Raw genomic sequence first — 1,153,433 nt, forward strand, 5'->3', positions numbered from 1 at the left:
AGCCACCAGGCATCTCAGTAGCACAGAAAAGACATTCATTCTTCTCACTGCAGAGATTCCAAAGGTCTTAGGCCCTCTGTGCCAGGAACGGGGACAAAGACCAAATATATGTTTCTTATTATATTACCAGGCTTCACATTTTAACCTTCCCCAGGCATGAGGCCCTGGTTGGCTGAGGTCCTCTGTGCCTGGGGTACGGGGACCCCTCACTACAGGCCCTTTGTGTAGGTTCCTTGGAGGGACCCAAGCAATTCTGTACCCCAATTTTTGTTTTCTTTTTCTTTAAAGAGAGCTCCCGGCTAGCATAAACCTCAGCCCCACACATTCGCTTCAGCATGTAAAACAGTTTGGCTTTTCTTATCCCAGAAGTGACAGCAGTGCGCTGAATGAGTTACCAACCCCCAGTCCAGAACCTCTTAACTGGTGGTATTGTAAGTTGAAAACATATTCAATTTCCAAGGCGTCCTGTGATCAAATACCTAGTCCTCCAAAGGCCTGAATCATCTTGTAAGTCAACCTCCCCCACCCCTCAGGGATTCCGTAGATCCCTGGGAATCAGCGCCGGATCCACTGTTCTGGGCAAGACCCTCCAGGCATCCTGCCCCAGAGCCATTCACGTCTAGGCAGAGCGGACTTGCCTCTAGAACCCTGATTGGGAACCCAGGCGCCTTTCTGTTGCTTACCTTCTGTCTCCCCTGCCTGCCAACCACACTGCTGCTGTCTCCCTTCAGTTCCCAGCCCCTAACGTGGACCCTGCCTTGCAGGTGAATTTGACACGCTGCATTTAGCCTAGCTTAAAATGGCTTCAGAATAAGATATTCAAAATCTGCATGTCACTCCAGTTTATCATAAATACAAGATGCAATAAACTCTCTTATCTTGACAGCTGAGCTGACATGGCTTCAGAATGAATAGCATCTTGAAGTTCTGACTCGTGATGAAAGCGCATGGGGATTGCAGGGACAGGCTGGAGTGTCATTTTTAAGCACAGCCAATATGCTTTTGACAGGACAGACACACTATGGGATCGGCTCTTTGCTGCTCCAGACAGCCACTGCCACGTACAGCTAGTGCCTCATTATTTATGGTAATAGGGACAGGGATGACATGGATCATTGAAATCAGCATGTCATTAACAAATAAGATGCACTGGGGAAGTAATTCAATCACCTCTCTCCAGGATCCAGGATCCTTCTAAGGGAGCTGCTGGAAAACCCTCCACGGGTCCTCCCTTTGGGCCCTGCAGCCAATGAATGGGGTGGTGGACAGTGTCCATTCCCTTCCTCCAGGAGCCTCCTGGGGAACCAGACAAGGATCACCTCTGGATAAGCCTCAGATGTGATGGGCAATTCCGTAAGAACTGTCTCAGTCCATTTTCTGTTGTATATAACAGAATATTTAAAACCCAGTAATTGCTAAGTAATGAGGTTTGTTTCTTACAGTTCTGGAGGCTGGGAAGTCCATGGTCAAGTGGCTGCCTCTGGTGAGGGCTTCTTGCTGGTGGGGACTCTCTGCAGAGTCCTGAGGTGGTGCCGGGCACACATGGCGAGGGGGCTGAGCATGCTGGCTCACATCTCTTCCTTTTCTTACAAGCCACCAGTCCCACTTTGTGATAACACATTAAACCATTAACCCATCAGTCCATTAGTTCATGAATGGGTTAATCCATTCACAAAGGCAGAACCCTCATGACCCAATCACTTGGTTTTTTGTTTTTTGGGATTTTTTTTGAGATAGAGTCTCGCTCTGTCGCCCAGGCTGGTGTGCAGTGGCATGATCTCAGCTCACTGCAACCTCTCTACCTCCCAGGTTCAATCAAATCTCATGCCTCAGCCTCCCAAGTAGCTGGGATTATAGGCATGTGCCACCACACTCAGCTAATTTTTGTATTTTTAGTAGAGATGGGTTTCACCATGTTGGCCAGGCTGGTCTTGAACTCCCGACTTCAGGTCATCCACCTGCCTCGGCCTCCCGAAGTACTGGGATTACAGGCCTGAGTCACTGGCACCCAGCCCCCCAATCACCTGTTAAAGTCCCCACCTCTCAATACTGCCACAGCAGGGATTAGGTTTCAGCATGAGTTTTGGAGGAGACAGACACTCAAACCATAGCAAGAACCAAGGGTTCAATGCAATTCCATTCCCTCCTCCTGAAGTAATCCCAGTAAACAGCACCCTTGGGCCTCACTGCAACTCTGTCTGTGTGAAGGGAACTTTACTATGCTTCAGGCCCCACTGAAAAACTAGTGGAAACCCACCTTTGGGGGTGGAGCCTGAGCGTAGGAGAAAGTGTGTGTGTGTGTGTGTGTGTGTGTGTAAATGTGAGTGAGAATTGTAGGAGTGTGTGAAAGTGTGTAAGAGTTGTGAGAATTGAGTATGAACGTGTGTGAGCATGTGTGTGTGAGCATGAGAGGAAGTATATGTGTGTCTGTGAAAGTGTGTATTAGTGTGTGAGGAAGTATGGGCATGTGTGTATGAAAGTGTGTGTGAGACCAAGTATATGTGTTTGTGTGAGCAACTCGTGTGAGTGTGAGAGAAAGCGTGTGTGTGTAAAGCCATTTCCTTACCTAGAGGTCCTGTAGTGAGAGCGCGGGGCTAGAGGCGGCTGCTTGGCGGATTCAGAAGAGCCCCGCGTGGAGGCCCTGGAAGGAGCCCAAGGGGAGCCGGCCCTCTCACTGAGTTCTGTCCTCTGCAGCTACGGCGTGCTCCACGCCAGGTCCTTCCCGACTCCACCTCTTCATCCTGAAGGCATATACATGGAATGTTTACTTTTACTTTTTTTTTTTTATTTAAGTTACATTTTCTAATTTCAAAATATTACTACTTCCCACCCCAGGTAGCACAGTTAATATTCTGGTGAATTGGCTTTGAGTCTTGTTTTACACCATTTTTTCTGGCGTGGAACCACACTGACTGTATGGCCAATCAGCCCATGATTCTCCACATCTTCACAACTTCCCATGACATTAAACATGCTTCCAGGGCAGCGTTCTGCACAGATTCCAGCCAGCGGGGAAGTCAGGATTTGACTAAAGTTAGGCATTAAGTAATTAACTTTTTTCCATTATATAAATTTATATAGTCTTTATATATGCATACTTGACCCATTAGATAAACGTTTATCTCATTACAGACATTACAACATAGCTGTTTTCCTCTGCCCCACATCCAGAATGCAGGATGAATAGCACAGCACAGTGAAAGAAGGCCAGTTTAAAATTGACAGACAACAGCCTATAACTGGCATAGCAGCCGGATTTGTTCGAGTGGTTTGTATTTGTCGTTTGTTTGTTTTGAGACAGAGTCTCTCTCTGTTGCCCAGGCTGGGCGATGTTGCCTCGGCTCGCTACAACCTCCACCTCTGGGGTTCAAGTGATTCTCCTGCCTCAGACTCCCTACTAGCTGAGACTACAGGCACCCACTACCATGCCCAGCTTATGTTTGTATTTTCACTATGTTGGCCAGGCTGGTCTCAAACTCCTGAGCCCAAGTGATCCACCAGCCTCGACCTCCCAAAATGCTGGGATTACAGGTGTGAACCACCACCCTCGGCCTATTTTTGTTTTTGAGATGGGGTCTTGCTTTGTTGCCCAGGCTGGTCTCAAACTCTTGTGTTCAAATGATCCTCCCACTCAGTCTCTCAAGTAGTTGCAATTACAGGTGTAAGCCACCACACCAGGTTTTGATCTGCCAGAGGTTTTTTGTTTGTTTGATTTTGAGATGGAGTCTCCTTCTGTCGCCCAGGCTGGGAGTGCAGTGGCGTGATCTTGGCTCACTGCAACCTCCACCGCTAGGGTTCAGGTGATTCTCCTGCCTCAGCCTCCTGAGTAGCTGGGATTATAGGCATGCACCACCATGGCCGGCTAATTTTTGTATTTTTAGTAGATTACATGTTGGTCAGGCTAATCTCGAGCTCCTGACCTCATGTAATCTGCCCACCTCAGCCTCCCAAAGTGCTGAGATTACAGGTGTGAGCCACTGTGCCTGGCCTTGTTTTTTTTAAAACACTTTTTCAATGTTTTTTCTCATGCATTAAAAAAAAGTGATATAATTCACATATAAAATTCAGCCTTTTAAAGTACACTATCCGGTGATTTTTTTAGTGTATTCACAGAATTGTGCAACCCTCACCACTATCTAATTGCAGAACATTTTCATCCCCCAAAATAAACCCCATATCCACGAGCAGTCATCCTCATTGTCCCTCCAGCCCGGGCCCTGGCAACCTCCAACCTCCTTTCTGTCCCCATGGTTTGCCCATTCTGGATCTTTCCTATCAGTGGCATCAGACAAAATGTGGTCCTTGGTAACTGGCTTCTTTTGCTTAGGGGCGAAGGAGAAATTTTCCATTTGCCTCTGAAGGTTTGCTGAAAAATAAAATCTCAAAGAACAGATTAATTGGAGAAAAGGTACACAAATTTATTCAGGTGACTGTTTCTTCTTTGGTAGGCCCAGACTTTAGGCAGACAAGGGAATATCAAAGAAGCCTCTGCTTTGGGGCAGGAGGGAGGGGAGAGACCTTGAAATTCCATTTTCAGTTCAGCAGGTACAAAGCGTCATATTTTGGGGCATCAGCTTCTGAACCCCAGCGATGTTTTCAAAGTTAATCCATGTTAGAGTATCAATCAGTATTTCATTCCTATTTACTGCCAAATAGTCTCCTGCTGTATAGATATATACGATGACATGTTATTCTATTCATCAGTTGATGGGCGTTTGAGTGGCTTCCACCTTTTGACTTTTTTTTTTTTTAATTTGAGATGGAGTCTCCCTCTGTTGCCTAGGCTGGAGTGCAATGGGACTATCTCATCTCTTGGCTCACTGCAACCTCCGTCTCCCAGGTTCTAGCGATTCTCCTGCCTCAGCTTTCTGAGTAGCTTTCTGAGTAGCTGGGACTACAGGCACGCGTCACCATGCCCAGCTATTTTTTTTATTTCTTAGTAGACATGGGGTTTCATCATATTGGCCAGGCTGGTCTCGAACTCCTGACCTCGTGATCTGCCCATCTCAGCCTCCCAAAGTGCTGGGATTATGGGCATGAGCCACCATGCCTGGCCTCCACCTTTTGGCTCTTACAGAGTAATACTGATAGGAACATCCACGTCCAAGTTTCTGTGGGGACATGTTTTCGTTTGTCTTGGGTATACCTAGGAGTGGAATTGCTGGGTCATGGTAATAATATGTTTAATTTTTTGAGGACTCACGAAACTCTTTTCCAAAGTGGCTCCATCTGCCAGAAAGTGAGGCTCTCCTTTTCTGCTTTGTGATTGTCCTTGTTTATTTCTGTTGCGTTTCCCTGGACTGGTAATAGGAGACAATGCGATGGAGAACGAGGGGCTGAGCGGCCTACTGGTTGTGCAGATCAACTGCTCCCTCTTCTGTTGCTAGAGTGAAGGGCAGTTTCTTTAATCAAGGACACCCTTTTTCTTCTGTCATTGATTGCTAGGGTGCTCTCTTGCTTCCGCTGGGTCTTTATTATGTTTTTTAGCCACTTTTTTCTTTCTCTGCCTTCTAGATGTGGTGTAGACACAAGCAATGGGTGTTTTCTCTCCTTGCTCATTTGCAGTTTTAAGGACAATGGATAGGGAGATTCTAATTTAGCTGCCACTATCCTTTGGGACATAGTTTCAGATAGTGAAAATGCCATGGGGCGAAGAAAACAGGCCCAGGTGATAGAGCAAATAGTGGTTCTCCATCTATAGGATATAGAATGATTTTATGCATTGAAGCGTGTCTCCCAAAAAGATATCTGGAAGTCCTAACCCCTGGCACCTATTTCGAAATAGGGTCTTCACAGAAGTAATCAAGTTAACATGAGGTCATGGTGAACCAAAGTGAGCCCTAGTCCAGTATGACTGGTGTCTTTGTAAGAAGAGAAGGGTCACAGACACATAGTGGGAACGCCAGATGACAATGGAGGCAGCAATTGGAATGACACATCTGTAAAGCAAGGAACATTAAGCGTTTATGGGAACCACCAGATTCTTTCTCAGAGCTTGCAGAGCAAGAGAGCATGGCCCTGCAGATACCTTGATTTTGGATTTCTGGCTCCAGAACTGTGAAAGACTACATTTCTGTTGTTTACACCATCCAGTCTGTGGTGACAGCAGCCCTGGGAAACTAAGATGTCAAGGAAGGCTGCTCCAGGAACTGATATCTCAGGGAAGAGCTTTCTTGGCAGAGAACATAACAAGTGCAAAAGTGCTGAGATGGGGACTGGCCTGACAGGCCCAAGAAGCAAGGATGCTGGAGAGCAGCTGGTGCAGGCACAGTGAGGACTTCTGATTTGATTCCATGAGGGAAAGGAGGTTACTGTAAGCAGGGAACAGCACAGTGAGATTTTCATGATCAAAACAGTCTAGCTTGTCCATGGAAAACAGAATTCGGGAGAGAAGACAATGGGGGAGACGTGACCTGTAGAAAGCCACTGTAACTGTCCAGAAAAGATGGTGGCAGTCTGGGTGAGGGTGGGGGTGACTGGGGGGAGGTACAATGAGGGTAGATTTGGAAAGCAGAGTCAGCAATAATGCTGATTGGTTGGATGTTGGGTGAGAGAGCACGAGAGGTGTCAAGTCTAACTGCTAGATCGTTCACCTGGGCTGCTGCTGACACCCTGCTGGGATGAAGGTGGCTGGGGAGGAGGGATACTGAGGATTTAGTTTTGGGCATGTTACCTTTGAAATGCTGATTAGACATTCAAGTGTATAAACAATTTTTTTTTCTCAAAAGATGATGTAGGCCAGGTGCAGTGGCTCACGCAGTGGTAAACTCAGCACTTTGGGTTCAGAGGCTAGAGGATCACCTGAGGTCAGGAGTTTGAGACCAGCGTGGCTAACATGGTGAAACCCTGTCTCTACTAAAAATACAAAAATTTAGCTAGGTGTGGTGGCATGTGCCTGTAATCCCAGCTACTCAGGAGGCTGAGGCACGAGAATTGTTTGATCCCGGGAGGCGAAGGTTGCAGTCAGCCAAGATCACAGCACTGCACTTCTGCCTGGGCAACAGAGCGAGACTCTGGCTCAAAAAAAAGATGATGTGAACAGGCTGCTTGCATTCCTAACATACACATACCTATGATTTGCATAATGCGGATGGAACATAGGAACCTTCAGAAAAGGTCCTCTAAATGTGTTTAGCCACAGAAGCAGGAAAAAAATCAGTATGTTAGAGTCCAAGATGTGGACTCCCAGCTTTCCCCTCTGCTGCCTGCATGAGGAATGGTTGCATGGCAGCTGGCATGCTGTTCAGGAAAAAAAAGAGACGACAGCCAGCTCATCAGAGTCAGTACAGCTCTCCAAATATGACTTAATTGACATTTCAGAGCACAACCCAGTTTTCTTCCCACGAGGAGAGACAGAGGGGTGTAAGGGTTCCCTGGAGGGTCTCCATTACCACCAGCAAGAAAACAAGTAATAGCGATTGATGTCTGCTACCCACTATGAATGATGTGTGTCACCCCTCTAGAGAGAGCCATTTTACCTAGGGGAGGCATGATGGCCAGTTAACGAAGACAGACACCAGAAGAGTTGAGCAAGATCTGCCTTTTGCCTATATGACAACTACCCAGCAACTGCTCTGTAAGTGGTATTCAGGACATGAAAGCTATGGTGTGTTTTTTGTTTGTTTGTTTGTTTTTACCGTGGAACTAGGCTCTGCTGATGATAGAGAACTTCTCCAAGACAGCCAGATCCACAGAAGACAGGCTCTAGTGGAGAGAAAGGTGCAGGAAAGAAAGAGCATGAGAGCCAGTGCCCAGAGGGCAGGGCTGGCCATTAACTCTCTAAGTGTGGGAGAGGATGGACGGGTGGGCACAGATGCCCCTCACTTGGAACAAGTTCCCAAGCTATGACTGCAATGTTCTCTTTGAAGCAGAGAGACTCAAGGGCTTCAGAAAACCAGAGACTTGAAATAGCACTCTAGAAGGCGGCAGAGAAAGCCGGATTGGGGACACACCAGGATTCCTGGGCACAGCTGCATCCCAGACAACGCAATGTCTGACTTTGAGATTTCTCTCTGGCAGTGCCCAAAAGTGCCAGCCCAGAAACACAAAAGGCAGAAGGTTGGTCCATTCGGGCCAAATTTGCCCAGATAAGTATCAAAAGACAAAGGGCCGAGCGAGTTCTAAATACTGGCAAAGAACCTGAGACTGGCTGAGGGCCAGTCGACGCAGCTGTTATAGCCACTCACATTTTAGGGAGTCCGCCCAGGTCTCACAGTCTGATGCAGGTCCGGGTCAGTGGGTGGGTTTGTGTTGGGGATGGTGGCTCCTCCACACCACCATGTGAGCATCCAGGCCACACCAGCACCGCCATCTTCCACACGCGGCTTCCGAGTCTCGAGTCTCCGGGCATCCGCGTTCAGCCCAGGCAGAGAGCGTTGTGCGGTGCTGTACAGGATCAAACCGGAAGTGACATCAGCGCGCCCTCGCCTGCTGCGAGGGACGCTGGGAATCTTCGGTTTCTGCGTCAGGGAAAACCGAGAAATGGGTTTAGTGACCAGCAGCCGTGTTTGATGATATAGATCTGGACCACAAGCCCTACGAGGTAAGAGAGGGAGACGAGAAAGCCCCCTGGGAGTTAGAAGAAAGAGTCTCGAGGCTAGGCCCGGGGGCTCACGCCTGTAATCCCAGCACCTTGGGAGGCCGAGGCGGGTGGATCACCTGACGTCAGGAGTTTGAGACCAGCCTGGCCAACATAGCGAAACCCCAGCTCTATCAAAAATACAAAAAGTAGGCGGGTGTGGTGGCGGGCGCCTCTGATCCCAGCTACTTGGGAGGCTGAGGCAGGAGAATTGCTTGAACCTGGGAGGCGGAGGTTGCAGTGAGCCGAGATTGCACCACTGCTTTCCAGCCTGGGCAGCAAGAGCAAAACTACATCTTAAAAAAGAAAAAGAAAGAGCCTCTTTTCACTACAGAAAATTATACTTGGCTTGCAAACCAACCTCAGATACTGCCTAGACCCACTGGGAAACAGCAGCTGTGGGTTCTCCAGTTTGGTGCAGTGAAGTTTAAACAGATAGAGGAACTTAGCTGTCGACCACAGACCAGAGTGCACTTCTCACATCTAAGGTGTGGAATGACCACCTGCACATCAACGCAGCCGTCGCTACTCACAATCACGGTCACAGAGCCATACCGCAGAATTAAAAACTCACAGCATTGAGAAAACGCAGCACTTAATGTTTATAGCACAAAGGAATTCACATTTAAAAATGTGTCAGACTGTAATATATGCCAAGAGGAATTTATTGTCAAAATATGAGGTTTCATTCCCCCACGCCATTTAATTTAATTTCATTTTTTTATTGAGGTGAAGTTTCACTCTTGTTGCCCAGGCTGGAGTACAACGGGGCGATCTCGGCTCACTGCAACTTCTACCTGTTGCGTTCAAGTGATTGTCCTGCCGCAGCCTCCTAACTGGGATTATGGGCATACGCCACCAAGCCTGGCTAGTTTCGTGTTTTTAGTACAGACAGGGTTTATCCATTTTGGTTAGGCTGGTCTCGAACTCCTAACCTCAGGTGATCTGCCCGCCTTGACTTCCCAAAGTGCTGGGATTACAGGCGTGAGCCATCCCCCCACCCCCCCATCCTATTTATTACTAAAAATGATTCTTAGACGACATGTCTCCCTCTCCTAAAGTTCTCCCTATATCCTTGTGAAGCACACTGAGCAATATGTGTGTGTGCTCCATAGAGAGGCTGAGGCCCAGAGCATTTACAGCTGATCAAGTGCCCTGATGAGTACAGAGCTCAGCTGGGCTGGGCACGGGGTTCCTGGGCAACTGTTACAATCGGAAGCCAGTCCTTATGGACTCGTGTGAATGGCACGGATGCAGAGGGGCAGCAGAGAGCAGGCAGAGAGAGTTGTGAACACAGTGCTGGGCGAGGTGCCCCTGTACATCCCAGGCAGGCTTCTGGGAAGAAGAGGTAGTCTTCTTCCTGGAGCTAGATTGCAGGGCTTAATCCACTAAAATGGTGGACCTGTCAAGAATGTCACAAAGACCGTACAACGGAGGGGAGAGGATGGTCATGAATATCACTACGCTAACTTTATCCTATTATAAAAAATATTTTTATTTGGGGAAAATCCTCACATCTGATTTTTTAAAAGCATGCACAATAAGAACACAGCAAAGCCCACACTTTCATAGTTATATACTGTTTCTTCTCCTCGAATCTCCATTTCCTGTCTCCTTCTCCTAAAGTAACCCATGGCAGAGTAGCTTTCTGAGCACTCAATCATGCAGCCGTATTTTCTTTTCTTTTCTTTTCTTTTCTTTTTTTTTTTTTTGAGACAGGGTTTCACTCCCATCACCCAGGCTGGAGTGCAGTTGCATGATCTCAGCTTACTACAACCTCCACATCCTGGGCTCAAGCAATCCTCCAGCCTTAGCCTCCTGTGTAGCTGGAATTATAGGCACCCACCACCACTCCCAGCTAATTCTTGCATTTTTAGTATTTTTAGTAGAGACATCTCACTCGAATTCTTGGCCTCAAGTGATCTGCCCACCTTGACTTCCCAAAGTGTTGGGATTATAGGCATGGCACACCACGCCTGGTCCATTTTCTTCAAGTAAATAGTTTTCTGATGTCTTAGGTAGACATGGACATGGAAAACATGGGTGTTTTAAAGGTTAATGTATGTGTCACTGACTACATTTGTATTCACATAGAAAAGAACAGTTATTCCATTGGGCAACAGTTTTCACACTACTTTAATAATGACCCTTAGAGTAAACGGTAATAACGATGTGAAGACTGTGAGCCATTGTTTTTATGATTTCTGTGTATTATAGCCTTGGATGGTTGTAAATTTGTGTGTATGTGTGTAGCTCATTACATATTCTACTGAGTTGTAATACACAACCTAATATTACCTACCTCTTTTTTGTTTGTGCTCAGATTTTGAAGTATAATCTAGGATAAATTAGTCAGCTGAATTAAAACACAGTCAGGGTATCTGAATTTTATGAGATAAAATTACATCTTCTCAGAGGATGCAATTCTCCAATTCTTTCAAATGAACCTTTAATTTCCTTTCTCAGTTAAAACATCTTTGACCTTGTTTACTAATTTTCATTAAACGGAGAATTCTTTACAAATCAGCAAAAAATGCTGTAGTTACCACCACACTCTTAATTAATGTAAAAGTCATGAATGCTTTGCAATAATTATAGAGTTGTCCCTTGGTATCTGAGGGGGATTGGTTCCAGGACTGCCAGAGGATACCCAGATCTGTGCATCCTTAAATCTTGCAGTTGGCCTTCTGGAACCCACCTATAAGAAGAGTTGGCCCTTTGTGTATGCAGGTTTCACATCCCATGGATATTGTATTTTCAATCCTCATTGGGTTGAAAAAAATCCTCACAGAAGTGGACTCATGCAGTTCAAACCCATGTTCAAGGGTCAACTGTAATTATTGGATTCTAATTGCAAATGGTAAAAATAAGAAATGCTACTTTAAAACTACCTGCCACACAGAGTGTATTTGTACTATTACTTGTCAAAAAGAAATCCACAGAAATGCTGACTGAATTTGTTTGTTACTTTACAATTTTGATTCAATTTTGAAGGTAATACAGTCACATGGTTCAAAACCCAAAAGATGCACATCTAAAAGGCACATGTCTTAGTTTCGTGCTGCTATGACAGAATACCTGAGGCTGAGGAATTCATAAAACAAACAAAAAAAAGGTCTAGTTCTGGAGGCTGGGAAGTCAAAGATCAAGTGACTGGCATCTACTGAGGGCATATTTTGTGTGTGTCCTCACAGGATGGACAGCAGAAGGGCAAGAGAGAGCAAATCCCTCCATCAAGTTCCTCTAGAAGGGCACCTATATTCAGTTCGAAAAAGGAGCCCTTGTGGTCTAATTGCCTTTTTTTTTTTTTTTTTTTTTTTTTGAGACGGAATCTTACTCTGTCACCCAGACTGGAGTGCAGTGGTGTGATCTCAGCTCACTGCAACCTCTGCCTCCCAGGGTCCAGTGATTCTCCTGCCTCAGCCTTCTGAGTAACAGAGACTACAGGCACATGCCACCACGCCTGGCTAATTTTTGTATTTTTAGGGGAGACTGGGTTTCACCATGTTGGCCAGGATGGTCTCGATCTCCTGACCTCATGATTCACCCGCCTCGGCCTCCCAAAGTGCTGGGATTACAGACGTGAGCCACCATGCCCTGCCGTAATCACCTTTTAAAAGTCCCATCTCCTAATACTATCACATTGGCAATACTTGAATTTTGGAGGGGACACATTCAAACCATGGTATAATGGAAAGATCCTTGTAGCATTATTTGTAATAGTGCAAACCAAAAACAATTTAAATGTTCACTGATAGCAGGTATGTAAATGCAGTGGCAGTTGGGCGCAGTGCTCATGCCTGTAATCCTAGCACTTTGAGAGGCCGAGGCAGGCAGATTGCCTGAGCTCAGGAGTTTAAGACCAGCCTGGGCAACATGGTGAAACCCCGTATCTACTAAAAATACAAAAAATTAGCTGGGCGTGGTGGTGCCCACCTGCAATCTCAGCTACTCAGTAGGCTGCAGCAGGAGAATCACTTGAACCCGGAGGCGGAGGTTGCAGTGAGCTGAGATAGCGCCTTTGCACTCCAGTGCAGGCGACAGAGTAAGCATCTGTCTCAAAAAAAAAAAAATGTAGTGCCATGTTCATGCAATGGAATGTCCTATGGTAATAAAAATGAACAGCTACTTACTCATGCTGTAATGTGGACAACTCCCACAAGCATAAGGTTGAGGCATAAAATTCTTTATACTACATAGTACCATTTGTATAACGCTATAAAAAAGGCAAAACTAGTCTACGATGTTAAAAGTATGATAGTGGTTACCTTTAGGGAGGCAGGAATATAATGCTTTGGGAAAATGCGTTATTTCTGTGGTTCCAGTCCTGTTCTGTTTTATGACCTGGATAGTGATGACAGTGGTTTTCTGGGCATAATAGTAAAGGAAAGGTAAGGACCACCTACTGATGGAAAATGTGAGCACTATATTTATTTATTTCAATTGAGTGAATCCCCAAAGGGGAAAAAAAAAATCAGGAATTTTATGTGCTAGAAAGGGGAGGTTCATTGTGATTTTGCCAGTTAAGAATTGCAGCTTGCACCCTGGACCGGGCAGAATGCATCCATCTGTGTGTATACGGTTGTGTGAAGTGAGTCTCATTCCTCTTTAGCTGCGAAAGAATTTTCAGTTTTCAGTTAGGTTGGGTGAGGATCAACGCTTGGTTGTTTATCACCTTTGCTAGTGTGTTGCTCAAAGTTTATAGTTATTTAACAGCTTTGGCTGGTCAAAATAACATTCATGTTTGATTAAATCCCGGGCAAGTATTGCTATAATTATTAAGTTTTTTTTTAATAGTCCTTTATAATGACCCTACATTATTCAGAGATGAAAGGTTGACCTGAAAGGATAAGAAAATTATCAAGCTTTCAGATCCAGATCACATTCAGATCAGGCATGGGTGTTGTATTGAGTAGATTGTTTCTGTTTCATTGATCTGTTATATATTTAATGACGTGTGATTTATATACAGTAAAGTTCTTTTTAGTAGACAATTCTATGAGATTTGAATCTTATACAGTTGTGTAACCACTGCTCCCACCATCCACACAATCAAGATGCACGATGATTCTATCACTCCTAAAAATTGCACCTTCCCCTTTTCCCCTTTTTGATAACCATCTACTCCTAAATTCCCAGTTGTCAGTTATCCCGCTGCTATAAGGACATACTCAAGACTGGGTAATTTATAAAGGAAAGAGGTTTAATTGACCCACAGTTCTGTAAGGCTAGGGAGGCTGAGGCCTCAGAAAATTTTCAATCATGGCGGAAGGGGAAGCAAACGTGTCCTTCTTCACAAGGTGGCAGGAGAGAAAAGAATGAGTGTCCAGTGAAGGTGGAAGCCCATATAAAACCATCAGATCTTGTGAGAACTCACTATCACAAGAACAGGATGGGGGAAACTGCTCCATGATTCAGTTATCACCTGGTCCCCCTGACGACATGTGGGGATTATGGGAATTACAATTCAAGATGAGATTTGGGTGGGGACACAACCAAACCATATCATTAGCCATTGGCAACCCCTGATTTGTATAAAAGATTTTCCCATTCTACCATATCATACGTTTAGAATCTGACTTATTTCATGTATTAATAGCAGAAGGCATTTGAGATTCATTCATGCTGTTATGTATATCTGTAGTTCATTCCTTTTTATTGATGAGTAATATTTCATTATATATGTAGACTATAGATAGTATTTCACACATATATGCCACAATTTGGTTATCTAATCACAAGGTGATGGACATTTGGGCTCTTTCTGGAGTTTTGTGATGATGAATAAAGCTGCTTTAAACATTTGTGTACAGGTTTTTCTGTGAAGATAAGTTTTCATTTCACTTGGGTAATATCTAGCAGTGAGATTACTGGGTCATGTGGTAAGTACATGTTTAAGTTTAAAAGAAACGAATGAACTGTTTTTCAGAGTGGCTTTACCATTTTACTTTCCTACCAGCAAGATATGAGTGTTGTACCACATCCTTCCTAGCAGTTGGTGTTGTCAGATTTTTAGCCATTCTAATAGGTGTGTAGTGGTATCTCACTGTGGTTTTAATTTGCACTTCCCTGGCAAGTAATTGTAAATTGTGTTGAGCAACTTTCCATTTGCTGTGTCAGTCCTAGTTTCTGTCTGCTATCAGAATGCTTCTACCTTAAAAATTTCCCGGCCAGGCACGGTGGTGCACACCTGTAATCCTAGCACTTTGGGAGGCTGAGGCAGGCAGATTGCCTATACTCAGGAGTTCAAGACCAGCTCAGGCAACGTGGTGAAACCCCGTCTCTACTAAAAATATAAAAAATTAGCTGGATATGGTGGTGCATGTCTGTAGTCTCAGCTACTTGGGAGGCCGAGGCATGAGAATTGCTTGAAACTGGGAGGTAGAGGTTGCAGTGAACCAAGATTGCACCACTGCACTCCAGCCTGGGTGACAGAGTGAGACTCTGTCTCAAAAAAAAAAATTCCTTTAACATTTCTTATATTAACAGTACAGATTTTCAAGTAACGAATTCTCTCGATTTTTGTTTATCTGAAAAAGTCTTTACTTCTTCTTAATTTTTGTAAGATATTTTCACTGGGTATAGAATTCAAAGGTGGGAGCTTTGTTCTTTCTGCACTTTAAAAATGTTACACCTCTGGCCTGCTGGCCTGCACAGATTCTTTTTGTTCGTTTGTATTAGACAGAGTCTTGCTCTGTCACCCAGGCTAGAGTATGGTGGCATGATCTCAGCTCACTGCAATCTCCGCCTCCCACGTTCAAGCAATTGTCGTGCCTCAGCATCCTGAGTAGCTGGGATTACAGTCATGTACTGCCACACCCAGCAATTTTTGTATTTTTGTTAGAGACAGGGTTTTCCCATGTTGGACAGGCTGGTGTCAAACTTCTGACCTCAAGTGATTCACCCCCCTTGGCCTCCCAAAGTGCTGGGATTACAGGCATGCACCACTGTTCCTGATCTTTTTTTGTTTTTTGTTTGTTTGTTTTAATTCTAGCATTTCCATTTGATTCTTTCTCATAGTTTTTATTTTTCGGTTGAGTTCCTCATCTGTTCATGTATGTTGTCAACTTTTCCACAAGGCTCTAACATATTAATCATGGTTATCTTAAATTTCCTGTCTGACGGTTCCAACATCCAGTCATATCTAAGTCTGGCTCTGTTGACTGTTCTGTTTCTTGACTGGGGATTGCTATTTCTTGCTTTCTTGTGTGTCTTGTAATTTTTAGTTGAAAGCCAAACATGGTGTGTTGCACAGTAAAGGCTAAAGTGAATGGCATTTTGCATAGAAATGGGAACACATCCTCTTCTGCTAGGCTTTTAGTGTGGGGAGCTGAGTCAATATAGGTGATATTTGAGTTGGGCTTGGGTTCTGCCGTTGCTATGGCTACTCTTAGTGAACCACAAGATTCAAAATTCTCTAGTTTTACCTTGTGCATAGATTAGGGTTGTGCTGCCAGAGAGTTTTCCCTGTCAAACTCTCAGCTGTAGTCCTGTGGTCCTGGGGTCCTGTGTCTCAAAGAGGAAGGGCACATGGAAAAAGCTGAGGCTACTGGAGGGATGAAGAATTGGGGTCATCATCACTCTCTACCAAAGGTGCTAATTTTTCAGAATTCAGTTGTGTTTTTTCAGAGTCACTTTAGAATCCTTTCCATTTAGGATCATGTGATGTTTGTTGAGCTGGTACAGCAGCATTTAAGAACCTTAAATCATTTGACAATAGCAATGATTAGAAACAAAGATAGAAACAGCATCATGAATAGTTACAAAGTACCCCTCCTTTTGTCAAACTCAAGCCATGAGACTAGGTTTCAACTGTATACATTATCCCACTTTGGACAACCTGTTGGCTTGTCCTTGAATTTTATGTAAGGAACTCTGATTGATCCAGCTGCATAGGAGGTATTAGTCAGGACATAAATATCACCATGCTCTATTAGTGTATAATCAAAGGCAATTCTGTTGTCTAGTAACACTTCATCAAGAAAGTTCAGGCTCATTTTTTTTTTTAGCCTATAGTGCAAATATAGTTTTATTTGAAATGATTACCATGGCAATAGAGATTTTGTATACTGCAAGATAAGGAATTACATAGAGACATGGATCTCACCATTTCTAATTCCTCCAAATAGATTTGCCTTCCATTGAGAGCATCAGACTGGTGTAAAACATGCTTGACAGAAATGGGGAATTTAAAAATGCATGCAAGTTCTTATTAATGCAAGTCTTTCTACAAGTTAAAAACTGACCAGATTCAGTACAGCTTTTATATGAAATCTTGCTTTCAAAGCATATGTTCTACTTTCAGTATTCAATGAATGTTAATTGTTTAATATATATGAATTCTCCAACTGCACAAATATGTTTGCCTTCCTCTATGTAGTATTGGCACAAAATTTGGTAATTGGTCCAAATTTTAGTTTTCAGTTTGATTTGGGTCTGATGAGACCTTCCATGATATGAATGCTAAAGTTTGAGAAAACAATTTTACCATTAGTCACAGAATTTAGTGTACAATTACAAAAATTTAGGTAGAAACATAAAAAACAATCAGAGAAACCTGATAAGTTTCTCGGTTCAAACTTGGGCAAAGATTTTAGGCCTTGGATGGGTCAAATATTTAAGGTAAGTATAATTATAGCAATAGTATAAATATTTAAGATAAGTATACTGATGTGTATAAATGAAATATATTCAGTCCACATGATTGAACAGGACAAGTTAGCATCATAAATTTGGAAATCTTGAGCAGAATGTGGAATGCTTGATATACAGTAATAAGGGATACATTAGAGGTTAGAGATGCATTTAAAAATCCAGGCTCTTTCCGATTTCCTGGAGCTTTACACTCTTAGATGGAAAATGTCCTGGTAAGCATAAGCTCTGCCTGGACCACATGTATTAAGGACAAGAATAAAAAACATGAATAAGTTGCTGTTGGTATATGTATTAGTCCATTTTCACACTGCTATAAAGAACTGCCCGAAACTGGGTAACTTATAAAGGAAAGAGGTTTCATTGACTCACAGTTCAGCATGGCTGGGTAGGCCTCAGAAAACTTAATAGTCATGGTGGAAGGTGAAGGGGAAGCAAGGCACCTTCTTCACAAGGTGGCTGGAGGGAGAATGAATGCAAGAGGAACTACCAAACACTTGTCAAACCATCAGATCTCGTGCGATCTCACTCACTATCATGAGAACAGCATAGGGGAAACTGCCCCATGATTCAGTTACCTCCACCTGTTCTCTCCTTGGTGTGTGGGGATTATGGGGACTACAATTCAAGAAGAGACTTCGGGTGGGACACAGCCAAACCATATCAGTATACTATCAGCCAGTTTAAACCAACCAAAAAGAATCCAAATCTATATAAAGATTAGAGACAGAAGCAAGAAACATGAAGAGAAAAGAAAGAAAAGAAAATTTGCGGTTTTGGTCATTGGGTCTTATTCTGGTGATCTTGAGTGGAAGCTAATTCAAGTATTCATCAATGTGGTGCAAAGTACTTGGGTAGCTGCTGTCAACCTTCAGACAGTTTTCTTCATCTGGAGTTTTTTGTTTGTTTTGTTTTAAGGTACAGTTTGAGATACTCAATGGTATGGACTCCCAGTTGTCCCCTGCTACCAAGTCAATTTGTTTGTTCTTTTTGCTCAGGGGATATGTGGATTCAAAGATACACTCCTTGTGGTTTTACTATGATATCTGTTATTAAGAACCTTTGTTACGGGATCTTTTGGGTGTCATTTTTCTGGCCAGAAACTTCTGTGGTTGGTGGTGCCTTTGCCTGACTTTTGCTCTGGTCTATTCTGCTCATTGCACTCACTTGGCCTAGCAGGCTACAATTGGTTCACGCTACCAACCTGGATCCCACCCCTGCCAAGGGTGAACCAGGTGTGGAGTGGCAGTGTGTGAGTGAGTGTGGGGTCTGGCCACTGCACACAGTCAAGTGTGACAGTTGCTGAAGTAGCAAGGGCAGTTTCCAGGCATTAGCACAGGCAGCGGCTCTCTGCAACGCTGCAGCTGGACCACGCACACTGCAAGCAGCTTTGGCTGGCCCTGTAGGAAATGCGGTGGTGCCCAGAAACTCAGAGATGGCAAGAACCACAGGGCCTCAAACAGGGAGTCACAGCTCTGGCTTGGGGAGCTCCCAGGTCTCAGCTCCCCAAAGACCTCAGCTCTTCTCTCCCTTCTCTCCCACTCTTTGCCTGCAATGTGGAGAGCAAAGGGCATGTTTCAGCCCTGTTTGTGTTACAGCACTTCTAGACTTGCTATTTGGAGCCCTGAGTTCTTGTCCTGCAACCAGGAAGAATGAGGCATGCAGACAAGTGGAGGGTGAGCAAGACGAAGAGGAGCTTTATTGAGCAGTAGAACAGCTTAGAGACCCATGGTGGGTAGCTTCTTTCTGCAGCCAGGGTGTCCCAACGAGTGTTCAGCCCTCAGCAGAGAGGAGGAGGCCCTGGGGTGGGTGGCGCCTCTCTGCTGGGAGGTCATCCTGTCATCTCCACAGCTCTTAGCAGAAAGGAGGCCCTGGAGTGTGTTGCTCCTCTCTACAGGTAGTTGATTGCTGGAGTGGGAAGTCCCTCTCTGCAGCTTGTCGTCTTATCATCTCTCCTGCTCTGGCTGAGCCTGGGGCTTTTATGGGCCTCAGAGCAGGGAAGTGCATGCTGATTGGTCCATGGGCAGCTATGGACAGGCCTAGGAAAAAGCACTATGAGTTCCCCTCCGGTCCACAGGACTGGCAGCCTAGCCACCAGGCTTCAGGCCTTTCCCAGCCTGAAGGTGGGGCTTCACTGGGTACCCACCCCCTTCCACCCAGGAACCTGTCTGCCTCCTGCTGCTGTCCATGGTGCCCAGGCTGCTTGAGCCAAGGGGCACCTGCAGGCCAGCACCAAGCTGCCCTCAGCCCCTCCTTGGCTTCCCCTCCCACGCTCGTGGGTGCCCAAAGCCTGTAGCGGGCTGAGGTGGCAGGTAGCTGGTGTGTGAGTGCTGCCCCAAGTGTATATACACCCAGCTGGGCTGTGACAGTGCCCAGGCTTGGCCCCAACCCTGCTCCAAGATCAAAGTGGGTGCTGAGAGCTGGGAGAGACCAGGCAGTGGAGCAGACTCCCCTGAGCCTGTGGAGACAGGGAGCCTTCCCAAGCCCCCAAGGGTGCAGACTACAGAGATGGCTGGGTGTTGTACCTGGGAAGGCAGTGCCAAAGTACCGGGGAGGGCAGGGCTCTGGCTTGCTCCTGGGAATGGGGCCTACCTTCCTGCTGCAGCTGGCATCTTGGCAACAGCCACTCTAGATGGGCCACTTCTGCCATCACCTTCCTAGGATCCTTTCCAGAATGTCTCCAGAGAATATTTCCAACTGGTGTCTTTTCCAGAATACCTAACACCAGGGTTGAAGGAGTGTAGAGGTTCTGAAGGTGAGGTTTTTGAAAATCTAGTTTGCACTCATGGAAGATAAGAATAATTATTGAATTTCTCTTTGACAGTATTTAGCTAGGTCTGCCTGAAGCAAGGTCAAATCAATGACAAATGGTAAAATTTACAGGTTCATGAGTCTTTTGTACTTGTTAATTCATAAGGTTACAGTCTATAAGTTCCAGAACAGGCTGACCTGTTGTCCACTAGGGGTAAAAATCTCAGCTATGGGGATGTTTAAGAGCTTCAAATAACTTAACCAGTTTTATTATTTTTATGTTTTAGAGACAGAGGTCTTTATCTGTTGCCCAGGCTGGCATGCAGGAGTGCAATTATAGCTCACTGCAGTCTCAAACTCCTGGGCTCAAGTGATCCTCTCACCTCAGCCTCCCAAGTAGTTGGGACTACAGGTGCATGACATCATCCCTGGCTAATGTATTGTACTTTGTTTTATTTTTCTGGAGACAGGACCTCACTATGTTGCCCAGGCTGCTCTTGAACTCCTGGTCTCAAGCAATTTTCCTGCCTCTGAAGCAGGACAGAAAGCCAGAAAAAAGAAAAACAAAAAGCTTCCAAATAGCTGGGGTCCTAGGCACACGTCACTGCCAATTTCAGTTGTGTAGTTACATTTGTACTTCTACCTTTCCTGGGAACTGTAGAGGGTAACGGTAACAAGATTTTTTTTTTTTTTGAGATGGAGTCTCACTCTGTCACTCAGGCTGGAGTGCAATGACGCTCAGGCTGGAGTGCAATGACGTGATCTCAGCTCACTGCAGCCTCTGCCTCCCAGATTCAACTGATTCTCCTGCCTCAGCCTCCCAAGTAGCTGGGACTATAGGTACGTACCACCACACCTGGCTAATTTTTGTATTTTAGTTGAGATGAGATTTCACCATGTTGTGCAGGCTGGTCTTGAACTCCTGTCCTCAGGTGATCCACCTGCCTCAGCCTCCCAAAGTGTTGCGATTACAGGTGTGAGTCACTGTGCCTGGCCTAGATTTTTGATGACGTAGTAACACCTCTCCAAGTTCCTTTATGAGTACTCCAGTAAATGAGTACCTTTAACATTAGTAAGATTGGCTTCCCAGGTGGGAAAAACCATTGTCTAACTTTATTTATTTATTTTTTTAGTTTAGTTATTGCAGTGGCTTTTCTACTTGAGAAGAGCTCACCTTCAGAGAATTTACAGGCAACCCCTAGTATAAGTGCATAATCTCGTGAATTGGGAAAGTGGATAAAGCCCATCTTTAAGTGTTTAAAAGTCCTCTGGGATATGGCTCAGACCATCTGTGTCCCACCATCACAGTTTTTTTTTGTGGGGGTGTGGTTATGATAGTACATATGAGGCATACGCCTTTCACATCTCTAGCTACTGAGGGGAAGTGTCCCCACTAACTTATTTGTGATGGAAGCAGTGTTGTGGATTTTGGTCAATGTTTTTCTCAGTTTTTTGGTGTAACCAGGTGGCCAGCCTTGCTGCATTAGAGACTACTGAAATTGACCCAACAACCTGATTTTAGCCAATGTTTCTATTTTCTTTTCTTTGAGACAGTGTCTTGCTCCATCACCCAGGCTGGAGTGCTGTGGCGCAATCTCGGCTCACTGCAACCTCCGCCTCCCAGCTTCAAGCAGTTCTCCTGCCTCAGCCTCCTAAGTAGATGGGATTACAGGCATACATCACTACGCCTGGCTAGTTTTTGTATTTTTAGTAGAGATAGGGTTTCACCATGTTGGCCAGGCTGGTCTCAAACTCCTGACCTCAGGTAATCTGCCTGCCTCAGCCTCCCAAAGTGCTGAGATTATGGGTGTGAGCCACCACGCCTGGCCCAGTGTTTCTGTTTTCTGAATCTAGGGTTAAATACTCTGTCTGGAATAAATTGTATGTTAAAAAAAAAACTATTTTTTTTTTTACATTTCCTTCATCGTAAATAACTCCTAAGAACAAGGAAAGAAGTGCACTTCCTTTGTTTAATATCTGCCAATGCAATCCCGTCACCTTCTTTGTTATTGCTTGTACTATGTGCCTTCACTTTTAATTGTATGACTCTTTGGGGAGCATCAATGCTTCTAACAAATCTATTTCTTCTCCATTTTTTAGGCTTCTCTGATGAGGTCAGCTATTCCTTCAGTGCCATAGTATCACCAAATTATGTACAACACCGAAGGCATAATAGCTGTGTGTGTGTGTATGTGTTTGTACGTGTGTACGTGTGTCCCTTTTGACACCAGCTCTGGTAAGGGGCTACTAGTTCTAGTATTTGAGCTGGCTCAACTTTGAGTGAAAGGTATCTTCTAACACAGTTTTTCTTTGTTGTTGTTTGTTTGTTTGAGACAGAGTTTATGTTGTTGCCCAGGCTAAAGTGCAATGGCGTGGTCTTGTCTCACTGCAGCTTCTGCCTCCTGGGTTCAAGCAATTCTCCTGCCTCAGCCTCCCAAGTAGCTGGGACTACAGGTGCACGCCACCACACCCAGCTAATTTTTTGTAGTTTTAGTAGAGATGGGGTTTCAGCATGTTGGCCAGGCTGGTCTTGAACTCCTGGCCTCAGGTGATCTGCCTGCCTCGGCCTCCCAAAGTACTGTGATTACAGGCACGAGCCACTGCTCCTGGCCCTAATCCAGTTTTATGTTGTCACTGCTTAACTTCAATGGTATTGACCTTGATCATTTAAAAAGAACACTTGCTCCAGATTCTTTAGAACATCAGCTAGATCTTCCTTGGAGATACTCAACTTCATGGTTGCCATATTATAGTCCTGGGTTCTTCTTCAGGCGGGGGAAGCAGTCCTGCAAGACTGAGATGATAACACTGACAAATGGTAACATGAGAGACTAGCAACAGCAGCCAGCCCTAGCTAATGGGCTTGCAGAGCCGTGTTGGCTGTTGCTCGTTGGTAGTAAGGAGTGAACAGCAGGTGCGGCCCGTGGAGTTAATGGTGTGACAAGGATAATATCTACAGAAGCACTGACCGTTTTGCAACCACTGTTATGGCACATGACAAGGAAGAAAACTCTAGCCACTGAGTCTAGAGAAGTGCCTAAATCGGGGGTGGTTTCTGGTGCTTCTCATGTTGTTGAACCAAAGCCTGTTTTTGGTACCCCATGCCGCCTCCTTTTTGCTTCAGCTAAAGGAAATGTGCCAAAAGGGTGTAAGGTAAATGATGATGTTGTTGAAGTAGAGCTGGTATTGGGGCCTGCTGTGCTAGATTTCAGAGAGACAAGGTCAGTTTCATCAAGACACTTTTCTGGTTGCATGTTTTTGGTAAGTTTGTGGCGGAGTCAAGTTATGCTGGAAAAATTGGGAATCCATTGCTTTTCATATGTCTCAAGTTTCCCAAATCCCATGAGTGTCCTGTTTTTGGATAGAGCATGCCTGTTGGTGGAGAGGTCACCTCCTAAATCATGTACCACCTCTTGGCAAAATTGTCACTTTTCCTTTGAGGCTTTATCATATTTAGCCACTTGCTCCTTTAAGAGGTGGACTGAGTCCTTTTGAGGGTTTTCCAGGAGAGGTATACATTAGACCAAGTCTTCTATATTGAATGAAATTGTAACCTTTTGGGAGTGTTATGTCCTTTAAATCATGATTTAAAGACTGGAAGGAATGGCCAGGTGCAGTTGCTCACACCTGTAATCCCAGCACTTTGGGAGGCTGAGGTGGGAAGATTACAAGGTCAGGAGATCAAGACCATCCTGGCCAACATGCTGATACCCCGTCTCTACTAAAAATACAAAAACTAGGTGGGTATGGCAGCGCGTACCTGTAATCCCAGCTACTTGGGAGGCTGAGGCACGAAAATCGCTTGAACCCGGGAGACAAAGGTTGCAGTGAGCCAAGATTGCGCTCCTATACTCCAGCTTGGTAATGGAACTCTACTCCGTCAAAAAAAAAAAAAAAAAAAAAAGACTGGAAGGAATATAAGGTGTTTCTGAGGTATTACTGCCCAAATACCTGTATACTGTTAGTCATTCCAAATAAAGAAAATACCTATCGACTATATTTACAGAGATGACAAAAAAGGCTGAGAAAGGTCTACCATGGTGAACTATTGCCTTGTAAGTGGAACTGGAGATAGAATAGCATTAGAATGGGGCACTGTGGGAAATCTAGGAATAACTTTAGGAATGTTTCTTAAGTCTTGAACAACTGAACATCCCTTCCCTTTCCATTAGGTTTGTAGAAAGGCAATACACAGAGTTCTGTAAGCAATTTTTGATCTGAAAATATATAATTGGTTTTATTCCTGAATAACTTCTACTTTCAGAGGACATTAGAGTGGCTTAGGCAAGGACTTGGGAGGGGCCACCTGTGTCTTTTTAAGCTCCATTCCTATTGTATGTCCTCCATCAACAGAGCTTTTGCTCCTAAAATGCAACGTACCAGCTGGAGGAAGTTATGTACAGTTTCAAGAGTGATGGTCTAGGCAAGTTTGGGAAAGTCAATGTAGAAATAGCATGCTGTGAAATTGGGTTTCTAGTGGTTCTTTATTTTCCAAGAATGATCTTTCAGGTGGGCACTTAATCTGACAGCCACATTTATATAAAGGGCCTCTGCAAGGTGGGTTGAGAGGCACGAAGCCATGGAGGAGAAATCAATGTTTTCTTCTGTTGGTCCTCGTATGTTGGTCAAGGCTATGGATAGAGAAGGGGGTTTGAAATACCCACTGTCGTAACCCATTGATTTCTCTGAGTGACTGATAGTTTTATTGCTGTGGGGTTCAGGATAGACAGAGTGGCACTTGTGTCAACTAGAAATAGGCCTTTGTATGTCTTTATGTCTATATATGTGGTAGGCAGAGTCCTAAAAGTGCCTCCATGCTCCAAGATTTCCATCCCTGGTTATTCCAGCAAACGTTCATCTAGGCATTGCCACGAAGGGATTTTGCAGTTGCAGTTAAGGTCCCAAGTCAGCTGGCCTGAAGATTCAGAGATTAACCTGTGAGATTATCTGTGTGAGCCTAATCTAATTACACAAGTCCTTAAACATAGAGGACTTTTCCTAGCTGATGGGAGAAGAGGGAGGTAGAAGAGAAGGCAGAAGAAGAAAGAGCCCAACCGCAAGAAGGAAGTGAAGTGCCACCACTGGTTTGAAGACACAGAGGGCCTCACATAGAGGAGGACTGTGACTCTTCACCCCTAGCTGACAACCAGAAAGGAAACAAGGTCCCCAGTCCTACAGCTGCATAGAACAGAACTCTGCCAGCATCCCGAGCAAGCAGGAAATGGGTTCTTCCCTGAGCCTTGAGATAAAAACCCCGCCTGGCCAACACCTCGATGTCAGCCTCATGAGACCTCGAAGCAGAGAAGCCAGTCAAGCCACCTGGACTTCTGACCTCCAGAACGGTGAGGTGATTAACAGGTGCTGTTTTAAGCTGCTAATTTTGAGGTAATTTGTTAGGCATCAGTAGAAAGCTAATACAATCAGTGATTTCTTTTCTTCTGAATGAGAGAACAGAAGACATAGCCAAGAACTCTTATGGCCTTTGGAATTATGCCAGCAAGAGCTCTGTTGGCTACAACCAACCTTTTGCTTTCAAGACAAGACCAAAAGCATAAATCTGGCATTTGCTCTGCTTCAAATGTGACCTGCCACAGTCAGGAAAAATCTCACATATTTCACTCAGATAAATCACATCTTATTCTAGTACCCCACATCAATAAAATACTGAGCATTTCCAACAAAACTATTATGCCTTTTAGAAATATGGTAATCACGTGAGAAAATGACTGGTTCCCCACCATGAACAAGCTACTGTAATTTGGCAGCTTTGGTGAGGTTGCAGGGAGCTGTTGTTGCTGTGGTTTTCAACATTCGTGCTTTATGATTTGATGGATAAACGCTCCTGATGTCTGACTGCCTTGCATTCTTTGACTTTTCTTTTCAAAATACTTTTGCCTTGCCGCCTCCTCTGATGCTGGACACTTTTTCCAAAGTCCCTGCTGTTGGCAGCATCTACATCTATTTTTTTCACCATTTTAGACTTAATTCTAGGTTAACTGAGAAACAGAATTCTCACATCTCATCATCCCTGGCTTTAAGGTTTGAAGTGAGTTCTGTAAATTGGAGGGCCATGGATTTATTTTCTTTTCCATATGCTCCATTTCTAAGTATCTCTGATGATGCCCTGCTATAGTATGCATTTAGTGTTCCCCTAAGTTTGCAATTTCCCAATGAACTCAATTTCTTTCTCTTTTTTCAGAGACGGCACCTCACCATGTTTTCCAGGTTGTTCTTGAACTCCTGGGCTCAAGCAGTCTTCCTGCCTTGGCCTCCCACAGCTCTGGAATTATGACATTACAGGCATGAAGTACCATGCCTGACTGATCCCAGTTTTTTCTGACTGGGTTAGTAATTTGTGACTAATTTCTTTTTTTCTTATGGAGACGGAGCCCAGGCTGGAGTGCAGTGGTGCGATCTCAACTCACTGCAACCTCCGCCTCCTGGGTTCAAGTGATTCTCCTGCCTCAGCCTCCCCAGTAGCTGGGATTACAGGCATGTGCCGTCACGCCCAGCTAACTTTTTGTATTTTAGTAGAGACAGGGTTTTACCATGTTGCCGAGGCTGGTCTCGAACTCCTGAGCTCAGGCAATCCACCTGCCTCGACCTCCCAAAGTGCTGAGAATACAGGCGTGAGCCACTGCGCCCAGCTGGGGCTCACTTCTATGATGATTAATTCAGGAAGAACTCTTTAAGTGTTTACTTCCATGTCTGTCTATATATGACTTCTTTCCATAGCTGGCTTTATTGAGATTTCATTCATATACTGGGCAATCTGCCTATTTAAAGTGCACAATTAAATGGCTTTTAGTATATATTCATAGGGTCGTGCATCTATCACATTATCCATTTTAGAACATTTTTATTTTCCCCAAAACGAACTCTGTACCCCTTTGTCATTATCCCATCAGCCCTTGGCAACCATTAATCCACTTTCTATCTGTAAAGACCAGCTGATTCTGGACATATCAGAAAAGTAAAATCACAGAATGTATGGTCTTTTGGAACTAGTTTCCTTCACTTAGCATACCGTTTCCAGGGTTCGTTCATGCTGTAGCATATACCACTGCTTCATTTATTCTTCTTGACAAATGATACGCCAATAAAATGTATACCACATTTTATTTTATTCATATATCGGTTGGTGGACATTTGGGTTGTTTTCACTTTTTGGATATTATGAATAATGCTGCTTTCAACATTCATGTATCATGTACAAGTTTTTATGCAGACATGTGTTTTTATTTATCTTCAGTATATGCCTACAAATGGATTTTTTTTTTTTTTTTTTGAGATGGAGTCTCGCTCTGTTGCCCAGGCTGGAGTACAATGACACGATCTCAGCTCACTGCAACCTCCGCCTCCAGAGTTCAAGCAGTTCTCTGCCTCAGACTCCTGAGTAGCTGGGATTACAAGTGCCTGCCACCACACCTGGCTAATTTTTGTATTTTTAGTAGTGGTGGGGTTTCACCATCTTCGCCAGGCTGATCTTGAACTCCTGACCTCGTGATCCACCTGCTTCGGCCTCCCAAAGTGCTGGGATTACAGGCATGAGCCACCGTGCTCGGCCTACAGATGGAATTACTTGGGTTTATGGTAACCATCTGAGGAACTGCCAGTCTGTTCTCCAAAGTGACTCTATCGATTTCCATACTCATCAGTAGTGTATGAGAGTTACAATTCCTTCACATCTTTTTGATGTGTTTCGAATTTATCACTTATCACCTGTATTTTTGAGTCCAGATTTCCTGTTGGATGTGAAGTGGTGTCTCATGTGGTTAGATTTGCATTTCCCTGGTGGCTAATGATGTTGAACATCTTTTTGTGTACTTATTGGCCCATTTGTATTTGTTGGAGAAATGTCTGTTCTAATCCTTTGTCCACTTTTCAGTTGTGTTCTTTGTGTTTTTGTTGTTGAGTTGATGTGATAATTTGCAAATATTTTCTCCCATTCTGTGCTTGTATTTTACTTCCTTGATGTTGTCCTTTGAAACACAGAAGTTTTAATTTTAGTGAAGTCCAGTTTATCTACTTTTGCTTTTGTTTCTTGTGCTTTTGGTGTCATCTCTAGGAAAATGTTGCTTAATCCAAGGTTATAAAGATTTGAGGCTATATGTTCTTCCAAAAATTCCATAGTTTCAGCTTTTACATTTAGATCTTTAATTCATTTTTACTTGTCCTTCAGTTTTGCATGTGGCATGAAGTAGGGGTTCAGTTTAATTCTTTTGCATGTAGACATCCAGTTGTTCCAGCACCATTTGTTGAAAAGATTTTTATTGGCCAGGCACAGTGGCTCATGCCTGTAATCCCAACACTTTGGGAGGCCAAAGGGGGCAGATCACGAGGTCAAGAGATCAAGACCATCCTGGCCAACATGGTGAAACCCTGTCTCTACTAAAAATACAAAAAATTAGCTGGAAATGGTGGCACATGCCTGTAGTCCCAGCTACTCAGAAGGCTGAAGCAGGAGAATCGCTTGAACCTGGGAGGTGGAGGTTGAAGTGAGCTGAGATCGCGCCACTGCACTTCAGTCTGGCGACAGAGTGAGACTGTCTCAAAGAAAACCCAAAAAGATTGTTATTCCCCACACCCAGTTGAAAAGATTATTATCTCCCCCCTGTTGAATGGTTTTGGCGCCGTTGGTGAAAATCAGTTGAATATATAGATACACAGGTTCATTTCTAGATTGTTAATTCTATTCCATTGATCTATATATCTATCCTTATGCCAATACCACACTGTCTTGATTATTGTTAACTTTGCATTAAGTGATGAAATTGAGAATTATAACTGCTACAGCTTTGTTCTTCTTTTTCAAGATTTTTTCTGTTTTACTATTTTGGGTCCATGAGTTTCTATATGAATTTTAGAATCAGCTTGTCAGTTTTTGCAAATATGTCAGCTGGGATTTTGATAGGAATTACATTAATTTTGTAGATCAGTTGAGGTAATATTGCCATGTTCACATTATTAAATCTTTGAATACATGAACATGGTATATGTTTTTTCATATATTTAGAGCTTCTTTAATTTCCTTCAACAATGTTTTATAGTATTCAGAGAATAAGTTATGCACCTCTTTTGTCAAATTTACTCCTAGATATTTTATTCCTTTTAAAGATCTTGTAAATGAATTTGTTTTTCTAATTTTGTTTTGTTTTGTTTTGTTTTGTTTTTGAGACAGAGTCTTACTCTGTCACCTAGCCTGGAGTACAGTGGTGCAATCCTGGCTCACTGCAACCTCTGCCTCCTGGGTTCAAGAGATTCTCGTGCCTCAGCCTTCTGAGTAGCTGGGATTACAGGTGTACACCACCATGCCCGGCTAATTTGTGTATTTTTAGTAGAGATGGGGTTTCACCATGTTGGCCAGGCTGATCTCGAATTCCTGACTTTAAGTGATCTGCCTACCTTGGCTTCCCAAAGTGCTGGGATTACAGACATGAGCCACCATTCCCAGCCTGTTTTTCTAATTTCGTTTTTTGATTGTGCATTACTAAGGTATAGAAATAACAACTGATTTTTTTCTGATATTGATTTTGTATCCTGAAAGTTGGCTAAACTCATTTATTAGTTCTAATATTAATGTTTTTCTTAGACTCCTTAGGATTTTCTATGCACAGAATTATATAATCTGCAAATAGTGATGGTTTTATTTTTTCTTTCCAATTTTGATGGTTTTGTTTTATTTTCTTGCCTAATTTCCCTAGCTGGAACTTCCAGTACAATATTGAGTAGAGCTGGCAAGAACAGACATCTTGATCTTAGGGGAAAAGCAGGCAGTCCCTCTACTAAGTGTGATAGTAGCTGTTTTTCATAGACGCTTTTTATCAGGCTTAGAAACTTCTATTGCTAGTTTTTTAAAGTGATTTTTTTTTTAATTATGAAAACATATTAAATTTTGCCAATTGCTTTTTTTACACTTATCAAGATTATTGTATTTTTTTCTTTTATTGTAATAATGTGGTATGTTAAAATAATCTATTGTTAGATATTAAGCCAACTTTCCATTCCTGGGATAAATCCCACTCGATTATGGCATAAAATCCTTCTTGCACATTGCTGGATTCAATTTGGTAGTAATTTGTTCAGGATTTTTGCATCTGTACTTATAAGATATGTTGGTCTGTAGTTTTCTTTCCTTGTGATATCTTTGTTTTCGGTATTGGGCTAATATCAGGCCCATAGGATGAGTTGGAAGGTGTACCTTCTCTTCTAGTTTTTGGAAGATTTTGTGAAAGATCAGTATTAATTCTTCATTAAGTGTTTTGTAGAATTCACCAGTGAAGCCATCTGATCCTGAACTTTCCTTTATGATAATTTTTTTTTCTTTTCTTTTCCTTTTTTTTTTTTTGAGACAGGGTCTCACTCTGTTGCCCAGACTGGAGTGCAGTCTCACTGCAGCCTAGACCTCCTGGGCTCAAGTGATCTTCCCTCCTCCATCTCCCAGTGTAACTGGCACTACAGGCACACACCACTGAACCTGGCTAATTTTCTTTTTCTTTTTCTTTTTTTTCTTTTTGTAGAGATAGGGTTTCACCATGTTGCCCAGGCTAGTCTCAAACTTCTGAGTTCAAACCATCCACTCACCTTAGCTTCCCAAAGTGCTGGGATTATAAGCTTATACCACTGCACCTGGCCTAGTTTTTTCTTTTATTACTAATTCAATCCTTTTTCTATGTCTATTTGCATCTTCTATTTTTCCTAGAATCAGTTTTAGAGTTTGTGTCTTTTTAGTAATTTGTCCATTTCATCTAAGTTATCTAATTTATTGGCATACACATGTCCATGGTTTCCATCACAATTCTTTTTTACTTCTGTAAGTTGGTAGCAATGGCCTCTCATTCATTTCTGATTTTAGTAATTTGATTCTTCTCTCTTTTTTGTCAGTCAGCCTAGGTAAAGGTTGGTCAACTCTGGTGATCTTTTAGAAGAACCAACTTTTGATTCTGTTGATATTCTCTATTGTTTTTCTACTTGCTATTTCATTAAATTCCCCTCTAGTTCTTCTTATCTCCTTTCTTATGCTTGCTTTGGGTTTGGCTTGTTGTTCTTCCAGTGTCTTACTGTGGAAGGTTAAGTTGTTGGTTTGAGATCTTTTTTCTTTGTTATCACAAATTTTTACAGTTATAAATTTATCTCTAAGCACTGTCCTAACTGCATCCCATAAGTCCATGTCTAACATTTTATTTTTAGTTTGTACAGCCAGTATTTGACTTATTTTTTATTGATAAAACATATATATAACATAAAATCTACCATTTTAATTGTTATGTCTGACTCCTGCATATATGCTTCAACCACAAACTTTACAAGACATAGACAAACCCACAGGTAATTGTGATATAAGTGTGGCAAATGGGCCGGGTGTGGTGGCTCATGCCTGTAATCCCAGCACTTTGGGAAGCCGAGGCAGGTGGATCACCTGAGGTCAGGAGTTTGAGACCAGCCTGACTAACATGGAGAAACCCTGTCTCTACTAAAAATACGAAAAAAAAAAAAAAAAAAAGAAAAATTAGCCAGGCATAGTGGTGCATACCTGTAATCTCAGCTACTTGGGAGGCTAAGGCAGGAGAATCACTTGAACCTGGGAGGCAGAGATTGTGGTGAGCCGAGATCATGCCACTGCACTCCATTCTGGGCAACGAGAGCAAAACTCCATCTCAAAAAAGAAAAGAAAAAAGTATGGCAAGTGACAATTTTGTGTAGCAGAGAGACTTTCAGATTGAGGCAATGCCAGGTCAGTTTTTTTCTGGACAGCATTGGTCTCCATGACCCAACATGCATTTGAATGAGAAGTACAGACTACATATAGAAGAGGCAGAAATTGAGAGAGCTGCAGGACTCTGCAGATAGAGTTTGAATCAGATGCTCAGTAGCTTATTTACTCTTCCATGACAAAGATTTCTTTCAAAAGAGAATTAATAGATAAGTTACAAATCAAGGTTGAAACTCAACAAATCACTTTAGCATCCCAACAAAGTCTCACACTCTGAGTCATGGATTGGAAACTACTGACCAGGACTCAGGTTGTAACTCCACAAACAAGAAAGGCATTACTGCTGTTGAGTGACTCACCACAAAAAGCAGCAGAGACCCTGGCTGTGGGCTTAGCCCTTTGAGCTGATGGCCCACACTCCTCAGATTGGGCCGTCCACTGCTCCAGACAAGGAGAGTCGACAAGGCAATCTTAGTAGAACTTCCAGGATTGTTAAAGAAAAGGCAATGAGTGCCACAGCGATGGAAAAATAGAACACTGGATTTATTTACTTGTTAGACAACAGCCATGCCCGGCTAATTTTTACACTTTTCGTAGAGATGGGGTCTTGCAGCCAGGCACAATGGCTTACACCTGTAATCCCAGCACTTTGGGAGGCCGAGGCAGGTAGATCACAAGGTCAGGAGTTTGAGACTAGCCTGACCAATAGGGTGAAACCGTACCTCTACTAAAAATACAAAATAATAATAATAATAATAAAATTAGCCGAGCGTGGTGTTGCGTGCCTGTAATCCCAGCTACTTAGGAGGCTGACGCAGGAGAATTGCTTGAACCCAGGAGGTGGAGGTTGCAGTGAGCTGAGATCGCACCACTGCACTTCAGCCTGGCAACAGAGCAAGACTCCATCTCAAAAAAAAAAAAAAAAATGAGAAGAGGTGGGGTCTTGCTATGTTGCCTAGGCTAGTCTCAAACTCCTGGCCTGAGGTGATCCCCCTGCTTCAGGCTCCCAAATTTTTATTTTTTTGATATGAAGTCTCGCTCTGTCACTCAGGCTGGAGTGCAATGGTGCAATCTTGGGTCACTGCAACCTCCACCTCCTGGGTTCAAGTGATTCTACCGCCTAAGCCTCCTGAGTAGCTGGGACTACAGGCATGTGCCACTGTGCTCAGCTAATTTTTAAATATTTTTTAGTAGAGTTGGGGTTTCACTGTGTTAGCCAGGATGGTCTCGATCTCCTGACCTTGTGATCCTCCTGCCTCGGCCTCCCAAGGTGCTGGGATTATAGGCATGAACCCAGCCCCCCTTAGTTGTTTATTAATCACACAGAAACCCTTTCTATTCTCACTAAAACTTTTTAAAACAATGTTTTTTAGTGAGCACAAGGTGATTGAATAAGCTTCATTATTTTCTAAAACCTTGGTTCAGTGCTCTGAGATGCAGAAGGTAAGTCAGTGGTTCTCAGCAGGCAGGATTGTGTCTGCCACCACTCTGGTGACATTTGCCAATGTCTGGAGATGGTTTTGGTTATGACTTGCAGGGACTATGCCCTTGGTGTCCTGTGGGTAGATGCCAGGGATGTTCAGGGTAAGCCCCCACCACAAAGGATCACCTGCTGGAAGCGTCAGCAGTGCTGAGGTGCAGAAACTTTTAACTAGAAGAGCTGGCTCTGCAGCAGGCACTCTGGGCTGCCTGACCCATGGCCACCGTTTTTTGCTGGCAGAGCTTCGCCATAAAAACTGACAAGGCCAGATTCCTTTTCGATTTCCCTTTTCCCTTATTTCCTTACAGAAAGGACTGAGGCAATTCTGATCAGTGGGCAGCAGCCATTACCCTCCGAAGGTCAGCGCAGTTAGATGCGGTGACAGACACACTTGGAGGTGCCACAACCTCCTTAGTGTCCTTGCACTCCTTTTCCATTTGATGTTCTTCACTGTGGGGCATCCTCCTGACCAACAGATAGCTCCAGATCATCTTCAGGTGCTTGGCTGAAAACTCACAGAAGAAATAGCTCGCTGTGGACATCTCTTCTGCCTTCATGGAGTAGCTTTGGCAGCGCGATGAGCTGGACTTCTCAGACCGGCTAGTTGATGATTCCTCCACTCTGCCAACTTCCCTCTCACACCTCCCAAAACTGGCAAGGTCTCATTCCCATAATAGATCTCTCTCATCTCATGACCCATCATGGTTCTGCCCACCTGAGAACCTGAAAGATGCCCCTGAATATTACTGTCTGCAGTGGGCAATGTTCTCTGTCCCTTGAGGTTATGAAATTTCCATCTTATTCCACATCAGAGAAGTAGGGTATGTCCTAGCCCAGGAAGGACACTCACTCTGATTTTGGTGGGTTCTAAATCTGTCATAACCTCACACATCCAGTTAGGCATTTTCAGGGACAAGGGAACATGAGCTCAATTCAACTCTACTTTCTGCTTTTGGAGAGAAAGTGGGTGACCTGATGTGTTTCTGAGAAACAAGTCTAGGGAGCTGTGTGCCCCACTCTCTGCTCCCCATTACAAGCACATTTGAACCCTAGTGCTCATCTTTACCTTTATGACGTCCTCCCAGGTGAGAAATCACCCAAGGGGTCATTGCCACCTCCCACTATTTCAATGTTTGGGGTTGTGGAAATGATTTACTGACGTATCAGTGCATAGTAACATTTAATCAGGGGCCAACTTTCTCAAGGACAGATATTTTCTCCCATCAGTTTCTCAGCAGAAGAGGCCAACAGCATCTGAGGATCCCTTTGTCTGGATTTCTGGCAGTTCCCTCCCTCCCCAGGGTGAACAGTGACTCTTTTGTGTAAGGATTTACTTATCTTCCTGGCCTGTGTTTTTGACATTCTGAACAAAGTTTCTGGGAAAGTAAACTTTATGTTTAAACTATGTTTATGTTAAGCCTTATCTATTCAAAAATCAAGTTATGTATAGCTGATTATAAAATAATTACTTATAGAAAATGTGAACAAATATAGAAATGTTTTCAGGGGAACATAAGTCACTCTGAATCTCTCAACCCAGAAATACTGCTGTCACCATCTTGAGCATTTCAGTCTCATCTCTGGAATATATTTATATATATTCATGTCTTACAAAATTAGGGTCAAATTATATATACTGAGGAGGCAGCAAGCTTTAAAAATAAAATAACCCCTGGCTCACAGACTGAGGGAATAATATAATTTGAAGGTGCGAGAGAAAAAAAAGTATGTTGGCGTCAGGGTTGTTTTTCAAATAATTCTGAGATGGTAGCATTGTATCAGCGTCTTGTCTAAAGTCCTGGATGTGGTGATGGACTTTTGGCACAATCATGCTGTGTAACAAACAACATCACAATTTCAGTGGCTTGTAGCAACCAGTGTTCATTCTTCACGCACAGCTGTGCAGGTCACTGGGCTCAGCTACACTGGCCTCTAAGTTGCAGGGTGGCCTCTGATGTGCCCCATAGGCTCTTCCTCCTTTGATCAGCAGCACCTGGATGTATTCTCATGGTCAAGGGCCCATTCTAGGCCTTTGCTCACACCTCACTGCTAATGCTCCATTGGCCAAAGCAGCAGTAACGGCGTGGGGGAGCGCCCTTCATCCACAGCAGGCACGAGGGCAGGAGGAAATCATCCCAATGGCCACATGTGACGAGATTGTTTTTCCATCCCCGTGAAGAGCTACAGCTTTGGTGAGAGTTGTGGTAGCTGGTTTGGGCTTGGAAGGAGCTGCAGAGAGGGCCTGCTTTAGCACCAGATGGAGTTTCTCTTTCTTTCTGTCCTTGAAGACAGAACCAGCTCCTCTTTTTCTGTGTCTGTATCTCTGGCTCCTGCATAGGGGGGTTTGGCTCACCATGAGGAAGAGACATTTGGTGTCAAATAGATTTATGTTCTGGAGGACTTTTTCTTCCAGAGCAGCCTTACCTCATCAGAATGTGGAAGGGACCTGGCTTAAGAGGTCCCAGGATCAACAACGGCAGCCAATATTTTAGATGAATCTTTTCCCTGCCTCAGCAGTGGTGACTCCATCCTGAAGCAGGTCTGCAATTAAAGCCTGTAAATCACAAGTGGCTGGAGCAGACGCCTCTGTTTCGATTCCTGGATAGGCTGTGGTCTCACATTGTCAACAGTGCATGGCTGGGGCTCCAGTGATCAGTCTCAGATGTCCTGAACTCACGGGGGTCTGCTTCCATGGACCTCCTAGGTGTGCTATGGCTGCGCCCTGGGCAGCCTTCTCTCTCGCTATTCCTTGGCAGGAGAATGGATGGCCATGGCCCAGTCCTGCCACACTTCCGAGCTCCTCCATATCCTCCGCATCTCCTGTCGTACGCACGGGGTGCACATCCCACCCTACAGTGCAGGGTTCCCGAGCACTCTATGGACGAGACTGGGTGTCCCAGGCTCACGGGAGCCCCAGCATGTCCCCTGTGATATTGTGAACCCCGTTTCCTGGCACACAACTCCTGAAATCCTTAGCAACTCCACAGTGATGTGTTTTTGTACACAAATGAATTGACTGCTGGCTGGCAGCCCCTAGGGAGCTTCAGGATGGGGCTGGTTATGAGAAACACCTAGGCAGGATTAGAGGGTTAGGACTTTCGGCCTCACCCCACAGCCTGGAGGGTGAGTTGATCACTGATCGCCAGTGGTTTAATCAGTCATGAAGCTTCCATAAAAACCGGAAAGGACTGGATGCGAGGAGCTTTTGGATGGCTGAAACAGAAAGCTTCTTGGAGGGTTGTCCCTGCGGAGGACATAGAAGCTTCGTGCTCCCTCTCCCATGCCTCACCCTCTGCATCTCTTTGTTTGTATCCTTTGAAATCAACCACTAAAGGTAAGTTAAGTGTTTCTCTCAGTTCTGTGAGCTGCTCCAGCAAATTAATCAAAAGAGGAGCCATGGGAACCCCAACTTGAAGCCAGTCAGTCAGGAGTTCTGGAGGCCTGGACTTGCTCCTGGTATCTAGCGGGGCTGGGGAGAGAGGGAGTCTTGGGCACGGAGCCCTCACCGTCTGGGATCTGATTCTATCTCCAGGTAAACAGTACTAGAACTGAAGTGGGGGACACCCAGCTGGTATCCACTGCAGAACCAATTGCTTGTTTATTGTTGGGGAGAAATACCTGCACATTTGGCCACAGAAGTCTTCCGTGTTGATTGTTGTGGGGTGGGAGAATAGAAAAAGCAATTTGGGTTTGTATGGGAGTGTTTCCTACTTTTACAGCCCCAAACAAGAGTGGGGGTTGTAGGGAAGAGGTGGGTGAAGCCCGCGGTAAGTTGCAGGGCTGTGTCTCAGCAGTGCTGGAGGGGATTGTGTGCACTTGTGCTGGGAAGGGATCCTGGCAAAGGAGCCAGGATGACAGTTCTTACCTTTTACCCCACAGGGCAGGGATGCTCTAAGCTTGTCTGGCAAACTGGCTAATCCTCCTGAACACTGAACCTCAGGGTCTCTGCCGCCCTCCTCTACAGCAGGCACTTGGTGTCTGGTGCACATGAAGAGGCACCTGAAGACCTCGTTCCCAGGGCATAACCAGCCACCGCACCAGAGATGCCAAGTGTGGCCAGCCTGGTGCAGCTGCCAGTGGAAAATAACAACCCTACCACTGGCTGTACCCAGGTAAGACCCCAAGCAGTGAGCCCCTCATGAAACCCGTACCCCATTTTCTTTTTTTTCATTTTCTTTTTATTTATTTTTTAAATATATATATATTATTGCATTTTAGATTCTGGGGTACATGTAAAGAACATGCAGGATTGTTGCATAGGTACATACATGGCAATGTGGTTTGCTGCCTCCATCCCCATCACCTATATCTGGCATTTCTCCCCATGTTATCCCTCCCCAACTCCCTACCCCCCACTGTCCCTCCTCTAGTCCCCCACTACAGACCTCAGTGTGTGATGCTCCCCTCCCTGTGTCCATGTGTTCTTATTGTTCAACACTCGCCTGTAAGTGAGAACATGCGGTGCTTGATTCTCTGTTCCTGTGTCAGTTTGCTGAGAATGATGGTTTCCAGGTTCATCCATGTTCCTACAAAGGACATGAACTCACCGTTTTTTATGGCTGCCTAGTATTCCATGGTGTATATGTGCCACATTTTCCCTGTCCAGTCTATCGTCGATGGGCATTTGGGTTGGTTCCAAGTCTTTGCTATTGTAAACAGTGCTGCAATGCACATACGTTTGCATGTGTCCTTAGAGTAGAACGATTTATAATCCTTTGGATATATACCCAGTAATGGGATTGCTGGATCAAATGGAATTTCTATTTCTAGGTCCTTGAGGAATCGCCACACTGTCTTCCACAATGGTTGACCTAATTTACACTCCCACCAACAGTGCAAAAGTGTTCCTATTTCTCCACATCCTCTCCAGCATCTGTTGTCTCCAGATTTTTTAATGATTGCCATTCTAACTGGCATGAGATGGTATCTCAATGTAGTTTTGATTTGCATTTCTCTAATGACCAATGATGATGAGCATTTTTTCATATGTTTCTTGGCCTCTTATATGTCTTCTTTTGAAAGTGTCTGTTCATATCCTTTGCCCACTTTTGAATGGGTTTGTTTTTTTCTTGTAAATCTGTTTTTGTTCTTTGTAGATTCTGGATATTAGCCCTTTGTCAAATGGGTAGATTGCAAAAATTTTTTCCCATTCTGTTGGTTGCTGTTTCACTCTAATGATTGTTTCTTTTGCTGTACAGAAGCTCTGGAGTTTAATTAGATCCCATTTGTCTATTCTGGCTTTTGTTGCCAATGTTTTTGGTATTTTAGTCATGAAGTCCTTGCCTATGCCTATGTCCTGAATGGTTTTGCCTAGGTTTTCTTCTAGGGTTTTTATGGTGTTTAGGTCTTATGTTTAAATCTTTAATCCATCTGGAGTTAATTTTAGTGTAAGGTGTCAGGAAGGGGTCCAGTTTCTGCTTTCTGCACATGACTAGCCAGTTTTCCCATTTATTAAACAGGGAATCCTTTCCCTATTGCTTGTTTTTGTCAGGTTTGTCAAAGATCAGATGGTTGTAGATGTGTGGCATTGCCTCCAAGGCCTCTGTTCTTCTTCTTCTTCTTTTTTTTTTTCTATTTCTAGTAGAGACTGGGTTTTGCCATGTTGGCCAGACTGGTCTCAAACTCCTGACCTCAAGTTATCCACCCGCCTCATCCTCCCAAAGTGCTGGGATTACAGGTGTGAGCCGCCATGCCTAGCCAAAATTAAAACTTTTTGTGGCTTCAAAGACCCTGGCAAGAGGATGAAAAGACATGCTAAAAATGGAGAGAAAAATATTTGCAAACCACACATCTGAAAAAGGCTTGTATCTAGAATACATAAAGAATACTCGAAACTCAACAGTAAAATAATGACAAAACCAAACCAAAGAATCCAATTAGAAAATGCACAAAAGACACAAAGTTTACATTTCACTGAAGAGGAGATACAGATGGCAAATAAGCACATGAAAACATACTCAACATCACTGCAGTTAAGGAAATGCAAGTTTAAATCACAATGAGATATTACATACCTATTAGAATGGCTAAAATAGGGGCTGGGCCTGGTGGCTCACATCTATAATTCTAGCACTTTGGGAGGCCAAGGCAGGTCAATCATATAGGTCAGGATTTGAGACCAACCTGGCCAATATGGCAAAACCTTGTCTCTACTAAAATACAATAAAATTAGCCAGGTATGGTGGCACATGCCTGTAATTCCAGCTACTTGGGAGGCTGAAGCAGGAGAATCACTTCAAGGAGGGAGGCAGAGGTTGCAGTGAGCTGAGGTCACGCCACTTCCCTCCAGCCTGGATAAGAGAGCAAAGAAAAAAAAATAAATTTAAGAAAAGATTAGCTGCTGGGCGCGGTGGCTCACGCCTATAATCCCAGCACTTTGGGAGGCCGAGGCGGGTGGATCATGAGGTCAAGAGATCGAGACCATCCTGGTCAACAAGGTGAAACCCCGTCTCTACTAAAAATACAAAAATTAGCTGGGCATGGTGGCGCACGCCTGTAGTCCCAGCTACTCGGGAGGCTGAGGCAGGAGAATTGCCTGAACCTAGGAGGCAGAGGTTGCGGTGAGCCGAGATCATGCCATTGCACTCCAGCCTGGGTAACAAGAGCGAAACTCCGTCTCAAAAAAAAAAAAAAAAAAAAAAATTTAGACATAACATCAAATCTTGGCAAGGATGTTGAGAAACTGGAATTCTTGTACATAGCTAGTGGAAATGTAAAATGGTATAACCACTCTGTAAAATAAGTTTCTTTAATAACTAGGCATGTACAACCAAGTGTAATGGCTCATGCCTGTAATCCCAGCACTTTGGGAGGCTGAGGCAGGCGGATCACTTGAGGTCAGGAGTTCAAGACCAGCCTGGCTGACATGGTGAAACCCTGTCTCTACTAAAAATACAAAAATTATCCAGGCATGGTGGTGAGCACATGTAGTCCCAACTATCTGGGAGGCTGAGGCAGGAGAATCTCTTGAGCCTGGGAGGTGGAGGTTTCAGTGAGCTGAGATTGTGCCACTGTACTCCAGCTTGGACAACACAGCCAGACTCCATCTCAATAAAAGAACAACAACAAATAGGCATGAACTAACAATACAACTCAGTAGTGAAATGGAAAGTTATATTCACCCACAAGCTTGTGCTGAACACTCACGGCGATTTTATTCGTAATAACCAAACAGTGGAAACAACCCAAATGTCCTTCAAAGGGTGAAGGGTCGAACAAACTCTGATTCATCCATAAGAGAAAATATTACTCGGCAATCAAAATTATGATACATGCAGTAGCTTGGATGGATCTTAGGGGTATTATACTTAGTAAAAACAGCCAATTTGAATTTTTTTTTTTTTTTGACAGAGTCTTACTCTGTCACCAAGCTGGAGTGCAGCGGTGAGATTTCAGCTCACTGCAACCTCTGCCTCCTGGGTTCAAGCAATTCTCCTGCCTCAGCCACCCGAGTAGCTGGGACTACAGGTGTGCACCACCACACCCAGCTAATTTTTGTATTTTTAGTAGAAACAGAGTTTCACCATGTTGGCCAGGATGGTCTCGATCTCTTGACCTCATGATCTGCCTGCCTCGGTCTCCCAAAGTGCTGAGATTACAGGCGTGAGCCACCATGCATGGCCTGAAATGGCTTTTTAATATGGTATAAGCCCGTTTAAAAATATCCTCAAAATGACAAAACTATAGAGATGGTTATAGGGATGGGGATGGGTGGATGGGTGAGTCTGGATAGGATGTGTATGAGAAAGTTCCCGAGAGATGACAGAATGGTTTTATAGCCTGATCATGACTTGACATAAATCTGTACATAGGGTAAAATTGCATAAAACTACACACACACACACACATACACACTCACACATCAATGCAGGGTAAGAAAGGTGAACACTGAATAAGGTTGTAGTCTAGTTCACAGGAATGTAGTGGTGTTAATTTCTTGGTCCTTGGTTCTCATGTTTCACCAGAGTTATGAAAGACGTCAGCACTGGAGGAAGTAAGGTGAGGGCTCAACAAACTCTTATTTCCTATTTTTGCAACTCCCTGTGAAGTCTGCACTTATTTCGAAATAAATACTTTTTTAAAAAGTCAGCACTGATGCTTGTTTTTCTCCTTTAATATAGATTTTCTTAAATTCTGTAGTTAGAGCTCATGCAGTTCTCCAAAATAACATCACTGAACTATAGCTAAATCGTGTGCTGTACTGGTTGGAGACAGAGTGGCATTTACATAAATCCAACATTTGTAGAGACATAACCCTGATCAGATGGAGACATGTTGCCTTAAACATAGCACAAGACCAAGAAAACACATTCTTATACCACTCACGAATTCGGTTAAGGGCCAGAAACCTGAGCTAGATGAACATTTTCTAGATAATGTATGTACGTGTGTGTGTGTGTATGTGCATGTGCATATGAGTTACTGGGAGACAGAAAGAAAGAGATAAATCATTCTGATTTTCTGTTATTGCAAAGTTAGAAAAGGTTAAAGTTAAATTTGGTCATAAGAAATGAGAGGATGGATATTGTGTGAATCTTTGAATAACTGTCACAGGATATAGGCTACAAAGACAAAGAACCCATGAAAAAATGGATGAACCAAGTCAAAAGTACCAGTGAGCAAAGGAAACTTATATCCTGGATATTTCATGGTTACAATTACCTTTATAACCAGAGGCCAAAAGAAGGGACTGGAGGCTGGACACAGTGGCTCACACCTGTAATCCCAGCACTTTGGGAGGCTGAGGCAGGTGGATCACCTGAGGTCAGGAGTTCGAGACCAGCCTGACCAACATGGTGAAACCCCGTTTCTATTAAAAATACAAAAATTAGCTGGGTGTAGTGGCAGGTGCCACTACAGGAGGCTTAGGCAAGAAAATTGCTAGAACCCAGGAGGCGGAGGTTGCAGTGAGCCAAGATCACCCCATTGCACTCCAACCTGGATGACAGAATGAGACTCTGTTTCACACACACACACAAAAAAAGCGGGGGCGGGAACTGGAAGCCTTAGGCCACTAGCCCAAAGAGACACAGGAGGAGGGAGAGGGTGAGTTGAGGGTCTGGGTGGAAACACTTTACCCTCCCTCATTCCTGTCCCTGCAGGCTCATGCATGTGCCCCTACCCAGTAGTGACTTTTTTCCCCAATTGCCTCCTTTTAGTACCTTCTTGATTTAAAAACAAAACCAGTATGATACCTTCTGACATTGTGGTTTCCTCAGCATCCTATCTGGAACTGCTTTCATGAATTCTGTATTGTTCTGATAGTGTTGACATCTCTGCCACCAGAGCCCAAGCTGCCTGTAGTAAAGTCTTCAGGCTCTAGACCCAGACTGCCTGGGTTCAAACCTCATTTTTCACATTTACTTGCTGCATGACCTTGAGCAAAACCTAACTCTGTGTCTAAACTGTAGTTCCCCTGCTGGAAAATGGAGTTAATTACAGTGTTAATGTCCTCAGCTTTGTGAGGATGAAGCTGAGTTAATTATAATTAGCTATGGTAACGTCTGAAACTTTGGCTGCCTGTAGCTTGGGCACTATGGCCTTAGAAACCTGCACTTGAACTCACTCAGGACGTGGGGGTGCCAAGCATTTCCTTGCTCAAGTGCTGGCTCTACAAGATCATGCATGTGTTTCAGCGCTGAGAAACGTCAGGGGAAGATGGCCCCAGGAACTACCAGGAAACATCGATGCACCCTTTTTATTGTGTTTCAGAAAGGGATCCTTCATTCTTCGCCTTCTCTCATAACTCTTTGTCCAGAGATAATTTAACAAAGTATAAAGGAGCATTATAGCTTTAGCTATAAAATTTAACTGCTACACTAGGAACTCACACATCATCATAAAACCACTGATGATGATGTTTGGGGTGGAAATGTTCACAGATGGTCACCCAGCTTCCCAAAGGAAGTCCTCAGCTTCAGAGTTCAGGGGCATTTCACAAGACAAGCGTCAGCCTCACACCACTCTCTGCCATCTGGAAGGACTCATTCATCTCCATGGCCACCTCGCCAGCCTCTGGTGCTGACTTGGCAGAGCTAATGAGAACAGTGAATGCCTGGCTACACAATTAGGACAAAATAAAACACCTGCTGAGGCTTAAGTAAACCTCCATTTCGTTTTCACAGAAAAGCTAGAAACAACTGGAGAGGGAGGCTTGAGGTCAGGACAGCCCCTCTCACCTGCTCCAGTTGACCAAAGAGGACCAACAGGTTTCGGCTGATGGAGGCTAAATATTCTCAATAAACACCTTCTTCTTGGTAGTTTCAACATTTCTCCTTAGTTTTTTTTTTTTTTTTTAAAGTTGTGGTAAAAAACACATACAGTAAAATTTACCATTTTGGCCGGCTACAGTGGCTCACGCCTGTAATCCTAGCACTTGGGAGGCTGAGGCTAGCAGATTGCTTGAGATCAGGAGTTCAAAACCAGCCTGGCCAACATAGTGAAACCCCCTCTGTACTAACAATACAAAAAAAATTAGCCAGATATGGTGGTAGGTGCCTGTAATCCCAACTGCTTGGGAGGCTGAGGCAGGAGAATTGCTTGAACCTGGGAGGCGGAGGTTGCAGTGAGCTGAGATCACACCATTGCACTCCAGCCTGGGCAACGGAGCAATACTCCATCTCTAAAATAAAATAAAATAAAATTTACCATTTTGACCATTTTAAGTGTACAGTTTAGTAGCATTAAGCACATTCACAGTGTTGTTCAGCCATCCCTACCATCTGTCTCCAGGACTCTTTTCATCTTGCACAACAGGAACTGTGTACCCATCCCCTCTCCATTGCACAGCCCCTGGCAACCACTATCTTACTTTCTGTCTTTGTGAATTTGATGACTCTAAGCACCTCATATCAGTGGAATAATGTGGTATTTGTTCAAGGCCTCGGTCATGTCGAGGTCACCACCTGAGACATTGATCACCACCTATGAAGGTCTGTCCTGCAGAACCTGACTTCACGACAGGATGAATGAATGCACTCTCACACACTAGAATACAGTGAATCTGAGTGGGGTAGGGATGGTTGTCAGCCGCTTTCAGAGGGTGATTGCAGCTAACCCACCACGACTCCTTGTCCTCCTCTTATTTTTTTAGTATAGATTTCATAACAGAGGTTCCAAGTCAACATGTTGTGGATAATTAACATGGTTAAAAGAGTGGTTTTATGAATGATAAAAGGTCTTCATTCTGGGGCCCAGAATAAACGCTATTAATGGGTAATTTCCCTTCAACCTCCCCCTGAGAGGACCAACCAGCTCAAAGTTTACATGAGCAAACAAATTAGAGTAGGGACAAAGGAATGAGGAGAAAACAGACTTAACTGGGAAGTTTTCTATTATCCTAATCTTTTACCCTATGACTTAAAATTCTAACATAATAAACTGGCTGCCTTCAGCCCATTCCATTAAAACCTTCCGGCCTTCCAAAAGGTTTGAAACTGTAATCTTCTAACTTTCCCTAATATTTCCCTATTATTTTGCCAGCCACCCCGAGTGATTCCCAACATCTGTTCTTTTGTGATTAGCTCATTTCACTTAGTAGAAATGTTGTCCTGAAGGTTCATCCATGTTGCAGCATGGGTCAGAATCTCTTCATTTTTTGTTTTTTTGAGACAAAGTCTTGGTCTGTTGCCCAGGCTGGAGTGCAGTGGTGCAATCTGGACCCACTGCAATCTGGACCCACTGCAACCTCCACCTCCTGGGCTGAGGTGATTCCCATGCTTCAGCCTCCTGAGTAACTGGGTTCACGGGGGTATGCTCCCACCACACCCAGCTAATTTTTTTATTTTCAGTAGTGACCAGGTTTTGCCATGTTGGCCAGTCTGGCCTCAAGCAATCGGCCTGCCTCAGCCTCCCAAAGGGTTGAGATTACAAGTGTGAGCCACTGCACCCGGCCAGAAGCTCCTTTCTTTCTAAGACTGAATAATAATGCATTGTATGAATACATCACATTTTGTTTATCCACTTGTCTGTGGATGGACGCTTGGCTTGCTTTCACCTTTTGGTTAATGTGAATAATACTGCTGTGAACGAGGTGTACAAATATCACTTCAGGACCCTGCTTTCTTTGGCGTACATACTTAAAAGTGGAATTTTTGGATCATATGGTAATTCTATTTTTAATTTTTTGAGGCACTGCCATACTGTTTTACATAGCGGCTGCACCATTTTACATTCCTACCAACAGTGCACAAGTCTTCCTATTTTTCCACATCCTCACCAACACTTATTTTCTGTTGTTGTTTTTTTTTTTTTGATAGCCATCCTAATGGTGCAAGCTGCCCCCTTACATTGTAAGCAGGAGCAACTACTGCCATTGCCATTTCTCAAATGTAGTAATGTTAGTGCCTAAGGCAAGACCTGGGGGAGCAGCATGATGAGACCCTGAGCGTCCACCTGGCTCCTCCCACACGCCTGGAATCATCTGCTTCCTCCTGTCTCCCCTCAATACTGTCTGCTTCCAGAGGGCAGTATGTATCTTTTGCATGTCTTTATTCTCAGCTTCTAACAAGAAACATCCAGTACATGAACTGATCACATGAGAGGGATTTGTTCTTCCTTTCTTTCCTTTTCCTGCCTTTTCCCTACCTCTCAGGAAGCTGAACCGCCTTCTGTTTGCCCAAGTAAAGCCTCTGGGACAGGGGACAGTGGCTTAGAAACAGCCAGGCAGTTTCCATGGACTTCTTCTTCCCATTTATTTCTTTGGCCTTCATCAGTCAGTGTGGACAAGAGCCTAGCAAGACCATTCATTTTCCTTTTTTAGTTTTAGAGACATGGCTCCCAGCAGTGTGCTCTCTGTCACCCAAGCTGGAGTGCAGTGGGGTGATCATAGCTCATTGCAGCCTGGAACTCCTGAGCTCAACTGATCCTCCTGACTCAGCCTCTCAAGTAGCTGGGATTACAGGTGTGAGCTGCTGCACCTGGCCCAGAATCATTCTTGAGATTTGCAAAATGGTGGGGAAACAGTGGCCTCTTGCTCAGAATGTCAGTGTCGGCACCATGAGCTTCACAGCCCAGGTGCACTGTCCCTGACCTGCTGGCCCACCACCTCCTGGGCATGGGACAGCAGCCCGGCCTGCAGCAACAAATTCCCCCTAGTTTCTCCCAGTTCCCTGTCTGCTGGGCCAGGTAGCATATGCTCAGCTCCATGGCAAAGGCATCAGCTTCTCCTGCAAGTCACCTGCCAGGTGCTTCCTGGAGGTAGGGAGAAGCCCAGGAGGGCTCCAAGCTCATTCTCCAGGGTGGGCTTGTCCTTCTCCCCACTTCACATCCATCTGTCCTTCCTAACAGCTGGCCAGACACAGAAGCAAAAAAAAATACGTAAACTCTAACCAGTTTCCACAATTGCATGAGTTCAAATTCCTATAATAAATCCCTCATTCTATATCATCTGATCAGTTCTGTTTCTCTGATTGAGCCTTCACAGACACAGAACCACTCGCCAGGACTGAGGATGTGGGAAAGCTGGGATGGGTCCTCCAGTTAGAGTCTGAGGGTGAGATTCAGGGAGCAAACTGTGAGTCACGGGAGGACAGGGCTCACAGAGGCCATGGGAGGTGGCCCAGGGACCAGAAAAGCCACCTGGGCCAGAGACAGGAGAGCCACCAGGCACGTGGCCAGAAGTGGGAGGATGAGCTTGGTGAGGAGATACGGTGACAAGGTCAGGGGACAGCCAGGAGGGTGAGTGTCAGGGAATCCATAGCCTCTACCCTGCACTTGCCTGGGACAAGCAAGTGAAGCTCCAAGAGCACCAGCCTCTTCTTTCCTGAGTGGTCAGAGCACCATGGGTCTGCTACTGCAGTGACACGGGTGGCACTTTGTCCTTCACAGGCACTTTTCAGTACTGTGTCTCTGTCTCCCTGGAGGCAGTGGATGAGCATGTATGCACTGGAGTTGACAGGCCTGGGTACGTGCATGTCCCTGCTGTACCATGACCAGCCATGGGATATATAGCAAGTTATTTAACCCTTTGTGCCTCAGTTTCCCCTTATGTAGGTAAGGATGTCTACCTCATGTGGTTGTTGGGACTTTATGCATGCAAAACATCTAGCACATGCTGGACGCCCAGTGACTACTCGGAAAGGGGCATTTCGCTTCGGAACTCAAATGGGCTCCTCCTGGGTGGCTCTGCACTGGGAGTGAGGTCCTCCTCCAGCGCCAGCCAGGGGAATCTTCCAGCTCTCATCTGCTCAGGCTCTGTCTCCTGCATGTAACTTTCTTCCTTTGGTTTCTCCAGGGGTTGTCTTAGTGGCTTCTGTGCTTTCTCACCAAGGGTGTTTTGGCCCTTTCTTGAGAGCAGGGCTGAGTCACCCTCCTCTGTGTCTTTCCTGACTAAGTCTGTGGGTGCTGCCACCCTAGGGTGGGAGTGCCATGTGACCAGATCAGTCTCTTCCTTCTGGGCACACTGCTGGGAGCTGCCACCCATCAGGGCAGCCTCTGGGGACCTGTTTTCTAGATTGTATTTCAGATAAAAATGATATTGATAATCATTAGCGGAAAATGTATGCTTATCTTGACTAGGACATGTCTGTAATTTTTGTAAGAAGAACATAGCAACAAAGATTTTTGCATTGATTTCTGTGTTTCTCTATTCTGTTAGGCTGGCAATCTGCTGAGAACCTCAGATTCACAAGAGGCTCATGGGAGGGGAAAGCAGATTTAGGCCCCTTCAAAGAGTTTCCTGGATCATCTGTGAAAACATTTTTAAGCCTATAGACACTATAGATGTGGCTACAGACAGATGAGCTAGTTGTTATTTCTTTTCTTTTTTTGAGATAGAGTTTCGATCTGTTGCCAGGCTGGAGTGCAGTGGCACAATCTCAGCTCACTGCAACCTCCACCTCCCAGGTTCAAGCAATTCTCCTGCCTCAGCCTCCCGAGTAGCTGGGACTAAAGGCGCATGCCACCACGCCCAGCTAATTTTTGTATTTTTTAGTAGAGATGGGGTTTCACCATGTTGGCCAGGATGGTCTTGATCTCTTGACCTCGTGATCCGCCCACCTCTGCCTCCCAAAGTGCTGGGATTACAGGTGTAAGTTACTGTGCCCAACCTCCATCATGGTTTTTAATATACCAGTAGAAGGCATGAAATAAAGCGTTGTGGCAGTTAATGTCACAGGTCAACTTGCCTGGATTAAGGGATACCCAGCTGGCCTGCAGAGCAGTATTTCTGGGTGCGTGTGAAGGTGTTTCTGTTTTTATATATATATTTATATATATATATATTTTTTTTTTTTTTTTTTTTTTTTTTGAGACGGAGTTTCGCTCTTGATACCCAGGCTGGAGCGCAATGGCGCGATCTCGGCTCACCGCAATCTCCGCCTCCTGGGTTCAGGCAATTCTCCTGCCTCAGCCTCCTGAGTAGCTGGGATTACAGGCACGCGCCACCGTGCCCAGCTAATTTTTTGTATTAGTAGAGACGGGGTTTCACCATGTTGACCAGGATGGTCTCGATCTCTTGCCCTCGTGATCCACCCGCCTCGGCCTCCCAAAGTGCTGGGATTACAGGCTTGAGCCACCGCGCCCGGCCTATATTTTTTATTATATTTTTATTTTTTAATTTTTAAATTTTTATTCTTCTCTATTTCTTGCATTTTCAGTGAGGGTGTTTCTGAAAGGGATTGGCATTTGAATCCATTGAGTAAAGATCACCCTTTTCAATGTGGGGGGCAGCATATCCCATCTGCTGAGAACCCAGACAAAACAAAAAAAGGAGGAGGCAAGGGGGATTCTCTCTCTCTCTCTTTTTTGGATCTGGGCCTTGCATTTTCTCCAGCCCTCGGACGTCTGCATTCCCAGTGCTCAGGGCTTTGGACTCCAGAACTTACACACCATAAGCTCCCCAGGTTCCGAAGCCTTTGGACTCAGGCTGCATGACACCCCTGGCTTTCCCAGGCCTCCAGCCTGCAGACAGCCTGGCCCGGGACTTCCCAGCCTTCATAAACACGAGCCAGTTCCTATAATAAATCTCTCCCTCCTTCCCCACTACTTTTTTTTTTTCCTTTGAGAGGGCATCTCACTTTGTTGCCCAGGGTGGAGTGCAGTAGCACGATCTCAGCTCACTGCACCTTCTGCCTCCCGGGTTCAAGTGGTTCTCCTGCCTCAGCATCCCAAGTAGCTGAGACTACAGGCATGTGCCACCACACCTGGCTAATTTTTGTGTTTTTGGTAAAGATGAGGTTTTGCCACATTGGCCAGGCTGGTCTCAAACTTCTGACCTCAAGTAATCTGTCTGTCTCAACCTCCCAAAGTGCTGGGATTACAGGTGTGAGCCACCATGTCCAGCCCCTAAATTTCCTCTTATTTGCCTCTATATATTGAGTCTGTTTCTTTTTTTTTTTTTTTTTTAAAGACAGGGTTTCACCATGTTGGTCAGGCTGATCTTGAACTCCTGACCTCAGGTGATCCGCCTGCCTTGGCCTCCAAAGTGCTTGGATTACAGGCGTGAGCCACCGTGCCCGGCCGAGTCTGTTTCTCTGAAGAATACTGACTAATATAAAAGTTGAGTCATAGGAAGCAAAATACTTGTTTGTAAAGGAGAGATGTGGTCCAACGCATTTTAGAAGTTTTCTTTCCCTTTTTTCATCCTACTTAAGGCAGGATGAAAAAAGGAAAGAGTAAACAATCAAAAATTCAACCCATCAAACCATTCAGTCATACACCTTAAATACATGCAATGCAGAAAGCACAGCCAGGTTAACATTTTGTGAAACAAATTTAAAAGCTTCCATAAAAGCTTCTAAAGAGACACTCTGTGAGAGTGACTGTCTCGTAGAGTAGGGGAATTGGAAAAGAACCCACCTCTGAGTGTGGCGCCCTGAGCCCTCTAACAGTCATCAGCCCCGATCAGGTCTGTCTCAGCCCCTTCATGTGGTGTCAGAGGCCTCGCCTTCTCACACTGCAGGCTAACTCTGCCACATCCTGGTACAAAGAAGTCTGACCAAGAGGTCATCATCCCTGTTAGTGTGTCCAAAGGTCTGCCTTAAAAGGAGCTTTTTATAAAGGATGAGAGAAATGCTCTGTTGCATAAAGGATTTATTCCAAACTGAGGGTAAAACATCAAGAATGACTTTTGTCTTCTCTGGAGTTTGCAAAACTGCTGTGTATTTGCATTGTTCAAGGTGCATTGTCTAGCAACAATGTATGTGTGATCCTCTAACAGATACTGCTGCCTGCAGGCTCCAGGATAGCCTGGGCGATGGCAGCTCTGGGGGCTGGGGCAAGAGGTGCTCTCCCACCAGGTCCTCAGGTGCCAGGGCATGTGCATGAGGCTCTCTCTCAGGAGTGCCCACTCTTTGAACTTCTAAGCTCTTAACAAAGGTGGCATTAGACTCTGCTTCTATATGTCCCTGTATATATCCATATACCTCTACAGAGTAGGGAAGAGAGACATCTTTGCACAGTGGATTTTTTTTTTTTTCCCAATTCCCATTTAATTTTGGCTCCTGGGGCAATGTCATCTTTTCAATATGAAAAAAAAGCAGCAAGTTCAACCCAAAATAGAAATCTTAAGGACAAAACCAACAACAGGGAAAAAAGAAAATAGCAAAAGGAAGAGATGCGATGTTGCAAAGAAGGTGGGAAGTACACCATCCCCTCTCCTCTGGGGAATGGCTCATTTAGGCGGTGGTACACACCTTTCCACATAGGTCAGGGATGTTTCTCCTTTTGGAGGGTAAGCAAAAGTGGAAATGGGCAGAGCATTTCTAGAGGCTAAGGGGCCCAGGTGGGTCTCTCCCTCTTGATCTCCTTTTCTGATTAGGAGACAGGAAGGGATCCAAAATGTGAGAGGCGGCCAGGCGTGGTGGCTCACGCCTGTAATCCCAGCACCTTGGGAGGCGGAGGGGGGTGGGTGTATCACCTGAGGTCAGGAGTTTGAGACCAGACTGGCCACATGGTGAAACTCCATCTCCATTAAAAATACAAAAATTAGTCAGGCATGGTGGCACGCGTTTGTGGTCCCAGCTACTCAGGAAGCTGAGGGAGGGGAATCCCTTGAATCTGGGAGGCAGAGGTTGCAGTGAGCCGAGATTGCGCCATTGCACTCCAGCCTGGGCAATACAGCAAGACTGTCTCAAAAAAAAAAGTGTGAGAGGAGAAGAGTGGGAGAAGGAAAGATGCCACTTGATGAAGTGGGGCAGACTCCTCCAAAGGAAACTGAAAATGGGATAATACTGTTACCACCTCCCCTGAAGCTGAGAAATGGAGCACAGAAATACCTGGGAATTACGACTTTACAAGCCTGGATTTCCATCTCCAAAAACTGTTCTAGAACGGAAAATCCCATCCTCTTCCTTGCAGTAGCTTCTTTTTTAAATTTTTAATTAAAAAAAAAAACAAAAAACAGAGACATGGTCTCACTGTGTTGCCTAGGCTGGCTTCAAACATCTAAGCTTAAGCAATCCTCTAGCCTCAGCCTCCCAAAGTGCTGGGATTGTCGTCGTGAGCCACCGTGCCCGGCCCCTCGCAGTAACTTCTACCTCCCACCATCTACATTCCCAATAATGGCTACTATGTGGTCATAGGATGGTGCACATTATCTGGGTTTTCAGCACCCGGTTGGTTTTAAGTGGGATCTGAATGGGACCCAGCTTCCTGGAGAATTATTTTGAAAACAGAAGGAAATATTAACTGGGCAGATGGGAGGAGGATACTGGAAGGAAATACATGGTTACCCAGATTCCCAGAAATCTAGGTTTCCTGGAGTGGAAAGTGAGAGAAGACATTCAACAGACAAATATTTATTGAGGACCTACTATGTGCCAGGCGCTGCTCTGGATCCTCCCTTTCCCCAGATAAACAAGGTAGAGGCAGCAAACATGACTACTGAGGGAGAAGAAAAGGGCAGTAGAGGAATAAAGCCGAGGGAATTGAGATGCCTGAGGTGATGGGGGCTCTGCCTTAGGCCTCCCATTGGGCTTCCTCACTGAGTCCTCCTCCTCTTCTGTGGTGGCATCCTGGACTGCTGATGTTCAGAGACGAAGTCATTCACGTTGTTCTGAGCCTCAGCGAACTCCATCTCGTTCATGCCTTCCCCTGCACACCAGTGGAGGACAGCCTTCTGGCAGAACACAGCCGAGAACTGCTCTGAGATACCATGGAGAGCTCCTGGGGGGCTGTGCTGTTGCCAGCAAGGTGACCATCATCTTGTAGCCGTGTGGCAGGATGTCACATGGCTGCCAACATTGTCAGCATCCATTCCATGAAGTAGCTCCTGGCTACTCTTGTTCTGCACATTGGGTCTGCTCATGGACCTCCTTCATGGATGGTTGGATATCCATGGAAGATGGCAGTCTGGTGGAGAAGTAGTCACGGTGGGGCAGCCATCACGTCCTTGGCATCAAAGACCCTCTGGGTGAGTTTGGGTATGGTGAAAGCCCTATGCTGCTGGCTTCCACAACTGATGAGAGGCGCAGAGGGAGGCATGAAGAATTGGAGGTGTGGGAAAGACACTCTGTTGACTGCTAACTTGCAGAGGTCTGTATTGAACTGATGAGGGAAGCAGAGGCAGGTGGTGACCCCACTCATGTTAGCCGAGACAGGTGTGTCAGGTCCCCATAGTTCTGTGTGGTCAGCTCAAGGGTGCAGAAGTAAATATCATAAAGAGACTCGATGTCTGTGCCACAGGTCTCATCCGTGTTGTCTACTGGTGGATGGATGGGGAGGGATCACTGCAGGGCTCGGCCACAGCACCGGACACTTTGAGTGAGGGCATTACACTGGAGGTGTTCACGATGCAGTCAGGATCCTCTCTTCGGATCTTGCTGTTGGAGAGGGTGCTCATTCCAGAGCCTGTGCCCTCGCCCAGTGAGTGGGTCAGCTGGAAGCCCTGCAGGCAGTTACAGCTCTCGGCTTCCTTCTGCACATATCCAGGAATGGATCAACCAGCTCAGCCCTGCTGCGTACTGCTGCCTGCCTCAAACTGACTGAAAGCAAAGTAGTCTGGTCTGCAGATGTGAGCAAAAGTGCTTACTACCCGATGCGCTAGAAACCAATGCTATGACACTGGGTTTTTGCGAAAAGAAATGCTCTTTACTGCAGGTCAATCAACCAGGAGATAAGAGTCTAGCTCATATCAGTCTCCCTGTGCTGGGCTTAAGGTTGTACTGTTGTTAGAAAAGGTTTGGGGAGTGGAAAGGGTAGTCTGCAAAGTCCTTGGGCATGTGCATTTATCTCTTCATGCCTTTTTATGGGCCCCACATGCAAATTCTGGGGGAGTTAGGATGAAACATGCAGGGGAAATTCAGGTTGTAGCATCACCACACTCATTCTGCATAGATTCCAGTGGGCCATATTGGTTTCAACTGATTTCAGCCTTTTCTGTTACCTTATAGGTGGAGGGAGTTTCAGCAAGCTGTTTCTTTTCTTATCTGCCATCCTGTAGGCTTAAGAATTTCTGTGAGTCACTGGTTTCTTTAACTCTTTGGGGCACAGTTTCAAAAGGCTCTGAGCAAAGAGTCCATGATCCCAAGTTCTGGATCTACCGGGATAGTGGGAGGAATGTCTTTGTCTCCAGTGGCACACCAAGATGTGGTCCAGTACGGATCCTGGTCCCTGGGCAGGTACTGGTGAGGTCCACCCTGTGACCTTCACTTATCACTTCCCAGAACTTGGCACTGATCTGATTGCCACGCTGTCCTGTCTGGATGTGCACAGTTTCCTCCATGGTTCACATTTATTTTAATTTTTTTGCTCATCTCAAGGATATATGGAGCGAGAAAATACATGATTTTTTTTTCTCTGCTAGTGTCAGGCTAAAGGTGCCCCAGAGGCTGGAGCAACAAGGTCCAAATGCGATGGTAGGAAGGTTCTGAGAGGGGCCATGCTAGGATGTTGCAACAAGAAATGCCAGCCCAGAACCAGACTCACGCCATCACCTCCTCTCTAGCAATGCGTCACAGACCAATGTGAGTAGCTTCTCCCTGGGGGCCAGCTTCAAGAAAACCTTGGAATTTCATTGGAGCTGAGGAACCCACAAAACATTCTTGTAGCAGAGCTTCACGTAATAAAAGAGGGAAGGGCGAAGTGCAGTATTCTGACTGTGCAATGGATGTGAGGAAGACAGCAAAAAACGTCAGAAGGCAAGGGCAGCCGTCAACAATACAAAGCACAAGTCCCTATCTCCTGACTCCGAAGGAGGAAAAACGTCACAGAGATGCAGAAAAGCTGGTATCTGATTAAAAATTCCACAGAGTTGCCACGTTTGTAAAATAGGATGCAATCTTCTCTTTTACACATATTTTGGGAATTTGATTGCCCAGACAAAATTAGAGAACCGAAGTCATCAATACAAGCTTGAAGGAGCGGAGATGCAGTGAAGGCAGAACACACAGGCAGAAATGGCAGCCTTGGTTTAAAGGAAACAAAATAAGCTAAGAAAATGCCTGTTAGTTGCCCAAAGACGCTTCCTGAATGATGTGATTCCTGTGCCAGGGAAGGACAGGAAGTGAGGTCCCCATTCATTCACGGAATAAACTCTTATGAAGAGTCAGAAGGCTTGGGAGGTTTGGGAGGAGCAGAAAACATCAAACCCTGGGATAAGGCCACTTGAGCTGACACTACAGGGAAAATCAGGAATTGGATGGGGAAGCAGAGGAGCCAGCATGCTGGGATGTTGGTGGTGTGGTCAGGGACAGCATATAAAGTGGCTGGGAAGGGCAGAGGGGTAAGGCTGAGGGGCAGAAGAGAAGTTTGAGACGTGAGTTAAGGGCACCTGTGGAGGGTCTTGACTCCCAGGCCAGGAGCGTGGACTCTATACATTAAACACTAGGGGATGATGGGAAAATCATCAAGGAGCAGAAAAAATTACATTTACAAAGTGTTTTTCTTTTTTAAGAGTTTTTTTTTTTTTTTTAAATGAGTTTTAAGATGCCTCTGTCTTTCTGACCAAAAGAGTTTCCCCACTAGGTTTCTTTCCCAGGCTCTCTAAGAAGGGCTGGGTCATTTCCCTGATGACTCTTTGGGTCTTTGTGATGCATAGACCAGGGAAAGGGGAGAGGTGGAGTGAGAAGTATCTCAGAGTCTGGAGCTGGGGATTGGGGGAGTTTGGAAAAAAAAGCACAGGAGAAGCCCTAGTAAGTAAGTGATGGCAGTAGGGGACAGACAAGGAGGGTGTTTGAGAAATGTTTCTATAGGCACCGTACCCGCTGCATGGGGCTAAAGAGGCGTAAAGAATGGGAGCAATTTTAAAGAATTCAAGTGGACGCTGGACTGTGTTTTTTTGAACATCACATCAGCCTGAGATCAGCCCACCCACATGAATCATGGCTTCAAAGAGGTGACAGATGAATCTGACAGCAGAACTTATGGAGGATGATCAGAAAGAGTAGAGGAAATATAGGGATGATGAAAGGGTCATTGTACTAGACTTGGACTTGGGGAGTGATTGACTGCAGAGGAATAAAGGAGGAGGAGGAGTCACAGGTTTCCGTGCAGAGTAGTCGCACAGGGGGTGGGAGATGGGATTCAGCTTGGATGCCATCACCTGTTTGTAGAGGTTGTCCAGAGCACGATGTTGGAAAACATTACCAGGCCAATCTGGGAAAGTGTTATGGCCAAATGGAGACCATTGTCATGAGCTGAGGAAGTAGCTCTGCATTTATTGAACTTAGGGAATAATGGCATTGTTGATGGCATCGATGGCATTAGGGACATCAGCATGGAAGCTGGGTTTCTGGAGAAGAATGAACTTGAGTGAAGCTGAAGCAGTGCACACTGCTTTTGCTGTTTGATTTTGTTTTATTTTTTCTTTTTCTCCTCCATTGATGCATTTTAAAGTTCCCAGGTTTGTACACCAGTACCAATGGGAACAACACATTGCAGTGTATCCCTGAAGCACGCTCATCTCTTTACAGAAAACCTTGGGTGCCTTCTAAAGAGGAGGTTGTAGGCTGACTCTCAGAAATGACATGTAACCAAATGGACAGCTGACGGCTGAGTTTTTTTGTTTGTTTGTTTGTTTTGAGATGGAATCCCACTCTGTCTCACCCAGGCTGGAGTGCAGTGGCACAATCTCGGTTCACCAAAACCTCTGTCTCCTGGGTTCAAGCAATTCTCCTGCCTCAGCCTCCTGAGTAGCTGGGATTACAGGCGCACGTCACCATGTCCAGCTAACTTTTGTATTTTTAGTAGAGTCGAGGTTTTGCCATGTTGGCCATGCTGATGTCAAACTCCTGACCTCAGGTGATCTGCCCACCTCTGCCTCCCAAAGTGTTGGGATTACAGGCGTGAGCCACTGTGCCCAGCCAATGTCCAAGTATTTATCCTGGATAGCTTTCCTCCCTGTGCTATGCGCTTAAGTTTACCCTGAAGTTTTTCTAAGTGTAGACAAAGATTGGATGGTATGTTTTACAAAGTGTTACTCAATTGTGAGTGTAAAGAGCAATCATTTAACTCTCAAAGTTGCTCAGACAACAAAGGCATCTCCCCTCTGAACTGTGAGCTCCACCAGGGCTGGGACCTCTGCTATATCCCCAGGCCCCAGAAGAGTCTGTTGTACGCTAGGCAACACCTGATTGCTAGCTGCAGAAATGAATTGATGTCTTTTTTTGTTTCCACTTTCTTCTGCTCAAGGAGCCCCAAAGTTATAGGTACTTATTAGTATTGAAGTACATTGCTCTCAATAGAGGTCTACCTGGGCTGTGGGCCAGAGCAAATTTTATTACTTTTGTGGCAAATACATTTTCTAATTCAAATTAGCGATTTTTTAAATATTATTAACCTGTATTTAATAATTGTTTAAAGGGGTTTTAAAGTAAAATTTACATGCCATAAAATACACAAATCTTTTTTTTTTTAATTGTATTTTGGACTCTGATGTACATGTGCACATCCTGCATCCTGCAGGATTGTTGCATAGGTACATACATGCCATGGTGGTTTGCTGTCTTCATGCCCCCACCCGACCCCCTCTCCCCGTCCGACCCCGCCCCCCTCCGGTCACCTGCATCAGGCATTTCTCCCGGTGTTATCCTTCCCCATCCTCCCCGCACCCCCTGCCCCGCCGCTGTCCCTCCCCTCCCCTCCACCCCCTCACCTAGCCCAGTGAATGTTGTTCTCTTCCCTGTATCCAAGTGTTCTCATTGTTCATCACCCACCTATGAGTGAAAACATGCGGTGTTTGGTTTTCTGTTTTTGTGTCAGTTTGCTGCGAATGATGGTTTCTAGATTCATCCGTGTCTCTACAAAGGACACAAATGCATCGTTTTTTATGGCTGCATAGTATTCCATGGTGTATATGTGCCACATTTTCTTTGTCCAGTCTATCACTGATGGGCATTTGGGTTGGTTCCAGGTCTTTGCTATTGTAAACAGTGCTGCAACATACATACATGTGCATGTGTCTTTATAATAGAGCATTTATAATCCTTTGGGTAAATACCCAGTAATGGGATTGCTGGATCAAATGGAATTTCTATTTCTAGACCCTTGAGGAATCGCCACACTGTCTTCCACAATGGTTGACCTAATTTACACTCCCACCAACAGTGTAAAAGTGTTCCTTTTTCTCCACATCCTCTCCAGCATCTGTTGTCTCCAGATATTTTAATGATTGCCATTCTAACTGGCGTGAGATGGTATCTCAGTGTGGTTTTGATTTGCATTTCTCTAATGACCAATGATGATAAGCATTTTTTCGTATGTTTGTTGGCTGTATATATGTCTTCTTTTGAAAAGTGTCTGTTCATATCCTTTGCCCACTTTTGAATGGGTTTGTTTGTTTGTTTTCTTGTAAATCTGCTTTAATTGTAGATTCTGGATATTAGCCTTTTGTCAGGTGGGTAGATTGCAAAAATCGTTTCCCATTCTGTTGGTTGCTGGTTCACTCTAATGATTGTTTCTTTTGCTGTGCAGAAGCTTTTAAGTTTAATTAGATCCCATTTGTCTATTTTGGCTTTTGTTGCCATTGCTTTTGGTGTTTTAGTCATGAAGTCCTTGCCTATGCCTATGTCCTGGATGGTATTGCCTAGGTTTTCTTCTAGAGTTTTTATGGTGTTAGGTCTTATGTTTAAATCTTTAATCCATCTGGAGTTAATTTTTGTATAAGGTCTAAGGAAGAGGTCCAGTTTCAGCTTCCTGCATATGGCTAGCCAGTTTTCCCAACACCATTTATTAAACAGGGAATCCTTTCCCCATTGCTTGTTTTTGTCAGGTTTGTCAAAGATCAGATGGTTGCAGATGTGTGGCATTGTTTCTAAGGCCTCTGTTCTGTTCCATTGGTCTATATCTCTGTTTTGGTACCAGTAGCATGCTGTTTTGATTGCTGTAGCCTTGTAGTATAGTTTGAAGTCATGTAGCATGATGCCTCCAGCTTTATTCTTTTTGCTTCGGATTGTCTTGGCTATGTGGGCTCTCTTTTGGTTCCATATGAAGTTTAAAGTGTTTTTTGCAGTCTGTGAACAAGGTCAATGGTAGCTTGATGGGGATAGCTTTGAATCTATAAATTACTTTGGGCAGTATGGCCATTTTCACAATATTGATTCTTCCTAACCATGAGCATGGAATGTTTTTCCATCTGTTTGTGTCCTCTCCTATTTCCTTGAGCAGTGGTTTGTTGTTCTCTTTGAAGAGATCTTTTACATCCTTTGTTAGTTGTATTCCTAGGTATTTTATTTTCTTTGTAGCAATTATAAATGGGAGTTCACTCATGATTTGGCTTTCTGTTTGTCTGTTGTTGGTGTATAAGAATGCTTGTGATTTCTGCAGGTTGATTTTGTATCCTGAGATTTTGCCAAAGTTGCTTATCAACTTAAGGAGGTTTTGGGCTGAAACGATGGGGGTCTTCTAAATATACCATCATATCGTCTGCAAATAGGGACAGTTTGACTTCTTCTTTTCCTAATTGAATGCCCTTTATTTCTTTCTCTTGCCTAATTACTCTGGCTAGAACTTCCAATACTGTATTGAATAGGAGTGGTGAGAGAGGGCATCCTTGTCTAGTGCCAGTTTTTAAAGGGAAAGCTTCTAGTTTTTGCCTGTTTAGTATGATATTGGCTGTCGGTTTGTCATAAATAGCTTTTATTATTTTGAGATACATTCCATTGATACCTAGTTTATTGCGAGTTTTTAGCATAAAGCACTGCTGAATTTTGTCGAAGGCCTTCTCTGCATCTATTGAGATAATCGTGGTTTTCGTCTTTGGTTCTGTTTATGTGGTGGATTATGTTTATAGATTTGTGCATGTTGAACCAGCCTTGCATCCCTGGGGTGAAGCCTACTCGATCGTGGTGAATAAGCTTTTTGATGTGCTGTTGGATTTGGTTTGCCTGTATTTTATTGAAGATTTTTGCATCAATGTTCATCTCGGATATTGGCCTGTAGTTTTCTTTTTTAGCTGTGTCTCTGCCAGGTTTTGGTATCAGGATGATACTGGTCTCATAGAAAGAGTTGGGGAGGATTCCCTCTTTTCGTATTGTTTGGAAAAGTTTCAACAGGAATGGTACCAGCTCCTTTTTGTACATCTGGTAGAATTTCAGCTGTGAACCTGTCTGCATTTGGACTTTTTTTGGTTGGTAGGCTATTAATTGCTGCCTCCACTTCAGACCTCGTTATTGGTCTATTCAGGGTTTCAACTTCTTCCTGGCTTGGTCTTGGGAGTGTGCAAGTGTCCAGGAATTTATCCATTTCTTCCAGATTTACTTGCTTATATGCATAGAGCTGTTTGTAGTAATCTCTGATGTTAGTTTGTATTTCTGAGGAATCGGTGGTGATCTCCCCTTTATCATTTCTTATTGCATTTATTCGATTCTTCTCTCTTTCCTTTTTTATTAGTCTAGCTAGCAGTCTGTCTATTTTGTTGATCTTTTCAAAAAACCAGCTCCTGGATTTATTGATTTTTTGAAGGATTTTTTTGTGTCTCTGTCTCCTTCAGTTCTGCTCTGATCTTAGTTATTTCCTGTCTTCTGCTTGCTTTTGAATTTTTTTGATCTTGCTCCTCTAGCTCTTTCAATTTTGACAATAGGTTGTCAATTTTAGATCTTTCCTTGTTTCTCATGTGGGCATTTATTGCTATAAATTTCCCTCTAGACACTGCTTTAAATGTGTCCCATAGATTCTGGTACATTGTGTCTTTGTTCTCGTTGGTTTCGAAGAACATTTTTATTTCTGCCTTCATTTCATTGTTTATCCATTCATCATTCAGGAGCAAGTTGTTCAGTTTCCATGTGATTGTGCAGTTTTGCATGCTTTTCTTAATCCTGAGTTCTAATTTGAGTGCACTGTGGTCTGAGAGACTGTTTGTTATGATTTCCGTTCTTTTGCATTTGCTGAGGAGTGATTTACTTCCAATTATGTGGTCAATATTAGAGTAAGTGCGATGTGGTGCTGAGAAGAATGTGTATTCTGTGGATTTGGGGTGGAATGTTCTGTAAATGTCTATTAGGTCTGCTTGGTCCAGATCTGCGTTCAAGTCCTGGATATCCTTGTTGGCTTTCTGTCTCACTGATCTGTCCAATATTGTCAGTGGAGTGTTAAAGTCTCCCACTATTATTGTGTGGGAGTCTAAGTCTCTTTGTAGGTCATTAAGAACTTGCTTTATGTATCTGGGTGCTCCTGCATTGGATGCATATATATTTAGGATAATTAGCTCTTCTTGTTGCATTGATCCTTTTACCATTATGTAATGTCCTTCTTTGTCTCTTTTGATCTTTGTTGGTTTAAAGTCCATTTTATCAGAGACTAGGATTGCTACCCCTGCTTTTTTTTTCTCTCCATTTGCTTGATAGATCTTCTATCCTTTATTTTGAATCTATGTGAGTCTTTGCATGTGAGATGGATCTCCTGAATACAGTACACTGTTGGGTCTTGACTTTTTATCCAGTTTGCCAGTCTGTGTCTTTTGATTGGGGCATTTAGGCCATTTACATTCAACGTTAATATTATTATGTTTGAATCTGATCCTGCTGTTTTGTTACTGTCTGGTTGTTTTGCCTGTTAGTTGATGTGGTTTCTTCATTGTGTCATTTTTCTTTACCATTTAGTACATTTGTGCAGTGGCTGGTATTGGTTGTTCCTTTCAGGAGTTCTTGTAAGGCAGGTCTTGTAGTGATAAAATCTCTTAGCAATTGCTTGTCCATAAAGGATTTTATTTCTTCTTCATGTATGAAGCTTAGTTTGGCTGGATATGAAATTCTGGGTTGAAAGTTCTTTTCTTTAAGAATGTTGAATACTGGCCCCCATTTCCTTCTAACTTGTAGAGTTTCTTCCAAGAGATCCGCTGTGAGTCTGATGGTCTTTCCTTTGTGGGTGACTTGATCTTTCTCTCTGGCTGCCCTTAGGATTTTTTTCCTTCATTTCAACCCTGGTGAATCTGACAGTTATGTGCCTTAGGGTTGCTCTCCTTGAGGAATATCTTTGTGGTGTTCTCTGTATTTCCTGGATTTGAATGTTGGCCTGCCTTGTTAGGTTGAGGAAGTTCTCTTGTATAATATCCTGAAGAGTGTTTTCCAACTTGGATTTTGGGGTGGCTGACAAAGTTCTATTTCTTTTTTTTTTTTTGAGACAGAGTCTCACTCAGGTGCCAGGCTGGAGTGCAGTGGCGTGATCTCAGCTCACTGCAACCTCCGCCTCCCAGGTTCAAGCAATTCTCCTGCCTCAGCCTACTGAGTAGCTGGGACTACAGGCACGCGCCACCATGCCCAGCTAATTTTTGTATTTTTAGTAGAGATGGAATTTCACCATGTTGGCCAGGATGGTCCTGATCTCTTGACCTCATGATTTGCCTGCCTCTGCCTCCCAAATGCTGGGATTACAGGCATGAGCCACCGCACCCGGCCTGCAAAGTTCTATTTCTTGTCCTAGGTAGTGTTTGCCTTCAAATAATTCATTAAGCCGTGTATTTTATTTGTGTGGTTTTCTGAATCCACATTTTATTTTATTTTTTTATTTCAATACAGAGTCTCGCTCTGTCACCCAGGCTGGAGTGCAATGGCACTCTTGCCTCACTGCAACCTCTGCCTCCCTGGTTCAAGCAATTTTCCCACCTCAGCCTCCTGAGTAGCTGGATTTATAGGCACCCACCATCATGCCCAACTAGTTTTTGTATTTTTGTAGAGACGGGGTTTCACCATGTTGGCCAGGCTGGTCTTGAGCTCCTGACCTCAGGTAATCCACCTGCCTTGGCCTCCCAAAGTGCTGGGATTACAGGCGTGTGCCACCATGCCTGGCCTTGAATCCACATTTTATTTAAAATAAAATGACTTTTAAAAATGAGTCAGATTTAGAGATATAGATATGAATCAGTTTCCAAAATATATAGTTAAGTGAAATAAGACAAACAGAAGAGTGTGAATAACATGCCACTGATATTTACACATAGAAGAGGTATTTGTGTGTTCATAGACTGTCCCTGAGAGGACACATAGGAATTAAAAGCAAGTTCAGAGGGTGGGAGGCCAATTTACTTTCAGAATATACCTTTGAACTTCCACTGGGTCTATGATTATGTTTCAAAGGAATAATTAATTAACTATGTTTTAGAAAAAGTAATATTCTCAAAGAGCCTGACAATCTCTTTGCTCCAGTTTGACATTCGTCAGACCACACTTTGGTCCATCATTTGTTCATTGCGGAGGATACACAGGCTGGTGGATGAGTGGGCCAGGGAACAGAGCGGCTTCAGTGGCATTTGAGCTTCACATAAACTGCAAGGCTTTTTCTCAGTTTAAATGTTATCTATCCCTACGTTTCTAAGCCGAGTGTTTGAGGTTAGCCTGCCTTTGAATACTTTTATAAATGCCACTGTTTGTATCACCTGTGCATGTCACCCTGGGTAGACCCCAGAGCACCATCTACAGGTGGCCCACCTTTCTCACCTGCTCTTTCTCTTGGTGCCAGTAAGTGCTTTTGCACCCTTTGGGGGACAAGTCACATCATCTTCACAAGACCACACTACTTAGCTCGAGGCACTCAGTTCTCCTTCCTAATCAGCTTCTTTAGAGTGGACCTGATTTCATAGGGAATAAAAGCTTTTCTTTTTTTCCTTGGGAAAATAGCTCTGTGTTGAGATACTTTGCCAAGAGAAATAAAAAAATATTTTGGTTAAATTCTGGGCTTAATTTCAAAATAAAATATTCACAATCTTCTAAGCAGGTTACTCCTTTTCAGTGTGTGTGTGTGTGTGTGTGTGTGTGTGTGTGTGTGTGTGTTTGCTAGATTTATAATTCCTCGGGTGAGATGTATAATGACTTCAGGGATTTATAAAATAATTACTTTGAAAGTAAATTGAGAATTACTTGGCATAATATGTTATTAATAAGATGGTATCTACGTAGAAATTAAACTGTCTTACAATTTATTTTATCACTTTCAAAAATTATTGAGTTAGAGAACTTCTTTTTTTCTGGCTCATTTTCAGAGAATGAGCATTTTTAAGTTTTAAAAGACACTATCAAATTGGCATTATCAAAGATTGTACCAATTTATAGTCTCAGTCACAATGTGAAATACGATCCATTGGATGTTACTTAGTCTAAAAACTTCTTGTGGCCATCTGATAGGCTAAAATCTCATTGCCACTGTAGTTTGCATTGCCTTGATTACTAAGGAGACTGATGATCTTTTTATTCATGATTGGTCAGAATTTCTTCATTTTGTGAAATGCCCACTCACATTCTCTATCCAGTTTTCTATCGAGTTTCCTCATGGACTCTTTGCAAATTAGGGACAGTGACCATTTCCCCCATCATAAATGTTGTAAGTGTCTCCTCTTCCTCTGGGGCTTATCTAAATTCTTGGTGAGAAATCTACCATATAGATATATTTAATTCGTATGTTATCAAATGTGTCCTTAAAATTAAAACTGGAATTTCAGGCCAGGTGTGGTGGCTCACGCCTGTAATCAGAGCACTTTGGGAGACTGAGGTGGGGCAAGTCACTTGAGGTCAGGAGTTCGGGACCAGCCTGGCCAACATAGTGAAATCCCATTTCTACTAAAAATACAAAAATTAGCCAGGCGTGGTGGTGCTTGCCTGTAATTCCAGCTACCCAGGAAGCTGAGGCAGGAGAATCACTTGAACCCGGGAGGCAGAGGCTGCAGTGAGCCAAGATTGTGCCACTGCACTCCAGCCTGGACAACAGAGTGAGCCTCTGTCTCAAATAAAACAAAAGTGGCGTTTCATACCACCTTTTGGAGGGGCTTTTGCTATCTGCTTCTCCGTGCTTCCCAGGGTTCTCTCTTGTCCCCAAAGAGCAGTCGCTGACACCCAGGCCCTGTGGGAGAGCCCTCTTGCTCAGGAGTCATCTTCGCAGCTTGTTTTCTGTTTCTGTCACCTTGTCCAGTGGACCTCACACTTGAGCAAGAAGCAGACTCCCCCAGAGGGCTTGGGAAAGCCCCAGTTGCTCAGAAATCTCAGAGATTTTCTGATTCAGGAAGTCTGGGGTGGGCCTGAGAATTTGTATTCTAACAAGTTCCCAGTGGATGCTGATGCTGCTGTTCTGGGACCCACACCTGGACCACCTGTCTCAAACACTGGTTTGACATCTTGACCTCTCTGGAATCTAAGCCTTTGTTCCTACCTCCATTGCTTCCACCCAGGGCCAGGTCATGTTGTATCTTTCATAGCTTCTTCCCCCACATCCATTGTGACTCTTCTCCCATCCACTCACCGCACTGCAGCCAGAGGGATTTCAACAGGGGCCCATGGCATTCCCTTCCGGCTCTCTCCCTGTCATCATTGGGCCATCTTGTGATGCTTTTCACATCTTTTGGCAGTCTGTGTTCTCCTGTATATGGGTTTTTGGTAGCTACGAAATGCCAGGTTCTTTCTTGCCCCAGGGTCTTTGCACATGCACATTCTCTTGGCCTGGAAACCCTTTCTTTACCCCTCACCGTGATACCTGGTCATTTTGGTGAGACCCCATTGACTGTTAGGCTGGTGTGTGGATCAGATCACTTAGCTCTGAATGAATGCAGCTGACAGCCAGCCTTCTCTGTCAGAATGGCTTTGTGTTTTGGCTCATTAAGAAGCTCCCAGGGAACACTGAAAGAGGAAAGATACTCTTTGCAAAAAATGGCCTCCAAAAGAAAGGCATTTTCTAATGATGATGATAAAAGTGCAGCGAATATGAAGAGTCTAAGAATCCATAGCTAGGATACTGTAGATGTAGATAAATTATTAATCATTTATAAAATGAATGAAGCTACTGCATGCTTTATGTGAAAAGAAGAAAAAAATTCTCACCATTTTTTATAAACTTTATTTTTGCAGTCAGATACGTTCATAATCCATATTATTCAGTGGTGATATAGTATAAGGTTTATTTCATTAGTAGAATATTTTAATAGCTTTATAAAATATAAAAGACTTTATTCCAGTATTTATAGACTTGCTAAGGATCTCTGAAAAAGTCACTTGAAATTTCCAGTTATAATTTTAATATTTTAGGGGGAAAATTATATGCCTTCATGCCATCTTTGGCACAAAATTGGAGATTTATAAAGATTTCAAGCTCTATGCCTTATAAATGTTAAGGCTCTAGACAGTCTTTTGAGCAGAACTCTTTTCCTTCTGTACGGGGGGAAGAAATAGATACATATGGATAGGGATTAAGAGACTAGAGGAGTAATATAGAATCGATGGAGAATGGAAAGGGGCCAAATTGTGCCATCTCACAAGGCTCAGGCTCACATAAATGTGCATGCTTGAGAGAAAGGGGTCTGCCAGGATGGATGCTACTGACCATTTGGATGTGTCTTTCAAAATTTCAATAGGAGAATAAACTGTAACACAAATGGCTGACTGGGCGCTCACGCCTGTAATCCCAGCACTTTGAAAGGCTGAGTTAGGTGGATGACTGAGAGGATGACTTGAACCCAGAAGTTCAAGACCAGCCTGGCCCACATGGTGAAACCCTGTCTCTACTAAAAATACAAAAATTAGCCAGACATGGTGGTGTACGCCTGTAATCCCAGCTACTCAGGAGGCTGAGGCATGAGAACTGCATGAACCCAGTAGGTGGAGGGTGCAGTGAGCTGAGATGGTGCCACTGCACTCCAGTCTGGGCAGCAAAGCAAGACTCCATCTCAAAAAATAATAAAATAAAATAAAACAAAGGGCTTTGGTTTTTTTCTCCATCTTGAATGTGACTAAGACACAGTAGTTATTAAACTTCTGATTATATCCTTACCATAGGTAGAGATTGTGCTTAAAATACATTTTTCTAAAAGATGGAGAGTCTGAAAATTACACTAAATTAGTTCCAGACCCAGACCAAGAACTGAAGTCTCTTGACTTCCATTACTCATCTACAGAGTTCTTTCACTGGTGAAGAAAATAAAATTTACTAAATATGTATTGAGTATTTTTTATACACAGGTACTGTGGTAGGTGCTTGGGGTGGGTATGGGGAATATGTGCAGATGACTTCTTTTTTTTTTTTGAGACGGAGTTTCGCTCTTGATACCCAGGCTGGAGTGCAATGGCGCGATCTCGGCTCACCGCAACCTCCGCCTCCTGGGTTCAGGCAATTCTCCTGCCTCAGCCTCCTGAGTAGCTGGGATTACAGGCACACGCCACCGTGCCCAGCTAATTTTTTGTATTAGTAGAGACGGGGTTTCACCATGTTGACCAGGATGGTCTCGATCTCTTGACCTCGTGATCCACCCGCCTCGGCCTCCCAAAGTGCTGGGATTACAGGCTTGAGCCACCGTGCCCGGCCGCAGATGACTTGTTGAGTCATGGATCCTGCCCTCATAAGCTCACACCAGACTTGGGAAGATAAAATACAAATACAAGCAGGCTTTGCTTTTTGTGGTTCTGATTAAGCATGAAATGAGCTCATTTACCATGGTTTCATTAAATAACTCAGCCTCCCAACAACATGGTTTCAAATTCAGTTATCATGGCATATTACCTGTGAGTCATTGCATGGAGCACAATTTGGGCTGCTAGCTCTCCAGTCCACAAATCATTATGTAAGTAACAGATGCACACCACAATTAGTGACCAATCATGACATTTTTTTCCAACGCCCGCAGTGATTGGTGACCAATCACAGCAATTTTTTCAAAATCTGCAGTGATTGGTCATTGTGCATTTGTCATTCAATTCATGCAGTACCAGCAAAGTGTGTGGTTGTGCTGCCTCAGTGATTCTCAGTGATAAACCCAGGTGGTATTTTGTAAAAACAGATAATCAGAAGGTCGAATTGACCAACGAAGATGAAAGCACACCAAAGAAACAAAAAGTGTTAGAGACGGAAAGGAAATTTCAATGGAATGTAAATGGAGTTATGGAAGAAATAGCTGACCGTGTGAATGTTGACCCTGTCACCTTTGGAGAAACTCTAGATATACAGCCAGAAGGACTTACTGACAATAAACTTACAGACATAAATGAGAGAAAGGTCATGACAAAAAGAATGAAGAAGATGTCCCAGAGGAAGGAAGTCTAGCAAAAAAAAAAAAAAAAAAGGTAGTGGGGGGGAAACACTTTAAGTTATATTTTATGACATTGAAAGTGCAAAGGGGAAGATGTTGAAAGTGATCCAAACTTAGAACACAGTATGCCAATTCACCAAGGCATAAACAAATACCAGTTTTACTATTCCTTTTCATTTTCCTATTGTTTACAACTGCCAGCAAGAGAGACTTTAATGTTTTTACAAGCATTAAAACATATCACTGAAAAATCATATTTTTCCCATTGATTTTTTATTAATATTTCTTTGCATGGTTTCAGATTGCATGGTGATTTTTACAGTTCCACACCACCATGTAAAGCGAATACTACCTGTATATGAATAATTAAGTCGTAAGCTGGGTGTGGTGGCTCATGCCTATAGTCTCAGCTACTTGAAAGGCTGAGGTGGGAAGATGACTTGAGGGCAGAAGTTTGAAACCAGCCTCGGAAATATAGCAAGACCCTGTCTCTACAAAAATGAAATAAAATAAATTGTAGGTCATACAATAAGATATCATGATATGATAGAACAGCCTTCAAAGCAACATATGACTCATTGTCAGTTGATTTTTATAGATACTAATTTCCTAAGAGATCAAGGGAGAGAGAGATCATCATCATCATATCTAGGATTATGATGACGATGATGGAAGAGAACTGGGATGGGCTTTGGAGTTTCCAATTTGGACAGACCCAGTGAAGAACAAGGTGGCATTCTAGGAGAGTGGAAGAGTGAGCAGACACTCAAAGCAGCCATACAATATTACTGCCATGAATGACGTCGATAAAGCAGACTACTTGACTCTGGAATTCCAAGCACCTATTTTTTGACAAATTGCTTTATATCAAAGTGTGTGCCTAAAAAGTGTTTCCCAAGCCATGCGTGCTCAGATCACAAAGGTTGTGGAATGAAGCACAGAAAATTTGGCTCAACCAACCGAATTGTGCCATGGGCACTTTCTGTCACCAGCTGTAAAGAGGCCACCCTCACCTTTACTCTCAGTGAAACATGCCTCTCAGGTGTTAAGAAGTCTTCCCTAAGTTTTCTCTAGCAATAATATTAATCACATTGTTTTATGGCTTTATAGTTTATTTGTGCTTTTACTATAAAAACATAGAGACAGCTAGGAAGGTTGAGAGTTAAGGCACCTGGAGAGCTGATGTTTTTCCTAAAGGGCAGGGCTGCTACTCGGCTCTTCGAAATGTAGGGACAGTATTGTGAGATCCATTACAGTTTTTAAAGGAAGCCATAAATCTTGGCTTAATAGGAAGCTTTCCAACTTGAAAAAGTTGAGTCAAACTTTTAAAACATATATCATCTAGCAGAGTAAATGATGTGTTCCTGTGCCTGGTCTGGCTGCCAGTTTGTAACTGCTTTGTAAGACAATGGTGCTTTCTTACACACGGTGTTCATCTAATTTGGACAAAGCAGGGATTATAATGCAGTTGTTATAACCAATTTTCACATGAGGAAATAGGCTTACGGAGTTAAAGTAACTTGTCCGAGGAAGCACTGGTGTTAGATAGTGGACCCAGGAAACTGATGACTAATTTGATGCTTTTTTCCTCTACATCAGCTTCTTAAAGTTTACTCTATCAACTGTGAGAATGAAATGAAAACCTCAACCATCAGCCCTCAGAAGGCCCTGGACCAGGGGAGTTCTAGGGCTCTTGGAAGCAGAACCTCGTGGTCTGTCTCTTTAGAGCATCACCATTGTGATCAATTTGAATCCATCTCCATCCTTATTAGTCTAAATGAGGAAGTCAATACAGCCTTTAAATAATTCTGCATCATTATTATTTCTCTTATCTAAGCTTTCTGCACATGCTCAGCAGCAATATATTTGAGCCTATGTTCCCTGACATGTCCTGTGAAGCACATTGCCTATCAAGTTCATAGTCACATGATTCAACATTCAGAACAGCTGAGAATATGGTTTAAAAATTCTCTGAAGAAAAATGATGGACTTGCTATCAACATGTTCTAAAAAGATGAACATTCTCTGTATGGAGATGGGATGAGGAGGTACTCTTGGACTGGGTCAAGATTTTAGGTCACTTCAGCGATGGATGAACGGATGACTGAAGCCTCAGAATTCCTTTTTTGGGGGACAGATTTTCACTCTTGTTGTCCAGGCTGAAGTGCAATGGCACGATCTCGGCTCACTGCAACCTCTGTCTCCCAGGTTCAAGTGATTCTCATGCCTCAGCCTCCCAAGTAGTTGGGATTATAGGCATGTGCCACCATGCCTGGCTAATTTTGTATTTTTATTAGAGACAGGGTTTCTCCATGTTGGTCAGGCTGGTCTTGAACTCCCAACCTCAGGTCTCCCAAAGTGCTGGGATTACAGGTGTGAGCCACTGCGCCCAGCCAATACATTTCTTTTCTTTATAAGTTACTCAGTTTTAAGTATTCTGTTATAGCCACACAAAAACTAAGACAGGCCCCTTGTCTCCGTCTTTGAACCTACACCTATAGGAATTTAATGAGCCTGACGTACCTGATTTTGGCACAGATGAGAGATGGGTTTGAAAGATCAGACCTAGCTTGAGCAAGCCCTCGCTATGCCTGGGTGCCAGCAGACCAAGTGGGCAGAGAGATCGAGGATGGTGTATTCATTTTCAAAGGCAGCCATAACAAAGTACCCCAAACAGGCTGGTTTAAAACAACAAAAATTTAGTACTTTACAGTTGTAGAAGCTAGAAGTTCAAGATCAGGGTGTCAGCAGGGCCATGCTTTCTCTGAAACATGTTGGGGAGAAGCCTTCCTTGCTCTTCTAGCTTCTGTATTTGCCAGCCATCCTTGGCACTGCTTGGCTTGAAGATGCACACTTGGTTAGTAGAAGTATCTGTGTTTTTTTCTCTTCTTCTTTCTTTCCTCCATCTCTTCCCCTTCCCCTTCCCTCTTCCTCCCCCTTCCTTCCCCTCCTCCCCACTTCCTCCCCCTCCTCCTCTTCCTCCCCCTCCTCCTCCTCCCCCCTCTTCCTCCTCCTCCCCCCTCTTCCTCCTCCTCCTCCTCCTTCTTCTTCAATGGGGTCTCATTCTGTCACCTAGGTTGGAGTGCAATGATGTGATCAATGTTTGAATTCCTGGGTTTCAAGTGATCCTTTCACCTCAGCCTCCTGAGTAGCTGGGACTACAGCTGTGCACCACCACACCTGGCTAATTTTTTAAATTTTTAGTAGGGATGGGGTCTCCCTCCCAAAGTGCTGGGATTGCAGGTGTGAACCACCGCACCCGACCTTCTTGTTTTAGGAGGATACCAGTCATTTTGGATTAGGGCTCACTGTAGTAACCTCATTTAAACCTGATTCTATCTGCAAATATCCTATTTCAAAATAAAGACACATTCACAGTTACCAGAGGTTTGGATTTCAATGTACTTTTTAGGAGACAATTCCACCCACAACAGGTAGCAGGTAGGATGGGCATCACCGCCCTACAGATAATTCGGTCTGTTCATCCATCAAATAAGTCACTCCTTTTGGTGGAGAATTGAGTGAAGAGCCCACAAGCCTGAACTGTGTGTTCTGATACCACCCCTTCCAGGGCATGAAGACAGGAAGTAAGTTTTCCCTTAACAATAATCTTCTAAAATTGAATGAGTTCTTTATAAGAAATGCAGAACTAATTAGGCATTGATCTCAGGAAAATTAATTATTTAAAAATTGATTTGCAAAAGCATCTCCTAGAAAAGACAGGTTTTCTCAAATCTTTTGATATGTTACAGTTTTTTTTTAGAGATTTCAGGGGAAAGAAGGATGTTTTTAGACAGAAATGAGAAATTGTATTTAATAATGTCTGACAGAAGATTGGCAAAAGAACAACTGACAGTAATGTTTGAAGATTTAATTAATGTGTAAGATGAATGCTCAAAGTATTAATAGCTACTAGTTTACACAGCAGTTTGTTAAACTTCTGAGGAGAATCACATGATAGGTCCCCTGGGTTGTTATTTGCATATTAACAAGAAGTTATATTACAACATTTTTAAAGCACAGGCTTCTTATCAGTGTGTTTATGAATATTTGGCTCCGTTCAAAACCTTTTGTGTTGTCTTTAAACATACCATTATATCAATCATGTAAAATTTCCCTTCCTTCCCTCCTTCTCCCCTTCAAGTGGATTTTTCTTGGAAGTCATGAGGCAGTGCAATCTCTGCATCTTGTTTTCATTCCGGAAACATTGACATGTATGGCTATCCGGGTGTGAGCACAGTCCTCCTCAAACAATACAGGGAGGACCTTGTGACCTCCTAAAGACGCTTGGTCTCTCCCTTCTCCATGAATTATAATTAAACTGGATATTTTTCCAAACAGGGAGGTTTTTTTCTTTCGAGCAGGCCCACTTAGAAGAGGGATTGAGGATTGTAGGTCACTGGGATATCACTCCCTAAGTTCTGTGCAGTAAACGATTCCACTGCTCTGAAATGCTAATTTACCAAAGAGCAGCCTACTTTTACTAAATTACCACTGTCATTTACAAAATTTTACTGAGGAAGTAATTTCCTAAATGGTACCCTGGTGGCCTGGACAAGCTATTACAGTTTCCAGTCCTACTTCACGTACTTGGAGGACACAGCCTATTGGAGAAACTCTGGCTCCACGGTTCTCCCAGCAGGCTTCATGGAACACTCGGCAGTCTGCAGTGTACCTGCCGGAGCGGTGACAGCAGGCTGAACTGGGAGGACTCCTTGAAAGGGGTCAGAGGAAGGAGGAAGGAGCCTTGGCACATGGCATTGGTCGTGCTGGTGGCCAGTGCTGAGGCCAGCCCACACAGCACCCTTGTGTCCATTTGAAATGCAAAAGGCTTAGCCAGCCCGGGTGACAGAGCAAGACCCCCATCTCAAAAAAAAAAACAAAAAACAAAACAACAACAAAAAACATATATACATATGTATATGGAAACAAGAAGGAGGGGACAAGGAATACAGAACCCCACAAATGCAGTTAAACCTGGCATGGCTGGCCTTGAATTTTTTAAGCCTGCCAAGGGGACGGCAATTAACAGCAGCTGAACAACACTTGATAAAGCAACCCAGGGATGAGAACTTAGGGCAATTCATCTGGTGATGAGATCCACCCACAAAAAATTGGGAAAGAGGTAATAACGTGGGGGAGAGGATTTGCTTGTGTTTCTTCAGGTGCAAATCAAGCACCGGTGTCGGCACCATCCAGACTAGTCTCTTAATGTACGGGTTTCCCTGTATCGCTTTCTTTTGTTTTTTCCATTTTCTTTTATTTTTTTTTCTTTCTTCTTCTTTTTTTTTTTTTTTAATGAAGTCTTGCTCTGTCGCCCAGGCTGGAGTACAGTGGTATGGTATCCACTCACTGCAAGCCTCCCCTCCTGAGTTCCAAATAGATATATATTGAAATGGAGTCTCACTCTATCTCCCAGGCTGGAGTACAGTGGCTCGATCTTAGCTCACTACAACCTCCGCCTCCTGAGTTCAAGCAATTCTCCTTCCTCAGCCTTCCGAGTAGCTGAGATTGCAGGCGCCTGCCACCATGGCCTGCTAATTTTTGTATTTTTAAATTAGCCAGTGTGATGGCATGCACCTGTAGGTCCAGCTACTCAGAAGGCTGAGGTTTGAGGATACCTTGAGCCTAGGCGGTCAGGGCTGCAATGAGCTGTTATCGCCCCACTGAACTCCAGCCTGGACAACTGAGCAATACCCTGGCTCTAAAAAAATAAGGTGGCTGCTGAACCTGGCCATGGAACCCCCGGCTCCTCAGAAGGGACACAATAGGACACGTATGGAACCAGATGGCTCTGAGACCCCCTGGGGCCTTCCCACTCCAACCTCTATCTCTTCAAACCTAAGTGGCCCAGTGGCCCCTGCTGCAAGGGCATTCAAAGGACAATAAGCACTTTTGATCCTTTTGTTTTTTAAGACAGAGTTTCGTTCTTGTTGCCCAGGCTTGAGTGCAGTGGCACGATCTCAGCTCACTGCAACCTCTGCCTCCCGGTTCAAGTGATTCTCCTGCCTCAGCCTCCCATGTAGCTAGCATTACAGGCACCCACCACCCGGCCTGGCTAATTTTTTGTATTGTTTTTTTAGTAGAGACGGGGTTTCGCCATGTTGGGCAGGCTGGTCTCGAACTCCTGACCTCAGGTGATCCATCCGCCTTGGCCTGCAAAAGTGCTGGGATTACAGGCGTGAGCCACCGTGCCTGGCCTGCTCTTTTGATCATTTTTTTGTGTTGGATGGGGCAGCATTATAATGTGACCCATTGCTATAGGTAATGACAGAGAAATTCACTGGGAGTGAGCCTTATGAGGATGCTGAAGACCTTTTAACAGTGAGAGTGTATTTCAAAGTTCTGAAGTTGCTTTTTCATGGATCACCTCCTTCACAACAATCTCGTGTATAATCCCCACCTTCTGTATGAGGAAATGGATGCAGGAATATTGAGTGGCCTGGAAGGAGTTGCCAGTGGAGCCAGGTGTTTTGCTTCCAAGCCTACTGTTTTTCCCACTGTCTGTATCACAGCTGCCTGTCTCGACTAATCTGCTGCAGATAGAGTCTGGAAGGAATAGAGTTGACATCCAAATAGCTATAAATCTACAGCGGGACAGGCAGTCTATGTTAGCATCTAAAAGGCTGCAGAGGTAGTGGAGGGAAAGCTGAATGTGGTGTTCATGGCCATGGTTTCCTTTCATTCTATAAAGAGTGTGCTTGTCAAGCACCATCTGGAAGATGATATGCAGCCCCTTCTCCGTGACGAATGAAGACACGCAGAGGCAGATTCCAGAACAGCATTTACATCTTTGTTTGGTGATGTCAGACACAGAATTGAGTTGTTTAAAAACTTGCTTTCAAATACAGGCACAAAAGTCATGGTGCAGGAGGCTCATACGGAACTCGGACAAGCCAAGAAAAGGAGGTTCTTACCTGAAATTGTAAACAAACATGCTCGGGGAGAGATTTTAAAAACCTTTTTATGGAAAGACAACACAGACACAGAAATCCACCCAGATCAAGTGTGGAGCTGGGTAAGTTACTGTGAGGTGAGTAAGCTTGTATCACCCTCTCTCGTCAAGAAATTAGACATCGCCAGCTGCCCCAGCGTCTCCTCCGTGTGCCTGGACCCAGTGACAATCCCCTTCCTTCTCTTTCAAAGCAGTCACTCTCTGATTTGTAGTAATCACTTCCTTTCATTTCTATATGGTTTTATCACTCAAGTAGCTATCCCTAGACACTGTAGTTAACCCTTTGTTTGTTTTGCTTTTGAGACAGGGTCTCACTCTCACCCAGGCTGGAGTGCAGTGGCACAGTCATGGGTCATAGCAGCCTCGACTTCCTAGGGCTCAAGTGATCCTCTCACTTCATCCTCCTGAGGAGCTGGGACTACAGGTGCGTTCCACCATGCCAGGCTATTTTTTTGTATTTTTTGTAGAAACAGAATTTTATTATGTTGCCCAGAACTCTAGGCTCAAGTGATCTGCCTGCCTCAGCCTCCCAAAGTGTTAGGATGACAGGCGTGAGCCACTGCCTCCGGCCTATAGTTTAGTCTTGCCCATTAAAAATTTGTAATACGTAGTGTACTATGTGGTCAAGTCTCTTTTAATGTACGGGTTTCCCCTCTATCTCTCGCTCTTCTTTTTTTTTTTTGATACAGGATCTTGTTCTGTTGCCCAGGCTGGAGTACGGTGGCACGATATCTGCTCACTGCTACGCCTGCCTCCCAGGTTCAAGTGATTCTCCTGCCTCAGCCTCCCAAGTAGCTGGGATTACAGGCACCTGCCACCACGCCTGGCTAATTTCGTATTTTTAGTAGAGATGGGGTTTCACCATGTTGGCCAAGATGGTCTTGAACTCCTGACCTCAGGTGATCCACCCCTACTTGACCTCCCAAAGTGCTGGGATTACAGGCGTGAGCCACCGTGCCCGGCCTCCCTCTATCCCTTTCTTTTCCCTACAGTTTACCTGTTCAAGTGCACAGGACATTTGGAATCTGGAGTTTGCCAAGTATACCCTCTTGGTGCAGTTCAACATGATTACTCTGTCTTCTGGGTTTCCTGCAAATTGGTACCTGGAACCAGACTGAATTGGAGTCTAGCTTGATCCCTTCTGCAGGATATAAATGGCGTGTTCTTTCATCAGGAAGCATTCATGCCTTGTTTCCACACTATTTCAATGTTAGCCGCTGTCGATGCTCAGTGCATATGTCTGTTAACTAATTATGATTTGCAAAATGATGACATTTTAATTCAATATATTTTTTGATGACTGGTTGCAATATTATTACAAAAAGACACTTCCAGCTGAGCACAGTGGCTCATGCCTGGAATCTCAGCACGTTGAGAGGCTGAGGAGGGCAGATCACTTGAGGTCAGGAATTTGAGACTAGCCTGGACAACATGGTGAAACCCCTCTCTACTAAAAATACAAAATTAGCTGGGCGTGGTGGCGTGTGCCTCTAGTCCCAACTACTCAGGAGGCTGAGGCCAGAGGGTTGCTTGAACCAGGAGGCAGAGGTTGCAGTGAGCTGAGATCATGCCACTGCTCTCCAGCCTGAGTGACAGAGTAAGGCTCTGTCTCTCACAAAAAAAAAAAAAAAAAAAAAAAAAGGCCGGGTATGGTGGCTCACATCTGTAATCCCAACACTTTGGGAGGCCAAAGGTGGTAGATCATGAGGTCAGGAGTTTGAGACCAATCTGTTCGAGACCAGTCCGGCCAACATAGTGAAATCCCATCTCTACTAAAAATACAAAAAATTAGCCAGGTGTGGTGGTGTGTGCCTGTAATCCCAGCTACTCAGGAGGCTGAGGCAGGAGAATCGCCTGAACCCAGGAGGTGGAGGTTTCAGTGAGCCGAGGTTGCGCCACTGCACTCCAGCCCGGGTGACAGTCCAAGACTTCATCTCAAAAAAAAAAAAAAAAAAAGACACTTCCTCTCATCTACAACCTGGTTTTCCCATGATACACTTAATATAGAAAGGCAAGATAATTGTTTTCTAATTTGCCAGTTTTTAAGGTAATGAGTTGTTTCCCTATTATCCTCTGAGGGCAACCAACAAGTTTTGAAAAATATGGTTATAAACTTCTGAATTTAAACATATTTGGTGGGTTTGAATGCATTGTAATGAGTTTCTTATTGACACAAGACTTTTTTTTTTAATCTTTAGCAAATAAGAACATCTAAAGTGGGCTCTTGAACGCTTTTGGCATTGCTCTAGTGTAACAGTCTTTCACAACTCTTTTGCAGTCCTGTATGATCCCAAGCTTCAGCTGAGCCATTTATTTTATTGAGAAATGGTATATTATTTCAGGACCACAGTCTGGGCCCTTGGGATGCTCATTGCTACTGGATTGATCATTGTTTCCAGATTTTTTCAGTGGACAAAGCTACAACACACACATACACACACACACACACACACGCATGCACACACACAGTTATCTATACAGATAACCTGTCTCATGAATTCATATTCCTATTTCTAGTTCAAATTCAGGACTACAGAGCTCTGTATATAACCTAGCCTGGGTATATCTCCAGCTCCTTTCCTCTACCTCAAGACTCTGGTTTTCAAGATCACAAGGATGATAGAATTAGAATATCCCGTAATACCTCATTTGCTTAATCCTGTATTATGCGAAGTATCTCCTAATACTGATACTAATACTACCAGAATCAATTGATTACTGAAAGTAGTTCCAAGTTTTACATACGCTTTCCCCATTCAACTCATTTTAAAAAATAGCCAAATTACATCTACATTGTCACAGCGTATAACCAGTACATACTGTTCTTTTCTTTTTTTTTTTTTTTGAGAAAGAATCTTGCTCTGTTGCCCAGGCTGGAGTGCAGTGGTGCAATCTGGGCTCACTGCAACCTCCGCCTCCCAGGTTCCAGTGATTCGCATGCCTCAGTCCTCTGAGTAACTGGGATTACAGGTGTGTACCACCATGCCCAGCTAATTTTTGTATTTTTGTAGAGCTGGGTTTTCACCATGTTGGGCAGGCTGGTCTTGAACTCCTGACCTAAAGTGATCCACCCACCTCAGCCTCCCAAAGTGCTGGGATTACAGGTTTGAGCCACCATGCCTGGCCTAGACTTGCTTTTTAACACTCAATTGGTATTTTAGAAAATAACACCTTCCTGAAATATAATTCACATACCATAAACTTCACTCTTTTAAAGCATACAATTCATTGTTTTTTAGTGTATTCACAGACTTATGCAACCATCATCACTATCCAATTCTAGGACTTTTTGTCACTTGAAAAAGAAACCTCTACCCATTTGTAGATTCCCATTCCTCCTGTTTCCAGCTCCAACAGCCACTAATCTATTTTCCTTCTCTCTGTGGATTTGCCTCTTCTGGGCATTTCATACCAATAGACTTATGGCCTTTTGTGACTGGCTTTTTTCACTTAGCATAGTATTTTAAAAATTCAGCTATGTTATATATGTATCGGTACTTAATTACTTTCTGTGGCTGAAAATACTGTCTAGTTGGGATATACAACATTTTGTTTGTTCATCTGTTGAAGGATGTATAGGTTATTACCATTTTTGGCTATTATGAATCATGGTGCTGTCAATATTTGTATATGAGTTTTTGTGTGAAAATACATTTTCAGTTCTCTTGGGTATATACCTATGACTGGAATTGCTGAGTCATATGGTAAATCAAAGTTTAACATACTGAGAAATTGCCAGACTGTTTCCAAAGTCGTCGTGCCATTTTAAGTTCCCACTAGCTGTTGATGTTGCATTCCTCTTATATACACCTAATTACATCAGAGAGCTAATATGTACTTCAGAAAAATACATGAAAATGAGTGCTTTATAAGACTGTATCAAGTTTCCACTTTCTCCATATCCTCACTTGCACTTTTTATCATCCATAGCTTTGATTCTGATCATCTTTTCATGTGTGTGTAAAGAGATGTCTCACTGGCCGGGCGCAGTGACTCATGCCTGTAATCCCAGCACTTTGGGAGGCTGAGGCGGGTAGATCACGAGGTCAAGAGATCGAGACCATCCTGGCCAACATGGTGAAACCTCGTCTCTACTAAACATACAAAAATTAGCTGGGCATGGTGGTACACACCTATACTCCCTGCTACTCGGAAGGCTGAGGCATGAGAATCACTTGAACCTGGGAGGCAGAGGTTGCAGTGAGCCCAGATCGCACCACTGCACACTCCAGCCTGGGCAACAAAGAGAGACTCCGTCTCAAAAAAAAAAAGGTATCTCACCATGGTTTTGATTTGCATCTCCCTAGTGACTGATGATGTTGAGCATCTCTGCATGTGATTATTGGCTATTTCTTTTTTTTAGAGGGTTTCACACAATTCAATATGATTTGAAAATGATCAGAGATAAATTTCAATGAATCAGTAATTTTGAAAATGGATGTGCTTCTCTGAAAAATTAGGAATGATGTTGAGCCTCCTATTTAAGTGCATATAAGGGTATAAAAATATATAATAAGTGTATCAAAGGATTTCCTAATTAGCTTTAATCCTTGCTGTCTTATAAAGCACTCATTTTCATGTATTTTTCTGAAGTACATGTTAGCTCTCTAATGTAATTAGGTGTATATAAGAGGAATGCAACATCAGTGGACACTTAGGTTGATACCATAACTTGGCTATTGTGAATAATGCTGCAATGAAGATGGACTGCAGATATCTCTTCAAGATACCGATTTTATTTCCTTTAGCGGTCATTTCTTTCCTTTGTTGGAGAAACATCACTCCAGAATTTTTGCCTGCTTTTTAATTGGGTTATTTATTTCCTTATTGTTGAGCTGCAACCATTTATATATATGTATGTTTACTGTCCCTTATTTATAGGATAAATATATATATTTATTTTCTGATTTTAGACCCTAACAGATATATGATTTGCAAACATTTTCTCCCTATCTGTGCATTTTCTTTTCATTTTCTTGATAGTGTCTTTTGAAAAAAGGTTTTAATTTTGATGAAGTCCAATTTATCTATTTTTTTCTTTAGTTGCTTGTGATTTTGGTTTCATAGCTAAGAAACCACTTCCCAATCCAGGGTCAAGTACATGTACACCTATGTTTTCTTCAGAGTTTCATAGTTTTAGCTCTTTTTTTTTTTTTCTGAGACGGAGTTTCGCTCTTTTTACCCAGGCTGGAGTGCAATGGCGCGATCTCGGCTCACCACAACCTCCGCCTCCTGGGTTTAAGCAATTCTCCTGCCTCAGCCTCCCGAGTAACTGGGACTACAGGCGTGCGCCACCATGCCCAGCTAATTTTTGTATTTTCAGTAGAGACGGTTTCACCATGTTGACCAGGATGGTCTCGATCTCTTGACCTCGTGATCCACCTGCCTCGGCCTCCCAAAGTGCTGGGATTACAGGCGTGAGCCACTGCGCCCGGCCAGTTTTAGTTCTTACATTAGGGCTCTCATGGATTTTGAGTTAACTGTTGTATATGGTGTGAGGGAAGGGCCCTCATTTCGTCTCAGTTTTAAAAGGAGCAGTATATTAATGCTCACCATCTATACTTAGGTCAATGTCTGTCTAGTTATTTGGTTGTTTGAAGTACATTAACTAATGCAATTCTTCAGAAAGAGACAAGACCCTCTAAATTTTTGTACATTGATGATAGTCGCAGTTTGGCTCTTGTTGCCCAGGCTGGAGTGCAATGGTGTGATCTCGGCTTACCGCAACCTTTGCCTCTCAGGTTCAAGCAATTCTCCTGCCTCAGCCTCCCAAGTAGCTGGGACAACAGGCGTGCGCCACCATGCCTAGCTAATTTTTGTATTTTTAGTAGAGACGGGGTTTCACCATATTGACTGGAATGGTCTCGATCTCCTGACCTTGTGATTCACCTGCCGGCCTCCTGAAGTGCTGGGATTACAGGTGTGAGCCACCGCGCCTGGCCCTGCATCCTTTCTTTTTAAAAATTATTATTATTATTTTTTAAGTTCCAGGGTACATATGTAGGATGTGCAGGTTTGTTACATAGGTAAATGTGTGCCGTGGTGATTTGCTGCACCTATCAACCCATCACCTAGGTATTAAGCCCAGCATGTATTAGCTCTTTTCCCTAATGCTCTTTCCCAATTGCCCTCCCCTGACAGGCCCTGGTAAGTGTTCCCCTCCCTGTGTCCATATGTTCTCATTGTTCAGCTCCCATTTATAAGTAAGAACACATATGTTTGGTTTTCTGTTCCTGCATTAGTTTGCTGAGGGTAATGGCTTCCAGCTTCATCCATGTCCCTGCAAAGAACATGATCTTGTTCCTTTTTACAGCTGCATAGTATTCCATGGTGTATATGAACCACATTTTTAAAATCCAATCTATCTGTATCCTTTCTACTTGAAATTTAGTTTTAGTGGATATAAAATCTTTGAGTAATATTTTCTTGTTTTTCCTTAAAATGCTTCCACATTGTTTTTCTGGAATGATGAATTATTGTCCAATATTTTATTTCTCTCTTAAGTCACCTGGTCTTTTTGCCTTGATCCCCAAAAATATCTTCTTTTTCTTTAGAGCTCAGAAATTTTATTCCAATATATTTTGGTCATGACCATTCTGGTTTGATATTGTCTGGTACAGAGTATTGTCCTTTAAGACGCAATTTCAAATCTTTTTTAAAATGCAGAATTATTTTCTTGAGTGATAGTTCTTAGTGTTTGTTTTGTTCCTTTGCTTTGGTTTCCCTTTTCAGGAACTCCTTTCAGCCACATGTTGGATCTTCTTTAAAACTCTTCAAATATGCCACTGTCTGAAATCTTTTCTATCTCTTTAATTTTTTTATGATCTTAAAAATGTTCCTCCTTTTTGCCTTTTATTACTCCTCAGGTTTTATCTATTGTGTTTATTCACTCTTGTACTGCTTTTTGTTTAGTCTTTATTTCTGAAATTCTTTTTTCCTTTCATTTCTGTTTTACATGTAAGTCCATCCATGATTAATTTTCAATACATCGTTGTATAAAGTGTGAGGTTTAAATAGAAGTTGTTATTTATTTGGCTTTGCTTATTGATGTCCTCTATAGTAAGCTTTAATATCAAGTAATTACTCCTACTTAATTCTTTTCTCAGATTATTTTAGCTATTCTAGAGCTTGTGCCTTTTTCCATACATTTAAAAATAAATTTACCTATGTCTTTAAAAAAAAAACACCTTTTGGGATTTTGATAGGAATTACAGTAAACCTATCAGGAAATTTGGGGAGAATTTACATCTTTGCTACGTCAACTCTTGCAATCTATGAATACAGTATGTCTCTCCATTTGTTTAGGAGTTTTTAAAAAATTTCACCATTGTGGTGATTAATTTTATGTGTCTTTACTGGGCCGCAGTACCCAGATATTTGGTCAAATATTATTTTGGGTGTTTCTGTGCTTATGGATGAGATGGAAATTTAACTCAGTGGACTTTGAGTGAAGCAGATTCCCCTCCATAATGTGGGGGCCCTCACTCATCTAATCTGCTGAAGGCCTTACTAGAGCAAAGTTACAGTTTAGATCTATTTTGTGGTTATGTCCTTCTGGTGTGCTCTCATTTTCTATGGGGATGTTACTGTATTTCTTATTATCTTTTTTGAATATCCTTCTTAAGAATCTAATTATACTTAATCCCTACAAGAAAAGAGGAGAAAAGGGATTTCCACATCCTTTCCAGGTTAGGGGATCATTATAATCAAATCTGAAATCTCCTAGAAAGTTGTTTTTGTTTAGACCCCACACTTACATCACTGAATGATTTCCGAAATTTCATTACTTGGTCTGCTTATTCTAAAGATATTGAACTAATGATATAATTAGAAGACTAAAACTAATAAAGGCATTACAATAATGACTATTGAATTATAGGTAGTAATTAGCCCATAAGAAATATGAGGTCTGGTGCAAGGTCTTATTGATCTTTACATGGCTTAAGGTAATGTCTTGTATATTATTTCACTCAATAGATATTTATAGAATAGATGTTTTAAATAAGGAGGAACATTTAAAATTCTTTCTTAAGAAAGACATCAATACAAAAACATTTACTATAGCTTTTATTCTAATAAGGTGTTATGTGTACTATGGGAAATTCAAGAAATACCCATTGTGAAGTCTCTTCTCAAAGTTATTATACCATATTTGAGGAAACAGCTTAATCTCTTTTGCCTTATGCTGACCTAGAAGATGGCACACAGATACCAAGCCACCTCTGCTGAACATGTGTATGCTGCTCTCAGTCTACGAATGGTGTTAGATCTCACCCTTTCTCCTATTTTGGTTCAGTCTGGCATTTTGAGGTTCTAATCTGACTTTGTCTTCTGGATGCAGACCCTGTGGGCCTAACTTTCCCTTTAGTCTTTTCCAGCATAACTTGTTCTGCTGCTATTAGGCCAGGGGAAGCTAGACCTAATGGAAGTAACTTCAGATAGAAGTACTGACACAATAATAGAAAAATAACTGGCACTTAGTGTTTGCTATATGCCAGGTGCTGCTCTAAGAACTCTAGGTAAACAAAATCATCTAATCCTCACAAGAAATTTACAAGGTAGGTATTATTATGACTTGCATTAGGAATTGAAGCTGAGGTTTTTACTAAGGCAGTGTAACACCAACATGTATGCCCTAACCATTCTGCTGCCCTGACTTTTCGATGTGAGAGAAGAGCTAATGGAGAGATAAAATTTGCACAGGTAATGAAGAAGGTCATTCTCACCAGGAGTGACCCATTACTCTCCAGAAGCTTAGAAACCAGAGGCCATGCTCGGTGTGGTGGCTCACGCCTGTAATCCTAGCACTTTGGGAGGCTGGGGTGGGCCGATTGCCTGAGCTCAAAAGTTCGAGACCAGTCTGGCCAACATGGAAAAACTCCATCTCTACTAAAAAAAAAAAAAAAAAAACTAGCATGGGTAGTGGCAGGCACCTGCAGTCCCAGCAAATCCGGAGGCTGAGGCACGAGAATTGCTTGAATCTGGGAGGCGGAGGTTGCAGTGAGCCTAGATTTCATCACTGCACTCCAGCCTGGGTGACAGAGCGAGATTCTGTCTCAACAAAAATAAAGAAAGAAGGAAAGAAAGAAAGAAAGAGAAGGAAGGAAGGAAGGAAAGAAAAGAAAAGAAGAGAAAAGAAAAGGAAAGAAACCAAAGGCCAGTATTTTGCTTGAACAGAGGATTAGAGAAACATGTTGGAGAGAGTGAAGAGAGAAGTTGGTTTTGCTGAATGGTCCAGGTTACCACTGAGCATATATCTAGCTCGCATGCATGAAAGAAGCTAACATATGCCCTATGAATTATGTCTCCACAATTTGCTGCTGCTGCTCTTGCTGTTGCTATAAAAAGGTGAGGCTAGTCACATCATTGACACCAAAAATGAATGCGTCCTAATGCTTATTTCTCTACGAGACTTTCCATTTATCCACAGGCAAAATGTTTTACTTTTGTTTTTCACTAAAGAAAAGTGAAGGAGTTCTGGTTGAAGGTGATTCTCATACTTCGGAGCCAAATGCTAAATTTTACTCCATTATTTTGTGTTCAGTTGATGGATGACAATTATCAAATCTCATGTGGCCTGACTCATAATTTTCATAGTTTTTCCTTAAAGGCAAAACATTTCTTTCATGTATAAGTTTGTTTGAGTCTGAGCATATGAATAACTGCTTATTCTAATGAAACCATTAGAATGCATAGGTTTCTAATAACCTGATTTAATGGTGCTAGTTGAGTTAACTTAAGTGGAACTTACCTCTTAGCCTCATTGCCCTCCTTGGATAATCCAGTCATTTACTTCTCAGGGGCTTTTCACAAAATTCTAGTCAAAACTATCTCAGAAGTGTTAAAAACTTCCATTTTAACATCGTTTAGGGTAGAGAATTAACTTGAATTAAAGTAATTGAATACCACTATCTGCTGAGGACTGTGCTAAGTGCATTAGGATACTGCAAACATGAATTATTCCTGTCTGCAAGGAACTTACTACTAATGGAAAGTGCCAGCATTCATAAAGTGCATAATATTTGAAAAATCCTTTCCTATATTCATGATCTAATTTAAATCTCATCACAAAACCTATGAACTAATAAGTATTTCAAGGCCTGTCAAAATTAGGTTTCTCCTCTTCCTTCACTTAGCTGTCCTTTAATTATTTTGGTAGCAATGAGACAGACATTTTAAACCCAAGGAACAAAGACAAGTCAAAATTCTATGTGCCTTATTCTCCAACAGCGTCCAGGGAGTCCAGCGTGCTTCCAGCCCTTCAATGACAATCACCTGAACAAACATGCCCAGGACACTGGTGGACAGGTATCTGTTCTAGTCACTGCTTTCACTTTCTTTGGGTATATATCTAGGAGTGGAACTACTGGGTCATGTGAAAATACTATGTTTATTTTTAAAGAACAGCCAGACTGTTTTCCACGTTGGCTGCAGCATTTTACATTTATTCCAGCAATGTACAAGTGTTCCAGTTTCTCTACATCCTCTCCAACACTTGTTATTATTTTTTATTATAGCCATCCTCATGGGTTTGATGTGGTATTTCATTCTGTTTCTTTTTCTTATTGTGGTAAAATATATGTAATGTAAAATTTGTCATTTTAACAATTTTAAGTGTGCAATTCTGTGGCATTAAGCACATTCACAGTTATGCAAGCAGCACCATCAACCATCTCCAGAAATTTTTCACCTTCCGCAATTGAAACTGTACCCACTAAACACTAACTCCCCATTCCCCCCACCCCCCAGCCTCTGGCAACCACCACCCTACTTTCTGTCTTTATGAATGTGACTACTCTAGGTACTTCATAAGGTAGAGCTGAACAATATTTGTGATTGGCTTATTTCACTTAGCATAATGTCTTCAGGGTTTGTTCATGTTGTAGCATGTGTCAGAATTTCCTTCCTTTTTAAGACTGAATACGTTTCCAGTGTATGTATAGACCACATTTTGTTTATCCATTCTTCCAAGGATGGACACTTGGTTTGCTTCCACCTTTTGGCTGTTGTGAATAATGATGCTATGAACATGGGTACAGAAATGTCTCTTCGATGCCTGTAATCCCAGCACTTTGGGAGGCCAAGGCAGGTCTGTCCCCCAGGCTGGAGTGCAGTAGCACAAACACGGCTCATTGCAGCCTGGACCTCCCAGACTCAGGCAAACATCTCACCTCAGCCTCTCAGGTAGCTTGAACTACAGGTGCACACTGCCATGCTGGACTAATTTTTGTATTATTTGTAGAGATGGGGTTTTTCCATGTTGCCCAGGTTGGTCTCAAACTCCTGAGCTCTGACCTCGTAATCCACCCGCCTTGGCCTCCCAAAGTGCTGGGATTACAGGTGTGAGCCACCACGCCTGGCCTTCTTTGAGGTTTTCTATGCATCAAATCATGTCATCTGCAAATATAGTTTTGCTTCTTCCTTTACAATTTGGATGCCCTTTATTTCCTTTTCTTGTCTAATTGCTCTGGCTGAACTTCCAATAAAATGTTGAACAGCAGTGGTGAATGTGGACATTCACCACATGTCAAATTCCTGTTCTTGGGAAAAATCAGTCTTTCACCATTGAGTTTGATGTTATCTGTGGGTCTTTCATAAATGCCCTTTACCATGTTGAGGAAGTTAAGGGAAAGTGAGTTTTAAAACTGCTATCTATAGAAATAATTTGAGGCCTAGATCGATATCTTTCTTTAGAGAGAATTTTCTATTGCTTTTGCCAGCTCCTAGGGGTTTGAACAATGCAGGATTACCTCAATTCAAATCAGGATTGGGGTTTCTGGGCACTTGCAAAAAGAGGGAAGGTTGGCTTATTTCCTGCTCCAGGGGTGCAGCCATTTGGGGTTCTGTCACAAGGCAGGGGACTGGTTTACTGGGTCCCCACCCTTGGAGACTCCTGGATGCAAACTCATCTGACTCTGCGTGTGCAGCTGCCAGAGCTAGAAAGGCAGCCCAGGTGCTACATATACCTCTCTGGAGGCCTTCTATCGAGGCCTGGTGTTTCTCATTATCTCCATGATCTGCTGCATGCACCTCTCTGGATTCCTTCTTCTATTGGATCTAGGCCTGGTGTTCCTCATTATCCCCATAATCTTTGATACTTTTCAGGAGATATTTAAGAAATATTCCCCCTAGGAGGCTGAGGCAGGAGAATTGCCTGAACCCAGGAGGCGGAGGTTGCGGTGAGCCGAGATCGCGCCATTGCACTCCAGCCTGGGTAACAAGAGCGAAACTCCGTCTCAAAAAAAAAAGAAATACTCCCCCTGGTTTCTAAGTTGTCTTTAGTAGGAGAAGTAGCTGGTCTGCCATTCCTAGAAGTAGTTTCTGCCCTATTACTGTTCCAGAGGCAGAAATTGTGAGATCCAACTACAACTCTCTACTACCCTAGAGAGGCTGCCAAGGGTCTAGTTTCCTTCCCATCCATTGATGTATAGAGAGGTACAGGTCAAAAAGAGCAGGAATCTGAAACAGGCATGTGGTGAGCAAGGCATTTGTAAGTGTTCCTTGTCTCTCCATGGTGCAAGCAGCCCCCAAACCTGCCTTTCAGCAAGAAGCTCAGCCACCTCGTCATGCTTTGCTTAAGAACAATCATCTTGTCTATTAGTCCCATCTGATCTAGGGAGAAGAAAAGCTGTAACTTGGTTCCAGGGCTCTCCAAGAATCTGCTGTAACACTAGGACATGTATTATTATAATGCTTTTATAAGAGACAAACACTGAAGATCAAAGAGAATCAGTGAGTTGTTATGATCAGTGTCAGGGAGGCTAAGCTCAGGCCAGCACCTCCCTCTCTGCCTTTCTCCTTCCCTTCTTTCCATTCTGTTCCACCCTTCCCTTTCATTCTTCTTTCGTTTTGGCTCCCACCAGCAGACCAAATTAAAATGGAGTCAGTCATGCCAAACTTCTAATCCACCAAGCTGAAACTCAGTTTTTTAGCTTTCTGAGAAATCAGGAAGGAAGAGAGAGAGAGAGAGAGAGAGAGAGAGAGAGAGAGAGAGAGAGAGAGAGGGAGGAGAGAATGAATAGACAAACAACAAATGTTCAAATAGGCCAGTTTGAGCAGACATAAGGAAGTTCCCTCAGTTTTAACCATTATAAGGAAAGTTATTTTGAAACAACGAATCTGCTTTTTGTTCCTCATTTCTACTTTCTTCAGTCTTTTTCCGTCTATATATACTCACTGCCCACGTGGCAGAGTGGAGTTCTCTGAACCTCTTATGACTGAGGGCTCTCTCATTCATGAATTGTTCACTGTTTAAGTAAACTGTTACATTTATTTGTCTAAAGTTTTTATCAATAGAACTGCTTTTTTATCAATAGAAATGTGAAGTAATATTAATTTCTAGATCAGTCTGTCCCTTTGAATCCGAACGAAATTTGCAGCAAAGGTAGATCTCTCCTAACCCACCTTCCCCAAAATCTGTGCTCCTTGGAGCTCTCTTTTCATACCTTTCATAAATAATAATAATAATAAAAGTCAATTCACATGTATTTTGGAAGCATCTCTAATTCATAAGTGGGAAATCACTGGAGGTCACAGCTGGCTCCTACCTCTATTTAATTCATCACTGATGCCTCCTAAACATCTCCCAAACACACCCAATTCTGGAAATCTCCACCATCCCTACCTTAATCCAAAACACTGTCACCTCTTGCTAGCTGACAGTAACGGCCTCTGAGCACTCTTCCGCTTGGGCACCCCCAACCCATTTTTGGTACCATACTCAGAAAGCTCTTTCCAAATCTTCTTATCATCTGCTTATTTATTTATTTTGCGGGTGGATGGGCACTGTGTAGCATACTGAACCCAGTATGCTAGAAGCTCTTTCCACTAGACTGAAAGTTCCCTGCATTCAGGGGGTTTGCAACTCATTCTTCCATCCTCAGTGCCTGGCACATAGTGGATGTATACTATTTTTCGAATAGTATACAATGTCAATAAACTGTAATTCACTAATTTGTTAGGCTATTGTCTGTTTCTGAGTCCCTTAAAGGCAGGGATTTTTGTCTGTTTTGTTCACTCATGTACTCTGAGAACCTAAAAAAAAGCCTTATGATTGCAGAGCTCTTTATGAACTTTCGTTGGAGGAATGAATGGATGAATGAATGGGGGAGATGATCACAATGGGAACCTAACTTCTTGCCACTCCAGGATCATGTTTTGAAACACTGTATCGTTTGAAGCTCTTAAAAAGTGCTGCACTGCGAATTTCTAAGCAGAAAATGCCTCCAGGAAATTGGAATTTGTATAGGAGTGCTCTAAACAATGCCGGCCAGAGGCTTAGTTCTGTTACAGATAAGAACTGGGGGAGAAGGCACCGTTTGGCCACCGGCCAACATTTTGAGATCAGCCACTTTATCTGTGGAATTCCCCACCCCCTGTTCATCCCTTGGCCATCTCGTTAAATTGGAAAATAAATCCCATCCCTGCTAAGGTGTTAGCTGATAAAGGCTTGAGCTATAGCCCCTTCAAGGGGAATTTGCATTTTAATAGAGGATCGTCAAGCCCCAAAGGAATCAATATCTCTAACGGTGAAATTTCAAGCACCAGCAACTGAGATATTTTGGGATGAGACTCTCCAGCGTTTCTCATCCGACAGTAAGGTCTGCCAGAAAGCCACGGAAGAATGGTCTCAGGAAATGACCGGCCGCTTCCCTTTATTACTCTGAACTTTGCCGTTTCGTCTGGTCCCTTCGGACTCCCGTGGATCTCTTAATTTGTCAATGCAGCCCTTTTCAACACAAGTAGTCTTAAAGTTGGCTCATCCACAGGGCCACAAAGGAACTATGGCAATCAAAACTTGCAGGTTTTCTTGGTATTCCAAGGAAGCCAATTATTAGATATTTTAAACCCTATGTTGGCAAAAGGGAGTGGAGATGGTTTAATCGGTTATTAATGATATTCCTCATTAACATTCGTTTTGTGCATTTTTTTTAAGCCCAAACTTTTAACTTGTATCAAAAGCATGCAAATCAAAGGTGGGTAAGAGACATCGTGTGTGTCCTGGCAATGTTCTCAATGTCCTTCGGAGCTGAGTTCTCAGAGGACGGCTTGGCAGATTCTCGAACTGCAGAAAAGCGGTATCTTGGATCTTGGATTTCTGCATTCAAGAGAGGCTCCTGTCCGCCACACCTGCCGCCCAGCGCTCGGAATTACCCTCCTGTCTGCTCCCAGCCCTCCTAGGCAGTCTCCCCGTCCTCAGCGCCCCGCGCGCCCATCCCGAGCAGGCCCCAGGCTCTGATGGCTCCGCTGGCCCGCGGCCCGGCTCCCGGGCCCCTCCGCGCCGCTGGCCCTGAGCTCTGTCGCGGAGGCTGCTGCCCTCACCCTCGATGCGCTGCCGCCTCGGCTCTTTCCGCAGACCCGCCGCCGCACGGGCGCGAGGCGGAAGCGCCGAGGCTGGGCCGCGCGAACCGCACCTGCGCCCTCCCCGCCCAGCTCCCGCTCCCGCCCCAGCCCGGGCCCAGCGCACCGCGGCGGGGCTCGCGCCCGGAACGGCGGCGGCTCGTGCCCGGCACGGCAGCAGCAGCGGCAGCTCGCGTTCACGCTCGCGCTCGGGCCGGGGAGCGCGCGGGGCGGGCGGGGGAGGGCGCGGCGCGGCCGGCGGGCGGGCGGCGCGGCGGCGGCGGCATGGGCGCGGGCACCGGCGGGGGCTGCGGTCGCCCTGCTGCCCGCCCGGCCCGGCCCGCTCCCGGCGCGCGGCCGCCGCAGCCCCCGTAGCCGGCTGGGAGACCGTTCCCGCAGCCGGCGCAACTTGCCTCGGACCCTCTGTGAGCGGCGGCGGCGGCGCGCGTGGGGCCGGGCGGGAGCGGGCAAGGCGTGCGGCTCGGCGCGATGCCTCCGGCCGGCGGTCCCCGAGCGCCGCGTCCCGCCGCGCTGCCCCGCAGCCTGTCCCGCCTGCGCGAGTGCCCGGGCCGCTCCCGCATCGTGCTGGCGCTCGGGGCCACGCAGATGGCGCTCGGATGCCTCATCGTGGCCGTCAGCTTCGCCGCGCTGGCGCTCACCACGTCGGCCCGCGTCCGCCACTCCTGCCCCTTCTGGGCCGGCTTCTCGGTGAGTGTCCGCGGCCGGGCGGGTTAGGGCTCCGAGGACGGCGCGGGCGGGGGACGGGGGGCTCTGCGGCCGCCGGGACAGGCCACCGCGGGCGGCAAGTTCCGGGCGCCAATGCCGGGGCCGGGCAGCTGTGGCGCTGGGCTCAGTTCGAAACTCCGAGCGAAATAACTCCAGGGCCGGGTCGCAGCTCTCGCAGCATGGCGTTCCCGCTCCTATTGCGCTGATCCCCGGAGTTACTTTTCTTAGAGGAAACAGCAGCCCGGCGCCCGCGGTCCTTCGAGCCCGCAGCGGCCAGAGGGAGCGCCGGGGACCGCGCGCGCGGGGACACGACCTCGCCGGTCGCGGCCGAGGCGAGGAGGTGGGATCCGAACCCAGAGCGGAGCAGCGTCTGGGCGCGCCTCTCGCCTTCATGGCGGCCCTGGTCGGGGGTAGGGGGGCGCGGGGCACGTCCCGTCGGGTTGCGGCTCAGCCCAGATGTTGGGGACCGGCCGGACCCTGTGGTCACTCGCCGACTTGGCTTCGGGGACTTCTGGTTTCCCGCGTCCGCCCTCAACGGCCTGGCTTGTGGGTGGCGGGACTGGGCGGCCGACCCTCATCCGGCGTCCTGCGGAGAGGGAGGTGGGGAGAAAGACGAGGGACGGCGTGCTTTCTGAGCTCCAGACCTCAGGAATGACTGATTTTCAGACTCTTAACCACCAAATCACGGAAGCCAGTGATGAACAAATACCCGTAGGAGAAAGACACTGGGACATCTCTATTAAAGTAACTGTCCCCAAGAGTTAAATTTTTGGCGTTTTGTAGCATTTTGCTGACGGTTTCCCCCCCTATATTAACAAAGAATGGACGTTATGGGAATGGGAGAGATATATGCAGAGCAGATATTTATGAAGAGAGGCACTTGTTCTGAGAACTCTTGACATCTGTAACTGGATTTGGTGTATGGTGCTAAAATACATCGCATAGGCTTGTAAACTCCGTACGTTTTGATTCCATCTACAGAATTCCAAACTAAGCTTTTGTAACTAATGTTTGCTATTTGTTCTTGAGTTTTAACATTTGAAAAATTGGTCCAGCCTTGCTTATTTGTTGATTTCATAATGGTCTTTGTTCTCTAAGTTCATTGCATGGCTTTTACCCTAACATCTGAGCAAAATTGCCTCTGGAACACCTCGATCGATACAGGTGTGGCTGTTCATCCTAATGGGGGTATTAATTTTCAAAGCTTACTTCAGATCAACGGTGAGACTTGGAGAGCTGAATAGGGACAACAGAATGTGTGGTCACAGCTGGGAGTGTTCAAGTAAAAGAGATGCAGTTGGAGGCAAGCGCACGGGAGCGTTGATTCAAATGCCCCTCTATATATAGTTTTCTCACATCTGTTGCATGGTTTTTAGCATTATTGAATATGCATTGTTTTCATGTCTGTCTAGCGGGCACTGAGGTTTAAGTCTGCTGGAACCAGCCTACAGGTGGCAGACTGTAGTGGTGAATTAGCTCCACTTCCTGGCTCCTCCCTGAACCCCCTCTTCCTGGTTTAGCTTTGGGTTCCCAAGGGTGTGGACAGAGAGCTGCCTTTTAATAATAAACCTAAAGGGGAAAACATTAAGTGGATACAGTAGAAAAGCTATTTATGCGAAAAATGCAAATCCACTCCGTTTTAGTTTAAGGAGTTAAATAAATATGTAAAACAGTTAATTCAGTTTGCATTTGCAGTGTTATTTTCTTCAACAACTCCAACCTGTTCTTTTTTTCTCCCCTTAAAAGGCAGGATCTCCCTCTGTTGCCCAGGCTGGAATGCAGTGGCACTATTATAGCACACTGAAGCCTGGAACCCCTGGGCTGAAGTGATCCTCCTGCCTCTGACTCACAAGTAGCTAGGACTACAGGTGTGTGTACCACCATGCCTGGCTAATATTAAAACACTTTTTTTTTTTTAAGAGATGGGGTCTCACTATGTTGGCCGGGCTGGATTCAAACTCACACTCCTTACCTCAAGGGATCCTCCTGACTCAGGCTCCCAAAGCACTGGGATTACAAGCTTGAGCCACTATGCCTGGCTTATAACCTGTTAGTTCTAACTTCCCATGTTTCAAAGTAATTCCACAAAGTTCTGCTATGTATGGACATTCCTCTAGACTCTGGGGATCAACAACGAACACAGCATACTCTGCTTACATTTTAGAAATGATAAAGTAACTTCTGTCCTTCGTTCTCCATCTCCCACATTCCTGTCTTTTCATGGGCTTCGTTTCTGTCTTCAGACTTATTTTGCTGCAGGAGCCTTGAAGCTTCTTTCAGGATGGTACAGTGTATACCATTCACCTGTTGTCTCCAACCCTTTGCAGAAACCCTGATTGGTTCCAGCTGTGTTGGGACAGATTTGGACGTTGACATGGTTGTGCGTGGGGAACACGGAGCCATTGCCATATATATGCCTGCCCTCTGAGATTGGTGAAACTGCGTCGCCAAGGTTGTTCTTCATTTAAGAATGGCAGCTGGGATGGCTGGGCTGGCTTTATACAGAAATCCACACTGTGGGGCTTAGAGGTGTGCTCTGGTTTCTCTAAATCTTCTAAAATGAGACCTATATGCTTGTTAGCAACATGTGACTTTCTAGGCCCTCTCTGTAGTTTGCACATAGTGAAAACCTATTGTAAAAATAACTCTCAGCCTGGTGCGGTGGCTTATGCCTGTAATCTCGGCACTTTGGGAGGCCGAGGCGGGTGGATCACGAGGTCAAGAGATCGAGACGATCATGGCCAACATGGTAAAACCCTGTCTCTACTAAAAATACAAAAATTAGCTGGGCATGGTGGCACATGCCCGTACTCCCAGCTGCTCGGGAGGCTCAGACAGGAGAATTGCTTGAACCTGGGAGGCGGAGATTGCAGTGAGCCGGTATCACACCACTGTACTCCATTCTGGGCGACAGAACGAGACTCCATCTCAAACAAAACAAAACACAGCTTTTCTAGATATAAGAAACAATAGCTAAGACAGCCCACACTTAGTGAGCACTTACTTATTGTGTGTGTAATAGCCCATCACTCTGGTGGCCTCTGCCTGCTGGTGCTCAGGATCCTGTGTGTTCCCTCTCCCTGAGTTTGGACTGGGCCTCTGATTTGCCTTAGCCAGTGGGACACAGCAGAACTGAGCCTGAGCCAAAGCCTTAAGAAATCTTGGTGCTTCTGCTGAGTAAACTGAGGGGAAGAGGGATGAGTGACTTGCCCAAGGTCACTCAGCTACGAAGTAGCTTTGAACTTAGTTGCTCTGACTTTAGAGGCCAAACTCCTACTAACCATTAGGCAGAAGGGGATGAAATGAAGCATGCTGGTAAAGGGGTCCACGTCGGCAAGGAGGCAGCACTCTCTGTTTCTTAGGAAAAGCATAAAACATGCCTGAAAAGGTGAAGATACAAGAGAAATATAAGGAGCCATTCCATTGGGGCAAGTTGAAGAAGTTGAAGGTTGAAAGGGGAGGACTCGGCAAGGTTGAAGATGTGAGGGGGAGGCAGGCCTGGCCACAGGGCTGTGATGGACATAGAGCTATGCAGTTTCCATTGTTTGAGGACCCCCTGCAGATGGTTTTCCTGTGCTGGGCTGTGCCATTCAGTGAGTCGTCAGGTAGATCTATTCCCTGTGGATAGACATCCTGCCCGTTTTGAGAGGTGATGAGCTGTGTTCATAGTTGAGAAGACTAAGAGCTGGATGGAGGTCTTGAATAGGTATCCTTTAATAGAGTAACTGTTATTTTCTTGGAGATTTTATTAATGCTGAGGACTCAGGGGCAAACAATTACATTGTGAGTAATCCACATTACCGGTTCCATATGTTGATAAAGACATAGCCATTGGGAGCTGACTCTCACTCACACACACACACACACACACTCTCTCTCTCTCTCACACACACTCTCTCTCTCTCTCTCTTCTTCTCTCTCTCTCTCTCTCTCTCTCTCTGTTTTTCCTTTAAAAAGCAACTCCACTGGATTTTTTTCATACTCTGAAAGTGATATATACAAAGTAAAAATAACTGAAAATAAAAAAGTGACTGGGCATGGTGGCTCACACCTGTAATCCCTACGCTTTGGGAGACTGAGGCAGGTAGACTACCTGAGGTCAGGAGTTGGAGACCAGCTGGGCCAAGATGGCGAAACCTTGTCTCTGCTAAAAATACAAAAACTAGCCAGGCGTGATTGTGGGCACCTGTAATCCCAACTACTTGAGAGTCTGAGGCAAGAGAATAGCTTGAACCCAGGAGACAGCGGTTGCAGTGAGCTGAGGTCGCACCATTGCACTGCAGCCTGGGGGACAAGAGTGAAACTCCATCTCAGAAAAAACCCGAAAAACCCACAAACAATATGTAGCTTTTGTCTACCCCAATTTTCTATCCATAGACTACCAGAATTACCAGTGTTGTTTAATGCAATCCTTCTACCCTTTTCTTTATAATCATAAAATGTATTAGAATTTATATATATGTGTGAAAAATGTTTCTTTCCTTTTTAAAAACAATTTACAAAAATGCGTGCCACCCATATTACTCTGTAACTTATTTTAAAAATTTAATGTCTAACAAGTATTCCCAGCCATAACTCATTATTATTTTTAACTTAATTTAATGTCTGTGGAATAGTCCACAGTATGAATATTACAAGTTATTCAGTTACTCTCCTGCTGGGAATAATTTCTACCAGTTCTGTGCCTCTACAAACAATGCTGCTTATCCAGCCTGAGATGCCACTGCTTTTTTTTTTTTTAAGGATAGATTCTCCAAAGGGAATTGCTAGTTGGCGAGTATTCACATTGGGAGTTTTGTTAGCTATTTCTGGCTTAATTTTCACAAAAGAATGAAGGCACATCCACAGAAGCCTACAGTGTGTGCCCCTTTTCCTGTCCTCTTGCAGCGTGGGATATTAGCAATGCTGAACATTTTCATTAATTTGATGGAAGCAGAAAGATAGTTCATTGGATCTGAATTTCCATGAATACTTTATTATGTGTTGCAAATATTTTCTTCTTTTGCTTAATTTTTGGTGTCTTGCTAGATAGAAAATTTTGAAACTTTTAATATAGTGCATCAATTTTGGGACCACTGACAGTTTTATCATATGAAATCTTCCAATTCAGAAACAGAGTAGGCCTCTTCATGTCTTTGTTCCTTGTTTTATGCCCTTCAGAACATGTTTTATGGGGATGTGTTCATGGTGGCAAAGTAGTTTTTCAGTCTCCCTTGAACTCCTCCTGGAAGCTAAACCAATCAGCAAGACAGCCATAGATAAAGCTTAAAGAGAATATAGTCAACAAAGTGAGGGGGACTCTTTCCCCACCCATCTAATCCCTGGACTGGGTGGGCATGGCCAAAGCACCAGCATCAGAAGGACCTGGGAAAGAGCTGCTGTGGCCTCAGGGGAGGGATGGGAAATGAAAGGAACTATTGACAGGTAGTGAGTGGAAACCAAAAACTACCATGAGCTGCTCACCCCTAAAAGCAGAATGGAAGTCTGGACGGGCAGACCTGAGAGCAACTGGCAAAACTGGAAAAGGGCTCCCAGGCTTCTGGTGACAGGTGAGAGCAACCAACTGCGTGTGGACGTGGGATAATCAGCGTCGATGTGGTGGCATAGGCCTCGGAGAATCTTAGAAATGCACAGCAAGTCCCCCCTTCTAGAAGGACAGCACCTGACCTTGAGCATTACTGGAAACATACACCAAATTGAGCAGAAGACAGATGGTGAGAGAGAGAATAGGTTCAGATGGTGGAGGTGTGGAGGGGGACCCCCAAGGAAAAAGATCTCAAAAACTACTTTAACAGAAAAAGATAACATCAAAAGCTGAGAGCCTATAGACTTGGAAAAGAAAGACTTCAACATCCTAGAGCTGGAGCAAAGGACTAGAGGCAAGAGATCTTTCTGAGCCTTACAGAGGTTCTGGACTTGGTGATGGGAAACAAGTGGTTACATGGAGAATTCCTGTTTTGGGTCTTTCACAGATCAGTAGAGCCCAGTGGGAAAGCATCTTAGTCCTTCTTCATTAGGAACTCCCTTCTATAGATCTGGAAAATCCACCCCATTTAATCATGGACAACAAAAAAGGAATATGATCCAAACTCATGCAACATTGATTCAGTGAAAACATGGTGAAGATGAACATAATGGTACTACTGAAAATGAGAGCACATCAGAAAAATTATAAATTAATATCTCAATATAAGCTAAAAGAAAATAAAGTTTTATAAGAGTAGTATGAATCAGAAATTTTATTTTATATATTTATTTTTGAGATGGAGTCTCCCTGTGTTCCTCAGGCTGGAGTGCAATGATGTGATCTTGTCTCACCGCAACCTCCGCCCCCCAGGTTCAAGCGATTCTCCTGCCTCAGCCTCTTGAGTAGCTGGGATTACAGGCTTACTTCACCATACCCAGCTAATTTTTGTATTTTTAGTAGAGACTGGGTTTCACCATCTTAGCCAGGCTGGTCTCAAACTCCTCACCTCAAGTTATCCACCCACCTTGGCCTCCCAAAATGCTGGGATTACAGGTGTGAGCCACTGCAACCGTCCTGAATCAGAAATTTTAAAAACTTCAAAAGATATGGCTAGATGACAGGAAATTCTGAAAGGAGTACAGAGAGATGTCAGAAAAGAATTTGGAAAAAATGAGTTTCAAAAATGGAGACTAAATTAGAAGGAACGCAAGAGCAAATAGATACCCTTAGGAAGCACAGAAATAAAAATAGAGGATTAAAACGAGAAAAGTTTTAAAAAGGGGGATAAAGTGAATTAAAGGAATGTAGGAGACAGGCATAGGAGGTCCAATATATGTATAATTAGCATCTAGGGACAGAAAAAGCAATAGAGTAGCATAAATATTTAGAACTATAATGCAAGAAAACTTTCCTAAAGTAAATGAAGATTTGAAAGGTTATATTGTGTAACTGGGAAAAATCAATGGAGAGTAGTCAACATTGATATGTTTCCCTGTAAAATAATGGATTTTAAAGATAAGGAAAAAAACCTGACAGGGTGTGGTGGTTCATACCTGTAATTCCCGAACTTTGGGAGGCTGATGCAGGTGGATCACATGAGGCAGGAGTTGAAGACCCACCTGGACAACATGAAAAAACCTCATTTCTACCAAAAATACAAAAAATTAGTTGGGCATGGTGGCACATGACTATAGTTCCAAGCTACTCAAGAGGCTGAGGTGGGAGGATTCACCTGAATCTGAGAAGTTGATACTAGGGTGAGCTGAGATTGTGCCACTCCAGCCTAGGCCACAGAGAGACACCCTGTCTGAAAAACAAAAATAAAACAAAACAAACAAACGAAAAAACCAACAACAAAACACACACATAAAAAATCCCCCCTTGGGCACCAGGTTAAAAAAAGTCCTAGTCATTTAAAGGTATGGTGCACTGGAATGCTCATAGCCAAATTCTATGCTCAAAAACAATGAAACGCTACATATTTTTTCTGGAATTTTTTTGAAATAATTTCTAACTTATAGAAATGTTGCAGAACAGAACTAAGAATTTCTGTGTCTCTTCACTTACATTCCTGAATTGTAAACATTTTATTGCATTTGCCCCATGGCTTGTGTTGGTGCACATTATCTTTCTCGAGGTAAAAAATACCTCAATTATCATTAGATTTTTTCTCAATGTTTTGGGTGAAAGCTGTAGGCGTGATGTTGCATCACCCCTAAAAAACTAAGTGTATATTCTCACCACTCATGGATACTCTATGTACTCATCAGAAACCTCTCCAGATTAGGAAATCAGCCCTGGAAGAACATTGTCATCCAATCTGTAGACCCCATTCCAATTCATTGTCATCCAATCTATAGACCTCATTCTGATTTCATCAACTGCCCAAATAGTGATTCTTTTTCCTCTCTGGCTCAGGGTCCTACCCAGGAACATGGTGCATTTCTTGTGTCTCTTCACTCTCCTCAGTCTTCTCTCTGTCTCACGTTTTCCACAGTTTTAAAGAGCACAGGATGACCCTGAACCTGGATCCATCTGATTTATCCTCATGGCCAGATTCGGCTCATGAGTTCTTGGCAGGACGATCCCACAGATGCCATGCTTTCCTCAGTGCATCCTATCAGGAGGCGTTGATGTCAGCCCTTCCCACTACTGGTGTTATTCACCTTGATCACCTAATGTTATTGCTGTCTGCCAGGTGTCATCATTTTAAATTCACCATTTCCCCGTTGATTATAATTTGTATGGGGAAGTCTCAGATTCTGCCAATATCCTGTTTTTGGTCAAACCTCTGTCTTTCAGTTTTTACTTCTGTTGATGATTGCCACCCAAATCAGCCTCGTCTCCGATGGTTGCCAAGTCATAATTTTCTATTTCTATCATTCCTTCTACATTTGTTGTTACTCTACTGTAGGAAGAGCTTTCCCATTCTCTCCTGTATATGGATGTATGGATTTACGAATTCATTTTAGAGCGTGGGGTGCAGATATCTCTTCAACATACTGATTTCATTTTCTTTGGGTATATACCCAAAGGTGGAATTGCTGCATAGGATAGTTCTATTTTTATGTTTTAACGGAGCTTCCGTACTGGTTTCCATCATGGGCGTACTAACTTACCTTCTTACCAGCAATGAAATTGTTCCCCTTTCTCCATATCTTGCCAACACTTGCTGTCTTTTGTCTTTTTGAAAAAAGCCATTCTGACAGGTGTGAGGTGACATCTCATTGTGGTTTAGATTTGTTTTTCCCTGATGATTAGTCATGTTGAGCATTTTTTTCATATGCTTGTTGGCCATTTGTACGTCTTCTTTTAAGAAATGTGTATTCATGAACTCTAACCTCTCTCTCCTGTGCACCTCCATTCTTCTAGTGGTGACACTTTCCTCTTTAAAAATCTGTTTAAATCTGCCTTTTCTATTAGTACACCAGACTACATGACAGCTGTGATCAAGATCTCCCTGACTGAGGACAAATGGTTTCTTTATACTTTCACGACCCCCATCTTTTATTCTGTAGCCCCACAGGAAGAATCCCTGTCCCTGGTTCATTTTAAAATCTTCAAAAGAAAACAGACCTTGCAGGGTCTACATAATTTGAGTATGTGAAAGACTGTTTTTTTCTTTTGTATTTCACCTTTTTATTTGGGAGAATTTTGAACTGGAATTTTGAAAAGGTCAAAAGTACTATATCTGATAGTTTTATTGAAGAGTAATGAAATTCTAATAAAGCCTGGGACGTTTTCTTCAGACTCTGTTGTTCCCTTGTTTGTTGGTGAGTTTAAAACCCACGTGGGGTTTTCTTGCCATCACAGAGCTCTTCTCAGGATGACAGTCATGGAAGGAAATACATTGACAGACACAGAAATGGCTAGAACACGGCTTCTTCTCTGTCCCCAGGACCTCGTCCTCCTTGGCTCCTCATAGGATGCTGCTGGGAGCATCGCCTGATGGGTGGGAAGGGGGGTTTTCTCAGGGCCTTTGAGAAGCTTCACCTGCCTTCGTGGCAGAGGTAGGGTACACAGTGGTTCCTCTGAGCTTTTCTGGAGCTCTGGCTACATGTCCGCCTATGTGTTGACCAGGTGCAGCCCAGCCTTTCTCTCTGGAGGCCTAGTGAATCTAAGAGGCGGTTCCCAGGCCCACTGTCCCCTGGTGTGCCCGGGCTTCAGGCCTATCTGAATTACATTCTTGCATTTAAGCATTTTAAAATTTTTTCCCAGCTTTACTGAGGTATGATGATTGTCAAATAAAAAATTTGTCATACTCAAGGTATATGTTTAAGGTATACAGTATGGTGTTTTGATATAAGTATACCTGTGAAATGATTCCCACAATCAAGCTAATTGACATATCCATCACCTGACATGGTTGTGTGTGTGTGTGTGTGTGTATGAATATTTATGATCTACTCCCTTAACAGACTTCAAGTATACCAGGCAGTATTATGCTCTGTACTTGCCAGGCTGTCCGTTAGAACCCCAGTACAGACTCATCTCATAACTGAAAATGTGCACACTTTGGCCAACGTCTCCCCATTGTTGAAATCATGTTTTGGAATTGTAGTTTCAATTTATAAGCTTGGACTGCTCTTATCTCTACTTGCAACTGCTGATGAAAGTGTCATCATTTACCTGAAGGACACGGTACAGTGAGATGGGGGGTGACATATGCAGCCTGCAGGAATGGAGGGTGTTAAAACACTGGCATTTGTAGGGGAGGAAGGGGTGTTGGTGAGTCAAGTATTTAGAGTGTAATAAATGTAAACAAACGACTTCCTTTGCCTCCCAGCTACTAGAGCCTGTGACATAATTGTCACATAAACATTCAAGTTCTTTGTTCTAAAATAAATCCTTAAAGTTTAAGCTCATTCTGTTGCAGAGAAAACAGGGAACATGTGGAAGTTCATGAAAAATCACATTTTTATTTCAAAAGTAAACCTCGAAGTTAACTAATTATAAGAGATGTTCTGGCTTCTCATCTGTAATGAGAAATTATAGATAATGGCTTTGATAGTGAATAGGGATAGTGATTTTGAAAGACATTTTTTGAACCCTCAGCAGAATTTGAAAGGATTATGATGATGATACCTACTTAACATGTTAATAAGCAACTTAGCCACAATGAACAGATACTCATCAGTCTCCTGATTTTTAAAAAAATGCATCTTTTTTCAATTATACCCGAGTTCTTTTCTACCATTTGCAAAGGGATACTACTTTTTTACAACCTGATTTCTGACCCAGTATCAGAAAAAAGCAGAGGAACATAGCATCTGTTTCGCACCTGCCAATTCATTGAATCCAGCATTGGAGACACCCAGGTCCTCTCTCTAGGCCTGTGGCTGTCTTTGGTGCCTTGAAGAGGGTATGAGGCTCCCCAGAGCAGACTCCTCAAGAAGCAGAAGTAACACCTAAAAAATATGAGCAGGTTAACAGGTTGTGAGTCTGTTACAGCCTAGTCAGTCGCTGCTCCTCAAGATTGGCTTTTTCTTTGGAAAAAAGAGAATGTGTTTAAAAGTATACACACACACACACACACACACACACACACACATCTCATGATACTTTATTATTTTATTGCCATGTCATCAATAACAACAACAGCAAAACAAAGAAGAAAACAAAAGCCTTTGAAACTCCCTGAGCAAGGCACCTGCCCAGCGACTTCAGAAGTTCTACCTATGGATGCTCCCACTGGCCCAGATGCATGCCTCCTGCTGTCGGGGGTGACATCTGAGAGAGTTTAAGGAAGAAGAGAAGCACTGTTTCTGTGTGGAGAAAGAGCCCTGCTGTGACACATTCACCTGGTACTGAAAGCACTTTTTTTTTTATACATACTGTGTGTGTATGTGTGTGTGTGTGTATATATTTATATATGTTATATATATATTATATATCATATATATAAAATACATACACATAGTAATGTGTTATATATAATATAATGTATAATGTGTATTATATATAGTGTATATTATATATAATATATAATGTGCTTTTCATATATTCTGTTACCTTTTTCATATATTACGAATCATTTCATATATTACCAATTCTTTTCATATATTACTGTTAGCATCATCGTCACCATATGGTTTTATAAAACCACATATATATGGTTTTATGCACAGATACATACATGTACAAAAACATATCTTTATGTTTTATGATGGTGATGATGATAACAGCAATATATGTTCATGGAAACAGACAGTATGGAAAGGTACAGAATGAAAGCAGAAACTACTCCTCAGCTCCTGCCCTCCCTGTTCCTCAGAGTTAAATATTTCAACCCTCTGTTGTTACTTCTTCGGTGGCAAGCACACCGTTGTCTTCATAACCGACATCACTGAAGAAGCATCTAATGCCAGTCTGGTTCATTTTTTGTTGGTAACCTAACCTGTTTTTCCGGAAGCTGCTAGGGTCTGCTCTTTGTTCTTGGTGTTGTGATATTTTGCAGAACTTAGTGATGGCTCTTAGCTACTCAATGTGTACTTTCTTTAATGCTAAAAAAATTGTTCCTTGAGTATTTCCTCGTGTCTTATTTCTCTTTTATGGAACTCCTGTTACTTAGGCGTCTGACTTTCTATTTTGATCTTCCAGGTCTCTTAACTTCTCTCTCATAGTTTCCACTTCTGTGTTTCTGTGCTTTTTGCTTTATAATCCAGGAGATTTCTTTAATTCCATCTTCTGGACCATCTATTGAATTTTTTAAATTTTTATTTATTTCAGTTGTATAAATATATGGGGTAGAAGAATGATTTTGTTCCATGCACAGATGGTATAGTGGTCAATTCAGGGCTTTTAGGGTATCCATAACTACAATACTGAACATTGTACCCATAAAGTACATCTGTGACACAGGATTGGACAGTTGAAAGGACTCTGAGACTCCCCAGGTTATACTTGGGTAAGGCTATCTTCTTTTTCTTTTCTTATTTTTTTGAGATAGAGTCTCACTCTGTTGCCCAGGCTGGAGTGCAGTGACACGATCTTGGCTCACTGCAACCTCCAACCCCCAGGTTCAAGCGATTCTCCTACCTCAGCCTCCTGAGTAGCTGGGACTACAGGTGTGAGCCACCACACCCGGCCTGGCTTTCTTTTTTTAAGAGTTGGGGTCTCACTGTGTCACCCAGGCTGGAGTGCAGTGGTATGATCATATTTCACTACAGGCTCAGACTCCTAGGCTCAAGCAACCCTCCTGATTCAGCCTCCCAAGTAGCTGGGACTACAGGTGTCAGGAGCATGCCCAGCTAATTTTTAAATTTTTTGTAGAGATGGGTTCTTGCTATGTTGACCAGGCGGGTCTCAAATTCCTGGCCTCAAGCAATCCTCCCACCTCGGCCTCCCAAAGTGTTGGGGTTATAGGTGTGAGCCACTGTGCCAAAGGGAAGCGGTGCAGGGCAGGAGGAGGAGTTCGCACAGGCCAATACCAGAGAGGTCCAGCCCACCCATGTGCTGCTCCTGGGGGCCTTTCTTTGTCACACAGGATGTACTTTGTCTTCAGATTGTGAATCATTAAGATATTGATGACTGAGTGCGTGGCTCATGCCTGTAATCCCAGCACTTTGGGAGGCCGAGGTGGGCGGATCACCTGAGGTCCGGAGTTGGAGACCAGCCTAACCAACATGGGGAAACACCATCTTTACTAAAAATACAAAATTAGCCAGGTGTGGTGGTGCATTCCTCTAATCCCAGCTACTCAGGAGGCTGAGGCAGGAGCATCACTTGAACCTGGGAGGTGGAGGTTGTGGTGAGCTGAGAATGCGCCGTTGCACTCCAGCCTGGGCAACAAGAGCAAAACTCCATCTGGAGAAAAAATAAAGATATTGGCAAGACTCTTGGCCTTGGGAGCAACAGGCTGGTCGGAGGAGGAGTCTTTCCTATCCCTTTGGTCAGGTATCTAGAACCAGGATGCGTGACGAATTCGATGACAGAAACTCGGAGAACCAGGTGCAGACCATTATGCTGAATGTTTTCTATAGACCGTCTGATGGTACAGCTTGCCCCTGGTCAGTCTTGGACCCGCATGGGTTGACATTAGTTGCTAGTTGTTACAGTTCACCCCTATGTGGCTGAAGATCTGAGTGGTGGTTCTGAGCCTCTCTGAAGACTTAGCACAGGGTTGTAACAGAACAGGTGAGATTAACTTGTTATTTTATACAGTATTTTTTATTATTTTTATTTTCTGCTACATTTTCTTAGTATTTGTCTTATTAAGCCTCTCTGGAGACTTAGCACAGGGTTGTAACAGAACAGGTGAGATTTACTTGTTATTTTATACAGTATTTTTTATTATCATTTATCTGTTCTGCGACATTTTCTTAGTATTTGTCTTATCTTTTGGTTGCATATTTTTTTTTATTTCTACCTGAGGGTACTCATTAGAATTAAGTGAAATAAGTTTTCTCGTTTCCTCCGGGGTCAGTTTTTCTGTGTGTTGCTCTCAATCTTTATATTTGATAGTTGTGGTTTTCCTTGACAGTCTGGTGGCCCTTGGCTGTCCTTTGATGTTTATAGGGTTGATTAAAAGGTGTTTGGCATGCTTCCTTCTATGTCCCTGACCTCCCCGTCAAATGGGGGCATGGCCTGGCTCTGTCTGGATGTGGGATAACATGTCAGCTGGAGGCCTCATCTTTGGTTGCTTGGGCCTGGGTATAGGTGAGCTTCCTCTTCTGCCGTATCTTGGGCTAATATGAAGATGTCTGCTCTGGAGCATGACTTCTCAGTTTGAAAGTGGAAAAGGCTGATGGCTCATTTCTTTGGGGAGCTGCCTCTTCTGCCATATTTTGGGCTAATATGAAGAGTGTCTGCTCTGGGGCATGACTTCTTAGTTTAAAAGTGGAAAAGGCTGATGGCTTATTTCTTTGGGGAGTACAGCATTCTGTTTTCCTCTGCCTGAGAACACATCCTAGGGCTGTAAGTGCTGGCGTGAGACATGGTGGTCTGGAGACCTGGATCCATCTGTATGCTGCAGGTAGCCTTTAGTCCCCTGGTTTTCGATCCTGCTTACTGCTTTTGCTGTTGGAACTTGTGGACTCTGGGAGTTCCTGGGTGCGGCTCATCTTATCCCTCTAAAACCTTTCTCCTTCATGTGCTGAGTTGAGACTCTTCTCTCTGCTCCTCTGGCAGTAATTGATCTTAACTTGTATTCACAACTTCCAGTGGCCGTCTTTCTCGCCTCTTCCACCCAAATGAACTCCATCAGCAGAAGAACTCCAGGGGAGCAGCTCACAGTCTCAGAGACTGATTAGCAGGGCCCATCTCCAGCTGGCGCTCTCTTGAGTCCAGTTTTCCAAGTTTCATTCTATATCTCTCTTTCCATAGCCTGGCGTAAACTTTTTGGACCTCACTCTGGTTATTGCAAGAATAATAGTTTTGAAAATTTAAATTGATCCATCTTTTTCTTTTTGTAAATCATATTGGCCTGCAGCTCTTCCACCCGTTAAATCAAGGGTGTTCATTGTTTGGGGGAAGAGCAGGTACTATCTAGAACAAAAAGCTCATTACTCAGCTTTGAGTCCAGGCACTGACTTCCTTGAGTCTCGAGAGAGACTACACTCATGAAAACCAGGCTTTGTGGCAAAAGAAAAAGAATCATATTCCAGAGGCTTTCTTTTATATACTGAGAGCAGAGCTAGGAGGCCTGAAAGTGATTTTATTCTTAAGTCCCAAGGTGGTAGGTTGGAGGAGATGATGGGAGAGAAGCTCCCCTCCACCAGGGAGTGGAAAGGAAGGGGAAAGAGAAAGCTATCTACGTCTGGGAGGAAGGACTCAGAGCAGGTGGAGAGATTTGGAAGTGAAGAAGCTTCTTGGGTCCCCACAAAGGGACATAGCACAGTAGCGCCCTGTACTACTCCACATGGTTGAATGAACGAAGACCTGGCATTCGCCAGCTGTCCCTCCACATCTTCCACCATGATGGAGGAGCCATAAGCTAGCACTGGGGGAGGAAAATGTGTAGACCAGAGGTGGACAAACTTTTTCTGTACAGAGGAGTCAGTGTTTAGGCTTTGTGGCCATGTGGTCTTTTGTGCCAACTACTCAACTCTGCCATTGTAGTGTGGAGGCAGCCATAGACCATTCATCAGTGAATGGGGATAGCTGTGTTCTAGTCTAACTTTGTTTATAAAAGCAGCAGGCCAGATCTGGCCCAGGGGTTATAGTTTGTTGACCTCTGGTGTAGAAGATTGGGTCTGAAATTTCCCATGGACAGTGTGTGGAATAAACACCTCTGCAGGTTTCCCTGTTGCCATGGGAGATGTTAAACAAGCAGACAAGGAAGAGTCAGGCACTGCCACAGGGCCCCTCATGGTGGGCAAAGAGACCTCCCTAGATGAGGCTGTGGGACAGATGTCCATAGCTGGACCCTGTGGAGACTGTAGCCCAGTCTCAGAGGATCCTCAGGGCCACCCAAAACAGAAGTGTGACAGAGCAGCAAGGGGAAATGGCCATGCTCCCTGGGAATGATGCCTGTGTAGTGCCCCTGCAAGGAACACTCTGGCAGTGGACACAGCAAGGGCAGGGCTGACACCGAGAGATAGGGCCAGCGGATCAGCAGGAGGACGTTCCTAGGCCCCGACTCCTCTCTCCCTGTACCAGTGGGCACTTCTGTCAATCACACAGGTGTCTGCATTTGAAGCTGTTACCTCCCTCCTCCTGCATACCCCATTGCTGACTTGACATCTGCACTTGGACAAGTCATAGACATTTAAAATTCAGGATATCTGGCTGGACATGGTGGCTCACGCTTGTAATCCTAGCACTTTGGGAGGCCAAGGCAGGCAGATTACAAGGTAAGGGGATTGAGACCACCCTGGTAAACATGGTGAAACTCTGTCTCTACTCAAAATACAAAAAAATTAGCCAGGCACGGTGACACGTGCCTGTAGTCCCAGCTACTCAGGAGGCTGAGGTAGGAGAATCACGTGAATCTGGGATGCGGAGGTGGCAGTGAGCTGGGGCTGCACCACTGCATTCTAGCCTGGGTGACAGAGTGAGACTCTAAAAAAAAAAAAAAAATTTCAGGATGTCCCCAACCAAGTTGCTCATTTCCCCTCCAAATAAGCGTCGTCTCTGTTTGCAAGGAGTGGAATCAGCAGTCACCCAGTTTCTCCAGTGAGACACCAGTGGTCCTTCCTAACATAGCCACTTGTCCTAGTGATTCTTCTTCAAAAACACCGACTTCTGCCCGCTCCGTCTGGCTTACCCAGGTTATTCTGGTAGCCCCGTAACTGGCTTCTCCACTTCTGCTCTTGTCCTTTCAGTCGGGCTTCACACGGCATCCAGAGAATCTTTATGACATCTTTGTGAGATGTCATATTCAGTTCCAGTTTTGGTGACTGTGGACCAGGTGTTGGGACTAACCCAGCATCTCGGAGCTAGCAAAGCTGGACAGGTTGAATATGGGTTGGGTCAATGTGGTAGGCGGAATTGTGGTCCCCCAGAGAAGCCCACATCTCAGTCCTTAGAAGCTGTGAATCTGTGTCTCTCGTGGCAAAAAGGGACTTTGCGGATGTGATTTGGTTGAGGATCTTGAGGTAGAAGACCATCCTGGATGATTTCGGCAGGCCGCGTGTCATCACAAGGGTCCTCCTGAGAGGGAGACGGAAGATCTGAGTCAGTAGTAGGAGGTAGGATGAGGAACGCAGTGACTGGAATGATGGGAGGAAGAGAGCCATGAGCCAAGGAAGGCAGGTGGACTCTGGAAGCCAGGAATGGCAGGGGAGTGGATTCACCCCTGCGACCCCAGGAGCAGCCAGGCCTGCGACCCCTTGAAGTTAGCCCAGTGAGACTTATTTGCACCTCTGACTTTCAGAATGTAGGATGATAGCTGCTGTAAGTCACCGGGTTTGTGGAATTTGTTATAGAAAACTCATGCCGAGGAGACATTCGGGGGACACAGAAGGGGAGGGTTGTTTACCTGCCAGTGGTTCAAGAATGATTAGTCAGAAATCCAGGGGGCTCAGCCACCTGGCAGGCACACCGTCCAGATCCAAGGCCTGCCTCTGTGGAGTGCTGGTGGGGTGGGTACAGCCACCTGTATGTGGAGCTGTAACCAGAGCGATCACAAGAGCTAATGAGTGCTGACTTTTGCCAGACACAATTTTAACGGTATTTCACATCAGCTCGTTTAAACCCAGCAGTAATCCCTGAGGAATGGGTGCTATGTCTTGTCCTCATTTTGTACAGCTGACCCTTGAACAGTGCAGGGTTAGGGGCACCAACTCCCTCTGCAGCTGAAAATCTACGCATAACTAACTACTAATAGCTTCCTATTGACTGGGAACCTTACTAATCATGTAAATAGATGATTAATACATCTTTTGTGTATGTGTTATATGCTGTATTCTTACAATAAAGTAAGCGAGAGGAAAGAAACTATCATTAAGAAAATCATAAGGAAGAGAAAATGTATTCACTATTCACTAAGCGGAGATGGATCATCATAAAGATCTTCATCCTTGTCATCTTCCCATTGAATGGGCTGAGGAGGAGGAAGAGGAGAGCTTAGTTTTGCTGTGTCCAGGTGGCAGAGAAGGAAGAGGTGGAGGAGGTGGAGCAGGTGGAGGAGGAGGTGGAAGAGGACATGGAGGCAGTGGAGGAGGACATGGAGGCAGTGAAGGAGGTGGAGGAGGAGAATGTGATTGAAGAGATGGAGGAGGTGGGGGAGGAGGTGGAGGTGGAGAAGGAGGATGTGGAGGAGGTGGTTGAAGAGATGGAGGAGGTCGGGGAGGAGGTGGAGGAAATCCATGTGGCATTACTCATCCTACCTGGCCGGCTGGGATGTGGGAGTGGGAGAGGGAGACCCCAGGCACGAGAAACAGCAGAGCCTTTCTCCCGTGGGGTGGCTTCGGGGCCTGCTTGGCAGTGTGGGCAGTGATCACATGATGACAGGCTGTTCCTCTCTGAGCGTCCCTGCGCCTCTTTCTCTCCCCTCTTGTTTCCAGGAGCAAGAAGCTCCACTCCCAAATCTTTGGGGAGAGGGTATTTTATGAGGAGCTGGCATCCCCTGACACAGGTGGGTGTTGAAGAAAAGTCTGAAGAATGACTGCCTAATTCTTCAACTTATCTGAGCCTCATTCGATTATTTGTGAAAAGGGAGATTAACTCTATTGGCTGTTTCCACACCATACTGCACTGTGGTTTAGGAGAGCTGGAGAAAGTTGTCGCTTTCCCCATTGCAGTTATCGAGGTATCTGACAGTGTAATGCTCCAAGGCAGGCATGAGTGGTTGGCACAGGCTTTTGGGAATAATGGCTGAGCATGCCCGGTGAGGGGAAACAGAAATTTGGTAAGGGCAGGCTGAGCTCGAAGGGGAGAATGGGCACCTTCTTAAAAAGCCAGGTGGTGAAACAAGGTCCCACTAGGTTTTTTTCTTTTTCTTTTTGAGATGGAGTCTCAAAAAAGGAGTACGATGCACTCCTAGGTGTCTCGGGATGGAGTGTCTACCCCTTTGGCCATGGGATGGAGTGCTCTGGAGCCTGAGGTGGCTGCCCCATCCTGCGTCCATTTGTGCCTGAATCTCACTGGTGGTGGGCAATGGGAGTCTCAGTTCGAGTAGAACCATCATGGGGACCACGGGTGCAGAACTGAATCCACATGTGGGGTGAAGGAGCCACCTGCATGGGGCTGAAGCCAGCAGAGAGAGAACTTGAGAGGACAGAGCCTTGACTGGAAGAAGAGACAGTGATGGAGATGGGGAGATTTGAGAAGGCGGTTGGGGGCAGAAATGTGCAGGAGTCAGCTGGGTGTGTGCCCTGAGAGATCCTGCAAGAAAGGCTCAGAGTCAATATCTGCTTTTATTATTCTTGGCAAAACTAGTTGTTGACATTTTTTGGGCGTGAAAATACTGAGTAAACGAACAACTAAGGAAACATTTTAAAATGTTCTTTAGGAATCTCACTAGAAATTTTCCTCCCTCCCTTTCTTCCTTCCAACAGGGTCTCTCTGTAGCCCAGGCTGGAGTGCAGTGGCAGGATCATGGCTCAGGAGTAGTGTCAACCTCATGGGCTCAAACAATCCTCCCACCTCCACCTCTTGAGTAGCTGGGGCTGCTGGCATGCCACCACTCCTGGCTCATTTTTTTAATTTTAATTTTTGTAGAGAAGAGGTCTCTCTATGTTGCCCAGACTGGCCTCAAACTCCTGGGCTCAAGTGATCCACCTGCCTTGGCCTTTCAAAGTGTTGGGATTACAAATGTGAGCACTGTGCCTGGCCAGGAATTTCCCTTCTTTGGGGAGAAACTGTCACACCCAAGCAGGAGATTCAGAGGTGGGTGCGGGGGAGCTTTGACAGAGAGTGTGGGCACACGTGGTGGTGAAGAATGAATGGTTCCATTTGTGCCCAGGAGTGTGTCTGACTCTGATCCCCAGGTCATGGGGGACCCAGGGCATAGTGGGCTCTGTAAAGAGAAAGGAGGTGGGAAAGAAGGAGGCATCCCTTGGGAGGGGAGTTAGGGAGGGCTTGATTCCTCTCTTCCTGGTGCCCATCTTTTCTTTTCCAGTTCCGGCTCAGGTGGGAGATATGGGAATATGCGCGTAACCAGCTCACCGGGGTGGGTCACCTGAGCAGCGTGGAAGTGCTGCATTTACAGAGAGTGCTGCTTGTACAGTGGCTGCCGCCGTGGGACCGTGCAGGCTTTCATGTGATCATAATAGAATGAAAATATTTTAACACAATGTCATACTTTGTTGTTAGAGGGCTTTCTTCTTAAGATTATTTTATTAAAAAACTACCTTTCAGTTATTTTTGGAAATACAGAGTACCAGAAAAGAAAACCAACCTTGTCTGGTCCAGTAGCCCCGATTCTTTGGGGAGAAGCTGTCATGCACTGATTCATGGTCCAGGTAACCCCAGTGGGCATTTCAAGGACAAAAGTAAAACTTGTACAGTATCTTGTTAGAAAATTCAGGTGCTACGGAGAGGTGCCAAATGAAAAACCCAAGTCTCTCTCCCCAGAGGTGTTCCCTGAAGGAAAGGAGGATTTCTTCCAGATCACAGATGAGTATCCCCCCCGGTACGTTCTCTCTCTGGGAATCAGAAGAGGAGAGAGATGCTGTGCACCCAGTTCCAGCCTTTCTTATGGACACCTAACAGTGCCTCGTGTAGCTCGCTGTTTGTCAGTGGATGTAGCTCGTCTAATTTTTAAAAAGTCTTACGGTGCTCTATTGAATGACTATAATGTAATTTGTTTAATAAGCTTCCATTGAGCTGACATTTTTGTGTATCTCATTTTTGTTATAACATTCTTGGAAGTATTGCTAACGTTTCTAAGAATGTTCATGGGGTAATCTCTAGCCAAGAGATTTCTAGGTCAAGAGGTGCATGCATTTTTGATGGAAATAGGTCTTTCAAATTGCCCCCAGGACAGGCTGTACGGTTTACAAACCACACAGCAGTGAGTGAAAATGCCTGAGCCCTCCCCTGGCTCAGCACCACAGCCACCTCCTCCAAGAGGCCTCTCTCACCACTCTATTTATTTATTTATTTATTTTTTTGAGACGGGGTCTCGCTCTGTCGCCTGGGCTGATCTCGGCTCACTGCAATCTCTGCCTCCCAGGTTCAAGTGGTTCCCCTGCCTCAGCCTCCCGTGTAGCTGGGATTACAGGCATGCAGCACCACGCCCAGCTAGTTTTTTATATTTAGTAGAGATGGGGTTTCGCCATGTTGGCCAGGATAGTCTTGATCTCCTGACCTCGTGATCCACCTGCCTTGGCCTCCCAAAGTGCTAGGATTACAGGCGTGAGCCACCGCACCTGGCCTGATGACTCTATTTTAAGGAGCACTTTCTCTTCGCTTATCCTGATTTTTATTTTCCTTCAGCAAACTTACTACTATGTGAAATTTGTTTTTTTTTTTTTCACTAAAATCTAAACTCCATAAAGACAAAGATTTTGCACACCACGGTGTCTCTAATGCCCAGCCTGTGATGGACCTGTAGACCCTCAATATTTGTTAAATGAATTTATGAATTGATTTTGATTCGTTATATTGTAGAATGTGAGAGGGCCAATTCCCCGTGGCTCTCCTTTCCCCTTCCCTCCCCTTTCTTTCCTTCCTTTCTTCCTTCCCTCCCTTCATCCTTTCCTTCCTGCCGTCATTCCTTCCTCCCTCCTCCTTTTCCTTCCTTCCTTACCTTCTTTCCTTCCTTCCTTTTAAATGGAATTAGTTACTGTTGTGATGTCACAAATTAGCCTCAAACTTAGCAGTTTAAAACAGGTGTTTTATTTGTTTGTGATCTTGTTGGTGAGGAATTTGGAAGGGCTCTGCTGGGTGATTCTTGCTTGGGGTCTCATATGATTGTGCTGGATATCAGCTGGGGTTGTAACTCATCTGAGGACTCAACGGGGTGGGACATCCCAGACACCCCACTCATGTGGCTGGCAGTTGTGGCCAGCTGGCAGCTGGGGCCTCAGCCACGTGCATACTTGTAGCTCCTCCAGCACTGTGGTCTCAGGGTAGTTAGACTTCCTACATGATAGCTGCTTCCCCTAGAGCGAGTGTCCCAAGAGCACCAGGTGGAAACTGCTGGCTTTTTCCAGCCTAGGCTCACAAGTCTCATGGGGTCATTTCCTCTGTACTCAGTTGGCTGAAGCAGTCACAGACCTGCCAGCATTTGAGGGGAGGGGACATAGGCCCTCCCTCTTGATGGGAGGAAGGCAAGGGTCACACCGCAGAAAAGTATGTGGCCACACCTGGAAATTGTCGTGTATTTTTTCAGATTCTTATCATTTTGCTGAGTTCCGAAGTGAGTTCCCAAATCCTTCTCCTTAAAAGAAGACATACAAATGGCCAAATCCTCTTGGTGTTTTAATTGGTTTGCAGTGAATTTATGAATTGATTTAGGGAGAATTAACAACTTTACAGTTTTTTTTTTTTTTTTTTTTTTTTTGAGACAGAGTCTTGCTCTGTCACCCAGGCTGGAATCCAGTGGCATGATCTCAGCTCACTGCAATGTCTGCCTCCTGGGTTCAAGCAATTTTCATGCCTCAGCCTCCCAAGCAGCTGGGATTACAGGTATGTGCCACCATGACTGGCTAATTTTTGTATTTTTAGTAGAGATGGGGTTTCACCATGTCGGCCAGGCTGGTTTTGAACTCGTGGCCTCAAACCATCTGCTTGCCTCGGCCTCTTAAAGTGCTGGGATTACAGGCATGAGCCACTGCGCCCAGCCAGCTTTATACTATGAAACATTCCAATCCAAGTGCATGGCACTGCTTTTAATTTCTCCGTTTTGCCTCATTGGAGAACTTTCCAGTTTTCTTCATGTAGGTTCTGTGGTTCAGATGTGCTGATCTTTTCAGGAGTTACTGTGAGTGGGGTCTTTCCAGCTGTTTTCTCAATGGTCTTGCTTATTTATAGGAAAAAAAGATAGTTTAAAATTATGTAAGCAGTCAACTTGCTAACTGCTCTAATTCTTTCTAATAATTTAAAATTTGGATTCTCTTGTTGTTTTCCAGGTGTGTAACATATCATTTTCCATAATAATTTTGTGTCATCTACATCTGTTGTTATCACAACTATTTTAAGTCCTAATTCTTTAGCATCTAGTTTATGGCTTTTGTTCTTGTTGCCCCTTTTCCTCTTTTTCTGTTATTATTTTTAGATGTGGGGTCTTGTTTTTCTGTTATTATTTTTAGATGTGGGGTCTTGTTATGTTGCCCAGGCTGGCCTTGAACTGGGCTTGAGTGATCCTCCCACCTTGGCCTCCTGAGTAGCTGGGACTACAGGTGTACACGCTGGTGCTCTGCCTCTGTTTTTGTTACTGGAGCATGTGCATGTGCTGTTTCCCTTCTGGTGCTTTGGATGGTTTAGAGTCTGCTTTTAGTTTTCCAGTGGTTACTCATATAACTGTATATTTGTTATGTATAACCTTCTATTTCTTGATTTAGCAACTCTCAAATTATATCTATTGTTCACTTGCTATGAAAAATGAAGAAATTACCACATTTTCCCTTCTGTCTCCTGAGTTCTTTGTTTTGTTCTTGGCCACATTTTCGCTTTAAATCCCAGGCCTCCTCTGTTTCTAGGTTTATGCATTTTAGGCCACATCTTAAGGACTGCTCATCAAGATGGGGATAGGAAAGGAAGGCCCTTATGTGTCATTTCATTTCCCACTCCATGCTGTCCAATTAAGGAGACTGTTCCTTTGACATTGTCACGTTTAAGCATTTACCATCTGTAACCACAGGGAAGCGTTTCTTGCTTTCCTTCCAGCAGGGAGTCACAGCATTTTTTGCATCTTTGGAAAAAATGGATGACATGAAGGTGTTGGGGAAAATGCTGCTTATTCTCTGGAGGCTGCCTTCAGCTATTTCCCTTCTGTTTTCTCTAAGATGAGAGCTATTAGGGAAATTGTTCAGGATTTTATTTACTTGCTTCTCCTTTGCTTCTTGCTTCCAAAGAGCCACGAGGACCCGCTGTGTGCTGCAGAGGCTTGGAACCAGCTTTGCTTTGCTGTTAGATTTTGGTGAAGGAGTATTTTGATATTGGGATTTGCTCTGCCATCTTCTTGATCTTTTTTTTTTTAAATAGGCATTTGATAATTCAGCATATATTGTTAAAAGTGTAATCTCATCATTGTCTTCTTTTTAATAGAAATGAACTGATTATTTTCTAAAAAGTCTTAAGACTTGGATAGATAAATGAGAACGGCTATCTTAAGATGCAGAGCGAAGTCTTGAGCAGAGGCTCTCTTTATTTTATATATAGCTCCAGGCATATGTATTGTGCATGTCATAATTAAGCACAGAGGTCAGGGTTCTTAGATGCAACCCCTCACTCCAGGGTGCACTTTAGCCAGTTTCAAAGAATTCTGTGTAGCCAGGATCGGTGCCCAAACCTCAGTGCTGGGCAATGACAAGTGAAGACAGCTCTGTGACCATCACTCAGCACCGAAGGGCCAGCTCCCCGCAGGTCAGACACTAGAAGCTTTGCCGCTGCTGCCTACCCTGCTTGTGCTCACTGCTTCATACTGCTCCCCTGGTTGGCAAAGCCAAGCCACGTGCCTGAGCTCTAGCTGCAAGGAGGCCTGGACAAGCTTTTGCTTTACATTTCAGAGAAGAAACTCACATGGCAGATCTTCCAGTTGTCGGAAGAGTGTTCAAACCATGCTGGTTGGGCAGAATTTGACAGCTATTGATACTTACTACAATAGTGTTCTCTGCTGGAGGCCGACTGCATCGGAGACCTGCTGTAGCCAAGAAAGCATGACAGGTGGGGGGATGGGTCAGGCCAGAGGTGAGGAAATCTGATCGCACCCATGGCGTCTCATATTTGCTGTGTGACTGTGGGTAGATTACTAGCTCTCTTTGACCTCAATCTCCTCATCTGTAAAGGAAGAGCTCAGGAAGGATGATGTGTAAGGTCTCTTCAGGCATATTTAGAACACTTACTAAATGTCTGCTGCATGAATGAATGAATGGATCTGTTATTGATTAAGCTTCAGAGAAGATAAATGACACAGGAGATGTTGTGTTTAGATGGGTTAACTTTTGGCTATGAATTTTATTTTAAATTAGAATGTCTTTATTTTCTAGTGGTTTTAAGGTCCTGGACATTCTTTAGATTTTAGCTTTTTAAAAACAGTTAATTTGTGGCAAGAACAAGGAAGCAACAGTTGCCAAGAAAGTTTCAATCTGGATAAATTACTAATGATTTTCCCAGCATTGAGAACATGAGGATTTTTACTCGCTTTGGTAAATGTCAGACTTCAGAACATCAAGATCAGACAACATTCAAAATAATGGAAAAGATACTTTCCTAAGTGAGTTAAATTATTTCCAATTCTTGGGTTTTGCACTGAATGGAATAAATGAGCATTTATTGAGTGAGTTCCTAGAGGACCTTTTCAGCCTTCTTGCCGTTTTTGGTAGGATTTGCTCATTGGCTGTCAACTCTGTTTTAATATGCACTTGCTTTCCCTTAGGTTTGCTTTTTGGCGAGCGTCAGGCTCTATATATCTGGCAGAGTCAGGGACTAGTTATGTCCCCACAGCAAGTCCAGATGAGCCTGATCATGTTTGAAGGAGCTGAGCGGAGGGACAGTGTTGGAGGGTGAGAAACAGCCACCAGAACTATGGTCTCTGCTGTCCTTATTGTAGGTGCCTCACAGAATCCATTTCTTCTTCGTTCACCTCAGTTTCCCTTTTCTATTCTTACGATTCAGTCCACCCCAGCTCCCTCTGACTCTGAATCATTGAAACTCGCTGTCTTGACACAGTAATTGTTTTAGGACCGAGTTTTAGTCAGCCTGAGAGGAAGTTCCAGGAGCCTGAATGGGGTTTCTAGAAGCAATGCCCTTGCTTACCCTGGTATGAGGATTTAGGCTGGGACTGCTGGAGACATTTAATAGGAGAGCCTGAGGGGTTCTGTGTGGAGCCCAGGGATGAACATGGCAGAGCAGAAGGTGGAGAAGGTGATACTGAGCTCCTGGTTCAAGCTTGCCCTAACAACAGTACCTGTCTTTGAACTCTTCAATTATGGAAACTGTTAAAAGGTGAATGTATAACAAATCTAGTTGTGCAAATTTTAATCACTTTTTTTTTTTTTCGAGAAGGAGTCTTGCTCTGTCACCCAGGCTATAGCGCAGTGGCACGATCTCAGCTCATGGCATCCTCCGCCACTCAGGTTCAAGCGGTTCCCCTGCTTCAGCCTCTTCAGTAGCTGGGACTACAGGTGCCCGCCACCACACCCAGCTAATTTTTTTGTATTGTAGTAAAGATGGGGTTTCACCGTGTTGGCCAGGATGGTCTTAATCTCCTGACCTGTGATCCGCCTGCCTCCGCCTCCCAAAGTGATGGGATTACAGGCATGAGCCACCGCACTGGGCCTTAATCACCTTTTTATATGTGGTTCTAAAATCAGGCAGCCCTCAGAACCAGGGACCGGTTCAGAGAACTCCAGAGGTGCAACATGGTCTAAAACCATTTGTGGACAGCGGGGAAGTGAGGTATAGAAACAGAAGTGAGTTAGACAGACAGCTGGTGGGTAATGGTTCAGTATTCCTCTTATTTGAACAGGACTTGAATGGTTGTCCTGGTTACTTGCAGTTGACTGGAGCTCAGCAGCTGCCATTGCCTGAGACTCAGCAATTTGTTACAAAAGTATCCTCCTGAGATAAACTTTCCCTTAGTTTGCATACTAAGTTAAGATGCAGTTCATTACACAAGCGCCTCCTCAGGCCAAATTTAGTTTAATCTAACAGAGCCAGTAGGTTCTCTGAATCGTTTGTGTGAATGTGTGATCAAATATTTCAAGTGTATAGACAAATATAGAGGATAATATAGCAAATCCTCATTTATGCACCTCTTAGGATGAAAAATATAACTCTTAAGTGCTTCAAGGCACAATTGTTTCCCTCTCAAAGAACTAAAGCATGACAACTAGTGCTGGAAGTCCCTTCTTAAGATTTTGTGGTCCCATTATTCTTTCTTCTTCTTCTTCTTTTTTTTTTTTTTTTTTGAGATGTAGTCTTGCTTTGTCACCCAGGCTGGAGTGCAGTGGCATGATTTCGGCTCACTACAACCTCCGCCTCCCGAGTTCAAGCGATTGATTGTTCTGCCTCAGCCTCCTGAGTAGCTGGGATTATAGGCGTACGCCACCATGCCTGGCTGATTTTTGTATTTTTAGTAGAGACAGGGTTTCACCATCTTCGCCAGGCTGGTCTCAATCTCCTGACCTTGTGATCCACCCACCTCAGCCTCCCAAAGTGCTGGGATTACAGGTGTGAGCCATTGCGCCCCGCCTAATTTTTTGTATTTTTAGTAGAGACAGGATTTCACTGAGTTAGCCGGGGTAGTCTCGATCTACTGACCTCGTGATCCGCCTGCCTCCACTTCCCAAAGTACTGGGATTATAGGCGTGAGCCACCATGCCTGTCTCCTTCTTTAATAATTTTACTAGAGTATATCTTGTTATGGCTTCTCTGGATTATTTTTCTTAGGAATGCGACATACCTTTTCAATATACAGCTTAATTCAATTTTTAAAAATTGTGGTAAAACACATGTAACATAAAGTTTACCATCTTAACCATTTTTTTTTTTGAGACAGAATCCTGCTCTGTCATCCAGGCTGGAGTGCAGTGGTGCAGTCTTGGCTCACTGCACCTCTGCCTTCCAAGTTGAAGCAATTCTTGTGTCTCAGCCTCTGAGTAGCTGGGATTATAGCATATACCACAGTACCTGGCTAATTTTTGGTATTTTTTTAGTAGAGGTGGGGTTTTGCCACCTTAACCAGGCTGGTCTTGAATCCTGGACCCAAGAGATCTGCCTACCTTGGCCTCCCAAAACGCTGGGAGTACAGGTGTGAGCCACTGCGCCCGGCTCCATCTTAACCATTTTAAGTGTACGGTTCAATATTGTTAAGTATAGTCACATTGTTGTGCACCTCATCCCCAGAACTTTTTCATCTTCAAAAACGGAAACTCTGTACCCATTAAATGACTTCCCATTTATTCCCACCCCGGCCCCTGATAACTCCCCTTCTACTTTCTGTTTCTTTGAGTTTGGTTATTTTAGATACCTCATAGAAGTGGAATCATACACTATTTGTCCTTTTGTGACAGGCTTATTTCACTTAGCCTCTTGAAGATTCATCCATGTTTAGCATGTTTCAGCATCTCCTTCCTTTTAAAGGCTGAATTCCATTGCGTGTCTATGTCCCATTGTATTCATTCATCTAACAGTGGATACTTGGGTTGCTTCCACCTCTTGGCTATCGTGACTAGTGATGCTGTTACAGGATTCAAGCAACCGAAGAGACAGTTGAGGTTGCAGAAGGATTTATTTTAGGTGCACAGTGGCTCAGCTCGAATTCGGATCCAAAATGGCTGAGCAAAGGACAAAGAGATCAAGTGCCTTTTATGCGTCTTAGGGCTTGAAAAGAAGCCAGTTTACAGAAGCAAGAACAAAAGCAGTTAATCAATACACATGACTCTTGGTATGCAGGCCAAGTGGCCCTATCTTGAGTCCAGGCCAGTCCAGACTGGTCCTGCAGGGCTCTGCACTGACCTCTTACTTGATATCTACAGATATAAAAGAAAAACAGACATCTATAAATTCTATAAATTCTTAGGCTTACTTGTACTGTGAAGATAGGAATCACGGAGAAAATCTGTGTTTTCCTGCAGATGGTGAGGGAGTATTAAGAAAGTCTTCAGAGCACATTCCCTTGAGCTCTGGCTACTGAAATAAGGTTATTAAGGTTTCTCCTAGAGCCTGAGCTGGTTGACTGCCTCTAGTCTAACACAGAGAGCCCGTTTCTCTTCTTTGTATGGTTTTATCCTTTTCCTTTTCTTTAATTTTTGCCTCACTGCTATGAACGTGGGTGTACCAATATCTCTCTTGGACCCTGATTTCCATTTTTTGGATGTATACCTAGAGATAGTATACCTAGAGATAGAATTGCTGGATCTCATGGCAATCCTATTTTTAATTTTTTGAGGAACAGACACATTGTTTTCCACAGTGGCTACACCATGTTACCTTCCTACCAGGAGTGTGTAAGGGTTTGAATTTCTCCACGTCCTCTCCAACACTTCTTATTATGTTTTGTTATTGTTGTTGCTGATCATAGCCATCCTGATGAGGGTGAGGTGATACTTTGCTGTGGTTTTGATTTGCATTTCCTTAAAGATTAATGATGATGAACATCTTTTCATATGCTTGTCGACCATTTGTATATCTTCTTTTGAGAAATGTCTATTCAGGTCCTTTATACTAATTTAAAAAAATTAATATGTAATTTTCAGTGCTTGCTTGTTCCGTTTCTTTCTTTGCAGAATTCCTGTTATACGTATGTTGAGCTCTCTTTACCTGTCTTCTTTATCCCTTTCCCTTGAGTGCTCCGTATCTCTTTGTTTATTATTTTTATTATTAAAATTTTCTATCTTTTCATCTTCTGACTTTGTCTGTTTATATATAGGACAGATGTCTAATTTCATAGCTCTAGCACACATTCTCATTATTTTCACCAAGTGGTGATTGCTTTGGCCATGTAGTTTTTGACATCTGCCTCCTCTTTAGCCTGCCACTTGTATCATCCTTTTGCTTTTTTTTTTTTTTTTTTTTTTGATCCTATTATCTATGTTCTTCCTAAGTTGATTTCTACTCCCAGTTAGTTTTGTTTGGACTCTCCAGAGCTGCAGTTTCAATGCCATTCTTATACTGGCTCTAGCACTTTGCAGTGATTGTCTGTTGGTGATTTTGGAGTTCTCTTGTTCTCAGGGTCTGCAGATGTTTTATCGCTTTCCTTCTATTGCCTTCCAATGTGTAGTACTTTTCTCTTCTCTTAAAGAAGATGCTTGCTCGGCCAGGTGTGGTGGCTCACGCCTGTAATCCCAACACTTTGGGAGGCCAAGGCGGGTGGATCACAAGGTCAGGAGATCAAGACCATCCTGGCCAACATGGTGAAACCCCGTCTCTACTAAAAATACAAAAAAAATTTGCTGGGCGTGATGGCATGTGCCTGTAGTCCCAGCTACTCTGGAGGCTGAGACAGGAGAATCGCTTGAACCCAGCAGGCGGAGGTTGCAGTGAGCTGAGATTGCGCCACTGCACTCTAGCCTGGTGACAGAGCAAGACTCCATCTCAAAAAAAAAATAAAAGAAAATGCTTGCTTTAATATTACAGTGTCACAGGGTAGGGCTTTCCCTTGTGTATTAGAGCTGTCAATTTTGGTACCATTTCAGGCTGTCTATTTTGTGTTTCCCACATAAAGTAATCTCCCAGTGTGTCCTATCAGAAGTCTCGTAAGTTTCATTGTTGAGATAGAGGGCATCATTCTGTGGCAAAGGCAGCAGTAGCTTCCTTAAGTTGTTGAATCTCTTTGTGAAATGTAAATGTCTAGTAGTGATACACAATCATTACATATCCTTTGAGTCTTTCCCTTGGTTGATCACGTGTGTTCTTCTCAGCTAAGCATAGTCAGTGACACCAATCTTAAACATTAAACATTGCTTAGCGCTTATTTAGGATTAACATCGCAAGGTGTTTTTCACTGCTTATTCATAGTACTAGAGGTTAGATTTATAGTGCCCACATTTGACTAACTCAAAAAACATGTATTGTAATTTCAGAAGAGTTTTCATTGGTTTAATAATGAAAAGTGAGAGACAAGGTGGCATTCATTTAGCAGGTGTCCTACACTGTGGCAAAAATGATGTGGCTCATCACAAACTAAATCACTGCTGCAAAACACTAGTCATGTACCTTCTCTTATAAAGCCCACCCTTCACTAAGCAGCGTTGTTTTAGCAAAAAGAAACACTGGCCAGGGGTGGTGGCTCACACCTGTAATCCCAGCACTTTGGGAAGCTGAGGCGGGTGGATCACGAGGTCAAGAGATCAAAATGATCCTGGCCAACTTGGTGAAACCCCATCTCTACTAAAAATACAAAAATTAGCTGGGCGTGGGCATGTGCCTGTAGTCCCAGCTACTCCGGAGGCTGAGGCAGGAGACTTGCTTGAACCTGAGAGGCAGAGGTTGCAGTAAGCTGAGATCACACCACTGCACTCCAGCCTAGGAAACAGCGAGACTCCATCGCCAAAAAGAAACCAAAAAAACAAAAAATAAATGTAGCATTCATAGAATATCTAACCAGTGGTAGCTACATTCATCCCCATACACTTTCTTTTCATTCATAGGATAATGTTTACTGTTAACTCTTTTGGCCATTGATAGTTTTGCCTGACAGCTTTAATACTGTTGACATTCCATGCTCATGTTCTTGACCTTTTATGCCCTTTTAGCATTGACAGCATAATTTCAAGACATATTAAAAACTACTAGATGTCTGCATTTCCTCTTTGGTCAATATCAGAATTTTACCTTTTCCATAATTGAATTATGTATCTGTGGAAATTAAACAGCTATCCCAGAAAGTCAGCTGGAATTTAGGACAGAAAAATGTTCAGTGATAGTTTTTACAGTGCAGCAGTCAGTCTCACCAGCCTGTCCTGACTTTAATATTTTATGATCTGGCCAAAAGATTTGGCAGTTTCTACTTACTTCAATTGTAGAGCTTAGCCCTGTGGAAGGCAGCCTTCTGTCCACACAATAGTGTTTAGTCTCAGTTGCATGTCATAGTGAAATCTCTTTGGAGACATTTACAGGACAGTTCAGATTCAACCACATGGCAGTACTCTGTGGTCCTGCTACGCAGATGCGTGTCACTAGGAACCCTTTATGCCTGGGTAAGTTGATGCTTGCACAGGCAGACACAGTTGTTTCTCAGCTGTGCAGACAGCAGATTTCTTTTGACATTGCTTGTATGAGGCACCTGAACATCAGAACTGTTAGCATCTGAAGAATGTCCGTGTTAGACCTGAAGGAATTCAGAACTCAATTCAGTGCTGCACCACTTCTTCTCCGAGGCAGACATAGCACCTCTCTCTAGTAAAAGCTCTCTTTTCTGATTTGCTTGAGGCATTACGAAGGCTTTCCTTACCCTCAGCCACCCTTGGAACAGCTTTTTCCTGTTGACCAGTGACCAGTCCTGCCTAGCATTAGTTCTTCAAATAACTACCAAATTTCGTATTTGTAAACGTTAAGAAAAAAATGTTAATTGTGGTAAAACACATATATAAAATTTACCATCTTAACCATTTTAGAGCGTACATTTCAGTAGTGGGTACATTCACATGGCTGTGCAGCCATCAATGTCATACACCTGCAGAGTTTTTCCTCTTGCAAGACTGAAGCTGTGGCTGTGTACTCCTTCCACAGCTTCCCCAGCTGCTGGCAACCGCTGTTCTACCTCCTGTCTCTATCAGTCTGACTACTCACTATGAATTACTCTGTTCCAAGTATCAATTAATACTGAATGTGGAAATGTCTTTGATGTCTATGTTCCTGGCTTGGAGAATGTTCTTTTTTGTTGTTGTTGTTGTTGTTTTGTTTTTATTTTTACTCACCTGCAACTGTCTTGATTGAGTTATAGGAGAACGTTCTTAACAGTAAAACTTCTTACGTCTTTCTTCTGCGGTGTTACTGTATTTTGTAGAATTATTAAATTCCTTAAAGGGCATGTAGCCATCTTTTATACTTACATGTATAGAATACAGTTACTCAGAGCAAAAATACTTTTAATAAAATGTATTTTGTAAATACAAATTTATATAAGATAAAAACAAAAATATAAAATACAGTTATATTTGATAGAATGTGTTTTGTAAATAGCTCTAATAAAAGTTCAATTTCATTTACAGAAAATCTGAGTAGAAATAAAAAGTAAAGAACAAAGAGAATAGAAAATTTGACACTATTTTGATAATAGACCAAGCCAATCTTTTTGATCACTTTCATTATGAAATTTAAAGTCAGATTGTGGGTTTGAAAAGTTTTTACGGGAATTTTTTTTTTTTTTTTTTTTTTTAATTGAGACAAGAGTCTTGCTCTGTTGCCAAGGCTGGAGTGCAGTGGCACAATCTTGGCTCACTGCCACCTCTGCCTCCCGGTTTCAAGCAATTCTCCTGCCTCAGCCTCCCAGATAGCTGGGACCACAGGTGCGCACCATCACACCTGGCCAATTTTTATATTTTTAGTAGAGATGAGGTTTTGCCATGTTGGCTAGGCTGGTCTTGAACTCCTGACCTCAGATGATCTCCCACCTCGGCCTCCCAAAGTGCTGGGATTACAGACATGAACCACTGCACCCGGCCAATTTTGCTATCTATTTTGAGCCTGAGATATGTAATTGGTTTCTGAAGCTGAATTAAAAATTCTCCCATCATACATGGCATTCTTTCTTCACTAGGTGTCTTTGGAGGAAAAATGGAAACTTTACTCACTAAGTTCATGAGACCAAATTATGTTGTGTGTTAGAATGGAGGTAGTGATCTATGTCTGCAGTGGTGAGTTTTGTGTGGTCCTGGGAGCAGGCGTCTACTCCTGTGTTCACTGGCATCATGGGAGTCCTCTGTGTACATACAGCATTAATGGACACCATTATGATTCACCCAGCTTGCTTTTAACTCCTGTTGTAAGACACATATGACTAACGTGTAGAGAGTCTCATTAAAAGCAAGAAGTTAGCATGTGGAGAGTCTCATTGAAAGCCAGTCTGGGTATACCCCCAAAGAATTAAACACAGGGACTTGAAGAGACATTATGTATATCCGTGTTCATAACAGCATTAGCCAAAATAGTTAAGAGGCGGAAGCAACCCAGGTGCCCATGCTTGGGTGAATGGATCAACAAAATGTGTTCTCTCCATACCATGGAATATTATTCATTCTTAAAAAGGAAGGAAATTCTGACACATACTACGACATGGACACTTTGAAAATACTGTGCTAAGTGACATAAGCCAGTCCCCAAAGGACAAATACTGTGTGATTCCACTTATATGAGATACCCAGAGTAGCCAGACTCATAGAAACAGGAAGTAGGATGGTGGTTGCCAGGGGCAGCAGGGAATGGGGTGTTGGTATGCAGTGGGTGCAGAGTTTCATTTTTGCAAGATAAAGAGAGTTCTGCGCATGGGTGGTGGTGATGGTGGCACAACAGTGTGAATGTACTTTGTACTGTGGAACCAGAACTTAAAAATGGTTAAGGAGGTTGATTTTACGTTGCTTCTATTGAATCACCATTTAAAAATATTTTAAAAATTACCCATACTTTTTTGAAAAGCAAGAAGTTAGGAATATTTCCTGAATGGAATGAAAATACAGTAAACTGGCCGGGCATGGTGGGTGATGCCTGTAATTCCAGCACTTTGGGAGACCAAGGCAGGCTAATTGCCTGAGGTCAGGAGTTTGAGACTAGCCTGGCCAACATGGTGAAACCCTCTCTCTACTTAAAAAATATAAAGGTTAGCTGGGTGTGGCGGCATACGCCTGTAATTCCAGCTACTCAGGAGGCTGAATGAGGCAGGAGAATAGCTCGAACCCGGGAGGCAGAGGTTGCAGTGAGCCAAGATCACACCACTGCACTCCACCCTGGGTGAAAGAGCAAGACTTTGTCTAAAGAATAAATAATTAGCCGGGCGCGGTGGCTCACGCCTGTAATTTCAGCACTTTGGGAGGCCGAGGTGGGTGGATCATGAGGTCAAGAGATCGAGACCATCCTGGTCAACACGGTGAAACCCCGTCTCTACTAAAAATACAAAAAATTAACTGGGCATGGTGGCATGTGCTTGTAATCCCAGCTACTCAGGAGGCTGAGGCAGGAGAATTGCCTGAACCCAGGAGGCGGAGGTTGCGGTGAGCCGAGATCACGCCATTGCACTCCAGCCTGGGTAACAAGAGCGAAACTCCGTCTCAATAATAATAATAATAATAATTAATTAATTAAAAATAAACCCTACCAATTCAAGCCCAAACCCTACCAATTCAGTCCAAACCAGGAGAACCACCTAATTCAGGAAAGCATAAAAGATAGGCTTGATTTGAAGAAGAAAGACCTGTTGTGCTTTTCTCTGTGTGTGGCAGTTCTGACCGTGTCAACCCCAGCGCTTAAAGCCCTTCCCCTTCTTCCCCAGGACTTTGTGGTCCTGGCTCTGTGGCCACCAGCACACCTGCCTTGTGCAGTTCCTGTGTGCTGTCCGTGCCCAGCCACAGAGGCCTCTCACAGTCACCTGCACTCATTGTAAGCATGGGTGCCTTTTCTTCCCTGTCTAGAAAACTTCTCGTTCCTTATTTCTAAGACAAGGGTGTGAGATTCTGCCCTTAAGCTGACTCCAAGGTCCCAGTAATGCCTTCTTACGCTTCAGCTCTCACCCAGCAGTCCCTTTCAGAGAAGGCTTTCCTCGTCCCTCCTCTGGATGACAGGCTCCTCTCCCAGCCCGCGTCCCTGCTCTACGTCCTCCCCGCTTGCTCTGTCATCTCTTCAGTGCTCCTCACTGTCTGAAACTTACTCCGTTTCTCATCTGTCTTCCCTCCTTGAACGTGGGTTCCCTGAGGCTGAGGCCTTGGTGGCTGTGTCCCTCCTGTCTCCAGGACTGTGCTTGGCCTATAGTAGGTACTCAGTTCCAATTTACAGAAGGAGCGAGTGGATAGAGGAAATGAGCTGAAATGTCCACAGTGCGCACTGGGTCAGTTGTTGGGTCCCCCGAGGTGGGGGGTCTGGTGAGTCTTTCTCAGCTTGCTGTGCCTTTTATTAACAATCCACAGTATGTCCAAATGCCTGACACCGGGAGCGAGGGATGCTTTCTGGTCAGTGCAGACTCGGTGAATACCTGGAGGTTTGTGATCCCCAGGCCATGAGCCACAGCGATGACAAAGAACTGCTCTGGCTCTGTCATTTTGAGAAGCCAGCTGGATTCTTTTAATGGGCGTTGTTATTTTTAAAAAAATATTTTCCTCATATCCACAGGTAGAGTCTATTTCTGGTTCAGTAGCACTAGAACATCATCTAGGATAAATACCCAAGGCCATAGGACTGACCTGTCTGCTTTTCATTTATTTTAAGATACCTTTTTGATGCTTTTGTTTAAATAAAGCTTTTTAAAATTCCGATGGAATCAACTTTGTGATCTCTGGTTGGTGCTGACAGGTTCTCAGATTACACTGTTTAGGGAAGATCCCATGTGCAGTTGGTAGTGTTACATCACTTTCTCGGTGCTTGAGAAAAAGATGATAGGACAGTTGTCAGTTACATGATCAATTATGCCATCAAGCAATTATAGATGGCAGGCAAAGTGTGAGGCTTTCCTCTCCTGACGTGGTGTAGCATTCTTTGTATTTCTGTTAAGATAGCCGGATCACCGTAAACTTAGCCATATGTCTACCTGTCTAGGCATGTTTATGTCATGAACATGCCAGCTTTCCTTCTCTCTTGTGTGATGCCCAAAAAGAGTTTCACTGAGCCCTGGTGGGTGAAAACAGAGTTGACAGGTTTATGTTTTGTTTTTGAATGCCTTCCACTGGTCTGTCTGTCTGTCTTTCTCTCTCCATTACATTTGTACATATTTGTGGGGTATAGTCATACAGTTAGATAGAAAAAAATAAGTTCTAACGTTTGATAGCACAGTAGAGTGGCTGTAGTTAACAACAGTGTATACTATACGTTTCAGCATAGAGGAGAGATCAAACGTACCTAATGCATAGAAATGGTAAACCTTAGGGCGATGGATACCATGGACACCCTGATTTGATTATTACACATTCAATGCACTGACCTGTCTTTGAGGTCTGTTTTCTTTCATTTAAACTGGAAGACTGTGGATAAGGGTCCCAGAAAGGCTGGGGTGTCAGGAGTGTGGGGAGGCAGTGGGCTGTGAGATGACCCAAGCTAAGTTGTCCCCATGCAGCCTGGTGCATGGGAGTCACTAGCTTGCCTGGGCCACATCTGCCTAGACTTTGTCTCTTGGGAGCCAGTGAGGTGAACAGAGTGAGAGACCTGGTGGTGGCCACGTTTGCAGCAAGGTGGGCTTCCTGGGCAACCCTGGCATGGTCTGAGGGCTCGCTGGGGCTTGGCTTGGAGTGTCATCTGTCATCCATCACTCAGGGGATTTTGCCTGCTCTGGGCAGGGTGTGGGGCACTGTTATTGGCTTTGTAGCCTTCAGCCTTTCCTTTTGCCCTCCTAGCAATTCTTGGAGCTCTCCAACATTCTTTAGGTAAATGCCATTTTCCACTTTGCTCTGCCAACTTTATTCTGTTGCTTGGAAGTCAAAACCCAGAACAAGGAAGGATTGGAATATGTAACGGAGGCAGGCGGCAGATCCTCCAGGACATAGGGGCAGGGCATCTGGAACTGGGAATTCGCCCAGTTAAGGGCAGAGCTAGTGAAAGTGCAGTCAGGGTTGAGTGGTGGGCTCCTCACTGTCCATGGCAGACAGCGGGGAGTCAGATATTCAGGGGCTCCCTCTGATCAGCTTAAAGAAAAAGAATGCGGAGCCCAGATTCTTAAACTTTCAACTCCCGGCATGTCCTGAATGTGAAGGGATTGCAGTGATTGCATGGAAACAAAAGGTGGGGGCAATGAGAAGGGAGCAGAGGGTTTGGAGCCTCGTTCCTGCACACTGTCCTTGATTGAGGAATCATGAGGTCTGACACGCTGGTGGACTCTGTCGCAGTGGGGGCTGGGGAGAGGATTGGGAAGACTCAGAATCTCTCTCAGCTGTGCTTGCCAACCCAGGCAGGCTGGGACCTGGGTCCAGTGCGGCGCTTCCACCCGGCCCCAGCACCTCACCTGGGAAGGCAGTTTCCTGATGCTTGTCCCTCACGACCCCTTATCACATCCAGACTGAAGTCAGACCCCAGCAGGGAAGGTGCAGCTGCTGTTATAAAGTCCACAAAGAGAAAGCTTACGTGCCACATGCCACTAGAACTGAGATTTTGATAATTTACATGGATGCCAATTTGGCTGATGTGTATGCTGGTAGAAGCTCAGGGTGTTAGACTAAGGAGGAACAAACACGATTTTAGATTATACCAAAGTTATCAATGCAGATGCACTTCCCCCAGAAAGATCTCAAACCCCACACTGATCTATAATACTTTTTTCATGTCCCTCTCTCTTCATGCCCTCACTTGCTGCTTTTCCCAACTTATAATAATTTCCGAGTTCAGCCGTTAAGATCAGTCGTCGTTTGCCTCTTTGACTCCCTGGCTCTTCTTTCACTTCTTATACTCTGTCGGCAAAACTCCAGCCCTGCTGAATCCACCTCTGCTTCCTCCAGGCCTGTATCTGCCCAGCTGACCATGGCTGGGACAAAACACAAGGCTGTGCTGAGTGCCCTCATCAACTGCATGCGTAGTCACCCAGCTCTTCCCCCGCTCTCCCTCACTCAAGCATGCGGCGGACCGCATCCCAGACACTGCCATGGGATGTAACAGGGTTGGCAACAGTCCCCACCCTCCTGCAGCATGCGTTCTAGTGGACGATGAGCATGACACGTGAATAAAGCGGACAGTGTTAAATCCAGGAGACGGGTTGTGAAGGGTCAGTGGAAAGGGGTTGGGAAGGCCCCTTTGTGGAAAGGATGGCTAGGGAAGCCCTCATTAATGAGGGGATTTTTCAGTAGAGACCTGCAGTGGTGTGGGGAAGCGCAGAGCAAGTGCAGAGACTGAGGCAGGAACCACCTTGGGATGGTCACGGGACAGCAAGGAGGCCAGCGGGGTGCAGTGAGGAAGAGGGGGAGCAATAGGAAATGATGACGGGAGAGGGATCCCCATCAGCAGGGGCCTCCTAAGTCACTGGGAGGACGGTGGCTTTTTCCCCGAATGAGATGGGAGCTCCTGGAGGGTTTTGAGCAGAGGAGGGACCTGACCAGTTAAGATTCTAACTGGACCATCCTGGCAGCTCTCTAGAGTGCTTTGAAGCGGGGCCGGGGTAGCAAGGTGGAGGCAGAGTTAGGAGGCTAATGCAGTGATGGTCCGGGGGAGACGGTGGTGGCCTGGGCCAGGCCGAGGGTTTGAGGAACAATAGCTGGATTTGCATCTACTGTATATAGGGTGCGGGGCTGGTCCTCAGCTTTACGGTGTAGTCTCTACATTACAGTAATAGAATCAGGAGGAAACTGAAGGGGAAGTGGACCTCTCCTGAGGTCCTGTACTTGTTCTAGAATTTGTCGTGTGTGCTTTTGGTTGTATATATGAGAATAAATCTTTATTTATTTATTTATTTATTTATTTTTTTTTTGAGACGGAGTTTCGCTCTTGTTACCCAGGCTGGAGTGCAATGGCGTGATCTCGGCTCACCGCAACCTCTGCCTCCGGGGTTGAGGCAATTCTCCTCCCTCAGCCTCCTGAGTAGCTGGGATTACAGGCACGCGCCACCATGCCCAGCTAATTTTTTGTATTTTTAGTAGAGACGGGGTTTCACCATGTTGACCAGGATGGTCTCGATCTCTTGACCTCGTGATCCACCTGCCTCAGCCTCCCAAAGTGCTGAGATTACAGGCGTGAGCCACCGCGCCCGGCCCTAAATCTTTATTCTTGTGTGGAGCAGGAATTTGTGCTTGTGTCTGGAAGTGTGAGTTTGGGATGAAAGAGGAATGTTGGTGCCGGCTGGTTAAGTGGTAGCTCTAGTGGGCACTGGCTCCTCTAGAACCCTTTCTCTGCTTGGTAGTCCCCTCCCTTGGGACCAGAGTTGGTCAAGTTGCTTTCAGTGGCACATACTGACATCATCACTCAAAGTGGCTTAAGCAGAAGAAAAAGTTATTTTACATAATATACATGTATTATGTTACATATACATAAAAAGGTCTAGAAGAAGAAAGGTATATTAGCTTGCCAGAGCTGCCAGGATCGGGTGGCTTCAAACAACAGAAATTTCTTCTCTCACAGTTCCGGAGGCTGGAAGTCCAACATGAAGGCGTCACTAGAGCTGTGCTCCCTCTGAGACTCCAGCTAGATAGATCCCTTCCTTGCCTTTCTCCTGGCTTCGTGTGGTGGTTGGCAGTCCTGGGCATTCCTGGGCTTGCAGTCTCAGCAATCCAGTCTGTGCCTCCATGTTCACGTGGGGCTCTCCTGTGTGTTTTCACCACGTCCTTCTCTTGTATACATGTCCAAATTTCCCCTTTTAGTAAGGACACTGGTCATCTTGGATTAGAGCCCACCCTAATGACCTCATCTTAATTTGGTTAAATCTGCAAAGACCTTTCCAAATAAGCTCCGATTCTGAGATTCTGAGGTACTGGGGGTTACAACTTTGACATATCTTTTTTTTTTTTTTTCTTGAAACCGTCTGGTTCTGTTGCCCAGGCTGGAGTACAGTGGCACAATCTTGGCTCACTGCAGCCTCTGCCTCCCAGGTTCAAGCGATTCTTGTGCCTCAGCCTCCTGAGTAGCTGGGATTACATGCATGTGGCACCATGCCCAACTAATTATTTGATGTATCTTTGATGGGGGACAGAATTCAACCATAACAGAAGGTTTCCAGGTTGTTAATTTAGTGCCTCGGTGGCATCATCAAGTACCCATGTATTTCCCATCTTTCTGCTCTGCTGGTAAGAGTATCTTAATTTATAGCTAGAAGGCTAATATAGTTTTAGGCATCAGAATCAGAGGCCACATGTACACAAAAGAAGAGGGGTTACTGATCCCCGCATCTCCTCTTAATGGCTAAAAAATCTTTCCCAGAAGCCTCCCACCAGACTTCCCCTGATTGGTCAGGCCTAAGTCATGTGATCATCCCTGAACCAATCACTGGCAAGGGGAATGAGCTAATGCTGACCTTTTCCTAGAGCTGGAGGTAGATTCACTTGACCTTGAGTCACGTGAGAAAAGGATCCTCTAACAAAGCTGGGGATCTGTCCGAGGGAGGAAGGAACGTGGCTGCTGGGCAGGCTGCTCTGCTGCCCTGCCTTTGGGTAATGTGTGCTGACTAGCCCTTGTATCTTGGATTCCTACTCTTCTTCCTGGGTTTGTAGCCAGTGCTTGAAGCAGCGGTTCTCACACTGTCAGATTTTATAGTTAAAGTGAAAGGTGAAGAATATTTGGGGTTCTGATTGCAGTGAGCCGAGATCGGCCACTGCACTCTAGCCTGGCAGATAGAGTGAGACTCTGTCTCAAAAAATATATATATTTGGGGTTCTGACATACAGTTGCTAACTTTTGGGGTTGTTGCTTTCAGACAGGGTCTTGCTTTATCACCCAGGCTCGAGTGCAGTGGCACGATCACGGCTCACTGATTGCTGAACTTCTAGGCTCAAGTGATCTTCCTACTTTACCTTCCTGACTAGCTGGGACTATAGGTGCTCATCACCATATCGGGCTAATTAAAAAAATGTTTTTTGTAGAGACAGGGTCTTGTCAGGCTAGTCTTGAACTCCTGGGATCAAGGCTCAAGTAGTCTCCCTGCCTTAGCCTCCCAAACTGGTGGGATTACAGGCATGAGCCACCATGCCTGGCCTTATTATTTTGTTTTTATTCATAATGAAAATGTTGTCTTTTATCACACCATTTTATTATATAAGGAAAAAGGTTTTATTAGGAGAATGCTATAAGGGACACTCTCAGGTTCAAGTTTAGCTTTTTACTTTATTATTATGATGATTTTTTTAGAGAGGAAATCTTGCTCTGTTGCCCAGGCTGGAGTGCAGCAGCACAGTCATAGCTCACTGCAGCCTTGACTCCCGGCTTAAGTGATCGTCCTGCCTCAGCCTCCTGAGTAGCTGGAACTACAGGCTTGCCCCACCATGCTCGGCTAGTTTTAAAGATTTTTTTTTTTTTGAGGCGGAGTCTTGCTCTGTTGCCCAGGCTGGAGTGCAGTGGCATGATCTCGGCTCACTGCAGCCTCTGCCTCCCAGGTTCAACTAGTTCTTCTGCCTCAGCCTCCTGAGGAGCTGGGACTACAGGCACGAGCCACCATGCCTGGCTAATTGTTTGTATTTTTAGTAGAGACCGGGTTTCACAGTGTTAGCCAGGATGGTCTCGATCTCCTGACCTCGTGATCTGCCTGCCTCGACCTCCCAAAGTGCTGGGATTACAGGCGTGAGCCACCGCACCTGGCCTTAAAGATTTTTTTTTATAGAGACAAGGTCTCCCTACATTTCCCAGGCTGTATCAAACTCCTGACCTCAAGTGATCTTCCTGCGTCAGCCTCCCAAAGTGCTAGGATCACAGGCGTGAGCCACCATGCCTGGCTCAAGCTTTATTTTTAAGGATTGTTCTTCACATGTAATAAATTATCTCTTGACTTTTGAAAAGTGTACAGCATCAGTCATTCATTTATTCATTTATCAGTCTATCAGTCTATAGATACTTATTGGCGTCATTTTTTATGTGTGCTGGGATCTATTCTTGTTTTTGTTTTGACCAGTGAAAACTTTGTGTCTGGACACAGTGGGGTAACCAGGCCTCAGGACTTAGCACCACTGAGGTAAGAGTTCAGGGTCCATTCCATGATGTCTCGTCTTGGACTTGCCATGTTTTTATAGGAGGCCTCTGTGGACTGAGAATACCACAGGTTTAGCTCATCTCCTACTTAACAATAAATAAGCCCTTATACCCTCAAAAGTATTTTTGGAATTTACTCTTATCTTGGCATTTCATTGCTGAAAGAGATTAGGTATTTACAAACTTGGAGACTAATCTGGGTCATTTATAGACATTTAAGAAGTATGCTTGTTTGCCCTGTTGCTAAAGCAACCCTTTTTCATGGTGAAATAAAATCTGTTAAATATTCTTCAGAACCAGGAGGGGTATAAATAAAGTAGCTGAGTACAAAACAGTGATTATAATATCCTGGAAGCCCAGTTTTCCATTTTGGGTGTTGGAACTCATGAGCCACATTTATAAAGTCTACATCCAATATCTCCACGGAACCCTTTTTCTTGTGTATTTCTCCATCCTCTCAAAGACTCTAGTGAGAAAATAGATTCCCAGTAGTTAGGGTTGTAAACACTGGAGCCAGAGTTTGGTTTGGTTGGCTCCAACGTTCCTGTGAGCTCCTGATTAGGAAGGAGAACAAGGCTGCATATCCTTTTTTTTTCCCCAAGGGGCATTGGCACATGTGACCCACTAGTGTGGTGTTAGGTTGGACATGTGGCACTTTTTTTGTGGGTCACATATCGTCCATATAAGGCAGCAGCACATGTTGCAACCTCATGCATCTCCATACGTTCCTGAACCGTGGGGAGTCCCGGGGCCCTGGCATTTCACATGGAGGAGATGTAAAGCAGACCCCAGCTCTGGCCTGCTTCTCATTGTTTGGGCCTATTGGGGTTTGCTTTTGGTTCATTGCAGGCATAAGTGGTGTTTCCCTTCTTCCTCTCCAAGAGAGTCTTGAATCTTGGTCTGCCAGAGTGGGAAGTTCCCTTCCTAGAGGGGAGAAATGCCCGACTTCTGTGTTTCACTGATGTCAGACTGGCTTATTCGAGAAGAGGGCATTCCATGGATAGGGTGGCCATAGATGTCTGCGGACACAACACTTCCAGAGTCAGGGCCTCTAGAACGGACCCTATGGGCAGGGAGCTCAATGGTGATCATCATGGTCCCTTTGCCAAATGTTTTGGGTTGCATAAACCACTTAAGACTCTTGTACTCCATGACAAAATGTAATTTCTCACCAGATGGACACAGGGAGGCTTAGAATATTTTACTTCTGAGAAAAATAGAGAGGTATTTCTTATTCCTGACTTTAGTCCAGCTTCTGTGTCCCGGTCACTTTTCAAGTTGTTGTATTCCATCCCCCTTCATCCCACCAGTGCAAGTCCAGGATCTGCTTCACAGAGAGCCTCTTTCTGGTCATAAGTCTACTCCAACCAAAATGCATAATTTTTATGAAACAAGAAAAATGTAGACAGGGTGACTGGACCTTTCCTGGAGAGCTGAAGTTGTGTGTGCTGTGGCTGTTGGAGTGGATAGACATGGCACACTGCAAGAGAATGGAGGTCTCCTCAGAGCTGCTGGGCAGGTGCTTCCTGGCTGGGCAGCCTTTAGGTAAGTTTCCAGGCCTCAGTTTCCACAACTGTAGAGTGTTGCTAAGAAGCCTATCCTGTGGGAAATCCAGAGTCAGAGAAAAAAGTAGCCTGTGTACAATCCCTGGCTTAGAACACACGCTGAGCACATGACCACCTCCCCTTACTCCTGTAGAGGCTCCAGTGCACCCAGCGTCTGCTGTCTTTGGGTGGTAAATATGGAACTGAGTTTCAGTTGGATAGCTGAGAGTTTTGGCTGTAATCTTTGTCTTGCTATTTAATGCTTTATATTTATTTTCTGTGAAATGCCATTGAAATTTGTATATTTCATAAATATTTCAAGCTGAGAATTGCCTTTAATTCTTGGGGAGATCTCAGATTTTGTAGATTTTAAAATCTAGTAGGAATAAATTCTGTTGGCAGTCTCTCCTTTTTGTCTTAAAAGCAGATAAATCCTCATTTGCTGGTATAGCATATACAATAGTTTTAAAAATTGGAACTTAGACTTAAGCATTGGTTTAGCTAATTTAATGTGGGCTACCCATTTATCAAAGTGAGATTTTAGTTTTTGGTGAGAAGATGATGCTGTTTGGCAAGTCAGTGACCAGGAGTCAGTCTGGAGTTGCAGCTTCTCTTGGAAGGTGCTGGAAGGTGCTAGAACAGCTGGTGTTGTAATTACTCAAACAAGTGTGTGGGATGCACCAGCTTTGTGTCTGCCAGTATGAAGGTATGATCATGTTTTATGCTTATGATTTTGAATAAATGCCTAAATCAAGTGAATTTTTTAATAGTGTATCTCAGCCATGAATCCTACAAGCCAGAAAACACTGTCTCTTTGTATAGCTACATTTTAATCAGATTTTAATGCAGAATATGTATAAAATATATTTTAAAGTTTTAGTAAGCATAGATCACTTCTTGAGCTGTTTGTTTACCAGTGATGTTTTCTGAATAAAATATTTTCTCTAGATCACAGTTTAGTGAAATAAATTCAGAATTGCTCTGTGTAGTATAGGGTAAAAATTAGAAGCAGGGATATATAAAATTTCTGTTCAAGAAGGGGAGGAAGTTCAGGAGATCTCTTGTGAACATGGTGACTGTAGTTAATAGCATTGTTTTCTTGAAAATTGCTGAGTAGATTTAAGTATTCTTACCACAGAAACTAAGGATGCAAAGCAATACATATGATTATTAGCTCAATTTAGCTTTCCAAACCAGTTGTGGTGGCTAATGCCTATAATCCTAGCCCTTTGGGAGGCAGGGGTGGGCAGATCACCTGAGGTCACAGGTTCGAGACCAGCCTGTCCAACAGAGTGAAACCCCATCCCTACTAAAAATACAAAAATTAGCTGGGAGTGGTGGTGCATGCCTTTAGTCCCAGCTTCTCTGGAGGCTGAGGCAGGAGAATCACTTGAACCTGGGAGGTGGAGTTTGCAGTGAGCTGAGATGGTGTCACTGTACTCCAGCCTGGGCAACAGAGTAGACTCCGTCTCAAAAAAATTTTTTTGCCTTCCATAATGTTTACATATTTCAAAACAACATGTTGAAGTATGTGCAATTGTGTAAATTGTACAATAAATATTTACAATTTTTATTTTTCAATTAAAAATTAATTAAGACATTTAAAAATGGGTGTTCCACAGGCTTTGCCTCCCGTCCCCGTGTTTGGCTCTCCCCAGGGCTGCCTGTGGTCTGCTTCCCAGTTCCAGACCTCAGACAGGAGTCTGCCTGTCTTCTACACCCTTGTCAGAGAGGGACACGGCCCTCCCCCACAGCAGCCCACTTTCAGTTACCAAAAGCTTCTAATGTGAAATCCTGAAAGACGTTAAATGATGATGGCTAGTTTGAAAGTCTGACGTGTCTGCAAAGAGCCCTGGTAAAAAGAATAGTAGGCATTCCGATTGTGTTTCTTGAATGAATCATTGGTGGATAAAATTGCTGGCTTCCCGTCCCCTACCTCCCTGTCTTCTCAAGGACAGACTATCACACATAAAGGATTTGCAAAGGCAGGAGAAATCCAGAGCCCTTGTAGGTAAGAAGAAAACTGGGGGTGGGGGGCAGGTAGGACACGGCCTACCTGGGGCTGGGAACAGTGCACAGGGGAGCCCACGACTCCACGTGCGGCCACAACCACTGAGGTCAAGAATGCAGGCAGGCGCCTCCTTCTTCTCTGTCATTAGTCCCAGACTTGGGTGCAGTGGCGTTTTGAGATGGGTCTGCATGTGAACCCTGAAATGCTAACTGGATGGAGATCAAGGACGGGGCTCAAAGGCAAGGCTGCAGGACGTGTCTGGCCAGAGCCTGCTCTGAGCCTGTGTGTGGTTGGAACTCTGTCACACCCACAGCCCTTTGTCACGATGTTTTTGCTGCATCCTGAAATGGAAGTCATAGCAAGTGCACTGTATTTTCACTTATGATTTCAAAGAGCATCACAAAGCCCTGTGTCATTTTCAGTAATTTTATTTTGACCAAAAACAATGTCTGTTTCCATGCTTAGGCATGTTGACTGGGAGACACTGGGAATAACTGGGTGCTTGCACTTCCACCCACTGTCACCACAGACATGATGGCAGTAGGCAGTGGGATGCTGCACTGGAGTGTCCTTGTCAATGGTGACATGATTTTCCAAAGTAGTGAGCTGCTCTGGGTAGAATTTGATTGATCTGGTAGTTGCAGTGCCTGGCACCTTAGTGTATATAAAAACAATGAGAAAACCCCGGGGGTTAAAAGTGGAAGCAAGTTTTAGGTGGTGATTTTTTTTTTTTTTTTTGAGACGGAGTCTCACTCTGTCACCCAGGCTGGAATGCAGTGGCGTGATCTCGGCTCACCACAACCTCGCCTCCCAGGTTCAAGCAGTTCTCCTGCCTCAGCCTCCCGAGTAGCTGGGATTACAAGCACCCGCCACTATCCTTAGCTAATTTTGTTTCTTTGGTAGAGACGGGGTTTCACCATGTTGACCAGGCTGGTCTTGAACTCCAGATCTCTGGGATCCACCTGCCTGGGCCTCCCAAAGTGCTGGGGTTACAGATGTGAGCCATAGCACCTGGCCAGGTATGATGACTATAAGCTGGTGTTTCATCTACATTAACACTGAAAGGTTAATATTCCTCCCACTGATAGATGGCTACCATCTCTGGCCACCTTTCCCCAAGGGTCGGGAACTGCACAGTCATTATGACAACCCAGAACCACCACAGATTCCCAGAGAGCCAGTGCCCTGGGGCTAGGCTCAGGGAACCCCTAAGTTGTTCGGTGCAGTTTCCTAGGGTGAGAAGGCAGCTGCAGGTGGATTCTAAAGCCTTGTTCGGAAGAGCATTTCGTTTTTTGGAGTGTCCCCTCTCCACCTAGACGCCTTCTGCACATCTGAGCGTGGGAGAGGTGAGCAGGAAAAACCATCCCAACCAAGACTTACAAGCTCGAGGGGCCTTGGGCTTCATCCATCGGAATGTAGCTTTAGGTGGGGCCCGAGGTCTGCAGAGGCGGTGTGGTGAAGAACCCACGCAAAAGGCTAGACGGAAAATGTAGCTTCATTTCAGCTCTGTTCGTCTTTCATCAGACGACTAAAGAAATGCCACTTAACTTCTCTGAGCTTCGATTTTCCTGAGATTCAGAATGGCCATATAAACCCGTGATGTTTTAGAGTTTTTTGCTAGATCTAAAATGTAGTTTGTAAGTGCCGTGCGATCCCTAACGTAGAAGTTTTATTAGCTCATCTGAACGTGGTCAAATCAATTAGCCATTCTAGGTGCCATTCTCTGTAAGACGAGGTTTTGGTGTGTGTTCATTGTGCCTTTTGATCTTTTATATTTTGGTGCTCTGGCATCTGGGGCCTTGGTGATCCTGGAGGGTTGCCCCTCCCAGGCTCGCTGATTCCTGCAGATGGTAATGACTTGCCCGTGAGTGCACCTTTCAGAATGCAAACCAGCCAGCCCAGAGCCTAGTTCCTCAGCACTTCATCCACTCTGACCTTCTAGGCCATGGTCCACCTGCCCAAAACACCTCAGGGCCAGGTACCAGACAACTCAGGACAGCCCCTCCAGCCCAGAGCCTGCTGGATTCCTCAAAAGAGCCAGTACTAACCCTGCTTAACCTGCCTCACCAATGGCACCGCTCATCCTGAAACTTCTTTTGACTTCATAGAGAAGATACTCCCTCACTTTTTGCCTCCCACCCTTAGAAACTGTGTGAGGCATAGCCTACGTGTGCCTTCACGAGGTCAGCTACCACACACCCCTCCACACCCTCACACACCTCTCCACACCCTGGCACACCCCTCCACATCCTTCCACATCCCAGTACACTCCTCCACATCTCTCTACATCTTCACACATTCCTGCACATCCTCGCACAACACATCCTCACACACCCCTGCATGCCTGTCCATACCTTTGCACACCCCAGCACACCTTTGCATATCCCTCCACATCCCTCAACACCAACACATTCCTGCACACCCCACACACCCAGACATCCCTGCATGTCTGTCCACACCCTTCCACACCCGAGCACACCTTTGCATACCCCTCTACAAGCTGGCATACCTGTCCACATTCTGGCATTCCCCTCTACATCCCGCACACCGTGGTACACCTCTGCACACCCCGACACACCCTTACACCTCACCAGCACACTCCAGCACACCCTTGCACACCTGTCCACACCCTGGCACACCCCACCACACCCAGGCATATTCTTGCACACCCCGGCATGCCCCATCCACACCCTCATTCCACACCACCACACCCTCACACATGCCTCACACACCCTCACACACCCTTCCACTGTTGCACACCCCATCTTTATCTGGACCTCTGCCACTTGCAGCTTTTGGGAGCTTATATGCCCACAGCTCCTTAATCAGACACACAAGAGGCTTTTGTTTTCCAGGTTGGAGAATCCCAGGGAAGACTGAAATAGGCTGGTTTCACATCGTGGTCCTATATCTGGACTAGCCACAGTGGCTGGGGAGGGGCTAGAAAGAGTGTAACTGGGAGTTTGAAGTACAATCACATGGGACAAAGGAGAATTTACAGAAAGGATAGAGTTTTAGTCAGATAAAACAATACGTATTGCTTGAGTAACATAGTTTTACCCAGTTATTTTTAATGGCCATGTATACTACATTTTATGAACATAATTTGTGTAACTGTTCTGCTGTTGATGGAGTTTAGATAGTTCCAGTTGAAACACAAAAATGTGATTTTCAAATGTAGAGATCTGTAATTAAGTGAATTACCTGTGAGTGCGCCTTTAAATGAATAGCTTTGCCATATAAATTTCATGGTGGAGCAAATCCTCCTACTGTCTGAATTTACAGTTCTTTGTAGTGAGACCTTTGGACTTGATTTGCTGTCAGAAGATGTGTTTGATGAGGAAGTATCATTTGACTCATTTCAGGGGCTTTGTTTTTACATCTTTATTTTTGGGTTCCTTTACCATTGGAAACTGGCTTGTTATCTTTCAAGTGGGCACAAGGCCAGTGAACCAGATGGTCTGTACTGCAGGCTTGCTAGGCAGGAATGTGTCACTCTCACTTGGGTAACAGCGGCTGGGTTTCTACTGGGAGTAGGGAGCTGAGAGGAGGAGCATCACTTCATTAGTTTAGAAGGGCATGTGGCTTCTCTTCCAACTCATCCTATTTTTTTTTTTTTTTTTTTTTTTTGGGTCAGCCCTTATCATTGAGACTGTATCTTCTCATTTCGAAGGACTTAGAGTTTTAACAAATCTTGATGGGATTTTTATGGAATGCAATCTCAGATGCTATCAAGTGATACTACTGATCGATCACCCAATATCAAGGATCTGACCTTATCAGATGACCCCTTGGTTTTTGGTATAATGCCATCATAACCTGTCATGTGTTATGCTTGTTGTTCACATCCGTTCACCAGGAGGTCTGCTCCCCAAGGGCAAGGATCATGGAGTTTGTCATCTTCACCTAGCACAGCACCTGGAATGCAGGGGAGCTCACTGTTTGTTAAATGGACCAATGTGCAGTGTTTGCAGGGCGGATGTGTGCAGAGAGCCCTCAGTTATGATGCACTGGTGTGTTGCTGGAGTGAAGAGAGGTCTCATCAGCCCTAGTTTGTCATAATCTTAGCAGTGAACCCAGGAAGCCTGCGAAAATGGAGGCTCTGTGAGTCAGAGAGGCCCTGCCCCCAAGGCAGACACACTTCGGGGGGCTTAGTTTGAATTCATGGACCCTTGGGGGAGTTTCCTGGGTAGAACCTTGAGATTATATACAGATCCTTGTGTGTTCTGTGTGTGTGTTAATTTTTCTGGGGTGAGGAGTCCAGCTGTCATCAGCTTCTCCATGGCTCATGAAGAATTGTGGTGGCAAGGTTAGAGGGTCTGCAATGGATGCCTTCTGTTGGTATGTCTGATTTTGTGCCCTGGGGAGGAAGTGAGGCAGGTGATCTTGGGAATTACCTAGCAGTAAAGTAGTAAACTCTGTTTCATTTCACACGGGACTATATTTCAGTGAGAAGGATGAGAAGGATTTTGTTAAATACCTGAGCCTGCAACAGGGACACAAATTAGTTGATTGTCAGGGTTATTTTTCTAGGAATGCTTTAGACACATTTGTTTCTCTAAGGACTCATCAGCTAGTGGTGGGGAGGGTAGGGGACATCATGTGAAGCAGCGTTTCTCAAAGGTATTTTCCCATGGAACCCCCATTTTTAATGGGACATCTACTTAGATCTCACAGACTGATTTGAAAATGTCCTGAAACCCAGCAAAGGTTGGGCTGATGAAACAAAGTGAGCAGGTGCATACAGGTGGCATTGGATGCAGGCAGGCAACAAATTGGAGAGTGTAGAGAAATAGAGGTTGGCCTAGGCATGAGAAATTTCATCAGTATTTAGAAGCTCAGGAGAGCGGGCTGTGCTGGCACAAGAAACCAAGAAAGTGTGGCCAGATCTGGGAGAAAAGCAGGAAGATGTGTCAAGGATGTTGAAAGGAGAAAATATTAGTAGAAGAAAAGTGTGGCCAAAAAGGCTGGTGACATCTGAGATGCTGAGCAAATGAACAAACACGTGCCCCCTGACTTCATAGCATGGAGATCATTAGTGACCATTTCAGGACAGATTTTGTGGAAGATCAGTGAGGAGGCCAGATGGGAGTGATGGAAAGGAAAGTGGGAGTGTGGAGGCAGACATGGTTCTCTGGGGGTGTTAGGTTGGCAAGGTTGGAAAGATGGGAAGGTGTGGGGCAGACATGATCCTTTCCAGGCTGGGCACACTGGCTCAGACCTGTAATCCTAGCACTTTGGGAGGCTGAGGCGGGAGGATTGCTATGGCCCAGGAGTTTGAGACCAGCCTGGGCAATATTGTTAAGACCCCAACTTTACAAAAAAAAAATTAAAAAAAATAGCCAAGCGTGGTGGCATGTGCCTGTAGTCTTAGTTACTCAGGAGGCTGCAGTGGGAGAATTGCTTGAACCCAGGAGTTTGAGACTGCAGTGAGCTATGATCGCACTATTGCACTGTAGCCTGGGTGATGGTGTGAAACCCTGTCTCTGAAAAAAGAGTATGTTCTGTAGAGGGGGAAATGAGGAGGAAGTAGCAGTCTGCGGGCTGAGGCTTGTCTCCAGGGTGGGAATTTATCAGTGGGTTGGGGGAAAGAGGAAATGATTTGGAGAGTCAGAGGTTGTCCAAGAGGGACACCATCTTTGAGAACCATGAGGGGAGCACTTGGTTTTTGGAAGAAGGACACTTTCCCTGTCACAAGAGAGTTGTGGCCCTATTTTTTCTTTTTTAACCAGATGATTGAGTTGTTTGCAAGTGCCTTTCAGTTTATGCTACAGAAAAGCTTTTTGCCAAGTGTAGCATTATATCACGTACATGGAATTTTTTTTTTTTTTTTTTTTTTTTTTTTTTTTTTTGAGACGGAGTTTCGCTCTTGTTACCCAGGCTGGAGCGCAATGGCGCGATCTCGGCTCACCGCAATCTCCGCCTCCTGGGTTCAGGCAATTCTCCTGCCTCAGCCTCCTGAGTAGCTGGGATTACAGGCACGCGCCACCGTGCCCAGCTAATTTTTTGTATTAGTAGAGACGGGGTTTCACCATGTTGACCAGGATGGTCTCGATCTCTTGACCTCGTGATCCACCCGCCTCGGCCTCCCAAAGTGCTGGGATTACAGGCTTGAGCCACCGCGCCCGGCCTATATCACGTACATGGAATTTTAATTTTGCTTTTTGCATCCAAGCTTGCACAATCAATTCTTGTACTTCAGGGTATAGAACGTACCTTTCTCTTGCGATAGCACATTAAAGCTACCCATTGGAAACATTTGGATTTAATAAATACAGAATTGATTAGCTCATTCTTGAAATAAGTCAGTTAAACTTGTGCTTTTTGGAGTTGAAGAAATTACTTTCATAGTTATTAAATATTGTGCATGTCAGGAAAGGAGAGCCTTATTTCTGTGCCTTTATTTTCTGTTTGTGATTAGGTTTTTATTTTTGTTTCTGTTCTGAGAGTTGTAATATATGTATCAATTCCTGTTACCACTGCCAAAAATCAAGTCAGAGACCAGTTTCATTACCTTGTAAAATGGCTTCATCTTGTTAGACCCCTCTCAAGACCCTGCCAGCCACCAACTACTGACCTGTTCTCCACACCATAGTTTTGTCTTTTGGGGAAAATCACGTAGATGGAATGATATAGCATACAACCTTTTGAGACTGGCCTATTTCCCTCAGCATAAAGCCTTTGAGATTCTTCCGTGTTGTTGCAGGTGTCTAGTTTAGCCCTTTTAATTGCCCAGTAGTATCCCAGTGGGTGGCCATACCAGTTTGTTACTCATTTTCCTCTTGAAAGAATTTTGGTGGTGGTCTGGTTTCTTAACATTTAGCAAAACGTCTTTGAGGTTCGTCCATGTTGTAAGCATCTAATAATACTTACTTCATTTTATGGCTGAATAGCGTTCCAATAAACAGTTGTGTGTGCCATTGTTTATCCGTGCATCGCATGATGGATGTTGGTTGTTATGAGTGATGCCTCTATGAACATTCCTTTACAAGTTTTGGAGTGAACATATGTTTTCAGTTCTTGGGTACGTACCTAGGAATAGAATTACTGGGTCATATGTAACTCTGGGTTTAATCATTTGAGAAACTGCCAAATTATTTTCTAAAATGTCTTCATCATTTACATTCTTTTTTTTTTTAGTTGTACTTTAAGTCCTGGGTTACATGTGCAGATCTTGCAGGATTGTTGCATAGGTACACACATGCCATGGTGGTTTGCTGTCTCCATCACGCCATCACCAGCATCCACCATTTCTGCCAGTGTTATCCCTCCCCAACCTCCCTGCCTCCCACTGTCCCTCCCCTGGCCCCCTGCCCCCCAACATACCCCTGTGTGTGATGCTCCCCTCCCTGTGTCCTTGTGTTCTCATTGTTCAACACCTGCGTATGAGTGAGAACACATGGTGTTTGGTTTTCCATTCTTGTGTCAGTTTGCTGAGAACGATGGTTTCCATAGGAGGGACTCCACTTTGCATCCTCACCAACGCATGTATTTTCCAGTGTTTTATTGCAGCCATCCTTGTGGTTGTGATGTGCTTTCTTGCCGTGGTTTTGATTTGCTTTTCCCTTGTGACTAGAGATGTTGAGCATCCTTTCATGTGCTTATTGGTCCTTCGAGTCTCTTTTTTGGAGAAATGTCTATTCAGATCCTTGGCTCATTTTCCAATTGAGTTGTCTTTTCATTATTGAGTTGTAACAGTTATTTATATATTTTGGATACTACATCTGTACAGACATATGATTTGCAAATTTTTTCTCCCAGTCTGCAGATTGTCTTTCACTTTCTTAACGGTGTCCACTGAAGCACAAAATTTGTAATTTTGGTGGTATCCAATTTATTTTTTTGTTTGCTTGTTCTTCTGCTATCACAGCTAAGAAAACATTGCCTAATCGAACGTTATGAAAATTTACATCTATGTTTTCTTGTGAGTTTCATAGTTGTAGTTCTTATATTGAGGTCTTTGATCAATTTTGACTTAAATTTTGTATATGATGTGAGACAAGGGTTCAATTGTATTCTTTCACATGTGGCTGTCTAGTTGTCCCAGCACCGTTTGTTGAAAAGACTATTCCTTTTGCATTACAAATTGACTTGACACTCTTGTTGAAAATCAATGGACCAAAAATGTATGGGCTTATTACAGTAGCTTTATAGTAAGTTTTTAAATCAGGAAATGTGAGTCTTCCAACTTTGGTTTCCCAAGATTGTTTTGACTATTCTGGATCTTAGCATTTTCATATGAATCACGGGATCAGCTTGTCCATTTTTGCAAAAAAAAAAAAGAAAACTAGCTGGGATTTTTATAGAGGTTGTATTGAATTTGTAGAACATTTTGGAGAATATTGCCATCCAAACAATATTGTCTTCTAGCTCAGAAGCATGGGATGTCTTTTCATTTCTTTAAGCTTTCTTCAGTTCATTTCACTGATCTTTTCTAGTTTTTTAGTATACAAGTCATATCTCTTCTGTTAAGTTTATTCCTAAGTATTGTATTTTTTATGCTATTGTAAATGGAATTATTTTCTTCACTTTAGTTTTTGATTGTTTATTGTACGTGTTTGGGAATCTCATTGATTTCTATGTATTGATTTTTGTACCCTGAAACCTTGCTGAACTCATTTACTACCTCTAACAGTATTTATTAAGCACACATCCGATTGAAGCAGGCTTTGGGTGAGCAGCAAGGCTATTTATTAGCCCGAGTGTGAGCAGGCTGAGTCTGAAAATGGAGTCAGCATGGAGGTTGGGGGCAGAGCAGGCTTTATAGGCCGGGGCAGTGCGTGGAAAGTTACAGCTCAGGGTTGGTTGTTGTTGACTCAGTGGGTTGATTGGTCATCTGGAACAGGAACCTGTTGTCCTCCTTCTTTGTGGTCTTTTTATTGTTTCAGACTTTCAGGCTCCAGGTAGCCATCTGGAGGCATACGTGCAGGTTACAGAGTTCGTAATGGCTTGACAACAGTGCTGCTATCTTTGGGGGACCTAACAGTATTTGTGTAGATTCTTTAAGATTTTCTAAGGAAGTCATCTATAAATACTGTTTTACTACTGTTCAGCCAGGGATTGACAGCCTTGCCTTAGTCTTCACTTGCTGCTTGTGCAAAGCCTCAGTGTCAGTCAGGTGAGAGCTTAGGGCCTTCCTAGGCCTTTTCTGAGCATGAACACAGTGCTTGGCCTGTCCACGGCTCTTTGCGTGCATGCGGTATTTTAATTTTCAGCACTTTATTGGAGTTTTTCAAAGGACCTACAGACATCTATTTGTTAACCACTGCCTGTAGCAGCTGTGATGGTTAAAGGTCACCTTCAGTTGTTTTCAGCAGATGCCTCGAGGCTAAAGACATGTCATACTGAGCAAGGTCTGAGTCAGGTCAAATAAAGACCTGGGTGTCTTCCACTCAGGTCTCCTGGATGTCTTCTAGAGAAACATCAGACAGGTCCTATCATGTCAGTTCTCTGGGAATGAGACTTCGAAGGAGCTTCAGCCATGTTCTGCCAGGATTCTGACATGCACTGTGATTGTGGGCTTTTAGTTTGCAAGGCTCCTGCTGAGATGGGGAAGTGGGAAAGGAATGGCACCAAGCTAATCTGCCACAAAGCTGACCTGTTCTTACCAAGATTCAGTCATTTTTCTTGAGGAAGCACTCATCAGATGGCTGCAAGCTGTTTTTCTAGGGTTCTGAAAAAGTTGATTCTGACACTTTGTGCCACTTTTCTCATTGATTTTATGGCAGATAGAATTTTCATTGGCCTTTAACTCCGGCATTTTTGCTGACATCGTTTTTTAATTTAAGTTTGAGAGTTCTTTATATGTTCTAGGTACGAGACCTGTATCAGCTATATGCTTTGTCAGTATCTTCTCCTGGGATGTGGCTCTTATTTTCATTCCCTTTACAGTGTCTTTTGAAGATGACAGATTTAAAATTTTGTTGTCATACCTAATAAATCTTTGCCTAATCCAGAGTCATAAAGATTTGTTTACATTCTTTCCTCCACAGATTTTATAGTTTTATGTTTTACATTTAGGTCAATGATTCATTTGAAACTAACTCCTGTATGTGGTATGAGAAATAGATTGAGGTTTATTTTGTCTTTTCCCCAGATGGATATCCAGTTTTTCCAGCACCATTTGTTGAAAAGACCATCCTTTTCTCACATAATTGCTTGTGCACCTCTGTCAAAAGTTTTTTCTCTGTATATGTGTGGATCTATTTCTGCAGTAGAGATTATGCTGTATTGGTCTACTTCTCTGTCTTGATGCCAACACCACTCTGTCTTAATGTGTTTAAAAATGTGTGTGTGTGTGTGTGTGTGTGTGTTCAAATGTGTGTATATATTCTGACGAGAAACAGTGTCCGGATCAGAGAAAATGTTTTATAATCACAGTGCAACTAGTGTCAGTTCCCCATGGGACAGTGTGTTCAGTGCCACTTACTCCCCTGTGCATGTGGTGCTGTTCAGGAGAGGACCCCAGATTGCTGTAAGGTGTCTAACACCTTTGTCCCTTGTCTGCCCCAGAGACAAAGAGGGAGAGACTCTTACTCTGCAATCTAAACAAATCTTCTCTGGGGAGAGGAGGGGAAGTTCCCTGGTTTTATTCTACTGAAAGGTAGCAAATGGTTGCAAGAGAGCTAGGTCTCTCAGTCTCTCCTGGGCAGTATACTACTTCTGGCTTCCAAGGCATTCAAATCCTCTATCCTTATTTTTACAGTGCTTGTTGCTTAGAAAAACCAGATATGCAGACGTTCATAGAGAATTGTCTCTTAACATACTTTGACTTAAGTCTTGAAACCTCTTGAAAGGTTTATGTTAATTCTCTAACTTTGTTCTTCTTCTTCAAAGTTCTTGCGGCTGTGCTATGTCCTTTGAATTTCCGTGTGATTTTTGGAATAAGTTTGTCAGTTTTAGAACAAAGCCTGCTGGGATGTTGATTGGAATTGCACTAAATCTGTAGATCAGGATTTTTTCACCTTGGCACTGGGAGTGTTGACATTTTGGGCTGATGATTCTTTGTTGTGGGGTTGTCTTCTGCACTGTAGGTTGGGTGGCAACATCCCCGCTTTTACCCATTAGATGCCAACAGCACCCTCTGCCACCAAGTAGGGACAACCAATAATGCCTCCAGACATTACCAAATACTCGTAGAGGGACAACATCACCCCTGGTTGAAAAGCACTTCCATAGATCAATTTGGGGAGAGTTGATGTTGTAATAATATTGAGTCTTCTGCCCTGCGAATGGATTCTACCTCCCCAATTATTTGGTCTTTAATTTTTCGCTACAGTACTTTACAGTATACAGGAGTTATATATCTTCTGTCAGATTTCTTCCTATTTATTTCACATATTTTGATGCTATTGTAAATGGTATTGTTTTTAAATTTAACTTTCTAATTATTTACTAGTGTATAGAAATACAGTTTCATCTTGTATGTTGCTCTTATATTCTGCAGCCCTGCTAAACTAAACTCACTTATTATTCTTGTAGGTTTTCATGAAATGCTTCAATTGTGTTTTTTATTCCAGTGCAGTTTTTAACCTTTACATTGTATGTGGATTACTCTTTTATTTTTCTAATTTTTTTTTGGTAGGAAACATGGGTGATGTTTTAAGGAAATGATGGGTATAATTTAATATAGGGTCAGATGACCAGATTCAGGATTCCATTATTTTTTGGTGAAAAGTATTGATAGTGAGTAATCTAAATAATTTTGGAAGTATGAAGATAGAAAGTAAATTCATAGGTCACATATCACAGGATGAATGGATCTCTAATAGTCAATTTGCTATTTCATCAGCAAAATAAATGATTGTGTGCTTTGATCAGCTTTAGTTGAGATTTTTAAAGATGTGTATCTGCCTGGTATTTTTATGGAGAATATTATTTTTGTTCTTCAATAACATTTCAGATGAAGCCAGAATTATTCTTAAATTTGTAGATTGTCAACTTTGCAGTTTAAAAAAATTAATTTTTATTCGTGTCACATAATGTACGTTTGATCCTTAAACAATGCAGGGGTTAAGGGACCCAACCTCCCTCACAGTCAGAAATCCATGTATAACTTTTGACTTGCCCCAAACTTAACTACTAATAGCCTACTGTTGCCTGGAAGCCTTACCAATAAACAGAGTCAATTAACATATTACGTATGTTACATGCATTACACACTGTATTGCTACAGTAAAGTAAGATAGAAAAAAGTTATTAAAATCATAAGGAAGAGAAAATACATTTACTATTTATAAGTGGAGGTGGGTCGTCATGAAGGTCTTCATCCTCACTGTAGTCTTCATATTGAGTAGACTGAGTAGGAGAAGGAAGAAGAGGGCTTGGTTTTGCTATGTCAGGGGTGGCAGAGGACGAAGATGTGGAGGAAGTAGGAGGGAGGCAGGAGAGTTAGTCACGGTCAGTGTAACTTTGATGGGAAAAAAATCCACGTATAAGTGGACTCGCACAAATAATTGGACTCGTTCAAACCTGCGTTGTTCCAAGGGCAGCTGTATATTTATTGATGATCCTGAAGTTGTACTTGAGGTCCCAAATTTAGCTTAAAGGGGACTTTTTATCTACTCTGTGTGTGTGTGTGTGTGTGTGTGTGTGTGTGTGTGTGAGAGAGAGAGAGAGAGAGAGACAGACAGAGAGAGAGAGAGAGAGAGAGAGAGAGAGAGGTTATTATTATTTTAGAATACCAAGAAATGTAGTGCTCCAAATAAATATGCAGGCTTGTTTTCCTGACTTGGTAAGAGGACTTAGTGCTTTGACGGGGAACAGCTTGGGGAGCATTTCAGGCGGTCTCTGAAGTACTGGCTGGTGGAGAGGGATTTTCTTCCATAGAGCAAGAGTCTACTTTTGTGCTGCAGTAGTGCACACCTTTCTTTGGAAAACAGTTCGCAGTTCCTCTTGAAACGCCTTGATCCCTGTTGTCCTCGTCATCTGTGACCTCTCCTCTCTGTTCTTGCCGTAAGAGGCTTTGTTGGGTGGTGTTCTTTTTTGTTTTGACATTCTTGAAGAATTTCTGAAGCTTTCCCCTGTGTCACTAGTTTGGGTTTCCAGGGTGCAGGTTCTTATCTTTACTTCCTTCAGCGTGGGTTTCCCCCTGTGGTTATAGCTGTCATCTCCACGACGTTCCTGCTGACCTCGTCTGGTTCTGTGCATGTGGCCTTCCGCCCGCCCTTCCCAGCTCTCTGCCCTGGGTTCAGGGAGGTGCTGCCTGCCTGTAGTCCTATGGGATGTGGGTCTGGAAAGACGTCCTGGGTCCTACAGATCATTTGTAGTGGTGTGTTCTCTTTCCTCAGGTCCATGGCACTCCTCCTTTTCCTTGTTTGTTTGTTTGTTTGTTTGTTTGTTTTCAGATGGAGTCTCACTCTGTTGCCCAGGCTGGAGTGCAGTGGCGTGATCTTGGCTCACTGCAGCCTCTGCCTCCTGGGTTCAAGCGATTCTCTGCCTCAGCCTCCTTAGTAGCTGGGATTACAGGCTTGTGCCACTACACCTGGCTAATTTTTGTGTTGTTCATAGAGACAGGGTTTCACCATGTTGGCCAGGTTAGTCTTGAACTCCTGACCTCGTGATACACCCGTCTCAGCCTCCCAAAGTGTTGGGATTACAGGCGTGAGCCACCGTGCCCGGCCTTCCTTGTGTTTCTATAGGAGGTGCATTTACTGGTATTTTCTTATTTGTTCTTTTTGAAATGTCATTACCTGAAGGATTGTTGTTAGAAATGATGAATACCTGTTATAAAACATTCCAGCAATACAGAAAAGTAGAAAGAATAAAAATACAAAGTGTCAATTATGCAGGAGGAATGAGTTCTGAAGATCTAATGTACAGCATGGTTACTGTAGTTGAGAACGCTGTGTTGTGAAATTTGCTAAGACAGTAGATTTGTTTTTTGATTTGAGACTAGGTCTCTTTCACCCAGGCCAGAGTGTCGTGATCATAGCTCACTGCAGCCTCCAATTCCTGGGCTCAAGTGATCTTGTTTCCTCAGTCTCCACTAAAGGCATGTGCCACTGTGCCTGACTAATTTTTCGTTTTTTATAGAGATAGGGTCTCACTATGTTGCCCAGGCTGGTCTTGAACTCCTGGCTTCAACCCATCCTCCTGCCTCAGCCTCCCAAAGTGTTGGAATTACAGACATGAACCACCACACCCAGCAGAGAGTGGTTTCTAAATGTTCTCACCACATGTACAAAACATCAGAGTTACGTGAGGTAGTGGACGTGTTAATTAGCTTGATTGTGGCAGTTATTTTGCATTGTGTATATCAAAACATCACCTTGTACACCTTAAATACATGGATTTTTTTTCTGTCAAGTGTACCTCAGAAAAGCCAGAGAAAAACAGAATAAGAAAAATCACATAAAATGCCACCTTTCACAAAGAACCCCTCAATGACATTGGTGAGCAGCATTTCAGATATCACTCTGTTCATGGATGAAAGGGAGGATGTGTGTCCAAAGAGTTATAAATTACACATTTTACTTTCAGGATAAATGGTAAGTTCTAAATTTAACATGAAAAAGAGTATGAGTACGCTTCACAGCCAAGTAGAAAAGGCTATAGAATGTTTTAAGTGGTTGGAGTCTTTTTTTTAAAACTAGAAGTTCAAGTTTAGAAGTGCAGAGGAAATTAGTGCAGGCATGCCTAATTTCAAAGAACAGTCTAGTGTAGGGGTTAACACTTGGGACCCAGACAGCCTGGTTTCAAATCCCAGCTCGGCCACTTGACCTTAGGCTAATCGGTGAAGTGGCTGTGACTCAGTTTCCATCTGTTACTTCTAAGATAGAAGTCATAGCAGTATCTAGAATTGTTGTGACAATTGAGTGATTATAATTGATAATGGAAAGCACTCAGGGCAGTGTCTGGCACGCTGACATTATCATTTCCCTCCCGAGGCTAGATTGTCACTTATGTGGGATGAGGTTGGTAGCGTTTGCTCTGCACTGCTCCCCCGCTTCCTGCGGCACTTCCTCATAGCCCTGTGTTTAAGTGCTCAGAGCACCCTGCCAACCTGCCTCTCCTCCTCCTGAGCTGCTTCCTTTACTAAGGCCATTCCTAACTTCCTTATTTTGCCTGACTCATCTTTGGCCAGATTTTCTTGTCCAGTAGTTTTTTTTTTTTTTTTTTAAAGGCTCATCACTGTTTTATTCCCTTAAATTCTGGAAGAGAATTGGCTTTCCATTGGAAGGAAAATCTAGGAATAAATTCCTGAAGATAACATAGCCTGCCTCAACCCAGAGAGCCACCCTTCTCTGTGCTGCCCGCCCTGGGATGGACTCTTCTTGCCTGGAGGCCCATATGTTGGTCTCTTTTGTTATCATGAAAAATGTTATGCACCCAGAAAAGTATAGAGAAAATACGTCAACACACTTGTGTTCATAACATGGAGCTAGATGACATAATGCCACTTTACCATAATTGCTTCACTTCTTTTAAAGTGAAATAAGTTGCTGCATGAAATTGAAGCTGTTTGTACGAGGTCCCCCATCCCATCCTTCGCTCTCGTTTCCCAGCGGGTTGCCCCCAGCTTACAGTTGGTGTGTGTTCTTGCCCGTGTTTTTATACTTTCTACTGTATGTGTTTATAGTCAACATGTAGTAACATTGTTGCGTACGCTTTAAAGTTCACAGACGTATTGTATTGTTACTACTGTTTCTGCTACTTTCTTGTCTAGGTCAACTTTATGTGTTCTGTATTTACCTATTTACCCTTGATGATATGTGTAGATCCAGGCATTCATTTTAATTGCTGTGGACATTCTATTCCATTGTATGAATGGTAACCTTAGAGTTTGCCATTTGTTGACATTTCCAAGGCAGGGATTCAGTTACCATCCATGTGTGTACCCTGGGAGACCGTTTCCCTGGGGCACTGGGTCTCAAACTTGGCTGCACGTTGGAACCCCTGGAGAGTTTTAAGAATACCAATGCCTGAGTCACGTCCCCTAAGTTTAGTCTGATTTAATTGATCTGGGAGGCAGCCTGGGCATCAGCATTAAAAAAGAATCTCTCTGGGAAATCCTAATATGCAGCAGTGTTTGAGAACCTCTGCTTGAGGCTCTGCTGTTCGGGGGAGGAGCCACTAATCACCCATGGTGAATCAAGTTTAAGGTAATTAAGATGACCTGTATTATAAATTCCGTTCCTCAGTTGCACTAGCCATACTTCAGGGGCTTAACAGCCGCAAGTTGCTACCATATTTGACGGCTAGGTATAGAACATTCCTACCACAGTGGAGGGTTCGCTTGGACCGTGCTCCTCTCAGGCACACACCTGGGGATATGGCCAGGGCATATGTCCCTCATCAGTTGGACTAACCACCCGGGATGCTCATTAAAGTGGCTGTTTTAGTTCCTGCTGCTGCTGTTACAAATGACCACACATTTAACAGCTTAAAGAAGCACACATTTACTATCTTTCAGTTCTGTAGATTAGAACTCCAACACAGGACTCGCCAGGTTACAGTCAAGGTCTTGTTCCTTTCTGCAGGCTCTTGGGGAGAATCCATTTCCTTGCTCATTCAGGTGTCAGCAGAATTCATTCCTTGGGGTTTGCGATGGTTAACTTTATGTGACTGGGCTAACAGATGCCCAGATGGCTGGTGAAACGGGTGTTTCTGGAAGAGATGAGTGTTTGAATCAGTAGACTGAGTTTAGATCGTCCTCACCAATGCAGGTGGGCGTCATCCCATTTGTTGACGACAAAGCCCTGTGCTTTGAAGAAATCCAACTTTAGAAAATAGGTGATTTTTGAGCCCTCTGTAGTCTGTGGGAGTTTTTCTGAAAACGCAGGTGTGGGTTGCATAGCTACTGATGAAATAGTGCTAGGAAATAGATTGAAGTGGGAATTTCCCCGTGTGGATAGAGGGCTGCAGAGGAAAGGAAAGGCGTGAAGGCCCAGGAAAGGCAACGGAAGAGGCCAGGGAGAGTGGCAGGTGGAAAGTGGGCCTGTGGGATGAAGGCCTAGTGACATCTCAGACTGGGCATGTGCAGAAAGTCCCTCGGAAGGCTTCCCGCCCCACTGAACGGCAGTTCCATTCTTCTCAGGCCTTGACTCTGCCCTTAAACCCCACACCAAACCATTGACAGGGCAAATCCTGTTGGAACATAAAGTCCATCAGAACATGACCTCCGGGCTCTCTCTCTTGAGGTTCTGCAGTGCCTCCTTGCCACTCACCTTGCCTTCCACACAGTTCGCTCTCTGCCCAGCAGACCCAGCAGTCCATTCAAATGGAGACTAGTGTGTCATGACCCTGCAGAGCTCCCTGATTCCCTTTGAGTGATTTGCCCCACTCTGACCTGTGGTCTCCTCTTCGCTTGACTTTCTCGCTTTCTCACTTTCTCCCCTGCAGGCTCCCAGGCCTGGAGATCATTCCCTACACCAGCGCTGCACCTCTGCTCAGGCCTGTCCCACTCCCCGTCACCCCAGCTGCCCTCAGGGCTCACTTGCTTTCACCGTTTTCATGGGTTTCCTCAAATGCCACCTTCGCAGGGAGAACCACACTGACAGCTCTGTTTAAAACTAGGCCTTCCCTGAAAGCAGGGAATTGAACAGATATTTGCACACCTATGTTCGTGGAAGTCTTGTTTACCATAGCCAGAAGGTGAGAGCTGTCCAAGTGTCCGTCAGTCGATGAGTGGATAAACAAAGTGTGGTCTGTGTACACAGTGGAACATTATTCAGTCTTTAAAAGGAAGGAAATTCTGACAGAGGCTACAACGTGTGTGGACCTTGAGGACATTATGCTACGTGAAATAAGCCAGCCACAAAAAGACAATTGCTGAATGATTTTACTCACATGAGGCACCTAGAGACAGAAAGCAGTATGGTGGTTGCCAGGGGCGGGCGGGAGGGGGAAGGGAGAATGGTTCATTGGACATACAGTTTCAGTTTTGCAAGAGGAAGGTGTTCTAGAGATCTGTTGTCCAACAGGGTACACGTGGTTAACCCTATAGTACTGCACACATAAAAATGGTCACGATGGTAAATCTTACGTATTTTTTACCACAAGAAAAAAACCCCCACAACCGAAACAAAACACCTCAGCACTTCATGTTCCCCCATTTGGGCTCTGTTTTCCCCCCAGAGCACTCACCATTCTTTTGTGCCCAATTTAATTACTTAAGAGATCTCTCCCCTGTAGAATGTAGACACCACAAGGGTGAGATTGTTTCTTTTGTTCACGGATGGTCAAGAACAGCGCCAGGTATTGATGAGGCACTTTATGAATGTGTTGAATACAAGAATGTGCTCCAAATCTGGCTGGGGCCATACTGCAGAGATGTGGACACGGAGTCAGAGGTGCTTCTGGACAGAGCCTCCTTCGTGTATCCATGAAGCTGAGAGCCTGCATTTGGGTAGGAATGCTCCTTGTGGAATAGGGACAGTGAGGCAGGGGTGAGGCAAGGCTGCCATTTGTTTTTAAAGTGGAGCAAATGTTCATCTTTGGCTGAATGAAGATTTCTAACAGTCTTGCCAAAACGAGAATTGCCTGTTCACCCCACACCTTTTTAAATATGTGTCATACATGACATGCTCCCCTATATCATGGCAGGTATATGCATCAACACTCTGTGTCTCTTCCCTCCATGGACAAGGTGGAGGGGACATGGCTTTTGCAGAGGGAAAAATTACTTATTCTGTTTGCTTCTTGCTAATGTAGACCAATGATTTTCAAACTAGGTTTTGTGGAAACTTAGGGTTTTTAAAAGTCCTTTTCAAATAGAGTATGTCTACTTTTAGTGACTTCATATTTTGATATTCAGCCTAATAATTAATTTGACAGAGTGTTCTGTTGCGTTTGGCTTTAGGGTGCATGGGGCTGGGTATGCTGACTAGCTTAGTCACTTGGCCCCTTTACTGCTGGGTAGTTCAAAGCAGGTGGCCATCGTGGTCCCTAAGATTCTTTATTTTGCCATTTTGAAAGGCCAGGGAGAGCATATCTAAAACAAGGTGGTGAATGGAAAACAGCTTTTCTTTAAGGCTCAGTACTTAAGGCTAAGACATCACACAAAAGGAAGTATTAAAAGAAGGATTTAGAGAGAAAAATCTTACTGCAGATGAAAAGAGACTGACTTTTTAAAGAACATGAAAGATTCCAGAGAAAAGAAAGAATCCTTGGGTGAATATTCCCCATAGCATTGATACGACATTGGCAGTTCACTATTATAAAACTTCAACAGACTCAAACTATACCACGTGACAGTGGCTTAAATATCTGAGAGTTGACCAGTGGATGTGTGCATTACCAGTTATAATCACTAGAGAGGGAGTATGGGGGTGTCTTAGTCAGCTTTGGCTGCTATCTAACAAAATAGCATAAACTGGGTGGCTTAAACAATAGACATTTATTTCTCACAATTCTGGAGGCTGAGAAGTCCCAGGTCAAAGTGCAGGCAGATTCAGTTCCTGGTGAGGGCTCATATCCTGGGTTGCAGATGGCCACCTTCTAGCTCTGTCTTCACATGATAGAGAGAGAAAGCTCTGGTGTCTCTTCCTCTTCTTATAAGGTCACTAATCCCAACATGGGGCCTCCACACTCCTGGCTTCATCTATCCCTGATCACCTCCCAAAGGCCCCATCTCCTAATACCATCCCATTGGGGTTAGTGCATCAACGTATGAATTTTGGGGGGACACAGTTCAGTCTATAGCAGCAGGAGTGATAATTAGGAAACGGAGAGAGATTATTGGTCTTGTTGCCTCCTGTGGTTATCTGGACTTGCTCGTATCCTCACTTAAGTTGAAATATTTCTATTTTTCTCTCTCTTTTAAAGCAGTCTACGTGGGCGTGTTAGGTACTCCATGTTTGTTGAGTCCAAGAGAGAGCATAGCTTTATCGGGCCTGAAGCATGTGCAGTGTGACGGGTTGTTTTTATGACAAATAACAAAAAATACAAATACAAACAAGCTAGGGTTTCTTCCAGGGGCCTTTGGAGGGGCACAAAGCTTTAGTTTCATTAGGTTCATGGTAGTTCTCATTGGCTCATTTCATTTTTTTTCTCTAAAATAATGTTTACCATTTTTTCAAATATTGGCAGTAATATCATTCACTGTAGAAAGCTTAGAAAATACAGATGTGCCAAAGCACCTGCCCTGCTTTCATAATTCTGAAGCAATCACTGTTAATATTGTAGCGTGCATGAGGCATTTTGATTGCTAGATGTGCATATTTTCACGTTTCAGCACTGCTGGGGCCTGGATGCTTCTTTACAATAGAGAGCACGTCAACATTTGTTGGCAGCGTACTTTTTCTCTCATAGCATGCCTTACAGTTGTTGGCATCCTAGATATGTTGGGGTAAGGGATTTATTACGCATGCACTAAGCTCTGGGAGCACATGCATAACAAGGTTGGAAGTGATGGTTGGAAGTGATGGAAGGCTGGAAACCTCAAGGTTGGAAGTGATGGTTGGAAGTGATGGAAGGCCAGAAACCAATGGTGCAGAGGTGACAGGTCAGTTTTTACCATTCAGAAGTGGCCTACGAGGTTCCAGGCCAGGATACTTGGAGGCCCTTTGAAAAATCTCTTGACACTCTCAGCTTGGCCTGGTGGCTCATGCCTATAATCCCAGCACTTTGAGAGTCAAAGGCAGGTGGATCATTTGAGGCCAGTAATTGGAGACCAGCCTGGCCAACATGGTGAAAATCCATCTCTAATAAAACTACAAAGAAAAAAAAAATTAGCCAGGTGTGGCACAACACAACTATAATCCCAGCTACTTGGGAGGCTGAGGCAAGAGAATCACTTGAACTCAGGAGGCAGAGGTTGCGGTGAGCTGAAATCATGCCACTGCACTGCAGCCTGGGCAGCAGAGCGAGACTCTGTCTCAAAAAAGAAAAGAAAAGAAAAAAAAGAAAAATCTCTAACACTCTGGATATATGGAGGCTGCTTTGGGATTCCTGTAGCAAAATGAGCCCACCTCTGTGGGAAACCCACTTAACACATGGGAGCTTGTTTTCTCCCTCCCTCCCTCCCTCCCTCCCTCTCTCCCTCCCTCCTTCCCTTCCCTCCTTCATTCCTTCCTTCTCCTCATCCCTCCCTCCTCTCCTTCCTTCCTTCCCTCCCCCCTTCCTTCTTCCCTTCCTTCCTTTCTCCCTTCCTTCCTTTCTTCCTTCCTCTAAGTTCTGGGATACATGTGCAGTACATGCAGCTTGGTTACCAGGTATACACGTGCCATGATGGTTTGCTGCACCCATCAACCCATCCATCTACATTACATATTTCTTCTAATGTTATACCTTCCATTGCCCCCCATCCCCTGACAGGCCCCAGTGTGTGATGTTCCCTTCTCTGTGCCAATGTGTTCTCATTATTCAACTCCCACTTATCAGTGAGAACGTGCAGTGTTTGGTTTTCTGTTCCTGTTAGTTTGCTGACAGTGATGGTTTTCACCTTCATCCATGTTCCTGCAAAGGACATGGACTCATTCTTTTTTATGGCTTTATAGTATTCCATGGTGTATATATGCCACATTTTCTTTATCCAGTCTATCACTGATGGGCATTTGAGTTGGTTCCAAGTTTGCTATTGTGAATAGTGCTGCACTTAACACATGTGTGCATGTGTCTTTATAGTAGAATGATTTATAATCCTTTGGGTATATACCCAGTAATGGGATTGCTGGGTCAAGTGGCATTTCTAGTTCTAGATCCTTGAGGAATTGCCACACTGTCTTCCACAATGGTTGAACTAATTTACACTCCCACCAACAGTGTAAAAGCATTCCTATTTCTCCACATCCTCTCCAGCATCTGTTATTTCCTGACTTTTTAATGATCACCATTCTATCTGGCATGAGCTGGTATCTCAGTGTGGTTTTGATTTGCATTTCTTTAATTACCAGTGATGATGAGCTTTTTTTCATGTTTCTTGGCCATATAAATGTCTTTTGAAAAGTAACTATTCATATTCTTTGCCTACTTTTTGATGGAGTTGTTTGTTATTTTCTTGTGAATTTCTTTAAGTTCCTTGTAGATTCTGGATGTTAACCCTTTGTCAGATGGATAGATTGCAAAATTTTCTCCCATTCTGTAGGTTGCCTCTTCACTCTGATGATAGTTTCTTCTAATGTGCAGAAGCACTTTAGTTTTATTAGATCCCATTTGTCAATTTTGGCTTTTGTTGCAGTTGCTTCTGGTGTTTTAGTCATGAAGTCTTTGCCCATGCCTATGTCCTGAGTGATATTGCCTAGGTTTTCTTCTAGTGTTTTAATGGTTTTAGGTTTTACATTTAAATATTTAATCCATCTTGAGTTAATTTTTGTATAAGGTGTAAGGAAAGGGCCCAGTTTCAGTTTTCTGTGTATGGCCAGCCAGTTTTCCCAACACCATTTATTAAATAGGGAATCCTTTCCCCATTGCTTGTTTTTGTCAAGTTTGTCAAAGATCAGATGGTTATAGATGTGTGGTGTTAATTCTGAGGCCTCTGTTCTGTTCTATTGGTCTGTATATCTATTTTGGTACGAGTACCATGCTGTTTTGGTTACTGTAGTCTTGCAGTATAGTTTGAAGTCAGGTGGCATGATGCCTCCAGCTTTGTTCTTTTTGCTTAGGATTGTCTTGGCTATATGGGCTCCTTTATGGTTCCATATGAAATTTAAAGCAGTTTTTTTCTAATTCTGTGAAGAAAGTCAATGGTACCTTGATGGGAATAGCATTGAATCTATAAATTACTTTGGGCATTATAGTCATTTTTATGATACTGATTCTTCCTATCCATGAGTGTAGAATGTTTTTCCATTTGTTTGTGTCCTCTCTTATTTCCTTGAGCAATGGTTTGTAGTTCTCCTTGAAGAAGTCCTTCACATCCCTTGTAAGTTGTATTCCTAGGTATTTTATTCTCTTTGTAGAAATTGTGAATGGGAGGTTGCTCATCATTTGACTCTCTGTCTATTATTGTGGTGTAAAGGAATGCTTGTGATTTTTGCACATTGATTTTGTATCCTGAGACTTTGCTGAAATTACTTACCAACTTAAGGAGTTTTTGGGATGAGACAATGTGGTTTTCTAAATATACAATCATGTAATCTGCAAACAGATAATTTGACTTCCTCTCTTTCTATTTGAATACTCTTTATTTTTTCTCTTGCCTAATTGCCCTGGCCAGAACTTCCAGTACAATGTTGAATAGTAGTGGTGAGAGAGGGCATCCTTGTCTTGTGCTGGTTTTCAGAGGGAATGCTTCCAGCTTTTGCTTATTCAGTATGATATTGACTATGAGTTTGTCCTAAATAGCTCTTATTATTTTGAGATATGTTCCATCAATACCTAGTTTACTGAGTGTTTTTTAGCATGAAGGGGTGTTGAATTTTATTGGAGGCCTTTTCTGCATCTATTGAGATAATCATGTGTTTTTGTCATTGGTTCATTTATGTGATGGATTACGTTTATTGATTTGCGAATGTTGAACCAACCTTGCATCCCAGGGATGAAGCAGACTTGATCGTGGTGGATAAGCTTTTTAAGATGCTGCTGGATTCAGTTTGCCAGTATTTTATTGAGGATTTTTGCATTGATGTTCATCAGGGATATTGGTCTGAAAATTTTTTTTTGTGTGTGTGTGTGTGTCTCTGCCAGGTTTTGGCATCAGGATGATGCTGGCCTCATAAAATGAGTTAAGGAGGAGTCTTTCTTTTTCTGTTGTTTGGAATAGTTCCAGAAGGAATGGTACCAGCTCCTCTTTGTACCTCTGGTAGAATCTGGCTGTGAATCTGTCTGGTCCTGAGCCTTTTTTGGTTGGTAGGCTGTTAATTACTGCCTCAATTTCAGAACTTGTTATTGGTCTATTCAGGGATTCGACTTCTTCCTGGTTTAGTCTTGGGAGGGTGTATTTGTCCAGGAATTTACCCATTTCTTCTAGCTTTTCTAGTTTATTTGCTTAGAGATGTTTATAGTATTCTCTGATGGTAATTTGTATTTCTGTGAGATCAGTGATGATCTCTCCTTTATCATTTTTTATTGTGTCTATTTGATTCTTCTCTCTTTTCTGTATTCATCTAGCTAGTGGTCTATTTTGTTAATCTTTTCAAAAAACCAACTCCTGGATTCACTGCGTTTTTGAAGGTTTTTTTTTATGTCTTTATCTCCTTCAGTTCTGCTCTGATCTTGTTATTTCTTATCTTCTGCTAGCTTTTGAATTTGTTTGCTCTTGCTTCTCTAGTTCTTCTAATTGTGATGTTAGGGTGTTGAATTTAGATCTTTCCTACTTTCTCCTGTGGGCATTTAGTGCTGTACATTTCCCTCTAAACACTGCTTTAGCTGTGTCCCAGAGATTCTGGTACGTTGTATCTTTGTTCTCATTGTTTCAAATAACTTACTTATGTCTGCCTTAATTTCATTATTTACCCAGTAGTCATTCAGAGCAGGTTATTCCGTTTCCATATAGTTGTGTGGTTTTGAGTGAGTTTCTTAATCCTGAGTTCCAATTTGATTGCACTGTGGTCTGAGAGACTGGTATGATTTCTGGTCTTTTGCATTTGCTGCATAGTGTTTTATTTTCAATTATGTGGTTGATTTTAGAATAAGTGCTATGTAGTGCTGAGAAGAATGTATATTCTTTTGATTTGGGGTGGAGAGTTCTGTAGATGTCTATTAGGTCTGCTTGGTACAGAGCTGAGTTCAACTAATGAATAATCCTTCTTAATTTTCTGTCTCATTGATCTGTCTAATATTGACAGTGGGGTGTTAAAGTCTCCCACTATTATTGTGTGGGGGTCTAAGTCTCTTTTTAGGTCTCTTAAGAACTTGCTTTATGTATCTGGGTGCTCCTGTATTGGGTGCATATATATTTAGGATAGTTAACTCTTCTTGTTGCATTGATCCTTTTACCATTATGTAATGCCCTTCTTTGTCTTTTTTGATCTTGGTCAGTTTAAAGCCTGTTTTATTAGAGAAAAGGAATGCAATCTCTGCTTTTTTTTTTTTTCTTTCCATTTGCTTGGTAAATATTCCTCAATCCCTTTGAGTCTATGTGTGTCTTTGCACATGAGATGGGTTTCCTGAATACAGCGCACTGATGGGTCTTGACTCTTTAGCCAATTTGCCAGTCTGTGCCTTTTAATTGGGGCATTTAGCCCATTTACATTTAAGGTTAATATTGCTACATGTGAATTCGATCCTGTCATTATGATGCTAGCTGGTTATTTTTCCCAATAGTTGACACAGTTTCTTCATAGTGTCGATGGTCTTTACATTTTGATATGTTTTTGCAGTAGCTGGTACCAGTTTTTCCTTTCCATGTTTAGTGCTTCCTTTAGGAGCTGTTGTAAGGCAGGCCTGTTGGTGACAAAATCTCTCAGAAATTGCTTTTCTATAGAGGATTTTATTTTTCCTTCACTTATGAATCTTAGTTTGGCTGGATATGAGATTCTGGGTTGAAAATTCTGTTCTTTAAGAATGTTGAATATTGTCTCCCTTTCTCTTCTGGACTGTAGGGTTTCTGCAGATCCGCTGTTATTCTGATGGGCTTCCCTTTGTGGATAACCTAATCTTTCTCTCTGTCTGCTTTTAACATTATTTTCTTCATTTTAACCTTGGTGAATCTGATGATTACGTGTCTTGGGGTTGCTTTTCTCAAGGAGTATCTTTGCATTGTTCTCTGTATTTCCTGAATTTTAATATTGGCCTGTCTTGCTAGGTTGGGGAAGTTCTCCTGGATAATATCCTGAAGAGTGTTTTCCAACTTGGTTCCATTCTCCCTGTCACTTTCAGGTACACCTATCAATCATAGGTTTTATCTTTTCATGTAGTCCCATATTTCATGGAGGCTTTGTTTGTTCCTTTTCATTCTTTTTTCTCTAATCTTGTCTTCATGCTTTATTTCATTAAGCCGACCTTCAATCTCTGATATCCTTTCTTCCACTTGATTGATTCAGCTATTGATACTTGTGTATGCTTCAAAAAGTTCTCGCACTCTGTTTTTCAGCTCCATCAGGTCATTTATGTTCTTCTCTAAACTGGTTATTCTAGTTATCAATTTCTCTAACCTTCTATCAAGTGTCTTAGCTTCCTTGCATTGGGTTAGAACATGCTTCTTTAGCTTGGAGGAGTTCGTTATTACCCACCTTCTGAAGCCTACTTCTGTCAGTTCATCAGACTCATTCTTTATCCAGTTTTGTTCCCTTGTTGGCGAGGAGTTGTGATCCTTTGGATGAGAAGAGGCATTCCGTTTTTAGAGTTTTCACCTTTTTTGTGCTGTTTTTTTCTCATCTTCATGGATTTATCTACCTTTGTCTTTGCTGTTGGTGACCTTTGGATGGAGATTTTGCTTGGTTGTCCTTTTGTTGATGTCGATGCTATTGCTTTCTGTTCGTTAGTTTTCCTTCTAACAGTCAGGCCTCTGTAATGCAGGTCTGCTGGAGTTTGCTGGGGGTCCATTCCAGACCTTGTTTGCCAGGGTATCACCAGTGGAGGCTGAAGAACAGCAAAGATTGCTGCCTGCTCCTTCTTCTGGAAGCTTCGTCCCAGAGGGCACCCGCTGGATGCCAGCTGGAAGTCTCCTGTATGAGGTGTCTGTCGACCCCTGCTAGGAGGTGTCTCCCCGTCAAGAGGCATGGGTGGCAGAGACTTAATTGAGGAGGCAGTCTGTCCCTTAGCAGAGCTTGAGCACTGTGCTGGGAGATCCACTGCTCTCTTCAGAGCTAGCAGGCAGGAATGTTTAAGTCTGCTGAAGCTGCACCCACAGCCTCCCCTTCCCCCAGGTGCTCTGTCCCAAGGAGATGGGAGTTTTATCTATAAGCCCCTGACTGGGGCTGCTGCCTTTCTTTCAGAGATGCCCTGCCCAGAGAGGAGGAATCTAGAGAGGCAGTCTGGCTATAGTGGCTTTGCAGTGTTATGGTGGACTCCGCCCAGGGGGAGCATGTTTTCTAAGCACTTAAATGTTCTCCATGCCATTTTTATTATATTTATAAGCATCCACTGTATGTTCATGGTTTGTCTAAGAAATTCCAATTTACCAAACAGTTGTTGGACATGTTGTTTGTTTCCTTGTTTTCGATTGTCATCTACAAGGTGACTTGGCACTGTACGTCCTTGTATCAAAGTCTTTGCGCAACTCCAAGAGAATGTCATTATGAGACGTCACCAGATTAGAACTGCTTCTGCAAAACAATAAATATGTTGTCAAGGCTTTCTAAGGACCTAATATGACAGTGCCAGCCCTGGGTATCATCATGGAAGACACTAGAGCTTCCAATTCGATAGATGAAAAATGTTATGTGTGCATTATTATTTTACTTAGCATTTCATGAATTACTCATAACTGCTTTCCCTGCTTCTTTTTTGGTGAGTTTGATCTTTAAGATTCAAGTATTTCCTCCACTTAGGTAAATAGTCTGAATACAGCTTCAAATAGAAAAGGTCAAAGAGTGAGCCTAAGAATCCTAAGAAGCATAAAAGCATGGTGCAGAATTCATGGGTACCTAAACTTGGAAACACACGCTTCAGTTCTTCTTCATGGTGTCTTTAAAGAACTAAAATATCATAGATCAAGTTACAGACTCTTGTGCCCTTTTCCAACCCATCTATTCCCTCCATAAACAAAGAGGAATTTCTCTTTTACTTCATTTCTTTGTCTCTGGAATCAATATGTGTACTTATGTGCACGTTTCAAAACATCACACAAATGGTTTTAACTGTGCATGCCATTCTGAAACTTGCTTTCACAGTTGGTGTTGTTTTGCACTTCCATCTGGCTTGATCTGCATAAAGTCATTTAACTCCTCTATAGAGTGCCCTTCTGAGACTATATCCTGATCCTCTGTATTGTACTGTTGCTGACCATTTAGCCTGTTTCTGGTGTTCTGCCTTTACAACATGCTCAGGGGTACATAGGTACAAACATGTTGATAGAGACTGTCTCTGAAAGTAGATTTCCTGGGGCACCTTAACATCACTAAAATCGACAAAATGCTCTTCAAATTATTTAAATCAATCTCTACTCCGTAGGGGACAAGAAGAGTTAACATTTGTCTGCTTTCTCTCCAATACTTAGTATTATCAGACTTTTTAACTTAAGCTACTCTGATGGTTGTGAATGGTATCTCTGGTGGAGGACTCAAATTTTGTAAGGCCCAGCTCAATTCTTTTAACAGAATGAATACAAAATTATAAATACAAATTTAGTCATGACAGTGGGTATTTATTTGGAATGAAAAAACAAATCACAACAAATTATAAACTTAAAAATACTTTAAATGCATAAAATATACCACACAGTCTAGAAAAATAACATTTAAATGTTAAAGAATTGCATGACCCACCTTTGTAATAGTTTTTTTTTTGCTGCATACTCATTGTCTATTAGTATGATAATTTTGTAATTTTATTTTCACTAGATCCTAAAAAGATATTTAGCCTCTTTTTCTCTAGCACAGCTGACTGATTAAGATGATTTTTATTATTCTTATTTATTTATTTTTTTGAGACAGAGTCTGGCTCTGTCGCCAGGCTCCAGGCTGCAGTGCAGTGGCACAAGCTTGGCTCACTGCAGCTTCTGCCTCCCGGGTTCAAGCAATGCTCCTGCCTCAGCCTCCCAAGTAGCTGAGATTACAGGCATGTGCCACCACGCCCAGCTAATTTTTGTATTTTTTTTTAGTAGAGACAGGGTTTCACCATGTTGGCCAGGATGGTCTCAGTCTCTTGACCTTGTGATCCGCCTGCCTCAACCTCCCAAAGTGCTGGGATTACAGGCGTGAGCCACTGTACCCGGCCTATTCTTATTTATTTTTATTATTGAGGTATTATTCACATAATATACAAGTCACCATTTTGAAGTGTACAACTCAATGTTTTTTAGTATAGTCACAGTGTTATGTAATCATCATCATGACCTAATTCTAGAACATTTCCACCACCCCAAAAAGAAATCTCATACCTGTTAGCAGTCACCTCCAATTCCCCAGTCCCCTAACCCTTGGCATCCACAAATCTTTCTGTTTCTATGATTTTGCCTATTCTGGATATTTCATGCAACTGGAATTATACAATATGTGGCCTTTTGTATTTGACTTCTTTCACTTAGCATAATGTTTACAGGGTTCATCTATGTTATAGCATGCAATAGCACTTCCTTTTTATGGCACATGACATTCCATATGTATATATCACATTTTGTTTAACCATTTATCAATTGATGAACATTTGATTTCTTTCCACTTTTAAACTATTACGATTGCTGCCATGAACATTTAGTGTACCAGATTTTGTGTGAACATATCTTTTCAATACTCTTAGGTATATACATAAGGCTAGAATTACAGAGTCATATGGTAATTTAATGTTTAACATTTTGAAAAACTACTAGACTATTTCCAAAACAGCTGCAACATTTTACATTCCTACCAGCAATGTATGAGAGTTCCAGTTTCTTCATATTCTTACCAACACTTATTTTCAGTTTTTCCTCTTTATTCTAGCCATCCTAGTGGGTGTGAAATGGGTATGTCATTGTAGTTTTGATCTGTATTTTCCTAATGGCCAATGATGTTGAACTTCCCTAATGATATTTTCATGCATTTATTGGCCATTTGTATATCTTCTTAGGAGAAATTTCTGTTCAAATCCTTAGCCCTTTTTCTGATTGAGTTATTTGACATCTTGTTGTTGAGTGCTAGGAGTCCTTTGTGTATTCTGGTTACTAGAACTTTATCAGACATATGATTTGTAAATGTCTTCTCTCATTCTATGGGTTGTTTTTTTCATTTTGTGGATAGGGCTGATTGAAGCACAAAAGTTTTAAATTTTGATGAGGTTCAATTTATCTATTTTTTCTTTGGTCATATATGCTCTCAGTGTCCTTTCCAAAAAACTTTTGCTTAACTCAAAGTTGCACAGTTTTATATCTATGCTTTTTTTTCTAGGATTTTGTGGTATAGTTCTTACATTAGGCCTTTGACTCATTTTGCATTAACTTTTGTATGTGGTATAAGGTGGGGTCCAACTTCATTCCTTTGTATATGAATATCTAGTTTTAGTACCGTCTCTTGAGAAAATTATTCTTTCCTTATTGAATGGTCTTGGCACTCTTGTTGAAAATTACTTGGCCGTAGATCTATGGGTTTATTTCTGGACTCTCGGTTTTGTTTCACTCATCTATTTGACTGTGTTATGCCAGTATCACACTGTCTTGATTACTGTAGCATTGTAGTAAATTTGAAAATCAAAAAGTGTGAGTCCTCTAACTTTGTTCCTTTTCAAGATTGTTTTGACTTGTCTGGGTTTCAGGAATTTCCATATGAATTGTAGGATTAGTTTGTTGATCCTTGCCAAAAAAAAAAAAAAAAATCTAGATGAGCTTTGCTTTAAACTGTCCACTAACATTAGATATATTTTCATTTATTTGGATCTTCTTTAATTAATTTCAACAATGTTTTATGGTTTTGAGTGTATATGTCTTACACTTCTTTAGTTTTTTTCTGAATATTATTTTTACTGGTATTGTTGATGGAATTTTTTTTTATTTCATTTTCAAATTTTTCATTGTTAGTGTATACAAATATAGCTGATTTTTATGCATTGGACTTGTATCCTGTCACCTTGCTGAATTTACCTAATACAAGCATTAGCTTTAATACCTATATGTGTGTATTATTTAGGGTTTTCTCTACATAAAATTAAGTCATCTGTGAACAGAGATAGGTTTACTTCTTCCTTTTCGGTGTGGATGCATTTTATCTCGTCTTCTTGCCCACAACATTCTTTTTTGCCCTGGCTGTAACCTCCAGTAAAAGGTTGAATAGAAGCGGTGAGTAGTAGACATCTTTGTCTTCTTCCTGATCTTAGGAGCAAAGCTTTCAGTCTTACCCTGTTAAATATGATGTTAGCTGTTGGTTTTTCATGGATGCCCTTTATCAGGTTGAGAAATTTTCTTTTCTGTTTCTAACTTGTTAAAAACTTTTATCATGAAAAGATGTTGGAATTTGTCAAATACTTTTTCTGCATCTATTGAGAAGATCATGTGGGTTTGTGCTATTATGCTTTATTATGTTGATTAATTTTCATATGTTGGACCAACCTCACATTTCTGGGATAAGCTTCACTTGGTCGTGGTCAATAACTCTTTTCATATGCTGTTAGATTCTATTTGCTAATATTTTATTGAGAATTTTTGCGTCTGTAGTCACAAAGGTTATTGATCTGTAGTTTTTACTTTTAATGTGTTTCACTTACACATTAGGATAATACTGGCTGCAGAATGAATTAAGAAGTATTCCTTTCTCTTCTACTTTTTGTAAGAGTTTCAGAAATATTTTTGTTAATTTTTCTTTACACATTTTGTAGAGTACGCCAATGAAACCATCTGGTCCTAGGCTTTCTATATTGGAAATTTTTTTTTTTAAAGAAAAATTGACTCATTTCTTTATTAGTTACAGGTCTATTTCTTCTTGACTCAGTTTTGGTAAATTGTGTGTTTCTAAGAATTTGTCCATTTCATCTAGGGTATCCAATTTGATGGTATCCAACTTTCATAGTGTTTTCTTAGAATTACGATATCCTTTCTTTCATTCCTGATTTTAGTAATTGGAATCTTCTATTTTATCTTTGCTCAGTATAGCTAAAGTTTGTCCATATTGTTGATATTTTCAAACAACCAACTTTTGGTTTTGTTGTTTTTCTATGTTGTTTTTCTGTTCTCTATTTAATATATTTTGGCTACAGTCTCTTTTTTTTGTGCTTGATTCAGGTTGAGTTTGCTCTTTTTAAAGTTTCTTATGTTAGAAGGTTAGATTATTGAGTTGAGAGTTTTTATTTTATTAGTGAAGGCATTTACAAATACAAATTTTTCCCTCTGAGTACTGCTTTTATTCAAATGGATTAAACTCTGGTATTAAAGATTGAGCTCTTTAGTATGTTGTATTTTATTTTTCTTTTATCTCAAAGTATTTTCTAAGTTTTGTTGTAAATTCTTGTTTGATCCATTGATCACTTAGAAATATGTTGTTAATTTGTATGCATTTGTGAATTTCAAGTTTTCCTGTTGGGATTGACTTCTAAATTTACTCTATTGTGGTCAGAGAACATATTTTGCATTGTTTTAAAAATTTATAGAGACTTGTTTTATGGCCCTGTATGTTTTTTCAGGAAAATGTTTCATGTACAGTTGATAAGAATGTGTATTTTGGTATTGTTGGGTTGAGTGTTCTGTAGATGTCAAGTTGATTGGTGTTGGTGTTGTTCTATTTGTTGTATCCATTATTGAAATTGAGGTATTTGATTCTCCAACTATCATTATTGAATTCCTTATTTTGTCTTTCAATTGTGTCATTTTTTTTTTTTTGCTTCATGTGTTTTTAGGACTCTGTTGGTAGGTGTGGTATATTTATAATTGCTGCGTCTCCTTAATGACTTGACAATTTTATTAGTGTATAAGGTGCTTCTTTGTTTTTAGTAGCAGTTTTTATCTTAAAGTATATTTCATCTGATACTAATATATGCACTCTAGCTCTATTTTGGTTTCTGTTCACATAGAATATCTTTTTCTGTCCTTTTACTTTCAACCTGTTTTTGTTTTTTAATCTAAAGTGAGTCTCTTATAGATAGCATATAGTTCTACAATTTTTTTTTTTTTTTTTTTTTTTTTTTTTTGAGACGGAGTTTCGCTCTTGTTACCCAGGCTGGAGTGCAATGGCGCGATCTCGGCTCACCGCAACCTCCGCCTCCTGGGTTCAGGCAATTCTCCTGCCTCAGCCTCCTAAGTAGCTGGGATTACAGGCACGCGCCACCATGCCCAGCTAATTTTTTGTATTTTTAGTAGAGACGGAGTTTCACCATGTGGACCAGGATGGTCTCGATCTGTTGACCTCGTGATCCACCCGCCTCAGCCTCCCAAAGTGCTGGGATTACAGACATGAGCCACCACGCCCGGCAGTTCTACAATTTTTTAATTCATTCTGCCAATTTCTGCTTTTCTCTTAGAGAATTTAGCTCATTTACACAATATGTAATTACCAATTAGGAAGAATTTACTTACATTTCACTATCAGTAAGTAATGTAGGGTTTTTGTACGTGATCAAAGTTAAGTTTTTGGCTGCGAATGGTGGGTCACACTTGTAATCCCAGCACTTTGGGAGGATGAAGCAAGAGGATTGCTTGAGCCTAGGCGTTTAAGACCAGCCTGGGCAACATAGTAAGACCTCATTTCTTTTTTTTTTTGAGACGGAATTTCGCTCTTATTACCCAGTCTGGAGTGCAATGGCATGATCTCGGCTCACTGCAACCTCCGTCTCCTGGGTTCAAGCAATTCTTCTGCCTCAGCCTCCCAAGTAGCTGGGACTACAGGCGTGTGCCACCATGCCCAGCTAATTTTTGTGCTTTTTTCTGGTAGAGACGGGGTTTCATTATGTTGACCAGGATGGTCTCGATCTCTTGACATCGTGATCCACCCACCTTGGCCTCCCAAAGTGCTGGGATTATAGGCGTGAGCCACCGTGCCCGGCCAAGACCTCATTTCTTAAAAAAAAAAAAAAAGAAAGAAAAGAAATTGCCTGATGTGTGCACCTGTAGTCCCAGCTACTCAGGAGGCTTGGGTGAGATGATTGCCTCTTCAAGGAGTTAGAAGCTGTGCAACAGAGCAAGCCTCTGTCTCAAAACAAATACACAGACGAACCAGCTTCAACTGTGTTATAAACGTAATATGCTTGATGTAAGCCTCATGGTAATGACAAAGCAAAAACTTACAGTAGATACAAAGAAGATGAAGAGAAAGGAATCAAGGCATACCACCACAGAAAATCATCAAGTCAGGATGGAAGACAGCAAGAGAGGAAGAAAGGATCAAGGCATCTTCAAAACATCCAGAAACCAATTAACAAAATGACAATTGAAAATTCTTATCTATCAGTTGTTACCTTGAATGTAAATGCATTCAATTATTCAATCAAAGAAATATATTGGCTAAATAGATTTAAAAACAAGACTCAACTATATGCTACCATAAGAGAATCACTTCAACTTTAAGGAAGTATGAAACTAGAAATTAATAATGGAAGGAAATTGAGAAAATTTACAAATATGTGGAAATTAAACAGCATATTCCTGAACCACCAGTGGATCAGAAGAAATCTGTAGGAAAATTTAAAAATAACTTGAGACAAGTGAAAATGGAAACACAGTATACCAAAACTTAGGTATATTAGTCTGTTCTCACACTGTTATAAAGATACTGAGACTGGGTAATTTATAAAGAAAAGAGGTTTTATTGACTCACAGTTCCACATGGCTGGGGAGGCCTTTGTAAAAGAAGATGTACATTCTACATCAGGTTGGCAAATTGTGTTCTATAAAACTCTAAGGAGCCAGACAGATACCTCACGAGCCACAGGGAGTCAATAGGAAGGTTACTAAATTCTGTGAGCTAACTATCAGTTATGACTTCAAGTGCTGAAAATATTAATATAGAGGTATGACTTTTCCTAATAAGAAATAAAAAGCAATTACCATTTTAACATGCTACCAAACACACTGCCCATTGTTAAAGTAATTGTTCAAATTTTTGCTGAAGCTGGGCATGGCTCATGCCCATGATCCCAACACTTTGGGAGACTGAGGTGGGTGGATCACTTGAGGTCAGGAGTTCAAGACCAGCCTGGCCAACATGATGAAACCCCGTCTCTACTAAAAATACAAAAATTAGCCAGGCGTGGTGGCCGGCACCTGTAACCCCAGCTACTCTGGAAGTTGAGGCAGGAGAATCACTTGAACCAGGGAGGCTGAGACTGCTGTGAGTGGAGATCGTGCCACTGCACTCCAGCCTAGATGACAGAGTGAGACTCCATAACAAATTTTAAAAAGTTGTTGAAATAAATTATTTTAAATAACAGTGACTTCAGTTAAAATTCTAATTAGTGAACACATCATAATTCAATAATAGAATTTCCAGTGCTTCTCTGACAACTCTTTTTACCTCATGAAGAGAAGCTATGCAAATCCTGAGGCAAACAGCACACTTAATGCTGAGCATTTGAAAGCATTCCCAGACAGAAGGATGGCTTGAGCCCAGGAATTCAAGACTGCAGTGAGCTGTGGTAACACCACTGCACTCCAGCCAGTGTGACAGACTAAGATCCTGTCTCTAAAAATAAATAAATAGATCAGATAGAAATAAACAGAAGATAGACAGACAGACAGACAGACAGACAGATAGATAGATAGAAAGATAGATAGTGAAAGCATTCCCAGCTGGTCATGGTGGCTCAGGCCTGTAATCCCAGCACTTTGGGAGGCGGAGGTTGGTAAATCACCTGTGGTTAGGAGTTTAACACCAGCCTGGCCAACATGGTGAAACCCTGTCTCTATTAAAAATATAAAAAATTAGCCAGGTGAGAGTGCATGCCTGTTATCCCAGCTACTTGGGAGGCTGAGACAGGAGAACTGCTTGAACCCGGGGAGCAGAAGTTGCAGTGAGCCAAGATTGTGCCATTGTACTCCAGCCTGGGGATAGAGTGAGACTCCAGCTCAAAAAATTTAAAGAAAGCATTCCCAATGAAGACAGAGCAAAAATGCCCACCTTCACAATTACTATTCAGTATTTCATGGGAATTCCCAGCCAGCGCAATTAAGAAAATAGGCAACAAGGATAAAAAAAAGAAACAATATTATAATTCTGTGCTGACAGAATGATTATATATAAAATTCAAAAACATATACAAAGTTTCAGATCTAATAAGAGTTTGGAAAGACCACAGGGGAAAAAAACTTTAAAAATGGTTTCCAATATTTCAATAATAATCAATTAAAAACAATTTTTAGAATTAGCAATAAACTCCACCAGGTATTTAGAAAAAAACTTAAACACAAGAACTTTATACATATAAAGCTGTGCCAAAGTACATTAAAATGTATTCAACTTTTCCAGCTTTATTGAGGTACAAATGACAAATAAAAATTGCATACATTTTAGGTGTACAACATGACTTGATATATATATACACTGTAAAATGATTACCACAATCAGGCCAATTAACATATCCATCACTTCACATAGTTACCATTTTTATCCTTGTGGTAAGAATACTTAAAATCTACTCTCTTAGCAAATTTCAACTATACAAAATGTTATTATTTTAGTTATGGCAATATTAGGTCTCCAAAACTAACTCATTGTGTAACTGGAAGTTTGTTCCCTTTGACCAACACCTACCCATTCCCCCCAGGCCCAGCCCTTGTTATCATTCTCCTCTCTGTTTCTGTTAGCCACGTTTTAAGATTCCACATATAAGTGAGATCATGTGACATTTATCATTCTCTGGCTTGCTTATTTCACTTAGTGTAATGTCCTCCAGGCTTATCCATGTTATTCAAAAAGGCAGGATTTCCTTCTCTTTGAAGGCTGAATAATACTCCTCTGCCTGTGTTTGTCTGTGTGTGTGTGTATTAATATATGTCACATTTTCTTCATCAGTTTACCCACTGATGGACATTAGGTTGTTCCCATATCTTGGCTATTGTGACTAACGCTGCAGTGTACATAGGGGTGTAGATTTCTCTTCAAAACACTGATTTCAGTTACTTTGGATATATACCCAGAAGCAGAATTGCTGGATCATGTGGTAGTTCGATAAGTTTTTGTGGAACTTATATACTGTTTACCGTAATAGCAGTACCAATGTACATTCCCAGCATCAGTGTATAAGGGTTCCCTTTACTCCACAACCTCACCAACTCTTGTTATCTCTTGGTATGTTAATAATGGCCATTCTAACAGGTGTGAGATCACATCTCATTGTAGTTTCTGTTTGTATTTCCCTGATGATTGGCGATGTTGAGCATATACATAGATGCTTTGGGATATCTGAATTGCTTTTTCTCTTTTATTTTTAGTTGTCATATAATAACTGTACATATTTATGGGATACAGAGTGATATTTCAATATGTGTATACAATGTGTACCGACCAAATTAGGATAATTAGCATATCCATCACTTCATTTCTTTTCGTTGTGAACATTCAAAATCCTCTCTTCTAGCTTTTTGAGAATATATAATAAATTATAGTTAAGTGTATTCATCCTATAGTGCTATAGAACACCAGAACTCAATGCCTCCTTTCTAGCTGCAATTTTGTATCCATTAACCAACCTCTCCCCATCCTCCCCTCTCTGGTACCCTTCCCAGACTCTGCACCCACAATTCTATTCTCTATTTCCTTGAGCTTTTTTTTTTCCAGCTCCCACATATGGTTGAGATCATGTGGTATTTATCTTCCAGTGCCCGACTTACTTTGCTTAACGTAATATTCAGGCTCATCTGTGTTGCCATATATGACAGGATTTCATTCTTTTTGTTTGTTTTGAGACAGAGTCGCGCTCAGTCACCCATGCTGGAGTGCAGTGGTGCAGTCTTAGCTCACTGCAACTTCTGCCTCCCAGGTTCAAGTGATTGTGTTGCCTCTGCCTCCTGAATAGCTGGATTACGGGCAGGTGTCACCATGCCAGGCTAATTTTTGTATCTTTAGTAGAGATGGGATTTTACCATGTTGGCCAGGCTGGTCTTGAACTCTTGGCCTCAAGTGATCTGCCTGCCTCAGCCTCCCAAATTGCTGGGATTACAGGTGTAAGCCACCGTGCCCAACCAGGATTTCATTCTTTTTTGTGCTCAGTTAGTATTCCATTTTCTTTCTATCTTAATGGCCAAATAGTGTATCATTATATCATATGTACACCACATGGTGTTTATCATTCTCTGGCTTGCATATTTCACTTGGTGTAATGTCCTTCAGGCTTATCCATGTTATGAAAAAAGGCAGGATTTGCTTTTCTAAGTCTGAATAGTACTCTTTTGTGTGTGCATGTGTGTGTGTGTGTGTATGTGTGTCTCGTTTTCTTTACCAATTTATTAGTTTATCATTTTATCAATTTATTCATCTATTGATGGACCCTTAGGTTGATTTCATACCTTAGATATTGTGAATAGCGCTATAATGAACATGGGAGTACAGATATCTCTTCAACATACTGATCTCCTTTCCTTTGGATAAACAGTCAGCAGTGGGATTGCTGGATCATATGGTAGTTCTCTGTTTGTTTTTTTGAGAAATCTTCTTACCGTTTTCCTTAGCAGCTGTACCAAATTACATTCCCACCAACAAGGTCTAAGAGTTCCCCTTCTCTGCATCCTCAGCAGCATTTGTTACGTTCTGTCTTTTTGATAGTAGCCATTGCAACTGGGTTGGGATGGTATATATCATTGCGATTTTGATTTGCGTTTCTCTGATGACTGGTGATGTCGAGTATTCTTTCATATACCTCCTGGCCATTTGTATGTCTTCTTTTGAAAAATGTCTATTCGGATCCTTTGCCCACTTTTTAATGGGATTATTTGTTCTTTGCTGTTGAGATGTTTGAGTTCCTAGTGTTGAATGCCTGAATTTCTTAAAGAAACCCTGTCCTCAGCCTTCCTTGCATGGTTTTGGTGCTCTACCGTGTGCCTCAATGGTAATCTTCTGTCCCAGGGGCTGTAGGTTGCTCATTTGCCTTCCTGTGTTTTCTGGGAGTGCCTGCCACTTTTCTGCCTTCAGTGAATTCTGAGTGACACAAAACAGAGAGGAGCCCCTTGAGTCAGTCCATCACTAGCCTCCAGGCAGATCAGAACAAACACGATTCTTTGTGAATAAAATTCTGCTCTGTACCCTCGGGAACCAGGGGCCAGGTCCTGCACTGGGAACACTGCTGCTGCTGTCTTCAAGACCATTGCACTGTGGAGCTGGAGAGGAGGAGGGTGGATTCGGGCAGATGAAAACATCGCAGAGCCTGCCTTCGGCTTTTATGTTGCCTTTCTCTCCATTCCATTTTTCTTGGTTGCTGCGAACCCATTTGCTGTTTCCATTATTCTGACAACGTTGATTCTGACAGTTTCTGTTTGAGTTTTCAATGGTTTTGTGGAGGATGGACCCTTGGAGCTTGCTCCTCTGTCTTTTTGCTGATGTCCCAGTCCAGAAGCCAGAAATGCTTTAATGTTACCAACAAAGAATGCTTTTGGCTTGCAGGATGAGTCTTAGGGTTAAAGCTTTCATGCTTTAAACAGGCTAACTGCCCAATAAAACCCTGCAAGCAATAGAAAAGTAAAAATTCTAATTCATAACCAGTTAACATTTTCTTTCCTGCTGTAGCCCGTAGTTCATATTCTGTATTTACATATGATAATGTTATTTTAAAAGCCTTTTTTTCTGTACTGTAGTCAGTAGATACTTTGTGACTTTAGTTCATATTTCATTTAGTAAAGAATTTATTCCCCTAGTGAGCTCTATGGGTTAAGGTGTGGCAAGCCCTTGGGAAGCAAGGTGTTTATAAGTGAATAGAACAGCATCTTAGCTGAGTACTTCTGTTAGCATGATTACTTTTTTAAAAAAACATGTTTTTTTTGCATATATGATAATCCCTTTTCTCAGTTAAAGACAAGCAGAGAGTCTGTGTGTATGTGTGTGTGTGTACATGCATGTGTGTACATATGGCATATGAAGGATTATTTTCTGTTGGTAGTGTTTGTGTTTGTTACAATGCATGTATACACTGTTGACAGTTTGGGATCTGACACTTAAAAGGGAAAAAAAGTTTAATCTTCATACAGTACTGCTTCTGGGCCATGGTCCTAGCCCTCCTGAACTAGCTGTGTTGTGGGTGGTATGACAGATTTATTCGTTTCACTAGGGCAGTGGAGTGCCCTCTGAATAATTAGGTGAAGATCTTGAAAGGGGCCCACAAATCCACTTGCAGTCCACGTTGAGGCTCATGGATGGGTGGTATGAATGGAAGGGCCATAGGGTAGCTTTCTGTTTTAATGGAACATTCTTGTTATTAGACATGAAGTTCAATTGTTCTAGCTCTTGAAGAAGCCTATTTGCTTTTAACCTGTATTGTAACAAATTAAAACATTTTTAAAAATCTTTAAAATTTTGGTTCCTTCTGAGCTTTGACATCCTAGGAAAGCTCTGACTGCCCTCCTGGTTGCATGTGTGTCTTCCTGAGCATGCAAAGTGTCTCCTGAAGGAGCTCCAGGACCACAGAGGAGGCTGTCAGCAGTGAGGTTGTCATAGTGTGAAAGCTTTTATATGATGATATGCAGATTTTATGACAGCTGAAACGTAGAATATAGCCAGATAAGCAGTTTCCAACAAACTAATAAAATCATTCATTTTGTAGTTATTTAAAAAATGTAATAATCAGAAACCTCAGCAAGTTATTTTGAGGATATGAATAAACTGATTCTGAAGTTTATATGAAAAAGCAAAAGACTCAGAATAGTTGACACAATAGTGATGGAGATCAGCCAAATTAGAGAACTGATAATGAACTTGCAGACGTAAGTAATCAAGATAGTGTGGTTTTGATTAAATAATAGACAATTTATTTCTAACTAGACCACACGGTATAGTTAACTAACATCTGAAACATGGAACAAAAACAATTCAAGAGAAAAAGGATAGTGTGTTCAACAGGTGAGGCTGGAACAGCTGGAGGCCCACATGCAAACTCTTCCCAAAAATGCACTTTAAAATGGATTATGGACCTAAGTGTAAAACATAAAATTACATAGCTCTTCATAAAGTACATAGGAGAAAATCTAAATGACCCTGGGTTTGGTGATGGACTTTTTAGATAGAACACCAGAGGGACAATACATGAAAGAAAATATTGATGAGTTGAACTTCCTTAAAATTAGAAACTTCTGCCCTGCTAAAGACACTGTCAAAAGAATGAGAAGACAAGCCTAGGAGAACACATTTGCAGAAGTTCTATCTGATCAAGGACTGTTATTCAAAATATACAGATAACTCCTAAACCTCAATAATAAAAAAATAAGTAACCTGATTTAAAAATGGGCGAACAACCTGAACAGGCATCTCACTGAGGATACGCATATGTCAAATAAGTATATGAAAAGACATTAAACATCATATGTCATTAGGAAAATGCAAATTAAAACAACAGTGAGATACTACTACACACCTGTTAGAATGGCTAAAAGCCAAAACACTGACAGCATCCAATGCTGATGAGGAGGTAAAGCAGCAGGAACAGGAACTCTCATTCACTGTTGATGGGAGTGCTAAATGCTACAGCCACTTTGAAAAACAGTTGAGCAGTTTCTTACAAAGTGAAACATGCTCTTACCATATGAGCCTGCAGTCATACTCCTTGATATTTATCTGAATGAGCTAAAAACTTATGTCCATACAAAAGCCTGCACTTGGATGTTTATAGCATCTTTATTCATAACGGCCAAAAACTTGGAAGCAGTGAAAATGTCCTTCCATAGGTAAATTGATGAATAAACTGTGAGACATCCAACGGTGGAATACTTTTAAGGGCTAAAAAGAAATGAGCTATCAAGCTATGAAAAGATGTAGATCTTTAAATGCATATTACTAAGTGAAAGAAGCCAGTCTAAAGGGGCTACCTACTGCCATGATTCCCAAGATATGACGTTCCAGAAAAAGCAAGACTGTGGAGACAGTAAAAAGATCCGTGGTTGCCAGAGATTTGGGGAAGGAAAAGATGAATAGGCAGGGCGCAGAAGGCAGTGAAACTATCCCTTAAGATATTACAATGGTGGACACACGTTGTTATACATTTGTTCAGACCCACAGAATGTACAACACCAAGAGTGAACCCGAATGTACATCATGGACTTGGGTGATAGTGATGTGTCAATGTGTAGGTTCATTGATTGTAAGAAATTTTCCGGCCAGGTGCGGTGGCTCACACCTGTAATCCCAGCACTCTGGGAGGCCAAGGCGGGCAGATCACCTGAGGTTAGGAGTTTGAGACTAGCCTGGCCAACATGGTGAAACCCTGTCTCTACTAAAAATACAAAAAAAGATTAAACACGTGTGGTGGCAGGCACCTGTAATCCCAGCTACTTTGGTGGCTGAGGCAGGAGAATTGTTTGAACCTGGAAAGTGGAGATTGCAGTGAACTGAGACTGCACCATTGCACTCTAGCCTGGGCAACAAGACTGAAACTCCGTCTCAAAAAAAGAAAAAGGAAAAGAAATGTACTACTCTGATCGGGGAAGCTGTGTGTCTGGGGAGAGGAGGACTATATGGGAAATCTCTTCCCTTTTTGCTCCATTTTGCTGTGAACCAAAAACTGCCCTAAATAATAAAGTGTATGAATTAAATAAACTTTAGAACGTCATGTTTGGCAGTATGTGGGGGTAGAAGGCAGACTCTGCTTATTCATCAAGTCGGAGAACCATCGCAGTCCTAACAAGGCAAACGGCGTCTAGGACTAAGCGACATGATTTATAGAGGAAGATCAAGGTACTGCTCTTTTCCGTATGGCCTTTTCCTTGCCTTCAACCCCCAGAGTGCACTTAGCCAGGCTATGTTAAGCATATGATTTAATATTTTTAATCTTTATGCCTTACAAATGTTTCCTTCAGAATTTTTATTAGATTATAAGTAGGTGTAGTGGAGTTGCAGAGTGCAGTATTCACACGAATCTCAGATGTGCAGGGAACATGTATGTCTTCCCTATTAATATTATTTTTTATATAATGAGTCTGTCTTCTGCATGAATCTTGCATCTGCTTGAGAGTGGGAAGGATGTTTTAATTCTGTTTAATTCCCAGAGGTCCCTGAGGGCCTTACTCCAAGTGTGGCCCATTGATTAGGAGTCTCTGCGTCTCCCGGGAGCCTGTTAGAAATGCAGGGTCTCAGGCCCCTCCCCAGATATTCTGAAGCAGGATCTGCACTGTAACGGCATTCCCACGGGATTCCTATGCACACTTCTGATTGAGAAGCGCCCTGTAGGTAGTGCTGAGCCTCTCCGATTTCTCAGGCTCTGCCTGACCTGCAGGCTCCTCTCTAGAATGGCATCTGGGAACAGGGACAGCGTTGCTGTCTGATGTCACTGGAGGCGAGGAGCAGAGATTCTGGGCACAGCATCCTTGAGTACCATGGACCCCCAAGGCAGCATTCCTTCTGCACATGCTTGCCACAGTCCTGTGGCTGAATCTGTGGCCTGTGAAGTCCTGTGGCTTGTGCGGCCTGTCATCTGTTCTCTCGTGCTTGGGTATGTCTGGGGGTCCTCCCTCGCTGACTCAGTTCCCCTGGGCTCCTCAGCAGGACTCATGAGTGTTTGACACAGCCCCCATCTGGTCCTTGGAGGCACCTCGCCTCCTTGCCATGGTGATCTCCTTGTCTCCCCTCCACACTGCCCAGCTGTTACCTGCCAGACTCTCACCCCTGACTGCAGCCGTGGGGTTTTCTGGGTCCCACTCACACCCTCGGGAAGTCAGAATGGCCTGGGAAAGGGATGTTCAATGCCTCCAAACCAGTGTCCACCAGGTTTGCTCTGGCACAGTCTGGGTTGGCAGGCTCTGCCCCACCTCCTAGACACTCCTCTCCTCTGCTGGGGGATGGGAGAGCAGGCCCCATGCTGCCTCCCATGCCCTGCCTTAGTCTCCACTTGTTCCCTTCCTTCCACCACATCTGGCTCCTTTTTTCTGCATCACATCCTTCTCTGACTGTGCTCCAGTGAGCCTGTGGCCTCCCTGCCCTGGCAGAGTACTGCCCACTGGGGATCCCTCTGTGCCAAAGGGAAGCCATCTCCTTAGGACTGGACACCCACTTATTTCTCAGTGTGCATTTGTGTTACTTTTTGTTTTTGTTATAGTGAATGGTCTTGTATACATTTTTGGACACTTGTCTGGTTATTTTCGTAGGATGAACCCTTAAAACTGAAATTGTAGCTTCAAAAGAAATCCAGTATTTTGAGGCTTAGATATATTCAGACATGTTATTAAAAGCATGCTAGTAACTAGAATCAGTAAGAAAAATTCAACAACAATATGAAACTTTAAAGTTGCTAGAGGGGGAAAAAAAGCAGAGATAATTAGAATAATGAGGTGTATCATCTAGGACTATTTTAATCACAGATCACATCAGTGCAACCCTAATCTGCTTAAATGAAAAAGCAAATTTTTTAGCTCATAAAACTGAAAAATCCAAGAGTAGGAGATATTTCCGTTGATGCAGAGGTTCTAGTGATGTCCACGGAACCACATTGCTTTCCCTCTCTTCCTGGGCTCTGTTCTCCCCTCTCTGGTGGCTCCATTCCTAGACAGGCTCTACGCTCATGACCTCAAGCAGCTGATACAATTCCAGACCTCACATCCTTTCTATCACCTTCAGCCCAGTGGGAAGAGTGACTGTTTCTTCTGCGAGATCCCTGGCAGATCTCCATTGACTTGACCTCTGTGGGTAGAGGAATAGAACAGCTTATTCTAGGTCCCCGTGTGTGTGTGTGTCTGTGTGTGTGTGTGTGTGTGTGTGTGAAAGACAGAGAGAGAGAATTGCAGCCAAAGCTATTGATAGTAGTCCTTAGGGGTGGAGAGGTGGGGAGCAGGTACTCCTTCCCATAGCTGTGCTGTCCAGCTGGTTCCTGAGCACTGAAGTGTAGCTGGTGCTGATTGACACGTGCTGCTGTATGTGTAAAACACCCACTGTATTAGGCCCTTCTTGTGTTGCTGTAAAGAAATACCTGAACCTGGGTAATGTATAAGAAGAGAGGTTTAGTTCCGCCGGGTGTGGTGGCTCACTCCTGTAATCCCAGCACTTTGAAAGGCCAAAGCAGGTGGATCATGAGGCCAGGACTTCGAGACCAGCATGACCAACATGGTGAAACCCTGTCTCTACTAAAAATACAAAAATCAGCCAGGCATGGTGGCACGTGCCTGTAATCCCAGCTACTCAGGAGTCCGAGACAGGAGAATCACTTGAACCTGGTGGAGTGGGGGGTGGGGGCGGAGATTGCAGTCAGCTGAGATTGCGCCACTGTGCTCCAGCCTGGGTGACAGAGCAAGACTCTGCCTCAAGAAAAAATAGGGGGGATTAATTGGTTTGGGTTCTTCAGGCTGTACAGGAAGCATAGCAGCATCTGCTTCTGGAGAGGCTGCAGGGAGCTTTTATTGCAGCAGAAGGCAAAGCAGGAGCAGGCGCATATCATGGGGAGAGCAGGAGCGGGGGTAGGGGACACGAAGAGGTGCCACACATTTTTACTATTATTTTTAGGTAGAGTCTCACTCTGTCACCCAGGCTGGAGTGCAGTGGGGCGATCTCTGCTCACTGCAGCCTCCTCCTCTTGGGTTCAAGAGATTCTCCTGCTTCAGCCTCCTGAGTAGCTGGGATTACAGGCCCCTGCTGCCACGTCCAGGTAATTTTTGTATTTTTAGTAGAGAAAATGTTTGGCCACATTGGCCAGGCTGGTCTCAAACTCCTGGCCTGAAGTGATCTTCCCATCTCGGCCTCCCAAAGTGCTGGGATTACAGGTGTGAGCCACTGCGCCTGCCCCCCACACTTTTTTTTTTATGGTGAAAAGATATACATATATTTAGAATTAAACGGGACTCAGTTTAGATGGTCCCAGTTTTGTTGGCAACATCCAAAGCATCGTAATCAGGAGCCAGTGGAACACACACGTTCTCCTCTCCATCAGGCCAAGTCAGGGTGTCAGCCTTGACCACGTCCATGTCCTAGAGCTTCTTCACAGCCTGATCTGGTGCTCGTTGGCTTTAACATCCACAGTGAACACAAGTATGTTGCTGTCTTTTGTCTTCTTCATGGCGGAGTCAGTGGTCAGCGGAAACTTGATGATAGCGCAGTGGTCAAGCTTGTTTCTCCTGGGGGCGCTCTTCCGGGGATATTTGGGCTGCCTCCGGAGTCGCAGTGCCTTGGGCCGCTGGAATTTGGGTTACGTTCGGATCTTCTTTTTTTTGTGGCTGTGGACACCTTTCAGCACTGCCTTCTTGGCCTTTAAAACCTTCGCTTTGGCTTCAGCTTTAGGAGGGTCAGGAGCTTCCTTCTTTGCTTTCGGTGCCATCTTATGAAATGACCACATGGTGTAAGAACTCACTGTCATGAAGTTGGCACCAAGCCATGAGGGACCTGCCCCCGTGATACAAACGCCTCCCACCAGGCCCCACCTCCAGCACTGGGGATGACATCTCAACGTGAGATCTGGGTGGGGGCAAATACCCAAACTGTATCACACACGGATTGCAAAGACTTGATGTGCGTGAAAGAATGTACAACATCTCCTTAATATTTTTTATGTTGTTTACACATTGAAAGCATAATATTTTTGATATATCAGGTTGAAGAAAATATATCGTTAAATTTAATTTCTTTCCAATCTTTTTGCTGTGGCTATGAGGAAATTGTAAAGTACACCCGAGGCTTGTATTATGCTTCGCTGGACAGTGATTAGCAGAGGGAAGCAGGACGTGCTTTGCAGGAGAGTGATTGGCCAGTGAGGGCCAGACAGTCCGTTCTTAGCCGTGTGCACCTCAGGAATGCCCACGCCCATGTGAAGAGTACCCACCCCCTTTCCAAGTGGGTGCAGCCTTGAGTCTGCCCGCCTTAGGGGGTGGGCAGGGTCTGTATGGAGATCCCCCTGGACCATTTTCCCTGGCTGTGTCTGAGATGGACAGGGTGCCCTCCCTTTCCAGGCCTGCAGCTTTTTCTCAGCCATGTCCTGCAGTCACGGGTCTGGAGATTGGTAGCTGTGGAGTAATCAGAGACCACCATTGGCCAGATTCGGTGTTTCTCTGGTCCTAAGATTCCTTGAAAAATTTAATGGGCTTTCAGTGTGTATCCATCGTTCTCCAAGCTCTAAGGGCTAATAACCAAAGCCAGAATCTTCGCTTCTTTGTCTCCTAGCAACAGTTTCTCTCCTCAGCCCCTATTTTTTTGTACTTTCCGTTGAAGTCTTACATGCAGAGAACGGCACAAATTTTGAGTGCACAGCTCAGTATGTTTTTTACAAAGTGAATGTCTCTGTGTAGCCAGCACCCAAAGGCAGCCCATCGCTTATACCCCAGGGTCCCCCGTGTGCTCCTTTCTACTTACTGCCCCCAAAGGTGAAACTTTCTTCTGATTTTTAGCCTTATGTTTTAATTTTTCTTGGTTTTGAACCTTAGTAAATGGATTCGTACATGTATTAGTGTCTGATCTCTTATACTTTCAAGAGTGCGTTTGTGCAGAGCCATCTGTGTTGTTGAGTGGTTCATTCACATTTATTGCTGTAGAGTGCTCTCGTGTGTGAGTATACTTTCTTATCGGGTGTGCTGTTGATGGGCACTTGGGTAGTTTCCAGTTTGGGGTCTTAGAGTCAGTGCTGCCGACACGTTCTCGTGCGTGGCCTTGGTGAACCTGTGTGCCTGTCTGGATGGGTGTATGCCTAGGAGAGTGGAATTGCTGGGGCACCGAGTGTGCGTATGTTCAACTGTTGTGGCTGCCAAACAGTTTTCCAGGGTGGTGGCATTGCTGTCCGTTCCTGCCAGCAGTGTGTGAGAGATATGGCCGCTCCTTGCTGGCACTTGGCATTTCTCGGCCCTCGCTTTGCTGCCTCTGTGGCTTCTGCTCCAGGGAAGCGTGAGAGACTCACCCGTACCCAGCTTCCAGTGGCATTTCTGCCTCATCTTTGCAGTTGAGGTAGATGTCTGTTCTCAGGTCCAGAAGTGTCCAGGAAGGACAGGGGTGGTCAGAGGTGGGGTCCTGGGGACACATGTCCAGGTCTGGCCCTGCCTGGTGGTGGTAAAACCTTGGTGGCTGGACCATGAAGAGGGACATGTCCTTTCTCTCTCTCTTTTTTTTTTTTTTTTTTTTTTGAGACACAGTCTTGCTTTGTCACCCAGGCTGAAGTGCAGTGGAGCAATCTTGGCTCACTGCAACCTCTGCCTCCCACGTTCAAGAGATTCTCATGCCTCAGCTTCCTGAGTAACTGGGATTACAGGTGCATGCCACCACGCCCAACTAATTTGTTTGTATTTTTTTTAGTAGAGATGGGGTTTCACTATGTTGACTAGGCTGGTCTTGAACACCTGACCTCACGTTCCACCCTCCTCGGCCTCCCAAAGTTCTGGGATTACAGGCGTGAGCCCCCGTGCCTGGCCCAACATGTCCTTTCTCTTTGCGGGCCCCATGCTGACCTCCTTGGTGTCTGCGGCAGCAGCCACTGAGCAGCTGTTTGCTGAACGGGCATTCCAATGTCATTTGCTTCTCCTGTTTTAGCTCAGAAGCCTAAAAATAAGGAAGGGTCAGCTAATGGCTTCCCTGTGAGTCCTAACAGAAGTACACATAGACTTTTTCCCTTTTATGGGGTGGCAGTGGCAGGTGGTCAACTTGATGGTGGCTTCTGAAGCAGTAAACATATAATAAAATACACAACATGCTTTCACGCTATTGAACGTGTTGTGTAAATAGCCAGTTTCCTGGTAAACATAGTTGTTTGAGGGGATAAAAAAGAATTGCAGATTTTAGTTATAAAAATTGTAGAGCTAAAATTTCCTTCTGAAGAATGTTATTTGCTGTCTAAAATGTATATGTGCGTATCATTTCTTTGCATTTCAGGTTGTTGGACTCTTGACATTTTGTAAGTTGGCCTTTGTTTTCACTTCGGATCTGTCACATTTTCTCCAAATGCAGTTATCTTGTCTGTGAATATTTCTTGGTGGCTCTTGTCTCATGAGCAGACCTTACTGGGAGCAAGATACAGATGCCGACCACTTGGGCAGGGACCCCTGAGAAGGGAAATAGGAGACCTGTTACCATGGGTCGGCTCGCCTTTCCCTGGAACTCCCTTCTCTGGAGGTCCCTCCTCTCAGAAAGGCCCACCTGGAGAGGGTGCTCTGTAGACCAAGGAGAGTGGACACTAGGACTGGCATCAGTGGTGCCAACTAGCTTCTCAGGACCCATGCTCCTCTCTGGGACTATACTGACCAGGCTGGCACCTCAGGTCTCCTCTGCAGGGTGGTGTGGCCCTTCAAGGACCCTTCCTCCTCATTTCTTTTGATTTGGACATCCAGGGATGTGTCTGCCCTTATTGCCTCTTCTTTCTGCCCAGCACTGCCCCCTCGCCCCCTACTCCTCCTCCCTCAGCCCCTCTTGTCCACTGGGTTGTGTTTTTCATCTGCCCTGGTGGGAGTCAGCTTCAGGCCACCGCCAAGTTGAATGCATTCCAAGGCGCTGTGAGTGAACTGTCCTTCCAGATCCTGCTTTGAGGTCGGGATGGTGTGAGGTTGCCAAGGGAGCTGGGTGGAGCACAGAGCATTTTTTAATGGGGCTGTGGTCATAGGACTCATTCCTGTGCAGGGAGCACTGTGATGGGGAGGGCCTTCCTGCTCAGGCCAGCAGTAGCAGTGACACCAACAGGTGCACAGATGCCGTGAACCTGGACCTGCCGTGAACCTGGACCCTCTCAGCGATCTGCCTTGAGCTCGCTCCTCGGAAGCAGCAGTGGTCATCGGCATCTGTGCAGTGAGGACTGGAGGCCCAAAACAGCTGTCTGGGGTGCTGCAGACCACGCTTGTCACCCCCACCCACACTCTCTCAGTGCTGCACGTCTCTGCTGGCTTTGGTGTGAACATGTGCTTTTTATGGTGGAGGGCCAGAATCTATTCTGGATCATACAATGTAGGGCACACAGGTTTCTGCAGATAAAAATGTTCATACATTTGCCTTATATAAGGAGGTGCTTCCACAATGGGAAAATGGGGTTTCTTTCCAAGAATAAAACTAGGGAACATCAATATGCAATGAGCAAGACAAGACAGCTACACAAAAGACCCCCCTAAGAAATGACCTTGGCCGGACACGGTAGCTACCACGTGTAATCCCAGCACCTTGGGAGGCTGAAGCAGGAGGATCACTTGAGGTCGGGAGTTCCAGACTAGTCTGGCCAACATGGTGAAACCCCATCTCTACTAAAAACACAAAAATTAGCCCAGTGTGTGGTGGTGCAGGCCTGTAATCCCAGCTACATAGGAGGCTGAGGTACGAGAATCATTTGAACCTGGGAGGCAGAGGTTGCAGTGAGCCAAGATTGTGCCACTGCACTGCTGCCTGGGTGATAGAGTGAGACTCAGTCTCCAAAGAAAAAAAAAGAAACGACCTTCAACTGTGTGGCCAAGGAGGTACCTAAGTCCCCACACAGTGACCAGGATGTAGACATTGTCAGGGAGAGAGAACCAGAAGTACTGGACTTGCCCATGAATCTGAAATGTAGTCGTTTGTGTTTCAGTGTGTTTGAGAAGCATGACTATGTTTTCTGAAGGGCTAATCTGTGTGAACTGTCATCTCAGGGCCCCTACCCGGGAGGGGTGCTCTGACCCCGGGCGCAGCCTTTCTGGGGACTTGGGGCACCACTCTTTCCCCGGCTGGCGCCAGTAGCATGGGGTGGCCGGCCTGTTCTCATCCTCCCCAGCCTGGACGGCTCATCTGTGCCGGTTTCCCTGAACCGTAGGTAGCCTCTCTCCTCACCCAGCAGCTCTCAACTTGGTGATTTAGGCTTTCTCCCTCTGCTGCAGTGAGGTAGCAGGACAGTTGCTGGTGGTTATACAACGAGGGCCTCTGCTCTCCCTTCTAGTAACAGTCACAAGCCTGTCTGTAACTAGGTCGCAGGGCAAGCAGCGTGCACTGTGCTTCAGGGTTGCCATTGAAGGCTCTAGGTGGAGATTTAAAGGTCGTCTCTAGAATCTGTGGCTGGGTTCAGTGCTGTCTTCCAGGAGGCCCAGCTTGCTGTGGGAGTCGGGACTGCCATGGGCCCTTGGGGTAGCCTTGGGTGTGTTGTTGAACCGGAGCCTCCTCGGGCCTCTTGGCTTTGAAATGTCCTCGTTGTCATGAATGAATGCCAGAGCAGCAGCCTTCAGCCCTGGAGACGGGACTGGGCCGCAGGCAGGACCCTAAGGTCGGTCCACCAGCAGCCTCAGGACAGTTAGTGCCCAATGATCCCTCACTGCTGTGCCTGGTACTGACATGATGTCAGCGTAGACATCTTTCTGACAAGTGATTATTTCTTTCAAAAACATTATTTTTCTGTTCACCCTGAGCACTGAAGGGTATCTTTTTGTTCAGAGGTCCTAAAACCGAGAGCACAGGTGGCTTTCTGCTCCCAGGTGTGCTTTCTTTAGCTCATGCAGTGTTTAGAAATGTTTGTTTGATAACACTTAACACTTGGGAGAGTTCACGGTAAAGAATGGACTTTGAATTCTTTTGTGGAATTGGAAGATCCAGCGACGCTGGGTCTGGATTGCCGCAGGGAATCCTCCACGTGGGGGACCTGAAGCTGCCACCATCCCTCGGTGGCCTCCTTATTGTGTTGGAAGTGTTATGGTTTTCCAGGAAAAGAGACACCAACATTCAGCTGTAGAAGAGGGCTCGTTCCACCCGCCCAGGGACAGGTTGTCCGGATCCTTCAGAGCTGTAGCCAGAGAGGGGATGTGAGGGGGTGGGAGCAGCCCGGGTGTGGTGTGGCTGAAGAAAGTCACACTCATCATAGGGTGAAGCGGGGCCACCTGCTCCTCCTTCTTGCCCAAGTGGGACTGCTGTCATTTCAGGGCCCCTGCCCAGGAGGGGTGCCCTGACCTCAGGCACAGCCTTTCTGGGGACTTGGGGCACCAGGCTTCCCTGACTGTTGCCAGTAGTGTGGGGATGGCCCGGCCTTCGTACTGACATGACATAAATCAGCGTTGACGTCTTTCTGACAAGTTGGAGAAACATTTCTATTTGTAGCACACCCCCGTCCCTGCTGGCTGCCCCTGCAGCTTGAGGGCCTCTGGGTGGTCAGAAGTCCTTCTTGGAGCTTTTTCCATTTGTACATTCACTCTCTGCACAGTGCATTAACCAACAGTTGGGAAATATTTTTACTCTTAATGATGGAGCCTTTTCTGCCTATGAAATCTTATGAGGAAGCTCAGTATGTGAAAAAGGAGTTGATCTGGATGAAGGTCGGGCTTCATCTGGATGAAGGTTGCAACCCTCCCCGACTAGCAACCCCCAACCAGGACCATGAACTGTCCCCTAGATCCTCTGGGGCTCTGTGGGGTACCATCAAAAACCACTGCATTGGGCTGAGCTCAACTTGATGAATTCAGGAGTCAGCAGGAAAACGTCGAGTAATTCCAGTGCCCCACCTCTGTTTCCCCCTTGGAGTTTCGCTCTTGTCGCCCAGGCTGAAGGGCAATGGCACGATCTCTGCTCACTGCAACCTCCCCTCCCAGGTTCAAGCAGTTCTCTGCCTCAGCCTCCCAAGTAGCTGGGATTACAGGCATGCGCCACCACGCTCAGCTAATTTTGTATTTTTTAGTAGAGACGGGGTTTCTCTATGTTGGTCAGGCTGGTCTCGAACTCCCAACCTCAGGTGATCTGCCCAGCTCGACTTCCCAAAGTGCTGGGATAACAGGTGTGAGCCACCGCGCCCAGCTCCCACCTGTTTACCAGCAGAGTCACTTCGAGCCATAGCCAGTATTCAGAGTTGGTGTAGTGAGATCACGTGTGATAGTGGTTGCTAATGTGAAACAAGGCATGACATTTGTCAAATGACTGTGACTAGAGCAATTTTTAATTGTGACTTGGTATCAAAGAATGAACATTAATTATCAATTAAGCAATAAATTAATCCAGCAAGAGAATCAAGGAGGAACTGCTCACAGTCAGGACGAGTATATCTGAGGGACTCTCTCATCTCAGACATCTTGGAGGCAGAGCACCCTCCAGCATCACAAGCCGTGAGCTGGCCACTCTCAGGACACTGTGGAACATTCACACGCATCACCTCGTCAGTTGATTGTGGCTTCCGGCAGTGTTTGGAGGGCTGGGAAGGATTTTGAAGTGTGTCTGGGCTTTCTTGGAAAAGACAACATGTTTGATTCAGCAGCCGCCATGAAGGATGGGCCTGGTCGTCCGAGTGACGAGTATTTGCCTGCCCTGGATTGCAGTAGAGATGAACTGGCCATGGAGGAGGGGGGCGTGAGTTGAATGAAGTTTGCAAGGGTGCTGGCAGGCGGCTGCCTGAGATGCAGCGCGCGAATGTACGCTCACCTGCTGATAGATGAGTGTCTTGTAGCCCCTGGCAGGGCCCAGGGCCTGTGGACTTCACCTGTGAACTCAGTGGACCGGCACTGCCTCAGGACCCTCCGGATGTTCAGCCACACACGCAGCAAACCTGGCAGTGGTGGGCACTGAGCATCCCCTCTCCCACCTCGAGTGGCTTTGCTGGATCCTGCCCATGTTCACACACTCACCGTGGCTGTCTGTGGTATGTGTGTGAAGGTTTTCAGTTAATTCGGGATCCATTCTTTGATTGTGTCTTAGGCCCCTTTTAGTGATTTAAAGAAATCTGTTCTGCAGTTTTTAAAGCTGTGTTGAACATACGTGATATCAAACCTCTGCTGCTTGCTTGTCAAAACAATCAGTGGTTTTAGCTCTTCCTTCCGATGACCCAGGGGCACTGATTTTGGAAATGGAGACAAAAGTACTTCCGTGGTGGTGAAGAGAATTCAACTATCGAGAAAAATATGGAGTTGGCAGTTTTTCCATGAGAATTTATAACTGTAGTTAGAGTCTTATGGGGGGACCTGCTGGGTCCCTTCCAGGAGGCTATGTCGAAGGCAGTCTTTGGGGCTGGAAGGGAGACTGTTCCTTTTTTTTTTGAGATGGAGTTTTGCTCCTGTTGCCCAGGCTGGAATGCAATGATGCAATATTGGCTCACTGCAACCTCTGCCTCCTGGGTTCAAGTGATTCTCCTGCCTCAACCTCCTGAGTAGCTGGGACTACAGGGATGCGCCACCACCCCCAGCTGATTTTTAGTAGAGACGGGGTTTCTGCATATTCGTCAGGCTGGTGTCAAACTCCCAACCTCAGGTGATCCGCTTGCCTCAGCCTCCCAAAGTGCTGGGATTACAGGTGTGAGCCACCACGCCAACCCTGTCTTTTCTTCATCACTCGCATTTAGGTACCATTGGTGGTCTAGTGATTCAGGTTAGATCCCACCCCCAGAACCTGCTTGTAAGGTGAATATTTGCTGTCTAGGAATTTGTTAATTATGTTCAGTATACATTTAGAAATATGTATGGCGTTACAGTTCATCACTAGTGGAGGGAGGATGCTCCCAGTATTGGAAACACTGTCCTAGGTTCTTTGGGGGAATAAAAACAAGGCATGATGATCTTGCTTTCAAGCAGCTTGTATTCTGTCCGGCACAGCCCATCTCCACGGGAGAAAGCTGTGAGCTGTGTGCTCTGGTGCAAGGTCTTTAGGCAGCGGTTTATTTGGCATCTGAAGGCAGGAACAATGAGAAGAGGCTTCGAGGGGGCAGAGCTGGAGCTGGCCATGGCAGAGCTAGGCAGGGTTCATCCTGTGGATAACAAAGAAGGGCAGTGGGGTGTGGGTACCCCGAGTTAAACACTGGGGAGCAGAAACAGACAGTGTGATTGAAGTCTGGTAAGCCATGCTGCAGAAAGGCCAGTCTGGAAGGGGAACAGAGCTGGACAATGTCTTCCTTGCCTGGCCATAGATAGTGTTAATTGGACTACGGTTGTTGAAGTTGTTCAGAGTAACGTGTGTTCCTGTAAGGAGTGAGGTGATGAAAGCAGGGGATGTGGTGGTTCCACCGGGTGGTCTCTGTGCATTGAATCTCTGACACAGCCTTGGAAGGGTCTGTAACTAGGACAGCCCAACCACAAAGCACTGCAGCCTTCAAAAGCATCCCCGCTAACCTGCATCTCACACCGTTCCCACCCTTCAAAAGCATCCCCGCTAACCTGCATCTCACACCGTTCCCACCCTTCAAAAGCATCCCCGCTAACCTGCATCTCACACCGTTCCCACCCTTCAAAAGCATCTCCGCTAACCTGCATCTCACACTGTTCCCACCGAACACTCAGGTGGCCTTTTCTTGGCATTTTAGCTGAGCCACCCTGGAAATGGAACAGCACTTTATTTTAGCCATTTAGCTTCTGACGGAAACAGGCGTGTTCTGCCTTTATCCATCCCTGTTTACTGATAGATGAACAGACCTCAAGTCTGGCAGTTCGCATTCTGGCGTGACTTAGATTTGAACTCTGGGTGGAACACTGCCTAAGCACATCTTCAAAAGCGTGGCTTCCCTTGTCCATTGTTCACTCCAGAAGCCTGAGAGGCATCTGGATTTCTCCTTTCCTTAGCCTTGCCTGTCGCTTTGCCTGCGGGACACACCCAGGTTGGCTTCCCTCTCCACCCCTGCTCTTGCTGCTCTGGCCGAGCCCCAGTTTTACTTGGGGGCTGCAGTGTCCTCACCTGGGCCTTGCCCTGGGGGCTGCAGCATCCTCACCTGGACCCTACTCTGGGGGCTGCAGCGTCCTCACCTGGGCCCTGGCCTGGGGGCTGCAGCATCCTCACCTGGGCCCTCCCCTGGAGGCAGCAATGTCCTCACCTGGGTGCTGCCCTGGGGGCTGCAGCGTCCTCACCTGGGCCCTCCCCTAGAGGCAGCAATGTCCTCACCTGGGCCCTGCCCTGGGGGCTGCAGCGTCCTCACCTGGGCCTTCCCCTAGGGGCTACAGCGTCCTCACCTGGGCCCTGGCCTGGGGGCTGCAGCGTCCTCACTTGGGCCCTCCCCTGGGGGCTGCAGCATCCTCACCTGGGCCTTCCCCTAGGGGCTACAGCGTCCTCACCTGGGCCCTGGCCTGGGGGCTGCAGTGTCCTCACCTGGGCCTTCCCCTAGGGGCTACAGCGTCCTCACCTGGGCCCTGGCCTGGGGGCTGCAGCGTCCTCACTTGGGCCCTCCCCTGGGGGCTGCAGCGTCCTCACCTGGGCCTTCCCCTGGGGGCTGCAGCATCCTCACCTGGGCCCTCCCCTGGAGGCAGCAATTTCCTCACCTGGGCCCTGCCCTGGGGGCTGCAGCGTCCTCACCTGGGCCCTCCCCTAGAGGCAGCAATGTCCTCACCTGGGCCCTGCCCTGGGGGCTGCAGCGTCCTTATCTGGAGGGTGCAGTGTCTTCCTTGCTGGCTGGTCTCTTTTCTGTCTTTCCAGCCCCTCTGCTGACCATCTCCACCCAGCAGCCACAGTGACCTTGACAGAAACAAACCAGAGCTCATTGTTCTCTTCTGTAGCCTCTTTCTCTGCCTTCTTGCCTTTCCACCTTTTCTTCTTTAACCTGCCTTTTGAGGCACTGATCGAGCTGCTCTCACTGGCCCTTCCTGCTGAACTCCTCACTCCACCATGCCATCACCTGGTTTTCCTGATCGTCAAACCAGATTCCTCCAGCCTCAGGGGCTTGTTGCTCTCTCTCTTGTACAGAGCACAGTGCCTGGTACATAACTGGCACTCAATAAATATTTATTGGATAAATGAATGAACCTTGAAGTTCATCAGTATTTGGCAGAGCCAGGCCTGGCCCAGTCTAGCTTCAGCAATGCCAGATCCCAGGCCACGAACAAACAAAGGAGCTGTCTGCCTCCTCGAGACCTTATCGAATCTGAACGCTGTTAGATATACCCTGAAGTCTCGAAAGAAGAAACCAGTCAGGTATTAGAACTAATTAAACGTTAGTGTTAGGCAGTTTTTATTATAAACTGATAGACTCTTCATTTTAAAGACTTATAAAATTATTTATAACTGTCATCTTAAAGAATTAATGGTTTATGTTAAATATGTTCATTTTTTTGAAGGGTTTGATTGTTGATTGTATTTATAATGGACCATACAATTCAGGAATCAAAGAATCAGAGTCAGAACGCCCTTAGAGTACATCCAGTCTTGCCTGGTTGTGGTCAGAACTTAGCAAATGTAAGTTGTTATTTTCATGGCTGTTACTCTTATTGCAGGGTATTGGAAGGTGTTTGTGGTCCATTTAAGTCAATCCTCCGTAGAGTGCACGGTCCTTCAGTGGCTTTTCTGACGTGTGGGACTCCGTTTCCCTGAGCCAGGGGCGGGGAGCTTGCAGTGTCACGCGGCTCTGTTGTCAGGCAGCTCCAACTAGAGCCAGGTCTATTTTTGCACAGTGATTCTGTTTCCCTGGTTCTTCCTGGAGAACCAAGCAATGTCCTTACTTTTCTTTCGACACTGAAGTCCTGCAAATGGGAAAAACCACTTCTGTACCCGATTCCCTGCATAGCTCTTTCTTCTACTTGCCCATTTGAAGGTTGGTCACCCAATTTTCCTCTGGTGGCTTCTGGGCATCTTGTCACTTTGGACATGGCACCAGTGCTGAGTGGGGGTCGTCAGGGGCGGACATTGGGTGGTTTTCACTATGGCTGGGGCAGCTCCCAGCTGTACACCCACTGCCTCAGGTGAAGCGGCTGCAGCTCCCATAAAGCCCCACACTTTTTCCTTTCCACTGTGGCCTCCTGCTCATGGCAGTGAATGAATTTTGGTATCAAAATGCAGAACATTTGTAACTCTGCTAAATTCATCTGTTCACTTTAGAAGTTAGCATTCCAGCCTGTTGAGATGATCTCATCTCGACTGGGAGGCTCGTCTCTGAGGGTACAGGCCCAGTGTTGTCAGCCCGTTTTAAACAAGTCCCCTGTCCTGCATCCAGGCCTGGCCAGAGCTCTGTGGCTGGACTAGCTGCTCCTGCTGTCTCTGAGGTTGTGCCTTGAGCGGCCTCACTGCCCGCTGCCCAGGGGGCCCCTCCACCTCACCTTCTCTTCACAGGCCTCACGAGAGACTGTGTTAACATCTTGCTGAAATAAAGGTCCTCCTCTGCTTAGCATTCCTCTAATATGCCAATCCCATAACCTTATTAAAAGAGAAAACGAGATGCATTTGGCCTGGCACTTGCTTCCTGAAGCACTCATGAGCCTTCTGCTCGGATAATCCCCTCTCGGATCTGGCCCGTGATTGACATCGGGCATATTGGTGTGTAGCTTCTACGATTTGATTTTCTCTTCATCCCTACCACTCTCCATCATGTTTTAAAATTAATACTTAAAAATCTGTCTAGTGTATAACATAGTCTAAGTGAAATTGTGTTGAGAAGCTGGTGATGAAAGCGGCTGTTGAGCCCCACGCTGTGCAGGTGCCCCCAGCTGGAGGGACACCCACTTCCACGTTGCTCAGCTGTCCTTTTCCATTCTTTTCTGTGCAAAAATAGCATTCCTTACCTTTATTTTTTTTTAATCATGGTGAAATATCTGTAACATGAAATTTACCATGTTAGCCATTTTTAAGAGTACGGTTCAGGCCAGGTGTGGTGGCTCATGCCTGTAATCCTAGCACTTTGGGAGGGTGAGGTGGGTGGATCACGAGGTCAGGAGATCGAGACCATCCTGCCAACATGGTGAAACCCAGTCTCTACTAAAATACAAAAATTAGCCAGGTGTGGTCGTATGTGCCTGTGGTCCCAGCTGTTCAGGAAGCTGAGGCAGGAGAATAGCTTGAACCTGGGAGGCAGAGGTTGCAGTGAACCAAGATCACACCACTGCATTCCAACCTGGGTGACAGACCCAGACTCCGTCTCAAAAAAAAAAAAAAAAAAAGTACATTTCAGTGGCATTAAGTACATTCTCATTGCTGTGCAGCCACCATCACAATCCATCTCCAGAAATCTTCCTCTTCCTCCACTAAAACAGTCCCCACTGAACATGAACTCCCTCCTCCCCAGCCCCTGGAACCCCCCATTCTCCTTTCCATCTTGACAAATTGGATGATTCTTGGCAACTCATATGAGTGGCATCTTGCAGTATTTGTCATTTTGTGGCTGGCTTATTTCACTCAGCATACATCCTTAAGGTTTATCCATGTTGGAGCATGTGTCAACATCTCCCTCCTTTTTAAAGCAAACTAATATTCCGTGATATGTATATGCCACATTTTGTGTATCTGTTCAGCCATCGATGGCTACTTGGGTTGTTTCCACCTTGCAGCTACTGTGAGTAATCCAGCTGTGAACACAGATGCACAGATATCTGTTCGACTTCTGCCTTCAATTATTGGGGTATGTACCCACAAGTGGAATTGCTGTGTCATATGAAAATCATTTCTTATTTTTTAAAATAATTCACCTTGTTCTCAGACTCATATTTTGTTGGGTAGCAGGAAAACAAAACCTTGCCAATTGATAGTATCTTGGTGTTTTGGTTACTTCTATCTCTCTTTCTCTCCTCTGTGCATTTTTAAAGTTTTGTTGCAATAGAATTTACAGACTGTACTATTCACCTATTGTAAATCTGCAGATCAATGATTTTTTTTCTTTTGAGGCAGAGTCTCACTCTGTCACCTAGGTTGGAGTGCAGTGCTGCAATCTCAGCTCACTGCAACCTCCGCCTCCTGGGTTCCAGCGATTCTCCTGCCTCAGCCTCCCGAGTAACTGGGATTACAGGTGCCCATCACCATGCCTGGCTAATTATTTTTGTGTTTTTAGTAGAGATGGGGTTTCACTATCTTGATCAGGCTGGTCTTGAACTCCTGATCTGATGATCCACATGCCTTGGCCTCTCAAAGTGCTGGGATTACAGGCATGAGCCACCATGCCTGGCCCAATTTTTAACACACTGTACAGTTGTGCAGCCACGTGCCCAGTTTTAGAAAACTTCCATCCCCTAAGCCGCCCCTGGACCTGGTGAAAATCAGTCGCTGAACTCAGCCCTGGGCCGCTGGACCTTTCCTGGTACTGTGTCCAGGGATGGGGTTTCAGTATCCTCTGAGCTGGGTGGTCACAGTGCTTCATGAGACAGGCGCAGGCACCCAGGCCAAGCCTTCTTTCCAACCCTTGGTGTTCAGCCTGATGCGTGTCTCTGCAGCCTGCCTCCTGGAGCCCCAGTGGCTCCACCCCACAGGCTCCCAAGTTCTGCAGGGGAATCGGCCTGAGCCTCCTCACTCCGCCTCCATGTACCTGCCATCTCAGTCACCGTTCCTATGTCCACGTTAAACCTTTGAAAGGCTGTGGGACTCTCTGACCCCTGGCGGTGGCATATCCCCATCTCCTTGTCCCACTGTGTCTGCACCTGTGAGGTTTCAGAAAGGACGAGAGAGGTAGGTGCCCAAGACCTGGTTGTCACTGTTAACTAGAACTTCCCACCTTTTCGTTGTTTTTAAAAACTATCAGCAGGAGTAGAAACTACATGTCTTAGGGATCTGTTTCTGATTTTACCGTAGAGTTCTCAGTGGTTGGAATTTCTTTTTTCTGTGATAAGCTGCAGCCACTTGCCCAGTGCCTGCCTGGGCTGACACTGCCCTCTGGACTTGGACTCATGCCCCGAGAGAGTACTGCTTTGCTGAAAATGTGGTGATGGAACTCCTAGTGGTTCTCAGAACCTGCAGAGTACACCAGACACTTGGCCATCACTTTTTATCTTTTTTTTTTTAAATTGCATTTTAGGTTTTGGGGTACATGTGAAGAACATGCAAGATTGTTGCATATGTATACACGTGGCAGTGTGATTTGCTGCCTTCCTCCCCTTCTTCACCTATATCTGGCATTTCTCCCCATGCTATCTCTCCCCAACTTTAATTGTATTATTGAAAATATCAAATGAAGGCCGGGCGCAGTGACTCACGCCTGTAATACCAGCACTTTGGGAAGCTGAGGTGGGTGGATCACGAGGTCAAGAGATCGAGACCATCCTGGCCAACATGGTGAAACCCTGTCTCTACTAAAAATACAAAAATGCTGGGCGCTGTGGCTCACGCCTGTAATCCCAACACTTTGGGAGTCCAAGATGGGTGGATCACAAGGTCAAGAGATGGAAACCATCCTGGCCAACATGGTGAAACCCTGTCTCTACTAAAAAATAAAAAATTAGCTGGTCATGGTGGCACGGGCTTGTAATCCAAGCTGCTTGAGAGGCCAAGGCAGGAGCATTGCTTGAACCTGGGAGGCGGAGGTTGCAGTGAGCTGAGCTCACGCCACTGCACTCCAACCTGGTATCTGGCGAAGGGCAAGACTCTGTCTCAAAAAAAAACCAGTAACTGGTGGAAATGGGAAATTTTATTTTCTGTGTATTTTATCATATATATTTTTTTAAAAAACCAAAAACAGCATCAAATGAAAACTTACGTTTCTTGAGTAAAATATTGGGATACTTTTGGGTCATTAGAATTTTTTTTTGAGAAGCAACTCAAATTTTCTGATGTATTGGTACTGATAGAAGCATTGCTTTAGAACACAGTTTCAACAGTTGTATAGTTGTATTTGGCTAAGAAAATCATGTGACAGTAGATGTAAATAAACTTGGCATTTATAAAATGAAGGGAAATAAAAATTAGTTATGGAGGCTTTCTGTGACAATGCATTTATCACAAAGATCACATAGAGCAAGGCAATAAATTTACAAAATAGGGTAGTGTCGGGCGTGTCCAACATCCATGAAAATAGATCAGTGTGGATGTCTTGCAGTCATCCTCGTGTCGATGCCATAGTTATTGTCTTGAGAAAATCCCATTTGTTCAGAATAAATGTTCTACAGTGTGGCACTATCAGAAAGTTGTAACTTGACAAGTTTTTTGTTACATGAAGACTACAAATGGGTCAGAGGATGACTGTAAAGCTGAATCACTTTTTTCTTGCTAGAGTTCATAGGAAATTGACTTCCAGGTTTTATTCACACCACCAGTGGCTTACTAATTGGAGAAGAGGTGACAGTGGCTTGAATCTTATTTTCTCTTGCCGTGGTTAGCAGGAACATTCGGCTCTCTAGTTAGAATTTAGAATTTTTAGCTTAGAAGAGTCCTAATCGTCTTCTTGTCATTGCTAAATTTCAAAAATGTGTTAATGACTTGACTCCAGTTCAACATGATGATTTAAGAATTGTGTATTTGGCCGAGCACAGTGGCTCATGCCTGTAATCTCAGCACTTTGGGAGGCTGAGGCAGGTGGATCAGGAGATCGATAGATCGAGACCATCTTGGCCAACATGGTGAAACCACAACTCTACCAAAAATACAAAAATTAGTCCTGTGTGGTGGTGTGCGCCTGTAGTCCCAGCTACTCAGGAGGCTGAGGTAGGAAAATCACTTACCTGGGAGGCAGAGGTTGCATTGAGCCGAGATCGTCCCATTACACTCCAGCCTGGGCGACAGAGCAAGACTCCGTCTCAAAAAAAAAAAAAAAAGTGTATATGTGTGTGTGTGTGAGACAGAGTCCTGCTCTGTCGCCCACGCTGGAGCGCAGTGGCACACACACACACAAAAATTGTTTTTGTCATTGTTGTTTTGAGACAGAGTCTGGCTCCATCACCCAGGCTAGAGTGCAGTGGCACGATCTCAGCTCACTGCAACCTCCTCCTGGGTTCAAGTGATTCTGCCTCAGCCTCTTGAGTACCTGGGACTATGGGCACACGCCACCATGCCTGGCTAATTTTTATACTTTTAGTAGTGACGGGGTTTCATTATGTTGTCCAGGTTGATGTCAAACTCCTGATCTCAGATGATCCACCTGCCTAGGCCTCCCAAAGTGTTGAGATTACAGACGTGAGCTACCATACCCAGGCAGGCATGATGATTTAAGAATCGTAACTGACACATATGTTCTTTCATCTTTTTAAAATTAAATATTTAGTCTGAAATAGCTGTCTTTGTTGTTATTAAGAGATCGAGTCTTGCTCTGTTGCCCAGGCTGGAGGACAGTGATGCAATCGTGGCTCACTGTAGCCTCAAACTCCTGGGTTCACGGGATCCTCCTGCCTCAGCATCTCTAGTAGCTAGGACTACAGGCACGCACCATCACACTCAGCTATTTAAAAAAATTTTTTTTTTTGGTGATGGAGTCTTGCTGTGTTGCCCAGGCTGGTCTTGAACTTCTGACCTCCTGTCTTGGCCTCCAAAAATGCTGGGATTTCAGATGTAAGCCACCTCATCCAGCCTGAAATAGCTGTGTTTCGGTGTTTATATCTCTATTAGAAAGTAGATCACTTGATAACTTTTAATGAAGCCTGATAATATTACCATAGCTTGCAGGTAGTGGTGTTTGTAGTAACAAAAGGAACTAACCTACCAAGTCAAATAATTAATTGAATTAGAAGTTGTGGATCAGGCACGGTGGCTCCTGCCTGTAGTCCCAGCACTATGAGGGGCTGAGGTGGGTGGATCATAGGGTCAGGAGTTCGAGACCAGCCTGGCCAACGTGGTGAAACCCCATCTCTACTAAGGATACAAAAACTTAGGCATCGTGGTGCACACCTGTAATCCCAGCTGCTTGGGAGCCTGAGGCAGGAGAATTGCTTGAACCCAGGAGGCAGAGGTTGCAGTGAGCCGAGACCACACCATTGCACTCCAACCTGGGCAATAGGGTGAGACTGTCTCAAAAAAAAAAAAAAAAAAAAGAAGAAGAACAAGTTGTTGTCAGTGGAAGAGTCACCTCCCAAAGGTTGGATTCCCCACACAGAGTGTGGGCAGGGAGGCCATGGGTTTCCTGGGCCAAGTTTGTGCTGCATGTGGGGCTCACAGGAGAAGGCCCAGGCGCCATACAAACCCAGCTTCACTCCCTTCTGCTTCCAGCCCTGCAGAGTCACTTAACCTTTCTGAATGTCAGTGTAGTTAGTCTCTGAGGGGGTCGGGGATAATAACTGGCTGTTGCGATAATCTTTCTATCACATCATGTACAACTTCTAGTTTGATTAAAATGTGGTCCCCATGAAGACTGGAGAAATGGGAACCTCTAGGTGAAAAATAATATATGAGGATGGTGGAACTGGCCTGGCTTACGTTGCCCCCTAGAGAAGAGTGCCTGTCCTCAGGGCAGATGATGGGACTCGTTGTCCCCTCCCAGGAAATGTCACACCAACAATTTCATGGAACTGCGACTCCTCCACAGGCCATTGGGCCAGGTACCTGTCCTTCCACCTCATCTTTGAAGGTCTCTTTGAAACTGCATTTATTTATTTATTTTTTTGAGACGGAGTCTTGCTCTCTTGCCAGGCTGGAGTGCAATGGTGCGGTCTCAGCTCACTGCATCCTCTGCCTCCTGGGTTCAAGCGATTGTCCTGCCTAAGCCTCCCAAGTAGCTGGGATTATAGGCACGCTCTACCACGCCCAGCTAATTTTTATATTTTTAGTAGAGATGGGGTTTCACCATGTTGGCCAAGATGGTCTTGATCTCTTGACCTTGTGATCTGCCAGCCTCGGCCTCCCAAAGTGCTGGGATTACAGGCGTGAGCCACTGCTCCCGGTCTGAAACTGCATTCTTAAGATTAACAGCTGGGTTGACCAGAAGGACCGGGACTGATAGTCTGGCTGGGGAGGCATGGAGTATCTGGGAGGCTGAATGAGCCCTGCAGCAGAAAATGATGGAAATCTTAGCTTCTTGGGACCCCTGTTGATTGGATGGGTCAGAGAAAGAGTCAGTGGGTACAGAACAGTCCCCTGTCAGCCCTGCATGGGAGCTGGCCCGGGTGCAGGCTGCCTGCACTGGGGATTGGGTCTGTTCCTCTTGCTCTGCACTTGGAAACGTGGGAATACCTGCTGAATCCATGCATGTCGTTAGCAAGCCCTGGCTCGGGATGAGTCTCCTTCATGTGCAGAAAAGCAAACTGAGAAAATGTACCCGGGAGTCCATGGAAAAAATACTACCCCATAAAGAAAGGGAATGATTTCCTGAAGAGTCAGAGGAGATGCAGTCTGCTCAAAGTGAACGTGAGTACGATCCAGAAAAGAAGTTGGTGTTAAAGGGTGTGTTATCCTCAGCAGAGAATCCTCCCTTTTCATACAAAAGTGTACTATTAGCTATGCTTGTTAGTGGCCACGACCTTGGCTTGTCTCAAGTGCATTACTCCTGGGACACCTCCAAGTCCAGGGCAGGGATCGAAGCTCCCAAATTGGGAGGAGGGGCAGGGTGGCTTTGAGAAGAGCTGGAGGGGTTGGGTGGGGGCTTGGTGGGCTCAGGATTGCTTTCCTTCTCTGCTGTGCCCGAGGCTCTGTGATGTTAATTTCACATGTCAGCTTGCCTAGGCTAGGGGTGCTGGTAAACATTATTCCTGGTTGTGTCTGTGAGGGTGTTTCAGGAGGAGATAAGCTTTTGAATCAGCAGACTGAGGAAAGAAGATCTGCCCTTGCCAGTGTGGGCACACGTCCCCCAGTCTGTGGAGGGCCCGGATAGACCGAAAAGGCACAGGAAGGGCAGATTTGCTGTCTCTCCTTGAGTTGGGACATTCCTTTTCATTTCCTCCTGCCCTCGGACATCGATGCTGCTGGTTCTTGGGCCTTTGGACCCCATCCTCAGGCCTTTAAACTCCAGACTGACTGACATGCTAGCTTTCCTGGGTCTTCCCCTTGCAGAGAGCAGATCACAGGACGTCTCAGCTTCCGTAATTGTGTGAGCCAGTTCCCATAATGAATTTCCTCTGACGTATGTGTCCTGTCAGCATTGTTTCTGTGGAGAGGCCTGATTAATATGGGCTCCAGCTCCTTGCTGGGCCTGGGCTCTGTGGGCTGAGACAGCTGGTCCTCTTGGTTCAGGTGTGAGGAAGCCATGCCTCATCTGCAGGCTGTGCTCAGTGGGTTCCCGCTGGCCTGCAGTGTTCTTGCATGGACTTTGGGGTTCATGTGGTCCATGATGGTGGGAAGCAAAATCAAACTGCAAATCTGGAACCCGAGGAGCAGTGGAAATTTCTCTTGAGTGTGTCCCTCACATGTGACACTTTTTTTTTTTGAGACGGAGTTTTGCTCTTGTTGCCCAGACTGGAGTGCAATGGCGCCATCTCGGCTTACTGCAAACTCTGCCTCCGGGTTCAAGCAATTCTCCTGCCCCAGCCCCCTAGTAGCTGGGATTACAGGCATGCACCACCATGCCCAGATAAGTTTTTGTATTTTTAGTAGAGACAGGGTTTCTCCATGTTGGTCAGGCTGGTCTTGAACTCCCGACCTCAGGTGATCCACCCACCTTGGCCTCCCAAAGTGCTGGGATTACAGGCATAAGCCACCAGCACTTGGCCACGAGTGACACTTTTGACTGTTTTGGGGGACACTCAGCAGCTTCATGCTGATGAGGAAGCAAGAAGGACCTCCACTGCTAGTTAGAGAGGCCTTCATTGATACAACCAGAGGAGCAGGCAGTACAACTGGGCCCCGGCAGTGGATGCCAGTGCTGGTAGGACAGGCCCAATCCAAGGCCCAGGCCTGTTCCAACTGCAGCTGAGCCTCTGGCCTGAGCGCCTGTCTCTTGTGATGCCACTTTCCAACAGGCACCAGGGCCTGGGCCTGCCCTCCCACACAGTGCAGCCCCTTCCCACCATGGGAGGCTCTGCAAGGGACACAGAAGATGTTGCTGTCCTGAGAGCCCTGGCGGGATCCTTGGACCAGGACCATGCTCATGCTTGTATTTTCATTTCTAAACGTTGAGGCCCAAAGCTGATATTCAGTACAATTTGAAAATAAACAAAGACATCATTTTCGTAGCTGGCCCGTGTCTGCTCTGCACCAAGCGACAGTGGGGACAGGGGCGTTCTGGTTGGATGTGTGAGAGGGCTGGGGTCCAGCTGACCTCTCAGGCTTCTTCCCCTGGGAACCATGCTGGCTTCTGTGCTTCCCTTCCTTTGGAAAGTTGTGCTCCTTTTTGAGCGTTCTAAGGAAGGCAGTTCCTTCTGCTGGAGCTGCTTGGGAATACTGCACACGTCACAGAACCGTGTCAAGAACACGGGGCACTGTGAAGGTGCACAGCCTGTGGTTTCTTACTCGCATCACCTAAAAACACAATTGTTTACTCCTTTCTTTTGAAGACCAGACCTAACATCGAAGATCTTCCATCAGATTGACCCTTCTGCCTTCATCGGCCTCACCACTTCGTTTACCTGTTTAGACTTTGTACTCTAACCAAGGAACTGATGAGTCCACGTCAATTATATGTTCCAGTCTCCTGCCTTTGTACACACCCCTCTTTGCTGATCTTATTCCTGGGGATCTGAAAACTTGCCTCCAGGGAAGCTGTCCATGACTGACCTGTGGGACTTCTAAGCTCTCCTTGTATTCTGTATTATTTGCATTATATTAATGTGTGTTCATCTTGGTTTACACCAGGGTTATTTTCTCCAGGGTTTCGCAGGTGGCACTGTCTCCCCTCTGAGGCTGTGAACACCTGGGAGGGGCACTGTCCTGCTGTTCCTTGCACCTTGCCAACCCCTTCACAGGGCCTAGTGCCATGCTCAGAATCAGCTCGTGGCATTTGGCAGCTGGCTGACTGAGAAAGTTAGGGCAGGTTTTGTTTCTATTTTGGACGAAAAATGGCCTTGGGTCGCCCCCATCCCTTTGGTGACTGTGAGTGTGCCTGTCTCCTGATTCCTGCTGCTGCTCCCCTTCTCCTCCCGCACCCGCCCTGGCAACTTCACTGCCCTCCCTCTTCCATGCAGTCAGATTAGTGAGTGTTTCTCCTGCCGTGCCTCAGTAGAAGAACATGCAGTCAGATTAGTGAGTGTTTCTCCTGCCGTGCCTCAGTAGAAGAACATGCAGTATTATCTTGCTGAAAGGAAAACAGACAAGCTGTATGGTATTGGGTCAAGATCTGCTGTTAATACTATACCAATAGAAATGATATCCCAAAATACTCCACATCAGCAGTCCCCAGCCTTTTGGGCACCAGGGGCTGGTTTTGTGGAAGTCAGTTTTTCCATGGTCAGGAAGGGGTGAGGATGGTTTCAGGATGATTCAAGAGCATTACATTTATTGCATACTTTATTTCTGTTACTATTGCATTGTATTATATACTGAAATAATTATGGGAGTCACCATAATGTAGAATCACTGAGAACCCTGAGCTTATTTTCCTGAAACTAGACAGTTTCATCTGGGAGACAGTGACAGATCATCAGGCATTAGATTTTCATAGGGAGCCACAACCTAGATCCCTCACATGCATGGTTTACAATAGGATTCAGGCTCCTGTGAGAATCTGATGCTGCTGCTGATCTGACAGGAGGCAGAGCTCAGTAGCACAAGCAATGAGGAGCAGCTGTAAACCCAGATGAAGCTTTGCTCACTTCACCCCTTGCTCTGCGGCCTGGTTCCTGACAGGCCGTGGACTGATACTGGTCTGTGGCCTGGGGGTTGGGAGCCCCTGCTCTGGATTCTTATATATGAAAACAAGGTGTTGTAGTCTCATGGAGAAGGACGAACTGGTTGTTTGGCAAACATTGTTAGGTCCTCACCTAATATCATATACAAAAATAAGTTTCCTATGAATTAGTTAAAAAGTAAAAGCATAAATATACTGTTAAGAAATATGTGTGACCATGTAATGGATCCCCAGACAGTAATAGTGGTAGTAACAGCAGCTGTATCAGGTATCAAATGCTGTGTAACAAACTCTTCCAGAACGTAGTGGCTTCCACCAACAACCACTTACCCAGTGGGTGATTTGGGTTGGACATGCAGGCTAGGCTTGGCTGGGTGGCTTTCTTCGCTGAGCTCATTCATGGTCATGAGTTGATGGCCTCACATGGTTAGTATGGCTGTCTGTAAGCTGAGGTAGGCAGGGGTAATGGGCCACATGGTTAGAATGGCTTTCTATAAACTGGGGTGAGCAGGGGTGATGGGCTTTGTAGTCTCATCCCCTAGGAGGCTGGGCTTCTTCACATGGAGGCAGCAGGTTTTCAGGAGTTGTGAGAGGCAGGCTCCTGTGTGCAGGCGACTTGGCGATTGCCACAGCTCTATTGGTCAGAGCAAATCACACAGTCAAGCTGAGCTTCCCTAGGTGGAGAAGGATTTCCTCTTTCCATGGGAGAAGCGTCAATGTGTTAGGCTCTTTTTGTGTGATCTACCATAGCCGTTGTTCTAAGTGCAGCAGTTTATAGCAACAAATGTGTATGACTTCCCAGTTTTTGTGGGCCAGAAATCTTGGCGCAGCTTTGCAGGTTGCCTCTGGCTGAGGATCTCACCAAGTGTTGGCTGGAACTGCGTCGTCTCCAGGGACCACTGGAGAGTATCTGCCTCCAAGCTCACTCCATGGCTGTTCACAGGCCCCGGTCCCTGCTGGCTGGACCTGTGGGGGTTATATGTGAATACCGTTATAGGAGGTGGGGGCATTGGGGCCATCTCTGAGGCCGTGTGTCACATACTAACTATGTAGATTAAATGCAGTCTCATTATCCTCCAGTTTCAATCAAGGAAATTGAGGCAAAGAGAGGGTCACTGAGATAGTGAGTGGGGGAGCTGGGTCTGGATCCCAGGCTGAAGGACCATGACACTCTACTTGCAATGGAAGTCATAATAAGGGGAAAGAGTGATACAATTGACCACACATCCATTAGCATCCTGTGTGTGTCAAACACCATCAACAGAATTGGCAAATCAGGACATACGCTGTCTGTCTGCCAATCCATCCCTATTATACTAAAAGCAGTCATGAATCAATAAGAAAACATTATCATCAAATGGAACAGATCAGCAGTGGACTCTTGTTGGAAAGTCACTGAAGAGAAAAGGCAAATAGACAGAATAGACTTGTACCAAACCTTACCAGTAATCAGAGAAATGCAAATTTAAACAATTCTTCTTTGTTTTTGGGTCCACCAAACTGGTGGCGTCTTATAAATATTTATTCTCAGTATGGGTTTGTGCTGGAGGATAAATACTCCCATACTCCAGTGGAGGAAATGTCAAGTTATGTAACCTTTTGGAAAACAAATGTTTGTGGCCTTTGACTCAATCTTCCTCTTTGTAAGGGTTTATATTAAAATCAGAGATACCAGTTAAATTTATGTGTAAAGAGACTCACTGAAGCTTTATTTATCATAGTTGAAGATTGGATGCAGCCTGGATATCTAACAATAGCAGGGTGATGATACTATGTCATTCCCAGATTCTATAGCCATTAAAACCATGCTTTCAAAGAATAGTCAGTGGCCTGGAGAAGGTCTCATGTTATTTTAAATGAACATAGCAAGATTCCTCCTATACAGTAGGATTCCAGTTTTGTACAGTATGCATGTACAGAAAAAAAGCCTGATTGGAAACACGTTAGAATATTAGCAGTGGTTATTTCCTGGTGGTGACTTACATTATTTCTTTTCTTCTTTTCTGTGTTTTCTCCACTCCTTTCCTTGAGCATGTATTATTGACATCATTGGACAAGAAGGCAGCGGGAAGCGTGCAGCCCGGCCCAGCCCAGGGCACGCTGGCCAGTGGGGGTTGTCTCTGCTCTGTATTTGCGGGGAGCAAAGCCAGCGGGTCCCCCCAGGCCTTCTGTGCAGACCCCTGTGATGATTTCTGCTCAGCCGTAGATATTTACTGTGCTTTAATGTCAGACCAAAAGCCACAGTTCACTTTTCAGCTAAGTAAATGTGTGCTTTTCATCCCTGGGTTAGTACACCTGCTTGTGAGGCACAGCCCTCCTCCTTCCGCCACTTCCAGGACATGGCTGTGAAATTGTCCTGTGGTGCCTGCAGCACCGTGACCACTGCACCTTAGTAATAGTCCTGCCGGCCTCTGGGGCCTAAGTGCAGGTTCTCAGGAAGTTATTACATTCTCTCCCCTGCACCGGCGTGTTCAGTGAAGGCCGGTGACTGTGGTGTGGCATTGGCAGGCCACCGAACAGTCGGGAGATTTCTGATCTCCTTTTTTATTGTGAGAGAAGGCTATGTATGGTCAGTTACCTCAAGGTGGTTTTAGAAAGGGCAGGAAGCAGGGAGGCATTTTCCTTTCATGTTTGCTCATTACGTGGCTCTGCCTCCTCCAGTTTAATTTCCTCTCCACCTCTGTTGGCTTTTCCGTTCATTTCTCCCCACTTGTCCTGCATCCCCTGCTGCTTGGCTGGCCTGACCAGGTTCCTGCAGCCTTCCTTCCCTTCCTCATGCCCTCTGCTGGGATATGGCTGCTCTTTCCTCCCCACCACCCCCCACCCTGTGCTATGTTGACAATTCCTCAAAGAGCTAAAAACAGAATTACCCTGTGCTATGCCTTAAGTGTTATGTTGAGACACCAGGTAAATATATTCCTTCAAATATGAGAAATGCATTCTGTATTTTAAAAATGAGAGAGCCCCCAGTAAGTAGAAAGACGCAGATTTGGGCAGCATGCTTGCAGAAGCATTGCTCGAGCCTGGAGTGCGGACCCACGCCCGCCCTGCGACGCTGCAGGATTCCCATCCGTCCTTCTTAAGAATCCACACTTAGGACTCAGAGGTAGGCAGATAGAGCTGTGACTATGGTGCAGTGTAATTGTCTCTGATAAGCCAGAGAGTACTGAGAAAACAGAAACAGATGGAATAGCAAAGTAGTCCGTGTTCCACTTATTTGCCACGTCACATGAGTTGAGCTCCATTCTGCACCTTGTGGCATGAGGCCTTCCCCCCCAGTGTTTCAGGGCTTCTGGGAGCTGATGGGGGTGAAGTGCTGTGGGTTCCCTTCTCTGGTTACTGCTTGCCTCAAATCCCTGCTGTCTTAGGATCCCCAATATCCACTTCCCCTCTTGCCTGCTCCGGGATGGGGAATGGAAGACGGGGGTGGGGTGGGGGCTGCGAGTGCAGCTGAGGAAGCGGATGGTTGTGGTAACACCCTAGGCCACTAGGCATTTGTGCCTTAGTGTCAATAAAGTGTGTGTTTGATGTTTCTGGGTTTGGCTTAGGGAATTAATCGAGAGTTGTCTATATAGAAAAATGTATAAAATGAGGCTGAGAAAGCATGCATTTTAGAGGATTGGAAGTTAACAATATAAAAAGTAGGCATTTGAGGCCAGGTGCAGTGGCTCACACATGTAATCCCAGCACTTTAGAAGGCCGAGGCAGGCAGATCATGAGGTCAGGAGATCGAGACCATCCTGGGCAACATGGTAAAACCCCGTGTATACTAAAATACAAAAAATTAGCCTGGTGTGGTGGCGTGCACCTATAGTCCCAGCTACTCAGGAGACTGAGGCAGGGGAATCGCTTGAACTAAGAGGCTGAGGTTGCAGTGAGCCAAGATCATGCCACTGCACTCCAGGCTGGTGACAAAGCAAGACTCCTTCTCAAACAAAAAAGGAGGCATTTAATAGTATAGAATTCTTTTTTAGGAAAAAGGTTTAAAACCCTTGAGTGAAGACACATTTACATAACTGAAAAATGAACTGTAGCTTTGGCTCTGATATTAAAGTACAATAAATATCTATTGCTGAACAGGAATCTTCGCAGGGGTCTGCACAGAAGGCCTGGGGAGGACCCACTGGCTTTACCCCCAGCATTGCCTCCCAGCCAGGCTTGCCAGTGAGCAGGACTTGCAGGGGGATGAAGCCCGTCAGGTCACTGGGATGGGTAGGACAGGGACTGTGATAGGAGCCCTGCAAGGTTCCAGTGGGGACAGGGGCTTCACTGCCTGCAGTCTTAGTCCCTCACAGATGGTGAGGACCCTCCCGTGGTGGGCAGGGTGGAGCTTTGGGCTGTTCTCGAACCATCCTTTCCTACATTGCAGTCATGCCCGAGGCATCCCCAGCTGCCCTGACCCCTGCCTGTCCTCTGCCTCCCAGTATGGACATGCCTGACTTCGACTGGCCCCTCTCTGACCCCCATACCTGCCACATGAGCTCTCTGTGATGTGGTCTGTGTGCTGTGTCTGCAGATGCTCAGCTGAACCACCTGCTGGCCTGGTCCTGTAGTCTCCTGTGGGAGAGGCGAGAAGGGGATGGGGAAGGATGTGGAGAAGTCCACAGTCCCTAACAGGCAATGGCCAGAGATACGGAGGGAGTGAGCTGCCACCCCCCATCATCAGTGAGGGACTAGGGAGACCCAGGCACTCTTCCCATGCCCCATGGGGATTGGGGTGGGGCCACCAGAGGCTCAGTGGGAACCACTGCGGGGAGTAGGCAGTTACTCTTATTTATTCAGAGCTGTTAACACTTCTTTTTCTTTTAACTTTTATTTTAGGTTCGGGGTACTTGTGCAGGTTTGTTATATAGGTGTAAACTCATGACTTGGGGGGTTGGTATACAGATTATTTCCTCACCTGAGTACTAAGCATAGTACCGAACAGTCATTTTTTTCCTGAATCTCTCTCCTCCTTCCCTCCTCCCTCAAGTAGGACCCAGGGTCTGTTGTTTCCCTCTTTCTGTCCATGTGTTCTCATTGTTTAGCTCCCACTTATAAGTGAGAACATGCAGCATTTGGTTTTCTGTTCCTGCATTAGTTTGCTGAGGTTGATGGCCATCTATGTTTCTGCAAAGGGCATGATCTCTTTCTTTTTAATGGCTGCATAGTATTCCATGGTGTGTATGTACCACATTCTCTTGATCCAGTCTACCATTGATGGGCATTAGGTTGATTCCATGTCTTTGCTATTGTGAATAGTACTGCAGAGAACATACGTGTCCATGCGTCTTTATGATAGAATGATTTATATTGCTTTGGGTTTATACCCATTACTGGGATTGCTGGGTTGAATGGTAATTCTGTTTTTAGCTCTTTGAGGAATTGTCACACTGCTTTCCACATTGGGTGAACTAATTTACACTCCCATCAGCAAAGCAAGCAATGGGGAAAGGACTCCCTCTTCAATAAATGGTGCTGGGATAGCTGGTTAGCCATATGCAGAAGGCTGAAACTGGACCCCTTCCCGTCACTATATACTAAAATCAACTGAAGATGGATTGAAGACTTAAATGTAAAAACGCAAAACTATAAAAACCCTAGAAGATAACCCAGGAAATACCATTTTGGACATGGAAACTGGCAAAGATTTCATGACAACTCCAAAACCAATTGCAACAAAAGCAAAAACTGACAAATGGTACCTAATTAAAGAGCTTCTGCACAGAAAAGAAACTAGAGAAAACAGACAGCCTACAGGATGGGAGAAAATATTTGCAAACTATACATCTGACAAAGGTCTAATATTCAGAATCTACAAGGAACTTAAACAAATGTGTAAGCAAAAACCAAAGAACCCTATTAAAAAGTGGGCAAAAGACATAAACAGACATTTTTCAAAAACATACATGAGGCCAAACAAAGCTATGAAAAATGCTCAATATCACTTACCATTACAGAAATGCAAATCAAAACCACAGTGAAATACCATCTCACACCAGTCAGAATGGCTATTATTAAAAAGTCAAAAAATGACAGATACTGATGAGTTTGCAGAGGAAAGACACCACTTAAACACTTCTTAATACAAATAAATACTTAGGATGTTCCCGATTTCACCATAATGTGAAGGCGTATTTAAAAGATAGAGAATTATAGTACTCAACAAAAATATTTAATTAAAACCATGAGGTGATATAGGATCTTTGAGGATGAGAAAAATAATTAAAGTCTTGAGTCTTAAGCTACCACATTCTGGTAACAAGTTTGTTGTACCTTTGTTGTAACAAACTTTTATTTTCTTTAATATTAAAGTTTTTGTTATCTTCATCTTACTCTGCTTATTCTTCTGTGCTTCAGAGTGGTTCTTTAGTGTGACTTACATATTGGTTATTTATTCTGCTGAGGTTTTTGTCTTATACAGGACATAAAAGATGATCATTCATATTCATCACATTCTGAAAGCAGAGAAGGGTAGGTATTTGTGTCTTCACTTCACCTGCCAAGCTCCTCCTTCTTCCTGTCCCTGTCCTCCTATCCAGTCAGTGATCAAGCCGTCATCTTCCGCCTCACTGGGCCTCCCCAAGCTGACCCCTATCAGCACCACGGCCAGCACCTCAGCTCAAACACATCCCTTCGTGGGGGTCCTGCTGTCCCTGATTGCTTCTTCTCTGAGCGTCTCCTAGTTCAGATGTCACACTTGCCTTCAGATGTCTCCTCATGCTGCCCTGCCTCCCTTGGCCTGTTTCTTTCTCAGCTTCGCAGAGACCCCTCTGTTCTCATGAGGTTAGTTTCCTAGATTAAAACAAAAGCAGCTGGGCGCGTGGCTCACGCCTGTAATCCCAACACTTTGGGAGGCCAAGGCAGGCAGATCATGAGGTCAGGAGACCAAGACCATCCTGGCCAACATGGTGAAACCCCATCTCTACTAAAAATACAAAAAAATTAGCTGGACGTGGTGGTGCACACCTGTAGTCCCAGCTACTCAGGAGACTGCGGCAGGAGAATTGCTTGAACCCAGGAGGCGGAGATTGCAGTGAACCGAGATCATACCACTGCACTACAGCCTGGGCAACAGTGCGAGACTCTGTCTCAAAAAAAAGAAGAAGAAGAAAAGGAAAAGAAAAGCTAAGTCTGGCAATTAAGCTTTTAATGTCCATTACTCTTTCTTTCTCATTCAGCCCATTCTTCAGTGATTGCAACATTCTCTCTTAACTCTTTTGAGTTATTTCATTTAGATGCAGTAACAGTGGGTTTTTTTGTTTGTTTTGAGATGGAGCCTCACTGTGTAGTCTAGGCTGGAGTTCAGTGGCGTGATCTCAGCACCCTGCAACCTCTGCCTCCCGGGTCCCAGTCAGCCTCCCGAGTAGCTAGGATTACAGGCATAGGCCACCATGCCCAGCTAATTTTTGTATTTTTAGTAGAGATGGTGTCTCACCATGTTGGCCAGGCTGGTCTTGAACTCCTGACACTTTGTGATCCTTGTGCCTTGGCCTCCCAAAGTGCTGGGATTACAGGTATGAGCTACCATGCTCAGCCACAGTATTTGTTTTTATGGAAGAAGGTGCTCCGCCCCAGGCTGGCAACCTTTAGGCCAGGGGTTGGGGAGAGACCCTTGTGTGGAGCTGCAGGAGAGCCACGTTCTTGGAATTGGGCTGTTGGACCATCACATCTCTGCAAACCCCAGATTTTATTTTTATCTTTAAAATTTTTCAGATTAATTTTTCAAAACTAATTTAAAATAATACAAGATATCCAGAAAACAGGATAGAAAGAGCTGGATTAAATTTGATTCACTGGGTTGAGCAGTCTAATTTTCATCTCTACTGATGTAATGTGATATTTATCATATGGAAAAGTTTTCAAAAGCTCTTGCATGTGAACTGTATTATTATCGATTTGAAAAAATTAACCTCTGCATTATTGGTTCATCTCTGTTTGTTCTGAAATAAACCTTGTGGTCGGTTGATGGTTTCTGTGCCTCCCAGTAAGTATCACACTTAGTTTCATAGGTCACTCAACATTCAGTACTAGGACTGTGTAGGAAACAGTCGCTTAAATGCATTTAGGGTACAGTACAGAGAGGGCTCTGTGACCTGGGCTCCGTTTTAAGCAGCAGGCAGTCAGAGCTGTCCTGGGTACCCATCCCGACGTTCTGGAAGTAGGTGAATTACGTGTTGTGAAGATACTTATATCAGGACTGAATGTTTGGAAGATATCTGTCAGGGAGATTCTTAAAGGTCAGTGGTGTGTGTTTTAAATTCACAGAATCCCATCATTCACGAAGGGCTGGAGCCCACTGAGACTCCCTCCCTGAGGTGCTGCTTTAAGAAGGCTTGTGTCAACAGAGAAGAGTGACCCACGTATAGGCCACTGTTTTTTAAGGTGCTCACCTGGTAGCTTTAATTAGAAAGGAGAAAGATCTTGTTGGGCTTATTAAGTTAAAAAAAATTAAATAACTGGAAATTGCTTAAGCCCCTCCCCCACTTTGTTTTTGAGACAGAGTCTTGCTCTGTCACCCAGGCCAGAATGCAGCAGCTCGGTCCTGGCTCATTGCAACCTCTGCCTCCTGGGTTCAAGCGATTCTTCTGCCTTAGCCTCCTGAGTAGTTAGGATTACAGGCATCTGCCACCATACCCAGCTAATTTTTGTGTGTGTGTGTGTGTGTGTATTTTTAATAAGAGATGGGGTTTCACCATATTGGCCAAGCTGGTCTCGAACTCTTGATCTTAGGTGATCCACCCGCCTCTACCTCCCAAAGTGCTGGGATTACTGGCATGAGCGACTGTACCCAGCCAAGCCTGTTTTTTAAAGTAAATATAAAAATATTGAAAGCCAGATGGGAAGATCACTTGAGCCCAGGAGTTTGAGACCACCCTGGGCAACATGGTGAGACCCCCATATCTTAAAAAAAAAAACAAAAAAACAATCAGCTAGGTCCGGTGGCGTGCACCTGTAGTCCCAGCTACTCAGGAGGCTGAAATGGGAGGATGGCTTGAGCCTGAGGTTGGAGAATGGGTTGAGCCCAGAGGTTGAGGCTGCAGTGAGCAACAATTGTGCCACTGCACTCCAGCGTGGGCAACATGGTGAGACCCTGTCTCAAAGAAAATAAAAAATAAAATACATTCAAGAACGTGGATACCTTTTGCATGGGATGTAAAGCACCAGCTCAGTCAGACACACAGGTGCTAGCAAGGAACCTCAGCCTTGCAAAGACTGTGAAGTGGTATGCTATGCACAGCTCCCTGTACTCTGTTTTCTGTGAATAAAGGTATACCCAGTGATTAGCAGAGGTGGTAGAAGGGGTGGTAGAAGTCATCTAATCCCAGAATGACCTCTTTTCTCCATGGAAATCTTAGGCAGCATTCTTAATTTACTGTGCTTTAAAGGTTGGACTTTCTTTTTTGATTTCTTGGATCATAGTTCCAATTTTTAATATTCGATTAAAAATTTTAAATTAAAAATTATCTAATTTGGGTTTTAAATAACAAAAGGAGTTTGCTTGTTGTAAGAATTTGCGGTTGGCAGAATAGTGCAACCCCCCCCTCCCAACTCCAGAGTGTCCATACCTTAATCCCTGGAACATGTTAGGTTACTTGGTAAAGGGGAATTAAGGTTGTGGATGGAATTCAGATTGCTGGTCAGCTGACCTTGAAAAGGGATGTTATCCTGGATTATCTCGGGAAGAAGAAAATCCCATAAGTGGAAGGTGGAGGCAGAAGAGGAGAATCAGAAGGCGATGTGACTGTGGAAGTAATGGCCCAAGAGATACCCTGCTCCTGGCTCTGGAAGTCAGGGGTGGAGGAGGGTAGATAAGAGCCAAGGAATGTGTGTGGCATCTAGGAGTGGGAAAAGGCACGATAATGGATTCACCACTAGAGTCTCCACAGGGAGACCTGTGTGGGACTTCTAACCTACAGAAATGCAAGATCATAAATTTGTGTTGTTTTAAGCTGCTAAATTTGAGGTAATTTGTTGTGGCAGCCATAGAAAACTAATACAGAGGTGAAACAATATACATGTATGTCAGGAAGAAGCCGTGATCTCACTCCCTATGGTGCCACTGGGGACCCAGGCTCCTCCTCCTTTCTGCTGGCCAGCTTCGGCATGTTGGCTTTGCCCTGTGCATGTTGTCTCAGGATTCCTGCAGGGCTGCTGTTTCTCCAGGTAGCGTGACTGTCTTCCAGGCAGCAAGAATTGGAAACAGAAATTGGGGGAAGCTGTTCCAGGAGAGAAAAAACCTTCCAAGAACCACCCAGCAGACTTCCCCACACATCTCTTTAGTCAGAACTGGGTCACATGGCCACTACTAAGCCAGCGTGGCCTGGGAAAGGAGTGTTAGTTGGTGTCTTAGTCTCTGTGGTGTTGCTTTAACAAAATGCTGTAGAGCCTGTGGCTTAAAAACAACAAGCACTGGGCTAGGTGCGGTGGCTCACGCCTGTGGTCCCAGCACTTTGGGAGGCGAGGCAGGCAGATCACGAGGTCAGGAGTTCAAGACCAGCCTGGCCAATATGGCGAAACCCCCATCTCTACTGAAAATACAAAAACTTAGCCAGTCTTGGTGGCACGTGCCTCTAGTCCCAGCTACTCGGGAGGCTGAGGCAGAAGAATTGCTTGAACCTCAGAAGTGGAGGTTGCAGCGAGCCGAGATGACGCCACTGCACTCCAGCCTGGTGACAGAGCAAGACTCCATCTCAAAAACAAACAAACAAAACCCTGAAGCAGTTATTTCTCCCAGTTCTGGAGGCCAGACGTCCAGTGTCAAGGTGCTGGCAGATTCATTGCCTGTGGAGGGTCTCCTTCCGCGTGGGTCTTGCCTTCTTGCTGTGTCCTTACTCAGTGGAAGGGGTGAGTTAGCTCTCTTTGGCCTCTTAATTTATAAGGGCACTGTTCGAGATACAGAAAAACACAATTTTTCCTGCTCTCACTCTCAATATAGAATACTTCTCTGGTCACCCAGATGTGTGTGGGATGTTTTCCCATACAGCAAGCAATTCTCCAGCAGACGTCAGCTGGGTGTCCTCTAATTCAGTGTTCAGTCCTGACACTGTCTACCTGGAGCTAGCATGAGATCCCACAGGTTGAGGGCCCAGATGCTTCCACTGCCAATGCCAGTTGCAAGTCCCAGGTTGTGACCTGTACCTCTGACTGATCGTCTATAAACAGGCGTTCCCACAACTCCCTTCTCCAGAGGTGAGATGGTTGGGATGGTTCAAGAACTCAGGGGAACATTATTGCTTACATTTATCCAGTTATTTAAAGGCTACTAGAAAGGACACGGATGAACAGCCGGATGGAAGAGATGCACAGGGTAACCTCTTCTATGTGGAAAGGGGTGTGGAGCTTTCTCTGGGCACCACCCTCCAGGAATCTACATGTGTTCAACAACTGGAAGCTCTCTAAACCCAGTTATTTTAAGTTTTTATGGAGGCATCATTGCAAAGCCTGATTGATTACATCATTGGTTGTTGGGTGATCAGCTCAACCTTTGGCCCCTCTTCCCTCCCCTAAGGTGAGGGGTGGTGGTGGGATTGTGGGCCTGAAAGTTCCGACACTCTAATCACAGGGTTGGTTCACTTGGCCACCAGCCGCCACCCAGAGGCTGTCCAGAGCCCCTCACTATCACTTGTCTTATTGGCGCCTAAAAAGACACATCACCTTGGAGATTCCAAGTGTTAGTTAGGAGCTGCGTGCCAGGAAATAAGAAGAGCACATAGGTGTTTCTTCTTGTAAATCCCAGAGTCTCAGCACTGATTCCATTCCTGAGGGCTCCACCCTCATCACCAAATCACCCCAAAAGCCCCCGCTCCTAATACAATCACATAGGGGGTTAGGATTTCAACAGACATTTTGGGGGGACCCAAACATTTAGACCATAGCAGTCGGCACGTGGCCACCCCAGCACATCTGCTCTTCTGTGACGAAGCGAGGTGTCAGTCTGGCCTGGCAATGCTGTTTCTTCTGGTCTTCGTCTACAGTCTGACCATCCAGCCTTAAACCTTATTGGTACCTGCACCTCCTCCCTTTTCTAGAGCGAGGGTCTCAGCCTGAGTGGCTGTGGACTGCCTGCCAGTGTCCCCTCCAGGGACTGTGGTGCCCCTCTAGCCATCTTCATCTCAGGGTTTGCCCAGTAGACCATGCATTTGTGAAAGGAAAATGAAATATGCAGACCCCAGACTCCCTATGCCAGAGGGGAAGTTAAGTCTGGGAACTGAGCCATGTAAAAAAGCACCTTCCCTTTTATCCCGCACCCTGGAACCGATAGCTGTGATTTCACATGCTTCCGTATGTAAAATGTAGATTTGCTGAGCCTGGGAAGAATGCATACATGACTTTTCCCCTACCCCCTTCTTTTCATATGTAAGATGCAGATTCACTGAGCGCCAATCAAGGTCACTTCCTCCATGGCCCCTCCTCCCTCCTTCTCCCCTCCTGCTTGCTCTTTCCCGGGCCTCTCTTTGGAGAAAAGCCCAGGCCACAGACCCTGCTGTAACTTGTGTTTCTTTTGCCCGGGTACATCCCAACCTTGGCAAAACAAACCTCTAATGGATTGAGCGCTACCTCAGACACGTTTTAGTGAACACACGCATGCTCACTTATCCAGCCCCAGTGGGTGAGAAACACCCTCCTGAGCAGTGGGTCCCTGGGATTCAGCATCGCAGTTTTCCGGAGTCTGTTTTGGTGGGCTGAAGTATAATTAGTTAATCCTGCTCCTTGACTGTTTCCTAATGTACTCATCCCCAGGGCAGGGCCTCCTCCCTGGATCTCTCTGTTTGGGAATGGTGGGCATCTTTGGATGTCAGCACAGGGAGAGGTTCCTGGGCCTCAGAGGGGCTGGTCAGATCTGTGCCTTCCCACTGCACAAGGTGGGTGGGGGGTGTCTGAAGGATTCCAGCAACTGTGGTGCCGCGGGGCCCTTCATTTTGGCTTTTACGTGTGGGACAAGGAGGCTGGGGAGCAGACCCATCACAGATCTGCACTGATGCTCAGCATGAAAACATGCGGTTTCTCGCCTTCTCAGAGACCCTAGCTTTGGTTTGAAAGGGCTGGGACAGAAAGAGGATTGGTCACTGCCCCTCGTTTCTGTCCAGTGAGCAGGATTAACTGATTATACTTTAGCCCACCAAAACAGACTCCGGGAGACCACGATGCTGAAAATTCCGTGGGGCCCACCGCTCTGGTGGGTGTTTCTCACCCACTGGGGGCTGGATATGGATAAGTGAGTATGAGTGCGTGCACCAAAGTGTGTCTCAGGCAGAGCTCAATCCGCAAGGACTGAGGCTGCCGCCCTGACAGTGCTGTTTTGGGAGCAGGCACCTCTGGGGGCTCTAAGGGAGTCTTTGTCATGTGAACGGATCAAGTGTGTGGTTTTATGATCAGGGAGAGTAAAATGTGGACAGGGAGCAGCGCCAGCATTGCCGACAAGTGCAAACAGCCTTTTCGTCTTCTGTTTTTCCCAGTCCGAGAGCCCTATCGCTGAGGCTTTCTGGTCGGGGGGAGGTTGCAGGGACCCTCCATGTGGTAGTGTGCCCTCAAATCAGGCCGCTGGAGCCTCTTTGGCCAGGTGGACTCTCGAGGGAATGAGAAGAAGTGACAGCCTGTCCTGATGTGGGGCTGTGTGTGCCCTGATGGAGCTTCCATGGAACGTGTTTTCCTGATAATTGGGAGAAGTTGCAGAGCAGACTGGTTCTCGGCAGAGTACTCTGCCCTCAGAGTTCCCCGTCTTTGATATGAAAAATAAAACGTGATTTCTCCAGGAAGAAAAATTAGAATCAGGGCTGCGTTCCTTTTTTACACACCTTAGAGCCTCTGATCCAAGGAGCATGCAGCTGTGTTTCTCAAAGATAGTTGCACACTGTCTTCCCAAGTCAGAGAGAAGCTTGCTGGAGGCAGAACCTGGTCTTGAACCAGATGGCCATGGGACGGTTTGGATAGTTGGTTTGGAAATTATCTCCACTCTGACCCCATACCAATTTTTACGGTGCTTATCTGATTTATATAAGACTGTGCCTCCTGAAGATTCACCTGGAGACGTGAACATACTGTGTTCCTAGTGCTTCCTACTCATTGATTAGCAAGGGGTCCGTGCTGGGAGGGTCACTGTGCAAATGCTTCCACTAGGAATCGGAGTGAGGAGGCCTTTCCTTTCCCTTGGTGCTTCAGGGGGACAGCAGAGGTTTTAAAACAAGGAGCATAGATGTTGGAGTGGATTTGGGAGGGAAGGAAGGGTGGAGAGACAACGGGGTCGGTATTGGCTGTCCTGACTCTGAGAGGCTCTTGGGAGATGTTGGGTGGACACATGGGTGTGGTGTCTGGAGCTCAGCACACAGGCCTGGGCTGGAAAGGAAGACTCAAAGCCAGCACCACAAAGATGGCAGTGAGCCGTGAACGTGTGTGAGCTCACCTGGGCAGATGAAGAGGGACAGAACCCAAGGACTCCACCATATCATGGCGCCAGCAAAGAAACCAAGAAGAAACTGGTGGTGTAGATGGAGTCACGAAGCAATATAGGGCAATTTGGGGGGATTATACAGGATGATGAATGAAATACTTGGGTGATGGCTGATAACGGTGGTAGATGTTCAGTGAGTGGAATTATAAAAACATAGTCTATATGCATACATGTACAGAAATGCACACCCACTATAATTCATAATGTGTATGCATGCATGCGCGTGCAGGCACACACACACACATACACACAAACACGTTTAACTGTCCCTCAGCAATTGCGGAGTGAGAGCTGGGGAGCAGCGGGCTGAACGCTGTAGAAGTGGTTAGCAGTGTCAAATGCCTTGGAGTTGTGAGAATTCGTGATGGGATTGGGCATTTGGGGGATTATTAGTCACCTTACTGTCACCTCTGCCATCCATCCACAGAATGCTTTTCATCTTCCCCAACTGAAACTCTGTATCCATTCACCGTTCAACACTTATTCCCCGTTCACCCCTCTCCCCAGGCCCTGGCAACCACCATTCTACTTTCTGTCTCAGAATTTGACTACCGTCGGTACCTCACAGAAGTGGAGTCACACATATTTGTCCTTTTGTGACTGGCTGCTTTTGCTCAGCACAGTGTATTCGAGGTCCATCCATGTTGTGGCACGTGTCCGAATCTCTTTTCCTTTGAAGGCTGAATAACACTCCATTGTGTGGATGGACCACACCTTGTAAATCCACGAATCTGTGGATGGACACTAGATTTGCCTCCACTTTTTCACTATTGTGAGTGTAATGCTGCCGTGATTTGGGCATACAGATGCCTCTCACTTCTTTTGTTCTTTTGGTTATATACCAAGAAATTGAATTGCTGGAACATATGGTCATTTTGTGTTTAATGTTTTGAGGAACTGAGGAAGGTTCTCCTTTGGGATGGGGAGACAGTGTGGGTATGTTTGCTGATGGGTGGGAGGACTGAGTAGAGACAAAGTGGAGGCAGGGGAGGAGAGAACCCCTGGAGGGTGCCCTGGAGGAGCTGGTGGTGCTGGGATTCAGAAAAAGGAGGGAGAACGATGATGGCAGCCCTGAGGAGAGAATGGTGACAGCGGAAGAGGCAGGGAGGCCCCTTGTCATCCTGGGCCCTGCTGACCCTGTGGTGAGAGGTAGGACAGCAACCACGGGTGAGTTGGATATGACTGAGGGACAGGAACACACAGAATGGCAGCTGAGCTAACGTTGGAATCTAGATATTCGTGGTGTCATTAATTGTGGTTTTCTCCAGCAAGATGTGGAAATCTGGGAGTAACCATTTTCTGGATGCTGATGTTGGAAATGAGTGAAGGTTGTAATTTTATAAGTGAAAAGTTAAGTCAAGGCTATTGCAGAAAATTTTCTGATTAATGCATACTATTCTATTATATGCAGAATAAAAAATATTTCCCCACGTGTAGGATGATGTGAAAATGACATGCGTTGGCTGGTATCTGGCATTAGAACAGGAAAAGGAAGTTAGAGGACTGCTGTATTAATAATCATTTAACACAGAAGCAGAGAGTTGTTCAAAAATCACTTCTTAAGAACTGTTGTGTTTTATGGGAAGTTCAAAATAGGCAAAACTAACTGGTTGCTTAGAGGGGTGTGGATAGACTAAGGAGGGCACAGAGAACTATTGGGGATGGAAATGTTCCATGTCATGGTCATAATGTTAGTTTCACGGATGTGTACACTCTTGTTTGTCAGAACTCATAGAATTACACACAGGCTGGGTTTCACTGTATATACATTTTTAGCACAATAAAAAATGCGTGGCATCAAGTAGTCCCGTAGATTTATGGTACCTACTCAGGGATCTAGACACACCAACAGAAGCGAGAATAATGGTGTTTAAGGGATATTAAAGCCACAGAAACCAAACCATTTGCAAGGCAAAAGTTCTCTGAGATCCTCTGTTATACTGACTTAAGGCTCAGTAATATGTGGCATCAAACAAGTACTTGAAAATTAGTATCTGAGGGGGCATGGGAGGAGGGTGTTTATACACTTGTGTGTGTATCTAAACCTCCTTGCATGATTATCTCAGATGAAATGATACAGAGTACATTTGTACAGTATTTACGTGGTGTTCCGGGCTGAACTGTGTCTCACCAAATTCATACCTGGAAGCCGTAACCGCCAGGACCTCAGAATGTGACTGTGCTTGCATATAGGGGATTTAAAGAGGTGACTAAATTAAAATGGGGTTAGTGGGATGGGCTGTAATCCAATGACACTGTCCTTATGAGAAGATGAGATTGGAACACAGATACACAGAGGGAAGACCCATGTGAGGACACAGGGAGAGGACAGTTGTCTGCAAGCCAAAAATCCAGCCCTGCTGATATCTTGATCATGGGCTTCCAGCTTCCAGAACCGTGAGCCAATAAGCGTCTGTGGCATAAGCCCCCCAACCTGTGGTGTTTTGTCACACAGCCCAAGTTGACGCATTGACATGGCTTCCCACATGGCTGTCTCTTTTGACCCACATCCATCATGTCCTCTGAAGAAGATAGGGTAGATGGTCGCCCAGGTTATATGTGACCAGACACAGACTTGGGACTCCATGGTGGAAGGTGGCAGAGCTCACTATGTTATTTTACACTAACGCTCACTGAACGTCTTGTGGGGAGACATTACTGATAGCAGCTCTTTCCTGGTTACCACAAGCTACTGGTAACGGCTTCCTCAGTCAGGGCATCTTGTATGTCCTGAAGTTTGAAAGGATACAAGCACTAAGGTTCATGCGGCTCAAGATAGTCCTGCGTGCAAAGTCAACACTCAAGTATTTTATTTCTGTTTTTAGTTGTTAACAGCAGTGTGCCTGACGCTTAGGAGCCTTGGGTTTCGTGGTGTCTAGGAAAGCACTGGGTGCAGCCTGAGAAAGTTCTTCCCTCCTTCTGGGTGCTGACTTGCCTAAGGATGGTGACCAGTGGCACAGCCACTAGGTACACACCTTACAGCTTTCCATCTATGGCAATTAAGTATACTTACTATTATTTAAAAGCTCTACATTGCATACTAAATACTGAAGAATGTAAAATGCCAAGTCACAGTTTTCCGCCCTGTAATTTCGGCCCTACTCCCGTCTCCTGGTTCTCAGTGTCAGTTTTTGGAGTCTTTGGTTGCTGCCTGCATTGAGGTAAATAGTATGCTTACACTGCTCTTTTCGAAATACTGCTTTTGAAAACAAATTGGACTTCATGTGCACAAAATGGGTACTGTCCCAGTGATTTTATTTATATACACTCTGGCAGTCGTATTTTTAACTTACTTGAGTAACTGATACATTGGCTTTTAAAATCTGTGTTGAATTCCTTTGACTTGCACTCCTTGTTTGTGATTAAGTAACTGACGTTCCTGCATACCAAGGTCAGGTGGACGATGAAGCCAAACGGTGATGGCTGTTTTCAGAATTGATGTTTAGGACTGGATGGGAGCGTGAGTTCTCTGCCATTCAGGAGGACACCACTTTTCTCACTGAAGAGCCAATTTCTGATTGGAACTGTGTTACTTGAAAATATTCTGGGTATTCATGTCCTTGCTGGATTACCAAGGGGATTTGCATTTACCTTGGAAATTCAAGCACATTTTATCCAGCCTACAGGCACTAATGAAGAGCTAATGAACCGCTGAGACACTGGTTCAAATAAATGATTACAATCGACAAGAGAAGTACAAACATGACCCTGATGAAGGATAATCAAGAGCGAGTGGAAAGGGGTGATTTTATTATTATCTGACCTCGCGGTCTAGTTTCAGAATGGGAATAAGAATAGAAGTTGGAGATGGAATTTTATATAAAGTGTTCTTTTTTTTTTAAATAAAGTGTTCCATTACTTTTAAAACAGGCCAGTTGATAGAAGGCAGTGATTTTAGGATCATCTTGAGCATTTATATATTTAGAGCTGGTTACTGACCTCCCCTAGAATCCAAAATCAGCTTATTTTAGTAATTTAGATGTTTACTTTTTAAATTTTTAAATTTTATAGCTAGTTGCAACTATATTGCAGTTATTTTTATTTTTTCTTTAAATGTGAGCCTTTGGCTTACGTACTCGATAGAGAAAGCTTTACAGTCCATTGTAGACTTTAGGCTTTAAGAAATCATCGTTGGCCAGGCGCGGTGGCTCACACCTATAATTCTAGCACTTCGAGAGGCCAAGGCAGGTGGATCACCTATGGTCTGGAGTTCAAGACCAGCCTGACCAACATGGAGAAACCCCATCTCTACTAAAAATGCAAGATTAGCTGGGCATGGTGGCGCATGCCTGTAATCCCAGACACTTGGGAGGCTGAGGCAAGAGAATCACTTGAACCCGGAAAACGGAGGTTGCAGCGAGCGGAGATCGCCATTGCACTCCAGCCTGGGCAACAAGAGCAAAACTCTGTCTCAAAAAAAAAAAAAAAAGAAAAAGAAAAAGAAAAAGAAAAAAGAAATCATTATTTAGTGAAAAAAGCCACCATTTCTTTTCAATGAGCTGATTCTCCATTGGCCTTTTGCACTAGTGGGAGATGTTTGAAGGAATAGAAAAGGTCAAGGACAGCTTCATGGGCTTCGGTTTTGGATAATTAATGAAGTGAAATGTAACGTCTAAAAGACAGTTTAAGAGTGAAGCAGGAAGTTGTGTTGTCATTTCTGTTTGCCGCCCCTCTTCCTGTCCATTTGATCTTTTTGGGCCTTCTGAGTTCTTGGACAGGAGACTGGGGCCAGCATGGAAAACAAAGTAAATTTGACTGTTTGAAATTTTGTCTAAAGACTGGATTGATATTTCAAAATATAACATTGTTAGAAATCCCATAATGTTGCAGATATGTTTTGTAAAACATTGTCTCCCAAGTAATTAATATTGAAACGGGTAGATAAGTCATTGATTGATTTCTCTTCATGACTCAGCATTGACATCAGTATTCCCTTGCATTTTCTTTTCAAGCTTCTGAATGTATTTCACTTGAGAGTATCCTAAAATTACAAAGTAAAACCTATCTGTTTTCAGAATTTTCTTGATATCGGGCAGCCAAAATGCAGTATAGAAGTAGATGATTTCTGTAGGCTGTTACGACTCCAGCTGCCCTCTGTCGTGCCAGTTTCCTTTGTTCTCCTGACTGAATATGTAATACATATTTTAAATCTGAACTTACAAAAGAAATCTCTGTTCACAAAACACCACTTTTGTCTGTTTTATGTGTTAGATTCTGCACAGGAATGTCTTTGGGGAATAAAAGTTCTCTTAAAGTTGAAAAACGATTGACCCCAGGACCAGCCAGGCAGCGCTGTTTTTCTTTAGGAAGTTCATGTCCTCTGGAGGGTGTGTAGAGGTGACGGGACCCAGGGCTCTTTGCAGATAGACAAGACCTATGGAGTACTGCTGTCATATAAAAGATGATCTGAGTGTGTTACACAGGAATCAAATAGATAGATTTTTCTTCTCCAGGTCAGTGTCAGCTGTTTTACAATATGATTCCTGACATTGTACAGAAAATGACAAATGGCAAGATCTCCAACGTCTGAACTCCTTCCCGATCTAATGGCAGGAACTCCACGTTTTCACCCCAGGAGTGAAGTCACCCGATAGGATGGTTCTTTGTTCCCCTATGATCTGGTTTGCCTGGATCCCAGGTCTGGCTTTTTCCTTACGGGCCTCCCTAGTACATCGGTTGACTCGTTGGTAGCTGGGTTGGTTGGTTTGTTTTCAATGGAGGAGTCTGTGTTAGGTGTCTGAGAGACCTTGAGACCCCTTGAGGGCCAGGCAGTGGCAGACGGGAGGTCTGGGGAGGCTTTCCCTGCTGGGAATCCCCACCAGCTGCCAGCGGGGGCCTTGGGGCCAGCCTTTGAAGCCTGCGACCTGCGATGGGGATTCTCTCTGGGCTTGTCAAGAGCCAGATCTGACTAAAACGGACATTCTGGGAATCATTTCATTTTGGCTCGAAAGAATGCATTTTTAACTAGCCGTGTTGTGTGATGGAGAATGAGATTTGTACCATTAAATACATTGGTCTTTCTCTCTTGGATATGTGAATTACTATGAGCAATCTTAAGAAAAAGAAAAGTAGCTAAATCGCTATTGGAGTTGAGTTTCTAAGGGTAAAGGGAATTTTCTACCACTAGTTTAAAAAGGAAAGGAGCAGACCGGAAAGGGGTGCCTGGGGTCCATTTGAAACAGGGCACAGCTCTTCACTGCGTTATTCCGTCCTGAGTATTCACTACAACGAAAATGCAGCCTGAAGACCCAGTGACCTGGGGTCGGCTGAGACCTACTGTCCTAGGCTAGACACTCTCCCTTATCCGTGATGCTGCGGGGAGGAGACAGTCACAGCCACCAGTGCTGGGTCTAGTGCACAGAGTGCCAGGACCGTCGGGGGCTGGCCCAGGCAGGTTCCTTGGCTCCTCACAGGGCAGCAGTGTGATTTAGACCTGTTTGTGCTGGAATTCAGTTGTAAAAAAGATGCCACTTATGCTCATGGAGAGCTTTACCCAGGGGGAGCATTACACCTTTATAGAGGCTTACGGATGGAGGTGAGGTTGCAATGAACGTGTAGAATATGGTGATTATATCAGGTACCTCTTGGGGGCAGATGCCCAGGAGTGAGACCAGAGCCAGGAGCCAGGGCTGGACCAGCAGTGGAGCCGGCCAACTCCAGGCCTGCAGGGAGAGCCAAGGGCTCCTCAGCTGCATAGATCCCAGGGTCTGGGGAGGCTGCCGCTGAGAGCTGAGAGCTGGGAGCTGGGAGAGGAGGGAGGGGTGGGGTGAAGCTGTGCTGGCACGGAGGGGCCTGCTAGGCCCTGTAGGTGGGTGTGGGCTGCTGTGCTGTTTCCAGCCCCTGGTCAGGGACGTTGGCCTGGGTGTGGGCTCCTGCAGCCTCGGTCACCAGCTGCGGCTGGATTCCCGGAGTGTGCACTGGGGACCCAGGGTCCTGATCTCAGCGGTGTGAGAGAGAGGGTCAGATGGGAACAGCACTAACCGCTGAGAGTAAGATGATCTAACATGGTGCAAATGTGGGGAAGACATCCGAGCAGTTCTTCAGGCAAAGCCACTGGTAGGAGATGATGTTTAGCCCAGGCCACGATGGCGATGAGGCATCCATGATGTGGACCTGGCAAAGAGCCTCCTAGGCAGCACAAATGCCCAGGAGCTCAGATACGGCAGGTGTGCGGGGCAGGCAGAGGGCCTGGGAGGCTGGGCTGGGTGTCTGGGGCAGAGGTGGGTGGGACCAAGGCCCAGGGCCGGAGGTGGGATTTATTTGAACTGCAGAAAATTAGAATTGAGGTTATAAACAGTAAGGAACAGGCATTGCCTGAAGTTAGCAGAAATCTTTTAAATTAGAATTAGACTCCATGCATTGAGAGAATATGTCGCTAATTTCATATTTAACACAATCCACTTTGCCTGCCTATTTAAAGGTAAGTGCATTTTGCAGTGATACGGCATATTACGGCCAGAGAGCCATTTTAGAGCAACAAAGGATGAAATCTCAGGCAATTTGTCGTGGCTTTGCTATCAAAATAGCCTGTTCACATTGAAAGAAAATGCAAATACCACCGAGTTTCCATTATTTCAGACTTCCTAATCAGAGTGGCCTGTGTTCATTTCATTAATTTGAAGAATAGAAAATGAGGATTCTTAGACCTGGAGTGAGAGGCAAGTGGATGGATTTCTGCCTCCACCTCCCTCTCCTTTCCCCTATACAAATTGTCATGTGAATTTCGTGTGTGTGAACCTAGGCTAAGATTTATTTTACTTTTTAATTTGCTTACTGCTTTTCCTCAGGCTGAGTTCTATACGTTCTGTGCTTGCAGATGCTGGGAAGTATAAAATCATATTATTATCGGACTAATGAGTTTACCATTGTTTAGATCTAAAAATAATTTTGAGAAAATAGTCATATATGTTATGTAAATTTTGGGAGGGAGTTTCACAAAGTAACTTTTATTTTGTGGGTTATATTTTTGCTGAAAGCATGACTGTAAAACATCTCTAGAGCAAGTGACAAAATTATATTTTTAGGAGAATGATTCAAAGCGTGGTCTAGCAGTTGTACAAGATTCAAAATGACACAGGTGGCTCCTACTTTAAGTAGACCTGTCTCATCAAAATTTTAGATTCATGAAAAACATAAGTTATATAGGATTCTTTACTTACGACAATAAACCTGCAGGGGCCGGCGTGGCATCGCAGGAGGGAGGTTTATGTGCCGGTTCAGAAACCTGATGCTGGAGTCCAGTGGCCTGGGTTTAAACCATGGCTGCCCTGTTACTGCCAATGTGATTTGACGAGGGTTACCTGACCCGGTCACTGGTATCCTTAGAATACCAGATTATAATTGAATTTCCCTCTTTAGGTCCTTGTGAGGATTAACAGGTAGAGTGCCCAGATGTAAAGCTTGAAACATTTTTGAGCCCACAGTGTGCCTCATCAACCCTGAATGCATGCTTCTGGAACGGGGTATATTTAGGGCAAGCAGCAGAAGCCAGCTTTGGGTAGCTATCCAGAAAGGAGTTACTAGAAAGACATTGGGGAGCTCATTGGAGCGGTGTCAGTAAGACCAGGAACCCGGCAACTGTGAGGATCTCTAGCACAGTTTTATTGGACACTGCCTTTCTCTCCTTATGTCAATCCATCTGACTCAGAGGGGGTCATTGGTGCTTTTGTGGGGAGGGATGGTCTCCAGGAAGATTAAAGCTAGGTCAGATTAGGCCTTGTTGTACCGGGTGATGGGTGTACCTCCATTCCTCCCTCCTTCCTCTCATCCTTCCCCACCCATCTCTCTATGCATTCTTTTTTGTTTGTTTGTTTTTGAGATGGAGTCTTACTGTCACCCAGCTGGAGTGCAGTGGCGTGACCTTGGCTCACTGCAACCTCTGCCTGCCTCCAGGGTTCAAGCAATTCTCCTGCCTCAGCCTCGCGGGTAGCAGCAATTACAGGTGTGTGCCACCATGCCCGGTCTCTCAATGCATTCATAATGATCATAGTCCCTGCTGTGGACCAGGCCTGTGCTGGGAGCTGGAGTTACCTCTTTGGAGGAGACACACTAGGCCTCTGCCTGGCGAGTATGCATTCTACAGCAGGAGATTCAGGCAAGAAAAAAAAAAAGGAAACCATTTCATACAGAGATATGTGTTTGAGATGAAATTGCAAGGCCATAGAGAGGGACCAGGGCTATGCTGTGGACTTCGGGCTCAGCAGGGGCCTCTCTGAGCCTGTGGCCTTTGAACTGTGACTGGCAGGATGGGTGGAGCCAGCCATGCGAGGAGCCTTCTGTCAGTGAGGGAGGCAGGTGGTATCTCTTAACTCACCTTCTGAAAGAGAAAGCCTTCTTGCCTCTCCTCACTCTCTTTCTGGTTCCGCTTCCTCCATTCCTAGGTTTTCCCCACAGAATTGATTTCTCCTTAGAGACAGTATGTACGTGGCGGCTGGGATCTGTAACACAGGCTTCTGGCCTTCAGAGGAAGGAAAGGTTCAAGGTATTTGAAAGTCTGCGCCCAACCCTATTGTACAGATAGGGGTATGTAGGTGGCTTTACATCAGGCATGGATGAATGAAGCCACCCGGCTCACTAGGAGCACCTTTGGGTAACGGCTTCTTGAGCCGCGACTCCTTCCCTCACCCTGGCCCCATCATGGAAGTGCCCTCACACCAGCCCGGATTGGGCACATGCCCTGTTGGCATTCCACACCTGCTTCCCTGTACTCCTTTGAGAACTATGGGGTCCATAGTTTCAGCTCATGGCTGTCCGTAGGTTTCAACCACAGATGGATTTGTCCCGCCCACCAGATCCTGTCAGAATTAGGACAAAGAGGAGGAAGGACTGCAACCAGCAGAGAAGGTGACATTTTTAATGGGTTACATGTGGTAAAGAGTATACATGTAAGTACAAAATCCCAGCTCCAATGTGGGATTCCCAAATTCAAAAATTAAATATTAGCTGGACATAGTGGCTTATGCCTGTGATCCTAGCACTGTAGGAGGCCGAGGTGGGAGGATTGCTTGAGGCCAGGAGTTCAAGACCAGCCCCAGGAACATAGTGAGATCCTGTCTCTACAAAATCTTAAAAATTACCCTGGTGTGGTAGAGTGTGCCTGTGATTCCAGCTACTTGCGGGGGGCGGGGGTGGGGGGTGGGGCTGAGGCATGAAGATTGCTGGAGCCTGAAAGGTGGAGGCTGCAGTGAGCCAAGATCACACCACTGCACTCCAGCCTGGGCCACAGAGAAAGGCCCCATCTCAAGATAGATAGATAGATAGATAGATAGATAGATAGATAGATAGATAGATAGATAGATAGATTAGATAGATAGATAGATAGATAGATAGATTAGATTAGATAGATAGATAGATAGATAGATAGATAGATAGAAAGAAAGAAACAGTGCAGGCATAGGATGCAGGAGACCTATCATTTTGACGGCTAATGTGAAAACAGATCTGGATATGTCAGTTGAGAGCAAGTTCAACACAGGCAAATCTCATCAGCCCCTCAGCAAATCCTCAATACTGCAGATTCTGCTGCCTGTCTGTGCAGCAAATGTTGTTGCCTGTGACACTGGTGACTCATGACTATATTTAAAACCTTTTATTTGGCCACCATTAGGGATGACCGATAGCTGCATTTCTGTATTTCATGGTTTCTAAATGGAATGCCATTTCTTGACATCTTCATTACACTCACTTTTGTGTGTGCCGGTGAATGGCAGCACAGGAAACCCTGCATTATGAAATCTGTCAGTGTGGTGCTATTTATTATAGAAATAGTGACACATTTGGAATTTGAGCATGTACTAAGAAGACTGGCCTTTTAAGTTCTGTTTCCTAATAATGTATTTAAACAATTCAGAAATTTTACCTTTTTTTTTTTTTTTGGTAAAAGAGCTTAAGACAAATGGAAAAGTGAAGCTTTATAACATGGAAGTGGCCAGGCGCAGTGGCTCGCACCTGTAATCCCAACACCTTGGGAGGCTGACGTGTGTGGATCACCTGAGGTCAGGAATTCAAGACCAGCCTGCCCAACATGGGGCAAAAAATACAAAAAATAGCCGGGCGTGGTGGCGGGCACCTGTAATCCCAGCTACTTGGGAGGCTGAAACAGGAGAATCGCTTGAATCCAGGGGGCAGAGATTGTAGTGAACGGAGATCATACCACTTCACTCCAGCCTGGGTGATAAAGCAAGACTCTTTCTCAAAAAACAAACGTACGTGGAAATATGTTTTTTGAGTGTATCAGAGTTTTCATAAGGTGTCATCTTGATTCTGCTGTGGAAAGTGGACTTGGCTTTTGAGTTGACTTTTATTTTTCCCCAGTAATTCCTAAACATTTCTATTTTATCATTTAACCTTCCACTTAAAAAATGAATTCTGAGTAGATTTAGGTACACACTGCAATATTTTATCTTAATAAATTGTCAAGGATGGTGTTTTGTTTGTATTATGATACATTTACTTATCACTCTATTGGTTTCAGACTTTCAAGGTGATGGGTCTGAAGAGCATCCTAAAAGAAGAAGCTCCAGCCACCATGTAGTGGCTTCTGATTTGGTGTTTCTCACCAGGCACTCTGCTGGTTCTTGTTTAAAGTGCAGGTTTCTGGGTGTAAAAGCAGAATCATGTCCGGACTCCCACATGGATGTCCACGTCCTAATCCCTGGAACCTGTGAATGTATTACCTTACATCCAAAAGGGACTTTGTAGATGTGAAGTTATGGGTTTGGAGATGGGGAGGTTATGCTGGTTATCTGAATGGACTCGAGGCAGTCACAAGGGTCCTCATAAGGGAAAGAGGGAGGCAGGAGAGTGAGAGAAGGAGAGGTGAGGATGGAAGCAGAGCTCAGAGTGCTGTGGGGCCACAAGCTAAGGGCTGAGAGCAGCCTCTGGAAGCTAGAGAAGGCAAGGAAAGGGGCTCTCCCCTTGAGCTTCCAGAAGGAGCTCAGTCCTACCAATTCAACCCATTTTGGACTTTTGACCTCAAAAGATATAAGGTGATAATTTTGTATTGTTCTAAGCCACTGAGTTTTTGGTAATTTGTTGCAGCAGCAATAGGAAACTAACAGATGGGGCTGTATCTCAGGCACCCCAAGTTGGACTCTGGGGGTTGGAGCTCAGGCAGTCTCCTTTTTCAACCCCAGTTCTCTATGATCCTTATGAACAGTGGAGGAGAGGAAATCATTGCTCTCACTTCTTTGAATACGATTAGGCCTGTAAAGCTTTGAGAATGGAATAATACCAACAGCAATTTATAGTAAATACACTCAGTGTTTATAAAGACATAAAAATACTTTAAAACATAGAGCAGAAATTGCTAGTTTGCTTTAAATATAACAAAATCAATCACATAAGGTCAAAGAACAAAAAGAAACCAAGTACCCAAAAGATCATGTCCATCTGGAGGCCCACATGTATACAGTTTTCTCTTTTTTTGAGACGGAGTTTCGCTCTTGTTACCCAGGCTGGAGTGCAATGGCGCGATCTCGGCTCACTGCAACCTCCGCCTCCTGGGTTCAGGCAATTCTCCTGCCTCAGCCTCCTGAGTAGCTGGGATTACAGGCATGCGCCACCATGCCCAGCTAATTTTTTTTTGTATTTTTAGTAGAGACGGGGTTTCACCATGTTGACCAGGATGGTCTCGATCTCTTGACCTTGTGATCCACCCGCCTCGGCCTCCCAAAGTGCTGGGATTATAGGCTTGAGCGCGCCCGGCGTACAGTTTTCTTTAGTCTTCTCTTATCACTTATTTTCTGCAAACAGTAGGTCAGAGCCATCATGTTTAGTCCTGATTGGACAATTCTTTTCTACTTCTGTATACAATGCACTGCCCAAGCTTTGCGCATCACACTGACCACTCAGTGCATTTTGAAGCATCTGTGAATGTTTAGGATATATCACATTCCAACTCCAAAGCCATCGGAGTAAGTGACACACAATGAAACAGAGAAATGAAGTAAAACTTCAGAACAACCCTGGCTCATGACCTGTGAGGTCTGAGAGGTGCCACATTGCAAAAGAAGAGACGGTGAAGTAGAGGCAGACAGAGGGCACGAAAATGTTGCTGTGAGAAGGAAACCAGATTACCAACACTGGATTAGTGAGTTAGGACATCACCTGGCGGATCAATTTTGCAACTGACAGGAACGAAACAAAGGTGGAGAAGTTATGAGAGAAGAGCTAAGGGTCGTGGAAAATAGATGTGAGACATCAGACAGGCATATAGGAGATGTTTTTGTTTTAGTTTTGATTCATGTAATAGACAATTTTCTGAATTTCAGTAATAAAAAAAAGATAAGCATTAAACAAGACAAAGCAGGCTATTTTAAAAGAAAATAATCAGATTAATACTAGATTTTAATCCATAAAGTTAAATGGTAGAAGATAATGCAGCAACATTTGTATATTTTAGAAGGAACCGGTTGTTAAGCAAGATTCATCTAGGCTTCCTGCATGCAAGATTTCTAAGCTCATTTATATGAATGGGTACATGAAAGTCATTTTCAGCCATACAGTGGACTCAAAATTTCTGCATGCCATTTCTGAAAAAAAGAAATTACTTGTAGTGCACAAGCCAAATGAGGAAAATTATTATTATTATTATTATTATTATTATTATTGTTATTATTATTATTGTGATAGAGTGTCATTCTTGTTGCCCAGGCTGGACTGCAATGGCACGATCTTGGCTCACCGTAATCTCCGCCTCCCAGGTTCAAGAGATTCATCTGCCTCAGCCTCCCGAGTAACTGGGACTACAGGCATGCACCACCATGCCTGGCTGATTTTATATTTTTAGTAGAGATGAGGTTTCTCCGTGTTGGTCAGGCTGATCTTGAACTTCCAGCCTCATGTGATTCACCTGCCTCGGCCTCCTAAAGTGCTGGGATTACAGATGTGAGCCACTGCAATCAGCCGAGAATCATTATTAAATAATTACTTAATAATATCTTTATTATTAAAAAATAAATCAATTATTATCTTTAATAATTTAATTATTAAAGATAAATCAAGAAACAGGAAACATTGTTATAAATGCTGCAGAAGTAAGCAATTAAACCAATGAAACGTAAAGTTTGAATTGTTGGTGCTAATGTGGTGCTTTTAATAAAATCTGGGAGGTAGGGTGAGGTAGAAAATTTTGCCATGTTGCATAGAGTCTATAGATATCTATGCTATTGATATATACTTGTTAGATATGTAATTTCAAATATATACTTAAAAATTTAGTGTAATTGATATGTAATTTCCAAAACATTAGAAAAAGTGAACAACAAAGAAAAGTTGAACAAAATAGCAAAAGACAAGAAAACTAAACAAAAAGTAAGGAAACACAGTAAATAAGCCTAAAAATAAGATGGCAGGAAATAATTCAGAAATGTTAGCTGCCACACTAAAGGTATTGCTTAATTTCCTCTATTAAAAGACAATGCTTTTAGATTGGCGTAAAAAGCAAAAATTGGACAGATACTATTGGCCAAAAAAAGAAAAAAAAAAGCTTAAAATAACAGACCAAGGCATTGGCAAAGAGATACCTGGCAATGGCCAAGTAAGGGAAATGGGACTGTCCACTTATGATCAAATAGAATGCAGTACAAAATATAACTCCAAGCAGGATAAAGAAGATTTAAAACGAGTCATAAAAGTATAATCGCCCCATTATGGTGTTTGCAGATATGTCATCCGTCTGATGGGTTTTGATGATGGAAATAGAATGTACTGCGTCAGCAGAATTAGAAATACGACTTGGTCCGCAAGAACAAGATACTTGGAGACACAGACCTAATAAAGACTTGCTGGTCTTGTGCCTGCAGTGAGAGAGGAACTGGGGATGATTTTGGTAGCCATCTGTGTAGAAGACAACTTTCAGAAAGACTCAAGTTGTAAATAAAAGGAAATGTGTGGAAAAAACTGTGAGCTTGAGGATGCCTGGGGTACCGCCTGGCATTTCTCCCCTGCCTCGTGGTTAAGAACAGAATAAATAAACCAAGGGTTTGCAGAGCCCCTGTTTGTACCTCTTCTCCCTGTCGTGGACGACCTGATGTTGGGTCACTAGAGGTCAAGGCAGCCTTTACCTTCTCTTGTGCTCCTTTCACCTGAGAGGCTGGAGCCTACCCAGACAGGGCAGAACAGAGTCAATGGCAGTATCAGCCTCACTTTTTACCCATAGTAGAGAAAATTGAGACAGTCCGAGTATCCATCATTCAAGGATTGGTGTCCACATTCATCTGCGATATGTTTATAAAGGAAAAACTGTGTGCTGTGAACCTAGTCCTTATAAAAAAAATCAAACTTTATAAACAGAAAAAAAATCTAGGTGTGAGTACACTTAAACATTGTGTATGGTGGTGTGGGTGAATTTTACATTCTTCTCTAGAATTTTCATGTTAACTAAATTTAGCAGCGTGAGGGTATACTATTTATATACATAGTCATAAGATGAGATTTTCATTGTGAAGGAAAAAAAACTCTGTCTCTCTCTAAATTCCCACTATAATTTCCTGTGCCAGCATTTTCACTAATGTGTATAGTAAACAACTGTGTATGCAAGATGTTAATTGTGTATTCTGAAGTAAAAAGAAGATTCCAAGGTCACGTTTGGGGGAGGCCAGGTTGTTCAGGGTTGAAGCATTTTCTTTCCCGTGGTGTGCATTTTAACTTGACCGTGTTATTCTCATGTGCACTGTGACTCTGCATGAAAAGGGTACACTGTGTCACGTTTTCAGAACTCATTGACTGTGGAACCCATTTTTATGTGTGTTCCTTGAAAACTAATATTTTGTAGAAACATTTTAAGACATACCTATCCCCAAATTATCCATTGGATTCTGTATCTCAGATTCCGTCCCGATCCCCTAACCTTCTTAGCTGCGCTGGTTTCATTGGCCACAATGTCACAAGCTCTCTCCATACTTTCTTCTAATTCCATGGAGTACGTGTTTCATACCCCTGGATTCACCATGCTCTGGGGCTGTCTCTGCACTGTTCTCTCTTGCCTAAGTTTCACACTCAAAACCTTTGTGAGCCCTTATCACCTTCCTTCCACCCTGATCTACTCTTACAAAGGCATCTTTGTCCAGAAAAATTTACTCTTGATTTTGTAGGTGAGATGGTAGAGGGTAGGGGTAGGGTTACCTTGCATAGCAGAGAGCCAGCAGCTTCCGACATTACAGAGCACGATCTTGGCTCACTGCAACCGCCGCCTCCCGGGTTCAAGCAATTCTCCTGCCTCAGCCTCCTGAGTAGCTGGGATTACAGGCACACACCACCGTGACGCATGGCTAATTTTTGCATTTTTAGTAGAGATGGGATTTCACCATGTTGGCCAGGCTGGTCTGGAACTCCTGACCTCGTCATCCACCCACCTTGGCCTCTGAAAGTGCTGGGATTACAGGCGTGAGCCACCGTGCCCCACCCTCTTTCCTCGTTTAACACACAAACTTGCCGACTTTCCCCTACAAGCTCCCAGAGTTTACCCTGCCGTTCCCTTTATTCATGTCCAAGAATTTAACATTTCTTTCTGCTCTATAATTCGAAGTCTACTGTCACAGTGTTGCTAAGCCCCTGGAGAGGCAGGAGAGCAGATAATCGTGTGTGTGGGGTCCCCATCCTGGGTGAGAGGTAGCCTGCTCAGCACTAGTCAGTGACCATGTCCTCATTTTTTTTTCTTTTCTTGAGACAGAGTTTTGCTCTTGTTGCCCAGGCTGGAGATCAATGGCCTGACCTCGGCTCACTGCACCCTTCACTTCCAGGGTTCAAGCAGTACTCCTGCCTCAGCCTCCAGAGTAACTGGGATTACAGGTGCCCACCACCATGCCTGGCTAATTTTTTGTATTTTTAGTAGAAATGGGGTTTCACTATGTTGGCCAGGCTGGTCTTGAACTCCTGACCTCAGACAATCCACCTGCCTCAGCCTCCCAAGGTGCTGGGATTACAGGCATGAGCCACCATGCCTGTAATGTGTCCTCATTGCTCTTCCAGGCCTCCGCCGTGCTGTCTTCAGCATCTGGCAGGAGGTTGGCTGCTGTCCAGGACTTTGAGTCCATTACTCACGAAGTCATAATTGAAGAAATTAGCTGATCTTAATCCTTTTGTTGTTTTGAGGGTAGAAACATTAGATTTCCTTTTTCCCATGGCACCATGAAAAATGGAGAGATTTGGGAATTTTGGCTTAATTTAGGAGAGTAAGCTCTCTTTATACGAAAAAAATAAATATAAAATGATCAGCGGTTTTCCTGCAGGTTTTATAAATGCTGGTGCTACTTATATTGTTTGAGCATTTCAAGTTTTATGATACTACACGGAAAAATATTCATGTTTATCTGTTTTTAAAATTTTTTACATCATCTAATAAAAACAGTTTAAAAAGTCAAATGGTAAATAGGAAACCCCAGTAGTTCCCTGCTCTAACTTGTCCAGAGGCAACTACTTTTAATTCAGCTTTTTTCCCTGGGCCTATGTCTCCACATTTCTAAATGAGATACAAATTCTGCCTTCTTTAATTCATCAGTTTTAGATATCATTGTTGGGTTCTGATTATGGCAATGAGGATTTAGCTTTTCATTCTCTCTGCTTCCCCGTCCTCACCCTCCAGAGTGAGTATATTACAAGTTTAGTCAGCATTTGGATTTATACTTATGCAAATATTCACTGCAGAGCGGTGTAGGGTGGTATGGTCACTTTAACCTACTCTTGAAGTCGGTACTTGCCTCGCCTTCATCAATACCTCCTCTTGCAATAGCCTCTCAGGGGAACGGACTCAGGTCAGCTCTAGCAGGTTATCTTTCTGTTTGCATGTTCTCTGGGCTTCATTTTCTTTTCTTGGGATGGTGGTTTTCTAGGCCTGTACACAGCTGTCAGCCCGGGGTCCCTCTTGCTGTCATCTCTGGAATTCTGGGTCATTTTCTGGATCTCAGGTCTTTGTTGCCTTGTTTTGTGGAGCACGTTTCATCTGAAAAGTCGCCGGAGGGGCAGACGGCCCGGCGGGACCAGCGTCAGCATACCTTCTTTGGCCTCGTGTTGCTGTGTTGCGGGTTCGGGCTGGTCAGTCCACAGCACAGACCTGTTTTAATCTTTTTAGGGACACAGTTCGTCAGAATTCTGCTAGGGTGTGGGGAGGGGGAATCTAACTGTTGTCAAGTAGCTGTCCAAGTTCCCCTTTCTTATCTTAGACCTCCTTCCCAAGTGCCATATAGAGGAGCCAAAGGTGGCCTCTGTATATTGGTCCCTAGGTTGTTTATTTCTTCATAGCAGCCTGAGATCTGTTAGCTTAGAAACCCACTGGCACCAAACTCAAATTTGTACACGTCTATTATTTTTTCAAATAGCCTGAATTAGCGGACTTTTAGCCATTAAGAGCTTGCCTGCTTTGCATACCCTGTGAGACCTCTTCTAGCACCTGCTGGCCTCTGGTAACATACAGCCTCGTGGTTATAAAGCTCCAAGCCACTGCTACCCGCAAAGCTCTCTGACCCCAGGACTCCCTGCTGTGCTGCCACAAGCTATCACCTGGCTATGTCAGCCTCCTCTCTGACCCCCTTTCCCCAGGAGTTCCCTTGTCCTCTTCCCCTTCTGGATAGACTTTTTGCTGGAAGCCTGTGGATGTGCCATGCTGTGAGGGACTTCTCCTCCCACGTAACCTTGCTTAAGCACCACCCAAGAAAGCTTGCGTGTGTTACTGCCTCCTTTGGCCATTTCTACTTCCTTGATTAGCCCCCAAATCCCTCAAGCCTTCTACACCAAATTAGCCCCATTTCCAGAGGTGCCCATGGAGACTTGGGCCTGAATCTTCTGAGGGTTCTGAGATGCATGCTGGGTTGTTCTCCTTTCTCTGCTGCTGCTGTTGCTGCTTTAGGATCCATCTTTCTTAATTTGGCTAAATCGGTACCACCTGTCTGTCTTTCTCATACCTTCCAAAGTTTGGTAGCAGTCAATCAATATACATTCATCCCTTCCGTCAGTCTTCATTTCTTCCTCCTTATTTGGGTTATTCTCTGGGTCCTTTTTCTTTTCTTTTTCTTTCTCTTTTTTTTGGAGACAGAGTTTCGCTCTTGTTACCCAGGCTGGAGTGCAATGGCGCTATCTTGGCTCACCGCAACCTCCCTCTCCTGGGTTCAGGCGATTCTCCTGCCTCAGCCTCCTGAGTAGCTGGGATTACAGGCACGCACCTCCATGCTCAGCTAATTTTTTGTATTTTTTCTTTAGTAGAGACAGGGTTTCACCATGTTGACCAGGATGGTCTCGATCTCTTGACCTCGTGATCCACCCGCCTCGGCCTCCCAAAGTGCTGGGATTACAGGCGTGAGCCACCGCGCCCGGCCCCTTTTTCTTTTCTTTAGTGTAAGTTTGCTGGTGACAAAGTGCTTTGATTGTCTCAGAAACATTTTTATTTTAGCTTCCTTTTTTGAAGGGTATTTTCTTGGTGATAGAATTCTAGGTTGGCAGTTATTTCCTTTCAGGACTTAGAAGGTGGTTTCCATCATTTCTGTTAGAAAATGACTGCCAGTCTTTTTGTTACTTCTTTGAAGGTGATGTGTGTGTGTCCAGATCCACTTCTTCACTGCTTTTAAGATTTTTCCTTCTCTTTAGGTTTCTTTTTCTTTTTTGTAATTGGCCACCTTAGCTTTGCAGAGCTTATTGAATGATTTGAGATTTGACGTTTTGTTTGTTTTAGAAAATTCGTGGCCATCATTTCTTCTACCCTGTTCTCTTTTCCTCTGAATGGGACTTGAATCACGTACACTAAGCCCATTTATCGTGTCCTATGTCTAATACTCTTTAAAAGTTGGTTTCCTTCTTATGTTTTAGTTTGGGTATTTGTTTTAATTGACCTGTCTTCCAGTTTATTAGCCCTGTCTTCTGTATCTAATTTAATTTAGCGCTGTTAAACCCATCTGTTGAGTTATTCATTTTAGATGTTGTATTTTTTAGTTTTATATTTTCTCTTTGATTATTTTTGCAGATTATAGTTTTCTGGTGAAATTCTTCTTTTCATTTATTTTGTTCATCTTTTTCTGTTTTCTTGGACATGATAACTGTGATTGTTTTGAAGTCAGCCAGCTAACTTTATTGTCCATTTATCTGGTGTCCATCACCTTCATTGAAGCAAGGACTGTGCTGACTCAGAGCCGGTTTGCAGCCGGGGTAAGCTTCAGTCTTGCTGTTGTGTGTCCTTGCCTTTTAGGGTTTTCAAATGAGAGTCTTTTATATTCTTCACAGCCCCTCCCTCTTATGTTTCCCAATTACAATTTTTATCTTGAGGCTGCTTTACAGAGGCCTTTCGTTAAGATTTAAGTCTCTTACTCTCAGAATTGGAAAGATATCCCAAGGGAAAAGCCAACCCTGTGCTCAAACCCCAAGTCTCCACCCTTCGCCCTGCTGGGGTCTCCCCCAGAACTGGCTTTCAGCAGGTGCATAGCCAGAGCTCTCAGGGTCCTACTTGTGCCCAGAATTGGCCAACAAATAAAGAGTTTAGCTCCCTTCTTGGAGGGAGGTTCCTTCCTCTCTCATGCCTGTTTGAATTTTTGTCACTCTCAACCATTATCGAAGAATTGATTTCCGTATTTTATTGAGCTTTTCCTGTTGTTCTTACTGGGGACACCGATGAGCTGCTAACTACTCCATCCTACCTGGAAGCCAAGGACCTGTGCAACCCTGAACTGCCTTTTAGAATCGTGAATCAAACATATAACCGCATTCCCCTAACTGCTCTTACCTACTTATTTAGCGCCTTCAGGTAGCTGGGATCTGGCATGCCAACACAAATTCTAAGTCATGGTGCCTGACATACTGTGTCAGAAGGATTCCAAGGTGGCTTCTGTACTGGGCACGGAGGGTGTGGTGATAGACGAGCATTGTCCCTCTGGGTCAAGAACGGAGTTGCCACCTGTTTGCCACTCCTGTGTTAGTTAAACGCTACCACTTCACTATTTTCTAGATATCTGGACAAAGCCCTTAAATACAAGGAAAGCATATTACATGTAATGCTAATGCTTTTGTACATGGGGAGAGCTGGTAAGTAGTGGGTTCTGGATAAAAGCTTAGGTTTTTAGTAGTGCTGATATTAATGTTTTCATGAAATACTGGGCTCCCTGTGCTTTTACAGTTCCTATAGTGCATAACTTGGACTTCATAGTGGACTCCACCATAGTGGGTCTTTAAAATACATTTGCTGTAAATTCTGAACAAATTACCCCAGTCATTCTAAAATGTTCTAAATGGCTTCTATTCTTACAGTTGTTAATATGCAACATATTATTCCATTCCGATATTTTGCTGAGAAAACATAATTGCTTTTGTGGAATATAGCTCTATTGATGGCGTAATCAAATATTAAAAATAGAACTACAGAGTTTTCCAGAAAATGCAATTAAAGAAGCAGTGAATGCCCATGACTTCACTCCTGTTCATAACTATTCTTTTCAGACCAGATCTATTAGAGGAAATAAAATCATAATTTGAGATGATTTATATGGAAAATAATCATGAATTATATTTGCAAGATACATACTTGTATATTTCAGCCACATCAACGTTTCTTTTTTTACCCAGATTACTGCACATTTCCCTGGGCCATCATCATTTTAGGAAGTCTAGGCAAATTTCAAAGCTGTAAGAAAATTTGGTAGGAAGAGGGAAGAGTGTTCACAAGCAAAGTACTGTATGTATGTAGGGGTTGTGATGAATGAACCCTGGTCACAATTTATTTTGGAAATTGTAGATTTTTGTGTAGTTGTTTGGATCCAAACAGTCTGGAGAAACAGTAGGAAAAGAGAGATGTACTACTTGAAAAATAACCTACTGCACCCTATATAGGCTTTGAGAAACTCTGAATCAGACTTGGAGTTATGGACGTAAACGAAGGGGATATAACCACCAGACAAATCAACAGAAAGCTGCAGCAAGTGCAAGGTGTTCATACCGAGTCGCTCACTCTTCACCTTTTTAATAAGTAATGAGAAAAAAATTGAACAATGTGATCTATGAATATATTGCAGAACAGGAAAAAGGAAAAGTGTCTAGAAGACCGGAAAAATATAACGGAATATCCCGATGAGAATTTCAGGAAACTGGCATTCTCAATAGTCCGTCAGAAAACATGGCTTCTAGAAACTGGAGGAGATGGCTCATTTGTAGTTTAATTTTAGACCTTGTAAATTACATACGAGTGGTAAAACTTCAGGCTGAAACTACTAAAAAATACCTATATAAATTCTAAATTAGTAGCATGAAAAAATGAAATTAGAAAAAAAAGTCAAAAAATACGAGGTAAGAAAGGAGATACAAACATGGAAAAAGTGAGACAAGTAACATAAAAAACAAAAATATTAAAACAAATCAAGGCCAGGTGCAGTGGCTCATGCCTGTAATCCCAACACTTTGGGAGGCCGAGGCAGGCGGATTGCTTGAGGTCAGAAGTTCAAGACCAGCCTGGCCAACATGGTGAAACCCTGCCTCTACTAAAAATACAAATGTTATCTGGGCATGATGGCACACACCTGTAATCCCAGCTACTCGGGAGGCTCAGACAAAAGAATCACTTGAACCCAGGAGACGGAAGTTGCAGTGAGTGGAGATGGTGCTGTTGCACTCCAGCCTGGGTGGCTGAGCGAGACCCTGGCAAAAGAAAAACAAAAAACAAATCAAGATTTTTCAGTGATCTCAATAAGTGTAAAAGGAGTAAACTTACCTGTTGAAAGACATACATTGTTAGATAAACTTGAAAACCAAAACCCAGTTATATGCTCTTTTTAGAGGCACATCTTAAACATGAAGAAGTGAAGAGATTGAAAGTAAAAGGATATAAAAAATAAAGTAGGCAGATATCAACCAAAAGAATAATGGCAGAGCCATTTTAATATCAGACAAAAATAGACTTTCAGTCAAAAAGCCTTGTTAGAGAGAAGCTTATTACATATACCAAATAGGTACAATTTCATGCTTGTATACTTATGGTTAAACCATGGCAAAGTGTGTAGAGAAAAAAATGGATCAAAATGGAGGTAGAAATTGATCAATCTGTCATCAAAAGGGGAAATTTCAATACATATTGATTGTTGATAGATTCAGACAGAAAATTAAAAATAATGTAATAATTTAAAGAACACAACCAGGTATAATTTACATATACAGAATGCTGCAGCTTTTAGAGATGTTCTCATGTAAACATGGACTACCTTTAAAAAATTGATCTTGTAATTTTTAGTGTGTGGAGTAAGTATCAAAATATTTCAAAGAATGCATATCAAGGAGATCACATTCTCTGACCATAATTTAATTAAGTTAGAAATAAATAACAAAAGGATAAATGGCCCTAACATTTGGAAATTAAAAAAATTCTAATAACTCATTAGTCAAAGAAGAAATTGTAATGGAAATTAATAGACTTAGATACTTAGAAAGATTGACAGTTGAAAATGAAAGAAGCAATCAGATTTACTTAGAAAAGGAAGAATGAATAAATTTAAAGAACAGAATAGATAAGAATAGAAATTAATGAAATAGACTATAAAGCTACAATAAAGAGGATAAACAAAGCCATAAGGTAGCTCCTTGAAAATTCTAACAAAATAGACAAATACGGTAAGAATGTGCAAGAATAAAAAAGAGAAGGTACAAATAACCACTATTATGAATGAAAAGGAAGATGTTACAGATACAGAAGAGATCAAAAAGTGGATGGGAGACTACACATTCAACAATCCAGATGTAATGGACAAATTTATAGAAAAACAGAAGTTACAGGAAAAACATCTACACAAACTTAACAGTTTTATTCTTAAAGGGGGAAACATTTAAAGTATTCCCTTTAAAATCAGGAATAAGCCATCTACAGTCAAATGATTAGAAATAATGAGTTTGGCTGGAAGGTTAATATACCAAAAGTCAGTTGTATCTTTATACGTCAGCCATAGACAGAAAACGTAAATTGTTTAAGGACATTATTTATAATAGCACAAAAATAAGGAACTTAGAACTACATCTAACAAAAAATGTGACAATTATGTATGCAGAAAAGTATAAAACTTTATTGAAAGACATTAAATAAAGCCTAAATAAATGGAAGGATATACTATATTCTTAGAATGAGTAGGCTAACTCAGTACTGTGAAGATGACTATTTTTTTTCCAAATCTGATTCAATTTATTTCATTAAAAATCCCAACAAGTGTTTTTGTGGGGACAGTAGGACTTAACAACCTAACTGTAAAATTATATCAAAGACCCATAGGCCAAGCGAATCTGGGCGTGGTGGCTCACGCCTGTAATCCCAGCACTTTGGAAGGCCAGCGCGGGCCGATCACGAGGTCAGGAGGTCGAGACCATCCTGGCTAACATGGTGAAACCCTGTCTCTACTAACAATGCAAAATATTACCAGGTGTGGTGACGTGTGCCTGTAGTTCCAGCTATTCGGGAGGCTAAGGCAGGAGAATCTCTTGAACCCTGGAGGTGGAAGTTGCAGTGAGCCAAGATCGTGCCACTGCACTCCAGCCTGGGTGACAAAGTGAGACTCCATTTCAAAAAAAAAAAAAAAAAGAAAAGAGAAGTCCAGAGACTCCTGAAGAATTTGGGGGGAATTTATGCCACTGTGTATAAGACTCATTTTTAAGTTATAGACAATAAGTGTAGGTGTAAAGGGAGACAACATAATCAGCGAAACGTAAGATAGACCCTGAAACCTGCATGAAACGATGCACGACAAGCCAGGAGCAGAATGGCGGGAGCCTGCCATGAATGGTTCTGGGGTCATTGGCTATCCACACACGAGAATCAGTGTCAGGTGGTTTAAACATTTAACTGTGAAAGCAAAACATTAGAACTTTACAGAATAAAATAAAATGTAAAATGTAAGAGATTTGGAAGGAATTTTTTAAACAAGACAGGGAAACGCCAGAGCTGGAAAATATGTTTGAAAGGTAAGTACATTGAAACGTTCTTTTTATTGAAAGACATCACGAAGAAAGCAAAAACACAGTGGGAAAGAGATACTTGTAATACACGTAACTGATTATGATTTCATTTAGTGAACTCCCACAAATCAGTAGGATAAAGACACAAAACTCAATAGGAAAGTAGAGAAAATGCTTTCGTAGGCATTTCACACAAGTGGACATATGTGGCTCACGCCTATAATCCCAGCACTTTGGGAGGCTGAGGTGGGTGGATCATGAGTTCAGGGGATTGAGACCATCCTGGCCAACATGGTGAAACACCATCTCTACTAAAAATACAAAAATTAGCTGGACATGGTGGCACATGCCTGTAATCCCACCTACTTGGGAGACTGGGGCAGGAGAATAGCTTGAACCTGGGAGGCAGAGGTTGCAGTGAGCCAAGATTGTGCCACTGCACTCCAGCCTGGCGACTGAGTGAGATTCCGTCTCAATAATAATAATAATAAGAAGAAGAAGTTCTATAATGAAATGGACTGTTGTGATACCACAGTGAAAGTGTTTAACTATAGCTGTGTGGAACAACATGATAAAGGAATCTTAGGAGTGTGAATATTCTTAGCCTGGATGACCCTGAAAGCAGAGACTGAGACCAGGGCTAGCAGGAAGCTCTTCTGTTTGTGGGGAGCACAGTCAAGGAGGCAGAGGGAGGCAGAGAGGAAGCATAGCCAGTCTAAGTGTGTTAGTTGGCTACAGCAGGTGACGGTGCTGGCTCCTGAGAGGACTGGAGAGCAGTTACAGAGCACATTTCAGACTTGCCTCCCCAGGTCCTTCGTCTCTGGTCCGTTTTGCCTGAGGGCTGCTCCTGGGGCACTGGCTTCCACCAGAGCAGCCCCTGCAGATGAGTGAGACGTGCAGTGCCGGAGCCGATTTGCTCCCTGCCTGTGAGACACCCACGCAAGACACCGTGGCTTCTCTACAACTGTTTCTGTAAAGTGCAAAAACAAACAACACCAAACACTGTCTTGCAGAGATGAACTAAGTATGCCAGGAAAGTTTCAGAGAGAAGGGGAAGGAAATTATACATGCAAATTCAAGAAGGAGATTCCCCAAGCGTCCAGGTAGGGAACCTTATTGTCAGCAAACCATACAAACAAAGAGACATGCCTTTGAGTTCTCTGCTGTGATAAAGCAGAGGGCAGCCAAGCAGCATCTGCAGTGATTGAGGAAAGTCTGCGACTTCAGAGCTGCGCCAGGGGGACCTGCTCTGCAGACATGACAGGAACTGAGCAGTCGAGCAGCCCACAGTGGTCTTGGGAGCCCTGAACATATGCTCAGGTATTGAGGACTTTGAGGGCCCACAGGTTCCCTGGGAAGAAAAGTCTCGTGAAGATGTCCTTCAACTATTTCAGCTATTGAGTTGATGGATTCATGGCTAAGCAAAACTAATGCAGAGCACTCAAACTAGTTAAAACTTGAAAGTGGAAATTTAAAAAACGCTGGAAGACACACAATATAGCCAGGCAAGGCAGCTTATGCCTGTAGTCCCAGCTATTCAGAGGTTGTGGCAGGAAGATCACTTTAGCCAAGGTGTTCAAGACCAGCCTGAGTACCACAGTGATATCCTGTCTTTTTTAAAAAAAAAAAAGAAAAGAAAAATAGGCCTGGCACGGTGGCTTACGTCTATAATCCCAGCACTTTGTGAGGCCAAGGTGGACAGATCACTTGAAGTCAGGAGTTCGAGATCAGCCTGGCTGACATGGTGAAACCTGTCTCTACTAAAAATACAAAAATTAGTCAGGCGTGGTAGCACACGCTGGTAGTCCCAGCTACTCGGGAGGCTGAGGCATAAGAATCCCGATAACTTGGAAGGCGGACGTTGCAATGAGCCGAGATTGTGCCACTGCACTCCAGCCTGGGCGACAGAGCAAGACTCCATCTCCAAAAAAAAGAAAAATTAATTTTTAAAAAGGAAAAAAGATACTGAGTATATCATGAAAACAATGTAATACTAGTTTGAATAGAAAATTCTAGATTATACTAGCAAAGAATGAGAGGTGGGATGTGTGAAGGGAAGAAACCATAATTGTATTAAAACCCTTGCCTAACAGAGATGTGTGGGTTAAAGAACCAGCTGAAAATGTAAAGCTAATTAACAAAATTACAACCATCTAGGCACATTCCAAATTCCTAGGCATTACAAGCTAGTCTGAACAAATTATCTGTAAGAAGTTATTTTGGAGACAATCTGGGATATTTGAATAGGAATTGGGTATTAAATCATATGAAGATGATCTATCAATAATTAGTAAATTTTAGATGTAGTAATGGCTTTGTAGGTTACATAGAAAAATGTCCTTGCATTTTAGGTATGCATATTGAAAAGTCATGATTTGTAACTTATCTTGAAAAGCAAAGAAAAAGAGATGAAGCAAATATAGTAAAATTGTTAATCAAGGCAACAGGCTAAGTAGATGGATTGAATATCCTTATTTTTCTACTTTTCTGTTTAAAAATTTCAAAATGAAAAGTTTAAAAATCATCAAAGGCTTGAGAGATGAAGTTTGGGAAATCTCTCAGTAAACTGAACGACAACAACAAAAAAGACCAGGAAGCTGGAAATAGGGAAGAGAGCAAATGAGAGGGTCAGCAAGAGAATAGAAATAGGCTTTGCAGAGGCCAAAGGAAGGAGGGTCATCATTGCAAAATGATGCAGGAATTATTCTCAGAACTGAAAGAAGATTGCAGATTCTGATCAGTTTCCCATACTTCACCTGGTGAATAAAAACAGATAGCTGGCCGGGCGCAGTGGCTCACGCCTGTAATCCCAGCACTTTGGGAGGCCGAGGCGGGTGGATCACGAGGTCAAGAGATTGAGACCATCCTGGCCAACATGGTGAAACCCCGCCTCTACTAAAAATACAAAAAATTAGCTGGGCACGGTGGCGCGTGCCTGTAATCCCAGCTACTCGGGAGGCTGAGGCAGGAGAATTGCCTGAACTCAGGAGGCGGAGGTTGCGGTGAGCCGAGATTGCGCCATTGCACTCCAGCCTGGGTAACAAGAGCGAAACTCCGTCTCAAAAAAAAAAAAAAAAAAAAAAAAAAAACAGATAGCCTCTCACCATTGTAGATTTCTGAATCTTCCAATCAGGAACTAGCAGCCAGCCCACCAGGGCCTTTCCTCCTTTTGAGATCTGTTATCCTACAAACCCAGGATTTCCCAGCTCCTGAGCCCAAGCTTTCCCGCCTTATTTTTCTTCATTCTGTGTAGCATGCCACGTGGTTTCACTCTTATTTTTTGTGTCTCTCTTGTCTGCTGCTCCCCAGGATGTCAGCTCTATGAGGGAGGCACTATGAGTGTCTTTCTTTAAAACCGCTGGGTCCCCTGTGCCTGGAACAGGGCCTGGTAAACAGCTGGTCCTTGGCAATGTCTGCTGATGAATCAGACCTGTCAGGAGCCACCGTGGAGATCAGCACATATCAGATCATTGCTAAAAAGTTCTGGGAGAAAATAATCTACAACTTAAAATTTCTTATATGTTAAACGTGCAGGGTCCCCCACATTTTACTTACTTTGAGTCCTTTCTCTGAAAGTTAGTGGAGGATGTGGTCTATCAAAAAATGTGGGTCTAGCACAGTGGCTCACACCTGTAATCCCAGCACTTTGGGAGGCTGAGGTGGGTGGATCACCTGGAGGTCAGGAGTTCGAGACCAGCCTGGCCAACATGGTGAAGCCCCATCTCCATTAAGAATACGAAAATAAAAAATTAGCTGGATGAGATTCAGTCTCAAAAAAAAGGGGCGGGGGGTGCAGGGAGCAAACCATTCTGGTTTTCTCAGGCATGTCCCTCTTGGACCCGGGGATCACCTTCTCCCTCCTTACCTAGCTGGTGCCCCATGGCTCCCAGGGACTTCCCTGGACCTTTGACTCCCCTTCACCTCTGTCCTAGGCTGGAGCCTCTGTTTTCTTGAGTCCATGTCTTCTTTTTTCTTGGTTTGCTCCCTAATTTTGTTTGTTTGTATGTTTGTTTGTTTTTGAGACAGAGTCTTGCTCTGTCACCAGGCTGGAGTGCAGTGACGCGATCTCGGCTCACCGCAACCTCCATCTCCCAGGTTCAGGTGATTCTCCTGCCTCATCCTCCCGAGTAGCTGAGACTACAGGCATGCACTACCACACTCAGCTAATTTTTGCATTTTTAGTAGAGACGGGGATTCACCATGTTGGCCAGGATGAATTCCATCTCCTGACCTTGTGATCTGCCTGCCTCAGCCTTCCAAAGTGCTGGAATTACAGGCGTGAGCCACTGCTCCTGGCCTGCTCCCTAATTTTTTGATAGAGTTCATATGCTCACACCTGGTGAGGGAGACCTCAGGGCTGTCGGAAAACTGGGATGAATTTTTGATAGATGTACAGTCATACACCACACACGGACACTTCTGTTAATGACAGGCTGTGTATACAACGGTGGTCCCATAAGACTCTAATACCGTGGTTTTACTATACCTTTATTACGTTGCAGTGTGTTAAATACGCACGTCCTCACCATTGTGTTACAGTTGCCCGTAGTGTTCCGGACAGTATCATGCTGCCTAGTTTGCAGCCTGGGAGCACTAGGCCACCCCACACAGCCTAGGTGTGTAGTGGGCTCTGCCATCTGGGTTTGTGTAAGTGCACTGTGAGGTTCACCCAGTGATGGAATCGCCTCAGGATGCCCTTCTCAGAACGTGGCTCCGTTGTTAAGTGATGTGTGATGCGTAGAAGATTTAAGTGAAAAGTGAGGCAGTTAACCCCAGTTACATATTGTGATGCGACTTTTTTAAAGGCACTGTGATTGTCGTACTCCTGTGGCTTAGTGATGGATAACATTTACGTAGTCATAATAATGTCAATACTGAATGCTGAAATTTCAGAAGGTGGGTTGTTGCCACACTGGGATCGGGAAAGTGAGGAGGAGAGGGAGAGCGAGTGTGTGAATTTGGCTGTGTCTTCTGTGTGTTTGGGAAAGTGAGAATCCTAAACTTTCATAGTCAGAAGTCAATCAGAGCATCAAGTAGAGAAATGTGAAAGTAAATGGAAGGAACAGCAAAACTGTTTGTTGTAAGCGGCAGCCTCTCTACAGAACAGTTTTGACTTTTCAAATTGTGTAAGAATGACTAGATCAGAAAAAATAAAATGCATTTTTATATATTCATGTATTTTATATATTTTTTAAATGTTCTTTTTTAAAAATTTTGAGACAGAGTCTTGCTCTGTCGCCCAGGCTGGAGTGCAGTGGCATGATCTTGGCTCACTGCAAACTTCGCCTCCCAGGTTCAAGTGATTCTCTTGCCTCAGCCACCCGAGGAGCTGGGATTACAGGTGCCCGCGACCATGCTTGACTAATTTTTTTTGTATTTTTAGTAGAGATGGGGTTTTGCCATGTTAGCCAGGCTGGTCTTGAACTCCTGGCCTCAAGTGATCCACCCACTTCAGCCTCCCAAAGTGCTGGGATCACAGGCTTATATTCATCTTCTTATAAGCTTGTTCAAAAATATATTTTTCACATATGTTTGTGATTCCAAATGTTTATAGAGTAATAGGTCAGGAGTATTTTGTATTTTTATGCAATGGAGTCCCATTCAGCCATTAAGATGATGCCAGTGAATACCTACAGGGTGTAACGTCGTGATCATGACCCATCATATGGTCATGAGAAAAGGTTATTGACAACATGATGACCCAATTTTTATAAAAACCGATTTAAATAGAACCCAGCCACATGTTAACAGGAGTTAGAGGAGAAGCCGTGTGAATGTAGATAGCTTCATTATTTGCCTTCAGTTTATTTGGCTTTCCTAACTTATTATATATTGAACTTGCATTGCTTTGGTTATAAAATAAAGGGGAAGAGTCAGCGCACTGCCCCCAGGACCCTCCCGCCTCCGTGGGGCTGTGGAACCAGCCAGGAGCATAGGCACAAAGCCTCCCGTCCTAAGGCCGGCACTGGACGAGCTTGTGTGTGCTGAAAGCCTTCACTCTCGTGTGTGCCGTGGTGCCAGGCCCTTGCTCCGGTGGGCACTCTGCAGATGAAACAGGCGTGCCCCGGGCCCCTAGGATCTGCTGAGCAGCAGGAGACAGGTGTACCAGCAAGTGGCACTGTGGGGTGCTGGTGCCCTAGCCTGTGGTTCTGTAGCTGTTTCTGCCCGTGCTGGGTAATTAGCTGTTTGGGGGTTGAGGGGGAAGCAGAGGAGAGCCCCACCCATGGAGTGAGCTGGATGAGGCAGAAGGGGTGGGCAGGGACCCTCTGAGCCAGAAGATGTGGGACTTACCCCAGAGGCTGAAGAAAGCCCCTGAAGGGCACGGTGTCATTGGGTGGGGGGAGTGACATGGTCAGATTTGTATTTTAAAAAGACAATTCTGCAGTGTGGAAAACAGGTTAGAAGTGGCCAGGAGTGAGGGCGGGGATGCCTTTGTAGGGCTCTTACAGTAGCTCAGGTGCCAGGTGGCAGCCAGGTACCAGGTGGAGGGAGGAACTGGGGTCTGGGGCCCAGGGTGAGCTGGTCTGTAGATGACCCTGAACTTGGATGGATTTGAGAGTGAGATAGGGCGGGGGAGGGACATGGGTCATCTGGGATCCTGACAGGCACATGTGGGTGAATGGGGCCTCTGGTGGAGGTAGGACAGGCTCCAGGAGCACTGGTTGTATTGAGTCAGGCTGCTGGGGAGGCGTCTGTCACGTTTCCATCAGGTCAGTGTGTGGACACAGGGTCTGGGAGGAAGAGAGGCAGAGAGAGGCTTAGGGGCATCCTACAGGATAGCACCCAAGAGGAAACAGGCTCTCCCCAGGATAGATCCTGTGAGGAGCTGAGCGGAGGTACGGGGGAGATGGATGGGCAGAGGGAGTGCTTGCTAAGGAGCAGCTGCGGAGAGTGAGTGGGGGAGGAAGCAAGGGGGTGGCCAAAGCAGGAGGGCGTTCCTTCTGTAAAGCAGGAGCTAGATCAGTGTCAGCCGGGTGAGTGCTCAAGGGGTTCCTGGGACTCAGCAAACCAGAACTGACCAGACATGGAGTTCTGCCTGTGCCAGCCAAAGGAAGGGAGAACAGGAGTAGGCAGTGGAGATGGCTGTTACAAGGGTGCTGGGGCCACTTAGTCAGATGCGGGGTTCCCTTCATGTCACCAACATGGCACGAGTTGGCCAGACCCCTCCTATGTTTGGGAATCCTAGAAGTGTCTAAAACCAAGGGTGGACACATGTGATGAGTGAGGGGCATAGATAGTGTCCCTGCCCAGGGTGTGTCTTTTCACCCTGGGCTATCGTCAGTGGGAATGGGCGGCCCTAGATGTACTCCTGTGCCCTGCCCCCTTCCTCCCCTGTCCTGATGGCCTTCTGCCTCCTCTCAGAACCTCGTGGAGACAGAAGACGGGCTCTGCACTCCAGTCTGTGTGTGGTGTGTGGCACTGCCCGGTGTGAAAGCAGATGGCAGGAGGGCCAGCTGAGTGTAGTACCTGCAGCAGGGAGGAAGGAGAGCAGTCTGCATGCCCTGCAGGGGCCAGCCCGGGGCGGCAGAGCAGGGCAGAGCTCCCAGGCTGGGGCAGAGGGCTGAGAGTGCGCCCCAAGCCTCTCTTCCTCCCAGACCCTGTGTCCACACACTGGCCTGATGGAAACATGACAGACGCCTCCCCAGCAGCCTGACTCAATACAACCAGTGCTCCTGGAGCCTGTCCTACCTCCACCAGAGGCCCCATTCACCCACATGTGCCTGTCAGGATCCCAGAGGCCCCATGTCCCTCCCCCGCCCTATCTCACTTTCACATCCATCCAAGTCAAGGTCATCTACTGATCAGCTCACCCTGGGCCCCAGCCCCCACTTCCTCCCTCCACCTGGTACCTGGCTGCCACCTGGCACCTGAGCTACTGTAAGAGCCCTACAAAGACCTTCCTGCCCCCACTCGTGGCCACTTCTAACCTGTTTTCCACTTGCAGAATTGTCTTTTTAAAATGCAAATCTGACCATGTCACTCCCCCCACCCAATGACACCGTGCCTTTCAGGGGCTTTCTTCAGCCTCTGGGGTAAGTCCCACATCTTCTGGCTCAGAGGGTCCCTGTCCACCCCTCCTGCCTCATCCAGCTCACTCCATGAGTGGGGATCTCCTCTCCTCTGCCTCCCCCTAAACCCCTGAACCGCTAATTACCCAGCATGGGCAGAAACAGCTACAGGACCACGGGCTGGGGCAGCAGCACCCACAGTGCCGCTCGTCTTGCAGCTGTCTCCGGCCACTCAGCAGCTCCTGGGGGCACCCCTTTGGGGTGCAGCCAGGCTCCCTTTAGGGTACAGCTGGGCTCTCTGGGCAATAATTCTGAGAAGGGAGCCTGCTTTGGGGCTAAGTCAGGAATGGGGGCGTAGCCTCTGGGTCTGAGAACAGGATGGTCCTGGGAAACCTGGGCAGAGGCATCTTTAGGTAACAGTCCTGGATTTGAGAGTTTGCATAAACTGTGTGGCTATGACATTATTGCAGTAGCCTTTAGTCATAATGATTTGGAAATGAAAGAGCAATCTGTCTCCCAGACAGGTTCAGTTCCTATTGTAGTTCCAGTGGATCTAAAAGTTGATGTGGGTCTGTGAATTTGCTTGCATAATTATTCTCTGATAGCTTTTCATTACACATAATGCAGTTTTAATGGAACTAATGTTATGTATCAACAAATACATTGTTTTTCTTATTGTGCCGTGAGGAGATTTCTAAAAGAAGAGAATAAAAATCATTTGCAAATGGTTTATATAATACTCTTTTTCAAGCAGGGCAATCTACCTTCCCACTTCATATGTTTTTTCTGACAATGGGTTGAGAAAGGGAGGGGGTAGAGGCTCTTGAATACATTTGGGTGCTGGTTGGAATTTATTCTTGAAGCTTGCATTTATGTCTGAAATTCTCATTATTCTCCGTCAAGGAGCAGCAGCCCACATAGAATTGTACATGGCCACCTGGCTGACCAGTTTCTGGGCAGATCAGGCCCCTTCAGTTCCCCACACACCTTATTGGTCATCCTGCCACCCTGGACCCCGTCACGGTGCAGGGATTCTGGTTTCCTGCCCCTCACTCAGACTGGCCACCATTGTTTCCAGAGCCTTTCCATACCTGTTCTGAAACCAATGGCCCTCACATTCAAGGGCTGGCATTTGTCTGGCCCCGTCCACCTCTCCCACCTGCTGATGGGAACATTAGAGGGAGTTAGTGCCCAGTGGTGTGGGTTTTGCCCCCTCACTCAGGAGGAGACAGAACCAACTGTCGCTGGCTTGGGTTTTAATAACGCGTTTTCTCTGTTACGCATCAACCATGGGAAATAGAAAAATACAGAGGAAGCCAAAATCCCACTGTCTGAAGATAACCATGGTAACTTTGAGACGCGGCTGCTGATTTTCTTTATGTATTTGTTTACTACTCAGAAGGGAAATTATTCACCTTCCAAACCATTTTGTAACCTGCTTTTCTTCTTTCTTTCATTTAGTGTGAACATTTCTGCATGGCATTAAATATTCTTCCGTGGCCTGGCACAGTGGCTTACACCTTTAATCCCAGCACTTTGGGAGGCCACAGTGAGAGGATCACTTGAGCCAGGAGTTCGAGACCAGCCTTGGCAACATAGTGAACCCCTCTCTCTACAAAAGATACAAAAATTAGCTAGGTGACACATGCCTGTAGTCCCTGCTATTTGGGAGGCTGAAGTGGGAGGATCACTTGAACATGGGAGATGGAGGTTGCAGTGAGCTGTGATCATGCCACTGCACTCTAGCTTGGGTTACAGAGGGAGACCCTGTCTCCAAAAAAAAAATATGTAAACATAAGTGTGTGTGTGTGTGTGTGTGTGTGTGTGTGTGTGTGTGTATTCGGCTGTAACATGATTTAATGTCAGCAACTGGGAAGGGCTCAATGAATATATGTAATTCCCTCTAGCTGTTTTCAGTTTCCAAAATAAGAAATAATCCTTTGGTTAATACTGGGAATTCTCAGAAGCGAATTCTAGGTTGAATGGTATGCAGAGTTTAAATGCATTACATAATACATGCAGGGATTAAAGGTTAATATCACAGAAAGTTACACATTTAAAAGCAAGTTCCCCCTCGCCTCCTCCCTAATCCAGTTTCCCATTGTTAGGCTTCTTGTGCATCATTCCAGAGAGAAAAGTTTACGTAGTAAATGCGTTCAGCCATTCCTGCTTGTTTACACAAACAGGGATCCTTCATTGCACACTGGGCTGTGTCTTGCTTGTCATTTATCTTCAAGATCATTCCACATTGGCATAAACGGATCTACCTCAGACTCCATAATGCATATATTCATGTTCTATGTAAATATCAAAGTTTATTTATCCAGCCCTTTATTGCTACTCACTGGTTCCGGTTTTTGCAGTAAACGTCCTTGTGTAAATAGGCCGGCATATTTCTGGTAGTATATCCACAGGTTAAATTCCCAGAAGTGAAACCACTGAGTTCAGTGGTTTATTTTGAGAAATGCAATGAAATTGTCCCCAAGGAATTCTACGTCGAATTATGCCAACATCAGAAATGTTTAAGAGGAACTTTCTTTCCCCTCTGCCCTTTGCCATCACTGGGTTTTACCAAAACTTCACCAAAATGTTTCCAGTCTGGTTGATAAAAATACTTATCTTACTGTTTTCACTTGCTTTTAAAAAATCAAGTAGGTTTATATGCATTCTGTTAGGTGTTTATTCACTAAAAATGTGAATGTCCTATTCATAGTATTCAGCCGTTTTTTCAAATTTTTAGTTAATTTTTATGAACTCTTTGTAAATTAAGAAAATCAGCCTTTTGTCTGTTGATGTATTATAAAGATTTTTCCCATTTGAAAGCAGCCTTTGGCTTTATGGGTCTTTTTAAACCACAAATGTGTTCATTGGTTCTTTTCACAATAATGCTACGTTAAAAACCATACCAAAATGCAGTGGTTGACAGCAGCAAGCCATGATTTTCTCCTCTGGGTTTGCAGGTCAGCTGGGGTGGCTCCACTTTGGGCTGCAGGCTTCTCCAGGGGTTGGTGTCTGTGCCATGTGTTCATTCTGGGGCCCAGGCTTGCAGGGGCATTGGCCACCTGGGTGAGGAGGAAGGCAGGAGGGAGCACGTGATGCATTGGAAGCCCCGGGGCAATGGCATGTGCCACTTCTACCAGCCACTGCCAGGCGAGTCCCATGGCCAAGCTCATTCTGGGATGAGGACAGGACTCCAGCCATTCTAGAGGAGGCTCCGACCTCACACGTCAGAGGCACAGGCTTGTTCTTCTAATGCAGGGAGGCCCTGGGATTGAGAACGCAGATTCCTTCTACCACATACAAATGTGGGATTTTTTTTTTTTTTTTTTTGAGATGGAGTTTCACTCTTGTTACCCAGGCTGGAGTGCAATGGCGCGATCTCGGCTCACCGCAACCTCCGCCTCCTGGGTTCAGGCAATTCTCCTGCCTCAGCCTCCTGAGTAGCTGGGATTACAGGCATGCACCACCATGCCCAGCTAATTTTTTTTTTTTTTTAGTAGAGACGGGGTTTCACCATGTTGACCAGGATGGTCTCGATCTCTTGACCTTGTGATCCACCCTCCTCGGCCTCCCAAAGTGCTGGGATTACACGCATGAGCCACCGCGCCCGGCCAATTTTTGTATTTTTAGTAGAGACAGGGTTTTACTATGTTGGCCAGGCTCATCTCAAACTCCTGACCTCAAGTAATCCTTCCCCCTCAGCCTCCCGAAGTGGTGGGATTACAGGTGTCAGCCACTGTGCCCAGCCTGTACTCTCTTTTCTAGACAGTCTTTGCTTGCACATATGTAGGAAAGCTATTTGTCTATAGTTTAAGAGCTTGTGTCCTAACCTTGCCCCACTGTGACGTGGGGCAAGTCACTTAACCTCTCTGTGCTTTAATTTTCACATCTGTGCATAGGCACAGGAATCACACATACCTAGTCAGGTTGTCAGGATAAACTATAAAAGCTTAGTAGGTATATCTGGCATGTATTCAGTGCACAATAAATATTGACTCTGTTGACCTTGGACAACATAGGTTTAAACAGCGTGGGTGCACTTACACGTGGATTTTCTTCCACCTCTGCCACCCTGAAATGGTAAGACCTGTCCTCCTCTTCCTCCTTCTTCTCTGTAGCCTACTCAACAAGAGGATGACAAGTATGAAGGCCTTTATGATGATCTACTTCTGCTTAATGAATACTAAATATGTTTTCTCTTCCTTATGAGTTTTTCAATAGCATTTCCTTTTCTCTAACTTACTTTATTATAATAGAGCATACAGAATACAAACAACATACAAAATATGTGTTAATCTGCTGTTTATGTGATCGGTGAGACTGCCAGTCAACAGTAGGCTATTAGGTAAATTTTGGAGGAGTCAAAAGGTTATACATAGATTCTGGACTGCACAGGAGGTTGGCACCCCAACACCCCTTTTGTTCAGGGGACAACTATAGAATTATAATTTCCAACATACTGATTTTGTAACCAGATAACATACTGAATTTTCTTACGGTTTCTTATTCTTCTGAATCAATTCCATTGAGTTTTCTAGTTAGGTAATCACGTTATTTTCAAATAGTAATGATTTCGCTTCCTCTTCCCAATGTTTATAACTTTATTTTGTTTTTCCTTTTTACTTTTATTAGCTAGATACATTAGTTTTCTGTTGTCATGTGGCAGATTGCCACAAGCATAGCAGTATCGAACAGCTCAAACAGTATTTCAGAGTTCCTAAGGGTTGGGACTCTGGAATGTTTTTGTTGGGTCCTGTCCTCAGGGTCTGCAGGCTGAAATCCAGGCGAGGCTGGAAGCGTCTTCATCCAAAGGCTTGATGAGGGAAAGATCCATTTCCAAACTCCTTCAGGTTGTTGGCAGAATTCATTTTGGGGGTTGTGTGACTCAGCCCTGCTTCCTTGCAAGCTGTGGGTGGGGAAGTTCTCAGCTCTTAGAGGCATCTCATGGCACGGCAGCCCACTTCTTCAAGGCCAGCAGCAGAACCTCAAATCAGGACTTCACGAAGGGCCCAGAACCAAAAGGCTTGCCTGATTAGATCAGGCACACCCAAGAGCACTTCCCTTTTGATGAACTCAACAGCAAACTGATTTGGGACTTCCCATCCACCATTGTCAGGCAGCATAACCTCATCACATACTGTATTCCAGCCTATTCACAGTCCCACCCACGGCGAATGGGAGGGGATTCTACAGGGCAAGTACACCAGGGAGTGGGGACCTTGGGGGCCATCTTGTAATTCTGCGTACCTCACTATTATTTTCAGAATCATTTTATTTTATTTCATATTTTATTTTTGAGATGGAATCTTGCTCTGTGACCCAGGCTGGAGGTAGGAGGATCGCTTGGGCTGAGGAGTTCAAGACCAGCCTGAAACATGGTTTTTTTTCATGTTTCCCTCTGTGCCAGCAAGCAATGCATGCACAGTCAAATACTTCCACGCGCCCAAGCATCAAAGAAAGGAAGCCACAATGAGATAACAAAGGCCAGAATTTGATGCCTTCCTGGGACCTTGTATCTTGGAGTCTAAAACATTTGAGTATGAAACATTTAAAGTCATAAAGATGAGCACACAACGAGGAACTATTTGAAATAATTACCTTTGAGAATAAAATAAAAGTAGAATTTCTATTTATGCGAGATATAATCACTGGAATTTTCTAAACAAGTGCAGTTATATAGTTCAACAGCTGATTAGACATAGTGCAGAGACAATGGGTGGTCTAGAAAATCCATCTAAAGAAAGTAACCAGAATTAAGTCCTGCATGACATGTGCAGGGAACATGTGGAAGAAAAACTAAGACATTTGGAGGATGGAATGTGAAAGACCAGAGTCTTTACCAGTAGAGCTACTGGAGTCCCTGGTAAAGAAAATGGAGAAGATAAAATATTTCAAGAGATATTGGCTAGAAAATTTCCAAAACTAATAAATATAAATTCACAGAATCATTAGCACAGTATCTCCCAAAGAAGATAAAAAGAAATCCACACCTAGACATACCATGCAAAACGCTCTGAATACCAAAGGCCTTTAGTATTAGATTATCTCGAAAGGCTTTAGGGAATGAGGACAGCCGACTTTTGCCTGCATCAGTGGAAGCCGGAAAACAGTGCAGTAGGTTCAAACTGCTGAGGGACACAGCTGTCAACCTCAGGTGTTTCCAGCGTAACTGTTTTTCAGGCATCAAGGTGAAGTAAGACATTTACAGATAAACCAAACATAGGAGTTTATCACCAAACGATCTGCTCTAAAGGAACTTTAATCAGCGGGGTCATAACTTTTGGCATGACAGTCTAGTGAAGTCTATGGACCCCTTCTCAGAATAAGGTTTTTAAAAGCTGGAAATAAAAATATTACAAAGGAAACCAATTATTTTGAAATTTTTAAATTAAAAATATTTTTTAAATGTATTATTATAATATATGTGCTACTTAATAACCCACTAAGTAACAAAATCCAGCAGCTACCCTAATGTCAGAGTAAATAGCCCTATGAGAAGGCAGCATCTCACAGGGCAGGCCCAGGACAAATGAGTTTGTTGCCAAGCACTTAAGAGAGAATGTGCGTCAGAGAAGCATGCGTTACAACAGAACAGACAATGGTGTATTTCACCTTTCAGTTTCTTTTGACTCATGAGTTATTTAGAATATTTTTAAACACTTTCACACTAATAGAAGTTTTTTTTCTTTCATGAGGTGATCTTGTCATCAATTTATAGTTCTGCCTCTGCTTAAGAAGATAATGAAAGCTGTAAAGTTCTTTTTCTATCATTAGGTTGAGAAGAAAGGTAACTTCTCTCCAGGACATTATGAATGTGATGTGTTGGTGTAGCCCCCAAAGGGAAATGGTTTGGAGAATGTTTGGACCACAGCCTGGTATGAAAGGCTGGGAATAGTGAGTTGGGAGTGGCTCCAAGGAGAGGGGGCAGAAAGCATGACAGGGTGGGGGTAGCATTGAGTGTGTCCCCACAGGTAGAGACAGATGGCAGGGGACTGTATGCCTCAGCCAGCCTTCTGTGGCCCCAGCAAGACCCAGAGAAAGAAAGCTACACCCAAAGCGAGGAGAATCGAGGGAGGGTGAAGTAGGAAGATCAGCTGCTCCAGGAGGCTGTGAGAATAATATTGCACAGCACAGAGCTGCAGCCCAGAAGGTTTGGAAGATGGGGCTTGCTGGACTCAGAATATTATTTGCTCTGTTTTTGCAACAACGATTTTTTTCTCCAGACACAGTGAATGCTGGCTTCTTAGTGGTAAATTGATACCACTGTAGCTCTTGGGCACCCATCTGCCATATGTTTCATGAAAGTAATTTACTTGGCTTTCAAGACGGTTGTAGAAGGACTTCCTTCACTATCATTTGCCTTTAGACCAGACTTGATGATCTGAAGGACATTCTCGATTTTAGGAAATGAAAGAACTTTTCATTGTTAGAGGACAAGATTTAAAGAGCTAATTTATTTCAGGGCTCCGTGTCCAGGCAGGTACCAATCAAATGGGCAGGTCCTTGACTCTAAGGATGCCATTACTTCCCGGCAGCCTGTTACCCCGTGTCATCAGCCTCAACCGCAGGAAGTTCTGTCTCTGTTCCGATTTTACCTCTTACCTCTATTAGGCTGGGTGGGGAGGTGGAGAAAAGAGCAACTTGGCGTCCTTGTGACAACTCATGGTGCTCAAGGTCCAGCTCCTCTCCGTGAGCAACATCCTGCCTTTTCCAGTCTATTTGGCTTTTTTCCCACAGCTATTTAATTCGATGTTACTTTTCACCAACCCTCTTCAGTTGCTCTATATTCTTTGTGAACTGTGGACTCAATAATGATGCTGATAAATTAAATGGGATGAAGGTTTGGTGAGCGGTAATTTCATGGCTAACTAGGTTCATGACCCTTTTTCTCATGGGAGTGGTGCAAAATCAACCTGCAGGATTACTGAGATGTCAGAACACGCAGCATAATCCTTGCTGGTAGCTGGAAGTGAGCAAAAACAGTTCAAGATCCGATGGTTCAGAGCAGGGACTCTGAGCTTCTTTTACACCAACTGCCTTGGTCTCCAGTGGGCCACAGCAGGCCTCTCCAGAGAGGAGGCATCCCAGCAACTGGGCTGTGAATAGCCTCCCTCAAGCCATTCTGCAGGCCTGCCCTCATTAGGGTGAGCCTCTTCTCTGTTAGCAGTATCATGCCTTTCCCAGTCTATCTGGCTTTGGTATTTGGAACTGTGTCAGTGTTTCCGGTATTGGGGAGGAGTGGGGGAAGGGACGTCTGCACTGCCCCTCCTGGAGAGGTCTGCGGAGAAAGCAGATGTTTTGGAAAAATAATCTCGTGTCCCACTCCCAAACAAACAAAAAAATAATGAGCTGAGGCCGGAGTGGCAGGTGGCTGGAGTCACAATGACAGGGAGCAGCATCAGGTGGCATGTGGCTGGAGAAGGGGCTTGGCCCGAGCACGAGTGCCCACCACAGCACCGTGGCTGAGCCCGGTGCCCACTGCAAGGTAGGGGATTGACCTGGACAGGAGTGGGGCCACCAGGGAAGGTGTCTCAGATGCTAAAAAATCAGGAACCTAGCTTTGTAGGCCTAGATTATCAGGCCAGGGAGATGTGGTTTATTGGGCAGAGGCGTCCAGGATGGCTTCAGTGGGGAGGGTGGAGGTGGAGACGAGAGGGAGTGGACAAGGCTGTGATCGGTAGGTGAGACAGGAGAGCGCTGGCGGAGGGGACAGAGACGAACTGGGAAAGGGAGGGCACTGAGCAGAAGAATGGATCACGCGTTGTGACGGAGTGGCCCCCGAACTGTACCGTGAGCTCAAAACATGATGGCATTATGGTCAGAAATTTGCAATTTGCCAAAAGAAGAAGGTTGGGGTAGAAGCATGAAATGATGGTGAGAGCTCCAGGGGGAGTGGTCCGCTCCTTCTGAGAAAGGCCAGTGTCCTCTGGCTGTAAAGTGACCTGGGAACATGGCACGCCCACCGGGTTCAAGTGTTGGGTACAGAAGGCAAGAGAGAGGTTTCAGGGGCATTTGGAAGGAGAGTTAGTGAGACACAGCCCCAGAGAGACACAGGAGACATTGGTCAAGGATTTCCCAAGGCTGAAGCTGGACTGCAAGGCAAGGAGCCTGGGTGGCATGGCCATGAGAGGGGACCTGGGAGGTGGGAAATGGCTGTAACTACTGTCTGTCACTGTTGACTGTGTTTGGAGGACTTGTGTGCATTACAGAAAAAATAGACATTTGCAATGCTTGGGAGCAGAGCCCTGTGGGCTCTCTTTGGTTCATGTTTCTGTTGCTTTGTGGCCAGAATTTTTAAATTTTATTTTATTTTGAGATGGAGTCTTACTTTGTCACCCCAGCTGGAGTGCAATGGCACGATCTTGGCTCACTTCAACCTCCACCTCCCAGGTTGAAGCCATTCTCCTGCCTCAGCCTCCTGAGTAGCTGGGATTACAGGCGCCCATCACCGCACCCGGCTAATTTTTGTATTTTTCGTAGAGGCAGGATTTTACCTTGTTGACCAGGCTGGTTTCGAAGTCCTGACCTCAAGTGATCTGCCTGCCTCAGCCTCCCAAAGTGTTGAGATTACAGGCGTGAACCACTGCGCCCTGCATGGCCAGATGTTTTCGAGACTGCACTAGCTGGTGCTGGGAGTGATAGAGGCTGCTGTGTCTGAGAGGTGGCCCTGCCCCCTTGCGGAGGTGGTTGAGGATGAACCACAGTCTGTGCCCAAGGGGACCTTGTGGGTCTGCCAGCAGCATGCTCTCCTCCCGGGTCTGGCCAGTCCTTTTGGAGTCCAGGGCACATGCAGCCAAGTCCTTCGAACCAGTGCCCTGGCTGCCTGGCACATGCCCACAGTGGCAAGCATGAGCAATTTGTGTTCACAGGAGACCTGGTCTGCAAACACTTTCCTTGCAATGCGGCCTCCTCACTTGTTGCCATGTTGAAGAGTGAGCCTCAGCCTCTTGTTCCTCCTGGTGGGACACGGGGGTGAGGGAGAGGAAAGGGTCTCCAGGATTTGGACTTGAGTGACCGGGAGGAAGGGGTGCTCTTGTGGAGAGCAGAGGTTGCAAGAGGAAGTGTGGCGCTCCGAGGCAGAGGCTGCAGCCGCTTTTATGGACGTGTTGGGTTGGACAGATGCCAAGAGCGGAGGCTGTGAACGGCATGATGCTGTGGCTGTGGCAGAGTCGTGGGCTGAGAATCACCTGCGCAGACACCAGTGGATGGCACTTGAAGAGCCTCAGGACAGCCCCCACGGAGCCCTGGGGAGAGGAGCCAAAGGGCTTAGGAGACACAAGACTTGGGGAAGCAGGAGGAGGTTGGGAGAGGGAGGAGGTGGGGGGAGGGAGGAGGCCGGGAGGGAGGCTGTGGAGGAGAGCAACCCCCTGGAAGTGTGAAGAGCCACAGGGGAGCAAGGAGCTGCAGGAGCCCGTAAGGGAGGGAGCCTGAGCCCTCAGCAGGTGATGGGGATCAGTGACTGCGGGGGAACCTTGGGAGAAGAGTTTCCTTGCAGTTGTGGGGCTGAAGACAGATAGATGATAGTGGGTGGGAAGTGACTGTGTATCCATGAGCCATTGGCCCTTCCTGGACACCAGGAAGCCAGAAATGTGGAGATCAGAGCCAGTGTCATCCTCGGGATGCCTGGACTTGGGAGGCCGCCCAGGAGACAGGCGGGCCAAGAGCTGGACACAGGACTGAGCAGTGGTTCTTCTAAGGGACAGAAGTCACAGCGTATTCATGTGATCAGGACAGTAGACAGAAGCCAGAAGAGGGGGGTGACTGAATTCTGGTGGGACCCCAGGCAAGGTCAAGGGCAGGACTTGGCCTGGGAAAGGAGTGGGCCGCTTGGAGTCAGGGCCTAGAAAGTTCTGGAGCCTTGTCAGAAGACACTACATATTACGGGTGAGATGGGAAGCTGTAATGAGTGACGGGGAGGTGCTTGCAGGGGCTGGAGGGGGCAGAGGGGCGTGCATCAGGGGAGCCAAGCATGTAGAGGGGAGAAGGACCCTGCAGGGACCCGCCATGCCCAGGACCCACACAACCATGGCAGGTGGCTGGGTGGCCCGTGGGTGGGGTTGCCTTTGCCTTTTCCCCAAATGGTGCTCTCTATTTATTTATTTATTTACTTACTTACTTATTTATTTTGAGATGGAGTCTCGTTCTGTCTCCCATGCTGGAGTGCAGTGGTATGATCTTGGCTCACTGTAACCTCCACTTCCTGGGTTCAAGTGATTCTCGTGCCTCAGCCTCCTGAGTAGCTGGAATTATAGGCACGCAGCCTAGCACAGCCAAGTCACATCAAGGACAGGGGTGGGGTGTTTCAGAAAACCTGCCACTCTTGGGCCACCTAATGCAATACACAAAGTGGTCCCCTCCGTCATAGTGCCCTGGTGCCCGGAGAGACCATTGTGCCTCTCAGAGTGGCTGCAGGCTGTGAAAATGCCACTCATGGTGGCCCCGCCCCTGTGTATGTGCTGTGTTCCACACGTCCTTCTCCAGGTCGAAACGGTTCACGGTGTTTTGATTGTCCATGAAAGGTTTCGGAAGCGTCTCACCTTCCTGTACCTTTTGTCCTTCCAGGTGCTGCTGTCGGGACTCATAGGCGTTGTCTCCTGGAAGAGGCCTCTCTCCCTCGTGGTAAGTGGCACCTGTGTCTCCAGACGGCCCTGGAGCAGGATTCCACCTTCAGGGATGTAAGCAGGTTAGAGGCAATGGCGAAGAGAATTCCAGCTTCTCCGCAGGCAGCGGGAGGCAGAGCTTGATAAAATCTCACCACTGAAAGCTGACGGCTCTTGAGTGAGAAGCGCTGTTTCTCACGGGAGGTGCTCCTGAGAGTGCTCCTCAGTGTCTTCCGGAGGTGCTCCCAGGGCATCCTCTTCGCGTTTCTTTTGTTTTGGCACCCTTCTGTAAGGACAGAGTGTGACGTGAACAAGGGCATTTTAAAAGTGTGGATGCGGCTGGGTGCAGTAGCTCACACCTGTAATCCCAGGACTTTGGGAGGCCGAGGATGGCAGATCATGAGGTCAGGAAATTGAGACCACAGCCTGGCCAACATGGTGAAAGCCCGCCCCTACTAAAAAATACAAAAATTAGCCGGGCATGGTGGCGGGCGCAGGCAGAGGTTGCAGTGAGCCGAGATTGCGCCAGTGTACTGCAACCTGGTGACAGAGCGGGACTCTGTCTCAAAAAAAAAAAAAAAAAAAACCAAGCATTTCTTGTAGACATTAAAGCCTGTTTATGCACATAGGCATGCACATGTGTGATCACACAAACAGAACGTATTTTATCAGAGTTCAAGAAGGGTTAGGTTTTTGTGTGTTTGAGGGATCCTAAAATTCTGTGAGAGTAAAATGAGGGGAGTTATTTGAATTGCCTTGGCATTGTGCTGAGGAGCGGGCCACGTGGGAGATGGAGAGAGAGGATGATGATTTTTCCCTCGGAAAAATACCCTGGACAGATTTGTGTCTATTGATTTGTATGCTTGTTCTTCTCAGTGTATCATTAATATATGTATGTGTCTGTGTCAGGGCTGGAGGAAGAGGTTTTCTGGGTTTTGATAGGTAATGAAAAAGACAGCGTGGCATTTTTCTTCTTTTACATTAATCAATTATTTAAAATCTCTTCTTTAAGTGATTAGACTTGAAGATAATGACATGTACTACATATTAATGGGAATAGGAAAAAAAGCAAATTTGTTTATTGAAAACACCTCTTCCTTCCTGAAGGTCACCGTGACCCCTGAAATGGTATCAGGGAAGACAGGAGCGGCCTTACAGTCCTCTGAGGCTCCTCTTCCACTGTATCTTGGCCCATAGAAGACATTTCCTTTCAGAAAAATATTTTTAGTTAGAAACTTTCAAACATACATAAAAGTGAAGAGACTGCTCTAGTGAACCCCTGCGTACCCCTCATCTGGCCTCTCTTATTTTGTCAATATCTCCCCACCCCGCACCTCCACCCAGCCCCTTGCTGGATTATTTTGAAGCTGGCTCTTGGTGCAGAGGGGAAATGCAGTGAATAGGCCGACTGTAAGGTTGACATCCTCGGGGTGTGCAGTGTGGTGACTGCGCTGCCTTCAGTGACACGGGGACAGCTGCCTCATCCCTCCACACCCACCTTCATGGTGCAGACAGATTAAGCTCTCCAAACAAAGGAAAAGCTGCCTTCTGCAGAGTGGGTGTGTGGACAAAAAGACAAGAGAGGAGTGACGTCCATCACCCAGTCACCCCCGCACGCCACCCCCGGCCCCGGCCCCAGCATGAGGAATCTCACGGGGCTGGGCATTTTGCCACACAGGATGCATGAGCTTAGAGCTGACGAGGAGTTACGACTCCTTGTGGTGGTGGCTCAGGGGTGTCCCAGGGAAGCCAGGGGAGGGCCGGGGTCTCAGGGCTCATCCCAGTAGGAGGACATAGCAGCAGGTGGACCTGAGTGTTGAGGTGCTTGCTCTCCAGCCCTGCCGCAGTAGTTGGAGCAGGGCCAGCCTCCTCTCTGGGAGGCGGTCAGGGCTGACCTCCCATGGACTTAATTTCCTCCCAAGCCCCAGGCAGAGGAGAAGGGGTTCATCGAGCTGGACTGACTTCCTTGCCTTATGTAGGGAGGTTAGGGCTTCATTAGGGTGACACTAACTGCTGCAGCAACCCCCTAACTTTCAATGGCTCAGTTCACAGTAAAGGCTGCTCTGGCCCCTGTCCAGGGCAGGCTCAGCTGGTGATTGCGTCCTTCACAGAGGGACTCAGCAACCTGGTTCCTTTCACCTGAGGGCCCTAGTGTTTCCTAGGCCTGTGGGATCCACTTCAAGTCAGTGGAAGGGAATAGAGAACAGAAGAGGAACCCTGGCAGCTTAATTTTCTTCACCTGAAAGTGACATTCATGGCTTGCCTTTCAAACCATTCAGGAGAGCTTGTCATGAGGCCCCATCTAGGTAGCCGTGGCAGGCACTGGCTCTCTGGACAGGCGCTTCCTGGAGGCAGCTCCACACTGCAGATGGGAGTTTGCTGGGTGGCTTTTCATCTGTACCGTAAGAATGTTCTCCCGTTACGTTGACTACAACAGTGCAGTGTTTTGATTCGTTAGCAAAACTCACTCTCTGTATCGTGACCATTGAGATAGCCTTGGCTTTGACTTTAGGAGGAGAAAAGGCATTCACAACAGATGGGAGGAAAATCTATAAAGATCCATTAGGGTGTGCTAGAAAAACACAACCAATAGGAGATATACAGATAGAGAGATAGATACAGATAGATCCGCACAGGCGGACACACAGGTATATATACATAGCTGGATTATAACTTGTATATATGTATTGTGTGTATGTACATAGATTTATTTATCTTAAAGAGTTGGCTCACACAGCTGTGGGAATGGGCAGTTGGAAAGTCTGCAGTGCTGACCTGCAGGCTGGGGATGGGGGTAGAGCTGAAACTGCAGCTTGAGCCTGACGGGAGGCAGCAGGCGGAATTCCTCCTTCCTGGAGGAGGTCGGTCCTTTTCTCTTAACTTCCTTCCACTGACCGGATGCAGCCCACCTACATTGTGGAGGGTGATCTGCTTTGTTCAGAGTCTACTGGCTTAAAACTTAATCTCACCTACAAGAATACCCTCACAGCGGCATCCAAACTAGTGTCTGACCACTATCTGGGTACTGTGGTGTAGCCGAGTTGACACACAACAGGAATCATCACCAAAGAGTTTTGAAAACTTGCCGAAGATGTTCCATCCAGAATCATACCAAAGAAAATGCTGTAAGCATTGGTGGTAATGGTTCACTGGGTGGGACCTGTGTGTCCTTATCCTCACATCAGTGAGACATTGGCCACCACCTGCGGAGGTCTGGCCTGCAGACCCTGACTCAGTGATGGATGAATAACGCACTCACACCATTACAGTGATTCAGGTGGGCCGGGGGTGGTCGGCAGCTGCTTGCACAGGGCTACTGCAGCCAACAGACGAAGACTCCCCGTGTTATCCACACGTTGTCAAATTTTACAACAGAGATTGTAAGTTAGCATGCTTGTGGATAATTAACGTGGTTAAAAGAATGGTTTTACTAAAAGCTTTAGGTTCCAGGGCCAGAGTAAGCACTACTAACCGGTAATTCCCCCTTGATCCTCCCAGAGAGGGCCCCCAGCACAAAATCTACAGGAAGAAACAGAGTGGAGACAAAGGGATGTGGGGAAAACAGACTTAGCTGGGAAAGCTTTTGTCTCTCTCTTTCCTATGCTGATGTAAATGAGGCACCTGCCTTCAGGTTGCCCCAATAAAACCTTTTGGCCTCCAAAAGGTTTGAGATTACAGTCTATAACTTTTCCTAATATTTAGTATTTTGCCAGCCACCCCAAGTGAGTATTAACACATCAGTCCCAGCAAGAGTAGGTTTTCCTGTTTTGAAGGTGAGGCTCTGCTGTCCTTTACAGTAGCCACATCCACCATGCCTTTGGCAATTCAGTTCTGCCACTTGGCCCCTGCAGCCCTGGGATCTCATAGTCTTCATTGCATTTAGGGACCTAGTAGTGCAGAAATTCCAACTGTAAATTGTGGCCTCCAGAGAAGAGTTCAAGGATTCCGAGGTTCCTCTCACATACTTATTTCTCGTAACTAGAGAAAAATGTGCCTCTGGATCCTCTTGGGATGGGTGAGATCTGGCATGCCAGGTCTACTCTAACATTCCAATCTGCTTGAGACTTTAGATCCCTATGTCTGTGGTGTACCAAGAAAGCCTGGCATTTCAACTTCAATTAATATAGCCCACCTTTGACTTTATATTTTAGCCAACCAAACAAGCTACTGTGGGTCCATATCAATAAACGTGGTCTGATTCAACTATGTATTTTCTCTATTTTGATCTCACACCATTAATGGTAAATCAGGATTGCTGCAGCCTCCTGTTGTGAGAAAGTTTCCAAGCCACAGCACAGGAACCAGGGAAGAGCCTGGCACTCCTGCTGAGTTAAGGAGGCTATACTGAGGCTGGGAGTCAAAGGTGGCTGGAATTTGCAGAACAGAGTGCCAGAGAGGAGAGACTTACTCAGGCTGAGGGTTCTGGAGATCTGCAGAGGAAGCCCTGTGAATATTCAGCTGCTGCTGATCAGCTCTTGCATGTGAGGAAACTATGGACATGAAGGAACCATCTGAGAGGATGAGAGAGAAAAGTCCCAGTCACAAAATTAGGGTTTTCCCACCATCCAGATTGGAAGACCTCATGATTCACTGGGGCATTATATAGAGTACGCACAAGAGTTTTGCCTCAGTAGTGGAGAATACCTGGCCCTGAGCTAAATGCTGTTCCAGTTCTGCCTAACAAATATTAAAAGCAAGATCCAAAGGAATGAAATAGGTTCCAAGTAATTTACCTGTGTCCCAGAGCAAAGTATAAGAATGACATAGGAATGCAAAAGTATCCAGCACCAACTAGATAACATTCATAATGTCTACCATTTAATCAAAGATTACTAGGCATGCAAAGAAGCAGGAAACTAGGGTTCAAAGTGAAAAGAAAAATAAACCCATTGAAATTGATACAAAATTGACACATACTAGAATTAGCAGACAAGGACATTAAAACTGTTATTAAAATTGTATTGCGATGTTCCAGAAGTTAAGTAGACACATGGAGATATAAAAAAACCAGCTGAACTTTTTTTTAAAATTTTTTTGAGACAGTCTTACTCTGTAGCCCAGGCTGGAGTGCAATGACACAATCTTGGCTCACTGCAACCTCCGCCTCCCGGGTCCTGGTTGAAGCAATTCTCCTGCATCAGTCTCCTGAGTATCTGGAACTACAGGCACATGCCACCATGCCCAGCTAATTTTTGTGTTTTTAGTAGAGGCAGGGTTTTGCCATGTTGGCCAAGGTGGTCTTGAACTCCTGACCTCGTGATTTGCCCAGCCGAACTTCTACTGATGAAAACTATAATGTAAGAGAGAAAAATTTCACTGGATTAGATTAATGGCAGATTTGAAAAAAGAAAAAAGATTAGTGGACTCATAGATATTGCAATGCAATATACATTCTCCAAAATGAAGAACATACAGAAAAAGCATTTTTTTAAATAAAAATATGAAAAAAGCATCAGAGAGCCTTGTGGAATAATTTCCAGAAATCCTAATATATGTGGAATAAGGAGTGAGGGTAAACAGAAAAAATACTTTAAGAAATAGTAGTAATTTTTTTCAAAATGGAATAAAAACTAGAAAACCACAGATTCAAGAAGCTTAATGCATATAAAGAACCAAAAAAAAAAAAAAGAAGAAGAAGAAAAGCACACCAATATATCGTGGGGTTTATAACATTTGTATAAGTAATTGTATGAAAATACTATAAAGGAGGGGGATGGAAGTATACAATGTGAGATTCTTAGACTGTACATGAAGAAATCTAACGTCATCTAAAGGTAAACTATGATAAAGTTGTATACTGTAAAGCCTAAAACAACCACTAAAATAAAATCAAAAACTCCAAAGAGTTGGCTAAGAAACCAACAAAGGAAATCAAATGGAATCATAAAAAAATAAACGGTTAATACAAAAGAAGGCAGAAAACAGGGAAAAAAAGAAACAAAGAATAGATGGGACCAAAATGAAACAAATAGTAAGATTTCGTTGCCTGTTTGAGTTTCTTCCATGAATTGCTTGTACATAATTTTTGTGAGGCTGTATTACACGGATGTGTGAGATTTCTTAACTTCGTAATACTTTTCTGTTTTAAGTGACTAATATCTTATCCAAGTTTGTCTTTTAATTTTTAATGAAGTGTCTTTTTAAAAAATACAGAAGTGCTGGTTTTTTAATCTTGCAAAATCTGCTTTAAAAAAAAAAACTGGCTTCTAGGGTTTCTTTCTTAGTTTAAAAGATCTCTCTTGGACCATAATTCTGAAGTTATTCACCTGTGCATTTCTAAAATGTTTATAGTTTTTCTTTTTATGTTTAAGTAATTGAATCAAAACTTATTTTTACCTACGGTATGAAGTAAGGTTCTAACTTTATCTTTTCCAAGTGGATGGCCATTTCCCCAGTACTATTTTTTTGAATGATTCAGTATTTCTCCTCCTATTTGAAATGTTTTCCTCCACCTCACTGCTAGATATGGGTCTGTTTGTAAATCTTTATCTTGTGTAATGAATCTATCAGTTCATTTCCAAGACAACACTACATTGTTTTAACCACTCTAGCTTTATAATAAGTCATTCTCCTATTTTTTCATGTTTTGCTACTTCTCTGCATTCTTCAATAAATTTAGAATGAGTTTGTAAAGTTACACAGTCATGATTTGATTTTGTGATTGCATCGATCTTATAGATTAATTCCTGGAAAAATAATATCTATAATATTTAGAGATGGGGATATACAGTTGACCCTTAAACAACATGGCAGTTAGGAGCACTGACCTCTCATGTAGTTGAAAATTTGCGTACAATGTGTGACTCCTCAAAAACATAACTACAGATAAGCAACTGCTGATTGGAAGCTTTACCGATCACGTAGACTGTCAACACATATTTCGTATGTTAGATATATGCTATATTCTTACAATAAAGTAAGCTAGAGAAAAGAAAATATCGTTTCAAAAAGTCATCAGAAAGAGAAAATGTATGTACTATGAATTAAGTGGAAGTGGACCATCATAAAGGCCTTCATCCTCATCATCTTCAGTTGAGTAGGGTGAGGAGGAGAAGGAAAAGGAAGAGAAGAGTTAGTCTTGCTGTCTCAGGAGTGGCAGAGGTAGAAGAAGATCCATGGATAAGTAGACCTATGCAGTCCAAACCTGTGTTCAAGAACGAACTGTATTTTCTGCTATATTGCTGGAAAAATTATGTATATTGATCTCCTACCTGGTTATCACACACCATAGTGAATTATTATACTAGTTCTAATTATTTGTCTACTGGATAGTTCAAGAAAATTTGGTTGGGGAAATTTCTTCCATTCAGTCTTTGATTATATCTCTTCTCAATTTTTTTTTCCTTCTCTTACTTGAATTCCTAGTGGATAGATATTCTACCTTCTATATTGATCCTATGGGATTCTTAACATTTTCTTCTATTTTCTTTCTCTTTTCCTTACTTTCTGGGGCACTTCAGTTTTATTTTCTAGATGACTACTTTGGGTTTCAGCTGTATCCATTCTGCTGTTTGATCCTTGTGTTGAATTTTTTTATTTTGACAGACAGCTGTTATTTTCTAAGAACTCTGTTTTTCTCTAATTGCTTCTTTTTCATACCAATGTGTTCACATTTTATGAAACACTAATTTAATGGGTGCAGTCTCCTTCAAGGATATTAATTAGAATTCTGCTTATTGGATATTCTCACCTGCCTCCACAGGTTAATTGGTCTTTTTAATCATCTAGGTCTTTATTCATGCTATTTTTTCCCACTCAACATTAGGCCATCTTTCATTGTCTTATTTATATTTTCAAAAGAAGGACTGTTAATGAAGGTAGAAAGTTGGTGTTATTGGTTTTGTTGGTTTCTTGGGTTTTTATTTGTGGGGGCGTGGTGGTATGGGAGGGTGGCACAGTTTACCTTTCCTAAACTCCACCCTAGTATGCCTGGTCCAGAATGTGCAGGCCATCTTTGAAAGTAGGAAGTCTGTTGCATTGACTGGCAGGATCCACTTCAGTCTTCCTGGGGGATGAAGCAAGCTCAAGAGGGAAGAGCTGAGCCTGTTTTTCCCCAGGTAAAGTTGCCTTTTGTCTCTTCCTTCCCAACTTCAGCATCCATTGTGAGGGTTCAGAGGTGCCTCAAGTTGTGCCTGCCCTGGGCAGATGAAGATGATGACAGATGATGACGATGATGACAACGACAATAATTGCTAACATTTATTAACGCTCACTGTGTTCCAGACACTCTTTTGTGATGTGGCTACAGCAAGATTCAGTTATGTTCAAGGTTTTTTGGAGCTAATAAGAGGCAGAGCTCAGGTTGAAACCCAGGCTGTATGTTTCAGAGGCCATGCTCTCACCCTCTAGGCCGGGGTGTCCTTATCCTGCCTGAACTTCAGAACACTTGGGGCACTTTAAGAAATATTACTTCAGACCCATTATATCAGGATTTCGTGGAGTAGGGCCCAGGTATCCGTAGTTTTAGACTCCGTAGATCATTTTTCAGTGTGCAGCCAGGATGGAAAACCTGTGCCTTTCCAGGGTGCACTTGATTTTGATTGCAGTCTTGTGGTGGTCAGTAACTTAGGCAAATGACATTTCTCCTTTTTCAGTATAGAGCTACCAGCTCAGCTGTTCAGAGTCTTGTTCTTTGCTAATTGTTTGCTACTCTGGCACAGTTCTTATGTACAAATATGTCTACAGTTGTTACATATCTTGAATTATTAACCCTTTATCATTATAAAATGTCCTTATTTGTTTCTGGTAACAGTGTTTGTCTTAAAGATGATTTTGTCTAATATGAGGATAGTTACTCAAACTTTCTTTTGGTTAGCATTTGCATAGTATATCATTTTGTACCTTTTTACTATTTGTGTCTATAAGTATAAAGTGAATCTCTTATAAAGAGTGTGTAATTGGATCATGCTTTTAAAATCCATTCTTCAATTTCTACCTTTTAATTGGAGAGTTTAATTTTTTAATGTAATTACTGATAAGAAATGATTATGTCTCCCAGTATGCTATTTGTTTTCTGTATGTCATACCTTTTTTTGTGTGTTGCCATATCAGAATACCTGAGATTGGATAATTTGCCAAAAAAAAAAAAAAAAAAAAGAGGTTTATTTAGCTCATGGTTCTGCAGGCTGGGATGTTCAAGATTGGTCAATCACATCTGCTGGCTTCTGATGAGGGCCTTGTGCTTCCTCAAAACATGGCAGATAAATGGAAATGCAAAAAGGGAAAAACATGAGAGGCAGCCTCACTTTATAACAATTAACTCTTACCAAAACTAATCCATTCTGCAGAGAACTATCCCAGTCTTCTGAGAAAGATATTAATTCATCTTAGGTTATTCATCCCTTGAAGACACCACCTCCAAACACTATTGCATTGGTAATTAAAATTCTACCTGAGTTTTTGGCTGGGACAAACTACATCCAAACCATTATTTCTATATGAGTATAATTTACTATCTAGTGTTTGTGTGTGTGTGTGTGTGTGTGTGTGTGTGTGTGTTTGTTTAATTTCAGCCTAAATTACTTCCCTTACTATTTGTTGTAGGGCAGATTCCACAGAGACAGATTGTCTCAGCTTTGGCTTATCTGGTAATGTCTTGATTTTTCCTTCTTTTTTGAGGGATAGTTTTGCTGGATATGGAATTCTTGATTTACAATTTTTTTTTTTTCTTGCAATTGTAAGGCCTTCTGTCTTGCATGTTTTCGAATCAGAAACTAGATGTTAATCTTATTGGGACCTCTTGTATGTGGTAAGTCACTTATCTTTTGCCTTCAAGCTTCTCTCTTTGACTTTGGCTTTTGACAGTCTGATTATGATGTGTCTAGGTATGGATCTCTGAGTTTATTTTACTTCGATTTCATTGAGCTTGGATGTGTGGATTATTGTCTTTTGTCAAATTTGGGAAGTTTTTGACCATAATTTCTTCAAATGCATTTTATGCCCTTTTCACTTGCTCTCCTCTCCCATTGATACTCCATTGCATGCATGTTGGTTCACTTTATGATGGCTCACATGCTTCTTAGGATCTGTTCATTTTTCTTCATTGTTTATTCTGCTGCTCAGACTGCATAATCTCAATTAACCTATCTTTAGGTTGACTGATGATTCTTTCTTCTGCCTACTCAAATCTGCTCTTGAACCCCTGTAGAGAGTTTTTTATTTGAGCTATTGTGCTTTTCAATCTATAATTTCTATCTGGTTATTTTTTTTTTCAGGCAGAGTCTTGTTCTGTCACTTAGGCTAGAGTGCAGTGGTATGATCATAGCTCACTGCAGCTTCGAACTTTTGGGCTCAAAGGATCCTCCGTCCTGCCTCAGCCTCCTGAGTAGCTGAGACTACAAGTGCATGCTACCACATCTGGCTAATTTTTGTATATTTTTGGGTAGTGAGGGGATCTTGTTGTGGTGCCCAGGCTGGTCTGAAACTCCTGGCCTCAAGCAGTCCTCCTGCCTCGGTCTTCCAAATTGCTGGAATTAAAGGTGTGAGCCACCATGCCCAGCCCTATTTGGTTCTTACAATTTCTATCTCTTTATTAATATTTTCATCATTCTCATCTTTCTTTAGTTCTTTAGACTTTCCTTTAGCTCTTTTAATATGTTTAAAATAGCTGATTTAAAGTCTTGGTCTTCTAAGTCCACCATGCCTTTCTTAAGGATCATATATATGTGTGTTTATGTGTGTGTGTGTGTGTGTGTGTGTGAGTATATATATATATATGATATGTATATGTGTGATGTATATGTGAGATATGTATATGTTTATATGTATATTGAGATGCAGTCTCAATCTGCTGCCCAGGCTGGAGTGCAGTGCCATAATCTTGGCTCTCTGCAGCCTCTGCCTCCTGGCAGAGTTCAAGCAATTCTCATCCTTCAGCCTCCCAAGTAGCTGGGATTACAGGCATGTGCCACCGCGTAGCAACAGGGGGTCACCCAGGCTGAAGTGCAGTGGTGCAATCTCAGTTCACTGTAACCTCTGCCTCCCAAGTTCGAGCGATTCTCCTGCCTCAGCCTCCCAAGTAGCTGGGACTACAGGTGCACACCACCTACCTGGCTAATTTTTGTATTTTTAGTAGAGTTGGAGTTTCTCCATGTTGGCCAGGCTAGTCTTGAATTCTTGACCTCAGGTGATCCACACACATCAGCCTCCCAAAGTGCTGGGATTATAGGTGTGAGCCACCACACCCAGCCGGGATCAATTGTATTGATGGCTTTTTTTTTTGGCCTGTATATGGGCCATGTTTTCTTGTATTTTCATAGTTCTAATTTTTTTTATTGAAAACTGGACATTTTCAATAATATAATATTGTGCCTCTAGAAAGCAAATTCTTCCTGTCCATCATAGTTTGTTGTTGATGATACATAATTGTTTGTTTAGTGACTTTTCTGAACGAATTCTGTAAAGTCTACCCTTTGTCATGTGTGGCTACTGAATTGTCTACCAAGTTAGTTTAGGAGTTACCTAGTGATTGGAGAGAGATTTCTTTAAATGCCTGGAGCCAGTACATATCCCAGTCTTTGCCAGGGGGGTCTGTGTGACTCTTGGGGCACACCTTCACCATTCTGCAAGGCCGTTGCCGTCTGAGAGCTCAGAGGCTTCTCAGGGCTTTCTTGGGCATATGCACAACCCTATGCGTGTGTGTGTGGCACTCCGTATACCCACAGATGTGTTGGGGCTTTTCCAAAGCCCTATGGGTACCTTATTCCCCAGGCTTTTTTAAAAAAGTTTTTTGGTTAATACATTGTTTGCCCCAACTGTTACCTACTGATTAGGCAGCTGCAAAGTGAAAGCAGTTGCTTATAAATGTATTTGACAATCACACCCAGGGAATAGACTGTTCATGCTAAGTGAGCTCAGGGTCAGGTCAAATACAAATAGCTTTGTAAGTATGGTCTTCTAGGGAATCACCAGAATGGTCACATCATGAGAATTATTTGGGGTGGGACTTTGGAAAAGATGCAGCTTTGTTTCCTTCCCTAAGTGGCTTCCAGGCTGCTCCAGGCATGTAAGCTGTTCTTTTTCCAAGGGTGCTGTAGAGACCAGGAATGGAGAATGAGTCTAGGGCAAGCCAAAATGCCCCAGATCATACTGTTCTTACTGAGATTCAGCTCTTCATTTTGAGGAAATGCTTCCAAGGTTGCTGCAAGCCTTTGGTTAATTTCCAAAATTGTAAGTAAGTTGATTCTAACCATTTCATTCAGATATTTTTTCCTTTTATGAGGAAGTGAATTTTTAGGTCTTTGCCACTTTTGCTGATGTCATCTCTCTCCAAATATCTTTAATGATCTTTAGCTAGCAAGATATTTACAAACTAAATTTATTGTATCCATCACTTGGAAAAGCTCCTTGCTATCCTAAAATAGGAATCACTTGTTGTTCAAGGGTATTATTTGACAGGGGTGAAATACAGTTCTTAATCATCTTGGGGTATTTTTCTACAGTAGCTTTTGCTAAATAGTTTTCTACTCTCCAGCCAGAGTATTTCTTGAGTTAAAAAGATTCTCCTTGTTGATAACATGTCTTATGGATGAATCTCAGAAGCAATTGGCTAAATATAAGACACCAGACACAAAAGACTGCATACTGTATGATTCCATTTTTATGAAATTCTAGTGATGGAGGAGAGATGAATGGTCACCTGGGGCTGGGATGTGGGAAGAGAATGGCTACAGAGAAGCACAAGGGAAACTCTGTGGCCATGGAATGTTCTATAGTTTAATTGTGGTGGCACTTCCACGGCCATATGGGTTTATCAGGATGTACTTTGTCAGGAACTGTGCATTTAAAATGGTTGGATTTTCTGCAAAAAATTAGCCAGGCATGGTAGCACATGCCTTTAATCCCAGCTACTCAGCAGGCTGAGGCAGGGGAATTGTTTGAACCTGGGAGGCAGAGGTTGCAGTGATCCAAGATCACGCCATTGCACTCCAGCCTGGGCAACAGAGCAAGACTTCGTCTCAAAAAAAAAAAAATCAGTCACATAAACATATTTATTAGGCAGAACAAGATAGGTTTTATCCCAGTAGGTGCTAACGGAAGTCATCTAACAGTCCACATCAATGGCTCTTAGGTTTTTGTCCACATCAGAGCACAGGACGTGTGTTTCAGAGTGAATGCTGGGTTTGGCTACACACCCCTTCATTCAGGGCTTGCTGGGTGGTGCTGGGGCCCTGGCTTCTGAGTCTTTAACAAACAGAACCAACAGAGGTGTGGTGTGCTGGTGTGAAGTCTTGCAAGATGCCGAGTAAAGCATGTTTAGGTTGCAGAAATGTCAGAAGCATCTTTATTAGATTCAGTTTTTTAAAATTTTTCCCTGCAGACTTCTAAAGGATAAAGACAAATCAGAGTAGCCTTCAGGCATACTAAAAGTGACTCTGTATTTATTTTATAATTTTTGGAAACTATATTCCCAGAGCAGTTGGGTAAAAAATAAAACAAAACAAAAAACCCTGTTTTTTAGTAGGTGAATGGATAAATAACATGGTACATTAGATAACAGATTATTAGCCAGTGCTAAAAAGAAATGAGCTTGTAATCCCAGCACTGTGGGAGCCGAGGCAGGTGGATCACTTGAGGTCAGGAGTTCAAGACCAGCCTCGCCAATGTGGTGAAACCACATCTCTACTAAAAATACAAAAATTAGCTGGGTGTGGTGGTGGGCACCTGTAATCCCAGCTATTTGGGAGGCTGAGATGGGAGGATCTCTTGAACCCAGGAGGTGGAGGTTGCAGCAAGCTGAGATCACACCACTGCACTCCAGCCTGGGCAACAGAGCGAGAGTCTGTCAAAGAAAGAGAGAAAAAGAGAAAAGAGAGAGGAAGGAAGGAAGAAAGAAAGGAAGGAAGGAGCTATCTAGCCATGAGAAGACATGGAAGAAACTTTGCATATTACAGTGTGAAAGAAGTCAGTCCGAAAAGGCCATAGACTGTATAGTTCCAAACATATGACATTCTGGAAAAGGCAAAACTGTGGAGGCAGTAAAAAGATGAGTGGTTGTCAGGGGTTGGGGGAAAGGGATGAAGAGGTGGAGCACAGAGGCGTTTTAGGGCAGTGAAACTGTTCTGTAAAATATAATGTTGGATACAGGTCATTATGCATTTGTCCAAACCCATAGAATACTCCACCAAGAGTGGACCCTAATGTAAACCGTGGACTCTGAGTGATAATGGCGTGGCAATGTGGGTTCTCCAGTTGTGACAAATGCACCACTGTGCTGGGGCTGGTCGTAGTGGGGGAGGCTGTGCCTCTGGGGAGGGAGGGAGTATATGGGAACTCTCTGTACCTTTTCCTCAATTTTGCCATGAACCTAAAACTGCTCTAAAAATAAAGTCAATTTAAAAAATTTAAAATTAAAAAAAAATCTGAAAGGCACCACCCCCAAACCAGGATATATTCAGTTTATTTGAAATGACTAACAGTAGGTTAAGGCATGATCTATCTCAGTCTCCCACACCAGTTGTGACTCACAGCTTGCGCTGTTAACCTTAATGAGAGTAAGTGTTCTGCCTCTCAGCTGGGTGAGGGAAGACGCTCTTAATGAAGCAGTTTTACCGCAAGAGAGCTGCATGGAAGGACGTCACAGCAGAGAAATCCAACCATTTCTGTGTACCTTCCACAATAACAAGCGTGGTGGGAAACTGCTATGTGCCGGCCCTTTTCAGCTGCCTACTGAATTAGTTATCACAACACCCCAGTGAGACACCTCTGTTACCATCCTAGCCAAAAGAGAAACTGAGGCACAGGGCAGGTGTGTGGCAGGTAAATGGCAGGCAGGTTTCCAGCCCAGGTCAACCAGCTCTTAATTACTGCGTTCCGTGAGACATCAAAATTTAACCAAAAAACCTTCTTCCTTGACTTAGTAAGGCATAATCCACTGTCCTCTGCAGCTCAGCCTAAGACCTACTGCAGCTCAGCATAAGGCTTCGTAAAATATGTTTAGGCACAATTAATTTTTGATGGTTTCTTTTTAATTAGAAGCTGCAAAATAGAGGAAAGTTATTTTTTCCTTCCGTATTTCTTTTCTCAAAAACATGATTCCCAAGGTTTTGCATTTATCCTGCAGATGTTTGGATGGTTCTTTTTATTTTTTTATTTTTTATTGTTTTTTGAGATGGAGTCTTGCTCTGTTGCCCAGGCTGGAGTGCAGTGGCATGATCTCGGTTTATGGCATCCTCTGCCACCTGGGTTTGAGCAATTCCCCTGCCTCAGCCTCCTGAGTAGCTGGGACTACAGTCACCCACCACCGCACCTGGCCTGATGTTTGGATGGTTCTTAAGCTACAGAGAGCAATTCTGGCCCTAATAAACCCAGGCGTGTGGCACCAAGAGCCCTGGTAGCTCTCTTGTTATGCTGGACACTAGTCAGATATTTCTAAGTCCTGTGGAGTTTGATTCATTGGTGCTGTCCCCGGAGTGGTGGTAATAGGTGTCCGATAATTAGCCCTATTAGAGAAACCAGCCCTTACTTTATACCTAGATGCTCGATTCCTGTCACAGCCTCAGTGTTATTGGAAACCTATAGACCACAACTGTTGAAGAAAAATAGCTTTGATCTTCTTTCCATTCAGGTTGGATTCTGTTATTGTTGTTTTTCTCCACTGCAGTATTTAATGTAACATGTAGACGTCAAGGAACTGGAAGTATGTGATGAATGAACTTCAGCCTGGATTAGCGGTTTTTTTCTTTCTCTCTCTTCATTGCTATGCTGATCATTTTTCAATGTAAGGAAGCTTAAAATCTTATGCTGCATATATTAACTTCTTTTCAAAAGAGTCTTTGAATTTTTGTACAAACAGAAATGTTTCCTGCTGTGCCCATCAGAAATTCAGTCCCAGTCACACTACAAAGTCCTGTGCTTGCCATATTCTGTGGAAAAAATTTATGAATCATCTTAACCTTTATTATGAGTTATAAGAAGCCTGCAAGGCTTTCTTTCGAAGCCATGAATTGAGCTCAAATGTAACTTTAATAAGCTATTTAAAATATAGGTGAGTTAAAGGTTAATATTTTGAATATAAATGTATTTGGAGTCATTATTTATTCAGAAAATTCATTAGAAATCCACTTACGGGGTTTCTTATAGTCAAGATCGTGACCTTTCTTTAAGTGAATGTATTTTGCTAGGTCACATTAAAGATGAAGCCTTCATCTGTTAAGTGCAGAAGAAAAGAAGGAAGTAAGGTGAAAACATATTGTACAGATCCTTAAAACAATGCAGAATTTTGCTGTGCTCATAAAGCAGCTTAAGTATCTGAATCCTCCACCTTGTTTATGAAAATAGACTAATACGCTTCCTTTAAAATTGACTAACAGTATTAAATGTCAGCAGGGAAAGATAGTCTGACCAGAAAAATGAGACTGAAAGAGACTAATTAAAGCACAACGTAAGGAAGCCACTCAGGACCTTGTGAAATTTAAAATAGTTGTTGATAAAATGTTAATTTTTATTGAAACGACAATGATTTATATTTGCTTAAATCACTTCACTTGGAAGTATAAACTCGTAATCCATCGGGCACATTTTGTAAGTGAAAATATATTAAACCTTAACTTTTTGCAAGTGACATCAAGTTTGGATAGAAAGATTAAAAGTGAGGTAGAGAAAAATACCCAATAAGGTAATTATGTGCTCAGAACTCATAAAGAGTTCAATGCATCATCTCGAATTCACCTGGAAACAATTGTAATCGACTTTTCCCTGATGCTGCTTCTGACTCGCGGAGAAGCTTCTGAGAAAAGGGTGAGTTACTCTCATAGCCCAGTCTAGGCAATGTTGCTCTCTTCCCGTGAAGGTACAGACTGAGTGGGTGGTAAGGTCTGTGGAAGAGCACTGAGGAGGGGTCATCTCTGGGAGCTCAGAAGCCCCAGGATGTGCCTCTGGATGGAGTCCCAGACTCTGCATATTTCTTTATGGCTGGAGTGGTTTTCTTGTGATCCACGTCCTGTGACATGGTTAATGTGCTGTGAAGTGAGTTGCGTGTAGCTGGACCTTAAGACCGTGATACATTTCTTGATTACAATAAGCCACTTAGTATCCCCAGTTGTGGGTATCAGCAAAGCTTAAGGATGTTTCCAGAAAAGGGGAAGAGTTTGCTCAGCTGCTGTTGATGGAGGCTTGGTTACGTGTTTCCTGGGGTGCTCCCCGATTGGACCTGCAAATGTGTAACCCTGGGCTGATTCTGTAGCCTGCCTGGACAGCAGTTCCTTGTTCTGTCTGTCCTGGATATGTAAAGGACGCCATCGGCACACTGTGAGCTCACAGTGGTCCTCAGAATTGCCGCAACATGAGGCTCAGAGCCTGTTGTGCTGCAGTAACTGGAATACACTGCAAAGGGCACTGAGCCATGTGATGACCTGGAAACAAAGAAGGTTAAGATACGATCTTGTCTGCAAGAAAGTTACGTTCTAGGTGAGGTCATGATATGCGTTGGGAAAATAAAAATATCAATAAAATGTTAAAGATGCATAAAGTGTATAAGACAATGGGAGGAAATTGCTCCAAGTTAGAACTTAATAAATTGAGAAATGAATTATGTATATAATTTTTATTTGGAAAGATGAGAGGAAACTGTTGCCTACTTGGTGCTTTTTGTACATTGACCCAAGACAGGTATTCACAGTTACATTTGAAGCTCATGTCCTTTTCTTTTTCTTTTTTTTAAAAATTACACTTTAAGTTCTGGGATACATGTGCAGAACATAGTTACATAGTTATACACATGCCATGGTGGTTTGCTGCATCCGTCACCCCATCATCTACATTAGGTATTTGTCCTAATGCTATCCCTCCCCAACACCCCCCCAACAGACCCCGGTGCGTGATGTTCCCCTCCCCGTGTCCATGTGTTCTCATTGTTCAACTCCCACTTATGAGTGAGAACATGCGGTGTTTGGTTTTCTGTTCTTGTGTCAGTTTGCTGAGAATGATGGTTTCCACCTTCATCCATGTTCCTGCAAAGGACATGAACTCATCCTTTTTGTGGCTGCATAGTATTCCATGGTGTATATGTGCCACATCCAGTCTATCATTGATAAGCGTTTGAGTAGGTTCCAAGTCTTTGCTATTGTGAACAGTGTTGCAATGAACATACATGTGCATGTGTCTTTATAATAGAATGATTTATAATCCTTTGGGTATATACCCAGTAATGGGATTGCTGGGTCAAATGGTATTTCTAGTTCTAGATCCCTGAGGATGTCCTTTTCAAAGGGATTATGAACTTGGCTGCAGTCCCTGGAGTAGTATAATAAAAGGGTAACTGCTAACTCCTGGATGGAGAAATCTAGATGTGTCTGATTTCACAGGGCATGCTCTTTTCATTATGTCTTGCTGCTTCCACTAGGGTTGAAGTAGGAAAAGATTCAGTCAGACTGAATCTTACGGTGAGAATGGGATTCAGCCCAAATATTATTGGCTGGGTGGAGTTGGGGCGAGTAGATGAGAGACTCCTTGCAGGCCAGCAAAACAACCAAGACAAAACCCAGGAAGCAGGAAAAGCACCAGGTGCAGAGGTCCTGGAGTAAATCGAGCTGTACAAAGTTTTAGGAGAAAAGGTCAGCCTTTCTTCTCTCCAGCCTGAGTTGTCTCAGCCTGTCTCCCCCACTTCCAGCTTCAGGAGATGGGTGACTGCCCCAGGCGGCCCAGCCTGTCCAGGGAGTACCTTCTCGAAATGCTTCCTGGACATACTCTAGTATCTGCCTCCCAGACTCGAGGGGTGATAGGGGCTCTTTTTGCCCTCACACTGAATAACCACCTGCTCCTATGGTCCAGGAGAGAGCGAGCCAGCTGTCAGGGTGAGAGGGTCCTTGGTCTCCTGGTCCATGTGGCGTGGTATAAGCAGGTGCTCTGGTCAGCTGGAGTTGTCCAGGGAGGAGCTGTGCAGGGTGACCCCTCAGCTGAGAATGGGAGGTGCAGTGACCAGTGACATAGTTGATCTGTGTTTTGCTGTGTTGGGAATTTAATTCACTGTATTAATGATGAATCTTGCAAATTTTATAATCTTGTTTGTACAGTTATCAAAATTCATCTGTAGTTCCCAGGAAATGGAGGATCTCATGTTCAGTCTGTTCTTCACAAGAATTGTCTGATGTCCGTCCACTTTAGAGATTCCTGCCTCCTCTAAAATGCCTCCCTTTCCTAATGGACTTCCTTTGCCCTGGGGTCTTCATGATCTCCTAATAGAAAAAAGTCATTAAGAAAAAAATCTAATATGCTGAGATAGCTCTAATATAAGAAAAGTAATAAATGAAGTGTCACTAGATTGAAAATGTGTATTCTTTCGGAAAGAAGGCAATTACTGTTATAAAGATATAGCATTAGAAAAAATTATTACAGCTGTGAAGTATGTGATATGTCTGTCTGTGGCACAGTTAATTTAAAAAGTATTACCAAGCATACAAATCATAAGAATAAAATGCTGAACCATACTAATTGAAAGTGAATTTAATATGCAATTCTGAGGAACTCTGTCTCTGTACCCAGGTTTTAAAAAAATTCTACCTTATAGACTGTTAGTTATCAGATTTTCTTTCAAACGTCTCCCTTCTTTTAATGATGAATGTTACTCATGGACCTTATCTTTGATTCCTGAATAATTTTGTGATATACAATAAGTAAAGGGATAATGTTGAAACAATCCTGTTTTACCCTGATTTTCATGTATATTGAATCAAATTGCTGTAGGTCTGTGTCTCCTTGTCAAAACATAAAAATTCTGATTAGCAAGGGAAAGAAGAGTCAAAGGTTTCAAATTTGCTTTGCTGTTCAGTTTGTGTGGTTCAACAATAGATAGAAAAATTGATTGAAATTGACTTAAAATAATGCTAAAGGCCGTATTATCCAATGACTATCAGAAGTTTTAAAAATCAGCCAGGTGCAGTGGTTCACGCCTATAATCCCAGCACGTTCGGAGGCTGAGGTGGGTAGATCACAAAGTCAGGAGTTCAAGACCAGCCTGGCCAACATTGTGAAACCCCACCTCTACTAAAAATACAAAAAAAAAAATTACCAGAGCGTGGTGGTGGGTGCCTGTAATCCCACTTACTCAGGAGGCTGAGGTGGGAGAATTGCTTGAACCCAGGAGGCGGAGGTGGCGGTGAGCTGAAATCATGCCACTATACTCCAGCCTGGGTAACAGAGCAAGACTGTCTTGAGGAGAGAAAAAGAAGTTTTAAAAATCATGACTTGCAGTAGTGACTTTCAGAGGAAGAAAGAAGTCTGCGTTTCTTAAACGTGTGGTATCCTCACTAAAACACAGGTCTTTACGTTATGTTTTTCCTGATAAGTGAGTATAGATGTGTATTATAGAAAACCTGGAAAATGCAGGGAAACAGCTTAGAAAACACTTCTTGTGTTCTGCCCTGGCCCACGGCTACTGTTAGCTTTTGCAGTTTTTTTTCCTACAACATCGATATTCATGTTTATATTCACTGCAGCCCTTTTTATGTCCATCTCTTTCTGCCACCTTTTGCTTTGTTTGGATGTTAGGGTATTAGTGTTCATTACCTGTGGATTATATGTTTTAAAAATATAAAGCAGTCTTGTCTCAGTTTAGTGTCTTATTGTCTTGAATTTGGCTTTGTCTAAAATTAGAGCACCAGGCTTGCTTTCCTGTTGTTCAAATGTGCCTGATATCTTTGCCTACCGGTTTTCTTTCCGTTTCTCTCTGACATTTTCTTTCAGGCACATATCTTATACAAACCAAATTGTTTAAAGTAAGGGAGTGAGTTATTATGAAATCTCTTAACTTATTTAGAGATTGTTTCAGTCACTCTTTTTATCTTTTTGTTTTTATACATTTTGTCAGTACTTCTGTCTTTTATTCTGTTTCTTTTCTATAAATACCACATTGAGAGTGCTTTACTTTATGTAAATATTTAGACTGTAGACAGCTAGCTTTTTTTTTCTACTGGCAGTTATGTTTAAAATGTATTTCAGGCCGGGTGCGGTGGCTCACGCCTGTAATCCCAGCACTTTGGGAGGCCGAGGCGGGTGGATCACGAGGTCAAGAGATCGAGACCATCCTGGTCAACATGGTGAAATCCCGTCTCTACTAAAAATACAAAAAATTAGCTGGGCATGGTGGCGCGTGCCTGTAATCCCAGCTACTCAGGAGGCTGAGGCAGGAGAATTACCTGAACCCAGGAGGCGGAGGTTGCAGTGAGCCGAGATCATGCCATTGCACTCCAGCCTGGGTAATAAGAGCAAAACTCCGTCTCAAAAAATAAAATAAAATAAAATAAAATTAAATTAAAAAAAGTATTTCATCTTTTCCTTTTTAAATGATGAAATATTAATAAAACAAAATGTTATTAAACATGAAATATATGACACATACAATGGAATGCATGTATCATTACAAAGCAAGCATCTGAGGGTCCCGCCAACCAGCACCACAAGCATAAGCTACCCACTCCGGGATGCTCCCGTGGGCTCCTTCCCATCTGGTCTCCTGCCTCTCTTCAGAGCAGAGATTCAAGCTTCCTCATTCTTTTACACATATGTACACATCTCTAAATAAGGTACTGTTTACTTTTGCTTTTGACTTCATGTAAGTGGAATCACACTTTATGTTCTTTGATTACTTGCTTTTTTCATTCACCATGATATTTGTGGACTCATACGTGTTCATGTGTAGCTCTAGATCAATTATTTTGATTGCTGTTACCATCTTCCATGGTGTGAATATATCATAATATATTTGTCTGTTATCCTTCAGTGGCTACGTCGGCCATGTCTGTAATATTTTGCTACTGTGACATGTGTTGCTGTGAACGTTTAAATACCTGTCTCCTCAGGTACATGGGCATGGGTTCCTCCAGGGCACCCATTTGGATATGAAATTTCTGGGTCATGGGCAGTGTGATTGATGGAATGATGTCACATGGTTTTCCCGAAGCAATTGTACTAATGTAGATGCCCAAAGTGTTCCACATTCTTTAGGGGATGCCTTCAGAGGTTTGCCAGTCTGGTGAGCATACCACAGCATCTCCAGTCCCAGTTGGTGTTCTCCTTATTCCTAATGAGATCAGTCAGTTGTGTTGTGTTGTGTTGTTTTGTTTTGAGACGGAATCTCACTCTGTTGCCCAGGCCGGAGTGCAGTGGCTTGATCTCAGTCACTGAAACCTTGGCCTTCCACGTTCAAACGATTCTTCTGCCGCAGCCTCCCATGTAGCTGGGACTACAGGTGTGCGCCATCATGCCCAGCTATTTTTTTTTTTTTTTTTGTATTTTTGGTAGAGAGGGGGTTTCACCATATTGATGAGGCTGGTCTCAAAATCCTGACCTCGTGATCCGCCTACCTTGGCCTCCCCAAGTGCTGGGATTACAGGCGTGAGCCACTGCGCACGGCGGAGATCAACCAGTTTTACGTTATGTTTCCCTTTCTGTAATATGTGAGTTTGTGTTTTACCCATTTGTGTCATTTCTCTTTCTTACTAATTTGTAAAAGTTATTTATACTATATCTTCTGGCACTGATTTCTTTGTGAAATATGTGAAAATATCCCCTTCCAGGCTTTGACTTACCATGTCATTTTTCTTAACAGTTATCTTTATTCATTCCTTCACTGGGGAGACTTTCTGTGCATATATGTGGTTATCTTTTATTAAGAAATCCTTCCCTACCTCGAAGTTATAAAAACGTTTGCCTCTTTCTTTTTTTTTCCCTACAGACTCAGAAGTGTTGCTTTTCACATTTAATCCTTTAATCTACTTGGAATTAAATTTTGTATATGCTGTGAGACAGGAATTCTCTGTTCTTCTTTTATGCATGACCAATTATCTCGGGGCCAGAACCCGTTTTTTACCATGACCTGCAGTGCCCACTTTGTCGTAGATAAAGTTTCTGCGTCTCTGTGTGTCTGTTTCTAGGCACACCGTTCTGCCCCTTTGGTCTGCTTTGGTAGTGCTTGTACAGTAAGATACCTGTGAGGAGGAAGGGCCCCCAGCTTTCTCTTCCCTTTGACGGTGTCTGGGCTCTTCTTGGCCCTTTGCTCTTTCATGGAGACTTGAGAATCAGCTTGTTGGATTTCATGAAAAAAAAAAAAAATCCCTAATTGGGATTTTTATTGGAATTGTGTTCTGTGTGTACATCATTTTAGGGAGAATTCACGTCTGTGTGATCCTGCATGGTCTTGACCATGGAGTACCATATCCCTCCATTTGTTTTGGTCTTTTATGGAGTATTTCGTTTGAGTTTTTGATGGTTTTCTGCAGAGGACTTGCATATCTTCTGATGTACTTATCCTTGGTACCTTATTTTTAACTTCTATTCAATATGTTTTAAAAAAATATATTTCATATCTTCATTTCTTGGCCAGAAATGGATTTTTCAAAAGTACCCTCAATCCTACATTTATCAAATTACCAAAACCAAAGATACAAATCTTTTCATCCTCACATAGAGCAAGATGCACGTGTTTTAAGAATAGAGTTCAATGGGTTTCAACAAAAGTAAGCCCCTGGGTGGCCACCATTGCCCTTGGAATGGAGAACATTGCCTTGTAGGTAAGAGAGACTCCCAAAAAAGTCAATTTTAACATCTCTTTCTTATAGAAAAATGAGTAAATTCACATTTTTAAATTCTGTGCATCTAAACCCCCCTTCACATTTTAATTTTACATATGGAACTCAGGTTATAAAGCCTCCTCCTTGTGAGACCCCTTATTTAGCTCAGGCATTCCACTCTCCATCACTTGCTTACTATCTGACTTCAGCTTTCTTGGGTTCTGAATTTTCATTCATCTCTTCACCATGGGGACATGGGTGATATATATTTCCCACAGTGTGTAAAGGAAAGTAGCCATCTGTTACTTACAGTGTAGGAGCAATTTGGTTAGATTCAGAAATTTTGAGCAATCAGTTTTCCTGGCATAAGTAGTTTGAGGAAAGGTCTGAAGCCAGTGTTAGTTTCAATCCATAATGAGAACAGAATAATTTGTTCTGGGTTTTTCTCTGGAAGCATGCATTATTAATCATTTAAATCTCAGCTTCTGATCCTCCAAGTGTGAGGTTTTGTTTTGTTTTGTTTTGTTTTGTTTTGTTTTGTTTTGTTTTTTAAATCACTCTGTCCCTTTTTTGGTATTCTTATGAATACTTCTCCAATTTAAACTTCATCCTTGGTTTCTAACCTTTTTTTTAAAAAAAAGTAATGGGACCATTAAAAACTCAAATTAGTGTCCAGAACCACAGTTTATAAAACAGATCATGTTACAGGGGCTCTGTCCTGGTGGATGCCTGGATCACTTCACACTCAGTAGCCCAGCAGGAAGCAGGTGACATATTTAAATTGAGTAATGGAGAGTTTAATGGGGAGACTATTTACATAGGTGGGGGCAGAAATGGTGAGGCTGTCCAGGGTTGGCCATAGCTGAGAGCTGCCCTGGCTCCTGGCCCTCAGCAGCACATGGAGGCGGTGGCTCTGGAGTCTGGAGTGAGACCTGAACTTACAGGAAAGGACTGCCTGAGACAGGTGTGGCCTTTAGTGGGAGAATGCAGGCACTGGTCCTTCCAGCACAGAGGAAACAAATACCCCCGTTGCCATCCCCTGCCCACTCCAATCTCCCCTCAGTGCCTCCCAAGCCTGAACTCAGTGGAAAACAGGGAAGCCTCATGAAGATCAGCCTCCAGGCAGCAGTAAAGGTGTATGGTGGATCTGGAGGGCAAACAGAAAAGTCTAGCAAAATGGGGGGAAATGCAAAATACTGCTCGACAGAAAATATTTTTACCAATTTTTTTTTTCTCTCTCTCTCTTTTTTTTTTTTTTTTTTTTTTTTTTGCAGTATCTGGCCTGCTGTTTACTATTTCCAGTGCAGATTTTAACTGGGCCAGTCTCTCTTTCTGTTTTGGGGAAGTCTCTTTTTTTCTTGGTGTGTTTCCTTCTGGTCACTAGCTATTCTCATCTCTTCCTTTTCTATCATTGAAATGTGTGCATGTTTCATAGAGACTGTCTTTTTATCACCGTGAGACTCATAGAAAATTTCTAAGAATTTACTCTGGTTTCATCAAAACATCTATTTTGGAGCCAGGCCCTCCCCTCCCCGCAGGCCCCCAGTGTCTTAGAACATGTCTTCATTCTCTCATGATAGAAGGATCTTAATTGAGCTGTGAATATGTGTACACATATATGTGTATTTTTATACATTCTTAAAAGGAAAGTGTTATTAGGAGGATTCTACAGAGAAACAGAACCAATGGGATATGCAGGAGACTGATCATGGGAATTGGTTCATGCACTTGTGAAGGCCAAGAATTCCCACGATCTGCTGTCTCCAAGCTGGAGACTCTGAAAGGCTGGTGGTGTGATTCAGTCAGAGCCCAAAGGCCTGAGAACAGGACAACGGGTGGAGTTGCTGGTATTAAGTCCTGGAGTCTGAAGGTGGAAGAAGCGGAAGCTGTGCTGGCCGAGGACAGAAGGTGGGTGTTGCAGCTCCAGGGGAGAGGGACATCACTTTTCCTCTGCCTTTTTGTTCTATGTGGGCCCTCAGAGGATTGGATGAGGTGCACCCACATTGGTGAGGGTGATCTTCTCTACCGAGTCTATGGATTCAAATGCTAACCTCTTCTGGAGACACCCTGCACACACACATACCCAGAAATATAATGCTCAACCAGCTCTCTGGGTATCTCTTAACTCAGTCAAGTTGGCTGGTAAAATTGAGTATTACAGAAGGTAATTTCCTTACTGGAAAGCAGTGTGATGTGCTTACAGGTCCATTTCTTACTCATTGTATGGCCTCGAGCAAGTTTCTGAACTTCTGGATGCCTCAGTCTCCCCACTGGTAACATGGGGATCGTAGAACTCCTCGATTGCGTGAGTGACTCTATCCCCACGAGGCTCAGTTCATCCATTTGTTCCATGGGAAAATGATAGATCCTACCTCCCACGTGGTGGCAAGGCTTAGAACACAGCCAAGCAAATGGGAACCAGTGAATATGAGTGGCCATTGGTATTTCTATTGCAGAGGTTGTTGTAATGACTGAATAAGCTACTGCATCTGGGGAGCGTACTGCAGAGGCTTGCACACAGTGAGTGCTGTCAGTGTTAGCCTGCTGCATACACGTGTACTTCCATGCAGCATACACACACCCATAGACATAGGTTCACACATGTATACATGTGTACATGCATATACTCATTTACATACCTACCTACCTACATGCATGCATTCATAAGCAAACAGCCTGTCCAGGTGGGACCTTCCGGAATGAGCTCCTCTCCTTCCCAGGTGGACACACAGGGCTCTTGTCCGGCGGTGAGTTCTCTTCGCGGCCGGTTGTCTTCTGCGTGCGGTACTTAGTCCCATCTTTTCTTCTGGATCCCCATCAAATGCGCCTGTCTATAAGACACTAAAGAGAGAATCCTTTTCAGCCACCTAGGAGAGAACATAACTGCCTTTCTGTGCAATGGGAGAATAAATTATTTATATATTTTTAAACATTTAAAAAATGCCACTGTGTGTTACCTTTTAAAAGGCTGCGGCCATCCCACGTTTTCTGTCCTATGAAAGGAAATGGGAGCTTTATTCCAGAAATTCATGTGCCATAGTGAATATGCTCTAATTTTTTCTTTCTTTCTTTTTTCTTTTTCTTTCTTTCTTTCTTTTTTTTTTTTTTTTTTTTTTTTTTTTTGTTGTTGAGACAGAGTCTTGCTCTGTCACCAGGCTGGCGTGCAGTGGCACGATCTGGGCTCACTGCAACCTCTACCTCTTGGGTTCAAGTTATTCTCCTGCCTCAGTCTCCCAAGTAGCTGGGACTACAGGTGCCCACCACCAAACCCAGCTAATTTTTGTATTTTTTAGTAGAGACAGGGTTTGACTATGTTGGCCAGGATTGTCTCAATCTCTTGACCTCGTGATCTGCCCACCTTGGCCTCCCAAAGTGCTGGGATTACAGGCATGAGCCACCATGCCAGACCTGAATATGCTTTAATTTAAGTGTCATCCTCATGCAGATTCTAAGTCACTTGGTACAGGGCAAGATCTATATGGGTTTAACCTAATAGAAATAAGAGATGGAATTCACACTATGTATGTTGATTAATAGAATCGGAAAAGCTGTCAAATGATGAGGGGTGAATAATATCAGGGGATAAGCAAATGAGTCAAGTGGTTGGCACAGGAGAACAAGAAGAGAAAATTCTAAGAGGTATGTGACAGGAAGTTAATAAGCAAAAAGGAATTAAATAATCTGACAAATGAGCTAATAGCAGCTCCCGAGAAAAGTATTGGTGTGGCTGGCAAACAGTGACAGGTTGGTTGTGGTATGTCAGAGTGAGCGGCAGCCAGAGTGTGGGGATGAATGCGGAAGGACGGGCTCATCAGTGGCCGCGTGACGAGTGAGTGAGTAAGTCTGCCAGGTGATGAAGGAGCTGGCGACACGCATCAGACAGATGACAGGGGAGTGGCTACAGGAAGGAGCAGAGGCAGCCGGGGAGTGAGACCGAAGGGCTTCAGAATGTCATCTCATAAGCAGGAAGAAACCGAGTACCTAATCACAGTACCTGATCTGCTTTGCTGACTGTCAAAAACATGATAAAACTTGCATTGACATCAAAACTAAGACTCTGTATAATGTGCTCGTGGCTATTAACGATTTGCATGATGCACTACCCACTTGCTAGCTCTAACTGCCTTCATTCCTGGGGATTTCATCTGTAGAGTGGGGAGAACAATGTTACCCTCATCATTCTGTATGGGATCTTCTGAGGATTAAATTTCATATGAAGCCAGGTGCAGTGACTCACACCTGTAATCCCAGTGCTTTGGGAGGCCAAGGCAGGATTGCTTGAAGCCAGGAGTTAGAGTCCAGCCCAGGCAACATAGTGAGACCCCATCTCTACAAAAAAATTTAAAAATTAGACCAGTATGGTTGCACATACATGTAGTCACAACTACTGTGGAGGCTGAGGTGGGAGGATCACTTGAGCCCAGGAGTTCAAGGTTATAGTTAGTTATGATTGTGCCACTACGTTGTTGCCTGGACAACATAGCAAGACCCCATCTGCAGAAAATAAAATTAGCTGGACATGGTGGTTCATGCTTATGATCCAAGCGCTTTGGGAGGTAGAGGCAGGAGGATAGCTTGAGACCGGGAGTTTGAGGCTAGCCTAGGCAACAAAGTAAGACCCACTACCCCATCCCTACAAAAAAAAAAAAAAAAAAAGTGTGTGTGTGTGGGGGGCGTGGGTGGCATGTGCCTGTAGTCCCAGCTACGTGAGAGGCTGAGATGGGAATATTTCTTGAGCCCAGGAGTTTGAAGCTACAGTGATTGCAATCACTGCACTCCAGCCTGGGTGACAGAATGAGACCCTGTCTCAAAATAAAATAAAATAAATAACCTTCATATGACATACTTACAACATTACCTAGCATATGGTAAGTAACCAAGAAACTACTGTTAGTTACTGTTGATATTGTTAATCATCTTATTACTCGTAATTTTTCATTTGTTTCATTCTTGGATTATAAACTTATATGTTGCATATCCTCAGTTCCTAATTCAGCATATTGCTCATGCTGAAGACTCCCACATCATCTGTTGAATGAATACAGTACAGTCTTGTGCTGCGTAGTGACGTCTATAATGGTCCATTGATGACAGATGGCATATAAGGCAGTGGTCCCTTAAGATTATATCACATTTTCACTTTGGGAGGCCGAGGCAGGTGATCACCTGAGGTCAGGAGTTCGAGACCAGCCTGGCCAACATGGTGAAACCCCATCTCTACTAAAAATACAAAAATTAGCTGGGCATGGTGGCATGTCCCTGTAATCCCAGATACTCAGGAGTCTGAGGCAGGAGAATGGCTTGAACCCAGGAGGCAGATGTTGCAGTGAGTGGAGATCACACCACTGTACTCCAGCCTGGGTGATAGAACAAGACTTCATCTAAAAAAAATTATATCACATTTTACTGCACCTTTTCTAGTTTAGATGCACAAATACTTACAATTGTGGTACAGTTGCCTACAGTGTTCAGTATGGTAACACGCTGTGCAGGTCTGGGAGCACTTGGCTGCACCACACAGCCTAGGTGTATAGTAGGCTGTGCTATCTAGGTTAGTGTCAGTGCACTCTGAGGTTTGCACAATGATGAAATTACCATTTGCATTGCTCAGAATGACACATTTCTCAGAATGTATTTTTATCATTAAGTGACATGTGACTGCATTGATGTGTTCTCTTATCTCTTATAAAATATATATGTATATTTTTTTAGATGGAGTCTCACTCTGTTGCTCAGTCTAGAGTGCAGTGGTGTGATCTTGGCTTACTGCAACCCCCGCCTCCCAAGTTCAAGTGATTCTCTTGCCTCAGCCTCCCAAATAGCTGAGATTACAGGGTCACACCACCATGCCCAGAGAATTTTTGTATTTTTAGTAGAGACAGGATTTTGCCATGTTGGCCAGTCTCGCTTTGAACTCCTGACCTGAGGTGGTCTGCTCAACTCAGCCTCCCAAAGTGCTAGGATTATAGGCATGAACTACCACACCTGACCTGTCTTAGGAAATAGTAATAATTATTGCAAACTTTTGGTGGGAGCTTCTAGGAGTTTTTTGTTTGTTTTTGCAGTTTTCAGTTACTTTTCACATCTCACAAACACCAGAGATAAACTTAAATTTGTGTTTGAAATTGTTAATCAAAGTAAATGCATACATTCACAAAAAGAACAATTTAAGTAAGATTAAAGGAAAAGAATGAAATTGAAATCCAAGAAACAATAGAGGCAATCAGAAGTTCTTTGAAAATGTTATAAGTGCACACACCTGTTATTGATGACAATAAAAGAGAAGAAACATGAATAATGGAGAAATAGAAAAGGACAATGATGTAAAAAAGATTTCAGACCTAATCAGCAACCTTATGTCAATATATTTGAAGATTTAGATGAAAATGGCTTAGTTTATAAATAATAGAGCCAAAATTAACGTAAGAAGAAATAGGTATTGAAACAGAGAAATAATTATTGAAGAACTCAAATTAGAGTTGAAAATTTCCGTTTCTTAAAAGACACCAAGTTTAGTTTTATAGGCAAATTTTAGCAAATTTTAAATAAATGGTTAATAGAAATAGGAATAGAAAGCAATCTAATTTATAGCTGGGTTGGTAGTGGCTGTATTTCAGGATATGGGAGGCCCTTAAACAGAGATTCCTGTAGGAGGCATAAGACGGTTTTCAGCACCTGCAGAACAGGGAAAGCAGCTCCTATAATTTATTAAAGGTTAGTGTTCCGTCTTCTCCTCCTTACTGTGAATTGGTTGGGTTATCACTATAAGATTCTCCTACTGTAGGAAACTGAAACACTGCCTTCTTCCTATTTCTGGCAGCTTGGGGATGCTCCCAATTTGCAATATCATTTATATTGTTAGTTGACATTCCAGTTTGCCAATATGCCATGTAAATAAGCCCCATACATGAAATGCAAAAAGCCAAAATTCATTTATTCGTGATTGATGCCAATTTGTATGCAATATAGCTTGTACACATTCCTGATGAAACTGCTCTGTTTATTTCAGTAGATATGTTAACAGTCTGGAGTTCACATCTCTGACTTTTGTCTTTGCAGTTGTGTAGACAGAAAACTGAGTCTTCTCATTATTATTTTTAATACGGGGAAGTATGTTAGGATTTTGCTTTTCACTGTACCGTGTAGGAAAGAGCACACGCATTTCCTGACAGGAGCCGGTTTCTCAGGGGAGCGGGAGTTTTGTGCATGTGTGAGAGTCTGTGAACTTCCTCGGGGTCTGGGAAGAAGACATTGCAATAGCGACGGCAGCCCCAGATGAGGCGTGAGACCTTTATCGTCCAGGCCCTGCTCTGACAAGTGGACTTCTTGTTAATCGCAACTGCAGTTGATGAGATAGTTGAGTTAGGGCATCAAATTAGGTCTCAGATGCTGAGTGATCTTGTTGGCCAATGTGAAGTTATTTCATTAGATTTCAGAAGTTAGGCCACAATTCTGTGAAAGGGAACAACATCATGATTACATTTTCGTTTATACCATTTAACTTATAGGAGACAGGTTCCCACCTGGTGCTGAAATTGAACTGCGTGGCTTTACTCACATGATACCATGGGGCTGAAAATATTCTTCTGTGAATTCTTGTGTGGCTTCTTCATGGCCTTTGGCCATTTTCCTACTGGGGCTGGAGTTTTCTCCAGGTTGTGTCAAATCTCGGGTCACATTGCAGAAGCCACATAACCCCACTCCTTCTGAGCTACTTTTGTGAACCTTTCAAAGCTCATTCCAAATCCTGTCACTCCTGTATTGGAAATGCTCCAAAGACTCCACATTCTCTCGGGCTAAAAGCCAACTCCCCCATCTGCAACCACTCCCTCCCACTCCCGAGCCAGTCTTCCTGGATTCTCCTCGCCAGCTCAGCTCCAGCCACACTCCTCCTCGCTGCTCCCTCAGTCGGAACTTTTTTGTGGCTCTGGTTTTCTTCTTGTTCTGTTGACACTTCAGTGAGGCCAGACCCATTCAAATTGCTGCTGCCTGTCCCGGCCCTCCCCCGTTTTCATTTCCCCCACTTACCACCTTCTAATGCCCTATAGGGTGCATCAAATCTCTCACTCTCTCACTGCGTGAAGTTTATTTGACAGTTTTATTCACTGCTGCACCCCCAAACTGAGAACAGTGCCTGGCACACTGAAGACATACGCAGATATTTTTGGATCCAGTAAATGCATTCAGAATTCAGCACTTAAAGCTGATGTTTTTTCAAACCCGAGTGCAAGGTTGGACATGTATTCCCTGTAGATTTCCTCTCACTCTGGTAAGCCTGCCCACCCCTTGCACTTTGACACAGAGTCTGACAGTACTCCCCACCCATCCCAGATGGTGCCCCGGTATATTCGTTTCACCTGACTCTCTGCGTCTGCTGGAATGCCGTGACAGCAAATAGAAGCTCCGTCTCCCAGTACAAGACTCTGGACTGTAGGAGAGAAATTAAAAATCTGACTGATCTCTGCCTCTCAGATACACTGTGTCTACATGCTTTACCCTGCCAGTGAAAGAGCAGCCAATGTTGCAGCTGCTGCTGTGTTCGCGAGCCAGTGTAGACTCACGATGAACCTTCTGGGTGCTGACGGACTTCACCTGAATGCTTTGCCCAATTAGCCCTTATCTTCTCTTCAATCACAGTAACTTCCATCCATCGTCTCCTAGCACGTTCCTTTCTCCATGATTTTTTTTTTTTTTTTTTTTTTGGTTGGAGTCTTGCTCTGTTGCCCAGGCTGGAGTGTAGTGGTGCGATCTTGGCTCACTGCAACCTCCGCCTCCCAGGTTCAAGCGATTCTCCTGCTTCAGGCTCCTGAGTAGCTGGGATTACAGGAGCAAACCACCATACCTGGCTAATTTTTGTATTTTTAGTAGAGATAGGGGTTTCATCATGTTGGTCAGGCTGGTCTCAAACTCCTGACCTCATGATCTGCCCACCTCGGCCTCCCAAAGTGCTGGTATTACAGGCATGAGCACCCAGTCATTTCTCCATGATTTATTTTTATTTTTTGTTTTTTGAGACGGAGTCTCGCTCTGTCACCCAGACTGTAGTGCAGTGGTGCGATCTTGGCTCACTGCAACCTCTGCCTCCCAGGTTCAAGTGATTCTCCTGCCTCAGCCTCCCAAGTAGTTGGGACTGCAGACACACGCCACCATGCCGGGCTAATTTTTGTATTTTTAGTAGAGACGGTATTTCACCATATTGGTCAGGCTGGTCTTGATCTCCTGACCTTGTGATCTGCCCACCTCAGCCTCCCAAAGTGCTGAGATTACAGGCTTGAGCCACCACACCCGGCCCATTTCTCCATGATTTTTTAGGTGAAAATTATTTTCTTGTAGCAGGACATTGTATTTTTTTTTAATTCATTTTCTGATTCTGAAGTGCTAAGTCTCTTTGTGACTATGTGTATATATGTTAAATGAAATAATGACTTCATATAGAAAAAATAGAAGAAATGAAAAATTTAAAAATTAAAATGCCATAGGCACAGTGTGGTGGCTCACACCTGTAATTCTACCGTTTTGGGAGTCTGAGGTAGGAGGATTGCTTGAGGCCAGGAGTTGGAGACCAGCCTGGGCAACACAGCAAGACCTTATCTCTACCAAAAATAAAACAAAATAAAATTAACCAGGCACAGTGGCCTGTGTCTATAGTGCTGGCTATTCAGAAGGCTGAGGCAGGAGGATTCCATGAGTCCAAGACAGCGAGCTGGAATGGTGAGGCTGCATCGTAGCCTGGGTGACCAAGTAAGATCTTGTCTCAAAAAAGGAAGCAAGAAAAGGAGGAAGGCAAGGAGGGAGGAAGGGAGGGAAGGAGGGAAGAGAAGGAAGGGGAAGGGAAGAAAGAAGGAAGGAAAGAAAAGAGAAAGAGAAAGGAAAGAAAGAAAAAAAGAAAAGAAAGGGAAAAGAAAGGAAGAAAGAAAAAGAAAAAACAAGGGAGAGAGAGAGAGGGAAACCATATACAAGACAGGAAGGAAGGGAAGGGAAGGGGGAGGGAAAGAGGGAAGGGAGGGAGGGAAGGAAACCATTTACAAGACAGGAAGGAGGGAGGGAGGGAGGGAACGAGGGGAGGGAGGGAGGGAGGGAAACCGTGTATAAGACAGGAAATGGTTTCTTCTTTTAGAAATCTTGAGAACGTGGAAGGGTAAGTTTTGGGTTGCATTTACACAGGGCTTCTCGGGACTTTGCAGATGGCTGTGTGTGTGAGGCCGTTCTGATGTGAATCCAAACTTTTCTTTGGACCATGAATAACTAGTTACAGATCACACTGGAAGCAAATCAGAAGGTATAGTTTTAACTCTTGGCCTATGGCTTAAAATTCCAATTTATTCCCAAAGAAGCTGGGGAGGACTCGATTCGGTCAGCGCTTTTGTTTCGGATGTCACTTGTGCCTTTTGGAGGTTGACTTTAGCTTTAGTTTATGGCCAAAAATCTTGAAAAGGAATAACTGTGAAATGGAAGCATTTTCTGAAGTTTACTGTTATTTATAATTGAAAACAAAAGAAAACTCATTAAATAATGTCACCATACATCTTCTTGGTTTACACAGAGGATAATAAGCTTTAATTGAAGAAGAGAGGGAGGTGAGATAGGAATTTGGAAGTCAGCAGAAAGGGCTGTTTAAGTGCTCTTTTTGTGGAACCAATCCATAAAATATCAAAAATTTAGTTAATGCAGATATTTGACTTTCATGGGAGTAATTTATGGAGAAAATGGCAACGAGCAGGCTTGACTTCCCTAGGAAACCAGAGGCTCCACCCACTGACCGCAGCCCCTGCCTGGGTCGCTTCTCTGCTCCTGTCTTGGGGTGGGCTGAGGGCCGAGGTGCTGTGGACAGAAAGAGCAAAGATCCGTGTTTTGTGCCGCAGCTCCTGGCGTGGAGCACAAGTCTAGCTGGATTTCAGCCTGACGCACCTTTAGAGCGAGCAGTCCCCGGCCCGAGAGTGGCAGCTTTCAAACCCTCTTCCCTCAGAGCGTGTCCCCAACAATTGGTGACCGTGCTCTGCTTCCCTGGCTTCTGCCTCGGTGTTTGTCTGATTTTGTTCTTTGCTGTCGGCTTCCTCCTTGTCCTTGCCCTCCCTGACTTCTGCCAGCCTGGACCCTCCAGGTTGCTTTCTTGGCGTCACTGTGCCATGCATCTTCTGATTTGAGGGCATGGACTCTGGAGCTCGCTGGCCAAGCAGGAAGCTTGGCTCTGCTGCTTATCAGCTGGGCAGCCTCGGAAAGTTAGCTTCTTGTGCCTCAGTTTCCCCATTTGGAAAACAAAGGCAGTCATAGTAATTTGTGGGGTTGGTGTGAGAATTTTGTTAATAATAAGGTGCTTGGGTCGGTGTCTGGCAGGGAATAAGTGTCCACTGCGAACGCCATAATCATCTTGCCTCACGGGGACATGATTTGATGGGCAGTGGCCTGCACTCCTGGGGATGTAAGTGAAGTGACAGCAGGGGCCTCAAGTCCTCGGTCTCCTCTTGCGTTCCAAACAGCTCTCCACACTGGGGGTATCTTTAGCCCAGAAGCAGAGCCCAGGACAAGGAAGCAGGTGTGAGGAGCTGGGGGGATGTGGGACAGGAAAAGGAGTCCCTGGGGGGCATTAGCAGGGGTCACCACTGTGAGCCTGGGGGTGCCTGGAGCCATACAGAATGCCCCAGAACTGTCTCCCTGAAGGGGGCTCGCAGGGCTCTGTCCCTGGTTTTTTCCTCTGGGGGCACCAGCTCTCCTGTGTTCCAGGGGCTAGGTGGGCTTGCAGGGGTAGAAGGAGCCTTAGTGCGGGAAGCAGACGACCTTGCCAGGGAGTGGAGGTGGGGTGCACTCGCCGGGAGCTCTGTCTGCCCCACCGCAAGGCTGTGCTTGTGCTCTGCTCCCCACTAGCCCAGGCCCATCTCTGCTCCCCACTAGCCCCGCTTGGCTGAGCGGCTCACAGGAAGGACCCTGGCATTACTGCTGAAAGGCCTAAGGGTCAGGGGGAGTTTCATTCAAGAGATTCATGTGACATGTTGCCAAACACAGCCTTTAGAGACAGCTTTCAAGAACTATCCAGAGATCTGTATGTCTCCTAATAGTCCCATCAGTTGCGGAGGAGGAGCCAGCATTTAGTAAGCGCTTACTACCTACGGCACTGGCACTTGTAGCCTTAGGGCTCATAACTGCGTTCAGATTTCATGACCGTTCTTTATGGTGGAATCATATCGTTCCCACTTAATGTAGGGAAAGGCAGCCTTGGCAAAGGGAAACAGCCTCCAGAAAGTTATGTAACAGAGCTAGGATTCAACACAGGCGTGTGTGTGTGTGCGCACCCATGTGTGCGTGTTTAATCCCAAACACAGACTCCTCACATGAGTTTACCTGGCTGTCTAATGCTGTGCATGCAGTTTCCTTTAGCAGGGCACTCGTCATTTCAACAAACAGCTCTGTGCTGTGCCTCTGTAAGCCCTGGGAGCCAGGCCTCTCTGTGGACACTGCACTGTGGAAGCTTGAGGACAGGGTCTCTATCCCAGGACTGAATGCACTCTTAGTGGCCAGTGTTTCTCTGTGGCAGTGACCTTCCATTAGAGGACACTTCTCCCCACTCCACCTCGGGTGTGGAGCAGTAGCTGGGTCAACTAAGGCAACTTGCTTGAAGAAATGTCATCAGGTGCCAGCTCAGCAGTCACTGGAGTGGCCCAGAAAGCCCATGTCTCACATACGCAGCAGGTGCATAGCAGGGCGCTGCTAGTGTAAGTAAAGACCCTTCTGTAAAGCCCCTTCTTCTGAAAGTGAGAGGAATGTGTCCCAGATTGTAATACTTTTCTTCAGACTAACAGGGAGGAAGTTCCCTGCAGCAAACGAGGTTACATATATTTAGGGTTTGGGTTTCCTGTAAAATGGTGTATACTTCCACGATGAAGCTCTTGTTATGCATGATTCTTAGTTTTTATTAAACACTTAGAGTTGGGGGCCAGTGTGATGGCTCACGCCTGTAATACCAGCATTTTGGGAGGCTAAGGAGGGAGGATCATGAGGTCAGGAGATCGAGACCATCCTGGCGAACACAGTAAAACCCCATCTCTACTAAAGATACAAAAAATTGAGCAGACATGGTGGCATGCACCTGTAGTCCCAGCTTCTCGGGAGGCTGAGGCAGGAGAATCACTTGAACCCGGGAGGCAGAGGTTGCAGTGAGCCGAGATCGTGCCACTGCATTCCAGCCTGGGCGACAGAGTGAGACTCCTTCTCAAAAATAAAAAGCAAGCAAACAAACAAACAAACAAAAAAAAACATTTAGAGTTGGTTTTAAAAGTGTTGGTTTACCCTGGACGTCTCTGAATCCTTGCACACAAAGTGAAGCATTTTGGGGATGTACCACCTGTTCCCTGGAAAGTCTTCCAAGCCACAGGCTGCCCACTTCAGCCCAGGTCATGGCCTGGCCCCTTTGCAGATCACTACAAGTTATGTTTGCTCACCTGGTGGGGTCGGGGTAGGAATCAAACCTTCTATCAAATGCATGAAGGATACACCAGGTTTGTAGAATATCATATAGCTTTAAAATAAGATATAAAGGTTCATGTTTAAAAGAATTGCATCTCAGTGCTTTTAAAAATTGTCTTCTTCCTGAGCAGTTCATCTTTTGAATAAACCTGGATAATTCTCTTTTTCTGTATCTTAAATTTATATAAAACGAATAATCTTTATTGCTTAATTTATGTAGCATTTATTTTATTTTATTCCTAAAAGTTGATGTTGCCCCAAATTCTACTTTGTTTTGAGTAGGTGAGATATTTACACGGCTTAAAGTTTCTAACTATAACAAGGCCTAAACTGAGAATTCCCGTTTCCACCCTTCCCTCATCCTTCCCACACACAATTACTGTACTCATTTTTTTTTGTGTGTGTGGAATCCTCCAAGTGTTCCTTTGTTAATCAGGGTTCTCTTGAGTAACAGAACCAATGAGAGGAAAGGAAGAAACAGAGAGCGAGAGAGAGAGGGAGATGTGGGGGGAGGGGGAGCGTGTGAGTGCGCACACCTGATTTTTTTTTGAGAGGGAGTCTGGCCCTGTCACCCAGGCTGGAGTGCAATGGTGCGGCTCACTGCAACCTCCACCTCCTGGGTTCAAGCAATTCTCCTGCCTCAGCCTCCTGAGTAGCTGGGATTACAGGCACGTGCCACCATTCCCAGCTAATTTTTTGTATTTTTAGTAGAGGCGGGGTTTCACTGTGTTAGTCAGGATGGTCTCGATCTCCTGACCTTGTAATCCTCCCACCTTGACCTCCCAAAGTGCTGGGATTATAGGCATGAGCCACCGCCCCCAGCGGAGCCTGATTTTTTTTTTATTTTAAAGAATGGACTCACCTGATTGTAGGGGCTGGCAAGTATGATATTTGCAGGGTGGCAGGGAGGCTGGAGGTTCAGTAGGTGTGGAAGTTGCATTCGTGAGTCTGAATTCTTCAGGCTAGATGCTCAGGTGGACTTTCTGTGTCACAGTCTTGGGAGGAATTCCTTCTACTTGGGGAACCTCGGTCTTTGCTCTGAGGGCCTTTGACTGATTGGATGAGGCCCTCTGCAGTGCGGAGGGTAATCTGCTTAACTCCGTCTGTTTATTGTAGATACGAATCACATCGTAAAAGGACAGCCACAACAACATCTGGACTAGCGTTTAACCGAATGACCCGGCACCAGAGCTTGTCCAAGCTGACATATAAAATAACCTATCATAATTCCTTTATGAAAATATAAACAAATAAGAACATCATGCCCACTGTCTTTCATGGAGAAAAAGGGGTAAACTATGTACTTTTGCCTTTTCCACTTCGTGATACATTTGGAGATCTCTCTAAATCTGGACCAAAGAACCACCCCCCCCGACCCCATTCCTTTTTAGCAGCTCATATAGGATTCTTTGCCGCCATAACATTTTGATAAATGTGACCATATCAAAGCAAAAACTTTTACATGGCTAAATAAATAAGTAAAATAAAATTTCTGAGAAAGCATGCAAACTCAGAAGCAATATACCAAACTGGGAGAAATATTTCCAGTTTAGATCCCAAATAGTTCCTGCACCCTAGAAGTTTATAAGAAAAAGACCACAAATATCCAAAAGAAAAATGGGTGGGGTCAGAGAGCTCATAGAAATTCAGATGGTCTAACCATATGAAAACACTGTGAACCTTGTGGTAACAGAAATTACAGTGAAAACAACAGCAAGATATTGTATGTCACCTGTCAGGCAAAATCCTACAAGCTGGAGAACACACTCTTTTGCTGAAGGTGGGGTGAAACAGACCTTCTCACATTTTGCTAAGAGGAGTGTAAAATGGTACAGCGCCCCCCGGCCCCACCACCCCAGGAGGATAATTTGTCAGAATTAAGACAATGATAGGTCAATTCACGCTTTGATTCAGGAATCCTGGCTCTGGAATTTGACCCTGCAGAGAGCCCTGTGCATCTCGGAAGGGAGACCTCATCGCACCATTGCATGCATGCAGAAAACGGAACAACCAAGAAACTCTGGGAAGCATTTGATCTCTGGCATATGCACAATGGGAAATCTGCAGTTGTTTAGCATTTCTGTAGAGCTGAAAGCTTGCACGAGGGCCACAAAGATAATAGAATCAAGATGCATGGAGCACACGGCAGTCCCTTTCCCGCATCTCCCCACCCATGTACATCAAAGCCCACCAGCTGTTTCTTCGGAAGTTACCTGCAGTTCTTTCTCTCATACCCATCAGTATGGCCACCTCTGGTTTCAGTTGCCTTCCCCCAGCTTCTGCAGCAGCCAGAATCAGGGCACCTTCTGCCCTGCATGGCGGCCTGGCCAAGGGTTGGAATCTGCCTCTTCACTTAGAGGAAGGGGTGGTCTTTTCTTTGCTTTATTTATTTTCTTTTCTTTTTTTTTTTTTTTTTTTTTTTTTTGAGACAGATTCTCGCTCTGTCGCCCAGGCTGGAGTGAAGTGACACAGTCTGAGCTCACTGCAACCTTCGCCTCCTGGTTTCAAGTGATTCCCCTACCTCAGCCTCCCGAGTAGCTGGGATTACAGGTGCGCACCACCATGCCTGGCTAATTTTCGTATTTTTAGTATAGATGGGGTTTCACCATGTTGATCAGGCTGCTGTCAAACTCCTGACCTCGTGTTCCGCCTGCCTTGGCCTCCCAAAGTGCTGGGATTACAAGTGTGAGCCACCACACCCGGCCGAGGAAGGGGTGGTCTTTTCTCCTTGCAATATTACCCCTCTATGAGCTTGAGGGCCCAACCAGTATACTTCTTTAAAGATATAAATAGAATCCTATCAATAAAAAGTCTTCTGAAAGCTTTCAGTGGCTTCTTGACACATACAGGAAAAAATTTTAAAACTTTCCCTCCATATGCAGTGCTTTGCCCAAGCTGCTGACTTCATCTGATGACACCCTGTGCTCCAGCCCACTGGCCTCCTGACAGTTTCTGTAACTTTCCACAGTTTCTCTCCATGCTTGCAAGGTGCTTTCCCTGGTTCTTTTCCTGCAGACGCCAGGCCCTGAAGCCACCACCTTCTCCATAGAAGGCCCCCAGGACCCCACAGTACTTTGCTATTCCCTCCATGGCACTTGACACAAGATGCAGCCTTTGCTTCCTCGCCACTCTCCATTTTGACTCTGACTTCCAAGGGGCAGGGGTCCTGTCCGTGCAGCATGCGGAACATGTGTGAGCATGTGTTGCATATTATGGAAGTGATCAGGTTTGTGTGTGAGCATGTGTTGCATATTATGGAATTGATCAGGTTTGCACGTGGTGGAGTGATTCTCTGGCACCTGTCAGGGCCTCTTCTGCAGAGCCTTCATTGAGCCCCCCACACCAGGTCAGCTTTCACTGGCCAGTGTGCCCGTAGCACCTGTTTATGACCCCTGTGCCATGTTCCTTAGCCTTGTTATGCTTCTGTGCCTTGTAGCTGAGCTGAGACGAGAGGGCTGTATCTTCAGTGCCTGCCCTGTGTGTAGTTAATGGATGAATAACTGATTGAACATTGAAAGAATGAATCGGCAAGTGAACAGAGGTACAAGCAAATGAATGAACAAACAAATAAACTGAGAAATGAATGAGGCAGATTGAGTATGGCGGAAATTAGGAATTCTAGATTTTTTTTTTTGCGATGGAATCTCACCTTTCGCCTAGGCTGGAATGCAGTGACATGATCTCAGCTCACCACAACCTCCGCCTCCTGGGTTCAAGCGATTATCCTGCCTTAATCTCCTGAGTAGCTGGGATTGCAGGTGCATGCCACCATGCCCGGCTAATTTTTGCATTTTTAGTGGAGATGAGGTTTTGCCATATTGGCCAGGCTGGTCTCGAACTCCTGAACTTGTGATCCACCCGCCTTGGCTTCCCAAAGTGCTGTGATTTACAGGCGTGATCCACTGCACCCGGCCAGGAGCTAGATGTTAGATGTAGCTCTGACACAGGCGAGGAAGGTGTGATGGGCAGGACATGTCTACTCTCAGCCTTCAGAGGCACCTGGCCTCTCCTTGGGTGTATGTGTCCCAGTTGTACGTCCCTCACCAGCTGTGTGGTGTCTGGCTCTCTCCCTCACTGGAAGACAGGAGTGACAGTATGAGATGGTGCTGGCTCCAGTTACTCACCGTGCGTCTCAGCTCTCAAGTATGCCTGGCATATTTGAGTCAAAAATAAATGAAATAGTCAACGGATAAGGGGAAAAGAGAATGGAAATTAAAACTGGGGTTGGCGGGGGATCCAGAGAAACAGGAGTAGACAGTCCGTGGCTCTGAAGCTCTGGAAACCTTGAAATGGCGCGGATGCTTCTTGAAGGGGTTTTGGACTTTTCTGTTAGCCCATCTCTCATACATGTGATTTCCTCGGCCACCTTGCCAGGTCTCCGTTGTCTATTTTTATTTTTTCAACACATTAGCAACAGTCACGGTAACACATGTTGGATGGGAGATGGTAGTAGCTCCCTGCAATAATCACTGGTTTTCTATTAAAAAGTTCCGGTGTTAGGATCATCACAGTCTCACATATGCTTAGCGTTATCACAGCAGTTCTTGTTCCATGTAGCTTTTGGTGTAGGGTCCAACCCAGCATTCCCAGTGCGCCTGCAAATTCCGTCTGAAAGCAATGTGGCATTCTTCTAAGTGGTCCCCTCCCCTGCGTTGGCCCTCTGCCCACCCCTCCTCTGCCACAAATCCACCCTCCCTACTATAGAGCTCCTCACTTTGTCATCCTGCTCCATGCTTTCTGGTGCTTCCCCATTGTCTACAAAGTAAGCATGAAATTTGTCAGCAAACTCCTATTCTTCCTGCAAAACCCACTGAGATGATGTTTCTGCTACGTCCCAAACTGGGCCAACTTCATAAGGCATTTCTTCATGCCACTGCAAAACCCAGTGTATGTATTGTATTGGATACAGGGTGGTTTTGTCCTCGTTTTGGGCAAAGTTGCAGAATTATGGCCATTTTGCAGTTTTCTCTGGTTACCATGGTTGCATCTGATTGACAGACTCCCTCAGGCAGTTTTATCTTGCAGCAACCTTGAGGCAGCCTTTAAGATAAACTATGTTAAACACCAGTGCTCCAAGAGAATCTTAGTATCTTATCCTAACACAAATACTGATTCCCAGCTCTACCCAGCTAGAAAAGCAGAAAACAATAAAGTGAAATAAAGACTCTTGTATGGCAAAATACCCATCTGGCGACTCCATCTGGAGGCGGAGGAATGGCCACATCCGGTGCCATCAGGTGATGAAGCAGCTGAGCCGCCCACTGGGCAGCAGCTTCACCCATGTCCCATCTTCAGGACCTCATTTGACATAAGCAGTTTATTAAACGGTAGCGTTTTCATATGTTAATGAGGGACTTTAGAGTGATGAGATGACATGCGTTATGGTTCTTTATATCTGGAAATCTTCCTAATTAGACATCTTTGCAAGTCAAAAGATGTAATTTATCTCAAGGTTGTGCATAAATTGGTGCGCTGCTGGGGGCCACTGCTGTTGTCATTAAAATATTATTTGGTAATTAGTTCGGATCTAATGATTGAAATATTATGATGACATATGGTAGAGAGAGCGCCGAGCCTGTTACAGAGCACGAATTTTCTTTCTCTCTTCAATTCAAAGTCCATCCCCACATTGTGAAGTCGCTCACCTGTCCCAGTCAAACACAGGGCCTTGGATGGACCTCTCACATCACGCCCGTCTGTCCCCAGGAAGACCTGGTTACCTGTTCCACCTCCACCCCGCTAGCCGTTAGACTGTCTTCAGTTTTTTCCTTTACTTGACTCCTTCTCTCTCATGCTGAGAGCCACCCTAAAGCTCTGGGCCCACGGGTCTTGACTGTCTCCAGCCCCAGCCCCCTCTCATGGCATTGAAGCTGAATGGAGGGGTGGGCTGCCGGGCAGCTGCCAGGGGCCTCATCTGGTGCCAGCTGCACCAGTGCTGGACGCCAGCACATCCCTGGACTACATGACTGAGGTTTTGCGGGTGACGGGCTCGCAGTAGAGCTGGTGAGTGAGGAATCAGCTCCTTCCTGTTGCTGAGACTGACAGTGCCTTTGAGGACATAAAAACTCACCTGGTCCAAGTGTTCCCTGGTCCCTAATGTGGAGGACTGGGCCTGGGACAGGCTCCAGGGCTGTGCTGCAGTCAGCTGAAAATCTGAAACCGGTGAGGAGTATTATTTGCTGGGAATCAATAATTCATTTTATGATGTAAATTTTAAACGTTTACTATGCCTCTCACAACTGTTTTATTTGGAAATGTTATTTTTTAAAACCTTACTTTGCAATTAAAGAGCAAGGCATAACATTTTTTATTAAAAGAAAACCAGTTGACTCCCATCCCTCCTGATGAGTGTTGAAGAGGTATTGAAGGCACATCAAGCGGGCTGGTTGGAGGAGGGAGTGGGATGGAATGCTAACCCAGTCAGCCAGCCATCTAAGTCATGGGCAAGGAGATCTTCCAGACACCAGTGCCCTACGGAGGTGACACAAAGAGACATCCGCTGTGTCACCCCTGCGTCCATGGCAGCTGACTGCACCCATGCTCTTTGCCCAAGCTGCGGTCCAGAGCCCTCTCAGGGGCTGCCCTCTCCATGTGGCCATTTGTGCCCGCCTGGTTTCTTTTTTGTTTGTGTTTTGAAACAGTGTCTTGCTCCGTCGCCCAGGCTGGAGTGCAGTGGTGTGATCTCGATTCACTTCAACCTCCGCCTCCCGGGTTCAAGTGATTCTCCCACCTCAGCCTCCTGAGCTGCTTGGTTTCTTAGTCTCATCTTCCTTTCCAGGCCTTGTCCTACCTCATCACCTCTGTCCTCTTCACTCCTCAGATGCAGAGGGGCTGTGGCACATGCACTCCTCACTCGCTAAACTGTCCCTTGTCTGTGGATTTGATGGCAGCTTGCTCACGCTCACCAGTGCCCTCCCTATCCCTGTGAGGTTGCTAGGGCACAGAGCTCTGCAGTCCGCCGTCTGCAGGCACAGGGCAAGATGATATATGAGCATGTATGATGACATACATACATATGATATAGATGTATAGTATTCCTTTGCAAAATGGAGGGAGGTATTGTCACCTTCATTTGACAGATAAGAAAAATGACCCTCAAAGAGGTTGAATGATTTGATAAAAGCCAGCACAACTATGAAGTGTCACAACAAACCGTTCGAGAGCACGGGCTTTGGGATGCCTGGGTGGGAATCCCAGCTCTCCCTCTCATCGCTTTAGGATCATAGGGAAGTTGCTACTGTCTCTGTGCCTCAGTTTCTTGCCTGTAACAGGGATGACGCCTCATGGGGAAGTCATGAAAACTGATTGATGTAATGTAGGTGAAGAACCCAGGCAGGGCCTGCCACGTGGGAGCTCTCAGCATTGCCAAACTCATCAGCCTCCATCTCTTTCTTCCCCGCTCAGAGTCTGGGCATTCAGCCCAGGGTATGTGAAACATGGACAGGGCCCTCTTGGACCACATGCTCTAGGGACCTATTTCTTTTCTTTTCTTTTTTTTTTTTTGAGACAGAGTCTCGCTCTGTCACCAGACTGGAGTGCAGTGGCAGTGGCACAATCTCGGCTCACTGCAGCCTCCGCCTCCTGGGTTCAGGTGATTCTCCTGCCTTAGCCTTCCGAGTAGCTTGGACTACAGGTACGCACTACCACGCCCACCTAATTTTTATATATATTTTTTAGTACAGACAGGGTTGTACTGCACCATGTTGGCCAGGATGATTCGATCTCTTGACCTTGTGATCCACCCACCTTGGCCTCCCAAAGTGCTGGGATTACAGGCGTGAGCCACCTCGCCCAGCTGATGGACCTATTTCTCTTGCAATTTGTGCCTCCCCCTTCTGTAAATTACAAACATAATACAATCTCACTGTCACCAGTCAAACAGTAGGGGAACATCTACAGAAAAAGGCAGGCAGCCCTCCCTGACTCAGCTTCCCTCCCAGCTCTCTGAGGGAGCTTTTTGCACCTCTACCCACAGCGATCTCCATGCCCCCACACAGATCCACAGGCAGGCTTTTCTGTTTTCTGGTGTGATTTCAGTTGGAAATGGATTTTCGGTCTGCACAGCACTCTTCAGCTCCGTGTTTCCCCTCAGCATTTCTATGTTCCTCCATGTCAATAAACTGAGACCCAGCCGACTCGCTCTAAAGCTCCATGATACTCTTTGAACGCTGCAGGGAATTCATAATCTCAAATTAATTTTCCTTGCCACACATAATTTAAACACTGTTCTCTCTTAACACCGAGGTAACTGAAGTCTAAGTTCACATCAAACAAACAAATGAACAGCCTGGGACCTAGAATTCTGGCCCCTTTGCAGGGATTTGGGAAGGAGGTCTGTAAGGTGCCCACCCAGCTGCTGCGGTCGGAGTGGGGATGAGAAAAGCCATGCACGCAGCATGGATGGAAGGACCTGGGGCGCTGCTAGTGGCTGGGGATGGAGGGGGTATTAGGTAGGCACCATCCAGATCCTTTTCTCATGGGTGCTGGGATCTGGTAGACCTGGCTTTGACTGCTCTCCCAGGAGCCAGCTGTGGGCCTGGGAGAGCTGCCTGCCATTTCTGCTGAAATGGGCATGACATGGACTCGACCTGAGGCTTAAAGAGATGGCATAGGTGAACACACGGAAACGGTGAGCCTCCAAGTGCAGGCAGATTCAGGAAGCTGTTAATGCACTGTTTACTTCTGAATTTTAAAACATACTAAGGCTGGGCGTGGTGGCTCGTATCTGATCCCAGCAGGTTGTGAGGCTGAGGCAGGAGGACCGCTTGGACTTAGGAGTTTCAGAGCAGCCTGGGCAACATAGTGAGACCTTGTCTCTACTAAAAAATAAAAATTACCTGAGTGTGGTGGTGCGTGCCTGTAGTCCCAGCTACTTGGGAGGTCAGGGTGGGAGGACTGTTTGAGCCTGGGAGATGAAGGCTACAGTGAGCCATGATCATGCCACTGCACTCCAGCCCCGGTAACAGAGTCAGATTCTGTCTCAAAACAACAACAAACCATGTTAATGTTGGTTTTCTGTCTATTTGAAAACAGTTCGGCATAGGTTATCTACCCAGCAGAGGCCCCGTATCCAGGTATCATTGGCTGTGAACTCACAGTTTAGACAAGTATGACAGCAGGAAAAGAGTTTACGGCTGGGCGTGGTTTATGGCTCACGCCTGTAATCCCAGCACTTCAGGAGGCCAAGGCAGGCAGATCACCTGAGGTCAGGAGTTTGAGACCAGCCTGACCAACACGGGGAAACCCCATCTCTACTAAAAATACAAAATTAGCCAGGCATGGTGACACATGCCTGTAATCCCAGCTACTTGGGAGGCTGAGATTGGAGAATTTGCTTACACCCAGGAGGTAGAGGTTGCAGTGAGCCAAGATCATGCCATTGCACTCCAGCCTGGGTGACAAGAATGAAACTTTGTCTCAGAAAAAAAGAGTTTATGTCCCAGCAAGGAATATTTTTATGAGATTGGAGGAAGATATTTTTCCTTTGAAGTCTGTACAGACAACCAGCAGAAGTTGGGGCTGATTCTCTGGAGAGACACAATGGAAAGCCAGCCCTCGGGTCCTGTGGGGACTGTCTTATCTGGGCAGTGCCACGGTGGCTGACCCCAAGGTGGCTGACCTCTGGGTGGGGCAGTGACCCCTGGCCCTGAAAAATCAGAAGAGCCCGTATTTCCAGAACTTTGGCCACTTTTTCTTTGGCGTATCTGATACCTCTTGAAATCAGAGCTGTGAAACCCATAAGTGACCCTAGAAGGTCATTTTTACAGGCGTTTCTGACCTCCGCTGTGGGGTTGAATCCCATTTTTTGCTTGCCAGCATTGCAGTGACACTGTTCACCCACCTGAGTCTCCAATTGAGTCAGACAGCTGTTAGAGAGGATGAACTTGGGTGCGTGTTGTACTGGATGACTTCACAGAGTGTGACATGGTTTGGCAAAGATAGTGCAGGCCTTTGCAGTGGGAAGATACATTAGTCCCTCCTGCTTGTTTTTAAAAAGCATCTTTAATGGAATTTCAATTATACTGTAGTCTCCAGATAAACCCATCTGACTGTTCAAGTCTGGAAAGAAAACGTACTTCACAGAAAAGTGTGCTCCAGTTGTCTATGGGGGCACAGTAAACCACCCCCAAATTTGGTGGCACTAAACAACCACCTTTCATGGTTCCATGAGTGAGGAATTTAGCAGGATGACGCAGAGACAGACCAGGGACTAGAACTCTCTGATGGCTGGGGATGGCTGGGGATGGCTGGGGCAGCTTCCCTGGGGCTGTACGTTTGGGTTCTTGGTTCTGGCTGTTGGCTGGGCTCCCTGGGTCTTCTGCATGTCATTTGTGCTGTGGCAGAATATCCAGGTCTGGTCAGACACCGCTCCGTCTCCAGATGGCCTCTCCATGTGGGTACCTGGGCCTCCTCACAGCCCAAGAATGGAACTTGTTATGTGGTGTCCATCTTCTCCCCGAGCCAGCATTCTGAGAGGCTCCACTTGGCTCCTTACAACTCAGCCTCCTGTGTCCCAGAGTGTCACTTCTGTCACACTCGCTGGATCAAGCAAGTCACAGGCCAGCCCATGTGTGAGAGCCTAGGAACTTGACTCCACTTTCCTACAGGAGGAGAAGCCATCTTTAATTTACTACAAAAAGTTCCTTTTCAGTGTCACTTAAAGTATTTTAATACACTAAGTCAAAATTCAACCTAACGTTCTATTTGAATATTTAATATAGTGTTCAGATGTTTAACCTGAGAACAGAGACTTTTATCGTAGCCCTTAGAATCCTTGAACTACGAAAGCATGCCTTTCAGAATTGATTTCGATGAGGAAGAAAACAGCTATGAAATTCTTACTGCCTTAAAAGCCCTGCTGCTCATTAGAGATAAGTGTTCTGCCTGCCCTGGGTTGTGTATCTTCCTGAGCTTCTAGTAAGAGTGGAGTTATGTCTAGTGGAAGGCCTGGGGGCTCCCATGAGTCACACACAGGGACCTTGAAGTGTGATGACAGCAGGGTCCCTCGGGACCTTCTTCACTTGTTTTTTGGGTTGTCATGTCCCGGGGAGGTTGCTGGAACATCTGTGTGAAACTGAAGTTGACATTACAGGCTGGATTCCTATCCTTGGGCTCCCATAACAAAGTACGATAGACAAGGTGGCTTAAGCAACAGAAGTTTATTTCCTCACAGTTCTGCAGACAGGAAAGCTGAGATCAAGGTGTCGGCAGTGTGGATTTCTTCCTGGGGACCTGAGGGAACATCTCTTCCAGGCCTCCCTCCTAGCGTCCTGGGATTTGCTGGACATCTGTGATGTTCCTTGGCTTGTAGACACATCACGCCATCTCTGCCTCCTCGTCACATGACGCCCTCCCCGTGCTCATCAAATCCCCCTTTTCCTAAGGACACAGGCAGATTGGACCCGGGACCTCCCCGACTGTCCTACGACCTCATGTTAGTTAATAGCATGTGCAGTGACCCTATTGCTAAATAAGGTCACATTCTCAGGTACTGGGGGTTAGGAATTCTTATGAATTTTGGGGGGAAAGGACAAATTCAACCCCTAACATAGGATAACCTCCGAAAACTAGTAATTTTGAGTATTTTTCCTTGGGGAGTAAGAGAAAATGGATAAGGCCATGGGGAAAATCTTATTGCTAAAAGGAGTGCAAATGAGGAGAGGGGTCTTGCTGGAAGGATAGGGTCTGTGTGTGGCTTGCTGTCTACCTGTCCCCCGCAAAGGGGGGCCATGCAGGTGCTGTCTGTAGAGGCAGTGGCTGTTCTTATCAAAGGCGCTCGCCCTGGTGTGCCCATCTCTGGGCCGCTAGCTGGCTGCCTCCCGGGCACAGTGCTCAGTGGACAGCAGCCCCCCTCTTCTCTGCAGGCCCTTCTAAGGCTCTTCTTGAGCCCTCTATGGACTCACGTTTCTCAGCTCAGAGGTCAGAGGCGGCATCAGCTTCTGTTTTCTGCTTACAGTGGCGTTTCATGTTAATTCTAGTTCTGCTCTGAAGACAGACCGTGACCCCTTTCTGGGCTCTCCCTGGTTTCCCAGGACCATGTACATAGCCTTTTCTTCATGTCACTTCAGTCTTCATGACCTCCAGTGGGTCTGCTCCGGCTCTTACTGCTTTCTTAGGGTCAGTTTTCTGGGGGGAGCGTTTTTGCTCCTTCTCCCCAGTTTCTGCCAGTCACCCCTATCTAGCCCCATGTGCTCTAATTAGAATACACTTAGAAAGACTCACGCTTCAAAGTCCGAGTACGCAGTTTTTAGGAAGATGACTTAGGCAGCACGCTTCGTTTCCGGAGGTGAGAGATGCGTTGGGCGCTGTTGACTGGGGTTTGGCTGCTGGCACTCCTGCTTCTTACCACGCTTGTTTATTCATGCCAGCACTCCAGGCTGCAGGAAACTCAGGAGACAACCTCATCTGTTTTCTTCACTTCTGGAAGAAAACTCAAAGCTTTTTATCCAAATAAGAATTTATTCTTTTTTTTTTTCCTCTTTAAAAATATTCAGTAATCAACTTCCATCAGAAGCTACCTATAAATAATGAGCATAACTGAGTCTCAGTGGTCTAAAGTAACCACAGATTTTGCATTCTAAATCCAGTGTTTACGTGTAAAGCTGTGGCGATAGAGTTACATTGGAGCCGTGATGATTTCATCATTTTGTTCTCTGAATTTTAAAACCACCTTCCTTTTGTAATTTCCTGTCTATCTTTATTATTTCTTTGAGGATGGGATGAGAAGTTTAACAACTTTCTTGGACCTCTTGTTTAGCTGGAATTAGCGTAAATTTCATTCAAGTGTATTTTCTTTGGTCTGTAGTTTTGTCTAATGAGCCGTGCACTTTATCTCACTGTACAGCTAAATTATTGACATGGATTATTTATGCTTTAGGTGTTTATATTCAGTTAATCCTTGCAGAAGAATCTAGCTAACAGTGTTGGAGAGGTTCATAGAGAAAATTGTGTTGTGGTTTTGGGGATGATTTGGTGTCCCTGCCCTTAGATTTCCCCTGGTTCCATCACCCTGCTGCACTGGTGAAACAGTACTGCAGGTGTGATGGTGGGGAAACCAGATTCTTGGTCTTTCAGATGCCTGCTTTCCCCAGACGAGCCTGCACTCTCTGCCGTGGTTTCAAAGCTTTCGTGCTTTATTTTCTCGACTCGTGTAGGATTGTTGGGGTGGGAAGGTGGAGCCCGCGAGGGCAAGTGGCTTGTCTTCCCGGCTGCTCAGCTTGCATTTTTGGCTGGTAGATTGACGATCACAGTGTCATTGATGAATGTCGGCGCACAAGTGTTCATATAGTGTGCTCAGTTCCTGGGGATGTTTAGATGTCATAAGGGAACCCTCTAATTCCGTCAGTTGCACATAGATCGATGAGTCCCTCCCGCTTGAAACCGCATTAGGAGAGTCCATTTGTAGAGGTATGAAAGACCTTTGAGCACCACTGCCAAGGACTCGCCTCAGATTCCTAGTGCCCACAGAGAGGCCCCGGACAGGTGTTCTGACTTGACCTCCCCATCTCCTGTATTGCACCGTGCCTTTATGACGGGACAGCATGAAAGATGTCCCCGGCCCACTGTGCAGTCCTCACCGGGTCCTTCATGTGTGTCCAACGTGCGTTTCCCTCCTCCCGGTGGGCCTGCTGTCCAGCGGCACAGACGCCAGCTATTGATCCTCATGCCACCTGCTGCCAATTGAAAAGCTGCCCTCTTTGGTCCTTCTAAAGGTCATGCTGTAAAATTATTCCTCCCTACATCGGTTTTACACCAAGGAAACATTAAGCCCTCATTCTGTCCATGTAAAACTCACACTGCATGTAAATTAATTTGGGTGACGGGGGATTGAATCCCAGGTAGCAGCAGCTCACGGACTTGCCCTGGGTATAGTGGGGACACAGCCCCTGAGCCCGGCCCTGGGGGCTCTGCAGGAACCAGCAGCTGTTGGTTTATAAAAGCAACTTACTGTGAGGTGGGGTGTGGTCGGCTGTGATATTTACGCTTTGTGATTGCCATTTGGATTTTCAAATAAAGTTTACCCTTTAGAACATTTTATAGGAACAAAAATTGCAAAGATAGTATAAGGAATTCCTAGTTTCTTTATAACACCTTATATTAGTATGGGTCGTTTGTTAAAATTAATGAGCCAATATCAATACATTATCATTTGTTAAAATCCATGCTTATTCACATTTCCTTAGCTTTTGTCTAATGTCCTTAGTCTCTCCCAGGAGACGGTCAAACCCAACATCACATTCAGTGCCTGTGTCGCCTTAGGCTCCTCTTGGTTGTGGCTTTTTCATAGACTTTCCTTGCTTTTTATGACCTCAGTAGTGTTGAGTAGTCTTGGTCGGGTGTTGTGTAGGGCACCCCTCTGTTGGGATTTGTCTGATGTTTTTTTCATGATTAATCTGGGTTTGGAGGAAGAAGACCAGAGAGGTGAAGACCATTCTTATCACATCACATCAAGGGTGCATACTGTCAGGAAAGCATCACTGTTGATGTTGACTTCATCACCTGGCTGAGGGAGTGATTGGCAGGTTTCTGTACTGAGAGAAACCCGCCCCGCCTTCCTATACTGTGTTCTTTGGAAGGAAGTCACCATGTGCAGCCTCCACTTAAGGAGTAGGGAATCATGTTCCTCCTCCCTGAGGTTGGAATATCTACATAAAGTATTTGGAATTTTTTCCCTTAGGAGATTTGTCCCTTCTTTACTATTTATTTACTTGTGTATTCAATAATTTTTTATAAATATGGACTCATGAATATTTATTTTATACTCACAATTATAATCCAGTGCTAATTTATTGTTAAAATTGTTCCAGTTGGCTCCTGTGTCCCTTTGACACCCCCCATGATTGTGATGTTATTATTATTATTGTTTTGAGACAAAGTCTTGCTCTGTCACTCAAACTGGAGTGCAGTGGCGCGATCTCGGCTCACTGCAACATCTGCCTCCTGGGTTCAAGCAATTCTTCTGTCTCAGCCTCCGGAGTAGCTGGGACTACAGACGCATGCCACCATGCCCGGCTAATTTTTTGTATTTTGAGTAGATTCGGGGTTTCACTGTGTTAGCCAGGATGGTCTCGATCTCCTGACCTCGTGATCTGCCCGCCTCTACCTCCCAAACGCTGGGATTACAGGTGTGAGCCACCACACCCGGCCAAGTTATTATTATTTGTATCACGTTCTTACTTTCTGGAACTACAAGAGGCTCCTGAATCATTTTATATGTTTCCTGCCCTAGTCCATAAGCAAATCAGCCATTTCTCCAAGAAGCTCTGGATCTTCTGGTTGGAGGTGGGCATTGGAAACCAAAATCTGGGTGCTCGGTGTCCTCCCAGCACCTAGCACCCAGAGGTGTTAGGGTAGGGGAGAGGGCTTTGCTTCTAGGTCCAGTCAGCTGACAAAACAAGGAAATACACTGGTTCTGCTTTATTTGCAGCTTTGATTTCCATGGTTCCAGTTACCTGCAGTGAACCGTGGTCCAAAAATATTAAAATAGCAAATATTAAAGATTAATGATTCATACGTTTTAAACTGTGCACCGTGTGGTGAAATCTCATGCAGTCCCGCTTCGTCCGGCCTGGGACTGGAGTCACATCCTGGCCAGCGTAGCCGTGCTGTGCATGCTGCCTGATCTTTAGTCACTTAGCCTTCTCAGTCAGCAGCCAGCTGTCACTAGCGCAGTGCTTGTGTTCAAGTAGCTCTTATTTTACCTAAGCAGGGCCTCAAGGCACAAGAGTTGTGATGCTGGCAATTCAGATATGCTGAAGAGAAGCTGTAAAGTTCTTCATTTAAGTGAGGAGGTAGAAGTTGTTGACTTCATAAGAAAGAAGATCCCACATGTGGAGGTTGCTAAGATCCATAGTAAGAATGAATCTTCCATCCATGAAATTGTGGACAGTATATTGTTACAATTGTTGTTATTATTATTTTTTTGAGACGGAATTTTGCTGTTCTCGCCCAGGCTGCAATGCAGTGGCACGATCTCGGCTTACTGCAGCCTCCTCCTCTTGGTTTCAAGCAATTCTCCTGCCTCAGTCTCCCAAGTAGCTAGGTCTACAAGCATGTGCCACCATGCCCGGCTAACTTTTTGTACTTTTAGTAGAGATGGGTTTTACCATTTTGGCCAGGCAAGTCTCAAACTCCTGACCTCAGGTGATCCGCCTACCTCAGCCTCCCAAAGTGCTTGGATTATAGACTTGAGCCACCGCACCTACCCTAATTGTTCTATTTTATTATTAGGTATCATTGTTAATCTCCTACTGTGCCTAATGATAAATTACATTTTATCATAGGTATGTATGTATAGGAAAAAACATATTATACATAGGGTTCAGTATTATCTGTATTTTCAGGCATCTACAGGGGTATTAGAATGTATTCCCCATGGCCAGGCGTGGTGGGTCACGCCTGTAATCCCAGCACTTCGGGAGGTTAAGGCAGGTGGATCACCTGAGGTCAGGAGTTCGAGACCAGCCTGACCAACATGGAGAAACCCCGTCTCTACTAAAAATACAAACAATTAGCCAGGTGTGGTGGCACATGCCTGTAATCCTGGCTGCTTGGGAGGCTGAGGCAGGAAGATCACTTGAATCCAGAAGGCAGAGGTTGTGGTGAGCCAGGACTGCGCCATTGCACTCCAGCCTGGACAACAAGAGTGAAACTCCATCTCAAAAAAAAAAAAAAGAATGTATTCTCCACATATAAGGGAGGATGACTGTATATGAGTGTATACTAACACATGTATATACCCATACCTGTAACTATTTCTACATATAACAATCTATTGATGGTTAAGCTAAACATGAGTTCATGGTGATGTCTTCAATGCCAATCCTTTACTGTGTGGATCGGTCCAGCCTCCTCCCCTGTTCCCACTCCAGCAGCGAGAAACCTGGTTCTCACCATCTGCCATCCATTTACTTAATGGTTAGTTATGGAATACCTGAGTAGTGGTATCAGAATCGTTAACCACTACCTACCTGGGAAACGACTTCATCAACTAGAGTTCAGTACTGATGTACACTTCCTTTTTTGCCTCTAATATTACGGACTTCATTTATTTTCAGAGTTACTTAAGTCAGCACCTTTCCCCTCAACCCCTTTCAGTGAGGTGGTTTTGTTGTGGACATTCAGGAGACTGGAGAAACCAGTGGGTGAAACAGGAGGATTTTATTTAGGGTGCACCAGCTCAGTGGCTTCGCATCTGAAAACCGAGCCCCAAACAAAGACCGGGCTTGACCTTTTTATACATGAAGTACACAGTGGTGTGAAAACAAGTTTGCAGGTGCAGAACAAAGACAGTTTGTCAAGCAATGACAGACATATGCGGCACAGATGCCTGTTATCTGTAGAGCTCAAGGATCCTAGCGTGGGCTCTGTTGCCTTTTGTACAGCACCTAGATGGCCAGAGTCCAGCCTGCTTAGGCATTTCTCATGACCTTTGCTGTGTTACAGAAACTTACAAGAATACAAGAATTTATAAACTTACAAAACTTGCAAAGCAGGATACAATCCCGTGGGAGGGGAAGGACTCAGGAAAGTTTGCCTCTAGAAGAAAAATTTAATTTTTGCTCCCTTTTCCCACATTAGTCTCATAGATTGTTTTTGGTCACATTTTGCATTCCATCCTGGGATCCTTCTACCTTTTAAATACTTTTTAAAAAAGTTAGCATATCTGCAGGTTAGCTCTTTGGCCTGTACAGTTCAATGGGTTTTTACAAATGCATAGTCATGTATCTACAATTAAAGTATCATAAAAATAGTTTTGGCTGGGCCCGGTGGCTCACGCCTGTAATCCAGCACTTTGGGAGGGCGAGGCGGGTGGATCTCAAGGTCAGAAGTTTGAGACCAGCCTGGCCAATGTAGTGAAACCCTATCTCTACTAAAAATACAAAAATTAGCTGGGCGTGGTGGCGTGCACCTGTAGTCCCAGGTGCTCAGGATGCTGAGGCAGGAGAATGGCTTGAACCCAGCAGGTGGAGGTTGCAGTGAGCTAAGACTGCACCCACTGCATTCTAGCTTGGGTGACAGAGCAAGACTCCGTCTCAAAAAAAAATAAATAAATAAAGTAGTTTCACTACCCTGAAAAATCCCCTGGACTTCACTTATTTAATCCTTCCCTCTCTCCCTGAATGCTTACTGATCTTTTCACTATTACTACAGTTTTGCCTTTTCCAGAATGCCACATCATTGGAATTTTGCAATATGTTACTTTTTCAGATTCACTAATTTCACATAACAATGTGCATTTAAGACTCATCCATATTGCTTGATGGCTTGAGTCTTCATTTCTTTTTATGGCCAAATGGCAATTCATTATGTAGATGTACCACAGTTTGTTCATCCATTCACCTATTTAAGGATACCTTGCTTGTTTCCAGTTTTTGGCAATTACAAATGAAGCTGCCATAAACATTCATGTGCAGGTGTTTTCAAATCAGTTAGGTAAATGCCTAGAAGTATGATTGCTGGATCATACAATAGGACTGTGTCTAGTTTTGTAAGAATCTTTAAACTGTTTTCCTAAGTGGCTATTGTACATTCCTACAAGCAATGAATAAAAATTCCTGTTGGTCTCCATCCTCACTAGGAATTGCATCCTCATCAGCAACTGACAATAAATACTGTTCATTTTTGGATTTTAGCCATTGTGATAGGTGTGTAGTGGTATCTTGTTGTTGCTTTAATTTGCAGTTCCCTGATGGCAAATGATACTGAACATTGTGTCATAGGCTTATTTGCTGTTCATATATCTTCCTTGGTGATGTTCGTTCAGATCTTCACCCTCTTTTAAAGTTAGACTTTTTGTTTTCTTATTGTTGAGTTTTACTTTTCTTTATACATTTTGGATATAAATTCTTTATCAGATATGTGTTTTACAAATGTTTTCTTTCAGTTTGTGACTTTTCTTTTTCTTAACAGTGTCTTTGAAGAACAGAAACTTTTAATTTTTCTAAAGTCTAATTTAGCACTTTTTCTCTTACATGGTTTGTGCTTCTGGTGTCTTATCTAAGAACTGATCCCCAAACCCCACATCGCCAGGATATTCTGTGTTTTCTTAAAGAACATTTATAGCTTTGCATTTTACATTTAGGTTCATGATCCCTTTTGATTTAATTTTTTGAGTAAGGTGTAAGTTTTATGTCTAGGTTTCTTTTCTTTTGCATATAGTTGTCCAATTTTTCCAGCATCATTTGTTGAAAAGTCTTCTCTTTCTCTGTTGAATGACTTTCTTTATATTTCAAAGATTAATTGACTATATTCATGGGCTTTATTTCTGGGTTCTCAATTCCATTAAGTTGGTCTCTTTTTCTGTTCTTTTGCCAATACCATGTTTACTTGATTTTGTATTTTTATTGTAAATCTTTAAGTAGGATATTTTGAGTGCTTCAAATTCTTTTTTCTTCTTCAGCGTTATGTTGGCTATTCTAGGTCTTTGGCGTCTTCATATAAATTTGAGAATCAGCTTGTTATCTACAAAATAGTTTTTTGAATTTTGATTGGGGTTGCATTGAATTTATAGATCTAATTGGGAAGAATTGACATTAATATTGTCTTTCAGTCCATGAACATGGAATATCTCTATATTTATTTAGATAATCTTTGAATTCTTTCATTTGAGTTTTCTAGTTTTCTGTATATAGTTCTTACACATATTTTGTCAGATTTATACCTATGTATTTTATTTTCTTGTTGCAGTGTTTAATGGTATATTTTATATTTCAAATTCCAATTTTTCGTTGCTGGAATATAGGAAAACAATTGACTTCTGCTTATTAACATTGTATCCTGTGACCTATACTAGCTTATTAGTTTGGGAGTTTTTTTGACAGTTCTTTGGGATTTTGTACGTGAACAATCATGTCATGTGAACAAAGACAGTTTTATTTCTGACTTTTCAATCTGTGTATCTTTTATTTCCTTTTCTTGCCTTATTGCACTAGCTAGGACTTCTAATATGATGTTGAACAGAAATAATGAGAGAGGATATCCTTGTCTTGTTCTTTTTCAGGGGAAAGTGTGTAGTATTTCGTCATTAGGTATGATGTTAGCTATAGATTTTTATAAACATTTTTTATCAAGTTGAGGAAGATAATCTCTGTTCTTAGTTTGTAGAGAATTTTCTTTCATGAATGAGTGTTAGATTTTGCCAGATGCATTTTTTGCATCAATTGATGTGATGTGATTAGCCCATTGATATAGTATATTGCACTGACTGATTTTCAAATATTGTATTATAGTGGGATACCTATAGTAAATCCCACTGGGTTGAAGTATATAATTCTGTTTATACATTTTTGGTCTTGACTTGCTAATATTTTGTTGAAATTTTTATGTTCATAAGAGATCTTGCTCTGTAGTTTACCTTTTTTATACTCTATGTATCTGGTTTTGGCATTAGGATAACGCTGTCCTCATAGAATGAATTAGGAAGTGCTCCCTCTGCTTCTGTTTAGTAGAATAAATTGTGGAAAATTGATACCATTTTTTTCCCCTCAGTATTTGGTAGGATTCGCCAGTGAATTCACCTGGGCCTGGTGCTTTCTTTTTTGGAATATCATTAATTATTGATTCTGTTTCTTTAGTAGCTAAAAACCTGTTCAGACAATCTAGTTGTTGTATGAGTTCTGGTCATTTGTATCTTTCAAGGAATTAGTCCTTTCTCTAATTTGTCAAATGTATAGGTGTAGAGTTCATAGTATTCCTTTGTTATCATTTTAATGTCCATGGATTAATATTGGTAATCCCTTATTTCTGATATTAACAATTTGTATATCCTTTTTTCTGAGTCTAATTTTCTCTATTGTTTTTCCTTTTTCTATTCAGATTTCTGCCTTAATTTTTAGTATTTTCTTTCTTCTGATGTCTTTATGCTTGGATTGTTTTCTCTCTAGTTTCCTAAGGCACACACTTATATTATTGATTATAAACCCTTCTTCTTTTCTGTTACAGGCATTTAGTGCTACAAATTCTCTCTGAGTATGGCTTTTGCTGTACACAACAAATAGTGGTTAGTTGTATTTTCATTTGGTTCAAGGTATATTTTAGTTTAACTTGAGACTTCTTTAAAACATATGCCATTTAGAAATTTTTTTTTTTTTTTTTTTTTTTTTTTTTGAGACGGAGTTTCGCTCTTGTTACCCAGGCTGGAGTGCAATGGTGCGATCTCGGCTCACCGCAACCTCCGCCTCCTGGGTTCAGGCAATTCTTCTGCCTCAGCCTCCTAAGTAGCTGGGATTACAGGCACGCACCACCATGCCCAGCTAATTTTTTTGTATTTTTAGTAGAGACGGGGTTTCACCATGTTGACCAGGATGGTCTCGATCTGTTGACCTCGTGATCCACCCGCCTCGGCTTCCCAAAGTGCTGGGATTACAGGCGTGACCCACCGCGCCCGGCAGAAATGTGTTTTAAAATCTACTAAGAATTGGTAATTTCCATCTATTTTCCTGTTACCATTTCTAGTTTAATTCTGTTGTGGTCTAAGAACATACTTTGTATGATTTCTGTTCTTTTAAATTTGTCAAGGTGTGTTCTCTGTCCAAGAATGTGGTCTGTCTTGGCAAATGTCCCTTGAGAGCTTGAGAAGAATGTGTATTCTGCTGTTATTGAATGTAGTCTATAGATGTTGATTATATCCAGTTAGTGTTGTTCAGTTATACCCTTACTGATTTCCTGCTGGCTTGATTTATCAATTACTAAGAAGAAAATGTTGAAGTCTTCAACTATAACAGTACATTTGTCCATATTTCCTTTCAGTTCTATCAGTTTTTGCCTCACATATTTTGACACTCTGTCTTTAGGTGCATACATGTTAAGGATTGTTATGTCTTCTTGGAATCTGACCTTTATATCATTATGTGATGCTTCTGTTGATTTCTGGTAATTCCCTTGTCCTTAAGTCTGCTTTCTCTGAAACTAATATTGGTACTCCAGCTTTCTTTTGATTTGCATAGGATGGTGTAACTTTCTTCATTCCTTCACTTTTAATCTGAGTCTTTATATATAAAGTTGATTTTTTGTAGACTACATATAGTTGGCTTTTTCTTTTTATCCACTCTGATAGTTTCTGTCTTTTAATCGGGATATTTAGGTTATTTACTTTAAAGTGATTATTGCATAGTTGGATTGATGTAGTTAAAAATATCTACCATGGCTGGGCATAGTGGCTCACGTCTATAATCCTAGCACTTTGGGGGACCAAGGTAAGCCGATCACTTGAGTCCAAGAATTCAAGACCAGTGTCTACCAAAAACAAACAAACAAAAAAACAAACCTTAGCTAGGTGTGGTTGTGTGTGCCTGCAGTCACAGCTACTCAGGAGACTAAGGTGGGAAGATCACTTGAGCTCAGGGAGGTTGGGGCTGCAGTGATCCATGATTGTGCCACTACACTCTAGCCTGAGCCACAGAGTGAGACCTGTTCCCTTCTTTCCCTTTTTTTTTCCTGCCCTTTGTGGTCTGAATAGAGCATTTTTAATGAATCCATTTCATCTCTTTTTACGTATCAATTACACTCCTTTTTACAAATTATTTTAGTGATTGCCCTAGAGTTTTCCCCATACATTTTCAACTGCTCTATATTCACTCTCAAATAACACAATACTGGTTCATATCTAGAATAGGTGCTGTTTGGGGAAAAAAACCTCTCAAGCTGTGTTTTTCCTCTGCTGTCACACTACAACAGTAATCAACACAGAAGACTATTGTGAAAAGACTTCTGTGTCTAAATTGTGGGGGGTTTTCCCCCACACAGTGCGAAGTGACCACCAGGTGCTTATTCTCTAATTTAGTTTTAACAACATCTACCTGGAAATAACCTCAGACCTCACTGATGCAGGGCTGGGGACCCAAGGCTGCTGCCTCCCCAAACACTAGTCCTAAGTCCAGGCCTCTAGGACTTCTGACCAATCAGCTTCCAGTTGGGGTTCCCACAGCCTTCTCTTGGGTTCAGTTAGTTTGCTGGAGCAGCTCATGGAACTCAGGGAAACACTTAACATTTACTGGTTTGTTACAAAGGATTTTAGAAAGGACACCCATGAGGAGACGTGTAGGGTAAGATATGGGGAAGATGCGCTTAGGTTCCATACCTGCTTCAGGATGCCACCCTCCAGGAACTTCCACATGTTCAGCTATCAGGAAACTCTCTGAACTCAGTCCTCTTGGTTTTTTATTGAGGTTTCATTATGCAGGCATGATTGATTAAACCATTGGCTATTGGTGATCAACTTAGCCTATAGCTCTTCTCCCCTCCCTGGGGTTGGGATATGGGGCTGAAAGTCCCAACCCTCTAATCTTGTCTCTGTCTTTCTGGTGAGCAGCCCCATCCTGAAGCTGTCAATTAACATTAGCATCATTAGCAAAAAGACAGCACTTTAGGGAATTCAAGGAGTTTAGGAATTGTTTGCCATGAAAAGAGGTCAAGACCAAATACTTCACAATATCACAGAGACGTTATAAAAGAATATTCCTAGTTTCCTTATTTCATTTCTTATGACATCGCTACCATTCATTGTATTTATCTATATGCTATCATCACCCAAAAGATGTTGACTGTTATTACTGTAAACCAAAAAGTATCTGAAACAGGTCTCAAGCAATTTAGAGGTTTATTTAACCGAGGATAAGGATGCACCTGGGAAAAAGGAACAGAAAACCACAGGAACAGTCTGTGATCTGTACATTTTCCTAAAAGGATTTTGAGAGCTTTCGTATTTAAAGGGGAAAAGCGGGCAGAAATGGAAGGAGGGAGGGTGTGGTCACATCACTGAATCCACATGTTGCATGTGAAAAGGAGGGGATATAGGAATAGTCAATTATATATTCATCTAGTGCTCAGCAAGTCAGCACTTTATACAAGATAAAGAAAACACAGAGCAGCACCTTGGAGACAGCTGGCCTCTGTCTAGCCTTTTAGCTTCAGCTGTCTGCTGGGCAACAAAAGAAAAGGCAGCTTCTTGCGTGACCCAGCTTCCAGCTTAATTTTTCCCTTTGGCATAGTGAATTAGGATCCCAGGATTTATTTTTCTTTCATATTACTTTACGCAAACAGTTATTTTTTAGATCAATTAAGAATAAGAAAATATATGAGGATTTGAGGAAATGTTGGTCAAGGAATAAAAAATTTCTGTTAGATAAGAGGGATAAGTTCAAGAGATCTATTGTACCATGTGGTGTCTGTAGTTAGTAACAATGTCGTGTATTCTTGAAAATTGCTAATAGAATATATTTTAAGTGTTCTTAACCCAAACAATAAGTATGAGAGGCAGTGCATGTGTTAATTAGCTCAGTTTAACACTCAACAATGTATATGTATTTCAAAATAACATGATGTACATCGTACATATATATGTTTGTCAATTAAAAAACAAAATGTTTATATTCAAATTTTTTAAAAGAATAAGAAAAATAAAAATATTTTACCTTCATTAATTCCTTCTTCAAAGCTCTTTTCTTTCCTCACATAGATCTGAGTTTCTGACCTATTTCATTTTCCTTTCTTCAAGGAACTACTTTTTTTTTTTTTTTTTTTTTTTTTTTTTTTTTTTTTTTTTTTTGGGTCTACAGTAATTTTATTGTAACAGAGAAACCAGGCCGCAATAAGTCTACACGATTAGAGCAGATGGTAGTTCTTTCCAGTGGGTGAAGCCTGAACCCAGCTGTCAGCACACAAAGCCTAGAATGTCCTCTTTCCTGGTACCACCCTGCGCTGCTGGACTCACGACGTGAGAGGAGTGACCTGCACAACCACATTCAACAAAGGGAGGAGGTCCAACTGGGCAGAGACAACATCCCAACTGGAGAAAATTACACAATCATTCAAGAGGATGCCGAGATCAAGGACAGTTACCTACTCTCCACTATTCTTTGCTGAGAAAGGTGAGGGTATGATGTCAGCAGAAAATTATGTTCTTTATTCTTAAATAAATCCCAATAGGATGGGGTCGATGGTCAGTCAAGCAGTAGAATGGGATTAAAATCTGCATTACTTAAAAATCTTTGTGTGTAAGTTAAAGAACAGCAATGACAAGGGAGAAGAGAGCCTTCTTTTTCTTAAATAAGATAGGAAACCGCATTGTTTTCCTTGCTGTAGTGGCAGCAGACTCACTGGTTTATATAAAACATAATTTCTGCAATGCGGTCTGTTGATGAGGTTGCTCCATGATGGGAGGACAGACATGAGGCCGACTGTTCATGACAGAACTAGGTCTTCTCTCAAAGCCTCTAATGTGCACTATTTCTCATGAGGAACCTGACACTTCAGTTAAAGCTTCTGAAATATTGCAATAGCATAATTGACAGGTTTTTTGGTGCGATGACTTTCTTGCACATGTAAACTCTTTGAGAAAAGTTGGAGATAAAAGGACGGGAGAGAGTTTGGTTTTGAGCCACAATGTTCCAGATGCCAGTGCCTCTGCCCCGTGTCACTACATGCTCTTTTCTGAGAAACACTCAATCGCTGTGTGTTATACGCTGTGGTTGAAGGAAATCATCCACTCACCACCATCCACCCTTTCTCATTCTCTGTGTGAAGCTCCCAATAGCAGAGGCTGAAGACAGAAAGGTTGTCTTTGTTTCCTCACACCAGGGACATTACTTGGTGACCTGGTGAATGGCATGGGCAAGGTAGCCCACGTTGCTGGAGGTGACCCCTGCCACAGAGATGCGGCCGTCCTTTGTCATGTAGATGGAGAACTCCTTGGTCAGCCGCTCCACCTGTTCAGGCTTTAGCCCTGTGAAACAAAACATGCCAATTTGGTCGGTGATGTGTTGCCAGTTGTGGGTGGAACCCTCTTTCTTGAGGTTGGAGACCAGCTGAGTCCGCATGCTAATGATGCGGTCCGCCATGCCTTTCACTTCTTGCAACCATTGTTTTCGCAAATCTGGGGTGTTCAGAATGGTAGCAGCAATCCGGGCCCCATTGAGGGGAGGGTTGGAATACATGGGACGGATCAAGATCTTCAACTGTGACTCTACCCTTTTGGCTTCATCCGCATCTTTGCAGATCATAGTGAAGGCTCCTACACGCTCACCGTATAAGCCCATGTTCTTGGCATATGATTGACAGAGACAAACATTAATGCCCTGTTCAATGAAGTGGCGCACAGCCCAGGCATCCTTATCACCGTCACCACTGGCAAAGCCTTGGTAGGCCATGTCAAAGAACGCAAAGAGATTCCTTTTCTTCACCACTGTTGCTATTTCCTTCCACTGTTCTGGACGCGGGTCCACTCCCGTGGGATTGTGGGCACAGGCATGCAGAAGAAGAACACTTTGCTCTGGTATTTTTGAAATGTCCTCCACAGCGCCTGTGAAGTCAAAACCGCAAGTCTTGGGGTCGTAATACCGATAACCTTGTAGCTGCATGCCAGCGTCCCTGAAGATGGGTGTGTGATTTCCCCAGCTTGGTTTGGGCAGAAAGACATCTCGGCTGAACTTAAAAAATCTTTGCAGAAAACTGGCTCCAATCCTTAAAGCCCCAGTTCCAGAAATGGTCTGCACAGTGACAAACCGGCCACTTTTCAAGACTTCGCTGTTCTCACCCAGGGCTAGTTGTGCAGATGCCTTGCAAAATTCCGCCAGTCCCCCGATGGGCAGGTACTCCTTGTCCAAACTTTTTGCGGCAATTTGGGCCTCTGCCTTGCGGACACTAGGCAGCACGTAAGGCTTTCCGTTATCATCCCGGTAGGCACCAACTCCCAGATTCATCTTTTTGCTGTTGGTGTCCCTCTTAAAGGCTTCAGTGACTCCCAGGATGGGATCTGGAGGTCCCATTTCCACATGGGTCCACCAGGAGCTGGCTCTGGCAGAGGCCGCGGCGGCGAGGCCCGGGTGGAAAGCGGCGGCGATGCCGGACAGGACGCGGCGGGAGTGCAGCAGGGCCATGGTGGATGGTAGGAGGGCAGTGAGCCGCCGCAGGACAAAGCAGAGGACGAGCTGACACAGACACTGGGCGCGGGCTCCCGCTGAAGCTCAAGGAACTACTTTTTTAAAAATTTTAATTTTTAGTTCTGGGGTACACATGCGGGATGTGCAGGTTTGTTACATAGGTAAACATGTGCCATGGTGGTTTGCTGCACCTAGGGACTAAGCCCAGCATGCATTAGCTATGCTTTCTAATGCTCTCCTTCCCCCACCCTCACTCTCCCCAGCAACAGGCCCCAGTGTGTGTTGTTCCCCTCCCTGTGTCCATATGTTCTCGTTGCAAAGAACTTCTTTTAACATTTTTTTGCAGGTCACATTGCTGGTGATGCATTTCCTCCATTTTCCTTTCTCTTTTGAAAAAATTTTTTTTATCTCTTTCTCTTTTGTGGGATAATTTTGCTGGATACAGATGTCTAGGTTGGTGGAATTTCTTCTTTCATCACTTTAAATCCTCCACTCTGTTCATGTTTGCTTTTTGATGATAAATCTACTGTAATTCTTATACTTGTTCATCAATGGTAAGGTGTTATTTTTTTCTCTGGTTTCTTTCGAGATCTTCTCTTGGACTTTGACTTTCTGCAGTTTGAGTGAGATGCCTCAGTGTAGAGTTTGGTAGTTATCCTGTTTGGGTTCTCTGAGATTCTTTGATTTATGGTTTGGGGTCTGTTTGGAAAGCTATCAGTTTACTTTATTAAATAAAATAAATTTAATTTATCAAATTTGCAAAGTTTATGTTTACTGCTATTACTTCAGATATGTCATCCATTTCATTCTCTTTTTGTCTTTTAGTATTCCTGTTATACATATATTACACTTGCTGAAATTATGCTACAGTTGTTGAGTGTTTTATGGTGTTGTTTTTTTTTTCTCATTTTTTCTTGCACTTTAGTTTGGGACATTTGTGTTGACCTATCTTTAAGCTCACTGTTTTTTTCCTCAGCTGTGTCTGGTCTACTTATGAGCCCATCAAAGGCAATTTTCATTTCTGTTACAGTGTTTTTGATTTCTAGCATTTCTTTTGATTTTCTTCTCAGATATTCCATCCCTGCTTACACCTCCCATCTGTTCTTGCATGTTTGTCCACTTTTTCCATGGCAGCCCTTAGCATATTGATCACAGTGGTTTTACATGCCCCTTTTAGTCATTCCAAATTCTCTGCTGTATCTCAGTCTGGTTCTGTTGCTTTCTCTGTCTCCTCAGATTTTTTTCCTTGCCTTTTGTCATGCCTTGTAATTTTTTTGCTGAAAACCGAATGCATTGTATCACGTAATAAGAATTAAAGGAAATAGGCCTCAACCTGTAAGGTTTTATATTGATATGGCTGGCATCAGGCTCTTAATATTTGCTGTGGCTATAGGTGCCAGAGGGGTCAAATTCACCTATTTCTCCTGTTTTTGTCCTATTTTTTTGTCTCTGGACTTCCCTAAGCATGCTTTCTTGTGTCTAGCAGCTCCACCGACTGTAATTCATGGTGGTTATACTGCAGCCCTGTTGCTGTGGTGGGAAGGAGTGTGTGTGATGTGCTTTACTCTGATGATGGAATTTCAGTCTTTTAATGGGCTTGTATCTCTGGGCTACCACCTTAACAAGCGTTTCTTAGCTATTTATTCCTGCCTTAGGTGAGACAGGAAGGCTGGAAGGGCATAGGATCAGGAAAATGTCTTCCCCCAAATGGGGCACCGTGTTGGTGAAGTCTTTTTATGCCTGAGAGCAGGCCTTTGTTGCGGAGAAGGTTCTGGTCATTTGTCACCATGACTAGCCTTTCGCTCCCCTGCTACAGCCATCAGGCCTCTTAACCCTGAGAACCTGGTGTTCTCAGAGGCAAAACACATATAAGTGTGTGGTGGGGGTCCCCCTAAAATTGCAGCCCCAGCAGTCTCACTCTCAGGCTGGTCCACCCTCAGCCTCCAGCGATTTGTCAGAATTAACGTTTGGAGGCTCCTACTGGGGGATGGCCCAGCGTCATCTCCAGGTAACCAGAGCTCAGCCGGGGCTTTACATTCTCATCTCTTCAGATTGCCTGGTAGCAGTTTGTTCTGCAACCTCCATTCTCTGAGGGGTCCAAGAAAGGTTGCTGAGCTTCTGTTTGCTCAGCTTTTTGCTTGTCATCAGGATGGGAGTGACAACTCCAAGCATTTTACATGTTGGAACTGAAACTGGATGTCCCTGTTTGGCTTTTTAAAGATAAATTTGCTATTCCAGATGAATTTCTCACCAGTGGCTTGTGTGACAGAAATCTGGGCATCTTGTCTTCCCTAGTCCAGGGGCACAGATGCTCCGCTGTTGGATAGATGGCAGCAGTGAGTTTCAGTAGGGAATCAGACAGCACTTGAGCAACCCAGGACCTCCATCCACTCAGCCTGCATTGACTTGCACAACTGCAGAGGAAACTGGGGTTGTCTGAGCTTCTTGTTCCAAAAGAATGCTCAATGCTGGCTGGGCGCGGTGGTGCATGCCTATAATCCCAGCACTTTGGGAGGCCAAGGCAGGTGAGTCATGAGGTCAGGAGTTTGAGACCAGCCTGACCAACATGATGAAATGCTGTCTCTTTAAAAATACAAAAATTAGCCGGGCATGGCGGCACACACCTGTAATCCCAGCTACTCAGGAGGCTGAGGCAGGAGAATCACTTGAGCTCAGGAGGCAGAGGTTGCAGTGAGCCCAGACTGTTTCACTGCACTCCAGCCTGGGTGACAGGGCAAGACTCAGTCTAAAAAAACAAACAAACAAAAAGGCTCAGTGCTTTAAAGCAGGGGTCTGGCTCGCACTTTCTCTTTCTCTCCACTAGTCTAATGTGAAAACCCAACAGTTTATAGAACATCGAAGCCTTCAGATTTCCATTCATCTGAAATGAAATGACAAGAGGCCTGCCATTAACTGTTTCCTGCACCTTCAGTACCCATGGCGGTTGTAAGGGTCTCCTTGGTGTTTACTCTCAGGGCTTTGCCTCGGTTTGAGTGTCCAGTGCAGACGTCAAAATGAGATGTTCTTACTTTTCATAGCTTTGTTTTGAATAGAGTAGGTATTGTAGGTGGTATACAGTTAATCATTGCTTTTACTTTTACACATGACTGTAAACAAATTGGCTTCTCTTTGGTAACAGTTTTGTAGAGGAAACAGCTATGTGATGGTAGATGTTCTGGAGAAGGGGAACATTCGGTTTGCAGAAACTGGTTTTGTCTAATCTTTGCCAGTTTGGGTTTGTCTTTTGCATTAAGCCAACCAATAAGAAAATGAATAGGCCTACCTTGGAGAACTCATGGTTCTGTTGCAGACCATTACAATAAAACAGGCATCACAGTAAAGCAAGTCACACACCTCCTTTGGTCTCCCAGTGCATATCAAAGTTATGATTACACTATGCTGTAGTCTAGTAGGTGTGCAGTAGCATCGTGTCTTAAAAAAGGGTACATAATTTAAAAATACTTCATTGCTGACAATGAAGTATTTTTAAATTAAGGCATGTACACTTCACATCTTTCTGTCGGTATATTTCATATACCAAATACTCCATTGTCAGTATATGAAATATACTGACAGTAAGACATGAAGTGCGCACATGCTGTGAGGAAAATGGTGCTCATAGACTTGCTCCTTGCAGGCTTGCCACAGACCTTCAATTTGTAAACAACGCAGTATCTGAGCAGTGCAATGCAATGAAGTGAAATAAAACATGGCCTGCATGCAATTACTCCTTCAAGTTTGTTGCTGGGAATTTTCCATCAACATATGAAGAGCTCTCTCTGGAAACAAGAAAAATTTACAGTTCTAATCGGGAGTGCTTTGTTGCCTGGGAGAGCCAAATTTGGTTGGACATTCAGACGCGAGGTCATGAGGTTTCAAAATCATTGATGCTGCCACTGTGCCAAAGCCATGCCCTCATCTCATCTTTTTTTTTTTTTTTTCATTTCTTTTTTTTTAATTACTATACTTTAAGTTCTGGGGCGCATGTGCAGATCATGCAGGATTCTTACATAGGTATACACATGCCATAGTGGTTTGCTGAATCCATCACCCCATCATTTACAATACGTATTTCTCCTAATGCTATCCCTCCCCAATCCCCCCACCCCCTGCTCTCCCTCCCCTAGCTTCCTCATCCCCCAACAGGTCCCAATGTGTGATGTTCCCCTCCCTGTGTCCATGTGTTCTCATTGTTCACACCCACTTATGAGTGAGAACATGCAGTGTTTGGTTTTCTGTTCTTGTGTCAGTTTGCTGAGAATGATGGTTTCAGGAAGCCAAAGTGGGCACTAGTCTGTCCGTCTGACCACAGCCTCCTGCCTCCTTCTGTGGGTCACTGCTGAGAATTCTTCTCTTCATCCCACCTGGTCGCGTGTAGGTTCTGGACCTTGTTGCCGTGACACTTTCTGCCTCTTGGAGGCGGGTTGGCCTCAATAGCCATAAGGTGAATTCTGCATGAGCCTGTAGCAGCTCCTTTTTTTTTAGGGCCATTCCCCATGTTTTCTGGATTAATATAGAAACATTATTGGAGTGATATAATATTGAATTTTTCTATGCTATGTCTAATGCACTCAAGCATTTTAATAAACCAGCAGTTATGATAATTTTAATGGGAGATTCTTGTTCCGTTTTGCATAAGTGATGAACTTGAATTCGATTGAGTCTTTGAATGCGACTCCCGAGAGTATAAAGATCTAGTTCCTTAATGCTTTGAGGTCTGTTCCTGACTATTTTGATTCAAGTATTTGTTCATTTTAAAATTATTCTATTTACCAGGGCGTTTGAAAGGGAACAGTGTTTCGCCTGTGGCTTTCTAATTAACCTAATCTGGTTACTGTGTGTTTTTTATGACACAGTAGGCAGAGTGTGGCAGCAAAGTTTTAGGTCCAGCAGGCTTAGCAACTATGGTGCCACAAATTAAATGTTATTTATAGTAATAGCTACATGTAGGTCCATGGGTGTTACTCAGAATAACGTCATTGTTTCTGGTATTTGAATTGGGCAATAATTGAGGAATACATTTGGGTATAAATTTAGTTCTATTCTAGCATTGCTATTTTGTGAAATTATAAAACCAAAAGGTTTAATTCTTTATTTCCTCTTTAAAGCATCATTTGAAATCTTACTTTGATCTTATGTTTAGTAAAACATTTTTAGTAATTGCCATAGTTAAATTTGTACCAAAAAAAATAATAACTGGTCTTTGTTTAGTTCTGCTATATGAAAGGCTTTGTAATATGTAATGAAACAAATTTATATTTGTTTGCCCCAATGATTTTAAGTGACCTCTTTTTGTCTTATAACTTAGGTTTATGTGTTTTCTTTTTTAAAAGAAGGAATTGAGGTGACCAAAACGTAGGAAATTTTTACAAACTGGCTTTGTGACTAAGTAGCAGAGTTATGCTCTTCACCCATATTTTTTTTTGACATTTAATTGTGAGTATCTCAAATATATACACAAGTAAAGAGAATCACATATTGAACCCTATGCATCCATCACTCAGCTATAGCTGCCAGCCACTCCCAGACATTCTCGCGTCATCAGTACCCCACCACTTCTCCCTTGGAGGAAGAAAGCATGCCTGAGACATCATGGTGTTTCATTTCAAAATACATACGTGTGTGTGTACCTCTAAAAGAGAAGGTGACCCTTATTTTTTATTTCTAAAATAATATGGTCACAATGCCGTGATCACAACTAATAGATATCAGTAATTTGCTTTATCGTCAAATATCTCCTGTTCCCATTTCTCTGTGTCTGTTTCTCTCCTTTTGCGTTGGGTTGTTATGTCTCTTCAGTCTCTCTGTCTCTCTTTATTTTCCCTTGCTGACCCCAAAGAGCAGGAGCTGCCAGAGCTCCCATGTCTCTTGATTGTCCTTCAGGAAATATACCACTGAGATATACAATTAAATGGTGATATGTTACAGTCAGTTTAAGCCACGCTCTGTGGTTAAGCCACCTGACCATTGTACTGGTTCAGTTATTTCATTTTGCTTTTGATTTTAGAGATTCGAATTAATTTTTTATTTAATTTTGTTTCATGGTTATATAAGACATTTACTGTTACAAAGTCAAATCTACACGATAAAGTGTTTCCTTCTGAAAATTCTGGTTGTCATCTCTGTCTTCCCTCTCCTGTTTCCGTTCCTTGCCTCCTCACTCCCCACTCATGTAGTAACTACTCTGTTAGATTTTTGCTTTGTCCTTTTGTTTGTAAATTATAAGCAAGTACTCACGCTGTATACATGCTGCATGCATGTGTGCCTACCCTGCACACTGTTCCAGCCTTTGGTTTTAATTTATTTATGTATTTATTTATTTATTTGTTTGTTTAGTTAAGACAGAGTCTTGCTCTGTCTCCAGGCTGGTAGTGGCGTGATCTCAGCTCACTGCAACCTCTGCCTCCCAGGCTCAAGGGATTCTCCTGCCTCAGCTTCCTGAGTGGCTGGGACTATAGGCATGTGCCACCACGCCCAGCTAATTTTTGTATTTTTAGTGGAGAGAGGGTTTCACCATGTTGACCAGGATGGTGTCAATCTCTTGACCTTGTGATCCGCCCACATCAGCCTTCCAAAGTGCTAGGATTACAGTGTGAGCACCCCGGCCCAGCCTTTGGTTTTATAACTTAGTGCTATCGCCTGGGGTCAGTCTGTAGCAGTATATATAGACATTTCTTATCCCTGTTTACTGCATAGTGCGGTTTACCATTTGTCTTTTTTATTTGCTTCTGGTAGTATTTATATGTATTTTCGTAGTTACATTTATCAGTCTTTCCCTTATTACTCTGGAGTGTGAGTTGTAGGAAATACTTCTCAAGTTCCATGTTAGGAATTCCATGTTTTATTTATTTATTTATTTGTTTATTTATTTATTTTTTTAAATTGCATTTTAGGTTTTGGGGTACATGTGAAAAACATGCAAAGTTGTTGCATAGGTGCATTCATGGCAGTGTGATTTGCTGCCTCCCTCCCCCTCACCCATATCTGGCATTTCTCCCCTTGCTATCCCTCCCCAACTCCCCCCCCCCGCTGTCCCCCCCACTCTCCCGCAACAGACCCCCGTGTATAGTGCTCCCCTCCCTGTGTCCATGTGTTCTCCTTGTTCAACACCCTCCTATGAGTGAGAACATGTGGTGTTTGGTTTTGTGTTCTTGTGTCAGTTTGCTGAGAATGATGGTTTCCAGGTTCATCCATGTCCCTACAAAGGACGCGAACTCCTCATTATGCTGGAGAGGATGTGGAGAAATAGGAACACTTTTACACTGTTGGTGGGAGTGTAAATTAGTTCAACCACTGTGGAAAACAGTGTGGCGATTCCTCAAGGACCTAGAAATAGAAATTCCATTTGACCCAGCAATCCCATTACTGGGCATATATCCAAAGGATTATAAATCATTCTACTATAAGGACACATGCACACGAATGTTCATTGCAGCACAGTTTACAATAGCAAAGACCTGGAACCAACCCAAATGCCCATCGATGATAGACTGGACAGGAAAAATGTGGCACATATACACCATGTTTTATTTTAATACTTAAGTGGGGTCTCTCTGTCTCCATTTAAGTTTCTAATCTATTTGGAATTAGTTCTGATATAACTGGTGAGAAACAGATGTGTATTTTCCTTTTTCCATATGGCCACTTGGTTTTATCAGTACTACTTATTAAAAATTTGTGTTTCCCTTAATTATTTTAAATGACCCCTTTGTCATATACTAAATTACCATAGACAAATGTGTTTGTTTCTGGGTATTTCAATTTTATTTTATTGGTCTGTCAATTCATGGGCCAATACTATACCATTTTAATAGTGGGGCTTTAAATACATTTTAATATCTGGAAGGGCCAGCCTTCCTTATGGATGTTTTTTGGAGTTTCTTTTGGGATTCTTGTTTGGTTGTTCTTCCAAATGAACTGTATAATCAGTTTGTCTGGCTTCTAGGAGACAATGGCAGTTCTTTTTTAAGTCAATATGGCTTAGGATAATTAACTTTTAATTAATTTTAAGTCAATATAGATTAGGAGAATTAACATCTCTTTGATATTCTATCTTCTTATCCGAGAATATATTTCTTTCAGTTTATTCAAAGTACTCTTTACCTTATCAAGCATGTCACCATTTTCTTTATATAGGCTTTAGACATTTTTTGTCAAGTTCACACCTGGTTTTAGTCTTTAGATATGTATTTTGCTATGACAAATGTGGTCTTTTCTTCTATTGCTTCTTTTTTTTTTTTTTTTTTGAGACAAGATGTTGGTCTGTCACCCAGGCTGGAGTTCAGATGTGCAATCTCAGCTCACTGCAACCTTCACCTGCCAGGCTCAAACGATTCTGCTGCCTCAGCCTCCCAGGTAGCTGGGACTACAGGTGTGCGCCACCACACCTGGCTAATTTTTGTGCTTTTGGTAGGGATGCGGTTTCACCATGTTGCCCAGAATGGTCTCAAATTCCTGAGCTCAAATGATCCACCCGCCTCAGCCTTCCAAAGTGCTGGAATTACAGACATGAGCCACTGCACCTGGTCTTCTGTTACATTTTCTAACTGGTTATCTATGTTATTGGATAAACATTATTGATTTTTGTATACAGACATACCACAGAGAGTTGCAGGCTTGGTTCCAGACCAGTGCAATAAAGCAAATATCACAACAAAGCAAGTTACCAATTTTTTAGTTTCCTAGTGCATATAAAACTATGATTACAATATACTGTTGCCTATTAAGTATGCAGCAGCAGTATGTCTAAAAAATTATATATATATCTATACTTTGATTAAAAATACTTTATTGCTAAAATACGCTAACGGTCATCTGAGTCTTCAGCAAGTTGTCATCTGTTTGCTGGTGGAGGGTCTTGCCTAGATGCTGATGCCTGCTGACTGACTGGTGGTGGTTGCTGAAGGTTGGGGTGGCTGTGGCAATTTCTAAAAATAAGGCAGTGTTGAAGTTTGCTGCATTGATTGGCTCTTCCTTTTACAAAAGATTTCTCTGTAGCATGCAATGCTATTTGACAGCATTTCATCCACAGTAGAACTTTTTTCAAAATTTGAGTCAGTTCTCTCTAACCCTTCTACTGCTTTATCAAGCAAGCTTATATCATATTCTAAACCCTTTGTCGTCATTTGAATAATGCCTGCAGCATCATCACCAAGAGTAGATTCCAGCTCAAGAAACAACTCTCTTTGCTCATCTGTAAGAAGCAACTGCTCATCCCTTAACGTTTTCTCATGAGATTGCAACAATTCAGCCACATCTTTAGGCTTCACTTATAATTCTCCTGCTATTCCTACCACATCTGCAGTTACTTCCTCCACTCAAAATTTGAAAACCGCAAGGTCATCTGTGAGGATTGGAATCATCTTCTTCCAAACTCCTGTTAATGTAGCTATTTTGACCTCCTCCTATGAATCACGAATGTTCTTAATGACATCTAGAATGGCTAATCCTTTCCAGAAGGTTGTCACTTTACTTCACCCACATTTATTATAGGATCACTACCTATGGCATCTCTAGTCTTATGAATGCATTTCTTAAATAATAAGACTTGAAAGTGAATTACTCCTTGACCCATGGGCTGCAGAGTAGATGTATTGGCAGGCATAAAAATGACATTAACCTTCTTGTACATCTCCATCAGAGCTCTGAGGTGTATTGTCAATAAACAGTAATATTTTGAAAGGCGAATTTTTTCTAAGCGGGCTTGAAATATTAAGTAAACCATGCTTTAAACAGATAGGTTGCCATCCAGGCTTCGTCGTTCCATTTCTAGTGCACAGGTGGAATAGATTTAGCATAATTCTTAGGGGCCTTGGATTTTCAGAATGGTTGATGAGTATTGGCTTCAACTTTAAGTCACCCGCTGCATTAGCTCCTAGTAAGAGAGTCATTCTGTCTCTTGAAGCTTTGAAGCCAAGCATCATCTTCCCCTCTCTAGCTCTGAAAGTCCTAGATGGTGTCTTCTTCCAATATAAGGCTGTTTTGTCTACATTGAAAATCTGTTGTTTAGTGTATCCACCTTCATCAGTTATCTTAACTGGATCTTCTGGGCGACTTGCTGCCTCAGCTTCTTAAACTTCAGGAACCAACCTCTGTTAGCTTCAGACTTCTTGTCTGCAGCTTCCTCACCTCTCTGAATTGAAGTGAAGAGAGTTAAGACCTTGCTGTGGATCAGATTTTGGCTTAAGGGAATGTTGTGTCTGGTTTGATCTTCTATCAGACCACTCATACTTGCTCCGTAGCAGCAGTAAGGCTGTTTCCTTGATCGCTCATGTGCTCACTGGAGTAGCACTTTTAATTTCCTTCAAGAACTTTTCCTTTGCATTCGCAAGTTGCTAATGTACACAACTCTTGGTTCAAGAGGCCTAGCTTTCAGCCTGTCTTGGCTTTTGACATGCCTTCCTCACTAAGCTTAATCACTTCTAGTTTTTGATTTAAAATGAGAAACATGACCTTTCCTTTCACTTGAACACTTAGAGGTCATTGTAGGGTAATTAATTGGCCTAAATTTCAAGATTGTTGTGTCTCAGGGAACAGAGAGGCAGGGGAATGACCAGTCTACGGAGCAATCGTAACACATGCATTTCTCAATTAAGTTCACTGCCTTATATGGGCACAGTTCACGGAGCCCCAAAACTATTATAATAGTATCATCAAAGGTCACTGATCACAGGCCACCGTAACAGATAAAATAATAATGAAAGCATTTGAAATGTGCTGAGAATTATGAAAATATGACACAGACAAAGTAAGCACGTGATGTTGGGAGAATGTTGCCCATAGACTTACTCAATGTAGGGCTGCCACAAACCTTCAGTTTGTAAAAAAAAACTCAGCATCTGTGAAGCATGACAAAGTGAAACACAATAAAACAAGGTGTGCCCGTATTTAGTGCACAACTAGCTTTCTTACTAGATTTCCTTTCTGTTTTTGGTGCTTGTTTTGTAGGGATTCTTTTGTTTTTCCACATGGGAGTACATAAATATATGCGCTGCAAATAAAGAGAATTTTAACTTCTTTCATGAACATTATTTCTCTGGTTGATTTATCGTTGTCTATGTACGTGGGCTAGTACTTCAAACTCAGTGTTGAAGAGTGAGTGGTTGTCTTGTTCCAGACTATAGCAAGAAAAGTTAGTTTTCTTTTGTTAATTAAGATGCTGGCTTTTGAGGTGAGGTGTATGTTGCGTAAGTATATATTTTCTATCTCGTGAGGCATGACTTCATCCTATCCCTCCGTTTCTGTTTTATTGAGTGTTTCTCATATGAATGAATGCTGACTTTTTCGCATACCTTTGGTACATCTGTAGAGATGATCATATGATTTTCCTCCTTAGCTCTGGTAACAGGATGGATTATATTTGCTAATGTTGGGTCACTTTTGCATTTCTGGAATAACTGTATTTGGATTAACCTTTCTCTTCCTGAATCTACAGCCTCCATTACTTTATCTGGAAGCTGGGCAAAGTCTTGGTCTAGCTCATAACACCAGTGCCTAAAATAATGTTTAATATCTACTTATTGAAAGACTATGGAGTGGGTTTTCTTCCTTTTAAAGATAATACTTTGTTGTTGTTGTTGAGATGGAGTCTCACTTTGTCGCCCAGGCTGGAGTGCAGTGGCATGATCTCGGCTCACTGCAATCTCCACCTCCTGGGTTCTAGCGATTCTCCCGCCTCAGCCTGCTGAGTAGCTGGGATTACAGGCGTGCGCCACCACACCCTGCTGATTTTTGTATTTTTAGTAGAGACAGGGTTTTGCCATGTTGGCCAGGCTGGTCTTGAGCTCCTGATCTCAGGTGATCCACCCACCTCACCCTCCCAAAGTGCCGGAATTATAGGCATGAGCCACCATGCCTAGCCAAGATTATACTTTTAAAAATAAAAAGCAATGCATGTTTTTCATAAATTATTTAAACAATACAGAAAAGAACAGCAGCAAAAACTATGAATTATCCAGAAGTATACCATCCAGAAATGATCAGACTAATATTATATGGTCATAAATTCAGAAATCTATCGAATATATAATGATACAAGACACAAGCTATGAAAGAATAATGTGTATGTTTAAAAAAATGTGTTTGAAATTAGCAGGGACTCGAAATGAAACTGAAGAGACAATACTAAATTTTAGATTATAGGTCTCTCATCACAAAGCACATTTGTTTCTAGAGTTTAAAAAAAAAATCCCAATCTGTTTACAGATCCTCTTCACTGTAATTTATCTCTTTCTTCTTCCACAAAATTACTGTGGAGATCTCATACCTTCCCCCATGCCATTACTTTGAATTTTCACTCATGTCTACTCTGTTCCTTGCTGTTTCTAAATTATTTATTAGATTTGCAGTGGTGGGGTTTTAATTCTCACGTTGTAATTGGCTTCCTTGGTTCTATCTCTAGCCTTCTTTTCATCACAGTCTTGTTTTTCTCACTTCAGGTCCTTCCTTTGTTGAGTTTGTGTGTGTGTGTTAGGTTCCACGAGGTTCTTGTGGGGAGCTTCAGCATCTGGGTCGATGTTTCTTTCCTGTTTTTTCAAGCTCTGTTTCCGCCAACCTTGTGTTTGCTGAATAAGGGGGATGTGCTTGCATGCATCCTGCCAGCACTCTGTCCTGCTCATGCTTTAGATACCCACTGTCCTTGTGCTCCTGGGCTTGGCCCTGACAATTGTCCCCTACCCCGACAGCCTTCATGCTCCGCCAGGGCCAGTTCATATTCCCCTGTCAGAGTCTCCGTTTCAGACATGGATGTTGCCTTTGGCCTTGACTGTCTAGCTCAGGAGAGGGTGGAGACTTCCTCTGAGTCCCTGGGAGATGTCCCCTTGGATGAGCCAGGGGCAGTTCTGCTCCAGAGTGCCACCCGTCCCTCTGTCCCGGCCCTTTCTTTCTTGGTTGAGCTCCTGAGTTGCTACGTAGGAGCTTCTGTTTTAAAGGAATTTTAAAACATTGTCCTAAAACCTGCACCCAGCTCAGACCCTGTCACCCCAGACTTGAAGCTGTGAGTGCCAATTCTCAGGTTCTGTCTCCTAACCTGTGCCCACGGAGGTGAGGGTCAGGGAGAACGTGGCACTTTCAGTGCCTTTTCTCCACTTATTTCTGTCCTGCCTCCCCTACTTCTAGTTCGTGACAGGACATCATGCCCCTTTCTTCCTGTCCTGATTGCCACTGGTGACACTCATAAGCTGTTTGTCCTGCTCATCTCATGAAGAGCCAGGGGAGGGATCTGCAGTCCATGTCACATGGAAGCAGACCTCAGGGCATGTGGGGGTCTCCTCCCAGGCCTCAACTTTCCCTCTGACATTCTCAGTCATGTGCCCTAATGCTCACTGCATTTCCTCCCACCCCCAATTCCTTCCTCAGCAGCACAGGGATGGGAGCTCCCTTACAGGTCACTGGAGGCAGAGAACAATCCACACACATAAAGCAGCTGCAGTGATACTTTGCACATAACAGGGATTATTTTTAGAATGACTGTGAAGATGCTCAGAACACCCAACCCCAACATATGGAGCTCCGGCGTACACATTTCCTGAGGTCCAGCTTGCACATTTCCTGAGGGCTTCATGCATAGGTGTGACAAATGTAATTTTTCAAAATCTCAGAATCGTCCTAGGGGATAAGAATTACTACTGAGCCTCCCCTCTCCTCCCCTCCCTCCCCTCCCTTCCCTCCCTTCCCTCCCTTCCCTCCTTCCTTCCTTCCTTCCTCTCTCTCTGTCTTTCTTTTCTTTTTTTCTGAGACAGAGCCTCACTCTGTCACCCAGGCTGGAGTACAATGGCATGATCTCAGCTCACTGCAACCTCTGCCTCCCAGGTTCAAGGATTCTCCTGCCTCATCCCCGCAAGTAGCTGAGATTACAGCTGTCCACCACTACAACCCGGCTAATTTTTGTTTTTTTTAGTAGAGACAGGGTTTTGCCACGTTGGCCAATCTGGTCTTGAACTTCTGACCTCAGGTGATCCGCCCACCTCGGCCTCCCAAAGTGCCAGGACTACAGACATGAGCCACTGCGTCTGGCCTCCTACAGACAGGAAAGCCAGGGTTCAGGGAGGGTCATCCACACACACTCGACTTGGACCCTGGGAGACCTGGTCTAGGGCCTGTGCTTTGAGCATGTTGCTACCTCTGTGGGAAAGCAGGTGAGGTGATTTTGTCAGAGAAACTAGGTACTGCGACAGTGATAACAATACCACAACATGTGAGTGCGCCTCGGGATCATGGGAACTGAAAATATGTTAAAAGGGGTTACACTGATAGCTATCATTATCACGACACTCACATTAATGGCTTCTCTCTGAGCATATTTTTATGTGTAATAATACATTCAGTTACAGGGGAGACAAAATTTCACCTCGACTCTTCTAGGGTTTTCAGCTGGGCCTGTTAATTAAATTGACACAAGACAGATTAATAGGAATAAAGCACACTCATTTGTATAAGGTTTCTGTGACTCAGGAGCCCTCACGAAGAGATGAAGACCCAGAGAAGTGGCAAAACCCCAATGCTTTTATACCATGATGAGCAAAGAGAGGCAGCTGGGGCAGGTACACCGTGTTGGGAGAATGAAGGAGTGAGAATCGTTTTCTCAAGGGCTCTTGGCTCTTCCTCCCCATCAAAGAATGTTTCTGTTCTCCTGGCAAGGGAAGGCATCTTTCACACAGGGATGCTGATCTCCTATTTTCAGGAAGGAAAGGGGTGATTAGAATGTCCTTCTTGCATCTGCTGTTTTTCAAGGATCTTTAACTGAAAACAGTCAGTACGCCAGATCTCCATATGTTGGGGTTGGGTGTTCTGAACATCTTCACAGTCATTCTAAAAATAATCCCTGTTATGTGCAAAGTATCACCGCAGCTGCTTTATGTGTGTGGATTGTTCTCTGCCTCCAGTGACCTGCAAGGGAGCTCCCATCCCTGTGTTGAGGAAGGAACTGGGGGTGGGAGGAAATGCAGTGAGCATTAGGGCCACGCCGCTGGTGAGGGGAGGCAGCTGAGTCGGGGGCAAGTCCACTCAGCGCCCAGGCCAGAGTCTCGCTGTGACACTGCTGAGTCCTCTGCTTTGCCTGGTCCTGGGAACTGTCATTATCAGTAGTGAAAGTGTCTAAAACAAGTCACCACACTTTCAAAACAAGCATTGAGAGGGTTCGAATTCCTGTTAGGGGTAATTGTTGAGGTCAGAGTATATGGAAGAAGTAATCTGTAGACAGGAATCCTAGGGGGAAGAATTGACTCAGTTTGAAATTTTTCTCTCTCAGAAAAATCATAGAAAAATGTAAAAGCATTATTACTTATTTGTTGACATTGCAACCCAACATACTGTTTCTCTTCTAAAATAATTTTTTAAAAACTCATTAATAGTTTGGGAGGCTGAGACAGGTGGATCACGAGGTCAAGAAATTGAGACCATCCTGGTCAACATGGTGAAACCCTGTCTCTACTAAAATTACAAAAATTACCTGGGCATGGTGGTGCGTGCCTGTAATCCCAGCTACTCAGGAGGCTGAGGCAGGAGAATTGCTTGAACCCAGGAGGCGAGGTTGCGGTGAGCCGAGATCGCGCCACTGCACTCCAGCCTGGGTGACAAGAGCGAAACTCCGTCTCAAAAACAACAACAACAAAAAACCTCATTAATAGGTGTTTTGGTCTTGGGCTGTCATAACAAAATAACGTAGACTGGGTGGATTAAACACAAAAATTTAGCTTTTCTCAGTTCAAGAGGCTGGAAAGTCCAAGTTCAAGGTGCCATCATGGCTTGATTCTGGTTCTGGTGAGGACTTGCTTCCTGGCTTGCAGATGGCTGCCTTCTCACTGTGTCTTTTTTTCTTTTCTTTTCTTTTCTTTTTTTTTTTTTTTTTTTTTTGGAGTCTAGCCCAGGCTGGAGGACAGTGGCACAATCTTGGCTCAGTGCAACCTCCACCTCTAGGGCTCAAGTGATTCTCCTGCCTCAGCCTCCCAAGTAGCTGGGACTACAGGCGCGTGCCACCATGCCCGGCTAATTTTTGTATTTTTAGTAGAGACAGGGTTTTACCATGTTGGCCCAGCTGGTCTTGAACTCCAGACTCATGATCCTCCTGCCTCAGCCTCCCAAAGTGTTGGGATTACAGGCGTGAGCCACTGTGCCCCACCCTCACTGTGTCTTTACATGGCTTTTTCTCCATGTGTGTATGTAGAGAGAGGAGTCTCTGTCTCTTCCTTCTTTTCTAAGGCCACCAATTTTTGTGGGTCGGGACCTTACCCCTGTGACCTTATTTAGCCTGAAATAACCTACCAAAGACCCTGTCTCCAAATATAGCTACGTTGGTGCTTAGGGCTTCAACATATGAATGGAGAGGGCACAATTCAGTCCATAGCAATAGGAACATTGTTTTTCTTTAAATCCAATTTCTCCCTTTTAAATTTTTTGCTATGTTTGTATTTCATCCAACATCTCTTGTAGTTGGAATGTAAACTCCAGTGGAAGGGATCTGTATCCAATGCCTTATCTACTTTAAACTACTAGCAAGTTCTTAATCTTTCAGTGTGAAGTGATGATTATGATAGAAAGCAATGTTAATGATCGACATGTTCGGGTTATTTAAATGTTTATTTTTACTTCAGGTGTTATTTATGTTAGCTGAAGCATAGCATATCAACTTGTAAAATGTGGCATTTCAGATTTTCCTATCTGATCCGGTCATTGTCATGTTGTTTTTTTTTTGTATAAAAGGAAGGATAGAGCACTCCGTATGATTTTAGTAGAGATACATTCGAAATTAATGTTCTAATTTAGTTACAGAAAGCTAAAGAGAAATACCGCTGTAAACAGTTGAGTTCTTGGCAAATGAACTTAAAAATAAAAAATAATATTTGCCTGCCAGTGCAGTGGCTCACTCCTATAATCCAAGCATTTTGGGAAGCCAAGGCAGATGGATTGCGTGAACTCAGGAGTTTGAGACCAGCCTGGGCAACATGGCGAAACCCTGTCTCTACTAAAAAAAATACAAAAACTTAGGCATGGTGGTATGCGCCTGTAGTCCCAGCTACTCAGGAGGCTGAGACAGGAGAACTGCTTGAACCCAGTAGATGGAGGTTACAGTGAGCCGAGATTGCGCCGCTACACTCCAGCCTGGGTGACGGAACAAGATTCTGTCTCAAAAAAAAAAAAAAAATTGCCAATTTTTTTTTCTGTAGGTCTTAGATTCACTACTGTAGCTTTCTCTTGAGAAAAAACATGAAACAAGTATAAAAACTGTCATAGCGTTATCAGAAATAAAAGTAGATGTTTTTAGAAATGTGCTGAATTATAAAAGTTAATGAAAACGAAGATATTGTCATGTGGTATCGTAAACTTGTTACAGCGTTTTCCATGAGAAAAGCTTAGCTTTTTCTTCTCAGTGTGACTCTCTTGGTGTCCTCAGGGCTTCTGGAATTTTAGGACGACCATTGCCTTTCATATCCAGGTGCACTGCCTTGCACCCTAATGCCCCCCATTTAGGAGGTGCAGCATGCTCAACCCCTCTCCCTCATCCCCAAGGGTCCTTGTGCCCGATTCAGGCTATTTTCCTCGTCATCCTGACTCCAGGTTCCTGCCTGTGCTGAATGCTGAGGTATCCCTGCCCACAGTTAGCCTGTACCCACGCCACTTGCTCCAGAAGGCAATGCTTCCCATCCCAGAGGATCACCAGCAACAACCCACTGGGGTATCATAGCTGCTTGGGGCCCTGGGGCCCACATATGGCCCAATCCAACAGTCCGTGATTAGACTCCTCTCATCTGACCCCACAGCAACATTTGAAACACGCTCCACGTGACTTCCCATTCAGCAGAGCTGCTTAGTCCTCCCCTACCTCACTTGCTGGCTTTTCTTCCTAAAGGGGAGGTACTTCAGCTCCAAGCCCTGAGTCTTCCTCTCTATCCAGCTTCCCTCTCTAAATGTGATTTCAGCCAGACCCATGGCTTTAAAAACTATCTTTAGTCCAGCTTCTTTTTTGGCCTCCAGACTCACATATCCAACCGCCCAGTCAACATCTCCATATGGATGTCTGGTAGGCATTTCCATTTTAACACATCCAAAGCAGAATTCTTGACTCCACTCACAAGTCTGTTCCTCTCCCCTCTGTTCTGTCCCAGTAATGGATACTGCCATTTACTGTTTCTCTGGCCAAAAATTTAAGTTATCCTTGACTCTTCCCCCCTCCCCTTCTTCTCCCTCTCAGCAAGGTGCGTCAACAAGGCCGGTTAGCTCTGCCTTCATGGTATATCCAGGGTCTAGCTACTTCTTTTCTCCAGCTTGACTTCCCTGGTCTGAACCACTGTAATCTCTTGCTGGACCAAGGCAGCTGAAATATTCCCCCTGGTGCAACTCCTGCCTTTGAATCCTGTGTACCACACAGAAGCCATTATGAACTTTTAGAAACCTGTAAGTCACCTCATGTCACTCCCCGGTTTAAAATTCTCATGTGTCTTCTAGCCTCACTCAGAATAGTAATCGGAACTCATCGTGCCTTACAAGCTCCAGTATGAATTGTCCTCTGCCCATCTTCTGGAACCAGCAACTCTGGCAGATGATTTAAATGAAAAGTTTATCTTTGCATTTGATGAGCCTTTTATGTATTCATTCCAGCAATACTTACTGAGTGCTTTTCAACTATTAGCATGTTCTGAGCATGTGAGATAGATCAGGGAACAAATCAGACGAAGACCTCAACCCTCATGGAGCTCACGTCCTAATGAAGGTGTATGGTAATAAGCTACAAAAGGTAGTGTCTGTTAGGAAGTAGAATGTGGTACAGTTGGCTGAGGGAGCGATGGAGGCAGAAACTGTCATTGTAAATAGGAGGGGGACAGCAGAGCTGATTGAGCAGGTGACTCTTCAGCCAAGTGAGGGAGTGAGGAGGGAAAGACGTTTGCCTTGCAATGTCTAAGGCAGAGGGAATGGTCAGTACAGAGGCATTGAGTGGGGTGGGCAGTTCTGAGAGCAACCAGGTGGCCCTGTGCCTGGAGGGAAGTGAGCAGTGGGGAGGGAAGAGACATGGTCATAGAGGAAGGGAGCAGGAAGGAAACCGCAGGGCCTTCTAAGTCAATCTAAGGCCTCCGCCTATTACTCTGTGTCCTGTAGGGAGCCATTGAGAGGTGTTAAGCAGAGAGCGTCGCTGGCTGACTTTATTTTTTAAAGGCCCACTCAGGTTGCTGAGTTGAGAGCAGGCTGCATGGGAGGTCTTGGAGGAGGGAGCAGGTAAGAAGGCTGTAACAGTGTCATGGTTGTTTAATGGCCATGTCATTCTACGGTTTTAAGTGATTTTCTTAGTGTTATTTTCTATTTTTCTTGCACTGTGATCCAAGAGTATGGTTGTTATGATTTCAGGTTTTTTTGCATTTGCTGAGAATTGTTTTATGGCCGATTGTGTGGTCAGTTTTAGAGTATGTGCCATGTGCAGATGAGAAGTTCTGTTGATTTTGGGTGGAGAGTTCTGTAGATATCTTTTAGGTCCACTTGGTCATGTGTCAAGTTCAGGTTCCAAATATTTTGTTAGTTCTCTGCCTTGATGATTGGTTCAGTGTTGTCAGTGGAGTATTGATAAAGAAAATGTGGTACAGCTGGGCATGGTGGCTTACGGCTGTAATCCCAGTACTTTGGGAGACCAAGGCACGTGGATCACCTGCGGTCAGGAGTTCAAGACCAGCCTAGCCAACATGGTGAAATCCTTTCTCTACTAAAAATACAAAAAATTAGCTGGGCATGGTGGTGAGCATCTGTAGTCCCAGCTACTCAGGAGGCTGAGGCAGGAGAGTTGCCTGAACCTGGGAGGTGGAGGTTGTGGTGAGCCGAGATCACACCATTGCACTCTAGCCTGGGCAACAAGAGAAAAACTCTGTCTCAAATAATAATAATAATAATAATAATAATAATCTGAAAAAAAAAAAAAAGGTGTCATGGTTGGTTTTATGTGTCAGCATGGCCATGGGCTGTCTGTCTGAAATCAGTCAGTTTGGTTGGAATCATCCGAGAAAAACATTAAGCATTTCTGTGCAGTTGACTACATCAACTAAGAAAACAAATAGTAACTTGTTCAGAATGCATAATGCAAATGTAAAAGACTGAAATAGCTGTGAACAAATATGAACTAGTGATGACATTAAAATGGACTCTTTCTGTTGCCTTTTCGGTAGCTACGCCTGGGGCTGAGGAGGATACAGCAGGTGCCAGCAGCCCCGTATTTCAAGTGGCGGGCCGGGCTACCCAGCCCCTGCGAAGGAGTGTCGCGTGGACTCCAAAGTGTCTTAGAAGCTTAGGGTGGAGTGGGTGCAAGGTGGCTCTGAGTAGAAGCAGGCCCTTTTTTGTCTGCTCAGACTAGCCTTCTCCTCCCCAGGGTAATGCAGAGTTGGTTAGGTCTGGGGTCGCTGGGATCAGTCTCAGCTCCTGAACCCGATTGGGATCCTCAGCAGACGACTGTGCAGCATTAGAAACAATTCCGAATGTGATGCCAGTCTTCTGTTATTGTGGCATTTGGAGATAAATGTTGTATAATTGATTTGGAGAATAAACAATATGTAAACAAATAAACATAAAAAAAGGGAACATTTCAAGACAGAATGTTCCAAAATTGACAAGCCTTGCAAATTGCTAAAGGGTTCCAAAACTGTTCTTCTTTCTTGTGGGAAACATCCCATTTGTACCAACCCTTTTTTTTACATTTCTGTGAAATGTGTTTAAATGGTTGGCAGAAAAAAAATGGGATCTAATTATTTTTGGCAAGCAGGATAAGGTTATAAATATGCCCATTTTGAAGCTATTGTGAGAGCTCTTTTCTCCATTAACTTCCCATTCATTTGAAAATCTAATATAAAGTACTCTTGCTGTTAATGGACTTAAACTTTATCAACTTTCAGTAGAACTGATTTTTATTTTCCTTCAACCGGCAAAGGATATTGCTGCAGTGTGAGTGAGCTGCATCTTCCTTTAAAACATGGGACTCTACAACTCCCTCCCTAACTTACCGGCATCATTCTACTTTTTAAAAGTCAGTGAATGGGGATTTTTCTGTATCAAATACCAAGATGATAAGTTGAGTGAACAGCTTGGACTTATGATACATTTAACAGGTATTTCTAAAAAATCTTGGTATACATTTTTTAAATGGCTTTTTTTCAAGATAGTTTTTGGTTTTCCATTTTTGTTATGTGGTCTTACTGGAAGAGAAGCTTCCACTCAACTGTCAGGTCAGATATTTGCAATATGAGGATAAAGAGTGAAAATGGGCCACAAACTGAGTGAACATCAAAAATGAAAAATCACAGGGAAATGGGCATGAGTTTAGAGCTTCAGTATGCAAAGTTAAACAAACAAAGACCCCGGGCGTCCTAGTTTGTTCAGCCTGCTATAACAAAATACCATAGGCAGGGTAATTCACAAACAGTAGACATTTATGGCTCCCAGTTTGGGAGGCTTAGAAGTCCAAGATGAAGGCACAAACAGATTGGGTGTCTGGCAAGGGCTCACCTACTTCATAGATGGTGCCTTCTCCCTGTGTCCTCTCATGGTGAAGGGCCTAGGAAGTTCTCTGGAGCCTCTTTTATAAGGACAGTAATTCCATTCATTAGGGTATGCCCTCTTGATTTAATCACTTCCTAGAGACCTCACCTCTTAATACTATCACACTGGGTATTAGGTTTCTATATATTAATCTCATGGGCTACAAACATTCAGACTAAAGAACCAGGGTTTCCAAAATGCTATTTTCATTGGCTCACTCCCAGGGATCCATCAATGAATGGACAACCATGCGTCTACTGAGTCAAAGGTAACATTTGGAGACATGGAATCAGACATAAAACTTAGTATAAAAAGGTTTAAACTGCATTTATTTACTAAGTGTTTCTCTGTCAGCTGTGTTATACTGCCAATTACAGTAAAATTACAGAGAAGCAGACAGAGAACAAAAAATTTTTGTTACTGAAAACTTTAAGGACATACATAAGTAAAAGTAAAATATCAAACATTATCTAATCTTTATCTGATAAAAGAAGACTTCTCAGTGCTTCAGGGAAGTCCCTCAAAACTAACAATGCTTTTCTTGATTCCATTAAATAAAATTACCTTTATTTTTTATTTTATAACAAGTATTTGTAGGTAGCAAGAATTGTAAAAAAACAAAAAACTGTTTTAAATAGCCCATGATCATACTGTCAAAAAACTCCTATTGATATTATAAAATAAAAATATGGGTAGCATGGTTAGAAAATTCAAACTGCAGAAAAATACTAAATGGAAAAGTTAGGCATCCTTCCCACCTGTATTTCAATCCTTCTCCCTAAAACTTCCATTTTGAATAGTATTTTTTACTTCTTTCAGAAAACACTGATGATGCATAGCCACATATATTTACCTGTATAGAAATTAATTTTAAATGGAAACAAAAGGATCATATTAAGACTATGTTCTGTACCTCACTTCCTTCTCAAAATAAATCTTGGTAATTGTTCATACCAACACAGAAAGTTTTAACTCATTCTTCCTAATAGCAACATATATTCCATTTTAACCCAGTGTTTCTCTACCATTGGTGATACCATGCCTCACATCCATCTATCCCATCCACTTGTTCATTTATCCATCCACCCATCCACCCATCCACCCATCCACCCATCCATCCATTTATCCATCCATCCATTCATCTACCCATTCATCTATCCACCTGTCTATCGATTCACCCATTCATCCATTTATCCATCTACCTATCAATCTATTCGCCCACCCACCCACATATCCATCCATCCATCTATCCATTTACCCACCCATCCATCCACTTATCCATCCATCTATTCATTCATCTATCCATCTACCTACCTACCTATCTACCCATTCACCCATCTATCCATCATTTCATTCATCCATCAATCTACCCATCCATTCATCCATCCACCCACCTACCTACCCATCCATCCATCCATTCCGTCACTCACCCATCCATCTACCCATCCACCCAGCTACTCATCCATTCACCTACCCATCCACCCTTCCATTTATCCACCCACCCATCCATCTATCCATCACCCACCTACTCATCCATCTACCTACCCAACCATTTGATCAACAGATAATTTTTGAGTGCTTTATGATATGCTAGATTATATTCTAGGCTCTGGGCATACTGCAGTGAATAGAAATAAACAAAATGTACCTGCCTCATGAAGCTTACATCCTGGTGAGGGAAGACATAGAATAAAAGTATAGTTAAATAAGTTAGCTATATTATATATTATAAGGTGATAATTACAGCCAGAAAGGGGGCCAGAGAGGGTCAGTTGCCACAGGATGGGGATTTTGGTTTTTCACAGGGAGGCTAGAGAAATCCTCACTGAGAAGTGACTTGAGAAAGAAGAGTGTCCAAGCCAGGTAGATGTCTGGTTAAGAAGGACCTGGGCAGAAGGAAGAGCAAGTAAGCTCTGTGATGCTGGAGCCTGGCTGGTGAGTTGAAGGAACAGCCAAGAAGCCAGTGTGCTGCAGCCAAGTGACCTGGGGCTGAGTGGTATGTAAAAGGTGATGCTGAAGAGGCAGCAGGTCACCTCCACCACTGCATCTTTGCAGCAGAGGCCCAGACATCATGGAGCAGACACAAGCCATCCCCACTGTACCTGGAGAATTCCAGACCCACAGACCTCACACGCATAGGAAAGTCGTTTTCAGCTGCTGAGGTTGAAGGAGTTTGTTAAGAACCAGTAAGCTGTAGTCAAAACTCCTCAAACAAGAATACTAAGAGTTTCTAACATGAATACTTGTTGAATGCAGTTCTGTAATTTTCTTAATCTCTCACATAATCATAAAATATCTCTTCAACTTGTTATGGGTAAATCAAGCTTCTTGGATTCAACCTTATGTGGTCATGATGTGTTATCATTTTTATGTATTTCTGGTTTATTTCCAGGGACATTACTCTTCTTTTTTCTTTCTTTCATTTTCAAGTCGTGTTTGTTAACGTTTCATTTAGGATGTTTGCATTTGTGTTCATGAGAGAGATAGTCTTGTCATTTTCCTTCACGAAAGGTCTCGTTAGAGGTTGGTACTAAGATTATGCTGCCTTTAGAAAACACAATGAATAGTTCTTTTTCTGTTTTCTGGAATAGTTCACGTAAGACTGGTAGTATCGCCTCCTGACGTGTTCAGTAGAATTCACTGTTGAAGTCATCTGGCTATGAGATTTTATTTCATGGGAAGTGCTGAATTATGGATTCAATTTCTTTAATAGTTACAATATATTCAAATTCAGTATTTCTTCTTCTGTCAGTTTTGGTGGGTTGTATTTTTCTAAGCAATCCTTTATTTTATCTAAATTTTTAAATGTAGCCGTATAAATTTGTTGATAATATCCTGTTACTGTCTGATGCCTGTAGGACGAGTGATACCTCCTTTCCATTTCTGGATAGCAGTTACCTGTGCCTTTAGTTTGCTTTCTTCATCAATCTTGCATCAGACTGACCAGTTTTATTAGTTAGCAATGAATTGCTTTTCACTTTTTATAATATTTTGAAATTTTATTTCATTGCTTTCTGTCTTTATTATTCCTTTTTCTTCTCTTTTCTGGAAATTTAGTTTTCAGTTCTTTATCTAAATTCTTGAGACGAATGCTTAGATCATTAATTTGCAGCTTTACTTATCTAATAAATGCTCTCATGGCTATAAATTCCCTCTAAACACAACTTCACTTGTATTCTATTAGTTTTAATATGATCATTCTGTTCAAATCATTTTCTAATATTGATTATAATTTCTTCTTTGATTCATAGGTTACTTAGAAGGATATTAATTTGTGAACATAGGTTTTCTAATATCTTTTTGTTATACAGTCCTAGCTTAATTATTCTGTTGTCAGAAACCGTACCTTTTCTGTTTGAAATGTTTGACATTTGTTGAAGCTTGGTTTTCTGCCCCATGTGTGGTCAGCTTTGTCCGTGTTCCACATGTTTCAGAACCATTTGCGTTCAGCTGCTAGATTCTTTTGTTGTTCAGCACTAAATGTGCATCCTTAAGACACTACAGTTTAGTCCTGCTTGGTTTGGTATTTTTAAAGTCTTTCTGTCTCCTTTTATCTTCTTGCATCCTTTTTCTTTATAGTCTATCTGTTCAGGAGCCGAAGCATTTCACCCGTAGACCATGCATGAATTCACTGACTATCTACTTGTGCGGCAGTTCAGAATGTTCCTGTGTTCTGTGTATTTTGTGTTAATAAGCAACAGGATTTAGAGGCCTGATCAGACTCCAGTTCTTTCTCTTTGGGAAGATGATAGTTGGGACTCTGCTCATTCATAAAGAGGCATGTCAATGCCTGGTGGTCTCCATCTGTGATATTAGCAACTTTTAATGTGCAATGACTAGAATCATTAATACACTGAAGGTTGCAAAATGGTGATAATCTAATTCTACAATTTCCTTATCATTTAATAGTTTGATTCTTCCATATAGAGATGGTACTACTTATCTGCTATGCTTTATTATTTCCCTTTATCTGTCATCAGGAGAACGTATTGGTTCTTGAGCATCCTCTTGAAGTGGCCAGTTAGTGTTTTTATAAATAGCATTATGAACTTCATAGGTATGTTTTACTCCCTGCAATTATTCCCTATGACCTGCACACTGTCTTAAGTTTGGCCAGTGAGAGCTTTCTATTTGTCTTTTGTCAGTATCTCTTTGATCATTTTAGTTGTCTGAAACTTATTCTCTAGTGAATTCATCTATTAAGTTTTGATTGTGTGGTGGACATTGTAAATGTGATATGGCCGAGAGTCTGGATTTTCGGTTTTGTTCCCTTCAGAGGGTGTTGAATTTTGTTCTGGCAAGTAGTTAGTTCATTTATTTGTGAATCAGCTTGGTTCTTTTGAGTTTGTTTTTAAGATTTCTTGTGGTAGGTCTCCAGCAGAGGTTGGTAAACTTGCTGTAAAGGACCAGGGTTTATGGGTCACAGATGGTCTGTGACATATATTTCTTCATTAAAATGTAAAAGTCATTCTTAATTCACAGGCTATATGATAACAGGGCAATAGGCCAGATTTGACCCATGTGCTACAGTTGGCCAACCCATGGCCTAGAATAACCCTTGTTCTAGAGCTGAAGCAGACCTGCTCTCAAGGGGTGGCCTTTCTGGAAAGCTCTGATTTGACCAATTCTCTCCTAATTGATGCTTTGTTGTTTTAAGCCACCCAATTTGTGGTACTTGATTACAGCAGCCTAGAAAACTAATACATATCCCAATGCAGTTGTTATTATAACTGCAATGACTGGATTTATATGTTATTTTAGTGAGAACTGACATCTTTATAGTATTCAATATATGTAATGTTTAATTTAAAAAACATCAAGTTCTGTAATTTTCTGTTGAGTTTTTATTTTGCTTTAGGTTCAAATATTTCCTGTCGCTTTTAGGACTAGTTATTTTGTAGTTCTGTAACAATTTTTAAAAGGATCTCTTTTTCGGCTAGGCGCAGTGGCTCACGCCTGTAATCCCAGCACTTTGGGAGGCCGAGGCGGGTGGATCACGAGGTCAAGAGATCGAGACCATCCTGGTCAACATGGTGAAACCCCGTCTCTACTAAAAATGCAAACAATTAGCTGGGCATGGTGGCGCATGCCTGTAATCCCAGCTACTCAGGAGGCTGAGGCAGGAGAATTGCCTGAACCCAGGAGACGGAGGTTGCGGTGAGCCGAGATCGCGCCATTACACTCCAGACTGGGTAACGAGAGCGAAACTCTGTCTCAAAAAAAAAAAAAAAAAAAAAAGATCTCTTTTTCCACTATTTGCTCTGAGGATTTCATGTGTTTGTTTAAATAGGTACCATTCTACTTCCCACAGCATCTTACATTTGCCCTTCTGTAGAGTCATCCTTAACCCTTCTCTTTCTCTCAATCCTATAATCCAAACTTTCAAGAAATCCTACAAATCACCCTGAATGTAACTATTTCTCATCACCTCCACTGCTACCCCCTCGTCCAAGCCACCATCCTCTCTTATCTGAATTACTGTTTCTATTAATCAGGATTCTCCAGAGAAATGGAATCAGCAGGATGTGTATGTTTACCTAGAGAGAGATTGTTTTAAGGAAGTAGCTCATGGGTTTGTGGAGGGTTGGCGAGTCTGAAACCTTCAGGGTAGGTCAGCAGACTGAAGACCCGGTGAAGAGTTCCAGCTTGAGTCCAAAGCCCATCTGCTGGCAGAATTCCTCCTTGCTCAAGCGAGGTCAGCGTTTGTTTTTTTGAAGGCTTCACATGATTGGATGGAGCCCACACACATAGTGAAAAGGTTTACAATTTTTTATACAGCAGTCCCCCCTTCCCCAAGGTTTCACTTTCCATAGTTTCTGTTACCTGTGGTCAACTGTGGTCTGCAAATATTTAATGGAATATTCCAGAAATAAACAACTCAAGTTTTAAATCATGCAGTGTTCTGAGTAGCAGGATAAAAGTCTCCTGCTGTATATATATATATATATTTTTTTTTGAGATGGAGTCTTGCTCTTGTTGCCCAGGCTGGAGTGCAATGGTATGATCTTGGCTCACTGCAACCTCCACCTCCCAGGTTCAAGCGATTCTCCTGCCTCAGCCTCCTGAGGAGCTGGAATTACAGGCACCTACCACCACACCTGGCTAATTTTTGTATTATTAGTAGAGAAGGGGCTTTGCCATGTTGGCCAGGCTGGTCTCAAACTCCTGACCTCGTGATCCACCCACCTCAGCCTCCCAAAGTGCTGGGATTACAAGTGTGAACCACCACGCTTGGCCATCCTGCCATCTTTCTTCATCCCTTTGTCCAGCATCTGCAGGCTGTCTACACTCCCCACATGGCCATCACTTAGTAGCCGGATCAGTTGTCAGACAGTCATGCATCGCAGCACTTGTGTTCAAGGAACCCTCATTTTACTTAATGGTGCCAAAACACAAGAGTAGTTATACTGGCATATTGTTATAATTGTTCTATTTTATGAATAGCTATTGTTGTTGGTATCTTATTTGCTTAATTTGTAAACTTTATCATATGTATGTAAGTAAAGGAAAAACCACTGCATAGGGTTTGGTACTATCTGAAGTTTCAGGTATCCACTGGGTGTCTTGGGACGTATCCCCCGAGGATAAGGGATGGGTACCATCCTGAGTTTTATGTCTGATTCTACATCTCCAGATGTTGTCCTTGACTCGGTAGAGGCCTGGCTGTCAACTCAGTGACGGCTTCCTGGGATCGACCATGTGGGGGGCACCAAGTGGGAGAGGTGCAGGGGAGCCAGTCTTGGGGAACCTGGCCCTCCCTGAGGCCATGCCACACCTCTTGTCCCACTCCAGCTGCACCTCACTGCCCAACATCCTCAGCGCTGACTCCAGCTTAATGCTTTGAGAGAGCCAGCATTTCAGATGGAGCAGAGGCAGGGGTCATCAATAGAGGGTTCATTCATTATTTCCTCTGAAAGCCAGAATAAGTACATTCACAAAGTCTTGACTTACATGGGTTTTTCACTATTTCTCAGAATGACATCCAATCCAAGGACCTTCATGAACTGACCCCTGTCACCCTGTTTTCTTCCTCCTGATGGTCTGACTCTAACAAGTTTCTCTCAGTGCCTGGGCTCTGCACAGCCCCCTCCATCCCTGCTGCACCACACAGCCCTCTCTCTGCAGCAGGAGTGGGCAGCTCGGAGCCTGCAGTGAAGAAGGGTCCCCACAGGGTCCCCGCCTCGGGACTTCACTTTCCAAGATGCCAAATCGTCCCTCAGACACCTGTGACGTGTGCCTCTAGAATGCAAGGACTTAGCTACTTTGATTATTGTTTTCTGGGTAGCTGTACATAAGACACATTCAGTCTCCGTATGGAAAAGAAAGCGCAGTGTTTTCTATCAACCACGTTGCTGGAACCCTTTTCAGGAAGTCACGGCATTTTCATATCATCCTGGAAATTATGGCACTTTCATTTCTGAGATTCTAAGATTTTCTAAGATTTGCCCTTCTTGTTTATATGTGGCTGTTTGGTTTCCCAGGTAACAAATTACAGTGAGTGGATCTGCTGGAGGAAATGTTGTGTAAATGTCTCCTTTTTTGTCAACCAAACGTTTCAAGAACAGTGGACTTGGTCCTGTAGCAGAAGATACGTTCGTGTCATTTTCTTACTGTGGATGCCCAGGGCGGGCTCTCTCCCTTCTCATCCCACTGCTGACCTGCAGAGACCCAGGACAAGTGCAGTTCTGTGCCTGGGCCTGCTTCGGCCCCTCAGGCTCGTCACCGTCTCCCTCTGTTAGCAGTGAGTGGGCTGAGGTTGAAGGCAAAGTGGGTTCCTTCCAGGCTCTGGACACTAACTGGAGTCTGCCCACACACTATGTGCTTCTTTGAATTTCCAGAACCTGGCAATAACGCCGCTTCCAGGAATAGTCAGTGTGCTTTCCCCTCCGTTTCCTCATTCCTGGGCCCTCGTCGCAGCTCCTGGGAGTCTGGCTGCCCATACCCGCCCGAAGTCTCCTTGTGTTGACTGTCCGACTAGAGGGTCCTCTTTGGCTCTGAGCACCAGACCTGTTGGGCAGAGGCTCTTGCTGTCTGCCCTGTGCTGCAGGATTCCCTGGCAATGACATGGGGGGTGGAGGTCAGGCTGCAGGGAGCATCAGAATCATAGGTCCATCTCCTCTTCTCGGAGAATCTCTCCCCACCCTCAGTTTCCCCACAGTTACTGCAGGACCCCCCATGAGGACAGCATGAAGGCACTGCCTTGGGCATGACAGCGAACGCCAAAGAATTCCATTCCCTAGAATACCTGGACTTGGTGTGGTGTGCTGGCAGTGGAGAGGGGATGGAGGAGAGTTGCTCAGCATGGCCAGCTTCCAAGCCTCCCTGTGTGTGAAGTAAGCCATGCTGCAGGATTAGAGCAAAGCCAAGGACAGAGGGGACAGCCTGACAGAGGGGACAGCCTGACAGAGGGGACAGCCTGGTCAGAGGGGACAGCCTGACAGAGGGGACAGCCTGACAGAGGGGACAGCCTGGTCAGAGGGGACAGCCTGACAGAGGGGACAGCCTGGACAGAGGGGGCAGCCTGGTCAGAGGGGACAGCCTGACAGAGGGGACAGCCTGGACAGAGGGGACAGCCTGACAGAGGGCACAGCCTGGACAGAGGGGACAGCCTGGACAGAGGGGACAGCCTGGACAGAGGGGACAGCCTGACAGAGTGATGCCCACAGCAGCTGAGCACCTGCTTCTGGGGCCTGCTTGCATCCCTGCTCTCTGTCTGGGACCTAGAGGAACCCTTCCTTGCTTCTAAGACTCAGTAAATTCCCCTTTTTGTTTGAGGTAATGGGAGTTGAGTTTCTATCACTTACAACCTGAAGACCTCCCTACCTAACACATCTCTTCACCTTGGTCTTCTGTCCTCCTCCGGAGTCCTTGCCCGACTTGATCTTAATCCAGCAAAAGCATCATGTTAAGCAGTGCATGTTGGGCCATGAGCCGTATAGACCTAGCCTTTTTGTGCCATTATCTTTAACACATGGCCACTCGAATAGATCCTTTGTGACTGCACAGCTGTAATACAGAATGCGGCATTGTGTTTTAATACTAAGTAGTATTGAGAAGCCATCAGTTTTGCTTTTTATCTTTTTTTCATGGCAAGTGTATTTGGCCTGCACCTAGTGTCTTTATGACCACATACATAGCAGTACAAGAGAAGCTAGGAATGAGAGAAGCAACGGACTGGATGTGTCTTCTCCCTAGGCCTCTCCTTTTCAAACCAAAGATGTCCAGCTTCTAGATGGGAAACCTCTGCATTTTCCAAGCCATGTGTGTGTGTATACGTGCTCTGATTACACTTTGGTGTTTTGTGGAATATATGAAAATTCATGGCCAGGCATAGTGGTTCATGCCTGTAATCCCAGCACTTTGAGAGGCCAAGGCAAGCAGATCACCTGAGGTCAGGAGTTCAAGACCAGCCTGGCCAACATGATGAAACCCCATCTCTACTAAAAATATAAAAATTATCCAGGCTAGGTGGCACGTGCCTATAATCCCAGCTACTTGGGAGGCTGAGGCAGGAGAATCGCTTGAACCCAGGAGGTGGAGGTTGCAGTGAGCCGAGACCGCGTCATTGTACTCCAGCCTGGGCAACAGGAGCGAAACTCCATATCAAAAAAAGAAAAGAAAAGAAAAGAAAATTCATACGTGAAATTATGTACTGAAGCCTGTCAGTGATGATCAGCAGTCATACTGGTGAAATGACTCGTTAAGATCGTGAAAGCCCTGGCAAGGCTGCACTAAGTGTCAGGTCTCCAGCAGGTATTCTTTGGGTTATGCAGGTGGAGTTCCTGTGAAAGGTGGAAAATGGATATAAACGATAGCACTGAGGATGCACTAGTAGAAAATCAGATCATGAGATGGGAGCTCTGGATTGTGTCCCAGCATTGGCAAATGCTCGCTGGTGGGGCAGTTTCTCAGACTTCACAGGGCTTTATCTAATTTAAAATGGTAATAATAATATTTTTCTTTTGTTCTTTGAACTGACATTTTAAATGTACTCTGAACTTCTTGGAAGGAAAAAAACCCTATGTAAACCTAAAAGTTTTGCTGTTCTTAGCAATGGTTACAGTAAACATTCAAAATAAATTGATAATCACTAAATATTTATTATCACTATTTCTCCCAAAGCACCATTAAAATGACAATAAAAGAAAAAAGATTCAAACTCACGACGAGGAGGTGAATAGATGGGACATGTCAGCAGCATTTTGGAGGTGATGGGAGTAGAGTTTCTGTCGCTTACAAGCGTTTTGGAAGCACAAGAAGCTTGTCATTGTGTGCTTGGCTTCTGTTTCTGTTCATCCACTGTGCTGAGTGAGAGCTGGGCTTCCAGGTGGGCAGGAAGATACAAGCCGATCTGTGCCTCAGGGCCCTGGAAGTCTCAGGAATTAGTGTCACCAGATATCTCCGAAGGTAGGAATGTGGATGGGGTGAAAACTAGAGCAGTGGTTTACAGCCTGTGATGAGCACGAACCCCCTCAGAGTCCCAAGTGGAGCCTGTGCAGCTATGAAACTGTCCCTCTGACCCCAGTAGCAGACAGAGGTTGGGTTAGACATCGGAGCGCAGGGATGCCCAGTACAGCTAAGGCAGGAGCGGCGCGCCGACGGAAGATCATCAGTGTGAGATAGTCTATGCTGCAGTGACCAAAAAACCCTTGAAATTTCAGTGGCTCAACATAGCAAAGGTTTGTTTCTTGGTCACAAATGCATACTGTGGACTGGATGACTCTTCAGGGCAGCTTTCCTCTGTGTGGGAAGGGAGGTAATGAGACATGGCTCCCAGAATTGCTGCCTAGGGGAAAGAAAGGGATGGGGGAGGCACCTCATGGGGAGTGCCTCAGGCCAGAGGGGACACACCCCCTCCACTCCCATGTCCATTCACCAGACTCAGGCAGATGGCCCATCCCAGCTGCAAGGGAGGCTGGAACTGCAGGGGTGCACATGCATGTTCTGTGAACACTGATTGTCACTTAGGATTAAGTGCGAGCCTTAGAAGGGAAGGGAAGGCCGCATCTCCATTGGCCTCCTCGGCTTCGCTCCCCTTGTCTCCCACAGCACCGGCTGCTGGCCTCAACAGTGCCCTGGCAGGAGCTGAAGAAATCCCTTCTGTAGACGTTCACAGCCTAGATAAAGAAAATCACAGGTTTGGGGAGGAAGAGGAACCTACCGGTGAGGCCCACGGGTAGACTAGCTCCGTCTACACAGACAGTGTCAGTCAGCATTCGTCTCTGTCTTCTTACATGGCCATTCTTTTAACAGAACTGCACTGAGTGCCTTCTCCGTGCTGGAAGTGCTCTGGTTCCTAGGGATATACCAATGAATAAAGGAGGTGAAATTCTCATCCTCCCAAAGCTGCATTCTAGTGCAGGGTGATTGATCATACAAAATGGGCAGATACATCATATATCAGATGAAATTAGTTTTAAGGTGAAAAAGTAAAACTGGTTCAAAAACCCGGGCATATGGGCATGGGGTGCTACTTTAATATAGATTCATGGGAACGGGCGTATCGTCCCTGAGGCCCTCAGGAGGCAGGGTAGTGAGCCGTGTGATTCCCCAGGGGAAGAACTTTCCAGGCAGAGAGAACGGCCTGTGCAGAGCCCTGAGGTGGAAGCATGCCAGGGGTACTCAGGGGACAGACAGCGAGCAGTGATGGCTCAGGAGAGCACCCTCGGGGCACGTGGAAGGAGGTGAGGTTAGAGCTGCAGCAGGGGCTGCTTTGCGTGCAGACTGATGGGGGATTTTAAGGACTTTGACTTTTTTGAGGACAACTGTGGTGACGAGCTGAGGAGGGACTTGCATGTGGGTCCCTCTGGTACCCGTGCCACAGTGAAGGACTGAGATCCATTCATGTTGCTGCATTTAGCCGTAGTTCCTCCTCCTCATTGCTGTATAGTGTTTCGTTGTATATATCCTGCATTTATGCGTTTTGTTGTTGATGGACATTTAGATTATTTCAGTTTGGTGACTATTACAAATCATGTTGCTGTGAACTTTCACTTACATATTATATATATATATATATATATATATTTTTTTTTTTTTTTTTTTTTTCTGAGATGAAGTCTAGCTCTGTCACTCAGGCTGGAATGCAGTGGTGTGATCTTGGCTCACTGCAACCTCCACCTCCTGGGTTTTAGTGATTCTCCCGCCTCAGCCTCCTGGGTAGCTGGGTTTACAGGTGCCCACCAGCATGCCTGGCTAATTTTTGTATTTTTAGTAGAGACGGGGTTTTGCCATGTTGATCAGGCTGGTCTCAAACTCCTGACCTCAGGTGATCCACCCTCCTCAGCCTTCCAAAGTGCTGTGATTACAGGCATGAGCCACCACACCAGCTTCGTAGCATATCTTTTTGTGCACTCTCTAGGAGTGAAATTTTGGGGTACGTAGGTTCAGCTTTAGTAGGTAATGCCAGGTCATTTCCCACAGTGGTTGGTCCAGCTGACATGACCCCAGCAGTGTTCCTGGTTTTCCCCATGAACACCCACACTTGGTGTTGTCAGTCATTTTCATTTTAGCCACAGGGGAGCAAGTCACAGTGTCTCATGATAGTTTGTTTTGCATCTCCTTGATTGCCAATAAGGCAGAGTGCCTTTTCATGTTTATTTGACATCGGATGCTCTTTTTTGTGCTACCCTTATGTTCCATTGTGTTACGTACATTTTTCTTTTTCTTTCCTTTTTTTTTTTTTTTTTTTGAGACAGGGTCTCCCTCAGTCACCCAGGCTAGAGTGCAGTGGTATGATCTTGGCTCACTGCAACCTCCGTCTCCTAGACTCAAGCCATCCTCCCACCTCATCCTTCAGAGTAGCTGGGACTACAAGCATATACCACCACACCCAGCTAACTTCTTCTAATTTTTTGTAGAGACGGGGTTTTGCCGTGTTGCCCAGGCTGGTCTCGAACTCCTGAGCTTAAGCAATCTACCCACCTCAGCCTCTCAAAGTTCTGGAATTACAGGCAATGAGCCACTGCGCCCAGCTCATTTTTCTTATTTATTTATTTTGTATGTTCAGGAAATGAACCTTTTATCAAGTTACTTTTGATTTGTTGGGCAGAGATACACATATGTATGTATACATACACGTGTACATGTACAGTCATGTGTTACGTGCTGAACAACAGAGGTGTGTTCTGAGAAATGGACATGTATAGACATCATAGAGGGTACTTACTCAAGCTTAGATTGTAGGGTACAGCCTGTTGCTCCTGGACCATTAACCTGTATAGCACGTTACTGTGCTGAATACTATAGGTGACTGTAAAACAGTGGTGAATATATGTGCATCTAAACAAACCTAAACATAGAAAAGGTAGGGTAGAAATATTGTACTGTTAATTTCTATACTTAATTTAAAGTTATGAGGGAAGATCTCAGCATTGCTGGGGACCTGAAGGAGGCAAGAGAGTGAGCCATGTGGGAAGAACTTTCTAGGCAGAGAGAACAGCAAGTGCAGAGGCCCTGACAACACCAAGCGTTGGTGATGATGGGGACACAGGAGCACCATGCTGGGCGTTACAGTCGAATGGGACCACTGTCACATACGTGGCCCAGACTTGACCAAAACAGCATGATGTGGCACATGACTGGATATGCACACCCACACACATATACAAATATACACACACAATAGTATGTGTTTCTCACTCTCAGAGGCTTGCCTTTTCAATGATCTTTCTAGTGTCTTGATTAAGAAAATACCTTTCCTACCTCAAGGTCACAGAGACTTTCTCCTATGTTATCATTAAATAGCTTTATTTTCCCATCCATAGTTAGAACTACAGTTAACTGAGAGTCAATTTTTGTAAAAAAAAAAAAAAAATGTGGTTTCATTTTTTTCTGTAAGAATATCCAATTAATCATGGGCTATTTATTCAGAAGACCGTCCCTTCCCCACTGCTGTGCAGTGCCACCTTTGTGACCAGTGAGTAGCCTTCTATCCGTGAGTCACTTTCTGGATTCTCTGTTTGATCTAGTTGGTCTTTTTGCATTGATATCAAATTGTCTTAATAACTCTAAATTTATAAACAAGGGTTGGTATCTATAACTTCAGCATTTTGTTGTTCAGACTTGTTTTGCTATTCAGGGCCCTTTGCATTTTCATATGAGTTTTTTAGTAAATTAGACAAATTGTATAAAGAACCCGCTGGAATTTTTGATGAGATTATAGTGAAGCTATAGATTGATATGGGGAATATTGATATCTTTACCATAGCATGTCTGCTAAGAACATGTATTTGGGACTTATTTAATTTCTCCCAATATTGTTTTATAATGTTCTGAGTAGGGGCACTGTATATCTTTCATTAGATATATATCTACTTTAAACAAAATAAACGTGTGTGTGGTATTGTGATTGAGTATGGTGTTTTGGTTATCTGTTGCTGTGCCACAAGCCACCTCAAAAGGCAATTGCTTAAACAGCAACAGTTGATCATTCCTCGGGATTCCATGGGTGTTTCTGTTTTTGCTGGTCTTGCCTAGACTCTCTTCTGTGGTGGCAGTGCAGCTGGAGCAGCCCCGTTGTAACCAAATGCAGGCATGGTTATTGCCGCTTGCAAAGCTGAGAACAGGATGAAAGGAAAATGACTTTATCCCAAAAGCTTTCTTCCCCATTCCATGGGGAAATGGCCAAGGATAATGCCTGAAAGAAACCATTTCAGCTTTTTGGGTCAAGGGTCAGGGCTTAAAAAGGGGAGTTCGGTATGAGGGGCAGGCAGGAGGGATGAGGAGGTGCCAGTTTACGTGACTTGTTCCGACGGCTATCTTGAATTATTGCCCCATCTGGCAAATGGGTTGGTGCCATCTTGGGTGCAGCCCGGTTGCAAATTAACCGCAGCTTGGAAGTAATCTCCAGGTTGGGGAGAATCCCATAGTGGCCTGAATTGTTTGAAGATTTAGTCTCTGGAACTTCTAAACAAACACATAATTAGAGAAGGGAAACATTGTGCCAGAGAATGCCAGGTAGAAGGGAAAGAGCAAAGACTATTATCTCATGCTAAAGGCAAGACAAGGAACAGCCATGAACAAGAAAGAAGAAATACTTTTAAAAATAGGACACTCTGTTACGTGATGGTCTAAATGGCGTCACTCTTCTGTTTGGAACTTTGATGCTGGCTGCTGAGCCTCTCCTGTCATCCCCAGTCGGTGGTGTGGGCTGAGCTCTGTCTGTGTAGGGAGATCACTACAGTGGGGACCATGGCCAGAGGACGGAAGCAGAAAGTGCCACCTCTGAAGCCGGAGCTCCAGGACTCAGACAGTGTTACTTCTGCTGCATTCCATTGTTCAAAGCAAGTCACAAAAGGAGTTCATATTTGAGGGGGTGGACAGATAGTCTCTGTCCCTTGATGGAAGGCTCAGCCACCCATATTATGGCACAAAAGGGCATGTTGGTGCAGGGGGATATTGCGTTGCATCTGTCTGAGAAGATGCACCATATATGCTGTTACTTTAATTCCGTTTGTTATTGGAAAATAGAAATGAAACTGATGTATGTCTGTTTCAGCTTATATCCAGCTACTTTGATAAATCCAGTTAGTCTGTTAACTTTACATTCTTTTGAATTTTCTACATGTAGAATCACATCATTTGAAAAATAAGATAACTTGGGATTTTTCCCCAGTCTTCATAAGTTTTATTTCTTTTTTCTAATTGCACTGGCTGAGACTTCCAGTGAAACTATGAAGTGATGATGGCCGCTTTGTTATTTCTTATCTCTGAGGGAACATTTTCATTATTTCACATATGATGTTTAATGCAAGTTGTGTGTGGTGATTAAGTTCCTTGCTATTTCCAGCCTGCTAAGTTTTGTTAGTTTCTTTTTAAATCATGAATAAATACTGAATTTTATCATATGACTTTTCTGCTAATATGGTGAATTATCTTGATTGATTGTTGAATGTTAAACCAACCTTATTTGCTCAACTGAACTCTACTTGCTCATGCTGAATCTCTTGATTCTGTTTGTTAATGTTTTGTTCTGGATTTTTTATTGTATATTAATGAGGGAGATTGGCCTTTAATCTTCATTTTTCTTTCTTTCTTTTCTTTTTTTTAATTTAAGACAGAGTCTCTCTCTGTTGCCCAGGCTGGAGTGCAGTGGTGTGATCTCAGCTCACTGCAACCTCTGATTCCCTGCCTCAGCCTCCAGAGTAGCTAGGATTACAGGCACCTGCCACCACACCTGGCTAATTTGGTGTTTTTAGTAGAGACAGGGTTTCAGCATCTTGGCCAGGGTGGTCTAGAACTCCTGACCTCATGATCCACCCGCCTTGGCCTCCCAAAGTGCTGGGATTACAGGCTAAGCCACTGCACCCGGCCTAATCTTCATTTTTCAAAATGTCCTTGTCAGATTTTCATATGGAGACTACACTTCCTTCGTAAGACACAATGGGGATTAGCCCCTCTTTTGCTTTTCCGGAAGCGTTTATTTAAGGCTGGTGTTATTTCTTCTTTAAATGTTAGGTGGAATTCACTAGTGCAGTCATCTCGGCCTGGAGTTTTCTGGGAGGGAAAGTTTGGAATCCCAGATTCAGAAGCTTCTGGAATTACTTCAACTTTGTGATTCTTCTTGCATCAGTTTTTCTGGGTTTGTGTTTTTCTAGGAGTTTGGCCATTTTCTCTGGTTTTCAAATGTACTGGGAAATATTGTATATAGTATTCTCTTTTAGTCTTTTTCGTATCTTCAGGGAAGTGCTTTGCTATTGTTCATACTTTGGAGAGAGCACCAGAAAGCTGGTTTGGGAGTCCTGAGAGAGGTTGGAGCCCAGGGCAGGGACACTGCCAGGCTGGCACCGACAGGGAGAGCAAGCGAAAAGGAAGAAGCAAGTTCATCTCCTCTCCTCACTTTTCAGGCTCCCTCCATTGCCTCTTATTGGAAGATCCCAATAGAACACCATCTAATGAAAGAAAACCACAGCTTAAGGAGCCCCTCACTCTAGCGTCAGGGAGCAGTGGATTTGAAATTGAGAAAACATAGCTGAATCACCAGCACACCTTCCTACCTAAATGTTTTCATCTCGTCCCACCTGATTCCCTGGAGGAGAGACGCTGGGAATCATGTTTCTTTTCACTCTCGTCGCCCCTGTCTCCTCCTTATTCCTGGAGTATGCTGAGATGCTTTGGGGCTAGGATCTAACTAAAATTGTCCTTATTTCATTTCGAGAATCCTTAAGAACAATTGTGTTATGACTTACATTCACGTTATCATTGTGCATGGAGATGTAAAAATCAATACTGTGAGATTCATTCTCACTGTTGGTCACTGCACTCTGTCTTCTCCCTTGGGCCCTTAGTTTGATCGGGCTCTTTGGTGAGCGAATCCTGGAGTATTTGCAGAGCTCATGCAGGGAAGCTGCAGGTCCAGTCATTGATTTCTCTGTAGTTGCCTGGTAGAGGATTCTTCATCAGTCCTTTCTTCTCCCTAGCCACTACATGTTAGCCCATGATCTACTACTTTCCATGACTGCAGGTGAGAAATGTGATGTTAGACTGGCCCGCCCACCTGCCCGCCCTCCCTTTTTTCCTTTCCTTCCCTCCCTCCCTCCCTCCCTGTCTCTCCCCTCCCTCCCTCCCTGCCTCACCCCTCCCTCCCTCCCTTCCATTCTTTCTTTCTTTCTCTTTCTCCCTTTCTCCCTTTTTTTCCCTCTTTCTTTCTCTCTCTCTTTCTCTTCCTTTTCTTTGACAGAGTGATATTAAACTGGCTCCCTCCCTCCCTTCCCTCCTTCCTTCTTTTGAGACAGTCTCTCTCTGTCGCCTAGGCTGGAGTGCAGTGGCAAATCTTGGCTCACCGCAACCTCTGCCTCCTGGGTGCAAGCAATTCTCCTGCCTCAGCCTTCTGAGTAGCTGGGATTATAGGCACGCACCACGACACCAGCTAATTTTTGTATTTTTAGTAGAGATGGGGTTTCACCTTTTGGCCAGACTGTTCTCCAACTCCTGACCTCAAGCGATCTGCCCACCTCCGCCTCCCAGTGCTGGGATTACAGGCGTGAGCCACTATCCCTGACCCCTAGACTGGTTATTTCTAAAAGCAACTTGTTCTTCCTGTCTGGAAGGTTATATGATTTTTCTCTCTATTCTGGAAATTCAGAAACTTTGCGAGGATGTGTCTGAATGCAGCGTTTTCAGAACCCTTTCAATCTTAAGACTGGGTTTTGCTTCAGCATTTCTTTGTTTATTCTCTGTCACACTTGTTTTCTCCCTCAACTCCTATTATTTATCTGGGATGCCTCCTCCTGCATCCACCCTCCATGTCTTCCTGTTTAACTCGTGATTCTTGATTCATTAACTTTTTGTCTTGTGTCGTGGGATACATCTTTCATTTAATCTTCCTAAAATAGTAATTTGGGTTTTAGTGGGGCTGTTCTCTTATACAGTACCTCTACTAAACTTGTAAATGAAAAAGTCAAGCATTTGGAGTTTCTCTTAGGATCCAGGAACAACAAAACAAAAAAATCAAGCATTTTTCTGTTCTAGCAGCGTTTTTTGTGCTCTGATAATATCTCCTTATGTGTTCTCATTATTTGTATTATATAGTCTATTTCCATTTCTGTTATTAGTTCTGCTACGTAGTAGCCATCTGTTCTAGAATTTGGCTGTCTCCTTCCTTCAAACCACTGTCCCTCTGAGGTTGCACATGAGTTTGCTGTGCTGCATCATTTTGGCGGGTGTAGAGTTTCCCCAGTGCTGGTTTGGGCCCGGCTGCAGGCTGTGATAGCAGGCTATGATAACCCCCTCTGCCCCTACCCACACCAGGCCATGGTGGATTGATAGAGATGGGGCAAGGCATGATGGCTCATGCCTGTAATCCCAACTACCGGAGAGGCTGAGGCAGGAGAAGCGCTTGAGCCCAGAAGCTTGAGGTTTCAGGGAACTATGCTCACACCATTCTACTCCAGCCTGGGTGACAGAGCAAGACTCTGTCTCAAAAAAAAAAAAGGAAGAGATAGAGGCAGAAGGGTGGGATTGTTTTCCATCCACAGTTGCACTGGCAAACTACAATGTCTCTTCTCCTCATGGTGAGGGTGGGGATAATCTTTTCAGAATCAAGTAGAGCTGAATTATCCTCAGTACCACCTTGCAACTTCTCTTTCAAGTGGGCAGGACATGCTCCCTCTGATCTGCTCCAGAGCCCCCAGATCAGCCAGTGGTCCTACTCTGGCCTGGGATAGCTGCTCCTCACCGTGGGGTCTGCCAGAGGTACAGCCTGTCTCCAGACTGCCTAACCTTTGGTCCATAGATTCTTGCCGGACCCTGGTCTTTGGTCTCCGCTCCCTGTGCTGAGTATGGGCCTCTGTCATAGGCCACGGGGACCAACAGTGCGTCAACCTCTGGACATACCCCGATACCAGGCATCATCAGTGACCACTGGAGGCAAGAGAACATCTGGCTGGTTGGTCTGAGGCTTTCAAAGCTCATCTGTCCCCTGGCCATCACCATATTGAGACCAGTTGTAGCCAAGAAACGGTTAGAGGGCAGATTTGGATGTGCTGCAGGAGTCCAGGCAACAAGAACAGATGGGTATGCCTGAAGTCCTCTAGAGCCTCAGGTTATAACTTCCTGTCTTCTTCCAAGCAAACAGGACCAACATTGTAGCACATAGTGTGGTCTCAAGAGTCAAGGATCAGCGACAGGCAATGTGGCAGGCATCTAAAATACTGAATTCATGAGATGTGTGGAGAAGAGATGACTTGCTGGAAACAAGGAACAATTTGAAGAGTGGTGGGGAGCTTGTGATAACCCCTGAGGTCCAGTGTGCAGTGGGAGGAAACTCCTTGATGGATACTCACAGTGGACCACTGGCTGAGGATAGGCATCATTCAAGTTAGGATGATGTATTAGTCTGTTTTTGTGCTGCTGATAAAGACATACCCGAGACTGGGTGATTTATAAAGAAAAAGAGGTTTTTAATCATGGTACTTCAGGATCACATACATACATAACTTAGGGGGTTTACTGTGAAATGCAGATACATCAAAATGGAAATGTGAGAATTCTAGTGGAGCACAGGCTTTACTCATTTTAACAGTTTTGCATACTAAGGAAAGCAATTATCACATTTCTTCAATACTTTTTTTTTTTTTTTTGGTCCAGGTGAGCAAAACAAAGTCTAGGTAAGAAATCAGTTGCCCATGTACAAAGGACTTACCACCTGACTTTCTTGCTCCCTCCAGGTAGAAAGATACTACATCAGTTCTCATGTTGATATAAAGTTGGTGAAAATCATTTTTTGGAGGAGAAATAAATTTACTTGTCCACATTAACTAACAATCCATGTATGTGGACCAGTAGACTTAATTTTAAGATGTCAGTGCTACCCAAATTGATCTAAAGACTCCAAACAAGCTCTATGAAAATCTCAACTGAATTTTTAACAGGAATTGACAAGCTGATTCTAGAAGTCATATGGAGACAGAAGGGATCCAGAATAGCCACAGTAATTCTGAAAAATAAGAAAACTGGAGGACTTACACTTTCTCATTTGAAAACGAACACCAGCCATCAGGCAGTATAGCAGTGGCTCACATAGACATATGTTGTGATGGGCTGCAGCGTCTCCCCCAGAATTTAAAAGACTCAATCTCAGACTCATCAACTGTGTGTGAAGATAAGTTCTTTAAATGAATTAAGAAATGAGGCCTTTACAGTGGGGCCCTGATCCAATAGGACTGGCGTCCTTATAGTCAGTAAAAGGAGGAAGAGGCACGAGGGATGTCTGCGCACAGAGAAGGGCCCGCTGAGAACACTGCGGGAACGTGGTCATCTGCAGGCCCAGGAGAGAAGCCTCAGCAGGAAGCAAACATGCCGACTCCTTCATCTCTCGGACTTGGAGCCTCCAGAACTGTGAGGAATCGCTTTGTTGTTGAAGCCGCCCGGTCTGTGGCCTTCTGCTATGGCAGCCCCGGGAAACCAGTGCACGTAGAGCAATGGATTAGAATTGAGGCTCCAGAAATAAACTTATACATCTGCGGTCAACCAATTTGCAGAAAAGAGGCCAAAGATATCCAGTGGGATAACTGGAATAGGGTCTGTGGGTCACGCTGTTGGGAGTCACTGGAAAAGTGAGGCTGGCAAGAAGCAAGAGGCCCAGCAGGTTTTGCTTTTATGGCCACGGTGCATCAGAGGGCACCCTGTCTACATGCCTGTTGAAGTACTACAAAGGGCCTCTCGGAGCCCAGGCCTCACGGGAGCCAAACTGCTGGCTCTCCCAACCTTGAGGCCTGGCAGCACTTGGGCTGCCTGTGAGGCTCCCCCGAAGAACGACAGCCTGGGACAGGGTCTTGGAGGACTATTCTCAGAAAGGGGACAGCTGTGGACCTTCTCAGAAGGGAGACACGGGCTTCTTCCCACAGACCCCACAAGTACCACACAGTCCTTGCTTTTCCCAGGCCTTAGGAAGGGGCAAGCCCTCTTCTCCACATGAAGTTGCTAAGCTCTCACTTGCATCTCAGAGACGGAGGAACCCTGTACTGGCTCTGTCTTCCGCAGATCTTGGAGAACCCATGGCCTCTGATTCCCCTCCAGCCCTGAAAGCATGCTTGCTCTGGTTATTGGTCCCAGGGAGGGAGCTGCGGTGGGGTGGGGGTGGGACCAGAGACGCAGGGCCTGTGTAAACCATCTCCCCAGGATTCCTGCAGTCACCTGTTCCTCTCTCGATGGTGGTTAGCTCCCTCAAGACCACCAGTTACGCATATATAGGGTCTTTCTTGTCTGCCTTGAATATTTTTATTTTTTTCTCTAATGTTATTTTTTTCCATTTCGACATGTTCAGTTTTCTCATAGCCTATCTGCCTTGTCCCTTTCTGGGTATTAGCTTTGTCAGCTCTCCTTGTGGACATACCTCTGTCCTGCACATATATCTCTACTTTAGGCTAAAGCGTAGCCTACAAGAATGAGGTTTCTGTTGTCTGTCATCTTGCTTGGTATAGCAAGTGGGGAAATGCTTTGGGTTAAATATGGAGAAGATAGCTACTTTAGAGTAGCAACGGCTTTGAGGCAGGGGTTCCCAAACCCCAGGCTGTGGACCAGTTCCAGTCTGTGGACTGTTAGGAACCTGGTCGTACCACAGGAGGTGAGTGGCGGAGGAGTGAGCATCACCACCTGAGCTCCACCTCCTGTCAGATAAGCGGCAGCGTTAGATTCTCATAGGGATGTGAGCCCTACTGTGAACTGCTTAGATTCTCATAGGGATGTGAGCCCTACTGTGAACTGTGCAGGCAGGGATCCTGAAACCATCCTCCCAACTGCGCAGCTTCTGTGGAAAAATTGTCTTCCATGAAACTGGTCCCTAGTACTGGAAAGGTTGGGGACCGCTACTTTAAATTATATTCCTCTGGCCAAAATGGTGAAACCTCGTCTCTATTAAGAATACAAAAATTAGCTGGGCATGGTGGTGCATGCCTGTAGTCCCAGCTACTTGGGAGGCCTAAGCAGGAGAATCACTTGAACCCGGGAGGCGGAGGTTGCAGTGAGCCGAGATTGTGCCACTGCACTCCAGCCTGGTGACAGAATGAGACTCCATCTCAAAATACATACATATATATATTCCAAGTTGTATAAAACTCCTTTCTGCAAAGGTAAATCACCCGTTAGCTCATTTTTACTTTTTTTTTAAAACAGAGTCTCGCTTTGTTGCCCAGGCTGGACTGGAGTGCAGTGGCATGATCTTGGCTCACTGCAACCTCTGCCTCCCGGGTTCAAGCGATTCCTGCCTCAGTATCCCAAGTAGCTCGGATTACAGGCAACAACCACCAGGCAGGCTAATTTTTGTATTTTTAGTAGAGCTGGGGTTTTGCCATGTTGGCCAGGCTGGTCTGGAACTTCTGACCTCAAGTGATCCACCGCCTCAGTCTCCCAAAGTGCTGAGGTTATAGGCGTGAGCAACTGCGCCCAGCCTCTCTGTACTTTCCATTTGGAAAAGGACAGTTCTTCATAATTTGTCTCTCCCTTACCCTTGTTGCCACCAACTAAAATGATGAGCACATTGCCCAACAACAGAACACTGGGGAGAAACATAGCAAAAATGTCAAACTGTTTTCACCTCTCATTACATTCAAAACTCCTCATTGGTAATATTAATCTTCCCTAGCTCCATGGCTTTGAAACATAAAGTCTCATTTCTTACTACCTTCTTTCCCCCGAATAATAGGTTAAGCTACTGATTTAGCCAGACCTTGTTCACTTTCAAGTGAAGGAACCAACTCAAAGCAGATTAGGCAAAAGGAGATTCTCTAGTAATTCATTATCTCCAGGATTCTGATCTTGAACTCAGCATCCATGGATTCAGATGGCAGCATTAAGATTGTTTCCCATCTCTTAGATCTTTTTTGAGTTGGCTTCACCCTGAGGCAGGTTTTTCTGAAGCAAGGGCACAGGTGGCTAGGTTTCCATCACCCCTCAGCTTGTTAGCTCAGGGGAGCGAGAATCTGTCTGAATGTCCTGAAAAGATGCTGATTGAACTTCTGAACCAGTCACTGTGTCTGGCCTGAATCTTGGGCACTCAGGAAATGAAGGCAGAGCCCTATACCAAAGTCTCTTAAAGATGGGAATAGGCTGTTCCTAAAGGGAAAGGATACAGAACACAGGGGTAAGAAACCAAGCAAACAAAGAATCTCAGTTACCACTATCAAGACCTTGGATGTTTGTAATTTTATAACTTAATAGGCCTTAATGATTTCCATAGGGGCCCTGGAAAACTGGAAGATGTATGTCTGGAAAAGAGTCTAAGACCAGGCTTCTGGGCCAAATGGCTGCAATGCTTGGCAAGCACTATCTTACCAAGGCCCACCTCTCCACCTGCCAAGGAAATCTCTGTTGCTGCTTCATCAAAATTTCATTTATGAGGGACAAAGTGTTATTAGGTAGTCTACCGTGTGCTCTAAGCAGGAGGGATCTTTGCTATGAATGAATGTATATAACTTGTAAGTATGCAGACACAAGGAACTTTATTGCAACCACTAAGATGTCTGGATTGCTTTTCCTGCTGTCTACCCACCAACACAGTATTTGCCCTCTGACTCTTTTGCTCACATTGGCCCACTGTCTTCCACTGGAAATGGTAGAGAATGGCTCATCTGTGATGGCTGCATGCTTTGATCATTGCCTTTCTTCCTAAAAAGTCCTCACCTGCTTTTAGCACTGTGTTGCTGTCAGAAAAATTAAAGCCTTTTTCTGGTTCAGAAGAAATACCATGAATGAAGAGGAGAATCTAGTAGATAATAAAGATGATTAGAGCTTCTTGGCAGGCATTTGCTATCGAGGAGATGAAATAAAACATTTAATTACTACAAACAGCTAAAGAGCAACTGGTAGTAGGCATTTCCTTGTTCTTTGCACTTGAAATCTTAGGTAGCTTTGTTTTTGCCTCAAAGAATTTTGATTTTTTCTTTGGGTCTAGTAATAAAAGCATGAAGGCCATTAACATAAAGTGTTTGAAAATGTTTTTCTTTTTTAACCACTTGTCTTTATTACTTCACTGCCTGAACAGAAAGTCATAAATGCCATATTCAAATCACACTGAATTTATTGAACATGTGAATGTACATGGCTGCTATGGCATAGTGTCACTTGGAAGTTAAACTGCATTGAAAATATATTTTTCATTCATCTCCCAAGCAAGAAAATCAGGATTGATTTTATTTTTAAAAGCAAATTAACTTTAATAGCACCTGGATATGTATATATTTCTTTCCAGCCCTTCTGATTTTTGTGTACATGTATTTCACTGCAGTGAACATCTTTCTCATCATTCTACTGAAGGATGGCAGAATATGCTGCCCAAAATATGCCACTTTGGCATAAGGATTACTTTGAGCTAAAGGCACTTGAAAAATAGCAGATGCATGAAGGGCATTTCAGTTTCCTCTTTTCTTCCTGAAAACAGGAGATAAAAACTCCCATGTGAAAAATGGCTTCACTGTACCAAGAGGAAAGAAACATTACTCAACAGTCAAAGCCAAGTGCATTCTGTACCAACAACTTTGTTAAAATAATTTTCTCCCTTTATCCTCCCCACATAATTTACTTTTCCCACAATTACCTCTCCTTGTTCAACCAAATATAAAAGCGTTCAGGTTTCGCCACTTCTTCGGGTCTTCATTTCCCTAGTGAGGGCTCCTATGTCATGTAAAACTTTTATGAAATTTGAATGCTTTTCTCCTGTTAATCTGTTTTATGTCAATTTAAGTCTCAGGTCCAGCTGGAACTTCAAGAGTGGAGGTAAGGTTTTGCCTCCCCTACAGTATACACAACTATGTGTAGTCCTCAAATATTTTCCTTAACAGAAATCCCTGGAACGAAGCAAACTGTTATCAACTACCCTGCCAGGCCCTGTGCTAGGTACTTGGTAAACCCATCTCACTTAATCCCTTGATGCCAGGATTAGCACTCATTTTGTTGACCTGGAGACTTAAACTCGGAGGTGTATCAGTAGCTTTCCCAGCGTCATACAGGTTTCCGATCTTAGTTCATCTGATCCCAAAGCCCTTACTTTTTCAAGGACACCATCTCTCTGTTTGCTCTGAATCAGTATACAGTTAAAAGCCCAGTCTCTGGGTGTAGATTGGCTGTGTTCAGATCTCAGATCTATCACTTACTTGCTGTAGAACCTCAAAACTTAATAATCTTCTCCTGTGCCTGTTTATTTGTGAGAAGAGAAACATAGTAAGTGCACATGCCTCCTAGGTTTGTTGTGGGGATTAAGTGAAGTCACACCTGTAAGCCACCTGGAATAAGGTCTGACCCACCATTCACTTTGTGTAACAGGACCCCCTTCTCTGTGGAGGATGTGTTCCAAGACCCTCAGTGGAGTCCTGAAACCGTGGACAGCACCAAACCCTAAATACACAACGTTTTCCCCTATATGTAGACACATACTGTATTAGTCAGGGTTCTCCAGAGGACAGAATTAATAGGATAGATGTATATATGAAGGTGAGTTTATTAAGGAGGATCGACTCACATGATCACAAGGTGAAGCCCGACAATAGGCCACCTGCAAGCTGAGGAGCTAGGAAGCCAGTCTGAGTCCCAAAACCTCAAAAGTAAGGAAGCCAGCAGTGCAGCCTTCCATCAGTGGCTGGAGGCCCTTGAGACCCTGGCAAACCACTGGTAGAAGTCCAAGAGTCCAAAAGCTGAAGAGCTTGGAGTCCGATGTTCAAGGGCAGGAAGCATCCAGCATGGGAGAAAGATGAAGACCAGAAGACTCAGCAAGTCAAGACCGTCCACATTCTTTTGCCTGCTTTATTCTAGCTAATCTGGCAGCTGATTAGATGGTGCCCACCCAGATTGAGGGTGGGTCTACCTCTCCAGTCCACTGACTCAAATGTTAATCTCCTTTGGCAACACCCTCACAGACACACCGAGGAACAATACTTTCCATTCATCAATCCAATCAAGTTGACACTCAGTATTAATCAGCACACATACCTATGATAAAGTTTAATTTAGGCCAGGAGTGGTGGCTCATGCCTGTAATCCCAGCACTCTGGGAGGCTAAGGGGGGCGGATCACAAGGTCAAGAGATCGAGACCATCTTGGCCAACATGGTGAAACCCTGTCGCTACTAAAAATACAAAAATTAGCTGGGTGTGGTGGTGCCTGCCTGTAGTACCAGCTACTCAGGAGACTGACGCAGAATTGCTTGAATTCAGGAGGCAGAGGTTGCAGTGAGCGGAGATTACATCACTGCAATCTAGCCTGGTGACAGAGCAAGACTCCATCTCAAAAAAAAAAAAAAAAATGTGTGGTGGCACATACCTGTAATCCTAGCTACTCGGAAGGCTGAGATGGGAGGATTGTTTGAACTCGGGAGGTAGAGGTTGTAAGTGAGCCAAGATCGTGACACTGCACTCCAGCCTGGGCAACAGAGTGAGATTCCATCTCAAAAAAAGTTTAATTTATAAATTAGTTACAGTAGAGATTAACAATAATGAATGAGAAATAAAATGAAATCTTAGCCCTCCAGCTGACTGGACAGACCCCCTCTCTTGGCCAAGGGGACCCCAGAATAACCTTGAAAACCTTCTTCCCCTCTAACTGCCAATAGGCTTTCTTCCCTAAGAGCTAAACAGAAATCAGCCCTTTGAAAAGACTCTACCACTGGTATCATGACCTGATGCTGTCCCTCCCTTTTGCAGTTTTGGCACAACTGACCAGCAGTTCTTCTTGATAAAAGACCACCGACCATGGAGTGGTTGTGGCCAGTCTATGGAAGATATGCAGGCAGGGTTTTCATGTCCCCTGCTTCACCTTTTCATGTCAGAGGGCCGAAAACTCCTACCCTGGATCATGCGAACACTGCCAATTTTGGAACATGGGTCCCATGGAGAGGCATGAAGTGCAATTGCTCATGTGCACCTTTCTCTTTGCATAAATATTCGTGACTCCTCCTATACCTTATTAAATCTATATATTTGGCCACCCCACTCTGCATAGATTCCTGCTGCTTTTTCCCCTCCCTTGAAGTGTCTGTTTCTGGCATGAGGTTGTGCTTCCCAGCCTGTTGGAATGGCAGCCCTGCAGACTGCAACACTTTATGAGAATTAAAGCTCTTCTTTCCAACTTTATGAACCTCATCATCCTTCAGTTGACACTAACAGTAAAGTACAGCAGTTATAACAATATGGTATAATAAATTATATTGTGGTTTCTCTCCAAAAATATCTTAATATTTTTGGACTGTGGTTGACTGTGGGTAACTGAAACCACAGAAAGTGAAACTGCAGATGTGGAGAGGGAGCAGGAACTACTATATAATCATTGGCTGTTGTCAGTTATATTTATTGTTAATAATGTTAGTATTGTTATCACCACAATTTCTTCCCAGACATCCACGTCTTCCAGTATCAATCCAAGGTGGAATGTGGGTCTGGATGACTTCTCCATGCAGTGCCTAAACTTCATTCTAATACTCTTATTTTATGGCTGCATTTTCTCACCTGCATTTCTCTGGACAGACTGTAGAGAGGTGTTTTGAGACTTAAAAACTCACATCTCTTCTCCACTATTTTGAGTAATGACAGTCTGCTATCTAGGTAGGAGTGCTGCTGAAGGACACTGCTGATTTTCACAGTCACAGGGGTAGCCTGACTGGTGGGCTGCTTGGTAATGTAAGTGAATGAATACCTTAGCAAGAAAGAGCACTGAAAAACCAGCCCAATTGTTGACAATAGCTTTTATCTAATTTTCCGCTTCCCCCTTATATCTTGGCCGCTGAACCTTTTTGACTCAATTTTTGCAGAATTCTAGACGCAGGAAGCTTTTATGAACCTAAGTCCAAATTTTAATTTTCAAGGAAACTGAAGCAGATGAATTTTCTCATTGTAAAAAAAAATTAATGCCTTGATAATGTATTTGTTTTTCATAGTAGGCCTTTGTCATTAAGATTGATGCCTGAGGATATAGTTGGATCTCGTGTGGAGCAGTAAGTTATTACTCATTGCATACCAGATTCTAGCATACTTGAATTAGTTCATGGAATATGATTTTACATTTAGTATTGCAGTTCCAGTGCCATTATCAGATTGCATTTTCCTACTGAATTACAAACAAAAGTGTTATGCTACTAACATTTAACAAAATTTTAATAAGGTTGTGTTTGATGCTATTATTCAGATAATGTGTTCTTTGAATATATTTGCATTAAAGAGGAAATCAATTTGATTTGGTTCTTTGAAGAGTTTATCCACTTTCTGGGTAGCTTTAAAAAGACAGGGAAATTCAGTTTCTTCTTTGCAAGTCAATAAATAGAGAAGAAACACATTTGCTAAGATCTGTGGAAGTAGTGGCAGCAGATTGCTGATGGTTTCAGTTAATGAAATGACTCATTTTGGCTGCTTGAGTTGCACAATTAAAATATAGAGACTGCACACATCACAGATTATGAGGGATGGTACCCCAGTGTTCTCTTTTCTTTAAAGCTAATATACTACAAATTAAGAAATTTGAGAGATCCACATTATTGCAATTTTTGATCAGTGATGCCCAAAATTAAATGGTAATCTCTTGAGAGTGCACGTTTCTATTTGCGGCATTCCTCTTACCCCATTTCTGCTAAAATTGTGGTTGTGAGCCCAAAGCAGTGGTGTTTTCCAAAAGATAAACTCACTTGACAAAGCTACAACATTTACTTAATACTGACATGTTTTGTGTTGTTTTCTCATAGTTGTCTAGCTAGAGTTTAATGCAAAAAATGTAAATACGGAAATAGTGAAACTGAAGTCCTGCTTGCGAGGAAAGCCTGCCGCAGACTTTGGTTTTTAACAGACTTCCCGGGGCACTAGGGTAAGTAAATGGGGGTAATGGGTTGGAGAGTATGAAATTGGGCGGAGGGACGAAAACTAAGTACCCTTGGGGCTTTTTATGTCCTTCCACATTTTGTGTAGAAATAAATGCTTTTACTTTACTTCCACGGCCGTACCTTCCTCTTCACCTTTTTTTTCTGACACATTGATCTTTGAGATCTTTACAAATGCTCCCGATTTAGAAACGCATCATACTGTCTGTAAAACTTCCCTGAGCTTGTGTGGTCCTGAATTCAGCCATACACTTGTTTAGGGGTTTTGGTTCTCGTTCTCCGCTTGCATGGTTTGGTAAGAACACTTCACTATACTAAAAATCATGGCCCGGACCGGCAAGGTTGCACGGAAAACGCTGTTTGTTTTCGTACCCGCTGCAGCCGCGCAGGCGCACCGTTCAGCCGCCGCGACGCAAGGCGCAGGCTTAGTGACGCAGCGCGCAGTCTCCGCCGACGCCGCGCGCCCCTCCTGTGGCCCCGCCCAGGGCCTGGCGTCCGCTCGTTGCGTCGACCCGCAACTCCCGCCGCGGCTGCTTGCAGGTTAGGGTGTTTGCCGGCTGGAGTCTGCGCCGGAGCCGGCCGCCCGCAGCCGGTGACATGTTGCAAAAACCGAGGAACCGGGGCCGCTCTAGCGGCCACGCCGAGAGGGTCAGAGACGCGAGCCAAGGCGGAGACCCCGGGGCCTTGCAGGCCGGCGGAGACTCCCGGGCCCCCAGAGACTGCGTTGCCGAGGAGGCCCCGAGCACGTCCCGCGGGCCGGGCGGCTCGCAAGGGGCTCGGGGCTCCTCGCCTCAGGGCGCCCGCCGTTCTCTAGCCTCTCCCACCGTGGGGCCCAGGACCCAGAAGCAGCTGGAGCTGAAAGTGTCCGAGCTGGTGCAGTTCTTGCTGATTAAGGATCAGAAGAAGATTCCGATCAAGCGGGCCGACATACTGAAGCACGTCGTCGGGGACTACAAGGACATATTCCCCGACCTCCTCAAACTGGCGGCCGAGCGCCTCCAGTACGTCTTCGGGTACAAGCTGGTGGAACTTGAACCCAAGAGCAACACTTACATCCTCATCAACACCCTAGAGCCCGTGGAGGAGGATGCCGAGGTGAGGGGCGACCAAGGCACGCCCACCACGGGCCTCCTGATGATCGTCTTAGGGCTCATCTTTATGAAGGGCAACACCATCAAGGAGACTGAAGTCTGGGACTTTCTGCGGCGGCTAGGGGTCTACCCTACTAAGAAGCATTTAGTTTTCGGAGATCCAAAGAAACTCATCACTGAGGACTTTGTGCGACAGCGTTACCTGGAGTACCGGCGGATACCCCACACCGACCCCGTGGACTACGAATTCCAGTGGGGCCCACGCACCAACCTGGAAACCAGCAAGATGAAAGTTCTTAAGTTTGTGGCCAAAGTCCATAATCAAGACCCCAAGGACTGGCCAGCACAGTACTGTGAGGCTTTGGCGGATGAGGAGAACAGGGCCAGATCTCAGCCAAGTGGCCCAGCCCCATCCTCTTGAAATCTGAGGTGGATTCAGAGGGACTCCCGGGATAAGAGTCTGAGACCCAAAGGCACATTGTAGAGGGATGGGGAAAGGGAGAACCCAGGGAGCCTATTTCTGTAACGCTTCAATGTGTGTAGCTTTAGGATGTGTTTGCACAGTTTTGTTCGTTAACGTCATCTGTTATTTGATTCCAGATTTTCGTTTTTAAACAAAGGAGCATTTGTTTCGTTTTGATTTTATTGGTTTTGGTAAGAAAAATTTTGTTGGCTTAGTAAAACGAGTTGGAAAACTTGACTATGATCTGGAACAGATATGCAAGAAGAAACACAGTGAGTTGCTTTGCTGCCAAGAAAATAAAAGCAAGGTAGCTATTATTGGGTCTCATAACTACCCCAGTTTGTAAGGAAAAATAAAAGTTTTTATAAAATTAAAAATAAAAACATAATTGCCCATATCCTTATTACCTTAACCTATTTATTTTTTTTATATTTCCAACATATATAAGTAGTATTCATGGTTCCAAGCAATGAACATAATATGTTTTCTCCAGATAGCAGTTGTTTATATTCATAGTTATTCAGCTTGGTTGCTAAACATGTAGTTAGTTCCACTTAGTTTTTTTCTTCTTGCTACTTTGTTATAATAAATGCTGTATTTTTGAAGCACTTAAGCATTGTGTGTTTTTAAAATCGTGGTTCATGAGAATTTCATGACTGTAAGTCAGCATCTTAAAGTTTTTGCTACATATTAAGGTAACACTGTTTTGTAGAAGTTGTTTGAATTTTGTGTGTGTGTACAGGATCATGAGGTAAAATGTATTTCTCACTGTGGGTCTCAAAAAGGCTTATAAGGCAGTAGCATAACCATTAACCGTGCCTGCTTGGGAATCGGACTGCCTGGGTTCAGATCCTGGCTCCACCATAACTATGAATTTACGTAGGTTCCTTACTGTATGCAGGTGTTTCCTGACCTGTAAAGTGGGTTTAGTCCCTGATGTGGAGGATTTTGCTTGTTAGTTTATTCTTTAATTTTTTAATTTTTTTTTTCCCCTCCTTGATCTGGAGCTGCCACTTTAATTATCTTTTTCTAAATCATTCCTATGAGAACAATTACTGGTTCAAAAGGTATATTCCTCTAGTCTGACTGACTCTATTGTATGTATAGTTTTGTGGGGAAATAAAATGTGTATGGTGAGTATAACCCACATAGAACAGTGGGAGCAGGAGGGTTAGACATAAGATCTACCCCTTAGGGTATAGGGAAAAGGATATGGGTCTTGGAGCTGTCTGGCAAACTGAATTTGAATTGTGGCTCATGCTAACTTGTCAGCATAGTGATTGTACAGGTAGGTTTTAAGCTCTCTGAATCTCAATTTCTCTATCTGTAAAATGAGAAAAATAATAGCCATCTAATAGTTTGTTTTATGGACTAAATGAACTGGAAGAGTTCATAGTCCCATTGTATTCCTCCACTACATATAGCAGATGCTGTTTTATGCAGAGATTCAGCATCTCTGAACTTTTTTATAAATGAACCCATTTATTCCGTGGGTAAATAAGTATAATTGTTTTAGAGGGAGGTGCTGCAAATTAACCTTGAAATAAGGCAAATACTTTTCACTGGAGGATAAAAATGAACTTCATCAACACTGAACTGAATGTCATTTAAAAGGGTCTACAGTGAGTATGGAGGAATGCGATAGGTTGCTAGATTTTTTTTCATTCTGTTGAATTGGGATTTGCATTTGTTTCATCAGTGGAATATATGTGGTCCTTATAGGCATTTCTTCTTGATCTGCATTTTATTTCAGCGTATAAATTAATTCCTGCCTTCTAGTCCCCTTACCTCCCTGACTCAGCTTTCTCCTCTTTGTGCCCTCTGATACTCACATTCTCACCTATGTAATGAAAAGTATTACCCAACAGCCATCACTAGTTATATCTGAGGCAAAATCTCCCCACTTTTCCCAGAGGTGTTAACAATTCACCATCGATTACCTTGTTTCAAATTGTGAAAGAGGAAACTTCAGAAGCCATATCAAGCCCTTATGTCTTTTCCTTCTCACTCTCCCCAGAAGTAATAAAAGTCTGTGGATTTCTGGCTGTTGTATGACTTCATAATTCTACTACACATGTATATATACATAACCAGTGTAGAGTTTTGTGGGCTTTCATGATTTGGATAAGCAGTATTAGCTGTCCTTATGCAATTTGCTGTTATCACGCACCATTACGTATTTGAGATTCAACCATGTGGATGTATGTAGACTTGATTCACTCATTTCCAGTTCTTTGAGATTTGCAGGCATTGGACAGTGCCTCTTTAGGCACATGTGTGAGTTTCTCTAGCCAGACTCAAATGGAGCAGTCAGGGACTATTGCCAAGCTGCTCTTGAGCTTGTGTCAAGTTACACTCCTACCAACATTTTTTTTTTTGAGATGGAGTCTCATTCCGTAGCCCAGTTTGGAGTGCAGTGGCACAATCTCAGCTCACTGCAGCCTCCACCTTCCGAGTCTTGGTTCAAGCAATTCTCCTACCTCAGCCTCCCAAGTAGCTGGGATTACAGGCACAAGCCACCATGCCCAGCTAATTTTTGTATCTTTTAGTAGAGATGGGTTTCACTATGTTGCCCAGTCTAGTCTTGAACTCCTGACCTCATGATCTGCCCGCCTCAGCCTCCCAAAGTGCTGGGATTACAGGTGTGAGCCATGGCACCCGGCCTCCCACCAACATTTTATACGGTTTTGTTTTGTTTTTGTTTGCCAGGCCTTCCACCTTCACCCCTTGTGAACACTTGGCCTTTTCAGTATCTTCTCAGCCATTCTAGTGCAGTGTGAAGTGACAATTTATTATGATATTAACTTGTACCTGTTGCTTATTAGTGATGTTAAGTGTATGCTTATCTTTTGCCCTCACTCTTTTTTGACTGTCAGGTTTTATGTCTTAGACCTATTTCTATTGATTCGTAAGACGTCTTTATATGGTCTACATGTCCTTCATTGTCTGCTAGATCTATCTAGTGCAAATGGCTTCTCCCACGTTTTCACTTCTTTTGTTCATACAAATCATTTGACTTTAACGTGTAACAATCATCAGTGTTTATAAGAGCTATATTCGTGTATAGTGCTTTAAAAAAATCCCCCAATCCTAAAATTGTAAAGCTGTTTTCTACATTTTTTCCCTAAGTGTTTGAAATTTTCATCTTGACATTTTATGCTTTTAATCTTTTGTATGTGATGTGAGGTATGGAAATAATTTTTGTATTTTTCCTGTATGGATAGCCTAGCACCAATTTTTCATCATTTATACTTACCACACTGATTTTTGACACATTCACTATTCTATAGCAATGCCTCATATATAGATAAATTTATGACTAGGACCGAATTGGTTTGTTTGCTATTCATTTGCAGACATCATGCTCTTATACTTCTTTAGCATCGTATGTCTATCTTCTTTTTCAATTCTTAATGCCTTTTATTTTGGTCTTTTTTGTATTGGCTGGAAATGCAATATATTATTGAAAAGAAGCAGTTATAGCAGACTCTAAGGATGTTCTTGATTCCTTATTCTTGATTTTAAAAGAAATAATTTTTAAGTTTTGCCGTAAAGTGTGATGTTTGCTGTTAGAGTTTTTTCTCCCACAAATAACCTTTTATTGGGTTATTTAATTACCCCTTCTAGTCCTAGCTTGCTTAGAGATGTTTAGAAAAACTATGAATGACTTTGGATTTATCATATGCTCTTTATTCACCTGCTAATATGATTAAAATTTCTTATTTACTCTATAAATTTGGTTTTGGGGGCGTATAATTTGATGTAATAACATAGGTTTTCTAATATCTAAAGGTTCTTGCATTTTGGAGAGAAGGACTTCTTGTTGATAAAATTTTAAAATACATATAGCTCAAAATCTTTTGCATCTTTTGATATAAGGCGGGTTAGTCTTTAATTTTCCTATATTATTATTTTTGAAGTTATGCTAATTTATTTAAAGCTAATCTCAAAATTACACCACCACGCCCGCCTAATATTTTGTATTGTTAGTAGAGACAGGGTTTCACTGTGTTAGCCTGGATGGTCTGGATCTCCTGACCTTGTGATTCGCCCACCTCAGCCTCCCAAAGTGCTGGGATTACAGGTGTGAGCCACCACACCTGGCAGGGAGTTCAATCTTTAACTCTCCCTGCCGTAGGCCCAGAATTAATCCTTTCTCTAAAGAGTTCTGTTTTCTTTTAGTGGAGAAAGGAATTTAGAAACAAGGTTGCTAGGTTTGTTCATGCCTACTGGAAAATCATTGCTCCCAGCCCTCTAGGTGATGAAGTTATAGGATATCTACCTATCAATCATCTATAGCACTGAAGACTACGAGATTACATTACACTGCCATTTGCAATACAACACCACCATGTTTATTCTGATTTGAGGAACTCAGCACCTATCATCTTTACCATATTTACTTATTTGATTAATTCCTCTTGTAAATAACCAATCCACTATCCTAGCTGCCACACCATCCCACATGGGTGCCCTTTGCTTCCCACCCAGGCTCCAAAGTCCCACATAACTGCCTGTCTGTGCAGTCACCCTCCACACAGTGCGAGAGCTCTAACCCCACTGGGGTGCCTTTGACCTCTCCAGGACACGTACCTTGTTCTGTCCCACTTAACAGCTATTGCACTGAATTGTTCAGGAAATAGAAAGCCTTAACTGGTCTTATAAACGCATTGGGAAACTGGCTTTTTGCCCTATCATCCAAAGATTAGATGTTCTTGAAAGTTTGGAACAAATCTGCCTGTGAAAGTCTGTGGGCCTGGTGTTTCTTGTGGGTAGATTTTTACTGGTATTTTTCTCAAGCTTATGTTCAGGTTTTCCGTTCTTTTGAAATTGATTTTGTTCACTTGTATTTTCTAGAACAAGTGAAAAATTACCAGAAGCGGAAAGTAGGGATTTGACCATGTGAAACCCATCTGGGGTTGTTAGCTGGTGCTTATCAAAGTCAGGCTCCTACCTTCCCACAGAAGCCCGGACACAAGGTGTCTTCAGGTGTTGGCTGGAACTAACAGTAAACTCTTTTGGTAGCCTTGAATTTTCTCAGGCAGGCACTTTAGGGGGAGCTAGGGCCATCCTAGGGATGTGGCCTTGAGCTGTTAGAATCTGTGTTGATATTTTGTTCAAGTTTTCATAGGCCAGGGTATAGGCCTAGGGGAGAAGAGGGCTCAGAGGAACCTGGCTAGAGATTGGTTAAGGAGGAAATCTTTGAGAACTTGACATTTTGAATATTGTAATGTGGTAACTCTGGAAATCAGATTATCTTCCCTCAGTAATGTCCGATACTGCTTTTTGAGAGCTGTAGGCATCCAGTGACTTTTCCAAACTAATGTTGAGCAGATTGTGGTCCTTGTTGTGTGTGATCACTAAAGTCTCTGTTCCGTTATATCCATGGTCAGCCAGTGACCTGATGGAGATTTCCTTGAATGCCAACCTCTTTCTTCATAGATTACCCCTCTGGATGCGGCAAGTGTTCATCCAGCTTCCAGAGTTGTGAAATAGTTGATTCAAAGTTCTTCCCACTCAAAAAAGTTGTTTCATTGGCAGGACCAGTTTCTGGAACAATGGAATATTATTCGGCCTTGAGAAGGAAGGAAACTCTGACACCTGCTACAATATGGATGAATCTTGAAGACATTATGCTATAAGTGAAATCAGCCAGTCACAAAAGGAAAAGAACTGTATGATTCCCCGTGTGTCACATACCTAGAGTAGTCAAATTTCAAGATACAGAAACTAGAATGGTGGTGATTGCCAGGGGCTAAGAGGAGGGAGGATGAGGAATTGTTTAATGGGTATGGAGTGTCAGTTTAAGACAGAACATTCTCGGGAAATGGATAGTGATGATCCTTCCACAACAACGTGACCATACTTAATGCCATTGAACTGCACAAGTAAAAATGGTAATAAAGGGAAACTTCATGTTATCTATATTTTGCCACAGTTTAAAAAACAAATTAGAGCCAGGCGCGGAGGCTCGTACCTGTAGTCCCAGCTACTCGGGAGGCTGAGGTGAGAGGATCGCTTGAGCCCAGGAGTTCTGGGCTGTAGTGCGCTATGCCGATTGGGTGTCCCCACTAAGTTCGGCATCAATATGGTGACCTCCCGGGAGCGAGGGACCACCAGGTTGCCTAAGGAGGAGTGAACCAGCCCAGGTCGGAAATGGAGCAGGTCAAAACTCCCATGCTGATAAGTAGTGGGATCGCACCTGTAAACAGCCACTGCACTCCAGCCTGGGCAACATAGCGAGACACCATCTCTTAAAAAAAAAAAATTAGAAAATGCAAGTACATTTTTGTTATGGATATTTTACCACAATTAAAAAAAAAACAATGGGCCAGGCGTGGTGGCTCACCCTGTAGTCTCAGCACTTTGGGAGGCCAAGGCAGGTGGATCACGAGGTCAAGAGATTGAGACCATCTTGGCCAACATGGTGAAACCCCATCTCTACTAAAAATACAAAAATTAGCTGGGCGTGGTGACATGTCGCGTGCCTTTAGTTCTAGCTACTCGGTAGGCTGAGGCAGGAGAATCACTTCAACCCGGGAGGCAGAGGTTGCAGTGAGCCGAGATCGCACCACTACACTCCAGCCTGGGCAACAGAGGGAGATTCTGTCTCAAAAACAAAACAAAACAAAAAAATAAACATGCAAAAAGATCTTATTGTCTCTTACCTCCTTGATATTCAGCAACATCTGTGTTGTTCAGCACTAAGTCTCAAGCTAGTCTCTTCTTGGCTTCTGTATAGGTTTGCTTTTGTAATGTTTTCAGCAATTATTTTTTGACCTCTATTTCAAAGCTGTGTAGGCCAGTTTATTTACACACCATTTGAATGATATTATAGGCCTGTTGTAACTTCTAATAGGAAAAATGTAAGTTGGCCCTTTTTATGTGACCTAACTTTCCCATGTGATGCCATAAGACTCTGCAGTTATTAAAACCATTGCTGAGATACTGCTAACATTATGGACTTGAAATATTTCCTAAATGAACAAAATATGCTCTTTTGAATTGTGTATCCCATATATGTTTTTAAGGAAAATAAATTGAACTACATCTGGGGTGTAGATATTATAGTTATGGTAGAGAATGGTAATATCAGTTTTTTCCTAAATTTAATTTAGCCAAAACATTTTTAAGGCATTAACAGAAAAAGTAAGATCTTGTCATTCTCATACATTGTTAGTAGGAAGGAAAAATAGCACCGGTCTCTGTCTCTATGTGTATTCTCATTCATGAAGAAAAAATGACAGAGTGAGACTAGCACTGTTTGGAAATCCCAATAAATTAATGAGTCTAAGTCATCATTAAAAATGGCCACCAACATCACAAAAAGAGAAATATTTGCCTTTTATTGATCTGAATTTGGTCAGACCTCTGTATTTAATCACCAAATTACAGGAAATACAGAGGCTAGAGAAACGTTAAATGATAGGGCTACAATCCGAAAGTTTAGGCTGTAGGAAACTCTGTAGATCAAAGAACTGGTTTCTTCAAGAAATTTCGTGGAGGAAAACGGATGGGAAATGCACAGACTATCTAAGATTCCTAACAGCCAGTTGTACCACATGGACCCTCTTTGTGTCCTGTGTGGCCTGATTCAAAGTGTGAAAAAATTGAGACAGTTGGGGAAATGTGAACTCAGTATCTGATGATATTAATGAATTTTTATTTATTATAGAGATGTGATGACTATTTTGACTGTGTTTTCAGAAAGCTTCTCAAGTCCTTTAAAAATTTTTAAGGGTAAAATTATATGATGTCTGGTATTAGCTGCACAATAATCTGGATGGTAGGGGCTATAAATGAAACACACTTGTAAGTGGATTGATTATTGACATTGGATGATGGGTACATTCTACTGTTTTCTTTGGTTTTGCATGTGTATGAAATTTTCTGTAATAAAAATTAAAACCTAGAGGCCTTCTAATAAATAGATTTCTTTCACTTAATTTCCTTTAATAATGTATAACTTGTTACTATTAAGGGTATATAATGTACAGTCTTTCAAGTTTAACTCCTTAAATATTTTATCATAATAGATTTCAAACACAATCATAGTAGCTTGCCATGGCTTCCTACAGATCTTACTTTTTCTGTTTCAGATCATGTTAATTTGGAAGTTTGAGAAATAACCTACCACTTTGCTTTAAAACACGTATATGTTATTCATGTAATTATGTGACCAACTATTGTATAATAAATGAAAGCTGTAAACTCATTGTAAAGCTGAGTCATTTTTCCTTTGAGCCTCTCCAAGTGAATAATCAGTTTTTTGTTTGGTTTATTTCCAGATAACCTTTTTCATGCTGCTTTCTGCAGTGTGTGTAATGCTGAATTTGGCTGGTTCAATTCTCTCTTGTCAGAATGCTCAGCTAGTCAACTCTCTAGAAGGCTGCCAGTTGGTAAGTAATGAAATGCAGACCCTTTCATAAAGGTCATAGGATTTGATTTTGCACGAGAGCAATTTTTAAAATAATTTTATTGTATTCTTAGGTTCTCATGTACACTTTCAATTCATTATAATGTTTTCTAGTTGTTTAAGGTATTTAGGGTAAGCTGATTTATTTCTAGAAATTAGCTAACAATTAGCTTACTGATATATAAGTAGAACAATTAAAACTCATTCTACTTGTAAATCAGCTACTAATAGTATATTTTTAAGGATCACAATGTAGTGCTATATTGGAATAAATATCCTTAGTGACGATTATATTTTAGCATTTGTTGCATTGATTCTTATTTGTATTGAATTTTAAAAAATCAATTTGCGGCCGGGCGCGGTGGCTCAAGCCTGTAATCCCAGCACTTTGGGAGGCCGAGGCGGGTGGATCACGAGGTCAAGAGATCGAGACCATCCTGGTCAACATGGTGAAACCTCGTCTCTACTAAAAATACAAAAAATTAGCTGGGCATGGTGGCACGTGCCTGTAATCCCAGCTACTCAGGAGGCTGAGGCAGGAGAATTGCCTGAACCCAGGAGGTGGAGGTTGTGGTGAGCCGAGATCGCGCCATTGCACTCCAGCCTGGGTAACAAGAGTGAAACTCCATCTCAAAAAAAAAAAAAATCAATTTGCAAGTCAGTTTTAAGTGCCGAGGTACATATTATACTGGATGACCAATATATCAAAACAATACAGTTCTCATTTTTCAGTTAAAAAGAATTTTCTTTCAAATTTAGGAAGATTATAGACAGTGTATTGTGTGCAAGTGCAGAACAGAGGTATTGCAGTCTTTTGGCTTCCCGGGCCACAGTAGAAGAATAATTACCTTGGCTAATTTATTTAATCCATAAAATACACTAACACTAGTGATAGCTGATGAGCCAAAAAAAACTCAAAAAGTTCCGAAAAAGCATTTCATAATGTTTTAAGAAAATTTATGAATTTGTTTTGGGCCACATTCAAAACCGTCCTGGGCTGCATGCAACCCGGTGGATTGGATGAGCTTGTTATAGAAGATCAACCAATTGTTTGTAGGCTAGAACTATCATTTCAAGGTAACTTAGCTCATGGTACTGTAGTATGTACATCTGGCTGTGACAGCAATTGCAGTGTGTATGGTTGCATTCTGGTGTGAATATACTTAAACTCCTGATAGGACCGTGCCTCCTGGGTATGGGGATGTGGGCCTTTGTTTCTTTGTCTTGGAAGCAGTGGCAGGCTACCTCTCAGAGTCACGTCCCTACACAATTGCCCTCTACCTGCTCTACCTGTGCTATGATTCTGAGAAGTGATTGCTGAATTACCAGAAGCTTTTCTGCTGTGGGACCATGCCTGCTTGGCTTGGGATCATGTTCACAGAGGCAGCCGCTGGGAATCCTGCTGCTCTCTGCATACTTACCTGCAAAGGCCAGCAGGACCAGTGTCAGTTGGCACAGTTTCAATGCTGAAGCACCCACTGAGTTACAAAAATGAACTGTTAGAGCTTCATCTTATTGTCTATTGAATGTGGCCTGGAGAACATTGATCAGATTTCATCCCCATATGCTGTGCACAGAAGTATTCTTGGTATGGTACAGACCTCCTTATGTTTGAGAATTGGCACAACCTAGAACCCCATCTCCATCAGAAAGGGTAATTCCCCATCTTGTATACATAATTTGGCCAGCCTCTTTATTCCTAAATACTGTGTTCCATGTGTGTGGCAAAATCTGGTGACCTACAAGGAACTGGCCTTTTTTTTTTTCTTGGACCCTCATTTTCCGATGCAGGGCCCTGTGTGGGGGATACAGAGTGATTGGGTGATGGGAGACCACAGTTCCTGGAGATCCGCACCAAAAAGAAAGCCCACTCAGTGCCAGGATTGAAGGAATGACCCCTTCTGGTTTTAATCTCAGACCCTGTTTTCCCACATCACAGATTGCATGAAAGGATAGGAAAGGGAGATTTGGTCTCCTCTACTTCTTACCGCCTTCTGTACCTCCACAGATACATAAAAAGAACATCATATACCACAGATGTGTCCTCTCACATGCATCTGTGTGGTTGACAGTACCCCGTGGTAAGGTAAATCATCAATATTTACCTTACTTTAGAGCCTGATCCTAGGTATCTCTCTGCCCTGGCTCACACAAACCCAGAAATCTAAGAGCTACAAACCAGTGTGTTCACTTGCTTGATGCTTGCAGTATACACAGTACTGGATTTGGAGTCAGCAATCCAGGATCAGTGCCGTGGCTTTTCCACCTCCTGGTTATGTGACCAGCACAAGTCATCCTCTCGCTCTTCTTTGCTTCCCTTTCCCGTTGACATGGTTTGGACATCTGTGACATCTGTGTCCCCATCCAAACCTCATGTTCGGTTGTAATTCCCAGTGTTGGAGGTGGAGACTGCTGGGAGGTGATTGGATCATGGGGGCAGATTCTCAGGAGTGGTTAGCACCATCCTCTCGGTGCTGTTCTCATGGTAGTGAGGGCGTGAGTTCTCAGGAGAACTGGTTGTTTAAAAGAGTGTGGCACCTCCCTTCCTTGCTATCTCTCTTGCTCCTGCTGTGGCTACGTGACTTTCTGGCTCCCCCTTCGCCTTCCACCACGATTGCAAGTTTCCTGAAACCTCTCGAGAAATCGAGCAGATGCTGGCATCATGCTTCCTGTACAACCTGTGGAACCATGAGCCAATTAAACATTTTTATAAATTACCCAGTCTCAGGTATTTTATTCTAGCAATGCGAGAACAGACTAATATAGCTGTGGAGTGTGGACATGACCTACCCTGAGTTCTTCATAGAATATTAAATGAGACAAAACCTATACAACACATAAAAAGCATACTCCTTTCATATTATAAAAATTAGACATTTACTGTGGAAATTCACAAAACAAAACTTTTCATAATCCTACCACCCAGATAATTATGTCCTTCCAGTCTTTTCTATACATAATGTGTGTATATGGATATATGTGTGTGCGTGTATGTGTACGTATATATTTAATGTATTTAAAATGTGCTATTCATGCTGGCCGTGATTTATTTTTTGACTGATCACATTGTTCCATGTTTTATTTGTTTATTGTGTGAGACAGAATCTCGCTCTGTTGCCCAGACTGGAGTGCAGTGGCACAGTCTCAGCTCACTGCAACCTCTGCCTCCCAGGTTCAAGCAATTCTTTTGCCTCAGCCTCCCAAGTAGCTGGGCCTACAGGCATGTGCCACCACGCCCAGCTAACTTTTGTATTTTCAGTAGAGATGTGGTTTCACTATGTTGGCCAGGCTGGTCTCAAACTCCTGACCTCAGGTGATCTGCCCGCCTTGGCCTCCCAAATTGATGGGATTACAGGGGTGACTCACTGTGCTCAGCATGTTTTAAAATATTCTACAACTTTATTGGTAGTGACTACTCTGTATATATGAATATAACGTTGTTTATTTAACCAAATCTTTGCTTTTTGCAATTAGGAAGATGGCCATCGTTCTTATACAAATTAATTCTTTTTATAACTCCTAAAAGTAGACATACATGATAAAAATAAATGTATCTTTAGAGTATTTGATACATATTGACATACTGCCTTTTAGGAAAGTCTATCCATTTCTACTCCCAATATATGAGAATGCTCTTCTTCCTACACCTTTGCCAGCACTGAAAGTTGTTATTCTTTTTAATCCATGCCAATTTGAAAGATATAAGATGACTTTATTGTTTAATTTGAATTTCTTTGAATATTAGTAAGATTAAACTTTTTATTCATTTGTAATTGCATGTACATAAGCTTATATATATTTATACATGTATGTAATTATGTCACAAAATGTATGTTTATGCACCATCTGTCTATCTATCTATCTACATATATATATATATATATAGAGAGAGAGAGAGAGAGAGAGAAAGATTGAGAGAGAGATGAAGTCTTGTTCTGTTGCCAGGCTGGAGTGCAGTGGTGAGATCATGGCTGACTGCAACCTCCACCTCCTGGGTTCAAGCGATTCTCCTGCCTCAGCCTCCTGAGTGCTGGGACTATAGGCACATGCCACCACGCCTGGCTAATTTTTGTATTTTTAGTAGAGACAGAGTTTGACAATGTTGGCCAGGATGGTCTCCATCTCCTGACCTCATGATCCGCCCATCTTGGCCTCCCAAAGTGCTGGGATTACAGGCATGAGCCACCGTGTCCAGCCCACCATTTATATTTTATCTTATTCTGTGTTTTGTCTGTATGTATTCTGTACCCAGTTTTAGATTTAAATATTTATGTTAATGATTTATAAGTGCTCTTTATATATTATGGTTTTGAATCCTTTGACTTATCTTGGGCAAATATATTCCCGGCATTGTTGTCTTTTAATTTTTGTCAAAAAAATAGAAAACTGTTTAATTTTTATATATTCAAATTTACCAATGTTTCTCTTTGTAATCTTACCTTAGCACCATGCTTAAAAAGATTTTCTCCTTTCTAAGATTATGTAAGTTCAATAACTTCTTGGTTATGGTGACTCTACCAGTGTTACCATTGCATGCACACATGTGCACAGAAATAGTAATGCCCGTTTGTCTATTTCTGGACTTTTAATTCATATTCATTCAACATTCATATGTCTGTTTATTAATATTCCAGAACAATACCACTTAAAATACCTTGACTTTATAATCTTTTTTATAATCAGTTTTTATAACTGGTAGGACAAGTACTGTCCCCAACCCCATCCCAGACTTTTAATCTGTTTCTTTAAAATGTTCTTGCCTGGTTTTAAATGTTTAATCTTCTAGATGCACTTTGATTTTCTTTTGTCAAGACTTAGAAGGAATAGATTTGAGATTTGAGTTGGCATCATATTAAATTTGTAGATTACTTTGAGGGAGGATTAAAACATCTAAACAATACCATGTCTTTCCATTCCAGAACATACAGTGTATGCTTTGGTTTATCCAATTCCTTTCAACCTCTTCACTCCAGTTTTTGTTTTTTTTAGAATACCTAGTACATTTCCATATGTTTGTGTGGTGATTGTGTTTTTTCTTCTGCATAATTTGATTAGCTAGTGTTCTCTGCATAAAAAGGATATCTAAACTAAAATAAATATTTTTTTATTTTTTAATGGAGTCTCGCTCTGTCTCTAGGCTGGAGTTCAGTAGTGTGATCTTGGCTCACTCCAACCTCCGCCTCCTGGGTTCAAGCGATTCTCCTGCCTCAGCCTCCTGAGTAGCTGGGATTACAGGTACTCACCACCACGCCTGGCTAATTTTTGTATTTTTAGTAGAGACAAGGTTTTACCACGTTGGCCAGGATGGTCTCAATCTCTTGACCTTGTGATCCGCCCACCTCAGCCTCCCAAAGTGCTGGGATTACAGGCATGAGCCATCATGCCCAGCCTAAAGTCAATCTTTTATTCTGGGCCCCTAGCAACTCCCTTTCCTGCTAAGAGGGTTTTTTTTGTTTTTGTTTTTGTTTTTCTTTTTCTTTTTTGGTGCCTTTCCAGTCATCATCTGTGCATATTTTTGTGTATGGATTTTTTTTTAACACACATGGGCTACTCACATGGATTTTGTTAGTCCACCATGTAGCCTCGTGACATTTTCACATTAGCACTTGGAAGTCTTCTTTGCTGTTAAACAGAGAGCAGTGGATAATTCTATTGGATGGATGTGTGATAATTCATATAACCATCCCTTAATGAAGGATAAGTTAGAGATGTTTCTAGTCTTTTGCTAAAATGAACATGGCATATATATATATATTTTTTTTTTAGATGAAGTTTTGCTCTTGTTGCCCAGGCTGGAGTACAATGGCATGATCTTGGCTCACTGTAACCTCCACCTCCCAGGTTCAAGCTATTCTCCTGCCTCAGCCTCCTGAGTTGCTGAGATTACAGGGGCCCACCACCATGCATGGTTAATTTTTTTGTATTTTTAGTAGACACGGGATTTCACCATGTTGGCCAGGCTGGTCTTGAACTCCTGACCTCAGGCAATCCACTGCTTCAGCCTCCCAAAGTTCTGGGATTACAGGCATGAGCCCCTGCACCTGGCCTTTTCTTTTTTTTGCTTTCTTTTTTTGAAACAGGGTCTGATTCTGTTGCCTAGGCTGGAATGCAATGATGCCATCATGGCTGACTGCAGCCTCAACCTCCCCGGGTTCAGGTGATCCTCCCACCTCAGCCTCTCAAGTAGCTGGGACTGCAGGCACGTGCCACCACATCCAGCTAACTTTTTTTTTATATTTTTTGTAGAGAGTTTCACCATGCTGGCCAGGCTGGCCTCAAACTCCTGAACTCAAGTGATCTACCTGCCTTGGCCTCCCAAAGTGCTGGGATTACAGGCGTAAGCCACTGTGCCCAATCGAATATTACTCTTTATCCACATTCATTACTCAGCAGATACTGAGTGGTTATTGCTGCTACTGGGGAACTGGCCTGGGTGGTGAGGGTGTAGCAGTGAACAAGGTAGGAATGCAAACGGATCTAGGGAAAAAAATCACTAAGCACATCCCTGCAGTCAGAGCATGAGTGCACTTTAAATTTAGAATCTTATTCCTAAATTGCTCTCCAAACATGAAGCACCCTTTCACACTCTTGCCAGCAGTCTGAGCCTGTGCCTGGTTACCCAGATCCAAACTTTTGTGTTGTCAGAATGGTTTTTGTCTTTACCAGTCCGATAAAATTGTACGATTTTATTATGTAATTTTCATTTCTTTAATTAAAAGTGAGGTTGAGGCCAGGCACAGTGGCTCACACCTGTAATCCCAGCACTTTGGGAGGCCAAGGTGGGTGGATCATGAGGTCAGGCATTCAAGACCAGCCTGGCCAAGGTGATGAAACCCTGTCTCTACTAAAAATACGAAAATATTAGCCGGGTGTGGTGGTGGGTGCCTGTAATCCCAGCTACTCAGGGGGCTCAGTCAGGGAATTGCTTAAACCCAAGAGGCGGAGGTTACAGTGAGCAGAGATCGTGCCACTGCGCTCCAGCCTGGGTGAGAGAGTGAGAGAGTGAAATAAATAAATAAAACATGGAACAATGTGATCAGTTAAAAAATAAATCACTAGGCAACATGAAGAGGATAGCACATTTTAAATACATTAAATATATATGTATACTTAGATGAGACTCTGTCTTTAAAAAAAAAAAAAAAGGCCTGGTGTGGTGGCTTACACCTGTAATCCCAGCACTTTGGGAGGCCAAGGTGCGCAGATCACAAGGTCAGGAGTTCGAGACCAGCCTGACCAAAATGGTGAAACCCAGTCTCTACTAAATACAAAAATTACTTGGGCATGGTGGCACGTGCCTGTAGTCCCAGCTACTCAGGAGGCTGAGGCAGGAGAACCACTTGAACCTGGGAGGCGGAGGTTGCAGTGAGCCAAGATCGCGCCACTGCACTCCAGCCTGGACAACAGAGTGAGACTCTGCCTCAAAAAAAAAAAAAAAAAGTGGAGTCGAGCATCTTTCTATTTGTTTATAAGTTACTTATATTTATATGTCTTTATCTGTTAACTGCCACTTCGCATTTGTTACCTATTTTACCATTATGTTGTTTTTATAATTGGTATACGTATATATAAATGTACTTCCTTACGTTAAGGAAACTGGCCATTGTTATATGTTTGCAAATACCTATTTTTTAATAGTTTGTTATGTGTCTTTTGACTTTTTGAATGGCATTCTTTGTGTGGATATTTTCTGTCCTCACATTGGTTTTATTCATATATGTATTTTAACCCCTTTAGTTGCTGGGTTGTGTGTTTTTCCTAGAAAAGCCTTTCCCATTCCAAGATTATAAATAATTTTCTGCTATCCCCTCAGTATTTTAGGGTTTTATTTTTTAAATATTCATGTGTTTTATCGATCTGGGATTTATTTCGTTATAAATGTTAGTACACTTTTATAGTTTTCTAAAATATCCACGTGCTTTTCCATGTTCCAGATTTAGTCCTAGGTATTGTAAATATTTTCTTGCTCTGGTGGATACCTGTTTTAATTATTATTTTATACTGAAGAGGCTATTCGCTGCATGTAAGACTTTTTGCAGTTTTTTGTTTGTTTATTTATTTATTATTATTTTTTATTTTATTTATTTGAAACAAAGTCTCGCCTTTTGCCCAGGCTGGAGTGCAATGGTGCGATCTCAGCTTACTGCAGTCTTGGCCTCCTGGGTTCAAATGATTCTCCTGCCTCAGCCTCCCGAGTAGCTGGGATTAAAGGCACCCGCCACCGTGCCCAACTAATTTTTATATTTTTAGTAGAGATGGGTTTTCACCATGTTGTCTGGGCTTGTCTCAAACTCCTGACCTGGTGATCTGCCTGCCTCAGCCTCCCAAAGTGCTGGGATTACAGGCGTGAACCACCACGGCTGGTCCTGGAGTTTTTATTACTTGCATTGAACTGTGCAGGCATTTGAATGTACACCTGAATCTTTGATCCCATAGTTTTGTCAGGGGAAATGGTTACATTCTCTTCTGCTTTCCAGTATCTGTACATCTTGTTTTGTGGTTCTGCGTAGTTGCTGCGGCTAAAACTGTTAAAATAACATTGGAGAATGATGTTTTGTTAGCATAGCATTAGATGATGGCGTTTCATCATCCACCTCTTGCTCCTGAATTGAATGGGAAGCCCACCACCAAGCCTGCTGCTGAGAGACGGTTTCTACTGGCAAATTTCCCCATTTGCTGAGTTTCATAGAAGAACACAGGACAGGAGACACAGCAGGGACAGCGTCTTCAGGTCGCTGGGAGGTCCCACAGCTCCATTTCCCCCTCACCCACACGTGGCGTTCCTGCCTGCAGTGGGAGGCTCTCACTGAGAAGCCACGGTTCACTTTTCCATCAGTTGTTTTTATACCACTTTCATCTTCACGGAGGCCCAGGGCCTGCAGGCCACCATGCCACTTCCCCAATCCAGGTGTCCTCCCCAGCACATGAGACGGACACAGCCTTCCACATCCATCTCAGTGCTGCAGTGTCCAGGGAAAGGAAGCAGTGACTTGAGAGGACAGACCTTTCCAGGCGCACATGCGTCAGCCCAGACCCGATGTTACCCTTCACTCACATTGAGGGTTTACAGGGGGAAAGGTTGACTAATGCTGGTATTTTTTAACACCCTTGTTTTATTCCTGGCTTTCACAGGATTGCTTCTAATGGGTTACCATTTAGAGTCACGTCTGCCATCAACTTCTGAGAGATGCCTTTATGAACTAGAGGTGTTGGCTCCCATCCTGACTTCCTAAGATTTTTTTTTTTCAATCAAGATGCATGTAAATTTTATCACCATCTTTTTAACATCTGTGAAGATGATCATATGGCTTTCCTCCTTTAGTTTATTAATGTAGTGATTTGCATTAATGGATTTCCTAACGCAGAATCACTTTTGCATTGCAGAAATAGGCAACAGTCCTGGTGCTTTTAAGATATACGTTAGGCTGCATTCACTTTGCTAATACATTATTTAAGAGTTTTGCATCAAAATTCAGAAATGAGATGACCTACAGTTTACCTTGAGGCAGCCTCCTTGTCCAGTTTCATCTTAGAATTATGCTTACTTTAAAATGAAAGTGGAAGCATTTGGTTTGACTTACGCTCTGAAACAGTTTATATGACCTAGGAATTATCTAGGCTTTTTTTAATTTGGAGGAGGTAAAATGACACTTTTTTCCATGGTCATTATGTTATTCGTGTTTTCTTTCTTTTTTGGGGATCATTTTTGATAATGTTCTTTCTAACATTCTATATTTCATCTGGTTTTTCCAATTTTTTGTAATAAAGCTACAGATAATATTCTTTTGCAGTTTAAAAATAAACATTTTAGCAAATCTTTAGATTGACTGTGGTTGTACAACCCTGTGACTGCACTAAACACCAATGAGATATATCCTGAAATTGGCGAATTGTATGGTATGTGAATTCTGTCTCAATAAAGTTGTTACAATTTGTAAAGCTTTTTATTTTTATTTTTATTTTTTGAGATGTAGTCTCGCTCTGTCACCCAGGCTGGAGTGCAATGGCGTGATCTTGGCTCACTGCAACCCCTGCCTCCCAGGTTCAAGCGATTCTCTTGCTTCAGCCTCCCGAGTAGCTGGGACTACAGGTGGGTGCCACCACACCCAGCTAATCTTTTGTATCTTTAGTAGAGACACAGTTTCACCGTGTTAGCCAGGATGGTCTCGATCATCTGACCTCATGATCCGCCCTCCTCTACCTCCCAAAGTGCTGGGATTACAGGCGTGAGCCATCACACCCAGCCAAATCTTTTATTTAATTCATGCTTTCTCTTATTTGTAATGTCAAATGTTGTTTTCTCTCCATTAACTCAAAGTTTCTCTTAAAATTGTTTTTCCCCCAAAACCATCTCTTTATTTTATTAAAAAGGATTAGTCTTATTTCAGTTTTTGGTTCATTGACTATGTATGTTTTCATTTTATTAACCCCTTTTACTTTCTTAATGCATATATTATTAATTTTCCACCTTTTATAGTTGAGTAACAGAAATAATATGGGTTAGGTTTTCTTGTGGCCATTATTGACACACAGTGCTCTTGTGGACTTAGTTCCACGTGCTCTGTGTAAGGTTTGAATGAAGCAAGCAAGGTTCTAATGAGGCAACTGAGGCCAGTTATTGGAATAAAGAAATTTAATCGGCTCCTGGGCGAGGTTCTGTAGTCAGACAGGAGGGGCCGGAGAAGTCGTGCGGACTCCTCTCAGACGTGGGGTTTTATAGGGAGTGGAGGCGTTTGATTGATTGTGGGAGAGCAGGACGTGGACGTGCCAAGCTGCTATTGGCAGGTAGGCGGGATTTCCGGTGAGCGGGCCGCCCAGGGGAAGTGGAACCTGGACGGGACAAAATGCTATTGGGCAGGTTCTGGCGGGGCTTCTTTTGAATTTTGGCGGGGTTTTCCAACGGCGGACTAGGTGCTGAGTGCACAGGTTGGTGCCGGGCGTGGAGTGTTGACGTAGTTTCTAGGCACGGAGTGGGGTGGGCGTATCCGAGCTCCCGGCGAGGCCACCGGCCTTACAGTTTGTAATGTTCATTTTTGGTTTTCTCTTTAATCATCACTAACATTGATGTTCTTGACTTTTTAGGTAGTTTGACTTTTTGTTTTTTGTTTTCCTTTTACTGTTAATTTCTAATTTCATTGCATGAGAGCATGTGGCCCCTAATTTCTACTTTTTACAATCCACTGAAATTTTCTGTGACTTTGTACAGGAATAGTTTTTGGAGGTATTTTGTGGGCTTTCATTAAATACAACAAAACATATATTCCCAGCCTGTTGGGATCAGAATGTACTCACATATTTGTGTGTCTGTTTGTGTGTTTGTGGAGAGAGAGCATCTTAAAACACAACTCAGCCATGAGCTTCCCATTGGATGTGGAGCACTGTGCTGTGACCTCCTGTGACCTGTGAGTGCCTGCTTTGATCAGGCCCCTCCAGCTTCGCCAGCCTGCAGTGGTACCCCCGGATGTCCCGTCCCTGCCAGCTGTGCTAGAGTCTCAGGGTCTTTCTACCTGGGGCTCCTCCTGCACGTGGAGCCATAGTTGTTCTTCCTCCCAGCTGGTCTCTAGGTAGCTCCCTCTGGTGCTCCAGATTCCAGAGTCGGTGGGACATCTGTGGAAGGGTCATCGCTCAGCCCCGTGTCCAAGGGGCTCCCCACCTCTGCGGTTCTCTGTCTCAGCATTCTGTCTCTTTCTCCGAGCCCTGACATTTCCCCATCAGTCCCTATGAGGCACAGCAGCACAAGGGAGAAGGCCATGTGTGTGCTGCGCCTTGTCCCACAGTCAGGACCTGGCGCCATTCCTGGAGGGGAGCACGTGGTGAACCACTGGGTGCCTCCCAACTGTTCCTGCCTGAAGAGCCCCTTAGGAAGTTGAAAAGGCATTTTGGGATTTCAAGCAAACATGCTGTTTCGCTTAAATTAATTATAAAAAAGTGTTACTGATTTTCAAATGCCCCTTAAAATGCCTCATTATGTTTTAATTTGAGGCTCCATGAGCAGTAAAATATGACAGCAACAAAAATAAATTTAAAAAACTGATTAAAAAAATATGTTTTTTAATTAAAAAAAATGTTTGGCCAGGTGCAGTGGCTCACGCCTGTAATCCCAGCACTTCGGGAGACCTGGCACTCAGATCACTTGAAGTCAGGAGTTTGAGAACAGCCTGCCTGGCCAACATGGTGAAACCCTGTCTCTACCAAAAAATACAAAAGAGTGGGAGTGGTGGCATGCACCTGTAATCCCAGCTACTTGAACCAGGGGTGAGGGAGTGGTGCGCAGGAGGTGCTGTGGAACTTGCAGTGAGCCAAGATCGTGCCACTGCACTCCAGCCTGGGTGACAGAGTGAGACCATGTCTTCAAATGAATAAATAGTAAAAATATAAATAAAACCTTTTTTTTAGAGACAGGGTCCAAGGTCTCACCTATTGCTCATGCTGGAGTGCAGTGACACAATCACAGCTCACTGTAGCTTCATACTCCTGGGCTCAAGTGATCCTCCCACCTCACTCTCCCAAGCAGCTGGGACTACAGGTATGTACCACCATGCCCAGATAATTTTTAAATTTTTTTGTAGGCGGGGACGGTGTCTCACTGCATTGCCCAGGCTAATCTTGAACTCCAGGCCTTGTCTGATCCTCCTGCCTTGGCCTCCCAAAGCACTGGGAAATAAACTGATTTTTAATGACCCAATTATTTCAATTCATTCTGCAGAAGTTTGGGGTTTCCCGTCACACTTGTCTTACTATGTTTTTAAATGAAAGCGTGACAGAGGGTCCTTTTTAAATTCAGTTTAATGTAATATAATGCATTATATGACTTGATGACTATTTTGTTTTAAATAAATAGACACTATTTTCCCTTTTTTTCTTTTTAAATATGAAATAAAATAGTGATAGATTCTCATTGTAAAAGATATGAGAGATACACAAACTGGAGCGAAACAAAGTCTCCCTCCTCTCTCTGCCTCCTACTCCCCACCACACAAGCAATTGCTTCATGATGATCCAGTTTTTGTGTATGCACATATATATTTATATACATGTATGTATATACATAGCCACCCGACTTTATAGTTTTATTTTTAAGCAAATATGCTTAATACTATATGCATTTGTCTGCGATGTTTTCCCTACTCAAAGTTCCATTTCATACACTGCTGTATATCTAGGGGGCTGCTTGATCTTTGAAAGGCAGCAGAGAATGCTTTACCCCTGCTGAGAAGCGATTAGTCCATCTCTACTCTTTCACTATCACAGGCATGACCTCAGTGAACATACATTCTTTTTCTTCTCGTAAATTTAGATATAGTCAGGCACTAATTTTGTTATAAAGGAAACAAAATCTTCAATACAGGAGTATGGAGTGAATTAAAATATTTTTCCTACTTGGTATTGTCACAGAAACTAGAAATTTAGGTGGAACATTACACAAAAGGTACATATTAACACATTTTAGTATATGTTTGGACATAAGCTTCAAACATGCTCTTTAATATTTTTATACAGACCTGACACTAACTGCCGCCTGTGATGATGATGATGATGATACGACGGTCGCCAACTTTCCTGAGCTCTTGCTGTGTGCAGGGCACTGATAAGCACATTCTATACATTCATTCATTTACTCCTGACAACTCTGAATGGGAGACAGGTAGGGAACCTGAAACCTTGAGAGTTAGGTAACTCTTCCGAAGTCACGCAGCTAGCAGGGCCTGGCATCAGATTCCAGCCTGTGCTGTTAGCCACTAGCAAGTCATTATATTTTGGCTTGACAGTGCACCTTAGTCTGCGGTGTGCTGCTGTAGGAGAATACCACAGACTGGGTAATTTATTTCTCACCTTTTGAGAGGGACCAGCATCTAGCCAGGGCCTTTTTCCTTCATTATCCCATGGCAGAAGGTGAAAGTACAAGAGAGGGCCAAAGAAAGAGCAAGATCTTGAACATGCAGCCTCAAGCCCTTTTATAATCAGCATTAATCCATTGCTGATAGTGGAGCCCTCCTGACCCAAGCCCCTCCCACAGGCCACACCTCCCAATGCTGTTGCATCGAGGATTAAGTTTTCTTTTTCTCTTTTTTGTTTTTTGAGACGGAGTTTCACTCTTGTTGCCCAGGCTGGAGTGCAGTGGCATGATCTCAGCTCACCACAACCTCCATCTCCCGGGTTCAAGCCATTCTCTTGCTTCAGCCTCCCAAGTAGCTGGGATTACAGGCATATGCCAGCGTGCCCAGCTAAGTTTTTGTATTTTTAGGAGAGACGGGGTTTCTCCATGTTGGTCAGGCTCGTCTCGAACTCCTGACCTCAGGTGGTCCACTCACCTCAGCCTCCCAAAGTGCTGGGATTACAGGCGTGAGCCACCGCGCCCAGCCAGGATTAAGTTTTCAACACATGCTTTTTGGGGAACTTACTCAAACCGTAGCACATAGGTCTTTAACTCCAGAATTATACTGACAATTAAAAGAGAAGGAGAGCATGAGAAACACTAAACAGTGGAGGGAAGGAATGTATCTTATTTTTGAGCAAAGTTATTCTTTGAATAATGAGAGAAACTGTCCCATACAGAGAATTTTAAAGAAGCTAAACCAGAGGTTGTGTGCCACAACAAAGAGATGCAAAACTAACGTGTAGTTTTGTACGAAGTGTGAGCTCTTCCTTTCTGGCCACGTCAAGCATGTAAACGGGAAAAGTGTTTTTTCCTGTAAGTAAACGGTATATGATTTGTGTTGTGCTTGTCCATTATTACACCTGTGTTTTTCTGACCCTAAGTCCTTTTTAATTAGGTTCGTCGCACTGCAGGGACAACGTGATATATATCCTTGTCAGCTGTGTTTTCTTGAAAGCTGGTTAACCCTGATCCCAGCCGTGCCTGTGATCTGCACACTAATCAAATGCCTCTCTCAACTCGCTCCAGGCTTTCTGGATACTCATCTTTACCTATGTCCCCCCAGATTAAAGAGGGGTATCCCTGGGAGATCTGACACTTGGCTAAGGGTTCCGATGGAAACTGATTGCTGCCTTCTTTCTTGTCTGTTTATGTTTCTGATTGGTGAACTTGACCTCAGCCTCTTCCCTGGTGTGTGCCTCAAGTATGATGCATGGTTTCTGGGAGGTGAAGACCAGAATGTAACCCCTTTTCCTAAAAGTAATTAGCAAAGGACTTTTTATACAACCCAGGGGAGCAGGTGATAAAAAGAAAAGCACTTGGTGGCAAGGGAAGGGGGCATGATGAGCTTGGTTTCTGTAATTTTCACCTTATCTTTATTTCCACATCTACCTGAGGGATGAGGAAGGGATTATGGTTTCGTCAGGGAGCTGTTTCCTCCCTTCATATGGCATAAACATCTCCTGAAGCAAGGGTGTGCTGGAGCTGCCTTGTATTGGCTTGAGAGAGTACCTTATTAAATTATTAGAATTTTTTCAAAAAACAATTTTATATCTCTTTATTGACATGTGAGTCACTGATATGGTTTGGATATATGTCCCCACCCAAATCTCATATTCAGTACCATCCCCAATGTTGGAGTGGGGCCTGGTGGGAGGTGGTTGGATCTTGGGGTGGTTTCTCATGGTTTAACAGCATCCCTCTTGGAGCTGTCGTCGTGATAGTGCATTCTCATGAGATCTTGTTTAACGTGCGTAGCACCTCCCTCCTCCTGTCTCGCTCCTGCTCTGGCCATGTAAGCCGTGCCTGTGTCCCCTTCACCTTCTGCCATGATTGGAAGTTCCCTGAGGCCTCCCCGGAAGCAGGTGCTGCCATGCTTCCTGTATAGCCTGTGGAACCGTGAGGCAATTAAACCTCTTTTCTTATAAATTGCCCAGTCTCAAGTATTTCTTTATAGCAGTACAAGAACAGACTAATACAGTCATGTATCACATTATTCACCCATTTTAAGTGTATAATTCAGCAGTTTCTAATGTATTCACAGATGTATGTAAACATCATTGGAATCAATTTCACCTTAAAAACCAACCCCGCATCTTTAGCTTTCACTCTCCTTCCTTGCCCCCATCGCTGGGCTACCACTAGTCTACTTTCTGTCTATAAATTTCCCTGTTCTGAACTCTGATTTGAATGGAACCATAATATGTAGCCTTTCATGACTGACTGCTTTCTTAATGTAATGTTTTCAAGTTTCCTGCAGCATGATCAGTACTTCATTCCTTTTTATGTGTGAATAATACTCCATGGTATGGATTGACCACATTTTGTTTGTCCATTCATCCATCAGTGGACATTTGGGTCGTTTCACCTTTTGGTTATTATGAACAGTGCTGCTATAAACATTTATACACAAGTTTTCATGTGCACATGTTTTCATTTTTCTTGGGTATATCACTTTTAATGGCAAAAACCACAATTACTTTTGCATCAACCTAATACCTTGGAATAGAATTGCCAGATTACTTGGTAACTCTAGTTGAATCATATAAGAAAGCACCAGACCATTTTCCAGAGCAGCTGCACCATTGCATGAGGGTTCCAATTTGATGTTAATTATTCTTTAGGCATTTGGTAGAATCCTTGTCAACATTTCTTTCCTGACTTTGTTTTAGGTCATCCTAGTGGGTATAAAGTAGTATCGCATTATGGTTTTAATTGTATTTCCCTGATCACTACTGATTCCAGGCATCTTTTCATGTGCTCATCAATCACAGGCAAAACAGTGAACCTCTACCTAAATGTCATCCCTTATATACAAACCAACCTAATGGGATTAAATATAAAATGCAAAACTACAAAACTTTTAGAAAAATATAGGAGAAAAATTGTTAGAATCTAGTGCTATGCAAAGAGTTCTTAGACTTAACTCCAAAATCATCATCTGTAAAAGGAAAAAAATAAGAAAAATTAAAAGCTAGTTATCTGAAAGTCCACCTGAAGAGGCTGAAAAGACAAGCTACAGACAGGGAGAAAATATTAGTGAGCCACATATATGCCAAAGGATGTGTATCTAAAATATATGAAGAACTCTCAAAATTCAACAGTGAAAAGAAAGCCAATTAGAAAATGAGCAAAATCATTTCATTTTGTCAAAAGCTTCTTCCTTGTCAATTGATACGAACGTGTAATTTTTCTTCTTTGGCTTGTTGATACGGTGGATTTCATAGATTGATTTTCAAATGTTAACCCGTTTTATATACCTAAAACAAATATCACTTGGTCGTGGCATGTAGTAATTTTTACATATTGTTGGATTTGGTTTGTACATCCTTTATTGTGGATTTTTGCTCTAAATTCACAAGAGATGTTTCTTGTTTTCTCTCTCTCTCTCCCTTCCTTCCTTCCCTTCCTTTCTTTCCTTCCTTCCTTCCCCTCCCTCCCTCCCTCCCTCCCTCCCTCCCTTCCTTCCTTCCTTCCTTCCTAACTTTTTTTCTTTCTTTCAACTGTCTTTGTCTGGTTTTGATATTAGTAATACTAGCTTCAGAAAATGTGTTGAGAAGTCTTCACTTCTAGTTTCAGGAAGAGATTATGTAGAATTGATGTTAATTATTCTTTAGGCATTTGGTAGAATTCTTCAGTGAAACTATCTAGGTTTGGAGGTATAATTTTGGGGAATTTTAATGTTATGAATTCAGTTTATCTTTATTTTATTTTTGAGACAAGATCTTGCTCTGTCACCCAGGGTGAAGGGTGGTGGCACAATTATAGCTCAATACAACCTTGAACTCCTGAGCTCAAGCAATCCTCCTGCCTCAGCCTCCTGAGTAGGTAGGACTACAGGTGCATGCCACCATGCCTGGCTATTTTTTTTTTTTTTTTTTTTTAATGTTTTGTAGAGAGAAATCTCACTGTGTTGCCTAGGCTGGTCTTGAACTCCTGGTGTCCAGCAGTCCTCCCGTCTCAGTCTCCCAAAGTGCTGGGATTACAGGAATGAGCCATTGTGCCCGGCACCCCCAATTCCCTTAATAGTTACAGGGCTATTCAAATTATCTGTTTCATATTATGTGAATTACAGTAATTTGGGTTTTTCAAGGAATTGATACATTTTATCTAAGCTGTGCAATTTACTTGTGAAGAGTTGTTCATATTACTCCCTTTATTATCCTTCAGATGTCTAAGGGTCTGTAGTTATATTTTTGTTTCATTCCAGATATTGATAATTTTTGTTTTCTGGCATTTTTCTTGCTAAAGTTTTGTCAGTGTTGTTGATCTTATTAAAGTACCAACTCCTTTTAAAAGTTTTCATATCAATTGTTTTTCTGTTTTTTATTTCATTGATTTCTACTTTTATCTTTATGATTTCCTTTCTTCTGTTTGCTTTGGTTATTTTGCTCTTCTTAATCTAGTTTCCTGAGGTAGGAATTAGCTTACTGTTTTAAGAGCTTTCCTTATTTCTTATGTAAGCATCTAGTGCTATAAATTTCCCTTTCAGTGTTGCTTTAGCTGCACACCGGATATTTTGATAATGTTGTGTTTTGTGTCCATTCAGTTCTCTTGATTTTTTCTTGAGGCTTTCTCTTTGACCCATGAATTATTTAGAACTGTGTTGTTTAATTTTCACATGTTTAGAGACTCTCTTTAAGGTAACACAGAAAAGCTGAGGTGTAGCCAGAACTTTTATGTTAAGGACAAGCAAGGTGAAAAGAAAATAGATGGCAATCACACAGATATCTTACAGCAAAAATAGGGAAAAGAAGCAGTATACAATATCACAACGTGTAAACAGGACCAGTCATTATTACAGTGCCTTTGGAAAACAGAAGCTTTCCTTATTTTTTAAATGTTCTATAATGATGTAAAGACTATAGAACTCTCTGATTTATGACACTTTGAAAAGATTCACCGATTAAACTGTCAGACTGATAATAGCTAAGGATATAGTTATTTGGCAGTTTTTGCATTTTTTCATCTTTGTGATCTATTTGGGCTTTGAATCATTGTTAAAGTCATGAGCATAAAATAGCCCATAGTATTATTTAGTAAATATTTTACAATATTTTTGTTTACCTTTAATATTTTAAGTTCCTCTGTATGTAAGGTCTGTTATCTCATTGATAATTTGTACATTTTTACTTTTTCTCCTTTTTTCTTGATTGGGCTTCTAAATTAATATTAAACAGTATATTATTCTGCTTATGAAAGTGAGACTCCTTTTCCTTTTTGGTTATGGTAAAATATGCACAGTATAAAGTTTACTGATTTAACCATTTTCAAGTGTACAATCCATTGCAACCTCCGCCTCTTGGGTTGAAGTGATCCTCCTGCCTCAGCCTCCAGAGTAGCTGGGATTACAGGCACATGCCACCACACCCGGCTAATTTTTGTATTTTTAGTAGAGATGGGCTTTCACCACGTTGGCCAGGCTGATCTCAAACTCCTGACTTCAAGTGATCCACCCGTCTCGGCCTGCCAAAGTGTTGGGATTACAGGTGTGAGCCACCACCCCCCACCCAGTATTTGTCCATTTGTCTGGCATCTTTCACTTAGCATTATGTTTTCAAGTTTCTTTTTGTTCTCATCGGTAATTTCTGTCTACTTAAATTTATGAGAAATGTTTGGTCTCAATCCTGTTGACTTATGTTATATGTGGTATGATTAAAATTCTCATCTCTTGGAACTGCAGAAATAGGTTCTTCATTTTCTGTAACTGACTTCTACTTGGCATTAGAAGTGAGTTACTTCTGTGGCCACTGATTTAGAAAAAACGAATTCGACTCTTAACCGCTGCAGAGTGGTTCTCCCTTTACCAGTTTAAGACAGTCTCCCCAAGATTAACTTTATCTCTTTGCAGAAGGTATTCAGCCCCTCCACTCCTCTTTCCCTTCCGTCTTCTCTCCCTGGTGGCGTCTGGGTGTGGGGGAAGCAGATTTAGTGTCACAGCAGTGCGAGGGGTGTGGGCTCCTGTTCTGTGCTCTGTCCTCCCAGCCCTTTCTGGCCTACAGTGACGACCCATCTGATGGGCCTGATGACCCTTAGGGACTGTGGGTGTAGGTGTGAGGGCAACATCGCAGACCCTTGCACCCTAAGTGTGCCGGTCATTCCTCTGCTTTTCCTGCCTTGCTCCCACCCTCTGTTAAACTCCAGGCGCCTTAAAGACCAGCCGCCAAACACAGGGCACAGATCCCTATATGCTCACAAACATGTTTCAGATTTCTGGGACCCGATCACCTCTGTTTGCTATTCTTAGCCTCGTGGCAGAGCTCTGAGTGTTCTGGGTGCCTGAGAAGGGCCCCTGGCTGGATTCCATTCTAATGAACTGTATTCTAGTCCTGTCTCCCTCTTCCTGCCTGTTCCTTCATTACTGTCCCTTTCTTTGCGGAAAATCTGTTTTACGGCCACGTCCCATGTCATTTCCCCTTCAGCCAGTCCTCCAAGCCACTGTCCCCAGAGCTCTTCGTCCTCTGAGTGTCCAGCATGGGACTGTGGCAGTAACTCGGGAAACATCTGCTGAAGGGTAATCAGAGCAGTATATTCATAGCAGACTGCCCTCTGTGTGTGAGAACTTAGTTCAGTTAGCCGAGATCATCTGCTTAATCATTTCCTGATTCTGTTTGTTACCCTTTCCTTAAGGCATTTGTTATTTGAATGGGCCAGTTATTTATTGTTGCTGAATCTGTCAGGACCAGAGGTTCAGATAGCTAGTGATGCATTTTGGAGGAGGGCCTTAATTTTGTGACTCATTTTTTTCCAAAGCCTGTTTGAATTTCTTCTTGAGAGTGTAGCCACCTCTATTACCAGCACTGTAATCTCAGAATTGAAAGCCTCAGTCACCAAGCCAACACCAATTATGTCTCCCGTCCTCCTCAGAGGAGCCTCTTAGTAACCAGGGCAACCCTGATTTAGCTTCCTCATCCTGAGTAATAAATTACAGGAGGACATAGGCTCGGGCTGGGGCTGCTGGACGGTCTGGTTTGAAGTCTCCATCCCTGTTGCCATTGTTGCCCAAAGGCACAGCTTTTATTGTACTCATCACAGGTCAGGAATAGCCTTGACCTCTCCTGGCTTCACAAGAAATTTAGCATTTGACAGCTCTTTGTGCTTTGTCATGATGGCCCAGCATTTTCCGCTCTGTAGGAACATCATTCTGTTTTCATTCTTCTTCATGTGAATTTGCTATTATTATAGATAAAGAGATTCCACGGCAAAAGCTGCAATTTGAAAGTTGGTCCCAACCCCCCAAAGTTTCCTGGCGAAGAAAAAATTCCCAGCAAAATAAAATTAGTATGTTTTAAGTGAGCTAACAGTGGTTCCATAGAAATATGTATCTGTCCATGGTGTACAGATACATATTTGTCCACTCATTCCTTGATTCAGTGGATTAATACATTTTACAGAGGGAGCACCCCGTGTCCGGCATGTTCTGAGTGTTGGGGATGCCTGGGTGTCAAGATAGACAAGTCCTAGCTCCACCCTCTTCTGGTGAGCAGCTCAGGCTCTGAGGATGGATGATAGAAGATAAGCCAGAAAGACAGTTTCAGACAACAGCAGGTGCTCCCAGGAAAGGCGTGGGGAACTGCGGTGGACGTGGCCAGTGCCTTTCTGAGCACTTGGCCCACAAGCTGAGGCCTGAAGGATGCAGGGAAGTGGTTGGGGACAAGGCCCCGAAGCTAATTTCAGTTTGGAGAACAGGAGGGTGGGGGCGAGGCACGGGGCTGATGTGCTCAGAACTTGCAGCTTCAGCCCTTGCTGTGTGTCCCCTGGTTCTGTGGGCCTTCTCACCGCATGCTCCACCGTGACACTCCTTCTCTCCACTGACTGCACCTGCCTGGCGGAGAGGGCAGTGTGCTGGCTTCTGGTAGCTTTGTTTCTGTGATTTCGTGGCCAGGGCACTGGGTGAGCCGCAGATCTCCGCCGCCTGTTAGGGAATGTTTTTGTCATCCCTGTAGCTGGACCCTGGTAAGCTGTGGATGGAAGTGATTCACTGCCTGATTGCCACCGCTGCCCAGCTCCTCACCAAAATGCAGCAACATCTGGAAGGTTCATCGTCTGTCACAGCTATGTGGACTCGGATAGCTCATCTAGGGTTTCTTGGGAGATCCTCGATGGCCAGTGTGCATAGATTTGATTTCCTCTTAGGCTGGATTCCTCCTGCCTCTTGAGTATATGGCTGGTGCTACTTGTGTTCACAGACAGAGCTGAGAGGGGGTGAACAAGCTTCAGACTTTACTTAATGTGCATTGGGACTTCTCAGTCCTCTGTCAACTGAGCCCTCTCCAGAGAGTGCCTGCCTTTCTTCTGTTGGGATTCTGCAGTGTAGAAGGATGAGGCCTCCCTGCTGCAGGGGCTGGGGAGGGGGCCGGAGGCGCAGGGGCTCCAGGACCAGCCTCTCTGGCTACCTTTCCATTTCTTCCACCCCCAGCCTGGCCAGGAGTGCCGCTGCAGGGAGGCCTACTGGGCTCACATTGTATTTAGCAGGACTTTAACGTCAGCAAGAAGTGTGGTCTCCAGTGGGAAAAAAGGACCATCCAAACTGTTTCTTGGATTCACAGCTCATCTTTAGGGGGTATTAGTGGCTAAACTGATATCCAGTGACGATTAGCTGGGTCAACCCATGCATGTGTGTCTGTGTCCTCTGGACTCCCCACTAGCATCTCTGCAAAGGAAGAAGCTCACAGGGACAAATACGACAGCAGGAGAGGTGTCCCCACATGGAGGATGGAGAGCCAATGGAGCTGGACACCTTTCTTTGCAGAGAAGAAGAAACAGAAACCCACAGGCTGTTGAGAGCCAAGCCAGACACAAGCTCACTCCAGCCCGGAACCAGGGGAGGACTTGTCTGGAGGGAGCAGCTCCCACCCACGGCCTAGTGAGAACTCAAAACTTTTCAAGAGAAGCTAAGAATTGAGGTTTCTTAATGTGATGTTCCCCAACTATACCCTCAAACACTATATGATCTCTCCCAAGAATAAAAGAAAGTAGGCCGGGCGCAGTGGCTCACACCTGTAATCCCAGCACTTTGGGAGGCTGAGGCGGGCAGATCACGAGGTCAAGAGATCAAGACCATCCTGGCCAACATGGTGAAACCCCATCTCTACTAAAAATATAAAACTTAGCAGGTGCCTCTAGTCCCAGCTACTTGGGAGGCTGAGGCAGCAGAAACACTTGGACCAGGGAGGTGGAAGTTGCAGTGAGCCAAGATCACGCCACTGCACTGCAGCCTGGTGGCAGAGTGAGACTCCCTGTCTCAAAAAATAAAAATAAAAATGAAAACAACAACAACTAAATAAAAGAATATAAACTTTAAAAGTCACTGTCCATTGGCCCGTAGGTGACCAGTCAGCAGCAGCCCTGCCCAGGATCTTTGTTTGATGTGTTCCCGTCATTGAAATTGATCCACAGATAGTAATTGGTTAAGGGCTGACCAGGTGTCCAGTGCTGCATTCGTGTTTTCAGTTTTGCCTAGAAACACACAACACTGCTATGAGCAGTTTTCTCCCGTGTAGCTCTGCAAGTCATGAGACTGTGCCACCTACTGTTCTGTTAGATGAGACCAGAAAAAAATTTAAACTCATAAAATCATTCTTTATTGATTTGTATTTATGGTATGTTCTAGGAAAGAACCAATACCAACTGGCAGGCATCTGCATCTGTAAATAGAGTAATTTTTAGTGGGGTGGGCACGAGGGAGCCGCTGGCCCTGCAGGGCCCTCTCGGAAGCTGGACCGTCTGCAGAGAGAAGCAGGCCCCAGAGCCTATCCTGAACACCTCATTCTGCTCTTCTCACAGCACGTTCTCCTGAGCGTGAGTGACGGGAGATGCAAATGGGTGTTATTTTAAATGTAAGGAGGAAGAGGAGGAGGACATGGTCCACTCAGCATGCTCACCTCTCTTCTTGGAGGGTGACAGTGTCACCGAAAAGGGGTCCCGATCCAGACCTTAAGAGAGGCTTCTTGGATCTCACGCAGGAAGGAATTTGAGGTGACTCCATAGAGTAAAGTGAAAGTGAGTTTATTAAAAAAGTCAAGGAATAAAGAATGGCTACTCCATAGGCAAAGCAGCCCTGAAGGATGCTGGCTGCCCATTGTTATGCTAATTCCTTGATGATATGCTGAACAAGGGTGGATTATTCATACCTTTCCTTTTTAGAGCATGTAGGGTAACTTCTGACATTGCCATGGCATTTGTAAACTGTCTCGGCGCTGGTGGGAGTGTAGCAGTGAGGACGACCAGAGGTGATTCTCGTTGCCATCTTGGTTTTGGTGGGATTTAGCTGACTTCTTTGCTGCAAACTGTTTTATCAGCAGGGTCTTGATGACCTGCATTTTGTGCTGACTGCCTGTCTCATCCTGTGACTTAGAATGCCTAACCATCTGGGAATGCAGCCCAGTAGGTCTCAGCCTTATTTTACCCAGCCCCCTTTCAAGATGGAGTTTCTCTGGTTCAAACACTTCTGACAATACCACACACTGGAATATTATAAGTTGGAGAAGTCATGCAGGAGAGCTCCTAACTTAATTTTTTTGAAACACTGTTTCCCAGAAGAACCTCATGTCATTTCTTCCTAACTTTTTGTTATTCCAAGCACTGCTACTGCGAACATTCTTGCTTGGGTCTCTGTGGTGGAAAATCGCGCAATGCTCCTTATTTTCCTGTTAACCAGCACAATTCTCTTTAGCGCCTTCTCCCTTTCTGCCAGCAAAGTGGGACTCTACTTTGATGACCGTGCTAATTAATGAAATTTCAGAGTCAGGCCTGAAAGTGCAAGTCGACATCATTAACAGAAGAGTCTCAGAAGGAGATGAAGGCGAGGCAGGGAGCTCAATCTGTCTAACTTACTCCACGCCTCTCTTGTGATAAGAGCGTCTCAAGAGTGGCAGTCTCATTTTCCTGTTCAAGAGGAGGCTTGTGTGAACATTCCTAACTCAGCAACCTAGGCTGTCCTTGAAAGTGTCATTTGCATTAAAAGGTGGTGTAAAAATGCCCAGGGCTGTAGGAACTGTTGCCATGTCCTAGGAAGACATGCCTTCAAAGAGAGCTCAGGATTCTGGCTTGGTGCTCTCACTTGACAATTTCCTTCTTGGCAGGAGTTCCAACTGGCATCGCAGATTCCCACAGTCCTCAGATTTATTCTCGTCCTGTCTCTTTCTCCCTCATGAGGATGGCACACATGAAATGAAAAATTAAAAGCCTGTAACTCAGATTTACTATTTCACAAATAATTTGAGCATCTGTTGCAGAGCAGCAGATGAATTAGCAAACAGAAGATGATGAAACGAAGGCCAAAATAAAGGTGAACTATCTAGTGCTAGAAATGAAAAGCAGGTAGTTTATTTTTCCCTAAAAAGTCAATGAATGTTATAAGACTTAATTGTATGATTTATATAATAAAAGTTCTATTTTCTGAAATTAACTTTTTCCTAAATGTTTTGTATACACAGTCATGTACCAAACAAAACCCTAGATTCTCATCAGATTTGAGATTTTAAAGGAGTCCGAAATTCCTTTAGATACGTATTTTTTTATGTAAATTTCCCACCTTTCCCATGGAGCAGTTAGAAACGCAATTAGCAGGTAAAGCACAATTAGAAACAGAGAACGAGGCAGTTCCTCTCCTTCCTCAGCCACAGGAGCGCATTTCCTGTGCCACAAGCCTGTGTTCTAATGGGCTTTAATTGCATGAAAAGTGAAAATCACAAACACTAATCGATCATAAGGGTCAGGCTTCTTTGCATAAAATATCATAATAAAAGCAATGCAGGGACAAAAATAACATTGTGTTTAAAGGTAGAAATTTAAATTCTAATGAGCTTGGACAGGATCATACAGACCTGGTAGGAACCTTTCTGATCATGGTTTCTCTGAATTCACATGTTCTGACTGAAAACTGGTAGGCCAGGCCTTCAGGGTGCGGGGGCTGGGGGCTGAGTCCCTGAAGGTTCTAGGCTGGGCGCTGGAGCCAGCCCCTGCAGACCCTGAGCCAGCCCAGCGGGACTCCCCAGCCCACAGCTTCAAATAAACCCTAGAAGTCAGGCTGGCAGCCAGGGCTGCTGCCATTAAGCACAGCAGCCTCTGGTCTACTGTCTCTCCTCTCTGCTTAATCAAAGCTTTAATTTCCAATTTTCTTTTTTATTTATTTATTTTTTTTTGTAAGTTGTTGGGGAACAGGTGGTATTTGATTACATGAGTAAGCTCTTTAGTGGTGATGTGTGAGATTTTGGTGCACCCATTACCAGCGCAGTCTAACTACACCCTATTTGTAGTCTTTAATCCCTCACCCCCTTCCCAGTCTTCCCCACGAGTCCCCACGGTCCATTGTATCATTCTTATGCTGTTGCGTCCTCACAGTTTAGCTCCCACACATCAGTGAGAACATATGATGTTTGGTTTTCCATTCCTGAGTTACTTCACCTAGAATAATAGTCTCCAGTCTCACCCAGGTCGCTGCGAATGCCCTTAATTCATTCTTTTTTATGGCTGAGTTGTATTCCATCATATATGTACACCACAGTTTCTTTATCCACTCATTGAATGAAGGGCATTTGGGTTGGTTCCACGATTTTGCAATTGCAAAATATGCTGCTATAAACACGCGTGTAAAAGTATCTTTTCCGTATAATGACTTCTTTTCCTGTGGGTAGATACCCAGTAGTGGGATTGCTGGATCAAATGGTAGTTCTACTTTTAGTTCTTTAAGGAACTTCTACACTGTTTTCCATAGTGATTGTACTAGTTTACATTCCTACCAGCAGTGTAGAAGTGTTCCCTTTTCACCTCATTCACACCAACATCTACTATTTTTTTTTTATGTTTTGATTATGGCTGTTGCTGCAGGAGTGATATTGCATTATGGTTTTGATTTGCATTTTCCTGATCATTAGTGATATTGGGCATTTTTTCATATGTTTGTTGGCTGTTTGTATATCTTCTTTTGAGAATTGTCTATTCGTGAATAAACAATGAGCTCACTTTTTGATGGGATTGTTAACTTTTTTCTTACTGATTTGAGTTCGTTGTACATTCTAGATATTAGTCCTTTGTCAGATGTTAGATTGTGAAGATTTTCTCCCATTCTGTGGTTTGTCTGTTAACTCTGCTGACTGTTCCCTTTGTGTGCAAAAGCTCTTTAGTTTAATTAGGTCCCAACTATTTGTCCTTGTTTCTATTTGATTTGCTTTTGGGTTCCTGATCATGAAACCTTTGCCTAAGCCAATATCTAGAAGGGTTTTTCCAGTGTTATCTTCTACAGTTATTATAGTTTCAGGTCTTAAAGTCCTTAATCCATCTTGAGTTTATTTTTGCATAAGGTGTGAGATGAGGATCCAGTTTCATTCTCCTACATGTGACTTGCCAATTATCCCAGCACCATTTGTTGAAAAGGGTGTCCTTCCCGTACTTTATGGTTTTGTTTGCTTTGTCAAAGATCAGTTCACTGTAAATATTTGGGTTTATTTCTGGGTTATCTGTTCTGTTCCATTTGGTCTGTGTGCCTATTTTTATACCAGTACCATGCTGTTTTGGTAACTGTGGCCTTACAGGACAGTTTGAAATCAGGTAATGTGATGCCTCCAGATTCTTTCCTTTCACTTAGTCTTGCTTTGGCTATGCAGACTCTTTTTTGGTTCTATATGAATTTTAGAATTTTTTTTTCTAATTCTGTGAGGAATGATAGTGGTATTTTGATGGGAATTGCATTGAATTTGTAGATTGCTCTTGGCAGTATGGTCATTTTTCACAATATTGATTCTACAGTGTGATCCCATGAGTATTTGATGTGAAGACAAAGGGCATATACTCCTGGGAGTTCTAGGTTCCCGCCCGCCATGGGTTCCTCTCCATACCACCACGGCAGATGCTGTCTGAAAAGCACCACCTCCCAGCAGGAGGCCAACCAGCACAAAAAGAGAGCGTTAAACCACCAAAGCTAAGAACCCTCACAGAGTCCATTGCACCCCCCTGCCACCTCCTTCAGAATAGGAACTGGTATCCATGGCTGAGAGACCCATAGACAGTTCATATCACAGGACTCTGCGCAGACAACCCCCAGTACCAGCCCGGAGCTGGGTAGACTTGCTGGGTGGCCAGACCCAGAAGAGAGACAACAATCACTGCAGTCTGGCTCACAGGAAGCAAAGAGGGACAGTACTATGTCAAGGGAACACCCCACCGGACAAAAGAATGTGAACAACAGCCTTCAGCCCAAGACCTTCCCTCTGACAGAGCCCACCAAAATGAGAAGGAACCAGAAAACCAACCCTGGTAATATGGCAAAACAAGGGTCTTTAACACCACCCCCGCCAAAATCATGCTAGTTTACCAACAGTGGATCCAAACCAAGAAGAAATCCCTGATTTACCTTAAAAAGAATTCAGGAGGTTAGTTCTTAAGCTAATCAGGGAGGCACCAGAGAAAGAGAAAGCCCAATGCAAGGAGATCCAAAAATGATACAAGAAGTGAAGGGAGAAATATTCGTGGAAATAGCTTAAGGAAAAAACAATCAAAAATTCAGGAAACATTGGACACACTTAGAAATGCAAAATGCTCTGGAAAGTCTCAGAAATAGAATTGAACAAGTAGAAGAAAGACATTCAGAGCTCGAAGACAATGTTTTCAAATTAACCCATTCCTACAAAGACAAAGAAAAAAGAATAAGAAAATATAAAAGAAGCCTTCAAGAAGTCTGGGATTATGTTAAACAACCAAACCTAAGAATAATCGGTGTTGGTGAGGAAGAAGGGAATTCTAAAAGCTTGGAAAACATATTTGGGGGAATAATCGAGGAATATTTTCCCAGCCTTGCTGGAGACCTAGACATCCAAATACAAGGAGCACAAGGAACACGTGGGAAATTCATCACAAAAAGATCATCACCTAGGCACATTGTCACTAGGTTTTCCAAAGTTAAACAAAGGAAAGAATCTTAAGAGCTGTGACCCAGAAGCACCGGGTAACCTGTAAAGGAAAACCAACAGGTTAACAGCTGGTAACTCAGCAGAACCCTACAAGCTAGAAGGGATTGGAGCCCTATCTTCAGCCTCCTCAAACAAAACAATTAGCCAAGAATTTTGTATCCAGCAAAACTAATCATCATATATGAAGGAAAGATACAGTCTCTTTCAGACAAACAAATGCTGAGAGAATTTGCCACTATCAAGCTACCACTACAAGAACTGGTAAAAGAAGCTCTAAATCTTCAAACCAATCCTGGAAATGCATCAAAACAGAACCTCTTTAAAGCATAAATCCCACAGGACCTATAAAACAAAAATACAAGTTAAAAAGCAAAAACAACAACAAAAAAAACCAAAGTACACAGGCAATGAATAGCCTGATGAATGTAATGGCACCTCACATCTCAGTACTAACTTTGAATGTAAATAGCATAAATGCTCCACTTAAATGATACAGAACTGCAGAATAGATAAGAGCTCACCAGCCAACTGTCTTCTGCCTTCAGGAGACTCACCTAACACATAAGGACTCACATCAACTTAAAGTAAAGGAGTGGAAAAAGGCATTTCACACAAATCAATACCAAAAGGGAGCAGGGGTAGCTATTCTTATATCAGACAAACAAACTTTAAAGCAACAGCAGTTAAAAGACAAACTGGTACATTATTTAATGGTGTATTAGTCTATGTTCTCTAGAGGGACAGAACTAATAGATAGGACAGAAGATAGATAGATAGATAGATGTGGGAGTTTATTAACTCACATTATCATAAGGTCTCACAATAGGCGTCTGTAGGCTGAGGAGCAAGGAGAGCCAGTCCAGGTTCCAAAATGGAAGAACTTGGAGTCTGCTGTTTGAGGGCAGGAAGCATCCAGCATGGAATAAAGATGTAGGCTGAGAGGCTAGGCCAGTGTCTCCTTTTCACATTTTTCTGCCTGCTTATGTTCTAGCTGCACTGGCAGCTGATTAGATTGTTCCCACCCAGATTAAGGATGGGTCTGCCTTTCCCAGCCCACTGACTCAAATGTTAACCTCCATTGCCAACACCCTCACAGACACACCCAGGATCAATACTTTGTAGCTGTCAATCCAATCAAGTCGACACTCAGTATTAACCATTCCATGGTAAAAGGCCTTGTCCAACAGGAAAACATAGCATCCCTAAACATACATGCACCTAACACTGAAGCTCCAAAATTTATAAAACAATTACTAACAGGCCTAAGAAATGAGATAGACAGCCAGGCGCAGTGGCTCACACCTGTAATCTCAGCACTTTGGGAGGCCGAGGCAGGTGGATCATGAGATTAAGAGATCGAGACCATCTTGGTCAACATGGTGAAACCCCGTCTCTACTAAAAAAAAAATACAAAAAATGAGCTGGGCATGGTGGCGCGTGCCTGTAATCCCAGCTACTCAGGAGGCTGAGGCAGGAGAATTGCCTGAACCCAGGAGGCGGAGGTTGCGGTGAGCCGAGATCACGCCATTGCACTCCAGCCTGGGTAACAAGAGCGAAACTCCGTCTCAAAAAAAAAAAGAGAGAGAGAGAAATGAGATAGACAGCAACACTGTAATAGTGAGAGACTTCAGTGCTCTACTTAACAGCACTAGACAGATCATCAAGACAAAAAGTCAACAAAGAAACAATGGATTTGAACTATACTTTGGAACAAATGGACTTAACAGATATATACAGAACATTTCATCCAAGAACCACAGAATACACATTCTATTCAACAGCAAGAGGAACTTTCTCCAGGATAGCCCATATGATAGGCCATAAAATGAGCCTCAATGAATTTAAGAAAATTAAAATTATACCAAGCACTCTCTCAGATCACAGTAGAACAAAACTGGAAATCAACTCCAAAAGGAACCTTCAAAACCACGCAAATACACGGACATTAAATAACCTGCTCCTGAATGAGCATTGGGTAAAAAATGAAATCAAGAAGGAAGTTAAAAAATTATTTGAACTGAAGAACTATAATGACACAACCTATCTAAAACCTCTGGGAGACAGCAGAGGTGGTGCCGAGAGGAAAATTGATAGCCCTAAATACCTACATCAAAAAGACTGAAAGGGCACAAACTGGCATTCTAAGGTCACACCGCAAGGAACTAGAGAAACAAACAAAACCAAACCCAAGCCCAGCAGAAGAAAGGAAATAACCAAAATCAGAGCAGAACTAAATGAAATTGAAACAAAAAATTAGTGACCTCTCTGTTTTTGTTTTTGTTTTGTTTTTGTTTTTGTTTTTGTTTTGAGATGGGGTGTCACTCTGTTGCCCAGGCTAGAGTGCAGTGACGTGATCTCGGCTCACTGCAACCTCCGCCTCCCAGGTTGAAGTGATTCTCCTGCCTCAGCCTCCCAAGTAGCTAGGATTTACAGGTACCCACCAACATGCCCAGCTAATTTTTGTATTTTTAGTAGAAATGGGGTTCCACCATGTGTTAGATGTTAGCCAGGCTGGTCTCCAACTCCTGACCTCAGGGAATCCACCCGCCTTGGCCTCCCAAAGTGCTGGGATTACAGGTGTGAGCCACCACGACCAGCCAAATTTGTGTATCTTTTAAAAATTAATCCTCTGTGTTAGCTCAGACATAGCCAGAGAAGAAGGCACGCATTGTAATTATCAAACCCAATAACTCTTGACAAGTGAGCAAACCCATGGAACCGACACTTAGATCAGAAATAAAATATCTCCAGCATCCCCGGGACCCCCGCCTTTCCTTCTCCCCAGTCACTCACACTCCCTAGGGGCACCTGCTATCCTAACTTCTAATGCCACAGAGGAATTCTTCCTGGTTTTCAGCTTTATAAACACAATCATATGTCATTGACCCTTTTGTTTCTTGCTTTTTTCATTCAACATGTCGGTTAGATTCACTCATCTTATTGCAAATAACTCTGGTTTCTGGTTTTCCGTCGTGTGAGTACATCTCAGTTTGTTTTCCCCACTCTCCTCGTGATAGGCATCGGGGATTTCCAGTGTGAGGCTATCATGGATGTGGCAGCGTGGCTATTCTCATGTATTGCTTTTGGTGAACATCCGTCTCTTGGTTACACCAGAAGTGAAGTCTCTGGGTTTTAGGGTACACACATGTTTAGCTTTGGTAGATACTGCCAAACTGTTTCTTCAAAGTTGTTTGTATTAATTTGCATTCCCACCAGGGGTGTATGTGAATTCTTTTTACTGAGGAGTCTGACATCTGTGGTGTGCTGGTGCTTCCCTCAAACCTCAGCTGTGGCTTCCTGCAGAAGCACAGAGAGAATCGCTTCCCTGGCCACGTTGGGCAGAGGCTTGAGAGCACTCAGAGGGCGACCTATTCACCAGCATTTTCATTTCAAAGGACATGACACATGTTTAAGGAGTCAGCTATTTGCCTCTTAGTAAGCATCAACGTTTTACAATGTCTGTATCTATTTGGTCGGAAGCATTTTATTTTCTCTTATTTTTGGACCTATCTACTTATAGGTAGAGCAGGGATGGCCATAAGCTGCTTTCTATCTCTGTGGGTTTTCCTGTTCTGGACGTTGAATGGAATCATGCAAGATATGGTCTTTTGGTATCTGACTTCTTTCACTTAGCATAACGTCATCGGGGTCCACCTGTGTTGCATTGTGATTACTGGAGGTTTTGGGATCTTACCAGTGCCTTTAAGTGCCTCGAGCATCACTAACATAAAGGTTATTGCTGTTGTCTGAATGTTTATGACCCCCCAAATTCCTGTGTTGAAATTCTAACCTCCAAGGTGATGGTATTAGGAGGCAGGGTCCTTGGAAGGTAACTAGGTCGTGAGTGTGGAGCCCACATGGGTGGGTTAGTGCCTTTATAATAGAGGTCCCAGAAAACTCCCTTGCCTCTTCTGCCAGGTGAGGACACAGTGACCCATCTGTGAATCAGGTCGTCACCATATACCACATCTGCTGGTGTTTTAATCCTGGACTTCCCAGCCTCCAGAACTCTGAGAAATAAATGTCTCCTGTTTATAAGCCACCCTGTCTGTGGTATTTGTTACAGTAGTCCAGAGTAAGGCAGTTATCTCGTCCTGTGTCATTGGGGCTAGTGTTGTGGAGACCCTCTGCCACCACCAACAGGGATGCTACCGGACAGTGGCATTGCTCAAAGAGTAGGGGCCAAGGGTAGTGGCTCACACCTGTAATCCCAGCACTTTGAGAGAGTGAGGTGCATGGATCATGAGGTCAGAAGATGGAGACCATCCTGGCTAACGTGGTAAAACCCCATTGCTACTAAAAATATAAAAAATTAGCCGGGCGTGGGTGGTGGCACGCACCTGTAGTCCCAGTTCGGGAGGCTGAGGCAGGAGAATCTCTTGGACTCAGGAGGCAGAGGTTGCAGAGAGCCAAGATCGTGCCACTGTACTCCAGCCTGGGCAACAGAGCAAGACTCCATCTCAAAAAAAAAAAGCAGGACAGGGACTGCGTGAGGCAAGTCAGATGCTTACCTTGGCACCAGGATTTAAGGTGGCTCATTCTTGAGACAAAGGAACCAAAAATTATTGGGTTGGGCAGGAATTAACAAGTTACTGAGATTTTTTTTGTAAAACTGATGGAAAACTACAAGTATTCAAAAAGTTGGGTCGACTTCTGTTCCTCACAGAACACAACAGAGAGAAAAGGCAACCCATGGAATGGGAGAAAATGCTGACCAATCATATATTTGATTAGGGGTTACTACCCAGAATGTATAAAGAACTCCCACAGCTCAACAACAAGAACACAAACAACCCAATTTAAAAACAGGCAAAGGACTTGATAGATATTTCTCCAAAGAATACATACAAATGGCCAGTAAGCACATGAAAGGTGCACAACATCACTAATGGTGAGGGAAATGCAAATCAAAACCACAATGAGATACCACCTGGCACCCACTGCAATGACTATGATTTTTTGAAAACCCAGAAAATAAGTGTTGATGAGGATGTAGAGAGATTGGAAGCCTTGTACACCGTTGGTGGAACATAAAATGGTACAGCTACTCTGGAAAACATTATGACATTTTCTTAAAACATTAAACAGAGAATTGCCACATGATCCAGCAATTCCACTTCTGGGAATTTACCCAAAGAATTGAAAGTAGGGACTCAAATAGATATTTGCACGCCCATGTTTATAGCAGCATTACTTACAGCAGCCAAGAGGTGAAAGCAACCCAGGTGTCCATCTACAGACTATGGTAGATGCATCTGATAGAACATTCTTTGGCCTTAAAAAGGAAGGAAATCCCAACACATGCTACAACATGGCTGAACCTTGAAGACATGCTGAGCGAAATAGGCCGGCCAGAAAAGGACAAATAGTGCATGATTCCACTTGCATGAGGTACCTGGAGTAGTGAATCCACAGAGAGAGAAAGTAGAATGGTGGTCGTGGGGGCCTGTTGGAGAGTGAATGGGGATTTGTTTAGTGGGGACAGAGTTTGAGTTTGGAAAGATAAAAGTTGCAGAGTGGGATGGTACACAACGAGGTGAATATGTTTAATGCCACTGAAATGTATGCCGACAAATGGTGAAGATGGTAAAGTTTATGTTGTGTGTATTTTACTGGACTTTAAAAATTAGGGTCTAGTTCTTTAGCTTTGGATGAACCTTTGAAAAAAAAATTAAGATCTAGTTTCTACGCATCTATTCTTTTGGTTGCCCAGGTTGGAGTGCAGTGGCGCGATCTCGGCTCACTGCAACCTCCACCTCCTGGGTTCAGGGATTCTCTTGTCTCAGCCTCCCAAGCAGCTGGGATTATAGGCAGTCGCTACCACGCCCAACTAATTTTTATATTTTTAGTAGAGACAGAGTTTCACCATGTTGGCCAGGCAGTCCCGAACTTCTGACTTCAGGTGATCTGCCCACCTCAGCCTCCCAGAGTGCTGGGATTACAGGCATGAGCCACCGAGCCTGACCTACAAATCTTTTCTTTAATGAGAATAATAGCAACACCAATAACACCAGCAATAGCATTGGGACTTTGTATTTTTACCTCTCTAACTTCATTTGATCCTCACTGGGTCCCAGGAACCTGAAGCCCAGAGAGGTCACATGGCTTGTCCTGGGTCACCCCATGGCAGTTAGGACTCTGAGTAGTCTCACTCTGACCCCTGAGCTGCACCTTCTCCTCCTGCCAACAACAGGCTCATCACATCCAAGGATACTGGCCTTGGTGTGCCCACTGTGAGTTCTCGGGCTTGACACATGCCAGTCTCTTCCCAGCCCTCTGCCCTTCGCTGCCTGCAGGCTCAGCCTTCCCACACTCCCTTCCCTTTGATAATATCTGAAGGTCACAGACCCATCCCATTCGTACTTCTGCAAGAGAATCGTGGGGGCATCCCTCTCTTTTTGTTGTATAAGCTCTTTCTACTCCCAGACAGGCTGACAGACCATAAATAAGGGGGACAGGCTAGCTTTTAAGTGCTCCAAAGAGATTTGTGAAAAATTACCGTGGCCTCATTTGCAAAGCTCTGCAGTGTTGTTCCCAGTGACCCGAACACTGAGGGGTACTCTTGAAATAAATCTGTCAGCCGCCTGCACACCCAGATGTCAAGGTCAGGGAACTAATCAGGAGGTTTTCAGAATTTTTCTAAGAATTAATCACCAACTCAGTGAAATAACTGACGGAAAAGATTTATTTGGATGTCTATTCCCTGGGGTCAGTGAAGGGTTATTTTATGTGATAAATCATGCTTTCCAGCCAAGTTGATCTCTCCTCCCTTTCCCTGGATGATCCTTCAAACTGAAGAAAATGTCTTGCCATTTATGATAGCTACTTTAATCTTAATGCCTGCCCTAGAGATGTGATCATATGAAATAATTCCTTGCATGTTTTTCAGATGTGGGAGAGTAAACTGTTTCAGGAGAGCTGAGCTCCTGTCCAGTTGATAACAGCAAAGGGAAACAGTTGAAGCCAAAGAGGATATAGATCAAAGGGTACAAAATTTCAGTTAAATTGGAGTAAGTTTCAGTGATCTGTTTCACAGAATGATGACTATAATAAACAAATAATGCATCACATATTTCAGAATTGCTTAAGAGTAGATTTTAAATGTTCACCACAAAAAAAGATAAATATATTGGCCAAAAAAAAAAAAAACCTCATCATCACTGGTCATTAGAGAAATGCAAATCAAAACCACAATGAGATATCATTTCACACCAGTTAGAATGGCAATTATTAAAAAGTCAGGAGACAACAGATGCTGGAGAGGATGTGGAGAAATAGGAACACTTTTACACTGTTGGTGGGAGTGTAAATTAGTTCAACCATTGTGGAAGACAGTGTAGCAATTCCTCAAGGATCTAGAACTAGAAATACCATTTGACCCAGCAATCCCATTACTGGGTATATATCCAAAGGATTATAATTCATTCTACTGCAAAGACACATGCATTTGTATGTTTACTGTAGTACTGTTTATAATAGCAAAGACTTGGAACCAACCCAAATGCCCATCAATAATAGACTGGATAAAGAAAATGTGGCACATATACACGATGGAATACTGTGCAGCCATAAAAAAGGTTGAGTTCATGTCCTTTGCAGGGATATGGATGAAACTGGAAGCCATCATTCTCAGCAAACTAACACAGGAACAGAAAACCAAATACCACATATTCTCACTCGTAAGTGGGAGTTGAACAGTGAGAACACGTGGACACAGGGAGGGGAACATCACACACCAGGACCTGTCAGAGGGTCGGGGTAAGGGGAGGGAGAGCATTAGTACAAATACCTAACGCATGCGGGGCTTAAATCTTAGATGATGGGTTGACAGGTGCAGCAAACCACCATGGCACATATGTACCTATGTAACAAACCTGCATGTTCTGTGCATGTATCCCAGAACTTAAAGTAAAATTTAAAAAGTGAGGAGATTTGTGAATTAGCTTGATTCAGTCATTCTGCAATGTAAACATTACAAAGACATCACATTGTACCCCATAATATGTAATATAGAATTATTATTTCTCAATTAAAAATAAAAGAAACTAGACAAAGAGCAGCATAATCAACCCAAAGCAAGAAGGTGGCAGGAAATCGTAAATATAAGAGCAGAAATCAATGAAATGGACAAGAGGAAACCAATGGAGAAAAACCAATGAAATAAGAGCTGATACTCTGACAATATCAACAACATTGACAAAACTCTAGCAAGAAAAAAAGTTAGAAGACACAAATTGCCAATATCTGGGAAGAAACTACAGACCCAACAGACATCAAAAGGATAATAAGGAAATAATAGGAACAACTTTAAACAAATGAACTTCACAACTTAAATGAAATGGATCCATTTCTTGGAAAACACAAACTATCATAATTCATACAATATGAAATAGAGAATTTGAATAATTATTGAGGAAATTGAATTTATAACTTTAGAACTTATAAAACCAAAATCTCCAGGTCCAGATGGTTTCACTGGAGAATTCTGTTAAGCATTTATAGAATTAACACCATTTCTATACAATTTCTTTGAGAAAATAGAAGGAACATTGCCCACCTGACTTTTATGAAGGTAGTACTGTCATGCTACCAAAAACCAGACAGAGACAGTATAGAAAAATAAAACTACAGGCCGAGCACAGCTGCTGATGTCTTAATACCAGCATCTTGGGAGGCCGAGGTGGGCAGATCACAGATCAAGAGATTGAGACCATCCTGGCCAACATGGTGAAACCCTGTCTCCACTAAAAATATAAAAATCAGCTGGGCATGGTGGTGCGTGTCTGTAGTTCCAGCCACTCGGGAGGCTGAGGCAGGAGAATCCTTTCAACCTAGGAAGAGGAGGTTACAGTGAGCTAAGATTGTGCCACTGCACTCCAGACTGGTGACCGAGTGAGATGAAAGAAAGAAAAAGAAAGAAAAGAAGGAAGGAAGGCAGGCAGGCAGGCAGGCTGGCTACAGATGACTGTCCAACAAAATAACGAATAGAATTTAACATATCTGAGAGGAATTATGCACCATTGCCAAGAGGGAATTATTCCAGGGATTCAAGTCTGGTTCGATATTCAAAAATTAGTCAATGTATTATACCATATCAACAGGCTAAAGAAGAGAAACCACATGGTTATATCAATTGATGCAGAAAAAGCATTTGACAAAATCAAATACCTTTTCATAACTAAAAAGAAAACTTAGAAAAACAGGCATAGAGAATGTCCTCAACTTGAGAAAGAGCATCTACAAAAGACCTACAGCTAACACACTTAATGGAGAGTGAATGCTTTTCCCCGACAATTAGAAACAAGACAAGCATGCTCATTCATACCGTTTTATTCAATATAGAACATAATGCCATAATTTCAAGCCAATGCAGTATAGCAAGAAAATAAAGGTGTACAGATTAGAAAGGAAGGAATATAACTAACCCTGTTTGTGGATGACATAAGTATCTATGTAGAAAATCCCCAAGAATCTTTAAATAATAAATAGAACAAAATAAGCCTCTTAGAATTAGTGAGTTCAGGAAGGTTGTAGGATACAAGATAAACAGACAAAATTTAATTGTATTTCTTGTGTATTAATAGTGAGCTGTAACAGTAATACTGCATATTAACAGTGAGCACATGGACACTGAAATTAAAAATTGCTTAAAAAGATACATAAGTGGATCGGGCGTGGTGGCTCACACCTGTAATCCCAGCACTTTGGGAGGCCGAAGCGGGCGGATCATGAGATCAAGAGATCAAGACTATCCTGGTCAACATGGTGAAACGTTGTCTCTACTAAAAATACAAAAATTGGCTGAGTGTGGTGGCGCGTGCCTGTAGTCCCAGCTACTCGGGAGGCTGAGGCAGGAGAATCACTTGAACCCGGGAGGCAGAGGTTGCAGTGAGCCGAGATCTTGCCATTGCACTCCAGCCTAGCTACAGAGCGAGACTCTATCTCAAAAAAATTTAAAAAAAAGATACATAAGTGTAAATCTAACAAAACATGTATAGAATTGTACACTGAAAACTACTTAACAAAGATGAAATAAATAAATATAAATAAATTGAAAGATTCAATGTAGTAAATATGTCAACTTCCCCCCAGTTACTATCTAGGTTTGAGCTGGGCATGGAGGCTCATGCCTGTAATCCCAGCACTTTGGGAGGCCAAGGTGGGCAGATCACCTGAGGTCCGGAGGTCGAGATCAGCCTGGCCAACATGGCAAAACCCCATCTCTACTAAAAATACAAAAAAAATTAGCTAGGTGTGATGGCAGGTACCTGTAATCCCAGTGACTCAGACGACTGAGGCAGGAGAATTGCTTGAACCTGGGAGGTGGAAGTTTCAGTGAGTAGTGATCACACCATTGCACTCCAGCCTGGGCAACAAGAGCGAAAATTCTGTCTTAAAAAAAAATGTGGGTTTTATCCAATTCCTATCAAAATCCCAGGAAGATTTTTTTTTGTAGAGAATGACAGTCTTATTCTAAAATATATATGGATACCAGGCATGGTGGCTCATGCCTGTACACCAACACTTTGGAAAGGCTGAAGTAGACGAATCACTTGAGGCTAAGAATTTGAGACCAGCCTGGCCAATATGGCAAAACCTGGTTTCTACTAAAAATACAAAAATTAGCTCGGCATGGTGACGTGCAATTGTAATCCCAGCTATCTGGGGGGCTGAAGCACAAGAATCACTTGAACCCAGGAGATGGAGGTAACAGTGAGCTGAGATCATGCCACCGCATTCCAGCCTAGATGACAGAGAAAGACCTTGTCTCAAAGAAAAAAAATGTATATGGAAAAACAAATAATTTTGAAAAATAAGAATTAAATAGGAGGAATCAATATATTGATTTCCAGACTTACAGCCACAGTAATCAAGAATTGTGATTGGTAGAAAGATAGATCAATGGAACAAAGAGAGAATCCAGAAATAGACACAAATGTGCCCAACTGATTTTTGACAAAAGTCATAAGGAATTAAGTGAACAAAAGATAACTTTTTCAACACATACTGGAACAATTGGGCATCTATAGACAAAAATAATCAATCTCAACCCAAGTCTCCTATCTTATACTAAAAGTAACTGAAAATGGGTCATGCAATCAAATGTAAAAATAAAATTATAAAACATTTAGAAAAAAACAGAGATCTAGGGCTAAGCAGAGTTCTTAGATCAACACCAAAACTGTAGGAGCGAAAATGTGTAAGTTGGACTTCATCAACATTTAAACCTTCTACTCTATGAATGACGCTTTTGAAAGGATAAAAATATCTGATAAACTATAGACTGTGAGAAAACATTTGCAAGCCACATATTCAACAAAACCGTGTACTATATATGATTTGTCTTTTATGCTGAAGTTAAAATTGTTTTATTATTTGTTGAGTGTCTCTGTTTCTAATTTACCCTAAAACTTCCCAGGAGAACTGAAAATCTCTGAAAACAATCCCACCCGTCAAGCATTGTCAGCTTCATTTTCTTCTTAAAGACATTTCCACCGAGCCTGTTTCCTGCTTCAGTCTAGACTAGTCAGCCTGTAGGCAGTCTGTATATTTACCATGCTAGGGCATCCTTTTCCCACTTTCTTAGAACTTCCTCTATCTCTTTTTCTGTGTTAGAGCCCATCTTCTCTTTTATCCTTTTTTCCCATCTTCCCTCACTTCAGGGAAGAAGTAACTCTTCCAGTACTTTCCTGGCTAAAATTAAAAGGACTGAAACAGCACAAGCCAGGATGTGGAGTAATGGGACCCTCAAACAGTGCTGGTGAGTGTGTAAATTGGTGCAGCCACTTTGGAAAGTGGTTATGTATTCTCTACTAAAGTTGAAAATTCCCAGGAACTCAGCAGCTCCAATCATTAGGCATTTTGTACCCAAAAGAAATATGCACATGTATGTACCAGCAGACAAGTACAGAATATCAAAGCGGCATTAATCTCATTGCAAAAAAATTAGCAAAAATCCAGATGTCCACTGGCATGAGAATAAATATGTAAATGGCAGCATATTCATGCGATGTAATATACAACAGTGAACACGATCAACTATATATGCAGTGAGGTAGATGAATCTTGTAATTTTGAATGAAAGAAGCCAAATACTAAAAATATTATATGATTCTATTTACATCAAGTTAGAAAACCTGGTGAAACTACACTAGTGGTAAATGTATAAAGGTGGAAGGCTGGAAGTGATTACTTAACAGTTTGGACTGTGTTTACCTCTTGGTGCAGCGAGGGGGCAGAATGATAGGGAATGAGGCATGGAAGGCCTTCTAGGAAGATGGCCTTGCCTAATGATTGAACTGAATGTGTTTGCTCTGTGCACTTTTTGTGTATGTGTTATGTTTCACAATATGAATGGTTAAGAAAATGAGCAAACATGAAAACAAACCCAAAATTAGATACTATATTATTAATTACTGCATGGACAAAAGGTCAACATTAGCAAGCATTGGTGAGGATGTGGGTTAGCCTGAACTCACACCCTACTGGTGGGAGTATAATTTGTTTGAGTATTTAAAAAACCGTTTGATCTAACCTAGTAATGTTGGGTGTGCATGTACCATAGGGCAGAACAGTTCTGCGGGTGTGCCCCTGCTGGGGCTGAAGAGCTGGCATCTCCCTGGAGCCTGTTCTTTTCCTGCTGAATATTGGGAGTTCCAGGGAGGAAGTGCAGAAACATGAAGCCTGTTGAGGCCTTAAGTTCAGAACCTGCAAGCTGTCACTTCTACCCATATTCTACTGCTGAAAGCCAGTTGCAAAGCCCACATGACATGGGGCAGGGGGTGGCAGGAGCTAAATCTTAAACTAACCTAAGCAAGTGGAAGCTGAGCTCCTCTGTTGAATACCAGCACATTTCTTGGCTCTGCAGATGCTGTATTACCCCTGCTCCAGTATTTAGAAGAGGCGACATGTTGTTACCTGGAGGTTATAAGTATTGTCTCAGCCTTGACAATACTTCATGCAATGAAAAATTCCTTGTTACATTTATAAATGGCCAATAATTGTCTGAAAAGTATTTGTGCTTTGAGTTAGCTGCTGTAAACATATTATCTGTTGGAAAGTAGGACACTTCTTTTTTTTTTTGAAACAAAGTTTCGCTCTTGTTACCCAGGCTGGAGTGCAATGGCGCGATCTCGGCTCACCACAACCTCCGCCTCCTGGGTTCAAGCTATTCTCCTGCCTCAGCCTCCTGAGTAGCTGGAATTACAGGCACGCGCTACCGTGCCCAGCTAATTTTTTGTATTTTTAGTAGAGATGGGGTTTCACCATGTTGACCAGGATGGTCTCGATCTCTTGACCTCGTGATCCACCCGCCTCGGCCTCCCAAAGTGCTTTGTTGTTGTTGTTGTTGTTGTTGTTGTTGTTGTTGTTGTTGAGACGGAGTCTCACTCTGTCACCCAGGCTATAGTACAGTGGTGCAATCTCAGCTCACTGCAACCTTCACCCCCCAAGTTCAAGCAATTCTCCTGCCTCACCCTCCCAAGTAGCTTGGATTACAGGCACCTGCCAACACATTGGGCTAATTTTTGTATATTTTGTAGAGATGGGGTTTCACCATCTTGGCCAGGCTGGTCTTGAACTCCTGACCTCATGATCTGCCCACCTCAGCCTCCCAAAGTGTTGGGATTACAGGCATGAGCTATCACACCCAGCTGGGCACTTCTTAGTCTAAGGAAAATAACTTGTTTCATGTTCAGTGTGATTTTGAATAAAATTGCATAGATTTTACTGATTTTTGGTAGTTTTACCTCTAGGACTTTATTATTTTTTATTTATGTATTTTTGAGACAGGGCCTAACTACGTTGCCCAGCCAGGCTGGTCTCAAGCTCCTGGGCTCAAGTGATCGTCCTGCCCTGGCCTGCCAAGTAGCTGGGCTGCAGGTGGTATACCACCACACCTGGCAAGGACTTTACTTTTTTAAAGCTGCTTTTCTCCTAGTCACTCTGTTCTCTTCCCTCTCACTGAGACTCTCATACTGCTTTTTAAAATACTGGAAACACATATTTTTCCTTCCATGGTTTGCTATTTTCCAAGACGCTTTTATTTATTCAGCATTTATTGAACACCTGTACCTTATTGGCATTGTCAATACTGTGATGATAAGACGCAACTCTAGCTGGATAAAGTCAGTCTCCAGTAGCCGTGAGGCAGGAAAACCAGACAAGTCCTCGAGGGTGGCGCTGGAGTTGGATCTTGATGAATGAGCAGGAGTTTGATAGACCATGAAGTGAGGCAGGAAATTTCTGACTATGGGAGGAGAAGGAGCCAAGGCACAGAGCTGGGATAACACATCTCCATGCATACATCAACGTGCATGATTCTCAGTTGATTTACTTTTATCTCATCTTGCAATCCACCTGCAGTTTTCTCTAATGTAGAGCTTAGGTTTCTTCAGATGTACTTTTGCTTTTTTATACATTGCTTTTAAGATAGGAATTTGAAGTTTTCCTGATGACTTGGGTCGATAGAAATTGTTTTTGCTTTACTATTAAACATACTGAAACAGGCTACTTTGAATGGAGTCATTTTCCTGTGTTCTGAATTGTGTCACTCAAGCGTACCCGCGGGGGTCGAATGCCTGTTAACAGTGAGGTCTGTCTGTGTTCCTCTGTCTAGATTAAGTTTGACAGTGTGGAGGTGTGTGTCTGCTGTGAGCTGCAGCACCAGTCGTCCGGCTGCAGCAACCTCGGGGAGACGCTGAAGCTGAACCCGCTGCAGGAGAACTGCAACGCCGTGAGGCTGACCTTGAAGGTGACCCTGCTGGGCGCTGCCTGTGCATGCATTGCAATTCCATGCCTTACAGACATTTTAGGAAGACTTACTAACATATAGATTTCTTTCAGCTCATAACATGCCGAGGTAGGTTTGAGGCAAGAGGGAATATCTTTCCAGAGAACATGTGAAAGGAGGATAGAGTTTGATTTTGAAGGTGTTCTTTCTGGATCTTGCTTTGCATTTTCACCATTTCATTGTCCTGCCTCTGACATCTGCAAAATCAGATGCCAGTGGTTGAAAAAGGTCTTTACAAATCCTGACGGGATGGATTCTACAGCTTTTCTGACATTTTTGGCTGTTACACCATCAGGGAACAGATGGGGGTTTATTTTGCTTTTTAAAAGATATTTGGAGGAAAAAAAAATCTGACAATCTCGTGGCGGTCTATTTTCATGTATAACATCTGATCTTTAAAAAAAAGCGATTTGGAAAAATTGTTTATATTACTTCTTTCTTCCAAGTGTTTTATTCTGAAAAGCAAAATTGACTACTTAAAAATACATAAGAACAAGTGAACCTAATTCTGTTTCCCTTGAATGAAACTGTGCCAAAACTTTTTAAAAAGATGTGGCACAGGCCAGGCGTAGTTGCTCACGCCTGTAATCCCAGCACTTTGGGAGGCCAAGGCGAGTGGATCACTTGATCAAGGTCAGGAGTTCGAGACCAGCCTGGCCAACGTGGTGAACCTCGTCTCTACTAAAAATACAAAAATTAGCCAGGTGTGGTGGCATGTGCCTGTAATCCCAGCTACTTGGGAAGCTGAGGCAGGAGAATCATTGGAACCTGGAAGGCAGGGGTTGCAGTGAGATGAGATCGTGCCACTGCACTCCAGCCTGGTGACAGAGAGAGAATTTCGTCTCAAAAAATGAATAAATAAATGTAAAAAGATGTGGCATAGTCCAAGGAACTCTTAGTTGGTGGTAAAATTGTGTTTGTGGTATGAGGGAGCGCTAGCATGCGTGTAGGGAATGCAGTACGCAGGGGACTGGAAACTACAGAGAGCCACCTCGGATCTGGGGAGGGACATTGAGTCCCTGTGATTAGTCCTCCATGGGTGGTCACTGGCTGCTAGACAAGCAAAGATGTACAGAGAGAGAGGATGCAGCTCATCTCCAGGGTAGGACTGGGACTGGCTCACAGCACCTGCCATGTTTTACACAGAGGAATAGGCCAAGTTGAGTGGTCCCAGCAGCTCACCAGAGCGATAGATGCAGCGGGGTTGGAGAAACCCAGAACTGCGGCACTCCAGGGCTCATCCCATTATGGGACCAACTATTTCATGCCACCCACACTATCTACACCCACATTTCTACCTCATTGCATCCTGGGACCTGCCTGGGTCAGTGCCTGAGGTCTGCTGCGGCCCTTCACCACCCTCCTGGGTGGGGACATAGGCAGTCATTGCTCACTCTGCAATCATTCTGACAAGTGCTAAGTTGCTTCTTCAACCTGGGAATGTTTTCTTGAGCATGGGGATGTATTTGGGCCTCATGTGACCTCCCATTCCTCAGTTGGCTGATAGGATGTTTAGCCTGCCCTCTCAGGTCCTGGAGTTCCCTTTGGAGGCCTTCACTCACAGGATGCAGGACCCAGTTTTCCTGACTCTCCAGCCCCTGAAGCAGTGACTGTGGTTTGAAAGGTAATGCTGGTGAAAAAACAACACTGTCGCCGGGTGCAGTGGCTCACGCCTGTAATCCCAGCATTTTGGGAGGCTGAGGTGGACTGATCACAAGGTCAGGAGATCAAGACCATCTTGGCCAACATGGAGAAATGCTGTCTCTACTAAATTGAAAAAAAAAAAAGATTAGCCAGGCATGGTGGCATGCGCCTGTAGTCCCAGCTACTTGGGAGGCTGAGGTGGGAATCACTTGAACCCGGGAGGCAGAGGCTGCAGTGAGCCAAGATCGCATCACTGCACTCCAGCCTGGTGACAGAGCAAAAAAAACCACCACTGTCTCTAAGAATTCAGTCTCAGGTCTAGGGGGAGCTGGTGACCTTGCAGTCTCGCTCTTATTCACGGTTCTGGTACATTGGTGAGAAAAGCCCTTGGTATGAGGTGTCAAAAATGGCATAGAGTAAAGGCCACCGATACCAAGAAGTTCAGTGAAGGCTGGGAGCCAAGCTGAATGACTGGCACAGCCCCATGGGTATTCAGATTGCCCAGGACACTGGTAAGAGTTGAAAGCACAAGAGAGACTACACCATTTTAAACTCCTCAATGAATTTGTGTACAAAGCCTGCTGAGAGGTAGGAGCTATCAAAGCTGGTGGCAGGAGGCTCAAAGCAGGCAGGAGTTGTGATTCAGGTGCGAGGCCAGTGGTCTGGAAGTGGCAGCAGTGGCTTAGGTGCTAGGAAAAGAGGCAGCCTGCCCTTGTCCCCCATCTGAGGGCCTGTGCAAGGAGCAGTGGCCTTGGCAGGGACTGGCTCATCTGAGATCAAGAGGACTAGGGACTGTTGGAAGTGAGTATCTGTTTATTGCTGTCATCCAGTTTTGCTACTTTCCAAATTTATCTTGGCTATCATTTCCTTTGCATTTCCATATACATTTTAGAATCTGCTTGTTCAATTTGTGCTAAAATCCTGCTTGGATTTTTACTGAGATTGCATGGAATCCACACATCACTTTGAAGAGACTAGACATATCCATGACAGAGTTCTTCATTTAAGTTGTACTTTCTTTCTTCAGTGTTTCTTTTTTTTTATCAGTCTTGTGTAATTTTCAGTGTATAGATCTTAACATGTTTTGTAATAGCTATGCTTAAAAGTATTCCACATTTATGGGTGCTATCCTAATGGTATTTTTTAATGGTCTGTTATTCACTGCTAACATACAGAAATTTGATTTTCGTCACCAGTCTTGTATCTGTGGTCTTGCTAACCTCACTTATTAGTTCTGGTTGCTCCTTTGCAGATTCTTTGCATTTTCTTACATAGACAGTCATGTGCTATGCAAAGAGAGGCAATTTTACATCTTCCATTCTCCAGACAAACAGAACCAATAGGACAGACATAGATTGATGAGAGGGAATTCACTGGGAGAATTGCTCACATGGCCATGGAGACTACGAAGTCCTGTGACCGCCCATCTGCAAGCTGGAGACCCTGGAAAGCTGGGAGTTTGGCTCAGTTCAAGTCCAAAGGCCTCAGAACCAGGGAAACCAGTGGTGGAACTCTCAGTCCGAGGCCAAGAACCTCGGGGAAGGGGTTGCACCAGTGTGAGTCCCAGGGTCCAAAGACCAGAGAGCCTGGAGTTCTGATGTCCAAAGGCAGGAAAGGGTGTCTCTGCTCCAGAAGAGAAAGAGAAAATAATTCACTTTTTCTGTGCCTTTTTGTTCTATTCAGGCCTCTGGCCGGTCAGATGGTGCCCCCAACATTGAGGGTGGATCTTCCCCACTCAGTCCACAGACTCACATACCAATCTCCTCTGGAAACACCTTGCTTTGCCATTTCTCGAGTATCCTTTATCCAGTCAAATTGACACTTAAAATAAACCAGCACACATTGCAATCCAGATGCCTCTTCTTTTCCCTGCCTTATTGCACTGACTGGACTATTCAACAGTATTGAATAGATGTGGTGAGAGCAGATGTCCTTGTCTTGTTCCTGATTTTAGGGATTAAGTATCATGTTAGCTCTAAGTATTTCATAGATGTATATTATCAGGTTGTAGAAGTGCCCTCCTATTCCTAGTTTGCTGAGAGTGTTTTTTTACCATGAATGGCTGTTGAATTTTATCAGTCTTTTACTGCATCTGCTTAGATGTTCCTATACGTTATCTTCTTAAGTCCACTCAAATAGTGAATAACATTGACTTCTGAGTGGTGAGCCAACCTTGCATTCCTGAGATAAACCCCACTTGATCATTTTTTCCTCAACGTGTCCAGTCCACTGCTGACTGTGTCTGTCAGAGGCATTCTTCATCTCTGTGCCTGTGTTTTTCATTTCTAGTTTCTGCATTTGACTCTTCCTCATTGCTTCCATCTCTCTGCTACCTTACCTTGGTGATCCTGCATCTTGTTCACCTTTTCCACTAAAGCTGCTGTCTGACTGCATCCGCCCCAGGTAAGTGCTCATGTCTTTCCTTGGAGACTCTGTCTTTTCCCTAGAATTTGCGTTAGTTTGCTGCCCTGTGACCTCAGCTGACTGATGGGTTCAACGTAAGTTGGGAATTTGCAGAACTCAGTGTCTTCTTGTTGTTGCTGTTGTAATGTCAGGGCCATGTTCTTTCCAGCTTTCTCCATCCTCAGCAGAATCTGGAATCATGTTCTACATGATTTTCCCCCTGGGCACAGAATTCTTGAGGAACCTTTTTCCCACTTAGGGGTTTATAGATGCTATGTTATTCTCTTTTTCATTGAATGTCTATATAGGGAAAAATCCTAAAGTCAGCCAGATGCTTTCTCCCCTTTAGGTATGTGATGGTCATTAACACTGTTTTAAAATATGTCTAGCTCTCCAGCTTCCTTTTGCATGATAAAAGGAACCTGTCGCCTCATGGTTGCTCAGGACCATGTAAACAAAACTTAACATTTACCACTTTCAAGTCAGAGTATTTAAATGTGGCGTGAGGTTCTCCAGAGCTCTTTCCCACTGGCACCGTAATTGGCAGATTAGAGGTGGTGACAGCACCATCAGCCTAGGTCACCACAACGAGAAGAGCCCCCTGCACCTTACCCACATTGGAAAGTAGCATGAATGACTAACAGACTCTTTTGAGACAAGATCTCGCTCTGTTGCCGAGGTTGAGTGCAGTGGCATGATCACAGCTCACTGCAGCTTCAATCTCCTGGGCTCAAGAGATCCTCCCACCTTTGCCTCCCAAGTAGCTGGGACTGTAGGCATATGCCACCATGCCCAGCTATTTTTTTATTGTTTGTAGAGACAGGGTCTCACTGGCCCAGACTGGTCTCAAGACTCTTGGCTCAAGTGATCCTCCTGCCTTGACCTCCCAAAGTGCTGCGATTATGGGCATGAGCCACTGCACATCCCTGTTCCGTTTTTGTGAAGGCTCTCTTCCTAGCTATTTTCTGCAACAGGCATTACCTTTTTCCCCTGCTTGTGATGTGATCTTGAGTCTTGGCAACTCCCTCCTCAGCTCCTTCTGTCTTTATCTTTTTTTTTCATGAGCCCTTGTGTCTTTGCTTTTAGCTCTTAGACTGTAGCAGTCTTCTTCTCTGCTTGGTTACGATTTGCACCCATGGATATCTCCAACTAGTTAATTAGAGTGGAGTTTTCAACATATTCTATATATTTCTCAGATCCCTTTTCTGAAGTATAAGGATACTTCAAAGTACTAAGGCAGATTCCTAACCCTTAAATTCTGTCTCAAGCATTATGCTCTATTTAAATAGTTAGCATAATTAAGGCTTTGTACTTCCTTCCCATAATTATAGATACTTCTTCCTCGGAGAGTCATGTGCCACATTATCTAGTTTTCTCATAATTCGTGGTACAGTCATTTTTAATATAATCCTTACTCTTGAAAAGTCATCCAAGCCAAGCTGTGCCTGATGACTTTCCCTGCAGCTAAAGGGTCTTCTGCAGGGACCTGGTGTTGCTTTATTAAAACTCTTGGACACCAGAACAAATATGGGCCATTGGAAATGGAGCCACTCCGGGAAGAGGTTGCTCTACTCTTTTGCACGGATGTCCATGAGAGCCCCCCCTTCCTGTCACCTGCAAAATGTCCTTGAGACTTAACAGAAGAAGGGGCAAAGGAGAATGTTCCTTTGATTAGTTTCCCTTTTGCTCGCTCCTTTTAGGTTGGCAATTAGATCAGGTCCATTGATCTTTTCCACAGTCTAATTAGAGGCCCTATTTATCTGATTAGTAAAACTCCATGTCTGAATTTTCCATATTCAATTATGGATTATCTATACTTAGTATGTAATGAACTCAATTTATGTGGGGGAAAATCCTGTATAATTGACTTGGGAATCAAAGCACTTTGATTTTAGTTGTGTTTGAATTAACTGATACTTACTTAATGAGATTTGTCCGACTACTTGCTTCCTGTCAGGCCACTCTCCCTCCTTCCTCCCCTCCCATACCTGGAAGGCTGTACAGGGCCAGCCCATCCCCAGGGAGAAAAGCGGAAACCAACTTTCTTCATGGCCCAGGAGGAATAAGTTCAGAATTCAGAAGAGCACACACGTGTTGCTTTGCTCGTCCCTCTGATTGGCATTTGTTGGTCTGGAGGCCCTGCAACTGAAACCCTTGATGTCTGTTCTGCCTTTCCTGGCTGGCCCCACTCTTGGATTCTCTGGGTTGTTTTTTTGTTTTTTGCTTTTTCGAGACAGAGCCTTGCTCTGTCACTAGGCTGGAGTGCAGTAACGCAATCTCAGCTCACTGCAACCTCCACCTCCTAGATTCGGGTTCAAGTGATTCTCCTGCTCAGCCTCCTGAGTAGCTGGAACTACAGGTGTGTGCCACCACATCCAGTTAATTTTTGTAATTTTTAAAATAGAGACAGGGTTTCACCATGTTGGCTAGGATGATCTCAATCTCTTGACCTTTGACCTCGTGATCCACCCACCTCAGCCTCCCAAAGTGCTGGGATTACAGTCATGCACCACTGCATTGGGCCGATTCTCTGGTTTTTTAGCAGAGAACCCCTGGGGGCCAACAAAAATTCTCTCTTGAGGATATTGATAGTTTCTTACCTCCTTACAGGGGTGAGCGCGGAGCAGGGCAGACGGCACAGAGAGGACCTGGAACTCCACTGCACCACGTAGGGATTCACAGAATTGTAGAAGCAGAGGGAGGGTACGTCCCGTTGTCCATTCATGGACTGTGCAGGTGTGAAGGCTGCAGCCCAGGAGGAGGGCGGGTGTCTCCTCCTGGGTCTCTGGGAAGGTCCTGGGGGAGGGAAGGGCCCCTCTGTGCACTCAGCCGTCCAGTACCCATGTCACTGCTCCCTGATGATGGGGCCTGCCTCTGGGCATCTCATTATGAACAGTGAGGAAATAGGGTCTAAAAATTATGAGTTTGGTATATCCTTTCTCAAAACCTTTGACAGTGGTAGGCAAGTGGTACTGAAAAGGCAAGGCTACGGCTCTCCCTGTTCCTGATGAAACAGTGTCTCGGCTTTTGTTAAAAAAATATATATATATATATGACACAATAAATGCTTAAACAATAAAAAGATGTTTAGGTAGACTGATGGCCATTTTTGCCAAGTCAACCCAGCACAAGACTGTGACATATTTAGGACCAGCATTCACAGCATTTTTTAAAGTCACAAAAATCAGAACTGCTAACTAACTGGTGAAACACGCTTCATAACATGCTGACACCGTATCTGGCTGCCTCTAATGTGCTGCTGTATTCAACAAGGTCCTTATGGTTTTATTATAGTGACCTAATTCAAATCTGAGTTAAAGATCTTGTTCTTCTTTCATGTACCTGGTTTAATTTACTGAGCCACAATACACCAAATTACCCAGAGAAACCTTATCAATGGACATGGAGATAAAAGTTTCCCAAGAAATCAGTCAGTTATTGAGTATATATGCTTTCCTATCTTCGTCTCTAAGACAGTTTAAAAAAAAAAAGGCAAGACAGTTTCCTAAAAAACCTAGAGACCTGAAAAATAAATTCATCCTTTAATCTTGAGTAAGTCTTACCGATGCTAAAGAAATAAGAATGATTTTGAGAATAAATGAATGATCAGCATTTTGTGATGAAGCTTGCAGCATTGACTGGCTTTCTGAAACGCTACATGTGCACACACCACACATGCAGTCACGTCCCCCACACACCACATACCCCCCCACACACACCACACACATGCACACACACCCCACACACTCCACACACATGCACACACACCCCACATACTCCATACACACCCCACACACACTGCACACACATGCACACACCCCCCACACACATGCACACACCCCCACACACACTGAACACACATGCACCCACACTCCACACTTGCACACATACCCTTCACACACACCACACACATGCACACATACCCCCACACACTACATACCCCACACATGCCACATACTCCCATACACATCCACACACATGCACACACACCCCACACACTCCACACACGTGCACACATACCCTACACACATGTACACACATATGCACACACACCACACACACCGCACACACATGCACACACAACCCACACACTCCACACACATGCACATACACCCCACACACGCCACATGTACTCACATACACACCACCGCTAGAAGCGACCTTTCCACTGCCAGAAATGGACAGCTACAGGGCATGACAGGTGTACCACAAGTTTATTCTGCTTTCTCCTCTCCTGGTATTCTAAGTGGACAGTGGTAGGTTCCTTTGGTCAAGTGGGATGTGGTCAGCGATGTGAAGGGTGTCAGATGCCTGCTCTCCTACTTCCACTGGCAACCATGGCTCATTTAAGGGAGTGCCTAGAAGTATCAGGGTCTGCTGACCTTTGAACTCAGCCAAGGCAAAGCTGCTCCCTTCTGATGCGTGATGTGTGCCCACTGCATCCCTGGTTTCCAGTGTCACTGAAAGCCTGCCTCGAGCCTGCTTATCCGAGTGACATCTACTTTCCCCGAGTGGTTGAGATACGGAGTTTGGTTGGATATCCACACTCACAAGGCCACACAGCAACAATGTGGCAGCACTCTGACATAGTCATGGGGAGCAGCCGTTCCACCTGGGACTGGGACTTGCCTGTACCTGCGAGGATAAAGCCAGGCCCAGGTTTTTGGGTGCTGAGCTAAGAGTGATATATCAATAGCAGACTCATTCTCCCCCAGTATGGAGAGGCTGGTGGGCAGAGCCCTGTGTGGTCCGCCTCTCAAGACTGTCTCAGCGTTCCCAGACCCGCCGGTCCTGGTTCACGGGCAGCAGATGCACCATGCCTCCCCTTGCAATTGGCAAAGTGAAAGTCCAAGTGTGGAGAGGGCAGGCCCAGGAGGGGCCTTCACTGCTCAGGGAAGGGTGCCTTCTGTGGGCCAGGCCCTCGCCTTTGTCTGCCCTGGATGGTTTCTCCTCTGAGTCCCCCTCTCCTTTCAGGGAAGATACCTGGCATTCCAGGGAGATGGTCCATGCAGAACCCTGGCATCTCACACTCTTTTTTTTGTTTTTTTGTTTTTTTTTGAGACGGAGTCTCGCTCTGTTACCCAGGCTGGAGTGCAGTGGCGCGATCTCAGCTCACTGCAATCTCCACTTCCTGGGTTCAAGCGATTCTCCTGCCTCAGGCTCCCGAGTAGCTGGGACTACAGGTGTGCACTACCACACCCAACTATTTTTTTTGTATTTTTAGTAGAGATGGCGTTTCACCATGTTGGCCAGGATGGTCTCGATCTCCTGACCTCATGATCTGCCTGCCTCTGTCGCCTCTGTCTCCCAAAGTGCTGGGATTACAGGTGTGAGCCACCGCACCTGGCCAGCATTTCACACTCTTAACTCAACCACCTGACCTGGTTGTTTCCTTGAACTGTGCCACCTCCAGGATCGCAGCACTCAGGCCATGGCCTCCCCTCCTTCAGCTCCATTTTCCAGCTTCCACTCCTCTACTCTCAGACCACTCACACAAGACTTCTAACACCAGATGGACGGGGTCATTTCCCCCACACACCAAGCCATTCTCCAGTGGACACCAGCTGGGTGTGCTCAGTTCAACTCAAGTCTGAGACTCTACCTGGAGACAGCGTCGCATCCACAGGTTAAGAGCTCAGCCCCACAAGACCACCCTCACTTCTCATGCCAGCCACAAGCCACAGGTTGTGACCTGTACTTCTGGCCAACAGGGTATAAACCGGGGCTCCCACAATCCCCTACTTGGGTTTGATTGATTTGCTAGAACCCGGAAGGTGGAGGTTGCAGTGAGCCAAGATCACGCCATTGCACTCCAGCCTGGCGACAGAGTGAGACTCCATCTTAAAAAAAAGAAAAGAAAAGAAATACATTATTGTACATTGTTCCACACCCAACTGAGTCCCCTCTGCTGCCACAGCTCTCCCTCCCGCCCTCCCTCTGTCTGAAATTAGAGATTGTCCAGAAGCAGCCGCTACCCTGAGGCCTCGGGGACTTTGGCATTCCCCGCAGAGTTGTGTGCTTCACTGAATCTTTACATCAAAGTTGATGCATTTGGTACCATGAGCCAATTTCTATTCTCACCCCCATCAGGTCTGTGGTATTTATCCGTGTACAGATGGGTTGTCTTGGTCATCTTCGTGGCTTCCGCGTGGTCTTGCTTTGGGTGAGTATTCCACAGGTTGCTTGTACATCTCCTGTTCGTGGACACTGAGTCGTTCCCAGTTTCTCACTATTGTAGCAGTGCTAGAACGCAGAGCGACGTGCACTTGGCCACGTGTGTGCACCTGCTGCATTTTCTCCAGCCTGCAGATGGGCCAGCTCCCAGGGGACTGCATGCGCAGGACTTCAGTCACCACACTCCGGAGTGATGGCAGGGACCCCCGCCCTCCCAGCCATTGGGCGAGGCAGCCTTGCTTCTCCGTGTCCTCAGGCTTTCTGTGTGACTGACGGCTATTTGTTTTCACCTGCGAACCGCCTGATTTTTTGTCTTTTCCTGCTGGGTTATTTGCTCTTTACTCTAAATGATTTTCCTTTGTCATAAAAATCTGCTCCCAATCTGTGACTCATCGCTCGATGTTGTTCTGGGCATCATAGAGAAGTTTTCAGTTTTAATGAAGGCAAATTCATTTCCTGTATGATGTGTCCTTTGAGTGTTGCATTTTAAGAACTAATTTACCACCCCCAGGTGATAAAAATTTTCTGTATTTTTTATGGAAGTTTTAAAACTTTGCCTCTCACACTGAGCTCAGTAATCCCCCGGGATAATTTTGTGTGTGTTGTGAGATATGGATCTAATTGTATTTATTTTTGTGTATGGATAGTCATCAATTATTACAGCACCAATCTGTGTTTCTGTATTTGAAGTATCTATTTCTGAGGTCTCTCTTTTTTTTAATTAGTCTATGGCTTGTCTCTGCAATTACCACATTATGTGAAATGCTGGGTCTGTATTTGTCTTGTAGTTAAGAAGGGAAGTTTTCACTCTTTCCCTCTTCAGAACTTTCTTGGCCATTCTCAGTCGTCCAAGAGAGACAGAGCTCTCTTCTCTCTTCCTCCTCTCTCTCTGTCTCATACACATATGCACACACAATCACTGTAACTATATTGTATTTTCAGGTTAATTTGGGGAGAATTATCATTTTTGGTGCATCTTTTCATTTATTTAGCCTTCTATTTTTTTTTTTTTTTTTTTTTTTTTTGAGACGGAGTTTCGCTCTTGATACCCAGGCTGGAGTGCAATGGCGCGATCTCGGCTCACCGCAACCTCCGCCTCCTGGGTTCAGGCAATTCTCCTGCCTCAGCCTCCTGAGTAGCTGGGATTACAGACACGCGCCACCGTGCCCAGCTAATTTTTTTTTTTTGTATTAGTAGAGACGGGGTTTCACCATGTTGACCAGATGGTCTCGATCTCTTGACCTCGTGATCCACCCGCCTCGGCCTCCCAAAGTGCTGGGATTACAGGCTTGAGCCACCGCGCCCGGCCTAGCCTTCTATTTTTTAATAAAAATGTTACTATTTTTAATATATAGTCTTGATCATCTTATGTTAAATATATTCCTAGGTGTCATATCATTTTGTCATTATTGGAAAAGTAGGGAGTTTTAAATATTTTTTCTTTTTTTTTTTTTTGAGATGGAGTCTCGCTCTTGTCACCCAGGCTGGAGTGCAATGGTGAGATCTTGGCTCATTGCAACCTCCGCCTCCTGAGTTCAAGCGATTCTCCTGCCTCAACCTCCCGAGTAGCTGGGACTACAGGTGCACATCACCACACCCAGCTAAATTTTGTATTTTTGGTAGAGACAGGGTTTCATCTTGTTTCCCAGGCTGGTCTTGATCTCCTGATCTCATGACCCACCCGCCTCAGCCTCCCAAATGCTGGGATTACAGGTGTGAGCCACTGCATCTAGCCTACTTTAAAACTTTTATGCCCAAACAGTTTGCCTGTAGACCGTTTAGGGTTTTCAATTTAGAGGGTTCCATCATTTGGGAATAATGGCAGTTTTCTTTCTTCTTTACCAGTCTTTACATTGATTCTTCATTTTTCCCATCTTTCTGTACTGGTTAGGGTTTTCAGTACAACGGGATGGAGGTTGAGCCAGTAGCCATTCTTGTCTTGTTCCTGAATTTAAAGGAAAGTGTTTAATAATCGAGAGTGATGTTTGTTGAAAATTTCTAATACTAAATAGTATTTGCCAGATGAAGGGAATCCCATTTTGTTCCCAATGTGCTAAGAGTTTACCATGAGTTTTAAATTTTAGCAAATGCTGCATCTGTCGAGATAGGTATATATGTATGTATGTGTATATGTATGTGCATATGTATGTATACACATAACACTCATACACATATAACTGCATTCTGTTAGTATAGTGAATGTACATGAATCTACATGAAACTACATGAATATATATTCATGTTGAATGGATTTCTAATGTGGAACCGTTCTTGCATTTGTGGGATAAAACTTAGGCACAATATTTCCATATAATTGTGAAAATCTACTTTGCTTTTGTTTTATTAAGGATTTTTGATTATTATTCATAGATTATATGAATCAAGCTTTCCCTTTTTCATACTGCAATTACCTAATGTTATTTTATTTTTTAGTTTAGCTTAGAAGGATGAGCTGGGAGATATTCCTCTCTTCTTCCCTCTGAAAACAAAGTTCGCAAAAGATTAAACTTATCTATTTGTTGAATTGAATGTTTGGTAAAAGGTATAAAATCACCAGGGCCTGGTCATTTTTTTTTGCAGTCAGCAGAGAGTTAAGTACAGATTCAGTGGATTGTAGGCTACTTGGATTTCTTCTTTCTTCTGAGACTATGTTAGGATATTTTGCTTTTCTGGAATAAATTGTCCATTTTGTTTAGGTTTTCAAATTCATGTGTATGCTCTGCCTACTTATGTCTCTTTTAATTTCTAATATTTTAATTTATTCCTTTTATTTCTTTGTTAATAAGCCTCTGCCAGAGACTTGCCTATTTTTATCAGTTTTTTTCAAAGAACCAGCTCTATATTTACTGATCTTGTCATTGCTTTGTTTCTTGTTTCATTAGATTCCGCTCTATTCTCCATTTTTCCTTCCTTCTAAATTCCTTTTTCTTTTTCTCACTTCTCTGGTGGGTAAATCCAGTGTCCTGATGGCAAACTAGCCTGTTTTTTCAAGAGAAGAATGGTTCCCATAAACATATAACAAATATGACATCCTGCAGACAACCTGTCTTAGGCCACATAAATAGGTTAGCCCTGCAAAGATGATAGCAAAACTTCTCTAGTTTATAGCTGAGTGCCACCAGACTGTTTCTTGCCCTTCTCAAGACACAAGACAGGAAGTGTCAACTACAAGATGATCTGATACTGATTAAGTATAGATTCAATTGCAACAAGACCTTTCCCTTTTAAAAAATGTCCTTAGTTCTCTGTGTCCCTGTGGTCATTTGCATTGTCAAGAAAAACTAATCTTGTCTTAGATAAGGAGAAGGTTTATTCAAAAAGACGCTTGCAACTTACAGAGGAGAATCCTTAGAACTCAAGAAATGTAAACAACTCAACATCAGTCGGAAAATGGCTTTTCTGTTATAGGGTAGGGAGGTCAGCAAACCTTAGCAGAAACTGAAGGGGAAGTTGGGTGAGCAACGGAAAATTTCCAGGAACTGTGTCTCCCTATGGGATGAGCTGATTAGTGGTGCGTTCCCCTTTGTGGTGCTTGCCCAGGCCCTAGGGGCAAGCAGAAGGTAAGAAAGGTGCGTTGTGAAAACAGAGAGATGCACTGTGAACACTTGGGCAAAATATAAATATTCTTTAGTTCAATCTTCTCTAATTCATTGAGATGGTAACTGGTTCACCCAGCTCACTGAATTCTTTTTTTTGAGACAGGATCTTGCTGTGTTGCCCAGGCTGGAGTGCAGTGGTGTAATCACAGCTCACTGCAGCCTTGACCTCCCAGGCTCAAGCCATCCTCCTGCCTCTGCCTCTGGAGTAGCTGGGACCACAGACGTATACCACCACATGCAGCTAATTTTTTTTATTTTTTTGGAGAAACGGGGCCTCACTATGTTGCCCAGGCTGGTCTCAAACTCCTGGACTCAAGTGATCCTCCCGCCTCAACTTCCCTAAGTGCTGGGATTACAGGCATGTTAAAAACGGTGTTAATAAAGTTCATTTCTCCTTGAGTATTTTTAGGCACTTTAATTTTATCACCACCCTAGTATCCCTGCAGCACGTCTGCCTTCTCCCTGCCTCCCTCCTGCCCTGCCCGTCTTCACCCACCCTCCTCCACTGAGCTCCCTTCACAGGTTTCTGCCCCTCCCATCCCCACCCTCTCCCTCTGCACTCAGCCTTCCCTTTCCTAGTAACACTGCCCCACCCACCTCCGCCACCCTTGCCTTGCCTCACTGCCCCGCGCCGCCTGGATGTCCCTTCCTCTGGCCTCTGAGGGTGCTCCCTATGCACCTCTTGCAGGCAGCTCTGCCCTGGCTTGGGGCATCAGCCTTGCGAGTCGAGTTGCTGGCCAGGGCATATCTGTGTCACTCTAGACTGAGTTCCATGGTTGCAGGCCCCCGCGTCTGTCTTCCTCTTTTCATCTCTGTGTTTCTGCGTTGTGGGCTCGATCCGTGTGCACGGGAGGAAGGAAAGGAAGCAAGGAGGGCGGGAGGAAGCTACATATTGAACAAAGAATATATTCCTGAAAGCTGATAGTCACACCTGTGAGAGCCTAAAATAGATCAAGAAAACAACCACCAGTATATTTTCTGGCATTTCATTCAAAGAATGCATTTATGTTATATTCCAGAAAGCACATGCAGCCTTACTGTTTAGTGTGTTTTAAAATAGAAGCCCTGTCCTTCCCGTGGATGAGGATCCTGCCATACAGTTGGTCTTTTGCCGGCTTTCACGTGTGTACTCATATGACAGAGTCCCACACCCGAGAGCGGGACCCCCTCAGATCCCTCCTGCCGTCCTCCCGCAGTCGCTCCCAGAGGGAACCCATTGTCTCAGCTCCTGTTTCTCTTCCCAACCTTGTCAATGGTATCACCACCACCCCTGGCTGCTCAGCTCCCAGGTGGAGAGCTGGATGTTCCCCCAACTCCTCCTTCTCCCACCTCCTGAAAGTCCGGGGCCCTGCAGTGTTGGAACTGCAGGCAATGTGGAGACACCACATTGGGGTGTTTGGGGTAGCGGGAAAGAGAGGGCAGCGGCCAGGCGTGTTAGAGAAAAAGATCATCCAGCAGCAGCAGGGGACAGGACCGACAGCCAGGCCAGGCACAGATGCTAATCTGGGCAGAGATAATAGGACCAATGCTGCAGAAGCACATCGGAGTAGGGGGAGAGGGCATCGACTTGGTAAATACTTAGAAGATGAAATTAGCAAAGCCTGGTGATCTGGAGGGGAGGAGGGAAAGGGATCTCAGTGCCTCCTGGGGTCCAGCCGCAGCCTTCGGGTGCATGGTGCTGCCCCATCCAACAGGGTCTGTGGCCTGTGGGTTCTTTGAGGACTCAGCATGAAGTGGGGCCTGTGGTTCCTGCCCTGCATGTGCCACGCTTCCTGGGGGCTTCCCTGGCAAAGGGTCCTATGCCTTCCTCCATTTATCCTCTGGTGAGATGGGGAGGGACGTTCCCCTGCTCTTCCCCCTGCTTCTCTCCTCCAGCCTCTTCTCACTCCCAAGTACTGACCTCCCCTCCCCTAAAATTATTGTCACCATCCAGGAGAGCTCATCCCTTGTGGCCCCCAAACTGACTCTGCTGAAGGCCCACCCAGCTGCACACACCGAGAACTACCAGCTGCAGAAAGCAGGAAAGGTGGGGGCTCCTTCTCCCACAGTCCAGCCAAATGAACATGCCCTGCACCACTCATCCTTACCTGCCACGGCCCTCAGGGCATTTAAGAATTGTCTAGTCTGTGAATCCTGAGGAAAAGAGATGCGCCTGTACCTTTAAGGAAGAAAGAATATCAGTTAAATACAGATTGGAGACATTACTTCTGGTTATGAACATTAGCCAAGTTCTCAAGAGGTGAAAGGCTAATAAGATCATTGAAATTACTTCTGCATGCAAGCCAGTATCTCCCAACTCTTCCTTCTTTTCAGCTTCCTTCTTAATCTGCCTGGGCTTTAATCAAACTACTTTCACTGACACTTTATCTTGATGGGAGTAAAAGAAATAGCCGTGAGAGACGATCGAGACCCAGAAAGTAGAGCAATGAAAGGTGACAAACATCAGTCTGAACACAAGGGGCGCCCTGGAGAACCAGTTTAGACGGCCGAATGCATTTGTGGATGGGCATCTCATAATATTTAGGGCTCTTTTCCTTAAGCATTCATGGATGAGGCCTGAAAGTCCTCTGCTGAATTCATCTGCAGGCACATGTGTTTTCAGTCCGATCAGACACTCAGACGATGAATCCTGTATGATAGTCATAGCTTACTGTTGATTGAGCCTTTTGTGTGCTAGGCGTTGCTGGAAGCACATTTGTGAAACTAATCTTACCCTTACAACAACGCTGTGAGGTATAGGTATCATTTATTCCCATTTTACAGATGAGGATACTGAGGCACAGTGAAATTTAATAACTCCCCAAGGTCATGTGGATTGTGAAGGTGGAGCCAGGATCCCAGGCCGGCAGTCTGGCTCCGGAGCCCCGGCTCTCACCACCATCTGCAGTGATGCATACAACAGGCTGCTAACCCAGACCCTGGCTTAGCTTCAGGGCTGTGGGCCTGAATGCTCAGAACAACTGAGGCCCAGCAAGAAACCGATTACTGTCTGAACTATCAAAAATCAAAACATGTTTACTCTTGGCCGGGCACAGTGGCTCACGCCTGTAATCCCAGCACTTTGGGAGGCCGAGGCAGGCGGATCACAAGGTCAAGAGATTGAGACCATCCTGGCCAACATGGTGAAACCCCATCTCTGCTAAAATACAAAAAAATTAGCTGGGCGTGGTGGCGCGCACCTGTAGTCCCAGCTACTCGGGAGGCTGAGGCAGGAGAATTGCTTGAACCCGGGAGGCGGAGGTTGCAGTAAGCCGAGGTTGCGCCACTGCAGTCCAACCTGGTGCCTGGTGACGGAGTGAGACTCTGTCTCAAAAAAAAAAAGAAAAGAAAAAAACGTGTTTACTCTTATATACATTCAGTGCCTTTGTAATAGGTTCTTTGAAAACTGATAAACCACAAATTCATGTATTACATATGTGCTGATACTCTGAGCAGAATGCTTTGTGATGCATAAGTTCTCTATACCAAGCAGCCCGAGTCAGAGGATTCAGTGTGTTATGAATTCTGTCTGTGACATACACACCTTGGGCAGGGAAGAAGTTCTCGTTTTACAAAGCAGTGGCAAAGCTTTATAGTTCCCAGTGTGAGGTGTTTCTGGCTTTCATAGAATCCTGGGAAAGAGCAGTTTGTCTCTTGCTTGTCAGTGAGTAAAATGACAGCGAAGTCTCCCTGTGTTTCCACTCCGTGGTCATGCAAGGAATGAGTTGTCGCTCTGATACATGGAGAAAAAATGACATGGCTTCTGCCACGAGGGAAACACTGATCTACAAGGGATGCAGTGACCCAGGGGGATCTCCCATCAAGGGAAGGGACAGGTCCCCAAAATCAGGACCAATACCTGGAAGCAGGTCGTATCTGTAGATGGCTTTTACTTAGGAGTGCTCAATCATCACAAGTATTCTTTGGAGTTTTCCCCGCTTAGGGTTAAGACTGTGTTATTTCCTTTAAAACAATACTAAAAATAAAGCCTGCTATTTCCCCAGCTCTTCAATATTCCCCAGTCATCTAAATAAAAAAGTGGGATATTTTGGCCTTTTTTGGCTATCAGAATATTAGTTTTCACTTACAGATAGTTACAATCGATTGCTTATATAATTGCTCATAAAAAGATTATAAAACATACTGTAAAGCAATTAAAATGTAACCATTCAAAAGTGACTTAAGTATAGGTAATATTACACCTGTTAAATGCCTGAGAATGCTTCATAATGTTTATAGATGAATAGCTACTTATTTTAGTCATTTTGGTCCTCTGGTTCCTGAGAATGAATTTCTGGAGTGATTGAAATCAAACCAAATGTGATAACCAATCAGAAGATGAATGGTGCCCCAACCTTCCCGGGAGCTGGTGACCATCTCCCCCGATTCAGGACCTCCCAGTAACGAGCTCACTCGCTGTGACACGCAGCTCTGCACACCCTGGCAGAATCCTTGAAGGAGGGCTTCTCTTTGCCAGGTGCCCCAGGGGTTCACCTACTTCCATTTAAAGTCTAAGCCAGTCAGCCCCTCACAGATGAGATCAAGGCCCTGAGCAATGAGGAAACTCTCAAAGCCCCATCCCCAGAAATAAGAGAGCCGAGGCTTCCATCCAGGGAATCTTTTGTGGTGTGTTGGCCAGAAGTGACCTAAAGAAGATCCGGGAGCTTTCTTGGAGGGAAGGCTTCAGTGCTGTCTTCTGTCATGGTCACACAGAAACAGAGGGGCTAGGCAGTGGCCCTGTGGTGAGCTGGCTCCCCAGTCACCCAGGCTGCCTTAGAAAGCAGGTCCAGCTCACAGCACCCTCCTGAGCACCCTGCCCAGCTCATTGCTGGGCAGGACTTCACCTTCTAGGCTGCAGTGGACTGTCCGGGAGTGGACATGTGCCCAGGCTGGTTCGGTGAGCCCCTTCCCTGGACAGAGGGCTGGGAAGCAGAGAGAGCTGGGTCCGTATGGAGCTATGGTAGCACGATGCTTACTTGGGAGCTGATCTGCAGAGAGAACGGGAGACAGCCACTGTGGAAGTGAGACAGAAACAGGCTGCAGAGGGCACCAGCCAGGGACGGGGGAAGATTTGATCACTGCAGTGGGCATGCTTTCACAGACTGTAACCTGGGAGGGTCAGGCGCTGAGTTACGTTGAAACAGGTGCCCTGATGGGCAAGAGTAGACCTGTGGCTCTGGGACCACCCCAGAGTCCAGGTGAGAGGGGGAGGTTCAGCCAGGGCTGGTGGAGCTGGAGTCCAGCAAGGATTGCAGGTGAGGTTGACCCTGGTGAGGGTCAGCACACCAGGGAGCATTTGGACGTGAGGTGTGTGGAATGATCAGGAAAGAGGCAGAGATGTTGGCTCCATCAGCCCCATCCACGGCATTTCCCTTTGGCAAGAATCAGGGGCATTATGAAGGCCAAGGGACCCTGTGTTCCTATTGACCTCTCTGTCCTCCCTCCCTCTCCCTTCTCCCCCAGGCCTCTCATCACCCCGGGCTCTGCTTATTGCACTCCAGCAATGGGGCACCTGTTTAATTTTTTCTCTGTCCATCCCCACTGGCCTGCTCCAAGTCAGACCTCATTGCGCCTCCCCAGGAGTGTGGAGTCCTGTGCAATTTCTGAGCAAGATGCTAGAAGACGCTCTTCCCTTCTCTTCTGACACTTCCTGCTCCCTGGAGTTGAATGAGAGAAGTGCCGATTGGATACTAAATTAATATGGTAGTTAGCGAGATAAACTACCGTCCTTCACAATCAAAGCTAAATCATTACACCAGGATGGGGCTGTAAGTTGCTGTTTTGATCCTATTCTAGAAGTCCAACTGGTCCCTGGCCTTAAGACTGTGGATTTGCAGGGCCCGCTAATGGATTCTTCAGTGATGAGATTTTCTTTCAAGCAGGCTCAAATCTAATTGGCTTCCAATTCTTAAGCAAAAGAGGTGCATTACAGGCTGCTTCATGAGTGAAAACACTCTACCCCTCTTTGTTTCTTTGGGGAGTTATTTTGCCGTGGGAGATGAAGCGCAGTAATTGAAGTCAATTAAGGTTAAAAGAAATGTGCCCCACAGCACCGCAAGAGGGGCCGTTTGTACACTCAGTCAATGTTAGTTTCTCGACCTTACCGTTCAGGATTATAGATGATAGTCGTGCTTTAACTCACGAAAAAAGATTCTAGGTGGCTTTTTGATAAGCACATCACATAGTGGCTAAAGCTGCAAAGCTGCTGATCTTTTTTTTTCTTTTTTAATGTATAATTTTCCTTGCAAATTATTCCACATGCAAACCAAGCAAATAGCTAATGGATCATTGTTATTAACCAATGACTGATTTCGTTGGAGTACTTGAGACCTTTTATAAGTACCCAATTGCCTTTACATGAAATTTCTTAATTGGGTATTATAATTGGGTATTATATTATAAATTTATAATTGCTAATATAAATAAAATATGTTAATTGTGTCAAAATTAGAAACTTGGAAAAAAAACAGTACTTTGAAAAAAATACCTTCCTTGGGTTTTCTTGCTGAGGGGAGGAGGGAGACAGGAGCCCACAACAGATACAGCAGCTGTGCCTGGTTTGGGATTGTCTTGCATGTTACATCCCCAGAATGCACAGGGGTGAACAAACAGCAGAGTGTCCAGGATGTGCGTGAGGGCGACTCTGTCACAGGTGTCTTTTATGGGTAAACCTGCATTCCTAAAAATATGAAATGTTGAACTGCCCGGGACAGCTGGACCTGCAATCAGAGGACTGACGGTGTTTTGGACAGTTTAATGATAGAAAACAGAAAAGCTCACTCTCTTAATCAGTTCAGGCTGTGCTGTTGTTTTGAATAGTCCTCCGTTGGAAACATAATCCTCAATGCACCAGTCAGTGTTGGGAGGTTGAGTTTAATAAGAGGTGATTGGGTCATGAGGGTGGAGCACTCATGTATGGATTGTCATTATCGTGGGAGAGAGTTCATTATTGTGAGAGTGGGTTGTATAAAGGGAGTCTGGCCCCTGGTGCCTCTCTCTTTAGCTTTCCGCCTTCCACTTTCCACCTTCCACCACGGGATGACCCCCACCAGATGCTGGCCCCAGGCTCTTGGACTTCCCAGCCTCCAGAACTGTGGGCCAAATACACTTCTGTTCTTTACCCAGTCTGTGTTAGTCTGTTACAGCAGCAGAAAATAGACTAAGACAGGTTGCTACAACAGAACGCTTTAGATGGGGTGGTGTAAACAGCAGACATTTCTCACAATCAGGAGGCTGCAAGTCTGAGTGGCAGTGTGGTCGAGTTCTGGAGAGCATCCTCTTCGTGTTTTACAAAGGGGAGCCTTCTCACTGTGTCCTCACATGGTGCAGGGGGGCGGGGGGAGAGAGAGAGAGAAATTTAAAATTATCCTCTCACAGACTATGCACACACACACACACACACACACACACACGCAAAGCCTTGTTGTGGTCTTTGTTGGAACTTCATTGGATTTATAAGTTAATTTGGAAAGAATTAATGTATTTACAGCATTGAATATTCCTAGTCATGACTACCATGTCTGTTTATTTGTTCTCAACATATTTTTCCATCTTATTCTATATTTACTCTTGGCTACTTTATATTTTTTTGCTATTGTAAATCATATCTTTAAAAAATTTGTACTTGCTGTTTGTTGCTAGTGAGTGAATTTTACACATTGATTTTATATGCAGCAGCATTGCACAACTGTCGTATTTACTTGTAAATATTTGGAAATGTTATTGAGTTTTCTGTGTGAATAATCGTATCATCTTGGACGGTTTTTCTTCCTTCCTAGTTTGAACACAGTTTGCTTCTTTTTCCTGTCCTTTCCAATGACTGGGACCCGTGTAGAAGAGAACTGATATTGTCAGCAATCCCCATCTCCTTCCAGATGTTTGCTGTAGGGTTTCTTGAGTTAAGGGGGCTCCTATTTCAAGTTTATTAGAGGCTTTTATACTAGTGTTGAAATACCAACTGCTGTTTTGCATCTATTGAGATTATCATACAGTTTTTCTCATTTAATGTAGTGAATTCCATTAATAAATTACTTTATGTTGAAACATCTTTGTAATATAGGAATAAACCACATTTGGTCATAATGTTTTTTAAAATGCTGCTGTGTTTAGTTTGTTTATATTTTGTTTAGGACTTTTGCTTCTAGATTCACAAAGAAGAATTTTCCTCTCTTCTTTTTACAACTAGATCTGTCTTATTTGTTTTTTAAAGACAGCCGATTATCCCAACACAAGTAATATGACGTGCTTCTCTCATTGTAGCGATGTCTCAAGCTGGCCTCTCTGTTCTGTTCCTTTACTGATGCCACCTTATACTATTATTGTAGATTTAGGGTACATTTTGATGTCTGCAAAGCCTTTTTTTTCCCAAAAATTTCTTGACAAAGCATGCTTATTTTTTTCATTCCCATAAATTTAGGGTAAAGCCAGATATTTTAAAATGGTGTTTTGTTCAACATTGCTTTAAAGGTAGAGACTCATTAGGATCACAGTGAGTTTTTAGAAATCCAGAATTTATGGGAAAGTTTTCTGTATGTATATATGCATATATATATAATCTATCTCATATACACACGAAGATACATACATGTGTGTATATACCCACAGACATTTTTTGCCTCATTACTTTGCCTTCAATATCAGAAAAATGGCCAGTAGTTTTCTTAAAACTTCATAGAACTGTAAGAAAATAATTAGTCTACAATTATTTACACAGATGCTCATTCAGGCAATTTACAGCCATCAACTAAAGGGTAGAAGCTATTGTTTCAGAGGACAAAGGCCAGCTTTTCAATTACCAGAGTGCAGTTCTGAACCCTCACGGAGAGTGTGTGAACTTCCTCCTGGGTCCTTGCCCAGAGTTAAAAGTGCCACTGAGCAGACAGCAGGCACCCTGTGGGGAGCAATCCTGCCCTCTTGGAACAGCACTTGTGTTACTGGTAGTGCCTGAGTGGCCAAAGCAAGGCCAAAATCCATTGACATTTTTAGGGATTATAAATTGGTGTTTGCCTCTTGAAATTATAGCTTACACAGGTTTCTCTATGAATCACTTACCTTTTCCATAAGGTGAGAGATGAGGATCCAGTTTCATTCTCCTACATGTGGCTTGCCAGTTGTCCCAGCACCATTTGTTGAAAAAGGTGTCGTTTCCCCACTTTATGTTTTTGTTTGCTTTGTCGAAGATCAGTTAGCTATAAGTATTTGTGTTTATTTCTGGGTTCTCTATTCTGTTCTGTTGGTCTGTGTGCCTATTTTTATACCAGTACCATGCTGTTTTGGAAACTATGAAATCAGGTAGTGTGATGCTTTCGGATTTGTTCTTTTTGCTTAGTCTTGCTTTGCCTATGTGGGCTCTTTCTTTGGTTCCGTATGAATTTTAGAATTGTTTTTTTCTAATTCTGTGAAGAATGATGATGGTAGTGGGGGTTGCAATGAATTTGTAGAATGCTTTTTGGCAGTATGGTCATTTTCACAATATTGATTCTACCCATCCATGAGCATGGGATGTGTTTCCGTTTGCATCATCTATGATTACTTTCAGCAGTGTTTTGTAATTTTCCTTGTAGAGATCTTCAGATTCCCTGGTTAGGTATATTCCTAAGTTTTTTATTTTTATTTTTTTGCAGCTATTGTAAAGGGGTTGAGTTCTTGATTTGACTCTCTGCTTGGTTGCTGTTGGTGTATAGAAGAGCTACTGACTTGTGTACATTAATCTTGTATCCAGAAACCTTGCTGAATTCTTTTTTTTTTTTTTTTTGAGACGGAGTTTCACTCTTGTTACCCAGGCTGGAGTGCAATAGCGCCATCTCGGCTCACCGCAACCTCTGCCTCCTGAGTTCAGGCAATTCTCCTGCCTCAGCCTCCTGAGTAGCTGGGATTACAGGCACGCGCCACCATGCCCAGCTAATTTTTTGTATTAGTAGAGACGGGGTTTCACCATGTTGACCAGGATGGTCTCGATCTCTTGACCTCGTGATCCACCCGCCTCTGCCTCCCAAAGTGCTGGGATTACAGGCTTGAGCCACTGCGCCCGGCTTGCTGAATTTTTTTTATCAGTTCTAGGAGCTTTCTGGTAGAGTCGCTAGGGTTTTCAAGGTAAATGATCATATCATCAGCAACGCCTCCTAAAGTACTAGGATTGCATGTGTGAGTCACTGTGCTCAGCCATAAAGGGATTTTATAGAATGTGGATTTCAGTGTTGATAAAGGACTCTGATAAAGCTGTCAAAAAGCAGAGATAGCCTGACCAACAAGGTGAAACTACTGCTCTCCAAAAAAGAAATTCAAAAATTAGATGAGAGTGGTGGTGTGTGCCTGTAGTTTGGCTACTTGGGAGGCTGAGGCATAGCCTGGGGGACAGAGTGAGACTCCCTCTGAAAAAAAAAAAGCAGAGATAAAGGCATTATTTAAGCCAGAAAAGAATTCTGAAGAAACACAAACACAATACCAGGTGGTATGCGATTACTTAGAAAAACACCAAGCATTTAAACAGCTGGAGGGGAAAAGTCTTTCTGACATGTGTTTCAGATGAATACGTTTTATGAGACAAAGCAGGGCTGCCTCATGATGAGTGTGCAAACTAAAGGTCAGAGTTGTTTCTGTCTGTGAGTAGTTTCATTTGGTAGCATATGTAAAATTAATATTGTTTTTAGAAGGGTATTCATTCCAATGACAGTGGACTATGTAGTCGATAAAAATGAAATTTCTAGATTGAGGACAAAGTAAAGGTATTGTTTATGTTTTAGCAATGGTACATTACGAGATGTGGCTATTGGCTAGGCGAGGTGGCTCACGTCTGTATCTCAGCACTTTGAGAGGCTGAGGTGGGTGGATCACCTGAGGTCAGGAGTTTGAAATCAGCCTCACCAACACAGTGAAACCCTGTCTCTACTAAAAATACAAGATTTAGCTGGATGTGGTGGCAGGCGCCTGTAATCCCAGCTACTCAGGAGGCTGAGGCAGAAGAGTCACTTGACCTTGGGAGACGGAGGTTGCAGTGAGCCCAGATCATGCCACTACACTCCAGCCTGGGCGACCAAGTGAGACTCCCTCTCAAAAAGAAAGAGACCTTGCTGTTTTAGGTATAACTTTGAATTGACCTCCTGAGATATATAAAACATATACTTAAGAAGCTCCCCTGCCGTCTTTTCACTAAGCAAGGACACAGCGACACATCAGCCATCTGCAACCAGAAAGCAGGCCCTTACCAGAATCCAGCAGGCTGGCACCCTGATCTCAGACTTCTAGACTTCAGAACTGCGAGAAATGACTGTTTGTTGTTAGAACCACCTGGTCTGTGGCATTTTTGTAATAGCAGCCTCAGCTGACTAAGACTCTGTATGAAACATGAAAAGACAAGCTACAGTCTGAGGGAAAATATTTGCAAACCACCTCTCTAACAGAGGACTAGTACCTAGAATACATAAAGAACTCTCATAACTCAACAGTTTAAAAAAAAAAAAAAGCAAACATTACAAATAGAAAATGGGCAAAAGACATGAACAGACATTTGGCCAGAGAGGATCTCCAAATGGCAAATAAGCACATAAAAAGATTTTTGACGTCATTAGCATCAGGGAAATACAAATTAAAATATTTTATAAAGGGGTATCATTATGCACTTGTGAGAATAGCTAAAATGCAAACAGTGACAGCACATGTTGGCAATCATACAGAGAAACCCGATCACTCATACACAGCTGATAGGAATTAAAAATGGTTCAAACACTCTGGAAGGCATTTTTGCAGTTTTTAAAATAAGACTAAACATGCAATTACTATACAAATCAGCAGTCATACTCTTGGATATTTATCTTGGATAAATAAAAATTTATGTTCACACAAAAGCCTGTACACAAAGGTTCACAGCAGCTTTATTTGTAATAGCCCAGCACTGGAAAACTGCAATACCAAAAACCCAGATATTCTTCAGTTGTTGAGGATTAAACCAATGTGGTACATGCATACTGTGGAATACTACTCAGCAGTAAAAAGGAGTGAACTATTCATACTTGTAACAACCCGGATGAGTCTAAAGGGAATTATGCTGAGTGGAAAAAGCCAGTTCTGAAAGGTTACATGCAGTGCAGTCCACGTATGCAACATTGTTGAAATGACAAAATTATAAAAAATGGAGAACAGACTAGTGATTGACAGGGGATCGGAACTGGGTGTTGAGTGGGGAGCAGGGAAAGAGGTGAATGTGTCTATGAAAGGTCAGCACTGTGGGGACCTGTGTGGTGATGGGACTTTTCTTCATCCTGACTGTACCAGTGTCAGCATCCTGGCTGTGACACTGAACTACAGATTTGCCAAATGTTACCACTGAGAGAAAACCAGTAAAGGGTACCCAGGATCTCTCTGTAGGATTTCTTACAATTGCATGTCAATATACAATTATCTCAAGATAAAAAGTTTCACAGGGCTCGGCGCGGTGGCTCACGCCTCTAATCCCAGCACTTTGGGAGGCAGAGGCGGGTGGATCACGAGATCAAGAGATTGAGACCATCCTGGTCAACATGGTGAAACCCCGTCTCTACTAAAAATACAAAAAATTAGCTGGGCACGGTGGCATGTGCCTGTAATCCCAGCTACTCAGGAGGCTGAGGCAGGAGAATTGCCTGAACCCAGGAGGCAGAGGTTGTGGTAAGCCGAGATGGCGCCATTGCACTCCAGCCTGGGTAACAAGAGTGAAACTCCGTCTCAAAAAAAAAAAAAAAAAAAAAAGTTTCACTTGAGTTACAGGTTGTGGATTGATAAAAATTGCCCACCTCATCTTAGGATTTTCTTAGACATGTGACTGCCTACCTAATAATTATCAAAATCGTAAAACACATCATTGAATATTATAAACAATTTGATCAGCATTGTAAAGGAACAAACGAATGTGTTTCTATGAAAGGCCAATTTTGATTATGAGAAAACATAGACACACAAAACAAAACCTCTGTGAAGTAGATGGCAGTCGACCTGGCTCATTCTGGGTCCTAGCAGGAGGGCTAAGGATTCTGCCATCTGGGATTTCGGGATGAGGCTGACATTCTCCTGCACCTTTCCTCGCAGGATCTCCTCTTCAGCGTGTGCGCCCTCAACGTCCTATCCACCATCGTGTGTGCGCTGGCCACAGCCATGTGCTGTATGCAGATGGTCTCGTCCGATGTCCTGCAGATGGTGAGTGGCCTGATACCCTCCTCCTCTACCCACTTTGAAACCAGTGTAGGAGTGGACGCTTCTGGCTTCAGCCCAATGCAGTGAAGATGATGGCCCCTGACAGTCCATGGCACCTGGAGATCACCTTGTGTTGCCCTCTGGAAGACCAAGCATCTGCACGTGTGGTGCCGCTGATGTGTGTATTTTAGATGTTGTTGGAGCTCCATATTGACAGTTCCGCTGCTGTCATGTTCTCTAGGATGGCCCCTGGTGTGTGCCCTTGAGTAATGTAGTGAAATTCCTGCAGCCCTGGACATCCCCTGGACCCAGCACCTCCAAAGCAAGGTGCTTCAGAATTCTCTTTTAATCCAGGAAGTTTAGGGGTGTTAGAAGATCAGTTCTTTTCTCACTGGAAAATTGCCAACCTGTGCATTTTTAATTTGCTAATGAACCCTGAGCTCATACTCCAGCGGCCAGTCACTGGCCATCATTTGGCCCTCTGGCCAGGGTCGTACACAGGAAGACCTGCTGCTCCCAGGGGCAGCAAGGAGGCCAGGAGCATGGTTCACTAACACATGTTATAATATGTGGGTTATTGAGGGCTCTTCCTGTTTCAATGTGAATGGAACACAGCCTACTGATCAGAATGCTACTGAGTACAATAAAGAGAAATTGATGAGAAGATACTATTCTTCCATGGTAAGGGTAGGTAGGAATATCTGCGTGTGTGTGTGTCTGTCTGTCTGTCTGTCTGTCTCTGTGTCTTTCTGTCTTTCTGCCTCTGTCTCTGTCTCTCAGTTTGCCCCTTTGAGACTTACCCTGCTTCCCATGCAATGTTTTGTGCATCTTATGGAAGAAAAGGCAGCTTGTTCTTATAGAGGGTTTTTTATGTGCTCTTCGTTATCATTCACCCTGTGGCAGTCAACATCAGTTGATCAAGATACAGGGCCAGAGAGCATCATTACCAAGACGTTAAAAATTCATTGGTCCTAATTGCATGCCACGGGAGTCTCTCCCTCCTGGTGTATATCCACACAGCTGTCACAGCCAGGCTGCCCTTTCTGGGAGGATACAGTTTTCTGAAAGGCATCTAATTAAGCAGTTCTTCGGTAGCTATGAACTTCTGCCCTTGTTCATCGGGGCCTCATGTTGGCAATTTTCTCCAGCGTGTTCTATAAAGGAAAGGTTAAATACCTGGGGCTTCTCCTCACCTCAGCAGATTTTACTATTGATCTGTAAATATCACATCAGTTTCACCAAACTTACAGAACTAAAGGCATGTAAAGGCTGAAAGTTTGCATTCTCCTGGTTTTATGCATTAAAATGAAAATTACCAACTAAATAAGAATAAAGTAAATTCTCGGTATGAGAGCGTAGACGGTGATCACAGCCGTGTGCAGAGTCACTCTGTAGTTGTGATGGGTGGGGCATGAGCAGGCCTGGAGCTGTGGGTCCAAAGCCAAGCGTGCCAGGGTCTGAGTCCCACCTCTTCTGCATACGAGGCAGGTGATTCTGGGCGTCTCACTGAACCTACCTGTGCCTCGGTTTCTCTACCTGTGAAATGGAACACATGGGATGCCTGGGGATCCCTAATACTTGTGATCTGTTTTGATTTGAAATGTGCAGGGAATATCAGTCTGTCACTGGGATGACTCAGCAATGCCTGCAGACACAGTGGCTAAGGCTCTTTACTAGCAGAAAATACCATGCAAGGGAATGGCAGGCTGCGGTGACAGTGGCTGCCTTCAGAAGCCCTGGTTGTTTCATCGCCGAGTACTCTGTGGGTGAGTTTGCCTCACACCCCTGGCTTGGAAGCAGAAATAGCGGACTTCCTGCCAGCATGTCCTTTGCACTGGATGACGGTGTGGTGGGAGCCCCAGGCTCTGCTCCCGTGATGAGACCCTGATTCTGCTGCCGGGCTTCAGAGTCATGAGGGAGGCAAAAGGGAGCTGCTGCCGGGTGGCCGTGGCACCCCGTGGGACCAGCGTGATCTTGGACACGTCACTGCCTGTGGGTCCCTGTTTCCTCAGCTCCAAAGAAGATGAAGTGTGTACCCTGCTGTACACACTTGCTGCTGATGGGATGAGTCCGCTTATCTGTGGGAATGGGTTTTGAAGAAACATGGTGGCCACATGGAGGTCAGCTCTTGCCATGTGGGTTGGAGGCCTGAGCCAGGCTGACTGTGCAAACCGTGCTTTTAGAGGAGTGGGAAAGCCCAGCAGGGTCATGGTCACACCCTGAGGGATGGAACCCAGAAAGGAAGACGCCTCTAAAGCTCTTTTTAACTTTCTTTATTTCATTATCTACTTTAATAAAAGAGGTAAAATATGATCACTGAAACAAGTAAAATAATGCAGCAGAATGTAAAGAAAAAGTTAATAGTCTCTCTTCTCCCACCCCAATCACCACTAACACTTTGAAGTGAATCTTTTCCTTCCTTCCTTCCTTCCTGCCCCCGCTCTTTCTTTCCTTCTTTCCTTCTTTTCTTTCCTTCCCTCCCTCCATCCCTCCCTTCCTCCCTTCCTTCCTTCCTTCCCTCCCTTCCTTCCTTCCTTCTTTTCTTTATTTTGTAGAGAGAGTCTTGCTGTGTTGCCCAGGCTGCTGTTGAACTCTGGCCTCCAGTGATCCTCCTGCCTCACCCCCGAGCCTTCCATTTCTCTCTTGATTTCTTAATGCTTCAATAAACGTATATAAGTAGTCTGTCTTCCATTTTTCTCCCTCTCTTCCTCTTTCTCTCCTTCCTTCCCTTCTTCCTTCCTTCCCTTTCTTCCTTTCTTCCTTCTTTTTAGCCAGTATGGGATTGCATCATTCATATTACACTGCAGTTGAATTTTATAACCTGAAGCTATCACAGACATTCCTGTAGGTCAGTATATGGAACGATCATGTTAAACTTCACGGGTCCATGTCAGTTACTGTGTGATGTCAGCTACTTGTCATTTCTTTATCTGTGGATACTCGAGTTGTCTCCGGTTTTTGGTGCTGGTGTTGGTTTTGGTTGTGCTGGTGCAGATGGTGTGATGGTAAGGTCTTTGTGCAAACAGCTGTAGCTCTCTGAACGCCTCTGCTGAGCCGTCAAGCCACGTAAGCATGGTTCTCCCTCATGGCTGCAGAGCACACTGCCTGCCGCCCACAGTACAGATCCCTGCTAGAAGCTTCCGCATTTCACGCCTGCACCATTTCTGCTCCAAGAAGCTGGGCTGTAAGCCTTCCAAGGGACAGTTGTAGCTATTCCTAACTAGCTTATGCCAGTGATATTTGTTGTAATTACATATTCTAGTAATGTGTAAACCCATGAAGTAAGAGTGCAGAAAGATAATTGTTTCTGTTATAACAGTCGAGTGCTTTTGAAAGATTCGGTGAAATGGTGCTGCTGAATGTATTGCTATCCATTTAGCTGTGAGTGAGACAACTATGGGGGTTGCAATAAATGCTGATAAAAGTCTAGAGGAGCCGGGTGCAGTGGCTCATGCCTGTAATCCCAGCACTTTGGGAGGCTGAGACAGGCGGATCACCTGAGGTCAGGAGTTCAAGACCAGCCTGGTCAACATGGTGAAACCCAGTCTCTACTAAAAATACAAAAATTAGCCAGGCATAGTGGCATATGCTGGTAGTCCCAGCTACTTGGGAGGCTGAGGCAGGAGAATGGCTTGAACCTGGGAGGCGGAGGTTGCAGTGAGCTGAGATTGTGCCATTGCACTCCAGCCCGGGTGACAGAGTGAGATTCCTTCTCAAAAAAATAAATAGATACATAAATCTAGAGGGAGTCCACTCGCACATTGCTTGACAACTGCCTTTCAGCTGTAGCCCCACTTTAAAAACACAGAAAAGGGTTGTTAGATCTATGTCTTATGGATGCAGCTTATATAAGAAAGATCACAGGGCACTCCACACAGCAGACTGACTCTCAAAGAGGCTTTACTCACGCAGAGAAAGGTCCATCCATGTATGTTCAGTCAGCCCCCCTTCAGCCAACCATGGATTGGCACTATTCAAGGAAAAAACACAACAAAAATATAAATAAAAAACAGTGCACCATAACAGCTATTTCCATAGCATTTACATTGTATTAGAAGTTAGAAATATTCAAGAAATGATTTAGAGTATACAGGAGGATGTGTGTAGGTTATGTGCAAATAAGACACCATTTTATATAAAAGACTTCACCCTTCACCGATTTTAGCACTCTGTGGCAGGAGAGGTTCTGGAAGCAATTCCCTGTGGATTCAGAGGGACACTGTATACATGGTTTTTCTTTTGCCAAGGATCGGTGAGATGGAGAATTGGGTAACAGCTGTCTTAACATACAATTATTCCCCCATTTAAAAGTCAGCGGTTTTCTCAGCACTTTGGGAGGCTGAGGTGGGCAGATCACCAGGTGAAGAGATCGAGACCATCCTGGCCAACATGGTGAAACCTCGTCTCAACTAAAAATACAAAAATTAGCTGGGTGTGGTAGCGTGCGCCTGTAATCCCAGCTACTTGGGAGGCTGAAGCAGGAGAATTGCTTGAACCTGGGAGGCGGAGGTTGCAGTGAGCCGAGATCGTGCCACTGCACTCCAGCCTGGGCAACAGAACAAGACTCCATCTCAAAAAAAAAAAAATTCAGTGGTTTTAATATATTCACAGAATTGTGAAACCTTCACCACAATCCATTTTAGAGCATTTTTTTTTTTTTTTTTGAGACGGAGTTTCGCTCTTGATACCCAGGCTGGAGCGCGATGGCGCGATCTCGGCTCACCGCAATCTCCGCCTCCTGGGTTCAGGCAATTCTCCTGCCTCAGCCTCCTGAGTAGCTGGGATTACAGGCACGCGCCACCGTGCCCAGCTAATTTTTTGTATTAGTAGAGATGGGGTTTCACCATGTTGACCAGGATGGTCTCGATCTCTTTGACCTCGTGATCCACCCGCCTCGGCCTCCCAAAGTGCTGGGATTACAGGCTTGAGCCACCGCGCCCGGCCCATTTTAGAGCATTTTTATTATCCCCAAAAGAAACCCATACCCCAGCACTCAGCCCTATTTCCTTTCCAGCCTTCAGCCCTAGGAAACCACTAATCTACTTTCTGTGTCCATGGATTTGCCTGTTCTGCACCTTTCACATAAATTCAGTGATACAATATGTGGCCATTTGGGTCTGGCTTCTTTCAGGTAACATGATGTTTTCAAGGTTCATTCGTGTTTCTACAGGTACCAACATTTCATCATCTTTTACGGCTGAACAATATATTCCATTGTATCAGTACACCACATTTTGCTTATTCATCAGTAGATGTTCATATGGGCTGTTTGCCTTCTTGGCTCTTATTCATAATGCTGTTATGAACATCCTTGTACAAGTTTTGGTGTGGACATATGTCTTAGTTTATCTTGGGTATATACCTTGGAGGGGAATTGCTGGGTCATAAGGATGACTCTCTTTTTGAGGAACTGCAAGACTGTTTTCCAAAGTGGCTGCACCATTTTACATTCCCACCGTGAGACATGAGCATTCCAGTCTCTCCACATCCACACCAGCACTTACTATCTTTCTTTTCATTATAACCGTCTTAGTGGTGGTGAAGTGGTGTTTCATTGTAGTTTGGATTTGCATTTCCCTGATAATTAATGATGTTGAACATATTTTCATGTACTTGTGGCTATTTGTATATCCTCCTTACAGAAATGTTTTCAGACATTCTGCCTATTTTTAAAATTGGGTTGTCTTTTTTTTTTTTTTCCTGAGACAGGGTCTCACTCTGTCGCCCAGGCTGGAGTGCAGTGGCATGATCTCGGCTCACTGCAACCTCCACCTCCCAGGCTCAAGCAATTCTCCTGTCTCAGCCTCCCATATTTGTCTTCTTATTACTGAGTTATAAAAGTTATTTCTGTATTTTAGGCACAGCTCCCTATCAGATTTTTCTTTTGTAAATTTCTTTTCCACCTGTGGGTTATCTTTTCTCTTGAAGCACAGAAGTTTCCATTTGGATGAAGTTCAGTTTCTCTATTTTTTTTCTTTAGTTTTTTGTGCTTCTGGTGTCACATCTAAGAAACCACTGCCTAATCCAAAGTGATGTTTTCTTCTAAGAGCTTTATAGTTTTAGCTCTTACACTTAGGTCTTTTTTTTTTTTTTTTTTTTTTTTCTGAGATGGAGAATTGTTCTGTCACCCAGGCTGAAGTGCAGTGGCGCGATCTTGGCTCACTGCAACCTCCGCCTCCTGGGTTCAAGCAATTCTCCTGCCTCAGCCTCCTGAGTAGCTGGGATTACAGGTGCCCGCTACTGCTCCCAGCTAATTTTTGTATTTTTAGTAGAGTTGGGGTTTTTACCATGTTGGCCAGGCTGATCTCAAACTCCTGGCCCTTGTGATCTACCCACCTTGGCCTCCCAAAGTGCTGGGATTACTGGTGTGAGCCATGGCATCCAGCCTACACTTAGGTCTGTAGACCATTTAGAGTTCATTGTTTTACATTGTGTGAGGTAAGGGGTCAAGCTTTGTTCTGTTTCCAACACCCTTTGTTGAAAAATGAATCTTTCCCCATTGAATGGTCTTGATAACATTAGAATCAGTTGACCATAGATATATGTGTTTTCTTCTGGACTCTCAATTCTATTTCACTGACTTGTGTCTGTCCTGGTGCCAGTGCCACATGGTGTTGATTGCTGTAGCCTCGTAGTAAGTTTCGACATTTGGATGTGTGAGCCCTCCAGCTCTGTTCTTTTTCAACATTGTTGTGGATATTCTGTGCCCTTTCATTTCATATTAACTGTAGGATCAGTTTGTCAACTTCTGCAAAAACTCCAGCTGGGATTTTGATAAGATTGTGTTAAGCCTTGGATCAGTTTCAGGAGTACTGTCATCTTAACCAGTAAGTCTTCCGGCCTACGGACATTAGATGCCTTTCCATTCATTTAGATGTTCTTTAATTTCTTTCAGTTATATTAATGGTTTTCAGTGTACAAGTTTTTCTTTTTTGTTAAATTTATTTCTGAGTATCTTACTCTTCTTGATGCCATCATAAATGGAATTATTATCTTAATTAAATTTTCAGATCGTTCATTGTTAAAATGTGGAAACATAAATGATTTTTATATCGATCTTGTATCCTGAAACTATGCTGAACTCATTATGAGCTTTATTGTTGTTGAGTTTTTTTTCTGGATTCATTCTACGTGCAAAATCATGTCACCTGCAAATAGAAATCGATTTACTTCTTCCCTTTCACTCTGGATGTCTTTTGTCTTCTTCTCTAATTGCCCTGGTTGGAGTCTTTGTTACAATCTTCAATAGCAGAGGTGAGAGTGGGCTTGTATCTAGGGGAAGCATCCAGTCTTTTACCATTAAGTAGTATGTTTTTCATAGATGCTGTTGATCAGATTCAGGAAGTTCCCTTCTATTCCTAGTTTGTTGGGTCTTTTTTTTTTTTATCAAAAAGAAAGTTGGATTTTGTCAAATGCTTTTTCTGGATCTACTGAGATGACTGTGAGGTTTTTGTCCTCTATTCTGTTAATAAGTTGAATTACACAGATTGATTTTTCTGATGTTGAACCAACCTTGCATTAGTGAGATAAATCCCACTTGGTCATGATATGTAATCATTTTTATGTTAATAGAATGAATTTGGAAATGTTTCTTCCTCTTCTGTGTTTTGGAAGATTGTTTTGAAGAACTGTTTTTTTTTTTTTTTTTTTTTTTTTTTTATTGTACTTTAGGGTCTGGGGTACATGTGAAGAACATGCAGGATTGTTGCAAAGGCACAGACATGGCAGTGTGGTTTGCTGCCTCCATCCCTTGTCCCCTATATCTGGCATTTCTCCCCATGTCATCCCTCCCCAACCTCCCCACCCTCTGCTATCCCTCCCCCCACCAACAGACCCCAGTGTGTGGTGCTTCCCTCCCTGTGTCCATGTGTTCTCATTGTTTAACATCCACCTATGAGTGAGAACATGCGGTGTTTGATTTTCTGTTCTTGTGTCAGTTTGCTGAGAATGATGGTTTCCACATTCACCCATGTCCCTACAAAAGACACAAACTCATTTTTTATGGCTGCATAGTATTCAGAACTGGTCTTAATTATTCATTAAATGGGTGTTTTGTTTGTTTGTTAGTTGAGATAGAGTCTCTCTTTGTTACCCAGGCTGAAGTACAGTGGCTCCATCTCTGCTCACTGCATCCTCTACCTCCCTGGTTCAAGCAATTCTCCTACCTCAGCCTCTTTAGTAGCTGGGATTACAGGCATGCATCACCACACACGGCTAATTTTTGTATTTTTATCAGAGACGGGGTTTCATCATATTGATCAGGCTAGTCTCAGACTCCTGACCTCAGGTGGTCTGCCCACGTTAGCCTCCCAAAGTGCTGGGATTACAGGCGCAAGCCACCATGCCTGGCTGATTGTTTTTCTTTTTTTTTACGAGACAGGGTCTCACTCTGTCACCTTGGCTGGAGTGCAGAGGTGCAATCATGGCTCACTGCAGCCTCCACCTCCTGGGCTCAAGTGATCCTCCCACTTCAGCCTCCCAAGTAGCTGTAACTACAGGCACACATCACTATGCCTGGCTAATGTAGAGACAGGGTCTCACTATGATGCCCAAGCTGGTCTCAAACTCCTAGGCTCAAGTGACCCTCTCTCCTTGGGCTCCCCGAGTGCTAGGATGATAGGCATGAGCGCTGTGTCCGGCCCTTGTGCAAATGTTTGATAAAGTTCACCGGTGAAGCCATCTTAAGCTGCCCTTTCCCTTGTGGGTAGTTGTATTATTACTAATTCATTCTCTTGTCACACTTTCTATTTCTTCTCAAGTCTGTTTTGATAGTGTGTGTCTATGAAATGTGTCCATGTATACAGGATTTACGTTAAAGGTGGGTTGTGTATGTATTATGTTTGTGTGTGTGTGTGTGTGTGTGTGTGTTTCACTTTACATAACTTTCTTGTTCATTAACCAGGCAACCACCAGCCCCAGAGAGGAAGGCGACTCTTGGCATCCGTGTGTACTGGTGTTCTGTGCTTTCCCCAGCGTGACTTCCTCCTTACCCTGTCGTTTCCTTGGAGTGAGTTCACTTTCCTCCTCCTCCCACACCATGGCCTGCTTCTGGGTTTTCCATCATTTCATTTACATTTAGTTCCAGGCAAAGTGTGTTAGTGTCAGCCCTTTGGGATGTCCTTTCTGTGTCAGTCATCCTTAGTCCTTAATCACAGCATCCCGTGACATCTTCGTGACCTCTTTGGATTTCACTTTACAGAAGCGTTACTGCTCCCTGCTGCTTCTGTGTTCCTTTTCTTCCCCTATTGTGAACTCTTTGTTCTGAGTGAGTTTTCATTTCTTGCACTCCGTTGTGGCTTTTGTCATACTAACTCTTCATTCTGGTGTTTATTTGTATCTGAGACCTTCAAAGTGAGAAGTGCTAATGTATAGAGGGAGCATAATTAGGAAGGAAGGTCACTGTGGGCAAGCGTGTAGAAGGCCTTTGGCCACTTTCCTGATCGGCTAACCTTAATTTCTTTTCTCGGAAAAAACCTGTGGGAGCCCCCCAGCCACGACTCCAGCCCCCACTGCCCTTCTCTGGTGCCCTGTTTTGCCACCCCCTGCAGAGGGGTGCTGGGCTGAGGGGATGACAGCCAGTGCCCTGGCCTCCCACTAGAAGGAGCACCTCTTCCCAATTTGCCCCCAAGGCAGCCCTGCAGCCTGGCAGCTCTGCACCACTGTGCGGGTCTCAGCCCTTCTTTCTCAGAGTCTTTCTGGAAAACTGAGAGGTGTGTGTGCTCCCTTCAGGAGCCAGGATGTGTCAAGCACATTGGTAGAGGGAACGGAGAGTGGGTGCTGGGCAGGAGCCCACTGAATATAAAGGCAGGTAAGCAGACCTGGCTGGGACCTGAGGAACGGGCAGCTCAGAGCTCCACGGTGTTCCTGGAAATCCGAGGCCCTTGTCCACAGACTGCTGCCACCTGCCCCACCCTGTCCCCCATGGCAGGAGACGGAGGTGTGGGCTAGTGAACTCATACGATGATGCAAGCTTTCCTTTAAACCATACGGCACTGCTGTCTGGTCTGGGACTGAGCAATGGTGCTTCTCAGGGAAGGGGACCGAGACTCAAAGGGTCAGTCATGTGCTCACATCCTGTGGGTCCTCAGTGCCCACAGACAACTGACGTGCCGTCGGACTCCTGGTCCCAGGCCTGTTGAGCTCTTCATGCTGTCCCTCAGATCCCAGCCCCTGGGCTGTGTGGATAGACCGAAATGTTTGGGGCTCTGTATTAAGTGGGCTTTGGGAAGCTGCCCGAGGCCAGGTAGCCTTAGTTTTTGTCCTCCATCACTTCCACATGCACCCGGAAGGACATCACACACCCGAGTTCGGATCCCCTCTCCCCGGAGCAGACCGAGCAGGGCTTTTCACCAGCAGGGTCTCACATGCTCACTCCTGCTGTGCGGGGACAGCCCTGGGCACCCGAGTGCTTGAGCACCCCAGCTGGGCACCAGACTCGGGTGTACCTTTGCCACCACATAGAGAAGGCAGGTACGGAGCAGGGCAAGCAGAGCCACCTGGGAAAGAAGGGACAATTCAGAGCCCCTTTCCTGCCCTCCCCTCTGGGTGCAGAGTTGAGCTTTATCTCTGGCAATGAACAAGCAGGTGAGGCTCCAGAGCCTGGAGCTTGGTGAGGCGGGGGAGGAGTGGTTGCCTACAGGCTTTTCAGGGTCACAGGCATTTCCGCTGGTCCTGAAGGTGACTGGGAGGCACCAGATGAAAGGGAGGTGGAGAGCTGGGAGGAGGGAACAACACGTGTTTGCTAGTTGGAATTGGAGCAATTCCAATTCAAAGAGCGGGGAGTTTGGGGGCGCTGGTTGGTTAGGAAGCTGGAAACCAGATGGACGTCAGTGAGCCAAGGTCTCATTAAAGTATTTTCAACTGCAGTGACCCCATCAGGTTGGTTTAAAAACAGCTCTGCTAGCAGGATGGAGACCAAATTACAGAGACAGAAAATCAAGGCAGAGAGGCACCCAGGTTAGAAGCTCCTGCGAGGAGGAGGTGGGCAGGGGCTGAGTGGAGCACCCCTCGCAGGTGTCTGCCTGTCTCCTCTGCGGAAGTTTACTGAGCACTCGCTGTGCGCGATTGTGAGATGGAAACACAAAGGCGGATGAAACAGATGTGCCCCAAATGGTCAGGAAGAGAAACTGCCCTTAGGATTTCAACACAGGAGGAGCAGGTTACTTGGTGTGGAAGGCTGGAGGAACAGAGTGGGTGCTGAGGTTACAGAGAGAGGAATAACTGCAGAGAGCTCTCAACCCGCGGAGCCGGGGAACGGGAGGAGGTGGAAACATGCAGGAAACCCGCAGGTCCCCTGTTGCCCCACTGGCTGGCCAGGCACCCTCTGGCGCCCCCTACAGGCAGAGCCCACCTGCACCCCGGGCACAGCCCTCTAGCCCCAGCGTGCAGAGCAGAGTACAGACACACCCCCTGCCTTAATTAAATACACACTGATGGTGGGGAAGAGAGGGGAGACATCAAGTGCGACCTGCAGGTTTCTCGCTGGGGAGGCTGACGAGTCAAGGTCAAAGGATCCCTGGGAAAGAAGTCCAGGCTGGAGTCCAGGAAGGTGGGGGCAAATCACCCCTGAAAGGCGACCCGGAGCTTAGCGCAGATGCAGGTGCATCCTTTGACCTTGACACAGCCTCCGGTGTGCGGCAGCCTCTGCTCACTTGCACCTGCGGAGAGGGTCACTTGCAGCTCCACCCTTCCTCAAATGCTTGTTCTCTTTCCTGGTGGGATGGTGCCTTGAATTGGAAAGTGTTTTGGTGTCTGCATGTCTTTAGTTTTGCTTGAGTATGTCATTGATTTTTTTCTAATTTCCGATAGAGGCTAATGGAAACTATTTCCTGATTAGACCTGAGGGCATTTGCCCTCACCCTACCTCTCAGCTCTGGGCAGCAGGCATCTGGACTAACAGCCTCCAAGGTGGCGGACAACAGACACACATCCGCCCTGCTCTCAGCCAATGATTCGCCTGTTTCGGACAATTAAACACATGCATCCGTGGGTGGGTCCAGCCAGAGAGGCGAGGAGTGTGCTCTGTGTGTTAGGGAGGCTATGGGAGCCATTGTCCTGTGATTTACACCTTTAGACACGGCCACCGGCCTTTCTCCGTCAACCTACAGTGCGCTCATTTCACAGCACCTGACCCCATTCAGAATCGTCACCTCACTCTACTGGTGCAAAAGTGCTTCACGTCCTGGCCTCTGTCAGCTGCAGCCCACCCTACCCCTGCTGCCAGAAGGCCTCTCCTACCACGCAGCTCCAGCTCCCCTGCTCCCAGCTCCAACACCCTTACTGGCTCCCCAGTGCCCCAGAATTAAGAATCGACCTCCAGAGCCTTATCTCTTTGCTTTTCTTAAACACATCCGTCCCTGGCTTGCCTGTTGTGCAGCCTCAGTGTCTCCCTGCCTGCCCTCTTGATGAAACCCCACCAGTCTTTCGAGACCTGTTCAGATGCCTTCTTCATCAATGCTTCGGGGACTGCAGGCTCACACGGTGCTTGGAGACCTCATTGTTTTCTAAAGGAGCTGTCCTTGCTTGTGTGGGGTGATTCTGAGTCCCTTCTTCCCTCAGCACACACACACACATACACAGAGACACACACATACACATATACACATGCATACACATGCACAGACACACAGACACACAAATATACATGCACGTATACACACATACACATGCATACACACATGTACACACATACACACATGCACATACACATATACACAGACACCGACACAAATATACATGCACATATACACATGCATACACACATGTACACACATACATGCAGATACATATACATACACATATACATGTATACATACCCATATATACACATCTACACACATACATATGCACATACAGACACATGCATATACATACATATACACATACAAACATGTAGACATGCATATACATATATACACACATACAGACACACACACTCAACCTTCCTCTCCTTACCTCACCTGCCATGTGCAGGTAGGGCCCTTGGCCAGGAGCCCTTTGCAGCATGAGTCTTTTTGCCATGTAGACTCTCATAGGGCAGGGTTGACTGCAGCTGGAGCGGTGTCTCAGGCATCTCCATGTCACAGGGGACCTCTGGACAGCAGAGACGTGGAGGTGGAAAGAAAGGCAGTTGGTTGTTAGTACTTCACAAATGGAAAACTAGGCAGAAATGGGTTTCATTTTGTGAAAGTGATTTCACCTCACTGTTAAAGCAGCATCTCAGTGTTCAAGGTTGGCCCAGAGAAGGTTCTGGAACTCATGAAGTTGTCTCTCTTTCCTCAGAGCAGTGTTTTCCAAACTGTGAAATCCTGAGAACTGCACAATATTAATAGAGGCTATGTGTCCAAAGGGCCCATTATGAAATATTTGAGAAAGGCTGGGTTAAAGCATTGAACAGCTAAGTGAGTATTTCAGCGCAGGCCTTCTCAGATCCTTGAACACACAAATGCACGTTGCAGGACTCTACGAAGGGAGTATGTGGCATTTCCCACAGATTCACCACAGGAATTCTGGGGTGACGGGGGCACATCTCGAGGGGAGGGTCTAGTGTTTTCTCATGAACACACTTTAGGAAGTGCCGTCTTAAACCACCGACGTCAGGCAGCCTTCCAACAGCAGTCTTTGCGTACTGTCTTCAGAGGGGCCAGGTGGAGCAGTAGGGACAGCATTCAAGACTTCCCAGACCATATTTTTTCTTTAAAAACAGGCATTCTGTATAACAGCGTGGGCAGTAAAGCGTAATGAGGTTTCTGAGGCAAGGCGTTCCTCCTGGAGCCTTCGTTTTAAAGCGTGCGCTTAGCAGTCGTGGCTTGACAGTTGAAATTACAGGCATTCCAAACTGATCATTAAAGCTTGCATGTAATTAGCTTAATGAGACACAAGCCACACAAGATGTCCCAGATAACTCTGTGGTTGTCTGTTTTCCAGTTCCTTCCGCAGAGGTCGCATCCCGCCAACCCCGCCTGCGTGACTCCCCACGGCACCGTTCTCCACCAGACCCTGGATTTCGACGAGTTCATCCCCCCGCTCCCGCCTCCACCCTACTATCCCCCAGAGTATACCTGCACACCCTCCGCCGACGCCCAGAGGTTGGTGTCCCAACGCTGCCCCCATCTTGAAGCCACCGAGCTTAGCAGCAGCGTCTGGGAGGTGGGAGTTGCAGTGGTCCTGCAGGCATGGCACTGAGAACACGGAAGGGGCAGTGGAAGGAGAGCCCTTAGACGTTGACCATTCCCTGTGGCACCTTTGCGACACAGCCCAACAGAAACCAGAGGCAGACGGGAGTTGCTGCCTTATGTTCTCATGATGTGTAAAGCTGCCATCAAGTTAGTCATTCGTGTAACATTTAAAGTTGAATGAAAGATTTCATCAGCTGTATGATTATTTGAATTTTAATGGACAGGTTGGTAGAGTTTCTTGAAAATGATGTTGTTCTAAAACAAAGGTGCAAATAGCCCAGTGAGTGAAGCTTTCATTTCACCATGATGGGAAGTATTAGGAGAGGGAAAACCCTGGCCGCCCCTGCTCGGGCTGCTTTGAGAGCTGCCAGCCCTTCCGCCTCATTCCTCAGGCAGTGACGATGTGATGCTTGTGCCTTTTCAGGGGCCTCCACCTGGACTTCGCTCCATCTCCGTTCAGCACTTTGTATGACGTGGCCATCAACAGCCCCGGCCTGCTCTATCCTGCTGAGCTCCCCCCTCCGTACGAGGCGGTGGTGGGCCAGCCCCCTGCCAGCCAGGTGAGGCCCGGGGCCCCAGACAAGGCCAGTTTCTGTGGGAACGCTGGGGACACTGTCCTGGCTGGCCCTTGGGAGGCACCGCACACTGCGCCAGGTCCGAGTGGCTGTGGAGTGACCACCCGAGAGTGCCCTGTGCCGAGGCCCCCCGAGGCATTTGTCTGTCTTGAAGCGTTTCAGCAAACCTGTGGGACGTTGATCTTTTTTTTGTTTTTATTTTTGTTTTTGTTTTTTTGACGGAGTTTTGCTCTGTCACCAGGCTGGAGTGCAGTGCCACAATCTCGGCTCACTGCAACCTCCGCCTCCCAGGTTCAAGCGATTCCCCTGCCTTAGGCTCCCGAGTAGCTGGGATTACAGGCGCCTGCCTCCACGCCTGGCTAGTTTTTTGTATTTTAGTGGAGACAGGGTTTCAGCATGTTGGCCAGGATGGTCTTGATCTCTTGACCTCATGATCTACCCACCTCAGCCTCCCAGAGTGCTGGGATTACAAGCATGAGCCACCGCACCTGGCCAGGATGTTGGTCTCGTTAGCCCTGTGCAATAGATGAGGCCACAGGCTCGGAGAGCAGCACCTGCAGAGACACTGGGGCACCCAGTGTCGGCGCTTGTCCCCTTGTCTCCCCAGTTCCATTTCTGCAGCCAAGAGTCACAGCCCAGGTGCGTCTGAGCTTCATGCTGGTGGGTGTTCTAGGATGCAGGCAGAAGTACCTGGGACAGCTCCTGACCCGAGGGCAGAGCCCCCAGGAGCAGAGCTGGGTCCATGGACCAAGTATCCAGGGCGCTCCAGCCAGCTTTGATCACATACTGCCATCAGCGCCCTTTGGGGAGGGGAGGAAGCTGCCCTGGGTCCCTGCTCCTGTCTGAGGCTGAGACGCTTCAGGCCAGGGAAGTGCCTCCAACCGCCAGTGCTTCTGGCCTTCTCTGAGCTGTGCGTGCCGGGCACTCCCGCAGCCTCTCAGTGCCTGACATGTGACAGGCTGTATGTTCATGAAGCCTCCGTCTCCCCATCTGTAAAATGGGCATCATCATAGTACCAAGGTCATGGGACCAAATGGGAGGGTGTCTGAATGGAGCCAATAGGACCTGGAGCATAGTAAGTACTGAGCTCAGCAGACGTCAGCCACCCTTTTTGGGGATTGTCCTCCTCCTCCTCCTTGTCATCATTGTCGTTACTCAGTGTGAAATGCTGCTTCAGGGCAGAGCGATGGGGATATCTGGAAAGGTCACGTGGCCCATAGTGCAAGGGATCCTCCAAGGACCCACCCTCCAAGGGATGTGGGGTTATGTAAATAGACCAAATCGACAACTCACTGGTGCCTTGAGATACAGGGAGAGAAAGTAAGCGATTGGAAAACATATTTTAGGATCTTATCTGTGAACATTCCCCAGTCCTGCTAGAGAGGCCAACAGTCCAGTTTAGGAAATGCAGAGAACCCCCGTGGCAGATGGTTAGGGCGGTCCTGGAGGCCTCGGGGACTGGGGTGTGGCCGAGACACACAGCAGCAAGTTGGGGCAGAGGGCACAGGCAGGGGAGCCGAGGAGGTTCATCAGGGAGGGGCGGAGGGAGGGGCTGAAGCCAATTCTGAGCCCCAAGCAGCAAGCAGAGGAGAGCGGGTGACAGCATGACCCGAAGCATCCAGGCACACCCAGAACTGCACCCACTGTGGGCTTCTCAGCAGCCATGGAGCCCCAGACAGTTCTCTCTGCCCAGCTCATCAGCCAGGCAGTGGTACGGGGTGTCAGATCAGGCCTGGACGGCTGCCCGCTGTCTTTGCTGACTCTTGTAAAGCCACTCTAGCACAGGGCTCAGGCCTTTTGATGTCACCCCCAGCATTTTCCCTGTCACGTTGAGATCCCGAGGGCCCACATGCACGCAGGCCAGGTGGCAATGCTGGTCCCTTTGCCAACCAGGGACCAAGGCAGTGCTGACCCTGAGGAGCCTCCGTGGGTGGAACAGCAGTTTCCGTGGTGACTGAATAAGCTCATGAGCCCTGCTGACAATCACACCCACAAGGACGGGTCACCTTAGCAGCCTGGGTGGTCTTAGGACAGGAAGAGACATGGCCTCCCTGTGCGCTGTGGAAACATGGAGAGCGCGTTCAGACGCTGTAAGGTGCCATGCACCTGGGGAGTCACATATGCTGTAGGGACCTCCTTTGGGGTGGCTTGTGGTTTGCCAGCTCAGCTTCCAGCTGGCCCGTGAGCCCCCAGCGCCCCCTCACACAGCAGACAGTGACCCTGGAATGCCTGGAGTGGCTGGGCAGCTGCAGACGGCGGTCCCTGCGCCCCGGCCGGGACTCCCTTCTTCCTGTGGGTTCTAGAAGCGCACGTGTGAGAGCTGCCAGTGAGGAGGCGGGCGTGGCCCTGAAATCCATTCCCGAACCTGCAGTCGTGGAGATGTTCTTAGACGTTTTTATAAAGCCGAGCCGGGACCCCTGCCTTCCCAGTGTTGCTTAGCTTTCTGTTTATAGTAACAGTAATTCAAATCAGTGTTATTAGTAGGGACAGTTGGCTATGATACCAGTTATCATCAGTGCTCCGAGGGGAGCCCGGTGCACGTGGGGCACCTGTCGTGGTGTCAGGCCCAATTTAGGGGTCCAGGGAGGGTCTGGGAGGTCAGGCTGGGCAGGCATCAGGCAGGCAAGGTGCAGGGAGTGGGGCTGGAAGGGCTCCTGAGAGAGGGAACAGCCTGTGCAAGGCTCAGAGGAAGGAAGGGCAGACACAGCATATCCCCCAAACAGAGGGTCGTCCAGAAAGAGTCTCAGATGAGCGTGCATGGGTGGCGACCTGTCTGGGTGTGGTGGGTTGAATTCTGAGTGAGTGTGAACTACAGCAAGATGACAGGAGCTGTAGTTCAGAGGAATCCGTTAGCTGCTGCTGTCACTGGAGTCTGGGAAATGGGAGAGAGGTTGCCCCACAGAATGACACGATTGCAGACGGTGGAAGAAAGGCACCCCCACACTCGGTAGGCTGCAGGTTACCACGCAGGCTCCCAGGAGCCTGGATTTGCCACAGCCAGCAGTTCCGGAAGGAAGCGATGGGCCAGGTGCTTTCTAGAAGCTGACCCCCAGGGCCACGTGGCTCACCATGGAGGGGCTGCTGGTGACCTTGGCAGAGCAGCTTTGATGGGATGGAGGGCAGGGCCGGACCACACCGGGTGAAGGAGTGGATGGCACGTCCACAGGGCAGTGCGGGTGTGGCTGAGGTTCTCAGACGCCAGCGGGTGCCCCCCGGGGAACTTGTTAATCAAATCCTAATGGCTGGGCTCACCCCCAGGGTCTCTGAGTCAGTCACTGGGGTGTTGGGGTGGTGTGAGGGCTAAGGGTGTAATGCCTGTCAAAGCCTCAGCCCCGCTGCCCCGGGGATGTGTTGGAGAGCAGGAGTAGGTCACTCTTGCAGGATGTTCAGTAAAGAGAGAAGAAGGGATGGTAATTAGAGGGGAGTGTGGATCTAGGACCTTGAGGATGTCACCAGGCAGACAGGGAAGGACCTAGAGGGTGAGGGCAGCAGGCCCAGGACGGGACCCTCCATGAGGGAAGTCCCTGGGAAGGCGGAGGGGAGGCTGACCGAGGGTGCAGATGGGCAGCTCCACGCTGTAGCCAGCAGGGGCACTGGGCAGGGTGGCGGGTGGACCGGGAAATCCCTGAAGGCCGTAGGGGTGTGTGGTTCCCCACGGCTGCCTTGTGGCAAGGGAGCATCTCTGTCCTGTCCTCTGCCTCTACTCAGTGACCCTGCCTGCTGCCATCACAACTCCAGCTCCGCGCTGGGACTGGCCCTGCTTCCCCGTTCTCCCTTCTGCCCCTCGGAGCCCTCTGCCTCCCCACGACGGGAACTCCCGTCCATGGAGCCCAGGCCCTGCTTCTCCCGGTCCCTGACTGCTGGAAGTCGCTTCTGGACCTGGGTGTGACATTCAGTGCCTGACCGCATGGCGGCTCCGGGAAGGACATGGATCCCTGCTGTGTCACAGTTGGACTGTTTTCTCTGAAGAGTCGAATCTATGGGAAGGGATCGTGCCGGTCGTGAAGCCAACGCGAAACCCCTGTCTCAAACTCTGGGGAATTCTCTCAGTTGAGATTTCGTTCTCAGAACTGCAGTGAGAAGAGCTGTAAGGTCAGAGGCTGATCTCGGATTAGCATGGGTTGGCTCGGAGACCCCCAGCTCCCAGTGCTGGCAGGGGCACAGTACGACCGCATGCACAGCCTGTACCTGGGCGCCCGCCTGGCTCAGGGCAGCATCTGGTGATTAAGGGGCCGCTGCAGCCCTCAGGCCCACTTTCTTCGACCCCCTGGTCTAAGAGCACTTTTCAATTCACGGCCACGTCTGGGAATCTGGAAGTCAACGAAGCCCATTACCGTCCACAGAGGGAAGGCCGTGCCGCCAGCTGTCCCCTCCCTAGGCAGCAGGCACCCCCCCACTAGACAGCGAGGAACGCCCCTTCACGGCATGACCCTGCACCCCTCTGAGGAGGGGTCAATAGCGTTTCCTTGTTAGGACAAATGACGTAGAAATTGCCCTCAGCACTCATTTGGATAAAGATAGGAGGCTGCAGAAGGCAGACTCCTTGGAGGCACAGCTGGCTCTGGGGTCTGGGGGTGGGGAGTGCGCTGGGGAAGAGGTTTAGCACAGGAGGGGCAGCCTCCCAGAGGATGGGCTGAGGAGCACTCGCCTGGGTGATGGGCCGTGCACACTTCCCTTCTGGTTTAGGTCAGATGCCGGATGAGAGTAGGATTGGGTCAGACGCCATTCTCTTTCCTATGGCTGTAGTCTTCAGCCAGTGTTGAAGGAGTGAGTTTCTTTTGTGTTGGAAATAGATGCTCCAAGCCACAGAGAAAAATTAGCACCGAGACAAAGGATCTTTCAGCATCGCAATTTTTACTTCCCGGACTGCAGGAAGGGTACCCTCACTTACTCTCGCTAGCCATCTTGCCACGAGAGTACAAGGAGCAAAGGAAAAATTTATTCCTTGCCCATCTTGGGTCGTCCTTACTGTGTGTCTGATCTCCCTTGGCTGGAGCCAGACCTCACAATGTAAACTACAACCCGATTGGCTCACAACTTAAAACTTTTCTAAACAAGTAAAAACAATGGAGAGCTGGGACATGCCTGTGAGCACGTCCAGCACAGATATCTTGGTTAAAGCACAAGGACATAGAATGTACTACGTGCCTGTAAGCACGGCATGTCTAACAGCTACATAGGATAAGGCTTCACAAAGTTATTAGCACACTTATTCTTTAAAAAGAAAGGAAACTTTAAAAAGGGACTTTTTTACTTTCCACATTTTGATAGCAGGAAAGTGATTGAGAAATTACCAGTTTGATCTTCTTGTCCTGGTGGCAAGTGTATGTTTCAGGGACCACTGACAACAGTGGGTATAGGACAGAATCCCCCTGTCACATCACTCTCATGTAGTGACCCAACAAAGACAAATTTCTTTGAGGCTTCTGCAGAAGAACACGGCCTGGTGATCTGGGAGGGCTGGGGTGTGTGGAGGAGAGGGAGGTGGTGTGGGGGGCTGGGGCGTGTGGAGGAGGGGGAGGTGGTGTGGGGGGCTGGGGCGCGTGGAGGAGGGGGAGGTGGTGTGAGGGCTGGGGCGCGTGGAGGAGGGGGAGGTGGTGTGGGGGGCTGGGGCGCGTGGAGGAGGGGGAGGTGGTGTGGGGGGCTGGGGCGCGTGGAGGAGGGGAGGTGGTGTGGGGGGCTGGGGCGCGTGGAGGAGGAGGAGGTGGTGTGGGGGGCTGGGGCGCGTGGAGGAGGGGGAGGTGGTGTGGGGGGATGGGGCGCGTGGAGGAGGGGGAGGTGGTGTGGGGGCCTGGGGCGCGTGGAGGAGGGGGAGGTGGTGTGGGGGGCTGGGGCGCGTGGAGGAGGGGGAGGTGGTGTGGGTGGCTGGAGTGTGGAGGAGGGCGAGGTGGTGTGGGAGGGCTGGGATGTGTGGAGGAGGGGGAGGTGGTGTGGGAGGGCTGGGATGTGTGGAGGAGAGGGAGGTGGTGTCGGGGGTTGGGCGCGTGGAGGAGGGGAGGTGGTGTGGGGGGCTGGGGCGGGTGGACGAGGGGGAGGTGGTGTGGGGGGCTGGGGCGCGTGGAGGATGGGGAGGTGGTGTGGGGGGCTGGGGCGTGTGGAGGAGGGGGAGGTAGTGTAGGTGAAGGTCACGGCATCAGCTAAGGCCAACAGCAGGATGGCCTGGAGCCTGGCTGTGTGAGCTTCAGCTCACCAGGGCTGAAATAGTTTGGGCAGGTATTTTACGACCTTGGATGTCAAACTATCGAAGTGCTTTTAACGAGCTTGGCATGTTGCACATGACCTAGTGGTGCTGTGGGAGTTTAATTTGGTGACAGCATGGTGGGTGGAAGGGAACCCCAGAGCAAGACAGGAGTCGTGAGAAGGGAGGAGGATCAGCACAGTCTGAGACCAGCGCCAAGTCCTACAAGTTATGATCTACAAAAAATCTGTTAGCAAAGCATGTTCAGAGTTTGCCTTCAGCCACCAGCCTAAAATTTAACTCACATTTTGCATGATTGCTGGAATTGACCCAAAAGAACAGCTTTTCATAAATCTGGTTCTAAATGGTTGACCTCACCCAGGAGTGGGAAACGTACTGCAGAATTTCCATGCCGAGTGTCTTAGCCACAGAGCTTTGTACACGGTGAATTATTTGTTGAAATGCCAATCGATTTTTCAGTTACGACGACTGTTCAGAATAGCACATCGGCAAACCAGTAAGACTCAGGTGAAGTGATTCCCGAAGTGTCTCCCGTCCACAGCCCCCTCCCCACTCTCCTTCTGCAAAGAGCTGTGTTTATGAGCTTCCTCGCTGAACTCAAATTTCAACTTAAATTCTATGCCACAAATACATTTCTTCCCCACTCTTTTCTCCTGCCTTTATAGTTCATCAAAAATGCCGTATGAGAGGAACCGCTGCTTTCCCTGTGGCTTAGCGTGGCAAGGTGGCTTCTGACATCAGGGAAGGGCCACATTTAAATTAAACTCTTGACACTCTGCTGGTGAGAGGTGATAGATATGCTCCCAGGAACTGCCTCCTCTCAAAACTGAATTTGAATTTGACCAGGAGGTAGAGGGAAGTGAGTGATGCTTCTGCAAAATATGAAGCGAATCCGGTTTCCTCCTGAACTTACCCCACCGCGTGTTTTCTTTCTCTTGTTTTATTTATGTTTGTTTATTACCCTAAGATTTCTTTTAGACATCGGAGTTGTAAGTTACCACCCACCTATGATCCAGAAGAAAAGAAAGTGCAGGGGCAGGTTAGATGCGGGAAGGGAGCAGCGGATGAAACAGACCGTTAGGGCACTGCTTTCTTCCTGTGATTCGGTGGAAGGTTCTGGACAGAGATTTCCAGAATCGGTTATTGGCACATAATGACTTCAGTGGAAAGGCAAGTGAGCGCTGCTGGCGAGGTGAATTCTCCCTCACTGACTCCCTCCCAGCAGAGTGAGAGGGCTAAGGAAAAACAGCATGGACCATATCACTCAAAAGCATCTTAGTGAGATCAAAGGACACACTTAGGCGGCTCTCCCTCTTCTCTTTGTCTCAAAACCCCCTCTGGAGCCCCATGCCACGGGGGCAGCTCACACCCTTTGTGTGGGTGGGAAGGCTGCCGCTCCATCCCCCACCCCGCTGTCAGCCTGGTTGAAGAGGAGAGATGAAGGCGACCAGCTATCTGACTGAAGTGGCGGGAGATGAGGGAGGCAGAGATGTAATGACCTGAGCTGAAATCGGACAGAGCCGCAGGGGCCCCCCTCACCTTTCCAGTCTCCTCTGGAGCTCATTATTTGCAAGTGTATCCCCAAAGCAATTCTGAAATAACACAAGGATTGAAAACTTGTTTTCTGAGGTGGCATGGGGTGCCTGGCGGTGCCCACGTGACGTGTGTGTAGTGTGCATCGCATGCAAATGTCGAATCCGGGAGACCCTAACGCAGGGATGGCGCAGCTGTGCCCTCCAAGGTGGAAACCATGCCCCACACAGAATGGGCAGAACGAAGATGGGGTAGAGAGCAGAGGGGGTGTAGCCTTCCCCTCAGATTCCGAGGCCTCTCCAGGCAGAATCGACGTCTGTCCAAGAAGAAAGCTGAAAAAAGCAGGGCGTGGTAGCTCATACCTCTGCTCCCAGCTACTGGGAAGGATGAGGCCGGATTGTTTAAGCCCAGGAGTTTGAGGCTGCAGTGAGCTATGATTGCACCACTGCACTCCAGCGTGGGCCATGGCATGACACTGTCTCTAAAATATATAAAGAAAAGAAAAATAAATAGAAAGTCACAAAAGATCAATGACGGTGCAACTTGACATCAGGATTCTGTGGCCCTATTGGGCACACTGATTGCAAAAGTTCACAGAAATAGGCTTTGGGCCCAGCTCGGTGGCTCACGCCTGTAATCCCAGCACTATGGGAGGCTGAAGCTGGCTGATTGCCTAAGGTTAGGAGTTTGAGACCAGCCTGGCCAAGATGGCAAAACCCCATCTCTTCTAAATATACAAAAAACTAGCCGGGCACAGTGGCAGGTACCTATAATCCTAACTACTCGGGAGGCTGAGGCAGAAGAGTTGCTTGAACTGGGGAGGCCGAGGTTGCAGTAAGTGGAGATCACGCCATTACCCTCCAGCCTGGGCGACAGAGCAAGACTCCATTTCAGAAAAAAAAAAAAAAGAAAGAAAGAAAACTAGGCTTCGGCCTCTGCAAGGGTGACTTGAACCCTCAGACCTCACCTCATAAATACAGGGGAGAAGAGCTGAGCTGTGCGTCAACTTTATTTTCTTTTGAGACAGAGTCTCGCTCTGTCGCCAGGCTGGAGTGCAGTGGTGTGATCTCAGCTCACTGCAACCTCTGCCTCACCCTCCCAAGCAGCTGGGACTACAGGCACGCGCCACCACGCCCACCTAATTTTTTGTATTTTCGGTAGAGACAGGGTTTCACCATGTTGGCCAAGACGGTCTCGATCTCTTGACCTCGTGATCCACCCTCCTTGACCTCCCAAAGTGCTGGGATTACAGGTGTGAGCCACCATGTCCAGCCCAGGAGACAAGTTTTAGTGCCTGCACTACTGTGTTGTGTTCCCACGGATGACCCACCTTGACGCTTTCTGTTTCTTACTGTAGGTGACAAGTATAGATCAGCAGGTGGCTGAGTCCAGCTCCAGGGACCCAGACACTAGTGCTGGCTTCAGCACTCCAGGTAATCGCACCTCGCTCAACTTCTGCAGTGGGTGTTCGTGTTTTCAAGGATGTCTCTTTTCTTCCTCGCTCCATTCCTTATTTAAGGGGCTGGAGTCTGCAACAGCCTTTCCCATTAAACACTCTCCATGTGCCCCACATTTCTTCCTGTGCCTGCGTCCTCTACAGTCGGCATCCGGGGAGACCTCGTCCCCTCTGCCCGCTTTCTCACTTGAGGGGTATGGATTTGAAGAAGAGCATGACTCCATCTAGGGTCGCTTTTCCAGAGCCAAAGTTGTACCTACCGGGTGAACGGCATCTCCCTCTGAAGAAGGTGGCTGGGCCGGGCAGCTGGAAGCGGGGCACAGGCTGGAAGTCATGTCCTGGAGGGCATTGAAGGACACGTGTGCAAGGGTCAGATCCCCAAACACACAGGTTGGGAGGCAGGTGCAGAGCCCGGGCAGGGGAGGTGGTCTAAGGCTCTAAGAAAGAAGGAGGGCCCTTTGTAGCAGAGGGAGCAAGGACACAGAGGCCAGGCGAGCCAGAGAGCCACCATCTGAGGCCTCTGCGAGGCGCCACGTGGGCTGGCTTATTTGGAGACCACAGTTAGATAACTCATTCGATCCCACAAAGGGCCAGGACGATAGTCCCAGGGCACTCTGTCCTCTCCCCAACGCTCACTCAACGTCTAAGAGAACCAGGAAGGGGCCGTCTTTCTGGGAGGCCACCTTGAGGCTGCAGAGCGCAGCGTCTTTGCAGTTGTGGGATTGGAAGTAATCTTGTCCTTCCCTTGGTCACTCCAAGCCATCAGAAGCTGTCCAAGAAGATGTTCAGTGGCCTTCCCAGGGGCAACCCAGGGTACAGTGTGTTTCAGTCACTGTCACAGGGTGGCCACACCTGTGGCATATCAGGGTTTGGGCTGAGGGGGGCCAGTGCTACCAGGCCCCTTACTGTTTGCCATCTCAGGGCAGGCTGAAATAGACAGGGGTGCTCCTCGCCCAGAATTCAGCAGGGCTGGATCTTCCTCCCTCCCAGGACCTGGGCGGTGAACTCTACAGCTGACTCAGGCACCAGCAGGGCTTCTAGCACCCAGGCTCCTGCTGGGCTATAGAATGAGGACTCTACCAAGTAGAGGAGCACCTTGGTGGCCATGTGGCCCTCAACCCTGCTCTGTCTAAGCCCATTTCTGCAGCTATGGGATGGGGGTAAACTAGGGCTGCCTCACAGACAGTGAGGATGAAGTGGAAGGTGGCCTGAAAGGCCTATCGCCCTGGGGCAAGCTCACAGACTCAGGGGAGAAAGGGGTGGCAGGAACAAACCTGAAGCCCCCACGCCTGGAGGATTTGAGGCTGCCATGATCTCCAAAGTGCCCCCATGCAGGAGATTCACCTTGCAGTATCCACCCCAGCGCTCGCAGGGGGCTCTGAGGGCACCTGGTGATTGGAGCGAGAGTGCAGGAGCAGTTCTCATGCTGTCACGTGCATGCACACCCCGTGGAGATGGCTTTAAAACTGACTCCCATCCAGCCCCCTCGGGGTCCAGCTTTGGAGTGGTTCCGGGCAGGAGCCCAGCCCTGACCCGTATCCTGGTCCGGAGCAGCAGTTCTTACAGTTTGGAGGGCATCAGAATTCCCTGGAGGGCTCGTTCCAACCCCGGTGGCTAGGCCCAGCACCAGGGTCTCTGCTTCCATGGATCTGGGGTCCAGCTGAGAGTCTGCATTCCGGGATCGTTCCCAGGCAAGGCTGCTGCTGCTGCTGGCTGGGCATTCACACCCTGAGAGTCAAGGCCAGTGTCATGTGGGCGGAGCTTATCCCACCTGTCTGCACTGCCCTGTCTGGCTGCACACCAGGCCTGGGGCTGCATCCCTGCACGGGCGGGCCAGATCTCAGGCCCACTAGGACCTGGCGGGGATGCTGCTGTGTATCCCTGCACCAGCCCTGTTCACCCAGACCAAAGCGTCCTGTGACCAAAGCGTCTGATTTCTAACTTTTAATCTCTTATGTAGTGTGAAGGGTCTAAGCCCTCCACCCATGCCATTCCTGGAATGATTTCTGGGAACTCACTTGGTGCCCCCAACTTTCAACAGCATAAAATCAGCGTTTGTCAATTTTTTTTTTTAAGACTTGGTCTCACTCTTGTCTACCATGACAGAGTGCAATGACACGATCTCAGCTCAGTGCAGCCTCTGCCTCCTGGGTTCAGACGATTCTCCTGTCTCAGCCTCCTGAGTAGCTGGGATTACAGGCACCTGCCACCACACCCAGCTAATTTTTGTATTTTTAGTAGAGATGGGGTTTCACCATGTTTCCCCGGCTGGTCTCAAACTCCTGACCTCAGATGATCCACCCGTCTCGGCCTCCCAAAGTGCTGGGATTCCAGGCATGAGCCACTGCACCCAGCCATGTCAATTTTATTCAGTGTTTCTGCACCCCCAGGGTTTCAGAGTTCATCTAGGTCTGGAGTTTGAGGGGCAGGCCCTGTCCCACATGAGTGTCCCCCGAGGTCACCCGCCCTAATGCCATGTCCCTTCTCTTACAGTACCAGCTGACAGCACAAGCCTCCTGGTGTCTGAGGGCACTGCCACGCCAGGTTCCAGCCCATCCCCTGATGGCCCTGTAGGCACCCCAGCGCCCCCTGAACCTGCCCTTCACCCTGGCTGTGTGTCTCTGGAGGATCCTGGCATGGGCTCGCAGGTGCAGCCAGGTCCTGGGCATGTGTCCCGCTCTACCAGCGACCCCACCTCATGCACATCTGGCACAGCAGGTATGGCTGGGGAGGCTCACCCATGTCCTAAGAGTGTGGCCGGCTTTCCCTGGATGCTGCAGGTCTCAATGACCCCTGAGAGTGGAGTCCCGGCCCTGGGAGTCCTGTCTGGGGCCACACTGGGAATGCGGTCTTGATGGCCCCTGAGCTGGAGGTGGGTGGGGAGCAGCCTGTGGGCCCCTCTGCACCCCACCAGGCTTGTCACTCTGACAGGGGAGGAAGGATTCAAGGGGCCCAGGGGCCAGTCCCAGACATTAGCTGTGAGTGCTGCACATGTGCTCCAGGGCCCAGAAAAGCCCTAGAGTCTGGCACAGGACAGATGACCCCCAATGATAACTGGGGGGTGGTGGAGTTTCATCGGCTGCAGCCGCCCCAGGCAGACAGGGGTACGTTTCCAGCAGCACTTCCCAGGCACCTTGGCAGCAGTCTGCACATAGCCCAGAGTTTTCCGGGAATCGCCCCATGCGACTGTGTCCACGGGCAGTGCCCTGGAGTCTAGGACCTGGCACCAGGTCCCTATGGCCAGCAGCCCAGGAATTTGCATTTCACACTAGCTCCCCCAGAGTCGGGCACCCTGGGGTTGGAGACCTCACACCCAGTCCTCATTGCTGTGTTTTGAGAGGAGGCACAGTTTCTGCCAATAAAGATTGGTGGGACTTTTTCATTACGTTGAAATGCAGGAACTGCAGTGGGTCCCGGCCCAGTCTCCTCTCTGTGGTCTTACCCAGCTGATTCTGACTGGAGCCCAGCCACACCAGAAAGAACCGAGTCCCTGAAAGGAACCAGGGCCTGCAGTGGCCAGTTGACTGGAGGTGCCCTCCTGGTGGAAACACCAGGTTTGGCACGTGTGGACTCCCTGGCTGCGGTCATGTCTGTATTCCCCCTCCTGCCTCCCACGGCCGGCTCACAGCGGGCAAGTCCTGTCAGGACCTTCTGAAACACCCCCCTCTGCTGGTTCTCCACAGTAGGGCCGCAGGGGCCTCCGGCTCACATTCACTCACTGAGGTTTGGAGGAGGATGCTCCGGACTTGGAGGGGCTCATGGGTCCATTCTGTGGGCCCCTGATGGCTTTGTGTGGCCTGTGCCCCTCAGTGAAATTCACACCTTGGCACCCACACACCTGATGCCTCTGTCCCCTCTTGGCTAGGCTGATCCGCACGCCGCAGGCACGTGCCTTCCGGGGGCCCTGGAGCCCTTCAGGTACGGGTGGGTATTCCCATGAAGGGTGCAGGGCTTTTTTTGAGTCACTGGCCCATTGCACTGTGCCGGGGTGGGACCCAGGACACCACCTGACCCACGGCAGACCTGGCCAGCTGCAGGGCGCTTCCTGTCTGATCTGCCACTGGGTGGGTATCAGTTTAGCAGGTTTCTCCTGCTTGCTCGCCATCTAAAATATATGTCTTAGTCACAGGCAGGTCATTAAAGTTTTATCGGTATTTCCTCTTTCCCTTTCATGTGTTCACTGAATTCTCCTGCTGGTTAAGGCAATGCCTCTTCATACAAGCAAGCCCTCGTGTAGCCAGGATTCTAGCCAAGGGGGCGGAAGGCGGGTCCCTGCCGGCTCCAGCGGCCTTTCCCCCAGGCCTCGCTCCTGGAGGCTGCAGCCCTGGAGGTTGACACCAGCTCAGCTCGGCTGAGAAGGGGAGGGGGATGCGGACAGCAGGGTGTGCCCAGAGCGCCGGCCCCAGGAATGGCATTTCCTTGCTTTGGCGCTGACCTCTTTAAGGCTGCCTTTTCTTTTGTTTCCAGTGAGTTTCAAATGGCATCTTTTCCCTCGATTTTTAGTTTCCATGTCTCGTTCTGCCACGGCTGCCTGTCGGGCCCAGCTTTCACCAGCGGGAGACCCAGATACCTCGAAAGTTGACCAATGGCCAGTGCCAGAGGCCTTCCCGGCGGCCTCCAAAGAACGGCCGCGCTCTTTAATGGACAGCAAGGCCTATACGGACGCCAGGGTTTTGGTGACTAAGTTTCTGGAACACTCACACTGTGCCCTTCCCACCGAGGCGCAGCACGTGGCGGGTGCCATGCACGTGGCCGTCACCTCCGAGGAACGCCCCGAGGAGGAAGCCGTCTTCAGCGCCAGCGTTCTGGACCAGGTATGAAGGAGCCACAAGTCTGGCCATGGACAGCAACGGGCCTGGCGCTACAGATGTTCTTGCCAGAAGCCGCCTTGCCTGACAGAGGCTTCAGGCCCAGCTTGGCTGAGGACAAATCGGGGGGCGGGGGGGACACCCAGGATCATCTGGGGGCAGCGAGGGCAGGAAACCGAGCAGTCGTTTCCTTGGGGATTGCATTTCCTACCTAGCCTGGTAATTTGGAAAGATTACTCTCACGTCCACAGTGAACTCTCTCTGGCGTGGAGAGGCTTGAACTGAGCAGCGTTGCACGAATGTGAATACAGCAACAGGGGACACTCTTGTCACCTAAAGACTCAAGTATCTCCAAAATCAGGGCCATCCAAAGCAGGAGTCTCCCACCCCCAATTTAACTTAGTGTTCAGTGGACAGAGTGGCATCGAGTCGTGAGACATTTTCTCATGTGGTTCGATAGCTCTAGAATCCAACGTTCATCATGCTCTGGCCTATTTCCTATGAAAGGAAATAGGTAGTTTTAGCACAGATGGTAGCCTGGGCCCAACTTTCTGCCCCCAGGGCTACGGTACAAACAAATGTCCAATGAGGGCCTCTGCCACAGCCCGGCCACCCCAGGGGACAGGCCAGCGTTATGGGGGGTTGGAGGTACCCACCGTCTCCTGGTCTCCTGGGCCTCGAGCTCAGCTTCCCTCTGTGGGCCTCCCTCTGTGGGGTGCCGCCCTCTGTGGGGTGCCTCCTTCTGTGGGGTGCCTCCCCCACCTCCTCCTGGGCCCCCTTTCTCCAGGCTCCTGTCCTGTTCCTGGAGCAGACCCTAGTTTGATCCATAACAATAAGCGCTGATTCCCAGCCCCTTTGGGGGTCTCCCTTGTCTCTGAGTTCAGCTGATTGAGCTCGGTGGGTCCAGGTCTGGCGGAGAGAGGCCGGTTTCTCTGGGAAGTGGTCCCTCTTGATAAAGCAGGTCCCCGGGACTCACTCAGAGCCACCCTCCTCCTGGCAGCAGACACACCTGCGCAGGAGATCGTAAGCCACTGACAAACCCACACAAAGAGGAAAGCAGACCCCCACTGTGCTGCTTATGCAGAAGCAGGCACACCCAGTTTGGGGCTGGCTTGAGCACCTTTGACTTTTTCGGCCCCCAGCCCCGTTTTCTGGTGGCATCAGTGGCGGCTGTTCCCAACAGTGGCCCTGGAACAGCACCATCCATGAGAACTTTCTGCAGTGATGGAAATGCCCGTTCAGGACCACTAGCAACAGCCACTGAGCTGCGATGGGTGGGCTCTCCGGCGAACAAAGCAGCCTCGAGCCCAAGATCTCCCCAGAGAGCCCGTGGGCCTGGCATGGGGACGCAGGGGGCACCAGAGGGTGCCCACCACTGCTGGGGGCCGGGGCTCACGCTGCTTTTTCCCTGGGCTCTGTGGGGCTTGTCCTTAACTGGGGCCAGTGTGCTGGGGAGCGTCTGTGTGGCTGGAAGCTAGGCAGGCGGTGAGGTTCCAGCCTAGCTGCACAGAGCCTTCCTCCAGCCCTTACCCCGCCCTGGGGCTGAGATGTAGGACTCCACCAGCTGTGGTCGCTTGAGAAGGCTTCAGCCGCTTTAGAGAGCTGAAGACACACAAACCAGGCCTTTCCATGACAACCCTCACTTTTCCAGGAGAGATGTACTAGAGATGAATTTATGAGCACTTTATTCAGACTATAAGACAGGAGACCTCTGATTTTTCTCAAGTGGGGGCTTCTGAATTCACACAAGGCAAGTCCCTTTGCAGGTGCAATTAATTGATGGATTTTCAAAATGGCTGCCCCGGAGCAGCGCTTCAGCCACGCCTGACGCCCCGGCCTCTGCATCTCCACTGTCTCTGAGGTACGCTGGGGCTGCGCCGCATGGGTGTCACCTGCTTGGGGGTGTCCACACAGCATTGTCCTTGGGCTGAGCCCTTGGGTGGGCTAGAGCCGCAGTCCTCAGGCCTAGCTGCAGTTCCAGCGAGGCCAGTGCCGCCCCCACCCAGTGGAGGGACTCGGCTTCTGGCGTGTTTTCATCATGCAGCCGGGGCGGAGGCCCCCTGGACCACCCAGCCTGGTGCTCGGTGTCGTTCCCTTCTCTGCAGCAGGGCCCGGACCCACCAGCCAGTGGGGCTTCTGCCCCAGCGGTGCCTCCCTGCGGTCCCCACACCGGCACCCCCCTCACCCAGTTCTGGGTTTGTGCTGGTGGCAGCTCTGTTTTGTGGATACAGAAACTGTACCCAACTTGATGCCACTGGGCTGGAACCCTCTGCCTCCTGGAAACGAGGCAGTCAGGGATGGGGTGGGGTGCCCCCCTCAGCCCAGCAGCTCAGGGCCACTCATGGACTCTAGGAGGGGCCAGGCTCTGGGCATCCCAGGAAGGTCCCCAGAAGAGAGAGGTGCTGGTAGACTAGGGAATGTGCTGGCAACTTGACCCAGCAGCTGTGGTGCCGTTGACCCTGGCTCCCTGGCATCCGGGTACCAGTAGCAAGAGCCCAAGCCCCAGGCTGTGTGTCGGCTCACAGCCAAAGGGAAGGCTGAATTCCTCCCCTCCCTGTGCGTCCTTTCCCCCACTCCAATCATGCTCCCTGTCTGGGATCTTAAATAGGCCAACGGTGGCTGCTTTGGGGGTGACACCCTCCTCCAGCTCAGCTGGGCCCTGGGCGTCCCCTGCCCTCCTAAGACCCAGAGGGGGCTGGGACCTGCTGTAACACCACCACTGACCCCAGCATGGGGGCCATGAGGATGCTGAGCGGGGAGAACCTGGTCCCCAACTCTTTGAGATGCAGGGTTGGAGAGGGGGAGCATCATTTGCAAGGACCTCAGGCCTCCCTTGGGTGGAGAGGAGGGTCCACATTAAATGCTTGTAACACACCAGGCCACAGAAAGCTTGTTACACACGGACGCTTCTCCCCACCCATGCTGACTCTCAGAGGCTGCTAAGGCAGAATTTATAGGAAATAGTTTTCAAGCCACCAGAGACCTGTTTGTACAAGTGGAAGGGTTGTATTTATTTAATGTACCTCAAGGTGTTTTAATAATGATCAGTGTTTTAATAAAAAGTATTTCTGGCCTCTGTGTCTCTGAGGTCTAACTGGGACAGAGGCAGGCTGAGAGCCCGTGTGTACTGCTGGCCAGGGGCAGGGTCCTGAGCGGGCCTTGCAGCAGCCAGCCAGGGAGCCTGAGACACCCACACCACTCGCGGTGCTTCCGGGAGCCTCGAGAGGCTCAGCTTTGGCGTAGAGTGGGGAAGGTGGGGCCTGGACACACGCAGGCCCGCCCACACCGGCCATGGCAGCCCCTCCATGGATGCAGCCTCCAAGGGCTGCTGGGAGGAATGCAGGCCCATAGCTCAAAGTTCTCCATGTAGGTTTTTAAAAGATGTGTAGGATTTGGTGGGAGTCCCCCCCACATGTCCTCAGCTGGCCAGGGCTCTCCTTGCCAGGATCTGCTTCCTGGCCCTGTCGTTAAGAAGGTTCGCCTTGGCCTGGGAAGGGGAGGCCCATTCCCTCCAGCTCTGACTCAGGCGCCATTTCTTTTCATTCCCCAAGGATGTGGCCACCTCTGGCATTTCTTGCTTGTTGGCCACATCAAGAATGTATTTGCTTTTCATTCTTGAGCATATTCAGAGCAAGCGCATACGCGTTTTAGCATACGTGCAGCTCTCTGATGGAGTTTCCTACAGAACACCTTTCTCTGCCTCTACAATGTATACTTTCTGGGAAGAGGAGGCATGGAGCGGGGGTGCGCCTTGAAAGGCTGTCTCTTAAAGGCCCCTGATGGCTAAGGTCAGCTGAGGGAAGCCCTCGGCACACGTCCTCCAGGCGGCCAGGTGATGAAAGTAAGTCTTCTCCTTACTCTGCAGTTCCCCAAGAATCCTGGGCCCTGAAGGTGGTCAGTGCTCAGAGCGTGGCATGCACGCTCCTGTGGGCAGGCCAGAGAAGAGGGCTCCTCCCCATCCAAGGCCCTCAGCCTAACCCAGCTGGACCCCAGTCCCCTGCCGGTGACCAAAGCCCATGCATGCTACCTGGCACACCAGCTGATGCCAGAACGGTGGCCATAAAGAAAGGTAAGTGCTGGCAGAGCTGCCAGAATCGTCGCTAAACAGGCTGCAGAGGCCTCACAGGTGCAGAGAGGGTGCTGGACAGGTGGTCCGGCTTTCTGTTACACACACTCCTCTCCAGGGGTCGTTCACGTCGTAATCTGAAGCAGCCCAGGGCTCTCTGGCTCCCTCATTCTGTTAGTCAGTGTTCTGCAGCCTGGTCTCCCCACTGGGGCAAGTGGGTTGAGAACCTGGTGCTGACCCCGTGACCTGGCACCATCGCTGGCACCTCCCGTTGCCCAGCTGACACCTGGTACCCAGAGTGCCCACCCTCCAACCTAATTAGTGACAGCTCCCAAGGCTCAGGGTCTAGGAGGGGCACTGAGCAGCTTTGGCCACCACCACACGGCAGACTTGCAGAGCCGCATCCAGGCTGTGAGTGAGAAGGCAGGCGGGCACCGGCTGCTCAGGGAACAGACCAGTCACACACGGCTTTTCATCACGACTTCAGGTTTATTAGTGATATGCACAAAGTCTTCCTACGGGCAGCTGCATGCAACACACGGCACTCCTCGAATACAGTCATCCTAAAGCTTTAGTTACTGCGTGGTAAGGCTTTTTAAGTCACAGTGTATTCTTCAAGGCCTGGGCCAAAAAGAGAGACTTCGGGACAAGATGACATCAGAGTACATGGATCGCTAATGAACTGAGCTGGACTAGATCTGACTTGATGTACACACACGCCACGACAGCTCAGGGCCGCCGCGCCACGCTGGCCGAGGGGTCTGTGCTCACGGCTGCCTTAGGCATGGCCGAGGTCGCGTTTTCTGGCATGGGTTTCTTCGGGGGAGCATGTGCGTGGATGAGAGTGTGTAGATCGATTTTAAAGAGGGGGGCAGACGCCTGGCCCTCATCTCTGTGGGAGCCCTGCCTGAGAGAGACGATGGGAGAGGCAGGTGTGGTTACAGGTCACGTCAGAAAACCCTAGAGTCTGAAAATAGCCTGCCAAAATAAAAGTCCAAACAAACAGTAATAGTATCTAAATAAATATGGAGTTTTCATGTTGTGGCCATCATCCTTTATTTACAATCAATCAATCACATGTCCCCACACTTTCATTACAAGTCATGTCCTGGGAGCTGGGCTGCCTGCGTTCCTGCAGTGACAGGCAGCTGTTTTTTTGTTTGTTTGGGACCATTGTGGGGGCCCACAGGACCCCAGATGTCCCTACCCAGGGGGCATGAGCGACGGCTGCCCTGCCCCAGGAGCTGCGTCCCTCGGAGGCACCAGTCTGCTCCGCACAGCTTCAGGGAGGAAACACACTCCACACCACGCACAGCTACCAAGACACACCCTGGCTGGCGGCAGGGAGCAGACAGTCCAGAACGTGGCAAAATACTTGAACGCTTTACAAACATACATTTGTTCTGTGACTCTCCTTTGATAAAGACATACCCCTTTTTGGCAAAGTGAAAAAAAAAAAGGTGGGTGGCGAGGGCACGCCCTTTGGGGAGCCAGTGTCCGTGGCTGGGCTGTGGCGTCGGGGTCAGGTCTGTGGCCCGGCTCCCAGCTCCTCTGGGCCCGGGCGGGCCTGCCCGGTATCCAGGCTGCGTGGCCAGGCTGGGGGGAGCCTAGATGTACAGTGGGGTCTCCTGGCCTGTGAGGAGCCTGAACATGGCGGCGGGCATGGTCTTCATGTGGATCTGCCGACAGAGACGGGGGGCTGAGCCGCTGCCCTCTCCCCGACCCCTCCCTCAATCAGGTGAAAGCAAATGACAGATGGACACCCCACCGAGTGCCACTTCCAATGCCCATCATCTCCTAGAGCTGAGGAGGAAGGCCAGCCTGCCCAGGCCCGGGGGGGGACGTAAAATGCCTTACAGGTGCAGCAGAGCAAGACTCCGGTCCCCCACCCCTGGCTTCAGAGGGTATACATGGTTGACTGCTAGTTTTGCTTCCAGTCCAGCTGACACCCGGGGGTTGAGAAATGGGACTTCTAGAGGGGACCACAGTTTGCCCATCTACTGGGGCTGGCTGGGGGTGCCCAGGCCTCTGCAGAAACTTTGAGGGGCACACTCTGCTTCAGTGAGGAGGTGGCCAATGAGGGAAGACACACACCCCTTCTTACGAAACTAACACCGGCCAAGCAAGTGTGCTGGCTGGGAGGCGGCTTGCTGGGACCCAGGGTGCCTCAAGGCCCCTCCTTTGGGGATTGGTGAGCAAATGATCCTTCAGGGCCTGGCCTCACGCCCTGGCTCCAAAGGGGCTGGGTATACAAGCAAGGCCTCAGACCGCCCTGGCAAGGCTGATGCTGTGGCCCGGCCCCTCCTCCTCCTGAGCCAGCCCCCTGCCTGGGACAACAAACCTCCCAGCTCCCAGCCGAGCCTGCAGTTCACAAAATGAGAGTGTCCCTCTGTGGCTCTGGGAGACCTCAACTGAGGGAAAGGAACCGGAGGCCCCTCTGCCCACGCGCCCGCCCGCCCGCCCACCCACCCACCCACAGGCTGCAAGGATGGTCTCCATGCCCTTGGCCCCGCAGGGCCACCGGGGGAGCCCACAGACCACGCGGCCTGCTTCAGCTGTCCCCAGACCCCACCCAAACTCGCTGCCCAGCCCCCAGGCGGGACTCCTCAGTTCTGTCTCAGCCTCCTCTTCGTGCGGCCAACACGCTTCCCAGATAGCCTGCAGCCCCTTCATGCTGACCACCCCTACACACACATCCACACACCCCTGCACACACCCACTCATGCAACACCCTCATGCTCACACACCCCATGCCGCATAAACACAGCCACACACCCCTGCACACACTCACATCCACACCTCATGCCTCACAAACACAACCACACACCCCTGCACACACCTACTCATGCAACACCCTCATGCTCACAACCCTACACACACACCCCATGCCTCACACCCCTGCACACACGACACCCCCATGCTCACCCACACACCCCTACACACACATTCACACCCCATGCCTCACACCCAGAGCCACACCCACATACCAGCAATGCCATGTTCATCCACACCCCTACACATTCACACCCCATGCCCCAGTCACAGCCACACACCCTCATGCGACACCCCCATGCTTACCCACATCCCTACACACCTGACTCATACTCATCCACACCCCATGCCTCACAAACACTTCAGCCACACCCCTGCACACACACACAATGCAACACCCCATGCTCACACACCCACTTACACTCCTACACACCCCATGTTCCCACATACACGTACATCTACACATACATTCATGCCCCCAAAACACTCCTCCACACCCATACTCAGGTACATTCACACAGCCACACACCTACACCCACTCACACACCCTGACACACTTCCCACACCTGCCCACACTTACACATACACATCCCACACACCCACATGCACACACCCACACCCGCAGCGCATTAGCCAGGCCCCTCCCCTCCGTGTACATGCCACGCCCCCAGCACTGTCCCCCACCATGATCCTGCCGCCTTGTGAGCTCTGGAGGAAAACCCTGCGCCGTCCCCCACACCATCCTCACACTGCTGTGGAGGCGATGCCAGAAAGAACGGGACTGTGGGGGAATCAGCCAGTGAAGCGGGACAGGGTGAGCAGCCTGGCTGTGGGAGGGGATGGCCAGCAGGGGCACAGGGCAAGCCTGCCAGGGTGGCCAGAGCTGTGTGCCCTGCAGAGCTCCTGAACTGGGCGTACAGGTCCAGTCCCAAAAGCAGTGTCCAGGGAGCTCCCCCAGGGGCCTGTGCCCTCCCAGTCACTCAGGTGGAGCCAGACCAGGATGGCTCCGCTCACCTGCTGCTCCACTCACCCTCGTCACAGCAACCCTGGGTGGGAGCCACAGCCTGGCAGGCCTTCAGACTCCCTGTGTCCTCTGGAGCGGGAGGGGCTCACGGAGGGTAGGCTGATGCACGTGGGAACCGGCATGCAGAGGCGCCCAAGGTCCCTCCTTACCTCTCCGACCGAGTTGGAGAGAGCCTGGACTATCTTCTCGTGGGCTGTGGCCACCACGCTCTGCCCGTTGATCTCGATGATGCGGTGGCCGACGCGGACGCCCCCTCGCTCGGCAATGCCTCCTCTCATAAGGCTGCAGATCTAAGCAGACGTGGCCAGGTCAGCACGTGTTCCCGCCACACCAGACAGGCGCTCCGCCATGTCCCCAAAGACCCAAAGGCAGGACGTGCATAGGGAAAAGCCCCACGCAATGAATATGTGCACATGCAATTCATCCACTGCCCTCTGCCCTGGCTTCACACGTGCCCATGGTACTCTCCTGCTCTCTAGGAAGGTGGGTACAGAGCCCTGCACCTGGGCGTGGCCAGGCTTCTTCCAGGTGATGTCCCCTCCTTTCCCATCGGCTTCATTTAGCCCCCCACAAAACAGTCCAGAGTCCTCCCCTTCTTCGTCTCTTCTCCCTCCCCACCAGTGCTCCACATGGCTGTGTGACCTGGGGCAAGTCACTAAACCTCTCTGTGCCCCAGCTTCTCCAGTTCCTATGCTCCTCATGGGGTTATATTTCCGGGAAGACCAGCAGACTGAGGGGGCATCAAACTCATCTGGGGCAGGGTTGAATTCACAGGTCCCCATGAGTGGGCAGCCCTCAGGCCACCCCATGGTGGGGAGAGCCAGCCCCTCCTTCAGGACTCACAGCAACGGGGCCATCAGTGAGCAGCATCAGCCACCAACCTGGGCCCACCTGCCTCCTAGGCTGGGCGAGGGGGTGCAGGAACGGACAGGCAGCTGCCCAGTGCCACTCAGGAGGCAAAGGCGATGTGGCCACCAGGCTTGGCTGGGCGGGGGCAGCCCTGGGGACACCACACAGCACCCCAGACTCTGCACTGCAGGGCTCCTCGTGAGGGCCCACTGTCAGTCCCCAGCTTCCTCCACTGTTCCTGGTGCTGAGGTGGGAGGCACACAGGCAGGGCCTGGTGATGGTCGGGGGTTGCGGAGCCCAGGAGGCTTTTCCCAGCCCTCCTCCCCGGGGCCCAGCCATGCCTGGCCACAAAGTGCTCACAGCAGCCGCAGACAGGGCCCCAGCTGATTTTCTGCAGAGCCCCCAAATGAGCTGGGGCAACTGCTCGTGCCCAGGTCACAGGTGTGCAGAGCAGCCAGGCAGAGCCAGAACGGGCCAGACCACCAGCTGGCCGGCTCCTGCGGCAGGCGCACCATCCCGGACAGAAGTCCCAAGGAGGGTGCAGACAACTTGTCCCGGCACCTGTGCCAGGTCCAGGGGCCACAGTGCTTCCTCTTTGGCAGGGAATAGGACCATGGGCCCACCATGGATAGCTTGCGTTACTTTATGGATTTTCTCAGCTGATCTTCACAAGTACGTTTTGAGGGGAATTCAGTGAGCACAAGTGACTTGCCGAGGGTCACAGAGCAGGGAAGGCATGGCTGACACTGGCTGATGCCCCGTCCCTCTTGGTCCTGGGCACTGGGTAGCTCTCCCTTCCCAGACTCCCCGTGGGTCCATGGCTGAGCTATCTGGCCAGTGGGCTGTGGGCAGTGACAACCTTCACGAGGTCTTCTGAGCCGCCTCTCTTCCTGCAGTGCCAGCCAGACACAGAGCACCCAGTGGGGGCTGCCAAAGCAGCAAGTTATGCCAGTCACTGTACCTCTCTGTGCCCCAGCCCCACCCCCCATCCACTGCAAATTAGACTGCAGCATGAATGAACAATATGCTTTCAGTATATAGAGATTTGCGGGATTTTTTATAGCAGCAAATCTGCTCTAACGCAGCAGGGTCAGAAATGGAGCCTGAGCCCAAGCCCTGTGACTCCACCCAGATGGTGGGTGCGCCCTCCATGCTGCTTCACCAGAAAACAACGGAGGCGCTCTGGTGGTTGTCTTTTTGCGACGTTCTCCCACCGTCTCCTCCACGGCTGTGGGGGCACACACCCCTTCCTGTCACCTCCACGCCACTGCCGCTAGCCCGCAGTCCCTCTCCCCCTCGGCTCCTTCATACTCAGGGCTGGTTAAACAATTTGGGTATTGCCAGCCCTTTTCTTTTCCACTCCATTTAGTGGCCACATCTCTGCCCTCTGGGTCCTTTGCAGGAGGAAACACAAAGGGAAGAGGATTCAGGCCAGCCAAACGCAGGTCAAAGACAGGGTGCCAGCTCTGGGCCAAAGAAGTTTGGCCCGGGGAACTGGCACAGGTTTTTGGGCGAAACTACACTCACTCAAACCCAGCATCACCTCCTCCAGACAGCACTCCTGCCTCCCCAGTGCCTGGCACAAAGCCTGGTCGGGTACTTCACAAATGTCTGCCGAACAGCTGAGTGAACAAGTGAATGATTGAGTAAATGAATGAATGAACGTGTGAACATCTGTTTGCTGAGCACAGTGAGTGATGCCACGATTGGCTGTGCCCAAGCTACAGTGGCTGGCAAAGCCTGCTGCCCTCCCTCCAAAGGCACCTGGGAAAGGCTGGAGGATCCAATCCACGGCCATGCTCTGGTCTTCCCCTTCTACCCAGGACCTCCCAGAGAGCCGTGGAAAGCGCGTGCCCCAGTGGCCTGGCTGCGGGCAGCTGTGCCTATGGCCCGGGTCCTGCCAGGCTGCCAGGCATAGCCTGCCCCATCAGACGGGAGCTGCTCCCCCTCCCTGGCCCCTGTAGTGGTGGCGGTGGCCCAGGGCAAAAGCGGGGACTCACAATGCCGTTCTGCACGCTGAAGCCCAGCTGGTACTTGAGGTCTGGCCGCTTGATGAGGACTGTGGTGACCGGGGGACAGCTGACGATGTTGAGCTTCACCTGTGTCTGGTTCTTCAGGCCCTGCAGAGCACGGGGACAGGAATCACAGGCTGGGCCTTAGATATCAAGCCCGACCCAAGAGGAGTGAGGCTGGCAGGGTGGAGGCCGGGGGTAGTGAGAATGCACACTGGGTGAGGCATGCAGTCCCCTCTCAGCCTCAGTGGCCCCTCTCTGCAGTGGCAGGGGCAAGGCCTGCCCTGGCCCTTAGGAAGGCTGCCAGGTTTCCAGGGTGGCATTGCGCCCTCTGTCCCACCATGCTCAGGGTGCCTCTGCCCTGAGGAAGATGAGCTGCTGCGGGAGCAAGGGCTCTGAGTGCCACTGGGCACAACCGACACGCCTGGCACCAGGTCACCCTCAGGGTGCTCGGGGGGGTGATCACAGAGAATCTCTGTGAGTGAGGATGCAACTATCAGTGGGTGCCCCAGGTCGCTGGGGTCTGGAAGGGGTGAGGAGGCACGGGGAGAAGCCCAAGCCTCCACCTGAGAGCTGTAGCCCTCGGCGGGGGGTGCTCGGTGCTGAGCCCTCTGATGCCACTGGCAGAGGCCTCTCCCGTGCCTCTCTGTGTGGCTGCCCATCAGGCAGAAGCTCTTCCAGGCCAGCTCCGAGAGCCGGTCCATGGGATGCTCTGGCCTGGGGAATACCCTTCCATCTCTCAGGCTGAACAACGAGGAGGAAGGCGCTTCCTCCAGCACCAAGACCACAGCAGCGTAGGGAGAACATGCCTCCCTACCTTGAGGGCTGGGGGTCAGGCCATGGTGGCTCACAGGAGCCGCCAGCAGCAGGCAGAGCCCACTCCTCTCCACCCCACCTGCCAGTGACCCTTCTGCCTGACCCCTCACAGCAACAGGCGGTCAGCACCTCCCAAAGCTGCAAGCCCATGAGTCTGACGATCAGGGTGGCCTTCTTACTTAAGGAAACCTGTGTCCCAGCACCCATGCAGGGTGCTCCAGTCCAAGAGCACTGAGGGCGTTTCCCGGAAGAGGGACTTTCAGTGATAATCTAGGGAAGTCCCAGGCAGAACAGGATAAGCTGGTCACCCCATACTCACTGGTCCTTGGGTCCCTGCCCAGGGCCATATGGCTCAGCATGGGGCTCAGACAAGCCCTCCCTTCCCACCCTGGGGCAGCCCGGGTCCACCTCCGATTCAGACATGGAGAATGGTCTTGAGTTCAAATTTTGACGCCATCATCGACCAGTCACCGGGTGGGTCTCCCTGGGCCTCAGTTTCCCCATGCGTGAAGTGGGGGGTTGCAGATCAAATGAAGTGGGGCTGAGGCAACCCCTGGGCAGAGGGTCCCAGGGCGCCCACCTTGATGATGCCTTGGCAGGTGGCAAGGGGCAGCCCCACCAGGCTGGTGCCATTGATGGACATGATCTGGTCCCCGATGCTCAGCTTCCCCGAGCGGGCGGCTGGGCCGCCATTCATCATGTTGGCCAGGATCACTGTGGGCAGGATGGAGCCCCAGCCTGACTCCACCACCACCACGCCCAGGATCTCGCCCTTGTGCTTCTCCAGCTGCAGCTGCAAAGGGATGGGCAGTGTGAGGGGCTGGCAGCGGGGGCCAGGCCTCTGCCAAGGACCCACGGGAGGATAAGGCTGATACTGTCCCAGCACATCCCACCCTGCCCTGGGATCCAAGGCTGGCTCATCTCAGCCAGGAGAGGTCTTGGGCTGGGAGCCCTGCCCACCCACCCCCAGCCTCACCCTACTCTGGCTCCCACGCCCTCCTGGGAACCTGGAAGCACAGACCCCATCCCCACCATGCCCAGCACTGACCCTCCTGCCCCAAGCAGGGCTCTAGTGTCCTGGTTCCTGCTCCTCCTACCCCACCACACCCACGAGGCCAGAGGAACGTTATGACTCCAGGACCCATTCCTTGCCCCTGGCCTTCACTCTTGTTGGAAAAGTCCTTCTACAGAAACTGGCTGGCATGCCTTCAGCAAGAAGCCCGGATCATGCATTCACTCATTCAACAAGCAGCAGAGACCATCATCCACTCATCACAGCAGACAGAATCATTCAACCATTCAACAAACAGTCAAGGTATGGGCCATCCCCAGGGTATCTGCTCCTCTGTCCCATAAGAACTTTCCAAAGACACCTAGGGGAAGCCACTGGGACCAGCTAAGCCTCTGCTGCTGGCAGCTTCCAGCCTCCCCTGCCAGAGCACCCACGCTCCCTTAGAGATCCCACATGCCTTTCAGAAATATCTCCTGGGTGCTGAGCGCTAGCTGACGATAATAGCAGCATTAAAAGGCACATTTTCAAGGTCATTAAAGCTGACTGTAATCAGCTTCTTTGTTACAAACACCTCATTTCACACGCAAGTGCTCAGCTGGGAGGTGGGAGCGAGTTGCACGTTCAGGGCCGCACTGGAATCTGATGGGAAGGCAAGGATCCCGGGAAGGCTCGCTTTGCAGGAGCCTGGGAAACAGAAGCTGGCAAATGTGGCCTCCCTGAGGCCAGCGGGCACAGCTTACCTCCTTACAGTTCTCGGAGTTTGAGAAGTGGATGAGGTCGTCGTTGTACATCTCCTGGGTGTTAATGATGTCGCTGTACTCCTTCTGGCTCAGGTCTTCAGGGTTGATGCCATTGGCTCGCAGGAATTCCTGGTAAGCCACGCTGAAGGCCTGACCGATGGACTGGGCGATGAGCTGGGCCTGTGTGGAGGGCAGGCCCGCTGGAGACAGGCATGAGGCACAGGCTCCCCGCGGCCTCCTGAGCAGGGGCTGCGGCAGGGCTGGGTGCAGGATGCACCCATAAGAAAGAAACTGGGGGCCCTCCCTCATCTGGTGAAGGCTGTCTCCACCAGCACCCCACTGCGAGCGAACCCTGGTGTTCCCCTGAACCCCGGAGGTTCCTGCCTTAGCTGTGGCCTGGCCCAGACGCTCCCGGTCAAACCCATTTCAAAGAAAGTCTGGGACCACGGTAAGTTATTTACTACATGTCATATTCGTGTTGCTTTTTTGAGATGAGGTCTCACTCTGTTACCCAGACTGGAGTGGGAATGTAGGTGAGCACAACCACATCCAGCTAATTAAAGAAAAATTTTTTTTGTAGAGATGGGGTCTTCCCATATTGCCCGGGCTGGTCTCAAACTCTCGGACACAAGTGATCCTCCCCCCTTGGCCTCCCACAGTGTTGGCATTGCGGGTGTGAGCCACTGCACCCGGCCCCATCTGTATTCTCTTTCCACTCATTCCGAAAATGGACTTTCAGTGTATTTTCCGGGAGCATCGCCTGTTAGTTGTCTACCCTGCATGCATTTCTCGGTGGCAACATGACCCAGTGCCCACTGGAGGCAGGGCATGCCTGGCTGCTCTCCTAGGGATGTGTGGCTATGCCAGGCTGGGCCTGCAAGACCTGAGACCTGGGACTCCACACAGGCCCCACAGAGCAAGAGGCTTCTTTCTACTTCCACTGAGCCGCATCAGAGGACACCACCGACTCTGACATGGCAGAGGCCTGGACAATGAAACAGTACTCAGGGCCTGGCCGGCCACCCGCTGATGCGCAGACAGGAGACAGTGGGAGGCGAGAGCTGGACTGAGCTCCCAGAGGTCGCCAAACAGGCTGGCAGCAGTGCAGCCCTGGGAGCGCCGCGGGACTCCTGGTGACCTCAGTGACGCCTCAGTCCACAGCGGGCCTCCTGCCAGGCTCTGGGATGTGTGAGCCCTACTTACGCTCTGTCCTGCTAATCACCTGCCTCCCCAACTACCCTCAAGGGAGTTCTGCACGGGCGCCCTCACCAACCGCTACCCAACAGGATCCCAAAACATGAAAACAAGGGCTTTGGCCTCAATTCCCTTCCCACTCTCCATGTGGCAGGATGTAAGAGCGGCAGATGAATATGCATTGGGAAAGGGAGGCTGGGCCGGATCAGAGGCGTGCAGCAGGAGGCCTGCCCTCTCCAACGGGTCCTAAGCGGTTTCCAGGACTTGCCCGTTCCCACGCCCAGCATCTCCGCCGCGGGCCCGCCTGGCTGGAGGCGCGGCGCCTGGGCACCGCCAGATGGCGCCGCCGGGCTGGCCGCTGCGGAGCTTGTGGGCACGTGGGGCTCGGCAGCAGGAGGGCCGGGGGTGGCGCCCGTGCAGGGGAGGATCGGGCCTCCGGGAGGAGCGGAGCGGGGGACCTGCCCCTGCCCCACACACTCGGGATCTGGGGGTTTGGGGGCGCAGAGCGGCCCCGAGGCTGGGAAAGGCGGCCTGAGAGCACTGGAGCCCCGGAAGCCCCGCTCCACCGCCCACGGCCCTCGGGCTCCACTCGGGCTCCCTCGGGCCACCCCCATTCTCCCTCCCCTTGGACGACACCCTCCGCCCCCGCGGAAGCTCCAAGCCCGGGGAGCCAGCTCCGCCGGGCTGCGCCTCCTTCAGGCGTCATCCGGGCCGTTGGTGTGCCGCCAGCCACCGCCTCCCCGTCCCTCCACGCGGGTCCCCGCTGCCTCCTGGGAGGTGTGGGGTTCGGGGGTTCTCTCTGCGGTTGGCCCTTCAGAGAAGGGGGTGCTCTGCCCGCCCCGGCTCGCAGCCAGCCAGCTCGCACCCAGGAGCCAGCCCGAGCCCCACCCAGGGACTCAGGCGGCCTCCTGCAGGTGGGCTGTGGCCAGAGCCTGCGGGCGCCGGGGAGAGGTGGGGACAGAGAGGCTGCGGTGCGCAGGACCACCCTGCAGCTCATCCACCCCGCCCCGCCCCAGCCACTGACCTCCACCGCACAGGGGAAACCAAGACGCCAAGCGGCCAGTGACCACCTTATGGTGCTTCCTATGGTCTCCTGGGTGCCCCACTCCACTCTCCCAGACCCTCAGACCCCTGTACTCACCCCAGCAGCCCACCTGGACGGAGCTGCATCTGGGTCCTCCTCTCCCGGCAGCTGCTCAGGGGCCCCTAACGTGCCACCAGCCAGGCCCTCGCCTCATTCCTTCAAGGACCACTCGGTGCCCCACGCACCACCACCTGCACTAGCTCTCACCCTCGCCTCCCACTGAACTGAGAAACCCGAGGCTGCAGCGGCATCCGCTGGCTTTAACCCTCCAGGTCCGCTGCACCGGGGGGCTCCTGGTGTGCCCCTCACAGCCTCTCACCAGCTGACTGCCAGCCTTCGCCACCGGGTCTGCTCCTGGCCTCATTCCACCAGCACCTGTTGCCCACGCCCATGCCAGGTCTCAGTCGCACAGAAATGCCCATCCAGGTGTCCAGAGGTCTCCATGTAGTGGAGGAAGGCATGTGTGAGTGCGCTGTTGAAACCCCTCTCTCCTGTAAATCTGCCATTGTGCCGAAGCATTTCAAGTGAACCCAACTTCTCAGGAAGAAGATGACTGCACCAGCCACAGGTTTGAACGCTGTGTCTTCAGAGTTCAAATTCCATGCCGTATTTCAGGATCATGACAATATGGGGACCTTTCCCTATTGTCCAGGTCCCCAAGACACCCTCAAGTCCTTATGTGAAAAAGAATGCCGTGGCCAACTGCCCATGAAGGATAGATCTTTTTTTTTTTTTTGAGACAGAGTTTCACTCTTGTTGCCCGGGCTGGAATGCAATGGCACAATCTCAGCTCACTGCAACCTCTGCCTCCCAGGTTCAAGCAATTCTCCTGCCTCAGCCTCCCAAGTAGCTGGAATTACAGGCATGTGCCATCACACCTGGCTAATGTTTTGTCTCTAGTAGAGACAGGGTTTCACTGTGTTGGCCAGGCTGGTTTAGAACTCCTGACCTCAAGTGATCCACCTGCCTAGGCCTCCCAAAGTCCTGAGTTACAGATGTGAGCCACTGTGCATGGCTATAGATCATTTTTTAAAATTTCACTCTGGCAAAAGCCACAAAACTGGCTCACCAGCAGCCCCCCTGCTGGTCTGTGAGTTAGATCAGCCTGCAGGAAGGGCAGTTTCTGAGTTCCCCTCTTGGCGCTGGGGCTCCCTCCTCAGCCCCTCTGTCCCCCTCCAGGCTAAAAACAATGTTCTTCTCCAGCCCAAGGCCTGCGATCTCTTCCTGAGTCTCTGGTATCTTATACTTCAGAATCACTTTCTACTTGCTCAGAAGACATACCACACGCAAAGGCAGAACTAAGCCTCATGTGCAAATGTGCTTTCTTAATACAGCATGCCAGTAGCATGCGGAAATTTGCAATTTAATAACAAAAATTACACAAAGATTAACTTCATTTTAAGTGGGGAAAATGTTTTGTAAAGGGATTTCTTCAAATAGATAGCTCCCTCATATATTTAACTACAGCTCAATTTATAAACAGCTCCTGAAGAACCTATTTCAAGACGTACAATAAAACTCTGTTCACAATCTTTGCAAGCCCAAAGAGTACGTGAAAGATCACTGATCCACTGGAAAGTCAGTAACAGCACGGAGAGTTTCCACCTGAGCATGGTTTCCACGGCGCCTGAACCCTGGAGCTGCCTGGGCTGTGAACCCGGGGGAGGGGAGTACCCTGGCGAGGGCTTACTTACATCCTCCGACTCGAACACGTGGCAGATCATCTTATACTGCTTCTTGCCTTCCTGGGCCCCGGGCGTGGTTTCGATGCAGTCCTGAGAGGCTGACCGGGGCATGCGGCGTCTGGCCATCAGCACCACGATGTTCCCAATGTCGGCGATGTAGGAGATGGTACGCAAAGCATGGTCCATCATGGTTTCCTGTTGGGAGGGAGATGACACCACGTCAGGGAACGCTACTGGGACAAACCGTTGAAAAGCACTCCAATTCCTGTTTCACCACCATGATTCTCCCGACATTTGGGGCCGGGTCATTCTTTGTTGTGAAGGGCTGTCACGTGCACTGCAAGGTGTTAGGAGCATTCCAAGCCTCTCCCCAGGAGAAGCCAGTAGCACCTCTCCCTTCCCAAGTGTGAGAACAAAAAATATTTCCAGCCATTACCAAATGTCCCCTGGGGGACAAAATCACATGGACTGAGGACCACGGCCCTAGTTAACAGAGCGTTTTAGGGCACTGATTCGCAGTCAAAGTCACTCTGCGCTCGTCTCAGTCCCAGCTTCCAAAATGGACTGTGTGGAACCCAGGGAGGCATGATGTCAGGCGAGCTCTCAGTGTGTCTCTGCTGGAGCAGAGGCTTGCCATGGAGTGAAGCCCATACCCTCCTGGATGAGAGGCCACCCATGGCTCTGGAGAAGGGTCCCTCCTGAACGTGAGCTCCCTGTGGGCTCTGCAGTGGTTTGCCACTCAGTGAGCTCTTAGGGAGCCCCAACAGCCTGGGCCTGGGTCCACAGACACCCAAGGCAGCGTACCTGACTCCAATTCCGGACGTCAGTTCCCTCGGCCTGGGCAGACCCATGACTCTTGATGGTTTTTGTCCTTGGACAGGAATCTCCAGCTAGCATTTTGCCAGCAACCCCTACCTAACAAGACTGCACACAAAGCTCAGAAAAGCTAATCCACTGGTCTTTTGTGCTTTTATCCTCTGTTCACAAAAGAAACTTGGGTGTTTCCGCAACCTGTGGACCCCATTTATTCCTCACAGAATCCATCTTGCAGTGGGTGCTGCTGCACTTTGTCTCCGTGGCCAGTTTTTTTTCTGGCCAAAGCCATGAGGGTGTTTGATAACCACAAGAGTCACCTTCCAGGGAGGGACACTGGAAACAGTTGGAGTGGCTCTTCAGCATGTCCTGATTTCTGTCACTGTCATAAATGCCTGAATCAATCCCCAGGTGTCAGAAACATGCTTCTTCCCCAGCTCCCCCAGGTCCTAGTTCACACCAACGGCAGATAGAGGCTCCTCACAGACAGAGGCTGCCTACCAACATGGCTGTATCTGCTCTCCTGCCCGACTGGCTACTGCGGCCTTACCAGTCTCTCTCACCTGTTCCCTCCTCTGGAGCTCCTCTGCCCCAACAGCTTTAATTTGCATGCCCTGTTCAGAATCAAGATTTCCAGAGGGGAAAAAAAGGGAAGACAAGACAGAAGGGGCTGGTGGGGTGAGCCCTGCACTGGGCCAGGCTAGGAGATTTCTCCTCTCTCCTTCCCAGGATCCAGCAGAGGAATTACCCACAGCCCCAGCTGAAAGAGTAGTAAGAGGCTCAGAGATGTTCAGGAACTTGTTTAAGGCTGTACAGCTCATGAGGATGGAGCCCAGCTTCAATTCCCAGCCCCATCCTCCCGCCCCACGTGTGGCGTCCACCATGAGCACTGGCGAGAAGGGTTTTGGTGGCAGGCCTAGCAGCTGTCCCCAGAAAGGCCCGCCTGCAAGGCTGGCCCTCGCTGGCATCTGGGAACGTGGATCTCAGAAGGGTTCCCAGCACCCAAACTGACAACCGTGGTTCCTTCTGCCTGAACTGTTTATGCAAACAACGTGGTCTAGGCTGCATACATCCTTTCCCTCCGGGGGTCTGGAATTTTGGCAGATGCCAGGCAGAGGGTGCCTATGCGGCCAGCCCCCAGTAAACACCTCGAGTGCGGAGTGTCGGCGAGCCTCCCTGGTAGACACCACCTCACTGTGTTGTCACAGCCCCTTGCCAGGGAGGAGTTCACTGTGTCCTGTGTGAGCGTGGGGAGGGCTCTGGAAGCCTGCATCCCTTTTGCTGATTCTGCTCTGGAGCCGTCTGCTGAAATAAATCTTAGCTCTGAGTGCGCCGTGTCAGTGCTCTGAACCCATCCGGCCTGTGGTGGCCTTGGGGACCCCCAGCACAGATGGGTGATGAGATGTGGGGCTCAGAGGGTGTGGGGGGGGATCAGAAAATGAAGTCCAAGTCTGTGAAGTGTCGCAAGCCCAGTGCCTGAGCCCTGACACCCATCTCCCTGATTTCACACCAAGTGTCAGGCTCCAGGAGGGGCTGGTTCGGAGGAGTGGGGGAGTGCAGGACACAAAGATCATGCAACAAGGCGCAGACCTGGACACAGGGGACCGACGTGAGGAGGAAGGGCACTGCCGTGCCCGTATCAGGGTGTGCCAGGGCCTGGAGGGTGGGCAGGGCACGGCGCTGGGGTTGGGAGTGGGCTGCAGCATGAGCCACATGATGGGGCTGCTGCCTCCTCCGTCCCCAGACGTCAGGATCCCCAGGAGTGGGGAGCAGGGAAGGACCCAGGGCTCCCAGTAGGTCTTCCTGCCCACAGAGCCCTGGGGTGACGCCAGCACAACTGCTACCTGCTGTGTGCTCCTCACTCCTCCACAGCCCAGGCTAGGGACCTTGGATTGATGGGTGTGGAGGGCACAGGAGAGAAGCGCTGAGAACCAGGGCCGAGACCGTGGGACGAGGAGGAGGTGAACCTAGGAGTTTATGTGATTTGAACGACTGTCTTAAACGCTTACCTGCGTGTCCGCATTTAAAACCTTGATCCTCTGGGTGGAAATGAAGAGGTCCACTTCCGTCAGCGTCTGGGCATCCCCCTCAGAATTCTAAGAAAGGACAGTAGATACTATTAAAATCCAAAACCAACTTGGAATAGAGGACATGCAAATAGCATCATGACAGAATGCCCGGCATCACTAATCACCGCAGAAATCCAAATTAAAACCACAACGATGTATCATTTCCTATCTGTCAGAATGGCTGTTATCAAAAAGATAAGAAGTGTTGGCACAGGGTGGAGAAAAGGAAACCCTGGTACACTGTGTCAGTGCAGCCCCTGTGGAGACTAGCACAGCAGTTCCTCCAAAAACTCAAAATAGAACCACCACGTGATCCAGCAATCCCACCACCGGGCCCACTTCCAAAGGAAATGCAATCAGTGTGTCTAAGAGATACCTGCACTCCCATGAGCACTACCCACAGTGGCCAAGACATGGAATCAACCCAATGTCCATTCACAATGAACGGATGAACACGTTCACAGACACACTGGAGTCTTACTCAGGCTTAGCAAAGAAAAAGGTCACGTCACTTCCAACGCATGGATGAGCCTAGAGGACATGACGTGAAGTGAAATAAGCCAGGCACAGCAAGATAAATACCGCAGCATCTCGGGTGGAATCTAAAAATGCTGACCTCACAGAAGTAGAGACCTGAATGGTGGTTACCAGGGGCTGGGGCAAAGGAGTAAGGGGGAATTATTGGTCAATGGACTCAAAGCTCCTGCTAGACGGGAGGAATGACTTCAAGAGTTCTATTGTGCAGCATGGTGACTACTGTTAATAATATTTCAATTCTTAAAAATTGCTGAGAGTGAATGTAGTGTTCTCACTATAAAAATTATTACTGACAGCCTGTAATCCCAGCACTTTGGGAGGCCGAGGCGGGTGGATCACGAGGTCAAGAGATCGAGACCATCCTGGTCAATATGGTGAAACCCCGTCTCTACTAAAAATACAAAAAATTAGCTGGGCATGGTGGCGCGTGCCTGTAATCCCAGCTACTCAGGAGGCTGAGGCAGGAGAATTGCCTGAACCCAGGAGGCGGAGGTTGCAGTGAGCTGAGATCGCGCCATTGCACTCCAGCCTGGGTAACAAGAGCAAAACTCCGTCTCAAAAAAAAAAAAATAAATAACTGACATAATGCACATTAACTAGATATAGTCATTTCACAATGTATATATTCTTCAAAATATTATGTTGTATGTAGTAAATGCATACAATTTTATCTGTCATTGTACAAAGTAATAACTCGAAGGAAGGCTCGGCAATTTTATCAATTACGCTGAGTCCACGGAGAAGGAAATGCTACTCCATAAAGGAGCAGCCATCCGAAATCTCCCTGTGTGCCACCGGCTGCATCGTCTAGCTAAGCGTGAGTCCTCGAGGCAGCCTATAAGAGGCACCCAGGAGGGCGGAGGGCCGGCCCCCAGGGAGCATGAACAAGAGGGGTGGGACGCCTGGGTCTGCCACCACAGCCCCTCCTGTCAGTGGCAAGCAGGGCCCCTCTGGCTGACCCTCGTGGAATTTGTAGACTCAGGCTACGTTTCCTGGATTTGGGATGCTAAGTATCCTTAAGAAATGGGGAAGACATTTTCTGAGAAGCTGAATGAAAATGTCAGCCTTTCCTTCTGATTTAAACAGTCACCATCGTGTCCACTCCACAGTGGCCTTGGGGGACTGGGCCCTGGGACTGGCCTGAGAGCTGACTTCACAATGACAGAGAGAAGCCAAGAGAAGTGACACACAAAAGGCCTGAATTTGTCACCGCCACTGTAGTATGCCCAGCATATGGCTGTGAGACGGGTTTTATGGGCTGTTCTGAGCGGAGTGAACTCTTCAGGGTCTGCCCCAAACCAGGAGAGCCTTTAACTGGTTTTTACACTTGTAAGAATCCTAATAACCACTGCACAGTGGCAAAGAATTTCAAGTTCTACTGGTTTGCCAGCCGAGGTGAATAATTCTCCGTGGTCATTGGGGAGCCCAGGGTGGTTCCATTTCAAAATAGCAAAAACTGTGATTTAATTATTTGCTAGAAAATCTGAAATAAGAAATCTCCCTGCTGACAATTCCTCAAGAATTCTGAGTTGCAGAGAGGCCTGGTATTGTAATAATAAATGTGTATTTTAGCTCAATTGTCAAGGGAAAGGATCGTCTGGGCTTTCTCCCAGGGGTGATGCTGCTTTTAGCTGATGAGAGAGAAAGGAGTTGAAAGCAGTGCAGCTGACCATCGGCAGCCACAGTGGAGCTTTTCCTGTTTTTAAAAATTGGGTTACACTCAACACCAGCATGCATTTAAAGGTTATATTCATGGATTGTGGCTCAAAATGATCTTGCTAAAAAGTAGGTCAAGCCAGAAGTGAGTGAGAAAAGTTGCAGGTGAACCTTGGCATTAGTGATAGTTGTGCAGGAAACTGGAGGCTGGGATCCCTCGATGGGAGAAGAGGGGCAGCCTGAAGCCACCCAGGCTCGAGCAGAAACCCGTCAGTAACAGGGCAGGGAGAGGACACCCATCGTCCTCCTTGGCGAAAGAAGGGAGGGTGTCAACAGCACAGATCCTACAGACACCAGAGAACAGGCCACAGGGTGGGCCTCTGCACATCTGCAGATGGGGGTGTCACCTGCAGTCATCAGCATGGCCAGGTCAGGAAAGGGACCGTTGGCAATGACACTAAGCACCCATTTGCCAAAAAGCAAGAACAAACCATAATTAAATGTAATCAGGTGGTCCCCGGCTGGCCGCAGAGGACTGTTTGAGCCAGGTCTGCCTGTACCGACCCCTCCAGAGGCAGTAGCGACTCTAGGATTTCTGGTCCTGAAGCCAGCTGCAGTCCGTAGGGACTCCCTGCTCCAGCCGGACTAAGAGGCTGCAGGCAAGGGCACCTCCTTTTTTGGAAAAGGACACCCCCAGCTGCAAGTCTGCGGTGCGTGGCACGTTCTGCCTTGCCCCAAGGAAATCAGCCCAGGAAGAGGAGCATGAGCAAGTCCCTTCTCCTGTACCTGAGCAGAATCAAAGGAGATGCCGCTGGGCAAAAAGCAGACATCCTAGGACCAAAGTCTCACTGCAGAAGAGGGAGTCCTCACACGGGGTCCTCTGGCCACAGCGCCAGAAAATGGCATTACTTCAAAGCAGGGAGGGGAACTAAATCTCCTGCTGTTTAAACAGAAGAAAACAGTAGGCAACAAGCCAGTGCCAGGCCCCCGGGGTCTGCCCCCGGCCTTGTGACACCGACTATTTTGATATTTTCTGTATGAGGAGGATTGGAAAAGCTCCAGCATTTACTAAATGACTAGGTGACGAACAAATGACTCAGTGTCAACCCAATTTTTAAAAGTCTGCCAGTGTTTAAAAATCTATTTCCTTTTTTTCTTCCTTTTTCTTTTTCTTTTTTTTAATAGACAGGGTCTCACTCTGTTGCCCAGGATGGAGTGCAGTGGTGCAAACATGGCTCACTGCAGCCTCCACCTCTCAGGCTCAAGTAATCCTTCCACTTCAGCCTCCTAGGCAGCTGGGACTTCAGGCATGTGCCACCATGCCCAGCTAATTAAAAAAAAAAAAAAAAAACTGACCAGGCATGGTGGGTCATGCCTATAATCCCAGCACTTTGGGAGGCAGGTGGATTACCTGAGGTCAGGAGTTGAAGACCAGCCTGGCCAACATGGTGAAACCCCATCTCTACTAAAAATAAAAAAATTAGCCGAAGTGGTGGTGGGTGCCTGTAATCCCAGCTACTTAGGAGGCTCAGGCAAGAGAATTGCTTGAACCTGGGAGGCGGAGGTTGCAGTGAGTCAAGATCGTGCCACTGCATACCAGCCTGGGCAACAGGAGGGAAACTCTGTCTCAAAAAAAAAAAAAAAAAAAAAAAAAAATGTGGAGACAGGGGTCTTACTGTGTTGCCCAGGCTGGTCTCAAACTCCTAGGCTCCAGTGATCCTTCCCACCTCTGTCTCCCAAAGTCCTGGGATTACAGGTGTGAGCCACTGCACCCAGCCTAAAAACTCATTTCCAATTAAGAAAGCACCGCATGGGCAAACTGAGCTGCTCACCCTCCTGACTTAAGCCTAAGGTATCTTTACCCATCAGAACAATTCAGAAATACTGCATGGGAGGCCCAGGCCCTAGACCCACCACGCTGTCAAATCAACTAAAAGTCATATTAATTTACAATGTCCACATAAAACAGGGACATCACAGCATTATCCAGGCTCCAGTACACAGGAGATGCTAAGAAAGAGGAACTAATCCCAGCACTTTGGGAGGCCGAGGCGGGTGGATCACGAGGTCAAGAGATCGAGACCATCCTGGTCAACATGGTGAAACCCCGTCTCTACTAATATAAAAAATTAGCTGGGCATGGTGGCGCCTGCCTGTAATCCCAGCTACTCAGGAGGCTGAGGCAGGAGAATTGCCTAAACCCAGGAGGCGGAGGTTGTGGTGAGCCAAGATCGCGCCATTTCACTCCAGCCTGGGTAACGAGAGCAAAACTCTGTCTCAAAAAAAAAAAAAAAAAAGAAAGAAAGAGGAACTAATAAATCCTGGATGGTTGAAAAAATGAAGTGTCTGTGGTTTCATTCACAAATGTGTAAGATTCACCTGCCAAGGAAGGAAGGAAAAGCTGCTTTCCAACATTATTTGGATTCCCAGGGAGCCCCCTCAGCCCCCACTGCCCAGGACAAGCCACAGAAACACAAGCAAACACCACTGTCCCAAGGCCTCAAGGCCCTACACACCGCTTTTTTCTTGATCTTAGCAGCCTTTTGCATCCTCTGAGAGCATGGAAGATAAAAGAGAAACAGGTTGGCAGAGAGAGAAGGAAGGTGCACAAGGTTATGTTACACTGGTGGTCGATGCTCCCCACACTCTGGCCCAGTGCCTGGCAAAGCCCCTGCAGGGACGGGTGGATGGCCACTGCCCACGTCAAGCACACACAAGTGTCCCTGGAGCACTAGCAATGACTGTCAAACACCCCATCTATGGAGGACGGAAAAGATGCCATCAGCCAGCAGGAAAGTGAGCCAAGCTCCAGGCAGCAGAGCAAGGCAGGGGTCAGGGGTCAGGGGTCAGGGGTCAGGGGTCAGGGGTCTGGGGTCTGGGGTCTAGGGTCTGGGGCCGGGCCTCTGCTGAGGGGCACTGGCCGCCAGGGCTCAACACTGCCCTGGGTTACCTGGCTTTCTCCTGCCCACCCTGGATGGCCTCATGGTGCTCCTCTGCCTCTGTTAGAGGAGGCTGTGTGTGGTGAGGGCTAGGGAGGAGGCTGCCACCGTTTCTCACCCCCTGGGCTGGCGGGCATCTGCAGATCCTGTCTTGCTCAGAGAGCTGCGATCTCAGATGGCCGCATCCCCTACCTCAACCCCATTTAATGTTGCTGGGGTGGCCTCATCTTCCCTTTGCCTGGCCTCACCCACTGTTCAAAACCAGACAATCCAATGAGCACTTTGAGCTACAAGCAGGTCAAAGGCTTTCTTGAGGTCCTGAATTTAAATAAAACATGATTCATTTATCCCCCTTTCTGGAAGCACTTTGAATGGCACTAAAAATACACATACTGTGGAACTGGGATTTGGAGCTGTTTTATGACTAGAATGCTTTGGAGCGATGATCTTTAAAGGTCGTGCTTCTGGGATTTCATGGGCCTCTCACTAAGGAGCTGGCTGCATCTGCCCAGCCCAGCTTTCTGCCAGCCAAGGCGCAAGCTGCCCTCAACCTCACGGGCACCTGGGCCACTCCTGCTTCCTCTGTCAAGGGCTTTGCAGTCAGAGCTGGAAGAGTGCCTGCGCCTTGCCACATTCCCTCCCAACAGGGGCCCCCAAAGTATGTGGGCATCCCTGAGGGCCCTGGAAGCACCTCTACCTTGACCCGGCTGACGGCCTCCTGCGCTTGCATCATCCTGATGTTTTTGGAAGGGTTCCGTTCCGACAGCAGCTGGGTGGACCCCAGGTAATTGGCAGCAAAGATGATTCCATCAATGAGGTCTTCCGGTTCACAGGGCCCTGGAACTGAGGGAGGGCAGAGTCAGAGTCTCCCTAGAGGAGAAGTCCCCTGAACAAAGGACTTGCAAGCCTGGTCACAGCACACGAACACGGAAGCCAGGACGCGGGACAAAACAGAAGGGCCCAACCCTCACAAATCTGCAGGCAGCCAGGGGCGGCCGGTCTGCTTCCCTTGCTACTCGGTACTGCAAATAACTGCACAAAATCCAAACTCGGGCCAGAAAACGCAGCCCAAACGGTGTGAGGAGGACAATGCCAGTATTCCAGATGACTGTCACTCAAGGTGACAATCACAGGCTGCGAATCCAGAAGGCATCACACCCCAAACACGACAGCACTTTCCAGGCCTTCCCCGCAGCCCCGGAACCCATGCCGGTGACCTGAAACTGTGCTCTGGGCTTCTCCTTGGCCTCTCCCTGTGCATCTGTCCCGGGAGGCTCCAGCCTGCCTGCGGCCTCTCAGGATGCCCGTGTAGCTCCTCACACCCATCACACCACAGGCCCAGGCTTGGCGACATCATGCTTGTTCCATCTGCTGCCCCTAGACCATCGGGGCCCAACAGAACTTCCCACCAGCCACAGTGGAAGGTTCCATCTCTGTGGTGTCCAGTACAGGAGCCACTAGCCACATGTGGCTTTGAGCACTTGCACTGTGGCTCCTACAGCTGAGGGGCTCAATCCTTTTCTGGTATGTAATTTTAATTAATTGAAATATAAAGAGCTACATGTTAGAGCCATATCCAACCTACCCCCAAGTCCAACCTACCCCCCATCCATGTTGCCCACAAGCCGATCTTGAGTGGCTCCTATGGCAGAGAGTGTGGCTCCAGCTGGGGTAGGCAAACCTTTTCTGTAAAGGGTGAGATGGCACGTGTTTTAGGCTTTGTGGGTCTCTGTTGCAACCATTCACCGTTGCACCTGAGGCGCAAAGGCAGCCGTAGACGATTCATAAAGAGGGGGTATGGCTGCATGCCAAGAAAACTTTATATGCAAAATCAGGTGGCCAGGAGGATTTGCCACTGGGGCTGCAGTCCTCAACTAGTGGTGAGTGCACGTGACGGGCTGCGGAAGGTGTTAGTTACTACCCGTCAGCAGATCCGGAGACCCGGGTCCAGGGCGCCCGCCCGCAGGTCCCCGGCCAGGCTGCACAGGCACCTGGAGCCAGCAAGTGTTCGGCAGCAAGCAGGCTGCCTGCGGTGAGGCGGCCGGAGGTGTGAGCCTGCGGCAACTGCCACTGGCCCACACTGGACCCAGAGCACGTGTCCCAAGCTACCCTCTGAAACTGTGCTTCTCTTTAAGCCCACATCTTTGGAGCTACCTAGGAAGAAATCTGTGTTATATGTTCACTTCAGCAGCCCCCAGCCCTGTGGAATTGAAATCAAGCTCCAAAAGTGGTCACAGCGTGGATCCATTAGCCTAAAACTGTCTTTCCGAAGGCTGATACCAGGGGCTTACACATCAGGCCATAACACGGGAAGCCGCAGACGCAAAGATGCAGCAGCCATCTTTCTCACGCCACACCCACAGCTCACACACTAAGGCCAATGTCGTAAAGCACTTTAGAACAAGGCAAAGTGTTCTGAAGTGTCAGCATCTAGAATTTGGGCCCTGGTAGGTCCAAACTTAGGAATGTCCAAGGTCAGCTCCCCTCCTGCTGGCACCAGCTATCAGCACTGACTAAGTGGCGTTGAGCATCATGCTGTGTCCTGAGGCTGTGACAGCCGTAAGACCCAACGCTGGGGAAGCCCCCCAAGGACACCTGGAGTTGTGCAGACAAAGTAAACTAGGATGCCGGGTCTTTTCAGGGGATGTGAACTTGCGTGAAGGCAGCCAAACCCAGGACGAAGGGACAGCAACTCTCTTTGGATGGGACGGTGGGAAGGTGGCACTGAGGGGTGATGGGTGAGCGGAGACCCAGATTCCAGGAGGTCAGATGCCTGGCAAAGGAATTCAATCTGTAAAGTGACGTCATCTCAGGCCCCGTCGGAAGGGAGGCTGGCAGCTCTTGGGATCCAGAGACCCAAGTGAGTCTCCCAGCTCTTCCACCAGCCCTGCTCGGAGAGGCTTTGTGCCCCTGGGTCACGCACCCAATTTTTGTTTTTCGGCCTCTATTTCCTCACCAGCAAAACAGGGGGTGGGGAATTCCTTATTTCTACTTCTATGGAGTTACTGCAAAGATAAATCATATGAATCTCCTAAAGGCTAAAAGCATTTAAAATGCAAGACAGTCATTGATGAATTCTTAGTTTTTGTGTCTAGTTCAAAAGACAAGTCATAAACCGTGGCTAATGAAGGGCCCCCGGCAGCAGCCGTCACCACAGGCAGCATCCCAACCCAGGTCCTGCTCCCTCGGAGAAGCCCGAGAGGGCACTGGGGCATGCCCACTGCCACAGTGACATTGAAGACAGGGCAGGGACCAGATCCAAAGTTGGCCGCATCCCGGACAGTGGCCTCCACCATCGCCAACGCCCCAGAACCTCCCAGCTGCAGGTGCGAAGTGGCACGAACCTCTTCTAAACCCTGTGCCTGAAGGGGCAGTAGAGAGGTGACAGGTCATGGAGACATCTGAAGTTTAAGTCACTTGGGGAACAGTAGGGGGAGGAAAGCCCTGAGCAGCCCCGGCTGTGCCAGGCCTCCCCCGTGGGGCCTGCAGAGTCCCTGACCCCACCCTAGAGAGTGTGACTCACTAACCCTGGGGTGGGGACCAGGAGCCTGTACTATTCACACATACACCGTTCATACTGATGTGCAGCCAGTTTGGGGACACCAGGCCTCTAGCAGACATAACCTCCCGCCCCGGAATCATCTCAGGAGCAAATGAATCAGGAATCTCCAGCCAAACCCCTCTGGGAGGCATAGGCCTGTGCGTGCTTCCATGCAGGGGCAGTGCCAGGTGGGCTGCCAGGGACTGCTGTAAGGCTAATCCTATAACCCCAGTGGGAGAAGCCTCAGCCGGCTACAGGGGTCCGAAACCAGGGTCAAACCAGGTTCCTCCTTCTACCACAGGCCCCTCGCCCCTTGGCTCTGGAGTGGATAAACCTTCTCCTGGCTGGGCAGGGCTGCAGGCACCAATGTGGGGGACTGCAGGACTCAGGGGTGGCACCAGGGGAGGACGCCCTGCCCACCTGTCCCTCGGAGGGTGCACCGGGGCCTGTCACAGGGGAAGCAGCAGCCCCATGGAGGGGACAGGAGCCATGGATCCTAATGCAGCACCCCCACCCTACCTCGGGGCTTCTTCAGAGTGAAGTGCGCACATCTGCCTGGCTGGTTTGCTGGGACAGCATGTGTGACAGGCCTGACTGCCACAGGCTCGCCAGATAGGCCCTGTGCTCCCTTCTATGGCATCCGGCTGTTGGGCCGAGAAGGGCCCCGGCACCTGAAGTAGGCCCGTTTCTACCACCTCACACCACCTTGCAGTCCCCAGTGAGCATGGCTCAAGGGCACCCCTCAGTGAAGCCCAAGTCACCCCGTGGGACCCGATGCAGTGGCTCTCACTGACCACTAGAAGGCGTCACTTTGTTCTGCAGGAAAGTGCTGGCTCTCCCAGCCTCACAGCCCCAACGGGTGCCCAGGCCCAGGGCAAGTGTCCTCATGTCCTCTCTGTGGTGGGGGCTGCCTGGCACCCTGTGGGCTTCAGGCCGTGGGGAGGCCGGGAGGCCGGCCTTCCCTTTGGAATCTGACTCCCACCTTCCCAGGCCCTGCCCCCTGGTTGCTCCCTCGCCAGCCCCCAGGGTGGCCCTGGTCAGTACACCAGACCCTTCTGAGTTTCCCATTTCCGCGTCAACCCACGTCCTTGAGTGGATTTAGGAAAGACTGGCCCCACCTCTCCCTGAAGTGAGCATCGCCAGTTCTGGGGCCCCTCTGGGCACAGACTGCTGCGTGTGAAGGGTGCCCCATCCCAGGCAGGGGTGTCACCCCTGGCACCCACAGATGCCTGCTCCCAGGACAAGCCCGGCGAAGCACTCAAGGGCCTTGCCTCCATCCGCCACCCACCTCTGCCTGGGGGCCTTCCGTGCCTGCCTCACTCTTTGGTTCAGTGGGAAACAGTCCAGTCCACAGTGGCCCCCGAAATCTGCTTCCCACTCACATGTACCAGGGGAGGAGAACCCAGACCCAGAGAAGAGTCCGAAGGGGACAGCAGGGTGGGGAGAATATTCCAGATTCATAGGCACAGCTCTCAACTTCCGCAGGAAACGCAGAACCAGAATCCAACAGCTTTGTTAGGAAATGAAAGCAGCTGGCCCCACACGTCTGGCAATAAATTGCTGTCATTTTGCTCGTCTTGCACTGACCCTAAGCTGAGACCACCAGAGGGAGACAAAACGACAAGAGAATCAAGATACAGGTTTAAAGGAGATCGTGTCTCCCCAGAGAGGGATTCCTCCTTTTCACACCGTGTATCTTACTCACACAGGCATATGCTCTGTGTATCTGCACAGCCTGGAGAAGAATAAGGCGCTCCAGGGTCTCCCCTGCCAGAAGAAGCCTGTTTGAAAGGCCACTTAGGAAAGCCCTAGACCCTCTGGACAGGGAAGGGGTGGGGAGTCCCACAGCTTCAAGCCTGAGGGTCTCCACCCCGCCACCTTCAGAGAAAATTAACCTGAACATGGGTGGTGGACAGAGGCTTCTAAGGCGTCATTGTGGCCCCAGGGGGTCTCATTAGCTCCAAGACCTGTCCCTGCATCCCTGGTGGTCTGGGAGGAGGCGGTGAGCGGAGCAGGAGCACAGGTGCACGTGGGGCTGTGGGGGTGCCTCCACAAGGCCCACTGCTCTCTGCAAAGGCAGACCTCAGTGCGACAATGGTACACTGTCTGGGCGGATCACAAGGTCAGGAGATTGAGACCATCCTGGCTAAAATGGTGAAACCCTGTCTCTACTAAAAATACAAAAATTAGCTGGGCATGTTGCACATCCCAGCTACTTGGGAGGCTGAGGCAGAAGAATCACTTGAACCAGGGAGTCAGAGGTTGCAGTGAGCTGAGGTCGCACCATCGCACTCTAGCTTGGCGACAGAGAGAGACTCCATCTCAACAACAACCACCACCATGGATTATTTGAGAGTTTCCGTGATCAAGAATCTGGGCATGGCTTAGCTGGGTGACTCTGGCTCAGGACCTCTTACCTGTCAAGGCAGCAAGGTGCTGAGTGGCGCTGCAGCCATGTGAATGCTTGAAGAGGGGGATCCACTTCCAAGTTCTCTCATCAGGCCATTGGCCAGAGACATCAGTCCTGTGCCATGTGGGCCTCTGGATGGGGCGACTGCCAACCACACCAGGCTAGCTTGGTTCCCGCAGAGGGAACAAGACAGAACAAGAAAGGGCAAGCCAGACAGAAGTCCCATCTCTTTGTAACCTGATGTTGGAAGCCATAGCCCATCGCTTCTGCCATATTCTCTTCAACAGAAGTGAGTCAGTAAGTCCAGCCCCCACGCAGGGGAGGGAACGACTCAAGGCCATGAATACCAGGAGGCAGGGGTCACTGGGGGCCATTTCAGAGACTGCCTTCCACACAGACATATACACTGTCACCAAATCTACAGCAGTGAGCAACCACACCACCCAGGTTACAGTCTCTAAATGTTGTGTCACAGGCTCCTTGGAGAAAGAACCAACTGGTTCCAATCCTTGGGCACGAAATATTTAAGATGATCCTGGGATATACCAGAAAACAAGGAAATAATCAAAGACTACTGGGTTCACACTGATGGGACTCAGAAAACAACCTGAAGAGGCTCCTGTTGGTAACCATGGTAACGATACACAAAACACAGCAACCATGCGAACAACAGTGCACACAACCTGACTGGTTATCTTTAAACACTGTCGGGGAAACGCATTCATTTTTAAATTTTTCAATAAAGGAAGAAATCAAGCATTTAAGCTGCTTTTCTTACAGGAGCCATATTCGAGGTAACCAAATACTTTTTTTTTTGAGACGGAGTTTCGCTCTTTTTACCCAGGCTGGAGTGCAATGGCGCGATCTCCGCTCACCGCAACCTCCGCCTCCTGGGTTCAGGCAATTCTCCTGCCTCAGCCTCCTGAGTAGCTGGGATTACAGGCACACGCCACCATGCCCAGCTAATTTTTTGTATTAGTAGAGACGGGGTTTCACCATGTTGACCAGGATGGTCTCGATCTCTTGACCTCGTGATCCACCCGCCTCGGCCTCCCAAAGTGCTGGGATTACAGGCTTGAGCCACCGCACCCGGCCGGTAACCAAATACTTAAGGGAAGGTTTCTCTGCATAGAAAAATTCCAGATAATTAATGAAGAAGAAATGATGAAATTAGAACACCACCATATGGCCACCTCTAATCAATTAACAGATCTAGACAATGATCGTTAATGGTTGCTAATATCACCAAAAAAGAGATGATCAGATATCACGTGCCTCTGGATAGAACACCACAGTAACATGTATGAAAGTTTTTGCCTAAACAATCAAACTGAATCTGATCAAGCCTCTATGTCTAAAAATAACCACTATTTTATAGGACACAGAGAACAGAGGAACACATTAACCACCACCATGACGATGCAAACAGCAAAATCCACACTGCAGGAAACCCTATGGGATAAATGATACAGATTATTCCACAACAACAGCAACAAAAAACTGTAAGACAGAAAAAAAGAGATGGATGGACAACCTACAAGAGACGTAGGAGAATTAGGAAATGCATTTATCAGTCTCAACAGTAGATTTTGTCTGGCTCTCCATTCAAACAGCACCCTGTCAACTGGGAAAATGCAAACACTAACAAATATTCAATGCTATAAATAAATACTAACTTTATTTTAGTTGTGATAACAGCATTGACATTATCTTTAAAACAGAATTCCTATATTTTAGAAATTCAATGTGGAATATTTAAAGAGGCTGTAAGATCTGAGATTTGCTTTAGAATAATCTGGGAAAGGGTCAGGGTGTAGATTAAATAGCACTGGCCCTGAATGGGTAAATACTGAAGCTGGTGATGAGTATAATATTCTATTTTTTCAAATGTTTAAAATTTTTATGATAAAATTAAAAGTATAGATCTTTCAAAAAGGTGTTATTTTCAAGAAGCCACATCCTACTATCATGTAAAATTGTTCCTTGTGGTCTACCCAATCTGATTAGGCAAGAAGAAGGAATAGAAAAAAACAAGAAAGGAAGGAGCAAAAATCATTCTTCTTTGCAGATGGTATGATTGCATGCCAGGAAAAACTCCAGGAAACAACTAAAAATCTATTTTTAAAAAATAAGAGAATTCACTAAGGCAATGGTTTAAATTTGATAGCTTTCTTTGTACCTACAAACAGCAATATGTCGAAAAATAATAAAATGAAAGTCAGCATTTACAAACACAATAAAAGGGATAAACACCAAGGAACAGACAAACAAGATATGTGTTGGATTTTTATGAATAAACTTTATCGATGAAGATAAATGAGCTTGAATAAATGGAAAGATAAATCCTTTGTTGGCTAGAAAGACTCTATGTCATAAAGCTGACATTTTCTCCTAAGTGGACAGATTTAAAGCATGCCTAATAAAAATACCAGTAAGAGTTTGTAGTGGGCTGGGCGTGGTGGCTCACGCTTGTAATCCCAGCATTTGGGGAGACCAAGGCGAGCGGATTACCTGAGGTCAGGAGTTTGAGACCAGCCTGACCAATATGGCGAAACCCCATCTCTACTAAAAATACAAAAATTAGGCCGGGCGCGGTGGCTCACGCCTGTAATCCCAGCACTTTGGGAGGCCGAGGCGGGTGGATCACGAGGTCAACAGATCGAGACCATCCTGGTCAACATGGTGAAACCCCGTCTCTACTAAAAATACAAAAAAATTAGCTGGGCATGGTGGCGCGTGCCTGTAATCCCAGCTACTCAGGAGGCTGAGGCAGGAGAATTGCCTGAACCCAGAAGGCGGAGGTTGCGGTGAGCCGAGATCGCGCCATTGCACTCCAGGCTGGGTAACAAGAGCGAAACTCCGTCTCAAAAAAAAAAAAAAAAAAAAAAAAATACAAAAATTAGCTGAACGTGGTGGTACTCGCCTGTATTCCCAACTACTCGGGAGGTTGAGACAAGAGAATCACTTGAACCCAGAAGGCGGAGGTTGCAGTGAGTCGAGATTGCGCCACAGCATTCCCGCCTAGGCGATACAGTGAGACTCTGTCTCAAAAAAAAACAAAAACAAAAAGCAAACAAACAAAAAGAGTTTGTAATGAATAACTAGACAAGCTGATTTTAAAGTTCCTATGGAAAAACAAAAGTACAAAAATATCCAGGAAAAAAGTCTGAAATGGAATGATGGCAGCAAGGTCTGAAAGTTGCCCTACCAGGTAATAGAATGAACCATAAATCCCCAGTAAATAAAGCAGCTTGGGTCTGCAACCTGAATGGGCCATTCCCGTAACAGATCCAGAAACAGATCGAGACCACATGATGATTTGCGTATGGTAAAGGCAGCGTTTCAAACCTGCAAGGGAAAGATTCCTTGGATAGCACTGGCACAACTGGTTAGCTGTTACGGGACGAAACGCCTAAAATGTAACTTTTCCTGTATCCATCCCCCAAGATAATTTCCAGAAAAATCAATTATTTAAATAATTTAAAATAATATCGTCAAAGTTCTAGAAGACAACTTTATTTTTATTTCTAGGTTTTTCTTTTTCTTTTTTTTTTTTTTTGAGACAGAGTCTCACTCTGTTGTCAAGGCTGGAGTACGGTGGCACAATCTTGGCTTACTGAAACCTCTGCCTCCCAGATTCTCTTGCCTCCTGATAACTGGGATTACAGGCACACGCTGCTGCACCCAGCTTATTTTTTGTACTGTTAGTGGAGATAGGGTTTCGCCATCTTGCCCAAGCTGGTCTTAAAAACTCCTGAACTCAGGTGGTCCACCTGCCTTGGCCTCCCAAAGTGCTGGGATTATAGGCATGAGCCACTCTGCCTGGTCAACAAATTTATTTTTTCATTTTTTTTTTTTGAGACAAGTCTCACTCTGTCGCCAGGATGGAGTGCACTGGCAGGATCTCAGCTTACTACAACCTCCGCCTCCCAGGTTCAAGTGATTCTCCTGCCTCAGCCTCCTGAGTAGCTGGTACTATATTCGTGTGCCACCACACCCAGCTAATTTTTTATTTTTAGTAGAGACAGGGTTTCACCATGATGTTCTTGATCGCTTGACCTTGTGATCTGACCACCTTGGCCTCCTGAAGTGCTGGGATTACAGGCGTGAGCTACCGCGCCCAGTCAACTTTATTTTTAAAATTAGTCTCAGGAGTGTGATGGTCATGCTAACCTCAAAATGTCAGTAGACTCAAAGGAAAAAGACTGATACATTTGACTAAATGACATGTTTAACAAAGTAAAAAGCATGCCAAAAAAAGAAGAAAAGAATAAGCTGGGGTAAACTTTTACAATACAAACCAAAGGGTTAATTTCCTTTATATGTAAAGAATAAAACATATCAGTAAGAAACACCCAAATTCCCAACTGCCAGAGGCTGCGGGGCGGGAGAAATGGGGAGATATTGGTCAAATGGTACAAACTTTCAGTTATAAGATGACTAATGTCTGGGGTTCCAATGTGTCAAACTATGACTGTATTACAATCCTGTATTGTACACTAGTAATTTTCTGAGATGACAGATCTTAAATGTTCTCATCACACATAAAAAAGGTAGCTATGTGATTTGATGGCTATGTTAATAAGCTTGACTGTGGTAATCATTTCACCAAGTAACTTTATACCAACACATCACATTGTATGACTTAAACGTACAAAACTTTTATTTGTCAATTATTCGCCAATAAAGCTGGGGGTGAAAATCTAACAGAGGAATAAGCACAGGAAACAAACAGGCAATGCACTGAAAAGAAAAGCCACTTATGAACACATGAAATAGCGTTTGGCTTCACTTATTATGAAAGACATGTGAAATCAACAAGACACGTCTTCGCACTCATCAGCCTGGAGCTTATATCAAACAGCTGGTCATACAGTGTTGGTGACAATGTGGGAACCTCATACATAATCAACTCTCATACATAACTAACAGCAGCATACACTGTCCCCCCTTGGGAAGGCATTCTGCCCATATCTATCAGAGTCGGTACACTGTCCCCCCTTGGGAAGGCATTCTGCCCGTATCTATCAGAGTTGGTGTGCTCCTGGCCTGTACCCCTGCCACAGCCAGGAACTGCCTCTATAAAAGAACCCACACCTGAACACAAAGGCATAGCCCCAAGGCTGTTCATTTCTGCATTGACTGGAAATCTCCTAACAATTGGTCCAAGGGCGCTGGTTAACACCATATCCCACATCCACTAAATTGATCTTGTGCTGCCATTTAAACAATCAGGTGGACCTAGTATTGTCTCCAAGATCTAGCAAGAAATGAAAAAGCTAAGTACAGATCCATGTGGCCAGCGCAATGTCTACTTAAGGAAAAGGGTCTGTGGATAGGGTGGTATAGGTCTAAGAAATTCCTGGAGAAAATCACTAGAAATTTAAGTGGCTTCCCCTGTACAGAGGGACTAGGGGTCTCGGACGTACGAAGAGGTACTGAGGACGTACTGTGGGGATTTCCAGGGCAGAACTCTAACTCTCGCAGCTCTTGGTCTAATTCAAGCACTACTCTGAGAAACCTTTAACAACTTCTACTAGTGAACAAAAGTTCAAATTTTAAAACATGACTAATTCTTATTCCTGCTGACTACCTACAGTACTGCAGAAACATGATCTTGTTTGTAAAAAAGATAAAGTCATCTGGGTTTCCTAACTTCTCTTTAGAATGCTCCACATCCCTTCTAGTCCCACAGGGTGACCTTCCCTCCTCTCTTCCTGCCCATCCCCCACCCAAACAGGCAAAAGAGGAGGTGGGAGATGTCTTCACTGTAAGAGTCTTATCTGAAGAGGTTCACCCCAATTGTCTATTTTAAGAAACAGCAGGCCAGGCGCGGTGGCTCACGCCTGTAATCCCAGCACTTTGGGAGGCCATGGCGGGTGGATCACAAGGTCAACAGATCGAGACCATCCTGGTCAACATGGTGAAACCCCGTCTCTACTAAAAATACAAAAAATCAGCTGGACACGGTGGCACGTGCCTGTAATCCCAGCTACTCAGGAGGCTGAGGCAGGAGAATTGCCTGAACCCAGGAGGCGGAGGTTGCGGTGAGCCGAGATAGCGCCATTGCACTCCAGCCTGGGTAACAAGAGCGAAACTCCGTCTCAAAAAAAAAAAAAGAAATAGCAAACGAAGTCTCAGATCCCTTGTGCCCACTGCATGAAACCAACAAAGCAGCTTTACCGCTGTGAGGAGGCCTGAAGGAAGGGGTGATAGGTGAGCTCAGCTCCGGGTCTGGGGAATGGACTGGTGTGGACTTCAGCCCTTCTCCAATTCCTGCCTAGAACAAGAAGCAATGGCTGAAGCTGCCCACACACTGTGTGACGATGAGGTGACAAGCCTGAGAGGAGGCCACGAAACGCAGCGGTGCCGATCCGGACATCACAGAGCCACTGAACCGGCAGCCTCTTGCCTCTGGGCTTCTTTACGGAAGATACCGCCTCCTATTTGCACAAGCTCATGTTAGGTGGGTATTTTCACACTTGTACCCAAATGCATTCAAGCTGATACAGGTGTTTAACTGGAGAAGCTTTTGCCAAATTCATTCCATTCCAGGGCTTTCCCTCACCATTAGGATGATCTCTTCCTGGTGCTGGGTAAGATTTTTGGTCCATGAAGGCCTTGCTGAATATAAATGCTCTAATAGTAAGGGATGTTCTTTTGCTTAAGTTTTCTCCATTTTCATAACAAAGGGCTTCTGTTCTACAGAAGAAACTATAAATGCAGGCTTTCCACGTTGGCCCCAGTTGGTCACAGCGGTCTTAGCCCATTTGGATTGGCGTAAGGCAGCCGGCCTTGTTTGGATCTGTTTTGGAACAGTGTGAGTGGTGCAGGGAACTGAGTTTTCTGGGACGCCAGGAGCTAGAACCAGAGGAACCCCAGGCACTGACACTGTTTCCCAATCCCTCACAATCCCACTCCCTGCAGATATGAGATTGGTTCAAGGGCTGGGGAATTTAATGTCCAAATCATGTCTTAGACAGTGTGAGGGTTCTGTCTAGATGACACCATGAGACACGGAAAAGTGAGCTTCCTGGACCCATGAGACCCTGCCTCACTGGAGCAGTGTGACTGGCACCCCCACCCTGGCTTCTGCCCACCCAGGAAAATGGTGCAGTGATGCACTGCATTCGCCCAGCTCATGAGGTGCCAGCTCCTATAAATCAGGAGCCCCATCAAACCCTACGAACAGGATTGTGAGCAGCGTGGTCTCTCCCAGGAATCATCACAGCCTGCCCATAGCCTGATGTGGCCTGAAGAAAACCAGTTTCAGCCAGTTTAAACCAGATGAAATGTACCTAAAACCACATGTAAACTGCTGGCCAAAACCCATTTGAGCCTATTTGAATTGGTCAAAATGGAACCAAGTCTCCCTGAATTGCATGATATTAAGTCTGACAGTTTAAAGCAGATTTCTACCCAATCTGAGCAGCATTAAGCCAGTCATAACAGTCAAAATTGATTTGAGCCAGTTAATCCAGTTTCAACCAGTTGGAACTGGTTTAGCTTGGTTCAAACTAGTCCTCTAAAGGCAAATCTGGGGGCTTCAGTTTCCCAGGCTTTAGTTGTTTGCTAAAAAAGAAAAGCAGCATGGGAAGAGCTGAACGCCATTTATTTCTGAAGACTAATTTACCTTGCTCGCATAAATATTTATAAGAATTAATTACCAGCTTATTGAAAGAATTAATGAAATTCACATTGTTTATTCTAACACATTAGCAGGGGCAGGAAACATCCTCCTGACAAAGAGAGAGAAATCCTACTGAAGAAGCTCTTTACTCTGAGGCTGGAGCACTAGAAGCAACCCCAGCAGACCTCCTACAGGGGCCCCGTGGGGTCTCTGGATGCTCAGCTCCGTCAAAGCCAGGCAGGTGTGCTCCCCATCCCCAGGAGTGACACGGAACATATCAAACAGTCTCCTTCTTTACTGAATGTTGAAATGCACTATTAACCTCCTCAAAAAGGGTGGAACAATAAAGAGAAACAAAGGACAAAAAAAAAAACAAAAACCAACAGCCTGAATTTGGATACGATTACATCCACCCTGATGAGAAGTGTTAGCTATAACCAGCAGCTTATAAAGACACACTTCAATCTATTCAATCAACACTGTCGTCTGTGATGTAATTAGCAAGGGTGTAATTAAAGGAAGAGGCCTACTGTTCCTTGCATCAAAGCGGGCAGATCAGCTGGACCTCCCCTCCCCACTAAGTGGGGCTACACAGCGTTCAAACAGCCAATGGCCAAGCGCCTTGCTGGAAGGCGCACTTTGTAAACAAGCTTTGCAGGTGAATACCAAAAGTAAAAGCACCATCTGTTTTGATGTAAAACGAGGCCGGATGCCCCTTGAGAAATAAAATTCAAAGTCACTTACCAGCCACAAAACTTGGAAATGAGGCCACCTTCTTTGTCTGTTAGGAAATATGGAAAAATAAAACACATACCAGTTGTAAGTACGTAGTCCGCAGGGTGAAGGCTAAAAGCAGGGCTGTGACATGTGCCATGATGAGAAAAGCGAACCCCCACAAGTGAGGGCGTTCCCAAGATGGCAGCTCCATACAGCAAACTAGTTTGTGCAGGTAACATGATATTGGAGAGGGGCCCAAAAGCCCACTTCTAAAATGTAGGGACCCTCAGACTAGCAGATCCTGACTAGAAGGGAGCCTACAGACCATCCAATATACTGGTGCTCCAACTGCTGGGTGTGACACGCCTTTAAAAGCAAGATAAAGGAGACTGAATACCGGTCCATCGGTGGCCACTGTTATTTCATCAAAGTTAAACAATCTCATGTAAACTATGTTACGTAGAGAGGGAAAAGAACTTCCGTCACAGCGGCGTTACTTTATAGGAGATTGTTTGTCAAAACCTGTTGTTGATTTAGAACAGTAGCTCTCAACTGGGATGATTTTGTTCCCAAAGGGACAGTGGGTAATATCTGGAGACATTTTTGGTTACCACAAATCAGTGGTGGGGATGGGGTAGCTGCAAGGATCCAGTGGGTTGAGGCCACAGATGCTGCTCAACCCCTACAGTGCACAGGACAGTCCCCCAAACAAAGAATTACCTGGGCCTCAGTGTCAACAGTGACACTGTTGAGAAACCCTAGTCTAGAACATGGTTATCAGATAATGAATAGAACGGCTTTCTATCAAATTAAGAAGCACCAATGATCCCCCACCCCCATACATACACCATCTGCAACACAGGAGCTCTCCATGGCATGGTCCTAACAGCAGGGAAGCCCTCTCCTCCCTCCTCCCAGGCCTGCGTGCCCTCACCTCCTCCCCATATGGTGACGCCAACTTGGCTTGACTTGGACTCACTCTCCCCCAGGCACTGGGTGGGAGGAGAACATCATGGACAAACTGAGCAGACCACAATTCAGCGGGCCACTCCATCATTAGATGAGCGTTCTGGCCCAGAACTCTCATCCTTGAAACAAATTACCTCTGGGATGTTGTTATTGTCAACAGGTCCATTGAGATCAGAGCGCTGCTGCTTCCTTGGCTGCTCCAGACCATTGCAAACCTGGAAACGGGGAAGTTAAAGATTCTGTTTTTATATGTTAGAGAAAGGCAAGATGCAAAACCTGGATATGCAATGTGATACAATTTTGTAACATGCATGTGTATGTAGGTGTGTGTACAGGTGTGTATGCAGACATCTACTGAATTATACTTAAACTGCTATGCACTTAATATGCTATTTTCATACTTCTAAAAAAGTTATGTTAAATCATTTTTAAATGTATTATCTTTTAATTGCAGTCAAACGCACAGAACATCAAGTTCACCATCTGACCATTTTTAAGTGTACAGCTCAGAGGCACTAGGTACATCCGCATTGTCGCACAACCATGGTCAACATCCACCTTCAGAACATTCTCCTCTTCCCAAGACTAAAACTCTGTACTACTCATTAAACAAACTCCTCAATACCCCCAGCCCCAGCCCCAACCTGTGCTCCTGGCAACCACCATCCTACTTTGTTTCTGTGAATTGGGCAGCTTTCGGAACTGGCTTACTGCACTCAGCAAAATGTTCTCAAGGGTCATCCACACTGAAGCACGTGGCAGAATCTCCTTCCTTCTAAGGCTGAATCACATTCAACTGTGTGTTCATGCCACATCTTGTTTATCCAGTCATCTACTGATGACACTTGAGTTGCTTCCAATTCTTGGCTACGTTGAACGGTGCTGCTATGAATGTGGGTGTGCAAGTATCTGCCTGAGTCTTCACTCTCACTTCCTCTATGTACATACCTGGAGGTGAAATCACTGGATCACAGGATAATTCTATCTTTCATTTTTTAAGGAGCCTCCATACTATTTTCCACAGCAGTAGTACCATTTTACGGTCCCACCAACAGTGCCCAAAAAGTTAAATGTTTTTAAAAACTCTAAATTGTTGGATGAGAATAAATGCAAATTAGCAAATCTATTACTATAAAATGCCCCAAGTACATGTCATAAGTCTTCTCTTAAAGAAGACACAAACTACAGCTGCTTCTACTTCAATTAATAAAATTTAAGGTTAGGTATATTTTCTCTATTTAGTTCCTTATACCATCCAGAAGATGGAAGCCAGATCCATAGCCCTTAAATCCCCATCCAAACCCCAAAGGAGGATCCGGAGCCTGCACGGTAAGTCCAGTTCCAGAAATTTCTGAAAATAAATTATTAAGCAATAACAATATGATGATGGCAAGGAAGACACTGATGTAAAAGTTACATTTACCAGCTGGGCGCAGTGGCTCATGCCTGCAATCCCAGTACTTTGGGAGACTGAAGCAGGCAGATCACTCGAGATCGGGAGTTAAAGACCAGCCTGGCCAACATGGTGAAAGCCCATCTCTATTAAAAATACAAAAATTAGCTGGATGTGGTGGTGGGCGCCTGTAATCTCAGCAACTCGGGAGGCTGAGGCTGGAGAAGCACTTGAGCCTGAGGGGCAGAGACTGCCCCCAGCCCAGATGGCACCACTGCACTCCAGCCTGTGTGCCATAATGGAATTCAGTCTCAAAAAAAGTTACATTTACCTAGCACCTTCAGGTTTACAAAAGCCTTTTGCGTACACAATGAATATTCTCCCTCTTGCTCGACAGGTGAGAAAACTGAGACCCCCAAGTGTTGGGCTGGCTTGTCTTGGAGTCAGGTGAGGCCTCGAGGTGTGGCTGTTCCCTGTCCTAGTCTATCACTGTCTTGCTCTTTAATCGAACTCTGCCTTTCCAGGGGTTTGAGAAAAATTAAAGGACTGGGGCCCAAACTCCCGGAACTGATGGGGATAGACATGCAGTGCCCCAGGCAGTCAGAATGACTGTTGGCTAAGCCTCCCCTCCAGGATCACAGACACCACTGGATTTCAGAGGCGATGGGAGTGGAGGGTGGTGGGGGAGTGGGCGCCAGTGCTGGGCTTTAAGGATGGCGAGGGAGAAGGAAGTGAATCTGCTACATCTCAAGAAAGCTACAAGGGGCTGCCCTTCCTAGAGCTGAGGGGGTGCTACAGTGCAGCTGGTACCCAGACGGTCTAGATTCAGGTGGGTCCCTGCCTCCTTGTCCTGCTGTCCCTACCCCGAGCCCCATGAGCTCACAGGCCTGGCCAGACCACACCCTGCTGTCCTGGTACGACCCAAGGCCTGGCTCTGGCTTGTCTGGGGCTACTGGCATGCTGCCCTACTTTTCAAAGCCTAGCATCCCAGCAGCAAAACCAATCCTTCATGCACGAGAAGGCTGCGATCCACCCGGGCCTCCACTGCAGCAGACCCCGCGCTGACCAAGCTGAGCAGACAGTGTCCCTTTCTGTGGGGCTGGGACAGGCCCAGGTACTGCTCCTCCAAGGCTTCTTCCCCCCGCCCAGCCCTGGCACTGCTCTTCCTGCGATGGCCAAGGAACACCAGGCAAAAGCTTCCAAAGGATGCAGCAAGAGAATCTTGCCTCAGATGCCGCTCACATTCTCCTTATGTAAATCTAATTTAGGACATCCCCAGAGAGCTCTGTTGAGGACACTTTGCTGTTTCAAGGTGCATATAGCACACCTCAGTATTTTATACTCTTGTCTGAAAGTTCTCAACAGTGCCCTTCTGCATGGACTTGGTTTCCTGAAGGGCTTCCCTGCCCTACTAGCTGCTAGACAGGCACTGGTCATCTCCAAAAAACCCCCAAAGAAACCAACCAACCAACCAACCAACCAACCAGCCAATGAAATTAGGTTAACAACATCCCTTCTGCAAGCTGGGGATGGGATTTAATTTTTCAGGCAGAAGGAACACCGCAGATGTAAGGCCACAGACTCTCATCGGGCGGCCACATACGTCAGGGGTTGGGGGACACAACAGAAGCCTCACCCCCCATGGGCTAGGGGGCTTGCCCAGCCATTGTACCTTTGTACAACTTCAAGCCAGGGCTCAAGGCTTGGCCAGGGACACACACTGATTCCCACAGCCCCACGCTCTGCCCACAGGGCTCCTGAGTGGGGGGCCACAGTGTGGGGTGTCCCTGGGCAACGTGAGGTCTTCCCTAGGGGTGACCCTTTCCTACACATCAGCGTTTCCTCTAACTCCCTCCCAAGCGGGTGTCCACTCATCACCATGACAACCGCATCTCACAGTAAACAGCAGGGGCTGCTTTCCAAAGAGGCAGGAGGGTGGGCTTGTGATGCTTCTCCTTGGGAGAGCCCATCTGGTGCTCTAATTTCCATCTCAGGGGTGGCAGGGTTGGGGGGCTGGCAGCATCTGAAATTCACACGGTTGAAAGCCCACATGGATTTGGGGCTCCTGACATCCTAAAGATGCTATTTAAATCCTGTTATGCCCTCCTCAAGGTACAGCAGCCAGTCACCCCTCAAAGTCAGACGCCAGCCAGGGTCACGTCAACTCCCCACAGCCAAAAGGGGACATGGGGTCCCATCCCTCTCTGAGTAACTGTAGTGGGGCCTTCCCGATGCCATGAACTGAAACCCACATCCACTCGGAGGTGGCAGTGGGCACAGCATGAGAAGCAGTGTGTGCCCCCGGAGCTCTGAAGACAGAAAATTAATGTGTGGTGTGGCACAGACTGTTGACAGCACACTGGGACCGGGGCAGCTGTTCAGGGCAGAGATAAGTGCTTATAATAAAAATACACTAATGCCAATAAATCTTTCTAATAAACATCTTGGTTCCAGTTGATGAAACTAAAGCTTGATTTTTAAAAGTGTCGATTCTGATTTTGCGTGCTTGATGAAACTGAAAATACAGCAATATAATCACATTGCTTTGGATGAAACAACATCAAACCAGTGCACACCCAACTCCACTCAGGCCACCTGCAACAAAGGCAGCTTGCTTCCGAGCACGCTCCAGAATGACACACATGTCAGAAGCTGAGGTTAGGGACAGAAGGCATCAGTGGAAAGCCAGGCTAGTGGAAAGCCATCAACACATCCCCAGTGGCCTGTGAAAATTCTCCCCAAACGTGACCCTGTGACAGAAATCCTGGGCGGATGAATGACTCTGTTAGACGGCAGTCTTCTCTGGGAATCACTTCATGGTTCCTGTTTTCAAAAGAGGCGATCATCCCTACTCATCCGCTATTTCAACAGGCACTTCTTCCTCCACCCAGCTCAGGAGGGGCGGCCAAGACCTGCTGCAACACCAGAGCTCCAAGCAGGACCCGCGAGAGCCTGACCCCCTGGTTGGACGGAAGGTCTCACTCAGAAGCACGGATGCCTTCTTTCAGAAGCCCCTGGATCCGTCCCCTGACATCTGCGTGGCTCCGAAAACATTACAGTATTGTTCTTTTTCTTCCACACCTCTTTACAATTCAGGTCACTCCTGTGATATTTATCTTGAGGAGAATGGGCACTCGGATAGCATATTTATTCGTATAATAGTTACTCCCCTGGGGGAGATATCTTTTCAAAGCAGATCTGTGGCTTTAAAGTATCATGGCAAGACACACTGGGAAAACCAGCCAGTCAGTTTGTACTTAAACATCTCTAGGCAGGCCTGAGAATGGGAGGAGGAAGGGGAGTCCCTCCTGCATCTGGTATCCAGACATTTCATGAAACATACTAAAAAATTATCCATTCTCTATCTGAAGTGCAACTTATTTTTTCAATTGCTTATTATGGTAAAATATACATACAATAAAATGCACTATCTCAATCATTTTTAAGTGTATAGTTCAGTGTTATTAGATTCATAATGTTGTTCAACCATCACCACTATCACTATCTTTGTTTTTTTTAAAAAAACGGAGTCTCACTCTGTCATCCAGACTAGAGTTCGGTGGCACGATCTTGGCTCACTGAAACCTCTGCCTCCTGAGTTCAAGCAATTCTCCTGGCTCAGCCTCCCAAGTAGCTGGGATTACAGGTGTGCACCACTGTGCCCAGATAATTTTTGTATTTTTAGTAGAGACAGGGTTTCACCATGTTGTTCAGGCTGGTCTCAAACTCCTGACCTCAATATCCGCCCACCTAGGCCTCCCAAAGTGCTGGGATTACAGGCATGAGCCACCCGGCCCATCAACACTATCTTCCTAAGTTTTTCTTCTTTTACCCATCTGAAATTCAAATGTAACTGGGCACCTATACTGTTACTTGCTAGGTCCAGCAGCTCTACGGGGCAGACAGGCTGACAACATACTCTGGCCTGGCTTTGTTCTCCACTCCTGGTCTGAAATCTCTCCTCCATCACTGATCACTGGGGCCACCTGCACACATCCTCCACTTCATTGTTCACTGTCTCCTCACAGAGCCCTGTAAAGGGCAGGCAGTGGATGGCTGTGCCCAGTGCAGCATTTCAGAGCAGAATCATATTTGTCTAAAGTTGTCACTGCATTTTCAGGCATTGTCAAGTGCTGTCCAAAAGTGAGTCCACATGGCCAGGCCTGAGCAGGTGCCTGTTATATGTCTCACGCTGCACAGGGCAGCTCTTACTGAGGACACGACAATGTACACAACAAAGACCCTGACCTAGGACAGCTCATCTTCCAATGTGGAGACAGAACCCAGTGATCCTGTCAGCCTCAGACCTCCACAGGATGAGCCAGGATATCAACAGACACACACATGAACAAAAGCAGGCCCTGGGAGACCAGGCCAGAGGAGTTGAAGCCGTGAGCCCAGAGATCAAACCATTATGGCGACAGGGCTGTTTAATTTTTTTCCTTTGAAAGTAATCAGAACCCTCATGCATTGCTTGTGAAAATGTAAAATATTCTGTCACTGTGGAAAACATCTGTGGTTCCTAAAAAATGTAAACACTGAATGACCGTATGACCCAGTAATTCCACTCCTCGAGATACACCCAAAAGAGCTGAAAGCAAGTGTCTACACAAAAGCTTGTACACAGATGATCACAGCAGCACTATTCACATTAATCAAAAGGTAGAAACAACTCTAATGTCCATCAATGTTTGAGTGGATAAATAAAACATCATACAGCCATTCAGGGGAATATCACTCAATGCAAGCCACAAAATGCAATGAAGTACTGACACATTGAAATGCAAGCCACAAAAATGAATGAAGTACTGACACACGCTACAACAGAGATGAACCCTGAAATCACTATGCTGGTGAAATAAGCCAGACACTGAACGGTACACATTGTCTGATCCCATCTTTATGGAATATCTGGAATAGGCAAATCCAAAGTGAGAGAAAACAGATTTTTCATTGTGGGGGCTGGGGAGAGAAGGAAGACTGCTTCCCAAGTGCAGGATCTCCTCTGGGGGCAGTGAAAATGTTCAGGAACAGCGGAGGTGGTTGCACAACATTGTACTAAATGCCACTGAATTGTATGCTTTAAAATGGTAAATTATTATATTATGTGTCTATTACTACAATTTAAAATAGTGGGAGAATCGAGAGTTAAGGAGAGCCCTGTAAACATCTCCAACATCCTGGCCTATGAGAGCCCCTTCACCGAAGCTCTAAGGAGGTCACCTGCCAGCCTGTACTGAGCGAACACTCCCATGACTGACACCCAGGCAAAGTGGGAGATGGCCCAGGCAGGGGGTGGGTCATCCAGGTGACAGAGACAGCTGCCCATCAATCACTGACACTCCTCCTGGTCATCTGTCTCACATACCAGATGCCATGCTGGGTCCATTTATGCGGAAGGTGGGAGCTCCGCCTCTCACAGCCATCAGTGCTGCAGAACTAGGGAGTATTCCACTTGGTTTTGTTCAATTCCCAAATGAGAAAATCTTCAGCAACCCTTTCTAGACCACTGGCTCAGGAGCCAGCAAGACTGCTTCTGCTCTACATGTTTGTTGCAAACACCTGCAATTTTTCCATCCTGCTAATTTAAAAGCAAGAAGCCCTGTGTGTATAGTTTAATGACAGCAACCCACTGGGGCTAAAAATCAATCACGTGGCTTTATTGGAGGCTCAAGCCTGTGGTTCTCCCAGGAGGCATGACTGCTACCTCTCCTGTGTTCTCCCAGTGGCCTCCGCACTTGACCAGGAGCCCTGCACACATTCTGACAAAAGTAGCTTGACATGTGAGAAAGGAATGTAACGATGGTGCCCAAGCCAAAAGGAAATTAAATGACCAATAGTAAGTTGATATTAGACTTCGAATTCCAGAGGGTGTTTTCTACAGCATTTAACTTCCACTAATTTAGGTAGGCCAGTTATCTGTTCTCCTAATATGAGGAGTCCACGGTTCCAGTCAATAAGATTAGTCCTAATACAAAAAAAAACTGAGTTTATTCTCAGTGGAACTGCCTAAGGGTATAGACACTAAAATTAAGTCTTACAACTCATAATTTGAAAAACAAACTTCACCAGATGTTAAAGAAGACACCAATGATCCAGTTAACTTCCACTAAATCTACCTGTCTGCTTATATGAATATACAAAGTAGAATATCTGGGATATTTAAACTTGCAGAAAAGGCGAGAGGATAGCAGAAATAGCAGTCTTTTTTTTTTTGAGACGGAGTTTCGCTCTTGTTACCCAGGCTGGAGTGCAATGGCGCGATCTTGGCTCACCACAACCTCCGCCTCCTGGGTTCAGGCAATTCTCCTGCCTCAGCCTCCTGAGTAGCTGGGATTACAGGCACGCGCCACCATGCCCAGCTAATTTTTTATATTTTTAGTAGAGACGGGGTTTCACCATGTGGACCAGGATGGTCTCGATCTCTTGACCTTGTGATCCACCCGCCTCGGCCTCCCAAAGTGCGCGCATTCACTGCGCGCATTCACTGCGCCCGGCAGAAATAGCAGTTATTTAATGTGGAGTTAACGATATATGTTTATGTTCATGATACTCACAAGGCATTACCACAACCACTTTAGTGTAAGCCACATCCTGGAGGATCTACGTTCCTTCCACTCCTGCCAAGGTGGGATCATGACCAATACAAGACTTAGGAGAAACGGGGAGGCTCCCCTTCCCACTCAGGTTGTGGCTGTATTATTTACCCATGGCTCATGTTGGTCTTGAATGTCCTCCTGAAACCTCCCAGGGATGTGCCGACCCACCGTCCTACGACTGCACATACCAGGTCCACAGGTCCAAAGGCCTGAATGGGTGTAATCAGCTCATCCCTACTGTGGCTACATCCAAATAATTCTGATTAGCCCAAAATGTTTTTACTTCTTTGTGGTTGATATAGTTTGGATGTTTGTCCTCACTCAAATCTCATACTGAAATGCAATCCCTAATGCTGGAGGTGGTGTAGAAAGTAGAATGTTCTTTTTCTAAGTTTCCCTTCTTGTTAAAGAATAATAATAATAAATGTCAGAAATAATAGTTTCTTTTAAAGACTAACTTTCTTCAAAGCCTTCTTGCTTTTTGCTAGTAACTCTTTGTTTAGCCATATCCTATGTAAGCTATTAGATATAAGGGAATAAGAACATTCTATGTCCCTGTACTTTAACCAAGATATCTGGGCTAGACATCCTCACAGGCATGTCCCAGCTCGTAGCCTATGCCCCTTCCTTATTTGGAAATGTTATTACTTTTCTAAGTCCTTTCAAAAGCAACTTCCTCTTTTCCTTTGTTCTCCATTGCTTTACCTATTCAGGAAAGTTTTAGGTTATTAGCCAATCAGGTTTAGCTTAGACTGTGAGGTCTGGCTCCAACCAATGAGATCAGACACAGCAGTAAGGACCCAATGCATAAGGGATAAATATGCCTGCCTTTCCTTTGTTCATTGTGCTTTCACGGTAAGATTGCTGACAGACAGCACCCTTTCTGCAGAAAGTAAAACTGCCTTGCTGAGAGATCCTTTGTCTCAGTGCTGATTTTTCTTTGCAACACAGGGGCTGATGAGACAAAAGGGTGCATGAGTGATGCCACCACCGACAGCAGCAGCCTCCACCCTGACATCATGCCTGAGCAGCTCTGGGGAGCAGTGTCTCCCCAATGTAAGCCCAGCTTGGGCTCCCAGACCTGCACAGCCTGGCTGCACCCACAGCAGATCACGCAGGCCACCTGTGGGACAGACCCAGCAGTGAGTCAGCTCCCAGTGTCTCTGAAAAGGACCAGGACCAGATGGAGGCCTGGACCACAGGTAGCTGTTGACACTGGAGTAGACAACAGCTTCTGTGAGCCTACCCAGCCCAAACCTTCAGCTCCAGCAGGTTGGGCCTTGGCTTGGTCTCAGCTGGAGGGAGACCAACTTCTCTTCTGAGAAGGTTGACTGGAAAATTGGGGGCAGACATGGGCATGGCAGGTCCATTCCATTCCACATCTCCTTTTCCCACATGTCTGAGTTGTCTGTAGTTTTCCTGAGCTGCCCATGGTATTCTCTGACATAGGATAAGGAGTTATTCTTGGTCAGCCCCTATTACCATAGTCTCATGTCTTTTCACAGTAGCTGATTAGCACTGGTCATGATCTGAATGCTTTGGGGTAAAATTCCCATGCCTGCCACTGCCACACTGTCACATCTTGGGCAAGCACACCATAGGTGACAGCATGCATCTCAGCGTGTTCAACCACAGGGTCCTTCTTCCTAAACAGATGTTTCTAAAACTTCTTGCACTGAGCCCTGCACTTCCTAGGGAACGTCATGGACTAACTGATTTTGCCAGCTGGGTGTCTCTCAAGCCTCTGGTGCATGACAGGCATGATGCCCGGCACCACGGAGGCCCAAGAATGGGAGGCATGGAACCCCGAGAAACGGATGCATGTAGAGAGCTCGGGTTCCGTACCCAATGCTCTCACTCCCCGCAATCTGCCCGAGGCACACCGCAGGCAGATCAGTGCAATTCAAGTCAATATCTCTTACACACACACACGATGAGCACCTCGGCCTGCTGGCACCTCTTCAGCACCTCTGTGCAAGTCCTTCTAGACACTGCCCATCTACCCTCCCATGCTTCTCCCTTCCCAATCACCAGAGCTGCTCAGGCTCGGGGGACCCCGCCACTGGGTGGCCACCACCAATGGGTGTTTTCTTCCCTAGCCAAGATCTCTCCTAAGCGCCCTGCTGCATCTGGCCTTCCTGATGTCCCTCCCCTCAGCTCCTCAGGTCTGTCCTGGCTCCCCTCCACACCCCAAGTAGAACCCTCTGTCCCTCGCTCATCACCATCCCCAACCCAGGTCCTTCGCCTTCCCCTCATCTTGTTTCAGAGCTCAAAGCCCTGTCACAACTCCAGCCCCTCCATGCTGAGGACACTCGCACACCTCCACGTTCAGCCCCACCTTGTTGGCTGACTTCCCAAAGCCCCCCTCAAAGTCCCAGAGCCTCTCTGCCTGTCCCCCACTCTGGAGCCTATCCCAAAAGCCTGCTTGGAACTCAGCTCCTGAGCACATGGCCACACCTGAAAGGGGACAGGAGAGCCCCATGTGTCTGTCTCCCTCTAGAACGAGTTTCAAATGCAGGATGATGCCACTTTCACCCTGGCAGCCCCAGTGACTGGCATATGGCAGATGCCAATTCACACAGGCCATGTGGGAGGGAAGCAGGGAGGCCCAGCCCCCCACATCAGGAGCTGCTCAGCAGGGGAAGTTGGCTTTGAAGTAGAGTGTGAACTGGGGTGGAATCTGGAAAGAAGGTGTCCAAGGTTAAGACAGGCTTGGCTATCATTTGGAGTCAGTGAGAGACGGTGGTCCCAGGCCCAGCTCGTCTGCCTGGAGGAAGAGGTGTGTGGGCTTCTCAGCTAACTTCCTATTAGACATAGGGTGTGAGAAAACCAGAGCAGCCCTTGGGGCTGCGTGGCTGTGGCCCCACGCCCCAATCAGTGATTCTCAAGTAGAAAGAGGTGTGTGAGAACCCCCCAGCAGGGCATAAGCCACACTCAGGAGGGCCCTCAGAGGGGACAGTGTGGGGGCTCATTGGGTGGCCCTTAACCCACCTCACCTCCAGTAGCTCCGGTGTGGCCCTGGCCAGTCCTGGTCTTCCTCTTGTCCTGTCTCAAAAGCAGGGATCACCACCTCCCCTGTGTCACTCCCAATGACAGGGCTGTCATCTCCCTTCAGTGGTGTCCCCACCCCTGCCCAGCATGGCCTGTACCCAAAGTGGGTGCAGGGCCTTGCCCACCCACCTCCCCAAGACCCAAATCAGCTTCCCATGGACTGAAAACTCATCGTCATCATCTGCATGAGCACTCCACGCCCCGTACCATCCACACAGACACTGACCCAGATCAACTCCCCTCCCACAGCTCCAGGAGACGGGGGAGTCGCTGGCGCAGGTAACCCATCCAGAATGTTCTGGGACTCCGAGCTGCTGCAGCAGAGTGGTATGCAGGCTTCCTGGCTGTGGCCCCAGCATTCCTAACCACTGTACTCTGCTCTCTCCCTGAGGACTGGGGTGTGTGGGGAGGAGGTACTTTTTAGGTCACCATTAGTGGGAGAACTTTGTATGTCCACCCTGTCGCAGCGCTGGGAGGGGAGGAGCATGGGAAGGGGCTCAGTACAGATGACAGGGCACACAGGAGCCCCCAAGGAACCCTCCCATGCAGCCTCCCCAAGGACAGAGCAGGAGTGCTAGGCCTGATGCCATGGGCACGTGGGGGTGAGGAGCGCTGCAGAGTCTAGGGCAGGGCTGCAGAGAGGGGCAAGCCAGCTGTAATCCACTGAGGCCCGGGGGCTGGAGAGGACCTTCCCTGCCCAGGCAGACCATGCCTCATGCCCCCATAAGCTCCTGCCCTCAGCACCACCTACAGGCTCTTTCCTAAGCTCCATCCTACTGTGGGCCAGGTTTAGACAGATCCCAGGCCACCCCCTCCTGGGCGTGGTGCAAGCCCCAAAGCCCCTCTGTGCAGGACCGCCCCATCTGCACACCTGCTGCCTCTCTACCTGCTGATGGGGGAGGGCACCTGGGCGCAAACAACCCCATGCCAGTCCTGTCTCAGTCCTCTTCTGTAAAGCAGATGCTGACACTCACTTCACATGCCGCCCAGCAGGGCACATGTGTGAGGCCCTGGCTCGGAACACACGAAGTGCCACTGCCTCCCACCTGGGGGGTGCACCCAGTTACCTGTGCTCTTGGCACCTTCTGTCCCTACCTGGCACCAGACTCCTATTACACTCTGGCAAGGTTTTTCAAAAAGCGAACCGCTACTGAATGCCAAGTCACGCACAAAGCATCTCTAAACAATGGTAACAAGTCTGCATTTGATGTAGCCTTGGGGCCCTTGATCACGCTTCACTTTAACTGTTGTATTCAGGTGGCTATGCTGTATTGATTTTTCTTTTTTTGTTTCTTTTTTGTTTGTTTGTTTCTATTGTCAGAAGGCTCTTTCTAGAAAGCAGCAGCTGGGCCAGAGAGAAACAGAAATCATGAAAACCCAAAATAATCACAACGTGTATTTGGTTTGCCATTCCAAGGTGTGGAGCTATTTGGCACTTGTTGAGTAAATCAAATATCTCAACTCAACAGTCACAGAGGTCCTGGACAAGAAATGCCTGCTGCTCCACAAATCTCCACGGTTCAACGAAGTAAGCCTCTCCAGGGAGAATTTCATGCAGGGCTGCCTTTTTCAGAGCACCTTATCTCCTGATAGACATCACAAGGTAACAGGTGTGATGGTGGCACTAAAACGATCCGTCCGATCCTTGCCAAACCTGGCTGCTTCACAGGCCACCCAGAGACACCCAGAGAACATGCCATCCAGGGCCACCCCACAGACCTACAAAGCTAGAATCTTGGGTGCTGGACAAACAGGCTCTTACGGTCCCCCCTCCCCCAGCAGTGTGAGTGAGCTGCCCTAGAGAAAGCACTGATCTGCAAACTACTCTTTTCAAGGGAAGTGTGCCAAAGACGTGCCAGGTGCACACATCCAACCTCATCCCTGGAGCTGTGAGACTGAGCCAGGCACTGGATGCCCAGGTGGGGTCCTCCCTCCACTCACGCTTTACTGCCAGACGGTAGACAGCCACACAGGGAGGTGTAGGAATACCCATTCCATCAGGTCACTCAATGCGAGCCTGGCTGGACCCAACCAGTATATTCCTCAATCACTGTATGTAAACAAAAATGAATACTTCATGTCAACAAAGCTCAATAAAATTAAGAAACATGTCACATGAACAGTCTTTACTTGTTTGATACATGCCTGAGCCCTGGTGAAGTCAGGACGTGTTAGCACTGAGACGGGGACATTTTACAGACTGGAGGCCTCTGTGTGTGTTAGTCACCTCACTGGCACCATATCCCACTCACTGACAACAACAGGGCATGCCAAGCCTTTCAACAGCAAGGAAACAGACAACAGAGAAGGGACCATCGCTCTCCAGGCGGAACACCGCACAGCTCCCCCACACTAACTCACTCTCCAGCAAGCAGGCTCAAATGCAGACTGCACAGAACTGGACACTTCCTAAGGCTCTCCAAAGGCTGCATTTTGCAGTGTTTAGAGGCATGGGTTTTGGCATAACACAGTCTGTTCACAGGGGAGGTAGTTAACTGTGCCATCTGCAACACAGGACTCTAGCTCCATCTCTCTGGGTTGTTCTAGGATTTACTGAGATCATATTCCTAACACCCTTAGGTGTTAGGTGCTGGCAGTCACCACCAACACCGCTGCCACCTCCTCCGACACCCAGAGACTTTCCACAAACCACAACATAAGAAAGGTTTTGCTGGGCACGGCAGCTCACACCTGTAATCCCAGCACTTGGGGAGGCCGAGGTGGGTGAATCATGAGGTCAGGAGTTCGAGACCAGCCTGGCCAATATGGTGAAACCCCGTTTTCTACTAAAAATACAAAAATTAGTCGGCCTGGGGGTGTGCGCCTGTAATCCCAGCTACTCGGGAGGCTGAAGTAGGAGAATCACTTGAACCCGGGAGGTGGAAGTTGCAGTGAGCTGAGATCACACCATAGCACTCCAGCCTGGGTGAAAGAGTGAGACTCCTTCTCAGGGCAGCGGGGGCAGGCGGGGGAGGGGAGGGAGGGAGGGATCTGTAGAGGCCAAGGGTCCTGATGATAACACAGTGACAACCTTTCTTTCCAACATTACCATTTGGGGTCTCTGATTCATCCTGAAACGGAAGCATATATGGAGCGGTAATGGGAGTTCATGTGTCCTGGTCCTCTGCCCTCTAGGGTGTAAGGCTTGGGTGTGTATTCTCCCATAGGCCCCGTATGGAGGGAAAAGGGCTTGCTGATCCACCACGTTTGGGAAGCACTGGCCAGGCAGGCTCGTGTCTCCGCTACAGCAAACATAGGACTTTATGCCACTCATGTGTAAGAAATCAGAAAACTCCTTGAAAGGAAAAGCTTTGCCACAAAGTTTCCCAAACTCATTTACCAACCAAATGCAGCCAATTCTCATTCACACAGTTGTGTTCTGTAAAGCTGCCCTGAGCACTGAGTTGATGAATACTGAATACACTGCTCCTAGGGATGATACAGGGTTAGGTTCCTATGAGTCGGAACACGTTTTTGTCAATGAATCAATACACAACCTTGTTTTATGTGCGCTTTAAAGACACCTTGTTTAATACACATTTCTTACAAATAATTAATTACATGCAGTATTTCTTTATTGTAAAATACTAGCTGAGAAGAATTTAACATTTCCCTGACCCTAGATCACAAGACAGTAAAGTTCCTGGGCTTTCTGCCTATCCACTGTGCTTTTATTTTAATCGGTCACTGTCCCATGAACCTGCAAATTTAGCCATTCCTCCATCTTTTCCTTGACTTCATCACACACGACAGAAGTCACTTTAGCAGCTCCCAGAGTGGCAGCATAGACAAGTCAGCTCTGTTGCTCAGGCCTGAAGGAAGCTTCTCCGGCACACGTAAGGCACATGGCAGCCATTCTGTGCTCAGGATCACTAGACTTCAGCACTACACTTGAGGGCCATTGTATCACCCACACACACAAATCAACAAAATGCAAAGAACACTAAAGGGATTGTGAAAGGAACAGCTGTTTACAGCAGGAGAGCTGAAACAAGGAGGCAAAGCCCTGTTCAAGCTCAGCTGGGATCCCCTCTCCACCTACATCCTGGAAGAAGTTACAAATCAGTATTAGCAGTTAACAAAGTTGCAAATACGAAATCCATGAATAGTAAGGATCAAATGGTACTTTGTTTACAGAACACCTCTAAGAGGATGTTTTAGGAAATCCTGGCCTAGGTTTGTCTCTTTGATTCAAAAACTCTCTACAATGGAATTCTACAACGCCATATGGCAAAAGATTTTTTTGCCTATATTTTCCAAGTTTTCCTCAGTAAACTTGCAGTGCTTTGAGAGAACCTTTTTTTATTTTACTAAAATAATTCATGTGTAGATCTCTGTTCCCCATCCTGTCTTCCTACAATTTTAGAAATTCCATCGCCTTGTGTCTCTCCTATTCCAACCCCCGTGCAGACCTCTTGGTCTCAGCCGAGTTGCACAGGTGGTAGGGCTACCTGCAAACTGGAGCTTTTTCAAAATGCACGGCATCCTCCAGCTCAGGAGGGCTCTAAAGGCCACACCGTCCACTTCCCAGCACATGCGGCAACTCTTTTTTTTTTTTTGGTGGGGCGTGCGGCGGGCCAGAGTCTCGCTCTGTTGCCAAGGCTAGAACACAGTGGCATGATCTCGGCTCACTGCAGCTTCCACCTCTCGGGCTCAAGTGATTGTCCTGCCTCAGCCTCTGGAGTAGCTGGGATTACAGACGCATATCACTACGCCCAGCTAATTTTTGTATTTTTAGTAAAGAGAGGGTTGCCCCACTTTGGCCAGGCTGCTCTCAAACCCCTGATCTCAGGTGATCTGCCTACCTCGAGCTTCCAAAGTGCTGGGATTACAGGTGTGAGCCACTGCGCACAGCCGGCAACTCATTTTTCATATCAACCAGACCAAAGCAATGCCCTTTGTGAATACATCCACCCAGACTGGGAAGAAGGAACCATCCAATTAAATCCTTCTGTACCCAAAGGAGGTGGAGGGGTCACAGATGAGTCATCAATGTCTTAAAATGCTGCAGAGATGATGAAAATAATATAAACAAAATTCAAAAGAAAGTGCACTAAAGAGAACAGCAGATGCAGCAGAAAGTCACACCTGAAGTGTAGAGCGTGCTCCCATGAGATGGAAACACATCCGAACCGAAAGATGAAGGGCACGTACCCAACATCCACAGAAGAAGGGAAACAGTTAGACGAGCTCATCGAGGGGAAATGGTCAATGCTGATGTACAGCATGGGGACTCACCCTCAGGTAATAAACCCAAAGAAGGAGAACATGATTTGTACAAAGATGTCTGTGGCAGCCTTACACCACAGAGAAAACACCACCCGAAAGCTGCATGCTCAATGGCAGAGTATGTGCAGAGCAATCAGTTATACGGCACGTCGCCCAAATGGAACACAAGACGGTCAGTAAAAATAATCGTGGAAATTATACAGCAACATGGAGAAACATTTATCACATGTCAGATTTTAAAAGCTGTAAGACAAAAATACATTTGGGTTACGATGACAGCCACGTGCATCGTTTACGCTCAACGCTATGGTCTGACAAGGAACACAGAAACGAAACAGCTCATCTGTTAGGGTAGCAGGGGCCATGGAGAATACATTTTTTATATTTCCATTTTTTCTAACCCTATCGTACTATTGCCATTCGTGCAATGACTAAATGCTACTCGGTGCTCTTAAAAATATCCAGGACCTAATTTTTCAAGCTGTGAAATGAGTAGAAGAGGTGAGGGATGCCATACGATCTCCTCCAAGTGAGTCTCCTACAGCATCACTTCTCCAGCTGGAATGTGGCATCTTGTTGAAATGAAGATTTGAATTCAGCAATGTGGGGGTGGGCTCCCCAGTAATGCCAATGCTGCTGGGTTAGGGTTAAAAAGCAAGACTCCTACAGCATCTAAGTGACCAACATTGCCCATTTCTTCCTTCAGTTTGTTGTTTTTTTTTTTTTTTTTACTGCAGCCTCAACCAGAGGCATCACTACACTAACTAAGTGGACAGCACTGGGAACAAAGAGACGGGCGTGGGACGCACGGCGCCTTATGCACCTGTTTGAGGCCAGGCCTTTCTTGGCTCCTGGCACAGCCTGGCTGTCTCTCAGGAGAGTAAGGGGATTGCTCTTAGGGAAGCAGGTTGTGATTTCAAGCAAGACACCACCAAGTCTCCCAGTGCACATGCTTCATATGGAATCTTGCTTTTGAGATGACTTCTACGGCTCTTTCTGGTCAGGTTTCAAAGAGATCCTCCTCTGGAACGGGGTACTCAGATCTACAGGTGTGGAGACCCTGCCCACGTGCAGTGGGTCTGCTGGAGTCCTCAGAAAAGAGTAGTCAGGGCCCCCGGCACCAGCGCCCTTGTCAGTGTGCAACTCTGGAACTGCCAACTACTCCCCTCGACAGAATTAATTTGTGAACTGATAAAGAAAGAAAGAAAAAGGACAAGACAGCACAGCACAGGACAGGGAAGGGAGGGCAAAACGAACAAAAAAAGCCATACGATCATTAACCAGCTTAAATGAGCTTTTCCAGTGTCTCAGACAAGAGCATTTCCTTCAAGGACACACTCTCCTTAGGGAGAGAAGCAGCCTCCTTTTCCATTCAATGCCTCTTCTGTGAAGAACAGACCTCCTCTTGACCCTCCACAATGGCTGGGGACGTCCTCCACCTTGATGTGCCTTTTTCTTTTTTATCTTTTTTTTTGAGACGGAGTCTTGCTCTGTCGCCAGGCTGGAGTGCAGTGGTGCAATCTCGGCTCACTGCAACCTCCGCCTCCTGGGTTCAAGTGATTCTTGCGCCTCAGCCTCCCGAGTAGATGGGACCACAGGTGTGTGCCACCACACCTGGCTAATTTTTGTATTTTTAATAGAGACAGGGTTTCACCATGTTGGCCATGATGGTCTCGATCTCTTGACCTCGTGATCCGCCCACCTTGGCCTCTCAAAGTGCTGGGATTACAGGCGTGAGCCACCACACCAGCCCTCCATGTGCCCTTTTAAGCAGCAACTACCACCCACCCATTCATTCATTCCCATTCATTCACCTCCCAGCTCTCCAACCCCAAGGTCTCTGGGTTTTTTACCAAAATTAACATCCGGTTAGCATGAAGCACAAAACCAGCAAAACATCGGGTCTTGCTTACTCCCCCACAAGCTCTAAAGATAATTTTCCTTGACAAGAACTTGACCAGAGATACCATTTGTCACAACAAGACACAGCGTGTCACACACTGTGCACAGCCCACGTCAATCCCTGCATTGCCTCCACCATTGTTGTGGGACAAGTCCAGGCCCTGCCAAAGACCAAAGAGAAACACAGAGAGGCGCTCTGGCCTAAAGCCCAGACACAGGGTCCAGGGCCTCCTGGCCTTAGGGGAGAGCTCCGCCAACATACGCTAGTACCATGGGAGTTCCTGTGCATCCCACAGCCCCGAAAACATGGAATTGCTGTGAATCACAGGAACACCCCCAAAGTGAAGTCAACTGACACTGAACGTGCTTTAGAGAAAACATAAGATATCTAAATACAAGTGCTGAAAATCCAAGTGACAATAAGATTTCTATTCCAAACCCAAGCTCTCAGTACACACACACACACACACACACACACACACACACACACACACACACACTCAAATTCATGAACTCTTCTCAGAAAAAATACCTAAGGCTTTAAAAAATATGAAAGCACTCCACATAACTGGACAAACAGAAGTTCCATTACACGAGTCCAATAATCAATCACATCTTCTTTATATACTCACAGTGAGGCTTTTTTTTTTTTTTTTTGGAAGGCAGCTTTTCAAACGTGTTTATTAGAATGCACGCTGACTCTGCCATAATTAAAAGAAAACACAGCTATGCTGACATCCACTGCCCTCATTAGCACGTGTTTCTTCCGCAAGATTTTGTCAAACTTTCAAAAAATCCTTTTCCAAATAGTTATTCACTAACTGCCCATCAGACCAAGGTCCCCAGGCTTTTAGAGACACTTCCATTGTGAAATGCACGGCAGCCCCAGCCCAGCCACCAGGCCACCCACCACTGGCCACGGCAGTGTGTGAGCAGCAGCGCCCCCACGTCTTTGCCACTGCCCTGCTGGTCTGAGTACACCCCTGAGGATTGACAGGCTCTCCCACAGACACTGCCCCACCATGACCAGATCCAGGGCATCAGGGGAGAAATGGACCTTCTTCTAGGGTGGGAGTAGGGGCGTCTTCTGTGAAACACCAGTGGCCAATCAGCCCTCAAAAAGACTTTACTCCTCAGTCTGAGGGGTGAGCATAAGAGTGGCCAGAGCATTCACACAACATGCTTCGTAACTGGACCAGTGAAGGGCTCAGCCACCATTAGAACTGCAAGGCACCCACCCCTCCCACTGCCTCACTTCAGCATCTGCAGGGGCTGTACCAGGAGGTTCCTTGCTCTCAGGCCCCTCTGCTCCCTTCCCCGGGACAGCCAGAGTCCTACCTGCTCGTGGGGCCACTTTGGCCTCTCCTCTGGGGTCCTGGTCTTGGGCTTGAAGCCTCTCGGGGGGTCTATAGGGTGCTTGGCCTCAGGAGGGAGATTCAGTGACTTAGGCCTCGCCTCATGCCTGCTGGGGCTGCAGCTGGCCTTGCTGGGCGGGCAGGCCTCTGCAGAGTCCCCAGGTTCTGGCTCAGGCCCATGCTCCGGGCTGGCCTCACTGGCACTGGTGATGCTGGTCATGCTTAGGCTCATCTTGATCTCAGCCACGATCTGGTCGATGTCCTCCTCCTGGTCCTCCAGGTCCCCGTCCCCACGCCTCAGGCGATAGGGGGAGGCGCTGGTGTTCCCGTTGGCCTCTGTGGGGTAGTAGTCCTGGTAGCCCTCTTTGCTGGGACAGTGGGGGCCATCTTCTTCCTGGTCGTCAGCCTCCAGGACAGAGGGCTCATCCTCCGGGATGGGCAGGTGGCCGTCTGGGTAGTCTTGGCTGCCTTCAGCACCATGGCCATGGGGGTGCGGGCCTGCCGAGTCCGTCCACTCCTCCACTGCCTCCTGGCACTCATCGGTGTCAACGGGGTGCGTGCCGTGGGCCAGGTACTCCTCCCCGTTGCAGTCCATGCCCTCCAGGTAGCTGTCGTCCTCAGGGCAGTAGCGGATGTAGTAGGTGATGCCCTCCTCCTCCTCGGGGAGACCCTCGTCGTAGTCCTCCTCCTCGGAGGTGTTGTTCACGTAGTCAGAGCTGGAGTCCCCATCGGGGCTGTGGTTGTGGCACTCCTGCTCCTCAGGCGTGGGGCTCTCTGGCCGCAGGGCAGCCAGCTCCAGGCCCTCGGGCACATAGCCCTCCAAGGGCAGCTCCATGTCCTTGCTCCCAGGCTCCTGGCTGTGGGGGACAGGACCCGGCCTCGCCCTGTGGTCCAACATGCTGCTCCCTGTGCTCTCACACTTCCGGTGGGCCATGGCGGGCACTCACGCAACCATCATCTCCTGGAGGCAGCCACTGTGGGGAGGAACATTGGGAAGGACAGAGTCAGAACCCCACAAAACCCAGCCACGCGTGGGGCCACTCCACTGCCACTGCGCCTCCCACCACATTCTCCCACAGCAATGTGAACACACATCTGTTCAAACAGTGCGCCATCCGCACCCCGGCTGACTCATCATCAGGAACAATGTGCATCTGTGCCAAGGAGAACGAGGGCACACGGAGCTCCATGAAAAGCAGACAAGGGAGGCACTGGCAACTTGCCAGGACACCTGCTTCTCCCCCAGAGCCCACCGGATCATTCCTGACTTCTCACTCAGTTCGGGTAGCCCAGGTGACCGAGACAAATGGTCATAAGATCGGGTTGTTTGCTTTCAAGGGGACAAAGGATGTGGCTGCAGCCTGCAGGTATCGTGGGGTGACAGAGGAGCTGCTGAGACCTGGTAGGCCAAACTGGGAGGAGGCCTGGACCCACTGCCCAGGACTCGGCACTTCATTCCTCAAACCACACTGCTATGGTTTCACTGTGTCTCCCAAAGTTCATGTGTTGGAGACTTAATCCCTAATGCAACCGTGTTGAGAGGTGGGACCTTTAAGAGGTGATTAGGTCATGAGGTTCATGACTAGATTGATGTCTTTATCTCAGGAGGAAGTTCTTCACTGTGAGAGTGGGTTTGTTATAAAAGTGACTTCAACTGAACTCACTCTCTCACTCTCCCTCACCTTCTCACGCTCTACCTTGGGATGACACAGCAAGAAGGCCCTTACCTAGATGCTGACACCTTGACCTTGGACTTCCCAGCCTCCAGAACTGTGAGAAACAAATCTCCATTTCTCATAATCACCCAGTCTCCAGTATTCTGTTGTAGCAACAGAAAACAGACTAAGACATATGCACTGTCCCCGAATAATTTTCAACAGTTTTTCTTTTAGCTCTGTCTCTCTGGGCCTGGCAATGGGGACAGAGGCTGGAGGCAGGGAGACCAGTGAAAGGCTATTCTATCCTCTACGAAAAGAAAGGGGCTAGCATCAGTAAAATGGCACAGAGGATGTCTAAAAGTTTGCTTACGTTCTGCTTCTTAAGGTAAGTGTTTCCCCAGATGTCTGTCATATTCTTTAAACTGTACTCTTACATTACACATGCCTTTTGCTTGAATGATAAATTATTTTTAAAAACCATATTCCAGTAGTAAGAGCTTGCACACTTAAAAATGCTTAAAATGGTAAAAATAAAAAAAAAAAAAGAAGAAAGAAAATATGTCTATTTTACTGCAATTTTTTTTCTTTCTTTTTTTTTTGAGACAGAGTTTCGCTCTTGTTACCCAGGTTGGAGTGCAATGGCGCAATCTCGGCTCACCACAACCTCCGCCTCCTGTGTTCAGGCAATTCTCCTGCCTCAGCCTCCTGAGTAGCTGGGATTACAGGCACGTGCCACCATGCCCAGCTAATTTTTTATATATTTAGTAGAGACGGGGTTTCACCATGTTGACCAGGATGGTCTCGATCTCTTGACCTCGTGATCCACCCGCCTCGGCCTCCCAAAGTGCTGGGATTACAGGCGTGAGCCACCGCGCCCAGCCCACTGCAATTTTTAAAAAGGAAAAAAAAAGGACAGCTTCAACTAGAACAGTGGCAAGGACAGAGAAATGGCTCAGTGAGCACCTCAGATGGCAGAAGCAAAGGGATCTGAGCTCAGATGGGAGCAGGGAGTGAAGATGAAGGGGAGCTGCTGGTGACCCCCAGCAGTCACTGCCCAGGCTCTGATCCTGCCTTCCTTTACCTCCTCTTCTTGCCCTCTTGTCTCTTTAGTTTAGGCCACAAACTCAAGGCCTTCCAAACTGTGTACCCCCCAGAGCTCCCGACACAGCACCTTGTTTGTAGTGGTGCCCAAAACACATCTTGTTATGAGACTGAGTGTACCAGATGGTCACAGTTAGAGCAGTATGAATATTCCCAAAAGGACGAAGAAGGAAATAATTATTTCATCCAGTCCAGACCCTCAGAGTGTAAGCGCAATCACTGATGGAGCCACATGCTTTCAACGTGTGAATTCGCCCCAAGGACACTTGACATCTAAAGAAGCCATGTTTACTCCGCCACCTGCACAAGGCTGGCCCACGGCCATGTCTCTATGTGGAGCAATTCACAGCACTCCCCCTAGGGTGGCCCACAGACAGCAAAGATGCCCCACACCAGAAAAACTGTCACTGAAAAGGACCCTGCAGGGTCTGTCACCGCATTCCCAAACTCTGACACTGGCAGGGCAATTCCAAATAGCTGTTCCCAGGAAGAGAACAAGGGACCAGCACTAAGACATCAGCGACCCAGATACAATCAGAGGACACATGAAGAACACTGAACTGCCTCAAAGACCACACATAACTTGACACCAGATTTATTTTTTCAGATGGATTCTCACTCTATTGCCCAGGCTGGAATGCAATAGTGCGATCTCAGCTCACTGTAACCTCTGCCTTCCAGGTTCAAGCAATTCTCCTGCCTTAGCTTCCTGAGTAGCTGGGATTACAGGCATCTGCCACCACCATGCCCGGCCGATTTTTTTTTTTGGAGACGGAGTCTCACTCTGTTGCCTAGGCTGGAGTACAGTGTTACGATCTCGACTCACTGCAACCTCTGCCACCTGGGTTCAAGTGGTTCTCCTGTCTCAGCTTCCAGAGTAGCTGAGATTACAGGCACCTGCCACCGCGCCTGGCTAATTTTTGTAGTTTTAGTAAAGACGAGGTTTCACCATCTTGGCCAGGCTGGTCTTGAACTTCTGGCCTAGTGATCGACCCACCACAGCCTCACCAAGTGCTGGGATTACAGGTGTGAGCCACCGCACCTGGCTAGATTTCTTATACTTCACAGAGGACAGCCAGCCACAGAGACAGGCTGGAAAAGTGATGTCAGGAACTTAGCAACCACAGCTCTCGGACACAATCACCAGTAGCAACGTTCCTCAAAACGGTCCCTCAGAAGCATGTGCTGAATGCAGCCACTCATATGCAACCAGACTGCCTTGTCTTGACTGTCAGGACAGCAAAGGGCAGACGGTGCATCACTGGCACGTGAGCACACGGCTCCCATTCCTTGCACAGAAGGGCCATCTCTACAGCATCCCTGTATCTCACCAGGCTCTCACACCAAGCCGTGCACACTAAAGGTATGCACATCCTTGTTAGAGAACAAACTAAAATACACAGTACTCTTACTATCTTAACTTCAAATTCTCTGTCATTTGGGGGATAAAATCTGTAATATGCAAGTAGAAATATGTGTATCAACACTCAATATTCTCGAGGCCAATATAAGACATAAAGACTAAAATACACATGTTACAGTAACATGGAACAGTCCCAATCCTATTAATATGTTATCCAAGTTTTCAAAAATGAAAACACTGAAGACATTGTAGAAGAATTATAATGGAACAAGGAGTTTATTTTCCACTGGTGTTTCTCATTAGCTCTCCAAGTCTTCAGATGATTTAAGAAAAATTTATTCCAGATGTACAACACTACTACAACCATATAATTTGGACTATAATTACTCAATTCATCACTTACCACTGCTTTCTATATTTTCTGCATTTCTTTCTCTTGAACTATTAAGTGGGATTTCATTTTTATTTTGTAAAAATAATTGTTAGGGTCATTTTGCTTAGTTAGGAGGTAACCCTTTTGTGTCTATAAAATGGCTCTGATCACACATAGAATGACATCTTTGCTGGGTATAAGATTCTTGCATTGCATGCTTTTGCTAACACTGTTTCACTATATTCTAGCTTATAGCCTTGAAGATGTGCACTTTAATACTAATTGGATTCTTTTTACCTTGATACAAAAATCTATTCCTTCAGTCTGGGAGCTGGTACAATTTCTTCTCCACTCTTAGAGTTCAGAAATTCCAGCAAACTATGTCTGGATGGGGGTCTTTTTTTATTTTATGAGGATCTCATTAATTTTATGTGAGATTCATTTGGTAAGCCCTTTCTGTATCAAGTCCCACATCTTACTTTAGGTATAGGAAGATTCTTGCTATTTCTTTTTTATTTCTCTCCCTAATGGCCTTTTTCTCTTTCTGGAGTATGTCTGGAATTTGCCCTCCAAATCACTTAACTTTACATTCATAGCACCCATTTCATATTTTTTCTGTGTGGCATAAATTAGTTCCTCCATTTGACCTTCCAAAACATTCACTTTTCAGCAAGATGTGGCATATGACCTGTCTTTGTTCTTGCTGGCAACAAAGGGCCCCTGAGACATCAGTGCAAGTCTCTTGGTGAGTGGTGGATGGCTGGACAGTGTAAGATACAGTGTAAGATTTTATGGTGAGCTGGAGGCAGTCAGGGTGGCCATCTGGGACTTCGCTGTTGAGATGTGCAAGAGGGGCCTGTATTTTTTAGGTATGAAAGAGATGGGCTGTCCTCAGCCAGATCAGCTTGCTTCCAGGGCAAATGTCCACCCCTCCTAGAGGTACGGGAATAAGGTGCTCCTCTGAAACTCCCTGAGTCTGTGTGCTGCACCTGCCCATAGCTCCAAAAGTTCCAGACTTCTCATGGGAGGAGTCAAAACTCTTCTCTTGGAGCAAGCAAATCTAGTCACTGTCTAGAATCCTTTCTTTACATAGAAATATTTAACCCATCAGCAAGTGCACACATACAAGGTAGGGAGCAGTTTCATGTTGCCCCCGATGGTGACCCCAGTGATTTTCAAGCTTTGTTACCCATTAAAAATCCTGATGCTCAGGTCGCACCTCTTGCCAATGAACTTGGAATGTTTCAAATAGGAACCAGGCATCAGTATACAAAAAGGTTTCACAGGTATTCCAATGTACAGCAATGTGTAGGCACCACAGCTTTCTCAGGTAACCCAATACCCTTTACTAAACAGACCATTCTGCTTCCCATGTCTTACAGCAACCAAGCATCTCAACTTTAACACTCAAAGTCTCATGTCCCAGGAAATCCCTCAGTCCCAGAGGAACTGAGATGGCTGGTCACCCTGTATGTCATACACTAAATTCTTACATAAACTTAGATCTGTCCCTGGACTTTCTAGTCTACATCATTTCTATCTTCCCAGCAATAGTACCATGCCATTTTCATTATTATGACTTTAGAGCATATTTAAATATGACATAAGGCAAGTTCTCCCTCCTTATTCTCATTTTTTCATCTGCCCTTGCTATTTTCACATTTATTCTCCCAAATGAACTTAGGAGTTAGTGGTTCCAAGTGTCCCCAATATTCCACTGAAATTTTGACTGGAGTAACTTTAGGTTGTAAATTACTTCAGGGAATGTTTTTTCTTTTGAGACAAGGTCTCACTCTGTCACCCAGGCTAAAGTGCAGTGGCACAATCTCAGCTCACTGCAGCCTCTGCCTCCTGGGTTAAAGTGATTTTTGTGCCTCGGCCTCCTGAGTGGCTAGGATTATAGGCATGTGCCACCACCCACTGGCTAATTTTTATGTTTTTTGTAGAGTTGAGGTTTCGCCATATTGGCCAAGTTGGTCTCCAACTCCTGGCCTCAAGTGATCTGCCCACCTCGGCCTCTCAAAGTGCTGGGATTACAAGAGGGAGCCACCACGCCCAGCCTCAGAAATTTTTCATACTTACAACACTAAGTATTTTTACCCAATTTCACCCAAAAATATCTTCATATTTATTCAAGCTTTAAGTGTCTGTCAACAGCTTTGTAATTTTCTTTACAGCTATAGGCATCTCCCATTAAGTTTTTTCTTTTTCTTTTTTTTTTTTTTTGAGACAGAGTTTCATTCTGTCGCCAGGCGCCAGGCTGGAGTGCAGTGGCACAATCTCGGCTCACTGCAACCTCCGCCTCCCAGGTTCAGGCAATTCTCCTGCCTCAGCCTCCTGAGTAGCTGGGACTACAGGCACATGCCACCACACCCAGCTAATTTTTGTATTTTTAGTAGAGACAGGGTTTCACCATGTTGGTCAGGATGGTCTCGATCTCTTGACCTCGTGATCCACCCGCCTTGGCCTCCCAAAGTGCTGGGATTACAGGCGTGAGCCACCGCACCCGGCAAGTTTTTTCTTAAATATAATATTTTGTGGCTATTGTGAATGGATCTTCTCTTCTTTACATATGTACCTGGTTATTGTTGGTATACAGAAAAAGAAATGATACTGATTTTGTAAAAACAGATTTTACTACACTATTTTTAAATCCTAACAGTTTTTAGTTGATACTGTTTTTCTAGGTAAATGACATCGCCTTCCGAAGTCACCATCGTGCCTCCCCCTTTCCAGCATGTGGTCATCCTGGCCACCCCGACCTGCACTTTCCTGTGTAATAAACAATGGCACTAAGAGGCACCCTTGACTTACTCATTTTAATGAAAATGCTTTCACTTCACCAGGGATGAAGCAGGGGAGGACAGTGAGACACGAAAAACTGAACCAATCGAAATAAATAATATTTTAGTGCAGTCCTTTAACAATCAAACTTAATGCAAAATAAATCCATGATGAACAAAATATCAAAGTTTTAAATGAAGATAGGACTGGTATTCCTGATTTTTCCTGTTGCCTCAGGCTGCAGTATGGCTTGGCTGTGGACTGCTAATGATCCTGTTTTTCACCATCGACTACAATTCTAGTGCTGGCTAACGGCAGCTCTTTTCCCGAGTTTGACACCACAGACATTCTGATCCAGTTCTCTTTCCCATGGATACAAAGGGTAAGGGACCCACAGTGGCTGCCCAGAAAGGCAGGCATGCCTTCAAAGACTCTGCAGAATTACACTGAACCTACCGGAGCACTTTTGGTATAAGACAAAGAGCTCGCCTGTTGAAGATGAAGACTGAAGGTCCTTGTTTCATTTCAGACCTCTGTTTACTGTGAGGCCTTGGACAAGACATTTAACGGAGAGATGGCCTTTCCCCCCTTAGGAAATTGAAAATGACAGTACACGCCTGCAGGGCTTGAAGTGAGTTCAAGAAGAGAGTAACCAATGCAGTCTGAACTCCATAAACTCTACATAAAGGGAGTTGAGGAAAATGTCAATGAAATGGTACCAGAGAGGATGCCTGAAGAGGTGTCTGTCTTAGATGGGAACAGGGAACTCTGCTGACACAGGTGGCTGGGAATGGCTGTGGCCAGGTGACACTGTCCCTGGCTATGTATGCAAAGTGCATCTCCATGGACATGGGTGCATCTCGGAGGGACTGTGGAAAGGGGAGAGGTACTTGTGAAAGAAAGCCAAGAGTTATTCCTCCAATGCAGTGATTCACTCTTTGGTGGGCACAAGGCCCCCTGGAGAGTGTGCAGGTTCATGGCCCAAGATTCCAAGGTGGTGGGCCACAGGGCAGGCCTGGAGCTGCAGGTGGTTCTCATGCCGCAGGTCCAAAGACTGCACTTGAGAACTCTGCCCTAGGTAGATGCTTGTAGGTCTCTGGATACTGCCCGGGGAATGGATCTGACCTCCTTGCCAACAAATACAAGGCCCTCCCCTGGAAGCCTAGGCCCACCACATCCCAAGCCTTCTTCCCCTACTCCTGGGGGTGGACAGTGAGAACAACTGTCCTCAGCTTCTTCAAACAAGGGCAAAAGTGGGTGGCCCGGCAGGACGAGGCTATTACAGCAGGTAATTCCCAAGCCACAAAGGTGGGGTGTGGCCAAGGGGAGGTGAGAAGGAAAGGTGGGCAAAAATGTAGGTAGAAACGAGTGGTTCTTTCAAAGAAATAGTTCTCCTACCCATTTCTGGTATCTCATTTAGTTCACTCAAAGCATACTCATGCAAGGAGCTAACACATTGCCTTTTGCATGGAAGCAGTTTGCAACCTGATGATAAAGAATTTCATTTAAGACACAGCAATGTAGAAGCGACTTTTTCAGGAAGCCCTTTAGGGAAAGAAGGTCCCATGTAGCTGCCAAATCCCACCGTTCTGGGCTGCCAGGCTCTCAAAACGTCTGGTGAAGGGATCTGCAATTACTTCAACTACATGCTCCTTCTAGGGGGACAGCTGCCCTGTAGGAGGGCAGCAGAGAGCCGGAGGTATGACTAATCTAGCACATCATCTGTGAAAGTGATGTGGGCAGATTCCTGCACTCAGAGGGCGACTGCTTCTGCGGGCACATTACTTCCCGGCAACGAGGACGACCATCTGTTCTGCTCTGTTTTCTTAATAGGAAATCCAGAGAAGGATGGACGCCCACTCACAGTTGTTCCACCCACAGAAAGCCAGTGTTCGTTTGTGGTTTACTTCTTTCCAATCTTTTATCTGTGCATCTCTTTTGCATAGCTGAGACCTTACTGTAAACACGGATCCATGCTGCTCTCTTTTAACATGCGGTAAGCAACACAAGCTCTCCATAGGTATCATTTTGATGGTTACCTCCCATTCCCCAGCTGAACAGACATCCTCTGACCACTACAGACTGAATGTTTGCATCCCCCCCAAATTCACATGTTGAAATCCTCACCCCCAAGGTGATGGCATTAGGAGGTGGGGCCTTTGGGGAGTGATGAGGTCATGAGGGTGACCATGATGAGGTCATGGGTGAGACTGGCCCTTATGAAAGAGACCCTAGACAGCTGCCTTGCCCCTTCCACCATGTGTGGACACAGAAAGACGGCGGCCACCTAAGAACCGGACAGCAGACAGACCTCACCAGACATGAATCTGTCCATACCTTGATCACAGACTTCCCAGACTCCAGAACTGTGAGAAATAAATGTCTGCTCTTTGAGCCACCAAGTCTATGGTGTTTTTTGATGCAGCAGCCTGAGCTGACTATGACACTAACTATCCCCCTGCTGAACCCACGTTATGTTCTGGTTTTACATAATAAGTAATGCTGTTTATTCTGTGTTTCCCTCAGAATATACTATAGGCCTTTTCTTCCCTCCCAGAGCCTTTATCCAGGACCCTTTGAAACTGTCTTTGCTGCATACAGTGACAATCCAAGGCCCAGGTCCTCAGGTGAGCCCAGGAGGGGTGTGGCCAGGAGAGAGTTCACCATCTCTACTGTGGGGGCTGGGGGCTTCCCACTGCAGAGCATGTATGCAAGCATACTCAGGTCTTTGCTTCTGGTCAATCATATTAAAGATAAATCCTGTACAACACACCATCTAGAAAGCAATTCAAATGTACAAGAGAAGCATGATTACCTGCTACATGTCCAAGAAAATGAGTCCCCATGTCCAGACTCAATTAATTCTCTAACAGCACATAAATCAATAGGAAATGCAGCCCCCGACACCGTGCTCACCACTCGCCTCCTGAAACATCCTAATGAGATGTGGGAAATAAAGGCTCATTGTCAACAATAAAGAGCCCCAGTGTCCTTATTCTGAACCATGGTTTTCTTTTGCACGGGCAAATAGCATTAGCTGGTGTTTAGAAGAGCTGGTGATATAGCAGACCAAATGAAAAATAGCTATTCAGTGACCAGAATACAGGCTGGGTGAAAGCGTATCATACAAATGAGAAACGGACTCAGCCAAATTGTTCCTGACACCAGTCTTGTCCCTCATTTGGTCTCACATATTGTAAAGATAATATTATTTTGTTCCTTTCAAATATAATTTAGTTGCTTTCACTATACACAATGTGGATTTGAACAGTCCTGGAGTACGCTTGTATAATCAGCCCAAGCACTCCAGACAAAAGTCACTAAGTATTTCACTTCAAGATCACAGGCAACCGCAAGCTCTGAAAAGATGCTAATAAATTAATCTTTCAAAATCCATATTGATGTCTGGCCAGGCGCGGTGGCTCACACCTGTAATCCTGGCACTTTGGGAGGCTGAAGCGGGCGGATCACCTGAGGTCGGGAGTTCGAGACCAGCCTGACCAACATGGAGAAACCCCATCTCTATTAAAAATACAAAATTAGCCAGGCGTGGTGGCGCATGCCTGAAATCCCAGCTACTTGGGAGGCTGAGGCAGGAGAATTGCTTGAACCCAGGAGGCAGAGGTTGCAGTGAGTCAAGGTTGCACCATTGCACTTTCAGCCTGGGCAACAGAGCAAAACTCTGTCTCAAAAAAAAAAAAAACGCCAATGTCCAACACTGTCAAGCAAGGCCCTCTGACCTAGCTTAGCTCTAACCTTAGCTTAGGGTCACAAAGGAATGTGTTTCTCTTTGGAAAATGGCAGTGAAATGGACAAAAGTACTGAGCACACACTAAACCTTCAATAACAGGATCCTGCATAAATCAATGCTAGCATATCACAAGACAATTTTGTGGCAAATGAAATATTTATAAAGGGCTTAGCATATAAAATACATTGTTATGATTTATTCACAACCAAGTAAACACAGAATAAGCTGTGAAGACATGCATTGAGACATTAGCAAGGGCTGCCTTTGAGTGATGGGAGAATGGTACCTACTTCCTGCCTTTCGTCATGACTGGCTACAGTACTTCTACAGACAAATACCATTAAAAAGATGAGCACCGAGGACTGCAAGCCCGCTGCAGCCCAGGGAGCCTTGGGCAGCCACGCCTGCCAGGCGACATTTCTGCGGTGGGAAAGGTGTTAAGTCTCAGCAGCCCTTGGAAGAGGCCTGGGGTCAATGTTGGGCCTAATTTCTTCCTTCTGGCATTCAATATGCCAGGACATCTGCCCCACTGCATCCTCATCGTGAAAGAAGCAAAGGGCGATGATCTGCCCTTTATCATTTAAAAAACTGCTGTCAGACCTTCACATCAGTAGGTAGTCTCCAGGAAATGGCATTTTCAATATCTCACAAGGTAGTCCACACCTGAAAGCAGCATTGATGCCATAACAGGAACAGGGTACCCGGGTGCACTTCTGGCCTGGCAGGTATTTGCTGTTCTTGCTGGGTTACGACTAACAGGAAGAAGTCAACTCTCTCCCACAAGAACTTCTGGAAATAGTGGTGGCTTGGCAAAGCCTGCCTCTGCATGCCATGTTTGCTCCTGCATGCCTTTAGGGGAAAAGCAAGGGTCCAGATAAGAGGGCAACGGAACACATTACCAACACTGACCATTTTCTTAACATGCTCAAGAAAGGGGCGTAACTTCTGCAGCTGCCAGGACCCCGTGCGAAGAAGTACACTGCTAAATACACCCCTTACCAGATCCATCCTCAGAGACAGAGAAATTTGCCATCCCCAGAGAGGCGGCCACAAGACTCTAGGAGAAGTATCTGTTCCTGCGGGTTACCCTGTGATTTTCACATTTTTTTTAAGTCATTTCCAAGTACATGCAACACTGTGTAGATATAAAATAAGCCACATCTGTGTTATGGCTCAACTATGTCCCCTCCAAATTCATATGTTCAAATCCTGATCCCCCATACTTCAGAATATACCTTGTTTAGAAACAGGATCACTGCAGATATAATTAGTTGAGATACAGTAATTTGGGTAGGCCTAACTCAACAGTGTCCTTTAAAGAGGGGAATTGTGGAGACAGTCACACAAACAGGATGAAGGCAGGACTTTCTCTAAAACCTAAGGAGCATCAAAGATTGCCAGCAAACTACCAGAAGCGAATGGAGAGGCAGGAGACAGACGTTCCCTCACAGCCTTCGTAAGGCACCAATCCTGACGACACCTGGATCAGGGACTTCAGCCTCCAGGTCGGAGACAGTAAGTTTCTGTTGTTTATGCCACCAGTGTGTGGAATTTTTTTCTTTTTTTTTTTTTAGACAGGGTCTCACTCTGTCGCCAGGCTGGAGTGCAGTGGTGAGATCTCGGCTCACTGCAACCTCCGCCTCCCGGGTTCAAGCAATTCTCCTGCCTCACCCTCTTCAGTAGCTGGGACTACAGGCATGCGCCACGACGCCAGCTAATTTTTGTTATTTTTAGTAGAGACGAGGTTTTGCCCTGCTGGCCAGGATGGTCTCCATCCCTTGACCTTGTGATCCGCCCACCTCAGCCTCTCAAAGTGCTGGGATTACAGGTGTGAGTCACCACTCCTGGCCATGTTTGTGGACTTCTTACAGCAGGCTTAGCAAACTATAGAAGTCCATAAGGATCATGTGCACTTTACTCAGAGTTCCCCTGGTTTTCATCTTCTGGGAAATTCTCCCACATGTAATCAGGAATATTTTTTCCACTTGGGATCTAACCATCGTTTCCACTATTGATCCCTTATTTTTCTAAATAAATTTTAGAATCCCATTATCAATATCTGTTTTATAAATCCTGCTGGAAATTTGATTGGGATTGCAATGAGTCTATACGTCACTTTGGGGAGAATTAACAACTATCCTGTATCTTCCCCTATATCAATCTATCTTTCCATTTAGTTGGGTCTTTGATTTCTCTCCTCAGGATTTTGCAGTCCACAGCATACAGATCGTGCATAGTTTCTTATTTATATGTATCTTTTTCTCTTTTTTTCAGGGGAGGGAATGCTATTGTAAATGATATCTTTTTTAATAATTGCTTTTTTTTTCTGAGACAGGGTCTTGCTCTGTCACCCAGGCTGGAGTGAAGTGGCACAAACATGGTTCACTGCAGCCTCAACCTCTGAGGATCAAGTGATCCTCCTGCCTCAGCCTCCTGAGTAGCTGGTACTACAGGTGTGTGCCACCATGTTCAGCAAGATTTAATTATTTTGTAGCGACAAGGTTTTACCATATTGCCCAGGCTGATCTTGAACTCTTGGCTCAAGTGATCCTCCCACTTCTGCCTCCCCAAGTTCTGAAATTACAGGTGTGAGCCATCACACCTAGCCTACTCATTTCTTAAACTCATTTTTCTCTCTTTTTATAGTTTCTATCAATCTACTTAGAGTTAACTTCAATTCTTTATTCTGTCATATACATTTTGCTTTTGAGCTCATCCAGTAATATTTTACTGGAGATATACTTTTCATTTCTACAATTTCTATTTTTTCTTTTTTATAGTTTATATTGCTCTGCTCCTTTTCCTGGTTCCTCCACCTGTAAAGTTGCGGCTCTCAGAGTTTTAGCCTAACACACCACACTCTTTCATAGTTTCTTGCAACTGCAGCCCCTGCTGACGGCAAAACAGAAAGAGAAAGAGGAAAACAATGGGGCTTCTTCCCACCATCTTTATACAATAACTGGTTCCTCCACCCAGAGAGCTGCATTTTCTCTCAGGGTTGTAGGTGCTATTGTTCTGGGTCTGGCAGAGCCAGGGGAGAGGAAAAGACAAAACTAAACAGCGATCCCTCCTCCCATCCGGCCTGCAGCGTTCCTCTTTCAATCCTCTGGCCACAAAGACAGGTTTCTCACAGAGTTTCCGCTGCCTCTGCCCACTGTGCTATTTCCCTAATCAGTCAGCCCTCAGATCAGAGGAAGAAACCCAACCGCAGAAACTCGGTTCTAATGTGCTGGGCACTCAAGCTCCACCCTCCTTCCCAATGGGGTTGCTTTTCATTCTGTTCAGTTTTGAGTTCTCATCAGTGAGTGGAATGGGCTAGAGTGGCTTCATCCATCCTGGACCACACAGTGTGTCCTCCACTGATCTTACAGATTTTGAGAGGTACATTAAGTTAAAACCTGCCTGTTTTTATTTCATTTAATTCATCAGACACCCATCACTGCCCCACAATGTTCAGCTAGGCTCGACATCATCAGCACTGTTATCAGCGGGAAAGGTCACGCCACGGGAAAACCGGTGAGCTCTGGTCCTCAGGCCTAAACCCCACTTGAATGCTAGAATCAACCTGGGAGTTTTAAAAAGTATCAATTCCTGGATCTTGCCCCAGCTCCAAGCAGTCTGAATTTCTGGGTGAGGAGAATTTGGACACTCTGGGTGGCTGACATGCAGCCAAGGCTGAGAACCACTGAATTGAATGGGACAAAAATGTGAAGGGCCCATGGCCCCATCATCTCTCAGGGTTCACAGTTTCTGATGGGGAGCTGGATGCCAGGAGGATAAGGAGGAACTGAGGAAGGCACGGGAGAGTCACGCTGTTGAGGGCTGGCCTGACAGCCTCTCCTCCACCACTGCCACTCGCAGGGATGTAAGTGTCTTTGTGGTAGTAAGATGTGACCTTCTTTAATAACACATACAACTTCAAAGGCCGTCTCTGACTCCCTCACAGTAATCTCCCTGGTGGGCCTTAGGGAAGCAATGTAACTTCTCAGCATCACACATACACACATACACACACACACACACACACACACACACACACCCTCTTCCTTCTCTTCACACCCTGACATATAGCTGAAATAAGGCTACATGTTCAAAGGACACTTTTCTTTTCTTTTTTGAGACTGAGTCTCACTCTGTTGCCCAGGCTGGAGTGCAATGGCGCAATCTCATTTCACTGCAACCCATGCCTCCTGGGTTCAAGCAACTCTGCCTCAGCCTCCCAAGTGGCTGGGATTACAGGGGCCTGCCACCACACCGGGCTAAGTTTTTGTATTTTTAGTAGAGACAGGATTTCACCATCTTGGTCAGGCTGGTCTTGAACTCCTGATCTCATGATCCACCCGCCTTGGCCTCCCAAAGTGCTGGGATTACAGGCGTGAGCCACTGTGCCCAGCTCAAAGGACACTTTTAAGGCAGCATATCTCCCCACCTTCAGCTTCTTCCTTCAGCAACAATAGTAAATCATCTCAAGCTCCTTCTAAAACATGCATGCACATAGGACGGAGCCAAGAAGGAAGTGGGTGTGTGTGCCCCCAGGTCCCCTACTCCAGATAGAGAGCCTGGGCTTCTGTCCCCACCCTTAATCTAATGCTTCAGTACTGTCTTGAGGTATCCCAGGACCAGGAAATTCAACTGTCAAAGTTTCAGAGTACTGCTTTGCTGATCTGGTTCAGCATTGTGGAGACAGGACAGGAAAACAACTTGTACCATGGAAAAATGCAAAATTATTTTCAAAAATTAACCCTTCAAGGATGACCCATGGTTTCAATCCCCTAAGTCTCTGTGCTTCTCCATAGCTGAGGTCCTGTTAATTCCCAAGTATCCCTCTGAGGCTAGCTCACTTGGAGCCAGAAAAGGGGATTTCTGGGATGCTGTGGAGGGAAGTGCCTGGGGAGGAGCTCTGTGGGGAGCCAGAGTCCTCCACACCAAAACAAGAAGAAGACCCCAGAGTTCAGACAGGGTAGGGACGGCAGAAGGTGTCATCGAAGCACAGAGCCGGCAAGCATACCACCAGCTGCCTTGGCTGGAACTCAGAGAGTCCTGGGGGCAAAACCAGAGGTGCCAGCAGCCAGAGAGTGGACTGGGCCCAGGGTGCAGGACACCAGGATCCACGGGTAAGGCAGCCCTTCTGCTCTGGTTCAGAAGTCCCTGCCAATACTCATGTGGAAATCTGATTGCCATTATAACAGTATTGAGACAGTATGCTGGAGAGGTGATTTGGCCATGAGGCTCTTCCCTCATGAATGGATTAATGCCATTATCCAGGGAGAGGGCTCCTGATAAGAGGTTAAGTTCAGCCCCTAGCTTGTCTGTCTCTGCCATGTTATGACACAGCACAAAGGCCCTCACCAGATGGTGGCACCATGCTCTTGGACTTCCCAGCCTCCAGAACTGTTAGCCAAGTAAACTTTTCTTTATAAATTACCCAGTTTGTGATACTCCATTACAAAAGGACAAAATGGACAAAGACACTTTGTAACAAAGGGAGTCAAGGGTCCCAGTCAGTCTGGGCTGATTTCTTCCAGCCCCACCTAACTCTGGCTGTCTCTCCCTGCCTGCCTAAGGTCCTCACCCACAAAAGACATGTTAAAGACCCTCCTGTGGGCCGGGCGCGGTGGCTCACGCCTGTAATCCCAGCACTTTGGGAGGCCAAGGCGGGTGCATCACGAGGTCAAGAGATCAAGACCATCCTGGTCAACATGGTGAAACACTGTCTCTACTAAAAATACAAAAAATTAGCTGGGCATGGTGGTGCGTGCCTGTAATCCCAGCTACTCAGGAGGCTGAGGCAGGAGAATTGCCTGAACCCAGGAGGCAGAGGTTGCGGTGAGCCGAGATCGCGCCATTGCACTCCAGCCTGGGTAACAAGAGCGAAATTCCATCTCAAAAAAAAAAAAAAAAGACCCTCCTTTCCTGAAAGGCCTGGAAGCTGCCCCTCTAATCCCAACAAGCCCTCAGAGGCATAGGCCCATAGTGATGGTCAACCTGTGATCTCCCACAATGATCCATATCATCCTTCCCGCAATTCACGCCAAGCTGTTTACCTGGTGCCTGGAACCGTCTTTAACTTTCTGTACATGGTGGCTACACACCCACCCAGTCCATAAGCCAATGGAGGCAGGGGCTGCATCTCATATTTAAGTGTCTGCTAGAGCTACCAAGAGGGGTTCATTGATAGGTGCTCAAAGGGTAAACATGAAACTCAAATGCTGAAATTCAACTCCTCAACTGGATAAATCACAGGTTACTTAATCACTTTGATAAATGATTATCTTCTGAATGAAAAATCTCCCACAAAATGTCTTTAAATAGTAAGTTTCTCTTGGCTTATTTTAAATAATTTAACTTTTATTTTAAATAATTTAAATTTATGCAAAACTTTTTGTTTTTGGAGACAGGGTCCCACTGTCATCCAGGCTGGAGTCCAGTGGTATGATCTCAGCTCATTGCAACCTCCACGTCCCAGGTTCAAGCAATCCTCCTACCTCAGCCTCCAAAATAGCCGGTATTACAGGTATGCACCAGCTCGCCTGGCTAATTTTTGCATTTTTTGTAGAAACAGGGTTTCACCATGTTGCCCAGGCTGGTCTTGAGGTCCTGGACTCAAGCAATCTGCCTGCCTCAGCCTCCCAAAGTGTTGGGATTTTAGGCATGAACCACCACGCCAGGTCTATTTAATGCACAACTTCTAAACAAACGTTACCACTGTAAGAAGCAGGAACTCTGGGGTGTTCAGCAGGAGATGATGCAGAAGAGATGTGGGAGTACCTGCTGGGCCTCTGGCCACGCCTCCTTTGAAGGCCACCTGGGGTCTCTGCACCCCAAACCCCCCAACACAGTTCCCCAGTCCAGTGGGGAGGCTCCACATCGCTTGCTGGGGCAGAGGCAGCTTCACCCCACACCCCACCAGGTTTCTCCAGAGCTGCTCCCACCACCCCTCGGCTCAGCAGCGCTGCCTCCCCTCCTGGCTGTGCACCTGTGGCTGCTAGTGAGGTTCCCTTTGAAGTAAGCATATCCGCCGAAGCACCCCTTCCTCAATATAGGTGATGCTCATCCTCCCTGAAGGAGACCTGGAATCCTTTGTCTACTAAGCAACATTTTCTTCCCCTAGAAAAGCCTGGCGAGGGGACGGTCTGTAGATATATTAAAAAAAAAGGGGGGGGGCCTGTCTCTAGTTTTTTAAGACAAAAACTTTAAAAAATACATATGTGTGTGTATATATATATATATACACATACATACACATATCTAGGCCATCTGCCCGGCCCTGAGGCCTGGGCAAGGAAGTGTGGCTGGTGGGTGATGGGAAGGCTTCGGGGCGAGGGCTCTGCCTACAAGGACACAAGGAAGAGGCAAGGCAGCCTCTAGCAATGAACCCTGGCACTTCTCCAGCTTCCAGGCCCAGCCCTGAGCCAGAGAGCACAGCCAGAGCCAGGTGAGGGGGTCACCAGGGGTGGAGTCCCTGAGCCTTGGCTTGGAATCGGGAAAGTCTCCAAAGCTTCCCCAGGTTGGGGGGTGCTCCAGGATGACAGCTGGCACCCTGAGGGGTCCATATTCAGCCTCAGGTCTTGGTCTGCTCCCGCCCTCTCTGGCCTGCTTTGTACCCAACAGTTACTTCACATGCAGCAGAGCCACCTGCGGGGGTGGGTCCCACTCCTAGAGCTTCCAGCTCAGGAGGTCAGCAGGAGACTGGGAGTGCATACTGCTCACACATGCCCAGGGGATGCTGAGGCTGCTGGTCTGAGGCCCACCCGTCATGAAGGACCCCTGCTTTAAACATGGAGTTCCACATCGATTTCTTTGTCACGTAATGAGCCACCAGTCTCGCTGTTGAAATCAATAATAAAAATCCCATGATTACTTTCCAGAAATACATCAGCAGCTTCCACATCTGAGAGAGACTACAGTTAATCATCACATGGCCCCTCCGATGTCCCCCACACATTCCTAATTCCACCGCCCTCATGAACATGAGAGAACACAGGATTTCCAGGCCACATCAACTGTCACTTAACTGGCCTGAGCAGAGTCCCCTCACAGGAGCCCCTACCTGAGATAGTAGTTGAGTCATGCTTTCCCCCCAAACCAGGAAAACACACCCAACTGCCCTCCCAGGCTGTTCCTGAAACCATTTTTTAACCCCGATGGCTATTTACTAATTAATCCTAATGAACCCTCAACTGCAACCATTCAATGTCGCCCCCCCCAAACCTCCCCACCACTGGTGGCAAGCCCTCACACCCCTGGCTGCCTGGCTCACGGGGGCCCACAGGACGAAAGGAAGGGCAGTGGCCCCAGGTGACCAGGCAGAGGCAGCAGCCTCGTTCATGCTGAATATGCACTTCACAGTCTGTGCCCCAGGAAGTCAAGGCAGCCTGTAAATCTGACATTGGTTCAAAGTGTCACTCTTCAAAGTAAACAAATAGCATGCATACATCCTTCCCAACACTTTCATTTCATGTGGTCTCTATCTGAGGAGTCGTATCAGGCCTGAACTCTAAAGGAACCCCAAGCCCCACTCTTTATTAACCACTAAGTCAGGGCAATCAGTTGGTATGTAATAAAGAACTTGGCTGGCCTGCTGGTACCTTGGAGGGAGCCTCTACATCCTTGGGGTCTCCAAGTGATAGGAGTGTCCTTGTTATTCATGGTGGGCTCCAAAGTATATGCAAAAGAGATGACTCAGGATGCAGGCTGGTCACGCCAGAGAGGCCAAGTAGCTACTAGATGGGTGGGACTTTGAGACAGGAAACACAGGCTACCGGCCTGACCTCTGGGAAGGCCAGATATTGAGCTCAACCACACGTCCAATGATTTCATCAATTCACTGATGCATTTCGTCATGCATCATCCCTACACAAAGAATCCCAAATAAAAACTCTAGACACTGAAGCTCCGGTGAGCTTCCCTTGCTGGCAATACCCTTTGATCACTGCCACACTTGGATGCTGGGAGGATAAAGCATCTCTGAGGATGCCAAAGCTTTGCATCTGGAAGCCTCCCAGTCTCTGGCCTAGGTGTCCCTTCCTTTCTCTGGAAATTTTTGCTACAATAAAACTGTCACTGTTAAGTATAGTGCTGTTCTGGGTTCTGTGAGTCATTCTAGCAAATTATCTAATTTAAGATTGGTCGTGGGAACCCCTGAAATTATAGTCAGCTGGTAAGAAGGATGGGCCTGGGGACCCCCGAATTTGTGGCTGGTGTCCAAAGTGAGGGCGGTTTTGTGGAAGACTGTGCCCTTAACGGCTCGCTTGGCTGAATTTGGAGAGCTGGTGAAGCAGGTTTTGAAACACGGATTTAAGGGGCAGGGAAATGTTAATAGATGGTAGGTGAACAAGATGGATAAGACCATTCCTGCTGCAGGCAGAGAGGTCTTAACACATAAACCAGGGAAAGAGAATGGCAAGAAGAGGTGTCAGGTACAGAAAGGACATCAAAGAGAAGAGGGCTGGGCAGCAGATGTGGGTCCTGTCTGACCCCAGTCCCCGATCGTCCTTCTGGAGGTGTGCAGTGCAGACCTTAGCAACCTGTAGCACGTGCACAGATCACCTGGGCATCTGGCTGCTATGCCAATTCTCATTCAGAGGCCGGGGTGGGGGGCCCACAGTGCAGCCTCAGGGGGCCGGCCCTGAGGGACCCAGCCTGGATAAGGATGGCAAACCAACCCATTCCTTGGCACACAAGAAAGCCAGATCTCACCACAGAGCCATCTCGCCACAGCTGTGGGCAGAGTCCATGCTCCCCACACTGCGGCTGACCAATTGGTGTGTCTGTTTGACCTGTCCACACATTCTGTCCACTTTCTGTGTGATTTCCATGGCAGCGGTGGAGCAGCCCAAAAAGAAAGGGTCTGGGATCTGGCCTCAGAGGCACAGAACCCGATGAGACGGACGTGCTGAGCGCCGCAGTCTTGTAGGAACTGGAGCTCAGAGAATTGAACAGGGCTGGGCAGCGCTACTAACGTGATGGCATGTTTTGGCATGGGGCTGTGATTTGGGGATGGAGGGTCTAAGAGACACGTGACTTCTGACTTTGAGGCTGCCCCAAGGCAGAGATAGCCAGATGGATCACCAGATGAAGAAACTACAGTATTAGTCAGGAATTTTCAGAGAAAGAGAACCAATAGGATGTATAAAAGGAGATTTATTTAGGCCGGGCGCGGTGGCTCATGCCTGTAATCCCAGCACTTTGGGAGGCCGAGGCAAGCGAATCACGAGGTCAAGAGATCAAGACCATCCTGGCCGACACAGTGAAACCCCGTCTCTACTAAAAATACAGAAATTAGCCGGGCGTGGTGGCATGTGCCTGCAGTCCCAGCTACTCGGGAGGCTGAGGCAGGAGAATCGCTTGAACCTGGGAGGCGGAGGTTGCAGTAAGCCAAGATTGCACCACTGCACTCCAGCCAGGCAAAAGAGTGAGACTCAGTCTCAAAAAAAAGAAAAAAAGGTATTTATTTCAAAGAATTGGCTCACATGACTGCAGAGGCTGGCACATCTGAAATCTGCTGGGCAGGCCTGCAGGCTGGCAATTCCAGGAAGAGTTGACATCGCCATCTGGAGTCAGAAGGAGGTCTGGGGCAGGCCTTTCTCTTCAGGGAACCTCAGCCTTTGCTCTTAAAGCCTTCAACTGATCAAATGAGGCCCATCCAAATAGGAAGGACAGTCTCCTTTACTCAAGGTCTATTATGTTCATCTTACCTGGCCAGAAATGACCTTCCCCACAACATCCAGACTGGTGTTTGAGCAAGCAACTGGGCACAAGGGCAGAGCAAAGTTAACGCACAAAATTAACCATCATGACTGCACAGGAATGACTCACGCCAGCCACAGGCACTGGGGGGAAGGGAGCAAATAAGACAAGGTCCCTCGTCTCATGGAGGTGTCACCTCTTCCTATCCTGCCCAGAGTTACTCACGCTTCCTCTACAGCCCTTCCAAGGAGAGCCCTCTGCTACGTAACTCTCACCCCTGGCCATGAAATTCTGCAGTTAACACCACCCACCTTCCTTTTCTCAGTATCAAGACAACATCCTGTACACGGCCTGCCCTTCACCCTCAACCTCCCTGGGGTAGCTGTGGCCGTCCTGGGATTCAGAACTTATGTATGATGTAGCCTGGTAGACCCTAGGCAGCCGTGGACATGGGTGCTGTGCTATCCCAAGCTCAGCTGTCACTCATACCTGCTGACCAAAGGAAAACAGTCCCTCCCGAGATACCTCCTAAAAGCACCAGATCTTCCTTACACCAGAGCAGGGGGTCCTTATCAGAGACCACCCTGTCTTCCAGTGTATGTGAAATTCTTACCATCCATACACAAACACTAGTTAACCACAGCATACACAGGCCAGCATTGTATATTAAGTTCTGTATAATTTAGGGGATGGGTCTCATAATTTATAAAAATAACATTGAAGTAGGTATCATTGATTAACCCTCAGGAATAAACGTGGAGGTCTTTCTACCCATCCCAACCCCTCGGGAGTTCTTCACCTTTCCTGAGCAGCTAGCGCTGCTTTTTCTTAAAATGACTCAGAAGCAGATAGAAACCCAAGGCAATGACTAAAACACTATTTCAGAATGTGCTGGGAGACGGGCCTGGGAATCTATCTTTGTATGAAACATCTTGGATAATTATTATGTATCTTAGAGTTTGAAAATATCTGGCCTAAGGGATCCCTTCTATGAATGGTTAGCCTACTTTAAAGTAACCAAAAACCCATGCTAGATTAAAAAAAAAAAGGGGGGGGTGACGTCGGTGGACCAGAATCTTTGTACATCACTGAACGAGAAGGCAGATGGAATTCCACAGAAGGATGAAACTGCAGCCCAGAGTAGGCACAGAAGAGCACTGCTGGGAACGTGGGGGCGACTCCAAGGGGGCTTCAAAGCAGCAGACTCCAGGGCAGAAGGGGCACTAGAGGAAGGTCCGCTGGGAGGTCTGCCACACAGGCTGCCGCCTCCCCGGCCGGGCGCCACTTGGAATCGCGATTTGTCAGTAAGGAAGGAAGATGGTGGGAGGACGGATGTTAAGAGGCCACCCGGCAGTTCTGCTGCACACATCATGTGGTACTTTCTGCACAGCAAAGATAAGAGAAAACCCTCAGAGCTTCAAAAGGCAGGGGTGGGCATTAAATACAAAGAAGCAAGACCAGATGATGAGACTGAAATCAGACTTTTCATCAGCAACACTGATGCAGAAAGACAATGGGAGAATGTATCCAAAGTTCCAAGCAGGAAAAACAAAATTGGTCAGAATTTGTATCCACTGAAACTATCATTTCACATGAGAGGGCAAGCTACAGATACTCTCCACCACACAAATAGAAAAACAATTCAAGAAAAATATGCCATTTCTGAAAGAAAAGACAAATGCCAGAAGAACAGCACTGATGAGGAGGAAAAAAAACCGAATCCTTACAATTCTTAAATAATGGACGACTGTAAAACATTTCACTAATCTGGTATTCTAGAACTAAAATCAGATATTGTATTAACATGGGAGGAGGAGATGGCTGGGGAGGAAGCAGAGGTGAGAGTGTGCTAATATTTTTATTCTGTAAGGGAGGAAGACGTATTTATTAACTATAGATGTCAATACAAAACACAAGTTTATCTTTGACTTATAAGAGTAATCAAAGGTATAATTTCTCAATCATTAGAGGTAAACAAAAATGCCCAGAAAACTCAACCCACTCAACAAAAGATAGAAAGGGGAAAAACAGAAGCAATTGGAAAAATTAAACCCAAATGTCAAAAATAGTCTGAACATACCAGTATCATTGGATCAAATTCATAAAGAGATTTTCAGATCAGACTGCAGAAGCCAAACAAAATTCAGTTAGGTGCTTCTCAGGGTCTAAGTGTCCCCCCAGATTCATATGCAGATCCCCTCACTAACCACCAGTATCTGAGAACGTGATGTATTTGGAGGTACTACCATAAAGAGGTGACTAAGTTAAAATTGGGCTGTTAGGTGGGCCCTAATCCAATCCGACTGGCATCTTGAAAGAAGATAAATTGGGTTACACAGAGAGACCCCAGGGGCGCACACGCACAGAGGGAAGAGCACGTGCAGAGGCAGCACGGCCATCTGCATGCCAGGGCGAGAGTCCCCGGGGAGGCCAGCCCTGCGGCACCTTGATGTTAGACTCCTGCCTCCAGGACTGTGAGGCAATACATTTCTGTGGATTCTGACACCAAGTTTGCGGTGTGTCATTACAGTAGCCTGAGAAAATGGATACAGTGCTCTTTATACTCTCTTTTAGTCCATCTGTTGAAAAACACAGGTTTTTAGACTGTTTTAGAAAATTAAACCATGAGTTGCTTAGTCTCTTGTGATGACACCTGAATAAAAAAAAAAAAAAAAAAAAAATAGGCCGGGCGCGGTGGCTCAAGCCTGTAATCCCAGCACTTTGGGAGGCCGAGGCGGGTGGATCACGAGGTCAAGAGATCGAGACCATCCTGGTCAACATGGTGAAACCCCGTCTCTACTAATACAAAAAAAATTAGCTGGGCACGGTGGCGCGTGCCTGTAATCCCAGCTACTCAGGAGGCTGAGGCAGGAGAATTGCCTGAACCCAGGAGGCGGAGATTGCGGTGAGCCGAGATCGCGCCATTGCGCTCCAGCCTGGGTATCAAAGAGCGAAACTCCGTCTCAAAAAAAAAAAAAAAAAAAAAATGGCACAAAGACCACTAAAAATAAAAGTATAAGAAAAGATACAAGAGGCAAGTGCTAACAAGAAGGCGGCTCATATGGCGATATTCATCAGACAAAATGAATGTAAACAACAAAGTGTGTCAAGGCACAAAAAACATTCCCACTAATAACAGAAATAATCCACCAAGAGCATCACGTACCTTTACCAACTCCACAGCACAGCTTCCAAACATAAACCAGGCAAATAATGACAAAAGGTGAAACAGCCACATTCATATTGAGATTAAAATTTAAAAATTAAAATTAATTTAAATTTAAATTTAAAAAGACAGGATATAAAAATTAAATAACAGTAAGATTTATTTAGAACCCAGTACCTAACACAGAAGGCAGAGGTCACACACACTCACACACACACACACACACACACAGCTTTAACCAAAACTGCCTATGTAGTATTAGGCCACAAAAGAAATGTGACATTCTACAAAGACTCTGTACTGGCTGTACCCACTGAATACAATGGGACAATTAGAAAGGAATGACAAAAAACTTGTGTCAGTTATCAATGTATTGCCTCCCAATTCTGAATGCACCCCTCAATATCTTCTCTAAATAAACAACGGAATTCCCTTAAGCATTTCTCCTTTAAAGTAAGCACGATGTTAAGCTTTCTTGGCAGAGGATGATGGAGGAACACGGAAGGAGGAAAAGGGTTCCCATGGTTGCCGACTCAGGCCACAGAGGCACCTAGTTCTTCTGCAACCCTGCAGCCTTATTCGGGCCACCCATTCATCCTGGAACCCAGAGCCCATATGGCCAGCCATCTCTGGACTCCCCCGACAAACCCCGTGTAGCCTGCGTAGTCTAGAGAGTCTTGCGTTGAGCAATCGTTCCTTTGCATGGCCGGCATCTCTGGACGTGCTGGTGCTTGAACTCCCACCGCAGGCCCACCTCCAGTTACTGCTCCCCAGCCTGCACTCCAGGGAGTGCCCTATTGTGACCAACAGCATCTCCAGACCAGCGCTGGCCTGCCTGAACCAGCGGCCGTCCCTGCTATCCCTCTGAACCACACCTTCCCTAACAAGCTGGTCCTTCCCTGGTCCTCTCCCTCTGAACCACACCTTCCCTAACAAGTTGGGGGAGGGAGAATATTAGGAAAAACAGCTAATGCAAGCAAGGCTTAATACCTAGGTGATGGGTTGATAGCAGCAAACCACCATGGCATGGCACACATTTACCTACACAAACCTGCTGCACACCCTGCACGGGTACCCCAGAACTTAAAAATTAAAAAATGAAAAGAGGGTTAATGTATAAGTCTAACAAAGGAAAGTGAAAAATCAAACTGCAGGAATCAGAAAAATGTAAGATTTTTTAAAATTTTAAGACATAAATTCATTAAAAGTTGGCCCAGTATAAAAAGAATATGTAACATAAGACAAATATCAAGAAAAGACACAAACATTAGAACTGAAAAGAAGGCCATAATTACAGATGCAGATAAGTTTTAAAATTATAAGACAATACTTTTCACAACTTTATGCCAATAAATTTGCAAACCTACCTGAATGAAATGTAAGATTTTCATAGAAAATATAAATTACCACAATTGGCTCAAGTAAAAAAAACTGAATAGCTATAGATGATATTTTAAAATAACAAGGTAACCTAATAAAGCCCAGACCCAGATGAATTTACAAACAAGTTTTATTAAATTTTCAAGGAATAAATTATTGTGATGTCACATCCCAGAAAAAGATGGAAAGCTGAAACAATTTATTTTATGACAGGATAAGCACAAACCAGTGTCCAGCGTGAGCGAGGCAAAGATCCTACCTCAAACTTGAACAAATAGGTTCAGTATTAGCATTAGAAACTACCACACGACCAAAGATGGTTTATATCATAAAGAAGACGTGTACCCTGAGAATTGGTCATACCATTAAAATTGGCTATTGCCAACTTCTTATCCTGAAAATTAATAATTGAAGGGAAATGAGGATTTGTTCTGTTTTAACGATACTGTTGTACTTAAGGGTGGTCTAACAGCTCCAGGTGATGAAGAAAATCTCTTTTTTACAGAAAAATACCAGCTAATAAATGAAAACAGCATGAGAGAACTGTGAAACTATCTATTTTCAACAAGTCATGAATTAACTGCTTCAGGCCAGGATCACTCATAGGTAACAGAGGTGGCCACTCATATACGTGCTGCCAAAGAACTAGCCACAGAGGTCTTGTCAGTCTCAAGCATAAGAAACTTTATAAAAGACGCATGCCATTACCAGCTGTAGGGTAAACACACCTGATAGAGATGACGTAGGCCTACCCTCATAAGGACCCTGTATGGCAGATGCACCTGAGTGTGTGTTCTGAGCTGGACAATCAGATGCAGCCAACTCATAGATTGAGTCCTTGTCTATGAAGAACACCTGAGCCCCGGCCCATCCTGTGGAACACGGGCCATACAGGGCATTGAGGCCCTGAGTTTTGGGGTAAATGAAGGTTGCCAGGTAGAGGTGGTTAAGAAGAGGGTGTTGAGTAGAAATGCTACATAAACTGCATGACGCTGGCAAGAAGTTGCAGCTTTCCTGCCCAGGCCCCTGCCCCGAGACTGTAGGAAGGCCGACATGTCATCCGGCCCGCCGTCACTGCACCATTTCTGTACGTAAGGCAGTTCTCCCATCCAACCCGCCACCACCCACCTCCCCTGTGTTGGCCCCTAATAAAACCCAAAGCCTTGGCCAGGTGCGGTGTCTCACAACTGTAATCCCAGCACTTTGGGAGGCCAAATCGGGTGGATCATGAGGTCAGGAGTCCAAGACCAGCCTGACCAACATGACGAAACCCTGTCTCTACTTAAAAAAAATACAAAAAATGAGCTGGGCATGGTGGCACGCGCCTGTAGTCCTAGCTACTCAGGAGGCTGAGGCAGGAGAATCGCTTAAACCTGGGAGGCGGAGGTTGCAGTGAGCTGAGAGCTCGCAATTGCACTCCAGCATGGGCGACAGAGCGAGACCCTGTCTCAAAAAAAATACAAAAAACCCAAGTCTCATTTCCTCGCTCTGCATTTCTTCGGCCTCGAACCTGGTGCTTTCCCTACTGAGGTTAATAGAGATTCAGCACAGCATCTTAATAATAAATAGTAACTAGTCACATCAGTCGCTAATGTGACAACCATGTATTATGTGAATTGTGACATGTTGCAAGAGAACACACACACCACCACTTAGGAAGTATTCTTGCCAAGAAATTTTAGTCATGCTTTGGTGAGTTGGATTTATCATTCAGCAAATGCCCCTTCCTCCTCCAAGAGACCAGCATACTGCCCACGCCATTGGTACTCACCAGTGGATGTGAATCACCCACCTGGAACTTCCAAGGCTACACCTCAGGGCATCTCCTGCTTTCCATCCACTCCTCCTGTGTTCCTCTGACTCACCATGGGCAACATGAGCCCCATGCAGCCCCTACCCTCTAGTTTGGATCTCAGAATAAACACGTCAGGCAGAGCCACCCCGGCAGACCTGCAACTTGAACAAACCTGCCCTTTTGCTGACCCTGCCTAGGAACAGGAAGAAAAAGTCTCTTCCTATGAGATTCTGCTGCTGTTGTTTCACAGCAAAAACGAAAACACAGAAGCCTTTGGACCGAAATTCCCACTTACAAGAACCGCAAGAGCTAGAGGGAAAGGTTAAATGCTATCCCAGAAAGCAATCGGGCGAATGCTGAAGATGGGATTTGATGCAGGACAGCTGGTCCAGGTGAGTCTGCAATAGAGAGGTGTCGTGGAAGGAAAGGGAAGAGGGTGATTCCAGTTAGAGAAGGTGTGGAGACATCAGAGCCCACCCGTCTGAGCAATGAATGGGCCCTGGTAAAGAAACCAGCTGTAGAGGATATTCCGGTAACAACCGAAGAATGTTTACCATAGATTGGGTATTAAATGCTATCGATGAATTACTGTGAATGTTGTTCCTATGATGATGGTCTTGTGGAAATGTAAGAAGATGTACTTATTTTTAAGGTGCACACTGAACTTGTATGGCCAAATAATTATGGCTACGACTTTTAAAACTTCAGTAAAAAGGCCAGGTGCAGTGGCTCATGCCTATAATCACAGCACTTAGGGAGGCCAAGGCGGGTGGATCTTTTGAGGTCAAGAGTTTGAGACTCCTAGCCAATATGATGAAACCCCATCTCTATTAAAAATACAAAAATTAGTCGGGTGCAGTGGCTCAAACCTGTAATCCCAGCACTTTGGAAGGCCAAGGCAAGTGGATCATGAGATCAGGAGATCAAAACCATCCTGGCTAACACAGTGAAACCCCATCTCTACTAAAACTACAAAAAATTAGCTGGGCCTAGTGGCACACACCTGTAGTCCCAGCTACTCGGGAGGCTCAGTCAGGAGAATCAATTGAACCCAGGAGGCAGAAGTTGCCGAGAGCCGAGACTGAGCCACTGCACTCCAGCCTGGGCAACAAAACAAGACTCTGTCTCAAAAAAAAAAAAAAATTAGCCAGACATGGTGGCACACACTTATAATCCCAGCTACTCAGGAGGCTGAGGCAGGAGAATCACTTGAACCCAGGAGACAGAGCTTGCAGTGAACTGAGATCATGCCACTGCACTCCAGCCTGGGCAACAGAGAGAGACTCCCTCAAAAAAAAAAAAAAAAAAACTAATGCTAACAACAAATACTAAGCAAATATGGCAATGGATAGGTTGTGTTTATTATACTTTTTTCTCTTTTCTTCTGAATTAGAAAATGTTTACTTCCATGAAAAAGGTATAATGGGCCGAGTGCAGTGGCTCACACCTGTAATCCCAGCACTTTGGAAGGCTGAGGCAGGTGGATCACTTCAGGTCAGGAGTTTAAGACCAGCCTGGTCAACATGGTGAAACTGTCTCTACTAAAAATACAAAAATTAGCCGAGTGTAGTGGTGTGCACCTGTATTCCCAGTTACTCGGAAGACTGAGGCAGGAGAATCGCTTGAACCTGGGAGGCAGAGGCTGCAGTGAGCCAAGATCACGCCACTGCACTCCAGCCTGGGCAACACAGTGAGACTCCGTCTCAAAAAAAGAAAGGAAAAAGGTACAATGGCCATCAAAAAGAGTCTGAAATTCAACAACCCATTCCTCATTTAAGTAAACCTTAAAAGGTAGATGAAAAAGCAAATTCCTTTAACTTGGTAAAGGATATTTATCAGCCAAGTTCAGTAAAACATCTCATTTTATAGTGATGCCATAAAAGCATCCCCTGTAAATTTAGGGAAAAGATTAGGAAGCCTGCTATCACTGCCACATTTCAGTCTGGTGCTGGTCATCCTAGCTAGAAGTACTAACATGAAGAGACATCTCAAGAGTTGTACAGTTTGAGAAGGAAGAGGGGAATAAGGAGCCATTTTTTTTCAGATAATAATCTTGTCTTTATAGAAAAACAAGAGAATCAACAGACAAATTACTAGAACCAAGAAAAAGGTCTAGCAAGGTGGCCAGGTGTGAGTTCAACATATAAACCAATGGCTCTCCTAAGTACCAGAAATAACCAAATAGAAAATGTAATAATGAAAAAGATCTCATACACAATAGCGACAAAACTAAAAAGCACCTAGGAAAGAACGTAATGAAAATGTACAAAACTTACATGAAAAAATACACTATATTCCCGGAGAAAAAACAAGTAATACTGCACTTTGATACAGTAAATATTTCAATTTTAAGTATTTTAATTTGGTCCAAATCAACTTAGAAAGTCAATGCAATTCCAAAATAACCTCCACTGAGAATAATAAAATTTAGATGGCAGAGGAAATAACTGTAGAAACACTCTAGAAAAACAATGAAGGATATAAAAATAAAACCAAGAATTTTTATTAGTGTAAGAAGATAAAAATGGACCAGTGAAAGACAGTCCAGAACCACTCACCATCTACAATAATTTCCTATATGATAAAGGTAACATTTCAAATCAGTTGGTGGGGAGAATGGGTTTTAAACTTTGCAACTCGTTTTTTAAAAGCTATATCCCTGAGCTACACTATTCACAAAAATAAATTTCAAGTCAACTAAAGACTCATTGTAAAATAGATGACTCTAAAATGTTAGATACTCAGGTGACGGGGGATGGACACAGCAAACCACCATGGCATGTGTATACCTATGTAACAATCCTGCACGATCTGTACATATATACTCCAGAACTTAAAGGATAAAAAAAAAAAGTTAGATACTCTGTAAGGAAGGCCTTCTTAAATAAGACAATGAAAAATTACCAAGGAAAAGACTAATCGGGAAAGTACAAATCAGACCATTACCAGTAAGAATAAAAAAGATGAAAGATAAGTGCAGGGAGGGAAATCCTGTACCTTGTTGATAGGAATATAAATTGGTATCACCATTATGGAAAAGAGCACGGAGGTTCCTCAAAAAATTAAAAATAGAATTACTGCATGAACCAGCAATCCTACTGCTGGGCATACATCCAAAGGCACTGAAATCAGTATTTCAGAGAGAAGTCTGCACGCCCATGCTCACTGCGGCGTTGTTCACAATAGCCAAGATATGTGAATAATCTCAATGTCCTTTGAGGGACGAACAGATCAAGAAATGTGGTATATACTCACAATGGAGTGGTGTCAGCTTTTAAAAAGAAGGAGATCCTGCCATTTACAGCCTCATGGATGAACCTGGAGGACATTAAGTGAAATAGGCCAGGCACAGAAAGATAAATACCGCATGACCTCACTTATATTCGGAATCTTAAAAAGTCACCTCATAGAGGCCGGGCACGGTGGCTCAAGTCTGTAATCCCAGCATTTTGGGAGGCTGAGGTGGGCGGATCACCAGGTCAAGAGATCGAGACCATCCTGGCCAACATGGTGAAACCCCATCTCTACTAAAAATACAAAAATTAGCTGGGTGTGGTGGCGTGGGCCTGTAGTCCCAGCTACTCGGGAGGCTGAGGCAGGAGAATTGCTTGAACCTGGGAGGCGGAGGTTGCAGTGAGCCGAGATTGTGCCACTGCACTCCAGTCTAAAAAAAAAAAAAAATGTCACCTCATAGAAGCAGAGAGTAGTAGAATGCGGGTTTCCAGGAGATGGAGGTGGGGGAAGTGGAAAGCTGCTGGGCAGAGGGTGTGCGGTGTCAGCTACCCGAGCTGAGTAAGTTCTGGAGGTTTCCCATAAAGCACAGTGCCTAGTTGACAACACTGCATTGTACAGTAAAATTCTGCTGAGAGGTGAATCTTCTATTAAGTTTCTCATCACAAATCATCATCATCACAAATAAGGTAGCTGGGAGGAAACGTGAGCCGGTGACGGATCTGTTTATGGCACACACTGTGGCAATGGCGTCATGGGGGGCGGCTTAGCTCCAAACTCACAACGTTGTACATTCACTGTGTACAGCTTTTGTATGGTAATCTTACCTCAATAGACTGGGTTTTTTTGTTTGTTTTGCTTTGTTTTGTTTTGGTTTCAAGAGTCTCGCTCTGTTGCCCAGGCTGAGTGCAGTGGCGCCATCTTGGCTCACTGCAACCTCCGCCTCCCGGGTTCAAGCGATTCTCCTGCCTCAGCCTCCTGAGTTGCTGGTATTACAGGTGTGCACCACCATGCCTTGCTAATTTTGTATTTTTTTTTAGTAGAGAAGGGGTTTCACCATGTTGGTAAGGCTGGTCTCGAACTCCTGACCTCATGATCCGCCCACTTTGGCCTCCCAAAGTGCTGGGATTACAGGCGTAAGTCACTGTGCCCAACCTAAACTGGTTTTTTTAAAAAAGAAATAACTTCCAAAATACTAAGAAAAAGGAGTGTGCAAATTTCCTTTCTACATTTTCTTATAATTCCTAAAGAAAGTATTTAGCTACAACAATGTTTAAACCTGCAAGGAAAAAAAAATAACACCTAAAACAGAAGACAACAAACTGAAAGAAATTAATTGAAGTAAATGTATCAGAATGATCGTCAAGGATGTATTAAACCTTTTTTCCTTGTATGCCCACACACCAAACACTCATATGAACACCAAAAAGACCGTCCTATGTATCAGTAAGAAAAAGACAAATAACCCATGGGAAACTGAGCAAAAATTACAAAAGGGCAATTGACCGAAGAGAAAATACACATGCCAGTAAACACAGGCACATGTTCTTGACTTCACAAATAATCCAGGAAATGACAAAATAAAACTGAGATTTTCTTCCTATCACATCAGCAAAGTTACAGTGTCAGGAACTGATGACACTGTAGGGGTCAAACCACTCTATAGTCATTTGGGAAGGGAACCTGATCGTGTCTGTGAAACTGCAGAATGCAGATGACAGCCCTCACTTCCGCTTCTTGCTCTCTCCTCTGGAGAAGCATTAACCCACAAGCATCACTGTTTGTGAGAGCAACATTAGGAAACAGCCTAAATGTTCATCAGTAGGAAAGTGTTCATTAAACAGTATCCAGTACTGTACACACGGTCCCTGGAAGCCTCTGCAGCAGTTGAAACAAATGAGGCAGATCCTAAGACAGGCCTGTTTGTGCAGTCATGTGGTTCTCCGCAATACCGTGTCCTGAACAACTCCATAGCAGAACAATGCACAGACTGAGATGCTGTCTATGTGCATAAAAACAAAACACAGCCATCTACATGCACATATGCACACAAGCTTATGTAAGATAATGGAAGAAAACACGCTCACCACAAAGTGGTTTTCGGGGAAGAGGGAGGTTGTAGAGGCAGCCAGGGGAGAGCTATGCTTTATCTCTGATGTCTCTGAATTTTCTTCCAAAATGCACTCCTGTGTCACACAATTCTTCAGATGATTTACAAGGAAAATGCAAATCATTTCTGCCTAACCATATTATCCTTAGTCAAAAATAAGTGACAATAAGTAACGCACCAAAAGGGAATGCAAAAGGCCACCTTCCTCCTTCGAAGAATGGCCATGTTAGACCCAGCCCCGCAGAACAGGAGGGGGAAAGGGAGAGACACATATAGGCAGGCGACCCCCTCCTGGGCCGTCACCCCGAGAGCACAACTCCCCAGGGGTGAGGGGCCAGCCTGCAGTGTGCCCCGTCCTCTGCATACTCCTTTTCCTTTCCAGCTCTGGCCTTGGCTAGTCTGTAGGTTTAGGGGCAAACCTAGTCCCAGCAGCATGGGAGGAGGTTATACCATAAACTCCAAGAGTTATAAAAACACCACACTTGCCTCCCATGCCCCCCTCTACTGCCTCACAACACACATCAGCCCATTTCCTCTCCTGCATGGCAGGGATGGTTACAATCCTCACTTCCCAGTTTAAGAAGCAAAAACTCCAAGAGGAGGTGTGGCAGGTGCAAGGTCTCCAGTAGCAAGTGGGGGCCCACGTTCTGGCCACCTCTCTCGGGTGCAGAGTATCGCTCACAGGCCTCCCAGTGGTGTCCCTCCTCACTTCCCTCTCCAACTCCAGGTTCCTCCTCCTTACGAAGCTGCCATACCCTGTCATTCCTGGAATCCAGTGTTTTCCCAGAGCTTGGGAGAGGAACAATTGGCTTCACCTGAGCCCAACAGCCTCGTTATCTGGCCTCAAAGCTTCCCTGGCTGCTCCAGCTCCATCCCCAGCCAGGGGCAGCTCCGTGGCCACACCTGCCACCAGGTGACCCTTCCTGGATCCGACTCTGCACAGCTGGCCTTCCCACACTTTCTGTCCCAGCCGTTGACTGCTCTGGCAGAAGAACTGCCGGCCCCTCCTCGGGATGTCAGTTCATCCTTCTTGCTCACAGGTCCCTGAAACTTCATTCGCTGAAAAGTCTCTGCAGGGATACATAATCCCTCCCAATCTGCAATTTGCCAAATGCACAGAAAGAGAATCACTATGGATGCAATAGAAGTCTTCCAGGCACCCAGCGCAGTAAAGCGCTCTCTCCCTGCCAGGTTCACTGCCTGAGTTGCAAGGTGCACAGTAATTACAATGACTCTCAAGAGGCCCGGCACTGTCACCCAAGACTATACTCAGCCCTGGCTACACACTAGAATTGCTGGGAAGTGAGAATCTGTGTTTCTATCTACGTATCTTTACCAATGTCTGTATATATCAACTTATCAATACGCAGACCCCGCTCCAACAGATCTTCATCCAGTGGCCCTGGGACAGTCCCCCAGGAGAAATAATTTTTAATGCTTCCTTCCAGGTGACGCTAATGTGCAGCCACAGTTGCAGATATTCCAATCAGTTTTCAGTGCTTCACTCCTCAACGGGAATTAACAACCACAGCTCCCAGATCTGGGAGGAAGGCCTCAAACAGGAAGAAGAAAATCTAGGCAAGCAAGTGCAAGGAAAGCAAAGGAAAAAAGATAGTGAAGGAAACAGAAGTAATTGGCAAAAAAAAAACCAAACAAATAAAATAACAAAATGCCTTTAAGTAAATAAAAGAAGATATTGCTTCAAAACACAAAGATACAGTGCTACAAAATAGGAAATGATGGAAGAATACAAAGAGCCCTCCGAGAGCCCTCAGAAAGCAACAGTACAAGCAAGCATAAACATTTCAATAAAGGTTTTTAAAGTAATTGAACTGTCCAAGAAAGCAGAACAAAAAGAAAAGATGGTGCCAGCCACATTGGTTCATGCCTATAATCCCAGCACTTTGGGAGGCCAAATTGGACAGATCACTTGAGGTCAGGAGTTCGAGACCAGCCTGGCCAACATGGTGAAACCCTGTCTCTACTAAAAATACAAAAATAAGCTGGACATCGTGGCACATGCCTGTAATTCCAGCTACTCAGCAGGCTGAGGCAGAAGAATTGCTTGAACTAGGAGGTGGAGGTTTCAGTGAGCTGAGATCGTGCCACCTCACTCCAGCCCAGGCAACAGATCAAGATTTGGTCTTAAAAAAAAAAGGAAAGACAGAAAGACAGACAGTCAGAAAGAGAGACACACGGGCGGACAGACAGATGGATGGACAGACGGAAGGAAGGCAGGGAGGGAGGGAAAGAAAAGAAAAGAAGGTGGAGAAATATGAAAGAAAAGAGAGACTTCAAAGACAGAATGAAGAGGTCCAAAATCAGACAGATGGGAATTCCAGAAAGAGAGAAGAGAGAAAATGGAGAAGTTAAAATAGAGAAAACAAGAGGGAACCTCCCAGAAGTGCGGGCAGAGCACTCCAGGTACATCTGGCCTTGGTTCTGACCCTCTTCCCACCACAGCCCTTCAGATGCCCCAGCCCAGGGAACAAGGCCCTCAAACTGCAAAGCCTCCTGTCCTCAGGCAGGCAGGCACCACTGTATGCACAAACACCGGCCAGACCAGGGGGAGCCAGGGCCAACCCTGCTTCCTCCAAAGCTCTGCCCAGCTGTCATCATTACTGTCTTTTCACAGACTGAACTTATAGTCATTTTCATCGGCTTTCTTAGAAACAAAAATATAAATCACCAAATGTATTTAATAAGTATCGGGCCGGGCGTGGTGGCTCAAGACTGTAATCCCAGCACTTTGGGAGGCCGAGGTGGGTGGATCACGAGGTCAAGAGAACGAGACCATCCCGGTCAACATGGTGAAACCCCGTCTCTACTAAAAATACAAAAAATTAGCTGGGCATGGTGGCGTGTGCCTGTAATCCCAGCTACTCAGGAGGCTGAGGCAGGAGAACTGCCTGAACCCAGGAGGCGGAGGTTGCGGTGAGCCGAGATCACGCCATTGCACTCCAGCCTGGGTAACAACAGCGAAACTCCATCTCAAAAAAAGATAATAATAATAATAAGTATCATTTGATGAAAGGAACAGGTTAAAATCTGAAGATAAAAAAGGAAGGAAGAAGGAATAGAAAGAGATGAAAGGCAGGGAGAGAGAGATGGAGACTAAAGAGCAAAGAAGGAAGGGAGGGGAGGGAAAAGCCCAGAGACCATCAGACGAGACCCCTGCACCCAGTAACACATGGACAGAGAAAAAGAACAGCCACTTCTCTCCCCATCAGGCTCACTGCCTGAGTTGCAAGGTGTACAAAACAACCACTCCCTTCTCAACAGCCAGCCAGCTCTTCCCAGTCTTCCACTGGCTCCTGATCTCTAACCTTCCCTCCTGATAATCCAGGCCTGCACCCGTGCCACACACTGCCAGTGTCACTTAGTCCCCACCGCTTCTGCAAGTCAGAGGCTGGGATTGTCGTCTCCACACTGGGAGGCCTTCCCTGACTCACCAAAGGTCCCACAGAGAACATAGGGACCAGGAAGTGAGGGATCTTTCCACAAAAATAACAAGTGTACATTTGTGCCTCCTCATGACATGCGTGCTCATTAAGCTCCGCTGCTTCGTCTATCAAAGGGGATAATGGAAGCTTACCTTGTTCCTGTGTTGACCAGAGATAGATATGTTAACCCAGCTCCTGCAGATACACACACAGTTCCTCACAGTAATTCTGGGAAGCAGGAGGGGCAGTGGGTGAAACCAAGACCCAGCACTGCAAGGACCTGCCCTGGGTCCCATGGCTGGTGGCCAGGGTCCCTGCCTCCTGGCCCAGAGCTCCTTCCTCCAGTTCTCCCTTCACTCTTGTCCCCCCACATGCCTGGCTCATGATCTGCTACTTGAATGCAGTTGTCACTGAGCAAGCAAGTTTCCAAACAGTGGGTGGATTTTCAAAAATCCTATTAGCATAAGAGCAAGAAATCCCAAGTGCCTGACGAGCGCTTTCTTATCATTTTTAAAAAATGTATTCATTCAACTAACAATGATTTTTCTTCTTCCTGACTTGATAATAAGCTGTCCATTAACAATGCTCTCCAGGATCCGTCCTCGAAGATTCCCTCCCCCTCACTGTCCACCAGCAGACCAAACTGGTGAGTGTGCCTCCCAGGAGGCAGCAGGCACATCACAGACAGGAGACGGCTCCCCCCTCGGGAAGGGACTTAGAACTGAGACTGTCAACCCTGGGAGAGCTGGGGAAGTTTTCGTCTCTTAACACTGGAATTTTCTTCTACTACAGATGCTGTGAAGAAATAAATGGGCAGGTGGTGGTGGCTCACGCCTGTAAACCCAGCACTTTGGAAGGCCTAGGCGGGCGGATCACAAGGTCAAGAGATCAAGACCAGCCTGATCAACATGGTGAAACCCCATCTCTACTAAAAATGCAAAAATTAGCCGGGCATGGCGGTATGTGCCTGTAATCCCAGCTACTTAGGAGGCTGAGACAGGAGAATTGCTTGAATCCGGGTGGTGGAGGTTGCAGTGAGCCAAGATTGTGCCACTGCACCCCAGCATGGGTAATACAGCAAGACTCTGTTGAAAGAAAAGAAAAGAAAGAGAAAGAAAAGAGAGAGAGAGAAAGGAAGAAAAGAAAGAAAGAAAGAAATGACTCCAGACACTCATTGTCCAGTGTGTTTACTCTGCAGTTGCTCTGGACGACATCCGCTCCAGAAAGACAGCTTGATGGCTGATTCTCCAAGAGCACTCCTCTCACCTCCAACAGTACTCAGAAATGGGTATCCTGGGCCAAGCAATGTGAATCCCATTCATTTCTCCTTATTTCCCTGAACAATCACAGCAGTCCTGTAAACATCACAAGACAGAAAGTGCTGTTCTTCAGGCACAAATCCTAGAACACCAAAGGTGGCTTCAGCTCATCTGTAACGCAGCCTCATTAGAAACCGAAAAGAAAGTCCACATCTAACACCTACACTTTAGACTGGTTTGGGCACAACACCGAAGGTGATTTTGGAGGAAATGGAGAAAATGAGAGGTGACGGGAAAAACATCATGTAAATGTTTCTTAAAGACTCAAATAATGGCCTGGACTGGTGGCATGCACCCCTAGTCCCAGCTACTCAGGAGACAGGAAGGAGGATCACCTGAGATCAGGAGTTTGAGGCTGCAGTGAGCTATGATGGCACCACTGCACTCCAGCCTGGAAACAAGGTTTTAAAACAGCTCTGTTCAACAGAAATTTCTGCAATGATAGGGGTGTTCTATCTGCACTGTCCAATATGGCAGGAATTGAACACTTGAAACACGGTTAGTCCAATAGAGAAACTGCATTTTTCATTTGTTTTCATTTTAATTTCATTTGAATTAAATTTAAATGGCCACATGTAGTGAGCAGGCTGCCATTATAAACAGTGCAGTTCTAAAATGCATTTAAGGATTGTTCAGGGATCACGTCTAAAAAAAGTGGTAATTATTAGAGCTAAAAATCAATTCAGTAAGACTAAGTTTGAAATTAGCCTCACTTCTTTCTCCGGCGAAGGTGGATTAGGGAGTTCTGGAAGAGAGTATACCTGGACTTCAGCAAGCCAGGAATTTTGCAGGTGCTTCCCAGTGTTCTTGTGGATCATCTGAAATATGTGAGCTGCATGCAGGAAACTGAGATGGAGTAGGAGCTACCTGCATGAGCACACTAACCAGGCATTCAGTGATTCAGGGAAAACTGTCAGTCTGTGGGGATTCTCCAGTGATTTGGCTCTTTTCAACCCTGGATGACGATAAAGCACACAGCAGCTCTTCAGAACTGTAGATGACACAAAACTGGGATGCAGACTTGAAGCGGATGTAAAAATATTAAGTCAGGTTCAGGAATGGCAGCAGTAAAGTTTAGCAGAAGCACACATGACATCTTACATATCCTGCTTGATGGAGAAAGGTATGCTTTCATAGCCAGATATGCTAATGTGAGTCACAAACCTCATCTCTGAAGCAATCTCCTTATACAAGTCTATTATTAACCACATAGGGAGGCTTAATTTCTTTAAGGCCTAACTAGAAATCTGCACCAGTAATTATGCTGTCCCATTAGACTAAAAAGCCTGTTTTACATAGTTCACTCCAATTGTTCCTTGCATCAAACGCTTTTATGATGAAGACTGTCTTCCAAGATCATTATTTATTTCCTTACATTAAAGAGAGGGTGGAAGCCAATTCTTTGCTAAAGCCCTGGTGAGTAAGGGCATAAATGAATGAAATGCAAAGAACGGCTCATTTTTCTATATGATACAGCATCTTCATTAGTCAGGATAGTTGGTGTATGGATGAAAAGCATCAGATATTAAAATATTATGAGGCACCATCAACCATGACATCTATGAGAAGAAAAAAATATATTATGTCTGAAGAATTCTACCACCTGATAGGATGCACTAGCTTGTGTCAGACTAATCCTCTCACCAAGAACAACTAGAAACTCTTGATGAATTTTTTTTTTTTTTTTAATGATCTCTGTGGAAGCATCAGAGAGCTACCCAGGCAGCTAGGACTTGAGCGGCTAAGATCATGACAAGTAGAGAATTACCCAGAAATAAGCTCAGCATTCTATGCTGCTTTTCTCCTCAAGGCAGTTGGGGATTCATGAGTGATGGAAGGCAAAAGGTTAAAACACACACAAGAAGAAAGTGGTGGTTAAGAGGCAGCAGAGTTAAGCAGAGCTCCAGTAGTCTCGGAGGACTGGGGAAGTAAGAAATTGCAATTTATGGCTAATAAGGCAATGAGAAATTGAGGGTCCAAATTCACAGAGTTGAAACAACACAGAGGAGTGAGTCTGCTGTCTTAGAAAAGGGCTAAAGCTGGAACTATCTGAACAACAAAATTAAAATGCATTACTGGTTTATAACCCAAAGTATAAAACGAATAACCATGAGTCCATACAAATATAAATAAATGAATGAGAAAATAAATGAGTGAGAATAGACCAATCTCCGTGTGCAGAATGGCAAATGATTCGTGTAAATACTGTCCCCTCATGGAGACGGTGCACAACACCCAGACGATTGCGGGTAACATCAACAGTGATAAATGACATACCCCTGATTTGACAGGATAACAATGGCAGGTTTTTAGATGGGTCTTCTGCCCCAAAGCCCAATACCCCCTATCGAATCATGAGAAAAATGTCAGCCAAACTTAAATTGAAGGCTATTCTATAAAATACCTGACCAGTCCTCTTCACAACTGTCAAGGTCATCAGAACAAGGAAAGTCAGAGGAACAGTCTAAAAGAACCTAAAGCGACATGATAACGAAACTCGAAGCATATCCTATATGGAATCCTGGAACAGCAAAAAGATATTCAATAAAAACGAAGGAAATGTGAATGAAGTATGGATTTCAGTTAACAATAATGTATCGACACTGGTTCATTAATTGCAACAAATGTACCGTACTAATGTGAGATGTCAACAATAGGGAAAAGTGGGTACAGGATGGATGGAAACTCTCTCTGTTGTCTCTGCAACATCTCTGTAAATCTAAAACTATTCTAAAGCAATAACTTAAAAAAGAAAGTTTATATGCCTTTGTTTTTTTGTGATGGAGTCTTGCTCTGTCACCCAGGCTGGAGTGCAGTGGCACAATCTTGGCTCACTGCAACCTCCGCCTCCTGGGTTCTAGAAATTCTCCTGCCTCAGCCTCCTGAATAGCTGGGACTACAGTCACATGCCGCTACGCCCGGCTAATTTTTTGTATTTTAGTAGAGACAGAGTTTCACCATGTTGCCCAGGCTGGTCTCGAACTCCTGAGCTCAGGCAATCCACCTGTCTCAGCCTCCCAAAGTGCTGGGATTACAGGCATGAGAACCGCACCCAGCTGAGACTTTATATACTTACACTGGTAATTAAACAAACTAGATTTTAGGAAAAGAAGAATTCTTAAGGAAAAGAAAGAATTCATAATTAAAAAGGGCAACCTACTAGGAATAAATTCTAAATTAACATGTATCTAGTTAAATACACTCAAAATTTATAAGGGGAGAACTGACAGAACTAACGTGAGGCTTGGGAGGTAAGTGGTGGTCTCTCCTTGCAGCCCCCCACTCACTGACCCCCTGAGACCAGCACATGGCAAATGCCATGGACTTTCTTGTAATGAGGGTCAATTACGAGATGGTAACAGCCACCACTGCTAGGAGCCCTCCCACCATCCAGGGTGACATGCCATCACCCTTTTCTCTGCAGATGTATGAGCTGATTGAAGGACATTAAGTGCATTGCCAAGAAAGGAGTTTAGTTCACAGCAGCCCTAGACAGTATGGAGAGGAAATTCTTTGCAGTATGTTCTGCTTCGATACAGAAGACCCCTGGTGTGACTCTGGAAGACTCAGAAAACATCTCCATAAACATGTACATTGCTCATCAATTCGTCCCAGCACAACTGGTGGTGTGAGAGTTAAACGAGCATGTCTGTATGTGCCTAGCAGCACACATGGGATAAATGAGTTTGGGAAATGGTAGGTTACACAGAGTTTTAATTGTTCCCTTTCTTGCGGGACTTCTGAAGACCTTTTATGTGGTGCTTTGCGAGTGTCTGATACTGGCAGTAAAGACAGCACTTCGTGGCCTAATGTGAACATGAACTACTATATTCAGGAACATCCCCTGGGACTCCTCAGAACAGTTTGGGAATGCCAGTTCTAATTAATGACATTGCACACTAATGTCATTAATTAGAACTGGACATCATTAATTAGACCTGAATGTCATTAATCAAAAGTTACATACAGAAATGGCTAACTTCCCTCCGTTCCATCACACTAATTATATTGGCCTCAACCTAGTGGTAGTTCCTCGTGCTATTTTCTTAACCCATTTTCCATCTTTTGAAAAAAAAAGGGTGTTGAATTTTTTCTCTTCTGAAATGCAACTTGAAACAAGAACTGGGTGTCAGAGCAGGAGTTTCCAATCTGAAAGCACACACCGTCTGCAAGCAAACAGCAACAGCCCGCTCCTTGTTCTCTCTTTGGCTCTCCCAGGGAAGGAAATCAGCAGTGTCGGGAACTCGCATGTGCTACACATCCCCTATCCATTATGTGGCTTATTCTCACAATCTACCCACCCCCCAACTCATCAGTCTCCACTTTACAGATGGAAAGTTGAGCTTCTGAACATTTCTAAAAGCTAGGGGCAGTGGCTCATGCCTGCAATCCCAGCACTTTGAGAGGCCCATGTGGGAGGACCATTTGAGGCCAGGAGTTCGAGGCCAGGAGTTCAAGTCCAGTCTGAGTAATATGAGGAGACATCCTCTCTAGAAAAAAATAAAATTAAAATTAGCTGGGCATGGTGGCACTCACCTGTAGTCCTACCTACTCAGGGGGGCTGAGGTGGGAAGATTTCTTGAGTCCAGTTCAAGGCTGCCTTGAGTTATGATGGTGCCACTGCACTCCAGCCTGGGTGACAGAGTGAGACCCTGTCTCAAAACAATAAATAAATAAAAATAAGAAACTAGAGCTATGTGATGGCCACATACTTCTTGAGCATCCACTGTACATGAGGCACTGGGCTGGGCGCTGGAGGATATGGGACGAGCAGGCCTGCAAATCCACAGAGACAGAAGCCAGGCAAGATGGACAGGGACTTAGATGTCCACCCAAGGTCCCAAAAAAGGCAACCCACGAGCTTCATCTGTGAAGATGGAGAGAAGCACCCGAGACAGGAATCATCCACACAGGCAGGGCCAGAAGGAGTCTCCCGTGTGAAAGCAGCAGTTTAAGAGCAGAGCCGGCTCCATGTGCAAAGCCTGGCTCATTCAGAAATCCTACCCATTTCACACGGGGAACGGTAGCTCATACTTAAAGTCCTAGCACTCTAGGGACCAAGGAGTTCAAGACCAGCCTGGGCAACGTGGCGAAACCGCATCTCTATAAAAAATACAAAACTTAGCTTGGTGTGGTGGCACGTGCTTGTGGTCCCTGCTACTCAGGAGGCCAAGGAGGGAGGATTGATTGAGCCCTGGAGGTCAAGGCTGCAGTGATCCATGATCGTATCACTGCACTCCAGCCTGGGCAACAGAGCAAGACCCTGTCTCTAAATAAATAAATCCCACCCATTTCAATGAAGAGACAAACAGAACCGCCTGTAGAAAGGTGAGGCCAGGTGGTCAACTAAGGTGGAGAATGAACCAGCAAGACAGGAGTAAGACAGCCCCATCAGAGGGACCCACAGCACAGAACACAGCAGGGCGGGGGGTGCCTACATCCAGGTGCTTACCACAACATCTTTTCTCCTCAACTCTGCACATAGACACAAGCATAGAAAACAATGTAGCAAACCTCCATGAACACCATTCAGGCTTCACCATCACTGGCAGCCCCACCCGCTTGCATCCCCTTCCTCAGGATCACCATCATTCACTATGCAGAACAAAACCTGGTGTCTTCTATTCCGTTCCAATCTGGTTCATATTTTTAGAAAATGCTAGTTGTGACCCACTTGTGATGGTTAATTTTATGTGTCAACTTGACTGGGCCACGAGGTGCCCATTTGTCTGGCTAAACACTGTTTCTAGATAGTCTGAGAGGTGTTTCTGGAAGCGGTCAGCACTGGAATTGGCAGAATGAGTAAAGCAGACGGTCCTCCTCAGTGCAGGTGGGCAGCGTCCACTCCAGTGAGGGCCTGCAGAGAACAAAACGGCTGAGGAGGGGTGAATTCACTCTCTGCCTGCCTGCTTGGCTGGGACACTGGTCCTCTTTACCCTCCATGCTTCTGGTTCTCAGGCCTTTCGGCCTGGACTGGAATCTGGACCAGTTCTCTGCTTCCCAGGCCTTTGCACTACAACACTGGCTTTCCTGGGTCTCCAGCTTACAGATGGCAGACTGCGGGACTTCCCAGATGCCATATCATGCAAGCCAATACCTTTTATCAATCAACCAATCAATCGATCGATACATAAACTCTAAGATAAATTGATCCTGTTGGTTCTGTTTTCAAGAGAACTGACTCATACATCACTGAATTCATTTCACGGCCTGCTAAGGTAGGTCTGGAGTGGAATTTCCGGGCCACTGAGGATCCACATTTCAACCTTACTTGATAGCACCTAATTGTTCTCAGAGGAGTTTTACCACTTTTCCCTTGATAAACAGGACATGAAGGCCCCCTTGCTTCACACTCTTGACAACTCTTCGATTATCAAACTTTCTGATTTGCCAACACATGAGTATGAAGTGGCATCTCACAGTCCCCCTGGCAGTTCCCTGATTAGGAGCCAGGCAGAGTTCATTTGTCTATTCGACTCTCACATTTCTTCTTCTTCATACTATTTGCTCATTTTTCAATTCTATTGTCTTTTTAAAATTAATTTGAAAGAGTTCTTGATACAAACAATACCAATCTCTTACAGTAAATTCATCATGAGTATTCATTCCAGCCTGTAGTTCTCTTAACAAAGTTGCTAATACCGATGTGTTAATCCATCTTTTCTTTTATGATGTGTGTGTGTTTCCCACCTCAAGAGCAGCTTCTTCTATGTATTTTAACAATTTGTCTTCACATTCAGGCCTTTAACTCTTTTTTTCTTTCTTTCTTTTTTTTTTTTTTTTGAGACAGAGCCTTGCTTTGTCACCCAGGCTAGAGTGCAGTGGTGCAATCTCAGCTCACTGTAACCTCTGCCCCTACCAGGTTCAAGCAATTTTCCTGCCTCAGCCTCCTGAGTAGCTGGGATTACAGGCACTCACTTCACACCTGGTTAACTTTTTGTATTTTTAGTAGAGACAGGGTTTCTCCATGTTGGCCAGGTTGGTCTCAAACTCCCAACTTCAGGTGATCTCCCACCTTGGCCTCCCAAAGTGCTGGGATTACCGGTATGAGCCACCACACCCAGCCTAGGCCTTTAATTCTATGGCCATTTACTGGTACGTATGCTGTGAGGTAGGGATCCCACTTTATCTTTTCCTTTTTCCTATGTGGCCAACCAGCTGTCCTGCATCCAGGCTATTTCCCATCTGGTCCATATCTCTACCACCTCCTGGCTTCCTGTACATATGAGAGCTGGCTCCTAGCCTCGCTACCCTGTCCCAGCCATTGCCCTGTCTCTCCCTGCACAATCGTCATACAATCTTCATCATCCTGGCTCTCCAGCAGGAACCTCACTGCCTAGGTCTCGTGGCCTCCTCCCTTAGTGCTCTGGCTTTGTTTTCGCTTCATGCCTGGTAGCTGGGAATTTCCAAGCCTTTCTTTGGATCTTGTATTTTCAAAACAATTTGGCTGGATTTTACATAGCATTCATATGCGTCTATACTGGGGCACATGCTAGTATCACATCAGCCAGTCATTCTCAGGACGTGATGTCTTCTAACTTAATGTATGTTCTGAGACTCGCCATGACTTAAATACAGCTTATTAATCTTTTCAGTGTTCCTTCAGGATAATCACTGAATTTATATATTTCATTATTCACACATTATACAGATCAAGGGCCTATAGAATGAATATCATAGGGTAGTGAGGCCTATAATTGAAGAGGAGGAGGGAGGGGGGAGGAGGGACAAAGAGGAAGGAAGAAGAAGGAGGAAGAAAGGGGGGAGGAGGAGGAGGGGGGAGGAGGAAGAAGGAGGAGGGAGGAGGAAGGAGGAGGAGGGAGGAGGAAGGAGGAGGACGAAGGAGGAAGGAGGAGGAGGCAGAAGGGGAGAGGAGAAGGGGGAGGGGGGAGGGGGGAGGGAGGAGGAGGGAAGAGGGGGAGGGGGAGGAGGAGGAGAAGGAGAAGGAGGAGGAGGAGGAGGAGAAGGAGGAGAAGAAGAGGAGAGCCTCGAACTTTTCCTGTAAGTGGAAGCACATTCACAAATTATCCTATGAAAAGACATCAGGCACACCAAGGGTATTAGTATTCTGAAGCTACAGAATGATTCCATTTGCAGTAGAAAAATAAATAAACCCAGGCCCTTTCTTCTCTTTACAGATCTCACAGAGACTATTCTGGCATAATTGGCATTTAAAAATATCCATCTCCTTGCCGCCTTTCTGTCTGAGAAGGAACATGCTTTTCTGCTGGGAAGCTGCAGAGAACTGTGATGAGTATATTCACTTACATGACAGGCCTTTTACACTGCAGATGGGTGAGAGCAATCGGGAAGAGAGCCCAGCACCTTGTCTACTGCAATTGATTTTGATCATCTAATAGTATTTCAGGATACATAAAAATTCCAGTAGGTCTTTTCTAGGCTCAGAAGAAAAAAATACCTTATACCTTAGAGGCATAAATAGAACCACCTTATGACTCTCTCAGAATGTAATGACAACCCAGGTTCCATATGGAAAATGTCAAGAAGCCAGTTTCACAGTGGACAGTCTCTAGAGGGTGGATGGGTTGAGGCAGCTGCTTAACCCTGGGCTCCCAGAAGATTGGAATTTCATGGAATCGTGAGCTGTGTCCCCATAAGTAACATCTCCCTTTGTAAGCTGTCCTTACTGCCAGTGACAATCAAAATCTTCAGCACTTTCAGGGCTGAGAGTGGATGACGCATCTGATGTCATTACGGCTGAAGTATGTTTACAATGTTTAAGTAGAAAGTTAAACAGAGCAGGAAAGGCCTTTTGAGAGCATAAAAGTACATTCACAAACTCCGAAAACTGACAACTCAGAAGAAGTTCAGTAAACACTCCAGCTTATATGCAGACCCATTAAGAATCACACAGCTAGCCGGGTGTGGTGGCTCACGCCTGTAATCGGAGCACTTTGGGACGCGGGCAGATTACCTGAGGTCAGGAGTTCAAGACCAGCCTGACCAACATGGAGAAACCCCGTCTCTACCAAAAACACAAAAACTTAGCCGGTCATAGTGGTGCATGCCTGTAGTCCCAGCTACTCGGGAGGCTGAAGCAGGAGAATCACTTGAACCTGGGAGGCGGAGTTTGTGGTGAGTTAAGATCGTGCCATTGTACTACAGCCTGGGCAACAAGAGTGAAACTCCATCTTAGGGAAAAAAAAAAAAAAAATCACGCAGCTCCTCTACGTTTCATCCTGTTTCATGGATGAGGGCTGATTGTCCTACATCTCTTAAATGCCTTGTGAATGTGCCCCCTCCACAGAAAGCCACCATGGAATTCACCCAGGACATCTGTGACAAGAATGCTCCCCAACTGGAAGCAAGGGAATTCCGACCTCGCAGGCAGAACAGGGATGGTGAGTGGCTACCACAATGTGGGGAAGGCTGCAGGGCAGAAACTGAAATCCATAAAGCCCGCTGCTTCACAAGTAATGGCTCTCTAGGTCACTTCAAATAGCCAGACCTATGGCCTTGTGCTGCCCTGGAGCAAACACCGTGATTCTGAACCTGAGTCTTGACACTCCAGAAGCCCATCCTCACTGCTGCTGGTCTTCATCCATCCCCTCCCAATTGGCACAGAGCTTCCCCACTGGGACACACAAACTGTTCCTCGCCTTGGGAGGGGAGGGGGTCCCAAGGCCACTGGTGCCTTGCCTGTGACACTCTAAACTGCCACCCTGTCCCAGCCTACCACATGCTCCTTCCCAAGGATATATAAGAACCCCCAGAATCCATCAGAAGCTCAAGGCGGCTCTGGGATCAGGACGTGAACACCATCCCTAGCTCTGCTTCTTCAACTCCAGCAACTCTGCCCTCTGCTCCTCGATCTCCAAACACGCCCCACCCCGTACACCAGCTGCCCTACAACCACACCGTCCTGTGTGTCTCCGGCCACAGAACAGGGCCAATTCATGCGCAGTGCAGAACCTGTCCCTTGCAAGCCTCCCGTGTGTGGAGTACTCACTGGCACCAGGTTCTGCTCCTACCAGTCCTGCAGGGCAAGGGCAAAGCAGATGCTGACCGTGGGGTGGCATGATGGGGCCCACAGTACTGCATAGGGAGGTAGCATGGGCCACGCTCCATCCCTGGAGGCTGAGGAGGCCTCTTTTTATCAAAGTCAGATTTCTTCTGCTCAGCTTCCTGGTATCTCACAAAGCCTGGCCACTTCTCAAGTAGACCACGCATTCCCCACAGGGGCGGGCAGAAGGTTCGAGTGGTACCTACTGTTGCCGATATACATGTGTCTACTTTGGCTGTAACTAGGGACCTAGGTAGGGGTGACACAAATCAGTGACTGGGTCTGGTGAGGACCGTGGTTTACAGAAAGACCAGGGTAATGAGGAGGGGACCGGTGGGGAGCGCTTGTCCTGCTCTTGTCATTGGCTGGCGGGCAAGTCGGTTCCAGGCAAGGTAAGGGCCGGCAGCATCCCCAGCGTCCGTCCACTCCCTGACGGTGACTCAAACCCCAGCTTCACCCTCCCCCACTCACTCACACAGGATCCCAGTAAACAAAGAACTGTGGCAGCTGCCAGTTCTGCCTGCAGCAAAACGTTTTCCCTCCAGTGAAACATCCACTCCCCACACGGCAAAAGCAAAACCTCACTCCACGCAACGCTGCCTCGGATTTCTTACCGAAAATGAGTGGTTTGGTAACGTCCCGAAAAATCTCCCAGTGATCCAATCTTTCTGGAATAAAGCAGAAGAAAACAGAGGAAATTACTTTCGTTTCAGCAATGAAACAGGTACCCACACAGAGCTCCTTCAAGTATAAAAATGTAAATATGAGGCTTTGACTCACCTGTAAAAGTGAATACATTATAATTCTAATGAGATGATCAGAAATTACCGTAAACAAATAATTAAAATGTTTCTCTAGCCATTCATCGCATAATTATTGCCTTAAGAACAACGTGTTGGGCAAATAAAGCGATGGCTTATGTGCCATTCTGAAAGGAGAGACTCCGAATTTTAATGAGGTTCCTCAAAGCCCTCATGAATATGTATTCTCCCACAACAAAGCTTGACCCCAAGCAGAGCTGGTGCTTCATGACACTTTCAGACTGTGGAGGATGTGCATATGGAGGTGGGCGTGGAGTGGAGAGTGATGACAATGAAGGGGAGAAGAAGGACCACCTCTCCCTTCCAATGCCCAGGGTCTCAGCCCACCTTCTCCTGGGCAAGATGGTTTCATGAAAAGAATGAGAAAGCCATCAGGTCTCAGATTTCCCCGAACAGAGGAAGCTCTGCACAGAAGACTAAAGAGAAAGCTACTGCCAGCAGACTCAGGGGCTTCAAGGCCAGGCCCTTGGGTTGGATCAGGAATTCAGGGCAAGGGCATTAGAAGGCTACAGGCAGGAAGCCAGGGGTGGAACAGGAGGAGGGGCATTCGTTTGTCTGCAACATCACATCTGAATTCCGCTTCTCCCTCCATGTTGCCTACAGACAGAGAGAGTTACAAAGGGCTTTCTGTGTTCCTTTCAAAAAGGACAGCAATATAGCCTCCTCCTGGGGGCATCAGCTGTCGGGCTGGGCCAGGCTGGGAGCCCTTCACAAATCGCTGCACTGCTGGACAGCGCACCTGCAATGTGGTCCTGGGGGCTGCCGTCGTAGGGGACAGCCCTGTCCACTAGGGAAGGAAACGGGACGCAGGCAGACAGTGCCTTCAACTTCATCACAAAGGTTTAGTCTGCACGCAGCGTCTTCACTTCGCTAACAAAGCGGCCAGTGGCTCTCACTTCCCAGGCAGACACTCCTAGCAGAGGGTTATAATTATGGAATTTCCTCCACCCAGAATGGCCCAGTGCAGCCACCTCCGGTCCCCATGTAAAGGACATGACCTGACATCTCTGAGGAGGCTGAAGATGTTTCCGTGTTAAACAAGGTACCATTAAGAGAACTGCAGAGTAACCTGCTTGCCTCTGCTCTGGGGAACCGGGCCGTTTGCATCGTTGTTCCATTTCTGTCCCAGGGTACGGTGCTTATGTGGCCGTTCAGGGCCTGTTCTGTGAGGCAACATGGTGATTCACAGAACCCGGCCCTTTGCAAAGAGGCCTCCTTATCACACCTAAAGTACGCACCACACATAAAGCATGTCAATCACACACGCTTCCCACAGTGGAGGCAGCGTGGGCTGCTTGCTTCCTGCGTGAACATCAGCAAATCCCTTCGCACCATCTCCATCAGTTTCACCGTGTGTAAAACCGCACAGTAAGAACTACTTCAAAGGTGGCTGGGAAGGTGAAGTGCAAGAAAACCTCTAGAACGTTGCCTGGAAGCACATTAGCATCGAATAGTATTCCCTTCCTCACTCCTAAGCTCACCATCTGTGGTCTTCCAAAAATAAGTAATTTCTGGGTGAGTGCATGAGCTAAAGGTTAGTCCAGGAGCAAGGGCCCTGCACTGGGAGTCTGGGGATGTGGCCTCAATTCCTCATTCAGTTACAGGTTAGCTCTGGGACCCCAAGAAGATCAGTGGGAAAGGCCTGCCAGCCCCTGTCAGCTCCAAGTACCCCAAACCCCAGTTCTGGGCAGCTGTAACTCGACCGAGAAGGGTGGCAGGAAGAGCCAAGCGGCCCAAGCTCACCAGCACGGGCCCAGATTCTCCCCAGAAGCCCACCACGTCCTCCCTGCCCCTCCTGGCCCATCTGGCCCACAAAACCCCCTGCACCACCCCAATCTACCATAGGCCTGGGGAGGTCCCCGTCTGCCCTGGAGTCCAGCTTCTCCCACTTGCTCCTGGCCCAGAAGCACCTTGGGAAACCCGGAGCCTGTCCCAGGATGGCTTCCCAGCCCTGGGAGGCCGGCCCACCGCCCACCGCCTCCTTCCCGGAGTCTGCAAGTCTCCAGAAAGGCCAGAGCTCATCCATCTGCACCCCCAGCAGCCCCCCAGGCTTCACACTGACTCCCAACAAAGGCACAGAATCATCGCACCGCCCGGGAGCAACAGCAGCACCGCACCTTACGTAAGGCCTTTCCATAAGAGGAAGCAGCCGCATCTCCACTCCGTTTAGAACGGGTCTGGAGCATCTATTTATAGGCATCACACACTCAGCCTTCACAGAGGGTGGAGGATTCAGGCCTCTGGTCCCTGTCCACCATCCTCATTTGCATTCTTTTCATGTTTCTCTTCTCTCATTTCCCGGCAGCATCTTCGCTCAAAAGCCAAGCCGCCTACCACTTGGACCCAGCACCACTTTTCATTTTCTCCAGAGAAAAACATTCCGTTTCTTTTCCAAGCAGGTGCGCCCTGTCCTCGCCCTCTCCAGGGCCCCTGGCTTGCATTCGATAAAGCACGGCTGTGTGATTGAAGTGACCTGAAAGGGGAGTCACAGAGGACTCCCCTGAAAGTCATGCCCAGCAAGGTCACAAGAGCCGGGAAGGCCCTGGAGGCAGCTGGCTCTGAGTCACCACTGGCCCAGGCACATGTTGGGGGTGGGCTCCGTCCCAGCGGCCAGAAAAACACAGAGGGTGAAACACTGCCTGGAAACCCCTGGCTTCTCCTCCTGCCTGGCCATTCCTGCATCCGCCAAGCACATCACTCCGTCCTCTTCCTGTCCCTCCGGGGACAGGACCAGGCCACTTCCCCAGTCCCCCTCGGCCACTCGTGATCAGATAGAAAGGCTGGGGTCTGCTCTTCTCTCACCATTTCTGAAACAACTGAATCCTTCTCAATCTTAAGATTATAAATTAAGTACACAGGTCTCCCCATGAGGTCAAAACACACTGCTCTCCACGTCTGTCCATTCACAGGCCTTTATTTTTGTTTGTGGAGGCTTCAGAGCTGGCTGATTCTGCAGTCCTGAATCCCAGAGGGACACGCAAAGGAGCTCCCTCCTTCTCCAGGGTACAGGGCCTCCCTGAGCCCCCACCCCCGGGAGCCAGTTCAGAAGGATAGAGGCAGACCTTGCCTAGAGCCCAGAACCCACAGCAGAACTCGGCCACAGAGAACACGTCCAGTACATAGCCCTCAGATGCCCAACTTCAAACACCACGCATGAGGTTCACTTCTCTCATGAATATTTTGCTGAGGCTATTGGCATTTGGTTTCAGAACTAATTAATTTTCTCACAGGATACCACTTCAACTGCCATCACAGGTTCTGTATTATTCTATGTGCAAATTTCTGGCAGTAAATTGGACTTGTGATCTAACAGAGCCTTTGAAATGCCACATTTCCAGGGACTCTGGAGTGAGCAGAAATACTAAATATTCCTTAAAGAAGATGATTCATACATTTCCTGATTACCTTTGATTATTATGTCACAGGAGTAGGTGGGTGGGGTCTGAGATCCAGAAGCGATCCTCAGGGCCCCAGTGTGACCCAAATGGTTGGGGAGGGAGCCAGAGACAGGAAGCCACTTAGATTAAGAGAAACTTCACAGACCCCCAGTAGGGCAGCTCACGTGAGCATCCCCTCCAAAGCAGGGGACACCGGCCTGGAGCCAGGCAGGCACATGGGTGGAGGAATGGGTGAAGGAACCCATCTCCCTAAGCATTTTATTTCCTTCTTTTTTTTTTGAGACGGAGTCTCGCTCTGTCGTCAGGCTGGAGTACACAATCTCAGTTCACTGCAACCTCTGCCTCCTGGGTTCAAGCAATTCTCCTGCCTCAGCTTCCCAAGTAGCTTGGACTACAGACACGCACCACCACGCCCAGCTAATTTTTTTTGTATTTTTAGTAGAGACGGGGTTTCACCATGTTGACCAGGATAGTCTCAATCTCCTGACCTTGTGATCTGCTGGCCTCGGCCTCCCAAAGTCCTAGGATTATAGGCATGAGCCACCGCGCCTGGCCTCCCTAAGCATTTTCTTAGCAAAGCTAAGGCAACAGTCACAACATCACAGACTCCCAGACCTGGCAGTTGTCCCAGGAAGACACACTCACACTCCTTCCTCTTGCTGGCCCCAGAGCTGCGTCTGCACTTCCTAGAGTGAAATGGGGCTGGCACTGGGCACACAGGTTTGGGAATATGATACACTTGGCCTCGGGTGTAGAGCACGTGGGATCTGGTGAGCAGTAATAACCCGAAGATAGTGACACACGAGTCAGCAGGAGGCTCAGGCCACACCGAGCAGAGGCCCTGGGAGGGGTTGAAAGGGGTCTGTGCAGAGCATCATGGTCAGAAGGATGGGGGAAGCATCAGGGTACATCAGATATAGAGCGTCATCCCAGTGCCAGCTGGACCTGGCTCCTCCTGGTACCAGCCTAACGGCTGAAGCCAGTACCAAAAGGCAGGTACTCCTGGGACTGTCAGCATCGTTTTATGAGGGAAAGCTTAGAATGGGGGTTCACACTCGTGTGGCCTTGGTGGGCTGGCTGGGCTGCCAGTGAACTCGCCTGCACGGGGCGGCCTCACAGTGGGGCTGGGCGGCTGGCAGAGCTCAGCACCTGGCAGGTGAGCTCCGGCGCAAGGAGGCCGCCTGCGGCCCAGCCCTGCAGCTCAGCCAAGCTGCCCCAAGAGGGATGCAGTGAGATGGATGGCAGTGTCCTCATAGCTGTGGCTGGAACCCCAGAACATCCAGGATGGGACTGGGGACACAGGGGATGGATGCATCCTTAGATGAGGAGAGACTTTTTCCTGATGGGACACACAGGGATGGTGCTGAGACAGGCAGAGCAAGGCCCTTCCAGGACAAGGAATGGAAATGGGGCCCCAGGAACTGCTCCAAGACCTGGCCAAAGACCAGTGACAGTGGGGAGGGAGGGGAGGGCTCAGAGAGGCTCCAGATCCTTAGAGCCAGACAGAGAGAAGGACACCCAGGTTTTGGAGGGAAGGGTGGGAGGGACAGTGACATTGGGGTGCTCCAGCTTGGGTGGATACCAAAGCGCTGTGTACAAATTAAAGGTTTAAGTCTGGATAACTGAGTCCCTAGGCTGGCTGCAATGTAAAGGACCCCAAAGCTATAACTTTATTTATAAACATCAGCATGTATTATTTTTCTCCTGGGCAAGAAGCTGAGCCTTTAGAAAAAGCTCAAACCTCAAGACTCTCTCTCATTTGTGCAAATGTTTTGGGAACAAACTGGATTTAAAGTTAAATCTTCAAGAGTCTAAGTGCCAAAAACAATTGTTTTGTTTGGGAAGGTGGCTTGTAAACACGGCATTAAAATTACTTGGGAATAAGGTACAAACTGCTATCATGAAAAAAGCCCTGTTCTTGGAAATTTATCTTGAAGTCTAGCAGTGACGGGTCACATGTGATGAGTAACATCCTGGCCTCAGGCCCTCACTTCCTACTCCAGATGTGAATTCGGAGACTCTTCATGGGTGATTAGTTCACCCAGTGGGGACCAGTTCTTTCAAGGAGACCACAGGGACTCACGCAGCCACCCCGAAGGCAGAGCTGGGGGTGCAGACATAGAGTATTTCAGCCTGTTTCAAGACTCAGAGATGTTATCTAAAACCAAAGGGGCTTTTAGAGGTCAGAAATTTGCCCTCAGGACAAATGTTCAATCTATCTGACTTTACTGCTTTTTCCACATTTGCATTTATATAAAGTTATCTGAGGCTTGCCTAAACAAACCCAGGAGCTCTTTGCAGTAGGATTGAGCTGACTTGTTTTTTGGTTTTGTTTTGTTTTAAGACGGAGTTTCTGTTGTCCAGGCTGGAGTGCAGTGGCGCAATCTCTGCTCACTGCAACCTCTGCCCCCAACCCCTGGTTCAAGCGATTCTCCCACCTCAGCCTCCTGAGTAGCTGGGACTGGAGACCAGGTTTCACCATGTTGGTCAGACTGGTCTTGAACTCCTGACCTCAGGTGATCCACCCTCCTTGGCCTCCCCATGAGCCACCGCGCCTGGCCAAGCTGACTTCTATGTGGGGTTGACACTAATGTGAAGTTGACACTATGTGGAGTTGACTTCTATGCGGGGTTGATACCGTGCCCTGTTGCCCCTGGCTGTAACCTTCGGGAAGTCTGACCTTGTGCAGCCCACAGCATGAGGTGGACAGAAACACAGTCCCCTGCGCCCTTCTCAGCAGGGCTCTGACACATTCCCCAGTGATTCTCGATATTAAACCGACCTTGTTTTCTGCAATTCCTGCCCAGCTTTAGGAAGTCAGGGAACGGTGTGACACTGAGGTATTAAGAACTGGAGCTTGGTGCCAAGACAGCCCACGTCCCAGGATGGACCTGGATGCCCACAGCAGGCCAGGATGAAGGGGCAGGGAAGGTCTGCAGGCAGCTCAGCCACGTCTGCGTCCGACCCCAGGGAGTGCGGGGGGGCAGAGGGTGTACCCAGCCTGCCAAGGCCGCCTCTGCTGGCGTGTCTCCTCATCATTGTTCTCTCCTAAGCATAGGAGGCTTCTATTTTTGCCGTGAGGAGCCTGATGCCTTGCAATTCCCAGGCGTCCCCTGGAGCGGGGCTGGGATTTCGTTTTCCATTCAGGCAGCTTGGGGATGGAAGCAGGGCCACCCAGGAGACCGGGAGCCAGAGTGAAGCAGCATCTGCCAATCTTCTCAGACACATATGAGCTCCAGCTCCGGCCACGGTGACGAGGCCTGTGCGTGCAGCCTGATGTGACCACACACAGGGCCCAGCACACCAAGTTGCCTTAGTCCGTCTCGTGCTTACTACGACAGGCACGAACTGCTTCACAGATACGGACCTGCTCATCCTCCAAGGCCCACCACAGGGAGCCGTCATCCCATTTCGCAGATGAGGACACCGAGGCTCACACAGATTTAAGCCTAAGGCCACACAGGAAGTGCTGGATCTGGGATTTAACCCTGGCCATGTGGCCCCAGAACTCACACTCTTAGCTTCTACATTATGTTAGGAGGAAGAAAAGAAAAAAGGTATTTATGGCACATAAACTCACTAACAGATCAGACTGATCAATAAGAAAACAGAAAAAAGTGGCTGGGCACGGTGGCTCACGCCTGTAATCCCAGCACTTTGGGAGAGCAAGGCGGACAAATCACCTGAGGTCACGGGTTCAAGACCAGACTGGCCAATATTATATAGTGAAACCCCGTTTCTACTAAAAATACAAAAAAAATTAGCAAGGTGTGGTGGTGCACTCCTGTAATCCTAGCTACTCGGAAGGCTGAGGCAGGGGCATCGCTTGAACTTGGGAAGCAGAGGTTGCAGTTAGCCGCGATCGCACCATTGCACTCCAGCTTGGGCAACAAGAGCAAAACTCCATCTCAAAAAAAAAAAGAAAGAAAATAGAGAAAAGGTGCAAAAGGTATAATCAGTCATTCACAGAATAACAAATATATGAAAAATATATATATGAGAAAATAAATATATGGAAAGATGTCAGGCTCACTGGCATGCAAGGAAATGCAAATTAATACTTCATGTAGATAGCACTTTCATGCATTAGACAAAAACGTGAAATGTCTGACCACACCAAGTGCAGTCAAGAAAAAGGAGAAGAGGAAACTCATATGCTGCCAGTGGGACCACTCCTGGGACACCCACCCACTTAGGAACAGAATTTAGCTGTTTCTAGTGCATTTGAAGATTCTTGTACTCTCTCCCATAGCAATTCCAATCCTTGCTAAATATTCTGACAAATCCAGCTCATGTTCACAGAAAGACACATACCTGAGTACTCATGATATCTCTGTTTGTAGCAGCAAGAATTTGGAAACCAGCTAAGCATCCATCAATGGAGAATGACAAATAGTTTTATGTTTGTGTGATGCAATACCAACACAGCGGTGAAAATGCAGGAAATACAGCCACCTGTTTCACATGGATGAATCTCACAAACACAACGTTAAGCAAAAAAGACACATTGGCTGGGCGTGGTGGCTCATGCCTGTAATCCTAGCACTTTGTGAGGCCGAGGCAGGGAGCTCACTTGAGGTCAGGGGTTCAAGAGCAGCCCGGCCAATTTGGTGAAATCCCATCTCAATTAAAAACACAAAAATGAGCCAGGTGTGGTGGCGCATGCCTGTAATCCCTGCTACTCGGGAGGCTGAGGCAGAAGAATTGCTCGAACCTACAAGGCGGAGGTTGCCATGAGCTGAGATCATGACTCTGCACTCCAGTCTGGGCAACAGAGGGAGACTCCATCTCAAAAACAAACAAACAAACAAAAACCCCACAAAGCCATACTACAGAAAAAATACAAGTTGATATCATTTACGTAATGCTCACAGACAAAATGCAAAACTAACAGACATAGGTATGCTTATACACGTACTAAGTCATAAACAAGCACCAAACTTCAAAAGTAGTTACCTCTGTGTGATACTAAGTCATAAACAAGAATCAAACTTCAACAGTAGTTACCTCTGTGTGATACTAAGTCATAAACAAGCACCAAACTTCAACAGTACTTACCTCTCTGTGATACTAAGTCATAAGCAAGCAGCAAACTTCAACAGTAGTTACCTCTGTGTGATACTAAGTCATAAACAAGCAACAAACTTCAACAGTAGTTACCTCTGTGTGAAAGACAAGATGCAACTGGGGAGGGGGTCCAGCTGCAATGCTGTTGTGATGCTTTAAAATATATCCACGGGCTGGGCGCAGGGCCTCACACCTGTAACAGCAGCATTTTGGGAGGCTGAGGCAGGCAGAGCACTTGAGGTCAGGAATTCGAGACCAGCCTGGCCAATATAATGAAATCCTGTCCCTATTAAAAATACTCAAATTAGTCCAGGTGTGGTGGCGTGTGCCTTTAAATTCCAGCTACTTGGGAGGCTGAGGCAGGAGAATCGCTTGAACCTGGGAAGGGAGGTTGCAGTGAGTCAAGATTGTGCCACTGCACTCCAGTCTGGGTGACAGAGTGGTGAGACTCCATCTCAAAAAAATAAATAAATAAATAAATATATGTGTGTGTGTGTGTGTGTGTGTGTGTATGTGTGTATACATACATATATACATTTCCACAAATTCTTTGACACTCCCTTCAAAAGAGTGGAACCTAATTCCTCTCTCCTTGAGTGTGGCCTGAATTTAGGGACTTGCTTCTAGTTAAGAGACATAAGCAGAAATGACCGCGTATGACTAATGAGGCCAGGTCATAAAAGGCACAGCAGCTTCCTCTGTACTCTCTCTTGAATCACTCAGGCTGGGGGAAGCCAGCCGCCATGTTGTGAGGACACTCAAGCAGCTCTGTGGAAAAGTATATATGGCAAAGAACCGAGGCCTCCTGCCAGCCAACAGCCAGGGGAAGTCGATCTTGGAAGTGAATCCTCCTGCCCCAGTCAAGCCTTCGGGTGACCCAGCCCACATCTTTCCCCTGCACTAGAACCACCCAGCTCAGCTGCTTCCAGATTCCTGGCCCACAGACGATATGTGAGATAATAAATGTTTATTATTTTTTTCTTTTTTTTGAGATGGAGTCTTGCTCTTGTTGCCCAGGCTGGAGTGCAGTGGTACGATCTTGGCTCACTGCAACCTCCACCTCCTGAGTTCAAGTCATTCTCTTGCCTCAGCCTCCTGAGTAGCTGGGATTATAGGCACGTGTCACCACGCCCAGCTAATTTTTTGTATTTTCAGTAGAGACAGGGTTTCACTATGTTGGCCAGGCTGGTCTCGAACTCTCGACCTCAGGTGATTCACTCGCCTCGTCTTCCCAAAGTGCTGGGATTACAGGTGTGAGCCGTGGTGCCCAGCCTATTTCTTTCATTTCTACACAGACATCACTATAACCTGGAGTCATTACAGAAACTGGCCCGTTCCTGCGATCTCTAATTTGGCTTCTCTAGAGCAGGCTGGACACCAGCCCTGCAGGCAGCCATGCCAGAGCCCCCAAGCTTGGGAAGGCATCATCAACATGTCCCTGAATTGGTCATGGTGGTCCAATGCCTCTTTCTAGTCTTGCTTTGTCATGACACATTGCTGCTTTATTTTATTCAGGTCCATCCATATCAACTTATTTTCTAATGAGTAGATTTTAAATAGGACATGAGGACTTTGAGGATCGAATAGAAATCCTCCATTGCCAAAGCAGAAATATATACCATCAGAATATCTTCCCTGTACCAGGCTTAGGATGAAGCTGATAGAATAAAAGGGAGGACTGAGGGAAAGAAATTGGACCTGTGATAATAAGGTCAAGCTGCTAGATCAAGCCTTGCCTGAACCAGGTATTCTGGACTTTCCAATTACATGAAAAAAAGTTTATGTCACCATACGATGGATACTTTGCTACATTAAATGTCAATGGATGTGGAAACAGCCCAGTGAGATAACCTGACTTTATTAGCTCAAAGGGGAACAAAATTACAGCCTAGTGACATTGCACTAAGTCCTGCCTTGCGTCAATATGTTGGGCTGAGTTCAATATGGTTTAAAATAAACACAAAATCCTTAAACTCTTTATAAGTATCGGGGAAAGTCCCCTTTTCCTTATTTTTTGACTAATTTCAACTTTTATTTTACATTCAGGGGGTCTATGTGCAGAATTGCTACCTGGTTATATTGTGTGATGCTGAGGTTTGGGGTACAATTAATCCTGTCACCCAGGTACCAAGCACAGTACCCAACAGTTAATTTTCAACCCTTGCCCTGCTCCCCCCTCTGCCCTCTAGTAGTCCCTGGCATCTACTGCTGCCGTCTTTATGCCCATGAGTACCCAATGTTTGGCTCTCGCGTCTAAGTGAGAACATGTGTTATGTGGTTTTCTGTTGCTGCGTTAATTTTCTTAGGACAATGGCCTTCAGTGCATCCGTGTTGCTGTAAAGGACAGAATTCTGTTCTTCTCTAGGGCTGTGTAGTATTCCATGATGTATATATAACACAGTTTCTTTATCTGGCCCACTGCTGATGGGTACCTAGACCGATTCTGTGTCTTTGCTCTTGTGAATTGCACTGCAATGAACATATGAGAGCCTGTGCCACTTTGGTAGAATGATTTCTTTTCTTTTGGGTATATACCCAGGAATGGGATTGCTGGGTGAAATGTCATTGTTTTAAGTCCTTTGAGAAATCTCCAAACTGCTTTCCACAGTGGCTGAGTAATTTATATTCCTACCAACAGTGTAAAAGAGTTCCCTTTTCCCCAGAGCCTTGCCAGCAACCGTTGTTTTTTCACTTTTTAATAAAAGCCAGCCTGACTGGTGTGAGATGGTATCTCACTGTGGTACTGATTTGCATTCTTCTAATGATTAGCGATATTGAGCATTTTTTCATATGTTTGATGGGTTCTTATATGTCTTCTGAGAAGTGTCTGTTCATGTCCTTTGCCCATTTTTTAATGAGGTTATTTGGTTTTTGCTTGTTCAATTGTTTAAGTTCCTTTTAGATTTGTGATATTAGACTTTTGTTGGATGCATAGTTTGTGAGTATTTTTTTTTTTTTTTTGAGTCAGAGTCTCACTCTGTTACCCAGGCTGGAGTGCAGTGGCACAATCTCAGCTTACTGTAACCTCTGCCTCCTGGGTTCAAGTGATTCTCCTGCCTCAGCCTCCCAAGTATCTGGGACTACAGGTACATGCCACCATACCCAGTTAATTTTTTGTATTTTTAGTAGACACAGGGTTTCATTGTGCTAGCCAGGATGGTCTCGATCTCCTGACCTTATGATCTGCCCGCCTGAGCCTCCCAAAGTGCTGGGATTACAGGCGTGAGCCACCACACCCAGCCGTTTGTGAGTATTTTCTCCCATTCTGTAGGTTATCTGTTTACTCTGTTGATAGTTTCTTTCGCTGTGCAGAAGCTCTTTAGTCAATTAGGTTCCACTTGTTGATTTTTGTTTTTGTTGCAACTGCTTTGGAGGACGACTTAGTCATAAATTCTTTCCCAAGGCCAATATCCAGAATGGTGTTTCCTAGGTTTTCATCTAAGATGCTCATAGTTTGAGGGCTTACATTTATATCTTTAATCCAACTGAGTTAATGTTTTTATATGGTAAAAGTAGAGGTCCAGCTTCATTCTTCTGCATGTGGTTAGCCAGCTATCCCAGCACCATTTATTGAATAGGGAGTCCTCTCCCCATTGCTTATTTTTGTCAGCTTTGTCAAAGGGCAGATGGCTGCAGGTGTGTGGCTTTATTTCTGGATTCTCTGCTTGGTTCCATTGGTCTATGTGTCTGCTTTTGTATCAGTCCCATGCTGTTTTGGTTACTGTAACCTTGTAGTATAGTTTGAAGTCGGGTAATTGATGTCTCTGGCTTTGTTCTTTTTGCTTAGGATCGCATTGGCTATTTTGGCTCTTTTTTGGTTCCATCTGAATTTTAGAATAGTTTTTTCTAGCTCTGTGAAAAATGGCCTTGGTAGTTTGATAGGAATAGCACTGAATCTGTCACTAGCTGTGGGCAGTATGGTGATTTTAACAATATTGATTCTTTCAATCCATGAGGATAGAATTTTTTTCCCTTTGTTTGTGTCACCTCTGGTTTCTTTCACCTCCTTAGTTAGCTGCAGTCCTAGGTATTTTTGTGTGTGCCCATTATAAAGGGGATTGTGTTCCCGATTTGGCTCTCAGCTTGAACATTACTGGTGTATAGAAATGCCACTGGTCTTTCTACATTGACATTGTATCCTGAAACTTTACTGAGGTTGTTTATCAGTTACAGGAGGCTTCGGACAAAGTCTTTAAGGTTTTCTGGTATAGAATCATATCATCAGTGAAGACAGATAGTTTGGCTTCTTTTCCTATTCGGATGCCTTTTATTTCTTTCTCTTGCCTGATTGCTCTGGCTAGGGAAGGTTCACTTTTCAAGTCTTACATGACCAAACTCTGGCAGAAACCAGATTAGACTCAATCAGATCATTTTTGGTTCCCCCAAAACAAGCAGAACAAACCTACATGGTGAGTACTGAATCCCAAGCGTTTAGCTAAAAGGCACAATTTACATTGAACATTTCTGCACCATTTCCCTCTCTCTTAAAGACAGCTTTGACCCTGGCTCACATTCTTGTGCTTACAGAAAATCTCAAGGCAGCTTTCAAAAAGAAATTTTCTTTTAATTAACCACATAAATAAGCCCTGCTGTGCCGATCAGACGAGTATGATTGTGTTGGCTTGCTTTTCTCTCTTTTTTTTAATAACTGATGCAAAGACCCAAAAAAAGATCAGAAAAATAGTCTCTCAACTCTACCGTCTGTCTCATTTTGAACCTGAGCATGAGGACCCAGAGGTAAGTGACCTGCTTAGAGTCACAGCCTAGGCCAAACCTACGGGGTCAGAGAACCCTGGGTCCATCTCACCCCGCTTTGGCTGCCCTGCCAAGAGACTGCACACTCCGCACAGAACACCATCTGCTCACACAGGGCCGGGGGCACTCCCCAAGGCCAGTAAGGGACCAGGTCAGAATTTACGCTGGACACAGCACCCTGCCGACACAGATGGAGAGGACCTGACAGGAAGAAACTCTGGACTCCACCTCAAGAGAAGGCTCATCACCCTGCACCCCCAGGAAAGCCTCCTTGTCCAACATTGACAGGGTCTTGGAACCCCCCGCCCCAGATGGGTGGGCAGCAGAGCCCTTTGCTGGATGAATCGAATGGCGTTAGGAGGACCACACACACACTGGCCCAAAACACGACAGAGGCCGGAAGCCAGCTCCAGCAGATAACATTTGTCCCCGCGTGACAGGAGTGGACCAGGACCCAGGAGGACCACCTGCTGCTGAGGAATACAGCTTGAGGGACAGAAGAGAATGGCAAGGAGAGGGCTTTGTGTCAGGGCCCAAGAGAAAGAGCCACAGACAGATGAGGAGGGGGACAAAGCTGGGAGGAGAACCAGAGGCCCAGCCTGCAATCGGGGCGGCCAGACAGTGGGTGCGGGTGGACATGGCTGCAGGGCACCTGCCGTGCTCCCGGCACAGCGCTCAGGGATCAGCTTGCCTCCAGCACTTCTGGGAAGATGACAGGTCACAGCTATTGCCGCAACCCTGAGGACCCGCCATAGTCACAGAGAGCAGAAGGGGTGAGACCTACAGGATTTGAAGACCTTCATGTCCCCTGACCTGCTGGGCACAGAGTCCTTTGGACTAATTGAATGCTTTCAGGCTCATTAAGCAGCTCAGGCTGCTTAAAATACTTAATGTGTTTGGAAAAATACAATCCAACTCCTGGTGTGAGCAGAATCCTTTCAACTGCCTGCTTCATTTCAACTTGCACAGAAAGAACGCTGTGCTCACCCTCCTGCAGACCTGGAGAAGAATGTGACACACGATTCCATGCCCTGGGAGGCACCTGCCGTATTACCATGAAGGGACAGAAACTTCATGTCAAGACAACAAACAAAAGTCCTCATGGGTGATTCTGTTGCAGCTCAGAAGCCATTACAATAGCTCTACAATTTAAAGAAAGGTGGGGAAGAAAGACTCCTCCTTTTAGAACATTCACCACCAAGGCTCCTGAAAGTGCACTGCAAATGGGCTGCACGGCCCAGCAGCCAGACTCGGGAACTCCCTGCTCTTCCTTCTGTACCATCATTAAAGTCATCCAGCCCCAGTTCTGGGTGTGCTACTGGCCTGGGGCAAGCCTCACCCCCTTAGCTCTGGTGGCTTGAAGCTCCACAGAACCCCAGAGCTCAGACCAAAGATCACCAAGGGTACCTTCTCATGGTCATCTGTGACAATGAAGGCAAACGCTGCTGTGTGAAGGAAGCAGGCCATAAAGCCAGGCTCACAGATAATACAGCTTATAGCTTCTGCCCTGCAACATGGTAACAGCAAACCGGGAAGTGACATGAATGAGCTGCTGGGTGTCCAGACCTTCCTTTGGCAAATGCCCAAGAGGGACAGGACCCTCATCCTGGAGTGAGAGGGAAGCTGGAAACGGAGAGAGGGGGAATGGAAACTAATCCACCCGAGCCACGGTCTACCGGTCCTGTGCCTAAGCTCTCATCACACCCCTTTGAAGATGCAGCCTATCTGCACACACAGCCCGAGTGGCAGAGCTGGGATTTGAACTGAGGCCTGCCTGAGTACACAGCCCAAACCGTTCTCTACCTTTCAACTGAAGATGGGTGCAGATAGGTACGTGGGTCCAACTGCTCCACACCCGACTGTCTAGGAGAGACACAGCAGCCAGTTGGTAGGGTTTTCACTCCTGTGCACTCGGCATTTCTGTGCTAGGCGGTGAGACACCTTCTGGAAAGGCTGTGTCCCTGTCACATCCGGGAGCAGGAAGGTCATCGGAAGGGTGGCTCACCTTCCCCGAATCCGGAATGTTTCAGGTGGTTGGTGTGCTGAACAGAGGTCACCCAGAGGAACTGGAAGCAGCACCGGGCACCCCAGCAGCTGAGCATGAATGCGTGTGTTCATCTCGCAGGCAGGAAGGTATGGGGCTGTATCACAGCCAATGGAATCAGGAAATTCCCACCTAGGCCAACCCCAGTCACGAGAAACCTCCTTCTAAAATGCTCTCAGAGGCCAGGAACAAGGCTGGGGGATGACTATGCATTCACTTAGGAAAATCGTAGGGGTGGGTTTCAGCTCAGGGCTGAATGTGCTCCTCCCAAATTCAGATGTTGAAGCCTAACCCCTAATGTGCTACTGTTATGATGTGGGGCCTTTGGGAAGAATGAGGTCATGAGGGCAGAGCCCTCACGAATGGGATGAGAAGAAAAGTCACGAGAGATGATCTCTCTCCCCCCGATGTGAGAGCACAGGAAGAAGGCAGCCATCTGCAAACCAAGCAGAGAGCCCTCACCAGGGACCACCAGCCCCTTGATGCTGGACTTCCCAGTCTTCAGAGCTGTAAGGAATGAATCCCTGTTCTTTAAACCAATCTATGATATTTTTGTTATAACAGCCTGAACTAAGACAGGCTCACATACTCACAAGTAAGAAGAAAAATGCTTAGAATGGTGATCATTAAAAAATCTGGGGACAACAGATGCTGGAGAGGATGTGGAGAAATAGGAACGTTTTCACACTGTTGATGGGAGGGTAAATTAGTTCAACTATTATGGAAGACAGTGTGGCAATTCCTCAATAGAATTAGAAATAGAAACTCCATTTGACCGAGCAATCCCATTACTGGGTATATATCCAAAGGATTATAAATCATTCTATTATAAAGACACATGCACACGTATATTCACTGCAGCACTGTTTACAATAGCAAAGACCTGGAACCAACCCAAATGCCCATCAATGATAGACTGGGCAAGGAAAATGTGGCACATATACACCACGGAATACTATGCAGCCATCAAAAACAATGAGTTTGTGTCCTTTGTAGGGACATAGATGAATCTGGAAACCATCATTCTCAGCAAACTGACACAAGAACAGAAAATCAAACACCACATGTTCTCACTCATAGGCGAGTGTTGAACAATGAGAACACATGGACACAGGGAGGGGAGCATCACACACTGGGGTCTGCTGAGCGGGGAAATAGGAGAGGGACAGAAGGGGGTAGGAAGGTTGGGGAGGGATAACATGGGGAGAAATGCCAGATATAGGTGACAGGGATGGAGGCAGCAAAGCACACTGCCACGTATGTACCTATGCAACAATCCTGCATGTTCTGCACATGTGCCCCAGAACCTAAAGTGCAATAAAATATATATCTATATTTTTTAAAAAGACATTAGAGCTTCTCATTAGAAACTTTAACAACAAAAAAAAAGAAAAATGGTAGTGCTGAAGGAAGCCAACCAGTGAGGTAAGGTTTACTTCCTCATTGTGAACAAACTTCAAACATTAAGGAAATTTAATTAGTCACTTAAAATCTGGACACTAGTAATGCACTAGAACCAAAAGGTGTTACAGGTGAGTTTTAACACCACCATGAGGGAAATATCACCTCAGTCTTATGTTAATTGCTCTCCAAAAGAGAAAAGGAAAAGATGCTGAATGTTATGGGTCTAATGTAATCTCCATAGTAAAACCAATGAAAAGGCAGAATGAGAAGGGTAAATTGTAGGCCAAGCTCATTTATAAACACAAAACATCCTAAATAAAACATTAGCCAAGTGAACTCAGCAACTCTTAAGAGACATATCATGGCCGGGCGCGGTGGCTCACGCCTGTAGTCCCAGCACTTTGGGAGGCCGAGGCGGGTGGATCACGAGGTCAAGAGATCAAGACCATCCTGGTCAACATGGTGAAACCCCGTCTCTACTAAAAATATAAAAAACTAGCTGGGCATGGTGGTGCGTGCCTGTAATCCCAGCTACTCAGGAGGCTGAGGCAGGAGAATTGCCTGAACCCAGGAGGCGGAGGTTGCGATGAGCCGAGATCGCGCCATTGCACTCCAGCCTGGGTGACAAGAACAAAACTCTGTCTCAAAAAAAAAAAAAAAAAAGAGACATATCATGATGAAATATGGGTTTATCCCAGGAATGTCAACTTGGTGTCATATTAGAAAAGCTATTATCGTAATCACAGAATTCACCACATTAACAGATCATCTCAACTGATGCACAAAAACCATTTCATAAAGTTCAACATGCATTCATGATTAAAAGAGGGGGAAACTCTTAGCAAATGAGGACCAGAAAGAGACTTCCTTAACAGAGTGAGGATCTAGCAGCAGCCCACAGCACACGCCATGCTTCACGGTGGACCATCAGAGATGGCCCTACACGAAGGAGTAAGACAAGAATTTGCAGCATTACTGCTTCTGCTTAACACTGTCCTGTCACTCCTAACCACAGAAATAAGAAATTAAAGGATGAAGATTGCAATGGATGGCTGAGATCCAACTGTCATTATATGCAGGAGACATGCTGTCCACAGAGAAAATCCCCAAGCTCCTCTTCAGACTATTCAGCAAGGTTGCTGGGTATCAGATTAAAACACAAACTCAACAAAGGTCGTTTCCAGAGAGCTGCCACTGGGACTGTAGCCAAAAGTTCATACCTAGGAATCAATTTAACGTAAAAATGGAAGACCTCTATAGAAAAATACCTATTACTTTATTGAAAGACCTAAAAGAGGGCCTATTAATTTAAGACCTCCAAATGTCATGAGCATGTTTGGATTTGGGGTGTTGTCTTCCGGGTGAATTCAGGAAGGAGGCTATGCAGGTGCACCAAGACAGACCCATGGCATCCTGTTTCCTCCAGGGAAATCTGAACTGCTGCTCCACAGCCTCGCCAACAGAGGGCGCCATCAAACTTTGAGTCCCCCCGCCCCCTCCTCACCAATCTTGCCTGTGAGAAATGGTATCTTGTTATAATGTATATTTCGGAGGAATGAGCTTTATGATAGAAGTTGCAAATATTTTCTACTGCTTTCTTACCTGGCTTTTCTGCTTATAGTGTCCCTCCCCCCGATATGAGAGCAGGTTTTTTTTTTTTCCCTAATGCAACCAAATTTCTCAATCTTTTCTACATTGCTTTTGGATTTTGAATCATAATTTTCCCTACCCACAGGTTATTTTAAAATTTACCCATTTCCTTGTGGTAGTTATTCTGGTAACTATCTACCTATCTAGAGACACTTGAAATGTACAATTGTATATGATGAAAGATATCAACAAAATTTTATCTTTTTCCAAATGCCTATCCAGTTGTCTCAAAACCATTTTTAAAGGGTTCTCTCTGCCACTGTTTTATTTAGGAATTTTACATCAATATTCCTAAGTGAGATTGGTGTGTGGTTTTCTTATTGAATAATCTTGAGGGTTCTTTTTCTATGATCTGGAATAATTTAAGTAGCACTGAGATATCTTTTTCCTAGGGAAGTTCCCTTTCTATCCAGGTCTTCACACTTATTTGCAAAGCACGATACAAAAGTAAGCTTTTATTGACTTTTTAAAAACATGCTCTGTTCTATTAATGTTATTTATTTTGTGTGTTTGGGGTCTTGCTCCCCTTCATTAGCTTAAGACTTGGTTTTCTCCTATGATACAGTATTTTGTGTATTTATTAGTTTCATTTTTTTCTCATTCCTAAAATTCGTGAATTTCCAATCTTTTATTTTTGTCATTCTGCTCTCAGTTTATTTGGCTACTTTTATCTAACATTTTTAGTTAGATGATAAATTCATTCATTTGTTTGGTTTCATTTCTGAGGTTATAACCACAGCTTTCTGTGTATTCCACAGAGAGATATATTTTAATTTTCATCAAATTCTAAAAATTATGCACTTGGTTTGTATATTTCCTTTCACCTAAAAACTCATTTAATAGAGTTTAATCTTGTAACTTTTCAAATTGAGGGGCCTTTTTGGTTTCTAATCTTATGATTAATTTTTGGTTTTATTGCATTGTGAGCACAGAATATTGTTTATATTATTTCTACGTTATGGAACTCACTGAGGTTGTCATTGTAACCTAATATATGTCAACTTTCATAAGCGTTCCAAGTAGTCTCGAAACAAAGTTGTATTCCCTATTATCACAGGACAAAGTCTGGTACATTTGGGGCGTGTGTCTCGGTCCCCCTTCACCTGTCTCAGGCTGAGCAAGGCGGTCACAATGTCCTGGAACTGTGTGTCCCTCCTGTCTCCCTGCCTCCCCTGTGGGTCCCACATCGCAGAGGTGCTGGTGACGTTGTGTGAAGCAGACATAACCACAACTAGTATCTCTTCTCAGCAAATTGCAGCCTTTAGCTTTGACAGCGCCCTCTCTGTTTCCATCAATGCTTTTGGCCTGACACTAGTTTGGTTGCAGTCAGGGTTAGAACTCCTAAGGTCTTTTTCTTCCTTCATTGCTATACACCCTCCTGTCATTTCCAGCCTTCCTGGATCACTTTGTTTTGGGTATGACTTTTTTTTTTTCTTTTTTTTGAAACAGAGTTTCACTCTGGTTGCCCCGGCTGGAGTGTAATGGTGCAATCTCGGCTCACTGCAACCTCCGCCTCCCAGGTTCAAGCAATTTTCCTGCCTCAGCCTCCCAAGTGGCTGGGACTACAGGCATGTGCCACCACACCCTGCTACTTTTGTGTATTTTTTTAGTAGAGGCAGGATTTCTCCATGTTGGTCAGGCTGGTCTCAAACTCCCGACCTCAGGTGATCTGCCTGACTCACCTCCCATGGTGCTGGTATTACAGCTGTGAGCCACCACACCCAGCAGGTATGACTTCTTTATGCAGTATACAGTTGGGTGCCACTATGTGAACCAATCTGAAAATCAGTCTTTTCTTGTAATAAGTGGGTTAAATCCACGCTAATTTCCTGATGTGGCTGCTATGTTTGATCTCAGTTCTATTCTTTGGTGTTATGTTGACTGTGTGTATTTCACTATGTGGTCTGTTTGCTTCTTTAAAAGTTGTTTTGTTTTGTTTTTGCATTCTTTGGGTATTTACGATGGTCTAGGCCAGAAGTGGTGGCTCACGCCTGTAATCCCAGCATTCTGGGAGGCCGAGGCAGGCAGATCATGAGGTCAGGAGATCAAGACCATCATGGCTAATAATATAGTGAAACCGCAGCTCTACTAAAAATATAAAAAATTAGCTGGGTGTGGTGGCACACACCTGTAATCCCCACTACTCAGGAGGCTGAGGCAGAAGAATCGCTTGAACCCAGGAGGCAGAGGATGCAGTGAGTCGAGATCACATCATTCCACCCTGGGCGACAGAGAGAGACTATGTCTCAAAAAAAAAAAAAAAAAAGGTCTGTATTTTTTTGTTTCAGTGGTCATTCTTATATACCAATGTTACCACTTTCTTACCTGCAGGGCAGTCAATGAGCTGATTCTCTGTTCTTCTTTTTCTCTTCCTACTCCAACTATTATTTTTATTCATTTTTTCTATTTTGTCAGAATATATAACATTTACAGCCATTTCTCCATATTTATCCCTACCCTTCTTTCAGTTGTTCATATACAATTTTTTTCAACATTTTAAAATACTTGTTTAAATGTAAAAATACTACCAGTGCTTTCACCAAAGTTTCCCGCATCATCTTTTCATGGGATGAGGCCTGTCCCCTGCTATGTGGCATACATAATGTGGCTAATTTTTAACACCACCATCCTCTATATGACAACAGTATTTTCAGTAATTATCACATAATAACCAGTAATAATCACTATTTCCTTAATCGGATCTGTAATTATAAAAACCACGAACCATTTTAAAAGATGAATTTCAGTCTTAATGGTACAGCTCATATTCAGTAAAATATTTCATGTGTCAACTAAAAGTTGCGCTAATCAAACAAAGATATCCAATCTCACCATCTGTGCTATTTACTCTTCAAATTTTACACGCCACTAAAAACCCCTAGTGAAGACATCCAAGTTCTGTTTCTTTGTCTTTACCTACTGTGCTATGACTGGTTATTCCTAATCTGCTACCAAACAGAGGAATACACAGGGCCACAGGAGGGGGCCTCAATGGAGTTTGCATGATTCTGGATTGCTACAAACTTCCTCTCAAAATAAACACGTGGACTGGGGGTGGTGGCTCAAGCCTGTAATCCCAGCACTTTGGGAGGCCGAGGTGGGTGGATCATGACGTCAGGAGATAGAGACCATCCTGGCCAACATGACAAAACCCTGTCTCTACGAAAATACAAAAAATTAGCTGGGCATGGTGGTGTGCACCTGTAGTCCCAGCTACTTAGGAAGCTGTGGTGGGGGAACTGCTCGAACCTGGGAAGCAGAGATTTCAGTGAGCCCAGATCAGGCCACTGCACTCCAGCTTGGTGACAGAATGAGACTCTGTCTCAAAAAAATAAAATATAATGAACATGGGTACCTCAGTCTGCAGATATCAGGGGCTGATTGCATACTTGGGAGTTCTCCAAATTAATTGTCATGTAGAATATAATGTTTATTCAATGTTTATCCAATGTTTCTACAGTGTTTATTCAATGTTTATACAATGTTTGTTTTTGCATTTCTTTGGGTATTTAAGATGGTCTAGGCCGGGTGCGGTGGCTCACACCTGTAATCCCAGCATTTTGGGAGCCTGAGGCAGGTAAGATCATGAGGTCAGGAGATCCAGACCATTCTGGCTAACATAGTGAAACCCCAGCCCTACTAAAAATACAGAAAATTAGCCGGGCCTATAAGTGATACAAATATGGTAATTTGAGGTTTACACGTATCATTAAAATGCAATTGTAATAAGAAAAATTGCTTAGAAATTAAACCAACAACAGATTTTGTTTAGGAGGACTATTTTTTGGCTGACATTGTTTAAAAGTGTTGGATCACAGTGACCATAAAAAGCAGACCAACTTTTAGTCAGTTTTATTATTGTTTTTGAATTATCAACAGATGATGAAACTTCTCATTGCCTGCAGCCAGGACAGACAATTTCTGCTGTCCAGCCCCTGACATATCACTAATTCCAGCAGATTCTTTAAGTGTGCCTGGTAGGCACAGTATTTTTGTTCCTCAATCACTTAAAGAACAATTCGCTGGGCATAAAATCCTTCACTTGTGTTTTCTTTCCTTGAGTTTAGCTATCTTGCTTTCAATGTTGCTGTTACAAGTCTGATACCAGACTTTGTAAATAACTTGCAACTTTGTAAATCACTGCAAGTTTCCTTTGTAAATAACTTGGTCCTTCTGCCTGGAGGCCCTGCTGATTCTATTTTTAGAATTTAGTCTTTATAGAGCGTTAAGTCTTGAGTCAACCACTCCCGGAATGGCAGTGGACTATATTTCCATGTACATTTGGGTCTTATTTTATTTTAGGAAAGTTTTCTTGACTTCCAGTTTTAAATTTTTAGTTCTGTTCCATTGCCTTTAGTTCTTAAGGGTCACCAGTTACAGGAAAATAGGATCTCTTTTCAACAGACACTTTGGTTTTGATTTTTTCTATTTCCTTCATTTCTATCCTTACTGTGCTTTCAGTTGTAACTACTATCCCTTTGGGGCACCTTATCATTTACTATTAATTTCAGAGATTATCTTCGACTTTTCTTCATTTTCTTTCCTTAATTAGCTCTTTTCATATCTCCCGTTGTTTATCCACTTCCCCAGTCTCATTTTATGAAGAGCTGGCTCGTGGTGTTTTTTCACATTTGCAATTGCCTGTTAATTACATTTCATTTGTGCTGTTTTACTCCTTGGCTGTTTTCGTGGCCAGTATTTTGTTACACATTTTCTATTTCTTTTCTTGTGGTTATGGTTATATTGTATGGATGCTAGGTGCTTAGGTTTCTATTAATTGACTTACGACTCCACAAGCTGATGAGTGCAGTCAGTAGGGAGGGAGAGACCCGTGCGGCTTGCTGAGGAATGCGGCTCAGCCGTGAGCTCTTCTCTTGCTTCTCTAAAGTGCGGTTTCTTTAAGAAGAGAGATTTTCCTACTCTTCCACCTCCCCCTGCCCTTAGGGGAGCCCTTCTTTGGGGGATGATTTGTTGTTTTACTAAGTTCCTTATTTTCAGCTAATTCTTCTCTTCCCTTTCACACCAAAGCTCCATGAAACATCTCCCAGGAGCAGAATCTCCCATCCCATGCCCTTTCCAAGACCCTGTCTTTTTCTTTTCTTTCTTTTTTTTTTTTGAGACGGAGTTTCGCTCTTGTTACCCAGGCTGGAGTGCAATAGCGCGATCTCGGCTCACCGCAACCTCTGCCTCCTGGGTTCAGGCAATTCTCCTGCCTCAGCCTCCCGAGTAGCTGGGACTACAGGCGCGCACCACCGTGCCCAGCTAATTTTTGTATTTTTTAGTAAAGACGGGGTTTCACCATGTTGACCAGGATGGTCTCGATCTCTTGACCTTGTGATCCACCCGCCTCGGCCTCCCAAAGTGCTGAGATTACAGGCGTGAGCCACCGCGCCCGGCCCGACCCTGTCTTTTATCCCCTCAAAAGCCAACGCTGAGTCACATTTCCCATCTCCTAGTATCTCCCCAGTGACGGTGGGACCGGCCCCTGCTGCACTGTCTTATGCCTGGTACTGATGGCTTGAGGCTCTGGCCTGGCCCTGAAACCCCGTCTCCTGGTCTTGGGAGGAAACAGAGGTTTGCTCCCAACCTAGTTCATTGTCCCCTAGTTGTGCTATAATCATGGACTATGGGCAACTATATTTTCCTCCTGATTAACTGTATGTTTTTCAGGGGGATATATGGAGAGATTCTAATTTGGTGGGTGCCATTATCTTAGAGGGATCCCCTATATCCAATTGTGATTTAAAAAAAATTGCAAGCACAGACAGAAATCAAATAAAAACAACTTCTTAACCATTAGAAATAGACTAAGAAATCACAGGGTTTTTTTTGTTGTTGTTTTTATAAAACCCTAAGATAATTACTTGTTGGAGAAAAGTGACATGAAATGAAAAGAGAAAACGCAGTTTACATGGTGAGAGTGAAATGGGCGTGCGGATTACTGCCCTGGTGTCCATGTCCTGGGTGTCAGGCGCGGTCTATGTCGATTAGGAGACATCAAGGCACAGCAGCTGATGACATGCATTTGCCTGGTAACTCAGAGGGGACCCAGTGGCATCTGTGTGCACAGCGAAGAGTGGCCTGAGACTGACAGGCTGGGACTCCCTTTCCTCCTTCAGCTACTTAACCCCTGCCTTGGGCTTGGTTTTTTTCTTATTGTTGCTTTTTTTTTTTTAATTCAGCAAGAGAAAAAAAAATGAGAATGTTCTTATTTTCCCTCATACCATATGAAATTTTCTCAAAGCAGCCTTCCTGGTGACTGTTAGAATTACAAGACACTAGCATGGATTTTCCAGGACACTTTCAGATGACAAGATGTAACTCTTTGCTACACAGAAAAAGTAAAGTGTGTTTCCAAAATTGTCCTTTAAAAATAGTCATAGGAAGCCAAGCGCGGTGGCTCACGCCTGTAATTCTAGCACTTTGGGAGGCCGAGGCAGGCAGATCACCTGAGGTTGGGAGTTCGAGACCAGCCCGACCAACATGGAGAAACCCTGTCTCCACTAAAAATATAAAAAATTAGCCGGGCGTGGTGATGCATGCCTGTAATCCCAGCTACTCAGGAGGCTGAGGCAGGAGAATCGCTTGAACCCACGAGGCAGAGGTTACGATAAGCCGAGATGGCGCCATTGCACTCCAGCCTGGGCAACAAGAGCGACACTCCATCTCAAAAAAGAAAAAAAGAGTCATAGGAATAATAATAAATTACTATTGCTAATTTTATTTTTTTAGAAAGGCAGGATCTCACTATGTTGCCCCAAGCTGGTCTCAGACTCCTAAACTCAAGCAATCCTCCTGCCTCAGCCTCCCAAAGGGCTGGGATGACAGGCATGAGCCAGTGTGCCTGGCCAATTATTTGTATTATAATAATTATAATATGTTATAAATTATTATATAGTACATATCATACATTATATACATTACATGCTATATAATGTATAATATTTCACATTGTACAAGTCAATGTATATTAACATAAGTTTTATTTTATAATTTAGAATAATATAATCTATAATAATACATAATAAAACAATCACGATTTGGAAACCACTCGTCTCTGTATTCCTTTCAGAACCACTGGCACGCGCACCTGCAGTGGTTTCGGGCTGTGGGGTGCGTGCTGCACTATTTGTTTTTTTGCAGCATGATGGGAAGGGTTTAATATTGTTCTGGAACATAAAGGAAACTACGAGAACAGACAAGAGTCCAAGTTTTCCAGTCCAAAAATCAGGTATCACCTTGAACAAGCAGTGAAGGCTGGAATGCGTGTCTGAAACTTATGAATTACAAAGCCAGCAGGCAGCGAGGAGGCTCTGCCTGCCCAGCCTGGCCTGCGAGCAGCTGGCAGCACCTTGGCAGGCTCCATGAGTAGGCACCACGCTCCCTCCAATTCTGGCTTCGGCACCTAAGTGGGAACATTCCAGGAACCAGGAAATGATTCAGACCCGAATCTGCCGATCAGCCCCCACACAGAATTTTGTCTGCTTTTGGCCCCTTCAGTCCTCAGTCTCCTCACCAGTCCTGGGAGCAGCAGGACCCTCAGGCAGTGAACATCCTGGAGGCCACCTCCGACACTGGACACCTTGCCAAAGCCCTTTCTGCAGGGCCAAGGGGTCTGGAACTGACAGTCATGTGTGACACGGTGGGACACCTGCTGATCAGGGAGGGGCACGTTTCAAAACACTCTGTGTGTCCTTGTATCTCTATGCTGAGAGCCCACGCAGAATTCCAAGCTATCTCATTTTTATTCGAAATTAAAGGGTAAGGTTTTTGTAGACAGGGTCTCCCTATGTTTCCCAGGATGATCTCAAACTCCTGGCTCCAGTGAGCCTCCTGCCTTGGCGTCTGAAAGTGCTGGCTTTACGGGGGTGAGCCACTGTGCCTGGCCCTTAAGACTTTTTGACAACCTCCAGAAAAAAATAGAGTAGCCTATTGAAGACACACAAGGATTTCCTGTCCAGTAAAGCTTTCAAGAATGAAGGACAAGAGACAGCCGTGTTTATGTTCATATGGAGTTACCACATCTTCCCATCCTCCCTCTGCACGTGTCTGTTTCCACATTTCTTCTTCTTAGAAGCACATTGGGCATACTGGAATAGGATCTACCCTAATAACCTCATTTTGCCTTGATAAGCTCTGTGAAGGCCATTTCTCCAAATAAGGGCAGGTTCTGAGATGCTGGAGCTTAAGACTTCAACAAATGAACTTGGAGGAGACACAGTGTTTCTCAAAACGGGCACTGAGCATTGACAGCTGCGGGCTCACAGAAAGATGGGTGAACAGGCACAGTTCTTCCTCTAATCCTGTAGAGGAAGCAGGATATGTGCTTTCTCTAATCCTGCCAAAGAGACAGAACCAAGTCCAGCGAAGGTACTGGATCCAGCTGCCAGTGTACAGGAGACAGAGGGCAAAGAGACACACCGAACTTCCCAGGAGTGCACCCATCCGAAATAAGACGGGAGACATTCCACGGGTCAAATGTCCCGAAGTCTTCAACAGGTGTTTATGAGGAAGAGACAGGGATGAACAGTATAGCAGTTCCTCAAAAAATCAAACACATAAATTTCCACATCATTCAGCAATCCTACTTCCGGGTATACACCCAAAAGAATTAAAAGCAGGGTCTATCTCAGAGAGATGATTTGTACGCGCATGCTCACAGCAACATTATTCATCGTCCCCAAAAGGTGGAAACAACCCAAGTGTCCCTCCTGGATGAATGTGGTCTCTACATGCAGGGTGGAATATTATTCATCCTTCACAGGGAAGGAAATTCTGACACTTGCTACAACATTGTGAGAACATTATGCTAAGGGAAAGATGTCAGTCACCCAAAAAAATATTGTAGGGTTCTACTTATGTGAGGTGCCTAGAATAGTCATATTCACAGTCAGAAAGCAGAATGGTGCTGGTCGGGGGATGTGGGAAGAGGAGAATGGACAGTTACTGGTTAATGAATGCAGAGGTTCAATTTTTGGAAGATGAAAACATTCTGGAGATGAATGGTGGTGACAGCCGGACAACAATGTGATTGTACTTAATGTCACTGAACTGTACATTTCAACAATGCTTAAGATGATGCATTTGTATGTATCTTTTACCACAATTAAGAATAAAAACTTGGAGCAGTGTGAAGAAGAGGAGGAGAGAATGACCCTCGGCCCGATCGAAGCCCACGCACCGCCGCACCCAGCGCCTACGTTCCGCCACCGTCGCCACCATGCCCAAGAGAAAGGCTGAAGGTGACGCTAAAGGAGATAAAGCCAAGGTGAACGACGAACCACAGAGAAGATCCACAAGGTTGTCTGCTATAACCTGCTCCTCCAAGCCAGAGCCCAAGCCTAAAAAGGCCCCTGCAAAGAAGGGAGAGAAGGTACCCAAAGGGAAAAAGGGAAAAGCTGATGCTGGCAAGGAAGGGAATAACCCTGCAGAAAATGGAGATGCCAAAACAGACCAGGCACAGAAAGCCGAAGGTGCTGGAGATGCCGAGGGAAGTGTGTGCATTTTTGACAAATGTGTACTTCTGGTGACTGTACAGTTTGAAATATTACTTTTTATCAAGTTTTATAAAAATGCAGAATTGTGTTTTACTTTTTTTTTTTTTAAGCTAGGTTGTTAGCACACAGAACCCTTCCCTGTTTTAGTGGATGCGGCATATGTCACTAATAGAATGTCTCCAAAGCTGATGGGGGAAACACCTTTCCCTTCTAGTTTTGAGAGACCTCCTCTTGGCTCCCAGGAGGAGGGATTCCCTGACTTTGACACACGTGGCCACCATATCACACAAAAGCCTTGTGGTATAGAAAAACAAATTCATTTTTATGTCCTCTTCTCCCTTTCAGCATAGACTTAACTCCCTTAAGCCCAGACATCTCCTGGGACCTGACCCCAGTCATTGGTTACCAGTGTGTCAGGCAATCTGGACTTGCCAGTGATGCCACTGAGTTGGCACCTGTCAAAAGAGCAGTGGTTCCATTTCTAGATGGTGGATCTTCAGATAAATTCTGCCATTTTCATTTCACCTCCTGAAAGTCAGGGTCAGCTCGTGAAAAGTTGTTAAACAACATGCTAAATGTGAAATGTCAACCCTCCCTCTAAACATTCCCTGTTCAGAGCATCAGATGAAGACTTCAGTGGGTTTTAGAGCGGCTTTCTGATTTTTGGTGGTCCATCAAAGAAGGGAGTTTGAAAGTTGTTGTATACTGTTAACGACTGTCTGCCCACGTCCTGCCTGAAATACCATGATTGTTTATGGGAAGTATCCTTAATAAAGCTGGATACAGTTTGAAAAATAAATAAATAAATAAATAAAAATAAAAACTTAAAATAACATTTTAAGAAATAAAGACGGGGATGGAGAGAGGAAACTTCAATTTGTAACACTTGAACACTATCAACTTCTAGATCCAGAGCAAGATGGTATAGACTACTCTTCCTTCTCCTCCCCTCTACTCTATGCAAAAAGTCAGACTTACAATTTTATTACATTAGATTGTGGTTATGATTCAAAACTCTGTGAATGCACTAAAAACCACTGAACACTGTACACTTTAAAGGTATGAATCACATGGTATGTGAATTATGACTCAATAAAGTTGCTACCAAAAAAAAAAGAAATGAAGGAGAAATAAAGATATTCTCAGAAGAAGAGAAGCTAAAAAACGTATTATTAGCAGACCCACCTTTAAAGAACAGCTAGAGGAAGGTCTCCAAACAAAAAATAAATAAATAAAGAGAAAACTAGGACTGTTCTTCACCTCATGAGGTTCTTTAATCAACTTTAATTTGAAGCAAAAGTTATGACATGATACGATAAGGTACTCAGTGGATATAGAGGAAATATTTAAGACAATTATATTTAAAAAGTGGTGAGAGTAAAGGGTCCAAAGTGGTAAAACTCTGACCCCAGCAGGCTGACATGATATTTACAACAACCATAAAGGACACTATACTTGGCTCACGCCTATAATTCCAGCACTTCAGGAGACCAAGGCAGGTGGATCACCTGAGGTCAGGAGTTCAAGACCAGCCTGATCAACATACAGAAACCCTGTCTCTACTAAAAATGCAAAAAATTAGCAAGGCATGATAGCATACGCCTGTAATCCCAGCTACTTGGGAGGCTGAGGCAGGAGAATCGCTTGAACCCAGGAGGTAGAGGTTGAGGTGAGCCGGGATCATGCCACTGCACTCCAGCCTGGGCAACAAGAGCAAAACTCCATCTCAAATAATAATAATAAAATTTAAAAAATAAGAACACTATACAAAAGCCGTCCATTCAAACACAGTATAAATAAGGAAATGTGGGACTCTCAAAAAATGTCACCCAGGAAGGTAAGGCAAGAAGAAACAGAGGAATGAGAAAGAGAAGAAAAAAAATCATAAAATGCAGACCTAAACCCTAACAAGTCAATAATTATTTTAAATATAAATGGTCTGACTACATCAAATAAAAGAAATGGGCAGAATGGATTTAAAAAACCATAACCTACATGCTACCTATAAGAAGTTCACTTCCAATAGAATATTGGTAGGCTGAAAGTAAAGGTGGGAAAAGATATGGCATGCCAACATTAATCACGAGGAAGCAAAAGTGGCTATATTAATATCCAAGTAGACTTCAGAGTAAAGAAAATTAATAAAGACAAGGAATAATGTTATATAATAATGCTCCACCTACCAAGAACATTCAGAAATTCTAAATGTGTACCCACCAGACAACAGTGCCTCAAAATTCATACAGCAAAAACAAATCTTGCCAAGGAGAAAAACAGACAAACGTACAACGGTATTTGGGGACGTCAATACCCACTCTCAGCCAACGACAGAAAGAGACAGAAAATCAGCAAGGAGACAGAAGTGGGCGCCACTGTCCTCCGAAAAGATGGAATTGATACTTATAGGACACTTGACCCAACAACTGCAGAATTCACATCCTTTTCAACTGTCCATGGAACATACATTCGGATAGACCCTATCCTGGGTCACAAAGAAGCCATAATAAATTTTTAAAAAATTAAAATCATGCAAAATATGTTGACCAAAATGGACTCCAACTAGAAATCAATGACCAAAAAAAAAACTACAAGAAAATCTTCAAATACTTGGAAATTAACCAACACACTTCTAAGTAATCCATAGGTCAAAGTGGAAATCTCAAGGGAAATTTTAAACTACATAGAATTGCACCAAAATGACAACACAATATGCCAAATTGGTGGGATGCAGCTCAGACAGCACTGAGGGGAAAATACAGAATTCAGTACGGTTTCAGGGTGTGAGATCAACATTCAAAAACTGATTGCTATCTATACACTAATAACAAAGAAGTGGAAATCAAGACTGTTAACTGTGACACCATTTAAAGTTGCTCCAAAGATAGTAAGAAGATACATATGAATATATCTAACAAAACATGTACAGGATCTGTAAAATAAAAACTACAAAATGATGAGGAAGGAAATCAAAAATCTAAACACTCAAGAGACATATTTATGGAGTGGAGAACTCAACATAGTTAAAAGGTCAATTCTGCCTAAATTGATTGATAGGCTTAACAAAAGTCCTGTTATTTTGTAGATGCAGACAAACTTATTCTAAAATTTATTAGAAGAAGAAAAGCTTGAGAAGAGCCAAATGACTTTGAAAAAGAAGAATAAAATGGGGGAAATCACCCCACTCTGGAAATCACCCTTCCTGATATTAAGGCTTCCTACAAAGAGTAATCAAGACAGTGGGACAGGCAAAGGGAGAGACACAGAAATCAAATGGAACGGAGTAGAGAGCCCAGGAAAAAATGATCCCTACAAATACGTCCAACTGATTTCTCACAAGGAGCAAAAGGAATTCCACGGAGGAGAGACAGCCTTTTCAATAAATGGGGCTGGAGTATTTGCACATCCACAGGCAAAAAAGGAAGAAAGATATCCGATGTAAGTTTCACATCTTCTACAAAAACTAATTCAAAATAAATCACAGGCTTAAATATAAAACCATAAAACATGTAGAAAAAAATCGAAGGAAAAGAACTCTGGCATCTTAATGATTAGGCAAAGAGTTCCTAGACACACACCAAACACCATATCCATAAAAGGAAAAGACTTGATAAAAGTTGGACCTCATCAAAATGAAGAACTTTTTGTTCTGTCAAAGGTCAAGACAACAGAAAAAAAATTACAGTCTGGGAGAAATTATTTGTAAATCATGTACCTAACAAAGGACTTGAATCTAGAATATGTAAAGAGCCCTCAAAACTCAACAGTGAAAAAAAAAGAAATAAAGAAAATCTAATTAGAAATGAGCAAAAGTGATGAACACACATTTCACCCACAAGGATACTCAGATGGCAAATAATCATATGAAAAGATGCCCGGCATGATTAGACATGAGAAAAATGCCATCTAAACCACAACTAGGTATCACCACACACCTGTGAGAATAGCTAAAATAAAAACGGTGAGAACACCACATGCTGGCAAGGATGTGGAGAAACGCATCATTCGTTGCTAACGGGAACATAAAACGGAAGAGCCACTCTGGAAAAGAGGGTGGCAGTTCCTTTCAAACTAAAAACGAATTTACCATACAATCCAGCAACTGTAGATAACTGATCCTAGAGGAATAAAAACTTGTTTTCACACAGAAACCTGTAAGTGAATGTTCATAGAGCAGTTTTGGGTTTGTAACAGCCCCAAACAGGAAACCCCAAATGTCCTCCAGTGGTGGAGGTGGGATGGGAATGATGGAAGAGGGACAGTGTGTGGCTACAGTGGGGTAGCATGAGGCAGACCTTCACTGACGATACAATTCAGTATCTTGATTATGGTGGTGGTTACGTGAAGTTGCACACACAATTGGACACACACACACGCACACACACATTATAACTGCTGGAGCCTGAATAGGTTCTGCTGACTACACCGCAGTGGAATTCCTGCTTTGACTATGGTACTGTAGTTATGCATAGTGTTAACACTGAGGCGGGACTAAGTGAAGGGTGTTCAGGACCTTCTTGAATATTTCTTTGCAACTTGGTGTGAATCTAAAAATATTTCAAAATAATAAGTAAAAAACAGAAGAGCCTATCAACTCCCCCCAAATTCCTTGAGCTTTGTATTCTAAAGCAAGCCTATTTGTTGGATCATGTTGTCCACGAGACCTTGGTCACAGCCCCTGTTTTCTGGACCGTGGCCGGCTTTCTCACCCGCTTCTGCTGCTAACAGAAATGAGTCACAGCTGAGTTCAAATCCCGACTCTGGCACCTGCCAGCTGTGTGGCTTGGAGCACCCATCTAGAAGGTTCTCATCAGTCCTACACTTCTCATCTTTCAGGCAATGTGTGGGGCACAGGGAAGGCCCCTCACCTGCTGAGGATCTTCAACGATGCCCCGCCGGGCCTGGGCTGCATGACTTTCCTTTCCTAAAGCACCTGAATAACAGAAGCATCTCTGACAAAAGGGCATGCCTCCTCCCCAACTCTAGGAAGACCTATACATTGAAAATGCTATATCCCACATCAGGCCAGACCAAACAAACTAACAGAATTAGAAAAATATTCTTTAAAATACGAACCTGATAAGCAATTAAAAAACTCACACCCAGCCATTTTCACAGGCTTTGGGTCTGGTCCTCTCTCCCACAGCGCCCTGTCAAGTCCTCAGTGCACCTGCCACCCACCCAGTGCCCCACCCAGAGTTTTCAGCCCTGGATTACCACCAAGGTCTCCTGGCAGCTTTCAAAACACACTGATCTCTGTGTGGGTGGCGTGTTGGTGAGTGTAGCTGCCTTCTACACCATACTGATATCTATATGCAAAGTCCCTGCTTTGTCCAGGCAGTGGTTAAAGTACTAAAGAAGACAATCATCGCTAGCATCTAATGAGTCTGCAGAACATACTCTCTAGGACAACCTAAAAGAATAATAAATTAACACATACTTCACAGGTTAGTGGAAGAGGGATGGGAAATAAAATTGCTTCACTCTTAAAAGGCAAGGAAGTTAGGTTGGGCATGGTGGCTCACACTGTATAATCCCAGCATTCTGAGAGGCCAAGGTGGGCAGATGGCTTGAGCCCAGGAGTTTGAGACCAGTCTGAGCAACTTGGCAAAACCCGTCTTTATTATTATTTTTTTTTAGATGGAGTCTCGCTCTGTCACCAAGCTGGAGTGCAGTGCTGTGATCTCGGCTCACTACAACCTCCACCTCCCGGGTTCAAGCGATTCCCCTGCCTCAGCCTCCCAAGTAGCTGGGACTACAAGCACACACCACCATGCCCAGCTAATTTTTGTATTTTTAGTAGAGACAGGGTTTCACCATGTTGGCCAGGATGGTCTCAATCTCCTGACCTCGTGATCCTCCCGCCTCGGCCTCCGAAAGTGCTGGGATTACAGGTGTGAGCCACCGTGCCCAGCCAAAACCCATCTTTATTATTAAAAAATATATATAATTTTTTTAAAGATAAGGAAATTATCAAAAATGACTAGAAGCAGGTGAAACGGTCTCAGAGGCCAAGCTAAACACGCTACCACCAGCCACAGTGAACTTTAACAAGGATAATGACTGCAATGGTTTGAAACCCAACAAACATGTTCCTGCCCCACGAGTTTATCATGATAGCTTAAAATAAATTTTTTAAAACCAACTTCAGAAGTTCATGGGAAACAAATTCATCATCTCTGAAACTGGCAAATGAAGAATCACATCACGCAGCCTTTTCTCTCTGAACTGTCCCACTGGGCGACCACATAAGGGACAAGGGGAGGTACCTCTTTATAGAAGCAACAAGCTGAGAAGTGAAAAGGAAATGATAGAGTATCACTTCATTTAAAAATATGCTTAAAAATACTAACATCTGGGATCTATACCCACGACCGATTAAATCCAAACCTCCAGGAGTGGAGCCCAGGCACCGGTTTTTAGAAATGGCAGCTGAAAATCTGCAGCCAGAGTTGAGAAGCCCTGGGCGTCCCTGCAGTTCCCTTCAATGCCCTCACCTGTGACAGGCTTCTCCTTCCATTCGCCTCAGTCGCCCACCCGGCAGCTTCCCCAGGATATTGTTCCTCCATGGGAGTCCCCTGCAGCTGTCTCTCCTTACCAAAGACACTCGGCCATTCACATTCAGCTCAGAGACTACTTCCTACACAAAGACTCCCTCGATTTTCACAGAGCTGAACTGAGTGGCTTCCTCAGCTTTCCTGAGAAAGAACTTAGGCCCTGGTCAGGTGCAGTGGCTCAGGCCTGTAATCCCAGCACTTTGGGAGCCTGAGGCAGGTGGATCATGAGGTCAGGAGTTCGAGACCATACTGGCCAATATGGTAAAACCCTGTCTCTACTAAAAAAACAACAATTAGCCAGGCGTGGTGGTGCTCGCCTGTAGTCCCAGCTACTACGGAGGCTGAGGCAGGAGAATCACTTGAATCCAGGAGGCGGAGGTTACAGTGAGCCGAGATCATGCCACTGCACTCCAGCTTGGATGATACAGTGAGACTCTGCCTCAAAAAGGAAAAAAAAAAAGAACTTAGACCCCACACAGTTCACCCTCCATCAGCGCAGAGGACTTCTAGTGAATGTAGCAGTGGCTCAGCCACGCAACGCACTTTTAGAACTCTCATCACCCTGAAAGCTCCTCATGGCTGCCTGCAGCCAGTCCTCACTGACACCCCAGACCCCGGCAAGCCCTCATCCACTTTCCGTCTCTGTCATTAGGCCCTTTCTGTAAACATCCTATACATGGAATTACACCCCATATAGTCTTTCGTGTCTGGCTTCCTTCAGTCAGCACTGTTTCTGAGTGAACTAGGTATTTTTAAGCGTACATGGGGATTTGGTATTTAAAGGAATCCTGGATGAATTTACCAGTGAGCAAATGAATCACTTCCCGCTGTGACTCATCATCTCCCTGGGTCTTCATTGTATAAGAATGATGGGTACATCCTGGTTCCTCCTGGGTCCAGCTCACTCCCATGGGAGGTCTGAATTTTGGTCCATGTGATAAGTTGGCTCTGATGGGGACAAAGCTGCTCAGGCCATGATTCTCATTCCTTTTTCATCCATTTACTCCACAAACCCTTCCCATACCTGAAGCCTCAGTTTCAAAATGGGAACCTAGAAGGGTGTGAGAATCCATCTGCACCCCCGGCAGACCACCAGCATTGGGTGTGACCACCCACCAGCGAGGGTGCTAAGGTAGACAGATGTCATGTGATTATGAGAATTCAAAGTGCTCTTTTCTTCTTTTTTGAGACAAGGTCTCACTTTGTCACCCAGACCGGAGTACAGTGGCACGATCACAGCTCACTGCAGCCTCAACCTCTCAGGCTCAAGCAATCCTTCTGCCTCAGACTCCTAAGTAGCTGGGACTACAGGCATGCACCACTATGCCCAGCTAATTTTAGTATTTTTTTGTGGAGATGGGTCTTGCTATGTTACCCAGGCTAGTTCTGAACTCCTGGCATGAGCCATTGCGCTCAGCCTCAAAGCGCCTTTTATTTTCCCTGAAGCAAGATCTCTGTCACCTTGGCTGCAGTGCAATGGTGCAATCTCAGCTCACTGCAACCTCCGCCTCCCGGCCTCAAGCAATTCTCCTACCTAGCCTCCTGAGTAGCTGGGACTACAGGTGCCTGCTAATTTTTTTGTATTTTTAGTAGAGACGGGGCTTCACCATGTTGCCCAGGCTGCTCTCAAACTCCTGGGCTCAAGTGATCTGCCTGCCTCGGCCTCTCAAAGTGCTGGGATTACAGGCTCAAGCCCCCACACCCAGCCTCTAAGTGTTGTTAACTGAAGCTTTTCCTCATGATTGTTTCCAGTTTCCGCAGAGTATAAGCTCAGGAAGAGCAGGGGCTGCCTAGTTCTCCGCTGTAGGTCCCACGCTCCCTGTGCATCAGAGGCAGTCCATGAAGATTGCTTCAAAACTGGAACTGCCGACGCTCAACAATAGCACATGGGTGCTGCATTAGTTTTCTAGGAATGCTATCACAAAGTACCACAGGCTAGGGGGTGTAAACAACAGAAATTTATTTTCTTCCAGTTCTGGTGGCTGGAAGTCTGAGACCACGGTGTCGGCAGGGCTGGTTTCTCGGGAGGCCTCTCTCCTTGGCTCCCACATGGCTGCTTTCTGCCTTGTATGTACAGGGCCATCCTTCTGTGCCTGTGTCTGAATCTCTTCTCATAAGGACATCAGTCAGATTGCATTAAGCCACCTTGATGACATCATTTTAACTCAATTACCTCTTCAAAGACCCTCTCTCCGGCCAGGCATGATGGCTGACACCTGTAGTCCCAGCACTTTGGGAGGGCGAGGCAGGTGGATCATGATGTCAAGAGATTGAGACCATCCTGACAAACATGGTGAAACCCTGTCTCTACTAAAAAAAAAAAACACAAAAATTAGCTGGGCATGGTGGCATTTGCCTATAGTCCCAGCTTCTTGGGAGGCTGAGGTGGAAGAATCACTTGAACCGGGAGACGGAGGTTGCAGTGAGCTGAGATTGCATCACTGCACTCCAGCCTGTTGTCAGAGTGAGACTCTGCCTCAAAAAAAAAAAAAAAAAAAAAGACCCTCTCTCCAAATAAAGTCACACTCTCTGAGGTCCTGGGGTTGAAGATGTCGACACATGAATTTTCAGGGATCACAATTCTCTCCATTTTTTTGTGTATATTTGAAAAGCTCAACAGAAGAAAGTTAAATTTAAAATGAAGATTTATTTACTGAATACTTACTGAATGACCAAAGCAGTACTAAAAACAAGACTATAGTCAAGTAAGGAAAAGCCTTAGATATTTTCTGATATTAAAAAGGCATTTCTGTAGTCAAAAAATAAAAATAAAAAGTTGGGAATAACATTTTTTTTTTTTTTTTTTTTTTTGAGACAGAGTTTCGCTCTTGTTACCCAGGCTGGAGTGCAATGGCACACTCTCGGCTCACCGCAACCTCCGCCTCCTGGGTTCAAGCAATTCTCCTGCCTCAGCCTCCTGAGTAGCTGGGACTACAGGCGCGTGCTGCCATGCCCAGCTAATTTTTGTATTTTTAGTAGAGACGGTGTTTCACCTTGTTGACCAGGATGGTCTTGATCTCTTGACCTCGTGATCCACCCCGCCTCGGCCTCCCAAAGTGCTGGGATTATAGGCGTGAGCCACTGCGCCCTGCTGGGAATAACTCTTAAAAACAGTGACTCTCCTGCTTTGGAAGTATAATGAGGTCCACAGAGTCTGAAGTTGTCTCCTAGAATGTAAACTGCTCTGGATTTGATAAGCACTGGAAAACACAGAGGCCATTAAAGCCAGGCAGAGCTGCAGGGTTCCTGAGTTCTCATCAGCTCCCTGCCCCAGCGGGGACAGGCCTCAGCACACACAAGCCAGAGTTCTGTGCCGCTGACAAAATGAAACCATCACCAGCTGATCATGAACTCCTCAGCAAGAGAATCACCTACAGGAAAGTGCCACTCCTTCACCAAGCCTTGAAACTGTCTGAGATACTAAGAAGCATGTGGAATTATCCCATAGTGCGACACATCCATCTTCACCTATCTGTACATAAGTGTTTTAAGAAACACTTTTCAGGTTCCTTCTGGTTCTGTGAGGACAGGCTGGGCTGTGATGCGAAAACAAACAGCTCCCATGCCGCGGGGCCTGGGCCCAGTAACAGCTGCTGTGTTGCTCACTCAAAGGCCACTGCGAGTCCAGGGCAGACTGCAGCCACCTTGCTACCAATGCCCCTCCTCCTCAGCATGTGCTTCTATGACCGATGTGACCGGAGAAAGGACAGCACAGAAAGTCCCTTCCGGCTTCTACTCACAAGTCACTTCTGCTGACGTGTCACTGGTGGAGGCAAGGCATATGGTCTTCTCTAACTCTGGGAAAGTGGAGAAGTGCAATCCCCTCATGTTCCCAGGGCATCAAAAATACTACTGGGCAGTGCAAGTGCTGACCACTTCTGCAAGGACACCAGAGCAAGGGACACATTCTTCAAATGCTCCCTCGCCTGTCTCAGCTCCTCCGACTTCAACTCAGTTGCAGCAGGACACGGTCATACGGCAAACATGGAGGGCCTGGTGTAGCACAGGCCACACACAGAATGAGACGGTGCTCCTCATGCCTTGGGGACGGCATCCTGGACATACCGTGTTCCCACAGAAGCCACCAAAGTAGCACGAGGGAGGCCTGATGTGCAGGTGCAAGGGGCAGCGTCCCCATCACCGCAAACCTGATGCACAGTGGGCAGCAGTGCCCGTTACCCTCTCCTGCAGCCCTCAGCACACGTCTCTCCACCACAGAGCCGCTGCTCACCAGGCCACAGTGCTCCCACACAGGACAGATGCTCCCCACCACTGTGCATCAGGAAAACGCCATCCAAACCACACGGAGCTGCTACCCCACTCCCATCGGGATGGCCACAGTCAAAAAACCAGAAAATAACAAGTGTTAGTGAGGACATGGAGAAACTGGCACCCTTGTACACAGTGGGTAGGAGTGTAAAATGGTGCAGCCCCTATGGAAAATGGTATCCTGAAAACATTGAACATAGAATTACCATATGATCTAGGAATGACTCCACTTCTGGGTGTATGCCCGAAGGAAGTAAAAACAAGAACCCAAAGAGCTTGTGCCCCTGTGTTCACCCCAGCACAAATGTTCACACCAGCATGAATGTTCACACCAGCACGAATGTTCACACCAGCACGATTCACAATAGCCAAGAGGTAAAAGCAACACAGGCATCCTTCACCAGATGGATAATCGACAAAACGTGGTGTATTCACACCACGAAGTATCCCTCGGCCTTAACAAACCAGGAGAACCTGACACAGGCTACAGCGTGTGTGCACCTTGAGGACACTGTAAGTGAAACATGCCAGTCACAAAATATAAATCCTGTACGATTCCACACATACGAGGCATGGGGAAGTGGTCAAAATCACAGACAGAAAGTACAACGGTGGGTGCCAGGGGCTGAGGGGAGGCGGATGGGAGGTAAGTGTTTAATAGGGACAGTGTTTCAGTTCTGCAGGATGAGGAACGTTCTGGAGGCGGATGGGGGCGATGGCTGCCTCACAGTGTAAATGTACTTAATGCCACTGAGCGCTGCACTTCAACATGGTCCAAGAAGGTGAATTCTATGTTATGTGTACTTTACACAATTTTTTAAATAAAATGGTATTTAATTTTTTTTTTTTTTTTTTTTTTTTTTTGAGACGGAGTTTCGCTCTTGATACCCAGGCTGGAGCGCAATGGCGCGATCTCGGCTCACCGCAATCTCCGCCTCCTGGGTTCAGGCAATTCTCCTGCCTCAGCCTCCTGAGTAGCTGGGATTACAGGCACGCGCCACCGTGCCCAGCTAATTTTTTTTTGTATTAGTAGAGACGGGGTTTCACCATGTTGACCAGGATGGTCTCGATCTGTTGACCTCGTGATCCACCCGCCTCGGCCTCCCAAAGTGCTGGGATTACAGGCTTGAGCCACCGGGTATTTAATTTTTTAAAAAAAGTTTATAGTGGCTTCCATGACTCACCAGATAAAGTTGAAATATCTAAACGTGGGACTTAAAGCTCCCAAAACCTGGCCGTCACTGCCACATTCAGACACTGGCTATTTCCTGACTGCACCTGCACCCCTCCAGCCTCTGTGCCTTTCTCGTGCAGTTCTCCCTGCTTGGGACCCCACCCCACCTGCTTTCCCTCCTTGCATCTGAATCCAGCCCACCCCTAGGGTCCACGGCACTCACGCTTTGTAAAACACCATGGTGTACAGCTACATACGCCGGCCCCTGCCTGCCCTGGAGACAGCAAGTCCCAGAAGGCAGGGAGGGCTCTGCCCACCCTCCTGTTAACCCAGCACCTAGCATGTTGCCCTACACATGGTAACCAACCACACTCCCTACTGTTGAGGATGACCAGCTGGATGATAAAAACTAGGAACCACAGACCCAAGTCCTCTGGCCAGAGCTGGACCAGCTGTGACATGCATACAAACCCCCAGTCTCATTAACATGCAGGTTCTGAGTCAGCAGAGCCAGGGTGGGGCCTGAGACTGTGCACTTCTCACAGCTCCTCTATGGCTGCTGAGCTACGGGTCCACTGCCGTGCCTGCAGGAGCAAGCAGCCATGGGCCAGAACCAACGCCTACCTCTAAGCACAAGGTTCTGCCCCAAACACACCCCAGTGCAATGGAACTGTGCCCCTGGCCCAAGGCCTTGGCTCTGCCCTCAGGGAACCCACCAAGGCCCCTACGCCTCCCTAGGCACCTGGGAGGTGCTCTAATGAGCACCCTTCTTAATTCAAATCACTCATATGTTCCTGCAGATGGAACCAGCTTTTGAGTTTAACTTCATTGTTATCTACAGTTAAATCAATGACTATAAAACTGGCTTCTTAGATTCTCTTAATTACCCAGAAGAAATCCCACAGAAGATGCATTTCCCTGAATAGAGCAGGTAGGCAACTACAATACAATTTCTTTAATAGATCTGATGTTCCTCCTGGGGTAATTTAAATAAGCCACAATGGCACAATCATTAAAATTAATGACACAAGCCCGAAAAAGCCACAGGACGGAATCCCAGGACAGAGTTCCAGTCCTGGCTGTTTGGTGAATTCACTGGTGTGACCTTAGCAAGACCCTAGCTCTCTGCTGCTCAGGTTTCTCCTCTAGAACAGGAAGTATGGCTGAGAAAGCTGGGGCTTACCAACTGCTAGGGACCGACAGGCAGACTGCCAAATGAATTTATGGAGCAGCACAAGAATTTTGAAAATGAAACCGAAGACCACACAAAACGCATCACCTCTCATGAGTTTAAGAAACGCTCCTGAAACTTCTGCCTGAGGTCTATAGAGGTGTCCTACGTGGTTAAGTAAAATGTATTTTTTACGGGGTTGAAAATCAAACTGTTTGAGAAAGTCCTACAATTGTAGGCTCTGTTCACTGCAACAAATACAGATGCACACAGCATCGGAAAGGCCCAGGGACTGGCTGAACCGTGGGTGATGGGGCTGGGGGTGGGCCAGCTGCGCCTCTGGCCCGGCTCTCTGTGTAGGAAACCAATCCCACTGGTCCGTGTCCACATGCACGTGGCCATGAGGGCCCCTCCTGGACAGAAATCCACAGAGCACACGGTCACCAAGCAGCTGGGTCTTAGAAAGGCCCCCAGGGTTGGAGGATGCCAGGGCAGATGGGGAAAGACATTCCCTGACTGTCCTCCAGGTGTGCCCAGGACTAGCAAGAGGCAGGTGAGGGGCCAGCGTGCAGCCGGGCAGAAGGCCCTGACTGGCAGGTGTCAACTGTGCATTTACTGCTGTATGCCTGTGAGCACCGTCTTCAAGCAGATGCCAGGCCTGGGAGCCCAGGGCTGAAGGAAGCAGACCAAGCCCCCACCCTCCCAGGCTTCCTGTCTTGGGGAGGGGGGGCACCGACAACCATCAATCAATAAGCTACAGAATTAACATGGGGGTGTTCGTGCAAGGCGGGGGTTACAAGCACAGGGTTATGGGCCAGTACCGAAGTCCGCAGAAGCCACCTGGAGAACAGAATGTTGGAACCAACACAAAGAAACTGATAAAGGAGTTTCTCCTCAGGCAGGAGTCTGCAGGATAGAATTTTAGGAAATACAGTCAGTTGAGGAGGGGCCTCCAGCATTTACTCTGAGTGGGATGTCAGGGGAATGGAGGGCTCTGGTCCGAGGAGCAATCTCATTTAAGTTTGTATGCAATAAACCAGCTGCTGAGCAGACACAGACTTGGGTGGGAAGGTATGGAGTCAGCGTGGAAACCAGAACCGTCAGCAAACTGGCACAGCAATCTAGCAAGGAGACGACAGGCTCTCATGGCTCGGCAGCAGGGCAGGTGTGACTAGGGGCAGGTTCCGGAACAGATTCCATGTGGGTTTGAGAGAGACAGGAGTCAAGGCTGGCTCCAAGGCTACAGGCTAGGCATCCGGAAGCATGGAGCTGCCATTTACTGAGATGGGGAGATTGGGGTTGAGACAGCCCGGGACAGCTTGGCACCTGCTGTGTGGGGACGTCCATTAGAACTCTAAGGGGAAGTGCAGGATGGGCAACTAGGTGTACAGCCTGGAAGTCAGGAGAGAAATCGGAGCTAAAAGATAAATGTGGGATCCTTCAGCATGAGGATGGCATTCACAGCCACAAGACAGAATGAGGTCAACCGTGGTGGGAGTATGGACAGCGAAGGAGAGGAGCACGGACTGACTGCGGGGACGCTCCAACACTCACAAGACAGTAAGGGGACTGAGCAAAGTCCAGCGAAGCAGTAAGAAAATCCCAAGCACAACGTGCCCCCCAAGCCAAGGGAAGAAAGCGCTTCCTGGGGGAACAAGTGTGGCAAACGCTGCTGTGCTGGCCAGTCACATGGGACGGGACAGAGCTGACCACAGATCTGCAGACTTGGAGTCTTAGAGATCTTGATGGCAACAGTGATGGGGTCAAAAGTGTCAGGAGAGGGGTCAGCGGGAGGGGCAAAAGTCCCACCAGAGTGGCTGTAAGAGAGAATGGGAAGAGGAAATGGAGAAAGCCACTGCAGACAGGCCTTTTGGGAAGTTCTACTGCAAAACGAAGCCCCAAAATAGGCCCGCAGCAGGAGCAGGGAGTAGGAGCAAGAGACTTTGTCCTCTTTCCTACGATGGAAGTGGAAGGTAGTTGTTTCAACACGGAGTGTAAAGGCTGTGGTCCCAGGGATCACAGGCAATGCTGCTGGAGGGCAGAGGGAAGCTGAGGGGCAGCATCTGGTGCTAAAATAAGGAGGGGCTGACTTTTGAGGCAGCCACGAAATATTTCCAGGCTCAGGTGGAGAGGAGGATTCTGCAGAAATGCTGGTAGGGAGTGATGAGGGGGCGGGAGTCTCAACCAGCCATATGGATCCTCATTTCATCAAAACTCCTGGAGCCTGCAAAACTCAGAGACTGGGATGCCAGGCTAAGGGAGACACTAGGACCCCCAGGCTCCAGGGGAGCAACACAGTCACGAAGTGACCAAGACCCGCTTCATCTTCCTTTTCCTGATGAATCTCGACATTTGCGTTATACAAAGAGCATGGACTCAGGCTCTGAAGATACAAACGTGAGTTCATCTTCATTAGCTGCTTGAAGTTAGCAAAAATCATATCATTGCTCTACATTATCTACGTTATCAGTTTCTCTATCTGTACAATGGAGACAGTGACTCTAGCTTTTCTCAGGATTGCTAAGAAGATACATACATGTAAAACATCTCAGTTAATGAAAATCCAAGTTGCAGGAACACAGTAAGATGTCATTTCTACAAAGTTTGAAAAATATAACAATGGAACAGATCATTTAGGCATACATGCAGGATAAAAATAAAACACACCTCCAAAAAATAAACAGTAAATTCAATTTAGTGTGTTTCATAGGGGTGGTTGGGGAGGCAATGTTCATGGAAGGCTGAATTATATTTGTACCTGTCTTAAACTGGATAGTAGGTTCCCAGATGCTCCTTTTTTTTTTGAGACAGAGTCTTGCTCTGTCGCCCAGGATGGGATGCTCAGGGTTCACTGCAGCCTCAACTTTTCAGGCTCAAGCGATCCTCTTGCCTTAGCCTCCTGTGGAGGTGGGACCACTGGTGCACGCCACTACACCTGGCTTTTTTATTTTTTTTGTTTTTTGTAGGTACAAGGTCACCCTATGCTGCCCAGACTTTTCTTGAACTCATGGGCTCAAGCAATCCTCCCGCCTCAGGCTCTCAGAGTATTTCCTCTGATTACTCTCTGTATTTGTGTATACTTGGAAACTATTCTTTAAGCTTTCTGAGTCGTTTTTGTTGTGGCTGCTCTTGTCTACGCAGTCAGCTGCCCAAGTTTTCTCTCCTACTATGGGACACGTGGACGTGGCTCCCATGAGTGATCAGGAGGCTAGGTCCAGGGCTTGGCCGTTAGATAGGGCCATGCATTCAAAAAGCTATAGGATTCAAAAAATATCCAGGCGTGGTGGTGCATGCCTATAATCCCAGCCACTCAGGAGGCTGAGGCAGGAGAATCCCTTGAACATAAGAGGCAGAGGTTGCAGTGAGGTAAGACTGTGCCACTGCACTCCAGCCTGGGCATCAGGCGAGCACGCTTCATGTTCTTTTCCAATGTCTCTTTTTCACACTGAAGTCTGAAGTGGAGGCCTCTTCCTGCCCTTCTCTGCCCGTATCTCTGCACAGCACAGTTGTTCGACCCCTTCTTTAGTATAACCTGGTTCCTTCAGCACGCCAAGCAGGATACCAGGTTAAAATTGGCACTGCTTATCCTGCTCAACAGAAACTTACACCCTAGGGGACACCGACTCTAAGAAACAGATGGGCATGTGAGCAGAGGGGACCATGTCACTCCCGGGCAGAGGCAGGTCCGAGCTGTGAGCCCTGGAGCCTGGCTGGAACCGGTGTCCCAAGGCAGGGAAGAAGCCTTTAGCATGTTGTTTATGCCATGGGAGCTCACGCAGCCTGACCAGCCAGAAATCAGTCAGGCCACGGACACCCCTGTGGCCTCAGGTAGAGGGCCACTGTCTCATACTAAATGGTAGTTTTCAAAAACTCCGCGAACTGCATGAGGGAAGAAGGGGGATTTATAAATTCCTGATTTCATTAGCTTTGCTCTGTAATTTTGGGTGAGTCACCAGCATGCACAAATTAGAGGGATGAAAACATCTCCCAGGCAGTCTGGCAGAAGCCCCCACTGAGAATCAGGAAACCGAGGCCCAGGAAGGAGCAGAGTCGCTCAGGGGCTGCTCCAGTGGCCATGGGCCTCGGGGGACAATGCAGGCCCAGCGAGGGAGGAGCCCCAGGCCGCCTTCTCTCTCTCCCTGCAGGGAAGAGGCAGCCACACAACTGGGCGTGTCCTTCTGGCCTGTACACCTGGGTGTCTCCAACAGACGCTCACTCTGGTCCTGGGATGAGGATGCCTCCCAGGTCACTTACTGGAGAATGGGCCACATGTGTCCCTGGGTCTGATTACAGGAGGAAAAGGGAAGTGGAGATCCCATGCCAGCAGGAAGACCCCGGCAGCCTGCACCAGGCAGGTGGGTCCAACAACCAACCTCAGGGTGAGCTCAGCCTGCAACAAACCACACCGACTCCCTCCCCAGGAAACACCAAAGACGGCAGCAATATGTTCCACGTGCTCCCCATTCACCGCTCACGGGAAAGGCCAAAAGGCGTGAGTGACCACGGAGTCATCAGAAAAACTTTCCTAACACCATTCCTTATGGGAAAGAAAATGGAATGAGGTCACAGCCAACAACAGAACTCCAAGATCCCCTAGTAAAGCACAGACCCCAGACAACAAATATGTGAGTGGGTCGGAGTGAAGACAGAACACCTGGGAAACAGCAGCAGTGAGCTGCATGTGCTACAGGAAGGAGCAGGCCCGCAGTGGCGGGAGACGGTGCTCCCACGGCAAGGCGCTGCGTCCTGCAGGCAGAGAGTTCACAATTGCCCACCTGCAGCTTCAAGACCACTTCTGGGCACGTCTTCCTTTGACTTTTTTTTTTCTGAGACACAGTCTCACTCTGTCGCCCAAGCTGGAGTACAGTGGCATGATCTCGGCTCACTGTAACCTCTGCCTCCTGGGTTCAAGCAATTTCCCTACTTCAGCCTCTTGAGCAGCTAGGATTACAGGCGCGCACCACCATGCCCAGCTAATTTTTGTGTTTTAGTAGAGACGGGGTTTCACCATTTTGGCCAGGCTGACCTTGAACTCCTGACCTTGTGATTGCCCACCTCGGCCTCCCAAAGTGCTGGGATTACAGGCATGAGCCACCGCGCCTGGCCTCCTTGGACTTCATGCTGTTAAAATAATTTTATTTTTTTAGAAAGCGGAGTGTAAATATTTGGCTTAATAAATGGCTATGAAACAACCTTTAAAATCTTCAGGTGGGAAAGAAGAGGGGCCCTGACTCGCTCCAGTCCTAGGGACCCAGCCTCCCTGTGTGCCCGTCACCATGTCCTGGTTATACCACACCCTGCTTGTGGGGCCATCACAGCCCCCCTTGCTCCGTGTCTCACCACCTGGCGCACAACCCTAAACACACCATGTGTGCCTTGGTATGTCCCCTTTAACCGTCGGTTGTGCCTCCACGTCTCACTTTATTTTTCCTGCCTTACAAGTTATTAACTGAAGAACCGTTTGTCCCACAGCATTTCCCACGGTTGAGATTTGGAAGGCCAGGTGCCTGAAGCACAGCTGAACATCGTCCTCTGTGCTTTGTGCTGCTGCAAATTGGTGGTTGATTCTGGAAGCCAAATGAGATCCCCGTTAGAATCAGGGCAGACCAGCTCCCGGGCAGGGTGGCTCTTCCTCCCTCCCGTGTTGTCAGCAGGCCCCAGGGCCACCAGCGCCCAGCTTGTGAATTCACGCACAGATGTGCTGGGACACTTCTACACACAGAGGTTCCGTCAGAACCTCCCGATCTGCCACCTGCTCACCCAGTGGTGTGGCCTGCGTAGGAAAAGCAGGATACATATTTCAGAATTTTCCTTTATTTGCCAATGTTCAAAAACGAATAATTGGTTCCCTAGCATTGTCCAAAGGTGATGGATTAGGTCTGCTTCCTGAGTATCGTTACAAACTCATGGATTTAAACATACTCCATACATCTCACTGTGATTTTTACTCTTACTGATGTTCAGACTGTCCATCTCCAGCCTCGTCAGGTGAGCTCACGAGTCCTTTTAACACTATCCTCGTGGTCTTTGATTTTAATAGTTTATTTTAACGCTCTCTCTCAGCAGAATCGCAGCCTCAAAGTCCTGGGTGGCTCCTTTACTATCTGCTATGACAAAGCGTTCACATTCAACTTGTACTTTTCCTGCCTCCAACCTGGCATCAACCATTTGTCCAAGCAGCCCCAGCTTCTTTCAGCAGAAAACTGAACCTCAAGATATGACAAGGGCCCGACGCTGCTCCACGTAATTGGGTTGGCCACTGATTCCAGGCCTCTCCAGGGAACACTCCAGGCTGTCACGGGTTCATGCTGTTGCCAGAGTTCGGACTCCAGAGGCTTTCTTAACCCGGAGCACCTCTCCTCTGTATCTCCTTTCTCTTCCCCACTGAAAATCTTGGTCACGGTCCTCAGGGTTAAAAGATCATGTCGGGCCGGGTGCAGTGGCTCACGCCTGTAATCCCAACACTTTGGGAGGCCGAGGCGGGTGGATCACGAGGTCAACAGATCAAGACCATCCTGGTCAATATGGTGAAACCCCGTCTCTACTAAAAATACAAAAAATTAGCTGGGCATGGTGGCACGTGCCTGTAATCCCAGCTACTCAGGAGGCTGAGGCAGGAGAATTGCCTGAACCCAGGAGGCGGAGGTTGCTGTGAGCCGAGATCGCGCCATTGCACTCCAGCCTGGGTAACAAGAGCGAAACTCCGTCTCAAAAAAAAAAAAAATACAAAAAAATTAGCCGGGCGTGGTGGCGCACACCTGTAGTCCCAGCTACTCAGAGGCTGAGGCAGGAGAACTGCTTGAACTCAGGTGGTGGAGGTTGCAGTGAGCCAAGATCATGCCACTGCACTCCAGCGTGGGCGACAAAGCAAGACTCCATCTCAAAAAAAAAAAAAAAATCACATGAGTGATCACTTGCTTCATCTCACATTACACACAAAACATGCTGGGAATAACAATGCTGAGACTCTCACCACCCACGGGATTCCGGGAAACCACACAGAACATTTTCTCTCCCATCTCTCCCACTTTGTAGGGCTGTAAGCACGAAGATGGAGCCCACAGCCACATACACTGCACTCGCCCCTCAGCTGCCTCCGTGAATCGTGGTTCCGCACGGGAACCATGGACTGGACGCTCCCCTCAGTCCTTATGGCTCTGTTTCTGTGCTCATCTGCTCGTCTGAAGCTCACTGTCTAGTTTCACGGTTCCCAAGCTGCATGGAGGCACCCTGGGGCTGCTGCACCCACAGGGCCATGGCAGCATAACTCAGATGCCCACGGGGAAGGCAGCGACCCCTGGTAACTGTCAGCACCACGTGCACCAAGGCCTCGAGGCAGCTCTCGGTTCCAAGGTGAGATCACACCACAGTCCTCTGAAAGATATCTTTGTGAGGCCAGAAGTTGCCGTAATTAAAAGAAAATCCCTGCTATCACGCTTGTTGGGATAGTACTATTTTAAAAAGGAAGAAGAAAGAAAGAAAAACAAAAAAAAATAAAATAAAGAAACAAGTGCTGATGAGGATATGAGGAAATTGGAGCCCTTTACACTGTTGGCATAATAGAAGCGTAAAATGGTGCCGCTGCTGTGGAAAACAGTATGGCACTTCAAAAAATTTAAAACAGAGCTACCATATGGCCCAGTAATTCCACTTCTGGGCATATCCCAAAAGAACTGGAAGAAGGGACTCGGGGAGACATCTGTACACCCCTGTTCACAGCAGCCTTATTCACAGTATCCAAATGGTGGAAGCAATCCATGTGTCCAGGAGCAGATGAACGGATCAACAGAATGTGGCAGATTCACGCAATGGAGTGTTATTCGCACGGAAAAAAAACAATTCTGACTCATGTCACAACATGTATGACCCCTGAGGACACTATGCGAAGTGAAATAAGCCAGTCACAAAAGAAAAAATGCTGCATAATTCCACTTACATGAGGTACCTAGAGAGGTGAATTCAGAGAGAGGGAAAGCAGAGGGGTGGCTAGGAGGGGCTGGAGAAGGGAGAAAGGAGAGGTACTGTTTCATGCACATGATTTAAGTTTTGGGAAGATGAAAACGTTCTGGAGCTACATGATGGTGATGATTGCAAAACAACGCTGATGTACTCAGTTCTGCTGAACTATACACTTAAAAATCATGAAGATGGTATTCTATGTTATAGGTACTTTCCCACAATTAAAAATTTATATGCTTGTATCAAAATACCACATGTAGGCCAGGCATGGTGGCTCATGCCTGTAATCCCAGCCCTTTGGGAGGCCGAGGCAGGCGGATCACTTGAGGCCAGGAGTTTGAGACCAGCCTGGCCAACATGGTGAAACCCCATTGCTACCAAAAATATGAAAATCAGCCAGGTGTGGTGGCACACCTCTGTAGTCCCAGCTACTTAGGAGGCTAAGACATGAGACTCACTGGAACCCGGGAGGCAGAGGCTACAGTGAGCTGAGATCCCACCACTGCACTCCAGCCTGGGCGACAGAGCAAGACTCTGTCACGCTGTCTCAAGGAAAAAAATCACACATACTTCCAAAATATGTATGACTATGATATATATAGAAAAATTAAAAATAAAAAAAATTTAAACAGCAAGTCCCATTAAAAAGTCAGCATCGAACAGGAAGTGAGAATGTGCCAATCTCACTGAGCAGGCACACTTCCGTTTGTAATTGTGGTTTAGGGTGAAATACATTTGTTTCAATTTATGAGTATTATTTCTCCTGCGGCTTCCAAGTTGTTGGGACATAAACACCATGTGGTTTGGAGCCAGCTACTTAAAAAGCAGAGTTGTTAGATATGTGTTTTGGTTTAGAAACACCATGAATCGCTGCGATCCAGGGCGCTGTGATCTGAGAAAGTTTGGCAACGTCTGCTCTGGAGGCTGCTAAGGGTGCTGGTTGGTTTTTCATAACTAGGTCCAAATTCCCAACGACTTCAGGACACCTGCTTCTCAGGTGGAGGGTTGGGGATGTGCACACAGTGGCAGAGAGGCCACAGGACTGGAGCTAAAGAAACCAAGTCCAACACCCTTCATCCTCAGTGGAATCCCTGAGGTCCAGAGCGGGTCAGGGGCCTAACTCTAGTGACCAGGAACTTAACAGTGGGGCAGAGAGTAAGCAGCCACCAGGAGGCCCTTTCTCCTGCAACCTCTGAGCTTCAGGAACTGAAGGAACCTGGGCACAGCCCCCCAGAGCAGCCAAGCTCCATCTGACCTGCCAGAGATGCTCAGAGCCACACCCCAAGCACATTCTGCGACGCGGGAATTCAGTCACAACAAAATTGTTGTGAGAGGTCTGGTCCCTCAGAAGATGGTGCACCTGACCGTGACTGTCAATACATCCTTAGATATTGCCCTTCTTCCTCAGCATCATCCAAGCAAAGCACCCCCGGCCCACGAGGAACTGGAAGAGGCAGGAAGTGCTTCAAATCCTGGCTCAGCACGCCACTGTACGACGCCTCTTCTGGTGCCCCTCCTGGCAGCACAGTGTCCCTGGTATAGAGAGGTGGACAGTGGCTCTGGTGACCAAGACCATCACCAGGCACATGAGAGGCCTGCATCTCCTGAGACAGCAGAGGCATACTATCCTGGAGGTAGCACCAGGAAGACCTGAATAATGCTTTGCAGTTGTGAACCACTTTATCGTTCTGCAAAGTTATCACTGAGATGCATGTTTCTATTATACCCATTTTACAAACTGAAGGAAGGGAGACTGAGGCTCAGAGACGCACAGGGCTCCCAGGGGAGGCCACCACCCATGTGACAACAGGTTGGGGACCATTTCTGCCACTGGCCCCTGGTGTCCTGTCTGTCCCAAGAGAGCCCCTGCCTCCCATCCCCCACCAGGTCTCACTGTCACCACCAGAGACTCCAACTCACACCCTGTGCAGGCCCCACTGCACTTCCCTTTAACTTTACTTGGGGTCTATCTGTCTGTCCTTAGGTGGCACAGCCCAGGCAGGGAGCCCTAGGGCTCTGTGGATACTGGCTGTTACCAGCCAACTCTCTGCCTCCTCGCTCCCCTCTGTAGGGGACGGCAGGTGATAGAGAGAAACAAAGGAGATGGCCAAGCAGGCACCCTGCACATGCCTAACGCACTGGCACTAGTGTCTTGGGACTGGAGCTGCTGTCTCTTCTGCGGGATACACTAGGGGCTACACTGGCCTCCGAGACACATAACCAGTGGATCCAAACCTCCTTCTGACCTGAACAGCCATTCACCAGGTCCACACGGGCTCTGAGACAGGCCTAGGCCTGGGTGCTCTGCTCCTGGCTGTGCACAGATGCTTTTCCTGCCCATGACTTTGTAGCCTAGAAGGAGGCGCTCATAGTTCCCTAAGTAAAGCCAGCTGGCAGGTCACAGGACAGCAGGCTGGGGACTGAATGGACCATGGCTTCTATTTAGAACATCTCGTTCAAGAACTAAATGTGCAAGAGGGCTGGCAGAAAGAGAGCCGTGGGGCGCAACTGGAGGAGCGCACGCAAAACCACCACGTCTTCCACATTAAAATGTGCAGGGCAGCTTCTAACACCACAATCACTGCAAGCCGAGTCTGTGTCTGTTTTCTACTAGATTGGAAAAACTCTCAGGAGAAAAAAAAATTTCCAGAGGGCCAAACACTTTCATTCTTCTGCAAGCAATCAAATAAACATGCAACAAAACAAAATCAAGACCTCAAAAACTGATCTCAGCGCCCGTACTGCATTTCACCATGCTGGTGTGGAAATAGGGCTTTCTGCCTAATCATGTATCTTGATTTATAGAAATGTGGTCTGCATGAATAACCTATTATTAAAGAATGTGAACTAAAACTTAGCTGGACAGAAATTAAGCCTTTTCTTCTCTTGGACAATGAGGGGACCCAAATTAGGAACAAACTCACTGGCCCTTGCCCTGACTCCCTTCTTGTAACCTCAGCCGAGACCAGGTGGCTGTCCTCATGCAGGCCTGGCCTTGAATCTATAGTGTCTGATGAGAGGCTGAGGGGAGGGCCCAGATGACTCCTCTGCCCCCCCATGCCAGTCCTCCAGATTGAGCCCTGCCTGCTAGGATGGGCGCTGCAACCTTGAACTTCAGCCCCAGATGCCTCTGCTTCCTCTGCACACACCCTGAACAGCTACTGTCCATTTCCAGAGGGTCGCCCCCAGCGACTCAGACATCCCAGAGGCCCAGACAGCAGCAGCACTGAGCTCTGCTAGCTCTAGAATCCAGATCCCACGGGGGCAAATTAAAAGCCACCTGCCTGGACTCTAAACGGCAGGGTCCCAATACTCCCCATTGCCATCCTTGCCGTGCAGATGACACGTTCCAAACCCACGGGCAGTGCTGTGCACTCTGAGCAGGTAAAGACGGGGCCATGAGGTGCATCGAATGGAGGGGGGTCCCAAGGGTCCAGGCCACCGTGCAGGGCTCTTGCTCTTTTTAAGGTGAACTGTGATTTAGGGAAGTATCAACCAGCACAAAAATCCAAAGAAAGCTAGAGAGAAACACCAGTCCCTCCTCGTTCTACTTCACTCGGCAGGGACGTGGAGAATCTCTGCTTTTTTCTCTTACAGTGACAAGGCTATACTGAGCATGCCAGGAACTGTGTGGGGATCGTCCACGGATTACACTCACCATGCCCTGGTCGCGCTGAGAACGCGTGCCCTCGTTCCGTAGGCACACAGCTGGTCAGTACAACAGAGCAGAGGACACCCAGGTCTCCAGGTTCTATCCCGGTTCTGGGACCTGCCTCCCCTCCCACCTGCTCTCCTGCTGGGGAGACTGCCAAAGCAACCACAGCAAGCTGCAGGTGGCAGGGCAGAAATGAGCTTGGCCCACGTGGCCCATAACCCACCTCTGTGACAGCCCTGGGCCACCAAGCCACTGGGCACAGCATGGGACAGTCCTTCAGAAAATGAGCCATCTCCTGTGGCTCTGGGGAGGCCCCAGGTGATAAAACACTGAGACTGACAAGTGACAGCCCTGAGCCACCACCAGATCCAGTAACCAAAGCACCTACAGCCTAGGCAGAGCCCAGTGGGGCATTCGTGGCTGGCAGCAAGCCCCTGGTTCCCTGCCTTCCCACACAGGTGCCTACAGACCTCACCCACCTAGACCCCATGGGGATGTCACTGGTCACTACAAGGTCTTTGTTCTGCCTCTGAAGTTTTCCCTTTTCATTATCTCAGAAAGACAAGCGTTTGGCTCGACAACAGGGTCTACAGACCAGACAAGGACAGCTGGACTCCAGGCAGGTGGGCACCTACTTTGCCCAATCAGAACCTACACTGAGCCCTGACACTCGCCTGCAGACAGGAGTTCACAGCTGCTTGTTCTGCCTCCCACCTCACACTCACGATCACACACAGCAAGCTCCAGAGTCCCTCCCGGCTCCAAACCCTGCAGTGGCCCCAGCCCCAGGACACAGGACACAGTCCAAGCTCTTCACTCTGTTCGCAAGGCCACGGAGGCCTGCGAGTCCTGCTCTCCTCCACCCCGTCTCTTCTCCCCAGCCCTCTCTTCCCAGGTTTAGAGACTGGGGGAAGGGGCCACCTACTCCATGCCTCATTTTCCCCTGTGCAAGCTGCTCTCTCTGCCTGGAACCACCCCCACCCCCAGGCCATGCCCCCCTTTCTCCTGGGCTGCCTCTACTCCTGCAGCCTACCCACACAATCACTTCTTCCGGGACTTTCCCGGGCCCTCTGCTCTGCCCTCGTGGGCTGTCCTCCTTGGGCTCCAGCATCAAACCCCAGAACGTGGACTCCTCCAGGACAGGAGCTGTGCCTGTCATTATTCTATCCTCTGCCCCTGCTGAGCCTGGCACATGGCAGAGGAGAGACGGGTGCTCTGGAGAAAACTGCTCCACAGGCCAAGCGCACAACCTGTGGGGCTCCAGAAGACCCTGACTTCAGACCAATAAAGCCTCAGGTCGAGGACCTCGCTCCTAACCCGATGATAAGGTCTGAAAATCTGAGCCAGCGTGGGCTTGCCTTTGCTCCTACAACTGTGTTTACTAGCAGACTGTGAGCCCCACACTCTTTCAAAAAGCAAGACACTTGTTTAAAGGGAGTCTTAGTTCATTCAGGGTACTCCCACAAAGTACCATAAACTGGGTAGCTTATAAACGACAGAAACTGACTTTTCTCAGTTCAGGAGGCTGGGAAGTCCAAGACCAGAGAGGCAGCAGATTCCATGCCTGCTGAGTACCCACGTGATGGCTCAGAGACGGCACCTTCTCACTCTGTCCTCACATGGCAGAAGGCTGGAGGATCTCTCTGCAGCCTCTTTTAAAAGGGTATTGATCCCATCATGAGGGCTCCACCATCAGGACCTGATCACCCACTGCTATAGTTGGAATGTGCCCCCCAAAGTTCATGTGTTGGAAACTTATTCCCCAATCAACAATGTGGAGAAGTGAGACCTTTAAGAGGTGATTAGGTCCTGCAAGCTCCACCCTTGTGAATGTATTAATGCCATTATCTCAAGAGTGGGTTAGTCATCCAGGAGCAGGTTCCTAATAAAACAATGAGTTTGGCCCCTTCCTTCTCTCGCTCGCTGTATGATGCCTTTCGCCATGTCAGGACGCAGCAAGAAGGCCCTCAGCAGACGCAACCCTCAATCTTGGCCTTCCCAGCCCCTAGAACCATGAGCCAAATAACGTTCTGTTCATTATAAGTTACCCAATCTGGGCTGGGCACGGTGGCTCACGCCTGTAATCCTAGCACTTTGGGAGACTGAGGTGGGCAGATCATGAGGTCAAGAGATTAAGACTATCCTGGCCAACATGGTAAAACGCTGTCTCTACTAAAAAAAAAATAATAATAATACAAACATTAGCCAGGCGTGGTGGTGAGTACTTGCAGTGCCAGCTACTCGGGAGGCTGCGGTGGAAGAATCACTTGAACCATGAGGTAGAGGTTGCAGTGAGCCAAGATTGTGCCACTGCACTCCAGACTGGTGTCAGAGCGAGACTCTGTCTCAAAAAAAATAAATAAAATAAAAAACAATTACCCAATCTGTGGTATTCTGTTACAGCTGCAGAATATAGATTAAGATACCTCCCTAAGGCCCCACCTCCTTGGGGATAAGAATTCCAAAGGCCCCATCATCTTGGGGATGAGAATTCCAACATACGGATTTGGCAGAACACAAGCATCACATCACAGCAAAGAACCCCTCATTTTCATTCCCTCTGCAGCCACAATGGGATCTGGCTTTAAACAATCTACTACCACAACAGGCGGCACTGGCCACTAAGGCCACACAGGTCACTTCTGTTGGCGAGATGGGACCAACCCTCTGGGGGGCCGTCCACCATCTCCACCATCAGGAACCCTGGCTGTCCTGCCACAGGCCCTGCAGGAGACTAAGCCACCCTGGACATTGCTTTTACTGCCCTGGTGGATAAAGAGCACTGCATAGCCCACGGTTATCTCTGAGCCTGCAGCACCAGGTCTGTCTGCATGTCGCATCCTGCACGGGCTCAGAGGAGAGGGTCTCTAAGCACCTGAGGCTGTGCTCCAGGGAGGGCTGCCTTCTGGGTATTAAACCCTACCCACTTCAAGGGATGGGCACCTCATGGCACCTACATCCAGGATTCCTAGGTGTGGAGTCTGCACCTGCACTAGGGTACGGAAGCCAGCACCTCATGCTGTGGGCTGCAGAGGCGCCTCAGGCGTCCCCTGCAGCTCTCCAGGGTTCGGAAAACCCGCTCCTTGGTGAATGTCAACCTCTCTTCTGCCAGCATGAGTGTCTGCTCTACCCTGTCACTCCTCCTACCCCCGATCTCATTGGCTGGTTCCCTTCCCCTCCCAAGGACATCCTACCAGAAGCGGAGACAGTGATTCTGACATCAGGTCAATCTAGGTAACTGTGGCCCCTGGGATGGACAGCACAGAAAGGAGGGCTGGTCTCAGCTGCAGCCACGCCCAGACCCAGCTGGGAGGGCCACGTGCTGTGGAAGCTGTGCTGGATGCCCCTCTGCCAGGCTGAGACTCACCCACAGGGACCTTTCTCCACTTGAACGTCTGTGCATTGTAATATGACTTCCCAAACTATTACTCTGCAATTATTTCCAAAGACTTAAATGAGATCTCCAAATACATACAATTAAGACTAAAATTGTAATTTTAAATTAATGTTAATTTAAATAAACATAAAATGTTCCTCTCTCTAAGCCAAATGCAGGCAATAACATCCCAATTAACCCTTAGGTACTGCCAAACTCCTGCAAACGACCACTTTGGACCTTGAGAGGCAGAAACAACTCCTGAACTGTGTGGAGCCTGGCAACAGACTCTGGAAATGGCCATGATCTTCCACCTGTACAAAGCCAGCTGCCTCCCCAGCCGGGCCCTGCAAGCGGCGCTGCGTTGCTGAAAGGGCGGTGGATGACTTGGGCCCGTGGTGGCACCAGCACCAGGTCCCAGTAAACAAAGCACAAGGATGCAAGGTCATCCCTTGTCAGCCCCACTTTGCTAGGGGATGGGGCACAGGAGGCAGTGGCACGAGATTCCCTCTGAGTCTCAGCGGCTTTAGCTGGCTCTGGAACCTCTTCATAGCCTCCTGTCCCCAGGCCCCCACTAAGGTGCGGGAGCTACAGGGGACCAATTCAAGTAGTCTCTCGCCAGAGGCCACTGGCAGCAGGAGGAGATGTTCATGGAAGCTGTCCTGCTGCTCTGAGGGCCAGGAGAGCTGACAAGCACGCCTACATCCCACATCAACAAATGCTCCCAGCTCCCCACCCCAGCATGTTTTCTGCCTTACAGGGCACCAGGAGAGGAGCAGGGACTTTCTGTGGAGGGCTGTGCCCCATGGAGGGAGCTGGGGAAGTGGCTTCACCTTGAGTCCCAAACAGGGCTTCCAGCTGACCCATAGGAGGGCTGCACCGAGTCCCCGATGTCTGGGGGAAGGGGGCCAACACCTGGGTCTCCTGAGAATTCCAGAGGCAAGAGGCCATAACCAGACCGACCTCACAAGGGAAGAGGAGGAGTTGCCCAAGGAGGAGCTGCCTGCTGCTCACACAGTGTGGGATCACCCGGGGGGCCACCTTGAAGGAACACAGCCCTCCCACCAGTGTGGGGCCAGTCCGGGGCCACCTTGAAAACAGCCCAGGAGCACTCCCTCGGGACACAGGGGAGGTCGGGGAGCACTTGAGAGCATCAGCCCAGCGAGGCCTCCCCCAGGTTGCAGGGATGAGCTGCAAGTTGCCAGTAAGGGCATCTCTGAGAAACCCACCCGAGGGTCCCCAGAGACAGGAGGTCCAAATGAAACATCTGCTGGACCCTGGAAGTGCCACCCAGCCCATTTGTGGAGAGACTGCCCTCTCCCCAGGCACTCCATCCCTGGGGGCGCTCCCCGGCCAGCAAAAACAGAGGCAAAGGAAGAGAGAAGGGGACACACGGCCCTGCCTCCCCGGTCAGCTCCAAGACAGGTCAGGTGGGGGAAGCTCCAAAGAGTCTATAATTACTCCTTTTCTTGGCTGCTGGGACTGAAAGTAACCAAAGAACCTTTGATTGTCTTAGAATGACAGCAAGTTCCAGAGCCTGTCTGGAATGTGAATTTAAGCAGAAAAAGAGCCCACCCCCAGGGCCGGCTCAGAGGGACAGTAAAGGTCAAGGTACTCATTTCTATCCTACTCCCATTGTGGAGAACTCAGCACCCACCCGGATGGACCTTATGGGATTCTAAGGGGGAAGTCAAGCCAGAAACCAGGCCTTCTTCAGGAAACAGCCCCAGCAGCAGCAGGGACCACCATGATGCACCTCTACCCAACCATTCCCACACATACTGCGGGGGGCTGGAAGGCTGGGGGGCTGCACTGTCAGGGAGGGATGGGAGACATAGGCTTTGCCCCCCTTCCACTTCACCAACTCAGTTACTTCCACATTTTTCTACCTTGTTTTTCCAGAGCTGTGAACGGGCCAGTTTTACCCTCTAGGTAAATAACTGCTCAAGAGCTTTGATGATGGGCAGAAGCAACCTTTCCTTTAGTAGGTGGGCGGCAGATCTGCGCTTCCTCATACAAGAACTGTGGTCTTTAGGAATACATATTCTCCCTCTCCTTAACAGAATTAGGAAAATAATATTTTTTACACTTGCAATTAAAAGTGGAACAGATGGTGATGGTTTAGAAATCTGCTCATGAGAACTGATGCTGGCAGTGGGACCATCAACAAGACATGGAGAATGGGGGTAAACTGGCTTTTTGCAATGTGCACACAAGTTCCACTACTGCAATCTCAAAAACCAAGTACTGGGGATGTAGGACAGGTGTGGACAGAAGGTTCAGCCACAGGAAGAGGACAGAACAACTGGCAATGCAGAAGTGACCACAGAAAAGCCCTGTTTCTTCTGTGTCAACTGGGCCAACCTGCTGCTCCAGGGAAGCCTGGGCGCCAGCACTACACAGAGTGCCATGCTAAAGACAGCCCATCAGCTCCCCGTGACAGGCGGGAAGGGCTGCAGCCCTGGATCTGAGCAGTCGCTCCTCTGTTTGTTGAGGACATCTGGGAGTCACCCATTGGCAGCCTCACTCACCTGTGTCTCAAATTCACTGAAACCACAAGCACGAGGAATCCTGCAGATTAGCAGCCACCCATAGCCAGGTGGCTTGGCCTCCTCATTTATCCCTTTTGGTGGATTCATTCAGAGGGTGCCAGGCCGTCTTGTGGGTGCAAGGATGAGAGGGAACACTGACGCCACTTCCCTGGAGCTTACACTCTAATTAGGAAGACGGATGACAACTGAGTAAAACCATCAAATAACACACACGATTCCAGGTGGGAGTGAGAGTCAGGAAAATCATAAAAATATGTTCTCAGGCTACAGTGGAATTAACATGAGTAATAGGAAGGTGGGTTTCAGTGGTGAATTCCACCAAACATTTAAGGGAGAAATTATACCAATTCTTCACAACCTATTCCAGAAATTGGAAGAAAATGCAACACTTCCTAACGAATTTTATGAAGCTAGAATTATCCTAACATCAGAACCAAAGGAATTATAAGAAAACGACATATTACTATCTCTCAGGAGCAAACAACTTAAAAATCCACCACAAATTATTAGCAAATCAAATCTAATAATGTTTAAGAAGAATTATACACTATAACCAAGTGGCATTTTTTCCAAGGTTGCAATGTGGGTTCAACATCAGAAAAATCAATGGATATAATCCACCACATCAACAGACTAAAGAGAAAAAATCCTATGATCAGATCAACTGATGCAGAAAAAGCATCTGACAAACACCCAACACCCACTTCTGATTAAAAACCACTCACTAAATTAGGCAGAGGCCATCCTTAGCTTGATAAAGAACGTCTACAAAAACACCTACGCAGGAAATGCCAATAAACAGTCAGATCCCACTTCACACCCAGTAGGCTGGCCGTAATGAAACAAAGAAACAAAAAAACAGAAACTAACAAGGGTTGGCCAGGATGGGAAAAGGGAGAACCCTCTTAGCTGCTGCTGGGAATGTAAAATGGTGCAGCTGAAGGGGAAAACAGTTTGGCAGTTCCTCAAAAAGTTAAAACACAGAGTTACCACGTAAGGAAACAATTCCACTCCTAAACACATACACACAAGAGTCAAAACAGGTACTGAAACAAACACTGTCCACACATGCTCGCAGCAGCATGACTCCTGACAGCCAACAGGTGGAAACAACCCAAACTCATCAACTGAGGGCACAGACGAAAGTGGTGTCTGTGCAGAACGGAATACTGCTCAGCCCTAAAAAGGACGGAAGTTCGGGTACGTGCCGCAACAGGGATGATCCGTGTAAACTTTATGCCAAGTCAAAGCAGCCAGAAAGAAAAGGCTAAAAATTACATGATTTCTAATTTACAGGAAACATCCAGAATAGGTAAACCCATGAAGACAGAAAGCAGACTGGGGTTACCAGAGACTGGGGAGGGGTGCTGGGGAGTGACTGCTTAATGGAGCATTTCCCTCTGGGATGATGAAAATGTGTGGGAACTAGACACAGATGGTGTGTGCCCAACGCTGCAAATGCACTACGTGTTACTGAATGACACACTTTCAAATGGTTAATGGCTAATGTTATATGAATTTTACCTAAAATTTTTCAAAGTACCTACAGACAACATCATATCTAATGGTGAGAAACTGGCCACTTTCCTCCTGAGGCTGAGAACAAGGAAGGGAGAGGGAAAGCAACAGCACCAGGGCTGCCGGGCACTCGGGAAGGTGAGGGCGGAAGCCCCGTGTTGGGTCTGTCGTTGTGGGGCCTGTCACAGCAGGGTGACAGGGCAGGAAGCCCACTAAAGCAGGCTTAAGGGTGGCCAGGCTGACTGCTGGCTTTTAGAGGTGGGGGCACAGCCTTTCTGCATCTTCTCTTGAAATCACTCAAAACCAACAGAGAATGAGAAATGACAACTGCACCTGCAAATCTGGCCAGACCAAGTGCTGAGGCCACATAGGGATGAGGACTCCTGAGAAAGAGGGGGAGGCAGAGAAGCCTTTTCATGTCCAGCCTCACAGCTCACCTCTAAAACCCCAAAAGGCCCAAGCACTGAGACACCAGCATGGAAAGGGAGTGAGGCAGGAAGCAGGGGGCAGGGGCAGTCAGACCCCTAGCCACTCAGAGGAGGACACCCTGACCCCTGAGCAGGGATATCCTGGTGAAAGGGCACCACAGGTTCCATATGACAGGAGGGCGGGGAACACGGTGACACCAGTGAGCAGCTGCCTGCTGAGCAGTGATGCCCCTCCCCCACCCAAACCTACCACAGACAGCGCCCACCCCCAGGGCAGGAGGCTGGAGAAATGGAACTCTCTCAGCTCTGGGGATGCTTGTTCCTGCCTCATGAGGCAGCCTGTCCTGACTGATACCCTACACACTGCGTAAGGATTCACCTAATGATGATATAACTCTATACATTAGAGTCAGGGTTAGGGTTAGATGGAGCAGCTCTCAGGAGGGAAATCTATGAGTTAAACCATCTTGACCACACAGGGACTAAGAAATAGCAGCATGCCTATATTCTTTACAAATGTGGAGATAAATCCAGAGGACAAAGCGACAAGAGCTTGGAGTGGTGGCCTATCGGAGTGGGCAGGGCGGGGGCTGTGGGGAGATGGTGTGGGAGACCAGGGGCCTGCTATTTTTTTCATAAACCTTATAAAACTCTTTGACATCTTAAAATATGCATATGTACCATACTGACAACATAAACACTATGTCAGAAAAAGTAGACCAAGCCTTTGCGGTGTGAAGGGGGCAAGGGTGGGCGGTCTGGGTAAGTATCCCAAGGCACAAGCCCATCCTAGCTGCCTGGTTTCCCCAGCATCCTGCACAGGGCGTGGTGTGGTGACGGAGGCGTGGCTGAGGTTCTGAATTCCGGTTCTACCACGTGAGCAACAACCTCAGTTTCCTCACCCCTAGGAACCATTAGGAGAGTGACCGTGGCTTCCTCAGCATAACGCATGGTGCCTGTGGGATACATCCTGCTGTCCCTGCTTCTGAGGTCTCACCTAATACCTGAAGGAGCTGGAGTGCTCTGGGTTGAGAAGCAGGAGCAGGACAGGCTGGGCAGGTCAGGACGTCCCCTAAGACAGGGTGCAGAGCAGGATGGCGCCGAGCCAGCTCCTGGGAACAGGGTCTGGTTACAGATCAAAAACGTGGGGAAGCCAGTGGGAGCAGGGTCATCGGGGAGAGCAGTGTGTCGGAACAGGCAGCTGGAACACAGCTCAGAAGGCCCACTAAATGACAGAGCACAGCTGTGACACAGCTGTGGCCCCACTGTGCACTGCACCCAGGTATTCCGCTGGGCGCGGGGCTCCTGCAGGACAATCTCCTGCTGTGGAAGATGCTCCCATCTCTGCGGGAGGGGGCTGAGCTGCTCCCAAGACCAGACCCCGCAGGGAGCTCAAGAATGGGCCCTGCCCCTCGAGGAGGCTTGTCAGGGGTTGAATTATGTCTCCCCCAATCCCCAGCTCCTGTGTCTGGAACCTTGTTTGGAAATAAGGTCTCTGCAGATAATCAAGTTAAAATGAGATCCTTAGTGTAGACCTTCATCCAATATGACTGGTGTCTTTACTAAAAAGGGGAAATTTGGATACACAGATAGAGACACAGGGAGATGGTTATGCCAAGCTTAGAACTGTGCTACCAGGTCAGTGTGGTGGTCTATAATCCCAACACTGTGGGAGTTCAAGGCAGGAGGATCGCCTGAGGTCAGGAGTTCAAGACCATCCTGGCCAACACAGTGAAACCCAGTCTCTACTAAAAGTACGAAAATTAGCTGGGTGTGGTGGCGGGTAGCTGTAGTCCCAGCTACTTGGGAGGCTGAGGCAGGAGAATTTCTTGATCCCAGGAGGTGGAGGTTGCAGTGACATGGCACCACTGCACTCCAGCCTGTTGACAGACACAGAGACTCTGTCTCAAAAAAAAAAAAAAAAACTTCCCCAGGAAACTAACCCAGGCCTGGTCGCTAGCACTGCCCAGCAGATGACGGCCCTAAGGTCCCAACTGTGCAGAACATAGCCAGAGTGTCTTGCATAATCGCCTTGTGGGGACTAACTGTGGTGACCACCACTGTCTCTGGCTGCCCGGCTGCTGCCCCTGGGGTGGGCCCTGCTCACATGGCGATGCCTGGGACTGGCCACTTGGGTCAAGGTGAGCAGCCTAGGGTACAGAATTTAAGAATTGTTATTGCCAGGTCGGGCGGAAAGAGCCTGCCCACTTCCTGCTGGCCCCTCCTCCTGGGCCCTGGGAAGAACTGACCACCAGGATGCCCGGGCCCATCTGCACCCCATGGGGAAGGGAGGCTGCCCAAGGAAGCAGCACAGCTCTGCTGGAGGACAGAGGCACTTAGTGCAGCTGGGAGAAGAGACCTGGGGAGTCCAGGGACCGGATCTCAGAGTCAGACTGACGTGGTCACAGGAAATGCACGGTCTTCTCCTGGCAAGTGGTCCCCTACAAATACCTGTTCTTCCTCTTTCACCTCAAAATAAATGTAAGTTTGTAAAAGCAGGGAGCAAAAATATTTAGCGTAGCTGTATTTAAGCTTTTGTGCAAGAAAGGTGAGGCCATGGTGGCTGTAACTCTTCCTATAGCCCCCAGTTAGCACATCAGCCCAGACTTATGCACAAATGCCACATCGAGAGCGGTGGTGACCGTGATGGGCTCTACTCACTCAGAATCCCCAGGCACAAGAAGAGGTTCACCCCGTCCGTCCACGGGACAGTCTTGGCCTCTTGCTGGTTTGTCCACAGGAGATTTGGCAATGCGTAAATATTCAGGGCACTGTAAAGAACAAGAGCACAAATGAATGAAGTGTGAATCAGCTGAGAAAGGAAACCGCTGATTCACCCACAGAGGGGCGGTCATAGGTGGCAATGATGGGCCACATGCTGTGGAGTGAACAGCTCCCTCCCCAGAACCTCTAGAGCAGCTGGAACTCCAAGGCTCTCCAGAGCGGCCCAACGTCTGAAAAACCAAGAGTCACAGGCTGACTGTGATTCTCCCCATGTCTTCAAGTGAACCCTCGTGTTTATTCCCAGAGGTCAGTGAGTATGGACAACTAATGCTTTGGGGCCACGGGCAGCAGGGCTGCGTGCTAGGCTCGTGGGGAATGCATTTTTCAAGCCCTTTTGTAGGAAGATAAGAGAAATATGATGCCATTAATATTTCAGGTTTCATTTGCTCTGACAGGAAATGAAACACATTCATCAAGGTTCTCTTCCCAACTTGTTTTTTCAAATTACAAAATGCTGCATGAGATACAAAGCTCGTGGAATTTGGGTTGTTTATCTTAAAATAGTGCATGTCACACCTAGCAGGCTGGGGGATGTTCTACCAAACACACTAAACAAACCCCTTGCAGAGAAAGGGTCATGGTGCCCACGTGCTGTGCCCAGAGGAGCCATCAGATTAGCAAGTGACACTGTTTCTCCTTGAGATGCAGGTGATCATCAGTGCTCAGCCAGCACCCCTTACCGATCAGCACCATCTGCCTGGACTTCGCACAGAACTGAGGTGCAGAGACAGACACCTTGGTTCATGTCCTAGCTCTGCCACTGACATGCTGAGACTGTGTAACCTGCCTGTGCCTCAGTTTCCTTACCATAAAGAATGATAAGAGCACTGATATGGGGGTTCAGGCCCCAGCTCCAGCACCTGCGCTCAACCCCTCACCATCATCTTTCTACCACATCAAACGAGGGAGCTGACATCCATTCCTTACGAGGTTCCTCCAGCTTTAACATCCGCAGCTGCTGCCTTCCGACTTGCTACTTCCTCTAATCTGTTGCCTGCCCGGGAGCAGGCCACCTAGCTGGAGGTCTCCTAAACCCCAACATTTATTCCCACACCATGGGGCCACTCTGATACTGAAGCACAAGAGGGAGTACTGTCCATCTGGTGGAAACCCAGCCCAAACCCCACCTGCCTGCCCCCACCGTGGTGTGGGCATGAGGGGCACACCGAGAGCCGGGGACTCTAAAGGGTCCCATGGGGGCACAGTGCTGCATGACAAGGCCACTGCCTCCAAGCCACAGTGTGCAAAGCACCTGACGTCCTGGGCCTAGACCCTGCCCATGGCTGCCTGGCCCATCACACACCACATCCCTGTGCCATCTGTGCCTCACCTTTTCTGTGCCCATGTGGGAAGCTTTTTGTTGCTGTTGTTCCTCTAGAATCTTCCTAGCAAACTCCTATTCATTCTTCAAACCCCAGGTGGTGCAGGCATCCCTGAATCCTGGGGGTAATCACACTTTTCTCAGCCCTGTCTTCTTTCAGTCCTCACCATCATGCATGACCACTTCTCCCACTTCCTCGCAGGCTCCTACCTGGCCCCGAGAGGGCACACAGTTCATAGGCTGGACAAGACGCTGCTGGCCAGCAGACCCTCAAATGCAGCCTTGAAGAAGGAAGATAAATGCAAGCAACTGCCAAGGCTGGGCAAGGGCCTCTGGTGGGTGAGGAGGGAGCGTCGGGCTGGGGGTCAAAGATATCGGGCTACAGAGGAAGGAAACAGCCACAGAACATGCCACTGATGCCACACAGAGCACCGACAGCCATGCTCAAGCCCGTTCTTATCCCACGGACAAACGGGGCCAGTAGATGTTTCTGACTGTGGAGGGGATTATCACATCGATATGAAGCAGGATGATCTGGGGGAGCAGGGCTCATCTGGGAGCCCCCAGAAAGGAAATGCAGAAGTTGCCCCGAGGGCCGAACGTGCACAGACCCTCTGAGACAAGCGAGCTGGCTGCAGAACGCTCACCAGTTCCCTGCTGCAGAGTGTGCTGATGAAGCTGTTCAGGAGACGTGCACAGGGAAAGAGCTCCTCCCTGACCTCTGCCTGCTCTAGGAAGAGCCAGGCCTGCATCCCGAGCCAGAGAAAGCCTGGCTTGCCCCGCTGTGCCGAGAGCCGCACCGGCCCCACACCACACTGCAAAACCACCGGGACCTGCCACAGGGCTGCAGGCTGCCACCCGCCGCATGCACCAGAGGCTAAGCACACAGCCGGTTTGACCAGGAGCAGAGGTGCAGCCGCCTGGGAACGAGGGAGTCAGCAGTTGTTCATTCTCCCTCCACTCCACAACCACGGGTGGGGCTTGGGCTCCTGGCTCTGTGCGTGCCGCAGTGCCCTGCAGGGCAAATGTGGCATCCTGCCTCCCTCCCTTGGCTCAGCCTCTCTCCTGGTCCACCCAGGTACAAGGTTCGCAGGGAAGTGCAGAATGCTCCAACAACTCTCAGATAATCCCCACCATGAACTGGCAAGCGTGGGGATTATCCCCACCATGAACCTGCCTAGCCTGGCAGTGAGCGGGTGGGACAGAAACACTCAATGACCTGGGTAACAACCCCACACAGGCCACCAAGTGACCAGTTGCCTGCTCTTCAGCCGCCACGGTGACACCAGGACCAGCAGCAGCCTCTGAAGCAAGCCCCCTCCAACTGGGATCCTGCATAGGCCCCACTGCATCCCCACACACCCACTACCATCCCCGCCACACCCACACCCATCAGGCACTCCTTTAACACGCATCCCGCCACAGTGCTCCCACAGTGATGCGGGCACCAGGGGCGACAGGAGGGAAGGCTGGTGGAGAGGAGCAGCGAGACCATCCGGCTCGCCTCGTACACCTGGGAGTCCTACCACCCCTGAGGACAGGGACTCGGGGCCCAGAGGGGCCGCAGCGCATCAAGGCTGCTCCTGTGTCCCTCTCCCTTCAGGAGTGAGCCACGCCTCCTTTCCTGAGTTCTCCCCGTGTGCCAGTTGGCCAGGTGGCCGTTCCAAAATAAAGAAGGGGCTTGGCTACCGAGGACAGTGGCCTGGGTTGGGACCCGGCTCTGCCACTGCCTGGCTCTGTGGTGCCAGGAACGCTTCTTCACCTCCCTGTGCCTCTTCTCTCACCCACAGAAAGGAGACAACCATGGCCCAACGCAGGCAATGCTGCAAAACCCAAGGAACCCGCCTGAGCCTGCAGCCCTTCCCGCAGAACCTGTGGCTCCCAAGCACTCAGCAAACACTCACACTGATTCTAATCCCAATCTGGGCAGAATCCTCAGGGGCCAATTGGGGGCGGCTTCCTTGCCCCATGGCGGCATCTAAATAGCAGGCAGCTGTGCTGGGGTAGGCAGGTGAAAGGAGCAAGGGAGGGTGCTGAGACCAGAGAGCGGCAGAAGCGGGGGGCAGGATGCAGTGAGTGCCGCTCCCCAGAGACCCCAGCACCCCTGCTCCACACCACGGGAAGCCAGGGTGCAAAAGGATGTGACAAAAGGGACTTCTCAAAACGGGAGTCAGCTAGTCAGACAAAAAGCAACTAACAAGCTACTAAAACAAAGACGTGCTAGCCGGGTCATTCCACATTTGTCAAAATCCGTAAAATATACAACATGAAGAGTCAACCCTAACATGTTTTAACTATGGACTCAAGTTAATAATAATACTGGCTCTTATTACAGGGTGCAGTGGCTCACACCTGTAATCCCAGCACTGTGGGAGGCCAAGGCAGGTGGATCACAAGGTCAGGAGATCGAGACCATCCTAGCTAACATGATGAAACCCTGTCTTACTTAAAATACAAAAAAAAATTAGCCAAGTGTAGTGGCACATGCCTGTAGGCCCAGTTATTCGGGAAGCTGAGGCAGGAGACTTGCTTGATCCTGGGAGGCGGAGGTTGCAGTGAGCCAAGATGGCACCACTGCACTCCAACCTGGGCAACAGAGCAAGAATCCATCTCAAAAATAATAATACTGGCTCATCAATGATATTGAACATACCACACCAATGTAAGATGTTAATAATAAGGAAACAGGAAATGGGGTGAAAGGGTACAGGAGAATTCCCTCAACTTTCTGCTCAATTTCTCCATAAACCTAAAACTGCTGAAAAAATTAAGTCTATTAATTTTTTAACATGGGACTTGATTGACTCAAAGGGCTAAATGTTTGAATGGGATAGCATTAAAGAGCCAATGGGTAAAAAGAAGGTGCGGCTATGGGATTCTCCCAGAATGCAGTGCAAGCCAGAGCCTGGGGAGGAGCCCGGGAGGAAAGCGGGTTTCTCCTGATGCTGGTGAAGGCCATCAGGCTCCGGGCACCGTCCCAACCCCCCACATCACAGTCCCTCTCTCTCCAAATGGACGAGTGTTCATGAGAAGTCTCAGGATTTGTTATTTACCGACTTTCCCCAGTACTACTTTCCTGAGGGTGTGGAGGGAGAGCAAAGGAAACCTTAGTAACCGTGTCACCCTTTGCCTGGGTCCCTGGCTTCTCCCAGGCTGCCACATTTCCCTCCTCATAGCCTCAGAGAGTCCCCCTCTCTCTATTCAGCTGTTGGCAGAGAATTGCTTTTTTGCTAGCTTTCCCTTTTTTTGAAAAGTGTATTTCTTTAGAGGGCGTCCCAATGAAGCCTTTCAGAAAGGCAATTCAGCATTCTCTATCAAGGATTTAAATAGGCATATCCTTGTGCCCAAAAACTCCATTTCCAGGAGGACTCACATGTATAAAAAATGATGTCTGAAGATTTTCACTGCAGCAATCTTTTAAAAAACTGGAAACCTAAGTACCCATAAATAAGAGAACTGTTAAATAAATGACGGCAGAGTTTGCGTGCTGTTAAGAGTCCATGGTGTATATGGGGTATGTGTGTGATGTGTGTGGGGCATGTGTGTGCTGTGTGTGAGGTGGGCATGGTATCTGTGTGGTATGTGTGTGGTGTACATGGGTTAAGTGTGTGGTGTATGTAAGGTGGGCATGGTATATACGTGGTGTGTTGTGTGAGGTGGGTATGATATGGGTATGTGCATGGTATGTGATGTGTGATGTATATGGGGTATGTGTGTGGTGTGTGGTGTGTATGGCATATGTGTGGTGTGTGTGAGGTGGGTATGATATGTGTGTGGTGTGCATGAGGTATGTGTGTGAGGTGGGTATGATATCCGTATGGTGTGTGTGTGGTATATATGGGTTAAATGTGTGGGGTGTGTGAGGTGGGCATGGTGTATACGTGGTGTGTTGTGTGAGGTGGGTATGATATGGGTATGTGCTGTGTGGTATATATGGGGTATGTGTGTCATGTATGGTGTGTATGGCATATGTGTGGTGTGTGTCAGGGGGGTATGTGTGTGTGGTGTGTATGAAGTATGTGTGTGAGGTGGGTATGATATGTGTTTGGTGTGTGGTGTGCATGGGGTATGTGTGTGGTGTGTGTGAGGTGGGTATATGTGTGTGGTGTGTGGTGTGTATGGGGTATGTGTGTGGGGGGTGTGACGTGGGCATGGCATGTGTGTAGTGTGTGGTGTGTGAGGTGGGTATGATATATGTGTTGTGTGTGGTGTGTATGGGGTACGTGTGTGGTGTGTGTGAGGTGGGTGGGGTGTGTGGTGTGCATGGGGTATGTGTGTAGAGTGTGTGAGGTGGGTATGATGTGTGTGGTATGTATGGGATATGTGTGTGGGGTGTGTGAGGTGGGTATGATATGTGTGTTGTGTGTGGTGTGTATGGGCTATGTGTGTGGTGTGTGTGAGGTGAGCATGGTATGTGTGTGGTGTGTGTGCTGTATATGGGTTAAGTGTGTGGTGTGTATGAGGTGGGCATAGTGTACATGTGGTCTGTGAGGTGGGTACGTGTGTTGTGTATGGTGTGTATGGAGTATGTGTGTGAGGTTACTATGTATGTATGTGGGGTGTGTGTGGTGTACATGAGTTAGGTATGTGGTGTGTGTGTGGTGTGTATGGGGTATGTGTGTGGTGTATGTGAGGTGGGTATGTATGTTGTGTGTGGTGGGTATGAGGTATGTGTGTGTCGTGTATGTGAGGTGGGTATGCATGTTGTGTGTGGTGTGTATGGGGTATGTGTGTGGTGTATGTGAGGTGGGCATAGCATGTGTATAGTGTGTGAGAGGTGGGTATGATATGTGTGTGGTGTGCATGGGGTATGGGTGTGCTGTGTGTGAGGTAGGCATGGTATGTGTGTGGTGCGTGTACATATGCACACACATGCATACCTGTGCACTGCAGATGACAGGCCAGCCAGCAACCCAGGACACGCAGCAGTGACCATCTCAGCCAAGGCAGGGCTCAGCTGGGGAGTGGTCAGGCCCCCAGCAGCTTGGGACTCTGAATGCACTAACAGCCCAGGAGGAAAGAACGAGCTGTGTCCCCATCTCCACCCAAAGCAGTTTCACAAGGAGCTGATCAGGCAGCCCAGGAATCCTGGGGAAGACATTTTCTGTAACTTTTCCCAGGCAAGGGAGGTCCGGCGTGCATGCGTGGGCAGGACCAGTCCCTCCTGGGATGCGCAGCTGAGGGGGGTGGCAGGACCGGGGAAGTGCGCTGCATGGGAAGAGAGCAGCTGGGAGCACAGCCACCCGAGCTGCAATCCTGGTGGAATATCCAGCCGCACCCTCAGGCCCTGTGGGCGTCACAGAAGAACAAAGGCACTCCAGAAGGAAGCCATGCGCGAGATGGCCCAAAACCCCAGCCGTCCTTCGAACTTCTGCTGCAATTCTGAATCCTTCATAGATGAAGCTCAAATATACAGTATTTTCACATATACAGATCTTCTTCCAAAAACTGCTTTCCCTTCAAACGTCATCTAAATACCATTATGCTCTCTTACACCAGGCTTGGAGGTGAGCTGCTTCCCCAGGGCCTAAACCACAAAGCAGCCCCTGCGAGAACCCAGGAGGAGCAGGGAGAGCCTGACTGCTCCCCTCCCCTCCCTCAACTGCAACACTAATGGAAAGCGCCAGGAGGACATTTCTGACCCTTCCCTTAGGAAGCATGTTCGCAGAATTAAAAAGCAAGTAAGTAATTTTCAGACTAGATGCCTTAGAAGGCTAAAATATTTTTTTAAACTCCAATGTTTCACCTCAAGGACTTCCACATGGAGGGAGAAACAGCATGCTGCTGGCATATTCATCCAGGGCCCCAGTGTTCCTAGACGGCTGTGCGTGAGTTACCCCACCCGCCCGCAGTCTGTCACTGCAGCCCAGGACAGGAGGCTCTAGGGAGGGGGCCGGAGCTACTCAGTGACCCCGATGTCAGTCAGAACAAGGACTATTCATTGAAAAGAATCTACCAAACTGGCTTCAAAGTCACCAAACACACTGAAAGAAACTCAGTGACTTTAGGCTACAACTAGTAGAATGAATTTTTTTTTTTAAATTTAAATAAGTGCTAAACTTCTAAAGACGGTGAGACCCACAAGTGGAGGCTCCCCTGTTTCATGTGCTGCTGTGGCTCCAACTCCTAAGCAATTCCTGAATCCATTCAGACACTGCTGTGGAAAGACTGGAGGCGGCAGGCTGTCCCTTTCCACCGCCTGGTGCTGGACTACAGGAAACAGACAGGCACAGTTCCAGGGACAGTTTCCCAGGGAGTGGCTTGGAAACCTGGGCCCAGGAGACTGAAGTCAGAGCCCCTAGGATTCCGGAGGAAGGGACAGGAGGCAGTACTGTGGCCTGACAGGTCCCGGAGGTGGAACAAGGCAGCAGGTGCAGTGGTGGGTGTGGGCCGCTGCTGAGCAGCCTGCTGGTCCCTGCAAGGTGTGAACGGGCGCCAAGCCTCAACACGCTGCCCCACCTGCTCCTCGGGCTCCTGTGAGGACAAACCCACCTGACAGATGGGAAGGCTCTGTTGTCACACACAGTCAGCAAGGATCCCTGTATCAGGAGGGGTGGCACAGCCTTTCACCTCAGCTACTCAGCAGCCTGACCCAAGTCAACCCCTTTTGGCCCAGAAGTTTTTGCATTCAACCCTGGCCCATCTACAGTGCACACAAACCGCAGTGCAGACACACGCTGCTTTATATATAACAAAACGCAATGGTCCTTGTCCCAGATAGTGCAGATGTGTGAAAATAACTGAAATACTAGAATGCAAGCTCCTCGGAGCAACAAAGCCCTCTGGCTGGCCCACTGCAGTGCCTGGCACACAGTAGGTATTCAACAGGTATTTCCTGAATGATGAATGAATGGATCAATGGATGTTTTCAAAACCTTTTTCTTATACACACTTAAATGTGTGCTTTCACAGTAAATACACACACAAGGTATTCAAGATATCTGCAAGTAAAAGGCCTAGGGAAAAGAATAAAATAATCAAAATCAGGGGCCAGGCATGGTGGCTCACGTCTGTGTAATCCCAGCACGTTGGGAGGCCAAGGCAGGCGGATCACAAGGTCAGGGGTTTGAGAGCAGCCTGGGTAACACAGTGAAACCCCATCTCTACTAAAATACAAAAAATTAGCTGGGCATGGTGGCAGACGCCTGTAATCCCAGCTGCTTGGGAGGCGGAGGCAGAAGAATTGCTTGAACCTGAGAGGCAGAGGTTGCAGTGAGCTGAGATTGTGCCACAGCACTCCAGCCTGAGCAACAGAGCAAGACTCCGTCTCCAAAAAAAAAAAAAAATCAGGAGACATTACGGCCCTCCTCTGACATCTCTGCAGACTGGAGAATTGCTCAATAACCATAGCAGGGTGCCTGCCAGAAATGAGGCCAGCTCCTCTCCTGCCTCCAGGGAACCAGAAGAGGGTGCTGGGCCGTGTCCCCTGGGCCTGAGCTGTGTAACATCCTGCAACAACCAGGCAGCCATCAGGACTCCTCAGCCTGAGCCTCGCTCACCCTGCTGCTCCCAGAGATCAGTGGCTGACAGCTTGAACTCGGGGCTTTTATGAGCTCCCTCTCCTTAGCAACGCTGTCGGGGACTGGATGTGGTTCCCAAATACAAGATCCTGTCCTGATCAGCCCCCTTGCAGATCCTAAAACTCCTCCTCGGTGAGGCTACAGTTTCTACGTTTCAGATTCAAAGCACAAAAAGGACAGATCTTAGAACCCACATGTCCTAAACCACAGAATAGTCTCAGAAACACAAAGTCTCTCCTCTGGCCCTTCCTTGAAATGGCCTGACTCTACATGTCACAAAATGGATGGGAAGCAGCATGTCCAAAACCCAAAATATGAAAACTGGAAACACTTCCAGGTCTTCCAAATAGCAAGAAAAAATATTTATTATAATTTATTTAAAAATTATTTAATATAATTTCATATTAAGCCCATTTAATAGAAGTCAGAATATCTCAAGCACATACACTACTGAGGGAACTGATAGGAAACTAAAAATTCCAACAGATACAGCAACATAAATAAAAATGAAAATGTGAAAAAAAATCACTTCATTGCTATACAGGATTTCCAAAGATGATGCTCCTAAAATCGCTTTTAAAACAATATGTTCCAACTTCCCACTAATCCAAATTACTCTAGTGACGTCTGGCTTAGGCAGCTCACTGCAAATATGCAGCCTCATTATTTTACTTGGAATGGTAATAACGATGAAGCATCTATTTCCATCCCTCTATCACTAAGGCTAACATGAACCTATAATCTGCACTGAAACTGTTCCATTTCTGATTAGAATCAGAAACACTCCAGATGGGCTCAGCACAGCCAAGCGGGGTGGGGCGGGGGGGCTGTCCTACAAGGCCACGGTGTAGGCAGGCACGAATGCATCATGGAGGCAGCTACCTTTTGTTTTTCAAATGTGAAACATTTCTGAATGGCTTATGCAGCATGTATTTAATTTAAAACCTCTATTGAGATAAAGAAAGAAAAAGAATACACGTTCAGCTCCAGAGACATGTAAATGAGATTGGGGGAGAGAAGGAAGAGCATTAATTCCTTCCATCACCCCTGAATAGCAGCAGTGGGTCTCAGCATCTTATCTCCACCAAGCAGGCCAGCCAGCTGCCACCTCATCCTGTGCAAACCACAGGCACCATCCCCAAAAGCAGGCAAACGACTATCTTATTCGTTCAGGGATAGCAAAATGGTCCAGGGTTGGTAGCCGTGTTTTCTTTCCAACAAGACCTAATTGCTGTCATCTTTCTCTGGGACCCAGCCTCCCTGAATAGAGTAGAAAGGTGGCCAGTAGAACCCAAACTGTTCTGCCCACAGGCTCGTCCCTACATACCACACTTCAGTGCAACACAGTTTCCAAATCCAAGATGCAGCATCCATGAACAGAAAACCTTCTGGAGCAGAAGATACTTATGGCTCTTTTTTTCCTAACATAATCAGTATTTCTTAGTGCAAAACCTAGAAGATGTTTACCACTTATAACCAGAAACACTGTTTCTTATAAAATAACCATAAAATGTAAATTATTCAGTGACCTATCTTTCTGGAAAAGAATAACACTGTATGAAATTGAGGTACTGTCTGAAAAATCAAGATTATGGGTCCTGTAACTCTAAATATTTGAATTTTTAAATAACTCCATATCAAGCCCATTTGATAGAAACTATGTCAAGCAGACACACTATTAGAAAAAGTATGAAAATAAAATTTCAAACTGATGCAGCTATATCAAGAAGAAAAAAAAAGAGAGAGAAAAATCGCTTCATTGCTTTTTAGGATTTCCAAAGACGATGTTAAACCCAGCCACGGTTGTGACGTCCAGGAAAGCAATTGCTGTGGTACAAAAGGATGAGGGTTAAAAGAGATCAGTGGCAACTCTTTCCCAACGAACCCAGGCAGCGTGACAGAGGCTTTCAGCACAGCCCAGGGTGCTCGAGATTGAAAACTCCTTCACCAACCCCCTCCATGGGTGGAAAATGCCCAGATCTTCATTTCTATGACACAAGACCTTGAAGGGTGCTGAAAAACGCTAGTCCCATCTGACTGGGGCAGCATTTTCATTTATTGCACACCATTAAGGTTTTGACAAGAATCATTGTGCTAGATGCCATTATCCCACCAATCACCGAGCACTTCTCATTTCCTGCCCCTGGTGCTGTTGGATACTCCATGGCAAGCTGCTGATCCTGCCCACCCACCTGAGGCCAGAAACCTCCAACTCTGCCTTGCCAGGAGAACTGACCAGTGTGTCTGACAGATGGTGAGTCCTTTGCTGTACATGGCCCTAAAAAAAGGAGACAATTCTTTCACTCAGACCAAAGTAATCAAACGCTGAAAGGGCTTACAATGAAACATCATATTCCCCAATCTGGACTTGCCCACTCCACTGGCCATCCTTGTCATTATTTCTGATTTTAATTCTACTGGTAGCTATTTTTCACGTCTCTAAATAATTTTTAAACTCTCTTTCCGGGTAACAACTTCAGATAATATTTATTGGCATCCCAGTATGAGAAGTGAGCTTTGCAGGCCACAACCAACCTCCTAGGCTCTGGTGCAAGTGACCAGATGACTGCACCAGCTACTGCAGTCACAGTCACGCAAAGGGGCTATCCATTCTTACCAAGACCACTGGGATTAAAAAAACCTTCCAAGAGCTCCCACCTAACTCTAGGAATACAGAAGCATCCATTAGAAAGCCGGTGGTCACACAGCCTTCGGGATGAATAGAGGCTTTTTTCTTAACTTTATAAAGCCCCGGAGGGGTGGCACTAATATGGCATGTTAGTTCCCACCGCACTATGAGGGCAGGAACTGGATCCTGCTCCAGTTTGCATCCTCTGTGCCCAGCACCAGGCCCGTCTGCTCAATGCTGGATGAGCAGGTAGCCTCGGCCTGTCCACCCAACCCTCACAAAGGATGGAGCGGCAGAGAGCACGAGCGGCCAAGATGAAGTCCTCACAGGCTTCTTTGATTCTTTCTACTCTATGAGATAGTCTCGATATCTGAGGGATGAACAGCAAACAAAATGTGCTCTATCCATACAATGCGGACGGGAATCAACCCTAAGGAGGAAGGAAATTCTGATGCATGCTACAACACAGATGGGGCCTGAGGACTTCAGGCAAAGTGAAAGAAAGCCAGTTGCAAAAAAACAAATGACTATGATTCCACTGAGATGTGACACCTGGAGTCATCAATTCACAGAGACAGAAAGTAGAATGGTGGCTGCTGGGGACTGGAGGAGTTACTGTTTAATGGACAGAGTTTCTGATTGCAAGATGCAGAAAGTTCTGGAGATGGATGTGGTGATGGCTGCACAACACTGTGAGTGTATTTAATGCCACAGAATCAAACACTTAAAAATGTTTCAGATGGTAAATTTCATGTTATGTGTATTTACCACAATTTTCAAAAACTAAGAAAATGAAGATATCCTTGATTTCAGAAGCCAGGAGAGCGGTGCATCAAGCATGACATTAGCAGATTCTCCCAGAACGTTTCCTCCATCAGGTAACCACGAGCCTGGGCTATCCCAGAGAGAAGCCTCAGTGTAAAATCAACAACCTCAGTGGAGTGGCTCCATCAGGGAGTGACACAGGCATGACTTCCTACTGGAGGACAAGGCAGGAGTCAGGGAAGATGGCCCACGCCTGCTTTGAACTGTGCGGAGCACGCAGAACCTCTTATCCAGACCCAGAGGGCTGCCCTATCGACCACAAGCAGCTCAGGACCAGTGGCTTGGGCAAACCCCAGGGTCCAGCCAGGTCCCGGGCACAGGCCTGCACTCACCGGGCACTGCAGAGAGGATGGAGGTGTTGCTGCAAATGCATAAGAGGATATTTTCGCCAATGGTAAAATGGATTTTTAAATAACATTAAGGCTTTTAAACAGATTTTAGAAATGAAAGGGTTCCCCTGCATCTGCTGAGAACCGGAGTATCTTTCTGATACTTGAGAAGGCCCCTTTGGAGTTGATTCAAATAGAAAACACACCTATCGCAGCCAGTGCCCTGGAGAAGGTAGACTTTATGGCTGAACAGGACGCCTGAGTGCTCCTGGTTTTCAGCATCGCGTGGAGTGGCTCAGCAGCCCATTCATTTTATAAGCCAGCCCCAGGGAAAGGCATGGATACCAGGTCATATCTATGATGAGACACAAGCTCTATCCTTCCCAAGCACTGATCCTGAGATTGATTAACCCTGAGCATTGATGTCTGCAAAAACAAATCACTTAGGTGCAGAGACACCGCAGTGACCATCCCGCCGGGGTTCCCGCCTGACTCCTTCCACGTCCTGGTCAACATTTCCGGCCAACAAGGCAGGCCAAAGACAACTGCTCTGCCTTGCTCCTGCTGAAAGCCAACAGCAAAACAACTCGGCCCTGAATACAAAAGCCACACGGGCCCTCAAGGTGTTACTATGGCATCCCCTTTGCCCCCACTTCCTTGCACTGTGATCGGCCTAGAACTTGCCCTGGGAGATGAGCTGGGGTGGCCCAGGCTTGGGGGCAGAGCTGTGAAGCAGGCTTCAGCTATGCATTTTCCATTAAACAGAGGAAAATCAGCTATTGTGAGAAGAGTCACACGAAAGTACTTAAAAGCTGTCACAGTCCACTTATACAAAATAAAACCCATCCCATTAGAAACACTGTCAGTGCAGCCTGTCACCAGCACTCTGCTCTGTACAAAATGCTGACTGCTGGAAGATAAGACTTTAAAACTGAAAATCAACAAGCCATTCCTCAGTGATACCCAGGAAATGAGGCAGACGGGGCAGATACTAAACCCACGCCAAGAATCCTAAAAGTTACCGTATGAATTGCTTGCTTGCTTTTTTTTTTTTTTTGAGACAGATTTTCACTCTTGTTGCTCAGGCTAGAGTGCAGTGACAAAATCTCAGCTCACTGCAACCTCCACTTCCCAGGTTCAAGTGATTCTCCTGCCTCAGCCTCCCAAGTAGCTGGGATTACAGGCATGCACCACATCCGGCTAATTTTGTATTCTTAGTAGAGACGGAGTTTCTCCATATTGGTCAGGCTGGTCTCGAACTCCCAACCTCAGGTGATCCACCCACCTCGGCTTCCCAAAGTGCCAAGATTACAGGCATGAGCCACTGCGCCCAGCCAATTGCTTGCTTTCAAGCAATACATAACGATGCAAATAAGTCCTTAATAAGGCTGCATGGGTTGAGGCACTGGACGTCTAAAGATGCCATCTATCAGCTCAGGGGCCCACAACAAAGCTAACCCCACTGAGATGAAAAGCCACCTACCCCTTTTTCACCACTTCCAATACACATTTCTGAACCCATCCCAAACTGGAAGGAAGGAAGCACCTGAATCTGAACTCATGCCCAGCTAAACCGGGAAACACGCCCTCCTTAGATAATGGAGACCCACCAACTTCCGGGTGTCAGACATCACACACCCTCTACTCCCACCCAGGGCTGGGGCCCCTCAGGAAAGTTGGGTATCCCTGAGAAAGACCTAGCAACATGCAGAACCACAGGGATAAGGGAGGCAAGGTTCCAGGCAAATGCTCGCAGGAGACAGTTAAAGATTTCAGAGCTGGAGAGAGCTTAGGACACCCCAATCCTCAGACTGTAGACAGCAGCTAGATACCACTGAGCTGGCGACAGCCCCAAAAAATGGTCAGCTTGACTGGGATGAGGGAACCCCGTCTTGATTACCTGTCCAATGCTCTATGACATCACTCCCCCTGCCTCCTGTAGCTGTGTTCGATTTACATGGAATTAACCTCATGTATAAAAAAATGTTCATGGTTCATTTGCAAACAGGTAGCTCTGAGTAGCACATTCAAAGGTTGCCAACTCTGGGAGGCAGAGGAGTTCGAGACCAGTCTGGGCAATGTGGTACAACCCCATCTCTAGGAAAAATTTTAAAAATTAGTTGGGCATGGAGGCACGTGCCTGTGATCCCAGCTACTTGGGAGGCTGAGATGGGAGGATCACTTGAGCCCAAGTTGTCGAGGTTGCAGGGAGCTGAGATCCTATCACCGCATCCCAGCCTGGACAACAGAGCAAGACTATGTCAAAAAGAAAAGAAAAGAAAAATAAAAATAAAAAAAGAGGCTCTCAAGTTAATCCAGTAAACACTTCTTTAATCCTGTAGTAAATTTTGCGTTTACAGCCAATTCCCAAATTGACTCATAAAAATACCATCTTGGAAGCATGTGATTGATTTCCTGCTGAGAGGCCCTACCACTGGATGGTTAGGCTCAGAGGCCCTGGTGTCAGAAGAGGGTTGGAATCTCCCCTCTGCCATGCCTGGCATTTAGCCTTGCCCTTTCACGCATGTTCTCTCTTTCTCTCTCTCTCTCTCTCTCTTTCTTTCTCCATCTCGCGCATGTTCTCTCTCTCTTTCTCTCTCTCTCTCTCTTTCTTTCTCCATCTCGCGCATGTTCTCTCTCTCTTTCTCTCTCTCTCTCTCTGTCTTTCTTTCTCCATCTCTTGCTGATTCTGCAGATATTCTACAGGCCTTCCATGTCCCAGGAGCCAGCTCTGCCCACAGTGCTCTTCCTGTTCCTGCTCCCAGCCAGCTCTCCTGCCAAGGTCTCTAGGAGCCACAGGGAAGAGTGGGTTCTCTTGCTAGTCACTCTTCCACTAGGCTGTGACACTCTGGTCAAGCTCCTCCTCCACAGGCTCTGAAGACAGCACAGACAACTGTCCCACCTCTGCCACTTTCACTGAGTAGACAAACTGGGCCTGAATGAAGCCACAAATGGGGCATCTGGGGACACAATCAGCCTGGCAGATGGGATGACAACAAACTAACAAACACCCTAGGCCTTGAACCCAGGCCTCGAACCCACACCTCCAGTCAGGCTCCCTCTCCTTGCCATCAGACTCCAGACCTCCTAGGCCTGGATCAACCTTCCCTTCCCTGAGGGCTGACTACCTCCCATGCCCCCAGCCCCAGCCTACCACCAGAAGACAGCATGGGGCCACATGATGTCACCCTACAGATCCAGGCTCTGTTGGAAGAGGTTGAATTCCAGGCAACACCTACCCATCAGTCAGTCCCAAGGCCCCAAGCATCAGTACCTTTATGCAAAAGGCACTAGGCTGGCTGGTTACCTCATAACGTAAGAAAATGAAGCCCATCACCACAAACACACCGTTAGCTGGTATTGACAGCTATCATACCCTGAACAAAGACTCTGTAAGAAAATGATGAAAAATACTAAAAAGTCCATGCTGTGCAAAATAACAAAATCTAACCTGGCAGTAGCCACTCGCTACCACTTGTCAGAAGGAAGCACCAAGAACTCACAGCAACCAGCAGCCCCTGCAGAGTGGACACTCCAAGGTCAAGGCTAGAACACAAATGAGAGAAAACAATTGAGGGTGACCCACGGTCCGCTCAGCCACTGATTCACCTATGCTGGCCCTATCACCTACAGAGGGAAGCTTAAAGAACTCCTTCCTCCTCCCATCTCCCGCCACCTGCCTGTGCACCCCAGGGGCCACCACCACAGTCTGGGGGCCTCTACCAGTTTGTGGGAAGGAACAGAGGCTACCAGTGGCTATGAGCCTGCTAGCATGGGTCTCAGACATCGCCACCAGCACAGCCACCAACATCCCCTGAGGAGACACAGGGCCCAAAAAGGAGGCCCTGAGACCCTGCTTGAGGGCCGAGCAGCAGAGCAAGCCACATCCTCTCAGGCCCCATGGGTGAGCCCCCATGGGACAGTCCCCGCTGGACCACTGCCCTTGCCTGGAGAACCCACTCCACAAGACTGCTGTCATCCAGCTTGCCTCGGCCACACAGGGAAAAAAAAAAATTCACTTCCACTGGCCACCAGCTTGCTTCCACTCTGGGGCACAGCAGCTGCCCTGGGGACGGCTAAGCTACAGAGACCCCCAGTTTAAAAGTCAACCCACTGACCATGAAACAAAAAGGCCCTCCTGAGGACCTGCAGAGTGGGCTAACATCAAAGCCTCCCTCTACAATGAACTCCATAACAAAAGCCATAAATATGAGAAAGGAGTCGGGAGCAGGAGCAGTAGATCCTGCCTGTAATCCCAGCATTTTGGGAGGCTGAGGTGGGCAGATTACCTGAGGTCAGGAGTTCAAGACCAGCCTGGTCAACATGGCGAAACCCCATCTCTACTAAAAATACAAAAATCAGCCGGGCATGGTGGCGCATGCCTATAATCCCAGCTACTTGGGAGGCTGAGGCAGGAGAATCACTTGAACCCAGGAGGCGGAGGTTGCAGTGAGCCGAAATTGCATCACTGAATTGCAGCCTGGGCAACAAGAACAAAACTGTCTCGAAAAAAAAAAAAATCAGAAATAAAAGGTCAACATTGGCAAGTGATTCGCCAATCAGAAAATCCAAGAGGAAGAGCAAGCAAACCATTTACATCAACAGAGAGACTGAAGCAAGCTGGGCAGGCAGTCCAGAAATTCAAAAGGCAGCAGCCTTTCTACAGACCAGCCATAATCATCAGCTAGAAAACAAGACGAGAGGAGGGGATGATCCCAGTGACAAGAGCAAGAGAGACGAGAAACGCACAAACACACGTGCATACAGCACCAGCGAAGGAGGTAAAGGACCTTCTAAATAAATCAAAATCCAGATGAGAAGAAAATATGAAAGATGTCTCCTCTCCCCACCCCCAGCCCCCAACATAAAACCCACAGAGCAACCTTAATCAAAATCCCAGATTATGGGATGAATTCAGTTTATTCTAAGGTTTATCTAGTAGCTAGGTGGGATGGCTCATGCCTGTAACCCCAGAACTTTGGGAGGCTGAGGCAAGACGATTATTTAAACTCAGGAGTTCAAGAAAAAGCATGGAAAAAACCCATCTTTATAAAAAAAAAATACAAAAATTAGCTGGGTGTGGCAGTCTCTGCTACTTGGGAGGCTAAGGAGGGAGGATGGCTTGAGCTCAGAAGGTCAAGGCTACAGTAAGCCATGTTCACACCACTGCATTCCAGCATAGGTGACAAAGCAAGACCCTGTCCCATAAAATAAAGTTTATCTGGTCAAAGGAATATGGAAGAAAGGCTCGGGGTGAAATAGAAAAAGAGGAATGAAGAGGTAATGGCCCTTTAAGATAACTAGGTCTTACCAAAAGCCACAGTAACTTACACAGTAGATAGTGGCATGAGAATAAACCAGTAAATTAGAATGCAGAATCCAGAAACACAGGAGAGACACTCAGAACACAGCAGCAACTTAACCCATGACAAACCTGCCAGAACAGAGAGGTCAGAGTGGCTGACTGGGAAATTACGCTGGAAAACTGAATGCTCCTATTAAAAAACTCTACATCCCATCACACCATCTCTAAAATACATTTTAGATTGAATAAGACATGTAAATGTAAAAGAATCTGGACTATCAAGTATTATCAGCAGAACATGCAGGAAGGTGCTCATATTCATTAGGGTAGAGAAACTCTTTCTTTAAGTAAGATACAACATTTGGGATAATTAAAAGCAAGAGGGCCGGGCACAGTGGCTCACGCCTGTAATCCCAGCACTTTGGGAGGCCGAGGCGGGTGGATCACGAGGTCGAGATCGAGACCATCCTGGTCGACATGGTGAAACCTCATCTCTACTAAAAATACAAAAAATTAGCTGGGCATGGTGGCACGTGCCTGTAATCCCAGCTACTCGGGAGGCTGAGGCAGGAGAATTGCCTGACCCCAGGAGGCGGAGGTTGCGGTGAGCTGAGATCGCGCCATTGCGCTCCAGCCTGGGTAACAAGAGCGAAACTCCATCTCAAAAATAAATAAATAAATAAATAAATAAAATAAAAGCAAGATTGATAGATTTAACAATGTAAAAATTCCAAGTTTTTGCATTGCCAAAGATGTCTTTAAACAAAATTCAAGGACAAGTGACATCTTCGAGAAAGTATCTGCAATGTATACAGCAAATGAGGAAGAACTCTGTGTACCATGAACACCTATAAATCAACAAGGAAAACCTTCACAGGCCAAGAGAAAAACAGGCAAGGATAAACAAGAAAATTAGAAGGAGAAATTCAAATTAGTATTAAGGACATGAGAAGCAGCTTGCTGTCATTCACAATTTTTACAAATACAAAAGGAAATAAGCTACCACTTTATACCCACATGACTGAATAAAACTACAAAGACTGGTCATGTCCAGAGAGTGTCAATGTCCAGAGAGTGTCAGTGGGGACAGAGCTACCCCACACACCAGCATCATTTAAAATGATCACCACCTGTCCAGAGAGCAACTTGGAAATATCCACTGATACTCCGAATGCCCAAACCATTCAGCCCAGCAAGTCCACTTCTAGGAACCTATGTATGAAAACAATCCCACACAGACGCAAGGGTTTCATGCTTGAGACTCCACATGTCAGCATTCTCCGTGAGTGTGAAAATGGGAAAAACCCAAAAGTTCAATAAGTAAACAGTCACATATTGTGCAAGTGTCAGAATGCTGCTGCTTCCGGCTTCATCCAAGTCCCTCCAAAGGACATGAACTCATAATTTTTTTATGGCTGCATAGTATTCCATGGTGTATATGTGCCACATTTTCTTTATCCAGTCTATCATACATACTGCACATGTATCCCAGAACTTAAAGTAAAATTTAAAAAAAAAATTCTGCTTGCGTGACGGGTAAGGGACCACATCTAAGACACTCGGCTGGGGGAGGGGGTCAAACTGCAAATCTTATTTACAATAGGATCCCATGTTGTTGAAAATTCTTCTAAATTATGTATGTATTTGTATAAAAGAGAAGTAAAATATTTCCACGGACAGAAAAGAAAATGGGAGGAATATCCACCCCAAACTGTGAACAATGATTCTCTTTGTGGGCACTGAATGGGGCAGTGGAGAAGCTAGGGGGAAGCTTTCATTTTCTATTCTACATGATGCATTTCTTAAAGTTCGAATCTTAATTATAATTAGTACCTTTTAATTTCATAATCAGAAAAAATATTTAAAGGATCTCAACACCTAGCATGTTAGATGCCAGCCCCCACTGATGGAGCCAGGGTCCTTCTCAACCCCAAATTCCACTCCCAGAAAAATGGCTCCTTTCTCCTCCGAGATACAAGATAATTCCTACAAGACAGGTTTTTTAAAACAGGTATCAAGCCAGGTGCAGTGGCATGTACCTGTAGTCCCAGCTACTCAGGAGACTGAGGCGGAAGGATTGCCTGAGCCCAGGAGTTCAAGTCCAGCCTAGAGACAACATACCAAGACCTCCATCTAGAAAAAACAAAACAAAAACTAGAGATGTCGGATATATCTGTTTTAACGATTAGCTCTGGTGGGGAGTGCTGCCCCTCAGACCTTGACCTACCCAGGCAGCCTCTAGTTATTAAGACTTCTCAGTATTGGAGAATGAAACAAAACAGAGAAGTACTTTAAAATTCACCACAAGTTCCCAAGGAATATGCTTCCACTCAATTATAGAAAATAATTGAGTCCATTTTTCCAAAAACTTGCTTCAAAGTCCAATTTTGGGGAATTGATGTAGATGGTTTTATTTTAACTTCTTCAGCCAGAGGAAATCTAAAAATTCTTCCTTCCAGCTCAACAGCTCAACTGCTTCTGCAAAAGGAGGACAAAGAGCCTCCTGGGGCCACAGAATTCAACAGCTTTTCCTTGGATTCCTGGGGCAACCGAGAGCTCCGGGACACCAGGCCAAGCTTCCAAAGGCAGCCTGCCAGCCATCGGACTCCCAGGTACCCGAGCAGTCCCAGGCGGCTGAGGAACTGAGGGAGGGCTTGGTTTCAATCCAGTTACCAAATCACCAGCGAAATAAGACATGTTTAAAAGAAACAGGTGCACACCAGCCTGGGCTCTGGTTCCCCCGCCCATCAGGTCAGCGGCCCAGCCCCTCCATGTGCTGGCGAGGGGGACAATCAGAAGAGGCCTCTCTCCCTGGAATAACTGTCTCTCACCAGCCCCACTCCCACTGCCTCGTCTGTCACGGGAAGTCTCTGAAATCCTCCACAGGCTTCCCCACATGTTCTTGATTTCCTCTCAAATACCACCAGCCAGCCCTGGAAGCTGGGTCACAGGGACTGTGCGAGCTGCAGACACAGAGCGGGGCTGCAATGCTGTTTGCTGGACACAGGGGTTTTGTATGCTGCAGACACCAAACGGGGCCCCCGACACTGTTTGCTGGACGCTGCTCAATGGTGTACCATCGAATGGGTGTGGGGAGGAAGGGAACAGGGAAAAGGAAGGAAGAGGGGAGGGCAAGGAAGGAAACCCCTCCCTCTCACTGTCCATGGGCAATAAAACCTTCTGGATGTCAATCAAAAGCTTTAACACTTTGCCTGGCAATTCTACTCATGTAAATTTATCATAAAGAAGGGATCATGGGCCGGGCGCGGTGGCTCACACCTGCAATCCCAGCACTTTGGGAGGCCGAGGCGGGTGGATCACGAGGTCAAGAGATCGAGACCATCCTGGTCAACATGGTGAAACGTCATCTCTACTAAAAATACAAAAAATTAGCTGGGCATGGTGGCGTGTGCCTGTAATCCCAGCTACTCGGGAGGCTGAGGCAGGAGAATTGCCTGAAACCAGGAGGCGGAGGTTGCAGTGAGCCGAGATCATGCCATTGCACTCCAGCCTGGGTAACAAGAGTGAAACTCCATCTCAAAAAAAAAAAGAAGGGATCATGAATATCTGCCAATAAAAAACAAACCAAAAAAACCCAACTACAAGGATATTTATTACAGCATTCATTCATAGCAGAAAAACATTCTCAACAACTTCAATGTCCAACCCTGGGGTCTAGCTCCAGAAAGGGCAAACTCGTGGGGCTGGATGTAGGAGAAACCGTCCACGATTGTGGAAAGAGCTCCTCATGCGCTGTCCAGGAGAAGGCACGCTGGCAGCCTGGGTGCCAGGCACAGGGAGGAATCGTGGGCCCCTGGCGGGCAGAGTCAGGTATCTCGAAGTTTCCTCCTTTTGCTTTCTGCTACCGCTATTTTCCAATACAATGAATGAATTCATAAGTAATAACTAAAAATAATGTTTTTTGAATAAAAGTGTCCTCTCTTGCCAAAAACTGCGGTAATGCTAAACTGCTGAGTTGAGGCATGTGAAGCTGCCTAGATTGGACCACTTTTTGACATACAGAAATAACAGTTTCATATGGTTCAACCTAATTTTGTCACAAAATCCGGATGAGTGGTAGGACCCGTAGGAATCATTTCCTCTCGCTTGTCCTTGTTCCTCCTCGGGGACAAGTGAGAAGGCTGTGACTTGCCCAGGGCACCAGCAGCATAGTTTTCCGCCTTCCAGAAATGTCTTTCCCACCACTGGCCCACCACACGGCATTGCCTGCCCCTCACCCAATGCCTCCCCTGTGCCAGGTCCCGGCTCTGTCATGACTCACATCGTCGTGCAAAGTGGATGTCACTGCCAGAGACAAGCCAGACCGCAGGGAGCTGGTAGGGTCCGAGGAAGGCCCGTCTGACTCTCCACTAAACCACAGCTGTCCCTGCTGACTCCACACCAGCAGGGGTCCACACCCACTTACAGGACAGCAGCTATGCCCTCCCTGGGCACTCTTTTTCATGTCATGCTGGGCCTTCACCACAAATACAAGAGCTGTTGCTTATGTAAGTTGAAGCTGAATTGGCCATTTCAGTGGCCAGAGCTGTTTTTCTGTGTCCCCAGCAGGCCACCCTTTCTGCGGGAACAAAGTGGATCAACCAGCTACTCAGCCACGCCATGGCCATAAATCCCCAGGTGTCAGCCCAGTTCACGCAGATGTCAGCTCTCTTCTGCCTCCTCACGGGATGGTCAACCGCACGTACAACAGTTTTGGTCACCACTGTCTATCGTGACCAGTGTCACTCCCCCAAAAAACCATGGCCTCTGTCACTGACTGTAAGTGAGCCCAGAGGCCGAACAGGGGCTGAAGCAACACAGGACATATTCTTCTTTTCCAGTGAACATAAGAGAAAAGCAAAGGCCAAGCATCCTCGGACCCATGGAGCCCAGCCGGAAAAGACCCGTCGAACCTGGCTGGCACCCCAGAAAGTGAACTGGGCCACGGGACGTCAGCAAGCCAAGCTGATGTTTTGTTTTTGAAATCCTCCATGCTCAAGTCACTGGGCTTCTCTCTCTCCCAGGGATGGTCCCAGCACCCAGGCAGGCTGCATCTGAGAAACTGGTCATTTTCAAGCACCCAGAAACTTGGGGCACTAAAACATACATATTTTAAGTACTAACCTGAGCTTGCCCCCCAGTTTTCATGGAGACAGTAAAGAGGGACCAACAAGGATGACAGGCTGAGGGTCCTGAGACAGATGGGGGAACAGTGAGGCTCAGAGTCAACGTCCCACACCAGGGACACAGTGGGCAGACGCAATCTGCCCTCCAAGGATTCTTAATAGCCTTCATTTTTAGAACAGTTCTAGACTTAAAGAACAACCGAGCAGACTCCACAGTTCTCATATACCTACAGCCACCTTCCACAATTATTTTCACTGGCATACATTGGCACACTATATTAATCACAATGAATGAATCTCCATCCACTATTATTAACTAACGTCCATCCTTCACTGGGATTTCCATAGTTTCTCCCTACCACCCTCTTTCGGCTCCAGGACCCCCTGCAGGACAGCACACCATGTTCAGCTGCTGTGTCTCCTCAGGCGCCTATTGGCTGTGACAGCGTCTCGGACTGTGCTTAGTTTTGATGGGCTTGATGGTTTAAAGAGCATTGGTGAGGTATTTTGTAGAATGTCCCTCAACTGGAATCTGTCTGGAGTTTTCTTTTCTTTTCTTTTTTTTTTTGAGACAGAGTCTCGCTCTGTCACCAGGTGCCAGGCGGGAGTGCAGTGGCGCAATCTTGGCTCACTGCAACCTCCGCCTCTCGGGTTCAAGCAATTCTCCTGCCTCAGCCTCCTGAGTAGCTGGGACTACAGGCGCACATCACCATGTCCAGCTAATTTTTGTATTTTTCATAGAGACGGAGTTTTACCATGTTGACCAGGATGGTCTCGATCTCTTGACCTCGTGATCCACCCGCCTCAGCCTCCCAAAGTGCTGGGATTACAGGCGTGAGCCACCTCGCCTGGCTGAGTTTTCTTCATAATTACATGGAGATAATGGATTTGCAGGGGGATCGGTACAGAGGGAAAGTAAGTGCCCTCCTCCCCCGACAGCACCCAGGGCACATGCCACCTACATTACTTGCTGTTGGCACCAACCGTGGTCCCTCCCCTTTCTGCACTGGGCTCCATGGACTGAGGTCATTGTGCGCAGCCCACCTGAGAGGGGTGAGGATGGAAGGGTACCCCGTTACCCTCGGGATTTTACCAGCCCCCTCCCCCCATGATGTCCACTTCATTCAGGCCTGAATCTTCCCTCCTGTTGTCATACCTTGCTGAAGCCCCATCTGGCCCTTTATCTTTATCTTCCCCTCCCCCATCCCAGGCCCCCAACACACACACACACATACATACCCCAAAAGCTCCCCAAGGGCAGGGTCCAGGCTTCCCCATGCTGGTGTATGTACCTGCCAGAACCCGGCATGATGTTTTCGGCACTGCAGGCACTGGAATGCTCACTCCCGAGCTGTTCCCGTTCCTGCAGGGTGGCCAGGAAGCAGTCCTCGGGCCAACATCGGCAGGGAGAGTCTCTGACCACAGTCCAGCTCCCAAAGGGGCGTGGTCAGGACACAGGGAGATGAGAAGGGGCCAGATCCAGGACCACTCAACCCTCCCCCAGGTGCAATAAACAAAGTGCCACCCCCCACCCAAGAACACAAGAGATGCAGCTAGAAAGCGTCCCGGGCACAGAGAAGTCATGTGTCTGCGCTTCTGAGCCTCACACACCACCACATACAGAAAACTCACCCCAAATCCCAGCTGTGCTAAAGGCAAGGGCAGGCTCATAGGAAGAGGGGCTCTCCATAGTGCAAATGCTGGCCAGGAGACCACAGAGAGAGCCTGGTCCAGGCCACATGGCCTGTTGTCCCAGGCTGACTCCCACTGGGTCTGGGAGGGTGGGGCCTGGGAGGGGAGGGTTGGGCTCAGACAACCCCAGATTGTGGGGGGCAGTAACACCAGGCCCACCCCTCAGATGCCCTTTCAGATCCTCAGGCCACAGTGATGGCTGTTGAAGCCACTGTGCCTCCCAAGCACTGGGACAGTCGAGTATGCCTGCAATACGGTTGGAGATTCTGAGGTCACGGAGTGACCACATCACATAACACCAGCTTGCTTCACACACATCCCTGGGAATGACCACTGGAGCAATGCTATGCTTGGTACCCTAGTCTCTCCAGCATGGGACAGGGGTGTGGAGCTGTTGAAACCATCTGACCACTTCCCTGGAGCAGGTACCCAGTTCCAAGCACTGTGCCAGGTGCTGGAATCCAGGGGTGAGCCCCAGCCAGGGGCAAGGCAGTGGGCCTCATTTATGTGGACAAAGATAAGTTGTAAATATACAATTTATAATACATATTACAAAGAGGCCCTAGGTGGAGGGGGCGAGTGTTCAAACAATTGAGTGCCTGCCTCTCTGCCAGGCAGCCCCAGGACAGAGACACATGAGATGTCCCTGCAGGGTGAAGAGGCTGCAGATGGGGCAGGACATCCTGGCAGGGCAACAAGACACACAGGGGCAGCGCCCAGGCTAAAGACCTCAAAACACCAGGAAGCAGCCCCCGACGGCTCATCCTCACATTTACAAATGTCACCAAACACACTGCAGTAGGAAAATGCCAAGGTGACAAGAAGTTTGTCAGGACAGCTCCCTTGGCTGGAAAGAAGATGACAAAGCCACAGGGAGGCTTCAGTTTGAGCAATGACAATGTGTCACCAAGCATAAAGTGACCTGAGTGAGTGGCCAGGGCAGCAGATGGTGGCCTCTGTCATGAGGGACCCTCAGAGCCCCTGAGACGGCACAGGAGACATTCCCTGAAGATCCACCCAATGCTGCTGTCACCACGACACTGTACATGGTGCCCAGCATTAGTGATTTGCACTGGGGCGAACGGCAGCTGTCACTCATTGACACACAGTGCCACACTGCCAGGCTGTTCAGGTCTGATGAGCTGCAAGAAGCCTGGGTCCAGTCAGGAGAGACTGGGAAGAAGGGCTGGAAGGTCCCCCGGGCACAGGGTCAAGGTCTGGTGCAAACACAGGCTCTTATTCTGCAGCCCATGACCACGGCCCAGTCCTACTGTCTGGGGCTCCAACTCCTCACCGAGAAAGGAACTGACACAACACTGAGGTCCTCTCTTGGGGGGTCCCTTGCCTCCTGCTCTCCGGCCCTCCACCCCTGCCCTGCCTCCTCCTCGCCTCCCCCGACACGTCCCATGCTTCACACCACTGCATCGCTGAGGGGAATGTCTGGTTTTTTCCTAGTATATCACAGATCTCTACTTTTGCAAAATAAAATAAAACTGAATTACTACCTAAATGAAAGTTTTAAAAAAGACATTCCCCACTTTATTATCAGATCCAACACACAGAGGCGCCCCTGAAGGTCTCGAAATGCTCATTCTGCATGTCTACACCCTTTGCCCTGTGAACCAGAAACAGCCCGAAGATAGCACAGTTGCAGGAATGCCGTGACCAGGCCTGCACGCGTGTCCAGCCCAGAGTATCCCAGGGCCTCTGTGGGAGGCCGAGGAGGAAGTGAGCTCACACGCACAGATGAGCTGAGCAGAGCAGAGCCGAGCACACACAACGCCCTGAGCATGCAAAAGTCTCCAACCGGCTGCAACGCAAAACAGCTTCCACGAAGCCTTAGGAGAACCCACGCCATGGCTGTGCTCACTCAAGCACACTGTGGCTCCTGAAGCTAGGGGTTACAAGGTCAACAGTCACCAGACAAAGAGTCTCTCTCCTCTGAAGTCAGCGAAATGGTCCTATCCTGGTGGGCTCACAGCCAGACCAAGAGCTCTGGTGGTAACTGGGAAGGGCTGAAGTAGAGTCCACAGGAATGAGAAGGAGTTCAGAGGTGGAAGAGGCAGGGAAGGCAGGCCAGGGAGAGACATGGGCAAGGGAGAGGGGATGCCTCTGGAGACCTGGGGGGTTGGGCCCTTGCCTGGGGAGGCAGGTGGCCAGGTGGTGCCATAGAACCTCCACCCACGACTTCTGGGCTACGAGGACATGGGGCTCCCCAGAGGGGTTCTCCACACGCAGCATCTCCCTGACTGCTCTTCTTAAAGCTCTTTGGTTTCCCACTGAACTGCAGCCAATACCATTGGATGCTTAAACACTTCGGTTACTTGTGTCTGGTTCTCTGTAAAAGCACAGCTTCTTTTACATGCAGAAATAAAAACACATTTCCTGCAGATAACTTACGCATACCAATCAAATCTATACAGATCTTAGCGTCCTACCCGGGTTTACATACCTGATCTCACTTAGAAAACACAGTGCGCGTCTAAACATTTAGAAGCATTTGTTGTAATGGCAAAATTTAATTATCTCACATAATTGAGTGTAATCTCGATTTGGATAGTATTGTTCCAGCAGTAAAAGAAGCCATGACTCACTCCATTCAGATTTCACCTTGAAAACTCCAAGATGATGAACTGCCCTGTTTTTATACTTTATCTGGAAATATACATAAAGTTCCATAGCATAAATGGAACCTTCCCATGCAAGCAGAGATGGAGAAAAGGGACGTTCTCAGTACCTCCAGAAGCTCGGCTTCCCTCACACAGGCCTCCTCTAAGTACCATCTCCCAAGGGCAGCCTGACTTCCACACAGGACAGCTGCCTGTTGCCCTTCACAGACACAGTATCAGGCAGTGCGCACTCCAGCATCTGGGGCTTTTGGCTCGACATTACATGGCAAGCCCCCTCGGCACCTGCACACACTTGCAGAGCGCCCTTTCTCAGCCTGCCGTATGGTCCGCCCTGTGAGAAGACCCTCGCTCTACTGATCCATTCTGCTGCTGATGGCCATCTGGTTAATCTGCACTTTGGCAGTTACCATCATGCTGCTATGGACGCTTCTGTGTGTCTCTTGATGGCTGTATCAGTTTCCAACGGCTGCTGTGACAAATTACCACAAAACCAGGTGGCTGAAAACACATTTCTTCTCTCACGGTTCTGGAGGCTAGACGTCTGCAAGCAGTTTCACTGGGCTGAAACCAGGGTGTTGGCAGGGCCGCTTCCCCAGAGGCACTGGGGGAGAATCCTCACCTTGGCCTTATCCAGTTTCTCTTGACTACTGTGTTCCCTGAGCTGCGGCTGCTTCACTCCAATTTCTGCCTCCTTGGTCACATCTCTCTCCGCCTCTCCCTTTTTTTTTTTTTTTTTGAGATGGACTTTCACTCTTGTTGCCCAGGCTAGAGTGCAATGGCACAATCTCAGCTCACCACAACCTTCGCCTCCCGGGTTCAAGTGATTTTCCTGCCTCAGTCTCTCGAGTAGCTGGGATTACAGGCATGCGCCACCACACCCGGCTAATCTGTATTTTTCGTATAGACAGGGTTTCTCCATGTTGGTCAGGTTGGTCTTGAACTCCCAGCCTCAGATGACCTGCCCACCTCGACCTCCCAAAGTGCTGGGATCACAGGTGTGAACCACCACGCCCAGCTCTCTGCCTCTCTTACTACAATCCTTGAGAATGGCATTTAGGACCCACCAGATAATTCAAGATAATCTCTTCATTTCAAAATCCTTAAACACATCTGCAAAACCACTACCATATAAGGTAACATTCGCAGGTTTCAGAGATTAGAACCTGATGTCATCTGAAGGGCACTAATGCCCATATGCCCATTTTACTCCGTTTTATTTGGATTGAGACTGCTGGTCATAGAGTGTATGTATGCTTAGCTTTAGTTAATTCTACAAAAAAGCTTCCCAAAGCAGTTGTACAAATTTCTGCTCTGACCAGCAATCAGAGGTCCATTTGTTCCACATTCTCACCAACATCTGCTATTTTCTGCTTTTTTTTTTTTTTTTTTTTTTTTTGAGACTGAGTCTCACTCTGTTACCCAGGCTGGAGTGCAGTGGCGCGACCTCGGCTCACTGCAACCTCTGCCTCCTGGGTTCAAGCAACTCTACCACCTCAGCTTCCCGAGTAGCTGGGTTAAAGATGCCCACTACCATGCCCAGCTAATTTTTTTGCATTTTTAGTAGAGACAGGGTTTCACCATGTTGGCCAAGCTGGTCTCAAACTCCTGACCTCACGTGATCCACCCGCCTTGGCTTCCCAAAGTGCTGGGATTGCAAGCGTGAGCTGGGATTACAAGCACCTTGCCTTTTCTGCTCTTTTGATGTCAGCCATTTTGGTGGGTGTGGAATGGTGTCCCATTTACAATTCATTTTGCATCTCCCTAATGACTAACGGACTGGAATACTTCTTCATCTCTTAAGTGGACGTACGTGTGTGTGTGTGTGTGTGTGTGTGTGTGTGTGTGTCTTTTGCCATTTTCCTACTCAGTATTCTCTCATTTTCTTGTTGATTACATAGTGCATTATTTTAAGATGAGTCATTTGTTAAAATAGATTCCACTAAGACATTGGCAGATGGAGGCCTAGTTTCTGGTGTCAGGGCTGGAGACGTGAGGTCCAGCTGTGTCCAAGCAATCAGATGACATGAATTATGTACCTTAAACATCCATAATAGACTCTAAGCCTCTGTCACCTTGCAAGTTTCCAATAAGGAACATGATTGAGAGTTTGGGGGCCTCGTCAGGGACTGGACGGGTGGGACAAAAATCAGTCCCAAATTAATGTGTTATATCTCCAGTTACTTCCTTGAAACCAAATCTAATTATACTTAAAAGAGTAGCCACTGGAAAGTAAACTCTATTAGGATTTCTATAAGTACACGTGGGTTTTATGGGACTTTGCGGAAGCAGCTACTGCTGACCCAGTCGGCATAATGATAGCCCATCTCCAGAATCAGGCACTGCCCCCACACCATGATGGGTGAGTGAGGCAGTGATGCCACTGACAATAACCATTTGAACTCTGCTGTGAAATATTAAACACACCAGAGTTTGGTTTCTCTACATCATAATAAAGAAAGAAAGCAGGTTTGAGACATCAGTTGATGTGAACTACAGCATAATATTAGATGTCTGATTAATACCATCAAGATGATAGAAAGTTCTACTCATAGAGGTACTTTCCTCCCCGCAACGCCCGCATCAAATAGAGCGCTCTCTTTCAAATCAGGTATTTTCTTTTTCAGACAGGTTCTCACTCTGTCACCCAGACTGGAGTAGAGTGGTGCGATCACAGCTCACTGCAGCCTCAACCTCCTGGGCTTAAGCGATCCTCCACCTCCACCTCCACCTCAAGTAGCCATGATCACACGTGTGAGCCACCACATCTGGCTAGCTTTTCTATTATTTGTAGGGACGGGATTTTCCTATGTTACCCAGGCTGGTCTCAAACTCCTGGGCTTAAGTGAGCCTCCCTCCTTGGCCTCCCAAAGTGCTGGGACTACACCATGAACCACTGCCCCCAGCCTTCACATCAGATTTCTAAGAAGCCTAAGGAGTAGAAAGCCTTTTCAGTTACGGCGCATAAAAGTAACAAAAGCAGCCTCAGCCATCGTTCAGTGCAATCCCAGCAGACAGGGATAATGAGGGGGACGTGGGCCTCATGGGAGGGAATACTGCCCCCCACGTCCACACCATGCCCGTGAGAAAAACAGACTGACTGCAGCTCCGAAAGATACAGCAACTTACCCGAAAAACAGGGACCTCTGATGCTTGACATTATCAGGTAAGAGATGTTTCTGACCCAGCAGCCCCCAGGGCCCCAAGCTGCAGATGCCTGGGTGTATCCAGGCCACGGACAGGAGGCACCCAAATGTCTCCCCAAAGCCCCCCACCACCACTGCTGCAGAGGCCTCTGGAGCTCATCACCCTGCAGCACTGCTGCTCCCATTCCCTTTCCCAAGCCCTCTGCAGTCCCCTCTCCTGACGCAGGGCCAGAAAGCGACCAGGAGCCCCGTAAATACAGCCTGCATGCCCAGCCGGGCTGAGGCCAGACACATGGTGGGCAGGCAGGAGACCACACATGCGCTGCCACCGCACCCCTTCACACTGGAGCTGCCAGAAAGACCCAGCCCTCCCTGTGTGCCCAGGGTAAGTCAGCAGAGCTGCACAGGTTAACACTGGGTGAGCAAATTAATAACGTGATGAATGGTTTGTCGCGGATTTTGTCGTTCTTGTAGAAGAACAGGAGCAATTTAATCTAGAAATCCTGTAAATCTCTAAAGGGTAAAATTAAACGTCCGCGCTAGCAAGGCTGGGACTTGGCAGCAGCCACCGCCTCCCACAGAACACAGTAGGGAGCGGGCTCCGGAGGCCCCCCCCCAACCATGACGCAGGTGCTGCCTCGGCCAGACACCTGCCCCTGCCACCCTCCAGCATCCTCACTGAGCCTCTGCCCAACCCACGCCGCGCATCATCCACCTGCACCTCCCTGTACCCTCCCCTGAACCTCCGAGTGCACCCCTGACCACTTCCTTCTCCCACATTGACCTGTCCGCTAGAAAAGCCGGCTGCAGAAATCACTCTCCGAGAGTTCGCTGCAAGGACTCTCCAGGGCCACCAAGCTCCTAATGGTCAGGAACTGCCCTCCAACCCCCATCTCCAGCTCTGACCTGCACAAACCACATAGTCCTCCTGCCAAAAACTTGGCCCTCCCTGTGCCCAGGGTGCCCCACTCCAGGTTGGCCCTTCTGCCTGGAGGGCTCTTCTGGCCTGGGCTCTGAAGGGGCAAACCCGCCCACTCTAGGATGGGGTCCAGGAAACACCCCAACCTACTGTGGGGCTCTCACATCTTCCAGACTGTGCCTCTCTAGGAGGGCCTTGGACCCAGAGCCAGAATGGGGCTCTGATGCCATTGCACATTCTCCAGCAGCCCCTTCCATGCCCTCCCTCCTAATCTCACCAGCTCTAAACTGGGAACAAGAAAGCTGGAATACGGTAGCTGCTCAGAAAATACCTACTGGATGCATGGGTGGATGGATGGACAGAGCTCTAGGCAAAGGGACTCAGGGGTAAGAAAAGTGAAAGGTACCTGCCCCCACTTCTACCACTGCACAGTCCCTGACTGTCAAAGGACTGAGAGGTGAATGACAGGCAAGGGGAGACCTACCATGTTAGTGTCCCACACAGCTGTTTCCATTATAGATAAACTATCCTACCTGACGTATAAAAGGAGCAACACATAAAAGGAGTTAGGCCGGGGTTGCCAATGTGAGGGGTGGGAATGCTGCCAGTCCACGGGTCCCCCAAGGCAGCTCCCCAAACGAAGTCAAGACAAGTTGGACGTGAGGCTGCCTCTGGGTGTTTCAAATCAACTGAATTAGTAGCAGCCCTCAGTGCTGATTAAGCACAGGAACGCCTGTGATCAAGAAGAAAACCATTACTTAGTAAAATGCAATTAATTTAGAAGCTGAAACCTGTGAAAGCCCAAGGGAAAGACACAGTCAGAAGTTCTTGGTCTGAAGAGGCTTCTGCTCTCCAAGCCTCCAACCCAAGACAGCACAAAGGCGTCTTCCCTAGCAACTGCACATACAACCTGCGGAACGATGGCAAGCTGCTCTCCAGGTACCTGAACCTGAGGCCTCAAAGGGTGGAGAAAGTTCTCAGGCAGAATCTTCACAATACATGCATAAAAGAAAGGCGCTTCTACTACAGGCTGTGGGTCAGGCAAACCTCAACTTCATCAGTGCCATTCCCTAGAGAATCAGCCATCAATGTGACCCACTCAGTTCTGCCTCAGGGGCTCAGAATCTAGCAGTCAGGCCAGGTGGGCAGTGCAGGACCTGTGGCCAAAATCACAGTCCATTCATCACTCTGCTGACAGCTTTCATGATCACTAGCCAGAACCAGTTAAGAGGCTTAAGGAATTGCCAGGTATCTGAAACCCAGCAGGCAAGTTGGTAAGAAATCACACACACACACCCCCCAACCCTGGTGACTGCACTGACCGAATGCTTTACCGCAGCAGAACACTTGCATGCATCTCATCTCCATCCACAGTAACTCAGTGGCAGGTGAGGAAGGAGGCACGGATCTCCACGTGCCCTTTTGGGATGAGTCAAACTCTGAGCAGTGACGCTCTACAGCTGGCTCGCTCGTGGGGGCAGAGCCTGGCTTCCCAGAGCTTCCAATTCCTAACACATGCCTGGCCCCACCGCATCACACCTGTGACAGCTGCCACCAGCTCCACATAATACAGACAGATGCTGGAGCACACGGCTCGCTTATTACACCAAAGGGTTGAGAAACAGAAACCATGTTTTATTTGCACAATGCACACACTTGCTTCCAGACGGACCTGAGACATCCACCATCCCTAAATGCATGAGTTCACTCAATTAGTGGCTTTTCTATTTTTGAAACAATGAATTTTCCCAAGACAGTTGATAATCAAACCAATTTCGGGAACCCATAAACTGTACTTCTTTATTAAATTAACAATGCACACAACAGTTCGGAAGAATTCATATGTAGAGCTGCCCTGCTGGGGAGTCAATTCTAGGAATGTAAAACCAACCAAATAAAAAAACTATATATACACACACACACACACATACACACACACACACATACACACACACATACACATACACACACACACACACAATCATGCGTCGCTTAATGACAGGGATGTGTTCTGAGAAATTTGTCATTGAGCAATTTCATCATTGTGCAAACATCACAGAGCATACTTTATACAAACCTACTCCACGCCTTGGCTATGGGGTGCAGGCCACTGCTCCGAGGCTACACACCTGGGCAGCGTGTTACTGTGCTGAATACTCTGGGCAAGTGTGACACAATGGTAAGTATGTGTGTATCTAAACATACAAAAGGCATGGTAAAAATACGGTATAAAAGATAAAACACGGTACCCCTGTCTAGGGCACTTACCATGAACGGCATTTGCAGGACTGGAAGATGCTGGGTGAGTCCGTCTGTACACTAGGGCAGACTTTATAAACATTGTACCCTTAAGCTACATTAAATTTTTTTAAAAAAGTAACTGGGCCAGGCACAGCGGCACACGCCTGTAATTCTAGCACTTTGGGAGGGAGAGGCGGGTGGATCACAAGGTCAAGAGATCAAGACCATCCCAGCCAACATAGTGAAATCCCATCTCTACTAAAATAAAGTTAGCTGGGTGTGGTGGCGCACGCCTGTAGTCCCAGCTACTTGGGAGGCTGAGGCAGGAGAATTGCTTGAACCTGGGAGGCAGAAGTTACAGTGAGCCGAGATCGCACCACTGCACTCCTGCCTGGTGCCTAGTGACAGAGCAAGACTCTGTCTCAAAATAATAATAATGATAAATAAATAAAGTAACCTGCACTACAACTTTACAAAAATGTTACTAGGAAATAGGAATTTTTGGGCTCCATAATAATCTTATGGAACTTCTGTCATAGATGCCATCATTGACCAAAACACTGTCATGTGATGCATGACAATACATATGTATCTCAACTGAAAATTCCAAATGTCAGTAGTGTTCTCTGACTCACTATTTACTAATAAGTGTTTGCTCAGAACTGTCTCTGCCTGAGAGTTTCAGAACCAACAGTTTCCCTGCCCAGTTAATTCTAGGGAAAAGAAGTGCTAAGAAGCCATATTGGCTTCAAGTGCAAAATGTGAAAACACCTTGGTGCCCCACCAACCATGTCAGCCTCTTCCTGGAGGGCAAGCCCTGGACCCTCTCCCAGCCCTGCAAAGGGCCCACGTTATCTGTGGCATTTCCATGACTTTCCAATGCCAGCCATAAGATTCTCTCAGCACGTGTTGAAAATCAGCCCCTGTACGTGCCCACCAGTGGTCATAAGTCCTATCATGCCCACCCTGTTAAAAACAAATCTGATACAAAATGGGCCCCAGCAGGAGACAGGGAGGAAACATGGGCCTCATACTCTCCAGTTCAGGCCCAAAGTCCAGCACTGCCCCATCTCAGCAGCGTTCTCAGGCAACCCACAGCTACCTGTCCTCAGCCTCCTCATGCAAACTTAAGACACGTGACCAGACGTGGTGACTCACACCTGTAATCCCAGTACTTTGGGAGGCCGAGGTGGGTGGATCACCTGAGGTCAGGAGTTTGAGACCAGCCTGGCCAACATAATGAAACCCCGTCTCTACCAAAAATACAAAAAAAGTAGCTAGGTGTGATAGTGGGTGCCTGTAATCCCAGCTACTTGGGAGGCTGGGGCAGGAGAATCGCTGGAACCCAGAAGGCAGAGGTTTCAATGAGCTGAGATGGCACCACTGCATTCCAGCCTGGGCAACAAAGTGAGACACTGTCTCAAAAAAAAAAAAAAAAGACAAGACACGCTGTCAGGAAATTATTTAAAATGACAAAGAGGGACGGAACTCAACAAACAAAACTGCCGACGATGTGTGTTTCATTCCAGTGGTTTCACCATCAAATGCACCTTCAAGTGTCGGAGGGCTTCACTTTCCAGAAAATTTCTAGAGATGAAACTATTTTCACAGTCACTCAATGCAGGAATTTCAACCACATATTTTTTTCTCTTAATTTTGATCCTTCAAACACAAAACAACAGGCGTAGCGCCTTACATTAAAACAGCCCCTTAGAGTTTATGACGTGCCTCCTCTGTGTTCTCTCACTAGGCCGTAGCTGTAACTCACAAACCTGACCCTTAAAACTCTCAGAACAAGAAGAGAAGTCGCACAGGCCGGAGCCCACGCAGCCACGCCACAGAGCCCACGCAGCCACGCCACGGAGCCCTTGCTGTCATAAAGTACCTCGCATCTTGTTTGTGCCTCAAAACAACCCCAGGCGAGAGGCCTCGTGTATATTACAGATGCTGAGAAAGACTCTCAAGCCAGGTGACTGGCCCAGGGCCCCAGGGATTAGTGGCAAGGCCTGGCTGGAACTGAGCTCTTCTTACTCCAGATCCCATCCTCTTTTCCGACCTCCCAGTCCCTTTCTCATAGAACCAAAGCGTCTTCTCCAGCCAGGCCCTGCCACTAATCCCTGGGGCCCTGGGCCAGGACACAGGCAGGAGGGACTCAGGCAAGAGGAGGCTTGTGGAAGGAAGGGAAAGCAGAGTGGCTGGGAGCCCTGGGACAGAGTCTGATGTCAGATACAAGACAAGTTTGGAAAGATCCACACGGAGCAGGAAGGGAATCTGGGTGCGGGGGTAAGGATACCTCCTTCCAAAGCCCATCCATATCTGAGGTGATTGCAGGGAGACGCAGAGCTGGCTTGGGCAGCAGGGACCGCCTGGGTTCAGAGAACCCAAATAACTGAAAATCCACAAAGGAATCTTAGTGCAGAATCAGAAAGTGCACTCTTTGGGCTGGTTACCTTCCCAAGCACATTCTCCTCTGGCCCATGTGAAACCGGTGTTGCCCTGTACAACTCTGCAGCGCTTTCCTGACTGCCCACTGAGTGAGGGTCTGTGCTACAGTCTAGAAGGATCCAAATGTGAACGCAGCTGGGTTTCAGTTCTGGGACTCAGGGAAAGGAGGAGCAGGGAGCAGGACATGTGCCGCAAGGAAAAGCAGTGCTCCCGTGTTGCATTCACTCGCTCATCCAACTATAGCGCTAAGGCTCTACCGTGTGCCGGGCACTTCTCTAGCGACTGGGGATCCAGAGGTGAACAAAGTCTTTGACATTTGAGTGGTAAGAGACAGACAATAAGCACAGAAATTACATGCTGAACGGTGAGTACTAAGGAGAAACACAAAGCAAGGTTAACAAGAAAAGGGAAGTAACGCTAATTTGTGTAGGGCTGTCAGGGAGCCGGCAGTAAGTGAGAAAGCCGGCTAGCTGGACATCTGGGGGCGAGTCATGCCAAGGGGGTGGGAACAGCAGGTGCAAAGGCCCTGGGGCAAGAGTGGCCTGGCCAATCTGAGGACCAAGGGATAAGAGGGAAAGAGCCCGCATTCAGTTGGGACTCTCCAGGATGGACATGGGCCAATGATGACAGGCGAGGATGGGGTAGGAACAACCCAGAGCGGATCTGGGCATGAGCCTGTCTGCCTGGAGCCAGGGCAGCCTGGAAGGACCGTGCTTGGGAGCAAGGGGGTAACTTGAGAAAATCCGGCCGAGTAACGTGGATGCAGAGGGGACACTGGAAAGCCACTGAAGGCCTGGGCAAAAGTGACACACCTGGCCTGGGCCAACCCACTGAGTTAGGGGTACCCCACAGCCCAATCTGGGAAACCTCACAGCCGGCACAGAAATCATAATGCACACAGTAATGGCACCCCATCAGTACACGGGGTTCCACAGAGAGAGCCTGGCTGCAGGACCTTGAGGTCACCTACCTCCCCTGGCTCCCTTGTTTGTCCGGACAGGGAGAGAGGGGAGGATTGGATTCAGGAGAGGCGAGAAAAGACGGTGCCCACGACAGCTGACTCAGCCTGTGCCAGCAGGCTGCTCTGAGACACAAGCTGGACCCAACCCAGGCAGTGGGCGGCAGTGGGGTAGGGAGGAACTCAGGGAAGGGAAGGAGCCAGAGAAGCCTCCCTTGGGCGCTCGGCCCAACCACCATCCAAGGGAACAAAGAGCATCCCCCAACCCCTGCCAGGCACACAGGCTGACTTCTGGTGAGCAGCCATCTCAAACTTGACCTACATTGGGGAGGCCTGCCTGGTGGTCAGTGGCTACCTCACACCCTACCTGTGCCTCCATGTCCGCAGTCCTCATGGTCACCTGGCAAGGGTGAGGAACTGAGGCTGTGCAGGGAAGGCACACAGCCTGTGAGTGGCACAGCCAGGACCGCCACCCAGGCCCTGAGCTCTCTCCAATTCTCTAAGGACCAGGCTGCAAGGCAGGGCATGCCATCTCCACCACTTGTACCGGAAGACATTTAAGGCCAGCCAGGAATGTGTTCAGGGTATCGATCCCCACCGACCACCAGCCCTCTCCGACTCCCCGGGACAGTCAAGGTTTCTCTAAGACTTCAGACCATGGTGTCACCTGAGGCCCACACCTGTTGAATCACCGGGGCAGGTATTCATGGCGAGGAGCACCAGAGAGGAGCTGAGGCCTGCGTGGGGCCTCTACAGCCAGGCTCAGACCCCACTGTCCCCACTCCAACAGCCCTCACCTCGGCCACCAAGGCCCCATCCAAACAAAGCCCAGCCTGATACCAACCTCACCATCAACTGTTTTTCCTCTGACTTCCTCTCAGTTTTGTCTAGGAAAAAATCAAGGTATCTTTATCACCCCTCTCAGCTTCCAGGGGTGTGATCAGCGTCTTTTACAATTATCTCTTATTTTTATCCAGTATTTCTTAGCTCAGTTGGCAAATTGGGTATTTACACACCTCCATTTCACAATCCATCCCCACCAATTATGCCTGTGAAACTAACATTTTGTTTAAGAAAAAAAGGTTAGAACTACTTAAGAAGGTTATGTAAACAAGTTAACTAGCAGGCCACAACTTGGGTCTAGGGTGTCCAAGAAAACAAGCAAGGTGGAAGAGAATGAGGAGCTGATGGTCACCAGCTCCACCTCCTTCCGGCACCCACCCCACCTCTCCTGCTTACACACACTCACACCCACGGGACTCAGCCTGCAGCTTCTCCCAGCCCAGGACCCCAGGAGCCCAAGAGCCCAACAGTGGGGAAAGGCACAGACCACACTTCCTAACAAATGAGAGGGAAGACTCAGTAACCCACCGCAGGTGCCAGTACCAGCCCAGACATGGAGCCCACTCCAAGGGCCCCCCTGCCAGTGTTGCTAGCGCCCACCGAGGGAGGCCCGCGAGCATACAGCCGCAAGCTCCAGCTTTATCCACTCATTCCCCGGACACCACCAGGAGCCCCAGCGGGTTCCACGACCGTGTAACATCAGCCCTCCTGCCCCACAAATCCTAGGCTCAGGAGACCCTCTCCAGCCCAGGCTGCAGGGGGAGGCAGCCTCCATGGTCAACCAGGAATCAGCACAGAGAGCAAGGCATCCTGGACGCCCCGGACCGGGAAACCCAGATCGCGTCCCCTGCATAGTGGCCACTCCTGGGAGAGGAGAAACCCCTGCCTCACCTCACTGGAGGGACCCTGACCCAGAGGCCTAAGAAAAAGCCACCTGCAGGCTCCTGGCACCTGCCAAGCTGCACCTTAGTAAAACTCGTCCCACTTCAAAGTGCAAAGCTCTCAGGTCATTATTTCTAAAACCTCTGTCCTTTCTCAAAGAGGACGGAAAATAGGAAAAAACAAACAAACAGAAGGAGGCACAGGAGGCTGAAGAGGCCAGAGGCAGTTTAGCCCAAAAACAAAGTGCCGGACACATGATGCCGAGTTTGGGGTGCTTCACCCTCCGCATGCCCATTTAGGAGCTGACTGCACTCAACCATACATTTACGTCTGGTGCCTGCCAAGTCGTATCTGAATAGAGCTGAAAAATTAAGACTTCCTTCTGCCAGTAAATACTAAGCTAAGACTGGCAGGCCCCTCTAAGGCTCTGATCTCCACTGGTGTCCCGCAGGGCAGGCCCCTCGCGGGCGTCCCCCCATCACCATCCCTCCGAGTAGGCCCTGGGGAAAAGAAGTTCGCCCCCTGCCTGGGCACACCGAGGCCCTCTGCCCGTCCCATACAGCCCTGCTTGGGGACCAGGGCGTCAATGTTCTCCTTCAGCATCTTCGGCCAGACCTCCCGCCGGCAGCCTTGCCAGGCAGTGCCTACCGTGGGGAAGGAGCCCCGCCGCGGGGCAGGTCCGCGCCGCGCCGCCAGCCCGGCACCTGCAGCCCAGGAGCCACGGGGTGTTTAATTGAGAAGTTTTCCCCGCTAGGCGTTATTAGAAAGGGAAAGGGAAGGGGGCAAAGATTCGGGCTCGGGTTCTCCCTGGCAGCGAACCCCGAGGCGACCCCAAACTCGGTAGTTGCCGCCGGCCACGGGGACTTGATGCCGGCGCCAAGCGGGGACACGGAACGCACCAGCGGCCCGGCCAGCCCGGCGGGACCCGAGCGGGCGCCACCCCCACCCCGCAGGCAGCGCCTCTCGCCGGCGCCCGGTGCTCCCCGCCAAGGATGCGAGAGCCGCCGCCCGGTCCCCGCAGCATCCGCCCGCCGGTCGTGGGAGGGGGAAGGGACGGTCCGAAAGGAGTGGGGCCGCCGGGCTGCACCCGCAAATCCCAGCAGCGGCCGCCCAGGGCCCCTCCGAGTCCGGAGGGCAGCGCTCGGGCCGCAACCTCCGCGCCGCCCCCCACGCGTCCTGGTCCCCGCGGCCCCTGGTGCCGCCGCCCGCGAGTCTGGCAGCCCAGGCCCCGGCTTACCTGCCCAGGGCGCGGGAATGTCCGAGTGCGCCGTCGTCCCTGCCTCGCCGCCGCCCGCTCGGTCCGCGAGGCCGAGCTCTTTGTGAGCCCGCGCCGAGCCGACACCGCGACTGCTGATGAGCCCGGGAAGCTGAATAGCTTCTCGAATATCGGCGGGCGCGCCCCGGACGCAGCGTACGGCACGCAGGGCCGCCTCTGCCGGGCGCACGCGGCGCGGCCGCGGGGCGCACCCCGCACCGGCCTGCGGCTGCGGGGCCAGAGCCCCGGCCCCGGCCGCTTCCGCCTCACCCTCGCCGAGCACACTGGGGCCGGAAGACGATTCCCGGCTACATCGCCCGGCGGGAAGAAAAGGAAGACAAAGATGCGTCTGTGCCGGGCGTGCGCGAGGCCCTGCGCACCCTGGCCCCGGCGCTGGGACAGTCGGCAGGGCGGATGGGACGCGGGTCCGCCGGGCGGGTCTCCAGGACCGGGGCTGGAGCCCAGACGTTGGAAGGCGCGGCGCCCCGAACGCCTCGAGCCCTGGGGAGCACACAGATTCCTGGGCGTGTCCCGGCCCTGCGGGCTGGGGAGCTGCAGGAGTCTGGTCCTGCGGGTAGAGCCGGTGAACGCTAGGCTCCCACCCTGCTCGCTCGGCCCGCGCAGCTGTAAGCGGGACCCTAGAGCGGGGAACCCTTGGGGATCGCGGCCTCCGAAAGCCCCATCCGGCAGGAGAGGCCCCCTGCTGCCTCCCCACCGCAGCTCACCCAGGCGGGTGCTGGACTCCAAGTCTTCCCTGCCGATTCCCGCTAAGCACCCCAGCACCCCGTTTCCGATACCCTGTAGTGCTTTAGCCCCCAGCTACGGCCTCACTCCAGGCCATTCTCTCCTTGCAGTCCTGAATGGAGAGAACCTTGACCTACGCGGGGCCCTGGGGAGCACACCCTCACACACATCCCCAGGGGAGCTAGTCTTCCGCCCCCGCAGCGCGAGAAATACCCTGGAGGCCCTGGAAGGTCGTTCTGGAGACTCCGATGTCACCTTCGGCCCTCTGGCCCTTTCGTTGAGTCCCAGGCAGATGTGGTAAGCCGTGGGAGACGCACAGGGTACCTTGCGTGGGCAGTGTGGGGCCTCAGGTGGCTCCTTTCCCCAAAACCTGGTGATTTGCCCTCGTTTTCTTTTCTCCTTTTGGCTGGATTACGCAAAACTGTGGCATGGAAAGTTCTGAAGAAGGGGGCACAGGGGGACAGGGGACCTGGGGGGTGAGGAGAGCCCATCTTCCTGCTGTCCTGAGGGCCCGAGCTGAGACCTTAAGAAGGGGCTGGGGGAAGCCGCATCCTAAGCTGCACTAGGGTTAGATATAGTGTGGACTTGGCCTCTCCACACTCTGCCCCCACCAAACACTCACAAATCCCCAGGGCCAGAGCTGCCAGTGGGGGCTGCTCCTGGTAGGGCAGCTTTGTAGCCACAGGACCAAAGAAAGGGGCAAAGGCAGAGCTGGGGCAGGCCAGCGAGGTTCGTGACCCCCTCCCCACTCAGGTTAGCATACCTTCACTGCTTACTTTCCACCTGGACAGACGTTCTGCTTACCTGGCCAACACAAAGTTCATCCAGCCTCCTGTGGCCCAGCCTTTCTCCAATGCCAATGGTGGGAAGCAGTGATTCCAGGAAGACAAATTCAGTCATCTTCTTGCCTGTTACATGATCACATCCCATAGGAAACCAGACACCTGTGCCTGAAGCTGATCCACACAACCCCCCCACCTCCTCAAACCCCCACCCCCGTCTATGTGAATGTGTGCGGGCAGGCAAGTTGCATGCTGTTCCTTCAACAGCCTCCCTTGAGATCTTCCCGTGGGCAGGCTCTGCGCCAGTCACTGAAAATTAAACCCCATCCCAGCACCCGGCAGTGAGTGGCTGATGTCCACAGTCCACAGGATGAAAGGTACAGGCCTAGGGCCAGAACAGTGGCTCCCATCTGTAATCCCAATGCTTTGGAAGATGAAGCGGGAGGCTCACTTGAGCCCAGCAGTGCAAGTCTGCAGTGAGCTATGATCATGCCGTTTGCACTCCAGCCGTGGTGACAGAACAAGACCCTATCACTTTAAAAAAATGAAATAAATTAAATAAATTTAAAAATAAAGGTACAGGCCTGCCCCCAGCCTTACTCAGATTCCCTAAATCTGGTGGGCTTGAGCCAACTGCCAGTATTCAGATAATTTTTAAAGAATCATTAGGACAAATAGCTAATGCATGTGGGACTTAAAACCTAGATAATGGGTTGATAGGTGCAGCAAACCACCATGGCACACATATCCCCATGGAACAAACCTACACGTTCTATATGTGTATCCAGGAACTTAAAGTAAAATTTTAAATAAAAAAAAAAGAATCAGGCTGGGCGAGGTGGCTCACACCTGTAATCCCAGCACTTTGGGAGGCCGAGGCAAGAGGATCACGAGGTCAGGAGTTCAGAGCAACCTGGCCAACATGGTGAAACCTCACCTCTACTAAAACACAAAAATTAGCTGGGCATGGTGGAGGTCACCTGTAATCCCAGCTACTCGGGAGGCTGAGGCAGGAGAATCGCTTGAACCCAGGCAGCAGAGATTACAGTGAGCTGAGATTGTGCCGCTGCACTCCAGCCTGGGTGACGGAGTGAGACTCCATATCAAAAAAAAAAAAAAAAACCTCTGGCATGGCAATCACTGCCATAAGCAAAGTCACAAAGGAGGAAAAAATTATTTGCAATTCACGTCACAAGCAGTTAATTTCCCTAATACATAGATAACATCGAGAAATTGATAAGAAAAAAATATCAAAAGAAGGCATCACGGATCATCACCGAGTCCCCACCATGGCTCACACCTGTAATCCCAGCTACTCAGGAGGCTGAGACAAGGATCACTTGAGCGCAGGAGTTCCAGGCTTCAGTGAACGATGATCATGCCAATGAAATACACCTGGGCAGCAGGATGAACCTATCCCTTAACAGAAAAGACAAAACAAAGAAACAAGTAAACGGTAAGAAGCAGATAATTCGCAGGGAAGGACATACAAATGTGTTTTAGACATCTGAAAAGCTGACCTCCCTTATTCATAATAAATGCAAATTAGGCCAGGTGTGGTGGCTCATGCCTGTAATCCCAACACTTTGGGAGGCCCAGGTGGGTGGATCACTTGAGGTCAGGAGTTCCAGAGCAGCCTATCCAACATAGTAAAACCCCGTCTCTACTAAAAATACAAAAATTAGTTGGGCGTGGTGGTGAGCGCCTGTAGTCCCAGCTACTTGGGAGGCTGAGGCAGGAGAATTGCTTGAACCCGGGAGGCGGAGGTTACAGTGAGCTAAGATCACACCATTGCACTTGAGCCTAGGCAACCAAGTGAGACTCCATTTCAAAAAAAGAAAAAGAAAGAGAAATGCAAATTGAAACTATGCTGAGATGCCATTGTGTTCACCGATCAGAGACCCAGGAGTTCAGTAACACAATATGTTCCAGAAAGCAAGGGAAAACTGGCAGATTCCCACACTGCCCATGGGAGTGTGAATCAGTACAACCACTATGTAGGAAAATTAGATGGTGTTTATCAAAATTACAGATGTACAAGCTCTTTGACCTAAGAATTCTACTTCTGGGAATTTTTTGACTTGTGTATCACACATGCAAACTAGGCATGCATAGAATCATTCACAGTGCTATGTTTCTGTAGTAAATGACTGCAGACAACCTTCATCTCCATGAAAAGGGGACTGGGGACTGTTCAATGCATGAGGGCGCTTCCACACACTGAAATAGTATGCAGCTGTCAAAGAAGGAAGAAACACGTGATAGATTAACACGAGAAATTCTCCAAGATTAATTGTTAAGTGAAAGACCAAAGTGCAGAAGGTATGTGTAGTATGCCACCATGTGAGTAAAAAAAGCAAAAAGGAAACAAGAGTGAGCCTATAGACACTCAGGTACAATCAGAAAGCCTTTCTGGAAGGATCACAGGAAACTGAAAAATGTTGGTTACCCTTGGGAAAGAAACTAGTGTCTGGGGTGGAGGTGACAGGAAAACTTTTCAGTGATTTTCCTTTTCATTTTTGAAGTATATGATATTATCTATCCCTGAAAAAAATTTTAATTATCATTCATAACCCTGGTTCTTAACCCTTTGGAGGGTAAAAGATCTCTGAAATCTTTGATCTATTGTCCTGGGGGAAAAAGAAGAACAAGGAAACTCTATGAGTGTATATTTAAACCACATGGCTGTGATCCCTACCACCACTTCATGGCAGCATACATGAATTGCAGGCTTAATGCCAATACCGTTCAGCCTAGAGGAGCTCTTGGAGCAGGCCAGATTTCCTGCAAGGTGTTAACAAGCGGAGTTGGAAACTTGTCAGTTCCTCAGCACTCACACCCTAATTTATTTTTTAAAAAATAACATGTGCCTTTCCTACATAGGACAGAAGATTAATGCATTGTTTTATAGGCTGGACAAGATGTTCCTTTACAAAACTTCCAAAATGTCAGAATACTAATTTTTCCTTCATTCTTTGGCTGACTGTAAAAATTTGCATGATTAATAAAGACATGTCCTCTCCCTGTGGGGATGGCAGAATAACTTCCCTCTCATAAAGTTACTGATTGGCACAGGCCTTGTTGGGACTGTTAATATCAAGCTCTTGGCCAGGCGTGATGGCTCACGCCTGTAATCCCAGCACTTTTTGAGGCTGAGGCGGGTGGATCACCAGGACAAGAGATCGAGACCATCCCCATGTCTACTAAAAATACAAAAAATTACCCAGGCGTGATGGCTCACACTTGTAGTCTCAGCTACTTGGGAGGCTGAGGCAGGGAAATCACCTGAACCCGAGAGGCAGAGGCTGCAGTGAGCCAAGATCGCACCACTGCACTCCAGCCTGGGCAGCAGAGCAAGACTCTGTCTCCTAATGCTATCCCTACAGTATCCTCCCACCCCCTGCTATCCCTCCAAAATACTTAATGTAGATGGTGGGGTGATGGATGCAGCAAACCACCATGACACATGTATACCTATGTAACAAACATGCATGTTCTGTACACGTACCCTAGAACTTAAAAAAAAAAAAAAAAGACTCTGTCTCAAAAAACAAAAGACAAAAAAGCTCTTAGGCTCCTCCTGCTGACTGCTCATTTTATTCTTGTGGAGTCAAAAGTGGCCTGAACCAAGAGCCAAGAGGCCTGCATTCTGGTCCCAGCTAAGGCAGCAGCCAAGGTAGGGACTCAGGTAAATCAGCCGGGACCTCCACGGTTCAGTTTCCTCCTGGGTTCAGGTGAGGAAGTTGGCCTAGAAAATCCCCAAGGGCCAGGATGTGTGAGAAGGAAATGCTGAACCCCACTGTGGGAGTCTGATTTTCTGGCCTTCAGGGTTTAAGTCAGTGGTTTAACCAGATCACACTCTAATAGGTTTTTCCAAGACCTACTGCTTTATTTTGGAAGACACAAAAAGCTAGCATGGAAATGTCTTTGACAACCGTAGAAGCTAGTATCTTCCCAAAAAGTAAATGCCATTGATTTATTTGGCTGATCTCAAGACTCAGATTCTTCAAAGTCCAGGCTTTGTAGAAATAAATGGATAATTGTAAACAACAGAAACCAGACCCTGGCCTTGGGAGCCACAAAGAACAGTCAGCAGGCTAGACTATCTGTGGAGGAGCTTGAAGTACAGCCCTTACCCACCAGCAGGGCCCGCGAGGAGGGATGCACCATGCAGGCGCTGGTGTGCTGGAAGGGTAGAGCTTTGTTCCTTTCATGAGATAAGTTACCAACCGCATTTTATTTTTTATTTTTTTAGACAGAGTCTCACTCTTTTGCCCAAGCTGGAGTGCAGTGGAGCTATCTCGGCTCTCTGTAACCTTCGCCTCCCGGGCTCAAGTGATTCTCCTGCCTCAGCCTCCCAAGTAGCTGGTACTACAGGCACCTGCCACCATGCCCGGCTAATTTTTGTATTTTTTGTATAGACAAGGTTTCACCGTGTTGGTCAGGCTGGTCTCAAAGTCCTTAGCTCAAGTGATCTGCTCACCTCGGCCTCCCAAAGTGCTGGGATTATAGGCATAAGCCGTCGCACTCAGCCACCAGCTGCATTTTAGTAGAGATAGGGGTGGAAAATCACTGCAGTGCAGACCTTCTTTATCCTAGAGACTCTTCTGTGTAGTTAACAGAGTGAAGGTTGCAGAGATCATCAGGTGTGGCTTAGATAGCATCTATAGTATAGACAGTATGTAGTAAAAGAGCAAAGTTCTTATTGTATAAAATGGTCTAGACAGACACTTGAGCATGTCTAGTTACAGGGACGTGGAACGAGTAAGCAAGTATCTTGGTGAGCCAGACAGTGATAGGATCGAAGCCACCCTCTAATACTCCCCTATGTGAGTCTGGTCAGTGGCAGAGTGCTGGAGGTGAGTCACTGTCCACAAGGAGGTCAGGGCTCCTGGGAGGGAAGGACTAAGATTGCAACTGCCCCTTTCCAAGGTACAGCACAAGAAACCTTCCTAGCGGGCCAGCATGACCCAGATCAGAGCTGGGAGACACCAAAGGGCAGACGGGCTGGCAACATACATTCCCCAGAGGAAGGGGCATCCAGGCAGGACCCCAGGACCAAGCCTGAAGGTTCCAGAGAGCACAGCCAGAGGGGATGCTGGAAGCTTTTCTGATCCCAGCCCCACAGGGATGTGTCTGGGGACAAGTGGCCAGGCATGGCTGCAGATCAGGAGCAGAACCGTGAGCCAGGCAGAGCCCACTGTGTCACCACAGTAGGGAACAAGAAGCAGGTCAGGCAGCACCCATCTGCAAGGCTGCCTGTGGGCATCAAGGGGCCTCCACCTGCAAGGCCTGACAGCCCTGTCCGATGCCCATGGGGCGTTTGGAAGGGAACTGAACCCCCACAGCAAGGAGCATTTCCAACCCAGAATGGGACGGCTTCCTGCTGGTAGGGCAGACAGTGCATCAGCAACTAACAGGAAAAGAGAAAGAAGCAGCACCCTGGATCTACCGTGCCTCATCCTCAGTCCCCTAGTTTAGAAGAAGGGACCTCTCTGCCCCACTCAACCCTCCTGTGTCACCTGGGGTGGGCAGGTGGCCGCTCCATGTATTCCATCCCCTTAACTCCAGGGCTCAGCTGAGGGGTGGCTACTCGACCCAAGCCCTTAAGATTCCACCCCAGGACTTCACTGGAAGTACTGGCAAGGCAGCCCTCTCTCCAATGAGCTTGTAGGCAGCAAGGACCATTAGAGCCTGGAGCTTCCCTGTTAGGGGGCCTGCAGGAGAGTGAGGCTATGGCAGAGGGAAGCGGAGCTGAAGGTGGACAGCATCCGTGGCTCTGGGTCCAGCCCTGCCTGATCTCCCTGCCCTAGACTTTTCGGTTACTTAAGTCAGCTCAAGTTGAGCTCCCATCTCGTGTAACCTTAAGAGTCCTCAGGCTGGGCAAGGTGGTTCACGCCTGTAATCCCAGCACTTTGGGAGGCCGAGGTGGGCGGATCACGAGGTCAGGAGTTCAAGACCAGCCTGACCAACATGGTGAAACCCCATCTCTACTAAAAATACAAAAATTAACTGGACGTGGTAGTGTGCGCCTGTAATCCCAGCTACTCAGGAGGCTGAGGCAGAAGAATTGTTTGAACCTGGGAGGTAGAGGTTGCAGTGAGCTGAGATCGTTCCACTAAACTCCAGCCTGGGCAACAGAGGGAGACTCTGTCTCTAAATAAATAAATAAAATAAGAGTCCTCACTGATACAGTGAGAATCATGGTGGTTATTTGTCATAGCTGTAAGTACTGGGAAGGAACGAAGCTGTGGGGTTCCAGAAAGAGCAGCAGCGTTCATTAACACAGTGCCTGTTTCGGTTCCTGAAACAAGCTGATGTGAGCAGCTCCCCTGGAGCCGTAGAACATGTCCAAGAAGGAACTGAAGCAATTATGTGCATAAAGTACGTGGCAGTAATGGCTCAGGGAGCTTTTTCTTTCTTCCTTTCTTTCTTTTTCTTTTTCTTTTCTTTTTTTTATTTTTTTTGAGACAGAGTCTTACTCTGTCACCCAGGCTGGAGTGCTGTGGTACAATCTCGGCTGACTACAACCTCCACCTCCTGAGTTCAAGCAATTCTACTGCCTCAGCCTCCGAGTAGCTGGGATTACAGACATCCGCCACCACACCCAGCTAATTATTTGTATCTTCAGTAGAGACCGGGTTTCATCATGTTGGCCAGGCTAGTCTTGAACTCCTGACCTCGTGATCCTCCTGCCTCGGCCTCCCAAAGTGCTGGGATTACAGGCATGAGCCACCATGCCCGGCCTCAGGGAGCTTTTTCGAGAGCTCCCTTCCGAGGCTGGACTGGCTGGCATGTGGGGTGACACAGACCTGTGCTGGGGCCAGTGCTGCAGAGGGGTCCACGGTGCGGAGGGCGCCTGAGGAGCAGCTGCAACCATGGCTAGTGCTGGGCTGCACAGTAACGTTCCACACTGTGGGAGCCCGCCTGATGGCCCTGGTGAGCCACACGTGGGGACTCTTAAGGACAGCTGCACAATGTGGCTTCTCCCTGGGCTGGAGACCGTGACCTGAATGACCTCACCCCAGGCTCCCCATTCACCTCTCCTGTTCTTCAGTCCTGCTTGTGCTTGGCTTATGCAAAGAGAACCATATTTCTTAGTCTCATCTGAGAACTTGGGGCCTGACCTTGTATATCAGTGGTTCTCAACTGGGGCTGATTTTGCAATGATCTGGTAACGTCTGCAGATGTTTTTGGCTGTCCAAACTTACGGGAGTGATGCTACCAGCATCTGGTGGGCGGGGTTCAGGGATGTTATTAAACATTGTACAATACACAGGACAGGTGCCCACCCATGCAATGGGCTGGTCTAAGTCAAGATATCATGTCAAGATGTGCTGAGATTAAGAACCACTGCCATTTTTTTTTCTTGCGATGGAGTTTCGCTCCTGTTGCCCAGGCTGGTGTTCAATGGCACGATCTCAGCTCACTGAAACCTCTGCCTCCCAGGTTCAAGCAATTCTCCCAAGTAGCTGGGATTAACAGGCATGGGCCACCATACCTGGCTAATTTTGTATTTTCAGTAAAGACGGGTTTCTCCGTGTTGGTCAGGCTGGTCTTGAACTCCTGACCTCAGGTGATCCACCCACCTCGGCCTCTCAAAGTGCTGGGATTACAGGCGTGAGCCACCATACCTGGCCCCACTGACATAGTATCTTCAAATATGTCCATTTATTTACATGGAAGAAAGTCTTATAAATATACAAAAGTGAATCACAAGTAAAGAATGACTTAGAACAAGAAAAAATCCATTGCTATATTTCTGTAGTATGGGATGACAGAGACCCAGGCGGTGATGGTACTGTGACCCCAGCCTTGGGGTTCAGCCAGAGACCCTGCAGGAGGCCACCCAGATGAGGTAAGGCCCCTGTACAATCTGCCCAGCCATCCTTCGCTGCTGCTCCCGAGCAGAGTAGTGGCACCTGTGTGTCATACCCGCCACCCCATGCCTATCCTTCTCCCCGTCAGTACCCCCAGTCCAGGCCTATAGAGGATCATCCCAGATCCAAGAGCAGATGCCACCCAGCACTGGAAAAAGGAGAGGGCTCAGGGCACCTGCATGCATTCTTCTCCCAGAAGCATAGTTGAGTGCCTGCTCCACTGGGCGAGGCCCCAGTGCTGCTGTCTGGCCAGGCCTAAGGGACTGGAGTGCTGAGTGACAAGGACAACCCTGATGCCTGCATTAGGGCAGATGACAGGTGGTTCCCCAGTGGAGAGAAAAGCTGCAGGGAGGGCTTCCTGGAGGAAGTGTGCAGGCTCTCACGGTGGAGCCCACCCCTCCTGCTCCTCCTCCACTGCCGTGCCCTGGGCTCTGTGCCCCCACCTCCTCCCCAGTGCCCCCACTCTCCACCCTCACCCTGCACCAGTGACTGTGCTGGGTCCAGGCTCATCTCCCTGGGTCTGATTGCCTGTCTTGGAAGCATTCCTGGAGCCCTTTACACAGAATTTAGTGATCCCAGGAAGCCGCCTTAGGCAAAGGCTTTGCGGCATTGTTCTCCAGGGCAAAGGCTTTGCGGCATTGTTCTCCTGCCACAGGGTTGCTTTCTCGCTGCTGTGGCCTCTTTGACACTTTCTCAGAGACCATCTTGTCAAAGCCACTCCCCACAGAAAGCCAGGCCTTGGAGGCTGGTAGTTCCAAATGGGCTGGCACAGGCTCTCCCCACCACACCAGCCTCCGCAGGCAGGGAAGGGAGGCCACTGGCCCAGCTCCCCACCGCTCCATGATGGCCCCACTCACAGCCTTCTCAGTGCTGGGGGCTCCTGGCCAGAGAGCACTTCCTACAGGGCCCTCGGCTCTCCAGGAAATCCTCCTACTGCCACCCCACTGGGCACGATCCTGAGGGCTGCATGCCCATGCCAGCCTGCACTGGCCTCCTGACTTCACCGCAGCTTGCAATCCTTTGTTTACTCACATGATTAGCAATTTTCTCTCTCTCCTCTGTCCTTCTTTCATAGGACTGTACCTGCTTTGATCCCCCCACCCCATGCATCACAGCTCATGTCACGGTTCCCAGATATGAGGAGGCCCTTAGTAAAGGTTGTGCTGGCTGACTGAAAAGAAAAATAGTTCAGGAGCACTTCAAGGCCGTCTTGACCCCAGTGGTCTGTCTTATCAGCCTTACACTCTGCCTTCCATTCCCACCACTGACCAGCTGTTCAGATAAGGTGTTGTGTTGTGTCCAGCTGGGCCCTTCCGTCACAGATCGTAGGTTGATTCATAAGCACAATGGGAGCCCAGATGCTTCAGCAAAGATTGGCAAAGAGAAGCTGGGGCAGGGACTGGGTACAGGTGAGGGGTTCAGATCCAGAGTCGGAGCTGCATTGCAGGGCTTCACCCGACTCCAAGCTGGTCAGCCCCTCCTGGGGAAGAGGATGGGGGCGGGGACTGACTCCAGGCTGGGGTCTCACCAAGTTTCCAGGCAGCAGGAATACTGGAACAATCTATCCCAGGCCTCATTTATTTCGGTGTGAAAGCATTGAGGCGGAGTCTTACTCTGTAGCCCAGGCTGGAGTGCAGTGGCACGATCTCAACTCACTGCAACCTCTGCCTCCTGGGTCCCAGTTCAAGCAATTCTCCTGCCTCAGCCTCTGGAGTAGCTGGGATTACAGGCATGAGCCACCATGCTCAGCTAATTTTTGTAATTTTAGTAGAGACGGGGTTTCACCATGTTGGCCACGCTGGGCTTGAACTCCTGACCTTGTGATCCACCCGCCTCAGCCTCCCAAAGTGCTGGGATTACAGGAGTGAGCTACTGCGCCCGGCCAAGATTGTCCTTATAGGTATGGAGGCAGCAAAGAGAAAGGACATGGGAAGAATGAGCCTCGCCTTGTGAGTTTCCACAGGGCCTTCAAGTCACAGACACAGCCTCATGCTTCCTCTGACAGGAATGCTGGGGAAGGGTGGAGTTCTTTGAGTTGTCTGAAGCTCATTCTCATTATTGGTCCCACCAGCCGCCCCACTATTACTGAACGGATACAAACATTTAAACGATTCGATTGTTTTTCTTTTTTTTTGGTTATAAATATTGCTGTAATAAACATTCTTGTACATAACTTGGCATAGTTTTGTGATAACATCTATATGTTATATTCTTTTCTCTTTCCTTTTTTTTTTTTTTTTTTTGAGACGGAGTTTCGCTCTTGTTACCCAGGCTGGAGTGCAATGGCGCGATCTCGGCTCACCACAACCTCCGCCTCCTGGGTTCAGGCAATTCTCCTGCCTCAGCCTCCTGAGTAGCTGGGATTACAGGCACGCGCCACCATGCCCAGCTAATTTTTTGTATTTTTAGTAGAGACGGGGTTTCACCATTTTGACCAGGAAGGTCTTGATCTCTTGACCTCGTCATCCACCCGCCTTGGCCTCCCAAAGTGCTGGGATTACAGGCGTGAGCCACCGCGCCCAGCCCCTATATGTTATATTCTGATTTATGCTATAACCAACAGTATGAAAGTAATTATTTTCTTAGCAACACCATTGTGAATTATACATTTAAAGATTTTGCCCATACCCAATACCATAGGATAAATATTATGTGTGGATATGTGTGTGTGTACATATATATGCTTTCATTTGCATTTTAAAAATTATTAGTGAGCTGGGCATTGTGGCTCATGCCTGTAATCCTAGCACTTTGGGAGGCTGAGGCAGGTGGATCACTTGAGGTCAGGAGTTTAAGACCAGCCTGGCCAACACGGTGAAACCGCATCTCTACTAAAAATATAAAAATTAGCCAGGCATGAGGATTGCTTGAATCCAGGAGCTGGAGGTTGCGGCGAGCCAAGATCATGCCACTGCAATCCAGCCCGGGCGACAGAACAAGACTCTGTCTCAAAAAAAAAAAAAAAAAAAAAGATGAATGACTTGGCATGTGGTAGCTCACACCTGTAATCTTAACACTTTGGGAGGCTGAGGTGGGAGGATCTCTTGAGGCCAGGAGATCAAGATCAGCATGGGCAACATAGCAAGATCCTGTCTCGGCAAAAATAAAAATATTATTAGCGGAATGTAGAGCCTGCACCTGTAGTCTCAGCTACTTGAGAGGCTGAGGGTGGAAGATCACTTATGAAAGGAATTTGAGGTTGCAGTGAGCTGAGATCATGCCACTGCACTCCAGCCTGGAAGACAGAGCAAGACTCCGTCTCAAAGAAAAAAATAAAATGCAACTTGCTTGTGTGTATATGAAGCGAATCAAACACGCGGTAGTAAAAGCCCATTAAGGGAACAGCCTTTGGCAGCAGACCATTCCCTGAGGATGCTTCCATCTCCAGGCCATGTGGCTCTGTAAATTAGTGGCGTCAATATTTGTAGCAAGTGTGCCTTGGGAGCATTAGTCTGGTTTGACAAGCTGGTAGGGAACTTATCGTAAAGCCACTTTTGCTTGCCAAGAGTCACTGCTTTTACTGAGGGTACAAGATTTTTTTTCTTTCTAATGGTCAACTAATTATTTTAGAGATAATTTTCTTCCTATAAACCAAATAGCCAGAGGGCTACAAATATATATGAATATATACGTGTGTGGATGTATTGAAATTTTTCCTTTCCTTCTTTTTCCTTCCAATCTTTATAGTTAGTCTTTACTTGAGACAGAGTATGTTTTAGAGGGGATTTATCTCCATCCATAAGAAGGAAATGGAAACATTTCTTGAAACAAATGATAATGGAAACAATGTACCAAAACCTTCGGGATACACAAAAGCAGTGCTAAGAGGGAAGTTTATGGCAATAAACACTTACTTTAAAAAAGTAGAAAAACATCAAATAAACAACAGTGCATTATTTTTTTGAGACCGAGTGTGCTAAGTGTGCTACATGCCTAATGCTTTCCACTACTATCTCATTTAATCCTCAGCACCTCTGTGAGGAAAACACTAACTTCCTTTTTAATTTAAAGAAACCAAGACTTAGAGATACAAAGTAGCTGAATGGTGACCAGTGGAGCTGAGGCCGGAAGCCAGTTTGAATTTAAGGAGCCTTTTTTTTTTTTTTTTTTTCCTGAGACAGAGTGTTGCTCTGTCACCCAAGCTGGAGTGCAGTGGCGCCATCTCAGCTCACTGCAACCTCTGCCTCCTGTGTTCAAGTGTTTCCCATGCCTCAGCCTCCCCAGTAGCAGGGACTACTGGCATGTGCCACCACACCAGGCTAATTATTTTTCCTTTGGTATTTTTAGTAGAGATGAGATTTCGCCATGTTGTCCAGGCTGATCTCAAACTCCTGACCTCAAGTGATCCTCCTGCCTCAGCATCCCAAAGTGCTGGGATTACTGGCGTGGGCCACCGTGCCTGGCTTAAGGAGCATCTTATACAACTGTCTCTTTCCCTATGATTAGGAGGCTCCATGCCTCTAGCTGGGATGATGATGTCCAGAGCTGGGAGGATCCCAAGGCTACCCACCTCTAAAAGTCAGAGGGCAGGAAGCAAGAAACAGTGATGGCAAAAAATAAATCACAAATTGTGCGACGGGGCCAGCATTCTGTGTTTTTTTGTGGTGCGTGGCTCTGTGTTTAATAGAGACAGGGTCTTGCTTTGTCACCCAGGCTGGAGTTCAGTGGTACAGTCACAGCCCATGGTAACCTCGAACTCCTGGACTCAAGCAATCCTATCTCCTCAGCCTCCTGTGTAGCTGGCACTACAGATGTGTGCCACCATGCCTGGCTGATTTTTTAACTTCTTTTGTAGAGATGGGGTCTCACTATGTTGCTCAGGCTGGTCTCAAACTCTTAGCATTCAGCCTTACTTTAGGAGGGTCTTGTATTTGTATTTGTTTTAAACCGGTAAAGAGCTTTGAATGCTTACTAAGTGGAAAGCTTTGTGTATTTATTTATTTTGAGACAGAGTCTCATTCCGTTGCCCAGGCCGAAGTGCAGTGGCACGATTTTGGCTCACTGCAACCTCCACTTCTTGGGTTCAAGCGATTCTCCTGCCTCAGTTTCCCAAGCAGCTGGGATTACAGGCTCCCGCCACCATGCCCAGCTAGTTTTTGTATTTTTAGTATAGATAAGGTTTCATCATGTTGGCCAGGCTGGTCTTGAACTCCTGACCTCAGGTGATCCACCCACCTCAGCCTCCCAAAGTGCTGGGACTACAGGCATGAGCCACCTGTAATTACATGCCCGGCTCAAAAGCTTTGTGTTTTTAAAGATGTTAGACGTGTTTTTTTTTTTCTTTTCTTGTTTTTCTTTTTTTTAAGACAGAGTTTTGCTCTGTCACTAGGCCCCAGGCTGGGGTTCAGTGACACAGTCTCAGCTCACTGCAACCTCCGCCTCCTGGGTTCAGGCATTTCTCCTGCCTCAGCCTCCTAAGTAGCTGGGACTACAGGTGTGTGTCACCACGCCCAGCTAATTTTTGTATTTTAGTAGAGACGGGATTTCACCATGTTGGCCAGGATGGTCTCGATCTCTTGACCTCATGGTTCTCCCGCGTCAGCCTCCCAAAGGGCTGCAATTACAGACATGAGCCACCGGGCCCCGCAGACGTGTATCTTTAAAAAAAAAAAAAAAAAAAAATTAAAAATGTAGGAGACTAAAAGAAACTTTTTCAAAAAAAAAAAAAAAAATCATTGTGATTATTTCATTTCATTGGAATGTTGGATAATACAGTCTGGTCATCGTCAAGCATGCTATGGATTTGAGGTAATAAAGTTTTAAAGTTTTTCAAATGAAACCCAGCCCTGCCCCTCTCTTGGAGTGGGTGGGGGCAGCTGGTGCATGGGCAGCCTTCATTGTGACTTCTCTGAAATATGCTGAGATTTTCTTGATGAAAAGATAATTGAGTTTAATTTTTGTAAATGTACCATGCATACTTAAAATGAATGTTGTTCCACATCCCCTCATCTGCCATCATCAGAGATAAAGGATGATGGACGATGGCTCCATGGATGTGATGGAGATGCTTTACTATTGGGACCTTCTGCATCCTTCTGATGTTTTGTTGCTTAGAATATGAATGGGGGAGAGAGGGCTGTGGAGCCTCCCACTCTGCTTGTGTTTGAGGTTCTTCCTGCCATCCTGCCATCATTTGCTTCTTATGTTTTGCAGCCAAGACTGACTGTGAGAAACCCTGGGAACTAAGGAAGGAAGGAGCCACTCAGAAGCAGGGACAGGGAGCTGGTGGGAAAGACCAGAAGTCAGGTCTGTGATAGTTCCAGAGAGGACCTGTCCTTAGGAGTCAAGTAGGGGGCCTGAGATGGGGGAGGGGCACTGGAGGACACAGGTGTTCCATGGAATGTCCACTGTGAGGTACCATGTTCCGGGGCCAGGGATTGGGGGAGAGGGAGTATAAAGCCCCAGGGTTGCTTAGGCAGTGCCCAGACAGGAGAAGGTTTAGTGGAAACCAGAGCTCTGGTCTCCATCTAATTGCTCCTGAGCCTCCTTTCTTGACCCACATATCCTGTTGCTTCCCTGATAGACTTTCTCCCTGACTTGTAGCTGAACCTCCCACTCTCGCTTGAAGATTTAGTTTAAACCAAATCCTTTCCCAGACCGCTTTCTCCTCTCCCTCCACCGGGTGCCCAACAGTCCCCTTCCCCCCATTCCCCTTCCCTCCCATCCCCCTCTCCAACTCAGATCCCAACCCATCCCCATCCCCTTCCTTCCCCCAGCCCTAAGCCACTGCCAGCTGTCCTGGCCACCTTAGGGCACCCTGAGAAGACCAGGAGATGAAGGTGCAGTGGCTGCTCTTTTGGCTCCTTCTGTTGGAGTTTCCCAGCCATCAATCCTCCCTTGTGAGTAGATACTGGACCCTCAGGGTTTCTTCCTTGTAATTGGGCTGTGCCATGTGGCACATTACACAGTGCAGGCCTGTAATTTCAGTGCTTTGTGAGGTTAAGGTGGGCAGATTACCTGAGTCCAGAAGTTCAAGACTAGCTTGGGCATCATAGCCAAACCCCATCTCTACAAAAGATTCCAAAAAAGATGAGTCAGGCCTGGTGGCTCATGGCTGTAGTCTCAGCTACTGGAGAGGCTGAGGTGGGAGGATTGCTTGGGCCCAGGAGTCGGAGGTTGCAGTGAGCCAAGATCGCCCACTGCACTTTTGTCTCAAACAAAATGAAACAAAACAAAGTGAAATGTCATTTGAGTTTTGTGTCATCTGGTTTGATGACTTTTTAGGAAATTCTGTGTCATCCCTGTCTTCTGCTCTTGGGGGCTGCCTCTAGGGAGTCTGTGTCCAGTCAGTGCAATGGGAGCTGAGAAGCCCATCAGATGGAGAGGAAAGGGCTGCACCTGCTGGGAGATTTGCAATGCGGGAGTCACTAGGAGTTACAGGACCAGGATGTGAATGACTGTATTGTCCTTGGTTTCTAAAGTGTGTATGGTGTAAGTCATTGATTGACCCAAAGAAGAAAGTGTCTTCAAGTCCTTATGTTATCCAAATATAAAGAAATAACAGGCCTGGTGTAGTGGCTCACTCCTATAATTGGGAGGCTGAGGTCAGGAGTTCCAGACCAGCCTGACCAACATGGTGAAACCCTGTCTCTACTAAAAATATAGAAATTAGCTGGGCATAGTGGCAGACACCTGTAATGCCATCTACTCTAAAGGCTGAGGCAGGAGAACGGTTTGAATCCAAGTTTCACAGGTTGCGGCGAGCCGAGATTGTGCCATTGCACTCCAGCCTGGGCAACTGAGTGGGATACTGTCTCAAAAAATATATATATATATATTTTTTTGGTTGGTAATTTTTCTTTTTTTGAGACAAAGTTTCCCTCTCATCTCCCGGGCTGGAGAACAATGGTGCGATCTTAGCTCACTGAGACTTCTGTCTCCCTAGTTCAAGTGATTCTGCCGCCTCAGCCTCCTGAGTAGCTGGGATTCCAGGCCCTCGCCACCACACCTGGCTAATTTTTGTATTTTTAGTCGAGACAAGGTTTCACCATATTGGCCAGGCTGGTCTGGAACTCCTGAACTCAGGTGATCCACCGGTTTCAGCATTCTCACAGTGCCAGGATTACAGGCATGGGCCACTGTGCCTGGCCTTTTTTTGATTTTTTTTAGATCATCAGCTATTATTAGTGGTAATGTATTTTATGTGTGGCCTAAGACAACTTTTCTGCTTTTAATATTGCCCAAGGAAGCCATGAAATTGGATATCCCTGCTTTACATCAAGAAAAAAACACACTCTACATTTGGAATGCCTCAAAACACTACCAGCCATGCAAAATCCATGAGACTGGTAACTTCCAATCTGTTTTGAAACAGTGGAATCCCCTGGTGATATCTGAGGGGTGTGGTTTCCTCTTGGAAGAGGTTGATGGTTTCTAAAGATTATTATTATTTACTGAAATACTATCAATGTCATTGACCTTTTCATTATTTCGACTATTATTATTCCAGGCGGTGAGGTTTGTACTTGATTATTTGAATCTTCGGCATGACTTTCCTCATGTTCTTTGGAGACTTATTATTGCTCTGTTGCTGGGAGATACTACAGTTGGCCTTTTCTTCCAAAGAATTATCTTCTGTGTGAGTATACTAACTTCCTGTGGAGGTATACTTCTAATCACAAAGAAGAAATTATTTAAAACAATTCATGGTTCAGGATTTTATTATGAAAACTCGGTTTTACCAAAAACGTCAGGGAAATGATTTATTAGCGTAAGAACTATAAAAATATCTGCCATTTACATTATGAAAATTAAATAGGTTGATGTTTGTTTAACAGAATGTCAACAGAGCTTTGGGTCAAAAATAAGTTTTTTTTTTTTAATCCTTTGTGGTCTTTATCAGAAATGGAGTATGAAGTTTTGGCACTTAAATAGGAAATTCTGTCTAAAGTTTTCTGCTTTATAACTCTATTGTATGGCTGGAAGGAAAGCTTTCACTGTCCGCTCTAATGGTTCACTGCAGAAATGAACTAACAACAGACAGCTTAACAGGAGAAGAAAAGCATAGAACAGGCATAAACATGGGAGCCAGGCAAAAAATGAGACTGCAAGAAGGGTCAGATGGTTAAAGAGCACCCTTTTTTCAGGGGCGAGGGAGATAGATGGAGATGGAGGCAATTTATTGGGACAGCAAATGAATTTTAAAGGAAATGAAAGAGTCCAAGGAACAAACGGTTGGCCTGAGACAAAGTTCCTCTGAGATCATAGGGACAAGGTGACAAACTGCAGGAAGGTGAAGGGCAGAGCTGCACTGCATCTCATGATGCAGGGAAAGCCCCAGAAAATCTGCTGGAAGTGCCCTTCAGATAATCAATGAAAAGTGTGTCTGGGCAGGGTAATTTTGAATGATATCATCAAAGTGCATGTTCCCAGTGGCAGGTAGAGAGGGATCAGTATGTCCAAAGTCTGTACTTGATAGGAATTTGGCTGCTAAGTTGTGCCATCATTTGCACTTTTTTGCCCATTGAGTAAATTGAGGTCTACATTTTCTCTTGCCTTTCATGATCAGTAGAGGTAGGGAGTTCCAGACCAGCCGAACCAACATGGTGAAACCCTGTCTCTACTAAAAATATAGAAATCAGCTGGGCATAGTGGCAGGCACCTGTAATCCCAGCTACTCTAAAGGCTGAGGCAGGAGAATGGCTTGAATCCAAGTGTCAGAGGTTGCAGCGAGCCGAGATTGTGCCATTGCACTCCAGCCTGGGCAACTGAGTGGGATACTGTCTAAAAAAAAAAAAAAATTGTTTTTTTTTTTGGCTGGTAATTTTTCTTTTTTTGAGACAGTTTCCCTCTCATCTCCCGGGCTGGAGTGCAATGGTGCGATCTCAGCTCACTGAGACCTCTGCCTCCCTTGTTCAAGTGATTCTGCTGCCTCAGCCTCCTGAGTAGCTGGAAATCCAGGCCCTTGACACCACACCTGGCTAATTTTTGTATTTTTAGTCGAGAAAAAGTTTCACCATATTGGCCAGACTGGTCTGGAACTCCTGAACTCAGGTGATCCACCAGTTTCAGCATTCTCACAGTGCTAGGATTATAGGCATGGGCCACTGTGCATGGCCTTTTTGTGATTTTTTTAAGATCATCAGCTGTTACTGGTGTTAATGTAATTTATGTGTGGCCTAAGACAACTTTTCTGCTTTTAATATTGCCCAAGGAAGCCATAAAATTGGATATCCCTGCTTTACATCAAGAAAAAAACACACTCTACATTTGGAATGCCTCAAAACACTACCAGCCATGCAAAAACCATGAGACTGGTAACTTCCAATCTGTTTTGAAACAGTGGAATCCCCTGGTGATATATGAGGGGTGTGGTTTTCTCTTGGAGGAAGTTGATGGTTTCTAAAGATTATTATTATTTACTGAAATATTATAAATGTCATTGACCTTTTCATTATTTTGACTATTATTATTCCAGGCGGTGAGGTTTGTACTTGATTATTTGTATCCTGAGAGTGACCTTCTTGGCATTCTGTGGAGAATTATGACTACTGTGTTTCTGAGACGTTCTAAAGCTGGCCTTTTCTTCCGAAGAATTATCTTCTGTGTGAGTATACTAACTTCCTGTGGAGGTATACTTGTAATCACAAAGAAGAAATTATTTAAAATAATTCATGGTTCTGGACTTTATAATGAATATTCGGTTTTACCAAAAACATCAGGGAAGTGATTTATTAGCGTAAGAATTATAAAAATATCTGCCATTGACAGTATGAAAATTAAATAGGTTGATGTTTGTTTAATAGAATGTCAACAGAGCTTTGGGTCAAAAATAAGTTTTTTTTTAAACCTTTGTGGTCTTTATCAGAAGTGGAGTATGAAGTTTTGGCACTTAAATAGGAAATTCCGACTAAACTTCTCTGCTTTATAATTCTATTGTATGGCTGGAAGGAAAGCTTTCACTGTCCTCTCTAATGGTTCACTGCAGAAATGAACTAACAACAGACAGCTTAACAGGAGAAGAAAAGCATAGAACAGGCATAAACATGGGAGCCAGGCAAAAAATGAGACTGCAAGAAGGGTCAGATGGTTAAAGAGCACCCTTTTTTCAGGGGTGAGGGAGATAGATGGAGATGGAGGCAATTTATTGGGACAGCAAATGAATTTTAAAGGAAATGAAAGAGTCCAAGGAACAAACGGTTGGCCTGAGACAAAGTTCCTCTGAGATCATAGGGACAAGGTGACAAACTGCAGGAAGGTGAAGGGCAGAACTGCACTGCATCTCATGATGCAGAGAAAGCCCCAGAAAATGTTGGAACTGCCCTTCAGATAATCAATGAAAAGTGTGTCTGGGCAGGGTAATTTTGAATGATATCATCAAAGTGCATGTTCCCAGTTGCAGGTAGAGAGGGATCAGTATGTCCAAAGTCTGTACTTGATAGGAATTTGGCTGCTAAGTTGTGCCATCATTTGAGGTTTTTTGTCCATTGGGTAAATTGAGCTCTACATTTTCTCTAGCCTTTCATGATCAGTTGAGGTCAGGAGTTCCAGACCAGCCTGACCAACATGGTGAAACCCTGTCTCTACTAAAAATATAGAAATCAGCTGGGCATACTGGCAGGCACCTGTAATGCCATCTACTTTAAAGGCTGAGGCAGGAGAATGGCTTGAATCCAAGTGTCAGAGGTTGCAGCAAGCCGTGATTGTGCCATTGCACTCCAGCCTAGGCAACTGAGTGGGACACTCTCTCAAAAAAAAAAAAAATTTTTTTTGGTTGGTAATTTTTCAATTTTTGAGACAGTTTCCCTCTCATCTCCCGGGCTGGAGTGCAATGGTGAGATCTCAGCTCACTGAGACCTCTGCTTCCCTAGTTCAAGTGATTCTGCTGCCTCAGCCTCCTGAGTAGCTGGAAATCCAGGCCCTTGCCACCACACCTGGCTAATTTTTGTATTTTTAGTCGAGACAAGGTTTCACCATATTGGCCAGGCTGGTCTGGAACTCCTGAACTCAGTTGATCCACCAGTTTCAGCAATCTCACAGTGCTAGGATTATAGGCATGGGCCACTGTGCCTGGCCTTTTTGTGATTTTTTTTTTAGATCATCAGCTGTTATTGGTGTTAATGTATTTTATGTGTGACTGAAGACAACTTTTCTGCTTTTAATATTGCCCAAGGAAGCCCTGAAATTGGATATCCCTGCTTTACATCAAGAAAAAAACACACTCTACATTTGGAATGCCTCAAAACACTACCAGCCATGCAAAAACCATGAGACTGGTAACTTCCAATATGTTTTGAAACAGTGGAATCCTCGGTGATATCTGAGGGATGTGGTTTCCTCTTGGAGGAGGTTGATGGTTTCTAAAGATTTTTATTATTTACTGAAATATTATAAATGTCATTGACTTTTTCATTATTTTGACTGTTATTATTCCAGGCGGTCACTTTTCTACTTGATTATTTGTTTCCTGGGTATTACTTTCCTGGCATTCCATTGATACTCATCATTACTATGTTTCTGGGAGTTTCTATAGTTGGCCTTTTCCTCCGAAGAATTATCTTCTGTGTGAGTATACTAACTTCCTGTGGAGGTATACTTGTAATCACAAAGAAGAAATTATTTAAAATAATTCATGCTTCTGGACTTTATTATGAATATTCTGTTTTACAAAAATCATCAGGAAAATGATTTATTAGCATAAGAAGTATAAAAATATCTGCATTTACTTTATGAAAATTAAATAGGTTGATGTTTGTTTAACAGAATGTCAACAGAGCTTTGGGTCAAAAATAAGTTTTTTTTTAAACCTTTGTGGTCTTTATCAGAAGTGGAGTATGAAGTTTTGGCACTTAAATAGGAAATTCTGTCTAAACTTTTCTGCTTTATAATTCTATTGTATGGCTGGAAGGAAAGCTTTCACTGTCCGCTCTAATGGTTCACTGCAGAAATGAACTAACAACAGACAGCTTAACAGGAGAAGAAAAGCATAGAACAGGCATAAACATGGGAGCCAGGCAAAAAATGAGACTGCAAGAAGGGTCAGATGGTTAAAGAGCACCCTTTTTTCAGGGGCGAGGGAGATAGATGGAGATGGAGGCAATTTATTGGGACAGCAAATGAATTTTAAAGGAAATGAAAGAGTCCAAGGAACAAACGGTTGGCCTGAGACAAAGTTCCTCTGAGATCATAGGGACAAGGTGACAAACTGTAGGAAGGTGAAGGGCAGAGCTGCACTGCATCTCATGATGCAGAGAAAGCCCCAGAAAATCTGTTGGAACTGCCCTTCAGATAATCAATGAAAAGTGTGTCTGGGCAGGGTAATTTTGAATGATATCATCAAAGTGCATGTTTCCAGTTGCAGGTAGAGAGGGATCAGTGTGTCCAAAGTCTGTACTTGATAGGAATTTGGCTGCTAAGTTGTGCCATCATTTGAGGTTTTTTGTCCATTGGGTAAATTGAGCTCTACATGTTCTCTTGCCTTTCATGATCAGTTGAGGTCAGGAGTTCCAGACCAGCCTGACCAACATGGTGAAACCCTGCCTGTACTAAAAATATAGAAATCAGCTGGGCATAGTGGCAGACACCTTTAATCCCAGCTACTCTAATGGCTGAGGCAGGAGAATGGCTTGAATCCAAGTGTCAGAGGTTGCAGCGAGCCGAGATTGTGCCATTGCACTCCAGCCTGGGCAACTGAGTGGGACACTGTCTCAAAAAAAAAAAAAACACCTTTTTTTTGTGGTTGGTAATTTTTCTTTTTTTGAGACAAAGTTTCCCTTTTGTCTCCCAAGCTGGAGTGCAATGGTAAGATCTCAGCTCATTGAGGCATCTGCCTCCCTAGTTCAAGTGATTCTGCTGCCTCACCCTCCTGAGTAGCTGGGATTCCAGGCCCTCGCCACCACACCTGGCTAATTTTTGTATTTTTAGTCGAGACAAGGTTTCACCATGTTGGCCATGCTGGTCTGGAACTCCTGAACTCAGGTGATCCACTGGCTTCGGCATTCTCACAGTGCTAGGATTACAGGCATGGGCCACTGTGCCTGGCCTTTTTTTGATTTTTTTTTAGATTATCAGCTATTATTAGTGTTTATGTAATTTATGTGTGGCCTAAGACAACTTTTCTGCTTTTAATATTGCCCAAGGAAGCCATAAAATTGGATATCCCTGCTTTACATCAAGAAAAAAACACACTCTACATTTGGAATGCCTCAAAACACTACCAGCCATGCAAAAACCATGAGACTGGTAACTTCCAATCTGTTTTGAAACAGTGGAATCCCCTGGTGATATCTGAGGGGTGTCGTTTCCTCTTGGAGGAGGGTGGTGGTTTCTAAAGATTATTATTATTTACTGAAGTATTATCAATGTCATTGACCTTTTCATTATTTTGATTATTATTATTCCAGGCTGTCAGGTTTCTACTTGATTATTTGCATCTTGGGCATGACTTTCCTGGTGTTATGTGGAGGATTATCAGTACTGTGTTTATGGGAGTTTCTATAGTTGGCCTTGTCCTCCGAAGAATTATCTTCTGTGTGAGTATACTAACTTCCTGTGGAGGTATACTTGTAATCACAAAGAAGAAATTATTTACAACAATTCATGCTTCTGGACTTTTTTATGAATATTCGCTTTTACCAAAAACATCAGGGAAATGATTTTTTAGCATAAGAATTATAAAAATATCTGCCATTTACATTATGAAAATTAAATAGGTTGATGTTTGTTTAATAGAATGTCAACAGAGCTTTGGGTCAAAAATAAGTTTTTTTTTAAACCTTTGTGGTCTTTATCAGAAGTGGAGTATGAAGTTTTGGCACTTAAATAGGAAATTCTGTCTAAACTTTTCTGCTTTATAATTCTATTGTATGGCTGGAAGGAAAGCTTTCACTGTCCTCTCTAATGGTTCACTGCAGAAATGAACGAACAACAGACAGCTTAACAGGAGAAGAAAAGCATAGGACAGGCATAAACGTGGGAGCCAGGCAAAAAATGAGACTGCAAGAAGGGTCAGATGGTTAAAGAGCACCCTTTTTTCAGGGGCGAGGGAGATAGATGGAGATGGAGGCAATTTATTGGGACAGCAAATGAATTTTAAAGGAAATGAAAGAGTCCAAGGAACAAACGGTTGGCCTGAGACAAAGTTCCTCTGAGATCATAGGGACAAGGTGACACTGCATCTCATGATGCATCTCATGATATATCTCATTGATGCAGAGAAAGCCCCAGAAAATCTGTTGGAACTGCCCTTCAGATAATCAATGAAACGTGTGTCTGGGCAGGGTAATTTTGAATGATATCATCAAAGTGCATGTTCCCAGTTGCAGGTAGAGAGGGATCAGTATGTCCAAAGTCTGTACTTGATAGGAATTTGGCTGCTAAGTTGTGCCATCATTTCCACTTTTTTGTCCATTGTGTAAATTGACCTCTTCTTTTTCTCTGCCTTTCATGATCAGTTGAGGTCAGGAATTCCAGACCAGCCTGACCAACATGGTGAAACCGTGTCTCTACTAAAAGTATAGAAATCAGCTGGGCATAGTGGCAGGCACGTTTAATCCCAGCTACTTTAAAGGCTGAGGCAGGAGAATGGCTTGAATCCAAGTGTCAGAGGTTGCAGCAAGCCGTGATTGTGCCATTGCACTCCAGCCTAGGCAACTGAGTGGGACACTGTCTAAAAAAAAAAAAAAAATTTTCTTTTTTTTTGGTTGGTAATTTTTCTTTTTTGAGACAAAGTTTCCCTCTCGTCTCCCGGGCTGTAGTGCAATGGTGCGATATCAGCTCACTGAGACCTCTGCCTCCCTAGTTCAAGTGATTCTGCTGCCTCACCCTCCTGAGTAGCTGGGATTCCAGGCCCTCGCCACCACACCTGGCTAATTTTTGTATTTTTAGTCGAGACAAGGTTTCACCATGTTGGCCAGGCTGGTCTGGGACTCCTGTACTCAGGTGATCCACCGGTTTCAGCATTCTCACAGTGCTAGCATTACAGGCACGGGCCACTGTGCCCGGCCTTTTTGTGATTTTTTTTAAGATCATCCACTATTATTAATCTTAATGTATTTTATGTGTGGCCGAATATAAATTTTTTGATTTTAATATTGCCCAAGGAAGCCATAAAATTGGGTATCCCTGCTTTACATCAAGAAAAAAACACACTCTACATTTGGAATGCCTCAAAACACTACCAGCCATGCAAAAACCATGAGACTGGTAACTTCCAATCTGTTTTGAAACAGTGGAATCCCCTGTTGATATCTGAGGGGTATGGTTTCCTCTTGGAGGAGGTTGATGGTTTCTAATGATTATTATTATTTACTGAAATATTATCAATGTCATTGACCTTTTCATTATTTTGACTATTAATATTCCAGGCAATCAAGTTTCTACTTGATTATTTGCATCTTTGGCATGACTTTCCTGGTGTTATGTGGAGGATTATCACTATGGTGTTTCTGGGAGTTTCTATAGTTGGCCTTTTACTCCGAGGAATTATCTTCTGTGTGAGTATACTAACTTCCTGTGGAGGTATACTTGTAATCACAAAGAAGAAATTATTTACAACAATTCATGCTTCTGGACTTTATTATGAATATTCGGTTTTACCAAAAACATCAAGGAAGTGATTCATTAGTGTAAGAATTATAAAAATATCTGCCATTGACATTATGAAAATTAAACAGGTTGATGCTTGTTTAATAGAATGTCAACAGAGCTTTGGGTCAAAAATAAGTTTTTTTTTTTGTAAACCTTTGTGGTCTTTATCAGAAGTGGAGTATGAAGTTTTGGCACTTAAATAGGAAATTCTGTCTAAACTTTTCTGCTTTATAATTCTATTGTATTGCTGGAAGGAAAGCTTTCACTGTCCTCTCTAATGGTTCACTGCAGAAATGAACTAACAACAGACAGCTTAACAGGAGAAGAAAAGCATAGAACAGGCATAAACGTGGGAGCCAGGCAAAAAATGAGACTGCAAGAAGGGTCAGATGGTTAAAGAGCACCCTTTTTTCAGGGGCGAGGGAGATAGATGGAGATGGAGGCAATTTATTGGGACAGCAAATGAATTTTAAAGGAAATGAAAGAGTCCAAAGAACAAACGGTTGGCCTGAGACAAAGTTCCTCTGAGATCATAGGGACAAGGTGACAAACTGCAGGAAGGTGAAGGGCAGAGCTGCACTGCATCTCATGATGCAGAGAAAGCCCCAGAAAATCTGTTGGAACTGCCCTTCAGATAATCAATGAAAAGTGTGTCTGGGCAGGGTAATTTTGAATGATATCATCAAAGTGCATGTTCCCAGTTGCAGGTAGAGAGGGATCAGTATGTCCAAAGTCTGTACTTGATAGGAATTTGGCTGCTAAGTTGTGCCATCATTTGAGGTTTTTTGTCCATTGGGTAAATTGAGCTCTACATTTTCTCTAGCCTTTCATGATCAGTTGAGGTCAGGAGTTCCAGACCAGCCTGACCAACATGGTGAAACCCTGTCTCTACTAAAAATATAGAAATCAGCTGGGCATAGTGGCAGACACGTGTAATGCCATCTACTCTAAAGGCTGAGGCAGGAGAATGGCTTGAATCCAAGTGTCAGAGGTTGCAGCGAGCCGAGATTGTGCCATTGCACTCCAGCCTGGGCAACTGAGTGGGACACTGTCTAAAAAAAAAAAAAATTGTTTTTTTTTTTTGGTTGGTAATTTTTCTTTTTTTGAGACAGTTTCCCTCTCGTCTCCCGGGCTGGAGTGCAATGGTGCGATCTCAGCTCACTGAGACCTCTGCCTCCCTAGTTCAAGTGATTCTGCTACCTCACCCTCCTGAGTAGCTGGGATTCCAGGCCCTCGCCACCACACCTGGCTAATTTTTGTATTTTTAGTCGAGACAAGGTTTCACCATGTTGGCCAGGCTGGTCTGGAACTCCTGAACTCAGGTGATGCACTGGTTTCAGCATTCTCACACTGCTAGGATTACAGGCACGGGCCACTGTGCCTGGCCTTTCTGTCATTTTTTTTAGATCATCAGCTGTTATTGGTGTTAATGTATTTTATGTGTGGCCTAAGACAACTTTTCTGCTTTTAATATTGCCCAAGGAAGCCATAAAATTGGATATCCCTGCTTTACATCAAGAAAAAAACACACTCTACATTTGGAATGCCTCAAAACACTACCAGCCATGCAAAAACCATGAGACTGGTAACTTCCAATCTGTTTTGAAACAGTGGAATCTCCTGGTGTTATCTGAGGGGTGTGGTTTTCTCTTGGAGGAGGTTCATGGTTTCTAAAGATTATTATTATTTACTGAAATATCATAAATGTCATTGACCTTTTCATTATTTCAACTGTTATTATTGCAGGTGATCACGTTTCTTCTTGAATATTTGTATTTTGCGAATGACCTCCTTGTCATTCTGTGGAGGATTATCATTACTGTGTTTCTAGCAGATTCTACAGTTGGCCTTTTCTTCCGAAGAATTATCTTCTGTGTGAGTATACTAACTTCCTGTGGAGGTATACTTCTAATCACAAGAAGAAATTATTTCAAACAATTCATGGTTCTGGATTTTATTATGAATTATCTGTTTTACCAAAAACATCAGGGAGGTGATTTATTAGCGTAAGAATTATAAAAATATCTGCCATTGACAGTATGAAAATTAAACAGGTTGATGTTTGTTTAATAGAATGTCAACAGAGCTTTGGGTCAAAAATAAGGTTTTTTTTAAACCTTTGTGGTCTTTATCAGAAGTGGAGTATGAAATTTTGGCACTTACATAGGAAATTCCATCTAAACTTTTCTGCTTTATAATTCTATTGTATTGCTGGAAGGAAAGCTTTCACTGTCCGCTCTAATGGTTCACTGCAGAAATGAACTAACAACAGACAGCTTAACAGGAGAGGAAAAGCACAGAACAGGCATAAATATGGGAGCCAGGCAAAAAATGAGACTGCAAGAAGGATCAGATGGTTAAAGAACACCCTTTTTTCACGGGCGAGGGAGATAGATGGAGATGGAGACAATTTATTGGGACAGCAAATGAATTTTAAAGGAAATGAAAGAGTCCAAGGAACAAACGGTTGGCCTGAGACAAAGTTCCTCTGAGATCATAGGGACAAGGTGACAAACTGCAGGAAGGTGAAGGGCAGAGCTGCACTGCATCTCATGATGCAGAGAAAGCCCCAGAAAATCTGTTGGAACTGCCCTTCAGATAATCAATGAAAAGTGTGTCTGGGCAGGGTAATTTTGAATGATATCATCAAAGTGCATGTTTCCAGTTGCAGGTAGAGAGGGATCAGTGTGTCCAAAGTCTGTACTTCATAGGAATTTGGCTGCTAAGTTGTGCCATCATTTGCACTTTTTTGTCCATTGGGTAAATTGAGCTCTACATTTTCTCTAGCCTTTCATGATCAGTTGAGGTCAGGAGTTCCAGACCAGCCTGACCAACATGGTGAAACCCTGCCTGTACTAAAAATATAGAAATCAGCTGGGCATAGTGGCAGACACCTTTAATCCCAGCTACTCTAACGGCTGAGGCAGGAGAATGGCTTGAATCCAAGTGTCAGAGGTTGCAGCGAGCCGAGATTGTGCCATTGCACTCCAGCCTGGGCAACTGAGTGGGACACTGTCTAAAAAAAAAAAAAATTGTTTTTTTTTTTTTGGTTGGTAAGTTTTCTTTTTTTGAGACAGTTTCCCTCTCGTCTCCCGGGCTGGAGTGCAATGGTGCGATCTCAGCTCACTGAGACCTCTGCCTCCCTAGTTCAAGTGATTCTGCTGCCTCAGCCTCCTGAGTAGCTGGGATTCCAGGCCCTCGCCACCACACCTGGCTAATTTTTGTATTTTTAGTCGAGACAATGTTTCACCATGTTGGCCAGGCTGGTCTGGGACTCTTGAACTCAGGTGATCCACCGGTTTCAGCATTCTCACAGTGCTAGGATTATAGGCATGGGCCACTGTGCCTGGCCTTTTTTTGATTTCTTTTAGATCATCAGCTATTATTAGTGTTTATGTAATTTATGTGTGGCCTAAGACAACTTTTCTGCTTTTAATATTGCCCAAGGAAGCCATAAAATTGGATATCCCTGCTTTACATCAAGAAAAAAACACACTCTACATTTGGAATGCCTCAAAACACTACCAGCCATGCAAAAACCATGAGACTGGTAACTTCCAATCTGTTTTGAAACAGTGGAATCCCCTGGTGATATCTGAGGGGTGTGGTTTCCTCTTGGAGGAGGTTGATGGTTTCTAAAGATTATTATTATTTACTGAAATATTATCAATGTCATTGACCTTTTCATTATTTTGACTATTATTATTCCAGGCTATCAGGTTTCTACTTGAACCTTTGTATCCTGAGAATGACTCTCTTGTCTTTATGAGTATGCTTATCACTAGTATACTTCTGGGAGGTTCTACAGTTGGCCTTGTCCTCCGAGGAATTATCTTCCATGTGAGTATACTAACTTCCTGTGGAGGTATACTTGTAATCACAAAGAAGAAATTATTTAAAACAATTCATGCTTCTGGACTTTTTTATGAATATTCGCTTTTACCAAAAACATCAGGGAAATGATTTTTTAGCATAAGAATTATAAAAATATCTGCCATTTACATTATGAAAATTAAATAGGTTGATGTTTGTTTAATAGAATGTCAACAGAGCTTTGGGTCAAAAATGTTTGTTTTTTTTTTAAACCTTTGTGGTCTTTATCAGAAGTGGAGTATGAAGTTTTGGCACTTAAATAGGAAATTCTGTCTGAAGTTTTCTGCTTTATAATTCTATTGTATGGCTGGAAGGAAAGCTTTCACTGTCCGCTCTAATTGTTCACTGCAGAAACGAACTAACAACAGACAGCTTAACAGGAGAAGAAAAGCATAGAACAGGCATAAACATGGGAGCCAGGCAAAAAATGAGACTGCAAGAAGGGTCAGATGGTTAAAGAGCACCCTTTTTTCAGGGGCGAGGGAGATAGATGGAGATGGAGGCAATTTATTGGGACAGCAAATGAATTTTAAAGGAAATGAAAGAGTCCAAGGAACAAACGGTTGGCCTGAGACAAAGTTCCTCTGAGATCATAGGGACAAGGTGACAAACTGCAGGAAGGTGAAGGGCAGAGCTGCACTGCATCTCATGATGCAGAGAAAGCCCCAGAAAATCTGTTGGAACTGCCCTTCAGATAATCAATGAAAAGTGTGTCTGGGCAGGGTAATTTTGAATGATATCATCAAAGTGCATGTTCCCAGTTGCAGGTAGAGAGGGATCAGTATGTCCAAAGTCTGTACTTGATAGGAATTTGGCTGCTAAGTTGTGCCATCATTTGAGGTTTTTTGTCCATTGGGTAAATTGAGCTCTACATTTTCTCTTGCCTTTCATGATCAGTAGAGGTCGGGAGTTCCAGACCAGCCTGACCAACCTGGTGAAACCCTGTTTCTACTAAAAATATAGAAATTAGTTGGGCTTAGTGGCAGACACCTGTAATGCCATCTACTCTAAAGGCTGAGGCAGGAGAATGGCTTGAATCCAAGTGTCAGAGGTTGCAGCGAACCGAGATTGTACCACTGCACTCTAGCCCGGGCAACTGAGTGGGACACTGTCTCAAAAAAAAAAAAAAAAAAATTTTTTTTTTTTGGTTCGTAATTTTTCTTTTTTTGATACAAAGTATCCCTCTCATCTCCCGGGGTGGAGTGCAATGGTGCGATCTCAGCTCACTGAGACCTCTGCCTCCCTTGTTCAAGTGATTCTGCTGCCTCAACCTCCTGAGTAGCTGGGATTCCAGGCCCTCATCACCACACCTGGCTAATTTTTGTATTGTTAGTCGAGACAAGGTTTCACCATGTTGGCCATGCTGGTCTGGAACTCCTGAACTCAGGTGATCCACCGGTTTTGGCATTCTCACACTGCTAGGATTATAGGCATGGGCCACTGTGCCTGGCCTTTTTGTGATTTTTTTAGATCATTAGCTATTTTTAGTGTTAATGTATTTTATGTGTGGCCAAAGACAACTTTTCTGCTTCTAATACTGCCCAAGGAAGCCATGAAATTGGACGTCCGTGCTTTACATCAAGAAAAAAACACACTCTACATTTCGAATGCCTGAAAACGCTACCAGCCATGCAAAAACCATGAGACTGGTACCTTCCAATCTGTTTTGAAACAGTGGAATCCCCTGGTGATATCTGAGGGGTGTGGTTTCCTCTTGGAGGAGGTTGATGGTTTCTAAAGATTATTATTATTTACTGAAATATTATCAATGTCATTGACCTTTTCATCATTTCGACTATTGTTATTCCAGGTGGTCAGGTTTCTACTTCATCATTTTTATTTTGGGAATGACCTTCCTGTCATTCTGTCGATTTTGATGAGTACTCTGTTACTGAGAGGTTCCACAGTTGGCCTTTTCCTCCAAAGAATTATCTTCCGTGTGAGTATACTAACTTCCTGTGGAGGTAAACTTGTAATCACAAAGAAGAAATTATTTAAAACAATTCATGCTTCTGGACTTTATTATGAATATTCGGTTTTACCAAAAGCATCAGGGAAATGATTTATTAGCGTAAGAATTATAAAAATATCTGCCATTTACATTATGAAAATTAAATAGGTTGATGTTTGTTTAATAGAATGTCAACAGAGCTTTGGGTCAAAAATTAAGGTTTTTTTTTTTTTAAAACCTTTGTGGTCTTTATCAGAAGTGGAGTATGAAGTTTTGGCACTTAAATAGGAAATTCTGTCTAAACTTTTCTGCTTTATAATTCTATTGTATGGCTGGAAGGAAAGCTTTCACTGTCCGCTCTAATGGTTCACTGCAGAAATGAACTAACAACAGACAGCTTAACAGGAGAAGAAAAGCATAGAACAGGCATAAACATGGGAGCCAGGCAAAAAATGAGACTGCAAGAAGGGTCAGATGGTTAAAGAGCACCCTTTTTTCAGGGGCGAGGGAGATAGATGGAGATGGAGGCAATTTATTGGGACAGCAAATGAATTTTAAAGGAAATGAAAGAGTCCAAGGAACAAACGGTTGGCCTGAGACAAAGTTCCTCTGAGATCATAGGGACAAGGTGACAAACTGCAGGAAGGTGAAGGGCAGAGCTGCACTGCATCTCATGATGCAGAGAAAGCCCCAGAAAATCTGTTGGAACTGCCCTTCAGATAATCAATGAAAAGTGTGTCTGGGCAGGGTAATTTTGAATGATATCATCAAAGTGCATGTTCCCAGTTGCAGGTAGAGAGGGATCAGTATGTCCAAAGTCTGTACTTGATAGGAATTTGGCTGCTAAGTTGTGCCATCATTTGAGGTTTTTTGTCCATTGGGTAAATTGAGCTCTACATTTTCTCTTGCCTTTCATAACAGTAAAAACGTGGCTGTCTGGGGGCTGGCCCCCCTTCTGAACAGTGATCCAAGAAAAAAGCACTAATCCCACAATGCTGTTTTATATTCCAGGGAAGAGGAAGTATGTTTTATTTTTACAACCTACATAATTACCCACCCTTCGGGACTGCCTTTCAAGATACATAGAAAACAGAAAATAGATGCATTATGAAGATATCTAGGCACATTTAACAGTCTGTCCTTTTTTTTTTTTAAATGGGGTCTCACTCTCTGGCCAAGTCTGGAGTGCAGTGGCATAATCTCAGCTCACTGCAACCTCTGCCTTCCAGGTTCCAGTTGAGTTTCCTGCGCCAGCCTCCCAAGTAGCTGGAATTACAGGCATGCACCACCATTCCTGGCTAATTTTTGTATTTTTGGTATAGATGGGAGTTGACCATTTTTGCCAGGTAGGTCTTGAACTGTGAACTCAGGTGATCCACCTGCCTCAGTCTCCAAAAGTGCTGGGTTTACACGTGTGAGCCACCATGTCCTACCGCATTTAACAGTCTTTACCCCACTTAGTCCTGAACAGAGAATTGTCAATGTAAATTGGGGGAAGTTTTCTTTTTTTGACAGAATTTGGCTCTGTCACCCAGACTGGAGTATAATGGTGTGATCTTGGCTTACTGCAACCTCTACCTCCTGGCTTTGAGTGATTCTCCTGCCTCAGCACCACTGAGCAGCTAGAACTACAGGCAGTTGCCACCACACCCAGCTAATTTTTGTATTTTTAGTAGAGATGGGGTTTCACCGTGTTTGCCAGGCTGGTCTCAAACTCCCAATCTCAAGTGATCCATCCACCTCGACCTCTCAAAGTGCTGGCATTACAAGCCTGAGCCGCCATGCCTGCGGAGGGGATGTTTTTTAATGTGTCAGTTCTGATTTTAACTCCCAGGTAATACAAATTTCTGGAAGTTAAAATCAGAAAAAACAAATTCTACAAAGAACTTGAAAGATGTTCTTTCAGGCTGGGCATGGTGGCTTTTTCAGATCATCCCTCTGCAAGAAAGGGTAAGTTTTACAACTGCGTAAGTTTTGTTTGTTTGTTTTCCTTGCTTTTGGGCAAAGTCTGCCAGGTCAGGACGTGGATGTATTTTTCTCCCCACAGCTCTGTGCTCAAGCCTTGAAGAGGGAGATGGCCAAGAGGAAGCCTGCCTACAAGCAGCACAGGTAGGTCATTGTGATGGATTTTTTTTTCTTTTTGAGTCAGAATCTCGCTCTTTCTCTCAGACTGGAGTGCAGTGGTGCAGTCTCAGCTCACTGCAACCTCCAATTCCCAGGTTCAAGCAATTCTCTGCCTCAGGTTCCCGAGTAGCTGGGATTACAAGCATGCACCACTACACCTGACTAATTTTGTAATTTTAGTAGAGACAAGAGTTTCTACATGTTGGTCAGGCTGGTCTCGAACTCCCGACCTCGGGCGATCTGCCCACCTCAGCCTCCCAAAGTGCTGGGATTGCTGGCATGAGCCACCATGCCCTGTTGTGATGATCACTTTTAAGGATGTTTTTGTTTTAAGATCAAGCTTTGAGTGTCTAGTAAAGAACGTGGTGGTTTAATTCTTCTTCAAGTTAATTCTTTCTCTGTTTTCTATATGGGAAAGGAGGAGAAAGCAGAAAGTGCCAGAGAGACACATGAGTGAGGAGCCAGCCCAGAGATGCCTGTGCCTAGAGAATGCTCTCTGGAGAGGTAGGAGCTCCCATGAAGGCAGCCACTTAATTTCTGCTGCACAATCCACGCCCTGCTTCTCCTTTTGCGGGTGAGGGCTCAGGTGGGGTAATTGTCATATTTCCTGGAAAGAGTTCCAAGCACTTATGAAGAGTACAGTTGTCCCACTGGGTGCCCTAGCTGAATGGCTCTTGGCTGGTCCCCTGTGAATGGTGCAGTTCAGGCCCCTCCACTGACTGTGGACATTGCCCTACCCTGACATCTTGGTTACTTTTAACTGTGAGGATAAGCCTGCAAGGCAAATGGGCCAGCTCCCCTTCCCACCTTGAGTCAGTGTGAAGGCTTTTTCTTTCATTTGAGAAAAGTCACAACAATAGCATTATATTTATTTATTTATTTATTTATTTATTTATTGAGATGGAGTTTTGGTCTTGTTACCAAGGCTGGAGTGCAATGGTGCGATCTCGGCTCACTGCAACCTCCGCCTCCTGGGTTCAGGCAATTCTCCTGCCTCAGCCTCCCAAGTAGCTGGGATTTCTTCAAGAGTAGGAGCTATTACTTAAGAACTTTCTCCCTAGAATCTGACTTACATTATCAAAACACAATATTAAGGGTGAAAATTTAAAATTTTAAGAAAATAGTCACCTGTTTTGTGAGAAGTTCCATATGAAATGCTCCTCTACCCAATACATACCTTAAAAAAAAGAAGGAACCATACAAAATTCTCTCAGGAATTATTCCTCTGGAAACTATTTCTAAGTGGCATTACTAAGAAAGTATGCACACAAGTAAAGATGAGAACATGCAAACATAAAATAGTTGTGAGGGATACACGACTATGGGTATGTATTTAGTTATTTCTTTATTAGTAGGGTCTTACTCTGTTGCCCAGGCTGCAGTGCAGGGGCATGATCTCGGCTCACTGCAACCTCTGCCTCCCAGGTTCAGGGGCTTCTCCTGCCTCGGCCTCCCGAGCAGTTGGGATTACAGGCGCACGGCACCACCTCCGTCTAATTGCTGTATTTTTAGTAGAGGCAGGGTTTCACCATGTTGGCCAGGCTGGTCTCAAACTCCTGACCTCAAGTGATCCACTGGCCTTGGCCTCCCAAAATGCTGGGATTACAGGTGCAAGGCACCCCACCCGACGGACTACAGGTAATTTTAAAATTCTAATGCTTATTAACTCTAATCACTCTTAAATTCTAGTCAATTTTTTCAAATGGCTACTAGAACAGAATACTTTCAACTTTTTATGATGTCAGAAACTAAGAACTCAGCCCTAAATATTCCAAAGAATAGGGGCAGAAGAACCAGTTTCCTTAAATGACATTGGAGTGTTCTTTATCCTTAAATGACATCAGTCTTCTTTACCTCCAAAACTTTTTTGACCATCACGTTACAGTCAGGAGTTTTTCCTCCGACGATGGCACAGGAATCAGAAGGTGGTTCCAGGATGTGAAGAGCTGATGAACAGGGTTAAAAAGTGGCTATCAGTAAATGAGAAAGGTAATCTAGAGCAATGAAACGTATAACTGAGGCTATGTATGCACAGTGGCTCATGCCTGTAATCCCAGCACTTTGGGATGCTGTAATGGGAGGATCCCTTGAACTCAGGTGTTCAAGATCAACCGGGAAACATAGTGAGCCCTCCTATCTACCAAAAATCAAAAAGATTACCCTGGTGTGGTGGCACATGCCTATAGTCCAAGCCACTTGTCAGGAGGATCCTTGGGGCCTAGGAGACAGTGAATTATGATTGTGCCACTGCACTCTAGTCCAGGTGACAGAGCAAAGACCCTGTCTCAATACCAACAAACATATGACTGAATCCACCGCTAAGGCAGGAATGGAGAAGAAGAGCAGCTGAGATCAGCATGTTAATGAATTGCTGGTATAAACTATAATTACATATCCACAAAGGTCCAGGTTCTAGAGCTTGACACACACTTACACATTTCAATGGTCTTGCCTCTGAGTTTTCCTAATTTTTTCTAATATTGCCAAATTTTCTTTTTCAAGTCCACCATCCTCTGAGTTTTTCCCACTAATAGGCTCTTCTTCCTTCATCTCATAGTGATCTAAATCTTCTTTATCCTGCAAAAAGAAGAAAAATATTACCTTATTAAAGGTGTTATTCTTCATAGTTTCCTATGCCAAAAGTTAAAGTATTCTTGGCTCAGTGGAAGACAAGAACCAGAATATGTCTATACTATGGGGGACAAGAGGTTCCTTCCTTTTATATCCTATCTTTTATTTACAAGCTAGACTCTGGGTAAAGCAGATTAAAAGTTTTGTAAAGTCCCATTACGAAATAAGCCAACATACATACATACATACATACATACATACAACATACATACATACATTAATTCATTCATTCACTCACATGAAGTCTCCCTCTGTTGCCCAGGCTGGAGTACAGGGGTACGATCTCAAGTCAGAACAACCTCGGCCTCCCCGGTTCAACTGATTCTTGTGCCTCCATCTCCCGAGTAGCTGGGATTTACACACGTCCACCAACATGCCAGCGAATTTTTTTGTATTGTTAGTAGAGATGGGGTTTCACCATGTTGGCCAGGCTGGTCTCCAACTCCTGACATCGAGTGATCTGCCCACCTCTTGCTCTCCTGCCCTTCCGCCTTCTACCACGTGAGGATACAACAAGAAGGCCCTCAGACACCAAATATTGGTATTTTCATCCTGGACTTCCCAGTCTCAGGAACTGTAAGAAAATAAATGTCTGTTCTTTATAAATTACCCAGTCTTTGGTATTCTGTTATAACATAAAACAGACTAAGATAAAACTCCTTGATGATTTTTCAACAAGAGAGAGTTTCACTACTTCTGGTGAGTAGTCCCTCAAATCTTCTCAAATTCTTTTATGCAAACATAACATTTTTAAAACTTAGCAGTTCCTCTTCCGAAAAATAACCAAATACAGGTTAAAGACTGATTAGTATTAAATACAATATAATGTTGGTGCTAAAAGTAAATAGTTCTTGTTTGCCAGGAACCAAATCCAAAGAATTCAGATAAAGCCATTTGCTCAAAGGTGTGTCATCAGTTAGAGGTAAAGCCAGAGCTGAGAAATTATATTCCATTCCAAATACACTGTGCTTTCAATTATTCCACATTAACAGTAATTTACAAAGGAGATTAGAAAATTATTCAAATGTTCACAAACGAAGCACCAGGTGGCCATTCACTGCCAGGCTCCCCCACCCAACCCAGGGATGCGGGAGCCGCCTGCTAGTAACCGCTGCACGCCCCCTCCACCACTCGTGGGAGCAGGAAGTGGCCCATAGGAGAGGAGTGGGGCCGCTGGGCTGCTCCCCTAGATCCCAGCAACAACCGCCGCGCAGCTCTGCCGAGTACACAAGGCAGCACTCCAGAGCACTGGGGCCGCAACCTCCGGCCGCCCCGAACGCGTCCGGGTGCCTGCAGCGCCACGGGAGACCCCAGGCTGCCACCGCCTGCAAGTCACGCAGTCTGAGCCCCCCAGCTTACCTGGCCAGGGTGCGGAGCTGCTGCAGCGCAGTGCCATCCCGAGGAGTCGCCGCCCACTCCGAAAGCAGTCCACGTAACTGGACAAATAGAAGTTCTTTTACACAAGTCCAATAATCAATCACATCTTCTTTATATACTCACAGTGAGGCTTTTCTTTTTTTGGAAGGCAGATTTTCAAATGTGTTTATTAGAATGCACGCTGACTCTGCTATAATTAAAAGAAAACACAGCTATGCTGACATCCATTGCCCTCATTACCATGGGTTTCTTCCCCAAGGTTTTGTCAAACTTTCAAAAACTCCTCTTCCGAACACTTATTCACAGCTAATTACCCATCAGACCAAGGTCCCCAGGCTTTTAGAGACACTTCCATTGTGAAATGCACGGCAGCCCCCAGCCCAGCCACCAGGCCACCCACCACTGGCCACGGCAGTGTGTGAGCAGCAGCGCCCCCACGTCTTTGCCACTGCCCTGCTGGTCTGAGTGCACCCCTGAGGATTGACAGGCTCTCCCACAGACACTGCCCCACCATGAGCAGATCCATGGCAGCGGGATAGAAATGGACCCTCTTCTAGGGTGGGAGTAGGGGCGTCTTCTGTGAAACACCAGTGGCCAATCAGCCCTCAAAAAGACTTTACTCCTCAGTCTGAGGGGTGAGCATAAGAGTGGCCAGAGCATTCACACAACATGCTTCGTAACTGGACCAGTGAAGGGCTCAGCCACCATTAGAACTGCAAGGCACACACTCCTCCCACCCCCTCGCTTCAGCATCTCCGAGGCCTGTACCAGGAGGTTCCTTGCTCTCAGGCCCCTCTGCTCCCTTCTCTGGGACAGCCAGGGTCCTACCTGCTCATGGGGCCACTTCGGCCTCTCCTCTGGGGTCCTGGTGTTGGGATTGAAGCCTCTCTGGGGATCTCCGCGGTGCTTGGCCTTGGAAGGGAGGTTGACAGTGACTTGGCCCTCCCCTCGTGCCTGCTGGGGCCTTGCTGGCAAGGCAGGCAGGCCTCTGCAGAGTCCCCAGGCTCTGGCTCAGGCCCATGCTCAGAGCCGGCCTCATTGGCGCTGGTGATGCTCATCATGCTCAGGCTCATCTTGATTGCGGCCACGATCTCGTCGATGTCACCCTCCTGGTCCTCCAGGTCCCCATCCCCACACCTCAGGCAACAGGGGGAGGCGCCAGTGTTCCCGTTGGCCTCTGCCGGGTAGTAGTCCTGGTAGCCCTCTTTGCTGGGACAGTGGGGGCCATCTTCTTCCTGGTCACGGGCCTCTAGGACGGAGGGCTCAAACTCCGGGATGGGCAAGTAGCCCTCCAGGTAGTCCTGGCTGCCTTCAGCCCTGTGGCCCTGGGGGTGTGGGCCTGCCGACTCCGTCCATTCCTCCACTGATGGCCTCCTGGCACTCGTCGGTGTCCACGGGGTGCACGCTGTGTGGGCCAGGTACTCCTCTCCGTTGCAGTCCATGCCCTCCAGGTAGCCGTCGTCCTCGGGGCAGTAGCGGACGTAGTAGGTGATGCCCTCTCCTCCTCCTCAGAGAGGCCCTGGTCATAGTCCTCCCTCCCTGGAGGCGTCGTTCACGTAGTTGGAGCTGGAGTCCCCATCGGGGCTGTGGTTGTGGCACTCCTGTTCTTCGGGCATGGGGCTCTCTGGCCACAGGGCGGCCAGCTCCAGGCCCTCAGGTACATGGCCTCCAATGGCAGCTCCACATCCTCGCTCTTGGGCTCCTGGCACTGCGGGACAGGGCCTGGCCTTGCCCTGTGGTCCAACATGTCGCTCCCCACACTCTCACACTTCTGGTGGGCCATGGTGGGCACTCACACAGTCGTCATCTCCCGGAGGCAACCACTGTAGAAAGGAACACTGGGAAGAATACAGTCAGAACCACACAAAGCCTGGCCATGCGCCAGGCCACTCTACCACCACGGCATCTCCCACCACGTTCTCCCGCAGCAAGATGAAAAATGACAGCTAAAGGTTTTCATTGCAGCAATTTTTTTTTTTTTTTGAGACAGAGTCTCACTCTGTCACCGAGGCTGGAGTGCAGTGGCGTGATCTCAGCTCACTGCAACCTCCACCTCCCGGGTTCAAGCAATTCTCCTGCCTCAGCCTCCCAAGTAGCTGGGACTACAAGCTCGCATCATCACGCCTGGCTAATTTTTCTATTTTTAGTACAGACGGAGTTTCACCATATTGGTCAGGCTGGTCTTGAACTCCTCACCTCGTAATCCACCCGCCTCAGCTTCCCAAAGTGGTGGGATTACAGCAGTGAGCCCCCGCACCCAGCCGGTAATCTTTTAAAAAACTGGAAACAACCAAAGTACCCATAAATAAGGGAACGGTTAAATAAATGAAAGAGTTCGTGTGCTCCAAGGGTCGATGGCGTTTTTAAAGAGGCAGGGCAACAGGCACTACAGTCAGGGATCTTAAAGTCCTGTTTTGGAGGGAAAATATCAAGTGAGCTACACAGTCAGTGCACGTGTGTAGATCCCAGTTCCAGCTCTGTTAAGATGGCTAGAGAATACACACACACACTCCCCAGCCCACACACGGACGCGAAGGCACACAGAAAGGAGGAGCTCCCCAAAGGCTTGTCAGTCGTGTCCTCTGGGGAGGGGAGAAAGGTGGGAGCAGAGGGGCCATGCACATTTTACTTTATTGAAGATGTATGTACCGGTTGAGTTTTTTACCAAAACGCATTGGTTATTCACCAGCAGTATAATGAAACCCACCTGCGCACCTTTGAGGGTGTCTCTTCTAGCTGGGGAGATGTCAGACCTCAGACAGAATGTCCCGTGGGGAGGGAAGGAAGCAGAACTTCCTGCACCAGCCGCTGCTCTGGGCCTCAGGAGTGGTGGCAACAGGCCAGTCTCCGCCAAGAAAACGGCCACTGGGCCAGAGGGGCCAGCCTCTCATGTGATCAGGACATGAGGACACCACAGGGCACAGCCAGACATACCTGAAACACAGGAGGTGGCACTGACCCAAGGAAGGGCGGGACCAGGGGACGTGCAAGCCAGGACAGCCGGCGGCGTGCAGACGAGCAGTATTAATTTGGGGAAAACTAAACCATTCAGTTTCACTCAAGTAGTCTGAATGCAAAATCAGTAGTTTGCATGCAAATGTGTGTGGTGGTGTGTGGTGTGTGTGTGACATACAGTGCACGTGGTGTGGTAGGTAGGGAGCGTGTGGGGTGCGTATGTGTGCATGCTGGTGGGGCATTCTGGAGAGTGTGGTGTGTGGAGTGTTCTGTGTATGGCGTGTGGTATGTGGTGTGTGTGATGTGAATGTGATGTGTGCGTGGTGTGTGTGAAGTGTGATGTAGTGTGGAAGGGTTGAGTGTGTATATTTTCTGTGCATGGCATAGTGTTTGTGGTGTGTGGTACGTAGGAAGCGTGTGTAACGTGTGTGGTTGTATGAGGGGTGTGTGGTGTGTATGGGGTGTGTGGTGCCTGTAAGATGTGTATGGTATATGTATGTATGATATTGTATGGTGCGTGTGGTATCTTTGTAGTGTGAATAAGTTGTCTGTGTGGAATGTGCTGTGTTGTATGGGTGATGTAATATGTATGTAGAGTGTGATGTGGTGTGTACGTGGTATTTATGAAGTGTGTGTGGTGTATATGAAATGCGTATGGTGTGTGCATGTGCAGTATTATGTGGTGAGTGTGGCATGTGTGGTGTGTGTATATAAGGTGCGTTTGGTGGGTATGGGATACATGTGTGGCGTCTGGTAACTGTGAAGAGTACGAGGTGTGTATGAAGTATGTGTGTGGTGTTTGCAAGGTGGACATGATATGTGTGTGGTGTATATGGCGTGTGGGGGGGGTTTATGTGTGGTGTGTGACAGTGTATGAAGTACGTGTGTAGTATGTGTGTGGTGTATATGGGTTGAATGTGTGGGATGTGGGAGGTGAGCATGGTGTATATGTAGTGTGTGGTGTGTACGGGGTATGTGCGTGAGGTGGGTATGCTATGTGTGCCGTGTGTGTCGTGTATATGGCTTAAGTGTGCGGTGTATGTGAGGTCGGTATATGTGTGTGGCTGTATAGTGTATATGGGTTAAGTGTGTGCTGTGTGTGAGGTAGGTATGCTATGTGTATAGTGTGTGTGAGGTGGGTATGATGTGTGTGGTGTGTGTGGTGCATATGGGTTGAGGGTGTGGGCTGTGTGAGGTGAGAATGATACATAGGTGGTGTGTGAGGAGGGTATGTGTGGTGGGTGTGGTGTGTATGGGGTATGTGTGTGAGGTGGGAAGGATATGTGTGTGGTATATATGGGTTAAACGTGTGGGGTGTGTGAGGTGGGCATGGTGTATATGTGGGTGTCTAAGAGGTGTTTCTGATATATGTGCAGTGTGTGAGGTGGGTATATGTGTGTAGTGTATATGGGTTAAGTATGTGGTGTGTGTGAGGTGAGTATGAGTGTAGTGTATACGGGTTAAGTGTGTGGTGTGTGTGAGGTGGGTATATGTGTGTAGTGTGTATGGGTTAACTGTGTGGTGTGTGTGAGGTGGGTATGTTATGTGTGTGGTGTATCTAAAGTGGGTATGATATGAGTGTGGTGTGTGTGTAGTGTATATGGGTGTGTGTGAGGTGGGTGTGTATAATGTATATAGGTTAAGTGTGTGGTGTGTGTGAGGTGGGCATGGTATATATGTGGTGTGTGGTGTGTGAGAGGTGGGTATATTATGTGTGTGGTGTGTGTGAGGGGGATATGATATGTGTGTAGTGTGTGTGTGGTGTATATGGGTTAAATGTGTGGGATGTGTGAGGTGGACATGGTGTATACGTGGTGTGTAGTGTGTGAGATAGGTATGTCTGTTGTGTGTGGTGTGTATGAGGTATGTGTGTGGTGTATGTGAGGTGGGTATGTATGTTGTGTGTGGTGGGTATGGGGTATGTGTGTGTGGTGTATGTGAGGTCGGCATAGCATGTGTGTAGCGTGTGAGAGGTGGGTATGATATGTGTGTGGTGTGCATGGGGTATGGGTGTGCTGTGTGTGAGGTAGTCATGGTATGTGTGTGGTGCGTGTACCTATGCACACACATGCGTACCTGTGCACTGCAGATGACAGGCAGGCCGGCAGCCCGGGACACGCAGCGGTGACAAGCTCAGCCAAGGTAGGGCTCGGGGTGGGAGTGGCCAGGCCCCTGGCCGCTCAGGATCTTCGATGCACTAAGAGCCTAGGAGGAGAGAACAAGCTGTGTCACCATCTCCACCCAAGTTCATCACTCACGTGAACCTCTAAGATGCACTGAAACTGTTCCACTTCTGATTAGATACTAGCTCTGACTTTTATTGTGCTGAGGCATGTTCCTTCTACATCCAGTTGAGTTTTTATCATGAAGGGATGCTGAATTTCGTTGAATGCTTTTTTGGCATCTATAGAAATGGACATATGGTTTTTGTCCTTCATTCTTTTTATGTAATGTATCGCACTTGCAGATTTGAATATGTATTAGGTCGTTCACACACTGCTATAAAGAAATACCCGAGACTGAGTAATTAATTTAAAGAAAGATGTTTCACTGGCTTACGATTCTTGAGACTGTACAGCAAGCATGACAGCATCTGGTTGGCTTCTGGGGAGATCTCAGGAAACACATAATCAGGGCAGAAGGCAAAGAGGGAACAAACACATCACATGGCAGGGGGGAGTGGGCGAGGGGGAGGTTTAAACAACGAGATCTGGCAAGAACTCACTCACTATAAAGTAGCAAGGGGAGATGGTGCTAAACCATTCATGAGAACTCCACTCCCATGATCCAATCACCTCCCACTAGGCCCCTCCTCCAACATTGGGGATTACAATTCAACATGAGATGTGGGCAGGGGCACAGACACAAACCACTTCAGAATAAATATGTTGAGCCATCCTTGCATCCCTGGGATGAATCCCACTTGATTACAATGAATGATCTTTTAAATATGTAGTTGAATTTGGTTTGAGGATTCTGCATCTCTATTCAAAGATATTGGCAGAGAGGCGGGGGTGGGGGGGGGAGAGCGCGCGAGTGGACGCGCGATGTGTATGTGTGTGTCTCTCTTTGTCTGGTTTTGGTACCACAGAAATACTGGCCTTGTAGAGTGACTCTGGAAGTATTCTCTAAACTTTTTGGAATAGTTTGAGTAGGATTGATATAGTTCTTCTTCAAATGCTTGCTAGAATTCAGCAGTGAAGCCATCAGGTCCTGGGCTTTTCTATGATGGGAGACATTTTATTACTGCTTGTGCCGAAAAGATTTTTTTTTTTTTTTTGAGATGGAGTTTTGCTCTTGTTGCCCAGGCTGGAGTGCAGTGGCATGATCTCGGCTCATTGCAACCTCCACCTCCTGGGTTAAAGCGATTCTCCTGCCTCAGCCTCCTGAGTAGCACCATCATGCCTGGCTAACTTTTGTATTCTTAGTAGAGACAGGATTTCACCATGTTGCCCAGGCTGGTCTCAAACTCCTGACCTCACGTGATCTGCCCACCTCAGCCTCCCAAAGTGCTAGGATTACAGGTGTGAGCCACGGTGCCCAGCCAAAAAGATTTTTTTTTTGAACTTTCAAAAAAACAAAAACCAAAAAACCATTCCTGGAGGGATGGCTGGTGAGGACTTCAATTGTCATAGTCTCTCTGTGATGAGGCTCAGAGGCAATCCAGCTGTTTTCCTAGTGCAACAGTTAGCATATTTAACAACCAAACAATTGTGAGTTATATACCTCTCTTATCTCTATGTATCTTGTGATGACATTTTCTGGGCTGCCCGCCTGCTGAGGCAGGAGAATCACTTCAACCCCAGAGGTTGCAGTGAGTGGAGATCACGCCCCTGCACTTCAGCCTGGGAGACAGAACAAGACTGTCTCCAAAAAAAAAAAAAAAGAAAGAAAGATACAAACTACAAAAACAAACCCTAAGAAGGAAGGAATACATAAGCTATATATTCCTATATAAAATTAAAGAAACTGAATTTGTAATTAAAATCCTCACAAAGAAAACACCAGCATCAGGTTACTCTACTAGTGAATTCTAACAAACATTTAAGAAAAAAATACAATCAGTTGTACATGAACTCTACCAGAAACCACAAAAGGAAGGAACACTTCCCAACTCCTTGTTTTGAGGTGCAGCAGCTTTTCTATGATACCAAAACCAGATAGTAATATGTAAAAAAAAAAAAAAAAAAAAAGTACTGACCAATAAACAAGTATCCTCACAAAACATCAGCAAATCAATCCAGCAATACCTAAAATGCATAACATGTAACAATCAAGTAGAATTTATCTCAGGAATGCAAAGCTGTTCAACAAAAAGCAAGAAATCCACCATATCAACAGATTAAGAAGAAAACCCACATAATCCCAGTCATACATGCAAAAAATAGCACTGACAAAATTCAACATTCATTCATGATTAAAAACAACAACCTTCCAGAAAACTAAGATAAAAGGAACTCCCTCAACCTAATAATGGCAAAACAGAAATACAAGGGAACTTCCTTAACCTGATAAAGGGCATCAACCAAAAAAATACTTAATGGTGAAAGACAGAATGCTTTTACCCAATATTAGGAGTAAGGCAAGTATATCTGCTCACTATTCCTAATCAACAACATTCTGGAAGTTCAAGCTACTGTGATAAGGCAAGAAAAAGAAATAGTATTTGAAAGGAAGGAATAAAATTGCCTCTATACACAGATGATATGACTGCCTATACACAGGACAACACCAAGGAATCTACACAAGAAAGTTCCTACAACTAGTAATTTTAAGATTGTAAGTTTGCTATTAAAAAAAACTATATCTCTACATAGTAACAAGGAATAAAAAATTGAAATTAAAAAACAAAACCACTATTTACAACAGCATCAAGAAACATGAGATATTTAACTATAAACCTAACAAAATGTGTGCAGGATCTATTTGCCAAAAACTACATACCATACATTAAAAAATAAAACAATGGGAAGATAACATTACATTCACAGTTTGAAATATTCAATATTGTTAAGATGTTAATTCTCCCCAAATTGATTTGGAGATTCAAATGCAATCCCAATAAAAATCCCAGAAGGTTTTGTTTTGTCTGGAGGGAAATAAAAGTTGACAAAATTATTCTAAAATATACAGAAAGGCAAAGGAGCTAGAATACCACAATCATTTCTAAAAATTTTGGAGGATTTATACTACCTGATTTTCACATTTAATATAAAGCTACAGTAATCAACATAGAAGTAACTGGTAAAAAGACAGACACATAGATCAACAGACCAGACAAGAAAGTCCAGAAATATATGGCCAATTGATTTTTGACAAAGGGAGAAAGGCAATTAAATGGTAAAAGTATAATCTTTCCACGAAAATGCTTCTTCAAAATAAATATTGAACATCTCTATCAAAAAAAAATTATCTCTGCCCTTATCTCATTGCACAAACAGAAATTTAACTGAAATAAAACTTCTAATAGAAAACAGGAAAAACTCTTTTCGACTTTGAGTTTGGCAAAGATTTGAGATACAAAACCAAAAGCATGCAGAAATCAACAAATTGAACTTTATCAAACATTTTTTTTCTTTCATTTTGAAATGGAGTCTTATTATGTTGCCCAGGCTGGAATGTAGTAGCAGGATCTCAGGTCCACTGCAACCTCTGCCTCCCAGGCTCAAGCGATTCTCCTATCTCAGCCTCTGAGTAGCTGGGACTTCAGGTGCATGCTACCACTCCCAGTTAATTTCTGTATTTTTAGTAGAGACAGGGTTTCACCATGATGGTCAGGCTGGTCTAAAATTCCTGGCCTCAAGTGATCTGACTGCCTCGGCCTCCCAAAGTGCTGGGATTACAGGTGTGAGTCACTGCACCCAGCCAGGGCTTTATCAAAACTTAAAGCACGTACTGCAAAAGACACTGTCATTAACAGAAAGAAAAGGCAAACCACAGAATGGGAAAAAATATTTACCAAATAATACCTGATAAAGAACCTCTGTAATCCCAGCACTTTGGGAGGCCGAGGCGGGTGGATCACGAGGTCAAGAGATCGAGACCATCCTGGTCAACATGGTGAAACCCCATCTCTACTAATACAAAAAATTAGCTGGGCACGGTGGCGCATGCCTGTAATCCCAGCTACTCAGGAGGCTGAGGCAGGAGAATTGCCTGAACCCAGGAGGCGGAGGTTGCGGTGAGCCGAGATTGCGCCATTGCACTCCAGCCTGGGTAACGAACGAAACTCCGTCTCAAAAAAAAAAAAGAACCTGTATCCTGAATATATTAAAAAATCTTTCAAAACTCAGAAACTTCTGTGCACCAAAAAGAGTTAGCACAGAGTAAAAAGGCAATCCATGGAATGGGAAAAAATACATGTAAATCATATATATTTAATAACTGGTTAATATCCAAAATATATAAAGACTACTGCAACTCAACAACCAAAAAACAAGCAACGTAGGGCTTAAAAATGGGCAACGGACTTGAATACGTGAAGTCTATGTTATATTTTGCCACAATTTCTCAATAATAATAAGAAGAATTCAATTAAAAATGGATTTGAATGCATTTTACCAAAGATATATGGATGACAAATAAGCACATCAAGAGATCATTAGTCTTTAGAGATAAGCAAACTAAAACCACAGTGTGATACTAGTAGGCACCTATTACAGTGGCAATTTTTTTTTTTTTTGAGACACAGTCTTGCTCTGTTGCCCAGGTTCTGGACTGCAATGGTGCAATTCCAGTTCACTGCAACCTCCAAATCCTGGGTTCAAGCAATTCTCCTGCCTTGCCTCCCAAGTAGCTGGAATTACAGGTGCCCACCACCCTACCTGGTTAATTTTTTAAATTTTTAGTAGAGACGGGGTTTCGCCATGTTGGCCAGGCTGGCTCAAACTCCCAACCTCAGGTGATCCACCAGCCTTGGCCTCCCAAAGTGTTTGGATTACAGGTGTGAGCCACGGAGCCCAGCTTTTTTTTTTTTTTTTTTTTTTTTTTTTAATCTGACAATACGGATTGAGTATCCTTTACTTGAAATGCTTGGGACCAGAAGTGTTTCAGATTTCCAATGTTTTGGATTTGGGAAAGTCTGCATTATACTTACCAGTTGGGCAGCCTTACTCTAAAAATCCAAAATCCAAAATGTTCCAATGAGCATTTCCTTTAAACATGACATCATCACTCAAAAAGTTTTGAATTTTGGCGCATTTTAGATTTCAGATTTGGGATGCTCAACCCATATCAAGTACTGATGAGTATATAGAACAACTGGAGCTCTTATACCTTGCCAGTGGTGGTACTAGATGGTACAGACAGTTTGAGAATTTCTTTAAAACTTAAACAACGGCCATGGGAACCACGGCAAGTCTTTTCCTAAGTACTAACCCAAAAGAAATAACAAGTTATGTTCATACAAAAATCTGTACACTAAGGCAAGTTTGTTCATAATCACTGGAAACCGTAAAACTCAAATATACCACAACTGGAAAATGAACACACTATTATACATTCCTACAATGAAACGCTACAAGAAGAAACCAACTACCGGTATCAGTAACGTCACGGAGAAATCCTAAATGCATTAGGCTAAGTCTAAGAAAAGGGTACATATTGTATGAGTCCATTTACATGACATTCTAGAAAAGGCAAAAATGTACAAAAAGAAACCATATTATTGGTTAAGTGGAGGTGAGGAAACCGGGCTGACTAGAAATAGGTGTAAGGGAAAGTTTTAGTGTGATAAAGTTGTCTTGTATTTTTAAAATTGTGGTTATATGATTGTATATGCTTGTCAAAACTCAGAACTGCACACTAAGGGTAAATTCTACTATATGTAAATTATACCAATAAAAACAATAAAGGTCTGAATAAAAATAAAGGTAATGTGATAAAATAACACCAAATCACTGATATCACCACCAGTCATAAGAAGTTATCTTATATATTTAATCATATGTATCTGATTTAAATATGCTACCTATCGATACATTTCAAACAAAGAAAGACCATATGGCAGGTTTATGAAAGTCAAGGTTAGTATTATTTAATGATTTCCTTCACCATTTAATGAGACATTAAAAAGTTGACTGTATCTTATCTGAAAACCCACTATTTTTTTTAATAATTAATTTACCCATTATCTACTATGTGCAGATCCAAACATGCATGAGATAATCAGAGGGAGAGTCCAGGAACATGATTCTTTGCCCTTTCCATCTTCCTAATAATGGATACAACTGGTAGAAATAGTAAGTGTAAAGTATAAGGTGAGTATTTAAATATTCTCTCTTTCCATACATTCTCTAAGTGAGTACTCAGCAGATTCAGCTCTCTTGAAAGAGGAGAGTATTTTGAGAGGCATTTAACTTTACAAATTGGTAAAGCATGACTGTTATCAATTTGTTCCATTTTAAATATGTGAAAACCAAGGCTTTCAAAGGTGACTGAATCACTTCCCCATTTCTTTCTTTCTTTTTTTTTTTTTTGAGACAGAGTCTCGCTCTGTTGCCAGACGCCAGGCTGGAGTGCAGTGACGCGAGCTCGGCTCACTGCAACCTCTGCCTCCCAGGTTCAAGCAATGCTCCTGCCTCAGCCTCCCAAGTAACTAGGACTACAGGCGTGCACCACCACACCCAGCTATTTTTTTTTTTTTTTTAGTTAGAGACAGGGTTTCACCATGTTGGCCAGGATGGTCTCAATCTCTTGACCTCATGATCTGCCTGCCTCGGCTTCCCAAAGTGCTGGGATTACAGGCGTGAGTCACCATGTCCAGCCCACTTCCCCACTTCTTTTTCTTTTTTTTTTTTTTTTTTGAGACGGAGTTTCGCTCTTGTTACCCAGGCTAGAGTGCAATGGCACGATCTCGGCTCACCGCAACCTCCACCTCCTGGGTTCAGGCAATTCTCCTGCCTCAGCCTCCTCAGTAGCTGGGATTACAGGCATGTGCCACCATGCCCAGCTAATTTTTTGTATTTTTAGTAGAGACAGGGTTTCACCATGTTGACCAGGATGATCTCGATCCCTTGACCTCGTGATCCACCCGCCTCGGCCTCCCAAAGTGCTGGGATTACAGGCGTGAGCCACCGCACCCGGCCCATTTCCCCATTTCTAAAGCAAAAGAAAGGTAGAACTAGAATTCAAACTGACAGCAGTCTCACTTCTGACAAAGTTCTTACTCCTACCAAGGAAGAACTCATCTCTTACTGCTACTCATCCCTCTTCTCACATCTGCAATTATTTAAGCAACAGCTTGGGTCAACATGTTTGAAATCAATTAAGTATCTTTTAGGATTTTATTATGCATACAACCTGGTTTAATTTTCAACCTCACTCCCACAATGCATGCATATATACTCAGAAAGGTTGAAACAGTTTATCATAACTTATACTAACATACAGAGTCCTTTATCTGATTTTAAAACTCAAAATTTTAAAAAGCAAATCATTTACTTTTTAAGTCAGGAATAAAAACAGCAAATATACAAACGGATATATGAAAAAGTAATCATGCTCACTTTTGACCTTAATACAAAATTATTTTAACTCTAATTTTAAACAAAAGAATATAGAAAAAGTTTCACCCTTCCTCTGGCTTCTTGACATCTGGCTTTCCTCTATTGTTTTCAAAGCTGCCAGTATCCTGAGTTATACACAGATTATTTACTGCAATACACACTTACCCTGTGAAGCGTCACTGTATGTTGTTCCCATATAGCTGTTTCCCCCATTGTTGTGCTCTGATAAAGGAAAAGAAAAACAAATCATTTACCTGTTAAGATAATGTCCTTAACAAGGTGAGCAAGAACATCAAGTTAACAATTCAGCACACTGAAATACCAAAATTCACACAAGTTGGGGTGGTATTATCTTAAAATATCTAATGCATGTAAACATTTAAAAGCATCTCATGTTTTATAAGGGAAGGGAAAGTTAAATACCTCTGAACACAGTAATTATAAATATACAAGTTACAGGAAAACAGATAAAACCACTGATAGTTTTGGCAAATGGCTGCTTTAATGTCACAAACACGACTGCTCTACCTAGTTTCAGTTTTGCTGCAGAATTACCTTCTCAAGCTTCATTTATAACCAAAAGAGAAAGAACAGCTTTTCTAGAATATGTATTAACACACATGTAGATACACACAACATGAAACAAAAAAGAACAAGCTCCCAAACTCCCCCAAGAATCATAAAATAAGTGATACGAGCTCCAATACAGGTCCCTGCCCAAATTATAGTGTACTTCAGTTTCACCTCCTGTCATGAACCTCTCACTAGAGAGGAAAATAAATCATTATCTAAAGCAGGGATGTCCAGTATTTTGGCTTCCCTGGGCCACAATGAAAGAATAATTGTCTTGGGCCACACATAAAATACACTAACACTAATGAAAGCCGATAAGCTTTAAAAAAAAGCAAAAAAAAAAAAAAAAAAACACCTCATAATGTTTTGAGAAAATTTACGAATTTGTGTTGGGTCACATGCAAATCATGGACCACAGTTTAGACAAGCTTATCTAAGGAATTAGCAGTAAATGATTCAAAATAATTTTTGTATGGCGTTAATTATTCTTAGAGGTTTAAAATATTTCAGTCTCTCTGAATGCTACCATTTTATGAAATTGGGACTCCTAAAATGCATTTACGAGTAAAATTAAAAAAGATTCTTCAGCATTATCAAAAGGTAGAGTAGAAAGGGAGAAGGCTAAGCATGAGATTCTCAAACCACTAGTCACCCATTACTACAAATGCCTATTTCATAAGTGAGGCCTGTTTTCTCATACACTACTGTTAAAAGCATCCTGAGAATATGCCTATCAAAGTGCCATGGGCCCATTTCTCCTTTCCCACAGCGACTTTAACTGAAGATTAGTGCCATTTTAGAAAGTAAATCCCTATAAAGAAAGCCTGCTTCCCTAAATTCAAAGCAACTAGATTAACTTTCCTGTCAGATGAATAAGAGAGGAGAGAGAAAGGATGTCTCTGTTCACCCCCATAGATAAGAACTGCCAACCTCACCAGCATTTTGTTTCAATCTTCCAATCAAGCGCAACAAAACCTCCCTTTAACGAGACCTCCACTGGAAACAAAGGTATTTTTTTTCTTAAACAAACATTGACTGGGATAATGCATTAAAAAAAAAATTCTTCCATCAATGAGAAGCAACAAAGTCAGTTAAACATCAACAGTCCCACTGAAGTATACATGATAAAAGTATCTGCAGTAGTTGCCAGTTTGTCCAATCTCAGCTGATATTGAGAATGACAACTGCTTGCACAGCTCTCAGCTCATCTTTTCTTGATCTATTTCATTAACCAGTGACATTGCTTTACTGCCTTTTTCATCCTTTTCCTATCAGTCCAAAACAGAAGTGATGGGATAACATGCACTTACTCTCCTTGATAACATACTCTTTGGTATGAAACAGTTAATCATCCTCGATAAGGTCTTAATGAACACACACTATTCCATTTTGTAAGAGGATGTTAATCAAATGGGAAAATTTATTTAACATTCGGGAGAGAGCAGGTTGTAAAACAGCATGTACATTGTCATCCTAATTTTGTTTAGACATTAGTAGGGAATAAAGGCTGAAAGAATAAACAAAATGTTAACACTGTTTATCATCTTCAAAGTAAAGGGACTGTGGGTGACATTTTTCTATCAGGTGTTTTATCTTCCTGCATTCTTTTCTCCATTCCCAATCAGAACAAACTGGCAATGTATTTTAAACCATAGTCACCAAATCCCATTCCTATTTGACATTTCAAATGCAGACAGTCCCTGGACTTAAAATGGGCCAACTTGATTTTTTGACTTTACAATGGTACCCATACAATCATTGTTTTTCACTTCCACTACAGCATTCAAAAAATTATATGAGATATTTAACACTTTATTGTTAAATAAGCTTTTGTGTTAGATAATTTTGCCCAACTATACACTAATGTAAGTGTTCTGAGCATGATTAAGGCAGGGAAGGCTAAGCTTATGATATTGGGTAGGTTGGGTGTATTAAATGCCTTTTTGACTTAAAATATTTTCAACTTATGATGAATTTAATCAGGACATAGCTCTAAGTGAGCTGAGAAGCATCTGTATCTGTTTTTCCACTTGGTTTTTAGGAAAATCAAATAACGCTTAAGAGGATTATTGTTCTTATTTTTAAAAAGTTTATTCTCCTGTTAGTAAGGAATCTATACATTAAGGCCTTAATGTACAGTCTCCAGGAGGAGTACAAGAAGATAAACTTACTTTGTGCAAGGGGGAAAACTAAAATACTAGAACATAATTGTTCTCACCATTCCACATTAAAATCATATAGTTTTTCTTTGGAGGAACTGGAAAAGTACATATCTCAACAAACTTCTCTGTTAAATATCAAATATAGCTTGATTTAGCAGAAGAAAGACCTATGTAGAAGAAAGTAATTGAGAATGAAACATCAAAAGAAGTGGTTAGACTCTTGACCAGCCACTAAACCAACTTAATCCATAATATAAGTGAGTGACTAGGCTTTACCACTCCTTATGTTATATAAAAAAAGAAAATATACATATTACTAGTTTAAATCATGGAACATGTCAACTCTCTCCATTCTCTAGCCTTTCATTTGCTTCTGTGGCAAAAGCAGTAAATTCTGTCTATGGTTGTTTATATAATCAGGCAATCCTGATGAAGAGTTCTGAATGAACTGAGGAATGCACAGCTGAACAAACACATAAATATATAATAATGCAAACAAAGTAAAATGATAATGGTAGAATCTTAGTGGTTGGTATTCAGGTATCCATGGTAAACTTCTTTCAATTTTGTTATGTATTTGAAAGTGATCAGAATAAAATGCTGGGGAAAAACAAAGAAATCCTTCTAGTAAATCATTCAGAAATAAAAGCTAAAATTAATATAAAACATTTTTGGTACCAGTAAATTTATTAACCACTATTTTCATGAGCATTCCATAAAGAAAAATGTTCACTAATGACTGAGAATTTTGATTCTTTTGAAAAGTGAGAAGTGGGGAGGATCCTTTGGAAGAATACCTAAGAAACACATGGCTTCTGGGGTGGAGAAATGAAAACCAGGTGGGAGGAGTTCCAGTTTTCACTGGGAGCCCTTGGCACTTTTTTACTGGAAGCCCTTTGCACTTTTAGTCACATTCACCTACTACTTATCAAATTGAATTTTTCTCATTTAAAAAATGCAGAAGGATTTGGGAGGTTGAGGCAGGTAGATCACTGGAGGTCAGGATTTGACACCAATGTGTTCAACATGGTGAAACCCTGTCTCTACTAAAAATACAAAAATTAGCTGAGCGTGATGGCACAAGCCTGTGATCCCAGCTACTTGGGAGGCTGAGGCGGGAGAATCACTTGAACCTGGGAGACCAAGGTTGCAGTGAACCAAGATCGCACCATTGCACTCCAGCCTGGGTGACAAAAGCAAAATTCCATCTTAAAAAAAAAAAAAAAAAGCAGAAGGAATAATTGCATAACTTGCACAAAAAGCTTCTGGTAAATTACCAGTCTCAGGCTCATTTAGGCTTGTAGGAGAACAAGGGGAAAAGTATTCTTCCTCTAAGCGGGATTCTAGCACTACACCACTCCCTAGTAACTCAGAAAGATGTTGGTAAACAGGAAACGAACTAGACCAGGCATAAGAAGACAAAAGCCCAAATGTATCTCAACTAGAAACATAATCTTAGTTTTCCTCACCTATAAAATTAGGGAATTGGATGAAATTATCTCAAATGAAAAGACCTTTCTAGCTCCAAAATTCTGTTAGACTATAATTCCAATGAACAGCCTACAAATTCAATAATTAGTGAAGCACTGCAGGCATCAAAAGTAACTGCAATTCATGGTTGCTGGATTCTGAGTTCTGCACACATTTCTAAGTCAGCATCAACTGACTAGAATCACAATTTCTGAAAAAGCAAAAAGCTGTATTTCAGAATCTGCCAAGAGTTTGTTTAGTTTCTTTGTTCTAAGCTCCAGCTGGCAAAGACACTACTCAGATCACCAACTCTGAAGGGCTTCCTGCCAAAACTTCAGATGCCAGTTCTAGGCAGTTTCACTGTCCTTTAGGACAGATTACTGAATGGGGAAAGGTAGGAGAGCACAAGAATTGACAAGACAGGAGGAGCCTGTAACTGGGAGAAGAACAAATCCGAAAGAGAAGATACAAACCATTCTCCAAATGAAGAACCCCTTAACATTATCTAAATACACAGGCAGTTCAATTTTACTATACTGATGGCTGTAATTTCAGAAACAATCCATGTATTATTCATTCATTGATTCACTGATTCATTCATTCAACAAACATGTATCAGACATGGTAAGTGTTGGGGAGGCCAAAAATAGATCCCTCTCCCTCCCTAGGGACTGACAGCAGCAGCTGAGAACACTAGATAAATGGTATTTAGGTTGGTGCAAAAGTAACTGCAGCTTTTGCCATTAAAATGAAATCAAGGCTGGACATGGTGGCTCACGCTTGTAATCCCAGCACTTTGGGAGGCCGAGGCAGGTGGATTACCTGAGGTCAGGAGTTCGAGACTGGCCTGGCCAGTATGGTGAGACCCCGTCTCTATTATATATATTAAAAACAAAAATTAGGAAAAAAAAAAAAAAAAGAAATAAAATGGCATCAAAAGATAAAAAGTTTTTTGCGGGCCAGGAGCGGTGGCTCAAGCCTGTAATCCCAGCACTTTGGGAGGCCGAGGCGGGTGGATCACGAGGTCAAGAGATCGAGACCATCCTGGTCAACATGGTGAAACCCCGTCTCTACTAATACAAAAAATTAGCTGGGCACGGTGGCGCGTGCCTGTAATCCCAGCTACTCAGGAGGCTGAGGCAGGAGAATTGCCTGAACCCAGGAGGCGGAGGTTGCGGTGAGCCGAGATCGCGCCTTTGCACTCCAGCCTGGGTAACGAGCGAAACTCCGTCTCAAAAAAAAAAAGCTTTTTGCACCAAAATAAATAACTTTCGCACCAAATAGATAACAGCTGTTACAGAAGATGCAAAAGGACTGTGTCTGCTGTGAAGATCAGAGACCTAATCCCTGAGAAAGCAACGTCTTGAGTTCAAGCTTAAAAGATGTCCAGGAAAAAAGTGGAGAAAGATGTTTCAGAAGAAATAGCATGTCAGCAAGATTGTGTGATGCTACACGTGATGCTGTCTTTGATATGCCTAAGTTGTACAATCTGTGAAACAGGGACAGAGTAAAAGAAGAGAAGTTGTAAAGGTACCAGATCACAACAGGCTTTCTAATGTAATGCCAAGACTTTAAACTAAAATGGAAGACATTAAAGAAATTTAAACGATCAAATTACACAATCAGAATTCATTCTGAAGGCTGTAATAGGAAAATGATTTGAGGAAGGGAAACCAGTTAGAAAGTTAAAGTGAAAAGTGAGGCCAGAGTTCAAAATGGCTCTTGAGTGGTCTACAAGGTAGTATTATTGAAGTCAAAAGGAAAAGATGTAATTACCCAAGGACTAAGGTGACCCTGTGGATGACCAGTATTTTTAAAGGAAGGACCGAAGGAATGTGAGAAGGAGCAGATAATGAGGACAGCTGAAAGCCAATGGAGCTTAAAAAAAAAAAAAAAAAAACACTACTTATTGTCCAGAGAATGCACCAAAACTTAAGATTCCTCAATATTTGAGATCAATATACCTCATTTATCTAACATCATAAAATAATAAAATTTCCATGAATCTGCAAGGAACACTCTTTCCTGATTACATGGAGTTCCCCATTAGGAAAACCAAGTAGTAAATGTGTTGGAGTACTCTGGGACCTCTCTGAGTTCCTTCTGTGAGCAAAGCTGCTACACTGAACTGTTTCTGATTGCTTCTGAACTCCAAAGTGTTTCTGTTTTGGTCTTTTTGGCTTTTTTCCATCCAAATTGAAAGCAAGATCATCTATGGAGGTGAGGTTGAGCCAGGAACTTAAGGAGAAGTGCAACGTAAGTTTTAGTGAATAAAACAGATGACCCCTGTCCTTCGTTACATAATTTCAAATTGTGATCACTGTGACACAAATGAAGTACAAAGAGAAGAGTGTTATGTGTTAAAAAGTAAGGCAAAGTATGTCTATTTGGACTGATCTGAAGGGCTGTCATTTAAATTTCAAAAACAGAAATGTCCAAGAGGTGGTAAAAAAGATCACTCTAAAATGAAACGAAGGAGAATCCTAAGAATATTCAGGGATTCAACACATTTCATGAATGCAAGATAAAAATTCATGAAGCATAAGAATGAAAATAATGATCAAAATAAGAAGGCAGCAACTACAGAAAAGTAAATTTAAATTTAGCATCCAACACCCCACTCTATTCAACACCAGTTAAATTTATAAATATATTATTGTGCCCACACCTTGGCTAACAATTTAGGAAACAAATGACGAGATGGTTTTGATCAGGAAATTTATTAAAGAGTTAAGAGATAAAGACATAGTGAACCTGTAATTTTTTGGTTGATCAAAGGTGAAGGTGTGCTAAAAACGTAAGTTCTCAGATAAGCTGCTATATTAGCAGCTATCCTAAAATAAGAGTGAAAGAACATCAGCTTGAAAGTTACCATTATCTGTACATTAAATACTGACAAAATCTCATTAGGGACAGTTACAAATATTCTTGGAAACTTAAAATCTAGAGTGCTTTCCAGTTATCAAAAATGAAACTATTTTGAGGTATAGCATCATCTAGAGGCTGAAAAGAAGATAAAAGACCTCTCACAGTTTGTTCAGGTAGAAAGGAGGGAGGGAGGGAATGGTATAGCAGGGATGAAAAGAGTGACATTCCTCTGAGCATATCTTTTTGTATAACTCACTTTCTTAGAACCACAGTATTATTTCATGATATTATCCTTCACAGATCAAAAACTAAACTATTAAAACCAAAAAGATATGAGGAAAAGGGGAGGAATCAAAAACAGAATAAAAACAGTAACAAGTGAACATAGCTATACTAAAAATGGAGAATGTAATCACACTAAAGAAGGAAGAAGAGCTTAAATTTCTATAAATCCAATAGTTTAAAATAAAAAGTTTAAAGAAAAATGTTATAATGGTATAGAAAAATGCGAAAAGATACCAATTTTGGAAAAAAATCGTTATTTATGAACTCAGAAAAAAAGGCTTTGTTTCAGTTGTGTATTTTAAATTTTTATATATCCTACAATGAACACATGAATTTTATAATCCATGAAAGCTGGTAAACATCAAATTTGAATTACAAAACAAAAAACAGGCAAAAGTGGGCAGGCGTGGTAGCTCACACCTGTAATCACGGCACTTTGGGAGGCTGAGGTGGGTGGATCATTTGAGGCCAGGTGTTCAAGACCAGCTTGGCCAACATGGTGAAACCCTGTCAAATAAGCTGGCCCGGGAGCACATGCCTGTAATCTCAGCTACTTGGGAGGCTGAGGCACAAGAATCACTTGAACCCAGGAGGTGGAGACTGCACCACTGCACTCCACCAGCCTGGGTGACAGAGAGAAGACTGTTTCAAAACAAAAACATTTAAAAAAAAAAAAAAAAAAAAACAGGCAAAAGTGATCTACATACACTGTTAGAAGTCGAAGTCGAACAGCGTAACCACTGTATACATGGTAATTGGAAGGGATGAAGGTAGGGGACCTTCTGGGACACTAGTAAATGTTCTTCCTTGATCTGAACTGTGGGCAAACAGTTCTATTCACTTTGAAAATTCATCAGTCTGTGCATACCTGTGATTTGTTTAATGTATTGTTATTTAAAAATTCAATATAAAGTATCTTGACAGTAAGAACTATAAGTAATTTGACTGCAATGGATTAAAATAAAGCAAATATGCTTCTATCCATCCCTATGCTCATAGTGATTTTTAAAAATGGTAAGTGCTGGCCGGGCGCGGTGGCTCAAGCCTGTAATCCCAGCACTTTGGGAGGCCGAGGCGGGTGGATCACGAGGTCGAGAGATCGAGACCATCCTGGTCAACATTGTGAAACCCCGTCTCTATTAATACAAAAAAATTAGCTGGGCACGGTGGTGCATGCCTGTAATCCCAGCTACTCAGGAGGCTGAGGCAGGAGAATTGCCTGAACCCAGGAGGCGGAGGTTGCGGTGAGCCGAGATCGCGCCATTGCACTCCAGCCTGGGTAACAAGAGCGAGACTCCGTCTCAAAAAAAAAAAAAAAAAAAAAAAAAAAAATGGTAAGTGCTAGCAGAACTCATTATTTTGAGAAACCGGTATATACAGGGAAAGAACAAGATATTTACTCTTCCTTTCCTATACAAACAGTACCAGTGGGTGATCAAAATAGTAGATGAAGGGAAGTTTCTTTTCTTAGAGGTATTTCAGCTAACCAAGGAAAAAGGAATAATAAAAATTGAATATCACCGTTTTGTAACAGCTAGTGAATTAAGGGATCTAGACAATGGTCATCAATGGCTGCTGACATCATCCAAAAACAACAGAAAAAACTCTGAGACTGAATGCCACTTATGAAGTAGAACTGTAAAAACAAACAAAAAAATCAAATCTGAATCTGATCAAGGCTCTAGATCTGTGCTATCCAGTACAGTAGCTACCAGCCACATGGGGCTACTGAGCACTTAAAATGTGGCTAGTTCAAATTGAGATATGGTATATGCAAAATATATATGATATATGCAATATATATGATATGCTACATGTAAAATATACATATATGACATGTAAAATATACAGGGAACGGCCTTCAGAGAGTAAATATGAAAATAATTTAAAATAGCTCACCTATAATTTTGTATCATTTCATGCTAAAATGGTAATATTTTGGATAGATGTGTTAAATACAATATTAAAATTAATTTTGCCTTAAAAAAAACTTTTTAGCATGGCTACATTATACAGATGTGGTATTTTCTATTAAACAGAATTGCTCTAGCTCCAGTTAACCAAAATTTACAGGAAATATAGTGGACCAACCACCACAGGGAAGCAAACACCAAAATCCATACTGTGAAAAGTTCTACAAACAATCCTGTTTCTCAACCGATAAAGCTGCAAAGGAAGAGGGGAAAGAGAAAGAAAAATGGGGGACCTCATATACCAAAAGGATATGTTAAACAATCACAGTAAGAGACCTTATCAAGGACAGTTAATATTTAAGACAATTAGACAACACTAAATATTTGGAGTTTATTTTATGTGTGCTAATGATAATACAGTTATAGTTCTTTAAAAAAAGACATCTTTTAGAGATATATACTCGAATATAGGTTGAGTATTCTATCTCTTCTATGAAATGCTTAGAACCGTTAAGTGTGTCCAATTTCAGGGTTTTTTTTTTTAATATTTGCATTATATCAGTTGAACATGTAAAATCCAAAAATCTGAGATCTGAAATGTGCCAAAAAGAATCTTCTTTGAGCATTATGTCAGTGCTCAAAAAGTTATGGATTTTGGAGGATTTCATATTTGGGATGTTCAACCTGTATTAACAGAAGACACCTGACATTTGCTTCAAAATAATGGGAAGGGAGGACACAATGAATGAAGGACAGATGAAATGAGACTCACCATAAATTAATAACTGTACTGGGTGACAGGGACATGGGAATTCATTATAGTCCCCACATCCACTTTTCTATGGGTTTGAAATTTTTCCACATAAAAGAAGGTAACTTGAGGAGACTAGAAATTAATTACTGCTTTAGGAAAGACCCAAACCAAGAATGCTGCTATCATGATGCAAGGATGTTAAGCAATATTTCCATGAGTTGGCTATTCCAGCAACTGCTTCCCCTTTCAGAATAGTAAGAAAAATGCAACCAGTCCTGGAGATGGATTAGTATCTTCTGCTGCTTTCTAAGCTGAATATAAGGTGGTCTAACATTACCAGAAAGTGAATAACAGAATTAAAAAGGCAGCTCTTGTCTAGAAGGGGTATCAGATATTAATCAAATAATAGCAGAGAACTAAGTACAGGTTGTCATAAGTGCTGAAAAGGGATACACAGAGTTCAAAGCACAGAGTTTTGACCCAGTTTCTTAGCTCTGGGCAAAGTCCTTGAGGAAAAGAATGAGGGATAGCTATGAAGTGTATGAGAGACGGAGGTGGGAAGCTTTCCGGGTAGAAAAAACAGCATGTGCAAGGAGCATCTCTCATTCATTCAAATAATGTTTGAGAGTTTACTATGTGCTAAACTATAGTACACAGCAAACTAACTTAGTTTACACTGTGTTAAACTGTGCGAATAATCGGACACAACTACTATGACCTTTGTTCTCATGGAGCTTATAGCCTAGCAGGAGAACCAGATGATCGCAAAACTCCACGACTAAATATATAATCACAAGTTTAAATAAGTACTACGAAGGAAGGAAAAAGTGCCATGAGGAACTCAAAGAGAAAGCTGGCAGGAAGTACACCTGCTAGGAACTAAAAAGAGGAAAGCACATTTTCAGAACAGGGAGTAAGAAGGAAAAAGATACACGATGAGGCTAAAGGGGTAGGCAGGGGCCAAATAACCTACTAGGAGCTTACTGACTATATTAAGAATTTGATCTTTTCCTCTAAAGGTAATTAAGCAGCCTAGGAATTTCAGGATGAGTGTTCCCGTGTATGTGTTGTTGGCGGCGGGGGGGAGGGGAGGAAGAGAAACTAATCAAACTTGGATTTTGAAAAGATTATTTTAGAAAAACAGATTGTAAGGGGAAGAGGGAGTTTTGACACTACTTAGGAGGCTATTACAGGAATCCAGAGATCCGGAGGACGGGAGGATTACTGGGGATGGGTAGGGGGAGGGAGAATATAAATGGTTGAAAGTACAGATAAAACAAGTAGAAAGACCTGAGGTGCTCAGCAGATCAAAGCTGAATAAACTACTTGCTAATCAACCATTCACCATACTAGGTAGATATCCAAACTGAGCCAGGTATCCTGGATTTGGAATAGTCTTTCATCTTTATTGCCTAACCCATCAGGCTAAAGACTGTATCTCTTACTTAATGCCATTGTAATAATTTTTTCAAAAGTATCTCAGGAACCCAAGGAACCTTCCTCTGAAACTATAAAACATCTTGCTGGGCTGAAAACTACTAACCTACAGGCTGATCTATGTCCTGAAATAAATAAATAAATGAATATATGAATCTTTCTTCTGAAATCACGAAACATCTTGCTGGGCTGAAAACTACTAACCTACAGGCTGATCTCTGTCCAAAATAAATAAGTGAATGAATAAACATCCTACATAATCTACGGCCAACTTTTGTCCACAAATAAATAAAATTCCTATATGCCTCCTCTCTGATATTAAAATGAGCTTCCCTTAAAATGTTTTTAGAAGACACAGCTAACATAATAGCTTAGTATGTGCTGAGCCCACAACCACCCTGAGATGGGTCCTGTTTGCATTTTCAGATTTGCATTTTGTGTACAGATGAGAAAACAGCCATTTAGTGGCAGACTCAGGATTCAGATTCCAGAGCCTAAACTCACATAGTTAGTAAAACCTAAAGGTTGCTCAATGATAATCTTTTCAGTCCTTAGCTTACTTGACTTCTCTGTGCAGGATCTGGCCTGCTGACAGGTGAATGGTGTTTACACAAGTGTTCATAATTCATTAATGTATATTTGCTTTATGTACTTTTGTACACATGGTAATATACTTCACAATAAAAAGATATAAAAAACTAAGTCAACTAGCAAGACTTAAGTCAGGGTAATTTACATGAAAATCCAGATTTACAACCTCTTTTGAAAAACTGGGAGATCTGGCCTGTCTTCTTCCAAGACAACAATCAGCTGGAGCTGAGCAAAAGCTGCTTCCTTTAGACAAACTGCCTTGTGCTCTGATGGCCCAGTGCCCTCTCTTACAGCTTTCATGATTCATGCTGCTTCTCTGTTCTAAGACTCACCTAACGCCATTCCATACTCTTCTCCCTGATGCTCTCTTTTAACACAAAAACATATAAGGATGTAATGTAGGAATTATAGAGCATGTAAGTAGATGTATCATTACTTAAGGCAAGTAAATTTAACCTCAGATCCCTCACCTGCAAAAACAGAGATCATCGTAGTATCCAACAGAATTCTGAAGATTAAATGGGGTCATGCACATAAAACACTTAGCTTGGTATCTGTCACAGAGTCAGCATGCAATGTTAGGAGCTACTGTTTGTTATGACACATATTTCTTACACTCATAACAAAAATGTAAGCCTACCTGCCATGGCTACTGACTTGATTTTTATAGGTGATACATTATCAAAATAGTGTACTTCTGTATTGAACACTCCAGTAAGTATTAATACTCCAGTATTTACCACTGTTAGAAAAATCAGTAAATAAATCTTTCTTAGTACCTTTACATATTACCAGGAAAAATTTCCTACAATTATATTTTGAAAGGCAGACACGTTTTTGCCAAATTCATGTATTTCTCCTGATTGTGGCTTTTGGTGATCTGATCAGTCAGTTAAGTGGGTATCTTACTACTAAAACATACTTTAAAATTTACTACTAAAACATACTTTAGTATGATAGAGTTAAGATCTTAAGACAAAAAATATCCTCAAAACTAAGACCAACTTGATTTTTCAAGATAATCACAGGACCACCAAAAGCAGTTTACTATCTTTTACTCCGCTGTTGGTACTCCAATGACTGTCTGATAACAAATACCTAATTCTTGCCCCTCAAACATATACAACATTTTCTCCAAAAAGCCACAAAAGTCTAACTGAAACCATTCTCTTCCAAAGCCAATATAGTAAAGGCCTCATACAATGGAATCCCATGAAGTATAAGAACAGAATGAAAACTCATGAGCTACAGTTATCCACAGCATAGATCACCTTACAAACATAATGCTGAGCAAAAGAAGCCATACACGGCAGAATTCACACTACAAGATTCTCTATGTGCAAAGTTCAGAGACAGTCAAAACTAAGGCTTTCAGAATGCAGAATTAGGTGGTAACTATAAGAAAAACTTGAAAATGAGAACCCTAGAAGACAAGACGATGTAATCTTTGAGGGAGGGAGGACATGACCCAGAGAAGGCATGTTAGGGATTCTAGCACTTATCATTATGGACAGAATTTTATTTGCTGCTCTCTACCCACACCATTAAAACACTCTTACAGGTACAGAGATGTGTTCACTGCTCTATTTCCAGCACCTACAACAGTGACTGGTACATAGGAGGTAACCAACAAATATCTGTTGAATGTAAAATTCAGCTTTAGGAATCCAAACTGTTACATATTTCGTGAGCTTCTTGGACCCTACGTGTAAACAGTAACAGCTAGTATAGTGTCCATTTGCCTTGTCAGTATATTCAAGGAATTAAGTATTTAAGCCCAATTACTTTATATTTCTTAACGTGTCCCTCTTATTGAGATATTTATACCTAACATATGCAGAAAACATTTACTGAATGTAACCAGATTCAATTCAAACAAACATTTAAAAATATTAACAAGGAAAAATACAGAAACTCTGCTGAACAGCAAGCCTAGGCTCTAGATAATGACTCTGCCACCTCCTCCAACAAAGAGCACACCAGAAGGCTCTGTTATTACAGGATGACCATAAGTTTGCTTATATTTTTAAGAGTAAACAATGCAAATCCTTTGTTTCTTGAACAATGAGTTACACATTTCACAAGGTGATCATTACAGCATACAGGAGTTGAAAACTGGAAGTTTCTAGAGGATAGGGATCCCAAACAACAGGATACAGATCCCAAAGAAAACGTATGCATTTAATATTTGTTAAGCTATCAAAAAGAATTAGTCATTACCGGTATACTCCTGAATTTTAAAATTACATACTGAATTAAGTAAGCTAATCTTATGTTAACTTGTGATATTCAGTTATCAGAAACTGTTGTATAATCTCTAAGATAGTGACAATTCCAAAAGAATGACAATTCCTAAGATAACCAAGAAGAAAAATGAACTTTTCAATCTTTGGAAATGTACATTAAAAAAAAAAAAAGCAAAAAATATTTCAATAAATCAAAAAAAATTTAGTTAAACCAGGTATATACTAATCTTATGTTACTAATTAGAATCCACAGAAAGTAATATGAGCTTCTGTTTTACCTCCTTTCTGGACATGATAAACTAGAATTGAGATCATTCATCAGTTAACTCACTCCCCAGTATTCTGCCAGCACAAAGAATTTAGGTCATTCTTGATATACAACTGAAATATACCCACAACACAAACTAATAAAAAATAAATAAATAAATAAATAAATAATATACCCACAACACAAACTAATAAAAAAAATCTCCTGATCTATCCCAAAGTAAGAACCACCTGAGATTCAGTATTGAACACTACATATATGACAGTCACGGTACATGTTATCACACTTCAAATGGTGTATACAGCACAAAGTTTGGTAATATTGGTGTTCTCATGATCTAAAGCAGTGTTCTTGTGGTATAGGCAACCATTCAGAGTCCATTTATTTTCATCAATTTTTAGGCTATAAAACTCCCTACCCACATATTCGCCACATACTTCTCATTATTAAGAATTTATCTGTTTAAGAGGAATGGAAATAAAGCACCTGGCTAACCCATAAAGGAGCAACCTGAAGCCACTCTTCTCTGCAATAAATAAATAAAGCAGCACTCCAGGTCAGAGACAGCAAAAGACTTATTTTTTGTGCTGCCTTATGCACGAAATACTGCAACATACCAGTTTTATAGGATTAACTTTAAAATCTGTAAACTATCCTAGTGTCTATTTCTTTCTACAAGACTACAAGTTGTTAAAGTAAAAAGGTTTTTCAAGATTTGCTTTCAAAATTCAGAGGTGCAAAGCAAGTTTCAGTCGAGTATCATTCTAGACATAGACTATCTTCTTATTTAACATATGATCAAAACTCTACTAATTAAAAATAACTGTGCTCATTCCACTAGCTTGTCTTCAGCTACTACAACACTCAGTCATTCACAACACTGAGCACACGAATGCTTTCAGGCAGGCCTGAAATGAGCAATGACTGAGCAGTCAGAGATGGGTGGCACTACACAGGAATTTACAGCTGGACTCGGGGTCTTTCGGTAAAGTGAATTTTTATGTTATCAGGGGTATGTCAAGCAACAGGATTACATCTCCAAATTTTCCACCAAAACTATTATTTTTAAAGACATTTTCCTTGCAGCATGGTGATTTATCATATTTATACAGAGTTTTATTCTTAGAACTGTACAAAGTTTACATTTGGTCTCTAAATAGAAAAGAGATTAAAGAGCAAGTAAAAGTCAGAGCCAGACCTTGTTTCCAGGATTGAGGGGGAAAGAAAATGGGAGTGGAACTACTGTAATTATTTTCCTTCAAATCAAACAGGAAGCAGTACTACATATACTGCGCTACAGACGGGTTTCAACCTCATTACTTATTGGTGTCTTTCCTTTTTTTTTTTGAGACAGTGTCCCTCTGTTGCCCAGGCTGGAGTGCAGTGGTGCAATCTCACTGCAACCTCTGCTTCCTGGGTTCAAATGATTCTCCTGCCTCAGTCTCCTGAGTAGCTGGGTTTACAGAATGTGCTACCCCCCGCGGCTAATTTTTGTATTTTTAGTAGAGACAGGGTTTTGCCATGTTGGTCATGCTGGTCTTGAACTCCCAACCTCAGGTGATATGCCCGCCTTAGCCTCCCAAAGTGCTGGGATTACAGGCGTGAGCCACCACGCCTGGCCAACTGGTGTCTTTCCTTATTAATAGTACAATGTAATTTGTGCCAATATTTAACCTGGAAGGGGGACAATATAGTTTGAAACATAACTGTCTTATGAAGCTGTCCTGAAACAAATTTCGGAGTTGTAAAATATAGTTAGAATTATCAGCCAACTATATAAATTAAAGCCTTAACCATGACTGTCTAAAATGCCAAACACACTAACACAAAAATTATTACTACAGTGAGGATCATTAAAAGTTGGGAGCCAAACTTCAGTGCCTTCTCATAAATCACGGTGAATTTTTTACTTTCAAAACCGTATGAAGCAAGTATGCATTTATCAGTGAATATCAAAATTAAAACTATATTGGTGGCCAGACTCGGTGGCTCACCGCTATAATCCCAGCACTTTGGGAAGCCGAAGCAAGCGGATCACAAGGTAAGGAGTTCATGACACCAGCCTGGTGAATATGGGGACACACTGTCTCTACTAAAAATAGAAAAACTAGCTGGGCGTGGTGGCACGTGCCTGTAGTCCCAGCTACCTGGGGGACTGAGGCAGAATCGCTTGAACCCAGGAGGCAGAAGTTGCAGTGAGCCAAGATTCTGCCACTGCACTCCAGTCTGGGCCACAGAGCAAAACTCCGTCTCAAAAACAACAACGAAACTATACTGACTATATTGTATCACTCACTCACGAAACAATCCCTATATGTAACGACTGATTTTTGTCATTAATTTTTATTCATTAGCTTGGCCATTTTCTGCAGTTCTTAAGGTTTCGAAAATGTTAAGGTATCAAGAAAATCCCACTGTATACACAAATTAACTCAAGAAAGATTAAAGACTTAAATGTAAAACCCAAAACCACAAAAATCCTAGAAGAAAACTTAGGCAATACCACTCAGGACATAGGCGTGGGCAAAGACTTCACGATGAAAACAACAAAAGCAATTGCAACAAAAGTTAAAATTGACAAATGGGATTCTAACTAAACTAAAGAGCTTCTGCACAGCAAAAGAAACTCTCATCAGACTGAACAGGCAACCTACAGAATGGGAGAAAATTTTTGCAATCCACCCTTCTGACAAACGTCTAATATCAAGAATCTACATGGAACGTAAACAAATTTACAAGAAAACAAACAAGCCCATCAAAAAGTGGGCAAAAGATATGAACAGACACCTTTCAAAAGAAGCCACTTATGCAGCCAAAAAAAGGGAGGCATTTATTCGGCCAACAGACATATGAAAAAATGCTCATCATCACTAATCATTACAGAAATGCAAATCAAAACTACAATAAGATACTATCTCATGCAAGTCAGAATGGCAATTATTAAAAAGTCAGGAAACAACAGATGCTGGCAAAGCTGCGGAGAAACAGGAACACTTTTACAAGGTTGGTGGAAACGTAAATTAGTTAAACCACTGCGGAAGACGGTATGGCAATTCCTCAAGGACCCGGAACCAGAAATGCCATTTGACCCAGCAATCCCACTGCTGGGTATATACCCAAAGGAATATAAATCATTCTAATATAAAGACACATGCACACATATGTTTACTGCAGCACTATTTGTAAAAGCTAAGACATGGAACCAACCCAAATGCCCATTAATGATACACTAGATAAAGAAAATGTGGTACATATATACACCATGGAATACTATGCAGCCATAAAAAAGAATGACATCATGTCCTTTGCAGGGACATGGATGAAACTGGAAGCCATAATCCTCAACAAACTAACACCAGAACAGAAAACCAAAACCCAATGTTCTTACTCATAACTGATAGCTGAACAATGAGAACACATGGACAGAGGGAAGGGAACAATACACCAGGGCCTGGGTTCTGTTGCAGGGTGGGGGGCAAGGGGAAAGAGAGCATTTAGAACAAATACCTAACGCATTCGGGGCTTAAAACCTAGATGATAGATTGATAGGTGCAGCAAACCATCATGGCACATGTATACCTATGTAACAAACCTGAACATTCTGCACATGTATCCATCCTGGAACTTAAAGTTAAAAAAAAAAAAAAAAAAACCCACTGTGCTCCACTTGATACAATAAATCAATTCCTGGGAATCATGTAAATCAATGGTGTAACAGTAAAAAATGACATAAATCATTTTCATACTAACCTACATTTTAATTTCAGATAACCACAGCGGGGAATACTAATATTCCCAAGACTTAACAAAAACAAACACTTAAGTATGCAGCAAAATCTAATAAGCGTACACAACAGCACAATCTTAAAACTTTATTGCTTCATCCATAGGTTAACAGGTTGAAAACACAGAAGCTACTGAAACTTCCTTCAGCCACTCTGTCAATCAGCCAATGAAACTGTTCCTTATAATGATTCACACCATTGTCTTACATATTTAAACAGTTGTTTGGTGAGGCAGAGAACCACCCTAATTCTTTTCAACTTTCTGATAATCTTATATCAAGTACACCAGTAAACAAAATTCTGATTGCAAATGCAGATATGTATCACACACATAAAAACACTTTTCCCTTTATTACTTTTCGTTTTTTGAGACTGAGTCTCACTTTGTTGCCCAGGCTGGAGTGCAATGGCGCAATCTCAGTTCACTGCAACCTCTGCCTCCCAAGTTGAAGTAATTCTCCTGCTTTAGCTTCCCAAGTAGCTGGGATTACAGGAACACCCAACCATGTCTAGCTAATTTTTGTATTTTTAGCAGCAATGTGGTTTTGCCATGTTGGCCAGGCTGGCCTCGAACTCCTGATCTCAAGTGATAAGTCTGCCTTTATTACTTCTTTAGTATCATGCAGAGAGAATTATTTTCAATCTAGGTATATATAAATAAATATACATTAAAGTAGTATTCTACATTTTCTTCTACTATTTTGTAATTTTTTTTATTGTTTGTCATTTAGATTTCCTTTGATTTTTTTAGGCTATGAGGCAGAAAACATTTTTTAAAAATGGATAACCAATAGTCCTAGGACCATGTACTGAACAACCCATTCTTTCTCCAATAGTCTATAATATTATTTTTACCACATAGTCGTAGTTTCCCCACTTGCTGGCTAAGTGAACTTAAAAGTTATTGTATCTGTTTCAATTTCTTCACCAAAAAGGAAAGAGAATCGTTCACTTCATAGGTTTACTCTGAGAATTAAATAAATTAAGCACCTAAAACAATATGACATACATTAATACTGATGATCATACTTACTAAAAGCCCACAAATGCACAGATGTTTCTGGACTCCCTGGTTCCTAAACTGACATGGTGCTTTAAATTTCTAACAAGTTTCCTGATAGGACCTTCTTTTTCCAAAATTTTGTGGCTATGATTTTATAAGACAGGTTTTCTTATCAATATGTCAAGTTTTCTACACCACCACACTAGAAGACACTGACTTCAAGAAAATTCGTAAATTCTACAATAGTGACTAGCTCCATCCAGAAAATACTCTGTTTCATCTCATGTATTCAGATTGCACTTTACGTCCTTCATTAAGATTCCAGTAGCTCACCAATATTTGTTACATTTATTCCTAGGTAGTTTTATTAGAGAAAGATTTACCGGTATATATCAGAATTTAAATTGCACATACCCTTTGCCTCGGCAATTCCATTTTTAAGAATCTGATATGCAGTAATAATATATGTGTACAGATATATAAAGGCTACTATTGCAACAGCAGAATCCCGGAAACAAATGTCTGTCAATAAAGCAAAGATAATCGAAACAGCAGCATATTCATAGGATGACAAACTACTCCACCATTACAGAGAAAACGGAATCAAAGCACTGGCTTATTAATTTTCGAAACTAGCATGCTAAAACAAAACAAAACAAATAATAAGTTGAAAAATTAATGTTGCTTTTTTTTTTTTAAACTGAGGGGGGTGGGGAAAACAAAAGCATCATATGTAAAGTATTGACTCCAGCCTGGCTCTTAGTAAGCATTTTAATCACCTTCAAAAATTAAATGTGACCTGGGCAAACAGGTCACTGAATATTGTTTCATTTCACTCTCTTATTTATGGCCTGTTTTACTCTATATAAAATTCTGAGGTGGCTCCATAATACAGCATGTTAAAAAATAAGTTTTCAACTTGCATTTTACTCGTAAATATTTAGAATGCAAAAAGTCCCTACAATATAATATTTAACCAGCGATGCTTTTCAATATGCCATACAAATCTCAATACTGTAATTCAAGAGGATAAGTACTCCTCCTACTACTAAATCACCTTACTTCGGCAAACCACTGAAAACGTGTTTCTCTCCATACTTGAAGTAACCTTTTATTTGTCCTCTTTTTTTTTTTTTTTTTTTTTTTTTTTGAGACGGAGTTTCGCTCTCCTTACCCAGGCTGGAGTGCAATGGCGCGATCTCGGCTCACCGCAACCTCCGCCTCCCGGGTTCAGGCAATTCTCCTGCCTCAGCCTCCTGAGTAGCTGGGATTACAGGCACGCGCCACCATGCCCAGCTAATTTTTTTTGCATTAGTAGAGATGGGGTTTCACAATGTTGACCAGGATGGTCTGGATCTCTTGACCTCGTGATCCACCCGCCTCGGCCTCCCAAAGTGCTGGGATTACAGGCTTGAGCCACCGCGCCCGGCCCATGAAGTAACCTTTTAAAAGTGTGTTGTCCCGCATATCAAGTACCAGAGATCACACTTCAGGAACAAAGTGACGTTCTGTGTAATATGGAAACAAAGTCTTTCCTCTTAGGAAAGGAAGCCCCAGAAAAGGCAAATAATGGGAGCTTATTTTAAAACCAAAACAAAATGTTGCCTTTTCTCCTAAATCTCTGGATTAAGTTTTACCTTTAGATTGTTCTTTCTCAATTCAAGGTCAAAAAGATACAAGTTAAATTTTTCTTAAACGAAGAATACTATATCCCTTAAAAGAATTCATTATTAAGTGTAACTGCTAGCTTCTTCCAGCCAGCAAACAAGCTTCCGTGAGAGTTCAAAAGTTGCAGAGGCATACTATTCCCGCTCCCAGATGTTACGAGTAAGCATTTCAAACAAATATACACACATGAAACCACTACCTGTCCAAGTATCTCGATACTATTTGAACTAATGAATTGATTTTCTCTTTTTAAAGGGGATATTTTTACTCTTCACATTTCTGTATTTCTCTAATTGTTTGGAATAACAAGTACTACTTTATGATAAAAAAAATTAATATACAAAAATGGGAGGAGGATTCTAGCTTTTTTTTTTTTTTAGGAACTTAGGCTTTTTAATGTAATATATAAGCTAGTTTCAAAGCACTGGAAAAATGGCATACTTCAGAGCACGTAGGAAAAGTGTTACTTTTTTTGGCTGAATCCAAGGGTCTTTCGTAATTTTTAAGAGCTCAACTTATTCTCCATTCGTAGGAAAAGTATTACTTGTGAAAGTTTAATTCAAGTTAAATTATTAAAAGTGTTAAGAGGTTGGCTTTTTTCAAAGTTACCTTAAGTAAGTGATACAGCATAAAAGAAAACCCGACCTACTACGCCTCACAGGCTGAGCTGAATGCTCTGCAGTCTCAAAGCCTTATCGCTGGCGTGCGCATACCGCAGGGAGTGACATCAGATCGAAACTACAGGGTTTCACCGGAGACCAACCACTCCTCCAGAGACAGCAGCTCCCGGCCAGCTGAAGGTGGCACCCCAAGCCCTGGCCCGCAGGGGCCCGCTCACGGTCGCCGCAGAACCCTCACCAGAGCCGAATTTCTTTGCGCAGGACCTGTTGCGCGTCCCCGCCCTCGGTGAGCCGCAGTCAGGCACAGGCACCCGCAGCGATGCACCTGCCCGGGACGGCGGCGGGCGCCCCGCAGCCCCCTCCCCCGCCGCCCCCGCCCGAGGGGCTCCCCGCGGCCCGCGGCCCGGCGCCAGCCCAGCCCACCCCGCCGCCCCGGCAGTAGCCGAGGGGGAGGGCGGGACAAGGGCCCGATGCCGAGGGGCGGGCGGCGGCGCTCGGCCCCGTACGGCCCTGGCGGCCGCGGAGGCGCTCACCTTGGCGGCCGCGGCTCTGGCGGACATCTTGTCTCTCTCCAGCGCCGCGCGAGGCTCCTCGGACCCGAAACTCCGCGCCGCCGGCCCGCCCGCTCCTCACGACACAGCCCAAATAAACAACTCCCGAGAGCGAGCGGGGCAGGGGCGGAGGCGGCCGGAAGAGCCCGGCCCACGGGGAGGGAATTCAACTCGGACGAAAGTCCGGGAAGCGCCCGCCCCGCCCGGGTCTTCTCCACGGGGCGCACCCGACCGGCGCCTCCCTCCGAGCGCGGCCACCCGCTCGGCCTCCCCCAGCTCTCGCAGCCGGGCCGCGTCGGCCCCGCCCGCCCCTCGGCAGCACCCGTGGCCTCCCAGCGTCTCCTCAGAAGCTGGCTTCCGCACGTAACTTCCCGGGAACCGGCGGCCGCCCAGGAACGCGGCGTCGGCTGACTTAGCCGACGCCGGCAACTCAACGGCCACGCAAACCTGCTGGCCCGGACCACTGAGCATGTCCGGCCCGACGGGGGCGGGGCCCGGCGGGGCGGGGCGGGGCGGGGCGGGGCGGGGCGGGGCCCGGCGGGGGAAGGAGCGGGGCGAGCGGCCGGGGTCCGACCCCAATCGCGGAAGGAAAAGCCGGGTAACCCAAGTAACTTGGAAGACAGTTTCCGCTGCCTTGCGAGCCTTCCTGTTGTTTTTATCCAAGGTCCGGCAAAATTCGCCCCCCAGGAGAAAGCCCCTGTGCACTAAAGCTCTCCTAAAGAGACCTGTCCAGTTGCTTCTCGACAAGCCACGCATGAGCCCCACGCATGAGTGCGACTGGAAAGGCCGGCAGAGTCGATACCTGGCAGTTGTTTCCTTCACTGCAAACAGCATGGTCACGGCTGTCACCGCGTGCCTGGGCGTTGCTTCCACGGAAGGCGGAACGCGTTTTCTGCAAGGCGCGTCATGGCTTTCATCGAGGAGCTCCAGCAGGGTCAGAAGCAATGCTCTCGTTCACCCGCGCCGACCGCCAAGGCTGAAAGTGGTGATGAGGTCATGGGCACCCGGAAGCAGCAGCCTGAGAAACACCCCAGAGACCTGTGACATCTCGGCCCACACCCCACATTAGGCCCTAAGGTATATCCAAAGTCTCTTTCCCGCCCATCTAGACAGGAATCTGAAAATTTTATTTTTGGCCTTCAAGATTGCTGAAGTTCTTGTTGACTGAACCGGTCAAGCTGCCCTGCATTCTAAAGGCTATCCCTCCAACTCAAAATTGGGCAGAAGAGGGTATAAACACGTGCAGTCCATGGTCCAGTTTAATCAGCCACTACACAAACTTCCCACAATGTTGACGGCTTTGCTAAACACTAAGGAACATGGTAAGAAACCATTCCTAGCCTCCCTAATCTACACTTGTAAAATGTAAAGGTCTTCAAAAATGCCAGAAATTCTTAGTAACATCAATGATAACATCTCAGTAGCATCAATGATAAAACCTGGTATAGTGCCACAATGGGCACAGAAGAAATGGGAGAAAGCATAAACATCAGGTTTTAGAAAAAGGTTTTCTCTTTAGAATTCAACTGTATGAAAAGAACAAATTTAACAACGAAATACCTGTATAAGATACATGTATATCAATTAAGGCTTCGAAGTAAAGTATGACACATCTTGCAACCCAAAGCTATCTGAACTAGAAAAGAGCCTTCTGCAAATCAAACTCTTATTCCTTTTTTTCTTCATAAAAATGCTGAAGTCATTTTTGTTTAAAAGTCATATTGTAATTGTTTTGCGTTTGGACTAAGTATTATTTATTCTTTTAAGAATTGTGGCTAGGTGTAGTAGCTCACGCTTATAATCCCAGCAGGTGGCCGCTCCATGTATTCCATCCCCTTAACTCCAGGGCTCAGCTGAGGGGTGGCTACTCGACCCAAGCCCTTAAGATTCCACCCCAGGACTTCACTGGAAGTACTGGCAAGGCAGCCCTCTCTCCAATGAGCTTGTAGGCAGCAAGGACCATTAGAGCCTGGAGCTTCCCTGTTAGGGGGCCTGCAGGAGAGTGAGGCTATGGCAGAGGGAAGCGGAGCTGAAGGTGGACAGCATCCGTGGCTCTGGGTCCAGCCCTGCCTGATCTCCCTGCCCTAGACTTTTCGGTTACTTAAGTCAGCTCAAGTTGAGCTCCCATCTCGTGTAACCTTAAGAGTCCTCAGGCTGGGCAAGGTGGTTCACGCCTGTAATCCCAGCACTTTGGGAGGCCGAGGTGGGCGGATCACGAGGTCAGGAGTTCAAGACCAGCCTGACCAACATGGTGAAACCCCATCTCTACTAAAAATACAAAAATTAACTGGACGTGGTAGTGTGCGCCTGTAATCCCAGCTACTCAGGAGGCTGAGGCAGAAGAATTGTTTGAACCTGGGAGGTAGAGGTTGCAGTGAGCTGAGATCGTTCCACTAAACTCCAGCCTGGGCAACAGAGGGAGACTCTGTCTCTAAATAAATAAATAAAATAAGAGTCCTCACTGATACAGTGAGAATCATGGTGGTTATTTGTCATAGCTGTAAGTACTGGGAAGGAACGAAGCTGTGGGGTTCCAGAAAGAGCAGCAGCGTTCATTAACACAGTGCCTGTTTCGGTTCCTGAAACAAGCTGATGTGAGCAGCTCCCCTGGAGCCGTAGAACATGTCCAAGAAGGAACTGAAGCAATTATGTGCATAAAGTACGTGGCAGTAATGGCTCAGGGAGCTTTTTCTTTTTTTTTTTTTTTTTTGAGACAGAGTCTTACTCTGTCACTCAGGCTGGAGTGCAGTGGTACAATCTCGACTGACTACAACCTCCACCTCCTGAGTTCAAGCAATTCTCCTGCCTCAGCCTCCGAGTCGCTGGGATTACAGGCATCTGCCACCACACCCAGCTAATTATTTGTATCTTCAGTAGAGACCGGGTTTCATCATGTTGGCCAGGCTAGTCTTGAACTCCTGACCTCGTGATCCTCCTGCCTCGGCCTCCCAAAGTGCTGGGATTACAGGCATGAGCCACTATGCCTGGCCTCAGGGAGCTTTTTCGAGAGCTCCCTTCCGAGGCTGGACTGGCTGGCATGTGGGGTGACACAGACCTGTGCTGGGGCCAGTGCTGCAGAGGGGTCCACGGTGCGGAGGGCGCCTGAGGAGCAGCTGCAACCATGGCTAGTGCTGGGCTGCACAGTAACGTTCCACACTGTGGGAGCCCGCCTGATGGCCCTGGTGAGCCACACGTGGGGACTCTTAAGGACAGCTGCACAATGTGGCTTCTCCCTGGGCTGGAGACCGTGACCTGAATGACCTCACCCCAGGCTCCCCATTCACCTCTCCTGTTCTTCAGTCCTGCTTGTGCTTGGCTTATGCAAAGAGAACCATATTTCTTAGTCTCATCTGAGAACTTGGGGCCTGACCTTGTATATCAGTGGTTCTCAACTGGGGCTGATTTTGCAATGATCTGGTAACGTCTGCAGATGTTTTTGGCTGTCCAAACTTACGGGAGTGATGCTACCAGCATCTGGTGGGCGGGGTTCAGGGATGTTGTTAAACATTGTACAATACACAGGACAGGTGCCCACCCATGCAATGGGCTGGTCTAAGTCAAGATATCATGTCAAGATGTGCTGAGATTAAGAACCACTGCCATTTTATTTTCTTGAGATGGAGTTTCGCTCCTGTTGCCCAGGCTGGTGTTCAATGGCACGATCTCAGCTCACTGAAACCTCTGCCTCCCAGGTTCAAGCAATTCTCCCAAGTAGCTGGGATTAACAGGCATGGGCCACCATACCTGGCTAATTTTGTATTTTCAGTAAAGACGGGTTTCTCCGTGTTGGTCAGGCTGGTCTTGAACTCCTGACCTCAGGTGATCCACCCACCTCGGCCTCTCAAAGTGCTGGGATTACAGGCGTGAGCCACCATACCTGGCCCCACTGACATAGTATCTTCAAATATGTCCATTTATTTACATGGAAGAAAGTCTTATAAATATACAAAAGTGAATCACAAGTAAAGAATGACTTAGAACAAGAAAAAATCCATTGCTATATTTCTGTAGTATGGGATGACAGAGACCCAGGCGGTGATGGTACTGTGACCCCAGCCTTGGGGTTCAGCCAGAGACCCTGCAGGAGGCCACCCAGATGAGGTAAGGCCCCTGTACAATCTGCCCAGCCATCCTTCGCTGCTGCTCCTGAGCAGAGTAGTGGCACCTGTGAGTCATACCCGCCACCCCATGCCTATCCTTCTCCCCGTCAGTACCCCCAGTCCAGGCCTATAGAGGATCATCCCAGATCCAAGAGCAGATGCCACCCAGCACCGGAAAAAGGAGAGGGCTCAGGGCACCTGCATGCATTCCTCTCCCAGAAGCATAGTTGAGTGCCTGCTCCACTGGGCGAGGCCCCAGTGCTGCTGTCTGGCCAGGCCTAAGGGACTGGAGTGCTGAGTGACAAGGACAACCCTGATGCCTGCATTAGGGCAGATGACAGGTGGTTCCCCAGTGGAGAGAAAAGCTGCAGGGAGGGCTTCCTGGAGGAAGTGTGCAGGCTCTCACGGTGGAGCCCACCCCTCCTGCTCCTCCTCCACTGCCGTGCCCTGGGCTCTGTGCCCCCACCTCCTCCCCAGTGTCCCCGCTCTCCACCCTCACCCTGCACCAGTGACTGTGCTGGGTCCAGGCTCATCTCCCTGGGTCTGATTGCCTGTCTTGGAAGCATTCCTGGAGCCCTTTACACAGAATTTAGTGATCCCAGGAAGCCGCCTTAGGGTTTCCAGGGCAAAGGCTTTGCGGCATTGTTCCCCTGCCACAGGGTTGCTTTCTCGCTGCTGTGGCCTCTTTGACACTTTCTCAGAGACCATCTTGTCAAAGCCACTCCCCACAGAAAGCCAGGCCTTGGAGGCTGGTAGTTCCAAATGGGCTGGCACAGGCTCTCCCCACCACACCAGCCTCCGCAGGCAGGGAAGGGAGGCCACTGGCCCAGCTCCCCACCGCTCCATGATGGCCCCACTCACAGCCTTCTCAGTGCTGGGGGCTCCTGGCCAGAGAGCACTTCCTACAGGGCCCTCGGCTCTCCAGGAAATCCTCCTACTGCCACCCCACTGGGCACGATCCTGAGGGCTGCATGCCCATGCCAGCCTGCACTGGCCTCCTGACTTCACCGCAGCTTGCAATCCTTTGTTTACTCACATGATTAGCAATTTTCTCTCTCTCCTCTGTCCTTCTTTCATAGGACTGTACCTGCTTTGATCCCCCCACCCCATGCATCACAGCTCATGTCACGGTTCCCAGATATGAGGAGGCCCTTAGTAAAGGTTGTGCTGGCTGACTGAAAAGAAAAATAGTTCAGGAGCACTTCAAGGCCGTCTTGACCCCAGTGGTCTGTCTTATCAGCCTTACACTCTGCCTTCCATTCCCACCACTGACCAGCTGTTCAGATAAGGTGTTGTGTTGTGTCCAGCTGGGCCCTTCCGTCACAGATCGTAGGTTGATTCATAAGCACAATGGGAGCCCAGATGCTTCAGCAAAGATTGGCAAAGAGAAGCTGGGGCAGGGACTGGGTACAGGTGAGGGGTTCAGATCCAGAGTCGGAGCTGCATTGCAGGGCTTCACCCGACTCCAAGCTGGTCAGCCCCTCCTGGGGAAGAGGATGGGGGCGGGGACTGACTCCAGGCTGGGGTCTCACCAAGTTTCCAGGCAGCAGGAATACTGGAACAATCTATCCCAGGCCTCATTTATTTCGGTGTGAAAGCATTGAGGCGGAGTCTTACTCTGTAGCCCAGGCTGGAGTGCAGTGGCACGATCTCAACTCACTGCAACCTCTGCCTCCTGGGTCCCAGTTCAAGCAATTCTCCTGCCTCAGCCTCTGGAGTAGCTGGGATTACAGGCATGAGCCACCATGCTCAGCTAATTTTTGTAATTTTAGTAGAGACGGGGTTTCACCATGTTGGCCACGCTGGGCTTGAACTCCTGACCTTGTGATCCACCCGCCTCAGCCTCCCAAAGTGCTGGGATTACAGGAGTGAGCTACTGCGCCCGGCCAAGATTGTCCTTATAGGTATGGAGGCAGCAAAGAGAAAGGACATGGGAAGAATGAGCCTCGCCTTGTGAGTTTCCACAGGGCCTTCAAGTCACAGACACAGCCGCATGCTTCCTCTGACAGGAATGCTGGGGAAGGGTGGAGTTCTTTGAGTTGTCTGAAGCTCATTCTCATTATTGGTCCCACCAGCCGCCCCACTATTACTCAATGGATACAAACATTTAAATGATTGGACTGCTTTTCTTTTTTTTTGGTTATAAATATTGCTGTAATAAACATTCTTGTACATAACTTGGCATAGTTTTGTGATAACATCTATATGTTATATTCTTTTCTCTTTCCTTTTTTTTTTTTTTTGAGACAGAGTTTCGCTCTTGTTACCCAGGCTGGAGTGCAATGGTGCGATCTCGGCTCACCACAACCTCCGCCTCCTGGGTTCAGGCAATTCTCCTGCCTCAGCCTCCTGAGTAGCTGGGATTACAGGCACGCGCCAGCATGCCCAGCTAATTTTTTGTATTTTTAGTAGAGACAGGGTTTCACCATTTTGACCAGGATGGTCTTGATCTCTTGACCTCGTGATCCACCCGCCTTGGCCACCCAAAGTGCTGGGATTACAGGCGTGAGCCACCGCGAAGGGCCCCTATATGTTATATTCTGATTTATACTATAACCAACAGTATGAAAGTAATTATTTTCTTAGCAACACCATTGTGAATTATACATTTAAAAGATTTTGCCCATACCCAATACCATAGGATAAATATTATGTGTGGATATGTGTGTGTGTACATATATATGCTTTCATTTACATTTTAAAAATTATTAGTGAGCTGGGCATTGTGGCTCATGCCTGTAATCCTAGCACTTTGGGAGGCTGAGGCAGGTGGATCACTTGAGGTCAGGAGTTTAAGACCAGCCTGGCCAACACGGTGAAACCCCATCTCTACTAAAAATATAAAAATTAGCCAGGCATGAGGATTGCTTGAATCCAGGAGCTGGAGGTTGCGGCGAGCCAAGATCATGCCACTGCAATCCAGCCCGGGCGACAGAACAAGACTCTGTCTCAAAAAAAAAAAAAAAAAAAAAAAGATGAATGACTTGGCATGTGGTAGCTCACACCTGTAATCTTAACACTTTGGGAGGCTGAGGTGGGAGGATCTCTTGAGGCCAAGAGATCAAGATCAGCATGGCAACATAGCAAGATCCTGTCTCGACAAAAATAAAAATATTATTAGCGGAATGTAGAGCCTGCACCTGTAGTCTCAGCTACTTGAGAGGCTGAGGGTGGAAGATCACTTATGAAAGGAATTTGAGGTTGCAGTGAGCTGAGATCATGCCACTGCACTCCAGCCTGGAAGACAGAGCAAGACTCCGTCTCAAAGAAAAAAATAAAATGCAACCTGCTTGTGTGTATATGAAGCGAATCAAACACGCGGTAGTAAAAGCCCATTAAGGGGACAGCCTTTGACAGCAGACCATTCCCTGAGGATGCTTCCATCTCCAGGCCATGTGGCTCTGTAAATTAGTGGCGTCAATATTTGTAGCAAGTGTGCCTTGGGAGCATTAGTCTGGTTTGACAAGCTGGTAGGGAACTTATCGTAAAGCCACTTTTGCTTGCCAAGAGTCACTGCTTTTACTGAGGGTACAAGATTTTTTTTCTTTCCAATGGTCAACTAATTATTTTAGAGATAATTTTCTTCTTATAAACCAAATAGCCGGAGGGCTACAAATATATATGCATGTTTACGTGTGTGGATGTATTGAAATTTTTCCCTTCCTTGTTTTTCCTTCCAATCTTTATAGTTAGTCTCTACTTGAGACAGAGTATGTTTTAGAGGGGATTTATCTCCATCCATAAGAAGGAAATTGAAACATTTCTTGAAACAAATGATAATGGAAACAATGTACCAAAACCTTCGGGATACACAAAAGCAGTGCTAAGAGGGAAGTTTATGGCAATAAACGCTTACTTTAAAAAAGTAGAAAAACATCAAATAAAGAACAGTGCATTATTTTTTTGAGACTGAGTGTGCTAAGTGTGCTACATGCCTAATGCTTTCCACTACTATCTCATTTAATCCTCAGCACCTCTGTGAGGAAAACACTAACTTCCTTTTTAATTTAAAGAAACCAAGACTTAGAGATACAAAGTAGCTGAATGGTGACCAGTGGAGCTGAGGCCGGAAGCCAGTTTGAATTTAAGGAGCCCTTTTTTTTTTTCCTGAGACAAGAGTGTTGCTCTGTCACCCAAGCTGGAGTGCAGTGGCGCCATCTCAGCTCACTGCAGCCTCTGCCTCCTGTGTTCAAGTGTTTCCCATGCCTCAGCCTCCCCAGTAGCAGGGACTACTGGCATGTGCCACCACACCAGGCTAATTATTTTTCCTTTGGTATTTTTAGTAGAGATGAGATTTCGCCATGTTGTCCAGGCTGATCTCAAACTCCTGACCTCAAGTGATCCTCCTGCCTCAGCATCCCAAAGTGCTGGGATTACTGGCGTGGGCCACCGTGCCTGGCTTAAGGAGCATCTTATACAACTGTCTCTTTCCCTATGATTAGGAGGCTCCATGCCTCTAGCTGGGATGATGATGTCCAGAGCTGGGAGGATCCCAAGGCTACCCACCTCTAAAAGTCAGAGGGCAGGAAGCAAGAAACAGTGATGGCAAAAAATAAATCACAAATTGTGCGACGGGGCCAGCATTCTGTGTTTTTTTGTGGTGCGTGGCTCTGTGTTTAATAGAGACAGGGTCTTGCTTTGTCACCCAGGCTGGAGTTCAGTGGTACAGTCACAGCCCATGGTAACCTCGAACTCCTGGACTCAAGCAATCCTATCTCCTCAGCCTCCTGTGTAGCTGGCACTACAGATGTGTGCCACCATGCCTGGCTGATTTTTTAACTTCTTTTGTAGAGATGGGGTCTCACTATGTTGCTCAGGCTGGTCTCAAACTCTTAGCATTCAGCCTTACTTTAGGAGGATCTTGTATTTGTATTTGTTTTAAACCGGTAAAGAGCTTTGAATGCTTACTAAGTGGAAAGCTTTGTGTATTTATTTATTTTGAGACAGAGTCTCATTCCGTTGCCCAGGCCGAAGTGCAGTGGCACGATTTTGGCTCACTGCAACCTCCACTTCTTGGGTTCAAGCGATTCTCCTGCCTCAGTTTCCCAAGCAGCTGGGATTACAGGCTCCCGCCACCATGCCCAGCTAGTTTTTGTATTTTTAGTATAGATAAGGTTTCATCATGTTGGCCAGGCTGGTCTTGAACTCCTGACCTCAGGTGATCCACCCACCTCAGCCTCCCAAAGTGCTGGGATTACAGGCATGAGCCACCTGTAATTACATGCCCGGCTCAAAAGCTTTGTGTTTTTAAAGATGTTAGACGTGTTTTTTTTTTTTTCTTTTCTTGTTTTTCTTTTTTTTAAGACAGAGTTTTGCTCTGTCACTAGGCCCCAGGCTGGGGTTCAGTGACGCAGTCTCAGCTCACTGCAACCTCCGCCTCCTGGGTTCAGGCATTTCTCCTGCCTCAGCCTCCCGAGTAGCTGGGACTACAGGTGTGCGGCACCATGCCCAGCTAATTTTTGTATTTTAGTAGAGACGGGATTTCACCATGTTGGCCAGGATGGTCTCGATCTCTTGACCTCATGGTTCTCCCGCATCAGCCTCCCAAAGTGCTGCAATTACAGACGTGAGCCACCGGGCCCCGTAGACGTGTATCTTTAAAAAAAAAAAAAAAAAAAAAAAAAAAATTAAAAATGTAGACTAAAAGAAACTTTTTCCAAAAAAAAAAAAAATCATTGTGATTATTTCATCTCATTGGAATGTTGGATAATACAGTCTGGTCATCGTCAAGCATGCTATGGATTTGAGGTAATAAAGTTTTAAAGTTTTTCAAGTGAAACCCAGCCCTGTCCCTCTCCTGGAGTGGGTGGGGGCAGCTGGTGCATGGGCAGCCTTCATTGTGACACCACAGGTCCCTCATGACACGTCACTGCCTGGCCACGCCTCCATTCCCTTTTATCTTTCTCATTGACCAATGAGCTTGAAGCATTCAGGCCACACCCATATTCTGGGTTCTAGTGAGGCCCTGGTTACGCCTCCTCTGGCTCAGTCACACAACTGCGTGGTAGGGTGACAGGAGGTATCTGACTGTCCTCTTCTGTAGCACGCCAATGTGGCCCCAACTGCACGTCCCTCCCCAACCCCAGGTCCCTCCCCAAGCCCACATCCCTCCCCAGCCCCACATCCCTCCCCAACCCCACATCCCTCCCCAACCCCACTTCCCTCCCCGACTCGACTTCCCTCCCCTACTCGACTTCCCTCCCCGACTCGACTTCCCTCCTGGATTCGACCTCCCTCGCAAGCCCCACGTCCCTCCCCACCCTGAGATAGCCAAAGAAACCACGGAGAGCAAATGGGCGGAAGCCAAGGAAAAGGTAAAATGCACCAGGTGGCAGCCTCCCAACCCAGCCCCAGGCCCTATCTGACAGGAGAACTCCTGCCAGAGTCTGTGCCACTCCTGAGGCACACCAGGCTGGCTCCCCAGTGCCTCTGGGCTCCCTGCACCAAAATCTTGTCAGCCAGCCCCACGCTGTCAGCGGTCCTGCTCCTGCTTTCACCAGTCACCCCAGGGTGACTTTGAGCCGGTGACTCCCGGGGCTCCTCACTCTGTACTCTGCCCTCACCTCTTGCTGCCCCAAGCCCTCCCTGGGCTCTTTGGGCTCGAATGTCCAAGGACCTGGGTCCCCTGGCACCTGCTCTCACCAGTTGCCTCAGGGTGACTTTGGGCAGGTGACTCCTGGTGCTCCCGCTCCATACTCAGCCCTCATCTCCTGCCACCCTAAGTCTGAGCTCTGTGGGCTGTTTGGGCTTGTGTCTCCAAGGACCTGCGTTCCGGCCCTGCGCCCCCACCCCATCTCAAAGTGGCAACTCGGGCATCACACTGATGTGTCCCCCCTACCCCACGGAGAAGTGGAATGTACTGACGTCACAGTCCCCCAGGAACTGTCATTACTGCCACTAGACTGGCCTGATCTTAGGACCCAGTCCCCTAACTGTTCTTGCTCTGTTTTTGGTTCCTCTGGTGGCAGCAGAGATTTTCAGCTGGAAGAGAAATGGGGGCCGTGGGACCTAGGAGTGAGAGGTTTCAGGCTGCCTCACTCCCTTTACACAGACTTTGACAGTGTGAAAGGCCTGCACCTCCCCTGTGCACTCAGAACGTTGACAGTGTCTCTGAGCAGTGATGGGAGAATGGGCTTGCTTTGGTTTGGTTTTCTCCCAGGCTTCTATTCTCCAGAGACTTTAACATTTTTTCTGAGTTCTCCACCTTATAGTTGAATTCTCCATGGTTCTGGGGCCAGAGTGCCCTTCAGTCAGTGGTTTCTGGAGTGAGATCTGCTTCTCTTCTCTGAATAGATCTTGGGAATCTGAACTCGACAGCTTGAACCTTCCTCACCTCATCTCAACCTGGGGTACTTTGAGTGCCACAGGGTAAATATGGGGCATCTTTCTGAAGCATCGGTGTCCCTTGATTCTCTTGAGAGAGACAAAACATTAGTGGACTTAGGGATGAGAGTCACATGGACTTCTAAGAGTATACCAGACTTGTCTCTGAAATGAGGCTTGGGTTGTCTTCTTCTGTTTAATTCTCAGATTTAACAGAAAGGCTGCCTTCTGCCATGAGGATACACTGATGTAAAAGTTGGAGAGGTACCAGTGCACTTCTTAACACTAACAGACGTGTGAGGATGTCTGGCTCTAAACCACACGGTGTACAGTTCCTGCCTACTTTGTATTGACTTTTCTACCACTGCCTCTGGTTTTGGTCCTTGGCAACTGCTGATCTGTGGCAAAATCCCAGAGGTCGGAGTCAGAAGACTGAGTTTAAGTTCCATTATTACCTTGGTTTTAGCCATGGCATCAGTCCCTCTCAGTCACTGATTGAGACAACACCTCGTACAGTTGTTGGTGGCGTTAAATCAGATGCTCTATAAGAGTATTTTGGAAAATCTGTGAAGTAGGGGCCGGGCGTGGTGGCTCACACCTGTAATCCCAGCACTTTGGGAGGCCGAGGCGGGAGGATCACGAGGTCAAAAGATCGAGACCATCCTGGCCACCATGATAAAACCCCCTTGTCTATGAAAAACACAAAAATTAGCTAGGCCTGGTGGTAACACAAAAATTACAGGCACACGCCTGTAGTCCCAGCTACTCAGGAGGCTTGAACCTGGGGGGCGAAGGTTGCAGTGAGCCGAGATCGCACTACCATGCAAAAATTACAAAAACACAAGTATTTTGTAAAACCTGTGAAGTAGGGGCTGGGCGTGATGGCCCACTCCTGTAATGCCAGCAATTTGGGAGGCCGAGGCGGGCAGATCATGAGGTCAAGAGATCTCAAGCAACCTGGCCAACATGATGAAACCCCCTTGTCTACAAAAAATACAAAAATTAGCTGGGCATGGTGTTATGCGCCTGTAGTCCCAGCTACTGAGGAGGCTGAGGCAGGAGAATCACTTGAAGGATTGCGGTGAGCTGAGATTGCATCACTGCACTCCAGACTTGTAAGAGAGTGAGACTCCATCTCAAAACAACAACAACAACAAAGAAAAAAAAAAAAACCTGCAAAGTAGGACGTGACTGTAGGGGCTTGTAGTTCTCATGAGTATCACTGCTCTTCTTTTCACAGCTGAGAGATTATCATCAGCACAACAGCCCTGGTGTTGGTACAGGAGCAACCGACACCAAAAGGCAAATAAACAGTGGCAGCGACACTGACACCACCACTTCTCCTGGCTGCCACTCACCTGAGGACGTGAGTCTTGGCTGGGCAGACTCCAGGGGACAGAGGGCCCAAGGGACAGTAGAGGGTAGCTGTGAAGATTGTGGAAGAACTGCCAGGTACTGGTTAAGAATCCTGAGACTCCATCTCAAAACAACAACAACAACAAATTTAAAAAAACACAAAAACCTGTAAAGTAGGACGTGACTGTAGGGGGCTTGTAGTTCTCATGAGTATCACTGCTCTTCTTTTCACAGCTGAGAGTATCATCAGCACAACAGCCCTGGTGTTGGTACAGGAGCAACCGACACCAAAAGGCAAATAAATAGTGGCAGCGACACTGACACCACCACTTCTCCTGGCTGCCACTCACCTGAGGACGTGAGTCTTGGCTGGGCAGGCTCCAGGGGACAGAGGGCCCAAGGGACAGTAGAGGGTAACTGTGAAGATTGTGGAAGAACTGCCGGGTACTGGTTAAGAATCCTGGGTTTGATTGCTCTCTCTCCATCTGCTAAGGGTATGATTTAGGGCCAATTGCTTGAGCTCTATGGGCCTCTGTTTTCACATCTGTAAAATAGGGGTGGTATTGTTTTACTTACGTTTGTGAAGTTTCAATGAGATTTGTTCTTGTTTTTATGTTAATCCCTAGTACAGGGCCGGCTGTGAGCACCTCTCCTCCTTGGGCTTGTGTTTCCTGAGGAGGTGGAGTTAGAGAGTATCACAGGTTTCTGTTAGCTCTGGGAGTCCAGGATTTCAAGACCAACGAGAGTGGAAACCTTGGGGCCAAGGGCTCCTGTCTGCCTTTTCCTTCCCATATCCCCACCGTGAAGAAGTGTAGCTGGCCCATATGTGCTCAGTGTTTGTTCAATGAATGCACCTTTGTAAATCACAAGCTGGCAGAAGGGTGGGCTTTTCTCACACCCCATCTCTGAAGATTGATGTGACTGTCCTTTGGAGAGTATCTAGTTTCAGACTTTCAGTTCTGTGACTGTGGGTGAAAACCGACAAAGACCCAAATCCTCTTTCTTTGGGAGCTTGAGGAGAGTTTACTAGTTTATGTTCCCACTGGGTCTGAGAACTTTTACTCTAAACTCCACTCCTGGCCCTTGCCTACTGCTTCCTGGCCTGGGGAATAGAGTTGAGTGGGCCACCCTCAGTCACCTTCCTTTGACTCTCCCCATACAAACAACAGAACCGAGCTCAGCTGGATGAAGTAATGTGATTTACTGGTTTGCCCTTGACATGACTGCTGGGTTTGGGGGGGCGCTGAGATGTAGAGGCCCCAGTCTTGTCTCACCCACTCCCATCCGGGGGAATAAGGCTCACCCTCCCAGATTCCACCCCATCCCACAGGGTCCCTGATAACCTGGTCCCATGGGTGGTCCTGTCCTGGGGCATTGGTGGCATTCTGGGGGGCATGTCTCGCTGTGCTGTCTCTGCCACCCCCCTAGTAAGAGCTCTGTCTTCCTCTTCCTATAGGAAAATAAGCCAGTCTACCACCATCTGGCAGCCCTCAAGTGGCAGGTAGAGGTGAGTGGAGGGTGTGGAGTTCCCTCCTGTCCTCTGGAGGAGGTTTCTTTGCTTCTCTTTCAGCATGTGCTTGGCTTTTCTCCCACAGGCTCAGGCTGATATCATCGGTGCCCAGGAGACAGCCCTATACTTCAGTGAGAATGCAGCCAGGCAGCTAGAAGGTGGGAATCTGGACACCCCGTCATCATCATTTCAACCTGGCACTTTGACAGGCTTTTAGGGGGAGTCCCTTGGGCCTCATCTCAACCTCTCTCCTTCCAGGAGACTGCAGATACCTCTCCGGCTGCCTGCAACATGCCTCCCGACAGGTGGAGGACTTGCAGCAGGCTTTGTCTCATGTATCCAGACAGAAAAACATGGCGGACAGGGTGAGTCCAAACACCTGCCCCATCCCCTGGCAATCCGACTTCCCAGATGGAGGAGTGATGGTAAAGGTTCCTCTGCAGGATGGAGCATCCTTCCCAGAAGGCAGCATGGGCCATTTCTTGGTGCTTCTGTGTGTGGTTGTCAGAGGCAGGCTGGGGCTCAGTCGGCTGCTGTGGGTGAGTTGGGGGTGCTGTAGGGAGAGAGCACAGGACACAGATCTCGGAGGCCAAGTGCCCGCCCTGCCCTTACCTGGCTGTGGCCTTGGCCAAATCCTAGGTAGGGGTTAGAGTACTTGTACCATGAAGGTCAGAAGAGTATCTTTAGTATGTTACCATTTGTGTAGAGAGAGAACACATGTTTTTGTGTGTTTTTGTGTGTGTGTGTGTGCGTATTATGGTAATATACATAAAACATGTAAGGATTCATTAAAAAACTCAGGAGAGAGGAGCAGTGTGAGTGAGAGATAGTTCCCTCTTGAATTCCTGACCTCAGGTGATACACCCACCTTGGCCTCCCAAAGTGCTAGGATTACAGGCGTGAGCCACCGCGCCCGGCGATATTTCTCTCTTGTACCTTCTGAGTTTTGGACTATGCCAACCTATCATCCTTTCAAAAAGTCAACAAAAGATTAATTTCCTTCTTCTTATCTGTGCCCCTACCCCCAGGAAAGAATGGGTTTAGAGAATCAGAGATACCTGGGGGTTGAAATCCCAGCTCTGTCTCAGTGATCTTAGGGAAGCACTTAACCTTTAATACCCAATGTTTTTCATCTGCACGATAGAGGTAATAATAGTAACCGTCTCCTGCTGGTTGTGAGCATTAAATGGGATTCTTAGCATAGTGCCTGGTAAAGCACTCAGTGAAGATTCCAACAGTGGTAGTAATAACAGTCATAACAATAGCAATATTATCTGACCTCTCCGGGCTCCTTAGCCAGCTATGAATTCAATCTCTTTCCCTGTCCTTTCCACCCTTACTGAGTTCTTTGAAAAACAAATGAGGGCCCCAGGCTCATTGGCTCACATCTGTAATCCCAGCACTTTGGGAAACCGAGGTGGGCAGATCACCTGAGGTTGGGAGTTCGAGACCAGCCTGAACAACATGGAGAAACCCTGTCTCTACTAAAAATACAAAATTGAGCCAGGTGTGACGGTGCATGGCAGGAGGCTGAGGCAGGAGGAAAAAAAAGAAAGAAGAAAGGAAAACAAAGGAATCATGGGTGTGCCTTGGGACATGCCAGGCGTGATTGAGAGTGAGGAAGAGTTGCTGTGGAGTAGTCACTGCAGCCGTTGTTCCTGTCGGTCAGCTGCTGCTCTGTCTCCTACATTCTGACTTAACCTTTCTGTATTTGCAGTGCAATGAGGAGTTAATAAAGGAGAGGGATGGCCTGAGTCTGGCACTGTACAGGAACACGTAGGTTTGGGGAAGGTGGGATGGGAGGTCTGGGGGCCCTTAGCGTGGGTGGAGTGCTGGGAGGTGGAGTGTACAGGTGAGCATGGTGAGGGGGTCACAGAGGTTTGCATGTGTGCCCAGCAAAGCTCTAGTGCTGACTGTGCCACTGACTCACGGGCTAGACTCGGGCAACTCATGTCTTCTCTCTGGCCTGCCGCCTGTGACTTTTAATTTCTGGGGTCCCTTCCAATGCCACAGTTCTGTGGTGGGTGTGGGGTTAGGGTAGAGGGTTGATCAGCAAAGCAGTCCTTTCTGTTCATCGTTCATGCCTTTCTCTACTGCCTCTGGCCATAGTATCATCAATGAGGAGCTGGAGAGGAAGAACACCAAACTAGAAGAAAAACTTAGACTCCTGCAGTCCGAAAAGTCCAGCATCCAGCTCAGTGTCCAGGAGCTACAAAGCAAGCTGGATAGGGCCAAGCTCCTGCTGCCGCAGGTGAGAGGCTGCAGCCCCGGGGGTCGGGGGAACCCCATCCACCTGGGGCCATGGTCTAGGGATCATGCCGGGTATGGGGAGGCTCCAGCCCAGAGCTGGAAAATCTGGGTCCTGGTGCTGGTCCCGCCATAGAATCCTCTAGAGTGTGCTATAAATCTACAAATTGTGGCCCTGCCTGGGGAATCAGAATCTTAGGGTTAGTACTGAAAAAAAATTTTTTTAAAGCATCATGGATGAAAACCATTGTTTTGTAGATGACATTTCTATGGCTAGCTCATGAGCCTATTTCTTTTTGAGGTTCAAACCAACACTTTGATTATTCCAGGTGCAGCTACAGGAGGAGATCGAGAACCTGAAGCAGGAGCTTCAAAGAACCAAAAGAGAGCTCCAAGAAGCGCTGGATGAAAATAATCACTGGGAACACCTCTACCAGCAGCAGGAAGAGACAATGAGGGAACACAAGAAGATGATGGTGGATTGGGAGGAGAAAATACTGCAGGAGGAACTAAACATGCGGCAGCAGGAAGAGACAATGAGGGAACACCAGCGGATGATGCAAAGGCGAGAGGAGAAGATTCAGGGACGGGAAAAGAAGATTCAGGAGCAGGAGGAAAAGATTTGGGAGGAGAAGAGGCGTCAGGAGGAGAAAAAGATTCAGCAGGAAAAGAAGAGGCTGTGGGATGCGAAGGAACAACTGAGGGAGCAGGAGAAGAAAATGAAGGAGGAGAAAGAACGGCTGAGGGAGTGGGAAGAGAAGATGGAGAAGCAGGAGGTGATGATGCAGGAAAAGAAGAAGCGGAGGGAGCAGAAGATGTGGGAGAAGGAGGGGAGGCAGGAGCAAGTGGAGAAGAGGGGAGAGCAGGACGACATGATGTGGGAGAAGAACATGTGGGAGGAGTACAGGCTGTGGAAATAGGAGAAGACAATGCAGGAGTAGAATTGTAAAATACTGGCTGGGTGCGGTCGTAAAATACGGTTAATATCAAATTTACCATTTTAATAAAAGTTATTTTAAAGTTTCTACCTGAGGACTCTCATATCTATGTATGTTTCTATTGTCTTTTTTATCTCTTGGTCTTTCTCTTTTAGTCTTGCCTGATGGCATGCCTAGTAAACTTTTATCTGCCTCCAGAGTGTATTGACTTTGACTCTATGGCACACAATCGGAGTAAGGGCAGATCACTTTCATCTAATTTGGGACTAAGCTGGTTCAAAGCAGGTTTTAGGTTTTGTGACAGCTGGTCTAATTTTTATCCATTTGGGCTCCTAGGGGCGACCCTTCCAGGGTCACCACCAAGGCCCCAACTCCTTACTGGGACCCAAGTTCTCATGAAGTCATTTGAGCCCTGTGAGAGTGCCAGACATTCAGCTCGGCTTTCCAGCCTCTTAACTATGCCTTCATAGTCGGTTTCTTAGCCTCTTGGCCCTATGCCGTTTACCAGTCACCAAATGTGGGGAAAAGACCTACAGACTGTCGGGGCCACCTCCAAGGCCAGGTCACTCAAGTCCTCGCTGAGGTCTCTAGTTACCTTCCAACAATTGTTTTTGGTGGGGGTGGGGGCACAGTTTTTCTAACTGTCCAGTTTCTCTAACTGTTCTTGTGAAGAGACTAATCTATAACAAGCTACTCTGCCTTTAAAGTTGAAAATCTCCTCCTGTCTTATTTATTTATTATTTTTAACAGAGTCTCGCTCTGTTGCCCAGGCTCTAGTGCAGTGGTGTGATCTGGGCTCAATGTAACCTCGGCCTGCTGGGTTCAAGCAGTTCTCCTGCCTCAGCCTCTCCAGTAGCTGGGATCACAGGTGTGTCGGCACTGCCTGGCTAATTTTTGTATTTTTAGTTCCACCGTGTTGGCTAGGGTGATCTCGAGCTTCTGACTCAGGTGACCTACCTGCCCTGGCCTCCTAAAGTGCTGAGATGATAGGTGTGCACCACCATCTCTTTTAATAAATGTTTTTGGCTGGGTGCAGTGTCTCATGCCTGTAATCCCAGCACTTTGTGAGGCTGAGGCAGGCAGACCAAGAGATTGAGACCATCCTGGCCAACATGGTGAAACCCTGTCTCTAAAGAAATACAAAAATTATCAGGGTGTGGTGGCGCGTGCCTGTAGTCCCAGCTACTTGGGAGGCTTACGCAGGAGAATCATCTGAACCAGAGAGGCAGAGGTTGCAGTCAGCCGAGATCGCGCCACTGCACTCCAGCCTGGTGACATAGTGACACTTCGTCTCAAAAAAAATAAAAAAATATTTTTAATTTGTGGTATAGCTCATTTTCAGTGGAATGCCTAGATCTGAAGTGTACATTTTGATGCGTTTTCAGAAATGCATTACTCACATAACCCACCTCCTTTCAAGATACAGAACATTTCTTATCATCCAGAAAGTTCTGTGCATTAATCCTGTCCTGCACTCCCGCAGCAGCTGCTGCTGCACGTGCTGAGGACTTTGGTACAGGACGCTGGCCTCCCCAACAGAGCTGTTTTCACAAGCCTACTTGCCTTCCCCAGCACTAAATCCCTGCCTGCTCTCTCAAACTTGCCATCTTTAAACTGGTTCTACCTATAACCCTCCCTCATCAATTCAATAGATAAACAAACCCTGAAAAACAATCCTTCCTGGCCCAGCAGCCCACAGCCTAATACTTACTGTATACCCAAGTTTTCAGAAATCTGACTCACAGGGGTGGGGCCTGGCAGCTGCCTCCTCTCCTCCTCCTGATGGCTTCCACCAGCCTACAGGGTCCACAGACCAGATCTGGCCAGGCAACCTGAGCCTGGAAGTACAGCGGAGCCTCCTGCTCCTTCACCCTCACTGGGGTGGCAGCTACAAGGCAGCAGCTGGGCTCCCCCATTAAGCCAGAAGCCCTTGGCTGGACACTGACACTCAGACCCCAGCCTGGGTGAGCCTGGCTGAAAGCCCTTCCCTTCCTGTCTGGCTGTGGAGGGAGGGAGCAGAGCATACACAGGTCTGCTGCCCTCCCCAAACTTCAGCCTCTTCCTTGGAGAGGGAGTCACTCTATTAATCTGGACAGTGCCTTCTTGAGGGCTGTAGTTTGACAGGCTGGGTGTGTGTGGGCCCACTGTGCTACAGAGAGGCTGGTATGTCAGAAGGCAGCCACCTGACCAGAGCAAGGTCAGCCTCCTCGGTGACCTCCTTCTCCCTTCCAGACACAGCGTCCTGCACTCTCCCCATGTGAATGCTCCCCTCAGAGCTGCATCCAGGGGTGGGGTTCTAACCCCGTGAGTGGGGACATTGTGTTAGTTTATGATGGGCCATGGTTCCGTCTGACATCTCCAACTCAGAGTCAGTAGAGAGAAGAGAAATTCCCCACACCTCCTCCCTCCTCAGCACCCCCACATCTGCACACATCCACACATGGAGACCCCGACATTTGTCCCTGGGAGTGCTGCCATCTGTGTCTCCATGCCTACAGCAGCCACACCCACTGTCCAGATCCTCCCCTGCCTGGCTTAGTAGGTGCTACACTGCCTCTGGTCCTGCCCCTACACCTGGGCCTCTGTATCCATCGGTTCCCCGAGTCTGGTTATTTTCCCCAACAACTAGGGAGCCTGTAAGGTCACCTGTTGAGCAAGCTGGGGGAGAGCATAGGCTGGGGCTGTGAGGATGAGGAGGAGAAGCTTATGGTCGTGCTGGGGACTCAGCCGAGCAGAGTCTCTGCAGGCCCACTGGCTGCCTGCCCAGTGGCCATCCCGCTCCCACCCTCATTCCTTCTTTGTTAACAAAACCATGACTTCGTTAAATATTGGACACCTATAAACTTCATGGACCCTCCTGCAGCCTCCCTTCCATGTATCGGTAAGTCTAAGTCAACTCTAGTCATTTCATTCCTCTGGCCAATGATTGCTGAGGGCTTGGGCATGAGCTGCCTCTTCGCCTGAGTCAGCCACAGCTGCCCTCTGCACCTACCACGCTGATGCGCTGGGCCAAGGAGAGCTCCATTTCGATGGAGACGAGCTGTGAGGAGCTGGTGGCTGGGAAGATCAGGTGGTGGTAACGGGTTTTGTTCAGAAGGTTGTTCAGCAGCTTCTTCTTGGCCTTAGCCATGAGGCAGTCCCCTGGAAAAACACACAGACCTGCCGGGCCCTTGTGCAACTGCCCCCACTGTAGCTGACAGCTATGAACAGAGAGCCCAGAGGGCCAGGGAGCACAGGTGCCTCGAGGGCCGGCTGAAGCAGTGAACATGCTGGCAGGCCTGGCTCTCCCTGGGCACTTCAAATGACATTCAGGACAGAGCTCATCTATATTCTCCCATGCCAGAGGTCTTCCTCCTTTTCTTCTCTTGAGCAATGGATGGCATCCCACGCTCTACACATCTGATACAAAACTGAGTGTCTCTTCCTGACCCATCCCTTGCTTCATCCAAGTAGCCACCGAGTCCTGTCTGTCCTCTCATCTCCACAGCTACAGCCATGTCCGTACATCCCCAGCCCAGCCCTCCTCATCTCTCTATCCATACTCCGCCCCTGCCATCCACATTCCAGACAGTGGCAGGCTGGTCTTTCTACAGCAAACTGAACTAAGGCCCTTCCCTACCCACAGCTCTCGTAGCTAAAGTTGGAGTTAAGCCTCACATGGTTTGGCTTGGCATTCAGAGCTCTTTCCCCCTCGGCACTGTTTCATCCAGAGCACTCAGTGCAGGGCAGGGCAGGAGCCCCCTTCCTCAAATGTGGGTTTGGTGCAGAACTGGGTATGAGATGCTGATTTCCCTAAGAAGAAACAGGGCTGAGATGGGGGGATTTTCTGGGTTCAGAGATAGACCCCCAGAGTGCAACCTTCCTTTGAGACACCAAATGGAGGGGTCCAGTTGGCAGCTGGCTCCTGGTCTGGAGCTTTGGGGAGCGGTCTCAGCTCAGAGCCACATTCAAGAGCCAGCTTAAATGCAGCCTCCTGCAGGGAACCCCCAGAGCTTCCACAGCCTCAGATCTGCCCCTCTGCATACTCCAGATCTTTTGCCAAGTGGCGTTTGTGTCTTCATGTCATCTCCCTCCCATGCCTGGGAGTAAGGTGAGGTGCAGGGACTTAAGCTTGTGTTCTCTGGTGCCTTCAGGGAGAATGTGTCAAGTAGAGAGGAGGCGGCTTGGAAAGAGGGAGACTCAGAGGAGAGTCAAGGACATGTGAGCAGGCGAGTCTGGGAGTACGAAAAGAGATGAGAGTGAGCGGAGGCATGTGCCGGGGCAGGGGAGCAGGTGGGAGGATTGGGGAATCAGGGAGCTGGAGAGGTGGGGGTGGGGATGTGGGCGAGGGGCTGCCTGGCTGTCCAGACTCAGGCATCAATTACATCTTCCCGCAAGGGCCAGCTCACCCGGTCGCCCCAAAGTCCTCCCTCTGTGGGTGGGACCAGAGGGCCCAGAGCAGGGATGACTCAATTGAGCAGGACTGAGGCAGACTCGGGTGGGTTCTGGGCTGGACTCCTGGCGGTGGGGAGCATCCACCACCCTGCCTACTGCATCCACTTTCCAGCTGGCTGCCTCTCTGAGCAGATGCAATATTGGGTGCCTTGTGAAACACGCTCCCAGTGCACCTGCTGCCTGCTGTGCCTCCAGACTGCCCTGGGCTCTCCAGAGGGGGTTCCTGTGGAGGCTGGGCCTAGATTTTGAGCCCTGCCTCTCATACCTGGGGCCCCTCCCCCAGAGGCCAGCTGCTTGAGTACCCCGAAAGCCAGTCTATCCCCAGGATACAGCTGGGTTTGTTCCACAGCCCTTCATGGTGTACCTATTTGGACTGACTGCTCATTTCATAGAGGGGTGTGTCTTGCCCCAGCTCATCTGACACGTCTAAATCAACTGTGGAGTCAGAATCTGCAGCTCCCAGCTCCTAGCCCTGCAACATTAGGGGAGGCTGGATCCCACATCTCTAAAGTCCCACGGGGCTGGTGCAAGTGGGCTCCTGAATCCAGGGCTGCTCTGCAGGCTGTGGGGCTCATGCTTCAGCTCCAGGCCCGCCTGATGTGCTTGGGCTGCTCACCTTTGGGCCTCTCCTGCCTCTCAGGTATTCGGCTGACCCTGAGGGCCTCTCCCTCATCTTGACCACCAGCTACCGGCTCTGACTTAGAGGTTCCCAGAACCTCAGACCATTTGGCTCAACCGCCCATTTCCCAGCTGGGGAAACTGGGACCAAAGAGGGGAAGCAACTTTCTCATGGACTCCCAGCAAGTCAGAGGCAGAACCGGGTCTAAGAGCCTCTTTCCGGCAGAGGTCCTCCGTGACCGCTGAGCTTTCTTTAGTGGGAATAAATCGCAGGGATGCTGGGGACTGGAATGCACTCCAGCTGACCCCCCAAAGAAGGTGTGGGGGAGCTTAGCCGAGTATAGCACATGCTTAGAGTTTTTAATCTGCTAAATGCCTGTGAGACTGGCTGGGCTAAGAAGACAAGGTACAGGTCTTTTCCTCACAGATGGCCTGGATGGCCCAGGACAGGTGGAAGCTTATGCAGCAGCTTTGGGGTGTCACATCCCAGCCCATGAGCTGACTGTAAAGCAGGGAAGCCGCCACCAGGGGTCAGTCATGATCCAGCGATTCTGATGAGGAGGGGCCACGACCAGCCTCTGTCCAGGGTCTTGTCTGGGAAAAACGGCTCCCCGGCAGAAAGAGGCGAATAATTTGAGAGGAAGCCATAGCTGAAATTCTAAACTGTGTGAGTGTGTGTCCCATTTTAAAAAGAAAATTTAACCTAAACAGTTGCATTGAAAAATGGAAAGATACTCCCAGTGTTTTGGAATACGAAATACAGAAAGTAACAGTGACAGAATCTTATTGGAAAGGTAAGATTCTGCATCTGGAAAGGCGGAGTGATTTTCACCAGGGGTGTGTGTCCTTCACCGAGGAAGGGAAGATGAGATTTACGTTTGTGAAAAGGCAGCTGTGAATTCACCTTTACAGAGCGCTCACCGTATACTATTAGTGCTTCTTCAATCATGTCTGAATCACCCGGATGCCTGTGTAAATGCAGATTCCCAGGCTTCATTCCCAGAGATTCTGATCCTGTGAGCCTAGGGTGGGGCCAGAAATCTGTACAGGGTGGTTCAGGCTGCCCCAGGACCACACCTAAGAAACACTGCAACTGGCCGGCATGCATCCAAGTCCCCAAATATGTAGGTGGGCATGTTATCTCCATAGAATGGATGGGGAAACTGAGGTCCAGAGTGGGCAAAGAAATGGCATGGGGTCACCTGGGAAGTAGTGGCAGAGCTGCGATACACCCACAGCTCTGCCTTCCTACAGGAACCTTGCCTACCCAACCCCAGCTCCTGATGCCCGACGGTGGGTCTCTGTCCAAGGAAGACATGGCCCTGGTCCTCTAGGCTGATGGAGGCTCAGAGGAGAAGCTTGGTCCAGAGTGTAGGAGCTAGAAGGGTCCTTGGAATTCAGGTGGGGAAACTGAGGCCCAAAGAAGGCAGTCCTCGCGCTGGAATTCTGTCTGGAGAAGAGCTGGGTCTCCTTCCTGAGTGGCAGGTTCAACTTCACCAGCCTGGCCCTCAGTCTAGCTGGCTGTCCAGGCCCTCCACACCTCACGGTGGGTCACCAGAGGTGCCAATGGCATAAAATGTGTTTCCTGGGAGATCCGCCCCCAAACGTCAAGACATTCCAGGGCTGGTGATTTGGGCAAGCCCCCTCCCCTCTTGACCTGGTTTCCCCATCTGTACAATAGCTGTGTTGGAGGAGACTTCTCTCAGACTGAGCCGTACATTGGCTCCTGGGTGCCTACACCCCCCAGGTTGCGGCTCCTCTAAGCCCACTTTTCAAGAAGGTCACCTCTTAGGTGAGGAAAGAACCTCGGCCCTGTCGAGAGTGGGAGCAGGTGCACCCCCGGCCTCTCAGACCAGCAAAGCCTGTGCTATCCAGTGCTGCTGCCCAGCCAGCAGCCACCTACCTTGGAGGGTGGCCCTGGCCCTCACAGCAGCTCTGAGAAGGGACAGCCCCCACTTCAAACCTCACAGAGCCACCCACGCCTCCCCTCACCCCAAAGAGGCTTTTAGGAAAATGAATCATCTCACATTGATACCCATGGGGGTTGCTGAACGAAAGGGCAGTGCGGGATGAGCTGGTGTGAGGGAGCGCTGCTATCTGCAGACTTTGCAGGGAGGGCACTTGGGAAAGGGGAGTGGCATCTGGGAGGGTGACTAGCTCAGGGTTAAATGGAGGGGATGGGGCTGGAGTGGGCTGGCCTCATCCTCCCACTTGGGCCTCCCAGCCTGGGCTCAGGTGATTCAAGGGAGCAAGCACATCCCTCTCCCCGCCAGGAGTTCTTGCCACATTTAGGAATCAGTTCATTCCTTGGGGGTTGGGGGGCAGCTCCCACCTCTGGACCTGGCTGAACTGCTGCCTCAATTCTGGATCCCAAAGGGCCTCTCGCAGCTTCTCCATCTCCCTCTCAGTCCAGCTCCCTCCTCCCCATGCGGGCTCCAACAGGCAAGTCTGACACCTGGAGGAACCAGGCAGGAAGGGCAGGGTCTGAGGGAATGACCACCTTCAAAAGGCAGCTCTGCCACCTTCTCTCCAGGACTCTCAGTCTTGCTTTTGTATTGCTCCCTCCACATCCCTTCGCTCCAATCTAACATGCTGACATGTGGTCTTTAAAAATACCAACAGTGATGACATGGGGCAGACTTCCCTTTTGGGACAGTTTGGAGAAGTTAGGTTTGAGGGCATCCTCTCTTGTGCAAACTGCAGCGGTAATAGGTGAGATATATAAAGTAAATAAAGACTGGGCGTGATGGCTCATGCCTGTAATCCCAGCACTTTGGGAGGCTGAGACAGACGCATCACCTGAGGCCAAGAGTTTTGAGACCAGCCTGGCCAACATGGCAAGACCCTGTCTCTACTAAAAATACAAAAATCAGCCAGGTGTGGTGGCACATGCCTGTAGTCCCAGTTACTCAGGAGGCTGAGGCAGGACAATCTTTTGAACCACATGATTATCTATACAGAAAATGCAGAAGAATATACAGATAAATTATTAAGACTAGTAACAGAGTTACCAAGGTTGTTGAATTTGAGATCAACTTAAAAAAAAAAACTATTAGCATTCGTATATGTCAAAAATAAAAAAATTAGAAAATGTAATAGAAAATGAGATTTTATTCACAACAGCAACAAACCCCTGAGAACATATCTAGCAATATATACACAGACCTTTCATGAAGATTATTACTATAGCCAGAATGTATCTCCCAAAAGTCCTGTTACAACTTAACTGCCAGGATGATAGTATTAAGAAGTGGGGCCTTTAAGAAGTGAGTGAGTCATTAGGTCGAGCTCTCATGCATAAGATTAATGCCTTATAAAGGGCTTGAGGTGGTGGTAAATCTGTTGCTTCTGCCTCATGAGAACATACCATTTGTCTGCTCCAGCAGAACCAGCATTCAAGGTACCATCTTGGAAGCAGAGACCAGGCCCTCACTAGACACTGTACCCACTGGAGCCTTGATCTTCCCAACCTCCGGAACCGAGAGAATGAACTTCTGGTGTGTGTAAATTACCCAGTCTCAGGTGTTTTGTTATAGCACTACAAAAAGACTAAGACAAATATACAAATTACCCAGGGACTTACAGGAAGAACGGACTCTATGGAAATATATGACATATATATAATGAATGGTAGGACTCGATGCTATAAACATATTCCACTGAATTAATCTATAAATCCAAGCAATTCCCAAATTTCAACAGAATTGTTTGTGGAACTTGACAGGCTGATCCTGAAATTCATGTAGTCATTGAGGGGCCAAGAATAGTGTAGCAGGCCGGGCGTGGTGGCTCACACCTGTAATCCCAGCACTTTAGGAGGCCGAGGTGAGAGGAACTCCTGAGGTCAGGAGTTCGAGACCAGTCTGGCTAACATAGTGAAATCCTGTCTCTTCTAAAAATACAGAAATTAGCCATGTGTGGTGATGCGTGCCTGTAGTCCCAGCTACCCGGGAAGCTGAGCCAGGAGAATTGCTCAAACCTGAGGGGCAGATGGGGTAGTGAGCCAAGATTGCACCATTGCATTCCAGGTTCGGCGACAGAGGGAGACTCTCAAACAAACAAACAAACAAAAAAGAACTGTGCAGCAGACACAGTTGGTTCTTTCCCCATGGCCCTCGGCATTGCCAGCCACATACGTGCCAGGGGCTGATGCCTTCAAGAGCACCCTCAGTGTGTTCATCATGCTTTTTCATTTCCTGTATTTCCTGATGTTTTGACAGCTGGGCCCTTGCTGATCCTGGAGAGACTGCTCCACCCAGGGGGAGCCAGTTCCTAGAGACAGTAAAGGACTCACCTGCAAGTGCGCCTTCCATCTGCAAACCAGCCAATCCAAAGCCCATACCCCAAGCCACCTCCTTCATCCGGCTCTTACACTGGACCACTGTTCATCTGCCCTCATCACCCCAGGGCCATAAACCGGACAACTAAAGACAGTCCTATGCTCCAGAGCGGAGTGAAATTATTCAAACTATATAGATGTATGTGTGTGTGTGTGTGTGTGTGTGTATGTATACTTGTGTCTGTGTATATATATGGGTGTATATATATATATAACCACATATATATACACACACACACATATACATATATATATACACACACAGAGGGTATAGACATATGTGTATATATATACGTGTATTTATATATATACGTGTATATATGTATATATATGTATATATGTATAAATATATATACAAGTGTATGTGTGTTTATATATACGTGTATGTGTATATATACACATATGTACATATATGTACTATATGTACATATATGTGTATATAATATATACATATGCATGCGTGTTTATATATATGCACACACACATACACGTGTGTGTGTATATATACACACACACACACATACACGTATATATATTTTGAGACGGATTTTCGCTCTTGCTGCCCAGGCTGGAGTGCAATGGCGCCATCTCGGCTCACCACAACCTCCGCATCCCAGGTTCAAGTGATTCTCCTGCCTCAGCCTCGGTCCGTGCGCCCGTCCCCACGGCGACCTTCAGTGGCCCCCCCGTATTCACCTAAGGCGGCCCCCGCATTCAGTGACAGCAAGCGGCAGCAAACGTGCCATCTCCCAAGCTTCCCCACCAGCCGGGGACCGAGGGAGGTGGGAGGGTGGGGAGGAGAGGGGCGTGGCGACCTGACACGAGGCGAGGTTACCTGGCAGGGGGCGTGGCTAAGGCCGCTGCTTTCCTGCAGCATACAACTCGCTCACTACCTAAAGCAGAAATTTAAAGCCTGGACGCATCACCCCTTGTGGTCCCTGGAAAAAAAAACAAAAAAAACCACGAAATTTGGAGACAGTTCAAATGCGCTTACGTTGACCAGTGCCGAGTTTTGTTTCCCCGCCCCCACTGCATACCCTAAAGCGCTTGCAGCTGCCTTTGGCTCCGGCTGGGGGTGAGTCCGGAACCTGTGCGCCACGGAACTTTAGGCTCTGAGCTGCGAGTTGCGCCAGGCGCATCTTAGCGGAGCGGTTTACCAGCGGCCGTCTGTCCTTGCCTGCCATGTTTCGTCGGGAGTTGCGGACAGCCTTGGCCCGGCTGGCCTGGAACCTGTAGCGGTGTCTGACGGAGGTGACAAAGCCAACTGCGGGCCTCAGTGCTTCCTCCCGTAAGTGCGCAGATCCCGGGCTCCAGGTGCTACCGAAGTCTCTCATGTTCGCGGGTTGTCGGCCTCTGGCAAATTGTGAAGCTGGGGGAAAGTAAAGTGAAATATAAATCACTTTTCCGCACATTTCAGAGTTCATACTTTCCTAGGCTATCAACATTTTAAAAATGGTTAAAATGTTTACAATATGGATCTGTCAGTTGAATGTTATTGAAATGAAGCTAACCTCAATTATTAACGCCTAGAAGTTCCTCTTGAGGCTTATTCCGGCCCCCATCCCTCTCCACACAAACTGTGTTGGTTTCTCATTCCCAGCTCACAGCAACTACAGACTGAACTTAGTTTGAATTCAGTAGCACACAACTGGAATATCTGCACTGAACAGCTTTTAAAAGTTTGGTACTCTCAGCATCGCCGATTCACTGTGTCCAAAATAGAGTAGAAAGTTGTTTCTCCCCATTTCTACTCTGCAATCCCCTGAAGTCTTTTCCCCATGCCCCACCACTCAAGCCGTGCCTATTGCAGTAAATGGCACCTCTGTCTTTCCAGTTGCTTACACGTAAAGCTAGGCTGCTACTTTGATGTCTTAATTTTTCTCTATTCTATATCTAATTCCCTAGCAATCCTGTCAGTTCTGTGTCCACACTGTACTCAGCATACTCACTGCTGTACCTCCAGCTTAAATCACCATCATCCTTTGCCTGGAATGCTGCATCAACCTTCTAATCACTGTCCTTTCCTCCTTCCTCCCTTTCTTCTTCCGTCGTGTAAATCGTCATTTCATCCTTCTGCTTAAAATCTTCTAATGTTTTTTATTACACTTGAAATGGGAAACTCTTCCCCTTGAGCTCAGCAGAATTTGGCTCCCTTCAGTCTCCAGCTTCAGCTTCTGCCTCCTTCACACTCTAGCCATGCTCGCTTTTTTGCTCCTCAGGCTTACCAAGCTCAGTTGCATCTTAGAGAATTTGTTCTTGCTGTTTCTTCTGCCTGGAATACATGTTTCCCAATCTCCCCATCTTTATAAGAATATCTCGTTATCTGTAGTTTTCATCTTAGATGTCACATCTAAGAGAGGTTTTCTTTGACCACTATAGCCAAAACAAATAGTGATTATTGAATAAGCGAATGAATGAATGGAGTGGTATATAATGTAGCAGAGTTGATAATTTAAGGGTAATTCACTATCTGTCTCCAAGCAAATAGATTTGTAATGCTTTTCCAGCCTAAAATCTGTACAACTGATTCACACATACTTGGTTGACAGGTTTTATATATCAGTGTGGCTCATCAGCTTATATGTTATTGGGGCCAGAATCTATACTTACTTTATTCGAATTTGATTTTATATATATACTTTATTTTATATTATATATATATAGCTTATTCAAATTTGATTTTACAGAAGAATTGGGGTTTTTGTTTTTCTTTTAATTAAGAGTGCTGTGAAATTATTACCTATAACTCTAGGTCCTTTACATACATGAACACTTAAGCACACAACATGGAGGCAGGTACTATAGTTTCCGTTTCACAGGTGAGAAAATCAAGGTTTAGGAGGTGGGAGGGTGAGAGCTAACTCTGGGCCCATGCTGTCTGCACTGCATCATGTTCCTTCACCAGGCCCTACCCTCTCAAATGCTCCTCTCTTGTCTGTGTGACTGGCACTCAGACTTGGCTCAATACCGTCTACTCCCTGGAGCATCCACTCCTACTCACCAGCTTCTGTGAACCCGTAAAACATGCTTGTACCATCCTTCAGTCCTTGCTGACCTTTACCACTTGATACCTGTATTGTTGTCGGAAATGGAATGCCATTAATTAAGGACTAGTCTAGAAGTCAGAACCTGAGTTGAGGTCTGCTCCCAACTAGCTTTGTCATACAGGCCACCACTTTACATTTCATCCATACAGAAGAGCTCATCTCCGAGCTCCTTTCTGGTTAGTTGATAGGTAGGTTATTTTTTTCTATGCAAATATTTTGTCCTCTCAGACAGTAAGCTTTTATTACCTGGGTTTTTGTTTGTTTGTATGTATGTTTTTAATCAAATTGTAATTACATGCAAGTAAGTTCTTGCTGGCAGGAGCTACCTTTAGATTCCCCAAGTGCCTCATATGGGGTGTGTAAAATAAACAGGTGAAGATAAGAGTGGAATTTTTCAATTCCTCTTGTTCAGCAGGTCTTACTGATGTGAAGGACATGGGCCTTTTCTGGGCCTTACCTGTGTGATCTGGCTATTCCCACCCATTTGGTCTCCTGGGCTTGCTACCCCTAGCCCCACTCATCCTCCAATTCCTTCAGCAGATGAAGTCCCTTGCACCTTCTTGCTGTGCTCTTCCCCTGGCCCAGTAGGCTGTACTTCCTTTCTGTGTGGCTGGCCCCTTGTTATTGCCCAGGCTAGATGCCTTTCCTCCTCACAGGTGTTCCCTGGCTCCTTACTTAGGGAAGACCACCCCTTCCAGCCTTGCTGCCTGTGTCACCACCTGGCTCCTTTTCATCATAGCTGCATCGTACATTTGCAGTCATTGGCTGGTTGTTATTGCTCTCTACTTCAGGCAGCACAAAGTGCATCTACTGTTTCACTCTGTCCTTCACACTAGCAGAGATCTAATGCAGGGAGCCCTTAGACATTCCTTAGAATATTGGGAAGTGAAGGAGAAGTGAATGTATTTGTGTCTCTGTGCCCAAATGAAAAGCCTTTCTTTTTCCCCCATAAGAAATGTTGATCATGCCTGTAATCCCAGCACTTTGGGAGACCAAGGTTGGTGGATCATGAGGTCAGGAGTTCGAGACAAGCTTGGCCAAGATGGTGAAACCTCATCTCTACTAAAACTACAAAAATTAGCTGGGTGCAGTGGCGGGCCCTTGTAATCCCAGCTACTCAGGAGGCTGAGGCAGGAGAATCGCTTGAACTGGGGAAGCGGAGGTTGCAGTGAGCTGAGATCACGCCACTGCACTCTAGCCTAGGCAACAGAGAAAGATTCCATCTCAAAAAAAAAAAAAAGAAAAGAAAAGAAAGAAATGTCGAATTGCTAGTAGGTTCCCCTTGATGTCACTTTTCTCATGTTTAGGTTGGTATTTCACACACCATCTCTGTAAACTCCATTTACCAATCAAAGCCATCATTTTTTATGGCTTTTTGGACTGTCTTTGGTTTCTCCATATTTCTCTTTAAATGCTAGAATGGAACACAGTGTTATTAATAACAGTTGAACAGTGATTCAGTGGAAGAAATGATTTCTTTCACACTCTCATATTTCTCTTACTTAGAATCCAGGATTCCATTGTGTTTATGGCTTGTTTTTGTTCTTTGTGAAGTTTCCTTGAGCAGATAACTCCATGGACAGGATGGTGATAAGGAAGAAAGAATGCTAATATAACTGTAATATATAGTCACCCTTTTAATCACAGGATCAGTATGAAACCTGTTTGAATGACTGAATTTCTCAGGCAGTTCTTTCAAAAAAAGACAAAAAACTAAAGCAGATGGTCCTTCAATTAACATTGCATTATTTTCCCCTTTGTGTAATTGATAGGTCTGATTTATTTTGTTCCTGTTTTGGTTTTTCAAAGTAGTTCAATATGATTTCATATTGATGTTTACAGAGATGTTTTCAGTAGCTGAAAGATGAGGAAATTTATCAGGAGCCTATATTTGACTCTTGTTCTCATAAACATCTTTCTTTGCATCTTTTTCCATATACTTCTTAGAGCTAGATTCTTTTCTGTAAGCAAAGTCAAGATAATGTTAATAGAAATCGATAAATCTTACCAAACAGCATTTGCGATTGAGAATGTCCACGTGTGTGGCAGATAGGAATAGTTGAGGAAGAGATAAAAGAACTGGTGTTTGAAGATGGCAGAAATGTAACGGTGTAGAAATACGTGCTGTTGGAATGTTTTTGAGACAGAAAACCCTAAAATACCCATGTCTTATGGCATCCTGAAGCAGCTTGTGCCACCCCTTAGCACTGCCATGATGCCCATCAGCTTAGGACTTTGGCTGTCACCATATCTGACATTTTAAATAATCTCCATTAGATTTGCTGACTTTCAAGCAAATAAAAAAAAGATAATCTCCATAACGTATTTTGTAGATCATGCTCGAAGGTAATAGGTTCAGAATTGACACATTTTGTGTTAGATCCCCTTCTGACTTCCCATTGAATGTATTCTCTCTTTTCCAGCCCGTACCAGAGATTAAAGTTGTGTCAAATCTGCCAGCCATAACCATGAAGGAAGTAGCCCCATTGAGTGTTAGTGATGCAGCTCACCTGGCCCCAGAGGAGATCAAGGTAAGAAGCCAGTGTTAGGTTGCAACGAACCAAGATTGCGTCAGTGTACTCCAGCATGGGCGACAGAGCAAGACCCTGTCTCCAAAAAAAAAAAAAAAAAAATTCTGGGCACAGTGGTTCATGCCTTTAATCCCAGCACTTTGGGAGGCCGAGGTGGGTGGATCACGAGGTCAAGAGATCGAGCCTGTCCTGGCCAACAAGGTGAAACCCCGTTGACAAGGTGAAATATAAAAATTAGCTGGGCATAGTGGCATGCACCTGTAGTCCCTGCTACTGGGGAAGCTGAAGCAGGAGAAACTAATAATGTTATAATATTCAAATACCAGTCTCCAGTATTCTGGCTTTATTATGAGGTACAGGCTTGAGAGTTACTATAAAAGCAGTTTTTAAATAGCTAGTATCAATATCTTGTTATAATCCAATCCAAATACTAGCAGTGATGTTAGGTTTAAAACAAATTGCTTGCATTGCATCCATACTAGCAATACTTTAATATCAGCATTTCCTTCCTATTTTATCCATGTAAGCTGATTAGTAATGGACTCTGGGTCTAGAATCAAGCATTTGGTTATTGGAAGAGGTTGGATACATCAAATGCAGCAGTCCCCACCATGTGAACATTGAAGCCCATGCCTTACACAGTAATAATGGTTTCTGCCAGGTGCTCATCCTCCTGGCTGCCTTAGCAGCTAGGCCTTCTTTTTCCCTCCTCACTTGCTTTGCTACACCTACACTCACCCCTTCTGTCGGAGCCTCTGCCATCTCAGTGCAGGTGACAGCCCTGGCAGGATAGGCTGGCAGCTGAGGAGAAAAGAGAAAAGGGATCCTCACTGGAGAGGTGTTTCCTTCCCTTCGTCTGTTCCTTGGTCTTTGGGTCCTCTGTCCTCAGTCCAGTTGCTGTCATTAGCAGCTCAGAGCTGAGGCTGCCTCAGGCATGTCCCTGAAGCTGATAGGATGCTGCAGAGGGCTTGCTTCTCTTGAGCTGTTAGCTTCAGACCCCAGCTCTCCATGCTGCCTTTGCAAATTAGTTTGGGAATTAAACCGTTGCTCTAAGAGTCTGTGCTGTCAAAAAATGCATTCCAGGTTGTAAAGAGCTGAGTTACAAAGCTCACTGGAATGCAGGTGGGGATTGCTCTGCGTATTCATGCATTTGGCCATGTCTACTTGCTAGCTGCTTCCAGAGGCATTGTTAAACTCGATTAATGAGTATGTTGGTGGTTATTTTTTCATAGGAGAAAAATAAAGCTGGAGATATAAAAACAGCTGCTGAAAAAAACAGCTACAAAGAAATGAGAGTGGAGGAAAAACAAATATCAAAAACATATGAAAATAAAAGAGAAGGAAAAGTGGAGAAAACTGCTTGAAAAGAGCAGTCCAGATCAAGCAGGGAAATACCACAAAGCAGTAGCTTTGGGGGAGTTAAACAGCTGACTGAAACTGGCAAAGCTTCCTTTGTAAAGATGAGGACAAGGGAAAGGAAACTAACTGCTCAAGGGGACCTTTGGGGGGAAAGTGCTGGGTGACTGGGATGTCTGAGCCAGCCCACAGTCCCCGTGCGGGATGGACACACATGCTGCTGACTGGCAGGAATCACAGCCTTAAACCTTCTGGAGTTTTTCATCTAGGGTTCTCACAATCGCCTGGGTCCTGGCAGCAGCTTTTCTTCCACTCCCTTCTTCTTTAAATTGTAAGAACATTGTAGCAGTATAGAATGTATAAAATACCTCTATGCTGACTGATTTAGTTTTTTGTAATTCTAGTTCTTTTTCATATTTATAGTTGTGTATGTTGTTGTAATAATGATGTACTGTTATGTTTTTGGCTTTTTTCACTTACCAGTACATTTTACAGCATAAGTGAGTGGTTTTTGTTTGTTTGTTTGTTTTGTTTTGAGACGGAGTCTTGCTCGTCGCCCAGGCTGGAGTGCAGTGGCGAGATCTTGGCTCACTGCTACCTCTGCCTTCTGGGTTCAAGCGATTCTCTTGCCTCAGCCTCCTGAGTAGCTGGGATTACAGGTGCGCATCATCATACCCAGATAATTATTGTATTTTTACTCGAGACAGGGTTTTACCATTGTGGTTAGGCTGGTCTCAAACTCTTGACCTCGTGACCTGCCCACTTCGACCTCTCAAAGTGCTGGTATTACAGGCATGAGCCACCGCGTCCGGCCACGTGTGTTGTTTTTAATTACTGGATGAAGGTAAAGACAAGGCCTTAAAGTCCTCTCAAGCGTTCTTTTCTAAATTATAAGATCAAGTAAAATGCAAATCAGTGATGCAAAGAAAACAGAAAAGAAAAAGAAAAGATGCGATATTTCTGTTCATAAAGTTATATTTTGAATATAATGTAAAAATGTGTAAGCTTTATTTTTGCATTGTTCTGTTTTATAATAAAATTCTTGAGAACCTTTCTTTGCATCAGTGGCAGATATTTGAGAATTCCATGGTGTGAAAAGACAAACTCCAAACTATTTGCAAAGCCCGTCTGATTTTCACCAGGTGCAAAGCAGGACCTGGCTCCCCAGGCCCTTCCTTTTCGGGCACTGCCTGAGCTGATCCTGCTGTGCTGTTGCCATGGCCGGGGCCTGTGTGAAAGCCAGGCCAACGTGTCCACATGGGCTAGTGAGCAAGGACAGAGTCAGCCAAGCCCCTCACCAGCAGCTGTCTACAGCAGAGGTCCCCACTTTTTGGGTTCTTGATTTCCTTCTCCCACTGCCCTGTCATTTCACAAAACAATAGCATTTTCATGCCTGTGCCTTACTTCTTTCCCGCTTTGGGAAATGATCTCATGTCACCTGAACAAAGGCTTAGCGTAGGCTGTAGAGTGCTATCCACAATCATATGCAGAGGACAGCTATGATGAAGTGAATCTAGAAGCAATAGAAGCTCTGTACAGCCAGGGATGTAGACTGCAGTCTGCAGTGTTCTGTGACCACCTGATGCTCATTGTTTCAAGCTCCCCATCCAGGGAAAATTGCCTTTTGCCTGATAGGCTCCCATTGATTTGATGGAAATGCAGTAAGCCTCAGTCCAGATGGGTAGAGAATGCGGACTAAGATTCCACCAAAGCAACAGGTAAGATCCTTCTAGTTTTTCATCTGCAAGGGGTCAGTCATAATGGTCAAGAAGAGCCTGTTGAAGTTTGCACTCTGCATTCCTGTTACTGCAGAAGCTGGCTGCAGCAGGGTAGAGCTAGGCTGTATGGGGCTAAATTAAGCATCAGTTTTTACCTATTTGTGCTGCTATAACAAAATATGTGCAACTGGGTCATTTACAAACAACAGAAACATTTCTTGTGGTTCTGGAGGCTGGAACGTATACAATGAAGGTGCTGGCAAAGTCAGTGTCTGCTGAGAGCTACTCTCTGCTTCAAGATGGTTCCTTGTTATGTCCTTGCTTAGCAGAAGGTGGAAGGACAAAAAGCCACCAAAGTCACTCCGTCAAACCTTTTATAAGAATGCTAATCCCATCCATGAGGGCTTTGCCTTCAAGACTTAATCCTCTAAAGGTCCTATCTCCTAGTATCTCTTTGGCCATTAAGTTTCAACACATGAATTTTGAAGGACACATTCAGACCATAGCGTTCCAACCCTGGCTTCTCAAATTCATGTTCTTACATGAAGCCATTCATTCCATCCCAATAGCCCCCAAAATCTTAACTTGTTCTGGCATCAACTTTAAATTCTAAGTCCAAAGTCTCACGTAAACATATGGGTGAAACTGAAAAGGTAGGATTCATCCTGAGCCAAATTTCCCTCCAGCTGTGAAATCAAACAAGTTACGTGCTTCCAAAATACAATGGTGGAATGGGCATAGGATAGATAGTCCCATTTTAAAAGGGAGAAATAGGAAAGAAGAAAGGAATAGCTTAGTCCCAAGTGAGTCCAAAACCTAGCAGCGCAAGCAACATTAAATCTCGAGGCTTGAGGATAATCTTTGACTTTATGCCTCACCTTCCAGTCACACTGGGGTGAGGGCTGGTTCCCCAGGGATCCAGGTGGTCCCAGCCCCATAGCTTTATTGGGTGCAGCCTGTGCCCTGGTTCTCACTGGTTGGAGTCTTGTGCCTGCCGCTTTCCCAGGCTGCCATTGCCCGCTGGAGGCTCTATAGGTCCAGTGTCTTAGGGCCGGCGCTGCCCCAGTGGCTGTGCTGGGCCTTGCCTGTGAAGGCATTCTCTGCTGTGGGCCCACCCCATGGCAGTTCTCTGCCTGCATCTGATGTCCCCTAGTCCTTGACATATCTTGCTCGGTTTTCTGGCTGCCAGCTCTCTCTTCCTCCTACTGCACCAGCTCAGTCTCCTTTGTGGGCTCCTCCTCACTGCCCCGCCTTTTGTTATTGGAATGCTCAGTCTTCTGACTGTTTAGTTCTCTATCTACAGTCAATCCTTGGTCTCAGATTAATACCATTTAAATGCCAATAACTCCCAAATTTATATTTCCAGCCTGACCTGACTTGCTAATCAATTCAAGAGTTTTCATCTACAAGAATGTCCGACCAGTATCTCAAACTTACATGTCTGAAACTGAACTCTTACTCTTTCCCCTCCATCCTGCCAGTTGCTAGGCCAAAGCCTTCAGAGTTTCCCTTGACTCTTCTTCTCTTGTACCTTACCACCTTTACCATGAGCAGATCTTGCTGGCTCAGCCTTCTAAATATATTCAGAATATGATGGTTTCTTATCAATTGCAATGCAAATGCCATGACCCATGCCACCATCATCTCTCCTTGGATTACTGTGTCAACCTTCTGTTTTCCTTGCCCCCCCCCCTTCCTCTTCCTTCCCTCCTTGTGTGCCCCAGCTCTGTTTTTTTTTTTTTTTTTTTAATATAGTGATGAGGTTTCACCATGTTAGCCAGGCTGGTTTCGAACTCCTAACCTCAGGTGATCTGCCCACCTCGGTCTCCCAAAGTGCTGGGATTATAGGCTTGAGGCACCGTGCCCAGCCTTTTTTGTTTTGTTTTGTTTTTTTTTAGAGGGAGTTTTACTCTTGTTGCCCAGGCTGGAGTGCCATGGTGCAATCTTGGCTCACTGCAACCTCTTGCCACCTGGGTTCAAGTGATTCTCCTGCCTCAGCCTCCCAAGTAGCTGGGATTACAGGGTGTGCCACCATGCCCAGCTATTTTTGTATTTTTAGTAGAGATGGGGTTTCTCCATGTTGGCCAGGCTGGTCTGGAACTCCTGACCTCAGGTGATCCGCCCCCTTTGGCTTCCCAAAGTGTTGGGATTACAGGCATGAGCCACCATGCCCAGCCCCAAGCTGTATTCTTAATGCAACAGGAAAAGGGGTCGTTTTAGAGCTTATGCTACAATATCTTTGTCTCCCGTCCTCTCATCTTACTCAAATTCTATGCTCAAATTCATACAGTGACCTGTGGGGTCCTACATCAGGTGCTGGCTAACAGTAGGTGGATGGCAAGTTAGCCAGCTATTTTTGTAAATAAAGTTTTATTGGAACAAAACCACACTCATATGTTACATATTATCTATGGCTGCTTTCATGCTACAATAGCAGTGTTGCCTAGTTACGATGGAGGCCACTGTCAGGCCTCAAAGTCCAAGCCTGGCCATTATAGCCTTTGTGACCTGTACATACACCTCTGAATGGTCCCCAGGAGCCAGAAAGTCTGAAGTAACCACAAGTAACCAGGTGGCCACAGAAAGAAGTGAAACAACTTGTTCCTGCCTCAACTAATTGCTCTTCTGCAAACTGCAACCTTTGTCCCTGCTCAGCCTTTCGAACATTTCCCCCTGGACGTTGGGTTTCTCAAGACCCCCACCCCTATAACTATGTAATTTACCACACCCTCACCTCTGCTTGCAACCCATAATCCCCACCCTTATGATCATGCCTGATTGTAATGAATGACCCCTACCCTTGTGATCATGCATCCCTTGATGTCCTTCCCCTCCCTAAAATAGATTACCACCTTTAACCATTTGCCCCAATCTGTAAAACCAACTCCTATCCCACCACCCTCCACTGACTCTTTTCGACTCAGCTAGCTCACACCTGGGTGAATAAACAGCCATGTCGCTCACACAAAGCCTGCTTGGTGGGCTCTTTATGTGAGTGACCTGCCTGACAGCCATGTGGTCTCAGAAGCCTCAAACATTTACTACCCGGCCCTTTATAGAACAAATTTGCTAACACTTGCCCTCCATGATCCGGCTCTCTGCTGCCTCCCTCACTTTGTTTTCTTCCGCCTCCTTGGTGTTCTTAGAGCCTGCTGGGCAATCTTCTGCCTCAGGGCCCATGTGCTGTTGCTGTTTTCTGGCCTACTGTGGTCTCTCAGTCCACAGCCTTGCCTCTTTCAGGCCAATGTCAATCTTCAAATGTCATCTTTTCAGTGAGGCCTTTCCTTACCACTCTTTCAAAATTGTAATCCTCTCACCCCCAAGATTTTTCTGGCTTTTCTTGTCTTCAATTTCATTACATAGTTTACTTTTTAAATTTTATTTTCTCTATCCCCTTCCACCAGAATATATCCTTCATGACGACTTTCCCTCCCTCCCATGAAGGATTTCCTCCCATATGTTTTCAGCATCTAGAATGTTACCTGGAATGAGGTAGGCACTCAATGCATTCTAGTTAATGAATTCCACATTTAGGTCCTTATTCTCTTTGGTTTGCTCATTTATTTATGCCCTCATTCAATGCATATTTATGAGTAATTACACAATGCTACCCACTAGCCGCTGCTGCAGGCAGCGTCAGATGTTATATAGTAAAGAGAACAAACACAACCGCCTGATCTCAAGAAGCTTGCATTCTAGATCATTCGTGGTGGGCTGGAACACGTTGGTGTCAGTGCTTTGGGGTTGATTGTTAAATTTTCAACTGTTAAACACAGCCATTAATAAAAGTTAAATAAATCATATAACTTTACAAATAAATTACATTAAAAACAGAAGTAATAAATACTCAAGACGCATCACTTCCTAATCACTACATTTTATTTCTTGATTCTTGATGTTATTACTTCAAGGGTATCAGATAACCGGTGATCAGCACTGTCTTTCGGAAAACCCAGCTCAGTGGTTTTCCAGCTGAAACTCCCTCTCGCTGATTCTCAGGAGTCTATCTAAGTAGAGTTCATGTTATCCGCCTATTGGTTACAGAAGTAGCCTGTCTTCCCCCAGCAGGCTGTTTGCTCGGTTTGACACTGAATGCTCCCCCAACAAACACGTTTAGATTGCTCTCCCTTCCCCCGACTGGAGAGAGGGGTATCATCAGAGTGCACAGCCGCAGTGGAGGCGCGCGGGGGCGTGCAGGGGCGCACAGGCGCCTGCCCCTACGGGTGGGAAAGGAAGGAGGTGCCTGGGTCTCCGCTTCGGGGCTCAGCCTGCCTTGGCTACTGGTATGGGAGCCTTTAATGTAGAAAGGAAAGGAGATCGATCACTCGAGCTTCCACTTGCCGAGCCTGTGGAAGAGAGACGCGGGGATTGGCTGGGAATGCCTGGAAGCGCCGGCGCGCGGAGCCAGATGGGAGGTGCGAGGCGGCTGCGCGGGGTTCTAGGACTACAGGGCACCAAAGGTGGGTGGACGCTAGGGCAGCCGGGTCTGGAGGGAGCAGGGAGGGCGGCTCAGGCTTAGTCGCGTGGCCCCAGGTGTGCGGCCTTCGCGCCGCAGCACCCTCGGTGCTGGCCGGAGCCTCGGCTCTGCAGCAGAAGTCGCGGTTGTGGCAACCGGCGCGGGCGCAGCGGGCGTTTCGTCTGTGCGGGCCCGTGGGGCGGGCATCGCCCTGGGCCACGCGCTGATAGTCTCCATCTCTCTCAGATAAAGTCATGCCGTGGTCTTGTAAAGGGTCTGTCCTGAAGTGGTCAAATTGTTCATTTTTAGAAACGGATAGTTTTATGTCGTAAAGCTCTGTCATTTACGAGTCCGGCTCTGTCATTTTATGGTAAGGGATACTAAGATCGCGTGTAGAGCTGGTGGGAGGGGCTTGGTCTTCTGTCTTACGCTTAGGGTGGTCTCTTCATCCCAGGAGACCTTGCTCTTCCACGTTTCAGAGTTCGCTTTTCCCCTTGCTGAATTCACAAAAATGTTTTTAATTCGTATGTGTTTCATCTTGTAGGAAGAAGAAATTGTCTAGACTAATAACATGAGATCATATAGAATCCCACTTTTGGTGCTTTCAAGTGAAGAAAGTAAAAGTAAACCATTGCTATCTTTCACCTTAAATATCCTGTGTTTTATTGCTCAGAACACCCAGTTTTTATAATATTCATGATGTCAGAAGGGAAACCTTCTGACAGAAAAAAGCCTCGTAGAAGCTTGTCAATCAGCAAGAATAAGAAAAAAGCATCTAATTATATTATTTCGTGTTTTAACAATGCACCACCTGCCAAACTTGCCTGCCCCGTTTGCAGTAAAATGGTGCCTAGATATGACTTAAACCGGCACCTTGATGAAATGTGTGCTAACAATGACGTTGTTCAAGTTGATCCAGGGCAAGTTGGCTTAATAAATTCTAATGTGTCTACGGTAGATTTAACCAGTGCTACTTTAGAAGATGTAACACCAGAGAAGTCACCACCGCAAAAGACAAATTTAACTGCTGGCCAAAGTGATTCAGCAAAAATGGCCATAAAACAGAAGTCCAGTCCCTACTTTAAAAGTAATGATGACTTGGTGTGCAAAAATCAAGATGAGCTGAGAAATCGTAGTGTGACAGTCATTTCTTTGGGAAGCCTAGCATCTAAATTGTCCAGAAAATACATAAGGGCTAAAAAATCAATAGATAAGGATGAAGAATTTGCCGGTTCTAGTCCACAGACTTCCAAATCCACGGTCATTCAGAGCCTGATTGAGAACTCTTCAGAAATTGAGGACAAGGATCAAATTTTGGAGAACAGTTCTCAAAAAGAAAACATGTTTATATGTGATTCTCTAAAGGAAGAGTGTATTCCCGAACATATGGTAAGAGGAAATAAAATAATGGAAGCCGAAAGCCAAAAGGCTACCCAGGAATGTGAGAAATCAGCCCTCACCCCTGGCTTCTCAGATAATGCGCTCATGTTATTTTCACCAGATTTCACTCTTGGGAATACATTAAAGTCTACTTCAGATGACAGTCTTGTAAAGCAAGAGTGTATCACAGGAGTGGTTGGACAACATGAAGCATGTTGTTGTGAAGAAGTAAAAATGACTGTTGCCTCAGAAGCTAAAATACAGCTGTCAGATTCAGAGGCAAAATCTCAGAGTTCTGCAGATGATGTTTCTGCATGGAGTAACATCCAAGAGGCTCCTCGGCAGGGCGACAGTGGCTTAAACAGTAATATCTCTCGTAGCATTCCTTTGGAGCAGGGGTCAAGCTGCAGTGGTCCTGATCAAACAACCAGTCATCCTTACTACCTTCGGAGTTTCCTTGTGGTGCTGAAAACTGTACTTGAGAATGAAGATGATATGATGCTCTTTGATGAGCAGGAGAAGGGAATTATAACTAAATTTTATCAGTTATCAGGTATCTTAAGCATGTTTTCAAGTTTTTGTTCTCCATTTGCTGCTCTGATTTGGGCATGATGTGATGGGCAGTAATCTAGTGACCACAAGGAGTCACTGTGGTGTAGTGAGTACTCTGTGGGAGTGTTCATGGGAGTCAGAGCATACTCAAAGGTTTTATTGAGAGGGATGCATGGAAAAGAGACAATATTTTGGGCCAGGTGATGTTTACTCTTGCTGAACTTTGGTTACATCGGAAGCAGCTGTTTTTCTTTTATAGGTATATTTGACAGTTATATATAACCTTTTCCAGATGAAAAAAAAATACAGTGTGACTTAGAAAGGATACTTTGCATTTTCAGCATGTAATCAGGCTTCTTGGGTTGTTTTGTTCCTCAAAGATGAAAGTAGAATAAAATAAAATACAGGAAAAAAAACAAACAAAGTAACCTGAGGCTAATTTTCTTTCTCCCAACAACATTTTAGACTCATAGACTGTGCCTTTTAAAGACAAGATGTGGAGGAAATGGAAACTTTCAAGTTGAAATTGGTACATTTAAAAATATTAGTCTATGCCTCAAGTCCTTGGCAGCCAGGGGTGGCTCCAAGCCAGCAGTGGAGGTTTGTAGTAAAAAGCCACCCTTGTGTCCTTGCAGTGTTATTAACAGGGGGCCATGATGGGTCTGTGGAACTGAGTCCCTGAGGATAGGAAAAAACTTACTTGGTGGCCACACTGTCCTTCAGTAAAATACAGCCATGCCCGACTCTTCAGTAGATAAAAAACGAAAAATCCTGAACATTACTGTTAATGCTTAAGAGAAGGATTTCTGATTTAAAAAAAAAAAAAAAAAAAGAGAAGGATTTCTGTTTTAAATTTGCATGGTGGAATTATGGTATTCCTTGTGTTACTTTTTAACATGTGAGCAGTATTCTCTGGGCTGTGTGTAGTATCCACTTCCATCTCTACTTTTGCCGTTCTCATCGGAAGAGGAACATAATAGTCACAGATCTTTGGTTGGGTGCTGATTGCATTCATGCGAGTATTTCAGTGATTGGTGGCTCTGTGCTTCCATATAATTGAGAAATATGAACAGTTTTCCTAGTGCAAGTTCTGCATATGCTTGTGTCTTATACTCCATGGAGAATCATGTTCAATCTGTTGGTGTGTAGAAATAATTACTGCTAAATGTTTTTGCCTTTTTATTTTTGTATTTTTAAGTTCTTTTAGAGACAGGGTTTCTATCACCCAGGCTGGAGTGCAGTGGCATAATTATAGCTCACTGTAACCTTTAACTCTTGGTCCCAAGCGATCCTCCTGCCTCAGCCTTTCAAAGTGCTGAGATTACAAGCGTGAGCCACAGGCTGGGCATGGTAAAACCCTGTCTCTACTGAAAATACAAAAATTTGCTGGGCATGGTGGTGGGCGCCTATAATCTCAGCTACTTGGGAGGCTGAGACAAAAGAATTGCTGGAACCTGGGAGGTAGAAGTTGCGGTTAGCGAAACTCGGTCTCAAAAAAAAGCGTGAGCCATCATGCCAGGTCAATTTTGCCTTTTTAAAGAAAAAAGGAAAATAAATGTTGGAAATATTGAAAATACAATTATGCCATTTTAGAGTTGGCTGAAATTTACAGATAATCTGGGTAATAGAGAGATTGAGGCCAAACAAGTTAATTAAGAAGCTTGGCCAAGATTACTGGGTTAGAGATGACCATCCTACTAAAGCTAGACATTTTTTTGGGAAAATTATTTTCAGATTATTTCAATCAAATTAGAATAATGCATATTAAACTAAAAGCAGAGAATTAAATAATTCTGGGTAGGGCCTCTCTGAGGGAGTAGAAATGTTGATGGCCAGAAAATGGGGAAAGTGATTTTAGAAGTTTTAAAATGACCAATTGTTACCAAATTTTTAAATGTACTTTCAAAATGGTTTATACAATAAAATGATGGTCTTATACATATGGTAAGCATATGTGTTTTTCCAAATAGTACATTTATTCACTTTAGGCTTAAAAGGTAAAAGCAGTGCATTTCACCATTTTTCTTAACTTTATTCCAGCTACTGGTCAGAAGTTATATGTAAGGCTCTTTCAACGTAAATTAAGCTGGATTAAGATGACTAAATTAGAATACGAAGAGATTGCCTCAGACTTAACACCTGTGATTGAAGAATTGAAGCATGCAGGCTTTCTACAGACAGGTATGACTAGTAGAAGGAAATGTGAAATGAAAATATGATTTGAAGAGCTGAGCTTCTGCAGAATGGTGGCAGTATTAGTATGGTGCCCTCTCCTGGGTGGCGCCTGGTAACTTACTGTTTTTTAATTGAATTTTTAATCTTAGAACAACAAATTGTTCATGTGCTGCTAAAGCCATTCTTAGCTTGAGTTAAGAATAATGAAAGATTGTCTGCTGCTGTTTTCTTGACTGTGGCAGGTTTCACCTGGGGGATAGACATGGGTGTGTGCCACAGAAGAAATAACACCCCTTCTTGGTGTCCTCTTTCCAGCAAGAACTTGACTCATCTTGCTCAGGTTCCTAATCTTTATAATAGAGTAAAGCTGGTTGTCTGAAACCAGTATGGCCTCTAAAAACTTCATCTGCTGCACATGCACATACATACAGCTCTTTGATTATGTTGATTGCCTGAAGCATTGTTGAATTGCTTTAAGCCTATGTGAGCACTAAGGAGACTCTGTCTCCTGCAGTGATACCTTCGTTATCTTATCAGTAGCATTCGTTAAGTACCTACCCATGTATTGGGTACAAAATTGTACTGTATTAGAAAAGGGAAATGTGAGCCTTGGGTTCACGTTGCTGACATTTTAGACCAAAAAAAGCAAATCAGCCAGATGGTTTCTTTGTGGCAGTTTGTTGTGGGGAGCAGTAAGTGGGGATGAAGCGAAGTAAGCAGGAAGTATTGAAGGGTGATTGTTAGGGTGGGGCTGGATGGGGTGGGCTGGGGAAAGTTTTGGGAGAGGCATAAAGCTCAGTGAAGGAGCTTAGATGTGGATAGTTAGTGGTGGGACAGAGGACATGCTGCAGAGCAGCGCTTCCCACACATCAGTGCCAGCAGGGTCACCTGGGAGCCTGGCTCAGTCCTCACCTGACTAGGAAAATCTGGTGCAGATTCCATAAATTCCTATGTGTGACAGGCATGCCAGGTGATTCCTGCAGGTGAATCTTGACTTACCTTCAAATGAGCAACAAAATCAGGATCCTAGTGCTCACTGTAGCACTCAGTCAAGTGCAAGTCCTACCCATACTCCAGCCCCATGAGACCTGGCCCTGGCTGTCCCTGTCACTCTCTGCCACGGCCACCCATCCCTCAGCATTCTTCACCAGGATGAGTGCACTCCTGTCTCAAAGTCTTGGAGTGACTTTCCCCTCCACCCAGGTCAGTTTCCACCACATAGCCACATGGCATATTCCTTGTTTCCTTCACCTCTGCGTGGTGTTGTGTTGTCCCAGTTTTGTCTGACTGCACTGTGTGAAATACAGCAAGCCTCCTGCCAGCTTCAGTTTGCCTCTCCAAGTTGTGATTTTCTTTAGAGAGGTTATTACCACCTGATATATATGCCTATTCATTTAACTATTATGCTGGGAGGTTAGTTCCTGTGGATGGGATTTCTTTCACTAGCATCATGCCCAGGGCCTTAGAACGTTATCAGGCACACAGTGTACACCCAATAAATATTTGTTGAATGGAGGAAGAAGGTGCTGCCCTAAACTGTGAAGCCTTGACAGTAAAGACCTGAGAGATCTGACTGAGCTGAATTCCTAGGTGAAGGTTGGTGTCGGGGCCCACAGTAGCAGAACAGGCTCATGAATGCTGAATGAGCAGGAGGGGCTTGTGGGAGGAGAGGACTGATGATCATCAGTTCATTCTGACCTGGTTTGAGAGGTCCTGTTTTGTAGGGGTTTTGTGATGAGAAAGGCAGGGAGTATATATTCCAAACAAGTGTTGGGATGCCCAAACCATAATGGCTATCCATGTGTGTCTTTATTTCCTTTACATTTTAGTGAGAAATTCTATTATTTGATTATTATCTTTTTTGAGATAGTGTCTCACTCTGTTGCCCAGGCTGGAGTGCAGTGGCGCAATCTCGGCTCACCGCAACCTCCACCTCCCAGCTTCAAGCAATTCTCCTGCCTTAGCCTCCTGAGTAGCTGGGATTACAGGCACTGCCACCACACCTGGCTAATTTTTGTATTTTTAGTAGCGACGAGGTTTCACCATGTTGGTCAGGCTGGTCTTGATGTCCTGACCTTATGATCCGCCTGCCTTGGCTTCCCAAAGTGCTGGGATTACAGGAGTGAGCTACCATGCCCGTTCTTGGTAATTTTTAAGAGATATGATAGTAGCGTTATGAATACATTAATAATACCATGTTAATAATTCCACATTAATGATTGGTTTGGCCAACTAGTTAAAATTTTCTAAGTAGAATTTCATTTTATCTTCATCTAACTGAGGTAAATAAAGCTAGAAAATGGTAAAAATTTTAAAAACCTTTTTTTTTTTAACCATTTCAGAATCTGAGTTGCAAGAACTCTCTGAAGTGCTTGAACTCCTTTCTGCTCCTGAACTAAAATCCCTGGCCAAGATCTTCCACTTGGTGAATCCCAATGGACAGAAACAGCAGCTGGTGGACAGCTTTCTCAAATTGGCCAAACAGCGTTCAGTCTGCACTTGGGGCAAGAATACACCTGGAATTGGTGCAGTGATTTTAAAAAGGTTTTGTTGGCTATCATTATAGTAAAAAAATTTAAAATGTTGATAGCACATAATGACTTATAATAGATTGTATATATGATTGAACTGTAATTGTATATTTCAGTTGCAATTAGATTGAGAAGGCTGAAAAAGCCTTAATTGTGATAGCCTGGATTCTTTCTTGGGTCATTATTCAAAATTTTTGTTATAACACTGTACTGATTTCCAGGACCAAGAAAAATCAAAAGGCAATAGGCCTTTGGTAAATTCTAGTATTTTATTTTCCAAGAAAAATATAGTTTTAAGTGATTCTTACAGGATTTTAGACTAAACTATTCAGTCACATTTTTATTTTAGTAAAGTTTTTGTTTACTAAACAAAGTATAATCAGGCAGTCTTAATGTGCAAATTTTCCTGAGTTTAAACACAGCAGTTTACCAAAACTGTTGGTGGTTTCTTTTGTCCTTGAGAAGCCCTTCAACTAATTTGAAAATTACACAAACTTTTAGAATTGATTTCTTTTGCCCATGTTATTTATGTAATCAAAGTATATCAACTTTAGTCTGGGAATTCACTACTCTGAAGTCATTGAGGATGAAATGAGAGGATGCTTTTGAAAACACTTTAAAATGAAGTTATTTATTTTATATATTTATTTTGTATAATTCAATTGTTACGAGCCCATCTTTGTTGGGGAGGTACTATAAATATGAATCTTTAATAAAACATAGGTATAGTAAGGCAGACATTAAGAAAAACACAATACCAACACTTCAAAAAAGTTTGTATTGTAGATTTAAAAAAAAATGCTTTAATTACTTATTTGTGATTAACTGACTTGAGAAGTATGGAATCCTTATCCATGTGATATGTTAAATGTCTTCTAAGTCCTTTGTCTAATTTTATTTCTTAAGTATTTGATGTTAACCTTATATGTAACATTTTGTGGGCAAGTAAACTTAAAATTAGCAGCCCTCTGACTGGGCATGGTGGCTCATGCCTGTAATCCCAGCATATCGAGAGGCTGAGGCAGGCAGATCATGAGGTCAGAAATTAGAGACCAGCCGGGCCAATATGGTGAAACCCCATCTCTACTAAAAATACAAAAATTAGCTGGGCGTGGTGGTGTGCATCTATAATCCCAGCTACTCAGGAGGCTGAGACAGGAGAATCGCCTGAACCCAGGAGGTGGAGGTTGCAGTGAGCTGAGATTGCGCCACTGCACTCCAGCCTGACTCCGTCTCAAAAAAAAAAAAAAAAATTAGCAGACCTCTCTTGGTATATGCACTTAGCATAGAACAGATAAAATAAATAAGATGAACATATTTTCTCATTGACTTTGGACTTGTAGGAAAATAGAATCCTCAAGGCAGTTTTAATTCTAATAAAAACCACTGTCAAGTTTGTCCTTTATTTCTTCATTTTGATGTAAAGCCCAGCAGTGGAATTTCAGAGTCCCTGGCAGCCCCATGTCAGGGCAGTGCCTGGTGCTCTTACTCTGCTGTTATTGTAAAGAAACAGAAAAAAGGCACATTATTACAGAAAAAGGCACATTATTTACGCTTTCTTTCTTTTTTTTTTTTTGAGACAGAGTTTTGCTCTTGTTATCCAGGCTGGAGTGCAATGGCACGATCTCGGCTCACCGCAACCTCCGCCTCCTGGGTTCAGGCAATTCTCCTGCCTCAGCCTCCTGCATAGCTGGGATTACAGGCACATGCCATCATGCCCAGCTAATTTTTTGTATTTTCAGTAGAGATGAGGTTTCACCATGTTGACCAGGATGGTCTCGATCTCTTGACCTTGTGATCCACCCGCCTCGGCCTCCCAGAGTGCTGGGATTACAGGCATGAGGCACCGCACCCGGCCTACGCTTTCTTAATCCTTGCAGGAGTCACTACTTAGTTTTCTGCATTTCATGCTTCCTTTTGCAGCCTGGAGGCTGTGTCCACTGGGGGCATCCCTGGGACTCTGCATGGAGGTAGATGAAGTGGGCACTTCGGGGCACTCTGTAGATGAGTGGCTCTCAGTTCAGTGGTGGTATGATAGGAATCCCACCCCTTCCACTTCAACTCTGTGATGGTGGCACTCATCTCTCCCATGCCCTCAGGGATGCAGTGTTGCTTTTGGCTTAATAGCTTCTGCACCAGGAGGGTGTGACATCTTTCACTAGGCCAGTGGTTCTAAACTGGGGGCATCTGGCATCATTTGGAGACATTTTTGGTTGTCAGTACTGGAGGTGGTGATACTAATGGCATCTAGTGAATAGAGGCCAGGGACACTACTGAGCATCCTATAATTTACAGGACAGCCCCTGACAACCAAGAATTATTTGGCCTAAATGTCAATAGTGCTGAAGCTGAAAAACCCTGCTTTCGATGGTGTCTAAGCTGCTAGAGTCAGAGGGTGCACATGATCCTGGATTTAATTCAGACCTCCAAGCCCACCTTGCAGACATCAGAGTTGAACTGAATTCACTCCAATGTTAACCTAGAATAGAGATGCTGCTGGACTACTCTATACACTAGAGCAGGGGTCTCCAAGACCCAGGCCGCAGACCGGTAACTGCCCATTGCCTGTTAGGAACTGGGTGGCACAGCAGGAGGCAAGCAGTGTGCCAGTGGGTATGACTGCCTGGGCTCCGCCTCCTGTCTGATCAGCAGTGGCATTAGATTCTCATAGGAGCATGAGCCCAATTGTGAATTGCGCTTGTGAGGGATCTAGGTTGGGCATTCCTTATGAGAATCTATTGCCTGATATCTGAGGTGGAACGGTTTCAACCCAAAGCACCTCCCCCAAACCCAGTTCATGGAAAAATTCTCTTCCATGAAATCACTCTTGGTGCCAAACAGCACCAAACTTTGGTGTATACGTTTGTACCACACCTTGGTACACAAAATCTGATGTTTTACCCAGAGCCTATGATAATGACATTTTAAATAAATACCATTATTTAATCTACATCATCACTTGAATCAAAAATTGAGAATTTCTTAATGTTGACCAGACAATACTTTTATGAAAGTTTTCCTCGTATTTGAAGTGCTCATGACCAGGGTCAACCCCATCCTACTCTACAGCCGAGGAAGGAAGCACTTCTATGGAGCCAAACCATGTGTGGAACCATTTGGAGATGTATATTCATTTATTCCCGTGTATCCCTGGGTGAGCTCTGCGCCCCAGAGCAGTTCAGTAATGCTCCAGTGTTTAAAATAGTGAATATCATTTCTCTTTATTTTAGATGAAAATAATTTGTAAAATCTGACATCCAAATGCTTAAAAAGCTAAAAGGTATTCTACATTGTACGTTTTTCAGAGCTAAAGCCTTGGCTGGACAGTCAGTACGAATCTGTAAAGGCCCCAGGGCTGTGTTTTCCCGGATCTTGCTGCTGTTTTCATTGACCGACTCGATAGAAGATGAAGATGCTGCTTGTGGAGGTCAGGGACAGCTTTCAACGGTCCTGTTGGTCAACCTCGGCCGAATGGAGTTTCCTAGTTACACCATCAATCGGAAAACCCAAATCTTCCAAGACAGAGATGATCTTATTAGGTGAGATGATGTTAGCTCACTATAATATCTATGTGTATATTTCACAATTTAGTAAAAGCTTTTATTTTTTTCCAGCCAAAATAGAAACATTAAGTCCATAGCCAAAACAGTTTTTAATCTTTCTTTGCCCCACTTGTCTATATTTCTGTGACTATAGGGAAGATGTAGAAATGTGCCGAGATTATGGTTGCCAAAACCAAGGAATTTTGAGTTAGAATTACAAAAGCTTTCTCTGGTTTATGTTTCCAAGTACCTTTAGCAGGGAGTTGTTTTTTATTTTTATTTTTATTTTTAATTTGAGACAGGATTTTGCCCAGGCTGGAGTGCAGTGGTATAATCACAGCTCACTGTAGCTTCTACCTCCTGGGCCCAAGTGATCCTTCCACCTCAGCCTCCCAAGTAGCTGGGACCACAGGCTCATGCCACCAAACTTAGCTAATTTTTGTTGTTGTTGTTGTTTTTTGGTAGAGATGGGGTTTCACCATGTTGCCCTGGTGGTCTCAAACTCCTGGACTCAAGCAATCTGCCCACCTTGGCCTCCCAAAGTGCTGGGATTACAAGTGTGAGCCACCACCCTTGGCCTGTATTTTTTTGACACAGACATTTTAACAAACTTGGCTTATGAACATGTTGTTGGCATGAACAAGGCTGAAGATGAATGTTTTCCTAGTAGTAGCACTTTAGGTAAAGCTATTAATAACTTGTATACTGTATATCATACATATGATAATCAGATATCATACAAATGATAAATTGGAAGTTTTCATTAATTTATATTGGCACATGGATTTAGTGAAAATTTGGTTTGTCCAGTAAAAGTAGTTTTTGAACTAAAAGTAGAACTACCATGTGATCCAGCAATCTCACTACTAGGTATATATCCAAAGGAAAGTAAATCAGTATATTGAAGAGAGATATCTGTACTCCCATGTTTATTGCAGTCTATTCACGATAGGCAAGATATGGAATCAACCTGAGTGGCCTTCAGTGGATAAATGGATAAAGAAAATGTGGTGCATATACACAATGGAGTACTATTCAGCCATCAAAAAGAGTGACATTCTCTCATGGTGGCAACATTGTTGAACTCGGAGGACATTGTGTTACATGAAATAAGCCAGGCACAGAAAGACAAATACTGCATGTTCTCACTTACATGTGGGAGCTAAAAAGGTGGATCTCACAGAAGTAGAGAGTAGAATAATGGTTACCAGAGGCTGGGAAGGATAGGCAGGCAGGGGACAGGGAAAGGTTGGTTAACAGATACAAAAGCACAGCTAGATAGAAGGAATAAGTTCTGTTGTTCTGTAGCAGTGTAGGATGACTATAATTAACAGTTTATTATGTTTTTTTAAATAGCTAGAAGAATGGATTTGGAATATTCCCAACACAAAGAAATGATAAATGTTTGAGGCGATGTCTGCTATGGCAGCACATGCCTATATTTCTAGCTACTAGGGAGGCTGGGGCAGGAGGGTCACTTGAGCCCAGAAATTCAGGACTAGCCTGGGCAACATAATGAGACCCCGTCTCTAAAACATTTTCAAAAAAGTTTTGAGATGCCGGATATGCTAATTACCCTAATTTGATCATTATACGTTGTATACATGCACTGAAATATCACACTGTACCTCATAAATATGTGCGGTTACATGTCAATTAAAAATAATAGGTGCAAAACAAACAATGGATTACAGTATTAAAAAGTAGGTTTTGATAAGAAAGAATAGCATAGATCTTACAGAAAACATAATTGGGTTTCCTTAAAAAACACCTTTTATAAGAAAAATTAATTTGGATTTCCTAAAATGTCACTTTTGATTCTTGATTTGGATTTCTGACTCAAATTTAACCAAAATCGATTCTGATACTTGATTTTAGGAAAGTCTTTTAAGTGTTTCTAGGAAAGCCATGTGCTTTAAGAAGTTCTTGAAATTTTTGAATCACAGCAGTGTCAGTATAATCTGATTTTAACCATTTTACCTTAGCTGTCAGGAAGCTTAGTATCTTATTTGTGTTCAATTGGAATAACTTTTTTAGTGAAATCTTTTAATAAGACTATTTCTTCATACTCTGTTTTCAGTTGTCTCATATCTTTTTTTACCTTTTATGTTTTTACTGGCTTTTTGCTTTTCCGGCTTGTGAGAATGTGCACTCTGAAGCCGAGTTCCAGTTTCTATACCAATGAACTATGAACCCCCCCGTGCCTCAGTTTCCTCATCTGTCATGGGGAGAATAACAGTATATTCTTACAGACATGTGCTGGTGTATGGGAAGGGCTTAGAGCCTGGCCTATGGGGAATTCCTACTACATGTTCATTACCATTTTAATCGTCATTGTTACTGTTATACCCAAGTTCTACAACAAAACCACAGTTCACAAGTTTAAAAGGCATCTCATATTCTTTCTAGAAAGTAAGTATGCTGTAAGTAATAAAAATAATGAAAACTTCCTTGGTTAAGCAGAGGGCCTTAACATGTAAATGAAGCTGGATTTAGTTGACTTATGGAAGGGTAATAGTATACAATATCTGGTAATGTGATACCTGGCATGGAAACTTTTGTTGTCTACCTCTGTACTTGAGATAATTTATCCTTTTTAAAATGTTCCCATTCATTCAATAAAAATGAGTGTTGAGTACCTATCATGTGCCTCGGTTGTAGCAGGGAACAAGAGAGGGCCTCAGCCATCATGGAGCTATGTTTCCCCAGGGAGATAGGAAATCAACAATATTTCAAGTGTGTGAGAAGTGCTGTGATAATTAAGGGGCAGGCTGAAGAAGTTCTTTATAGACAGAGTGTCAGGGAGAGTGGTCCTGGAGAGGTGACATTTGAAGTGGCACTTGAGGATGAGAATGAGGTACCCTGCGTCAGGGTCTGGGTGCCTGCATCCTGGCCACTAGGTAGTGTGTGCACAGGCCCTGAGGCAGGAAAAAACTTGTTGAGTTGGAGGAACTCAGGAGCCCCCTGGCTAAGATGTGGGGGTGGCCAGGACTGGGTTGGTGGCAGTGGAGACAAGTGAATGCGTTTGAGACAGTTTGGAAGCAGAAAAGACAAGTCCTGATTGTGATGAGGGCGAGAAGAGGAATGGACCAAGGATGGCTCTGGTGTTTTGCCTTGGGTGGTGGCACTATCCAGTGAGAAGGGGATTGGGAGAGGTGTTGGTGCTGGAAGCATCAGTGTGTTTGGTTGAAGCTGTCATGTGTGGCATTGGACTTGCTGTCAGGAGCTCAGGGAATGGGTCCAGCCTGGAAAAAGTCAACATTTTTGAGAGTCACTGGCATATGGACAGTGTTTGAAGCCATGGAACTGAATGAGCAGCATATTATAAAACAATTAGATCTAAGAATTTGTGAGCAAATTTTTACATTTGGAGGCAATTTCTTTACTCTTACTTTATAGTGTTTGTACATACTGATATTGTCTGCTTTTCTTTTAGATGTGAGACCAAAATACAATGAACATGGACTCAAAATGTTAACAGAATTTCTTGGTCAAATGTCTTTGTTTTTGGGTAGCTAAAGGAGCAATAAAAAATTGTCTTTCTTAAGCGAAGTTGTGTTGTAACATTTCAGCGTTGTCATCTCCCAAAGAGCATCCTTTAGTTATTTTGAAATATTCCAAGTAATTCTCTTAGTGTGGGCAGAATCCCTCTGGCTACCTCTGCTTGTACATGATTAGATAATCAGATCTACATCTGACTATAATTCTGACATGGCTTACATGTTTGCTGTCATATTGTTGAATGAGTGAATGGATGAATGAATGAATGAGTGCCAAAATCAGGAATGATGAGCTGATCCATATCATATTTATATAATGGAACATGTTAAATAACAATACAGCATAAATGTTTTTATCTTTCTAGTTGGGCTTTCTGTATCAGTTCTTCTGGGCCACTCCAGTGATGTACTTAAGTTAGATTTACTAGAATAAAGTTTAAGTGCCCTCATATTTTAAAAAACACACTTTTACCCTTCAGAATTAGATCTAGTGGCTAGGATGTGGTGGTTCTATGGGAATGCTCATTCATATCTGGAACTTGGATGCCATTTTCCTCCAGATATGCAGCAGCCGTGCACATGCTGAGTGACATTTCTTCCGCAATGGCCAACGGGAACTGGGAAGAAGCTAAGGAGCTCGCTCAGTGTGCAAAAAGGGATTGGAACAGACTGAAAAACCACCCTTCTCTGAGGTGAGAGTTTTTCTAGGTACCTGCTGCCAGTTGGCAAACACAGTAGTTTTCTTCATGAAGAATATACTCCTTTTGCTCTGTGGTTAAACCAGCTGTGAAATTGAATTTTTACCTGCTGTGCCTAGAGTGAAAGTGCTGTGTGAAGTAGAAGGAAATGTCTGAAGGTTTAAAGTGAATTTGATAGAACTCAGATTCCTGGGCAACACACGTGCCAGTCCCATTCTTGGCTTGTTGAATGCCATTTGTAGGGATGTTGGCCTCCCTGAGGACTGGTGAGCTGAACTGAAACGTGAGGGAAGCCAGCAGCAGGACGGATGTGGGTAGCATGATAGGTGTGTTCTTCTGAAGGAGATTCAAGTAGGTGTTAACTCTGAAAAAGACAGTCCAAGCGAACTTTCAGAGTTCCAAGTACACAGCAAATGATCTTTTTGTTTGAAAATGTTAAACATCTTCAATATTTGTTAAGACATTTTTTCCTCTTTTGTTACGTAGTGATGAAAAAAAAATTAGTATTTTCAGATGCCTCTTTCAAAAAACCGTTTAGGATATACAGTTGATCCTTGAATAACGGAGGGGTTTGGGCAGCAACCTCTCACACAGTGAAGAATCTGTGTGTAACTTTTGACTTTCCTCCTACTTAATTACTAATAGCTTACTGTTGACTGGAAGCCCTACTGATTACATAAACAGTCAATTAACACACATTTCATATGTTATAAGTATTATATGCTGCATTCTTACAATAGAGTAAGCTAGGGAAAAGAAAGTATTAAGAAAGTCATCAGAGGGCTGGGCGTGGTGGCTCATGCCTGTAATCCCAGCACTTTGGGAGATGGAGGCAGGCGGATCACCTAAGGTCGGGAGTTCAAGACCAGCTGACCAACATGGAGAAACCCCATCTCTACTAAAAATACAAAATTAGCTGGGCTTGGTGGCACATGCCTGTAATCCCAGCTACTCAGGAGACTAAGGCAGGAGAATCGCTTGAACCCAGGAGGTAGAGGTGGCAGTGAGCCGAGATTTCGCCATTGCACTCCAGCCTGGGCAACAAGCAAAACTCCATCTCAAAAAATAAAAAAAAGAAAGAAAATCATAAGGGACCAGGCGTAGTGACTCATGTGTGTAATCTCAGCACTTTGGGAGGCCAAGGTAGGTAGATCACTTGGGGACAAGAGTTCGAGACCAGCCTGACAAACATGGTAAAACCCCATCTCTACTAAAAATACAAAAATTAGCTGGGCATCGTGATGGGTGCCTGTAATCCCAGGTACTCGGGAGGCTGAGGCTGGAGAATCACTTGAACTTGGGAGACAGAGGTTGCAGTGAGCTGAGATCATGCCACCGCACTCCAGCCTGGGTTACAGAGTGAGACTCCATCTCAAAAAAAAAAAAAAAAAAGAAAATCGTAAGGAAGAGAAAACATATTGACTGTTCATTAAGTGGGTGAAAGTGGATCATCATGAAGCTCTTCATCCTTGTTGTCTTCACATTGAGTAGGCTGAGGAGAAGGACGAAGAGGAGGGCTTGGTCTTGCTGTGTCAAGGGTTGCAGGGGCAGAAGAAAATCCACATATAACTGGACCCATACAGTTTAAACCCATGTTGTTGAAGGGTCCACTGTATATTTATAAAGAAATAATGTTGTTTAAAAATCACAGAAGTTAGATTACTATAAACAAAGGTGATAAACTTCTTCTGTAAAAGGTCACATAGTGAATATTTTAGGCTTGCAGGCCATATGGTCTCTGGCACCAACTTGACTCTGCTGTTGTAGTGCAAAAGTAGCTACAAGTAGTACGTCCACAAATGAAGGAGCCTGGCTGTGTTCCACTTAACATCATTTGTGAACACTGCAATTTGAGTTTCACATACCAAAGTGTATTATTCTGTTTATTTTAACAATTTAAAAAGGTAAAAACCGGTTCGGCCCGGTGGCTCACGCCTGTAATCCCAACACTTTGGGAGGCCGAGGTGGGTGGTTCACAAGGTCAAGAGATTGAGACCATTCTGGCCAACATGGTGAAACCTTGTTTCTGCTAAAAGTATAAAGTTAGCCAGGTGTGGTGGTGGGTGCCTGTAGTCCCAGCTACTCAGGAGGCTGAGGCAGGAGAATCATTTGAACCCAGGAGGTGGAGGTTGCAGTGACCCAAGATCGCACACTGCACTCCAGGCTTGCAACAGAGATTCCATCTCAAAAAAAAAAAAAACAAGGTAAAAACTATTCTTAGTTTGCAGGACATAAAAAAGCAGGTGGCAGACCCTGGGTTTGGCTTGTGGGCTGGAATTTGCTGACCTTGGTTTAGGATGACTAGTTCTCATCTTACTCCACTGTCTGAGTGACCTAGGACATAGCAGCTGGCTGTGAGAATGTAGGTTTGTAGTGTAGAAAATTGTACACAACTGAAAGTATTTAGAATATATCTTTTTTTAAAAGATAGGAATTCAGTCTGCTTTGTCACTTCTTATTGTTGTCCTACAACAAATTAACCAAATTATTAAACTACTGGTGTATATCTTCATTTTAGATGGCACGAAGATTTACCACTCTTTCTGCGGTGTTTTACTGTTGGATGGATTTATACAAAGATTTTGTCTCGGTCTGTGGAAATACTGCAGAGACTTCACATGTATGAGGTTAGAGCGCAGGTCCCTGCCCCGCCCATTGCTGATGTGACAGCATTAAACATGTGAAGGACAGCAATCAGGCTCTCGGCATTTCCTACTTACTTGGTTAGCACACAGTAATATAATGGAGGTGTATTTGTTTTGTTCTGTTTTGTTTTGTCTTTTTGAGGCAGAGTCTCACTCTATCACCCAGGCTGGGGTGCAGTGGCATGATTTGGCTCACTGCAGCCTCTGCCTTCTGGGCCGAAGTCATCCTCCTGCCTCAGCCTCCTGAGCAGCTGGTACTACAGGCGTGCACCACCATCCCTAGCTAATTTTTATTTTTGTAGCAGAGACAAGGTTTCGCCGTGTTGCTCAGGCTGGTCTCGAACTCCTGGACTCAAGTGATTTGCCCACCTTGACCTCTGATGCTAGGGGGGCTGAAGTGCTGGGATTATACCACTGCACCTGGCCAGTGAAGGCATAGTTAATGTAGGCAGCCTGCTGTCTCTTGGATTAGTAGAGAGAAGACAGGTGAAGACAGACAACTGTTCTGTTTGCTTGTGTGTTGATGAATCTGTGTACCAGGACGGCCTGTTAGTGGTGGCCGGCATCCTGTAGGGTGCCCTACAGGTTTGCAGCCTAAGCCTGAGTTTCTTTCAAAACTCCGTGAGACTTGGGAGGTCCCCAGAAATCTCTGAGGGGGAAATCTCATGTTTCCTTACCCTTCCCTGTCAGCTGTCATGGATTGTCTGGAGATAATTTATAATCACAAATCAGAAATTTGTTGTATCCTTGTACTAAACTTTGTGAAATTGCTAGGTTTCTTTTGTTGTGTTTGATATTTCTATATTGAAAATGTTATCTCCAGGCTAGGCATGGTCAAAAATATATTTTAAAAAGGCCAGGCGCAGTGGCTCACGCTTGTAATTGTAGCACTTTGGGAGGCCAAGTCAGGTGGATCACAAGGTCAGGAGTTTGAGACCAGCCTGGCCAACAAAGTGAAACCCCATCTGTACTAAAAATACAAAAAGTAGCTGGGCTTGGTGGCAAGCGCCTATAAGCCCAGCTACTTGAGAGGCTGAGGCAGGCAGGAGAATCTCTTGAACCTGGGAGGCGGAGGTTGCAGTGAGCTGAAATTGCACGATTGCACTCCAGCCTGGGTGACAGAGCTAGACTATGTCTCAAAAAAGAAAAGAAAAGAAAATGGTATCTGACAAAGAGGATGTGCTAAGCTGGGTTCTTGGCCTGGAGTCTGTGAATTCCAGGGGATCAATGGGTGGGCTTTGGGGAAATCTGTGAATCTCAAACTTGGTTGTGTATGGGGGTTTATGCATTTGTCTGGTGTAAGTCATTCCATATTGCAAAGACATCCATGAGCCATAGAAGATTTACAAACAGAATGACTGAACAGTCTGTACATAAATCTAGACCAAAGAGTCTCCCTGTTGACTTGGGGTGTTTGTATGAGGACAGCCCTGATTACTTTCCTGCCCACCCCAAGTCCTTCTTGCAGTTGGTCCTATGACCTGCTGGGTTCCCAGAAGTATGTGGGTTTGCCAGTTCTGACCAGTGCTCAGCTGCCTCGAACTTGACCCTGTGCTACTCTGCACTGGTTGGTTGGTTTGCAGAGAACATTCTTCAGCACTCACAGATGTCTGTACTCCAGGGCCAGCCGGCAGGGACCCAGGTGAAAAGTAGGGATGCCTCAAGGAACTCATGCCCACTCCAGAAGGTACCTCAGAGTCCCTGTCCTATCAGTCCAGGGTCCTTGGCCTTATTGTAGAATGGAAAGATACGTATTATAAATAGACTTTACTAATCCTGTGGGCTTGTAAATATCACTACAGCTGGATTTTCTGTGAATCTAATGAGTTTTTTTTGTTTTTGTTATTGTTGCAATAGGAAGCTGTCAGGGAACTTGAAAGCCTTTTGTCTCAGAGAATTTATTGTCCTGACAGCAGAGGCCGATGGTGGGATCGACTGGCTCTTAACCTACACCAGCACTTGAAGCGCCTGGAACCGGTACTCAGTAATGAAACATACCTGACCCTCCTTTTTATTTGCAGTCAATTTTTAAAATGTGGCAAACTTAAATGCCTTAAAATCTCCATGTAATTAGAACACATATTTCTTTTGTTAATTCTTCTTTTGTCTGTGTTCTGCCGACCCCAAAGAATACCAGGGATGCCAGCACAGCCTGAACATAGAGACCAGAAGCTTTTGTCTTCTCTTCACTGATGAGCGAGATGGGCTGGCTGTGTACTCTGTGCTGGGATTTAGGAATCAGGATCTAGGAATTAAGGGAGAGGGAGAGTCAGGTGACTCAACCTTTAGCAGGTAGCTTCAGGGAAGGTGTTTTTGTGTTTTGGAAATGGTGACTGTTCATTTGTGGCACAGGGTCTCCAGGTAGAAAGACTGGCAGGAAGGGGTTCCTTGCTTTATCTTACTGCAGGGCCTTTATCAGTGACTCTTTGTATTTCTGTGAGGTGTTTTGCTCTGCCATTGGGAAGCGCTGTTTGACCTTGAGCAGGCACCGGTGCTCCTTGTGGTGGCGATCTTGAGGGACTTGGAAGCACAGGGATTCTGTGGCTGCCGCAGCCAGGCAGGGTGAGGCCGCAGAGGCTGGGCCTCTGGGCTAGGCACAACAGTGGTTCTTTGTGTGGCCGCCAGCAGGCCCCTCCCTTTCTCTCTTTCAGCCTTGCATTGGAGTTGAATGGAGAGGACTGTGCCTCTGGGAGCTTTTGATTTTTTTCAGTGGTCCATTAAGTGAATCAGGGTGAAGTAGGGGTGGAAAAAAATGACCACAGGATAGGAATTATAACATCTTGTTTTTATTGCCATCAGCTGAAAAAGTGCCTTGTTACCTAAAGTATCAGGGAAAGAGCCAGTAAAGCTATTTCCTCTCGTGGAGGAGGAGGGCATGGGGCTTCCTTACCACTCGGTGTTTACTGAGGCTGAAATAGCAAGAGAAAGCATCTGGTAGCCCAGAACCAAATACAGAAGGAGAAAGCTTGTGTTTCTGTGGCTTTCTTTCAATGAAATCGAAGTTCAAGAGAGTACAGGTATCCCTTTGTTGATAGTTCTGCTAGTGGGTAGACAAGCCACTGAGCTGATTTTCGAGCTTGGAGCTAAGCCTAGTCCCTCCAAACCTTTTCCCAGAGGTCTTACTGGCCACACTCCCAGCTCTTGTTATTTCATTAGTGTTCTTTCATCTTTACCTCAGTCTCCAGGGATGAGTGCTGGAGATGCAAGTTATTAGATGATGCAAGTTATTAGATGAGTGCTTATCCCTGCAAAGTGCCCTGCAGCCAGCCCAGGCCTGGCCAGGGCAGAGGTAGAGCCATCTGGGCCTCCTTCTCCGAGGCACCATCTTCTGCCGGTGAACAGGGTGCACTTCAGAGTCTCATTCTCCCATCTTCTTTCCTTCTGGCTACTCACCTCCTGATGGCCTGAGCCCTTCACTGATTTTCAATTTCTTCGTTTTTATTTTTTTTTCACTTTTTATTTTTCTATTGTGGTAAAATAAATTTAACATCCCTAAAATTTGGCATTTTAGTAATTTTTAGGCATACAGTTTAGTGGCATTAATGGTACTCGCAATGCTGTGTGACCATTGCCACTCTCCACTTACCACTCCAGACGGAAACTCAGCAACCGTTAGGTGACAATGCCCCGTTTCCCATCCCCCAGTCCTGGCCACCTCTCATCTACTTTTTGTGTGTGTGAATGTGCCTGATCATTTCATTTAAGTGGAATCCTACGATACTTGTGGTTCTGTGTCTGGCGTAGTTTGCTCATCATAATGTTTCCGAGCTTCGCTTGCATCATGGCATGGGTCAGGACTCTGCTCCTTTCCCAGGCTGAACACACTTCCACCGTAGCAGCCACCACATTTTCCTAGCCATTCATGGGTCCCTGGACACTGGGTTCCTCCCTGTCAGCCTTTTTGAAGAGTGCTGCATCAACCTCTGCTTTTGTCCCTGCTTTCAGTTCTTTTGGGAATACCTGAGTGGAATTCCTGGGTCCTGTGGTGACTGCGTTGAGGTTTTTGAGGAGCAGCTGAACTTTCTTCACAGTGTTTATACCAGTTTCACATTCCCAGCAGTCTGTGAGAGTTCTGGTTTCTCTGCCTCCTTGCCAACACTTATTTTCCATGTTTCTGATTATAGGCATCCTAATAAGTGTGAAGTGGTATCTCCTTGTGGCTTTCTGTATTTCTGTTTATTTGTCCGACTCTGGATTGCCTTGGGAAATACTTGTAACTCCTCCAAACTTTAGGTTCCTGTCCCTGTAAATAAGGAATCAAGCCGCTCCATGGTTCCTGACTGCATATGAGATTAACCCGGAGCTCTGATGTGGCCATATGCCTGAGCTCCTGCTCTGGAGGTTCTCATTGTGTGGATCCGAGGTGGGGCACATGTTTTCTTTCAAAGCTGCCTAGGTGATGTCCTGAGAAACTGAGCCAAGCTTTCTTGTAAAGTCAGGCATCCCTGAAGTTCACGCCCTTTGTGAGGGGCGGCTGCTGGGATCCGCTGTCCACCTGGATCACAGCCCAGTCACGTTCCAGCACGTTGACTGTGAAGGCTATGGTTGCCGTGTGCATTGAAAGCATCAGAATGAGATCTAAGGAAACAGCCTGAATCTCTAGAAGTGCTGTTTGCTCATTTGCTAATCAGCAAAATTCAGTAATAGTGGGCTTTTCTGTCAAGGAAGGCATGGAAGCTGTCATGGGGTCTTTTAGGAGCCTGATGTGTGACCACACTCTTTGCCAGGCTATCAAGTGCATCACAGAGGGGCTAGCAGATCCGGAAGTCAGAACGGGACACCGCCTTTCCCTGTATCAGCGAGCCGTGCGCCTGCGAGAGTCTCCGAGCTGTAAAAAGTACAAACACCTCTTGCAGCAGCTCCCGGAAATGGCTGTGCAAGATGTGAAACACGTGAGGAAAGAGCCTTTGGGTGCTTTGGACTTAGACGTGTGTACCTGGTTTTTTGGGACTGAAGCAACCTAAGAGCTGTTTTTAGTGTGTGTTTCTTTTAGACTTGGAATAATCTAAAGCTTGTTTTGGATGGCTGTGTGGCCATTGCTCCGTCTCCCCCTAATGCCCTCCTCCCTGAGGAGCGCAGGCTGCTTGGCGTGGTCACACCCTGGGTTGAGTGACAAATCTCCTGAATGGGGCCTCTCAGCATCTGCCAGTTTCATTTACTTGTCAGGGCCCTGGAGAGCAGTTCTGGTGGTTGAGGCTCTCCCAGGGTGGGGCCAGTGAGCTGTTGCATCCCCACAGGCAGGCAAGTGTGAGCCCTGCACTGTGCGCTCTGCTAAGTGACTGGCTTTGTGGTTAGGGAGGTTAATCCTCAGGATGCTACAGGCAGGTTTTCAGGGACTTTCGCTGACCTGAGGCTAATAGATGTTCTTCTGCTGCTGTTTCAGGTGACCATCACGGGCAGGCTGTGCCCGCAGCGTGGGATGGGCAAGTCTGTGTTTGTGATGGAGGCCAGGGAGACTGCTGCCCCCACCACAGTCCTGTGCTCCGTGGAGGAGCTGGCACTGGCCCATTACAGACGCAACGGCTTTGACCAGGGTATCTGAGCAGCCTTTCTCTCGTGACACCCAACCCCCATGTGGCTAAGTAGCAGCACTGGATGGGCTGTAGTGGTGGTCTGCTGTCTTCTCTCTGTCCTCTGTGGGCTGGGGGATGTCTTCTTCCCATTCTTCCCCTTATCAACATTAAGGATTAGGACAGGGATAGTTGTCCTGGCTCTGATCTTTTTTATTTTTTAAAAACTCCTTGTTGTGGAAGATACTGCGCAAGTCTCTGTACAAAAGTCAGGGGGACAGTGTACTCAGCCCCATGACCTACCCACTTCCATCCAGTCTTCATGCTGTTTTCTCCTGCCCCTTCCCTGGGATTTTAGAAGGTGACCCCAGATGTCCTCTCGGGGCCCTGCTGTGCAGCCCCTGCGAGTCATTTCCAGGAACACCCACTGAGCCCTCCTGTCCTCGTGTCTGGGCCGGACTCTCCCTGTGCCTGGGCTGTAGGGTTCCCACTGTTAAAAACACTGATATCTTCAAATGCGTGAAAATCAGGACATGATGTCAGTATTCCCTGAGTGTTCAGAAGATAAACAAGTACTATAGAAAGACAACTACAAGATAGGAGTTTACAAAGTGCAGGTTCTTTCTGATGAGTGTTGAGATTCATCTACATTGTATCTTTGTTACTTACAGGGAAGGGTGATGCTATTGGGGAAGAAGTGCAAACGTCAGTGAAGACAGAGAGAGACAGTAGGCCCGAAAAGGTTAGAAACAGAATAGATTTCACATTCAAGGCCCCAGATATGTTTCAGGAGACGTGGAAACTGGACACTCACTGGAAGGAAGCAGGCTGGGAGCTAGGAGCCCTAAATGCTTTTGGTTGAGCCATGAGCCTGAAAAACACACAATTCCTTTCCCAGAATAGAAACCATTTTTCCCTGGTTAAAATCGATGCAGTGAAACTGAGCTGAACTCTGGCTGCCAGGCTTTATGCCACAGGTAATTTTGTGTCAGAGCAATCTCAGCCTCTTCTGGGAGGTGATTTCTGAATTACTCAGAAGGACTCCACCAAAAATGATTTCACTTATAACAAATGCACAGCATGGACCACTTAGGAGTTAAGGAACAAACCAGGTGTGGTAGGTTACACTTGTAATCCCAGCACTTTGGGAGGCTGAGGCAGGAGGATCACATCAACTCGGAAGGTGGAAGAGGTGGGAGGATCTCTTGACCGCAGGAAGTCAAGACTGCGGTGAGCCAAGATTGTGCCACTGCACTCCAGCCTGGGTGACAGAGTGAGACCCTGTCTCAAAACAAAACAAAATAGAAGAAAAAAAAGGGGTTCAGAAATGGTCTGGCCTCCATATTCCTACCTGATCATCAGTGTATACACCAGGACCGAAAGCTGGCTGGAAATCAGGTCCTAACCTAATTCCTCGCTAGGTAAGAGCGTGAAATGTTCTAGGAAAAAAAGTCCTCCTAGAAGACTTGGCAATAGCCAGGAATCCTGAGTGAGTCACTGGCCTTTTGAATCCCTGAGACGGGCTGCAGGGATGAAGGGCTAGAACTTAGAGGAAGACAGGATGGAGAGCAGCACAGCCTTAGGAGTGCAGGACAGAGGTGACCCCGACAGGCATGATGGGCTGTGGCTGCCTGGTCTCTGCTCTCACAGCGCCCTCCAACCCTACTCACTGTGGTCTTGTGCAGATGGGCTGGGGCCTGTACATGTCAGGGTGGGACCAGCCAGAGGACCTGGCATGTCAGGATGGGGGTCTGGTGGTCAATACCTTCTCTGGCCAGTGTAGTCTTGTGGGGAGAGGTGTCCATGTGGCCTCCTCCCCTGTCGGGTGTGCTGATATGCAGAGAAGCACAGGCTTGGAGGGCAGCTGGATGAGCTGGGGCTTGCTCAAGGACACAGGTCTGTGTGTTGTGCCAAGGCCAAGCCCTTTATCCCACACCATCCCACACTGCCTCTGACTCTGTGCCCTCAGCACCTGACTTCCATCTCTCAGGTCATCTTCCAGTCAGTAAAACATTTGTGTGATGTGAGGAGGGGGACCGAAGTGGGTGGCCTTTAAGGCCAGAGGTCTCTGTGAAAGCCTTGGCTATTGGAAGCACTGGGCTAAGGCAGTGTAGTGCCCGGGGGGATGAGATGCATCAGAGCAGCACCTGCTGAGGCCAGGAATGGAGGAGGCCCTTTTAGGGAAGTGTTTCTTGAGGAGTGGCCCAGGGACCTCCTGCGCTAGGGCCCACACAGGGATTCTGTGCCTGCCATACCCTGCTAAGTCCCAGCCTCTGGAGCCTGAGGAGGGAATCTGCCCATTTTTCTTTTAAATATGTTTCTTAGGTTATTCACTAAAGTTTGTGAACCACTGCTTTGTGGCTTTGAGATGTTCATTTAAATTTTTCTATGATTACTAAGATTTTTGCCCTTAAGGTGCTGTATATAAACGATATACTGCACAAAATGAGCTAGGAATGGCATGAAAACAGCATTTGCTTCTGAATCTAAAATATTTCTATTATTTTCTTGAAATTGAGTGTGCAGTGGGTTATGGTGTTGTTTTGGGAGAAACAGATTTTTTTTTTCATGTGTGTGACCTTGTCTTAGGGATTCATGGTGAAGGCTCTACCTTCAGCACCCTGTATGGCCTCCTCCTGTGGGACATCATCTTCATGGACGGGATTCCGGATGTCTTCAGAAATGCCTGTCAGGTACTCCAGTGACCCTGCCCCATGAGGAGGTCCTTCTGCACACATCGTGGCTCTCACCTACCTGGGCACTATGTGTCCACCACTAGCAAAAACCATCTCTGTTATGGTCTTTTGGGTCATCCACAGGCCAAGGTGGTAACTTTTATTTTAAAAATCCGATTAATAGAATTTAAGTTGCAAGTACATGAAGTTCTAAACTTTAATTTAGCCTCCACCTTACATTTACACCTTTCATATAAAGTGCCTTCAGTGCCAGCCCTCCCCAGCCCCTGCTACGTCACAGGCACTGTGCCAAGGATCTCACAGACATGGGCACATGTGCCTGCTAAGAGGTCCACCCGGCGAAGCAAAAAGCTGTTTTTGCAAATTATTACTCTAAAAAAACATGTTTAATAAATTGCTTTTATATCAGATAATTTTTACATATCTTTTGAGAGAATGCATCAGTCAGTTGGCCAGTTTCCCAGTTTTGTAGGTCCTGACTAGTCCTTGGGTTCACTTTTCTCTCTGCAGGCACGGTATGACAGCTTGCTTTCTCTGTGACACAGGCTTTCCCCCTGGACTTGTGCACAGACAGCTTCTTCACAAGCAGAGGCCCGGCCCTTGAGGCCAGGCTGCAGTTGATTCACGATGCCCCCGTGGAGAGCCTGCGGGCCTGGGTGGCAGCCACGTGGCAGGACCAGGAAGGCAGAGTGGCTTCCCTTGTCAGCTGGGATCGCTTCACATCTCTTGAGCAAGCTCAGGTAATGGTTCACCTGCACAGCAGGATTTGCTCTGAAAGTAACATCTCCCCAGTGCTGTCTTTTCAGCAGCTTTCTCAAAATACACACATATGTGTATATGTAAATACATGTATGTGTGTGCATGTATATATATAGGAGAATACCCTATCCCCCTAGCCCTGATGCCACTGTTAGTGATGGAAACATGCTAAGGTGTTAGAAAAGCCCCAGCTGTGCCTTTGCCACCCCTGAGTTGAAAGCTTCTTTTGCTTGCCCTGTGGCTGAGGCAGGGAGGATACCTAGTGTGTTCCTTCAACTGCCGGCCTCTGAGTCTGTGCTGTCATGATCCTGAGTGGGTCCTCCACATCCCTCTTCCTCAGTGCTCCCCAGCATGGCCACACTGGCAGGAGCCTGGAAACTGATCACAGGACCAGTCTCCCACTACTTACCAGTGGGATTCCAGCCATGGCTGCAGCCCTGGTACAAGCAGCAGAAAAGCGCATGATGGGCCTGGGGTCCATGTGCACTCAATTACAGTTTTCTCTGTCTTGTGATCCCTGGAGCCTATTTCCGTTCTCTGTCACAAGGGAAGGGACTAACTGTTCCGTGTTTTGTGTTCAGGATCTCGTCTCCTGCCTGGGGGGCCCTGTGCTCAGTGGTGTGTGCAGGCGCCTGGCTGCTGACTTTCGACACTGCCGAGGGGGCCTCCCTGACCTGGTGGTGTGGAACACCCTGAGCCATCGCTGTAAGGTCAGTTGAGCCAGAATGGAAAGTCTGTTGGTAACCTTATTAGCAGCTGAATCAGAGCCCGCAAATAGGCACTTTTTGAGTGGCTGTTGGCAAGACTGTATTCCTTGAGAGCTTTTGGGTTGAGGGCCTGGGTTCCTGTGGATCTCTCCCCTGAGACTGGCTTCATCAGAGCAGGTGGGCGAGAGAAGCCCCAGGGTGAGCAAGACAGGGCTCCATCTCTTATGACTTGATGTGGAAGTGACGTTCCAGCACTCCTGCTGTATTCTGTGGTTGTATTCTGTGGTTACAAACGAGTCTCTAGTCCAGCCGACACGCAAAGGGAGGGGGTCACACAAGGTGTGGACACCAGGAGCTATTTTAGAAGCTTACTGATAATTGTACATTTTAAAATGACTTAAAGAGTAAAATGAATTGTTTGTAACTCAAAGGATAAATGCTTGAGGGGACGGATACCCCATTCCCCTTGTGCTTAGTTCACATTGCATGCCTGTGTCAAAACATCTCATGTACCCCATAAATATATACACCTACTATGTACCCACAAAAATGTTTTTAAAAAGCTCAGTGAGAGTGAACACTTCCTTGAATGCTGTCCACTAGCCCAGCCTTGCTGCCCATCACTGGTGATTTGTTTTCTCATTATTGAGTTTTGAGATAACAAAATTATATACTCTGAATACAAGTCCTTTATCAGTTACATTTCATCCTGTCTGTGGCTTGTCTTCTCATTTTCTTAATAGTGTCTTTGAAGAGCAGAGGTTTTAAAGTTTGGCAAAATCCAACTTACTTGTTCTCTAGTGGATCATGCTTTTGATGTCACATGTCAGAACTACTTGCCTAATCCAAGGTCACAAAGAGTTTCTCCTTTGTTTTTTTCTAGCAGTGTTATAGTTTTAGGTTTTACATTTAGTTTTATGATCATCTGAGATGCTGTTTGTATACAGTGTGAGGTGTGGACTGGAATTCATTTGTGGCATGTGGATATCCACTTGTTCTGCTCCATGTGTTGAGAAGACCATGCTTCCTCCACTGAATTTCCTCTGTATCCTTGTCAAAAATCAGTGAACCATATATACGTGGGTCTGTTTCTGGAGACTCTTCAGTTCCATTATCTGTTTGTCTGTATTTCTTGGTTATTGTAGCTTTACATAAATCTTGGAGTCAGGTAGTATAAGTCCTCTAATGACTTGTTTTTCATAGTTGTTTTGGCTCTTTTGCATTTTTATTTGAATTATAAAATTAAATTTTAAATTTCCAAGAAAAAAGCCAGCTGAGATTTTAATTGGTTCCTTTGAATCTGCAGACCAATCAGAGAAGAATTGGTATCTTTTTTTTTTTTTTTTTTTGAGACGGAGTTTTGCTCTTGTTACCCAGACTGGAGTGCAATGGCGCGATCTCGGCTCACCGCAACCTCCGCCTCCTGGGTTCAGGCAATTCTCCTGCCTCAGCCTCCTGAGTAGCTGGGATTACAGGCACGCGCCACCGTGCCCAGCTAATTTTTTGTATTTTTAGTAGAGACGGGGTTTCACCATGTTGACCAGGATGGTCTCGATCTCTTGACCTCGTGATCCACCCGCCTCGGCCTCCCAAAGTGCTGGGATTACAGGCGTGAGCCACCGCGCCCGGCCAAGAATTGGTATCTTAACAGTATTAAGTATTTTGATCATCGAACATAGTGTATATCCCCATTTACTTAGATTTTCCTTATTTTGGCAGTGTTTTTAGTTTTCAGTGTAGAGGTCTTGCATATCTTTTGTCAGATTGATCCCTAAGTACTTTGTATTTTTTTATGCTAAACAGTATCGTTTTTAAAAGTTCTAATTTCCAGTTGTTTGCTGCTCTGTAGAAATCCTGTTGACTGTGTGTATTGGTCTTATATTCTGCAAACTTGGTACACTTACTTATTCGTTCTTGGAGCTTTTTTTGTATATTTCCTTGGATTTTCTAAATTGGTAATCAGATTGTCTGCTTAGACAATTTTACTTCTTCCTTTCCGGTCTGTTTCTTTTTCTTTTCTTTTTTCTGGCCTGATTGCAATGGCTGGAACCTCCAGGAAAGCATAGGCTGTAAATGGTGAGACTGGACACCTGTGCCTTATTCCCCATCTTGAGGGGGAAAGTAATTAGTTTTCCATTATTGAGTATCATGTTAGATGCAGATGTTTTGCAGATATCTTCTATTATATTAAGGAGCTTCCCTATACATCCAGGTTTTCTGGGAGTTTTTATCAGGCATTGATGTGAGATTTTGTCAAATACTTCTTAAAAAATCTAGTGATATTATGCAATTTTTCTGTTGAGTATGCTTATTAATCATGTGATTCATGTTGGTTTTTGAATCTTAAACCTACCTAGCATTTCTCTGGTAAACCTCACTTGGTCATGATGTATTATCCTTTTTATATAATGTTGGGAGTTGATTTTGTAAAATATTAAGAATTTTTGCATATATGTTCATGAAGGATATTGATCTGTAATTTTCTTTTCTTGTAATTTCTTTGTTGGGTTTTGGTTTCAGAGTCATACCGGCCTCAGAATGGGATGGAATAGTTTGTGTGGAATAAGTATTATTCCCTAAACATTTGATAGAATTCCCCAGTGAAGCAATATGGGGCTGGAGATTTTTAGGGGAGGAAAATTAGAGACTATAAATTAAATTTCTTTTTAAACAACATAATGCTGTTCATATGATGTTTCTTCTTGATTGAGCTTTGGTAGTTTGTGTCGTTCAAGGAATTTGTCCATTTAAATATTGGCTTAAAGTTGTTTCTATTTGTTTCTCTCTCCTTTTTTTTTTTGAGACAGAGTCTCACTCTGTCACCCAGGCTGGAGTGCAGTTAGCCTCACTGCAACTTCCACCTCCTGGGTTCAAGTGATTTTTGTGCCTCAGCCTCCCTAGTAGCTGGCATTACAGCTGTGCACCACCATGCCTGGGTAATTTTGTGTGTGTGTGTGTGTTTTAGTAGAGATGATGTTTTGCCATGTTGGCCAGGCTGGTCTTGAACTCCTGGCTTCAGGTGATCCACCTGCCTCAGCCTCCCAAAGTGCTGGGATTACATGGGTGAGCCACCCCCCGCAGCCCTGTATTTGTTTCTTAATGCATTTTAATATCTGTAGAGTCTTTATCTTTATCATGCTTTTATTCCTGATATTGGTAATTTGTGTCTTTTCTCTTTTTTTCTTGATGAGTCTGGCAGGAGGTTTATCAATTTTTCTGATTTTCTCAAAGAATCAGCTTTTGATTTCATTTGTTCTTTTTCCCCCTCGTTTCTTAAGGTGGAAGCTATGGTTATTGCTTTGAGACCTTTTCTAACAGCGTTTGCTAGTGCTCCAAATTTCCCTCTCAGTGCTGCTTTATCTGAACCTCACAAATTGAGTATGTTGTTTTCATTTTCTTTCAGTTCACCCCTTCTGATTTCCCTTTGGACTCTTCTTTGATGCTCAGCTTATTTAGAAGTCAGTCATTTACATTTCCAAATGCTTAAGACATTTGCAGGTATCTTTCTGTTACTGATTTGTAATTTAACTCCGTTGTAGTCAGAGGACGTATTTTGTGTGACTTGAACCCTATTAAATTTATTGAGACTTGTTTTATGGTCCAGAATATGGTTTTCCCTGGTTAATATTCTGTTTGTACTTGAAAAGAATGTGTCTTCAGCATTTGTTGTGGGCAGTATTTTTAAATGTCAGTTAGGTCAAGTTGGTTGATAGTGTTGTTTAAGTTGTCTGTCCTTACTGATTTCTTATTTATTTGTTGAATAAATTATTGAGAAGAATATTGACATCTCTGATTATAACCGTAGATTCGTTTCTTTTTTTCTATTTTTTGAGACACAGTCTCATGTCACCTAAGCTGGAGTGTAGTGGTGGTGTGATCTTGGATCACTGCAGCCTTGACCTCCCAGGCTCAAGCAATTCTTCTGCCTCAGTCTCTTGAGTAGCCAGAACTACAGGCAGGCACCATCATGCCCAGCTAATTTTTTAAAAATTTTTTGTAGAGATGGGGTTCCACCATGTTGCCCAGGCTGGTCTCAAACTCCTGGGCTCCACCTTGGCCTCCCAAAGTGCTGGGAGCATACTGTGCCTGACCGATTTGTGTATTTCTTCTCACATTTCTATCACTATTTTATTCATATATTTTGAAGGTCTATTATAAGATGCATTAACTTTTAGGACTGGCATGTCCTCTTAATGAGGCCACCCTTTTATCATTATGCAGTGACCCCCTTTATTCCTGATGATCTTTGCTCTGAAATCAACTTTGCCTGATACTGTTAACATGTAGCCACTTCAGCCACCTTTTGTTTAGTGTTAACATGATACATTTTTCTATTCTTTTACTTTTGACCTATTTTATCTTATTTTTAACATGGATTTCTTACTTAGAGTTGGGTCTTACTTTTGAATCCAGCTTAACTTCTGTCTTTTAATGGGGTGTTTGGAACATTTACGTTTAATGTGATGATTGATAGCCTTAGCTTTACATCCTGAAACTGTCTTCTCTTTGTCTCAAAACTTTTGTTCTTTGTCTTTTCCTTGAGTAGCTGGGACCACAGGGGCATGCCACCATACCTGGATAATTTTATTGTATTTTTTAGAGAGAGATGGGATTCCACCATGTTGTCCAGGCTGATCTAGAATTCATGGGCTCAAGCAGTCCACCTACCATGGTCTCTTTAAGTAGGTGTTGGGATTGCAGGTGTGAGCCACAGTGTCTGACCCTGCCTTATTTTTAAAGATTGCATTTTATAGCTTTGTTGGCTTGTTAACTGTAACTGTTCGTAGTGTTTAAGTGATTGCATCAGTATATATCTTAAACTTATCCACCTTCAAGTGATACACACTTTAATATAGAGTAAAAAGAACCTTTCAATAATATCTTCCCTCCTAGCCTTTGTGTTTTCATATGTTTTACTTCTGTGTGTTAGACATTCTATAACATATTATTTTTGCTTTCTACAGTTGATTAATAAGAGTCTATATTTACTCATGTAAATAGCATTTCCAGTGCTTTTTTGTATAGATCCAGATTTCTGTGTGATTTTACTCTCCTGCTTGCAGAATTTCCTTTAAATCCCAGCACTTTGTGAGGCTGAGGTGGGTAGATGCTTGGGCTCAGGAGTTGGAGAACAGCTTGGGCAACACAGTGAAACCACATCTCTATAAAACAATAAAGAAATTAGCCAGGTGTAGTGGTGTGTGCATTTGTAGTCCCAGCTACTTGGGAGGCTGAGGTGGGAGAATTGCTTGAGCCTGGGAGGTCAAGGCTGCAGTGAGCTGAGATCATACCACTGCACACAAGCCTGGGCAACAGAGTGAGACCTTGTCTCAAAAAAAAAAAAAAAAAATTTCCTTTCCTTTAACATTTGTTGAAGTGAAGTTCTGCTGGTAACGAATTATAGTAGTTAGCCCTCTGTTTCCATGGTTACTGCTTCTGTAGATACAACCAACCATGGATTGAAAAATAATTGGAAAAAAGAAAAACAATAAAAAGTACCTACAACAATAAACAAATCAAAAATACAGCATAACAACTATTTTCATAGCATTTATATTGTATTAGGTATTATAAGTAATCTAGAGATGATTTAAAATATATGAAAAGATGATGTGCATAGAATATGAAAATGCTGTGCCATTTTATATCAGGGATTGGAGCATCAGTGGATTTCGGATTCAGAGGGGTTCTTTGAATCAGTCCTCCATGGATACTGAGGAATGACTGTATTTAGGTTTTGTATGCCTTAGTCTTTATTTCACCTTTGTTTTGGAAAGATACTTTCTCTGGGCAAAGAATACTATGTTGACAGATATTTTTCAGTACTTTAAAAATATTAGTCTACTATCGTTTAACTAGCATGGTTTCCAATGAAAAAATCTTTTTTTCCTCTGGCGTTAAAAAATTCTGGCTGCTCAAATGGAGAGCAAAAAAAAAGCAGGAGTTGCAATCCTAGTCTCTGATAAAACAGACTTTAAACCAACAAAGAACAAAAAGACAAAGAAGGGTATTACATAATGGTAAAAGGATCAATGCAACAAGAAGAGCTAACGATCCTAAATATATACGCACCCAATACAGGAGCATCCAGATACATAAAGCAAGTTCTTAACGACCTACAAAGAGACTTAGACTCCCACACAATAATAGTGGGAGACTTTAACACTCCACTGCCAGTATTAGACAGATCAATGAGATACAAAATCAACAAGGATATCCAGGACTTGAATGCAGATGTAGACCAAACGGATCTAACAGACATCTACAGAACTCTCCACCCCAAATCCACAGAATATAATTCTTCTCAGCACCACATCGCACTTACTCTAAAACTGACCATATAATTGGAAGTAAATCACTCCTCAGCAAATGCAAAAGAACAGAAATCATAACAACCAGTCTCTCAGACCACAGTGCAATCAAATTAGAACTCAGGATTAAGAAACTAACTCAGAACCGTACAGCTAAATGGAAACTCAACTGGTTCCTGAATGATGACTAGATAAACAATGAAATGAAGGCAGAAATAAAGATGTTCTGCAAAACCAATGAGAATGAAGACATAATGTACCACAATCTCTGGGACACATTTAAAGCAGTGTCTAGAAGGAAATTTATAGCACTAAATGCCCACGAGAAGCAAGGAAAGCTCTAACATCGACACCCTATCATCAAAATTTAAAGAGCTAGAAGAGCAAGATCCAAAAAAGTCAAAAGCTAGCAGAAGACAAGAAATAACTAAGATCAGAGCAGAACTGAAGGAGACAGAGACACAAAAAACCCTACAAGAAAATCAACAAATCCAGGAACTTGTTTTTTGAAAAGATCAACAAAACAGACTGCTAGCCAGATTAATAGAAAAAGAAAAGAATCAAATAGATACAATAAAAAATGATAAAGGGGATATCACTACTGATTCCACAGAAATATAAACTACCATCAGATATTACTACAAACAACTCTGTGCACATAAACCAGTACACCTGGAAGAAATGGATAAATTCCTGGACACTTGCCTCCTCCCAAGCCTAAACCAGGAAGAAGTTGAAACCCTGAATAGACCAATAACAAGGACTGAAGTTGAGGCAGCAATTAATAGCCTACCAACCAAAAAAAGTCCAGGTCCAGGTGGGTTCACAGCTGAATTCTACCAGACATACAAAGAGGAGCTGGTACCAACCTTCTGAAACTATTCCAAACAATCCAAAAAGAGGGAATCCTTCCCAAATCATTTTATGAGACCAACATCATCCTGATACCAAAACCCGGGAGAGACTCAACAAAAAAAGAAAACTTCAGGCCAATATCCATGATGAACATAGCTGCAGAAATCTTCAATAAAATACAGGCAAACCGACTGCAACAGCACATCAAAAAGTTTATCTACCATGATCATGTAGGCTTCATCTGGGGGATACAAGGCTGGTTCAACATACGCAAGTCTATAAATGTAATTCACCACATAAACAGAACCAAAGACAAAAACCACATGATTATCTCAATACATGCAGAGAAGTCCTTTGACAAAATTCAACAGCCCTTTATGCTTTTAAGTCTCAATAAACTAGGTATTGATGGAATGTATCTCAAAATAATAAAAGCCATTTACGAGAAACCCACAGCCAATATCATGCTGAACAGGCAAAAACTGGAAGCATTCCCTTTGAAATCTGGCACTAGACAAGGATGCCCTCTCTCACCACTCCTATTCAATATAGTAGTGAAACTTCTAGCCAGAGCAATCAGGCAAGAAAAAGAAAGAAAGGGTATTAACCTAGGAAAGGAGGAAGTAAAATTGTCTCTATTTGCAGATGACATGATTGTATATTTAGAAGACCTCATCATCTCAGCCCAAAATCTCCTTAAACTGATAAGCAACTTCAGCAAAGTCTCAGGATACAAAATGAACGTGCAGAAATCACAAGCATTCCTATACACCAATAACAGACTAACAGCCAAATCAAAAGCGAACTGCCATTCACAATTGCTACAAAGAGAATAAAATACCTAGGAATACAACTAACAAAGGATATAAAGGACCTCTTCAAGGAGAACTACAAACCACTGTTCAAGGAAATAGGATACAAACAGATGGAAAAACATTCCATGCTCATGTTTAGGAAGAATCAATATCGTGAAAATGGCCATGCTGCCCAAAATAATATATAGATTCAACACTATCCCCATCAAGCTACCTATGACCCTCTTCACAGAACTGTAAAAAATCACCTTAAACTTCATAGGGAACCAAAAGAGAGCCTGCATACCCAAGACAATCCTAAGCAAAAAGAACAAAGCTGGAGGCATCAAGCTACCTGACTTCAAACTATATACTACAAGGCTACAGCAATCAAAACAGCATGGTACTGGTACCAAAACAGAGATAGAGACCAATGGAACAGAACAGAGGCTTGGCAGGCAATGCCACGTATCTACAACCGTCTGATCTTTGACAAACCTGACAAAAACAAGCAATGGGGAAAGGATTGACTTTAATAAATGGTGTGGGGAAAACTGGCTAGCCATGTGCAGAAAGCTGAAACTGGACCCGTTCCTTACACCTTATACTAAAATTAACTTCAGATGGATTAAAGATGTAAACACAAGACCTAACACCATAAAAACCCTAGAAGGAAACCTAGGTAATACAATTCAAGACATAGGCGAATTGTATTACCTATGACTAAAACACGAAAAGCAATGGCAACAAAAGTCAAAATAGATAAATGAGATCTAATTAAATTCCAGAGCTTCTGTACAGCAAAGGAAACAATCATTAGAGTGAACGGGCAACCAACAGAATGGGAAAAAATTTTTGTAATCTACCCATCTGACTAAGGGCTAATATCCAGAATTTACAAAGAACTAAAGCAGATTTACAAGAAAAAAAAAAACCCATTCAAAAGTCGGCATAGGATATGAACAGACACTTTTCAAAAGAAGATATATATGAGGCCAAGAAATACATGAAAAAGTTCTCATTATCACTGGTCATTAGAGAAATGCAAATCAAAACCACATTGAGATACCATCTCACGCCAGTCAGAATGGCGATCATTAAAAAATCTGGAGACAACGGATGCTGAAGAGGATGTTGAGAAATAGGAACACTTTTACACTGTTGGTGGGAGTGTAAATTAGTTCAACCATTGTGGAAGACAGTGTGGCGATTCCTCAAGGATCTAGAAATACAAATTCCATTTGACCCAGCAATCCCATTACTGAGTATATACCCAAAGGATTATAAATCGTTCTGTTATAAAGACACATGCACATGTATGTTCACTGCAGCACTGTTTACAATAGTAAAGACCTGGAACCAACCCAAATGCCCATTGATAATAGACTGGACAATGAAAATGTGGCACATATACACCATGGAATACTATGCAGCCATAAAAAACAATGCATTTGTGTCCTTCGTAGGGACATGGATCAATCATGGAACTATCATTCTCAGCAAACTGGCAAAAGAACAGAAAACTGAACACCTCATATTCTCACTCATAGGCGGGTGTTGAACAGTGAGAACACATGGACACAGGGAGGGGAGCATCACACACTGGGACATGTTGGGGGGTCGGGGGCTGGGGGAGGGACGAGGGAGGGACAGCGGGGGGCGGGGAGGGATAACACTGGGAGAAATGCCTGATGTAGGTGATGGGGGGATGGAGACAGCAAACCACCATGGCATGTGTGTACCTGTGCAACAACCCTGCAAGATCTGCACATGTACCCCAGAACTTAAAGTACAATTAAAAAAAAACCCCATATGGTAGACCTAAAGATAAGTTTAGAAAAATAGTAAAAATAAGTTCTTGCTGCTTTGACTATATCTCCTCTATTGCTGATTATACAGGTATAATATTTCCTAGGGTACTGTTACATTTGGGGGCTGAGATTCATTGATTTTCTTGAATCCTTGGGTTTATAGTTTTCTCCAAATCTGGAAAAATTTTGGCCATTTTTTTTCTTTATTTTTTTCTCTTGTTCCTTTGGGGACTCTAATTTAATGTCTGTTAGGCTGCTGAATGCTGTATTTAAAATGTTTTTTCTATACTTTAGGATAGTTTTTATTGTGTCTTCTAGTGGTGTGTAGTGAACAAAACACAATTCCTGCCATTATGAAGATGACATGTAGTACATATTTTTATGTTATGAATGCCATGAAAGAAATGCATAGGGAGGAGCTACTTAGAGCTGTGACCTCTCAAGATGAGTTTAAGCTGAGCATTTAAAGGTAAGAAGTCAGGCATACCAAGAACAGGGAGAAATGTCCCAGGCAATGGGAACAGCAAGTAGCAAGTGGAAGTGAGGGCCTTGGATAGGGAAGAGACTGGTCATGGCAAGAAGTTTAGAGCTAATTGAAAATGTAACAGATAACTGGAAGGTTTTAAGTAGCGAAGTAAAACCCAGTGCACGCCTTAAAAGAATTTTTCATTTGCTATACTAAGAATGCACTTACTGATCTTCTGTGAAGAACTGTGTAGTTTCTACAGAATAGAAACATTTCTGAATAAATTTCTTAGCTACATACAGACGGTCCTCAACTTGTGATGGAGATATGCCCTGACCAATCCTACACATCAACTGAAAATCTTAAGTTGAAAATGTGTTTAACATACTTAACCCCACCAAAACCTCATAGCTTAGCTTAGCTTACCTTAAATGTGCTCAGAACGCATGCATCAGCCTAGAGTTGGGCAGAATCATCTAGTCCTCTGCACACCGTAGAGTACTGGTTACCCTCATGATCGTGTGGCTGACTGGGAGCTGTGGCTCACTGCTGCTGCCCAGCATCGAGTATCATACTGGGAAAAGATCAAAACTCAGCATGGTTTCTATTGAATACGTATCACTTTTGCACCATTTTAAAGTCAAAAAATCCTAAGGTGAACCATTGTAAGTGAAGGACCATTTGTATATTTGTGTTACGCTTACAAATACAGTGAGAAAGCAGAAGAGCCGTTTAAATCGTGTCAGTGACAACTACGGTAACTTATTGGGAAGGCTTTTCAGTTTCAGTAAGATACTAATAACTTTTAAAAATTTCTCTTAAAGCTGGTGGAAGTTAAAGGCCCCAGTGATCGCCTTTCACATAAGCAGATGATCTGGTTGGACGAACTGCAGAAGCTGGGGGCCGAAGTAGAAGTCTGCCATGTGGTTGCAGTTGGAGCAAAGAGCCAAAGCCTTAGCTAAGAGCTATGGAATTGGGGATATTTGGTCATACACTGATGTAAGATTTTCATATAAAACATCATGTTTTAATTAATTTTGTTATTGTCCGTTATAAACCTGATAGTTTGACTTGTCATCGTAGTGTCAGTGTATCACAAAATAGTGTTTGCTTGAATACACTCATTGATTCCACACACAGTAAATAATGAGCTTCCCCCCCACGAGACAGAGTCTCACTTTGTTGCCCAGGTTGGAGAGCAGTGGTGTGATCTTGGCTCACTGCAACCTCTGCCTCCTGGGTTCAAGCAATTCTCCTGCCTCAGCCTCCCCAGTAGCTGGGACTACAGGTGTGCACCACCACACCCGGCTAATTTTTGTGTTTTTAGTAGAGATGGGGTTTTGCCTTGTTGGCCAGGCTGATCTTGAACTTCTGACCTCAAGTGATCCACCTACCTTGGCCTCCCAAAATACTGGGATTACAGGCGTGAGCCACCACACCCAGCCGGTAATGAACTTAAAAGGGAAAAACCTTGTTGACCATTTTTGGAGCTGGATGCATTTATGTGATTAGACATGCAAAAAGCTGGAAAACTCAAAAACAAGTGATGATTCATATTTTTAGATTTTTTGTAAAAAAGTAGCATAACCAACGTTTCCTTCAAGTAATTAATAATATGGGAAACCGAGAATCTTCAATTTTTCTTTACTGCCCTACACATTTAGCTGTTATTATGGTTATCTAAGGTGGCAGAAACAGTTGAAATTCCAATTTTAGGAATTATTTAAAAATTCTCATGAAGCTGTGTTAAGACATCTAAATGCTTGTTCTACTGATCAGGCCCGGATCATGAAAGGAGTGAAGTCTTTATCAGAGGTAGTTGTCACTCATTGTCCTTCTCCTTGGGACCACCCCTAATAACTAGATCAGGGTATTTTCTCTGTTGACAGTACAGTCAAATCAGGGCTGCTTATTTGTGGGAGTGTCTCAGGCTGGGCAAGGGGTGTGGTAGAAAGGTGATTTATCCATGCACCAGGCCCAGGAGTCAGGGACTGTAATCCCAGTCTCTTGACTTGTTCTGAGGCCTTCTTGGGGGAATATTACTCCTAGTTTTTATATTTATTGAATGGAAGGACCAGTTAGGGCACTGTCCATCAATATCCACATGGCTTTAACTTGAGCCACTTCTGAATTACTGTTAAAAAAAGTTACTGATCACTACCTGGCTTTAGAGGGCAAGCAGAAACGTCCCATGGATGACACGGAAGTATGGAACAGAGAAGATACCTTCACATCTTCCATCACCGTGTTCCTGTAGATGATTTCATACTGACAACCACAAACAGTTGCTGTGGAAATTTTATTAAGCAACCAAAATTTCCTTCACATTCATTACTTTTAAACAAGAAGATCGCACATCTTCCTGCTCATCCCACTTGAACTCAAGTCATCAATTTTAGGCACTAAGGTTTTAGTTTTCTCTGGAAATAAAGTTTTAACCACTTGAGGTTACTACTGCGGCAAGCGGATTTTGCTGACGGATGTCAACAGCTTTCACCCTCTGTTAGTACAAATTAATATCCTTTCCTTAAATAAAGTTAGACATTTTTCGTTTCAAAATTGGTTTCCATCATAAAATGACAGCAAGAAACTGTACACCTTTACTTTCAATACTAGAAATTTCATCCAGCGCATCAGCATCTGCGCGGCGTTCCCCCACACGGGCTCTGCTGGGGGGCAGCAGGGGTGCTGAGCTCTCTCTAGTGCGCTCTGTGCAGCCACAGCACTGCTGTCACCACGTGTCCTGACGGCAGAAGTACTGAGCAGCTAGCTTTAGCCTGGCCTGACTGAAGGCTGTCATAGTTGTTTTTCATATTATGCACAATAAACTGTGGCACAATAATCATGATATAACAACTGTCCAGCAAAAATAAAACTCTTTTTTTTTTTTTTTTTTTTTTTAGACAGAGTTTTGCTCTTGTTACCCAGGCTGGAGTGCAATGGCGCGATCTCGGCTCACCGCAACCTCCGCCTCCTGGGTTCAGGCAATTCTCCTGCCTCAGCCTCCTGAGTAGCTGGGATTACAGGCACGCGCCACCATGCCCAGCTAATTTTTTCTATTAGTAGAGACGGGGTTTCACCATGTTGACCAGGATGGTCTCGATCTCTTGACCTCGTGATCCACCCGCCTCGGCCTCCCAAAGTGCTGGGATTACAGGCTTGAGCCACCGCGCCCGGCCAAAAAATAAAACTCTTTCACTACATCTGGTTATCATAAAATAGGCATTTTTCCATTTTAAACCATTATTAATAGTACCTAATACTTTTAAACTTGTAAATTAACAACAAAAAAAATACTACAGGAGTTAAAATACAGAAATGTGAGGGAAGAAAATTACAGAGGGAAAAATGCTCAATCCAAACATTTAGTCATAATAAAAAAGCAGCTAAATGAAAAAGGGAGAATTACAATTACACTGTCAATGGTAGGATACACTGTGATGTTATAAGGAGACTGGGTCTGGTTTCCAATCAAGGACTGTAAAAATGTTTAATAATTCTATTTGTATAAACTAAAAATAGCCCTTATTTTCTAGGCAACAAGTTGGCAAAAACCTTGGGTTTACCCATAAAGTAAATTTCTTAAGATATTTTCTAAGAACTCCTGTCCTGTTATATCCAGAGACAATATAAATTTTTAAAAGGCAAATAATTCAAATAGAAACAGCTACTCAATACATATAAAATATAGCTATCTTGAAAAAATTTGTTTTAGAAAAGGAAATAAGCTAACTAGACACTTATTACTATAACAATTTTCCATATCTTAGGATGGCAGTTTAAGAAACGAACAGTCAAATTTGAAAGCGTCCACGTTTGAAGCAGGGAATAAGGAGTGTGGGGGAGGTGGTGCCCCGTTTCACTGCTGTAAGCTTCAGCTTTGACCTCTACAGTGGTGGGTAGGTTCCTGTCACACAGTTTGGAAATGAGGGAGTTTCAGATCAAGCAAACAACTGTCTGCTTATTCTCAACTTTGCTGTCAAAAGTTGGAGGTTGGGGAGCACTTCTCTCACTATTTATTCAAATGGCAGCGTTCTCAGAGAATCCATTTTTATTTCTCCTCTATTCCTAAGCATTAGGAGCTATGAGAGAAGGAAAATATCTGTGCAGGCGCCCAACTAATGACCTCGTTAGTTACTTCCAAGGAGAAATGCCAGCGATAGTTTACCATGTTAGAAATACTGATGGCCAAGCCCAGCATGCCTCCCAGCAAGCCTTGTTTTTGAGGGTGGGTTTTGGCATAGTTGGCACTCTCCTGTCTACACCACTAACCTCTCAGAGGAATCAGCCTCCCACAGGCCACTCCCCAGTGGCTTTCAGAGGAACAGGACTTTGGGGACTCCTGGCTATGACGCTTAATATGAAAAGCCTATTTCCGATATGCAATGGGATTTTCACACCCCAATTTTAGAAGTAAAATTATAGTTTCTTCTGTAATATTTGTATCTTAATGTCAAAGGCACTTCTAAGTTTAATTATCTACAGCAAATGCTTTAAAGTTAACAGTGCACATCATTTTAAAGTTAGCCCTATGAAGTTAAAAGCAAACTCCCGATTTCAAAACACAGTGATCTAAGGTCTCTAAGAAGGTGATCTAAAATAAATTCTGGCCACAGAACACTGAACCTTCATCAGGTGAGTTCAATTAGAGATGACAGAAAGTGACCAGAAAAATACATGAATACTTCCTAAAGCCTGCTGGAGGTTTTATCAGATGTAACTGAAAATGATACAAAATGCAAATTTCTTATCTTTCCTGTTTGCTGCTTGGGGTTGCTAATGTGACTATCAGATAGCCTTCAGGAGGCAGTAGGAAAAATGGATGGAGACAAAAATGTAGCAGACAGAAAAATGAAGTTTGATCACAGTTACAAGAGCCAGACCTGTAATGACAGAAAGAGGACAGAAACAAAATTTGTTTTACAGTAAGTGTGAAAAAAAGCATGATTCAACATGTTTTTAAATATTAGTGCAAATTCCAACTATTATTCTTACATATAAAGTTATTAGAGCTTCAAATGCCTAGGTTAGCAATTTGAATTTGGAGGAAAAAAGTTTACAGCTTCCCTCAAAATGTTCAGAAAACATCCTATTTTAGTCTTCATTTGCTAATGTCTCAGTAGACAACCATATTTTGGCCCCACTTAAAAATTTGCTTAATGGCGTTCCTAAAATGCTTCGTCTGCATAGATTCCCTACAGGAGAAAATGGAAATGAGGAGGAGAGAAACTCTGGCGTCCCTGAGGTGTCCTTGGGGCCACTGGCTCTGAAGTACATCCTGCTCTGGCCCAGCTCCCCATAGCAGGCCTCTAGGGGGCCACTGCGCTGCTGCCGCAGCATCCTGTTCAGCACGTCGACTTCATCGGCCAGGACGGAGAGCTTGTGAAAGGCTGTGATGGAGCCGCCTAGGCTGATCTGGGCCTCGGGAACCCAGCGGAAGTAGCACAGTTTCCATAGTTTTAAGTGTGTTCCAGAGACACGTGGCAGAATAACAGCGTGCAGGTCAACTGGCTTGGAAAACCATTCTCTAAAATACTGCTCCATATCACTGTTCTGGCTGTTGGTTTGCTGAGGTGGATCTGGCTTTAGTTTTAATATCAATGAATTTCTCCTTGGAAGTAATTCTTGGTCACTGATGATTCCATTCTTTAAGGAAGACGGCATTCCTCTTAGTGTGGAGCTGTAGCTTTTCTATACAGAAGAGATTTTACCATTATGTTCCGGGGTTTCCCTTTTTAGAAAGATTGTAAGGATGCAATGGCAAATATAAACTCAATACTATGAAAAATTAATGGAATTTTCACTTCAAAGAACATTTTCCTCCCTTCTTTGCAGTCCGTATTCTAATCCTCCTCCCCTTAAAATTTTTCTTAGGTGTTGACTCTACCTAGGCTGTCACCATCAGCCTGAATAGGAATAGGGATGAGAGTACCTGCTAGCCACTAATTTGCTCATGGATAAGTTCTAAGACTAGGGTTGGGAAAAAAACTGAGACCTGGCTGATTGTATCAAGAACAGCAGACTAGATGGGTTTCAGTAAATGGGGCCGGCAGGCTCAGAGCCGCAGTCTGCCCATGCTCAGGTACTGAGGCTTTGTGGGCCTCAGACACCAAGAAGTCAGTCGGGATATAGTCATTTCAGTTAAAAAGGGAATGACCCCTCAGAAACTGCCATTAGCAGTGTTACTGTTGGAAGTACCTTTACTTTTAATGCTCTCTGTTCTGAAAAAGATGTGTTTGGTTACATGTGAGCCAACATCAGGTTTTGTTAGCTGTCATTTACCTTTGTCCGTTTAAAAGACTTGATGGAGCCATTCTGTACACAAGGTGTGCTCTTTCCAATGTAGAAGGGATTATGGAAAAGGGTGCGGTCCTTTGCTGTAAACTGGAGTGACCAGTCCCAAACGGAGGGGAATTTTAAGCCCTTCTCATCACCCAATTGGATATTTTTGCTTATAGCAAATTCCTGCAAAATAAAGTATTTGAACATCTGTGAAAAGATGCAAAACTAAAGATTTTCTCATGAATTCCTTTTCTCAGATGAGCTATTCATCATTATATAGGTTAAATGTTCTGTACTGCAGCCCTCAAAACCCACCAGAGTGGCACTTTCACTTCAAGAGAGGAGGCGCTCCTGGCCCTTGAGCACAGAGAAGCCCGACAGTCCCCATAAACAAGGAGTGTGTTATTCAGGTGCCCTCTGCCTTAGGACCCCAAGGAAGCTGTGCCCTTTGTGCAATAAGAATATTATTAAGAGAAATTTCACTAACCTGATACCATAAAGTCTTAAACATGTTGAATTTATTTCTGTAATTATAATATTTTACTTTTATGAGCACACGGTCAGTACATTTAAGCAGTTACCTGTTGGTAAATGGACTAACAAAATCTTTGGATGGAAATCACTACCACCAATTTTATAAGTTAATTTTCTAAGTGGGGAGCTACACTTCACTGAGTCAGTGATCTCAAATCACAGGCCACAGACTCAGGATAGAGAGGAAGGAATTGACTCCCCTATAGTCCTAGCAGGTGGCTAAGACCATGGAGAGCATGTGCACAGGAGACCCCTCTTCACAGGATTCCACCTCTGGCCTGGTTATCTGGCTTCTCACTGCAGTAAACGGAGGCAACACAAGGCTACAGGGTGACAGCCAATCACTTCACTGTGAGGAAGACACGGAGCTCCTCTGGAAGGCAGCCTAGACCATCTCTGTGAAGCAGTCACATTTAGCAATGTGGAGAAAGGACTCTCAGCTGAGTGATGGCAGAAGACTACCACAGCAGCGTATATACAACAGTTCCCTGGAGGACATATCCCCAGAGTCTCTGGACGGTGGGAAATGTTGGATTCTTTGTTCTGTACCTTTTAGTACTCTCCAAATTTTCTACCAAAAAAACCCCAAGAATTTATTTGGAAATTATTAAAAAGGCAAAGAATGTTACTAAGAAAAAATATTTAGCAGTCAGGAGGTCAGGTGGCACTCCCTGCCACAGTGGCGGCCTGGAATCATCAAGAAATGGATACGCTGTGTAACAGCACAGAATATTTTTTAAATGTTTACAAAATTTTCTATTTCGAATAATTAAAAATTCATCAAGAACCAAATATACATATTCTTAAAAATTTTTAGTCACTTGCAATTTCATCATACACGTACATGGATTAAAAACAACTCATTTGCTTTAGACACTGTCAAGAGCTGAAATCTAGTAAAACATGAACCCGAACCTATTTTAATGGCCCTTCAGTAAGTATACAGAAACTGTCCTCTTGGCTAAGTGTGATGGCTCATACCTGTAATCCCATTACTTTGGAAGGCTGAGATGGGTGGACCACTTGAGTTCATGAGTTCAAGACCAGACTGGGCAACATGGCAAAACCCTGACTCTACAAAAAATACAAAAATTAGCTAGGTTTGGTGGCATGTGCCTGTAGTCGCAGCTTCTCAGGTGGCTGAGGTGAGAGGAGTGCTTGAGCCCGGGAGGCAGGGGTTGCAGTGAGCTGAGATCACACCACCTGGGTAACAGAGCCAGATTCAGTCTTAAAAGAAAAAGATGTACTCCTTTTTAAAAGGTGAAAATGAAAAATATTTATCTCCAAGGGATATCAGATTTTCTATAAACACTACCTGGCTACTAGCACCTAAGGTAGCCTCAGAATGGAAAAAAAAGAAATGCTTTGGGCTTTTGGCTGTGTGGAAGAGGCTGAGGACAGTTAAGAATCATGACCCTGCCAGGCGCGGTGGCTCACGCCTGTAATCCAAGCACTTTGGAGGCCAAGGCGGGTGGATCACCTGAGGTCAGGAGTTCAAGATCAGCCTGACCAACATGGTGAAACCCTGTCTTTTAAAAAAAAAAAAAAAAAAAAGAATCATGACCCTTAGTCAATGACCAGTTCTTGCTAGGGAGGAAGGGAGAGGGAGATTCATGTTAGTATTTGTCAGAAAAAGCTTTTTCTTTTTTTTGGGTGGGGGAGCTTTCTAGCAAAAACCAGAAAGCCTACTAGACAAATTCTAACAGAGCTATAACACTAGAAAAAGCTTTTGAAAAAGCCAAATTAAACAAATAGAGCACTAGAACATGAACAGAGAAAGCAGATGAAATACTTGTAGAAGGTATTTTTTACAGCTCCCTCGATACAATTCAGTAACACTCACTCCTGGTGAGAAGTCTCAGCATACGCAGCATCAGCCAAGCAGCAGAGGCAGTGGTGTCTGGGGGCTGGGAGTCCTCCACGCAGATACCCACCCAGTGCACTCCCCAGTCCCCAGACCCCAAAGTCTTTGTCCTTGCCTCATGCACCTTTTGTAGGCTCACACTGTGTGCATGGGGTAGTGACGGGAGAGAATGGGGAAGAGCTGAGAGAAGCAAACAAGGCCGAGGGCAAGCCTAGCTCAAAGCAGATGGGGGGCCCAAGAATGATCACGGTGACGACAAATGAAAATGAGCAACTGAGAGAGCGTGTATTTTAGCAACAAACAAGCGTTCCATGCCTCAGGAGCCTCTGAGCCTGTATCACTGGTCCAGGGGACAGACTCTGACTCTGTCACCCAGGCTGAAGTGCAGTGACCGTCTCAGCTCACTGCAATCTCTGCCTCCTGGGCTTAAGCCATCCTCCTGCCTCAGCCTCCCCAGTAGCTGGGACCACAGGTGTGCACCACTACATCAGGCTAATTTTTTATTTTTTGTAGAGACAGGCTGACAGTGTTGAGCTTCTTTGAGCCCTGGGCTCCCCAAAAGTGGCAATGTTGGACAATCCCTCCTGCTTTTCGTGTCCTGAGAACTGACTCCCGTGAACTGAAATCAGACTGCCCTCCCTCCTGATTCCCCTGTTTTCTGACTATAAAATATCCCAGGCTTTGGCCTTTTCTTTGGGACACCCATTAATTAAATTCTCCCTCCTACAATAGCCTGAATAAAATCAGCTCCTTAACTAACCAGTGTGTTTTGTCTTTTACACCAACAAATCCAGAATAATTCATATGTCTTTAGGAAAATTTGCATAATGCTTCACAGTTTACAAAATGTTTTCACCTCATACAATGAGACTAAAGGCAGAATTGTTAGTCTGACAGATCCATTTTACAGGTAAGGAACGTGGATTCAGGCTGAAGCCCGAGCGGAACATGGGCGGAGCACTTTTCCCAGACCAGGGCCAGAATTCAGGTTTCCTGCTCCCCAGGCCACACTTCCCAGCCCAGGGCCTTACTGCTGAGGCTGAAGACCCCGGAGCTCACTGTGAGGGTAATCGACTTCCTAGACAGGCTTCCTGAAGGCCCACAAGAGCTACCCCTTTCTGCTTCTCTGAACGGTCTCTGCAGCGATTGTCAGCTTCTGTTGTTGGTTCAAGTGTGGGTGAGACAGCACTTTGGTCCAGAATGGTTCCCACCAGTGGCAAGCAGTAGCTAGTTTCAAGTTTGCCTTGAGACCCTGCTTAGTCATAAATGACTCTTCCTCTAGATCAATGAATTGTGATGGGAAACTTAGAACTCTTGAAGGAAAATAATCTTGTTTTGTACAACTTTTTATCCTGCTGACCTAGAAAATAAACGTCCTATAACAGGGCTTTGGTTTTTACTACCCAATAGCCCAAATGGTTTTTACTACCCAATAGCCCAAATGTAAAATATAAATACAAAAGCATGACATTTAAGGTGGTTAATGTACATCTTTAAAGGGGTTTACTACAAAAAATTACATCAGAGTAAAACATAAAAAATGTTCACTCATAAAAATAATTTCCTAGATTTTTGTGTCTTTAGTTCATTCAGAAATTTCAGCTGAAAATGGTAGTAAGAGAGTTTTAAATCATATTAAATAGGCAGTTAATTATACTTCAGTTATGCCTTGATGAAGCTGTAAAAACAAGAAAAATGTAGCCAGGGCCACAGGGTCGCTTACCGTGCTTTGCTTCACTCGCTGGTGAGGCGAGTTGAACAAGAAGGTGCCAAACAGTGAGATCCGGGTGCTGTCATACAACACTGCCAGGTAGGTTTCTGAGAACTCGAAAGCTGCGGGATATTGTTCTAATAGCTGCCAGGTAGCATCCAAAAATAGCAAAAATAAAGGAGACTGGCAAATACAAAGATAAATGGGATCATTTAATGTTATCCTTCAGCCATTCACACTGACTTCAAAACGTACTGCTGATGTTAAAGAAGAGATGAATGAGAAAACATCTAAGCCTAAAACACTCGGCTCCTAAGCTGAGCTAAGGATAGATGATAAACATCTAACAAACCCAAGAAGTAATGTTCGACCATGATAAACATCACAACCCTTATTTGTCCAATAAGTGTAACAACTTGAATTGGCAAAGCACACGGCTGAGTAGGTTGCCACTATATAAAGGAGGAAGAGCAAAATATGTGTTTAAGCATGACCTAGAAGCAATTCTTTAGATTTTATAACAAAACCAAACCATCAACAAACTTCTGTAATTTTTGGTTGATCCTGTAGGCTCACCATCAGAAAACACTTTGCTATCAGCCTAGGTCACATGGTGTGTCCCCAAGTGCAGCAGCTGATGACCACTATTTTTTATGAGACACCACAAGTCAAATGGTGGTCTCTGAAACAATCTTCTAAAAACTGATCTGACTTGCCTGGCCTCTGAGATGTTTGTAAGGTCTTCCACAGTCTAACTATAAATCTAAGGCAACCACTAACTCCACAGCTGTTACAAAAGTGGCCCTCTCAAACTTTCCATCATAACCCGTGTATCCCATTTTAAGAAAATGTGATATTCCAAAAGTGATTTTTCCAAATAGCTAACGTGCTTGTCATCTGTTTGACAGGATTTTATTCAGAATTTTTTCAGCACTTTTCCACTAAGACAAATTCAATAGACAACTTTAAAAAACTTCACCCTCATAGTTACGAGAATCTTTATAATAAATACATCAATTTGAACTCTAATCCATTAGCTAGCTTTGGACTAAGGAAGCTAAGTTGTACGAAATACAGTATTTTTTAAAAGCCCCTTCATCTTTTAAAGACTGATAAAAAGGCATGAAGATTTTGTTACCTCTTTCTCTGATCTCTTCAGATGGTTGCATCTGTCTAGGAATTGATATCCTGCCATGACCCACTCCTTTTGTATCAGACTCTGAAATCCAACAATTGTCCTAAAATAGGGATCCAGCATCACTTGAACAAGAGAAGCGACTAAACAGCTCAAGTCTCTTCCTTCCTCCTCTGTCAATAAAATGCAAAGAAGATGATTACGACATACAAAAATGCTGAGAGAGAAAGGGAAGGAAAGGTAAACTAGATAATTTAGTGTTCTGCACACCTAGGCTGCCTTCCAGATAATCTGTATAAGGAAATTTTACTGGATTCTAGCAACTCTAAAATATTACAGACTTGTAGATAAACTAAATTAGCACTTAATAGAAGATGGTCTTTTATAATGGATATTTGCCAGATAATAAAGGCTCATCAGTCACACCTTTTATATTTGAATGATTTGTGGTAGAAAATTCTTCTAGACTCCACTCTACTGTTCTTTTGTTAAGGTATTAAGTATAAGGTAATCTTTCTACTGACAACTCCACACAGCAATACTAAGAAGTGAATGGGGAAAGTGGGACCATTTGCTACCACCTGGAAACTGTGGCTAACAATTCCCTCCTGTCTTTTACAGTTGTCCTTTTCAACGAGGTCGGAATTATCAAAGCCAGGGAAATCAGAAGAAACCTACTGACCAATATCCTTGTTGATTACAGATGTAAAAATCAATAAAAATATGAGTAAACCAAATTATCCAGGAATGCAAAGTTGGTTTAACATTTGTCAATCATAGTAACATACCACAGTAATAAAATAAAGGACAAAACTAACACGATCATCTTATCAGATGTAGAAAAATTCTACATTCATTCCTGTTTAGGAATAAAAGGAAACTTCTTTAAACTGATCAGAGACATCCATAAAAAAACTACAATTAATGTTATTCTCATTGGTGAAAGACTGGATACGTTCTCCCTAAGATCAGGAAGACGACAAGGATGTCTGTTCTCTACACATCGCCATCTGATTGTCCTGGAGAATCTAGCCAGAGCAATTAGGCAAGAAAAAGAAAAGAAAAGGCATCCAGATAAGAAAGAAAAAGGTAAAAACTCTATTTGCAGACAATATGATCCTATATGTAAAAACTCCTATGCAATCCACAAAATAACTACTAGAACTAATAAATGAGGCCCGTAAGGTCACAGAAATTCGATACACAACAATCTGAGCACACTATAAACCTGAAAATGAAATTAATAATTATATTCACAGTAATATTACTTAAGAGATTTAACAAAATAAGCATAAGACTTGCACAATAAAACACTGCTGATAAAATGAAAAATCTAAATAAATGGAGCAGCATAATTCATAACAGCTACAAAGAAGAAACAACCCAAATGCCAATCAACAGGTAAATGGGTAAGCAAAATGCATTTAAATAGTGGAAAACGATTCAGAAATAAAAAGGAACAGATTGCTGATACATGCTACATGAACGAACCTCAAAAACATGTATGTGGAATGAAAGAAGCCAGAGGTAAAAGACCACAAATTGTATGATTCCATTTATATGAACATGCTGAGAAAAGGAAAATCTACAGACAGAAAGATTAGTGACTGCCTGGAGCTGGGATGCAGGTCTTTTTGGGGTGATGAAAAATTTCTAAAACTAGACTCTATATTTACTAACAATTATTGAATTACAAATTCAAAAACGAGTGAATTTTATAGTATTTAAATTTTAACTAAACTTTAATATAAAAATGTTAGTAAAATGAAGGTTCAGTACTACTTCTGAGGTCCTTTGTATTACAAATGCAAATGGAGGATAAACAGGATTTTCCAATATGATGAGAACACCCGCTGGATGAGAGAGAAATTGTGACTATTAGGCGCTGCATGCATTTGTGAGTTAAACACACACTCTGGCTGCATCAGTTCAGGATTACTTTATATGACACATTACTATTTTATTTTTTTCCTAAAAGTTTTAAAGATTTTTGCCTCATCAAAGTCAATTAAGTTTGACATTGTTAAAAGTACTTTTGCAAGCTTGGCTGGGTGCAGTGGCTCATGCCTATAATCCCAGCACTTAGGGAGGCTGAGGCGGATCACCTAAGGTCAGGAGTTTGAGACGAACTTGGCCAACACAAGTGAAACCCCCGTCTCTACTAAAAACACAAAAATTAGCCGGGCATGGCACTACATGCTTGTAATTCCAGCTACTTGGGAGGCTGAAGCAGGAGAATCACTTGAACCCAGGAGGTGAAGGTTGCAGTGAGCCAAGACTGTGCTACTGCACTCCAGCCTAGGTGACAAGAGTGAAACTAGGTTTCAGAAAAAAAAGTGCTTCTTCAAGCTTAAGCAACATTTTGTATTCATACACCTATGCTACATGAATATATAGTCATCCTCAGTATCCATAAGGAACTCATTCCAGGACCTCCCTTGGATACCAAGATCCATGAATATTTAAGTCCCAGATATAAAATGATGTAGTATTTGCACAGAACCTATGCACATCCTCCTGTATACTTTAAATCACCTCTAGATCATTTATAATACCTAATACAATGTAAATGCTATGTAAATAGTGGTTATACTACACTGTTTAGGGGATAATGACAAGGAAAAAATGTCTGTTCATGTTCAGTATGGCTGAAATTTTTCCCCCCAATATTTTCAATCCTGAGTTGGTTGACAACAGATGGGAAACCCATGGATAAAAAGGGCCTACTGTATTATCAGAAGGTAGTTTTTAGTCTATCTGCAAACTTAGAAATTTTATTAGCTACAATGTTATTTAAAATTATCCTTTGCTTAACTGTAAGATTTTTTATGTTGCTGTTTATTCCTACCAAATATTACATTACTAGCTATTCAGTTCAGTCTATTTCTTTGATATCAAACTATTCCCTTACAGTGATAATTTAGCATGAGCCAGAAGGTATTTAAACTAAAACAAATTTGTATGAATTAGAAAGACAGCAAAATTAGAGAGAAAGCCCTGTCAAAATTATCACCAAGTATTAATCCAATAAAAGACGGGACCCACCCTTCCCATAAAATAGAAAGGATAATTTAATAAAGGGTAAAACCTGGACTCCCTTCTATTCTATTTTCAGTCCTTGTGCCACTGGTTTTTTTTGTTTTTTTTTTCTTTTTTTGAGACAGAGTCTCTCTGTGTTGCCCAGGCTGGAGTGTAGTGGTGTGATCTCTGCTCACTACAACCTCTGCCTCCAAGGTTCCAGTGATTCTTGTGCTTCAGCCTCCCAAGTAGCTGAGACTACAAGTGCACACCACCACGCCTGGCTAATTTTTGTATTTTCAGTAGAAATGGGGTTTTGCCTTATTAGCCAGGCTGATCTTGAACTTCTGACCTCAAGTGATCCACCCACCTCAGCCTCCCAAAGTGCTGGAATTCCAGGCTTGAGCCACTGTGCCCAGCCCGTGCCACTGTTTTACTCAAATAATGTGCAAAATCTGTAATGTATTTGCTGGTACTGTAGTAAATAAGAGATAGCTAAAACTTGAATGGGACAAGCAGTAAACCACAGTTGGCTGGCATGGTGCTCATGGTGCTGTCAGGAGTTACTTTAGTTACCTTGTAGGACTACAGAGAGATGTTTGCTTTCTAGCATGTATACAAGTTCTGCTGAATGCTTAAGGAATGCCCTGAAGAGAGAAAAGAAAAAATAGTGTTAACAATCAAATTTCCACTACAAATACATATTTAAAGTACTTGAAGTCAAGCAAATCTAATTTCTCTCACTTTACTGATACTCTTTTGATTCATGATGTTCTCATGAGTCATGATCCATGATGACTCAATGGGTTTATCATGACAATGTCTTAACTTATCATGACTTAAGTCCTGATGAATCCATTGTAAGCTGAAAATATCCTAAACTGAAAATGCGTGGCTAACTGGCAGCTGTGGCTCCCTGCTGCTGCTCAGCATCACAAGAAAGAATTGGCTGCTTTCTACTGAATGCAGGTAGCTTTCATGCTACTGTAAAGTTTCTTTAGTATTTTTATGACTCCTCCAAGGAGTACATTTTGTAATTTTTTTTTCTTTTTAAAAGACAAAATCTCATTTTGTCACCCACACTAGAGTGCAATGCCATTACCATAGCTTATTGTAACCCTGAATTCCTGGCCTCAAGTGATCCTCCTGCCTCGGCCTCCTGAGCAGCTAGGACCACAGGCACGTGCCACCATGCCTGGCTAGTTTTAAAATTTTTCTGTGGAGATGGGGAGTCCTACTACATTGCTCAGGCTGGTTGTCAACTCCTGGCCTCAAGTGTTCCTCTTGCCTCAGCCTCTCTAGGAAAACAGGCACAAGCCACCATGCCTGGCTACTTTTAAATTTTTTTGCGGAGATAGGTCTCATCATGTTGCTCAGGCTGGTTGTGAACTCCTGGCCTCAAGTGATCCTCCTCCTTCAGCCTCCCAAAGCTTTGAAATTACGGGCATGAGTTACCATAACTGGCCCCATTTTGTATTATTGTTTTTTGAGATGAAGTCTTGCTCTATTGCCCAGGCTGGAGTGCAGTGGCACAATCTCAGCTCACTGCAACCTCTGCCTCCCAGGTTTAAGTGATTCTCCTGCCTCAGCCTCCTGAGTAACTGAGACTACACAGGCACAGGTCACCATGCCTGGCTAATTTTTTTTATTTTCAGTAGAGACAAGGTTTCACCATGTTGGTGAGGCTGGTCTCGAACTCCTGACCTCAGGTGATCCACCCGCCCCAGCCTCCCAAAGTGCTGGAATTACAGGCATGAGCCACCATGCCTGGCCCCATTTTGTAATTTTTATATCAGGGAAATTCATTAACCCTTTATAAAAAGGAAGGGGTTGACTTATGACAGAAACTATAGAGATCGAGATTAGTGGTACCCAACAGACACAGATGGGGATGGGGGTGCACCTATAAGAGGGCTAGCACGGGGGAGCCTTGCCATGGAACAGTTCTGTACCTTCCTGTGGTGGTGGTTACGTGAATCTACACATGGTAAAATCGCATAGCTCTGTTAAGGGCATGCACACACATGAGAGCATGTATGAACTGGTGAGTAAGATCTATCCACTGTGCCAATCGAGGTCAGCTTCCTGGTTTGGATGCCGTATTCTAGTTACGAGATGCTTGTTACCACTGGGGGAAGCTGAATGAAGAGTAAGCACATGGCTCTCTGTGCTATTTTTGTACCTCCAGTGAGTCTGTAATTATCTCAAAATAAAAAGTTAAAGGAAAAGAAAGTAAAGAACTAGTACAAACCTTACGTATTCTAACCATCGAGTATTTTCCAGTGAAGATAACCATTTCTCTTCAGTTTCTTCAAAAGGCTCTGTAAAATACATTATACACATACATTTTTACTTTTTATTTTATATGATCTCTATCAGAGTTAAGCAATACATCAGTTTCTAATATTTAAAAGCTGGCTTTAAGTAAATATCATGGATTTTCACTTTAATAACATGAAATAAGCATTTAAGAAGACATTACAATTCTGGGCCGGGCACAGTGGCTCACGCTTGTAATCTTAGCACTTTGGGAGGCCAAGGCAGGCAGATCACGAAGTCAAGAGATGGAGACCATCCTGGCCAACAAGGTGAAACCCTGTCTCTACTAAAAATACAAAAATTAGCTGGGTGTGGTGGCAGGTGCCTGTAGTCCCAGCTACTTGGGAGGCTGAGGCAGGAGAATGGCTTGAACCCAGGAGGTAGAGGTTACAGTGAGCCAAGATCACACCACTGCACTCCAGCCTGGTGACAGAGTGAGACTCTGTCTCAAAAAGAAAAAAAAGACATTCACAATTCTATAACAAAACGAAGCATGGGGCTCCAGCATCTTCTCTCTTGCTCTTTCAGAAAAATCTTGGAAAATCCAACCAACTCTGACTCCCAACAACTAGGAATTCCACCCTTCCCTGCTCAGCCCATGCCTTGATCCTGGCCCTCCTGACCTGTGAGGTCAGGTGCCCAGGCCCTAGCCCTTGGCTTCCTCACTGCAAGCCTTGCCTTCCTGCTTCCCTGCCCCTCCCCTGCTGCCAGTGCCGCCTTTCTGCATGGCTATGTGGCCTGAGGGCTGACCACTGCATGATGAGGCACCTTCAATGCCCTGCCCAGAGTGCACACTAGTTTTTTCAACAACTTGCCCTTGCCCCACCCCTGCAAGGTCCTCCCCCAGGGAAGTGCTCACTCATTGCTCAAGATCTGCTGCAAGGCTGCCTTTGCCAACTCCCTCGTGACTTCGAGGCTCTCTCAAGGAGGACCCATATTACACCAAAGATGCTGTCATGTGACTCATCACCCAGGACACACTGAAGCCACCTGTTTGCTCAGATATACCAGAACTGGAGACTACAGATACAACACAGCTGTTTGATACCCATGTCCAGTCACCTATCTCAAAGTATAACCATATGCATTAAAATCTTAATAAGTTTGTCTGTAAGGTAATATAGTGTTCTACTCAGCAAACGCTTTTATAAAAGTATTGTACTATACCTTTCATGATTTGAAGGAAATTTAATACATTCATTTTTCCCTTTCTAAAACAAAAAGTAGTTTAAACTTAATTCCCTAGGAGGTTCTGAAGTTCTCATACAATAATAAATAATTCATACAAATACTTCCATAGTCTTCTTAAATATACCTTTTTCTATATATTTAAAGGAACGTCACTTTTCATGACATCTCATACAATTCTGTATCCTGTGTTCATTATTATATGAAATAAGAATGAAATTACCATTAACGCATAGCTGCTTCAGTTTTACAAATGCTGCCTGTACTTCTTGAATATTAGGCAAGGTCTTATCCAAATCTGACTTGTAAACATCACTTCTCTGTGGGTGACTTTTAGTTATTGCATTACAAATCCTAATAAAGACAAAAATCCTTTAGTCATTACTCATTCACTTAGCATGTATTTAATTAACACTCACTACAGGCTAGGGCATTATTCTAACAGCTGGGGATAGAGAGAGGAATGAGACAGGTAAGGTCTCTGTCTTCATGGTGTTCACTTTTTTTTTTTTTTAAGACAGAACGATCGCTTATTTTTTAGTTTTAGAGACTATTCCCATCAGGTTTCTTTGCATGATTTTTCTGTATCCTGGACAAACTGAGAGCGAAATTGAGAGGAAGACAAGTAAACTTTGTTTCCCTCTTATCATCCAAACTCTTACACGAATCTGGTTTTGACTATGGCAGAATGCTGCCATTCACATCACCCCCACCCCCACGTGCAGTGGACAGAATGAATTCGATCATTCCCTTATTTCTGATGGGAGAAAATAAGCGCATCCATTGGAACACTTGCCCAGGAAACAGGAACACTGCTGAGTGGGCGGCGTGGCATTTAGATTGAGGAGACCCTTCACTCCCACATCGTTCCACGTGATGTAGACACGAGGATGGCAAAGCAGACTCACATTCTCCAGCTCTAGAGAATGCAAAGCACCTATCCCCGGTCTTAACGATTTGCTGTGGGATGAACTGCAAGCACAGACATTCCCCCAAATTCCTCCCACCCCTCCTTTATTCTTAGGAGAGGACGAGCTGCTATAAATGTGTGCCATGGGGTCTCTAGATGTTTTCAAAGGCAACGGCCAGAACTGGCATTCCCATCTATATTCAAGAGGTAACTTCCACACCACTAAAACAAACAAACAAACGAAAACAAACTGCTATTTTTCTTCCCGAATAAAGTAGTATAAATTAGTGTGGAATGTTTAAAAACACCTTAAAAAGATAAAAATAAAATCACTCAGAATTCTAAAATTTTGATGTAAATCTTCCTGGATTTCTTCTATGCACCTTTATGGAATTGAATGTACACATGTATGGAATTTAATGTACAAATGTATACTGTACATTTGCTTGATAACTGATTTTTAAAAATCAATTAATCAACATGAATATGCTCTCATTTCATTAAAATATGTAATGCTTCATGAATCTGCATGTCATCTTTGTGCAAGGGCCATGCTAATCTTCTCTGTATCATTCCAATTTTAGTTGATGTTCTCGGTGGTGGTGGGGTAGATAATAACGTGGTGAATGCCAAGGATGATGTAATTAATCATGGGACTACAGGCTACTTTAGGTCACACGGTCAAAAAAGGCTGCTCTGTGAAGATGGTACAAAAGCTGAAACCTAAATAGAGAAGCAATGCAGAGATCTTGAGGAAGTGATGTTTAAACTGAGATGTAAAGGATGAGTGAGTGAGCTGGACATGGTGGCTCATTCCTGTAATCCCAGCACTTTGGAAGGCTGAGGTGGATCACCTGAGGTCAGAAGTTCAAGACCAGCCTGACCGACATGGTGAAATGCTGTCTCTACTAAAAATACAAAAAACAGCCAGAGGTAGTGGTGGGCGCCTATAATCCCAGCTACTCAGGAGACTGAGGCATGAGAATCACTTAAACCCAGGAGCTGAGATCATACCACTGCACTCCGGCATGGGTGACTGCTGTCTCAAGGAAAAAAAAAAAAAAAAAAGAACAAGTGAGTCCAAGTGGGTAAGCATGGAGAGCGTTCCCAGATGAGCGCAAAGAACGAGTCCAGAAGGGAAGAGCACTGGACAATGTCAGGAGGTTGAAAACACCAGGGAAAGTCCAGGTGGAAGGAGGAAATGATGACACACAGGCAGAGGTGGAGCTGGGTGGAAGCACACGGGTTTGTAAGGTGTCTGAAAAGTGAAGTGACAAAATCTGAGGAGGAACTGGAGATGGAGAAGAGAAAGAAAGAAGAAGGCATCCAGGATGACCCTTTGGTTTCTGAGAGCAGGCTGGGGGAGGGCATGGAGGCCATATCCTTGAGTTTGGTTTTAGACATAGTAAGTTTAAAGGGCCTTTGAGATCTCCATGTAGAAGTCAAGTTAGACTGAAGATATAAATGCGTTGGCCACTAAAGCCATATTCTTGGGGGAACTTCTTTAGGAAAGGAATACGTAACATGAAGAAGCAGCCTTAGAATCTGTGTAATGTCTGGAGAGAAAAGTATGGGTCTGCAGAAGGCACAGAGTGCCAGCGAGGAACAGGAGCTTCAGGAGCATGGAGAGGAGTAGAGGCTGAGGGTGTAGGCAGCTTTAAGGAGAGAGTGACCAATAGTACTCCCCACTGCTCTGAGCACAACTGAGAAAGGCCTCCTGCTTTAACGACATGGAGGTTACTGATGACCACAGCAGAGGATCCCAGACTAGTCTGGGGTGGCTAATTAAAGCCACTGTTCTAGCTATTGCAAATGTGTAGATCCAAATAAGACACAACAAACTACAGGAAAAGTTTGATTTATCCTGAAGTATCTCAACTGGCTATCACTGCACTTTGAAAGTATGTTACAGGAAACGTTATAGCAAGATGTCAGCACCCAATTAAATTACATTTAGTGTAACTCCACTGTCAGTTAATTTTAATATAATCACATTCTTTTCAAAATGGCAATTCTTCTTTTTTTTTTTTGAGATTGGAGACTTTTTTTTTAATTGCATTTTAGTTTTTGGGGTACATGTGAAGAACATACAAGACTGTTGCATAGGTATACACATGGCAGTGTGATTTGCTGCCTTCCTCCCCATCACCTATATCTGGCATTTCTCCCCATGTTATCCTTCCCCAACTGCTCATCATCACTGGTCATTAGAGAAATGCAAATCAGGAGGAGTTCCAAGATGGCTAGTTAGATCCAGCTCAGGATTGCAGCTCCAAGTCAAAGTGCAGAGGGTGAGTGGACACCGCATTTCCAGACGGAATTTTATTGCCCACAGACCAGGAGATTCGCAGGCGGAGGAGCCCCATGGGTCGCCAGCGTGGCTGTTTTGGTCAGTGCGGCTGTTTTGCCTGCGCCCTAGCGCAGCCACTCCAGATGCAGAGTAAACGGGACTGTGCCCCACTTAGGCAGCAAGGGGAGCTGAAACGGGGAGTCAGGCCAGGAGATTCCCAGGCAAAAAAGCGCCACGAATCTCAGAGCTGCGGTTTCAGCCGGCGCAGCTGCTCCCGGTGCAGAGTAAATGGGACTGTACTCCCACTTAGCCAGCAAGGGGAGCTGAAACAGGGAGCCAGGCCAGGAGATTCCCGGGCAAAAAAAAAAAGTGCCATGAATCTCAGAGCCGCGGTTTCAGCGGCGCAGTGGGTCGCCGCATGGGAAATCACACAGATCCCGGCGCCTATTCAACAGGCAATCAGGTCACCTGGTAGAGAGCTGACCGTTCAACGAAAAAATAAAAGGCTCTGAGGCAGGGAGCCAGGAGATCAGGCCCGGCTGGTCCCACCCCCCCAAAAACAAAAACAAAAAAACAGCAATTGGAAACGCTCTGGGTTGAGAGTTTCAGGACGGTCCAGCTCTGTGGGGAAGGGGCGTCTGCCATTACAGAGAAAGTCCGTTGGGCCAACATTGCGGAAGCAGCTCTAACTACACCCATATAAACAGGACTGCAGGGAAGTTCACACGGCAGCTGGGAGGAGCCCACAGCAGCTCAGCGAAGCCTCTGCAGGCTGAGAGTGACTAGGCTGCCTCCTTGTGGGCAGGGAAAACGGCAGCAGCACAGCGGAAACTCATAAAGCCCTAACTCCCTGGGACAGAACACCTGGGGGGAAAAAAAAGGGCTTTATGAGTTCTGCTGCTGCAAACTTAAACTTACCAAAATCAGAAAGTCAACAACTACAAAGCTGACAGGTGGATAAATCCACAAAGATGGGAAGAAACCAGCGCAAAAAGAATGAAAACACCCGAAACCAGAACACCTCTCCTCCTACAAGGGATCACAACTGCTCACCAGCAACGGAACAAGACTGGATGGAGAATGAGGGTGATGAAATGACAGAATCAGCCTTCAGAAAGTGGATAATAAGAAACTTCCGTGAGCTAAAAGAATATGTTCTAACCCAATGCAAAGAAACTAAGAACCTTGAAAAAAGACTTGATGAAATGCTAACAAGAATGGACAACTTAGAGAGGAATATGAGTGAATTGATGGAGCTGAAAAACACAACACGAGAAATTCGCGAAGCATGCACAAGTTTCAACAGCCAAATTGACCAAGCAGAAGAAAGGATATCAGAGGTCAAAGATCAACTCAATGAAATAAAACGAGAAGGCAAGATTAGAGAAAACAGGGCAAAAAGGAATGAACAAAGTCAACAAGAAATATGGGACTATGTGAAAAGACCTAATCTACGTTTGATAGGTGTACCTGAATGTGACGAAGAGTATGCATCCAAGCTGGAAAATACTCTTCAGGATATTATCTAGGAAAACTTCCCCAACCTAGCAAGGCAGGCCAATATTCAAGTCCAGGAAATACAGAGAACACCACAAAGATATTCCTCTAGAAGAGCAACCCCAAGGCACATAATCATCAGATTCACCAAGGTTGAAATAAAGGACAAAATGCTAAGGGCAGCCAGAGAGAAAGGTCGGGTTACCCACAAAGGGAAGCCCATCAGACTCACAGCAGATCTCTCAGCAGAAACCCTACAAGCCAGAAGAGAGTGGGGGCCGATATTCAACATCCTTAAAGAAAAGAACTTTCAACCCAGAATTTCATATCCAGCCAAACTAAGCTTCATAAGTGAAGGAAAAATAAAATCCTTTGTCAACAAGCAAGTACTCAGAGATATCATCACCACCACACCAGCTTTACAAGAGCTCCTGAAAGAGGCACTACACATAGAAAGAACAACCAGTACCAGCCACTCCAAAAACACATGAAATGGTAAAGAGCATCAACACAATGAAGAATCTGCATCAACCAACGGTCAAAACAGCCGGCTAGCATCAAAATGGCAGGATCAAATTCACACATAACAATATTAACCCGAAACGTAAATGGACTAGATGCCCCAATCAAAAGACACAGACTGGCAAATTGGATAAAAAGCCAAAACCCATCAGTGTGCTGTATCCAGGAAACCCATCTCACATGCATGGACACACAAAGGCTCAAAATAAAGGGATGGAGGAAGATTTACCAAGCATATGGAGAGCAAAAAAAAGCAGGAGTTGCAATTCTCATCTCTGATAAAATAGACTTTAAAGCAACAAAGATCAAAAGAGACAAAGAAGGACATTACATAATGGTAAAAGGATCAATGCAACAAGAAGAGCTAATGATCCTAAATATATATGCAGCTAATACAGGAGCACCCAGATACATAAGGCAAGTTCTTAATGACTTACAAAGAGACTTAGACTCCCACACAATAATAGTGGGAGACTTCAACACACCGTCGTCAATATTAGACAGATCAACGAGACAGAAAATTAACAAGGATATCCAGGACTTGAACTCAGACCTGGACCAAGCAAACCTAATAGACATTTACAGAATTCTCTACCCCAAATCCACAGAATATACATTCTTCTCAGCACCACATCACACCTACTCTAAAATTGACCACATAATTGGAAGTAAATCACTCCTCAGCAAATGCAAAAGAACAGAAACCATAACAGACAGTCTCTCAGACCACAGTGCAATCAAGTTAGACCTCAGAATTAAGAAACCAACCCAGAACCACACAGCTTCATGGAAACTGAACAACTTTCTCTTGAATGTTGACTGGATAAACAATGAAATGAAGGCAGAAATAAAGATGTTCTTCGAAACCAACGAGAATGAAGACACCACATACCAGAATCTCTGGGACACATTTAAAGCAGTCACCAGAGGAAAATACATAGCAATAAGTGCCCACATGAGAAGAAAGGAGAGATCTAAAATTGACACCCTATCGTCAAAATTGAAAGAGCTAGAGGAGCAAGATCAAAAAAACTCAAAACCTAGCAGAAGACAAGAAATAACTAAGATCAAAGCAGAATTGAAGGAGATAGAGACACGAAAACCCTTCAAAAAATCAATAAATCCAGGAGCTGGTTTTTTGAAAAGATCAACAAAATAGACCACTAGCCAGATTAATAAAAAAGAAAAGAGAGAATAACCAAATAGATGCAATAAAAAATGATAAAGTGGATATCACCACAGATTCCACAGAAATTCAAACCATTATCAGAGATTATTACAAACAACTATGCACATAAACTAGAAAACCTGGAAGCAATGGATAAATTCCTGGACACTTGCCTCCTCCCAAGCCTAAACCAGGAAGAAGTCGAAACCTTGAATAGACTAATAACAAGGTCTGAAGTCGAGGCAGCAATTAAGATCCTACCACCCAAAAAAAGCCCAGGTCCAGATGGGTTCACAGCCGAATTCTACCGGACATACAAAGAGGAACTGGTACCATTCCTTCTGAAACTATTCCAAATAATCCAAAAAGAGGGAATCCTTCTCAAATCATTTTATGAGACCAACATCATCCTGATACCAAAACCTGGCAGAAACTCAACAAGAAAAGAAAACTACAGGCCAATATCCATGATGAACATAGACGCAAAAATCTTCAATAAAATACTGGCAAGCCGATTACAACAGCACATCAAAAAGCTTATCCACTACGATCAAGTAGGATTCATCCCGGGGATGCAAGACTGGTTCAACATACGCAAGTCTATAAATGTAATTCACCACATAAACAGAACCAAAGACAAAAACCACGTGATTATCTCAATTGATGCAGAGAAGGCCTTCGACAAAATTCAACAGCCCTTTATGCTAAAAACCCTCAATAAACTAGGTATCAATGGAATGTATCTCAAAATAATAAAAGCTATTTATGACAAATCAACAGGCAATATCATACTGAATGGGCAAAAACTGGAAGCATTCCCTTTGAAATCTGGCACTAGACAAGGATGCCCTCTCTCACCACTGCTATTCAATATAGTACTGGAAGTTCTAGCCAGAGCAATCAGGCAAGAAAAAGAAATAAAGGGTATTCAATTAGGAAAGGAGGAAGTCAAATTGTCTCTATTTGCAGACGACATGATTGTATATCTAGAAGACCCCATTGTCTCAGCCCAAAATCTCCTGAAACTGATAAGCAACTTCAGCAAAGTCTCAGGATACAAAATCAATGTGCAAAAATCACAAGCATTCCTATACACCAACAACAGACTTAAAGAGAGCCAAGTCAAGAACGAACTGCCATTCACAATTGCTACAAAGAGAATAAAATACCTAGGAATACAACTAACAAGGAACGTAAAGGACCTCTTCAAGGAGAACTACAAACCACTGCTCAACGAAATAAGAGAGGACACAAACAGATGGAGAAACATTCCATGTTCATGCTTAGGAAGAATCAATATCGTGAAAATGGTCATACTGCCCAAAGTAATCTACAGATTCAACGCTATCCTCAACGAGCTATCAATGACCTTCTTCACAGAACTGGAAAAACCACCTTAAACTTCATATGGAACCAAAAGAGAGCCCACATAGCCAAGTCAATTCTAAGCAAAAAGAACAAAGTGGGAGGCATCACACTACTGGACATGAAACTATACAACAAGGCTACAGTAATCAAAACAGCATGGTACTGGTACCAAAACAGAGATATAGACCAATGGAACAGAACAGAGGCATCGGAGGCAACACAACAAATCTACAACCATCCGATCTTTGACAAACCTGATAAAAAACAAGCAATGGGGAAAGGATTCCCTGTTTAATAAGTGGTGTTGGGAAAACTGGCTAGCCATATGCAGAAAGCAGAAACTGGACCCCTTCCTGACACCTTACACTAAAATTAACTCCAGATGGATTAAAGACTTAAACATAAGACCTAACACCATAAAAACCCTAGAAGAAAACCTAGGCAAAACCATTCAGGACATAGGCGTAGGCAAGGACTTCATGACCAAAACACCAAAAGCATTGGCAACAAAAGCCAAAAGAGACAAATGGGACCTAATCAAACTCCACAGCTTCTGCACAGCAAAAGAAACAGTCAATAGAGTGAATTGGCAACCAACAGAATGGGAAAAAATTTTTGCAGCTTACCCATCTGACAAAGGGTTTTTATCCAGAATTTACAAAGAACTAAAACAGATTTATAAGAAAAAAACAAACAAGCCCGTTCAAAAGTGGGCGAAGGATATGAACAGATACTTTACAAAAGAAGACATACATGAGGCCAACAAGCATATGAGAAAATGCTCATCATCACTGGTCATTAGAGAAATGCAAATCAAAACTACATTGAGATACCACCTCACACCAGTTAGAATGGCGATCATTAAAAAATCTGGAGACAACAGATGCTGGAGAGGATGTGGAGAAATAGGAACACTTTTACACTGTTGGTGGGAGTGTAAATTAGTGCAACCATTGTGGAAGACAGTGTGGCGATTCCTCAAGGACCTAGAAATAGAAATTCCATTTGACCCAGCAATCCCATTACTGGGTATATATCCAAAGGAGTATAAAACGGTCTACTATAAGGACACATGCACACAAATGTTCATTGCAGCACAGTTTACAATAGCAAAGACATGGAACCAACCCAAATGCCCATCGATGATAGACTGGACAGGGAAAATGTGGCACATATACACCATGGAATATTATGCAGCCATCAAAAACGATGAGTTCGCGTCCTTTGCAGGGACATGGATGAACCTGGAAACCATCATTCTCAGCAAACTGACACAAGAACACAAAATCAAACATTGCATGTTCTCACTCATAGACGGGTGTTGAACAATGGGAACACATGGACACAGGGAGGGGAGCACTATACGCTGGGGTCTGTTGGGGGGGAGTGGGGGGACAGTAGGGGGTAGGGAGTTGGGGAGAGATAGCATGGGGAGAAATGCCACATATAGGTGAAGGGGAGGAAGGCAGCAAATCACACTGCCACGTATGCACCTATGCAACAATCTTGCATGTTTTTCACATGTACCCAAAACCTAAAATGCAATAAAAAAAAAAAGAAATGCAAATCAAAACTACACTGAGATACCATCTCACGCCAGTTAGAATGGCGATCATTAATAAATATGGAGACAAGAGATGCTGGACAGGATGCGGAGAAAATGGCAATTCTTATATAAAACATGGTGCTAACTAATTAAAAGACTATGCGTTTTGCTAACTATTTTCAATTAGTAGGCAACTCACTGTACTTATACATGACAAGTAAAACTATCTAAAGTGATGACCATTTCTTGATTACCTCTGGTCAATCTTCCTCTGCTGCAGCGCGTCTTTGATGAGGGCCATTCGCACGAGAGCACTGCCGTTAGAGTGGCTCCAGCACCAGAGCTAGGGGAGAGGCAGAGTCCTTACTTCACTGTGTAGAAACAATGCATGTCAGCATTCATAAAATCCAACAGAAATCACTTACTGGCATCCTTCTCCCAACAAAAGAATGGGAAAAGATCTTTAGATCTTGGTCTGCTAAAGAACTTGGTACTACAAAGTATTCTGGAAGGCTGGAGGGAAAAAAAAAACCCAACATTATACATGAGTCCTGTGCTAAAATCAGGAATAATGTGCTCCTGAAGACCCCATAAATAATTCAGCACATTTATCCCCAGTTAATGTGCATCACACTAGTAGCCACATGGTAGGCACCATGGGGGGCAGTGACAATCCTAGACATCTTCATCTAAAACGTGCAATATGGTCAATTCTTAAAAACTGAAATTTACAGCATGACAAAATTCCAAAGAAAGTATTATAAATATTTTCCAGAATGACTAATTAATCAAACATGTCCGTGTTAGCTGAAAAATATATCCACCTTTGTTCTCGACAGGCTACGGTTTAAGGAGACGCCAGGAAAACAAAAGAAAACCCCATAAATCTACCATAAGCTTTAACTCTCCTCTTCTCAAGTCCCTCTTTCACCTTTCCTCATCCCTAAAAGGCACAGTCAGACTCTATGACACCGATTAGACAACAATTACCAGTGGGCAAGTTCACTGCACTTTAAGACATCTTCCTTCTTTCCCCGACGTGGCTGGGCAGCCCGTCACATGTTTCTCAGTACATACACCAGAGTGTGCTGGCCGTGAAGCTTAAATTCCAGAGGAAGCAGAAGACACAAGCCACATGCTGCAAACAACCTTTCTAGAACTGTACAAGAAGTTCCTGGTACTGGATTAACTAGTAATAACAGAGTAGTGTTTTTCTTCTTTCTTCTAAAAAGCTGCTTATTTGCATAAACTAATGAGGACGTCAGTGACCTTGAAATAAGGCATTCCAGAAAATGCATAATACTAAATGACATTAAACAAATTAAAAAAACAAATTCCTAGTCACTTTTGGAAGATTCCCTAGGGAATGAGCTCACTATTTGGAAAACTGTTAAGTAAAGGAGAAAATATAGATATTTATATTGCTTTTCTTGTATGAACTGTGTTACAGGGCACTGAAGAGCTGGTGAGAGAAAAGTTCGATAAAAGCAGAAAGATGAAAGAAGATGAACAATCGCAATCCTCAGTGAAATAACACATCTGGGCAATGATCCTCCTTCCCAGTGCAAAACTATTTTTGGGAATAAAAACCATGATATAAAAGGGGAACTTTTACTGGATGGATCAGGTTGACAGCCTCTAAGCCCACTGGTCAGTCAGCATTATACAATGAGAGAGACACAGCCAGCCAGCCTGAGATGGAATGTGACCCCGCAGGAGAACACAGCACCAACTAATGAAACACTCTTGCCAAAAGCACTGAGCCTGAATCCAATTAAGCCTCTGTAGCTAACATCGTAAAGGAAATACTAGAGACAGAGGAACACATTAAGGGACAGCATGGGGATAAAACCAGCAATATCTTCAATGTGGAAAATTCCAGGGAACAAATGACCTGGTTTGTCAACAGATAGTAGGTAAAGAAGAGGTGGGAGGAGACTTGTAGATTAAAAGGCCTAAGGGACATATTAAGCAAATTCAATGTGAAGACTTTAAATTCTGATCTGAACAAACCAACTGTAAAAAACCAGTTACAAGATACAATGCAATAAACACTGACGAGATTACTGATGACAGTAAGGAATCACTATCGACTTCTTTTTAAGGGATACTGTAATTTATATTAAGAAGCCCTGATCTTTAAAATAAAATATTCATTAAAACATTATTAAAAACAAATATTCCATTAACAACAACTAGAAAGTCATCAATGACAACAGAGTTTGATTATTCTTCATAGGGAAGTGACTTCCAGCTATATATAACATTGCTAAAATTGGGCTTACCAAGTGGATATCATGTAACCTTCGTTAATAGAACAAACTCTCCACCCGGAAGCAGCTGTCCTCTTGATTTCTCTGTCCCAATCCGAGTAAATTTCAAAGAGTGGAGTTTTCTGGCTGTTGTCAACACCACCTCCATTACCTTCTCCTCCTCCTCCTCCTCTTCCTCCTCCTCCTCCTCCTCCATCTCCCGAAGGAATTCCATTAATTTTGTTGGCTGTAGGAAAAAGCAACATTATGAATTTTAAGTCACATTTTCCCCAGCATTCCCTCTCCTCTTTCTGAGCCTCCTGTCACATGCATACTCTGATGTGCTATCTCTAACCTGGTTCACCTTCCAAGTCTCTCCATGAACCGTCTTGCTCTTTCCATCTAAAAATAACTTTTTTTTTTTTGAGATGGAGTCTCATTCTGTTGCCCAGGCTGGAGTGTAGTGGCATGATCTTGGCTCAGCGCAGCCTCCTCCTCCTGGGTTCAAGCTATTCTCCTGTCTCAGCCTTCTGAGTAGCTGGAACTAGTACTAATTTTTGTATTTAGAGATGGGGTTTCACCATGTTAGCCATGCTGGTCTCCAACTCCCACCTCAGGTGATCCACCTGTCTCGGCCTCCCAAAGTGCTGGGATTACAGGCATGAGCCACTGTGCCTGGCCTAAAAATAACTCATTTAGTCTTGTCTTTATCCAGCTCTTTCCCAACTCTTTAAACAGCTTTGATTTTTCTCTCTTTATACTGGCTCTATCTCCTTTGCCTTCAAACGTAAACAGGTCAGTCAACATGATATTGAGAAGACTTTAATCTGATCACACTGGACCACTCTAGCTACTATGCTATACATTCTTCTTCCTTTCTTTTCCTGACCACCTTCCCCAAGAATGAAGAATGGCTGCTGCCTGTATTTCCTCTCATTTTCTTGTTAATTTTTAATTGTCTTCCATCCCTACCATTCTAATAGAAATTATTCCTAACCCTTCCTCATCTGCCTGCTACTAACTGTGGGGTAAATCCATGTCATTTGATTATTTTCTCCATATATTTTGCTTGAAAAAATGAAATATCCAACAATCATCTATGTTCTCAAGCCCTTCAAATCTTTAATTTTTCTAAAACCAACTTCTCACCTACCTGCTCTTTTCTATCTGCTCATTAGAAAATTCTTGGTTTTCTGTATCTACTTGATTTTCCTTTGAAAAGCTCATAAGGTTTCTTGTGCTTTGCTAAAGTGCTGTTCCCACATGGAGATTACAGCAGGGCAGGCCTAGAGATCTACATTTCCTTAGTAAGAAGCCTTTTCTGAGAGAGAAGTAATGCTGTCTTCTAGGTGTATGCCCACAGCCTCAAGAGTGCCTGCAAAGTGATTACTGAGAAAGAAGCTGTCCCACCACCCAGCCAGATCTATCTTGGCAATATCTGGTGACAGATGGCACAACCCATTCTAGTCCAGGGTCCTTCTGTTGCAGGTTGCAATTATGGCAAGTCTCCCAGCTGGCATCCCCAATGGGATGTTCTGCTGCATTTAAACCAGGCAGCAGCTTACCACAAGACACACTTCCTTAAAAAGATGCATTCATGATGCTAGTCCCCTGCCTTAAATTTTCAATCATGCTCATTTTTCAATTGAATCAAGTAAACCAAAATGGCTTTTCTTGGCCTTAAAGATCCCTCACATAACTTATCCGACCTTCATTTCCCATTCTCCTCTGCAGCCATGCAATACCCTCCACTGTCCCATGAACCTGTCATGTCCATTCCTATTGATTACTGATTAACTCCTGGTACAAAACAGGTATTTTCTGAGAACTCGCCATGTGCTAATGCCTCAGAGCAAAAAGATGAGTGAGATTTTAACTCTATCTTGAAAGCACTAAGAAGTGCAATAATCACAGAGTACCAGATGTCTGAGTGCAATGAGGATGCAGAAGAGAAGGCCCCTAACTCTCACCGGAGAGAGGCTGGGGCAGGAAAAGCTTCATGACTTGACCACATCTAAACAGAGTTCTAAGGAAAAAGTCAGAAGTTGCCAGGTAGCTGGTGAGGAGGAGGTAGGCATGCTAGACAGAGAAGAATCTAAAAACCATGGTACAACTGTTTGACATGAAGTAACTAAATATAGCTAGTGCATTAGGGATTCAAGAGGTGGTGGAAAAGAGGCTGGGAGATTAAATGGGGCCTAGGCTCTAGGTCTGTGCTTCCCTGAAAAATAACTTGTAGTCACACATGCCCATTTAAATTTAAACTGAAATGAAAAATAAAATTAAAAATTCAATCCCTCAGTTGCACTAGCCACATTTCAAGTGCATAACAGCCACATGTGGCCAGTGGCTGCCCTACTTCCATCACTGGACAGTGCTGCTCCAGATTACGGAGGGGCTTACGTATCATGTTAGGAACTTGGACTCCGCTAAGTGGTATCAGAATTATCCAGTGATTCTGATTTTAACAAAGCTCATTAAAAATTAAAATGTTAATTCTAAGCCCATATCCTAGAGTCCCACTCCATCTCAGTGCCTTCTCGGATTAACACAACTAAAAAGCGTGTCTGTGAGGAGGACTTAGGAGCTGTTATCTCTCCAGAACACAAAACCTACATGGAATCTTTGGGCAAAGCTCAATCTATACAGTGCTCCAGTGTACCAAAACACGGGAAGCTATGCAGTATTAGACAATCTAAGTAACTCATCATATGACTAAAGAGGAAAACAACTATATAGCTTAGTAAGTGCAGAAAAACATGAGTTACATATCTGATTACAAAAACAAAAAACAAAAAACAAAAAACCAATGTTAACAAATTTGGAATAAAAGGAAATTTCCTTAACCGGAGGGTGTTTATCAAAAAGTAATAGCTAACAGCATCCTCATTAAAAGCAGGAACTGAAATGGTGCCTGCTAATGTTACTGCTATTCAACACTGAACCAGAGGAACTAGCCACACAATAAAAACACCACACCAAAAAAGAATTATAAAGAACAAACTCAAAATTTTAAGAGTTATGTAAAACAGTTTGGTGACTGAGTCTAGCACGGAATACTTTTTAGTGTTTTGGGTTGCAGTGTGTGTAATGTATACTCAATCTGGCTTTATAGTCCAGGAGTTCGAATGCTTTCCAAAGTTCAAAAAACCTGATACCAGTGGCCTGCTCTATGAGAGGATCACTATGAAAAGTGGAACCAACACAGTGACAAGGTGGGTCATCTCAGGCAGACCTGGCTCTGTTGACTGCTACCTGCCTGAGGTTTTATGACACAGCTCCTCAGCAGATCAAGAGTCAAACAGATATTACATGCTCCTGATCTTGGCTACCTTCTGTGATACAGTACAAAAGTCTAATCCTATACTGTTGGGGTTACTTTAGAGAATTTCCACTGAATTGGCCTAATTGATATTTAGAATGGCTTCAACCAACAGAAAATACAAGTCGTCAACATATGAAAAGAAAGTCTGTCACTCTGATGATACTGCAGAAATTAGAAGTTATAAAGGAATAAGGTAAAAAGAGGACTGTGATTATTAATAAGTTCAAAAGCATGAGTCAACAAAGTGGTTCTTAACTGGAAGATTCTAACCTGTGCTGGAGCCAACATGGCTGTATTTCTAAAGGCTCCTCCAGTGATCCTGATGTATGTAGTTGGTTGGAACCACCAATATTCAAGAGACAATCATTTATAGCTATACTGAGAATCTTGCAAGAACTAACAAGCAACAACAAACTTAAAAAATTCCTATACTGTTTCAAATGGATTGTGTACCTCGTGTTTTTCAAATAAGCATTTTAAGGAAAATCTAAAACCAAGATCTATGTTAATTAAATTTCACTGAAAATGTACAATTACAATGTACATTGTACACTGATGTGAAATTTCATTACAATTTCAGATTACATCACAGCATCTGTAAGCAGGATGTCTGTTACGAAGCAGCATTGCTGACGCTAAGGCTGCAGATAACTTCATGAAGCTTTCAATATTTTCAGTCCAGAAGCATAATCTGACATTTTATCAATTATGTAAGAAAGATGAATCTGTACTTTTTTTTTTTTAAGATGACGTTTTGCTCTTGTTGCCCAGGCTGGAAAGCAATGGCCCAATCTCAGCTCACAGCAACTTCCACCTCCTGGGTTCAAGTGATTCTCCTGCCTGTCTCCTGAGTAGCTGGGATTACAGGCGTGCACCACCACATCCAGCTAATTTTGGGTTTTTAGTAGAGATGGGGTTTCTCCATGTTGGTCGGTCCGGTCTTGAACTCCTGACCTCAGGTGATCTGCCCGTCTCAGTCTCCCAAAGTGCTGAGATTACAGGCGTGAGCCACTGTGCCTGGCTGAATCTGTACTTTTTTTGACATTATTTGCCCAATGATGATCTGACTCATGAGCGTCCTCATGGTTTCTTTAAAGTTAGAAGAGAAAAAACAGAATCACTGTTCTTGTCCTGGGGTGTTCATGCACAGCGAAACACCAAAGCGTGGGTGCTACACATCTTACTGTACTCGGGAATACTCACACAAGTACTGGAATGACTGCAGGACCTTTCAGAGATGGCTTTTACTCATGGGATGCTGAATATGAATGAAAACCTAATTGACTAAGGCAAGCTAAAATATAGTTTTCTTAGATAATTGCAAGGGAGCTCCTCCAACTTTGGATCTTATTTGTGGAAACAGCTTTGTCACCTACCTGCCTGCAAAAAGGACTTCTTTAATCCAGCCAATGAATCAAGATGTCATCCAGAAGTTCAAGAGTGGGAGAGTGGACATCTTTCACTCACAAATTAATGAATTCTGACTGCAGTGTGTGGAACTTTCAGGCTCCTTTTGATCTTAAAGATGCAGTATTTATGCTTCTGTAACAGCATGGAAGGATATTAAAGGATGTTACCCTATGAGGAATCTTAACAAAACTATGGCCAGTGTTATGTTCATGAAGTACTTGTCAAAGGAGGAGTCTGAAAGATGTAATATAAAAAAGTATCCCTATTTTAAGTATTAATCATCAAATTTTATCAATAAGCTATATGAGAAGAAACAAAGGAACTAAACGAAGTAAATTTTAAAATTCCAGTAGTAGAAGACCTATGGGTGGATAAACTTCAGTACTATAAACCAGAGATGCCCACAAGGAATGAACAAAGAAAAATATGGAAAGCATTTCCACAGGAGGCACTGCCACGAAGCAGGCGTCAGGTTAGCAATTGTATAACAAAGTTTACTGTCTTTGCTGAGCCCAAGTCACTAGGTTACTGTAGAAGTTATGGATCTATACACTGGAATCAATCATTTCTATCGGAAAAAAATAGCAGCATGAAGAACTAGTCTGTATCATAAAAATTTAAGCAGGAATCAAAGAATCACTCCTATAACACTTGCAACTCTAGGTGAGGATCTTAGTGAAGATAACCTTGATCCCTGTTCTGTAGCCTGATAATGATCCCAAGGAGTGTTTACCTGACTAACAGTGCAGGCTCTATAATACTTTATTTTCAGACAGTAAGTGAATTTACTCACTATTAAGAAATAAACTTTAAAAAATAACTGTATTGCTTAAGCCTAAGTTACAATTATGTACCTCTTGAAAAGAAAAATTAAGTTACAAATACTTTTGCTATACAATTTCTATAAATATAATACCAAATGATAAAAGCTGTTCTGCAAAGCATGATTTTCATGTATTATCTCTACAGTGTTATGTTTCTTTTTTTTTTTCCTTTAGTCCTCTTAGTGCTTAACAGCAAGGTAAGTATCTTTTAAGGTACAGAAAATTTACTTACACGTACGTGCATCTTCAGATACCACACACTGATACATTTTAATGTGTTTACAATATAGTTATAGTTTTGCTGGAATATACTTTTATTATACTAGTTATTTAAATTACTACCGTATGTTTTATGGTAACAAAATAGAAAATGTCAGTACAATTAATAATTTATTTGTATGGCCCAGACCATGCTGGGTGAATGGATTTTTCATTATAAATACACAGCTGATTTATTTTTCTTACTTAAAACAGTAAAAGAACACATGCCTCACTCAGTTAACTGACGTGCAGTCACTAACTGACAAGGGGGCTAACAGGAGACACAGCTCTTTGTTTTTCTCTATCCTTTTAAGAGATTTTAAAAAATGGTTTATTAAAATTACATTTGTATAGAAACAGAATGTACAGAATTGTATGATCATCTGGAATCTTCCTTGGTCATGTCATGACTGTTAGATACATAGACAAAACTATTTACTTTCATAAAAACTGCCTAGACTATACCTGTCCTTGGAAAAATGCTCATCTTCGTTTCATCAACATTATTCAGAAATAGAAACTCAGTATTTTGAGAATCTTAATGAAGTACACAAAAAGTTTTTAACCACTTCCAACTTTTTCATGAAATCACACCTTGCCAGAAAATATTACGCTTTTTTTTTTTTTTTTTTTTTTTGAGACGGAGTTTCGCTCTTGTTACCCAGGCTAGAGTGCAATGGCACAATCTTGGCTCACCGCAACCTCCGCCTCCCAGGTTCAAGCAATTTTCCTGCCTCAGCCTCCCGAGTAGCCGGGACTACAGGCATGCACCACCGTGCCCAGCTAATTTTTGTATTTTTAGTAAAGATGGGATTTCACCATGTTGACCAGGATGGTCTCGATCTCTTGACCTAGTGATCCACCCGCCTCGGCCTCCCAAAGTGCTGGGATTATAGGCGTGAGCCACCGTACCCGGCAAATATTACGCTTTTAATATATATTTTAGTTTTCTGCCAGCTCTCTTAAAAGGTAAGATTACTTTAACTCAATCTATCAATTGAAAAGGGCAGGTTATATATTCTTCATCACAAAATACAAGCCAATGACTAGAGGTTAAATATATGCCATAACTCATAAGCTCATATTCATAGCATTACAGGTTCTTCCTGGTAACCTGTCAAGAAATAATCTGACAAACTACTGGCTCTTTTAACATATAGTTATGCTTACTTCTCTAAGGTATGAAGCTAGTAATTCTGCAATCATTAAAGCTCATGTACTTCGAGGCTTCTGGTAAACATAAGAGTAAAATTTATACATGTAATATTAGTCACAATATTTAATATTTTCATATTTACCTGAATTGTGGTATTTTTTCCCAACATATTCAAATGCAAAGAGTAGCTGGAGGTCTGTTGGCTGGGAATAATGAGCTATTGCAAGGCATACCTAGGAAAAATTCTACATTTAGAATTTGTTTTTAACACACTTAATTAAATGAAATGTACAATAAGGCCTTGGGTACTGGAAGCATCATCTTGGGGCAGTGATAGATACTATTTACATGTTTTTCTGTTGACCTAGAATATAAAAGAGCTCCTTAAGGCCAGGTATCTCATTCACTGTTGTGCCCCCAAGACATTGTTTATCTTTAGTTAGCACCTGGCAAGTATTCAGTAAGTATTTGCTGAGTTGAATTTTAATTGGAAAGTAATTTTAGTCCAATAAAGAAAACTTGAAACTAAAGAAGCATTCTCCAAAAAGGCAGTGACAAGATATTCATTACAAAAAAAGGCAGAAAAAAGATTCATTTTTGGTGGACTATAAAGGATTAATACAAGGCATAAAACATTAAAGTTTATACCTCATGGATTAAAAAATCTAAATAGAGAAACATATTTACAAAAAATTAAAATTAGCAAGAAACTCCAAAAATTCAAGGGTGGCTCAAAGACGTTCATAAAAAAATAAAAATAAAAAATAAAAACAAAAAACCCACACAAAAAAACTGTGTTTAAGTAAAATGGTCTGGGGCTGTGTTCCCTGTGGTGGAAAACGTACGGGCTTTAGAGTCAAACAGATCAGGAGGGCTTGAATCCCAGCTCTATCAAGCACTTGCTACATAACATGTGTGAAGTCAATTCCTCTCTCCTAGCCTCAGTTTGCTCACTTGTAAAACAAAGTAATACCTAGGCTGTGGTAAGAATTAACAAGCTTCAAGCACGCTAGGCCTTCAGAGGAGCTCCATATATGGAAATACGGCTGTTATTATTCTCAACTGCTGCTAGATAGAATGAGGGATGGTGCTCTAGGCTTACAAACCCTGGACTAGAACATGGTTTAAATACTCTTCAGTAAGCAAAGATGAAAGAAGAAATTTAAGACATATGCAAGAACACAGCAGAAAATCTTACTTTAAAAGATTAACTATCATTTAGAAGGTAAAGCGTTAAGCCAGAATTGTATACTTTTGACAGTGAGCAAGTCAGAAAAGTTAACTGTTAGTTCAGGGCAAGTTAGTGGTGTTTGGGGTGGGGGTTAACGTACATTCCATTAACCAGTAAGTATATGTCAACTTGTTTAAACTACATTTTAAAAGTCTTCTATAGAATAACTGTTTCCTGTCTTACTAAGTTAAAATATACAAACAAGAGGACAGAATTTGTCATTAGTTTTGACCAAAAAGAAAAAAAAAAAAACCTGCTTCTTGAAACTTAGGTGGTATCTTGACTTCTTAATACCTACAGGAGAGCTTTCTATGAAGGTCCCACTTGGAACATTTAGGAGCTGGTTATCTACATTCCCATTCCTAATCTTTTCAACAGTTTTCCATAAAGCATTCTAACAGCAAAACTACTGAAATCTGTACCTTAAAAAAGTTCTCTTCACTTCCTATTCCTTTGGGCACTGTTTAGCTTTGCTGCACTTTTCTCCAGACACTTTTCACATCTGTGCATTTTGCTACACTGCCATCGCCACGTCCTTAGGCCATACTCACCTTACAGCATCTCTGTGGGCTTCCCTACATTCTAGAAATTCACAGCACTTAAGAATTACCTACTAATGATGTAATTTTGACTAATAAGTTTGCTCTCTTAATAATCTGCTGTGGTTCCCAGACATCTGCGTAACAAATTAAATCTCCTCATTTTTGATTCTTCACAAAACTGGCTCTCCTCATCAGACAACTGTTACCTTCCCAATATTCTCTCAGTAATCTCAGGTCAGAGAAGAACAGGTTTGTACACATTCTGTTTGACTTAGCCCCAGCCATCTCCTCTGCCACACTCTTTGCCTGGGAAGTCCTACTCCTCTTAGCTAACTATGCTAAGAAATTGTCACGTCTGTTCAATGCTACTCTCTTCACAAGCCTTCCTAGAAGGAGCCAATTTCAGAGTATTAATTCCAGAAACGTACAACAACAGTTTCAATATAAAGTGTCTCTTTAGTTAGTTGTGCTGATGTTGCTTTATTTCCAAGGTAGTCACATAATAGTTACGACGTGGATGAAAAGTAGGACATAGGTGGTTCTTTATACTTCTATCATTAAGGGCAATTCCTTAAGGGTAAATGCTACATTTCTCATTCATTTAACAAATATTTACTGAGTACCTACAGTGTTCTAAGCCCTGGAGATTCAGTGAACAAAACAGACACTAATCCCTGTCCTCAGGAAGCTTACATTCTAGTGGGAAGACAGACACTAAACAAGATGAAGGAGAAAAAATACAGAAAGTTAGATAACTATGAATGCTAAAGGAGAAAAAAAATTGAGCAGGGAAGGGGAATATGAAGTGTTATAGTGAGAGAAGAGGGAAGCAGGCTAAAAAGTAGAGAAGGAGATGAAGAAAGACCTCTCTACACAGACTTGAGTAAAGACCTGAACATATTTGCATTTTGTAGCATCATTTCAGTAGCTTTCTAAAGGTGCTCTGTGACCAACAGTGGCTACACTAATACTAGCTGACAAAAGTAATTACCAATATATTCAGGAAAATGCTCCAAGCCAATAATAGTAACGTCTATCACATTCTCTAAAACAATTAGAAAGCAGTCACATGCTCTGTTTACAGAAAATAAATTCACAGATCATTGATTATGGACATTTTTTTTTTTGGCCATGAGGCAAAAAAGAAACAAAGCCTATTTTCAAGGCAAAATGCAACGCAGCATATTTTTTTAAAGCCCCTTAAAAATAGCACAATATCACATTAGGTTAGGAAACAAATGAGTATGTCTAATAGCATCTACATTGAAATAAGTCTATAAAAATGTTGTAAAACTGCAAGTCAGTTTAATTACTGACTGATTTTTTTTGGGGGTGGCAGAACTTGAACTAAATTTATTTAGTTTTTCAGTAGTTAATTGCAGGTGTATAACTTATGTTCATATGACCTAAGTAAGGGGTCTCTTTGGGTACACACACTAAGGCACATATAAACTTGTGCACCTGGATTGTCTTCAGGCTGTTACTGTGGAACACTCTGAGAAGGAAACCCAGGGCCCCATTCTTTGTACTTTTCATACACACTATTTTAAAAACGTAAGTCCAGATTCCTACCTTCCATCCTAAGAGTTTTTGAAAGATCTGAAATAGTTCATTTGTCCTAGATACCGTAGGAAATGAAGAAAATGTTGTTATTAAAGACATTAAATTACGGTAAATATTTTTTTGGAGAAAAAGAAGTAAACTACTTTTAAATCAACTTTTGGACCAAAGCTGATAATCTTCTCTGGACAGAAGCCAGAAGTAGCCACAGTAGATGGTTCTCTTCTAAGACCACCTCGGGTATAGTACCGAAGAAGCTCAAATCCAGGAAACACTCAAACCTCATTAAGTTCTATCTCATTTGCAAACAAAAGTGGTTTCCTTTATTTCTGTGGCCTGAAAGCCACCAAAAAATAACTAACAGATTCAAGTCAAAAATGACAGTTCATAAAATGGTCAACTTGTTCTTTAATTAGATGAATGGAATTCACTTCTATAAAGTATGCCTGAACAAGTGGTTCACAACGAACTAATCAGAGAATACAGCGGAGACAAAGGGCATATATTTCACTTGTCATCATGTATCTACATATTTATCTTTATCTACATAGATAGGTATATAGATAAATTATTAAAAACTTTTCTTTTTTTTATCCTTCAGTTTTGAGCAAAGGTTCTGTGCAAAAAAAAGGTGGCTCAAAGTTGCTATGAGGTTAGCTGTCCAATTCTGCATCATCAAATTCCTTCTTTTTTTATATAGACCTTTCCCAAGTATCACTACTTTCCTGTGACAGCTTAAGGATAATGAGGATGAATATAAGTGAGTACAAGTGCACAAAGCAATCTAATTTTGTCATAATACAAATGAGACAACGTCAACAAGACAATCAGAAGGTTTTAGAGCATTTAACAAAATGTGAACCAATTTAGTATTTTCAAATTTCATTTTTCAAAACAAAAATATAAATGTATTAGGTATTTCAAAATTAATCAATGGTTTACCCACCAGAGAACTCCAAAAATACATTTGGTCATTTTAAAGCAACTGATAAAATATCAAAGCATTTTCCAGAGAAAACAGTATTCAAAGCTTCCAGGAAGTAAAAATAAGCTGTAACTTCCTAACTGCTACCAAATTTTAGAGGAAAAATTTTTGCTTGCAGTAAAAGAATATGCCAGAATTTTTGTTTTTAATTCATAAAGTCATCAAGATTTGGTAGCCACATACAACTTAACCATGTGTTTGAAACGTGTAAATCAGACAACAAAAACAAAAACTCTATATTCTCATTGCATCTGTTTTTTTATTCTGTACCCTCCTTTGCCCTGCAACCCCCATGACTATACAAAAGACAAAGAGCCACATGCTTTTTATCTTTTAGAATACTGGGGAAAAGATTTTTGTCTGACACTTGGTCTTAGGAAAGGACACATGAGGGACTGGGTTGTTTTGTGCAGATGGTTTAGTGAGGCCCTCTCCATGAACCAACAGCACAACACACAGGCGATATTCTGAATTTCCACAGCACTCTGTTCATCTGGAAATCAACTGTGTAGAAACAACTTTTATGCAGCCACTTGGTACTATTACTTTTCATTTTTTCATGCTTTCTCTTCTTCACTAGATTTAAGTTCTCTATGGCAAGAAACTGCATCTTATCCTTTAAACTTGCAAAATTTAGCACACTGCCTCAACATCAAAAACAACCAACAAGTACTACAGACAACTCAAGAACTACCAAATAATTAATATTTCTACTCATTAAAATAATGTCAACTTAAAAATACAGTAAAAGAGAATTAAACTTTCTGAAAGAGATCAGGCCAATTCTATCAATTTCTTTAAGAATATGGTGTCCTAACTCAATCTGGCAAGTTCTGTGATGTCCCTAATCTTGAGATGCTACACATCTGGTTTTCATAAGCAGGTCCTTGATGCTTTAATCAATTAAATTACAAGCATAAATAAGCTTGAGGGAGTAACTTGTCTAAAATATTTTATGTACAGTCTAATACATAATGAATTTGGAAGTCCTTCTATGTAAGAATAGCCACGTTAAATTAGTAAAATGCCAAAATTAAAAAAGCACAATCGAACAGGTGAAAGAGTCTTTAAGAGTTATCTAGATGATTTTTCAATAACGCAGCATGCTGAGAGATAGCTGTACATACTATTTGAAAACTTTTACCCATAGAGGAGCCTACAACCACTCTACTATGCTAGACAGTCATATATTTTCAGACGTATTTTCAGATATTCACCTCCTGCTTGCACTCCTGTAAAGAAACTGTTGGTTCTCACTCTAAAAACAAATCTACCACCTCTTCACCAAGTATATGAAGACGGCTGCCTTACAATATTTTTGACAGCCTTGTTTTGATTATCTACAGAAAATATACTGCAGTCAGTTGACTGACCATGGAAAACAAAGGCACTCATTGCTTAGTGGTGCAAAGGCTGCCTCCATTCTGAGAGAAAGCCACTTCCTGTTCTACTGAGATCCTGTTGCTCTATTCTCAATACACACAAGCAGGCTTCCTACTGGAAACTCTGCATTTGCTGCAGCACAGACTAGAACAGAGTCAATTCATAAGCTAGACTTACATTATGTAAGATTTAGGTAAGTATATAGTTACAGGAAAGGCCTAATAATTATTAGTGGTTTAAAGAAATATTATGAATTGACTTGAGTGAAACTTCAACATGGGCAACTCAAAGCTGGTAGCTCTTTAACTCCCTTATTTTTCCCCGGCCTTCCAGATGTTTTATCACCCTACTTGTAAAGTATGAGTCAAGGCCAAAAAGTTCCTCTTCTTTGATTCCATGTTTTGCTTGGCCAGAAGAGTGAAGCTGGTAGACCTAATATGCCCCTCCTGTTCTAGTCTGTGCTGCAGCAAATGCAGAGTAACAGACTTTCCAGTAGCAATATACTGTAATTAAGGTTTTTTTAGGCTTTTAAAGTTCTGCAGTACTGAATTAAAAGCCTAAACAAACCTTAATTATAGTATACTGCCAACTTTTCAACCTTTTAAACCAAGAAAGAAACTGACAACTAATGACCTTAATGTAAAAAAAAAAAAAAAGCTAATTTCCACGTGAGTCTTTAACATTTTAGAAGCTGATTAAAAATTATATAGAATATTTTAAAACAGCCATAAAATAATCCAAGGAAATAGTTCTATTAATATTATTGGCTTTGACTTTACTTAAGAAGGTATCTGATAACTTCTTCTAAAAAACATCTGAGCAATTGAGAAATGGAAACTGCCATACAGAACTGAAATCAGAAAATATAGTGCAGAACCCAGAATGTCATAAAATTTAACAGTATTACCTTTTTAGCACTTTCGGGACCTGATTCATCAAAGCGAAATCTGACAATTCTGAAGTCTTTACAATAAATAATTAACTCTGTTGGATTAAATTTCAGTTTCTGGTTGGGGCCTAGGACCTTCTGCTTCCTCTTGTGGTCATTTACTAAAAAAGAAAAAAAAAAAACAGAAAAAAAATAAAATGCGTAACAATTATTTCTTATTACTCACCCTATATTACAAATTCTTAGTGAAAATAATTGCAAGGTCACCCATCACTTGTGCTCTGCTTGTCTAGAATATTTCATACTTGTCTATAATTCCTAGAACTTGGGGGTTGGTTTTAACTTTGCCCTGGAAGATACTTTAAATGATTATTTACATAAAACCACCAGCTAGATAGATTTAATGATTAAAATTTTAATTAAAAAGAGGACAAAAAACTTAGAAACTATGGAAAGTTACATTTTATATCCTCCTTTTAAAATAATTTATTGACATCTCCTTGTTTCATTAATGTTCCTAAGATTCAAAAAAATGGCAAAAGTAAACTTACAGAAATAAAACTCCAATCCAAGTATGCTGAGAGGTGTGAAGTTATTTTCAAACAATACTTCTAGAGTGGAATCGACGTTTAGAGTATGTACAGAATACTACATACCTGTGACAATTTGCTCAATACATGTTAAAGGGACATCATGGTCACCAAGAAGAAGGTTTCTGTAATGGAATTTCTGGAATAAAAAATTATGTTCATATTAATTCTTTCCCCAATAATCTCACAATGGTAGTATAAGCCTTAAACTGTGTCAACAAACGGTGACAACTATCTCTTTTATTTTTTTTATTATTTTTTATCTTTTTATTAAAAAGACAGGGTGTTTCACCAGGTTGGTCAGGCTGGTCTTGAACTCCCGACCTCAAGTGATCCGCCCGCCTTGGCCTCCAAAGCGCTTGGATTACAGGCGTGAGCCACCACGCCCGGCCGTGACAACTATCTCTACAAAGCATAAAATGCTTTTGTCTAGGTAGCTAAGGCCATTCTAATGTTTACAGAACTTAGGTTAAAATGTACACCACAATCTTAATATCCAAGATAGGGAATATCATCAGTCACTTTACCAGCAAACATCTGCATGTCTAGATCTGGATAAGCTGGCCACAACATATTAAAGAAAAAAGGGCCCTTAGGTCATCAGATTTTAAATGGGTAAAATCATGTTTGATTTTCACAATGAAGATTTTAAAGTGGAAAATAACTATCTTTTTAAAGCACCAAGTCCACTAGAAATAAAAATCTTTAGAAAAATGTTTTGGCAAACCATAGCTCTTTTTTTTTTTTTTTTAACTTGTTAACAAACACTTCATACGTATTTTCAAACTAAGGACATAGTTAACACTATCAATCTGCTGTCAGTAGGCCATTGGTTTATTTTTTTCCTAATAGTGGTACTGGATTTAAGCTGTTTCAGGTATCTGCTTCTTATTTACAGTGAAATCTGGGGCCAAGGATCATTATGAAGCTAAAAACAAAGAGAAACACCCAAAGCATACATCCAAATAAGCTACTGTCCCTACACAGTAGATATCTTTAAGTTCCTTAAATTTAGTCTAAATAATCTGGGCACAGTGGCTCACACCTGTAATCTCAGCACTTTGGGAGGTCGAGGCAGGCGGATCATCTGAGGTCTGGCGTTCGAGACCAGCCTGACCAATATGGAAACCCGTCTCTACTAAAAATACAAAATTAGCCGGGCGTGGTGGCACATGCCTGTAATCCCAGCTATTTGGGAGGCTGAGACAGGAGAATCACTTGAACCCAGGAGACGGCGGTTGCAGTGAGCTGAGATTGAGCCACTGCACTCCAGCCTGGGCAACAAGAGCAAAAACTCTGCCTCAAAAAACGAAAAGAAAAGAAAAGAAACTTTAGTCTAAATATGCCTACACAAGACTGTAATGAACACACAAATATATAGTACAGTAAGTATTTGTGCAGTACAGTAATATAGTAAATTAGTGGATGACTACATGAAATATACTTACACTAAATTATTAGACCCTTAAATTAAAAAGTTTATAGTTCATATGCAAATATTTCATTAGCGAACAATTACTATTGGCAGGGCGCAGTGGCTCACGCCTGTAATCCTAGCACTTTGGAAGGCCGAGGCGGGTGGATCACGAGGTCAAGAGATCGAGAACACCCTGGTCAATGTGGTGAAACCCTGTCTCTACTAAAAATACAAAAATTAGCTGGGCATTGTGGCGTGTGCCTGTAATCCCAGCTACTCAGGAGGCTGAGGCAGGAGAATTGCCTGAACCCAGGAGGCGGAGGTTGCGGTGAGCCGAGATCGCACCACTGCACTCCAGCCTGGGTAACAAGAGTGAAACTCCGTCTCAAAAAAAAAAAAAAAGAACAATTACTATTATAAAGAAAGATCTAGGGGTAACTGTGTATAATACTTTATAAATCAAAAAGAAAATGGCTGGGAGAAAGTCCAGGGTTTTTAAGTTAATCACATGAATGCCTGAACTTCTAAAAACCAAAATTATATGGAACTATTACTTTCCATTAAAAACTTAAAATATCAAGAGGACTATTAAATTTTTAAATCGATACTTTTCTTCACTCTTCCTAGAAACTCGAATTTGAATTTTAGGAAAAGAACTAATCAATTAAAAAAAAATGGTAGGCTGGGTGTAGTGGTTCACGCCTGTACTCTGGCACTTTAGAAGGCCGAGGCGGGCAGAATGCTTGAGCTCAGTCTGGGCAACATAACAAAACCCTGTCTCTACAAAAAATAAAAAAGTTAGCCAGGAGTGGTGACGTGAGCCTGTACTCCTCCAGCTACTCAAGAGGCTGAGGTGGTAGGACAGCTTGAGTCCAGGAAGCAGAGGCTGCAGTGAGCCGAGATCGTGCCACTGCACTCCAGCCTGGGAGACAGAGTGAGATCCAGGCTCAAAACAAACAAACCAAAACCCAACAACAAAAAAAAACAATGAAATCAGTAAAATGTGTGCCATTTATAAAATCACTTAGCAAGTAATTTTTTCTCTTTATGTCATTTTTATAAGCAGGTTAAAAGATCTTGAAAAGAGGGAATAACTTCCTTAATGAAAAGGACATATAACCAATGATCACAGAGGATAAATAAAACAAGGTGACTTACAATCCTCTCACTAATTATACTCCTCACGCAAGTTCCAACATTCTTCTTAAACTTTAAATTTTAATATAATTTATCCCAAATATTGCCTAATAATTTTATCATTTTTCCATACCTAATGTTTTATAATATATACTAAGAGAGTTGAAAACCTTGATACAATTAAACAGCGTACAAATAAAACACACCTGTAATGGCATTGGGTCATCTGTAATAAAGGAGATTTTGAAGTTACTGCATATCAGCTTTCCCCACAAATCGTACTGGCTTGTGTCTGTTGCGATGCATTTTCTCACAAAATTGACTTCATTTACGACAATTTCTCCTTCAAAAAAAGAAAAATATTGTGTAAGCTACTTTGTCATAAAATACTAATGGTCACTGTGGGACCTAGAAGGAGTGTTTTAAGAGGACACTGATGAGGATAGTAAGAGCATTCATCATTGCCCACCAGGTGCTAGGCACTGCACACACTTTACATCCTCATAAAGCGAACAGTAATGACAAGGCATTGTTCTCTTGTTCTTCAAGGTGTGGAAAGAGGCAAAATTAGCTCAGGGGTCTGAGCTGGTTGAACTAGAAAGGCTGACCTGAGTGTACTTGTACTTTTTTTCCTATGCCATACTACCTCTCATTTATCAGTTGGAAGACTTTCTGGAGAAGAAATAAACTACACCTTCTCCTTCAGAGTATTTCTTGATGGAATATTTGTGTTCTATTAACACATAACTTAATCTCTCAAACCAATGTCTTTGATCCCTTTTCTAAGGGAGGAGAAACAGAGCTCAGCTTCACTGAATGTAAAATGTTTGGTATGTAAAATTTGCATACCAAATCAAGTTTCCTTCCGCAGTCAGACTATAATTTAGTAGGCAACAAAACCTTAATATATAGTTTGAGTTAAAAGATTAAAAGAAATAAATATAAGAAGCCAATACAAAAGGCATAATATGCTTTTGAAAGAATAATTTTCTACAATTTAAAGCTTGCTCATCATTAAACCTTAATTTCAAGAACTAAAAGTCAATTAGATACAGAACATTTTAGCCCATCTGTCTCCAGGATCAACAGTAGAAAAGTGAGTGTCCTGATCAGCTTTGCCTATTTCTATCATTATAAAAACCTTTAGCACTGACAGAATGTTTGCTGACAATCTGCAAACACCTACCAATTCATGAAGAATGAAACTACAGTCTCAAAACAATTCTCTCTTTAACAAATATGTTATAACAAAATCTGAGTTGCAATAACTGATTTGAAGTTCTCAAAAATGTACAAGGCTAGTTTTAGTAACTGCCCCTTAACATTTACTTAAAATCTGCTCACGTCAAATTCAGTGCAAATAGCTTGAGCTAACTTCTATTTTGAAGACAAGCCTCCTCTCATGGCCTGGGAACCCTGCATACCCAGCCAGCTACCAGTCTTCCTCACCCTTATTCCTCTGCCTACAGTGGCGGCCTATTAATCCCTCATGGGACAATGCTTCTTTCCATTTCATGGAATATTCTTTCCTTCTAGCTTAGTCCAGCCACTGTTTGGGGAATGCTTTTTTTTTTTTAAAAAAAAAAAAAAAAAAAAGCCTTCCTATCTAAATTCACATATCAAAGCACTATATACTTGTAATTCTACCACTCATCAAAGCTACAATTATATTTATATATTTTTTAATTAATGCCTCGTTACTCACAGGATTACATGCTCCATGAGGGTAGAAGATGTATTGATTTTATTCACTGCTGAAACGTTAGTGCCTAGAATGGTGTCTGGCACAGGGTAGGTGCCTGTTAAAAGAGTGCTGAATGCAAGAATGAATAAAATCACTTCATGACACATGGTTCTGTCCACCACGAGTTGGGCAGTTGCTGTTCTAGTCACAAAGAGAAACTAGTAATTCAATATGGCTAAGCAGTCAAGCTGGCTGGAAGATAAGGGCTGTTTGGGTAAACAATATGTAAGTTAGAGAAAAGTCACAGAACTGCCACTGCTTGCCTACATACCCATTAAAGAGCTATAAATAGGACATCTGTCCTGTCTGATTCTTTCAACAACCTGTAAGGTAAGGAAGGCAGATGGTTTCCTTAATACACAGATAAAGGATTTGGACCCAAAGAGGTTAAATCACTTTCCTAAGATCTTAAAAATAAGCAGTAAACTTAGCACTTATAACCAAGTGTTCTGACAGCAAATCCAATAGTCTTTCTCTATAATTACACACAATTAAATGTACTGTAGTGACATATAGCAAGTACCAAAACTGTATTAAAGTTCAAATATTGGCCTTAATTGAATTCTGAGAAAAAAATTTAGGATAACGAGATATATGTGTGTGTGTGTATAAATAAAATGCATTGAGTAATTCAAATGTATATAATTTAAAGCTTCTCTAGCTCCTTGAACATAAACCTTATCAATTCCCATAGCAGATTCTGGGCCACTGAATACTCAACCCTCTCTCCTCACCAGCAAATCTTAGCTACCAGCTATAAGCAGGCCCTTAATTTACACAACTAAACTAAGATACCAGCTATAAGCAGGCCCTTAATTTAAATAACTAACCATGCCAGTTCAGACAGGGGACACAGTCCTATAACACTGACTTCTTTACATGGAATCATCACATACTGTGCCACCTTTCTTAGCAAACTCATCTAAAAACAGACTCTTCAAACAATGCTAAAAAAAAAAATTCATCCAGTCCTAAGACTTATCCATACAAACTTGTTATGCACGTTATACTGAAATAAAAATTCACTTAAAGGCCGGGCACAGTGCCTTACGTCTGTAATCCCAGCACTTTGGGAGGCCGTGGTGGGAGGATCACCTTAAGTCAGGAGTTCAAGACCAACCTGGCCAACATGGTGAAACCAGTCTCTACTAAAAATACAAAAAAAAATTTAGCTGGTCATGGTGGTGCATGCCTGTAGTCTCAGCTACTTAGGAGGCTGAGGCAAGAGAATCACTTGAACCCAGGAGGTGGAGGTTGCAATGAGCTGAAATCGTGCCACTGTACTCCAGCCTGGTCAACAGGCTCAAAAAAATAAATCACTTAAAAACAAAAAAGAAAACTACCACAGGATTTCAGGTTCCTGAGAAGGGAAGCAGAAGTAATAAAGGGAAGGAAGAGACAGAGCTTGTGTGACCACACTGGTACCATAAACCAACTGTATTTAGGAAGAGAAAGCTCACAGACAGCCCTTCTTTTCTAGAAACCAGATTCTTTTACTGATGCACAAATGTTAATGTATCAAGCCCAAGAACTCAGTGAGAATGAGACAAAGAAAAGGAGAATATATTTAATGGGTCCAAGGGATGGTAAACCACGGCCCACGGGCCAAATAAAAACCCTTGTTTTTGTAAATAAAATTTTAGTAAGACACAGTCATACTCATTCGTTCATGTACCATCTATGGCTGCTTTCACAAGACAAAGACAGAGGTGAGTACCTGAAACAAATACCTTATGGTCCACAAGGCCTAAAACATTTACTGCACTTCACAGAAAAGGTTGCTGACCCCTGTGTTAGAGACGGTTATTAAAGTGACAACTCTTAAAATTCTCTGAAACAAAGCTTAGAAGATACAACTGGGCATGTACCATGTGAAAGGTGAGAAGTGAAGCACCTGAAAAACAGGTGTTTTTCACCTGCAATGTTGTAGCCATCTCAGAGAGCTCTGGAGGACCACTCAGAGCTGTGTGATGAGGACAACTTTCCTGATACAATGTGTCCATGAGAGTTAAGCCAAAAGACCCCTTTCTCATTATTTTTTGCTTAGTGCTACAGCACTAAGCAAAAAATAAATATGGAAACCAGGTTTAACTGCTTTACTGCCCATACTCCATCATCAAAAAGCAAAAGCATGAATCTGGGAGTGAACCTCAAGGGGCTAGATTAGAGCCTGAGATAGCAGAATGAACTTATGCCTGCCTTAATAAACATATGAACAGAGATGCAGTAACAGATGTGTGTACACCTGGGCCAGTACACGTATGTATGCTTTCTAGCTCTGCCCTCTGAAAGTTCTCAAGGAAGTGACCCTCCAGCAACAACATGCAAACTCAGTACCCAGATCATGCTTTTAAAGTACCATTTTCCAATAAAAAGAACCAGGGCTCTTTGGAGAAATGGCTGATTCCCAGGCTGGGGCAGGGGAAACAGAAGACGAATCTGTGGCCTCCAGTAGTGCCAGAATACCAGAAAATAAGGAAATGGGGTTGAAAAAAGGAGGGGACAGCATTTCCATAGGATACAAGAGCCAACATGAAAGAACTCCCAATAGCCAAAGCTGGAACAATCTGAGCAACCAAAGAAATAACAAAAATGCCAGATTAGAATGTAAATTAAAAATTATCGAAATGAGAGAGATCCAAGATGGCTGATCACTAGCAGCTCAGGCTCGTAGTTCCCAGTGAAAGTGCAGAGAACGAGAGGACGCCACACTTTCAGACGAATATTTGTTGCTCACAGACCAGGAGATTCCCAGCAGAGGAGCCCCACGTGTTGCCAGGGCGACTCTTGTGGCCGGCGCGGCGGTTTTGCCGGTGCCTTAGCGCACCAGTTTTTGGTGCAGAGTCCGGAGATTCCTGGGCAGAAAAGCACCATCAATCTTAACACCGCTATTTTGGCCGGCGCGGTGGATTGCTCAGATTTCGTCGAATTGATCAAGTAGAAGAAAGGATATCAGAAGTCGAGAACCAACTCAGTGAAATGAAACGAGAAGACAAGATTGGAGAAAAAAGGATGAAAAGGAATGAGCAAAGTCTCCAGGAAATATGGGACTATGTGAAAAGACCTAATTTACGTTTGATAGGTGTACCTGAATGTGATGAAGAGAATGAATCCAAGTTGGAAAATACTCTTCAGGATATCATTCAGGAAAACTTTCCCAACCTGGCAAGGCAGGGTAATATTCAACTCCAGGTAATACAGAGAACACCACAAAGATATTCTTCAAGAAGACCAACCCCAAGGCACATAATTGCCAGATTTATTAGGGTTGAAATGAAGGAGAAAATGCTAAGGGCAGCCAGAGAGAAAGGTCAGGTTACCTATAAAAGGAAACCTATCAGACTTACAGCAGATCTCTCAGCAGAAACCCTACAAGCCAGAAAAGAGTGGGGACCAATATTTAACATCCTTAAAAAAAAGAACTTTCAACCCAGAATTTCCTATCCAGCCAAACTAAGCTTTATAATCGAAGGAAAAATTAAATCCTTTGTGAACAAACAAGTAATTAGAGAGTTCACCACCACCAGGCCTGCTTTACAAGAGCTTCTGAAAGAAGCACTATACATATAAAGGAACAACCAATATCAGCCTTTCCAAAAATATATCAAAAAGAAAAGAACATTAACACAACGAAAAATTTACACTAACTAACGGGCAAAACAGCCAGCTAGCATCAAAAGCCAGTATTAAAGTTATATATATTCTAATTGGATAAAAAGCCAAAACCCATTGGTATGCTGCATCCAGACCCATCTCACATGCAACGATACACAAAGACTCAAAACAAAGAGAAGGAGGAAGATTTATCAACCAATCAGAGAGTAAAAATAAACAAATAAACAAAAAGCAGGAGATGCAATTCTCGCCTCTGATAAAGTAGACTTTAAAGCAACAAAGAGCAAAAGAGGCAAAGAAGGACATTACATAATGGCATAAGGATCAATGTAACAAGAAGAGCTAACAATTTTATAGATCAACGAGACAGAAAATTAACAAGGACATCCAGGACTTGAACTCAGACCCGGAACAAGTAAGCTTAATAAACATTTATAGAACTCTCCACTTCAAATACATAAAACATACATTACCACCTCACACCTATTCCATAAGTGACTACATAATTGGAAGTAAATCACTCCTCAGTAATCGCATAGCATTTCATAGGTTTAAATGAAATATTGGTTGGCTGCTCGTTTGTTATTTTCTTCCCTTATTCCTTCCTGTTTACATCAAGTATAATTATTGGTATAAAAGAGGTTTTCAATACCCATTGCTAAAATGCATTCTAGCCTGGGCAAGAAAGCAATACTCCTATTCTCTCTCTCTTTTTCTCTTCCTTTTTCCTCCTCTTTATTCTTTTTCTTTCTTTCTTTCTTTCAAAAAAAAAAAAATTATCTGTGAATCCATACTGTTGTAAACAGATGACTGAATAAAAGATAAATGGAGGAAAAGAGACAAATCTTCCTTACAAAGGAATTCCAATTAATAAATGTAGGAGAAATAAGGGAAACAAAATCATGATTAGAACATCACAGTAAAGATCAAGAAACTATCGAAGACTCAATGTCAGAGACTGAATGGTTGCTGTGTGCAATGTGCATTGTTGAATGCTAAATTCAGTGAGCAAACTTTTAAGGAGAAACAGGTTATTTGTATAACCACAAAGGTATCTTCCCCAAAGTATTAACTAATTACTGTGGTAGTTTTAAGGTATGTCTACAAATTCGTGATTCTCCTCCCTCCAGGATGTGTAGCTTAATTCCCAATCCCGTGAACGTGGGCTAGACTTAGTGATTTGCTACTAACAAGCAGTATGGAAAAGGAAAAACAGTCACTTTCTAGAGGAGAAACCTGACAGATACCACTTTAACCTGAAGTGATCAAGGTTAACATCACCAATAACCAATCATGTTGCTGTCTTGTGCCTGCTCACATGACACAAGGGAAAGGGATACCACCTCTCTGGTGGCCTCCCCCAATGTCCATAACCTCTGCTTAATCAAAAGAAAACATCAGACAAATCCAAACGCAGAGGCACACTACAAGACACTAACTGAACAACAATCTTCCAAAGTGTCAAGGTTTTGTTGGGAAATCTGAGGAAAGGGCATCCACAGATTCTTCTGTTATTTGCAACTTTTCTCTAAGTCTAAAATTATGTCTATATTTTAAAAAGTCAATTTGATGACATTTTAGGGGGTGGTTTATTATAACAGAAATCTAGTAATTATAAAATCATTCCTTTTGTATTAGTATATTTCTATGTTTAAAGAGCTTTAATATACATTATTTGAGGTGAAATAAAAATCTAATTCTCATGTCTATAATCCTAGCACTTTGGAAGGCTGAGGCAGGCGGATCACTTGAGGTCAGGAGTTTGAAAGCAGCCTGGTCAACACGGTGAAACCTCATCTCTACTAAAAATACAAAAAATTACCTGGGCGTGGTGGTGTGTGCCTATAACCCCAGCTACTCAAGAGGCTGAGGCAGGAGAATTGCTCAAACTTGGGAGGCGGAGGTTGCAGTGAGCCGAGATCGCACCACTACACTCCAGTCTGAATGACAGAGCAAGAATCCATCTCAAAAAAAAAAAAAAAATCTAATTCAATAGAAAAAACACATCAAGGTCTTGAAAGATGAAATGAAAAAACTGCAACAGACTGAGACACTGAGAATAAGGAGACATGACAACTAAATGCTATATAGTATCCTGGATGAGAACCTGAAACAGGTAAAGAATGTTTGTGGAAAAACTAGGGAAATGTGAATAAAACTAGGCAAATGTGAATAAAACCTGCAGTTTAGCTAATGGTATTGTTAGTTTCTTAGTTGAGTTACATTTACCAAGGTTACATAAGCTATTAACATTAGCGGAAGCTGGCTGAAGAGTTCACATTAACTCTACTTTTTTGTACAATTCTTACGAATTCAAATCCATTCCAAAATAAAACTACTAAAGAAAAAAATGAACAAGAGACACATTAACAACAGCCAAAAAAAAAAGTGAAAGGAGGACTTTCTGGGCCAGGGTCTTTTAAGTGTCACACAGCTTTTTCTTACGGAATGGAAATGAGCCCTTGGAAGAGAGCAAAGAACAGAAGTACAGCGGGATAGAGGGGAAGAAAAAAGTAAACAAGGGCACTTCTGAGGATATGCTACAATTGGGTCTTCCTATTATGACAATCAAATAAGTGTCAAGTTAGTGACATGAGTTTTATTTGATAACGCTAAATTTTGCTCAGGCAGAACCAGTCTTTAAAATATTTGGATCACGTAGCACAGCTGTCTGCTCATGTAAGTTATGTGCTCTTAATTTAAAAAAAAGAAAAAAAAAAAGGAATGCTGAAGAGGTGCTGTCATAAGCTACTGCCATGCACTGAAACACTGTGGGCCAGAAAACTAGCTTATAGACAGGGAAGAAAAAGAAGACACAAAGTGGCCTCTTTCCAGATAGGATATATAAAGAAAAGGGTACTGAGACTGCTCTTGTTCACATGTTAAATTAGTGATCTTGAAGAAAAAAATCCTAATAAAAGCTTCAAAGCTCTGAGAGATGTGAAGTTTTTAGGGAGACTATACGCTTGTGCTTTTTATAAGCAGTAAAAGGGTGGTGTGCTAGAGATGGCTGGCTGGCCTGCCTGTGAGAACCCACCAGGCTCATCTCTCCCAGCTCTGTGCTATGCCATCAGGCACGGTGGGATCATTTACACCACCAAGCACTTCCTAGGACACCACAAGGAAGTCTCATGAATATAGAGAAAGCAGGAAATTAGCTTCAGTGTGTGGTAAGCAAAAAGCGTCACAGAAAAACCTTCTAAATTAGAAGGTTTTTGTGCCTGCTCACATGACACACGGGCAAGGGATACCACGATGGGCCAAGGGTTTCACCACTACCTGGGAAGAAATCAAGAAATCCAAGTTTATTTTCTCAAGACCCTTTCATCTGTAAATATAAATGAGAAGGAAAATATAATTACAGTTAATAAACCTCTAAATGATATGGCTAGGAAAGTTTTAACTCCCTGAGGACCACAAAACCATGTTGTATTATCTTTCTTAACATCTTATACATTTAGAAAGTCAGCACATGTTTGATGGGTAGAGATAATAGTTCCCATACATTTTAGCTTGGAAAACAGTTTAAGGCAAAGTCTCACTGCACATGTGGCTAATTAACCTGTGGGACGTGTAAAGGCCAAACGCATAACTTAACTTGGGCTTTTAACAGTAGGGTGACTGCCCCAGTTTGCCTGGCACAAAGGGGTTTCCCTGGGATGTGGTACTTTTAGCACTAAAACCAGGACAGTCTCAGGCAAACTGGGACAAGCTGGTCACCCTATCTTTAGGTAAATTCAGGAATTAAAGTGGCTCAAAAGTTATTACAGTAAATTGAAACTATGCGGAAAATAAACACAAAATACTTAATGCTGGTACTAACACACAATATAAACAAGCAAGTACCATATCCAGTGAGTAGCATCCAGGATGGGGGCAGGAGGAAGGGTATAGTGCAGATCTCAGGAAGAGACCAGAATGAAATCTTGAAGGAAGAAGAGCGTTGAGATAGTAGAGAATGTGTAATAATAATAGTAACAAGTTCCTAAATAAGGAATAAGGCATCTGGAAGAGACCAAGGAACCAGCATGATTGAAGCAACTATCAATACTAGGAAACAGTGAGAAATGAAGTCACTGAGGTACGGTGTTAGCAAATTACAAATGTTAAAGAATTTGGATTTTATATACGGAAGCTCATGAACGGTTACTGAGCAGAGGTGGCATGGTACCGATAATAGATAGTGAAGGGTGGAGAAGTTCCAAGATGGCCGGTTAGGTGCAGCTCAGGATAGCAGCTTCGAGTGAAAGTGCAGAGGGTGAGTGGACGCCGCATTTCCAGATGGATTTTTATTGCCCACAGACCAGGAGATTCCCAGGCAGAGGAGCCCCACGGGTTGCCAGGGCAGCTGTTTTGGCCAGCACGTCTGTTTTGCCTGTGCCCCAGCGCAGCGGCTCCCGGTGCAGAGTAAACGGGACTGTGTTCCCACTTAGCCAGCAAGGGGAGCTGAAACAGGGAACCAGACCAGGAGATTCCCGGGCAAAAAAGCGCCATGAATCTCAGAGCCGCGGTTTCAGCCAGCACAGTGGGTCGCCACACGGGAAGTCACACAGATCCCGGCGCCTATTCAACAGGCGACCAGGACACCTGGGAGAGAGCCGACCGTTCAGCTAAAAAACAAAAGGCTCTGAGGCAGGGAGCCAAGAGATCAGGCCCGGCTGGTCCCACCCCCACAAAATCAAAAACAAAAACAAAAAAACAGCAATTGGAAACACTCTGGGTTGAGAGTTTCACAGCAAGCACAGCTGAACCCGGGACGGTCCAGCTCTGTGGGGGAGGGGTGTCCACCATTATGGAGGCAGCCTGCTGTTGCTGAGGCAACCAGCCATTGCCGAGGCAACCCGCCATTACAGAGAGAGTCCATCATTACAGAGGCGGGGCAACATTGCGGAGGCAGTACTAACTACACCCATATAAACAAGACTGCAGGGAAGTTCAAAGGGCAGCTGGACGGAGCCCACAGCAGCCCAGCGAAGCCTCTGCAGGCTGAGAGTGACTAGGCTGCCTCCTTGTGGGCAGGGCAGCCCTGAAGAAAAAAAAAAAGGCAGCAGCACAGCAGACACTCATAAAGCCCTAACTCCCTGGAACAGAACACCTGGGGAAAAAAAAGGGGTTTATGAGTTCTGCTGCTGCAGACGTAAATTTACCGGCCCAGCAGCTCTGAATGAACAACGGGGCTCACAGCTCAGCACCTGAGCTAATATAAAGGACAGACTGTTTCCTCAAGCAGCTCCCTGACCCCCATATATCCAAAGAGTAACCTCATAAAGGAGAGCTCAGACTGACATTTGGCAGGTATCCTTCTGGGACAAAGCAGAAAAAGAAACTGGTAGCAACCTTAACTGTTCGGCAGCTGCTGCAAGTGATCCCCAGGCAAGCAGGGCCTGGAGTGGACCTCAGCAATCCTACAGCAGAGAGGCCAGACAGTTAAAAGGAAAACTAAGAAACAGAAATAACTTCATCAACAACAAACAGGATGTCCACTCAGAGACCCAATCAGAAAGTCAACAACTACAAAGCCAACAGGTGGATAAATCCACAAAGATGGGAAGAAACCAGTGCAAAAAGGATGAAAACACCGGAAACCAGAACACCTCTCCTCCTACAAGGGATCACAACTCCTCACCAGCAAGGGAAGAAGACTGGATGGAGAATGAGGGTGATGAAATGACAGAATCAGCCTTCAGAAAGTGGGTAATAAGAAACTTCCGTGAGCTAGAAGAACATGTTCTAACCCAATGCAAACAAACTGAGAACCTTGAAAAAAGATTTGATGAAATGCTAACGAGAATGGACAACTTAGAGAGGAATATAAGTGAATTGATAGAGGTGAAAAACAACACGAGAACTTCGCAAAGCATGCACAAGTTTCAACAGCCAAATTGACCAAGTAGAAGAAAGGATATCAGAGGTCAAAGATCAACTCAATGAAATAAAACGAGAAGGCAAGATTGGAGAAAACTGGGTAAAAAGGAATGAACAAAGTCAACAAGAAATATGGGACTATGTGAAAAGACCTAATCTACGTTTAATAGGTGTACCTGAATGTGACGAAGAGAATGAATCCAAGCTGGAAAATACTCTTCAGGATATTATCCAGGAAAACTTCCCCAACCTAGCAAGGCAGGCCAATATTCAAGTCCAGGAAATACAGAGAACACCACAAAGATATTCCTCAAGAAGAGCAACCCCAAGGCACATAATCGTCAGATTCACCAGGGTTGAAATGAAGGACAAAATGCTAAGGGCAGCCAGAGAGAAAGGTCGAGTTACCCACAAAGGGAAGCCCATCAGACTCACAGCAGATCTCTCAGCAGAAACCCTACAAGCCAGAAGAGAGTGGGGGCCGATATTCAACATCCTTAAAGAAAAGAACTTTCAACCCAGAATTTCATATCCAGCCAAACTTAAGCTTTATAAGTGAAGGAAAAATAAAATCCTTTGTCAACAAGCAAGTACTCAGAGATTTCATCACCACCACACCAGCTTTACAAGACCTCCTGAAAGAGGCACTACACATAGAAAAGAAGAACCAGTACCAGCCACTCCAAAAACACACGAAATGGTAAAGAGCATCAACACAATGAAGAATCTGCATCAACCAACGGGCAAAACAGCCGGCTAGCATCAAAATGGCAGGATCAAATTCACACATAACAATATTAACCCTAAACATAAATGGACTAAATGCCCCAATCAAAAGACACAGACTGGCAAATTGGATAAAAAGCCAAAACCCATCAGTGTGCTGTATCCAGGAAACCCATCTCACATGCATGGACACACAAAGGCTCAAAATAAAGGGATGGAGGAAGATTTACCAAGCATATGGAGAGCAAAAAAAAGCAGGAGTTGCAATTCTCATGTCTAATAAAATAGACTTTAAAGCAACAAAGATCAAAAGAGACAAAGAAGGACATTACATAATGGTAAAAGGATCAATGCAACAAGAAGAGCTAATGATCCTAAATATATATGCACCTAATACAGGAGCACCCAGATACATAAGGCAAGTTCTTAATGACTTACAAAGAGACTTAGACTCCCACACAATAATAGTGGGAGACTTCAACACACCATTGTCAATATTAGACAGATCAACGAGACAGAAAATTAACAAGGATATCCAGGACTTGAACTCAGACCTGGACCAAGCAAACCTAATAGACATTTACAGAACTCTCTACCCCAAATCCACAGAATATACATTCTTCTCAGCACCACATCACACCTACTCTAAAATTGACCACATAATTGGAAGTAAATCACTCCTCAGCAAATGCAAAAGAACAGAAACCATAACAAACAGTCTCTCAGACCACAGTGCAATCAAGTTAGAACTCAGAATTAAGAAACCAACCCAGAACCGCACAGCTTCATGGAAACTTAACAACTTTCTCTTGAATGTTGACTGGATAAACAATGAAATGAAGGCAGAAATAAAGATGTTCTTCGAAACCAACGAGAATGAAGACACCACATACCAGAATCTCTGGGACACATTTAAAGCAGTGTCTAGAGGAAAATATATAGCAATAAGTGCCCATATGAGAAACAAGGAGAGATCTAAAATTGACACCCTATCGTCAAAACTGAAAGAGCTAGAGGAGCAAGATCAAAAAAACTCAAAACCTAGCAGAAGACAAGAAATAACTAAGATCAGAGCAGAACTGAAGGAGATAGAGACATGAAAAACCCTTCAAAAAAATCAATAAATCCAGGAGCTGGTTTTATGAAAAGATCAACAAAATAGACAGACCACTAGCCAGATTAATAAAAAAGAAAAGAGAGAATAACCAAATAGATGCAATAAAAAATGATAAAGTGGATATCACCACAGATTCCACAGAAATTGAAACCATCATCAGAGATTATTACAAACAACTCTATGCACATAAACTAGAAAACCTGGAAGAAATGGATAAATTCCTGGACACTTGCCTCCTCCCAAGCCTAAACCAGGAAGAAGTCAAAACCCTGAATAGACCAATAACAAGGTCTGAAGGCGAGGCAGCAAATTAAGAGCCTACCACCCAAAAAAAGCCCAGGTCCAGATGGGTTCACAGCCGAATTCTACCGGACATACAAAGAGGAACTGGTACCATTCCTTCTGAAACTATTCCAAATAATCCAAAAAGAGGGAATCCTTCTCAAATCATTTTATGAGACCAACATCATCCTGATACCAAAATCCGGCAGAGACTCAAAAAGAAAGGAAAACTACAGGCCAATATCCATGATGAACATAGATGCAAAAATCTTCAATAAAATACTGGCAAGCCGATTACAACAGCACATCAAAAAGCTTATCCACCATGATCAAGTAGGATTCATCCTGGGGATGCAAGGCTGGTTCAACATACATAAGTCTATAAATGTAATTCACCACATAAACAGAACCAAAGACAAAAACCACATGATTATCTCAATTGATGCAGAGAAGGCCTTCGACAAAATTCAACAGCCCTTTATGCTAAAAACCCTCAATAAACTAGGTATTGACGGAACGTATCTCAAAATAATAAAAGCTATTTACGACAAACCAACAGCCAATACCATACTGAATGGGCAAAAACTGGAAGCATTCCCTTTGAAATCTGGCACTAGACAAGGATGCCCTCTCTCACCACTCCTATTCAATATAGTACTGGAAGTTCTAGCCAGAGCAATCAGGCAAGAAAAAGAAATAAAGGGTATTCAATTAGGAAAGGAGGAAGTCAAATTGTCTCTATTTGCAGACGACATGATTGTATATCTAGAAGACCCCATTGTCTCAGCCCAAAATCTCCTGAAACTGATAAGCAACTTCAGCAAAGTCTCAGGATACAAAATCAATGTGCAAAAATCACAAGCATTCCTATACACCAACAACAGACTTAAAGAGAGCCAAATCAAGAACGAATTGCCATTCACAATTGCTACAAAGAGAATAAAATACCTAGGAATACAACTAACAAGGAACGTAAAGGACCTCTTCAAGGAGAACTACAAACCACTGCTCAACGAAATAAGAGAGGACACAAACAGATGGAGAAGCATTCCATGTTCATGGTTAGGAAGAATCAATATAGTGAAAATGGCCATACTGCCCAAAGTAATTTACAGATTCAACACTATCCCCATCAAGCTACCAATGACCTTCTTCACAGAACTGGAAAAAACCACCTTAAACTTCATATGGGGCCGGGCGCGGTGGCTCAAGCCTGTAATCCCAGCACTTTGGGAGGCCGAGGCGGGTGGATCACGAGGTCAAGAGATTGAGACCATCCTGGTCAACATGGTGAAACCCCGTCTCTACTAATACAAAAAAATTAGCTGGGCACGGTGGCGCGTGCCTGTAATCCCAGCTACTCAGGAGGCTGAGGCAGGAGAATTGCCTGAACCCAGGAGGCGGAGATTGCGGTGAGCCGAGATCGCGCCATTGCGCTCCAGCCTGGGTATCAAGAGCGAAACTCCGTCTCAAAAAAAAAAAAAAAAAACTTCATATGGAACCAAAAGAGAGCCCGCATAGCCAAGTCAATTCTAAGCAAAAAGAACAAAGTGGGAGGCATCACACTACCAGATATCAAACTATACTACAAGGCTACAGTAATCAAAACAGCATGGTACTGGTACCAAAACAGAGATATAGAGCAATGGAACAGAACAGAGGCCTCGGAGGCAACACAACATATCTACAACCATCCGATCTTTGACAAACCTGACAAAAACAAGCAATGGGGAAAGGATTCCCTGTTTAATAAGTGGTGTTGGGAAAACTGGCTAGCCATATGCAGAAAGCAAAAACTGGACCTCTTCCTGACACTTTACACTAAAATTAACTCCAGATGGATTAAAGACTTAAACATAAGACCTAACACCATAAAAACCCTAGAAGAAAACCTAGGCAAAACCATTCAGGACGTAGGCGTAGGCAAGGACTTCATGACATTGGCAACAAAAGCCAAAATAGACAAATGGGACCTAATCAAACTCCACAGCTTCTGCACGGCAAAAGAAATAGTCATTAGAGTGAATCGGCAACCAACAGAATGGGAAAAAATTTTTGCAGTCTACCCATCTGACAAAGGGCTTTTATCCAGAATTTACAACGAACTAAAACAGATTTACAAGAAAAAAACAAACAAGCCCATTCAAAAGTGGGCGAAGGATATGAACAGATACTTTACAGAAGAAGACATACATGAGGCCAACAAACACATGAAAAAATGCTCATCATCACTGGTCATTAGAGAAATGCAAATCAAAACTACATTGAGATACCATCTCACGCCAGTTAGAATGGCGATCATTAAAAAATCTGGAGACAACAGACGCTGGAGAGGATGTGGAGAAATAGGAACACTTTTACACTTTTGGTGGGAGTGTAAATTAGTTCAACCATTGTGGAAGACAGTGTGGCGATTCCTCAAGGACCTAGAAATAGAAATTCCATTTGATCCAGCAATCCCATTACTGGGTATATATCCAAAGGAGTATAAATCGGTCTACTATAAGGACACATGCACACAAATGTTCATTGCAGCACAGTTTACAATAGCAAAGACCTGGAACCAACCCAAATGCCCACAGATGATAGACTGGACAGGAAAAATGTGGCACATATACACCATGGAATATTATGCAGCCATCAAAAACGATGAGTTCGCGTCCTTTGCAGGGACATGGATGAACCTGGAAACCATCATTCTCAGCAAACTGACACAAGAACACAAAATCAAACACCGCATGTTCTCACTCATAGACGGGTGTTGAACAATGAGAACACATGGACACAGGGAGGGGAGCACTATACACTGGGGTCTGTTGGAGGGGAATGGGGGGACAGCGGGGGGTGGGGAGTGGGGAGAGATAGCATGGGGTGAAATGCCACATATAGGTGAAGGGGAAGAAGGCAGCAAATCACACTGCCACGTATGCACCTATGCAACAATCTTGTATATTTTTCACATGTACCCCAAAACCTAAAATGCAATTAAAAAAAAATAGATAGTGAAGGGTGGAGGGGTAACAGAATGTTGGTCTAAGGTACTGCAGCAGGAGCCTAAGGAATGGACAGCTCCAAACATTCCTAAGGCTCGACGAGTTAAGGTACAAAGCTAATGCTAAGACAGAACAGTTACACTGTTCACTGTTCTAAGGGTGTGTTACAAGTCCTTTGGTCTTTCAAAAACAATGTATCCACAAATTAAAATACTACAAAAGTCAGTCTACAATTACTATGAAGCCTTCCTACAAAAAGGAATTACATAAAACACCAAAAAGATTAAGTCTTTGCCTTTAAGGGATTCACAATCCAACTGAGGAAATAAGACGTATGGTGAGGCAGAAAACAAGAACAGTATGGGCCAGTGAACATGTCAAAAATAAACAAGACATCTATGCAACAATGGCTATTTTCATTTCCCAGATGGCCGATGGCTGTATGCTTTTCTGATCTGATTACAAAAGACTCTGACAATCAGTGCATTCATTATCTAACAGTTAATCTCAAGAATGAAAGTGCTGTGAGCACTGTAGACGGGAACAGGGAAAGAACTGCGCTGACGCACAGCCTTAGCACAGTGGGCCAGGCACAGCAGGAACTTAAGATTCAGAGCACAAGCATTTGATTCCTGAGTCTTTCTTGACAGCCTTACCCCACCCTAAATCTGGCTTAGGTGACCTTCCTCTGAGCTCTCATTACCTTTTCCTCTCCTCTACTGAAGCATCTCCCTAGTGAACTGAAACTGCCTAAGAGCAGGACCTCATCTCTTCACATTTTACCCTTCTGCCAAACTGCATCAAGCAAACACTCAATACCTGCAGAACACAGTAATTCATTGTTAGTCATGGCATTTCATCTCTTCTCCCTTAAAAAGAGCATGCCCTGGGGTGAGGAGAGCGCAAAGGCCATCAAGCCCCACTCACTGCAAATCTTAAGTCCTCAATACAAAGCTGCTAGCATTTCACCAGCCTCTGCTTCAGCATAGCCAGCAACAGGAAGTCCACTGCCTCCCCAAGACATTCCATTTTCTGGCAGCTGAAATTCTTTGAAAGTTCTTCCTCATGCTGGGTCAAAATCTGTCACTGCTGTGAAAGGGCAAAGACAAGGACAGAGCTCTTTTTACCTCACTGGAGAACTCCCTCCAGGCTGACAACCAATCTCCTCCCCAACAGTTCTAAAGCACAAATCCGTACCCGAGTGTCACCAGTGCAGCCAGGTGGGCTATACTGCTTATTGGTTAATGGTAGAGTCTGGTAGCCAGACACAGAACTCTGGCTCTGCCTTGCTAGCTGTGTGACACTGGGCAAGTTATTTAATCTCTGCAAACTATAGTTTTCACATCTGTCAAATGGAGATAAACTGGTATCCTACCTGACAAGGCTGTTATGAGGATTAACCTGTTAACTCTATTAGTTAAGGATCTTAGTTTAAAGTATGTTCAGAAACATACCTGGTAATAGCTTAGCAAAAAGAATACAAGGTTTTTGTGTTAGTTGGACTGCAAGGACAATGAAACCGAGGGACTTCAACATATTAGTATACTCCCTTGGGGTTCTTCACTCTTTCAACAGATTTTCTGGAACTGTGGCCACTTGCAGCATTACCAAAGCGGACCTCTTCCCTTAGTACCAACTTAATAATATCCAGAGGCAGACCCGGTTTATGCTTGCAGTCCAGGGTGGGTTATTACCCTTGCTAGCCACACTGGAACCCAAAGTTGGGTAGAGTTAGGACTGAATAATTTGTCAAAAGAGGGAGGATGCATTTTTCAGAGGATGGTAGAAGGGGGCCAGATGTGGTGGCTCACAGCTGTAATCCCAACACTTTAGGAGGCCAAGGTGAGCCAACTGCTTGAGCCCAGGACTTTGAGACCACCCTGAGCAATATAGTTGGACCCCATCTCCACAAAAAATACAAAAATTAGCCGGGTATGGAGGTGCATGTCTGTAGTCCTAGCTACTTGGGAGGCTGACGTGTGAGGAGGGCTTGAGCCCAGGAGGTCGAGGCTGCAGTAAGCTATGATCACACCACTCCAGTCCAAACTGGGTGACAGAGTGAGACCCCATCTCAAAACACAAACAGAAAAATGGCAGAAGTACTCCTAGGCAGACCAAATAATTAATGTTCTCTGTGTGAGTGCTCGCAAAATTGTATCTATGGTATTACAATAATCTCATCTAGTGGGTTCAAGTTTAGATTCCAAACCAGGCACAGTACAAAACTAATTTAAGGGACCAATACAGAGTTTTTAATCTTTTTATTTTGTTAACTTAAAAACTTTTTTTTTTTTTTTTGAGATGAAGTTTCGCTCTTGTTACCCAGGCTGGAGTGCAATGGCACAATCTCGGCTCACTGCAACCTCTGTCTCCTGGGTTCAAGCAATTCTCCTGCCTTAGCCTCCCGAGTAGCTGGGACTACAGGCATGCGCCACCATGCCCTGCTAATTTTTGTATTTTTAGTAGAGACAGGGTTTCACCATGTTGACCAGGATGGTCTCGATCTCTTGACCTTGTGATCCACCCGTCTCAGCCTCCCAAAGTGCTGGGATTATAGGCGTGAGCCACCGCGCGCAGGCAACTTAAAAACTTTTTTAAAGCCACAGCTATTATCACCAATATTTAACAAAAAAACCTACCTATACCAAGTAAGTTAGAACATAATCTCAGAGTAAAAGACAATCTTTTAAATCAAATAAATTTAGCTTTATTAAAGAAAGCCACACTCCGTAATTTTCTCATTTTGACGAGAGGCTGGTAAAAACTTCATCCAAATCTGATGCCAGGCCCTGGCTAGAATCTGGAAACCAGTGATCCAGGTCACAGTCTTCTATCTTGTCAACAGGCAGCTTGGAGCTCACCCCAGCCTTGCTGTGATACAGGCACACGACACCTCCAGCACTCTCCCTATCCAGCACAGACCTGGCACCCGGGAGATACTCACACCCTCACCGAACCGATCCACCAGTCCAGCAGCTAAACAGGGCACAGTCTGGCATTACATGCTCTTAATAAATATATGTTGGACACACACACTTTATAAGTCAAACTCAATTTTCAAGTACTGGAGTGATTTTACACATATACAATATAATCACTCAAAGAATGAGATTCACGTAATGAAAGGAAGATAAAGAGAAAGCCTACACAAAAGCTTACTACTTTGACAGAGTACTCTATTTCAATGCCAGGCTCAGATATAATTCTCTTGAAATGTTTGGCATAAAATAACGCAGTCCTTCCTTTACTCCTAAATCTGAAAGTCAGTCTGTGTGTGTGTGTGCATGGCCAAGGTAACAGTTTAAGCAGGTGGTCTGAGGGGTCCTTTCATTCAGTCACTCAGTAAACATCTAAGTGTCTGTCACATTCCTGGCACTTTGCAAGACATTAGGACCACAAAGTTGATGTAGGTACAATCTCCATGTCAAAGATGTTCATGAATCAAGAAGCCTGCAAATTACTAACATAAACCACAATCTAAATTAAATTACTAGTCATTTTCTTCTGTTTTCTTTACTTAGTAAAAGATGAACATTCTGAATTTAGCCTCAGGTTCCAACAGTGCACATGGTGACAGCACACAAATAACTGATTTTGTGTTCTAATTTTCATCTGCTTATTGAATTAAAAGTTCAAACTTGGGGCAACTGAAGTAGGATACCCTTGAACTCAAGGCATTATGCCAAGGCACAGCATGCAATACCATATCCCTGAACAATTATTTCTTTTTTAAAAATTTTACTTTAAGTTCTGGAATACATGTGAAGAACGTGCAGGTTTGTCACAGAGGTATACATGTGCCATAGTGGTCTGCTTCACTATCAGCCATCATCTAGGTTTTAAGCCCTGCATGCATTAGGTATTTGTCCTAATGCTCTCCCTCCCCTTGTCTCTCATCCCCCAACAGGCCCCAGTGTGTGATGTTCCCCTCGCCATGTCCATGTTGAACAATAACTTCTGTGTCCCTGTATATAGCCACAGGTGACGTGGCCAAGTTTTCTATTGATTTTGGATAGTAACGAAAACCAGAACTATATTCACTCCTGCTTAGTAAAAGACCTATCCTAGTCTAGGTCTTTAGATCATCAATACTTCAGTTACTTTCCACTTGCCTTCCAGATTTCATGGGTAGAGCAGTAGGCTGCAGGCCAACAAAGAGCAATGGCAGCAGTGAGAGACGTGACAGGAGAGGTGAAGCGGGAAACAGAGACCACATCAGGGCAGCTGGACAGAACACAGCCAGGATGGGTGCAGGAAGGCCAGAATGAGAGGGTAAGAACACAAAGGGAGAGGAAGGGGGCAAAAGACATCCTAACTCAGGACCGGCTAAATGTTGGTAAGGATAAGTCAGGTACAAACAGAACGCTAGGTGATACAGCCATCATGTATGCATGCACAGATTTCAGCTATGATTTGGCCACCAATGCAAGAAAAATTAACACAGGTCAGAGAACTCCTTAAGGGACAACTAAAAGGCTCAGACTTAGTGTTACAGCTCTTTTAGAATTTGTCCAGAAACAATTCAGATTTAGCTGCTATTTCTGGGACAAGAAAAGCACAGTCAGAAACTGGGTTTAAAATTTCCCAGAAAACTCAGAGTTTTCAGCAGAAAGGTAAGCATTTAGTAATTTTATAAAATGGATAACCCTTCAGTGAGAAAGTTCTTCAAGCTTATGCATATTTAGTAACACTTTTTATTAGCATATCTTAAATTTAAAAGCTAATTTTTAAAAAGTGGCCAGGCACGTTGGCTCACGCCTGTAATCCCAGCACTTCGGGAGGCAAGGCGGGCAGATTACCTGAGGTCAGGAGTTTAAGACCAACCTGGCCAACATGCAGAAACCCTGTCTCTACTAAAAATCCAAAAATTAGCCAGGCATGGTGGCAGGCACCTGTAATCCCAGCTACTCAGGAGGCTGAGGCAGGAGAATCGCTGAACCTGGGAGACAGAGGTTGCAGTGAGCTGAGATCATGCCACTGTACTTGAGCCTCAGTGACAAGAGACTTTCTCAAATAAATAAATTAATTAATTAAAAAGCAAGCACTGGCATTTATAGCTAAGACCACGTTGTTTCTGTGTGAAATCACAGTATGCAGTGTGGAGGAATCAAAGCCTAAGAACCAGGCCTGTTCAAAGAAAAAGAAGTCAAAGTTCAATAGCTCATAGGCACTCATTCAAGATGAGTACTGCTTCCCATCCCTGCATTTTAAATGCTCACAGTGACTAAGACTAAAACAGAGTACATAGGGAGCAAGGGTTACTTAGCAATTCTATTGTTCACTCTGAGGAAAAGTACAAAGAATTAATTAGTACACACAGTTGAGTGAAAAGCACTAACAAAATCAAGGGAAAATATTTATGACTCCCACAGAAAAGTTTAAAAAGCACTTTTTAAGAGTTAGCATCTACCATACAGAACCAAAGTTTGATGTTTTTGGTATTTTGTACCTATATAATATTTAAATTTCTTTTTTTTTTTTTTCTTCTGAGACAGTCTCGCTCTGTCACCCTGGCTGGAGTGCAGTGGCTCAAACTCAGCTTACTGAAATCCCCGTTTCCAGGGTTCAAGTAATTCTCCTGCCTCAGCCTCCCCAGTAGCTGGGATTACAGGAGTGTGCCACCACACCCGGCAGATTTTTGTATTTTTAGTAGAAACAGGGTTTCACCATGTTGGCCAGGCTGTTCTGGAACACCTAACCTCAGGCAATCCACCCGTCTCAGCCTCCCAAAGTGCTGGGATTACAGGCGTGAGCCACCACGCCTGGCCTATAATATTTAAAATTATAAAGTTTCCATATTTGTTCAATTTTTACCTACAAAGTTGTAATTATTTTATTAGATTTGGCTTTAAGTAGTGACTCAGATTTCACAATGTTGATAGCAGCTACACAAACTAGTATTTGATTTCAGGTTTAAAACAGGGTTTCCTAAGTATCTGGCTACTTCCCCTAATAATCTCATTAAACGGACTTTTCCTAATTATTATACAATTGTTATGCAATTCAAAATACCAATGAAACAGTATTTTGTATGCTCTAAAACAAATTCCTCTCTACCATCAATCCCTATGTCTATCTCTAAGGTCACCTATGGTAAATTTTCTTCTAAAGCAGTGATTCTCAATTGCGAGATTTTTGTCCCTCAGAGGTGGGGGAGAAAAAAAAATTGGCAATGACAAGAAGCATTTTGGCTGTGGCAACTAGGTCGCAACTAGGTGGCAGGGGCTAAGGGTACTACTGGCATCTAGTGGGTAGAGGCCATCTTTGCTGCTATACAGAGGAAAGCCTGCTCCTCCAACAATGAATTATCTGGCCCCAAATGTCAATTAAGTGTTTCTGCTGGGAAAAGCCTGGTTCTAATTGAAAGAAACAAATTTGCAAATACAACTGACAACTTCAAAATACAATTACCCAGCAAGTAATTCAAAGTTAGAGACACAGACATAGTAAAGGCCTCTTTTCATACTATCAAAATGCATTAAAATGATTTGACTATTAATCATTACTTCAGTAAGTGGCAGACAAACGTGTAGGCAGAGTACTTTTACTACCCAAGTAATTAAATATATACGTCTTTTCAAAAAGAAATTCAGGAGATAAAAAAGGAAATGAGGTAATGATATTGACAGTTCTTTTTTCTCCTCTCAGTCACTAGATTTTTAACTGGAGAAAGTTTAATGAGAGAAGGGAAGTTAACCACATGATACTATTCGGCAGAATAGTCTTAGACCAAATTACGTTGCTAAAGTATCTGTTAGAATTTCAACTAAGGTTTACCTGGTAAAAGGACTGGCTCCAGTTTTTTAATCTTCGGTTCCGAATTGATCTTATCGTCAGTCTGAAATACATCAGCAAAATAAATCAAAATCTCAATCCTCCCCAACCTCCGTAAAACACTACAGCAAATGTTTTCTAAGTGATGACACATGTGAAAGACCCATACCCTCCCCCGCCTATTTAAATTCTTTCACATATTAACAGCTTTTTTTTGAGATGTGCTCATTATCGACTTGGAAGGCTGATGATAAAAAACATTTAAACTGCCAGTGTCTCTTCCAGGTGTTCACATTTGAGTAGACGCCTTGACCAGTGGCCCCAAGAGCTGCAATCATGCCGGCGGTCACAGGAGGTGCGGTCGACGGGTTGGAAACTAAAAACACCCAGCTCTCAATGCTCCCCTGGGTCTCAACATTTAGCACAACTACGGACGACAGGACTTCGGACAGAAAATGGGGGCACAAGAGTTTTACAAGTTTTAGCCGAGCCAGTGGGGGCTCCCAAGAAGGCGCATTTCGCAGCGCCGGGGATCTGACACCCGTGCGGCTGAGGGCAGGGAGACGCGCGCAGCCTCCCGGGTCCTCCAGTTCCTGGGGGTCGGCCTGGAGGCTCCACGGAAGCGCCCAGAAAAGGGGCGCTCGCGGGAGGTGGGGGGGGTTGTTTACCTGGAGCGGCGGCAGGAGGTAGGACCTGAAGGTGGGTCTGGGGGGCTTGAGGGAGAACATGGTGCCGCCGCCTTTTCGCCCCGTTCCCGTCGCGGGCCAGCGGCAGCGCCGACGCCTCCCGACGCCTCCGGGCGTAGAACTTTCAGTGCGGCCGCCCTGGCGTCTTCTGCAGCCAGCCGAGCCGGGCGAACTGACGGGCGGGGACGCGGCGCAGCGCAGCGCCCGCCCGAGCGGGGAGGGGCCGGGCACGGCCAGACAGACGCGGGCGCCGGGGCCCATCCCCGGAAGGGGCCTAGTGCCCCGCCCCGAGAGGCGGCGTGCGCAGGGCCACGGCCCGCCACTGCGGCCCGTAGCCCGTGCTAGCGCCGGGACGCAGGGGTGGTGCTAAGCGCCCGCCGGCAGACCCTCAGCCAGGGCGCTGCGGGGAGCGGAGCCCAGCAGCCGTCTCGAGAACGCAGCCTCCGGAGGGCGCTCCTACGGCGGCCCGCAGGGGTCAAGCGGCCGGCAGGGGGCTACGGCGGCCTGCGGGGGCCACGGCGGCCGCGGTAGGCGGCCCTGGACGGCGGCGCCGGGCATCCTCTGTTTGGACTGCAGTCCTGGGACAGTTCCCTTGATTTACGCACAGGCAGACTTCGCCCTCCGGGCCGGGCGAGCACTATTTTGAAGCTCTCGAGGAGGAGCCCGGGGTAGGCGAAGGGGACTCGGGTCACGGGGTCAGGCGGTCACCCCCGTCTGCCCCCAGCGTGCTAGGAACCTGCACTGGGAAAGTCGGCCGGTGCCGCCAACGACCACCAGGTTCTGACGTCCAGCGCGGTCCTCACCGCCTGTGGTAAAAAGCCCCTCCAGGCCGGGCGCGGTGGCTCACGCCTGTAATCCCAACACTTTGGGAGACCGAGGCGGGTGGATCATGAGGTCAAGAGATCGAGACCATCCTGGCTAACGCGGTGAAACCCCGTCTCTACTAAAAATACAAAAAATTAGCCGGGCCTGGTGGCACGCGCCTGTAGTCCCAGCTACTGGGGAGGCTGAGGCAGGAGAATCGCTTGAACTTGAACCTGGGAGGCGGAGGTTGCAGTGAGCCTAGATGGCACCACTGCCCTCCAGCCTGGTGACAGAGCGAGACTTTGTCAAAAAAGATAAAAGCCCTTTCACAGCCTCACGCTTGGGGAAGAGTTTCTTCCATCACTCCATCTGTTGTCCTTGCGCAGAACTTTAAGACAGGGATGTCCTCCCACCAGCTGAGCTAAGCACTGGTTTCTATGGGATGCTGAGCCTTGCGGTGGGGCCTGGACTCCTCAATGGAGTTAATTTCTACTGTCCTTATTAATGTGAAAAAAGATACTAAGCATGTTGCCTTCCTTTCCTTTCTTGCTTGTCCTCACAAAGATGCTAACGAGCAGATAAATGATCAAAAGTCCAGCAAGAGGAAGGCCCTAGCAGTGTGGGGGCTTCAGCGGACTATGAAAGGGAAAAATCTGCCAATTAATTGCAAAGAACAGACGAATTACAGCATATCAAGGGCAGGTCACTTCTGAGCTCTTACCGTAATTCTGACTGGAGCCGACTTTGGAGGGAGAGGGCTAGTGGTGTTAATTTTGTTACTTGAGACTAGGTCCTTATAACTTCAAGAATCAAACCCCAATCCAGCATTTTATGATTAATACCACAGGGAAGCTTCCATGTAGCCATACCAGTCACAATCATACTAATGAGTGCTACTCACAGCAACATTTAGCAATTTAAATAAAGATTCAGAAAGTTATTCTTTTTCTGAAAATAATTTATTCTGGATTTAGGACCCTACTGATCTTTCAGGTTAACCTGTTTGAATTCCACTCTACCCAGGAACCATAACTGTAATTATATATTTTTTTAAGAGTCAGAGTCTCACACCATCACCTGGGCTGAAGTGCAGTGGCATGATCAGGGCCCACTGCTGCTGCCTTGACCTCCTGGGCTCAAGTGATCCTCTTGTCTCAGCCTCTCAAGTAGGTGGGACTAGGGGCATAAGCCAACGAGCCTGGCCATGATTGTACTTTAAAATGTTAGTTCCATCGGATTAGAAGTGTTAAAAACACTGTCGTGCACACTTTTAAAAAAAATTTTTATAAATATTCTGTTATTCCTTTATACTCAATGGATATTTCCTGTAAATACTCTTGAAGTAATAATTGGCTTTTTCTTTACAGTTAAATGACTCTGTGATTTGGGTTTTTCTGTGCAGGTTTTCTTAGGATCTGCAACTCTTAATGTGTGACCATACAATTGAAAAGTGGAAAAACTCTGATTTCCAGATTTGTTACTGTCTTAACAATAAATTTTATGACATCTCCCAGGTATCTGGTTGTATTAGTCTGCTCAGGCTGCCATAACAAAATACCATAGGTTGGTGGCTTAAAGAGCAGACATAAATTCTCCCAATTCTGGAGTCTGGGAAGTCCAAGATCAAGGTGCTAGCAAGGTAGGCTTCTGCCTGACTTGTGGCAGGCAGACAGGCGAGGGCTCTCTGCCAGACTGCAGATGTCTGCCTTCTCACTGTGTCCTCACACTGCGAGGGGAGGGCAAGCTCTCAGGATCTCTAGGTGTCTCTTCTTGTAAGGACACTAATCTTATCAGATTAGGGCCCCACCCTTATTACCTTATTTCCCCTTAATTACCTCCTAAAATCTCTGTCTCCAAATATAGCCATACTAGGGGTTAGGGTTTCAACATAAGCATTTTGGATGAACATAATTCAGTCCATAGAACTAGTTTTATAACCTCTTGTCAGATCTTGATGCCTGTGACTACTCTGTATGTTTGGTGTTCTTGCCTACCCCCTCCTTTGGGCTCTAATGTCACTATTTTGTCCTGCTTCACCCATTTTTCTGTTTTCTGTTTGTTTTTTTATTTTTTTGAGATAGCGTCTTGCTCAGTCACCCAGGCTGGAGTGCAGTGGCCCGATCTCGGCTCACTGCAACCTCCGCCTCTCAGGTTCAAGTGATTCTCCTGCCTTGGCCCCCTGAGTAGCTGGGATTACAGGTGCCCGCCACCACACCTGGCTCATTTTTGTATTTTTTAGTAGAGATGAGGTTTCACCATGTTGGCCAGGCTGGTCTCAAACTCCTGACCTCAGGTGAACTGCCGGACTTGGCCTCCCATCACTCATTTTTCTGACCACACCTCTGTTTCCATTATTGGCTCTTGTATCATTGGGAATGGTAGCATTCTTTAAAGATTACTTCCTTTACCCTATCAAGAAAAAGCAAAGCTAACATTTCTTGAATACCAATTCAGTGCTAGGTACTTTATATATTCATTCAGCGCTCATTCAGTGAACTAATGAATTTGTACTGAGTACTAACGTTGTGGCAAGTACTGCTCAGGACACTAAGACAATGTTTCTACTTTCATGGCATTTTCATTCTTGATAAAAAGATAAAAAAATTAATACAGGCCGGGCGCGGTGGCTTAAGCCTGTAATCCCAGCACTTTGGGAGGCCAAGGCGGGTGGATCACGAGGTCAAGAGATCGAGACCATCCTGGTCAACATGGTGAAACCCCGTCTCTACTAATCAAAAAAATTAGCTGGGCATGGTGGCGTGTGCATGTAATCCCAGCTACTCAGGAGGCTGAGGCAGGAGAATTGTCTGAACCCAGGAGGCGGAGGTTGCGGTGAGCCGAGATCGTGCCATTGCACTCCAGCCTGGGTAACCAGCCTGGGTAACAAGAGCAAAAACTCCGTCTCAAAAAAAAATAATAATAATAATATAGAGCATGTCAGGTGGTAATGTGTGCTGTAAATGTAAGGCCGGTGCCTCCTTGGGAGCCGAATGGACATGCCCTTCTCTCTCCGTGCCTAAAAACTACATCATCATACTGAGCACATTGCTCAGCATTTGCCCTCTCCACGCAGGCTCCCCTTGCCCATGTCCGCATTCCAATCTCAGCCCTGCACCTGCCATAAATTTTGAAAAGGCCTGCCAAGAGCCTGCCCTATGGTAGCTCCCCCGTACATCCTCGGCCAGCCCCTCGTCCATGCTCACCCCCTTCATACCCAATGGAAATGCCCCCGCTTTGTTCACCTCGCCCGTCCCCAGTCTTTTAACACCCAATAGAACTACCTTGTCTTTGTTTCCCCCGTAGTCAATCAGCCACTTCTACTCCCTATAAAACCCCACGCCCCAAGAAGAGAAGCGCGACTTCTCTGGCCCCTCCCGGACCATAGAACCTCGCCCGGGAGCCGAATAAATTGGCTTTTAATTTCCTCACTCCGGTCTCTGTTTCCTCATTAAACTCGGAGAGAAGTCTAACGGTAAAGAAAAGTAAAACATAGGGACAGAAAGGTGGTTCCATTTTTCAATGGGGAGTTGGATATGGCCAGGGAAGGACTTTCTGATTATAGGACATTTGAGCAGAGACAAAAGGAGGGAGGGAGCAAGCCAGGTAGACATGAAGAGGAAGAGCATTTAGGGAAGAGAAGATTAGCAGTGCAGATGCCTTGAGGTAAATGCCTTTAAGGGGTGTTTGAGGCCCGTGTGGCTGAAGCAGCCTAATGTAGTCGGGGAGGAGGACAGAGGGAAACAGGCCAGATCACAGAGACCCCAAAAGTTAAGACGATTTTACAAGGTTTTGAGATAAGAGTGATGTGATCTGACTTGTGTTTTAAAATAATCATTTGACTGCTGTAGTGGTACAGCATGGCGGCCTGTGGAAGACCAGTTGAAGTCTTCTATAACACTCCAGTAACAGAAGGTGATGGTGGTAGCAGTGGAATCAGTTAGAAGTGGTTAAACATAATGTCTACAAAATGAGGCCATTGCTTGAGTATATGGTTTTCTTTTCTTTTTTGAGATGGAGTTTTACTCTTGTTGCCCAGGCTGGAGTGCAATGGCACAATCTTGGCTCACTGCAACCTCCGCCTCCCAGATTCAAGCGATTCTCCTGCCTCAGCCTTACCAGTAGCTGGGATTACAGGTGCCCGTTAGCATGCCCAGCTAATTTTTTTGTATTATTAGTAGAGATGGGGTTTCACCATATTGGCCAGGCTGGTCTCAAACTCCTGACCTCAGATGATCCACCTGCCTCGGCCTCCCAAAGTGCTGGAATTACAGGCATGAGCCACCACACCCAGCCAAGAAGATGGTCTTTTAAGATGACTACTAAGTAGTTTAATAAATCTACTTCTTGAGAGAGAACCGTGGAACGATGACAACAGCAGCAGTTTTTTCAATCTCCACATAAAAAACAGACAAAGCAACTATATGGCAAAACCAAAACCCAAGGACAACATCTATAACAAATCCAAGTGAACTGGCATCCCCTTGATCTATAAAATGTAAGTGTGTGGGAACAAACCAATAGCAGTAATATGGCAGAAATAAGATCCTTGTGGTATCAGCATAGAGAATCGATGAAGCATCTGGAGAATGCCAAAATAGCTGAAAGGTGTCCCTAGAAGGTCTAGCCAGTCAAATTGAGAATAGCAGCAGAAACAGGAAGGGGTATTTGCCTTCTCTAAAAACATGAGAGTGCAGGAGTCTCCTGTAAAGTCTGGAGGGGCTGGAGTAATATAGCTGCAGGAACTCTTGAAACTAATCTACTAGGCTTCCTTCCAGGAAACAGACCTACACTGATGGCAAACTGTGGAGCATGGAAACAAATTGAGCAAAATAGAGACAATAGAGAGAAAGGAAAACGATGTTCCAGATAAAAATGGAAGACCAGGAAATCTCCAAATAAGCCAACTCTTAAAATTAAAAAAAAAAAAAAAAAAAAAATTCCACACCAACACTACACAGTAAAAACAGAAGTTCTTTATGAAGTTAGAAAAACTATCCTTAAAACTGCCTCCTTCAAAAGTTCTATAAAACCAATTTCACATAAAAATAATCACGTGAATGTATGGAAGTCAAATCACATAGAAAATTATTGTAATGAAAGAGAGTGAGAACAGAATAGCACTCATACTGACAATAAAAGCACACCAGAAAGGAAGCTCACAAAAGAGATAAAAACTAACATCCAGTATTTCAAAATGAGCCAAAAGATCCTAAGAAAATGATATGAAACATGAAAAGAACTTTATAAATCAGAACTAGAAACATTCGAAATGAAGTGAATAAATTCAAAATAGAGGCCGGGCGCGGTGGCTCACGCCTATAATCCCAGCACTTTGTGGGGCTGAGGCGAGCAGATCACAAGGTCAGGAGCTCAAGACCAGCCTGGCCAATATGGTGAAACCCCATCTCTATTAAAAATACAAAAGTTAGCCAAGCATGGTGGCGGGTGCCTGTAGTTCCAACTTTTCGGGAGGCTGAGGCAGGAGAATCACTTGAACCCAGGAGGCAGAGGTTGCAGTGAGCTGAGACCACGTCACTGTACTACAGCCTGGGTGACAGAGAGAGATTCCATCTCAAAAAAAAAAAGAATAAAGATGAAAATGAGAAAAATTCTAAAAATCAAAAATCAATGAAGGAAGTTGAACAGATTAGAAAGAAAGTCTAGATATTGAAGATACGCAAAGGAGAACTAACAGATAATAGGAGTCGGAGTGCGGGGAAGGAGGGAGGACACAAGGAAACAGCACAAATACTATAAACTGTATTTAAAGAAACTTACTTGAAATTAAAAGAAAATATTTGAAACTACATATTGAAAGAACACACTGCACCTTAGAACATTGATCTGGGCTTACCAGCACTAAGACGCATTCTTCTAAACCTACTGAGCCTTAAATAAACAATAATGAAAATTTCTTTGGCTATCTAGACAAAAAAAAGCAAGTGACTTTCAGGTGAAAGAAAATTAGATTATTACCAGCAATGCTGTTTTGGCAGCAATGCTTTATGCCAGAAGAAAATGGAGTAACATATTTAAGGTACTGAAAGAAAGAAAATGTGAGAGAATAATAATTATGGCCAGGAGCAGTGGCTTAAGCCTGTAATCCCAGCACTTTAGGAGGTGAGGTGGGTGGATCACCTGAGGTCGGGAGCTCGAGACCATTTTGGCCAACATGGTGAAACCCCATCTCTACTAAAAATACAAAAATTAGCCAGACATGGTGGCACATGCCTGTAATCCCAGCTACTCGGGAGGTTGAGACAGGAGAATCACTTGAACCTGGGAGGTGGAGGCTGCAGTGAGCTGAGGTCATGCCATTTACAATGGATTAAAATACATCACACGTATTTAAATTCATGAGGTCATAATGGTGTTTAAATAAACTAAACCATCAGTCACCTGGAAAAACTCTGATATCCGGATTTGTTATTGACTGAACTGTTATGACATTTTCCAGGTGTCTAGTTGTATTAGTGTGCTCAGATTGCTGTAGCAAAGTACACAGACTGGTGGCTTAAAGAACAGAAATTTCTTTCTCACAGTTCCAGAGGCTGGGAATTGTAAGACCAAGATACCAGCACGGTAAGAGTTCTGGTAAGGACTCTGCCTGGCGTGCAGACCACTTTCATCCTTTGGAGGATAGTAGAGAACCAATTTGTTGTTTTTAAAACTGGTAAATAAGTGGGAAAAATCAATCAGTCTTTATTTCTGCTGTGTAGTATGAACTAAACCACTGTGTAATCAACTAGTAGATGAAAAGAATAATCTCTTTATAAATAATAGCGTTTGAGTATTATAATTTTCAACCTCCTATAAATTAAAGGATCTAAGCATTGAGTATCAACAGCTGCTGACATCACAAAAAGAGACACAAGTAGACACATGTGCCTCCTAGTAAAAGAAGCAACACCATCTCTGTAGCCTTGCCAAAGGGATCAGACCTCAGCCTGAATAAATCTCTGATTCCTCCCGCGTAAACAGCAGAATATGTCAAAATGCCTGAGTATTCAATAAGTAAAGTTTAAACTGTGGGAAACTTTGCAAGACAAGTGGCCCATGTTCTTCAACAAAGAAATTGTAAGGAAGGGAAAGAGAAAGGTAATACCAGATTAAAAGATATTTAAAAGACCTTCAAATGAAAAAGAAGAGTGAGGCTAACTATAGTGCTAAGGAACATTCAGGCAATACAACTGTAATAAAATACAAGTATGGTGATTTTAAAATGTGTCTGCAAATGTTTTAAGCACTCCCCTCTATGTGACCCCTACACTTGAATCTGAGCTAGCCTTAGTGACTCATCAATAGAATGCAGTAGAAGTGACTCTACAGGACTTCTGAGGCTTGGGCATAAAAAAAACTATATTTCCTTCTTCCTCAGTGGGACACTCACTTTTGGAGCCCTGAACCATCATGTGGGCAATCCAACCTCTATGAGACTGCCATGCTGTGAAGAAGCCCAGGTTGCTTGGAGAGGCCATGTGTATGTGCTCTACACTGAGACTGAGATCTCAGTTGAGAGCCATTATCCATTTTCAGACATGTGAATAAAGACATTTCTAGATAATCCCAGCCTCCAGCTGTTGAGTCACCTCTAGATACTGAGTCTTCCCAGCTCAGGCCCCAAATATCATGGAGTAGACAGTAGTGTGCTATAGCCAGCCTGTACTGGCTTGCAAGAACCGATTATTAGTATGTCTTCCTAACTCCATATTCACTGATGCCATATTGAAATTAACATTGGCTATGGTAGGAATATTTACACCATGGAAATCAGCAAACACTGCAAAGCAGGGGCATCCCTGCTGTCTGAATTCCTGACCCACAGAATCCATGAGCATAATCAAATGGGTATTTTAAGCCACCCATATTTGGAGTCACTTGTATTAATAATAGAGTGATAATAATTGGAACAGCGAGGAAAGGATTACTATAAAAAGACAGTTACTTTTCAGGGAACAGAGGTGGTTGTTAGGGACTTCTGAGACTTTGGGGGCAGCTGGCAAATTCTATTAATCTGAGTGGTGGTTACAAGGATATTCAGCTTACAATAATTAATTAAGTCAGTTATTAGTGTTGAGTGATTTTCTGCATTTTTATCTTAGGATAAAACCTTCTGTAAAAGTCTTTTTTTGTGTAGGAGGTAGTAAGATGATTTCATTTCTCTTCATTTTTAATATATATTTAGCAAAAATGCATTTTTGGTATAGAATAACTATATGACAACATTAATAGTGTGAATTTTAGATTTTGAAACCTAAACTATAGGAGACTATAAGGACCTCATGATGATGCAACATATATATGCATTCAGAATGTAAGCAGCCGTATGATCTTAAAGCAGAGAGCCACAGATCATGAGGTCCTTTGATAGTTCAAGTCTTAATTTCCATTGACCAAAATTCAAAACAAGCTTACTTTATACCAAATATAATATTATAGCTCATTTGTGAGTGTGCCAGAGTTTTGGGGATAAAAGAATAAAAAGCCTTCTTCTTATGTTACTATGTTTTACATAGCACAGAAATATAATTCTTATTCATTTATTAAGACAGTTCTACATTAAATGATTTGAACATATGCAGTATTCTTAATGTATTAGATACTGCTAGATTTGATTAGAGTGGATATTAGTTCCCAGTATTGGTTGTCCATATTTAGACAAAATCGTGATGACATTGGGAATAATAATGTAATAGTTAACAATGTAGTACCAATAGTCTGGCACAGTACCCTACATGGAAGACTGTCAATATTTGAGTTGTACTGAGTTGGTAAAGTACTAATCAACTATATATATGATTTAAGGTGTACAAGAAAGGTCTCAAGAATAGTTGGCCCAGTCACAGGTTCTGAAATTACACCATTTGAATTGATCTATTTGGATCCATAAGACAAATATCCTTAGAAAATCCTACATCAAAAGTCCCTTTCAGCCGACACCTGGGCAGGAGACAGGTGTCACAGATCTTAGTGAGACTTAAGAAAATGAGAATTAAGGAAATGCCACACCTTAGGCACGGTGGGACGGACCTTGGTAAAGGGAGACTGTGTAATGAACAGATACAGGGAGAATTCCAAAGATAGGCTTTATCTTCTGCAGACCAGCTCTGCTGAGATGTTATAGATTCCCAGTTTATTCTGAGATCTCTCTTTTCTAGGATATGGCAAAAGGCTGAAAGTTTTTTTGACACCCAAAGGAAAGAATTAGGAGATAAAATGTAATGGGTTAAGTATTGAGTCAAATAAACACATGTGGCAGGATAGATTAAATAGTCTCAATGTAGCAATATGCAAATAAATAATAGTTTATGTTAAATAAATGTTATCACTTTTCAAATTTTAAAGCCCTTCCCCTCAACCCAGGCAATGGTATATCAGTCTTTTTTGATAAATTCAGCTCAGTTCAAGAGTTCTAATCTGACTATTAATCTCAGTTGTATTTTGAGGAAAAAGATGCAAAATCACATTTTGGTATTGTCATGTCTGATCACTACCTTTGGCATAACTGCAATGAGTCTCTGTTGTAAAACAGGCTACAATCTTCCTCTCTCTGTTTCTGGGTCTCCCTCTGTATGTTTCTGTCTCTCTGTCTCTTTCTCTCCTCCTTTACCAGTTTCTGGCAATGCTAGAGTCTGCACCTCAGATGAGAATGGGGATGTCGGTCTCATTTTTTGTGATCATCACCCATTTCTGTCTGACATGTCTCCCAACCCTACCACCACCAATTACTGGTTACTCTACCCAGTGGTCCTTTCTCGGTATGAGGCATTTTGCTTCGTGAAGTATCAGCTGCCAGTAACTCCAGGCAGGAGGCTGACCCTCTCTGTGCACCAGAGACCTTCTGAGACCCGAGTACCCTGAGGTTCTCGTGCGAGATGGTGAGGGGCTAGGGTCTAACTCTAACCTCTGCTCTAGCCAGAGAAGACCCCTTTCTGCCACCTCTGCTTCTTTTTGTATAGCTAAGAGTGATGGTGGTGTGGCCTTCAGGGTTCCTAGACAGTGGCCCCCCCTTATTTTTTTTTGAGATGGAGTCTCACTCTGTCACCCACACTGGAGTCCAATGGCATGATCTCGGCTCACTGCAAACTCTGCCTACTGGGTTCAAGCAATTCTCCTGCCTCAGCCTCCCCAGTAGCTGGGATTACAGGCACCCACCACCATGCTCAGCTAATTTTTTTGTATTTTTAGTAGAGATGTGATTTCTCCATGTTGGTCAGGTTGATCTTGAACTCCTGACCTCAGGTGGTCCTCCCACCTTGGCCTCCCAAAGTGCTGGGATTAAAGGTGTCAGCCACTGTGCCCAGCCTACAGTGGCCCCTCTTGGAACCCTTGTATAGGGGTTCTATTACTCTTGTGGATATTTGTTTGAACCTCGAGTTGAAGCACAACACGTGGTGTTCTCAACTAAGAGTAGTCTCTGTGGTTTGTGAATATATATCCTTTAGATTTTAGCTACAGCTTTGTACAAAGCATTGTGTAGACAAGTACAATTAATTTGTATTTGCTATTAAGGACTCTATGAAAACAAAAAAATGCATACTTGATACTTTATTTTTGCACATTAACAAAACTCTAGGTCACCCTAAATTATGAGAATATGATGTCTGATATAATGGTATACTTTTTTCCCATTGTGTAATTTAAATCATTAAAACAGAAAAAAAAAAAAAACAAAAAAAAAAGACCCCATAAAAACATATTTATTGCTCCTTCTCACTTCTCACATCTCATATTTTTCTTCTTTCTACCCCTCCTGTTTTTCACGCTTGCGTTCTCTTTAGCTTTTCTTTCTACATAAGTGCTTACTTCTTCTTCTTTTTTTAAATAGAGATGGAGTATCACACATTGCCCAGGTTGGTCTGAAACTCCTAGACTCAAGTGATCTTTCTGTCTTGGTCTCCCAAAGTGCTAGGATTACAGGCATGAGCCACTGTGCCCAGCCAGTTGCTTATTTCTTATGTGACCTCATGGTGACTTCAGTGCTCAAGGGCACTTCCTAGGCTATCTGGTGGCCCTCAGTAATAAAGAGATTGTATAATCTTGTATACTGATTAGCCAATTTATCTTCATTATAGTATTGTCACTTTCATTTGATACTACTCCAACTGAAAAAACTAAGCCTACTAACATATACCAACAAAATACTACTTTTAGTGCATTAAATTTTAAATGAAGTCTGAATTTCCAAAATTGTTTAAGGAAAATGTTTTCAGAAGCTGATGATGTTTAGGTGGCGAAGATGACACCCATTAGTGGCTCTGACTGTTGAAAACAAAGAAACAAAACAGACTAGCATTCAGTTTCTGTGGAAGCTTTCTCTTTCTTAACCTTTTCTTCTTCCGCTGTAATTCCAGACACAATTACTAAGCTACTTATGCTACTGGCATGTCCAGATTTGTCTAACTTTCCCTGAACAGATTTCACATTCCTAGGATGTCCATGTAAACTTTTTGATCTGAGAGATGGGAATCCCAAAGTTTGATCTGGTTTCACAGACAGTAAGTTTTCTGTCCCACTTCTGTCAGTAATGGTTAGGGATAAGCGAGGGATTTGAGGAATTGCTTCAGTGACACAGTGTTCATCTTCCATATCTGCAAACTGCTCTTTATGCTCGGCTTGCGCTGCAGCTTCTGACACAATGTAAGGAATATCTGTGCTATGAGAGCGTGTGATCTTCTGAACTTGGCATTTCCATTCTGTCGTCCATTGCTGGTCCATGATTGAACTGTACTCTACATCCTGGTTAACCCCACCGACCAGCTTTCTTCCCCGGGAATACATGACGCTTCTGGACTTCATTGTTTTAAAAGCGTTGAACGCTTCATCAGGGTAATAGCGTGTAATTTTGGTTTCTTCCAGGGGATAGGAAACAGTGCCTTCTATATTTGTCATTTTCACTGTTAGCTGAGTGGTTTGAACATCTGATTTGTCCTGTCCAGGTGTCACATCTGTTTTATTTAAACTTGGGGAAATAGTTTCTTCTTTTTTAGAGTCTGCCTGTCTTTCATCATCTTCCTTTGAGATCCAAGTATCTGGACCTAATTTTGACTCTTCAGCATTCTTTAAGTCATCTACAGCAAGGTGACTGCCATCTGGGGTTGCTGATGTGCTGGTGCCGAGTGAAAGGTGAAGGCTGTTCTGACGTTCTGGGACTAAATGTGTTTTTGCATCCTTCTCTTCCTTTATACGGAAGGAACAGGTTTTTTTCCTGACTCCTGTCCCCGGTGACATGGAGAGAGAAGTATCCTCAAACAATAACTCTTCTCCATTAAAATGATATCGATACAAGCTGTAACCATCAGCGCTATTGATGCTGCTTTGCCGCAGAAGATACGTCGCCTCACATTCAGAAGAAGCCCGGGACCGTGCCTGGATCAGGTCAGACCTGTCAATTCCCACAAGATTTTCAAGAGCGTTCACCATTCTGTTAGATAATTCTTCTAGCTGAGCAAGTCGAAGGTCAACAGTCTGTAGGGAAGTTTTCATAAAAGTTTCTCTTTCATTGATTTCTTCCAACCTCATTGACATATTTTCAACTCTGGCAAATATAATGGGATAGATTTATTAAACTGAGATTAAGTAGATATTAAAAATCAAAATATAATGTCATTGCTATATGACTTTTCAGTCTTTTAATAAATACGGAACTGTTTGAGCATATTTATAAGCTTCACAAACCCTTAACATGACAACTCAAATTACCATGAGGAGCCACCAGAAAATAATGGAAATATTAGTTAAAGCATATAGCACTTACTGTTCACCAGTCATTGCTCTAAATGCATTATGTATTCACTAACAAGTACTCACCGAAGTTCAGTCCTCGGCTTACTTAATCTTCAGAGCAGTCCTTGGAAGTAGGTCTATTATTGTCATCCCCATTTTACAGATGAGAACATTAAATCATGGAGAGTATAAGCAATTTCCCCAAAGGTAGGAAGCAGTGGAGCAGGAATTTGGGCACACGCAGCCTAGCTCCAGCACTCACTCCAGTCCTTGTCTCTTAGATGGTACCTCACGCTGCCTCTGGTAATCACGGAAGCTACTAGTGCTTAGTTTTTAGAGCTTTGACTATGGCTGTCAGCACTGAATGGTTATAACAAAATAAAGAAAATCCTTATTTGAGGTTCAAGGGATTCAGAAAATAAACCGTTAATAATTAAGCTCAGATTATTAGATAGTTTGCTTAAGGGACAGTAGGTGATTTAATTGTCTGGAGAATTATCAGTAACTTTAAATGATTCTTTATATTTAATAATTTCCTTAACAAGGTTACACACAGAAAAGATCATAGGAGATTATAAATGTCTGCTGTTAGATATTTTTTAGAAAATTATTAGAAGATCAGGCAACAGCCTGTGAAACCATAATGTTGCCTGGCCTAAAATCCACTGGTGAAGACTTTATTTTATATTTTAATACACATAGTATGAATTATTTCAACAGGAATTTAACTCTAAGAGGTGAGATAGGCCCAGAATTGAAGATTGTTTTCTAAAAGTTGAATTTGTCCCAAGGATGGAGCTGGGAGTCCTGGCCCCTCTATTCTGGCTGATTCATCCCTGTGTGAAGGCAAGCACTTAGGGCTGATTCTATTATGCTTTGATTTTCTCCCACCTTCCTTAAAAACATAAAGAGACTTGGCTTGCGTTGCAGTCTATATGACCTAAGATCTTTGCTACTTTCTCTGCGTATCCTTATACATGTCCTTACTCGTTCTGCTGGCTCTCCTCTTACCCACCCATTTCATGGGTCCGCCACCCCACTCTTTTTTCTTCTGGGCAGTTTGCCTGCTGCTCTTTGCACTGCGAAGTCTGCACTGTGCTTGATTGCTTCTCCTGAACTCCATCCCCACCCTGAAGCTTCTGTGGCTACGTTACCCCACCTTCTCCCAGAGTTTTTTTTTTGCTAATGCCACTCTTCTGTTGGCCACATTGACAGCTGTGCTCTGCCATGTGTGTGTTTGTATGTGTGGTTCCTTGGCTTCTATTCTTAACTCTTTTCGTGGGGGAAGAACTATTTATATGTACGATAGGAAACCACATCATCTGAGCAGGAAGGGTCTGGCTTCCTGGAAGTTTGACACCAGGGAGGACCAAATTCACCACGTATGAGAAGTCCTGGCTTCCTTTTATTAAAGCCTCTCTATCATAGGCACTATAGATTGTAAGGGTTATCCCTCCTCTTGCATTTTAGAGGCCAACAGAAGAATTTCTCACGATTAACTTTTCATTACTTCTGAGTAAGACTTGGTGTTCTCCATTAAAAATAATGGCTCCCGGCCAGGCACAGTGGCTCACACCTGTAATCCCAGTACTTTGGGAGGCCGAGGTAGGTGGGTCACCTGAGGTCAGGAGTTTGAGACCAGCCTGGCCAGCATGGTGAAACCATGTCTCTACTAAAAATACAAAAATTAGCCAGACATGGTGGCACGTGCCTGTAAACCCAGCTACTTGGGAGGCTGAGGCACGAGAATCGCTTGAACCCAGGAGGCAAAGGATGCAGTGAGCCAAGATTGTGCCACTGCACACCAGCCTGGGCAACAGAGCAAGACTCTGTCTCAAAAAAAAAAAAAAAAAAAAAAAAAGGCTCCCTTTAAATTTATTACCCTGACAATTCCTTTTGTATCAAAAAACCACATTGCCCCAAACTTGAGTTCCTTTACAAACATACACTAAGAGATATTGCAGCTGTGCAAACTTTTCAAAACAAATACAATGGTGAAATGAAGATAAATACCTTTCCTTTCAAATCTTTTATAGTTTTTGTCTATTTCCGCTTTATTACCTAATTCAGATATCAGCATTCTCAGTCACTCATATATGAAAGAGAAACCCCAAAGTCATTGGATTCTTTGGTCTCCCTTATACTAACTCTCTCCCCTCCCCTCTGCATTGAATCAGTTACCAAGCTTCTTTTTTGGTGTCTCAAATCTCCCATCCCTACTGCTCCTCCCTTACTTGAAGCTGTGGAAGAAACAATGCTTAATGATGTGCCTTGGATTGAGAGAAATTGTCAGTTGCTTGTTTGGACCTTGTGAACTGCTATACTGCGGATACAGCAAATTTTAAACAGCTATGCCAAATGAAGGGAAGTTGTATTGAGTTTTGTAGTGCATATGAAAGAAGAAAGAAAAAAATGAGTTTAAGTTCACTTACATCTGAAATGATTAACCTAAAGGACAAATGAGGATCTATCTCCTTTGTTAGCCATGGTTGGTGACTTCCATAATTATTTAAAACATGCTTCACAAACCTTGACACCCACACCAAGAGTGGTTTCCATTTCAGATGGAGAAAGGCTATCTAGGAATCAATCAGACAAGAGCCCTACATTTGTTTACATATTGAATGGCAGAAAAACACAAGAGACTCCATCATTCATGACAGAGTTCATAGTGAGATATGATTAAACAGCAAAAAGTTATTTATGTAGCTTTCTAAGTCTTAGTCCAGCTTTTCTTTCAGGACATAGTGAAAAATATTTTTCATCACATCACAGAATACAAAAGCATTCCAGATCCAACTAATTCTCTTGGCTTTTCCTTTAAATATAGTTGATGCTCTCTTAAAGTTACATTTCTTTCTTTCTTTTTTTTTTGAGGCAGAGTCTTGCTTTGTCATCCAGGCTAGAGTACAGGGGCACGATCTCTGCTCACTGCAACCTCTGTGTCCAGGTTCAAGCAATTCTCCTGCCTCAGCCTCCTGAGTAGCTGAGACTACAGGCACCTGCCACCACACATGGCTAATTTTTGTATTTTTAGTAGAGATGGAGTTTTGCCATGTTGGCCAAGCTGGCCTCAAACTCCTGACCTCAGGTGATCCACCTGCCTCAGCCTCCCAAAGTGCTGGGATTAAAGGCATGAGCCACCACGCCCGGCAAAGATATATTTCTAATAATGGATGGGCCACAGTACCTGTTGAAGGACATTTGGGTTGTTTCCATTTTTTGACAAGTAAGAAAAGAGCTGCTGTAAACATTCATGTACAGGTTTTGTGTGAACATGTTTTCATTTCTCGAGGATAAATACGTAGGAGTTAAATACCTGGGATTGCTGGTTCATAGGATAAATGTATGTTTAACTTTATAAGGAACTACCAAACCATTTTTCAGAATGGCTGAACCATTTTTTATTCCTACCAGCAGTGTATGCAAATTCTAGTTGCTCAGCATCCTTCTTGGCTATTGGTATTTTTAAACTTTTTATTTTTAGCTCTTGTATTCGGTGTGTATTTCATTTCACAGATAGCTAATGATGTTGAGCAACTTTTTATGTACATATTTAACAACCTTATATCCTCTCTGGTGTGTCTAGTCTAATCTTTAGCTCATTTTTTAAATTGGGCCATTTTTTCCTTATTATGAGTTATGAAGGGTTTTAGAGTTCTTTAGACATTTTGTATAAGTCTTTTGTCAGATATATGATTGACATGATTATGCTTTTGGTGTTGCATTGAAGAATTCTTTTTCTATTCCCAAGTCATGAAGATTTTCTCTTTTGTCTTCTTCCAAACGTTTTATAGTTTTGTTTTATGCTTAGATCTGTGATCCATTTTTAGTTAATTTTTGTATATTGAGATCCATTTTTTGTATAAGAATGTCCCAGTGTCCTAACACCATTAATTGAAAAGATGATCATTCCTTGTTGAATTACTTTTGCACCTTTGGGGAAAGAAATCAATTGTCTCTGTTTGGGTAGATCTACTCCTGGACTCTTTATTCTGTTCCATTTATGCACGTGTTGGGCCCTTCACCAATACCACATTGCCTTCATTACTATAGTTTCACAGTAAGCCTTAAAACTGGGTAGTGTGATTTCTCTAATGTTATTCTTCTTTTTCAAAATTGTTTTACATAGTCTAGTTCCTTGGCCTTTCCATTTAACTTTTAAAATCAGTTGACATAGCTGGGCACAGTGGCTCATGCCTGTAATCCCAGTGCTTCGGGAGACTGAGGTAGGAGGATTGCTTGAGCTCAGGAGTTTGAGACCAGCCTGGAAACATAGGGAGACCTCGTCTATAACAACAACAACAACAACAAACCAGTTGACCTATATCTACAAAATATCCTGCTGGGATTTTGATTGGTACTGTGTGAAATCTGTAGATGAATCTGGGGAGAACTGACATCTTACCACACTGAGTCTTCCAATACATGAATATGGTATATCTTCCCATTTATTTAAGTGATCGTTGATTTCTTTCATCAGCATTTTGTAGTTTTCTGCATGTAGCTCCCATACATATTTTACGAGATTTATACGTAAGTATTTCATTTTTGTTGGAGCTCTGTGAGAATGGTATTATTTTTAAAATTCTAGTGTTCAATTACATACTGATAGTATATATAGAAATAAGATTAATTTTTGTTTGTTGACTTTGTACTCTGTAGCCTTGTTAAATTCATTACTTCTAGGAGATTTCTGTTTCATTTTTAAAGATTTTACGTGATTTTCTACATAGAGAATCATGTCATATATAAACAGGAAGGGTTTTATGTATTTATGCATTTCTCTCCAAGACGTAAGGCTTTTTTTTTTCCCTTGCCTTACTGCATTGCCTAAGACTTCCAGTACATTGTTGAACAGCAGTGGTGAGAGTGGTCATCCTTCCTTGTTCCCAGTTTTAGGGAGAAAGCATTCAGTCTTTTACCATTTTAGCTATAGGTTTTATGTAAATGCCATTTGTCAGATTAAGGAGGTTCTCTTCTGTTCCTAGTTTGCTGAGAGGCTTTTAGAAAATGTATTTTTATTATCATGAATGTTGAATTTCATCAAATGCTTTTTCTGCACCAATTGCCAGAAACATACAGTTTTTCCCTATTATTAATATGGTAGATTACATAGATTATTTTCAAATACTGACCCAGCCTTTCATTCCTGGGATAAGCTACCTGATCGTGGCTAGACTCAATTTGCTAGTATTTTGTTGTGAAATTTTGTGTCTACATTCAGGAGGAATATTGGTCTGTAGTTTTTCTTTTTTCAGTTGTCTTTGTCTGATTTTGGTATCATGGTGATGCTGGCCTCAGGGAATGAGTTGGGAAGTGACTAAAGTATTTACTACGGATTTTACAGCGGTTGTTTTAGAGATTACAAATAGATAGTAACGTTTCACAGTGTACTTCATGTCAGTATTTCACCACTGCAGTTTGAATGTAGGAACATTACTACCATACAGGTCGCTTTCCCATAGCTCTTTGTGCAGCAGTTGTCATATATTGTATCTACATATATTGAAAACTCCATCAGACAACATGACAGTTTTTGCTTTCAACTGTCAAATATACTTTAAAGAACTCAAAGAGAAGATTCATCTTTACGTTTATCAACATATTTACTATTTCTGATGCTCTTTCATTTCTGATGTTCAAGTTCAATTCTGGTATCATTTCCTTCTGTCTGGAAGAATTTTCTGTAGTAATTTTTTTAGAATTGGTCTTTTAATTCTTTGTCTGATTTTTTTTCACTTTCATTTTTGAAGAATATTTTTGTTGGGTATATAATTCTGGGTTGATTATTCTTTTCTTTCAGCACTTTAAAAACATAATGCAGGGTATGGTGACCTGTGCCTGTGATCTCAGCTTCTCGGGAGGCTGTGGTGGGAGGGTTGCTTGAGCCCAGGTGTTTGAGTTTAGCCTGGCAACATAGGAGACCTGATCTCAAAAAATAAATGAAAATTAAAATGAAAAACATAGTGCTACTTCCTCCTGGCCTGCATTGTTTCTGATGAGAAATCTGCCATCATTCAAATCACTGTCCTCCAGTAAGTAATGTGCCATTTTTCTCTGGTCAATTTTTACTTTGCTATCAATTTTTTTTCCTCTGTCTTTAGTTTTGGGCCCTTCATTTGATATGGATTCATTTGAGTTAGTCCTATATAGCTTTCTCTAAATTTATTTAATCTGTGGGTTTATGCCTTTCATCAAACTTGGGAGGTTTTTAGTTATTTCTTCAAGTAGTTTTTCTGCATCATACTTTTTCTCTTCTTCTAGGACTCATACTTCAAATGTTATACCTTTTATTATTGCCTCAGACTTCTCTGAGGCTTTGGCCTTTTACTCTCTTGTTCAAATTGAGTAATTTTCTATTGAAATACCTTCAAGTTTACTCTCTCCTCTGTAAACCCTGTTTTGCTATTGAGCCTATCCAATGAATTTTTCATTTCACTTACTGTATTTTTTGGTTAAATTTTCTTTGGATTTTCTTTGTGTAAGGCCGGTTGCCTCGCCGGGAGCACGGATGCACCCCCCCGCCCACCACCTTTTTTTAAAAGCTCGGACAAGCCTGGACGAGCTCAGGCAAGCTCAGACATGCTCAGGCTTGCTCCCTTCTCCCATGCTCACACAGCCTGACCTTTCCTTAAAGAGCCCAGTATGCAAACAAGGTGCTGCAACCCTAGCTTCTTAACAACCAATAGCAGTTGAGTCTTAACAACCAATAGCAGCCGAGTCTTAACAACCAATAGCAGCCGAGTCTTAACAACCAATAGCAGCCAAGTAATTCCAACCAACAACAAGCCAAGTCCTAGGTAAAGGCTTGTAACTTACCCAATAGCAGTCCTGCTCTCCCACAACCAATCCAGCTCCCTCACTCCGTATAAAACCCCACGTCTGAGAGAAGTCCGTGCGACTTCTCTGGCCCCTCCTGTCCAGACTGCAGAACCTCACCCAGGAGCCTGAATAAATTCCTTCGCATTGGATTATTTTCATGCTGGCCTCAGTTTCTTCATTTTAAACACAGCAAGAACCCAAGAACAAACCTTACACTTTGTATCTTCTATTCTTTTTCTCAGACTTTCTAGTTTTCTATTAGTTTAAAGAGCCTTTGCAATTTTGTTAAAGCATTTTCATAATAGCTGCTTTAAAGCCTTTGTCAGATAATTTCAATATCTGTGTTATCTTGACATTGACATTTCCTGATTGTCTTTTTCTCCCAAGTGAGTTGAGATTTTCTAGATTCTTCATACTTCAAATGATTTTGGACTGTAGCCTGACATTTTGAATATTATGCCACATGACTCTGAATCATGTCTAATTTTCATGGAGAATGTTGATTTTTTTTTTTTTTTTTTTTTTTTTTTGGTTTTAGCAGGTGATCAACCTGGTTAGTTTCAGGCTGCAACTTGCCACACGCTTTCTATGGACAGTGATTCCAATGTCAGTTTCATTTTCAAAGTCTTTGCAGTGCTATTGAGATCTGACCTATGTGTGTGCAGCCCAGTAGTCAGTCTGGGACCTTGGTGACAGTCTGTTCATTAGTTCAGTTCTTAATGTCTTTGAGATCTTTCTTCTTTTTACATGTGGGCCTTTACAGTTATAAATATCCTTCTGAATACTGCTTTTACTGTTTTGGTATGTTGTGTTTTCATTTTTTTCACCTTGAAGTATTTTCTAATTTCTCTTGTGATATTTTCTTTGATCTATTGATTATTTAAGAGTGTGTTGTTTAATTATCACATATTTGTAAATTTTCCAAATTTTCATTTGTTATTAATTTATCATTTTATTTTATTGTGGCCTGAGAATACTTTGTTTAATCTTAATCCTTTTAAAACTTATTGAGACTTGCTTTATGGCCTAACAGATGATGTATATTGGAAAATGTCCTATATGATTATAAGATGAATATATATTTTGCTGTTGTTGAGTATTCTGTTGATGTCTGTTACCTTGAGTTGGCATATAGTATTGGCCAAGGCTTCTATTTTCTTGATGTACTTTTGTCTAGTTCTATTATTAATGAAAGTGGAATATTAGCGTCTACAACTATTATTTGAGAACTATCTGTTTCTCCCTTCGATTTTGTCAGTTTTTGCTTCATATCTTATGAGGTTCTGCTATTGGGTGCATATGTGTTTATAATTGTTATATCTTTTTGATATATTGACCTTTTCATTATATCATTCATTATGTCATGTCCTTCTTTGTCTCTAGTAACAATATTTGTCTTAGAGTCTATTTTACCTGATAGGTATAGCCACTACAACTATTTTTTGATTACTGTCTGCATGAAATATCTTTTTCCATCCTTTTACTTTAAAACTTTAAAAATTTTTGAATCTGAAGTGAGACTCTGTAGACAGCATATAATTACACCATATTTTAAATATTCATTGTGCAGTCTCTGTCTTAAAAAGTCTAATCTATATACACATAATATAATTACAGGTATGGAAGAACTTACCTCTACCATACTGCTATTTGTTTTCTATATGTTATATCTTTTTTTTATTTTGTCCCTCAACTCCATTATTACTGCTTTCTTCTATGTTAAATAGGTATTTCCCAATGTATCATTTTAATTCACTTAATATTTCTTTTCTTTTTTAAGATATGGGGCCCCACTATGTTTCTCAGGCTAGCCTTGAACTCCTGGGCTGAAGTGATCTTTCTGCTTTAACCTCTTGAGTAGCTGGGACTACAGGCATGCACCACCACACCTGCCCCCTGTTATTTCTTTTCTCATATGTTTTTGAGTTATTTTCTTAGTGCTTACTCTGGGAATTATCACTAACACCTTAATTTATAACAGTCTACTTTAGTTTAATGCAATTACTTTTTTTTTGAGATGGAGTCTCATTCTGTTTCCAGGCTGAAGTGCAGTGGCAAGATCTCAACTCACTGCAACCTCCACTTCCCAGGTTCAAGTGATTCTCATATGTCAGCCTCCCAAGTAGTGGTAATTACAGGCATGTGCCACCACACCAGTTAATTTTTGTATTTTCAGTAGATTTTTGTATCAGTAGAGATTTTCACCATGTTGGCCAGGCTGGTCTTGGACTCCCGACCTCAGGTGATCCACCTGCCTTGGTCTCCCAGAGTGCTGGGATTAGAGGTGTGAGCCACTGCACTTGGCCTAATACCAATTACTTTCAATTATATACACAAACTTTACTCTTGTAAAGCTCCATCCTTCCCCAACCATGTTATGCTGTTATTATCAAAAATTACATCTTTGTACATTGTCTACCCATCAACATAGATTTGTAATGATTGCTTTATGCAGTTGTCTTATAAATCATAAAGAAAATAAAAAGTAGTTACAAACAAAAAATACATTTATAATGCCTTTCATATTTACCTAAGTAGTTACATTTACTGGTCCTCTTTATTTCTTCATGTATTTTAGTTATTGTCTTATGTTTTTTCATTTCTGCTTGAAAAACTATCTTTAGTATCTCTTGTAATAGGTTTGCTATTAATGAATTCTCTCAGTTCTTGGCTATCTGGGAAAATATCTTAATTTATCCTTCAAAGGAGAATTTTGCTGGATATATAAGTTTTAGTGGACAGTCCTTTTCTTTCAGCATATTGACTATGTCATCCCAAGGTCTTCTGGTCTTCCTGGCTTCTGATGAGAGCTCAGCCTTTTTATCTGATTGAGCATCCTTTGCATGTGATAAGTTGCTTCTTTCTTGCTGCTTTCAAGATTCTTTTCCTTTGGCTTTTAACAGTTTGGCTATAATGTTAATTGGTATGGATCTCTGAGTTTATCTTACTTGGAGTTTACAGAGTTTCTTGGATATGTAGATTCATATCTTTCATAAAATTTGTAAAATGTTGGCCATTAAATATTATTTCTGCCACTTTTGCTTCTCTCCTTCTATAACTCTCATAATGCCCATGTTGTTATGCTGGATGGTGTTCCATGGGTCTCTGACACTGTTCATTTTCTCTTCATTTACCCCCCTGTTCTTAGACTGAGTAATTTTAACTGATTTATTTTCCAGTTTGCCAATTCTTTAATCTGGCTGCTCAAATCTGCTATTGAGCCTCTGTAGTCAATTTTTCATTTCAGTTATTGTATTTTACAATGTCAGAATTTCCCTCCCTCCCTCCCTCCCTCTCTTCCTTTCTTTCTTCTTTTTGAGACAGTGTCTTACTCTATTGTCCAGGCTGGACAGTGGCAAGATTATAGCTCACTGCAGCCTTGAATTCCTGGGCTCAAGCAATCCTCCCACTTAGCCTCCCAAGTAGCTAGGACTACTGGCACCACCATACTTGGCCAGTTGCCATGGTATGCACCAGCATTCTTGTCTAGTTTTAAAAACAATTTTATGTAAGTTAAAACAGTCTTGCTATGTTTCCCAGGCTGGTCTTGAACTCCTGGCCTCAAGCAATCCTCCCACCTTGGCCTCCCAAAGTTCTGAGATGACAGGCATGAGTCACTGTGCCTGACCTATTTTTTTTAAATATATATAATTTTGACCTCTTTTTTTTTTTTTTTTTTTGATACCTCATCTACTACTTGATATAATTTCTACCTCTTTATTGATAGTCTCTATTTGGTGAAAAATCCTTCTCACACTTTTCTTTAGTTCTTTGGAGATGGTTTCCTTCAGGTCTTTAAATGTACTTTAAATAGCTAAAATAATTGAATTAAACTCTTTGCTAAAACATCTAATATCCAGGATTCCTAAGGGACGGTTTTTAAGATTGTCCTTTTTCCTGTGTGTGGACCATAGTTTCATATTTCTTTACATGCTTTGTCATTTTTATTTAAAAGTTGACATGTTGAGTTTTATAATGTGGCAACTCTAGAAATCAGATTCTCTCCCCTCTCAGGCTTGTCAGTATTGCTTTTTAACATAGTTGTTGTTTGTTTAGTGATTTTTCTGAAATAATTTTGTAAAGTCTGTATTCTTTGTGTTGTATGGCCACTAAAGTTTGTGTTTTATTAGCTTAGTGGTCAGTTAATACTTAGAGATTTCCTTAAATGTGTGGAACAACAAGAAAAAAATCTAGTCTTTTCTGAGAAGCTATATGTGTATATAGGGGCACATTTTCAATACTCAGGCAGTTTACATCTTTGCCTTAGCCTTCACTTCCTGCTTTCATAGAGCCTCAAGGTCAGGTCAGCCAGAAACAAGCTTACAGCTTTCTCAGGTCTTTCCTGAGCCTATGCACAGCCCTAGCATGCATATAGCTTTCTAGATTCCCAGGAATGTGTCAGAGCCTTTCAAAGCTCTTATGGACATCTGTTTTTCTCCCTAACTTTTTGGTTAGTCTATTGTTTGCCCCAGTTGTCATCTGTCACCTCAGAGAGCAAGCACTAAACGCTTTGCCTGTAAATGGTTTTGACAACCCTTCGTCCACCCCTTCTAACTAGAAGCTTTAGTACTGGGCCTGTTCCAGCTCAGGTGAAATAAAGACGAGACTTTCAGCCAGACTTCCAAGGAACTGCCTTGTAATTACAAAACAAGTAATTATAATTCTTTGCATATGAGATTCTTTCTGCTCCTACTGGTACTAGGAATGCAGGTTGTTGTTTTCAAGGCGACCACTAAACTGGAGAGCAGAGGATAGGGCAGGGGTAAGTTAAAATGTCACAAAGCTCACTTTAAAAAAAAAAAAAATCAAGATCCAGCCATTTCATTTAAATAAGAATGCCCTAAGTTGCCTAATAAGCCATTGCTTAATTCCCAGAGTTCCACAAAATATAGACTCTGACAGTTTTTGCCAACTTTGTTATTGCTTTTATGGTGAGGCAGAGTTCCAGAGTTCCTTACTCTACCAGCTTTTGTTCATTTTGCCCCACTCAATGCCTTTGGTATGTGAATAAGAAGCAGACTCCCCAACCTTTGACACACACAGTCTGGGGGTGAGTTCATAAATTTATGGCATTACTTTTCCAAGTTCCCCACCTCACTATCTCCCTGATGTCTCTAGTTCCTGGGAGCTCCCCTTTGCTATTCTCCAGCCAGAAAGCTGGGGCTCACATCAATCCTCTGTGCCCTGCACTTCCACAATTGCATTTACTGTCAGGGCCAAATGACAGGAGGACACAGAGAGCAAAGAGCAATGATTGGTTTCGCCATCTTGAATTTTGATGCAGTGTGTAGGGACTTCACCAGACTACTGGATTTCCTGCACCTGACTCAAGGTGGGGGGTGAGGGTGGGGCGATGGGACAATAGCGAGAGGAAAAATAACTCTTAGAATAAGCAAATGAGATGAGGTCAAAGAATAATTTCACATATTAAAAGATATATGACCTTGGCTGGGCATGGTGGCTTATGCCTGTAATCCCAGCACTTTGGGAGGCTGAGGTGGGTGGATCATCTGGGGTCAGGAGTTCGAGAGCAGTCTGACCAACATGGTGAAACCCCATCTCTACTAAAAAATACAAGTAAAAAGTTAGCTGGGCATGGTGGCACACATCATAATCCTAGCTACTTGGGAGGCTGAGGCAGGAGAATCGCTTGAACCCAGGAGGCAGAGGTTACAGTGAGCCAAGATTGCGCCATTGCACTCCAGCCTGGGTGACAGGGCGAGACTCTGTCAAAAAAAAAAAAAAAAAAAAAAGGAAAGAAAAAAGATGTATGACCTCATTTTGTACCCCCAAGCTGATAAAACAAAAAATGTTAGTTACAAGGAATAGCCTCTTTGCCTCCAATGTCTTCTCATTCTAATCCAAAAAGATATCACAGAAATACAACCATGTCAATCTTTGCTTAAAAACAGTAGCAGCCTCCCATCATGCTTAAGATAAAAACACAATTTCCCTGTAGTGTTGGGTACCAAAAAGTGTATTAAAGGAAGACCTTATAATCTCCATTGGCAACCCTATTCTGCGATACAGAGACTGACACTTTCTCATACCATGTAAAATGCTATGAAAATGTAGCTTTAATTCTTCCCTTCCATCCATGGCAGCCCTTAATCTTAACATCCTATAGAGATTTCTGTTTCCCATATACATTCAAAGCTCTTCAGAATCTGCCCTTATCTTCCCATCCTGCCCCATCTTGTTCTTCATCCCCACATTTGCTCAAGGACCCTTTGCAAACATGCCGTCATCATCAAAGTTAAAAAATAAAGTTATCTTAGAACATGAGAAACCCACATCCCAAGTCATTTGATGACCCCAGCTGTGAGAAAACTGGTCCTAGAACTTTCAGCTACCTCTAATGGCTGTGGAAGAGCTAGATGAATGAAAGCTGCCTTGGTGATGTCAGGGACCTCAGCCATTGCATGTAAACATATGTTGCTATGCTGGCTTTAGGCATGATTTAATTAAATTATCATGCCCGTGTTATTTATTATGGGGTTTTCAAAAATTTTCAAAATAATTCTTACTTTACAAAATATGCCAATACCCTCAAATATTTCAAATCACACAGTCAAATAACTTATCACTATGTTTTCAGTATAACAAGTATTCAGCGCAAATAAATTATTTCTTTGATTAGTAGTAGTTTTATGACACAAAGTGTGCTTTCTTACACATGGTGACACTGATTTCTGATCAGATTGATTATCTTCCTTTCTCTCCATGTGAAGTTTGTGGTTTCTGTAACTATTTCTGGGTTTGGATTTACTTGTAGATCCTATAAGTAGCTCTACTAGGTTTTTATTTTTCACATTACGGCAGCATTGACTTTACAGAAAAAATTCCGCTTACGAATACTTTTGAAAAGGGCATTGAGGCCATTTTTCTAACCACCAAACACATGATTTCTCAACTGGCAGACCTGAAGAGCAATTCCTAACTGCCACCTTCCATCGTTCTGTATCAGAGGAAACGATAAGCAATGAAATATATAAACTGTCTGGGCCCCAATTAATCATTCTCCTGACTTTGAATAGAAATTTAAGCTACACTTGATTTATTACAATATTTGCTCTGTTCTTAACTGCATCATGTGTACTGCTCCTAAAGTCACGAGGAGCCCAGAACCCCATGTGCAGCCAGGCTGGTCTCGAACCCCTGACCTCAGGTGATCCACCTGCCTTGGCCTCTCAATGTGCTGGGATTACAGGCATGAGCCACTATGCCTGGCCTTTTTGAACTTTTGAGACACAGTCTCATTTTGTTGCACAGGCTGGAGTGCAGGGGTGCAATCTTGGCTTACTGCAACCTCCGCCTCTGAGGTTCAAGTTGTTCTCGTGGCTCATCCTCCTGAGTAGCTGGGATTACCGGCATGCACCACTACACCTGGCTAATTTTTTGTAATTTTAGTAGATACAGGGTTTCACCATGTTGGCCAGGCTGGTCTAGAACTCCTGGTCTCAATCAAGTCTTGATTAATAATAGTTGTGTCCCTCTATGCCCACATTTCTCTTTTGACTCAGAGATTTAATCTTTAGGCTTTTCTGTTAAAAGGATACACCTGAATGCCCTAATCAGTCTCAAAACCTGGCGTACACACACACACGCACACACATGCACAGACACATACTTGTTTTCTAAATTAAGAAAGTGAAAGATTATACCAGATTAACAACTGACATTACATATCATGACTCTTTTTGTTTAGTTTGGTTCTGAGAAAAAACAAAAGCTGTTTCTGATTAAGATGTGGCCAGTGTCAGCGTTCCCTTTGAGATGTGCCCATCCACATTTGCTTTTGGGATGAAGCTACTCCACCAGCCCCTCTCTAAGTGTTTCTGTCCCTGGGGAGTGATTTATCACACATTAACCACAGTTGCAGGCTGATAGCAACTAAATTAAGTTAACTAAATGAAATTGTGTGCTCTGTGAACTGCAAATGGTACACAAGTGTCAAAGGACATGGCTGTGTGAGTAAGATACCATTGCAAATTTTCTCTATACCTTGCTATATCTATTATTAAGGATACTTGATTTTGAACATGATGCCACTAAGCCTGAAGGTGGTTAAATGAAAACACACTTTTTGTTAAGTGGTTGTAAATAATGTGTTCTGTTTCATTCAAATAATAGGTATGACAATATATGAATCTGTGGAACTTTCCTATTAATTTCCAAGAGAATACCTATGTACGGCATAACTTTATTGGACTTTGCATAGACTCTTGCCTATGAAACATAAGGTCCAAATTCATGTCCTTGTGGAAAGACTGAAACATTTGGAGTTCTGTAGTAAGCCAGTTGTTAAAACTTGTTTTATTTTATGTGTTTATTTTTTAATTAATTAATTAATTTTTTATTTTATTTTGTTTTTGAGATGGAGTTTCGCTCTGTGGCCCAGGCTGGAGTGCAGTGGCGCAATCTCGGGTCACTGCAACCTCTGTTTCCCGAGTTCAAGCGACTCTCTTGCCTCAGCTTCCCAAATAGCTAGGATGCCCATGCTACCATGCCCAGCTAATTTTTGTATTTTTAGTAGAGACAGGGTTTCGCCATGTTGGCCAGGGTGGTCTCGAACTCCTGACCTCAGGTGATCCACCACCTCAGCCTCCCAAGCTGCTGCGATTACAGGCGTGAGCCACCGTGCCTGGCCTTTTTAAATTTCTGAGACAGAGTCTCACTTTGTCACCCAGACTGGAGTGCAGGGACGCAATCTTGGCTCACTGCAACCTCCGCCTCCTGGGTTCAAGTGATTCTCCTGCCTCAACCTCCTGAGTAGTTGTGATTACTGGCATGCACCACTACACCGGCAGAGTTTTGTAATTTTAGTAGAGATGCATTTCACCATGTTGGCCAGGTTGGTCTCGAACTCCTGGCCTTAAGCGATCCGCCCACCTTAGCCTCCCAAAGTGCTGAGATTACAGGCATGAGCCACTGTCCCTGGCCTAAAACTTGTTTTATATGCAGTCATATTTTTATGGGAAACAATCACCCTTCACCTGCAAGGATCTTATAAATTATATGGGAACATTTCCTTAATGATAGAGTTAAATGAAGATGTGATGTTAAGGGAGCTAGCTCCAGTTCATACTTGCAGAAACCCCTGTTTCAAGATCCAATGGTATTCTATACTTGAGTTCTAAAGCTATTCCTACCCTATAATTTAATTCCAGAGCTACTGATCATAAAGTTGTCTTATCCACTCTAAATTTTATATCCAGCTACCTTAATTTCCATCCACTTCTTCACACATGCTCCCTTTTACACTTAATAATTATAGGAAGAACACCAGGATAGAACCTTGTTGTGCTTACTGACAGAGTCGTTATGTGTGAAAGACTAAATTAAAACTAGTCATAATAGAACAAGACTCAAATCTTTCTTTTCTTTGAGATGGAGTCTCACTCTGTCGTCCAGGTTAGAGTGCAATGGTGCGATCTTGGCTCACTGCAACCTCCTCTTGGGTTCAAGCGATTCTCCTGCCTCAGCTTCCTGAGTGGCTGGGATTACAGATGCCCGGCACCATTCTTAGCTAATTTTTGTTGTTGTTGTTGTTGAGACAGAGTCTTGCTCTGTCACCTGGCTGGAGTGCAATGCTGTGATCTCGGCTCACTGCAACCTCCACTTCCAGAGTTCAAGCAATTCTCCTGCCTCAGCCTCCCGAGATACTGGGATTACAGGCATGTGCCACCACGCCAGGCTACTTTTTGTATTTTTAGTGGAGATGGGGTTTCACCATGTTGTCCAGATTGGTCTTGAACTCCTGACCTCATGATTCACCCACCTTGGCCTCCCAGAGTGCTGGGACTACAGGTGTGAGCCACTGTGCCTGGCCAAGACTCATGTCTTTCTTCTGGCTTTTTCATTCTTTGTAATAAACAGCATACTGAAGAGTTACTAAAAGAATATTAGGCCAGGCGTGGTGGCTTACTCCTGTAATCTCAGCACTTTGGGAGGCTGAGACGGTCAGATCACCTGAGGTCAGGAGTTCAAGACCAGCCTGGCCGACATGGTGAAGCCCCATCTCTACTAAAAATACAAAAAATTAGCTGGGCATGGTGGCACATGCCTATAATCCCAGCTACTCGGGAGGCTGAGGCAGTAGAATCACCTGAACCCGGGAGGCAGAGGTTGCAGTGAGCCCAGATTACGCCATTGCACTCCAGACTGGCAACAAGAGTGAAAGTCCATCTCAAAAAAAAAAAAAAAAAAAAAAAAGATTAAGCTCTCTGGGATTCTAGCTCTCTGCTGCCTCATTGAAATATATCCCAGACTTCCCAGGTTTCTAGAATTCAAGTCATCTAATCATTAGCCTTTTCTGGTTATGTTCTATTTTCTATTCAGGCCAGATTCTGTGGTTGGCCACGAAGTGAACCCACCATTAATTGCCTACGTTGTTTCTCCCTTACCTGCAACACATTAGTGCCAATCCCTACCCTTCACCTATTGCTACCAGGACTCAGGGCTAAGCAAGGAGATTTGGTGCCTGGAGGCAATGTCATATGTTTATGCTTCCATGTGCAAACACTAGCTTCTTAGAGGTCTCTCCACGGATTGGTTCTTGAGCACATGGCCCTCTTCAGCGTCCATGCCCCACGTGCAGTTGTCTTTCTGCATCCTTGCCTTTGGGCTGTACAGTGTCCCAACGAAGGCCATGAGAGCCACACGAACCTGGTCCAGTACAAAGACATGGCATCTAATTTCACTTGCATCTTCATTATTCCTGCCAAGCAATCCTGGTTATCTCCCTTCCTGCCGTATTTCCTCTAAAAGTGAACTCACTTGACTTGAATTTTTCCTACTGGCTTTAAGTCAGTAATGTTGATTGTCGGGGAGTTACACTTTCTCCATGCCCAGTTTTTCTTTCTATGTGAGTGTGCTTTTCATTAGTAATGCTCTGACCTCACTCCAGGCCTTTATTTACTTTGGAGGAGGACTGCTCATCTGGTTGGAGATTGGGGCCCAGGAGGCCGCATGCTTGTCTCTCTCTCTGTCTTGGTCATCTGGTAGGCTTGGCGCACAGGCTGACTCTGCCTGTGGGAAGGGAGGCCTGTGGTGGCTGCTGCTGCCTGTGGCTGAGTGGCTATTCCTAATTCTGGGTGAGTATTAGGCAAGAATGAAGCCTCACCCTCTGGTACAACTGTTATTACTAATAAAACTGATATTTTTTATCTCTATCCTTCTGAAGTTTGCATCTGTCTCTGAATTGGCTTTCAAAGTCAGATCAGGAATAAGGGTGTCATCCACTGGCACATCAAAACTCCAACATTTAATGCCATCCCCTTCCTGTTATCCAGGCAACCTTGAACCCTATTAATTTAGAAGATTAAAGCATTCAGACAGGATCCTCCCCGAATGTCTTCCCCATCACTGGGCCATGCTACAACCTTCTCTACATTCGAGGAATCCTGCACTTCCTTCCTATGACTGATCTCTCAGTTTCTCTAGTTACTATCTTGTCCTCTTCTTGGTAGGTCTCCATTACCAGCCACTTCTCTTTCTGGTCACATGGGAAGAGGATGCCAAATAAAAAGATTTCAAAGCCACAAATTGCTGATTTCCCATCAAGCCTGCAGGAAATCCAAGACATTAATCCAGGATGGGGCATGATGTCTCATGCCTGTAATCCCAACACTTTGGGAGGCTAAGGCAGGAGGACTGGTTGAGGCCAGAGTTCCAGACCAGCCTGAGCAACATAGTGAGATCCTATATCTACAAATAATACAAACATTAGCTGGGTGTGGTGGTGCATGCCTGTAGTCTCAGCTACTCAGGAGGCTGAGGCAGGAAATTCACTTGAGCCCAGAAATTTGAGGCTGCAGTGAGCTATGATCATGTCACTGTACTCCAGCCTGGGCAACAAAGCAGTACCCTGTCTCTAGAATTAAAACAAAACAAAACACTTCAATCCATATCCACAAATCTGACAAGAAACCACTTAACCCAGAAGTTTTGGGGCAATCAGAAATGCCATTATAGGTTTGGCTTATCTAAGACCCATAGCTTTTTAAGTACAAGGCCAACTACATTTTAAATTTATGACTTATGAGTTATATCCTGCATATTGTGAAATGACAGACATTAATATGTAAATGAAAGTAGGAGATAGAAAAAAATCAATGAAGAGGCAATGTGCTGCACATATTTCAAAATCCTACAGTAATATACTTTTATAATTTAAGTTTGGTGTTAAGCTTCCTTGAAGCCATGGAAAAAGGAAAACATGCTGGATAACATAATTCTCATTGTTTGAGGAAAGGAAGTTTGATCTCTGACAAAATTTTGTCAGGAAAGATTCTTTCTAGCCCAATTCTCTTGAACTGTGAACCTATGATAAGGGATGCTGAACCACAAAGAGAACTTCTGCTCCACAGTGGATGTGCAGAAGACACAGATAGCCTCGAATCTCCCAATGATGAGGACTCATCTTGCCAAATATTCTCCTGACATGATGAGGACAGAACACTTGGGTAGACAAGGTCTACCTTGGCCAGGCTGCCAGAAACTGACCAGACATGGTGGCTGGCCCATGCCTGTAATCCCAGCACTTTGGGAGGCTGAGGCAGGAGGATAGCTTGAGCCCAGGAGTTTGAGACCAGCCTGTGCAACAGAGTGAGACCCTGTTTCTACAAATAATAATAAAAAAGAAGTTGTCTATAAAATGTTCTTATCCCACCAGCCCTTGGCTCTTTGATGTTATCTTTTTGAGCAGAGATGGTGCCAACACCAACACTTGTTGTCTTCCTGACCATTATAGGTGGCCTAATGCTTTGGTCTTGAGTCTGCTCCTACTTCCTTATAGTAAAACCAATGCCTTGAACCCAGAAGGAGCGCAGTTGGTTTCCTTTTTGATATTCCAGGAGGGAACTCATTGAGGGTGGGATAGAAACTTATATTCAAATCAGGAGACAAACTTTTGAGTCATTCACTCATTCAGAAAAATCCTGAGGCTGAAGCAGGATTGCTGAGGCCAGGAGTTTGAGACTAGCCTGGGCAACACAGTGAGACTTCCTCTCTACTAAAAAAAAAAAAATTAGCCGGGAGTAGTGCATGCATGTAGTCCCAGCTACTTATGAGGCTGATGCAGAAGGCTCACTTGAGCCCAGGAGGTTGAGGCTGCAGTGAGACCTGATTGTGGCACTGCACTCCAGCCTGGGCAACAGAGTGAGACACTGTCTCAAAAAAAAAAAAAAAAAAAGTCTCACTCCTACTGTGTGGAGATATGCAGGCTCTGGGAATATCATAGTGGACAAAAACCAGATGTGGCCCTGCCTTCATGCAGCTTAAGGCCTGAGGGTTCTGATCTAGTCTAAGGTGTGAGGTGGTCAGGGAAGTTTTCCATAAGGAATTGGCATTTGGGCAGAGATCCGAAGAAGAGAAGCAGGGAAGGAGGAAGGTATGAGGTACCGCACATACGTGGAAGTGAAAAATGATGGAAGCAGAAATGAATATGGAGAGCTCAGGTAGAGGCAGCTACAGGAATGGAAGTGAAAAATGATGGAAGCTTGTACTAGGTGCGTCGGGGTAGGGATAAAAAAATAAATGGACCAGGATTTATTATGAGGGGAAGTAAACAGAACTTGATGATAGTTAATGACGAAGAGGGAGGTACCACAATGATCTGCCAGTCTGCTCACTGAGCTTAATGGTGGTGGCATTCACAGAGACTGGAGCACTGGAGATGTCCAAGTTCAGGAGGAGAACCCTGACAGCAGGGCCCCTAAGACGTCTAAGTGGGCGTGCTTGGTAGGACTTGGGGTTCAATATCCTGCTGCAACCCAGTGTTGTGTCAATCAATGCTGAATCGTATTGCAAATCTCATTGCAGGACTGAATGTTGGATCTGACAAAATGTTGGAACTTTATAATAAAAATAAACAGTTAAATTGTTAGCATTTTATATGTAACTTTCCAAGCATTAGGAGAGACCCATGAATTTGGATTCTGCACAGAAGCACTAAAAGCACCCTGCGTGGAGGAGCATGATTAATGGGTGCCCACCCTGTGTGAACACACTTGTAAGACTGAGTCACGAGAATCGGTGGCTCAGCTCTGAAAGTTACCAAGACAACAGGGAGACAAGGCAGAGGCTGACGTGCTCCCAACCAGACCCTACAAACTGAATGGTGGTGGTGAAGACATCACCAAGAGAAGAGCAGGAAGACCATTAAATGGGAAATGGTGATGCAGAAAATAAAACTAATCTTTTTTTTTTTTTTTTTTTTGACGGAGTCTCGCTCTCTCACCCAGGCTGGAGTGCAGTCATTTGATCTCAGTTAACTGCAACCTCTGCCTCCTGGGTTCAAGCAATTCTCCTGTCTCAGCCTCCTGAGTAGCTGGGATTTCAGGTGCACGCCACCACACATGGCTGATTTTTGTATTTTTAGTAGAGAAGAGGTTTTACCACGTTGGCCAGGCTGGTCTGGATCTCCTGACCTCAGGTGATCCACCTGCCTCAGCTTCCCAAAGTGCTATTACAGGTGTGAGCCACTGCGCCCGGCCTCAAAACTAATCTTATATGGAAAGAATATTGAAGAACTGGCAGAAATGCCTAAGTACTTCAAGTATGATTTTTAAAGTAGTCACAGGCACCCAAAGCTAGGTACAAATAACTACTTTTAGCTGGCCTAGCTAAGAGGGAAGGAAAACTCCCTTTTCCTCAAGCTGCCTCCTCTTTCTGTCTCGGGCATTCACCTGTGAGTCAGCCTAGACAAGGCCAAGGGAGACGGAGGGGCAGGCATGTGCTCCCATCACTCCTGGGACCTCAGCCGAGAGAAACAGGAAGCAGCATGTTTTTCTGCCCTACACACTTTCATCCCTATTACGTGTGCACAGAGCCCCCAGAGAAAAATGCTATTTGGTAGTGACCTGATAACCACATTCTTGGAGCTTTGGTCCAAGAATGGTAAAAATCCAAGGAATGCCAGGGAAGGGAGAGGAGGAGGAGCAGAGCAAAAAAAACCCACAATCTCCACTGTAACTGGCTGGCTAATATTACATTCAAGTTAATGTCTCACTAAGAAGTGGACATTTTAGATGATCTACATGGGGTGCCTTATCCTTCTCATGAAGAAATAATTTTTATATTTTGAAAGTTTAGCAATTACTCTTAAAATATCAAACAAGCATTCCAAAGTTTTATTAAAGATTTACCTTAGTAAGGTAGAAGGTGGTGCATGTAACCCTGGAGTTTGGCTGGTTGGATCACAAGGTAACTGGGTCTAGAAGGGAACGGGGTCCAGGGACCCACAGTTGCCATCTCCCCTCCTGTGGGCTGAGGAGAGTTCATTGGCCTGAACGTGCGCGAGCGAGACCTAAGGTGCATCTGTGAATTCCCGTGACTGGGAACTGCCAGCTGCAGTATCTTTCTGAAGTCCCACCCCGTTACTATGGCTCTCAATGTGTCTGTATTCGGAAACTTGAATTCTGTGTGCTCAAGGATAGAATGCAGAGCTAGCATCGCGTTAGGCATGGCTGCTCTGAGCTCATCCTTCTTCCAGCCACACTGTTAGCGAAACCCTTTGGAACAGTGTGTTATCAGTCCCAAGATCTTTAGCAAGCAGAAATTGCTTTTAGAAAGTGGTAAGGGCTCTCAAAACTTACATGATAAAAAGCGCAGAGAGTGAAGGTCGATTGCTCCTGTCTACCCTTTGCCAGTTGCTCTTTCCCAGCTTAGGATAGAGCAATACTATAAAGTTTGGAAAATGTCACCATTTCTGTCCCTCCCAGCCTGATTTCGTTTACTTATTCATTGATTCACACATCCTGCATTCATTCACTCTGCATTTGTTAAGCATTACCATGGAGATTAGGCTGACCTTGCTGGGTACTGAGGATGCCAAGGTGTCTGAAAGACAGACCCTGCCCTAGTTTAGCAGCTCCCACCCTCATGGGGGCAGACACCTCAGCCCCACCCTGCACCCCCACTCCAGTTCCCACTCACGGGGGAGCCCCAGGAGGGCGCCTTTCCTCTGCCCCGTGAGGCTGGGAAAGGTGTTGCGAAGGTGCAGCAAACAGCTAGGCAGGATGAGGAGGGCAGTCCCCAGGGGAAAGCACGCTGGCAAAGGGAAATTAGTAGCAAGAGCAGGGAGAAAGATGGCTTTCTGTAGCTTCCATTAACCTTGTGGAAACGCCCCCACTTTGGGGTAGAGGGTGAAGGTAGGCAAGAATTGTTAGGTTTTCTTTTGGCCCAGAATATTTGGAATAAATGTCATTCCCTTCTATAACCAACGCACAATCATCACCTAGGAACTTCCTCAGTTTCGAGGGAATAAAACCTGAAGTTTAAATAAAACATGCGAACTCGGGGTGAATGTTTAAACGAACACTGGCATCCCCCATAGAGTCGGGCGCCCGACTCCGCAAACCCTCGGCCCGCGGGCCCGCGGTGGGGACGCTGCGCGTACCTCTCACAAGTGACGCGGATGCGCTCGTCGCTGGACGACTGCTGCTCGTCCTCCTTCTCCCGGAAGTGCTCCTGCACGCACTGCTCCTCGAACTCGTGCAGCCTCTTCAGCTCCTCATCGCTAAGGAACAGCTCTGTGTGAAGGGAGAGGTGTCGGACACGGGAAAAACAAGAAGAATGTTTTGTGGCCTTAGTGTGAATTTCACAGCCTCACGTTAATTACGCTTTCTTCAATGCCACTCCTACGGCAGTTCACCACTACTCCAATTGGTTTGTATCCAAAAAGGGATTGGCCGGGTGCGGTGGCTCACGCTTGTAATCTCAGCACTTTGGGAGGCCGAGGCGGACAGATCATGAGGTCAGGAGTTCGAGACCAGCCTGGCCAACACAGTGAAACCCTATCTCTACTAAAAATACGAAAATTAGCTGGGTGTGGTGGCGGGTGCCTGTAGTCCCAGCTACTCAAGAGGCTGAGGCAGGAGAATCACTGGAATCCGGAAGGCGGAGGTTGCAGTGAGCCGAGAATGGTGCCACTACACTCCGGCCTGGGCGACAGAGCTAGATTCCATCTCAAAAAAAAAAAAAAAAAAAAAAAAAAAAAAAAAAGTGTGTGTGGGGGGTGGTTGTCATATGCCTCTATCAGTTGGAGCCAAATGGCCTGCTTTTAAACATAAAAAACAAAACTACATCTACTGGGAAAGTAAGGCCAAGTAATATTTCCTAGAAAACTTTTTGTACCTATTTTTATGAATAGAGTCAAGCCTATAGAATTATTTTCTCATTTCCTTTAAATGCAACAAATTAAGATGTTTTGAAAGGAGCATTGAATTTATATAGAAACTTATAGAGTTATTTTAGAGAATCAGCTCAACTGATCTCCATGAGCTGGCTTTCCATGATGTTAATTACTAACAAATTAACAAAACTAGAATAAAATGGATACAAAATGAGAAGCCTTTTGCAAAGAGCAGCAGTTGGACTGAGTGTGGTGCTTTTCACACGTGCAATTAGTTGAGTGAGATTTCTGTGAGGATGTTCAATTGGAACACTATTGTGAAATCAGCCCAACCTAGAAATGAAGAGCCCTGCACATACTCAATCCACGATCCCGTTCCTCTTGGTCCCCTTCTCTCTTTTTCCTGCAGCGGGCACTGAGACGCATAACGATGATATAGATGTGGCTTAAAATGATCATCGGTGGGGGCAGGACTGGCCTGTCATGAAATGTCATAATAAGCTGATATCGCTGGAACTTCCACACCTGGTTTGATATTGATTTCACTTCAAAGAAGGTATTGCTTTAAAAAGAAGACATTTTTACAGTTAGTTATATTACCTTTTATAGTGATTGCCCAGAACAGTCAGAGTTACTCATATTTAAATGAAAAAATGAAATGGCCTTTTAGTGCCCTTTAGTACTGATCCCTTGATCATCCAATCTTTTGGTTTATCCACCAATGTGGATTATCTATGCTTAAGGACATTGTACTCATAAATAGCTAAGTGTAATAAATTGCTATGTACTACTTTCTTGAAAAACCACACCATAATCTACTCATATACTCAGGAAACTTAAGTTCCTATATATAGACGTATAAGCCATTTAACTAAGCATTTTATCATGTTTAAACTTTCCATTAGTCTAACAAGTAGATGACTACTTTTTTTTTCAACTGAATTGATTAGTTATTGAACTTATTTGATTGAAGTTTCATTATTTTGGACGTGGGGTAGGTACAATCTTTGTCTTACTTTAGCTTCCATCAGGAAGCAGTAAGTGGATGATGTCATTGCCTACAACACAGACCTTAGGAAAGCCAGTTACCTTCCACGACCTTAGTTTTCTCATCTCTCAAGCCAGAAGTTTGGACCAGGTTTTCCCCAATGCCCTGTTCAATTCTAAGATTGCATATTTCTGTGAGGGCTTTTTCCCTCTATATTTTTCATCTTAGATGCTAAAATCATTTTTTTCAACACTTATTGAGCACGGTCAACATACTCAACACACATGCCAAATAGGTTTTATAAGAAACTTAATACTTTAAGCCATTTTTTTAGGCCATTTTATCTTCTATAAATGATCAGAACAAAATGCTTTACATAGTATTACAGTAATTGTAACAGCTTATGAAACTAATACTGCCTTTTGCACCTCTACTGATGAATGAAAAGCATGACTTGATCAAATCTTCTGTACCCAGGAGACTTCCATCTAAGAAAATATTTTCATTAGATTAAGATACACGATAAAGTGCTAAAATACTAATCGTGATTACATTTAAATGTATTTAAATGTCAGCTCTTAATTTATGAATACATTAAGACTGATTAAGTTTGAACAAAGAGACTGCAAAAATTGGATCTACTTAAAAACCCTAATGAAATTCTCTGCAAATAAATTAGTAGCCTGGGAGATTTCTGAGATGAAATGGAAAATCTGTACAGTAATAAATAATAAACATGTGGTCCTCGGCTGTGACACATACTTGAACACAGCAATCAGCAGGTTCACCAGCAAGATGTTGGCCACCAGTAGGTAACATGCCATGAGTGCTGGTGTGAGCCAGGCGCCAGGGATACAGGGAGGAAGCCGCTTGCCCTCCTCATCATATAGGTTCTCACCACAAGGAGCTGAAAGAAAAAAATTGTTTTGTGCTTGCTTTTTATTTATGATGAAAAGGATAAACATCTCTTGAAAAACATATGTTTTTCAATGACCTAGCTCTTTTTTAATATGATTCTTTATTTCATAAGCAATATTTTTCCATGGGAAAAAATAAATGCATACAAAGAAAAAGGTCAGAAACTCCTATCTGTAATCCAATATAGTTATTGTTTGTCATATTTCTAAACATTTTCCCATTTCTTTATTGTGGCTTTCAAATATAAAAGTCTTCATTTTTAAGCAGACAAATGAATCTTTATGTTTTTTCTCTTTGTTGTTATCCATTTGAAAGTCATTGTGGTGGCTGGGCGCGGTGGCTCACGCCTGTAATCCCAGCACTTACAGAGGCCGAGGCGGGTGGATCACCTGAGGTTGGGAGCTTGAGACCAGCCTAACTAACATGGAGAAACCCCATCTATGGAGATTGAATTTAAAAAAGAAAGAAAGAAAGAAAGAAACCCCGTCTCTACTAAAAATACAAGAATTAGCTGGGTGTGGTGGTGCATGCCTGTAATTCCAGCTACTCGGAAGGCTGAGGCAAGAGAATCACTTAAACCCGGGAGGCAGAGATTGCGGTGAGCTGAGATCGCACCATGGCACTCCAGCCTGGGCAACACGAGCAAAACTTGGTCTCAAAAAAAAAAAAAAAGAAAAAGAAAAGAAAAAGAAACAAAAAAGAAAGTCTCGGTGGCTTCTAATTATTTAACATTAGCTTATGTTGTCTTCTGGTTGCTTTTTTGGTTTCACTGACAAATTACATTTGAAAATATTTTTGTTATGTCATATGGGGTAGTGATCCCCTCTACTTCCCAAATTGTTTAATCAACTGTTTCGATGTCATGTTTGAAAAATAATCTTTTCTGCCTCTGCTCATTTGAAATGCTACTTTATGTCATAGGGGGTCTATTTCTCCCCTAAAAAAATAGGGTGATCCCAACAGTGAATTTATGGTTCTCTTTACTTTTTACTTACAGTTTAAAAAGTACTGGCACCAAAAAACAGTTTAAGACTATTAGTAATCAGCTAAGGAAAAGGTAATTAAGAAACACATTCCATAGACTAATCAATTCCATGTAAACTTACGATTAATTTCCATGGCGTAGACTACATAACGATTGGAAAGCAGGATTTTTGTTTTGTTTTGACAGGAGGGGAGGAAAGAAGATAAGATGATGGTTGAGAGAAAAGTAAAACAAGTGATTTAACAACAGAACTGTTTTGCTGTGAAGAAATGCAAATATTTTAAGCTTGGGAATTACTGATTCACACTTAGAAACAGTGATCTACTTAGAAGAATTATATACATTATATATACATTATAATTCTAGAAATTGTAGAAATGCAAATATTTTAAGCTTGGGAATTACTGATTCACACTTAGAAACAGTGATCTACTTAGAAGAATTATATACATTATATATACATTATAATTCTAGAAATTGTATTTCATGGATATTTATTTTACCATATGTCATAAGCAAGAACAAAAGCTCACTAGTTAAAAATACTGTGAAAAAGATATGATATTATTGGCAGACGATCATTCTAACTTACAGGTTAACCAATGACACACTCCCTATATTCCAACACAAACATCTCATAAGTGCAAATAACTACAAGATTATTAGTTAATAGTCAGATAAAGAATCAAAAACTTATTTAATTATGTTCCTGAGAATAACACAGCCTAAAGTTTACCTCTTTACCTTCTCTCATAACCCAATATAATTTTTAAAGAAAGCCCAACAATAAAAATATTACAGTTTGTGTGTGGAATCCAGGGACTTTCAACATGTATGTACGTCTATCTAAACTAATATTCTTTTGAAACCAAATTAGATTTTTATATTCTGGCTTACCAAGCTACTAAGACATTTCAGTAGTTGACTCTGTGACACTTGCAATAGTGATATGGTGAGAATGACATTATAAAAGTTACAAAGATGGTAGTGCATGAGCTGGTTATGATCTAACCTAGAGGCAATAGATACATGGACAGTCCTACATTGTATATGAGAGGAAGATGATAATAACTTTCTGTTCTCAAATAGCAGAGCTCTGGAAACAGCAGACACGCTATTATGGCTGATGCTTTATGATAAAGTACAATATGCAAATGGAAATGTTGGTCCTGAAATGAAAATGGGACTGAAGTGCCTCCTTCACTGGTGGAACATTTATTGAACTGTCCTGGTGAAATAGGTACAAGAACATTTAAGCTTTATATCCCCTCAACCCAGAAGACACCAGCTCAGCCTGCAGGGGAGCTGGGGCTACATTCCCCAGAAATCTGTGCAGGATCATAGCCCATTTCCTCTGCTAACATCCAGATTATTTTTGATAATACAAAATAGCACTCTAATAGTGAAGACAAAATGAGTAGCTATGTGGAAAATGGGCTCTGATGGCTTGAAGAAGAGGATGGTGGGACGTATCAGTTACTCTGCCATGTCACCAGTTTATTCTACTGGAAAACACTACCAGCCTTATCCTGGGGTGGGGAGATATTGAGTTGAAGACAAACTAGGCTATTGGCATTGGAACTGCATTCATGTGACAGGATGTCCATCAGATCCAGCTCAAGGGAAGTGAGACTCTTTTGGAGTTCTAGTGAATTATTTTTAGAATAAAAGAAATGATTGATGTCTGAGAAATAAGTACAAAGTTCCATAATTTGTACTTATTTCTTTGTAAAATAATTTGATGCCTATGATGGAGTGACAAATATTTTTTATTTCCAAATTAATACATGTTCTTCCATTAATTTGGAACTCATCTGCCTCAGAAGCAGGGAAGAGAATCTTACTATGAATTCTACTCTTACGGTCTATCTGGTCTGCAAACACCTCTCCATAGATCATCCAGTAGGGCATGTAGAAGATGTTTCGGGCCAGTTTCCAAGAAGGCTTCTCCTCTGGGTGCAGAATGGCTTGACGGGCTACTCCGAAACTCATGAGCACAACCAGCATGATGACCACAAAATACAGCATGTCGATCATCTGAGGAGGGAGAACATATGTCTGCCACTGTCTTGGCTCAATGGACCAAATTCACCCTGGCTCATTATATTGCTTTCTCCAATTAAGCACTTCAGGAATCCTTAATTAGGATGAAGAAAGCCTCCTTCCCATCCATGGGAAGGCTTTTTCCTACTTCATGCAATGCTTTATGTCTAGAATGTCTTCTAGAACATTGCTATCCTCATCTGCTCTTCATCCTTCTTCCTTCTCCTCGTTACCCTTAATAACTACAACTGCAAATGGAGAAAGGAAAGAATTATGAGAAAAGATAGGAGTTTGTAAGGAATACTAAGGAGTAAGAGGAGGAGATACCTAAGGAAATAAAAGGATAATTAATTGAGAGTACAGGCCAACATTTATTCATTTATTACACAAGTGCTGAGTGGCTACAGTGAGCAATGCCATGGTTACTGTGGATCCTAAACTGGTATAATTCCTAATTTTGAACATCCATGAAGATGGAGGCCCTTGCTGGAATTAACTAAAGCATACATCCCTTAGCTGAAAACCACTTGCTCTATAAAGAGTCCTTCCTAAATATAGGTGGCTTACTTTCTTCTTGCACCTGTCCTAACACTGAGGCTCTTTTAGGTAATGTAAGGATGATCTGCTGGTTCATTTTCAGTTTCATATGCTCTGGCCTGATCTGGAGTAGAAGTTATCATGGTCTAATCATGTTAACTTCCTGTGTTCACTGCAGGTCGGAGGACATGAGTTGAAGATCATCTGGAGTACAGGTTGGGGAATGGCCCTGGGCTCCCTTTATCTCTGGCTTCTACCACATGTCAGGAGGTTATAAATCAGGTGCGTTGTTTTTTGGGGGGGCTGCCTTATATGCATTCCAAAGTGGATGTAGTCTCATAGAACATCAAATCCATGTCCCTGTGCTAAAGAATGCTGAAAATATGTTTCTAGCCATCAAGAAGTAAATATTTTGAGACATCTATTTTGCTACTGAATTCCTATTGCATCAAAACTTGATGTTCTCTTATGCCCTGGGAAAGTGAAGTAAGCTTTTATTAAAAAGGAGGCTATTTTCTTTTATATTGCTGTCAAAATAGACTCATTAATAATAAATCAAAAGGAATAAAAAACAAAAGTAGGCTGGGCTTGGTGGCTCATGCCTGTAATCCCAGCACTTTGGGAGGCCAAAGCAGGTGGATCACCTGAGGTCGGGAGTTTGAGACCAGCCTGACCAACATGGAGAAACCCCATCTCTACTAAAAAAATACAAAATTAGCTGGGCGTGGTGGTGTATGCTTGTAATCCCAGCTACTCAGGAGGCTGAGGCAGGAGAATTGCTTGAACTTGGGAGGCAAAGGTTGCAGTGAGCCAAGATCACGCCATTGCACTCCAACTTGGGCAACAAGAGCGAAACTCCATCTCAAAAAAAAAGAAAAAAAAAAAAGCAATTAGTTATCCTACAGTTGAAATATGGATATAGTATGGAAGAAGGAAGACAGTATATATTGAGTGCCTGATATATACTGAGAGATATATATGTGTGTGTATACACGCACATATATAATATAGGTATGTACACTATGTATGTATATATACACAGTAGGCCCTTAACTCATGTTTTTCTGTTGGATTTTATTAAGTTATCAACATGTAGGAGAACTGTGTATCTTAAAGCAAAGAATGATTCCTTTAAAAAGCCAACTCAAAAGAAAAACCAAATTAAATTGAAGGAAGCCATGCCTAAGGCCTGTTCTTATGTCTTAACCACAGCCAAAGTCTCTCTGGTTACCCACAGGATGTCATTACTAACCATCTTTCCAATCATCATCACATATGGCCCCAGATATTTGTTGACACCAAAGATGTCCAGGACGCGGATGTACCAGAAGATGATATCCACACAGTAGATCACCCGGCCGTAGCCCATATAGGGCTGGTTCTGTAGGCGAAGAATTGCTCCAATCATGAATGTGGAAATGGCCATGAGATCTGTGATGTTCCAGTACTCCTGAAGCCAAACTTTGATTTTCTGGCTGAGTTTGCCTGGTTCTGACATGAGGATCTGAAAACAAACCCCAAAGAACAATACACTGAGATGCCGTATTATAAGTCTTGTCTTAGAATCTTGGAACAATAAGACTGGTGAAACATTCCAGGGCATCTGGCCCCTTTCCTGATCAAAACCTCTTAACACTCTTCTTCTCAGGCACAGAGAGACATCTAGAAAGGGAAATTCCACAGAATCCTCCCTATTCTTAGATTTAGGGTTTTACAAACTCAGGAAATGCCTTCCAAATTATGTCCTTCTGGCTGCAATTAAAGCAGCTGCATTTTGATTTCTTTTTTAATTATCTGGACATGTGCCTGTTAATCCACATTCCACACTCACACAGAACAAAAACTCTAGGCAGGGATGAGCCCTACGTGGCCCCACAGAGGTTCAGTTCACCCAGTGGAGATGGCAGAATGGGACTAGGAAATGTTTTGATTTGCCAAAATTCCTTTGCAACTTAGACATGAGAAATCAGGGGAAAGTTAGACCAGGTTTTCCCCTCTGTGAGATATTATCCTTTCAAAATCACTGCTGCTTAAGGAGAGACTTCCACAGAGTAAAATGCAAGCTATTTAGCAAGCAGCTAGCACGGGCATGCGCAGAGCCGTTCCAATGGCACAGCTGTCTGTGGTGCCGCAGCGGGGTGGGGGGGTTGACATGCCAGGTGGTACCCCTTCAGTTGCAGAGGCCTTGGGGATCTCTGTGGTAGGATGGGGCAGTGGCTATCTATCAGCCCACACAGAAGGGATTCACTAGTTTAACAACCCTTGCACACCAGCTGATGGCCACCCTCTCTCTCCTGTAACTGGGGACAGGTTCCCGGAATAAAGAACAGCGTCTCAGTATATGGTGGACCCTCAGCAAGGTCATGACAGCACAGCGATGGTAAGGCAGGCCACTCAGGAAATCCCAGTTGCAGCGCCTGCAGAATTTGAATGAAGCCCAGCTAGAAAAGGAGGAGTAAAATATGGAATGTATAATCTAGGTTCAGTGCTCTTTTAGTTTCTCAGGCTCTCATTAGACCGATGCCATCAGATTCCCTCTGCCTGGAATAGGTTAGTAATGTTTTTCAGTTCAGTGAAAGGGTCAATAGTAATCGTGAAATAATAGTATTGGTTCTATACCAGTTGGAGAAAGGATATGAAATGGTGCTGTGGGCTTTTTCAGTTCAAGTTGCTTTTTTGCTTGGATATATGCTTTCTCTTTATAAGCAAATGTAGTGAATTAAAACTTCTGGATGACATTGGAAAGGGAAGTACCTGGCCCATCTTTCCTCTGCTGACTGCAGAGATTGCCTTCTAGGAGTTACATTTTCTCTTGAGCCCTCTGGGATAATAAGAGTCATGTGTGAGATGGTATCTGTTCTTTTTCAACACTGAGTTGAAAATCCTGTTCCCTGTTTGCAGCAAATGCTCCAGGCCCCTCCCACATGCCCTGGAGCTTTTCCCCAGGTAGGCTTGCCCACCCTACCTGCTGCAGGCACTGCTGTTAGGCCCACCCCTGCCCCCTTCTGGGAGGCTTGCTTTTGGACACTTGGAGCCATGTCTCCGGTGGGTACCAATGACTGATTGAGGTGGGGCCCAAAGGTGAGACAGATTCCACGGTGTCCAGTCCACGCAGAGCCCCCTGCAGGATTAGGCCAAGGGCAGGGTCCACCTGAAGCCACACCTCGCTTAGTGCCTTTCCCTCCTCACCGGGAGCCCTCCTTTCATCACCCTCTGGCACAGGGAGGTAACATTTTTCTCCCTGTAACTTTGGATTTTGGAGCACACTGTGCAAGTGTCTCTTGTAGCTCTCTTTCTTGTTTCCAGTCCCCCCAAAATAAGCTGATACTCGTACCCAGTTGCAGTCACTGGGTTATCTCAGGTTGCTGGCAGCATTTGCTGATGTTTTCCTACCGATTCATCATGAAATATCATTTATTTTGCTTTGTGTTTTGGTTTTCAAGTTCAGCTGAAGGAGAAGATGATACATATTCAAAAAATGAATGAAATAAACTTGGGATTCTGACACCTCCAAAAAACGTCCCACAGTATGTATAATTTGGTTTTTTGGTTTTGTTTGTTTTGAAATGGACTCTCACTCTGTCACCCAGGCTGGAGTGCAGCGACACAATCTTGGCTCACTGAACCTCTGCCTCCTGGGTTCAAGTGATCCTCCCACCTCAGCCTCTTGAGGAACTAAGATTACAGGCACCCACCACCATGACTGGAAAATTCCTGTATTTTTAGTAGAGACGGGGTTTCATCATGTTAGCCAGGCTGGTTTTGAATTCTGACCTCAAGTGATCCTCCCACCTCAGCCTCCCTAATAGCCAGGATTACAGGTGCGCAGAACCATGCCCAGCTAGTTTTTGTATTTTTAGTAGAGATGGGGTTTCACCATACTGGCCAGGCTAGTTTCGAATTCCTGATCTCAAGTGATCCATCTGCCTCGGCCTCCCAGAGTGCTGGGATTACAGGTGTGAGCCACTGCGCCTTACCCAACACGTGTAATTTGCATGAAATATTTTTTCAGTAAGGAGCCATATCTGCATTTGCAGTCAGTGGTTAGTAGGCCAGGGCAGGCCTTTGGGGTGGTCACCTCTCGTATCTTCTCTAACGCCAGGCTCACAATGTAGGAGATGACGATCCACTCCTGGAGGGAGGGCCAGCCGTCCATCCGCACCAGGATAACATAGTTAAACAGCAGCAGGTACCCCAAGTACGATATCTGAAAGAAAGAGAAGCTGGTAGCCAGGTGTGGGGGAATCATGTTGCAATCAAATTTTGAAACCCTATTTTCTTTCAGGTTGACAAATCTAAAAAAAACTTTGTTTCCAACTGCACTGACTTATTGGGAGGAAAGCTTCCCTGCAGCTCAACAGTGCAGACAGAGGACCTGGAGGCAGGATGGGAGGTATTTTATGCTTTATCCCATAAGGGTCCTGACTTCTCATTTTCTGCACGGAGACAAATTTGTTGGTGCTGTCATCCTTGTGGGGAAAGTACGAAGTTGCAAAAATTATGATAAATGGGAAACTTTTAATAGTTTGCTGGTGTGTCTTCTACATTCCTGGAAATTGGAAAATGTTACTTACTCCTCCCTGCCTCACAAATTTCCTTCCTGATTCTTTCCACAACTGGGAAGTTAGATGAGAGGACTGTGGATGAGCTGCCCGCCCAGACTGCGAGCTGCCCTAGAGTCCCCTCAGGTAGCGGTGGCATGTCCAGGATTTGCTGTGGCCGCAGCAGGGTCCCTATGTCTGTGGCAGGGAAAGAGGCAGAGCTGCAGGTAAGGGTGGGGTGAGGCAAAAGCGGGGAGTGAAGGGGTCGGGGGAGGACAACTGAAGTCAATCACCTGTCCCCAGTGATTCACCGTGACACCAAGGAAACTTCAGCTTCTGGGTCCCTCACTGGCACAGGCCCCTTTTGAAGGATTGGGGGAGGGGTGCTAGAAGTTGAGTATTTGTAATTGGGCAGTTTTTTTTTTTTCCAAGATCCCACCTCCCAATTGTGTAAGCTTCACCAGGAGACAGACAGGCACCTCCAGATCCACCATCCACTCCTTGAAGAAAGATTAGAGCCAGGTTCTCAGACTTTGGGCTGCATCCTAATCCCTGGGAAGCTGTAAACTGTGTGATGACTCCACCTCCACCCAATCCAGAGGGTCTGGGGTGAGGCCCAAGGCTGAGAAGCCTCAATGGCTTCCTGACCCAGTCCCCAGCAGCAGTCTCTGTGGCTGAGTTCTCCTGCAGGCTGGGTGCACCCCAGACCCTCAGATGGTTCTGACCAGAACTGGTGGGCAGCAGTGGCTTCAACTGTATCATCAATCGTGGCTGCCACAAGGTTGGGTGTGCAGGCCCACAGCTGACCCTTGAGGTGGGGCCACACACAGAGCTTTGCTCTGCCCCCAGCCCACCTTCATTCATCACCCAGACCATGGCCAGGGACCCAAATCCTCATGTCCCATACCCTGCTCTCACCTCATCCCCCATGCAGCCATAGTACCCAGGCTGGCCTGGCATGGGCTGTAGCTTGGTGCTTGGGGTTTCATGAGAAGTCTCTCTCCTCCTGACTGAGATGATTGTACAAGGCACAGCGTGTCTGGCCACCCGGACTGGGACTGCCTGCAGCTCTGCCATTTCCCCCAGAGGCGCTCTGATCTGCCCTCCTGCCTCCTCTCCTGCTCTTGTTACCAGAGAGCCACACTCTGGGAGCTGTGTAGACCTGGGCCTCGGAGGGGGCTGGAGGATGGCTTGCCGGCCAAGCGGGTCAGCTTGGTGAGCACTTCAGAACGGACAGGCCTTGATTTTCTTCCCTATCCCAAGAGTTTACCATTTGGATTTAGGCATGCCCTTGTAATAACCCTGCCAGTTTCATGAGAAATGGAGTCTGTGACTTTGCTCTTCAAACCACTAGTCATTTCTGTTCATTTAAAGATAAAATTACAGTTCCCTAAGTTTGTGTTGCTAAAGGCATCAAAAGAGTTCATCTTAAGCAAACAGCATATGACTATTTCGCCTTATGAGATGGTACATTTGGGACTAGGATGGCCATGTATCAATATATGACATATATCAATATATGACAGGATATCAAGATCCAATGTTAGCCAGAGATCTCAATTAGTCCCAGTTTTATTTTCATAATTCATTTTAATTCAGTGAATTTTTAAATACTTTTTTAAGCCCTTGAAATTTTTCTTGATTCAACATATCAAAGCATTCCAAACATGCTGTGTGTCAGCTGTTGAGGAGGAGGCCTTACCGTGTAAAACCAGAACTTGACAATGGGTGCATTATAGAATTCACAGATCTTTGTTCCGATGGGAATACTTTTTTGTTTTTTGTGCTCGTTCTCCTCGTCCCCTTTTCTTGAGCCAGCATCTGCGTTTGCATCCTGGAAAACAGAGCACAGCACATGGCAGGCAAGTTGCTAAATGGGAAATGCGAAGCACACAGGCACCATATAAAAAAACAGAGTTCTAAAAATACCCTTAACCTAAGAGATTTCTCAATCCATGGTATGAGAAGTCTCAACAGTTTTGAAAACGAGATCACATTGATACTCTCAGGGTCAAGTGTGTCACTGACCATATTCTCCTCTTCTCTTTCTTTGCCATCTTCGTTTTCCTTGGATGTTTGATACGAGAAATCATCATATGTGCGAAATTCCAAAAACAAGATGGTAGGGGGAAGAAGAATCCCCATGATAACCTATGGGACAGAAATAGATTGTTTTAAGCCGTGGCAATTCTAGAAGAATTTCCCAGTATAGTTAAAATTTTTAAATTATGACCTTCAACATTATTCAATGACCTAGGAGCCCTGGAATGTATATCCCTACTCTGATGTTCTCTGACTTCTGCTTGGTAGCTTGGTAGAATTGCAGACAGTAAAAAATTTAAGAGCATACACTAAATTTTTTAGATGAATGACAAGCAGCACTATTGGTAATCCTGACTTTAAAAAGAAAAATCCTGGCTGGCATGGTGGCTCACACCTGTAATCCCAGTACTATGGGAGGCCAAGCGGGGTGGCTCATATGAGGCCATGAGTTTGAGACCAGCTGGGCCAACATGGCAAACTCCGTCTCTACTAAAATACAAAAATTGGCTGGGCATGGGTGGTGCACATCTGAAATACAAGCTACGTGGAAGACTGAGGCACAAGAATTGCTTGAACAGTGTAATATCAGCTATTTGGGAGGCTGAGGCACAAGAATCGCTTGAACCCGGGAGGCAGAGGTGGCAGTGAGCTGAGATTGTGCCACTGCACTCCAGCCTGGGTGACAGAGCAAGACCCTATCTCAAAAAAAAAAAAAAAAAAAAAAAGGCCTTACATGAAATTTCTAGGAATGCAAATCTTTAAAATATTATATAAATAAAATACCTGTAGTGAAGTAGACCAGAAGTATTTTATATAGAAATAATTTTGACACAAATGAGATTATGTGAACTAAGAGTTACAAGACGAATGTGACTCACAAAAGAAGGACTAACTTGGGCTCAGCCTAGACAACAAAAGGATGCCCAGGCTCATAGATAGAAAACGTGCTTCCCTTTTTTTATTTTTTGAGACAAGGTCTTGCTCTGCTGCCCAGGTTGGAGTGCAGTGTTGCAATCATGGCTAACTGCATTCTCGATCTTCTGGGCTCAAGTGGTTCTCCCACCTCAGCCTCCCGAGTACCTGGGACTACGGTGTGCACCACATTACCTGGCTAATTAAAAAAATTCTTTTTTATAGAGATGGGGTCTCACTATGTTGCCCAGGCTGGCCCTGAACTCCTGGCTCCAGTGATCCTTCTGCTTCGGCCTCCCAAAGTGCTTGGATTACAGGCATGAACCCCTTTGCGCGGCTGTGCTTCCCTTTCTGTAAGTGTTTTTCTATACTCTACCAATGGCTCCAGATCGTTTTAAACTTTAGTTTGAATCATACTGAACTTGACCTTTTATATGAATTTTACTGTTTTTCCTAAAATGTATGGATTCACCTTCTATTTTCTTGTTAAGGATTATAAATTGTTTTGTTTCCCTAACCTGTATTTCTGACACGTGGTGGCTTCTCAGTCATTCTGTCTATTTATCAGAATCATTTCTATTCTTCTTGAGCGCTTCCTTTTTGGATCACACAGACTCCTTGGCCTCATTTAATCTGACCGCCTTTCTCCTGGCTGCACAGCTTTTGTATGGCAATTTATAAATCTTGGGTCTTGTTTCCTACACTCCACTCGACATTTTTCATTGTAATGTTTACTTTTTTTTTTTTTTTGGCTTAGACTACCCACCGAACTAATTCTTCTAAATGGGGAGGTTGAAAGTGTATAGTTTGAGTCTTTGCCTGTCTTAAACAGATATCCTTTTCTCATGCTTTTAAATAGTTGGCCTGGGTTAAAAACATTCCAGGCTCCAAATGCTTTCCCTTCAGAACTGTGAAGGCCTTACTCCACTGCTGCCTTCCAGGTTTCAGTGTTGTTGATGAAAAGTCTGATGCCAATTCAATGTTCATCTCCATGTAGGCGATCTACTTTAGTTTCCTGAAAACCTTGAAGAGCTCTTTATTCTTGGTATTCTGAAAACTGTTTATTAATATCCTAAGTTATGTATAATATCAGCTTAGCATATTACATAGAATTAGACAATTAGGCGTAACATTCATATTTCTAAGAAACAAAATGCTATTTGCTGGAACCATACTACACAGTATAACTTGTATAGTCTTTTCTTTAGCCTCATGGAGATCTCTAAGGTAGGTATAATACTGCCATTAGATTGTTGAGTCATCTGCAGACTAGAATCTCTTCTCAAGATATCCTAGTATTTAACAGCAGTAAAATCCAGAGACAGGGTTTGACTACAATATAGTTTTCCCCCGACTATATATTTTCCAAACCTTTTCATAGCTTCGTATTTTCTTGTAATTTTCTTCCATGTCATGAAAATATCCTCACCAGTTAAAACAATATGCAATCTCAATAAGGGATCTAGAAATAAGTTCCAGTCCCTGCCTTAATGGTGGGTAGACCACCCAACCAGGTGTGTGTGTGTGCTGAGTTATGGGGGGGGCTCTGTTAGGAGACTCTGACCGTGGCAGGGCTTTGTGGAGCCAGGTGGGCCGGTAAGGTGGGGCTCTGGGGTTAGACCACCAGGGTGTGGGTCCTGATCCCATGCTGACCAGCTAAGATCCTAGGAATGTCATGTCATCTCAAAGCTTTGGGTTCCTCGTCTGTTAGACAGGCATTGTCCTGGCATCTCCCTCAGGGTGTTGCTCAAAGGAATAAATGAAATAACCCACAGGAAGTGCTCAGCTCACACTGGCAGGAGTTGCTTGTCACTGTCACCCTGGCCCGCCTCCCAGTGCATTGCACGCACCTTCAGGCCAGGGTTCTTCCGCATCCGCAGCCTTCCCATCCACATGTCAGTCAGAAGCATCTGGCTGCAGGTGTGAGCAATGAAGTCCCGGTGTTTGGCTGCCACCGCCAGTTTGAGGCAGGTCGAGTTGCTCCAGTTTTTCAGCTCATAGGTCAGGAGTTTCATGGCGATCTGCTCGTCGTGCTTATAGGACTGGTCTAATAACTCCAAAGCAAGCTGGCCGAAGTCTCTAGGGGGAAAGAGAAGGGACCAGGGTGAAGCCACAGTGGCTGCAAGCTTTCTTTGACAAGCGTATCCACAGGGAATTATGGAGCCATGGGACACAGAATCCTTCACTGGAGGGGCTTTACGGTTCTCTGCAAGCAAGAAGCTCCAGAGATGTGTCCCCAAAGGGGGACAGCCAGGGACAGTGGCTGGGAGCTCAGTCAGGAGGTGGGCTGACTGCTCCAGCTGCAAATGGAGCTGTAGGTTGAGCCCACATCTGCCCCTCAGGCCCCAGCGACGTAGAGACAAGAAGACAAAGTCCCTTCCCTCAAATTGTGCACAGATCAGGGAGGCAGACAGAAAAGACAGCAAAAGTGACTTCAAAAGCAGTACCTGTGGGGTTGGAGGCTACAGTAGCGGGGCTGCCAGTGATGGTAGCGGGGGGAGGTGGACACTGAAAGGGGTCATAGGAGGGCTGGGGGGTGCCGACTAGGTTCTTAGTTGATCTAAGTGCTGTGGTACCGGCATGTCCCACCCATGGACTGTCACCAACTGGGCATTTTGGATATACGCCTTTCTCTGCGCGTAACGCTTCCCTATCACAGTGATTACAGAGAAGCCAATATTCTCAGTGCTATGACAGAGATGAGGCATAGTTGTCATAGGGCCCAGGCCAGAGGGTGCCTAAGGACTGATGGGGGCAGTGTTAGAAGTTTAGGGGCATGGAGAAGGTGGCAGAAGCTGAATTTTGAACATAAAGTTTACTGCCTTCCCCACATGACCCAGATTCAAATATTTGGCGATAACCATAAACATTCCAAGTTCCTCCAACTTTTTGATAATGGAATATGGTTAAGACGAGATCTCGAAGTGATCACCCGCCTCTGCTTTTGTTTCTCCAGTTTATAGAAGATTTTATTCCAGTGACGAAGAGGATGAGGAAGGCAGAACCATTGTGGCAGAATGGCCTTCTCCGTCCTTGAAGAGGAATGCTATCTGCAGTACCTCCCGGCCTTCCTGCAGGCTGCGGGGTGATGACACGTCACCATGTGGGGACTCTAGGAAGTAAAGGTTGGCATCGACAAACCCATGAGGTAGGTGGACATGGCCCCATTATTAGGAAGTCTTGAATTCCTAACGTTTAGAAATCAGCTAGTAATTTTAGGAATAATTGAGTCCAAAATAAAAGCAGTGAACTTCAGAAAACAAAAGTGTTAGATGTTGGCAGAGATGCCTGTGCCCACCTCAAGTTTAGGCTCCTATAAAGTTGTGCTGGAACCGCTGGTTTCCAGTGTGGCATGGAAGGAACTTGGAAGTCGCCATCCATCCTAACAAGTAACAAACTAAACAAGCTGAACATCACATCCTTTTAGCTCCACCGGAGAAGTGGGGTCACAGGGCAAACTGCTGTCCCCCAAACTGGAGAGACAGACAGGCGGATACTGAAAACCACAACTTACTGGAGCAGAAATCTCTTTGGGAACCAGTGCAGAGTTAAGAAAATGTGAACTGTGATTGAGTTTCAATTTCAATGCAAAGAGAAGGAAATTGTGTTTCAATTTTAATGCAAAGAGAAGGCAGTAGATAAAAACAGTGACAGTCTAAAAACACCTCTGAGAGACAGACAGAAAAATGCTGACGTGACGGACAAAGTGATTCGTGAACAAGCTTTAACCACCGCTGTCCTTGAGTGAGAAGTACACCGGCCACCCCTCCCTGCAGAGACAAGTACTCAGGATGGTCGTCTCTGCTGGCCTTTAAATCCCTCCTAGACACTAACTTGGAATTGTTATCCAAGTCCTGGGAGATGTCATCCACCAGGTCGCTCTCGGAGGACTCGTGGGCCATGGCCTTGTAGAGCTTGCAGGCGACCAGGGCCTTGGCCATGCTCTCTTCCCCTCGCTGCCACAGGAACACCGCCATCTTCTGGCGTTTCATCAGCACGGCCCACACCATCAGCTCGTGGAAGGGGTACTGGAACCGACTCACAGCGGGGTCGTCCACATCGATGTCGATCTCTTCCTCTTTTTTCTTCTTTTTCTTTTTCTTCCCTTTAGCTGGAGGCTCATCATCCTGAGGGGAGAAACATGGATGTCGTGGTTTTGCCATAAAAGTATGCAACAGAGAGTTCCAGAACTCATTGAGAAAGGGACACCTTCCTGTCAGAGGTAATGAAGAGACTTCTGAAGTACGCCTTCCATTTCCACTCTGCATATTAATTCTTTTGAAAAGATGCACAAGTTTATTATGAGAAGTAAACTATATAAAACCAAATGAACTGAGAAGCCATACTACTGTTTGAATGACTTGCACCGCTGAATCAGCAGTTTTACTTAGAAGCCTTTAGCTGAGGAGATGCTGCAAAACTAGAACAAACAAGCAAAACTTGCCCCGAAACTAAACACGAATAACATCATGGAAGAGGGGAGGTCCACAGTTTATTTCCTTGGGGAGTTCTTCGCAGTGTAGCAAAAATAACACTCATTTGCCAGACATAGCTGAACCAGAAATTAATAAGAAACACGCAAAAGGGGCTAGAGAAAAATGTTTTAGATTTCCCTCCAGTATTTTAAGAAAGCAAACATTCCATTTTGAATGAGCATCGTCCTTTTCCCCATATGGCGCAAAAGGGAAGGCCAACATTTCCCATTTCCTAAAGGGATTACGAGAACTGTTCTGCAAACGGCTCAGGATGCGTAAGAAAGGCAGATCATGATTGGGAAAACTGGCATGAAAAATGTGCGTCTCAGACTATTCCAGGCTAATACTTTAGTATTCAATGGAATAACAGAAACAGATGTTTGCTGTTTTGCAAACGCGTTCCCATCAGTTAGCTTCTTTTATTCTTATGAGGACTCTGAGAGGTTGTGAATTCCTTCCATTTCCTCAGATTAGGAAGTTGTGGCTCAGTCCGAATAACTCGGTAGCATTCACACAGCTGGAGTGGGCTGCAGCGTGGAGGGTTATGGGGGACAACCTGGCCCTCCAATTCCTATCTTGAATTGTTCACTACTGACCCAGTTTTTATAATATCATAATGAGCTGTGATAACATTTTAATGGAAACTATAGTATCTTGACTCCAATTTAAATTTCTTTGTTCTAATTTTCTAATTTTGTCACAGTGAAGCTACAGTCAAGTGATATAGGAAAGGTTGGTCTGCACAGGTTAAAAATGAACATTGTAGAAATTTTAAGATAAACATAGACTTATTTTCAAGAATATATAAGATAAAATAAGGGCTGGGCATGGTGGCTCATGCCTGTAATTCCAGCACTTTGGGAGCCCGAGGTGGGCAGATCACTTGAGGTCAGGAGTTTGAGACCAGCTTGGCCAGCACGGTGAAACCCCGTCTCTACTAAAAATGCAAATTAATGCCTAATGAGATGTTATAAAACAGAAGTCCTTTTAAGCCTACCTTTCAATAACATATATTATTAAATACTAATTGTATGTAAATTCTCTTTAAAACTGCCAGAGAAAGAATATGAGAAACAAAGAGTTAGTTTTCCTAAAATGCAAAAGTCTGTCACAAATCAGTGAGGAAAAGGGAAAGAAACCAATAAAGTAACAAGGGATCTGAACCAGGTAAGGAGAAACTGACATATTAAAATCATAGTAAGAGTCCAAACACACCTTACTTAGCAGTGAATTTGAAACAAATTACAGGGAATTTCTAAACAAGGAATAAAATTTGAAACCAATAACCGTGGGGTAACGACAACAAAGGTCTGTATCTGGGAAATTTGAAATGCACTTCTAAATAAGTCTTGGATTGTAAAGGAAATAACAAATGCCCTAGAAAGAATGACAAGGGAGGTTCTATTTATCCAAACCTGTAGAATACCATGAAACAATGCTCAGAAAAATTTATACCTGTAATGCATTTATAGGAATACAAGGAAGATAGAAAATGAGTGAATTTTCCTTCAAACTGAGTTAGCACAGACAATACAATAACACTAGGGAAAGTACATGGAAGAAATGAATAAAAATAAAAGCAGACATTAATAAAATAGAAACAGAAAAAGGAAGTTGCTTGATAAAGCAAAAATACCAATAAAATATGTAGGAAAGAATGCTTAAGAAAAAAACAGGAGATATAAATTTTTAAAAAATTGGCATAAGAGGCTGGGCTTTGGCTCATGCCTGTAATCCCACCTTGGAAGGCCAAGGTGGGTGGATCACCTGAGGTTAGGAGTCTGAGACCAGCCTGACCAACATGGTGAAACCCTGTCTCTACGAAAAATACAAAAATTAGCCTGGTGTGGTAGTGTGTGCCTCCATTCCCAGCTACTCGGGAGGCTGAAACAGGAGAATTGCTTCAACTCGGGAGGCAAAGACTGCAGTGAATCGAGATTGCACCACTGCACTCCAGCCTGGGTGACAGAGTGAGACTTCGACTCAAAAAAAAAAAAAGGTGCAAGAAATGACATACAATTGACGATACTGAAAACTATGTTAAAAAAAGTCTATTCCAGTGCTCGCTTCGGCAGCACATATACTAAAATTGGAACGATACAGAGAAGATTAGCATGGCCCCTGCGCACGGAGGACATGCAAATTCGTGAAGCATTCCATTTTTTTTTTTAAATGAAAAAAAAGTCTACTCCAGTGAACTTGAAAGTCTAGATGAAATAAAAAACTTGAGAAAACTATAAATAACCGAAGTTGACTCTAGAAAATAAAATCCCGAATGGACTTATATTTATAATAGCTATTATGAAGTAGTGAAAGGTACATGTCTAAGAAATAGGACTGGACCCGGTAATTTTACAGGTGAGTCCATCAAACCTTCATGGAACAAATAAACCCTGACATGGAGAGTTTGAGAGAACAGGATATCATGGAAGGCTCATAACCCTTCCAGGAGCACCATGTTAAAGGTCAGTCTTACTTGTCAACACAGAATGAAAGCCGTCTACACTGAATCCATGAACAATCAGGATGCTATTTAGCTCATAAATTTATTTGAAAAGAATCTTTCCAGGGCTCAATCCTAATATTCCATAATATGGCATTTTTTCCAATCATTTAGATATTTTTAGGTCTGAGACATTGTTCTTCAGGTTTCTGGTAGAAGTAATTTCTGGCACTTTTGTCCTATTGTAAGGGAACTTTAGTTGATTTTCCTGGATTTTCTAACTCCCCCCAAATGTTTTTGCTGATGATAACTTCTCCCCTGCTTGCGTATTCTTTGTTTAGCATTTATTTTGCCTTGTGGTTCAATTTCCAGAACACTTTTGGCCACCAGCGGGAATAATGACGTCTACAGTACTGGGTGTGCTTGTCTCGTTGATTTTCATGGACGTGACTTCAGGTCTGCATTGCTCATCACACATTTCCCTCGCTCTAAGATACACGTGTATTTTAATCATCCCAAAAAAGTATTTTACCATTCTACTCTGAGAAAACTATGTACTTTTTAACAAAGTAAGGAGTATGTTTTGCATGTGTTTCAAATTCTTCATTAGCACCTACTGAGAAATGGTCATGTTACACTTTCTTCTTTGATTTATTGATATGATGCAATATATTAAAGACTAACACTGCATTATATTTGCATTCTTGGAGGACTCTACTTGTTTAGGACTTTGAAAATAGTCTATTGAGTTATTTTGGTATTATTTATGATTTTTGCATACATAAGTGGTGTTATTCTATAGCTCTGTTTATCCTTTATTTTTGAAACCGTGGTTTTGCTAGCTCTAGAAAATGAACTGTGCAGTTTTTACCCCCTTTAAAGAAAATGTATGTATTGTCCTTTTATATAATTTGACTAAGACACCTAAGTAAATTTTGGTGAGTAGTATGCTGTATTTGCAAATACAGAACTTAAAGGGCTATGTATATTTCACCAAGACATTATAAAACTTTTGAAAACAAATTCTACTTACTTCCATTCCCAGAAGTTTAAGAGCTTTAGGCTGCATGGTGAAAGGGGAAGAAAAACATCAATTTACTCAGATAACCAATGTCAGCAGTTCATTAGTAGTACTGTTGGTAGTGGACATACTAATTGATTAAAAAGCACTTTGTATCATTAACAATTAATGATAATATCCAAGGAAAAGAAGTGCTTTAATATGGAAACTCTTCTTTGGTCAGAAGTTAATTGAGAAGAAAGCTTTGCAGACAGACACATGCCCCTTATTACAGAAGAAGCAGAGAAGTTCCCTAACAGACACCCAGAGAGCTGGGTGAGCTGTAAGTGGGGTGTGAGGGGAGGGCGTCATGTAAGATCGGACATTCGATTTGGACTCTTGATAAGAGTGGGAAAGGCACTCATAACTGGGAAAGACATGGCAGGTACATGTCTTTGATTTGATCACAGGATTGGATTTTGGTGCAGGTACATGGTCTCCCAGGTGGGTTGGGGCCAGCTGGCGGAGGGCCTTGGCTGCTGTGATAATGAGTTTGGCTACGATTCTCCAGACAGTGAGGGGCTCCGGGAGGTTTGGAGCAGGGTATGCTGGCATGTCCCTTGTTTTGGAAGATTATAGCAGGCACAGTGGTGGGACGGTAGGACAGGCTGGAGCAGGCAGACAGTAGCCCTGGAGCCCAGGAGGAGGTCTGCTGTGGATACAGGAGGGCAGATGCAATGGGTGGGCAGCGTGGCCCCACGTGCTCAGGGGAGCTGGAGAATGCTGTGGCTTGGGCCTGAGAGTGCTGGAGGAGGCAGGGCAGGTGTGCTGGGGATGGGCGAAGGGCTTGGCTCTGAACCAGCCATTTGTGAAAAGCAAGCGAGGAACCACGTGCCACTCCGAGAGCCACAGAACACTACACAGGCACCAAGTTCTACCCTCTTGGGTCCGAACAAGTTGTTGTAAAGGGTGCGAAAGCTCTTCCGAGTGTAGTTGCAGCGGTAGGCTCCTCCCATGAGGTACTCCAGCACGAGCCCGATGTCTATGAGGCTGATGTGGTAATCGGGTGGAAGGTTGCTCTGTAAGAACAGAAGTCTGTCTCAGGTCCTGTGAGAATGCATTCGCAGTGTGGACCTCATCACATGCCTCGGGCGTAAGCGGCTGTACTGGCCCCCACTTGGGGTTCATGGAAGGGGTGGCTAGGTAGGGGACTGAACAACATTTCGGCTGGGAAAAGCATCTATCCCTTGATAACAAGGTGGCAGAAAGGGCCAAGAACATCAGCTGCAATCAACAGGACACAGAATGACTTGAACCTCCTGCCAGTGCTTCTGGAAAGAGGCACGAGCAGTGGGTGAGAGATCTCAAAGGAGGGACAGAAGGAGAGGCTGCGTGGACAGACGGCAGTGCTCGGGTCAGCGGCCAGGACACCCCCTTCCCCAGCCCCACCCAGTGGCCGCCCTGGCCTTGTGCTGGCATCAATCGGTAATCCAGCTGTCCCTGAGCGTGTCCCTGTCATGAATTCGGATGACCCTGCAACTTAAAAAAGATTATCCTTGGCCAGGTGCGGTGCTCACACCTGTAATCCCAGCACTTTGAGAGGCTGAGGTGGGTGGATCACGAGGTCAGGAGATCAAGATCATCCTGGCCAACATGGTGAAACCTTGTCTCTACTAAAACACAAAAAACTAGCAGGGTGTGGTGGTGCGTGCCTGTAGTCCCAGCTACTCAGGAAGCTGAGGCAGGGGAATTGCTTGGACCTGGTAGATGGAGTTTACAGTGAGCCAAGATTGCACCACTGCACTCCAGCCTGTGACTGAGCAAGAATCCATCTCAAAAAAAAAAAAAAAAAAACTATCCTTTTGCTTTATTTTAAATAGACCCTTTTTGAAAGAAGGAATTCATTATCTCCTGTGCCTGAAATAGTAATACATTTTGAAAATTTAAACATTGCTCTTAAGAAATGTTTCTGTGAAAGATGCCAATAGGTTAGGATTATGAAACAGTAGACTGACCTTTTTCACATCCCTCACCAGCAGATGAAGTGTGTTTGGTGGACCCAGTCTCTGAAAGAGAAGCATTCATGTTTGTTAAGTTTATTTTTCTTGGTTGGGAGTGGTGGCTCATGCCTGTAATCCCAGCACTTTAGGAGTCCGAGGCGGGTGGATAACTTGAGGTCAGGAGATTGAGACCATCCTGGCCAACATGCTGAAACCCCGTCTCTACTAAAAATATAAAAATTAGCCGGGCGTGGTGGCGCACACCTGTAATCTCATCTACTAGGGAGGCTGAGGTGGGAGGACCACTTGAACCTGGGAGGTGGAGTTTGCAGTGAGCCGAGATTGCACTACTGCACTCCAGCCTAGACCATAGAGCAAGACTCTATCTATAAATAAATAAGGTTTTTTTCTTGAACTCTTCAAGCAAATTCCTGCCCTACTGTATATGATTAATGAATTGTGAGAGATAGAGTGTAACCCATACCAGCCTTTTTCTTTTACAAAACAGAACTGGTCATGGTTAAAAATTATCCGACAGAAAGTTGTGAAATACTTTCTGTTCCATTTTTTTTTTAAAGAGTATCTTAAAGTGCATGATATAGTGTTACAAATTCACCAAGTTGGCCAGGATCAGTGGCTCACACCTATTATCCCAGCACTTTGGGAGGCTGAGGGAGGTGGATCACTTGTGGCTAGGAGTTCGAGACCAGCCTGGGCAACATGCAGAAACCCTATCTCTACAAAAATTACAAATATTAGCTGGGTGTGGTGGTGTGCACCTGTAGTCCCAGATACTCAGGAGGCTGCGGTGGGAGGACGGCTTAAGCCTAGTAGGCTGAGGCTGTGGTGATCATGTCACTGCACCCCAGCCTGGGCAACAAGAGAGACCCAGGCTCAGAAAAAAAAAAAATTCACCAAGTTTTAGCAAGCAACTGCTGAGGACCATTTCTGCTACTTAAAATCTTAAAAGAGAGAAGGAAATATAAATTCTCAAAACTTATATTGTGATAATATAAGCCAAGGGAATTTTATTCAAACCCTTCCAGCAGAGCTCTTGGCTGTGAAGCTTAGCTCTATGTTCTCCCCAAAAGCCTCATGAGATGTGAAGGTCCCGAGGAGCAATTCACTTCTCATCCTTGGTGACACTTCGCTCTGCTAATGGCTTGGGGAGCTAGATTCCCTCTTTGTAGAAACAAGTGCTCAGAAGCCAACCTCAAATGTGGGACAAGAGTTGACACTGCCCGAGAAAGGAGTGCCTGGCGAGGCGTGGCAGTAGGCGGTGAGAATGTAAACACAGGCTGCGGCCAGCAGCTGGGGAGAAGTAGCTGCCTGCCGTTAGATGGGGACCTCCCAGCTGAACGAGGTCAGATGTGCTCATCTGACCACATTTATGCACAATATGCACCAGTGACAAACACATTCAGATGGCTGCCTCCCCCTTCTCTCCCTTTTTCTAGAGCACTCACTGTGTTATAAAGCTCCTCCAGCCTCGGAATGGTCAGAAAGTGTTGCATGTTCACTCCGTTTTCAATCAGGAGCTTCACAAAGTCGACGCGATCTAAGACTAAAGCATCCAACATCGCTTGCTCCAAAGCATTCACCTGCAGGGACCGAGAGCCGGGAGCCCGTGAGTGGCCTCTCAGACTGGAAACGCAGAGGAAAGGATATTCCGAGCCCCAGATCCCTGAGCACTCCGACATGGTTCTCTTTGCTCTTTAGATTGGATAAACGCCCCCATCTCCCCTCTCCTTTCTTCTCAGTTTGGCCTCTACATGTTCCATCCATGTTTATAAATTGTTTTTTCCTTTTAAAGATAAATTGAAGAGAATTCAAAATCTCAGCCCTCCTGGCATTGCCCCACCCAGTCTCCACCATTTGTCTCCTTGACTGAGTTCTGCCAGGCGGAGTTAGCTGGGCAGGCAGCATGACCAGCATCACTCATGCCACGCGGGTGAGTGGCTGTGACAATGGCAGGCACATGTCACCGCAGAGGCCTGGGCCCCTGTCTTGCCTGTGTCCTGGCGGCAGCAAGACCGAGAACTGCTGTGCAGTGTGTGGCTCCAGCCTCCCGCCCCCAAACTGCTGTTACCCCCACATACCCAATCATGGGCTCTGTCAAAAAAAAAAAAAAAGGGATTTTTGCACGAATTGCGTTTATTTGGTGACAACAGGCTTGTCTGCCATATTTTCATGCATCAAGCATTGGCATGTCTGCCAGACAGAGAGCCACTGCTGAGCAGGGTGACCCAGGGCTCCTCTCTGGGTGGCATCATTCCCCCCAATGCAGGAACATTTGGTGTTTTGGACAATCTACAGGGTTCATCACAATGAATGTGCTGTTGTAGTTTGAAATGCTGACACTACCCAGTCAAGCCTTTACCCACCCCTCCTGGGGTCAGGGCCCTGGATAGGACTGAAGCAAGGGCAAGAACCATCCCTTCCCCTAGGGAAGCGTGATGCCAAGCTGGTGATCTCTGTGACCTTCCACATACCCAGTTCAGCAGCTCTATCTTCCGGGGATCAGTTTCTTCCTCCACTTCCTCTTTCACTTTCCCTTTCTTCTTGCCTTTTCCTTTTCCTCTTCCTCCCTTGGTGGTTGCCGTGGGTGGCTTCTTCTCTTTCTCTGTGGCTTTGCTGTCCGCTGGCGGGGCCAGGCTTCCCAGGGGCTGCAGTCCACAGCAATCAGAGTTGAGAAAAGGTATTAAGGCTCTTTCTTGTCCCCAAACCAGCTCACTGACCCTCCCACCTCTGTATGTGCAAACATGCACACCATGCATGCACACATGCATACATGTATACATGCACACACATACATACAATGTACATGTGCACACCCACACAATGCACACACATGTCCACACACAGGTACACGTGCACACGGGCTCCATCCCATACACCTACACACTCGGTCATCGCAGGCCTGGCTGTCTGAAGAAGGCTGTGATACTGTGAACCTCTGTTACTCATGTGCACAAACACACACTTGACTTGATGCAGCAGCTTTGCATACTTAAAGTGGCTGACATTTTGATAGATGCGCGCTTTTGCACGAAAGAAAGGGTGCTGAAAGGAGAGATCGAAGGCACCAAAGAGATGTGCCCGTAGTCATTTATGATGGGAGAAAGTGATTGTGAAGGGGGTCTGAGACAATGGATAGAACTGAGGATGCCTGCCTGGATATAAACGTAAACCGGAGCTTATCAGTGGGTAAAGAAGCTCTCTGGATATCACTGAGATGCATGCAATGTGGCAATAGACTCAGTCATCAAGGGGAGTGTGTGCTCTACTCCAAAGAACAGGAAAGAGAGCAGAAGTGGGCCCGGCTCTGTGGCCTTGTCTCCTGGTCCAGTGGAGAACGTGGGAGTGTGTCCTGGTGCAGACAGAGCCAGCACCTACACAACCGGACCCTCCAGCTGGCGTCCTCTGTTGCCAGACCCACCCGCTCCTCCCACCAAATGCTCCTGGTGGGTTGGCTACCCGCGGAGCCTCCATTCCCTCCCCTCCCATCTCTCCTGCACATGCCCTGCTGCTTCTTCCCTGTCTGTCCTGAGCTCTGCGTTTGGTTGCTGAGAACTGTGCCGGTGCCTGCCTTGTGGGCATTTCATGCAGGGTTCTCAATGCATCTGACTCCACTGCCTGCTTCCTCCCAGAGTCTCTTCCCTTGGCTTCTTGGCACCACAAGCTCCCAGCTTTCCTCTTCCCTGTCTGGCCACTGCTTCTCAGTGCAGGTTTAAATGTCAAGGTTCCTCTGGGCTCTGTCCTCAGCCTCCTTCCCTTCCACTCTACTCTCTTCCTTGACAACCTCATTGACGCCACACCAGCAGTCACCACTGACTCGTGCATAACTTCTCCTTTCTGGCTGTGTCCGCCTCTCTCCCCAGAGCTCCTGCTGTCTGCTCAGCATCCCTGCTTGCATGTCTCAAAGACTTGCAGCTCCTTATGTCCCAAACCACACTCAGGACTGCCCCCAACCCAGTCCTCTTCCAGGGTCTCTTATATCAGGGAAATGGCACCACAGCTTGCCAGTTGTGGAAGCCAGAGAACTGGGGAGCACTGCTGACATTTCAGCCCCTCCAATGCCCTCAATGATTCATCTACTCCTATAAGCAGCCATGTTTAATGTGAAATTTTGCTTAATACTCTGATGCTTGCCTTCTTCTCTGCCTCTGCTCTAGTCCAAGGCACCCTCTTTCACCTGAATTATTTCCATAGCCTATTAACAGGACTCTGCACACCTACCATGGCACCCATGCGATGCATTTTCTACAGTAAGTCCAGAGTGACCTTTAAGTATAAAAACAGAATCCAGTAACTCTCCTGCTTAAAACCCTTAAGTGCAGTTTAGGCAGAAATTACATCAGTGGAGGTGTGCATTTATATAGTTCCTGGTCAACATACAGATATGGATGAAAAATTGTCTTGGCTGACTCCTCATGCAGATAAGACCATTATGGTCCTGAGTGACAGAGTTACACCACATTCAACAAATGATGCTGGGAAAAATGGATATCCACATGCAAAAGACTGGAGTGGGCCCTTTACCTTACACCATACACAAATACTAACTCAAAATAGAACAAAGACCTGCATGTAAAATCTAAAACTACTAATACAAAATGCGGCTGGGCATGGTGGGTCTGCTTGTAATCCCAGCACTTTGGGAGGCCGAGGTGGGTGGATCACCTGAGGTCAGGAGTTCGATACCATTCTGGCCAACATGGTGAAACCCTGTCTTGACTAAAAATACAGTAATTAGCCAGGCGTGGTAGTGGGTGCCTGTAATCCCAGCTACTCAGGAGGCTAAGAGAGGAGAATTGCCTGAACCTGGGAGGTGGAGGTTGCAGTGAGCTGAGATTGTGCTGTTGCACTCCAGGCTATGTGACCAAAGTGAAACTCAGTCTCAAAAATAAATAAATAAATAAATTTTAAAAATTAAAATGCTTAGAAGAAAACACAGGGCAAAAGTGTCACTATATTGGATTTGGGAATTCAATTCTTGAATATGACACCAAAGGCACAGGCACAAAGGGAAAAATTATTAATAGCAAATTTGATGGACTTCATGAAAATTTAAAAGTTTTATGCAGCAACAGATACCATTAATAGAGTAAAGGCAGCTACGGAATGGAGAAATGTATTTGCAAATCACATATATGATAAGGGGTTCACATCCAGAATATACAGAGAACTTCCAAAATTCAACAACAAGAAAACCAACCTATTTTACCTATTTACCAAAAATAGGTAAAAGACTTGAATAGGCATTTCTCCAAAGAAGATACACAAATGGCCAATAAACACACAAAAAAATGCTCAGTCATTAGGGAAATACAAATCAAAACCATCTGAGATACTACCTCATACCCATTAAGATGACTATTACCTTTTTTATTTTCTTTTTGTTTTGAGACGGAGTTTTGCTCTTGGTGCCCAGGCTGGAGTGCAGTGGTGCGATCTTGGCTCACTGCAACCTCCACTTCCTGGGTTCAAGCGATTCTCTTGCCTCAGACTTCTGAGTAGCTGGAATTACAGGCACACACCACCACACCCGGCTAATTTTTTTTGTATTTTTAGTAGAGATGGGGTTATACCATGTTGGTCAGGCTGGTCTCGAACTCCTGACCTTAGGTGATCCACCCTCCTCAGCCTCCCAAAGTGCTGGGATTACAGGTATGAGTCACTACGCCCGGCCAAGATGGCTATTATCTAAACAACAGAAAATGACAAATGTTTATGAAAATGTGAACAAACTGGAACCCTGTGCACTGCGGGTGGAAATGTAAAATGGTGCAACTGCTATGGGAGGAGTTTGATGATTCCCAAAAAATTAAAAATAGAATTACTGTATGATCCAACCAATACACTTCTTGACATATACCCAAAAGAACTGAAAGGAAGTCTCGAAGAAGTATGTGTATGCCTACATTCATAGCAGCATTATTCTAAAACATGGGAGCAACCCAAGTGTCCACTAACGGATGCTTGGATAAGCAAAATGTGGTCTATCCATACAAAGGACTATTATTCAGCCTTAAAAGGAAGGAAATTCTGACACGTGCTATAACACTGATGTACCTTGAGACATTGTTCTGAGCGAAATAAGCCAGCCACATAAGGGTAAATACTACATGATTTCACTTATATGAGGTACTTACAATATTCATATTCATGACAACAGAAAGTAGAATGGTGGTTGCCAGGGCACAGGGAAGGGCAGGATGTGGAATTATTGTTTGATGGGCATAGAGTGTCAATTTTGCAAGACAAAAAAGCTCTTGAGGTAAATGTTGGTGATGATTTTCCTTCAAAAATTGTTAATCCAGGAGGGGATCCAAGATGGGCAAATAGGAACAGCTCTGGAGTGAAGTTCCCAGGGAGAACAACACAGAGGCTGAGTGATCACCGCCATTTCCAAATGAGTTATTACTGCCCACAGACCAGGAGATTCCCAGGCTGAAAAGCACCACGAGTTTCCAGCACAGCTGTTTCAGCCGGCACAGCATGTCTCCGCACAAAAACTCACACAAATCTGGGTGGCCATTTCAACTGCTATCTGCAATGCCTGGGAGACAGCTGCCCATTCAACTGAATAAAAGGGGACTGAAACAGGGAGCCAGGTGATCTGGTTCAGTAGGTCCCACCCCCACAAAGTCCAGCAATCTGAAATGCTCTAGATTGAGAGTTTTGCAGCAAGCGCAGCTGGACCCGGGATGGGCCAGCTCTGTGGGGGGAAGGGCATCCAACGTTACTGAGGCAGTCCACCATTACCAAGGCAGTCCGCCATTACCGAGGCAGTCCGCAGTTACAGAGGCAGTTCACCATTACTGGGGCAGACCACCATTACCGAGGCAGTTCTAACTATACCTCTGTAAACAAAACCATAAGGAAGTTGACACAGCAGCTGGGCAGAGCACACAGCAGCTGAGAAACACCTCTGCTGGCAGACTGTGACTAGGCTACCTCCTTGCTGGGCAGGGCATCTATGAAAAAACGCAGTAGCACATTAAGAACTTATAAATAAAGCCCCACCTTCCCAGGACAGAGTACCTGGGGAAAAGGTGGTTATGAGTTTCCCTGCAGCAGACTTAAATGTACCTGCCCAGCAGATCTGAATGGAACAACAGAGCTCACAGCACAGCACTTGAGCTCCTATAAGGGACAGACTGTCCCTCAAACAGCTCCCTGACCCCTATATATCCAAAGAGACACCTCATAAAGGAGAGCTCAGGCTGACATCTGGCGAGTATCCTTCTGGGACGAAGATAACAGAAGAAGAAAGTGGCAGCAACCCTTACTGTTCTGCAGCCACCGCAGGTGATCCCCAGGCAAGCAGTGTCTGCAGTGGACCTCAGCAGTCCTACAGCAGAGGGGCCTGACTGTTAGAAGGAAAACTAAAAAACAGAAATAAATAACTTCAACATCAACAAAAAGGACATTCAATCGCAGACCCCATCTGAAAGTCACCAACTACAAAGACTACAGGTAGATAAACCACAAAGATGGGAAGAAACCAGCGCAGAAAGGATGAAAACAGTCAAAACCAGAATGCCTCTCCTCCTCCAAGGGATCACAACTCCTCACCAGCAAGGGAACAAAGCTGGATGGAGAATGAGTCTGATGAATTGACAGAAATGGGCTTCAGAAGGTGGGTAATAACAAACTTCTCTGAGCTAAAAGAACATGTTCTAACCCAATGCAAAGAAACTAAGAACCTTGAAAAAAGGTTTGATGAAATGCTAATGAGATTAAACAGCTTAGAGAATATAAATGACTTGATGGAGCTGAAAAACACAACACGAGAACTTCAAGAAGCATACACAAGTTTCATTAGCTGAATCAACCAAGCAGAAGAAAGGATATCAGAGATGGAAGATCAATTCAATGAAATAAAATGAGAAGGCAAGATTAGAGAAAAAAGAGTGAAAAGAAATAAACAAAGCCTCCAAGAAATATGGGATAATGTGAAAAGACATAATCTACGTTTGATAGGTGTACCTGAATGTGACAGAGAGAATGAATCCAAGCTGGAAAACACTCTTCAGGATATTAATCAGGAGAACTTCCCCAACCTAGCAAGGCAGGCCAACATTCAAGTCCAGGAAATATAGAGAACACCACAAAGATACTCCTCAAGAAGAGCAATCCCAAGGCACATAATCGTCAGATTCACCAGGGTTGAAATGAAGGAGAAAATGCTAAGGGCAGCCAGAGAGAAAAGTTGGGTTACCCACAAACGGAAGGCCATCAGACTCACAGTAGATCTCTTGGCAGAAACCCTACAAGCCAGAAGAGAGCGGGGGCCAATATTCAACATCCTTAAAGAAAACAATTTTCAATCTAGAATTTCATATCCAGCCAAACTAAGCTTTATAAGCAAAGAAGAAATAAAATCCTTTATGAACAAGCAGTTGCTGAGAGATTTTGTCACCACGAGACCTGCCTTACAAGAGCTCCTGAAAGAAGCACTAAATATAGAAAGGAACAACCAGTACCAGCCACTCCAAAAACGTACCAAATGGTAAAGAGCATCAACACAATGAATAAATTGCATCAACTAATGGGGAAAACAACCAGCTAGCATCAAAATGGCAGGATCAAATTCACACATAACAATACTAACCTCAAATGTAAATGGGTTAAATGCCCCAATCAAAAGACATAGACTGGCAAATTGGATAAAAAATCAAGACCCATTGGTGTGCTGTATCCAGGAAACCCATCTCATGTGCAAGGACACATATAGGCTCAAAATACAGGGATGGAGGAAGGTTTATCAAGCAAATGGAGAGAGGAAAAAGAAAAGCAGGAGTTGCAATCCTAGTCTCTGATAAAATACACTTTAAAACAACAAAGATCAAGAGAGACAAAGAAGGGCATTACATAATGGTAAAAGGATCAATGCAACAAGAAGAGCTAACGATCCTAAATATATACGCACCCAACACAGGAGCACCCAGATACATAAGACAAGTTCTTAATGACTTATAAAGAGACTTAGACTCCCACACAGTAATAGTGGTAGACTTTAATACTCCACTGTCAATATTAGACAGATCAACGAGACAGAAAATTAACAAGGATATCCAGGACTTGAACTCAGATCTGAACCAAGCAATCCTAATAGACATCTACAGAACTCTCTACCCCAAATCCACAGAATATACATTCTTCTCAGCACCACAGCACACCTACCCTAAAATTGACTATATAATTGGAAGTAAATCACTCCTCAGCAAATGCAAAAGAACAGAAATCATAACAAACAGTCTCTCAGACCACAGTGCAATCAAATTAGAACTCAGGATTAAGAAACTAACTCAGAACCACACAACCTCATGGAAACTGAACAACTGGCTCTTGAATGTTAACTGGATAAACAATGAAATGAAAGTAGAAATAAAAATGTTCTTCGAAACCAATGAGAACGAAGACACAACATACCAGAATCTCTGAGACACATTTAAAGCAGTGTCTAGAGGGAAATTTATGGCAATAAATGCACATGTGAGAAGCAAGGAAAGATCTAAAATTGACACTCGATCATCAAAATTGAAAGAGCTAGAGGAGCAAGATCAAAAAAAGTCAAAAGCTAGCAGAAGACAAGAAATAACTAAGATCAGAGCAGAACTGAAGGAGACAGAGACACAAAAAAACCCTTCAAAAAATCAATAAATCCAGGAGCTGGTTTTTGAAAAGATCAACAAAATAGACAGACCACTAGCCAGATTAATAAAAAAGAAAAGAGAGAAGAATCAAACAGATGCAATAAAAAAATGATAAAGGGGATATCACCACCGATTCCACAGAAATGCAAACTACCATCAGACATTACTACAAATGACTCTATGCACATAAACCAATACACCTGAAAGAAATGGATAAATTCCTGGACACTTGCACCCTCCCAAGCCTAAACCAGGAAGAAGTTGAAACCCTTAATAGACCAATAACAAGGGCTGAAGTTGAGGCAGCAATTAATAGCCTCCAACCAAAAAAAAGTCCAGGTCCAGTTGGGTTCACAGCTGAATTCTACCAGAGGAGCTGGTACCACTCCTTCTGAAACTATTCCAAACAATCCAAAAAGAGGGAATCCTTCCCAAATCGTTTTATGATACCAACATCATCCTGATACCAAAACCCGGCAGAGACTCAACAAGAAAAGAAAACTTCAGGCCAATATCCATGATGAACACAGATGTAAAAATATTCAATAAAATACAGGCAAACCGATTGCAACAGCACATCAAAAAGCTTATCCACCATGATCAAGTAGGATTCATCCCAGGGATGCAAGACTGGTTCAACATATGCAAGTCTATAAATGTAATCCACCACATAAACAGAACCAAAGACAAAAACCACATGATTATCTCAATAGATGCAGAGAAGGCCTTCAACAAAATTCAACAGCCCTTTATGCTAAAAACTCTCAATAAACTAGGTATTGATGGAACGTATCTCAAAATAACAAAAACTATTTATGACAAACCAACAGCCAATATCATACTGAATGGGCAAAAACTGGAAGCATTCCCTTTGAAATCTGGCACTAGACAAGTATGCCCTCTCTCACCACTCCTATTCAGTACAGTATTGGAAGTTCTAGCCAGAGCAATCAGGCAAGGAAAAGAAAGAAAAGATATTCAACTAGGAAAGGAGAAAGTAAAATTGTCTCTATTTGTGGACGACATGATTGTATATTTAGAAGACCCCATCGTCTCAGCCCAAAATCTCCTTAAACTGATAAGCAACTTCAGCAAAGTCTCAGGATACAAAATCAATGTGCAGAAATCACAAGCATTCCTATACATCAACAACAGACTAAAAGAGAGGCAAATCAAGAACGAACTGCCATTCACAATTGCTACAAAGAGAATAAAATATCTAGGAATACAACTAACAAATGATAAAGGACCTCTTCAAGGAGAACTACAAACCACTGCTCAAGGAAGTAAGAGAAGATACAAACAGATGGAAAAACATTCCATGCTCATGGTTAGGAAGAATCAATATTGTGAAAATGGCCATGCTGCCCAAAGTAATTTATAGATTCAACGCTATCCCCATCAAGCTACCCATGACCCTCTTCACAGAACTGGAAAAAACCACCTTAAACTTCATATGGAACCAAAAGAGAGCCTCCATAGCCAAGACAATTCTAAGCAAAATGAACAAAGCTGGAGGCATCATGCTACCTGACTTCAAACTATACTACAAGGCTACAGTAATCAAAACAGCATGGTACTGGTACCAAAACAGAGATACAGACCAATGGAACAGAACAGAGGCTTTGGAGGCAACACCACACATCTGCAACCATTTGATCTTTGACAAGCCTGACAAAAACAAGTAATGGGGAAAGGATTCCCTGTTTAATAAATGGTGTTGAGAAAACTGGCTAGCTAGCCATGTGGAGAAAGCAGAAACTGGACCCCTACACCTACACCTTACACTAAAATTAACTCCAGATGGATTAAAGACTTAAACATAAGACCTAACACCATAAAAACCCTAGAAGAAAGCCTAGGCAAAACCATTCAGGACATAGGCATAGGCAAGGACTACATGACTAAAACACCAAAAGCATTGGCGACAAAAGCCAAAATAGACAAATGGGATCGAATTAAACTCCAGAACTTCTATACAGCAAAAGAAACAATCATTAGAGTGAATCAGCAACCAACAGAATGGGAAAAAACTTTTGCAATCTACCCATCTGACAAAGGGCTAATATTCAGAATCTACAAAGAACTAAAACAGATTAACAAGAAACCAACCAACCAACCCATTCAAAAGTGGGCAGAGGACATGAACAGACTTTTGAAAAGAAGACATATATGAGGCCAACAAACATATGAAAAAATGCTCATCATCATTGGTCATTAGAGAAATGCAAATCAAAATCACATTGAGACACCATCTCACACCAGTTAGAATGGCAATCACTTAAAAAAAAATTTATTTATTTATTATTATTATTTTTATTTAATTAATTAATTAATTTTTTTATTGCATTTTAGGTTTTGGGGTACATGTGAAGAACATGCAAGATTGTTGCATAGGTGCATACGTGGCAGTGTGATTTGCTGCCTTCCTTCCCTTCAGCTATATGTGGTATTTCTCCCTATGTTCTCTCTCCCCAACTCCCCACCCCCCGCTGTCCCCCCATTCCCCTCCAACAGACCCCAGTGTATAGTGCTCCCCTCCCTGTGCCCATGTGTTCTCATTGTTCAACACCCACCAATGAGTGAGAACATGTGGTGTTTGATTTTGTGTTCTTGTGTCAGTTTGCTGAGAATGATGGTTTCCAGGTTCATCCATGTCTCTACAAAGGACGCGAACTCATTGTTTTTGATGGCTGCATAATATTCCATGGTGTATATGTGCCACATTTTTCCTGTCCAGTCTATCATCGATGGGCATTTGGGTTGGTTCCAGGTCTTTGCTATTGTAAACTGTGTTGCAATGAACATTCGTGTGCATGTGTCCTTATAGTAGAACGATTTATAATCCTTTGGATATATACCCAGTAATGGGATTGCTGGATCAAATGGAATTTCTATTTCTAGGTCCTTGAGGAATCTCCACACTGTCTTCCACAATGGTTGAACTAATTTACATTCCCACCAACAATGTAAAAGTGTTCCTATTTCTCCACATCCTCTCCAGCATCTGTTGTCTCCAGATTTTTTAATGATTGCCGTTCTAACTGGCGTGAGATGGTATCTCAATGTAGTTTTGATTTGCATTTTTCTAATGACCAGTGATGATGAGCATTTTTTCATATGTTTGTTGGCCTCATGTATGTCTTCTTTTGTAAAGTATCTGTTCATATCCTTCGCCCATTTTTGAATGGGCTTGTTTGTTTTTTTCTTATAAATCTGTTTTAGTTCGTTGTAAATTCTGGATATCAGCCCTTTGTCAGATGGGTAGGCTGCAAAAATTTTTTCCCATTCTGTTGGTTGCTGATTCACTCTAATGACTGTTTCTTTTGCCATGCAGAAGCTGTGGAGTTTGATTAGGTCCCATTTGTCTATTTTGGCTTTTGTTGCCAATGCTTTTGGTGTTTTGGTCATGAAGTCCTTGCCTACGCCTATGTCCTGAATGGTTTTGCCTAGGTTTTCTTCTAGGGTTTTTATGGTGTTAGGTCTTATGTTTAAGTCTTTAATCCATCTGGAGTTAATTTTAGTGTAAGGTGTCAGGAAGGGGTCCAGTTTCTGCTTTCTGCATATGGCTAGCCAGTTTTCCCAACACCACTTATTAAACAGGGAATCCTTTCCCCTTTGCTTGTTTTTGTCAGGTTTGTCAAAGATCGGATGGTTGTAGATATGTTGTGTTGCCTCCGAAGCCTCTGTTCTGTTCCATTGGTCTGTATCTCTGTTTTGGTACCAGTACCATGCTGTTTTGATTACTGTAGCCTTGTAATAATAGTTTGATGTCCGGTAGTGTGATGCCTCCCACTTTGTTCTTTTTGCTTAGAATTGACTTGGCTATGCGGGCTCTCTTTTGGTTCCATATGAAGTTTAAGGTGGTTTTTTCCAGTTCTGTGAAGAAGGTCATTGGTAGCTTGATGGGGATAGTGCTGAATCTGTAAATTACTTTGGGCAGTATGGCCAGAATGGCAATCATTAAAAAATCTGGAGACAACAGATGCTGGAGAGGATGTGGAGAAAAAGGAACACTTTTACACTGTTGGTGGGAGTGTAAATTGGTTCAACCGAAGACAGTGTGGCAATTCCTCAAGGACTTAGAAATAGAAATTCCATTTGACCCAGCAATCCCATTACTGGGTATCTATCCAAAGGATTATAAATCATTCTATTATAAAGACATATGCATATGTATGTTCATTGCAGCACTGTTTACAATAGCAAAGACCTGGAACCAACCCAAATGCCCATCGACGACAGACTGGACAATGAAAATGTCCAGTCTATGCAGCCATAAAAAACGATGAGTTCATCTCCTTTGTAGGGACATAGATGAATCTGGAAACCATCATTCTCAGCAAACTGACACAAGAACAGAAAATCAAACACCGCATGTTCTCACTCATAGGTGGGTGTTGAACAATGAGAACTCATGGACACAGGGAGGGGAGCATCACACACTGGTCTGTTGCAGGGGAACAGGGGAGGGACAGCGGGGGGGTAGGAAGGTTGGGGAGGTATAACATGGGGAGAAATGCCAGATATAGGTGACAGGGGGACGGAGGCAGCAAACCACATTGCTATGTATGTATCTATGCAACAATCCTGCACGTTCTGCACGTGTACCCCAGAACCTAAAGTGCAATTTTATATATATATATAAAAATTTCAAAAGAAAAAAATCACTGGGACATGGCAAATATCTGAATAGTATAGCAGGCTATATAGTGACAAAGTGGGCTTCCCTCCACCCTAATGTCCTCTCCCTCCGAGGCACTTGCTGTTACCAGTCTCTTTGTGCGCTTACAGATTTCAATACACTTACCAGCCCCCACACCTTGCCCTCAACACATTGGAGAAACACCTGTTCTATGCATTCTTTGCTCCATTTACGATAAATCTTGAGAACTTCCTCAGAAAAAAAAAATTGTTAATCCAAAGTTTTCATGATTCAATAAAAATAAATAAATTGCCTTTTTGTTACTTGTATATATCAAACACCTCTCCTTTTCTCTCTCTGTTATGTTTTTTGTTTGTTTTTTGAGATGGAATTTTGCTCTGTCACCTAGGCTGGAGTGTAGTGGCAAGATCTCAGCTCACTGCAACTCTACCTCCTGGGTTCAAGCAATTCTCCTGCCTCAGCCTCCTAGGTAGTTGGGATTACATGCATGTGCCACCACACCCAACTAATTTTTGTATTTTTAGTAGAGATAGGTTCTTTCCATGTTGGCCAGGCTGGTCTCAAACTCCTGACCTCAGGTGGTCCACCTGCCTCAGTCTCCCAAAGTACTGGGATTGGATTGCAGGAGTGAGCCACTGTGCCTGGCCTCTTCATTACATTTAAAAGCATGTTTTAAGAATTTTTTTTTTTTTGGCAAACCTTTTAATTAATTATTTTAATTAACAAGTGATGGGCCTGGCGCGGTGGCTCATGCCTGTAATCCCAGCACTTTGGGAGGCCGAGGTGGGTGGATCACGAGGTCAAGAGATCGAGACCATCCTGGTCAACATGGTGAAATCCCGTCTCTACTAAAAATACAAAAAATTAGCTGGGCATGGTGGCGCGTGCCTGTAATCCCAGCTACTCAGGAGGCTGAGGCAGGAGAATTGCCTGAACCCAGGAGGCGGAGGTTGCGGTGAGCCGAGATCGCGCCATTGCACTCCAGCCTGGGTAACAAGAACGAAACTCTGCCTCAAAAAAAAAAAAAAGTGACAAATTATATATATATATATATGGTATAGGTGATGCTTAAATATATGTGTACACTGTGGAATGACGATATCAAGCTAATTAACATATCTATTGCCTCACAAACATCATTTTTGTGATGAGAACATTTAAAATCTACTCTTTTAGCAAATTTCAAGTGTACTACACATTATTATTCATTATAGTCACTATGTTGTACAATAGGTCTCCAGAATTTATCCTTCTTAAGTGAAACTTCATACTTTTTAACCAGTATCTCCCAATCTCTCACATCCTAGCTTCTGATAATCACCATTATACTCTTACGAAGCTTTTATTTTTGCATTCAATAATAGAAAAAAATAGAAGAATTTTGAATAGCAATATATAACAAATCAGACCCAAGATTGATTTGCTGTGTTGGAATTCTTATGTCCTCTCTACCATATATTTTCTGTTATATGAAGAATTCTAGATAGACTACAGATTCAGAGGCTCACAGTTTCTTGAGTGCTTCAACTATTAAAGGAAGACTTTGGAGACCTTATCCCATTGTAGGGAGACAGAGAAGGACTTTTGGCTCCAGGTTGCAGCCTGAGCATGTGTTTCCTGCTTTCCCTCCCTCCCCAAATACTATTTAAATGACAGCAGAGGACTATAAAAAAGAAAAATCTATTTCGGGGGAAGAGGCAGGCCAGAGAGTTTTTGACAAATTTCTGGAAGCACTGATGGACCAGTTAAAACTATGGAGAGGAAGCCAAAGCCCAAAATGTGTAATGTGGAGATTGCTGTTGAGGTGAGACCAGATTTTCCAAGATACAAAGAAGAGGGCAGGTGGTGGGCAGAAGGCATGGTGACTGGAAGATGGTCTACAGAGCAGGAGGCCACTCATCCCGTCCTGGGCTCCAGGCTGCCACTGTGGTGCATGGGTGCAGAGCAAGCAATTGCATTCCTGGGCTACACTTCTAGGAAAAACTGGGAGGATGTCTGCTAAAGACTAGGGAGGCCCAGAGCCCATCAGCCCTCTCCAGTCTGCCCTCAGCAAAGCAGAGACGTTCAGGCATCACTCGCCTTTCTAATCAGAGAATTCCTGGGCAGTCCTCCCAGGGAGGAGAAAAACCTGTTGGCAAAATGGGATTCCATACTAATTAAGCAGTTCTATCCCTCATTCTGTAGTGTGATGGACAGCCAAGGATCTAGAGCATTTGAGAAAATCAACAGCACAACAGAAAAACCCAAAATGAACAACGAAACAGCTGACCGGGGAGAAAACAGAGATCATCTAGGGAACAGAAGAGAACTTGAAAAAATCTAATTCATATCCTTAGATATTGCATCTGTGAGATGAAAATAGGTTATTAAGAAAATGAAACTGTTAAGGAACAAAAACAGTTTCTTAAAAAGTATGTGCACCTAAAGCTTAAAAAATTGTATAAAAGCTAAAGAAAAAGTTGAAATTTCCAAAAACATACATCGAAATGATAGAGAAACAAAAAACTGAAAATGGAGGATCAATCTGGGAGGAGGGGACCAAGAGTTGCTTGACTAACAGAAATTCCAGATGAAGAAAAAGAGATAGTAAAGAAAGAAATACTCAAAAAAGAGAGAGAAGAAAATTTCACAGAGCTGATTCAGGTCTTCAGCATAACGGGACCTTTGAAAGCCAGAATAATTAAATGCCTACATGTGTGAAAATATGGGTGCTTGAGTTTGTATTCTCGATACACTTCTATTTTTCATTTGCTTGAAACAGAAGACATATTTTTGTGAAATTTCCAAGCACCAAAAAATCAAAGAGCAGAGAGAAAACAATGGTTCATCTATAATTGAATGAAAATCATAGGACAATCTTCAGCCTCATGTTAGGCAGACTTTTTTCAGATGTGTAAAGACACAGAATAGTGATTGATATGGTTTGAAAGTGTCCCCCAAAGTTCATGTGTTGGAAACTGAATTCCCAGTGCAACAGTGTTGAGAGGTGGGACCTTTAAAATGGATTAGATTATAAGAATTCTGTCCTCATGAATGGATTAATGCTTTTATAGAGGGAGTGGGTTCATGATTTTGAGAGTAGATTTGTTTAAGAGTTCAGCCCTCTCTCACTCTCTTGAGCTCTCTTACCCTCTTACCTCCCATCACGGGATGATGCAGCAAGAAAGCCCTGACAAGATACCAGCCCCTTGATCTTGGACTTTCCAGTTTCCAGAACTGTAAGAAATAAATCTCTGTTCCTTATCAATTACCCCATCTATGGTATTCCGTTACAGAAACACAAAACTAAGACAGTAATCCTCCCATATGCTTTTATGTAAAAGTTACTTGAAGATATACTCTAGCAAAATGAAAAAAGAATCTGAGAGGTAGGAAGACATGGGGTCTTGGAGGCAATGGCCAGTCTCAGAGTGCAATGAAGGGATGTCTAATGTAGACAGCTGTACAGCAGGAATTGAGAGCATTCAGGGAAGATGGGGGTAGGAACTCAAGGGGCTCTGAGAGATAGTTCAAGAAGAAATGGGCCAGTAACAAGAGAATAGATATGGCTGCAGCCATAAAAAATAACAAGATTATATCCTTTGCAGGGACACGGATGGAGCTGGAGGCCATTATCCTTGCAAACTAAGGCAGGAACAGAAAACCAAATACTGCATATTCTCACTTAGAAGTGGGAGCTAAATGATGAGAACACATGGGAACAGAGAGGAGAATAACAGACACTAGGGCCTTTTAGAGGGAGGAGGGTGAGAGGAGGAGAGGACCAGGAAAAACAACTAGCAGGTACTAGGCTTAATACCTGAGTGATGAAATCATCTGTACAACAAACCTCCATGACACAAGTTTACCTACATAACAAACATGAACTTGTACCCCTGAACTTAAAGTACAAAACATATTTTAAATATAAACTATGTGCATGCAAATAAGAGTACAAAATGGCATTTTAAAGTAATATCTACATGGCCTCAGTTTGGAAAGAGTGCAGTAATTTTGCCCTCGCTCTGCGCTAACGTGGCCTTTGCCACAGTCATGCTTGATATATCCACGTTGCTGACAAGAACCCTGCGTCCCACCCAAATCTCATCTCCAATTGTAAGCCCCAGGTGTCCAGGGTGGGACCTGGTGGGAGGTGATGGGATCATGAGGGCAGTTCCCCCATGCTGTTCTCTTGCTGGTCAAAGAGTTCTCATGAGAACTGATGGCTTTGAAAGTGTTTGGCAGCCCCGTGTGCTCTTTTTTCTATCTCGCCTGCTGCCATGTAAGATTTGTCTTTGCTTCTCCTTTGCCCTCCCCCATGGCTGTAAGTGTTCTGAGGCCTCTCCAGCCATTTGGAGCTGGGAGTCAATTAAATCTCCTTTCTTTATAAATTACTCAGTCTCAGAATACTGCTATTCTTTATAGCAGTGAGAAAACAGACTAAGATAAGCCTCAACATCAGCAGTGGCAAGTGCATGTAGGCGTGTACCAAACTTTACATCTATTTGTTTGGAACAAACTAAAGATACAGTAAAAATACTTTTAAAAAATAGATACAGCGATGACACCAAGGCAAATGTTTGGAAGAAGAAAGAGAATCAATTAGAAATGTGGAGAAAAGCAAATATCTATTCAAAGAAGTCATGGTCTAAATATGAAGGAAACTAAAATGTCACATAGTTTTAAATAGTTGATGAATGACAGAAACCTTGATGCCTGTCACAGTTTCCTTTGTGTGAGCCAAAGAAGTGACCCAGGGCTACCTTTTCTTCTCTTTGAGTTCAATCCTACTTTGCGGAGCAGCAGTGAACAATCTCCATGTAATCCCAATGATGTCAAAGCTGCTGGTTTCTCCATGTTTTAGAATCAACACAGAGACCAAGTATGAAAACTGAATGATGATTAAAGAGCAAGATGTAAGCAGAACCTCAATAATGATTAAAGAATGATATGTCCATGTTCACCACATCAAGTAGCATGTGAAAGGTAGGAAGATGGAACTTGTCAGGAGAGGAATGAGGAGTACAGAGTGAATTTCCTCATTTAACAAAGTGGGAATCTGAAGTGGACAACACAAGTAGATGGTTCCAAAAACTCTTCACCATGATAAAGGGAACCAATATAAGAATTAAACAGGGCTGGACGCGGTGGCTCATGCCTGTAATCCCAGCACTTTGGGAGGCCAAGGCAGGCGGATAACTTGAGATCAGAAGTGTGAGATCAGCCTGGCCAACATGGTGAAACCTCGTCTCCACTAAAAATACAAAAAAAGTTAGCTGGGCATGGTGGGCACCTATAGTCCCAGCTACTTGGGAGGCTGAGGCAGAAGAATTACTTGAACCTCGGAGGCGGAGGCTGCAGTGAGTTGAGATTGTACCACTGCACTCCTGCCTGGGCAGCAGAGTGAGACTCCATCAAAAAAAACACATATATTAAACAGGCAACTAACAAATGCAGGAGGAACAGGAGCAGTGGAAGCAGAGTGAGCAATCCACTTGCTTCTATTTCCAAGTGGAGAATTGATGGAACCATCTGCACGTGATCCATCAATAAAGAGTGATAAAACGCGGTATGGCAAAGTGTTGAGGCAACTTCCAGCAGTTAAATGCTTTGGGAGACCTAAACGCAGAGGCAGTTAAATAAAATGCATTGTGCAGCAATATGCCACGGATGTTTTGAGAAATGATTTTGCATTGTTTTTTATGTTTTAGAGATGGAATCTCACTCTCACCCAGGCTGGAGTGCAGTGTGTAATCATAGCTCACTCTAACCTCAAATTCCTAGGCTCAAGCAATCCTCCTGCCTTAGCCTCCAGAGTAGCTGGGACTATAGGCATGCACTCCCATGCCTGGCTAATTTTTTAATTTTTTTGTAGAGATGGGGTCTCGCTTTGTTGACCAGGTTGGTCTTGAACTCCTGGCCTCAAGCAATCCTCCTGTCTTGACCTCCCAAAGTCCTTACAGGTGTAAGCTATCACGCCTGGCCAAGAAATGTGGTTTTTAAAACCAACATAAACCCTCTAGGTATTCCTAATACCTTTCCTAAGCAACACAACCCTTTTTGCAAACACAAATTTATCCTGACTCATAATCTATAAAATAGATCAAAGAAGCTGCTTTGATGGAAGGAAGACTAGGTGGCCTGGAGTCCTTTATCATGCAGACTTATGTGTGTTCACACACACACACACACACACGCACACGCACACACATACAACACATGCTTATCCCCATGTCACACACATGTGCGCACACGCTCATCCCCATGTCACACACACACGTGCATGCACACACGCACACACACACGTGCTCATCACCATGTCATGCACACACACATGTGCACACACACACGCTCATCTCCATGTCACACACGTATTTCTCAACACCCCCCACACTGCTCATCGCTGATGACACACACATACACGCATAAACACTATACCACCCATACCCACACACATTACTCACCTACACGTAATCCTACCACATATAGGCACACCACATATCACACACTCACAGACACCCTATACACACCCACACCCACCCCACACAGACTTCTCTAGGCCTCCAGGGTTTCATAGAACATAGTTTGAAAAATCAATGCCCTGGATGGAAGCATTGCATTTAATTTTAATAAGCTATGTTATTTCTTTTTCTTTAAAAAGGTAAAAACCCACTTTCACCAGCAACGATAACATATTTGGTGATTAATTTCTTTAGGAGTACTGGTTTGACTCTGGAATTTCTGTTAGCAGCTCTTACTTCTTGTTGGTTCTTTGAAGTTAAACAGTAACATGTTCTAATGACCCTAATGGATTACACATCGTACCGTCAGAAACCCCACATATTTCCCGAGTTCCATGTTACAAGGGAAAACATACTAATATGTCACTTGTACAAAGTCATGAAAAATGATATGAATTGAAAAAAACAGTTTCACCGGCCAGTGGGGCCCAAAGACAAAGATCTGGCTTCGTGCTATGTCCACGCGGTTCCAAGCCAGTGCCAAGCTCAGCTGATCTGGAGCAGATACATTTGTTCCTGGAAAGGCAAGAAACCAGAACGATTTTCACTCCACGCCTGGACCACCAGGGTTTGGCGGGTGCTGGGCAGTGAGCACAGGCATCCCCTGGGCTGCTGGCCTGGAAATAAGCATTGCTGCCTTTACTTTCACCCTGAATGACCACTAAGGCCCTAAACTCAAATCGCTTCCCGGGAGGAAGGTGGAGGCAGCTTCTTCTCATGCCAGCTTCTCATGCATGGTCTCCTTGGGAGGGACAGAAAAGGAACCCAGTGACTCAGGGACCCTCATCTCCATGAAGGGTGGAACCCTGGGACTGCCAGGCCAGGCCAAGGGACATCAAGAAAAGCAGCCCCCCTACCCTACAGAGATGAGCCCAGTGCTGCATGGCAGCCAGCCTGACAGTGACCCCTCTCCTTTCTGTACTCCCTGTCCCCTCATGGCACCAGGCTAACCAAGAGGCAGGGAGGAAGTGTGAAATCCAGAGCCAGACTCCCCCTGCCCATCAATGCCAGCTTGAAGCCTATCATTAGAGCCAAGACGGGGAAATTGGACAGAGCACTGTGGAATGTAGTGACTGCAAATGAACCCATCTCGTGTTTACACTGTAAGAGCCGAAGTCCTCAGTGAACCAGTTACAAATAGAAACGGTTCTGACCTCAGCCCATCATGGTCCAGAAGCACCCACAGCCCTCTGCCCCACAGGAACCTGCAGTAAGCCTTGTCATTCTGCACGGCTTCACGCTGAGATTGCCCAACTGGCCTGGCTCAGGGCCTAGCACCAGCAGACATGGTCCATGGAGGTGGGGAGGGGAAGGATTACCGGCCAGGCCAACATCAAAGGCACAAGAGTCACCATTTCCCAGAGCTCACCTTTCAGCAGGGCAGTTAAAATCGCCATCTCGATGTCCTGCTGGCCCTCAGAACCCATTCTGAATACAGTGACCTGAAAATGTGAAAAGAATGAGGTAAAGCCAAGTTGAAAACAAGAGGGAGACATGGGGTGTTGTTACAAAATGACCAGAGAGACTGACACATAATAAAATGATCCTGAGCGCTGAACAGTTTCAAACCAAGTGCTGGTGATTTCTTTTCTTTTTTTTTTTTTTTGATAGAGTTTCGCTCTTGTTGCCCAGGCTGGAGTGCAATGGCGCAATCTTTGCTCACCACAACCTCTGCCTTCTAGGTTCAAGCAATTCTCCTGCCTCAGCCTCCTGAGTAGCTGGGATTACAGGCATATGCCACCATGCCTGGCTAATTCTTTTGGTATTTTTTAGTAGAGATGGCGTTTTGCCGTGTTGGCCAGGCTGGTCTCAAACTCCTGACCTCAGGTGATCTGCCTGCCTCAGCCTCCCAAAGTGTTGGGATTACAGGCATGAACCACCATGCCTGGCTGATTTCCCGAAGTTACAGTATTGCTCTGGGGTCCCTGCCTGTGTGCTGATTTTATTACTTTCCCCATCCATTCGAGAGGAGAGGAGCTACACTCCAAAATCTCAGTTGCCACGGGAGATGTAAAGTCATATCTAATCAGACAGGAGATATTTGTAGGAAATATGTGTGTTTAGAATTTTAAAGAGGCTGTCTTATGTGCACAGGAGTGCCTTTTTCTTATAAATACCACTGAAGGGCCAGGCGTGGTGGCTCACACCTGTAATCCAAGCACTTTGGAGGCCAAGGCGGGCGATCACCTGAGATTGGGAGTTCAAGACCAGCCCGACCAACATGGTAAAACCCCGTCTTTATTAAAAAATAAATAAATATAAATAAATAAATAAAAGAAATTAATGTTTTTAATATTTTATAATAATGAAAAAATATACCACTGAAGAGGGAAGGAGTAGGAAATTATTATTGCATTTGGAAAATAAAATAACATAACTTTGTAAGCACGTCTGACAGGGTGCTCTGCGGTCCTTTCCCCCAAAACTATCAATCTGAGTAATGTGAGCCTTGGAGGATGTTGTGTGGTGTCACGTCCCATTTGCTAATGTTCGAAAGCGCCAGGGGCCCTCCCCTGCGTGGGCGTGTTCAGCTGCTGTCATGTGCACACAGCTGCCAATTTGGTATACATTTGTACTGCCTCTCAGAAAAGGCCAGACTAAAATATGAATAACCCTGTCATGCACACATGGGCAGAATTAGAAAATGAAACGTAATTCTCTCCACAGAGCTTTTTGGAAATAAATGCAAGACACTTACGAGTTCTTTTTTCTTCATGCACTCCATTATAATTGCAAACAGCTGATGCGATTGTGCCTTATTGTAATTAAATGTTTTCTGAATGGTAACTAGAAGCTGCTCCTTGAGGGACTCATTTATTATCCTGTTCAAAGAAAATGCAAGAGAACAAAACAAGGCAAGTTAAATCTATATACGAATAAGTCAGACATCTCTCTGTCTTTGATTTGAGACTTTGCTGTCTCCGTATTCTCACTCGTCCTAAATTCCAGCTTCGTTGCGAACTTTCTAAGGGAAAATGGAGTTGGAAGCAAGGGAGAGAGCATTCCGTCGGGAACACCCTGCTCCTGAGAGTTCCCCTGGATGCTGACCTCAGAAAATGGGGAGAGGAGAGCTAGCAAATCTTCCTGATTTAAACATGGAATGTCCAAGCAGACCACTTCAGATTTTCTCCTTGGCCCAACAAAGAGGCAGTCACGCACCCGCCCTTCCTCACGCTCAGAAATCCTACCCGCCTTCTTCACAGTACTTGTGCGCAAAGGACAGGATGTCCGAGGCGCGTCCGCTGCCATCGCAAATCACCACGGGGACGGGAGGGTCTTCTCGCAGGTATTCCAAGACGATGGACGCCACGTTAGGGCCCCCCTCCACCACGAGGCCCACGAGGGGCACGCCCTGCCCCAGTCCTGCAACACAAACCACATTCACCAGTAGCACCTGTGCCCTGTACCGACGGCCCGCTCGTTTAACTCCTGAAGTATGGGGAAGTGTAAAAACATTATGACTTGGGGCATGCTACGTCTGGCTGGAAGGAATTCAGGCACATGATAAGAATTTTCTTTTCTTTTTTTTTTTTTTCCTGAAACAGGGTCTCACTCTGTCCCCCAAGCTGGAATGCAGTGGCACAAACATGGCTCACTGCAGCGTCAACCTCCCCCAGTTCAGGCAATCCTTCCACCTCAGCCTCCTAAGTAGCTGGGACTACAGGCGCATGCCACCACACCCAGCTAATTTTTGTATTTTTGGTAGAGATGAAGTCTCGCCATGTTGCCCAGGCTGGTCTCAAACACCTGGGCTCAAGTGATCCACCTGCCTCGGCCTCCCAAAATGCTAGGATTACAAGTGTGAGCCACTGCGCCCAGCCCGATTTTTATTCTTGCATTCTGTCACATATTGTGGCCTCACAGGGAAAATGAGAATCTCAAAATCGGGAAATTTCTGACCCAGACATGGTTAAACTCCTGAATAACCCACCCTCCTGATGTTGGGTCTACCTCAAGGTGAGCGCTGAGAAATACTGGAAGATATTCCTTGCTGGAAAAATACCTCCCTGGCTGTTTTAGCCCATGGTCTGAAATTCCCACCCTGATAGCTGTCCCTGAAGAATGAGACAATGAAAGGGGATCTGGACCAGCCAGGGAAATTGCAGTTCGATTCCTGGCCTCTCCCTTATGGCACTGGGCCAATCACCAAATCACCAGAAGCCTTAGACAGACATCTGTAAAAAGTGAACAATTACAGTGCCTCCCTTACCTCCTGCAGGTGTAAAAATATCAGAACATGTGTTTGGCTATCAAATAATTTTGTGAACGTTAAGTAGCATACAAATGTGGTATGCTGCTCTTGTTGACATTTCTGTCTTCAATGGCGGGAATAAACCACAGATCTTGGAGGCAGCCACATGGACCACTAGTAGCCTATCAGTTAATGACCTGTCCCCAGAGTCCTCTGTCTGTCTCTATCAGTTAATAGGACTCTTCAAGAACACAGTGGGCACCAGTTAACTTTTGGTGGCAGAGCGTGCAGGGATGGCTCTGGGAGGCAGGAGGTGGTAGGAGGATTCCAGGAAGTTGGGATTCTGGAGTGGGAAGGAAATGGGAGTGGAGGCACATTTGCCTGCTTCCCAATTTTACGCCCAACAGGCCATCACGGATCACCCTCTGAGCCTGTTTCACCAGCTGTCCGTTGGTTTGTGATGGGAATTAGTCAATCTGCATTAACTAAAGGCAAGTAGGAGAAGTGCTGTTGGCCTCAGCTTTGAAGGGCTTCAGATAAAATCTGCTAGCATTGGTTATGAGAAGATTGGAGAATTTCAAATTAGCTATTTCAGGGTTTCTAATTTGCTTCCCTGATGCATTTCTACAGTCAGGGACTCTTACATATTTTGAAGGACTCTGCTGCGTCCTACCAGAGTAATTATGGTTAAGTTCATTTCAGCAATCATGCAATGAGGGTCTGCATTGTGCCAAGCCCTGACCAAGAGACATTGGAAAATTGAACTAAGATATCCCAGACTCTGCCTTTGAGATTTCCAACCCAGGCAAGGCTTGGTATTTTCAATCTTCAGGAATATGGTGGCCAAATCACCTTCTTTTCTAGAAACAGTGTAGAACAGATTCTTCTTGGCCTAGGCTGGAGTCCTTGAAGCTCCGTGCTGTAGGAAGTGACAACTGAGCACCCCTTTGCTGTCCCTGCCCTGCTCAGAGCCCTAGGCAAAGGATGACAAAGGGAAGCCCACAAGTCACATGGCCAGGTGAAGTGGGGTGTTATAAAAACTTCTAAGTCCAGAAAAATTAGAGATGTGAGAACAAAAAAATCAGTCATCGACCAATTTATTCATCGAGACCTGATTCCTGGAAATCCACAGTTTTTTCTAGGAGGCCATCCCCATTCTACCCACTCCGCAGTATCACAGTCCCATACATGGTGCTTCACAGTGACCATTCCAGGACTAGATGCTCATCCACAGAAATCTTGCCAGTAATGGGAAAACCAAACTACACTTTCAGACTGTTTTACAACTGTCTGATGTTAAGAATTACTGGAGTATAAACATGCTCCGAGATTATACCAGTTATTTTAATTCTAACCAGTTTTACCACTGTTTCATCTGGTTGAGGTTCGTTTCTTTCTCTCTAGTTCGACCTCAGCTTTCACTTGATGGTGACAGCTCCCGCTCAGGACCAGCAAGGATGATGCCCCTTCAGGAGCAGACGGCTCCTGCTGTCCTCTCCAGAGCTGTCCCCATCTAGCCATCTTAGTCTACATGAGAGGCCCAGAGTTACAGAGATACTTAATGATCACATAAGACTTATCACGAGATAGAAGGAATCATACTAAGTCTTTGAAATTTTTTTTTCCCTGTTAAAACATTTTTTAAAATAACAACTAATTGTAGGGAAAAAGAACCACTGGGTAACTATGGTGGGCAAGGCCATCACCACGGCAAGCACCGAGGGTTGTTTCTTGTGCCAACTTGTGAACCTGGGGCAAAGCAACCCCACATAGCCCAGTGGAAGTGATTTGGTGGGTGACTAAGTAAGGCATCTAGGTAAGACATTTTTGATTGACCTAACAAGAATCAAAGTTAATCTCCCAGTCCCCTTGGGCAATCTCCTTCTCAGGCTTATTTTCTCGGTGCCGGCACCAGCCCAGCAGGAACACGTGCCTTCACCAGCACTTACTCGTGTTGATCTTCTGCAGGGAGATATGCTTCTCCAGCAGCCTTCGCAGCTTCACCTCGGCACCGTACTTGCCCAGGGTGCCATTGTCAGCCAGGATGAAGTGGGTGTGGGAGTTGTTGAGCACAGAGAGCTTACTTAGAGGGTTGGACATGGTCTGGTACACTCTTGTTACCTGGTGAAGTGCACAGCGCAAATCAGACCTGCAGGACTTGGACGTTAAGACCAACAAGGGAAGCAAGCACAGTACACATGTGCAGAGACCACTGCACTAAGACCTATTCTCGCCTCTCTACCCTGCCTTTGAAGGTTTTATTTTTGCCACTTGTTACATTAAAATGGAAAGAAAGTTAATTGTTTTAGATCATGACAATCTAGCAATTACACTCCTGGCACTTATCCCAGAGAAATGAAAATTTATGTTAACCTCAAATCCTGCACAGGAATGCTTATGGTTGCTTTATTTATAACAGCCAAACTGTTCCTCAACAGATCAATGGTTAAAGAAACTGGCTCATCAATACCACGGGATGCCATTCAGCTATAAAAAGGAATGAAGTCCGATACACATGGCAACTTGGGCGCATGTTCAGAGAATTATGTGGAGTGAAAAAAAGCCAGTCCCCAAAGGTTACAATACTGTATGATCCCATTTACAGAATCTTCTTGAAATGCAGTGGAGACAGATGAGTGGTCTCCAGGGGTTAAGGAGGAAGAGGGGTAGGAAGGAATGAGGTATTTGCATGTGAAAGGGCAACAGGAGACCTTGACCATATCAATGTCAGTATCTGGGTTGTGATCTTGCATTATGGTTTTGCAAGATGTTACCATTGGAGGAACGGGACAGGGTGCAAGGGAGCTCTCTTATTATTCTTACAACTGCATCTCAATCTACAGTTACCTCAAAATCAGTAATTAATTTTTTTAAATTGCCAACATTTGCAGAGAAAGTACTTACATCCTTTCCAACCAGGTCTTCCTTATTCTCCACGATGCCCCATGGAGCAATTCCTATAGCACAAACCCGGCCTCTGGACTTGGAGGAGTGGTCTTTCAAGGCATCCCCCACGTGGCTGATGACACCTGTGAGCAGCCATCGGTCATATTTTAGGCCCTTCTACTTCCCAGCATACCATCATTCATGAACTTTAGGGACACCTGCCCTGAGTCCCTACATTCCCTACAGATAGGGGGTGAGACATACTCATCTTTATCATTAAAATAAAGTACACTGAAAGTCTGAGCTCATGATAACTAGTGATCTTGCATTAACTCCAAAAACAGTAAAAGAAAAACAGAAACCAAAACAGCTGTGCAGGGAGTTCCTTTATGGATGTCTAAGACCTAAGGTTGGAAATAACTGGAGTCTTTCTGGCATTCCTTGGCTGCCTTCAGTGAAAGCTGAGAGCCAGAGTGCCTCCTATGTTCCTTTATGTCTTTGTGCCTCAGTTTCCTCTCCTGTAACAGGAAAAGGATTGTCAAGAGGTCTAATGAAGATGCTTGTACAGGGCTCAGATCAAAGAATACTGCATGTAATGGGTGACCCAGAGATGCTGACCATTATGACAATCATTATTATACTTGCTGGTCATTTTATTTATTTATTTTTTTAAGAATCATACCAAAGTAAAATCACAAGTCAGGGAATAAAGACTTCACTTTCGTCATAAACGTGATCAGGATGCAATATGTTTTGTTGTCTTTAGTTATTAGAAAGCTCTTTGGGGACCACAGTGAGTTCTGGGTGGTACATTTATTATCAGGAGGGAAAAGGCCTGCTCTTACCTGTGCTGACACCCCCGGTGAAGATCCAGGCCCCCGTGGTCATGGCAGCCTTGATCAGGCCTTTCCCAAAGACTTGCTTCAGCTTGGGCTGCATCTCAAAGTTCTGGAGGCCTCCATGCACAGATATTAAGAGCTTGGGGAGTTCCAGCTGCCAGTCTTTCACCATGAGATGCAGCAGCGAATCTGGCTTGGTGTCATAGGACACACGGATATACTGTGAAAGAGTGTGTGGTGCTCAGCCTCTGTTCTTGGTTTTGCTTCTCATATCAAAGGGGAGTGAGGCTATGGCTCATGTCCAAACAAGAACTGTCTGGCTTGTCTCTTCCTCAGGGCCCTGGAGACCTCTGTGTGAGTCTGTGGCCAAGTGACGGAAGGGAACTTTGGGGAAGACTGTCAGGTTTAGCAAATACAAATACAAGATGCCTGGTGCCATGGTCTGAATGTTTGTATCCCCCCAAAATTCATGTGGAAACCTAATTCCCAATGCAATAGTGTTAAGAGGTGGGGTTGAGCGTGGTGATGAGAGTGGATCCCTCATGAGTGGGACTAGTGTCCTTATAAAAGAGGACGCAGAGGCTGGGTGCAGTGGCTCACGCCTGTAATCCCAGCACTTTAGGAGGCCGAGGCAGGCAGATCATGAGGTCAGGAGTTCAAGACCAGCTTGGCCAACATGGTGAAAGCCCATCTCTACTAAAACCACAAAAACTAGCTGGGCATCCCAGCTACTCAGGAGGCTGAGGCAGGAGAACTGCTTGAACCTGGGAGGTGGAGGTTGCAGTGAGCCGAGATAGTGCCACTGCACCCCAGCCTGGGTGACAGAGCAAGACTCCTCAAAAGAAAAAAAAAAAGGACGCAGAGAGCTTGTTCTTTGCTTCTGCCATGTGAGGACACAGCAAGAAGGCGCCATCTGTGAAGCAGAGGGGGGCGCTCGCCAGATACCAGATCTGCTGGCACCTTGATCTTAGGCCTCCCAGCCTCTAGAACTGTGAGCAATAAATTTCTGTTGTTGATAAATTACCCAGCCCAAGGTGATTTGTTATAGTAGCCGAACAGACCAAGACACCCAGTTAAATCCGAATTTGAGAGGAACAATGAAGAATGTTTTAGTACAACATTTTTATTAAATGCAATAAATCATGCAATATTTGGGACATACTTGTACTGACAATTTATCCATCATATGTCTGAAATTCAAATATAACTGGGTGTCCTGTATTTTATCTAGCAATCCTAACCTGGGAGGAATCAGTTCCAAAGCTGGCTTAGTTAGAACAGTGGCCCAAGAAGTTGGATGAGGATGTTGTCGAGTAAACGGGAAAGGGGATCATGGGCCCACATGTGAACTTGACTTTCTCTTCAAAGTGAGGAGGAGGTTAACAATGCTCAGATGCCGTGTCTCCTATGAACTGCTTCTTTGTGTCCGGGCTAATATGTAGGGTGCCATTCCTGAAGACTGTATATTGTGGCATTTGAAACATGACTGAATTTTATTTGAACGATGACGTTGGGCCAGTGAAATAAAATGAAATTGCAAAAAGGCTGTGACTGGGCATGTGGGAGTGTAATTCAGAGTGAGCTGGAACAGATCTCAGAGCTGAAGCTTCCCACCTCTGGCAGGGCTCACTGGAAGGGCAGAGGGCACTCCCTGTTTACATGCAAATTTGAGGGACCTTGGTCTTTCCCGGGCCAGCTGGGTGCAGGCCCAGGGAAGCTGTGGACAGACCTCAGAGGAAAATATTTCCAAAGACTCTCAACCCATCTAAGGGGGCTGCAGGTCCACAGTTATTAGAAAAAGGAATTTGTCTTTCATTACTGAAGATGGAGCAATGGAATATGGTTGCAGGGCTGGGTCAGAGCCTGGTTTGTGGATTCAGCGCTTTGGTATGGATTTACGGGACACTACACGTTCTCTACAGTGGTGTCCAGTTTCCAAGCCTCATGGCTAAAAGCCATGTGCACAGATATATCTCTTGGTTTTTCAATGAAATTATCTAGGAAGATTGAGCCATAGCCATAAAGGAGACCAAGTGTCTGCAGTTTGGGGCTGGGAGACTGGCCGCCAGTGACAGCTGTGATCCCAGTGGCACCACGTCTGAATGCCTGTCTTACCATGGCTTTATTGGAGTATCCGCCACCCTGGAATTCAAGAACTCCATAGGAATCGGTTGGGTAGCTCTGGGTGTGCTTGGAGACGGACCATTTCTCAGGCTGAGCCTCCACCTGTTGGTTTTCCTCTTCATTTTTGCTGGGTGTTGCACTCGGCAGAGGAGGGATATGCTGGTTGGTGAACTGGCCACAGCAACACCTGAAAGCAAAGGCAAAGCAGGGTCTTTCTACAACAATCTTCCCCTTTCCCCTTCATTAGCAAAGATAAATTAACCTCAACAGGAGTCTACCAACACTTTAGTAAGCCAGCTTTATTAGGGACAGAAATGCCCCTTCTGACGGCCTTTTCCAGATAATCAGTGCATATCTCTGTATATGCCAGTCAATTTTAGACACATTGGATGGTTGCCCTTCTTTCTGAAAATATTTTAACCCTTTTTGATATCTTGAAGTACTGAATATTCCGTGACAAGGTATGGACATGCCCTCCAAACACAGAGTTGACCTTCCAGATTTTTCTTTCCCTTGTCTTTCAGGTTGGAGTGTAGCGGTGCTATCACAGCTCACTGCAGCCTGGATCTCCCAAGCTCAGGTGATTCTCCCACCTCAGCCTCCCGAGTAGCTGGGACCACAGGCATGTACCACTATGCCAAGCTAGTTTTTGTATTTTTAGTAGAGACAGCATTTTGCTATGTTGCCCAAGCTAGTCTTGAACTCCTGGGCTCAAGCAATTTGCCTGCTTTGGCCTCCCAAAGTTCTAAAATTACTTACTTAGGTGTCAGCCAAATTTTTCAATATAGTTGAATTCTTCTGTTCCTTAGTAAAACATTTCTCCACCCAAGTAATGCTAAAAGGCTATTTCAAAAGTGACCAATATGTCTTTCTCTGCCTTGGACGGATGGCCCACTGGGCCATAACATGCCCCAGCCTCAGGGATCTTCTAGTTCTACGGCGTCTCTCCCAAAACCCAGCCCGTCTCTCATGCCCTCCCTGTGCTCTGGCTTCTAGGCTTCTCTGAACATGTTTCCTGGCTTTGTGCCAGCTTTCTTTCCTTGTGTGCCTAGGATTTCATCTGTTTTTCTGTCATTTTAGGCTGCCGCTCTTGTGAGTAGACTGGACCCACCAAAAGCTTGAACAGTTTGTAAGGAAGAACTACAACAGCTTGGAGTGATATCTTGGAAGAGATGGAATCCAGGGATGGCATGTAGGGCAGGTCTGTTCCTGGGCCCACTAGAAGTCTGTGGGGGCAGTTGTGCACCCTAGCAGGTGGGGCGGGTGAGCTGGGGGTGGAAGAGCTAGGGATGGAGTCGGCTTGAGGACTAGAGAGTCCTTGAGGACTAGGACTGTAGGGCTGGCACAGAGAGTTTTCAGGATGGCCTACGTGCCATTGAAATAAGGAGGGACATGTAGGTGTAACAAAGAGGAGACTTTTGTGACCATTGGCATTGTTTCATAACGGCATGTCTTACCTCTGCAGTAATTGCTGGGGTTTAAGCAGGGAGAAGAATCTGCAGGTGGTGTAGGGCAAGGGGCAGGCTGGGGATGTGGAGGGACTGATTGTGTGCGTGAAACAAATTTGAGCCAGGTGATCTCAAAGAGTGTGTGCTTCCAGGTCATGATTCTACCTGCAAGGATTTCATATTGTATGAATATATGGATAAACTGTTCCCCCTCCCCCAGACTCAGCCTCATAGCTTTTGCCCTTAGAGGTGAGACATTTTAGCTAAATTAATCTCTGCTTGCACAACTTTACAAGGCCTCTGTAGCTTATAACAGATGCATTTTCACGTAGGTGAATAAAATTGTTTGACATTTTGTGTACAAGCCAAATCCTTTAATAAAGTTATAGCTAGTTCATCCAACCGCTCAGATCTTTCCTGTGATGGAAATTCCTTTTCGTCTAAATACATTATGAAATGCTATTGAAGAAGCCTGGAAAACATCCTGGAAACCTATTGAAAGCCCTCAGCTCCTTGATCTTGCTAAGACTATGTGGGCCCATCTGGTTATGAGAGTTTGCATCAGGGTGAATGGTGGATAGAAACTCTTTCTTGAAGCCCTTTGCACGTCAATGGAGTAACAAGGAGCCTGAATGACTCCCATGGGGAATAGACGCTGGCCACCCTTCTGGACTCCTCTTTCTGACTCCTACAAACACTAGAAGAGTGGTAGACAAGCATTGGTTTGGAGAATATCGTTAATTACGGCTTCCAATTTACCTGTTAGGGTCTTTCGGGCTAGGAATTACAAAGATGCATTCCCGTTTACAAAAGGTTTTTTCTATCCAACATTTCTGACCCTGGAAGAGAGAGAAGTAGATATTAGACCAATATATTCCCAAGCCATCATCAGACTCCACTCTTATACTTTTATAAAACAATATGTCTGCCCACAACATCTGAATAGTCATCTCCAATAATGGTGGATGCAAGTCTTTCAGGATCTTAGCTCTAGTACCTTTTAAGAGAAATGGCTTGCAAGTATGTATTCGATGGTTCTCATTTTGCACCTTAATTCATTCATATCTACCTGTTGAAGATGTTTTTTGCGCACAGCTCTGTGCTGGGAGCTGGGGGGATTTCCGAGGATAAACTGCAGTGTAAGTGATCTTCACCATCTGGAAATGGCATGTTAGGGGCGCAGCTCAGGGAGGCCACCTGGAGCAGAGGGAGGTGGGAAGGAAATCCCCTGTGGAGGCCCTGCTGGTGCCGGATGCTCAGCGGTTGCTGCTGGCTTTATGCCACATGGCCTCTTGTTCTCAGTCACCAGGGACACCTCACACAGAGAATGGGCACTGGGAAGTGAACTGGCCTGCATCTGAAGGGCCCCATTGGGCCTGCCTCTCAGGGTTTGTGGAGTCAGTTGGTGGAGAGAGCTGGGGAGAGCCCTTCCTGCAGGCAGGAGGTAGGTACAGGCAGGCTGCAGGGCGGGGGTGTCCAGGTTCCCCGGAAGGACATGAGGGAGGCAGGGAGAGAGCCAACTCCCTTTGCTGGATCTCCACGAGGCCTGGCTCAGTGCGTGTTTGTGCTATTTATGGATGTACGATGTCTGTGTGTGTGTGTGCTATGTTTGTGTGTCTGATGGATGTCCGTTGTATAAGTGCAGTGTGTTGTGATGCATGTGTGTGTATGTGACGAGTCTGTGTGTTTGTGATGTGTGTGTGGTGTTGTGTGTGGTATGTGTGCAGTGTAGTGTGTGGCCTGTCCATGACTATAATCTGTGTAGTGTGTGTGTGTCTGTGGGGAGCTTATAGGGTGTTTGCAGGTATGGGGAAGTGAAGCACTTAGCATGTGACAATCCTGAGTCAGATCCTAGAGAAACCATGGTTGGCTGAACCTTGTGTCCTTGGCCACTTTCCCACAACTGCCATGAGGAGTGCCCCATGTGCCTGTGACCAAGTGGGACTGAAGTGTCTGTGGGGTGAGGCTTGGAGCTGGCCTCCTGGCTGTCCCCATCCACCCAGGCAGCAGTGCTGCTCTGGGAGGTCCCTTGTCTCTCGGGAGATCACCTCTGCAGAGGTCTGCAGTGACAACCTCATGTCACAGAGGCCATCCACAGCAAGGTCATGCCGATATCCCATTTGTTACTTCAGGAGAGCCCCAGCCCTAGTCCCAGCTGTGCAGACTAGAGCCTGCAAGTACCCCCCAAACTCAGCCTTTTTGGGGAGATCCAAGTCAGTTTGTTACTTGGCCTTTTGAATAATGGGAATGGTATTAATTCAAACCTTCCCCAGAAGCCTTCAAAAAGCAACACCGTACACTTTTCTCTGTAAATAATTTAATGACTGCTTAAAAACAACACCACTGGCCTCAGAGGTTGGTGTTTTTGTGCTAACGCAAGGGAGGCAGGCAGTGTGGGCTCGGGGAGAAAGCACGGAGCAGGAGCCTCTGAAGCTCTGCCCACCCTTCTGTTTGCACTTCTCCAGTGCAAGACAGTGAAGCCCAGCACGTGCTGCCTGGAAAGAAACTGTGTTTTCCCCCTTTGCATCTCATGCCTTACTTCCCAGAAAAGCAGAGAAGCCCTTGTTTTTTTATAAGACAGGGGTTGCAGTATTTGGACTCTATGCCAACTAAAGACAAGAACTTTAAACAAAGATTGAACTCCCATGAGTAGGTTACTTTTTCTGGAACATAACATAGCAATTCTGAAGCTGCTTTTTATGTCTTCTAGGACTGAACGAAGAAATCAATATATTGTAGATGATTGGAGCTGGGTTTCTACTGCTAGAGAAAGGAGTTACAAATGTGGAAAGTGGGGAAGGTCTCAATGAACCCTGTGGCACTGAACTAAAATTTAAGTTATCGGTGTGAACTCATGGTTTATAATATATAGAGACAGGTATAAAAACAGATATAAATGTGTGTGTCATCCCTTTCTCTATACACACACACATATATGTAAATATAGCTGTTGTATTAATTTTCTGTTGATTAACATAACAAATTGCCCCAAAACTTAGTGGCTTACAGCAACAAACATGTATTATCTTTCAGTTTCTATGGACCAGGAGTTGAATGTGGCTTAGCTGGGTGCTTCTGACTCTGGTCTCTCACAAGGATTTGATGGAGCTATGGGTGGGGGCTGTAGATTTATGGGAAGGAATGAGACCCAGAAAGATCCATTTCCAAGCTGACTCCCATGGTGGTTGGCCCCAGGCCTCCCTTAACTCTTTCTCAGGAGATCCTCTCTCCGGGCAGCTCACGAAGGGGCAGCTGACCTCCCTCTGAGCAAGCAAGCCGAAAGAGGGCATGCAATACAGAAGCCGGTTCTCTTTATAACACGGTGTCAAAAGTGACAGCCCATGGCTTTTGCCATAGTCCATTCATTAGCATTGAGTCACTCAGTCCATCCCACACCCAAGGGGTGGGGGCTACACAAAGCATGCATATCAGCAGGCAAGAACCTTGGGGCTGTATGCCTACATACATATGCATATACCCATGCATGTCTATATACTTACACTCTCATACATTCCCTGGCTCCCTGAACGGGCTTCGCAATAACACCTCAATAGCAATGAGCATGCCCGTGCTCCAATACTGGTTTCTAAACACCATTCTTCACTAAAAGGAATCCAGGGCTGGGGCAGGGAAGTATAAGAGCCTGGAACATCTTATTGTACCAGCAAGTGAGAAACTTTGCTTTTGACATGGGAACATGCCAAAAGAACACAGTAGCCACTTGAAGCGGCCCCCAATGGCTTTCTCTGGGGTTACTTGAGCACGAAAATAAATGACTACAGTGAAGAATTATAACCCTTAGACTTAAAGACCCATTAGTCTACATTGATATATAAACATATGTAAATAAATGCACAGGGGAGAGAGAAAGCTCTCTCTTCCGTGGCAAGTCCCTATTAAATGTGGAAGGAACGATGAATCAGAAAATCACCATTTGGCAACCATCAAGAATCTTTGATGAATGCTAAAAGTAGTGGGTAAAAGTTTGAAGAGTAACAATGTATTTACATAATCTCAGAGTATCTCCCATGGATACTTATTAATTACAAAGGAGAAATTAGTAACTCGACAGTGGAGAATTCTGGGAAGAACCACCTCAAACAAAGTGCACATCGCCTGTCATGAAACAAATATTCATCATGAGGCTCTGGATGAAATGCACCAAGAGGAACAAAGTGCCCAAAGTGCATCATCTGAACCTGATCTGGAGGAAGCATCATCAGACAGCCCGAACTGAAGGGCATCCTACGAAATAACCCATTTGAGTTCCTCAAAAAAACAAGGCCACGAAAGACAAGGAAGGACAGAGGGAAGATTCCAGAGGCTGCAGACAAGACCTGGCACTGTCCCGCCCTAGCCCCAGGCCCGCTTCCAAGCCCTCCCCCATCACCCTCAACCCTGCCCCTCACCCTGCCCCCTGCCCCCTGCTCCTTCTCATGGCCCGCCCTCTCAACCCTGTCCTCCAGGCCCCACCCCATGCCCGGCTCCAGCACTGCTCCCCCTCACAGCCCCGCCCATCTCCCCGCCCCCTGCTCCATCTCACGGCCCCGCCCTCTCAGCCCAGGCCCCGCCCCCAAGCCCCACCTCCAGCTCTGCTCCCCCTCACAGCCCCGCCCATCTCCCCGCCCCCTGCTCCATCTCACGGCCCCGCCCTCTCAGCCCAGGCCCCGCCCCCAGGCCCCACCTCCAGCCCTGCTCCCTCTCACGGCTCCGCCCCTCGTCCTTTCCCGCACACCTTCCCAGGCAGCCCCTCTCACCACCCTAGAATAAGAAACTAGCGCCGGGGCCCTGCCCAGAAAACCTGTGCCAGCACAGCTTGGGGAATCAGAGACTAAAGGCCAAGCTCCGAGGCTTAGGCCCCACATCGTGAAAGGGGGAAACGCCGTCTGCCCTTAATGGACTTAATGCCACCGGCGGATGAGGGAGCAGCAACGTGCCCCTTGCTTGCTTTTATGGCTAAGTCTGTTCCATCACAGGGGGTGTTTAGATGCCTCCTTCACAGCGGGGCCCCCAGTGCCCTTGTCATGCCATCTGTGACACCTCTGGGGCATCGGCCTTGCATTTTGTCCCCCAAATTCCGAAAAGAAGGGCTTTTCACGGTGCCGAGCGCCAGCGCTTGCTGTGGCTCGGCACCAGGGCAAGTGCAGCTGGAACCATGGCCCGAGACGGGCTTAATCCACTCCTTCTGCATCACTGGAAATCCAGTGTTTCCTAATAAAAACGCTAGCCTGTGACGAACGTACTTTCTCAGGGGATGGGGAGAACGGAAGTGCTTTACTTAGGTATTAACCATTAGTTTTAAAAAAGTTGATATAAGGGAATAGCCTCAGTCCAGCACTGCAAGTTACTGCTGAGTCCCCAGAAATCCAGAACCTATGAGGATAAACAAGAGGAATGAGAGCCACTTTGCCTGCAGCCTCTCTCTTGGGAAGCAAGATGAACAAATCCTTGCCCTCTCTTTGTTCTAGCCTCTGCTCTAATGTGGCCTCTTCACCAGGGCTCCTTGACTCCCCATCTGACCCCAACCCCTGTGCCCTGTTCTCCATACACCCTCTCCCCACCTCTTCCCTCTCCCCTCCTCCCCAAACTCGCACCAAAGCCACACAGGCAGCAGCCCCCTTCCGTTCTCTGCTCTACCTCCTGTGCCTCCAGGAGTACCTGGCAAGAGCTCAACATCTCCTAATGACTCAGCGATTTACTCAGTCTCCCAGAGGAGCAGCGCCATCTGCTCAGCCCTTGCTAATGCCACCTACAGCAGCAGAGTCCTGCCGCCCACACTTGCCAGCAGGGCACACACGAAGTAAGCCAGGTCACCCCAGGAGAGGCACAGCTCACGCAGGGAGGAGCTGGGTCTCCTGAATCTGCTCAGAGGCAGTGTGCAGGTAAAAGGCAATGGGTGGAGGCCCCTCAGTCAAACTTTCCTCCTTCACCTCCTGCCACGCTCCAGGGCTGAGCAATGCCAAGGTCATAACCAACAGCCGAACCCGCCCTGACTCCTTACAGATTGGTCATACAAGTTCCAGTGCAACGATAACCCACTGCAGGGGAGACCCACCTGTCCTTGTGAAATTAAAGGAGAGAGCAGGGCTTCCTGTGCTTCGTTGACAGGCCCTTCAGAACCTCCCCACCCCCATCAGGTGAGATACTGCCCACTTGCGCAAAATATTCCAATCCATCAGAAATGGTTATTTTGAACGCCTTTGTGCCAAATGATAGAAGTGCTGGCACTGGAGGTTGAAATCCCACTGACATTTTAAGAGTGCTCGTCTCAGCTAGGAAGTCTGTCCACCCTGGCTGAGTGAAGGGATAGTGGAGGTCATGCTGGAGGCAGACTGCTGGCACTACCACCACGCCCCCAACCCCTCTGAGCTGTGATTTTTCTCATCTCTGAAAAGGAAACAGGTTTGAGTGGTTTTGAGCCTTAGCTGGGATCATATCTCCACAGTGTTTGGGAGGTACCAGATTTACATGCTATCCTGGTCCACACTTATGAAGAGTAAATCCCTTATTCATTCTTTAAAGAAAGAAATATCTGCTACAAACATGGCCAAGGAAACCTTTGTACCATGTGGGTGGTGGCTGCTCAGGTGCACATTGTTACGTTATTCCCTGGGCTGTTTAGAGTGAGGGCCAAGGGAGTGTGCCCTGCTGAGGACCCAGCAATTTTTCCTCTGCAGCCAGGACCATGTGTCCATGCAGGGCCGTGGGGAGGGTACAGGAAGAAGGTCTAAAAGGTGGGCTGAAGGGCAATGGGAAATGTTCTGCCAGCTCTGTATTTTTTTCTTTTTTTTTTTTTTTGACATGGAGTTTCACTCTTGTTGCCCAGGCTGGAGTTCAATGGCCCAATATTGGCTCACTGCAAACTTCACCTCCCAGGTTCAAGCAGTTCTCCTGCCTCAGTCTCCCGAATAGCTGGGATTACAGGGATATGCCACCACAACAGCGAATTTTGCATTTTTAGTAGGACAGGTTTCTCCATTGGTCAGGCTGTTCTCAAACTCCTGACCTCAGGTGACCTACCCACCTTGGTCTCCCAAAATGCTGGGATTACAGCTATGAGCCATTGCACCCAGCCCTTATTTATTCTTTAAAGAAAGAAATATCGGCTACAAACATGTCCAAGGAAACCTTTGTACCATCTGGGTGGTGGTTGCTCAGGTGCACGTTGTTATGTTATTCTCTGGGCTTTTTAGAGTGAGGGGGCTGACAAAGTGTGGACAGCAAGTGTCAGCCCCGTGGAGAAGTCTTCCCCTGAAGGGGAGCCCAGAAATGGTGGGAGTGAAGAGTCACAAGGGGGGCTTTAACAATCTGACATTCTAGGAGGTGTTTACACACACAGGTGGGGGTGACCTACAAGGAGGGGTACAAGAGGGTGCAGGGGAATGCCTTGAGAAGGCTGGACAGAAGCAAGGAGGGAGGCTGCAAAGACAAGGGGTGACTTTGGTCTGGGAAGATGACTCGGGGAAGTGGCTTCTGAACGTTGTTTACTCATGCCCTGTGTCTTGGGTCTGGGAATACGTGGCTCGGGGAAGTGGCTTCTGAATGTCAGAGCTGGTGTACTGCCAGGCGAGGCTCTGTTTACTCAATGCCCTGTGTCTTGGGCCAAAATTAACAAGCAAACCCCACAATGAAATGACTGATGTGTGGACCAGTTTATCCAGAAGAAACTGCTTGTTTTGTGTATATATTTAGAGCAGACAACTCAAACTCTCATTCCCACAGCTGCATGTGGCCCACACATGGGCTTGGTCTGACCCTTGTATAAAAACTACATTTAGCTGCCATTATTAAGCAAAAGGGAGATTATACCTATTGCTTCTCTTGAAAGCCCTCGGGATGTGGGAACGCTGGCTTGAGTCCCTGCACAGCTGCAGGTGGTGGTGGGTTCTCACATCTGCACTGACGGCTCCCTGGGACCTGCCCTTGCCTGGCTCCTGGGGGCACCTGTGGGCCCCACCTGGGTTAGCACCTGCGTGCCTGAAACTCTCCATGCCAGAAAATCAAACAAGCTTCCCAGCCAAAGCACTGCACAAGCCGCCCAGCCTTACGTGCACAAAGGATGAAAAGCCACAATCACTCCTTCCTGCTCCACCCTCCCACCCCCTTGCTCCGCCACCACTGAAGTTCCTGGCCTGGGTCCAACAGGCCACTTCTGGGTGGCTCAGCTGAAAGTCGCTTTGGCTTCTCAGGGGAACTCTCAGGTCTGATGCAGCCTCCTGCCTCTAGCTGCAGATAGCACAGGTAGGAGGGCCCAGCTGAGGATCACCTTGGTCCCACCTTGTGGAGCCTCATCTGCAAAATGAGGACAATGATGTCCCTTGTGTCTGCCCCACAGGCTGGTGTGAGAGCCTAGTGACATCATGCTTGAATGAGCTTTGAGACTCAGTGTCCTCTGCTTCATCATCACCATCCTCAGGAAGGTGACAGGGCTGGCTTGTAGGAAACGCTGGAGGTCATCGCAGCCGACCCCTCTCTTGGGCCAGGGTTCCCTCTCCCCTGGATTTCTAGCCCTCTTCTCTCCCAGGGCCTCTCCTCTGGGGACACCGAGAGAACCCCCTCTAGACTAAAGTCCAGGAAACAGAGCTGGATCTTTAAAGAAAGTGACATTTATCTTTTTACTTTTTAAAAAATCGAGATATAATCCACATACCCTAAAATTACATTTTAAAGTCTGCAGTTCAGTGTGTTACATATAGTCCCAAGATTGTGAAACCATCACCGCTACCTAATTCCAGAGCACTTTGATCACCCCTAAAAAAAAGTCTGTACGCATTATCAGTCACTCCTCCTTCCTCCCTGACCCTGTCCAGCTCCTGGCAACCACAAATCGACTTTCTGTCTCTATGGATTTGCCTATTCTGGGCACTTGATATGAATGGAATCATTCAACATGCGGCCTTTCACGTCTGGCTTGTTTTGCTCAGCATGTTTTCAAGGGTCATCCAGGTAGCACGAGTCAGGACTTTATTCCTTTCCATGCCTCTGTAATGTTCCATTACATGAATTCATCAGTTGATGAATTTGGGTTGTTTCCACTTTTGGCTATTGTGAAGAGTGCCATCAGTAAAACATTTTTCTTGTTAAAGGGAATACAAAATAAGGCTAGGAAAAAAGGAAGGAAATTCATTAGCTTGTTCATTTTGGGGTTGTGGGAGGGGTTACAGACTTTTTCTTCAATTTCTTCATTGTCCATGTTGTGTCTTTAATTTTCTAAAGACAAACATAGCTTATTTAAAAAAGAGAAAAAGGAGAATATGCCCAGGGTCACCCAGCCAATACCAGGAGGCCTCAGTCCAGGGTCTCCCCAGCCATGGCCAGTTCCGAGAGTCCAGCCTCAGTTACACCCTTGGAATTTCTGCAGCGACACTAATGTTTGCATCTTCCAGTGCACTGCTGCTTGTCTCTCTAGAACATGCGTATATTTAAGCTGCAATTGCAAATAATGGAATCACAGGGCATGTGTCTACTGCCAACAGTTGTCATTAAGAGCCATGAAAAGATCACAAAATGGAAGGAAGTTGTATCAGAATTCAAACACTGGATTTTGTCAACATTGCTGGGTTGTACTCTGAAAATGTGAGCATGTGCCGGTTTGATTTGAGAGTTTTCACTGGAGTTGTCATGACATGATTTACAGTCTAATTGCGTGTGTCGATATCTTAATTCAAGGTGGCGCTGGCCAGATACCAGGAACACTGTGCTGTTGCCCCTGCCAGGCCACCCTCATCAGGGGTAATGGGGTAGCTGACTTTCCGGCAGAATGCTGGGTGTTACTAATGAGCCCTGACCTGGTAAGTGCGAATAGCCAATTAGGAGAACAAACCAGAACAAAACCAGAAGAGCTGCAATGCAGACCCTCAATCACCCAGGCGGGCCACAGACAGCAGCCAGGGTCAGGCTTCTGAATCTTCGATATTCGCTTCTCATTTTTGACCACGGACAGAAAAGGTACCCTGGATCCACAGCCACAGGCCCCACATGCAATGTCCTCGAATGAAGACCTGTGAGACTAACTCGTATGGCCACTGCTCTCTGACCGTTCCCGGGATAGCAAAGGGAAATGGGCTGGGTATTGGAGTATCCAATTCTCCCACCCTTCAGAGCGCTACCTTCATACTGGTCACAAACAAAGGCTGTCACAAGCAGATAACTCCAGCTAGGGCATCTGCTGGGCCTGAGGAAAAGGGGCGGACTGCTGGGGAACACCTGGGGGCTATGGGGAGAACCATGGGCAATCAGCCCAGGCTGGGAGGAAGGGAGAGGAGGAGAGGGACAGCAGTGAGGCTGGCCTCTAGCCCCTCAGGTGGAGTGGGCAGAGCTGGGAGCTCCTGCTGGTGTCAGACTGCACTGCTCTCCATTTACAGTCACACAGCGATAAGCCAGGCAGGCGCTTCTAGCACAAGCTGCGCTTTGCAGATGTGTGTGGCCCCCCTCCCATCACAGAGGGGATCCTCTAGCTTTCTGGCATCATGCTCTTTCGAGGGGTGGTGACCAGGGACATGACGCGCCCTGAAAATGGGGGAAGGCCCTGTTTCTGGGTGCCTGTGGGTGCTCAGGTCAGCATCCCCACCTCTCCCAGCAGGGGCCCCAGGGGCTGAGTGGAGCCAGCACTCCTCCCTGTCTCCTCTCCTCAGGCCCTGCCCCTAGGTGGAACCTGGCCCAGAAACTTGCTTCTAGAAAGGGGCCGAGAGATCCTGTGCTGGTGTCTCTCAAAGCATTCCTTCCCTGGTCCAAGGGAAGTTGTTAAAAATGCAGATATCTGACAACCTATACAATGGGAGGGAATATTTGCAAATCATATATCTGATAAGAGATTAATATTCAAAATGTGCTAATATTTAGAATGCCCTACAACCCAATAACAACAAACTGATTAAAAAGTGGGTGAAGGACTTTACATATTTCTCCAAAGAAGATGCATGAATGGCCAAAACACATGAAAAGATGCTCTACATCACTCATCTTAATTAGGGAAATGAAAATTAAAACCACAGTGAGGTACCATTTCACACCCATTAGGATGGATACTCTGAAAATACAGGAAATAACAAGTGCCAGTGACGATGTGGAGAAAATGGAAAACTTATTCATTGCTGGCAGGAATGTAAAAGAGTACAGCCACTATGGAAACCAGTATGGCAGTTCCTCAAAAATGAAACACAGGATTGTCATATGATCAGAGTTCTACGCGATCTAAACCCAACAGAATTGAAAGCAGGTCTCAAGAGGGATTTTTATGCTGTGTTCATAGCAGCATTATTCACAATAGCCAAGAGGCAGAGGTAACCCAGGTTTTCATCAACAGATGAGTGGATAATAAAATATGATCTATGCACACAATACAATATGATTCAGCCTAAAAAGGAAGGGCATCCTGGTTGGACGCGGTGACTCATGCCTGTAATCCCAGCACTTTGGGAGGCCAAGACGGGTGGATCACCTGAGATCGGGAGTGAGACCAGTCTGACCAACATGGAGAAATCCCACCTCTACTAAAACTACAAAATTAGCTGGGCAGGGTGAGCATGCCTATAATCCCAGCTACTCGGGAGGCTGAGTCAGGAGAATTGCTTGAACCCAGGAGGTGAAAGTTGTAGTGAGCCGAGATCGTGACATTGCATTCTGGCCTGGATGAAAGGAGTGAAACTCCATCTCAAAAAAAAGGGAAGGGCATTCTGACACATACCACACCAAGGATGGATGTTGAAGACACGATGCAAAGTGAAATAAGCCAGTCACAAAAGGACAATTGCTGTGTGATATGAGGTACCTAGAGCAGTCAAACTGACAGAGACAGGAAATGGAGTGGTGGCCGCCAGGAGCTGGTGGGAGGGCGGAATGGGTAGAGTTTCCAGTTTCCAAGATGAAAAGAGTTCTGGGGATTGGTTGCACAACAATGTGAATGTTCTTAGCACAACTTGTACATTTAAAAATTGGTAAGATGGTACATTTTATGTTATGTGTATTTTACCACAATTAAAATAACCTTGTAAATTAGAAATGCAGATATCTGTACTCCACTCTAGTCCTTAGACTCAGACTCAGGGACTAGGAGTGGGCATTTCACACTAAGCCCCCTTGGGATTTGGGGGCAGTCATGTGAGACTGATCGTACATGCAGCACTCAGCTTCCTACCATTTGTTGGGGCCTTCCAAGCCAACCTCTCAAGAAACTGCAAGTTCATCGTGTTGGGGGGATGCGTCAGAGAGGGGCCCTGATGGCAGTACCAGCACCTGGACGCCCAGCAGGAGATCAGCATCTGCCCATCAGAAGTGTGTTTGCGGAAGCACCTGGAAGCTGACGAGCTGGCCGGATGCTGCTGGGCTCCCGGTGCTTTCTTGGGTGATGGGCAGGGCTAGATTTAGGGTGAGGCAAGTGAGGCACACACCTGGGGGTATCAGAAATCTAGTCATTAGGATAAGTAACACTTAATGCCATATTTAAAATAAAAATAAATATCAAGGCCTGGCGCAGTGGCTCAAGCCTGTAATCCCAGCACTTTGGGAGGCCAGGGTGGGTGGATCACCTGAGGTCAGGAGTTCAAGACCAGCTTGACCAACATGGTGAAACCCTGTCTCTACTAAAAATGCAAAAATTAGCTGGGCATGGTAGTGCATGCCTGTAATCCCAGCTACTTGGGAGGCCGAGGCAGAAGAATCGCCTGAACCCAGGAGGCAGAAGTTGCAGTGAGCTGAGATCCCGCTATTGCACTCCAGGCTGGGTGACGAGAGTGAAACTGTCTCAAAAATGGTGTCATACATAAGCTTTTGGGCTCCAGAGCACCATGGAATGCACTCCTGGCTGCCCCTGTGAGGGGACACCCGTGCCATGTGGCCCACAGGGAGCTGATGTCACTTGGGGCAGAGCATCCTGCACTGACCTGGAGAACCTGTGGGTGTGGGAAGTAACTATGGTGTGTGTGTGTTTGGTTTTTCTTTGCTTAAAATTAAAAACAAATGAAAAACCCCTAAACTAATACATGTTCAATGGAACAAAAAAAGAAATATACGGCAATATTGAAACAGAAAAGTGATTCTCTTTTTCCCTCTGCAACCCTAACCTCCAGCAGTAACTCCCATGAACAGTCTGGTGTGTTCCCTTCAGCTACTTCCTCCTGCTTCTCAACACACATACTCCTGTAAAGGACTTTTTAAAAGGAAAGTTTAGCAACATTTGCACGAGCCTTTTTGAGCCGTTATGCAGAGAGCCTCCTCACCCTTTAACCAGCTGCATGGTATTCCCCAGTGTGGCTGTCGCCGGCATTCTTGCTTTCTGAGAGTGATTCCATCTGGTATTTTCCACATGAAACTGTACCCTGGGGCTGGGCGCGGCAGCTCACGCCTGTAATCCCAGCACTTCGGGAAGCCGAGGCAGGCAGGTCACCTGAGGTCAGGGGTTTGAGACCAGCCTGGCCAACATGGTGAAACCCCATCTCTACCAAAAATAAAAAAATTAGCCAGGTGTGGCGGTGGGTGCCTGTAATCCCAGCTACTCGGGAGGCTGAGGCAGAAGAATCACTTGAATCCAGGAGGCAGAGGTTGCAGTGACTCAAGATTGTGCTGTTACACTCCAGCCTGGGCAACAGAGTGAGTCTCCGTCTCAAAAAAAGAGAAACTTTACCCTGGAAAAAAATCTTCCCAATAGGCCTGAATGGTGCTGAAAGGCTTTCCTCTTCAGGTCATTTTTTCAGGTTTAAGCTTTGAAATGTCTCTTAAAGTAAAATACAGTAAACAGTGTGGTGGAAGGAGAACTTTGGATTTAGATGTACCTGAGTCAGCTCCAGATCCACCATTTCTTATCTTTAAGACATTGGCTGACTTACTTAACTTTCCTGAGTCTCCATTAGCTTGTCTATGACATGGGGTAATGAGGCTGATTTTCCATGGTTTTTGTAAGGATTAAGTGTGTAAAACTTCAAGCTCAATGTCTAGCAGAGATTGTATTCAGTAAACAGTTTTCAAGTTTCTTCATTTTGAAACGGAGTCTTTATCGCAAGGCTGGAGTGCAGTGGCATGATCTTGGCTCACTGTAACCACTGCCTCGCGGGTTCAAGCTGTTCTCCTGCCTCAGGCTCCCGCGTAGCTGGGACTACAGGCATGCGCAACCATGCCCGGATAATTTTTGTATTTTTAGTAGAGATGGGGTTTCACCATGTTGGCCATGATGGTCTCAATCTCTTGACCTTGGGGGCCACCCACCTCAGCTTCCGAAAGTGTTGGGATTACAGGTGTGAGCCGCTGCACCTGCCCTTCCGGTTTCTTAAATAAGGATTAGCTGATTAAAAAAAAAAAAAAGCACAACGAGGGTAAGAGTTCTGCTTCTGTTTCTGTTTCAATGCCTGGGATCTGTTGGGTAGGTCGGGGAGACTCGTGACATTGTCTGCAATTCCCTCATCCGTGGCCAAGGAAGCAGGAGGTCAGTGGGATGGCAAAGCTGAGAGCGAAACCGGGGCCTCACCCACTGTCCCAGAGATCAGACATAATGAGACAAAGACCCTTTACTCCAGAACTCACAGCTCAATCATCAGCCCTCACAGTACTGGAGATAAATCTTGGTTTGGTTTTTGCAAGGCTTTCGCAAGCAGCTGCCCACTTTGCCCTTGTGGACAGTGTCACCATCCACATTCAATGGGCTTCTGGGGCTGCCAGGGGACCAGTGTGCACATGTTAAGTCAATAAGTGCCTCTCAGGCCTCAGCACTACCTGTTTAGCAGATTGGCCAGTTCTCAGCGGTTGGCTTTGAGGGATGGAGACCCAGGATGGGGCAGATCCAAAGGACAGGGAAGGGCACTGAATGGGCACTCCTGAAGGGCTGGGGTTGGGAGCTGCAGGGATTGCTTCTGGCAGGCAGGCCGGGTGGGAGTGGTCCTGTAGAGAAGGATGGCGGGGTGGCTTGTGGTGGTGATGGTGGGCGAGACCTCCCAAAGGGGTTCACATGTGCGCTGTGTTCCTCTGGGGCTGTTTTGACCCAATGTAGTCTGCAGTGACCAGTGACTCATGCTCAGTGTCTGGGCTGCTCATATATTTATAGATAAACATTCCCTCACGCCTCACAACTCAGCTTGTAAAACTTGGGAGGGTTATGGGAAAAAAAAAACCCATCTTCAAAAGTTCCGTGGGGCCTTTGTAGCCTGGACCACTTTGAATGTCACACAAAAAGCCCAGCATGCATGTGGCTCACAGTTAGCTTGCGAAGCACCCTTATGTGGTGGGCTCTGCTGGCTCCAGGTGTGTCAAGTGGACTCAGCCCCTACGAGCTCCCAGGTGGGCCCAAGCCCCCACAAAGTAGGCTAAGAGGGGTTAGGATGAGAGAGAAAGTTTTTCTCTCTGGTTGATTGTGGAAGCCCTTGAGGGGTGGGGCGGGGCATTGGAGTAGCCCTGAGGGATGGGAGGACTGGTCCCGGCAGGAGCCCTGGAAAGTGCTCGTGTGGGAGTGAGAACAGCAGGGGCAAGCCAGAGTGCGGGGTCTCATTTCTTTACTGCGGTGACCACCGTGCCTGTCCCACAGAATGAAGGTGTGGTGTGAGCGCATGGTAAGTCTGCAGAGAACGCCAGCTCCCCTGGTTTTACAAAGGAAGAAACTAGGGCTACGGAGGAGTTAGGGTTTTGGCAGGGGCTCTGGGAGGCAAGCGGCACCAAGAGAGGAGGTGGAGCCCTCAGCCCAGGCCGGCCATGTGGCCGGGCAGTCAGGCCCGGACCCCCACCCCCAGCCCTGTCCCTCATTACTTAAGGCCTCCTTTGGCAGATTCAAAATGTTTTCTCCAAAATGGGCTTTTGCTTTTGAGCCTCCCTCTTTCAGGAGGACAGAAAACAATTTCTCATTGTCTCAGGAAGTGGAGCAGACACATTCTCCACAGCCCAGCACTTCCACACTGAGGTTTACTCCAAATATACTTGTGCATGTATGTGTGTTCCAGGAGACCACACGCGCATGTTCTCAGTAACACTGTTCATAAGCACTCAATGAGAGCCGCCTAGATGCCCTGCTGTGGCAGGATGTTTGAGGACATGGCTGTGCAGTCCTGTGGGAATATCACACAGCAGCGAGAACAGATACACTTCAGCTACCATATGGGTGACTATCCAAGCACAGCATAGAGGAAAGGAAATGAGTCATCAAAGATAGACACAGTGTGATTCCATTAGTATAAAGTTCAAAAGCAGGTAAAGCTAAAGAATGCATTATTTAGGCATATAGACGAAGTTCAAAATAAAATAAGAGGCCGGGCACAGTTGCTCATGCTGTAATCCCAGCACTTTGGGAGGCTAAGATGGGTGGATCACCTGAGGTCAGGAGTTCGAGATCAGCCTGGCCAACACGGTGAAACCCTGTCTCTACTAAAAATACAAAAATTAGTCAGGCGTGGTGGCGCACGCCTGTAGTCCCAGCTACTTGGGAGGAGAATTGCTTTAACCTGGGAGGCAGAGGTTGCAGTAAGCCAGTATTGCATCACTGCACTCCAGCCTGGCCGACAGAGCGAGACTCCATCTAAAAAAAAAAAAAAAGGTAAGAAAAAAATCCCAAAGAATTCACAAAAAAGCTAGAGCTAATAAACGAATATCACAAAAGTGCAGGGTGAAAGATCACCACACAAAAATTAGATGTATTTCTGCACAGTGAAAACAATTCCATTTATAATAACATCAAAAATCTGAAAGTATTTGGAAATAAATTTAAACAAGGAGGTGAAAGGCTTATACACTGAAAGTGACAAGAACTTGCTGAAAGAAATTAAAGAAGACACAAATAAATAAATGGAAAGACATCCTGTGTTCATGAATTGCATTGGGCTTAACAGACAAAGCAATCTTTTTTTCTTTGAGATGGAGTCTCGCTCTCTCGCCCTAGCTGGAGTACAGTGGCATGATCTCAGCTCACTGCAGCCTCTGCCTTCCCGGTTCAAGCGCTTCTTGTGCCTCAGCCTGCGGAGTAGCTGGGACTACAGACATGTGCCACCATGCCCAGCTAATTTTTTTATTTTTAGTAGAGTCAGGGTTTCACCATGTTGGCCAAGCTGGCCTCCGACTCCCGACCTGAAGTGATCTGCCCACCTTGGCCTCCCAAAGTGCTGGGATTACAGGTGTGAGCCACTGCACATGGCTGACAAAGCAATCTTTAAAAAAAGAACGAAGTTAGAGGACTCACACTTTGATTTCAAAACTTCAAAGTACCAGTAATCAAAGAAGTTTGATACTAGCATAAAGACAGACATTCAGGCCAATGGAATAAGATTGAGATTTTAGAAATAAGTCCATATATCTACAGCCAATTGATTTTTAGCAAAGGTGCTAAAACCATTCAATGGGGGAAAAGACAGTCTTTTCAACTAATAGTGCTTGGAAAATTGGATATCCACATGCAAAAGAATGAATGTTGACCCCTACTTCACATTAGCTATAAAAATTAAGCCCAAATGGATCAGATTAAACTGTAAGAGCTAAAACCATAAAACTCTTAAAAGAAAATATAGGCATCAATCTTCATTATCTTCATGACCAATGGATTTATAGATATGATACCATAAGCATGAACAACAAAAGAAAAAGCAGGTAAGTTGAATTTCATTAAAATAAAAACCTGTTCATCAAATTCATCAAAGGACAAGAAAGTAAAAACCAAAAACCAAAAACCAAAAACCCAAAACCTATAGAATGGAACACAATATTTGCAAATCAAAATCTGACAAGGGTCTAGTATCCAGAATATATAAAAGAACTCTTCCAACTCAACGACCAAAAGACAACCAGATTAAAAACTGGGCAAAGGACTTGAACAGACAATTCTCCAATGAAGATATACAAACAGGCAACAAACTCATGAAAAGATGTTCAACATCCTTAGGCATTAGGGAAATGCAAATCAAAACCACAGTGAGGTGCTGCTTTACTCCTACTAGGATGGTTATAACTGTAAAAATCCCAAAACAAAAAATAGTAACCAGTGTTTGCAAGGATGTGGAGAAACTGGAACCTTCAGGCATTGCTGGGAGAAACGTAAAATGGTACAGTCACTTTGGAAAATGATTTGGCAGTTCCTCAAAAAGTTAAATGTAGAATTACCATATGACCTAGCAATTCTACTCCTAGATATATAGCCGAGAGAAATGAAAACGGAGGCTCAAATCAGCACGTAGCATCGCAGCACTATTCATGACATCATGACAGCCAAATGGTGGAAATGGCTCAGATGCTCATCAGTGGAGGGTGGATAAACAAATTGTGGTATATGTTATACAAACAAAAGAATATTATTTAGCTGCATAAATGAATGAAGTTCAGAAACATGCCAAACGTGGGTGAACCTTGGAAAAATGATGCTAATTGAAAGAAGCCAGATGTAAAAGGTGACATATGTATGATTCTATTTAGATGAAACATCCAGAATAGATAAATCCATACAGACGACGCACAAACTAGTGGTTTCCAGGAGCAAGGCCACGGGGAGCGGAAACGGGGAGGAACTGCTTGATGGCTAGGGGGTTTTACTTGTAGTGTTGGAAGTAAGGACAGATAGACAAGGTAGTTACATGACCTTGTGACTGTACTAAATACCACTGAATTGGTCACTTGAAAGTGGTCAATTTTATGTGATACAAATTTCATCTTAATAAATTATTAAAAAATAAAAAATACATAAACCCCAAAATGAAACATAAAAGCCAGGAGCTGGGTACAGTGGCTCACGCCTGTAATCCCAGCACTTTGGGAGGCTGAGGCGAGTGATCATGAGGGTCAAGAGTTTGAGACCAGCCTGGCCAACATGGTGAAACCCTGTCTCTACTAAAAATACAAAAAAATTAGCCAGGCATGGTGGCGTGTGCCTGTAATCCCAGCTACTTGAGAGGTTGAGGCAGGGGAATCACTTGAACCCGGGAGGCAGAGGTTGCAGTGAGCTGAGAGTGCACCACTGCACTTCAGCTTGGGTGCCAAGAGCAAAACTCTGTCTCAAAAAAAAAAAAAAAAAAAAAGAAAAGCCCTGCAGAAGTCAGGCAGTGCTGCCTCTGGGAGGGAAGGAGTGCAGTGGGCAAGGCCATGGTAAAACACAAGGATCTGTTTTATCATTCTATGAACTATGTGCAGACATCTTACACACTTTTAAAAATGCTTTATTTAGCAATAAAACATTTTAAAAGAATAAACAAAAAGGGGAGAGAGAAGCAGAATCTTGTTGCTTGGGATCCATGCGTGTCCCCATCTTCCTCTCCCGTCACCAACTCTACCCTGATTGGGAACCTGGGGATTCCAGCAAGGATCTTGGGGCCCCTCAACAGCTCCCCTTCCTGTTGAGAAACATTAAGTTCACCCTGCCCCCATGGTTCCTCTGTGGAGGGTACCTTTTAGTTTGTAATTAGTGGTAGGTGGGCAACAGCTGCCTACTTGGTATATTGAGTTATGTGTAAATGTAGAACATCTGTGTGCCAATGAGAATCACCTGTCTAAGAGCAAATACGAGGATGAAAATCTGCTTGAAGCCTTCAGTCTGGAGAGCTGACAGCCCCAGAAGCTCTCAGGCTCTTGGTCCCCAAGACAGATCCACTCTACTGGGCTTTCTGGGTATCTGCCTCTCAATACCTTCAGCCCACCTGGGTGGGGGTCTCCTGATCGAACTGGTTCTTGGTACCTTCCTACTTTGGCCAATGTCACCTGACCAGCTCACTCAGAAGAGCATAGCAGTTGGGAAGGTGCTGTGTTGAGGGGCTCCCCTTATTGCCTGAGTGCCTGGTTTGGTTTTCAGGGGCTAAGCAGGTGCAGCCAGTGCCCACAGGAGTGAGGTGCAGAGGCTCAGGGCCAGCCTCCTGTGCCCGCCTGGCTCCCACAAGTATTACCCTCTCCTTTCCAGGTGTTCTTTGTCCTTTGCTACTCCTCCAGGTCCCTGCCCTCAAGCTTCCTCTCTTAGGGCTCCCACAGTCCAGGGAAGTGCCCCACCAGAGTGCCCAGACACTAGGCCTGTGAGGTGTGGGCATCTGCGTACCCAAGCCTCCTGACCCTCAGGGACTGTGATACGTGCTGGGGCCACCAGGGTGGGGAAAGGGTGCACACCAGCAGGAGTGAGGGGTGGGCGGGTGAAACCCTAGACATTCACCACAGCTCAGTGTGACGGTGGAGGCTGCCAGCCCCTGAATCAGACTGCCAAGCCCCCTTGCTGCTCTGCTCTTTTTCTATGATGACATTTAATGAATGATCCATACTCACGAAAATTAGCCAAACAGCAATTTTACAAATAAAAGAGTTGGGGTCTTTTCTGAGCGTTTTCTGCTGACCTAGACAAGGCATGTGTGGTCAGTTTATCTGCCTGATCCAGGCCTGCGCTGCAGTGGGAACAGGTAGCTGTCACCCACCCAGCCAAGACTACGTTTGCCAAAGGCATTGGTGGGAATTGCCACCCTTCAGGCCAAGGAACTAAACATTTAGGAACTATACAGGGTATCCAGCCCAACTCTTTGCTTTTACCTCTAAGGAAACAAGGTCCAAATCCCAAGGCCAGCTGTGGCCAGCTTGGCTGAGAACTCACCTGCCTCTCAGAGCAAAGTGTGCGCACCTGTCTTTGACCCAGCAGTTCCACTTCTACAGACCTATCATCTGGAAATACTTTTGCCTGTAAATAGGCAATAGATGGATGTTTGTTGCAGTGTATTTTAAACTAAGTGAAAAATTGGAAACCTCCACTTTTTTGTTAGTCTACCTTGGGGACTGGATTAAACCAATTAATGATGTACCAAATCATGGACTATGCAACCATGAAGAAGACGAGCACGTAACTCTAAAGTATAACCATCTCCATTATGGACTGAGTAAAAAACTGTAGAACAGTCTTTCCAGCATGATCCAGCTCTACAAGAACAAACTTCCCAATGTTCAAGGGCAGAGCTGCCCGTGTGGTAGACCCTGGCTACCTGGGGTTGCTGCACACCTGAGATGTGGCCAGGGTGAATTGAGACATGCTGTGAGATGCCACGCTAGTGTTCAATCTGACATGGGAGCTGAAAATGAGGTGTGCGGCAGGATTTCAAAGACAGAACAACAAAAAGATACAAAAAATATCTCATCAGGGGCCGGGCACGGTAGCTAACGCCTGCCATCCTAGTACTTTGGGAGGCCAAGCAGGAGGATCACGAGGTTAGGAATTCGAAACCAGCCAATAAGGTGAAATCCTATCTCTACTAAAAATACAAAAATTAGCCGGATGTGGTGACAGGCACCTGTAATCCCAACTACTCGGGAGGCTGAGGCAGGAGAATCGTTTGAAACTGGAAGGCAGAGGTTGAAGTGAGCTGAGATTGTGCCACTGCACTCTAGCCTGGCAATAGAGTGAGACTGTGTGTCAAAAAAACCCCAAAAAACAAAAAAAAAACGGAAAAACCTCATCAGTATGTTTTTGATATTGACTACATGTTGAAACAATATTTTAATATATTGAATTAAATGAATTATAGAATTAACGTTAATTTCACTTGTTTTTACTTTTTTTTAAAAGTGGCTACTACACAGTTTGAAATTATTTCTATGGTGTATGTGCTATTTCTGTTAGGCAGCAGAGGTCTAAAATAATACACATCAGGCCAGTCGCGGTGGCTCATACCTGTAATCCTAGCATATTGGGAGGCTGAGGCAGACGAATCACCTGAGATCAGGAGTTTGAGCCCAGCCTAGTCAACATAGCGGAGCCTCGTCTCTACTAAAAATACAAAAACAAGCTGGGCGCGGTGGTGGGCGCCTGTAATCCCAGCTACTCCGCAGGAAAATCGCTTGAACCTGGGAGATGAAGGTTGCAGTGAGCTGAGATCACGCCATTGCACTCCAGCCTGGGCAACAGAGTAAGACTCTGCCTCAAAAAAAAAAAAAAAAAAGAAGAATAAAGAAGAAGAAACATCAAACACTAAGCATGGTCCACAGCACAGCAGAGTGAGAATCAAGAGGAGTGTGTAAGCAGGACTTCATTCGGCTCTGTGGGGCTTTACAACTTTATATATTCATGCAGTATGCTTTCTAATGATTAACAAACAAAAAAAGGCACTGTGGCCGTGATTCCTGAGCAGCAAGCTTTCCACTTCACCATGTCTGCAGAATTTGCCTGCTCTTGTGCCCTGTCTCCAGGAGATCCAGGGCCACCTGCCACGAGCATTACCCCTACCTTAAAGCATTTCAGGCACTACTCACCCTGGGAGAGCGGACACAGGATGGCTAAGCTGTGTTGGAGGAGGAGGACTGCCCCTTGCCACTTTCATGGCGGGGGTAGACTGCAGTGGGTGGGGGGAGGAAGCCGGGAGCCGGAAGCCGGAAGCTGGAAGCCGGAAGCGGCGAGGGAGAGGACAAGGTGCACAGCAACAAGAAGGCCTCGGCGGCTGCGGAGGGAAGTACTATGGCCTAAGGTTAACTTGTTTTCTTAAAGTCATCTCTAGCATTGTAAATGCATTTTTCCCCACTTGGCAATTGAAGATACAGTTTCTGAAAAGCAGTGAGATAGATACTAACAGGTGCTTTCTACAAGAGGCTGGGAAAATTGCTCCTGGCATGATGGGCATCTGGGGTAATGGACCAATCTGTTTCCTGGACCCTGCCTGCTCCCAACGCATGCTGTAATTCCTTCACCCGTTGCTAAGTCTAACCTCAGAGCTTGCAAAAGAGGAGAATGGCAGGTACTGACCCATCGGATGCCTTTGCATATCACTGAAGGCAACATGTCTCTGGCTACTGTCTGTTTAATGGAGGTTTTAAGACGTTGAATCCCCTTAACCTCTAGGTCATGGAAGGCTTGAGGGTATTAGGTCCTCTTGTTCCCCCGGCTGAGGGCTTCCATTTTTCCAGGCCCAGTCTTTACACACATACCACACACACAAATTATAGGACATCTTCCAAACATTTTCAACCAAAGCCAAAGCCAATTTTCTAAAAACATCTACTGCCCCCAATAAGAGGATTTTAGGTTGATAGAAAATGTTTTGTTTTTACTTAGTTCAGAATGAAGATGACTCGCATGTTAAAATGCCTGAATGTCGTTTCACTTCTTGTGCTTGTCAACTTTACAAAGCAAATAAATGAGGTTGCACGGAGCCAGACCAAACACAACTCCCAACTTCTCCCAGAAAATACCCAATAAAGCAGAAACAGTTACAGCAAACACATCCAACATGAGTTGATATTTCCAATTACATTTTCTGGGGCCTAAAAAAAATACACTGCAGAGAATAGCCAATTTATGCTATAAACATAATTGCAAACGCTGTGAATTAAAACTGCTGCTGGACAGTTCAAAACAATGGTGTTTGGAGAACGTTACCAAAGACAGTCTTTCCCAAAATCAAACCTGTATTCATCAAGCACACTCAGAGAGAGGCAGGGCTCCGTTCTTAATTCCTCCCTAAATGTCTGATTCTGACAGGGAAAATGTGTCTCATCTTCCTTCTCCATTCTTGGTTCCTATCCCTTGTCAACCCAAACACAATTCCTGCAAATATTTTCTTTTCTTTTCTTTTCTTTTTTTTGAGACGGAGTCTTGCTCTCTTGCCAGTCTGTAGTACAGTGGCGCAATCTTGGCTCACTGCAACCTCTGCCTCCCAGGTTCAAGCGATTCTCCTGCCTCAGCCTCCTGAGTAGCTGTAACTACGGGCATGTGCTACCATGCCCAGGTAATTTTTGTATTTTTAGTAGAGACGGTTTCACCATGTTGGCCAAGATGGTCTCTATCTCTTGACCTCATGATCTGCCTGCCTTGGCCTCCAAAAGTGCTGGGATTACAGGCGTGAGCCACCACTCCCGGCCCTGCAAATATTTGCATTGCCCCCTTCCTCCGCCATTACTCTTGCTAACTTTTGCTATGGTTTTAAAAAACATGCACATTGTACACATGCACCAAAATAATCACATGTACCCCCAAAATATGTACAACTATGATGTAATAAAAAGTGCAAAAGATATATTTTCTGGGATAAAAGGAAAATTAATTTGTGATAGAAAATGATTAAAGAAGCAGAAAAATGTAGAAATGTACAAAGGAATAAATAAACACCACCCAGAAGGCCTCCATCCTAAAACAACTGACATTTCAGTGTATTTCTAGGTTTTTATTTTATTTTATTTTATTTTTTTAAAGATGGGGTTTCACTATATTGGTCAGGCTGGTCTCGAACTCCTGACCTCAGGTGAACCACCCACCTCAGCCTCCCAAATTGCTGGGATTACAGGTGTGAGCCACCATGCTTGGCTATTTCTAGGTTTTTTCTATGAATAGATTAGACACGTGTGTGTAATGAAAAACACGATAATTCTGCATGGTTATTATGCCTTTTTCTCTGTCTTTTTAAAAGTGCCTGTATGATGTTTCATCCCATGGACAGACTGTGATTTATGTGTCCAGCCCTCTGCTTCTGGGCATTTGGATTGTTCGCTGTGCTTCCCAGTAGCAGGTGATGCTGTGTGACTGTTGGCATCCCTTCAGGATTCTCTCCTGAAGAGGGGTTCCTAGGTGTGGACTTTCGAGGCTTTGCCACATGTTGCTGAACTGCCTTCCAGAAACCAGTTGGCACTCCTCCCAGCATGAGAGGGTGTAATAATCTCCCCTCCCGATGCTGTTCTGTGTAACCATGGAACATATGGCTGTTCCGTCTCTTCCCCAAGGCTTTCACAGGTAAGATATCAGCTGATAAAGGCTTATGAGTATAAGCCGTGTCTCTCCTAGAACTTCAGCATTTTCTGGGGTTCTAAGGAAGGTGCACCTTTTCCCCGAAGCAAAGTGAGATGACAGGCAAGAGGTGGAGTCCTGGAGCTGGGGCTCCTGAGCAGATCCCTGGCACCTGTATTTAGAAGCTGGCCCTCAGAGAGGCTCAGAGGGTTTCAGCCTCTCTGTGACCAGCTGACAGAGTGCTTGTCCCCTCTGTGAATCAACCTGGTGGGTCCCTTCTGCTGAGAGAGCCTCTTGGAACCCAGGCTGAGCACGGGTTCACCAGCTGCTCACATACGGTCCTGTCCAGCAGCCTCAGGAGCAGGGGAGCAACAGGCCCCAGAAAGCACACCTGAACTTGCCTGCACCTGACCTTACTTGAACCGGAGCCTACCTGCACCTGAGGTTACCAGCACCTGCGCGTACCTGCGTCTGCGGTTACCTGCACCTGCGTTTGCCCATGCTGGCGTTTACCCACACCTGAGCTTACCTGCACCTGAGCTCACTTGCGCCTGTGCTTACCCGCATCTGAGCTTACCTGCCGCAGCAGTGGAACGGAGAGGGCTTGACCCAGGCTCCTCCAGACTCCTTGTTGGCCAGGGCAGGGAGCTGGGAGAGGAGGGCCCACCCTTTAAGAGGAGCAGTCCCCATGAGGAGCATGTGAGCACTTGGGCCTGGGCCCTCATGATCCTTGTGAGGTGATGGCCCCATGACCTGGCTCCCAGGCCAGAAAAGGAAGCCAGGGCCCAAGCTCCCAGGCTGTGCTGTGTGGAATCCCACAAAGGCAGCCTTGGGATCTGAGAGAGGTGGGGGAGCTAGAGCCCTTCCTTTGAAGTGGCCCGGCCATGTCCCCCTCCCACCCAGCCAACCCTTCCCCAGCTGGAAATGTCAGCAGGGTTTGCATAATCGAGAAAATTGGACATAATCGTTCTTTCAGAAGCCCCTCATCAGCGCGGCAGTGATCTCGCCCCGGGGAGCTGGGAGAAGGGGGCACGTGGCATTAATTACCGCTAATCCTTCTTCAATTCATCTGAGGTTGGGCCTGAGGTCAGGATGAACCCAGCTGCAAATGCAGTGTGAGCCCCATATGACTCTCAGCCCCTTCTGGGTGCTTCTGATCCCTGCTCTCCCCACTTCACCAGCAGCATGCCTGCCTGGCATCCACAGTCACCTGAAAACCACAGTGGTGGGAGCTTTGTTGGATTTGTTGAAACAGTATGCATAGCTATTCCAGCTTCCCATGAGCGTTCTCAGCCCAATAGGAAAGAAAAAACCCAAACCCTGAACTATCCCTCTCTGCAGAGGGGTTGGGTCTTCCTCAGCATCTGTGAGGCTCTTGGACATCGGCCACTTCCCCCTTCTCACAGGAGCAGACAGGCTGGACCCAAGGGCAATGAGGGGTGTTCCCATCTTACAGAGAAGGACGCTGAGCCATGCGAGAGGGAGGCTTGCCCAGAGAGCAACTGGGGTGGAGCAGGAGTGCCCAGGTTGTCATGTTCGGCCTATATGTAGAGTCCAGACGCTGGAGGCTGGGCTCACTCCCCCACCCCATGCCTGGCAGACACCTGGGGCTCAGGGAGTCTCTGAACTTCTGATGGAAGCACATGTGCCAGGCCATCTTCTGGGTCTGTCTTTGCTTTCATCAGCTTCTCTCAGGATCTGTCCCCACAGAGTGGGCGTGCAGAGAGTCGAATGAGCAGCTCCCACATGCTTTGCTGGAGTGCGCACAGCCCTGGGGCGCACAGGGTCCACAGCAGCAGCCCTGGCCTCACTCCTGGGTCTTCTTTCTTGAACTGGTGTTGGCTCTTGAGACCTGAGAGAGTCTCAGCTTCAGCGGGAGCCCTTCTGGGGGCTGAGGGAGGGTGGCCAGAATTCTGATGGCACAGTCAGAGCAATACAGGACATCTGAAATCAGTCTTGGAGCAGTGGGGAAAGGCCACATGAGGAAGTGAGCCGATGGCCAGCACTGCCACGGCTGGGAGGTGTGGAGGCTCTGTGGTTAGTGCCAATGACAGCTCTGTGTTTAGCGCCAATGACCAGCCCCAACCTGGCTGGCTGCCCGTCAGTGGCTCTCCAGGCAGTGGGCCCTTCACTAGACAAATAGGCTCCTTTTCAGGTTCAGATAAGGTGGAAACAATGAGCCCCAATCTTCCCCAAGAGAACACCCCTCCTCCCCAGGGTCCATGCAGTGGGGACTGCAACTGGGAGCTGAGATGTCCCACATAATGGCCACAAGCCACGCGTGGCTACGGAGCACTGAAAACAGAGCCAGTTGGAATTGAGATGTGCTCTGAAATAAAATATATATGGGATTGCCAAGACTTGTGATAATAATTGATTGCACATTGAAATATTTAGAATGGCTAGGCGCAGTGGCTCACACCTGTAATCCCAGCACTTTGGGAGGCTGAGGCAGGCTGATCACCTGAGGTTGGGAGTTCAAGACCAGCCCTACCAACATAGAGAAACCCTGTCTCTACTAAAAATACAAAATTAGCCAGGTAGGGTGGTGCATGCCTGTAATCCCAGCTACTCGGGAGGCTGAGGCAGGAGAATTGCTTGAACCCAGGAGGCGGAGGTTGTGGTGAGCCAGGATCATCATGCTGTTGCGCTCCAGCCTGGGTAACAAGAGTGAAACTCCATCTCAAAAAAACAAAAACAAAAGCAAAAAAAACCCAAAATATTTAGAACATATTGGGTTGGATAGAATGTTACTAACTTTTTTCACCTGCTTCTATTTACTTTTCAAAACCGACTACTAGAAAATTTAAAATCGGCCAGGTGTAGTGGCTCATGTTTGTAATTCCAGCACTTTGAGAGGCTGAAGTGGGCAGATCACCTGAGGTCAGGAGTTCAAGACCATCCTGGTTAGCATGGTGAAACCCCCATCTCTACTAAAAATACAAAAATTAAGCAGGCGTGATGGTGTGCACCTGTAATCCCAGCTACTTGGGAGGCTGAGGCAGGAGAATCCTTGAATCCGGGAGGCAGAGGTTGCAGTGAGCTGAGATCATGCCACTGCACTGCAGCCTGGGCAACAGTGAGACTCTGTCTCCAAAAAAAAAAAAAAAAGAAAAGAGAAAGAAAAGAAAAGAAAATTTGAAGTTGCCTCTGCTCTGTGGCTCACCTCATATTCTGCTGGGCGGCATTGAGCTGCGGGTGTTGGGGAGGGGGCCCACCCTCCAGAGATGTCCTCCCCCATGAAGTCACCTGGATGACCTGGTGCATGGACACCATGTGTGAGGACTGTGGAGAGGCGCTGTAAGGGCTGAGACTTATTCTGAGGAAACAAGAACCCCACCATGAAGGGTGAATACTGACCACTCGGTCCTTGCCCAGCTGTGGGGGCGGGGTCCTTCTTGTCATGGGTGAGGAATGAGGACACATTACTCAGAGGAAATAAGAGGCCGGCTGGCAGTCACAGTTGGTGAGAGTGTGAGGACAGTGACCTGTGTGCTCACCTGTGCGGGGCCCTGAGGAGGTCATGGGAGGTCCCCAGGCTGGCAGGGGACCCCCAGGTAGAGGCCCGAGGGTCCTGGTTGGACTCTGAGACAAGACAGCGATGTTGTTTCTCACGCTCCTTCATTCCCGGCATTTCCTGACCCACAGTTACGTCTCAAAACCTGTTCCGATTCAAAGTGGACTTCTGCGACAAAAGCCTTTGGTGGTGGTGTATCCTCCCGTCTGGAGACATCTCTTTCGCCATGTCACTGGACTTCGATGATGACTGTCTAGGACCATGATATCCCTAGGACTTGCAAAATGGTGATCTTCTCATAAGGTCGACTCTTCTTTATTTGTTAGCTAGATTCATCCATAAAGAGAAACTTCCCTGGGCAGACTGGGTCACCCTGAGGCACAGTTTGCAGAGGAAAGGCAGGAAAAAGGTTTCTGTCTCCAGAGGAATCAGCTGCTTCCCTGGCCTCATTCCAGTGTGGCTAATGCATTCCTTTTCTTCAGAGTGTCAGTATGAATTCATGGATTTGAACATATTTAAAATCTTTGGTGGTGTTGTAAAAGATAATTACAAAAAATAAACAAATGGATAACTAGATTAGGCAAAGACATAGAGGTCTATCCATGCTTCTGATTATCATCAGCTCCGCTTCCATTTCTCCGCTCGCTGACAAAAAAATATAGTAGGTTCCCCACTTGGAGGAAAATAAGATCCTCAAACATTTGGAACATGGGTCTTGGAACCTCCTCTCTTTTTCTGGAAGGCAGAGGGTCTTCCTGGTGAGCCTTGAGATCCAAGTTGGCCAAAATATGCGGCCATTCTCTGTAGGCTGCCCAGCCTTGTCAACAGGTGAACATTGGCAGCAGCCTTTTCACACCACTCTTCACCCCACGGCTCAGGGTTCAGGGAGTGGGAGTTCCCGAGGCCCCTCTGTTGCTCCTCATCTTCCACTGGAGGACACAGGCCCGTGAGGACCGGCCATGGAGGTATCAGTGGGAGGATCGAAATTCGACAATGACTTCCTGTCTGATTGTAAGAACCTTCTCTTCATTTTTTTTCTTCTTTCCTTCTTTCTCTTTTTCTTTTTTCCTTTCTCTCCTTCCTTTTCCTTCCTTCCTTCCCTCCTTTCCTCCCTCCCTCCCTTCTTCCCTCCTTCCCTCCCTCCCTTCCTTCCCTCCCTCCCTCCTTTCCTTCCTTCCCTCCCTCCCTTCCTTTCTTCCCTTCCTTCCTCCCTCCCTTCCTTCCTTCCCTTCCTTCCCTCCCTCCCTTCCTTCCTCCCTCCCTCCCTTCCTTCCTTCCTTCCTGTTCTGTCTGTTCTGTCTATCTGTCTTTTTTTCCTGGTCCTCAGTGGATTGTGTTGCAATGCTGGCAGATGATGTGTGCTAGAATAACAAACACATGGGTTAAAAAAAAACCTGCCAAGCATTCAATGTTGTTTTTTTAATCTTTAGAATACCCTCTACAATGAAAATAAAACCAGTGACTTTGTGGTGGAGATAATCCATTGTGTTACAGCCTCTTAGCTGTAAACCCGGTGTGGCTGTGGAGATTGGTCCTGGATCCTGCCACGAGATGTTGCAGCTGGAGCTTCTGGACGTTCCAAGGAGAGAGCATTATCTGAGTTGGTTTTCCTTCTCACCAAACTCCTGACATCTCATTAATCCGCAACTCCACCAACTGCATGTAAGACGCCCCAGTGTGTCACTGTGCTGGCATCCCTGCGAGTCTGAGTGTAGCGTTCCGCCTTCTGCTGGGACCTAATGGAGGACTTGCAAATCCCAAGCACCATGGCTAATGCTTCTCAAGTCTTTACTCTGGAGTGATGGCAAAACTCCCAAAATGTGGGTCCAATTACATGGAAGTTGGTTTGACCTTTTCTTCCTTCAAGATGTCCGTGTTCCTGAGAAGAATTCTGGGCAGGAATGGTGGCGAGAGATGATTTTGCCTCAACGTGACTTCAAGCTTCTTTTGTTGATAGCAGCAGACTGCACAAGAAGGGGATCTTTGGGGGACAAAATGATGCGCCTGAGCCCCATGTAGCCAGCTGTGCCTCCCCACAGTCCACATGGGAAGACGTCTCAGTGTTTGCAAGAGTTCAACACATGGCACTCCTCTTCGTCACCTGGCACACGGGGCATGGTTTCTGCCTCCTGTTGGAATGGGGGAGCTCACAACAGTCTTCAAGTTGACCTCCTGTCAGTCTCATCTCTCTCTCTTTCTCTTTTTTTTGGAGACAGAGTCTCACTCTCTTGCTCTGTTACTCAGGCTGGAGTGCAGTGGCACAATCTTGGCTCACTGCAACCTCTGCCTCCTGGGTTCAAGTGACTCTCCTGACTCCAGCCTCCCAAGTATTTCTAGTAGCGACAAGGTTTCACCATGTTGGCCGGGATGGTCTTGATCTCCTGACCTGGTGATCTACCCACCTCACCCTCCCAACGTGCTGGGATTACAGGTGTGAGCCACCACGCCCGGTCTAGTCTCATCTCCTTTAATGTTTTATACCTCCTAAAATCTGAATTTTACCCCATTTGGTTACAATAACTCATGAAGAAAAAAAAAAAGCACCCCCCCCCAAAAAAAAATATGGGTGTACCTAGTAAATCACAGTGAAACTTTTGTTCTGGGAACATTGTTACCTGAATCTTTTGTTTAAATAAGCAGAAAGACTTTGCATTTTAATCTTTTGAAAAAAATCTTTAGAAAAGTCGGAAACACAGGCCAAGGCAAGGCCGTGAAGAGAAAGGCACACAGAGCTTACAGGGCAAAGACCAGCGCTGGAAAGCGTGATGACAGAGAAGGAATTGTGGCATTCTGCTTTTTAAAGCTCAGTTCTTCTTCCTGAGTTGATTCAGAAATTGAGCAAACAGCAAACACCCTGGTTAAAGATTGTTAACAATTAGTCCCAAATCCTCCCCAGTCCTGGGAAACTTTGCTTAGCAGAGATTTCTCCTTCCCACCATTCCCAGCTCCTTCCTCCCAAGGAGCCAATTAAACTTTTTTTTTTTTTTTTTTTTTTGAGACAGTCTCACTCCGTCGCCAGGCTGGAGTGCAGTGGCAGTTTCTCGGCTCACTGCAACCTCTGCCTCCTGGGTTCAAGCAATTCTCCTGCCTCAGCCTCCCAAGTAGCTAGGACTATAGGCGTGCGCCATCACACCCAACTAATTTTTGTATTTTTAGTAGAGATGGGGTTTCACCATGTTGGCCAGGATGAGTTTGATCTCTTGACCTTGTAATCTGCCCACCTCGGCCTCCCAAAGTGCTAGGATTACAGGCGTGAGCCACCGGGCCTCGACACTTTTTTTTTTTAAGTGGCTGAAATGAAAAGGAGTGGTGTCCACTTTGAGGGGTTCCTGGCTCGGAGACGGTTCTTCTTATAGTATTGCATCTGCCCAGGGGCGATATTCTCTAAACTGGACTCCTCAGAGCTCAAGTATTCTCAACAAAAAAGATTCCATGTAAACTAAATTTGGACAACTCTGCTTCCTATATTTTCCGCTTGGAGATTCACAATGCAGATCAGGATAGTGAAGCTCTGAGAAGTCCTGCAACAAAGAAATCCCTTTCCTTTTATGTAAACCAACATTTCCCAAACTCGTTTGCCCATAAGATTTTTTTTTCTTCTGAAATACCTCTTAATATTCTGCATAACCAAAGTATCACAGTGGAGGACTTGGGAAGAATCCGGTTAACATGAGCTTTCCCGCCTGAGGTGCTGGTGTTGACTGTTCTGTGTTGGAGCACGCTGCTTCCTGAAGTCCCGTTCAGTGGCTGGAGCAGGTTCCTGACAGTAGGACCCTTGTTGAGGGCTGCTGTCTTGACTTTGGTGAGATAGGGTCATCTCCCAGTGTGTCTTCTATCTGAATCATCCCCATTGAAACTCACCATGGCCCATCTGCTCCAGTTGGGGAGTGGTATCTCACAGGAGCAAGTCTCCCAGCTGAATCAGCAGGAAGGGGAGGGAACCCTGAGTCTGCCTGCTCTTCCCTGATTCTCCAGGAAGACTGCTGCCTCCTGAGCCCCACACTGGGCAAGATTTGGAAAGAGCCAGGGCCACAGAGGACACTCCCATGGCCACAGGGTTCTTTGAAAGGTCACCTGTGCTCAGTCTTCTGTGCAAACTCACCCTCATTGGTTCTACGCCCTCCCTATCAAAGCAGCTGCCTCTGCCCTTTCCCATGCAGAGGTCTTCTATATGCCCTAGGAATCTACCCTCCTTCCTTCTCCTTGCCTTTGACATTTGTTAAGCTGGAGCCTGCCTTTCTGTGCCCCGACATGGGGGCAGCATCTCCACCAGGAGGCCTTCCCTGATGCACCCATCCTGGGGGCCGTGTGTGTTACCTGGGCACCCTCAGCACCTTCTGCCCTTGCACCTGCTGGTGCGGGTGGTTCTCTGCCAGGCCGTGACTTCCCTGGGGGCATCATCATGGTGCTGGAGTTCCAGGCCTAAGACTGTTGGGCACTCTGGAACTATTTGTTCAATCAAGCCTCATCTGCCCTGTGACTGTGGATGCCTGCCCTGTACTACACCTATGCCCTGAAGCCTGTGTTTGTGCAGCCCCTTTGGGTGACCTGCCTGTTGCTCTCAGCTCTGATTGTGCCCTTGGCTTTTCCACACACCATATCTGGCTGCCAAAGCTCTTCCAAGGTCCCTGCCCCCTCCCACTGCCTCTCCTCCAATGTGGACCACCTGGCTTTCTCAGCCCACCTTCTCCTGCCTCGGGCCCCCATCTCTGCCCCTCCTGGGAGCTGCTGGCACAGGCCTGGGTCTCCACTCCAGAAGGTCAATACCTTCTCCCACCTGTGCTTCACTCAGCCTGCAGGGCAATCTACAATACATAGACCAAGTGAGGACACCAGTCCCAATCTGCAGAATAATGTCATCAAACTAAATGTCTTGCTCTGGTTTTAAAGAATGCAAATGAAAATTATTATTGTCATTATTAAGACAGGATCTTGCCCTGTTGACCAGTCTGGAGTGCAGTGGAACCGTCATAGCTCACTGTAACTGTCACAGCTCACTGTAACCTTGAATTTCTGGGCTCAAGGGATCGTCCCACCTCAGCTTCCTAAGTAGCCAGGACTACATGTGCGTGTCACCATGTCTGGCTAATTTGTAATTTTTTAGTAGAGTCCAGGGTCTGACTACATTGCCCACACTGGTCTTGAACTCTGGGCCTCAAGTGATTCTCCCATCTCGACCTCCCAACGTGCTGGGATTATAAGCATGAGCCACTGTTCTCAGCCTAAAAATTATTTTTATTTGTAATTAACTTAATGTTTGAACAATTTATATATTCACATGGCTCAGACACTTAAAAAGCGTGAACAGGTTTATGGTGAAGTCTCCCTCTCATAGCTGGTAACTGTGCAGTTTCTATATCTCTAAAATTGGTAATACAGGGATTGGTTTATTTAATTACCACCTAAAGATTTTTCTGTTTGTTCAGAAAATATGACTACAGGTTCAGCCATGGCAATGCTTCCGAGGGGTCTGCTCTGTCGCTCTGGAAACCACTTCCCTAGTGCCAGGTCATCCTTGGGCATGGTGGGGATGTGGGGAGTTGCCTGATGGCAAGGATTTGGAAAACTTTGGGGGCTGGAATAGACTCTAGCCTGGGAGGAGAGGAGAGGCAGGATGGGGAGAAGCAGGTGGCTTCTCCATGACATGTTCAGATACCCTGAGATCCCTTTACAATGAATTGTGATCGCCTCCTTCTCTTTGTCCCCATCTCATAACAGCCAATATTTTTTATACTTTTTTTTTTTTTTTTTTGAGAGGGAGTCTTGCTCTTGTTGCGCAGGCTGGAGTGCAGCCATTTCATGGGGGAAATGGCGTGATCTTGGCTCACTGCAACCTCCGCCTCCTGGGTTCCAGCGATCCTCCTGCCTCAGCCTCCTGAGTAGCTGGGATTACAGGCATATGCCACCACGCCCAGGTAATTTTGTATTTTTAGTAGAGACGGGGTTTCACCATGTTGGCCAGGTTGGTCTCCAACTCCCGATCGCAGGTGATCTGCCTGCCTCGGTCTCCCGAAGTGCTGGGATTACAGGCATGAGCCACAGCACCTGGCCTTTTTATACTTTTACAAGCACTTTAACTCTTATTTTTAAAAATGTACTAAAATATACACAAGAGTTACCATTTTAACCATGATTAAGTGCACAGTCCAGGGCACTGAGTACATTACACAGCATTGTACAACCATCACCACCATCGCTTTCCAGGACATCTTTCATTTTAGAAAACTGAAACTACATATCCAGCATACAGCAACTCCTTCCTTTTTAAAGGCTTCCTATAGTTTGAACGTTTTTGTCCTCTCTGAAACTCCTGTTGAGATATAATCCCCAATACAGCAATGTTGGGAGGTGAAGCCTAATGGAAGGTATTTAAGTCATGAGGCCTTCTCTCTCATGATTGGGTTAACATCCCCATAAAAAGGGCTTGTGGGGTAGGTTCACTGTCTTTCACTCTTCTGCCATGTGAATAACAGCATCCCTCCCTTCCAGAGGATGCAGCATTCAAGGCGCCATTTTGGAAGCTAAGACCATCTCTTACTGGACACAAAATCTACCAGCACCTTGATATTAGATTTCACAGCCTTCGAAACCACGAGCCAATGATTTTCTGTTCTTTATAAACTACCCAGTCTCAGATATTGCAGCGTAAAATGGACTAAGACAATGAACGATATTCCATCATGCATACACACCACATTTTGTTTATTCATGTCTTAATGAACAGTTTAGTTGTTTCCCCCTTTGGACTGTTGTGAATGATAACGCCACGAATGGCCGGGTGCAGTGGCGCACGCCTGTAATCCCAGCACTTTGGGAGGCCAAGGCAGGCAGATCATGAGGTCAGGAGTTCCAGACCAGCCTGGCCAATATGGTGAAACCGCCTCTCTACTAAAAATACAGAAATCATTAGCCTGGCGTGGTGGCACATGCCTGTAGTCCCAGCTACTGAGGAGGCTGAGGCAGGAGAATCGCTTGAACCCAGGAGGCGGAGGTTGCAGTTAGCCAAGATTGCACCACTGCACTCCAGGCTGGGCCACAGAGCAAGACTCCATTTAAAAATAAAAATAAAAATAATAATGCCATGAACATTGATGTCCAAATACCTATTTAAGTTCCTGCTTTCAGTTCTTTTTTGTATATACCCAAGAGGAGAATTGCTAAATCATGTAGTAATTCTGTTTAATTTTTTTGAGAAATTGACATACTATTTGTCTTAGTCTGTTTTGTGCTGCTATAACAGAATACCTGAGACTGGGTAATCTGTAAAGAACAGAAGCTGTATTGGCTCATGGTTCTGGAAGCTGGGAAGTCCAAGACGGAGGGGCTATGTCTGGTGAGGGTCTTCTTCCTTCATCATCACATGGAGGAAGTCGTTGCACAGCAAGAGAATGCATGAGGAGAGAGAGAGGTGGCTGAACTGACTTTTATCACAAACTTACTCTTGAGGTAATGCAACTAATGCCATGGTAATAGAATTCATCTTTTCATGAGGGAAAGGCTCTCATGACCTAATCACCTCTTAAAGGTCTCACCTCTCCCCACCGTTGCATTGAAGATTAAGCTGCCAACACATGAGCTTTGGGGGGCACATTCAAACCATAGCCCTGTTTTCCACCGTGGCTGCACCATTTACATCCCCCCAGTTTTGCAGAAATATTCCAGTTTCTCCATATCTATATCGAGGTTTGTTGTTTTGTTTTTAAGTAACAGATATCCTAATGGATGTGAAATGGAAATTAACTCAATACTCACAATGTTAAAAGGGAAGTACTACAGTTATCTCTATTTTACACATAAGACACAATAAGACATTGTGGGACTAAGCAAGTCATTTAAGGTGTCACAGCTTAGTCCCACAATGTCTGACTCTCTAGCCATGGTCGGGGACCGTGGTAAACTCACTGTGTTAGGACGTTGAAGAGCTATTCTCTGGGAATACGGGTGGGTAAAGCAGCTTGCGCAGGAACTGCAGCTCAGATTAGGGTGATGTGGGTGACCTAGATAATTTCAGTTCTTATCATTGAATTAAGTTCATCCTAGATTGCTAACGCCTCAAGGAGAAAAAGGATAAAAATCTCCTCTGGAAGAAAATAACATCATCCTAAGCCTCAAGTTATTTCTACAAATAGTTTTTCAAATACGATACATGGGACACAGTTAACGACAACCAGATACATTGGGGCACAGAACAGCATGAAAAGGAAGCAGCAGGAACAGCGAAAAGGGGGAAGAGACCTGCAGGGGGTCCATATACTGAAATTATCAGACACGAACGTTACTGCAGTGATACTTATGTCATCAAGGTTATGGAAGACAAAGCTGAAAATTTCTGCAGGAAGTTGAAATCTGTAAGTATCTTAACGGCTTTGGGAAACAGCCAACTGTAAATTGCAGAACTGAAAAATCTAATAACTAACATTAAGAACCCAATGGATTAGATGAACAACAGACAGGTTGTGGAATCATTGAATTGAAAGCAAAGTTAGAAGAAATTATCCAGAAGGGAGTGGAAGAGCAAAAAGTAACAAAAACACAGAAGGGCACGTTTTTAAAAAAAAGACATGCAGAATTTAAGGACAAGGTCCGACAGTGTTTATTTGAAATCCCAAGGGAATAGAGATCAAATGGGTCAGAAACAGCATCTGAAACAATAATGAACGAAAATTTTCCAAACTGATGAAAAGTGTTTTTCTTCATACTTTAAAATCGTTTTCATTTTTAAAAACTTTTCATTTCAGGGGTACAAGTGCAGGTTTGTTACATAGGTAGACTTGTGTCACGGTACTTTGTTGTACAGATTATTTCATCACCCAGGCTTTTTTTCCATTGCTCGGGTTTTAAGCCTAGGATCCCTGTTTTTTCTTATCTTTTCCCTCCTCCCACTGACCAGCCTCCAAAAGGCCCCAGTGTGTGCTGTTCCCCTCTATGTGTCCGTGTGTTCTCATCATTTAGCTCCCACTTATAAGTTAGAACATGTGGTATTTGGTTTTCTGTTCCTGTTAGTTTGCTAAGGATAATGCCCTCAGCTTCATCCATGTCCCTGCAAAGCACATGATCTTGTTCTTTTTTAGGGCTGCATGGTATTCCATGGTGTATATGTACCACACCTTTTTATCCAGTCTATCGTTGATGGGCATTTAGGTTGATTCCATATCTTGATGAAAGATGTTAATCCACAATTTAGGAATCTCAATGAACTCCAAGCATAATAAACACAAAGAAATGTACATCTAGTCAAACAATAGTGAAATTGCTGAAAACCAACGATAAAATTTTAAGATATTGCAAAGGGAAAAGATTATCCTCTATAGAGCAGACAGCTACTAAAAAGGCAGCTGACTTCTCAACAGAAGCAATGAAAGTCAGAAGGTAACAAAATGATATATTCAGAATGCTAAAAGGAAATAATTGCCAACCTAGAATTTTGTGTCCGGAAAAAAATATTCTTCCACAACAACAAAAAAATGGAGACAGTTTTAGACAAACTAACAGAGAGTTAATTCATAATAGACTTACAAAGAGCATTCTTCAGACAGGAGTAAAAATGTCAAAGATAACGGCATGGAACACAAAGGAATAAAGAACAATGAAAATAGTAAATATGTGTGTATATCTAAATGGATACCAATTGTATAGCATAACAGCACTAATACCTTGCAGGATTTAAAACATATCTGGAATTAAATACACGACAAAAACTTCTGATTCCTGCTTGGAGGTATAAAAAAGCCATCACTTTCATTCTCATGATATAAAAAAGCTGTTTAGATTGATCAGAGAATTGAGGTTACAGGGGCAAACTGACACTCTGAAAAATGAAGAGACAGGGAAATATGGAGAATTACAGCTTCTAGAATTGCAGAAAATGCTAAGGCCAGAAATAGGTAGGAAAATTGAAGCTGTAATTGATGAATTTCTGGCTGTGGATTAGCTTAGAAGTTAAAGGTTGCAGAGAGGCCCGGTCTTAGGGTACCCCTCACACTTTCATGAGTTTTACCTCCAAGCACTCCACCAGATTCTCACAGTGAAGATCGCAGGGAAGTCCCCACCTGTTTCCAGCAGGATGAGAAAAGTAACCACGTTGAGACACACCCAGAGCACTCTCTCTTCTGCCTGCCGTCAAGGGAAACTACCTCATCAAAGCCTGTCTTTGTCCATTCAGGATGCTAAAACAAAAATAGCATAGCTGCCTGGCTTATAAACAACAAACATTTATTTCTCACAGTTCTGGAGGCTGGGAATTCCAAAATCAAAGAGCAGGCAGATGTGGGGCCTGGCAAGGGCTTGTCTTCATATAAGACTCACCTTCTAGCTGTGTCTTCACATGGCAGGAGTGAGATAGCTCTCTGGGGCCTGTTTTATGAGGACTCCATCTCTTGATCTAATCATCTCCCCAACATCCCATCTCTTAATACCATCACATTTGGGGTTGCATTTCAATAATTTGTGAGCAGGCTCGGAGGACATAAACATTGAAACCGTAATGGAGCCAAACCAATGTGGGGGAGGAAAAATACCACACTCCAGCTCTCTCTAGTCTTCCCAGTGTTGGAAGGGAAACACCACACTCCAGCTCTCCAGCCTTCCCGTCTCACATTAAGTGGGGGAAAAGCTGAAGCACTGGTGGAAGTCACAGCCCAGGAGCACAGAGTGAGGTCTTATTATAGCATTCTAAAGGGCTTCCCTGCCGGCGTGGTGGCTCACATCTGTAATCCTAACAATTTAGGAGGCTGAGGCGGATGAATCACCTGAGGCCAGGAGCTGGAGACCAGCCTGGCTAACGTGGCAGAAACCCTAACTCTACTAAAAACACAAAAATTAGCTGGGCATGGTGGCAAGTGCCTGTAATCCTGGCTACTTCGGAGGCTAAGGTAGGAGAATCGCTTGAACCTGGGAGGCAGAGGTTACAGTGAGCCAAGATTGAGCCACTGCACTCCAGCCTGGCAATAGAGGGAGACTCTGTCTCAAATAAATAAATAAATAAATAATTGAAATTTAAAAAAAAAATTAATGTGTATGCATCTAATAATATAACAAAACACACAGAGTATGGATGGGCATGGTGGCTCATGCCTGTAATCCAGCACTTTTGGAGCCCAAGGCAGGTGGATTACCTGAGGTCAGGAGTTCAAGACCAGCCTGGCCAACATGGTGAAACCCCATCTCTACTAAAAATACAAAAAAATAGCTGATTGTGGTGGCACGCACCTGTAATCCCAGCTACTTGAGAGGCTGAGGCAGGAGAATCACTTGAACCCAAGAGGCAGAGGTTGCAGTGAGCTGAGATCAGGCCACTGCGCTCCAGCCTGGGTGAAAGAGTGAAACTTCATCTCAACAAACAAACAAACACAACAACAACAACAACAAAAAAACCCAGTAAAAATTGGCATAATCACAACAAGAAATCACAATGAGAAATCTAAACACATCTTTCTTTCTTTTTTCTTTCTTTTTTTTTTTTTTTTTGAGACGGAGTTTCGCTCGTTACCCAGGCTGGAGTGCAATGGCGCGATCTTGGCTCACCGCAACCTCCGCCTCCTGGGTTCAGGCAATTCTCCTGCCTCAGCCTCCTGAGTAGTTGGGATTACAGGCACGCGCCACCGTGTCCAGCTAATTTTTTTTTTTTTGTATTTTTAGTAGAGATGGGGTTTCACCATGTTGACCAGGATGGTCTCGATCTCTTGACCTCGTGATCCACCCGCCTCGGCCTCCCAAAGTGCTGGGATTATAGGCGTGAGCCACCGCGCCCAGCCCGAAACACATCTTTCTTAGTAATTGATAATAAAACAGACAACAAATTCAAGGAGGATACAGATTTCAAGAATGCAATTAACAAAACTGACCAAAGATCATTCATAGGACCCTGCATCCAACAACTGCAGGAGGCCACTGCAAAACTCACGTGGGGATGTGCTGCCCTCTCTTACAGATACCTCCTGTGAACAACGCATGCGCACACAGAACCCAGCAGTTCAGTAGCTATTCCCCTTCTCCTCCCCTCTCCTCTTCCTTTCAGAACTTTCCCATCCTCTGCAGGGTTAGATGTACCTATGGTCCCTTAGAGTGGGTCCAGTATCCTAGGAGGTGGTGGCCAGGAGCTGGGAGTATGGAGCTGTTGCTGGCAGTGTAGGCTGGGTGAGTTGCCAGAAGTTTTTTTCTTAGGTATTTGAGAAATTGCTTGCTTTTCAAAGCACTTTAGAAATGCATTTGCCAACCAGGCACAGTGGCTCAAGCCTGTAATCCCAGCACTTTGCTAGGCCAAGGGGGGCAGATTACTAGAAGTTGGGAGTTCAAGACCAGCCTGGCCAACATGGTAAAATCCCATCTTTACTAAAATAAATAAAAGAGTTAGCCAGACACAGTGGTGAACGCCTGCAATTCCAGCTACTCAGGAGGCCGAGGCACGAGAATCAGTTGAACCAGGGAGGTGGAGGTTGGAGTGAGCTGAGATTACACCATTACACTTCAGCCTGCGTGACAGAGTGAGATCCTATCTCAAAAAAAAAAAAAAAAAAAAAAAAAGCCTGGAAAAGAAATGCATTTGCCTGTGATGTTCACAACTGTAGAAGTTAATGGAAAGGGTGCTATTATCCCCATTTCTCAGCTGGAGAAATCAAGGTGTTAAGCAATTTGCCTCATGGAGCTGTTTGTGAAGGCCTCAGGCTGAACCCCTGAGGTTTCTCATTCCTCTTGGGTTTCTAGGTGATTCCTGATCTTGATTGTGGAGAAAGGGCCATTGCAAAGGGTATCTCGTGGAATCCCCAAGGATGTCCAGTCAGTTTGTGTATGTTTCTGATTCTCCGCTACTCAGGGCCTCTTGTGGGTAGCTGCCATCTGGGTGTAATTCAGAGTGGCCAAAGGCCTACCAGTCCCCAGAGGCAGGTGGTCCTTTGTTTAGCAGAAATGCATCTTAATGGCTGAGTTTCTGCAGAAGGCAGAATTCTCAGAAGGGCTCAGACAGAAGAATTCAGAACAAAGCCAAATAACACAGGAGAATTCAAAATTCCACAAGAGAGACATGGGGCGAAAGTGGAAGGTGCCCTGTGGCAGCTGAGGGTAGCCCAGGACAGCGGGGAGGTGAGGACATTCTGTCTGGGTCCCACAATCGTTCTCAAATCTACACTCCAGCTTGACCTCACACAACTTTCTCAGCTAAGTCTTGTCTTGTGGAGTCACAAAGAGTTCAGTTCCCACTTGGGTGGGACGGGGTGGCAAGAAGGCAGAGCTACAGGACCTTCAGGAGGCCCTGGGTGGAAGGAGTGGAGGGTGGGCATCGAGATCTCACAGGAACAAGCAGTGACTGTAAAGTGAGGGCATCCAGGGAGTCCCAGAAATGGGCAGGCATCCTCCCAGAGGACGAGAAACAAGGACACAAGCCAATGGGGTTTAAGTGTTGAAGTGACCCCGAGGGGGCTGGAAGAGGAGGGGTAGCTAGTGGAGTCTGTGCCTAGGGTCCAGGAGGAAAGCGCTGGCATTCCTTCCCTCAGGCTCAGAGAGGCAGTGACTTGGCTGACATCGCAGAGCTGGTCCATGGCAGAGCCAGGGCTGAAACCAGATCTTTTTTTTTTTTTTTTTTTTTTTGAGACGGAGTTTCGCTCTTGTTACCCAGGCTGGAGTGCAATGGCGTGATCTCTGCTCACCGCAACCTCCGCCTCCTGGGTTCAGGCAATTCTCCTGCCTCAGCCTCCTAAGTAGCTGGGATTACAGGCACGCGCCACCATGCCCAGCTAATTTTTTGTATTTTTAGTAGAGACGGGGTTTCACCATGTTGACCAGGATGGTCTCGATCTCTTGACCTCGTGATCCACCCGCCTCGGCCTCCCAAAGTGCTGGGATTACAGGCTTGAGCCACCGCGCCGGGCCGAAACCAGATCTTTATTATCTGGACTGTCATCTGCAGACCCCGACCTGTGCCTCCCTTCCCTGCTCTGCTGACCAGTGTGTCAGTCACAGCACACAGGCTAAGAGCTCCCCTATTGCCATGAGCTCAGGATTGGTGACTGTCTCTGGGGGGAACCGACCTGCTGGCACCCAGGTACAATATTTACAGTAATCAACAATTAATGATTGTGGGATGAGAACGCCATCTCCCTGTCCTGGGCTGTGCCCGCCAGCTGCCATCGAACTCTGCCCCCCTCCCACCTTCCCTAGCCCACCCGCCTCTTTCGCTTGTGGGCTGTACTGTCTGTCTTTGTTCTGAATTCTCCTCTGTGAGCTCTGCTCCTGACTCATGAACCATAAAGGAGGCTGGTCACTGTCACCTGGCCCGGTGACACCTGTGCACACCTGTGGTGCACTCTCCATATCACCAGGAGGGTGCCCAACACCACCCCTGAGCCGCAGGAGCTCTGTGCATTCTTATTTCAGGTGCCACAACCCCCTTCCTGCTCACAACTAGGGGAGATGGTGCTGGATGGGGAAGTGCCAGGGATTCTCTGCTTCCAGAGCCATGAAGGCACCGCATCACTGACGGGCACAGGCAGGCAGGCAGAGGCAGCCCGAACCCACCCCTTACCACTCCAGACAGGCTCTCCACCCAAGACAAATGCCAGGGCTGGCCGCTTGGGTGGGCGACCTTTCCGTGCATGGGGCTCTGCCGTCAGAAACTTGCATTTGGTTTTGCACTTTGCTGTTGCCATCTTGAAATTCTTTACAATTTTTGAATGGGGGCCAGCGTTTTTATTTTGCATGGAACTCAGCAAATTTTGTAGCTAATTCAGATGAAAGCCAATCAGAGGTGGCTGCGTCACTGCACTGGTTGAGAGTGCATCATCAGCATTTCTAGCCAGTGCTGATGGCCACGTGCCATTCAGGTGGCGGCCTCCTCTGGAGCTTGCAGGAGGGGAAAGGAAGGCTGCTGGAGGCTCAGGAGTCGAAGACTCAGGTGCTTCAGCCACAGAGAATGTGGATCGGCGTTTGGAGCTTCCTGCAGCACTGTTTTTGGACAAGCGCTGTGTCATCTCTCCACTGTGGAGTGTGGTGAGGAGGAGCTGGAGCTTGGCAGGTCCCTTGTCCTGGACACTTGGCCTTGAGGGTTAGCAGGACCAGACCTGGCAGGTGCCCCTAGCTCAAGTGCTGATGATGCTAGTGCCACAGCGCCAGTGCCGACGTGTGCTTCCTGTGCAGATCTGTTTAGCTAAGGGGCCCAGGCCCGCCTGGCCCTCTCCACTTTGGGTCATTTGGTGGGACCCTGTAGGGTCACTTCTCTCGCAGCTCTGTTGAGAGCCCTCCCTGCCTATGAGCTCCGGTTTCTGCCAGCTCAGCTCTCTGCTGCCCCCACCTGGCCACCTCCAGTGCCGACCTGATCCTCAGTTGTAGTTTGTCAACTTCCTAAAAAATACATGAAATTGCTGCTACCTATGTTTGACCTACAAAGATGGCCATTTTAAGGGGTTCAACATAATACCATTACTTAGAATGGTCTTATAAATGGGAGCAGAGGGACAGACAGGAGTGAACGGTGTGTGTCATTACAGAGAAACCTGGCATACAACGTAGTATATGCTCAAGATAGCCCAGATGTTTGTGTCAGCTGTCTGTGGTCACTTTGGGGCCATCTGACACCTGTGTGTGGTGCCCTCCTTGCCCAAGTATTGCAGAACACTGGACAGTGAGTGAGAGCCCGCCCATGGGCCAATGGCCATGGTTTCCGGCAGGCCACCTTGGCAGAGAAGAGAGAACATGTGAAATTCAACCAGTGGCTGGCTCTGCCAGGGACATTCTGCAGACTCCAGAAGCTCTCTAGCTCTCTGAGCCTTAGTTTTCCCATCTGTGATTTGAACCAAAGCACCCACTTCCTCCATGTCCTGGGCAGGGCTGGTCTTCAGCAGGGATGCACTTCCAGGTGAAAGACATCAGGGTGTTCCACACACATCAGGAAGTAGCCACTGCTCAGAGCTGCCTGGGTGCTGTGGCTCCCCTGAAACCTTTGGATGCACCCTTCATGACCCAGCAACTGAAGGGCTAATGCCGGGCACATTGGGACCTCCAGCCTACCCCAGTGTCCTACCTGGCATCTGACCTTTGTGCACCCACCCTGCTATTTACAGGATCAAGGTGAGAAGCAAAAGAGATCATAAAACCACCTGTGCAAAGATTATAACTGAGGAAATTATGACAGTGAAAGACCCAACCGATTTCCATCGTGCTTCTAACCTCCAAGCTGTCCTTGTTCATTCCTGGGCATACACCGAACTAACTTTGGGAGGAACTTCATTTAAAGTTTAACTTTGAAATAAGGATGATAACAGCCCTTTCCAGAAACAAACCCAATCTGCCTTTGTAAGACTGACAAATTAGCTACAAGATAAGAAGTGGGATTCGGGAGTCATGACACCGGAGGCCGCAAGGTTCCAAACCTTCTCGAATTGCTTCTGGAAATAACACCACTGTTGTAAAACCTAACATCAGTGCTTGAGATATTTTGTAGACCCTGCGTTCTGATGCACCAGCTGCCGCCACCCAGGCTGGTGGTAATCAGGCTCATCTGGTCTTGTGGCCCCCACCCAGGAACTGCAGCGTGGGAGGACAGCTTCGACCCTCCATGATTTCGTCTCCAGTCCAACCAATCAAGGCTCCACTCTCCCGAGCCCGCTACCCGCCAGAGTATCCTTAAAAGACCCCAGTCTCCGAATGTTTGGGGAGACTGATTTGAGCAATAATAAAACTCCAGTCTCCTGTACAGCCAGCTCTGCGTGAATTACTCTCTTGATCGCAGTTCCCCTGTCTTGATAAATCTGCTCTGTCTAGGCAGAGGGCAAGAAGAATCCATTGGGCAATGGTTACAAACAGGCACAGAAAAAAGATGTGCAAATCAGTAGTCCCTTCTTATCTGCAGTTTCACTTTCTGGGGTGTTACCCAGGGTCAAATAGAAAACTCCAGGAACAGACAATTCGTAGGTTTTAAATTGCATGCTGCTCTGCCCTGTCTTGGGTGTGAATCCGCCCTTCGTCCTGTGTATCTGCGTTGTTTACACCAACCATTGGATACTTAGCGTGACTGCCACGGCAGCACAGTGCTTGTGTTCAGGTCACCCTTATTCCACTTAATCACAGCCCCAAAGCACAAAACTAGTGATGCTGGGAATTCAGATATGCCAAAGAGACCAGCACAGCACTTGTTCCAGTGAAAAGGTGAAAGTCCTCAACTTAAGGGAAAAAAAAGCATATGCTTAGTTTGCTAAGAGCTGCAGTAAGAACGAATCTTCTGTGTGTGAAATTATGAAGAAGGAAAAAAAAAATGTGTGCAAGTTTTGCTGTCACAATTCAAACTGCCAAAGTCACAGCCACAGTGTGTGATAAGAGCTTAGTTAAGATGGAAAAGGCGTTACATCTGTGGGTGGAAGACATGACTTGCCTCATCCCCCTGCTCACCCCTCTCTGGGCTTTCCGTGAGTGTAGTTCCCACCCCTTTTGTTTTTTTTCCTCACATACTAAAATGACAGCTTTATTAAAAAGAAAATCGCCGGCTGGGTGCGGTGGCTCACGCCTGTAATCCCAGCACTTTGGGAGGTCGAGGCAGGCGGATCACCTGAGGTCAGGAGTTTGAGACCAGCCTGACCAACATGGTGAAACCCCGTCTCTATATAAAAAAAAAAGAAAGAAAAAGAAAATCGCCAAAATGACTCAGGCTCCCAGCATAACCAAAGTGGTGCTCCTGGCTGGGCTTAGCCGCTGGGCCTGCTTTCCCGAGATCAAGGGTTTATCCACAGCCATTAATCACATAAAAGCAGATACGGAGCAGCATTAGCCCCAGCCAGCTGCTGTGCCGAGTCCTGGGCCATTACCTGGATTACCCTCCACGGTGCCTTTCCCATGGCCCAATGTCTGGGGTTTGCATGGGCCTATTGGCAGCCGGGTTGACCCCAAGGTTGGGCACAAGCTCTACCTCCCCTGACCCCTCCGTGGCCCCAGAAGCAGCTCCTGTTTCTTGGGCCTACTGACTGAGGGGCCTCCATCTCCCCGAGGACGTCCATGGCCCCTTCCCCCTAGGCTCTGCACCCCAAAAGCTCAGGTGCTTGGCTCCTGATTCAGGGCTCCGGCCCCAGCTCCAGTTCACACACACGGACATGGCCGGACAGACCCATTTCTTTCACTCTCTACCCAAGGGGACCTAGCATTGCAACAGAGCAGCCGCTGCTACCCGGTGAAATGAGGGCTCCAGGTACCTCTGGCTGATGTCTCTTTGGTGAATCACTGTGATCACTCATACGAAAAAGCACATTTGCTTCAGAGAACGCGAGGGATATCAGACACAAGGGAAGGAAGCCGTGCCGTGGTGGGCTCTGGAGTCTCCTTCTGGGTGAAGATCTCTGGTACCTTTACTTTAAGCACCACCAGTTCCTTGCAGTGGACCAGTGAAATAGTTCAGCTGTGTCCCCACCCAAATCTCATCTTGAACGGTAGCTCCCATAATCCCCACGGGCCATGGGAAGGAGCCAGAGGGAGGTAATTGAATCATGGGGCAGTTTCCCCCGTGCTGTTCTCATGGTAGTGAACAGGTCTCACGAGAGCTGATGGTTTTACAAAGGGCAGTTCCCCTGCACTCTCTTGCCTGCAGCCATGTAAGACAGCTTTGCTTCTCCTTTGCCTTCTGCCATGATTGTGAGGCCTCCCCAGCCACGTGGAACTGTGAGTCCATTAAACCTCTTTCCTTTTAAAATTACTTAGCCTCAGGGGTGTCTTCATTAGCAGTGTGAGAACAGGCAAATATAGTAAAACTGGAGTGCAGATGCGTTTCACTCGTTTTGTCACGAATCCTCCTCAGAGTGTCTCTGTGACCCTGAGGACTTTAGAGACACCGACCCTGGGAGTCACGCTGCAGTAAGGAAACTCAAGTGGCCGGGCGCAGTGGCTCACACCTGTAGTCCCAGCACTTTGGGAGGCAGAGGCGGGCGGATCACTTGAGGTCAGGAGTTCAAGACCCAACCTAGCCAACATGGCGAAACCCTATCTCTACTAAAAACACAAAAAATTAGCCGTTGGCATGTGCCTGTAGTCTCAGCACTTTGGGAGGCTGAGGCAGGCAGATCACTTGAGGTCAGGAGTTCAAGACGAGCCTGGTCAACATGGTAAAACCCCGTCTCTACTAAAAATACAAAAAATTACCCAGTGGCACATGCCTATAGTCCCAGCTAGTCAGGAGGCTGTCGGGGGAGAATTGCTTGAACCCTGGAGGCAGAGGATGCAGTGAGTCGAGATCACACCACTGCACTCCAGCCTGGGTGACAGAGCGAGACTCTGTCTCAAAAAAAAAAAAAAAAGGGAAACTGAAGGGAAAAGACAGTAATGAGCACAACAGACGATGGAGAGGCCCCACCCAGCCTAGGCCTTCTCCAGACGAGATCCCCATGGCTCTCTAGACGGCAGACAGAACAGTATTTGTGGGGCTAGGACACAGAGCGAGGCAGAGCCTGCCCTCTGGAGCTTTTCCTCAAGTGGGCCTGGGGATGCCGAAACAAGCAGTAATCATACAGGGCAGTGATAAGGGCTGGGAGGCGAAATAAAGGGGAGTCCATGCGAGTGGCTCCTTCAGACAGAGCGTGCCACAGCAGTCTGTGCAAAGGCGCCCTCTCTGGATGGGTGGATGGGAGCCGCAGGAGGACTGTGTGGCTAAAGTGTTGAGAAGGGATGGGAATGTGGCAGGGGCAGGTCAGCCACGGTCAGCAGGTCACCCCTTTCTGGGTGTCAGTTTCCTCAAATGAAGGGATTGGACTGCTTCTAAGAATCTCAGAGATCATCTATGTTCTAAAATGCGGAGAAGCATATTAGTTATGATGGTGATGGGGTCCAGGATATGCCAACCCAAAATATGACTGTAGGAGACTGGAGTGTGCCACCCCACGTATGCCTCTTTGGCATAAGAGTTATTTTAAGATGGTTATTTTGGGAAACTGCAGGCACAGGGAAAGCTTTGAAAACACTATAGAAGTTATCCTTTGCAAGGGAAATGTACATCTATAAAGGAAATCTCCATTTGTAAGAGTGTCTGCCTCTCTGCACCAGGAAAAGGAGAATAAATCACCAGAGAATCTAAGTCAATGCAGAAGACACCTACTTCAGTCTGCGTAACAAACCTAACCTCTGGTTTTCCAGTGCTTTTTTGGGCAATCTCATTTTAACCAAGTCTTTCCCCACACCCTTCCTTCTTGATTTCAGAAAAAGCTGCTATTTAAACCTGAAGTCTAAGACCACTCTTTGAGATCTGTTAAAGAGATTGACTTGGCCGGGCACCGGGGCTCATGCCTATAATCCCAACACTTTGGGAGGCCAAGGGGGGCGAATCATGAGGTCAGGAGTTCTAGACCAGCCTGGCCAACATGGTGAAACCCCGTCTCTACTAAAAATACAAAAAATTAGCTGGGCATGGTGGCGCGTGCCTGTAATCCCAGCTACGCAGGAGGCTGAGGCAGGAGAATTGCCTGAACCCAGGAGGCGGAGGTTGTGGTGAGCCGAGATAGTGCCATTGCACTCCAGCCTGGGTAACAAAAGCGAAACTCCGTCTCAAAAAAAAAAAAAAAAAAAAAAATACAAAAATTAGCCGGACGTGTTGGTGCATGCCTGTAATCCCAGCTACTTGGGAGGCTGAGGCAGGAGAATTGCTTATACCCAGGAGGAGGATGTTGCAGTGAGCTGAGATCATGCCACTGCACTCCAGCCTGGGTGACAGAGTGAGACTCCATCTCAAAAAAAGAAAAAGAAAATATAGAAAAAAAAGAAATTGATACGTATCCTTCCTGTAACCCGGGGGATAATCGGAAGGATACATATGATTAAACTTTTGTTTGTTTCTCTTGTTAATCTGTCTTTTGTTACAAAACGTCCCACTAAGAACTCATGAAGGGTGAAGGAGAGAATTATTTTTCCTCCCCTACAATACCATCTTTAGAAGTAAACACTGACAAAAAACCTTAGATATATGCACACATTCTACATACATACACATTAGTGCATGTTCACTCAAGCAGAGAATTATGGCAGGTTACACACCACCATAGCCAATATGGGCTACCTAAGAAGAAGGAAGGCCAAATAAAATAAACAGCTTATTAAAAGATTTTTTTTTTTTGAGACAGAGTCCTGCTCTGTCCCCCAGGCTGGAGTACAGTGGCACAATCTCAGCTCGCTGCAACCTCCGCCTCCTGGGTTCAAGCAATTCGCCTGTCTTAGCCTCCCAAGTAGCTGGGATTACAGGCATGTACCACCACACCCAGCTAATTTTTGTATTTTTAGTAGAGCGGGGGTTTCGCCGTGTTGGCCAGGCTGGTCTTGAACTCCTGAACTCAGGTGATCCACCTGCCTCGGCCTCCCAGAGTGCTGGGGTTACAGGGGTGAGCTGCTGCGCCCGGCCTGTTCAAAGATGTCTAAACATCATGTTGAACATCATAAATGCATACAATACAATTTTTGTCAATTAAATAAATTAAAAATAAAATTTTAAATTAAAAAGAGAATGATTCATTCTACCCAAGTACATACGTATGGATGAAATAATCAGAAATGCAAGATAGAATTAGATCTAGATCTGCTACATTTGTAGGGATACCCATCGCTATAGGGTGGCTATTTGTCCCCTGCAAATCTCATGCTGTAATGTTATCTCCAGCGTTGGAGATGGGGTCTAGTGGGAGATGTTTGGGTCATGAGGGCAGGTCCCTCAAGAATATCTCTGTGCCTTCATCCTTGCAGTAATGAGTGAACTCTCACTCTATTGGTTTCGACAAGCATGTATTGTGAAGAGCCTGGCACCCCTCTCCCTTGCTTCCTCTCTCGCCACAGGATCTCTGCACATACCAGCTCCTCCTCCCCAACCACCATGAGCGGAAGCAGCCCGAAGCCCTCATGAGAAGCAGACGCTGGCCCCATGCTTGCTGTACGGCCTGCAGAACTGTGAGCCAAAGAAACCTCTTTTCTTTATAAATTACCCAGCCTCAGGTATTCCTTTACAGTAATACAAAATGGACAAAGAAACCCTTGAAAAAGTAAGTGGAGCAGTAATAAAGTTGCAGCGATAAGAATTGCGTAATTTTAGTTCACTAAAGACAAGTCTGTCAATAAAGCCCTGAACGTGTGCACGCATTTCAATCTGTGTCGAACTGTGAGGAAGGCATGGCCACGGTCCTGTTGGCCATCTCCTTGTTATCCCTGGGAGGGTGGGAGGAGGGGTGGGAGGAGGTTGCACTGCCTCCTCTGGATGGTGGTAGGAAGAGGAGGGCACCAGATCGGGGCTCCATGGGGTCGCCAAGGCAGCAGGTGTCTGGAGGCTGAGACCTCAGCTGTGTTTCCACGTGCCTGTCTCTCCCACACCCGCCCCTGCCATGCTTGCCGTCTGAGCATGGGGACTGTTGTCTTCCACCACAAGGTGCATGTCACAGCATCATTTAAAATTGTGAGGCATTTGTAGCACTTTATTGTTCAAACAAGGGAATGCCATGTGTGGTAAATCCAGTTAGTTCCCTCTCTCTCCGAGGTAACTGATCTGCCATCATCACAGGTTGGGTTAAGCTGCTTCTGAAACAGACAATGTTGCCATTGTGGGGACCAAGGCCCTAACTGGCCAAATGGGCCACCTTCAGTCTTCAATTGGCATGATAATAAGTTTCCTCTGTTTTAATCCTTAACCCGAAGTAACTGGTGTTGGCCAATCAGCTTGCTATTGTTCCAGCTCTCTGTCCTTGTCTTATAGGGAAAGCAACTTTGAAGTGACCAGTCTGCTTTTTGGTTCTTTCTTCAGCCCTTTTTTTTTGCCTATAAAGCCAGCCTCCTCTGCTCAATTCATTGGAACACGAATTATTTTTTATGGAATAAAGTATTGCTCAATTCTAGAATTGCAAATAAAGGCAATTGGGGTATTTAAACTAAGTTTGCTGTAATTTTGTCTTTTGACAGATCTGACAACCCTGAGACCCCTGCAGGAGCACAGGAAAGGCCCTGCTCACTCTACCTTTTGGGGGTACCCCGTCTTCCTCATGGAGCCCTGAGAAGTCCTGCTCTCCTTTGCATTAGTGCTCCCTGATACTTTTGGCATTTGGGGTAACAAGGTTAACGCGTGCTGTGGCAGGGCAAACCACCTTTTGGTTTGCAGTATCCAGAGACTCACTCTGGGAACAAAACTGTCATTTTTAAGGTAACTGATAACAGTGGCAGCAAGTGGTTATTACTGCAGGGGTCCTCGTTGCTTCCCTCTTCTCAATGGTAAGGTCCCAGAGCAAAAGCCATCCTGGCTCTGAGAGACCCAAGAGCCAACATATAAATGGAATCCCTAATTTCTAAAGATGTGAGTACTCTGCCTTCTGATAGGCCTGCCTTTTTCATGGACAAGAATTATGGCCCCAGAAGTTGCAAATATTCTCAAAAGTGGCCAAGTCTTACTAAAGATAATTCAGAATGACGATGGTTGTTGCATGGAATGTTCCAGATGAACACAGAACTGGTTGTCTAAGAAGTGCACTTGAGTCTGAAGCCTCTTGAATTAGTGAGGGAGAATGGATTATTCTTTTTTTTTTTTTTTTTTTTTTTTTTTGAGACAGAGTTTCGCTCTTGTTACCCAGGCTGGAGTGCAATGGCGCGATCTCGGCTCACCGCAACCTCCGCCTCCTGGGTTCAGGCAATTCTCCTGCCTCAGCCTCCCGAGTAGCTGGGATTACAGGCACGTGCCACCATGCCCAGCTAATTTTTTGTATTTTTAGTAGAGACGGGGTTTCACCATGTTGACCAGGATGGTCTCGATCTCTTGACCTCGTGATCCACCCGCCTCGGCCTCCCAAAGTGCTGGGATTACAGGCGTGAGCCACCGCGCCCAGCCATGTCAAGTCATTTCTAAGTTAAGACACTGAAACATTAATTGCTGAGCGTAAGTTTAAGGTTGATACGCTTTGTGCTATAGTTTGGATATTTGGCCCTCCAAACCTCATGTTGAAATTTGATTCTCAGTGTTGGAAGTGGGTTCTACCGGGAGGTGTCTGGGTCTGGGGTGGGATCCCTCATGAATGGCTTGCCTCCATCCTCATGGTAATGAGTGAATTCTTGCTTCATTCATACTGGATCACCTTTACCTTCCTCCATGGGTGGGAGCAGGCTGACCCTCACCAGAAGCAGATGCTGGCATCATGCTTTTCATAGTCTGCACCAAACAAACCTCTTTTCTTTATAAATTACTCAGCCTTATGGCAACAATGAACAGAATAAGGCATTTTCTAGTCTTTCTTTGTATGTTTTTTGAGACAGAGTCTTGATCTGTTGCCCAGGCTGGAGTGCTGTGGTGCCATCTCAGCTCACTGCAACATCCGACTCCTGGGTTCAAATGATTCTCCTGCCTCAGCCTCCCGAGTTACTGGGCTCACAGGTGTGTGCCACCACAACCAGCTAATTTTTTTGTATTTTTAGTAGAGACGGGATTTTACCATGTTGGCCAGGCTAGTCTAGAACTCCTAGCCTCAAGTGATCCACCCACCTTGGCCTCCCAAAGTGCTGGGATTACAGGCATGAGACACCAGGCCTGGCCTCTAATCCTGTTTTTATATGGTATGGAGAAGCTAAATATGTTTGGGTCTGTTAGTAAACATTAAAAATTGTTCTATGCGGAATCACATATTTCTAGATATTATTACATGCATGTTTATAAAATGGTATGTGACAGTTCAAACTTTATTTCCTAGGTTTTCACTAGAAATTAAGGTTGCTAAATATTAAAAGTTTAAGTAATATAGGTAATTCTGTACACAAAATGTATTTTAAAAAGTAAGTGTGTTTTTGGTGAGAAAATTGTAAAAGGACATGAGGATATACCTTTGTTGAAGAAAAGAGTAATTTTATCTAACTTGGAGTTTATTTAAAGGATGTCTCAAAATATGGACTAAGGAAGAAAATAGAAAGAAGGCAGACAGAAACTAGGAAGTAGGAGAAAGTGGTGCAAAAAACATCTATAAATATGAGTGCGTATTTTTGACAGAAAAAAAATTGAAAGAGAAAGTAATTTTTTTTGTATGAGAGAGAATTTTGTGTGGTCATAATGACAGGGAAGAAAAGTGTATATTTGTCCCTAGTTAGAATAGTTGGGTTTTCTAATATGAAGAAAGAAATTTAGGACAAAACCAAAGATTTAAGCAAGCCGTAGAAGATTTGTGGATCTTATGAAAGAAATTTTGTGTGTGATCAAATTGTTTAAAATTGATTGTGAGGGATATCAAATTGAGCTCTATTAATGAGTCCAGGAATAGAATGCCTTCTTTGCCCTATTTATTCAAGGGCTGTGCCCTGAAGTCAATTATCTAATTAAGAAATAGGTTAAGTTGGCCGGGAGTGGTGGCTCATGCCTGCAATCCCAGCACTTTGAGAAGCCAAGGCAGGTGGATCACCTGAGGTCGGGTATTCGAGACCAGCCTGACCAACACGGAGAAACTCTGTCTCTACTAAAAATACAAAATTAGCTGGGCATAGTGGCGCATGCCTGTAATCCTAGCTACTCTGGAGGCTGAGGCAGGAGAATCGCTTGAACCCGGGAGGTGGAGGTTGCAGTGAGCCAAGATCGCACCACTGCACTCCAGCCTAGACAACAAGAGCAAAACTCCATCTCAAACAAAAACAAAAACAAAAACAAAAACAAAAACAGGTTAAGTTGAAAAGACCAGACTGGATGCAGTGGCTCACACCTGTAATCCCAGCACTTTGGGAGTCTGAGGCAGGAGGATCTCTTGAGCCCAGGGGTTCAGGACCAGCCCAGGCAATTTAGGGGGACCTCATCTCTATTTACAAGTGAATAAATAAATACTTTTTTTTTTTAAAAAAGAAAAGACTATGTATCAACTAAGTGATTTCCAAAACACAATTTCTTGGCACTTAGCTGGCTTTTTTTGATATTCTTTGTAAAAGAAATTCTATTTTTAAGGGTGTCTCCCTCTCTGCATCTAAAGCATTAGGAACTTTTACAATGAAGACATTGGTTTGAAGTTTACATGACAAACCTTACCTTTGTATAGGTTTTTCTAAAAAGTAATGTTTACTATCAAAAAATACACTGATGCAAAACTGAAATTTGATTTAAAAACAACAAATTTAAAAGCATTGGTTGCTCTTAGTAAATTATTGTGAGATTTTTGTATATAATTGGTCTAGAAAACAACACTTCTGTTTAATCAAAATAATTTCCTATGCTTCACATTTTCTCTACTATTAGGTCATTGATTACTTAGGAAAACAGACACTCATCTCTATTAAAGAGTTAAGGTTTTTGACAATTATGTTACTTCCTGTATTTGCTTTTGAAGTATTTTAATTATCACTCTGGCCAAATGAATGACTATTATTTCACAGATAGTCACTTAGTTTTGACCAAGTGTTTTGAACTTTTGTTTTTGACAAACTTCCCAAAATCCAATTCAAAATTAATTTTTGACCTCCAACTAACTTTTGGACATTACAGGAGGGCCCCTGAAAGTTTAAAAGAGAAACATTAAACCAACTAGGCTTATTTAATATGCTAAGTTATGTGGAAAACATCGTCATATAAGAAATGTTAAATTTTCTTTGAGTTATATTTGTATACATTACTAAGGTGTTCCAAAATTGTATGAGATTTCTAGAAATCTGATGTTATCAAGTTCATAATGTCAGTTATTATGTTAAAATGTTGCACACTGCAGAAATAACCAAATTTTCTTGTCAATTGCATCCTTTGTATAATAGACTCTCATCAGGCTTTTAACCATGGCCACTTTAAGTCTTGTTGTCTACAGTTAACTGCTTTATTCTGATGCCTTTCTAAAAGCTTTTTGCAGGCAACGATAATTCTAAAGCATTGTGTCTTCAAGGAGTTTCACAGAAAGAATGGAAAGAACTCTGACAAATACAGGTTTCCCATAACTTTGAGGTGCTATGGGACTGAGTAAGAAAGTCTAAAACTCAGTCAAAGAAACTGATGGGTTTGTGAAACTGCCAACTGAGATCAAACAGAGCAAAAATTAATTACGTGAAGCTGAATAAACTGATGAAGAAGAATTATGAGTTTTTATGGCTTTTTAATTTGAGGCATTGTTGGTTCATTTAATATTTTGTTTTCCAGGTTTTTTGTTTTGTTTTGTTTTGTTTGAAACAGAGTGTCCCTCTGTTGTCCAGGCTGGAGTGCAGTGGTGCTATCTCGGCTCACTACAACCTCCGCCTTCTGGGTTCAAGCGATTCTCCTGCCTCAGCCTCCTGAGTAGCTAGGACTACAGATGTGCCACCACGCCCGGCTAATTTTTGTATTTTTAGTAGAGATGGGCTTCACCATGTTGGCAAGGCTGGTCTTGTACTCCTGACCTCAAGTGATCCACCCACCTTGGCCTCCCAAAGTGTTGGGATTACAGACATGAGCCATTGCGCCTGGCCTGTTTTCCAGTTTTAAGGAGAGTTTTTTTCTTTTAAGCTATCTATAGCTTACAGCAATTTTGTAAATCATACTTTTGTAAACAAAAATTAGAACATTTGCTTTTCCTCCCTACCTGATCTTTCCAAAATTCAGAAGCTATTTGTGAGTATTCTTATTTTTATGGTAATATGGTTATTTGCATAACTCCAATAATAATTTGCTCTCTTTATAACAGGATATAATTAGAAACACTGGTTATACTACCAAGGCTTCGACTGGAATGTCGTATTTGAGAATGTGCATATAATGTTAGGCTTCAAGAGTTCTGAGCCTTACAGTGAATGAGCAAAAAGTCGTGATTTCCAGGTAGGTGCAGGAAATTCAATATATTAGACACTGCAGGCAAAGTGTGATATCTGCCTTGGTTTGGCTTCCTAGTGTCCAGGTTTTTCAAAGTCCGATCTGAGGCCAGGTGCGGGAGTTCACACCTGTCATCCCACCACTTTGGGAGGCTGAGATGAGCGGATCACTCGAACCCAGGAGCTCAAGACCAGCCTCGGCAACATGGCAAAAACCTGTCTCTACAAAAATACAAAAATTAGCCAGCATGGTGACACTTGCCTGTAGTCCCAGCTACTCAGGAGGCTAAGGTGGGAGGATCACTTGAGCTGGGGAGTTCAAGGCTGCAATGAACCATGACCGCACCACTGTACTCCAGCCTGGGTGAGAGAGCAAGACTCTGTCTCTAAATGAATAAATAAATAGGCTGGGCGTGGTGGTGGATGCCTGTAATCCCAGCACTTTGGGAGGCCGAGGTGGGTGGATCACAAGGTCAGGAGTTCAAGACCAGCCTGACCAACACGGTGAAAACCCGTCTCTATTAAAAAAAAAAAATTAATGTTATAGCAACAGAAAATGGACTTAAGGCAAAAAAAATTAAAAAAATAAAATAAATATATATATTCAATCTGAGATTATCTGTCAAAATATTCAACAATGCAAATTTAAAAGGAGCCTATGTGGTTACTCTTGCTGCACTTATGTAAATAATTTACATAATTACACTAATGCTAATGATAGCTGATGCACACAAAAAAAAATTGCAAAAAAATCTCATAACTTTTTAAGAAAGTTTACCATTTTGTGTTGGCCCAAGCTTTGAATGTGACATTCAAGGCTGTGCTGGGCTGTGGGTTGGACACACTTGGTTTATGAGGACGCTGGCTAAGAAGCATACTCCATACTCAGTATTAACCTCCTTAGAGTCATAGTAATAGTTTTCTTGGTGCACTGTATCCTCTCAAAAAATTTTAAATGTTTGCATGACATCCACCAAATGTCAAATGGTCCCTTTTCAGCTGGAATGACAAAAAAAAGCTCAAAGAAATGCTCGATCGTGAGGACATCACAACCTATGAATGATGTGTTGAGACTGGAAACAGAAAGATGGCGTCTGAGAGGAATGTTAACACTCTTAGCTCCAGTCACCCTCTCATCTAGGTGACAGCCCGACCAAAAAGGGCCATTTGTTAAATAAAAATTAAAAGAGGCCATTGCTTTGAACTAAGTTCCTGCTCTAGGCCCCCAGAGACCAGACTAAAAATCAAAATGGGATCACCCATGCTAAAGTTCCACATCACCAAATAAAAACTGCATTATACCTGGCCTTCTGGGAAATCAGGAGAGAGAGATAACAGCCTGATTTACCAGTTTCAGTCTTCAATTGGCATGACAATGAAGTCCCCCCCACTTAATCCTTAATTCAAGATAACCTGATATTAACCAACCCATTCATTTTCTATTTTTCTGTTTCCCTGTCCCTGCATTACAAGTAAAGTAACTTTGAAATGACCAATTCAGACTGGGTGTGGTGGCTCATGCCTGTAATCCCAGCACTTTGGGAGGACGAGCTGGGTGGATCATCTGAGGTTGGAAGTTCGAGACCAGCCTGACCAACATGGAGAAACCCCATCTCCACTAAAAACACAAAATTAGCTGGGTATAGTGGCACATGCCTGTAATCCCAGCTATTTGGGAGGCTGAAGCAGGAGAATCACTTGAACCCAGGAGGCGGAGGTTGCAGTGAGCCGAGATTGTGCCATTGCACTCCAGCCTGGGCAAAAAGAGTGAAACTCCATCTCAAAAAAAAAAAACCAACAAAAACAGAAATGCCCAGTTCAATGTTTGTTCCTCGTTTCTGTTTTCTTCAGCCCTTTTTCTGCCTATGAATACAATCTCCTTTGCTTGGCTCATTGGAAAACTTATTTTTTTGTTTATGGAATCAAGTATTGCCTGATTCCAGAATTGCAAATAAAGCCAATCGAGGCCTTTAAACTACATGTGTTGTCATTTGGTCTTTCACAGTCATCACTGGCTCCCCAGCTCCAAGAACACTGCCCGGCACGCAACTGTGCTGTGTGCACACATTATCTTTACTAAAGCACCTCAGTGGACTTGCAGAGAAAAATAACAAAGAACAATCCTGAATTTCCATAAACATCTTACTAGCTGATAGTAAGATGGTGCCCACCTTTTAGTTGGTGTTCTAAAATTAAATCTTGACTTGTTACAAGGGTATCCTTTTAATGGTATAAAATATGTAGAATGCAAGGAATTTTCTAGCGAAGGGGCCCATGCCACATTATTACACTTCCCAGATATGAAAACTCAGGCCCAGAGAGGTGGAACGGCTGTCCTGTGGCCACATATCTGAACTGGGATTTGGACTAAGGATTCCCAGTGACTTTTTCGCATCACTCCCAGTTGCTCTCAGATTAGCTGCTCCTGCAGTCCCCAGGCCGGGAACCGAAGTGCAAGCGAGCCCTGTGTATGGAAAGTGCAGCTGGATGGTGCCACTCAGGGTAACTTGGGTCTTCTCTAGACATTTGCTTGTGTTCATTTGGGGGAGCATTTCCAAGGACACAAATAGACTGATGTGGAAAAAAGCCTGTAACTTTTCTTAGTAGCTAAGACAACCCTGGGGATGGAGCTGCTTTGAATGGGACTAGGGGCCAGGGTCCCAGTCCCCAGGGAGGTGGGTGGCTGCTGAGCCGCCTGCCAGTGATGGTGGCTTTGGTTTCTGGTTCTGATTTGCTGAATACTGAAATCTCGCCTGGGGCTGGTGTGCCTGTGGAATTGCTGGGACCAATTAAAAACCAAAACAAATAAACAACATCAGCAGAGGCTGGGAAGAGGGAGATCCAGCAGGGACAACAGGGAGGCACAGAGACAGCGCAGTTTGTCTACTGTGTCCTCAGCAGAGACTGGGAAGAGGGAGCTCAAGCAGGGACAACAGGGAGGCACAGAGACAGCGCAGTTTGTCTACTGTGTCCTCAGCAGAGACTGGGAAGAGGGAGGTCAAGGAGGGCCAGCAGGGAGGCACAGCGACGGCGCAGTTTGTCTACTGTGTCCTCAGCAGAGACTGGGAAGAGGGAGGTCAAGGAGGGACAACAGGGAGGCACAGAGACGGCGCAGTTTGTCTACTGTGTCCTCAGCAGAGGCTGGGAAGAGGGAGGTCAAGGAGGGCCAGCAGGGAGGCACAGAGACGGCGCAGTTTGTCTACTGTGTCCTCAGCCTTCCCCAAGATTTCCATAACAACGTGTCCTTGCAGGGAGCAGGGCAGCCCAGGCTGACCCAAGGGTCTAACAAAGGGACAAAGCCCTGAGACAACTTTTCTGAGTCAAAGATCCTCAAATGAAATGGATCTGAATGGGGGGTGCGAGGACAGCAGGTCCCTGGCTCCTTGATCTTGGGAAATGTGTTAATGAGCTGGGGGTGAGCAAGGAGCAAAGGGGGTTGGAGGGCTGGGGGCCTTTGGGTGGCCTGGCTCCGGCACAGCTGCACCCTGGTTGTGTAGGAGAGAACGCTCCAGCCTGATTACGTAAATCAAAGTCCAACCGTCAACATTATGCGCTGGCAAAGAATTCTCCTCTGTGGTGGTGTGAATTTCAATAAAGCTTCAAGGCCTCCCTCAGTGGAGCAGTGGCTTTGTTCTGTGAAAGGAGAAAAGGTAAACTCTTCATCAAAAAGCTCCCACGCCTCACCAGGGAGAATGAAGGGGCAGAAAAGCAGCTAGTGTCATGCACCTGTCAATTTCAGCAGCCTGCCATCTGCACAGATAAGAACTCCCCTCCGCTTGGTGCTAGTCACCTTACCCCCTAGCAAATGTGTAATCCGAGCAGAAACCTGTGGGGAGCAGGAAGTGGCCGGCTGGTTCCTGCCAGTACACAGACACCACTCGAGCATAGCCTCAGTTCTGCTGTCTGTAAGATGGCTGGGTGGTCTGATGGTCCCCTAGGCATGCTGGGAGTCAGGCAGCCAGGCTGGGCACCAGGTCTCCTGCCTCCTCTCCCTGAAGGCCTGGGCAGCCTGCAGATGCCCTGCACAGCATACATGGCAACAGTGCAACCCACCTGTGTCCCTCCAAACTGCAGTGCAAGAATGACCCCACAGGTCTGACAGTGTCTGGTTCCTGTGAGTTGCCATGACCAACCTTTCCAAGGCAGAAAACACTCAGGTAGCCTGATAACCAACATCCCAGTTCTGCCTGGAAGGGAACTGAGGGCTGCAGAGGCCAGGGAAGAAACAAATCCTGGAAGGGCTGTGTTCATTCCTGCAGGGGAAGGAAGCGGAAAGAGGGGAAGGAAGGGTGGAGCCAGAGGGGTGCTGGAAGAAAGACTGCCTGCCAGGGGCTTGGGCCCACCCTGGAGGACACAGAAGCTTCCAGGTTGTCACTGTGAAGGGTGCAGCCAGGGCTCCCGGCAACTAGGGGCGTTCTGGGCTATGTTGGGAAATCCGTGAATGGCCAGAGGGAGACCCTATTGGCTTTGGGATGGGGGCAGGCAGGAGAAGGTGGCTTTCAGGGCCCCTGCCAGCCATGGAACTTACCCTGGTCTCTGAGGAGCCACTGCCAGCTATTGCTCCAAGAAAAGAACACCCTGGCTTAGATGAGGGACGGGTGTGTATGTTCTCTGACTGTGCTTAAGAAACTAAATTTTTCACGTATTTCAGCAATTACAAAGAGCTCTGTTGAATGCAGCATGCATAGGAACCAAAGGCTGTCCCCTGAGCCTTTGAGGATAAACTGAGAGCTGCCTGGGCCCTTGGGGTATATGGCCGCTATGCCTTGTTGTGTGCATCTTTAAAATCCCTCTTCCTAGCCAGGCGTAGTGGCTTACGCCTGTAATCCAAGCACTTTGGAGGCCAAGGTGGGCGGATCACCTGAGGTTGGGAGTTCAAGACAAGCCTGACCAACATGGTGAAACCCCATCTTAAAAAAATAATAAAATAAAATTCCTCTTCCATCTTAACATTCTGCCAATTTCTTCAATTCTGAAACTTGAAGATACTCTGTTGGTGAGCATTACTGATTTAGTAGTGACTTTGGGCAGCAAACTCTTTTTCTTTCTTTTTTGTTTTTTGAGATGGAGTTTCGCTCGTTACCCAGGCTGGAGTGCAATGGTGCGATCTCGGCTCACCACAACATCCGCTTCCTGGGTTCAGGCAATTCTCCTGCCTCAGCCTCCTGAGTAGCTGGGATTACAGGCACGCGCCACCATGCCCAGCTAATTTTTTGTATTTTTAGTAGAGACGGGGTTTCACCATGTTGACCAGGATGGTCTTGATCTCTTGATCTCGTGATCCACCCGCCTCGGCCTCCCAAAGTGCTGGGATTACAGGCTTGAGCCACCGCGCCTGGCCTTTTTTCTTTTCTTTCTTAAACATCCTGTGCTTGCTGCATCCCCCTGCCTGGGCAGCAGGAGGAGGAGCCCCATTCTCTAGCTGTGCAGGAAGTCAGGGGTAAAGCCCTTTCTCCATCTCCATTAGCAACCTTAGGAGCTAACTCTTAATCTTGTGTTGCTGGCAGCCCTAAGTGTTCTCAGATGTCCTCAAACTGGGCGATGTGATATATTTTGCATGGAAAGGGTTACTTCTACAGGAGACTCTGGGTTCAACGGAGGTTTATTTCCTGTGGGACTCATCAGAGCCTTTAGTGTGCTGATGTGCATTGTGGATCTCTATCAGAGGACTCCGTATTCCCTTTGGTTTGGAGCTGGGCATGCCCTGGGGCTGGTGTTCCCAGGTGCATTTGGTATTAGGCTATAGAAGGACCTCTTGAGAAGAGAAAGGAAGAAACTGGTCAGGCAGGCAGTTAGGGTGGCTCCTTAGTTGAATTCTTTCGACCAGAAGAACAGCCAGCAGACACAGGTAAGTATTTTACCCTAAAATATATTTCATTGACATATTTTGAAACAGTCCTTTACAGCTATCTTTTGTGGGGAAAAATCTACATTCTGTAGAGAATCCCTTTCCCTTTCCAGGTATTTTCCCTGATACAGGAAAGAATTAACTAAGAGTCTGGCACGGTTTTACGTCTGATAAGAAACACTTACAATCTATTCTCTCTGAAGCTCTGTAACTAGATGCTTCATCTGCATAATAAGAACCTTGGTCTCCCAACTCTTATCTTGACCCAGACACTCCCTTCTATGGATTCCAGGTCTTTATTTTTATTTATTTATTTATTTATTTGTTTGTTTGTTTTTGAGTCTCACTTTGCCACCCAGGCTCGAGTGCAGTGGTGTGATCTTGGCTGTCTGCAGCCTCTGCATCCCAGGTTCAAGCAATTCTCCTGCCTCACCACTAGAGTAGCTGGGACTACAGGTGTCTGCCATCATGCCCAGCTAATTTTTGCATTTTTAGTAGAGATAGTGTTTCACCATGTTGGCCAGGCTGGTCTCAAAATCCTGACCTCAGGTGATCCACCCGTCTCTGCCTCCCAAAGTGCTGGGATTATAGGTGTGAGCCACTGCACCTGCCCAGATTCTAGGTCTTTAGATGAACTCTTTTGACCAATCACCAGTCAGAAAACCTGTAAATTCACTTATGATCTGAAAGCCTCCCCACTCCATCCTTCAGGATTTCCCGCTGTTCCTGACTGAAGCAATGTGCACCTGCTGTCAGGACCTCCTGAGTCTGTGTCACAGGCATGTTATTGGAAACACTGACAAGTCTCAATCAATACAGACAGCTTTTGGTTTACAAGGCCCCTTGGATAAGGCTCCCACCTCCAAGAATCTTTTTCAGTTGGAGAGGGGACCAGAGCCCTGCTTCCCAGGACTGGGGAAAGGATTGAATGGGATGTGTAGAGTCTCTTGGATCCTAGTACTCAAAGTGTGCTCCATGCATGGGCTGCAAGCTGCTGGCTACCGGCCACACCCAAGGTTCAGACGTGACAGCCTGCATTCACACCTAAGTTTAGCAGTTTGAAGGAATCAATGACTGTCTGTGGAATTTAATAATTAAAAAACAAAAAGGGCTTGGATTTTGTATGTCATTTTAAAATTTCATTTTTTGGCAATTCATTTTTATTGCATTGTATGAAAGTACATGTTGGAAATGGGATTATAACATTGGGAAAAGTCCACACCGAGACAACAGATCACTCAGCAAGGCTAGTTTACTTCCCTCAGGAAGGGTGCAGCTCACCGGCAGTCTTGCCACGAGAGCACACCTGAACAAAGGAGACAGGGACATTTATAACTCTCATAACCTGACGCGATTGCTCTGCTGCTGTGTCATTTCCATTGGCCGGAATGGGACCTCACATTCTATGCTTGACCGGATTGGTTAAAAACTTGGAAATTTCCTGAATAGATAAGGGGGAAAGAAGACAAGGAAGCAGAGGAAGCTAGTGAGGAGGTCAGGAGGGTTTCCAAATACGGAATGGCATGCTCCAGGGTTTGCAGCTTGCCCAGTTCTGTTCAGACTTGCCTGAGTGAGTCAAGGTAGCTGATTTAAGACGTAGCTGATTTAGGGAATATATACATATACATGGGTATATGTTTATGCTAATAGTGGATAATGACCACAGAGCGAGAGATTGTAACTCCTTATAATGTAGTCTAAGACATAAACTTTGAAGAAAAACTCTCCCATGTCTCACAGTACAGGTCTTCAGTGGATTGAAAATTTAGCAAGACAGCAATGAGCCCTTCATCACAGATGGATTTTTGGTTTTATTCCTTGCATGATGTGAAGCCCTACAGAGATGGGTGAGGGTGGCATGGGGTCTGTTACCTTCAAGGCCTTTGATGAGGACTGGGGAACAGACGGGGTTTTCTGGGTCTCCTCCTTCTGTGAGACAGGAATTCTTTGAATCTGAAACTGCCTTTGAAAAATTATGACTGAGGCGGTGAAAGAAATCCAACTTAATCGACTCCATCTTGCTTCTAAACCCCAAGCTGTCCTTGTTTATTCCTGGATGTAGGCTGAACTAACTTTTGGGGAAATTTAGTTTAAAATTTATAGTTTAAACAAAGACTGTAACGCCCTTTCCCAAAGCAGACCTCCTTCTTGCCTGGGGACTAGGCTGCCTTTGTAGGACTCACATTAGCCACAAGATTAGAGATTATGCTTTAGGAGTCATGCAACTGGAGGCTACAAGATTCTGACCCTCCCTAAACTGCTCCTAAGATCAGTGCTTGAGATATTTTGCAGACCCTGCACTTGATGGTTCGGCTGGGACCACCCAGATCAATAAACTGGCTCATCTGATCTTGTGGCCCCCACCTGGGAACTATCTCAGCACAAGAAGACATCTTCGACTCCCTATGATTTCATCCCTGACCAATCAGCACTCCTGGCTCACTGGCTTTCCCCCGACCCACCAAGTTATCCTTAAAAACTCTACTCCCAGGCACGGTGGCTCACGCTTGTAATCCCAGCACTTTGGGAAGCTGAGGTGGGTGGATCAAACTCCTGAGGTCAGGAGCTTGAGACCAGCCTGATCAACATAGTGAAACCCCATCTCTACTAAAAATACAAAATTAGGCAGGCATGATGGCACGTGCCAGTAATTCCAGCTACTTGGGAGGCTGAGGCAGGAGAATCACTTGAACCAGGGAGGTGGAAGTTGCAGTGAGCGAAGATTGCACCACTGCACTCCAGCCTGGGCAATAAGTGCAAAACTCTGTAAAAAAACAAAACTCTGCTCCCTGAATGCTGGGGACTGATTTGAGTAATAATCTGCATGAATTATTCTTTCTCTATTGTGATTCACCTGTCTTGATGAATAGTCTCTGTCTAGGCAGCGGGCAAGGTGAACCCCTTGGGTGGTTACAAATTTACATATAGAATTCTGCATCCAAGCTGATTCCAAACACAGCCTATGTGAGTGTACATGAGAATGCCCTAGTTCCAGCAACACTCTCTGGGAAGTGGGGGTGCTGTGGCCTCAAAGGGAGTCAAGCATGGTGCTAGTGCTTCCATCAGGTCTCCATGTGCAAGGCTGGAGCCTGAAAGTCTAAAGTCCTGCTTGCCTCCGCTGATCCTCTCCCACCCCTGCCTGCGTTAGCCATTGTCCCTAATCACCCAGTGGAGCTTCCCGGGACGAGCCCCTCACCCCACCCTGCCATCTTAACTATTATGACAATGCGACTACTCCTCAACCACCCCCCCCCCGCCATCTTAACTACTCTTATCCCACCCGCCATTGTAACTAACCCTATAGTAATGTATACTCCTTGACCCTACCCCCACCACTGTAACTGATCTTACTCTGTAACGTTCCACTGCCCACCCCAAACCTATAACACCAACTCCTATCCCCCTGCCCTTTGCTAACGCCCTTTTCGGCCTTAGCCCACCTGCACCCAGGTGAATAAACAGCCGTGTTGCTCACACAAAGCCTGTGTGGGGGGTCTCTTCATTCAAACGGCACGTTTTTAACATTTGGTGCCAAAGCCCAGGACGGGGAACTCCTACGGGAGACCAAACCCCCGTCCCTGTTCTTGTGCTCCCTCCATGAAGAGATGTACCCACCGACCTGGGGTCATAAGACCAGCCCACAGACGCACACCGCCGGCTGTTTTGTTTGGTAAGTGGTTTCTTTTCTGCTTTCCCATCCTTTTGTCTTTTCCTTTCCATTTCCTTCCCCTTTTGGTTTCCTCCTTTTTCCACCGCAAAGACAAGGAAAATCAGGTAGACCAAGTTCTTCCATGACATTCATGATCGGAAAAATCCTACATAGGTCACGGATCCGGGAACCCAGGTTTCCCCAGGGGTTGGACTGTCATGGAGACGTTCACCCTAGTCACTCACCCACCAGGCTCCCGGCGGATACTGGTGGCAGGTCAACGTAGAGGACGCCCTCTTTGACCGCTCACCAATGATGAGGTTCAACCCAGGCTCAACTAGGGACGCCTATTGAGCGGCTGGGTTGTGTGCCTGTTCTCCTTGTCTCTGCTGGTTTCCAGAACCTTGGGCAATCGTCCATCCTCTGTCCCTCCCTTCTCTCTGCCGGCCTGTGTTCTAAAGAACCTCAAGCCACTTCAACTGCCTCCTGATCTAAAACCCAAACGTCTCATCTTCTTCTGTAACACTGCATGGCCACAATACAAGTTAAACAACGGCTCCAACTGGCCAAAAAATGGCACTTTCGACCTCTCTATTTTACAAAATTGAGACAATTTTTGTTGCAACACGGGCAAATGGTCTGAAATTCCCTACGTCCAGGCATTTTTTACACACCAATCCCTCCCTAATCTCTACTCCTCCTCTTCCCTTCCATCTGCCCCTCCTTCCTCTGCCGGTAAGTCAAAATCCTCCTTGTCCATCAACCCTTCTGGCCTTTCTCCCCACCTGTCCGAACCAGGCCCTAATCCAGGACCTAACCCCACCCCCTAGAGTCTTCCTCCTTCCTCTGCCCACAACCCCCACCTCCTTATACCCCTCCTGTCACCTCCGCACCTTATACGTGGCCCAGCTTACAGTTTAGTCCTGCGGCTACCTCCTCTGCCCCTCCTCAACAATTCCCCCTTCCAGAGGTGGCTGGAGCCAAAGGCATAGATAGGGTGCACATTCCTTTTCCTTTATCCAACCTTTCCAAATTGGCCACTGGTTAGGCTCGTTTTCATCAAATCCTCCAATACTTAACCCAGTCCAATAATCTCACCTGGAATAATATAGCGTCATCGTTACTTCCACTCTCACCCCTAAAAAATGCTTAATACGCATTTTATCACCCAATCAACCCCAACATTACAAAAAGGTACAGAAATTAAAATCTGGTCCTCAAACCCCACAACAGGAATAAAGCAACCTCACCTTCAAGGTGTTCATTAGTAGGGAAAAATCTGCCTGGTGGCAACGCATCTCAAAACTGAAGATGCTTGCCTCTTCCGTAAGACAAACCCCAGCCACACCACCGGCTCACAAAGACTTCAAAGTGCCCAGACTGCAGCGCGTCCAGCCACCCCGAAGCAACCTCACCTTCGAGGTGTTCATTAATAGGGAAAAATCTGCCTGGTGGCAACGCATCTCAAAACTGAAGATGCTTGCCTCTTCCGTAAGACAAACCCCAGCCACACCACCAGCTCACAAAGACTTCAAAGTGCCCAGACTGCAGCTCGTCCAGCCACCCCGCCAGGACCTTGCTTCAAGTGTCAGAAACCTGGCCACTGGGCCAAGAAATGCCCGCAGCCCGGGATTCCTCCCAAGCCCTGCCCCATCTGTGCGGGGCCCCCACAGAAGGTCAACTGTCTGACTCACGTTGCTGCTCCCAGAGCTCCTGAAGCTCCAATACTCGGCTTGGTGGCTAAAGACGAACGCTACCCGAGCATCTCAGAAGCCCCTTGAACCATCACGGACGCCAAACTTCGGGTAACTCTTACGTGGAGGATAAGTCCATCCCCTTCTTAATCAGCACGGAGGCACCCGCTCCACGCTGCCTTGTTTTCAAGGACCTGTCTCCTTGGCTTTCATAACTGTGGTGGGAATTGACGGCAAGGCCTCCAGGCTTCTCAAAACTCCCCACGTCTGGTGTCAATTAGGCCAGCACTCCTCTCCACATTCTTTCCTAATCATCCCCACGTGTCCAGTCCCCTGTTAGGCCGGGATATCCTAGCGAAATTGTCTGCCTCCTTGACTATTCCTGGGCTACATCCACGCCTCATTGCTGCCCTCCTCCCCAAACCCGTACCTCTCTCAATAGCTCCCCTTATGTCCCCAACCCTAACCCTAGGGTGTAAAACACCACCTTCCCATCCGTTGCTACAAGTCACTCATCCCTCATCATCCCCTTAAAACCTAACCACTCTTACCCTGCCCAGCCCCAGTATCTCATCCCACAACAGGCTTTAAAAGTGAAGTCTGTTATCACCCTCTATTGCAACATGGCCTTTTAATTCACCCTCCTGCTTCTGCAGCATCTATACTCAAAGGGGTATCGTGTATCCCCTTCCGAAGCCCAAATTTCTTCCCCATCTGTTATAATCTTTCGCCAGCATACACGTGCTCTCCCTGCCAACCGTATCCAGTTAACTTCCCAAACCCCAACCCGATCCACCAAACAACAGCTTTTCTCCTTCCTGGGTGTGGTTGCTACTGTCCCTCGGGATACCAGGTGTTGCTATTCTAACTAAGCCATTGTATAAACTCACTAAAGAAAACTTATCCAACTCTATTCATCCTAAATCCTTTCCTCACTCTTCCTTTGCCATATTTTGAAATGGCCGTTTTCTGCAGCTGTAAAGAGTCTCTATTAACACAATAGAGCTTTCCCCTTCCAGGCCCTCCCAGTCCTGAAGATATTAGCCGAGGGTCTAGCACCTGTGAAAGACCTGAATAGGAAACACTTGCCATCTATTGTCTCTAAGGACGGCCACCTCTGAGACTTCTTCTAGGTAATCAGAACCCTGAACTTCACAACCCCTTAACCCAGACACTTCTTTCCATTGGTTCCAGGTTTTTGATAATAACTCTTTTCAACCAACCAGAAAACCTTCGTATCTACCTATGACCTGTAAGCCACCCTCCCCACAAGTCGTCCCCGTTTCCAGACTGAACCAATGTATACCTCACATGTATTGACTGGTCTTTTACGTCTCCCTGTAATGTATAAAACCAAGCTCTGACCCATTGCCTTGGGCACATGTTCTCCAGACTTCTTGAGAGCGTGCCTTGGGCCATGGTCACTCATATTTGGCTCAGAATAAACCGCCTTAGATGTTTCACAGAGTTTGACTATTTCTGTCAACATTTACAGATACAACTACCTCCCTCCACTTTGAAGAGATATATGTATTTATTTTGGATTTCTTTTGTATGTTTTAGATTTTTCTGTAAATAGTGTGCTTTCGTTTTTTTTTTTGTTTGTTTTTTTTTTGAGATAGGATCTCACTCTGTTGCCCAGGCTAGAGTGCAGCTCACTGCAGCCTTGACTTCCTTGGGCTCAAGTGGTCATCCCACCTCAGCCTCCCAAGTAGCTGGGACTACAGGCACACCACGCCTGGCTAAGTTTTTGTATTTTTCATAGAGATGGGGCTTCACCATGTTGCCCAGGCTGGTCTCAAACTCATGGACTCAAGCAGTCTGCCCATTTTGGCCTCCCAAACTGCTGGGATTACAAGCATGAGCCAAGACGCCTGGCCAGGGTCTTATTTTGTAATTCAGCAGTTTGTTCTGAGGTTTATCCATGTTGATACACGTGGCTTGGTTCGTTTGTTTTAAGCGCTGTGTAGTATTCCACTATGTGAATAAACAAAAGCTCATCCATACCCTTTTGAATGAACTATTTGTTGTTTCTGGTTTTCTATAGCATGCAAAGCAAATGTGAGCATTTTGCACATTTCCTTGTACACATGTACTAGAATTTGTCTAAGGTAGATGGATACAATTGGGGGGCTGTACTATTACTAATCGTATTTAGGATCTTGAACTTTGACTCTTGACTTTATCTGTGTCTTTTAGCAACAACAACAAAAATGTAGACAGGGATGAAAGTGCCAGGCGTGGCCCGGCTCTATAGCTCACACTCGTAATCCCAGCACTTTGGGAGGCCAAGCTGGGTGGATCACCTGAGATCAGGAGTTCGAGACCAGCCTGACCAACATGGTGAAACCCCGCCCCTACCAAAAAACACAAAAATTAGTTGGGCATGGCAGCAGGTGCCTGTAGTCCCAGCTACTCTGGAGGCTGAGGCAGAAGAATCACTTGAACCCAGGAGGTGAAGGTTGCAGTGAGCTGAGATTGTGCCACTGCACTCCAGCCTGGGCAACAGAGTGAGACTCCGTCTCAAAAAAAAAAAAAAAAAAAGGAAGAAAGTGCCAGGCAGAATCACATTTTTCGTCTCTTGCATAAATATTTGGAGGCCGTTCCTGGAAGACGGACTGTTTTTGCCAGTGGGGCCTCCCAGCAGCAGGCTTCTGAGGGATGGCGCTCGAGAGTCCCAGGGTCTCCAGGGATTTGCTCACTGCCTCCCGAGTCCATGCTGTGCATCCCTGTTGGTCTAAGACCAAAGGAGGAGCTTCAGAGCTGGGAACAGCTGACCAGCCAAGGACAAAGGGTCAGATCCGCCTTGTACAGATAGAAGGGCAGGAGAGAAGACCCTGGAAGACTTGCGCATGGTGTGGCTTGTGTCTGTTTTTCTCACAGGGCAGCTGGTGTGTTGCAGCAAATACGGGGCAGAGGGGTGCTGCTTTCGGTCAGGAAACCGGGAACCAGCACCAAGCTACTGCGTCCGTGGAGGGCCAAGAATGCAAGGAGACAGGATGAAAACAGTCCACTGTGTGCCCGTGTGGTTTCACGGCTGCTTCCTAGCACTTCCTTCAAGAATGGCTTCCTTAAAGCTATAGCTATTGTCTTTCATTCTGCCATCATAATTTTACTTGTTTTTTTTTCAAGACGAGGTTTCAGCATGTTGATCAGGCTGGTCTTGAACTCCCGACCTCAGGTGATCCGCCCGCCTTGGCCTCCAAAGTGCTTGGACCACGCCCAGCCTGCTTTTTTTTTAGATGGAGTTTCTCTCTTATTGCCCAGGCTGAATGCAGTGGCGCGATCTCGGCTCACTGCAACCTCTGCCTCCCAGGTTCAAGCGATTCTCCTGCCTCAGCCTACCAAGTAGCTGGGATTACAGGCAAGTGCCACCACACCCAGCTAATTTTGTATTTTTAGTAGAGACGGTGTTTCTCTATGTTGGTCAGGCTGGTCTTAAACTCCTGACCTCAGATGATCCACCTGCCTCTGCCTCCCAAAGTGCTTGGATTACAGGCATGAGCCACTGCACCTGGCCCATAATTTTACTTCTTAAGCAAGGGCTTTTATAAATAGGCCTTAGGGCAAACTGTGCCATCAAGACTCTCAATTCTTACAAGTTTTTGTAGGAGTTTGGCATGCACCAAACTCTTACAGGGCAGGAGTCCAGATCCCAAGAGAGGGTGCTTAGATCTCGCACAAGAAAGAATTCAGGGCAAGTTTGCAGTGCAAAGTAAAAGCAAGGTTATTAAGAGAGTAAAGTGGTGAAGGAACGGCTGCTTTATAGGCGAGTAGGGCTTGCCTGAAGTAAGAGGAGGAGCGCGCCCACCCTAGGTGCAATCCTCATACATTTGGGGAAATGTGCTCGGCTACGGGGGTTTGTGATAAAGGATTAATTTTCTTAATTACTATATTTTGCAAGAATCAATATTATTATCTTTAAAGCAAACTTAGAAATGCCTTTGTTTTCCAGATATTGGGACTTCTGGGCACTCGTAAGTCTGGATCTGTTTAGTAAACATGATTAATTTGTTCCCTTCACTGTAAACGTCCAGAAGTAAGGAAGGCCTGACTTTCTGAGGATGCAGCCCAGCAAGCCCCAGCCTCATTTTCCAGCCCTCACTCAAAATGGAGTCGCTCTGGTTCAAACGCCTCTGACACCACCACAGCATGGGATCACCTCAGATGGCGGGGGTTGTCTTTGTCCTTGGGCTTGAAGTAATGCACGGTGTGAGGTCCTGTAGGAATGGTTGTGAGTGTGCGGGTGTAAAGGTGGTGCTGTTTTTCAATCTGGACCAAAATCAAAGCCTCCCCTTTTGCTGAATTCCCTGCTCCCAGACCCTACCCATTGCAATTTCAGGGCACCAGACATACAGCAGTACGCTGGGCACAGGTGAATAGGTGACATCAAATTCAAGAACAACAAAAACCCTGTTCCTTTTCAGAGCTTATCAGCAAGAACAGTGTGGGCCACCTTTGTGCTGGGGAGGAGGTCACATGGAGTCATCACTGCTCGGCGAATGACAAGTCTCTTGTTCCTGCCAAATGCAGCAGTGCATTTGCAAATGTTCACTCACACAAGAACACGGGTGTGTGCCGTCTCTAAAAATAATGCTGGAATACTATGCAGCCATAAAAAACAATGAGTTCGTGTCCTTCATAGAGACATGGATGAATCTGGAAACCATCATTCTCAGCAAACTGACACAAGAACAGAGAATCAAACACTGCATGGTATCATGCATAGGCTGATGTTGAACAATTAGAACACATGGACACAGGGAGGGGAGCATCACACACTGCCGTCAGTTGGCGGGGCTAGGGGAGGGACAGCGGGGGATGGGGAGGGTGGGGAGGGATAGCTTGGGGAGAAATACCAGATATAGGTGATAGGGGGATGAAGGCAACAAACCACTTTGCCACGTATGTACCTATGCAACAATCCTGCATGATCTGCACATGTACCCCAGAACCTAAAGAACAATAAAAAAATGCTGACTCTCACACATGCGCACAAAAGCAGATATATGTGCCTGCCCCCAACTGAGCCCCAAGGATGGATCTTTCCTATTTTACAATAAAGGCAAGTTTTAACTCTTTATTTTTGTGTGTTTTTGATTTTTGTATTTTTTTTGAGACAGTCTCGCTCTGTTGCCCAGGCTGGAGTGTAGTGGCATGGTCTCGGTTCACTGCAACCTCTGCCTCCCAGGTTCAAGCTTCTGCCTCAGCCTTCTGAGTAGATTACAGGCGTGCACCACTATGCCCAGCTAATTTTAGTATTTTTGGTAGAGACAAGGTTTCACCATGTTGGTCAGGCTGGTCTCAAACTCTTGACCTCGTGATCCTCCCGCCTGGGCCTCCCAAAGTGCTGGGATTACAGGCGTGAGCCACCGCACCTGGCCTATTGTTATTATTTTTTATAGAGCCTTTTATTTTTTCCATTTGCATTTTCAGGCTCATGGGATGTCAGAGATTTGCAAACACCTGGTTTGACATCTGCCTGTGCCCCGTTTTATGCACGGGGAGACGGCAGCCTGGTGAGCTGAGTGTAGATGGGAAGCAGTTCCTGCCTGGGGCTGTGTTTTCAGCCCAGATAAATAACCTCTCTGAGTGTGGTCACCTGGCTTGCACTGCTTCAGCGGTCCGTCCCAGCTCTGGAGCACTGGTGGGCATGTCGCGGGTGCTCAGTAAGCGCCAGCTGGGGGGCTGTACCCTCCCCGGCCCACACAAGCCCTGTACCCGCTGCTACTCTGCCGGCTCCTCTGCTGCCTCCCCCGACCCTTCTGTGTACCATGGACAGCGCCCTGAAAGAAGCAGAGCTCTCCACTGAGCCCTCAGGGCTCGCAAGGCGTGTCCAGAGGCCTCCGGTGTGATCCAGGCGGGCCCCCCCCCCCGCCCACCCCGGGCCACGGTTCCCAGGATGGTTTAGAGTCACCTAAAAAAAAGCACATCTAAGATTCAAATCAGCATGTGCCGAGTGAAGTCCTGTCTGGGGTTCCTGGGAGAGGCGGTTTCCCACACAGCTAGCAGAGTCCTGGGAGCCTCTTACCCTCCTAGGTTCTCACTTAGGGCCCCTCTGGCTCTGGCCCTCCCTCCTGTTGGCTGCTGCTGTCGCCTTTCCTCTGCCAGACCCCGTTCCCTGAGGGTAAGGCCCACGCCTGAGTCATCCCTGGCTCCTCTGGAGCCCACACAAGCATCTGATGAACAATGGGTGAGCTTGAGTCCAGTAGAGAGAGCCAAGGGGTGCCACCGTCTCATGGAAAGCGAGAGATGTGCAACAGCTGACTCCAGATGGTGAAAAGATCTGTGCCGCCCAGACGCCTCCCGGGGTGCCACGACCACTCAAAGGTGGGAGCAACTAAGACCATACGGTGGCAGGAAATATAGGGCCACCTTCTGAGAAGGGACCCTGACGTCAGAGCTCTGAACACTCCATTCCCCATGCCCACCCAGCACAGTTTAGGAGGACAGGGCCCGCTGGCCCAGGACTCTGAGATGACGGAGTTGGAGACCAGCGTCCCTCTGCCCTTCTGCCCAGCTGCCCGCAGGCCACCGGCAAAGCTCACTCACCTTCTGGGACCCCGATGTGGAGCTCTTGAGTGAGCCCCTCTTGAAGGAGCTCATCTCTCGGAGACTGTGAGCCGCCTGCTAACTCGCTCTGGTGGCCAGGCCAGGGGCACGGGGCTGCCCTCTCTGGGTGGGCAGGAGCGGAGCCACACGCTCCAGGCAGCCCCACCACACTGGGCGAGGGGGCCCAGATCCTGGGGTGAGGCCAGCCGCAGGCTGGGTCAGCCCAGGAGGAGCATGTGTTGGCTTTTGGCGGCCCCTCCTGCCTGACCCCTGCCACCACCCCCAACATCTGTAATCAGGCTTAATCCCTCCATCCCTAAAAGGTTTAGAGGGAAGAGATTTAGCAAATGGCGATTGAAAGTAAATCTACTTTGAGAAAGTGGTGGCTGCAAAGGGCGGCGGCTGCGCATGGGAAGGATTTGGGCATCCAGAAAGGCATGTTGCGAGGTCACACAGCCCCCACTGCCGCCATCTGAGGCCCCTTGGAGGGTGGCGTCTAGATCCCAGAGGCCCGGAGCCCACCTGGCCAACCGCCTGAGTCTCAGAGCAGAATTCGCATCCAGGCCCAGGCCGTGGGTCTCAGCTCTCTCCGAGCTGCCAGAGTCCATTTTCTCCAGGTTATTCCAGCAGCGACACAGCGAGCCTTCTTCTGAAGAGCCTGTGGCCAGCGGCCCGCCCGTTTTGTGTGTGGGGCTGTCTGTGTCATTTCCAATTTCAGGGGTGCCTGTCTTGCCCTTCTTAAAGGCAGGTGGGGTCATGGGTCTTTGCAGCCCCAGCCTGGCCTGAAGTGTGCTGCATTGCTGCCAACCCTCCTGTCTCCTACAGGCACATGTGTGCCACCTCCCATGTGCGAGGGCACAGACTGGAGCTCAGAGAAGACAGGCCATATATTCCTGTCTTTGTAGATAGATTTTGTTTAAGGACCGACAAGCTGAAAATAAAATAATAGAAAGCTGTGGAACCCTCATAGTGGTGGGGCCAGGACCCGCCACCTCTGGGAGGCCTGTTGGCTGAGGAAGGCTGGAGGGTGGAGCCATGACCTCCCCCTCTTGCAGGTCTGGCTTAGGACCAACACATCTCTTATGGGGCGGGGCAGGCCTTCTGTTTCTTCCTATCTCTCAGCACCCCTGAGGTGAATTCAACTGATATATATTGAGTTTGTACTGTGGGCCACATATTGAATATATCAGGTGCTAGGGACACATTGGGGAACAGCAGGTGAGAGTCCCTGCCCTCCTGGAGCTGACCTTATCATGGGGAGGAAGATGCTCAAGCAATAAACGACATAGCATGCCAGAGAGTGTAAGAGCCAGGCAGGGAAAAAAAGCAGAGAGAAAGGTCAGGCAGGGGCGGTGGCAATTTTAAATAGGAGAGGTCTCTGAGAAGATGGCTTTTGAACAAAGATTGAGGGCAGATGGATGGTGAAGGAACCCACTGGGCAGGGATGTGGGAGGATGTCCAGGCAGTGACAACAGCCAAAGGCCTTGACTCTGGGGCTTGGCTGACATGTTCAAGGAAGACCAAGAACGCACAGAGAACTGAGAGAGGGGATGCAGGAAGAGAGGATGCAGGGAGAGGGGGTGCAGGGAGAGGGGATGCTGGGAGAGGGGATGCAGGGAGAGGGGATGCTGGGTGAGGGGATGCTGGGAGAGGGGATGCAGGGAGACGGGATGCTGGGTGAGAGGATGCAAGGAGAGGGGGTGCTGGGAGAGAGGATGCAGGGAGAGGGGATGCTGGGTGAGGGGATGCTGGGAGAGGGGATGCTGGGAGAGGGGATGCAGGGAGAGGGGATGCTGGGTGAGAGGATGCTAGGAGAGGGGATGCAGGGAGAGGGGATGCTGGGTGAGAGGATGCAGGGAGAGGGGGTGCTGGGAGAGGGGATGCTGGGTGAGGGGATGCTGGGAGAGGGGATGCTGGGAGAGGGGATGCAGGGAGAGGGGGTGTAGGGAGAGGGGGTGCAGGGAGGGGGGTGCAGGGAGAGGCGGTGCAGGGAGAGGCGGTGCAGGGAGAGGGGATGCTGGGAGAAGGGATACAGGGAGAGGGGATGCTGGGAGAGGGGGTGCAGGGAGAAGGGGTGCAGGGAGAGAGGGTGCAGGGAGAGAGGGTGCAGGGAGAGGGGATGCTGGGAGAGGGGTTGCTGGGAGAGGGGGTGCAGGGATGAGGGCAACTGCAGGGGTGAGAGTGCTGGACCTGGGAGCCATTCTAAGCACCTTGGGATTCGTTTCTGATTTTGATCCAATGTACAGTTTGAAAAGACCACTGTAATTCTTTTTTTTTTTTAGACAGTTTCTTGCTCGGTCGCTGGGCTGGAGTGCAGTGACACAATCTTGGCTCACTGCAACCTCTGCCTCCTGGGTTCAAGCAATTCTCCTGCCCTAGCCTCCCAAGTAGCTGGGGCTACAGGCCTGAGCCACTGCACCCGGCCTGTGGTTCTTAAGGTGGACTAGCTATCAGGACCAGAGCTGCGGCAGGAACCATGACATCCTGAAACAGGGTTGGGGAAGAAGCGTGATGGGCGGGGCTCTGACCCTAGAGAGGGTCTGAGGGTGGAGTCAGGAGGCCGTGCAGGAGGAACAGAACAGATGTGGGATGTGTGGGGAGGACAGACATCAGGAAGCTGCAAGGCTTCGGGCCAGGACTGCCTGTAAGATGGGGTCACCTGAGGCAACATGGAGAAGGGGTGGGAGCTTGGGGAAGGAGACCCGCCTTCTGTGCTGCCGAACATAATAGCTTTTCCAGTCCTCATTTTCTGAGGCCTCACAGAGGATTGGCGCTGCCATGTCCCCAGGCTGGCCCAGTTTGCCTCCTTGTCCTTAGGCAAATCCTCAACGCCCTGCATGGTCTGACACCTTGCCCCTAACTGGAATTGTTACATTCCTTAAGGCTCTGTGCAAGCCCTTCTCTCCTCTCACTGGACCCTGCATGACCTCCCCCTCCACCTCAGCTCTGTTACTATGGGATAATTCCCCAACGGCACCCTCCTGCCTTGACCACCCCTCTGGGGCTCTCTGCACCTCATGCAGGGCTTCCAAGCTGGCTCCCCATTGAAGACACGCACGTCAAGTGCCACGCTTCCCCACCATTCCGAGTCCACCTCCCTGACCTGGTCTTCCTCCAGGTTTCCTGTCTCAGTGATGGGTACCACATCAGCAATACAGAAGGCTCAGCGCTCTGGGACGCGATGCCCTAGCCACCTCTGTACTGTGGTCTCCCCGACAGCTGTCTACACCTATGCAAAAAAGGGTAACTTTAAAAAATATAGATCGGGTCAGGTAATGTTCCTGCTCAAAGTTCCTCAGAGCTCAGGACTGACTCCGATCCTCACCTGCCTCTAAGATGCTGCCTTTGCCCACCTCCCCGCCCTTCTCCCCCACCATATTCCTTGGGAAGCACAGAGTTCTTTTGTCCTCAGCAGTACTGAGGTGCTGGCCACGGCATGTGTGTGTAACGCTACTTGGCTAACCTATGCCTCCTTCTCTGGGCCTCCTGGTACCTGTCCTGGATTATCATCTGTCCAGTTCTAACATTTCTTTGAGTTTCAGAGCATAGCAAAAGTATGGAAATGCTCCGAACTTGTCTTACGAAGCTAGCACAATCCTAACACTGAAACCAGACCAGGAGAGGTCTGGGTTTCACTGGGGAAAATAGACAAAAAATTTAGAAAGAATACGGTAACGGCCCGGTACAATGGCTCACGCCTGTAATCCCAACATTTTGGGAGGCCAAGGCAAGGGGATCACTTGAGGTCAGGAGCTCGAGACCAGCCTGGCCAACATGGACAAACCCCGTCTCTACAGAAAATACAAAAAAATGAGCTGCACATGGTGCTGCATGCCTGTAATCCCAGCTTCTCCGGAGGCTGAGGCAGGAGTCGCTTAAACTCAGGAGGCAGAGGCTGCAGTGAGCTGAGATCGTGCCACTGCACTCCAGCCTGGGTGACAAAGTGAGACTCTATCTCAAAAAAAAAAAAAAAAAAAAAAAAAAGAATATGGTCATAAGTTGAATCTACTGCAGTTCTACAAGAACAATACCACATGATCAGCACAGGCACACCTTATCCACAGGAATGCATCGGTGACTCAACACTAGAAAATCCATTCATGTAATTAAACATGTTAACAGATTGCAAAGAAACGCCCTGTGATCACCTCAACAGCTGCCAAAACCACATGGTCCATCTCAGTAGGGCCAAAAAATCAAATCAAATCAAAACAAACAAACAAACAACAACAACAAAAACAAAAAAGCAAGAAAAAGACATCTCAACCAAAAGCAAACAAAACCCAAAAACATTTGGCAACATTTAGTAACAACTACTTATTAAAAGAGAAACAAAGAAAAACTCTCAGTCACTTAAGACTACAAGGAACTTCTGTAACTCAATGGCAGATACCTCCCAGAGGCGTCCCGCAGGCATCCACGATAATTGGTGAAATATTAGAAGTAGTTTCATGAAGATCAAGTACAGGATAAAGATGCCTGCTATCCCTGTAATTATTCAATGTTTTCCTGAAGGTTTTTTTTTCTTTTTTTTTCTTTTTTTTTTTTTTTGAGACAAAGTCTTGCTCTGTCACCCAGGCTGGAGTGCAATGGCGCTGTCTCCACTCACTGCAACCTCCGCCTCCCGGATTCAAGCGATTCTCCTGCCTCAGCCTCCTGAGTAGCTGGGATTATAGGTGCTCACCACCATGCCCAGCTAATTTTTGTATTTTTGGTAGAGACAGGGTTTCACCATGTTGACCAGGCTGGTCTTGAACTCCTGACCTCAGGTGATCCACCCACCTTGGCCTCCCAAAGTTCTGGGATTACAGGCGTGAGCTACTGCACCCAGCCCTTTCCTGGAGGTTCTAACCAATGCAGAAATATGGTAAGACAAAAAAAAAAAAAAAAAAGAGAGAGAGAAGTAGTATGACTATCGAGAAGGAATAGGAAAAGACAACTATCTGCCCCTAAAAAGCCAGGAAACCAAGCCAGGAAACTCGCAAGCAAACTATTCAAATTAAGAAGAGGATTCATCCGGGAGCGGTGGCTCACCCTCACAGACACACCCAGGATCAATGTTGCATCCTTCAATCCAATCAAGTTGACAGTATTAAATATCATAGCACTCAATATTTTTTTTGAGAAAAAAAAATGGGAAGTAATTTTTTTGAGATATGGCACATCTGAAAATATTATTTTACTTTCATATAAGATGGATAGTTTGGCTGGATATAAAATTTTGGGCTGGAAATAATTTTTCTCAAAATACTGAAGGAATGGCTCCATTAAATTTAGCTCTCAATGTTCTGTTGAGAAGTGCCAGGCCAGTCTGATTTATAATGTTTTTAATGTAATTAATTTTTTTCTCTCTGGAAATTATTACTCTCTCTTGTGTACTAAAATTTCAATATGATGTATCTTAATGTTTAAAAAATCCGTGGTCAGTTCTTGATGTGTCCTTTCACTTCAGAGAATTATGTTATTCCATTCTAGGAAATATTATTATGTTATTTATTGGATCCCTCCCCTTTTGTTTTCCAATTTCCTCTGCTTTTTCTTTCTGGAACTCCTATTCTTCTTCAGATGTTGGGCCTCCTAAATTGTTGCTCTTGACATTTAAAAATCTTTTATCTTTTAACTTCCTTTGCTTCATCTTCTGATTATGTCTTCTAGGATACTACCTTAACTTGTCCTGCTATTCCTTAAATTGAATTTGGCTAATTAGTTATAAATTTCCAGGAGTTATTGTCTTGCACTCTAAATTTTCTTTTTAAATACTATCTGACCATGTATCATACAGGTAATATTCTTCTTGTCTCTCTAAAGGTATTAATTATATATTTTTAAATGTTTCTTCTGCTTTCTGCCTTGTTTTTGTTTGAGTTCTTTTTCACTTGATTTGCTTTGGCCTGTTTTTCCTGTTGGGGGATTTTCTCAAATTTTCTTTTATTTAAGAGTAGGATCTCTCCGAGTGTTCCTGACTGGCAAGTTCAGTGAAGAGGGGTCTGGCATGAACCTGGTATTTGGGGGGCCTGCCAGTATCTATATATCTTGTCTATAAAGTAGTTCCTGCAGAGAAGAACTCTCCTGTATAAAGTAGTTCCTGCAGAGAAGAATCCTCTTGCCTCTTCCATGGGAGAAGAAATCTGACTGCCAAGGTTCCCAAAGCTATGTAAGGAGCAGGTCTACGCATCTCACATCCACTTACGCCTGTGTTCAGAAAGGTACTTGTAACCCTGGCTGTGTGTGCCCCACCCCAGACCTACAATTCAATCTCTACAGACAGTGAACTCTGTCATCTATCAGGATAGTGAAGGGAAGCCACTTGGGGGGTGGGTGAGGAAGGGGACAGGGAGACTTAACTGTCTTTTAGGCTGACTTGCAACTGCTCCTGTTTTTACATTTTCCCAAGGGATATTGGATGGCCCCCAAATATTGACCTCTGGGATCATCACAGGAAAGTCAGCTTGTGTGTTATCAGCTTCTCTCTGAAGGCAGTTAGGGCTCTGCTCTTCCTACTCCGGTCGCTCTGCCTGCTTTCCAGGTTCCTAAGTGTCATGGGCATTTCTCAAGAACTGTCTAGTGTTCTACTGATCCCCTTGTCCTTCAGAGATAATGCTTTTGCCATCCATTTGCTGACATTTTAGTAGTGCTTTGGGAGAAAGCAGAGGTTAATGCATATTTTTGATCCACTATGTTTAACTAGAAGCCCATAATAGATTATAAGATTAGTGCTTGAGGGAGGTGGGGCTTTGAAGGAAAAGAGATGAGTTCAAAAGAAAAATGTCTGAATTTAGAAAGGTGTTTTAATCTTTTTTTAATGCATACATGATATAAGTCAATCACTGTAAATCTGTGTGTGTATGTGTGTGTGTTGTGTGTGTGTGCATGCGCGTCTGCTTTATGAAATGTGAGAAAATGTAGTCACAAAAATGGCAATGTGTTTATCTCCAGGTGGTGAGATTTTAAGTGCTATTCATTTTCTTTTTCAAAATTTTGTGAAGAAAAGAAAAAATTAAATGGACAAAGAATATTTGCCCACTGATAAAGATGGCAGGTGGCTACACGTATGAAAAGTCAAAATGCACTTTTCTATCATCTACCTCTGAGAGAGGCACTGAACTTGGGGTGGGGGCAAGAAGGTTGATTCAGAAAGAATGGGCCCTAATGACTGATGTCATCCGCTCCAGAAACACCAGCTCAGTTTCAGTTTGAAAGACAGGATTCCGGCCAGCAAGGAGCTCACCTTCTGCCAGGGGGACGTGCCTGTAAACACTGACCAGGAAGAATAAAATGACTGCTCTGAGAGAGCTACCTGCCGGATACACAGTTGTGGTTGCCTGGTGCTCTGTGGGAAAGACATTGAGGCCAACTGGGAACAGCAGGTAAAGAGCTCTAATGGATCAGCTCCAACTGCCATGGGTCAGACAAGGTGGCTTCGGGCTGTGGAGTCATCATATTCACCATGTCTGGTTAGTAGCAGGGGCCACTGATTTTCACTAAGGGCATCATTTTTGCCAACAGATATCTGTGCCTAAATCTTCCTGTCTGTATCTTCCTCTCTATTTCTCTATTGCTCTCTCTCTGCCTGTCTGTGTCTGTGTCTTTCCTCCCTTCTCCCACTTCATGTTGCCCTGTAGTTTTCCCCTTAAAAATGTGTAAATTGGCTGGGCGTGGTGGCTCACGCCTGTAATCCAAGCACTTTGGAGGCCAAGACGGGCAGATCACCTGAGGTCGGGAGTTCAAGACCAGCCTGACCAACATGGTGAAACCCTGTCTTTAAAAAAATAAAAAATTTAAAAAAAATTTTTAAAAATGTGTAAATTGTGTTGGGGGGTGGCGGGTGGGGGAGGTGGGGGCCACCGGCCTGGCCTGGTCCGGTCCCAGTGCGCTGCTCCCTGGGAAAAAGAAACACACACACACACACACACACACACACACACAAAACGTGTAAATTGGTTTGTCAGGGAACAAAAAGTCTTTGGTAGTTTGAGGCCAGTGAAGAGAAGAGTCTCATGTTAACAGCACCCAAAGAAAAGCCCAGGCTGGAGAGCTCAGCGGGAGGGTTCTTCTCTGGGTTGGGGTCAGGCTGCTTCTAAAAGTGGATGGCCTCGGAACCTTCTGCAAAAACGGAGACCGAGGGAGCTCATGTCAGTAAATGCCATTAGAAATCTCCAGACCCCAAAGAGTGGAAAGAATTCACTTCACATTAAGCCCAAACGTTATTATTCACTCCATCCCCCAGGCTTAGCAGCCTGCATTTTGGAGCATCCTAAATCAGGATTAAAAGTGAGCATTCGGGGCCAGGCCAGAGCTGAGCCCCTGAACAGAGTGGGGGAGCGGCCGAGGCTGCCCTGTGGTGTCGGGGTGGGGGGTGACTTCTCATCTCTGTGGCCCATCTGGCTGCCCGCCTGCCCTTGTGTCACAGGACGTGAGACGTGTGGCCCTTCTCTGAGTCTGCTCTGTGCTAGGAGGGGAACTGGGCTCTGTGCAGACCCTGCTGTGCAGAGCGGCGGGCCTTTGGGCATGTTGGCTTTCCTTGCCCATAGCCGTAAAAGCCCCATGTAGCCCTGTTTTGGTAAGAGGTCCTAAGATGTCGGGGAGTTCTTTGTAAACTGTAGAATGCTTCCTAATTTAAGGCTTAAGGTATTGCTGCCATGTCAAGGTTTGAGGCTAGCCGACTCGCTGCCTTTATTGTGACAAATTTGGGCACGGTCATCCATAGACACAGGTCGCTTCATTCTAACATTTTTAACATTTATTAGTTGAGTGTCTGGTATTTGGACAGGATGGAATTTATTGCTAGGATTTATGGTGAGCCAGCCCTCTAAGGCTCAGGAAGGCTGCAGGGGCAGACGGAGTCTCATCACTGTGTGTCCCACGTCACACAGTTGAGAGACCCCAAATCACTCCATCCTGGGTTTTATAAAGTGGGAGTGACTGGGATCGCTAAGCACAAGCAACTTGGGATGTCCTCTTGTAGGAGGGACAAGAACATTGCCCAGGCTGTTCCGGGCAGCAACTCTTTATCTCAGGAGGGTGTATGCTCAGTACATTCTACTGTGATTCTCAGATCCATGAGCAGGTGGGGAAGAGCTGGGTTGGCCAAGGCCAGCCAGAGACCTGTCTTCCTGCGGTACAACTCGCAGTCCCTTCCCTCTGTCCTGTAGCTTCCTCCAGGCCCCTGCTGCTCTATGTCACATCTGGTATCTTCGCCCTGGGTCACTGCCCTCTTCCGTCCCTACTTCTAGGGCCAGGGTAGGCCCAGAGACTGGGGACCATGCTTGACAAGCTCAGTGGACAGGGTGTCATGTGCATATCATTTCTCTTCTGTGAGACTAGATCCCTAGGATGTGTGCACGGAAGGGCTCCCCCCAACACAGCTCCCAGGGGCTGCCTGAGGACCACCAGGCTCTGCCCAAGCTCCCAAGTGCTGCTTAGTGCACCATGAAGCTGCCAGGGTTCATTTTCGAGAGCTTGCAGACCTGCCCCCAGAGGAGCATGTCTCTCCCAGAGCAAAAATCGGAGGCAGACTAGGTTTCAGTGTGAGGTTGTAGGGGCTCGTATTGAGAGGAAGGCATCCCACTTGGTCACTGTAACCACGTGCTAGGACTACGAGCAAACATCTGCAAATATTAAAAATGCACTTTCCCTAGAGAGCTCCATGAACTGTCAAGGGCAGAGTGAGCAGGGAGGTATTGATTCATGTCTCTGGCCTCTACGGGTTCAAGGGCATAGTTACCGAGTCTTGAGTGAGGAGAGGGGGTCAGAACTTAGGGAATTGTTGGTTCATTTGGCATCGAGAGGTGTCACACCTCCACGGTGTGGGCCTTGGCTCCCTGGACCCCAGCCTCCCCCATCCCATTCTCCCATGTCTCAGAGGAGAGGGGAGCTGAGGGAAGGGTGTCCCCTGCAGGCCTCACCGCCCACCTCTGGCTCTGCACCCAGACTGGTCCAGCCCCTACCCTGGGATCACCTCCAGTGCTGGTCAAGCACCGCCCCAGTGAGCAGACACTGGGCCGCAGGTCACCCCAGCTCTGGCAGGACCACTTCTGTGCACAAAATAATTGTACGTGTGCCATTCAATGCTGTGTATGAGCTTTTCAAAAGCCAGGAGGAAAATGGATGAGAAATTTCGGTTTTATATAGAGAACATACCTGGGGACAAAGCCACCCTACCTGCTCTGAAAGCAGCAGACACTTGGCCTAGCGCTGACGGTAAGTCCTTCTCCTGAAAAGGAGAGCAAAGCATGAAGGCACATGCCCTGGACGGGGGGCACTGCCCCTGGGGGTCCTAGCAGGTCAATATTATCAGGGACTTGTTCCTTGTCCACCCCTGCAGGCCTGTTCCTGACACCAGGTACAAAATCCATGCCCACTAGGGTGTGGCTCAGCTCCATGGGTGGGAGAGCCAGGGTTCAGCGGCCCTGGGAACCCTCAGGGCTGCCTGGGTTCTGCTCAGCCACTGGTCACAGCTGTGCCTGTCCTCCCTTCTCCTCCAGGCCATGCCCAGCACCCATGCCCAGACACTGCCCTCTCTCCCTGACCCCAGAAAGGGATGGGCCTTCATTTCTCTGAAGCAAATGCAGCTAAACTTGATGTGTAACCCCAGCTCTGCCAAGGCCTTACACCTAAGATGGGAAAACCCACCTCTGTGTGCTCATAGGGGCCGGGGGCTGTGGTGGCTGCCAGGACCGGGTGAATTTGATGTCGTGCATACATGCGCTTGATATTGTTTTAACAAATGGTAACCAAGCCTCGTACTCCACTATCATGGGTGTCTGTAATAGGCCCGCACGCCATTAGTGCTGCAGAATGGACAGAGGGGTCTGAAAGGTGGTCCCTGTCTCTGAGGGGTCTCTCTGGAGCCAGTGAAGGAAGAGGAAGCTGAGGGTCCTACGGAGTCAGGAAGCACAGGGTCCTCTTGCCTTGTGACACCTGCAGTGACCAGTCATGGCTCAGTCATCTCTCCCTGCTTCTGCTTTTTCTTGAGGCTTGCATAGTTAAAAATAGAATAAAACCACACTTTTTGTATGCAAACCACAAAATACCCACTTTTAACTCTGACAGAATTTAGTAACTGTGTTCTCCCCATAAGAAGAGAGTGGAAGAGATCATTTTAAAGACACGGCATAATTTGAGTGAATTCTTTTGAAAATCTGATTGTTGAAATATTGCCCATTGTTCTTCATTAGATGTGAAAATAAAATCCTGGAAGAGTTCTTGAGATGAGAATTTTAGAGAAGAAACGATCCTAGCAGACTCGTTTTGTTTAATGCATCCGAGAACTCAGACATGGCTGTAAATCCCATAAAACTCCAAAACACAGAACTCCAGAAATGTCATCAAATCTTTGAAAGCATGAAACCCAGAGAGGAAGACTGAGAAGAAACCCCACCATAGGTGGCTAAGAGCAGAGCTGCTGCTTGGGCGTCCCAAGGAGTGACCGAAGTGCGGTCATCATCTGGTAGGTGACCAAAGTGACCTCTTAATCTCCCCTCCACAGCAGCAGGGATTAGCCTTGGGTTGGAGGCAAGGTCCATCCTGGCCCCTGTCCAGCAAGCCCTGCCTCTCACGCCTGAGTGGCCCGGCCAGACCTGGAGGAACTGCTGGGAAACTGCCCTCTCTGCTGAGAAGCCTGGAGAAGCTCACTGAGGAGGCTGCAGATCTTGGCACCAAGGTTTAATTGTTGCCCCTGCCTCACCACCAGTGCCCTGGGCAGAGATGGCTCTCACTTGTCCTGGGCTCTTCTTGCTCTGACAGGACCCTGGGTTGCAGCCAGCACAAGGATTGCGAGGTCCAGTTCCTGAGTGGGGTCGCTCACTCAGAGCATCAGGGCCTGACTGGCAGTGACTTTGAGGAGCAAGAGGAAGAAGATCTGGGTTCTGAAATCTCTCTCTCTCTCTTTTTTTTTTTTGTTGAGATGGATTCTCTCTCTGTCTCCCAGGCTGGAGTACAGTGGCGCAATCTCGGCAAACTGCAACCTCTGCCCCCCGGGTTCAAGTGATTCTCTTGCCTCAGTCTCCCGAGTAGCTGGAATTACAGGCATGTGCCACCGTGCCTGGCTAATTTTTGTATTTTTAGTAGAAACAGGATTTTGCCGTATTGGCCAGGCTGGTCTTGAAGATCTCAGGTGATCCACCCACCTTGGCCTCCCAAAGTGCTAGGATTACAGGCATGAGCCATTGCATTTGGCCACTGAAATCTTTATGTTCATCAATAAGACCCAGAGATCTTTCTACCCTGGTATTGGTACTATTCCAGAAAGCAGGCTTTGGTTATGGTCTTGGCCAATATAACCCTGGACAATGACGCAGCTATGCAACACACTATACAACACACCCAGCTTACTCAGGTTACATAAAAGGGGAAGAAGGCAAATACATATAAGAGTGTACAGAGAAAGACCATTTGTTTTGTTACTGAATTATTAATAATTTTATTTCTAATCATGAATTTAAAACGTGATGAGGGTAAAATAGCACAGAATTGGCATGCTGTGTTCTCAGAATTCACCCCACTCCTGTGGGCCTTCATCACCACCCACAGTGACCCCCTGCTGTGTACACCTACTTCTTGTACGATATGGTCTACACTGTCCACCTGTAGCCCACCATCAAAAACACCTTACTGTCTACACCTACTACTACCTGCATCTAATGTGTATACTTTTTTTTTTTTTTGAGATAGAGTCTTGCTCTGCCACCCAGGCAAGAGGGCAGTGGTGCAATCTCAGCTCACTGCAACTTCCGCCTCCCGGGTTCTGCCTCAGCCTCCTGAGTAGCTGGGATTACAGGTGCACGCTGCCATGCCTGGCTGATTTTTGTATTTTAGTAGAGACGGGCTATAATGTGCACTAGGAACATGCCACATGGACTGCAAATGACCCTGATCCTTCACACTCAGGGATATTGATCTTAGCTTAATTTGGGACTTAATGAAAATAGAGCATTACTTGAGAGAAGTAAAAATGTACTCCGTGGATAAAAAATACTTAATTACAGCTGTAACTTAAAAACTGCATAGAGCAAAAGAGAGGGCAGTAATTTGCCAAGCACCACCCATGTGCTGGAACTTTCTATATTTTACCTCTCAGTCCCTGCAAAGGCCCTGGCAGAATGGCTCACTGCTGCTGTGCAAACATAAGCCACAGACAGTGCAGGTCCACCAAAAAGCCGATGAGTTTCCACTCTGGGACCCTCCCCTTCCAGGACTTTCCACCCTGGAAATGACCCTAGCAACATGCTTGCACGGTTTCGTCTAATGTATTTACAAAAGTAGGATGTTTTTTCTTTTCTTTTTTTTTTTTTTGAGATGGAGTTTCGCCCTTGTTACCCAGGCTGGAGTGCAATGGCGCGATCTCGGCTCACCGCAACCTCCGCCTCCTGGGTTCAGGCAATTCTCCTGCCTCAGCCTCCTGAGTAGCTGGGATTACAGGCACGCACCACCGTGCCCAGTTAATTTTTTGTATTTTTAGTAGAGACGGGTTTTCACCATGTTGACCAGGATGGTCTCGATCTCTTGACCTCATGATCCACCTGCCTCGGCTTCCCAAAGTGCTGGGATTACAGGCGTGAGCCACCGCGCCCGGCGGATGTTTTTTCTTAAAGAGTGTCCCAGTTATTCTGGCTAACAAATCGCCCCCTAATTTAGTGGCTTCAAACCATAATAACCAGAGCTGAACTTTCTGTCTAGACAAGATAGTTTAAACTCTTCTCCTCTTGCTTCTCCCAACTAGATATACCCTGGAAATAACACAAAACACAACCAAAGGAGCACTTGGAAAGGTTGCAAGACGAAGGCAAACTGCTTGGGCCACAGAACCGGTCAAACAACACCGAGGTGGGCACCTTGCGACTCCTTCCCAGCCAGAAAATGATGACCTAGGCTTAGTGTTTCCTGCCAGCAGCAGAGGGTGGCCGAGGTGGGCTGATTTCTCCCCTAGTGGGAGCTGGAGTCCCACTGACAACATCAGGCAAGCGCAGCAGAACTGGCAAGGGAGATCCCGTCAGGAGCCCAGCGGGCACTCAGCTGCCAGGGGAAGTACTCTCCTTCCCCGTCAGGTCTGAGACTCCCTTCCTCAGCTGCAGAAACCATGCAGCTTGGGGGTCAGGGGGATCAGCAAAGAGGATCCCACCATAACAAGCCCCCAGCCTGGGAAACTTCTTTGTCTCTACAAGATTGTGACTCCCTTGCCTCCCTTGAGACTGATGCTGAGATGAATATACCAGGCAATGGGTGGTATTATTGAGGAGGAAGAGCCCTCACCACAAGCGCCTAGCCTAGGAAGCACTCTTCCCCTCTGTGGCCGGAGACACACTTCCTTCACCTAGGAAGCACCAGGCTGCATGTCTGAGGAAATTCCTTCTGCTCCCTCAATCAGCACCTGCAGGGACCAGTAGGAGTGCCCAGGCTCATGAGAAAAATTAAGCAGACTAAGAAAGTACAGCAAAGTCTCTGAAAATTAGATGTTATTGTAACCACAGCCCACAAAAGTAGGTCACACCTGCATTGCTAAACCTAAGCAGGGTAGTTGCCTACTAAAATAAAAATTTTAAATAAGACCTAGAGTTTGCTAACATAAGACCCAAAATTCCAGGCCACAATAGAAAGTCATCTGTCATACCAAGAACCAGAAAAATTACAACATGAGAAAAGCAATCAACTGATACCCACAGTGAGATGAATCAGATGTTGGAATTATTTGACAAAAATTGTATTTTATTTTATTTTATTTTAATTCTTTTGAGACAGAGTCTCACTTCGTTGCCCAGGCTAGAGTGCAGTGGCACAATCTCAGCTCACTACAAACTCTGCTTCCGGGATTCAAATGATTCTCCTGCCTCAGCCTCCCAAGTAGCTGGGATTACAGGTGCCTACCACCATGCCCAGCTAATTATTGTATTTTTAGTAGAGACGGGGTTTCACCATGTTGGCCAGACTGGTCTCAAACTCCTGACGTCAAGTGATCTGCCTGCCTCAGCCTCCCAAAGTGCTGGGATTACAAGTATGAGCCACCACGTGCGGCCAATTTGACATAAGTTTAAAGACAACCATAAAAATGATTCAATGATTAACTACAAATTCTCTTAAAATAAATGAAAAAATAGAAAATCTTAGCAAAGAAATAGAAGTTATATTAAAAAAGAACTAATTATAGAACTGAAAAATACAACAAAAGAAATAAAAATTCACTGAATGGACAACAAAATACAACAAAAGAATATAAAATTCACTGTTGTGAAGTGAACACAACAGAGGACAGAATCAGGACTTTAGGACGAATCAATAGAATTTACCCAATCTGATTAACAGAGAGAAAATAAAGAAATGGGCAAGTAGGCTGGGCGTGGTGGCTTATGTCTATAATCTCAGCATTTTGGGAGGAAGAAGTGGGCAGATCACTAGGTCAGGAGTTTGAGACCAGCCTGGCCAACATGGTGAAATACCATCTCTATTAAAAATACAATACTTAGCTGGGCACAGTGGTGGCACCTGTAATCCCAGCTACTTGGGAGGCTGAGGCAGAAGAATTTCTTGAACCTGGGAGGCGGAGGTTGCAGTGAAATGAGATCATGCCACTGCACTCCAGTCTGGATGAAAGAGCAAGACTCTGTCTCAAAAAGAAAAAGAAAAGAAAAGAAAAGAAAGAAATAGGCAAGTTTATAGTTGTAGCTACAGACTAACACCTGCCTGTCAGCAAGCAAAAGAACTACTATACAGAAAATAAGCAAGAATACAGATCTTAACAAAATGATTTGCCAACAGGATCTAATGACTGTATATAGAACACTCTACCCTAAAACAGTACAATAATTTTTTTTCTCAAGCACCCATGGAACATTCAACAGGAGTGACAGTATTCTGGGCCATAAAACAGATATCAACCAAAAACAAATTTTTTTTGAGACAGAGTCCCTCTGTTGTCCAGACTGAACTGTAACCTCAAACTCCCAGACCCAAGCCTTCCCATCTCAGCCTTCCAAGTAGTTAGCACTATAGGTGTGCACCACCATGCCTGGCTAATTTTAAAAAAGTTTTTTTATAGAGACAGGTCTTGCTATACTGTCTAGACTGATCTTGAACTCCTGGCCTCCAGCAATCTTCCCACCTCTGTCTCCCAAAGTGCTAGGATGAGAGGCATGAGCCACTGCATCAGAACAATAAATTTTTAAAAATTGAAATAATGCAAAGTTTGTTCTCTGACTATAATTGAAATAGACTAAAAATCAATTACAGTTACATAACAAGAAAATCTCTAAGCACTTGGAAATTAAACAAACATTTAGATAATCTATGAGTAAAAGGAAGTCTCAAAGGAAAAAATACATAGAACTTAATAAAAATAAAAACAGAATATATGACATTTATGGACTGCATATAAAGCAATGTTGAGAATGAAATGTAAACCATTAAATGATTGCAGTAGAAAATAGGAAAAGTTTCAATGTAATACTCTGAGATCTTTCTTCAAAAATGTACAAAGAGCAAGATAAAACCAAAGCAAGCAGAAGAAACAAGTGCAGAAATCAATAAACTGAAAACAAAAAATAAAATCAACAAAACAAAAAACTTGCTCTTAAAAAAATCAATAGAATTGATAAACTGCTAGCAAAACCAATAAATATAAAAAGAATGAAGGCACAAATCACCAATAACAGGAATGAAATAGAAAATATCGCTATATCATGCACACTTTTTTCAGCTAAATAAATAAATAGAAAATATTGCTACACATCCTGGGCCCATTAAAATGATAATAAGGAAATATTACAAACAACTTTATGTTCACAAATTTAGCAACTTAGAAAAGATAGACTAATTCCTTGAAATTCACAAACTACTACTCTCACTATGATGGAATAGATAATCTGAATAGTCCTATAACCATTAAATAAATTGAATTTGTAATTCAAAAACACTCAGAAAAGAAATCTCTAGGTCCAACGGTCTTATTGGAGTATCTTACCAAGCATTTAAAAATAATTAACACCAGTTTTATTATACATACATAGTAAAATACATATACTATATATATGTATATATATAGTGTATGTTGTATATATATATGGTAGAGAGTGAGAATATATATATTTGGTAGAAATGGAGCCTCACTGTGCTGCCCAGGCTGATCTCAAACTCCTGCTTTCAAGCAATCCTTGGCCTCAGTTTCCCAAAGTGCTGGAATTACAGAAGTGAGCCACCATGCCAGAATTACCTTGATGGCAAAGCTAGACAAAGATGATACAAAGAAAGAAGATTGCATTAATCCGTTCTCACATGATATAAAGACATACCTGAGACTGCGTAAATTATAAAGAAAAGATTCATTGGCTCACAGGTCTGTGGGCTGTACAGGCCTCTACCGGAGAGGCATTAGAAAACTTATGGCGGAAGGTGAAGTAGAAAAGGGCTCATCTTCACGCGGCCAGCGGGAGAAAGAGCAAGTGAAGGGGAGAGTGCTAACACACTTTCAAACAATCAGATCTCATCAGAGAACTCTAATCATGAGATAGCACTAGGGCGCTGGTGCTACCCATTAGAAACCACCTCTCTGAGTTAATCACCTCCCACCAGGCCCCACCTTTAACACTGGGATTACAATTCAGTGTGAGATTTGGGTTGGAACAAAGAGCCAAATGATATCAAAGACCATAGGCCAACGCCTCTCATGAATTTAGATGCAAAAATCTTCTAAAAAATTAGAAATGAAATCCAACAAAGTATCAAAATAATTATATACCATCACCAAGTGGGATTAATCCAGACTTGCAAGCCTGGTTCTACATTTGAAATCAATCAATGTAATCTATAAAAACCCTACAGCTGACATCCTACTTAATGTTGATAAACTGAATGCTTTCCCCCCAACATTGGGAAGAAGGCATGCAGACTGTTCTCACCACTGTTATTCAGTATGGTACTGGAAGCTCTAGCCACTTCAATAAGGCAACAGGCAAGAAAATGCAATACAAGGCATACGCAGGGAAAGGAAAGAAATAAAAACCACTCCTATGTGCAAATGATGTGATTGTCTATGTAAAAATCTCAAGTAATTAGAAACAACTACCAGAACTAAGAAGTGAATTCAGCTGGTTTTCAGGATACAGGTTCAAAACACAAAAACCAATCCCATTTCTTTCTTTCTTTTTTTTTTTTTTTGAGACAGTTTCACTGCTGTTGCCTTGTCGCCCAGGCTGGAGTGCAATGGCACAATCTCAGCTCACCGCAACCTCCACCTCCCCGGTTCAAGCCATTCTCCTGCCTCAGCCTCCCGAGTAGCTGGGATTACAGGCATGTGCCACCACGCCCGGCTAATTTTGTATTTTTAGTAGAGACGGGGTTTCTCCATGTTGGTCAGGCTGGTCTCGAACTTCTGACCTCAGGTGATCCTCCGCCTCAGCCTCCCAAGTAGCTGGGATTACAGGTGTGAGCCACCACGCCCGGCCAACCAATCCCATTTCTATATACTAACACGTAGAAACCAAAATGAGAAGCACAATACCATTTACAACAAAAGTGAAATACACGGGCATAAATTTAACAAAATATGTACAGAATCTGTAGGTTCAAATTCATAAAATGTTGATGAAATAAATCAAAGAAAACCTAAGTCAGTAAAGAGATGCTGTGTTTATGGATTGGAGGATTCCACATAGTAAAGATGTCAATTTTCTCCAAAGTTATCTATTAGATTGTTGCAAACATAATTGCAGTTTTTATCATTAAAAGTAATGGCAAAACTGCAATTACATTTGCACCAACCAAGTTTAATGCAACTCCTATAAAAATTTCAAAAAAAAAACGTTTTTTTTAACAGACATAGACAAATTTATTCTAAAAGTTATATGAAAAAACACAGGCAGGCCAAATGCGGTAGATCATGCCAATAATCCTAGTGCTTCCGGAGGCCGAGATGGGAGGATTTCTTGAGGCCAGGAGTTCAAGACAAGCCTGGGCAACATAGTGAGACCTTATCTCTACCAAAAAAAGAAATAAATAAATAAATAGTGGTGGCACATGCCTGTAGTCTCAGCTACCCGAGAGGCTGAGGTGGGAGGATTCCTTTCTTTTCTTTTCTTTTCTTTTTTTTGAAACAGAGTTTTGCTCTTGTTGCCCAGGCTGGAGTGCAATGGAGGGGCCATCGCTGAAGTCCCTGACTGGGGGCTGCCTCAGGGAGCAAGGGTGGTGGAAACTCCCTCCACTGTCGTGGAGAGATGGCCAGGAAGTAAGTCTCCACCTGAGGATCTGAGGAAAGCAAACGAAGCCCCGCCTGTGCCCCACACTGTACAGTTTTCTATTGCAGCACAGCAAATCACCACAATTTCATGACAAAGGCCAAACAAATTTATTATCCAAGAAATTCTGCGGTCGGGAGTCCAAGCACAGCTTAAGAAGACTCTCTGCTTGGGGTCTCACCAGGTTATAATCATTTGGAGCTCCATGTTCTCTCCAAGCTCATTCAGGTCGCTGGCAAAATTCAGTTTGCAAGTTCCAAGATTCGGTTATATCTTACAGTTCCAAGACTGGGGTCTCCACTTTCTTGCTGGCTGTAGGCTACCCTGGGACTTGTCTCAGCTTCTGGAGACCATGCTTGGTGCTGGCTGCATGGACTGTGTGTTAATCTACTCTCACACTGCTATAAAGAAATATCAGAGGCTGAGTCATTTATAAGGAGAGGGGTTTCATTGGCTCATGGTACCACACACTGTACAGGAAGCATAATGCTGGCATCTGCTCAGCTTTGGGGAGGCCTCAAGAAAATTACAATCAGGGCAGAAGGTGGAGGGGAAGCAGACATGTCTTAATGGCTAGAGCAGGGGCAAGAGGTGAGCCAGGAGGTGCTATTCACTTTTTTTTTTCTTGAGACAGTCTCGCTCTTTCACCCAGGCTGGAGTACAGTGGCGTGATCTCGACTCACTGCAACCTCCACTTCCCAGGTTCAAGTGATTCTCCTGCCTCAGCCTCCTGAGTATCTGGGATTACAGGCGTGCACCACCATGACCTGCTAATTCTTGTGTTTTTAACAGAGACAGGGTTTCACCATGTTGGTCAGGCTGGTCTCGAACTTTTATCCTCATGATCTGCCAACCTCGGTCTCCCAAAGTGCTGGGGTTACACGTGCGAGCTGCTGCGCCCGGCTGCTATCCACTTTTAAACAACCAGATCTCGTGAGAACCCAATATGGTGAAGACAGCAACAAGGAGATGGTGTTAAACCATGAGAAACTGTCCCCATGATCCAATCACCTCCTGTAAGGCCGGTTGCCTCGCCAAGAGCTCGGACACGCCCACCCCCCCTCCGAGCCTAGAAACTACGTCATCACTCCACGCCCGGCACCAACCTGTGCACTCAGCACCTAGTCCGCCGTTGGAAAACCCCGCCAAAATTCAAAAGAAGCCCCGCCAGAACCTGCCCAATAGCATTTTGTGCCATCCAGGTCCCACTCCCTCTGGGCGGCCCGCTCACCGGAAATCCCGCCTACCTGCCAATAGCAGCTTGTCACCACGTCCTGCTCTCCCACAATCAATCAAATGCCTCTACTCCCTATAAAACCCCACGTCTGAGAGAAGTTCGCGCAACTTCTCAGGTCTCTCCTGTCAGACTACAGAACCTCGCCCAGGAGCCGATTAAATTTCTTTATTCCAGTAACTGGCCTCAGTTGCCTCATTCGAACCTCGGTTGCTTCATTCAAACCTTACAAGTGGTGCCGATCCGCGCGACTTCTCCGGCCCCTCCTGTCAGGCCGCAGAACCTCGCCCGGGAGCCTGAATAAATTCCTTCATATTGGATCTTCTTGTGTTGGCCTCAGTTTCTTCCTTTTAAACTCGGCAAGAACAAACCTTACACGTCCCACCAGGCCCCACCTCCAATTACAATTCTACCTGAGATTTGGGTGGTGGCACAGATCCAAACCATATGAGACCCCACAAACAGTGCAACGCGACAGTCTGCTATCCTCTGGGCCACGTCTCCACGAAGCTTCACCTCCTTTTAAAGGCTTTTCTGTGGGCCAGGCCCACCCAGGATAACCTGGATAGTATCCCTCTTGATTAACCCAACATCAACTGAATTGTGACAATCACAGGAGTGACATCCTATCATAGTCACCGATTCTGCACACATTAAATAGGAAGGAATTGTATAGGGACTTTACACTGGGGCAGGATTCTTGGGGCCATGTTAGAATCCTGCTTGCCACGTACGGGTTTGGAGTCTGAATTTACACCTGTCTTGAGTTGTGGAAATCTCCATGACTAATATCCATTTGGTCCCAGGCAGAAGATAGCTTTGTAGTGCATGACAGAGCAAATAGAAAAATTCTCACAGAAAATCAAAAACAAAAAACTATCATCCCTGAAGATAACATCACAATAAAAAAATTGAACAAACACATGGAAACGCCATTCCCTGCTTAAGTAAGTCAGCAGGCAAAGTGAACAGGAACACTGGCATCCACCCCAGGAGCTGCAGACCGCAGTGCAGCCCTCTCCTCCTCTGTTCCTCTATAGGGGTGTGTAATACCGTTTCCCTCCTGTGTACTTCGCTATTGAGCTAGATATTGCTGTGAAAGGGCAGTGAGATTGAGTGAAAACCACCACCCACAAAGGTGACGAAAATTTTCATTATGAAATCAAAGTTTTAAAATATTTTGCGGCCGGACGCGGTGGCTCACACCTGTAATGACAGAGCAAATAGAAATATTCTCACAGAAAATCAAAAACACCTGTAATCCCAGCACTTTGCAAGCCTGAGGCAGGTGGATCACGAGGTCAAGAGATCAAAACCATCCTGGCCAATATGATGAAACCCCATCTTTACTAAAAGTACAAAAATTAGCTGGGCATGGTGGTGCATACATGTAATCCCAGCTACTCTGGAGGCTGAGGCAGGAGAATCGCTTGAACCAGGGAATGGAGGTTGCAGGGAGCTGAGATTGCACCACTGCACTCCAGCCTGGTAGAGTGAGATTCCATCTCAAAAAAGCAAAACAAAATAAAATATTTTGCAATGTTTTCCACATAAATTAAACTTTATCATATGTGACCCACAGCACTATTTGATCAAATTATGTACAATTTGTGATTGATTTGCAAACCTAAATATTGCCTGAAGAGTTTGAGTAATGAGGCCGGGTACAGTGGCTCACGTCTGTAACCCAGGAACTTTGGGAGGCCGAGGTGGAAGGATCTCTTGAGGCCAGGAATTCAAGACCAGCCTTGCCAACATGTGAAACCCCGTTTCAACTGAAAATACAAAAATTAGTATTAGTAGAATGTGGGCGTGGTGGCGCACTCCTGTAATCCCAGCTACTCAGGAGGCTGGGGTGGGAGAATTGCTTGAACTCAGTAGTCAGAGGTTGCAGTGAGCCGAGATCACGCCACTGCACTCCAGGCTAGGCAACAGCCTGGAGACTCCATCTCAAAAAAAAAAAAAAAAAAAAAAAAAAAAAAAAAAATTGAGTAATGATTCCAGTGATTACCACCTCAGCAGAGCAAAGCTTCTCCAAATTGAATTTTAAAATATAATATATATACATAAAACAACTATTTTGATGATTCAAGAAAAGTCTAACTTGGCTTTCCTATCATTTGAACATAAATCTGTGAAAATCTCATTACCTCAACATAATTAGTGGTTTTGCTAAAGCGAAGGCAGGAAAAATAAATTTTGCAGAATAAATAACAGTTTATGAATTATGACTATAATTCATGCAAACAACGCCAACCCATCAACATCACACCTAGACGTGAACAATCATTAAATTAAGCCATCTATGATATTTTGCCAAGTTGGAATCATATAAAAACTATGGTTTTACACATATTAGCTTGATTTATTGCCCTTGCTTTTTAGACATGTGGTCACAGGGCCCTGGACACTGTCACTCTAAGAGGGTCGCTGGGAAAAAAAGCTAAGCCTGGGGATCACAGCAGAGGACATCCTGGCGCAGCTGGGTCTGAGGGAGTGGGCTCCCCTCTGGGTCGCGGTGCCCCTGCTGGAAGGGCCAGGCCAGCAGCAAAGCCCCACACAGCTTCGGATTTTGTTGGACCAGGCGTCAATGGCGCCACCACGTGGCAGCGTGGAGCAATGTCGGGAACCTGCTCTCCTCTTAGCAAGGAAACTGCCACCAAGTCCCCAGGGAATTTTTTTTGGATGGATTGATTGATTGGTTGGTTGGTTGGTTGGTTGAGAATTCAAGGCGACAGTAGTCTGCCAGAGGAAGATACAGGGCTTTCCATTTTTAAGGCACGTGAATACCAGAATGATTAATTTCAAAGATAATTTGCATTTTGAGTTTGTGGAGCTACACACCAAAAAGTAGACTGTTTTGTGCACAGCAGCTGGGAGCAGGTTTCGTAGACGTGAAACCACAGAACCTGGACCAGACCTGTGCACAAGTGCTGGCTCCATTACTGGTTAGTCGTGTGATGCCAGGCACGTTCTGTGTTCTCTCCACGCCTGTCTTCCCCCCAGTCAGTAGGAGTCGTGGGCAGCTTCAAAGCCCCAGAGTTGCTGTGATTGTTTGAGACAAGCTTTGCTTGGCTCTCACACTCAGTACGGGCTCCACCAACGTAGCTCTCCTTCCCTTCTCCCTTCTCTATCCCTAACCTCCTCCACCCCCTCCACCTCCTCCTCCTCCCCCTCATCCTCGGAAATGGCAATCCTTTAGTGCTTGTGGGGTGAGTTAATGAGTTTGCAGGCAAGTCACCAAGGGCGATGGACTTGACCTGTTTCTCCAATTGTCCTCCAATTGCCTGGACTCCCACCGCACTCCGCCTTCCCCTCCTTAGTCAAACGTGTCCGACTTCTCTTCTGTCTCTGAGTACCGGGCTCCCTGTTCCCCAGCTGAGGGCCTCGTGTCCCAGTTTGCAGAGAAAACAGAGGAATCTGGGCACTTGCCTTCCTTCCCCCATTTTGCTGTCAGCCAGCCTCTCTTCTGCTCTGCTTCCATGGGGCCAGCCCTGCCTTATTCCTCTATCCCCTGTCACTGGGTCCAAAAACTTCATCCTTCAATTACCTCCCTCACAGTTGGGTTACTAAGTCATGTTACATGTCCTCCTTCCCTCCCTCCCTCTTTTCTCTTTCTCTCTTTCTTTCTTTGTCTCACTCTGTCGCCCAGGCTGAAGCACAGTGGCGCAATCTCGGCTCACTGCAGTTTCTCCTTCCGCCTCCTGAGTAGCTGGGATTACAGGCACATGCCACCATGCCCAGCTAATTTCTTGTGTATTTTTAGCAGAGACAGAGTTTCACCATGTTGGACAGGACAGGCTGGTCTCGAACTCCTGACCTCTGGTGATGTGCCTGCCTCAGCCTCCTGAAGTGCTGGGATTACGGCCTGAGCCCCCGCGCCCAGTCCCCACTCACCTTCAAAGTTGCTCCAGGTCTTCAACCTTTCAAACAAAACAGCAGTGGTGCCCAGGCTGTCTGGAGGCCAGGCCATTCTCCCAAGTCGGCCCACTCCTCCACCGCTTCCCGCCCACCTGACCTGCCCTGCCACCTTCCCGTCCTTTCCTCCGCTGCTTAGAGTGACTTCTGAGATCTCCTGTCCCTAGAAACTGCCCTTTGTCAAGGCCATGAACAAGCCCTGGGGCCAAATCAAGGGGCGAAAAATGGAGACAGGCCAGGGAGGCGGAGCTCAGGGAGGTGGGACAGGGAGCGGCTTGTGGGCGTGGACTGAGCTCCAATTGTAGCCAGGGGCTACCGGAAGACCTTGGTTTTCCCACTGGTCTTCCTGTCTCCACCCCTCACAGCCTCATCCTCTGCCCACTGAGTCCAAATCCATGTCCGTGACACCCTTGTCTCAACTCCTTGTCCTTGTGTCAGGGGCCTGGGAGTCCCCGAACTGGGGATGTTACTGAACTCATGGTGGACTTTCCTACCAGGCTGCAAGGAGCTTCTGTTGGGGAGGGTGTCCTGGGGGAGAAACGTGTGGAGGGAATATCATTAGCCCCCATGGCCCTCACTTTCCTGGCAGAGACTCTGCGGCAGCAACTCCCACCCCCTCCACGATACGGCTGGTCCTCAGGGCCAGGGCACCCTGCCCTCGGGACCTCTTCCCACAGGTCAGCTTAGCCCGGAACACCCAGAAGCAAAACAGGACCAGGCTTCTTGGAATTTTCTTTCCAGTGAGGACCTGGTCACTGACCAGCTGTGAACACTGAGAAGAACTTGCCAGTGGTTTCTTTCTTTTTGGAGACAGAGTCTCTCTCTGTCATCGCCAGGCTGGAGTGCAGTGGCGCGATCTTGCTCACTGCAACCTCTGCCTCCCGGGTTCAAGCAACTCTCTTGCCTCGGTCTCCTGAGTAGCTGGGACTACAGGCACACACTGCCATGCTTGGCTAATTTTTTGTATTTTAGTAGAGACAGGGTTTCACCGTGTTGCCCAGGCTGGTCTCGAACTCCTGAGCTCAAGCGATCCTCCTGCCTCGGCCTCCCAAAGTGCTGGAATTACAAGTGTGAGCCACCATGCCTGGCCTTGGTTTCTCTTTTAAAGAGAGCAAGTGAGAGAGAGAGCGAAGGCAAGTGTGTGTGTGTTGTGATCAGTGAATGAAAAAGGTTCACAGCGGAGACAGTAGTGACCTCACCAGAGCTCCAGAAGAGGAGGAGGAGGAAGGGGAGGAGGCAGCACGGCCAGCTTGTCTGGGAGCCGGCTGGTGCTCCTGAACCCCCGAGGGCATCCCATCCACCCACGCCGTCACCAGCAGGTGGGGACTGTCAGCCGCTTTCTGGCAAGTCTCAGCAAGTCTGCACGGCAAGTTGAAAGAAGCCAGTGCCTCTGGGGAGAGCTTTCCCTCCAGAGCCTGCTGGGAAGAAGGAATTGGGACACCGCCTTCACCTGCGAAGGAGAAGCCTCGCGGGGCGGGAGAAGGCCCTGAAGCCCTGGCGAGCCGGGCTCCTCGGGGTGCTTGTCCCGGGCCTCCGCTTCCACGTACAGGACCTGCTGGCTGTGCCGCCTGAGCCCTGAGCCGCAGGGATTAGATGACCCACCCTGTCCAATGACTGGGACTTTCAGAGCCCAGCAGGAGCCCAGGCCTCAGACCTGCCTGCTCTTCTGGGTACCACGTGCTGCCGCTTCTCGAGTGTTCTAGCTGCCCCAGGCCCCTTCTCCTTTGGGACCAGTGCTGTTGAGCCTCTGAGGGTCCAGGAAGTGGGTGTGGTGAGGCGCAGGGGTCCTGACTGTGGGTCTGACTTTGGATGGTGACAGGGGCGTTCCTGGGCTCACTCCCCTTCCCCGGCCTCCCTGCTCTATTCCTGCTCCATCCTGGGCGCCTCCACCTGCTGCTGTCCCTACTCTTAGCTGTCCTCCCACCCTGTCTGCCCTGCCCCAGACCCTCCATCACACACACGGGTTCTGGGATGCGGGCTGGTTTCAATGTCTCCCCAGAGCCCCTGGGACCCCAGGCGCCAGGTTATTAGACCAAGAACAAAATCCACCTAGCAGCGAGCTGTGAGCATGTTCTGCTTGGCTGCTGAAGCATCAATTTGTTAGAAATAACAGTGGTGTCAGCCCCTGACACCGCAGTACAGCCCCTCAGCACTCCTGGTGCACAGCAGAACCTTCTGGAAGACTGGATATGAGCTATGTCTGCCTCTTATCCTGATTTCTCCTGCTGTCCCCAAGAGCTGACTGGGACTCACCCTTGGGTCAGAGCTGACGCCCTGAGGTTTGGGTACTGGCCCTGTCAATCTGGGAGTAGGTGTTTTCTTTCTTTCTTTCTTTTTTTTTTTTTTTTGAGATAGAGTCTTACTCTTTTGCCCTGGCTGGAGTGCAATGGAGCAGTCTCGGCTCACTACAACCTCTGCCTGCTGGATTCAGGCAATTCTGCCTCAGCCTCCTGAGTAGTTGGAACTACAGGCACGTGCCACCATGCCTGGCTAATTTTTTTTTTTTAGTAGAAATGGGGTTTCACCATGCTGGCCAGGCTGGTCTTGAACTCCTGTTCTTGTGATCCACCCACCTCGGCATCCCAAAGTGCTGGGATTATAGGCGTGATCCCCCGCACCTGGCTGGGAGCAGGTGTTTTCTTCCCACTCATCCGTCTGTCCAAGTGGCTCCAGGTCCACAGCCATGAGCAGAGCTGTGACAGGGTCCACTGCTGTCTGTGAGAAGCATGGAGCTTCTGGCTGGGGGTTGCCTCTTCCCTCCCAGGTATTAATGCTATGATAACTGAAATGCGCTTCCTGCGTTTTAGGCTCTGCTTAAGTACTTTACATATATTAATCCACGCAATCATGCTACAAAATGGATGTTACTATCATTCCCATTCTGCAGATGAGAAAACAAAGGCTCAGTGCAACTGTCTAACTTGCCAGACTTACCCATCCATCCAGAGATCAGCAGAACTGGGCCACCCAACAGGCTGGCCCGAGTCTTGTCTCCTCTCTGCCTCTTAGGATGGCCATCCATCCACATGGCCATGTGGCTTTCAAAGAACCTGCAAAGAGACACCTTTCCTGTTCCTTGCAGAGGCACTGTCTGCCTGTTCATGCGGACATGAGTGGCCCACCTGTGGGCACTGCTTGGTTCTCCAGCCTTCCACACATCCAGTGCCCACTATATGTCCATATACCATGTACTGTAAGGCGCTTGGGGAAAAGCTTATGCTTGGTCCCTGGCAAGGTCCTTGCCTGATTTCTCCTTAGGACGGGTGAGGGGAAGTAGCTTGGTGGGTCTACTTCCTGGCCTGGGGTGGAGATGTCACCTGGCCTCTTGGCAATGGGGGCTTCCACCCCCAGGATAAGGTTACTACCTGAGTCCTGTAGGTTGCAAGTATGCTTGTGTTTTTCCTCTCAACCTCACATAAAATTGTGTAGTCCAGAACCTGCTAACAGTTGCGAGTAGGTATGCAGACTTACCCTGGTCTTATGCAACAGATTCTACCATGCATGTGGAACACCATGCAGTCACTCAGCAAATGTGTCTTGAGGGCCCACGGGGCATTGGAGAAGCAAAGACGAGCAAGAGAGATGAAAAACCCTGCCCTCAGGGTGCTTGGAGTCTAACCGTGAGGGCTGCACTGGTTGAGGATGCACTCTGGACATTATTCATGAATGGCTTGGCTGATTACTGAGTAAAGGTATACAGTGCAGTGTTCTTCTGCCTCCCTGGCTGGTTGCCGACACAGTGAACAGCCGCTGGGCCTCCTTTACAACAACCAGCCAGCGCCGTGATAAACTCTGCCCCGCCTGCACCTGGGCAAAGCTCTGTGACAAGGTTCTCTCCATCATTGTGCGGCTGGGCAGGACAAAGGGCAGGAGAAAGAGCAGCCGTGCCTGGGTTCTCCCCAGCCTTTGACATGGCAGAAAACAGCTCTCTGTAAGGCAGGCAGCTGCACAGACAGAAAGCCCGCCGTTTGTCGGGGGCTGCCATAGACTGGGGCTGCACACGGAGAACCCTGTGTTCTGAATGCTGGCACAGGCCCTAGGGAGATGCAACCCCGCCTTCCTCCTGCTCAGGACTCCAAAACATGGGCTGGGCATGGGTGAGAGCAAGGATACCCTTTCATTGCCCACCTCTGCCCCTGTCTGCCACCAAACAGATGGAACATCACCAGACTCGAGGGACCTGCTGGGCAATCAGCTTTTCCGCCTTAGTGGGTTTTCACTGGAGGCTGGGGAACGGAGCATCCCTTGCAGGGATGCAGAGGACTCAGATTCAGGAAGCAGGGACGTGGAAATGACCCTAAGGTGCCATGCAAACCTGAGGCAAAGCCCAAGGGGGACGTAGGCTTCCCTGCCTATGGTCTCAGTGTCACCCTAACACAGCAGAGAGGGCACTGTTTGTCTCCAGAAAACCAGACCCCTGTGAGGTCGAGTGGCCCATCCGAGGTCAGCGCCCTAGTTGCTTACTCATGATCCTGTCTGTACTAGTCAGGGTTCTTCAGAGAGACAGCACTAATGGGATATAGATACAGAGATGTAGATCTGTAGATATATGAGACAGAATTTATTAGGAGAATTGGCCCACACAATTATGGAGGCTAAGAAGTCCCATGACAGGCCATCAACATGCTGGAGACCCTGGGATGCTGGTGGCGTGGCTCAATTCAAATCTGAAGACCTGGCTGGGCATGGTGGCTCATGCCTGTAATCCCAGAACTTTGGGAGGCTGAGGTGGGCAGATCATCTGAGGTCGGGAGTTCGAGACCAGCCTGACCAACTTGGAGAAACCTCATCTCTGCTAAAAATACAAAATTAGCTGGGCATGGTGGTGCACATGCCTATAATCCCAGCTACTCAGGAGGCTGAGGCAGGAGAATCGCTTGAACCCGGGAGGTGGAGGTTGCACTAAGTGGAGATCATGCCATTGCACTCCAGCCTGGGCAACAAGAGCGAGACTCCGTCTCCAAAAAAAAAAAAAAATCTGCAGTCCTGAGAACCTCAGTGGGCTGCTGGTGTAAATCCTGGAGGTCAAAGTCTGGAAAGCCTTGAGTTTTTCTGTCCAAGGGTAGGAGAAGAGTGTACGCCAGCTCTAGGAGAGAGAGCAACAGTCTGTCTTTTCTATTTGTTCTATTCAGGCTTTCATCCAATTGGATGGCACCTGGGCACATCGAGGGCAGATCCTCCCCACCTCATCCACTCAGACTTATGCCAATCTCCTCTGCAAACAGCCTCACAGGCACGCCCCAAAATAATGCTTAACCAGTTCTCTAGGTATTTTTTTAATCCAGCCGAATTGACACCTGACATTAACCATCACGTGGTGCCCTCTACGTCAAGTTCGCTAAGGAGGATAAATCATCTAAAGGCATACACATCAGAAAGGTGCTTGGGGAAAACCAGACTTGTTGGAAGGAACTCTGGGCTGATCCAGGGGTTTTCGGGTGTAGCGAGTGAGTTGTGCTCTTCATGCTGGGTTGTTGGCACTGCTGCTAATCTGGGATCCTCCAACCCTTGATGATGATGCCACCCAGGGGTCTGCTGGGCTGCTCGGCCTGTGATATTCACAAGTGGGGATTTGAACCCCTGACTGGTGGCTTGCGGGGGCTTGCTACTGTAGGGTCCTCCTTCCACTCCTGTGAGTGGACGAGAAGGAGCAGGACAGGGAGCTGGCATTGTGTCCCTGGTGGCTCCTTCCAGGTGGATATCGGGGAAGGGCTGCCCAGAAAGTCAGGGCAAGTGGGAGCTCAGTGCTGTGTTGAGGGCCAGGGCTATGAGGCTCAGAGCACGTGCAGTGAGCCTTTCTGCCCAAGCCCTCAGGCCAGATGGAGTAAGTAGGCAAGGATCTCAGTCACGCCGGCAGTGTCCACCATGATCCCTGCCTCCTCCCAGCCACCCCACCTGGTCTGTTGCTGGGAATCAAAGGAAGTAGAATTCGTCAGAATTTCTGTTTGTGGGGCATAAACTTGTAGCACTACTACAGCAATAGCATTTGTGTGCAGTTGTGTTCTGTATACATTTCATCTTTTGTTTTATTTTGTTTTGAGACAGAGTCTTGCTCTGTCACCCAGGCTGGAGTGCAGTGGCACGATCTCAGCTCACTGCAACATCCGCCTCTCGAATTCAATCGATTCTCCTGCCTGAGCCTCCTGAGTAGCTGGGATCACAGGCACACCCCACCATGCCCGGCTAATTTTTTGTATTTTTAGTAGAGATGGGGTTTCACCATGTTAGCCAGGATGGTCTCCATCTCCTGCCCTCATGATCTGCCTGCCACGGCCTCTGGAAGTGCTGGGATTGCAGGCATGAGCCACTGAACCAGGCACATTTCATCTTATCACATTATGTTTTAGTGTCTCAGATACATCTTGTCCTAATGTCTGACGGCTCCAGTTAAAAGCATACAAAACTGCCACCAAAGCAGTGAAATGCAGATAACAGTGACAAACAGATTAAGAGGCATTATCACTTCAAAGCCTGTTTAATTAAGATGAATCTCTGCACAAGAAAACTTGAAAATGCCCAGAAACCTTACAGCTTGTATAGAGAAAAAACCCAGGTCCCAAATTTGAGTCTTAAAAATATACATGATATTACTAATAATGGATTGTGAAGCTGAAAGTTTTCTAAACTCTTAATTAAATTTATTATTTGGACACTAGACTATCAATTGAACTAGGTCCTGCAGGCTGTCATTTGTTTCTGTAAATAAAGTTTTATTGGAACACAGTCACACTCATTCATTTACAAATTGTCTATGGCGACTTTCCTGCTACAATAGCAAATATGAGTAGTTACTACGTAGGCTTGGTCCCCAAAGCCTGAAATATTTGCTGTTTGGTCTTTACAGAAGAAGTTTACTGACCCCTGTGCCAGATAAATTACCTTTTATATGTTGTATAGAAAATATGACCAAAAAAACCTGTCGTATAAAGATATGACTAAAGAGTTTGTAGCCAAAAATGTAAAAAAACACCTATTATATAATTATGTCACGCAGTTAACTAAAAAAAGAGGTTATGTTATAGTTCTGTATTTTACGAGGTTTGTGATGGTTTTTAGTTCTTTTAAATTTGTAAGAATTTATTTTCTCATTCTAAATATTTGCTTTTATACCTAATATTGTTTTCAAAATTTCTAATTCTTAAAGGAATCTGATGACTATATAATCTTCAGACCTCACAAAACTTGGATCCACACCTAGCCATTGAGACCTGACATAGTACATTCACGTTTTAGAGAATAATTCCTATACTGCACACAAGAAATTAGTATATTACAATTTAACTTGCTTGCAAAGACTTTAGAGTCTTATTATTGCACAGACAACAGTATCTGAGAGAATAAAAGTCAGTGAAGCCTTAAAGGAGTTGATCAAGTGACCGTATGAATGACAGTAAAGTCACAACAGGGTGTGGCTGCTCAGACCAAAGCAAGGGGGTCTGTGGGACTGTAAAAACTGCCCTAGTTTCTATAATAAAAAGCCCCTCCCTTTGTTAATTACAAAATGAGCAGCCTGCCCTGCCCTCTCTCATTCCCATTGCAATGGGCATGGCAATGCCAAGGGGATATCCTCCCTTCACATTTGTGCAGGACAAGAACCAAATTCTCTTATTCTTGGAGCATCAGAACCCCAAACAGTGAGGGGCCTATAAGATACCCCCAGCATATATAAAACTCAATCAAGACAGTTGCAGGTGGATAAAGAAAAAAAAGAAGATACCCCCAGCATAGTCCCTTCCCCTGGACCTCAAAGAAAGAGCGTGACCCTCTCTGCCAGGATGCCATTGACTGCAAGCCATAGAATGTCTGGTGATCAATGGCGTCTGTGATAATGACTCTGAAGGATGCCCCTTTGCCAAGGCTCAGCAATGCTCCCTCGGGCTGCCGAGCCTGTTCAGCATGTCTGGGATTGGGGGTGTCTCCCTCATAAATCACAGACTGCCACTCCCACACTCAGCATCTCACACTGCACAGGTACAGGGCCCTAGCAGGAGGGAAGGTGTACTTTTTTCTTTTGAGACAGAGGCTTGCTCTGTCACCCAGGTGGGAGTGCAGTGGTGTGATTTCAGCTCACTGCAACCTTCATCTCCTGGGTTCAAGCGATTCTCCTGCCTCAGCCTCCCCAGTAGCTGGGACTACAGGCACACACCACCACGCCTGGCTATTTTTTTGTGTTTTTAGTAGAGACAGGTTTCACCGTGTTAGCCAGGATGGTCTCGATCTCCTGACCTCATGATCCGCCCGCCCTGGCCTGCCAAAGTGTTGGGATTACAGGCGTGAGCCACCGGCCGAAGGTGTGCCTCTTCCTCGCCACCAGGAAAGACTCTCACTGAAACACTCTTCTTCCTGCTCACTGCATCACATGCCCAATCTTGAGCCAATCACAAGAAAAACCAACACCATGCCAACCCAGACTCCCCAGGCATCCTGGGCACACATCATTAAACATCATTAAAGAAAAAAGCAACGGTGTGGAAACAGGCACCCCTCAGTGTCATGTTTCGTAGGCTCCAGGTGCAAACCACTCCCGTGGAAGGACTAAGCTTCTACAAAGGATTCAGCCCAGTCAGTGAAACCCTGGGGAATCCTCAAAATACCTCAAGTTGGTCCATAGGACACTGACATCACTGCCCCAGCTCTGGGTGGGTTTCTGAGTGTGGACCTAGATGGCTGCCCCAGGCTCTCCTGGGATGCTCAGATAGTATCTCCAGCAGCATCTGTGAGTCAGCAGAAGGTGAGGGAGTTTCTAGAATCATATAGACCTAGATGCTAAGATCAAATCCCGGGCCACAGAAGACCTACCATAGCAGAGAGTGGCACTGTTTAGATCTTGTGACTTGCACTGTCTGGTGAATGACAGGAGAGATTAGCCGATGATGCCTGGGAAATTTATCAATAGAAAAGGTAGGCTTGTCCCCGGAAGCCCAGGGCAGAATTACAGAATCTTGGTGCCAAAGGAACCTTCAGAATTAACTAATCCAGGGGTTGTCAAGTTTTTTTGATGACAAAGGAATAGATTGCACGGTGCTATGGTTTGAATGTCTCCTCCAAACTCATGTTGAAATTTCATTGCCATTGTAACAGTATTAAGAGGTGGGATCACCGAGGGGGTGATTAGGTCATGAGGACTTTGCTCTTATGAATGGATTAAATGCCACAGAAAGGGGGAGTTCAACCCTCCCTCTCACTCTGGCTCTCTTTGCCCTTCCTCTAGGGGGTGACGCAGCAAGAAGCCCCTTACCAGATGTCAGCCCTTTGACGTTGGACTTCCCATCCTCCAGAATCATGAGACAATAAATTTTTGTTCATTATAAATTACGCCACCAGGCTGAGACAGTGGCTCACGCCTGTAATCCCAGCACTTTTAGAGGCCAAGGCAGGCAGATCACCTGAGATCAGGAGTTAGAGACCAGTCTGACCAACATAGTGAAACCCTGTCTCTACTAAAAGTACAAAATTAGCCAGGCGTGGTGGCAGGTGCCTGTTGTCCCAGCTACTCAGGAAGCTGAGACAGGAGAATCACTTGAACCTGGGAGGTGGAGGTTGCACTGAGCCAAGATTGTGCCATTGAACACCAGCCTGGGTGACAGAGTGAGACTCTGTCTCAAAATAAATAAATTAAGGTCGGGTGTGGTGGCTCACACCTGTAATCCCAGCACTTTGGGAGGCCGAGGCAGGTGGATCACCTGAGGTCGGGAGTTCGAGACCAGCCTGAGCAACATGGAGAAATCCCGTCTCTTTTAAAAAAAAATTAATTAATTAATTAATAAAATAAATAAATTATCCCACCTGTGATATTATGTTATAGCAGCACAAAATGCACAAAGACACACTATAAAAGAGTACATACACAGGTGTACAACACTAAACAATGGTTACAAACAAACAACACTCCTTTATTCTATTTCACCTACATTTTAAGCACCATTAAAACAATTTCAAACCCATGGTGGGTAGCAATGCACAATGTGGACACTCCTCTTCGCAGTCTGGCGATCCCCACAGCAGACCACTGGGTATCCGGAAGTAAGACAGAAGTGTTCCTGCTGCCTATGGAAGGGCTCTCTTGCAATGCAGCTTCGAGTGAGAAAAGGAAGGTGCAGAAAAAGGGAGCAGGGAAGCGTGGGGACCTGGGATAGAAGCCAGGTTCCTCCGACCACACTTTGTCTTGTAGATTGGACTTTGAAATCATGTAAATGTTTTAAATAACTATCAAACAAAATTAAGCCAAAAGGAAAAAGAAAAAAACTTAAAGGTCAAAAGTAACATGAAAGAAATAAACCTACGTGTCAACTTGGTAGCTTGACCCAAGGAGAAAAGTGGTTTCCAGGGTGCTTTAACACAAGGCCCTGTGTAATTGGGTGCTTCATCCCTAGTGAGATGTATCCTAAGAACAAAAAGAACTGCAAAGACAAAAAAAAATCTTAAACTGTCTTTAGTCATCACATTGTTGGTACTAATTTTCATATTATTGTCCTGGAATTATTTTTCTGTTAGTTCTGTGAAGCCGTTATTCTCCAAGAAGTAGAAACAATGACTGATTTAGTAACAAGTAACTCCCCTCACCCCTCCAACCCCGCCCAGTGCCCAGACTGTGGTCTCTAAATTGCATTTCCACTGAAAGAAGGTACACTCTCAGAGAAATACCTAACTCACTCCCAGTGCAGGGCAGGAAGTGGACAACGTGAGCCTTGGAAAGACCAGTTAGTGAGTAAAAAGGACTCAAGAGCCAGCTTGAAGAGCCTCATTGGCCAAAGATGGGAGAGTGTGAACATTAAAAAGAATAAAACCTGCAGTGTTCAAAAATATTTCAAATGTGAAAACAAAACAAAACAAAACAAAAGGCAAATATGAGTTCATCACGACGCTCAAACAAAATAAAAGGAAACAATCTTAATTGATCATTTTTGGAGAATGCTGGAAAGTCAAAATACTTTCTGAAAACTGGTACACAAAGGGGAAGACTCCAGACTTTTCTTGCCTTTTGTATATGAACTATATCCCAAGAGAGCCAGACTGTTGATGAGCTAATCCATGCAGAGGAATGATAGAATTAGAAAATTCCACATTGCAGCCGGGCGCGGTGGTTCACCCCTGTAATCCCAGCACTTTGGGAGGCTGAGGTGGTCGGATCATGAGGTCAGGAGTTCAAGACCAGCCTGGCCAACGTGGCAAAATCCCGTCTTTATTAAAAATTCAAAAACTTAGCTGGGCATGGTGGCGCGAGCCTGTAATTCCAGCTACTTGGGAGGCTGAGGCAGGAGAATCACTTGAACCTGGGAGGCAGAGATTGCAGTAAGCCGATCAAACCTGCATTGAAATCTGATAGGTCCTCCAGATCTAATTACCTAAATATATCAGGAAATACAGAGACAGAGGAACATGTTAAACAGAAACAGGGGTGCAAACAACACAATCCAGAATGTGGGATATTCAGGAAAAACAACATAGGTTCTTAAATAAAGTACTGTAACATTAAAGAGAGAGAGAGACGGCTGGGTGTGGTAGTCACGCCTGTAATCCCAGCACGTTGGGAGCCTGAGGCAGGCAGATCACCTGAGGTCAGGAGTTTGAGACCAACCTGGCCAACACGGCAAAAACCTGTCTCTAGTAAAAAATATAAAAATTAGCTGAACGTGGTGGTGGTGGTGGTGGTACACACCTGTAATCTCAACACTTTGGGAGGCTGAGGCAGGCAGATCACCTGAGGTCAGGAGTTCGAGACCAGCCTGGCCAACATGGTGACACCCTTTGCCTAATAAAAAATATATAAATTAGCTGGACGTGGTGGTACATGCCTGTAGTTCCAGCTATTCGGGAGGCTGAGGCAGGAGAACTGCTTGAACCCAGGAGGTGGAGGTTGCAGTGCGCTGAGATTGCACCACTGCACTCCAGCCTGGGCAACGAAGCGAGACTCCGTCTCAAAAACAATAAAATAAAATAAAGTAAATATGTAGAGAGAACTGAGAATCTGTAAAGAGACTTAAGGGACATATCCAAACGTGGTGTGTGGGTTTATTTGAACACTGATTCAAACAACTATAAAAAAATAACCACAAAACAGGAACATTTATCAAGGAAATGTAAACACCAAGTGGATATTGTCAATATTTAAAGATTTATAGTTAATTTTGTAAGCTGTGATAATGGAATTGTGGTTATGTTTTTAAAAAGGGTATATGGGAGAGAGTCCTTATATTTTAGAAATATATTCTCTCTCTTTTTTTTTTTTTTAAGATGGGGTTTCACCATGATGGCCAGGCTGGTCTTGAACTCCTAACCTCAGGTGATCCACCCACCTCAGCCTCCCAAAGTGCTAGGATTACAGACGTGAGCCACTGCACCCAGCCTAGAAACATATTCTCATGATATACTGCTACAGTAATGGGTAATGGCCCCAGTGGATTACTCCTCATTTCTATGCCCTTGTGTTTCTCCTTCCCACATTAATGCTGGGCTTGGTTGCGTGACTTGTTTTGGCTAATGGGACATTAGCAAACATGATGCAGGCAGAGACTTGAAAAGTGCTTGCACATTGGGGCTTGCCCTCTCTTGGAAAGTTGCCACCATGAAAGCATGCCGAAGCTAGCCTGCTGGAGAGGCCATGTGGAGAACTGAGGCACCTTAGCCAACTACCAGACATGTGGGTGGGGCCATCAAAGACTGTCCAGCTCCAACCAAGTCACCAGGTGACTGGCAGAGCCCAGACAAAAACCAACAGAAGAACCATCCAGCTGATCCCAGCCCAAACTGTTGACCCACAGAATTACGATCTAAAAAATGATTGCTATTTCAAGCCACTAGACAAAGGCACTAGATAAGAAATGTAATCCTGTAATATGTACTAATGAAACTACAGATGCCTGGGGATTTGCTTCAAATAAAGCCGGGGTGGAGCAAGTGCAAATATACATGAAACAAGATGGATTATATGCTGATAATTGTTGAAGCTGATGAGGAACACGTGAGAGCTAATTTTACTACTCTCTCTGCCTTTGGTTTTGTTTGAGAGGAAAAATTTCCATAATAAAAAGATAAAAGAGGCCGGGCTTGGTGGCTCATGCTTGTAATCCCAGCACTTTAGGGGGCTGAGGTGGTGGATCACAAGGTCAAGAAATTGAGACCATCCTGGCCAACATGGTGAAACCCCCCGTCTCTACTAAAAATACAAAAATTAGCCGAGCGTGGTGGCACACACCTGTAATCCCAGCTACTTGGGAGGCTGAGGCAGGAGAATCACTTGAACCCGGGAGGTGGAGGTTGCACTGAGCCGAGATGGCACCACTGCACTCCAGCCTGGTGACAGAGCAAGACTCTGTCTCAAAAAGAAAAAAAAAGATAAAAGAGGCCAAGTGTGGTGGCTCATGCCTGTACTCAGCACTTTGGGAGGCCAAGGCAGGCAGATCACTTGAGGGCAGGAGTCTGAGACCAGCCTGGCCAATATGGCAAAAAGTAGAGACAGCTTTACTAAAAATAAAAAAAATTAGCTAGGCATGGGGGTACATGCCTGTAGTACCAGATACTCGAGTGGCTGAGTTGGGAAGATCGCTTGAGCCCTGGAGGTTGAGGCTGCAGTGAGCTGTGATCACACCACTGTACTCCAGCCTGGGTGACAGAGAAAGATCTTGTCAAGAAAGAGAAAGAAATGAAAAGAGAAAAAGAAAAGAAAAGGAAGAGGGGAGAGAAAGGGAAGAGGAATTACTCTTCTGTCTACTAACAGATAAAGCAATCGAAACCCAAAGGAAAGCGAGTTCTATAATGTAACACAGCCAAGTCACAGCAGAGTTCATGGCTGAACTAGAGCTTCCCTGGCTCCTGGGCCAAGCCCTTTCTATCCTCCCATGTGCTCAGAGGCAGGAAAGTTCCAAAAGAGAAGCAATACGAATAGGAATAATTTTTTCTGTTGCTTGAGAAAAGCCTGATACGATGAGACCTTTGATGACGAATGATTGCCATTTGTGGAATATACTGTTTATCTCGTGTTTGGGGAAGAAATATTTGTTCTGCCATGTATGTGCATTACATTACATCAAAGACAGGCCGGGAATCCCTCCCTCCCACGCCCTGCCCCATTTGGCACCAAATGCCTGTTCTGTTTTGAAAGCTTCGCAGATAACCAGTCAGGGCTGTGTTCTAGTGTGTCAGGACAGCAATACTCAGAAGCCGTTTTCAAGTTCAAATATATTAAAGTTGTCTCTTTCCCACACACACAAAATGAGCAAAGCTTTCATTATTCATCAAATGAAAAAATTAAGCACTGCAATTATCTGTCTATGGCCCCAGGATAGGCTGGGCATCATTTAATCAGACGTTGCTACGTGAAGCCGCAGACTACGTCTGGCCACGAACAGACATAAAAGAAGGGCTAGTTGATAAAAAAAAAACAAAACCAACTTCCAGGTCTTAATATCCAGTGTAGCTTTCCCTGAGAACTTCTGAGCATTAAAACTCAGCTGGAGTTTACAAGGAGGAAGGGAGATTCCAGAAGGCGATAACTGGGCGGGTGACACAAAAGTCAACTACAACAAAGCTAATGAAATCTCTCTCATAACCAAATTGGCAGGGCCCGCGCCTTGCTTTTCTTGAGAGGATCCATAGGGCTCTGTGTTTATGTTTGAGGATTTGTCTGAAATCCTAGAGGCTTAGAGCTGGAGGGCAGAGCTTGGTGAGGCCCGGGTGTTGCCAAGGGCAGGAACTGGCACTGCTTGCTTTAGCCCAAATCCAGTCCTGCAGGAAAGTGTGACATGTGGAGGTATCTGAGGGGGACCCCCAGTTCTCCTTTTTGAGGGATCTCCATGACCCCTGCCCAACTCCCTGAGGGTCCTGAGTTTCTGAGGGTCACACTCAAAAGTCGCACAGATTTTTCTGATTTAATTGCCATTTATTTAATATATAGAAGTTTTGGGGTTTTTTTTTTTACTTTTTTTTTTTTTTTTTTTTTGAGATAGAGTCTCGCTCTGTCACCAGGCTGGAGTGCAGTGGCATGATCTCGGCTCACTGCAACCTCTGCCTCCAGGGTTCAAGGAATTCACCTGCCTCAGCCTCCGGAGTAGCTGGGACTACAGGCATGTGCCACCACGTCCAGCTAATTTAAGTGCCTGGCTCGTGATCCAAGAGTCGCTTCTCTCCCAGGTGCTGGAAAAGGTCATTTTGTTTTGTTTTGTTTTTTAAACTGATTTCCCCCTTCTCCCTATTCCCTCCTTCCCGCATCTGTAGGAGGCTTGCAGGTGTCCAGGTGTCCAGCTGTCCATCTGTAGTAGACACATGATGGTCTCAGGAGCTACCAGCCCTTCTACAAGCCGGGGGACACCAACACTGGCCAATCAAGCGCCACTCATCTGGGTTCAGAGAAGCTCAGAGAGCACCCCAGGCTCAACAATGCCAACTGTGGCCTTGTGCAGCTACTGCCGCCCACACATGAGGACACGCAGGAAGGGTGGGCATTTGACACAGACTTCCCATGGAAATACCTTCTCAAACCTGGAGCGGGGTAAGAATGTGGCAGCTCTGGGCCCCTCCTGGGTCAGAAGCTGGCTCAGCTCAGCGTTCAGAGGCCAGCCTCCCAGAGCCCCAGAAGGGGCCTGCGCCAGGCGTGGGCACTGCAGGATGCAAATTGTGCAACAGGAGCCAAGGGATGGAGAGGCATTCCGGCGAGATCTGGAGAGCTTCCGGAACAAGGTGAAACATTCATCAGGTGACCCAGGGGAAAGGCTCTCCAGGAAGGAGGCCCAGTTCCAGCAGGAGCCAGAGTTCTGGGCATGTTAGGACTGTGGAGTCCTAGCATGGGGGGGTTAGGGGACCGGGTCCCCCAGAGGTGTCAGAAAAATGCTCCCAGGAGGAGGACTCCAGCTGCTGGGGGTGGAGGGGGCAGGGAAGGGCAGGGCGGGGGGGGTGAAGGGGGCAGGGAAGGGCAGGGCGGGGCGGCGGCGACCGCGTCCAGAGGGAGACGCCCAGACCGAGCCCGGGGGCGGACGAACAGCGGGCGTGGTGGGTGCCTGCGGGCTCCGGCTTGCGGTGTGGGGCCGTGGGGACGTCGCTCGGGGGGAGGAGAGCCCCGGCCGCCACGTGCCGTGGCCGGGAAGGGGTACTCAGCCCACGCGTGCGGCGCCCGACGGCCTCTCCCCGCGCGCCCGCGCCCCTTTGTGCCTGGCGTGTTACGCGCGGGCGCTCCTGCAGCCGCGCCCGGGAGAGGCGTCCGGCGCCCCGGGCCCCTTTCCAAGCACAACAGCGGCCCCGCGCTGACCCACTTTCCCTCCCGCCTCCTCGGCCCGAGGCCGAGAATACAGCGGCCGCCGCCAAGCAGGTGCGAGCCGTCGGGCGGGGCGCGCGGGCGGCGGAGAGGACGGGCCTACGAACCACCCCGCGCGCCCCGCCTCCGCCTCCGCCCCCGCCCCCCGGAGTGAGCCCGGTTTCCGGGGCGGGGGCCGCGAGGAGGAGGAGGAGGAGGGCGCGGCGGCGGAACTGGAGGGAGATGACCGGGGGAGGACAGGGTCAGAGGGAGGGGGGAGGGGGTCAGAGAGATGAGGGAGAAAGAAAGGAGGGGTGCGGGAGAGGAGGAGAAAAAGGAGCTGGGGGGGAGGAGGAGGGGGGTGCGAGAGGAGAGGAAGGAGGGAAGAGGAGGAGGAGGGGTGGGGGAAGGAGTGGAGCGGGGGAGGAGGAGGAGGGGTGCGGGAGAGAAGGGCTGAGGGGGAGGCGGAGGGAAACCGCACCCTGCCCCTTTCCTGGGCCAAGACCAGCCTGGGAGGAAATGTTGAAACGGACGAAGTGCACATCCGGCCCCCGGCCTGAGGGGTCTAGGGCTCAGGCCGCACCGACCGCGCCCTCCCCAGCCCTTCTGGCCTGACCTCTGCCTCGGACCGGCAAGCCCCGATGCTGGGAGGCGGTTCGCGAGGGAGCCTGGACTCTTCCCCCAGTTCAGCCCGGCCTAGACCTGTGCACTTTCAGATGAGAGCGCTTGTTCACCGAATGACTGTACCTACTTGGGGGACGTCTGGCCCCAGAACCTCGAGGAGCAGGATGACTTATGCTGAGTGCCGTGGCCTGGCACTGGGAAGCGCCGGTCCTCCATCCCTCTCCCTGCATCTGGCACCCCAGGGCCCTTGGGGAGTTCTTACACTGCCTGAGGCAGACCTGGAAGAGTCCCCTGAGCCAGGGCCGGGGCTTTGCCTACTTCGCGTCCTTGTTCACCCTTGTGCGTAGCTACCACCTAGTACCTACCCACCTGCCCACAAGTGTCAGTGCCTGATATAGGAAGTTACAGCAATTCACAAAGAAATCTATCACAAAGGGACATGGATACCCACACTTCCTTCTTACTCCTACTTCCAGGCAGCCATTGTTCATGAGTGCGTGTGTACAGTTCTGGACACATACTGCCATGCACGGATGCGCGTTAACATGGTTTGTAGAGAAGGAATGGGGTCAGGATATCATAAACTGAGCTAATGGGTAATGAGTATTCATCAAATGCCAAGCTCTTGGTCTGAGCACTTTGCATATATTAATTTAATCCTCATAGACCTTAAATAGTAAGGTTTGCTACTATGACTCATTTTTCAGATGAGGAGCCTGTGGTACAGAGAGGTTAAGTAGCCTACCCAGGATCACACAGCTACTAAGTCCTGGAGTCAAGATTTGAGCCTGGCTCCGGAGCTCGTGAGGTAACAACGAGGCCTCCCACTTTTCCATGCGTATTGTTCCACGAATTGCTGTTTCCACTAAGACTATGTTCTTTGCTGCCAGCAATGGAAGATTCCTAGAAGAGGAACTGCTGGCTCTGAGATTTATAGAGACATTGGTAAACCTCCATACCACGGGGACCTTACACCGGCCTGCAGGTTCAAGCTCCGTACTGGACCTCTGTCCTCACCCAGCCCCCAGAAAAGTAGCTGGGATTCCAGGCGTCTGTCGCCCCTTCAGGTCATGGAGTGAGGAAGAAGGAAACCTAAACAGGCCCATGTGGCCCTGGTAATGGGCACGGTGACATTTGGGCAGAGAACCCCAGGGCCCTGCATATGCAGACCTGGGACCAGCAGAGAATGCCCAATCGGGGTGCTAGTGGCATTGCCTGGCCATGGCTCTGTCCAGCTGTGGCATCATATCCCATGGCCAAAGTGTCCGAGCAAGCCTGCTTCTGCCATTGACCTAGGGAGGGTTCTTGATGCCTGCTTATTTTCCAAGCCTGTTCCTCCTGCATCCTCAAGATTCTGAGTGCCCTCCAAAATAAGATCTTTTTCTGTAGTTGTTACCGTGGGTAAAGAACCCTCCTGTCTGATTGCAAACTTCTAATTTTTGCCAATCTGATAAGCAAAAAAAAAAAAAAAAAAAAGTGTTGGGAATTATTTCATGGATTTAGTTTCCATTTCCTTTTTAATAGGGAGGTTGGGTGGAGACTCCTTGCTTTAAATAAAGTCCATTCTTGGCCAGACACAGTGGCTCACGCCTGTAATCCCAGCACTTTGGGAGGCTGAGGTGGGAAGATCCCTTGAGCTCAAGAGTTCAAGACCAACCCAGGCAACATAGCAAGACCTCATCTCTACTAAAGAAAAAAAAAAAAAAAGGAAAAAGCAATCCATTTTTATTTTCTTCCAGCCCAACAGATCTGTGGCTGGGCAGTAGCTGCTGAGCTTGACCACATTTCCAGCTTGCTTTGCAGACAGGCTTGTCCACAGGACCAAGTTCTCAGCTACAGAGTAAGAGGAGGCCTGTGATAGGAGCCTCTTCTGGGTCTCCAGGCTGCTTAGAATCAGGCTGTGGCAGTGCCCTAGGGGAGGCGAGCAGCAGGAGAGAAGGGTCCTGGGGCTGTGGGAGACCAGCAGGAGCAGAGGTGCTGCTGAGCTGAGGCCCATAACCTGAGAAACAGTGATGGCTCATTTTATGTGTTAAATATGTGGCCACGTCGCTCAGATATTTGATTAGACACTATTCTAGATGTTTTTATGAAGGTATTTTATTTATTTAGAGACAGCGTCTCACTTCTTTGCCCAGGCTGAAGTGCAGTGGCACGATCTTGGGTCACTTAAACCTCCGCCTCCCAGGTTCAAGCAATTATTGTGCTTCAGCCTCCCGAGTAGCTGGGATTACAAGCACCTGCCACCACGCCAGGCTAATTTTTGTCTTTTTATTTTTTTATTTTTTATTTTTGAGACGGAGTTTCGCTCTTGTTACCCAGGCTGGAGTGCAATGGCGCGATCTCGGCTTACCGCAACCTCCGCCTCCTGGGTTCAGGCATTTCTCCTGCCTCAGCCTCCTAAGTAGCTGGGATTACAGGCATGCGCCACCATGCCCAGCTAATTTTTTGTATTTTTAGTAGAGACGGGGTTTCACCATGTTGGCCAGGCTGGTCTTGAACTCCTGACCTCGTGATCCACCCACCTCAGCCTCCCAAAGTGCTGGGATTATAGGCATGAGCCACTGCGCCCGGCCAATTTTTGTCTTTTAGTAGAGACGGGGTTTCACCATGTTGGCCAGGCTTGTCCCGCGCTCCTGTCCTCAAGCTATCCACCTGCCTTGGCCTTCCAAAGTGCTGGGGTTACAGGCGTGAGCCACCGCGCCCAGCAAACATATTTTTTAAGATAAGATTAACATTTAAATCAGAAGACGTTGAGTAAAGCAGATTACTTGCCACCTTGTGGGCAGACCTCATCCCATCAGTTGAAGGCCTTAAGAGAAAAGAGACTGACCTGCTCCGAGCAAGGAGGAACTCTGCCGGCATACTCCTTGTGAACTCCAACTCGCAATATTGGTCTCCAGCCTACTGGCTTACTCTGCAGATTTTGGATTCACCAAGCCTCCACAATCGCGGAAGCCAATTGCTTAAAATAAGTCCCTTAAAATAGTTCCCTAAAATAAAGTCTTCAAAATTCCTTAAAATAAATGTGTGTGGCTATGTGTGTCTGTGTGTATATATATCCTATGTAATGTCTGATATAGATATATATGTTAGATAAATATACACATTTATTTATCACATACACGTGTGTATATTTCTCCTATTGGTTCTGTTCCCTGGAGAACCTGACTAATGCAGAAACAGATCTGTTGATTCTTCTAGCCTCTGTATCACCGGGTCTCTTTGTTAGAGCAGGTGAGCCTCACTCTAATCAAAGGTTGATTCATTTCCATGCCTGTAGCTACTTCTTGTTTAGCTTCTATTACCTGCCTGTATTTTAAGGTTCTTTGTTGTCATATGACTCCAGGAATTTTATATATTAAGTATATTAAACTTTTGACTATTATATATGTGTTGCAAGCATCTTCTTGTAGTCGGTCACTTGTCTCTTTATTTGGAGTGGCTTTCAACATAGAGCAGGGGTCCCCAAACCCGGGGCCGCAGACTGGTCCCCGTCTGTTGTCTGTTAAGAACCAAGGCTCCTAGCAGAAGATGAGTGGCGGGCATGGGAGCATGACCGCCTGAGCTCCACCTCCTGTCACATCAGCAGCGGCATTACTTGTAGGAGTGCAAACCCTATTGTGAACTGCGCATGCGAGGGATCCAGGTTGCACACTCATTACGAGACTCTAATGCCTGATGATTGGAGATGGAACAGGTTCACCTAGAAACCGTCCCGCCACATCCTGGGTCTGGAAAAATTGTCTTCCCTGAAACTGGTCCCTGGTGTCAAAAAAGCTGGGGACTATGGACCTAGAAGATATGGTTCGTTTTGACTCTCGGTGCATATTTGTGACAGAAATCTCACTCAACCTAGTAGAATGCAGAGGACAGTTCACTGAGCAACGCAAATAATTGCCACCTTTATAATATTGAAGCTTCCCATGGGAAACATACATCTCTCAATTTATGTCCTTTAATATGATTAAACATTATTCTTCATGTAGGTTCTCCAGAATTTTGGTTATGCCTATGCCTAGATGATTTATGATTGTTGTTGCTATTGCACATGCCCGCTCTTATTGGTTATTTAATGGCATATATGGAAAGTATTGACTTTTGTGTATTTGCTCTGTACCCCCACTTTGCCCTCTGACTGGTCCTTACATTTTATTGAACTTTTCAGAGGATATGAATTATGCTGATTTAAATGTCTTCTTCTGATTCCTGCATTATTATCCTGTTTTCTCCAGGGTTCCGTCTACTTCTTCTGCAGACTGTTTATTTCCTTCAGATGTCTGGGGACACTTGCTTGTCTGATCCCATTTGTAAATGAGTGTCCAGACAGTGGTTCTCAAAGTGGAATCCATGGACCCCCTAAGGGTTCTTAAGACTCTTTCTGGGTGTCTGCAAAGTCAAAACTATTTAATAGGAATAAAAACGACTTTTTTTCCTAATGGGTGTTCAAATGCTCACTTTGGCAGCACATATACAAATGGGGGTTCAGTGGGTTTTCCAGAGTCTACATGATGTGTGTTATCACTATAGCTTGAAAGCAGAAGGAGATGTGAAAATCCAGCTGTTGGCCGGGCACGGTGGCTCATGCCTATAATCCCAGCACTTTGAGAGGCTGAGGAGGACAGATTACTTGAGATCAGGAGTTTAACACCCACCTGGCCAACATGGTGAAACCCCATCTCTACTAAAAATAAAAATAAAAAAAATAGTGATGGTACATGCCCTGGGGACAGGCAGGACACTGGCTCAGTCACCTGGGTAGCCCTTTGTGTGATTACCGCGTCCAAGCTCCATGACTCATTTCTTCGCCGCCGCCCTCACCTACCCCATTTCCAGACTTGAGGGTTTTAAGACGGCCAGTCACCTGCACAGCATTGGCTCTATTGCGTTTCACCACTCATCTGATCCCTCTGCTTTATATCTTCCAGAAATTCTCCAATGGTCTGGTCCGTTGGTGGCATTTTTCCTGGTTTGCAAGGCCTTCTAAGTGTGTGTTCGTTTTTATATTTATTCTACTATATCAGAGGACAGGGGAGAAGGTAAGAGAGGTGCAGTTGACCCTTGAACAACGTGGGGGTTGGAGTGCCGACCCCTTGAGCAGTTGAAAAACCCATGTATAACTTCAGGCTCCCTCCAAACTTAACTAATAAAAAGAGTGCTGTTAACTGGAAGTCTTACAGATAACATTAAACAATTGTGGGGGCCAGTGGCTCACACCGGTAATGCCAGCTCTTCGGGAGGCCGAGGCGGGTGGATCACCTGAGGTCGGGAGCTCGTGACCAGCCTGACCAACATGGAGAAACCCCGTCTTTACTAAAAAATACAAAATTAGCCGGGCGTGGTGGCGCATGCCTGTAATCGCAGCTACTCAAGAGGCTGAGGCAGGAGTTTATTGTATTCTTACAATAAACTAAGCTAGGGGAAATACAATGTCATTAAGAATATCTTAAGAGAAAGTATTTACTACGGGGAAGTGGATCATCAAAACCGTGCTCGTCATCTCCACGTGGAGTGGCTGAGGAGGAGGGGCTGGTCTTGCTGCCTCAGAGTGGCAGAGAGGAAGAGGTGGAGGAGGTGGGAGGGGAGGCAGGAGAGGCAGGGACACTCGGGGTAACTCTGATTGAAAAAGATCCCTGTGAGTGGACCCACGGTTTGAACCCGCGTTGTTCAAGGGTCCACAGTGCTTGAAAGTGTTTAGTCGGCAGTCCTGAACAAAACGGAAACAATGGTTGAACGAATGAGCAAGGGAGAGTAAGGGTGGGGAGGCAGAGTGTCTGCAAGGACCTTCCTCCCAGACAGGGCTATTGCGAGGGGCAAATGCTGACTGACTATCCACAAGAAAGCCCACCTGTGTGAGGGCCTCTGTCCCCAGGAGGGGTCCCGGTGCAGCCTGTCGTCTGCTGTTGTCTGGAGCTCAGCAATGGGTGGAACTCCTACGGGGACAAAACACACCGCTTAGCAGCAGATGCCCCTCCCTTTGGGCCTAATTTAGCCGATGTGAGTTTAATTTAACCGCGGGGGCGTAACTGCTACAAGAAAAGAGAAGGAAAAAGCTGATGCCCTCACCGCCTTCCAGTCCTGACTCTTCAGGAAAAGACTGGCTCTCAGACGTCTCCGGAGCACTGGGTCACGTGTGAGAAGAAGTGGGGGTGGTGGCGGCTGCAGGACGCTCCCCAGAGGCGCAGAGGGGCAGGTGGAGGGTGCTGCAGGCGGCCTTGGAGTTTGGGGGTGCCGCCCTTCCTCCTGCCTTGGGCCCTTTAAAGATGTTGACCCGACAGCAGCAGGGGGCCCGGGAACCACGAAGCAAATCAGGGAAAGGAAACTCAGGTCGCCACACATTTGATTTAAAAGAAAATAACTTCCCTCCTGAAGCAGGGGCTGGGCTAGTCGCCCTGGCACAGGCACAAAACCCAAGCGAATCCTTGCCGCTGCTCCAGAACATCGGGCCACACCCTCCGGATACGGGAAAGGCTTTCTTCTCTGTTTCAAATGACCCTGTTTCGCCTTTTTTAGATGCAAATGTTTATTTGGTCTGATTTTGAAAAACCTCGGTGCAGCTGAAATAATTGAAGGCAGCCCTGTAAGAAGCAGCACTTCACGACTTTCTCACCGGCAAACCTTCTGCTGGGGCCCCCAAAAGCCCCCGAGGGATCCCTGAGGGGCAGCACAGCCCCTCCCTCCCTGGGCCATGCTGGCTGAGCCTCAGCTGCTTACCCGCACAAGGACCTCGGGGTTGCCGTGCTGACCAGCACCTCGGCAGGGAGGTGATGGCAGCTGCCATGGAGCCAGCATTTGTCGGGGACCTGGCACCCAGGCCACTGGCTCTGGGAGAGGGCTGAGGGGCTGTGGGGTTCACCTTTCAGGGATTAGCTTGTGCAATTTGACTTGTTCCCCCAAATCCTACAGGTACGGAGGATATGCAGAAATCTGGGAGAGAAACAACCTTCCACAGCTCGTTGTGGGGATTAAACTAGTAAGATGCCTGGAAAATACGACTCAGGATTGTGGGTGCGTGTGACTTGCTAATGAGTGGGCTCCACGCACTACCCTCCCTCTGCACCTGTCAGAGGCATTTGAACCAAAGCAACTCTATCTTGACTAGGGGCTGGTGAAATAAGGCTGAGACCTACTGGGCTGCGTTCCCAGACGGTTAAGGCATTCTAAGTCACAGGATGAGATAGGAGGTTGGGACAAGATCAGGTCATAAAGACCTTGCTGATAAAACAGCCTGCAGTAGAGAAGCTGCCAAAACCCCCAAATGGCAACAAGACCCGTCCTCTGGTCGTCCTCACTGCTACACGCCCACCAGCACCACGACAGTTTACAAATGCCACAGCAACGTCAGAAGTTCCCCTATATGGTCTCAAAGGGGGAGGTGTGAATGATCCACCTCTTGTTTAGCATATAATCAAGAAATAACCATAAAAATGCACAGCCAGAAGCCGTCGGGGCTGCTCTGTCTGCGGAGTAGCTGTTCTTTTACCCCTTCGCTTTCCTAATCAACTTGCTTTCACTTTACTCTGTGGACTCGCCCTGAATTCTTTCTTGTGAAGATCCAAGAACTGTCTCTTAGGGTCTGGATCGAGACGCCTTTCCTGTAACACACCCACTGAAGAGTGCTTGCTGATTTGAGGGTTTGCAGTGTCAGGGGCTGCCATAGTGTCACCCCATTTTATGGATGAGAAAACAGCATCAAAATTTTTAAGTCGCAAGCAGAGCCTGAGCCCGTTCGACAGGTGCCAGAACCTGGCCATTCCCCAGGGGTCCGCCAGCTCTCCCTCTCTCGGTGTGGGGTGTGGGGTGGGGGGCGGTTGCATTCCTGCACCTGCGCTGTGGCTGCTGCTGGGGTGCAGGGGCACCCTCTCTTCTGCTTGGTTTTGCCTGGGACCTCGTGCCCTGTGCGCTGTGCCCTGGTCTCAGCAGTGGATCTGCTGGGCTTGGTTTTCAGTGTCCTCCTGAGCCCTGCCGGGGATCCTTTAGCACGTGCCATTCCCTCTGGCAGTCACCTTTCCTCCCCAGGTCCTGGCTGGCCCTGACTCTCGGCCGGGGCTCAGGCTGGATTCTCTAGACTCTAGATCTCTACTCCGTCTTACGGTCTAGAGTCCAGAGAACCCAGCATCACGGCAGTGTGCGCAGTGGGCCGTTTGCTCACCATCATTATCCCATCCTGGCCCATGGCAGCTTCTGGCACAAAGTAGCAGCTCACATATGAACAGTGGCATCCCAGGGGAGATGGAGAAAGAGGGCTGGCAAGGCCAGGGGGCACAAAGCTGGAGTGGCCTCGCTTTCGCTTCTCGTGGTGCCAATGGTCTTTCCTCTTCCAGCGTGAGCAGCTGGAAGCTGGCCTGCACCCTGTTCCCAGCTCTGAGACCATCGTGCTTGTGATGGGAGGGAGGGGAACTGTGTTTAGTGGACAATTCCACTTAGGGGCACAGCGGCCTGACCATAGGGTGCAAAGCTGGGGGCCAGACACCCTTCCGGGTGGTGACTTTTACTGTATTGGGGATGTGGCTTTATGGAGCCAGGCTGGCCCACTCCCTCCAGAGGGAGCCTGAGGGATCAAAGATGGAAACCAAAAAAGTACCGGAAGAAAATGATTCTTAAAAAAACAAAAAAAACAACAACTGTTGGTCGGGTGAGGCGGCTCACTCTTGTAATCCTAGCGCTTTGGGAGGCCAAGGCAGTCAGATTATTTGAAGTCAGGAGCTTGAGACCAGCCTGACCAACATGGTGAAACCCCAATCCCACTAAAAATACAAAAGTCAGCCGGGTGTGGTGGCATGCTTGTAGTCCCAGCTACTCCGGAGGCTGAGGCAGGAGGATCACTTGAACCCAGGAGGTGGAGGCTGCAGTGAGCCAAGATTGTGCCACTGCACTTCAGCCTGGGTGACAGAACAAGACTCTGTCTCAAAGAAAACCACACACACACACACACACACACACACACAAAACCCCTGTAGTTTTGGAAAGGGGTGAACTCTTTAATGATCTTGCAAAACCCTGTAGCCATAAGCATCATAACTAATTTATTCCACCAGATAAGAAAAAAACGTATCTGCATGGCAGAAAACATCCTGCTTAAAGTCAAAAAAAAAAAAAAAAAAAAAGATAAACAGAAATAAATCCCTGGGTGCAATGGCTCACACCTGTAATCCCAGCACTTTGTGGGAGGATCACCTGAGATCAGAAGTTCAAGACCAGACTGATCAATATGGAGAAACCCCATCTCTACTAAAAATATAAAATTAGCCAGATGTGGTGGCACATGCCTGTAATCCCAGCTATTTGGGAGGTTGAGGCAGGAGAATCACTTGAACTTGGGATGCAGAGGTTGCGGTGAGCCGAGATCATGCCATTGCCCTCCAGCCTGGGCAACAGAGCAAGACTCCGTCTCAAAAAGAAAAAAAAAATTGTGGCACATCCTCAAGATAGAATTTACCGTGCAGTCATGAAAAAGAATATGGTATACTTTGTCCATGGGAATATAGAATCATATGCTTAATAATACATACAACTTAAGTCACAGGCAAAGGGGCCGCTATAAATCAAAGAAAGAAATCCAACAACTGAATTGGAAAATGGGCAACGGGAAGAAATCCTTCCCAGAAAAGAAAAATGCCTTGAAACATTTGAAAACATGCTTACTGTCATTACAATTAGAGAAATGTAAACCGAAATGTCAGTGAGGTCCTACTTTCCACTACCAAATCGGCAAGTTCCACACTTTGACCATCACCGTTCGAGTGAGCTGGAGGGTGATGTTCCATGGGGGAATCTAATCTCATTTGCCAGAACTGCACACGTAGGAGCTCTGGCCCAGCAAGCCCACTTCAGAGTCTCGTCAAGACACGTAATATAGAGGCTCATCAAAGCATTGCAGTGCTTGGAAAAGGATAGGAACAACTTAAGCACCATCAAGATTAACTACATCGCATCCCTAGGTCCGCGTTACCATGAAGTGATGGTAGGTGATTACAGACATGAGCCACTGCACCCTGCCACCACCAAAGAAGCAGGTGGCAGGGCACAGTGGCTCATGTCTGTAATCCCAGCACTTTCGGAGGCCAAGGTGGGTGGATCACTTGAAGTGAGGAGTTTGAGACCAGCCTGGCCAACATGGTGAAACCCCACCTGTACTAAAAACACAAAAATTAGCCGGGCGTGGTGGCAGGTGCCTGTAATCCTGGCTACTTGGGAGGCTGAGGCAGGAGAACTGCTTGAACCAAGAAGGCGGAAGTTGCAGTGAGTTGAGATTGCGCCACTGTACTCCAGCCTGGGCAACAAGAGTGAAACTCCATCTAAAAAAAAAAAAAAAGGAAGTATATTTAAGTCTATGAAATGCAGCAATCTTCAGAGTATATCGTTTCATAAAAAAGAGGAAGCTGGAGGGTCTGTGTATAGAATTATCTCATTTGTGTGAATGAGTGTGTGAGTGTGTGTGCACACAGAAATCCCTGGTAGGGTGCCTAAAACATGGACATTAGCGTGTTTTCTCTGGTGCTATGAACTGAATGTTTGTGTACTCCTCCCCCACATTCGTGTGTAGAAATTTTCAGCCCCAGAGTGATGGCATTAGGAGGAGGTCAAGAGGCTGGAGACCCCTGAGGCCCTCATAAAGGGGGGCCAGAGAGCTCTCTTCCTTTCTCTGCCCTGTGGCCATCTGCATCCCGAAGAGAGCCCACCCCAGGACCCGTCCATGCTGGCACCTTGATCTGGGACTTCCAGTCTCCAGAACTATGAGAAATAAATGCCTGCTATTTGTAAGCCACCAGTCTATGATTCTTTGTCACAGTGGCCTGAGCTGACTGAGACTGCCAGGTAAGAGACCTGGTATCTGGGGTAGATAGCATTTTCATGGTCTCCTTCACTCTGTTTGAATGTTTGACTCCAAGCATGAGGATATTTTTAGTTTGTTTATTTGTTTGTTTGTTTTTCTTTTTGCCCAGGGGAGTGCTATGGCTCCATCTCAGCTCACTGCAACCTCCACCTCCCACATTCAAGCCATTCTCCTGCCTCAGCCTCCCTAGTAGCTGGGATCACAGGCATGTGCTACCATGCCCGCTCATTTTTATATTTTTAGTAGAGATGGGGTTTCAGCATGTTGGCCAGGCTGGTCTCGAACTCCTGACCTCAAGTGATCTGCCTGCCTCGGCCTCCTAAAGTGTGTATTTTTCTAAATAGACACCTGGCAGTGCTTAGGTTATCCATTGAAATTCCCCAGCACTTGCTGGCTTCCCTGAATTCAGCTGAATTACGTGTGCCCGCTGCTGCTGCGTAACCTATGGTGGGCACAGCCAGGGATAAAGCAGGCACTGTGCATGCATACCACTGCACAGTCTGTGGCCTGGCCAAGCCCCTGGGCATGTGAGGCTCTGGGTAGGGGCAGGAGGTAGGTGAGCCCGGATAACAGCAGCAGGCATGGCTCCCTGAGTTTCATGTCACCTGTGCCCCCCTCTACTAGGAGCCTGCCACAGCGGAAAGGAGACTCCTCTCCTTTCAAGGGTTAAACCCCTAACGGCACAGAGCAATCTATCTGCCCTTGCCTGGTGAACACCCCCATCTTTATCACGTCAGTAATTCTTACTAAAAGCAGATGTAACTTTGAAGGTGGGTATAAGTAACTTGAAAAGTCGGTAGGCAGATGGCAGAGAGCCTGCTCATCCTTCTTTCAAACTGTCACCAGCCACACAGTTCTCAGCTGCCATCCTAGACTATTATTATTGCTATTTTGCCTGTGTGCACACCTCTTTCCGTGGGTGTGGAGGAGGGGACTGAGCAAAGCCTTGGGTAGGTCACATTCGTTCTCAGTGCCATGCTTGGCTGGTGACTGGCCATGCACCGTTGCCAGGCCCTGGAGCACGTGCAGGAAGCGAGTTTCCAGCTCTGCACGCTCAGCACGTGCGTTTCATCTTGCCACCTGGCTGGCTCCTCTTTCTGGGTCTGTGTGAGCGGAACAGAACGCACACTGGGGACAGAGCTCACCTGAGGGGCTGCCCAGGTTATTTCCATCTCGGCAGTGATGACATCACCCTGAGCTCATTTTTTCTTCATGGGAATCCCAGGAGGTGGAAATCACCATTATCCCCATTTTCCTGATAGCTAGACTGAGAAATGAGCGTGGGGAGCAGACAGGGCGAAGCAAGGACCCAAGAAAGGTGAAGACGAGGCGGGAGGGTGCTGCCAATAATCAGGGGCATTCGTTTGGTCTGACCCAGAAGCCTGGGCAAGTGGAGGCAGCTGGCACTACAGAAGGCCATGGCACAGGGGCAGTGGAGGCCAAACCAGGGGGCTGGATCCACACTCTGGGAAGCCAGTGAGATCCCAGGTTCCTTCCACAGCATGCCTCAGACAGTCCTGGAGGTTCGTTCTTTGGGGAAATTGTAGAGAGGTGGCTCTAGGTTCAGGGACTGAGGGGCAGCAGAAGGCAGGAGTAGGGTTCTGGGCTAAAAAGGGGTTGAGGTATAAGAAGAAAGGCTTCACCTACACCGAGGAGCCCCAAGACCCCCTCCCTACTCTACTCCCAGGAAGTTGGCAGCATGGTCCACATGCCCCAGGCAGGGCTCTTGTCCCTAGAGAGGAGACCTAAATGTGCTTACAGGTGAGGGTTGCCCAACAAGGAACCTGCTACAGCCACCAGTCTCAAGCCGTCCCCCTGCCAGCAAGAAGTCTTCAAGGAGCTCTTCAGGGCTGCACTCCTGGAGAGGAACCGACTGCCCACGGTCATTGAACACAGGAGTGAGGCAGCCAACACGGAGCATAACCAGCAGCACATAGGGAAGAGGCACTCGGAGGAAGCAGAGGGGAGGGGCAGGGCACGAGCTCAATGTGAAGCCCATCAGTCGCATTCTCGAGAGCTGACAGAGGAGATTGCATCCAGGAAACAAGATTGAGTGTGGTGGCTCATGCCTGTAATCCCAGCACTTTGGGAGGCAGAGGTTGGCAGATCACCTGAGGTCAGGAATTCAAGAACTTCCTGGCCAACATGGTGAAGCCCTGTCTCTACTAAAAATACAAAAATTAGCTGGGTATGGTGGCACACGCCTGTAGTCCAGCTACTCGGGAGGCTGAGGCAGGAGAATCACTTGAACCCGGGAGGTGGTGGTTGCAGTGAGCCACTGTACTCCAACCTGGGTGACAGAACAAGACCACCAAGAAAAAAAAAAAGTAGGCATTCTAGGAGGAAGGGGTCATCAGAGCACAAGAAAGAGGACATTCAATAAATAGGATAGAAGGTGGAGCCAAGAAAACTGCTAGAAAAAAAGACAGATGATAATAAGACAACTATCACATCAGTCAGATGATTTGGAGTTCCACTAATCAGAGTTACAAAAGGTGAGACCAGAGACAAGGGGGAGACATTTTCAAAGAAATAATACAAGAAAATTACCAAATGAAGGATAGGAGCCTCTGAATGGAAAGAGCCTGTTAAGGGCCACTATTTTAGAATTCTGCACCAAGGTGTGTAGAATACAACCTGAAAGCATTCAGGATGAAGAGAAAACCTTGCAAGTCGGAGGTTGGCGGGGAGAAGAACAATTCACACAAAGATTTAAGGATGAAATGACATTAGACTTCACAGCGGCAGCACTGGGAGACAGGAGACAATGGAAAAATGCCTTTGAAACGTTGATGGAAAATTACTTTCCAACTAAATTTCTATATCTGTCCAAATTATTTTTCAAGTATAAAATAGTGTAACTGCATTTCTACGTATTACATATTTAAAACCTTTGCCTTCTGTGTACCCTTTCTCAGGAGATACGGAGGATGCATCCCACCCAAACAAGCAAGTATACCAAGAGAGAGGGGGACCTGGGGTGCAGGAAGCAGGACCTAACCCAACAGGGAGGCCAGGAGAGGCCCCAAGGTGACAGTTTGTAGCAACAGAACAGGAAGTCAGAGGGCCCTGGGAAGAAGGCCTCCAGCGAAGGGGGAGCTGCCACCCTACGGGATGTGTTAGAGTTTGTAGCAGTTGTTGATAGGTGTTTGGCAGAAGTAGGGAAGTATCTGGGGGAAAGTTAGACTTAAGGACATTGACAACTAAGTGGACGATAGAAGGAAGCATTTCCTCTGGTGCAGGCAGCAGGAGCGGGTGATGAGAAAGGAACAAGTTCCTTGCACAGTTTTGGGCTCTGCAGTGAACACAATTTGATAGTCCTAGTAACGGAAACACTGATTATTCACTTAACCAAAATTTATGATTTGAAGATGTATTGGGACGGTGGGGGAGGAAAGCGGGCATACAGTGGATAGCAAGTGTTAAATCACCACTATTATGGTAGAAAGTCAACAAATAATGTCAAAATATAATAAACAAAAATAGCTATATCTCCTTATGTTTTCAGAAGCAGATTTTAAAAAGGAACATGGTGGCCCCTGGACTATGGAATGAGAGAGACAGGGAGAGAATGCTGCACAATCGCTTGGACTGTATACCACATATGTGCATTGCTTTTCTAAAAATACAAAATGAATGAGGAAAGGAAGAGGAAGCCGTGCCAGTTGCTGGCTGCCATTGCGAGCCCGCTGGAGAGTGGGATGCGGGTGCAGGGCTGAGGACAGTCAGCAGCAGCGGGCCTGGGAGATTCTGGGGAGTTTGTCTTTAAGGAATGGAAGAAGTTTCTGTCCAGTGGGCAACTGGAGGCAGATATCCTGGGTGTGAGAAGCCTTTCCAGTGGGGCCTTTCCCTCTTCTGCAGGAACTGCTGCCAAGCTGTGGCAGCTGGATTTGTTGGGGGAAATGGCCCCCAGAAGAATCCAGCCAACAGTGCTGAGCTGCATGGGAGGGACCATGGTGGGACTAGGCGAGGGATGGTCCCTAGGCAGCCTGGAGGAGGTAAGTGGTGGCATGGCTCCTTTGTGGTGGGATTGGAAGGATGGAGGGAGAGGAGGCTGGGCGTGGGCCTCTGCCTCTCGGGAAATGGGGCTGAGCCAGTGTGGTGGGAGCAAGGTCAAGGTTCCATCTCAGGCCAGGAGACAGAGCCATGAGTCCCCTGATTTCAAGGACCAGGTGAGCTCCTGGTTCTTGTGGCCCTGCCCTTTCCTATGTCAGGATCTGTGCTGGCCCCTGTCAGTTATCCTTGCTGAGGAAAGGGTAGAGGGGTGGTCTGCAAGGGAGGGAGGAAGTGGGAACCAGAGAGGTGGGAGGCAGAAATGGGGCATGACTGCTGGAGGCTGCTATGGGGGAGCCTGAGTCCCTAGCCTCGACTCAGCAGAGCCAGGAGGCAGAGCTGTGGGTGGGCGGTGTACTAGTTATCTATTGCTGTATAACAAGTGGCCCCAGAACTTAACAGCTTAAAACAATACACATGTATATCTCACATCGTTTCTGAGGGTCAGAGATTTGGGAGCAGCTTAGCTCGTTATTCTGAGTGTCAAGGACACGGGTTAAATTATAGTTGAGCTGTTGACTGGGGCAGTGGTCTCTGAAGACTGGACTGGCGTGGAGGAACTTGCTTAAGTGACTGTGGGCGGGAGTCCTCTGTTCCTGTCCACATGGGCATCCACAAATGGCTGCTCAGGAGGTGGCTTCTCCTGGAGCAAGTGATCATACAGAGATAAACAGAGAGATGGAGGAACACAGAGAACATAACCAAGAGAGAAGCCACGGTGCCTTTCACAACCCAGACTTGGAAGTGACATGCCATCACTTCTGTATTCTATCGCTCCTAGATGCAGTGTGGGAGGATTCCACAGAAGGCTGTGAAGGCCAGGAAGCGATATCGCTGGGGGTCACACTGGGGGTCATACTGGGGGTCATCTTGAAGGCTGGCTGAGCGGAACTCATCAACTGGGCACTTACTGTGTGAGAGACTCTGAGCTTCAGGCTGTGGCTGTGATAAGGTCTTAAAGAAACTCCGGCTCCCAAGGAACTTCGACTCTCAGTGGAATTCCAGTTCTCCTGTCTACCCCTCATTCCGATTCTTTTTTTTTTAATTTTTTTGTTTGTTCGTTTGTTTTTGAGGCAGGATCTCGCTCTTTCGCCCGGTGCCAGGCTGGAGTGCAGTGGCGCAATCTCAGCTCTCTGCAACCTCCACCTCCCAGCTCCAAGCAATTTTCCTGCCTCAGCCTCGTGAGTAGCTGGGACTACAGGTGCGCACCACCACACCCAGCTAATTTTTGTATTTTAGTAGAGACGGGGTTTCACCATGTTGGCCAGGATGGTCTCAGTCTCTTGACCTCATGATCTGCCCACCTCAGCCTCCCAAAGTGCTAGGATTATAGGTGTGAGCCACCGCGCCTGGCATTTTTTTTTTTAACTTTTAAAAATTGTTATTATTTATTCGATTTTATTTTATTTTGGAGACAGGGTCTCACTCTGTCACCTAGGCTGGAGTGCAGTGGTGCCATTGCAGCCCTGACCTCCTGGGCTCAAGCGATCCTCCCACCTTAGCCTCCCGAGTAGCTGGGACTCCAGGCTCGTGCCACCACACCCGGCTAATTTTTGTATTTTTGCTATCGATGGGGTTTCACCATGTTGCCCAGGCTGGTCTCGAACTCCTGAGATCAAGCAATCCACCTACCTCGGCCTCTCAAAGTGGGATGAAATTACTCATACCTGGCTTTCAATCCTGATTTTTAAGAATAGAATAGTTGTCTCCTATCTGCTTCCCTTTTCAGTCTTATCACATTCACGTGAATCTTATTAGTTTTGTGCTATCTCTTTGCTGTAAGTTGTAATAATTTTATTAATTCCATTTGTCAGATGGGAAAACTGAAGTCACAGAGACAGGCCCAATATTGGCCAAAGGCTTGACCAGTGGCAGTGAACCCAAGGGTAGGAGGACCGGGAAGAGAGGTGGAGGCTGCAGGTTCCTTAGACGCCCTCCTCCAGCCGTGGCTCCCCACTCATTCCTACATTTCACAGATGTCTCTGTGCTAGGCACTGGGGACACATCACCAACGAAACAGCTCCAGCCCCTTCCCTGCAGAGCTTATGGCCCAGGAGTGGGACAGGCATTGGTCCAAGTATTTCACAGATAAGTAGTACATAATTACACATGGAAAACACCAATTTGAAAGCAGGAGTGGGGTGAAATGAGATTGCAGGGAGCCTGACTTGGCTCAGGGCCCGGGAAGCACCTCTGAGGAGGAGGCCCAGAGCCGCTGGTCATTCCTGCCTGACACTCGGATCATAGAACAAGGAAGCCCAAACCCTTCAGTTAACCTCAGGCTAACATCAGTGTGAGAGACATGTGAATGATTTACTTTTTCTCAACAAATGTTGTTAATACTTAAGGGTAAAAAGGGAAAGATTGAGCCTCAAATTAAAGACTAAAGACAACCTTCAATGATGTATTTCTGCACCAGGCAAGGTGTCTTCTTATGGGAACAGCAGAATCACCCAGAAACAAGCGTCTAATTATAGCAGTGCCATCTGCGGCACTAAAATAAGAATGATTATCAACACTATCTTTCAGGTTTTTCACTAAGTCAGAACAATTTGCTAAAAATAATCTGTACTGTATCTGCAACGCCCCCAAACAATGTGTGCTTTCCCGTCACCGCGGCTGCCAGCTCCCCACGGGCCGGGCCAGGAGGCTGAGGGGGCCGTTCAGGCCCGCTGGCAGCCTTGTCCCCTGTTGGCTGGCTTTCATTGTGAGCGTTGTCACTGAGGCGGTGGGAGATGGGTGGAGGGAAAGTTAAGGCTGGCTTCCAGCCAGCTTGGGAGGGCCGCACAGACACCAGCTTGATTGAGGAAGGCTGGGTGCATTTCCCAAGAGCCTCTGGGGGTTTCAGGGCCCATGGCCAGATCATCAGTTCCTGGAATCCTGCTTGGTCCAGGGGGAATGAGTCATACTCCCAACCCCCAGCATAAGTGATGAAAGTACAGAAGCCAGACACGAGTTCCCTTGTGCTTTATGGGGAGGTTTCCTTCTAGGTTGGAATACTTAGGTCCCCAATACAGGGCACCCCTTCCTGAAATCAGAATTGCAGTGGAGTCTGCAGGGTCATGAAGTAAGCACAGGGACTGAGCCAGAAAGGCGGGTGGAGTGATAATGACATTTTATCCTATTGTTCTTTTGAGACGGCATCTCACTCTTGTCCAAGCTGGTGTGCAGTGGCACAATCTCAGCTCACTGCCTCACAACCTCCATCTCCTGGGTTCAAGCAGTTCTCCTGTAACAGCCTCCTGAGTAGCTGGGACTACAGGTGCAAGCCACCATGCCAGTTAATTTTTTTATTTTAAGTAGAGATGAGGTTTCACCATATTGGCCAGGCTGGTCTTGAACTCCTGACCTTGGGTGATCCGCCCACCTTGGCCTCCCAAAGTGCTGGGATTACAGGCGTGAGCCACCTCGCCTGGCCCAGATGTAGTTTTGAATCCTGTAACAAATCTCTTCCTAGCCCCTCCTTCCCCCTACCCTTCTCAGCTTCCAGTATCCTCTGTTCTACTCTTTACTTCTATGAGATCAACTTTTTTAAGTGTCCACATATGAGGGAGAGCATGCGGTATGTATCTTTCTGTGCCTGGCTTATTTCACTTAACAATGTGTCCTCCAGTTCTATCCATGTTACCGTGAATGACAGGGTTTCCTCCTTTTTTATGGCTGAATAGTATTCCGCTGTGTGTATATACCACATTTTCCTCATCTATTCATCTACTGTTGGACAGATAGGTTGATTCCATACCTTGGCGGTTGTGAATAGAGCTGCAATAAACACTGGGGTGCTGAGGTACCTTCAGTATGCTGATTTCCTTTCCTTTGGGTAAATGGCCGGTAGTGGGATTGCTGGATATTTGTAGTGCTGTTTGTAGTTTCTGCGGAACTCCATACTGTTCTCTACAGTGGCTGTATGTACTAGCTTACCTTCCCACGAACAGTGTATATGGATTTCCTTTTCTCCACAGCCTCACCAGTGTTTGCTATAAAAATGTTATCTTTAAAGCTCCAAAGAACTAGCAAGATAATGAAGAACTGCCAGGCCAGCCTCTGGGGAAAGCATGCATTAAGAGAGATAAGAATACTGGGGCCTTTGAAGCCCCTTTGGCCCTAAGGGACAGAGTTGAGGCTCAGGGGCCACCCAAGGTGGGGAGTCAGGGTGGAGGCCCTTCCTACACTGAAGGCCAACACCTTTGGGGTAAGGGAGAAGCAGCAGGCAGCCACCCCGGACAGCAGTCAGGGGCACCTGCACCAGGTACTTCGATCAAAGGTGACTGAAGACAGGGAAGGGAAGGCAGGTTTCAGAGGGCTGAATTTTCTACCCAGGGAAAGGTGTTTTCAAGAATGAGGACAGTATAAAGACTGAGGGAGCTCATCTCCAGCTGATTCCTCCTGAAGGGATTTCTGAAAGATGCATTTCAGTGAGAAGAAAAGTGGTTTCAGAGGAAAGTTTGAGGAGGAAGAAGGAGTGAAGAACAGGAAGTACTGAGAGGGTGAATAAAAACAACCATCGATTGCATAAAGCAGTGTCTTAGTCCGTTTTCTACTGCTTAGAACAGAATACTTGAAACTAGGTAATTTATATGGAAAAGTAATTTATTTCTTTCAACTATGGAGGCTGAAAAGTCCAAGGTTGGGGGCTGTACCTGGCAAGGGCCTTCTTGCTGGTGGGGACCCTTGGCAGAGTCCCAAGGCAGCTCAGGACATCACATGGAGAGGGGGCTAAGCATGATAGCTCAGGTCTCTCTTCCTCTTACAAAGCCACCAGTCCCACCCCCGGGATAACCCACTAATCCATTAATTCACGAATAGACTAATTCTTTCATCAGAGCAGAACCCACATGACCCAATCACCTCTTAAAGGCCCTACTGCCTTTAAGATACTGCCACATTGGGGATTAAATTCTAACATGAATTTTGGAGGGGACAAGTATTTAAACCATAGCAACCAGTATTACTAATGTCTAGTGGAATTAAGAAAACCAAAACAGAATTAAAGTTCTAGACAAGAAAACATATATGCCAAGCACAAGTTACGTGGAGTTCATGGGTGTCAAGGTCCTTCTGCTATCTGAAAAAGATATTGAGTTCAGAGTCTTATATATCAAGAATGTGTAGTGTATGTTAATACATTATTGTAATTTTTAATTTTAAATTTGGAATTCTAGGATATTTACTAAAAGATTGGAGCGAGGGTATGGAGAAGGGAAAACAATAAGTATACTTAAAGAAGGAAGAAAGATAATGAAACAAAGCAACTATAAAATCACAGGTTAGATTCAAATCCAAATACATAAACAATTGCTTTATATATGAACTGAATATTCTAGCGGAAAGACTGAGATTATCAAACTACATTTTTTTTTTTTTTTTTGAGACAGAGTCTCACTCTGTCACCAGGCGTCAGGCTGGAGGGCAGTGGCACAATCTCGGCTCACTGCAACCTCTGCCTCCCAGGTTCAAGCAATTCTCCTGCCTCAGCCTCCTGAGTAGCTGGGACTACAGGTGCCCGCCACCACGCCCAGCTCAAACTGGATTTTTTAAAATTACAGCTGCACAATTTTTTTTTTTTTTTTTTTTTTTTTTTTGAGGCAAGGCCTCACTCTCTCTCCCAGGCTGGAGTGCAGTGGCACAATCTTGGCTCACTGCAACCTCCACGTACCATGTTCAAGTGATTCTCCCACCTCAGCCTCCCACACAGCTGGGACTATAGGTGTGTGCCATCACGCCCAGCTACTTTTTGTATTTTTAGTAGAAATGGGGTTTCACCATGTTGACCAGGCTGGTCTTGAACTCCTGACCTCAAGTGATCCTTCTGCCTTGGCCTCCCAAAGTGCTGGGATTACAGGCATGAGCCACCTTGCCTGGCCAGCTATACGCGTTTTATGAGAGACTTTTAAAACACAAGGTTACAGGACAGTTGAACATGAAAATTTGGAAAAAACATAAATGGGTTCAAAGAAAGGGGATGTCATTATATTCATATTAGACAAAAGATTATTTTGGCATAAGCATTTTATTAGAGTCAAAGAGCACCAAGTAATAACAATTAAAGACCCTGTTAAAATGGAGGCTCAGACAGGCACGGCCCCCACCATGGCTCCGTCCTCCGTTGTACTAACGCTCTGGTGGCAAATGCAGAAGAGAGCTGTCATCTACTGGCCAAGTAATCTTGTCCATCTGATTACTTAGTGCCTCTCCTGGGCGGATGCAGAGATCCTCACACCCCGTGCCACCCTCACACATCTATCCACGGCCTCTTCCCGGGGCCTTTCTGTCCTCGAATTTCTGGTCTCCTCCCAGGCTCCTGACCTGTAAGCCCAGCCACTCCCCACTGCCGATCCATCCATTGGGTGCTCTTACCTCAGGCCTGGGACACACGAAGTGAATGACAGGTGCGCCGCAGAATGCTCTGCCTGTTAGGAAAACGTTCATCGTCAGCAGATGGCGACTACTGCAGCAGCCCTGCGTGGGACTGTGGGGAAGGTGCCGTCCGTCTCTGTCTTGCCCTGACATACTGGGTTGATCCATCCGTGAACCCAGCTCAGGCTTTTTCCTCCTCTGTGAACTGGTCATGAAAAGCCCCGTGAGGTGTGAGGCATGAAGTGTGAGGTGAGGGAAGAGATGGCCACACCCAGAGCTGGATGATGGGATCTGGAGCCTGCCTGTGGTGCATCCGACCCAAGAATCAAAGCTGCCTGCAGAGCCCATTCTGGGTCTGGGAGCCAAGCAAAGCTAGCCCAAACTAGCAACCTTCTGTGTCAACCGATAAATGGGTCAGAGCAGCTTCCACATATGGAGTATTATGCCTCCAAAACCAAACTACTACTCATTTTTTTTTCTTTTCTTTTCTTTTTTTTTTTGAGACAGAGTCTTACTCTGTCGCCAGGCTGGGATGCAGCGGTGCAATCTCCACTCATTGCAACCTCTGCCTCCCAGGTTCAAGCGATTCTCCTGCCTCAGTCTCCAGAGTAGCTGAGACCACAGGTGCCTGCCACCATGCCTGGCTAATTTTTGTATTTTTAGTAGAGATGGGGTTTCATCATGTTGTCCAAGATGGTCTCAATCTCCTGACCTCGTGATCCACCCACCTTGGTCTCCCAAAGTGCTGGGATTACAGGTGTGAGCTACCACGCCCAGCCCTTTTTTTCTTCTTAGACTTAGAAGTCCAAGGTGGAACAACTCACCCTTTATTTGGAAGAGTCACCCATCCTGCCCTAGACTACTGGGCTCCTAGAAACACTACGAACGGGACAGACCCCTGGATCCCTCCAGGGTTTATCTCCCACCCTCCAGAGAACGTGTCTTCCGCGGCATCAAGAGTACTTGCCCCTTCCTGCTCTTCACGTCTGGTTACCTACCATGGTGTCACCAACACAATGGACCAGTGAGCCACTCTGCAGAAAGTTCATACAGTCCCATTCCCTTCCTGAAGACCGTATTATATCAGAGGACAGGAGAATCAACCTACCCCAGGGCGAAGCTCTGATTGCTTGCTTTTGTCCATCACACATGAATGCAAGCTGCTTCTGACTCTCCTTCTGATGGGTATGGAACAGATGACATTCACCAGACCGACAGCTACATGCCTGTACCAAAGTCTGTGTTCATCTGCTCTCATGAGAAGCTTCATGTGGCTTGGAATGTGGGGCAGATGCAGGCCATCCCTGGGGACTTCCTACAGCAGGGGGTCCAAGAATTTGCTATGTGGGGCTTCCAGATCCAACCTCTTTGCTTTGGGGGACAGATGAAGTCAGCCAGGCGTTGGCATGTGGAAGCAGCCTTGGACCAGAGCTCTGCACTAGGTCCATAGACACGTCTCTCCAGGTCAGTAAAATGAAGCACAGCCTCAACAAAATGGCCCAAAAGAGTGCTGAGTTACTGCACAGTCCATGCTCCATTGAGAAGAGGAGTCAGACCCACAGCAGAGTCTTCGTGCCCCCTCATTCTGGATGCTGCTCGGCTCTGGTTTTGCTGGGGAGAGATCATGTCCCCAAAACATACCAACTTGCTCCAGACAATATGGTCATTATAACTGATCATTTTGCTCTGAGCTCCCTGGCATCCACGGCAACAATGGAAACACAGTGACTTATGTAGCTGGGATAATCAAGCGACAAACTTTGCTGGTGCATGTATTAGTTTACTAGAGCTTCCATAACAAAATCCCACAGACTGGGGGGCCTGAACAACAGAAATGTATTTTCTTGTAGTTCTAGAGGCTGGACCCTGAGAACAGGATGCTGGCAGTGTTGGTTTCTGGGGAGGTCTCTCTCCTTGGCTTGCAGATGGTCGTCTTCTGCCTGTGTCTGCACATGCTGTGTGCCAGCATGCCCCCACGTTTCTCTGTGCGTCCTAACCTCTTTTTCTTCTATGCATACCCATCAGATTGGATTAAGGCCCCACTCTAATAATCTTATTTTAACTACCTCTTTAAAGGCCCCATCTCCCAATACAGTCAAATTCTGAGATAGTAGGGGTTATGGCTCAGCCATGTAGCCTTGCCTGGGAGCGGCCTCCAGACCTTGGAGGATTTGCTCAGTGCAAGGGACAAGCAGCCCTGTAGTCAAACGTTCTCCACAGGAGGGTAAAATCAGGCCTCGTGGGTTACCGGAGGGTCAAGCCTCTTCAGCAGGGACTTGCCCAAGGAGCTGTGAGTGAACTGCACATCCTGGAAGGCAGCTTCCTGCACATTTCCACTTTCCAGCAGCACCCTGCCTTACAGAGCCTGCTTCAGAGCAAGCCCCGAGACCCAGAGCCGGCTCCAGAGGAACAGGGCTGCTAGGACTTATTAGAGTCCTAATAGAATATTCTGCCACTGATATACCACTCCCCTTCCAGAAAGAACTTGAAGATCCCCAAAGACTGGGTGCCCAGAAATCATGGGTTAAAATTGATTTTGGACTTCACAGAAGTTTGATTCTGAGCCTGGAACACCCAGTCCTGAGCTGAGCATTCTTCTTAAAGCTGGGACTCTGGTCCCGTGTGCTCCATGTGCATTCTGAAAGGTGGCTTCCAGAGTGTTCCAAGCCACCAGGGCTTGAGCAGGGCCATGTGACCACATTTATTTGAATGTATCTCCAAGTAGTGAGAGATCATGGTGAAGGGTGACTTTGGCTTCAGTCTGGGGTGATGCTTTTAATCCCAGGAGCAGCTGAATTCTTCCCCCAGATCCAAAATTTTAGTCATGTTCTCAGAAGGCAGCTGAGTTGAGGGGAATGATGAAGGTGGAGGCTGGCTTCCTGTGGGGTCACAAGAACCTGCAGGTGATGGGGAGCAGGTCTCCTCCAGCCTGCTCTTGCATCGGTTGCGTTATATGCAAAGAGTCTTCTCAACACCCGTTGTCTTCTCCAGCAAATAGGTGTCTCTGGACTGGCTCAGTTTAAACTCAGCCAAGATCAGCTCTCTGCACATACTTGTGCATTTCTCCACAACCCTGGCATGTAGGTAATGGTACAGGTGGGGAAACTGAGGCTCAGAGACATGAAGCAGGGATTTGATTCCAAAGCCCACATTCTTGACTCAGTTGCTATCTACCTCCCTGCTGTGTTGAGCAACTGGCCCTGTGACAGATACAGCAGCAGCATCTCCAAAACGCATGAGAGAGACTGAGCACAGGAGTAAGTGAATTTTCTAGGATCACAGGGCTTATTAGTGACAGAACAGGACCCAGCAGCTGTTAGCTGGCCCCGTGTTTGGTCCCCCATCCCCATCGTGATGGTTTTAAAATAGTCCACAAATGCTTTGCTGTTCCACCCATCAAGTCTCCTCTCCATGAATGTGGGCTGTACTTAGTGACTCATTCCTAATGAATAGCATGTAGAGAAATGATAGTGGGGAAAAAATAGTTACTTACGTTCAGTGATTGTTCTCTCGCACAACGTGCGTCTATCTGCAAATAACTTGGTGCTCCTGGAGGACAGTCATCTCGTCATAGTCATTTCTTTTATTCCCAGCACGATGCCTAGCACATAATAGCTGCTAATTATTTTAATACACAAATGAATGAAAGAGGTCATGCAAAATGTTGTCATTGTCATTTCTCCAAAGATATTTATGGGTTCAGATATATCAGTGACTAAGAAATGTTAAAGCTTAGATTTCACCAAGAGAAATTCTTAGCAACGCTCTACCATGGTGGGTTCAAAGCTCTAGCTTTTCTACCTAAAGCTGTGAAGATTCCAGATGCTATCTTAAGCCAGATTTTTTTTTTTTCAGGAAAATCAGAAGAATTTTCGACTCACAAATACTAAGAACTTAGAGTGAGATAACTTTCCTATGAAGAGCTATTCAAAACTTTTTTTTTAGACTGAGTTTCACTCTTGTCACCCAGGCTGGATGCGATGGCGTGATGCTGGCTCACTGAAACCTCTGACTCCTGGCTTCAAGCGATTCTCCTGCCTCAGCCTCCCGAGTAGCTGGGATCACAGGCATGCACCACCACACCCGGCTAATTTTTGTATTTTTTAGTAGAGACGGAGTTTGGCCATGTTGGCCAAGCCGGCCTCAAACTCCTGACCTCAGATGATCTGTCCACCTCAGCCTTCCAAAGTGCTGGAATTACAAGTGTGAGCTACCACGCCTAGCATTTTTTTTGTGTGTGTGGGGGGGATGGAGTCTCATTATGTTGCCCAGGCTGTTCTCAAACTTCTGACTTCAAGCTATCCACCTCAGCCTCCCAAAGCGTTGGGATTACAGGCATGAGCCACTGCACCTAGCCTCAAACGTTTTAATAAATAATAAAGCATTTAGGCCAGGCACGGTGGCTCACGCCTGTAATCCCAGTGCTTTGGGAGGTGGAGGTGGGCAGATCACGAGGTCAGGAGTTGAAGAAAAGCCTGGCCAGAATGGTGAAAACCTTTTCTCTACTAAAAATACAAAGATTAGCCGGGCATGGTGGCTCACACCTGTAGTCTCAGCTACTAAGGGATGCTGAGGCAGGAGAATCACTTGAACCTGGGAGGCGGAGGTTGCAGTGAGCCAAGATTGTGCAGCTGCACTCCAGCCTGGGGGACAGAGTGAAACTCTGTCTCAAAATAAATAAATAAATAAATAAATAAATAAAACATTTACTAAAATGCTCTTTTAGGGAGGGATTTCTTTTGCCATTTGCCAATGAGTGCTATATATTAAATATTTTAAGCAAGCATATTAACTTTAAAATTGTATATAATAAAAAATATATATTTTTGTGTTTTTTGTTTTGTAAAATTGTAGATAATAAAAATATATATTTATATATATTTAATAACTTTAAAATTATATATAATAAAACTATATGAATCCCAAAACTTCTTATGCAAAGTCTGAAAACTAATTCTTATAATTAATGCACAATAATATATTTAGCTATATTTTGAGCTCATTAAACAAAATGAATCATTATAGCACTTTCATACTGTATACAGACAGTTACATTATGTGGAGAATATATTATATGTACATCATATATACATAATATGTGTGTGTCACTGACCCTTCATTGAAATGAAATTAGGCAGAAAATTCACTATAAAGTTGGTGTCAATGACACAACACAAATTTGTTACGATATATTATTTATAAACAATAAAGTTAAATAAAACAACTTTAAAAAAAAGAATGTGGCAGAAGTGACTGTGTGTGACTCTGGAGAGCAGTCCTGAAAGGCACCGTGGCTCCCTCCCCGTTTGCCCTCTCCTGCCTCTCTTGCTCTAGAGGAAGCCATCTGCCATGTCTTGAGTGCGCTCAATGGCCCATGGAGACCTCCAGCCGACGGCCACCCTGGTAACCTTGGAAGCAGCAGACCTCCAGCCCCAGTCAAGCCTTCGGATGCCTGCAGCCCTGCCTGGCGTCTGAACAGCAACTTCATGCAATGCTGAGACTGAATCACAGAGCTGAGAAACTCCCAAATTCCTGACCCTCAGAAACTGCATGAGATAATAAACGTTTGTTATTTCAGCTGCGAGGCTTGGGAGTAACTGGTTACATAGCAGCAAGTAGCTAATAAACCCATTCCATTTCCCCTTTTTATGATCTTCTGTCATCATGTGCTTGGCACCACTCCCACCCAACTTCAGAGAAGGTCCATTCCATGAAAAAGTGAGGATTTTTTTGGACATTCTTTTGCACAATAGCACTGTACAACTGCTCGAGTAGTTTCTGGAGTATTTACCAAGAAACTCACCTTCTTCCAAAGGACAAAGAGATCCCAAGACTCCTCCAGGCCA

At 45.3% G+C, this 1,153,433-nt stretch overlaps 8 protein-coding genes, 2 long non-coding RNA genes, 2 other non-coding genes and 5 pseudogenes across 39 annotated transcripts; 8 read left to right on the forward strand and 9 right to left on the reverse strand.

Annotated features, from left to right (window-relative positions):
- Positions 1 to 90,329: 90,329 nt before the first annotated feature.
- Positions 90,330 to 489,963, forward strand: ENTREP2 (endosomal transmembrane epsin interactor 2). 3 transcript variants are annotated; one of them, XM_064376326.1, is made up of 10 exons: positions 90,330 to 90,548; positions 262,960 to 263,016; positions 387,475 to 387,585; positions 431,005 to 431,139; positions 458,037 to 458,144; positions 472,068 to 472,228; positions 472,743 to 472,878; positions 481,983 to 482,058; positions 484,575 to 484,799; positions 486,585 to 489,963. In XM_064376326.1, the coding sequence occupies exons 1-10, from the start codon at positions 90,330 to 90,332 to the stop codon at positions 486,899 to 486,901; spliced, it is 1,545 nt and encodes a 514-aa protein (XP_064232396.1). In that variant the 3' UTR covers positions 486,902 to 489,963. The 3 variants fall into 3 exon arrangements, with proteins under 3 accessions (XP_064232396.1, XP_064232397.1, XP_064232398.1); XM_064376327.1 differs by lacking the exon at positions 486,585 to 489,963 and adding an exon at positions 485,480 to 485,975; XM_064376328.1 differs by lacking the exon at positions 431,005 to 431,139.
- LOC135274908 (aspartate aminotransferase, mitochondrial) lies at positions 324,843 to 326,895 on the reverse strand. Its single transcript, XM_064376320.1, has one exon. The coding sequence runs from the start codon at positions 326,833 to 326,835 to the stop codon at positions 325,543 to 325,545; it is 1,293 nt and encodes a 430-aa protein (XP_064232390.1). The 5' UTR covers positions 326,836 to 326,895; the 3' UTR covers positions 324,843 to 325,542.
- NSMCE3 (NSE3 homolog, SMC5-SMC6 complex component) lies at positions 378,215 to 379,794 on the forward strand. The gene has a single exon (XM_012472480.3). It carries the CDS (start codon positions 378,230 to 378,232, stop codon positions 379,142 to 379,144), a length of 915 nt encoding a protein of 304 aa, XP_012327903.3. The 5' UTR covers positions 378,215 to 378,229; the 3' UTR covers positions 379,145 to 379,794.
- A 1,461-nt stretch (positions 489,964 to 491,424) lies between the features above and the next one.
- APBA2 (amyloid beta precursor protein binding family A member 2) lies at positions 491,425 to 700,987 on the reverse strand. Of its 12 annotated transcripts, none has more exons than XM_064376323.1 (16): positions 699,262 to 699,352; positions 659,094 to 659,203; positions 595,755 to 595,808; positions 589,653 to 589,768; positions 546,937 to 547,927; positions 527,559 to 527,639; positions 526,483 to 526,519; positions 512,855 to 513,000; positions 511,735 to 511,770; positions 506,966 to 507,052; positions 504,153 to 504,338; positions 500,181 to 500,360; positions 499,009 to 499,221; positions 497,601 to 497,720; positions 494,901 to 495,041; positions 491,425 to 492,634 (listed from the first exon to the last, which is right to left on the reverse strand). In XM_064376323.1, exons 5-16 carry the CDS (start codon positions 547,885 to 547,887, stop codon positions 492,563 to 492,565), a joined length of 2,250 nt encoding a protein of 749 aa, XP_064232393.1. In that variant the 5' UTR covers positions 547,888 to 547,927; positions 589,653 to 589,768; positions 595,755 to 595,808; positions 659,094 to 659,203; positions 699,262 to 699,352; the 3' UTR covers positions 491,425 to 492,562. The 12 variants fall into 12 exon arrangements, with proteins under 12 accessions (XP_064232393.1, XP_064232392.1, XP_021522491.1 ...); XM_064376322.1 differs by having other exon boundaries at positions 589,653 to 589,772; XM_021666816.2 differs by lacking the exons at positions 589,653 to 589,768; positions 699,262 to 699,352 and adding an exon at positions 700,828 to 700,987.
- Positions 700,988 to 717,199: 16,212 nt separating this feature from the next.
- LOC135274829 (uncharacterized) lies at positions 717,200 to 721,184 on the forward strand. Its single transcript, XR_010342557.1, has 3 exons — positions 717,200 to 717,263; positions 719,103 to 719,231; positions 721,061 to 721,184. It is a non-coding gene; the product is annotated as an uncharacterized LOC135274829 (long non-coding RNA).
- Positions 721,185 to 730,997: 9,813 nt separating this feature from the next.
- On the reverse strand, positions 730,998 to 771,900 carry LOC105709185 (amyloid-beta A4 precursor protein-binding family A member 2-like; annotated as a pseudogene).
- A 14,081-nt stretch (positions 771,901 to 785,981) lies between these two features.
- LOC135274830 (uncharacterized) lies at positions 785,982 to 786,517 on the forward strand. Its single transcript, XR_010342558.1, has 3 exons — positions 785,982 to 786,109; positions 786,198 to 786,270; positions 786,371 to 786,517. It is a non-coding gene; the product is annotated as an uncharacterized LOC135274830 (long non-coding RNA).
- Positions 786,518 to 786,573: 56 nt separating this feature from the next.
- On the reverse strand, positions 786,574 to 787,314 carry LOC135274848 (uncharacterized; annotated as a pseudogene).
- Positions 787,315 to 787,730: 416 nt separating this feature from the next.
- On the forward strand, positions 787,731 to 789,386 carry LOC110567423 (golgin subfamily A member 6-like protein 25). The gene is made up of 3 exons (XM_021666812.2): positions 787,731 to 787,888; positions 788,222 to 788,363; positions 788,689 to 789,386. Exon 3 carries the CDS (start codon positions 788,812 to 788,814, stop codon positions 789,277 to 789,279), a length of 468 nt encoding a protein of 155 aa, XP_021522487.2. The 5' UTR covers positions 787,731 to 787,888; positions 788,222 to 788,363; positions 788,689 to 788,811; the 3' UTR covers positions 789,280 to 789,386.
- Positions 789,387 to 793,256: 3,870 nt separating this feature from the next.
- On the reverse strand, positions 793,257 to 794,404 carry LOC135274849 (uncharacterized; annotated as a pseudogene).
- A 5,450-nt stretch (positions 794,405 to 799,854) lies between these two features.
- FAN1 (FANCD2 and FANCI associated nuclease 1) lies at positions 799,855 to 862,455 on the forward strand. 12 transcript variants are annotated; one of them, XR_010342654.1, is made up of 18 exons: positions 799,855 to 799,976; positions 804,159 to 804,266; positions 805,499 to 807,340; positions 812,341 to 813,729; positions 815,769 to 815,909; positions 818,246 to 818,447; positions 821,740 to 821,973; positions 826,037 to 826,168; positions 828,693 to 828,801; positions 830,677 to 830,796; positions 833,547 to 833,711; positions 834,203 to 834,353; positions 836,919 to 837,022; positions 837,571 to 837,765; positions 838,366 to 838,494; positions 849,553 to 849,727; positions 858,319 to 860,494; positions 860,876 to 862,455. XR_010342654.1 is itself a non-coding variant. In XM_064376331.1 (17 exons), exons 4-16 carry the CDS (start codon positions 812,493 to 812,495, stop codon positions 849,688 to 849,690), a joined length of 3,057 nt encoding a protein of 1,018 aa, XP_064232401.1. In that variant the 5' UTR covers positions 799,855 to 799,976; positions 804,159 to 804,266; positions 805,499 to 807,340; positions 812,341 to 812,492; the 3' UTR covers positions 849,691 to 849,727; positions 860,876 to 861,191. The 12 variants fall into 12 exon arrangements, 11 of the variants coding, with proteins under 11 accessions (XP_064232401.1, XP_064232400.1, XP_064232399.1 ...); XM_064376331.1 differs by lacking the exon at positions 858,319 to 860,494 and having other exon boundaries at positions 860,876 to 861,191; XM_064376330.1 differs by lacking the exon at positions 860,876 to 862,455 and having other exon boundaries at positions 858,319 to 860,694.
- Positions 853,586 to 918,905, reverse strand: MTMR10 (myotubularin related protein 10). 2 transcript variants are annotated; one of them, XM_012472474.3, is made up of 16 exons: positions 918,827 to 918,905; positions 918,162 to 918,222; positions 895,249 to 895,385; positions 892,555 to 892,627; positions 891,917 to 892,059; positions 885,451 to 885,541; positions 878,366 to 878,579; positions 876,506 to 876,593; positions 876,335 to 876,423; positions 867,003 to 867,133; positions 865,524 to 865,593; positions 863,849 to 863,919; positions 860,258 to 860,427; positions 859,132 to 859,302; positions 855,011 to 855,193; positions 853,586 to 854,419 (listed from the first exon to the last, which is right to left on the reverse strand). In XM_012472474.3, the coding sequence occupies exons 1-16, from the start codon at positions 918,884 to 918,886 to the stop codon at positions 853,823 to 853,825; spliced, it is 2,349 nt and encodes a 782-aa protein (XP_012327897.2). In that variant the 5' UTR covers positions 918,887 to 918,905; the 3' UTR covers positions 853,586 to 853,822. The 2 variants fall into 2 exon arrangements, with proteins under 2 accessions (XP_012327897.2, XP_012327896.2); XM_012472473.3 differs by lacking the exon at positions 918,827 to 918,905 and having other exon boundaries at positions 918,162 to 918,330.
- LOC135275005 (U7 small nuclear RNA) lies at positions 857,202 to 857,263 on the reverse strand. The gene has a single exon (XR_010342731.1). It is a non-coding gene; the product is annotated as a U7 small nuclear RNA (small nuclear RNA).
- Positions 868,191 to 868,282, reverse strand: LOC135274955 (U6 spliceosomal RNA; annotated as a pseudogene).
- LOC135275011 (U7 small nuclear RNA) lies at positions 915,869 to 915,905 on the forward strand (annotated as a pseudogene).
- An 11,276-nt stretch (positions 918,906 to 930,181) lies between the features above and the next one.
- Positions 930,182 to 1,085,353, reverse strand: TRPM1 (transient receptor potential cation channel subfamily M member 1). 3 transcript variants are annotated; one of them, XM_012472491.2, is made up of 27 exons: positions 1,085,123 to 1,085,353; positions 1,012,301 to 1,012,380; positions 1,010,085 to 1,010,280; positions 1,007,976 to 1,008,189; positions 1,007,149 to 1,007,273; positions 1,006,194 to 1,006,365; positions 1,003,241 to 1,003,415; positions 1,002,751 to 1,002,874; positions 1,001,422 to 1,001,494; positions 1,000,468 to 1,000,568; positions 981,714 to 981,887; positions 980,688 to 980,822; positions 979,237 to 979,287; positions 978,160 to 978,300; positions 977,255 to 977,284; positions 973,138 to 973,430; positions 971,154 to 971,382; positions 968,377 to 968,499; positions 968,051 to 968,182; positions 965,886 to 966,014; positions 963,060 to 963,311; positions 961,090 to 961,264; positions 959,349 to 959,369; positions 958,087 to 958,231; positions 956,696 to 956,898; positions 955,602 to 955,734; positions 930,182 to 932,186 (listed from the first exon to the last, which is right to left on the reverse strand). In XM_012472491.2, the coding sequence occupies exons 1-27, from the start codon at positions 1,085,174 to 1,085,176 to the stop codon at positions 930,938 to 930,940; spliced, it is 4,929 nt and encodes a 1,642-aa protein (XP_012327914.1). In that variant the 5' UTR covers positions 1,085,177 to 1,085,353; the 3' UTR covers positions 930,182 to 930,937. The 3 variants fall into 3 exon arrangements, with proteins under 3 accessions (XP_012327914.1, XP_012327913.1, XP_012327915.1); XM_012472490.3 differs by having other exon boundaries at positions 961,072 to 961,264; positions 1,085,123 to 1,085,195; XM_012472492.3 differs by lacking the exon at positions 959,349 to 959,369 and having other exon boundaries at positions 1,085,123 to 1,085,195.
- LOC135274935 (U6 spliceosomal RNA) lies at positions 975,838 to 975,944 on the forward strand. The gene has a single exon (XR_010342679.1). It is a non-coding gene; the product is annotated as a U6 spliceosomal RNA (small nuclear RNA).
- Positions 1,085,354 to 1,153,433: the final 68,080 nt, after the last annotated feature.

The sequence above is a fragment of the Aotus nancymaae genome, unplaced genomic scaffold (genome assembly GCF_030222135.1).
Source record: "Aotus nancymaae isolate 86718 unplaced genomic scaffold, 86718_ANA_hifiasm-v0.15.2.pri h1tg000014l, whole genome shotgun sequence".
NCBI lineage: Eukaryota > Metazoa > Chordata > Mammalia > Primates > Aotidae > Aotus > Aotus nancymaae.

Coding starts and splice junctions, on each gene's coding strand:
- FAN1 (XM_064376331.1), top strand. CDS start 812,493: ATGATGTCAGAAGGGAAACCTTCTGACAGAAAAAAGCCTCGTAGAAGC. Junction 815,910..818,245: donor TGCAGGCTTTCTACAGACAG/GTATGACTAGTA, acceptor TAACCATTTCAG/AATCTGAGTTGCAAGAACTC. Junction 838,495..849,552: donor CCCTGAGCCATCGCTGTAAG/GTCAGTTGAGCC, acceptor TTTCTCTTAAAG/CTGGTGGAAGTTAAAGGCCC.
- LOC110567423 (XM_021666812.2), top strand. CDS start 788,812: ATGAGGGAACACAAGAAGATGATGGTGGATTGGGAGGAGAAAATACTG.
- NSMCE3 (XM_012472480.3), top strand. CDS start 378,230: ATGTTGCAAAAACCGAGGAACCGGGGCCGCTCTAGCGGCCACGCCGAG.
- APBA2 (XM_021666816.2), bottom strand. CDS start 547,887: ATGGCCCACCGGAAGTGTGAGAGCACAGGGAGCAGCATGTTGGACCAC. Junction 497,721..499,008: donor CCTGCCAAGGCATCATCAAG/GTGGGCGCCCTG, acceptor CGTGCTCTGCAG/GGCCTGAAGAACCAGACACA. Junction 495,042..497,600: donor TCAGCGTGCAGAACGGCATT/GTGAGTCCCCGC, acceptor ACGTCTGCTTAG/ATCTGCAGCCTTATGAGAGG.
- ENTREP2 (XM_064376326.1), top strand. CDS start 90,330: ATGCCTCCGGCCGGCGGTCCCCGAGCGCCGCGTCCCGCCGCGCTGCCC. Junction 387,586..431,004: donor CTCTAGAAGGCTGCCAGTTG/GTAAGTAATGAA, acceptor TCCTCTGTCTAG/ATTAAGTTTGACAGTGTGGA. Junction 472,229..472,742: donor CCCTCCGCCGACGCCCAGAG/GTTGGTGTCCCA, acceptor GTGCCTTTTCAG/GGGCCTCCACCTGGACTTCG.
- TRPM1 (XM_012472490.3), bottom strand. CDS start 1,085,176: ATGAGCTCCTTCAAGAGGGGCTCACTCAAGAGCTCCACATCGGGGTCC. Junction 1,012,381..1,085,122: donor CCACATCGGGGTCCCAGAAG/GTGAGTGAGCTT, acceptor TCTCTCTTCCAG/GGTCAGAAATGTTGGATAGA. Junction 958,232..959,348: donor CTACGCCATGGAAATTAATC/GTAAGTTTACAT, acceptor TTTTTCTTTCAG/CTCCTTGTGGTGAGAACCTA.
- LOC135274908 (XM_064376320.1), bottom strand. CDS start 326,835: ATGGCCCTGCTGCACTCCCGCCGCGTCCTGTCCGGCATCGCCGCCGCT.
- MTMR10 (XM_012472473.3), bottom strand. CDS start 918,312: ATGTGTCATCACTTAGAAAACATTTGCTGTAGTGTTTTACGGAGGTTG. Junction 859,303..860,257: donor TGAAGAGATCAGAGAAAGAG/GTAACAAAATCT, acceptor TGTATTTGCCAG/TCTCCTTTATTTTTGCTATT. Junction 854,420..855,010: donor AGTCTTTTAAACGGACAAAG/GTAAATGACAGC, acceptor TCTTCTGTATAG/AAAAGCTACAGCTCCACACT.